This window comes from Amphiura filiformis, chromosome 11 (genome assembly GCF_039555335.1).
Source record: "Amphiura filiformis chromosome 11, Afil_fr2py, whole genome shotgun sequence".
Lineage (NCBI taxonomy): Eukaryota > Metazoa > Echinodermata > Ophiuroidea > Amphilepidida > Amphiuridae > Amphiura > Amphiura filiformis.
The window spans coordinates 6,001,045-7,096,921 of record NC_092638.1 but is presented as its reverse complement, the minus strand read 5'-3'; the positions used below and the strand labels follow the sequence as shown (position 1 = coordinate 7,096,921).

Genomic DNA, 1,095,877 nt, shown 5'->3' with positions numbered 1-1,095,877 from the left:
ATTAGGTATGCAGATCCATGTTTCTACTGTGAACAAATATACCAAAATACTAGGTGATCTTAAAATTAAGCTGAGCAAAATGTAGCTGATGAGATTAATAAAAGATCAACTAAGTCTTGATCACCATTAATCGAAACGCGTCCCACGATAGTTTTCTATAAGTTTCTCAAAAATAGAGAAACTCAAGTGTCTTTTATTCCTATACTGAATTAATGGCCATTTGGTTGGAATTTCTTCACAACCACCCATATTACAACCTCTATACGCATTTTTTGCATAGCAAAAACATAGCTTCTTTTTACCTAAAACTTAGCAATTAATTTGCATGAAGGTAAAATATATAGCTATACCCATCTATTCTCTTAAAAATATAGGCCTACCGATATCTGAACATTAGATTGCGTAACTCTATCACCCCCCTTACCAGTAATTTCTTTTTGTGATGTGTTTATGATATGATAGCTACAGATAAAGGACAAAGGTGTTTAAAATTAGGATTACAAAATACCTGAACTACTTTACCAAGCAAAATATTATAAATTAAAAAGTTTGTGTATTCAATAAATTTAATTATTTAATTGGTAGTATATTAAAATTTAGACTTCCACACTTCCCATGGTGTATATAGAATTGGGTAAATGAACCACAAGAGTAATCCATCCTTTGGAGTGGATGATAACCTAAGCCTAATATTGTCCCAATCCATCCTGTGCAAACATGATATGCATAGATTAATAACACATAGATTGGAATATTCCATGCCTGTGCTCTGTAAGCGTACTTGAATTCAGCTGACGCTGATACAGTGTTCAGACCTGGCGACATCGCTCATCTCACGCGGCGAAGTTTCTTTTGTGTACGCTTGCACTATATGTGCTATTTTTTAGTTCGCACAAGCAAACTTGACTTAGCATCAACCCCCACAGGCAACATACCCTCATTCCGCAGTATAATGATAGGCAACATACCTGAATCTGATATCTGCTATAAACAACGGCGCTTTGAGATACTTGTAACATTTGTTGTAGTGCTTAACGAATTAAGTAAATATTAATATTTAGCATGTTTTAACTAATGAAGGCAATGGAATATTTTCTTGTTAAAACTGAAAACAATTCACCCATAAGCCTGTGCAGGTAGACCTGAGATGTTGTCATCTGACATCACACCGATAAAATCAGCGGTCTACCCGCAAAGGCTTATGGGATTTACGGAAAAGGGTGAATGCAGAAATAAGCACATATCCGTCAGTGTTGATATATTAATCAAATTAATAAAATGAATTAGTTTGGCATGATGATCAAAATAATTATCAGAATAGCTCATTTCAAATTGTTACTGATAAAGTTAGGTGCATTTGTAATTACTGAGCCACAAGGATTAATCAGCCTTCCTTGGATCTTTCCTAATGTTTGCCAAGAGTGTGTTGTTATTAGCATGTGCATGATTGGCATAGGGGCACATAGTACACATGTATAATTCTTCAGCTCACCAGAGTGTATTAAATTGCTATGACCAGTGGAGCTGACCACAATTTTTATCATTTTTATTTAATGTGAAAATAATACTAGACTGATGTTGAACTGATAGTTCAATAATAAGATTGCCTCATCATTTATTGACATTTATTGAACCTCAAATTCAATTCAGGTCTAAATAGTAGATATATGTCCAAGGGGCATTCGTAGCTAACCTGCGTCTGTTGTGATGTGTACAGCACTCCGGAGACTAGCCAACACTGCAGAACAAGATGGCATCCTAGGCCATATCATGTGACTGGAAAGGTCATTCAGATCAAAGGTCACATCTACCGGCAGACAAAATTGCTCTATGAAATTTGTGGGTCTAACTCTGAAACAAGAAAACATGATTAAAGTGAAAGTTTAGGTAAATTGTGACACCAAAAAGGAAAGACCTCCAATGACAGTGATTAAATCCTGAAAAAGTATCTCGGAATTTATTGATTTTGATCAGAACATTTTCTACATTTGACTAAGTTCACAACTGAGATGGATTGTGGATTTATATTTTAATAATATTTTACAATTCAATTTAAAAATTGAATTGTATATTAGAGATACTGACACAGCTGTTTGTGAGTTTGCACGAATATAAGTTGGGACTTTATTGGCAAGTTATTGTATTGTTGTCTATTACAAGTTGAATCAACTACAATTGTACAGTCCAACCTCTTTTATCCAGCCATGATGGGACCAAGCATTGGTTGCATAAGAGAAAATATGAATAAGTGAATCAAGTATGATTCTCCATTGAATGACCAAATGCCAAATTTGGAACAAAAGATTACTCAACATAAGATAATGTCACTGAAAGATGGTATTTATTTATTAATTTATTTCTTATTTAACCTGGGGTGACTGGCACTGTTCTCCCTTGGTTCCCAGGTGACTGACATTTGACTGACATATGCCACAGATATGTTATTCTGAATGCTTCAGAGCAAGGTTTCAATGTGAAATTCATACATCCAGATAAAAAAGAGATCAGTAAAAATAAGGGATAGGGGAGGCTGGACTGTACATGTTTATGAACTTATTCTGCCACTTACCGTTCCAAGGATATATCTGGTTTGGGTGGTAGCATTGCCTGACCAAATAGAGGTCTTGAAAGACGACGTTTGGATTGGTATTCCTTGATGACATGACCCCAGAAGGAGAATTCTTGATCCGCATAATTAGTGTGGCAATGTCGTACTGAAATGTCTGCTGATATACCGGTCTCATTGATCTGATTATGATAATGAAAAACAAAATGTTAGTTATCAATTATGGAAGGCATTGATGTACTCTACTGACCCGAATATAATGAGCTTCTAATTAATCCCCCGACCCTGGGGAGCACTCAACTTTCATGTTGTCAGGAACTTCCTGTCCAACTACTGAAATGTATTCATGTTTTCGGACCTGGTGAACTGAAATTGGGCCAGATAGGTTGTAGAGCTAATTTGGCTAAGGTGCAATGGCAAAGTTCTACACTGGCTTTAAGAAAATGATGGCACTCTCTTGCTCTAATCGACGTAATCGCCTTGTTAATGATTGACATACACAGGGCTTTGTGTTCCCTTCATTAGAGTGAAGTGCTAGTAACCTCTCCTCTAGTTAATAACGTCATTGTTCTGCATCAAGTTAGCATTGCCATCACTTTCTGTGCTTTGTGTAACTTCGTGTTACTTGCGAATTTGTTCATTTGGATTTTGTATACTCAATGTCTGAACTATTACATCGTATTTTGATATTATTGTATTATGAATTAGTATGCAAATTTTGTTATTAATTATGTTTAAAAAAGTGTGCAATATGTTTCGCATAATATTTTGTCTACACCTCGTATAACTCAAGTTTCTTCTTGGTTGTTCTCGTGACGTGTCTTGCTCTTTTCATTTGAGCATTATACCTGGTGTAGATATGTTTGCTTCGACACTTTGCTATATTGTTTGCTGATATTTTGATATTATTGTATTATTAATTATTATGAAATTTTTGTTATCAATTATGTTTAAAAAATGTGCATTATGTTTCGCATAATATTTTTTTTCTACAAATCGTATAAGTTATTTTTCTTGGTTGCTCTCGTGATGTGTCTTGCTCTTTTCATTTGAGCTTTATACCTGGTGTTAATATGTTTGCTTCGCCACTTTGGTATTGTTTGTTGATATTTTGATATTATTGTATTATTAATAATTGTGCAATTTTGGTTATTAATTATGTTTAAAAAAGTGTGCAATATGTTTCGCATAATATTTTGCCTACACCTCGTATAACTCAAGTTATTTTCTTGGTTGTTCTCGTGATTGCTCTGTTCATTTGAGTATTATACCTGGTGTAAATATGTTTGCTTCGCCAATTTTGGTATTGTTTGCGTTAAAAGTATCCATTTGTTTGGAATGTTTCATATTCAATTTGATTTTGTGTTTTGCCATTTTTGATATTGCATTGAATTTATCATGTGTTTAATTGCTTCGCTGTATACTTCATTTTCATTTTTGTTGTTTTCTACTCACGTGTTATCAAAGTAGTGTACAGCTTGGCGTTTTAGAATTTTGTGTTTTATGATTCTAATTTCATCTCTGATATTTGTTTGCAGTATATTGCCGTTGTTTATACAAATTGTTGTTTGGTTAAACTTATTTTGCTTTATTTATGCCGTCACTTTGAACATTTCACTTAGTTGTTTCTCTGCTCATTTTGCATGCATTTTTCCGTGCAATCCCTTTTGTGCAATGTTCATCGTGTGCCTATTTCATTTGTTTCTTATTTCTTAATGATGTATATTTATAATTCAATGGGTATTTTGTTTTTACGTACACATGTTTTAATTGTAAAGCGCCTTGTGGTCTTTGATGTAATGCGCTATATAAGAATAAATTATTATTATTATTATTCATAAGCACCGCTCTGCCGCCTAATGCTTTGATTGTGTAATCCATACACTCATGTCTTCCAGATTAGGGCTTCAAACACAGATCCACTGAAGTGCAATGGTAAGCTCCCATCTACATGTAGAAAACATACAGTCATGCAAAGCAGTGTCAACCCACTGTTTCTTAATATTGTCTTATTTATGTCTAACAGTATTGTACTTTTGAATATTGAAGCAGAGAGGTCATGATCACACTTATGATCCGATTCAATGAAACAAAGCCTCTCACTGGACTACTTACCTGCATATCTGTAGTAACATTAGTGAGAGAAAACAGCTTTCTCACTTGCAGATTGGTTAAAAGTACATCTACCAAGATAAAAGTACAAAAGAAATGTTAACCAAGAAGCCCTCAAACAATGTCATGGTTGCAACGATGTCATATCTTAACATTCAGCTGCGTTTGAGCCACAAACAGCCTAAGTTTTGTAACCTGTATGAAACTCAGGGAGCTGATCCTGGCTGCCATGGTCAATTGTGGAATGTCTAGGGTGTACGGTTCTTAGCTGCAATTCACTGTGTTGTTTTTTAATGGTTTGTGGAACGATATGGGCCATAGTGGTCAGCGACAACCTGTAAAGTGTGCCAAGGCTTGTGGATCAATGTCCAAGTATTGTTGCTAGTGTGTAGCGCACTATAAATCCCTACACTTTTTTTTAATCACTAATTGAAGACAGGCGGCTGTAGTATGAGATATGTCACAGATTCCCATTTTACAACAATCGATGGAATAGAATTGAATCATATGCTGCATTATTGAACTAAATTTAGAGGGGCACAATTTCTCACTGGGGGCAGCAGCTGTCCTCTTACCCCCTTTAGCTACGCCACTGCCATTACATGAGTTATCAATCTGAATATTGTCTACGTACCAGTACAGAAGAACTTGCCAGTAGCTGATGGCAGCAAGAAGTCACCTCCTTTACTACATGCTATCATATAATCACTGTCTAATTCTGCTGTGAAACATACACTCTTGGAATTCAGTGTAAGAGACCTGTGAAATAAATAAAGGATTAGAACAGGAGTCAAACCATTTGTACATGTCGCTCATGACAGGAAAAATAGCGAATTTCCATACTGTTTCCCAATGAGCGAGAAAATGTTTTATGTAGCTGCTTGTTTGCAATCAACAGGTAGAGTGTGTTGTGCATCTCAAGCCTGCTTGCTACATGCTGTAATTATTTAACCCTCTCCACATGGGTTTTGGTTGCAGAAGACAAGTGTCAAATTTTCATTAAAATGACCATATTTGTAATCAGCACTAAAAATGCATCAAAATGATTACAAACAAGCCCAGTTTTGGTTTAGTGGTTTTTTAGATAGCTATTGATATTTTGAGAAAATATCCTTTTATGTTTAAGCATATGGCCAGCATGCGAAACAATAAATGTCCTTCATACGGACATTCTACGTGGCTTACAAACAACTTATTCTGGCCAAGAAAAAGGAAACATTGTGAAAGCAATCAAGTTCATTGCGGTTACATTTTTAATTTAACAATATATATCCTGTTATCGTGTAATAACTTAAAATAGAAATTCACAGATCTTCACAAATCTAAACATTGTGTTATTTGAAATAACATCAAAGTATATGAGCTAAAACAACAATAAAAAGTCAAATTGCAGATCAAAGAGCCTGAAAATATTTAAAACAGGCCGTGTTTAGCACTATTTCAGCGCAATGCATCATGGGACTATTTCTATTGCCTAGCGCTATTTTTAGATTCCACAGTTTTGTGTTGATTTCACATGCTCACTTTGAGGATCATGGCGAACGTTGACTCCAAACATTGTTATTTTATGATACAATAGATCAGTTTTTTTCTGAATCTATGAACACCCCTTTAATTAAAAAGGTATAAATGGTGCAACACTGTCAACTGGCACAAAGTTGTTTTAGTGCCATCTCTTAGCATCCTTACAGTCTCTGATGTCAATGATTTCTCTTTCTCTACATACCTTTGTTGTGTTTGTAGAGTAATTTTGAAGCAGATGTTATCTACTTGTATTTTCACATCCTGCAAAGAAGGAAGAAATCCAATATCATCCATTTGATTACAGAATATATCATGCAGACTTATTCAAGAGTGTATTTTATAAGAAAGAAAGTTGTATTTTTTCAATTCTTTATATTCTTTATATAAGTAGGCTTTGGTTTCACATATCTGATAATTGTTTGGACATCATTCCAATCAGTAGAAGAAAGTTGACCATTTTAACATGAACATATAAGTCTAGTTTGAATAGTGATAAAATGTATGCTTAAATTGTATGCAAATTTTAAGCCAGTGAATTCATCTTCAGCTAATCACTGAACAGCTTATTTGTTATATGAGTGATATTCATACATAGTGGTATCTTGTGTATCTTGTACAATCGGGATGATGTTGTGCGATTAATAGTATGACATCATAGGGTGTTACGATATTGTGGCACCCCTCCTGGGCATTATATACACAAGATATCATCACCATCTGGTGAAGACCCTAGCAAAAACATTCCAAGTGACTGAAAAATAATGTAGTATTGAAATTAAATACTTTAATTAGCTTATTTGTTTACAATTTACATAAAAGTCTTGTAGGTATTTCATACTTATTTCACATACCTTTGGTATTTGTTTGAAAATTGCAGTTATTCTTTCCGCAGTAGGAGTTGTTGATCGTTTCACCACAGTTTCTGCATCTACTGGTGGGACTGAAAAAGAAACAAAAATCTTTGAACAACTCTCATTTTATCAGTCCATTCATCTAGACAAGTATTTGTTGTTGCCTTTAACACACTATTAAAGCAATACTATTTATTTTATATATATATATCTGAATTAGATGTCCTCCACCATAGCTGACAATATGACACAGATCATATTTATACCCAGGACTGTAAAAATCCAACCTAGGATGGATTAGGACAATCTTGAAGTTAACCATTCTGCCGTTAACACCTTACTCTTTTTGATACTGACTGCATGCTATAATCAAAGACAAAATAAAAGACTAGTTTGCATCTGATGTCATCTCTCAATCAAACTTGGGCATGGTTTGTTAACGAATGTTGTGATGATTGAGTTTCTGAACCAGGCGCATAGCAAAATGATCTGGAGGTACATTAAGTGGCCTCCATGAGCAACACACAAACGGTACTCTTTGATTCTACCTCATTGGGTTTCAATGACCTCCCACAGATTATCAATTTATTATTATCCAGTGGCGTACCGTGGCCGCCCCAACCCCGGGGGGCTGAATAAGAAACAATTTTGCCGCCCCTTCCTTAACAAGCCCGAAAAGGTTGACCCAATTTTTTTCACGGTCGTTTGAAAAAGTGAAGAGCAAAAAAAAAAAAGAAAAAAAAAGGATTTTAGGCGCTAGCGTCCCAAAAGCAACCTTTTTTCAAAATTTTTTATGCTTTTTAAATTTTTGCCGCCCTTTTTTCTTTGCTAATTCGTTCTGCCTCCCCCTTCGTTTTTGCCGCCCCTGTTTTTGCCGCCCCTTCTTCTTCCACCGCCCCTTCGTTTTTGCCGCCCCCTACTTTGAACCCGGGGGGCTGGCGCCACCAAAGCCCCAAAATACGCGCATGTTATCTGTATTTTATTTATCATATATTGTGTTCAAATGGCCAAATTACATGTAAAATTACAAATCGATCATACATATTAAAACATTTGAAAACTTTAAGAAATTTAAAAGACATCAAAATACAAAAACAGGTAAGTTTATACCACCCATTACCGTAAAATAGGAATTACTTACCTTCAATTACTGAATAGTTTGTGGGAATTAGGAATCCATCATGAAGTGAAACTTGAGGGTTACTCACAGTCACTGACAAACCCTGAAACAGGAATAGAAAACAATCATGAAATTGAGCTATTCCACAGGATGATGATGATGATGATGATGATGATGAAACTTCAACAATTTACAAGAATCAACTTCGAATTATTTTTGGTACAATTTTACTTATAATGATATCGCCCGTGTTATATGAGACGATAGATGCACGACAGCAGCTAAAAACAATACCTGTATTATTTATTTGGACTATTCCAGTTGAAATCCATACACCTCCTATATAAAAGACAATCAAAACATGATCACCTTCATCTCCCACACAAGGACTGTAGATTTCAAAGGGAGTCACCCATCCAGGTAACCCTATTCTGAATTCACACTTCCTGTGTGGAAGATTAAGGTCACATCTTCTATAAGGAGTGTACAGATTTCAACTGGTATAGTCCATTTTTGTGGGATCATACAGATCACATGATATTGCAACCTACCAAGAGTGACTTGTCAACAATGTTGAGCTGGGTAGATATCTTGAGTTTGGTTGATGCTTGTGCTACGTCAGATTGCTTGTTTTCTTCCTGCAAATCAAACATTTGCAAAGATTACCATATCATACAAGAAGCAAAATTTTATTTTAATTTTTATTTCAACAACTCTTTCTATACCTTTGTACAGGAGCCAAACATTGTTTCCATATATGTGACGCGAACACAAGTTGACGGAAGCGCACATACGTGTTACACAAGAGCGCATACAATTCGTCATGCCTGGAACTTGGTTTACACTGCCATTTTATTTTGTAGTTTCATTGCTCAGTGATATCAACAGAGAAATCATCAATCTTCTTGTAGGCCTATAAAGGTTGAGTGGCATTTTGTCTCAGGCAATGACTAACTGATATTTCTCATGAAATCAGACGATCTTTAGCTTGTTTTTGTTGTTTTCGCGCATCTGCATAAACCACGAAGAGGGTGCGGACGCATCGTTGTTAAACGGTGATGAACAACGGTGAAACATGATTGAATCCCAAAATCAACAATGGAGGTTGCACTCTCAAATAAATTATTACGCTGCTTGCAGTCAACTTCACATCTCAGCTAAACAGGGACAGTCTCAGATTGCAGTAACATTTATGGTTGGAATGTAAAGTTTCATAAAAATGTCCACATTTGCCGGCAAACATATACACACACCTTTACACGTTTTCACCAACAAACATGGGCCCTATGAGCTTCCTATGTAGTTAACAGCGTAACCGTGGACCTCTATGCACTGACATTTCATTATTAACAGCACTGACTTTTGTGGTATGATATGATATGATGGGGAACCTATACCCCATATGCATTATTATGGTGTGTAGCCCCCTCTGCTGCTCTCTTACAACCATATAGATGTAAATGATTAACATGTGTCCGCACGTTATGTATGAGTGAAATATCATAGCTGGGTCAATGTCTGTCGGTGAAAACAATAGTCGGCCGATCCGATCCACGTTAGGGCTATTTTCCGACTCAGAATGAATGACGACTGTGACACATTTAATACTTCCATGTATGCTCAGCTGCTCAGTAGCTCTCAGTAGTACATATATTTAGTATTTTACCTTGAAAGAATTACTTGATATCCCACGAAATAACTCATTTATGCCGACTTGCGTATTTATTTATTTATTTATTTATTTACATAACTGGCTAAAATACATCAAAAATACACATACAAAGCATGTCATAAAATAAAAATTATAAAAGATTGTCCCGGTAGGCTAGCCAGGAGGAGCCAGGAGCGTGAACACTATCACCCAAGGGGTGTGACCCCTCCAACCCACCGAGACAAGTGAACTCAAAACATAAATATTAAGTATTAAATATTGCACATTTAGAATAAGTTACATATTACACATTTAGAATAAGTTACATATTACACATTTAGAATAAGTTACATATTACACATTACACATATTTCATCAACAATAACAAACAAACAATGTAAACAAACATGTGTACCAATTAAGCTATGCAAACAGCACGTGTAGCACACAATTCTATAAGCTAGCGACGCGGCGCTAATCTGGTCAATTCTAGCTTGCTTCTCAAAGTTCGTTAACCTGGGTAACCATGAACTTGTGAAACTGCGCAGACATGGTGCGCAGTGGCATGCTTACGATAACAACAAGCTCACAGCGCTGCTGCGTAAAATGCGGAAGTACGTATATACAGTCATGTACGAGGCATTATAGGGTTAATTATGTGATATAACGTAAGGTTTATCGTTTCTTGAACTTAGTAACTATTGTGGGAACACATCATGTACTTCAGTATTTATTAATTTCATCGTTTTTAACATCGTTCAGGTCGGAATATATCTTTTTTATCAAACAATGTTGGATCGGTTCACAGGATCGGCAATTGAGTGGATTTTTACCGATCCCGATCCACATGCGATCTGGCCAATATCGGGCCGATCCAGATCTCCAGGTTCATCACTAGAAAACAAACACATACACACAACCCACCCTGTTGTTACTTACTTGTTGTTGCTGAGCACTCTGCAAAACTCTCACTGCTGCTTGTTCTATGGAAAAGTCTGCTGAAAATATTCTATATGGAAACAAATAAATGGGTATTATTAAGTGGAGTATTTCAGTTGAAATCCATACATCCCCTATGAAGACATGACCTTAATTAGAGTTGGGCGACTAAGTCGCCAATAGTCGTTAGTCGCGACTATTACTGATAGTCGCGACTACGACTATTGAAAACCAAAAGTCGACTAATGCAAGTATATTTTTGTGTTAAAAAATTACTTTAAAAGTGCCAGTTATTCGCACCAAAACCAACCAAATACTAACATATAAACTGCGAAAAATGTGAAAAAATGTTAGTCAATGTCTTACCAATAGTAACACTAACCAACAAGTAATCATAATGTCCATAAATCATCATTAAATTGGTGTTATTGACTTGTTGTCGAACTACTTTCCCACAAGATAAAAGCCGTTAAAAAACTCAAATTACTTAGAACTGTCGAACATCTCATTATGATTATAATTTATGCAGCGATAACAGGTGTAGCAGTGTCATAGCGTGCATGTACAGACCCAGGTTGGGTGTTTGTACCAACTATATACTGAAGGTATGAGATTATTTCAACTTTGGAAAGAAACAGCGAGAACTTCCGAGAAGTGTTTTCCAAAAGGGAAAATTTAGGAAAATATTATTAGATTAGATTTCATTAGAAGTACTTTTCACGTAATTTCAAAAAGCTATGCTTATTGTGGTAACAGAATATTTAGAAAGCAACAGGAAAATAAACAAATTAGCTGACAAACAGTCGTAATGTTGCAATGCCACCCCTGTAGCGACAAATGCAGTAGTCTAGATGAGGTCAGGTGGCGTGGGTCGGAGGTGAAAGTTAATCGTACATGCACGATGCAACACGTTCATGAGCATACCATGGAAAATATGCACTGCCGTGCCGGCATGTTTACATATTTTCATGCACAGCAAAACATGGAAACGAACGAAGATCGCTATTGGAATATTGAAGGTTTGAGAAATTATATGAAGTTTCTTGTGCTGTTGCTGGAAAATGGCAAGTGAATTTAATTGAACAGAAAAGTTAGGCCTATATTACAGCATTTTACAGTCAAATATTTGCATCGCAAACGTGCGATACAGTGTAGCAATTTGTATCGCAACAGTGCTGGTTTGTGTAGCAAACTGTGATGCGATGCCGGCAATCACAGGTCCTGTAATCATGCATTATAAATACTAAATTGCCACCAATCTTTCACCCGATTTTTCAGTCCAATTTTAACCACAGATAGTCGCGACTATAGTCGTAGTCGCGACTATTTGCTGCCGACTAGTCGACTAGGAAAAAAGTGATAGTCGCCCAACTCTAACCTTAATCTCCCATACAGTAGGTGTAGATTTAAAATATAGTCACCAATTCAGGCAACCCCATTTGAAATTCACACTCCCTGTGTGGAAAGATTAAGGGTGTGTCTTCCATAGGGGAATTAAATGGAATAGCTCAATGAAAGTCATAAAAAAACAGACCTTGCAAACAGCAACTTGAGAAACAGTCACCAGAGAGACAGACAGACAGACAGACAGATACAGGAAGACAGTAAGGCAGAAATACAGACTAACAAACAGTAAGACAGTAAGTCAGTAAGACAGACACACAACCACAACAAATACTCAATTGTCTGTTACCACATCTCCAGAGAGGCAGATATTACTGATAGTGACATGCAGTAGTGCGTCAATCCCCATAGTGTTAATGTGTAGACACCCCGACAAACAGAGAGACAGACAGACAGACAGACACACGGACACACCGACAGACACACAACCACAACAAATACTCACTTGTCTGTCACCACATCTCCAGAGAGGCAGATATTACTGATAGTGACATGCAGTAGGGAGTTAATTCCCATAGTGTTAATGTGTAGACACCCCGACAAACAGAGAGAGAGACAGACAGACAGACACACGGACACACCGACAGACAGAAAACCAAAACAAATACTCACTTGTCTGTCACCACATCTCCAGAGAGGCAGATATTACTGATAGTGACATGCAGTAGGGAGTTAATTCCCATAGTGTTAATGTGTAGACACCCCGACAAACAGAGAGAGAGACAGACAGACAGACACACCGACAGACAGAAAACCAAAACAAATACTCACTTGTCTGTCAGCACATCTTCAGAGAGGCAGAAATTACTGATAGTGACATGCAGTAGGGAGTTAATTCCCATAGTGTTAATGTGTAGACACCCCGACAAACAGAGAGAGAGAGAGAGACAGACAGACAGACACACGGACACACCGACAGACAGAAAACCAAAACAAATACTCACTTGTCTGTCACCACATCTCCAGAGAGGCAGATATTACTGATAGTGACATGCAGTAGGGAGTTAATTCCCATAGTGTTAATGTGTAGACACCCCGACAAACAGAGAGAGAGAGAGACAGACAGACACACCGACACACCGACAGACAGAAAACCAAAACAAATACTCACTTATCTGTCAGCACATCTCCAGAGAGGCAGATATTACTGATAGTGACATGCAGTAGTGAGTCAATCCCCATAGTGTTGACATGTAACAGCATTAAATTGATGGCTTCTACATTTACGGATAGCACCTAGAAAACAGAAGAAAACAGCTAATTATGAGTTCTGGTAGAATTATACTCCATGAGTATATGGGTCTTTTATCAAGAAATTGGCCAATTTTATTAAACTTAATTTACCAAAACATGCAAAAATTTTGAGAAAAAAATGTGAAATTTCACCTCGGGATATTCACCCATCGCACGGTCATTTCAAAACAAGATTCTCTCCGCAGAATGTGTGTTGTGTGTGTGTATACGGCTGTAAAATGTGTGCTTTAATTGCTGTGCACGCTTTGCAAAAGCCTTCTGGCGTGTTGCTAGAAAAGCGTGAGAAACAGCAACACACTTTTTGCGCATGCGTTTGCAGGAGAACCTTGTTTTGGTAGCAAGATGGCAGATCCATGCAAAGGGTGAATAGGGTCCGATTTTTGGTGAAAATTAGTATAATATGGATTCCACTCTGACCCTCAGAAATGCCAATACCGAAACAAGCTTAAGTGTATACCTCCAGGCACTTTGCCTCAAACAAGTTGGTAGCCCTTTTCTATAATTCTATCACCAAAATACAAACTCCAATTGACCATATATACAATAATATAGAAGTGAAAAGGTGCAAAGTTTGTAATAAATCTTTACATACCTGAATGATGAACTTTACTGTGGAAACCAAATACCCAGATTCCAAGATGGAAGAACCTGCCACAACAAAAACAAAAACATGAAAGTGAGGAATTTGTTCTTGGCATCATAATAAGACACAAAGATCTAACACAGTTCATCTGCCCTTTCCAGCAATCTAGAGAAAAATTCCTCTTCTGTGATATCACTTTAACTCATTGATGTTCTATAAATTTATTTATTTATTTATTTATTTATTTACATAACTGGCTAAAATACATCAAAAATACACATACAAAACATGTCATAAAATAAAAAATTATAAAAGATTGTCCCGGTAGGCTAGCCAGTAGGAGCCAGGAGCGTGAACACTATCACCCGAGGGGTGTGACCCCTCCAACGCACCGAGACAAGTGAACTCAAAACATAAATATTGCACATTTATAGTAATTAACATATTACACATTACACATATTTCAACTACAATAACATAAAATTTAGGGGTCCAGCTCCAGCTCTTGCATAGTCATTTCAATAAAATGTGTTTTAAGGTGGCTTTTGAATGGTCTCATATTTTTATGCAAAATAAACTGATCCCTGATGGACACTAGAAGTGCATTCCAAAGATACTGATGGCACTGATGGTATATTTAAAACTATCGGTTTTGGGGTGATATGATTGTTAAAAAGCAAATTGTCAAGATGGCGAGTGTTAAAAATCCAATTGCTGAAATGAAAGACATAAGAATTTGAAATACAATGGCAAGCAAAACAAATAGATAAATATTTCCTTCTGTTATTAAGATCTACAGATAATAATAAAAGTCAGCAATAAAGACATTTGTTTGCATCTGATAATCCTTTCAATAAAACTCTGCACCCAGCCTGTGATTGGATAGTAGCGCATAAAAGGAAATTTGATTCATCTGCTGCCTTTATCCGAGAAAAAGAATTGCAGAAAATGGCAAAAAGCAACTTTTCTAGGCATTGCTGACACAAGTTTTCTATAATTTTAAAATAAGACCCAACTTTTGAGATGGTTTGTGTAAGGTGAAAAAATAACTGTTTTTCAACTGTGTTCAGAAATTTCATCACGATAAATTGTACACAAACCATACCTGACTTTGAAATTTGGAATTATCAATATCATATCTGACTTTGATTGACAGCTGACATCAGATGTGAACTAGTATCTTTAATTCCACCTTTTCTCATAGCAAGATCCATGTCTTGATAATGGGTAATTTTATACAAAACATTATGGGAAGACCAGAGAAGATATTGTATTCTTCCCAGAATCCTTTGCAACATGATACATCACCACATTTTAACAACACTCACATTACTTTGTACATGTTCCCTTTGTTTTCATTTTGAGAATAGGCTGGCTAAACATGAGTCGATAGTCAAAAAATTGACATATTTTGCAAGATCTGGATGCTCTGCTCATTGAGGTACATTTTTTGTACATTTCGTTACTTTCGACCCATGTTGCATTAGATAGGAAATCAGTACAGAAAATTGAAATGGGAGAAATGCATTATGGGAAGGGTACGATACCTTCTCTGTGGGAAGACTTTGGTAAATGACAACACTTTTAAATACCTTGAGATTTTGTTTTCTGTTTGTCTTTCTTCCGTGTCTGCAGACCCAAGGCATTTTGTCCAATGTCAGCCTGTATACGGATATCACCCACATGCAGTACAGCATGTCGCCTTGAAAATATCATGAGAAAAGAAAATATTGTAACTTGGCATAACTTGGTACATTGTATATTATTTAAAGGTGAGTGACCTGATTGATAGCCTCATCCCCAACTTTACCCTATCAAAATGCAGATTTTGGTATCAGGTGAAAGCTCATATTTTTCTCATTAACATATTGAAATTAGGCGTTCCAAATCGGTATGTTTCAGAAGAAATCATCAAAAAACTGCCGAATTAGTCTCAAATATGGTATACCACATTTTTGACTAATTCAGCAGTTGTTTTATGATATCTTCGGAAATACACGGATTTGGAACTCCTAATTTCAGTATGTTAATGAGAAAAATAGGATCTTTCATTTGATATCAATTTATTACATGATCATGATGATTATCATTAATTAAAACACTGTAGACTACCAGTTTTACGCTGTATTAAATGTCAGTAATTCCATGAAGAATTAGTCGCATTTACAATGAACATTTACAGATCTTTTTACATGAATGCTTAGAAGGGGCAACAGTTTATGTTATTCATAAGTTTTAAAGAATTTGATTTTCAAAATATATCAGGTCACCCGGGCAGGTCACCTTGCTTTAAGCAAATACCATATGGTCATTTTCACGGTAAAGGGTGTAACTTTGGATTTTTAACATTTTGATCCGTAGTTTTCTAATAAAGCCACAGAATTCCATGATTTTTGGCCACATAAGTCATCTAGTTAGCAGCTACCTTGGGTAGCATAATCATCTTCGGGAGTTACTGCGTTCAGTTTTAGCAGGCTTAAATGTACCTAATATTGCCATTTTGAAAAACTGTAAAAAACAGTAACATTTTGTAAAACCCTGTGTTTTCTTCAGTTAGTTCATGGATAATTTTTCTTATCCTGAAAGTACGGTCATATGTTCAGTAAACACTGCCACATTAGATTTAATTGTGAACAGCCCTGTATTTTTGAGAACCGGACTTCGATATTTGTCGTTTCGGAGGCTTCATTTTCCGTTAACAATTGTTAACAAACTTTGTGGGTATAGCTTTGGTTCATAATTCTTGGTTATTTCTTCACTTCTTCTTGATTCATAACAGTTGATATCTTAACTTGAAATGGGTAACAAAAATTAGTTGATTTGCAAGCTTTTAAAATTTTTATAAAATCTTGACTTCAAAGAGCCGATTTTCCGTTAACTTTTTGAAGCCTCGAAACAAACTGTTCAGCAAGCTTGGGCAAATATAAATAAAAGAGCTCATCCAATCTATTTATCAAAATGTAGCAAAGTAGATCCTCAAGTCACTTGTTTTTAAATCATGGAGATATATATCACCGTTTGAAAATGGGACCCAATACAAACTTTCCGTTAACAATTGAAGCCTCCGAAACAAATGAAGCCTCCGAAACAACAGTAAACTTAATTATCATCTATGCATATCTAAATTGGTATGTTCCATATTGATATCTGCATTGTAATTGTTGCATGATATGTGCAGAATGTCATAAATTAAAAAAAAAATTGATATTATGGTTAATGCTTGAAAAATATACTAATATCCAAGAAAGCCCATTTCGGAGGCTTCACATGCAAATAACACCATACTTAACAAATGGGTGAAAAAATTATCATGTTATAAATCTGCAATATCTGCCGCATAGAATCATTGATTCAATACACACAAGAAAATAACAGCTTAGATGATCCCAACAGTGTTGTTTTCAAAAACACTACTTCTGCCATGTTTAACCATTGTAAACATGAAGCCTCGAAACAAAAAAATGACTTGCTGTGATAATTTAATTTTTGTCACAACTGAAATTCAATACTTAGAAGCAAAGCATGAAAATTGGTAATTGTGATATTTTTTACCTATTTTTTCATGTCAACTTGTAGTAGTTAGCCAAATATTTTACTTTTATGATCACCTGTGTTGTTAACTGAAGCCTCCGAAACACAAATCGCTTGAATTGCCAATTCTAAAAAATAACTCCAATTTCTGTGAAACTTGGCTGGGAGGTTCCTTTCATCAAGTAGTATTTGTACATGAAGTTAGACATTTAAATTATTTTAGGAACCCAATTAAAACTTAAAAAATATGTTTAAGGTTGGGAAATTTCCATTGCAAATGACCCTTGATGTTAAAAATTTTCAAAATTGCAATTACAAACATAGCAAAACATGGTATAAAATTTAACTTATATCTGTTGACTTACTTTGGAATGGGATTTCACATGTATTCCAGCTTTCATGTCATAATTTTCTGAGCTTATGTAAAATACATTTTTTCTTAGATTTTAACCAAAATGTTATGGAAATGTCAAATTTTTTATCAGAAATCAAAAGGTTTAAGCCTTGAAACACTATTTTACTGGAATTTAAGTTGCTTCTATGCATGATTACAGTAAACAGAAACATATTTAAGTGGTTTGAAATTTTGACCCTAAAAATCAAAAGTTACACCCTTTACCGTGAAAATGACCATATTCAATCTCTTTAGATATCAATAGCCCCACTGTAACAAATCAAAACATGTGGCCATGGGACTAATAGACTTATTCATCCCAGCAAAAGTGTAAAAAAAAACAAATTCGGTATAAATTGCCTAAAAGTGCAGGATAAGTCATTAAAATTGTCATTGGGTACTTTTGAAATGAAACATTTGATCGAAAACCAACAAAAACAGTAGAGTTGACAAAGCTCAAGCCCCTTTCAAATATATGTAGCTAATTTCTCCACTTACGGTTATTAATTATTTTAAACTGTTGTGATTTGGTAGTTCACAGCATCTTACGAATGGTAGTGAGCTTTGGCAAAACTCCATTGCTCAATTCATAGCGAGCGTGTAGAAGAATTAAAATATGTGTCCATCCATATCAAAACGATGCACTTGTCGGCTGCTACATGTATCTCATTTCACATGATAGCTAGGAGATAAATACCAGACTCATCTCTGAAGTGGAGGTCACTTCAAATCATCCAAGCCACATGGTTTAGGAATACAGAGAACATTCCTTATACATTTTTACTTCGGGATGATTTGAAGTGATCTACACTTGATATGAGTCTGGTATTTATTCCTAACTATCATGTGAAATGAGACACATGTAGCAGCCGACAAGTGCATCGTTTTGATATGGATGGACACATATCACAGATATACTTTTATAGGTGCTGCAGTTCTTGAGTTACGTTGTAAAGAGGGCTGAAACAACAACACTTTTGTAAAACGTACATAACTAATTAACAACAATAAATTAAGCAAGTTTGCAAAGTATACGATTTGTAGAATGAACTTTTGCAAAACATCAAGGTGTTAATTTTCAATAATATATTGATCTAGATAATGAAAATCGATTTTTAGGTTGCTTCACCAACAATACCTCGTCTACCCTTAAGTAGAGAAATTACAGATCCATGTAAAATGTCTTATTTTGTCTTTAAAATACACATAACCACTAGCAGGCTATGCTAACACATCTACAATGTATGACAGTAACAAAGGTGTCAAAATCTGAATTAAGTTGCTTTTACGATCCTCCTGATAAGTAAATCACTGAATATGCTTATAAGAACTAAAAAGACAATAGCAATCAATAGCAAAACATTGTTTTGGACTTGAATACTTACGTATGATTTGGATTTATTTTTTCTTTAATAGTACACAAAACTGCTAGCATGGCTATGCTAACACATCTACAATGTATGACAGTAACAAAGGTGTCAAAATCTGAATTTTGATGCTTTTACGATCCTCCTGATGAGTAAATCACTGAATAGGCCTATAAGAACTAAAAAGACAATAGCAATACATTTTTTTTTGGACTTGAATACTTACGTATGATTTGGATTAAAGAGTTTCCATGTCAACCAGATAGCATCGATTGCCTGAAATAGAATGGTTGCAAGTATGATGTATCAGCATTCATTTACACCATGAGAACTACCTGCCGATTTGCTAAAAAGAAGTTTTTATTATCGACTGGACCAATCAGCAACATTGTTAGAAAAAAAAATTTCACCACACAAAAAAAAAAATGGGGTGAATTATTTGCAAAGCTCCATTCTGATTGGTGATTAAAGTGAAGATATCACATAATTGACCAATCAGAGGCAATGTTAGATCGGCAGATAGTGCTCAGGGGGTTAATACATGTGGTAAAGATGCCATAATGTATGTTCTAATATTTTGGAAACCTGGTTTTGTGGCATATTTGTAATATTACTTACACATATATCCTAACTCATACCTAAATGGAATCAGCCAAATTTGTTGTATTTATCGGTTCAATATACACAATTTTGACATAATATAATGACAGATATTAGGTGCATTGTGTTTAATGTTTGTGACAAGGTCAAGAATTATATTATTACATGTACACAACAAATTGATACAATTTCTGCTATTTTTATGACAAACAAAATACTTAAAAATGATAGAAAATTAGATTACATGTAATATGAATGCACCCACCTTAATTCAACAAAAATGAATTTTGCAACATGCAAACGTGAAATTGCACACAAGTGCAATAATATAATAGTTATACAATATTACATAGTTTTCTAACAGCTTTTTTTATTGTGATTTTGGAGACAAGCTCATGGCTTGTCATGGCTGTCCTACATGTAAGTTACTTTTGGACAAGGACAAGAGGACCAGTGTTTGCCCATATTAAAGCGGATGCAAAATATGTTCTTTTGAATTTGGTTATAAATACAGTCAAAAGGCTTCATTACATAATAATAAACACTAGCCTACTCACTTTTTGGATGAAAAAAATATTATCCTGTTTTGCCAAATGAAACATAGCTAAATCTTAATCCTTCAGTTAGTTCTAACTGGTCTACATGTAAATTTTAATATCGGTATTATTGGAAATAAAGGCAAAAATATGTGTTTTAGGGCATTTTTTGCTCATTCACTTTACAAGTACAACTTAGACTAATTGTAAGATGCATTCTAATTTTTGGAAAACACATTTTCTAAAAAAATTGCACATTTTGGCCTATTTTTCAACTAAAGGATTTAGCTATGTTTCATTTGGCAATTTAACAAAATGTTTTTATTTGAACTCCATCCAAAAAAAATTGTGCTATATTTTTTACGAGTATCGGTACACTATGTAGTACTATTACACCTACCACACTGCTGCTGTTGTTAAGTTGTACGTTGACATTCTTGAAGGACCCTAGGCCCACGTAATCAATGCTGATGTCTTTCTTGATTAGTGCACTCAATATCTTGGACAGTACAATGGCAAACAATCTGAAAGTATTCAATACAAAAAACCTTCTTTCAGAAACAAGATTTGGTAGAAAGTAAACATAAAAATTATATAGCGTGTCTCATCTCAGGTTGGATTTTCCGGTAACCTAATATTGCCGTGCACACACACACACACGTAGAGGGGCTATTTGTCTGTATGCTGGCGGCACAAGTAAATGCAGCAATTCAGATCTGCCACTGCGATATTCAACTTGAGATGAGACATACTATGTATTACTTTGAATAGAAGTTCTAACTGCAAAAGCAGTATGTACTGCACATTAGTGCGCAATCATTTGCTGTCCCGGATAAGATTTAGGCCAATATGGGTTTGGGTTTGGGTTTCTGCTTCTGCTTGATTTCTGGCTGGGCTCTTAATTGAGCATTAAAGCCAGGCATGTACAAAGGGGGGGAGAAGTTCTAGATGTAGTTTGTGCAGTGAGTCTTAAAGGTTTCTGTACTTGATGAACTTGTGATTGATTAGTGTGTTCCACTCTTTTATGGTCCGATTGAAGTAAGAGTTCTTGTGTATGTTGAGGCGGCCAAAAGGTATCTGTTTTGTTTTGGATGGATAGTAATAAGCTCATGCTCAACACAGATAAGACGGTAGTCCCAGTAACTGAGAACGTGACGACATTTACTTTTACATTGGGTATCATTTAAACGTCCATATGATTATGTCTGTGTTCGACTAATAAGACGGAGGTTATCACCGTTGGTACGGCTTCTTGTGTTAGCCAGATTGAAGATAATATACAAATTTTGGACTCTGATATCACCTTTCAAAAATCGGTGTTCGATTAGATCAAACTTTGTGTATGTATTAACATATCAGCGATATGTGCCGTTCCTCATTTCTATCTTTAAGACGTATTGGCTGCAGTCAACCATAAAGCAACATCAATAATTCAATTATTCTGTCGCGGCTCGATTTCTGCAATTCCATCTTGACAGGTATCACTGCTGATCAAATTAACCGTCTCCAACGAATTCAAAATTGTGCGGCCCATCTTATTGTCAAAAAAAGAAAGCATTACACCAATCCTCATCAAGATTCACTGGCTGCCCGTCGAATTGCGCATCAAATTTAAACTTGCTGTTCTGGCTTTCCATCACTTCGATGGCACTTTACCACCATACCTGTCATCTGCGCTTTGTAAGTCTTATCAAACTTCCCGCTCCCTTCGATCATCCTTTGAAAAATTACTCAAAACTCCTCGGGTTAACCTTAAATCAGCAGGTGAACGCTCATTTCATTTTGCTGCTCCAACTGTTTGGAAATCGCTTCCAAACAACCTTCGTAACATCCCCACACTTTCTCAATTTAAACGTCAGCTTAAAACCCATCTCTTTCGTCAAGCTTTTCCAGATTCACAGAATTAATTGCTTCTTTGTTTATTTGTCTTTTTCATGTGTTTGCGCGCTCTGAGTTCCACAGAAGATTTTGCGTCTTTTAAAAGAACCATTAAATATTATTATTATTATTATGTACAAAAACGGTTCGATACAATAATATTTTAAAAGGTGACACTTAAATTACTTTTTTATGTTAAAATTCAGAGTTGCTAAAATTACAATGTACAACTTGTACAAGCATAATTTATACAACGATTTCAAACAATAAATGGACAGAAATTATAGCATGTGCACATTCTTTTCTACATAAAGGAGTATTTTGTGATCCTAATCCTAGCATCCTCTTTTTATGACATTTTTCAGTAGATTATGATTTCCATGAACATGATGAAAAAAGCTTATTTCCAAAATTTCAGTTGACTCCGATACTAATTGCTTTGGCAAGTTATACATGTACATGTATATCACCCTGCTCCATAGACAATGTGTTATAATTTCGTTCTGTTGTACCAGAACGTACATGTAACTGCAATTCCATTTTTTTGTAAATAATCAATTTCTAAAGAAGAAATTTTTAGGATTTTTTAGAGAGGTGATGATTGTTGATCATTTCTATTTTATTATTTTATGCATTTTCCTGTCATTTCCTGCAAACCTAATAAAGATATTCTGATAATTGAAAACATTCTTTATCATAAATACATGTAATAGAGGCTGAAAGTGGCAACAAGCAGCAAAAATTATAATTTGCCATGGAACTTCAGTCATATTTTATCAGAAATCTGACAAGATAACAGGGTCTGCATGCATGATGTGCATGGCATGATGACATGCACACACTGACCTATCCCTAAAAGCAGTTAGCTGCAACTTGTGTATCACCCATCCCAGGTTCAAACCCCATTGTGTAGGTATGCTAGGTGAATTCAAATTTGCCATCAAACTGCATCATTTTACATATCAAATTAAAGCCCTTGAGTAAAGAAAGCCAAACCTGAAAACATTTTTGTCATAGCACTTTTCGTAAAGAGGTGAGCGTGGCCTAGCGGTTAAGGCATAGGACTGTGAACCCAAGGGTCAAGGGTTCGAATCCCAGGTCCGGCTCTTTGTGTCCTTGAGCAAGACACTTCACTCTACTTGCTTAGTGCTTCGGAGGGCACTTTAAGCTGTCGGTCCCGTGTCCATGCATATTTTCTCACATTAATGTAGTGTGCACGTTAAAGAACGTCACAGGCTATTCGAAAAGAGCAGGGGATCATCCCGGTCATGTTGACTGTACTTCAAAATACACTCATCTACTCTAGGTTCCAGAGTAAAAAATAAGTACAGCTTGTCTGTACGCAGTGCGATAATACTCATACATATGAGGGAGGCACTTATAAGGAAGAAGAAGAACAAAGTTACATCTTGTCAAAGATTGACTTTCATCAAAAAGATTCTGCTAGCAAAATTCCCTAAAACGGCATTTAGGGGTGTTTCTAGATCTTAGTCTCATGGCGATAGCAGCTTTTTTTTAATGGAACTGCTATCAAAATCCCTCTAAAATTCCATGTGCGACTTGATTATCACCATAAAAAATCATATATTTGGGTCAAGTGAAGTATAGAAAACATATTTATGTAGGTTTCCTTCACCGACCTATTCTCGAAAAAAATTCAAATTTCTATGTAAATATGCATTGTGTTTTCGCTGACTAGTAAATGTGTTAACTAAGGTTTGCCTGGGATACCTACATTGTGGTATTCTATTGTAAAGCAGCTAAATAGGGTGATTCATCATTTACTTTGAATGAGCGGTCTCACACATATTTTGTTTGAGGATAGCTTGATCAACCTCCTCTTTATTACATCTTCTCTGGTAATTCAAATTTCATGTTTGCTAAAGCATGAAAGTATAAAAATTTATAGTGTCGTACTATTACGCTGACTTTCGTATTCGGCGAGGGAGGACGATTTCGACCTCCTGGTTTGTTTACAAACTGCAAGGTAGAAAGACCGTTCCGCTTGTCCAAACACTCAAGTACCGTATCAGAAGGATGGTCCACAATAGCGTGATTCACGTAACATGAATAGGGATTAAAAAGCTGTCACATACATGTAGAACCATGTGCTTCTATTGTCCAATTTGCCATCAAGATTTCATATTGAAACAGTTCAGACCCAGTACATGATCATGTCAGAAATTAATATTTTGTTCTGGGACGGTCTGATTATTTGGACTAAAAAATTTAGTGTCTCGCATTGCATGCGATATGCCCTGCATCTGCATCTGGTTGCTACTGCGTAAACACCTGGCAGGTTATCTCACACAGAATTTAGCGCGTCAAGGAGTCGGAGGGCTAATTTTTGCTACTCGGTCGTTTGTGCAGTTTGTCGACGTCGATGGTCTGTAGCTGGTCCTTGAAGTTTTGTAGTGTTGGGGCGCATCTTATGTGGTCGGGTAAAACATTCCAGGTGGGAATAGTTCTTGGGTAAAGTGATCTAAGGTAGCAGTTCTTGTTTGCAGAAACATGGGTGTAGATGAAATTTCCAGCACTTTGTCGAGTCTTCGGTCTGGATGTCTGGTCTTGGGTTTTGAGGAGGTGACTAATGTTGTTTGGTACAAGTCCATGAGTTTCTTTATACACAAGCTGAAGACGGGCTCTGGTGCGACGAGTTTCAAGGCTATCCCAGTCAAGTTTGCCAAGCATATTTGAGACACTTGAGTGGCGACTGTAGTCATTAAACACGAACCTGGCTGCTCGTCTTTGAACTTTGTCAATGGTATCTTTATTTGTTTGTTGATAAGGGTCCCAGATGGTGTGGCAATACTCCAGTAATGGACGGACTAAGGCACCATAGGCAGTTGATTTTGTTGCCTTATCGCAACACGAGAGATTTCTTCTTAGAAGACCTAACATTCTGTTTGCTTTAACGGCAACTTGAATAATATGCTTTCTCCATGACATGTCAGATGTCAATTCCACACCCAAATATGGATGATGATCAACCTGCTCCAGGGTATGGTTACCCATACAGTATTGATGAATGAGTGGTTTGATTTTGTGTGTAACTCTCATGCTGAAACATTTAGCTTTGTTAAAACCCATCTGCCACTTGGACTCCCATTTACAAAGGTTGTCAACATCAGTTTGAAGAATCCTACTGTCATCGGAGTTTTTCACCTCCCGATAAATAATACAGTCATCCGCAAACAACCTTATTATGCTTGACGAAAGATTTGCCGGCAGATCATTTAGGGTGAAGCATATAGGTCGCCTTCTTCTTCATTATTTAACATGAACAATTATCAGTGAGTTTATATTTCAAATTTAAAAGTTTTGAAAAATAGGCCCAGCACTCAGCATGCTCAGTGTGACACTGTATGCTTCAGCTGTATGTCAGTGTGTGAGTGTCAATTAAAATTTGAGTGTGATTTCAACTTGATGAATGAATCAATTTATATCCAGGCTGGACACATCACACTACCGTGTGATGTGTCCAGTTCGTCGCCGAACTCGCATATAACATGGAGAGCTTAGCATAACGGCCTGCCTATTTACGCTTCCTGAAAACACTCTTGCACATAACATACAAAACCACAAATTCACTAACTTCAACTTGCACTACCGACACCATGAAAAATATTTTAATTATTACCGATCCTTCAGAATACTTGCAAATATTGGCAGTTTCATAAAATCCTGCTGCTGAAAATCGTAAATTCCACAATCTTCTGTCAGATCCAGGTCAGTAATCACAGGTGGGCGAATCTACCAGCGTGACAAGACCAGAGATAATAAAAAGGATGAGAGCTGGCCACGCCGTACAAATAGCTAGCCTGATTGGCAAGCGTCGTCGCTGGCCAGATCTTCTACGGTCGTGTATGATGAGTAGAGACCATAGAGCCCTATATAGGGCTCTGTGGAAGAAACGGTTCCTAATTTTGAAGCCATGGATAATATATTCATTTATACGAGAACCATATTTTTGTACCAATCACAGAACAGAATTTCTCTTAACTCACAGCTGTCAATCATTCTTGTGAAACGTAAGCTCCGCCTAGTATCAAGGTCTTCTTCTGCGCATTGGTTGTGCGCATTAACTAGCCTCCAGCACAAATGCTGTGCACACGATCAGGTTGGATGGGCGGTTTACACAACAGGAACTGCGATGCATCCTAAACTGGATCGTTTCCGTGTATTCGCATTGCATGGTGGGTAATCGCCTGCCAATTTGTAGCTCCACGCTTCACAACAGTTTAAAATCAACACAGGTAAATCCATATAAAAATTAACATGGACACAAAATTGACATAGCTTATGTAATTCAAATAATAAAATAATAAAATGTAATATTATCATGATAGATGCACGTTTTATTAAAACTTGAAAAGATTATTAAGTCCAATAATTTGTTTGTGTTAGCTTGCACGAGTCACAAAATGGCGACCCATCACACATTTTCTGCATGTGCCGACATTAGTAACTCATAGTGACTGTCCTCAAACTAAGCGCCAGTGTGTCTCAGGCCTGATAACGACCCCAGGTAATTTTATGCAGAAAGTTTTCTTGCGAACAGCTGCAGGTGACAATTAAACAATGAACACGGCTTGTTTATGTACATGCGTGGGGAGGCTTGTACGTCAGCTGACGTGTTTTGGACATGTTCTAGGTATCCTAGGTGAATTCAAATTTGCCATCAAATTGCATCGTTTTATATATCAAATTAAAGCCCTTGAGTAAACTAAGCCAAAACTGAAAACCTTTTTTTTCATAGCACTTTCCGTAGCAAAGTTACATCTTGTCAAAGATTGACTTTCATCAAAAAGATTCAGCTAGCAAAATTCCCCAAAACGGCATTTCGGGGTGTTTCTAGATCTTAGTCTCATGGCGATGGCAGCTTTTTTTATTGGAACTGCTATCAAAATTCCTCTAAAATTCCATGTGCGACTTGATTATCACCATAAAAAATCATATATTTGGGTCAAGTGAAGTATAGAAAACATATTTATGTAGGTTTCCTTCACCCACCTATTCTCGAAAAAAATTCAAATTTCTATGTAAATATGCATTGTGTTGGGGCCCCGGTCTCGGCGAATTCGCTGACTAGTAAATGTGTTAACTAAGGTTTGCCTAGGTTACCTACATGTTCCGGCGTAAAAAAGTGTCGTTTTTCTTCATGAAAAATACCAGCGATGACCAGTTTTTTGTGGGCTATTTGATTTACAGGTATGTCGGTTCGTCATAGGGTAGAAATGATAGCTGTACAATTTGTATAACATACAGTTTAACATAGGCCTAAACATTTATGGGCACAAATCGACCTTCCGTATTATGCACAAGTATGTGGAAGTGGCAGGCATAGAATCAATTGACAATGATGACTAAAGTTTACCGAAGTGCACTTACCTTGATAGACACAAAAGTGTCACAATAAATAGTCCACCATATAAAACCAAGTATGATACATCCATCATGTCATCCTTTTCACCGCTCAGCAGCTCATTTTGTGAATTTTACAACTTTATAAACTGCCATGAATTCTGATCAAGTTGTGAATTGTGTACATTTTGATATGGGAGGTCAATTTGGTCACGGTCAAAGTTCGCGTTTGCTTGACCTGGAAAATGCTACTCTTCAAATCCAGTCGTATTATTCCATGGCGTTAGACTAATTTCAAGTTGCGCATTCAAATTTTTGGAAAACCCATTTTCTAATATTTTTTATATTTTCATGACCAATCATCAAAAATTATAACATATTGTATCAAAATATGATATATAAAATAAAAAGGAGCTCTTAGCCTGATTTCAATTGAAGGCTTTTAGAATTTTAAAACTGCAATAGGCTATAAGAAAACATACAAAAAGATATTCGGAAATTTGACTTTTATGCCTATTTCTAATTTTAAATCCCAAACAAATATTCCTACATTTTTCTATAAATCAGGAGTAGCCTGGGGAATAAGTTTCTAAATACACGGCAAACGTAAATCGGAATGCTCACGGAGTCATGGAGCCAGACGTTTCACCGGGGTTTTCAATCATTTTAATTTTAGGCCTACAGTTGGGCCACTTTTCCCCCGGCACTTTTCATGTAAACTCCAGGCTATTTATTTAAACTTTGAGCTAGCCCCCACACTGATTTCTAAGGAGATCTAATATAATAAGCATAGGCCTTTTAAACAAGCGGCTACGGGGGACGCAGGGGTAACCTTGTCAATCAAATACTTCATCTATTGTGTCCGAAAAGTGATCCATAGTGCACTTACGTCGGGCAAATTCACCGTGACCTTTCCAGCCATAAATCCGCTTATTGAAGATTAAACCGATATATGCAGTACTACCATTATATAGTAATCTATTGTCCAATGCAAATTTATTACCACCTGATAATATTGATCCAATGAGCGACCGAATTGTCCGCTACGGACGGCTAATCCAATCGATAATGACTCTATTGACTTGTACCAGCGGAGCTCCACTGACCAAGTTTTGGGATATTTTTCACTGGTTTGCAGCTGTTTGCTGTCATTTAGGCTACTCATCAAGGCAGACCACCGTTATTATAAGGACTATGCCAATTATTTAAAGATTGACATGTAGAGAATAAGCCATAATTGATTGACAGAAAGTACTAAATTTGTACCTATGACGGTTTTATGACACCAATCTTCAAAATACGATCAAAAATGGCTGCCCGGTGAAGTAAAATGTGCATTGGAATAACACGGCGAGTTTGGATAGATGGTAGGATTTCTTTTTAATAAAATGTATGTTCCCCGTTATTAAAGCTTGTACCGGGTTGAAGATTCAGATATTTGCAAAAGAATAAGTAATTGAAACATAGAGAAAGTACTAAAATCATAGCTTTTATATACTTTTTGCCCGGGAGGGGCACTCAACTTTGGAAGTGACGGTATGTGCCTGTCAATAGGCCCCCTCTTTTGAAGTCGACTATACCCGATGACCCCCTTTTTAAAAAGTCATACCCGATGACGTCCCTTTTTTTAGTTGCGGCTACCCAATGACCCCCTTTTTTGGTTGCGGCTACCCAATGACCCCCTTTTTTATAGGTTTTCTAGAAGAGCATCTTACTATAATTCACCAGAATCTGTCTGTGTGTCTGTCTATTTGTCTGTCCGCCTCTTTTCTCGGAGACTGGGGTCGCACGTTCCTCAAACTTGGTGGGTGGGTGCAGCTTGGTATGAGGAAGAACCAGTTTATATTGGGTGGGTGCAGCTTGGTATGAGGAAGAACCAGTTTATATTTTTTAAGGTCAAAGGTCAACGACCGGGTCAGATCCAATTGAAGTCTAATTTCAAATTGCTTCTATGGAGCTCAAACTTGGTGGGTGAGTGGATCTTGGACTAACAAGTAAAAGTTTCCACGGTGACCTTTTCGTCAGACCTAGGGGAAGGTGGGGCATAACGGAACACTTAACTTTGAGGATGCTCTGTGACGTCACCATAAGTAATATGACTGTAAAAATTATATATTCAGTTGAAGTTTGTATTTACCTTTAATATACCATTAACCAATATAACTTGAATCTTACAATTTTTTTATAAAAGTGAAGAAATATTTTCACACAAAAAAAATCCGTTTTGCCCCACTATCGGGGCAAAACTGAACCCCCCTATGGGGCAAAACGGTACCCTGGGTGCAAACTTATATCAGTTGTTCCATCGGTAGGCCCTAGGCCTAGTTATATGTAGGCCTATATTCAGTTACAATATTAAGTGGGCCTACCATCTCTGTGGAGTGAGTGGTTTACTTCTTATAGGCCTAGTAGGCATATAATATGTATGACCAATATTTGATTAGAAAGAAATATTCAGTAGGCCTACCATCTCTGTGGAGTAAGTGGTTAACTTTTAATCATTAATTCTATCTGTAGGTCTAGTTATATGTCTATGTTTCAGCGAAGTGTTTACCATGTTCGAGTAGGCCCCTAGATAACGCCTACATTTCCTTGAGTGAAGACAAGTTATGTCCAATTGGGGCAAAACAGAACCCATCTGTGGGACAAAACGCCCGGGGCAAAACGGAACCCTGTTCCGTTATGCCCCACACCTAGGGTTCCGTTTTGCCCTATACCCGATTTTTTAGAAATAGGTTGCATGCATAATACATCGTAGCATGTAGGCCATGCACTTAATACAGCTCATGGCTAGTACCTTCGTGTTTACAATATACATAATTATTTGGGAATCCGATATTAATGAAGTAAAATTTCAGCGCATAAACATCTACATATCTTACACCAGACGGGTAGTAATTTTTTGACTCGATCTTGCTCGAATGTCAGTGGATTGTTTCAGATAAAATTTTTGTTGTAAAGCCTCGTAGCCATACTTGTGTTCCTCAATATAATTTGCATAGACGGCAGTATTGCCAAGGCCTATTTTTCCAGGTGGTTCCGTTTTGCCCCGGGGGTCCGTTATGCCCCACCTTCCCCACGGTTAAGAGTTCATAGGTCAAAAAAGGTAGAAATTTCAAACTGCCCCTATGGAGCTCAAACTTGGTGGGTGGGTGGATCTTGGACTAACAAACAAATGTTTCCACGGTGACCTTTTTGTCAGACCTATGGTTAAGAGGTCATAGGTCAAAAAAGGTAGAAATTTCAAACTGCTTCTATGGAGCTCAAACTTGGTGGGTGAGTGAACCTTGGACTAACAAACAAAAGTTTCCACTGTGACCTTTTCATCAGATCTATATGGTTAAAAGGTCATAGGTCAAAAAAGGTAGAAATTTCAAATTGCCCCTATGGAGCTCAAACTTGGTGGGTGAGTGCACTGCAAAAACAAGTGTTTATATTTAAACACCATATTGTGTTTATCAGAGCAACACTTAATAAACACATAATTCATGTTAATGGTCTAACACTAATGTTCATAAATTAACACTTGGTGTTATATTACAAACACTAATGTTTGTAATATAACACCAAGTGTTAATTTATGAACATTAGTGTTAGAAAATTAACATTAGTGTTAGACCATTAACATGAATTATGTGTTTATTAAGTGTTGCTCTGATAAACACAATATGGTGTTTAAATATAAACACTTGTTTTTGCAGTGTGGACCTTGGACAAACAAACAAAAGTTTTCACCGTGACCTTTTTGTCAGACCTACGGTTAAGAGGTAATAGGTCAAAAAACGTAAACATTTCAAGTTGCTCATATAATGGAGCTCAAACTTTGTGGGTGGGTGTAACTTTGTCTAAGGAAGCTCAGGTTTACATTTGTTAGGTCATCCATGGCCAAAGGTCAGGTCCAATTGAGGGCGAATAAAGCTGCAATTGAGCTCAGTTGTGAGGAAAGTGATCCCAGCCAAAGGACACACCCTGATTTTGAGATCTCCAAAAGCCAATAACCATGATAGCCGAAAACCGCGAAATACGGGTAACCGCCTAGTCATCAAAATGCAACAAAATAATGCCGAAAATTTCAAATTTTCCTCAATTTTTTCAAAATTATGCCGAAACTTTCAAAATTTTGCTCCATTTTTTCAAAATTTTCTACCCGATGACCCTTTTTTTGAAATCTTATACTCAATGACCCCTTTTTTTCAAAATATTATACCGGTACCCAATGACCCCCTTTTTTATTTTGTTTGTACCCAATGACCCCCTATTTTAAAATAACGCTTTGTTACCATAGGCCCCTACTTCGCGACACCGGTAGGCACATACCCGTCACTTCTAAAGTTGAGTGCCCCCCCGGACTTTTTGATGATACTAACTATAGTTCGTCCCCAATAGCTACAACACAGCGCTACCAGTAGGGTTCAATTGCCTATGTGAGTGCCCCTGTGTTGTGTGCATACCGTGTAGTTAACAATAACTGCAAAGGTCACGGTCCTGTTGCTACTGCAATCACTATGGGCCACAATGGCGTCATTCCAGTGGCATATTATCAATAACCTCAATTAAGGGCATGTCTTCCATAGGGGTGTATGGATTTTAACTGGAATAGCCCAATGGTTTAATCACCTGTTTGAGTTCTGCATGTAAAATCATCTGCAAGTAAGAAGCCCCCATGTCACAAGGGAAAAAGCGGTAAATCGCACATTATTTCACATTATTTGCACATTATTTGCAGAATCTCTCCTCTTTTTCAGATTATAAACTTACTTAACAGAAATTGTGGGAAATTTTGGCGAACTTAGCGTTTTTGAGCGATTTTGCTCGTTTTACCGCTTTTTCCCTTGTGTCATGGGGCCTCTGGTAGTTGTGTGAATCTACTATGTCGTGAGGCGCGTTGGACGGGGCGCAGGATATTATGCATTGGAATGGCGAGGTGACCCATCAGAGCTTGCTGGAAGACTGAAATTCTTGTTGTCTTCCTCCGATCTTCAAGAGGCTCCCACTCAAGCTCTTCTTTCATTGATGTCACGCTGCTGTACCGTTCGTAATCTGCCATTACAAATCTTGCTGCCCGGTTCTGCACACTTTCGAGCTTTTGTATGAGTTCCTGTGTATGTGGGTCCCACACGGATCCACAATACTCCATCCCTGGACGGATGAGAGATTTGTATGCTAGGTTTTTTATTTGTCTAGAACATGAATGCAAAGTTGACACTAATGATACGCAGCCCTTTTACTATAGATCTGATTTAGGTTAGAAATTGTTTTCCTCCAGTCTGTATTGCGCAATACTTGAGCATTTAAATAAAAATATCAGAATTCATAAATAGGTTTTCAAAAGTGTTCACACATTTCAGGTAAATCCCAAATTGTGACTCGTGTGACTGCCCGAGTTTTTAGCTCTTTAGATGAATATGTTGTGCCAGGTCGCACGGGAGGCAGCTATAGAAATGGACAACCCTAAAGCCCGCTAAATCAAATCATCATGCAAATTAAAAGTTCACTAGGCCTACAGTAGGCACTAGGCCTAAATTGCCTCGCACATAGCCGGGATATAGTTGTATAAGCTAATACGGTAGCTTACGGTATAGTGGCTTGAAGCTGCTTGACAAGAATCCCGGGACATGAATTTTGTAGTTTAAAGATTCATCATCCAACTGTTATCTTAAAAAAATACGACAATCAAGTCTCCAGGGCCAGGGTCAAGTCTACAAACATTGAGGGCCGGCATTGAGGGTCTGCCGTTGTGACGGGAACAGTGGCGGCGCCAGGAAATTTTTTTCGGGGGGGCATTAGGGGGGCAAAGTGCATTTCAGGGGGGGCAAAATCAACAAAGTTTGCGCAAAATTACCGTAAAAAGTAGAAATTTTCGTAATTTTTTTCTGTTTTGCAACAGGGGGCAAGAGTTCTGACTGGGGGGGCATTTGCCCCCCCATGCCCCCCCGTGGCGCCGCCACTGGACGGGAAGCTACAGGAGACCGTAGAATGCTATTTTGAAGTAATGCCACTTTTTTTATTTGAATGCGACGCGAAAACCAGCCTAGGTCAATTTTTTCCTTTAAAAGTAGTCCTTTCTGAGTAGCTGAGCTGAGTACTTTCAAGATAAGAGTTTTGAAAAAATCGATGTTTGTAAGCGAAACTTAAAAGTAAAATAATATAAACTTACGGTTGACTGATACAGCATAGACCTAGTATCATTAATTTGGTATTTTCTTTTAATGAAATTCTGACTGTTCTAAAAATAGAATTAATGAAAGTATGCGTATGGATATATGATTACTTCCTATTTTTCTGCCGGAACTACATGTCTAGGTGTTGGCGGTTGCGGCCATCTTGAATTTTTATCGGGAAAGAGCATCGAAAGCCGACTGAAATCCATCCTCAATCTTTGTGAATTTTCAACATCTAACATGTCGGACAAGGCAGATAGGGAAGACAATGTCTACATGGCCAAGCTCGCTGAGCAGGCCGAAAGATACGATGGTAAATCAAGTCAATTGTATTAATAAAATTGAAGAAACAAGTCGATTACATTTGTGAGCAAAACCAATGATCCGAGGAAATGGAATTATTTTTTCCTCTACCTGTTATCTGTAGGACTCGTTTTTAAATGTATTTATTTGCGTTATTATCTATTGTCCATACATCATAGGTGTGTAGTAGGGAAGTGTTATCGTATTACTATGTCACCGTACCGATTCAGGGTAATTAACATGACCATTTTTTCACAAGAAGTCGTGAAAAAAATGTGTTGAAAAGGAAATTGGTCTGTCATGTCTGTCTGGAACATGGGAGTAATACAAAACCTTGCAGGAATTAATCCAACAATTTTTTTTTTCGACATGTAAATGAACCTAATGTGTTGAACAAATGGCTAAGAAAGAAAATCAGGCCAGGACTAGGCCTACTTAAAATACATGAAATATGTATTAGGGGTACGGAAGCATACATCATCATGATGATGTACATGCGATATGCACAGGCGTACATCATTCATGTACATGTATGCCTAAAATATGATCAGGACTTCAGCCAAATGCTTGAACATTGAGTGTTAACGTGTTCACACATCCCTCCATCGCATTCAACATGTTCAAGGGTTGAATCACGCTCTGTTCAGATTGAACCATTGACATTGCCATGATTGCCTGAACAACTGCACTGTCAACTCAGGCTCAGCTCTGACTGTAGTCTAACTTAGACATCATTGAGATCACAAAATCTTTGGATCATGGCATGATGTGTAAAATTTTTGTGATTTTCCATGACATGTTTTCGGTTCAGTGTCGGTGACCAACATACCTGGCCACACTCACTTGTCATAAGTTTCTTAATTAAAAAAATGTATCCTGTTGTGCGAAGGAGAACTGCACATGCGCACACAATGACAAGTCCTTTCCTTGTGTGATGTCAGCTCAACCAAGATAATGCGTTGTTAATTCTGCCATGCGTCGCGTCATATGTGTTGCTATAGAAAAATTATCAAATTTGTGGACATCATGGAACATACTCTTTGCGTGGCTGTGTGTAGTAAGCAGTTGTGCACGAGATAGCCTCGCTAATATGGACGCCAGCGTGAGAGTAGCGTTATGCTGCGTGTAGTTAGCATGATTAGTCGCGGAGTAACAAGCGTAGTTGAATGTTCCACGATGTCCACGAATTTAATATTTTTTCTATAGTAGTTAGCCTGTAAAGAGCAAGCTTGTCAATGTTGCGGAAGTCGCTCTATTTACTAATTGACAAGTGTCATGTCCGTAAAATCTAACCAGGTGAAAAAATATTTTGAAGTACCGGTAATTATACTGGAAATTACGTTGCGCAGGAAAAGCATCTCATTTCTTTTGCTTGCAGGATTTTTAAAAATTCCATCTTTCAAGACAGTCGGGATATACTTTTCAGCAAATTAATTCAGCGGTGTCCGTCTGCTCTGGCTCATTATTGCGTACAAAGAACTAGGTCACATGATGCTACACAGCTTAACCAGCGAATGAGTTGATTCAATTAGCCAATTCACCTTTTCGGTAAATCCCATAACCCTTTGCGAGTACACCTGAGAACTCGTCATTTGACGTCACGCCGACTTGCAATGCGCAGTACCGATGTTCGATTAAACGATGTGCCAGGCATGTGATTTTTCCGCGGATTCGCGGAAATCCGCGGATTTGAGACCAAAATCCGACCCCCCTGAGAACAATGTAAATCCGTTGAGACATTTGGGGGGGGGGGGCCCTCTAAGCTCGTGAACATTGGCAAAGAGCATCTCAGGCATTGAGTTTTGCAAAGTGACAGGTGTGCTGTAAATCGCACGCCTGGATAACCCGAGGTGTGCTCTTAGGTGTGCTGCAAATCGCACACCTAAATAAATCAAGGTGTGCTTTTTTCAAAACTGGTGTATGACTATGATTTCATTTTCAGTTAAAACTTAGCAATATTGTGACTACATGTACTTTTTTAATTGGCCACGTTAAGCTCTGGGGTAATGAACGGTGCATTCTGCAAAGATGTCTTTTAGCTGTAAATTTGCTTTGGTGATAACTTTGCTTGTATCATTCGTGGTTAATTGAAAAAATACAATAACAAGAAAAAATTATTTTACAAGTTGGTATGCACAAAGGGCAAAGTTGTATTGTGTTCATATCACAATCTACCGTAATTTTTTAATTTTGTTTTTTACATTTTTATATTCCCCTGGATTTAGAATGTCCCTGGACCTTGGACTAATTGCTAGTGTCATTTGTAATTAATTTAATAAAAATACAAAATAATTACAAAAAGATTTAAAAAAATTATAAATTCTTGTTTAAAATAGGCAAATTCGTAACTTATGTTCACATAATAATCTATGAATGATTTTCAAATGCATTTGTTTTGTATGCTTCTTTACATCATAAATAGGTTGCAATGTGAACATCAATTATAAATTTGCCTATTTTGAACATGAATTAATAATTTTTTAAATCTTTTGTAATTTTTTTTTTTATTTCTAAAAATTTTTTCAGGGACATTCTTAAGTTCCAGGGACATTCTAAATCCAAAAAAACTTAAAAAAAAAAAAAAAAAAAAATTTTTTTTTTTTTTTTTTTTTTTTTTCAGGCGTCTGAAAAATCGCACCCTCGGCGCATTTTCAGGCGTGCGGCGCGTGCGAATCGCACTCAAGCATGCCTTAAAACTCAATGCCTGGCATCTCTCTCTTTTTTAACGAACTTCTTGTTTCGGCCATGTGCGCCGTGGTTGCCAAGTCGTAATGCAAATACCTGCTAAAATAAACACGCAAAAATTAAGCCCAATATGTTTTTCCTCATGAACATGAATGGAAAAACTGCCGATTATTCATGAATTACTATTTTAAAAGTCGCCCAAAGATGGTTTTATAGCTCGTATGGCAAAACCGTACTAACGATTTCTATGATTGGTCCATTGTGACGTCACTTGCCGATATGAACCAATCACTGATAAGCTTGCATTCTATCTAGATCGGCCATCTTTAATTTTGACATGCTGATATTGCGTGAACGACAGGATTTGTTTATCGGTATCGAACCAAAATCAAGATGAAAACGCTTCAGAAAAATGACGCAAACGTCGGCTTAGTTGATAAAGATCTGAAAAACAAGTTTCGCTGGAGCTGGCTGGATCACGGTGAAAGTAATACATGTTAAAGATGGTCGCGAATTGAGCTGTACGGTGGAGGAAAATGGTATCAAAAAATTGCTGTCGCCGTAAATAAGCTTATTGCTCACTGTGCATGTGTGTGGGGACATGATATCTTATGGATCCAAGGGAAGAATTGCTTTAACGGACCATATTACCAGTGGTATTTTTTCATTCAAATTAAACATTTTGTCTTCATTTATGTGTCTTTTTTTTCCTGTAAATTTGCTCTCCTGAGAGGGCCTCAATAGGGTTTTTACAGTGTAGAAGCCCTCTGGCTTAGGGGGCTCCGCCCTCGACCCCTTGACGGGCTTCGCCCTGACCCCACCAGGGGCCCTTGCGGCCCCTGGACCCCCGGCCGTGAGCCGAGAGAGCTACACTCGTTCCGCGTCGCAAGTTTCCTCCATTCTGGGAATTCCCTAATCACATGCCTGTGTGCGCATCGGCGCAGAGCGGCGTGACGCAGAATGACGAGTTCTTAGGTGTACTCGCAAAGGCTTATGGGATTTACCGAAAAGGTCAATCAAAACCACACTTCCATACAAACTGCGCCAAATTGGCAGACCTGAAGTACCGTGCTGAAAACTATAATCCTGTTAGATTAACCAACTGTTCATTCGCTATGAATGGGGATCAGATGTCATCATGGAGCGTGTTGAAGGGTCAGAGACTTTGCTTAAACTTCTTTCTACATGCTAGATGATGATCATGATCACGATCACATAAAAATTGGCGTTTCCCGAACATGGGACAATTAATGAATGAATGTAGGATTGTAGGAACAAGCAATTTAATTGTATTATTTGCGATGCAATTATGCATAGTTGGCACTTTGGCAGTGCCAGGGGGTTAGACCCCCCACTTTTTATTTTTGTGGCACGCTTTTTACAAAGGCGCCCTTTAAAGTCGGGACCCCCACCACTTTAAGCTTTTTCTGCCACTTGTCTATATTGAAGTCAGTCACATACAATTTGGTTCGAAGTAGGGCTCTTTGCCTAATGGGTAATTATGTACTCGGGTACCCGATAGAATTTTCGGGCGGAAATCTGGGTACGGTACCCGAAAATTAAAAAAACTGTCCCCCCCAAAAAAGAAAATTCAATTCGGGGATGAAAGTGAATGTGCCAAACGTTATGTCAAATGCATGTGCGTACATGTACTTCGCAGAAGCTATGACCTTAGCGACAGGCTGATTTATTTTTTCACAGTTGTTTACAGCGTCATATGCTTGTGGAATGATTTTGGACACACACTTTGTTTACAAAAATTTTGTATAATTATATGGTGTCAGAGAATTAAATAGATAGCAACAGTAAAATAAGGACCTTTTGCATTAATTGTGCACATTGTACAGGGCCTAGATTTCGATGAGAATCAATCACAGAATCGGTTCTCGTAAGATTTGGTTGCGAGAATCAACTTCTCTCATTGTATCATGCAGAAAGTGCAGTGACTATGATGGATTTTGATTCTCGCAAACCAAGACTAAATCTAGGCCCTGTCGTACATGTACAGCAGGCCTTCTCAACTGGCGGCGCATGTGGCGCTTGGTGAGTCAGTGTGGCACACAATAATTTGACTAATTCTTTCACATCAATCTTGAACAAGAAAAGGGTGGAAAATGCAGAATCCGAGCCTTTAAAAAACTCTAAAATCCCGGAACTCCCCGCTGGGGCTTTGCCACAGAACCCCTCCAGGGGCCATAAGGCTGGCCCCTGTACTGTACCGCCACCTGCTTCCCGATATGCGTTCGGTCACGCAGACGCTCCCTTGCAAAGTCCTACCTTAATTTTAACATGTTGAGAGCTTGTTGACACTTCCTGATCACTGAACTTTTTCGAGTTGGCACTTCAAATAAACCAGTTGATGAGAAGGCCTGCTGTAGAGGTATAAAATATAATCCTGCCATCCTGGTGCACATGACATGCAATTGGAAAGGATAGCCCTACAACTGCAAGCATAAGTTGCAGAGAAGAACGATACTTCTTGCCACTTGAGCGAACTGCACTGGAATTATAAAATAACACAGCATAGTAATTATGATAGGCTGATCAATGAATCGCATCATGAAAAGCTTAGAATCCTCAACACCTCATTCGCTAACCAAGCCACATAGCATCGCATGATCCTGGTGTGTCCCGTTCTTTTTAATGTGATAAATCGGGCTTAATTTTATGTCGTTGGTGGTTCCTTAGGAACTGTAAGTCAAGGCTCTAAAAAGTTGACGCTCAAACATACAGTCGTACAATGTATGCAAAAACAATCATGTGATAGGTGATGCAATGTTGACACGTGATCTGGATGATTTAACTTGGGAATTTATACATGCTTTGCACATGTTAGCCTAGCCTCAAAATTTGTGAACAAGAAGTGTTCAGGAATTAAATTTGTTAGTAGGCCTTTGGTCCCATGCAAATGTGTGAATATTCAAATTAATATATTTCAAATTCAAATCAAATCCCAAATTTTGATTTCTGATCATCTTTGCAGGTGGGGATCTTGCATGCAAAATTGCAAATTATGCTACTAGTGCTACTGATACTTGGGTTTTGAACACTTGTAGGCCTACTTTGGAAACCTCAGCTTGTGATAGACAGTTATTAGAATTCACAAATTTGGTTAGTAAGGAGGGAATGGAGTGCTTTTGCTACATTGGGAGCTTACTTGACACTAGAACTGTTTATAAATGGTGGCAGAACTGCAGCACCCATTGGGTGCCACCCAATGAAGCAAACCAAAAGCCAACAGTTTGGAGAAATCAGTTGATAATGTGACTTAGAAAGAGAACTCCATAATCCATATCCAGAGTAAACAATTGGGACATGGTATGCGACTATGCGTGTATCAAAGGAAAAACTCTGATCTTTTTCCTAATGGCTTTTCAAATGTACTGAGGAACTTCGAAATGTTGACAGACTGTTCACACTGGGAACATTAATTTGGTGCATGATTGATACCACACTATCAACTATGTGCTTACATTTTAACCCTTATTTGTTAGCACAGTGACACGCTGCACAGTTTGAACTTTTTGGCAGTTTGTGTCAATTAGATTGGCTGAATGTTGGTACCCCACCACCACATATTCCCCAAAACATGTTGAAAACCATGCATGTACATGTAAAAAAGGTGTTCTCTGAACTCTTCTTTTTCAATTTCCCCCTCCTGTATTCCACTCTAGTACTAGATTTAATAGCCCCCTCCCCATATTTGTGTTTGCATCAATGAGGTAGAACCAAGGAGTACCAACTCCGCTCTATGTTTGTGTGTTTGCTCAGGCCCTGTTAGAGGGCAGCCATTATCAAGGTCACTGGGCAAAGACAACTTAGAAGGGCACCAAGGTCAGCAAGTGATGAAAAATGCCTTGTAGTTGGCAAAAATCTGGGACACATGGTCAAAAATGAAAAAGGGCAGGCAGTGGCCTTGGTGGCCTCTCTAAAATTAGAGCCCGGTGTTGCTCATGGAGGGAAATGGTATACTTCGGAAAATGTCTCTCTGGGCCAGGCACACTTTGTGTGGTTGTTTGCGTTCTGCGTATAGGAGCCTACTAATGTGATGGGCCAAAAATGTGGTAAGCGACTGCGCAAACCTTTGTAACGATCAAGCTGAAAGACGCAAATTGTTGTTTGATTTCAAGTTCATGCTGAAAAATGTAGAGGGACACTATTAACTATTTGTCCTCCATGAGCAACAAAACAATATGGCAGATTTACCATAGTGTTTGTTTCACTTGGGGTAATTTCAAGTCGGTACTCTTTGGGTATAATCTCTGTAATTTGCATACGGTACATGTGTTTTTAAGTTAATTTCCAAGCCAAGGAAAAAGTAAGTTATTTTTGGTGTTTTAAATCTTAAGTCAACATCACAAGTTACATGATTGTTGAATAGAGAATTAAGTACACTTAAACCTAAATTTCCAATGTACCGTATATTGAATTTGATAGTAGGACTAGGTTCCCTGTGACATCAGACAAAATTGACTGACATTTTTATAGAGCTGAAGTGTTTGAAAGTCTTATTGTCTCGGCTCGCATTTCATAATAATTATGTATTACTCTTGGTGAGTCAAGTGATACCAACGTTCTGAGGCAGCCGTTCTGTACACGCATATCAATCGCGAGTGCTTTGATTAAACACACAATTTGAAGTGGTCACATGAAATGTGCACTGATTCGCCAAAAGTAAAAATACTCTTGTTTCCATTTCAGAACGGAGTGAAACTTGGAGGAATTTAGTTTTCAATTAGTTATGTAGCTATGTTACAAGTACTATTTTCTACTACTCAGGTTTTTGATCTAAAAACAAACCAACAAAAACAAAAAATACAAATGAAAAAGCTGTTGTTGATTAAAGTAATGCAACTTGCAAGGGAATGATGATGTACTATCATTTAGGTACCGTACTTGACTTTGTTCACTGCAAATAAATATTCCAACAGGATTTATTTTTCCTTCAGATCGAAATATATGCGACTTGGCAAATTTGAGGTGCTTGTAGTGCAATACTAACAGTAACACGCATACATCTGTACATACAAACAAACTAGGATTCAGGTTGAATAGATACAATGTATGCTCTTTGACATGTACATTGACCTTTTTTTCTCCTTTCTTTGGCCCCATTCTGGTAGTGGTGGTGGTGGTGCTAATAATTAGCTGCTCTTTAGGGAAGTCTTAATTAGATCTAGTTAGTTTTCATGTCCATTCAGTATTATAGCAGCAGAGAAATAGGTCAAAGTCTGTTAATATTATAGTATTTCAATAATGTAGAAAAATAGCACACATTTTATCATTAAATAAACATGTATTTGAGTAAAGATGAAAGGTCGTAATTTTTGACCAAATTTGGAAATACAGATTTTATAGGTCGGGCAACTGTTTCCCGAATCCCTCTATTACACTGTATGTAAATTTAGTAACTTTAATTATACAAAATTACAAATGCATATTTTGTCAAGTTCCCTTGTATCAGATTTGATGAGGACTAATAATAGCCAATAGTTTACATGTGTTAATGAAGGTCATAATTTCAAAATGTTCAGTGATCACCAAATTTTCTGTGATAGTATAAATGAACCACAAATCTATTTCAATGTGCAGGAATCGGTATAATGATGAGTATGACATGACAGAACAATCTCAATCTCTAGTTCCACTATTTTCTTTGGTGAATATCGATCTTTTGTTTATAAAAAAATGTACATAGCAGTGCAGTTTTCGTGCACGCATTGTGCGTATGTTGATGTTGAACTAAATCGTTATCATCTAGCCCACGTTGTCCATTATCAGAGCAGAAGCAGATACAGCCTAGCTACTCAGTCTCTCACAAACCTGGGTTTGTTGGCTCCCCGAGGTGCCCATCATTCCATGGCCTGTTTGTGAATGTTGTTCGAACCTGAAAGATCAATGGAGTAAGTATAAAGCTTGAAAGTTCTGCATGTGCCATTCGTGTCAAGCACCGTTTTATATCAAAAAACAAATTAAATTTACCCAGTTTTTCTCTGCTACTGTAAAACTGATATTTCCACCCAGATTAATAATAAAGTTTTGGGGATGTTTAAAAAAAATTGAATTTTAACGTTCAGATGTTTTGCATTTGGAATTGTTTGTGTTCAGAACTTGGGAAGTACTAATGCATTGATGCTACTAACAAATTGCTTTGCTTAGTCTGGAACAAAGCCGAGAGCTTGATAGGTCAGAATATCGTGCTTTACAGTAGTGTGGTGATGTTGTTCATTAGTAGTTGTTACTTTGTGGCTTGAGATTTGAAACTAACGCTTTGCATTTTTATTTATGTTTATTTCTTTTTTATTTGTTTTAATATGCGTTTTTGCTGTTGGATACATGTGCATGTAGTATTGATACGCAGTGTTTTGTGTCCTTTTGTGTCAATCAATCTATAATAATCCATGAGCTTGAATTTTACAAAACGTAAACAGAAAATATGATTTAAAAAAAAAAAGAAGTTGAACAGCGTTGTCCTAATTCCCCTTTGTCGCTCATCTCCAATGTTAGGTCGTCCGAAGGAAAAGACCTTATGGTATCACAAGTCCTTGTGTGTTCGTCAGTCAGTGTGTCTGTAAGTTGTCCATCAACAATTAGGTCAGGCTTTTGGTAAAAATAATTAGCCTCAAATGAACAGTACCAATATTAATTACAGCAGAACTGGTCATAGCTGCACTATGGGAACCCTCATCTATTGGTGGTGTTCAAAGTTATATACTGAGGTCAAATGTCATTTGATGTCTACTTGTAAATAGGCTAAAAATAAAAATCTGCTCTCACATGAACAGTTCAAATCCAATTGCAGCTATTATTACATTTTGATGAATCCAAGTGTGTGAAAATATGGGATCCAAAATATAATCGTGATAAAATTGGATTTTATGCCCAATATTGGTCTCGATATACGAGTTCTAAAATATTGGACTTGAGTCGGTCTTGTCTAATATTTTTAAAACTCGTAGCTCGACCAATGAATATGGGCTCAATCGATTCAATTTTATATCAACAAACTTATGCCAAAGTTGCATTATGGGAGCTATATGAAATGGGCATGTTCAAGGTCATATACTGAGGTCAAAGGTCATTTGAGGTCAATGTAAAATTGGCTGAAAATAAACAGTGTTTCACAAAAATAAAGAAAATAAAAATTTCACCTGAATATTAGTACCGTACTACATACATGTACATGTACAAGTGATGTTCACTACCCATATATTCGGTCGACCTTGGGACGCTGTCCCCATTTTTGGATCCACATCGTACAATTTGTCCACAAAAAGTGATAAGATACTACATTTTTTGGTGCAAGTATTTGTAAATTGAAGATTCAACCCATTGGCAAATGCTGTAGTTTGTGCTCTAAGTATCAAATTGAATGCTGATTGCTGATAGGTCCCCAAATTCTTTTCCCCAACAGAATTTTTTTAAATCCTGCTGAACACTTAGCATAATTGCATTTGATGTACATTTGATGTCCAAATACAAACACATATTCCTTTGTATCAATTTTATCAGTAATTAAAATTAAAAAAAGAGTTACAATGTCAAGCGCATATACATGTGGTCAATTATAACAGGGCTGGGTTCAATTCTTATGTGGTGTCTATCCGGCAGGAAAACTTTGATATATATTTGACCTCTTATGGTCAACTTGTAATTTTATTATTATTTTTCTTCACTTTAAGTTTAAAGCATGTATAAGTTAAACAATAAACTTAAACATTAAATGTTAGCCATTTGGATTTTTGTGAGCTACAAAAGGCTTTTTCTGCTGCATGTTAAAAAAATATTTTAAAGTGGTTTTTGTCTCAACAAATGTCCATCACGATAGTGGAATTCATTATATGGCACTGAATACCAGTATCATTGATTACACAATTTTGGGGTACCCCGGTATGTATTGATATGTCAGTGGAAAACAAACACTAATCTGATCAAAAGGGTAGCATATCCAGGTCATACAGAAATTTGATGCACTATTATATTTTGGTATGAAATGTTTGAATAATTATGGATACTTGCAAACATCCTTGTGAATCAAAAACAATTTACACTGTATGTACATGAATCAAAAGAAATTTACACTGTATGTAGTTTCAAGAATCAAAATAAATTCTGTAATTCTGTTTTTGCGTAGAACAACTAAATTGGCATTGAGTACATGTACTTGAGGAAGGAATACCTGTCCTCTTTTTGTAGGTGTTGCTGTAAAACAGTTCACTTGGAGGAGGAAGATTTCGTTTGGATGTATATTGATCCAGAGAATCAAACTAGAAGTTGCTATACATGTAGTGGATTGAGTGGAGAAAGGTGGTGTTCACATTTTGGAAGGTCAGCAAGGGTCATCTGCAGGGTTGTAGCTTGCCCAAGTTGCTTTTTTTTTTTTTGTTGCTCTTAATGATGAAAAAAAAAAATTATTTAAAAAGATAAATAAATTGTGCTGGACTGCCAGCGTAGCTACAACCATCTCTAAAGTCAAATTTTGGAAATGTTAGCATTGGAGTTGATTAAACTTGCATTACCCAAGATAATGGCAAAGTAGGCTAAAAAAATTTGATTGAGAATGAGAACTGCTTTGTCCAAATCGGTATGCCCAAGAAGAATGATTGGATATCAGATTTTAACCAAAAAGGCTATACATTGATCACAAAGTTTCATAGGATTTGAAAGCCATGCATTGTATCAGGGGTGTGAAATCTCCTCTTTTAAGCTGAATTCCTCTTTTTTTGGAAATTTCTTTGAGGCAAAATTTTAGCGTTTTCTTTCATTTTCAGCCCATTTTGAGCATATTTCAGTGCCTTTCCTCTTTTTTCCTCCTTTTTGAACAAAGTTCCTCTTTTTTCAATAGGTCACTCACACCCTTGAATGTATGTTTTGTCGTTGCTTGACTAGTAGTAGGCTTAGGGGAAGTAGGGACTTTTTAGTTAAAAATGCACATTGTCAGTAAAAATCAAGGAAACTGTACATGGTTCTCAAATAGGAACAAAAATGATGTCACTCTCAAGTAGCTGTTGCTGACAGGATTTTTTTCATGTCAACTGACATGTTGGAATATTACAAATACATCCAATGTCGACATAAATTTAAGGAGCGGACTGCCGGACATTTCAAGTTCACATTATAAATCACAAAATATTAAAGACATCCGCCATAATTTGGTTAAATATCTATATGTTAACTACTAAAGTATACTTAGCAAATGTTTAGAGAATAAACAGTATGATTTTTTTGTTCTTACTAGACGTACCATGTGATAGACGACAGGCAGGTCCAACATGCAATATGGTAATACTTAGCAGCCATATCATAGACATGTTGCACTAGGTTTTGCACCAACACAGCAACAAGGAATGAAGGGCATCTGCAATTTCTTTGGTTAAATTCTAACATTTGGGGCACAATCTTTGTTGTATTTTTACTCCAACTCCCAAGGGACCAACAATGCAAGACTGGATAAAAATACGCATTTTCTGTAACCCAGCAAACTATCCTTCAACTGCAGAGTCAACATTTTTATGAGTGCTATAGTAGAACAAAAATATTTGTAGGATTGTCTAACCGACCATAATTCATTTTTGAAGTCCATTCACAGCGGCATTATACTGGTGAAATTCTTATCTACCATTCGGTCACCATTTCGCACTTCTGGTTTCATCACAAGTCCTAGAAACTAACATCACAGTTTGTGGAAGTCGATATAAAATGCTAAATAAAATATTCTGACCGACAGCATTTTTTGACAGCATATGATCGGAAAATATTTTGGCAAAAACACAATATAGATTTGTTGAGCCTTACCTTACATTGATCAATGTTTGTTGACTACCGTACTGCATTGTTGCATGTACTGATTTGTCACATAAAATATGATAGTATTATTAATTAAATTATTATTAGCACATATGACAAATCATTGGCTTCTTGTTTTCTTTTACTGTCTTGTATACATTCACAATATGTCACCTGTGATGCATGATCAAATATTTTTGTGAAAATTGTAAATATCAGTTGAATTTAGTGATTGATACCTTGGAAGAAAACAAAAACTTAACTAGCCACTAGAGATGTTACAAAAAGAAAGGGAGACTTGAAGCAAGATTGATGATTTAAAGCCGTAACATTTGCCATGGAGGATGCCCTCCAGTTTTGTCAAAATTCTGATTTGTACATGATTTTACGAGCTTGACCAGCCCAGATTTTGTGTGTGGGAGAATTTTTTTATTACTCTTTGCTAAAATCATGTAAAATCAGCCATTTTTTTAACCAAAATTGATTGATTTTCAAAATATGTGTGCAAAAAAAAAATCAAATTTTGGCCAAATTTTCAAACTTATGATATTTTAGGGTCATTTTAGCCTCCAGAATAATTAAAACAAAAAATATCCGCCCGACTGACCGGGAAAGTCCATCCGCCTAATGCACTTCTTAATAAACTAACTAACCCTGCAAAAATCAAGGCTTTAGGTGCTGTAGTTTTAACATGATGGGCTGAGTGATACGCATCGGCAACATTATGCGCTGGTATTAAATAGCGATTTTCTTTGTTTTTCCTAATCTGTACATGTTTGGGTCAAAATTAAAAAAGGACATATCTGATGGTGAAAACTAACATCTTGTGGAGAAGAAATACAAATCTATTTTTGATAGAACAACATGGCTAATTTAAGAGCTGTAGTGTGCAGATGAGAAGAGGAATTTTTATGAAAATTGTCACAGACATCAATACACATATAGTAGTATTTGATTAACAAGGGTTTGGGTTTAACAAGGAACTTCATAATAATTTGTCGAGTATAAATTTGCTGTGTTTCCATGAATTCCCTACACCGCTTTCACCTTTTCCTATCTCTTTTGTTTCTATCATCACTTCAGGCTAAATTGTTTTGAAAACTTTGTCACTGGTATGGTTGATACTCACTGTGATTATAATCTGATCTATATTTTGTTGGCAAATGAAACCTCAATGGGCATATATTTGATATCTAAACTTGCTCGCAACATAGTTTGTGCGAGCGTTAATCTGTGTGTGCTCAGGTGCTAGTATGTTTGAGTGGGCTATGGTTTTTGGAAGGAATTTGGGTACATATGCCAGTGGTGTGCAGATTCATGACATAATTGAGGACTGCAACATTTTGTATTTTACTTGAAAATAGGTTACATTATAAAATATTTATGGCACAAGTGATAATATGTGAACAGTGAAAGTGTACCATACATAATAATGGTGTACAATCTGCTGTGAACTGAGCATTGAGTATTTAATAAAGTACTTTGAAAAATGGACCACTATTTAGTACACAGAATGTAAACATGTTACAAAATGGAAAACTAAATGGGATGTACATGTGTTTTGTTCAGGGAAGAATTATCATGTTTGCATGAAATTAAACTGTACAATGTCCAATAATATCCATAATACCTACAATGTTACAGTCATGCCTCACTGAGTCTTAACTGAGTAGATACGGTAATAATTATGATTTGTTGGATGTTCTGATCTTCCTGCTTGACAGTTTCTCTTCCTGCTGGGTATTGAGGCTCTATACAACTCTACAATTAATATAACCATACAATTTTGCATGTTTGTTTTTCCACTAAAAATATCAATACATACCTATGGGTCACAGCAATAAAGCTGTTGAACTTGACTTTATAATAAAATATGATGGAAGGGAGAGAATATTTTAATAACCAGTGACTTTGATTTTGTGTCCAGGCTGGGAAAAATGTGGATTCCTGGAAGCTCATTCCATAGATATTCCAGGATTTGGAGGAAATTGTTTTGTAATTTGGAAGGATATTTTGCTAAGCCCCACAAGAAATACTTAAATTATGGAAAAACTGTTCCATCTTGGAGTGAATTTGAGCATATCTTCCTGGATAATGATTTTTTCCCAGCCCTGTTTGTGCCTGTTGCTTTTGCAGACCTTTAATTTTCACAACCTGAAAGTGGTTGTCACTAAACATGCAAGTTGCTTGAAAACAACATGACCATTGAAATTGAAAGGACATGATTTTCATGCAATGTATGTGATCGTTTACGTTATATAAAAACTTTTATAAGTGATCAACTTCTTTCTAACAGGCAGAGTCTTTCTTTTTTACTTTCAGATATGGTCGAAGCAATGAAGCTGGTAGCTGGACTGGATGTTGAATTGTCAGTAGAAGAAAGAAATCTCCTGGCCGTAGCATACAAAAATGTAATAGGTTCCCGAAGAGCGTCGTGGAGGATAGTCAGCAGTTTGGAATCGGACGCCGAGTCATTAAAAAAGGGAAAGGCTTTGCAGCAGACAAAGGAATATAGAAAGCAGGTAAATTGGTTAAACTAAAGTTAATTTTTTATTACTTCCGTGGTCCGAGCGTGCACGAGCGTACACAGAAGAGATGAACAATTACGCTGATTGGCTGACCAATGCACTTGACAACAAGTCAGTTAACCCATTGATTGTTGGTGCGGTCCGTAGTAGGCGACCTTGTCACTTCTACACAATCGCAATTCACCAGCGCGTACATGGACCACAGAAGTAATAAAAAGTTAACTTTCTCATACTAGTAGTAGTATTTGATGGCACAGTTCATGAACCCCATTTACCAGTGATATCTCAAAAAGTTTGTATGTTGTGGAGTACGAATTGTACCTAATATAAAAATCAGTGTTTTAGGAGCCCGGCAGACTGATACTTTCTTTTGGCTGAATGTGATATAAAACAGTGGTTGAACTTTGAATTAGATTGATTGTGAAGGAAATGTTTATCAAATGTCTAATCGGGCCTTTTTACGCTGGACTTGTCTGTTGAGACTAAAACCCATGTAATATTGGTTACTTTGAACCATAACCCCCTGCGTAACTACAAAATAATACAGCACAAAGCAACTGTAAGCGGAAGTATCCCACCTGATCCGATTGCGTAATCATTGGGCAGCCAAGGTACACACTAGTGGCGTGTCATCGGCTCAGCACAGGAAGGAGTTGTGCTTCAAAACCGGACAAGAGACATTTTTTTTACTTCTTTCCTTGTGCTTGACCAAGAAGCAGAAAGGTAGTTGGGGTTAACTTTTTAAAGCCATTTTGTGTGTGGTGGTGTGTGTGTGTTGCAGCAAGTTGCAGTTTGTTTGTTTTTTTGCTGCAATGACATGAAGTTCGGAATTAACAATGTTAATTCTTTGAGGGGGAAATAAGTAGAGGAGAATCATAAATGCAGTGTTGTTGCAACAGGAAAGAGCACACAAAAATGTTGGAAAACCATTGGCAGTAAATTGTAACTTCAGGCAGCATTAGCAGTAGAACTTTCCTTGTGCATAAATTTTGTAATTAAACAATTTTTTTTATATTTTTTCTTTTCATAATGCATCAGATTGAAGATGAGTTGAGAAAAATCTGTGATGACATCCTTGATGTACTGAATACCCATCTCATAGCAAGTGCAGAGCAGCCTGAATCTAAAGTGTTCTATCATAAAATGTAAGCACTGAGAATATTGTGAAAAGTATAAAGACCAAAGATAAAATATGCTAGTATTTGATTTGTAATGCACATTATTGCTGGCAAAATAACTAGTGTCAGTGATTCAGTGAACGTTTGCCATTTTCGTTGTATCACGCTACCAGTGTTTCGGCCATGTGCGTCCGCGTCAGTACTTTGTATTCAGAGTAGACTGACTGTAGTGACTCACAAGATAGTTAATTGGGTAGCAATTTATAACGCTGGGCATGCTAGTTACTTAAACTTGCTATTATCAGCAGTAGCTTTTCCAAAGAAACATGGGACGCAGATGTGAAGACAAACATAAAAAGTAATTTTTTTCCCCGGTTTTGTAGTGTCCCCGGACCTAGACCTAAATGCTACGATCATTCATGGTTGACCTAAAAAAAAAAAGAAAAAAAAAAAAGAAAAAAAATTTGCAATTTTTGCACGATGTTTTGTGTTTTTAATAAGAAAATTGATATTTTGTATTCATGTCATATTAATGATATCAAAATGCATTGAATTTGAATGGAAGGTCTAGGTGCAGGAGGGACACTACAAAACCGAAAAAATAAATATATATATATTTTTTAATTTCGGGTACACGGGCAGGGAATTTCCTGCCGGGTAATAGGATTCTCGGGCGGGACTCAAATTCCCGGGACTCACTCACACCCTTACCTAAGACCGCAATTCTCAAAAGATGTGCTTGCGCCGCAAGTATGTGGTCTTTGCGTAGTACGCTGGACACAATATCAGTGCATACCCAAGTTGGCTCTCATGATCGAGAGCAAGTTAACGCATTGAATTTGCAAGTTAACGCATAATTGCATGTATTACAGTGCCCCATAGGCTACTGTGGTGTAATTTCAGGCTGAAAATATAAATTGGATCCGATTGATTTTTTTAGGAAAGCTTAAATGTACCACCACCATCATGATGCAGTTCTGGTTTCTGATGGTATAAAAATCGTTGTAAGTTGATGAAGCTGTAGATCACAAAGTGCCCTTCAATTGTGGTGGTTGTGAGCATGCTCTGATGTATAAGATGCTGTTGGAAATGAGGTGTTGGGAAAACGAGAGTTGCAAGACTTCAGTCTTTTTTGTGACTTTGACATGTAATTGAGCAAAAGTCTTGAATAAATATTCATGCCGAAAATGTTCATGGAAAAACATTTTAGCTTAGGGGCATTTTCAGGTTAAGAAGAGGCAAAATTAGGTGTAAACAAGGATTTTTGTTTGTTTTGGGCCATAAATTTTAAATAGAAGAAAATGTTGCTTCATGCACCCAAGAAAATGTTTTTTTCTATTGAACATATTACTGTGACAAAATATTCAGAATTACACCAAATATTAAATACAAAAATATGTTTTGTGTTTTTTAATTTCATAAAATGGGATGACTGGTTGTTTTACAAGGCAGGAGTGGCCGGTTATTTTGAACCCTTGTTCCAAAGTTTACCCGCAGTATGCGTACATTTGGAAGTTTTACTATATTTTCACCCTGTTGTATCTTTTGCTATTACAGGAAAGGTGATTATCACCGGTACCTAGCAGAATTTTCCGTTGGGAATGATCGCAGGGAATGTGCAGAGAATAGTCTAGAAGCATACAAAAAAGCCAGCAATGAGGCAGAAAAAGGTCTTACCCCAACGCATCCTATTAGATTGGGTCTGGCCCTAAATTTCTCTGTATTCTATTACGAGATTCTCAATTCGCCAGAGCGTGCATGTAAGCTTGCCAAAGAAGCATTTGATGACGCCATAGCTGAACTTGATCAACTGGCCGAGGACAGCTATAAGGACTCCACACTGATCATGCAGCTGTTGCGGGATAATCTGACCCTCTGGACATCAGACATGGGATCAGATCGTAAGTATTTCACATAAATGATGAGAGGGGGAGGGATGAAATTTCATCAAACTTTGGGGGAATCAAAATTTGATTCTGACAAGCTCACCTAGTTAGCATGTGCACACATCCAAAAAATGACTAGGACAAGTCACCCTGTGCAGTCACCACTGTTTTTGTGCCTCCACGGCGAGTCATGTTGTTTGCAATGTCTGTCCGTATCCGGATGCTGGATCTCATGAACGGATAGGCGGATTGACTTCAGATTTTCAGGATAGGTAGGCCATGGTCAAACTCTGGCTACCTTTTTACATGGTGTTCGAGGTCATATGCTGAGGTCAAAGGTCATTTGAGGTCAAGTTGTAAATTTACATTTGTTCTCATATGAACAGTTCAAATCCTATTGCAACCAAACTTACGGTAGTGTTAAAGGTCATACTGAAGTCAAAAGGTCATTTGAGGTGAACTTGTAAAATACCTTAAAATTTATCTTATGAACAGTTTAATCATAATGCAACCAAACTTGAGTCTTGCCATTTATCATTTTATGGGTACCTTCAGGTATTGGTGGTATCCAAGGTCAAAGGACATTTGAGGTTATGTTTGTTTGTTTACCCTGTACAGTTTAACATTTAGCTGTTATAATATCTTTCTGAATTTAAATTGCCCCATGGTGGAGGCATCTCAATTGACGCCTTGCGTTGAAAACCATGCTATTTCTAGTTTATTTATATAATCTTTCATGAAGTTAGACCAAATTTATAAATCATAGACCAACATACTTTCAATGATCAAGTCTGAAAGAGCTGATGAAACGTTATTAGGATCCATCTTGATTAATGTCATCATAATTTGTCAAATAAACATGTTGCAACTTAGTATTTTACATTAAATGTGTTATGTGGGATTTACATTGTACCACAAAATAAGGACATTCTAAAAAAACCCAACAAAAGCTAGGATTATCGCGGGAAGAAGTGACAACTGATTTAACGCTTATCCCACACGTTTGACCTGTGTGTTACCTGCTCCCGCTTTGTCCCATGTGAGGCATGTATAAGGGCGGTGGAAAGGGTTCAGCGAAAGAGTAATTATATAATTCTCTGAAACTTAGGCAGGTGTGTAATTTGGGTGTCCATAGGAGCAACGTCAAGGTTAATTTTACATTGCATAGATCAAATGTTGATATTTTCTAACAGCGCAGCACACTCAAGTGGACATTTTCGTGGACCAGTAATTTTTCGCGCTCAACACAGCTACTGCTAAAAAAAACCCATGAATTTAGTTAAGTCGGCAAAGCACAAAAAATTACACACGTGGGCAGGATTTAAGGACAAAATCTGGGAAAAAAAATAGTTTTCAACTTAACATGTTATTGTTGTTTTCATTTTGATTTCAGCAGCAGAAAAAGGAGAAGAAGAAGTAGCTGTGGAGGATGTAGAAGGGGGAGAGCAGGCATCCTAATCCAAAGCCGCCTGTCAGATGAATTAGTGTCTCTCCTTGTCGAGAATCATTTACCTAGATATAATTATTATTATTATTATAAAGTATGTGAGAGTTACTTTACAAACAGGAAAAGGAAACACTTGTGCTTTGCAGGAATTGAAAAATTTCTGCTTTGGTTTGCTTTGGTCAATTATTTTTGGAATTGTTTTTGTCCTGTGTTTTGGACGGGCATATATTTTTTTATTTCAGTTTTTATTATTAATATTATTATTTTTGGCTTATTATTATTGTTATTATTAATTCAAATGCCTAAATTTCATGTATTGTGCTCGCTGTGTGATATAGAAATGAAAACTGAGAGTTCCCTATCTTCTGCCGATCAAAAAGAGTATGTATGAAACTTAAGCGGGGCAAAGTGCATAATAAATTTTTCTACCGAGCCAATTCCAGAAGATAGTGAAGTCCTAGTTAATGGGCTTTCATGGTGCTTTAGTTGCCCTTACACACACGTTGCGAGACAAAGTGAACCAAAGCATGGAATCCTGTAGTATGGTCATTGACCACTCCAATGTGTTTGACAGCCTGTATGGATGTCCAATCATAAAGCAATAAATAAAGAGGGAAACAAACATTGGTGCATGCTGCAGAGGATATTAAGCCACACACACACACAACAAAATCGTTGTGTACAAGTCCTATCCTTTCCTCTTGTGATGACCTTGCAAATTTCCTGGTAACATATTCTTTTGTTTGAAATGAAACAGGAAGTTGAGGTGTTGAAAACCCTAACCACAGATACTACATGTAGGAACCACAACATGCTCATCTATCAGGGCACATTTCTTAAACCCAAACACAGTTGCACATTCATTAAATGACCTTTAAAAATTTGGGTACACAAACTCATACTCCTCAACTTGAGGTCAAATTTTGCTCTATGATTGTTTAATTGAGGTTATTGGATTATGGCATTGGGATGAGGGCATTGTGGTCCGTAGTGAGACGTAACAGTGCTTGGGAAACTCTGCCGTTACTCGGTGATGCAATATAAAGGGGGAAGCTTAATTGTTAATATTTCATCATTATCCTGTACTTGTGTGCATGTACGACTATGATGTGTGTAAAAGTATGTACCAGTGTTGGTTCTTTCTTAATTGTCAATTTTTGTTGTTGTTGAAGTACATGTTTGGAGTCATAAACATCAAGAACAAGTGTTTTGGAAACGGAACAGATGAAGTTTTTGTTTCCTTTCCTTTTCTTTCAAATGTGAGCTATATTTTAAGTTGGCGAGCTCTTTATGTGTTAAATATAGCGTTAATAAGTAACCAGTTGCTCTTGAAAAGAAAGCATCATGTCATGCAAAAACAAACCTAATTACAGATGCAATAGTGTATGGTTATCTTTTGGAATACCGCACGGTCATTTTTGAGATTGTCCAGTGCCAAATTGTTTCAGCGGAACTGTCGTTATTACGGCTTGTATACAATTTACAAAATTTACAATCGCGAGGTGGGTTTGAATTTGGCTGGGAATGCTCTGTTCAACGTTCTCACAATCTTAATAATGAGAAGTATATATATTGTTACTTTTATGAAAGGTATGACAATTTGTAAGATTTTTTGTATATGTACGAAGTGAAATTTAGTAGACAAAACATACAAGAATATTATAAGTGTTTTTGTTTCTGTAGAGTAGCAAGTACATGTGTTGCAATGCACCTGACTGACTGAATATAGTTTGAAAAAAAAATATGGGGAAATATTTGTGGGAAAAATGCATGGGTGTTGTCTTTTAAAAAAAGATTCTTGGAACTATACTTGTTTAATTAAGAAAAGGTCTTGTGTATGATTTTGTTTATATACATGATAAATATGAAGTATAATACAATTCTCCAAAGTAGATAGAAAATACTGTGTTAATGTGAATGCTGTGACATTGTGTATAATTGGTCCAGTGGAGGGGCATGATATTTTCTTTGACCAAGTCCAGGGCTAGCTGCCACAATACATTGGCTAAGGTTCTTCTGGTGATCATTACTGTTTACAATATTCAGCAATGTCATTCAGCACTGCCTTACCGCTCTTCCTTATCACATAAAATAATAGATGATGTGATTCAATTAGCCACTCAGAACCCCACTACCGTGTAGACTGCTGAAGGACTTTGCCGAATACTATCAAGTGGGGAGGATTTGGTATCATAAATTTTGTCCGATTCTCCATACCTAACAAACTGATTTCTGATATGCTGTACCTACAGCTCCTTGGATCATGTGAAGATCAGGAATTGAGTGCAGTAACCTGTCACCATTGTTTTGTTACACAAATAGTTTTCTGGTTTTAAATATTCTGTAGAATAAGTATTGCTGTGCTTAGAGCATTTCTTCCTCTTCCTAATAAAGTCTAATTGCATTCGTGCAAATCTTTTTTAGAGTTTTGATGATACTAATTGTTCTGATGGAATGGATTTATTCAAATCCCGATGAAGATCTTGTTGCCACACTTTTGAATTTTATAGCACAATGTCATACTTTATATTCCCAAATATGCTTGGGCTTGGAAGAATCGAATGATATTGGCTACAATGTTCACATGAAAAGTTGAATCATTTGGTTTGGATCAAGTGCAATTACCAATCAGATGATTGATTATATAATAAAAGAGGAGATTGTCAGTTTTACTCTGTAAGTGGTATCAAGTTAAAAACCAAACTTTTCCACTCAAAATTTTCATCCTAGTGACTGTATAATATCTAGAAAAAGCTGTACAAGAATGTTATTGGTACTAAATAGCCTATTTGAAAGAAAGTGGGTCCCTGTGGCTAAATCTGCTTTTAATTGTGTGTTCAACTAAGCAGCTACAGCAGCCTGAATTGGACGTGGTGAATCATGAGACAGACCTGTGGTGCAAAAAGTGGGTTGGGTTGACTTGCTGTGAATAGTGTATTGATTTGAGTTTGTTTCTTTGTTAAATATAGAGGGATATTGAAATTTATATTATATAGATAGATGACCAAATGCAAGATCCACTGAAAATGCATTACTACATGTAGCAATTTAGTTGGAATTCAACCTGTAATGAGTTGTGTTTGTACATGAAGTTGCAACATTTAAACATGGTATCAAAGTTACAACATCTACTACAAAGTTTACAAAATCTAATTACGCATTTGATGCTAAGATAAGTTCTTTGTTAACGATTGCTTAATCAGCCTTTGGAATTTAGACTTGCCACTATATATATTTGTATGACCTCATTAAGTACACAGGGAAGTGCGCCATGTACATTGTGTACAAAGGTCATGCATGCATGAACTGGTGGGTGTTACTCGGAATGAAGAACTGGGCCCTATATTGACTGAATATTAGATACTTGTTTGACCTGTTACTAATTAGATCTTTGCATGCCAGTGATCTATAAATATAATTATTGTAGAGAATTTAATGTTTACACAGATTTCAGTGCTGAAATTATTTGTAAAGTTGGGATTACTTGATAAAAAGCTTGCTTAGCTGTGACTTGATACATTTTTGAAGGCACCTTCCATAATGGATAAAGTGAAATGATCTATTCCAACTTTCCTGTATTTAGATACTTGTATCTCTTCAGAACAATTGGATCTTTTAATCTAATGGACCAAAGTTTTTTCCCCATTTTTTTGTAGTTGTCACTCATGTAGAGAATATACCATATTTGTACTGATGTTATCTGTCAAAGTAAACTCTTATTATGTAATAACATACAAAATTAGGGCTGCAAAAAAAAATGTTGGTCATTCTGAATTAATGAATAGCTGCCCGAAGTTAACTTGTCACATTTTGTCTGAAATTGTATATTGTCTCTGAATCTTATCCAAAAACTTAATAATTTACTGTTTCTCATTGTAAAAGGGCTGACATTAATATTTTTCAGCTCAAGCTCTTGAGGTCACACAAAATTTCAAAATTGGGGGAAGGGTGATTCACCTATTTGAACTACCAATTTACAGGTTTAGCAACCCTGAACAAATAGTTGGTGATGCAGGGGGATGGTTTTCAAAATTATTCTTTTCCTTTCTTTTCAGAAATTTTTGTTTAGCTATAGTTTGAATTTTTTGTGAAGAATGAAATGTACAGTACACCTCCATCTGCATCACCATCGATTGGTATTATAACTTATCAAGTACACATTTGTTTGACTTAATACACCCTCTTAACATGTACATGTAACATTGTATAGATGTGTGATAATACCAGATTATGTGTACAGCAGCAGTAGTCTGACCTGTAGCATGTAATGTTAAATCTGAAAGTAAGGTTTCTTTTTGTGACCAACTGCAATGTCAGGTTTAATGATTCTAGTGCTCCAAAATAAAAATTATTGTGTCACTCCCAAAGGTTGTGTTGTGTACTTGTGTGACTTATTGTGTCATTGACTCAAGTTTTCATCTCATGTGTTACGTACAGTGTTTGACTGTTTTATTCTTCCATAATGCGGAAGGTAGGCTTGTTGCCCATGGGTGTGGACGAAAAGTTTGGGGTGCATTAGCGAACTCAAAAATAGCGCAGGCGTAGATAAAAGTTGAGCCACATCGCTCTGTGTATGTTCAGATGAGTGAAGTTACCATGCCTGAACCTGTACCGGCGTTGGCTGAATTCAACTATGCTTGAGAGGGCACAGCCATGGAACATTCCAGTCTGTGTTAATCTATGGATTCATTTTTAATTTGGTGCATGGTATCGTGCAGATAGGCAATGGACCTTTTAGCTAATTCCCAAAAGCCTTTGCCCTAATGTCCTCATCGATGTGCACATAACCATTGTGCATGTTGGACTACAGTAATAATCATGGGCTATTCCAGTTGAAACCTATACACCCCCTATGTAAGTCATGACCATAATCTCCAACAAAGGGGGTGTAAATTTCAAATGGAGTCACTCGGGTAATCTCATTTGAAAATCATACTTCCTGTGTGTGAAAGATTAAGGTCATATCTTCCATAGGGGTGTACGGATTTCAACTGAAATGGCCCAATGTGCGCATTGGCAGTGATAATTGCATCGCCAAACTTGAGGAATTTTCAAAAAGGTATACTGTGTCTAAAACCAGAGGAAAATGTATGAATGAAGCTAGGTTAGTTAACGTGGGGTTTTAAATGCCAAGTGCTTCCTTTATACCCTCAAAATCAAAATTTCACTTCTGGTTTTGTTACAGGTGGGGACTTAAGGGTTCAGGATATGGAAAATTTATTTATAGGTTTGTCAATATTTTGGTTTCCTAATTGCACATTATTGAAGAGCGAGTTCATAAGAAAAAGTTGAATGAAAGGTATTTGATCCTTACCATTGCCTCCAATTGTGGACTGAAATCTCAAGATTATTTGAAATCTTGCATTCTAGTACAAGACTTGTGTGCAACATGCAGCAGATTTTATATTTTAAAGCTTGCACCATGCATAAAATTAAAGTGCCTGTTGTATTGTTGACCATTCACCAGTACTTGAAATACTGAAATCTATGGGCCTAAGCTCAAATTGTAAAATTTTAATGTTACACTGGTCCTTATGACTATAGACTCTCAAATCAGCAGCAGATGATGATATGTGGATAGATCATGGAGGTAGTAGAGAAGGAGAAAGCTCGCACGCATTCTATTGTACAATCATAATTGCCGCCCTTTGAGGTTTCCAGATCAACGTTTTGATGATGTAACCCGATTATCACTTTTAATCTTTTGTGCTGTATATACATGCATGGTCGCACACTTATGTGCGCTATAAATATGATGAAACAGCATAAGTCATTCTAACTTGATGAAAATGATGCTTTACATCTCTTTCATTGCCTAGTTTAAAAGAGGGCTCAGGAGGCGGTTTATTTTGAAACCTCGGGGGAGGAACAATTGTTAAAGTTTTGGGTAAACAAATAAATCGGACCAACCCGGGCAGTACCGGCGACACTGAGATACATCTCGCTTTGATGGGAGAATTCCTCAACTTAAAAATGCGCAATTTGTTTTAATAAGATCTGCGTATTTTTAAAACAGTGGTTAAAACAATTTTACCCGTCCTTAAAATGTGTGTGAACTGCACCATTCCATAATAACCTGTTTAGAAACATTCTGGAACAACATGTTTCAACATATTAATCGTAAAAATCATTATTATATTAAATGAAATATGAATATTCAAGTTCAGCAGCTAAGTAAATGTACATGTATGCGCATCCATAATACATGTTTTGCGCATACATGATTTACTTGTTACTAAATATGAACCCCCCATGAGACGGAGTCATTCCAGAAATTATCGGCGATGATCATTAGATCAAAGGTATATCTGTCTCTATTGTGTTTACAATAGAATTTACGTAATGAGCTTAACGCGAGCTCACTCCTCTACTACCTTCATGGATAGATAAAGTTGGCATTGAGTGCACCTTGTATGTGTTACTGACGTATCACAAAATTTCAAGGGGCCTGCGGTGATTTTTACAGGCTTTTGCCCTGCCTTATTTCAAGCACTATTTAGCATTTACCAATTGTGCAGTGTTTTTAAGATGGCCCCCACACAAAGGTGTGTAAATAATAAAGGCGTTCACCAATTGCACAGTGTTTTGAGTGGATTGGAGCATGTTGTATTTAGCCAACGTCTCGCAATCCTGACGCTCATCAAGATGCAAAAAATGTGACTGGAATGGGCTTTCCCAAGAGTGCCCAACGCAACAGGTAAAGCGGTAAACAGGATATCAACGTTCAAGCAGTTGGTGGCAATGTGGGCATTTCCAATTTACGAGATTCCAGGCTTATCAATTAACTATATTGTAATGCAGAGGTACCAGACTTCAGGAGAACTGGCTCCACCCAGGGTTAGCCGAATCGAGGGTCAAATCACAGAAATTTTCTATGGGACGGGAAACTACTGACTATTAATTTTGCAGGGGCCAATGTTGAAATATTGCCCAATGGTGTTTTATGGGGTAAAAAACAAAAAATTAAAAAAAAGTTGCCCAATTGGGCTTCCAAATCTTGAATTTGGTAACCCTGCCTGCCTCCACTCCATAAGATTAGGGTTAGATTCTGGGGGTTTATTTAGATTAAGGTTGAGAGTAAGTGAGCAGTGGCAGCACCAGGAATTTTTTTCTGGGGGAAAAGTAAAATTTGGGAGGGGGTGGCAAAAATCTGGCATCTTTTCCTAAAATTTGTAAATTTTTGTTTAAAGTGGTGTGATTTTTGCCCAAAATGTGGCCATTTTCTGCACAAGAATTTCTATGATTATTTTCCTGACTGGGGGAAAGGCAAAATTGTTGGGGGGATTCCCCCTGCCATGGACTGAGTTGGGGTTTAAAATTCCCCCAGATGTACAGCTGCCGTAACCATTCCCATGTTCTAAAATGTGTGTTTCTTTGTCTTTACAGAAATGGTAGAAGCAATGAAGAAAGTAGCAGCAATGAAACTTGAACTGACAATAGAAGAAAGAAATCTGCTGTCCGTAGCTTACAAAAATGTGATAGGTGCTCGCCGGGCCTCATGGAGGATAATTAGCAGTTTGGAGCAACGGGCAGAAAGCGACAAGAATCGGGAAGGGGATAAGGATAGGATGGATCCTAAGCTAATAAAGGAGTACAGAGAAAAGGTAAGAATGAAGGAAACTTGTTTGATTATTATTATTTATTATTATTTTAAAGAACTTATAAAGCGCATCTGCGCTGTACAAAGAAAATAAAAATACATCAAAAATACACAGCATGGCATAACAGCATGATATCTTGGTTGTTCCTACAAAATTAAGGTCTAACATCGTTGGTCAGGCCAACTGGCCAGTTTTGGGCAGTAACCACTGTGACTAAATACCAGTAATGTTTATACTATAATCAAATTAAGTATTTCTTGGCCAAACTGGAACACTGTGAACGCTAGTGGCTCCGCAATAATCGCACCCGAATATAGCGTGGTACAGAAGAAAGTATACACACGCCTTGCACTGCGTACACGCTTAGTACACTACATGGACGCAACGCGACTGTTCCACTTTGGCCAAGAAATACATAATTTGATATAGGATTTGGGCAGGTAACCTTGTACTTGCATATTGCAATGTTCTTTTAGACTGGTCAGGACCATGGCAAGTTGGACAATTATGTTTTGCCATTAAATATTGTATAATATTTAATGGGATATTTATATAATATTGGATGGCATGAGGGTTGTATGAGAATATACTGCACGCACCATGAATGATATTCAACGAGCCGGTACGGCGAGTTGAATATCATTCATGGCAAGTGCAGTATATTCTCATACAACCCGAAATAAAGCTATCCAATATTATTATTATTATATAATATGAAGCTGACTGAAACTCATAAATGAAAACATTCATGCATCAGAAACACAAGGCTGTTTATAGACACAGGCCTATGCATACACATAGGCTAGGCCTAGTCAAGGCTAGGCTGGCCTTGTTATTGTGTTGGTTGAATGCACACGCACGCACCACGCAGACAATTGAGTAAGCTGTAGGCCTAACTACTGCAATACCGCCGTGAAACGAGTAACCATGTTCTCTGTGCACCGTCAATATTAAGATACTGACCTGATTAACTCAGATTATACCCGATGAAATCGCCGTATTTTAGCTGCAGTTTTGTGCTGCTTGTGTGCTTCGCAGGACAACATGACTTGCTGCACACCAGAGGGAGTCGTGCAGTACCAAAATTAGTCTCAATCACTGTTTGTGAACGCTCTACGTGAATACTGCGTTTATGCTTTATGTGATGCGTGCCTTCTGGGTATTGTGATGAGCGTGCGGGTATCAAGATATATTGAACAGTTTTGTAAAAATACTGAACAGTTTGATTTAAACGTCATTCAGTACTAAAAATGAGTGGTATAGATGGAAGCTTCATATTATATATAATAATGTATAATATTTAATGGGCATTTTGGGATCCATAGCTTCATCCCTCACTTTTCTCAAAAATAGTGAGATTTATACCACGGGAAACCTTTGGTTACATAATGTTTGTGTGTTGACAAACATTCTTGTCTATTCATTCGCTTTAATAGCAAAAATATCAAATTTGTATAAATGTTCTGTTTTAAAACAGAACTAACTTACAACACAGTGACCTTTGGAGCAGTGTCATATACATAACTAATTATGTGACACGATCTGGTCCATGGAAGCCGAAGGCGGCAAGTTTGAAATTGAGATACGGCAAAAATAGACATCACAAAACTTCACTGAAGCTTTATGCTAGACCTTTGATATCTTCATTATATCATGTAATAATTATAGTAACTCAAAAATGCCTCCTTAGGCCTCCATGGACCAAATTGTGTCACATATTTGCAACTCTTCTTACCATATAGGCCAGCGTGCTTTAGGCTCTTTAGCATTTCGTTTGAGCCTGGTCCCATCAGGACCAAAGTGTGTCTCTGCATGGAGTAACTTTTTAAACAATTTATAATCACACATGTTGTTTTGTGTTCTATTTTTCAGGTTGAGAAAGAGCTAAAAGATATCTGTACAGACATCCTTAAAGTACTGGACGAACACCTCCTTCCATCCGCTGAAAAGGGAGAATCCAAAGTGTTCTATTATAAAATGTAAGTCTTTATTTAGGTACTGTATTTGATCAAATTGGCACCCTGGGTAGTGGCATACTGTTCGGGGACAGGAAAAATTTGCCAAAATTTGAAGTACTTCTGCCTGTTTTAATCCCAAATTAACCTTGTTTGTCCTATTTTAGCATTAAAATTCCACATTTTCACAAACACATTTGTCCTGTCAGAATCATTCTACAATCTACAGGTAAATTAAGTAATTCTTGGCTAAACTCAAACATACCTGTTGTGTCCATGTAGCGTACTAAGCGTGTATGCAATGCAAGGCGTGTGAATGCTTTCTTCTGTATCATCGCTATGTGCGTGTGTGTTTATCGCGGAGCCACTAGCATTCCGAGTGTTCGAGCTTGGCCAAGAATTACCTAATTTACCTGTAGGAACGCTTCAGCAGACAACTTTGCATTTACCCCCCCACCACCACCACCACTACCACAACCCCCCCCCCTCATCCATCCTTCCCGGAAATCCTTGGCTAGTACGCCACTCACCCTGGTTGCTTAAGTCATTGATGGAGGGGTACTTGATATTGCTATAGTTTGAAAAGTCAAAGATAATTTTGCAGTTCAAGAAAATAATATATAAACCGTACAAAACAAATATCATGTAGCTATTATAACTATGCTCAGCGTGCTCAGATGATTTTGCTGCACAATTCAGCAGGCATTTTCACCATTTTGAACACCAATATTGTGGTGCATTGGAAGGGAGTATTTATAGATGGAAGTTTTAAAAAAGCACAAGTGGTGCAAATTAGATCAAATTCAATATAAACTTACTTGATATGATCCAAACAGTCCATTGTTAGCAGCAATGAAATAGAGGAAAAATTGAAAACATCAAAATAAAGCACTCCATCATTAATCACCAGGTGGAGGATTTCACTGTCTTAAAGTGAAAGGGTTAGTGCGATCAGCAAATGGGCTATTCCAGTTGATATCCATACCTCCTATGGAAGACATGACCTTAATCTCCCACATAGGGAGTGTGAATTTCAAATGGGGTTACCTGAATGGGTGACTCCATTTGAAATCCCTTATCAAGGTTATGTCTTTCATAGGGGCCGGATAGATTTCAAATGGAATAGCCCAATCTGAACTAGTGTCTTTTGGTGAGAGATTTTAGCACTGTACTGGTAACATGTATAAGTGGATCATTGGGTGAGATCTGAAAAATTTAGCAATCTACAGGTCAATTTTGGTGTGCTGTGAAAAAATTAAATTATGTGAATTAAGAAAGATGTGGGGAGAGATGATGGAAAATGTATAGAGGTTATCCGTGTTCTATAAGCTGCATATCCTATCGACGACTGCTACATGTATACCTTGTTTAGGATTTTCAAAAGAAGTACCTGCATGTGCAACCATGACTGTTTCAAAATAGCCCGCCATCAAAGTCATGTAAGTAACTCCGAGGTCATGCATTGGTTTCACATTGGTTTGAATGAGGAATACTACTGGAATTCGCGCCTTTTGTTAGAAGTCACACATGAGTGACGTGGATAACCTCTATTCAGAGAGTGTAACCTCTACCCTTTAGCTCATATGGCATTTTAAGTGTTTGGATGTTGTAGATAATACAATGTTTTGTATTAAATTTCTCCTCGTTCCCACTCAGAATGGACAGGTGTATGCGATGGGTGTATGGCATCTCATGATTCAGGGAGTCATGTAAAATGGTGGTCCTGGAATATCAGAAGAGTCATCCCTGAACATGTAAAAGTCAAAAAGAATTGGGGATCATCCCAAGTCTGTTACTGGCAGTAGTAGTAGTAGGATAGTACAGTGATGGTGTTGGAAAGATTAGGCTATTCCAGAATTCCAGTTGAAATCCATCCATGTGACGCGATCAAGGGAAATGAGTCGGATGTTGCTAATATTGATTTTGAGATATTGGCAAAGAAAGTGTTAAAATTCTTTTGTTTTTTACTGTTTTTAGTGATTGATTAATTGACATAACTTCGCAAGCAAAAGTCATATCAACATGGGGTTTTTAGTTTCTGAAAGCTCTGTCCTCTTTAGAAACCTATGTAAAACTCATTTCCAACCAGGGTTGACAAGTGATTCATTCCCCTTGATCATGTCACTTATGTTGTGATACAGTGAATTTGAAAAAAAAATGGCTGTGGTGCACCTAAATGGGTGGGATATCCATAATTCGCTATCGTAGTGCACGTTAGTAACCATTGGTTACTGGTTCAAGCCTGGGCCGAATTTTGATATGCCATAGGCTTTATGTTGTGATCATTTTGATCAGTGGTTCATAACAAAGAAAGCGTGAGCCAGTTGACCTAGCAACGGTCATATTCTAATGTGCACTACGACAGCGAATATCATACCAATGTCAAAATCAGATAAATCTATTTTTAAGAGCAATTTACTGCCCAGAATATGTAGAGCTATTTTTGAAACCCATTTTGCATCGATACTCTTTACAGGAAAGGTGATTATCATCGGTACCTGGCTGAATTTGCAACAGGGAACGACCGAAGAGAAGCAGCAGAGAATAGCCTGTTAGCCTACAAGGCAGCCAGTGAATGTGCCAGCAAAGACCTGCAAACAACTCATCCAATTAGGTTGGGTCTGGCTCTAAACTTCTCTGTATTCTACTATGAGATTCTCAACTCACCCGACCGTGCATGTAGGCTCGCCAAGGGAGCATTTGATGACGCCATAGCCGACCTGGACACATTGAATGAAGACAGCTATAAGGACTCCACACTGATTATGCAGTTGTTACGAGACAACTTGACGCTGTGGACGTCTGACATGAATCAAGAATGTGAGTAGCAGAACTGGGAAAATGGGAATTTCCCAGGAATATAAACTCAAAACTCCCCTCCAAGAAATGATTACCCCTCAGTTTGTTACATATTACATCGTTTTCTATTTCCTTTCAACCTCCAAACACTAAATTTCCTGGAATGAGGTTCCCAAATTTCTCACTTTTTCCTGGCCTGGTAGGTAGTCAGGAAGTTGTTAAGATGATAAGTTCAGAACTTGTTGAGACAGTATATGGGAAGTAAGTTTTCAGGATTAATAAGACAAAATTACTGCAAGCTAAGATGTTGAACATAAATTTATAATATTTTGCAGATTTCTTTTTACAAATTAAGCATACTGGTAATCATCCAACACATTATTTCCACAAGGTCCTATGCACATACTTGACATCACGCGTGTATACGCGATGGTTAAGGCATAAAAGGAACCTTGCAACAGATGTTAGCAGATCTAATGCATAAGCACCTCTTGCAGCAGAGATAAATTCATGACATCATCCTCGAGGTGCATGACAAGTTTCTGCACTTAAAGGATGCCTTGCATGTGATGACAAAGATCGGCAAGACAACCAATCATAGTCCGTTTCTACTTTGAGTAATATTACAAGTTCATCTCCGCCAGCAATTATAGCACAATTCTTTCCAGAAATAAAAGGATTATTTTGAGGGGCTAAGTGCAAGAAAGTTATATCTGCAATACATGTAGCTGCCCTGTAGACATTTTCTGCACCTGTCGTTTCTGCATTTCGTCCCGGGGGGGTACTCAGTACAAATGTCCATACGGGGACGTGCCGCAAACATGGGTAGCATTTTCAGCCTTCTGGTATATCAATGACCCCCTTTTCAAAGCCTATTTTGGTATACATGTATGAATGGGTCCTTTTTTCAAAATTTTCTCAATTTTTTCGGAAAACAGCCCAATTTTTCCTTAATCTAGCCAAAATTTTCAAAATTTTCCCAAAATTTTGGGGAAATTTGTAAAACTAAGACAATTTTGGGTAAATTTGGCCGAAAATTTTGACTTTTGGTATATCAATGGGTCAAAATTTCTTGAAAAATTGGTATATTTATGGGTCTACTTCCAAAATCTCAGCGGCACGTCCCTACCAAAACCAAACTTGAGTACCCCCGGCATTTCGTACACCTGTCAGCTATTGCAGATGGGAGGGTGCTTGCATTAACCCCTCAATTTGTTGTATGGAGATAGAAATTGGGTGATAGCACCTTATGAAAGTACTGATTTACAGTCCTTGGCAGAGGTTTTTTGCACATTTGCTAAAGAGTGCATCTTGATAATCATGTGAACTGGGTCACAACTGCGAATGAGATGCCAATATTTCATGGTGCAGACCTAAAACTTGTCAGCTTTTTTGCAGATTTTAGCTTTTTTTGTTGTTCAAATTGGCTTGTTTTCTTTTATTTTCAGCATAATTTGAGCTAATTACCTCAATTTCATGCTGTTTTTCAGCATTGTTTTTGAGCATTTTCAGCTTTTAAAACTAAAGGTCAGTTTCAAGTCTGGATAAGATTCAATTAGCCAATCAGGAACACAATTAATGCAAGATTTCACAAGACAATATGTTTTTGTTTTCTTTCTTCCTGCAGCACAAGAAAAGACTGAAGTACAAGACGTAGATGGAGGAGAAGAAGCATCTTAATCAGAAGCCAAGCCGTCTCTATTATCAAAAGTTTGTGAATGGTCTCTATGTGTCATGAATCATTTACGTAGCTTATTATTATTATACACCACATTCATATTGTGAGTATGTGAGAAGTTCAACAAAAAACAGTTTCATTAGTGTCGTCTGCTCATGCACAACGTATGGCACACACTGACTCATACTCCAATATTAATTAGCCAATCATATATGATCAAAATCAATGGTTTAGCCCCACAACAAGATAAACAAATAATCAAAAAGGCTTTTGCTTGATTGCAACTGTGACCCTCATTAGTTGGATAAAGTTAACTTTTTCCCAATAACTGAAATAAATGCACCAAGTTATGATGTTGTATGTTTGTTAACGGCTTGGTGCATGATTGTATCGGAATTAAGCGTACACTTGTACAGGTTGAGGTGTATAGCTTCTATGCTCAGGTTAAGGTGTACAGCACTCGTAAAGACAGACGTGAATGTCAGCGTCCGTGTTTAGGTAATACATCATGTGCATACATTGGTCTTGTGTCCCCATGCATATGTAAGGAGTCCGACGGGTAGTAAATTTATTAAGGTTTACATAACGGGGCTAAGAACACCTGAATTAACACATCACTCATACTTTCCTGGTAACAATACGAGGTCTGAATAACTAGTTGCCTCCTTGCCTTGTTTACCATGTTTGTTAAAAACATCGTATAATCTGACAAGTCAATATCAACCCCGAAATTCAATTTTTTTGAGATGGCAATAAATGATTTGTATGGGGTAACAACCTGCTGACAACAAAGTAATTCAAATGCATGATACCATAAACGAGTCACCAGATACAGGTTTTTTGTTTTTTGGTGGATAAGTCTTCAAATATTTAACATACTGCCCATAGCTTCTCACATTTTGCCTTGCTGAGATAAGCCAGGTAGTCAATGCGAACTGGTGGTTAGTAAAGGCAGCATACACCTGTTGTCTTAAAGGCAGGCTGCACCTGTTGTCTTAAAGGCAGCATACATCTGTTGTCTTAAAGGCAGCATACATCTGTTGTCTTAAAGGCAGCATACACCTGTTGTCTTAAAGGCAGGCTGCACCTGTTGTCTTAAAGGCAGGCTGCACCTGTTGTCTTAAAGGCAGGCTGCACCTGTTGTCTTAAAGGCAGGCTGCACCTGTTACTTACAGCTGTTACTCACACCTGTTGTTTGTCTTGATACCTTTGTATCATTTCTTTGATTCCAGATACCAACATTCAGCATGCATCTCATGATATGATAAAATAATAAACTTGTAAACATTGGTACATAAATGTTAACATTTTATTTATTACCATGTACATACATCAAATCGACAATGAAAGTGCTTGCGATTTGAACCACTTGTTTCGCTCAATTCAAATTTGTCTTCTGTTTTTGCCAGAATTGAAAAAGTGGTTAAAAAGAAGGACTGTTGCTGTATATGAGATATGGAAAGCTCACTATTTTGTCAAAATGGTCTCATTTGTGATGTGATCAAGCAAATTCAGTCTGAAGTCGGACATATTCAATTTTCAGTTTCTTATGGGATTGTAAACGGCATTTGCAAAGCTACATTTTGCAGAAAACACAATTGAATTTGGACAACCAGATCAAAAGATATGAGCAGTTTAAGAGTTTCCAAAACAAAAGGAAACAAAAGGAAAAACTTCCTTTGTTTGGCTATATCTCATAATCAATATTTCTGACTTCCGACTGATTTTATTTGATCACATCACATTTGTGATGGCAAAGTTCAATAACCTGCATTCACCAAATGAAGCTCAGAAGTTGACCCTGTATTGTAGAGTATGAGTTTTGTGCCCAATATACAATCAAAGGTCACATGAGTGTAAAAATTGGTGAAAGAACTTTCCTGAAAAATGGACATCTCAAGCTCTTTCGTTTTTAATAATTATTTGACATTGTCTTGTGTACAGAATTAAAATCAAGGGTGCTAAAGCCTGCTCAGTATAAGATGGAATATGACCCCATCCATTGACCTTTGTTATTACATACACCATGACCAAAGTCATGCTTCATTTGTATTTGAATGATTTCTAAGAACTAAAGTGTGTTCTACCGTAAGTTGACAACCAACCATCACAATCTGTGTCCCATTTGTGTAAGATTCATGCATTATGGTGTAGGTCATGTTGTACATTATACTGGACAGGCTATACTGGAATTTGATATTCACAGAGTGTAAAAAATATTTCAATGTTTTCTTGTAAAACTGTTATGTCCGTAGCGGTCTTCTGGCATGGGCAGAAAGGACTGGCTATTCATGTTGAAATCCATACACCCCCTATGGAAGATATGACCTTCATCTTCCACATATGGAGTGTGAATTTCAGTTGAGGTCACTTGAATGAGTGCCTCTATTTGAAATCTATGCTCCCGGTGTGTGTGATTAAGGTCATGTCTTCCAGGAGGTATATGGATTTCAACTAGAATCGCCCAATTCCACAAATGTGTGGGCTATTGGCAGAGTATGTAACATCAAAAAAGCAGATAATTAAATAGTGTTGAGGGGGAATTTGTTGCTATTCAACCAAATTGCTGTGTTCATTTGGATGCTGGGTTGTATGAGTGCATTTATGCTGCTCGCTGTAAAAAAATACGTAATTGCAATTGTAATCCTGTCTTACATACAAATGATGGATTGAAAATATCATTTCAATTTTTCCAGAGAACTTGTGATTATAAAGTGCCCGACCGATTAAGGTTCAAATCGGCATTTGTGGTGACAATGATTAAGCGCATGACCCAAAAACTTGACCTATTAATAAATTGCACATGTGAACTTGTATTATAAACAATTATTCACTTGTCTGTGACGTATCAGTAACCATCACCAAAAGCACAGACTAGAAAAAAAAAACTCACGCTCATGAGAGGAAATGATAATAATAAAAGATATTATACTCTGGGATGATTCATGATTTTGTTTAGATTTATCACTAATGGCCATTTGACTGACAATACAGTGTATTTTTTCTGCTACATTGGGCTTTGAATGTATCATCCATGAGGTCAAAGGTCAAAGCGTCAGAAACTAAAAAAAAGAAGATACCTTGATACTTTATGCTTGTAGCAACAAAACGTTTAAAAGGCACGTGTTAAAAACATTAAAAAGGTGTCATTTTACGTCTCTGATCAGTTTTTGATTTTGTCTCGTTTGTAAGCGGACTGTTCTTGTGACTCTTCTTGTGTATTTTTCATTGATGGGGAAGACAGTCTCTGCTGCAGGCATAATGTTATCACCTGGAAGCTTTGGCTGCATGGTTTGTCAAGATATGTGTGAAAAGAGTTGGTTTGTATCACAGTTGCCATTCTCAAAATGTTATTGTTATTACTATATTATTAATACTATAGTTTCAAAAAGTTGTAAGAATTTTGTAAATGTAAGTATATAGTATATAATTAGTCTTTAAAAAACCTAAGGAAGAGTAATTTTGGTTCTGATGTTATTATTATTATAAAAACTAGCTCCATGTTTTTTAAATGCACCTAGAAGTAGGGGGATTTTTTGCATGTATGTTCAATTTGGCGGGGATGAACGAGGCAAGAGTTAATAAACCCATTAGGCTATTCTAGTTGAAATCCATACACCCCTATGGAAGACATGACTTTAATATCCCACACAGGGAGTGTGAATTTCAAATGGGGTTACCTACATGGGTGACTCCATTTGATATCTACACCTGTGTGGAAAATTAAGGTCATGTCTTCCATAGGGGGTGTATGGATTTCAACTGGAATTGCACATTGTTGGTCTGAAATGGAATGAAAATTATACATAAATATATACATATTTATCCACGCCTAGTTACCAATTTTAATGAGTAGACTATAAATAGTGTCAGGTTATATGTGTACATGTGAATGCTGTGATTATTTTTTGTTGTGTATTGGAGGGACATATATATTCTGTATGACCAAGCTGCTCGTTTCATCTGAGCTAGGCCCATGTTAATTTCAAACAACTGCTCTTTTTTAACATAAATCAAAATCTTTTTGTACAAATTAGCCATTCTTTATTTACATGTGTTTCAACTTCATATCTTTTGTAAATGATGATTCAGTATGTATAATATCTTGGTGATCGACTTTCATTTCTTACACATTTTCTGCCAATTCCTGTTTTGTTTAAAATGGAATGTTATAAGAAGTATTGCATGGAAGGAAATAGTTAAGTATACCAATATTCTAACCCAGTGGGCACTACTTAAGAGCTATTTTGATTGGTTGCAAAAAGTCATATATTGCATATTGAGCCAATCAGAGGTATGGTAAGAATGGCCAGTAGGGCTGAAGCTTAAAATTGCTAAGAGATATAAAAGTGTTATTTTGATTGGTTACCTCGGATGATAAATCATGCAATTAACCAATCAGGAGCACTTTAAGAAAGAGGGTAGTGCCCACCCTTGGGGTTAGCATGCAGGCTTGATATGAAAATCATACAAGCGACTCACGCAATGTGATGTTGAGACTTGCCTGCACTTGATGTGTATAAAAGTCGCAGTAAAAACATGATGTACATTTATGCTGGATGATTTTACCTGTGAGTGCATATTGCAAACAGGTGATTCTGATTGGCTAGGTGAAGGGTCACAGTATATGTGCATCTTATTGGCCAGTTGAGCAAATTTGATCATATTCCTCCTTGCATGTTAATAATGATGCATGCCCAAATAAATTATTACTCCATTAGGATTGTAATTTAATGTGATGTTATGGTACCATGGCTATGTGGCTCATGGTCAATTCAGGTCTCAAATCTTGGAAAGTAACATTTTCTAAGCTTGGGCACAACAGGTAGGATATGTCAGATTAGTTCTATGTATGCCCGTGTGTCTTTAAGCTACAAATACATTGTTGTAAAACTAAAGAGCAATTTGAACTTTAACGCAGCCAAAATAATTTTACTCCCCAGGAGTAGTCCAGTTGGTTCAATTAGTAAGGTGTTAGACTCTGGTGGACTTACTGCTAATTGTCCTGGTCTACCCATATGAAAACTTGGGATGTCAATTTTGGTTGCAATGGTTATTCTGTGTGTAGGCTGATGAGGGTTCTGTGCCTGTATAGAGCTGCATAAGGTGTGTCTTGGGCCCTAGTGGTCACCAACTTACTGTTAACCCTCTCCACGCTGGTGTCGATTGCAGACGACAAGTTTCAAAAAAATTCAAAAATTCCAGAATTGTAAATTATCATGACCATATTTGGAATCAGCATGAAAAATGCATTCAAATGAGTACAAACAAGCCCGGTATTGGTTCAGTAGTTCTTCAGATAGAACTTGATATTTTGAGAAAGTATTTCAAAACTTGGAACTTTTTCTGTTGAAGCGAAGGACTAGCACTCAGAGCATTAAGTACACAGATCTAAATGTAATAGTGCTATATACATTGCTGCTCGAGGTCAGGTGAAAGTATGTACTCCTACTATATAAAATAATTTTGGTAATCTAGAAGTTTAAACTGCTCTCATATTAAATTCGATCAATTGATACGATTGAATCTTTTCACAGTTGAAAAGAAATTCTTGTTTACAAAAATGATTGTAAAGTGAGCCCACGGTTATTTTCATTTGTCTAAACTGAGGGCTTGTCTTATTTTGAGCTCTGTAAATGCATGTCCTAAACTGATTCCAATTTTGGTTTACTAGCAAGATCAATTGTGCAATGGACATAACAAACAAACAAGCAAACATACAAACAAAAAACAAACAAGTAGCTCTTGATAGAGCTAAACTGTCAATGGAAAAATATGATTTTAATGATGACATTGTTGTCATATTGATAATGAATGGGTTATTCCAGTTGAAATCTATACAACCCTATGGAAGACATGACCTTAATCATCCACACAGGGAGTGTGAATTTCAAATGAGGTTACCTCAATTGGTGACTTCAGATGAAATCTACACCCCTGTCTGGGAGATTAAGGTTATGTCTTCCATAGGGGGTGTATGGATTTCAACTGAAATAGCACAATGCTTGTCTTTGATCATTCCCAATGTTTTCTGTTATTTTGTGTAAGCACTAATTGGTATATGGTTCACGCTCTAGCTTCTGTGAATTATCTCGGTTTGTCTGAAGAATTTCATATAATGTAGCCTGTTTGGGAAGACCTGAACTAGCGCTAAGTATTTGGTCAGTAGGATGTAGTAGTTGCAGTTTGGAAGAAATGTGTTTTTTAAAGGTTTTGTTATTTTTTATTTAATGTTGACATTATGCATTCATTCATTCATTCATTTATTCATTCATTTATTCATCCATAATTGTTTCATTTTGAAGGCCGTATAATAATTGTGCGTTTTTTTTTTGTTTTATGGCAATAAACTGGCAATTATGTATGTGCCAATTTTATGTTTTTCTTTTTCTTTCAATAGGAACAACTGGTGCAGGAAATAATAAAGCAAGAAGTTTGGAAAGAAGGTTCCATTCTGTCATTAATAATCAGTATTTAACCATTTTACACATCAAATTGGTTGGTAAACTGTCCAATTTGGTTGGTATTCTGGCCAAATTGGTTGGTATTCTGGCCAAAATAGTCAGTATTCTGGCCAAATTGGTTGGTAAACTGTCCAAATTGGTTGGTATCTTGTCCAATTTGGTTGGTATTCTGGCGAAATTGGTTGGTATTCTGGCGAAATTGGTTGGTATTTTGCCCAATTTGGTTGGTATTCTGGCCAAATTATTTGGTATTCTGGCCAAATTGGTTGGTATTTTGCCCAAATTGGTTATATTCTGCCCAAATTGGTTTTTATACTATCCAAATTGGTTGGTATTCTGCCCAAATTGGTTGATATTCTGTCCAAATTGGTTGGTATTTTGGCCAAATTGGTCAGTATTCTTCCCAAATTGGTTGGTATACTGACCAAAATTTGAAACAAAGTGGTGCATATCAAATGAATGTCTTTTATTAGCCTGAAATGTATTGGTTATTTCTAGAAAGAGAACTTAGTATTAGCTTGCTAACTTAACAATATACCTGTATATTAGTGGCAAATCAGACCCAAGACAAATAATTAATAAAACTACTTAACTTTATTCAGACCTGCCTTTGATATGACATTAAGTTATAAATGTTTGCCAAGTTTACTTTGACACAGATATTAACAAGAGTATTAGTAAAGTGCTAGCTGCAATAGTGTGTTGTAAAAAGTCAAAAAGATTTGTTACATTTTATCATTTTCCTCCAGAATAAATTGAGTTTATTTAAAAACAAAAATAGAGATTTTTTTTATTGCATGCAGCTGCAAAATTCATATTTGCAGATGTTGTAAAACTATTATAATTATTATTATTATTATAAAGAAAAAGATGGTTATGTGATTTATTGTATATGATGAGTTTTAGAATTTGTAGTACGTAGGTATATACCTCTTGTGATAACATGTGAGCCTCGTTAAATTTTGCCGCCGCCGCTGACAAACGCAGGCTGCCGCTAACTCTTGCCGCTGGTGTGATTCCAAGATGGGCCGATTCTAATAGTTCTTCATTTGATATGTTAACTCTGGCTATATGTTCTGTCACATGTATAATGTATATCGTTAGTGTAGGTAGTCATTATTCAAAAAAGAAAAAAAATATTTGAAAAAAAAAATTATGGTAAATTCTTGTGACTTGTGAGAAACATGTATTCTAAAACTTTAAAAATGTGAATTGCATTCTCGCCCTTTAATATCTGCCGATGTGTGCTTAGTACCGTGTAATACTGAATGCCATTTGTGATGTAATATTAACCTATTTGGTAGAGGGTGTTTTGGAAAAAGCATCACTAGCAGATTCTCATCTCCTATGGAGTCAGTTCATAACTCGCATGCCTGTGTAAAAAATACTGGACTTTTGATGTGTGGGATTGTGTAATTTACCATAACTCAGCACAGCACTCAGTATCATGCATGATTGAGTTCTTGAACTTAGATCCTGATTATGAGAGTACTAAAAGAAGTGAGAATGCAAAGAACTTTTTAACAGTGTCTGGAATATGTATTTTAATTCATGCTGTTGCAATGTTTAAGTCCACTGAATTGAGAAGAATTTGGTTAGTTTTTGTTTTCTGGTTGATTCTTATTTTTTTGTGAGTGGTTACAAAAGTAACATTTAATTTATGAATGTGTAGAAAAACCTTGTGTTTTGAACCATGTTTACCATTCTTATACTGAACTCTTATTGCAAAGAAATGCAATTTTTATGTATCAATTCTGTGGAAATCAGTTTTAATACCTGAAGATTTCAGATGCAAAATGTGATAAACGCCATCATCCCGATTCAGGTTTAGCTACCCACTGTAAAAAAATTGACACTGACTTGGTGCACGCATATCTTGCTGTATTTATTTTGCTGCAGTGCAGGATATATCCCGTACACAATGGATACGCAAGTATCAATTCCTACAGCAGAGTGTGAAGAGCACCAATATCTAGTTTGGGTTTGATCATGTTTTGCATCGGAACTCTTCACCAATTTTTCTCGGCCATGATGGTAAGGGAGAGAAAAGGCGAGTCATTTCTAATGTTTAAATGGGAATTATAATAGGGTCTTTCGTAGACATGTTATTTTTTGTTCCTATTGGAAAGTTGTAGAAAAATTTATATTGAATGTGATACTTAGGTATATTTTAAGCAGGGTTTAAACTTTTGATTGCGTGTGTGTGCTTGCACGTGTCTGCTTTCCCATGAAAAAATGTATCTACAAGTTAAATTATAAAGCAGTGTTTTTCCATGGGAGGGCAGATGTATTGGGTTATTCCACTTAAAATCCATGCACCCCCTATGGAAGACATGACCTTAATCTTTCACACAGGGAGTGTGAATTTCAAAAAGAGTTACCTGAATGGGTGACTCCATTTGAAATCTACACCCACTGCATAGGAGATTAAGGTTATGTCTTCCATAGGCGTGTTTGGATTTCAACTGGAATAACCCATTTTACATATTCTCTAAGCTGGCCTTGCATTTGGTTCAAAACCCTGCACATAAATATGATCAAACACAAGGTGTTTCTATATCATTATAAATTGATGTAAACTTAGACCATAATTTTAATTTCTAAAAAAAAACAAGTATGGACCAGAAACTGTCAAGAATGGGAGAGTTGAAACGTGGAAGATGAATGGTATTGTTTTAACAGTGTAATCAGTGCAGTACAGTCTGTCTATTCAGTAACAGGTTCCATATAGTGTATGTATGTTTTATTCGCTCGTTTCAACTCGCTCATTCGAACCACAGAGTGATTAGAAAAAATGATACTGTACAGGTTTGTTAGGCCTCTATCTCGAGGCATTTTAGTCATGATGTGTACAAAGTGTAAAGCTAAAATAGATTCTGATATGATTATGATTGATATCAGGTGAAGTGGTTGTTGTTATAATTTAGCAGTCAGAAGTGGGTATTCTAGTCGAAATCCAAACGCCCTCTATGAAAGAAACCTGTATCTCCCACACAGGTGTATATTTCAGGTGGAGTCGTCTATTCAGGTAACCCCATTTGAAATGCACACTGTTGTGGATTAAGGTCATTTCTTCCATAGGGTGTATGATTTTCAACTGGAATAGCCCAAAATGTTGATTCAGTTTAGGAATCATCAATACCATGTGCCACTGTGGTTGTTTTGTCTAGTCTTTTATTCCAGTCTCGTGTACAACCACATCATCATAGTGCCATTTCAATGACCGCTTCATCTGATATTGATAGTTTGCGACAGAGTCTACCACAACACTGGGCTTTTTCAATTTCAAGCAGCGTTGGCGGTAGATTTTGAAGCGAGGAATGATGATTATTAATCAGGAAGGAGAAATGGGATGGGTTTTTTTCCGCTACTTTTTGAAAAAAAAAATTGTGCGAGTAGATTATGCCCTGTAGATTGAGTGACACGTTTGTAATTGGTGTGATCTCGTAGCTCTGCTATCAAAGCAAAGGACCAAAGTTTGCCTTTTTTGGACAGTGCTCCATAAGAAATAAACCTTAGTAGGGTTTGTGATTCTCACTCCTTAAACCTCCCTTTCTCCTTGTGATTAATAATATTTTGTAGTAGACCGACTCTGAATATTCTTCTCTTTCCAGTGGGCTTTGTACATGTTTTTATCTACATGCTGTAGTGACACATAATTATCTATTTTAACAAAATTAATCAAAGAAATGTTGCTCCCAAGTTTCTTGTATCTCGAGACAAAAAATGCCAATTTAACTCTGATTATGTGTGCAATAAAGGTTGTAATAAACAGGTGCTCCACCTGCTATCTTATGGTACAGTGCCAAGGGTCATGTACTGTCTTGATTTAAGTATCATCTAACAATAATTGTGACTGGATGAGGTCTAAATGGGTTGATACATTCACATGCCCCCTGTGGAAGATTTTCAAAATATCTTCCACAGGGGGAGTATGAATGTCAAATTCAATTAGCACATTAACAAAAGTCATCCTTTCTCTATTATCGGGTTGAATCTTTCTCAGAGGGTGTATGAAATTCAAATGAAGCTGCCTAATACCCGGTATGTGTTCATTCCGTTTGAAAATCATACTCATACTGGAAGATATTTTTAACATCTTTGGGGTAGTGATTTTTAAATGGAATAGCCTGGCAGTAAACATGGTTCACAAGATACAAGCATATATACATATATTTGATTCCTAATGAAACTAGTATATGTACCAGTCGCATCTGTTGGTGGTTCTTAATAGAGTAGTACTACCCAAATATAAGGGCCAGCTTATTGATAATGATGCCATCTGCTAGGTTGTCATACACAGCTGAAACTATATATAATTTTCAAGATGATTTTAACATAATAGAGAGATACAAGTTACTTGCATATAATATGTGGATGCTTTTGCCATTAATATCATCTATCAGCCTTCTACTTTACTTATCACTACATCATATCAAACAAGGCTGTAAGGTGTTATATTAATGGGCTGTTCCAGTTGAAATGCATACACCTGTGGAAGATATGACCTTAATCTTCCAAGCAAGGAGTGTGAATGGGATTACCTAAATGGGTGGTTCTATTCGAAATCTACACCCCCTGTGTGGGATATTAAGGTCATGTCTTCCATAGGGTGTTTGGATTTCAACTGGAATAGCCCGATGCGTATCTAGACAATCAATAACCCTTTTCAATAGTGATCGCTATTATTGCCTAGCTGGCACAAAATATTGTACTAAAAATGACATTTAGCAAAGTGATAATAAACAAAAAATCATTGTGTCACTCCATACTTTGTTGTTATCTGTGTGTGAATAAACTTCATGTGATTATGTTACTCTATTATGGACTAGTTTAGTCGTCTGCCATGTTTTTGAATCCGTGATCAGGGCCCAGTGATTTTCGCTATGCGAAATTCTGCCAGGTTTTGTTCATTTCACTAGAAAATTTGATTTGATCTGTGCAAATCGTTTGGCCTTATTCATGCCATGTGGCCGTGTGACATGATTTAGGGAACCTACTTTAATCATTAGACCTCATTAAAGGAGCATGGTTAGCTTGTGATCTGATTGCAACACAATGTTTTTCCATAAGCCTTCAAAATTCCAAGTTCAATTATTGCCTTAGCAATTTGGGATTTTAGAAGCAAGAATGTGTATCCTAGTGGTCCATGGACATAACATGCTCAATCTGAGGCTATTGACGAATGTGTTGATACTACGCTCTATTCTGTACATTACACATATTTTCTTATTGAGGGCCATCCTACAAGCTGTATACATTGTAATGTACAAAAGGTAGCCTGGAACAGTAACCTCCGATCAGGCAGTCTACCCATAGAACAGTTAAAGTGCATGACTTCCAGGGTGGTAACTAGCAAACTTGTTTTTTTTCCATACTGCCTAAATGAGGCGTAATTCTATCCCTTTAATTTCTGGGGATATGAGAAATATACAAGGTTTCACCTGATACCAAAATCTGCATTTTGATGGTGGGGGGGAGGCTGTCAAGCACCAGTAATTACATAACTATCCAATAGACCACACATTTCTAGCCAGTGAAAGTTTGTTTTCCAATACTTAAATCCACTAGGAATAAAGCCTAACACATATGACAGCAGTGGCACCACTAATATGCAGCAGATTAATTTCTTAGTCCTGTTCCTATATTGTAAGCCATAATTTCCCATAATTTCATCTTTTATTATAAATATAAATATTTTTATTGGGATATGGAAGTCTAAAAAATATGTAGTGTATTGTGATTTCTGCCAGTGGTGTTTTTTTTTTTAGTTACCCCTAATTAGTTGGTTTGCTAACTCAACCTCACCCAAAAGAAAATATCAATTTCAATACCCCTCCCCCCAAAAAAACTCTTAATGGGGTAAAAAAAAAAAGTAATAAAAATTACACCAAATTCACACACCTACAAAAATATCCAACACAAACAAAATTTGTAACAGTGATAGCTTTTATTAATTAACCACTTTTTAAAATTAATATACTGCACATTGCTCTTTTGGTGTCTTATACTGATATACAATAGAATCTTGCATTGTATTCTTTGAAAAATGTGTTGCTGAAAAAACAAAATATTTTACCTCTTGAAGTTGCAATACGGTCGTGTGTCTTGAGCTCGCCATCAAAAAAAGGTGGCGACGTTACATTTTGCCAAAGTCGACTCAAAACAAATGATGATATCTCTGTCAAGCAAGAAGTTATTGTCATGCTTGTGGTTTCATTTTATTGCTAAATAAAATGCACTTTCAACCCTGTAAAAAGAAATACTTGAACTTTTTTTAATACTGACACTGTGCTTCATAGAATTCAGAATGGGCAGGGTGGCGGTGGTGGGGGATGTGGTGGTGGGGGATGTGGTACACACAAACTCTATGGGATTGGTATTTTTCGTGCGTAATCTGCTTCTGTAAAGGCTGTAAATTGGATTTGGACTCTATTTAGCATCTAAACGACTCACGGCCTTACAGCTAAACAATTCTACTAATTGTTTTTAATCATTTATGATTGGTTTAGTGCAGAAAATACAAACTTTTCCATACAAAACTACCCGTTGTCATATTAAACACTGTAGTAAGTAATGCAGATGTCTTCAAAATCTTAAAGTTATTGTAAAATTTTAATTACTTATCCTATCAAAGTCAAAGTATAGATTTTCTGAAGGGAAATTTGACGAGGAATCTAAATATGGACAAATTTTTTCTGTATGGGTTAGGGGAAAAATTTTTAGGTTCAAAATGTGTTGAATTGTAAAAAAATCTAACATACTTTGGGACACCCTATATTCCGAGATTACCAAACAGATGTGATTTTGGTTTCTTCCGAAGTCAGTTGGCTCTCCATTTCCTCTAACCAAATGAATGTTGTTTCCTTCCAGTTTAAGTTGGTAATAAGCAATGCATTGAGTGACCCATTTTTTATCAAAATCTTTTTTATTCCACCCTGTATAACTTGCAGGTCGCCCTGTATAATGAGTTGAAATGTATATATTGGAATTGCTGATGCATTCAGCTTTCCAAAAATGTATACTTTTGCTAGTTTAGGGTTGATAATGGTCGAGATAATCTAATTAGAAACCCGGTTGGTGTAAAAATTCATAATATTTGTCATGTAACGCTAAGGGTGGCGAGTTCAGGACACACAGCCATACAGTGTTTTAATGATAAAATAACATGTGACACAATCTGATCCAGCCAGACCAAACTAGGGACATTTGATGGTTACCTAAGCTTACTGCTACTGAAATCCCGTTTTGTATGTCCGTTTTCTTACACTGTTTATCAATTTTTCCTCCTTATTTTTGCCGTAGCTCAATAGAGGGCGTCAGCATTTTTTAAGTGTGACTCATGTCAATTGTGTTTGTATACATGACTCTTTCTTCAGATTGACTGCTAGTATTGCTCTATACCTAATTCACCTGTTGTTCATGCCCTGAAACGTTGAACCAAGATGGCCAGGGCCGGATTTACCATAGGGCCAGATGGGCCTGGGCCCAGGGCCCCCAAATTTTTGGGGCCCCCAAAATTGCCCTGTTCAGTGTGTATTTTCTATTTTAGCCGAAAACACTATGTTTTGGGCCAAAATAGGGTACAAAAATTGCAAAATTTTGTGCGCTTCGCGCGCACTAACCTGTTATATAGTAAATTTCAGCTTCAATTTAAGGAAGGTTTTTAAGGAAGGTTTTTATTTCAAACTCTAATGGTGACCCGCAGGTCAAATTGCTAGAATTGTACATTAAACACAACTAAACAGACACAATGCAATTTGCAGGCAGCAGCTTAATCAGCGCCAATATTGCAACATTGAAACAAACAACTATACAAACATCCAATCCAACCCAACCCCATCCCTCAGTAGGCAATGAGGATAAAGTACCTTGCCCAAGGACACAACACGTTGGCACGAGCGGGGCTCGAACTCACAACCTATGGATTATGAGTCGTGCGCCTTATCCACTCGGCCACACATGCTCCCTGGGTTATTTGTGCTAAAATAGTCTAAATTTTCTAAATTTTAATTTTTTAATGTAGTAAAATCTTAAAACTTGGCCACTTGAGGACACATGCCTTTCTTACGGTGCGCTGGGGGCCTCAAAATTTTGGCCTGGCCCAGGGCCCCCAAAAAGGTAAATCCGGCCCTGAAGATGGCCACTGTGACGTCACACGGACGACCTCTATTTCATATTACTGATGGTCTGATTAGACCAGATTGTGTCACTTATTGTGACAATTTCAATATGGGCTATTCTAATTGAAACCCATACACCCCGTATAGAAGACATGACCTTAAGGTTGGTCTTAACCTTGGAATTATGGAAACTTGTGGGCATTGTAACTGCCAAATTGTTGGGCTAAAGTATATTATAAAAGTATTTAGAATGGCAAAGGCTTGATGAATCCATCTATGAGGTCAAATTTGGGCAAAAATGCAATTTGGCTGTTATGAGGCCCAAAAGTGTCCATAATTCCAGGGTTATGACCAGGGTTCACACACAGGGATTGTGAATTTCATATGGGGTTACCAAAATGGGGGGATTCCATTTGAGATTCACACCCCTGTGGGAGATTAATATCATGTCTTCCATAAGGGGTATATGGATTTCAACTGGAATAGCCCAAGAGGTACATACAGAACAGTTCTTTGAACTGTTATACAGAACTGTAGAATCTATATTGTAGATGTGCTGTTGATTTTATTTGATAGCACAATACAGTGGCTAAATAGAGTATAGCAGGTTCAAGTACTTTCGGCCAGTTTCACATTTAACTTTCTGCCATAACCCTTTCGTAATTCCAATAGTGCTTCAAACTAGTACTGCACATGCCCTGGTAAAGTGGCATGCCTTTCCTACTTCCCACTTAGCATGCCATGGTAAACCCTTAAATTCCATTGCAAGCCCAGATATTTGTGTAAAAAGAGCCGGGTACACCATAAATATTTGAATTGATTATTTGTGAGTGTGCACAAATTGAAGTGGCATCATGGTTGAACCAAGTAATATCAATAGGCCTATTCATAACTTATTTAAATCATGAAGCCACTCCCATATGGGCAAGGGGTAACAGAGATGGGGACATATATCTAGGGGGAACTTGAGCCCCACAGTCTCAATCCCCCATGTAATGGAATTTTATACAGGTATCAATAGAGAAGGTCCAATTCCCCCCTAAGACACTGTATTTGCTCCTCTCTCTTAATTTTTTGGCTTACTGTACACATAGTCTCACATCCTCCAAAAAAGGAATATTACCAATATTTTACTATAAACAAGCTAAAACATCTTTAGTTTAAGCCACCAGAGAAAAGCTCAATAAGATTTATCATTATAATTAATGCAAACTTCTTATCTTTGTAACATTTTTGGCACTCTTCTTCATTCAAAGCATTTACTACAAAATTGACAAGTTGTACATTTGATAGAATATGTTACAAATAAATATTTTTTGTAATACATCGCTGCACAATTTACAGCTTGAATGTTTTCTTGTCTTCACACAACTGAAACACTGATCTTTACATAAGGCCTTCAATAAAACAGCACCAATGAAGTATTTTTCTTCACACTGGGTGAAATTTGTGTCTATCCTTCATGTAGGCATACTGGCATACACAATATTAGCCTATTGTCAAGACTTTATTGAGGGATTAGACAACTTTCTTCTGTAAGCTGTATAATCTCTGTCTTGATGCTAGGCTAACTCTGAGTATGCTTACATGTAGGTACAATGTAATTTACCAAAATTTGACAGGTTGTATAACAAGGGACAGGCACATGTGATGCAACTAAGCACAAGTCTTTCATCGCCAAAATTGATTTATGACCAAGATATGGCAAAATTCTTGTATTTCAGTCTTCTGTGAAAAGAATCAATGACTGTATGTGACAACAGACTGATTTTGCTTGATTGCATCACATTTATATACAGTTTGATCAGCTCGCAATCGGTGGGAATTGTTAGGCTTTTATCAATACGCCGAAAAGTAGAACCTTATTAAGAGTGTTTAAGCTGACTTTTCCAGTCTATATGTTTCACGTGATAAAGAAAGTAGATAAAGTAAAAGACTTAATAAATACTTCTGATACTTCTAGTGAGATATCACAAGAAAATTCTGAAGACTTTGGCTCTATCAATCCGCGATGTTATAAGGCCTGCCGATTACGAGCTGATCAATCTATAAGTAGATCAATTCAGATTCAATCTGCATTGACCTCTGGTATCCTAACTTGTTATGAACACTCAGAGCCTACACATATTTCCGGCCCGAGGTGTTGTAGTGACGAGTCGCATATATGGTGTACAGTAATATTTGGCTAATGGCTATTCTAGTTAATATCCATATGTGACATGATCTGGTCCATGGGGGCCAAAGGCGGCAAATTTGAAATTGAGATAAAGGCAAAAATATGGAGTAAAAAACAAGAAAATACATAAGAAAATACACATCACAAAGCTTCATAACTTTAAAACCAAGTATGCTAGACCTTTGGTGTTTTCAGTATCTGATAGCCTATTGTTTGTTTAAAGTGGAAGCCCCACTTTTGGTTCAGGTTCCTTAGGGAATTAGTCAAGGTTAAAATTTATCAATGTAAATTCTATTCTGTCTGTCATCAAAATAACAGGTGTAAGTCAGTTCTTCTGTGGAGAACTGGCCAAGCGGGGCTTCTTGTTTAAGGTAATAATTATAGTAACTCAATTTTCAATAATGCCTCCTTTGGCCCCCATGGAGCAGATCGTGTCACATATACTCCTACAGTTTGATCAGTTTGTAATTGGCATGCCTTATAACATCGCGGATTAATATCAATATATTTTATTTTGAGAATTGTCTAGTAAAATCTCGCCAGAAGTATCACAAGTTTTTAATTGAAGTCCTATACTTTACTTTATTTAAGGGCAGAGTAATGGGAGAGAACATGGACCTTTTCGAGCTTCATTATTTCTGAATTGTATGTCCAAAGTATATAAAACTATACATTTTTGGAAAGGAAATGAGTCAAGGAATCCCATGGTGACGCCAGATTTGTTCAAAAATCTCAAGTTTTTGAAAAAATCACAAAAATTCACTTTTTGGCCCAATTTTTTGTGACAACTTAGAAAAAAATCCGTTCGAGTAAAAAAAATTCAGTTAGCTTTTCATGAAGAAGAGACATGAACTTAGGGAAGGTTTTTTATTTTTTGAAATTGCCTCTCTTTTTCAAATATTGAAAAAACATGTGAAAAAAGTCATTTTGTCACTCTATTAAGCTAAAAATTGCACATAATGGTGTATATTTTTGTTTAAAACAAATATTTTGAAAAAATGAAAAAACCTTCCCTAGACTTTGATGTACTCCAAAGGATAGTGCAAAAAGTTTACCCTTTGCTTGCATATTTTTCGAGTTATCTTGTCACAAAAATCGCATTAATATTGTCAAAAGTGAACTCTGAGAAATCGACGCTTTAGTAAAAAATGTCAAAATTATGCACAAAACGCCTTAAATTTTAAAACGGTAAGACTTTCACACTTGTAAAAGCTGTATCTGGTGCATGGTCTAAATATGCATCTTTTTGCACCAATGAATCTATAATGTCTGCTTTCAGTGCGCCAAAATTCATAATAATTCCAAAATCTAAGTGGCATTTTGACTGCAATTATTTGTTTTGTTTACACCACATTTGCTGGCGTTAACAACATACCGAATCGCCTTGATTATGTTGGACATACGCCAAGCAGAGTTATGCTGGCGTCACGCTGACGCTGAATCGCGCTAATCACAATATTTCGCATTCACGCATTTCTGACTCATTATTTCCCGCCAATTTACTAAGCTGTCTTGAGCCATGTGACTTTTTAGAGTTGAAAAGAGTGAAATAAATCAAGCAAAAATACGAATAAATATTAGTAAGTTGTATTTTATCAGTTTCAAGTGAAAGAATACATCTTAGTGTTGATAAATATCAAAAAATCTCAAATTCGGTCGTGGACGAATGTGTCTTCCATTACTCTGGCCTTAACACGCAAAATATAGACCATACAGGTCAACTATATCACTCTTAACGCGGGTCTACTTTTCGGCGTAGTGGTAAAAAGCCCAACAATTCCCGCTGATTACGTGCTGATCAAGGTATAAGGAAGACATGACCTTAAACTCTCTCACTGGGAGTGTAGATTTCAAATGGAGTCTCTCATTCAGGTAACTCCGTTTGAAATTCACACTCGAAATATGTGGATGATTCATATCTACCATAGGGGGTGTATTATTTGAACTGTTATATCCCATTTCACCCAGTGTGAATGAAACCTTGTCAATACATTACTTTTCTTGCAAATATACTGTTAAACATACACTGACCATTAAAAAAACCCAATCACATTATAAAACATATAATACATTTTATGTGTGAACACCGTGTTGTTTATTTAATGTAAAAATGCCTTTCTTACTATCGTATTGTCTATTGGAATGCAATTAAGTGTATATATTTATAGGATTAAAATAGCAATTTTTATAATTGATTCAATAACAATACCACACATACCATTTACTGTAGAAATACAAGTAGTAATTCTGCTGGCACTGACTTGTTGCTGTTTAACAAATTTCAAATACTGCATTACATTAAAAACATGTGTACCTATTTCAATTTCACACCAGCCTGCATGTGTGTAAAAACCAAAAATAATTATAATTCTTGAAATTTAACACTCTCCATCACTGCTTTATTCCCGATAATAATACCCGTAAATTAATGAAAACGCCTTGTTTGAAATATTCATATAATCTGTCTGCACTGAACCTAACCTCAATGGTAAAATTGACAAATCATTATGTGTTTATCAGTTTCAAGATGTTAATGTTACACTGGTCCACTTATATGTGACACTTTATAAGACTCGGGCTAAGACTCCAGATTCATCAGAAATCAACAACTCATAAATACATATTTCCGAGATCTGGAAAAAAGGCGCTATATAAAAACCAAAATGTATGTATTTATTTTTATTTATTTACCTTTGAGCTTGAACGTTACAAAGGTTTGCGTATGTATGTAGCGCAATCTATTGCACAGAACTCAAACAAGCACATACTTACTCATTTTCACAGATAACCGCGGACCCATATTGTGTAACAGTGAAACCATGGTGAAACCATGGTAACAGTGAAACCATGGACCCACACACACAGACATATCATAATCCAAACATGGACTTCTGTGCTAAATTATGAAAGTTTATTGACTAACCGTGGACCTGGTATTACACCTACGATAGAGGACCCTACCCCATATGCAAAGGTATGCTATATAGCACCCTCTGCCACTGTCTTACGACCGTGGACGTCCACGGTTATCAATGTGTGGTTTTTCACTACTTAAGTGTGGACTCAAAGTCCACGTTTGTAGGTGAAAACAAACGCACACTTTAAATCAAGTTTGCCGGGCGCATTTTGAAATAATCTGTAGGTACACAATTTTACCCTACATGAGCAACACACATGGTGGAGTTGGTTCTCTTTGGGTCTAATTTCTTTGTTTTTATCATATTGAGATTGGAATATGCTTGACAATACTTTTTATTGTATTTGTGCTATAATTTAAAAATGAAACAATTTATATACTTGTTTGTTTTTTACCTTATAAGCTCCACATTGGCAAGATATATATTACATATTAAAACTTGATTAAGATAAATCTAAAATTAATTTTTTATTACTTCTGTGGTCTGCACTTTGTGCAGAGCGTATACAAGCGTGTACATGGACTACGGAAGTAATAAAAAAATTAACTTTAGCCTAGTTAAAACTTTGATTGCACTTATGATATCAAATGCCATCTTAACATTAACCCTGCATTGTAAGATTTACTGGAACAGACCACATATCTGCTGTGTATGTAGAAAATGGCATGCGTGTCCAACCAAGACAGGCTGTTTTTTCATCTGATATGTTACACTGCTTACCTGTCCGATGGACATCCAGACCATTGTGCAATTTCCTGTTGGGTCTTAGTGCCTCAAAGTTTGCTTTGCCAGCAGCTATAGTATTTTGCTGTAAAACTTTGAAGCAAGCATATACTTCCGCGATATTGAGAAGGCTCCTATTACACATGTGCATTATGTGGCCTAAGTGTTTCTAATAAACGTGTTGCAAGTTCCACCTTGTCCAACTTGTCAACAGGAAGTATACTGTCGTTGAAGGTGTTAACTATACCTTTCACTAATTTTCCAGCTCATTTTCAAACTTCCAGCATGTGAAAAAGTAGTTCTGCCATTTTTTTCTGCAATAAGCTACAAATTCTTCCTGGCAAAAGTTTGTGTTTGATTAATTTGTGCGATTGTCTTGATTCTGAACCTTTTCAGCCTACAAATGTTAATCCAAAGCAAAATAATCCATTGATTCTAAAATAAGCATACTGGGAAGAATCACACTGTATGCTATAAACCAGTGACAAAATACTAATCCTGACAAATTTCTTGAGTCAGGAGAACCATTTACAGACAGAAATACCAGGATGCCATTCATGACATCTTATGATGTGCCATTCCCTGAACCTGGTCAAAAGTCTTCAACTTGAGAAGAGGAGAGTTATTAGCACGCAGAAACATTTCGAAGCCACTCGCTGAATCTGCAGAGCTATTTAGCAGGCAGAAGCACCCAAATACCATCCATTGCATGTGGTAGTGAACATCTTGCCTGAAATGATTGTGATGCCCTATTTACTGAACCACGGCTAGTCATAAGTCTTCAACTGGAGTCAGAAGAGCTATTAGCAGAGTCACAAGTCTTTAATTTGAATAGAGGAGAACTATTAGCACACAGAAACACCACTATGTGATTCATAGTATGTGATGAAGTACATTCATCCTTCAAATGAAGTGACATGCTATCTGCTGAACTACTGTAAGAGTTAAATGTCTTCAATTTGAGTCAGGAGAGTTATTTAGCAGGCAGAAACACTAGGATGGTGAACATCTCGCTTCAGATGAATGTGATGCGTTATCTACTTAACCATGGTTAGAGTCAAAGTTTTCATCTTGAGTTAGGAGAGAGTCATAAGCCTCAACTTGAGTCAGGAGAGCTATTAGCAGGTGGAAATACCAATATGTGATCCATTGTATGTGGCGGTGAACATCTCGCTTCAAATGAATGTGATGCGCTATCTACTGAACCAGGACTGGAGCTGAGTTGTTCCTGACTGTCAACAAACACTTCCGTTTCACCTGATAAGAAATGAGAGAGGAAAAGATAAGTCCAGTTGGTAACAATGATTGACAATTATGATGATGTTCATGCATGTCATGACACACATTTTATATATATTGCAAAATTTACTTTTGGTATCATATGCGACCTAATCAGCACCCCTCTACTTACTTAGTCCACCCATTTGAGCCACCTATCTAACCTGCACCCAGGGCCGGATTTACCAAAGGGCCAAGTGGGCCTGGGCCCAGGGGCCACAATCTAGAGGAGGCCTGAAATTGATGCTTGTGTGTGCGATTTTGACCAAATCAATCTCATATTTGATCATTTCAGCTTAAAAAGTGAAACATTTTCCATTTCAACCAAATTTGACCATTTTAGCTTCAATATGGCAACATTTTTCATGCACATTTGTACCATCCAAAGAGTCAGGGGGCTAATCATGTTGCTGTGCCCAGGGGCCAGTAAAAGGTAAATGCGGCCCTGCCTGCACATGAATAAGCATCCTCATTTAAGGTACTTTTAACATCATTTTGGTAAATAATATTTTATTCACAGAAACACAATCTGCGGATTGAGCTGTAATAGGTATATCATTTTTAACTATTCTTATTCCTGTTATTGTAAACGGCAATTGATTTTTGCATAGAAAAAAGTCTGTTTTAACGTTCACAATACAATAAATAATGAGCGATCACTTGATAGAAAGCACTTGTTAAATGCCATGGGCACATAGGTAAAATACATTAGCATCTGGGGCACTAATTAGGCCAAATACAGTATGCCCATTTGACCAATACCTGCCAACTGCTATTTTCTTTGCAATGGTTGTGCTTTCTATGATGATTATCATTTGCTATGTGTCTGAAAGAACAAAAAATACCAAAGCTACATTTTGGTATTCATGTGGAAAAATCTACACCTTTTATCAGGGTTTCTTTGCAATTTTTTACCGGTTTAGCATGTGTACTCCGTAAATTTTGCAATGGGGTCCTGATCAGGTCATTGAATGACATCATGAAATTATCGGCACCTCATTCGTTGAATAAGCTGTGTTGCAGCACTTGAACGTAGCATGAACTGGTTCATTTTACACAATAAATGGCATGTGCTTTGGCGGGGATTTGCCATTTGGTCTAATACCATTTGGTCTAATATCCATTTCGTCTACATCCATTTCGTCTAAACCCATTAGGTCTATATCCACTACGTCCAATAATCATTTGGTCCTTTAACCATTTGGTCCGATAACCATTTGGTCCGATAACCATTTAGTCTAATAACCAATAAGTCTAAAACCATTTAGTCTAACAACCATTTAGTCTAATACTCATTTGGTCTATAACCAATAGGTCTAATAGCCATTTGGTCTAATAGCCATTTGGTCTACACACCATTTAGTCTTACAAGCATTTAGTTTATTAATAAATAGACGAAAAGTATTAGACTAACTGGTTATTAGACCATACGAGTATTAGACCTAACGGTTATTAGACCAAATGGTTATTAGACCAAATGGTTATTAAAGAAATATTAGACTAAATGGTTATTAGACTATATGGTTAGTAGACATACCGGTTATTAGACCAAACAATATTAGACTAAATGGACATTAGACTATATGATTATTAGACTAAGTGGCAATTAGCCTTTCTGGTAATAGACCAATTGAATATAGACTAAACGGGAATTAGACTAAATGGTATTAGACTTATGGCAATAGACCGCTTTGGCAAGTACAAAGGAACTTTGCTGAGAATTTTAATTTGGTTGATCCCTCACAGTGCACTACATATATGGAGCCTGCCATCTCCTATTTTAATTTTGTATTCAGAATAAAGGCCAACTCCTTTGGGTCTAGCAAATCATCACCTGCAATGCCTCCACCTTGACACGCATCATAGTGTAGCTTTACGTCTTATGCATAATGTGTCAAAGCTCCTTGTAGATTTACGGCCTATATTTATTTGTATGTTCGTGGCCAAACATTTGTTATTTAATATTTTGGTTTGCATCGTCATCATCAATGGTTTTGTTGTGATCAGTGATCATGGTAAGTGAAGCTTTCATTTTACGTAAATCGATCATACGGGGATTTCCCATCTTACATTCCTTGTTTGACATGCCATCATGGTTTGTTTACATCGCGTCAGCATGATTAGCACCTACTTTGCTTCATTTGCGTTGATCACTGTTACACAACAAACCCTTATTGTCCCACCTTTATTTATTTGGTGACCATGTTACAATTGCTCCCATTATCAATAACTATTGTCTCATCAATTGTATTTTGGTTTGTATCGTCACCATTATTGATATTGTTGTGATTACTGATCATGATAATTGAGGCTTTCCTTTCACGTATTCAATGGTCTACGGTTTTTAATCACATCCTTTTTGTCATACCGTGCTTTGTTTACACCACATTACCATGATTCGACTACCAGCTTTGCCTCATATCATTGATCATTGTCACATCAATCCCTTGCAGTTCCAACTTTACTTAATTGGTGACCTTATTACAAATATTGTTCTCATCGATGTATTTATCACGGCTTTCATTATCCGTGTTGATTGCGGTTTGTTCTGCCTTGTTATATTATGATTTGGGCCTATACCTAATTTTATTATATTAAGGGTCTCTGAACATATTTGAGTGAATTTACTGTAATTCGATGTTCATGATCTCAGTGCTTTTTGTATTCAATATCATGTCAAGATTATAAAGTCCTGTGTTTCAATGTTCACTCATGTGCCTGCTGTTACCCGTGATCTTAATATGAAATAAATGCACATATATACCGGAGAGTATGTTATGTGGAAACTAGATCTGTTCTCTTGTACACCTACTGGTATCTGGTCTGCTGCTCGTACCACATTACCCTTTTCATCTGCTCTATTCTGATATCACATGTGTACACAAGTTCAAATCCTCACTTCCCATTTCAAGGGCGATTTCACTTGGAGCTTGGGAATAACCACCCCTCCATCAATGGCTATACACCTTACCAGTTCCGCGAAATTGCACTTGCAATCCCGGACAGAACAAAATTTATGCAAATGAGCTCCCAAATGAGCATATTTTGTGACGAAAACCTATTGGAATTTGTAGTCCGCTAATTGTCACCCTACACCAAATCACATCACTATACCTCTTACCAGTTCGAGAAACTGCACTTGGAACCTCGGACGAATGGACGGACAACCAGGAAATATACCTCTGGTGGAGGCATAAAAATAGCAGTGGGGAACTGAATGTTGCTGCAAAGAACTGAAAAATATAACGCTTGTCGCAATGGAAAAATGTTGGACAAATATTACCTTTGGAAATCATTTATATCGCTACCAAACCTTACCTCCTTTTTGTCTAGCACCCCCTGCTTGCTGGTCTTTAATCCCTGTGCCCTCTACCATAGCCTCAGCAATAGTTTGTTTAAGCCGTTCTTCTATCAACTCTGTACTCCTCTGATAGTTACTCTCTGGCCAGCTTCCACAACTAACTTCAAGAAGATTGGCTGCCTGGTCAAAGGTGCCTGGAAAATTATAAGAAACGATTGGAAATTATAGCACAAACCAAATTCCTGACATGCTGTAACCGCCAAAAGGTCTGTTCATACTACCACCGCATTTGCGATGCGTTGCTTTGCGATGCCGATATATTGATTATTTTTTGTTGCAACTCAACGCAACTCGTCGCATTTCCAAGTTAAAATGTATTTAACTTTATTGCGATATTGCAGTGCAGTAGTTTGCAGTACGATGCAGTGCGGCAACGCACCGCAAAGCAACGCATCGCAAATGCGGTAGTAGTATGAATGGACCTTTAGGCCAAAGTGGTCAGTGAAATCTTGTGAAGTGTACCAAGGCTTGTGTCTGTATGCCTAAGCATAGTGCACTGTAAATCATTCTCCTTTTAAAAATTATTATTAGGATTTAGTCCACCATTTTATTATTAATTTGGAGATGGTCACTGCCAAAGGTGTCTATGCCTATGTTCCCCCCTTTTCCACTATCCGTCCTCAACTATAAATGTTGATGTAGCTGAATATTGGCTACAATGACTAGAGGACATTTGTCTAATGCAGAATGCTGCATTTGTGACATAGGCATAGACTCACTCTACTTTTTACTTACCAGACCCATATTCTATCATAGATGATGAGGTTGCTGAGTCTTGAGGGTACATGCCACCAAATAGCTTTCCATAGACTTTACGTGCAAAACAGGGGTCACGTTTTAGGCTATAAGTCGAAGTTACGCCTTACTTTGAAATATATATTTGATATCATTTTAATCAGAACAAAATTCTGCATAACATATCTGAAAATGACACCATATTTTAGGTCTACTTTTTGAGAAAAATAGCGCTATATAAAAAGACCCGATTTTCCCGTGTTTACGTCTGACTGCTAACCGCGTTTTGACCTCGTGTGTTCATGCGCTCATCATCGTAAACATCACTCAAATTTTCGCGTTTCTGTTCAAATTAGTAGAGATCACATTCACAAGTTCTAGCAAAACACGATTTGCAACACTAAAATTGTTAATATTGTGCGAATTTGCACATTTTTTATGCAAAGTTGGGACTATAGTCGTGATAAACTTTTACGGAAACCGCTTCACACGCCGGATTTAGTGGTATGAACCCTTGAAGAGGCTAAAACATCGTTTTAGGCCTTGAAAATGATTTTGTTATCTTTTCACTACATTTTGAATTAATTGTAAGAAATTTTGGGTTATTTTCTTTCATACTTTAGACAGGATGCCGATTTCAAGCACAAGCATGATAGCCGACAATTGCCATTTTTCGTCATTTTGATGCACATGAATGCACAATGGTTGCTGATTTGCTATTTTCATGAAGATATTAATTGATGTTAATAGTAAACGTTCTTTGAACATCTTTTGCAAGTGCATAACTTCAAAATTAAAACATTCTCAGTACCTGCAGAATATTTAAAAAGACAAGAAATGTCAATCAAGTAGGCCTACCCCCCCCCTCCATCGTCACTTTTAACCCGTTTTGTCCAAAAAGCAAATGTAATGAATGGCTATTTGAAATTAAATATTAATATAAATTAAACTTTGAATGTTATAACATTTTAAAATACTGGACAGTGGTATAAATAAAGCAAACTAGAAACTTAAATATCTTAAATCTAATTTTTTATGTAATTTTATTAAAATTGAAGGCCAAAACTTGAGTTTAAATGACAAAAAAATTGGTTAAAAAATAACAATGAAATTGAAAAACTTCTTTGTAATTTAAACACCAATAAACAATGTTTTCAATATTTTGAAACTCTTCTCTATTCATATCAAAAGGTTTCAAACTTCTACCAAAATCGAACTTTTATTAAATTGGAAATAAAAGTAAGCCTATTCGCGGAAAACGCACGTACAGCGAAAAACACGGCGGCGTCCATGCATGCGCTTGTTGATGTCCTTCCTCATTTCTTCGCGTGCATTTTAAATAGATAAAGAAAAGCAAAAAACGCATGGAATTGCTCCTTAAAGGGTACATGCCACCAAATAGCTTTCCATAGACTTTACGTGCAAAACAGGGGTCACGTTTTAGGCTATAAGTCGAGTTACGTCTTACTTTGAAATATATATTTGATATCATTTTAATCAGAACAAAATTCTGCATAACATATCTGAAAATGACACCATATTTTAGGTCTACTTTTTGAGAAAAATAGCGCTATATAAAAGACCCGATTTTCCCGTGTTTACGTCTGACTGCTAACCGCGTTTTGACCTCGTGTGTTCATGCGCTCATCATCGTAAACATCACTCAAATTTTCGCGTTTTCTGTTCAAATTAGTAGAGATCACATTCACAAGTTCTAGCAAAACACGATTTGCAACACTAAAATTGTTAATATTGTAATCGAATTTGCACATTTTTTATGCAAAGTTGGGACTATAGTCGTGATAAACTTTTACGGAAACCGCTTCACACGCTGGATTTAGTGGTATGAACCCTTGACTACAATGACTTGAGGACCTTTGTCTACCCACAGGCTCTGCATAATGCTGCATTTGTGACATAGGTATAGACTCACTCTACTTTTTACTTACCAGACCCATATTCTATCATAGATGATGAGGTTGCAGAGTCTTGACTACAATGACTTGAGGACCTTTGTCTACCCACAGGCTCTGCATAATGCTGGGTCAGTCCATGTCGAAACAGATTGAGTGTACACCCACCCTCTTGGATTTTGCTCTCCTTTGGCTCAGGGGTACCTTTCATGGATCCCTAGGTGAGGTCACAAGAAAAAATTCAAATTCCATTTCGTTTATGAATGGCGGGCAATCAAAGTTTGGCGACCTCGACCAAAATTGTGAATTTAAGGGGTCCAAATGACAAAGTGCTCTCTTTGAGGGGAACTTTCTTCTTAATTTAATCAGTTGTGATCCTCTTTTGAATGTGGTCACTCACTGGCTGTGTCTGAAATACCTAATGCCAAAAAAGATAGATTTGAATTTCGTTGGGATTTCAGAGGGGTCAAAATCAGCACTTCGTACTGTTCAATCAAATTATCTTGATTTTGAAGGACCCATGATAATGTCACAGTGCACTTATAGGTCCTAATTATGTTCAGAATGGATTAACCATATGCCAATGTCTATGAGCAATTAAAAAAAGAGAAATTTCTAGACCCCTACAGAATTTTAGGCCACCCCTAAAGTGGTTCAGCCACAAATGGCACTTAAAGTCGGCAAATTTTGACCCCTAATAACTTTAGGTGTACACCAGATATGAATTTCTAGTCTTTTGCATTGGCATTAGGCATTTCAAACACAGCCAGTAAGTGACCACATTCAAAAAAGAGGGTCACAACTGATTTAATTAAGAAGAAAATGCCTCTCAAAGAGAGCGCTTTGTCATTTGGACACCTTAAATTCCCAATTTTGGTCAAGGTCGCCAAACTTTGATGGCCCGCCATTCGAAACGAAATTGAATTTGAATTTTTTCTTGTGACCTCACCTAGGGATCCATGAAAGGTACCCCTGAGCCAAAGGAGAGCATAATCCAAGAGGGTGGGTGTACACTCAGTCTGTTTTGACATGGACTGACCCTGCTGCATTTGTGACATAGGTATAGACTCACTCTACTTTTTACTTACCAGACCCATATTCTATCATAGATGATGAGGTTGCTGAGTCTTGGCTACAATGACTTGAGGACCTTTGTCTACCTGTAGGCTCTGCATAATGCTGCATTTGTGGCATAGGTATAGACTCACTCTACTTTTTACTTACCAGACCCATATTCTATCATAGATGATGAGGTTGCCGAGTCTTGGCTACAATACTACCACCACATTTGCGATGCGTTGCTTTGCGATGCCGATATATCGATTATTTTTTGTTGCAACTCAACGCAACTCGTCGCATTTCCAAGTTAAAATGTATTTAACTTTATTGCGATATCGCAGTGCAGTAGTTTGCAGCACCGCATCGCAAAGCAACGCATCGCAAATGCGGTAGTAGTATGAATGGACCTTTAGGCCAAAGTGGTCAGTGAAATCTTGTAAAGTGTACCAAGGCTTGTGTCTGTATGCCTAAGCATAGTGCACTGTAAATCATTCTCCTTTTAAAAATTATTATTAGGATTTAGTCCATTATTTTATTATTAATTTGGAGATGGTCACTGCCAAAGGTGTCTATGCCTATGTTCCCCCTTTTCCACTATCCGTCCTCAACTATAAATGTTGATGTAGCTGAATATTGGCTACAATGACTAGAGGACATTTGTCTAATGCAGAATGCTGCATTTGTGACATAGGCATAGACTCACTCTACTTTTTACTTACCAGACCCATATTCTATCATAGATGATGAGGTTGCTGAGTCTTGGCTACAATGACTTGAGGACCTTTGTCTACCCACAGGCTCTGCATAATGCTGCATTTGTGGTGTAGGCATAGACTCACTCTACTTTTTACTTACCAGACCCATATTCTATCATAGATGATGAAGTGGCTGAGTCTTGGCTACAATGACTAGAGGACCTTTGCCTACCCACAGGCTCTGCATAATGCTGCATTTGTGGAGTAGGCATAGACTCACTCTACTATTTACTTACCAGACCCATATTCTATCATAGATGATGAAGTGGCTGAGTCTTGGCTACAATGACTAGAGGACCTTTGCCTACCCATAGGCTCTGCATAATGCTGCATTTGTGGAGTAGGCATAGGCTCTGAACGCAAAGGTTGAATTCTGCAAAGAAAATGTCAGTATTTCTCACTATAATAATTTGCTGATCCAGTGTTAAAAGAGATAGCTACATGTTTTTATCTATTATTCTTAAAATATTTTATTGAGAAACGTTTGCAATATCATTGTTTTCTGGCTGGTTACATTTATTATTATTTATTTTATTGAGAAACGTTTGCAATATCATTGTTTTCTGGCTGGTTACATTTATTATTATTTTTTTATTTAAACTTTCTTTACCCAGGGTAGCTCCTACAATGTCAAACACTGATTTCCAAGGAGGCCCTGCATACATGAGACTATATGTGACCATCCACCACAAAGTGGTAGTAAAGTCGGCTCTGGATCATTTTCAGTTTATTGCAGATTTTGAATGAATGCACTTTCAGCTTCAAAATGACACCTCAACCAGCTTCATCGGACATCTGGAAGTGAAGTTATGGTTGTCAAAGGTCAAATTCCTAATATACTTTACATAGAAATCCATATACTGTTTTTGATTGTATCTCAAAATGCAAAATGCCGACTTTACGACCAGTTTGTGGTGGATGGGCACATATAACATGACTGTAGCAGGCGTAACACCGTACTGCTCAGACCAACTGACAACTGGACTGACTCATCTAAAGTTCAGATAATAATCATTTTATCACAAATTTGTTACATCTACAGACTAGTGTTGGGCTCAATGAGCACTATGGTCTTTATTTCTAAACTTGATGCATATCACAAAACACTTCCCACATTTCGACTGCTCAGTGCCAGAAGTGGGCAAGTGCAATAGCTGCCATTGTAGCTGTCACGTGTAGATGAGTACAATATACTGTATACAAACTGCCAGATGTTCACAGGGCAGCTATTGCACTTCTACTTGTAACCACTACGCTGAATGAAGACGCCGTGATGGGGTCGCAAGCTACGTCTTTGCTCTACTCAGACTCTGAAAAGGTAACTTTTTAAGCTTAAATAAAAACACTATTATAATAATCCCAGTTTTTACTCTAATCTGTTACTAACCTTAGTGATCTGAGATCGATATCATCAGTGGTCATTTCTAGCACTGTTCTTTGGTTTTCCATGCTGTCTGACAGCAATGCTGATGATGTAGCTGACAGGAATGCTGTACTACTTGGTTGTGGAACTGTCTTAAACTGGAATTGTGGGCCCATCCATAGACGTCTGTGTGGTCCTGTGTGAGTGACCATCTCAACCTGGTGAGGATTACAAAAATAAAGTCACAATTTAATTGATACTCTTTATACCGGGTGTCACACTGCATGATCTATCTCATGAGTTGGATCACAGTTGCCGGGTGTCCACACCGCATCACTATGAACCGATCTGTTTCCACTGGGAACATTAACCGGTAACACTCTAAACTAAACCGCATCATATTTCATATTCTTGGTTAATAATAACTCACCTGGGCAAGCCATGGCTCATCAAAGTCACTATCATGACTATGTGGACTAGCACTGAGACTATCTGAGGAGTCACTTTTACTCATTGAGTTGACAAGTTGTCCACCTAGTATATTAGTATAGCCAGTATCCTCTGGAACCTCTGCCATCAGTATTAGAGGGCTGCTTGCTGGTAATGGTGCCTGTACCTCTTGCCAATTAACACCCCTACAAATAAACCAAACCAAAGGAATAGAAACTAGTTAATGATTTTAGTTGTAGAAATTCCATGATTAGGAGAGGTTAGGTGTTTCAATTATTTCTAGTGGATTAATTTACAAGAGAAGTTACCAACATATTATTTAACTCTCTCCACACGAGAGTCAACTGCAGACGACAAATTTGAAAAAAAATTTTAAATTCAAAAATTTTGGAAAGGTAAATTTTCATCATCATATTTGGAATCAGCATGAAAAATGCATTAAAATGAGTACAAACAAGCTTAGTATTGGTTCAGAGGTTCAAGCAATAGCTCTTGATATTTTGAGAAAATATTTCAAAACTTGGGACTTTTTATGTTGAAAGCTATGGCTATACTGTATCTCGTCTCTAGTTGAGAGTAACGCCACTGGCAGATTTGAATCAATGCGTTTACGTGGTTGCGTTGCCAGAGTAAGGACAAATTGCCCTTCTACGCATGTGTATACGCCCCATGGCATTAGGTTAGAAAGCGCGATTCAAATCTGCCACTGCAAAATCCAACATGGCGTTACTCTCAACTTAAGACGAGACAGACTACAGTACGCAGAGCATTACAGAATGTGTGTGGGGTTGAGGAGTTGTGTGTTTGTGTTTATAATGAGATGGACATTTTGTCAGTATTTGCTCGATTAAAATCACACACACACCCCCACACCAAGCATGTCCTTGGTTTTCACACAATTTGGGCAGTGTAGGTGGGGGTGAACATGTATGTTGTGGGAGAGATTGAAGGTAGGTGTATGTAGGTTTGTGAGTAGGGGGACTGCAAAACAGTGATTCTGCATTTTAATTCTGCTTTCAAAATTGACAGTTTATGTCATGTCATAAATCACACGGAACAAACAAACAAGTAAACATTTTTACGCATATATTTGGTGCCTTCTGTTACTCTATATAATGACATATATCATGAATAAAAGTTTATCAACTTAACCCTCTGAGCACTACTGGCCGATCTAACATTGCGTGGTATATTATTCTAACAATGTTGCTGATTGGTCCAATTGATAATGAAAACTTCTTTTTGGCCAATCAACAGGTAGTTCTCATGGGGTTAAATACATACCTTTGTAGATTCCACTGTGTGAGTGGTAATGTGACTAGTTCTAATGGTGCATCATCCACCTTAGATAGCTGTGCACTGGTAGTGGTTACCGTGGAAACACCAGCCTTTGGTTCTAATTGATGTTCTACAACCTGACCATCACAGCTCATGATGTATAGGGATTCTACTATAGAGGACTTGATGATAGCATCTGGGAAAGAAAATTATGTATTGCATTATTAACGCACCAGAATATTTAACTCGGAAAGAAATTACTTGTATTGGTATATTGGTGAATCTACAATGCAAATAAGCTCATTAATATTCATAATGCAGATCACATGATACAAAACTATATAGCACCAGAGGTCACCATTCACTATCACCTACCAAGTTTGAAGTTCATTGGCAGTTGAGTTTAGGGGATAGAGTGAATAACAAATTTTGTACAAATTTATGTTCATTATTTCTTCCACAAAGGACATAGAGAACACAAACATTGCATTGTTGATTGTGCTTTATCCTTCACTTCATAGAGTAAATACGGTAGCACTGAACAAACACCAACTTCATTGTAACTCACCAGTTTTCTCTCTTGGTCCTTTGGCACTACTTCCCATAGCATAGGCCCTGCTATTAGCAAAACATGTACTAATACCCACATAGTCACTGACTGGTGCTTGCCCAGGACAGACACTACATTAGCTATTGACTCACCAGTTTTCTCTCTAGGTCCTTTGGCATGCACTACTTCCCATAGCATAGGCCCTGCTATTAGTAAAACATGTACTGATACTCACATAGTCACTGACTGGTGCCTGCCCAGGACAGACCCTACATTAGCTAATGACTCACCTGTTTTCTCTCTTGGTCCTTTGGCACTACTTCCCATAGCATAGGCCCTGCTATTAGCAAAACATGTACTAATACCAACATAGTCACTGACAGGTGCCTGCCCAGGACTGCGTACCCTCGTTGAGTTGGTGCTGCTCATGCCGGTAACAGACCCAACATTAGCTAATGGATTCAGATGCTTGATCTGGGCTAGTGGTGCTATGGTTGCCGGTTTAGGGTATGGCGGCAGGCGTGGGTTACCCATGGTGGCGTTGAGGGCGCTCTGCTGGTTTAATGATGAAAACGAGTCGGGTGTATGAAAACCTGAAAAGATAAATTGTGAAAATTAGAAATTTGTTGACATCTTTAACCTGATTTTCCCAACTGGAATTGTTGGATAGGGTCAGTACCTTGGTCAGTCTACATTAAAAATAACCTTCACAGGCAGGATCATCTCCTGTTTTTGTAAGACTAGACTGTGACAATTAGTAATAGCCAAGAGGGTTTCAATTATCTAAAATTCCATGACAGTAAAACTGGCTGGGCTGAAACAAACATCTCCACACACAAACCCAAATGACAATGTTCAGAATGTTGTTAACTTGAAAAGTCATTTGGTCCTGTAATTATAACACTTACGACCACAAAATTTTGGTAGTTGCAGACAAGTGTGCCCTGTTTATCACCTAAATAGAATGGGTCACATCAGGATCATGTGATGCTATATATGCCATTTGATGAGAGAACAAGGTGTGGGTGTTTTATAGCTTTTCATGGTGTGATTCAATCAGCTATCACAACACCACTTCCTTATGTATTGTATGCACTAAAGTGACAAAGTGTTGTGCTTTCTGAAAACTAGTGTAAGCAGTATACCTTGCGATGTAGGGCTTTCAGAGAGGCCTGCTGTGTGGACTGGGCTACCTCTTCCTGCCTCTTCTAATTCTTCCAGCCCAGCACTCTTGTGGAAACGACTCTCCTTGTTTACAATCTTGGCTGATGTGTGTGTTCTTGCTCCTACAGATCCTGTAAAATTATAATCATATGAAATTCCTCAATAATTATAAGCAAAGCTTGTAGAAAAATTGTTCACAAAATTAAATAAATTAAATAAATTTTTATATATAAATTATTATAAACATGTACACCTCACATTGTTAGGGTAATTGCCATAAGTGTAAGGTGTAAACTGTTATTAGTGAAGCTGACAAGAAAATAGTTATAAGACTGTGAATGAATGTATAAATCTCTACAATGTATCAAGTATAAGTTTGAATAGTACATCTACATCTAGGGGGCACGGTGGTGCAGCGGTACAGCTCTACGTCGAAATCGGAGGGTTGTGAGATCGAGCCCTGGCGTTGCCATCTTGTTGCGTACTTGGGCAAGGCGCTTTACCTCATTTGCCTCTCTCTGCCCAGGGATGAAATGGCAAGCTGTTAGGAAAATTGTCCATTGAGTGCCGCCCAAAGGTATAAGCATGCCTTGGGGATGACGGCAGCTGACATATTCTAACGACAGCAGAACAAATGCTAAACACTTTGATTCATGTGAAAGGCTGTATAAATAAATGCCAACATTTATTTATTTTTATCTAAAATCAAAGCTTAACCACTCTTACCAAATATGTTTATTTTGAACAAGGTTCAATGCTTAAGCTTGACATCATGGCATACTATGCCATGACTATGCTTGAAAAAAAATTAGCATTTAAGCTTATCATTTGGAAAATTTGTAGAACAAAAATTAATACAAAAATTTTTTTCAATAAAGGTGGAAGTAATAATTTTACTGGATTTTTTACATGACAAGCTAAGTCTGGTACAATTTCAAAAAATGAAATGAAATGTGTGCAGCTTAATGGAACAAACTTTTCAGCCTAAGAATGACCTACCTCCATATGGTGTAATAGGAAAGATATGTGTAGTCTCTCTCATAGTAGTAACAGCCACCCATCGACTGTCATTAGTAAATGATATATCTTGCACCTATATAACAAGATATACAAAGTAAAAAATATTATTATACCAAATTTAACCAAATATTTGATCATTTTATTTCAACATAGACTGCCACGATGAGTGTGCTACATATTGTTTCCATATGGACTCTTGAATGTAAACAGTAGAGATTGGGACAGCCGGTAACTACATGTGCAGATGTGACACTCACTCTGCACACTGAACAACATACTTTTAAGTATGTTGTTAAAATGTCTTTCCAAATTTGAAGCATTTTGTGCTAAGGGAGAATGGGAAGACTGTCCCCTAGGCCATTCATTTTTAGGTAACATTTTAAAGGAAATGATGAAAATTAATGTTAAATCATCTCTTTTGGGAATTTTACCCACCTGCTTTCACATGGAGAGAGTTGAAATTTGAATTCAGTGTATAGTTCCTGTTAACTGAATTTTTCCCCCAAATTAACACCCTCCAATATTATCTATAAATGAATTAGACTATATTAAAAAAGATGCGTCTCAACTTCCTTTGGGCTAAAACCTGAAGTGCTATGCATTTTTTTAAATCACCAAAAGGCAAAATCTGGGTCAGTCATGCCTGCAGAACAGGTTATTTGTTGCATCACCTAAACATAAAATAAATGATTTACCTTAGCAACCGTGTCTCCTCTATAAAGTACATAGAGATGATGCGCTGCAGCCTGTGATGACCCACATGGATGATTCAAAATACGAAATACATGGAATGTATGACCCTGTGCACCGACTGTGGTAAGTAACATACCGCTAGGATCAAAGGCTAATGCTGCTATAGGCTCATATATTATCCTATGACTTACCTTAGCAACCGTGTCTCCTCTATAGAGTACATATAGATGATGCGCTGCAGCCTGTGATGACCCACATGGATGATTCAATATGCGAAATACATGGAATGTATGACCTTGTGCACCGACTGTAGTGAGTAACATACCGCTAGGATCAAAGGCTAATGCTGCTATAGGCTCATTGATATGAGCTACAAAATGGGCTACGATAGCGTCACAGCTTACATCCTCCGCAACATTGAACTGAAAATATTTTTAAAAATGAGAAAGAATTGATTATGAACAGTACAAATAAATATCCCAGTGATGAAATATCTTGATTGGTGTACTTTGGAAAAAGAAACTGGTTTTAACAGCAATTCTTATTCAATGGGTGCGTCTTGTAAAGAATTCACGTAATTTGATTGGTTTTCTGGTGTATAATATCTCACAATAGTTGATAGTGATATTAGTCAGGGCGCGCGCCACAAAGCAACAGCGGCACGATTGTTGCTCCTCAATGATCGCACGATAATGCATTCGCGTAATACACGTATGCGAGAACTAAAACGCGATTCGGCGGCTTAGATGTTCGTGATGGTTTCGCTTCATTTAAAACAACGGGATGTCCTCAAAAAGTAACTTTATTTTTTTCTGAAAAAAAGGCAGTTTTTCTCGAAAAAATTACATTAAAACTGAATAAGAATGAGAATAAAGATAGATTTTGTCTTTTGCCTATCAATATCGTGTCATAATGGATGGGCTGGCCAATATTTTTATCGTAGTTGGCCAGCCCATCCATTATGACACGATATTGGATATGCAAAAGACAAAATCCTATCTTTTATTCTCTAAAACCATTTGCCTTATTTATGCATTGCAAGTGTCATGATTTCTTTTTTGACGGATTGCTTGTTCCCCCCCCCCTCCTTTGTGAGTAATGTGACTACAGTTTCTGCCAAAGAAGAACGGAAGTTGTTTAACGTGCACAACATAAACACGAAAGTGGGGTTCTGATTGGCTGATTCAATCATCTGACAATCATCTGGCCGATTACATGTCAAAACATTGAACGGCGCAAACATATCTCCGTGTATGTCGCTCATTAATAGGGCGCACACGTCAATCTGAGAAAGGGACTGTTGTTCTTCTCTGAAACAAAGTGTAATTTGTGTTACCAATACAATTTGTACATTTATTTTGTGAGGTTATTTCATAGCAAACTGTATGTTATGAAAACCTATTCAAATATTGATATTCTTTAATCTTTTCCTGTAAACTTTTGATAAGAGCTTATTTTAAGTGTACATCGCATATTTACTGCGTTGAAACACACTTGTCTCTGATTGGCTGCTGAGGCGATCCTACTGTTGCATAGTGGAAATTTGTGAACTTGCGCCGTACACGTTGATAGCTACCACTTTGCAACATCACGGTAGTACACGCTCGTCAAAGGTTTACAGCAAAATATTACAGCTATATAATTTTAGATTGTTTATAAACAGCAACCGTTGTGTGTTAATTCAAATCCTTGGCTTCTCATAACTTTTACTTTCTATAGTTGCACTAACTTATGCTGTTAAACCTCCTGAAGTATAGCAACAGGTGTTCAATTTCATCTATAATAAAAATGCACTTCAATGATAGACAGAATGACAGCCAGAGAGACAGTCGGACGGACAGACAAATAAACAGACAGACAAAAAATCCGAAACCTAAAATGTCACTTACCTCTCCCTCTATGGCCAGTGTATCAATAACAGACACAACCCCAGGGTACCCATTCTTGTTATTAATTGCAGTTTGATTCTCAACTAATGACTCTGTCCTGGGTGGGGATGAGGCAGTGGTTTGACGAGATGATGTGGCTAGCTTGCCTAAAGACTCACTGAATACTGATATACCTTTTGTGATTGCCTGTGGAAGTAATGAGAAAAGATGACTTAATTCATAAGCTTCTGTAAAAGTGACAAATTTTAACACTATACTAAAATGCAGAAAACCTTTGACGAGTGCGTATTGTAAGGATACATCGCGTATTTACTGCGTTGCACGCACTTGTCTCTGATTGGCTGCTGAGGCGATCTGTTGTTGCCGAGTGGAAATTTATGAATGAACTGTGCGCCGTACGCGTTGTTAGCGCCGAATTTGCAACATCACGGTAGTCGCGCTCGTAAAAGGTTTTCTGCATTTTAGTATAATAATGTGCTCCAACAATTTCAAACATACATGTATTTGCTTGTTTTTAACTTTGCTAATTTCCAGTTTGCTGCATAGACGTGCACAATATGTTAATTTCCTACAAGCTTTGTACAGCGTGCAACATGTGAAAATTAATGATGTGCAATACTACGATATTACATCTATAAGTGTATTTTTATGTGTGATTTAATTAAGTTTGGCAATGATCTGGATGAAAGTTTAAGTTAGACTAGGTTTTGTCCATGCAATTTTGCAATCATGACAGCCAGCATATGCCAGTTTTAAGCTTACTCAAATGATATGGCATGGACATTTCTGCATTCAGACAGACAGTTGTTAAGTTATGGGTCAGAATAGGTCAAGGTTAGTACTGGAAGTACCATGGTGCATTTACAACAGCCATATCCTATATGTATTGAAATAAAAAATTTTTTTGATAAACTTCTATTAATTAATTTTCAACTGAAGAAGTCACAATCTAATCTAATCTAGACAAAAGCTTTATACTTGTTCGACTGCAAACCTGTTGAAACCCTAAAGTTGCCCTGTTACTTTAAAATTGATAAGCTATGTACATATGGCTGTGACCTTATTACACTGCCTCTTTGCACTCCATAATGAGTCAAGTACTCTGGTATTAGGGGTAGGACTAAGGATAATATATTATGTAGAGGCAAGGGTAGTGTGAATCTTACCTTTGCTGCATGTATGACTGTAGCTTTATATGATTGCATTGTTTCTTTGCACACACCACCACCTGACTGATGTACATGGACCAACTGAAAGAAACAAAACTAGACTTAGCTGTGGTCTAAGACCACGAACACAGCCGTGTTGTGACCCCTTAATGACCTTTGACCCCAAAATATATGAAAACCCCATAGACATTGGCTAATGTCAATGTATGCGTGCACGTGGCATTACTTTGCCATGTTATTTGTGGCAGAAGGGGCATTTTGAAGGTTTTTCGTGTCAGACCGGAAGTGACCCCTTAATGACCTTTGACCTCAGATCTGTGTACACCTCATAGACACTGGGTAATAACAATACATGTGTGTAAGTGGCATCACTGTCCTGCGTAATTTGTGGGAGAAGATGCATTTTAAAGGTATTTCGCTTTTATACCGAAATGGCCCCTTAATGACCTTTTGACCCCAAATAAAAAAAAAATACCATATATACATTGGTTAAAGACAATTCATGTGTGAACATACCATCACTCTCCTATGTTTTTCTTAGCTAATAAATTGTTTTGAAGATATTTCGATTTATACCGGAAGTAACCCCTTAATGACCTTTGACCCCAAATCTGTTTACACCCCATAGACACTGGGTAATAACAATGCATGTGTGCAAGTGGCGCCGCTGTCCTCCGTATGCTGTGGGTGACGATGCATTTTTCGTTACCGTGACCCCTTAATGAGCTTTGACCCCAAATAAAAAAATACCACATATACATTGGGTGACTGCAGATGATATGTGAACATACCGTTACTGTGCTATGTTTTACTTAGCTAATAAAAATTTGTGAAGGTTTTTCGTTTTATACCGGAAGTGACCCCTTAATGACCTTTGACCCCAAATCTGTGTACACTACATAGACACTGTGTAATAACAATGCATGTGTGCAAGTGGGGTCGCTGTCCTACGTAAGCTGTGGGAGAAGATGCATTTTTAGTTAAAATCACGTTTTTGACCCCTACTAACGTCACGGCTGTGTAATAATTAGATAATGTTTATTTTGATATAGCTATGCAGCCATGTCGGAATCTATAAATACAATGTAATGCATGGATACTACAGAGAAAGATACTAGTTTGTGGGCATGGACGACACCGTCTATAAATGTTTTAATCCTAGCACTGCCATAATGATGGTTTGGCTGAGAGTGTCGATGTGTCCTGGAAAATACACAACGGTTAACAAACAGTGCAGTGTGAGACCTGGACCTCATAGAAATTCAAAGATTGGGAAAGTTGAAGAAAGCAAGGGCTCCCCATGTTGCAGGCATATTCAGGGGGCCTTGTACTCTATTATACAACAGAAAGCTTGCTGCTTCATATTTCTCTGATTAATGTGAAGGGACCAGTGCCTCCACACCCACCCTCGTATAGTTTTATCTTGCCATGGTCATTTGGTAATTACTGAGCTTCACTTACCTTCCTATCAGCATATGCCAGCCATCTTGTGCCAAGAGCCATAGGGTTGAGATTAGGTCCAGTAGCAGGATAACAGCTTGTTATACAGAATACACTCTTGAAGGTGACTGCATCAAAGGCTGCTACCTTCTCTTGTAAAGCTATAACTATCAACCTATATGGAAATAAATAGATAAAATCAGTTCAAAGCAGCTATTAAAATATCACATCTTGTTGGAAAACTTTGGTTCCCATATGGTGCCTGACTTGTTTGAGCCTTATCATGGTATGCAGTGTGGGGGATAATGCATTATTAATGCATGACAGGTTATGTCTTTGATTACAAACTTAAACATGATATGGTGTGTTGTTCATGATTTGCTCTATTTGCTCTTTGTTCAGTAGTATTGTTCACCAATTAGTCTTCAAGTGTTGTTCTCCTAACAAAGCTAAGCTTATCCAAGGAGTAAGGTGATGATGCTTATAAATGTGCAGAGTGCAGAACAACAAACGGTGCGAGTAAAAAGAACAGGAGAGCTGATTAGATGACTTGTGAGTAACAGTAGGCTGCAAGACCCTCACTGCTGGCAGAGCTGTGGCCTGGAAAACGTTGACAGATGGTGCTGCAACTGCTTCTGCAGGTAGCTTGTTCCAAGTAGGAATTGTACTCACAAAGAGTATAATTTTGTAGGTGCTGCGAGTAGCCAACACTGGAAGGTAGCGTAGATTGTGTGATCTTCCAGAGGTTGGGTGAAGCTTGATGTTTGGTGGAAAGCTGATGTTTACTAGACCATGATGGATTTTATAAAACATTGTGCATTGAGACATCACTCTTCTAGTGGCTAACTAGTTGAATATGTATGATGTTATGGAGCAGGGCTTAGGGTTAATTGATTAGAATAGGTCAGTTGCTTTTGTTAACAACTTGCCCGCCAGCATTTCCAAAGATTACTTAAATGTGTTTACTATATATTTTGCCATTCGAGTTTTGTTTGCAAGTACTAACTGTGCAACAACTTGCCCACACTCTACAACTCCATTGGGAAAGTGTCCAATTACCACTGGGAAAGTGTGCAATTTGAGCCTCGCTTTGGAATGACGGGAAATCCTTGTGTATGCAGCAAGTCTCAGTCAAGTAATCAAGTTATTTTGTGATCATGAATTAAGAGTCCAGGGGTCCATTTCACTAAACTTCATGAAGGTTCGTAAGTCTCAAAATTGTTTGTAACTTACAACAAATCATAAGTTCCATTTCACTAAGCTTACTAACGAACTATACCATTCATAAGTAATAGGGATTTATTATAAGGACCCTTCGTAAAGTTACGTCTAGTATTGGGTATTCGTAACTTTACGAATGATTACTTGAGTTACGGAGGGTTAAAAGCATGCACGTATTTTTTTGGGGGCTTTGGGGCCAGCCCGGGATCAAAGTAGGGGGCCGCAAAAAGCGAAGGCGGCGGAAGAAGAAGGGCGGAAAAAACAGGGCGGCAAAAACGAAGGGGCGGCAAAACGAATTAGCAAAGAAAATAGGGCGCCAAAAATTTAAAAATTATAAAAATTGTGAAAAAGGTTGCTTTTGTGACGCTTAGCGCTTATAATCCTTTTTTTTTTTTTTTTTTTTTTGCTCTTCACTTTTTCAAACGACCGTGAAAAAATTAACAACCTTTTCGGGCTGTTAATGAAGGGGCGGCAAAATTGTTTCTTTTTCAGCCCCCCGGGGTTGGGGCGGCCACGGTACGCCACTGAAAAGTTTAGTGAAATGGACCCCTGGCCTGTGTTGATGTACTACCATACCCTCTGGCAATCCTGATAAACTTCTGGATTTTGAAATGTTAATTTGTAACTTTTAAAAAACAAATCTACTTACCTCTTATTACATAGGACATCACACACTGGTGTTTTGAATGTAATTGTGTGTACTGTCTCCCCAGTCTTCAAGGATAGTAAACCTACTGAACAAAATGGCTGACTGGAACTGAAATATAACAAAGTGATGGGATGTGCTGAAATAATTATGAATGTTACTAACACATAGGGAGTCCGCTCTGAAGAAATTGACTTTTCCGGTAAATCCCATAATTCCTTGCGGTTAGACCCGAGATGTCATCACTTGATGTCACATTGATGCGCACATCATTTAGCAAACACATTACTGCTCATGACATCAAATGACAACATCTCAGGTTTAACTGCAAGGAATTGTGGGATTTACCGAAATGGTCAATTTGTGACACTATAGTCTGTATATCTTCCTCGAGTCAATAACATGGATATTGTTTTTTATTGTATCACTAAATGTAGTGATGAGAAGTATATAAAAGCATACATTATCAGAAAGGAAATGATGCGAGGATCCAACTAGCATAACAGATTCCTGCAAAAATTAACAGTTTTGGAGAAAATCTCAAAATTTGATTTTACTTTACTGACTCGGGGAAGTATTATGGACTATAGCAGCTTGTGTTCATCGGTTTTCTAGAATCCCACCTGCTGGAGCAATTTCACTCAAAACTGGGATAAGAATGTTTGAGTGATGACAGGTCTTAATATGAAGTAGAAAACCCTATGTGTTAATTGAACCATCAAGCCCATGTAAGCTGGCATGGGGTTAGTACTCCAAAGAATCTTCTTGCAATAAAATGGAACCAGCCATTACTGCATAGCTATACACAGAAATATGTGTGTAACTGTTCTTAATGCATTGACACAAATTGCTCGAAATGCATTTATCAAAGGCCAAGTGTTACTGGTTCATTGCCATGTGAATATTTAATGGGATAGTCCAGTTGAAAGCCATACACCCCTATGGAAAACATCCACACAGGGAATGTGAATTTCAAATGGGGTTACTTTACTCCATTTGAAATCTATACCTCCTGTGTGGGAGATAAAGGTCAAGTCTTCCATAGGAGATGCATGGATTTCATCCGGAATAGTCCAATACATTCATGATAGCATTATAGCTTTATTACCTTGCTCCATCGCACACCGCTAAAAGTGGTCTCTTCTCATGGTATTGCATTTTAGAGGTGCTACCATGAGGGGTGGGTAAAATACGCAAAATTCTAACTGGTCCTCGACGTAACGACAACACCTCCTGAGCCTCACCACTTGCCTGTCACAACAAAAAACACATGCATATAATGATTAATTTAGATTATCATTGAAATTAGCATACAGTGCACTGTACACTGTGCAGAAGATAGTAGAAATAAAAGTGGTAGTCTAGCACCAGCAGGTTAGATAAGCATTATGTCTCACCATGGACTATGAAATTCTAAGCAGTATTTGAATGGAAGTAGGGAAGCGAGTATAAGAAAGCTAGTAAGCAAATAATACAAGGGTGAAAGAGAGGGAGAGGAGGTAGGGAAAGGGAAAGAGGGGAGGAGAGGGTGGGAATAGAGGGATGTGAAGGAAGGGGAGGGAGGGAGGGAATGAGGGAGGAAGGAGAGGAGTTGGTGGATGGGAGAGGGAAGAGGAATGGGGGAATGGGAGGGAAGGAAAGAAAGAAAGAAAGAGAAAGAAAGAAAGAAAGAAAGAAAGAAAGAAAGAAAGAAAGAAAGAAAGAAAGAAAGAAAGAAAGAAAGAAAGAAAGAAAGAAAGAAAGAAGGAAGGAAGGAAGGAAGGAAGGAAGGAAGGAAGGAAGGAAGGAAGGAAAAAACAGGAAGGAAGGCAAACAGGAAGGAAGGAATATAACATAATTTGTTGTATTCACTTACAGGCAGACTCCATATTTGTACTCCATTGCTGTAGCCAAGTAATAAGAATAAAGGCGGCTCTGGTCCTTCAAGCTCCACATACTGCATATTCTGTACAAGCTCTAGAAAATCATCAAAAGAAATACACATCTACATGTATAAGATTATGTTTGATAAGCCTCCACATCACTGTGGTCTGTACAAAAATAAACCAAAGCAAATGAAACTGTGATAGCTGCAAAATGCCTCCACAATTACTGATCTGCCTTGGCCGTTTTATGGACATTTGATTGATTGGGTCATGAATAGAGATCACCTTCACATTATATCACACTCCCTTTCGTATGGTGTTCGTCAGGTAAAAGTGTAAGTGACCCTGCTTCAAGGTAGGTTCAGAATATTCTTCAAATACAGATCCGCTCAGATCTACAAGTACCTTCACAGATCACAAACGATCACACCTATTTCGAACCCAGAACTCACCACCGAACATTTGCAGACCGTGCTTTTACATGCTATGCACCTCGTCAATGGAACCGCTACAAACATATCAGAAATGCAAACTCTCTTCTCATTTTCAAAAGACTCTTGAAATGCCATTTGTTTAATGTTGCCTATGGACTGTAATTTTATTTGGTTTAAGTGTTTATCAGCGCCTTAGTACAATTGTTTGGTTTTAGGCGCTATATAAATTTCAGTTGTATTGTATTGTATTGTATTCCCTTTGAATTAGCATCTCACCTGTGGTGTCAACCTGTTCAAACTTCACCCATAAAATCTTATCCTTGACATCTTCTGGTTTGCTACCACTGTATGCTTCATGGAAGAAATCCACCACAGTAGCCATGTGATTTACCACTGGAAAGTAACAACACAAGAAAACAAATATCAAACTCTTTATCAAACTCTCTTTGGGATGGCTTCAATACCCAACCGCTGGTTGACGGACACCACCCTGACAGAACAGGTAATTGGGCCTGGTTTGACCTATTGTTTGGTACATTTTCCTTCCAGGGTGCAGGTTGTTGTCTGGTGGATGGGTTTTGAAGTCATGTGGCCTGGGTGTGTGCCATTTCAAGTATCTGATGCCAAATTTGGAACATATTCCCACATGTAGATAACCTGATTGATAGCCTAATCCCCCCAAGATGTTACCCCCATCAAAGTTGAGATTTTGGCATCTGAAGAAAGCTCACACACAAATATTATCCTCATAATTTTAGGGCTGAGATCTATTCCTTTAGACTGTATGGGGAGAGTGAGTGAGTTGGTGCAGCGGTTGTTCCAATGCCTTGTACCACTGTATGTGTGTGAAATTGGCAGACTTGAAGTCCATGTACAAAGACTAGAAATTACATTTCAAATGTACACCAAGGTATTCTTCCCTGACTATTTCACTTACCATGTCACTGTTGCCCTAAACTTGTTTCAAATAAGCTTCCTTGGTTGTATTATGTCTGGAAACCTTTGGTTCAAATTTGTAGTAATAATCCTGAAATTATGTGTCCTGCTTGTAACTTGCAACATGCCTGAAATGGTGGTGATCAAACTGGCTCCCAAAGTGTCTGACAAAACAATCCCTTAACCTTTTGACCTTTCACAGAGGTGTGTCTTATTCTACCAATACCCTGAACTGAGGCTGTGACTATGAGATACTTCATACATAATGTATGCATAACCTACATGACCTAGTCCATGTGCTTTACTGCCACATCAGCAGAAATGAGTGTAGTCTCTTGCTAAACATGCATTGGCTGCACATGCATAACATGTGCTCTCACAAGCTTTGTTGAAGGTTTTGAAAGGTCATGTTTTGGCACATATACAGTGAGCATGTTCAGCTGGACACAGTGAGTACAAATTGGGGATCATATTTTTCAGATATGGAATAAGGGTTTTTAGTGCATTTTGAAGGTGGTAGGTGTGTGGGAATTCTCATAACTGGTGCAGATATCATGTTTTGGAATGTAAACAACTTTGACAGCTTGTCCACCTTATATCTTACTTTGGTGTTATGCTGGGCAAGTCATACTGACGTGACTTGCCCACACTGGGTATAGCACCACTGAGTCCCAGGTTCAAGGTCTGGCTGTGCCCAAGGACTGTATAGTGCACTTTGTTTGTCCCGATCCATGCTCGCTCTCACAGGTTTTCTCCAGATCTCTGGTTTCCTTGGGCTTTCAAACTGTTTGGTTATCAAAACTTCCTTCACCCAAAGGAAATATGTACAGATAATTGGTGGAAGTGCGGATAGGTTTGCACCGGATTTGACTGCAACTGGCCTAGTTGATACAATCTGATTCTGATGATTCACCGTAAATCCAAAATTTATCTTACCTTATTGGTTGTGGTCTGACTACCATAGCACCACCCTTGACTGCACGACGACTCGGTGACTCGTACGCCATCTTGTTCGGTGGACTTACTGTCAGAAAATGTAAAAAGAGAACAAATGACTCCCATTATTTGGCTGTGAAAAAAGTGAAAAGTTTTGGTGTAAAAACAACATGCTTTTAAAAAGCTTCATAAACCAACATCACTTCATATTGAAAAGAGGATTTAATGATCTTCAGTCTTCAGTGGGTGGCTTCCTATAACAGTTCGTTGAGCTAAACTGGAAGTGGGTTGTTTGGACCTCACAGTCGGTGCGGTGCTAAAAACATAAATTTGGTACTGTACATCAGAAGGTGCGAGTAAAAAGTGGGCAGAGACTGAGCAGGAACAAAATTGTCAGTGCAATTTATTATGTTTTATTTTAGCAAATTTTAGCAACTGACTTAAATAATCCCAAGTGACAGTGTAACTTAAAGGGGTACTAGACCACTGGTCAATTTTGTGCCTATTTTTGCATTTTTCTCAAAAATTATAGCGCATAGGTGACAAGTAAGATATGTATATTATAGGGGCAAGAACTACGACTACTGCACTGAAAATTTAGCACTTTAAGGCAAGTAGTTATTGATTTATTGATCAAATATTGGTTTTCCCTCATTTTTGACTGTAACTCCACAACTGTTGTCTGTGCTGAAATAAAATTTCCCGTGCAGTAGTTGTAGTCCTTGCCCCTATAATATATCTTATTTGTCACCAATGCGCTATATTAATTTTTGAGAAAAATGAAAAAATAGGCACAAAATTGGGCAGGGGTGTAGTACCCCTTAAGGTGTTGCACTGCCGGCTGGGAGAATACGATCGGAGAGAGCTCGAGCCTTGGGCTTGGGTGAGAATTCTATAACTTCCCCTCCCAAAATGGTCCTGTACGGTCGGAAATCCTATAATTGTGTTCAGTTACTTTACAGAATAAAATTGTAGAATTTCTTCTCACCCCATACACTGCTTAGCATGTGCAGATCATGATATAGGATATAAGTACAAAAATGTAGTGTGTGTGCAATAAGCCAAATCGGCATTGGAAGTTTGCAATGCATTGTGGGACAGTTTTTGCTGCTTTGGGACACTTTGACCTCTGACCTATTGGTAAAATTCAGAAAAGTTGGTTTTTGTGCATATAAAATATAATTTAAAATGTTTTTACAAGAATAAAAATGAACCCAAAAAAGTTATTAATAATTGCAGTAATTTCCCCAATATGTCAGAGGTCAAAGTATCCCAAAACTGCTCTCAAAAACCGGAAGTTACAATGGTGATTGGGCTTATTGCAACAACAACGTCTTGTCGGAAGTCACATAAAGCTGTTGGTCCTGTGCACAGGATGAGTTAAACCCTGAACATGTTAAGTGTCAGAGCTATTCTAAACTTAGAGAAGGGGGACCATCCCCGCTTCTGCTCGGTTCCAGGTCCAGGATCGTACATAGGCAAACTGTGCACGTAAACATGTACTAAAAAGCCTGTGTGGCAGTGCGTTGAACGGTTGATCATGTTGATAAACATATGAAGTGATCGCATCAAAAATGTGCTAAAATTGCACTTCAGCAAAATATTGGACAGTTCAAATAAGCAACCTTTACTCAAAAGAATAATCCTAGTATAGCTGAGATCAGCTCTTAAGGATTATCGAACCAAGAACCAAGATGCAGTTGACGACATCAAAATCATAACTTTCATCCAAATTATGCCCAGCGAGGTCACGTCACACTCGGTGTGATGAGCCCTGAACTCCCAATAACTTTCGTAAGCGACAGACAAATTGCAGGAAAGCGTGCCAATTTAAGCTTCCTGTAATATCTATTGCACATAACGTACGAAGTCACAAACTTACAAACTTCAATGCACTTCAAATACTGCAGACCAGCTGTTAATTATTACCGATCCTGTAGAATAACTTACATAATCTTCAATTTCATGGAATCCCGTTGCTCAGAATTGCAAATGTCATTTTTATCTGTCAAATCCGCTGTGTATGTGCTCAGAGATTTTATGATATGCTCCATAAATCACAGCTGTGAAACTGACTTTATACCACTCACTCGCTTTTAAACCTAGCAGAAAAGCGAAGCCTCCGGCTACCTCGTGGCATGACGTCACACTAAATTTCCGATGGGCGCCTTATTTATTTGTAACCCGTTTTGTGATTGGTTGCAAACACCATTCATCGCAATCGTTAGCCAATCAATGAAGGCCAGCCCTCGAATTAACCCACGGCACCGACGGCATATTGCCGTGGGTGCCCACCCCCATTGCCGCAATGCCCTCAAAATATGTCCTTTACCGACGGCAGTCACTTGTCGTGCCCTAAATGAAGTTGCCGTGGGTGCCCTAGCCGCCAGCCCTGCCCTTCATTATAAAATCATTAACAAGTACTGGTTAAATCCCCGCAAAATTGTGGAAAATTAGATCGAAAATATTGAACACGATCGCTATTTTGAGCATCGTAACCCAGCTATCAATCACAGTATACACAATAGTTTGTTGTGAATTAATATTCATTACCCCTACGTGGCGCATATATTCAGCCAATCACATCGGCTTTTATACATTATCTGGTTTCTCGATTGGTCAGAGAAACACCTTCAGCGCATTATCGACCAATCAGAAACGCTGTTAGTAACTAAACAGCTAAGCTTCCTCGACCTCGTGTCATGAACAAAATCTGAGCGCTGGGCAAATCAATTAATCTCTCGATTAGCAAACATTGACTTCCCATTGCAAACCGATGGCGATACCCTTCCGGTATCGTCTTATCTTTTAGATGTAGGCCGAGCGCTAGATATTTTTTGCACGAAATAGTTTTTATCCCGGCGAATTTGATCAATATTAATATTACCAAAGTTACAGCTGTTTCATCGCTGTTTCGAGTCAGTTTTGCAGCTCAGAAATTCTAGGGATCGCAAAATTTAAGTAAATTAAACTGTTGATATTTGATTGATTGCTTATTTTTAAAGCAGGTTGTTTAAGCAATCATTTTAGTTTTAGTGTAAAGTTGAGAGTCGAATTTTACTTTGGTGTCGAATTCAGCTGACGGCAATGCATCTATTCGCTTTTGAAAAATTGCCTTGGTGCTAAGGCTGGCATTTTCGGTCGGGTAAACGGGTACCCGCCCGAGATTACATTACCCGGGTAGGAAATACCCTCCCCGGGTACCCGAAATTTTTTTTTAAATTTTTTTTTTAAAGTTTTTTATTTTTTCGGTTTTGTAGTGTCCCTGGACCTAGACCTAAATGCTAGGATCATTCATGGTTGACCTAAAAAAAAAAAAAAAAAAAAAAAAAAATTCAAGATATTTTGTTATTTTTAATATGAAAATTGATAATTTGTATTCATGTCATAGTCTATTAATGATTTCAAAATGCATTCAAATTCAATACATTTTGAAATCATTAATAGACTATGACATGAATACAAATTATCAATTTTCATATAAAAAATAACAAAATATCTTGAAATTTTTTTTTTTTTTTTTTAGGTCAACCATGAATGATCCTAACATTTAGGTCTATAATATTACAGTAATTTCATGGCCAAACTGGAACATGCGCGTTGCGTCCATGTAGCGTACTAAGCGTGTACGCAATGTAAGGCGCGTGTATGCTCTCTTCTGTACCGCGTTATATTCTCGCGTGTTTAACGCGGAGCCACTAGCGTTTATAGTGTTCCAGTTTGGCCATGAAATTACTGTAAATATTATAGGTCCAGAGACACTAAAACCGAAAAATAAAAACTTAAAAATTTTTTTTTTTTTTTTTTTTTTTTTTTTTTTTTGTTTCGGGTACCCGGTTACCCGCCCGAAAATTGCGGCGGGTACCCGGGTACAAAATTACCCAAAAATGCCAGGCCTACTTGGTGCCCTTCTCAAATTTTCAACAGTTGCCTTGATGCCATTTTGATATATTACAAATTGCCATGCTGCCTTGCCTATTCAGTGAAAATCCACGGCAATTATCAACTTGCCCTAAAAAGTTGCCGTGCCCCTTCAGATCCTTAATTCGAGGGCTGATGAAGGCGACGGCCTTTACGGTATGAATTAATGTGACCCGCCAGTAAAGTACGTCTAACCTGATTGGTTTACAAAAATAATTGGATATTTGCTAAGCCAGTCAGCGTGCTCGATGCTTAACAACCTGGTCGTAGAGGTTTTTTTTTTAATAAGCGAATTCACATGGTGATCCAGCGATCGAGTATAAATTCAGCATGACTTCTGCTGTAACAGGTGCAATAACAATCGTCGACACAATCAGTGACATTTACACAATACAATAATGAATTATTTATGACATGCATGGGCTGGATTTTACGATCGAGGTAAGGTTTTCGGCCTGTCCCTGCGTGAATATCGTGACTTTTCAGCATCAAAGATACTTACGATGACCAGTTTTTTATGGACACTTTGATAACAGGTAACTTTTATAGGTCATAGGGTAGAAACGATAGTTGTACAATTGTACGAAAATATACATTTTGTTATAGGCCTAAAATGTTTACAAAAATATATTGGTCCGTACGTTGTGCATGTATTCAGTTGTTCGACGTATACATCCAAATGTCAAATTTATAAGATTTCAATAAGCTTAAAATTAAACAAGATTAAATTTAGCCTTATGTGCTTGTCTGTGATAGCATCCGGTCAAATATTTTGCAGAGAAAAAAACAGTGATTACAAAACTGACCTCAAACGCCAGATTTTTTTCTCAAAAAACGTCAATCGACAGATCACACGAACCGCTTTCTTGTAGCAAATTGGTACTTGTTTTCGCCAATCTCGTATTTTTTGTCGTCGTCAGCTGTTGACATCTGGGTTGCCAGTTGTGTAAATCAAAATAAATTTTCTATACTGTGTGGTCAGTCGCAAAAATCCCTTGTTGAAAGAAATACAAGCAAGTGAGGCAAAGCTAGAAAGAATGAATCAGATTAACCTTTCCCGGTAACCTTTGGACCAGACAATTGTTTATAATGTGTTAAATTCAAATTAGTCATTTTGAGAATAGGCCCTACTACAATTCAGGAAAAAAATTATATTATGAAAATAAATAAACGATGATGGCGCCATTGGCGTGCGCTATCGACCATTTATGCGGAGGTAGTCTCGCGGCCAGACTGTATGTGGCTATCACGAACATACATGTTTGTTAGGAGGATCGACGAGTGTCAGACCAACGCAAACTGGCTGTGTAGGAGACTAATGCGGAGGCGCCGTTTAGCATTAGGTTTGGACATTTAATTATTTTCCACCCAACTTACCTGGGTAAAAAATAAAGAAAATAATTAAATATCCAAAGCTAACGCTAAATACGGCACTACGCAGAGGGTGTTTGAGGCCCGGGGTTTGAGGTTGGAAAATTTTGCAAAATGAAGGTCCAATTGAAGCCTAATGCATTTTTAATAGGCCCCTTTTTTCAAGTCGAATAATACCTGGTTTATATACCCTTAAAAAAAGTTATATCCAGGGCCAGCTTTCTTGAGGGGGGGGGGGGGGTCATTTTTTGCAAAATAAAAATTTCGGCGGTAAAGATGAAAAAAAATTGGGGCTGTCATTAAGTTCTTTGGAATGGAAGGGTGACCAGGGGTCATTAATATACGGGGGATTTATTGGGGGGAATATATAATTTTTATACCAAAAATAGGGTGGAGGTCATAATGTTTTACATCAAAATAAGAGGGGCGCTAATAAAAATTATTAAGGGCTGGTAACTCAAAATTTTCATAATTAATTCATTATGATGCACTGCCACCGCCCCTAAATAGATAATATTGTGATGCAAGCAGGAAAGAGCGTTTCTGTACTGTTTATAAGTGAGAGTGTTTTATTTGAAAGGTGTCACATGAATGTGTGCAAAATCCCTCCTCTCAGCTTGACAAAACTTGTCCCTTTCAGCCAGCAATAATTATTGCGTTAATAATAGTCCTTGAGATTTTGCAAATTTTGAACAAAATAGGCCTATATAATTTTACTCCATTTCGAAATTTTCTACCAATGGCTCCCTGAATTTTGACAAAACATCTGACAAAAATTTAAATTTCCCCTCGCACTCACATCCGCTCAACATTTTCGGATTCCCCCTATAGTTTTCCCCTTTTCCCCGTAAACATACCCCCCCCCCCACCTAAAAATTAAGCTCCTCAAGCACCCCTAGAAAAATTTGGACAGTCCCGTGTTAAAACTCCCATCCCCCGGTGTAAACATTAACTTCGTAGTGAATTTTTCCCAAACAATAATTGTGGACACAATTTATTGTGCATAATAATTTTATTGACCCAGCAGGTTGATTCCAGCATAGACCATTTTAAATGGTCTATGATTCCAGCATATGATTCCAGCCACTTTATGTATACTAAATTTAGGATTATTCTGATCTTACAAAATGGCAACGGGAATTTTATTGCCACATGACGTCATTTATTATCATCTTTCCGCAAACTATTTTTTGATATCGGATGTTATGTCTACAAGATCAGAGAATTATTATCAAAATACCATTTCAAAACTATATTTTAATATTAATAAATATTATAATTCAAAATTTATGAATATATATTTTTTTTAAAGTAATTAAAATAATTATATCTAAACTATAACGACAGAGGCCATAGGTCATGGGGCCGGGTCATCGAAGTTTTCCTGTTGCTGTGTTGTTGATGGAGTGAATGTACTGATATTAGTGATTTTAGCTTTTAATCTGTTAGTAAAAACATAAAATTTATAGTACATTGTAAAGCAGCAACGCATCCTGTTAGGTTTGGTTACAGGTTGCGTCGTTTGTCTTAAATGCCAGATTTACCAGTTTTCTTACAATTGTGCAATTGTGATAGGCTATGAGTTTGCTCATAAATGTTTCATTTGACAAAACAGGATACATGTAGGGCCTAGGCCTATTATTTTTTTTATACTTTTTAATCCCAAAAAATAATAGTGCTCAGCTATTTGTCTGGACTCGGAGCTAAATGTTTGGATAGCTAAAAATCTATGGTTAATGTTTGTTTGATTTATGGAAGTTATAAGTTGTGCATTTATTTATTAATCTTGGCTTTGTTTCAGAGTTGGTGCGATTTAAATCAATTGATTTAAATTGCGATTTAAATCGTGATTTAAATCAAATGATTTTTTTTAACTTACTGATTTAAATCAACTTGTTCAATTGTTACCATTTTGGATAAATGTAAGTTATTTTAATTTCTAAATTGACTGTTTAGTCTGTTTTACTTCATTTCTAATGCTTCTCTTTTGGATATAAATTAAAATAGGCCTACCTCTATGGTGTCATTTTATAAATTGTTAAAAATTCATCTTCAAGGTGCATATAATACCTTTCCCTTTAGGCCGTGTAAAATTAATATTTTGGTTCTCGTCCCCTCCCTCCTCAATTTCTGGGATTTGTCAGATTTTTTATATTTTTTTAGATTTTTCAATTTTTTTAGACTTTGGAATGATTTATGAAATCTTCATACATATAAATAAGTTTATTAGAGAACAAGATCACTTCCAAGTCTTTTGTGGTACTCTAGGGGTTTATCCTCAGAATCTCACATTTGAAAAAAAAAAAAAGGCCTCATCGTTTCCTCGAGCACTGTTGGAGAAGACCGAAAACTACTGACAATGCTAATTTTACATTGAAAAAAAAAAAAAAAAAAAAAAAACACCTCCCTCCCTCATCAATTCATGAAAATCCTCTGGACGAGAACCAAAACATTAATTTTATACGGCCTTACCCTCTGAAAATAGTAACATTTATAACTAAATGAATATAAAAAAGGTTTTCTTATCACCTAGGCTTACAGAAAACACAATTTTTTGTAGGGCCCTAGCCCTATTTTTTTATTGCAAAAAGCCCCCAGGAAACAGTATTCTTCTTTTTTTTTCTCCCTCTATTATTTCCCTTTTTCCCCTTCTTTTTTCGCCCTTTCCTTTTGACGGGCCTTGGAGCCTTTTTTTGACCGCAATTTTCCTTTGCTTTTCACCTGAATGATTTTCCCAGTCTAAAGATAGGTCAATGTGAAAAACGGACTGGCAACATGTGTACATCTCCTGATCGCATTTCGCATTGATCTGAACCAGTCTCTGTCTGAACTTGTGATGATGAATCAGTGACTGTTTTCGCAATTTAGGCACATATTTATCTGCGTTAAAACTTACCAAAACAACTAGAAAGCTTATTACCTTTCTTATACAGGAAAGCTTTAAACAAAATGAATCCTTTTGACGACAATGTAGACGATTTTGTGTTCGTTTCGAAAGCCAAAGGCTCATCGGCGAGTCCGTGGTCGGACGATCAAGATGCCGTACGAGGAAATACAGGCGGCTGGGGTGGCTACGATGATGACGGATTTGGGAGGCCAAATACATCGGGCTTCGGGGCAGATGACGACGAGGAACAGATGGGTTATCAGAATTTACAGAATCAGATCCAAAGAAGACAAGAAAATATGTTGAATAGTACACATAAATCTCTGGGATTGATGTATGAAGCTGAAGAAGTTGGCAATGAAACTGCTCATGTAAGAATTTTACGGGATTTCAATTTGTCACTCGCGATAAGGTCAAGGTCTAGTTCGCAAGGCAAACTTAAAAAAAAACGGGCAAACAGACACATCATTTATCGGTATGACATTTTCGTTATTGGTGATGCCCTATCTAAGTTTGCACTGAAGTGCCATCTCAGTTTGGGTGCACCGACTTGGATCATGTGCTAATGAATTTTTATTTATTCTGGATAAAGTAATGGAGTATTTATTAAAATTTCAAGCATAGAAGTTTAGGTAAGAAGTACAAGAAGCTGTGTAATTAATATCATGACAAGCGTGCAACTATTTAAGCTACAGGAGCCTTGTATTTTTTAGTGCAAACTCTAATTGAAAACCATGGTGCAATTACGTTGCACTAGCTTTTTGTATACACTTTGTCCCATACCGTTGTGCAGAGCTACTACGGTATGGGTTCCTCGTACTAGTCAAGGTCAGGACTTTCAGAAATTCTTGGTTGTTTTCCTACCATCATAAGCAAGTATTGTAATTATTTTGCACACCAAAAATACCTGTGATCAGAGATCTGCTGAGACTGCTGATGATGAAGCACACGTTTTGACTTTTGTGACTTGTGTTGGTTTGTGTGTGTGTACAATTTTAATTTCACCCAGAATTTCACCTTCAATTTAATTGATTTTTGTTGGCATCTTGAATTCTATTCTTGGTGCTGAGTTTAGCAACAGTAACTATTTGAGATGTGTAACATCTGTGCAACTAAAGACTAAGGTAATACCATAAATTAATACATGTAGGCCCTAAAGTTAAACAAGATACTTGTGTATCGCTCCTGGCCATGAAAAAAGACCCTTGTTACTTAAATAGCCACTTGAAATACAAGTGGTTCTCTTGGGGAATTTGATCAGTATGATGATACTAGTATTAAACTGTCACTTTTTACATTGATACATTTGATTCATTATTGACTATAATTATGAATTTTAGACCATGGACACTCACTGTAAAGAAATAGATTTTAAAGCTTAAAAATTCACATAATTCCAACCAATTGACCCTTCATGAATAGGGGTGTTTTTTTGGTTGCCCAAAGTTATATTCAAGAATTCATTCATGAATTGATCTGCCTTTTAATATATGGATACATTATACATTGTTCATTTTAATTGCAGGAATTACTGAGACAAGGAGAGCAACTCCAAAGTACTGAAAAGAAACTAGATCAAATCAATGCAGACTTAACAGTGAGTCAGAAGCACATCAACTCCATCAAGAGTGTTTTTGGTGGATTCAAGAATTATTTCTCCAGGAAGCCTGATCAGTCGGGTACTGTAGAAGAGCCTCCGCGACAACCAAGTAAATTAGAAAGTGCTGTGACAAAGCCACCTGTTGATAGGACAAACCAAGATGAGCATCCAGCGTTCAGAGTACGCGATCCGAACCCTCCGGCTGCAGACAGATACGGAGAAGGATATGATTCGTATGGGAGTGGAGCCAGTGGTGGCGGGTATGATTCCGGATTTGGTCAACCTAGACAGTATTCAGAGAGTAGGCAACAGTTTGATCAAAAACTGGATGGCAACTTAGGTGAGCATTTATTGATATATTTTTGTTTTTGTACAATTAAAGAAGTGTTCAGAAAATCCCAGAATGCAGTGTCTTAGCTAGCCACCCGTCTGGCCGTCATTTTAGACGGGGAGTTTTTTCCCCTGGGACGGGCAAAATTAATGCCTTTGAAAGATGTTACATTATAATTGTAGGTGTTTAGAAAGTCTATTAACATTTTTAGTAGACCATGTTTGTAACCAAGGCTATAGCAGCACATATTTGAACTCTTTGAACCCCCAATGGGCTGTATAAGTCTGGTAAATGTTTTGAAGGTCAAATTGGGACAGGCAAATTTATTCAAATGGCGGGCAAACCTGAATTTCTAGCTAAGACCCTGCCAGAATGTGTGAAAATCTAAATGAAATCAAAGCAAGATAATGACAATGCTACAGTACATGTATATCTCACTTGCTTTGATTGAAGTGTCAGAATAAATTTATACCTTACTGATATTTTATGTTTAGAACTACAAGCAATAAGTACTGACATTCAATAAACATTTTATGTGACATAACTTGATCTACACTGCTGTATGTCAGAAGTTGTGAATTGAAATATGTTGGCAAAAATAAGGGGCACAAAATATGGCATATTTCAGCAAAGCATAACTTGACTGCCAATAATGTTAAAAAAGGTACAAAAAGAGGTACAATTACCGAATAGGGTGCAACTTGCTAGACTTGAGTCCAGTCCTTGTTTACGGAGTTTAGGGTTAGGGTTTAGAGTTGGGGTAAGGCAGTCTTGTAATAAGACTAGTAGAGTTGCACCCTATTCGGCAATCGCTCCAAAAAGGAATTTGGAAATCTGGGTTTAATGCAGCCAATAATGTTATCTAGAGCAGGTCCTCTCAGTCGAAGTGGTGCACAGTAATTTTAATAAAAGGGTGAAAATGCCTAACCTGGGCCTTTAAAAAAATCCAGGAGCTTCCAGGGGAACTGCGCCCTGGACCCCCGATATAGCTTCACCACTGCATCTTACCTGCAATATGCACTCATTAACTTGCAAAGTCATCCCATAACATATGTTGGCACTTCATAATCACTAAAATTTTTGGCACTTAAAATAAATTAGTTGAGAAGGCCTGATCTAGAGTGATACATGTGTACATGTTCACATATTTCCATTGCACAATTCACATTTGCATGCATTCATTTGCATTGGCTTGAGTGGATTGGACATACATAAAATTCACATAAAACTGATATTTGGTGTAGATTAAGGATAAAAGTTATTCACTGCTTGATTTGGGATGCTCCCAATAAGATACAGATAACTGGAGTGGAGGACATTACATAAGTAATACATATATTAACTTTGTAAATGTTTTGTTCTTATACTTTCAGATGAATTATCCAAAGGACTTGGAAGACTGAAAGATTTAGGATTAGGACTGACAGGCGAATTAGACAAACAAGAAGATGATATCGAGCGCATCACAGGCAAAGCAGAAAAAGCTGACGATAGAATCCATGGCACTAACAAACAACTCCAACGAATATTATATAAGTAAACTAAATCGCTACTCCAAATTGTGCTATAATGTTTGTGTTATTTTGTATCAGTGTGCAAAGTTGTGATTGTGAAATTACCAAAGGGATGTAAGGCTAAAAAATTAAAAAATTGTGTTTCCAGTGGAGCACTAATTGTATACTACAGTCTGTCCACATAGAAGTACAAACCAAATCTGTAGCATCGGGATCGATGCTTTGCGTCCTACGCACTGCGTGTTAAAAATGTGATGCGTAAAGAGGCGTGGTGCACTTGGCAAGTTCAAATCAGCGCAGCAGTTAGGCGCACCAAATAAGCATTTACACACGCATTGCACTTAAATAATTATCATACCTCCAGTTTCCAAGATCTATTTACTTTGTACTTCTATGTGGACAGACTGTAGCAGGAAATATTTTACTTTTTCCCCCATTAAAAAAAAAGCAGTGAAAACAGTTAAATTTTTCACATGTTTACAAAAGTGACCCTTGTCAATATAAATGTTAAGGTATAAGGCTTACTTTCTTCCAATAAAATGTTAAAAAAGGATACCAAAGATTAATTATGCATGTTTTTCTGATATGTTTGGGGGAAAAAAAGACACATTCCACTTGAGACTTTTTAGATCTGCAACTGTAAACATAATTATTCTTTTGTTTTGGCCTAAGGTTGTGGCAAAATATTGGTTTGGTTAGGGTTAAAAAGCCATTGGAAAGGTTAATGGTGTGGGGGGTTACAAAATATCTCAAACTTGAACATCACTAGTTCCTATGATTATGATAGGAACTTGTGATAGATGTGGAAACATTTTTTGTGCCTGGGGTCTGAGCTACGGAAGCGGTCTGTTGGAAAACCCTAACCAAACAGTTACTTTGCCACAGCTAAGCATATTATATATATTTTATACTGAAATGTATTGCGGTTAGTTTATAACAATGGAATGTTGTACCAAGTGGATGTTTTATCCAGCTATACTATATTGATGTAAACCTTTGATGAGAGCGTACTACCGCGATGTTATCATGGCGCATGTGAAGCTTAGTATGTATGGGAAAAGCGTAGTGTGTGTGCTTTATGCATTGTTGATTATGCTGCCGTACACGTTGTGCAGGGCACCTTGTCAACATCACAGAGGTACCCTCTTGTCACAGATTAACAGCAATTTACTGTATTACAATTATTATAAATATGTAGGAGGCAAATTTGTTTTCAGAATTTACATGAAGAGTTCAGATGCATGCAAAACTTAAGTTAACTTAAACTTGAGTTAAGGCCACCAACATCTGCCCTAAAATGCTGGTTTTAAATTGACATACTACTTGAGTAAGGCACTTTATCTCGATTACTCCTCTCCACCCAGGTGTTTAAATGGGTACCGGCATTCTTAAATGCTGGGAAGGTAACAGACTCGCTGTAGAGGAGGTGTAGCGATCCCCTACATGTATAGCAACATTTCATGGAGCAGTCTGGCCCAATCGCCAATGAAAGAGAGATGGGCACTCCGATCACTGTTTACAGGATAGTCTCCTTTACCTTTACCTTTACTACTGTAAGAAAATCCAAGGTAAATTTTAAAAATAGTAGTACATATTTTGTTATTATTTTCTTTATAATATTTGAAATGACCAGTTATATTTACCTCATTTATCTCAAAGTGAGAAAAATGGATATAAATTGGTTTGTATCTGAACTCTCCATCTCCACATGTACATCAGTCATGTAACTGTATGGAAAAAATATATGTAGGCCTATATGTTATGCAATTAAGTGAAAAAGAATGTATCTATAGTCGTGTCTTGTCTCAAGTTGAGAGTACCATCAGTGCATTTACGCCATTGCGTCACCAGCGTAGTGACAAAATCGCCGTTCCGCGTGTGTGACTGTGTGTATACGCCCCACAGAATTTGATTAGTGTGCACAATTCGAAACTGCCACAGCGAAAATTATTCAACATGGCTTTACTCTCAACTTGAGACCAGACACTGTAATGGATGTAAAGTATTTAAAGTCACAAGAAGTGTGAGAGCTTTGTACACAAAATTGCTCACCATTATAGGCCCTAACAAAAAGTGAGGATTAGTTTGATGGTCTCTTTTTTTGAAACATAATGACTGATGTAAGATCTAAAAAAAATTTTCTAGGAACTTGAAGTCTAATTTTGAAAATGTATGTTGTGAAATGTGTTTTCTTTTGGTGGTACAAGGAACAAAGTGGTAGCCTCATCATCCATGGTGGTACACCACCCCTTACATTTCTATGTGCCATTGTGATATGATTTGGCTTAATATCCAATCTGCTGGAATGAATGCAACTCAAAACTTGGAATCTGATTGGTTTGAGAAAACACCAAAAATCAGACCACCCCTGTTTAACATTTAACACCACACATTACTGTGTAAGGACTTGAATATTTACTGCTGCTCATATTTTATTTCTGAAAGCATACTTCCAAACTCATGTTCTGCGTTCGGAGGCCTGGATGACATAAATGACATGTTGGATGCTAGGATCGTCCGACGTCCAAGTACTTGAAAGATTCCAGTATGCTGGCACATTTATTGACTGACCTTGCATAATTTGGGTACAGAAACTCATACCCTGATACCCAACAAACAACATCACAAGGTCAAATTATTGATTATGATTAGGTTATTGAACCCCTGTCTTGGGAGATGAGACTGTCGGGCACATACATGTAATGATGCAAGGTGGCTTCCTCTGTAGAATAACTAAGTTGTATCCAATTCCTTTGCATGTTTGGGTTTCTTAAAATGGGATTTGTTATTCATTATATTAAACATGTTTCCTTATTCAACAGAAATGTTGTGGGTACTGGTATAATTTCAAATGTACATATTTTACATGTAACTTTACCAGAGGGCTCAGACCCAAAGAGTACCGGCTCAAAAGTGCCCTGTCGTAATGCTACATGGTAAATCCCCATATTGGTTTGTCATGCATGGAGACCAAAATAGTATACATTGTACCTCCAGCATTTATGGGCAAAAACCTGACATCAAATGATAGTTTGCATCTATAACATTTCCCAGCCTGATGTGGCAGTGACATCAACACGCTGATGCAGCTGTTTCGTTCTCGCATCTATGCTGCATCTTCAAACATGTGTACGGCAGCACTCAGAGCGAATGCTAGCAATTTCAAGCAGCGCCAAATGAAATACGCACTGACATCACAGCAACAAAAAGATGAAAAATGGTATATAAGTTTGAATGTTACAAAGTGGGTGTATTACTATACAAACAAGCTCACATTTAAAATCCAGAGCTAATCTTGCCCTCCATGACCAACAATCAAACATGGTGAAGTTGGTACTCTTTGGGTCTAGTCTTGTTGCACTGCTTGAACAATTATTAACATCCATACTCAGGAATTGATGCTCACAGGAGCCACAACAATGGGCTGTTCTAGTAGAAATTCATACACTCCTATATGGAAGAAATTACCTTAATCTTCCACACAGGGAGTGTGAATTTTTTAAATACCCTTGTATGAGAGATAAGGTCATTTCTTCCACAGAAGGTGTATATTTCAACTGGAATAGCCCACCTTCCACTTATAGTTTGATCAGCTCGTAATAGGTGGGAAATGCTAGGCTTTTACCACTACGCCAAAAAGTAGACCAACGTTAAGAGTGCTAATAATAGTTGACCTGTCTGGTCTATATTTTGTGTGTTCAAGAATGTAGACAAAGTATAGGAATTAAATTAATATTTTGTGATGCTTCTGACGAGATGTCAGAAGACAATTCTCAAAATAAAATATTTTGATATTAATCCGCGATGTTATAAGGCCCGCCGATTACGAGCTGCAGTATAGTGGGTGGATTTCTGTTTATCTGGTACTTGACATTGTGAGAAATAAGTAAGCATGTTCTTCAAATGTGGTATGATCAAGCATAATCAGTCTGAAGTCAAGCATATTCAATTTTCTACATAATTGTTTAAAGCTACATTTGGCAGAAAACCCCATTGAAATTGAACATTTAGTTCCAAAGATAAGAACAGATGGAAAGTGTTTCCAAAACAAACCAATATTTCTGACTTCCGACTGATTTTGCTTGATCACATCACAAATTAGTAAGCATGGGAACTAAATTGCATTCATAACCTCATTAATATACGCGTAACATGCGATCCAATCATTTATATTTATTTGGAAAACATAAGCGCTGAACACGGTCACTAATAAACAACAGTGGACCTCCAGCTGTCAGCGTACATTGTAAATATTAGTAACCTCCGCGCGTGCCGTGTTGTGCGTCAAACAAACTCTTGCAGCGCTGCTATGCCACCGTATTTGGATTATGCATTACCATATTTGCACAGATTGTGATACGCACTTCTGTTATTGGTCGTTCTGTTTTAGCCTGATCGATTTTTGAAAAGGCAAAAGCGTAAAAATTGTTTATTTTGAGGCAAATTGTAAGATATTTTATAAAGTGAAGAGATGAAAGCTAGTGAGCGGTTATGAATGAGGTTAATAACTTTGCATCGGTAATATATCGGCCATTGTAACTGATTCGCAGTTATTAACCTCTAAATATTCTTTTTAAGTTCCATATGGTGGTGGTGTTGTTTTCCTGTAAAATTATTTAGGCCGTTTTGTCAATAGAATTTGTGTTTGTTACTCACTAGCACATGTATTTTGTTTTCATGAGATTTCCAGTATTACCATAATTTTTCAAATTCTAGAAAATTTACAATATCAGTATTTAGCTTTGAACTGTATAAGTGGTAATTTTCACGAGGGTTTTACTTTCAGGGATTTCGCGAAAGGAGTGCCATCAGCAAAATTAACACGAATATATATGTATTTATAATGTATTGCAAGTATAGGGCAAGACTAGGCAATCGCCAAAATAACAATCGCAAAAATGTCTCTCTCACTCCAATTGGCGAAAATAACTGTAGGCGAAAATGACCACTTATACAGTTGTTAATTAATTTTGAATTTGTATATAGCTTTGTGTCAATTGCTTCATCTGAAAATGGGAACAAACCAAACGATTGGTGAAGGCCTATTTTAACATAACCAGTTTTGTTTCATAACAGACTCCCCGTTCCCCATCTGTAATGGAAGTGGGTCAACATAGCATTCAATGTTTTTAAATAGCATAGAAGAAACAATCCACATTTTAACCCTCTGCCTCCCTAACAAAGCTAGTTTCATAGACTTCAATGATGTTTTGGTTTAGGGCAAGGTAATTAGTAAGGGTGTGTAATATTTTATTGTATAAATTGTATGTATAAGTGCTTATATAGAATAATATATTTTTGGTCATTATTGTAGTGATTGAATACAGAATGATTTCTTTGGCTTTCCATGATGCAATGATGGTAGTGTAAAATTCTAATATTGCATGGATTGGGTGGGGTGGAAGTTTGATCCGGGTTTTGTGGAAGTTTGGTCCAGGTTTTCTAAAGGATCATTGAAGCAAAAGCAATTGGGTTGCATATTCCCAACCCAAAAATTAGATTTTCAGAAGATAATACTGGGTAATTCAGTTTTTCACAATTTGGGACCAATTTGAAGTAGTCATTTTAATTTAAGAAACTCCTAAATTTACTTGCAATTTCAACAGGATTTCATCCATCCTGTCCACCCACTTTACGCCCTGTTGTTGCAGCTGTTTAAGTCGATGTTTATGTTTAGAAATTATATTTCATTTAATTTCCTTCCTTCTGTTCTGGAATGTGAACATATCTTGCCAACTTTGTATGACCTCCTCGTAGTTAACCTTTGACATTTTCAAACTGAAAAATTTATTCTGAAAAGTGTGAGGACCCAAAAAGTGTTGAAAGTGGGCTGGTTTTGCAAGATTTTGCCCGTGGCACCCCTAAAATGCCCCTGGATCCACTACTGCAAAGGGTCAATAATACAGAAAGCAGAATCTTAGACAACTATCCAGTTACCACGATAGAATCGCTTTATTCCTGTGGCAGTAACTGGCAGTGGATAGTAGTCCAAGATGCTGCTCTCTGTGTCAATAATGACGACTTTAAAAATTAATTTTCCAGAGTGCATAATTCAGTTTCAACCATATTTACATATTGCTCATGGAGGGGGTAGTAATGTATTATGCTCTGCATGCTGGCCATAGGCTTCAAAGTTTGAGATTTTATCAAAATATCACGAGCTATCTTAAGAATCACTGAACCAATACTAGGATTGTTTGTATTCATTTTAATACATTTGGCATGCTGATTCCAAATATGGTCTTAAAAATTTACAATTCTGACATTTTTTAATGTTAAAAAATTGAAACTTGTCACCTGCAGTCGACACCAGCGTGGAGAGAGTTAAAGACACCCCAATGTGGTTTGATTTGGGCCTAGACTTACCAGGGTTGACAGGTATAGAAATGCAGCATTGTTTCAAGCAGGGAGATGCCCTGGTTGATTTTGACATCATAATATGATTCTAATACAAGTATTCCTCTAGAAATGAATGACTTGCACAACCAGAGCACTGATTTGTTCAAAAAAGTATTTTCCAAACAGACCCAGTTTATTGTGTGTGAAGTATCGTTATTAGGCACCACATCAAATTTGGTCCTATAGCACTATTACTAGTGTCCGGTTAGGTACCGATGACTCTTTCTATCATACCCTGGTGATGTAATAAATTGTATCAAGCATAATAATTAACATTTGCATAGTGTTATCATTTTTCATTTAAATAAAAAACAAAAGCAAATTTTCAGGGTAGGATAGAAAGAGCCATCGGTACCTATCAGTGCACCAATAGCACTATAGGACCAAATTAGATTTGTGCCTTTTGAGGAAAATTCCACTGTAAGTGAAATTTCCTTCCCTTGTGTGAATAAGTTAAAATAACACAAAAATATATTTGTACCCTTGCCATGTGTTCACTATATCAAATGTATAATGATTGTAATTAAGTAAAAATGTTAACGAAGCAATGCAACATGCAATAAATCAGCATTGTAAGACACTGAAATAACATGTGGTGGTTTTATCTTATTTTATTTTTAGTTAGCAACATATTTTCTTCCATTTGATTTTGTTCTTACAGTGCAATTAATGAATTTAACACACCTAATGACGATATATAATAAATAAAATCAACATTTTTATTCATTTTACATTAAAATAGGAAATTAATGTTAGTAGAGCAAAATCAAATTGGAAGAAATTTTATGGTAAGAAAAATTATGGGAATAATTTAATTAATGCAAAAGAAAACAAAATACTATAATGCTGAATCGGATATCAAATGTAAAGCAGATTCAAAAGATTATCTACTTCAGAAGATGCAGCATTCTAGCTTTACCATAGTTCTGAGCTTTGAGTAACTTGCGGTGTATAGTAGTTCTTCCTAGTTCAGAGCCACTGGTTCAGGAAAACACAAATAAAAGCACTATTTTCACTTGGAATACTTTGGCAGCCTATAATCACAAACATGGCTCTAACAACTTCAAACACGTGAGCCGAACGTAAAACATTGCTATAACAACTTCAAACACGTTCATTATCATCAGACAAACAATGCTACTGCAAACTAGAAACATCTGTAAACTTTCAAACAAAACTAGTTCATCCCAGATATAAACACTGCTTATATTCCATGTCCCATCAGAGACCCTGCTGAGGCCATTTCAACAGTTTCAATATGCCGTGCTGCCCTCTTGCATTTGGCGCGTAACGTCCGTAAACTTCAAGTTGATTTTCACGTAACGTGGATTTCCAACCGACTTCTCCAGCGGTAGTGTAAGGGAACTTTGGTGGTAGTGGTGGTGGGTGTGGTGCGACAGTGCCCATGAATTGGATACTTGGCTCAGGTTTTGGAGTAGGCGTTGCTGTGGATTTACTTTCTGTGGAAGAGATTCAAAATGCAAAACAATATCAAGTGAAATGAAAACAAAGTTACGGATTCCCAAAGACAAAAGTTCAACTAATATTGATTCAACCAAAAGCCTGAAGTTGAAAACTCAGTGAATAAGTCGTGTTTTTTGCCATTGCAGACGAGAAATGATTTTGGGTCCAACTCGGCACTCTTGCCAGTATTGGGAGAATCCCAGCAAACAAAACGTTTTTGACATTATTCGAGAAAGTTTGCCAGAAAAAGGTTAAATGTCGAGGTATAAAAAGGGTTTAAAACGTTTTCATAACATTCAAAAACATTTTTTGCAGTGGTGTAGCTAGGGGTGGCGCCCAGGGCTAGACATAATGCCCCCTTCCTGAAACAATTGTGTGCGGAGCGCGCAAAAATTTGGACAAATAGGCCCTATTTGTCCAAATTTGTTCACGCTCCGCGCACAACTGTTTCAGAAATTGGGGGGGGGGGCATTATGTCTCCTTAGCCCTGGGCGCCACAACCCCTAGCTACGCCACTACAAAAATGAAAAATGTTTGCATCAAGTATTTTGAAATATTCTTGTGTTTTCTCTTAATGTTATTTAAACCTGTTAACCAAAATCAAAACCCAAAATATAACCAGTTTAAAAACGTTTCGTGTTTGCTGGGTTTGAACTCCCGTAGCCTCCTATGTGTAAATGGGTGATAACATGAACCCAACCTGATTTCATCCGAAAGAGTTGCGTCAATGTGGCCCTAAATAGGGACGTTTAGCATTTTGACTCGTACCTGAGCGTCGACTTATGGCAGGCAACTGACAGGAATCGCTTGAACGTCCAATCTGTGCAGACAATCTTCTCGCCGATTTGGGCCTTTCTTGCGACCCTACAGCTGCTGACGATGACGATGCTATATTTGGAAGATGATTTCCCACTGGTTTTGCTGTTAATCGTGGAGTGGATCTTCTTGATGACACAGACGCTGAAGATCCTCGTCTTCGGATATGACTTCGTGAACTGTCGGGTGTAGTCGGTTCCCCTACGAGTTGCTTGTTGAGATTGTTGTACTCTTTGGTTAAGTAACCCCACTTCTTTGGCCACTGGCGTAAGGAATGCAACTCATGTCTGACGTGGTCTTTCCTGAAACATGTGATCAAAACCAAAATAAGTTGGTAAAAGAATTACGTTTAAAGTTACTACTGCAACGAATGCGTTGTTGGTGTACTGAAATTATGATCCGTCGGAATGATACAAATTACTGTAAAACTTCCACCATTTTGATATTTTAAGCATTGCCAAAAATTGATGCAGTCACACTCTAAATTTTGCAACGGATAATGTAGTTGTGACAAATGGTTGAACCGATTGTTGCACTGTCTTGATGCTACGTACTTTGAATAAACCTGTGAACATATAGTGCCTATATTACAATATAAATCCAATAAAGCAGCCATAGGTGTCAATTGTCTTTTGGAAGAAGACTCGTAATTGGTAAAAGTAATTTCTTGGCTATTTATACTGCACTAACACATAATTGTCCCAAAAATACAAACGCATATACTTTCGGGACAAATATGTGTTAGTTAGATAAATAAAATGTACCTTTTCAATGATTCTACCTGTTCAGTAATTCTTCCTGTTATAGTGAACGCTTCCATTTACTCATCCAGCGGGGACCCGCGCGAAGCTATCCCGCTAGTTTGTATAAATTGTCTTCTAACAATCACGAGCCCTTTACCAAAAGACTAAATTTGACACATGTGGCCATTTAATGGTAATTATATCATGTACACATGTTTATTCAAAGTACGCAGCATCAAGAGAGTGCAACAAACGATTTAGGGGAGAGGGATCGATTGCTGATTTAACTTTGACACAAACTAAACCAAAGTATTGCGGTAAAATGCCTCGCAAAAACAAAATACGCGCCGCCTATAGACGAATCCAAATACACGCATTCCTACACCTGACTAGCAGCCTTTAGTTGGGTAGCCGTCGGCTACAATGCACTCAAAATGTGAAATGATTCGGCCTTGGCGGACATTTTAAACTGCATTCCATCACCCGTTTTAAACCTTCCGCGAAAAAACAGGCAGACAAAAGAATAACACAATACAGTTCCCTTCGACAAAACACACAGCATGGTCTATTCGTTGTTGAAGTGACATAATAATCGGATTAACTATACGCGGTATCTATGCATTGATGTACTTGCGAACAAAAGGACTATGTATATGAATAGATGCGACGGGATTCTCGGGACGGGATTATTTCCATTATTCTATTAACCCTCCTCGTCCTTGCATCTTCTCTAGGTGTTAGGTAGTCCGACGAGTAGGACCTGTTTTTTTCTTAGTTTACCAACTATACCACATGTATACTCTAACTCTGATCGCTCAAGAAAGATTAACCACAAAAGTCCACTATCCTCCCGAAAAACAAAGTCTGTGCGCCAGTAAGTGCACTTTTCTTTCGAAAAGGTCTACGTTTTGGAAGTCCTGCACCCCCCACCCCAAAAAAAAAAAAAAGAAAACTTGTGGTTTGGACATGTCTATGCATTATCCCAGCTCATTTATAAACCTTGCCATGGTGATTCTTTTATCATGACACAATATGTACAGAATGTCACCATGGCAAAAGAGTAATATGATCGTTGAAGAAATAAATCAAGTCGGAGCTACTCGTAAAGAGCTTCGTAACTTTAGAGCGCTTCTTCAATTAATAGTAAACAACGGTTATAAACCCCATTGTATGTCTATAATAATGCTCCATTGATGTAGCCTAAGACATGGAGGAAAGGAAGACATTATAGGAAGAAGAAAAGGTTATACATGTTGTAGGAAGTTGATGGTAAATGTTCAAAATCTTGCAACTGCAGTCATAGAAATGACTTGTTCGCCTTGTTGGCGCAATTCAAAAGGAGTAAGTTTGGACAACTCAAAAATAGTGTAAAAGTTGCCAAAACAAAATTCATTTTAGTTATCCGAACTTAAAAAATGCTGAAAAAGCTCAAAATGTTCCGTCAACTAATCAACTTTGTTGGCATTACTTAAAAGTTGATGTAAGTCGTTGCGTCAACTTTTTAAGTAATGCCAACTTCTGAATTCAAGTTCAGGGAACTTAGAAAATAAACAAGGTTCAAAGAACCAATTAGTTGAGTTATTGTAACTCAACATGTAAGTTGATGTAACTCGTTCATATTAAGTTACTGGTACTTATTGTTTTGAGTTATTCCAATTTGGTACTTTGTTACTTAATTCACGTAATTGGATCATTTTCTGCACAATTAGCAGTATTCAAATATTTATTTTTGTAATCAGTGCAAAATTTTGTATACTATAGCACACCTCTAGAAAATTATGCTAACCTAGTTTCATTTTCTGAGTTGTAACAACTCAATAAAGTAAGTGCAAATGAGTGCGACCAACATAATGATATCGAGTCAGCGTTACTCAAAATTGTACGCGTTGGCATTACTCGGAAAGTTGACGCAACGACTTACATCAACTTACTGTGTAATGCCAACGAAAAATTCTATGAGTGTGATTGTTGCGGCGTAATTAGTTGCGTATACATTTGAACAAATTATTATACAGAGCTTAGGCCTACTTATACTTTTAAGTCACCTTTATTGTGTAAAGGGAAAATATTATTAGTATTATACATGAAAAGCTATAAAATAACAAATTATTCTGGTTACTGCAAAACAATAAACTAAATTTTATTCTTTTCTTAGTAAAAAAAAAAGAAAGTATAAGCCTACCTACGTACATTGCTAAAGTGGAGGCGAATATACAGATTTTAAAACATGAAAACGGGATCACTCTGCCGTGCACTCATCATGCTTAGAATTTGAAAAGACCAGAACATTTACCATTAGGCCGTATAAAATTAATGTTTTGGTTCTCGTCCAGAGGATTTTCATGAATTGATGAGGGAGGGAGGTGTTTTTTTTGTTTTGTTTTTTTCCAATGTAAAATTAGCATTGTCAGTAGTTTTTGGTCTTCTCCAACAGTGCTTGAGGAAACGATGTGGCCCTTTTTTTTTTTTTTCAAATGTGAAATTCTGAGGGATAAACCCCTAGAGTACCACAAAAAGACTTGGAAGTGATGCTTGTTCTCTAATAAACTTATTTATATGTATGAAGATTTCATAAATCATTCCAAAGTCTAAAAAATTGAAAAATCTATAAAAAAAAAAAAATCTGACAAATCCCAGAAATTGAGGAGGGAGGGGACGAGAACCAAAATATTAATTTTACACGGCCTTAGGTACACTATAAAAAATAAATATAAAAATGTTGCGCTTATAGAAAGAAAATGGTGTTCATATTCACTTACCAGATTTCGTCATTGTGGACAAAATTGAGTTTTCTAGTTGTCATTCTCAATTTCGAGCTTAGCCTTCTTGACTTTATTAATTATCGCTTTTTCAGTGCACAGTTATATCTTCACAAGTCGCGAATCCTCCTTATGAAATAAAAATATATTTGGTCAAAATAAACCCCGAAACCCCATGCCCAAACGTTTCTCTTCAGTGACAGTCCACCACTTTTATGTCGAATTATCCCCTCGATGCCTTTTCGTCCCCGTGTCTCAGCCACATCAGTGACGGCTAACTGCGAGTCGCGTGCTTGGTAACGTGTTGTCAGGGGACGCAAAGGCGGCGCCCTGATGACAGCGGCTGCGCCGCGTAGCGGTGGGAGCGGATAGCGGAGTACGCGGAAAGTTTGTAGTTCATACTTCAATAGCTGCAGTGAGCGATGCAATTGTGATAATGATAACTTAATTGCATCATTTTGCAGGGGGAGCATTGATGATTTACTTAATGCTATATTTTACTGAGTGGATTGGTGGCTTATTAGTATTGCTATCTACTGCTGATGATGAGTGCATAAAGGTGACTTACTATAGCGATGCTTATCTACTAGGGCCTGTACTGAGGGGGTTATTAATGACTACTGACAATGATATCTGTTTTTGCTAGTGATGGGAGTATTGATGATTTTCCAGCAAATAATGTTCTTAAAATGTTATAAACGTGTTATAAACATGTTTTGGATAAACGTTTTAATAAATATCGGGTTATATTAGGGTCATAAAAACGTTTTAAAACACTATAACAACATTTTAAAAATGTTGTCAAAATAATGACTTTATGACTTACTGGTAATGCTATCTACTTTTCTTGGCAATGATGGGGTCATTTATGACTTACTGGCGATGCTATCTCTTGCTGATGGTACATTAATGACTTACTATATAGTACAGCTATCTACTGCCGATGGAGGCATTGATGACTAGCAGTGGCGTAGCTAGTGGGGGCCAGGGGGCCGGTGCCCCCCCCCCCCGCTCGTCATGGCCATAGGTTCATGTAAGGCCGTCGGTAGACGGAAGGCGTTGGTGAAAAAAAAATTGGGTTAACAATAGACTATTTTTGACCCAGAGTGACAGAAAAAAGGGGAGAATTGTATAAAAATGATGAAAAATTGTGAATTAAATTGAATTATACATACAAATTTTGTGTTTTTATTTTGGTACCGCCTATTATTCTCCTTTTTTTTTTTTCTTTTTTTTTTTTTTTCTTCACTTTTTCAAACCATGCAAAAAAATTTTGGGTCAACAAATCACAACTTCCGTCGGCAAAAAATATTTCCGTCGGTACATTTACAAGGATGACTTACTAGTAATGCTATCTACTGCTGATGGAGGCATTGATGACTTAATAGCAATGCTATCTACTGCTGATGGAGGCATTGATGACTTATTAGCAATACTAGGCCTATCTACTGCTGATGGAGGCATTGATTACTTACTAGCAATGCTATCTACTGCTGATGGAGGCATTGATGACTTACTAGCAATGCTATCTACTGCTAATGGAAGCATTGATAACTTACTAGCAATGCTATCTACTGCTGATGGAGGCATTGATGACTTACTAGCAATGCTATCTACTGCTGATGGAGGCATTGATGACTTACTAGCAATGCTATCTACTGCTGATGGAAGCATTGGTGACTTACTAGCAATGCTATCTACTGCTGATGTAGGCATTGATGACGTACTAGTAATGCTCTCTACTGCTGATGGAAGCATTGATAACTTACTAGCAATGCTATCTACTGCTGATGGAAGCATTGATGACTTACTAGCAATGCTATCTACTGCTGATGGAGGCATTGATGACTTACTAGCAATGTTATCTACTGCTGATGGAAGCATTGATGACGTACTAGCAATGCTATCTACTGCTGATGGAGGCATTGATGACTTACTAGCAATGCTATCTACTGCTGATGGAGGCATTGATGACTTACTAGCAATGCTATCTGATGGAGGCATTGATGACTTACTAGCAATGCTATCTACTGCTGATGTAGGCATTGATGACTTACTAGCAATGCTATCTACTGCTGATGGAGGCATTGATGACTTACTAGCAATGTATCTACTGCTGATGGAGGCATTGATGACGTACTAGCAATGCTATCTACTGCTGATGGAGGCATTGATGACTTACTAGCAATGCTATCTACTGCTGATGGAGGCATTGATGACTTACTAGCAATGTATCTACTGCTGATGGAGGCATTGATGACTTACTAGCAATGCTATCTACTGCTGATGTAGGCATTGATGACGTACTATAATGCTATCTACTGCTGATGGAAGCATTGATAACTTACTAGCAATGCTATCTACTGCTGATGGAAGCATTGGTGACTTACTAGCAATGCTATCTACTGCTGATGGAGGCATTGATGACTTATTAGCAATGCTATCTACTGCTGATGGAGGCATTGATTACTTACTAGCAATGCTATCTACTGCTGATGGAGGCATTGATGACTTACTAGCAATGCTATCTACTGCTGATGGAAGCATTGATAACTTACTAGCAATGCTATCTACTGCTGATGGAGGCATTGATGACTTACTAGCAATGCTATCTACTGCTGATGGAGGCATTGATGACTTACTAGCAATGCTATCTACTGCTGATGGAAGCATTGGTGACTTACTAGCAATGCTATCTACTGCTGATGTAGGCATTGATGACGTACTAGTAATGCTCTCTACTGCTGATGGAAGCATTGATAACTTACTAGCAATGCTATCTACCGCTGATGGAAGCATTGATGACTTACTAGCAATGCTATCTACTGCTGATGGAGGCATTGATGACTTACTAGCAATGTTATCTACTGCTGATGGAAGCATTGATGACGTACTAGCAATGCTATCTAGCCTACTGCTGATGGAGGCATTGATGACTTACTAGCAATGCTATCTACTGCTGATGGAGGCATTGATGACTTACTAGCAATGTATCTACTGCTGATGGAGGCATTGATGACTTACTAGCAATGCTATCTACTGCTGATGGAGGCATTGATGACTTACTAGCAATGTATCTACTGCTGATGGAGGCATTGATGACTTACTAGCAATGCTATCTACTGCTGATGGAGGCATTGATGACTTACTAGCAATGTATCTACTGCTGATGGAGGCATTGATGACGTACTATAATGCTATCTACTGCTGATGGAAGCATTGATAACTTACTAGCAATGCTATCTACTGCTGATGGAAGCATTGGTGATTTACTAGCAATGCTATCTACTGCTGATGGAGGCATTGATGACTTACTAGCAATGCTATCTACTGCTGATGGAGGCATTGATGACTTACTAGCAATGATATCTATCATTTGAGTGCCCATCGATGTCTAATAAAAGCGATAACTACCGGTACTTGAGCACAATTCAGGCATAGACCAAACGTGTTAACAATTGCATCTCTTTTGAACACTCAAAAAGATAGTGAAATGGTCAATCTGGCCAAATTCTGCAAATGTATTATGAAGATGAGCGATGAGAGGAGCATTACAACATAATAGGGAATTTTTTTAGGTTTGGTCCCATTACCCCTCCTGGGAACCATAGGGGCATAATTATAGAAAAATGGAACCAATTCTAATTTTATTATGTATTTGAGATGCAAATTAAGGATGCCAAAATCATTGGTTCCACTCATATAATATGGCAAATAACACACCCCATACACAACACCATACTGATATCACTTTTCTGCGGGCTTTTCTGCAATTACTTCTACAAGTAGTAAAAAACAATAAGAAAAAAACTTCTTAATTAGGCCTGAAAGGCCTATTCAATGATTTACCATCCTGGTGATCGTAAAAAAATCATCAAACTTCATATTTTGGCTCTTTTGTTAGTGTCACACACCGACATCGCCCGGTTAATAATTACACTATACAGCAAGAGACACTGAAATGAATACACGGGATCGATACACGTGGATGTGCTATGCACGATTGATATTCAGACGATAAATCTTTGGATATCGGGTTTGAAAATGATGAATATCTCCCGTAAATGATTTCGTATAAAGAAACGAGATGTGGTTCCTTGCACTTGAATATATATTTTTAACAGATATGATAGTCGCTGGCTTGCGCTTTGAGATACTAGCTTGCGTCTTGAGTCAAAAACTGACAATAATTTTGATTTATATGTCAGTGCCGAATTATATAGCGCAGTGTATAGGCCAATCGTGAAGGTAGTCTAAAACCATATGACCTATGGTGTACCATGCTTGACTAACACACAGCGAGGACAGTAACCAGGCTAATCGGGGCTATTGTCAGTAGCCTTAGTCAGATGTCCTTCGGCTCTTATGCGACACAAAACTATTACACAGGTCGATATACAATGGCTATGCGTGGCGGTGGATTTAACCTAAGATAGCGGGGCGATGACACTGTGTGTCAAAGATGTGCTAACAATTTGGTTAAGCATGTATTAAAGATAAAATAAGGCATTTTACATGCATGATTGTGTAAGTAGAGAAATTAGCTACATGTATATTTGGATGGGGCTTCTAATTTGCCAATACTGCGGTTTATCTCGATTTTTTTTTCAAAAATACCTAATGACAATTTTTGATAACTACGTGAGTAGCTGAACTCATCGAGTTTTAGCAAAATAACAATAAATATATTATGGAGAATGATAATTTCCAAGACCAAAGAAAATTTGCGTTTTGGACCTGATTTTTGTGGAATTGTTATTGCCCATTAGTGTAATTAGGATCAAACAAAAATAAAATGGGATTCTAATTAGAATAATGAAAATAACAGTTCGCATTGAGAGTGCAGCCAAGCTATCTACTGACTTAAGGGCCATACAGATTCCAAATATTCGACGTAGAATACTTGTTCATCACCTATTCGTTATTCAATCTACATGTATTTCAATTTTATTTTTATCATCTAACAAAATATTAATCAATATTATATTTGATGTCGAATGTCTCAAATGGAAATATATTACCGAATTTACTTCAACAAACATTCGTTAGAAGACAAACATAACCGGAAATAAAATGAATTAAAAAAAGGAAAACATGTTGCATCGAATATTTACGTCGATCGCTTAAAGCCATGAGTACAAATTATATGAAAATGGAATATACATGTATAGCCTACTACTTGTAATTCCAAGACCAAAGGACACTTGATTTTTTAAAATAAAATTGCCCATTAGTTTAATTAAGAGAAACAACAAAAAAGTGCATATGGATTCTAATTAGAAGAGTGTCGCCTATTTGATAATTTCAAAGCAATTAGATCTAAAATTAGATCTAATGCTTCATGCATCAATGAAGATTCTATAGTCAAAACAATTAGTTAAAGGATCTACAACACTTATCGGAAAAATTAATAGCTCGCATTGAAGTCCAAACAACCTTTTCCTCTGTCCGTTTAAAGCCATAATGTGTGATTTGTTTCACAGCGACGCCCTCAATTTTACTCTGATTTCTACTTTTTGCATAATTATAATGCCCAGTGGTATACTAAAATACCACGTAAAAGACTAATCCTGAAGTGCTTTAATAACAGTAAAATTTAACCTTTTGTATTAAAACCGGGTCGACCCGGTTTTATTAGAGTTTGACGATCGAATGCTTGCTAACATGCATTTGTTTGGCTCGAAATTAAAAGGTGATAATGTGATCAGTGAAAACAAACATTTAAATAAGAATCTATTCTTTATGTAAATCACACATTATTGCTTTATCAATATTTTAAACATATTGCTTCCAAATGATACAGGATGTGTAGATGGGTGAGAATGTTTTTTTAATTGTCCAAAGAAACTCCATAGACTTTATACATGGATTACTTTTGGCATGTTGCCAAGTTCATCAAATCAGCTTAATTTATGAAAACAAATAATTTGCTTAAATGTGATTTTCTCTCCTTTATACCCACTGCCTAAATCAGGTTTTTGATTTTATTTTATTGCAAATGTGGCGTGACGGCCGATGGAAGGAACGAGCCTTATTTATCTCTATGTGTGTTTAAGTGTGTAACCTGATTAACTATAATTTTGAATATGAAATGTCAGGTGGCCTGTTTTGATAGTTCCAATTAATTGGAACACGAAACATTTTGGGACGAGACGTAGGTATGTGGGGACAGAACCCCACCTTTGGAGTATCCTTTAAAACAGATGTAGGCCTACATCGATTAAAGCACTAGGTACTCTTCTTTTTAGTTCAGCAACTATATTCGTTTATTTAAGTACATACTAGCTACCACCTACATAAGATTCAGTCATACCCCTATCCTATACCGGCTAGCATCTTGCTATCTCGCTACTACTTCCGTAAATAAAAGCACGGCTAGCACCCTCCCTCACCTATCGTCATGCAAAAGAATCAATAGGAAAATGTGTTAATACAATTTAGCATGTAGGGGCCTACATGATGCAAGGCCTACAAAAATCAAAGTTATTTTTGATACAAAATGAAAAATTGGGCATAGTGGCCCCGCGCATCACGGGCCAGCAGCAATGGCACTTACATTGCAAACGACAAATGCCAATTGCTGACAAAGTTTAGGAAATATCACCTCAAACCCCAGAAAATTTGATAATAACAGAACAATGTTCCGAAATGCAGAAATTTTACCCCCACAAAACTGAAATTCAGTGTCCTTAAATCCGCCATTTTAGGCTAATTCACTACAGTATGAGCACCATAATGACTCATGGAAAGCAAATTTTCTATCCAAAATTATTTGACACCATGCATCTCCCGACACACTCCAATAAATAGTTAACCCGTGCGGTTTATGCAGACCCCTTTCAGATTTTTCTTGGCACTTCGTGAAGAATTATTCCATATAAATGTCAAGTCTACCTTGAAAGTGTTATCAACTAATCTTTAAACTTTATACACCCCTAGTGGCTATTCGGTTCATCCGTTATTCGCCGTAGAAGTGATGATATAACAGGATTAACTACCATAGCAATATATGTTGAAACAATTTTTGAACAATAAGCTGGCGAAATGACGTAGTTAATCGGATTAACTACCATAGCAATGGATGAATACAATTTTGAATATACCGCCCTTCACTACATCGTTATCACTACATGCACACCGACATCTTCTGGCTAATAATTACTTGGTACAGCAGAGACACTGAAATGAATACCCGGGATCGATACACGTGAATGTGCTAAGCACGATTTGATATTCAGACGATTATCTTTGGATACGGGGTAGAAAATGATGAATATCTCCCGTAATTGATTTAGTCTAAAGAAGCCAGATTTGGTTCCTTGCACTTGAATATATAGGTTCAACGGATATGATAGTCGTTAGCTTGTGTCTTGAGAAAGAAGCTTGCGTCTTGAACTCAAAAACTGTCCAAAATTCTGATTTTATATGTGCCCGAAGTATAGCGCAGTGTAGGCCAATCGTGGAGGTAGTCTAAAAGCAGATGACCTATGGCGTATACCATGCTCATTCACACACAGCGAGGTCAGTCACCGGGCTATTGTCAGTAGCCTTAGTCAGATGTCCTTCGGCCCATTATGCGTCTCAAAACTATTAAACAGGTCGGAACAAAATGGCCATGCGTGGCGGTGGATTCAATTACCTACCATGGCGATTTCTGCCATGAAGATATCGGGGCGATGACACTGTGCGATGCATTGAATCAAAGAAAGGCTGATTACTCGCACCTGTAATAGTATCTTTGAATGGAGCGGTATTGTATTCAATCTATGGGTCTTTTTATCTTTTTTGTTTCGGGAGCTCTATTGTTCAGAAACGAAAGCGCAAGGGATTATGTGAGTTGATCTGTTACTTGAATTCATTGTTAAGTTTGAAGTACCAATCAGCTTATTTCAATAGAGGTAGATGCCTGTCGTTAATAAAGGCTGGATAATAATTATGAAACACCCACAGTGTGTGGAAGACCGGTGTTTTTAGTGGTCTAGCGCCCCTTTCGCTATAATGTCCTCTAATACCTATATGTTGTTAAACTGCACATTTCGCTTTTTTCTGTCTCTCCCCCTCCCCAACTGTGACTTGTGTCGTCTGTTAAATTATGTTTATTTTTGTTTTTGTGTTTGTCTGGGTAATTTGTAAAAAAAGGGCTTTCTTAAGGGGTATGAACGTTTGGACAGTATTTATTGTGGGACATTAGAGCACATCAGACATATCGAATTGCATTCTGAATACGAAGAATGTCCTTCTGATATCAAATAATTTTGATTTTTTGAAATTCGTAATGTAATACACATTTTATGGCAAATCATTAAAAATTGATATTTTTGATATTTAACAGTACTGATAAATCTGATGATTTATACTTAAAGTGTATGTAGGTGGGATGAAAAGCCGACGATCAATTGAAAATTTTGACCTTTCGTATTGAAGATATGGATTTTTTTTCCCAAAGCACCAAAAAAAAAGGTCTTTTTGGGGAAAAATCCATATCTTTAATATAAAAGGTCAACATTTTCAATTGATCGTCGGCTTTTCCTCCCAGCTACATACACTTTAAGAATATATCATTAGATTTATAAAATTTATTTCGAGGACTGTTATATATCAAAATTTGAAAAATATCAAATTTTAATAATTTGTCATAAAATTTGTATTATATCGTGAATTTCAAAAATGAAAATTATTTGATATCAGAAAGACATGCTTCGTATTCAGAATGCAATTCGATACGTCTGAGGTGCTCTCATGTCCCACAAAAAATACTGTCGAAACGCCATAAACGCTCATTCTAGATCCCTTAATTCATCTGTTTATTGCTTATTTTACCCTGCTATGCAATTGGCAAACTATGATCAACATGGACAAATTTAAATAAACTGAATAAACTCAGCTCATCCTTCCTCTACTCGCCCTCCTCTCCTCTCCTCTCCTCTCCTCTCCTCTCCTCTCCTCTCCTCCCCTCCACCCGATCATCTCCTCGCCTCATCATCCCCACTCTCTCATTTCCCCTACTTCGCAATTTGCAATCTTTAACATGTTTAACAGCCTGGTCAATGAATGACAAATAATGTACATTTAAAATTGATTTGAGTCTGGCCATTTTGCCTGACGCAATTATCAGATTACCAATTCCAATGAAAGAAATCCAATTAGTTTCACTTCAACGCACTTCTTTGGTGTTGCATATTACCACACACGCAAGTTTTAAGGTGTATTTGGGACGAAAATAATTTTCATCTCTACATATTGTGACTCCTCGCCACAACTGAGCCCGGATGTCGCCAATCATCATTTTTGAGATATTCAACCAAAATATTCTGCTTGAAATTAGCTTTAAAATGATGTATATCATGTCTATAGTACTTGACATTTAAGTAGTGAAAAATCAATAAAACAGTCAATAAATCCTTTCTTTCCTATTGTTTATTGTTAAGTTCGATGGAGCATATCTCAATAGTGGCACTGGCGACATCCGGGCTCAGTTGTGGCGAGGAGTCACAATTATGACCGATTTTTACGCGATTGCACGAACAAGTATACGTAATTCTTGGCAACACTGATTAGTATATATTTCTACGCTGTCGCTGGGCTATTTTCACGAGCCACTACCGCCTAGGCGGAAGTACCCATACACCCAACGCAAGTGAATTGAAGCCGTACAAAATGTACAATTGATCGCAAATTTACGACCGTAAAATTTAGACAATTCTTTTGTCTAGATTAGCATAAACTATCACGTTATCATGTAAGACATTATCATAACTCCCGAAATTATCTTCGTTCAACTTTTCAGTAGGCAACAAAAGACTAGAATAAAAGGATTGTTCACACGTACCATGCTAAAACTTCAAAATAACAATGAGATCCGAAACCGAAAACTAAAACCGAAACAGAAACAGAAAAGATAAAACGACGGTATGATTTTGATTTAAACTTTTGATCCAAACACAAGGAAATAATTCCTACCTCGGAATTTTCAGATGGTACTCCATCTTTCATCAGCGAGTGGGTGACTTTGACCTGATAACAGACTCGTAGACTCCTGAAAGTTTGAACCGGCCCCGTCTGTGTTGAGAGATGGTTGGTTGGCTTTGATGTGAACTGCTTCTTTGACTCCACGTTGGAACCACCTGCTGTCTCTGTCGAGTATGCGGGCTTTATCCAAGTCAACAAAATGTCCCGGAGACTCGATGTGAATGTGGTTTGAGACCTCTGATGCTGTACTACTGGGTCTCCTATGTTCATTGAAACGTGCCAATATAGACTTCTTCGCACTCTCCGGTACCGGTAACAGTTTTACCCTGGCATGGGATGTAGTATACCGGACCTGTAATGTCTTTCTTATCTGTCTTGTCCTTAGAAGACACAAGGATCTGTCTTAGCGTGCGACGGTATGTTTGCAGACATACACATGAGTGCAAGCTGCTTGTAGTGCAGTGCGATACATTCAAAAATTGTATTAATCTAATTGCTATGGTAGTTACTCCGATTATGACGTCACTTCGCCAGCGTATATCACACTATACTAGTACGTTCACACGGTATCTCTGCATTGAACCATATACCATAGATGTCAAAGAACATGGATAAAGACCTTGGGGAATCGTAATTTTATAAAATATTCATACCCTGCTGATCACTCGCACCTGTAAGATTAGTACCTTTGAAAAGAGCAGCATTGCATTTAATCTATGATTACAGACGTGCACAGGTGATGAGTGCAACCTGCTTGCAGCGCAGGGCGATATATTCAAAAAATTGTTTAAACATATTGCTATGGTAGTTAATCCTGTTACATCATCACTTCTACGGTGAATTAAGCGGTTGTTAAAACAAAACTGAAATTTCCCCCCTCTAGCGACAGCCGGCCCTGATTGACGCCCTAGCTACAGCTGCATTGTCCTTGAATGACAGAGCCTTTGCTCCAACACTGGTTACCAAGTTATCTACTGATTGACTTGTTATGGTGATTTCGTTGCAATTAGTGGAATCTAATGGAAATTGACTTAATTAAACCTGGTCATCACGTTAGCACCAATACAACGGCTCTATCACTGATGATGATATTAGTAGTATACCAAGCGACTTTATTAAATATAAGTTTTAGAATAAAACTTAGACATCAATAGCAAATGTCAAGAAAAATATATCATTAACTACGCTTGAATAGGTTGCATCAATGCATTAATCTATAATAGATGTCAAAGAGGAATGTGATATTATTCATGGCAATACCAACGTGTTTTTTGAAGATGGGCAAATTAACTGTTTTCATCATTACAAGTAAGTACACGCATTCTTTTGTACTAATCTCTTAAAACAGCTAATTTTTAAGGTGAGTGATAGCAGCGAAAGTGTAAAAAGAATAATATTAAAATTGTCTATAAATTGTTTGACAATGAAGAATAAGTCATTGAAATTTGAAATTGCCATTATGTATTTTTGCAATGAAGAATTTGGCAAAAACAGCAGCAACAACAACGACAACAAAACAGAAAAACAGCAGTATTGACAAAGTTGAAGCCTCAAATATATGTTATGTAGCTAATTTCTCTGCTTAATATTACAATGTCATGTAATGGCTTTTGCCGAACCACTAGTATGACATGTGAGCACAGCTATGCTATGCCTGAATTTTGAGCCGATATAGTATATCAAACATAACCAAAACTGCATCCAAAATTCTCATTCATAGGCTGGCTCTTATTCTTCAACGTACACAATAAATTGAACAACTAGGGCCGGGCAGTGCTTGAAAAAAAAGAGGGACTATTTTAGCAGCATGTAGACTGATATTGGACTCTGTCATATTGGACTCTGTCATATTGACACTACGCTGAATGAAGACGCCGTGATGGCGTCGCAAGCTACGTCTTTGCTCAACTCAGACTCTGAAAAGTTAACTTTTTAAGCTTAGGGACTATTTTGTTGCACGGCATCTGAAAAAAATGCTTAAGAATCACTGAAAATACCAATTTGTATAGCCAAAAGTGTGCGAATTTCAGAATAGCATGCAGAAATTACATGTTTTCTACCATTATTTTACAGTTTTGATAAAAAGTTCCTTCAAATTCATCCGCTGTACATCGAGTTTCCCACCCAACCGGTGTGCTCCTGTCTGGTCCTCAAAAACGAGGGCGCACGGTAAAACTGTGGCCTTTACACTTCAGTAAACAAAAAAGCATCAGGCCAGGTCATCATTATGTTGAAATTTTTGTCATTTGTGGATTCAACCTTCTACTCATAATTGACAATAGTATATTTTGCCGTGAGAGTTCCATGTATATATGAGACAATCGTGCTTGAAATAACTTATTTTTCCATTGAAAACTGTAAAGAATTAGTGGCATTGAACCTTCAATACCCAAACCGAACAGAAGTGATATCAAAGTTTGTGATAATAAATGATTTATGTTATTAAATAACAAAACAGATATGTTGACGATACACCTTAAGGTAATACACTATTTTAAAGTGTTGCGATTTGGTAGTTCACAACATCTTGCGAATGGTAATGAGCTTTGGCAAAAATTGCATTGCTCATTTCCTTGCGAGCGTGTAGAAGAATTCAAATATCACAGAAATAATTTTGTAGGTCCTGTGGTTCTTGAGTTATGTTGTAAAGAGGGCTGAAACAACAACACTTTTGTAAAACGTACATAACTCATTAACAACAATAAATTAAGCAAGTTTTCAAATTATATAATTTGTAGAATGAACCTTTGCAAAACATCAAGGTGTTATTTGTCAATAATTTATTGATCTAGAGAATGAAAATCGATTTTTTTTGGTTGCTTCGACCAACAACTCCTCGTCTACCCTTAATGTGCAAAGCTACAAGTATACATGATCTTCAAATTACTTTTAAAAATATAAACACATCAAAAATGCAGTCCCCACTACTTTGAGTGGTAAGAACTTTGAGCACAAATAATTATTAAAAGCAGTAAATTTGATAAGAACGTGTGATGAATTTTGTTAGCTGTATTGTATGATACCAGTCATATCACACTACACTTATGTAAAATGGCGAATTCTACACACACAAAAAAAACCAACAACAGCAAACAGTTCCGATGGAAAAGATCAAGAAAACAATCGTTGTAAATTGCTAAAATCTTTATACTATATTTATGATCATGATGGCATTTCAACAAAACATTGCATTTATATTTGTGTGCAATTCCTAATGCGTGATGAACATTATCCAAATGACGCAACAGTACGCAGAAGGTACGTCCTCTCATGATCGAGATTTAGATATGTTGCCTATTCATAGAATTTTGAGCAGAATCTAACATACTGCAGTTACTGTCCGTTTTCCTATACACAATACACAGTGCTCTTACCATTGACGCGTAACCTCTACAAATAGCGTATGTTAGAAGTATGGGTAATTGCCTAGTTAACGTCGCTGTGTGAAAATAACCGGCCAATATTAAAAGTACTCTTCTAAAATTCTAGAAAATATAGTTTTGTAACATGTCCTAAATTTTTAGCTAATTTAGATGTTTGGAAATATTCGTACTTTGGTGTTTTAGGAAGGATATGTAAACGACAGATAACACCAAAAATATGAAGAAATTATTTCCAAACCGTGTTAAGTCTGCAAACCACCATGCTTCTCATTTTTAAGAACGCTAGTTAACAATAAGCAGAGTTTTGTCTCATTTCGTAAACAAAAGCCCACACAGAATTGTTCTCTAGCGTTCGCTTTCTAATCGTTCACCCAACTGAAACTATAATACCAGCTTATTGCTCCATTGTACATGCAAAGCAGAAACATATGTTGTGTGTATTTAACCAGAGAAGATATAATTTAATCAGTTAAGCTGTTTTCAATGAGTGTTATCTTGGTTTAATAGCTTTTAATGGGGTTTAAGTCCTGCAAAGGTCGTGGTGAATTCTACTGTAGACATGACTGCATCATGAACAATAATATCAATAAATATACTGTATGCAATATATAGATACTTATAGATTTCCAAGACCAAAGAACACTAATAACGCTTTGGACCTGTTGTTGTAGAATTGTCATTTAAAAGTATTAAAATGTGGTGCAATTTGGAAACAGGTTATGTGAGCGGCGGTGAGGGTGTGTCATAAATGGACAGGAATCGGGACAGGAATCCTCATTGATCGCGGTCTTTTTCAATTTGTAGAGCATTATGCATACGTTTTAGAAGACAGCTACAACTTACCATTACCTTCAATGATTTGAAGAAGACTTTTGATTACCGGTATATCAACAGGAATGTTGCAGTTCTACGTCACTATGGTATTTCAGCAAGCTTAATCAAGCTCATTATGGCTGTATTGTACAACAAGTGCTGTGATGGCGGATGGTAATATTTCAGATCCATTCAAAGTGTCAACTGGTGTTTTGCTTGGAGATGTTTTAGCTCATAGAAACGACAGAGAGCGCGGTACAAACAAATGAAACCCAGTGAAACCTTTGAAAATCTTAGGGTTTTTGACTCAGAACTGAAAATCCATCAATGAAACTTTGGAGGTGTCGATACACTTCAAAAAATGTGCAACATACTGCAGTTACTGTCCGTTTTCCTATACACAATACACAGTGCTCTCACCATTGACGCGTGACCTCTACAAATGATGTATGTTGGAAGAATGGACACTTGCCTAGTTAACATCACTGTGTGAAAAATAACCAGCCAATATTTAATTTATTCTCCAAACTTCTAGCAAATATGTTTCTCTAACATGACCTAAAATTACAGCTAGGTTAGATGTTCAGAAATGGTCGCACTTTTGTAAAATATGAGTGAGGGCAAAGCATAGCTAGCTCATAGCTAGCCAACTCCCCGTGTTAATTGAATGGAGATTTGACCAAAAATATTGAGCTATATTGGTAACGGACCGCTCCGGTCTGAAGGATGCCACAAAAAAACGGTACAAGTTACATTTAAACTATTCTAAATAGGTTCTAGAAAATAATTAATTAAGTTTAATTAACACATCATGTCCACTACTCCGAGTTTCATGCTACAAGCATGTAGCAATCATCAGGTGGAATGGTATGACAATGAGCGTGTTTATAGTGGTGTACGGTATTTATACGGTATTCTTATACGCATACGGGATTAGAATGGAATGTGACTTATCCGTTATCTCGACTGTTTATAGTGGCAATCAATAGAGCTCAATAGCGCTATTCTGAATCCGAGGTGGTTGAACTCAGCGTGTTCGAGGTCACCGCAATGCAATGTGGGAGACACAAATATGATGCCAGTTTCAAATAGTTTGCCGTGGAAACGATACCGGCCTATTTTTAAACATAATTGCTACAGTACCGTACCATTTTGTAGGTGATGTGTTATTACAGTGACAAATTTGAGCTCGGAGAGCTATATAACCCTGCTCCACTTCCTTGAATAACGGTATCGTTAATCCCTGTCTGTTTATAGTGGCCGTATACGGAATGAATGTACTGCAATATCCATCGATATCGAAGGATATCAGTTCCGTATAATATGTGCGGCAAATAGCGCTATTGGTCTGTTTATAGTGGCGACCAATACCGTATAAGATGTACTTATACGCTAAATACCGGATAATCTGGCTCACTATAAACACGCTCTATGATCACACAGTCTTATTTTTTCTTAGCACGGTTGGCTGGTTTGTATCCATGACGACATTTAGATACTAGCTCAGATCTTTTATTGAGGGCACTTGAGCTATTGGTTTTTTTGGCAAGTAGGATTGCCAGCTTTTCATCAATGCATAAATTACAGTTACCAGATTGCCTCATACAAGTGTTTGATTTGTGCACAATTTCCCAATTGATGCTGTAATCCCTGTTTTGTTGCTTTAATTTCCAGATATATTTTGATAGCTCAGTTTCTTTCTCATACTTACTGTGCCTGAATGACTTAGTATGATTGTTATAGCGATCCTTGAACTTTCCCCCCGATAAGCCCACATAAAACATAGATGTATTGCCCGATTGGACGGTAGCCCTATAAATGATGCTCTCTGTTAAGCATTTCCCTTTAAGGGGGCAGCTGCTTTTAGTCCTGCAATTGCACTCCTTTTTAGGAGTGTTCTTGGCTTTATTCCTGGTACGAGTGTTATGTGATCTCATTATAGAGCCCATATTGCGCATGCAGCTATAGCTGACCTTCATACTGTTCTTATTAAAGATCTTGTTTAGCTTGCTTCCTGCAGGGAAATGCTTTTGATTAATTTGAGGAACTTTCCTCCTACATTCGATTTTACATTGTTGCTAAATGGCGGGTTAAACCAAATTGCCTTTCTTTTTCTTGTTCTATGATTGTTATTACTTCTTCTATTGCTTGCTGTGTTAGATTCTTGATTGCTCTCCTCGTACGTTATTTCTTCCGAATAGCCGCTATCTTTAAGTGCTTCATTGTAGCCGCTATCTTTAAGTGCTTCATCACATCAAGACTGTGTGATCATTGTAGTGGACATGATGTGTTAATTAAACTTAATTAATTATTTTATAATTAGCTCTACTGACAGTAATGTTAGTATTGAGCACTCTTGTATAAGGCCTATGATAACTTTTTCATTGGATAGGTTCTAGAAAATATAGCTTTGTAACATGTCCTAAATTTTTAGCTAATTTAGATGTTTGGAGAGGGTCGCACTTTTGTGTTTTAGGAAGGATATGTAAACGACAGATAACATCAAAAATATGAAGAAATTATTTCCAAACCGTGTTAAGTCAACAATCATTATGTTGCTCATTTTGAAGAATGCTGGTTAACAAAAAGCAGGTCTTTGTCTCATTTCGTGAACAAAGGTACACATACCATTGTTTCCTTTCGTTTCCTTTATAATCGGTTACCCAACTGAAGCTATAATACCAGCTTTATTGTGATGTCGCACTTGTAAAACAGACACTTGTGCACAACCAGAGAAGATCTGATTTAATCAGTTGAGCTGCTTCAATGAGTGTTATCTTGGTTTAATAACTTTTAATGGGGTTTAAGTCCTGCAAAGGTCGAGATGAATTCTACTGTAGACATGACTGCATCATGACAAACGAAAACTGACGTCACTAACCCACATGATTTAAATCAGTCCCCTTAATCTATAACAAATCTGTCCTATTTACGTTACAGCTTATCTAGCGCTGGTGCATGGTCACTATTGCCTCCTTACAGAAAGACCAGATACATCTAGAGGCGGTGCCTTGAGAATTTCTATACCATACAAAGAATTATGTCTTTGTCATCGTGTAATATTAGCACCTATATTCTTCTCACCGTGTCCAACGATGGAGGTTGATTATTCCGATGGTAGTCTATGGTTTGATGATGACCCAGGACCTTTAACTATACGACGTAACTGGAAGAAGGACATACTTGATCAACTTTTGGCACGAACTGTATATTGTTATTGTGGTAAGAAGGTATTATAATGGTTATGAAGCCGCAGAATTAGTCGTATAGATCCGGGGGTTCTCTACTTCCCGACAGGGCCGGATTTACCACCGAGCCAGATGGGCCAGGGTAACCAAAATGTGGGGGTCATTAAATTGTCCAATGCATTCTCCTTTTTAGTGAGAAAAACATACGGCGCCCGACTCATAATACATAGGTTGTGAGTTCGAGCCCCGCTCGTGCCAACGTGTTGTGTCCTTGGGCAAGGCACTTTATCCTCATTGCCTACTGGGTTTGGGTTGGATTAGATGTTTGTATAGTTGTTTGTTTCAATGTTGCAATATTGGCGCTGATTTAGCTGCTGCCTGCAAATTGCATTGTGTCTGTTTAGGTGTGTTTAATGTTCAATTCTAGCAATTTGACCTGCGGGTCACCATTAGAGTTCGAAATATAAACCTTTTCATTTGTGGCTAAGTTAGTCGATCTATATGTAAATCTATATATGTAAATCCAAACTTGGCGAGTGCACATGCCTTCCGACCCTGCTTCCCGACTTTGAATAAAATTTTTAAAGAAAAACAGACCCGGAACAACATTTGGAATAAAACTTGCTAAAAATTAATGAGAAATTAGCATTTTTTTGAGAAAATTGTAAAATTGAGGACTACCAAAAAGCCAAAATGTTTAAAAATGTACCGCGTCTAAACTAAATGGCTGAAAATGCACCCTGAATCTGTCGCACACCCTCATTTCTACCAAAACAGAGCCTGGTCCATGTGCTTTTTGAAACGTCTACATGACAGTGGAATTTAGTGGATTAGTTGTGTGAATAACAATCTATCATGAAAAGTACTGACGAATATCTCCAAGAATCACAATTATTACTTCTGACAAAATGTTTCTTTATAGAATGTATGAATCCTCTCGGCATGGAGAATTATGACATACCAGACGATAAGATTACCGCATCATCATATAAGGTAGCCGTTGACGGCCCTCGCCTCCCTGAGTAAGTTATTGTGTGTACAATGGCTGCCTCATGTTAGTCTAAAGTTGATCCTACAGTTTGATCAGCTCGTAATCGGCGGGTCTTATAACATCGCGGATTAATATCAACATACTTTATTTTGAGAATGGCCTTGTGACATCTTGCCAGAAGCATCACAAATTATTAATAGAAGTCTATACTTTGTCTACTTTATTTAACACACAAAATATAGATTAGACAGGTAAACTATATCACTCTTAACGTGGGTCTACTTTTCGGCGTAGTGGTAAAAATCTGACAATACCCGCCGCACACCGACATCGCCTGGCTAATAATTACTTGGTACAGCAGAGATACTAAAATAAATACCCGGGATCGATACACGTGAATGTGTTATTCACGATGTTGATATTCAGACGAAAATCTTTGGATACCGGGATAGAAAATGATGAAATCTCCCGTAAATGATTTTGTATAAAGAAGCCAGATGTGGTTCCTTGCACTTGAATATACATGTTGAACAGATATGATAGTCGTTAGCTAGCGTCTTGAGGAAGAAGCTTGCGTCTTGAACTCAAAAACTGACAATAATTCTGATTATATATGTGCCGAATTATATAGCGCAGTGTATAGGTCAATTGTGGAGGTAGTCTAAAAGCAGTGACCTATGGCGTACCATGCTAACTCACACCATAGATTTTTGATAATCTATGCTCACAAACAGCGAGGTCAGTAGCCTTAGTCAGATGTCCTTCGGCCCATTATGCGTCTCAAAACTATTAACGGGTCGGAACAAAATGGCCATGCGTGGCGGTGGATTCAACCTACCATGGCGATTTCTGCCATGAAGATATCGGGGCGATGACACTGTGCGCCGATTACGAGCTGATCAAAGTATAGAAACGTAGCAAGTCACACTACCTAGTGCCACAAATATTGCAAAAGGTAGCTATTGCACATACTATTTTCTTGCACTCAAATGACGATCTACCGTCTTGTCTCAAAGTGAAATTTAGCGATTAGCGTTATTATTGTCCCGCCATGTTTACTTGTTTCGAGAGAGGGGTCGAAGGACCCAGGCTAGGGTGGAAGGAGTGTCTATAGGAGGGAATTCATGTCCCGGGATTCAGGTGCGCTGGAATAAAGCTACAATTAAAACTCAAATCTAATGTGATGCCATTAATGACAGAGCTCGTCTTCTGGAACCTGCTTCATATGATAAAAAAAAACCATAATCTTTCATATTTCAGATATGGGCGTCTGAGGCACGCGTCAACGTGGGTGAGTGACCAAGGTGACCATCCAATATGGATCCAGGTCGATCTTGACGCTGTGTTAATAGTGACTGGAGTTTTGACTCAAGGTCGCAGGGCTTCTGCAGATTTCAAGCACTGTGTGGATGAATTCAAGGTGAAGACAGGGCTGGCGGTGTCTTCGCTTTCATACATACAAGATAACACAGGAGGTGTAAAGGTATAATAGCAGTCTTTTCCTCCTTCAATCAAGTCCGTTATAGGCCTACGTCAAAGTCGCGTCGTTGATTGATTGGTTGATTAATTGTTTGATTGTTGATTACTTTGGGCCCTATTTCTTCTTTTTACGGGATTTCTCTCCGTGACGCGAACGATTCCTATACTTAGCACTTTCCTGCCGTTGATGGCGTGAACACTATATCACGTATTATAAAATAACCAAAGCGAGGTCAAGAAGGATCTCGCTTGATTATAAAATAACAAAAGTGAAGGCATGAAGGGTGTAGTCCTACATAACATGCATAACCTGCCCGGGGACTTAAACCCCAGACATCAGCGTATGAGATCAATTTAATGATGCTTACCAGCCAGAGCTTTTTACGTAGGCCTACTTTGATTTTTGTTCATTTCTCTTTGTTTTACAGACGTTTACTACCCATTGTACGGATAATCATGTACGCATTGTGACGAGTGTGTTTCCTTCTCGTGCCCGAGCTCAGTTCGTCCGCATAGAGCCCACAATATGCTACACCAATTTCCTTATCAAGGATAACTGCATTCTACGATTTGAATTGCTGGGATGTAAAAACCCCGGGAACAACTCTACAAACATAACATGTTTTTAAAGCGTTTTTTATTTGATTTTGGTCAAAACATTTTAATAATATTAAAGATGGGTTAACCCTGGAATTACTACTAAATTGTTGGTCTAACTAAAGTATATAAATGAATTATAGGCCCTATTTACAATTGGAAATAAGTAGTAACATGGCCTTTCGTGTTTCGTGTTACGAATATTCATGAGCTTACGAATATTAATGAGGTCAGACATTTGTGGATGAATGTGAAATATTTATTTCGTGTTTGGGGAGTTTTGATCATATTTTCTTCGTCTTGCAGTGAAGTTTAAAATTATTTTTGTATTTGTGGAATTTTGTAAAATATTTTTTCGTGTTGTGGCGAAGTTGAAAATATTTTTTGGCGTTGCGAGGATGATCGCGAAATAGTTTTTCGTGTTTGGTGGGAATTTGGGAAATACTTTGTTCGTCTTTAGTGGTTCGGTGGACGAAGGATATTAATAAGGCACAATAAACATAATATAACGTTTCAACGATAAATTACTGAGGTATCTGTATGCCGACTAGATACTGCTTTCATACAGGAAATAGCAGGAAGGAAGTAATTAATTACAGGAAGTAATTAAATAAGTGTCAAAAATTTATTGAAAATCCGATAGAACCAATTTGGACATTCAAGTATCGATGAAACATTCCGAGAGACTCAGCCTTTCGATTGATAGCGATTAGGGTCTTTGTTCGTGTTATGAATATTAATGAGCTTATGTATATTAATGAGGTCAGATGTCACTTCCGGTTTCCCTCTTAATGGGTGAGGCTAATTAGCATATTCACAAGATCATGAATATTAATGAGAAAGTTTTTTTTTATGTTTGAGGAAGTTTAAAATATTTTGTATAATAATTTAGTTTGAGATTGACTGAATTAATTCATATCATCTTCTTTTATCATTAAATCTTTATTTTTTCCCATTTTTTCGGGAACCTTGTGTTATCTAGTATATTTATTTATTTATTTATATATTTATTTATTTATTTATTTATTTATTTATTTATTTATTTATTTATTTATTTATTTATTTATTTATTTATAATAACAATATTTAATGAAAAAAGATGTCCCGTGACGTTTTATCTGCACATTATAGTCTTGTCTTCTTTAATGCCATTGGCTTGCACTGTTTTTATTTTAAATTAACCATTTATATTAATGAAACCATAATTTAGTGGTTGAAACCTTTGATCACAACACAAAAATTTGCGTACCTGGAATTTTCAGTCGACTCTTCGACTTTCATCAGCAGACTGGCAACCCAATTTAGAGGTCAGCGACCTTTCGGACACTTGACCCCAAAAATAGGGACGTAGACTCTAGGTAGCTTGTATCGGCCCCGTCTCTGTTCAGCGATGGCTGGTTCACTCTGATATAGATGGCCTCCTTCACACCACGCTCAAAATATCTGGGTTCCTTGTCCAGAATGTGAACTTTGTCTAAGTCTATGTGATGACCGGGAGACTCGATGTTGATGTGTTTGGAAACGAGGTTGAGCTGGGGCGACGGTGTTCCAAAAATTCTGGTGCGAAGGGATCTTTCAGTCTCGCCTATATAAGATTCGGAACACTGACCCTTACGGGTTTGTTCTTGGCATGGAATGAAACAAACCGGTCCCGCTATGACCTTCTCGGTTTTGGCTTTTGGGAAAACAAATTAATTATTTATCAAAAAATCCTGGGGAGAAGAGAAATGCGTGGTACAAATTAGCCTATTTCGACGCCTTCGACGGTTGGTGTCCAAAATTTGAAATCGCAACCTCTACGTTCAATCTCACATACATTTTAATGGGCATGTAACGGGCGTACGATCACGGAAGTATAGTCCCGGAGTATAGTTTGATCAGCTCGCAATCGGCGGGCCTTATGACATCGCCGATTAATATCAATATATTTTATTTCCAGAATTGTCTTGTGACATCTCGCCAGAAGTATCACGAATTATTAATCCAAGTCCTATACTTTTATCTACTTTATTTAACACGTACAATATAGACCAGACATGTCAACTATATCACTCTTAACGTGGGTCTAATTTTCGCTCCTAATTTGCGGCGTAGTGGTTAAAGCCTAACAATTCCCGCCTACTACGAGTTGATCAAACTATAGAGAGTTTGCGATTTCCAAACGCCGTGATCATATGCCCGTCTATCTACTCAAAGCCACTCTCCTGTAACGGAGCGAGATCGCGTATTTAGCCAGTATTGAAGATTCTACACGTATGAGATGAACGTGATAACAACGTAGAAAATGCACAAAATTGGTTCATTTTACAATATACTAAAGAGAGTTAAGGATATTGAGGGAAAGTCTGACTATTACAATTATCCATTTTGTTTGTAAGAAATCATTATAGGTATAATAAAGCAAGGTGTAAACATTTGATTTCATTCATACGTGTGGCTCATGCGTAGAGATTGTCCATTGAAATGCGAGTGAGATCGGCCGTATAGAAAAAGAGATTGCGAATTGCATCTTTGATACGAAGGCACGGATTTAACGCACATAGGACGTTGAAATTTACAGTTTTATACGGCGTCACGCGATTCATGTAACGCGGCTAATTTTCCCCACGAAAAAGTATCATTTTGAAAATAAAGTCATGATGCATACCGTAGTGGTCCTTATACAGGAATTCGCTGAGCGTTTACTGTATTTGGCCCTCTATTGACGGAGCCACATTACATCAGCGCGGGACATTTGATTCTGGCAATCAATAACGTGACTGTATACTACAATAGATCTATTGGATGGTATTTTAAATGTGTGGATGTGAACTCCCAGTCTTGGGACACCGCAGTTTGAGGGGACACCGCAGTAATGGCCTGGTCGAATTGGTGTATGTAGTAGATAAAGGGTGAGAAACAGACCATTATCAGAAATAATGGGCGTGTTGTTCATGACTGGCTCAATGTTAGTTGGTTAGAGGTTGAGACCCCGATCATTATTTCTGGTAATGGTCTGTTTTGAACCGTTTATCTTACATATACGGCGAGCAAAATTAAATTGTTTGCATCAAAATATGTATATATAATTGTTTAAAAATAAGTTTAATGCCAAACTTTACTTTCTTGAATTAAAAACACTAACACCTCAGACGCTAGCATTATCAAATCAATAATAGTTATTGATCTCAATTTACATCTGTATTTGAAGTGGTTTGGTAGGTTATTAATCCGCTGGAGTGTATTCACCCCGTGACCATTTTTATTCAAATGATTAATGCAAAGAGTTGTCAACGTTTGTTCTACGGTTTCAACACCATGAAATTTATATCTTAGAAAAAAAATGTGAGTAACCAGATATTTGAAGGTGCTCCCCAATGGTGCTCCCCATTATGGGTAGGTCATAGTAAGGCTTTGCACCCCAGCCTCTTGACTTGTAATGAGTACCGCAGGTTAGTTGCGAAGCTCCCCTGGTCGGTTAGTATCCCGGGGGTTCTTACCTAGTAGCTAATTAGCATGGACCGTTGAGCGTTTTTGGGTTGGGCAAGGATAAAGACAGATTCCCTTCTAGAAATTATTGGCAAGTTTATGTAGTAGATAAAGGGTGAGAAACAGACCATTATCAGAAATAATGGGCGTGTTGTTCATGACTGGTGAGATGTTAGTTGGTTTGAGGTTGAGACCCCGATAGGGGTCGCAACCCTCAAACCAACTAACATTGAGCCAGTCATGAACAACACGCCCATTATTTCTGGTAATGGTCTGTTTTGAACCGTTTATCTTACATATACGGCGAGCAAAATTAAATTCTTTGTATCAAAAATATGTAAATATAATAGTTTAAAAAGAAATTTAATGCCAAAATGAAGTTTCTTGAATTAAAAACACTAACACCTCAGACGCCAGCATTATCAAATCAATACAGAATTGATCTGTATTTGAAGTGTACTTGCATAGTTAATCCGCTGGAGTGTATTCACCCCGTTACCATTATTATTCAAATGATTAATGAATAATGCAAATGGCAAAAAAGTTAACAACGTTTTTACTACAATCGGTTTCAACACCATGAAATTTATATCTTAGAAAAATGTGATTAAGCACATATTTGAAAACCCATTAACGGTGGCGCAAATAGCCATAGTAGCTGAAGGCGCCATTAAACTCAAAAAAAAGAAAGAACCCATTAACGCAGTGTTCATTGGTACTCCCCTTTTATGGGTAGGTCACAGTAAGGCTTTGCACCCCTAGCCTCTTGACTTGTAATGAGTACCGCAGAGTAGTTGCGAAGCTCCCCTGGTCGGGTAGTATCCCGGGGGTTCTTGCCTAGTAGCTAATTTGCATGGACCGTTGAGCGTTTCTGGGTTGGGTAAGGATAAAGACAGATTCCCTTCTAAAAACCTAATGGAAAGTTTATATACATGTACTGAGTATACATTGAACGGCACATATTTATGAACAATTGTTACTTCGTTATGGTAATTAAGTTTTAATTTGCATGTTTATTATGAGCACCAGTGGAGGCTCAGTGGTGTTATATAAAATATTAATGTTATACGGACTGCAGTAGCCCTCTATAATTTTCTCTTGGCATGTAACATTTGCATATAAATTGAGACCGTTATCTTGAGCTATTGTGTTGATAATGGTCTCTGGGCAGCTAGCCACCTCCATTACTCTAGGTAATGGTCGGTGCAACGAACCTTGAACAAAAGAAATACAATGGATAATCAGTGAATAGAAAAGGGCTAGACGTATATATACATGTACTGAGTATACATTCAACGAAACGGTTACTTTTCATTTATGAGTATTACCTCGTTATGCTAATTAAATTTTATTTTGCATAAATTTAACTGTTAATGTTAAACGGACTGCAGTAGCCCTCTATAATTTTCTCTTGCCATGTAACATTTGCATTTAAATTGAGCTGTAAATGCATTTGTTTTGTAAGTCTACCTGAGACTAGTAACCAACTCAGATTCTACATGTATGTTGCGATCCTTTCCATAGTGGTTCTAGAATGTCCATGGTATTTCTTTTCTTTAGCTCGCAGCCCGAGACCGTTATCTTGAGCTCTTGTGTTGATAATGGTCTCTGGGCAGCTAGCTACCTCCATTACTCTAGGTAATGGTTGGGGCAGCGAACCTTAAACAAAAGAAATACAATGGATAATCTGTGAATAGAAAAGGGCTAGACGTATATATGCAAATATTTGTTTTTTGGCAACCATAATATTCGAGAAGCACTGAAATACAATTAATACTTTTAAGCGGCATAAGTTTAACAAAAACATGCTGTATTGAAGTAAACAAGTGGCGTACCGTGGCCGCTCCTACTCCGGGGGCTGAAGAAAATTCAATTTTGCCGCCCCTTCCTCTTCACAATTTTGTATACTTTTTCAAATGTTTTCCGCCCTTTTTTCTTTTATCCTTTTTGCCGCCCGTTTTTCTTCCGCCGCCCCTTCGTTTTGGCCGCCCCCTGCTTTTACCCCGAGGGCTCGCGCCCCCAAAGCCCCCCTCCCCCCAAAAAATACGCGCATATAAACATTAAGACCCAGGGACTATTAAATTTCAAGTTTGTCGACCAGATCAGATGATGGTCTCCTTCGACTCGTCACGGAGCATAATCCAGCTTGGAACAGAGACTAGCGATATGTACGCACGGATTGAACGCCGTATAAACGCACGGATTGAACGCCGTATAAACGCACGGTCCGCGCATCAAGACGTATGTAGATGTTGGTATTGGTGACTATGCCATGTATGTACTGCTAATGGGGTATTGATGACGTACTAACCAAGTTTAATATCTACTGGCTGACTTGTATCTTGGTGATTTCAAAGCAATTAATGGAAATTCTCACTTAACGTACAGCAAAGCAATTAATGGAAATCGTCACTTAACATATATCTATAGAAAGGGCTTTTTAAAAATAGTCTGCACTTGTCAAGCGACATTCAGCTGCGGAACAAGTGTTATAGTGTACTCTTTAATATTCATATTAAAGTTTGTACCAATCCATCGATCTATATAGATTACCAAGAGAAATATAAATTATAGCAATAGCGACGATTTTGAGAATGAACAAATTAACAGATATTGCATTCATTATTACAGGTGAGTATGCATTCGTTTGTTCCTTAATTTAATCCGAATGAAGAGAATGGTTACATTTGACAGCAATTTAATAGCAGTGGGCGGAAAGGTGACCGCTTTTATATCCATCGTTTCTTTCAACTGCATCCTGGGTAGCGGGTAAGCGTAGCGCTTCTGTTCTCGGTTTGCACCACCGAGGTTCCGTGTTCGAGCCCTGACCGCCCCCAGGAACCTTTATGTACACTGATTGCCAGTCCATGTTCGCTCTTGCAGATTTTCTTCAAGTTCTCCGCTTTCCTCCTGCATTTAAAACTGGCCTTCCGGCTTTCTTCCTTGAGCAGGGCTGTCAACTTTTTGGAATTGCTTGGCGTGAGACAGTGGCGTACCGGGATTTGCCGACTACCATGGTGTGAGACCGTGAGAAAAAGACCCAATGCGTGAGACTCACGGCCAATGCGTGAGAGTTGACAGCCCTGTCCTTGAGTGTATTGATCTGCCATGTCTACCGTATTCCCGACCGTATTGAATACGATAAATTTGAGTCGTGGCCGTTCCAATACAACTTTATGAGGATTTGGTTTACAGTCAATAATTGCTTTCGTATATTTTCTCCGGGTCTTTGTTTTTTTAAGCGCCCAATAAATCCTAGCCTCGGTTCGACATGATTTACAGAGATCAGAATAAAAATAAGTTGCGTTGCAAAGAAGAAGAAGAAGAAGAAGAAGAAGAAACGCTATCCCAGGCGCCCTAACCCCTGGAACCGAGGCTAAATAAATCCAAGCACTGAACGCAACCCTCAAATGCATCCACGCCACGTTTTTACCGCTTGGGTGTAATACTTGACTTGTCTAAAAGAAACATTATTGCCCTTTGTGTTTTTTTGTCTATGTTAATTTCATTATAGTCAGGTTTATAGTGGATTAGCTAAGAAATGGTAAAATATATCGGATTGATCATTAAGCCTCTTGCATGCAAATTGCAAATGTAAGAATCAGCAAAGAAGACGAGGTTATAAAGCACAGTACGCTCGTGCTGGGTCCATTCATTTCGAATTCTGTAGTGCAAGTCAAATTATTTATGAAATAACACACCCTAGTCGAGGAAATTGGCCTGAAGTGGCGTACTAATGGATTTTATCTCTTTTATGTAACAACCAGGGGTGTGTAGATTCAGAATCAGCCGGGAGCCAAAGTCGCACCCTTGAGCAAATTGAGTTATTGAGGTCAAAAGTTGCACAAGAAGATACAATTTTAAAATGCTTATATCAAAGTATTAACTATCACAAATTTTTCTTTGGGTGCTTAGGAGTAAAATGCTCCAATTGCAAAGTATCTCAAATTATCCGTCTTGACCAAATAAAACACAAAATATAAAGTTTGCAATATCTACGGATTTTATGCTATGACCTCTGAACTGTCAAGAGCTTTGTTGCAAAAGCCCTTACATCCACTTTTTGACTTTTTGAGAAAAACGGCTTTTTTAATTGTGCCAGTATTACTTGTTCGATTTGATTCAATTTGGGATTGGATAAAGTGTTGATATATAAAATAGAAACTAAAACAACAGGTTTGGTACAATTTTCAAGCTTTCCTATTTATTATATTATTTCTTTTATATCACGCCTTTTGTGGATGTAAGCCCATTTGTTTGTACTACTTTATGTAAATTGACTAATGCTTTCAAAATAAAGAAAAATTGAAATATCTCATTAATTTTTTTATTTATGAATTTCTGATTAAATCCGACAAAATGACATTTTTGAGCATTTCCGAAACTACAGCTTTGGTTGATTACAATGATTTTTCCAAACATAGTGATCCCAAAACAGTTCCTTTTGATTTCAATAGTTAAAGAACATTCACGGCTACTATAATACATCAAGAAATTATTTTCCTAACATTTTATAGTCATTTTAAGTTCAGATTTCCGGAAATTCCCTAAGATTTCCCAAACGGGAAATACACGATATCTCCGGAAGGGAAGGTAGTATGAAGGTCAAACAACCACCAAAATGTGTATTTTTACCCGAATTATAATGTCATACCAATAACTCAATTTCAGCCAAAAGTGGATGTAAGGAACAGAGCTCTTCATATAGGGCTGTTGAACCCGGACCCATGATTCTAGAATAAGATTACTTTTCAGATAATAGCAAACTATATATATTGTGTTTCATTTTGTCAAGACGTATAATTTGAGACCATTTTCATTGCAATTGTAAGTTAAAAGGATCATTATAATCAAATTATGTATTTCTTGGTCAAACTGGAACATGCGCGTCGCGTCCATGTGTATAGTGTACTAAGCGTGTACGCAGTGTAAGGCACGTGTATACTTTCTTCTGTAACGCGCTATATTCGCGTGTGTTTAACGCGGAGCCACTAGCGTTTACAGTGTTCCAGTTCGGCCAAGAAATACTTCATTTGATTATAGTAATTGTTAATGGTTCTTTTTTGAAGGCTCTGTCCATTCAGGTGTTGAGTATTATTTTACGCTAACGACTAATGAGTGGCCAATGAGCCGTTACATGAAATATATTGTGTTGGTTTTTATATAAAGAAAAAAGAAAAGAACACCAACCGTTGACAGCAATTTTTACCAACTCTACAAAGCTATTTCAAACTTTTATTTGTATTATCAGTAAAGTATGCTTTACACAGAATTACCCTTGGAAACAATTTGCCAATTCATGCAATCTCATGCATCTAAAAAATTGACCAAAATTGTGATATTCAAAACCTTAACATTAAATTCAAATATAAACAGTTAAAATGGTTTTTCCACATTATAATTGTTTTTTAACTTTTTTTAATTGTTTATAAATGTACACAATTTCATTTAAAATCCTCAATAGGTCAATTGTTACAGGGCCTCTATTTTGAAAATACTTTTGCAGGCACTTTTCAATAATAATTGGGTGTTAATTCTGTTTTCTACACTAATGACTAATGGATGACCAATGAGCCGTTTACATCAAATGGGTTCTATGAAGAACCTGTAAAAATCCATAATTATTCCCGGGGAATGAAGAATGAACCCCAACAATATTTTGATAAATGGGGCTTATCTTACAAATTAACCTTATATTTGGCCATTTTAGCCTAAAAAGTGGCAATGAAGAAGAAGAAGAAGAAGAAGAAGAAGAAGAAGAAGAAGAAGAAGAAGAAGAAGAAGAAGAAGAAGAAGAAGAAGAAGAAGAAGAAGAAGAAGAAGAAGAAGAAGAAGAAGAAGAAGAAGAAGAAGAAGAAGAAGAAGAAGAAGAAGAAGAAGAAGAAGAAGAAGAAGAAGAAGAAGAAGAAGAAGAAGAAGAAGAAGAAGAAGAAATAATAATAAGGCTGGGAAAAAATGAAGGATGATAGTGAGTGAAGGATGATAGTGAGAACAGAGAAGGGCGTTTTCAACGGAACTTGCATCATAATTTCCAATAAATAAAACTAATCTTTATATAAAAAATCTGCTCTATTTACAGCTTATCTATCGCTGGTGCATAGTCACTATTGCTTTCTTACAGAAAGATCAAATGCATCTAGAGGTGGTGACTTGAGATTTTCTTTACCATACAACTATGATATTTGTCTTTGTCAACGTGTAATTGCACCTGTATTATCATCCTCGACGTGTCCAAGAATGGGTGACGAGTATGCAGATGGTGGGCTATGGTTTGTTGATGACCCACGACCGTTAACTCTGTCAAGTAACTGGAAGAAAGATGTACTTGATCAACTTTTGAACCGTACTTTATATTGTGGTAAGAAAGTCCCTCCTTTCAAATTATAAGTTCCCGCTTCTCTTTTGCTCAGAAATCAAAAATCAGGGGATTAAAAAGAGGGAAGGACTTGTCTGCAATCATAACATCTAAAGCTGAATTTATTCTACATCGCTGAGAGACAGCAATCACAAATGCCTATTTTCCAGCTAGAAGCTCACACAGACATCTTTTATGATGCTATGCACTCAACCGTGTAGAGTAAACACAGACTGTGTTCTCTACGAGGTATTGCAGCTTGGACGATATTGTGTGTTCAGGTGTATCGAGGTGGAAACTGTGCATAGATGCGTTTATAAGAGAATCGTTTTTGTATCCAAACCTTCCCAGCAAACACAAAAACATTTTAAAAACGTTTTAAATAAGTTATATTTTGGCTTTTGGTTTAGGTAAAAACGTTTTAATAACATTAAAATGTCGGGTTATATAAAGGTCATGATAACGTTTTAAAACGTTTTGTATGAAAATACACTACAACAATATTTTTAAATGTTTTCAAAAAAATTTTATTGTAAACTATTTTTGCAAACATTTTTGCCAAATATTGTGTCAATACTTAAATAACATTATGTTAAAATATTTGAACCCAGCAAACACAGAAATGTTCTTAAAATGTTTTTTCAAAACCTTTTAATAACATTTAAATGTTGGGTTATATAAAGGTCATGAAAACGTTTTTAAAACGTTATTGAAAATATTTTGGGCAAACATTTTTCGCAAAACATTTTTTCAACCCCAAAATAACATTCTGTTTAGAATGTTTTGTGTCAAGTTTTCAAGAATGTTTTCGGAATGTTATTAAAACGTTTTTATACCCTTTATATAACCCGACATTTAAACGTTTTCTGCAAAACATTTTTGTTTGCTGAGCAGTAGATTATCAAAAAATGTTTTTTAAGGTTATGAAAACGTTTTATACTCTTAAATATAATCTTTATATAACCCGACATTTAAACGTTTTCTGACAACCTTTTATAACCTTTTGCGAATGATGTCGAAAACGTTTTGTGTTTGCTGGGTTTCCATATGTCCCTTCCCTCTTCCGATCATCTCTCCCCTACCTTTGTTTCTCTCCCCACACGCACATCCTCTGTTCTTTCGAGCAGCAGATAAAAGTCAACTAGTCTATATTGGAATTAATATAGCTTCAAATTTCAATCGATCCTGGTGTATGCGGTATGCATATGAATAGACACACGAGAAGGCTTCAAGTGTATATTCTTTTGTAATTTCGGTTGAAATATTTCAATGGTCTATATTATTTCACAGGACTTCTCTCTCTGCTCGTAAATATTGCACTGCGAAATTAAAAAAATTCTTTTGTATAATTTGATCACGGTATCGTCAAACCTATCATTCTGCAGTTTTATGATTATGTAACAAACTGAAATAAAAACTGAAACTGCTTTCGACAAATTTGAAGTTTCTAACAAAGGGTACAAACAAAAGTATAAATCATGTCAGTCAAGAGCTTAAGCTTCCCGGTACCCCCACACTATACCCACATACATACACATAATTCCAGGGCGTGTGAAATTTCGCTAAAATCGACTGGTTTTCACGATCGGAAGTACATCGATTTGGAGCGTCAAATTTTAGGATGGTAATGACAAAAATATGATCTATTATTATGATACCAAAACCTCATCAACAATTAGAAAAATCGGCGGTGAAGCTGTCGATCGGGTTATGGACCTTTAAAATTATGCTCACAATAATGCCTCTGAAAATATTTTTATAGAGTGTATGAGTCCTCTCGGAATGGAGAATTATGACATACCAGACGACAAGATCAGCGCATCATCCTTCAGAAGCCCCCCTGAGTAAGTTGGTCTGTTGGAAACAGTTGGGATTAGTTCGACGGGTCCTTAGTTAGACCGGGTCTAAAGTTAGACCTGGTCTAAATGGAATTTAGTCACAGGAGAAAGGACATTTTCCTTTACAGTTGCTTAAGTTATTTTGTATAATTTTTGATCTTTGCATTTAAATCTTTAGAATTTGCTAGCTACTTTAGGAAGGAAATAAGAGTAAAGGACCATTCCTGATGGAATTAAATTCCACTTCTAACTAGACCAGGTCTAACTTTAGATTCGGTCTAACTCTTTGTGCATACGGACCAAAGGATTTAAGTTAGAGATAAGGTTGTGTTAGGGTTATAGGGATAAGATTAGGCTAGGGTTCGCATCAGAGTTAGGATTAGAGTTATTATCTATGGGAAGTTAATGATGACACCCCACAGGACTCTACCAAACCAACCTTTTTAAGCTTCATTTTATGGTCCTATAACACATTCAAGATATTAACAAAAAATAATTCCCGGCACTCCGGCCATATTCAAGGTTAAAGGTGAATTGATTTCAGGCCCTTTTTTGTTTGTTTAAAGCAACAATAATAGTGTAAAAATGATGCAGCAAATGGCTTCAATTGGACCTTCATTTTGCAAAATTGTCCAACACCCGTAGACGTACTAGTGCAGTGAAAATTCTCATTTTCACGTATTTGTTAACCTTTTTCCAACTAAAAGTTTACACAAATAGTACTTAATGCCGAAACTGCTTTGGACACACGACACTTAAAATTCTAAGCAATAATTTATACAATAATAGTGAAAAGTTGTTCACGAATGGCTTCAATTGTGCCTTCATTTTTACAGAAAGGGGCGTCTGAATCATCCTACAGTATGGACGAAAGCCTTATATGACTACGCACCGTGGATCCAGGTCGATCTTGAAGTTGTGATGATAGTAACTGGGGTCTTGACTCAAGGTCATAAGTCTTCACGCTACGCATATTGTGTTGGAGAATTCAAGGTGAAAAGAGGGCTAGCGGTGTCGTCACTCTCTTACGTACAAGATAACGCGGGAACAGGTGAAAAGGTAGCAATCTTGTCCTTCTTTAACTGTTTGAGCAACTTGATCAAGTGTAGGGCACGTCAAAGTTGTTATTGCTTGGTTGGTTAATTGGTTGATTAATTTACCAGTGGCAGTACGTGCCCCATCTATCTTTTTTTCTTCCCCTTCCCCTGCATCGGGGCAAAAATCGCAGAAATCCTAATTCTGAACCTAACCCTTGTTTAACTCTATGCCTAACCATAACCCTAACCATAACCCTAACCCTAATCTTACACTATAGCCCTAACTCTAATTTCGTACTATTCAATTTTTTTTTCATAAGAATCCCAACTCATATTTTTTATTTTGATTAGGTTTATAGTTTATTATTACTTTAACCATGTTGATTCTGACAATTCTATCAAATGGTTACTTTTCGGTTTATTGAACAAGTAACTATTCATATTGACCAGATCTCTACATCGTTATTTCACCAGATTATCCATATCATTATGACAAGATTCTTTTATGTCCCCCTCGGCCCCTAGGATAAGACATCCTTCCGTTGAGTCCTTTTTTGACAAGAATATATTCATTAAACTTGATTAGATTTTATGATTGACAAATCCAAAAATACTAGTTTTAGACTTTCGCCATCTTGGCTGATGGCTTCTTCAGAATGACTATTGATTGTGATCCACTTTTCCCGTGGGATTGACCACTGCTTCCGGCGATTTTCGCATCCCTCGGTGGCTTAGGTCTTATAAGTGGATCGTATACATGGTCTAGAGAGTAATTAACTCCCGATGTCCCTGTTGACTGTTTTGTCCCCCCGCCTTCTAATCCAAATGGCTTGTATGTTGGTTTCCGTCTTTCCCAAGTACCTTAGGCTCATCCCAATTGATAACATGGTTCTCGATTGCGATGTGCTCAGTTATAGCGGATTTGTTTTGTTCTGAGGTTGACATTGTTCTGTTTTTTCTGGTGCATTTTCTGTTTGCAACTTTTTCCGCATCTTTCTGGTGTTCCTTTAGCCTTACTCCAAAAGGACGGCCTGTCTCGCCAATGTACGACTTATCGCACCCTTTGCAATCAATCTCGTAGACGGCCCGTTGATCTTGTTGGTGTCGACCTTGTCCTTCTAACTAACATTCTTTTGAGTGTATTATGCTGTTTCATTGCGACGGATATTTTGTGCTTACGAAAATTTTTCTGTAGTTTCTCCGATAAACCTTCCACGTATGGAATTACCACTATGCCCTTAGTTTCTGTCTCCTGAGTGGTGTTCGTTTGCTCTTTGTTCTTCTTCACTTCCGCTTTATCTTCTACCTGTTGTTTCGCCGTATCAAACGCACACTTTGGATAACCGCAATTGGTGACTGTCTTTTTTATTCTACTCTCTTCTTCCTCCTTATCTTCCGTCACGATGGAATGCATTCTGTCGAGCAATGTCCTTATGACGCCGATCTTTTGATGACGTGGGTGTTGTGAATCGAAATTTGATCCGTATGAGTTTTCTTTCTTATAAACCAAGAGCTTTACTGTTCCATCTTCCTTTCTCACAATCAGCGTATCTACGAAGGGGATCTTGTCCTTGTACTCTTCCTCAAAGCTGAACTTTATGTCAACAGTGTTCAAGTGTTCCGTCAGTTGTTCTGTAGTGCCTTTCTTAATTATCTCCAGAACGTCGTCGACGTAACGACGCCATAGCCGGGGTTTACAATCTAACGGTGCGGTGGCGATGGCCTTCTTCTCTAACCACTCCATGAAAAGGTTAGCGATTATCGGTCTAACCGGACTACCCATTGCTGCGCCGAATCTTTGTCGGTAGATCACCCCTCGGAATGTGAGGTAGGTAGTTGTGTTGTGTCCTCTTCTAGTCTCTCTCTTATGATTACCATTGTCTCTTGAATAGGTGTGTTTGTGAATAAGGAGACAACGTCATGGCTGTTGAAAATTTCGCCGTCCTCCACGAGAACGCCAGACAACTCCTCTGCGAGGTGCTTTAAGTTGATGACATGTTGCTCCGATTTTCCCATGATAGGTGATAAAATTTCCGCCAGTGCTTTGGAAGTCTGGTAGCCAATGCTGCCCATGTAGTCAACTATGGGGCGGATCGGGTTGCCCTCGTGTTGCAATAAAGCCGTGGTATTGTCTCTGAAGTAGGATATAAGAGCTTGTATTGATTCTCCTCAATCTTCTTGTCGCTTTTCAGTTTCTGAAGCAAACCTAGAAGTTACCTCTTATATTGTGTGGGATCTTTTTTCAATTTCTTATACGTACGCTCGTCACTCAACATGGTCTTAACTTTCTTTTTGTAGTCAGTTGTTGACTGTACCAACAGTACACTTGCCTTTGTCGGCTCCCATTATGAGCAAGTCCTTTGATTTTTGTAATTCTCTTAGAGCAACTTTCTCATCTTAATACTAATTATGGCGTGTCCGTCCGTCCCTCTGTCCGCGCGCTATCGCGTTCGCGCGGTGCGTTATCGCGTACTCGCGGTGCGAAATCGCGTGCTCGCGGTGTGCTATCGCGGAGTATCAACGGGGGTGTGCGCATAGTGCGCATCGGAAAGCATAACACTTGACAGGTGCATCTCAAGACATGATTAACATAAAAATCATCAATTATGGTAAGGCCTATATAACCCGATTGAATTGACGGCCTACATCCAGATACTACTAGAATCTCGGGGTATTTTTGGGTCCTCCAATGTGGTAGCAGGACAGGGCTTGAAAGAGGCGAACGATCTGGGTTTTCAGATTATGGGTACCGAAGTAAAGCGCCACGGCTACAAAACAGTTGATTAAGTTGTGAGAGGCGTATATCGTAGTAGTTTGAAAGGTCAGGACAAGTATTATGGGTAACGGTGTTATAGGTAATTAGAGATAGGCCTATCACGAGAACCGCCCAACCCGAGAACCGCGAAATCTAGTCTTCACTAATGTTAGGTTTTGGTAAATTGGCTGTTTTTATCGTACCTGCAACCTCCATGCGAAGATTCGGGGCTTCTTCCATACTTAATTTGGTGCATGCTGTTTCACACGCGACGATGAAATCATCATCAGTAGATCCCAATCCCCGAGACAACAGCTTTTCGGTGAGGTCTTGATCTGATATGTTTTTCACCCATTTCTCCTTCAGAAGCCATCAGCCAAGATGGCGAAAGTCTAAAACTAGTGAGTATTTTTGGATTTGCAATCATAAAATCTAATCAAGTTTAATTTCTACAATCCTACAAATGCATCTATTTCATGAATATATTCATTATATAATAATAGTGACCAGATATTCTCTTCGTATTGTAGTATGTATATATGTTGTAGTATTTTTTCAAATCAAACGTTTTACAAACATTTTCATAACTTTATATATAACCCGACATTTAAACGCTATTAAAACAGTTTGACCAAAACCAAAACACATTTATAACACGTTTATTACATTTTGAAGACATTAGGATAACATCGACCTCATTAGCGATCGACTCATTGGCAATTATAGGCGCTGCAATGAAATAGCGATTTTCTTTGTTTTACCTCATTTGTTCGGCTCAAAATTAAAAGGGGGCATACTGCAGTTACTGTCCGTTTTTCTATACACAATACACAGTGCTCTCACCATTGACGCGCGACCTTTACAAATAGTGTATAGGCATTTGCCTACTGTCTGTTCAATTAGCTTAGATTCTTGAATTTTTAAGATATTTGAAAAATTAAAAAATTGTGGTCAAAGTCATCAAAGAAAAGTGTTAGCACAGCCTTAGACCTAACGTGATTTATACTTTTCAAATTCTAAAGTTCAATTTAAAACCCCATTTCTTTTCAATTTTGGTCTTTTCCCGCGATGTTTTTATAAAAAGCCGTAGAACGTCGGGTACCATAAACTTTTTGGAATCAATCCATTTAGAGCAATGGGGACGAATGTCACAATGCGCAAAGATTGGTTTATTCGACCATCCGCATCAGGAAGTATTGTCCAGCAAAATATTTGCCAGTATGCCTAATTTGTGTTGAAACCCTACTGTCGAAACATTACGTTATTATTTATGGGAACTAAGGTTTTCTAAAATAGGCCCAGCTTATATAAATACATTCCTTGTGTATTTATTTATTTATTTATTTATTTATTTATTTATTTATTTATTTATTTATTTATTTATTTATTTATTTATTTATTTATTTATTTATTTATTTATTTATTTATTTATTTATTTATTGTGCGAATGGGTCTGAGAATGGGTCTGAGAAGGTGTAGGCCTATAGGCCTATTATAAAACTACACATTTATTTTCAATTTGTTATTTCGTTTTGTTTGTTGAATACAAACTGAAAAAAAACTGTGAAACAAAAGAACTTTTATACAATCAGGTTACAGTTACAGAAAACATTTCTTACAAAGTTACTGTATCTGAAAATGTCAAGCGAATGCTGATATTCTTGGGAAGGAATGGTGGTATTAAACAAAACTCAATTTACATTGTAAACCAGTTGAAATGAGAACGAAATCCATAATTTTAATGTCCTTGTTTAGGAAAAAATAATGCTCAGAATAATGTTATGCATAAAACGTACTCGCGCCATATAATTTCGTGTAACAAAAACCGGTGGACCATGCATCATCACCTATAGAACCTATCCAATAACCGGAACGGTATAACAATTGAAATGGCAGGACAGATTGGTGGACAGACTGTTTTGCTAAATTGGATAGGGTCTATGCCCTAAGTTGAGAATGGACCGTCCCACTCAATTTGTAAAAGGTCGCGAACCCTTTCGGTGGACCCAAGTATCTGCCCAAAATGAGGCAAAATTGAAAAGAAATGGGGTTTTAAATTGAACTTGGGAATTTGAAAAGTATAAATCACGTTAGGTCTAAGGCTGTACTAACACTTTTCTTTGATGACTTTGGCCACAAGTTTTAATTTTTTCAAATATCTTAAAAATTCAAGAATCTAAGCTAATTGAACAGACAGTAGTTAACATCACTGAGTGAAAAATAACCGGCCAATATTTAAAGTATTCTCCAAACTTTTAGCAAATATATTTCTCTAACATGACCTAAAATTACAGCTAGGTTAGATGTTCAGAAATAGTCGCACTTTGGTAAAATATGAGTGAGGGCAAGGCATAGCTAGCTCATAGCTAGCCAACTCCCCGTGTTAATTGAATGGAGATTTGACCGAAAATATTGGTAACGGACCGCTCACTTCTGAAGGATGCCACAAAAAAGGGTACAAGCTACATTTAAAGTATTCTCTGAAATTCTAGAAAATATGGTTTTGTAACATGTCCTAAATTTTTTAGCTAATTTAGGTGTTTGGAAGTACTCGCACTTTTGTGTTTTAGGAAGGATATGTAAACGACAGATAACACCAAAAAATATGAAGAAATTATTTGCAAACCGTGTTAAGTCAACAATCATTATGTTGCTCATTTTCAAGAATGCTGGTTAACAATAAGCAGAGTATTGTCTCATTTCGTGAACAAAGGCCACATACCATTGTTACCTTGCGTTTCCTTTATAATTGGTTACCCAACTGAAACTATAATACCAGCTCATTGCGATACCGCACAGGTAAAACAGACACATGTGCACAACCAGAGAAGATCTGATTTAATCAGTTGAGCTGTTTTCAATGAGTGTTATCTTGGTTTAATAGCTTTTAATGGAGTGTAAGTCCTGCAAAGGTCGTGGTGAATTCTACTGTAGACATGACTGCGTCATGGTATATCTGAGAGTGCAAACTAACATTTTTTTGGTGGAAATATTACAATGTTATGTGTTATCACTCTTGGGATAGGAGGGGGAAGTATACTAGAATAGTGCATTACTTGTTCATTCTATTTCTGTTTATTTCTTTTTGTATAACAGATATTTAGGGCTACTACCAATTGTTACTATAACTATGCAAGTGCTGTGATGAGTGAGTTTCCTTCTCGTACTCGAGCTCAGTATATTCGCATAGAGCCCACCAAGTGCCTCAGGAATAGCGACGCTGGCAATACATTCTGCAGTCTGCAATTTGAAGTGCTGGGGTGTATCAACTACTATGAACGTACCCTGATAGGACATTAAAAGTTTTTAAGAAGGACTATACTTCTTGATCTCTTTAATGCAATCTGGGATGCTACACCCACTATGAACGTACCCTACAACCCTAGTAGGAGTTATCTGTATCTGTAGTTGGTACTACACAACGCTCCCTAGCTGGAACCAGGCGTGTAGGAAGATATCGAAAGACTATTGTACTTCTTGATCTCTTTAATGTAATCTGGGATGTTACACCAACTATGAATGTACTATAATAGGACATTATAATTGAACTTTGAAGAGAGATATGATGGAGCCAAACCATTTAGAGATTTATACATTAATAAAGCCTTAACATATATAGTTACAACAGTCTTGAAGTGAATTCCATCCTAACATTGGAAACATAATATCAGATGAAGTTAGATAATTAACACTTAATATTATTCTGGCACAACGTTTTTGTAATAGACTGAGTTTGTGCACATCCTCGTTGTATCTAACAAACCATACAGTACTGCAGTAGTCAAACTGGGGCTGAATCAATGCGTTCATTTCGTACGTGCTAAATACTGGCTAAATAAGCGACCTCGCAGAAGAGTGGTTTGAATAGTTAAACGGGCGTACGATCACGGAGTCTGGGAATCGCAACCTCTCTAATAAGCCCAATCGCTATTGTAACTTCCAGTGTTTTTTGGGACACTTTGACCTCTGACATATCAGGAAATTGCTGTAATTATTATTAATTTATTTATTATTGTCATAATATTATTTAAATAATTAAAATAATTAATTTATTCAATAATAATGTTTTTTGGGGTTTGTTTTTATTCTTGTAAAACATTTTAGATTATATTTTGTACGCACAAAAATCAATTTTTGTGAATTTTCTCAATAGGTCAGAGGGCAAAGTGTCCCAAAACTGCAAAAACTGTCCCACAATGCATTGCAAACTTCCAATGCCGCTTTGGCTTATTGCAGTGTTATTGCGGATGTAGGTATTGTGACTATGCCATGTATGTAGGCTACTGCTGATGGGGTATTGATCACGTACTGAGCATGCTGAGTCGTACTCAAGTTAAATATTATATTTTAAGCAATTAAGGGATCTAAAATGAGCGTTTATTGGGTTTCGACAGTATTTTTTGTGGGACATGAGAGCACCTCGGACCTATCGAATTGCATTCTGAATACGAAGCATGTCTTTCTGATATCAAATAATTTTCATTTTTGAAAATCACAATATAATACAAATTTTATGACAAATTATAAAAATTTGATATTTTTCAAATTTTGATATATAACAGTCCTCGAAGTAAATTATATAAATCTAATGATATATTCTTAAAGTGTATGTAGCAGGAAGGAAAAAGCCGACGGTCAATTGAAAATTTTGACCTTTCATATTGAAGATATGGATTTTTTCCCCAAAAGACCTAATTTTTTTGGTGTTTTGGGAAAAAAAATCCATATCTTCAATACGAAAGGTCAAAATTTTCAATTGATCGTCGGCTTTTCATCCCACCTACATACACTTTAAGTATAAATCATCAGATTTATAAAGTTTACTTCAAGTACTGTTAAATATCAATTTTTAATGATTTGCCATAAAATGTGTATTTAATTGCGAATTTCAAAAATCAAAATTATTTGATATCAGAATGACATTCTTCGTATTCAGAATGCAATTCGATATGTCTGATGTGCTCTGATGTCCCAAAATAAATACTGTCCAAACGTTCATACCCCAGCCCTTAATGGAAATTGTCACTTAAGGGATCTGGAATGAGCGTTTTGAGCGTTTCGACAGTATTTTTATGGAACATGAGAGCATGAGGATAGACAAATGAACAGATATTGCATTCATCGTTACAGGTCATGATGCAGTCATGTCTACAGTAGAACTCATCTCGACCTTTGCAGGATTAAACCCCATTAAAAGCTATTAAACCAAGATAACACTCATTGAAGCAGCTCAACTGATTAAATCAGATCTTCTCTGGTTGTGAACAAGTGTCTGTTTTCAATGTGCGACATCGCAATAAAGCTGGTATTTATAGCTTCAGTTGGGTAACCGATTATAAAGGAAACGAAAGGAAACAATGGTATGTGTACTTTTGTTCACGAAATGAGACAAAGACCTGCTTTTTGTTAACCAGCATTCTTCAAAATGAGCAACATAATGATTGTTGACTTAACACGGTTTGGAAATAATTTCTTCATATTTTTGGTGTTATCTGTCGTTTACATATCCTTCCTAAAACACAAAAGTGCGACCCTCTCCAAACATCTAAATTAGCTAAAAATTTAGGACATGTTACAAAACTTTATTTTCTAGAACCTATTTAGAATAATTTAAATGTAGCTTTTACCGTTTTTTTGTGGCATCCTTTAGAAGTGAGCGGTCCGATACCAATATTTTTGGTCAAATCGCCATTCAATTAACACGGGGAGTTGGCTAGCTATGCCTTGCCCTCACTCATATTTTACAAAAGTGCGACCATTTCTGAACATCTAACCTAGCGGTAATTTTAGGTCATGTTAGAGAAATATATTTGCTAGAAGTTTTTGAGAATAAATAAAATATTGACTGGTTATTTTTCACACAGTGATGTTAACTAGGCAAGTGTCCATTCTCCCAACATACATCATTTGTAGGGGTCACGCGTCAATGGTGAGAGCACTGTGTATTGTGTATAGGAAAACGGACAGTAACTGCAGTATGTGAGTATACATTCGTTTGTTACGTAATTTAATCCGAATTCAGTGTCTGGTGAAGTAGAGAGGAAAATTTTGTTGTTTTGTTTAGTGTGAACCGTATGTATCAGAAATGTTTCCGTGGCCTATAAGCATTACCATGATAACCAAAAGTACATCAAAAGTTTTCATATTCCTAATTCATACGAGTAGGCCCTATACAATGAAGAGAATGGTTAAAAAGTACACACACTTTTGACAGCAATTTAATAACAGTGGGCAGGGCTACGAAATCCCCGGTATCGTGGTACCGGCGTTCCCAGAAAGAAATCAGAGTCGCAGAAAAAAAAAATCAAGACGGGAAAAATAATCTTTAGTATCATTTTTCTGAAGCTCTGAAAATATTCTGTGAACACGATTACTCGTGAAATATTTTGCCAAGGAAAATAATTTCTTTTGTTGCATATTGTTTTGAAAAAACTTCAACTGTTCATATCTTTGGAACTAAATTAATGTTCAATAACTAGGATTTTGGGTCCTAAAAGGGGGATAAAAAAATTCAGTCCTTAATAGAGGGGGGATCAAAAAAATTCGAGGGTAAAATTCCGGAGTAAAATGTACAAGAAGGCATGTACGTCGTACATTCCAAAAATTTAAATTTTGTAATCTCAAGCTACAAATCAACAAAATGTGCGCACTTTACAATTTGGGTGTAACACTATGACTCCAATGAGTAATAACTCCAAACGGTAATTTAGCTAATGAGTTAATGACATAGGGTAGATCCGGGGTGGGGGATACATCTCCCAATATATTGTTAGGGATGGTCCATACAACCATCCCTCAAAATTGACGCCTGTATATGGGTTTCTATCCAAAATTAACCCCATATTTGGTCATTTTAAAATAAAAAAAGTGCCAATTTTTATGCGCTTCGCGCAAATTAATTCCAAGACTGCGCTGCGGCTTCGCCCCTGGACCCCACCTGTCCAATAATTGTGTTCATACTCGCGCTCCACGCTCGCAGAAAATATTTCAAACAACAGTTCACGTTCCCGGAAAGGAAATTATTTTTCGCTGCCCTGGCAGTGGGCGGAAAGGTGACCGTTTTATAATGCTCCAATTGCAAATTATCTCAAATTATCCGTCCATACTGCAGTTACTGTCCGTTTTCCTATACACAATACACAGTGCTCTTACCATTGACGCGTGACCTCTACAAATAGCGTACGTTAGAAGTATGGGGATTTGCCTAGTTAACGTCGCTGTGTGAAAAATAACCGGCCAATATTAAAAGTACTCTTCTAAATTCTAGAAAATATAGTTTTGTAACATGTCCTAAAGTTTTAGCTAATTTAGATGTTTGGAAATATTCGTACTTTGGTGTTTTAGTGTATGTTATAGGTAACAGTACATTGCCTAGTTAACGTCGCTGTGTGAAAAATAAATTTCAGCCCTCTTTACAACGTAACTCAAGAACCGCAGCACTTATAAAATTATATCTGTGATATTTCAATTCTCCTACACGCTGGCTATGAATTGAGCAATTCAGTTTTTGCCAAAGCTCACTACCATTCGTAAGATGCTGTGAACTACCAAATCAAAACAGTTTAAAATAATTAATAACCTTAAGTCCTGCAAAGTTCGTGGTGAATTCTACTGTAGACATGACTGCATCATGCTTGACAAAATAAAACACAAAATATAAAGTTTGCAATATCTACGGTAGTCTGATTTTATGCTAAGACCTCTTAACTGTCAAGCTTTGTTGCAAAAGCCCTTACATTTGTTTGTACTACTTTTTGTAACTTGACTAATGCTTTCAAAAAAAGAAATTGAAATATCTCATTTATTTGTTTAATTATGAATTTTTGATTAAATCCGGCAAAATTACATTTTTGAGCATTTCCGAAGCTACAGCTTTTGTTAATTATAATGATTTTTTCACACATAGTGACCCTAAAACAGTTCCTTTTGGTTTCAATAGTAACATTCAAGGCTACTATTATACATCAAAAAATTATTTTCCTAAAATTATGTATTCATTTAAAGTTCAGATTTGCGGAAATTCCCTAAGATTTCCCAAACGGGAAATATACGGTATCTCCGGAAGGGAAGGTAGTATGAAGGTCAAACAAACCCCAAAATTTCAACCAAAAGTGGATGTAAGGGCTTTTGCAACAGAGCTCTTCATATAGATCTAAGATAAGAATAAGATGACTTTTCAGATTATAGCAAACTATAAATATTGTGTTTCATTTTGTCAAGACGTATAATAATTTGAGACCATTTTCATTGCAAGTTGCAAGTTATAAAGGATCATTAGTTGTTAGTGGTTCTTTTTTGCAGGCTCTGTTCATTCAGGTGTTGCACCTATATCTTCGTGTCAAAAATTGCCGTGATAGTACGGCGAATCCTCTCGTTTTTCAATAGCTACGCATGGCGATCATACTGCGGTTATTGTCCGTTTTCCTATACACAATACACAGTGCTCTCACCATTGACGCGCGACCTTCACAAATAGTGTATGTTAGAAGTATATTGCGTTTGCCTAGTTAACATCACTGTGTGAAAAATAACCGGCCAATATTTAAACTATTCTCCAAACTTCTAGCAAATATATTTCTCTAACATGACCTAAAATTACAGCTAGGTTAGAAGTTCAGAAATAGTCGCACTTTCGTAGAATATGAGTGAGGGCAAAGCATAGCTAGCTCATAGGTAGCCAACTCCCCGTGTTAATTGAATGGAGATTTGACCGAAAATATTGAGCTATATTGGTAACGGACCGCTCCGTTCTGAAGGATGCCACAAAAAAGCGGTACAAGCTACATTTAAACTATTCTATGAAATTCTAGAAAATATAGTTTTGTAACATGTCCTAAATTGTTAGCTAATTTAGGTGTTTGGAAATAGTCGCACTTTTGTGTTTTAGGAAGGATATGTAAACGACAGATAACACCAAAAATATGAAGAAATTATTTGCAAACCGTGTTAAGTCAACAATCATTATGTTGCTCATTTTCAAGAATGCTGGTTAACAAAAAGCAGGCCATTGTCTAATTTCGTGAACAAAGGTCCACATACCATTGTTTCCTTGCGTTTCCTTTATAATCAGCTGTATTATAGCACCTCATAGCGGTACCGCACATATAAAACAGACACATGTGCACAACCAGAGAAGATCCGATTTAATCAGTTGAGCTGTTTCAATGAGTGTTATCTTGGTTTAATAGCTTTTAATGAGGTTTAAGTCCTGCAAAGGTCGAGATGAATTCTACTGTAGACATGACTGCATCATGTTTTTTTCGAGATAGGCCGAGCGACTCAGGCTAAGCATAGTACGACTATCATATGAGATACCATCAAGTTCTATTCTACACATTATTACGATTTGCGCATGCTCTAGTATCCCATATGGTGTTGCTATTACAAGGAAATTCGATTTGTTTTGAGGTAAACCCAAGGTTTTGTTTTAAATACACTAACTTGAAATTAAATACACTAATTAGCGGCCATCACTGTTTGCTCTGGATACATTTTTAATGCATTTTTGGCGTAACGATTTTTAAATCGAAAGTTAAAATTGTGATATATTTAATTTTGAGAATTACAATTATATAAAGGAACACATTAATGATCCAGGTGCGTGTATAATAGAAAATTCGATCACACGTATATCACAATGCATATGTAAACTTTCTTTATCTGTGTACGGAGTATGAAGCTTTATGAAAAAAATATTTATAATATAGCGTGTTGACACTGTGTGTTGAGTATTATTTTACGCTAATGCCTAATGAGTGACCAATGAGCCGTTACATGAAATATCTGGTGTTGAAAAAAGAAAAAGAACATCAACCAATTTTTGCCTCCTTTCCAAAGCTATTTCAAACTTTGTATTATCAGTATAGTATGTTTTACACAGCGTTACCCTTGGAAACAATTTGCAAATTCATGCAATCTCATGCATCTAAAATTGTGACATTCAAAACCTTAACATTAAATTCAAATATAAACAGTTAAATGTGTGCATTTGAAATGATTTTTCCACATTATAATTGTTTTAAAATGTACAAAATTTCATTTAAAATCCTCAATAGGTCAATTGTTACAGGGCCTCTATTTTGAAAATACTTTTGCAGGCACTTGTCAATAATAATTGGGTACTCAATTCAGGTGTTAATTCTGTTTTCTACACTAATGACTAATGGATGACCAATGAGCCGTTTACATCAAATGGGTTCTACGAAGAACCTGTAAAAATCCATTATTATTCCCGGGGAATGGAGAATGAACCCCAACAATATTTTGATAAATGGGGCTTGTCTTACAAATTAACCTTATATTTGGCCATTTTAGCCTAAAAAGTGGCAATGAAGAAGAAGAAGAAGAAGAAGAAGAAGAAGAAGAAGAAGAAGAAGAAGAAGAAGAAGAAGAAGAAGAAGAAGAAGAAGAAGAAGAAGAAGAAGAAGAAGAAGAAGAAGAAGAAGAAGAAGAAGAAGAAGAAGAAGAAGAAGAAGAAGAAGAAGAAGAAGAAGAAGAAGAAGAAGAAGAAGAAGAAGAAGAAGAAGAAAGAAGAAGAAGAAGAAGAAGAAGAAGAAGAAGAAGAAGAAGAAGAAGAAGAAGAAGAAGAAGAAGAAGAAGAAGAAGAAGAAGAAGAAGAAGAAGAAATAATAATAAGGCTGGAAAAAATGAAGGATGATAGTGAGTAAAGGATGATAGTGCGAACGGAGAAGGGCGTTTTCAACGGAACTTGCATCATAATTTCCAATAAATAAAACTAATCTTTATATAAAAAATCTGCTCTATTTACAGCTTATCTATCGCTGGTACATAGTCACTATTGCTTTCTTATAGAAAGATCAAATGCATCTAGAGGTGGTGACTTGAGATTTTCTTTACCATACAACTATGATATTTGTCTTTGTCAACGTGTAATTGCACCTGTATTATCATCCTCGACGTGTCCAAGAATGGGTGACGAGTATGCAGATGGTGGGCTATGGTTTGTTGATGACCCACGACCGTTAACTCTGTCAAGTAACTGGAAGAAAGATGTACTTGATCAACTTTTGAACCGTACTTTATATTGTGGTAAGAAAGTCCCTCCTTTCAAATTATAAGTTCCCGCTTCTCTTTTGCTCAGATGTCAAAAATCAGGGGATTAAAAAGAGGGAAGGACTTGTCTGCAATCATAACATCTAAAGCTGAATTTATTCTACATCGCTGAGAGACAGCAATCACAAATGCCTATTTTCCAGCTAGAAGCTCACACAGACATCTTTTATGATGCTATGCACTCAACCGTGTAGAGTAAACACAGACTGTGTTCTCTACGAGGTACTGCATCTTGGACGATATTGTGTGGTATCGAGGTGGAAACTGTGCATAGATGCGTTTATAAGAGAATCGTTTTTGTATCCAAACCTTTCCATATGTCCCTTCCCTCTTCCGATCATCTCTCCCCTACCTTTGTTTCTCTCCCCACACGCACATCCTCTGTTCTTTCGAGCAGCAGATAAAAGTCAACTAGTCTATATTGGAATTAATATAGCTTCAAATTTCAATCGATCCTCGTGTATGCGGTATGCATATGAATAGACACACGAGAAGGCTTCAAGTGTATATTCTTTTGTAATTTCGGTTGAAATATTTCAATGGTCTATATTATTTCACAGGACTTCTCTCTGCTCGTAAATATTGCACTGCGAAATTAAAAAAATTCTTTTGTATAATTTGATCACGGTATCTTCAAACCTATCATTCTGCAGTTTTATGATTATGTAACAAACTGAAATAAAAACTGAAACTGCTTTCGACAAATTTGAAGTTTCTAACAAAGGGTACAAACAAAAGTATAAATCATGTCAGTCAAGAGCTTAAGCTTCCCGGTACCCCCACACTAGTCTACACCCACATACATACACATAATTCCAGGGCGTGTGAAATTTCGCTAAAATCGACTGGTTTTCACGATCGGAAGTACATCGATTTGGAGCGTCAAATTTTAGGATGGTAATGACAAAAATATGATCTATTATTATGATACCAAAACCTCATCAACAATTAGAAAAATCAGGGGTGAAGCTGTCGATCGAGTTATGGACCTTTAAAATTATGCTCACAATAATGCCTCTGAAAATATTTTTATAGAGTGTATGAGTCCTCTCGGAATGGAGAATTATGACATACCAGACGACAAGATCAGCGCATCATCCTTCAGAAGCCCCCCTGAGTAAGTTTGTCTGTTGGAAACAGTTGGGATTAGTTCGACGGGTCCTTAGTCCGAAAAGGTCCGTATGCACAAAAGAGTTAGACCGGGTTAAAGTTAGACCTGATCTAAATGGAATTTAGTCACAGGAGAAAGGACATTTTCCTTTACAGCTGCTTAAGTTATTTTGTATAATTTTTTATCTTTGCATTTCAATCTTTAGAATTTGCTAGCTACTTTAGGAAGGAAATAAGAGTAAAGGACCATTCCTGATGGAATTAAATTCCACTTAGACCAGGTCTAACTTTAGACTCGGTCTAACTCTTTGTGTATACGGACCAAAGGATTTAAGTTAGAGATAAGGTTAGGGTTAGGGTTATAGGGATAAGATTAGGCTAGGGTTCGCATCAGAGTTAGGATTAGAATTATTAGTCCGGTATCTATGGGAAGTTAATGATGACACCCCACAGGACTCTACTAAACCAACCTTTTTAAGCTTCCTTTTATGGTCCTATAACACATTCAAGATGTTAACAAAAAATAATTCCCGGCACTCCGGCCATATTCAAGGTTAAAGGTGAATTGATTTCAGGCCCTTTTTTGTTTGTTTAAAGCAACAATAATAGTGTCAATTGGACCTTCATTTTGCAAACTTGTCCAACACCCGTACACTTTATGAAAAGCAATAATTACAGTAGGCGTACTAGTGCAGTGAAAATCGTCATTTTTACGTATTTTCTACCTTTTTTCCAACTAAAATTTTACACAAATAGTAATTAGTGCCGAAACCGTCCACCGGTTTCTGCACTAATAATAGTGAAAAGTTGTTCACGAATGGCTTCAATTGGGCCTTCATTTTTCCAGAAAGGGGCGTCTGAATCATCCTACAGTATGGACGAAAGCCAAATATGACAACGCACCATGGATCCAGGTGGATCTTGAGGTTGAGATGATAGTGACTGGGGTCTTGACTCAAGGTCAGAAGACTTCACGCTACGCATATTGTGTGGGGGATTTCAAGGTGAAAAGAGGGCTAGCGGTGTCGTCACTTTCTTATATACAAGATAACGCGGGAACAGGTGAAAAGGTAGCAATCTTTTCCTTCTTTAAACAACATGATCAAGCAGGGCACGTCAAACTTGTTATTGCTTGGTCGGGGGGGCGGCACTCCCATTATTGACATTCTCCAAGAAAAGACCCCGGTATTTTTGGCAAATCTTACACCTAATGACCCCTTTTTTTGAATAATTAGTCCTCAAAATTGAAATTTTGGCGCACTTCGCGCGCATTTTGTGCGAAATAAATGAGTTTCGTCAATTTTGTACTGTAAAATTTGGTAAAAAGCTATTTTTGATTGGGCGCTACCATACAAAATCACCCAAATTTTGACATTGCCAACACCAAATGACACTCTTTTTTCTGAAAATTTCTTCACCGATAGCCCCTAGTTTCGTACGCTGGTGGGCACAGGTACGTCATTTTCATATTCGAGTGCCCCCCCGTGCTTGGTTGGTTAATTGGTAGATTAATTTACCAGTGGCGGTCGTATCTTGGGTAATGTAAGGGCGCTCTTTCCATATCCTCAAATTACCACAGTGCTTCATTTTATGAGATGTGTTTAAGGGATATAGAATGAGCGTTTTGAGCGTTTCGACAGTATTTTTTGTGGGACATGAGAGCACCTCAGACGTATCGAATTGCATTCTGAATACGAAGAATGTCTTTCTGATATCAAATTTTATGACAAATTATAAAAATTGGATATTTTTCAAATTTTTGATATATAACAGTCCTCGAAGTAAATTTTATAGATCTAATGATATATTCTTAAAGTGTATGTAGCTGGGAGGAAAAGCCGACGATCAATTGAAAATTTTGACCTTTCATATTGAAGATATGGATTTTTTTCCCAAAAAGACCTAATTTTTTTTGGTGTTTTGGGAAAAAAAATCCATATCTTCAATACGAAAGGTCAAAATTTTCAATTGATCGTCGGCTTTTCATCCCACCTACATACACGTTAAGTATAAATCATCAGATTTATAAAGTTTACTTCGAGTACTGTTAAATATCAAAAATATCAATTTTTAATGATTTGCCATATAATGTGTATTACATTACGAATTTCAAAAATCAAAATTAGTTGATATCAGAATGACATTCTTCGTATTCAGAATGCAATTCGATATGTCTGATGTGCTCTAATGTCCCACAATAGGGCTAGCATACTTTTGCTTTTATCTTTCTTTGTCCTTTATTAATTATAAATTAGGTGATTTAATTAATATAATTCTTTGTTTTAGCGACCCTGGGGTAAACAGACAAACAAAAACATGGGTCAAAATCCTTCAATTTCTGTGAAACAAAAAGTACCCAAATCCCTACATTTTATAACTCCCTGTGTTATAGACAAATTTTATACGTCACATTTAAAATGACTTATAAATTGCCTTATGCTATAATGGGGTCTTATCATTTGTATTGTGTGAAGTTTGTTTTTAAATGCCTTTGGCTTCCAGGTTAGTTTCTCGGAGCTGGTGAGGTGTATTGGGGTGTAACTTGGTAGGGTGGTGGTAAGTGGCTGCCCTAAGACTTGATGCAATTTTTGGCGCAAAATATGCAAATTAGGTAGCTAATTTGCATATTTAACTTAAAAATTATTTTTGGGTCTTTTTTTGCCATTTCGAAGAACTGGTGAGGCGTATAGGGATGTAACTTGATGAGGTTGTGGTAAGCGGCAGTTTCTCGGAGCTGGTGAGGTGTATTGGGGTGTAACTTGGTAGGGTGGTGGTAAGTGGCTGCCCTAAGACTTGATGCAATTTTTGGCGCAAATTAGGTAGCTAATTTGCATATCTAACTTAAAAATTGTTTTTGGGTGTTTTTTGTTTTGTTTTTTCTTTGGCCATTTCGAAGAACTGGTGAGGCGTATAGGGATGTAACTTGATGAGGTTGTGGTAAGCGGCAGTCGTAAGATCCGATGCAATTTTTGTCGCAAAATATGCAAATTAGTCACCACATTTGCCTAATTTTTTATTTGTCGAAATGCTTTTGACCATTTTTCGGAACTGGTGAGGCATATAGAAATGTAATTTGGTGGGGTGATAGTTAAGAGCAGTCTTAAGATCAGATGCTATTTTTGTCACAAAATATGCAAATCAGCCACCTCATTTCCTTTTTTTCTATTTAAAAAAACGCTTTTTGCCATTTTTCGGAACTGGTAGGGGGTATATAGATGTAACTTGGTAGGGTGGGGGTAAAGGGGCAGTCTTAAGATCCCATGTGATTTTTGTCGCAAAATATGCAAATTAGCTACCTCATTTGCATATTTTTCTATTTAAAAAAATGTTTTTAGCTGGAATAGAAGGCTGACGCTGCGCCAAAACACGTATGTAAGTGTATAATTATTTAATGATAAATGAACTACCACTAAGTGTTCCTGTCAGTGCTGCAGTGCAAAACTTCTCATGCAATTCCATCTTTAACATTGCATTCAAATAATAATTACATTGTAAATTGAAACTGACACCAATTTTTTTCAGGAATATCTTGTTTATTTGGATTAGGTTTATTATCACTTTGACCTTGACAAATGATTACTTTCCGGTTTATTTAAACAAGTATTCATATTGACAAGATCTCTAAATCGTTATTTCACCAGATTATCCATATCATTATGACAAGATTCTGTTATGTCTCCCTCGGCCTCTAGGATAAGACATCCTTCTCAAATTTGATAAGTGGAGTCGTGTTTTGAAAAGAATATATTCATTATATAATAAGAGTGACCAGATCTTCGCTTCGTATTGTAGTATGTAGGCCTATGTTATAGTATTTTTTTCAAATCAAACGTTTTACAAACGTTTTCATGACCTTTATATAACCCGACATTTAAACCATATTAAAACATTTTGACCAAAACCAAAACACATTTATAACACGTTTATTACATTTTGAAGACATTAGGATAACATCGACCTCAGCGATTGACTCATTGGCAATTATAGGCGCTGCAATGAAATAGCGATTTCTTTGTTTTTTGGCTCAAAATTAAAAGGGGATATATCTGAGAGTGCAAACTAACATTTTTTGATGGAAATATTACAAAGTTATGTGTAATCACTCTGAGAATTCTCGCGTTTCACAATACGATGCGCCGCCAGCGGTTGCTCTTGGCAGTCACAATTTCCAAGCATTCCCTTCAAATCGCTGTTCTAGCTGCTATTGAATTTTCACGCGAGTGTGATTATGTTTAAAACAGCCTCACGAAGGATTCCCTGCGATCAATAGATAGAACATGGATCTACCAGACTACTATAATTGTAAATTATTGTTTTAGTGTGCATTTGCATGTAACATCATTATAATGACATTTAAACCCACAATGATGTATGTTCCTGTATTGTATTCGTATTACGCGGGCTTTGGTTGTAGACATTTTCCCATGATGCACTGCGTATTTTGGCCTCGATCCAGCGACCGCTGGAGACGCATCGTATTGTGAAACGCGAGAATTTTTTCTGTTCATTTCTTTTTGTATTACAGACATTTAGGGCTACTACCAATTGTCTCTATAACTATGCGCGTCCTGCAATGAGTGAGTTTCCTTCTCGTACTAGAGCTCAGTATATTCGGATAGAACCAACCAGGTGTCTCAGGAATAGCGGCGCGGGCAGTACGTTATGCAGTCTACAACTTGAAGTGCTGGGGTGTATCAACTACTATAAACGTACCCTGATAGGACATTAAAAGTTTTTAAGAAGGAGTATACTTCTTGATCTCTTTAATGCAATGGGACTCGAACCAACGATTCGGCAGGAGAACAGAAGAGTGTAATAATAAAAGATAAATCTCATAATGCTATCTTTAGCCTTTTGCTTACATAAAAATAACGCAGAAATATAGATTGGCCGTTTTATGCATAAATAGCATGAACGTTTGGAAAAGGTCTCAAAAAAAATAATAAAGACACTGATACGATGATGAAATTGCATAAGTCGGGGAATATCTGCGTCGCAATGTTTTGTTTTGATTTTAGGAATTTGACCTTAAAATTTACGACGTCATGAGATTATCATTCGAATTCAACAAAAGATATTTCAGCAGTATATGGTCTCATTCTTTCTCTAGAGTGTTTTGAACATGTATGTGAAATAGCTTCAAAAATGGTTCGCTGCATAATGGTAAAAACAGCCTTGACCTATAAAAGGGCGAGAGCACAGGGCGAGAGGTGCCATATTTACGGATTCCGGCTAAATTCAAAATTGGTATAAAACGTTTGGTTTTTGATCGATTACAAAAATTAATTTTTGTCATTAAAAGAAATTGTGTCTGGCGCGAATTACACTACAGTTTTTATTCCTATGACTCTTTGATTTTTTCAAATATTTTTTATAATGATAGAATGAATCCCTGGCCCTCTATAATTACGCATAATCGTCTCCCCTTCATAAAAATGATATCTACTTTTGATAGATGACCAGTGCCAGGGGGCATGAAACAATGGGGCAATATCCCCAAAGTCAGAACAAAAAATCACACGAAATCCGACTATTTTTCGGCAAAACAATCGGCCTATTTTGACGCATTGTCGGCGTTATACATGCGGTTTGTCGATCTCACTCGCATTTCAATGGACGATCTGTATATATGAATGAAGTCAAATTTTCACACCTTGCTTTATTATAATGATTTCTTACGAACAAAATAGATCAATAATAGATAGACTTTTCTTTTAATGTTTAATATCCTTAATTCTATTTAATATATTGTAAAACGGACAAATTTTGTGCATTTTTTTTGTTTCGTCTGTTCGTTCATTTTGTACGTGCTAAATACTGGCTAAATAAGCGACATCGCAGAAGAGTGGGAATCGCAACCTCTCTCATTGCGCATGTTGGTATTGGTGACTATTCCATGTATGTACTGCTGATGACGTACTCAAGTTTAATATTTACTGACTGAGTTGTATCTTGGTGATTAAAAAGCAATTAATGGAAATTTGTCACTTAAGGGTACAGAAAAGTAATTAATTGAAAGTGTCACTTAACACATAGCCATAACAACGGCTTTAATATTGTACATTTGACAAGCGATATTCAGTAGCAGTAAAAGTGTATTTTTTACTGTCAAGAAAAAGACGTTTACCACACGCTTTAATATTCATATTAAAGTTTGTACCAATCCATCAATCTATATAGATTACCAAGAGAAATATAATCAATTATAGCAATACCAACGATTTTGAGGATGGACAAATTAACAGATATTGCATTCATTATTACAAGTGAGTATACATTCGTTTGTTCCTTAATTTAATCCGAATTCAGTGTCTGGTGAAGCAGAGAGGAAAATTTTGTTGCTTTGTTTAGTGTGAACCGTATGTATTAGGTTTTTATTAGGTTTTTTTTATTTATTTCAAACTCTAATGGTGACCCGCAGGTCAAATTGCTAGAATTGTTCATTAAACACAACTAAACAGACACAATGCAATTGTGAAACAAACAACTATATACAAACATCCAATTCAACCCAACCACAATCCCCAGTAGGCAATGAGGAAAGTGCCTTGCCCAAGGACACAACACGTTGGCACGAGCGTGGCTCGAACTCGCAACCTATGGATTATGAGTCGGGCGCCTTATCCACTCGGCCACACGTGCTCCCATGTTTCCGTGGCCCATAAGCATTACCGTGATTACCAAAATTACATCAAAAGTTCTCATATTCCTAATTCATACGAGTATACAATGAAGAGGGTGGTTTAAAAAGTACACACATTTTTGACAGCAATTTAATATCAATGGACGGAAATGTGACCGTTTTTATAATGCTCCAATTGCAAATTATCCGTCTTGACCAAATAAAACACAAAATATAAAGTTTGCAATATCTACGTATTTTATGCTATGACCTCTGAACTGTCAAGAGCTTTGTTGCAAAAGCCCTTACATCCACTTTTTGACTTTTTTGAGAAAAAACGGCTTTTTTAATTGTGCCAGTATTACTTGTTCGATTTGATTCAATTTGGGTTTGGATATTAGTGTTGATATATAAAATAGAAACTAAAACAACAGGTTTGGTACAATTTTCAAGCTTTCCTATTTATTATATTATTTCTTTTATATCACGCCTTTTGTGGATGTAAGCCCATTTGTTTGTACTACTTTATGTAACTTGACTAATGCTTTCAAAATAAAGAATTGTTTTATTTTATTTATGAATTTCTGATTAAATCCGGCAAAATGAAATTTTTGAGCATTTCCGAAACTACAGCTTTTGTTGATTACAATGATTTTTGCAAACATAGTGATCCCAAAACAGTTGCTTTTGATTTCAATAGTTAAAGAACATTCAAGGCTACTATAATACATCAAGAAATTATTTTCCTAAAATTTTATAGTCATTTTAAGTTCAGATTTCCGGAAATTCCCTTAGATTTCCCAAACGGGAAATACACGATATCTCCGGAAGGGAAGGTTGTATGAAGGTCAAACAACCACCAAAATGTGTATTTTTACCCACATTATAATGTTAGGCCAATAACTCAATTTCAGCCAAAAGTGGATGTAAGGGCTTTTGCAACAGAGCTCTTCATATAGAGCTGTTGAACTGGGACCCATGATTCTAGAATAAGATTACTTTTCAGATTATAGCAAACTATAAATATTGTGTTTCATTTTGTCAAGACGTATAATTTGAGACCATTTTCATTGCAATTGCAAGTTATAAAGGATCATTATAATCAAATTATGTATTTCTTGGTCAAGCTGGAACATGCGCGTCGCGTCCATGTATATAGTGTACTAAGCGTGTACGCAGTGTAAGGCGCGTGTATACTTTCTTCTGTAACGCGCTATATTCGCGTGTGTTTAACGCGGAGCCACTAGCGTTTACAGTGTTCCAGTTTGGCGAAGAAATACTTAATTTGATTATAGTTGTTAATGCTTCTTTTTTGAAGGCTCTGTCCATTCAGGTGTTGAGTATTATTTTACGCTAATGACTAATGAGTGGCCAATGAGCCGTTAGGCCTACATGAAATATATGGTGTTGGTTTTTATATAAAGAAGAAAGAAAAAGCACACCAACTGTTGACAGCAATTTCTACCTGCTTTCCAAAGCTGTCTGAAACTTTCATTTGTATTGTCAGTAAAGTATGCTTTACACAGCGTTACCCTTGGAAGACAATTTGCAAACTCATGTAATCTCATGCATCTAAAAAATAGACAAAAAGTGTGGCATTCAAAACAGTAACATTAAATTTGAAATGATTTTCCACGTTCATCATCATCATCATCATCATCATCATCATCATCATCATCATCATCATCATCATCAGTCGGCTGCGGAGCAGAGCAGGCGACTACAAGCTATCTCCAACTATGCGATCTTGGGCAAGCGAAACAATTTTGTTTGGCTGCAGCATTCCTTCAGTATCTCCCAGGAGGTGCTGGACATACTGCAAGTACAGTGTGCGAGGCCGTCCCGGTGTCCTCTTCCCATGTGGTGGAATATAAACATGATAAAGGGCATTATTCTTTCACAGGCTCGTCGTCTTCAAGACGCAATATATGGCCCAGAAATTTGAGTTGATGAATCTTGACTCTGGCAACCCGTGGAGTGGTGTTGGTCAGATTGTAGATGGTTTCATTTGGAATCCGATCCACACGCTTGATGTTTAACATGACTCTGTAGCAAGACGTTGCAAAGGCAATATAATTGTTTTATGTACAAAATTTCATTTAAAATCCCTAATAGTCAGATTAGCATATGTTTCATATGTTGCATCATGAAAATGAGAAAATGAGAAAACAAGGTAACATTTGGTATCCCCTTAGGTCAATTATTACAGGGCCTCTATTTAAAAAATACTTTTGCAGGCTTTTATCAATATTAATCGGGTACTCCATGTAGGTGTTAATTCTGTTTTCTACACTAATGACTAATGGATAGCCAATGAGTCGTTTACATCAAATGGGTTCTATGAAGAACCTGTAAAAATCGATTACTATTCCCGGGGAAGGGGCAGGGTCGGATCCAGGGATTTTCAATCGGGGGCGCCGAGCCACCATCGCCGCCGCGGCCCGGCGCCCACACAAAGTCTGGCGTCACTCTGCAAAAATACACAAAGTCAGGCGCCGTTCTGCAATCATCTAAATCCGGCCCTGAGGGGATGAATCCAACAATATTTTGATAAATGGGGATGGCCTTACAAATTAACCTTATGTATTTGACCATTTCAGCGTAAAAAGTGCCAATTTTTGCGCCCTTTGCGCTGATTTGTTCCACTTTTTTGCATGTAAAGTCTATGATAGACCATATGTGACCGTACATCACGAATGAGCCGTAAATTCCTCCCTCGGTCAATTTTGCTTTATTTCGCGTTTAGAAAATATGCATCATAAGCTTTAAAATGGTATATCATTTGACTTCAAACGATATCTAGAAGCGGGGTTATGGTTTGTTGAACTTTGCTCCTTCAACAAAATGGTACCTTTTTTTCGTTTCTACATGTGTCTCTTTTTCCACATTGCTGGTAATAAATATCAAACAGTCATAATGGCGGTCATTTCAAATCATCCCCAAGTCAACGAGGTTCAGGAATGTCCTCTCATTGTTAATTGTTGGTTATACATACCTAGAAAAAATACAATGCATTGTAACCCACCACTTCAACAGGATTTAGCCAAAGCAAACGAAGACCAGACCTATTAAGAATTCTATAGACATCTAAGGTAGAAGCTTATTATCCTCTTCAACAATAGGATTATTGATTGGTTTAAAATAAGATACATGTCGCACCAACTTGAGGAACCTATGAATTTACATTTGACACTGTAACTCAGAATACAATTTAGGACATATACGGCTCATTTGCGGTGTACAGTCACATATTTCACCATTTTAGGTAAGAAGGAGAAGAAGAAGAAGGAAGGAGATATAAGAAAGAAAAATGCAAGGAATGAAGGATGATAGTGAGAACTGAGAAGGGCGTTTTCGACGAACTTCCATCAAAATGTTCAATAAATAAAACTAACCTTTAATTTATAACAACTGCTCTATTTACAGCTTATCTATCGCTGGTGCATAGTCACTATTGCTTTCTTACAGAAAGATCAGATACATCTAGAGGTGGTGCCTTGAGATTTTCTTTACCATACAACTATGATATCTGTCTTTGTCAACGTGTAATTGCACCTGTATTATCATCCTCGACGTGTCCAAGAATGGGTGACGAGTATGCAGATGGTGGGCTATGGTTTGTAGATGACCCACGACTGTTAAGTATGTCAAGTAACTGGAAGAAGGACATACTTGATCAACTTTTAAACCGTACTTTATATTGTGGTAAGAAACAAACAGAATGGCTTCGAATCTGCGAAATTCCTCTTGAAGACATAGAGGGCCAGCCACCCAAGTATATTCCCTTACGGCAAAATGTCCAATCTTGGTAACTTAATTTCAGCAGGAGTAAGTCTTTTCAAAGCAGGTGCAAATCCAAATATGCATGCAAAAGTTGTCAAAAAGTAGCAACTCCTCAAATATACAGGGTGTCCCAGAATGATTTGTACCGTGTTTGCAAAAATAACTAAAAATAGAAGACGGGCAGTGTATCTATTTTTGATACAAGCATTATAATGTTGGACATGTCTCCTACTTATTCTCTTAATTTCAGCACGCTACCTTTATTTGTTTTGGCGTGGCATGCAATAATGTAAAATCGATGAAAAACGACTCGCATACCTTTGAAAAATGGCACGATACGGTTAAATGAAGAACGTGGGATGTTTGGCACAGCATTTCGACAACAACTACTGTTGGGGTTGCGCCCGGGGTTGCGCCTTAAAGCTTGCCGGACAGCTGCAATGTTCGCTTTAGTTCTTACGAGCACCTGAAGCTTCACTCTGCCGATTCCTGACAGTTCCGTGCTCGTCAAACTTCTTTACGTTATACACTATCGTCTAATGAATCTTCTTTGCGTCTCAACATAGCTGCCGGTTTGCCAGTAAGTTTTTGAAAGAAATCCACGCTGCTGTACAGTAAATTGAGGAGCCGTCTTTTCTGTACCACAACCAGTTCGATCTCTGCAAGCATTTCAAATGACATGGACCTCACACCACAATAACTATATTTAAAAATACCGCCAAAGAGAGAATGGGATTAGGTCACAAATCCTTAATTCCATATAATGATTGCTTCGTAACGTCATAAAAATAATAATAGATAGATATCGGCTATTTAGTGGAAATATGAACAGGGCACAACTAAAATACCTGCATAACTTTTTCCAAATAACTTTATGCTGAACGGTTAGTAATGTTACAGATTTTCAAAATAGGGTGCGTTGTCAAAACTTAGAATTCACCATGTTTACGCAATCTTCTATAACTTCTACTAGAAACGTCAAATTTTTAAAATCTAAAAAATCTGAGAAAGCTAAATATATGTAGAACTTAAAATACAAAACAATATGACCATTCAACATGCCCTTCATACCTTAAAAATTCCATCTTTCCCGGTATAGATCATTCTGGGACACCCTGTATATAACATCAAACCATATAGCACCAAAACTCAACCTTATAGAGGCAATGGCCTACCTAAAATATAATACTTTGGCAGGATTGTTTCATTTGATGATGCACGGAAAACATGTTACAAAATTTTCAGTCAAAATCTGAAGACAATAAAAAATACTACTGCTTAAGACTAAGTTGCCCCTATGCTAAAATTTAGATGCCATTTTTGGACAGATTAGAGTTTTTCCTTTCATAAAATGTATTGTTTTTACTATGACAGGGTTTTCAGGTAAGAATATTGATGAGTGTTTCAAGATGATGCACGATCCTTGAAATTATTTACAATTGAACTGAGTGCACTGTCACTGATGTGTTCTCTCATATACGTATACATGTGAACGGCATCTCAATTTCAATATCCCTATTTCACCACCTTGCGTCTTACTTTTTTTATTAAAAATCTGAGAACATTAATTTTGTAATTACCAGTTCGCAACGTTCCTGTGCTGTACTCCGTATAGGAATTTTCCCACAATAAAGGGTCATTCAGTTTGAACCCTTTAAAAAGAGGGTCATTCGGTGTGTACTGCTCACAATTAAGGGTCATACGGTGGCAGACAGTGAAATAGGATTCAATTCGAATCAGTATGTCAGTTTTTCTGAAGGGCCACCCAAAGTCGGCTAAACTGAATAAAAAGTCCATTTAAATTGGAATGGTGGACTACTGTCAGTATAAGATGATTCCTGAGTTGATGCTATGTTGAGGTAATAATTTTCCATTCATATTGAAAAATAAAAGGGATCATATTGGGTGATGTTTCCATATCTGCAATGTACTGCAATAAATCATGAATGTCTGTTTTACAAGTTCTTTTGAAATAAGCTCACATTCCTTAATATTTCTTCATAGAATGTATGAGTCCACTCGGCATGGAGAATTATGACATACCTGATGACAAGATTACCGCATCATCCTATAAGGAAACCGTTGACGGCCCTCGCCTCCCTCAGTAAGTTATCATCCTATAAGGAAGCAAATGACGGCCCTCGCCTCCCTCAGTAAGTTATCATCCTATATTTCAGGGAGCTTTCGACGGCCCTCGCCTCCCTGAGTAAGTTATCATCCTATAAGGAAGCCATTGACGGCCCTCGCCTCCCTGAGTAAGTTATCATCCTATAAGGAAGCCATTGACGGCGCGGCCCTCGCCTCCCTGAGTAAGTTATCATCTTACAAGGAAGCCAATGACGGCCCTCGCCTCCCTGAGTAACTTATTTTGTGTGAGAGCAAGAAAATGTACAATGGCTGTCTCATGATAGATTTTTAAATTGCATTTTGCAGATAAATCCCAAATCTGGGGCATTGATGACTTATCCCCACTTTGGCATTCTGGTCTTACTAGTAACCATGGTAACCAGGTGGCCCAGCTTGAGAAAATTCAGAGACGTGTTTGCAAATACGTCCTTGGTAGATAGTATACCACCTATGCAAATTCCTTAGCTACCCTCCAACCCTCAAAACATCTGCAAGGAATTTGCCCAGAAAGCAAGCACGTCTGTGAGGTTCTCAACCTGGTTTCCAATAAGTGAGTATCGATCCCTTATGACCCTCAAAAGACCACCATATTTGGCTTTTTTTAGATGTAGGACCAATAGATTTCAATCCAGTTCCCTACCCTTTCTCACCAACCTCCTTAAAACAACCATTTTTCTTGCCAGTCATTTTTGATATTGTTATAAATCCAGTCAAGTGCAGTTCTTAAAGGAGGATTTCGTGATCCTAGCATCCTCTTTTTATGACATTTTTCAGTAGATATCCAAGAAAAAAGTTTATTTCCAAAATTTCAGTTGATTCCGATTTTGCGTTTACATACATACATACATAAAGGTATTTATATAGCGCCTTTAAAATTTATCAAGGCGCTGAACAAGGAGAGAAAGGATGGGGAAAAAAGAAACACAGTGGAACAAGAAAGAAGCTAACTGAAAAGGTGAGTTTTCAGTTTCTTCCTGAAAACTGGAATTGATGGAGACTCCCTGATGGCTTTAGGGAGTTTGTTCCATTCCCTCGGGCCAGAGACAGAGAAGGTATTTAAACCAGATCCTCTATGTGCCCTAGGCTGACTAAGCAGGGTTTTCTGGGAGCATAGGCTGAAAGAAGCTCACAAAGATAATTGGGGGCACGGCCCTGAGAGCACTTGAAAACATAAAGCAGGAGTTTAAAAAGAATTCGGTCCTGGATTGGAAGCCAATGTAATTGAATGAGAAGGTCGGAGGTACCAGTTGAGCGAGGGACAGAGAAAATCAAACGCACAGCACGATTTTGCAGCTTCTGCAGTCTATTTCTTTCACCTTGAGTGATACCATAGAGGATTGCATTGCCATAATCAAGTTGGGACAGTATGAGAGAGCGAACAGCATGGTGACAGGTATCCTGGTCAATGAATTTACGGATGCGGTAAAGATTACGAAGATGGAAATTGACAGACTTTGTGAGGGTGGTAATGTGGTCACGCATAGACATGGTGGGATCAAATATGATTCCCAGATTCCGGATGGAATTGGAGGGCTCGATGATGACTGAGCTGCTCAAATGAAGCGTAACATTGGAAATGGAGTTAATGGCACGAGGGGATGCAGCAGCAAAGAATTCAGTTTTTTGATCATTCAACTTGAGTTTATTGATTGTCATCCACTTCTTGATATTTGAGATACATGCAGACAATCTGGATAAAGCTAGATCAGAACTTCCAGGAACAGAAGGATCAAAGGCAGTATAAAGCTGTGTATCATCTGCATATACATGGTATCTCAGATGATGATGAGTTATGATATCAGCGACAGGTTTAGTGTAAAAAGTAAATATGAGAGGACCCACAACTGAGCCCTGAGGAACCCCAAAATCCACAGATTGCTCATCCGAAAGGGTGCCAGAGATACTGACACGATTTATGCATGATTATGTGTATTACACTGCTCCATAGACAATGTGTTGTAATTTCGTTCTGGTGCACCAGAACGAAATTCAAATTTGGCGATATTTTTGCTAAACGAATTAATCTGCAAGAAATATTTGGTACATAAACATTATGTAGCCAGAGGTATCCAGTGGTGTAAAAATCTCAACTTTTTTGGGAAAAGTGGGGGATGAGGCTGTGGATCACGAAATGCCCCTTTAATGTGTTCATATTTATTTTCATGTTTGAGTGTTGTCATTGATGAGTATACTAGCAAAGCTATACATTGCTGATGGGTGCATTATTGACGTACTAGCAATGATATCTACTTTGTTTGTTTAACCAGTCGGTCCGGGCTGACACACGCTTGAGTCCTGATGGGACCAGGGACAATCAAAATGCTCAAGTCAAGCTTAAAAGCTTATATAAGCATGCTGGCCTGTATGTAGAGAAAGGAAAGATACAGAACTGAAGTGAAAGCCAAAGAAAGGAACTTGAAAGGTCGCTCCCAACAAATCAAAAATACAAATAACATTTTGCTCTTAGGCCTTATAGGTCCAGAAATAAGAAATTGGGAAGTCTCATTCCCTCCCTGCCCCGATACAAACGCTATAGGTACTGGTTATGGCTGCATTGATGACGTGCTAGCAATGTTATCTACAGCTAATGGGTGCATTGCTGACTTACTAGCATGCACAATCCCTTAAATCAGTCAATTACAGTATTGTGCGATATGTTTTTAATCCGGGTGTCCCCAAAAAAGGTTACATGTAGATTTTTGAAAATAATCTAAGTTAATGTTAACAAATATAAATATCCTTTTCATGATATAATTTATGTACCCTCTACTAGTACCCCTGTGAATGTCAAGTTCACAACCTACGTACTTAGTCCGCATTCCACGCATTCCTGAGCAAGCTCTTTACGTGACATAATGCAACACGAGGTTCATTATACCGTCACAGTCACCGTACACAGGGCCGGATTTACCATTGGGCCAGATGGGCCCGGGCCCAGGGCCCCAAATTTTTGGGGCCCCCAAAATTGCTCGGTATCTTCCTTTTAACCCGAAAAAAATTTGCCCGCTACGCGTGCACTGGCCCTATAGCAAATTTCACCTTCACTTTGGGCTGAAATAGTCTGAAATTGAATTTTTTCGCGCGCTTCGCGTGCAAATGTCCTTACAAGATCTAAGCTTGTCTCCATTTAAATATTGTAATGCTCCCGCCGGTACTGTCGATGTTATACATAAAGCAAAACTTGGCCTCACGGTGAGTTTGGGGCCTCCAAATTTTGGCCTGGCCCAGGGCCTCCAAAAAGGTAAATCCTGCCCTGAGGTCCGTGCATTTGGCGGGGCACTTGAGTAGGCCCAGCCATAGCATGGCAGATGCATAATTTTATTCTGACAAACAGAGAATAAAACTTGTTTAAACAAGGCCTAAATGCAAAAGATTGTTATTCATTTCTCTATGTTGTTGACATGAGATACAGCTTGCAGAACTGCTTTCACCAAAAACGTGTTCTTATCAAATGACAATCTTCCTTTATTTGTTACCACCAAGAGTCAAGAAGCTCTAAAACTGATGTATTTTCAATGTACAATATTTAATTTTTCAATATGTTTCTTTTGTGCAATAAGTTGAGCAATGAAAAATAAGAGAAACATAAAAAGTAATTTAAAAAATCTAAAACAAAGGTGTGCGTGTGTTCAACTTTCGTTGTGCGATATTTTGATGGTTAGTCACTCTTGACACCCCTGTCATCTTGCGCTCATAAGTTAAGTTGCTTTTAGGATACGGAATTGAAACTTAGCAAACAGTTACAAGAAGGATGAATAAATAATATCTGAAAAAATGACATTGTTTTGTTGTACCATCACAAAATGCGGTTCATTTTCTACATGTAACCTTTTTATGGGACACCTTGTATATTTATATATATAAACAAAAACGTGTTTCACTTTTTTCAGATATGCGCGTCTGAACCATCCTACAGTGTGGTCGAATGTCGTATCTGACAAGGCACCATGGATCCAGGTCGATCTTGGGGTTGAGATGATAGTGACTGGGGTCTTGACTGGAAGTTACACGCCTCCTTATAATTCTTATCACGTGTGTACGGGTGAATTCAAAGTGAGGAGAGGGCTGGTGGAATCATCTCTTTCTTACATACAAGACAACGCGGGAACAGGTGAAAAGGTATAGCCAGTCTTTTCCTCCTTCAATTATTTGTTATAAGTCTTTATATTTATTTTCAACATCATCTACATTAACAACAACATTAACAACAAGCAAGAATAATTCTAAGACTTAACACAAGTTAAGGGGGTACTACACCCCTCGAAAAATTTGTGCTCATTTTTGCAGTTTTCTCAAAAACTAATAACAAAGTGGTAACAAAAGTTAGGTAGCCTATATTATAGGGGCAAGGAATCCAGTTACTACACTGGGATTTCAGTGACCCAAGACAAGCAGTTCGTTATTTATGATAAGAAATAAGGTACCGCTAGGATGTACTTCATTTCCTATCATATATACTGAACCGCTTGTCTTGAGTCACTGAAATTTCAGTGTAGTAATTGGATTCTTTGCCCCAATAATATACATAACTTTTATAACCAGCGTGTTATTATTTTTTGAGAAAAATGCAAAAATAGTCACAAATGTACCACAGGGGTGTAGTACCCCCTTAAGCTTTCAAATTCTTGAGTATGGGCTAATAATCGTAACATAACACGTATACGCCGGTTCTTAGACAGAGACACATGCCACCACATTGTTAGGTCATTAATTCTTTCTCGTCTCGACTATGCCAATGCAGTTCTACTTGTGGGAAACGCAACAGACATCGCGAGACTAGGGTCTATGTTCAGAGACTGCAAAATTGGGCGGCAAAACTAATTTTCTGTGCAAAGAAGCGTGATCATGCAACACCGTTCATCAAAGAGCTCCACTGGCTTACTATCAAGAACAGAATAACATTCAAAATCCTTGTCATTGTTTTCAAGTGCCTAAATGACTTTGCTCCATCATACCTTGTCTGCAACTTGTCCCTGTACTCACCTGCACGAACTGGCTTAAGATCTTCAACTGACACTACCAGACTCACTGAACAAACTTACACACCTCGCACTCTTCAACCTGCTGCCGACAGATCATTCGCATATGTTGCTCCCCGGTTGTGGAACACTTTACCACCTGCTCTGCATTCTGTGCCATCACTTCAAATGTTTAAGAAAGGACTTAAGGCAGCTGTGTACTCTCAGACATGCATGTAGTAAAAGTGCAATAACTTTGTAATTATTCGCGCAAGACATATAAAAGTATACATTTTTATGAAGGCAAGACATCAATAAATCTTAATATAAATACAGATTTGGGGTAAAAACAACAATTCTGAAGAAAATCACAAAAAAGTGAGTTTTTGGCAATATTTCTTAGGTACATCATAACAAAAAAACACTCTTTCCAAAATATTTTAATTTGTTTTTAGCTCAATCTTGAGGCTCCATTCCAAAAACGTTTTTTTATTTTTTGATATTGGCCTTATTTTTTGAGATATTGACCATATAAGGCATCAAATTGAACTTTTAGAATTCACAAACGCTTATTTGCACAAAATGATGCCTAAAATCGGAAATAGACCAAAATATAAAAAAATTAGAAAACCGTTTCTTGAGTCGATCATGCTTTTTACAATGATCATATTTACTTACCTATAGATGCTGTATTTATTGAGTTATCGTGTACCTAAATCGTCATTTTACCGAGAAAATGAACATTGAAATAATGACCGTTGAAGTTTAAAGTGGTCACATTTTGCACTTTCATCGAATCTCACAGGAGAATGCGGCAGGTTTCGTTTTTGTACCTTATGTTACGTGAACATCGGGTAAATCCACAGCCCCTTGAGAAGTTTGAGCGAAATCCATTCATAACTTGATATTTAAATCGGGGAAAGAACTTGAAAAACCCCACATTTTATTAGCTAAAACGGAGCCATTTGACCACGAGGTTTTTGTGAAATCAGTGCTTCCGTGGAGTTTCCATAAGATGCGCCGCGCATGCAGATAAGCGTCGCGTATGCGTAGCGTATTTGTGCGTTAACAAATTGCGCGATACGCAACGCTATGCGTTGTTGCGCGCGTGTACCCTGCTGGTTCAACAAAGATTTTCTTTCCTTTTCAATTTCAAACACGAGTGGAATAGTGAAATAAAATCCTTAAAATATTGCAGTTGGAGTTTACAAATCTGGATTTTCATTCCTTGTATTTATAAAAAACATAACAAAGTACAAACATATCAAAAAAACTCAATTTTGCGAAAGAAACAATGTCTAGAGTACACAGCCGCGAACACACCTTTTCACACAATGATTTTCTTTTGTTTCATATTATTTGCTTGCTTTTATTTTGTTTGTTATTTATTATTTAGTGTATCATCAAACACGCTGTGATCTCTATGAAACAGCGTGTCATAAAAAGAGATTCGAAATACGTTTTCCAAAAATTAGAATGCATAGTCTTTGTACAAGTCTTGGGGCTTGATTGTCACAGCATACGACAAACGCCCTAAAACACATTTTTTGGCCCTTATTATTCTCAAAATTGATCAAATATTAAAATTTGACTTTCATTGCCAGTTTAAACTATATAACTATTCAGGATTAAGATTGGCAAAATAGGATAATATTTTAAATTAAGATTAGTGCTGTAATTTTCTGGAATAGCGAGTAGTAACTGGACTAGTGTTGTTTGAGACTAGAATTCAGTCAGTGCTAAGGTATTGTCAAAAGGCTAGAGTAAATACCATCCAAAAATGAGTTGTCATGACACTCTTCTGAAAGACGTAAAAGTTAGCAGAAACTGGCCAATAATTTAAGATTTGTTTGCAGATCTGATTAATTTAGTTCAGGTCAAAGGTCATGGCTACAGGCAGCAATATGTGTAAAATTCAAACAGCTATGGCTAAATACTTAAATCATGTGCAAAGTGTATGGATCTTGATATCAAAAAGTGGCAAATTTTACGAGCAACATTGTAAATGATCTTTATTTTTTCTTTGGACACTTCTGTTTTGAGTTATATGCAAATCAATCTTGGGGGCTGGCATTTTCTTTGGAGGGAGGAGGGGTCCCTAATTTACAAAAAGTCAGCGCCAATAAAATTGCGACCCCCTATTTCGGAAACAAATATTGTATGACACCCCCCCCCACCACCACCGATACACCTTACCCCTTAAACAGGCTACAATTGTATTGAAATCAGTCATCTTGTGACTCGCAATTTTTTTCGGGGGGGGGGCGATTTTGTGAAAAGTGGACTTTCTTCCCAAAATTTGGACCTTTTTTGTCTAATTTGTATAATTTTTCAGTCACATCGCACCCCCACCCTGCGTACGAACCTGAAATTAGCCAATTAGCATAAAAATGGTCAAATCTTGCCCAAAGTGTATATCGGCATTGGGTTATGAGTGTTATGCTGGGTTAAGGGCTGGGGTATGAACGTTTGGACAGCATTTATTTTGGGACATTAGAGCACATCAGACATATCGAATTGCATTCTGAATACGAAGAATGTCATTCTGATATCAAATAATTTTGATTTTTGAAATTCGCAATTTAATACACATTTTATGGCAAATCATTAAAATTGATATTTTGATATTTAACAGTACTTGAAGTAAACTTTATAAATCTGATGATTTATACTTAAAGTGTATTTAGGTGGGATGAAAAGCCGACGATCAATTGAAAATTTTGACCTTTGGTATTGAAGATATGGATTTATTTTCCCAAAACACCAAAAAAAATTAGGTCTTTTTGGGAAAAAAATCCATATCTTCAATATGAAAGGTCAAAATTTTCAATTGACCATCGGCTTTTCCTCCCTGCTACATACACTTTAAGAATATATCATTAGATTTATATAATTTACTTCGAGGACTGTATTATATCAAAAATTTGCAAAATATCAAATTTTTATAATTTGTCATAAAATTTGTATTATATTGTGATTTTCAAAAATGAAAATTATTTGATATCAGAAAGACATGCTTCGTATTCAGAATGCAATTGATAGGTCTGGGGTGCTCTCAGGTCCCACAAAAAATACTGTCGAAACCCAATAAACGCTCATTTTAGATCCCTTAAAGGGATGTCATGATGGATTGAGGGGGTCATGGTGGATAAAGAAGTGTCAGGGTAGATTAGGTTGTATCAGGGTTGGATTAGGTGGTGAAGGGGTGTTAGTGTGGGTTAAGAGGTGTCGGGATGGGTTGAGGGGTGTTAGGGTGAAGTCACAGGCATAGGTATTTGTATTTGCTCAAAATCAGCTGTGTCATCTAGTTCTTTTTGTATTACAGACATTTCTGGCTACTACCGATTGTACAGATAACACCATACATGCTGTGATTAGTGAGTTTCCTTCTCGTACTCGAGCTCAGTTCGTCCGCATAGAACCAACCAAGTGCTACAAGAATGCTGACGGTACTGTCATTAATGTCTGCTATTTACAGTTTGAATTGCTGGATTGTATCAACCACTATGGACGTACCCTAATCGGACATTAAAAACTATAAATATATTGGAGGAATACTTCTTGATTATTTTAATGCGATATGTTGTAGTAGAATTAATATATTGGTTTTCAATAATGCCGCATGATTTCTAATTTGAAGCAAAAAAGTGATAAAGTATAAAGATAATGGAGGAACACTTTTTGATTTTTTAATGCAATATGTTGTAATATGATTAGTAAATCAATCTAAAACAAATGTACAATGTATTAACTAAAAGTGCTATAACTTTTTAATAGCTTTTAATTTTTCATGGAATATGGTAAAGAGAAATTAGACATGGAATCAAACTATAATCACATATTTGGTGTAAAAACATCAATTATTTGGTGTAAAATCACAAAAAAAAACCACAACGTTTGCATATAATTATATGGGACACACTATAGAAAAGTGAAAAATCCAAAATTTCAATATTTTTTTAATAATTGACCAAATGGACATATTTTGGACTACAAATGAATTTTTAGCCAAAAATGAGAATGATAAAAAGTCATATTTTCGGCCGTATCTGGTAAATAATTCCAAAAATAAGTCCAATGTCTAAAAAATCCAAAAAATGTAGCCTATGCTATTTATATAAAATTATCTTGCATGAAGCGGAATTTATATGGGAGTGCTTCTGCAGAAAAGTGATTCACACGTAATGTGTAATTGGAGGAATTCACAATTGCATTTACACTAATAACATATAAACAGTGGTAGCAGAAGCATTAAGGAGGTACTACACCCCTGTGGTAAATTTGTGGCTATTTTTGCATTTTTCTCAAAAAGTAATAACACACTGGTAACAAAAGTTATGTTATGTCAGTGTTACTACACTGAAATTTCAGTGACCAAAGATAAGCGGTTCCGTTATATGATTGGAAATGAGGTACATCCTAGCGGTACCTTATTTCTCATCATAAATAGTGAACCGCTTGTCTTGGGTCACTGAAATTCCAGTGTGGTAATTGGATTCCTTGCCCCTATAATATACATAACTTTTGTTACCAGTATGTTATTAGTTTTTGAGAAAAATGCAAAAACAGACACAAATTTATCGAGGGGTGTAGTACCCCCTTAAAATAAGGGGGACAAGCATTTGTTGTTCCTGATTTACTGGAACTTTTGCATTTGGAACATGCAAAAAAATACACAATTTCAGACTATTTGTGTCCAAAATTTAGCAGAACAATGTTGAAATCTTACCCTATTTTTTCCGGCTAAAAAGGATCTTCACAGGGCATTTAATGCTTCCCTCCCCCCATCTATAAGGATTTTTTATATACCCCCATGGAAAAAAAATTAAGGGGGGATATGTCCCTTCTATCCCCCTCCTCCACCTGCTTCCACCACCTTAGACTACTCCGTAGTCCACTTGCCCATTGCCATGATTGTGCATACTCTGGATATTGCATTTAAGCTTAAAACTCCGATTTAATTAATTTGTGCACAATTGATAGATTTTCACAACTGATCATCTTTTCAGTCACCGTACTCCCTCTGTATGTTAGCTTCCCAAGTGGACTACTGACTTTGGATTGTGGTTAACATTTTTAACACGGGACTCTATGGAGAGTTAGGCCAATTTCTGGCCTAACTAAAATTGGTCATGATGTAATGCATCTTTAAATGAATCTGGCTTGTGATTGGTCACCCAGATCTCGTTATTGTTTAAATCCTCCCGACACGTACCATTACCATTAACTATACATGGTACACATATATCTTTGGAATGCGGCGCTTTTGTGCTGGCGCGAAAGTTGGTGGATGAACGTACGCATCTAGCGCGTATTGTACCACCATGCTTAAGGTCCGTTCATACTACCACCGCATTTGCGATGCGTTGCTTTGCGATGCGGTGCGTTGCCGCACTTCATCGTACTGCAAACTGCTGCATTGCGGTATCGCAATAAAGTTAAATACATTTTAACTTAGAAATGCGACGAGTTGCGTTGAGTTGCGGTAAAAAGTAATCGATATATCGGCATCGCAAGGCAACGCATCGCAAATGCGGTGGTAGTATGAACGGACCTTTAGTCTTGTGGTTAGATTTGATTGATAAACAAGTATGATTGACAGTGTATTTTAGAGAACGAAGTCCCTGGGTAAAGTTCTGCTTAAAAGTGAAAGTCCATAGTCGATTTTTAACTCGTAATAAACTGGCAGATTCTAAAATTAGAATTGTTCAGTATTGAAGTGCCATTATAGTTATGCCATTATGATATGTTGCATTCAATAATATAAGCCTTCACGATACTTTACTTTTTAATACTGTCACAAATATAATTATATGAACTTTTTCATAACCATTTTATACTAGTATTTTGATGTTATAAATATCAGTATAATTTCGAGTTCAACTGAATGCGTTCATCATGATTAATAACGTATTTTTATTTATCAAAAATCGACTATGGCATAGTCTACCACCACCTATGCAGAGAACTCAAAAGTATACATGGTACAAAAACAAACCTGATATTATTTGAAAATTATTGTATTGTTCCTATTACTGTATTGTTTCTGTATGAACATTCGCTCGAATGTAATGTTCCTAATAATAATGCCCTGGGCATGGAATGTACCCAAAAGGTTATTAGAAGCAAATTTTCGATGTAAAAACCTTCAAAATAGGGTTGAAAATCCACTCACTTCCTGTTAGTTATCAGTTTCAAACCCAAGACTTGCCCATGCAAATACCATATTATAGGTAAATACCACATAATTATACACCTATTTGTGCATTTTTATGCAAAAATGTGATTTACTTACTAAATTCTACTATACTGTAGAATTGGATGGAAGTTTTAAGTTAGAATAGGTTTTGTCAAGATGTCCAGTACATGCCAGTTTACTCATATGATATGGAATGGAAACGTCAGTCACTTTTTCTTTAATTGAACAAAAATATGGAGGCATTTATCAGGAACAATGGGCTATTCCATATGAAATCCATACACCCCCTATGGAACACATGACCTTAATCTAGCACATAGGGAGTGTGACTTTCAAATGGGATTACCTGAATGGATGGCTCTACACCCCATGTGGTGATTCAGGACATATCTGCCATGGGGGTGTATGGATTTCAACTTGAATAGCCAAATATGGTATTAAAGCCATATTATAACATTTTCATACAAAATAGATTAGTATTTCTTTGCCATAAAATGTTAGTTTTACTGTCAGATAAATCCCCTTTTATTTTTGAGCCGAACAACTACGGCAGAGCAAAGAAAATTGGAATTTACTACCAGCGCATATGTCGCCAATACGTACCACTCCTTCGGTCATGTTATGGTACGGCCCTTTGTTGTGTACTGCACCGTTGCGCACGCCGTTAACGTACTGTGTGTTATGAACATCGTGTATGCGTTTCGACTAATAATTCCATCGTAATAATAAAACGCCGATTCAGGCGTTTTATTCAAAATCTCGGATTTTGACAAAACTACAGCACCTAGTGTCTTGATTTTTTCAGGGTATATTGGTTTAATAAATTACAATATAATCGTGTAAAAAAATTATTTTTAAAAAATCAGTGAGGGCGTCCTCCTCAGCAAATGTTATAATATGGCTTTAACTATTGTGCTTTTAGCCTTGTACAGTCAGTGACATCAGCATGTGAAAAAGGCAAATTGCAACATTTGAAGGAACTGAACACATGAATGTTACTTTCTTTAAAAAAACGTATTTCCTCGAATAGCCGCTCCCCTGAAATAAACGCCCCCACCACTTTTTTCAACCAAGATGTTTCAAAAATGCCGATATTTCCATGCTATATTGTGTAGTAAGCTTACCAAGTTGCTCACATAGTCGATAATAGCAGTAATAATTGGCGAAAATCTGCATTGGAACCCGGAAGTGAACCAAAAGTCAGTGTTTCTAGTTCATAGTTTGTCATTTTAGCGTGACTTCTAAGCTTACCTAATGATTTTAAGGGGAATTGTCATGCTAAAAATGACTTCTAATAAACGCCCCCTGTTTGGAAAATGCAACGCCCCCGCCGAGGAAATATGGTATGGACAATGGGCTGTTGCACACCCCTACTGTGGAAGATTTTGGAATTCCAACCATATTCATATTATCTAAATCCAACCATTTTCGGCATAAAAAGTGCAAAAGGTGTGTAAGATTTTGGAATTCCAAACTAAAAGTTCAATTTCAAATTGGATTGACCATTAATGTGCAACTGGAATTCAGATGACAGTGAAATCTTCCACAGGGGTGTGTGGATTTTAAATGGAATAGCCAACACACAGTCTTTTCTATTGTACAGATGTTGTAATAAGTGTTTATGTTGTCATAATATCCCCCAAGCTTCTTCAAATGCTGAGCATACTTTGGTACATGTCAACGCAGCTGATAATGGGTAATTACTGATAGATATATCCTCCTCTGTGTAGTCAACATCAACCTGTATGGAGTAGAACAGAACAACATTTAAATTATTGGTTATTTAAATGGATTGGTTTCGGAGGGGAGTTAACAAATCCATTTATATCACGACAAGAAGCAGAAGTGATATGAACAAGGAATTTCCCAGAGCTTTCAACTCCTTACTCTGTCAGAGCATGTCACAAAGTTCAGGGCTTGTGTTTTTAAAACTCCCGCTACATCACAATAAGGCTATTGAACAGTGTAGTTGTTGCATGGGGTTCACTCAAGCATATCGATATACCAGTCCCTTGCTTTTGTTGATAAACATTGAGGTCAACTCATCTATAGTAACATTCATTCATTTACCAGTCCATCAACCAAATGATAAAGGAATGATAAAAGCAAAAACAACAATAATTCAAACAACAACAACTCACTAAAACCAATCAATCAAACAAACTTACAATCACAGTTTGATTGTTATTTGCTCTCAGTTGAAATTATGTTGTGACAAATTTTGGTCCACTGGAGACAAGCAGTCTTGAAACCTTATTTTGGTATACCCAAGACAAGAATGGCACTCTTGAAATGGGCTATGCCACTTGAAATCCACACTACCCATGTGGAAGATTTTGGAAATATCTTCCACAGGGGGAGTATGTTTTTCAAATGTAATTGGTCAGGGTTATCATTTTGAAACCCATACTCCCCCTGTATTATGGCTTTACCTATATCATCCACAACTGGAGTATTTCAAATGGAAGTTGCCCAATTGTCTATTCAAATCAAAACTAAAACTCCCTCTGCAGAAGATGTCAGCTAAATCTTCCACAGGGGTAGTGTGGATTTTAAATGGAATAGCATAATTCTGGAAGCGATCACTGCTATGACTGGTACAGTAAAACCTCATTATAACGAAATCGGATACAAGAAAAACGCTGTTATAAAGAAGTATTTTTCCAGAACCAAGACACAAAATTCTTTTGTTATTTATTGTTTTTACAACCCTGATATAACAAAATTTAGATATAAAGAACTAATTTCTCTGTCCCTGACAACTTCGTTATATTGAGTTTCCACTGTACTACCAACAGATTTCAGGATGGCTTCAAACCCAATGTTAAGTTGAGACTTTATTGATGTACGCAATAACAAAAACCGGAATAATTTTTCACTTATTGTAAGACGAACAAACTGTAATTGCGCACCATACGGTCTTAGCGGGAACACCGGTTCATGATTAAATAATTGATTAACTGTATTACTGATTGAAAATCACTGATCCCTACCTTTCCATGAGCCATAGCACCGATCACCATGACAATCGGATCTTCACCAACAACTAGTTCCTTTGGATTGATACACTTATCAGCGCTGTATGACATGCACACTTTCCTACAACCCACCGGTACATGATCTGTGATGGGGTTCTTGATCACATTCAATAGTTTCTGTGGTCCATCCGATGCACTGATGCTGAGCTTGTGTAATAATTGAACTAGATAGAAAAATGGAAACATAATAGGTTAGTTTAGAAACATATTTTGTGAAACTTTACACTATAAAAAATCTGTTCTGTGTTCACTGGGAGAGACTCTGAGAATAGGCTATTCCAGTTGAAATCCATACACCCCCTGTGGAAGACATGACCTTAATCTCCTACAGATGGGATGTAAATTCAAAAGGAGTCGCCCATTCAAGTAACTACCTACTCCCTTTGTGGGAGATTTATAAGGTCATGTCTTACATATGGGGTGTATGGATTTCAACTGGAATTTCCCAATGTGTACAAGCACTGAGCCAAAATGGTCTCATATTCAATGGCAAAGTTCATGAACCCCATTTACAATCAACAATCAAAAGTTGACCTCAAGTTGTGCAGTATGAGTTTTATACCCAAAATATGCAAAGGTCATTGTATGAATGTATAAAATATTGGGGTTAAAGAACTGTGTCCTGTCAGATGAGTATATCAACTGTTCAGTGCCAGAAGTGGGTAAGTGCAATAGCTGCCATGTGTAGATGAGTACAATGTACTGTGTTAATTGCCAAATGTTCAAGATTTGCCAAATGGGGGCAAGAGGGGGAGGGCAAGACTTCTCACAGGGAGGCAAAGGGGGGGGGGGGCAAAGGGGGGCAGCTGCTCTACGCCACTGCTCATCAAGGAAATTTGATGTTTTTCATAAATGGAGGTAAGTTTATCAATCTTAAAGAACATTTGGTCAATATTTTTATGTGTGTGTCCTCTATGACTTACGCATTAAGACCACAGAATCTGTCAAATCGTAGGTCGCATCACATACAGGTCTATTTGACACAATACGCTTTTTCGCGAAAATCTTGATTGAAAAATCTGTTGTTTGATTTGGCTTCATACTTAATTATTTTGCAATATAATTTCCTTGACAGGATATTTATATAAAGAAGGGACTTGGCAGTTTCATTTGGGTGAAATCGACATGTTGATCTTTCAAGTAAAATTGTTTAATATGGTGTTAAACTTATAGCTCTGTATGTGAAACGATACTTTTTACTCTATCGCTATTATAATGCTACAATACCGCTATGTTTTTCTTTATACGTATAGATCCCTATGTGATGCGCATATTGGGTATGAACGTAAATAAGCTCTGAATAGATCTGTATGTGACGCGATGTTCACCGTATAGATCTGTATGTGATATACGTACTAATGAATGGGTAAAATTAGCTTGAATAGCGCTGTATATGGAACACAAAATTTAAGGAAGCAGCAAATAGACCAAAATCAAAGTTTTATATCTCATTAATTAGAAAGAATTACATGTACGGTCTGTAAGTTATTGAATTTGAAGAGCTCCAATACATATTGCTACACAGTACACACCAATTTTCTCAAAAAAGTAAAAAATCTTGAATAGAACCGTATATGATGCGACCGACGAAATGTTCTTGGTATTCTGGTTTGTGGACATATCTGTATCAATGCGTTCTTTTCTGTGTGAATGAACATATATGCATTACACAGGCAAGACTTACCCATAAGACCACAGAATGTTCTTGGTATTCTGGTTTGTGGACTAATCTATATCAATGCATTCTTTTTTATGTGAATGAACATATGCATTACACAGGCAAGACTTACCCATAAGACCACAGAATGTTCTTGGTATTCTGGTTTGTGGACTAATCTATATCAATGCATTCTTTTTTATGTGAATGAACATATGCATTACACAGGCAAGACTTACCCATAAGACCACAGAATGTTCTTGGTATTCTGGTTTGTGGACTAATCTATATCAATGCATTCTTTTTTGTGTGAATGAACATATGCAGTACACAGGCAAGACTTACCCATAAGACCACAGAATGTTCTTGGTATTCTGGTTTGTGGACTAATCTATATCAATGCATTCTTTTTTTATGTGAATGAACATATGCATTACACAGGCAAGACTTACCCATAAGACCACAGAATGTTCTTGGTATTCTGGTTTGTGGACTAATCTATATCAATGCATTCTTTTTTTATGTGAATGAACATATGCATTACACAGGCAAGACTTACCCATAAGACCACAGAATGTTCTTGGTATTCTGGTTTGTGGACTAATCTATATCAATGCATTCTTTTTGTGTGAATGAACATATGCATTACACAGGCAAGACTTACCCATAAGACCACAGAATGTTCTTGGTATTCTGGTTTGTGGACTAATCTATATCAATGCATTCTTTTTTTTTATGTGAATGAACATATGCATTACACAGGTAAGACTTACCCATAAGACCACAGAATGTTCTTGGTATTCTGGTTTGTGGACTAATCTGTATCAATGCGTTCTTTTCTGTGTGAATGAACATATATGCATTACACAGGCAAGACTTACCCATAAGACCACAGAATGTTCTTGGTATTCTGGTTTGTGGACTAATCTATATCAATGCATTCTTTTTGTGTGAATGAACATATGCAGTACACAGGCAAGACTTACCCATAAGACCACAGAATGTTCTTGGTATTCTGGTTTGTGGACTAATCTATATCAATGCATTCTTTTTTATGTGAATGAACATATGCATTACACAGGCAAGACTTACCCATAAGACCACAGAATGTTCTTGGTATTCTGGTTTGTGGACTAATCTATATCAATGCATTCTTTTTTGTGTGAATGAACATATGCACTACACAGGCAAGACTTACCCATAAGACCACAGAATGTTCTTGGTATTCTGGTTTGTGGACTAATCTATATCAATGCATTCTTTTTTTATGTGAATGAACATATGCATTACACAGGTAAGACTTACCCATAAGACCACAGAATGTTCTTGGTATTCTGGTTTGTGGACTAATCTGTATCAATGCGTTCTTTTCTGTGTGAATGAACATATGCATTACACAGGCAAGACTTACCCATAAGACCACAGAATGTTCTTGGTATTCTGGTTTGTGGACTAATCTATATCAATGCATTCTTTTTTGTGTGAATGAACATATGCAGTACACAGGCAAGACTTACCCATAAGACCACAGAATGTTCTTGGTATTCTGGTTTGTGGACTAATCTATGTCAATGCATTCTTTTTTGTGTGAATGAACATATGCATTACACAGGCAAGACTTACCCATAAGACCACAGAATGTTCTTGGTATTCTGGTTTGTGGCACTAATCTGTATCAATGCGTTCTTTTCTGTGTGAATGAACATATATGCATTACACAGGCAAGACTTACCCATAAGACCACAGAATGTTCTTGGTATTCTGGTTTGTGGACTAATCTATATCAATGCATTCTTTTTTATGTGAATGAACATATGCATTACACAGGCAAGACTTACCCATAAGACCACAGAATGTTCTTGGTATTCTGGTTTGTGGACTAATCTATATCAATGCATTCTTTTTGTGTGAATGAACATATGCAGTACACAGGCAAGACTTACCCATAAGACCACAGAATGTTCTTGGTATTCTGGTTTGTGGACTAATCTATATCAATGCATTCTTTTTATGTGAATGAACATATGCATTACACAGGCAAGACTTACCCATAAGACCACAGAATGTTCTTGGTATTCTGGTTTGTGGACTAATCTATATCAATGCATTCTTTTTTTATGTGAATGAACATATGCATTACACAGGCAAGACTTACCCATAAGACCACAGAATGTTCTTGGTATTCTGGTTTGTGGACTAATCTATATCAATGCATTCTTTTTTGTGTGAATGAACATATGCAGTACACAGGCAAGACTTACCCATAAGACCACAGAATGTTCTTGGTATTCTGGTTTGTGGACTAATCTGTATCAATGCGTTCTTTTCTGTGTGAATGAACATATATGCATTACACAGGCAAGACTTACCCATAAGACCACAGAATGTTCTTGGTATTCTGGTTTGTGGACTAATCTATATCAATGCATTCTTTTTTGTGTGAATGAACATATGCAGTACACAGGCAAGACTTACCCATAAGACCACAGAATGTTCTTGGTATTCTGGTTTGTGGACTAATCTATATCAATGCATTCTTTTTTATGTGAATGAACATATGCATTACACAGGCAAGACTTACCCATAAGACCACAGAATGTTCTTGGTATTCTGGTTTGTGGACTAATCTATATCAATGCATTCTTTTTTGTGTGAATGAACATATGCATTACACAGGCAAGACTTACCCATAAGACCACAGAATGTTCTTGGTATTCTGGTTTGTGGACTAATCTATATCAATGCATTCTTTTTTGTGTGAATGAACATATGCATTACACAGGCAAGACTTACCCATAAGACCACAGAATGTTCTTGGTATTCTGGTTTGTGGACTAATCTATATCAATGCATTCTTTTTTTATGTGAATGAACATATGCAGTACACAGGCAAGACTTACCCATAAGACCACAGAATGTTCTTGGTATTCTGGTTTGTGGACTAATCTATATCAATGCATTCTTTTTGTGTGAATGAACATATGCAGTACACAGGCAAGACTTACCCATAAGACCACAGAATGTTCTTGGTATTCTGGTTTGTGGACTAATCTGTATCAATGCGTTCTTTTCTGTGTGAATGAACATATATGCATTACACAGGCAAGACTTACCCATAAGACCACAGAATGTTCTTGGTATTCTGGTTTGTGGACTAATCTATATCAATGCATTCTTTTTTGTGTGAATGAACATATGCAGTACACAGGCAAGACTTACCCATAAGACCACAGAATGTTCTTGGTATTCTGGTTGGTGGACTAATCTATATCAATGCATTCTTTTTTTATGTGAATGAACATATGCATTACACAGGCAAGACTTACCCATAAGACCACAGAATGTTCTTGGTATTCTGGTTTGTGGACTAATCTGTATCAATGCGTTATTTTCTGTGTGAATGAACATATATGCATTACATAGGCAAGACTTACCCATAAGACCACAGAATCTGTCAAATGTTCTTGGTATTCTGGTTTGTGGACTAATCTGTATCAATGCGTTCTTTTCTGTGTGAATGAACACCTGCAGCAGACCTGCTCTGTTCAGTGGACTATCAAATAACATCAGCAAACACTGGGGAAAACAAAAAACAAACTAATAAATGAAATAGATTGACATAATATTGACAGCTCAGCGGCACAAAGACCTATCTCCATTAGTTGCTATATGCAACATTATGCATGACTACCATGATTAATTATTTTGTTGTTCTCATGCATTTGATCATATTCTTTATTTTGTCTATGTCTTTTAATGTAAACTTTGCTGTAATTTAGCCTGCGGGCTACAATGCATTGTGCTAATGAATGAATGAATGAGTGATATGCAGAGACCCACATGCATAGGTTGAGAAATTGGATTTGCTGCATAGCGCTACAATTTCACCTTTCTTTTCTTTTGTTGCCAAAAAAATATTTTAAAAAAGGAAGAAAAAAAAATTGAAAATTTCTTTTCCCAAATAAAAAACAAACAAAAACAACTGGAGAGCACATAGCTTTCTGACCAAATGTTTCTGATAAAAACATATTTTTTTGGCTTTACTGGTTCACGCTTTGACTTGCACACATGTTTATGTTGTTAATTGATGAAAAGGCAGTGACATCAGTCTTTCGCAGCACATACCAGGCATACAGTCATGCCCACCATGCATGAGAGAACATCCATGTCAATAAACTGAACAGAGTGATATCACCAGCAAGCATATGTCCGCTAAAGGACATACATCTTTGTGCTCCTGAGTCACAGATATTATACTATACCCCCTGTCCCCACCTTATACACCAATGCTAGTGGTCACTGTGGCATGTCTTGGATGCACAGTAAAGTGAATTTCAAAGCTATTATAAATTAAATGAGAAATGAGGAATAATCATAATGAAATGTTTATGAAGTAATTGTATACCGTATCAAATATATTTTCCCTCACTCACATATCCAAGATGGCCGCCATGAGCTTGTGTCATTTTTTGTTGGCGCATTTGAATGAAGAACTACCATGAGAACTACCTGCCGATTGGCCAAAATGAATATTGTGTCCAATTTTGAACCAATCAAGAGGGGTATTAATATAATCTGCAAATTGCAAGTTTGACCATAAATAGTTTAAAGCCTACAATGCAGGATAAAATTGTTGGATCACTTTTAGCATGTGCTTGTGCTTTGTAATTGATCCCCCTTTCCCTCTATCAATGTTGAATCCTTAAAATTCGCTTCTGATGTTGTGGAAGTACCCAACATTGACTGGGGGGAAAGGGGGAGGGATTGGGGGATAGGTATTGGTTTAAGCTACAAATCAACATGTTTCAGAAGTGAATTCCAAGGCGACTGTGAGGTCATTTAAAGATTCTTCATAACCTCATTAATAAACGCGATGCGTGCGATCCAATCATATTTTATTATTTGCGAAAACGCGAACGCAAATCGAGGTCATTAATATCTCACAATTGACCGCAAAATGCGTAATTGTTCCAATGTCGCACACAATTGACTTCTGCGTGCTGCGGTATTGTGCGTCCAACAAACTGCTGGCTTGCGCTGGCTGCAGATTTGGATTGCGGCGCTACCATATTTGCACAGATTGTGATACGCACTTTTGTTATTGGTCGTTCTGTTTTAGCCTGATCGATTTTTGGCAAGGGAAGATGTAAAATCATCTATTTTTATAAACTTTTGAGCAAAATTTTGTGTTATTTTGTAAGGTGAAGAGATTAAAGTGAGCGGTTATGAATGAGGTTAATAACTTTGCATCGGTAATATATGGGCATTGTGAAAAATCTAAACATTTTGCTTTGGACCTCGGAATATCCTCGGGACTCGCCCTCGGGATATTCCTCGGTTCCAAAGGCAAAATGTTTAGATTTTTCTAATGCCTCCAAATAACCGATCGCAGTTATTAACCTCTAAATAAACACCTTGGGTGATCTAACACATTTTGTCCTGGACTGTAGTCATAATTGGCAATTGAAATGAGCATTTCAAGTTATCAACCAATCAGAAATGCTGTTAGATGACCAGCAGTGTCCAGGGGGTTAATATTAAAACACAAGGTACAACCAGGGTTGCCAAACCCGCGATTTGGTAGCCCAATTGGGTGACTTTTGAAGATTTTTCCCGCGACTTTTGACAATTTCCTGTCCCACAGAAACCAATGGTTAAGAAAAAAATTGGGCGACTTTTCAACATTGGCTCCATGACTTCCAATAGTTTCATGTCCCATAGAAACCAATGGTAAAGAGAAAAAATTGGGCGACTTTTTCGATTATTTGACCCATGATTCGGGCTGAAATCTTTTGGCAACCCTGGGTACAACTTACTTGGTGAGTAATATCTGGTCTACATTGTGATGGATCTTTCTTGAATTTTTTCATCAGGTGTTTATGGTGGTCACAGTTCAACAGTTCATAGCCTTTATTTGCCTGAAAACAAAACATGATAGAAAGACAATAATTATAATAAGAATTACATAATTATTGTGAAAATATTGCAAAGACGCAACTCATGTACAGGAGCTATGGCAATTTGCCCCTATTTTAATTTTCACAACATAGCCCATGTGAAAAATATTGTAAATGGCACAAAGTATAAATGAGGTCTACTTTTATAGTGTTGCCAAATTAATTAACACCTACGTAGCCCAATTTGGCATTCAGCAGGGTTAGCAACACTGGTTCCTACGCCATCAGGCTAAAAAAGACCCCAGCCCCCCCCCCCAATAAACAGAAAAGTGGGTAACCATGCGTGTTCCTCAATTTTTCAAAGACCCCCTTCGCAATGATATTTCATCTAATTTACCCCCTTTTCGGGAAAATTGATGACAAAATTGAACTAAAAAAAATACCTTTTTGTGGTTTTCAATGACTAGAATTTCAAGCACCCTTTTTCAATGACACTTTACAGGAAGTTAAATGGACATAGAATAGTGATAGTAAAATCAGCTGATTGCATCAATCAATCTTTTAAAGTTATTTTTTTAAACTTCCATGGTCCGAGCTGTGCGCCAAGCGTCTACGAGCGTACACACAGAAAAATAAGCAATCACGCTGATTGGCTGATCAACGCACTTGACAACAAGTCGGTTGACCCATTGGTTGTCTGTTCGGTAGCGTAGTAGGCGACCTTTGTCATTTACGCGATCGCAATTTACCAGCGCGTACCCCGACCACGGAAGTAATAAAAAAACAACTTTAGTCATGTAGAAAAAACAGTGGCATGATCGACGGGAATTATATAAATTTATAAACATCACTTTTCAATAGGTTCGCCGTCGCAAATAATAAAGGAGACAAGTAGAAAAAGTGATCCCGCATGGGAATCGAAACCAGGACCTCAGGTTTACTGTTTAATGTTATTATAACACACACAAATATAGCGTGGTACAGAAGAAAGCATACATGTACACATGCCTTACATTGCGTACATGCTTAGTACGCTACATGGACGCAACTCGCATGTTCGAGTTTGGCCAGGCCGTTGGCGTTGCAACTTTAGCGCATTTATACAAAAAGGTGGCCACAGCGTCAGCTTCCCCTGCGTATTACCCTGCACCCGGGATCGATACACGTGAATGTACTTAGTCCTGCCAGCAAGACTTCAGTCTTTATCATAAACATAATGACATCTATGGACCTGAAGTCTTGCAGCGGTACATAGGGATGCACTGTACGTTTAAGAAATCCAAACTTCAAGCATCAAGAAATATACCTTGTATTTGTCAGTTTTACCTCTCCACACAGTGTAGAAACATCACAAGTATAGAATGCTGCTCAATATGATAAATCCAAATCATGAAAATCAAGACATTTTGCAGAGCAATATTTTGACCACTTTTGCACTGATCTCCCACCACCCGCCGACCAGGACTTGCCTATTTGTGCTGATCCCCCTACCATGGAAGAGACAAGAAAAGCCATTCAAGCAATGAAAACAAACAAAGCTGCTGGACTGGACTGTGCGATTACCACTGAGGCACTCCAGGGTGGTGGTGAAGCTATGGTAGACATCATCCACAAATTCTGCGTAGAAGTTTTTACAAAGCTTACGCCACCAGAACAGTGGATTACCAATGTCATTGTTCCCCTTCCAAAGAAAGGAGACCTCAGCCTCATGAACAACTATAGAGGAATCACACTGATGTCAGTTGCAGCTAAGGTGTACAATAGGATCCTACTGAATAGAATTAGGGACCATGTTGATCCTGTAATAAGAAGTAACCAGGCCGGATTTAGACCAGGCAGAAGCTGTGCACAGCAAACGCATATCCTCCGTAGAATCATGGAGGCTTTCCATAGTTACCAACTTCCACTAACTATAACATTCATTGACTTCAAGAAAGCCTTTGATTCAATCAACAGGAAGATGCTGTTTTCTGTTTTATGGCACTATGGTATCCCTGAGAGCATCGTAAAGGCAATACGTGTACTGTATACTAATTAAAAGTGCCGATTGGTAGATGGCAACATCTCGGATCCCTTCCTAGGGACTACTGGAGTATTGCAGGGGGATGTTCTAGCCCCATTCCTATTCATTGTTCTCATCGACTATTTGATGATGATGGCTACCGAGGGGAATAACAGCGGTGTTGAAACACACCCACGTCGCTCCAGGCGTTATCCTGCCAAGGTTTTGAACGACTTGGATTTTGCTGATGATATTGCCTTGCTTGAATCTTCCATCCCACAGGCACAGGCACAGCTGACCAGAACAGCGGCTGCAGCAGAAAGCCTGGGTCTCATCATCAGTGTTCCCAAAACTGAGTAGGCCTACATGACCATCAACTGCAATCCTCAGCCACCACTCCAAGTATACGGAGAACCCATCAAGTATGTCACTGATTTTAAATATCTTGGTTCCATGATGGGCTCTAGCACCAGTCTCCCGCCGGAAGGCGCTTGCTTGGTATGCATTTTGGAAACTGGAGCAACTGTGGAGAAGTCCAACAATCACTGTTGCAACAAAAGTCAAGCTGTTTAACACCACTTGTGTTACAGTATTGCTCTATGGCTGTGAGTCCTGGGTGATATCTACTGATATGGAAAATAAGATCAACGCTTTTGGTACATCATGTTACAGGATAATGCTGAACATCAAGCGCACCGACCACGTTAGTAATGAAAGGGTCTATACCATCACCAACACTGTGCCTCTTATCAACTCTGTCAGATCACGACAACTACGATTCCTGGGACATATCCTGAGGATGCAGGAAGATGAACCATGCAGAAGATATGCTCTCTATACCCCATTACATGGTAAAAGAAGACCTGGAAGGCAAAGAACATCCTACTTGTCTTATGTGCAAAAACTGTTGGGGGATTTCGACAACTTCTACTGCCAGATGCCATTGCCACTTTGGCTTCAGATCGTAGTACATGCATGGTAGGTATTATAGAAGGAGGTTCCACAGAAAAATCCTAATCCTCTCAATAGGGTTAAGCCGATTCACGCTATTCAACGCGAGTCATCACTTGAATGGATTTAATCAGTGCAGTCCCTCAAACACGGACCTTTGATGTTTATGATCGTTATGCGACAATATCGATCATCTATTTTAAAATTTAATTTAAACAGACCCCCAGGTGACCCGTGCGAAATGGATGGTATTAGTGCCCTTTGCATCGGTCACATGATCTTCGATTAACGTCATTGTGTTTCCGAGTTCAAGTTGATTTACTAGCGAAAACCTGATCGAATTCCCTCATTTCCTTCCAAAGTTACGATGAATTTATGTATTTTTTCTGATCATGATTAGTAATACTGGCGGGTATCTGCAGGACTTTTAAACAAGTGGAAATGATTTGGATATGTTTTCCAAGACTGGCAATGTTGTTTCTATGATCCGCCAAGTTTGGCCATAAGAAATATTAGGCGTTATAAAATTACCGGAGTAATTTATTTTCCTTTGTTTATGGTCACGGCCACAATGCTTTGTGGGTAAAATGACGTCATTCTGCTTAGAAGTCGCGATAACGGTGGTTCATAACCGGCCAAGCTCAATAGTCTTAGAATAGATAAGGCTTAGCAAATCGATAGTGCACCATTCATACCTGATTGCTCGGTATCGACTCATAACGATCATAGTACAAAGGGAACTGGGTTCGTGAATTCTCCTTCTATAATACCTACCATGGTACATGTATGGAGAAACTTTGTAGTCGCCTGCTTCGCAGCCGAATGAAATGAAATGAATGAATGAATGAATGCACTAAGTTAGACATGTCCACATTCCTTATTATAGAGGGCGACATTCAATCCAAAAAGTTTGGACCACAGTAGCTCACAGTCAACCAATGGCTTAACTGTGTAATCCCCATAGGAAAATACAAAAAATTGACATTTGGACACCAGAAACTTGACGACAAAGTCTAAAAAGTGCCGGTACTTTATCCTTGATATAGAAGTCAGCATGCAGTGAAAGTTAGATTTCATAAAATAAAATCGCTTTGTGTAAAATGGATCGCCGTGGTGAAAAATGATGCATTACATGCTTTTTTTGTACAGTAAGTCATTGTAAGGCATTGTCAATGATGGTCGCAGAAAAGTGCAGTTTTTTAAAAACAGACATAATTTGCCCATAACTTCGCTAATTTTTGACCTACAGACATGGTTGACCCCTCATTTTTTAAGTTAAATAATCACCTTTTTAAACAAAATAATTTCCATGTGAAATATCCTACTTGAAAATTTTGTGAACATGCCTAACTAAGTAAAAGATTGCAGGTTTTGCCAACTCAAGGAATTTTGAACCCACCCAAAAGATGAGATCAATGTAGATCAATTACCTCAACTTTGTGAATATACATTTGTACAGTGGGATTAAAATCATCAGTGCACGCCCAAACCCTGGTACAATGGGATTAAAAATCATCAGTGCATGCCCAAACTGTCCTTGAGAGAGTTCCTCAGCTACATCCTTAGAGACAAAAATGAGCCCACATATTGTGATGTTTCTTATTTGTGGATAGATAGCAATAGAGTGAACTGTAACTCTAGGTACGACGAGTTACAGTTACTGGAACTAGAATGTACTATGCATGAGACGAAAATCTTTGAGGTAAGCTTAAATTTATCAAAGAAATTTGCAATCCATGAAGTTTCTGAAATAGAAATAGTGCTCCTACCTTCACAGTCTCTAGCGATGCCCTTTCCAACACAACAATTAACCGTTTTTCCTGGCTATTTTTTAGTTTTTTGGGTACTTTGGGCCGTTTTTTAGCTGGTCCATCGTCACCATCATGCACGTGTTTCTCCATTTTGACAACATAACCTTTGACACTAAAACCTCAATACCTGGGGGCGTCGTTTTCTTTGCACGGAATATTAGAACCCGATTAGAACTGGCACTGTAGGTATGAGGATAATTGCCCAGCCCACACAAAAAATGGCGTCTTTCAGCGGAGGTAAACAGCAAAGTTTTCCCAACCAGGAAAAATTTCCTGACTTGCTGGAACTCAAGCAACTTGCTAAAGACCATCTAGTATATCTCCTACAATCGGTATGTTGAATACACTACAAATCATGAAATAGGGAAATCACTCTAAATGTGTTAAATGTCAGTAAGCTTACTCACTCATCACCTGCAGGCTGCATATTAAAGCCATATTTATAACATTTTCAAACAAAATAGATTAGCATTTCTTTGCCATAAAATGTTAGCTTTTTACTGTCAGATATATCCCCTTTTATTTTTGAGCCAAACAACAACGGCAAAGCAAAGAAAATTGGAATTTACTACCAGCGCACATGTCGCCAATACATACCACTCCTTCGGTCATGTTGTGGTACGACCCTTTGTTGTATATATCACCGTCCCGCACGCCGTGTACGTACTGTGTGTTATGAACATCGTGTATGCATTCGACTAATAATTCCATTGTAATAATAAAGCGCTGGTTCCGGCGTTTTATTCAAAATCCCGGATTTTGACAAAACTACAGCACCTCTAGAGTCTTGATTTTTACAGGGTATATTATAGCCAAAATATTAAATTCTCGATCATGAGAGCCAACTTGGGTACGCACAGTTATTTGCGCCGAGCGCACTACGCAAATACCGGCGCTTACGGCGCAAACACAGCTTTTGAGAATTGACCAATCACACGGTCGTTGCTAGGCAAGGTTAAGGTTCGGTCATGCAGGTCGCGTGATTGTGTTATTCTATGAAAAGTACGCTGACGCAGCAGGTACATCCTCTCATGATCGAGAAATTGTTATTTTGGCTATAATTGGTTTAGTTTATAATAAAGTACAATTTAATCGTGTAAAAAAAGGAATTTTAAAAATTCAGTGAGGGCGTCTTCCTCAGCAAATGTTATAATATGGCTTTAAGCTGCATGACCTGCTTATGCACTGCCCCAACCATGAAATTTCTTTAAATCGTTAGATTTTAATGATAAAAACCGACGAATGTCGTTTGCATAGACTGGCCATTTCTCTGGACGAGAACCAAAACATTAAGGGACCGTTCACAAACACTTGTTGGGGGGGGCTGAAAATTATTGACCCTCTTAAAGGAGGGTAACCCTATCAGTTATGGATTGTCTTCAAACTTACACACAATTTCAATTTCAAATATTGTCCCTTTTTTAATATGCATCTATGTTAGAAAACTAACATTTTCAGCATAAAAGTGAATAATTAGCACAATTAGCAAGCCAATACGTTGGTACGCATGAATTGCATTGTGGTCCGGCATCCAGAAACAACACTCCCGTCGAGTGCTTCGCCATACCACTATGCCCATCATTCTTGTGACAAAATATCTCATTCTTTTTATTTTAATTTGACCCTGATACATTTCCTTTTAATTTTGTATATTATCATCATACATTTTACACTTTCCTTTTATTTTAGGATTTGTTTTAATGAAAAAAATGATTTTTTAATGATGTTTTTCTTTATTTTTGTTTTAAGCGTTTATCATTATAACGCCCTCATTATTTCAGATATATTTCCGTTCATGCGAATTGGTATGGGAGTAAAACGGCTCTTATTCACTGATTCATTTTTTCCTACCCAGAATGTCAAAGGTGGCTACCACTATAGCCTGGTTTTTTCCTATTTCTCCGAAAATACATCAAATTGGATCGTCAAATTTCAGGATGGTAATGAGAAAAATATAATCTATTAAATGATACCAAAAACTCATCAACAATGAGAACAATTGGGGGGATGATGCTGTCGTTCGGGTTACGGACCTTTAAGGGGGGGCCTGAAAAAAAATGACCACAAATTTTCCTGGGAAAATTGACTTTATATGGGGTTGACCCATAATTTTCATGTCAAAAAGGGGGAGGGCCTGAAATTTTTGAGGTCTGAAAAGGGGGGCCCCGAAAAATTTTCGCGATGAAATTTTTTTGCATCAGGCCCCCCGCCCTAACAAGTGTTTGTGAACGGTCCCTAATTTTATACAGCCTTAACAATTTTAACATGAATTGATCAACAGATCTAAAATCATTATTTTCTGTGTATGTTTTTCTTTTCAGATACCAGAACAGAAGGATCTTGTCATTGATCCAGGCTTAATGAGACCACTTGATAGGATTGCAGGGGCACAACTACTAAAGGTACATTCTGGAATATATTCATCAGGACTGCTCAGTTAAAACTGGATACTTTTTTCAAATACTAGTTCAGCATATAACACCTTTTCCGTACAGACGTTTTTGATAACCGCCAGTTACCATTCTTGATGATATTGTTTATGTAATGATCGTTGAACAGCAGTTGTTGATCACTGCTTGGCAACGGGGTTATAGTGCCAGATAATTTCTTCATCAATAGTTTGTCAACAAAATTATACTGCCCCTCGTCTCTGTTCATTGTGGTGCTTTGATTTTTGATGGTGATAGCCTCCTTCTTCCATCACTTGAACCTGTTGCCAAGCAACGATCAACAATCATCACATCAACAATAGCATGTTGAGGATAGAGGAGAGTGAGTGGAGAGAAAGATGAAAGTCTAGAGCTCTAGAGAGAGGGAGGTAGACTCTTCCAATAGAGCATTCTAATAACTTGTCAATTTTCTTTCATTTTTCTGTGTTAATACAGAGTCATGGCGTTGACAAGATATTCAAGTTGGATGCACCCAAGCTAGAAGTTGGAGGAGATGTGTAAGTTATTTCTTTGTAAATGTGTAGGAATTGGGCAATTCCAGACCTAGATATTGGACGCGGATCCATTCTTGGAGAGATCTACAAAACAGATATGCATGAATCTAAAAGGGTTGTCTTAGATTTTTGGATTTACACACTAACTATAAATGAAGGCGAATAGGAAAAAATTCTCATAAAAAATGCTGTGGACAGAGCCCAAATGAGTTACACTTCCATGACAGCTTTCATAACCCATGAAGACAAATCAGTCAATGCATGTGACCTGATTTGTCTTCATGGGTTCAGTAAAGATGTGATGTAAGAGTTTGAAAGAGCAATCAGTTGGCAGAATTTAGAGATGGTTGAACCCAGGGACCTCCAATACAGTTGGAAGTGTTTGTATTGACAGTCTATACAGAAAGGGTGGGAGAAAGGGTACCTTACATCTTTAAATGAAATATAATATCTGTACTTTAATTAGCATTAATTGTGTTAGATCTGTTTTTGACAGTGTTATTACAGATGATATATACTTGTTTCACATTTCAGACGCATGTTTCTGATTAGACCAACAGTGGACAATGCTAAATTCATAGCTGGTAAGTAGTATATTTGTCTCGCCTGGTAAGGAAGGAGATGTAATTACCTTTCCCTATGGAAGTGTGTATGTATGTCCGGTTATAACTGACACTTTGATTTTATGTTTTGGTCTTATATATGAATAGTTTAAACCCTATTGCAGCCATTGTTATGTTTTCAGAATCTTTCTTCCTATACTTTGTACAGAGTTGAAGAGTCCAATATAATCCACACTTGGACTCAATACTGTACTTGTACTAAACACTTGGACTGTATTGGATATGCTCCCCCAATTTTGTTTTCAACAATTTTTTAACTAAAACTCATTTGACTAAAACTCATAGGTCAAAGGTCATTTGAGGTCAGCTTGTAAAATAGGCTGAAAATGAAATGTCTCAAATAAATATTTACCTGTTATTTCTGTTGCCAAAAGTAATCGCGAAACGCAAAGGCCAGTCACCGTTGACACTGGTACATCGTTAACACATGTTTATGAAAGTCTTTGGGTATATTTTGATTTTTCATGTTTTTTTTTGCTATCTACTGAAGATAGTATTGAGGGTGTCATTCCGATTCATTATCTATTTCTACAAATATTGAATGCTTGAGCATGCAGTGGTAAAAAATATAGCATTATGTCAAATTTTGACTTTTCTATTTAAATTCCATTGAAATGGATACTCCCAATTTGACAATGATATTATACCATTCACAATCATAGGCAGGTAATATTTTTTGTGTGTAAGGACACAAAACAAATCCCTTTCCAGCTATTGAATAGTACATACAATTCAGTGGCTCAATCAATTGTTATATAAAAAACGATGTTATATCAGAAAACTAATAAAAATGATTGCGCTCCAAATTGAATAGAGACAATCAAATTTTTAAGAATACCATGAAAAAGGCTGCTCTTCTAATAAAGAATATAGTTTGTTTTATTTAAAATGTTAATATGTTTGCAAAATTGTTACAAATTCAAGAATGAGATGTATATATGGTTGGGGCTTTGTGCTTTCGGGATGGTTTGACCAATTCTATCAAATTAATAAATTTCTCTGATATTAAACCTTTTGTATCAATTCAAGTTGCGTGTTTCAAATATGTTAAATCTACTTAAATTATATGAAAAGTCATAAAAAGAATTAAATAGTAAACCGGCGATCTAGTGGCACAGGCCTCTTAAGTTCTTCTCGAAGGCGTCTCCAAAACAAATACTGTCCATATCCATCGCCTGGCCATTTTAGGCACTGTACTTTACAGAGTAATTGTCTAAACAGCAGAGTCTTTCTATTATTTGGAATCTCTTCCAGGATGATTAGAATCATCACATTGCGATTCTCTTCCAGGACTCTATAATGTGCCATGTCTAGTTCTTTAAGACACCAGTTGTCTTCAAAAAATTGTGGTGATAGTATAACAAGAACCTTGTGGCTTCTTTGCATGTGAAGAGATATTTCAGCTAACTTTGTTCTCCCAATACGCATGTCTCGACACCTAAGGAAAAGTTGGAAAGGTTCCTCTCCTTGCTCAATATTGGGTAGAAGCTCCCCATGTACCCAATCATCAGCACTTTCTACATGATAGGGGACGTAGGCATCATATCGAGGGATGCCATTCTCATCATCATCAATACGTTCAGCATTTTCAATGAGATGGTGTTGTTGGTTTCTTCTTCTGTTGAATACTAGGAAAAGTGTGTACTTGATGTGCCACCAATAATGCACTATCAAAATTACTGAAATTACTAGAACAACAGCACAAGCAATTCCAATTGAAATGTACTTCCATAGATGTAATTCACAATCTAGATTTACCTGGGTAATGCTATAATCTTTTTCTGAATCTGGTGAGAAACATATATATGTTCTAGAACCAAAAAGTTGGACCATGTTATCTGTCAATACCCAGTTTCTAAATGCCTCCACATTACATTCACATTGAAATGGATTGTTACTGAAATCCAAAATGCTCATATTAGGATGGACTGATTGAGTTAGAATTTCTTGTGGAACAACTTTGATTGAGTTGTCATTAAGATACAATTTTCTTATATTGCTAAAGTGTTGCAAATTGCTCACTGACACCAGGTTGTTGTTACTTAATATGAGGACTGTTAAACTACTGAAATAAGTAGGAATTTCATTATCAATATTGGCAATCATATTGTAACTCAAATCAAGTGTTTGCAATCTAGGTGCTTTGAAAATATTAAGTAGACCAGCATTGAATGAAATATACTGAAGGTTCATTAAGTACAGCGCTTGTAAAACAGGTAATTGCATTTCAGTATATTCATTATAATGCACCAGGTAACACCCCGAAAAATCTAAAATCTCAAGAAATGGGCAGGTAGAATTAGTTTGTTGGAATGTGATTGTGGAATCACTAGCCATAAAAGTTTCCAAGTATGGTGCAACCTGGCATATATTTGCCCCCAACATCTTAATTTTGGTGGTTTGGTCCCAAATATTTAATTCTTTCAAATTTGGTGGAGAGCATGGCCAAATCATTTGTTTACTCTTAAGATTATTGTTTGATAAGTCTATTGTTTCAAGTGATAAAATGTTACACAACTGTTCCCATATATCTTCAAAATAACCATTGAAATGATTATTGGACAGATCTACCTTTGTTAGAGAGTCATAGCTACTAAATATGTTCAGAGCACCAGATGAAGATAAATCAGTGTTTACAAGTTTGAAATGTAAATTATTTAAACATCTTAAACCTTTGAAGACATTCACATACAAAGTTGATGGAGCATCACTGAATGCCAATAAAGATAACAGTTTTTAATTCTGAAACCATTCAAAAGGTGAACCTTGAAGTTGAAATGTATATCCAATATCAGCATATAATGTTAATGTCTGCAATGATGCCTTCCAATTTCCCCATGATGCAAATGTTGCTGAATTAAAGATGATAGCCTTGCCGAACATATCTATGGTTAGGTTTTGAAGGGGTGAATCTAGTGAGTTCAATGCCTCTATGGCTGTATAGATTTCAACTTGAACAAGGTGAAGTCTAGTAAGATTATTTAATACATGGAAGGCTGGAAGAGTGGTAGTACTTGATGATGCCTGGCGAAATTTAAGATAAGTTAATGGAAGCAATCTACTGCATTTACGATTTGTGTTCATGTCATTGTGATGGACATTTTCATATGAAGAGCAAAACATGATTCAGGACAAGATCCACCAACTGTGATGTCAAGGTGTTGTAGGTTATGTAGACCAGTCAGCAGCTTGTCAATATTATCACAGTCATAGATAGCACTATCAATCGGGGAAGTGAGAGTTTCTGCATCAATGTACAGTTCATGTAAAGATGAAAGTGGAGCTAGTGGGGTACCAGTAATATTATCAGACCCATCATCAAATGACATCTTCAGAATTTGCAAGTTTTCCAACCCCAAAAGTGATGAAGTACAAAGACTTGTTACATTTTGCCAACTAAGGTGAAGTGTCTGCAGTGAGATAAGATCCTGAAAAGGTTCGCCATCTAAAGTGTGTAAAAAGTTTCCATCTAAATACAAGCTGGTAAGTTTGCCAAGTGTGCTAAAGGTTTTCTCACTGCTGTAGGATATAAAGTTGCCACTCAAGCCCAAACTTAGTAGCTCTTGAAGTCCAGAAAATGTACCTTCATGCAATGTTGATATATGGTTGTAAGAAAGCTCTATATCCTGCAACTTTTGAAGACTGTTAAATGCATTAGGCTGTATGTGGGAAATAGAGCTGTGAAGTAGTAGAAGACGTAGAAGACTTACTAGTTCATGAAGTCTAGTAAATGCACCATCATGCAATGCTGATATATAGTTGGAAGAAAGGTCCATATGCTTTAACTTGTGAAGGCTGCTAAATACATTAGCCTGTATATGAGGAATGGAGTTGCCAGATAGTTGCAGAGTTAATAGTTCACCAAGTCCAGTGAATGCACCATCATGTACGGATGATATATTGTTGTTAGAAAGATCCAAATGTTGCAACATGTGAAGTCCACTAAATGCATAATCAGGAATAGCACTTAGTTTATTCTCACTTAAATCAAGTGAGTTGATTGAAGCAGCATTCCGTAATGGTGGTATACAGTCTAGACCTCTTTCTTTACAATCCATATTAGTACGATTCCACATTTTACAAGCAACACTTCCTTTTGGATAACATGAGTTTTCATTCTCAGATGATTGTCCATTTCTGGGCTGAATGCAAGTACAATTCAACAGCAGTAGGTACACAATGACACATACACACTGTATCAAAGCCATTGTGGAGTACAGAAATGTATCTTTATGCGCAGCAAAATGAAGAAAAATTGGTGAATTGTTTGAAACTGTCTATGCTATATTTATCAACTTGGATTTTCCAGTTGTGCACAATGTTGCCAGAATTGCTTAGGCAAATTGTACTCCACAACTGCAAATTGCTAGGATAGGAAAACTTTTTGAAAGTGAATATTCTGAATTGCAAGATAATGCTTTTCATCTAGATGAATATATCGCAATTTTGCACTGTACTTTGAAAGAGTAATTGCGAGAGGTAAATTTTGGAATGTATAAATTGGAATCTGTTGGTTTGATTTGCAGTCTGCATAAACAAACCAGCTACCTTAAAACCAAATTGAAATGTAGCTCAAAACAACCCAATTGTGTGCATAAAATATAGTTTGTCAACTGTGATAGGGAAGTGTTATAGAGACCTTCACTTCCTATGAACCATGATCATAATAAACCATTGACATTGAATTGGTTTGACTTGATTGTGTGTAGTTTACTGATCAGATTTTAAAAAGGCATGCATCGGAAACCCACATTTAAAAATAAGAATTGGCATTAAAAAATTGTAATACTAATTGTCACATAAAATGACAATTCTACATTTGACATGAAAATTGTTGAAAAATCTGAAATTTCATTGTTGAGGATTCATACCACTAAATATGCCTGTGAAGCAGTTTCTGGCAAAAGTTGAAAAAATAATAATAAAATATGAGGAGCACCCATACCGCCAGGCAAAAAAACAATCAAAATTGTTATGATGTGTACACATATTGCCTGGCAAATTAACTCATCTATATGTTCTTATTGTTTCTTACTTTCCACTGTTCTAACACAGTTTCCAGTTAGCTTGATGTGATCTTAAAACCATTAATAAGGTTTGTGTGTCATTACTAAATCAGATTATTGTAAATGATTGATTTTTTTGTTGTCAACAGGTCAGATCAATTGGGACAAGAAGATGGGAAGGAATAGAAGATACAAGATATTGTTTGTACCAAGGAAGGTAATATAATAACACAAATTGAAACTGCTATAAATCATAGATAGTGAAGGAGATCCTTCACTATCTATGTATAAATACAAGTTTAATTTATAAATATCTACCAATAAGTAATTACCCCCTTAATGAATGACCATTATTGCAAAATGGTTGATCGTATGCCAAATTTGGGTTATACAGTGGAAGCAGAATTTATTTCTGCGCACTATGACAACTCATTTGTTGCAATAGTCCCAATATTGATGCCGCAGCATTTATTTGATTTGAAAGTTGCAGTAAGATCCTATCGCTTTGTATTCAGTATGCATTGAAGGAAATCTGTTCAGCTCTCACTGGATTATCCTTTTTGTGTGATAATCAATAACAATTATCAATATTAATATTCACATCAGTGATCATTATTCATGTAATATCAAATTGAAACATGAGTATTTCAATTTTTTTTTCTGACCAACAAGGTTCTAAATGGCCTACAATTGCAAGTTGTCATTTCAATGGTAAAGCTATAATCAAAATTTTCTTGATGGGGAGGTGTTACCAGCAGATGTAACCCCATGGTCTTCCACTTCGTATGACCTTCTTGGTCCCAATATTGGATTAAATTTATCGATGACCACCGATGTGAATGTCTGTTTTTATTGATTGTCACGTGTTTTGAACTCCAAATTCATGAAACAAGAAGAATAATCCAATAAGGCAACAAAAAAAAACCCTGTTCTACGGCCAGACCAAACCAGAATTTGCGTGTTTTTTTGTTTTTTTTATTATTTTTTAAACAGATTTGTCAGATTTTGGCGAAATTTTAGGGTAATTTTAGACTCCAGAAGAAAAAAGCGCCTGACCGACCCTACTTGAAAGGTCTGTCTGCCCGTTTTTTATTCTGTCGCCTAGAGCCGAAAACATTTACTTCCATGGAAACTGAATACAGGCCAATAGGATTTTGCTGCAACTTTCAAATCTGGTGTTTGTTTCATTCAAATGTATGCTGCGACATCAATATTGGGCCAATCGCAACAAACGAGGTGTCATAATGCACAGAAAGAAATTCTACTTTGAAAGTATATTCCAAATTTGGCATAAGATCAACTGTTTTGGAATAATGGTCATTCATTAAGGTGGAGGGGTAATTACTTATTGGTAGATGTTTACTAAGTTGACTGTTGAAGAACAACAACCTGTCACTTTTCACAATCGATTTTTGCAAAGTATCTCATCAACATATTTGCACTAGGAAATTTAACCCTGTCATGTGTGATGGGAAGTGTTTAATGTCCTTTGATATTATTATTCTGTGTTATAATAAAAACTTCATATACGAGGGGGTATCCAAAAGTTTTTGACATCACCCAGAAGCGAATGAGCTATATCGATGAAATTTTTGTCAGTGTAATTACTGGTCCTTCTCTACATTATGGTCCAAAAATGGTCTCATAAGTATGTTTACTTTTTTTTTTGGTGGCGCTAGATGGGCAGTAGGCGCATAACCTGTAAAATGGTGAAAGATGATCCTACCACTTAGCGTGATTAAGTTCCTGCATTTGAGCAGTTAGGCCTGCAATGCTCAGAAAATCTATGATGAAATGAAAGCTATCTCCACTTTCTGATGATTGCTCATCATGATGGACACTGTTGCTATTTGTAAATGGAAATTCCAAAAAAAGCACAGTCCCTCACAGATGAGCAATCATCACCGTGTGGGCGCTTTCATCATCATAGATTTTCTGGATGATGCAGCCACAAATGAAGGAACTTCATCACGCCAGTGGAGCCTCAATTTTCACCATGACAGGTTATGCACCTACTGCCCATCCAGCGCCACCTGTATTAAAGTAAACATACTTATGAGACCATTTTTGGACCATAATGTAGAGAAGGACCAGTAATTGCACTGACAAAATTTCATCGATATAGCTCCTTCGCTTCTTGGTGATGTCAAAAACTTTTGGATACCCCCTCGTATGATTGTTAATTACAGTTATATGTGTGTGAAATGATCTTGGAAGAAGAAGGTGTTTTTGGAGGCAAGTATCTAGTTTCACAAATTGAATAAATCAATGTTGTAAGAATATTGTGTGTACAGTGGGATATAGTCAGCAGGGATGTGTGATGTCAGTAGTTCTGAATAGTTTTGTGGGCTTTTTAAGTTCAAAGGTTCTCCAAACCATAACATCTCTGTATGGGACAAAACACTTAAAGGGGTTGATAATTGTTGCTTTTAGATGTAAAGAGTGTAAAAATCAAATTACCAAATACCAGGCCCATGACAGTAAATTTTGCTGGTCTTTGTGCCTACTTTCCACATTCGATTTTATCAAATGATTCAGGCTGTTGTTTTTGATCCACTTCAGCACCTCTGGTACATGCATGGGGACGCCGTCGGGGGTGCTGGTGACCATCAATGTTCGCTAGCTCCGCTAACACACCCAGCATCCTGACTCTGAAATCAGCATTGTGTACAGTGTAGTGCAATCACCTTGATATTCTAGTGATTGAAAGTGCATTTTCTTCGGGATCATGGGATTCTTGGTCAATTAGGATGTATTTTAAAAGTTTAGTTCATGAATGTCATTTGTACTTGCACTAAAAATCATCAATAAAATACCTGTTCAACATTTGAAAAAAATACACTCATATGAGACTCAAAAACTTTGTATGCAGCAAGCAACAGAGTTTATTTGCATGAACACCGAGCATCATACACGATAAACCTGGTAAACATCACAGGAGTGTTCCATGATACACCAAGGGCAGAGTAATGGCAGCTTTCATATCATTACATACTATTTTTAGCTATCATATTCGATTAATCTCTGAAAATACCCTCTACAACCTTGCCTTTTTAGAGTCAAGGTTTGGGATATGGGTTGTTTAGGTTATGGGTTCAGATTAATTTATGTACATGTTTACAAGTTCATAAAAGAAAGTCAGCTTTAGCAGGTTTCACACATTTTAATCTTATCTGGCATTGAGGCCACTGACACAGAATGCCACAATTCACAATTCAAGTTACCAGAAGAGAGAAGCATACCAGGGACTGCCTTTCGAGGAGAGTGAGAGCAAATGCTCTACTGCTCTCCTTAAATCTGATATAGGAGAGTGATCTGGCATTGAGGCCACTGACACAGAATGTCACAATTCACAATTCAAGTTACCAGAAGAGAGAAGCATACCCAGGGACTGACTTTTGAGGAGAGTGAGAGCAAACACTCTATTGCTCTCCTTAAATCTAATATAGGAGAGTGATTTTTAGCTCTCATTAGTTGACCATTCTCTCCTTACATTCTATTGTAAATGCTCTAAACAGCTCTCCTTGAAGGCCACAGGAGAGCTATTTAATGCTCTCCTGCAAATTTCAAAAGACAGTCCCTGCATACCCTGTACAATGACCTCAATATTTGTAATTGTATCTCAACAGATGTGACATGTGATGAATTCAAGCTGGATTTGATTCCATTAGACAGAGATATTCTCTCATTAGAACTACCGGATTTCTTCCCTGGATTCTTTCTGGTAAGACTTTTACTAAGAAGTAATTTTTTTAATTGAATACTTTAGTGGCAGAAATACCTACACTTATAATTGTTCTGAAAAAAGACAATGTCAGAATCTTTTCAAATATTTGTATTGTTGTTGTTGTTATAGGTTGCAAACATTCATGTTTTCAGTCATAATTTTAGGCATAAATACAACTGACACACAAATGTTTACAGCACAAAAAAAAAAAAGAAGTGAAGGTTTTTATCTACAGCTTGTAAAAAAGATACTGCTGACATTTTGTGGAACTAAATTATTGCACATTGGTACTTTTTCCATTGCAGTCTTCTATTGTTCTATTATTTCATTGAAAATTGCTGTAAGAACTGACCACTGGAAATCTAAAAACACAAAAGAGTGCATGTACAAGCTTTCTGGCCCATTTAAATAGTGCGTGGCCATTTACAAGAGAAACATGAAGGTAAAACCTGGGGAATAGCCTGCATGGTGCAGCTTGCTCAATACTTGGCGCATCAGCTGAATGCGAGAAGGTTGTAAATGCATAGTGATATCAAAGCACTTACAACCTTTCATTCAAGTGTTCCCGTCTTTGACAGAACTAACATCCCGCAATCATGTCCTTTTCCACACCTGTCATTGGATGCTCAATTATTTTATTTGCCCCTTGTCTATGGCACAAGGGCTTCACCTGACACACTGTCTTCTCTGCTGCCGTCTACACTACCTTCAGGGATGTGATTTGTCTGGAATTTCCAAATTTCCCGGATTTTTGTGGCCAAAATGTACGCAATTTTATCGATTTTCGGCCTGTTTTAGGGTATTTTTGCCCGATTTCACATTGTTTGTCTGGATTTTTTACTTTTTTCTGGATATTTCACAAGCTTTGAATCACACCCCTGTACCTTACTTTAAAGGCCAAAAAATAAAAATTGTTCGATTGGCGTAACATGAAAAAAAATAGGGTAAGTTGGTCTGCATTTTTTTTATCAATATTTGTTTACACACACATTTTAAGCTGTAAATTGCATATGATAAAGATTTAAAAATTGAAATTAAAAAAATAATTTTTTTTGTGCAAAAAAATGAGAAAAAAAATCAATGGTTGGGCCTATTTTTAGGGTTGGTCAGGTTATGGCAATTAAACAATTTGTTTTTAGGCCTAAGTATTGACATATGAATCTAAATTTTTCAGCAATTTTTTTTCTCTTCACAGGAAGGTGACCAGACCTGGTTGCACACCGTAGCATCATCCATAGTCAATCTGCAGTCATTATTTGGTACCATTCCTCACGTTTACTACCAAGGAAGATGTTCACAGGTAAATAGTGTAGCGTGTGATAGAAAACATTCATTAGGATTGTTGGAAATTGGAGAAGATATCTTGCACTTCCCATAAGGCATTTCTTCCATTTCAATTTTCTGTACTGATGCAACATAGGTTGATAGTGATGAAATGTTCCTCAATGAATAGCGTTCATCCAGATCTTGTAAAAGATGTTTATTTCTGGACTATCGATCCATGTTTAGCTAGTCTATTCTCAACATGAAAACAAAGGGAACCTGTTCAAAGTACTGATTTGCTATCTACAGGGTGTCTCTGAAAGAACTGTATCGTTGGGAGTTGAATTTTTGGATATTTTAAGGCATAAACCAAACATAACTAAATAATTGATGTGGTTTAGGAATATATCAGCTATCACATACTTTTTGAATTTTGATAATTGACCGCTCCGTTTTTGAAATAAAAGAATTTTGTGAAACTACCTCATTTTCAATCCGTTCCATGGAGTCAAATATCTATCAATGACAATATACGCCTCATGCGCTGATGATGCACAGTGATTAGCACTACGAATACAGATCAGAAATTGATATTTGAATCTGTGCAAAAGTTTGAAAATGAGGGAGTTTCGTAAAATTCTTATATTTCAAGAACGGTGTGGTCAGTTGTCAAAATTCAAAAAATATATGACAGCTGATTTTTTCCTCAACCACACCAGTTATTTAGTTATGTTTAGTTGTGGCCCAAATAATTTAGTTGTGACCCAAATAATTAAGTTTCCGACGATACAGTTCTTTCAAGCACACCCTGTAAAGCAACATGGGTTGATAGTGACAAAATGTACCTCAATGAACAGGACACATCCAGATCTTGCAAATTATGTTTTGTTATGATATTTGTTAAAACTCGGCCATTGGAATATACGTTTTCCCCTTACATGTATTGTAAAATTGTATTTAATAATAACAAATTATGGTCACTACAATGAGCTATCCTCATCACCAATCCTATATAGATCAACCCAATTCCCATATGGGATTCTTGATTTTGGATTGGGTAGGGAATTACGGCTGGGATTAAAAAACATATCCTGAAAGTATATCAAATTTGACAAAAAAGAGACCCAAAAATATACAATGATTTCTGTTCAAAATGAAGGCAAATTCTGGAGAAATTTCACACATTTTGCAAAAAAAAAAAAAAAAATTGCAACAACAATAAAAAAAAAAAGAAGGGAAAGAAAGGAAAATTGGATCTTTTTCCAGATATTTGAAAAAATGTGAAAATCTACCCCTATTACTGTAAACCAGTTTTGTGATATTGGTTACCCATATACAGTTTGATCAGCTCGTAATCGGCGAGAATTGTTAGGCTTTTTTCGCTACTCTGAAAAGTAGATCCACGTTAAAAGTGTCATAGTTGACCTGTCTTGTCTTTATTGTGTTTGTTAAAGAAAATAGACAACGTATCGGACTTGAATGAATAATTTGTGATGCTTGCATGTCACAAGACAATTCTCAAAATAAAAGATATAGATATTAATCTGCGTGTTATAAGGCCTGCTGATTACGAGCTGATCAATTTTAAAAGCCAGAAAAGTTTGCCTGAATCTGCCATACATCCCAGTACTCCACCTTTGCACTAAGAACCCCATTAGATCAATTCCTGCATAAAGTTTGCATTCAATTCTTATGATTCTCTTTATCGTTACAGATGGTATGGGAACTAGCCAATAGATTAGAATCCTTACAAGACCACCCTAGAGATGCTAACCAGAAAGAAATAGGCCATATATTCCTAATGGACAGGGATGTTGACTATGTCTCAGCATTATGTACACAGACTACATATGAGGGTCTTGTGGATGAGACATTTGGTATAAGGAGTGGTAAGTAAGCTTACAAGAGGTGGCTATAAATAGTGTAGCTACCCATTCAATCATTATAGGGTGTTTGTGTGCATGCAGAATTACTGCTTTTATGCCTGATAGCACCCCAACTAAAATGAAATTTGCCTAAGAAGATGATCAGATATATTGATTTCTTCAAGGTTAAAATTATTGTCACTTAGTTTGAGAATTTGAATCTTGCCAAATATGAAATATGTACTTTGTAGACTATTAAATTTACAAGAATCAACTTTGATTGACGAAAATATTTTACAAGGATCGATTTGCAGGTTCATACCAAATATTTTAACTCTTCTATTGGCTAGTAGTGTTTGCAATAACTATAGTTGATTTTAACACTTGAATAATTAATGAATTTGTCACAAAAGATGGAATATATATAGGCCTTTATGTGTGTATTGTAAAATTTGTAACCATTTTGATAAAAATCATGCATAACACGTATATGCAATTGAACAAAACATATCATTATTACTGAATAAGGCTTCACAACATGCTAATTAAAGTGCAGGTTTAAGTTTTCAATGTCTATACTAGTCTTTATTCACTATGGTACTGATAAATTCTCTGTGTAATTTCTCTCTTAGGTTACTGTGAGTTCACACCTGAGGTGACAGGGACTGGAAAAAGTCTACGTTTGCTACTAGATTATAATGATATGGTAGGATATTGAATTACTGTTTTTGCATGTCTTGATGGCTTTAATAGTTTTTGTCTTGGCGAGACAGTAGCGTCACCTCATGCGTATCTATGTGGCTTCTTTAAACGCTGTGTACGCCAGCGTTTTAAGCAAACACTCATGATTTGAAGCTGCGCCCAATGAAATGTGCACTGACATCTGCCTCGCAAAAGTGAAAAATAGTATAGATGGCTGTATTACTTAATCATTGTGTGTGCTTTTCAAGTATGTTGATTTTGTTTTTGATTGGTTACTCCATGTTAGACATATCTGTTATCAGGGTTGCTTGTTATGTGGTGGGGATTGTTGTCATACCATATTGGACAAAGTAAGCTACAACTTCTAGGTATGATCTGTCTGGATTTAGGATACATATACACTTCAAAAACGATAGTGGAATTGATTATGCATATATTTTATTTATTAGATAGGGATCTTCCCAGATGATATTTTTGAGAATGGATTTGGTTCTGCCAGGATTCAGTCATGCAAGTCAGTGCCCTAAAATGAAGATAAATAGTGTGATATATATTTTGAGAAGGCTGTAAACTTTTCATAAATAATAATTCTCAAATATACCCGATGTTGGATCTGACAAGATGATTAGGTAGACTAAAATAGAAAATGATTTAGGTTGTATTTTTAGACTTAAACAATCATTGGTTGTAAGGTTTGGGTGGATATTTACTAGATTTCAAAACTGGATTAAAATGGATGGACCAAGGCTATGGTTATCCTCAACCTTATTACCCTTAATATGTAAATGTTGACCTATTTCTTTATCCAGATATTTGAAGAAATCCGCAGCCGTCACATATCCAATGTGTTTGGTTACCTGAGTACTCAAGCTAAATTTGTACAGTCAGGTTATGAGGTAAGTGGACATTTTTGACTTAGTTATTAACAACCCTTAGACAAGAGATACAGCTGGATTACTGTAAAACTGGAATTTTCGCACTTCATTTATTTTCACGTTTTTTTGCGTTCCAAGCTTGTACTGTGCGAATATATTCCTTTGTTGTATAAGTCAATGTAAGGAAACTTCAATTGCAAACTTAAAAACAAGGGAAACAATTAAAAATTGGTAAAGGGTGAAAAATAGTCACACAAAAATTGCCACTTTTACAGTAGTAGGTTCCTTTAGAGCCTTAATATACGATTTTGGTCAAATTTTAATTTGGTTATTCTTTGCCAAATATTATAACATATTATTTGTAAGAACTGGTCAAAAAGTTTCTGGTCATTTTAAGCCAAACTAAAGAGTTAAATGTTTTTAATTGCTTTCTAAAAAAATAGCTGCTTTACTGTGATATTCCATGGGGGCTTTAAAGTCATAGTATGACTTTAATTCAAATTTGCTCTGTTGTCCTAAAACACAATGAATTTGGCTATATCTAATTAGGTGTGAGTTGGGACATGTGCAAACATTACAAATACTGTATTGTCTGTAATAAACGATCCCCTGTAATAAAGGCTGCTGTAATTATTGAGTGATTGAGTAGTGATTATCTCCCGAAAATTTCAGTTTTGTTACTTCAGCTGTCTTCAGTTAAATGACCTGTTTGACTTTCTTGATGTGTGATATAATTCTACATGTTTGTGTTTTACAGAAAGGGCGTAGCTTGGGAACAAGTGGCGATATTAGGGACATGAAGCAGTTTGTTAGGAATGAATTGAAAGATCTCAAGCAGCAGTTCAAGTCTCTCAGTATTCGTAAGTAGGATATTTAATGCTCTGCGTGCTAGCCATAGGCTTCAACATTAAAATACTCTCAAGTCTTGAGATATTGTCTCAAAATATTAAGAGCTGTCTTAAGAACCGCTGAACCAATACTACACCGGATTTCAGAGAAGAACGGCAGTCCCTTGCTCAGATTGACGTCAGCGCCCTGTTAATGAGCGACATACGCGGAGCTTTGCGTGTCCTGGATGCATAATCAGCCAATCAGATTATCGGTCTGTTGCTATGATTGTCAGACAATCAGAACCCCACTTCTGTGTTTACGCTGTGCACGCTCTCAAAATGTAAACAACTGCCGTTCTTCCCTGACAAAAACTGTAGGCTTGTTTGTACTTATTTGAATGTATTTTTTATGCTGGTTCCAAATATGGTCACCATGCTCGTGTACAAAAACAAGTAAAGAGGGTTGTTTTTCAGCATTGGGCAAGTACAGCGCTGTACCTGTTTAGGGTGTCAAAAATGCCAAAAATCAGGAAAAAGGGTATACTTTTCCAAGCAAAATACTTGCTTAGGGTACCAAAGTTTAATGACAAAATAAAAAAGGGTGAAATAGGCTATGTTTGGCTTCTATCAGAACACATCGTAGCGTAAAATAATAAGAAACATCAAACTATTAATATTAAACAAGAACCTGAATGTTCTATTTCTGTCAAATTTTAATTTTGTTATTCCCTACCCAAAATGCTGAAATAATATTAGTAATAACTGCCAGGAATGGTTTCTGTCCACTTTAAGCTGAAATATCAAGGTAAAGTGAAAGAAACCCCACTGGCTATTTTGGCCGTTTAACATGGTGGACTTAAAGTCATAATTATGATTTGATATCAAAATTGCCCTGTTGAACTACAGACACAACAAATTTTGCAGATTCCATTTAGGTGTAAGATGGGACATGTGTAAACATTACAAATATGCCAAAAAAATCATGTTTGAAAAAATAACCAATTTCATATTTATATGATTACATTTTGGGTTTTTTCCTTCAGATATTGGTGCTTGTGAAAGTATTATGAATTCAAAAAGTAAACAACTCAGCTTTGAAGAACATCTACAAACTGAACACAGTGAGTGAACAATATTTGTTAATGTCTAAAAATAAAAATGTTTTGTGAAAATGCAGAAGGTAATGTCACATTGGGCTATTCCACTTGACATCCATACACCCCCTATGGAAGACATGATCTCAATCACCCACACAAGGGGTGTAGATTTCAAATGGAGTCACCCATTGAGGTAGCCCCATTTGAATTCACACTCCCTATATTGGAGATTAAGGTCATGTCTTCCATGGGGGTATGTGGACTTCAACTGGAATAATCCATTTTCATTAGTGAACTGAAAATAGCATTATGATTCAACACTTGATTCAACAAATAAATTAAACAGGTATAAAATTGTAAAATTGTTAGAAGAATCTGCAAAGGGGCATACTTTTCAACTATGTACCATCATCAGTAGTTTGTATGCAGTCATTTTGTCAATTCTGTATAGTTAAGATTGCACTGCAAATGACAAAGATGTTTATCCAAATATTGGGCTATTCCAGTTGAAATCCATACACCCTATGGAAGATATAACCTTAATCTTCCACACAAAGAGTGTGAATTTCAAACAGGGTTACCTGAATGGATGATTCCATTTTAAATCTATGCCCTGTGTGTGGGATATTAAGGTCATGTCTTCCATAGGGGGTGTATGGATTTCATATGGAATAACCCATTGTGCTAAAACATCTGTCCCAAGGAATAAATTGGGTGTTATTTGATGACGCTTGCATGATTTTTATTTGATCTTATTTTTCTGTCTAGGTATCTTAGAAGGTGTTGGTACCAAAGATAGCATTACATTTATTGAGGAGGAAATAGACCAGCAGGTGAGCTAATTTACATACATATACATACACAATTATTTTATAAAGCGCCGTTACATCTAGACCACAGCGCATAAACAATAATCTTTGTTTATACAGATTTATGGTTTTAAAATATTAGTTTTTTTATTCGCAAAAATGTTTGGAGAATTATAGATCTCACCAGTCAACATTTTCACCCAATCTGACTCAGGCAATCTTCTTTAGTCATGCATAAGCATGACCATAATATGATAATGATAATGACCATAGCATTTTTTGATGATGTTTTTTCCACGTCTGCCTCTGTTGCCTGATTGCAAAAGCGATTGCCGATATATCGATCATAAGTCGCTAGTTGACTTCAAGATAAATTTCTAGGGACAGTCCCTAGCCAGGGCTGAAATACTGGTTGCCTTGTACAATCGCTACACCGAGGTTTGATCTCTAGTATGTTTTTTGCCACTCTATGCAACTGCTATCACAGTTCTGTTGGCCTCCATGGTTATGATGTCAGCACATCACATGTGTAAGCATGTCAGTTCTTTGAATCATTGCTTGCGATTTTTATGGAGCACTCGCTGATGTCACTTGTCTTGAGGAAGCCAAATGAACTATTATAGTATGATATGTTCATGAAAGAAAAGCCAAAGTTGCAAGAATTTATGTCACATTCAACAAACAGGTTGCATATTATAATTGGAAATTTAAACTTATGATCTCAAAACAAAATTAAGACGTACCTCAAATTTTCAGTCACAACTTTGACCTTCATCTGGAGACTGGCAACCCAAGTTTGGGATCAGTGACCTTTTGGACACTTGACCCCAAAACCCGGTCCTACACCCCGTCGCGGTTGAGAGATGGTTGGTTAAAGTCAAAGTCAAATTTTGATGAAGGTCAAAGTTGTGACCAAAAATTTGAGGTACGTCTTAATTTTGTGTTGAGATCATAAGTTTAAATTTCCAATTATGAAGTTTACCAACACAGATGAACTTTCATGCTAGGTTGCATATTGTTATTTGTTTTGAAATTGAGAAGAGATGATGGAGCATACTGATGAAAGCATACATGTGACAATTCAAATTGGTGTGATATTATGATAGCATCCACTCCCTTTTCTGGAGTGGAATCACCCATCTGAGGTTTGTCCTATTGCTACTTTGCATTGTCATCTCAAAACAAGGTTCTACCACCAAAGTGTGTGTTTCTTATGCATACGCCTTTCAAACGGATACTTTAATCACTGTGTACGCTTTGCAAAATCCTTTTGCTAGGCTAGAAAAACTTGAAAAGCCCAAAATGCACTTTTTGGGTGTGCATTTGCCGTGAGAACTTCGTTTTGGTAGCAAGATGACAGATCCATCCAAAGAGTCAATATCTGCATAGTAGGTAATCATCATGTAAAGTAAGATACATTGTTATTGAATATATGTGACCGTTACAGCCACGAATGAGCATGAAGGTCAATGTCCTCAATTGTATTCTGAGTTACAGTGTAAAATGAGGTACATGAAGGTCCAAATTGAGGTATTTGAATTTGGTGCTTTCATGCCCATTTTACACTGTAAAATAAATACAGAATACAATTGATGACATTTACGGCTCATTCGAACATGTACGGTCACATATGTGCAAATTTTCTTGTACAATGTATAAGACAATAATTTAAGGTTGGTCTGAACCCTGGAATTATGGAAACTTTCGGGCCTCATAACTTCTAAATTGTTGGTCTAAAGTATATAAAAGTATACATATTTAGAATGGTAAAGACTTGATAAGTTCATCTGTGAGGTCAAATTTGGGCCAAAGTGGCACTTTTGGCCCAAAATCCCAAAAATAACGGTTTTTGGCCCACTTCTTTTTTGTGCACCGTAACAAAAACATTCTTGGACCAAACATTTTTTTTTATTAATTTTTAAAAACTAGATCAAAATATCTAGGACCCGTTTTTTCATTTTTTTGAATTTCGACTTTGAGAAATTTGCGCCAAAAATGGTCCAAAAATGCTGATTTTTCAAAAAATCATAAAAAAGCCCAATTTTGGCACAAATTTCAAATATTTTTGGTGAAATTGGTCAAAATTCAAAAAAATGAAAAAACGGGTCCTAGATATTTTGATCTAGTTTTTAAAAATTAAGAAAAAAATAATTTTGGCCCAAGAATTTTTTTGTTACGGTGCACAAAAAAGAAGTGGGCCAAAACCGTTATTTTAGATTTTAAATAAAAGTGCCATTTTGGCCCAAATTTGACCTCACAGATGAACTTATCAAGTCTTTGCCATTCTAAATATGTATACTTTTATATACTTTAGACCAACAATTTAGAAGTTATGAGGCCCAAAGTTTCCATAATTCCAGGGTTCAGACCAACCTTAAGTAATGTTTTTCTTATTTTTATCAAATGCTGGAAATCACAAAGATTGAGCCCCAGGTTAGTTGCATGTCAATATACATGATATAGGGTTTAGCAAAATAAGTGGACACTAAGTTAACTGTCTGGAATATTAGATAAAAACAAATTGATGTAAACTCTATGTAGTGTCTAGTTGCAGGTTCTTGATATGGATCTCAAATAGGCCCAAAATCATTCATTTGGACCAAGCGTATAATTTACATTTTATATAGGTCCCTGGTTAGTGCATGTGTGTCACTTCAGTTCGGGGGCACTGCTAATTCAAAGACGTCTCTGATATCAAAGACGGGTCAGTGATTTCACATACGGGGGTCTGTGATATCACATACGTCGTGCTTTTTTTACAGTTTGGGGCTAGATGCAGCATATCGGAAAGAAGGTGACTGTATCGAATATGCTTTCCTATGTTTAGCAAATATCTGCCTGTGCAAACATCATATCTATCTGTGCAAATTCTGACAAATGGTCCCAGAAAACACTTAGATTGGCAAAATCGAGCCATATCCAACGCTTTGAAGTAACAAAAATCCCAAGTCATGGGGGAGTGAATATTTTGGCAAGGCAAAAAAGGAGGGAACAATGAATTTTTGGCCAGTCAACGAAGGGGGAGGGAAGCGATTTTTTGGCACGCATGTGGCGGCAACTTTTCAAAAATATATTCAAAAATGACTTGAAAAATGGTAGGCCCCTATACGGAAATGTTCAGGCCTAACCTCGTGGCCTGACTCTTGCACACGTGCATGGGATGAATTCGGAGAAATATGGACACTTTTATTTTATTGATAGGGGTAGGGTTATGTTATGATTAGGTGGCTCAAAATAGATCAACAAATTACGGTAAACCAGGCGCGTGCCCACTGCCCAGAGAGTGGGGCTTTGGGGCCTGCAGCCCCGGGTCTTAAAAAAATTAGGGAGACAGAGAAAGAAAGAGAGAAGGGAGGGAGGGAGAGGAAGGGAAGTGATAGAGCAGTGGCATAGCCAGGCCCGTTTTTTTTGCGGTGTGCTGATTTTGAAAAAGTGTTTCTTTTTTTTCCAGGGGCGATTTTGTAAAAAGTGGACCTTCTTCACAAACTTTGGACCTTTTTTTGACTAAAAAAACATAAAAAACACATGTTTTTGCTCACTACGGTCGTAAATTAGGATTTTTTGAGGACTTTTGCCCCACCGCACGGCCCCACTCTGCGTACGGGCCTGGGCATAGCCAGTGGGGCAGTATAGTGCCCCCTACAAAAATTGAAGGGCGGAAAAAGGAGGGAAAAGAAAAAGGTCTACTTTTTCGGTCTGATTTCCCAAAAATTGAAAGAAATAACCCGACAACTAAAAACATATATAAAATAACTGCCAATAATACCGGAACGAAAATGTTACAAAAATCAGGACAAAATATTAGCAAAACTGGGTTGAAAATTTTGTTTTGCCACAGCTACCCAGGCTCATTTCAATATCCGGGGATTTTTAGGCAAACGAAAGGGGGAAAAGTGGAAAGAAAACAAGGAAGAAAACAAGAAGAAACGAGGAAGAGTAGGCCTACGTTCTGAGTCATTACATCATAATTATGTTCATGCTTGAAATTTGTGACGGGAAGTCGCATCCACTGGAAATCCATTCTAAAATACATATTATGCATTATCATGACATGGTTATATGGTCGGAAAAATAAGTTAATAATAGGGGCCTAATGCAAAATGATGCACCAATTGGCTTTTAGTTTGAGGATAATATTCCCCTCACAAGTCGGGTCCGTTGAAATCTGTTATGCCCAAAATAATACTGAATAATAAGTGTAAACTTTTACACCAAATGACTTTATTGTGCCTTTTATAACTTTTTGAAAATAATTCTCCAACTTCTGAGGGAGCACATCCCCTCAGGCACCCTTCTCCGTCAAAAAAAGAAAAGGTTAACTTGCATTTATCCATATAGGCCTAATTGAGCAGGTTCATACCCATGCAGAAGTCAGGTCCGCAGGAAATTTGTTAGGAATTATAGGCCTATCTTTCATAGATATAATGACTATAGGCCTATTATAGCACATCCCCCTCAAGCAAAACAGAAAAGCCTAAACTTAGGCTGAATTGAAGGAATTATTGTGCACGAGTGTTAAATATAGGCGGAGACTGGGGTAATTGTGGCCCCGGGGTAATTGTGGCCCCTTTGTCTTTATCAGGGTGTCTTTATACTAAGCATTGGTCTAGGTGACTTAACTTTGTATTGTATGAAAGAGTGGTCTTTATGTTACTGTTTGGTGAAAAAATATTCAAATAGCATTAAAATTTTTATGAGGGGGGTCTAATTAGCGGAGCGACATCGCAAATGGCTCTAAAAAAAGTGGCAAGTCCACTTTTTATTCATAGGGGTGGTACTTATTGGTTGCATCACTGACTATTTTGTATGTGTTTGACATGAAAGGTAATCATAACAGTTCCCATTGATATAACAATTTTATTAAAAAATTGTTTATTTAATGAGCTAAATTTGCATATTATGTAATACCCGGCTTGGGATAAATGTGGCCCCTGTTCATGTCTTAAGCAAATTACTTGCATCTGACCCCCTAAAAAGCTATTTTGGTCATTAATCTGTTATATGTTAATCAAATTAGCCATTTGGGGTCATTATTGAAAAAAAAAAAAGACATATTTAGTATGTTTTCAAGTCAAAACAAGGAAGTATAATGAACAGTCAGATCCGGCCGCAGTTTCGGCATGCAAAAATTAGCATAATAACAAGTATTTTACAAAATGCCTTAAAATGTCTTTTTCTGGTAAATAAACCAGTCCAAATGGCCTAGAATTATCGCAATGACTATAAAACATGTTATTAATAGTTATCAGGAAGAACTGGATTCACAATACTCTTTAAATTCTTTATTTTGTTCAGGGGCCGCTTGGGGTAATTGTGGCCCCTAAAACATGTTAATTATTATGCAAATTGCAATATATTTTCCAATTATATTTATCACTTCTTTTAGGTACCCATTGCCTCTATCCACTCATGCATAAATTTTACTTCTCCAGTTCATACTTAAAGAATTACATGGTAAAAATGCAAAAGGGGGCCACATTACCCCAGTTTCCCCTAAGCCTAAAACTAAAAGTCGCGGCTGAGTTGGAAATATATGCTCCGAAAATAACCAATAAACAGTTTTGATGTGTCCGGAGAATTGAAAGTCTGCAAAATGTCGTCGAGGGAGCAAAGTTATTCTGCAGCATTTAAGCTCAATATGAAAAAGAGCAATATTTTTTTTAGCATTCTCCGATTTCTCACGTTCACTAGAAAGAGTGTATCCCGAGCCCGCGATTTAATTCATAAATTGGATAGTAAAATTAGCAGGAGCTAGCAGGCACTTGGGCTAGCTACAACCCTGATCATGCTGATTAGGCCTACTCGCAAAATTATTCCCGCTATGCCAGTTCACGCTTCACAATATCGCTTTGCGGCTGGGTTTTGAGACTAGGGAGTATGTGATTTATGAGACGTCTTTGAATTATGATACTGTCAGGTGACTCGGCACTGAAGAGTCTTTGATATCAGAGACGTCTTTGAATTAGCAGTGCCCCCGAACTGACTTAGAACAACTGCAGAGAAGATATCTTACCCTACCCAGAATCCTTTGCAAAATGATACATCACCTCATTTCATCAAATTACACTTCCATTACTTGTTCTCTATCCACACATGTTGCACTAGATAGGAAATCGCTACAAGAAATTGAAATAGAAGATATGCATTATGGGAAATGTAAGGTATCTTCTCTGGAATGACTGCATGAAAGCAGTAATGTAAGATTTCATCACAAAATACTAAAATAATATTAGTTTTCACAATTTGTTAGATTTTGAGCTGAAATAATGAGGTTATATTAAAGAATGCGAGACAATAATTATTATAAATAGCTGTCTTATTCAAGTGCTGAAGTTGGGCTAGGACCCAACATTTCGTTTGTGGTGTGGTTGACCTTCCACACTTCATTGCAAAAATTGGACTTCACTGTTTAAAAATGGAAAAAAGTGATCTCTTGGCCAATGTTTCTTTCCAGTTTGGATTTTCTAGGACATCAGTGCCCTGAAAAGTAAACATTTTAGTTGATGCATGGTTTAGTTTTGGGTTAGTTCATGTACAGTTGTGTAAAAGTTATACATGTAAAAGTTTGAGAGAAATCTTACTTGAAAAAATGTGCTATTGTGACAGTAATCCCATTAAAGAGTATAAAGTGTTGTGCATTGTATTAGTCAGATAACCATAGTGAAAAGTTTGTAACAAAATAAAAACAAAGTAGACATTGCAAAAATGAGCCATTCCAGTTGGAATCCATGCCCTCTCAGTGGAAGACATGACCTTATTCTCCCACACAGGGGTTGTAGTTTTTAAATGGGGTCACCCATTCAGGTAATCCCATTTGAAATTCACACTACCTGTGTGGAAGGTTATGGTCATATCTTCCATAGGTGATGTATGGATTTCAACTGGAATATCAGACAAGCTCCCTGTAGTTGCATGCAAACTGGTCTTGCTATATTTAATTCTCAGACACGACATGTACAATATGAAAGCAAAAAGTGATCCACAAGCATTCCACATGCATATGACGCTGTAAACTATGCATTCCTCGAAAAGGAATAAACCAATCATGTTACTGAGTGTAGTTACTAAACAGCCGGTTCCTAAGGTCGGAGCTTCTTTGAAGTATGCACACACAGTCATGCATTTGACACAATGCTTGGCACATTCTTTGTCTGAGAATTAAAAAGAGCAACAGAAGTCTTGTTTTATGTGCTCCTGGTCATATAATTATCTCCTTTAGTGGACATCCGTTCTGCACTTAATGTTTTTTTTTAGTTTATTGATACTGATTCTAGACATTTGTGATAATTCCCATACCTCTTTGCGGACAAAAATTGATCATATTTTGTAGCTATATATTATCCCTGTCTGACGTTTTGAATGGCCCTCTAAACACCATAGGTCTTTTACTGTTCCTGTTAAGAAACCAGTAGTCGTTAAAATTGAATTTTTGTCCATTTATGCAAATCATCTTAAGAGTGGGTATGCTTGCCTGCTTATTTGACTGCGAAGAGAAACAAGTTTCATTCATATAGGGCTCATATTTTAGTCTGTGTCAATATAAAATAAGAATAAATTGTGCCCTGAACTGCTTTTGAAAAAATGAGATAGAAGTCAAAATATTTTGTTTGCAAGAATAAAGAATTGCTTGATCAAGCTTTTCTGTAATTTCCTGCATTTTCTGCAAAATCAAATAAAGCAAATATTAATGTTGTTATTGTTCTAATTTTCCTCATAACATAACATATATATTTGGTCATGTTTTTTGAGGTGGGACCCAATTGTGTCACATCTTGCAATTTGTCAAAAATGAACTCCTTTTTTGTATTTCTGATTATATTTCAAAAACTTTTCACCCAAACTAGTAAAAGTATACATTTTTAGAAAGCATATATTGTCATGATTGCAAATCTGTAAAGTTTGAGTGGATATACAGGGTGTACCAAAAAATATACAGGGTGATTCCATTGAAAAATACCGAAAAATTTAATTTCTTTACCACTTCAATATTTCTACATAGTATATTAAATTGGAAAATGAACTTGATATTTGCAATGTACACAGTTAGTCCTTTCATTAAATATATAGTTTGCACTATATTTTGTTAAGCCCATTGTGTTATACAGGGTGTGAAAAAAGTTGTATTTTAAATTTGTTAATTTATGTAAAATTTCACTAAGTGCCATTAAATTTGGAAAATATATTCAATATAGTTTAAAGAATTGCTATAATATCAAATTTAAATATCCAATTCCTATATATGGTGTTCCAAAAATCAATATACAGTGAATAATTAGTAACAAAGGTACATGTACATGTAGGCATATACATGCACAAATAGCCTACATCAATAAACTTTTAACAATAACCAGAGATCAATATGTCATCAGATTAAATCCTTTGACTGTAATAATCTCCTTTGAGAAGATTTATTTTATATTTCAAATATAAAACAATATTGAAATTTATTTCATATGCATGCAAAATTTAAAGCCCATTCTATTGCATGACCCACATTCCACTGCATTAATTAAAAGCTTATTAAATCCGTAATTACTAAGTTTATTAAGATTAACTAGGCAATTATAGTTATAGAAAGTTAAAAAATAAGATTAACATTATGCAAATGCATTTTCACTTCTACTAGGCAACAAAGTGCATACATTTTATTAATGAACACCAACTTCCCATTGGAATTACACAGAGCTCCTCCGCCTCGACTCCTCCACTTCCGGCACCACCCTGACTAATTAACTTAATTAAGCTGTTGTAATTAATTAATACATTTGTTTAATTATATTTGTTATTAATTCATTCGATTAATAATTTATCTTCAAAATAAGACCAAAACCATTTGTTCATGATGAATTTTAGCAAAAATATAGGAATAAGAGGACAAAATGATTTAGCAAAATGTGACAGCACCACCTTTTTTAGGGTCCCAGTTTAAAAAACATGACCATTTGTTCTTTAATATTTGTATTATTTAGCTATTTGTATATAAATTTAAAAAAAACAATTGTATTTGAATTTCCACATAATATTAGATTTTTTCTTGAAGGGAACAAACCAAAATTTTGATGATGTCCTATAGGGATCAAAAGGTCTGGTAAGAAATAGTTTAAAAATCAGTCAAAGTTGATCTTTTGGGTTAGAATTTTCAATATTTCAACTTATGTTAGAGGGAGGGAGTGGTCATCAGCCTCCTAACGAAAGCAGTTTCAATAATAGGACATTGTCAAACTTTTGATTTGTTTCCTAAAAGATGTATTATTTTAAATATGTATATAAATTGAACAACAAATTTCTGCCTATTTTCAGAAATCAGCTACCACAACTCTCAGACTCATGTGTCTACTATCGCTCACACAAAATGGTAAGAATTTAACTTTCAGATAAAATGTGACAGGACTAAAAAAGAATGAATCCACCAAGGATTAATAACGTACATAAGAAGATATCCTAAATATTTGAGAACAGACAGAAAGCAAGATATACACACCAGATTTGGTCACATCAAGTACATGCCTTGCTCTGTTTTCTGTAATAAACAATCTCCCTATAATAAACACCCTTTGCATTTTTTAAAATATTTCAGCTTATTTCCATCCATATTGTGTGAGCATGGTGTGAGTAAGCCTAAAACTGGCCAACCCACTTCCATCAACTTCCATCCAGTTCATTAGCATCAATCGGGCTTGAAATGTGGGAGGGGGGAAGACAACCGACCAAAGCTGTTTAAACCAACCAAAATTGTCAAAATTGTCCCCCTCCCCCTCGGATTGACACCCATGATCCAGTTCATTGCTAAATTAACACATTTGTGCTTAAAATGCACTTTTTACAAATGCCCCCTGCCTCTTGAAAAATTGTATTTAATACAGACAATACAGTATGTAGTTTCAGGTCACCAAGTCAGCAGAACAATATCTGTTTGTTTGTTGTGTCATACTCGAGTTCCTCTTGATATTTTCAAAATCATTTGCACAAATGTAAAATATGTGTTTGTGGCCCCTGAACATGTTTAAAACAAAACTGCCAACTGGTTACTTAGGAGATTTTGCTTTAAACATGTTCAGGAGCCAATGACATATAGGAGGTTTTTCCTGCGATGTTGGAATCATGGACACTGTTGGTTTTCAAACTTGGACAATTCTCTGTGGTATACGATCTCCTGTATACTGGGCTATTCCTGTTGAAATCCGCACACCCGCATGGAAGACATGACCTTAATTTTCCACACATAAGGCATATTGCTGATGGAGATCGATGGGCAAACGTGATGCATGCTGGGAATGAAAAGGGCTCAAAAGCTATGAAATTCTTTACTTGAGATTGCGAATTTGAGCCCTTTTCCTTCCCAGCATGCATCACTTTTGCCTATTGATCGCTATCAGCAATATACCTTATGGAAGTGTGAATTTTAAATGGGGTTACCAGATTGGGTGACTCCATTTGAAATCTACACCCCCTGTGTGGGAGATTAAGGTCATGTCTTCTATAGGGTGTCTTCTACAGGGGGGTGTATGAATTTCAACCGGAATAGCCCAATGCTTGTCATTCCTCAGTGAAAAATATTGTTATTATTATTGCATATATATTTTAGTTTGTTCAACATTTTCCCCCAGGACTTCCCACCAAAGATTTCCGTAACCTACAAACTCACTATCTACACAGCCATGGCCATGAGCAGATGCTGACCTTCATGAATCTACGTAAACTGGGTCTGTACACAGAACAGGTTACTGCTGAGGTATCCAAGATGTCTGTCAAAGATGTCAAGACTAAACTGGCAGACAAGGTCAAGAAGACGGCTTTCAAAGGATTATGCAAGAAATTTAACTTGGTAAGAATTTTGATTGTTCGCCCTGTTTTATATTTGTTTATGATCAGTTGCATTGTCCGAAATAAACCACAATCTTCAAAGGCCATTTGGGTTTTTGGGTTTGAAATGTATCGGCCCTCACCAATTTTCATCAGTTATCAAGCATCTCCCGAATAGTTATTAATTGTTTTTGGAGAATGATATCATATATACATGTACACCCCTACACATGGACCGTGCCATATTGTTCACACAGCACTAACTGCCCACACTTGAATGGTAAAATTTTGAGAGTCCAAATACAAAAATGTACTCACTAGAGTACAAATTTGAGTTGATGTTTTTGAAAAGGGTGTTAATATTAACATTTCCATTCGACCGATTTTGAAATTCTATTGGTTTGGTGCTTATTAAGAGCTTGATAGGAGTTTAATAAGAGCTTGAAACTTACAACATCAAATTCAAATTTTAACCATTAAAACAGCAAAATTTTGAATATATGTACTCATTATGTAGTCATTTCAACTCAACAATAAATTTTTAACATATTCCATCCTATTTTGCTTGCTTATGGCTCCTCTCAAATATTCTGTAAAATTTTGTTTGTTTTGTGACTAGAAACGCAGCCTGGGAAATCAGCCATGCCAGTCACTGCATGGTACGACCTTGGCATTGTTTAGAGGTTAATAACTGTGCATCGGTTATTTGGAGGGCTTTGTGAAAAATCTAAACATTTTGCCTTTGGAACCGGGGAATATTCCGAGGTCCAAAGCAAAATGTTTAGATTTTTCACAATGCCCAACATTTTTACCGATGCAAAGTTATTAACCTCATTCATAACTGTCACTTTCATCTCTTCACTTTACAAAATAACACACAATTTTCCTCAAAAATATTTTTTTTTTACATTTTGCCTTTCCAAAAATCGATCAGGCTAAAACAGGACGACCAATAACAGAATTTACGCCGACGACGCGGAGGTCCACTGTTGAATATTAGTAACCGTGTTCAGCGTTTGCGTTTTGGCAAATAAATCAAAATGATTGGATCACATGTATCACATATATTAATGAGGTTATGAATCTGCATTGATGTATGAAGTCATTCTCCTAAAATGGTTAATACCTACCTATTCGGTAGATGATTGGTATAAACTGTTCATGGGCATGAACTCAATTTTTATGTTACATTGGTCCACATTTTGTGACACTTTGTAAGACCTCGGACTGCCATGGATTGATGTTAAAGTCAGCATTGAGACCACAGGCATGAGAATTTTCAGTTTAAAAACTGAATTCAGTTTTTTTTATAGTTAAAATTTCCGCAACTTTATTTAATTTCAGCCCGTTTTTGGTACTTTTTGCCCAATTTCACGCACATTTTCAGTTATTTTTAGGAAGGTGCATTCTCATGCCTGAGACCATCTTTCTGCCTTTGATGACACAATTTTGCTAGCCACCAGGGTAGTGACTTCACAGGCTTTTTGCTTGAGGGCCCACCTTGTTATGATTTACTATAGAAAAAATATTAAATTTGTGTACATTGTGGAACATTCAACTACGCTTGTTACTCCGCGACTAATCATGCTAACTACACGCGCGTACAACGCTACTCTACGCGTCCATATTAGCGAGGCTATCTGCATACAACTGCTTACTACGCACAGCCACGCAAAGAGTATGTTCCACGATGTACACAAATTTGATAATTTTTCTATAACACTGAGTATGTTGGCTTATAAACATGATAAACCAATCAACAAACCTTGTACATATTAATTTTTGCTCGTAAAATATTTTTTAAACTTTGTTATTTTTTCTGTGTTTTTTTTTCAGATCCCAAAAGCAGGTGAGGTGAATTTGAAGAATCCAGATGACATGTCATTTGTATATAGCGGTGCTTATGTACCGCTAAGCTGCAAACTCATTGAACAGGTATGTCATTTGTATATCATAGTTGTGCTTATGTCACCATTAAGCTGTAAACTAATAGAACAGGTATGTCATTTGTATATCATAGTTGTGCTTATGTCACCACTAAGCTCCAAACTCATAGAACAGGTATGATGGATACCAAATAGAAAAGTAAAATTACTGTAGTGAATCTTTCACATAATAATGTGACGCGATCAAGGGAAATGGAAAATGAGTCGCTAATTTGAATTTGATTAAATGTTGGCAAAAAAAGATACTCAAATTCTTATGTGTTTCTTATTGTTTTTAGCAACTGATAAAGTGCCTATAACTTGCTAGCATGAAGCTCAATTTTATGGGGTTTGCATCAAAACACAGCCCTTTGGAAGTGCTCGGAACTTTAATATTTTCAATATTAGCTTCATTTTCCTTGATTTGTATCAGTCACTGCAAACACTGACATAAACACTCCATAGAACTGTTTAGATTTTGGTCTGGTACCAGTGCTGCCTAGCGTGCACTTCAATGTGCAATCATTAACATGTCCAAGTTATGTGGATTAAATTGATAATGTCCTTACATCTCCTAATTAAGCACATATTTGCCATATCTACCAATTTTTACTTGATCAAACAATAATATTTCAAGTTAACCCTACATGGTTTGGTTATTTCTGTTCTTTTCAGGTTCTTGCCAGAGGGGGATGGGCAGGGCTAGATGATGTCAGTAAACAGTTGCCTGGGACGTCATATGCAGAACACAAAGTGCTGTCAGCAAGAGGTAAATAAAATACCTTGTTAAGCTTGTAATAGTCAACACTCAACATAGTGGATTGATATAGAATGGCATACACTCAGTTGGGCGGAGAGCATTTGCGCAAAGTATGAGTTGCACATTGCGTGACTGGCACACGCTTACTTTAATTCACGCATGTAGTAATTAAAACCAATATTTGTTTCACCTATTGTGTTGTGAGTTGAATAAAGTAAAGTAAAATAAAGGTAGCAGAGAGATTAGGTTAAGCTCTTAAAAAGATTCTGGACTAAGAATAGCCATGTGTGTAACACTCAACAAGGTTATATGTAGAGAGACGAGTGTCCCAAACTGTTGCCGGTTGATTATAAATGGAACCCTGAACCATGCATTGAAGTGAAGTTGATGATCAAAAATAACACCAAATGCAACTAAAATCATAACTGAATGTTTGTCTTAATCATGCATGTACAGAAACGTAGTTGAATGAATATATAACATCCTCAACTCTTGAGTACTCCAATTTTAGTGCAATATTGATGAGTAAATGAGAGCAGGCACATTCCTAATTTATACTTGGACTTTCAATTGAATGAACACAGTTGCACAACGGCATGATGACTGTCCGCATACACTGTGTGATGAAGGCTTGTGCGTGATGCCGAAGTAATCCAACCATGCCAACTCACTTGTGATTGGTTAGTATTTTAATTATTGTATCCAAGGTTGTGCGTTCGCATTGTAGTTTGAAATATGCGATATACGATTATGCCCTGGCTGAAATTTGATACACTTTTGATACGTATGAAAAATGTATGAAATAAAAGGCTTTGAATTGGAACCCTCATTTGATACACTTTTATGTATCAAAACTGTATCAAATTAACATTGCATACACATTTTATACATATCAAAAGTGTATCAAATGCCAAGATAATGTATCAAAAAAGTATCAAATGAAATGTATCCTTTCATTTCATACATATTTGATACATAATTATATCAAAAGTGTATCAAATAAGTAACTGTATCAAATCAGAGTTCCAAATTAAACTGTATCAAATTAGCGCTTAAATTTTTATCCTTTCATTTCATACACATTTCATACATAATTTATATCAAAAGTGTATCGAATATGTTACTGTATCAAATGAGGGTTCCAATTTAAACTGTATCAAATTAGCATTGAAATTTTTATCCTTTCATTTCATACACATTTCATACATAATTTATATCAAAAGTGTATCGAATATGTTACTGTATCAAATGAGGGTTCCAATTTAAACTGTATCAAATTTTCGTTGAAATTTGTATCCTTTCATTTCATACACATTTCATACATAATTTATATCAAAAGTGTATTGAATATGTTACTGTATCAAATGAGGGTTCCAATTTAAACTGTATCAAATTTATGCTCAAATTTTTATCCTTTCATTTCATACACATTTCATACATAATTTATATCAAAAGTGTATCGAATATGTTACTATATCAAATGAGGGTTCCAATTTAAACTGTATCAAATTTATGCTCAAATTTTTATCCTTTCATTTCATACACATTTCATACATAATTTATATCAAAAGTGTATCGAATATGTTACTGTATCAAATGAGGGTTCCAATTTAAACTGTATCAAATTAGCGTTGAAATTTTTATCCTTTCATTTCATACACATTTCATACATAATTATATCAAAAGTGTATGAAATATGTAACTGTATCAAATCAGTGTTCCAATTTAAACTATCAAATTAGCGTTTAAATTTTATCCTTTCATTTCATACACATTTCATACATAATTATATCAAAAGTGTATGAAATATGTAACTGTATCAAATCAGGGTTCCAATTTAAACTGTATCAAATTAGGGTTGAAATTTTTATCCTTTCATTTCATACACATTTCATACATAATTTATATCAAAAGTGTATCGAATATGTTACTGTATCAAATCAGCGTTCCAATTTAAACTGTATCAAATTAGCGTTGAAATTCTGATCCTTTCATTTCATACACATTTCATACATAATTATATCAAAAGTGTATCAAATATGTCACTGTATGAAATCAGCGTTCCAATTTAAACTGTATCAAATTAGCATTGAAATTCTTATCCTTTCATTTTATACACATTTTATATTAATTATATCAAAAGTGTATCAAATATGTCACTGTATCAAATCAGCGCCCAATTCTAATGCTGGCCAGCGGACCGCCCTATTTTTGATACATGCCATTTGATACACTTTTGATATAGTTTTTTATACACTTTTGATAGTTTTTTTGATAGTTTTTTTGATACACTTTTGATAGTTTTTTGATACACTTTTGATACAGTTTTTTATACACTTTTGATACAGTTTTGATACACTTTTGATACAGTTTTTTATACACTTTTGATACAGTTTTTCAAATTTTAAAATTGGTCCAATCAAGCTCAAATTCAACAAGAATTATCCTTACATGATCTAAACATATTTGCAAACATTAATGACCCCAAAGTGAAGGGGTCAAAGGTCAAATTTTGAAATTAGTCTAATCAAGCTCAAATTCAACACTGCCCTCTACTGCTAATGCTGACCTCTAGCACTTTCCCCCATCACGGAGCAGCTCAATGCACTTTCCCTATCAACGCTCAAAATTACAACGCAAATAGGATAAATGTGTGAGAAAGTCTTGCAAAACCCAACCAAAATGGAACATACATACATCAGAGGGCCTGCTTGGAATGCAGTGCTTGTCACTGAAGTTGTTACCCTCAATAAAGAGACAAAAAGGCTACCAATAACATCTACTATACAGGCATGTGCTATATTCATGCTTAATACATATACATTGAGGCCCTATATATAATATATAGTAAGCTTACCTTATCAGAACAAAGTCAGATATTTCCTCTTTAATCACAGTCCCTGATTACAACTACATTGTAACCTAATGTGCAGTCTACAAGCATGTTTGTATCTTCATCATGATAAATAAAACACCATAATTTGCTCTAAAATACAGTACATTTCCAAATGCAAATCCTGGTGTTAACTGCATACATGCCACATGGGCAAATTTGAAAATGATGAGTCATTATCTAGACATGTGATCAGTTATTGATACAGTTTTGATACACTACAAAAGGTCAGTTTATGAAAGCCCAATTTGATACACTTTTGATATACCTCTAGCCACCCAAAATAAACTAAGTCCAATTTAATACGCTTTTGATACACTATAGGCAGCCAGAATTTGACCAAGTCCAATTTGATACACTTTTGATATACCTCTAGCCACCAAAAATTAACTAAGTTAAATTTGATACACTTTACATACACTAAAAAACAGGCAAAGTCCAATTTAATACACTTTTGATACACTGTATACAGCCAGAATTTGACTAAGTCCAATTTGATACACTTTTGATATACATCTAGCACCAAAAAGTTCACTTTGATACACTTTACATACACTGAAAAACTGCAAAGTTCAATTTAATACACTTTTGATACACCACAAGCATGGCCAAAATTAACTAAGTTCAAATTCGATACACTTTTGATACATTTTTGATACAGTTAGGTGGTATTTGATACAGTTTTGATACCTTATATTTTCAGTTGATACATTTTCAATACACCCTTTGTATATCAAAACTGTATTAAATTACTGTTTGATACAGTTTTAATACACTTTGATACACTTTTGATACACTTCTTGCTGTATAGAATTTCTGCTAGGGTGGTTGGGTCAAATACAGCTGTTGAAAGCTGTGTTCATTCAATTGAAATTCCCAGTATAGTAGGTTTTTCTTTCTGCCATAATTCACATTTTAGGTGAAATTTAGTTACTAATTGATTAAAAAAAAATATAGGTAAATGCACATATTTTAAGCCAATAATTAAAATGCTTAAAAACTATAAATAAGTAAAAGATTGAAGAACAAACAACATGAGTGAAGCCATGTGTGCTGCAAATTTTAGGAGATTTCATATGGCAATAGGATGATAGGTGTAGTGTATGGCAAATTGTCAGTATCAACTTAATTTTATAATGAATTCTTGTTATATTTATCAATGGTAGGTACAGCGGGTAATGGAGTTGTCCCAGAGATGCCGTGTGATAAAATAGTCTTGGTTTACTTTCTTGGTGGTATCACATTTGCTGAAATAGCTGCACTCAAGTTACTAGGCAAAATGAAAGGTAGGTGTAATGTCGTGGTTTTTGTAGGTGTTTGCCAGCAAACAAGGACGCACATTTGTTTTTCACATTTAAACCGTGGACCTCTCTGCAATGGGGGACTGTCCTCGGTTCAAGGAGGTCTGCAAATGAGCGCAATTGCTAGGTAAAATTTCATACACACAAAAAATGGGGAAAAACATCCTTGGTATGTCGATTGAGTCAGACAGCTGTGTTCACATAGTCCTAAACGGCGTCCACGTCTGGAGGCGATTACACATGCGTACGTGTTTGCCGACAAACGAGGACACACACAAGATTTTTCACCCTAAACTGTGGACCTACTTCCAACCGAGGACTGTCCTCGGTCTCAAACTGCTGCAAAAGACCTCAAATGCATGCTAGATGCTTTAAACGCTATTTGCCTGAAACCGAGGACCATACGTGTAAAAACTACCGTCCGCAGGGTGATGGCTAAAATTCGCTTCAGATTATACACAAAAAAATCCGCCATTTTAGTCCACGGTTAGGCGATGAAAACATCATACACACGTCCTCGGTTAGATAGCAAAACACAATGTCCACGTTTGGAGGCAAACACAGACAGGGGTGTGTGTGTGTATGGGGGAGCGTTGGTGTTTGCCTGCTAACGAGGACACACTACCCCTATGGAAGATTTGGCTAAAGTCTTCCACAGAGGGAGTATGAGTTTCAAATAGAATAGACATTTGGGTAACTTCCATTTGAAATACTCACTCCAGTTGTGGAAGATTTAGGTAAAAGCCATAATACAGGGGGAGTATGAGTTTTAAAATGATTAACCCTGACCAATTACATTTGAAAAACATACTCCCCCTGAGGCCTGTAGAAGACATTTCATGATATGTTTAGTAAGTAAAGTGTCTATGCAAAAACCCACCTCTGTAAGACAAAAGTTAATGGTGTTGCTGCTTATGCTTGCTTCTCTCCATTTTGTATGGCATGTCTTTGATTTAAGCCAAAAATAGAAGGTCTGTCTCTCCAAAAAATTGGCAAAAAAGCTATGTGCTATGCACAGGAGAAAGAAGAATTACCCATCGCACACTAGCACATTTAAACATGAATTTACAAATGGAAACATGACATGCATAGGCAGATATACCAGAGTAAAAACTCCGGAACATACTTCCCTGTGCGGGACTTGAACCCCATACCTCACACTTGTCGGGCGAGCGCTCTACCACTGAGCTACACAGACTGTCCCTGATAAACAGGACTCAAGTCTGGTACTTATAGATATGAGCATTCAGGGTAAACAGTACAAACAACACATTACATACCAGTGTACGAGATCAATTAATGATGCTTACCTGCCAGCCTAATATAATCATACAAACAAGGGAAGAGGCTTACGCATCATACACTGGAACATGGAAACATTCAAACATTACAAACCAGCGCACGAGATCAAATTAATGATGCTTAATCGTTATTCTTAATTTATCAATATACAGGGGAAAGAAGAAATAAGCATCGAACACTAGCACATTTAAACATGAATTTACAAATGGAACATGACATGCATAGGCAGATATACCAGAGTAAAAACTCCAGAAATACCTGTCTGTGCGGGGACTTGAACCCCAGACCTCTCGCACAGGCGGGTATGTCTGGAGTTTTTAAAAGGCCATTTGAAATGGGGGATTTCTTTTTTATTGCATTTTTAGCCCACTGCTTTTCATTCTTTTCTTTTTTTGCATTCAATTTTTTCTGACAATAAAAAAAGTCCCAAAATGGGCTCAAAATGTGGCAAAACTAATTTTACATAACTAGGCACGTGAGTTTGAGAGACAAATCTTTTGGGATTTTTTTGGCCGTATGTTATTCAGTCTCTAGTATACATTACATTTGATTTGTTTGACTTGTTCATTTCAGGATACCAGTTTATTTTTGCTACCACATCCATCATAAATGGTGATGAACTCATCAAATCTGTCATGGACAATACTACTTACTAAGAACTAGCACCTATGAGACTTGACATCAGTGTCTAACATATTGGAGAGAGAAGTGCCACGTTAGCGTATACATGTACACTGTGTAAACAAAGAAGTTGAGTTCTGATTGGCTGATTAAATTATGTCATGTACATTTTGTAATGCTCTGAAACATCAACACATGATTCGCTAACCAAGCCAATTAGCATAGCTTAATTCCATTTTTCTATGCGACGAAGAGGGGCGCTTAAGCAAGTGCTAAACTGTGCTGATAACCAGTGTAGAAACTGATGTTTGCCAATCATTTGTATAAAATTGCCCGTCCTAAACTTGATCTTGAAATAATAACCTCTGAGGTTTAATTACGATTTGATTAAAATCTGGTCAAACAGACGTAACCTATTTTTGATGGATGAACAGACATTGCGACTGAAACCTTCTGTCTCTAGCTAGGTTGTGATTTAAATGACCTTGAATACCGGTAACTAAATGACCAGATTCAAATCAAATCTTAATTTCAACATGCCCAGATGAATGAGAGTCTACACAGTTTGTTTGGGGTTCAATAAGTTTTATTAATATGCATTGATTTGGGCTTCACTATAATCATGTAAGTTCAATAAAAACAGCTTTAATGATAATTTAGCATCGGCCAAAGCATAGATTTTTATCACAGGGATGGTGTACTACGGTATATCCTTTTTTAAGCAATGATTCAGCATTTTTCTATTGAACGTACGGTATAATAAAGAATTATTCCGGTTAGAGATTAAACCGGAATATTCCTGCTCACCGTGATTTTCTACTGCGCTAAATATCGGGTAAATACCTGATGCCGCTGATGTCATTTGCATATTTGACGGTTGTCACCCCCACATCGCGATTAAACCTTTCAAAGCTTCAGTACTCCACTGTGGCGAACCGGAATACAGAGGCTGTGGTTTTCTATTGACGAAAGCCGGCTCTTCTCTCCGGAAAAAATCCTAGTTTAAGAAGGATAAATGCTGGTTAAATAGCGGAGAAAATTTAGCCGGCATTCGCGGCCAAATACCAGAGGACGGCATATTCTACTGGTAATTTTTAATCCCCAAACCGGATAAAAGCTGGCTTTTTACTCCAATAGAGAAATGCTGTATGTCTCAGTTGTTTTCTTACCAACACAAAAGGTAAGGTAGTCTTCAACTATTACCATGGAATCAATAATTGACAACTATACCATTTTTCAGCCTGATGTGGCTGTGACGTCAGTGCGTATTTCATTGGGCGCAGCTTCGAATCGCTAGTGTTCACTCAGAGTGCCGGCTTACACACGCGCGAAGCAGCTGCCTCAACACATTCACATCACTGCCACATCAGGATGAAAAATGGTATACATTCTGATCCTCAAAAAGTGTACACCTGATGAATGACTGCTCATTACCTGCAACACAAGCCTGATGTTGAGGCTAATGATTAAAAAAATGTTATGTCATTTCATTTTGAATATTGTACATATTCATGAAATAGATGCATTTGTAGGATTTCATATTAAAGGCCCATTCAGTGATTTGTTCATTCGGACGATCGTAAAAATCAAAATTCAGATTTTTGTACCTTTGTCATTGTCATAGATGTGCTAACATAGCCTTTCAGCTGAAAGGTGTGTATTTAAGACAAAATAAGGCATTTATATTAATCTGTAATTTATATACTGACAGTACATAAATTAGCTACATGTATTTGAATGGGGCTTCAACTTCGTCAATACTGCTGTTTTCTTTGTTTTTTGCCAAATGTTTCATTTAAAAAATACCAAATTACAATTTGAATGACTTATCCTTCACTTTTAAGCAATTTATAAACAATTTTATTTCTTTACACTTACGCTGGAATCACTGAATGGAACTTTAAAATTGACTAGATTTTCTGATTGACAAATCCAAAATTACTCACTCTTCTTACACTTTCCCCACCTTGGCTGATGGCTTCTTTAGAATGACCACCATGATCCGCCTTTCCTGGGGGGATTGGCTGCTGTTGCTTACGGCGATTTTTGCATTCCTCGGTTGCTTGGTTCTTTATAGTGTAACATATCCTTCATCAAGAGAGTAACTACCGATGTCCTGATTGACTGTTTTGACAGTCCCCAAGCCTTCTAATCCAAATTGCTTCTTTGATGAATTTTGTTTGCTGGTTTCCATCTTTACCAGCTTTAACCCCAACCGAACCAAGTCTCTCTAAAGCTCACTATTAAAACCACTGTGCGTGCATGCATTCCATGTGACTTGATGGCGCAATTAGCCTAAGTCATATATACCCAGCGTAACCTCCATGGCTACAGGTCGGTGATCTTCTGTGTGGAATGCAAGGGGTCCGAGGTTCAAATCCTGGGGGTACCAAGTAACTTCTTTGTTCACCTTCTCTCCTTTTTCTTTTCTTCTTTCCCTTCCAATAGCAAAAAAAACACAGGTTCGGTTAGGGTTGATGATGATTCTGAAGCCATCAGCCAATATGGTGAATTCTTAAAACAGTGAGTAATTGTTGGTTTGTCAATCAGAAAATCTAGTCAATTGTACATATTGTTAGGAAAACCACCATGGTAAAATCACACATTTGAATTAATCCAGTCAAAGTTTATCAAATATTTTGCATTAACATGTTGTATTTGTTGTAAATGTTTGTTATGAAATGAAATGATTTTTATTATGTTATAGTAATCATGCAACAGACTATTGAGTATGTTAACAGAATGCCACGCTCACCAACTCATCAACTTAACAGGGAAGAAAACACCTATAGATGGACTCAGCTTAGAACTACCTGCCGATTGGCCAAAATGAATATTGTGTCCAATTTGGAACCAATCAAGGAGGGTATTAATAAGATCATCTGTAAATGCAAGTTTGAAAATAAATAGTTTAAAGCCTAGTCATAATTGGCAATTGAAATGAGCATTTTAAGTTATCAACCAATCAGAAATGCTGTTAGATGACCAGTGGTGTCCAGGGGGTTAATCCGATAATTCTGTTGAATTCAGATAGAGTACTGTACACCATCCCTGTGTTGAAAATCTATGGTGAAAGGCATTAATTTGCCCGATCCATGAGCCAACTGCATATTTAAAATGACATGCTGACAGGTGACTAGCTAAGACATTGCTTATCAGTGACATCTGCAATACCGATTGCTAAGAACAACATTTGAGAAACATGCTGCTCAGTGCTGTACAGAGCGACCATTTTAGTCGCATGCGACTAGATTTTTTCTGACGCGACTAAACCTTCAATCGCTGGTGCCAATGGCGACCAACTGTTGAAACATTTAATCGCCAGCAAATAGGATAGGTGAAAAGTTTTGATTGTTTTTTAAGTGCTCAAGATGGCGTCAAAGTCAAAAAGAACTTTGAATTTGATGAACTTTGGGAACAAGGAGAAGGATGAAACAATAAAATCATGGAATCCAACAGCTATTGATACTATTAATGAAGCTAGTAGTACTAGTGGTGTTATGTTAGGTTGGAATATGATGCATTGGAGTCTCAATTTTTTAATTGGGAGCAAAATTTGGGCACCTAAATTGATAAAGTTAGGAGCCATTGGCTTCTCAGTCAGTTTTAGCACCGTAAAGCACTGCTGCTGCTGCTTTTGCAATGTTGTAATTTTGTTCGGAATGAAGACATTGTGAATTCTTCATAACATGCGTATTTAATGTGCAATATGTATTATATATTTTTGTCAATTTTATATATAGATATTAAGGAAAAGGTTACATATATTAGTTGTGTATTATTAATCATTCCATTTATGTCACACAAGTACTCTGTGATAAAGCAAATAGTTTACATGTAAGGATAATTTTATAGACTAACAGTTTTGAAGTATATTTGTGATTCCAAGCTTATCTATTGCACTCCTTTTACTAGGATCCACAACATGTTCATCTATCAGGGCACAGTTCTTTAACCCCAATACATTTGTACATTCATTGAATGACCTTTGAAAAATTGAGTACAAAAACTCATACTCTGCAACTTCAGGTTATTGCAGTGGTGTAGATTTCTTTTTGACATTGGGGGGAAAAAAAAAAAAAAAAATTCTCGAAGTATAGTCAATCCAGCACCTTTTAGCGACATAATAAGTTTATGTTACAAATGCGCGCACGCAATTTTGAAGCTAAACTGATTAAATATGGTGTAAAAGTAGGGGCTAAAATGAGCAAATATGAGGTTAATTTGATCAGAAACCCATTATCAGGCGTCAACATTGGGGGGATGATTGTATGGACCATCCCCCCTGGCAAAATATTGGGGGGATTTATCCCCCCATCCCCCCCGGGATCTACGCCTATGGGTTATTGAACTATGCCATTGGGATGACGCCATTGTGGTCCATAGTGATAAGGGATGACTTCAAAACTCAGCCACTGAAACCCTAGTAGAACCGGTGGTTTGGCCATGTTCAGTTGTTCCGGATAATTGAAACCAGACCTAATTGTTGGTTCTGCAAGGGTGCCGGCAGTTTGTTGTGTTTTGAAGCCATCCCTAAATCATTCTTGGTAAAAATCCATGTCTGTGTTAACAGGCTAGAGTGTCTATAAGGCCTAAAAAAATTGTTTGATTGGCGTAACCCAACCGACCCTAAAAATAGGCCCGACCCTAGACTTTTTTCTTATTTTTTTTTTCAAAAAATAAATAATCAATAAATAAAAAATTAAATTTAAAAAAAAAAAAAAAAAGTTCCAAGGCCTTTATCAAATGCAATGTACAGCTTTTAAAAGTTAAAAAAAAAATCCCTACCTACCTAACGTAATTTTTGTTTGCTTTATGTTATGCCAATCAAACAATTTTTTACGCCTTAATATCAAGGGCATAAACCAGACCCGCCTATGTCCACTCCATTTTGAGTGTTATATGTGAAAATTGAAATGTAATGTTTTTCTAAAAAATAGCATTATTTTGCACCTTTAATCTTGAATGATATTTGAGCTGATTAGATCTTGAAGTGATATAATGTATTCATAACCTCATGAATATGCATGATGCGTTTGATCCAATCACAGCTAATTATTTCGTAAACATGCAGACACACTCATTAATATCTCACAATTGACAGCCAAGTGCGTAATTGTTCCAATCTAACACATAAATAACCTGCGTTTCGTATCATTTCTTAACACATAAACAAGCATGCATAATTACAGCGAGTAAGCCCTCATACTTGTTGATCGACCGTATTAAATGCGCATTAAAACAGTGAATGGAAGATACATTTTCAATCGTTTTTAAGCACAAAATTGGGTTATTTTCATGAAACAAATGTGTAAAATGGCAGTAATGAATGACAATTATAACTTTGCACAATCTGTTTTACAGTTATTGCATGAAATTGTCTGGGTTTGTGTTGAGCCTTGGTATTTTTCATTAAATTACAAAACAAACCCCACTGATTTCCTGCAATGACCTCAAAACAGATAGCGCACAGTAATTGTCTAATTGGTAATATTTTATACCAAAATTACCAATATCATCAGATTTTAATGTGTCACAATAAAACCAATAACAGCTTCAATTTAATGGTGTATGTGTATGTTTTTATCTGAAGATTGGAAGCTAGTATTCAGTGGCGGCACCAAAGGGGGGGGGGAAATTTCTTGGTACCTCCCAAGTTTGCTCCCCAGAAATTAATTTCCCCACATGCCCTCCTTCCCCACCCCCACCCACCCACCCCAAATAAACACCAAATTCTGGTGCCACACACTGCTAGTATTACACAGGTGCGAAGATCACTCCCTTGCATCCCACCAGGACTAAACCAAAACAACTTTTTGTTGTCACAAATCTCACATTTCGATGAGTTTCTGACACAGGGATCAAAAAATCCTTTGAAGAAAAACAACTGGCAACTCTAAGATTAGCGCTGTATCTACATCCAGCCTCGGTTGCTAATAGCTTTCACTACCCATCAAGTGTTGATAAAACATTCACAAGCAAGTGAAAAATTCTGTATCAAATACAACTAACATTGTTAGCAAAAGGTAAGTTGTCAATAAGTCAACCCCATAATTTAGGTCCAAAAGTCTGTCTCTCACTCTCTCTCTCTCAGCCTCTATTGTTTAAATATTTCTCTCCACTATTGTTTAACTTTTTCTCTCCACAAATGCCAATGCCTTTTACTTTGAAAGTCTCATTGTCAAGGGGCATTTCGTGATCCACAGCCTCATCCCCCACTTTTCCCAAAAAAGTTGAGATTTTTACACCACTGGATACCTCTGGCTACATAATGTTTATGTACCAAATATTTCTTGCAGATTAATTGCTTAGCAAAAATATCGCTAAATTTGAATTTCGTTCTGGTGCACCAGAACGAAATTACAACACATTGTCTATGGAGCAGTGTAATACACATAATCATGCATAACTCGCATAACGCAAAAATCGGAATCAACTGAAATTTTGGAAATAAGCTTTTTTCGTGGATATCTACTGAAAAATGTCATAAAAAGAGGATGCTAGGATCACGAAATCCTCCTTTAAGTACATATCATTAGATTTATAAAGTTTACTTTTTAAAAATATTAAAAATTAAAACAAAATCAATTTCTAATAATTCGCCATAAAATATTCAAAATTAAAAAAATCAATTTCTAATATTTCTACGGATTACTGCCAAGTAAAAAAATAAAAAATTTGGTTTTAACCAAAAAATATTTTGGTTATTATCAAAATATTTTAGTTTTAACCAAAAAATATTTTGGTTTGAACCAAAAAATCTTTATGATTTAACTAAAATATTTCGGTTAAATCCAAAATAATTTGGTTAAAACCAAAATATTTTTTGGTTACAACCAAAATATTTTGGTTAAAACCAATTTTTTTTTTACTTGGCAGTAATACGCTTCAGTATAATTCGCAATAAAATTTGTATTGTCGCAAATTTAAAAAAAATCAAAATATGAAAATATATTCGGTTGAGAGCCCCTGAATAAGAATAATTATATTGATGTTCTTTGCGTTACGTAATAGTATGACTATTCCTGTGTGGGAGAGTGTGTGAGTAACCTCACTTCAGGTTCGGTTTCTATCACGGCAACACGCTTCTATTCTGTAGCGCAGTTGAATTTAAGTAGTGTGTGTCAAGTTTGCTTCTTCTTCAGAAGCATGTATGTTTAGAATTATCAGTAAATATTTTTATTAAAGCCAGTTTTAGTCTCGGGTGGTATTTTGGTCGACTGTTTATAGCGGAAGGAAGGAATCAACACCACGCTGGCATGGGATAGCCTAGGCAGGAGCCAAGTACTATGCCCTCAGATTTTTCTTGTTCAACAAAAATAAAAAATAAAAAATTGTGTTCAAGTTTTTTTGAGGTTGCGCAGCCCCCTAGTTATCACGTTGATTCCTGTGGTAGGCTGCCCTATTGTATTAGCGTAGGCACGATATCCTAATTCTGTATACGTTCATAGCATGGGCACAGTGTGTGCTTCTCGTTTGGCAGCAATAAACCGACACCAAAATGCTATATTTGTTGTTGTGTGTATGTTGTGTGATGTAAGGATAGTCATAGTAAGGGTTTAGCAAAGAATAGTACATTCCTCTTATTCAGAATGCAATGTGCTCTCATGTCCCACAAAAATACGTTGCTATCCGTTCCCTAAATTGTAATTATTGTGTTATTAACCCATCATCAGATGTGGGGTAGGCCCCCCGGGGTAGGCCTAAGTGGCCTATACAGAGGGCACAGGCCTACACTTTTGGGCATCCTTTTACACAAGGCCGTCGCCTGGCCATCTCTAAAAGAAGGGAAGAGAAAAGAAGAGCCAGAGAGAAAGGGAGAAAAAAGGGGAAAGAGAGAGGGGGAAGGCAGAAACGGGTGAGAGTATGAGATTTGTCTCTCACGTCAAATACATCAAATGAGAGAGAGGGGATAAAAACTACAATAAGTTGAATATGCCCTATTGGGCCGGTAGGCCTACAATGATGTTGGTCAGGCGCGTTGTAATGATGTAGACAAAGAACTAATGATTTTGCAAGATCATCATTAGCCACGGGGAAGGGTGGCAAGTCAGTCAGTCCCCTCCGCTGCTCAGTCGACAGATATGTTGTGACGAAATTTACGATTTGCCTCTTCCTTTTGGTATATTTTAGACCCAAAATTAACCCCATTTTGGTCCATTTAGTATTAAAAGTGCCACGCGCTTTGCGTGCATTTACCTCGTTAAAGCCATTCAGTGAGCATGTAAGGGGTTGTGCAATAATTATGAGCCCCGGGGGAGGGTAAAATTGGGGGGCAAGAAATTTTTGGCGAGCCGAGAGGGGGGAGGGAAGCAATTTTTGGCACACATTCATGGGGCGCCTTAAATAAAACGCTCTAAAAAGGCTTAGGAAACAGTACGAAACACTTTTATATGCAAATTTTCCTGCTCGCTGCGTTCGCAACATACCGGTATATTTAGACCATATTAGCCTTGTTCAAGGCCTTCTAAGATTTTCCTCCCATCCCTCATGAGCATTTTCGGGCTCGCCAAGTCAGTGAGGGCCACAGATTACGGCTACTAAAATGACCGTGCGTACGTTGAAAAATCGAGATCGGACTGAGTTTACGAACTGCCAAGTCGCCCTACGGGCTCGCAGGCTCAATCCAAGTTCGATCATTCGACTTACGCATGCGCGTATTTTGGGGGGGGGCTTTGTAGTTCGCAAGGCAAACTTAAAAAAACCGGGCAAAACAGACGTGTCATTTATCGGTATGACATTTTCGTTATTGACGCTGCCCTACTAGCAGAGCTAAGTACGGTATGGGTTCCTCGTACTAGGGGGCTTTGGGGGCGCCAGCCCCCCGGGGTAAAAGCAAGGGGCAGCCAAAAAGAAGGGGCGGCGGAAGAAGAAGCTAGAAGGGGCGGCAAAAACAGGGGCGGCAAAAATGAAGGGGCGACAAAAGAATTAGTAAATAAAAAAGGCGGAAAAAATTTGATAAAGCATAAAAAATTTGAAAAAATGGTACTCTACATCAAAATGTGCTGCTAGCGCCTGAAACCGGTTTTTTTTGTTTGTTTTTTTTGCTCTTCACTTTTTCAAACGACCGAGAAAAAAATTGGGTCAACCTTTTCGGGCTTTTGAGGAAGGGGCGGCAAAATTGAATTTTCTTCAGCCCCCCAGGGCTGGGGCGGCCACGCCACTGTTACGTATGATTATAAGCAGCCGCAGTCTGTGGCCCTCATATCATGGACTTGGCGAGCCCAAAAGTAGTGATAGGATTCAAGTGGTGGTCATGAGATGGGGGAGGAAATTTAGAAGGCCTTTAACAAGGCTAAGTTTTGCAGGAAATATTTTTATTTATTCAGATGCAAACAAATTATGTAGTATGCAAAAACATTTTAAGTTTATTTGTACGTCCCTCATGGTCCACCGTATAATACCATTCTGTATGATCATCTGTGTATGATGTATTGCATGATGATATCGCCCAACATGCAATCATAAACACTAGTCTCCTACACGGCCAGTTTGCGTCGGTCTGACACTCGTCGATCCTAACAAACATTCGCGATAGCCACATACACAGGGAAAATATGCCACATAGTGCCAGGTTGGCACTTGCCAACTGATACCCCGGGACTGATACCAATGTGGCATTTGCCAGGTTCGGCCAAGAAGAATGTGCAAGGGGTACGCACAACCAGGCATTTGCAGTCACGGGCCAAATTGGCATTTGCCATCAATATCCAGAGTGTCTGAAATCATTGGCATCTGCCAATTGTACCAGGTTGGCAAGTGTCAATCTGGCAGGGGTTGGCATTATCAATTTTTGGTGATTTATAGATTTGTATTATTTTTGAACAAAAATGAGATTTTTAGATGGTTTCCAGCGGTGGTTCCCAGTGTTTTAGGCTCCAAATTGTTTTGAACATACAAAACATTGCATGATCTTTGTTTTCATTGGTTTTGTAATTTGAATAAATCAAAACAATGATTTTGTATAAAAATGCGCTATTTCTGATGATTGAATTTCTTTTTCATGTGTTTTTATTATTCTAATTTATCTTTCATTTTGATTTTTAAGATTGTGTTTTTCGTACAACAATATTGTTTTTAGTCATATTTGGTGTCAATTTGTTAAGAAACATATTTGGAAGAAATAATACTCACTCATGTCCAATTTCCTCGAAATTTACGAATGATCAGGATTTTTGACCAAAAATGAGTATTTTTTTACATTTTTTTTTTTATAATTAAAAATCGATATTTGTGAGCAAGGATGTGTCCGGGAGGGGGGGGCACTCAACTTTGGAAGTGACGGTATGTGCCTGTCAATAGGCCCCCTCTTTTGAAGTCGACTATACCCGATGACCCCCTTTTTTTAAAAGTCATACCGTAAATGACCCCTTTTTTTTAGTTCCGCTACCCAATGACCCCTTTTTTTGGTTGCGGCTACCCAATGACCCCTTTTTTTCTAGATTTTCTAGAAGAGCATCATCAATCTGCAACAAAATAATGCCGAAACTTTCAAATTTTGCTCCATAGTTTTTCAAAATTTTCTACCTGATGACCCTTTTTTTGAAATCTTATACTCAATGACCCCCTTTTTTCAAAATATTATACCCAATGACCCCCTTTTTTTTTTGTTTGTACCCAATGACCCCTTTTTTTTTTTTAAATAACGCTTTGTTACCGATAGGCCCCTATTTCGCGACACCGGTAGGCACATACCTGTCACTTCTAAAGTTGAGTGCCCCCCCTCCCCGGGATGTGTGCTTGATTCATTTTGCAAGGGTCAAATGTCGAAAAAAAAAAAACTTGCCCATGCATAGCGAAGATCAATTTTTGGATTTTTTTTCATGGAATGTAATACTCTGTCCAAAGTTGCCCCAAATGCGGGGTAACTTTGGTCAGGCTATTTTAACCCCTAGGGCACCCTTAAAAAATTATTAAAACTTTTTTCTCAACTTCTAGGTGAAGAAGGGAACCTTAATGTCACAAAAAAGAAATAATTAGAAATATATTGGTTTTGTTTGGAAGCAGTGGTTTAAAAACTCTCAAAAGTGCCCAAAGTTACCCCATTTTACGGTAGCCTACAGTGGGTTAAGCGGTTTACTTGGCCTTTAGGAATTGGGTGAAATAATAAAAACGCTAAAACTGAGACCAATATATATTCATTATAGGGATCACAATAAAAATTTTGCAAACATTTCACAACTGAAATGGCTAAAATTTCTGAATGTCCCTTTAAAATATGTAACTACACGCTGTCTATAATGGCAATTGATAGGTGACGAGCTGTTATACCCGACGCGGCCCAGCGCAAGGAATTCAACAGGTTTCCCAGGTGTGAAAAAGACCAACATGTGAGAAACCGAGATGGCAACGGTAGATTTGAGCAGAAAATTAAGCGAGTTGCACGATGTGTTCTCACCTTCTGAGGGTACACGTCCTGCAGAAGAAGCAAGGGATCTGGTTGTCGACATAGCTCACATTTGTCTGAAAGAGTTGCCGGAAAATGAGCTTGGTAAGTAAGCTTACCGGTACTGACTGAGTTCTGAATCTGAGTAGCTTACATTCATGACATTTTATTTTTAATATTCAATGTAAATTTATGTTACTGTGACATGTGATGGAGCATGGACCATATCTGGGGTTTTTAAACAAGAAGAAGTTTGCAACCAAAGATCGTATTCGTAGCTAGCTCGGAAGTGGGAAGAGAGTTAAGAGCACTTCTTCTGCTTCTGCTTTGCCTTTGTATTGTAATTGGGTCAGTTAGATGTGCTGCAGATGCACTTCAACCTTTCTTTAAATTGAGTTCTTGAAGTAGCTTCGTTGACATTGGGGCAGGGCGTTCCATCGACTATGGTTTTGGGGAAATATATGAGTTCTTAAATGTTTCTTTTCTGGCATTCAAGCACAGTTGTAATTGTAGTAAATTTCGAACGTGAGGACTTGTTCTCAAGTTGTAGAGGCTTCTATACAAGTGACTCCAAGATTTATTATTGCATTTGCAACCTGTTACATCATGTGACATTGCTTACCTGTGTGTTCATATCATATTTTGAGGTGAAAAATGATTACAAATGTGCAATTTGTAATCATTTGTGGAACAAATATTTCTTCGTTCTGATGGCTTTACAGTATGAATGCACACTAAACCGTGGCGACACATACACAGCACTTCTTGGAACTCCCGGTCGGAGCCGTGAGTTTCAAGTATTGGAACTGGCGCTAGCGCTGCAAGTTTTGTGTATACTTACATCAAATACAATCACATCAAAGAAATAACAAACATTAAGATAGGGATGTTCATAAAATTTAGAAGTTCAATATTTTTAGCTGAAAGTTCTTTCATTTGAAAGAGAATCAAATTACCTAAACAATAAGCAGTCAATCATTTTTCTAGAGCATATACTTTTGAAGTTACAGACAAAAATAGTGTCACCAAATTGCCCAAAATTTTGTGTGAAATTGTGACAGCAGGCACATGTACAATGTACACTACCGGTACTGTATATGACCCCAGATGACCTCCTATTCTTTACTGTAAGAAAGCTGTTTTGGATGGTCTTGATTTACACACAAATTGCTTTTGAGCTTTAACGAGTGTCGACTTGGTGGAACATAGATTGCACTATAGTTTATGAATCCAATATGCCAGTACCAACGTAAGTCAACATCACTTAGGTTTTGGTTGTCAAAATTAATTTTTTCCATTGAGCCCCACAGTAAAGCCATTTTTGGACCGTACATGCACATTCCATTTCCCTATGGACAAATAGCGCCACCTATTATCACTTCTTAATTAGCCAGGCTCACATCACACACTATAATAGTGTGTGATGTGAGCCTGGCTAATTAAGAAGTGAAAAGTAGGTGAAGTGATGGGTTATAATACATGTAAGACTAAAAAAGACAGAACTTTAGTGATGTACTGCTGTCCAGAAGAGTCCGTGTTAAAGCCATATTATAACATTTCCATACAAAATGGATTAGTATTTCTTAGCCATAAAATGGTACCGTAGCTTTTATTATCAGATGTGTCCCTTTTAATTTCGAGCCAAATAAATGAGGTAGAGCAAAGAAAATTGGAATTTACTACCAGCACCAATGTCGCCAATGTGTATTACTCTGTCAGGTGTGTTACGGTACTATCCTTTGATGTGCATATCTGTCCCGCATGCCAAGCACGTACTGTGTTCTAAAAATCATGTACGCGTACGCGTTCGACTATTATTACCATCGTAATAATACAACGACGGTTCCTGCGTTTTATTGGATTTTGGCAAAACTACAGCACCTATAGTCTTGATTTTTGCAGGGTATGTTTATAGTTCAATATAATCATGACTAAAAACCAGAATATTGAAAAATACTGAGGGCGTTCTCCTTGGCAAATGTTATAATATGGCTTTAATAGATCCACTCCACTGTACACCTTACATGTACTAAACAAACCCTTGGGTGTAGTTCATACATGTAGTTACAAAAATCTCGGTATTATGATTTCTTCAAATCTGAAATAACTACACACTGGTAAAAAAAATTATGTATATTATACGGGCAAGGAATCCAATTACCTCACTGAAATTTCAGTGATTCGAGACAAGTGGTTCATTATATATGTTCTCCCATTCTTATGCTAGAACCGATAGTTTTAAATAGTACACTGTCTTCAATCGTTTTCCAGTTTATTTTGATCAACTTCCATCTCTCAAAGGGTGACATCCCGCTATCTCTAAGGACCGCTATCTCTAAGGTTCGCTATCTCTTAAGGTTCGCTATCACTAACGTGTAAAGTCTATGGAGATCAGAATCCCGCTATCTCTAATAGAGAAAAGGGTTCGCTATACCGTACCTAAAAACAGGTCCGCTACTTCTAAGGTTCGATATCGCTAATTTGGAATAAGGTTCGCTAGTTCTAAGGTTCGATATCACTAATTTTAAATAAGGTTCGCTATCACTAATCTAAAATAAGGTTCGCTATCACTAATTTTGAATAAGGTCCGCTATCACTAATTTATTGAAGGGTCGCTATCTCTAAGGTTCGCTATCACTAATTTAAAATCAGGTCCGCTATCTCTAATTTTAACAATCCCGGTATCTTTAAGGTTCACTATCTCTAATTTCAAGTAAGGTCCGCTATCTCTAAGGTTGTTCGCTATCACTAATTTCATATAAGGTTCGCTATCTCTAATTTTAAATAAGGTTCGCTATCTCTAATTTTAAATAAGGTTCGCTATCTCTAATTTCAAATAAGGTTCGCTATAGCGGTCCTTATTTAGGTCCGCTATACCTAAGGTTCGCTATCACTAATTTTGTTTAAGGTTCGCTATCCCTAATTAATTAAGGTTCGCTATCGCTAAGGTTCACTATCACTAATTTCGATTAAGGTTGGCTATACCTAAGGTTCGTTATCACTAATCTTGAATAAGGTCCACTATCTCTAATTTTAAATAAGGTCCGCTATCTCTAATTTTAAGTAAGGCCTGCTATCTCTAATTTTAAATAAGGACCAAGTTGATAAAAAAACAGTTGTATAATCTGACGATTTGTCATTTCTCTTTGTTAATTTTTCCAGACATGTACCGGTACAGTACACAAAAGATTTTTACAAACATACTTGAAAGATGTTTGTTCATAATGCACTGATAATACACTTCCACTAAGTTTAAACTGACTTTGAGCACAACAAATTATGTAGATAACCTAATATTTTGATGTATGGCACACCTATCATCAGAAGTAGTTTGCAAAAGGGCAAGTCCATTACAACCAGGGATGTAGCTATGACGGGCTGTGGTGGGCGGAAGAGGCCAGCACTTAGATTTAGAGCCCACCACTGATAAACAGCTTGCCTTAAGATCTATACTAGCACCTAGCACTCAAGTGTCAGCAATTGCAAAATCACATAGAATTTGGCCAAATTTAGGCAATTGGATTGACCAAAATCAATAAAATTGTCAATTTCACAAAAAAAAATTCCCTCAAATACCAGCCGACACATTCTCTAGCTCTATAACCCTGATTATAACATCATAGAACTTCAAACATCAAAGGTTAGCAACTGCTAGATGAATTTTGTTGGGCTGAAATTCAGTTTGAACTTTTGGAATATATATATTTAAACGTTTACTATGTCAACTTGGGACTTATTTGTAGAGTTAAATTGACGGTCTTTATTTCTGTTATTTTTACAGCATTTTGTTGTTCAGAGCTTTTCAACAAGGACACCGGGATATTGAAGTTTTTGCAGAAGGCTGTTAATAAGGATGAGGTATGGATTACATTGTATAAACAAACTTAAGGTGACATTGCAAGTCATTGCATAAAATTATGAATAAACGTGAATAAATATGAAAAAAAATGTGACCCGATCAAGGGGAATGAATCTAATATCGCTAATATTGATTTGAGTTATTGGCACAATAAGCTCAAATTCTGATGGCTAATAACTTGGTAACCAGCAGTTCTATTTGGCTGCTGTGTGTCCAGAAACTGATGACCCATAAAGCTGCTGGGACTGGACTAAAGTAGTTCCCAGCAAACTCTACGATTACGAAATTTACAAGCAGATCTTAAAAAGACCAAGGGTAAGCGATATTGAAGATATACATGAAATTGCATAAAAGACATAAATATTTAGGAAACTTTATGTATATCTTTAATATGAAAGGCTAACATTTTCAATTGATTGTCGGCTTTCTATCCCAGCTACATACAGTATATTTATCATTAGATTTATAAAGTTTACTTTGAAGACTGTAAAATGTCAAAAAATTGAAGGAATCTCACTCCTTAACAGTATAGCGACACAACAGTTTCAGATCTTCCTGTACCAGCTGTTGAAGATCTTCCTATTATCACTGAGCCCCTAAGTCATGAAGAAGTAGTTGAAGCTATAGCAGCCATGAAGAGAACATTACAGCTGCATTGGACTGTGCTAAATATATCTGGTGAAGTACTTCAGGGAGGAGAATATATATCATAATTGATATGATTCTCAAATTCTGTGCCACATCAGTGGGTTTCAAATGTAATCATTTCTCTACCAAGGCGTCCTCTCTCTCTCATGACCAACTATCTCTGTATTTTGCTTATAAATGTCTATTGATGTAAAAGGGTACACCAAGATTCTTTCAACCTCACATTGATCCTTGACTGTTCCTGTTTATTTTTCTGGTAGATTACCTTTTGAAGAAACCAACTTCTGGAATTGACTTTAGAGTTGTTACCCACCCACGTCGGTCAAGGAGGTATCCTGCTAAGATGCAGAATGACCTGGATTTTGATATTGCCCTGTTGGAATTTTTCATACCCCAGGCCCAGTAACAGCTTACAAGGACTGCAACTGCAGCAGTTTATTTAGGTCTTGTCATCAATGCACGTAACACAGACTACAAACTGTAATGCTCAGTCAGCACTTGAAGTCTATGGTAGTGGTAGTACCATCAACCATGTCACAGACTTCAAGTACTTGGGTACCAAGATGGGCTCTAATGTTGGAGACCTAAAAAAAAGTACTAGATTGGGCAGTATTCTGGAGACTGGAATACATGTAGAGAAACCCATCCCTGCCAATCAAAACAAGCTGTTTGAGACAATCTGTGTTACCATCTTCCTGTATGGGTGCGAGTTATGGGTAATCACAAAGGACATGGAAAACAAGATCAATGCCTTTGCAACATCTTGCTACAGAGCCATGTTAAACATTAAGAGTGTGGATCGGATTCCAAATGTGTTTTATTTGGAATCTACAAATCTGACCAACACCACTCCACTGGTTTCCGGAGTCAAAACCCACCCACTCAGATTTCTTGCCCGGTGGGGTCACTCCCTGGCAGGGGGGACACATAGGACCGTTACCACAAGTACAAATTACCCCCTTTTGCAGTCGATTTCAAGGACAAATCATGATATTTTACCCCCTTTTTTACTCTAAAACAAGGACAAAATGGTACTCTGAAACACCCCTATTTTTTAGATTCCGAGGACACATTTGCTATTTTGACCCTATTTCAACATTTCAAGGATGAGGATTTTATGAAGTTTTTTTTCATCACAAAATTCAAGTACATGTAGTACCCCGCACATATAAATTGGCTATTGCAAAATTTGGGGTGAGTACGAAGTAGGAAACCAAATTTATTCCTAAGTATTTATCTGGCCAGCTATCCACGTGATCGGGAGAAAACAATAAGAACCCCCTTTTTTTCAATTTCGTGGACATTTGTGCGATAAAACACCCCTATTTTCCAATTTCACAGACAATTTTGTCCATGGACAAGCCCTAAAATGACCCCTTTTTCCATGATTTTGGTAACGATCGTGCGGTCAGTATTGCAAGTTGAGTGGCCCCACCGGGATTTCTTGGCCATATACTTTGTCTTACAGACGACTAGCCTGTGAAAGAATATGCTCTTTATATTCCACCACATGGGAAGAAGAAACCAGGACGACCACGCACAATGTGCTTGCTGTGTGTTCAGGATCTCCTGGGAGATTGAAGGGATGCTGCAGCCAAACAAAATTGCTTTGCTAGCCCAAGATCGCAACAGTTGAAGAACACTTGTAGTGGCCTGATCTACAGCCAACTGATGATGATAATAATGACGATATATTTTCTGAATCCTTGTAACCAGAGGGATAATTTGGAATTAGTTTTTAACAAACTGGAGCAATTTTGAATTTTGACCCATGTATAAACTTTGACCTTGGAATTCTGGGATTTCTCAAGGGTGCCTATTAGGCACCCAATATTCCTTTTCAATGACCACCATTTAAAGCATTAAAACTCAAGTCATACACAGCTTTACAAGTTACTAATTGATTTGTTTAAATTTTCTTTCAGTTCTCCGAGAGCAAGGGACAGATGCTGGAATTCTTGTATCCATTCCTCAAGAAGTATGGCCAACATCTCCTGGATCATGTAGTTGACATCAAGAACACATGCCTCTCCCTATTCACTAGGGACAGTTCAGCAAAGGTCAAGGCCAAGACTTTCGATGTGCTGGTGCAGGTATGTGACATTTGACCTATGAATTACCTTTTGAGTCTGAAATGTTATTTTAAGATATAAAATAAAGATTTTGATTTTTGGGATTTCTTTGAACAGTTCGGCGTACATCAAAAATGCAATAGACATCGAAAAGTGTAGTTTTTAGCACAAATGAATGAGAAAATATTGTGTATACAAAAATCTCCAAATTACCCATTTTTATAAGAATAAATTTTTACTTTATTAATATTTCAGGTTATTAAACTGACATCGCGTGCACCCATGGCCAATGAGCTTGATATACAGAAGATGATTGAGAAGTACTTCATATCATTAACACAGCCTAGTAAACTATCACAGACAGGTAAGTTATTGTATCATGTGCACCCATGGCCAGTGAGCTTGTTATTGTATCCAAACAGACTTTTCAGATATCGGTCATCAAAACTCAAATTTGTCATGTTGACCCTGTAGCACTAGTATAGACAAAAGAAAATGTTTGTAGAGATAATAAAACATAAATGCACGCACCCTCACACCATCTCTTGTATACCCCCCCTGTATGGAGTTTGTGTGATCAAGTTTCCAACCATGGAGTTTCACATACACACACTCTAACCATGGAGTTTTTTACACACACAACGGTGTGTTTTTGCCGGCAACCGCGGACACTGTATATTGCTATCTAACCGCGGACGTGTGTGTGGTGTTTTCATCGCCTAACCATGGACTAAAATGGCGGATTTTTTTGTGTATGATACGAAATGGAATTTTAGCTATCAACTGCGAACTGTAGTTTTTACATGCATGTATGGTCCGCGGTTTTGAGCAACTATAGCTCAAATGCATATAGTATGCATTTGAGGTCTTTTGCAGCAGTTTGAGACTGAGGACGGTCCTTGGTTGGAGGTAAGTCCGCAGTTTGAGTGACAAATCTTGTGTGTGTCCTCTTTTGCCGGCAAACACGTATACGCCTCTGCATAGTGAACTGATTGTAGAAATATTCATATCACAAAGAGACTCTTTTTGAAGCCATCTCCAGCCGTGGAGCTCCATGTTTGTGATATGCTTGTTGATATGTATATGATATACACACTACCACAGTTTGAATGTACAATAATGGTACTTTATACATATATGCTGTTGATTTACTTTGCCTTACAGTGAAGCATGGAATCTATGAGTTGTTGGGTGTAATAGCAGAAGTCTACCCAGAAGTTATGCTGCCGTATTCTGTGCTTTATACATATATGCTGTTGTTTTACTTTGACTTACAGTGAAGCATGGAATCTATGAGTTGTTGGGTGTAATAGCAGAAGTGTACCCAGAAGTTATGCTGCCGTATTCTGTGCTTTATACATATATGCTGTTGTTTTACTTTGCCTTACAGTGAAGCATGGAATCTATATGAGTGTTGGGTGTAATAGCAGAAGTCTACCCAGAAGTTATGCTGCCGTATTCTGTGCTTTATACATATATGCTGTTGTTTTACTTTGCCTTACAGTGAAGCATGGAATCTATGAGTTGTTGGGTGTAATAGCAGAAGTCTACCCAGAAGTTATGCTGCCGTATTCTGTGCTTTATACATATATGCTGTTGTTTTACTTTGCCTTACAGTGAAGCATGGAATCTATGAGTTGTTGGGTGTAATAGCAGAAGTCTACCCAGAAGTTATGCTGCCGTATTCTGTGCTTTATACAATATGCTGTTGTTTTACTTTGCCTTACAGTGAAGCATGGAATCTATGAGTTGTTGGGTGTAATAGCAGAAGTCTACCCAGAAGTTATGCTGCCGTATTCTGTGCTTTATACATATATGCTGTTGTTTTACTTTGCCTTACAGTGAAGCATGGAATCTATGAGTTGTTGGGTGTAATAGCAGAAGTGTACCCAGAAGTTATGCTGCCGTATTCTGTGCTTTATACATATATGCTGTTGTTTTACTTTGCCTTACAGTGAAGCATGGAATCTATGAGTTGTTGGGTGTAATAGCAGAAGTCTACCCAGAAGTTATGCTGCCGTATTCTGAGAAACTCCTCAAGATCTATCTTACTATGCTCAATCAACAGGTAAAATTACTCTTTATTACACTTTTAGCCCTGAAAGAACTTGAGTGTGCTATAAATTTATCTATTTATTACGGTATACAAAAACCAGAAAACAGGAGAATCCTGATACAAGTGGCTAACAATAAAAATACTGAAATACATCAAAATAGAAACAAAACTAAACATCAATATATATGTGACCATCCAGCACAACTGAAGCCCTGAAGTCGCCAATCATCATTTTTGAGATATTCAACCAAATTCTGCTTGAAATTAGCTTTAAAATGATGTATTTCATTTCATTTAATTTTATTTAGCACTCAATATACATCAAAAATTGCAAGCAAAAAGAAAATACAATAGATTGCACATTATGGATAAAATACTTTAAAATCTACTGTACATGTATGTAATTCAGGGTACCAGAATAAACTATTGCACGAGGTGACAATGGAATAAATACCAATGAGTACCAAGGATAGCCCAAAAAGCCTTCCGAAGAATGCTTAATTCCATTGGGGTCCTTGTAAGGCAAAAAACAATAAAGCAGCAGCAGCAATGATTAAGGCAGGAGGACGAGCAAAACATAACAAAGACAAAAAACAAACGAGCAAAAAAGGGCCTAATAATTTTCGTGATGCATAATATCACGTTCAGCTAGCCAAGCCTGTTCGGAAAGGTGCTTCTTGACAGCACGCTTTGAATTATGCAAATTCCCAATTTCTTTGATTGATTTGGGTAACAAATTCCAATGGTGAATAGCAGTGAAATAAAAAGTATTGTATGCTTGGCCTTTGACTTTGGGGACAATGAAATTGACTGAGCTACCCCTGGTACTATATTTGTGAATGGATGAAATACGGGTAAAATTGGAATTAAGATAATCTGGGGCGGTACCCTGAAAAATTTTAAAAACGTTATTCATTTTCATTTGAATCACCCTATCTTTCACTGAGAGAAATCTAACTCTATCCCGCTCTCTCTGTCCAATATGAGAGCGAGGACCTAAGTTTAAAATAAATCTTACCACTCTGTTTTGCATTGTCTGTAACCTTTTCTTGTAATGTACAGACAAACCTGAAAACCATGAAGAACATGCATAGTCATAGTGACATAAAATCAGGGCAGTGCTCAGAGTTTTACGGCACTTTTCATTCAAAAAAATGAGCATGCCTATACAAGAAAGCCAATCTAGCGCCAGATTTTTTAAGAATATCACAGGCAATTTCTTCCCCAGATAACGAATCGTCAAGGGTTACCCCTAAATACTTAGCTGAATTAGTAGGCTTAATTTGATTACTATTGCATGTAACTGAAAAATCTTCAACTTGTTTCACCTTTCTTTTGAACCAAAAATTATACTCTCAGTCTTTCCAAGATGTAAGGAAAGTTTGTTATCAACAAGCCATTGACGACAAGTCTCTAACTCTTTACTTAATTTATCAGCAATACACTTTGGATCTTTGTCTGAAACTAGCAGAGCACTGTCATCTGCATAAAGCAGGAGTTTGCACTAGACACTGCCGGCCATGTCATTTATATAGCACAAAAAAGGAGGAGTGGCCCTAGGATACTGCCCTGTGGAACTCCACAAGAGATCGGAAGGGGGACAGAATCCACCTTGTTCACGTGGACAATCTGCTTCCGACCGCTCAAATATGATCTAAACCATTCCACCGAGTCAATACCCATGGCCCCAAGTTTTCCACATAGAATGTCACGGTCGACAGTGTCTAATGCCTTCTGGAGATCCAATAAGACTAGTCCAGTGTAGTGCCTTTTGAAGTTTGACTGTTTATATAATCTGTAAGATGGATTAAACATGTATCTGTTGAAAATGAGTTCCTGAAACCAGATTGATGTCCATAAAGAATATTATTTTCCCGTAAGTAGGAATCAATTTGAACAAAAACAGCTTTTTCAAGAATTTGTATATCATGTCTATAGTACTGAAGTTGTGAAAAATCAATAAAACAGTCAATAAATCCTTTGTTTCCTATTGTTTATTGTTAAGTTCAATGGAGCAAATCTCAATAGTGGCACTGGCGACATCCGGGCTCAGTTGTGGAGGATGGTCACATATGGTCCTATTGTTGGTGATTATCTACAGATGTATGTGGAGCAAAGTACAAGTCAGCAGCGAGCTTAGGCTATTTTATATAAGGCCATATAATTATATAATACCAATATGATTAGATGGAAGGCTGGTTGACTGTCTGGGCGGGCGGAAGCAATATAATCGACCCATAGCAGCTAAGCGAAATAACCGATCAACTTCATTTTGTTGGGTAATAGGGTATGATGGCCTCATGTGCTATATAGTTTTGTGTCATGTTATTTGCATATTTATGAATATTTCAATATAAGCTTAGTTGCATATTTTGCTTGAAATTCTATGAATCCACTCTGCAACTTAAAATTTATGCAATAACTGGTCAACTTCAAACTTTGTATGTTGATAGAGTATAATGACCTCATGTGCTGTATAATTTAACTTCCAACTTGGCAGTATGATAGAGCATGATCACGTCTTGTGCTTTATAGTTTTTGTCATATTATTTGAATATTTATGAATATTAAATAGCTCTTTCAATCTCAACCTGTATTTTACCAGTTACATTAATTCTTAATATGCATTGTTTGCTTTTCTTGTTCCAGATGACATCTAAAACTCGCAAACCTGAGCTGACTGTGATAGCAGGGTGCATGCTGGGATTGAAGCATTATCTGGTTAATTTCACACAATCAGTGGAAGAAGGTAAAATATTGTCTGTTATATTTATTATCAACATTTTACAGTGATACTATAACTAAGATTAGAATTTGGGAGAATGGGTTAATGCATTTAAAGTCCATACTCCCCATGTGGAAGATTTTGGAAATATCTTCCATAGGGGGAGTATGAATTCTGTTTGAAGCTAGCCCTCCTTTTGTGGAAGATTCAGTTTGAATCTTTCTCAAAGGGTGTATGAAATTCAAATGGAGCTGCCTTAATGTGTTCATTCCATTTGAAATTCATACGTCCCCTGTGGAAGATATTTCTAACATCTTCTACAGGGGTAGCGTGTATTTCAAATGGAATAGCAAAAAAATTAACTGTTACGGCATACAAAATCATTATTCTCTGGTTGGTACTAGAGGGTTATAATCGTCTGTATCAAGCTCCAACAGAGCTCTTTCTAGTCTCTGTTGGTGTTTTTGCCACTCTTATTTGCTTATAGAATATGTGTTTGTTGTTGGTTTTTTTCACCCTAGGGTTAAGGTTCGGTGAGGTTTGGTGGTTTAACTAGCAGGCATGAGAATTCGGGCAGTTTTGTTGTCCAAATTAACATATTTTTATTTTTTTCAGCCCGTTTAATTTTGGGCCTTTTAAGGCCATATTCGCACTTTTTTAAGCAGTTTCCAAAAAAAACATTCTCATGCCTGAGCTAGTGATTGAATTGATCCACATGGATATTGTATCATGCTTTGTATATGATTCTATCATTTAATTTTTAAGAAAAAGTTGTTACTATGTTTCTTTCTGTTTAACCCATACAGGCAGTAAACATACCAAAGACATCTACCGTTTCTCCCGTATGAGCATAGACCCTACTGTGAAGAATGTGCGTTATGAACTGAATAGAGTCAGCTTGGAGTTGTTTGCTAAGCATGCAGGACAATTCAATCAATTGCTCTATGATGACCACAAGGTAAGCATTGATGTAGGATGTGATATAGGGATGTGGGTTCAGTGGGGGGGGGGTGGTTCTGTGAAGAATCTGCTTTATGATCTGAATCGAGGCAGCTTGGAGTTGTTTGCTAAGCATGCAGGACAATTCAAGCAGTTGCTCTATGGTGACCACAAGATAAATTTTGATGAAGGCTGTGTTATAGGGATTTGGACTCAGTGATGGGGGGGGGCTACTGGGAAGAATTAATGCTATGAATTGAATAGAATCAGCTTGGAGTTGTTTGCCCAGCATGCAGGACAATTTATCAGTTGATGAAGTTTGTGATATAGAGCTGTGGACTCAGTGATTGGGGTGGGGCTACTGTGAAGAATCTGCGTTATGAACTGAATAGAGTCAGCTTGGAGTTGTTTGCTAAGCATGCAGGACAATTCAACCAATTGCTCCCTTCACAATAGGGTCTATAGAGTATACAGTATATAGTATATAGTTGCTCCGTGATGACCACCAGGTAATATGCATTACTTAAAGTGATGATAGGGCTTAGTGATGGGAATGGCTACTGTGAAAAAATTAAAGCCTTAATGTACGATCTTTTTAAATTTTTAGATTTTTCTTTTTTTCTTCCAAAATGATAATATGCAATCATTATGAAAGTTTCCAATACATTGGACACGAAAATCATTGGGAATTTGCAAAGAAACAACATCATAAACTTCACCTCTATCACTCGAAACATCTCGCACTATTTGGATTAGGACAGTGAGTGCGGCCTCAGAGTTAGTCTCCTACGCGGCCAGTTTGGTTACGCTCCCTCCACATGTGGAGGGAGCATAACCAAACTAGTTTTGCAGGAGACTACGGTTTGCGATCGTGGCCGACATAAAATCATAATCTAAAAAATTATGATTTTATGTTGGACCAACAGAAAATCATCCCGTTTTACTACAAATAGGGCGAATTTGACAGTTTGCTCATAGATTTAAGTTAGAACATGTGTAAGTATTACAAATATGCCAAAAAATCGGGTTTGAAAAAAATAAAGGTAAATTCTGAAAAAAGATCGTACATAAGGCTTTACACTGAATAGGGTAAGCTTGGAGTTAATTACTCAGCATGTGGGGGCAATTTGATCAACTTCTCTGTGAGTTTTTATGTTGTGTTGTAATTAAGGCTCAGTGATGATGGGATTTGCTGCTTCTCACATGTGTGTATACCCTATAGACTCTATTGTGAAGAATCAACACTATAAGCTGATCAAAACTCAGAAGGTGTAATGAACCACAGAGCATCACTCACTCACTCACTCACTCACTAACCTTTCTTTTGTTTTTACAGGATATGTATGATGCTTTTCTGTTTTGGAGTGAGCATATAAACAGGGAAGTAAAACATGCTGGCTATATGGCACTCAATGCATTCTTACAACAGATATCTGATATGCTGGTACAGAGAGCATCTAAGAACCAGGCTGGGGACAAAGCTGTCTTCAAGGTGTGTGTTAGGCTGTTCCAGTTGAAATCCATACACCCCGTATGGAAGACATGACCTTAATCTTCCGCACAGGTAGTGTGAATTTCAAATGGGGTTACCTGAATGGGTGACTCCATTTGAAATCTACACCCTCCTGGGTGGGAGATTAAGGTCATGTCTTCCATAGGGGGTGTATGGATTTCAACTAGAAGTTGGCCTGTTCAACCATGTTAGCCCATTTTAACCATAACCTGACCAGACTCTACCAAACACCCCTGGAACAAGGTGGCTGCTGGCAACACATAGGGCTCTCACACCCAAACCACCCAAATAGTGATCTAGTTACTCAGCCTATTATACCAGGTTAAAAATGAAGTAGGTGGCACCTTGAAAAGAAGAAATGCTCATATAGTTTTCATGACCAGTTTTTCATGGGGAACAAGAATAGAAGGTAAAAAGCCTGTAACTGAGAACTTTCCTGTGGGGTGCTTTCTCAAAATGGCCACCAAAATCCAATGAAAAGCTTAAAGCTTTATTGAGACATTCTGTATTTGAAAGGTCTTTTAGTACCCACTTGATAATCATGAAAGTACATTTGAAAATATTTGCAGGAATAACATATTTTCATGTACATAATAACATAAGACAATCTCTGGAAATCTTAAGTTCTGTGACAACAGTTTGAATCTTTAATTATTTGGAATAATCTGGAATTCCTGTTTCCCCCCCCCCCAAATACCTGTGTTTTTATTTATTGTAGCCAGTTTTGGGGCATTTGGGCCTTATACATTCTTCATTCATTTTTTTCTGTCATAGTTTTCCTGATTTTCATTGAAATTCATTCTCATGCATGATTATGTCATGTTGTCCTTACAGTATTTCATTCAGAAGTTCCGTGGCATCATAGACAATCCACAGAGTGACACCAAGGCCTTGTCGTCTGCAATCAAAGGATATGGCTTCTTTGCTGCTGTAAGTGTTATGAAAGAATCCTCTGCTTTTTGATAACATGGCCAGTATAACAGGGATGTAAATCTTCAGGAAATTTCCTGATTTAAGGAAAATTTGCTTTGATCTTCCCTGTACAAAGTATAGGGAAATATACATTTTCAGGAAATGTTAAAGCAGTTTTAGGAAATTATGTCAGTGCTTGTTTTCATCCTTGCCAAATATATGACATTTCTACCAGAACAATGTCACTTAATTTTTACAGGTAATACAGTCAAGCATGAACTCGCAGAATTTAAAGATGGTTACCAAATACACTGAAATGTTTGCAGTGGTTTTCTTTTTGTGCACTTTGTAGTTGACAAAAGCCTGCAAATTCAACACCCGGGAGTGTGCTTCATAATTAGGATTAAAATCCTGTCCTTAGCAGCTCATCACCTGCTGGTCTAGGGACTACAAGACTTATTTTGTATTCATAACCTCATTAATAAACGCGATGCGTGCGATCCAATTACATTTAGTTATTTGTGAAAACGCGAACACAAATCGAGGTCATTAATATCTCACAATTGACTGCAAAATGCGTAATTGTTCCAATGTCGCACACAATTGACCGGCGTTTGCGTGTTGTTGTCGTCGAACAAACTCTTGTAGCCCAGCGACTGCCGTATTTGGATTACGCGATACCATATTTGAACAGATTGTGATACGCACTTTTGTTATTGGTCGTCCTGTTTTAGCCTGATCGATTTTTGGAAAGGGAAGAATAAAAATCATTTTTCAAGGTGAGGAGATTAAAGTAGCGGTTATGAATGAGGTTAATAACTTTGCATCGGTAATATATGGGCATTGTGAAAAATCTAAACATTTTGCTTTGGACCTCGGAATATCCCTCGGTTCCAAAGGCAAAATGTTTAGATTTTTCACAATGCCCTCCAAATAACCGATGCGCAGTTATTAACCTCTAAATCAAGAGAGGTCCCATTTAGATTGTCAAATATGCTCCTTCTGCAAAGTATAATATTGCTTTGAAATAGGATATCATAACTAAACTAATACCCCCAGCAAGCGGATATTACCGGAATTGAACAAAGGACCTCATGTAAAAGAAGCAGGTTCCCTAACCACAGGAGCATGGTGCTCCCATGGATGTTTAATTTACACACACAAAATAATTGTTATTATTTGTTTGTATATTTCACAGCCTTGCAAACTGTTCATGTCAGAAGATGATGTCAAATTCATGTTTACTGAAATGATACAGAGAAGTGAACAACTCTACTTGCAGTAAGTGTTGGAAACATGTATATATTATAAAAATCAGTTTCTTTGTCGTTATAATTATTTGCATGATCAATATTTAAGACTACAGAATTATGGCTGTATTTCCACTTTATTAGTGCAGAGGTTTTGATCATAGAATACACAAGCTTGAAATTGATTCCACCGGTGCATCAGTTGTTTTATATTTGGCCAGTCACTGTTGCTGGCATGTGATGCAGTGTAAAGATTAAAATTTGTTCATCCTATTAATCCAGAGAACTAAGTATAATAATTTTCATTTGTATTCTTTGTTGCATCTGGAAAGTGGGAGATATGTTCATTGGGCTATTCCATTTAAAATACACACTACCCCTGTGGAAGATTTAGCTAAAGTCTTCCACAGAGGGAGTATCAATTTTTAACAGAACTGACAATTGGGTAACTTCCATTTGAAACACTCACTCCAGTTGTGAAAGATATAGGTAAACCCATAATACAGGGGGAGTATGGGTTTCAAAATGATTAACTCTGACCAATTACACACAAAAAACATACTCCCCCTGTGGAAGATATTTCCAAAATAAAGATTCCACAGATCTTTCCATTCTTCAAACCACAGAGCCCGTTAGAAAAGATATGTGGAGTAGATCAAAAGTGTCTAATTGCACTCCTCCTATGACCGATTTATTATCTGTAGAGATGGTTGCATTTATAATTGCTTGGTTTTTTTTCAACATTTTTACTGATATTTTGTGATAATAGTAGCAAGTAGTTTTTTCTTGTCTAAGTGAGTGCATTAGATGCATCAACATCTCAGTGTGTGTACATTATTTTGTCAAAATGTCTCTCTCAACAAGTAATACACATGAATAATATGCATAAATGTATCTTTTCAGCAGTAGTTGTAAATGATCCTCTAAATGCAATGATACCAGATTTTTGCCTTGTAAAAAACAGATTAGAAAACAGCCACCCCATCTGTAACCCTCTGACAACTTGAATTTAATGTCTTTTATTCTGCAGACAAGGTGACATACCAGAGGACTCTCTGACTCAGTTGCCAGATTTCTTGGATGCCTTAGCCAGCATTGTACAACATCTCAATGAGGTAGGCCAGTTATGGGCAAATCGGTATGTGTGTTTGTGGGTGGGGGTGGGGTGTATGTGGGATTGTAAACACAAATGAATGGGGATATTCCCGGTTGTAGAGTCTTCTACCCTTGAACCCCCTATGGCTAAAATTACCAAAAATGGCATTAATTAAGATGTCCCCGGTTGTCAGGGGGTGTAGGACATGTACCCGATTGTAGTCCCCTATTGACACACATGAATGTCCCCAACTAACACACAAATGTCCCCAATCGGTGGTTTAGGCTAGAATTGTGAGTCCCTTTTTGGCGGTTTTAGGCATGTGTCTCCAGTCAACACATGGTACAAGATGGGTGGGTGTGTGTGTATGTGGGTGAGGGGTTAAAATTGGGCCTGAAGTTAAATCAGGTGTACGTTAGGGTTAGCGTTTATGGTTTAGATATGGTTAATTAATGTTAGGGTCAGGAATAAGAGACAGACTTTTGGGCTTTGAAGCCATCCTGAAGTATTTGTGACACTTGAACATACTTTCCTGACAAACATCAGGGAAGTATTAACATGACCAAGAGCAAAACATAACAGTGTAGTGACACATGGAGACTGATGGATGGTCAATGCCGGCAGCCCTGCACCAGAGGCTACCCAGGCAGGACCGCCAATTGAGACTGGTTTCAATTGTTTTCTATTTTTCAATAGAACATGCATGCTTAAATTGTTGGTTCTGTCTGGGCTCTGCCGGTCAGTTACCGATGGGTTTTGGAGCCACACTTATCTTAGAACATAAAAAACCACCAAAACAATCAAAAGCACTTCTGACTTTTACTTGCCATTCTTTGTTTCCAGCTATCGGATTCCTTCCTCGGATCCCTGGAGCGTCTCGTAGTCATCCAGTTCAGCAATTATCCCCGGATTCCTCGCTTTAAATATTACCAGTGTCATGGAGCAAGCCTTCGCGTGCTGATTGCACTATCAGCTAAAGGAGCCACTCTGAAGACATTCCTCTCAAGAGTGGGTAGGTATAGATTGTTTTCATACTTAAGGTGTTACCAGGTTGGGAGTAGGTCTGGGGAAAGAATAGTGCTGATTGCACTATTGGCTAAAGGAGCCACTTTCCTCTCAAGAGTGGGTAGGTATAGGATTGAGTGTTTTCATACTTAACGTGTTACCAGGTTGGGAGTAGGTCTGGGGAAAGAATAGTGCTGATTGCACTATTGGCTAAAGGAGCCACTTTCCTCTCAAGAGTGGGTTGGTATAGATTGAGTGTTTTCATACTTAAGGTGTTACCAGGTTGGGAGTAGGTCTGGGGAAAGAATAGTGCTGATTGCCCTATTGGCTAAAGGAGCCACTTTCCTCTCAAGAGTGGGTAGGTATAGGATTGAGTGTTTTCATACTTAACGTGTTACCAGGTTGGGAGTAGGTCTGGGGAAAGAATAGTGCTGATTGCCCTATTGGCTAAAGGAGCCACTTTCCTCTCAAGAGTGGGTAGGTATAGGATTGAGTGTTTTCATACTTAACGTGTTACCAGGTTGGGAGTAGGTCTGGGGAAAGAATAGTGCTGATTGCCCTATTGGCTAAAGGAGCCACTTTCCTCTCAAGAGTGGGTAGGTATAGGATTGAGTGTTTTCATACTTAACGTGTTACCAGGTTGGGAGTAGGTCTGGGGAAAGAATAGTGCTGATTGCCCTATTGGCTAAAGGAGCCACTTTCCTCTCAAGAGTGGGTAGGTATAGGATTGAGTGTTTTCATACTTAACATGTTACCAGGTTGGGAGTAGGTCTGGGGAAAGAATAGTGCTGATTGCCCTATTGGCTAAAGGAGCCACTTTCCTCTCAAGAGTGGGTAGGTATAGGATTGAGTGTTTTCATACTTAACATGTTACCAGGTTGGGAGTAGGTCTGGGGAAAGAATAATGCTGATTGCCCTATTGGCTAAAGGAGCCACTTTCCTCTCAAGAGTGGGTAGGTATAGGATTGAGTGTTTTCATACTTAACGTGTTACCAGGTTGGGAGTAGGTCTGGGGAAAGAATAGTGCTGATTGCCCTATTGGCTAAAGGAGCCACTTTCCTCTCAAGAGTGGGTAGGTATAGGATTGAGTGTTTTCATACTTAAGGTGTTACCAGGTTGGGAGTAGGTCTGGGGAAAGAATAGTGCTGATTGCCCTATTGGCTAAAGGAGCCACTTTCCTCTCAAGAGTGGGTAGGTATAGGATTGAGTGTTTTCATACTTAACATGTTACCAGGTTGGGAGTAGGTCTGGGGAAAGAATAATGCTGATTGCCCTATTGGCTAAAGGAGCCACTTTCCTCTCAAGAGTGGGTAGGTATAGGATTGAGTGTTTTCATACTTAAGGTGTTACCAGGTTGGGAGTAGGTCTGGGGAAAGAATAGTGCTGATTGCCCTATTGGCTAAAGGAGCCACTTTCCTCTCAAGAGTGGGTAGGTATAGGATTGAGTGTTTTCATACTTAACATGTTACCAGGTTGGGAGTAGGTCTGGGGAAAGAATAATGCTGATTGCCCTATTGGCTAAAGGAGCCACTTTCCTCTCAAGAGTGGGTAGGTATAGGATTGAGTGTTTTCATACTTAACGTGTTACCAGGTTGGGAGTAGGTCTGGGGAAAGAATAGTGCTGATTGCACTATTGGCTAAAGGAGCCACTTTCCTCTCAAGAGTGGGTAGGTATAGGATTGAGTGTTTTCATACTTAACGTGTTACCAGGTTGGGAGTAGGTCTGGGGAAAGAATAATGCTGATTGCCCTATTGGCTAAAGGAGCCACTTTCCTCTCAAGAGTGGGTAGGTATAGGATTGAGTGTTTTCATACTTAAGGTGTTACCAGGTTGGGAGTAGGTCTGGGGAAAGACTAGTGCTGATTGCCCTATTGGCTAAAGGAGCCACTTTCCTCTCAAGAGTGGGTAGGTATAGGATTGAGTGTTTTCATACTTAACGTGTTACCAGGTTGGGAGTAGGTCTGGGGAAAGAATAATACTGATTGCCCTATTGGCTAAAGGAGCCACTTTCCTCTCAAGAGTGGGTAGGTATAGGATTGAGTGTTTTCATACTTAACATGTTACCAGGTTGGGAGTAGGTCTGGGGAAAGAATAATGCTGATTGCCCTATTGGCTAAAGGAGCCACTTTCCTCTCAAGAGTGGGTAGGTATAGGATTGAGTGTTTTCATACTTAACGTGTTACCAGGTTGGGAGTAGGTCTGGGGAAAGAATAATGCTGATTGCCCTATTGGCTAAAGGAGCCACTTTCCTCTCAAGAGTGGGTAGGTATAGGATTGAGTAAGTAGGTATAGGTTGAGTAACATTACTTATGAGGTATTTCTTTGGACTGAATTAAACTAAAACTTATTTGAACCAAATTTAGTTGAATAGGATGTTGCATGGGAATTCCAAGTTTTCATCCAGTGCAAATATGGCCTTAGAAAACTGAATGTTTTTGTCTGCTTTTTGTTTCAGTATATCAAGCACTGGTGAGGACCTGTTCGCATCCTGTCCTGATGGAGGTGGTAAGTTGAATAATAACAAGGCCTAAATGTTGTTGTGTTGCCCTCCAGCATATGTCCAACAGTCATGCATTCACGGGTGTGTACACTGCACAGACCCCATACGCTTCCCCACACATCCCAAGTCCGTAAAGCATACCAATTTTGGTCACTTTTGCATCTATAGTGGGCAGTTTAGGATGCTTTATGGTATTTTTTATGAAAATTTAGTAATTGAATGAATCAAATACAATTTGGAAACTGACACTCCTTGCAACTGGAGGGAAACACAACTATGCTTTTTGGTCTTGGTGTCATTGCATTTGTGTGTAGGGGTGTGTTTGCATCTGCATTCAAACTGTGGGGTGTGCATATTATACACACCAACTGTGGAGCCTTATCGCAACTGTGGAGCTCTACAGTTGTCTTTGAGCCATAGAGGGGTCAACAATTTTGTGATATGAATACTCTACAGTAAGTTGAAAACTTGCATGAACTCCCCCTGGGGAGAGGATGTTCATACAAGAGTGTATGGTTTCGTAAACACCCTTATACATGTTTATTTAAAAGCTACAACATGAAAATTATAATAATTGTGCATGGAAATGGAGTGGCTTCAACATATCCAGATAATAGTGTCCGATTCCACAATTTTCATATCTGTTTCAGGTAATAGCTTTTCATGTAATTCTACAGACACCTTTAAATGAATATAGACAGGATTGTGGCTTTGTTGGTCAAACTTGTTTTATTTTGCATTGCTATACATGGACAGTTATACTCTGTGTCACAAAAATCAGAACAGGCAAATGCTACAGACAAACAATGGGCTATTCCAGTTGAAATGCACACTACCCCTGTGGAAGATTTTGGAAATATCTTCCATAGGGGGAGTATGTTTTTCAAATGTAATTGGTCAGGGTTAATCATTTTGAACCCCATACTCCCTCTGTATCATGGCTTTACCTATATCTTCCACAACAGGAGTGAGTACTTCAAATAGAAGTTACCCAACTATCTATTCTATTCAAAACTCATACTCCCTCTGTGGAAGACTTTATCTAAATCTTCCACAGGGGGAGTGTGGACTTTAAATGGAATAGCCTACATGTAAAGACCATTCCTATAATTGAATTGGCACTTTCCTGCCGTTCATGTGGTGAATATTGATATCACGCTCAACTTGACCTTGCTTTCATTGTTTTATAATAATGTGATACCACTTTTGTCCATGCTTTTGTAATTTTATAATAGTGATATCGATGTTCCATGCCAGGTAAGTGCCAATTATAGCAATGGACTATTTTAATGGAATTCCACTCCAACAATGTCATATATGAACCACCATTGTTCTGGTTAATTAATATATTTTGTTCCGCTTTGTGATTAAGGTTGGTCTGAACCCTGGAATTATGAAAACTTTGGGCCTCATAACTGCTAAATTATTAAGTCTAAAGAATATAAAAGTATACATTTTAGAATGGAAATGACTTGATGAATTCATCTGTGAGGTCATTTTGGAGAAAATCCCAAAAACAGGTTTTTGGCCCAATTTTTTCGTAACGTAACAAAAAAAATTGTTTGGCCAAAAATTTTTCTAGATAAAAATATCTAGGGACTGTTTTTTAATTTTTTAAAATTTTGACCAACTTCACCAAAAATATTTGAAATTTGAGCGAAAATCAGGCTTTTTTATGATTTTTTCTGAAAATTTTGCATTTTTTGACCATTTTTGGTGCAAATTTATCAAAGTTGATCAAAATTCAAAAAATAAAAAAACAGGTCCCTAGATATTTTTATCTAGTATTTAAAAATTAATAATTTTGGATTTTCTCCAAAAATGAGCATTTTTGCCCAAATTGGACCTCACAGATGAATTCAGCAAGTCATTTCCAGTCTAAAAATGTATACTTTTATATTCTTTAGACTAATAATTTAGCAGTTATGAAGCCCGAAAGTTTCCATAATTCCAGGGTTAAGACCACCCTTAAGTGCCTACAAGTCAGAGGAGCATGAATAAGTTCCCTTTTTGCAAAGCCTAAATATGAATAGGGTGGTGTAGCATTCTGATTTTATTGACAGGGAGTATAATACATCAAGTACATATTATGTTGAAAATGAAAATCACTGAGAATGGCTGATTCAATCAGGCTGTTCATACTCCTTAATATATGGGCAATTCCAAGCGTTGCGGAATGATGCAAACTGCCTTTGTACGAATTTCTTTTTGATGCAGCAGCCAAATATGTATTAACAGCACAAGGTGAATAGCATAATGTTAAAGTATTTTTGGTTAGTGAATGATTAAAGGTAGGAGAAACTTTTCCAAACCACCCTAATTTCCTAATTTGCATATGCAAAGTTAAGGTTCTGGAATGATGCGCCACGGACCAGTATTTTTGCACTAAAACATTTTTGACAAACTCTGTGAGTTTAGTAATCTGAGATATTAAATTTGCCACTTAATCTAAAGCTTAGGATGTAAACTGACAATTGTCAGTATCGATTTAAAAAAAATTAGGGCATCGTCTCTTTATGCCAAAATTTCCGACACTAGGTCACGTTATGGAATGATGCAAGGAGCGTTATGGAATGATGCTGTGTGTAAAATCCATAGAAAATGAAAAGCAGTCCATGTTTGAAAATAAAAATAAATAGATCAATAAATTTGAGTAAATTGTGTTTTATATACTTGGCTACTTATGTTAGCTGACAAATATCAATATTTATCCAAAAATATTTGATCACCGATTTTTTTAAATCAGATAACTTGTGTTGCATGGTTACATTTTGAAACTAAAATTATGTCAACATTTTGCTAGTCTAAAATTCTTGGAAGTGAAATTTAGCACTGGGTGTTAGCCATAGGATGTAACATAACAACTATCATCATCTATCAAGAAATAATCATCACTGTTTTTATTTTATCGTAAATTTAAAGAAAAAATCCTTGCAATCCATGAATCCTTATGGCGTCTGCGGAATGATGCAGGGGTTTTGTGGAGTTATGTCACTTACAATGGTTCAGGCAATGCTGAAACATCAATTACTGTAAAGATAATTCTGTGCAATGCATTTCAGAAAGTTCTAACCCAAAATTGTGAATTTTTTTTTTCAAACGGGCACATTATGAATTATGCATCATTCCGCAACGTTGCGGAATGATGCAACTTTAATTGGTCGTTACCGCCGCAAATTAGACTTTTTGAAAATTATTTTTGGGTCATTGGAAAGGGATGAATAAATTTGCTTTGCATTCTAGTTTCAATGAAAATCAACCTTATTTATAAATTGCAGTGGTAATAAATGATACTTTTGCGTTGCGGAATGATGCTTTTAATCGTAAAATTGGTACTCAAACAATGCTGACGAAGCTACACGTTATAAAATTTGAAAATTTCTGGTGTTTATATTTTGAGCTACTTATAAACTTTATATTCACATGCATAATTTGTTTCCAAAATTTTACAGTACAGAGCAGTTGCTGTGTTTTTAGTTTTGCTGCTTTTACCAGTCAAGAATATGCAAATTTATGCAAATTAAGATGTTTTTCTAACAATGGACACCATTTCCTCCTAAAAAAGTACGTTTTCAGAAAATATAGCTTTTTAGCTACAATATGAGACCAAAATCACATACTTGCCTTGATTTTTAAATTTTGACAATTTGGGCGAGGTTGCTTGGAATTGACCATATTCTTCATATTACGTGATTGACATTATTTGATACACACATTCAATTGAAAAAAGAATAGTTTAAAGTAGTTTAAATTTAAGGCACAATTTTACTTAAAATGCACTCTTATCATCTATGTTGTTCATAAAACAGCTATTGAGCTTTTTTTGTTAAAAAATTGTTTAAAAAATGAAACATGAAGGCAGCATTTTATTTATAAGACACTGTCAGTTAAATGTTGTGTCGGTTGTTCATAACTTTAGAGTTGATTTTAAATTGTTCATCAATTGCAATAGTATAATAACAAACTGGAAAAAAGTCCATAATATTTGCAGTATTGATCTCCAATCTCTACATGAAAAAACAGAATTAAGCTATTTTATTTTATGATAGTTTAAGCTTAATCTAAAATACATTCTAAAATACATTATCCTATGTTATTAATGCAATGCTGGTTTTCGTTGGATGAATACAAATTTCTTTAACCCACTCTAGCTACATATATATGAGATAAATATGTCTAAACTAAATTGATTTTTGATACAAGATTCTGTAAGTTATAAGCAGACTGTTATGTGACTTGGACTAGAGTAGAGGGTAAAATGTAACAGTAGACCTATAAACTTGTGATGTCACTTTGTTCTGATAAATAGATTTCAAGAACCCCAAAACAACATATGTGAACCAGTGCCTAGATATGCATCTAATGGTATTATAATACAGTATACACAGTATACTACATATTTTCTTGTGTTTTTGTAAACGTATACAAAAGTATAAACTTGCACTATAATAGCTGTTTTGATTCTATAAAGTACATTAATGATAAAATGCATTGCAAGTTCTGGTCAATCTTTATTTTTAAATTTAAAATTTTTTAATCACATTTGATAACATTTTAAAACACTTGCAAAATGATATAATATGACATACTATGAGCAGCAGCTGCAGGCTGACCACTATGTGGAGGATTGCAAATGTTTGTATGTGCTTGCATTATATTTACAGTTTAGTATTTAGGCATGAAGGGTTCGCATACTGGTCCCAAATGGTTTTATGTACATTAGTTGATTGGTACATGTGCATTAAAGTGGCAAGTTTTCCAGAAAACGGAAAACAAAAATCTCAGAATTGGAACAGAAAACACGGAAATGGGGATATAACATAATTACAAAATAAGTGCATTTCCCCAACAAATATTGGCTATTTTATATACATTCAACAAAATGCCCTAGCAAACCTAATACCTTAGGCGACGAAAAAAGAAAACATTTGAATCCACCAGTAGAACTGTTAATCCCATCCTAGCACTTTTCATTCAAAATGATATACTGCAAACAATTTTTTTTTATTTATGCATTAACCCACCCACTCATTCATTCAAAGTAATGAGATGCGCATAGATAATGGTCAGTTTGTACATTTTCTTTGAGACCTCTCCGTCTTTCAAATAAAGTTACTCAGCCGTGGAATAAGTCATTGTCACAAATGAGGTGTCATTGTTGACAGGAAAGAACAATGTTTTCACTAATATGAAACAATATGGAGATAGATTTCGCAAATTTCTGATATACAGCCATTTTGGAAAGTTTCCAAACTTATTTTGAGGAGTTTATTTGGAAAATCAAATTCTTTAAAACTTACGTATTTTTAAAATGTTGTCCCTTTCAAGCATTCATATGCAAAAAAAACATGTAAATGTTTCATTTAAATGTGACTAATTCTTTATGGAATTACTGACATTAATACAGCTTGATACTGGTAGGCTACAGTGTTGTTATAATGATTAGCATCATGATCATGTAATATATCTAATTTATGAAAGACCCTATTTTTCTCATTATTTATATTGAAATTAGGACTTCCAAGTCAGTGTATTAGTCTCAAACATGGTGTACCACAGTAGAGACTAATCTGACAAGTTTTTTGATGATTTCTTCGGAAATATGCCAATTTGGAGCACCCAATATCAATATGTTAATGAGAAAAATATGAGCTTTTCACCTGATACCGAATTTGCATTTTGATGAGGGTAAAGTGGGGGATGAGGCTGATAATCCGGTCACCCACCATTAAGTATTACCCACAGAGGAGAAAGAAAACAGAGCGCGTACAACCAGTCAAAGTCTCAGCATCACCCGATAATGAGGGCCGATTGTTCTATGAAATGCGACAGGCGAGACTGCTACACAATTACTGCGTATTTTCACGGTCTATCGCGTAATCACGAAAGTATGTAACGCTCTATCGCCTATACACGAACTTTGTCTGGTTGTATGCACTCTGTTTCTTTCTCCTCTGTGGTATTACCATAATATTTTAGTAAAATATCTTTAAATTGGTCTTAAGTTTCCTAAAACCAAGTTACAAAGTTCATTTTAGAGGATATACATTACAATAATTACATATATACACCAGGTATTTAGGATGCTATTGCCTTTAGGACATGATGAATCATGTACAGTGGAAACTTGTTAACATAAAATCGTTTAACACAAAATTCCTGATTACAAGAAATGATAAGGAAAAAGTCCCAAGCATATATCCTTATACATTTATAATGACCTGTTCAACTACTGTTAACACTAACTAAAATTCATGACCCTGACAATTTTGTGTTAACAAGGTTCCATTGTGCAATAAAGCATATTTACAAAGCAAGTCTTAAATTACTCAAAAACCAATACATACTCTCAAAATATTTGAATTATTAAGTAGCGTATACAGCTCTTTTTAAGCGGGTGCATGCCTCTGGGTATCAAAAAAAGAGAAGAGAAATTGAAGAAAAAGAGAAGAGAAATGTCTGTGTGCATTTGATTTCGCGCGAATTATGTTCCATTTTTACACGTTTCATGATCATTTTTTAGCTCACCAACAAATTTGCGCACTCCTCATATGTACCTGTTAAACATAACAATCTTACAAGATACGCTATCAGGTCAATTATTTACAATAATGAGGCCCTAAATAGATTCAATTATGTCTATTTCAATAATGAGCAATAACATTGCATTCTATGCCTTGGACAAGATTACAATTGAATACCTGAGTGGAAGAGGGCCCAACTCCATCAAAACTGTTTTTGAGATATTAAGAAAAAACTTAATATTTGGAAAAGCTTTATAGACAGAATGTTTTCATCTTCAGGGGACCTTTAATACACGAACATACAATATTACATAATATTCAAAATTATATATGATGTTTCCATGGCAATGGTACAGGTCTTAATACGAGCTGGAGTTGGGCCCTTCCACTAATATACTGCAAGTGTCAGTTCCGTAAGCAGATGTGTTATAAATAGCTACAGAAATTTGGTAGTTATCCATTAATTGCACAAGTTGAAGCATGTAATATGTTAGCAAGAAAGTTTATTGTAGTGAAAAGCAGATGGATGAACAAAATTCCTCTTTAAACCAATATTTGTGGAAGAAGGGCCCAACTACATGGAGTTGGGCCTTTCTTCCATGAAAACCATGATTAAGTGTGTGTGGAAGACTATTTAAGAGAGTGGATTTTGGCTCATCTTTCACACACGAAGAAAAACAGTCTGCTGGCAATAAAATGCTGGGTCTAACTCATTTTTGTAAAAAAATGGAGTTGGGCCCTTCTTCCACTCAGGTATTCAATTGTGTGCGAGTCGCCCTGACATTGTTTCAGCGTGATTAATAAGTTATTATTTATATTTATTTTATTACTAACTGAGTTCAGTGCCACTGATGCCATATTTCTTGAGCTTGCTAAAAAGAAGATTTGTTTGACAAAATCAAGAGCGGTTTTTAGGTTACAGAATAATGACACCTGTACCTTTGGAATTATTCATATTATCTTTTACAGCAATATTAAAAAGTGTAGTTTAAACTGATAACTAATAACTAAAACTTAAGATATGGAATTGATTGAATAATTATAAGTTGGTCAATGACCAATGGGCATGTACATTTTGCTCAATTAATTATCTTCAATACAATATTGATTGGTTGACAAATTTCTAAAGCGGTTGGTAACTGCGCATCTGTTATTTGGAGGGCATTGTGAAAAATCTAAACATTTTGCCTTTGGAAACGAGGAATATTACGATGGCCTGAGCAAGGAAATTGGGATGATAAAGCAATAATGATTGAATTTAATAGGTATTGACAAATTGGTCATGGGTCGAAGGTGTGAGCTTGATTCTCTCTTAGACGGAGAATTTCTGCTTCTAACATACTGTTATGATCAACTAGATGACTGAAATCTTGCAACAATTGCCTGTAGCTGAGATAATGATTTTTATATTCCTGTAATTGTGAGGCAAGGCGTTTAATTGTATCTTGTTGGTTTTTGATTTTTGCTTGGAGCTGTCGTGTCTCATCGGGAATGCCATCTGCTTGAATTTTTTGATTGTTTATCTTACTTCGCACAGAAGTGTCCGATACTTCAGAGTTCAGTTCAGATTGTAGCAAACTTTCATCTTGAGCAGAGTAATTGGAGATATCATCTCTTAACTCATTTTGGGCTGTTTTCCTCAAAAAATTTGCAACTATTTGTGCAATTTTCTGTTTCCGTTTCAGGTCTTCTTCAGTATCAATTAGTGTTAATCTTTGAAGTTCATCTTTGGCTTCTTGTGTTGAAAATTGGCGTTGTCTTATCTGCTTGTACTTATCATCCTCAATTTGATGAGCATGATTTGAGCATTCATTGAGACTTACACATTCCTGATGGGTGTGACACCATTGAATATATAGGGCAAGAAAGCCAACCCAATCTAATTGTTCGCATCCTATATCATTTTCCTCGTAATATTTTATTGCTTCATTATGCACCTTACCATTGGGATCCGTGTAAATCCTGATATGTTGAAATTGTATTTCTTTAAGTTGCATATCACTTTCTTTGTTGAACTCATCACGAAAGTTAATGACATATTCATGTGTAATTGCACACTTATTGCAAGAACTGTTCTTGCTGAATATTGTCATATTCATGACTTTGTCTATGAAATCTGTGATATTGTAATTGAGGCCTATAAGTTGTTCTTTTATTTGTTGGATTATGCCCTGAACATGTTTCTTCAAGTAAAATTCTGAATGAAGCTGGTCATTGTAGCTCACATAGTAATGGTAAAATAGAAGATCACCGTCCATTTCAATGACTGCAAACATCACATTACGCATTTTTCTTTTCAGTGGCACATTGAGAAACCCTCGCAGTAGCTCTTGCTGGAATTTGGTATAAACTCTGGATACAGTGAGTTGTTTCAATTCTCTGCCTTTGGTACCTGTAATGTAATTAGAAAAGGAAAGATTACTCACTGTACTGGTTGTTGACTTGTCTTAGTTGTATACAACATAGTTCTCGGCTCAATTTCATTTGTCATTTATAATGTATAGCAACTTAAGAACAATTGTGCATTATGGGTTCCTATTATTTGTCTCTAAAATGTTGATAAAGAATTTAAAAAAAATAGCCTATTTGCTTGGTGTGAGTTACAGAACCACAAATGTTTATAGACCACTTGGCATCGCTGTTTATCAATAAAGGTGAAGGACTCATCTATCGATATGCTCGAACGAGCCGCTACACTGTTCAATAGCTTTCCTGCACTATATGAAATGTGGCGGGCGATTTAAAATGCACGTGCCTTAGCAGACTACGATGCGTACGCACACTGCAGGGCAAAGAACAATGGAAATTGCCATAATGCACGCACATACTGCCGGGCAATGACGTTACATGCCAAGTGGTCTATACAGTCATTTCATCATTCCTAAGTAGAGATATGCTGGATTACACAACACCATGCAATAAGAGGAGGGGAGGGAGTTTTATTATCAGGAGTATATCAATCTTTCCTTATTTTCCTGTTACATTTACACAGGTCATGATGAAATAATGTGACATGATCTGATCCAACCAGACCAAAGTCAGCAATGATGAACAGAGAAACATAAGAAAATTAACATAACTATAAAAAGTTCATAACTTAGTTGCCAGCAGGAATGTGATGATTGCAACATACTGTAATCTGTACTAAAGTTTAATAATTAGAAATGGTAATAATCATATTTTTTTACTTTGGTCTGAGTTGATCCGATCATGTCACAAATATAGTTTATTCCTGCTATTTAGTGTTATGCACACTTCATGCTGTTCTATTGCTTTCAATGTTTACCCAGATATGAATGGGCTTGTTCACCATTCTTTGTCAATGGTGGACTATTATTGTTAGTGACTTACCTGAAGTATCAGACTCTGCTGTCACAGAAGCTGCAGCTGACTCAGAGAGTGTAACAACATTATTTTCTGGTGGCCCTTCAATTGTAGGCTGTAAAAGACAACAATGATTCAGATAAAAGGCCACATAAATAATGGATCCAGCACAGATAGCAGTGATGTTTGGAAACATTTTCTTGATGTATTCAAACGAAGTAATACATGTAAGACAAAGTCAGAATTGGTCATCATATCAACATTATCAGATAAATGCATGTATTGTTTACTTTTGGTAGCAATGTGAAAGTATGACATTTCAGAATCATAATTGTGCAATTATTTAAAGGATGTTGGGACTTCAGAAAGTATATCACATTTAAATAGAGACATGAGAGAGGCAATATAGACAGCCATGTTGCTTGGCATGAGACCCATACCACAGGAGTACAATACAATCATGCACATGAGAATGAAATCGAGACATACAGGATTTGAACATGTGAGCTTTTATGGTATTTCCACTGTGGGTGAACAATCAGAATTAAACGGTAATCACTGATATACATACAGTACTCAAACTTAAATGGCTGAAGTCTAATTTTGATGTTTTTGTTCATTTTTAAAACACATTTGCATTTCAATTTTGAAGATCCATATGCATTGAAGCAGGCAGCTTACCGGAGAATTGCGATCTCCATTGGATAGTGGTACTGGTTCATGTAGTTTGGTATCTTCCAGAAACAAATTCTGCAAATCGTACAGATGTCCTTGTAGTGCACTGTCCATGTCAGACCCTCTGTTTTAGAGATATAATAGTGATATTTTATTTTAAAGATCTTTGATGAAAAGGCCATATTTTAAGGTTATGGGAATTTATGGCACTTTGTGAAAGTGAACTATTTTTGTTGAATAATTATTGTAGTAGTATAATATGCAAATTATTTTGTACAGAAGTCATGCCCCTTTAACAAAAATACATGTAAGTGGTGTTAATTTTAAATGCATGCTACTGTGCACAAATTTATTTACGCTTACCCCATCTTGGCTTCATCATTAAATAGAGACTTGGTTTTCAGTGTTCCTTGTGTATTTGACAAATTGGATATTTTTTCTGTAAAGGAAGAGGGAAAAACAATGAAATAAAAGTGATTTGGTTTCAAAACAGTTTACCAACCCAAAATGTTACAATTAAACTAGACAACAAATAAACACAAATCCCGACTGGCAAACAACCTACATGTAACTTGCAAAAAAAAAAAGCAAAGGAATGTGCCAGCGTGGGATATGAACCCACAACCTTCCGATCACTAGATGGGTGCCCTCACCTTTGTTTAAATTAAAACCAAATTCTCAACCATTTGATTTTCATGTTCTAGGAGATTATGACCTATCAGTGTTTGCGCTTTGATATTGAAGATAATAAAGCACAGAAGAGGAATGGTATCAAGTTCTAGAAAGGAGATCCCTACGCTTGATATAAGGGGTGCCATTTTCGCCCATTTGTATGATTTTTCTTGGAGGGGGAAAATGCCTAAAACTTTCAGTTTGAGATATTATTGGCCTTAATTTGAGATCTAAAAGACCTTAATGGAAATATCATTTATAATAAATGTGATTATTGGCTTCCTTCCTATATGACCAATTGTATTAATATTTAGAAGTACACTGTAGTATTTTAGTTAAATGGCTAAAACTGGACATAATATGGCTCCCAACAAAAATAATAAAAATAATAAAATTGTTTATATAAACGCAATAAGCAAATACAGCATTGCGCTATTCAATATAAAAGCAAACTTAAGCAGTAATTATTCTAAAAAGAATATAAGAATAAAAAATTGAATAGTTGATGATAGGGACTTCGAGTGCATTTTTAAAAATTATGATAAAATTTGATTGGATTAGATGTTGCTTATTTTGCTATGAAATTGCATTAATTCAAAGCATACATGCATATTTTATATTCTGATCCAAAGTGTGGACTGTTCCCTGAATGTGTTGGATTTTTAAAATCATACTTGCCTAGAGAAATGTAATGTTGGCTTTCATTAATTCGACCAATTAAGAAAGGATTTATGCAGTCATTGCAATCGTCTTGGCAATGGATCATCGTTGAAGTGTTTTCTTCCATATGTATTAGGCATATACACCTCTCCAGGTAGCTTGCAGTTGCTGCAATAATCCATCCCTCTGCATATGTCTTAGGTTCTTTCATCTTCTCAAAGTTCAGCTTGTCAGAACAATAGAAATCTACTTTCAGTGGATGAGAAGGATTCTGAAAATGAACCAGAACAGTGTGATTTAAAGCAATAATGTGTGATTTGCATAAAGAATAAATCCCAATTTAAATGTATGTTTTCACTCCAATTTAAATGTATGTTTTCACTGATCACATTATCCCCTTCTAATTTCGAGCCGAACAAATGAGGTATATTGTATAACGTAGGAAATTGCGATTTCATTCCAACGCCTACAATGCGTGTACTACGCTCGCCGATCGTAACATGTAATCCTGTACGGAGCATCGCACTCGACGTGTGTACCAAGTGTATACACACAAGCTGACATCAACGGGAGATGTTAGCAAGCAGTCGAACGATTAACTCTGAATAAAACCCGGATCGACCCGGTTTTAATATAAAAAGTTACATTTTACTGTTATTAAATCACTTCAGGCTTAGTCTTTTACGTGGTATTTTAGTACACCACTGGGCATTATAATTATGCAAAAAGTAGAAATCCGAGTAAAATTGAGGGCGTCGCTGTTAAGCAAATCGCACATTATGGCTTTAAGCAATAACTAACTTATATGCTAACAGGTGAATTATATCTTTTCTACAGATGTGGACTTCGTGAACATAAAAACTCCCTATTGAATCGGATATAAAAATCAGAGAAAATTACTGAAAAAATTTTGGACATGAGTTACATTGACTGGGACATTTGTTCTATAAAGTTCCTGTTTTTGTGTCCTAGTTTACAACATTGGTTTGAATGGAAAATACCAAGCTAAAACAAAACATGGGAAATAATTAAGCACTCCTGCTCAAATTCATTAAAGCCATATTTTTTATAATCTTTTTGAATAAGTTTTTATGTGTGCATATTTGTAGTGTTCACATATATATTTCAACTATACCTAATTGGAAGCAGCAAATTTACTGTGTTTGTAGGAGAACATCAATTTTGAATTATTATGTTGCAATAGCATTTACTTGAGTTACATCCCCATAGAACTCCACAGTCATGTAAATATGACCAATGCAGTACAGTGATTATTTTTTACTTTCGTCACTAGTTCAGCTTTAACAAAATTAAAATTGGACATATTTAATAGTGCTCTCACTGCTCTGGCAAATACACATGTGCTCTGGTAAATAGACATGTTATTATTAATTATGTGTTACTAATAATCCAAGTTTGATTAAAAATTTATACATAAATGGCATAAATCTATAAGAAAAAGATATTTCCTGTTTATAGTTACCAATTTCTCTGCAAGTTCTACAGCAGCTAATCTTAATGACAAAGCATCAAATGCAGAATTCACAAGTTGATCTACTATAGAGTGAAAAAAGCAGGAGCCATCGCCAGGAGGGTTGTATTTGAGTTTACATTGCTGACGCTCAAAGGTGTCTTGGAATTTCTCAAAGATGAAAGTTGACAGTTGATCATTGCTTGGTTTTGGCTGCGGAAACTTAGGTTTTGTGGTATCCACTGGAGGCACTGCAGCTAGCAGTATCTCTTTTTCATCCCCAAATTGTAAGCAGTTACGTTTATCTTGCTCTGAGCTCTCACTTCCCTCTGCCATTGTGAACTTCTGTGGGTAGGAGAAAAGTGACATGAGTGATAATATTGAATACTATATTTAAATGTCCGAGGGCGTTGCATTTTCCAAATGGGGGCATTTTTACTATGATAAAACCCGACAAATTTTGTTAGGTAAAGCTTACGGCGAAATGACATACAAACTATGAACTTAGTTGGGATGAATGACTTCCAGTTGAACCTGATCACCTCCGGGTTTTTGTGATGTCATTTTTGACCATTTTTGACCATTACCAATTGGGTGTGGACTGTGGTAAGCTTACTTACACAAGATAGCATGGAAATTTCAGCATTTTTTAAACATCTTGGTTGAAAATCTACTATGTTAAAATTGCTTGAATTTTTTATTTTTGAGGATATTTTGTTTTCACATAATTCAGATCATTGTTGTATACTTCGAAATATAATATAGTAAAATGAAATAGTATGGAACTACTTTATGGGTCATTCCATCTCAATTCACCCAGTTTTCACAAAAGCTTGGCTGGTCACCCTCTCAGATTTTGTTTAAAATCACTTATATCATAGCCCTATGTGCCAAATGAACACATTTCAAACGGTAGGTCTCTACTCCTTGTCGTTTCCGAGATCCGGCCTATTGAAAATTGGGTCTGACCCCCCCCTGTTGTGTGCATGCGTCACGACATTAATTTTCTTCCGAGTTTAGACATCCATATCTTCCCCTAGGGTAAGCTACAGGGCTACATATTGGAATCTAGGGTGTCTTTGACCCAAATAACTATATAGATTCTGGACTCATAAACAATGTATCTCACCTCCATTTGCTGATATAGACATCTAAAAATGCATTTTCGTGCAGATGCACATGAAAAATTCCCATTTTTGACCCCCTCCTCTTTATACTAGATGTCAGACACCATCTATTTTTGCCTTTAGTATGTTCAGGTGTGACCCGCTATAGCAGGGTAGACCATTCATTGGCTTAATAAAAATTTCACAGGGGCTCAAAGATGACTCATCAGCCAAAAATCCCCAAAATGATCACTTTTGACCTTGTGGGAAATAATCCACCATAACCAAACTCATACAAATTCAAAATACTTGCATGATGCTCCTCTGTACCAGAAATCTTAGTGGTGTCAAGCCATCTTCATGGTTAAAATAGTGTTTGAATCTCTCATTGAAATACACAGTAAATTATTGAACTTTGCATTCTGGGTATTAGAACATTAATGTCAATTACTGTACTGTGTTTTTCAATGCAATCTCCAAACAGTCATTTAAGATTTAAATTTAAGTCATTTAAAATTAAGATTTTTGTTCCAACTTGGCTTGGTTTTGATCTGAATCAAGCATAAAGTATTATTGGTAAAAATTGGAACACATGATATGAAAACATCGATTTGTGCAGATAATTTACAGTGACCATGCATAATTTAATATGAAAGAACATTAAGGGATCTAAAATGAGCGTTTATTGCGTTTCGACAGTATTTTTTGTGCAACATGAGAGCACCTCAGACCTATCGAATTGCATTCTGAATACTGAAGCATGTCTTTCTGATATCAAATAATTTTCATTTTTGAAAATCGCAATATAATACAAATTTTATGACAAATTATAAAAATTAGATATTTTTCAAATTTTTGATATATAACAGTCCTCGAAGTAAATTATATAAATCTAATGATATATTCTTAAAGTGTATGTAGCAGGGAGGAAAAGCCGACGGTCAATTGAAAATTTTGACCTTTCATATTGAAGATATGATTTTTTTCCCAAAAAGACCTAATTTTTTTGGGTGTTTTGGGAAAAAAATCCATATCTTCAATAAAAAAGGTCAACATTTTCAATTGATCGTCGGCTTTTCATCCCACCTACATACACTTTAAGTATAAATCATCAGATTTTTAAAGTTCACTTCAAGTGCGGTTAAATATCAAAATATCAATTTTTAATGATTTGCCATAAAATGTGTATTAAATTGCAATTTCAAAAATCAAAATTATTTGATATCAGAATGACATTCTTCGTATTCAGAATGCAATTCGATATGTCTGATGTGCTCTAATGGCCCAAAATAAATACCGTCCAAACGTTCATACCCCAGCCCTTAATGTTGTGAACTTTTTATATCAGCTTATATCTTCATTCCAAAATGCTATGCCTGAAAGTGCAAAATGTGTATGATTCTGTGAATTCACAAATTTAACGTCGAGTTAAATGTAAATCACAGACGGCCTGTGAATTACGAGACGTCTTTGAAATTTGAGTTTTCCTGAACTGATACATGTATAGCAAAAATGTAGTCATAAATGATTTGTATGCATAGTGTAAGAATTTGTTGGTGCTGACAACGTAGAATTTTTTTATTGATACTAGACCAAGGAAAATGAAATATTTACCACTACACTAAATACAACCATAGACCATGTAGACTGTAAATAAATTGAAAGTCTATGAATATGATAGTTGATACACTGCTGATTCTCATTTTTAGTGCACAATATCTTGGTGGCTGTGTTGCATTGTTTAATTCTGCTGAAGACTGCAACTGCATGATGACTTTGACATGTTTAAGCTTACATACATTTGTACATGTCAACATGTACCATGATAAATATCCAATATGCATGTACATATGCCAGGACATATATGCACAGTGCATAGCCACAGATTGACAGTACTAACAAATAGTTTTATCCAATTTACTTTACATAAATACCTGATTATTTCAGCCTTGTTTATCACAGTACATTCAGCTCAATAAGAATCTCGATCACTGTTGATCAACATTTATTTCCTTGACTGATTTTCCCGCCACTGCACAGTGTGTTTGGGAAATTACTGGACGAGTCATAGGTTGAAAAGTCAACATTCCACATCTAGTGTTGCAAGTTGATTGGTGCATAATGTGTATGTGGTATTTCCAGTCAGGGTCAAATGAACTGTGAATGACCTGAACTGTGGCAAACTTATTGCAGTGCAGTTATCGGCTGTATGGGATTTGTAGGTGTATATTTAAATCCTTTAAAAAAATTGAATATTAATGATTGAAAATGAATGAGTGAATGCACGAATGAGTAATAAATTATTGTAATAACTGTATAAGTTACAATATTATTGAGTTATTAGAATGAAATAAGTACTAGTAGTTTGAAAAATTGTCAATATCAAAATAAAATGAATAAGGGACCATTCATTATTAATGTGGGGGAGGGGCTTATGTGATTTCTCTTTGACAAACAGGGGGGGTTGTGTGATTTTATTTTTCCTGATATGGGGGGGGGGGGGTGGGTATGTGCAATTTAATAGTTATTCTCTACATACCAGTATCCTGGAAGGCCTTGTGTAGACATTGATATTAATCAACCATACATAATTATATTTATTGATACTTCATTTTCTTGAACATGTATTGCAATGAGAATTTAAAAGTTTCAAGCAAACTGAAAAAAAGCACCTAGTCAAAAAATCTTTCAAGTTTTAAATTACAATGAAGTCAATATATGACACATATGTGTGCACGTTTCACACAACAGGTGTATATCTGGGGGGATGGGGGAATATCCCAATATCTTGAAACAGGGGGGGTAGTACATATACCTCCATGTTGACATCACAGGTTTGTGACCAAATAAAACTCATATTTGACCATTTTTGCCTAAAAGTGCACATATTTCCACTTTTACAGCATAGTTCAGCATTTTAGCTTCAATATGACAAAAATTTTTCGTGTAGGGAGCGCATTTGTATCGTAAGGCCAAAAAACAAAGGTTAGTCTCAAAGCTCACGAGCGGTTTGAAAACAAATGCAAAATGCAATTTTTTCCCCACGACTTGGTATTTTGAGAAAAAAATCTGATTTTCACTGGATTTTGCCTAAAAAAAATATATATATTTTTTTTTTTTAATTTCCGCATTTCTTTTTCTTCAAATTGGGCCATTTTACAAACGCAAGCTTTGAGACAAACCTTCTTTTTTTTTTTTTTTTAACACCCGGGTGTAACACCAAAAGGGGCTGGATTCATTTGATTTTTGATTTTTGAATACTTGATTTTTTTCTTATTTGCCACCCCCATGTCAAAAAGAAATCTACGCCACTGCCACACACACCCCAATCACTCCTCAGGTCCTCAACCAACCACCATATGACCACCCACCTTCAAAAGTTTAGTAGTCATTGACATAGATGCACCAACTTTGAATTCAGGTACAGGATGCAGCTTCAGAACAACACTATTTATATGGGGTTGGTAATTTTTTGTTCATGTTTTTTAGATTTAAAATTGACGTTAATTGCAAGTTAATTATTTAAATTAAACCAATTATTTAATTAATAAATTAGTTAATTAATTAATTAATTAATTAATCAATTATTTAATTAATAAATAAATAAATAAATAAATTAATTAATTAATTTTTATCCAGGGGTTTATTAGTGAAAAAGTGAATGACATTGTTATTCTGCATTGAATGTCTGAAGACTTAAATTTGCAACAACAAAACCTCAATATGGGGTATAGTGGAATCCAAATTCACGCATTCCTACACCTGACTAGCAGCCTTTAGTTGGGTAGCCGTCGGCTACAATGCACTCAAATTGTGAAATGATTCGGCCTTGGCGGAAATTTTAAACTGCATTCCATCACCCGTTTTACACCTTCCGCGAACAGGTAGACAAAAGAAAGATTAAAGTTTACAACACAATACAGTTTCCTTCAACAAAACACACAACTGGTCTATTCGCTGTTGAAGTGACATAATAATCGGATTAACTACACACGGTATCTATGCATTGATGTACTTGCAAACAAAAGGACTATGTATGAATAGATGCGACGGGATTACCTCATGAATTATCTCCATTATATATATTATTAGCTATTATTCTATTAACCCTCCTCGTCCTTGCATCTTCTCTAGGTGTTAGGCGGCTTTTATTTGCACAATTGGACGCTCAAAACACCAGGTTGGTGCTAGCGGCTACCCATAACCCAAAGATGTCCGACCAAATCCTGACCATGACTTGGCTCGTTGGATTCGTCTATATAACACTGAAAGATTTGAGTTCTGCATGTAACATCAATATGTTGTTCTAAATGCTTCAGAGCATGCAAAGCCTTAAAATCATGTTTTCCAATAACGATTACACATTATAATAATAACAGAGAGGTTCGTATAACGGTCCTGAAAAGGGACCGCTCACAAACACTTGTTGGGGGGGCTGATACAAAATGGGGGGGGCTTAAAAGTTTTGACCCTCCTAAGGGGGGCCCTGAAAAATTTACCACAAATTTTCCCAGGAAAATAAAAACTTATTTATATGCTTTTGTATGAGGTTGACCCATAATTGTCAAAAAGGAATTTGTCAAAAAAGGGAGGCCCTGAAATTTTTGAGATCTGAGAAGGGGACCCCGAAAAATTTTTGCGATGACATTTTTTTGCATCAGGCCCCCCCAACAAGTGTTTGTGAACGGTCCCTAAAAGAGATTGGACTTGATATACAGAATTTTAAATTTCATTCCCAATTAGGTTGAACTAATGAGATTGTGATTAGGTCATGGTTAAATAGAGATAATGCTGTGAGCAAAATTGCCAAATGTGACAATGTAATGTTTAGCAAGTACCGTATTGGTCCGAGTATAGTCCCACCCATTTTTTATGTGAAATTTTTTCACAATTTTTTTTTTTTTTAAAGTTTATTTTTTCCCGGTTTTGGAGTGTCCCTGGACCTAGACCTAGATGCTAGGATCATTCATGGTTGATCTAGTTGACCTAAAAAAAAAAAAAAAAAAAATTCAAGATATTTTGTATTTTAATATGAAAATTGATACTTTGTATTCATGTCATACTCTATTAATGATTTCAAAATGCATTGAATTTGAATACATTTTGAAATCATTAATAGAGTATGACATGAAAACAAAGTATCAATTTTCATATTAAAAATACAAAATATCTTGAATTTTTTTTTTTTTTTTTTTTTTTTTTTTTTTTTTTTTTTTTTTTTTATAAATATCTAGGTCTAGGTCCAGGGACACTCCAAAACCGAAAAAAAAAAAACTTTAAAAAAAACTTTAAAAAAATTTTTTTATTTTTTTTTTTACAATTTCTGAAATTTTTTGAAAAATTGTGTTTTGGATTATACTCGAACGTGGGACTATACTCGGACGAATACGGTAATAATAAAATTGAACCAGTCTACCAAAATAAATTTTAATGGTTTACTGTTGTTCTTTGTCAAAATTTATGCTCCAATGTTTTTGAATTTCACCGGTCTATAATTTTACTGAATTGCAATATAGCCCATCAATTAATACGGGCCGTACACTTTGTTGCTGATCAAAATCAACATTATGTACAACAAAGATAGCACCAAAAATTTGAGCCAATATTGGCATTTTTATTGCTATTACTAGGTTATCGGCAAAACTTAATGAAAGTAAACAATTTGGATAAATTTTCATATACAAATTCTATGCTATGCATGTGTTCACGTACCTGGACTAAGGCGCGTATCATAGATGGATGTGACAGATGTGACGTCACTCAGGTGTCAATAATTAATGCTTCCGGGTTACATGCACCTACTCCCAATTCCTGAAAAATACAGCACTTATTTTTGGGGATTAAAAAAATATTATCCCGTTGTACCAAATGAAATATAGCTAAACCTTAATCCTTAAGTTAGTTCTAACTGGCAAACATGCATTTTAGGGTGTTTTAATGATGTTTTGGTTGTTAACGCATGGAAGTATACAGTCATTCAGAAAGTGATATGAGGAACCCTGGGAGCTTTTAAAATGCTGAATCAATCAATGTAACTGTATGAATATGGACTTGAAGAGGTCATCACGTCACTCATGCACGATGCAGAGGGTGTCTGAGGAGGGATGTGCCCCCATCCGAATTTTGAAAAAATTTCAGAATGAAGGCTCATGTGAAGCCATTTTGTAAATTTTTTTACACTATTTTAAATGTATAAAATTTTATTTTGAAAAAAGTTCAAAAATTTTGAAAATGAAGGCCCAATTAAAGCCATTTTGTGGACTATTTTATGCTAGTATTGCTTTTAAAATAGTTTAACAAAAAGGCATGGGCACCCCAAAATGGGAGTTTTGTTAAAATTTACTGAGGTTTCATGTGTAGCACAATTATTTTTTTCAAAGGGCCCATGTCTTAATTGTTTTCCTTCAAAACATTAGATTAAGGATGGGAGTGTTAGGGTGATGTGTCTAACTGAGAATTTGGGAAAAAATCTTAAATGAAGCCATTTGGTGGACCTGTTTTACATTATTAATGTGTAAAATGTTACTTTGAAAAAAGTTGGAAAATGAAAGCCTTTTGTGGACTAATTTACGCTATTATAACTTACATAATACAAAACGGAGGCACAAAACAGAGGTGCCTCCAATTATTAATGTTTCCTTAAGGCAACAAAAAAAGAAAACCCTGTTCTACGGGCCCGACCGACCCACATTTTGAACAAATTGGGGGAAAATTTTTCCTGTACAAATGAATGCCGACTCAAATCACAGATCCTGGAGACCTGGTTTGACTGATCTGTCTGGGAAATTTCTGATTACCTGTGGAAGGCTTTCTGTATGTGTCAGGAGTGGATCCAAACCACATTTTGCCTACTTAAAAGCTGCCAAAGTGGCAGATAATGGACCCCATCCTTCTGCATTCAATAGAATGCCCCAATGAACACATGTTGGTTGAAAGAGAAAATACAAATACACATCACTGATCATCTTTGGAATGTATTTTAATCACACAAAATCATTTAATACATGACCTGGGATACATGACTCAATTTGAAAATAAGCAAGATATACATTTTCCAGTTCCGTGACTTAGTATGTACACATCCTACACATTCAAGTAATAAATTACCTGTATTTTTATTTATTTAATTATTTTTTTATCTATTTATTGACATCATTAATAAAGATAAACCCTGATGGTTCAGGAAACCACCCAAAATAAGCAAGCTGATGGGTGTAAGAGTTTCATTCCACTTGGACCCATATTGGGCTATTCCAGAAAATATGTGCACACCCCCTATAGAGGAGGAAATGTCTGGATTTCCAAGTCTGCTTTCTGAAAACGACTGGAATTCCAGTTGTCAATGTCACTTGAAAAAGCTTGGAAATCCAATTAAATGAAGAAAAAATCTCGGAAATGTCCAAAATGAGCTCTCAAATTGAGGATTTCTGATTTTGAACTATTTTTTTGCTGGATTTTTTCGCATTTGGACACTTAAAAAGTCTGGATTTTCAACAATCACGACCGTACAAAAGTTCCGGAAATCCGAACTCCTCTATAGGGGGTGTTATCTATTTTCTGGAATAGCCCATTGTGAGATTAATGACTGCTCATCAGTTACTTTGATGCATACTATTGTGAACAATTTTATTTTGTACCTACAAACATTCCATGCTCCAAATAACATTTGTCACCAGTCAGAAGTAACAGACTGTAGGCAAGCACTTTGAAGCTGTCACTGAGATATGCCAAATATTTTGTAGAATATTGGAAAAATACTGAATACTAAAGAATGTGGTACTGATTTTGAATCTTGAGAATACAGAGTGTTTTAGAAAGATGGTAACTCCAGTACTTGGAACAAATAGAGTAGATGCACTAGCATGTGGGGTATTTCCCCTTTCACACTCAGGCTAATGTTTCATTTCACATTAGGGTTTCAACATGGAAAAGTCACAGAATGTTATAATTTTTTGGTCATGGACATTCTGAGAAGGGTCAACAGTCATGGAATGTTGGTGATCATATATAGTCATCAGGTGCATGCCCAGAAAATGTACCTCGGGAGCTATAGGAGTCAACTTGGGAGAGGCTGATATGCCCCAAATAGGCCCAAAGCCACCCTCTGGACATGTCACTGGGTTATGAAAACCCCACAAACTGAAATTTGGTCATATTTGTAGTATGAGAATGATGAGTGGAAAGCAAGGTCAACAAGATATGCATGAGGCTAATTTTCAGTATGTTGTTCTATCTGTCTGTCTGAATTTTTGTGATTAGGGCATGCAAAAGGTGTAAGGCATCTTAAAATGGAAGGCCTGAAGATAATCAAGATATTACAGTTCATTAACCCTAACACTGACCCATGCTTTTTGGTATCGGAAGTCAGAGAAGATCCGAATTTTTCAAGAAGAAGAAGAATTTTTGACTTGGCACCCCCGGGATTCGAACCTTTGACCCCTCGCATGCCAAGCGAACGATCGCGGACCAGTAGCTGCTCGGGTTGTTGCTGCCCGGCCAGCAATTCCGTGAGCATATCACACTTCGGTTGATTGCGCATCGCAGACCCTGGGATGCATGCATGTTATGAATTTTTCATCGTGGTATTTTGTGGTTTTTACTGGTGTTAGGGGTAGAGGGACACTCTAATCTGGACAAATTCATCGTTTTTAACCCTAACACTGACCCATGCTGTTTGGTATCGGAAGTCAGAGAAGATCCGAATTTTTCAAGAAGAAGAAGAATTTTTGACTTGGCACCCCCGGATTCGAACCTTTGACCCCTCGCATGCCAAGCGAACGATCGCGGACCGATAGCTGCTCGGGTTGTTGCTGCCCGGCCAGCAATTCCGTGAGCATATCACACTTCGGTTGATTGCGTCATCGCAGACCCTGGGATGCATGCATGTTATGAATTTTTCATCGTGGTATTTTGTGGTTTTTACTGGTGTTAGGGTTAAATTAAAAGTAGATTTTATACCATCTCCTGACTGGAATATTTCTACAAGACGTTGAGCTTGATTCACAGTTTGGCCAAATTAAAGATTAGGATAAAGCCCTTTCATTTGTCAAAACAGGTTATTTGTTTACTTGCAAAAGGAGTACCTAAAAAAGTTGCAGATCGATCGTAAAAGTATCCGGTGACTACAATTATAATTAAAATATAAATTTGCATTGACACTATTGAACAAGTGCACAAATGGCATGGTAATATGCATTCTCTGAATACATGCATTTCAGTCTTTGGAAGCCTCTCTTAAGAAGGTCCTAAACCCCTTTTCGTCAGTTTCTTGTTTTTTCTCCTCTTCTGCAGTATTTATCACTCCCAAACGGGCAAGTCGGTCATCTATGTCTTCAAAAGTAAGGCTTTTAACAGTTTGATCACTAAGAATATCATAATATAGTTTGTCATCTGTTGTATCTGTATCTCTTAGTGTGCAAGGTGTTCTGTATGCTTTACAAGCTTGCCTTGTGTATGACCATTGAGCAAATGCTGCGAAAAATTGTTTCCGATCCAGTGACTTAATTTCAATGTTAAAACCTGTTTTGCGTCTGTATTCTATAAGTTTTTGCAGACCTTTATCACTGTCAATTGTCTTGCTACGGTAATGTTGTAAGTACTGAACAGACAATTTGGTAATTTTTGGCACAGAATAATTGTGACGCTGCTTGTTGCAGTTTCCAACAAACTTTATCAATATGTCTGCACATGGTAGACAGGGACTGTTCTTACTTAACATATACATAGTCATATTCTGGTCCATTAGGTCTTCAGCATGCTTAACATCAGAATTTGTAATTTCAAGGATTTGCTTTCCTATACAACATTGTACTGCTTGTAAGTCTTGAAGTAAGAAAGCCTCAGAATGCATTTCGTCATCTTGGTTTACATAATGATTATAATGCAACAGTCGATCAGCATGAATATCATGTACTTCAAAGAGTGCAAACATTGCATTCCTTTTATTACCTTGAGACTCTTGATTCATAAGGAGTCTCAGAAATCTTTTCTGAAAATCTGTTTGTATTCTTGGCAGGTATCCCCGCAGATATTGTTGGCCCTTCTGTTTCTCACTGTCAACTGAAATTCAAACAAAAGTCAGTTTGATTTATAAGCAAGGCCTATTTTTTGCAGTTTTTGTGGGTGTGTGTGTGCATACTTTTGTAAACATCTACAAATGAGGACACGTGCATGAAAAATCTGTGTGTCATTGGTGATAACACAGGAACTGCAGAGACTTCCGTGGTTCCTGGACAGTGTTTTTAGACCCAAAATAGCATCAGAATATATGAAAGCTTTTGACGGCAGTTACCGGTGTAGGGTTAGGTCTGTACTGGAATAGTAAAAACATGGAAAGTCCACCGCACTGTAAGGCAAACAGGCCCATACAGTTTTTTGTTTTGTTTTTTTGGGTGGGGAAGGGTGTTTGAACTTGTAAAAAATAACAGCTCATGTTATCCCAAAATAACTGATATTAATTGAATCCAAGAAAATGTTTTGATGAAACATTTTCACAACTAGAGCAAATTTAAATTGAAGTTAGTTCCTTTCTTGTGTGGTGTTAATTGTATTGAAAAAAATGCATTCTTTTGCTTACCCAATAGGGTTTTGTTGACCGATATGTTATTTAGCTTTTTTACAAATGTGATCAGACTTTTTGACCCCTTTCCTCTGAACGAAAAGACTTTCATTTATAGGATGTCATCAAACATTTGGTTTGCTCCCTTATACATATAGTGGTGTAGTTATCCAAGTTTAACATGAATAAAAATGAAGATCATGTTGCCCGCCCATCACATGACGGCCAAATTTGTTTGATCTTTGGATATAATGTACTATGATCACTATCAACTAATTAATCAGAATTACAGTATTCGTTCCATTTACCGCCCATGCTCCTATAAGCGCCCACCTAGCAACTTCATGGGTGGTTAATGGAACAAATATGGTAATGGTAAATTTGTATTGGTCAGTATCATTGCATGCAAAGATTCATAATGTTGTCACAATTAACAATAATAGTGAGTTAAAGGCCTATTCAGTGATTTGCTCATGTGGACGTAAAAATCATCAAAATTCAGATTTTGGTACCTTTGTTATAATATTGTCATAGTTGTGCTAACATAGCCTGCTAGTGGTTCAGCCGAAAGCCGTGTATTAAGACAAAATTTACATGAATCTGTAATTTATATACTGACAATATATAAATTAGCTACATGTATTTCAATGGGGCTTCAACTTCATCAATACTGATGTTTTCTTTGTTTTTTTGCCAAATTTTTCATTTCAAAAATACCAAATGACAATTTGAATGTCATATCCTTCACTTTTAAGCAATTTATAAACAAAGGAATTTTTTTACACTTAATTGTGCTGGGATTACTGAATAGGCCTTTAATCGGTGTTAATTAATTTAATAAATATTAAGGATCGACCAAACATCCATGGTCGATCAAAGGTTCTTTTGCCTTTCATAGCTGATTGTTTGAAAAATCTCAATTTCCTTTGAAGACATTCAGAATATTAACTTGCTTCACATGCATGACACTTGGCACAATTAGCAAAATTAGTTGCAAATCTAATTTCACAAATTTTTTATAATTTCAAATGTAGGTGAATGTAATGTGGTGAATGTAATGTTGGTTTGTTTAACCAGTGGGTATGGGCAGGCATACACAGTCATGTTGTCCCACTTACTTGATGGTAGCATTGGTCCTGTCTGTGGTGGTTCAGGTGGCACATGACGTGAGGAGCTTTCGGGAGGTGGAAAGTTGCGAACCTATTTGTAATGATTGTAATAGATTTATTAACAAAAATAGAATAATATTACTACAGGCTGCAATAACAATGTCATTTTGATGGAAGATATGCTTGGTACAAGTGGCACGCATATTGTATGATGCACATACCTTGGCTTTCCCATATACTATGGCCTTGCATGAGTCTTAGCTCATAAGCAAGAAATAAATGATCTGAGTATTTAACCAAGGAATTAACCTGGAACAAATTAAACATAATGGTCAGTGATTTTATTTACTTACTTTTTCATACTTTTTGAAGTGAGAAGTTTAATTATGTGATGTCGGAAGTTACCATATTTACTACATGGAGATTATAATCTAATGGCGTTTTCATATTTATAGACGCCAACAATTTACCTGCTTTGCTGTATCCGGCCTTCCTGATAGTGAAGATCCTTGGAGCAATTCTGACAAATTATCCAGTGTTGTATGTTCCCTTCCTTCATCTTCTTGATATTCTGAATGTCCATATCCTGAATCGGCTCGTGCTCGAAGCATACCAGGCATAGGTTCCTTAAAGGTTCCTGGTGGCCCTTCATGCCTCCTACCAATGATTGGTGGTGAATGGCATAAATTGCTTTCAGAAGGGCTCCTTCGGATAGGCTAGAAGAAAGGAGATTTTAATGGGTTATAATAAATCAAAACTATTACAACAGGAGACATGAAGCCTTTAATGTACTGCATATAAAGTCAACAGGATTAATCATCATCACTCAATGAATTTGCATGATAGGCTTTTACGCAACAGGTATTTGTGATACAAATTGATGGTTTCAACATGATCACTGTCGGACAAGTATAAAACTGTCAAGATGATGTGGAGAATTGGCTTGTTGAGATGAAGTTAGAGTTGCTCTGGTATTGCTGGACATGCATCCCTCTTTGTCTGTCTACCTTCTTGGTGGTATATTTGATAATATCCAGGTCTAACCCACCATGGATCCTTTTCTGAAATGTGCATAGACGTGGTTTTCATCAACTCTGCCAAGTACCTTGGAGTCAGTCTAGATTCTCGGTTGCAGCCCTCGAATTAATCCATGGCACCGACAGCATATTGCCGTGGGTGCCCACCCCCACTGCCGTAATGCCCTCAAAATATGTCCTTTACCGACGGCAGTCACTTGCCGTGCCCTCTAATGAAGTTGCCGTCGGTGCCCCAGCCCTGCCCCTTCATTATAAATCATTAACAAGTACTGGTTAAAACCCCGAAAAATTGTGGAAAATTAAATCAAAAATCTTGAACACAATCGCTATTTTGAGCATCGTAACCCAGCCATCAATCACAGTATACACAATAGTTTGTTGTGAATTAATATTCATTACCCCTACATAAGCTTACATATTCAGCCAATCACATCGGCTTTTATACATTATATGGTTGCTAGAAATCTGACTTCATTTTTCCGATTGGTCAGAGAAATACCTTCAGCGTACTATCGACCAATCAGAAACGCTGTTAGTAACTAAGCTTCCTCGTGTCATGAACAAAATCCGAGTGCTGGGCAAATCAATTGATCTCTCGATTAGCAACATTGACTTCTCATTGCAAACCGATGGCGATACCCTTCCGGTATCGCCTTATCTTGTACATGTGAGCCCATCTCTAGATATGTTTTGAACAAAATAGTTTTTATCCCGGTGAATTTGATCAATATTATTACCAAAGTTACAGCTGTTTCATCGCTGTTTCGAGTCAGTTTTGCAGCTGACTACAGGGATCGCAAAATTTAAGTAAATTAAACTGTTGATTTTTGATTGCTTTGTATTATTTTAGCAGGTTTTTTGAGCAATCAGGTTAGTTTTAGTGTAAAGTTGAGAGTCGAATTTTACTTTGGTGTCGAATTCAGCTGACAGCAATGCATCTATTCGCTTTTGAAAAATTGCCTTGGTGCCCTTCTCAAATTTTCAACAGTTGCCATGATGCCCTTTTGAAATATTACAAATTGCCGTGCTGCCTTGCCTTTTCAGTGAAAATCCAAGGCAATTATCAACTTGCCCTAAAAAAGTTGCCGTGCCCCTTCAGATCCTTAATTCGAGGGCTGCTCGGTTGAGCTTCAATACTCATGTTGATACCATTTCAAAAGAAGCCAACAGCACCAGAGCCTTCTTTTCCAGGAACCTGAGTCACAGCAGACACAAGGTCAAAGAAGCTGTGTACACTACCTTCTTCCATCCAACAGTAACATATGCTGCCACCTCATGGGACCCCGCAGAGAAATACAATCAAACTGGAGCAAGTCCAACCATGGTCCAACGCAGCTCAGCTCGGTATGTCATGGGTGATTACAGCAAGTACAGTAGTCTCTCCACCATGCTGAAACATCTTAGCTGGACTTCACTTCAGGAATGCCGCCGCAATAGTAGGCTGCACATGATGTATAAAATCCAGTTCAACCTGGAACCACTACATGTCTCAGCTTACATCAACCACCAGAAGCCACAGTTCAAGGTTCGTTATTCCACGCACCCACTCTTCAGCGTATGCTAGCTTGTTCTTCCCTCGCACCATCCAGGAGTGGAACCATCTACCAGTTAGGGGTGTAAATTAACAGTTATTTGTCTAACCGTTTAAACAGACCACAAACTGGTCGGTTAACCGTGTAAACTTATGAAAAATATATAGGGACATATTGAATTAACATGCATTGCTACATGTAGCTGTTCAATAGAGGCAAAAGTAATTAAAATGTGTAACTTTATCCAGCTTTGAATAAAAACCTCAGCACTTTTGGTTAATTTTTTTTTAAATAGCAGTTTTTCTCTGGTTCCAACCTTTGGTAACAAGAAATTTAGGGTCTATAACTTAAAAAAGATTAAACGGATAGTGAGCTTCCTAAACGGATAGTGCATTTTACGGTCGGTTAAACATGAAACGTATAAATGTTGACACCCCTACTACCAGCAGACCCTGCTGCATACCCATCCCTCAACTGCTTCAAGACTCTTTTGAGGGATGTCTGTCTGAAGTAGGTGGCATCACCAGACATTTTACTTGCACATGTTTATATTTGCACTTGTTTTTCAACTTTTCCGTCGTCTTATGCGACGCATGCCTACAACACGTTGTGCATTTATTCTCGACCAAATAAGAGCTGCACAGTATTGGAAGGAAGGAAGGAAAGGTGGCCCTTGCTGCCGTAAAAGAAGAGAAAGCAACTTTACCTCATGAAAATGTTGTCTGGGCTGTTCAGCGGCACCATGTGAATAAGCATTCCTAGTTCCACTTGGGCCCGATTGGTTTGAGACGTGAAGCCTGTAATATTATGTGAATCATGATTTGATGTTTAATAAATGTAATATATGATTTTCTTAAGGTAGAGACAAAGTAAACTGTTAGCAATTTACACAATAGATGTATCAAATTTGATCAACTGTGTTTTTAAAAAAATGATATGTCTGTGTGCAACTTTCAATATTGCAAGTTACACAAAATCACACTACCAGGATTGCAAGTTGCACATTATAGGAAGATGATGGCCATCTTGGAAATGCAGGTAATGGAAAATATATTATGATTGGAACCAGAGATAGAGAAACTAGTTTGTGTCTGATGTCACCTTTTTCAATCAAATTCAGAAACAGTTTGTTTATGATTTGTTGTGATGATTCTGAAAGCATAGATAAAACAGTGTGCTGGGTGCCCTATTGCCCCCGGAAAAAAAATCCTGGCGCCGCCACTGCATCCAGGATGGTCGCCATTGGCTTTTGCCTGGTTGAATTATTGTGTAGTGCTCACATGAGGGGGGATTTGCAAAATACTGACTTGCACCAAGGACGTAAAAAGCACACTATTCAATGAAAACTCAATTCAAGTATAATATTGTCAGCTTCATTCCACAGTGTTTTAAGGTGGGGCACCACTAATAAACAACTTTTCGAGAAAACTGCGTTTGAAGAAATGCAAATATAATATATGAGTAGTGTAAATCAGACATTTATTATATTTTGTACTTGATGTGAAATTTCTGTAGTAAAATAAATAGATTTTATCCTTATATAACTTTCAGAAGAAATAAAGACATATTACTATTGGCAAGTTGAAAACAATCAGTACGTCAGTATGGAAAACACGCAAAACACATGTCCCTAACCTTGCGCCACTTCGGCTGACATTTGATCCTTATAGCGTCTCTTTACATTGGCATCGTTCCCAGGAAATTTTGAAGAACAAACAAGCAAGAAATTGGATCTCACTCAGTCATCTCATATATCTTTTTTTTAAATAAACAATTATAGATTCAGACAACATTAAATAAATGTATTTCTTATTAAACAATGTTGAATTGCAAATTACGTGTTCTTAGTAATTAATTGTATTCCAAACACTTTTCTAACAAGATTTACATCATTGTAATCCTGAAAATTTGGGTCTAGATTGAATAGATAGGTCATGCAACCCTGATTATAATATAATGTCACATACCCTTTTTGTACTGCTGATGAATATGATGGTGGATTTCGGGGGCGTTCCTGAAAATAATGAACATGGTAAAGACAATCTTATCAGTTAAATGTTAATTTAGCAAATAAATATGTATCTTGACTGTAAATCATGTATAATTGAATAAATACTGTAAGAATATGCAAAGCAAGAAGTATTAGGCCAAATAAAAGAAATGATTTGTTTTTGTTTCTTTGATGTCAAATACATCAGCCAGTGGTTGACAATGTACATTGTAGATGTCCATTTCAAGATGCAAAATAGATTATACATTCCATTATCCAGCTATTCTGTGCAAGGGTATCGATCTGAAGTTGATCATGGGGGGACACAAGGTGTGTGAAATATGATCGCGAAGTGGGCATTTTGTCGCGCTTGCGCTACGCACTGGAGTGTCTTAGGGGATGTCTTAAGTCGTTGGAAAATTTTACAAAATGAGCGCCAAATGAAGGCATTTGGTAGACAACTTGTGTATTGCAGGTTTTTGTGCAGCACCTCTTACACTACCCCAATACGAGTTGTGACAATACACAAATATATGTATAGCGAGATACACAATTTGTTAGACATTTCATACAAGCTATAATCCTACTAAGATTTACAGTCCACATGCAGAGGTTGATTCAATGTAATCCCAGCATGCAGTATGATAGGTACAATGTAATAAAGGAGCCATTTCACATTCAAATTTATGTGCAAAATAAGAACCAGTAGTTTTGATGGAATATTCATCGCGACTTTTATGTTTTGAATTGATAATTGGGTATGGGTAATGTTTGTTGATACATTGCTACCAAGAAAATTAAAAAGTCGTGTGTTTTTAAAACAATGATAGATATTTTATATGCTTGGGAAAAGAAGGTGGAACCAGCCAAGTTTTCTTGCACATGCATGCATGCAGAAGCATAGCTTATCTTGTTGTATAACAACCTTGACCATGCACAGCAGGAGCCCAGCATGATGTTTTCTGAAAATAACCATGTGTTTTTCAAACATGCTGTCAGTGGCTGCAATGTATTCTGGGCTTACATTTAATCAACCTCTGGTCCACATGCATGATAGTCAGCCTGCTCTTTATAAGCTTTTTCAGTCTGGCTTATGCATTTTGCATGGCTCAGAATCAAATGCTACAATTGTTTTTTACCTGAAAAAGTCAATTTGTGCTTCATAGAAAAAAAAAGAAAATCTGGATTTCAGAATATTTAATGTTGGCCATTTTCAACTAACATGTATGGGACCTCTGAGACAAACAGTACATTTTGTTTTGCCTTAATATACTGTTTGAATTTGTTTTTTGGTAAATGTCATGATGCTATAAAATGAAATTGTTACCAAGGGTGGTCCTTGGTGCTATAAAAGAAAAGAAAGCAACTTTACCTCTGGAAATTGTTGTCTGGGCTGTATATGGCCATGCCCAGGGTCATTCCATGGAGCAGAAGGAGGAGCAGTCCTTGTTCCACCTGAATGGTTCCTAAACCTGCAACATTTATGAAATACGATGTTATATTGCATTGAATTGAATATGTTATTTTCTTAAGTAGAGACCCAGGGTAGAGACCAGCAGTATTCTTTTTTTTTTTTTTTTTCTGTGTATAAGTAACCTGTTAACATCTAACACAATCAAAAGATACATATCAAATTTGATTGACTCCGTACATGTACTTTTAAAAAAGCACACTATTATAAAAGTACAATTGAAGTAGAAATGTGTAGAACAAACAAAAAAGCTCAAAAAATCAGGAGAGTAGAAACACATTCCAATAAATTCAGACAATAATAAAATAAAATTAACCTTTTGATTACCTTGGGTCTAAAGTATTTATTCATTATTTTGGCTGTCAGATATCAGACTGCAGTTGTTTAAACAACGATACTGTGACGAATGAATAGCGTGGCCATTAACACACAAGTACACTTATTGATGTTTATATCTCAAAGCATAACTGTTTTATTTCTGAAGATAAAGCTTTACACATTTCGATGGCGTATTTAAAATCTTCTTCGAACACCTCAGTGAGGTGTTCACCGAGTCAAGTTGTAGATTAGACTGAAGATGGAGAGGAAGTCTCTCCATATACATACAAATGAAGGAACAATCAGATAATTAATCTCATCCAATAGGAAGCTTCTTTAACAGTGATTGGTACTAAACTTTCCTGACCAATCACAAACTTCCAAGTAGGTTTAGATATCAACTTTTAACCAATCATATGGCTGGTATGATTCAGATCACCAATAAAGTGGGTGGTGTCCCTTGAGCCTATCTGAATCTTGGAAAGGGGAAGCTTGGCCAAGAAGAGGACATGTTTCCTTGGCCAAAACCACATTTATAATTATTAGTCAGATTAGCCAGAAATCAGGATCGAAATGACCATTACTTTTGAACATACCATCTGTTGTGGCGGACATGGTCATTTTAGGAATGTATCTCCTCACTTTAATGTGTGAGAAGTTCCACTTTCTCACCCCCGAATTTTAACTCTGTACAAGGGTGAGCTTTTTAACTTTCTCTTTGAATCCTTTTATATTATATATTTATAATTGAAACAAACCTCTACTTTAAACATGAACGCATTATAAAGAGTTAACAAAATATAAGTAACATATCTGCCTCAATTAGGGATCATACTATGTCACATGCCCCCTTCTCTAAGTATGGAACTGTGTTTCCATGAGCAGGTTTGTTCTGGGCAGATTAAAATATTAACAGAAGTCAATGTTTGACATAGAGTTTTAGGCGAATGTCATATAATTTTCAAGGCATAATATTTTCAGAACATGCAAAATTGTGTTCAGTACACTGTAGAAAGTTCTGCTCTCTCTGAATGCAGCCAGTCGCATCTTCGGTGTCCATAGCAACCATACATGTAGTAAAAGTAAAATGCAATACAGTTTGTTGACATTGTTGAAGGTGATCCCTTTCCAGAGTCAAGTTCTAAACTGGTTATAGAGTGCTCTGTCCTCTGTTACAAGAAAGATATGCAAAAGTCATCTGTTGCTATGGTAACCATTAAGACAAGTAGTATACCCTTGTAAAATGTAGGTCGTCCAAAGGTAAAGTTGTACAAGTTCTGTGTACAATTCAAGGAAATCCTTTACTGGTCACAGTCATGGTGTCTTGTTACAAAGACGTAAAACATTTCTGGAAATGTCAAAGTTAAGTTCAGTTGCCATAGAGATCTGCCTGGTCAAAATTAAATGACCTTTTCCCTTGGTTCAGCTACAGTTTATCACATACAAGCTGGATAGATATGTGTACTAGCCTTTTACACATAAACTGGATCATTATACATGTATTATAAAGCAGGATACAAGTTATATACATGTATAAGCAATTCAAAGTTACTGGAACAATTTTCTGTCATCAGCATGTCGCCGCCATGTAGGATATATAATATGGAATATATAGTCAAAGTTCATGTTGTTCTCTGGAGCAAAATCTGGCAGAGATGTATTTAGAAGCAGGATAAATATAGTTCAGGTAAAATAACAAACAGCATAATATAGTTATCTCAACAGAGAGTTATACATTGTCTCTGTATGATGTGTCATCTCATGCCTTGCGTAGGACGGCATGGTTTTGGAAGACCATTGGTCACCCAAATAGCTTTAGAGTATAGCCACCCATATGTTATGCACTGAAAGTGGCATATGGTGGTTAAATATCATCCAACATTCAAGTCTAAAATTAGTCACACAAATGTAGTAATTCTTTGTGTAATTTTGTTATTAATTTGCTTTCTTGCTTGCTTAATTGTTACTTTCTTGGTTCTTCACTTCTTAAATTTCATTGATCATATATATCCAAAATAGTTTAAATTTTAATGATCAATTTTAGAACAGTTTCGAGTTCAACATTTCTTATAACATGTGTATGTTAAAACATGTTATTATAGTAAGTTTTGCCTTTGTTGTCGGCAGTCAAAATTTCCATCTTAATTAGCAGTTAAGTTGCTTTACAAAATTTTAGCATGGCAGTTCTTTTCAAATTGGTTGCATAACAAGTCTCATTTTGTAACCATTAAATTAGCATCTCTCGCAATTCATCAAGAACACATCAGAGTGGCCAAAACATTGTCCTTAGTGGCAATAACAACATCACATCACCATTAGGTTTGTCTGAAACCCTAGTCCCTAGTGATAAATTGCACCCAACACTACCAGTCCTGGGTTACAATTAGAATTACGCGTTTCGTAATTAAGGTGCCACTTTCACTGACTATCCAGTTCTATCATGAAGTATACCCATGCGATACTGACATGCCTAACCTAAAATTATATGCTTTCAATAGATATGCAACAAGTAGATCTGCATTATCATAAATGCAAGATCTGGTACTAATTCATTTCAATATCACTTCAAAATTATATATTTAAATGAAATATATTCTAGGTATTAAGTTTAATTGCTATTAAACTTTCTTTTCACTAAAAAGAAAGATCCTAACTTTAATTCAAAGTTATTATGATATTAAATTAACAATTTAACATCAACAATTCAACACTATATCTCACAGAGCCAAATCATAAAAGTAGCCAAAAATGCCTGTGCGGCAAACATCACAAAGGTCTTCCCTGAGTAAAGTGACTAAGTTACCCATCACGTCACCATTAGGTCTCGTGCGACCCTAGTACCTAGTGATAAAAGCAGGGAGGTGGCACTTCAGCACTTCCCTGATAAAACATCACAATAGTCTTCCTGACTAAAGTGAAACAAAATAAACTCATCACTTCACCCATTAAGTCCGTCTGACTGTAGTCCTTAGTGATAAAATCAGTAAAATCTGATACAGTGGTGTACCCAAATTGGGGTACCAAATGGCCATCTTTATAGTTTGAATCAAATAGATACAATGTCAAAATGTTGCTTCTTTAGTAATTCAAAATCACTTGTAAATGTAAGTAGTTACAATTAAACATTTAAAGTAAACTGACTTGTTATCCGGCACATTTTGCCATTTTCTTTCAAAATTTATTTTATTACCTGTTGGTTAAGACAGGTCATCATTACATAAAAAGGTGAATCATCCAAAGCCAAAATTTAAAATTGCATTTGCCATAATGCTTGACTGAAACTTAATCTTCTAATGCGAGGCCTAGTGTGACCTACACCAATTTGAATGTCGGATTCAAATTTACACCATAATGCCAATTTCACTACTTTAACAAATATGGATAACTCACCCATAGCTACTGGGATTCCGTTAGACTTCCTCCACATTAGATGATCCTGTTCAAACAAAAGTTCTACATGAAGAACATTTCAGGTGTCGTAAACCTAGCTGCTACCATGTGACGAATGAATAGCGTGGCCATTAACACACAAGTACACTTATTGATGTTTATATCTCAAAGCATAACTGTTTTATTTCTGAAGATAAAGCTTTACACATTTCGATGGCGTTTTAAAATCTTCTTCGAACCCCTCAGTGAGGTGTTCTCTGAGTCATGTTGTAGATTAGACTGAAGATGGAGAGGAAGTCTCTCCATATACATACAAATGAAGGAACAATCAGATAATTAATCTCATCCAATAGGAAGCTTCTTTAACAGTGATTGGTACTAAACTTTCCTGACCAATCACAAACTTCCAAGTAGGTTTAGATATCAACTTTTAACCAATCATATGGCTGGTATGATTCAGATCACCAATAAAGTGGGTGGTGTCCCTTGAGCCTATCTGAATCTTGGAAAGGGGAAGCTTGGCCAAGAAGAGGACATGTTTCCTTGGCCAAAACCACATTTATAATTATTAGTCAGATTAGCCAGAAATCAGGATCGAAATGACCATTACTTTTGAACATACCATCTGTTGTGGCGGACATGGTCATTTTAGGAATGTATCTCCTCACTTTAATGTGTGAGAAGTTCCACTTTCTCACCCCAATTTTAACTCTGTACAAGGGTGAGCTTTTTAACTTTCTCTTTGAATCCTTTTATATTATATATTTATAATTGAAACAAACCTCTACTTTAAACATGAACGCATTATAAAGAGTTAACAAAATATAAGTAACATATCTGCCTCAATTAGGGATCATACTATGTCACAGATACATAATTGCAGTTGATCGATCCATCAATCATTTCAAAATCTATTTTTAATAGAAGTTAAAGAGATAATGATCCTAGAAGACTTATACAGAGAGCATTGAAAATGTATTTTTATTAAATACTGCAATTTCAAAAAGAAAGTACCGTGTGACAATAATTTGTCTAGCCCACATAATTAATTTGTGTGGGCTAGTTTCATCTTTTGAAATTTTGAAGTGACTTCAGAAAGCTCAGGTCATGCAATCCTATAACATTTCACATACCTTTCTTTTGGCCTTGCTCCTGAAGATGGGTGTGACGCTGGATTTCGTTGCAGTCTCTGTAAATGATGAACAAAGTAGAGCTATGCATATTAGCAAATGGTTAATTATGGCAAGCTTATTTTTTAGCAATCAAATAAAATTAATTCAAAGCAGTAGGGAAATTATTCAAATGAATGCAGCATGTACCGTATTTACTTGTTAGTTTGGCCTGATACAGCATGTTGTTGCTAATGTTTAACTCCTGTTATGCATGTACTGCTTGTTTCTCTGAAACTACTAATTCAATTTTGATGCTAATTTTATATGGGTAACATGTGGCACATTTGGGTTGATCCTATTGCCATATTAAAAGGCAGGGGTGACTTTTTTTTACATGAGAAAAGGTCACATTTTTTTGGGAAAAGTCTCAGTTCTAGAGGGTCTGTGATGGTCTCTTTTATTTTTTAACAAAACAAAGAGCATCTCTGATATGGTATTGAATCAACCACTCTGTCAAGGAAAATCTGTAAAAAAAAGCTCCAAATAAGGCTGAGATTGCAGCAGAGAGCATATCTACAACCCAGAGCTTCAAGGGCCCTTAAGCAGGCCCTGTACCCTGGTCGCAAGAACTTCGCACTATCAAAGAGCATCTACAACCCCAGCGCTTCAAGGACTCGTAAGCAGGCCCTGGACCCTGGTCGCAAGAACTTCGCACTATATGCTCATGATGTGTACTTTGCGCACATATCTTGCTGCTTTAGGGAGAATCTGCCTTACCTGATTATTTGGGTCTGATGTTCCACGTCCACCATCTTTTGGTAGTGCAGCCTTATTCAAAACGTCCTGGAATTCTTCTAAATTTATTGCGTTTGTTTGAGGCTTGATTTCTTTCCTACCTTTCTTTTGTTTATTGGATGACATGGTAGCTGTGGTAATCTAAAGTTAATGTATGAGTTAAAGTTGCAGTCAGAGATCTGTCAAGGAAAAATATCTGTAAAATTGTCACTTAAAAATGGTTGATAAATTGGGAGAATACCCTTAAACCATCATTTTCTTTTTAGAAAGATATGAAGAAATTTGAAGTGACACGTCTGTCTTTGAGGTTTTGTCCAAAGTTTTTGCATGCGCAGCATTTCTATTACAAAGAAAGCAAGGGCAAAAATTTAAAATGGCATTTTATGCAGTACATAACGAAATTTCAACTCTGTTTCACACAAGATTTTTGTGCCTGCAGCCCAAAGAATGACCAAGTTCCAAGATTTGTTTCTCTTGACATGAAAACGCATTGTTTAGCTTATTTATTTTAGGAGTGGCACAGTGTCAACACCCTATATTATAAATATAAACTTAATACTCCGTTGGTGAGCGACGGGCGATTGGTATTTCCAGTGGCGTAGCTGGGATTTTTTTCCAGGGGGGCAAGACTGAATAAAAATGGGGGTACCGGTACATGCAGGTGTGGGTGGTACGACGCACCCCCATCGAAAACAAAGTGTACTTTCAAATATATCAAAGAAAAATGAAAAACAAAGGAAATAAGTTTAAATTTAGCAATACAGTGGCCCAAGAGGGAAAATGGTAAACTGGGTTATTACTTTTTCAAAGAAATTGCGCACCCCACGAGAAAAATTTGCTTCTTTATTACTACTTTGGTCTTAATAGAAATGAATTTTGGTCATAATTCTTGCAAATTACTGGTTAAAGTGCGTGCGAACTATAATCAGTTAATGGTGGATGATGAATACTTGCGAACAGTGTATACCATCACTCATCTAGGGCATAGGTCAGTTTATACACTTTGTTGCAATTGTTTGTGATATGAGGTGTGTTTAGACGATAGCCTACTTTTGAATGTAACTTACATGCAAGCCAGCAATTAAATTATGCTACAAGCGAGTGTGTGTCTACAAGCGACTTAGTTGTAAGCCAACTCACAAGTAAGCATGACCTTCAGTGGTAAATTATGCCATGATTATATGCAATCACAATAGGATTGGATCAGCAAGATCATGCTTATTAATTACATGCGAGTTACATGCAAGTCTTGTTTACTCTGGCCTTACATTGGAATATAGCTCGCTACATGTAAAATCGTCACTTGTAACTTGCATGTAGCTAGATGGGCACTACTTGCAAGTTTACATTCGAAAGTACTTACAAGTGACTTTGCAAGCGATCATCTGAACAAGTCTATGATGACAAGTTATGGTCACACTCACAAGGCTTGTTCAGGCGATCGCTGGTAAAGACACTTGTAAGTACTTTCGAATGTAAACTTGCAAGTAGTGCCCATCTAAACGCACTCACGTCTAGCTACATGCAAGTTACTTTTGACGATTTTACATGTAAGATATCTTACATGTAGCGAGCTACATTCAAATGTAAGGCCATTGTGAACAAGACTTGCATGTAACTCGCATGTAAGCATGACCTCGATGATCCAATCCTATTGTGATTGTACATAATTTACCAGTGAAGGTCACACTTAATTACTTATGAGTTGGCTTACAAGTAAGTTCCGTGTGGACTACAAGCGAGTGTAGCTTAATTTAATTGCTGGCTTGCATGTAAGTTACATTCGAAGTAGGCTACCATCTAAACATGCCTGCAGTTGCTTGTACCAGTAGGCTTGTTCAGACGATCGCTTGTAAAGTCACTTGTAAGTACTTTCGAATGGAAACTTGCAAGTAGTGCCCATCTAAACGCACTCGCATGTAGCTACATGCAAGTTACTTTTGAAGATTTACGTGTAAGATATCTTACATGTAGCAAGCTACATTCGAATGTAAGGCCAGTGTGAACAAGACATGCATGTAACTTGCATGTAAGCATGACCTTGATGATCCAATCCTATTGTGTTTGTGTATAATCATGGCATAATTTACCAGTGAAGGTCACGCTTACTTGTGTGTTGGCTTACAAGTAAGTCCCGTGTGGACACACACTCGCTTGTAGTCAGGGGCGGCAGAACGATTTTGAAAGTGGGGGGGGCCAGTCGGGTGATTAAAAAATCGACATAATGTGGCCCCCTCAGAAGTGAGAAACTTTTGCAAAATAAGGCTTAATTGAAACCATTTGATGGACTATTTTGGTACTATTATTGTGTACAATTTGAGTTTGAAAAAGCCGAAAATTGGTGAAATTAAGCTATTAAAGGCATTCGTGGACAAGTTTTCACTATTATTAACTGTATAAATTATTACTGTAAACATTAAGTATCGGGTGTCCAAAGCAGGAAAAAGGGCGAAAGCAGGGGGAAGTGAGAAACTTTTGTAAACTGAAGGCCCAATTGAAGCCATTTGTTGGACCATTCTGGCACTATTATTGTGTACAATTTTAGTTTGAAAAATCAGAAAATGGGTTAAATGAAGGCCCAAATTGAAGCCATTCGTGGGTAAGTTTTCACTATTATTGTATAAATTATTGCTTTTAGTGTTGGGTGTCCAAAGCAGAAGCGAAAAGGGGAATTTGTTCATCCATAGGCCTACACACTGTGTATTAACACAGGGGAGTTGGACAATTTTGCAAAATGAAGGACCAATTGATGCCATTTCGTGCATCATTTTTACACTTTTTTAAGCATGTTAAGGGTCTAGAATAGAGATTTGATTACTTATGTTCACCCAGACATGTTACACACAGCACATTTAGGTTAAAAGTGCGGGGGCCAGGCCCCCTGGTCAAAAAAGTGGCGGGGCCACTGGCCGGCCCCCTTGGCCCCCCCGGTTCCGCTGCCCTTGCTTGTGTAATTTAATTGCTGGCTTGCATGTAAGTTACATTCAAAAATAGGCTACCGTCTAAACACATACACCGAATAGCTTTACGCCTAGGATTGATTGCAGATATCAGAACCATTAGGCATGGTCCCACTCCCCATTCTCTTTGCAAATAGCTCTGACACTTAACATGCACAGTGCACAGTCAGGGATGACTCTTCTGTACATGGGACCAACAGCTTTACATGACTACAAGATGCTACACATTCAACTCCTACATACTATAAAGCAGTGAGAAGAAATTCTGCAATTATATTCTTCACTGCTTCATGCACAATCAAAGAAATATGCTGATCTGCACTAAAACCTCACAGTATAAACTGAACACAATTGAAGAGGATCTTACACAGAAAATTTTTGTGAGAGCAAGAGAATTCCCCGGGGGGGTTCTCAACTTTGGTTTTGGTAGGGACGTGCCGCTGAGATTTTGGAAGTGGACCCATAAATATACCAATTTTTCAAGAAATTTGGACCCATTGATATACCAAAAGTCAAAATTATCGGCCGAATTTAACCAAAATTGTCTTACTTTTCCCAAAATTTTGGGAAAATTTTGAAAATTTTGGCTATATTAAGGAAAAATTGGGCTGTTTTCCGATTGGGCTGTTTTCCAAGAAGATTTTGAAAAAAGGACCCATTCATATACCAAAATAGGCTTTGAAAAAGGGGTCATTGATATACCAGAAGGCCGAAAATGCTACCCATGTTTGCGGCACGTCCCCGTATGGTCATTTGTACTGAGTACCCCCCCGGGGGAGAATTCCCAGCTTGCCTATATAAAAGGCAAGGCTAAGGTTTGAACCGGGGCTTGAACTCTAGCAGATCCTGTTCTCCTGGCCATAATACCCTCATATTTATAAGCTTAATAACTACAAACTGTGTGCTTTGTAATAAAATAGCACTATGATGTACATACCTGTGTACATATTCATTAATAAACTTATTATTTTTACCCTATCGCCTACCTTAGATCCCTGTTATCACAGTTCATTTACGATAAAATATGATAAATGTAGATATAGCTCTGCTTTAAGAAATATGTGTTGAACTTTTGACACTAGATTATAGTGCGGACCCACTTACTGACAATGACTGAAAGTATACACCAGTGCAGTCGACTGGTAAAGTACAAAGCATGTCATCGTGTCGTCTGACGATTGCCTCTTTAGGCATGAAACTCAGAGTAACGACTACCTATTCTGGAAGGTCTGTTCTTTGAATTTTTACAAAAATTATTATGTTACACAGCATTTTGCATTGTAAACAAAGACTGGGAGATATTTTTTTATAGTTGGTTGTTGTTAAGTGTTCATAAAAATAAAGATAATCAATTAACCTACCAATTATAATCTTCACAAATTCACTCAAAACACCAAAAGTATGACGGCTCGTAGATGGATGTGATGTGAGTCTATAGGTCAACTTTGTGCTTCCGGTACACCACCTTTTTCTAATACCCGGATCTTCATTAACATAATAGGGTCACTCCATATGAAATCAAGGAGGCGCCCCACCTGACCCCCTCAGATTTGCTTTATATTTAAGTCATATGTTGTACCTGTAAAAATATTAAAAACCTGCAAATTTGAGGTCTGTAGCTCTTACGGATTTTCTGTGGCAGCCATTTAAAGTTGGAGTAGGGGGGTCTAAATTTGGACCCAAAAGTTGCCCTTTAAATAACTTTCATCTTTGGGAGTCTGTGCCTTCTTTATAAAAAGAAAGAGAGTATGAAACTTTGCATACACACTAACTGCATGCCCAATTTGTCAAAAAATAAAAAATAAAAAAATTCTGTAATTGCGCGTTGTGTCACAGGGTCATTAAATATGCAAGAAAAAATGTAATGTTTTGTAAACTGGCAAGTTTAGCCCCCCTAAATTCACATTTTTTGTCAGATTAATTATTTTTTGTTGTCACCGATGCTATATATAGGATAAATACAATTTTATGATCAATAAGTATTATCTAGAGTTCAATAAGTTTTAAAGGTATTTTTAATTAAAATACCTAATTTTATTTTTTGATGTGCAGGTAAAAATACATTTAGAAATGAGAAAATAGTTTTTTTTATTGTTGTGGTTGTTGTTGGACAAAAACTCAGTGGCATATATTGAAAATTCATCAGTGTTAAGGGGGTACTACACCCCTCAATAAATTTGTGACTATTTTTGCATTTTTCTCAAAAACTAATAACACCCTGGTAACAAATGTTATGTATATTATAGGGGCAAGGAATCCGATTACTACACTGGAATTTCAGTGACCCAAGACAAGCGGTTCGACACTTGTGATGTAAAATGAGGTACCGCTAGGATGTACCTCATTTCCTATCATATTTACTGAACCGCTTGTCTTGATTCACTGAAATTTCAGTGTAGTAATTGGATTCCTTGCCCCAATAATATACATAACTTTTGTTACCAGTGTAGTATTAGTTTTTGAGAAAAATGCAAAAAATAGTCACAAATTTACCACAGGTGTGTAGTACCCCCTTAAGTGTTTAAAAAGGAACTTGTCAGTTATAAGCTATCTTAGTACTTTCACAATAATTTTAAGGTTAGGCCAGTTTTAATAGGGTTGGGATTAGGCCACAGGCGAGGTTTTATGTGAGAATTATGATTAGGCTTATGATTATGATTAGGATGAAGACCACTATTCTAACGTTGCAAAAAAGTTGCCTAAGAACATTCGATAAAATATTTTTAAGATCTTTTGGTGGATTAATTTTTTGGCTCTTAGCGGAGCTAATGGGCCTAAGGAGTCCAGCTCGATGGTAGCCATATTTTACCTCATTTTTCGGCAACTTCCGGCGCTGCATTTTTATACTAAGGCTTTTTTTGTGTGTGATATCTAGATATCAAATTGGGTTCTAAGCTTTGCTGAGTTATTTTTCAATCGATTGCACTCCTTTAGAGGTGAATTTGGGGTGGGGAAAGTACTTATTTTGAAGTGAGAAAAGTCAAAAGTCGTCATGAGAAACAAGTCATTTCTATCGTTTGCTTGGTTCCCTGTATGCGCTAGAGATTATTTTGGTCTGAGTAATTTAAGTTAAGAGATCATGGCGGAATTGACGGATTGCACTATTTTTCTTTGGGAAAGTGACCTTTTATCATGAATTTTTGCGGTGATCTCACGTGGCTAGAAACGTGATTGGATGATTCCTTTGTCCAGATTGTTTATTGAGTTCTCAGGAGTTTCGTCACCATGGGACAACACTTCAAAATATTTAGAGACCAGTGGCGTAGTAATTTAGTTAAATTAACGCTAAATAACCAGGGTTGCCAAAAAAAATTCAGCCCGAATCAAATAATCGAAAAGTCGCCCAATTTTTTTCTTTACCCTTTGTATTCTATGGGGCAGGAAATTGTCCCGGTTAAAATCTTCAAAAGTCGCCCAATTGGGTTACCAAATCAAGGGTTTGACAACCCTGAAAACAACGTCTCGCCAGCGAAGGTCACAGCTGGCATTGTTTGTCCGGCACGCTTTCTACCAGCGTGGGGTTGGGAATTCTGAAAATCTGTAAAAAGGGTGGGGGTTAACATTTTGTGGAATAAATGGTGGGTTTCTAAAAAGCGTTGGAGCAATATATAAAGCGTGTGGGTAACGCTACCAATTGAAAAAATATATACAATAAAGTAATTTGATGATCTGTTGAAAAACATTCATATTTTCTTCATAAATCTCGAAAGAAAATGTCGGAAATTAATTTGCTGCTGTTTTCAATTAATGCACGTCACCCATAGCAGAATCGACGCACCGTGAATTTTATGAATGAATCAGGAATGAATATAATTTTCAGTCTCTACACCAGCCGCTTTGGTCCGCTTTCGCTCCACACTAGAAGTGAAGGGACCGGAACCACAGCGGCTGTGTAGAGACTGATGAGCATGACGCGACGTAATGCAATTAATTCAGGATGTCAGCCCTCTACCATTCGCACATGTGTTCACAATAAACAATTCTAATGGCGAAAGTCGTAGTTTTTGGAAAGATTAAATTGCAGTGATTCAGTTGTGCAAATAATGTCGCAAATGTTTCAGATGAAGAAGAAAATCATGAGTATTTCTTAGATGAGGATAAATTCTGCATCAATTCGGATTCTGAAATGGATCAATGGTGCAGATAGTGATAAAATGGACCCAGAAGTGACGGTTCAGTCTTCCGAATTTGATAAAGTAATGTTGGCATAAGCTTTGCATACAAACACTGCAAAAGAGTGAGGGTTTGATTTTTGTCTCGTCTGAACTATGTTTATATCTGGTCTCATGTACCGATACCTCGTTCAGGATGGGCCTTAGTAATCACTATTTCTGTCTGTCCGTGTGTGTTGGGGAGGGGGCGTGTGTCCGTCCGGAGCTGTATCTGGGGAACCGTAAGACCTGCCGGGCGTTACTTGGTGGGAGGAAGCATATCCAAGTTTGCTCCGTAACCGTATGTTTTCGGTGAATGCGAAAATCAGCATAAATTGATAGCAAGATCTGAAGATCCGTTGGGCGCATGGTAACGAAACCTGGTGGCAGGAACGATCAGGGGTATAGCGCTAGGTTGCTTTTTGGGGTCCCGGACCCATCAAAATAGAGTTCGGACCACCTATTTTTAAATTTTCTGCAAGTTCAGGGGTCCCTGCAGATCCCCAGTTTTTTCAATCTAGCGCTATTGCAGGCATATTTATGCTGCATTTGTGCAAATCGGACTCATAAACTCTACTCGGACCCCTACTTTTTAACTTTCTGCAAGTTCGGGGGTCCCTGCGTACACTGGAGTGTTTAGTTCTAGCGCTACCCCTGGGAACGATACACACCTGCTGATCACCTGGTTAGTTTTTTGGCAAATATTATGCGCATTTAGTTGTTAATTTGCATAATTTATGCGGAACACTTCTACAAATATGGTTGGAAATCTGAAGAAATCCGCCTTGTGGAGCTGTATATGGGGATCCATAAGAACCCTTAGCGCTATGATGATGTAACTTGGTAGGGGGTAGCATGACTAGTGGGTCTCGACCAGATTCGATTTTGAGCACAAAGTATGGTTATGAAATACTTAATTTGCATAATTTGTGCATTACAGGCGAAAACCTATTTTCTCAGAGACTGGGGGTCACACATTCTTCAAACTTGGTGGGTGGGTGGGTGCATCTTGACCCCAGACAAAACAAGTGTGTATTGTTTGTGGGTCAAGGTCACCTGAGGTCATCCAGGGGTCATCTGAAGTCAAATTACTAAAAACTGTTGTATGGGCATGAAACTTGGTGGGTACAGTCAACATTTAGAGTCAAATTTTTGGAAAGTCATTTCGGGGTCAACCAAGGTCATCCAGGGGTCATCTGAGGTCAAATTACTAAAAACTGTCGTATGGGCATGAAACTTGGTGCAGGGGTGTGATTTTTCCGGATTTCCGGATTTTTGGGATTAAAAAAATTCGGATTTTTTTTTTTTTTTTTAATTTTTTTTTTAAAATTTTTTTTTGTCGCTTTTGGAGTGGCCCTGCACCAAGAGCTAAATGCTTAACAGAGATGTCACATTTCCGGAATTTTCAGTTTCCAGATATGAGAAAATCTCCAATTTTAAAATGAAAATTCCTTAGAACCCTAACTGGATGATTTATAGACACACTGTACTGTGCAAAAATGGTGATGCAATTTCTCATGTGTATGTGAATGATATGATACTGGAAGTATGTATTCACAGATAATAAATGTTTTCTCATTTTTGCATTTTACCCCATGAAATTGCATCTCCAGTCGTGCTCAAGTGTGTAAAACCCCTCTGGCTTCGGGGGGCTTCGCCCCCTCGACCCCCACCGGGGCGTTGCCCCTGGACCCCACCAGGGGCCCTGAAGCGGGCCCCTGGACCCCCACCGCAACAGGCGAGAGCTCCGCTCGCTTCGCTCGCTCCGCTTCGCAATTTCATTGCCTTGGGGTTTTTTCAAAAAGCACCAATCACACCCCTGTTGGTGGGTACAGTCAACATTAAGAGACAAATTTTCGGAAGGTCATTTCAGGGTCATCCGAGGTCACCAAAGGGTCATCTGAGGTCAAATCACTAAAAACTTGTATATGGGCATGAAACTTGGTGGGTACAGTCAACATTTAGAGTCAAATTTTCAGGTCATTTCAGGGTCATTCAAGGTCACCCAGGGGTCATCTGAAGTCAAATTGCTAAAAACTGTCGTATTGGCATGAAACTTGTTGGGTACAGTCAACATTTAGAGTCAAATTTATGGAAGGTCAATTCAAGGTCATCCAAGGTCACCCAGGGGTTATCTGAGGTCAAATTACAAAAAACTGTCATATGGGCATGAAACTTGGTAGGTACAGTCAACATTTAGAGTTACATTTTTGGATGGTCATTTCGGGGTCATTCGAGGTCACCCAGGGGTCATCTGAGGTCAAATTACTAAAAACTGTCGTATGGGCATGAAACTTGGTGGGTACAGTCAACATTAAGAGACAAATTTTCGGAAGGTCATTTCAGGGTCATCCGAGGTCACCAAAGGGTCATCTGAGGTCAAATCACTAAAAACTTGTATATGGGCATGAAACTTGGTGGGTACAGTCAACATTTAGAGTCAAATTTTCAGAAGGTCATTTCAGGGTCATTCAAGGTCACCCAGGGGTCATCTGAAGTCAAATTGCTAAAAACTGTCGTATTGGCATGAAACTTGTTGGGTACAGTCAACATTTTAGAGTCAAATTTATGGAAGGTCAATTCAAGGTCATACAAGGTCACCCAGGGGTTATCTGAGGTCAAATTACTAAAAACTGTCATATGGGCATGAAACTTGGTAGGTACAGTCAACATTTAGAGTTAAATTTTCGGATGGTCATTTCGGGGTCATTCGAGGTCACCCAGGGGTCATCTGAGGTCAAATTACTAAAAACTGTCGTATGGGCATGAAACTTGGTGGGTACAGTCAACATTTGGAGTCAAAAATTTTGGAAGGTCATTTCAGGTTATCCGGGGGTCAACCAGGGGTTATCTGAGGTCAAATTACTAAAAACTGTCGTATGGACATGAAACTGGGTACAGTCAACATTTGGAGCCAAATTTTGTGGGGTAGCATGTTCCTCAAACTTGGTGGGTGCATCTTGACCCCAGGCAGAACAAGTTTGTATTGGTTAGTGGGTCAAGGTCAACTGAGGTCATCCAGGGGTCATCTGAGGTCAAATGAGCAAAAACTGTTGTATGGGCATGAAACTTGGTGGGTACAGTCAACATTTGGGGTCAAATTTTTGGAAGGTCATTTCGGGGTCATCTGGTGTCACCTAGGGGTCAGCTACCAACCTGTTGCACATTCGACTTCAAGAACAATCGCTTTCCCACCAAAAAAGCGTAGAGCCACAGTACCATTGGTGCTCTTGTTTCTCAAGTTACATATTAAAGTATTTGCCCGAGTATAGTCCCACGTTCGAGTATAGTCCCACCCCCCATTTTTCGAAAAATTCCAGAAATTGTAAAAAAAAAAAAAAAGTGAATTTGAATGCATTTTGAAATCATTAATAGAGTATGACATGAATACAAATTATCAATTTTCATATTAAAAACACAAAACATGCAATTTTTTTTAGGTCAACCATGAATGATAGGTCGAGGGACACAATTTTTTTAATTCGAGTATAATCCCATCCTCCAATTTTGAAAAAATTTCACCTAAAAAACGGATGGGACTATACTCGGACGAATATGGTACTTTTATTTAATACTGCACATTATTATCATAGGTTGATGGCATGATAAACAGCCTCATGATTTCCCCCACTTTACCCCCCCATCAGTATTGAGATCTACTTATATGTGTCTTATAATATTTGTAAACTTTCAGGCCTGAGATATGTTTAGATCTAGTATGAACACCCTACTACCCTTAGTCATACTCCTTGTTCATGATTTTCAAGCAATATCAGTGGCGTGTCGGGGGGGGGGGGCTTTGGGTGCTGAAGCCCCCTGCACTTTGTTTAAAATCATGTAAAATCAGCCGTTTTTTGGCGATTTTAAGCCATTAAGCCCCCCGCATAACTCTGAAAGCCCTTCTGAGCCCCCTGCAGGAAAAGATCCTGGACATGCCGGTGAATATTAATTCCACAGCCAAATATAGGCAAAAAGCTTGCGAGGACAAAGTCTGTGATTTTTGTGCTCCTCTGTGCTTTGGTTTAAATTCATTTTGCTGCTTTCAATAGGTGTACATAATTTTGTTTCTTGATTTCTTGTTGGAAAGGCGACCAGTCAATTTGCGCGTGCTAAACCTGTTGCTATTTGAAGTACTACTTGAGTTGACATTTGAAAGGTTTGAGGTCTTGAATAGATATTAGTGATACTGGTTGCCTTAGAATCATGAAACAGGAAAATAATTCTTAAACGTTTGCCAATATTTGGCAATACAAGAGGGGGCAAGTAATATTTGGCAAGAGGGGCAAGCAATATTTGGTAAGAGAGTGGGCAAGCCACAAATTATTGGCATGCCATTTGGAAATGTTACCAATGGAGGGGGGTGACTTATAATTATTGCACAGCCCCTAAAAAATAAGAACAAAACAAACAGCAACAAATAGTTGTATGTTATTATTATGACAAAGTTTATTCAGGAAACAAATCAGACACATCATAATTATTGTATGTACATAATTTGACATTTTAAATTTCTAAAGTATGCTAATTGAATGCATTTCTCAACACATTTATCATGTTTGTATCCAATCAGAACAAAGTTTACAATTTTGAAACGTTTTTAACTTGCAGGTAAGCTTAGTTAAAAACTTTTTAATGCCAATTTGCTAATGTCTGTCATTGCTTTTGCTCTCTTTTTTTGCCTATATCCAGTGGTGACACCAGGAATTTTTTTCAGGGAGCATGGGGGGGGGTGCAAAGTTATTTTTTGGGGGGGGGCAAAATGAACAAATTTTGCAAAAAATTGCTGTTAGTTTGGATAACAGTTTTCAGAAATATGCTTATATTAATAAAAAGATAATAATATAACTTCAATGTATAAATGAAGTGAAATTAGTTGATTGTATTAATTGAAATTATAAAATAAAATAATAAATGGCCCAATCAATACCCTGCCAACAGTAATACTGGGCAGTAATGTTTATATTGTTTTATAAACCAAAGGTAAGGGACTGGTCTATCAATATGATTGGGGGAACATTTGACGACTTCACTGTTCAATAGGCTCAATTAGCTCTTATTGCCCTTTATCATGTTTATCTGAATCAGTATGAGTTTTAAAAGCACAGGTCCTGAAACTTGTCTACTGATTAATTAAAGCAGGAAAGTTTCATGAGGTTTTTATTTTGGCACTTTTCTTAGTTAATTAGGCTTTTATATATCGTGAATATAAGTGAACACAAAACTGCTCCATATAGTCGGTTCAAATTGCCAAAAATTAATGTACCACAAAAATATCACACAAGCCAGGATGTGTTGACTGTAATAAACAGGACAATTAAAGTTTTTTTCCTTCATTTTTTATCACAGAGACCACACCAACTCTTAAATTACAATGATACAACAGCAAATACATGAATGGTTATGGAACAAATACATTTCTCTTCGTCTTTAATGTCAATCGTACATAGGCTAGACATCATTTTTCATATGAATTGTTTTTTTGTGTGAATGTTAAATACAAATTAAACATGGTTTTATACATTTGTGACCGATCACAAAAACATGGCAGTTGTCTGAAATCCACATTTAATATTAGCCTTAGAGATAATAAAGAAATTATATTGTGCGGGGAGGGGGTCTCCCTGGTTGAAGGTATTTAGGTATTTGCCACAGTTTTAGGGTACCTTTCCAGTGATTTTGGTATATCGATTGGTGGGTTTTCAGTGAAGACCAATGTACCCAATTGGGTGCATTTTGGCAAAAGTGTCCTTAAAAGCGCCTAGAATTAGGGCAAACTTGGGTAATTTTTGGGTGACTTTTTGTAGAAAATTGGTATACTGATAGTTAGCAAAAACAGCAAAAAGTAGGTATAGAGAAAGTCAGCATCCGAAAGTCTGTGTGGCACATCCCTGTACAAATAATTTTGAAAACCTCCCCTCTCCCCCCAAATTATATGTGAAAAAATAAGAGCCAATTATAAAGGACATATTATTTGTCACATAAAATCTGTATTATGTGTGAGGTGTCTCAACTTGGTTAAAAAATCTAAAACTTGCAAGACAATTGCCATGTTTTTATGTGATTGGTCACATAATTGTGAATATCTATTTATTCTTATCGGGCCATTGTTTTATTATTTACATTTGTACTTTAATATAAAATATACAGCAAATCTTTAAAATTCTTCATAACTTTGTGATAATGTGATGCATTATGACTTATACAGAGGCTTTAGTAGTGTTGTTGTCGAAATGATTTTTTTCATTGACTTGCGAGAATAATTAATCCTGATGTCAACATTCATGGCCTGTGAATCCTTCAAATTGGTTCACATTAATCACAAAATAAAGAAATCCATCATAATTTGGTTAAATATCTTGCATATACTTTGCATGCATAATCTAGTCCATACTTGCAACACTATATCCAACTCATTCAATCGACAATTAGCATAAAATTTGTAATAAAAATGTGCAGTACTTCCTTATCCTATCATGTCAACAACAGCAATATAATATTTGTATTATCCTTTGCTTAAAATATCTGAACATTCCTCCAAACAGAAATATTTAAATTTCAAAATCAAGTGTTTAAATTACCAGAAAGTGCAGACTCAAATTAGATACAAAAATTATGATAACAAGTGGAAAAGTAAGCAAGTTATAAAATGTTTCTTGAACTTCACATTATTGTTTCTTCTCTTTAAAAGCTAACAATTAATTAACAATTTACATATTATTTTATAAGACAACAAACGAAACAGTCAATGAAATTATATGAACCTAGTTTTGATGGGGATGAAGGAGGATGAAGATGTGGAATATGCCGGGGGAAGCAGTATTTTTGTCAGGCCATTTTCAAATTTTTACATTAGGGACCGTTCACAAACACTTGTTAGGGAGCCTGATGCAAAATGGGAGGCCTTAAAAGTTTTGACCCTCCTACTAAGGGGGCCCTGAAAAAATTGACCACAAATTTTTCCGTGAAAATTGAGTTTATATGCTTTTCTGATGATGGGGTTGACCCATAATTTTCATGTCAAAAAAGAAAAGGGGTGGGCCTTGAAATTTTTGAGACCTGAAAAGGGGGGGTGGGCAAACAATTTTCGTGATAAAATTTTTTTGCATCTGACCCCCACTAACAAGTGTTTGTGAACGGTAGGCCTATTATTTGAGGACTTTTTGTAATTCTATATTTTCATTTATTCATTTTTATTATTTTGTTTTTTTAGAGAGAGATATGAGAGAGAGAGAGAGAGAGAGAGTGGCAGGAGAAAGAAGTGGAGGAAGAAAACGGCACAGAAATTGGACACAGTTGTTTCATATAGCAGGGCAAATTGGAATTGGGCCGAACTGGTTCTTGGCCATGCGGACATGAGCAGGCGGTGGTGGAAGCGATATCGCAATTTTTTGACGTCGCCATTGGATTAACACATAATCATGAAATCTTCACAAACAATTCTAAATTTGTTATGTGGTGTCAAAGCAAAATTATCTTACTCTAAAACCGTTGAGTACGACAATGTACCACACTACACGTATGTTATTTTTCAATAAATGCTAACTGTGTATTTTGAATGGGGCTGTCAGCCTTGTATTTTCGCCAGCCTCGAACGTCACGTGTCGCGTAACCTCTGCCGCCTGATGAGCGCGTTACGTCATTGGATGCGAGTTGTCTGTACCATTTGATACAACGTGTGTGTGTTGTGCTTGCTTGAATTCTCGAGGAAATAATATAAAATGGTCCGTATTTCAACATTTTGATGAAAAAGTAAGTATTTAATTTTGATTAGAATTTCACGCTAATTATTAATAACCATGTCCATTGTGCTGTGAACAGATTGAAAGATAAAGCTAAAACAATTCATTTTGTTCATGTGTATTTCTGTCATGGCCCATAACTCGAGATATTGAAATCCGTGAAAATGACAGCATCAATGTGACAAAACGCACAGATATTTCATTTTTGGCGAATCCTAGTAAAATTAGCATACCACGTGTTGTTTAAGAAGGTATCATAGAAATAATGTGGCTGAGAATTCTGGCGATTATATCATACACAAAAACAATATTATTGATGCAAAATGACAATAAAGTGGTACCAGATTTCACTCAAAATTTTGTCAATGCATAAGCTTATAAAATAAAATCCACACAAGCTGTGTTTTCAATTGATAGCAACATTATTATGTTGACCTGTTTATAGTCTGCAGCCAAATCGAGAGAAAATCGGGACTTGTATAAATAAATTATGGCCTCTGTCACAAAAATCTTCATGCTCATTATACGTGAACAAAATTGAAACACTTTCAAAGTACATTTGTGCATGAGCTAGATTAATAAATAATAATTAATAATAATGCTTAGAATGTTAGCTTGAGATGACCTATGATTTTTAGGCCTACGATGTTTACTTTCTGCAAAAAAAAAATGGTTTAGGTGGCTACGTAATAGCCAATTTGAACCTGGAACCATCCAAATTCAGCGTAACCTTAAATATAAATATTTTAACTACATATAAATTTTAAAAAACACGTACATCTTGAATGAATTGAGGTGATTCAGGTGGTGGTTCCCAGTTCTCCTTATCTGGTCCTCTGCAACCAAGGAATGCTTGCTCCAATGAACTGTCTTTTCTTAAGCTCTCTACATTATCATTGGAACTGAAAAGAATACAAAAACAAAATGAGGAAGGTACATGCAAAATATATTTTTTTTCACAAAATGACTGTCATCATACGCGTCTCTTTGAAGAAAATTTATTTAGTTTGAATATTTGTGCATTTGTGTCAAGAATTTTGTTTTAAAGAAATCTGTTCCAAGCTACCTAATGAGATTTTCAGGTATTCAAATTGAGTGAACTTGATTTGTGAGAACCATTTTGCATGTAGTAATTAGTCCTTATGCACCTGATTCTCAACTGATGAGTTATGAGAATCAATTTTGTGGAAGTTTGATGGAATTGACTCGAGGGAGGGGAACATAATATTTATTTTTTAAAGTGGGTATGCTCCCAGTGGATCTGCATTGGTGGGTCTTCTGGTGTGGAGGACATGCCATTTTTGCTGACAGAAATCAAAGAAAGACCCTTGATTTTTGTGGTGCGCAGCTCCGAAAAAACACACCAACAAAATCAAATATGAGAAGGTTGAGCAATTTAGTTGTCTTTAGAGCTGAAATCATCAAAATTGAGGGTCCTTTCAGTGCTCTGTTTTGGTAAAATTCAGTCAGCTGCTTGAAACTCCGCTTAATAACAATTGGCGAGCTAATACACACATTAACAATAATTATAGATGCTGGAATGAAATAGCAATTTTCCTTGTATTACCTCATTTGTTTAGCTCAAAATTAAAAGGAGGCATAACGTGATCGGTGAAAACCAACATTTTTGGGAAAACAAATAAGAATCTATTTTTTTGGACATCACACATTATTGCTTTAACTTCTTTTTGATGAAATTACCTTTTGAGGGCACCTGCTGAGTTTGCCAACATTTCACCCCGTACTCTTTCATCTTGAATCAAATGCTGTGGGTTTTCCTCAGACTCTTCAGCCAAATTTGGATCCAAATCCTGCTGTGTAGCTTGCTGTGTAGCTTGCTGTGATGAAGAGGATAAACAGAAGGCAGAATCTCCTGTTGGTCTCGACTCTAGCAGCTTAGCTTCTGGATGTGAGTCTATCGGTGGTCTTTGGCCAGAACCTTCACTTTGTCTTGACTCTAGCTTAGGTTCTGACAACGCTGGGGTCGGATGTGGGTCTACCTTTGGTCTTTGGTCAGGATCTGTAACTTCTTTTAGGTGATCGATGTTGCTTAGGAGGTCCAGTTGAGGAGATTCTATGTTTCTTTCATCTTTGGGTGTTGTGGGAGGACACACATCTTCCTTCTGCGCACTTGCACAACTTTCTGGATCTGGTGCTTTCTCCATGGTACTTAATTTAGATGTAACCTACAAATTAAAGTTGAACTTATTTAATTTTGCATTTAATTGGTTTTCACTGCTTGAATAATCTTCCAGAAGAAAGAGGAGCTAAATGTATGCAGTAAAAGAAAATCAGAAACACATACTGGTCATGTGCTGTGCTCCTGAACGAAAATATCTATGGTTAGTTATCATGTTTATATCAGTTTAAATATAATGGGCATTGTTTTAGAATAATAAAATTATAAAAGGTGCGTCTTCAAAAAGAGCCTTAAATAGCTTCAAAAATATCCGTGGAGCTTACTTTCAAGAAAACAAAAACTTCTAAAGATTGAAAGTGCTATAGCTAAGTTAGGTAAGCTTATCTTTGCAATGACCGGTATGTCTGGGCCTGGTGACCAAGTAAGCTTAAATTTGCAGGTGATACAAGAATAATCAAATATTTCTTTGATTTTTGTACAGTTTGAAATTACCGTATTCGTCCGAGTATAGTCCAACGTTCGAGTATAATCCCACCCCCATTTTTTCGAAAAATTTCAGAAATTGTAAAAAAAAAATTTTAAAAAAATTTAAGTTTTTTTTTTTTCGGTTTTGAAGTGTCCCTGGACCTAGACCTAGATGCTAGGATCATTCATGGTTGACCTAAAAAAAAAAAAATAAAAAAAAAAAAATAAAAAAAATTTCAAGATATTTTGTATTTTTAATATGAAAAATTATAATTTGTATTCATGTCATAGTCTATTAATGATTTCAAAATGCATTGAATTTGAATGCATTTTTAAATCATTAATAGAGTATGACATGAATACAAAGTATCAATTTTCATATTAAAAATACAAAATATCTTGAAATTTTTTTTATTTTTTTTTTTTAGGTCAACCATGAATGATCCTAGCATCTAGGTCTAGGTCCAGGACACTCCAAAACCGAAAAATAACTTAAAAAAAAAAAAATTTTTTTTTTTTTTTGGTTTTTAAATTTTTTTATAATCCCACCCCCAATTGTGAAAAATGTTCACATAAAAAACGGGGGGACTATACTCGGACCAATACTGATAATTTGCTCAAGTTGACTTTTGTTTTAAATAATGATTTAGGTGGTATGCTGCTAATTCATGAATTGCTATATCGTAAGTGTCATGCTAAAAGTTCAAAATATTGCTGGAATATACATGCACTATGAGTGACAATAACAGTTCATAGCATCACAAACATCATCCACCCACAAATTAGTTCATTGTTGATATGAAATAAACCATAAATTATTTAGAGAATAAAGGTATTGGTTTTAGCCACTGGAGTGCATCTATCGTCTCATATAACACGGGCGACATCATTATTTTAAGTAAAACAACGAGGCGAAGCCGAGTTGTTTTACGCCAAAAATAATGATGTCGCCTGTTATATGAGACGATAGATGCACGACAGCTGCCAAAACAATACCTTTATTCTCATTCTTAAACACTTCAATTCAAATAGAAATATCATAAGTAATTTTAATCAAATTAAATCTTACATTTTACAAGGAACTACCTGGGGTTTAAAATCGATCAGTCCCGTTGTTGCTATGCGCCTCCGATTGGTTCAAATAGGGAGCACGCGTATCGCGTTGATGCATACTCGCCGACCCGTGTGATATCGTGTCATATCACACGGGTAAGAACCAATGAGATTGCCGGAACGTTCTCAAGTGTTTAAGAATGTGGTTTATAGTTCACTTCCTTGTCAAAGTCATGCTTGACATGTTTGTTATGAATAAATTGAATTTCGCAATTGCAATTTGTAGCTCATCAACGCACATGGTCACACTTTGTCACTGATCAAAATCAACATTATCTTCATAAGATAGCACCAAAAAGTTGATCATATGATGCTGTTTATGTTTACTAATGCTAATTTAAGTGGGTTATAGGTAAACACTGAATAAAAGTGAACAATTTCGATACTTTTCGTCTACAAATTTTAAGCTATCATGTACGTACCTTGGTTAAAGGCTCGTCACGGATGTGACGTCACTTAAGAGGTCACATTCTAGGTCATAACTTAACATAATATTACACCCGGATCTTCATTTACATAATCTTTGAGCTGAAGGGAAAGGTCACATTTTATTTTATTTTTGTCATTTACATATAAATTATGTAGGGAAATTCAATTGATTTTTAATTACTTTGGATAAAACTTATGAGCATAGTTATGATAAGGGTTTACTGTAAATCAGAAATTTAATTTTAGAACTTCCAGAAAGTTTCTATATTACTTGCAGTGGCGGTACCAGGAATTTTTTTCGGGGCAAAGTGAATTTCAGGAGGGTGCAAAATCAACAAATTTTGATGTAAAATTGTATCGATTGAGCTTATATTGGTGAGCTATGAGTTTTAAAATATTGGAAGAGACGTGAGTCGAGTCCAATATTTTAAAACTCATAGCGAGACCAATAAATATTAGCGTAAAGCATCCAATTTTATCATTATTATGTTTTGGATCCAATATTTTTACACACTTGTATTCATCAAAACATAATAATGCACAAAATTGCTGCAAAAAAGTGCAAATTTGTTTAATTTTGGGTTTTACTGGGAAGGGGGCAACTGGGGAAAGAGTTCTGACTGGAGGGCATTTCCCCCTGCCCCCTGGCACCGCCACTGATCCCTCGCTTGACACACAAGCAAAATACATAATCATTAACACAAATTCAAGCAATAGTTTATATTATTTGTCTTTATACCCACCAACCTTTTTATGTGGGATTTGATTTTAGGCATCTTTTGTACCAGGCATAAAACAAACCACTCATGTAATGAGGGAATAATGAGGGAAAAAAAACCACTCATGTAGCTTCTGCAATGGTGTTGTCTACCCTGGTGTATTAGGGGCTGAGCACCCTGGAGGGAGGGGGGGAGTTCCAAATGACATGCCAAAATTGTTTGCCCCTCCTCTCAGCTTGCAAAAATTGCATGCCTCCCCCCCCCTCAAAAAATCTTTTGCTATCCCTTTTGCACATAAACATGCCAAATATCATTGGGTTCCCAATTTGAAAAGTGTCTATTGTGAATGTACTGAGCAGGAAATTGTGCATATTTGAACATTTCTGTACTGCATTTTTTAAAAGGTTATTTAAAAGGTGACCCATGCCCCCCTGCCCTCCCCTTTCAACTTGCCAAAAATTGCTTGCCTTCCCCTTTTGGCTTGCAAAAACTACTTGCCCCCCCCCCCCATTTCACCCTCCCCAGGGCTCATAATTATTGCACAGCCCCTTTGGGATTAGTTGGTTGTAAGGGGGGGGGGGGGCAAAGGGGACAAATTTATATGCAGTGTGCATCATTATGGCCCTGTTAGCACAGTGGCATATTATGTACACAGGCAAATTTGTTTAAAGATAAGTGGCAATTATGGATATTATAATAGATAACAACTTTGTACAAATATTGTTGTTGTTTCTGTTGTGGTTGTAATTGCTGCTAATGTGATTGTCACATGGCCGCCAAACTTATTGCCCCCCCATCCATCACAGTCAAAATTGGAACAATGCAATAGAAAAAATATCAAAACATGACCGGCACCCCTAAATCAAAACCAGTGCCACACCCCTTCAATCAGTCCAGGTACCCCCTCCCCCATCGGATGACTTGTACTATACCACTGTAAGCTATTCTCATCAAACCTTGCCAAATCATGGAACCAGGTTATGAACATCTGATCATTTGGGGATGAAAATCTGATCATTTGGGGATGAAACATCATATACAGGGTGTCCCCCCAAGAAAAGGCCCCTCATTGCGCCCTCTTTTCTCCTATTTCAGAAATGTTGATCAAGTATATGTTAGTATGTAAAGAAGCTTTTACCCGTTAGCTTTAATAAACCGAAACATCTTTTGAAGATATGCCCTTTTAAAGAAATGTATTTTTCACTCTGTCCACGGAGGAGGTTTGGCTACTTCAAAGATTGAAAAGTGCATATACCATGCACGAATATAAAACATTCCTCGATGATAACTTTATAAAATAACAACTTTATTTTAGGGAATGGGCTTTACCGGTGGGCTTATGGGTTATGGATTTTGAGAGAGGGGGGGGGGGGTGAAGGGGGGTAGCAGAACATCAAGCCAAACTGATGAAAGTCCAAATCGGTATTTTGTCTCTCTATCCCATAAAAGAGTGTAACGTACCCATAGGTTATATACATTAAAAACTCTATATTCCGGTTCATTAGTACAAGGCAGTAATATAGATGGATGTGCTTGAAGATTCGGTCATATTGTTCTCCTTTTTGTGTCATATACATGCAGAAATTACAAATGTTAATTTCATAGAAGTTAAAGAAAAAGGTGTAGTTGTCATCCTTGTTGGGTCTTGGTTATGGTGCTGCATCCTTGACCATTTTGTGAGAGGTATGTGCACGTATTTTGCGTATGGTGCGTATAATCGCAATCTAGCGTGCATGTGCGCTAGTGTCGGAGACGGAGATAACACGTAGGAAATAACTATGATAGTTAGCTCCGAAATAGAAGAGACGCATAGGATTAGAAATCCCCGCCATTTGAGTTTTTTATAAGAGACTTCATGTTATGGGGAGATCTTAGGTTTCTGTGTCCACTTGATGATTAAGACAAGGTGGGTCGCATGTCCTGAGATATGGGACCGGAGTATAGCTGGATACTACGACTCTCAGGCTCCGTTTTGGAGTCTGAAAATTGTTACTCAGTGAAACGTGAATTATATGTGATTCACTAGGGGTTGTTATCTTGTAACATTTAACAGGGTCGAGTCCAGGCTATATAGCAGCTTGCTAAACTGAGAGATGGGGGTGAAGGGGGGTAGCAGAACGTCCAGCCAAACTGTCGAAAGTCCAAATCGGTATTTTGTCTCTCTATCCCATAAAAGAGTGTAATGTACCCGTAGGTTATATACATTAAAAACTCTATATTCTCTCTGGGCGAAATTGATGTGGGATGTGACTTCTTTTGCTATACTTGCAATAACTTGTGTTTTTCTCAGTTATTTTATGCCTTTTTGTTTTATTATGTTTCTTACTTTCTTACTTTATTGTTTCTTGCTTTCTTTTTATTGACAACATAAGTCATTTCTCTTTTTGGAATAAAAGGTAGCCCTGAAAAGGGCTGTTTAGTTTGTCTTTGGTTCATTTGAAGTGAGTTTACAGTGCTGCTCTGCCCTTTCCTGGTTGCCTCCTTGACGAATACAGGTTTCAGCCCTAGTCCTCATTATATCAATTGCGTTGCGTACCAACCTTGTGCGCCGGATACTTCGGATATAGCAGTAATACGTTTACAAATATCTTGGATTTTGCCACAAATGAAGAAATGAAGAAATCAGGTGGTGTGAGGTCTGGTGGTCTTGCAGGCCACTCCACAGCATGACCCATCCCAACCACTCTGTTTGCTATACGTGGACAGAGTGAAAAACGGGTACTTGGCATATCTTCAAAAGTTGTGAGCCGATTGAAATAAGTTTTGATTTATTTAAGCTAACAATTAAAGGTTTCTTTACATACCAAAATATATTTGATCAACTTTTCAGAAATAGGCGATAAAGAGGGTGCAATGAGGGGCCTCTTTTTTTTTTGTGGGGGGGGGGAGGAGGATACCCTGTATATAGTTCAATAGAGTATAAAACATAATAACACACTTACACATTATTTAGCTCATATAGGTGTCACCACCTATGTTTATTTCTCTTTCAGTTGAAAATAAATTATGGCATTAAAAGGAAATTTACAACCTTATTTGTGTATGCACTGGAGCTTAACGGGGTTATCAAGTCAGAAATACATTAAGTAAAACTGTCTCACTTTACTTTATAAATGTGGTGCTATCTTCAGTAGATAGCACCACATCAGTAGATAGCTTATTACTTTATAATAAACGATATGAATTTTTTTTTACTATCTTCTTACTGTATGATAGATGACAGGCAGTTCCAATATTTTATCATAGTGGATACCTGTGCATGCATTCTTGGTCAGTTAAATATTATTTAAAAAAAACACACTATTTTTTGAGTAAAAATTAAGTTACTGTCATAAAAACTCCCCTTATTCTAAAATGAACGAAACTTGTTTACAGCTAATTGTCTTCAGTTAATTATTCACGCACGACACCTAAAGGTGTACTTTTTTTGACAGGAGAAGTGTCAAGGAATCTAATGAGTTATAAACACAGATTTGGTGTATTAAAATGCCCATTTCGGAGAAAATCACAAAAAAACATGTTTTTTTGCCCCATTACAAAAATATTTTGTTTAAAATTTGATCTTTGGAATTTGTAAGGAATAAGGAATAAGGCAAATATATGAATTTTTGACTTAAAAAGCACCTTTTTTGCCTTTTTGGAATGGAGTCTTAAGATTAAGAAAAACACACATACAAAAGAGACCAAATTTTGAAAAAGTAATTTTATTTGGGCAAAAAACATGTGTTTGTTTTTACACCAAATCTTTGTTTTTATTTAGATTCCTTGACCTTTTTCAAAAAATGTATACTTTGTCGTGCATGAATAACAAAGAAGTTATGGTACTTATACTCAATGTATTACTGAAACTTAAATGGGATGTGGGGGAAAGCCCAGGGAAGGGAGGTATGATAGTGAACACCTATAGCATACACACATGAGGGGGGCATACTCAAATTTGGTTTTGTTAGTAACGTGATGCTGATAATTTGAAAGTGGACCCATCAAAAATATACCAAATTTGCAAGATATTTGGACCCTTCTATATACCAAAAGTCAAAATTTTCGGCCAAATTTAACATGAATTGGGAAAGTTTTCCCATTTAAAAATAGGCTACAAGGAGGCAAAATTAGGCTATTTTCTGAAAATTTTGAGACTATTTTGAAATAGCAAAATTTCCATACCAAAATTAGATTAGAAAAAGGGGTCATTGATATATACCAAATGGCTGAAAATGTGACCCATTAGTGTTTGTGGCACATTCCTATATGGTAATTTGTACTGCACCCCCCCCACCCCGTCGAGTGTGCACATGTATTAAATATTTTCACAAGAACCACTCAACAATTTATAACTAAGAAGCAGAAATAACCCCCCAAATTCAAAATATTTATTAACAAAATTTGTTTTTCACACATACGTTCACATAGGAGCGTAGCTAGGATTTTTTAACGGAAGGTGCAGAATTTCTTTCAAGTGAACCTTTTTCCCAAATAAATTTCCTTACAATTTAACTCCCCTAAAAATATTTTTGGGGATAGTTTGAATGATAAAGCATGAAAAACTAATGGGCCCTTGTTAATTTTTCTTTATAATTTGGACCTTGTTGGTAATACATTTGACAATTTATTCCTGAAAAGTGGACATTTTGTCAATTTGGATTTGGAGGGGGATTGTGCTGCACCCAAGGTACCCTGGCTACACCCCTGCATTATAGTAACAAATCACATGAAATACAAATTTTGAAGAATATACACATGTATATATACTTTAGAATAACTAGAATGTTACCACGTATCATAAAGAACAATATCAAGTAAAATAAAGACACTAACATATCAATGTATTTAGCATAACAAAATATATTCCTGGTGTGATTGGGGCTCAAGCAAACTGGCATATGAAAATATTGAGAGAGAAAAAATCAGGACTCAGCGGGGATTGAACCCCGGTCGCTGGATTACCGGTCCAGAACTTTACCACTGTGCTATCTGAGTTCACAATGGCCGCTGAGACACAATGAGAGAGTTATCATGGGGACTTACGTTGAGATTGCCCGAGTACTAACTGTGAACTCAGGTAGCACAGTGGTAAAGCTCTGGACCGGTAATCCAGCGACCGAGTCCTGATTTTTTCTCTCTCAATATTTTCATATGCCAGTTTGCTCGAGCCCCAATCACGCCATTTAAATGATAATTTCTCGAGCTTGCATCATTTATTTCCGATCCTCGCATATATTAATTTGTGTTTCGCATTGTCTTACGCCCTGCTAGGGTGAAGCATATAGGCAGCCTCCTTCTTCATTATAAAATATATTCCTGTTAGGGAACAAACCAAAAGTTCGATGATGTCCTATAAACGAAAGTGCTTTCGTTAGGAGGCTGACCCCTAAATCCCTTCCTCCCAGAAATATGATTGTAAAATGCAGAAATTTCAACCAGAAAGATTATTTTAACTATTTTATTACCCCCCCTACAAAAAGGACTTTCGTTTATAGGACTTCACTGAACTTTTGGTTTGTTTCCCTATATATACAAATTAATAATAAAGAACCAAAATAATTTAAGGAGTCAGAGGGGAAAATGAGATAGCAGTACTTGCATTCAAATATTGAGACAAATAAAGCTGACCCACAAGAATGGTATGGGTTTTATTAAATATTTCCCAAGGCTTGGTATATTTATGGGGTGTCATTTCCGCCCATGTGCATGGATTTTCTTGGGAAGGGAAAAATGCCCAAAGCTTTTGTTGTGATATAATAATGGCCTTATCTCAAGAACTGCAGACCAATTGAAATATAAATATGATTATTGGCTTTCTTGACTAATTTCCTATAAGGCCAAAAAAAAAAAGGTTCGTCTCAAAGATCGCGCGCGCGTTTGTAAAATCCCACGATGTGACAAAAAACAAATGCGGAAATTTTTTTTTTTCAAAAAAAAAAAAAAAAAAAAATTTAAAATAAACAACAAAAAGAAAAAAAACCTTTCAAAAATAATAAACATGACTTATTAATTAAAAAAAACAAAAAAAAAAAAAAAAAAAAAAAAAAAAAAAAAAAAAAATCGCATTTCGCATTTGTTTTTAAATTTCTTGTGAGCTTTGAGACAAACCTTTTTTTTTTGCCTAAGATAAATGTATTCATATTGATGATATAAGCAGGCATGAGAATTTTCAGGCTTTTGCCTGAATTCAGCAGTTTTGTTGTCCAAATTTACACATTTTTATTTTTTTCAGCCTGTTTTGGGCCTTTTAAGGCCGATTTCACATGGCTTTTCAGGCAGTTTTCTAAAAAGCCATTCTCATGCCTGTATAAGACGCATTTTACTATAAGAAAGAACCAAAGGAAATTAAAATTCATTTAAGGATCAATGTAATTAAACATATTAAGAAATACATTTATATACAGTATGTTACAATAATGAGATCAGTCATGGTAAGCAGACATAATTTACAATGTCAGTCACAATATTACAATTAAAAAATGTTCAAATTTTTCTAATCTTCTCAGCAATAACCCTGATGTTCTCTTTCATCAGCTGCTGTCTCCGTAAGTCTTGTAGTCATAGTTGCACCCATGTACTTCTCTATGACGATGCTGAATGCAATATATTCCTCCACATCTGCAGTCTATTCCTGTGTTAAGAAATAGGGAAAAATTGAAACAAAATGTTGAAACTAAGTTACCATGCACACAAAGATATATCTCAGTTGAGGCAATAATAGTGTTCAAGTGTGCACTAAATATGTTGAAAGATCTCAAATTTAATCCAGTGCAGATTTTATTGTAGAATAAAAGTTATACCATATAAAAAATATACCATAGCTCACTCATGAGTTCATCAGTTAGTAGAGCATGTGGCTGTCTCAGCAGGTACAAAATGGATTCACACATTAAAAACTGAAAATTGGCCTAAACATGCTAAAGATGTACAATGAAAAGCTATTGGCACATTTACTTCAGTACAATTTACTGTAAACTCACCTAGGCCTATCGGTACTTTCTTCCGACAATGTGCACATCTCTGTTTCTTTGAGGGTTTTGGGGTGGTTTTTGGTTTAACCTCTATAATGGTGGGTGTGCACCCTGCATCTGAGTAAAATGATGCTAGACTTTCATTCCGGCTCTCCTTTGTTATTGGTGCTGTGTCTTCAGCTGAAAGAATAAAATACACAGTTGGCATGATCAGTAGATTAACATTCAAAAACATTAAAATCCAAAAACATCCCATTATGTTTGCTTAAATGTCTTTTTCTTTTTGGCGAAGTTTTTTTAGCTAATTAAAATCCTTTTTGCAGTTTCTTGGTGTAGTCTATAATTGTATTTTATTGTCAGGATTTCTATTCTATGTTCTATTGGTCACTACGATCAGCAATTGAAAATTCTTTATCTTTTGCAATGATTTTTTTTCCAAGAAGAGGATTACCCATACACATAAGACACAAATGCAGATTAATAGTAATAGGGTAGAAGCAAGGGAGGGGAGCTGTTCCCTTCCTTCCTTCCTTCCTTCCTTCCTTCCTTCCTTCCTTCCTTCCTTCCTTCCTTCCTTCCTTCCTTCCTTCCTTCCTTCCTTCCTTCCTTCCTTCTGCCCGTCCTTCCTTCCTTCCTTGTGGGATGCTGGCTGCTGGATATTTTAGATTTTTATGCATTATTTGCTTATGTTTGACCATTTTCATCTTACTTCCCCCTCTTGAAAGTCACCATAGCACACAGAAAGTCCTGATTATGCCACTGATGGGTGAGTGCATCTTGTGATGCTGGTAGCAAACGTGCAAACACTACATGTGATTTAGTGATAGCAACTGTGAATTATGTCCCATTCAAGTTGACTTGGTGTTCCACAGGTCGCGATTTGACGCTAGGCATTCTAGCACTTCCAATTATTATGTTAACACTGGGCACGCTAACACTTCTGATCAATATATATCAGCTGGTCGCTTTTTGAGTAACCAAATACGGATGCATATGTCACCAAACTTGCTACACTTGTAGCAATTTCTTAGTATGACATCATTTATTATCCTTACCTTGTGGAGGTAGCACCATTGGTCTTGGTGGTTCAGGTGTGTCCTGATCTCTAAGTGTAGTAGTTCTGAGAGAATCTTCGTAACATTCAGAACACATTGCATTATCTTCATCTGTAGGAACTCTATTACCACATCCAGTTGAACATGTCCAGTTGTTCTGAAACACACACACAAAAATTGTATAAACTTTCAAAAATTTCTTAAAACATTGCATAACTTCTCTATTCCTACTGTAATGATATAGTGTTAGATAAAATTCCTCTAAAAGGGAAAGCCAGCCTCAATGTAGAAGAGGTCTTGTAATTAGTTTTGGTCAATGTGAAAGGCATTTTAGGATCACGGCTTACTACATCCATGTTACATGACAGTCCACCAAACCATCAACGGTGAGAACATGTACACTGAAACGGCAGAAAACATTATCTCCTAATCTCATGTCAACTCTTTAATTCATTATTGTTCATTATTATTAATTCATTATTGTTCTCTAAATTGTTCTGTTCTGTTTTTTGTTTTTTGTCTTTTCAGCTTTTTACCCACGATATCTCAATTTCCAATTTTTAATACCATAACTTACGAACTCAATATCTTCGCTTAGGAATGTCCGATTTTATTGGGGAAAACGGCGCTTGTGGAGCAAAATAGCTCTTTATGTGAAAGCCTCCAAATTTATAAGCTGTCAAAAGATGTCTGTTTTTGACATGATACGCCACATTTCTTAAAGACCCATTCAGTGATCCCAGCGCAAGAGTAAAAAAAAAATAAAATTGTTTATAAATTGCTTAAAAGAGAAGGATAGGCCTAAGTCATTCAAATTGTCATTTGGTATTTTTGAAATGCCAAATTTGGCAAAAAAACGAAGAAAACAGCAGTACTGACGAAGTTCAAGCCCCGCCATTCAAATACAGCTAATGTAGCTAATTTTAGATACTGTCAGTATCTAAAAATACAGATTCGTGTAAAATGTCTTATTTTGTCTTAAATAGGCCTACATGGCTTTCGGCTGAACCATTCACAGACTTAGCACATCTATGTAATAACAAAGGTACGGTACCAAAATTTTGATGATTTTTACGATCGTCCGGATGAGCAAATCACTGAATGGGCCTTTAATATTATCTAAAAATACAGATTCGTGTAAAATCTATGCACATCTATGTAATAACAAAGCTATAAAGGTACGGTACCAAAAGTTTGATGATTTTATGGGCCTTTAATATTAATAATAGATAAGCTGCCTTTAAAAATATTATTGACAATGTTGAGAGTAGGAATTACCTTGAAAAATGTCTCAAAAATACAAGATGCCAGTTTTATTCCGGTCTGAAACGATCAGACAAGATTTTAAACATTAATAACATCATAAACCCAAATCGTGAAAAAATCACCCCGGGTAGATTTTTGGCTATTTCTCCATTTACGATCCTGCCCAAAAGTGTCTGCTTTCGATATACCACGTCACAAATACTACACTGCACTGACTGCAGGTTTTAGTTAAAAGGGCATTTCGTGATCCACAGCATCATCCCCCAACTTTTCTCAAAAAAAGTTGAGATTTTTATATCACTGGAAACCTCTGGCTACATAATGTTTATGTGCAAAATATTTCTTGCAGATTAATTAATTTAGCAAAGGAATCGTGAAATTTGAATTTCGTTCTGGTGCACCAAAACGAAATTACAACACATAATCCACATAATCATGCATAACTCGTAAAGGCAAAATCGGAATCAACTGAAATTTTTTAGAATAAGCTTTTTTTGTGGATATCTACTGAAAAATGTCATAAAAAGAGGATGCTAGGATCACGAAATACTCCTTTAATTCGCCATATAACATAATATAAACTCACCAAATTACAACACATTGTCTACACATAATCATGCATAACTCGTAAAGGCAAAAGCGGAATCAACTGACATTTTTAGAAAAAGCTTTTTTTGTGGATATCTACTGAAAATGTCATAAAAAGAGGATGCTAGGATCACGAAATACTCCTTTAATTCGCCATATAACATAATATAAACTCACCTTACATGTACATTTTATTTTAAAATAATTTGATATTAATTACAATGTATAGTTTACTATATGATAGATGGTGGCAAGCACATTTATAAAGGACTGATTACTCACTGCAATCTTCACTCTTGTGTTTTTTGACTGTAAGTTTATGAAACAAATAAAAAAGATAGAAAGTAGCTTCACTTACATTATGTGTCATTTTATTTATAACATAGAAGTTATTAAATTAATAAAGTAAGACAATTTATTTATCTATAAGTGCATGTCAAATGGGTACATTGTTCAATACTATAGGCCTATGCATAAATTATGCCCACATGCATAAATTATGCCCATATTATAGCTAGGCCCTAAAAACTTTATTTTGCATCGGATTTTTCCCGTTGAAAAGACAAAACTGATGTTTATGATAGCAACTTTTTCATCAATAGCATTTTGAGTCATATTTATCCATAAAACGACACAGGATAGGATAGATAATTACTTTGACATCAATATGGTCCATATGATGAAGATTTTGATTCTTAGATCTGTTATCAACATGATATCACGCTGTTCAGTGGTCAAGGACCCCGGATCATAGGTGATGTAATTTTCTTCTGCTGACCATATGATGCTGTATATTAACTATTATTGTTATTTGTTACATTTTAGGCCTATACCTAAAACTTTTAAAGTCATATTAATTCAAACATAACTTTGGTAATACTCACTCGTTTTCATTCGTTGAAATGGCAAAACATACTTACTTTTCCTGGCAAATCGAATTACAATAATTTTTAAAAATTCCACCGCAAAAAATAAAAAAAAATAAGTCATTCCAATACCAATAAAAGTTAATCTCTTGAGCAAACAGACCGATCCCAGAAATATATACCAGCCCGCGAATGGGCTGGCGAAAAAGAAGAATTTCAGACAAAGCTTAACAAAAGGGGTAAGGATATAGAATTTCAGTCCAAGTTAAAACCCAATGAAATCTCGGGGCTTATAATAAAAGTTTTAAAAAAAGCCTGTGATTGGCTAATATTACATAAGCAGGGCGGAACCTTTCCTAGCTGCATGATGCTAATCAATCACTTGCCGTGGGGAGTTCGATTGACAGGATCATCTAGGTTCTGTATTTCTGGCTTTTTATTATACTTTCTTGAGGAAAGCATTTTCTGTCATTTTGCCATGAGAAATTTATAGAGTTAAATTGTGTACACTGCTTAGGCCAAAAAAAAGTCCCGACTGTAGAACTTTTTTTTTACTTTTTTCCCAAAAAGTCATAACTTTTAGTCTGAAAAACTGAAGATATAACAGAAATGTTGTAAAATACCATTTCCTGCATGTTTCCCCCGGTCAGTCATCATTGTTGAACTTAAAAATGCAGTGTTTTAAGTCTGCCAGACATGTACAATGCCAAATAAGGTAGGATTAACCTTGATTTTTTCTTTGGTGGAGGTGGTTTTACATATAAACAAGTACTTCACATTATACTTTTGGTACTTGAAAAAAAAGATATAATTGAAAAAAAGAAAAGAAAAAAAAATAGATGGCACAGTTGTGTTTGACCAAACACGAATATCTATGCCCGTGTTTCCCACCCTAACCCCCTTAACCCACCATGACACTCTTAAACCATGACACCCCGTAATATGTTTAAATTCTAAAATGACTATCTGTATACCGACTAAAAGAATTAAAATAAATAAATTATATTAAAATCAAGGAGTATCCCTTTAATTGCATTTGCTGTGTAAACGCTTGAGGGCGCTCCACCTTAAATAATGCAATAAACATGTTCCATGCAAAAAAAAAAGTTTTAAAAAGAAAATATCTGATTACCCCTTTAAGCCCTAAACGGAGTGTCCCTTTAAGTGGTTAACCCCCCCCCCCTTGCTTTAACATTTCGGACCCTTCTGCCTATCAGAATTCTCAAGCAGGGCGTTGTAGCTGCTTTATTTACTGAGTAACGTCCGGCCCTATGTTTTAGCGTTTGGGGCCCTGGGGCCCATATTATGTGACATATGAGGCTCCTATATAGTGTGATGTGCCCTGAGTAATTTAATTTGATGATTTATCTTTGTTTACAAAGTTACATGAGTGATGACATTTTGGGGAATTCCCCTCTCAAATTGAGCAAAACAAGTTGAATCATATCTAATTTAGAATATTTGGAAACCCCCTTCAGATTGTAAAGAGATGACATCATATATGGGGGTCCCTCAGGAAGTGATGTAATGGGATTTCCCCTCAGGAAGTGATGTCATGTGAAAGGTTTATGTTATAATTAAGACTTTGGAATTCCCCAGATTGAGCATAATGTGAAGGCAGTAAATGGCCCAGAATAGAATGGGGTTTTTCCAAGCTTGGTATATAATAAGAAAATGTAAACAATGATTCACAGTTGATAGTGTTGATCTGGGCTATGCTTACAGTCCAATTCCTTGAGAGTAAGGAAATTGCAAACCAGAAATATTTTATGTAGTCAAAGTACTACTATTTGCCAGTGTTGTCGGAGAAGATCTAGAATACGCCAAAGAACGTTACTTCTTCCAAGAAAGGAAATATATTCTTCTGTCGACTTGCTGAAGTCTGGTATTTTGATTCAACGCAACTGTCAAAATAAGTGGGGACAACTGCATCGCAGTCCTGCTTCCTGAAGATATTGTGTGAAAGGTGGAAATAGCACCAAGTTTGGAGAAAGCAGCGCAAGGAGTTAAATTTGGAGAACTGCGCAAGGAGTTTAGCATTAAGCTACTTGCAGTTCGCCATTATACACTATGTGGGAGAGCCTCGAACTGGCAGCATACATGAAAGGAAGAATTATGTAACCTTACACAGAACGTTATGACTAGTTCAATTCCCATTCATGTATGCTGCCAGTTCGAGGTTTCCCCGCACATAGTGCATAATGGCGGAACTGCAAGTAGCTTAATAGGAGAACGGCGCAAGGAGTTTAGCATAGGAGGACGGCGCAAGGAGTTTAGTATAGGAGAATTGCGCGAGGAGTTGTAAACGTGTTTGGAGAACACCATTTTAGCGTAAGGATTTTATACGCAAGGAGTTATCAATGCAAGTGTACAAAGGACTTCGCTGATTGTCGCAGGACAAGTGAATAGGGATATATTACATCAGTCGTCCAGAACATTACAAGAACTTTATGATCACCAAGAAGAAGAATGCTGGCTAAGTACAAAATAGATAAAGAGTGATTATATTTGATTAATGTATATGTGCATTTGTAGTCATTATATTGTACCAAACGAAACTTGCTTTCAAATAAAGACTTAGATTTTGTTAGCTTAAACGAACAGTGTATTTGTGTTGTGCATTCGTGTGAGTTCGGGTAAAAGGTGATTTTGGCCTTGAGTCAAGTACGACTCGTAACAATAGATATAACAATATAATGCTGAAGACCTATTAGTGTACCAAATCTGAGCACTGTAGCTATTTTATTTTCTGAAAAACGGCCGGCCCTTTGTTTTAACATTTGGGTCTCTGGGGCCCCTAGCCTTGCACATCTGGGGCCGAAATGAAAAATAGGCACATCTATATGTTAGGGCCTATACGTGTGCCACATAATATGAACCATAGTGCCCTTGTAGTTTTAGACCTAGCATTATCAATATGTTGCCCCTTATTTTAACATTTGGGGCCCTGGGGCCCATAATATATGACATATGGGGCTCATGTAAACCTGTAAATATTGAGTACCCCTGGGGCTATCAGTGTGCCAACTCAGGGCCCTGTGGCTACTTTATTTAATGGGAAACTGCATGCTTTGTATTTTTACATTTGGACCCTTGGGGCCCGTGACCTTTGACCTCTGGGGTCAAGACTATCCTAGGAAATATCTAGGGGCCATGGGCTATCCTTGTACTATAAAGTTTGGGCCATAGGGCTTGTTTAGTTCCGAAGATATGCTGTAATAAAGAAAAGACTGGAGAAGGAGAAGGAGAAGAAAGAGGAGAAGAATCAAGAGCATAAGCAGAATATCTATGCCCCGTTACCACGGGCATAGATAAATACTTTTCCCGACTGAACGACCCAACTTCTGAAAGTGATCTATAGACAAGCAAACAATTTATTTTTTTTGCCTTATGTTCATGCCATCTTAATCAATCAATCAATGTCAACTAACTTTTTCACTTCAATCACATTCTCGTGCAATCAATCAAATCAATGAATCATTCAATTAATCAATCCATTAATCGATCAATGAATCTTGTTTACCTCATGACAACTGTTCTGAGATGTGTCAGTAGCATCCAGCCAATCTGTAGTTGGTATTGGAATGCTATAGTCTTCTGAATCAGGTCCTCTACAGCCTTGGTAATCAAGCCGCAACAGTCTATCCCTCTCTAATCTCTGCTGAGCCCTCTCTAGTAGTCTCTGATAGTACTCAAAGTTACTGCTAAATCTGCACAAATGCAAAATATTGAATTTTTTGTGTTAATTAACTTGCCATTTTTAGTTCCTTCTTCCATTTATTAAATTCAGGGAACTTGGACAGGATGTTTTTATACAAAATCTCATAGAGAGAGATGAAAAAATGATGGTTAGTTAAATGAGCCAAATTCAGAACAAATGAACACACTGTTGCTGTAAAATGGCTTGTAGATCTTAAGCTATCATCTTTTCATGATGCTGATCATGACATTGCTGCTGCTGCTGCTGATGATGATCATGATAGCTTAAGATCCACAAGCCATTTTAAAATTAAAATTATCCTTAATTTATACAAAGCCAAGGCGGTTCGCATTAAACCACAAGTCTGACTGTTTTCACGACCGTTTGCTTTCACGATTACTTTTGGTAACAAAGAAGTCAAAATTTAATAGCAACTTTATCCGATAGTGTGGCCCAGATCATCTGTAAGTTTACATATCTGCTCTATAATATTATGCATAATAGATATAAAAGTAAGGGCAATTGAGATATTACTTTTAAAAATCTTTGTGTTCATTATGTGTTCATCATGTATGTCCACATAAAATTATGGTAGCAATATTACTGTATCCTTTTATTTCTCACTGTGTATAGTATACACCTACCTCTGAGTGCCTGAAGCCTCTGTGCTGGTAGCAGTCCTCTCTCTACAATCATCACTCATACAGTTTGAAGCCTCTGATGATAGCTCCAAAGTTGCATCTCTACGGCTATCTCTACTTGAACCATCACCAGGTGGATTCTGTTGCATTGATGCTCCATTAGGACCTTGCATAGGATCTTTAATGGCCGGATGCTGGTTGGATTTACTGCCATTTCCTCTTGCACCACTTTTCACTTGTGAATTTGGGGCATCGGATATTGTATTTGGAAAATAATCTTGTTCATTTTGTTTCATTGCTGCCAATTGTCTGGATGATTTACATATAGTTTGTGTTTCCTTTGGTGCAGCTTCAAAAGGAGGACAGTTCTGAGCTTTTTGGAGCTCATCACTTTTTGAAGGCTGATCTTTTTCAGAGTCAGTGCAGAAGGGAGGTCCAGGTAGGTGTTGAATACTATGTAAACCTAGCAGAGCCAGAGTTTTTGTGTCTTCAAACTCTGATGAAATTGTATGATTTGACAAGGGTTCCCTGCCAGAACACAGTCCAGAGTCCAACGTATCATCGTATGTGTCTGATGTGTCTGTTTCCTCACACAAAGGAGTCTTGTCAGTTTCTTTGTCTGACATGTCTTGTTCAGTGACCAAAGTCTTATCACTTTCAGTTTCTTGATCAGATACATTGTCTCCACTGTCATCTTTCTTCATCCCCCTTTTCCGTTCATCCATGGTAATATGAATTGTTAATAAAATACAGGAAATCTACAATCTTATGCAAATGTCAGAAAAAATGGGTAGTAGATCTTTTTGATGTTGGTGCTTAACATTGGTAAACTACAGAAAGAAAAACAAAACAATGAATGAAATGTTTTATATGAAGTACAGAAACATTTGCCCTATTGATGATATGACAGCAATGTTTATAAACAAAGGCAGTAGACTGGTCTATTGATAGGCTTATCTAAAGGATATGACCATGATGACCATCCAACTGGTCAATAACCTTATTGATCTTTATCTGATATAAAAGTATTATGTATCCATACCAACAACAACAAAACAGGATGCACCCACATATGTTGCTGGGTAACAACAGCCAAATATTTGGTATGTTAAATAATCACTTTATCACCTGATACTCTCCTATTTGATGATTTCAAAATTAAAATTTCCCTGTAAGTAGGAAATTTGGACTCATTCAATATAATACACCATTAAGGTTAGTTAGACCCAGTCCACACTAATATATTTTCGTCATTGTGTCAAAATTACCCTTTTATGATATGATTATGATACATGAATGCTGAGAGCGTCCACATGATCAGCACCTCGCCATCGTGTCGTATAAATTCTGGTTATTACTAGTCCATTCAGTAAACATATATACAGTGACAAAATGCGTACACACGGGTAATTTTCATCTGCAATTATGACACGATCATGCTAGAAACCGACCCAATGATGGATTCGCGAATGATGACACAATTGTAGTATGCCATCAACATTAAGCAGACACACAGTACTTATATCTTAATACGATTATGACACAATCATAATCGATGGGAAAAAACACATTCATATGGACCGGGACTTGGAGTGAATAGTGATGACCTGTGGTGAAAATTGTTGTGGTTATTTTGAAGTGGGCATGACGGAAATTCTAATATTCACAGTTACACTTTTATAGGTCTTGTAGTTCTTTTCAGCATGTTGAGTTACGATATAAAGAGTGCTGAAACAAAACATCTTCATAAAAATGACACATATCTCAAGAAGAATCAGTAGGGCCTCTAAACATAAAGCAATTTTTGAAAGTGCACAACCATGACTACTCCAAGTCCAACATACCTTAACCATTTTTACTTCCAGTATGTTTAAACTTTAATATTCCGAAATGAAGGGGCTATGCAATAATTATCTGCCACGGGTGGGTAAATTGAGTAGTCGGTTTAAGTTAAATAATTTTTATTTTGATTCAACCCCTGGGGGTTCAACAAGGTATCTTGCATATTTTAATGTGTTCACACTATAAGTTACTATTATATTGAAGATAAGTTTTTGTTTTGTTTGGTAAGACCACACGGGGGACTGTAAAAATCGCACCAGCCAAATTTACACGCTACAGAGCCTGAAAAAAAAAATCCCGCGAACCACAAATTGACACACGTATGGGTGCTGCCATGGGGTGCTAACGGGTGCTAACGGCAACACGGGGGGTCGCTGAACGTGTCGTCAGCACATTAGCATCCTATGCGATCAATAATGCGTATAGGGCGCATTCAAGTGTCAAGAAGGGTCAATGGCCCCTTCCACACAGTAACATACTTCTGAACTGAGTGTCAGGGCCCTGATAAGACCATCAATATGTCATATCTATTTATAATCCATATTCCAGTCATTCAGACTTACTGTTTTGTTTGATCAACCATTAAAGTGAACAATGCATTTATTTGTATTCAATTAAAGCCATAATGTATGATCTTATAATAGGAAATTGGTTAATTTTTTTCAAACCTGATTTTTTTTGCATATTTGTAATGTTTACACATGTCCCAACTTGCACCTAAATGGAATCGCCAAATTTGTTGTCTTTGTAGGTCAACAGAGCAAAGTTCGACATATTATATAATATAATATAATAATATGTCCTCCCATAGACCTCTGTGTTAAATGGCCAAAATAACCAGTTGGGTTTCTTTCACTTTACCTTGTTATTTCAACCTAAAATGGACAGTTATTACTAATATTATTTCAACATTTTGAATAAAGAATAACAAAATCAAAATTTGACGGAAATCGTACATTAAGGCTTTAAGTACACTTTATACAACTACAAATTTATTAGCAACTAAAAGAATTACAAATGTAGTTTTAAAATTAACAGCAAGGATGAATATTCTGTACATGGATAATTGTTTCAAAATGTCACTGACAAAAGCTGCATTACTGGTTTTCAACAATTTAATTTGTTTATAACTATTTTATTGTCTTGTATATTTTCCAATATATTTGCACCAAATATTTAAAAATGTTTGTAAACTGCTGCTAACTTTAATATCATGCTTATTCCAATTGTATAGCACCTTGTTAAAATATAGGCATGACCTGATTTTATCCCATCAAAATTGAGATTATTGCATATGAAAAAAGCTTATATTTTTTCTAACAATCCCAGGAAAATTTAAGGCCTGAGATTCTATATGAACAAAAATATCCAAACCGCTGGAGCAATTTGACTTCAAAATTGGAATCAGATTGTTTTTATGATATGCGTCATGTAAAGTAGAAAACATAACAGCCACCCACCTTTAATGCTATGAAAATCTCCTATGTCTCCATTGGATTCTAGTTAACATTGGCTTACCTTATTACATTAGCATCAAAATCAATTAACTCAAGTCTGACAAAATTTTGCATGATGAAATAATAGCAAAATATTGTATCATCATAGGATACTAAATGATAGGTAAAGAGTTCTGGGTCAAATTGTGATACAAGTCTTGTGCTGCCTTGTATTAATATATTTTATAAACATTAGGCAAAAAAAAAATTGTGTGTGTTGCCCTTAAGGGAAGGGGTATGAACGTTTGGACAGTATTTATTGTGGGACATTAGAGCACATCAGACATATCGAATTGCATTCTGAATACGAAGAATGGCCTTCTGATATCAAATAATTTTAATTTTTTGAAATTCGCAATGTAATACACATTTTATGGCAAATCATTAAAATTGATATTTTTGATATTTAACAGTACTTTCAAGTAAACTTTATAAATCTGATGATTTCTACCTAAAGTGTATGTAGGTGGGATGAAAAGCCCGACGATCAATTAAAAATTTTGACCTTTCGTATTGAAGATATGGATTTTTTTCCCCAAAACACACAAAAAAAATTAGGTCTTTTGGGGAAAAAATCCAAATCTTCAATATGAAAGGTCAAAATTTTCAATTGATCGTCGGCTTTTCCTCCCAGCTACATACACATTAAGACTATATCATTAGATTTATAAAATTTACTTCGAGGACTGTTATATCTCCAAAATGTGAAAAATATAAAATTTTAATAATTTGTCATAAAATTTGTATTATATCGTGAATTTCATAAAATGAAAATTATTTGATATCAGAAAGACATTCTTCGTATTCAGAATGCAATTCGATAGGTCTGATGTGCTCTCATGTCCCACAAAAATGCTGTCGAAACGCCAAAACGCTCATTCCAGTTCCCTTAAGTGGGAAAAATGGGAAAGTTGGGTCGTTCCGTCGGATGTCTTTCTTTTTTTTTTTCTTTTTTTTAAACCTTCAGTTTTTAAAATCCCCTCAAATATTTTATTTTAAAAACAATGCTTTTTCAATTAGGAGACATTTGTCAATTTTGACTTCTGGATACTTGTTCATCAATTTATGACTTGAGTCTTTTCAATAAAATATTAATTTTAAGTGAAAACATTGATTTTTTGAACAAATCTGTAAAAATCATCATTCAAAAAAAAATTGCGACCCTGCTTTTCAGGATTTAGGGTCGGTCGATTGAGGGCAACACAACTATTTTTTATGCCTTATTATTGAATATTGATATAGCATTTTTGTGAATTGGACAGAGCTTTTGTACACATGAATGAGCTTTGAACACCATGTTTATTCAAATTACACTAGTTTTCAGAGGAGAACAGCAGTTTTTCTTCCCCTTGGTGAATGCACACATAGCGTAAACACAGAAGTATACTTAGTATAGTCCTGATTCAATCATAACAACAGACCAGTAATCTGATTGGCTGATTATGCATCAAAGCAAGGAGCACTCATGAAGGGAATACAAAGCTTGGTGTATGTCGCTCATTAACAGATCGCACAAGTAATCTGATTGGCCGATTATGCATCAAAGCAAGGGGCACTCATGAAGGGAACACAAAGCTTTGTGTATGTCGCTCATTAACAGATCGCACCCGTTGATCAGAGCAAGAGAGTGCCATGCTTCTCTGGAAGCTACTGTAATATCCCTCCCTGATAAATGATTACAAAGGTATCTCATTACATAAAATAACATATTTTAATGCAAAAAAAAAAAAATACTAAAGGCAGCCTTCGGATATCCCATTTACACCTAAACTCATTGGTTTTTCATAACGCCAGACAAAAGGCATTTGTTCACCTTTTTGATTTCCTGATCTCTATAGATCTATTCAAAAACGTTTTCCACAGGTCGGTAAAGGCCAACAATGTTCCTTTGTGTGGCGACTTGCAACCATGACTACGGATCCTTCATTATCAACATCAATTCGCAGAAATCGAAAGTAAAATATAGCAATGCTGTTGTGTTCCACTTCTAAATAGTACACTGCCACAATGTTCAGGTGTTGAAAATCAGAAATGAACAAACAAACAAACAAAATTGTAGAAGATTCACTGTGATATCTCTGCAGTCAGACTTTATCATATTTATTAATAACAATTATTTACCTATATTATGGTCCGCTATATTATATTTTTGTTTGTTAAATTTTGTCAATTACCAATTTTGGAGCAAATTCTGGTGGATGACATTGCAAATTCTAAATCGCTTTTGTGGGTAGTTGCATCTGGCGTTATTGCTCAATGCTCAGTTCACCATAGCAGTGTAAGACAATATTACCATATAGTGTGTTTTGTTTCATTTGGCAAAGCATCAAACAACAAGAATTCGTGTTGTATATTTCTGGAATAGGGAGTAGACAGGAAATCTTGAGTGTGCTGGTTTGATCCCAACCGGTTTTGATTTTTTTCAGTCTCTCAAATTATTATGTCTGTTCACCCGATCTTTATGTTTTAATATGCATTCCACATTCATGATAAAGGATACATGCACCTATTTTTGAGTATTTCCGAAGATACACTTTTTGTTAATTAAAATATTTTTTTTTCAAACATAGTGACCCCAAAACAGTTCATTTTGGTTTTAAAAGTTAAAGAACATTCAAGGCTACTATATAACATCAAAAAATTAAAATAAAACTATTTTCCTAAAATGTTATATTCATTTTAAGTTCAAATTTCCGAAATTCGAAGATTTCCGAAGGAAAATATACTATATCTCCGAAGGGAAGGTGGTACGATGGTCAAACCACCACCAAAATGTGCATTTTTATTTACCCACACTATAATGTTATACCAATAACTCAATTTCGGCCAGGGGTGGACGTAAGCCCTTTGCATCTCAGCTCTTCATATTGTAAAGCATGAAATGATTGTGTCCATGAAAATTTCACCAATTTTGTGAGTGCACTTGATTTGCAAAATTTTCATGCATGCAACTATTTTTTCTTCCTGTAGGCCTTTAAAGGAAATACGTACAAATTCACAAAAATTTTGTGTCACAGAAACATAGGTTCTCTGAGAAATTTGAATGGCGTGAAAATATCATGCTTTACAGTATTCAAAGCCCCAAACACAATTGACACAGCCATTGTGCCAATCCAGCTTGAAATGTGTGTGGGGGTGTGTTTGTAAATGCCGTCAAACGAGGACCTACATATGGATACACACCGTAAAACTAGGACACACCTCCAAACGAGGACGGTCACGGTTTGAAACTATGACCAGGATGACGTAAATGATGCAAATATGCATATAAGATAGCTATGTATAAGATAGATCCCCCATAGGCGGTATAGGACGGGTCTCGGTTGGATAGTAAGTTGTCTGGTGTGTTTGTGAGAAGTCGATTAAAAACGGGTGTGTAAGTCCTCGGTTAGATCCTCCTAAAGTCAAGGTCCTCATTTGAAGGTATTTACAAACAGGGGGTGTGTGGGGGGTAGGACATTCAACCCGAATTGTCAAAAAGTGGCTGAAAAGAACAAAAATGGGTCATTTTGACAAAAGGTGGTAGGGACATGTCCCCCCTGTCCCTCCGGTCCCCCCGGATTGACGCCCATGGACACAATAGATCTGAAAATCTTTTTATTTCTGTGATATCTGATGAGAGTAAGAACTAGAAAGTTGAGTTCTAAATACTTTTCATTATTTGGATGTAATTTTCATTGATATGAAAAATGACAGATCACAACTCTACAAGGTTTCATTCATAGTTTAGTTTATCCTTATTAAACTAAACTAAATGCTAAACGAAAAGCATTGCAGCATCATATAATTAAACGATAGCGGTGGAGAATATATAGCATTTTTGGTGTTGTTATATAACTTGAAATTGAGAAGTGATTACTGCATGTAATGGATATTTGTACCTAGTACATTCATCTGTTCATAGGCAAGCCTGTTGCCAGGATTTTTTTATAGGGGGTTCTAGTTCTAGTTGAATACTTCTCAACGCCTTATTAGGGCCAACCGAGAAGGATAGTAGTTGTGTTCACATTTTGAGTTACACCCGGCGTGAACTTACGCTAACATTGATAAAAATTCCACAAATATTTTCGCTACTCCTACCGCGTGTCCACACCTAGCCTACTCCTAGCACTACGCCGACCAGTTCCACCAAGCATTCACTTCTGGTCAGCGTAAACATTGGCTACCACTTCCGGTGTTTTCTGTGACCTTTTTCAACCACACGGTATGTAATGTCTTAGTTCCGACCAACAAAAGGTCAAACTTACACCGGGTGCCAGGAGTAGAAGCGTTCACATTGCAACTTACGCCTGGCGGAGGTTACACCCAGCTCGCTACTCCTGACTTTTGTCAGGAGTAAATCGTCGGACGTATGCCTGGCGGAACTTACGCTGACCATTGTTCACACTGCCACTACTCCTGGCAGGGCCTACCGCTACTCTTAGCAACTTGCGCCGACCAAGTTCCGCCGGGCGTACGTCCGACAATGTGAACACAACTATTGGTGGGTACGGATTTTTAAAAGTTAAGACTTTTCGAGCGCAAAGCATGAGCATCAATGGGTGGGGTGCAGAGGCCCGACTTAAGGCCCCTGGCGGTGTCCAGAGGCGAAGCCCTGGTGAGGGTCCACGCCTACTAAATAAAGCACAGTGGTTTTAGGCAACATGGACGCTAATTTTAAAGGAAATCTGTACCATAAACTAATCAATGGCTAATATAGTTGTATACCCCTAAATTAAACATACCAGACGGTCTATATGAATTTCGAATATTCCTAACAAAGAAAAAAGCACTTTTAATCCTTCGTTACATGCGATTCATGGAAGCCGCCATGATAGCTGCTTGCGAATCATTTCTGCCACAAGCAGTAGTGTAACCTTTCACACAGACCCACGGCGAGCGTGTGTTGCTATGTCATTCGTGACCCCACAGCGAATTTTGGTTTTTAGTGCTATTTTTACTTTTCGTTCTCAAAAGACATTGTTGATCATAAATATTACTTTAAAATACATTTTTTTATGTTCTTCTGTAGTTTTATGGGTAAAAATTGTCGCGTTTTTTTTTGGAACGAATGTTGAATCTGAACTTTGGTAGTATTCGCCGTGTCACCAAAGTTCACGAGGACAAGGCTTGTGGCACGGATTTCGCTGGTTTCAATATCGGGGTACCGTTACAGCGTAATAAAAAATACATCGGGTATCAATATGGCCGCCGCCATGGATTGCAAAATGACCGTTGATCGTCGTAAGGAATTAAGATTTTCTCCTTTATTTGTACGTATATAAGCTTGGGACTTTTACTGTTTGTCGTTTTTATTATTACTGCAACTATATAGCCATTGATTAGTTTATGGTACAGATTTCCTTTAAGCTAGGAAAAGGCAGTTCTCCGCATCAATTTATCACTGTAATTTCATATCTGCTGGAGTATTTAAATGATTTGTAAACATGCAAAACACAATTGTCCAACAGGAAACATAAATTTTCATAGGCATGTGAATAAACATGGTCGTAGGATAGGATAGTTAGTTTGTTTCTTTTTTTTTTTTTTTTTAAAATTTTGTTTCATGGAGGAGCATCCATCCACCCCGCCACCCCCTGGCAATGGGCCTGTGCATAGAAAAAATATGTTGGTAAACTACATTTTGTAAATTGCCAAGCTACATTGATAATTCAGTGTTAAAGTGAGAACTTTTGCCAGTGGCTAATATTCCCAATGGTTTTCCCCCATCGCATCGTAAAGTACATAACCAATCGTGAAGTTGTGAGCACCCTTTTCTCATAATATGTAACTCTCAGATGCCAAAGGTTCCAGTTATAAGGAACCGCTTATGTACACTTATTGTCCATCAATAAAGTTATTTTCATTCTTGCACATCCATATTTTCAACCACTAGATATTTAATTCGCTTTCGAAAGCAATGTCAGTGCTTTTTTGTGGTTGCACCACAAATATATGCTACATGTGAGCCTGGTACTCGATTTGATACTGTCACCAATGAAATTACAACATTTGTCACCTGAGGTGAACCAAAGTATTGAGACTCAAGTCTGATTCAGACTCCACATCGCAACATCGTGTGATCATGCTTTTTTACACTGTAGTATCGCACAAAAATTTAAATGTACGGTACTACAAAAGTAGTCATGATTGCGATTAAATTGTTGCTGGCCTGTTTTCATTCATCCACACTGAATGCTGTCCTTGTTTTTCAGCAGCCAATCACAAGCTTGCCCAGACATGATATCACAAGAGAGCGCAAAAAAAGTTGAACAATTCAACTTCAAGAAGCAAATCACATATCGCACGCATGCTCTATGTGTACTTCTCTTTTCATAAAAATCAATTTTGTGATATTTTGGAATATTTGAATGACATTCGCCACAATTGGCATGATTAGTATAACTGCAAAAGCGACAAGCAATTCATAGATTTTTTTCTGCGATTGCATGCATATAACTTTTCAAAAGTGATGTATTGCGATCACTCAGCAATCCAGGTATGTTATATGTATGTCAGTAGTAAATCATGCTTTTTTCAAACAATTTGAAGGTGGGAAAAACTGGAGGTCTGATATGTCAAAAGCACTTCCATTGAATTGTGAGAGATGATAGCAATTTCTCATACAGTGCACAGAAGTTTCTTCTACAATTGTCCACACAATTGCAGCTGAAAATACTATACGTACCTGTTGCATTTCACATCATGATGCACATGTACATATTAGAAATTGAAACGGTATTGTCGTCGTTGATAGTATCACTATCTTTGGCAATTTTTCCTGTTATTAAACTGGGATTCTTACCTTCCAAAAGTAATTGTAAACAAAGTGCCATTTGTCACTCCAAATAAGTTGTGTTTATGTCCAAATTGTTTATTTTCACCTAGGAAACAGATGATTAATCTTATTATTATTATCCATTCGTTTTTATACATGAGTAAATATCGTGTACATGTATATCACCTGATTACAAACCGGTCATATCTGGTTCGTGACCCATGCAGTATTGTCAGTTTGGTGTGCATCACAGTCTTCCCACCATGCCTTGCGGTGCAATAATTATATGTTACCCCTGGTGTGGTGAATTCTCAAAATGGTCTGCCAAAAATTACTTGCCTCCCCTTGACATGTCAAAAAAGCTTTGCCCCTTTAGGCCTGCCAAAAAATATTTGGCCCCTATATTTTACCTTACCACCCTGGGGTATAAATAATTATTGTACCACGTAGGGGGTGGTGCAATAATTATGTGTAGCCTCGGGGTGATGAATTATAGGGGGGCAACGATTTTTTGGCAGGCCAAAAGGGGGAAGCATTTTTGGCAGATCAAAAGGGGGGGGTCAAGTGATTTTTGGCAAGTTGAAAGGGGGTAAGCAATTTTTGGCACAGATATTTTGGACACAGTTTCTATATTACGCCCTAAAAAGGTGTAGGAAAACATTAGGAACACGTTCAAATGCAAAATTTCCTGCTCGCAGTGTTTTAAATTCAGGTTCCCAAAAATCTTAGTGTGTAAAGGGGGAGGGGCAAAGATTTTGGCACATCAAAAGGGGGGCAGCAAAGATTTGTTGGCACCGCCAAAGGGGGGGGGGGAAGTAATTTTGGCAGACCACTTTGAGAGTTCACCCCTAATAACCAGTACATAATTTTTAATCTGAAATCTAAGACAGCTCAGCTGTTTTGACTCCCGCCAAAGTAGGCTCAGCGGCATAAATCCATCTTGAAAAGTTGGTGTGGGGACATTTGGCCAGAGTAGTCAAAAAGTGGGTCATTTTGCCAAAAGGTGGGGGAGGGGGGCATATCACAATTCCCCAGGATTGATGCCCATGGGTAGGCTGATTGTAGTATGCATATGGACTTAGTTAATGTTACATGAATACAGGCCTTAAAGTATGCCTGGACCCAGAGCTCAAATGAGCTCCTGCTCCCAAAGATGGCTCCTATTCCTAAAGTTTGTAGTGTAAAATATTGGACACACCAGGAGCCAAAACTGGGCAACCATGGGGCAAAAAAATAAATAAATAAAAAAGCCTGGGTGCCTGCTTAGTATAAGCCCCAGGGTGATGGACACCATGATCATGTATGGACTCGTGAAACGTACCCTAAACGAGTATTACTCAGCGCATGCAAAACATACCCTAAACAAGTCAGTGGCGTAGCTGCCGGGGGGGCAGGGCAATTGCCCCCTGGCAAAAATTTTGGGCCCCGCCCCCTCAGACCCTGCGCCCCCTAGCGCTATTTGGGCCCCCGCCCCCTAGCGAAGGAAAAAAAAGGGAAAAAGGAGAGAGAGAGGAAAAAAGAGAGGGAGAAAAGGGGAAAAGAGAGGGGGAGATAGGGAGAGGAGGGAAAAAGAGATGCGGAATCCATACGATATGCAATACCATACGATTATTGTCAATAAGCCTGGCAAAAATTGTCTATTTGGGCCCCGCCCCCCTAGTGCGGGGAAAAAAGAGAAAGGATGGAGAGTGAGAGGAAAAAGATGGGGAAGAGAAGGAAAATAGGCCTACGATATGTAGGGCCGTATACGATTATTATCAATATACTCGACAATATAGGCCTACTTGAAATGACTTCTTGAAGACAAAGAAATATAAAGTGTTTGAAATGCTAATTGCACAAAAGCACCTATAGGAACAGTATATTGACTAAAACAATAAAATGGTCAACCCAAAAAGAAAAGTCGAAAAAGGTTGTCAAGAAGGCTGTGTCCGACATGTTTCTTGTAGCATGCCCCAACCGAATATTTTCAGTATCGACACAAAATTGGCCGATTAAGTCATTTACCATTGAGCTATTTCAAACATGGGGCCGGATTTACGATTAGACCAGATGGGTACCGGGTCCAGGCCCCTAAAATAGCCTAAGGTATGTTCCCAAAACACCATGTTTTAACCGAAATATGGTAACATTGGTAAATTTTGCTTGGAAAAGTATACCCTTTTTCATGATTTTTGGCGTTTTTGACACCCTAAACAGGTACAGCGCTGCATTTGCCCAATGCTGAAAAACAGTCCTTTTTACTTGTTTGTGTACACGAGCATGGTGTCCACCTTGAAATACACAAGTACCCCCGTATAAGCCTTGTATCAATAATGACCATTGTGTGATTTTATAACTTTATTGGTTTGTATGCACCGGCACAGCTTTATGCAAAGCATCATGGGAAGGCATGCTATTCTGCTGTGAGTGTGCACTGTGATAGGGTTTTACACCTCTGAAGTCGCCCAATAGTTACCTTCCCGCGGATTTAACCAGCTGATCAGTACGTCACTTGTAAATAAACTATATATGTGTTTTTTTCAATGTCTGTCAATTCCCAAATAAAATGTTTTCTTATCAATAAATCTTCACATTTCGTATTATTAAACTTCTGAACTCAACATAATCAATTGTATTAAGTCATGTTGTTGTGAATGCATTAGCCCTAGGGGATCGAAACGACATTAAAGGGCAAAGGGCCAATAACATACCTATTAACAGACCTATTATTTATTTGGCTTTTATTTAACTAAAAAGCCACTAGGGTCTATATATTAATGCCAAAATTGTTCACAAATAAAAACTTTCCACTTTAGATCTAGAATTATTGACAGCAAAATTGCAGCAAAATTGAATTATAATCACATAATTAACCTTGCATGCACAATGAGAATATCAAGTTAAATATTGTGAAATTAAAGGGTTGTGAAGTTAACAAAATCATTTGACACATCGTTTTGATTCACAGAGGGCAGTGTTTATTTGTGTAAACAGATCAGATGATGCCTGTTTGCTCTGTAAGGTAGGCAGGATTTGTTTTCAAAGGGGGGGGGGGGCAAAGCGGAAAGTGACTTTTGCGGGGGCAGAGAGGTCAGCCCATTGGCTATGTCAAATAGCTAAAAAATCAACAGATCTTTAATTGGAATTGTTTGCTAAACAAAGGCAACTAGAAGGATAATAGGCCTATTGGTGAAGTATTTGTATCGCGACTTCAAGAGGGTCCATGGCAGGTTATGCAGGATACGGAAATGCTCTCGGTCTTGCAGGATCTGAGCATGAGGTATGATATTGGGTAAATTTGCTTTTCTTCCATATACGGTATTTAAAGCCATATTATAACATTTCCATAAACAATAGATTAGTATTACTTTTCCATAAAATGTTAGCTTTTACTGTCAGATATGTCCCCTTTTAATTTTAACTGAGGTAAAGCAAAGAAAATTGGAATTTACTACCAGCGCCGATGTCGTCAATGCGTGTCAAGCCATTTGGTTGTGCTATGACACGATCTTTTATGTGTGTCGCCATGTACATACTGTGTTATGAACATCGAGTACGCGTTCAACTAATATTTCCATCTTAATAATAAAACGACGGTTCCTGCATTTTATTTAAAATCTCGGATTGTGATTAAACTACAGCACTTAGAGTCTTATTTGTGCAGGGACAGCAGGGTATGTTAAAAAAAGTACAATATAATTATGTATTAAAAAAACTGAATTTTCAAAAATATTGAGGGCATCTTCCTCAGCAAATGTTATAATATGGCTTTAACATTTTTATTGAACTGTCACAGCAACAATATCAGGGACTTAATGAAATTACAATAAAAATCAATAAAAAATTGACCAACCCACCCTTCTGATTTTTTTAATTAAAGGGCAACACAACATTTGTTGGGCCTAATTACTGTTGAATTTGAAGGAGAATGCAACTTGCATCCCCAAGGTAATCATGAGAGCAAGCAACCCTCGTGGTTTGAGAACCGCCTTGTTTATTTTGGAACACACTTCAGCAACACAGCAGGTTAATAAAAAGATAAGACAGTTTCTTAAAAGAAATAGTTTAGTACCAATGATTTATTTCACAACACATTCTCACTACTAAGCCATGTTCAGACCTGAATTGTTACTCGAGTTAAATTTTACACAACCATACTTATTCCAAGTATAAATTGTCCATCTATTTGGATTCTAGAAGTAACTAGAGCAGTATACCACTGTCACCTGGGGTCATACCTTCTTTGAATGTCGAGATATAGACCTAAAATAGGAATATTTACCAGAGTCTTATGAGGAGTGACACCACCGGTGGGGGAATGTTTTCCTCCGAGTTACAGCCTGATTGGAGCAACTTCAAATGTGACCTGACCTTTGCCCTTGGATGACCTTTTGCGGTTTCATACTCCTCAAGTGTCAGGGATCATTTTCCCCAAGTTACAGCCCAATTGGAGCAACTTTGAATTTGACCTGACCTTTGACTTCAGATGACCTTTACGGTTTCATAGTTTCCAAGTGCCAGGTATTGTTTTCCCTGAGTTACAGCTTGATTGGAGCAACTTTCAATTTGACCTGACCTTTGACCTCGGATGACCTTTGCCGTTTAATACTCCCCCAAGTGTCAGGAATCATTTTCCCCAAGTTAAAGCTCAATCAGAGCAACTTAACATTTGACTTGACCTTTGACCTTGGATGATCTTTGCAGTTTCATACTCCCCAAGTGTCAGGAATCATTTCCCCGAGTTACAGCTTAATCAGAGCAACTTAACACTTGACTTGACCTTTAACCTCGGGTGACCTTTTCGGTTTCATACTCCCCAAGTGTCAGGGATCATTTTCCCTGAGTTACAGCCCAATCGGAGCAATTTTGAATTTGACCCGACACCCCCACCCATGCTGTCCTCCTGCACTTTCCCCCATTACCAAGCGAAATACCACTCCTAACACAGTTCTTGGTGCCTGTTACCTGGTCCACTTATACAGCAAATAGCCCCCCCACCCAAAAAAAAAAATCTTATGTGAGATCCACTGTCAGCTATCTTCCCCAAACCACACCACTAGACAATCTCAGACATGTCCAGTTTTGTCTTTACTGTGGTTAAGATTCTGCTTTTAAAATACTTTGAGAATTTAAGTTGTGGCTTGTCTACTGTCAATGTAGGTCACCATGCCTAATGATAGCTGTTCTATCAAATTATCTTGGCATTTCGAGATATGAAAAGGACCTAAAATATGAATATTGACCCAGGTCTTAAGAGGAGTGCCACCCCTGGTGGGGAAATTATTTTTATTATATTCTTGACTTTTATCTCTTTCATTTGACACCACTTGGGGGGGGGGGGGTGTCATACCTTTTTGGCACTTTGAGATATGAAAAGGACCCATATGAATATTGACCCAGGTCTTATGATGAGTGTCACCCCCAGGTGGGGAAATATTTTTATTTTATTCTTTACTTCTTCCTCTTTCATTTGACACCACTCAGGGGTTCATACCTTCATGGCATTTAAAGATATGTCCATTTCAGACCAAAAGGTTAGTGAGTGAGTAAGCAAAGTATGGAGTAAGTAAGTAACATACACTATTATAGGCTGATACCATTTAATGGTTCAGCAAAAATTAGTATCCTAGTGGCCCACACAACAGTACACGACTTCAGGGGTGGTAACCACCAAACTACCATGTCTTGGTTCATACCGCTTCAACAAAACACATTCCAGGCCTAAAATTTCACTGGGGTTATCACTGGGCTTTCACCTAATACCAATATCATTCTGATAGGGTAAAGTGGTAGTCTACTGTAGTAGACCATTTAAATTTATCATCCCTCTAATCCCACCATGGAAAATCCTCCAATCCTGTTCTGATCCAACAGCTATCTTATCCATGAGAAAAATGGCAGGGCAGTCACTGGGGATGTGGATGTGTTGTGTTTTATGCATGGAATGGTATGAATTGTTTAAAAAAGGAATACAAAGCAGTCTAGTAAAGTGGGGGATGAGGCTGTAAATCTGGTTAAGGGGGTACTACACCCCTGCCCAATTTTGTGCCTATTTTTGCATTTTTCACAAAAATTATAGCGCATTGGTGACAAGTAAGGTATGTATATTATAGGGGCAAGGACTACAACTACTGCACTGGAAATTTTATTTCAGCACAGACAACAGTTGTGGAGTTACAGTCAAAAATGAGGGAAAACCAATATTTGATCAATAAATCAATAACTACTTGCATTGAGTTGCTGAATCTTCAGTGCAGTAGTTGTAGTCCTTGCCCCTATAATATACATATCTTACTTGTCACCAATGTGCTATAATTTTTGAGAAAAATGCAAAAATAGGCACAAAATTGGCCAGGGGTGTAGTACCCCCTTAAGCATCTTTAAGGGGAAATATCCATCAAATGTGAACGTCCACGGCGAATGAGCCGTAAATTCCTCCCCCGGTCAATTTTGTTTTATTTTGTGTTTAAAAAATAAACATCATAATCTTAAAAATGGTATATCATTTGACTTCAAACGATATCCAGAAGCGGAGTTATGGTTAGTTAAACTTTGCTCCTTCAACAAAATTATAGCTTTTTCGTTTCTATGTCTGTCTCTTTTTCCACATTGGTGGCAATAAATATCAAACAGTCATAATTGGCGGTCATTTCAAATCATCCCCAAGTCAACGAGGTTTAAGAAGGTTCTCTCATTGTTAATTGTTGGTTATGCATACTTATACAACCAACCCACCACTTGAAAAGGATTTAGCAAAAGCAAACAAAGACCAGAGCTATTAAAAGTTCTATAGCCATGTAAGGTAGAAGCTTATTATCCACTTCAATAATAGGATTATTGATTGGTGTTGTGACTATCAAAATAAGACAGATGTCGCGGCAGCTTAAGTGACCGATGCATCGACCTTCGTATACATTTTACACCATAACTCAGAATACAATTTAGGGAATTTACGGCTCGTTTGTGCTGCCGGGTCACAAATGACCTATCTATATCAATGTGATTTATCTTACCTGGGGTCCACTTCACTAAACTTTTAACCCTTCTTAACTCAAGTAACCATTCGTAAGTTACGAATACCCTTTTGCTAGATATAACTTTACGAAGCGTTGGAGGATAGTCTGGTTTCACCATGTGCATTTCCATTACTTTGCAAAGTTTCAGCATATCAGTCCTTTTTGATGAGCCAAATATTTGTATTAGAAGGTCCCATAGAATATCCTGGCTGCAAATGTCAATTGTGGAATGTCTAGGGTGTGCACTTCGTAGCTGCAAGTCCCTGTGTTGTTGTTTATTGGTTTTTGGTATGATATGGGGCCGTAGTGGTCAGCGACTATAAATCCCTGGTCTTTTTTTCAATTTTTTGTTTATTTTCAGAGTTTGTACAAATTTCTGCTCCAAGAATAGCTTCACGAAAAGCTCGCCATACATTTAACACTTTATCCATACACACTGTTCCACCAGCTCTTTTAAGTTGAGTTTTCTGTAAGAAACAATAGATGAATGATAACATTTCATGAGTAAATGACAAGCATTCATATAATGATATGAGCATGCGCAAACTAGAATAACTTGAACAGTAATTGTTAAAGTCAAATTCGCGCAAAGATTCTTGTAAAACATCATGATCAACTGGGTGAATCCATATGGATTCGCGTAATGCATTGGCAGTTTACAGAAAGAAAAAACTATAGAAATGTTTTATATGTACCAAGTTTGCTTCCCGGTTTGACTATTTATACTTCGTTTTTTAAGCAACTGAACCCCCAAAATAACGCATTATTGGATAATTTACTTAAATCATTAATAATTTGTAGTACTATAATACTGATTTGAGAGGGCATTTTAACAGCAAAAACAGCCATTGGTTGCATGCCGATCTTTCGTTCGCCAAAGCCGCCATCTTGAATGACTAAATCAGACTGTATGAGGGCAGTATATTTTCAATCTTTGTGCAGCGGGAGCAGGAGGTAGTTCCAGTAACTGTAACTCAGTATACAGGTCCGTAGATGTCATTATGTTTATAATCCAGACTGAAGTCTTGCTGGCAGGACTAGAGCAGGAGGTAGATTTGCGTGAATCAAGGATTCTCGCAAAATTCTCTTGCGAGAATCCAAATGGATTCGCTCGAACTGCCATGGATTTCTAGGCCTGTACTTCCAATCATGTTTAACTTCTAACGAATGGTCATTAACGTAAAATCGATAATATATTTCCAACAGACATTCAACATCAAATATAATTGATTTTCCATCAACTGTATTTGTTAGATGATAAAAATGAATTAGAATAGATTGAATAACAAATACTTGTTGAACAAATAGTCCTATGTTGAATATTTGTAGTCTGGCTCTTTACCATGGATCCAGGTTTTGTGGTAATCTCGCATGGTTGTGTGATTGTGTTAGAAGATTTTTTTTACACTATTGCAAGTGCTTACCTCTCTATTTATGTCACCTATGCATACCGCTTGCTGAGATGGTGGCTTTCTTGCATCGCCTGCAGTGACAGCCCACTTTGAATGATCTTGAGCGGATGAAAACTTATATTTACCCACTTGAACATTTTTAATATTGATCACCTGTAAAAAATCAAAGAAAGAAACAATAACAGATTATACGTCCAAATGTTAGGTTGCATCTGTCACTTCTTTAATACCGTATTCGTCCGAGTATAGTCCCAGGTTCAGTATATAGTCCCACCCAAATCCCAGAAATTGTAAAAAAACCAAAAAAAAACCCCAATTCTTGACCAAAATAATATGTTCTGTAAATGGCTGGAAAATTAGACTACCGACTGAATTACTGGTATAGTTTGACCACTTCCCTGGTCTGTTAAAGTGGTTAACTACATCATTTTTCTCTCGACTTTCGCTGATGCATGCACATTAAAAAAATTCAATATTTAATAGGCCTACAAGATGGTTTCCGAAATAATTTTCTCCTGACTTGCAGATTTTTCATGCACATGAATATTTTTATTAACCATCTAATGCTATGTCTTCTGGAGGTATTTATTTAACTACCGTATTCGTCTGAGTATAGTCCCACCCGTTTTTTAGGTGAAAATTTTTCAAAATTGGGGTGGGGGGGTGGGATTATACTCAATTTCCAAAAAATAAAAAATAATTTATTTTTTGGTTTTGGAGTGTCCTGGACCTAGACCTAAATGCTAGGATCATTCATGGTTGACCTAAAAAATATTGCATGATGTTTTGTGTTTTTAATATGAAAATTGATAATTTGTATCCATGTCATACTCTATTAATGATTTCAAAATGCATTCAAATGAATGAATTTCTATGCAAATTTTTTTTTTTTTTTGAAATTCGAGAATAATCCCACCCTCCCCAATTGAATACCTGAGTGGAAGAAGGGCCCAACTCCATCAAAACTGTTTTTGAGATATTAAAAAAAAATGCATTGAATTTGTATGCAAATTGAAATAATTAATAGAGTATGACATGTGTACAAATTTATTCAAAACACATAGGCCTACAATATATATATATATTTTTTTAATCAACCATGAATGATCCTAGCATTTATGTCTAGGTCCAGGGACACTCCAAAGCCGAAAAAATAAATAACTTTAAAAAAAATTATTTTTTTTTGAAATTCAAGTATAGTCCCACCCCCAATTTTGAAAAATGTTCACCCAAAAACGGGGTGGGACTATACTCGCGTCAGTACGGTAAGTGTACGTGGAAGACTATTTAGAGAGTGGATTTTGGCCCATCTTTCACACACAAGGAAGAACAGTCTGCTGGCAATAAAATGCTGGGTCTAACTCATTTTCGTAAAAAAATGGAGTTGCGCCCTTCTTCCACTCAGGTATTCAATTTTGAAAAAATTTCACCTAAAAAATGGGTGGGACTATACTCGGACGAATACGGTACTTCTGTAATCATCTTTAATACAACAAAAATAGTTCATGGTAGCTTGTGACAAGGGACATAAGGCCTGCTGTATACTTTTTATTCAAGGTTATTCAATGCAACATGTTTTCGTTCTTTATTCTATTCCTATTCTATTTCCAATCATGTTTAACTTCTACCGAATGTTTGATGACGTAAAATCTGTAAGATATTTCCACCAGACATTCGACATGCATCAAATATAATTGATTTTCCTTCAACAAACATTCATTAGAAGATTAAAAGTATTAATTAAAATTGATGGAATAACAAATACTTGTGAACAAATATTCTGCATCGAATATTTGGAGTATATATGGCCCTTAAAAATATTCCCTTCAACAGATTACGTCGGTGAAAAACGAAGCCTGCTCAAAGAGTAATTTGGATCAGTTCAACATTTGAACTGAAGTAATGTTCTCATTTGGTTCAGTTGAAAAGTTGAGAGGCAGTGATTTAGATAATGTTTTTAATTGCATCTCTAAACTTAATAATGATAAGTATAAAAAGTTTACATTTTGAGAAAGGAAAGGACGCAAGGAATTCAACTAGCCTAACAGATTCCTGCAAAAAACTGAGCAGTTGTTGAGAAAATCACAAAATTTGATTTGAATTTACTGCCTCGAGGAAGACATACGGACTATAGTATAGGAGTATAGTTGGTTAGTTACACAACATTTTTCAGACCTTTTTGTATTTATATAGATGATGTGAGGACTACATTCTAGGACTTACCTTTGGGTAATTGCAATATGATGCTATCTTGTTATCATTTCCACGCTGCCATGTTTCCGTGTACAGGCTATAGTGGTACTCCTTAGCCACTAGTCTGTAGAGATCTAACCAAAATAGAGAACATATAATATTCATTTTAAAACACGAATAAAACTAGATTCTAAGTGAATGAAAGTCATGATATGTTTGCCTAGTATGGGACACCATCATACCTGTTTTTTTAAAAATATGAACACAAGGCTGAGAGACTTCATGGACATGCTACTATTTAAAACGCCAAGAATATCACTGACATAAATTTTAATTGACTTATGGACACTGCACTATAACTTGGGGGTGCTGAGCCACCGCTGCAAAAATACACATGGATGCAGAGTTCTCACATGGGCTGCCTTCTGGAAATTTGACAGAATCTGGAAATCAAGCCACATCCCCACTCCAGATCAGCATCTTCCAAGCCAGGCATGGGCACACCGGGCCTGTGCCTCCCCTTTTCGAGGGTCCTATTTTTTTTTACAGTTTAAAAAAACCACAAAAAAAACACCTTTGTTTCATTTTGCTTTTCATTTTTACATGTCTTATGGAAGATATAAATTACATCACATTTTGATCATGATTAATGACCTCTCATGCTAGTGGCGGATCCAAGAAAAAAAAAAGAAACTTCGGTGAAAAAAGAAAATAGGAAACAAAAAAAACTCCGACTGGCACATTCTCCCTCAGACACCCTCCCTCCACGTATGGATAATGGAAGTGCCCAAACCCGTTATGGCTTCTTTTTTGGACACCCTACACTTTTGTTAAGCAATGTGTAACAACAAAAATGGTCCCGAAATGGCTTAATTTCTTTATTTTACCAAGTTTCCAATTTTCTGGGACACGTAACTTCGCAAAGAAAAGTCGTATCAAGATGGGTTTTTCAGTTTCTGAAAGCTCTAAATGTCCTCTTTAGAAACGTATGTAAAACTCATTTTCGACCAGGGTCGACATGTGACTCATTCCCCTTGATCATGTCACATATGTGCTTTCGCATGATGATGCAATCGCATCATGTGGAATACTCGCGCTGGCAGTTTCTTGCTGTTGTAGCTTTTTGGGGTTTTGGTAGGGTTAGGGTTAACAGCTATGCCACCAACTGCTTCAAAATAATGCTGATGGCTCACTTCATTCAACAATGGCAGATGAATTGGCTTGAGCACATCCTCCGGATCAGATGACCTAATTACTATTCTGTATTGAAATAGGCAGTTAGGCCTCATCACAAGCTCTAACAAGTATGTTCTGAGTTTTTCAACATCAATTTGTGCTAAAAACTCAGCTGTACTTGTAATACCTTGGGATATCTTCATGAAGATGACACCATCATTATCATATGACTTGAAAAGGGATATTTTAGGGGTCAAGAGCTCTTCAGAAAATTCATGAATTTAAAACAAGTGCAAATTAGTTCAATAATTACACAATTATGCAAATTAGAGGGCGGCTTCACTATATAATACATTAGAACATATTAGAAACACTGACCAATTTTCAAGGCAAAAGTATGCAAAATTAAAGTACCCTGAACATTTTATGCATTGATTTTTAGCAAAATATTGGCAAAAATTACATATTAGTGAGCTTCTTCAGTCATTTTAGCTCATGACCTACATTGATTATTGATAAAAACAATAAGATACAAAGAAAATATAAATTGATGTATTATGAAAGCCACATGTCTGATTTGCTTCAAACAAAAGGCACAAGTGTGCTTTACCCTACTCTATTGAAAACATGCTCAAAGCAATTCCTGATTTCCAAAAATATCCTCATATACCACCTTTAAAAGGTCTTCCTTACCTTCACTGAAACTTTTAGACTTGGCAAAACTGACAAAGTTTTGCCCATTTGTTGCTGTAAGTGTAGCTATATTGTAATGTGGAGATGTGTCATCACACACACCAAGTAATGCTGAATGCAGACTTGGCAGCTTTACTGGAAACTCAGCTGGCATATGTATATCATAGAAGTGAGGACAGTTGTATCTTAGCTGTCGTCCTGTGTGAAGTGGAAGAAATGCTTTATCATAATAACATAAAATGAGAACAAATCATGGAATGAGGACAAATCATGAAACAAATCATACAAAACATAGAGGATATAGTAAACACAAAAATTCCTATAGTTTATTCTCTAAATATGTGTGCCATTCCTATTTGTCATTTTGCTTATTCTAAATAACATTTATTTTCCTGACAGTAAATTATATTATTATTTTATCCTTTTATGAAAAAGAAGAAGACAACTGCATCAGAAATCCGGGGGGGGGGGGTTCTTCCTGGTTGAAGGTATACGGGGAGGTGCCACGGTTTTGGGGTACCTTTTCAGCGATTTTGGTATATCGATGGGTGGGTTTTCAGTGGAGACCAATGCGCCCAATTGGGCGCATTTTGGAAAAAGTGCCCTTAAAGCGCCCAATTATGGCAAATTTGGGTGCTTTTTGGGTGTTTTTTCTTGAAAATTGGTATACTGATGGGTAGCAAAAACAGCAAAAAGTAGGTATAGAGAAAGTCAGCATCCGAAAGTCTGCGTGGCACACCCCGTACAAAATTTTTCAAGAACCCCGGGTCAGAAATCTTAGAACATCAAGTTGTATTTAGGTACATACCAATTTGTTCAAACTGTTGAAAACTGACTGATATACATAAAAATGTCTGTCCATATCGGTTTGCATTTGTTGGCCACCCATAGCCATCATTAGCATGGCTTGGAAAGTGAGGCACACTGTGAACCAACCAAAAGCCTCCAGTAGAGTCAAATCCGACTACACCTGTGAATAGCAAGATGATGAAATAGTGATACTCTTTTGATAATGTCAGAAAAAATGTAATTGTCCAATATTTGTATCCCAATCAGGTTTGAGAGCACAAAGCGGTCTCACTCTATTCAGGGTACTCAGGGCTGCCCCACTACTACCCAACTCAAATCTGGTAGATATTAGCTGTGTTCATATTGTCGGATGTACACCTGGCGGAATTTGGTGGGCGCAAGTTGCTAAGAGCAGTGGTAGGCGCTGCCAAGACAAGAATAGTGGCAGTGTGAACGATGGTCAGGCGTATGTCCGATTTACAAAAGTCAGGAGTAGCAAGCTGGGAGTAATCTCTGCCAGGTGTAAGTTGCAATATGAACTATACTATACTATTACTAGTACCACCCAGGGTGAGGCCAAACTGGGAATGACTGCAGCCAGAGTGGGATCAATTGCTGTTGGGATGCTTGTTTTGTACATATTCACCATTGATTTTGTAAATATCCAGCAGTTAAGTTAGCTCGATTGATAAGGTTTTCAACTATGGTGCGAGAGGTTGTGGGTTCGAACCCTGGTGGTGGTTTAGTAAGCTCTCGTGGAAAAATTGAGTTAGCTTGAATTTCCCCTGGACAAGGAACTACTGATAATTGTCTCGTTGTAACCCGTACAAAACTTGGGGAGCTGATCCTGGCTGCGAAGGTCAATTGTGGAATGTCTAGGGTGTGCGATTCTGAGCATTAAAGTCCATGAGTTGTTGTTAAATGGTTTATTGAATGATGTGGGGCCGTAGTGGTCAGCGACAACCTGTAAAGTGTGCTGAGGCATGTGGATCAATGTAGGCATTGTGCCTGTATGTAGCGCACTATAAATCATTGCACTTTTTTTGTGCTTGCTATACTTGCTATACTAATAATTGGTGAAAATCCTTTGGTTTTTGATAATGCATAAATTTGCATAAGTACATGCCAGTCACGCTTTTGGCAGTGTGCAGCTAACATAGGTGCTGCACCCAACTGTGTACACACCATTCTATATCAGTACACAATGTTACGAGTCTCCTTTTTGTCGCAATAAGCCAAACAAAGTATAGGGCTGCGTCTACCCCAGTGTTAGTGTTAATGCTCTCAGCTATTGCATCCAATGTATGAAACATTAATTGCTAGATTGAGACCAAAATTGACATTATTTGCAAGTAGAACATTACTGGTCGAATACGATAGGATTTCAGTCTTAGGCGCCTTAACACGGCTACCCAATAGGCCCGGGGTTTGAACTTAGGCCCACATAGCCCACACATCATTTTTAATGCTATTTGAATAGTAGACCTAATCTTGATTGATATTGATTATATTGACTGAATATTGATTATCGATTATCAATCGATCCATCATCGATAACAGATAAACACTGGTTGCCAAAATGCAAACAAGATCATGCTGACCGGCATAGCCATCTTCTTCCATTCCTGTCGCCGCATTACTGGTCGAATACGATAGGATTTCAGTCTTAGGCGCCTTAACACGGCTACCCAATAGGCCCGGGTTTTGAACTTAGTCTCCGGTCGAGGCAGGTAGTTGAATTCGACAGGCGATCATGCAAGGAGACTTATAGACTTGAAACAGCCACTGTCATTGATTGGTTAGGCTTAGTTTAGGGTTTGGATGAGGGTTAGAGTTAGGGTTAGGATTAGGGTTATGAATAGGCTTAGGGTTAGCTTACACAAAATAATTACTTGAAGGTTGTACACCGCCCCCCCCCCCAAAAAAATAACTTGTTGAATCAAAAGCTAGAGGGCTGCAGACAGGTTCAAAGACCTATGAGAGCGCTATCAGAAAACCTTCTATTTATTATTAACCGAAATCTTATCGTGTTCGACCAGTAATGAAATGACAGTTCAAATATTAGGCATATAGAAGGACTGAATTAAATGTGACATACCTTTAGTATGGCCACTTTTTTTCGTACTCTTTTTTTCAGGTGGCGGTTGGTCATTGTACATACCATATCCTACTTTCTGAAAACAAAATTTCAAATCATTAACATGATTCACAATCTACCGTACTGGCACGAGTATAGTCCCACCCTTTTTTTGGGTGAAAAATGACCGAAAATGGGGGGTGGGACTTTACACGATGAAAATTAAGCTCCATTTTAGTTACAAAAATAATTTTGAAGTGATTTTGCAAATGAAGTTACATGATTTGGATTGTCAAATTCGGAACCATTCTGTTAAAAATTGTCAGTGGGACTTTACTCGGGGAAATAACAAATTCTGAAATTTCCCCAAATATTAGGGTGGGACTATACTCGAAGGTGGGCTTATACTCGCGTCAGTACGGTATTATATAATTAAAGACAGAGATAAATGCAATTTATCGCGTCTGATGTCACTGTCAATTACGATCCTTGATTGGTTTACACAGGTTAATCAGCGCCAAAAGGAAGACCGATCTATCTGGTGCTGATCGGAGAAAAGGAATAGCAGCCAATGGCGAAAAAGTTCGTACTTTTACAAGGCAAAAAGCAGCTTTTCTAGGGATTGTGGACATGGTGCCTTCACCAAAGAAAGTTTCTTACTATAAAGCCCTAACTTTTGAGATGGTTTGCATGTCGAAAAGGTGCAAAATCAACAATAAGGCGCCCGGTTATAAATCCGCGTTCAGCAAGTCATCATCACGACACTTGTAAACAAACCGTGCTCGAGTTTGATTGACAGGTGACGTCAGACGCGATAAATTGTCTTTATCTTTGTCTTTCATTATAGCAAGTTGTTCATTTAAATTTGATCCACTGTCAGCCAGCTTTCTTGATTTTTTTGTCCCAGTTTTAGTTGGATGAAAATATTCCTAGGATGCATCATTTTGGCTCAGTATTATTGGTATTATATACATACCGTATTGTTTGTAATAAACGCCCTGGGGGCGTTGCATTTTTCCAAAAGGGGGGCGTTTATTGGAAGTGAATTGTCAGTGAAAAAGCTTAAAAATCGTGTTCAATTTCCCGATGGTGCTCCTGTTAAAAGGAGGGATTTACACTACTGACACTATACATGATGGCGGTGCCCACGAAAAATGATATTTTCGTGGGGAATACAACAAAATTACACCTGTAAGTGCATGGAATTAGTGAAATTCTACCGTAATTAGGCAATGAAATGGATGGGAGTTGAGTCATAATAGGTTTTGTCCATTCAATTTAGCGATCGTGACTGACATGACTGATGCAAGTTTTAAGCTTACCTACACGATATATCATGGAAATGTTTGCATTTTTGTCAATTTTTCACAGAAACATTGGAGGGGGGCATTTATTAGAGGGGGAGCATTTATTTTTATTTACAGAGAGATACTGTAAATTCTTCCTGCTTAAAAAAGAGCTTTATTGGGACAATATGCATGCGTAGATCGTGAACATACAGGATTTTACACTCTTTTGGCCTTCTTTTCCTTTTTTTCTCTGTTTCCTTATTTTCTCTCAATTTTTTTGTTTCAAGGTTTGTTTGTTGATGTCCCTATTCTCACTTATTGATTTACTATTGAAAGCGTATATAGCTCTCTTGCTCAGGGGCGGACTGGTAAGACCATAAGGCACATACCTTCCAAATGTATTTATTATCTTTCTATAATTTTATTTATTTCATTATTATTTAATACTGACCTTTGTAAAAGGTAATATAATAACACACCCTGCATTTCAGTGGCATCGTCATTATTTTGACCATGTTAACTGGTGTTTGTAAAAGCTTTTTCATAACCATTGTAATTATTTGTATGGTTGGAATTTGATGAAATAAAACTGAACCGAACTGAACTGAAACAAACATAAATGGTTTTCAGTTTTGTTTTATTTTAATGCTAACCTTACTCTTCTGATTTCCATACACCTGTTGTAGAGTGTACCCAATAGCCTGCTTGCCATCCATGAGTGATACCTTCGACTTCTGAAATGCCATGTCTGAATTGGTATGTTCATCCATATATAAGAAATCTGCACCACTTGTGTTTGGAATAGATTTTTTTGGAAGATTGTATGCAATAAACCTGCAATTGAGAAATTAATTTAATATACATGTATACTCCTAGGGGCTGTGTAATATTTATGTGTACCCTCAGGGTGGTGAATTCTCAAAATGGTCTGCCAAAAATTGGCTTGTCCCCTCCCCTTTCCGACATGCCAAAAATCCTGTGCGCCCCCCCCCCCCTCCCCATTCGATGTGCCAAAAAATGTTGCCCACCCCTTTTACACATGCAAGATTTTGGGCAACCCAAATTTAAAACCTTAATTTTCTTATCATATGTGACCGTACTGTACAGCATGAATGAGCCGTAAATGTCCTAAATTGTATTCTGAGTTACAGTGTCAAATGTGCATGAACGTCGTATTCATCGGTACCTCAAGTTGGTTTGACATGTATCTCATTTAGATAGTCAAACAGCTTTTAAACCAATCAATAATCTATTATATTGTTGAAGAGGACAATAAGCTTTTACCTTATAGATGTCTATAGAATTCTTAATAGCTCTGGTCTTTGTTTGATTTGGCTAAATCCTGTTCAAGTGGTGGTTATATTAAAAGCATTGTATTTTTTCTAGGTATGTATAACCAACAATTAACAATGAGAGGACATTCCTGAACCTCGTTGACTTGGGGATGATTTGAAATGACCGCCAATTATGACTGTTTGATATCAATTACCAGCAATGTTTCAAAAAGAGACACATGTAGAAACAATAAAAGGTACCATTTGTTTGAAAGAGCAAAGTTCAACAAATCATAACCCCGCTTCTGGATATAGTTTGAAGTCAAATGATATACCATTTTAAAGCCTATGATATATATTTTCTAAACACGAAATAAAATAAAATTGACCGGGGAGGAATTTACGGCTCATTCGTCGTGTATGGTCACATATGATGTGAGCAGGAAATTTTGCATATTTGAATGTGCTCTGAACGTTTTCTAACACCTTTTTATGGCGTAAACTAATACAGAAACAGTGCCCAAAACATCTGTGCCAAAAATAATCCCCCCCTTTGACCTGCCAAAATTGCTTGTCCCCCTCCTTTTAACCTGCCCCAAACTGCTTGCCCCCCCTTTTGACCTGCCAAAATTTCATTGCCCCAAGTTACACATAATTATTGCACCACCCCTAGTGAAAGTGGGGGAATTGCAAACACCTTCACTAAAGGTTTTTTTTTTTAAACCCTATAAACTTTAAAAATACAAAATATATCAAGAAAGCTGAAGATGTTGCAGAAGATCTTAGTAAAATCCTAACTTCTAACAATATAGTAAACACAACTTTATATAACAAACAAAAATAACAACTGCCTCATTTTTACCCCACAGTTTGAGGGTAAAGGTGAAGATTAATTTCAAATGGCAGCCTCTAGAATGGGGCCTATATGCTAGTAAAATTGAAATTAGGATTTTGTGATACAATGTATTGACGATTGTGATTTCAAAAAACTACATTTTTTTGCATGGCTATGTACACAGGTCATGTGAAAATTAGAGGTAAATCAAGGTGATTTCTTTTGAAAAAATCCTAAGTGGTAAAAGACCTACAAAAGGTTCTTACAGTTATTTAAAATCATAAAGAACTTCAAAAATAGGCTAATGCAGATGATTATTTAAACCAAAACAACATTGAATTGTCCATAATTAATAAGATTAAAAAAAAAGATTTAATTATTTCTTTTTAAAAAACAAATAAACATGATTTAAATCAAGCAACCATGTAAATTTTACAGTACATGATGATGTTTTATACTGTGTTTAACCTATAACTCTTCACCTAATATACCGTATTGTTTGTAATAAACGCCCGGGGACGTTGCATTTTTCCAAAAGGGGAGCGTTTATTGGAAGTTTATTGGAATAGTCAATGAAAAAAACTTAAAAATCAAGTTCAATTTCCCGATGGTGCTCCTGTAGAAAGGAGGGATTTACGACTATACTAATGCTTCTACCATGGCGCCGCCCACAGAAATCGAGTGGAAAATGACAATTTTGTGGTATATACAACAAAATTACACCTGTAAGTACATCATCAAGCAAGAATCTGGTGAAATTCTACCATAATTACTTGATTAGGCAATGAAATGTATGGAAGTTTGAGTCATAATAGGTTTTGTCCATGCAATTTAGCGATTATCACTGACATAACTGATGCAAGTTTTAAGTTTACTCACACAATATGGCATGGAAATGTTTGCATAAATTGGTTTCATTTTTTCACGGAAAAATTGGAAGGGGGCGTTTATTAGGGGGAAGCGTTTTTTTTTATCTTCATGTATTTTTATTATCAAAACAAAGAAAACACAGAAAAATCACAATAAATCACATGGAAAAAACAAAAAAAGCAGCATACAAAAATAGATTACAGTGGTACAACTAAAACATATACAAGTGAAAAACAAGATCCACAATGTGCATGGGAAAAGAGAGAGTTACAATTCAAATCTCCATTTTTTTAAATGCACAGATAATTTACCTTTCCTCTTAGCAATATAATATTCGGTATCTTTAAGAACATTCAAAAAGTTTTAAATGAAACGAAAGTAGGTTTTTTGTCCTGAAATTTACACAGATAGATATGATATTTCAAAGATAAGCAAATGTAAGTGATATATTTATCTAAGGGCACTCCAAATAATTTATCAAATGTTGACAAATCAAAATCAATGTCATGTTTAACTTTGATAACTTGAACAAGCGCCTCCCAAATAGGTTTAACAATATCACAATTGCAAAAAATGTGAGAAGAAGTTTCGGAACTTTATCACAAAAAGCACAGTTGGGAGAATTTTTCTTTTGATTTTAAATAAAAAAATCATTAAAAGCAATGGCATCATGAAGAAATTTGAAATAAAATGAACGTAATTTGGAACTAATGGAACATTTGAAATTCCAAAGATGAATTTCTTCTCAATCCTCAGAATCCACAGTAAAGTCCGCAAAGGTTTCCCAGGAGGAAATTTGTTTATCTGGAAGGCACTTGTCTAACATCAAAGCATATTTAGGAACTTTTGGAGCATCAATTAACTTATTCACAAATAATTCAAAAACATCATCATTTTGAATATTAGGATACTCCAACCACTCACATGGAATATTCTTAATAAGAAAATTATAAAATCTCTTATCTTTATGAGATATACCAAATTTCTCAATCAACTGATCAAATGTAAGAACAATAGGTTGAGGCCCATCAATATTTAAAAGGTCAATGATATTGCAAATGCCTTTGTCAAACCATTCATCTGAGTAAAAATACTGTTTCGATTTGGATCTGAGTCTAGAATTAAACCATAAGTACTGCAAAGCACCCAAATCAGAAAATTTAATATCACTGCTTTATCTCTGTAAATGTACCATGTTCTAATGGCATCAGCCAGTTGAGTAATAAAGCGTTTATTACAAACAATACGGTAAGCACCACAACAGAATTTTTCAAGTCAATGTTGTTTAAAGCATTTTAATGCTTTAAACAACATTCACTTGAAAAAATTACTCACCAACTGACAGGTTTCTTTTCCATATCAAGACATGACAAGGAGTATGATTTTTCAAACTCACACACCAGAAAAATCCAAATCAAAAGAAGATTTTTATCACATGCCATTTTGCTCCTCTTTGTTCTGCTTGGTTCTATTTGTACCAAGCTGTGCACATGGCTAAAATTCATGCAATAATCCAATCAGACGGTATGAGTCACTCTCACCGTCTCACTTCATCCTATTGGCTGTTTTTGGCTGTTCCATTTCACCCCCTCTGACATGAAGGGGATGCTTACTGTTGCACTCAATGTAGCCCGAAACAGCATGGCCCTGTTTGTTCGTTCCTCACTATAGGGCCATACGTATGTAAATTCCAGAGCTGCCATATAGCTTTCTTGCAACTAATCAAACATGGCGGATTATCATGGCCCCACACTCATGCACCAAATATGTTTAGTTTAAGTCTTTGGTAGAAAGTGATATTTTTTTAATAATTTTGGTCGCTGTGTCCCCTCGACCTTTCCATGCTATGTGCATGCCTCAGACCTGCGTGTGGAGAAGTCAGTGGAAATCATAGTGATGGAGGTGTGAGCACCTCCGGCTACACTCAATGGGGAAATCACAAAACATATAGGCCTATTTATCAGAGTAATCAACTTCCAATAATTACAAAAGAAAAGGCAAATTCGTATTTTCTATGCAGAGAAAATTGAGGCCCTGTACTAACCAATGGGGATTTCTTTTTTACGTCAAGGCTAATCAACATTACAATGTAGTGTTTTGACAGAGGTATGAAATGGGTAAGTGCAATAGATGGAACAACCTGGAACCGAGAGAAGGAACTCAACCTACACCGCAAGTTATATATGCACATTAACAAATGTTGACTTTGAACCTGGATATTGAACCTTTACTTATGAAAAAATGTGAGGCATACTCTATTTTTTTGTTCTTCAGAAAAGTTCACACTAACAATAACTCAAGATTTTACTGTGTAGTTGAAATGGGAAAGTGTAATGTGGGACAGGAAAGTATAGAGCATAAACAATATATGTTTCTTCATTGCTGGTGGTGTTTTAACCCTTGACCTAAAAAACAAAAAGATTGTAATTGCACTTAAAGCTCAAAAGTCAGGGTCTGTCAGTCAGTAATTTAAAAAAAATTGACACATAAAATAGTAAAAAATGTGAATTCACCACAAAATATGATGGTTAACAATGATTTATGAAGTTTGCCAGGCTAACTTCTTTTAGTTTATCAGAGTTATGTAGTATGAATTGCAAGCAGGTAGCAATATTTTGCAAATTTTATATCAAATATATTCAACATATAAGAAAACAAAAAAACACAAGCTTATTTTTTTAAGATTTTAGAGTCGGTCAGAAAGGGCAAAACAATATGGTAGTGCAGTGATTAGGATGCATATATTAAAACAGATAGTTAAGTTATGCAAGTAAACTATGTCATGGTTTATGTACTTAAAAGATACAGTACTTCTGCTATGGACCACTAAAACATGTGGTTACCAAATACATATCTAGCTACATCCACCCACTCACTTGCGATGCTTGCTCTTTCTTTCCACCTAAGGCCTAAAAAATATTTGTTTGATTGGCATAACCAGACCAACCCTAAAATTAGGCCTAACCCTACACTTTTCTTTGGGTTTTTTTTGTGGAAAAAAACAACAACAACAACCAAACAAATAAATAAATAAAAAATAAATAAGTAACAGTTTTAAAAAAGAGGAAAAAAATTTACAGCTTTAAAAGTAAAAAAGAAAAAAATCCCTTACCCTAATTTTTTTTTTTTTATGTTACGCCAATCAAACAATTTTTTAAGGTTCTAACTAAACACAGACAATTTCAACCTTGGCCCTCGGGTCTAGCAAACATTGCATGATTGCCTGTATTGCAGGGGAATTCCGAAGTAGTGTTGCCACCTTGAGTAAGAAAATAGGAATATAATTCTAAATAATTCTTTTTTAAATCACTTGCAAACCTAAGGAAAGTGTGTGGGGGTGGGTGAGGGGTGTCTGTCTGTCTTGGGGAATATACTTGTGTATGTATGTCTTTTTTCTAATTGACCTTTTCGGTAAATCCCATAACCCTTTTGCGAGTACACCTAAGAACTTCGTCATTTTAAATCACCACGCTTGCTCTGCGCTGATGCGCACATCTTTTGTCTTTCTTAACATCGTTACTCGCATTGCAAGTCGGTGTGGCCTTAAAATGACGAGTTCTCAGGTGTACTCGCAAAGGGTTATGGGATTTACCGAAAAGGTCAATTAAAAATTTAATGTGTAAATATATCTTTATAATTTTCTGTGTAAAAACAAACTAGTCAATACTCAATAAATGATAATTGATAACTGACTAAAATTTTAAAGAAAAAAGCAATAATATACAAGAATTCCTGAAAAAAATTGGTGTCAGTTCCAATTTACAATGTAATTATTATTTGAGTGCACTGTAGCCATGGTAGCACTGACAAGAACATTTAGTGGTAGTTCATATATCATTAAATAGGCCCACATGTTTTGGCGCAACGTCAGCCTTATATTCTTCAAATCTTTTCAGAGGGCGCACCACCAAATCACTCCACGATTTATGTACCAGTGAAATTCGGTTAAAATAGTCCACCGCTTATTTGAGCTTGTTGCGGCTTTATTTTCTAAAGATATTGTCAAAATTCGCCCGTTTTCAGCTCATTTGCTTCTGGCAAGTGTCTAGGCCTACATGAAGGAATCTGAGAAAAAATCCCAATATTTTTAACATCCGGTTTCAAAAATGAGTGATTTTTTAGGGTTAAATTTGAAATGAAGCCTTGATCTTTGGTTCGAGTTGTATTTTTTCCTGAATGTATTTTATGCTTTCTCTCCCCACCAGCTCCAAGTACAGATAAAATACAAAAAGCTGAAAAAGGAAAAAAAAAGATGTGGACACCGTCGGCTTCCCCCGTGTATTTATATCCGCCGGTGCCATTATCACGTGACTGTAGAAAAATGCTGCTGCCACCAGATATAGGCTAAGTAAAACAGTGTTTTTACTATCAAGACTTATGTTTGAAAGCTGTCCTGAGATCGATGTGTCAAGTTTCCAGTCCATCACACTACGTGCTCTATATATTAGTCCATGTCGATATTATCAAGACAGAGATTGCGTCTGACGTCATCTGTCAAAGTCGTTGATGATGACTTGCTAAACTCGGCGGTAAACCGGGTGCTTTATTTTAAGCTTATTGTTAATTTTGCACCTTCAAACCGTACAAACCATCTCAAAAGTTAGGTCTTTATAGTAGGAAACTTTCTTTAGCGAAGGCACCATGTCAACAATGCCTAGAAAAGTTGCTTTTTGTCTTGTAAAAGTACGTAATTTTTCGGCATTTCCTGGTATCAGCATGGAAGCATTTTTTAAAATGAAAAATCATTTGACTCCAAACGATATCCAGAAGTAAAAAACAAGGGGGTTAAGTGCACAACGTACAAAAAAGTGACTATATCTCATTAACCGATGATCCTACAGATATGCGACCACTGACTTTTCTGATCCTTTTTGACATATGGCACAACTCTCTAAGATATTTGGTTAAAAATTTTAAAAAAAGTGACTATATCTTATTAACCAATGATCCTACAGATATGCGACCACTGACTTTTTTTTGTTCCTTATGACCAAGGGAAAAGTTTGACATACATGTATCTCACGACTCTGTAGGAAATGATGTACATCATCATCATCATCATACATCATCATTTTATTTTCATTCAAATCGACATACAAAATATATATAAAAGACACAACATTTGAATGAGTAGATGCTCAAAAGGCCTGAAGCGAGCACCCCCTTACACTGCCTTAAGTTACAACATACAATTACACAAAGCTAACAAATAAAAGAAAAAAGAAAGAGGAGAAGAACATGCAAAGAAAGAACCAATAATAAATATTTATAACATTTCATATAGACATTCCACAGTTCACAGAAGAAATTGATAGTTGGGGTGGAGATGGGTGGGGATGGGTGAGGTATAAGGGGTGGTGCAATAATTATGTGTACCCCCCGGGTGTGAATTATAGGGGGGCAAAGATTTTTGGCAGGCCAAAGGGGGGGGGCAAGCATTTTTGGCAGGTCGAAAGGGGGGGGTCAAGCGATTTTGGCAGGTCGAAGGGGGGGGCAAGCAATTTTTGGCACAGATATTTTGGGCACCGTTTCTATATTACGCCCTAAAAGGCGTGGGAAAACGTTACTGAACACGTTCAAATATGCAAAATTTCCTGTCGCTTCTTTCGCATTATATGTTAAGACAATTTAAGGTTTTAAATTGGGTTCCCCAAAATCTTGCATGTGTAAGGGGGGCAAAGATTTTTGGCACGTCGAAAGGGGGGGGCAAAGGTTTTTGGCACGTCGAAAGGGGGGGGCAAAGGTTTTTGGCACGGCCAAAGGGGGCAAGCGATTTTTTGGCAGACCATTTTGAGAATTCACCCCGGTACACATAATTATTGCACCACCCCTAAGTAATGCCTAAATATTAGATGTAATTTTTTATTAGACTTTTCTTTATTTGTAACTTAAACTGGTTTACTGATTTTGCCATCTTTATATATTTATCAGTAATATTCCATTTCCTAGGACCGGCAGCTCACGGAAGCCCGTGTTGTGAGGGCCACAAACTGCGACTACGTACAGATCGCTGAACGCTGACTTGTTTTGTTCTTTATGACCAGAGGAAAAGTTCGACATATCACACGACTCTTTAGGATATTTGGTTTAAAAGATAGAGGGTTAAGTGCACAAAAAAGTACAACGAATTGGTTTGTGACCGAATGCAAGACATCAAGGCATCTAAATATACAGCTTTGGTGTAAAAACAACGGTTATGGAGAAAATCACGAAATAGTTAAATTTGGCCAACTTTTTTTGTACATCAATATACAGGGTTCGAATTAGCATGTGGGCAAATTGGTTTGGGGCTGAATTGACGAATAGTATTGATATCGATATTGATATTTTTACCCACGTGATATTTCGATATGATGATTCAAATTGTCACGTGATCCTGTAGGAGAAGGTGTCAGTTCTGCAGGAACTGACACAAAAAACCCATGTGTAGTATTATAATTAGTATTAAAAGTGAAGTGATATTTTGACAGAGATGTCAACAAGTCATTTTTTGCAAGTCAAGTCCAAGTCACAAGTCCTTTTGTCCAAGTCCCAAGTAAGTCAAGTTATTTTGAAAAAGTTGCAAGTCAAGTCAAGTCACAAGTCATCAAATCACAAGTCAAGTCACAAGTAAGTCACAATTTGTCACAAGTCACTTGCAAGGGCGTTTTTGAAAGCGGGGGGACACACTGACAGCAAAAATGGCCGCTAAGCGGGCATCGCGACGCAGGGGGGTTTCTGAGGGACCCTCAGAAGTAAGAAACTTTAAATGAATACCTAATTGAAGCAATTTGGACGTCGGCAATTTGGCACTATTAGTGTGTAAAATTTTACTTGTCTTAAAAATGCTGAAAGTAACCTCAGACTTGGGTTGGTAACAAGTCATTTTTGTCAAGTCCAAGTCCAAGTCATTTTGTCGAAGTCACAAGTAAGTCAAGTCATTTTGCAAAAGTTGCAAGTCAAGTCACAAGTCACAAAAATAGTGACTTGAGTCAGACTCGAGTCCAAGTCACACGACTCAAGTCTACATCTCTGTATTTTGAAAATGAGACACATGTTATAAAATAAGTTAAACCATAAAGTTCTTCCCTTTATTATTCACTAGCATTGATACAGTATACACAATCTTACACATCTTTGTGGAAAATGTCAGTGGTGATACATGTACCACTGAAGGATTTGCCACCCCACAAAAATCAAGATATGTTCTCATTCTCCCATATCCAAATATTTTTTGTTGTTGGTGGGGGAGAGACTAAATTTGCCAAGTTTCAAGGTGGTGCATTTAGGGGGCAAAAATTTGAAAAACAATTTGTCAATTTTTATTTTATTTTTGATAGGCAAATCCAGAGAATAAAACTCATGTTTCTTAGCTTTCAATAGCAGGGTATGCCATCTTGATCACAGGTGCTTTCCAGGCTCATCTTCCGTGGGAACTGGTAGTCTCGTTCTTACGATGTGATGTGTGCTTAATCAGTGAGTCATATACGTGGTCAAGAGAATACATTCCAATGTCTCTGTTCATGGTTTTGTCGCCCCCTCTGCAAATCCATATTACTTCGCGGATCTTTCTGGTGTGCTGATTTGAGTCCTACATCACATCGTAGGAACGAGACTACCTGGAAAGCACCTGTGATCAAGATGGCATACCCTGCTATTGAAAGCTAAGAAACGTGAGTTTTATGCTCTGGATTTGTCTATCAAAAATAAAATAATTATTACGAACAATCCTACAGATGAAACTTTTCAGAATTTGTCAATTTGTTCTCAAAACAGTGACATTTTCAGGTATTTTGTTCTGACTGAGAGGGAGGGGGATAAGTTGGGGGTATTTCCACTGTTGTGAAGAAAGAAATAATAGTAAGGGTAATTAGGGACAAGACTGCCACATCAGCATGCAACATTAGATGCATGTAATAGATCAATGTTATAAAAGATCATTGCCATGTGGTTACTGTAATTTTAAAGATACTTCTGAATCTCTGCAACAATATGTTCCACTTTTGTGGCTGCCCACCTAGCCACATCAACCACCGTAAAACACTCGTACTCAACACCATCAATTCTTGCATCGCTCATGGCGTTGGATGCAGCAGTATTTTCGACTGGTACAGGTGTCACTCCAGTTTTGCCATTGAGGATTATAGGGATATAGTACTGGCTATGTTGCAGTGTTTCAAGATGCTTGTCTCGTATGGCCAGTTGAGATAGGGCCAGGTACCAATTATCACGGTTTCCGGGATATGCTGGTTGGATCTAAAAAATAACGGTATCAAGTGTAAAAGGGCGCAATCTGAGTGCAATAGCTGCCAGGTATCATATATTTATAGGTATATACAATTGTATGATTAAGATTAAAGTTTGGGTTAACTTTAGGGTTAGGTTAGAGTTAGAATAAGTGTTAGGATTAGGGTAGGTTTAGGTAGAGTTTGGGTCAGTGTTAGGATTAGGGTAGGGTCACGTTAGAGTTAGGGTCAGTGTTAGAATTAAGGTAGGGTCAGGTTAGAGTTAGGGTCAGTGTTAGGATTAGGGTAGGTTTAGGTAGAGTTTGGGTCAGTGTTAGAAATAAGATAGGGTCATGTTAGAGTTAGGGTCAGTGTTAGGATTAGGGTAGGGTTAGGTTAGAGTTAGGCTCAGTGTTAGGATTAGGGTAGGATTAGAGTTTGGGTCAGTGTTAGAAATAAGGTAGGGTCATATTAGAGTTAGGGTCAGTGTTCGGATTAGGGTAGGGTTAGGTTAGAGTTAGGATTAGGGTAGGGTTAGGTTAAAGTTAGTGTTAGTATTAGGGTAGGATTAGGATGAGAGTAGGGTAAATTAAGGTTATGTTATGGTTATGTTTAGGGTTTGGTTAGGGCTTAAGTTATAGGTTAATATTAGGGTGAGGGTTATGTTAGGATAAGGATTAGGGTTTATAACAACTGTTATTGTTTTTCAGACTAACATGCTATGCATCTATGGGTGTGTCAAATACACAGAGACTTAGTGTTGATTTCCACATAACAGTTGTTTTGTACAGGTGTTCACAGCCTCCCCATGGAAAATGTAACTTATGATTCTCAATTTTTATATTTCCTTAAAGTTTATAATCAGATTGACACAGGGATTGGCTTATCTTGTTTGGAGAAGTCATATATGTGACATGATCAAGGGAATTGAGTCGGATGTCGCTAATATTGATTTTGAGATATTGGCAAAGAAAGTGTTAAAATTCTTTTGTTTTATATTGTTTTCAGCGATTGATAAATTGACGTAACTTCACAAAGAAAAGTTGTATCAACACAGAGTTTTCAGTTTCTGAAAGCTCTAAATGCCCTCTTTAGAAACCTGTGTAAAACTCATTTTCAACCAGGGCCGACATGTGACTCATTCCCCTTGACCATGTCACATATGCTACTTTTCTCGCCAGTTGGTCACCCTAACAGGCTTTGGGGGGGCAAAATCTATCTGGCTTGAGCTGGTAGTTGCTCCTCTTCCATCTAGCTTTATTATAAAATTAAATTTATTTTACCTGGACAAAAAAATCAAAGAGATCTGGAAACTTGGTATCAAATTCTTCCCACTTGTAGTTCTTGATGATCCGCTTCTTTATTTCCCCCTTTATGTCATCTCCAGTTTTCATGTGGTTGGAGTAGTCATTCTGGACATGGAAAAATGTGCAGGTTCTTGTCTTTCGCTCAGGATAGTGTCTGGTCTGAAACTGGATCATAATCCGATCGAGCACAGAACGTGCTTCTGTAAGGACTTGGGATACTTTGTCCAGTACAGCTTTGGAGACTTCTTGTTTATGTGGGCTGTCTAGCAGAGACTGTTCCAGATCAAGGTGTCTGCTCCTCAGCTTCCCTAAGTCTTGATGTTCAACATCCATCATCTTATTAATTTTACAGACGATGGGGTCAGCTTGATGGTTACTGAGCTGGCAACAGTGGATTATCTTTGCACAGTCGGCAGCGAACTCCCACGTTGACACATTGCCAGATGTTTTCATCAGAATTTCTGCTAGTTTATAACAGGCAGTCATGCTGCCATCTTCTACAGCTTCCTGAAAGAGTTGGTGGGCTAGATCTTGTTGATTGGCTCTCAAAGGTAAAAGACCTTGTCTCAGAGCACATTCCTGTTTACACTGCTTAGCAAGATCTTGTTTCTGCATGATCTCCAACTTGTGAATCATTTCTCTTGCCGATTCAAAGTCTTCTAACTGGATCAAAGAATGTATCAAGTTGCATATTGCATCCATGTCATTGCCTCTTCCTTCACACTTGAGGTACTTTTCATATTTTATCTGTGCTTCTTCATGTTCACCAAGAATAAAGTGAAGCCAGGCTAGTCCCTTCAACCCTTCAGCTTGCCTCTGAACATCATCGGAAATAACTTCAGCTGTCATTGTCGTTGAGAAATTAGTGATTGCATCCTGGACGAAGTAATTTACTTTGCCTACAAATTGTGGCTGTGGATTCTCCCAAGTTATAGGTTCGAGTGTACAGGAATCAACGGCACATTTTATTACTGTTCTGAAGTGGTGAGCTGCTTTATTCGCATCCTTGTATGTGCGTTGAAGGAATCGTGCATAGTGTATGCTGAATGTTAGTTTGTCTATGCTAGAAAGGTTTGGCATTGTTACCAGATTTTCAAAATCTTGCTTTGCATTCTCTTTCATATCCGGTAATCGTTCATATGTTCGTGCATGATCTAAGAGTGCCATGAAGTTGGTACAGTGTAGCTCGCTTGCATCGGTGAAGTATTTGATTGCTGTTTGGAGTAGATTTTTGTCAGGTCTAGTCCGGCATTTCTTGTTTCTCCTTGCATCTTTTTGATCAGTGTATTTGTGGACATAGACCGATTTGGTGAAGTAGATCAGGATTATCAGGTTGTACATTCTGACTTTCTTCAAATGTTTGTAAAGCTTCATCATGGTGGTGTGCCAGTCTCAACACTTTGCCAACTTCAATAAGAATCAGCGGATTTGCTGGGTCACATTTCTTTGCCTCATTTGCAAATCTCAAAGCTTCTTTCACTCTTTCTGTTTCCACATTTTGAAAACAGCTTAACTTGTTTGCTTCTTTCTCAATTTGTAGAAAATTCAGTGCTAGGGAAATATAAGCCATTGCGTGCTTATTATCAATAGAAAGTATTTTTTCATAAAGATTGTTCTCTTGAATCTTGTCGGCCATAACAGAGACATTCCTGTAGCGAGAAACGCGCCCAATTATCTCTGCTAATTTGTATAGCCACTGTGTATTGTCTGGTTGACCTTCCAAGGCTATCTCAAAGTGGTATTTGGCTTCATCGTATCTTTCCACGCCCAATCGAGATAATGCAAATGCTCTTGCTGATGCTATGCAAGCACTTGAATTCTGTGTATGTTTGGAAATCAAACTTTGAATTTCCTGCTCTAAATTGGACTCATCTTCTCTTTTCTTTGATGTCATAAATGCTTCATTGGATTTGGCTGCAGTCAAATATCCCCACCTGTCTTCTTCATGAGGGAGTTGATCAATCTCATCAAAGGCTTTCTGCAAGTGTTCATTAGCCTTGGCATAATCAAGTTTGCGGTATCTATCAGAGTGATATTTTGAGACGTAAAGAAAGCTGTGAAATAGGTGGGCTTCAATCAGGAAATCCTTGTTGAATTTGATATGTTGAGAAATTTTAAGTTCCAAGGAGTCAAAGTTTTTGGAATTGCCGGAGTCCAGATCCCAGTTGAAGTGTGAATGGATATATTTGAAGGCACTTGGAGGTTCCATGGTGTTTTGTAGCTTCTGCGTCTTCTGTTTGCTGTAGTGAATTTAGATAAACAGAAATGGTAAAATATAAGGTGTTTCTAATATAGAAAATTTTTTGTCTTGCCACCCAGAAAACATTTCTTCTACTTTCTATATACGTACCTCAATTTTGAGTGTTGTAGCATGGGCTTTACGTTCGCAGTATATTAGTTTATCTATGCATGATTCTGGAACCTAGGATTGATTGCAGATATCAGAACCGGGGATGGTCTCCCTTCTCTTTTTGAATAGCTCTGACACTTAACATGCACAAGGTTTGACTCCAGCTTTATGTGACCATGAGACGTCGCACACACACTACCTATCTGCATGTGCTAAGCAGTGTATGGGGGTAAGAAGAAATTCTACAATTTTAGTCTGTAAAGTTAAACTGAACACAATTGTAGGATTTGGAACATTTTGGGAGAGGAAGAGAATTATCACCAAAGGCAAGCCCAAGGTTCGAACCCTCTCCGATCATATTCTCCCGGCCGACAGTGCAATGCCTTCACCACTCGGTCATCTCACCCTCATATCCTGGTGCCACCACTGATATGTAAAGAATCTTTTCATACTTATTATCAATTTGTGTCCAAGCATAGTTAGGCGGTCTAAAATATATTGGGTTTGAGACTACTAACCTGAGTTTATACGTTCTTGGAACCCCGGGTCACTCCCATTGAGGCCTGTACACCATCCGCAATAATCAACTTTTGAAAAGCACCCTAAACAAGGATTTAACCCTTGGCTAAAACAATACCCTAAACAGGGATTTTATTCCTTGCATCAAATTTCATACCCTAAATTTCATTTCCGCGTATTAGCAATTGCAATTTTGCTACCCTTTTTCCAATATTTCATGTTTTGACACCCTAAACGTGTTACGCTGCACAGATCGTGCTAACCCACGAAAAACTACCCTTTTTACGCGTTTTCATTATTGCGGATGGTGTACAGGCCACAATGGGAGTGACCCCCGGGTTGGAACACACCCAATATCTGTGCTCAGTGACTACTATTCCAAAATCTGTATTGCTACTGTTTTATTGTGTTATCTTAACTTGTTATCATGTTAGTTATTATTCAGGTTAAACTAATGCAAACCAGGTGTATGTTTTGTTGTTCTGTAGGAACAATATGTCCAGATTGATCAAAACACCCAGTACCAGTTCTCATCATATCCTGTTTGTAAAACTAGCTTGAAGCGTGAATTATATGCCTGAGAAAGATATTGGGAAGAGGTAAAATGCTGTATCCAGTACACTAGGTTGTCAAATAGTTGCTTGGTTTAATATTCATGAAAGTGTGTGGAGGCCAGGAGATATAGCAGAGACAAGTACCCTCTGTTTAGTATGTAACAAGGCATCTCATTGGGCCTGCTGTTTTACATCACAATGGCCGAGTTCTCAGTTCATTGACTCTTATCTGTATTAATGTTATTGGATCGCGGGGTATGACAGCAGAGTAATGACAGAAATACAATACTCTCATACCCAAAGCCATGCAACAAGCATTTTTTACCATTTAAATTTTGTAACTTTGCCTTGCAGAGATTCGGCTCAATTTATAAACTGGCAATGATTTATGTCTACTTACTTTCACGTACCTGCCCTAAATGAACACCATGAGTGAGTGCACTGCTGCCCTGGGCGGTCACCAAGGAAATCGGGTCCACAATTAAGCATCTAGGCATACCTAAACTGCACAGGCCTACATGCACTATAGTATTTTTGTAGATTTTTTATTCATGATATGCATGGTGTTTTAAAGTATAACATCATATCCCTGGGCATCATATAAACCATGATATATCAAAAGGGTTTCATTAACACCGTTCACTATAAGATAATTCTTGAAAATTCCACACAAGATTTGAAGTCTTCCACAGAATATATCAAATTTAATTCTACTAATTCTAAGCCAGCATTCAGCATACAGTTCTCTCTCTGGTTCTCTCTACTGGATATGCATTCAGCTAGAAAGACCTCAATTTCATATGGTCGTTGTCTGAACTGGATATAGGTACGTTGTCATAGCAACTAATGGATTCTACCACTTGTTTGTTTAAGGTTTATACCTTTTAAGCATCTAGTATAATACAATTATTACGCCAGTGCACCGGTCCCATAACATGCCATTTAACAACTGCTTTATTACGTGTTTCTACACCCCATGCAAGTAGTTCAGCTAAATTATATCAATGTTAATCATTTCAAACAAACACAAATAATTCATTTCATGCTTATTTAATGTGTTTTTGTCGATGCATTTATACATATTACAAAATGATTGCAATTCACTACCATGAGTCAAGAAAGAGTAGATTTTGATTTATTTTCAATACCAGTAGGCCATAACGGAACATTGTCCTTTTTAAGGACTCTTCTTGTTTAGCATAACATTGGTTTCCCTAAACCTCTTTTTATATCCAGCCATGATTGAACCAAGCATTGGCCGGATGAGTGAAAAACCCAGACAGGTGAATTATTTGTAACTCTACATTAAATGTCAAAAGTGCTAATTTAAGACAACACAATATTTATTCAATATGTGACAATAGGCAAAAAAAAAAAAGTGTTTGTTTGCCCAGACACGACCGACCCAAAAATTCAAAAAACATCATACCCTTTTTTTTTTCTTTTTCTTTTACAATGATATAAAAATAAAGAAAATGATGTTTTTTCCCCATAAAATGCCAAATGACACTTGAAAGTTAATATTCCTGGCAATCACAGCATTCATTTTTCCCATTTAGCCCCCCCCAACCATGCCAACAATATTTTACCATCAATCAACATCAATATAGAGAACCAAGCACGACAAGTACATGTACACTGTACAGGTATGGTCTGGGATTTTGTACTCCAGCCCGATTTTGTTACCAAAGAGGTTAAACTTTATATGGTAAGGTTGAAATACATTCATAGATCAAAACAGCCAATCAGAAAAGCGGTTAGAAAAGTATGCGGAGTACATTGATTGTATATAATGTGCAATCCACGTTACTACGCGCAAAGTGCTTTCGCACGCTTTTTGGGCGGGGCGAGTTGATGCATTTATATTTGGTCCTATTTTCCAACATTTTTTAGTGATAGTTTTGTTATAAAAACATCAAAAATCACATGTTTTTTTTCTTCTTGTGTAGGAAATACTATTCAAATAGGTTAATGAATCGCGTATTTAATACTTGTTGCTCGAGAAATTAGACTAAATAATGCACTTGCGCTACGCATCAACATCAGCGCGCATGCATTATTTTTGTCTAATTTCTCTCCCTACAAGTAATACACGTTCATTAACCTATAATTAAAGTTTGACACAAGTACAAAATGTAAGGCTGAATGTCGTATATTTTCTCTTACACCACTTGCTGCAACACATGTACAAAAAAAAAAAAAAAAAAGAAAAGGGAAATCGACCTACCGACCCACTCCTTTCTACCCCATGTCTGGGCAAACAAACACTTTTTTTTTTTTTTTGCCTAAGTGCTGTATGCAATAGAGATGTTTGAGTGCTCTATTCAACATCACAAACAAACAAACAAACAAATACCTTTTTAGTCTGTGTCAAAAATGTTCAAAATTTAACCCAATAAAGTTCACAAACTTTGTAGATGTAATCAAGTAGGGGAGAGCGGGGAGTGTTCGCCCTATTTTTTTCTGACCAACCTAGCGATGTCAATTTTAAGGTTAGGGATGACCTGATTAGCCTATGTGAAAGCCCTATGTCTTAGCCTGAGACCATATTATGGTCTCAGGTCTTAGCTATATACGGCCACAATCCCAGAACTATAGGCCTTACAATAGCAACAGGATAGGACAAACAAAAAAGTTTTGCAAAGTGTCGAACTTGCCCCATATTGGGGCAGGTTCACCCATATGGTGGAGGTAAGTTCACAAAAAAAAAAAAAAAAGGTTAAAACATTGCATAACAATAACATATTCAATGCAAACATTTAGCAAGAGTATACAGGGCATTCATTCTCTTCTGGGGAGTCACTAAATTTGTTGCAGGGGTTGGGTCAGGGTAAAATGTAGGGGTCCAAATTAAGCTTAAACGTATCATGTTTACAACTTCGGGGAAAAATGGATTAGGACATAAACGGTGGTATGAGTAATACCGATATCACATAACTTTAAAAAAACATGTTTTTCAGTAGTTTTACCTTGTTTAATGGTTTAATTATCAATATTTTGCATAATATGCTGATGGGGCAGGTCCGCCCTCCAGTTTGGGGTAAGTCCGCCCGGGGAAGATATAGGGCGAACATGCCCCATCCTCAAAAGGGCTTAACGAGCCCCTTGTGCACATTTTTGTATTTTCTTCAGGGTATGCAAAACACAAATCGAATAAGGAGTTTATAACTGCATTAAATCTTTGACAAATCCCATATGTTCCCAATACAGATTTCCATTAAAACCATCTGTATTTATGTATCAATGATAATACAACATTATTAATGCAAGAAAAAATTACGTTTTGGTGTAAATTTTTTGTTTTGGCTGTAGTTTGATGAACACGTCCCTATATGTCGCGTAGCTAATATGAGAAGTTTATAATGACCTATGTCACCTAATTTTGCCATCACCAGATTCCCTGATAGCCGTAGTGCTGAGAAACAAGGGGTGGGCGAACCTACCCCTAGGGCGAACACTCCCCGCTCTCCCCTACCTTGTGGGTCTGTATGGCAGTATACCAAGCGATCATTATGAGGTCATTAAAATCTTGTGAAGATTTCTATTTTAAATGTGCAAATGGTGCATTTTGGTTAATCAAAACCTCATTTTCCCAATAAAACACAATGCAAAATAATATTAAGGTTATACGATATATTGTTGGTCGAAGCAGCAGAAAAAATGTAGTTCACAGCATCTTGCGAATGGTAGTGAGCTTTAGCAAAAATTGCATTGCTCAATTCATAGCGAGCGTGTGGAAGAATTCAAATATCACAGATATACTTTTGTAGGTCCTGTGGTTCTTGAGTTATGTTGTAAAGAGCGCTGAAACAACAACACTTTTGTAAAACGTACATAACTCATTAACAACAATAAATTAAGCAAGTTTGCAAAGTATATGATTTGTAGAATGAACTTTTGCAAAACACCAAAGTGTTATTTTCCAATAATATATTGATTCAGATAATACTTTGACCAACAATACCTCGTATACCCTTAAGTGAATGTTATCAAACTTAATGGAATAATGTTTATTTAGCTAATAAAATGTTTAATTTCATTATTCATTATTCTTACCTCGGATAGGAAAGTAACTTGCTGCATTAGATATCAGTGCTGACTGCTGACATATTGTGTGTGTGCATGAGTCACCTGCAGTTGTGTTATGTATTGAATCTGGCTATTCTATTTGAAATCTGTCATACCTATGTAGAAGATTTAACAAAAGTCTTCTACAGTGGGAGTATGTTTTTCAAACGGAATTGGCTAGGGTTAATTATTTTACATACTCTCCTTATGTATATGGCTTTACTTATATCTTCCACAACTAGAGTGAGTATTTCAAATGGAATTTATTCAATTTTGTATTCTATTTGAAACCCCGGGGGCACTCATTTTTTTTTTAGGTAGGGGTGTGCCACCGCCAGTTTCGAACTTGAGGTCTAAGGAACTGATCGGCAGGTCAAAAAGGGGGGTCTAGGGAACTGATCGGCCGGTCAAAAAGGGGGGTCTTGGGAACTGTTTGACCGGCCAAAAGGGGGGTCTTGGGAACTGATCAGCCGCCAAAATCTGAAAAATCTCGGCAACTAAACCATGCAGGCCAAACCAGGGTTCAATTTTGTTGCATTTTTGCCACAGATTTTTGAAGGAATCGATTTCACTTTGAATTGTGCATTAAATTATTAAATCAGGAAAACCATTATAAATGCAAAATAGGTCTGTTTTGGCCTAGGCCTATTACGATGAAAATCTCAGCAAAGCAAAACAGCATTCGAATCAAATTACTAGACCCTGCAGACCTACAATCTATGCTATTAGCCTACTGATAATTATAGCAGCAGCTAGCAGCATTACATAAAAGTCCACCATAAAAACAAACCCACAAAATTTTTTTTTCAGTGCCGAAAAGAAAAACATTGACTACATTGAACTGCATGAGATGATTGAAGTGTGCAGAATTTGACACCATTCCACTAGACCAGTAGATCGTAAATTACCTTTTAATTCACTGTTATGGCCAGCTGCAAGGACGTGCACACAATTATTTGAGGTACTTTTCCTCATATTTGGCAATTTTATTCCCAAAAGAGATCTCAAAATCATTTATTTCTAGCAAAATGTTCATCAGCTGAAGGCATCGGCATCGCGGCAGGCACTCGATCCACAGTGCAGTGCTGTTTAAAAACAACAAACCAGTGTTGCCACTACTAAAGGAGCCCAAAATCCCGCCCAAAGTTCACCTTACTCCTAATACAATGTGTTTCAATGGGGAAGAAATTTATGGAAAATTCCCTTTGAAGTTTTTGAGATCGCAAAAGTAGCTTTTGGGCTTGAAATAGTAGGACAGAAAACACGCCTGTCAAGATGCCAATGAGAGCGGAAATCAATGATCTGAGGGTCTATGGAACGGCTAGAAAATTTTCGGGGCTTCAGAGCGGGCAATGAATGAATTCAGAGGGTCTAAGGAACGGCTAGCGGCTCTGAAAAAGGGGGTCGTCGCCGCGGCACATACCCGTATAGCTGGGAAATGTGAGTGCCCCCCCCCCGGGTTTGAAACCCATACTCTCTTTGCAGAAGACTTAGCTAAATCTTTGTACAGAGGGAGTGAGGATTTCATGTGGAATAACCCATTGTGTCGTGTTTGGGGAATTTGTAGTGCCTAATTTTAGTTACAGGTCTAGTAGTTTCTGGAGAGGAGTGCGTAATTGCTGCAAACACTTTTTTATGGGAAATGAACTGTGCCATGTGGATGATGTTGCTACAAGGTCATGCTTTATTCCGTATTAAAAAGCATTGTACAATGATTACACAGTCCACCTGCACTCCACGACTCTCCTTAAGTATTAACTTCATTGCATGTTTATATAGGTTTTCAGGGTTCATTTTCAGTGGTTCGATTTGGCAACTATTATTTTGATCATCGCACAGCACAATACAGTAGCTCTATTTCCCGTCGCCCTCAGTATTAAAGAAATGGATTACTTTTGTTTGTTTAATTGTTTTATACATTCACTAACTCACTCACCATGCACACCCGGGGGGCACACGACTTTGGAAGTGACAGAGATGTGCGGACAGCAGTTCGAAACTAGTCTAGGGGTCTTTCGGTGAGAGCCTAGACACCAAAAAAAAGAATGCCACCAAAAAGGGGGTCTTTTCGTGAGCCTGGGGAAAATCTTACCAAAACAGGGTCATTCAGTGAGACAGGGAAATATTTTGGGTCAAAATATAAAAGTTGATACAAAATTTGGAAAAATTAGAAAAAATTCATCAAAATTTGAAAATTTTTGAAAAATTGGAGAAAAAAAATGGAAAAATGGGGCCTTTTAGTGAGAGATTGTCAGAATTTTTCCCAAAAATTTTGAAAAAAGGGGGTTGTTTGGTGACATGAAAACAAAAAAGGGGGTCATTAGGTGTGAGGGAGTTGAAAAATGGGTGTCACTGTGGCTGCACATCCCTGTCACCCATTTTTAGTGAGTGGGCCCCCATGCACACTTGCTAAACAAAGTATATCAATTATCATAGCAATGACTTATATAAAATAACAATTTTTATTTGGTCCATATAAATTTAATCCTCCAGATGAGAACAAAAAAAAAAAAGTTATGTGGCCTTATACTTGTAGGTACTAACTTTGCATATAAAATTGTTTGTTTGTCAGTCTACATATGAAATTGAATAAATGTAGTTCAGCACAATCAATACAAAGGTCAAAATTTATCACTGACAAATACATGATTATGAAAAGGTGTTTTTCCCCACCTAATTCAACACAGACAATTAAACCTTGGCCCTGCAGTCTAGCCACATTGCATGATTGTGTGAGCAGCAGGGGAATGTCCCAAGTAGGCCACCTTGAGTAAGAAAATCGGAATATAATTCTAAACAATTCCCTTTGAAATCACTTGCAAGGAAAGAAGTTATTTAAGTGAATAAGAAAGTGTGTGTGTGTGTGGGGGGGGGGGAAGGTGGTCTGTCGGGGTGTGTTGGGGTGGATGGGGTGAGTATGTGTTTTTCTCCCTAAAAATGGAATGTGTGAATACATAAATGAAGGCAATGAACAAATTGTAACTCATGTTTCATGTTGTGAATGCCTTCACAGCCCCATAGGGGATTGAGGCAACATTATTTAAGTGCAAAGGGCCAATAACATACCTATATTTATGTGGCTTTTATTTTTCAGGAATTTAACTAACAACCACTAGGGTCTATTATATTAATGCCAAAAATGTTCACAAACAAAAACTTACCACTTTAGGCTTGGTCACCCACCTTTGCACAATATTTTTTGTGGGACATGAGAGCACATCAGACACACCAAATTGAATTCTGAATACGAGGAATTTCCTTCTGATATCAAATTATTATTTTTTAAATTTGCAATATAATACAAATTTTATGGCAAATTATTGAAAATTGAAGTTTTTGACATTTAACAGTCCTCAAAGTAAACTTTATAAAATTAAAGTGTATGTAGCAGGGATGAAAAGCTGACCATCATGTGAAAATTTTGACCTTTCATATTGAAGATATATCAGTACATAAAGTTTCCCAAAAGACCTAAATTTTTTAGGTCTTTTATGAAATTTCTAATTATTATCTAATAACACCACAGCGCTTAGAAATACATGTAGACATTTCATAAATATAATCAGACCAAACCATGATAGTATCAAATGTAACACCACTTACATACATCAACACGTTCAATAGTATCATTTATTATTGTAACAGAAACATCCTTCAAGTATTTTAACAACCTGTGAGTGCCGAACACCATGAACTTTGTTTCCTTAATGTTTAATGTAAGATTATTAATTTTGAACCAGTCAGCAATTTTAGATCAATTATACATTGAAGCTTTGATTGAAGAGTATCAGAGTCATCAGCAGTAGATAGTAATGTGGTATCAGCATACATAGTGCATTTACAATCAACACTATAGTCGATAGATGTCACACCGGTCATTTTACCTGAATTAATATTTGAGAGCCAGTCATCCACCATGCCTTTAAAGAGCGTTATCAGGATCTGGACGAAAACCTGACTGGTGCTCATGTTGAGTTACATAAGCACATAATTATGCACTGCCCTTTCAATTATTTTACTGACCACAGGCAGGGTGGAACCTTTGCCTCTATCCATGCAGTTGGAAAAATACCTTTTGACAAGGATATGTTTAAAATGTAAGTTACATGTAAGCTACCAACAATAGCATGACAAGCTAACTTTTGAACTGTACAACTTAAATCATTAAGACCAGTGGCCTTATTAGCACTCGTACGAATTTCCTTGTCAGCAAATTCAGGTGTTATGAGAGGCAAATCAAGGAGATGACTAACTTTACTCAACTAACATTACCAGTAACAGCATTACAGTTATTATCACAACTACTAATTAACTTTGTCGCAACATTTGAAAAAATTGAAAAATGTTTGTTGGGACCATTTGAAATATCATCATCAGATGTTAAAATATTAATTGCCATCAGAAAAAATGGATGAAGGATTTGAAGACCTCTTAAATGGGAATAAGTCTGGAATATACCCTGTGCACAAGTACCGTATTAGTCCGAGTATAGTCCCACCCGTTTTTAGGTGAAAATTTTTCACAATTGGGGGGTGGGATTATACTTGAATTTCAAAATGCATTGAATTTGAATGCATTTTGAAATCATTATTAAATAAAGTACCGTATTTCGTCAAATAGTTGCCCCCCCCTCAAATAAACGCCCCCACCACTTTTTTCAACCAAGATGTTTCAAAAATGCTGATATTTCCATGCTATCTTGTGTAGTAAGCTTACCAAGTTGCGCACATGGTCGATAATAGCGGCAATAATTGGTGAAAATCTGGATCAGAAACCCGGAAGTGAACCAAAAGTCAGTGTCAAAAGTTCATAGTTCGTCATTTTAGCGTGACTTTTAAGCTTACCTAATGATTTTAACGGGAATTGTTGTGCTAAAAATACGGTATGACATGAATACAAATTATCAATTTTCATATTAAAAACACAAAACATCTTGAAATTAAAAAAAAAATTGTTTTTTAGGTCAACCATGAATGATCCTGGCATCTAGGTCTAGGTCCAGGGACACTCCAAAACCGATTTTTTTTTTTTTTTTTTACAATTTCTGGAATTTTTCGAAAAATGGGGGGTGGGACTATACTCGAACGTGGGACTATACTCGGACGAATACGGTATAACCCTAACCCTAATCCTAACCCACCCTAATTATAACCCTAATCCTAACCCACCCTAATTATAACCCTAACCCTAATCCTAGCACTAACCTAACCCTAACCTTAACCTTAACCTGATAGAATACCCATATAGGTTAAACATGAATATAATTGATTATGTACAGCTCTTTCAATGATTTTGTAAATGAGAGGCAGGACAGAAATAGGCCTATAATTTCCAACATCTAATTTATCACCTGCCTTAAAAATTGGTGTAACTTTAGCCAACTTCAAGTCTGTTGGATAAACTGATGTACATAGAGAAAGATTACTATATATGCTATATTGACAAACATAAGGTACAGCAAGCTTCAACAACTTTACACTAAAACCATCCATACCAGGTGACTTTGGAATATCACAAATATACATGTATAAATTCTGGGGTAATATAACGTGCATTAAAAGAACAACATTTATTAGAGTTACATTTGCTATTAATATTAATATCGTCAAAACCTTAAGGAAGTGTAGCCCCTATTGAGGTAAAATAGAGGCTACAATAGTGGGAGAGTGAGTTGGCGCAGCGGTTGTTCCCTCTCCTTGCACCACTGTGGTCCCGGGTTCAAGCCCCGGCATGGCCCAAGGACTCATGTGCCCTTGGTTTTCTTCTGCTTTTCACAATTTAGTAATTAGTTGTTTGGTTATCAAAAACTTTCTTCACCCAATGGAATTTGGGGAGCTGCACAGATAATTGGTGGATGTTACAATCTAAGTGCGGATAGGTTTGCGCCAGGTTCGGCTGCAACTAGCCTAGTTGATCCGATCTGATTGTGATGATTCACCATAGCAGCAAAATTACAGCGCTTTGAATCCTCCGAGATCTGGGAAAAGGCGCTATATAAAAACCGAAATTTATTTATTTATTTAAATAATCCTTAAAAACATCAGCAGTTTCTTTAAGATCCGCTATCACTGTTCACAGTTGTGATTGTTGAAGAAAGTTTTTAACTTATCGAATTTCATTCTGAATACGCAGAATGTCTTTCTGATATCAAATACAAATTTTATGAAAAATTATTAAAATTTGATATTTTTCACATTTTTGATATATAACAGTCCTCAAAGTAAATTTTAGAAATCTAATGATATATTCTTAAAGTGTATGTAGCTGGGAGGAAAAGCCGACGATCAATTGAAAATTTTGACCTTTTATATTGAAGATATGGATTTTTTCCCAAAAGACCTAATTTTTTTTGGTGTTTTGGGAAAAAAAATCCATATCTTCAATACTGAAAGGTCAAAATTTTCAATTGATCGCTGGCTTTTCATCCCACCTTATACACTTCAAGTATAAATCATCAGATTTATAAAGTTTACTTTGAGTACTGTTAAATATCAAAAATATCAATTTTTAATGATTTGCCATAAAATGTGTATCATTGCGAATTTCAAAAAATCAAAATTATTTGATATCAGAAGGACATTCTTCGTATTCAGAATTCAATTTGATATGTCTGATGTGCTCTAATGTCCAACAATAAATACTGTCCAAACGTTCATACCCCATCCCTTAAGTGTAGACCAGAGTTTTTTTTAATTACCTACATTACTAGTGATGGAATCAGTATAAAATTTCTTTTTAAAAGTATAACACAAGTTATTGGCTTTGTTACAGTACATTTTTGCCATTTGCCAATCATGAGTCTTATGAGCCTTACTGTATTAGTAATCACAATCTTCACAAACAGAGATAAATTCACTGGTGATCCATTCAGGTTGAGAACCTTTTATGGGCTTCTCTCTAATCAGTCCAAGAGAACGCCAAATATGGATCAGGAGTATTACATAATAATACCCTGCTATGACAATAGCTGCACTAGCTTAATCGTATAATCTCCTTATGTGGTTAGCATGGCTGGGCCAGGAAATCCACAAGGTCAGCCAATGTATGTACATGTATTCGGTACATGTTCCATATCTTTTACAATGGGTGATAAATTTCTGGTTTGTTTTATTTCAAAAGCGCAACATTCGATATTCTAAAGCTTGGTCCAAATCCAAGAGAAGAACCAACTCTAGTAATTTATGTGGTTTCAAATTATATCGGCCGTTGCCTTTTTGATAGAAATGGTGTTTGTTGATGTGCACAGTTTCCCATTAGATCATAACATGCTGTTGTACATCCAAGGTCAAAGGTCTTTTAATCCATATTTGGCGTTGTTCTGGGACTGCTAATAGGTGCATGGATATTACAGGCTTCATTGTATGGGCGTTAGCCATAGGCTAGAGCCATACTTTAATTTTGTTTTGCAATATTTGTTCGCACGTTTAACGGGTTATCTAGCCACTGTGTGCATTGAAAGTTGCAGGGTATATAGTATGTATGCGAATGAAGGAGAAATTTAACAAAAACAAAAACACCTAAGTCCGTCAAATGCACGAATAAAAATACGTGTATAGTATAGGCCTATGCACCAGTGGAGAATTGCCGCAGCTGATTAGAGTCGTTCATTTCGTGCGGTAAATAGCGGGCAATGGGTGTATTTTTTGTTTGCTTTTGTGTTGCTTTTTGGAAACGCTCACGCTCACTATAAAGTCGTTCATTTGTTTGCACAGACCTAGTCTCCTACACAGCCAATTTATGTCGGGCGATCCGAACAAACATCGTGATAGCCACATACAGTCTGGCCAGAGGCACAGACTATCAAGTGTTTATTTACCAGTGACCTTCAATAAAATCAATACTGTAGTACAAACATGCTTTATACAGGGTGTCCCTGATCGTCGGAAACTTAATTGTTTGGGTATTTTAACGCCACAACTAAACAAAACTAAATACTTGGTGCGGTTGAGCAATAAATCAGCTATCACATACTTTTTGAATGTTGACAAAAGACGAAATATTAAGATTAGAAATTTAATAAGATGGCATAATCACTGCGCATCATAATGTTTACTTCATTTACGGTATAAAACATACATCTTTTGACTCGTTATGACACCAGATTTGTTTTTCTTTTTATGAGAAACAAAAATCCTTCCAAACTTTACAAAGAGCCAAAAATTTACAAGATTATTTTTTTTATTTTGGCAAAACAATTTAGGGAATTTGGTTTTTGTTTGTTTTAATCACGCAATCACTGGGCACACCTTTCCAACGAAAAATGAAAACTTTAATCTCAACATTTAATTTTGAGCATGGAGAAAGGAAATCATAACTTCCCTCCCGTTCCTCCCCATTTTCCCCTTCTGTTTTTCTTCTCTTTTTTTTTTTTTTTGCTTTTCACCTTTCCACATATTTTCTTCTCAGACAACCCTTGTTTACCAAAAGTAATAAATTTTATTTAATTTATGACGACACAGCATACTGTCATCCCTGTCTAGCCCCGCTCCAAAGGTCTGACCTGGTTGGCTAAACCGGCGCAGGCCAGATATCAGAACTGCAAATCAAATGCAGCAAGGTACAGGTTGTAATATCGTGCACCTAGCTACCTATACCTTGCTGTGTATAGTGAACAGAGCACGTGTATTTTGCTCACTGGCAATTGATACAAACCGAAGGTGTCAATAAATGGGACAGTATGAATGGATCATTTTCGAAGTTTATGTTGTGATGAAGTTTGGAACAGGTGGTGGCCGCATTGCATTCTCTAAATTCAGTAAATTTTCATCGTTAAACGGTGTAATTTAATGGGATTATTTTGAAATTTTAAAACGCTTGAAATATCACAAACAAATAGGCCTATGTTGATAAATAATATAAATACAAGCTAAAACCGTTGGGGTTCGATAATGAATCCCACAAAACTAACCGAGTATATTGGAAAATGCCATACGGCCGGGCGGTTTCGCAAGTTGCCGGCTCGATCATGTCATCCGCCGCCTGGTTTGGAAGTCAACATGTGCGATGATGCCGAGTATTTAGGGTCTACAGGGGTTTTAACAACATGGTGTCATCGCCTAAACTTGGTCAGTTGTATTTGTAGTTGATGTTCTTACAGAGCTGAATAGATTTTGGGGTCATCCAAGGTCACCCAGGGTTCATCTGAGGTCAAATTAATAAAAACTGTCATATGGGCACGAAACTTGGTGGGTATAGTCAACACTTAGACTCAAATTTTTGGAAGGTCATTTCGGGGTCATCCGAGGTCACCCAGGGGCATCTGAGGTCAAATTACTAAAAACTGTTATATGGGCACGAAACTTGGTTGGTATAGTCAACATTTAGAGTCAAATTATTGGAAGGTCATTTCGGTGTCATCCGAGGTCACCCAGGGGTCATCTGAGGTCAAATTACTAAAACTATCATAACAGCATGAAATTTGGTGAGTACAGTCAACATTAAGAGTCAAATTTTTGGAAGGTCATTTTGGGGGTAATCCAAGGTCACTCAGGGGTCATCTGACGTCAAATGACTAAAATCTGTCGTATAGGCATGAAACTTGGTGGGTACAGTCAACATTGCTAGAAAACTGTCTATACATACAAAAACTTCCAACACACGGTTCGGGTTGTTTTGGTAAAGCAATACCAACACCTGTTGTGAACTCGACACCACGAGGGGATATCCCATATCCCAACCCGTGCTCTGGGCATCTTGTAAAACATAAACATTACACAGCTGTGCGGCCTATTACATTTCCATATTATTTCCTTCTTTAATCACCCCACACTACCCATCCACCATCCAGGCTTCGCCCATACAGGGTTCTGAAAAGAAACTCACATTTAAACACAACCACTACCATACCATCACCCAACAACCTTACACACCAACCGTGTATACCGAAAACCACGCAACCCGAGAACCGCTCTAGTTAAACATTGATTTCCATGTGTCTAAAGCTACATTTACATCATTAACACTTTGTACATAATTCTAATTAATGTTACTGAATGTATTTACAAACTCTTGCTCATTGAAATTCCTATACGAGCTGCTTTTAGTCCGGGGGGGGGTACTCAAGTTTGGTTTTGGTAGGGACGTGCCGCTGAGAATTTGAAAGTGGACCCATAAATATACCAATTTTTCAAGAAATTTGGAGCCATTGATATACCAAAAGTCAAAATTTGCGGCCAAATTTAACCCAAATTGTCTTACCTATTACAAATTTTGGCTAGATTAAGGAAAGATTGGGCTATTTTCCGAAAAAATTGAGAAAATTTTGAAAAAAGGACCCATTCATACACCAAAATAGGCTTTGAAAAAGGGGTCATTGATATACCAAAAGGCTGAAAATGCTACCCATGTTTGCGGCACGTCCCTGTATGGTCATTTGTATTGAGTACCCCCCCCCCCTGGGCTTTTAGTATACCTTTTGGAGCAGACTTAATATTAGTTTCAGCTTGCAAACAACATATATAAGATTGTGGTCACTTAGACCCACAATCTTGTGTGAAAATCGTTGGGACACTTCATGTTTTGAAGATCAAATTCCTGTGAATTGAACATAAGGCTGAAAATATATGATACGTTTCATAGCTCATGTTATGTACTTGCTTACTCCTCCTCCCTCCCCCTGGAAACAATGTTGGAGCTGACATTAAGCACAACCACCTTTCACTATTTTACAGCATTCAACATTGATTAAGGGGAGCAGGGATGCGCAAAATAAACAAAGTGTCCCAGCATTTTTAGCACAAAATTGTAGACTGTAAACACCGGATGTAGCTATTGTTTCTGATTTTAATACAAAAGAAGTTCGATAGTTGTTTTACTATTCTCCATAATACGAATGTTCTCCGTAATTAGTTGCGTAAATTGGGAGTAATTTGCTAATTTAGAAACTTTCCTAGATTCAATACCAGGCTTAGATACATCAAGATTAAAAACACCTAAGATAATCACATAATCATACATAGAAACACAATTTTGAAACAGAGCATAAAATCTTATCAACGTAAAGGAAAGAAAAAAAGCAAGGTACACCAACTTGATGTGGGGAAACAAGCTGTCTTGTTTGCTACTGAGTTCAATTTGAACTTGCCTTCAATTTTTGACTTGAATTTGTTTTTAAACTACAGCATGTAGTTTTCGTTTATGCTTTCATATTTTGTTGTCTCTCCCTGAAGAAGAGCAGTTTGTCTGCTCAAAACATTATGTTGATTTTTGTCTGTTTGGTTTAGTTTGTCTACTATGTGCACAGTGATTTTCATCACTTCCAGTGTACTTTTGTACTATTTTTCTGACACTTTTGTGGGCTCTGGAATTGGCAATTTTTGGCCCCCACACATGTGTGGGGCTTATGTTATCATCCAAATGGTTGCCTGGTTGTTTCTTTGTTTGTTTCTTTGTATGTATGTTTCTTTGTTTGTTTGGCTGTCCTGGCGGAAGCAAATTCGTTAATCCACTCTGCAGCTTAAACGCAATAAATGATCAACTTCAAACTTGGTACGGTGATAGGATATGGTAGCCTGATGTGCTGTATAGTTTTGTGTCATGTTATTTCCATATTTATGCATATTAATGAGCTTATTTGCATATTTTGCCTAAATTTTCATTAATCCACTCTGCAGCTTGAACGCACCAACCGATCAACTTTATTATTATGTCTTCAGAATCTTGCCATCCTATACCTTTGTACATAACCTGGCTGTCCGATAAATTTGTGTATCGGTGTCCGATAAATTTGTGTATCGGTCTGTAACCTCTTCATAGAATGCATAGTTCATATACTTTATATGCAAAAGTCACCATGTATGTCTCTTTTGGTGTGATTTTTTGCCATGCCATGACCAAAAATCAAACTTTTGACCAAAAATCACATTTTGACCAAAAATCACATTTTTGACCAAAAATAACATTTTTGACAAAAAATAACATTTTTGACCAAAAATAACATTTTTGTCCAAAAATCACATTTTTGACCAAAAATAACATTTTGTCCAAAACTCACATTTTATCCAAAAATCACATTTTTGTCCAAAAACACCTTTTTGTCCAAAAACACCTTTTTGAACAAAAATCACATTTTTGATTTTGATTTTTGTCCAAAAATCACATTTTCGACCAAAAATCACAAAAATTTTGCTAAAATCATGTTTTTGACCAAAAAAAGATTCTGAAGACATAATAATGATAAAATTGGACGGATACTTTTGCATGATACCTGAATTTATCAATCTCGCTAGAGTTTTCAAATATCACGCTCGACTTCATCTCGCATGATATTTGAAAACTCTAGCTCGACCAATAAATTCAGGTATCATGCTCACTCCGTCCAATTTTATATCATTACTAGATTTCGCGGTTCTCGGGTTGGGCGGTTCTCGTGATAGGCCTATCTATAATTACCCAACACCCGTTACCCATAATACTTGTCCTAACCTTTCAAACTACTACGATATACGTCGCTCAATGATTAATCAACTCTGTTTTGTAGCTGTGACGCTTACTTTAGTACCCATAATCTGAAAACCCATCGTTCACCTCTTTCAAACCCTGCCCTGCTACCACATTGGAGGACCCCAAAATACCCGAAATTCAACGCATAAGCGGGTTATACCATAACTGATGATTTTATGTTAATCCTGTCTTGTAAATAGTATTGGTCCGATGAGATGCACCTGTTAGTCACACTGTAATGCTTTTCCGATGCTCGCACTGTACTCGCGCACACTCCCGTTGATACTCATGCGATAGCGCACCGCATGACAGCACGCGATAGTGCACCGCGTGAACGCTGAACGCTGAACGCGATAAGCAGCGGACAGAGGATTTGACGGACGGACACGCCGTAATTAGTATTAAGATGTGTCCAGAATCTTGCATCCTATACCATTGTACATAACCTAGCTGTCCGATAAATTTGTGTATCGGTCTGTAACCTCTTCATAGAGTGCACAGTTTATATACTTTATATGTGACATGATGGGGGCCAAAGGCGGCAAATTTGAAATTGAGATAACGGCAAAAATATGGAGTAAAAAACAATAAAATACATAAGAAAATACACATCACAAAACCCGATAACTTCAGAACCAAGTATGCTAGAACTTTGGTGTTTTCAGTATATGATAGCCTAATGTTACTAGAAGATGACAATTATAGTAACTCAATTTTCAAAAATGCCTCCTTTGGCCCCCATGGAGCAGATCGTGTCACATATGCAAAAGTCACCATGTATGCCGATTTTGGTGTGATTTTTGTGCCATGCCATGACCAAAAATCCATTTTTGACCAAAAATCACATTTTTGAACAAAAATCACATTTTTGACCAAAAGTCACATTTTTGACCAAAAATCACATTTTTGACCAAAAATCTCAATTTTGACAAAAAATCTCATTTTTGACCCAAAATCACAGTTTCGACCAAACACATTTGTGAAAAGAAATCACATTTTTAATGTTGCCTCTTGCCTCATTCAGCCTCTTTTACTCATGTTGGGTCGCATAAGTTTTAACAATGTCAGCACCCATGCAGTGACTTGGCCTAAAAGCAGTTGGAGTGTCATCTAGCTCTCATAATTCAGTACATGTACCGTTGGCAGAACCCAATCATTGCCATTCTTGTGAGTCTATGTCAGTTCCTATGAATGTAATATGAAAAAAATGCAAGTTTTAATTTAAATATATTTAATCTAGGGGATAAAGTTCAATATTTTCTATTCAAGTTGCACGGTAAGTTCTTTTTTTTTAAATATAAGCTTGTGTCTGATTCATTAGCTTGATTGGGGGGATTTGGGACTCATTTTACATTTTACTCATTGTTTCACCGTTGGTCATCACCATTGTCCACGTTGTCTGCATGGTTTACTTCGCGAGGGCGGCTTTAGCTGTTGTGAAACATGATTGAATCCTTTTCAACTATAAAAACATGCTACAGATTGTCTAATTCACATGATTATTTCATGAGGAATGCAAGTTAGTCATTGCCACTCAACATTTGAGCCTTTGAAAAACCCTTATATTAAATCTAGGAGCTTCAGAGAGCGCTACATATACCCCTTGCACCCCCGCCAGGGCTTCGATCTGGATTCCACAGGGACCATAAGGTGGGCCCCTGGACCCCACCCACTCTGCGCTCAGTTGCGCACATGCTCCCTCACAAAGTCCTCCCTTAACATGTTGTCACTTCATGATCACTCAAATTGTCCAGTTGGCACTTCAAAGAAACTAGCTGAGAAGGCCTGTCCTAGGTATATCTCTGGCCCTTTTGAGATGCATTACATCTCGGCAGTGCGGGAACTTGCATTGAGTATAGTTACATCCTCAACCGAGGCCTAGGTCCTGGGAGGAGGGTCGCGATTGCAATATTGACAACTGCATTACACACCTGTTCCGATGAGACATGTAGTAAATAAACTTGTAGTAGACCAATAGTAGTCTATTGGGGGTCAGCATGTGTAGGAATTATTTTGTTAAATATGTTAAAAATAATAGGTTTGCCTCACGTGCTATGAGTGATTCAAAATCCAATGCAGTACGCGCGTTTTTTTTAAAAATATTTTTTATTTTATTTTTGCATCAGCTATGCATGTTTACTGTGGTATTTTGTAATGTTGGCAGGCCCGTAGCCAGGCTTCCCTTTTAGGGGGTTCGACTCAAATCATTATGCTCTGATTTTGTTGAAAATGGTCTCAAATTATTTGTCTTTCCATGATAAATCGGAAAAAGAATAGTTTGTGCTGTGGTAACACATCAAAATGGAGTTAGGTACATTCATGTACAGGCACTCTAGAAATGAGCTGCCCTGTTCATTTGATAATTATTTTACCAAACGTTCTGACATACATAACTACAAGACACGATATGTAAATTACCTAAATCTAACCAAAAATAAGGAAGTCTTTTCTGATCATGCCATACGTACAAGAGGTCACATTCTTTGGGATTCTTTAGATAAAAATCTGAAAGCTTCAAAATCTGTTAAAAATTTCCGCAATCAATTCAAAACAAAACTTATCTCTAAATATAATTAATCTTTTCTGCGAGCACCCCCCCCCTTCCCTTGTCTTGTCTTTTAGTTATGTTATGTAAAGTTTTGTTAATTTCATTTGATTATTCCTTTAATGGATACATAAGCCCCAAAGGTCAACTATTATGGCCTAAACAAATGCTAAAACAAAGGCTGGCCATTTCTTAAAGGTGGGTAACCTGATTGACAATCTCATCCCCCCACTTTACCTCATCAAAATGCTGAATTTGGTATCAGATGAAAGCTCATATAATTCTCATAAACATTGAAATTTGGCGTTCCAAATCGGTATACAATGTATTTCTGAAGAAATCATCAAAAAACTGTCGAATTAGTCTCATATGGTATACCATATTTGAGACTAATTAGGCAGTTTTTTGATGATATCTTCAGAAATACACTGAGTTGGAACTTCTAATTTCAATATGTTTATGAGAAAAATAGGGCCTTTCACTTGAAATCAATATATTACATGATCATGATGATTATCATTAATAAAAACACTGTAGACTACCAATATCACGCTGTATAAATGTCGGTAATTCCATTAGGAATTAGTCACATTTACAAAAAACATTTACATGTTCTTTTTGCATGAGTGCTTGAAAGGGAGGACATTTTATGTTATACGTAAGTTTTAAAGAATTTTATTTTCCAAATATATCAGGTCACCTTCCTTTAATAAATAGAGCAGCTTCAGGGCTCTGGTTTGATACACTAATAGTCTGTGAGACTTTATACATTGGCTAGGGTACATAAACTCCTGGGGGTTCACTTGGGATATTATTTGGTACGCATGCTGGTCACAAAAAACGTTGAAAAAGGGTCGAATTTTGACCTGCTGGCATAGACGCCATCTTTAGGATAAGGGGTACCTTTTAAGGGTAATCTTTGATGTTTAGGGTTGTCATTTCAACCCATCTTCGACGTTAAGGGTCACTTATTTGCAGAGATGGTTCTGGAGATGGTTGGCCTACTCAGGTACACAAGTAATAAACCAAAACAAAAAAAAAAAATGAATATGTACGGTTCCAGTTTATTCTCTATATACATATGTTAAATATTATGGGCCCTAGGGCCCAAAATGTTAAAACAAAGGGCTGGCTGTTTCTCAGCAAATAAAGTAGCTCCAGGGCTCAGAGTTGGTACACTGATAGCACTTAGTATGCATTATATTGTTACACGACATATATGAGCCCCATATGTCACATATTATGGGCCCCAGGGCCTGAATGCTATAACAAAGGGCTGATAGTTTCTCAGTAAATAAATCAGCTACAGTGCTCTAAGTTGGTACACTGAAAGCACTTCAGGATTTAACTTTAACAGGTGTACATGAGCCCCATAGGTCAAATATTATGGGCCCATGGCCCCAAATGTTTAAACAAAGAAAATAAAGCAACTTCAGGACTTTAAGTTTCTGCACTGATAACATGTAGGTATATAGCTGTTTTTTTTGTGCACACTGCAAAGGCCCTCTATAGTTATACATGTGTTTCTCTTTGTCATACCTTAAAGATATTTAAGAAATTCCTGAACTATCTTCTCCATTTCAGTTGTTGCTCGCCTTGCTACGTCAGTAACAGCAAACACTTCATAGTCAACACCAGGAACCTTATTACGAATGGGACCATTAGAACCATCTGGTATTGGGTCATCCTTCACTTTCTTTCCTTTCAAAAGAACAGGCACGTGATATCGGCTGTGCGTGAAGGGAACAGCATGCTGCTCGCGATCCCCATGCTTGCCCATGTTGTTCAGTCTATTGAATGCTATATACCAATTGTCATTTCCTGGGAAGGCTGGCTGAATCTGTAAATATATGAATTCAGAAATAAGAAATAAAATATACAGAGGAAGATAAAATCATACAGTGAATACAAGAATATTAATTAATTAACACTTGTTTTTAGCAGCGAATCCAGCTCAAGCAATATCTCTGTCCTTCAGTTTGTTCATAAACATTTTGTATACATGGTTTACGCAACTGCTATGGATGCACTGGTTTGCACGCTTTTGAACGGTTTACTGAGAAAAATGGTTGGATTTTCATGCAGTGAAAGTCAAATTTTCCTTTTCATTATAAGGTCATCTGGGTCATCTAAGGTCAGATAAGTAAAGATTGGTGGATTTTCATGAAATTGAAAGCCAGTATTTTTTTAGGTAATTTCAAGGTCTTATGGAGGCCATCTGAGGTAATTCCTTCAAACCTAGGGGAAATTTTAGCCTTTAGAATGACGTCCAAGGGGACCTTGCGATTACAAACCGCTGTATATATGTTTTAAATTTTCAGAAAAAAACGTCCTAAACATTGCTTATCATACAGCTCTTTTTGCTAAATGTTTGTGAGACAAACTATTTAACCTAAGTAAAGTAGGTAATATAATAGGGCTACGCATCCTGCATAAGAACAAATAAACACAATGGAGAACGATTTCTCACTACAAGAGGAAACTGAATATAATTAATAAGAAAGAAATAACATGTATTAAACCAGGGTGTTTGATCTGCTAGTTGGAACCATTGGTTACTCTATGCCGGGAATTAGCTCGGTAGAAATAAGAACATTGTACCAGTCTGTAGAGGTTGGGATCGACCCATAGGTGAAGTTTATTAAGATGCTACATGTTGTCAGAACTATCTTCTCTCACAGTAGAGTTAGAGAAAGTGTCAAGTATCAAGTATTAAGTATTAAGTGTTAAGTAACAAGTGTCTCTAACCTACAAAAGTATCAATCTTATATTTTGGAGCAGAAGTACAAGTCCAACCTCCTTATTAATATTTCATCCAATAGCAAGTAATCTTTAACAATGATGTAATGGTCAGTCTAACAAATTAACATAATTGAATATTAATAATTACTTCCTGTGCACATGATGATGATGATGCAAGAAATGTAGGGGATGACACACCTACATAATCTTGAGACAAAGGGCCTTTACAAATGTTGGTTATAAAATGTTACTTGGAAATAAAACAATAGTTATTGTGTTAAAAGTATCAGTAAATACCTGGTCCTTTAAGAAGTATTATATCATGATTACAGTGACTTTAGCCGTGTGATAGTTTTTACTATTACATGGCATGAAAAGAAACCATGTGATATCATGATATAAAACAAATATTACATGCCAATATTCGTGTCATAGTAAAAATATATCATTCGGTCAAATTTTGACTGATCTATTTCCCTCGGCTACGCCTTGTGAAATAGAAAAGTCAAAATTTGACTTCATGATATATTTTTTACTATCACACTCATAGGCATGTAATATTTGTATAATGACAAACTCTTCTGACTTCACAAACCATCATAATTCTCTTATTATGAGATAGTGCATTCAATAATCACTGGCCTTCACACCTTTGTTTCTTTATCTACTACTACTACTACTACTCCTAAATATTACTTTAATACAAATATTTGTTAATTATCTTTGGTGCACATAATTAGCTTGGTCACAAACAGCAATATCAGTGGGAGCTGGTAGCCTAATGGATAGAGCGTCCGTCTAGAGATCAGAAGGTTGTGGGGTTGATTCCTATGCCGGCACATTCCCTTGCTTTTTTTTTTTAATTTTGGTTGTGTACCGGTCGGGATTTGTGTTTATTTGTTGTCTTCTTTAATTGTAATACTTTAGGTTGGTAAACTGTTCTTTCTTTCTTTCTTATTCTACCTAACAAAAATATTAAGCCTAATAATAATTACCTGTACGAGTAAATCTAGCAGTTCTTTGAAGTTGGTCTTAAAATTCTTCCATTTATACATTGAATAAAGCAGGTCTGTTAGTTCTTTCTTTATATCCTTCTCATCCTTTGGTTTAGACTTGTCTTGCTCAATGTAAAAGATCTGGCTGCGATAATTCAGAATATTTGGAAAGTTTTTGTGGTGAAACTCTGTCATTGTTCGATCCAGAAGAGTACGAGCTTCATTGACCACCAGGGATGTAGCATTTAGAACTTTTTTGCCATCTTGTTTGTCATTCATCAGTGCAAGTTCCATTTCTAGGTGATACTTTCTTAATGTTCCAAAATTATCATCCTCAAGACCTACCAACTTCTTGATCCTACTGTAAATTTGACCATCCTTTTCATTATTCATTTCACAGCAATGGAGTATCTTTGCACAGTCAGCACGGAACTCCCATGTTGCAACTTTTGGGTCTTTCTCCAGAATATCTGCCAGTTTTTGGCATCCGGTCATACTGCCTACTTTAACTGCTTTCCAGAAGAGATCTTTTGACTTTTTTCCATCTTGCTCAATCTCACCCTCACGCAAGAGACATTCAATGTGGCATGGTTCCGCTAGTTCTGGTTTGAGTGTCTTCAACACTTCAATCTGTTTTCTAGCTTCTTCCAAGTTATCAAGTTGAATCAAGGATCTAATCAGTTGCTCTACGGCTTTGTAGTCATTGTTCGTCCCTTCACACTTTAGGTACTCTTCATACTTCTCTTTTGCTGCTGCATGTTCTCCAAGAGCTTGGTGCAACCAGGCAAGACCTTTCAATCCCTCGGCTTGCTCTTCAGGATTTGTAGAAGTAGTCAATGCGTTCATAATTTCCTGGAAGTTCTCACTAGCTGTAACAAAATCTCTTGCTATGCCTTTGAAAACACTTGGTGTGGGGTTTTCCCTTGATACTGGAGCTGTGGTGCAGTAGGTAACAGCAAGATTGATAGCAGTGCGCAAGTGTTTTGCTGCTGTCTTGTTATCAGCATGCTTTTCTCTTAAAAACATGGCATATTCATAGTTGAATGTGAACCTATTGCTGGGGAGAAGATTGTCAGTAGCTATCAAATTTTTGAAATCCTCATCAGCTGGTTTGATCTCTCCTAGATCTGCATGTGCACGGGCTTTGTCTAGCAGGGCCATGGTGTTAGTGCTACTACCTTCAACTGCTTTTGTAAAACAGCCCAGGGCTTTTCTCAGAAGATTTATATCAGGTTCCTCATAGTTTGCATGTTGTCTATTTGTTAATTTATGGAGTGCTTTCTCCTTGAAAAAAACCTGCGAATTATATTTGTCACGATAGACCAGGCCATGCTGATGGTGGAAATATGTGTCTTTGCTCATCCTATCACATACTTCAAATGCTCTGAAAGCAGCATCATACTCTCTTCTTTTTCGATAAACTTTCCCAGTGAGGCTACGGACATAAGGATTATCATGTTGACTGTCTTCCGCTCTCTTTGCAGTATCTTTAGCTCGAGCACTAAATTTGCCTTCTTTACGAAGTAATAATTGTGCTAAAGATGCCAATGCCATACCATGGTTTTTATCCAACTTCAAAATTCTGTTATACAGTTCTTCCTCTTTCTTCATCTCATCAGTGAATGCATATGTGGGAACATCAAATCCTGCCTGACGTCTTATGACCAATGCCAATCCATATAGCCAATCTGATTTGTCTGGATAAAGTTCTATGGCCTGGCGATAATATATTTCAGTATCACTATACTTGGGTGGACCTAGCCTGGAAAGAGCAAATGCATGTACTGAATCGATACATGCCTGTGACTTGTCTGTCTGTTTCTTCATCAAATCTTCAATTTCATCTTCAGTGTCATTATCTGGGGTTTTCAGTCTATGAGCAGCAATAGCTTCATTGCATTTTGCCACTAGCTTGTATCCAATTTGTGCATCTATATCAGTCAGCGCATTAATCTTATCATAGGCAGTCTTTAAGCAACCTTCAAAACTACTGAAATCGGGTCTTGGGTGTTTAAACTTTGACATGTAAAGAAAGCTTTGGAATAAATGAGCTTGAATCGGCATCTCATTCGGATTGAACTGAATGTGCTCTGTGATCTGTAGGTTTAAGGGTCCAAACTCTTTCAAAGTGTCATCTGAGTCAAGGTTCCAGTTGAAGTGGGAAGGTGCATCCTCTAAGACAGGAGGGAGTGACATGGTGGTGGTTGTGTGTTGAGCTGAGTCAAGGTTCCATTTAAAGTATGAAGGAAAATTCTTTGGCTCAAATTTGTCACCACCTGAAAGTATTTGAAATAAATAAACAGATTTGTTACTTAGATTTATATAAATAATATACATGGATACACAATCATGCTTTGTATACCTGGCAGCAAGAGCTTTTTACTCTAACAATTTAAGTAAAATAGTGCAAATTATTTGTTGAAAACATGCCCCATGTCCCAAATAGGTCATTAGAAGACATGGGGAGTGAACACCACACATAGTAAATATTCATAGACAATTTTTTTCATTTTCTGCCTATTTACAAGTTGAGGTCAAATGGCCTTTGACCTCAGTGTGACCTTGAACACCATACCTTGAACTCGGCTCTAATCAAACAAGACCTAGCCTGTACATTATTTATTTGTTTGTTTGTTTGTTTGTTTGTTTGTTTGTTTGTTTGTTTGTTTGTTTGTTTGTTTATTTATTTATTTATTTATTTATTTATTTATTTATTTATTTATTTATTTATATTGATTGATTGATTGATTGATTGATTGATTGATTGATTGATTGATTGATTGATTGATTGATTCGTTAATTTATTCATAGAGGGGTGGATGGATGGATAGCTGTATGTTACGTATGGCTTTATGTGACATTTGGATTAAAGTTTTTATTGAAGATTTGGTCAAATATGAACAGTTTAAATCCTATTGATTATCGTGTTTTGATGAGTCCAAGTGTGTGAAAATATTGGATCCAAAACATGATAATGATAAAATTGGATGCTTTATGCCCAATATTTATTGGTCTTGTTATGAGTTTAAAAATATTATTTTAAAACTCATAGCTCGACCAATATTAAAATATGGGCTAAATCGATCCAATTTTATATCAAACTTGGGTCATAGCTGCAATATTGGTACATTCATGTATTGGTGGTGTTTAAGGTCATACACTGAGGTCAAGGGTCATTTGAGGTCAACTTGTAATATAGGCAGAAAATGAAAAAAAAATGGTTTGTTCACCCAATACCAATTGCAACCAAGAGCTAAAGCTGCATTATGCATACTTTCATGTCAACAGTGGTGTTTTAGGTCACATACTTGGGTCAAAGGTTATTTTAGGTCAACTTGTAAAATTGAAATTGAAAATGAAAAAATGTGTTTCACAAAAATGAAACAAAGCGTTTCACATGAATATTTACCATGTGTTATAGTTGGTTATTTTATTTATTTTATAGATTTTTTTGTCTTTTCCTTTATTTTATTGGTTGCTTTTTACTGTTATTTGCTCATTTATAGTTTCCTTCTTTTGCTTAAGAGAGGGGAGATAGGGAGAAAGAGAATGGAAGAAAGAAAGGAAGACTGAATAAATTATGAAAGAATTTTAAATTAATTGAAGAAATAAAACAAATCATGCATGAAATAAATTAAAGCAATATTGTAACAAAGAAAGCTTATTTCCAAAATTTCAATTGATTCGGACATTGAATTTGCGAGTTAGTCATAATTAGGCCTACATGTATTACACCGTCTTTGCCACTGCGCATCACTGTGTTATAATTTCCGGCTGTCGACAGACGGAAAATACATATTGGACGATATCTTTGTCAAATGACTGTATCTAATGAACAGTTTATGCACTTAAACACAGTGGCAATATCAGGGGGGAATGACCCCCCAGTTTTTCCTCCCCACACAAACAATCACAGAAAATCTACTATTTGGGAGCAATATTAACCTTTTTTGCACCCTATCGAGTTCCCATGCTCAAACACAACCCGAAATCAGGGATTTTTGTTCGCGAAATGGTCATATCTCAACATTCCAAAACAGGTTTATTCAGGACACTTCGTAAAATTTTTGGTTTTAGTGTACCCTGGTAGCATACAAGTAGCATGTACAATGTATGTTTGCAGGAGACTTGAGACAAATATTGTGACTGAGATTGCGAATAGGTTGGGACAGTTTGTTTATTTCATGCATGCCCGCTCCCCTTATTTAATGTTGAATGCTGAAAAATAGTAAAAAGTGGTTGCGCTTAACCCTAACCGCCTAAGGGCTTTTTGGCGACGGGAAGGGAAAGAAGGAAGGAATAAAGAGAGAAAAGAAAGAAAGAAGTTGTTTGCTCTGGGTGGGATTCGAACCCGAGACCCCTCGCATGCCAAGCACTGGGTCGGCTACACTTTGCCACGGGTCTTGGGCTTCGCTGGCCAGCGAAACCGTGCCTATATATCACTTAGGGCGATTGCGTCATCACACCACGTGGGGTGCACGCACGAACAGCGCATATATCAAGTAGTATTTTGTAGTATACAGTCCTGTTAGGGTTAATGTCTGCCCCAATATTGTTTCCAGGGGGCAGCAAGGGGAGTAAGCAAGTGCATAACATGAGCTGTGAAACGTTTCATGTATTTTCAGCCTCATGTTCAATTCACACAGGAATTTGATCCTAAAATACATCAACTGTCGATTCTTTCCCACCCAACGATTTTCGTTAAACACTAATGCAACAACAAATATGGCTACGATAGCTCGTTAAAAGTTTGACAGAAGAAAGAAAGAAAGAAAGAAAGAAGAAGAACTGACCAAAAACAGAACACTCGCAAATTGGAAATTTGTGATTGTAACAATCCTTACACTATTAGCTTTCTTGTGCAATATGGTTTGAATCTCTGAAGTATATATTTTTTAAGACTCGGTGTACTCCCATTAGACGTTGTCAAACCTTAAAGGAAACAGTCATTAAAGCTAGTATTACAAGAGGCATGATCACACGGGAGCTTACCTCCGTGTTACCGTAATGCAGAGGTAGTGCAAGGTCATGACTTAACACGGATACTTGTCCACACGGTCCTTCCTCGTGGTCTTTAACTCTAAAGCACTCCGTGTTAGCTGCACGGCTCGGTCTTTGCTTCGTGGTAAATATAGGAATTTCCTGGAAGTTATAATAGGGTCGTTTGCTATACGGTACTGCAAGTACACTGTAAAAGCCGATGGCTCTTAGTTTCAGGGCAATTATGTCCTACACGTGTTTTTTAGCTGTTATTTTCTTCTCCACTCAATTTCTTTATCTTTCAGCTCTTCCGTTTCTTCTTTTGACCAGTTTAATGGGTTTTGTTTGTTGTTGTTGTTGTTTGTTTTTGTTTTTTGTTTGTTTTTGTGGTGCTTCTTTCATCATGTTCATTCTCGGTGAGAAACGGAGATAAATTATTGTGAATTTATTGCTAAAGAAATTTAAAATACTGCGAACCTGTAAGTGTTGTATCCATAAGGTCAATCTTACCCCCGAAACATGGAACGCTCGCTTCGTGTTAGCGCGCTACCACAGAGATTTCTCTGAGGTAAATCTTTCGTGTTAAGCTTCGAGGTAGTTAACACGATACTTGTTCAGACGGGCGCTAACACGAAGCTACCTCAGAGGTAGCTTCGTGTTAGCTTAACACGAACTTACCCCTAAGCCCGTCTGAACACGGCTAAGGTGTTATAAAATGCTTGGTTTTATTATTAGCTATTATTCATTATTCTTACCTTGGATAGGAAGTTTCTTGCTGATGCTTTAGATCAGTGCTGGCTGCTGGCAGACTGTTCGTTCTATTGTGTGTGCATACATTACACATGGGTTGCCAGAGAATGAAATTAAGTTCAAAGTTCAAAGCTGAAGTGTGTGTTATGTATTTGCCTGGGGCTTGTTTGGGGAATTTGGTCGTTGACGAAAATACCTATACTTCGTGCATTTTGTCTTGTTTGTAATTCTGGAATTATGAAAACTTTTGGGTCTTATCTATTTGTGAAATCAAATTTTGGTCAAAATTCTCAGTTTTGGAGGAAATTAAACAAACAAACACTTTTTGGACCCAAATATTAGTTTTGAGCAACATAACAAAAGATTTATTTTTGAACAACTTAGAGAAATATTCATCAAAAGTGGTTGTAAAATGGTCATTTTTGCTCACTCACTCTGCAAAGTATATTATTATTTATAGCAATCACATTAGAAAAGAGTAAGAATTTTCTTTATACTTCTAGGTTTTTATAGTTTATTTGTAGTTTGGGACTTGGACTTATCAGTGTACTTATGAAACTGAACAACCAATAGCTCAACACAATACAAATCTATCACTGACAAATGCATGATTTTTTTCCACCTAATTAAACACAGACAATTAAACCTTGGACCGGTTGCAGTTCTAGCAAATATTTATGGGAAGCTAACAGTGTCATATCGTGCAGCTAGCTGCATGCATCAAATTTTAAGTTAAGTGCAGCTATTTGACTATCAGAAACGTCATATTAATTACATTATTGAGTAGTGAGCTGCAGGTAGTATAATAGTGTGTACTATCCTCCCTCACAATTTTGCTGTTAATTTATGTGACTGAAAATAGGCATATGTAGTGAAGTAATAACAAGTAGCCTAACTAAATAGTTAAAAGAAAGAGCAAGGTACACCAACTTGACGTGGGGGAAACAAGTAAAATACAGACTAAATGACAACATCATTAACTCATCCTATATGCTGTAGTACCAGTACCACGCATGAGTTAGGAATGCTCACTCGGTACAAACAGGGATCTTAGATATACAACTGACCATGCATATCACTGTGTGTAAAAACCAAAAGGCATTGGCTGTAGTTGTTGTTGGGTTTTAATTCAATTATAATCATCGTCTTTGGAACAGAATGAACAACAACAACAGCAAACACACACAGGGCCATCGCTAGAGGGGTGGTATGGGGTGTCACATCCCCCCAATACACAATTTTTGTCGGCAAAACCATGTGATTGTCGGCAAATGCAGTGAAAGTTATGTGATTGTCGACAAATTGTAAGAGTCATATAAAAGATTGTGTGCTGTTGTTACGTAATAGGCCTATTGTTAATGTTATTGTAGTTACTAATTTAAAAAAATTACCCCTCCCCCCCCATTTTTTTAATTCTTGAGTGCCATCCTGGCTAAAAAAAATTGGGTCTACAATTCACAAGACATGCTGTACACCCCGAATCATATCGGTCTAGCGACGCCCCTGAACGCACCAAGTACAACAGAAGTAGTAGCCTATCTGTGATTTTCAGCCAGTAAGCCTATGCCATTGACATCCTGAAAGCAAATATAAAACAAACAGTTTGGAAGAGGATGTTTATAGTAGCTCCACATGTAGCTGGCATGTCAATTACACCATTAAAATCACAATTCTGATTGGTTAATAAGCTGCTTGTAATGATCTGTGTAGCTAGCTGCACGTTATGACACCAAAGACTTGCCATAAACATTGCATGATTGTGTGTGCAGCAGGGGAATCCCTATAGTGTTGCCACCTTGAATATGAAAATAGGATAATTCTAAATGATTCCTTCTGAAATCACCTTCCAACCGAAGAAGTTAAAGTGTGTTGGGGAGGAGGGAGGGGCTGTCTTGTTTGTCGGGAGGGGGTGTGGGTGGGTGTTTGTGTGTGTGTTGGGGGGGGGTGTATGTCTTTTTTCCCCTCAAAAGGGAAAGGTAAATGTGTGTATAATTTTCGGCATCAAATCAAAACTTATCAATACTCAGTTACAATAAATAATAACTCAATAAAATTATAAAAAGAAAAAGACAGCATGTAGTATTATATTTAAAGCTAATTTTGTTTTAAAGTCATGCATTTCCATAAAAATAGATGTGTATTTCGTTTCCATGAAATGTTAGTTTTTACTGTCAGATATATCCCCTTTTAATTCTGAGCCACGCAAATGAGCCAAAACAAAGAAAATCGCTATTTAATTCCAACGTTGCCAATGTATGCAACAGAGACGCTAGAATTAAATAGCGATTCCATCGGTCAAACCTTTGATATGTTATGAACATCCCATATGCCATGTGTGTGTTTAGTGTTATGAACATTATGTGTATGGATTTGCCTAATATTTTGATTGTGAGAATGAACCGTTTGATTAAAAATACAGCATAAAAGCATGATTTTTGCAGGGTATGTTAGTGATTGTAAATTACATTACAATCATAAAACAAATCACAATTTAGACAAAACTTGAGGGCATCCTGCTCAACAGATGTTACAATGACATATATTTTTATTTGAGGGGACTAAATTTGCCAATTTTCAAGTCTAACAAAAGCCAAGATTTTTGTACGCCCTTCTGGTTTCTTCCAAGGAAAACCATTTGCCACAGGAATATGCAAACTATGTTTCTGATAAAGTTTGTATTGCCCTTAAAGATACAAAGTCAAGGTTGGTCGGTTGGGATTTTGAACTTTTTTGATTATTTTGCCACATACAATATTAAAAAACACAATGAGGCCAAAAAAATGTTTGCTTGCCCTCTAGTGGGATTTTTCGGGTAGGGCGGTCTGTTAGAAAAAATTGTCTTCTTTTTATGTATATGTTGGTCTCCGTAAGGATTGAGTACTCTACTCTACGTGACAAAAGAAGAATGTATCTTTACTTTTATATTTTTTTTAATGACTCGCTATTCTATATGCCTGAAGGCAATGATGAACATAAGTCATGTGGAAAGATAAATCAATACTTCACTTCAGACCTCCAATACGCAAGATACACCATAGATTAACATTGTGAATGCTAAATACTTGTGCCAAGTCTTTGAAGTTCGTTACTGCAATTGTAAAAAAACATGTTTTTGGCCCATTTCCCCTCAAATTTTACAGGATTTAATATGATTTAGCTATGTTTCATTTGGCAAAATAGGGTGTTTCGTAATCCCTATTTTTTTTCTAGAATCTGCATATGGTTCTTCCATTATATTACTGTATGTGTGGAAATTTATTACTGTATCTATGCTCAATAAAGCTATACTGCAAAAATAGGACAAAAATGTGTGAATACAATCTATTATGAATAGGTTTATGTATGAAAACTCAAGATAAGGAATGTAAAAACAAGCTTAAGTATAGTTCAAAATTGATGAAGCGCCAAAAATTCACTCTTTTACAGTAATACAAATGGGCTATTCCAGTTTAAAAATATACATCCAATATGGAAAACATGACCTTAATCTTCCACACGTTTCAAATGGATTCACCCATTTAGGTAAACCATTTGAAATTCCCACTCCCTGTGTGCAAGATTGAAGTCATGTCTTCAATATAAATAGCCCAATTTAATTTTTGAATTTACCAAATTCGCTACAGTAATGTAAACATGTATTCGCTGCCGTAGTGCACATTAGTAACCATTGATTACTGGTTCAAGCTTGGGCTTATATACCTGTTCCGAATTATGATATGCTATAGGCTTTGTGTTGTGATCATTTCGATCAGTGGTTCGTAACAAAGAAAGCGTGAGCCAGTTGACCTAGCAACGGTCATATTCTAACGTGCAATACGCCAGCGAATAGAGTTATTTGGCTTATTTCTATTATTGTGAATACAACATTGGTTTGCATAGTAATCTATCAAAGTATATAATATGCATGCTCTTGTATTAAAGTTGTAATGACTTTGTTATTAAGTGCCTTGGCAACAAAACAGGTTGAATACAGTACTGAAATATCACATGCGCTTCTTTAATGAAATTGAAGCAATGCAGAAAAAGAATAGTTTGTACTAGCTTTGATGTGTGGCCATTGAGTTATGCCTCAAAGAGGTCAAAAACTACAAAAATGTTTGTCCTTGGCTGTTGTACCTTACAAACTATCATATTTGTGAAATTCCTGAACTATCTTCTCCACTTCAGTTGTTGCTCGCCTTGCTATGTCAGTAATGGAAAACTCTTCATAGTCGACACCAGGAACCTTGTTGCCAATGGGACCATCCGGACCATCTGGTATTGGGTTTACATTCTTGGCTGTCTTACCATTGAGAAGAACAGGTACATGATATTGGCTGTGCTGAATTCCATCTACATGCTTGCTGATGTTATTCAGTTTGTTGAAGGCTATATACCAATTGTCATTTCCTGGGAAGGCTGGCTGTATCTGAAAATATATAATGTGTGATCCCGATATCAATATTGAGATATTTAATGAAGGAAGACAGAATCACACACTAGAACATCACATGCAGTTGAAATACTTGTTTATTTTACTCATCAGTGCTAGGATATTTGAAGTCTGTTACTTGTCGTTGGAGAGCGAATATGCATTCTACATATATGAGAACAGTTCTTAGAATGGTGACGGTTTTTGTAAAAATATTGTTTTTATGCCACCAGGGTTGGATATCCATTTATAATTATATGAATGTGATCGCTGTGTATGCCCATGCAGTGCGTGCAGTAGCTTGAATCTTGTCAGTGTCCCCTACAATTCTAAAGCTCCTTCACATAATTATACAGAATAAATGACAAATTCTTGGATGCTGGCAAGATCAAGATTATTGCTATACCCAAGCTCATCTAAGTTCATGTAATAAACTGATTGTTAGGTTGATATGACGTTTTTACAACTGAGAGAGCAGACCCAATTGTATTGACATTTGTAATGGATCTTTTCCATCTGAAAGAGATTAATATATTAAAATGATAAATGCTGCATGCAAATTATAGAAAAATACTCTGAATTACGTACCATTACGAGGAAGTCTAGCAGACGTTTGAAGTTGGTGTCAAAATTCTCCCATTTATACCCCTTAGTAAGCTTCGTTGTTATTTCATTCCTTATATCTTGCACACCTTTTGGTATAGAATTCTTTTGTTCAACACAAAAGAACATGCAGCGAGAATACCCAAGAGCAGGATAATGAATCTGTTGAAACTTGATCATGGTTCGATCCAGAAGAGATCTGGCTTCATTCAACACCTGTGATGCAGCAGTGAGAATTTCCTTTTTGCCATCTTGGTTATCATTCTTCAGTTTAAGTTCTTCCATCTTCAGGTGGAATTCTCTTAATGTTCCAAATTTCTCATCCTCAAGTTCTATCAGCTTCTTGGTCCTGCTGTAAATTTGACCATCCTTTTCATTATTCGTTTCACAGCAATGGAGTATCTTTGCACAGTCAGCACGGAACTCCCACGTCGCTACCTTTGGGTCGTTCTCCAGAATATCTGCCAGCTTTTGGCATCCGCTCATACTGCCTAATTCAACAGCTTCCTGGAAGAGATCTTTTGCCATGCCGATTCCATTTGGTTTTGCTTGCTCAATCTCACCCTCACGCAAGAGACATTGAATATGGCAAGGTTTCACTAGTCTTGGTTTCAGTGTCCTCAACACTTCAATCTGTGTTCTAGCTTCTTCCAAGTCATCAAGTTGAATCAAGGATCTAATCAGCTGCTGTATGGCTTTGTAGTCCCTGCTCTTCCCGTCACACTTCAGGTAATCTTCATACTTCTCTTTTGCTGCTGCATGTTCTCCAAGAGCTTGGTGCAACCAGGCAAGACCTTTCAATCCATCAGCTCTCTCTTCAGGTTTTGTAGAAGTAGTCAATGCATTCATAATTTCCCGGAAGTTCTCACAAGCTGTACCAAAATCTCTTGCTATACCTTTGAATCTTGGTGTAGAGTTTTCTCTTGATACTGGAGCTGTGGTGCAATAGGTAACAGCCAGCTCGATAGCTGTATGGAAGTGTTTTGCTGCCTTCTTGTTGTCAGCACGCTTTTCTCTTAAAAACAGGGCATATCTGTAGTTGAATGTGAACCTGTTGCTGTGAGAAAGATTGTCTGTAGCTATCAAAAGATTAAATGCCTCATCAGCTGTTTCAATCTCTCCTAGATCTGCATGTGCACGGGCTTTGTCTAGCAGGGCCATTGTGTTAGTGCTGTTACTGTCAACTGCTTTTGTAAAACATTCTAAGGCTTTTCTCAGAAGACTAATAACTGGCTCTTTGGAGTTTGCACCTTGTCCATTTGTCTGAAAAACCTGTGAATAATATTTGTCACGATAGACTAGGCCATGCTGATGGTGGAGATATGTGTCTTTGCTCATCAAATCACATGCCTTCTGGAATGCCTTGATTGCATCGTCATACTGCTTTGTTTTTCTGTAAACTGTCCCAGTCATGCTACGAACATAGGGATTATCAGGTTGACTTTCCTCTGCTCTCTTTGCAGTGTTTTTAGCCTCAGCACTTTCATTACCCTCTTTGCTGAAGTAAACATTGTGACAAAGATGCACATGCTAGACCGTGGTTGTTGTCTAATTCCAAAATCTGGTTATAGAGCTCCTCTTCTTCCTTCATCTCCTCAGTGAATGCATAATAAGGCGCATTAGATCGTGCCCGACGTCCAATGACCAATGCCAATCCAAATAGCCAATCTGAGTTGTTTGGATAAAGTTCTATGGCCTGGCGATAATATTTTTCAGTATCACTATACTTTGGAAGACCTAGCCTTGAAAGAGCAAATGCTCTTACTGAATCGATGCATGCCTTCGACTTGTTCGTCTGTTCCTCTATCAAATCTTCTATTTCATCTTCAATGTCATTATCTAGTTTTAGTCTGCCAGCAACAATGGCTTCATTGCATTTTGCCACTAGCTTATATCCAATTCGTGCATCTTTATCAGTCAGTGCATCAATCTTATCATAGGCAATCTTTAAACAGCGTTTGAAACTATTGGAATCAGGTCTTGGGTGTTTATACCCTGACATGTGTAGAAAGCTTTGGAATAAATGAGCTTGAATGGGCGTCTCTGTCGGGTTGAACTGAATATGCTCTGTGATCTGTAGATTCAGTGCTTCAAAGTCTTTGGATGTACCTGACTCAAGGTCCCAGTTGAAGTGGGAAGGTGCATCCTTCAAGATTAGTGGGAGGGACATGGTGGTGGTTGTTGTGTGTTACGTCAATCAAAATTCTCACAATCTGAAAGTGTTTGAAAGAAATGAATGAGTGGATTAATGACTTGCTGATTTCAGTAGAGGTGGAATCAAACAAGCTTTACAGGGGTGATTGGTTGGATTGAGCTGTTTTCCAGGTACAGTATTCTGATGGCCACACAAAATGCAAAAATAGCAATATAGCCGATAGTGAAGCAGAATAATATAAATATAGGGCTTAGACAGTATTGCTAGTGAGTGGCAGAATTATTGTTATTGGTGGTGGTGCATTAGCGGCATTACCCCATACGTAGTAGATAAAGGGTTCAAAACAGACCATTACCATAGATAATCGGTGTCTTGTTGACCCCGGGGTCTCGCCTTCCGAGCGACTAACATGCGAACCATATACCTCAACCATACCTCAACAAGACACCGATTACACTGCCCAACACAGTTTTTGGTGACTTTGGTTTGAGAGTTGTTTTTAGGTAATTTTGGGTCGCCGATTTCAAATATAGCATTAGTTTTTGCATATCACGTCAAATTTTCACTCTATGACTATAAATCATGTAGAAATATACAAGATTCCATGTGTTTCAGAGCTCCATTATGTGGTGCAAAGCATCATGGGAAGGTATGATTGTCTGCTATTTTAAAAGCTTAAAAGCTGTATTTATCAGTCATCATGTATCATGTACAATATTTTAAGACAAACATGACAAAGGCAAAAAGTATAACTCATCCTGTCCTTGCTTATTAAACATATGTGTTCTAAATAGTAATTCATGAAATTTCACCATTTGTCATAGAAAAAAACTTGACCTGATAGGGAAAAACTGATGCCATATTTGAAATCAGCGACCCCAAATTAGTTAAAAACAACTCTTAAATCCAAGTCACCAGAAAAAAAGTTAAATTTTGTTGGCCAGTGTTATCTATGGTAATGGTCTGTTTTGAACCGTTTATCTTACATATACGGCGAGCCAAAATAAACAAATTTGTTGGAATGGTGTATTCATTTTCCAAACGACAAATTGGAAAAAATTGATGTATTATTTTGTAAAAGTTGTGGGTTTTTCCCAAAATAAAAACACCCCGAGATAGTGTAATATTCTTCCCATGTGTCCTGCGTATGCGAGTCTCACGAGTCTATTTAATGACAAATGCAAGTGATTTAATCAAATCAATACAGAATTGATCTATCAGTATTTGAAGTGGTTTGGTAGGTTTTTCACTTGCATAGATAATCCGCTGGAGTGTATTCACCCTGTGACCATTGTTATTCAAATGATTAATGAATAATGCAAATTGTATAGAGTTTTCAACGTTTGGACTACGATCTATTTCAACACCATGAAATTTATATCTTAGAAAAATGTGAGTATAAGCAAATATTTGAATAACCTAGTAACGTTGTGTCCAATGGTGCTCCCCATTACGGGTAGGTCACAGTAAGGCTTTGCACCCCCAGCCTCTTGACTTGTAATGAGTACCGCAGGTTAGTTTGCGAAGCTCCTCTGGTCGGGTAGTATCCCGGGGTTCTTGCCTAGCAGCTAATTCGCATGGATCGTTGAGCGTTTTTGGGTTGGGCAAGGATAAAGACAGATTCCCTTCTAAAAACCAATGGCAAGTTTATATACATGTACTGAGTATAATGAAAGCGGTTACTTTTTTTTATTTATGAATATTTACTTCGTTATGTTAATTAAAATTTAATTTGCATAAATTTAACTGAGCACCAGTGGTGTTATGAATTACTGTTATACGGACTGCAGGAGCCCTCTATAATTTTCTCTTGTCATGTAACATTTGCATTTAAATCGAGCTGTGAATGCATTTGTTCCGTAATTCTATCCGAGACAAGTAAGCAACTCAGACTCTACATGTATGTTGCGATCCTTTCCATAGTGTTTCTAGAATGTCCATGGTATTCCTTTTGTTTAGCTGGCTGCCCGAGACCGTTATCTTGAGCTATTGTGTTGATAATGGTTTCTGGGCAGCTAGCTACCTCCATTACTCTAGCTAGCTACCTCCATTACTCTAGGTAATGGTCGAGGAAACGAACCTTGAACAAAAGGAATACAATGGATAATCTGTGAATAGAAAAGGGCTAGACGTATATATGTATATGTGGTGGGATCAAGCAAAATAAGCCTGATGTCAACAGAAATACAAATTTGGTATTTCTAATATTAGTATTTTTTGTGTATATTGGTTTCTAAGTTATTCATATATTTCAGCCAATAGCATGATGAATGTTATGATAAGTCTTGTGCAAAAACGTTGTATCTCCAAAAAATCAAAACCATGCATGTAAACGTAATAGCTGCCATTTGCAACATTTCAATAATGTACTTCAGTTACTTTTGATCAAAAACACATGAAGACCCCCAACTATATGTAAAGGTGATATTGGGTTAGCTTAGTGACCATTAGGAAAATGCTGCGAAAATGTGCTTTACATAAGGCAGCTATTACATTCTACTGCACTTACAATGGTCTTGCACTGTACCCACAATGTATAACTCCAGTTTTTTGGGTCTTTTGTGTACAGAGTTAATAATGTGAATTGAATCTTTATTTCCATAATCAAAAACAAGCAAAATACATTGAAATCACATCAAAATATAAAATAATAAATAGACAATTATGGAGGAGATGGCCATGACTGTATCAATTCACATAGGCCTGCAAAACCTGATCTGTTCTTAAAGAAGGAAGGTATAGTCATTAGTGCTAAAACTAAGACAACAGTGTTTTTCCTTTCCGGAATATTTCACTTTTTTGAGATATGTACTACCCAGCCATCCAATTCAGGGGTATTATATGAAGGGGCTATTCATGCATTCTAGTCAAATACCTCCTGAAATAAAAGAGTTTTGCTGTCTGCAGGGATACATAATATCACAGAACACAACATTAACTTACCTGTGATATGTCACACTTGTAGCAGACAGTATATGTGTCATGGAAAATAGCTATTCCTGTATGTACTACGGAATATTCTAGAGTTGCCAGATCATTTACAATATGAATTTACCCAGTGCAGTGTTCATATCTTGTAGCATTCAGAGATTTAAGCTGCAGTTCGACTTGGGAGTTCAACAGCCTTTTGAATGATTGAATATTGAGTTATACAAAAATATACATGTAGCTTGCTTTAATAACATTTTATCAGGCATTTAAGATTATATAAAAACCTTTAAGGTTCTATTTTATTCTTAATTGATTGACAAGTGTAATGCACAGGGAACGCTGATCTATTAATAATACACATTTGGCAATATGTGATGCAAATTTGTTTCTTAAATTATGTTTTGGAGGTTGGAAAATTTATGATTTCAATCGAAGTGAGCATTGCAGTTTTGTACAATCATAATAGGCCTGGGCTATAATGAATGCTGTGCAATTCTGGAGAATATATAGCTATAAATTATAGCCTACTGTATAGTTTCAAGGCTGTTAATTCTATTATTATATGATACTACAAAAAACTAATAAGAGTTTTATGAAAATAATACATGTTATAATGAAAATAAAAATTCTGCTGGGTTTGAACCCACAACCTGCCAGTTGACTCAGATGGGGAGACTTTAAAAAATCCCAGGGGGCCACTATAAATAATAAATGTGTTGTCATCCTCGAGCAGAAATCCGCGGGAAAATGTACCTTTTTCACGCATCGTCGCAGTCCACACAGGGTAGCAATTTCATGCTATTTTGGGAAAAAAGGGTATACATTTCAGCACAGGTCAGCGTTTAGGGTATGGATTTGACGGACATGAGGTCAGGGATTAGGCCATCAGGTATGGATTTGGAGAACAACCAACTGTCATACATTCATATCTTATACTTATAGTAATTAAGTCCCTTTGGTGAGTATTATAGATTTATCAATGTTAAAATGTAATTGTGTGTGTTATAGCAATCCCGGGTGATAGGTCAGTGAAAAGGATAGCCTACCTTTTTTTATTTATGGTTGGTCAGTGAAAAGGTTTTTTATGGCGTTCATTGAAAAGCTCGGTGCCTAAATAATATTATTGGTCAGTGAGGTTGGGGTGTGCAACAAGATCCTGATGAACAGAATCCGACCTCACATTGATCCTTTGCTGAGAAGCAACCAGGCCCGGGCAACCAGGCTGGCTTTAGATCAGGTCAAAGCTGTGCTCAGCAAATACACATTTTGAGGAGGATCATGGAAGGCTTCAAGGAGTACCAACTTCCCTTGACAGTCACTTTTGCAGACTTCAAAAAAGCCTTTGACTCCATCAACAGGTCCATCATGTTCTCAGTGCTGCTGCATTATGGAGTACCAAAGGTTGTGGTCAATGCCATCCAGGTGCTCTACAAGGACTCCACAAAGCACTAGCCTGGGCCGCTTTCTGGAAACTGGAACGCCTTTGGAGAAGCCCATCCCTGCCAATCGGAACAAAAATCAAGCTGTTTGAGACAACTTGTGTCACTATCCTTCTGTACGGGTCCGAGTCATGGGTAATCACCAAAGACATGAAAAACAAGATCAATGCCTTTGCAACATCTTGCTACAGAGTCATGTTAAACATCAAGTGTGTGGATCGACCTACAATCTGACCAACACCACTCCACTGGTTGCCAGAGTCAAGATTCATCAACTCAAATTTCTCGGCCATATACTGCGTCTTGAAGATGACGGGCCTGTGAAAGAATAGGCCCTTTATACTGTACTTACAGTATGTACAGCACCTCCTGGGAGATACTGAAGGGATGCTGCAGCCAAACAAAATTGTTTCGCTTGGCCAAGATCGCAACAGTTGGAGAAAGCTTGTAGTCGCCTGCTCCGCAGCGGACTGATGATGATGATGAAGTGGGTCCCTTTTGTACAAGTACAGTGATTAGGGATGGTATTTTCACATGCTCCAGATCAGTGTTTAGGATGTGAAATTTGAAGGTTTGCTTTAAGATGACAACACATGAAAGTATATGAGTGTCCCCCCCCCCCCCGGCAGGGGCATAGCCAGCTTTTTTGGTCGGGGTGGGGCAAAATAAAATTGCGGGACAAAGACAAAAAAAATGTACAGTTGCATCATACAATACATAGAGACTGTATGTCTTGGAGCTTCAAAAAAAGGCTTTATTGGGACGATGTGCAAAAATTTGGTATTTTACACTATTTTCGCCAATTATCAGGATGGAAATGGCTTTATCTTTACAATAATCGGGCTGAATTTTGGTAGAAAACTTTTCTTTTCCTTTGCCCTCCTGATCTTCTCTTTCATTTTTTGTCAGAGGGGCACTTTTTTCTTTCATTTTTTGTCTGTAAGTTTTACCATCTTCAGCATATACTTAATATATATCAACCTTTATTATTAGCAAATTCAAACTACAAATGAAGACAAGCAAAATAAAGCAAGGATACAAGAAAGAACAAAAAACCACGGACAAAAGATTCAGTTAGATTTCACATTATTACAATTTAATAAGAAAAATATATTTTTACATATGCTTTTCCCTTGTTGAATTATTGAAGCTGTTCATAAAGATGAATCTCCTATTCATCTTTATGAATTTGTTATTATAAACTATATTCTTTCCCTTGAATTTATTAAGATAAACAAATTCATCCTTGACCAAGATTTAACCATGAGGGGGAATGTTAAGTTTTAAATTGAGAAAATTTGGAAAACAATGGGAATCTGAACATTTGGAGCATGTACAGTTTTTTTCATTACTCCTGTTCGCCCCTAGCTGGCGTAAATATTGAGCGGTCCCTAATTGATATGAAAATGAACAACCAATAGTAAAACACAATGCAAAGGTCAATATCTTATCAGTGTCAAACACATGAGTGGGAACAGGTGTGTTTTTTTTCCACCTAACTAAATAAGGGCAATTAAACTGTACAGCTAATAATAGTTCTTGCCAAAGTTCTATACTAGTAAACATTGCATGATTGTGAAGGGAATCTGGGAATCCCCCATGTAGTGTTGCCACATTCAGTAAGAAAATTGGAACAAATTAGTTTGAAATCATTTAAAGGGGCATTTCGTGATCCACAGCCTCATCCCCCACTTTTCTCAAAAAAAAGTTGAGATTTTTATATCACTGGAAACCTCTGGCTACATAATGTCTATGTACAAAATATTTCTTGCAGATTAATTCGTTTTGCAAAGATATCGTGAAATTTGAATTTCGTTTTGGTGCACCAGAACGAAATTACAACGCATTGTCTATGGAGCAGTGTAATACACATAATCATGCATAACTCAAAACGCAAAATCGGAATCAACTGAAATTTTGGGAATAGGCTTTTTCGTGGATATGTACTGAAAAATGTCATAAAAAGAGGATGCTAGGATCACGAAACACTCCTTTAAAGAACTTGGAGTAAATATGAAGGAAAGTGGTGTGTCTGTGTACGTGCACATATGAAAATGTCAAAACTCACATTCTTATACATACACATAATGAAATATTTACAAATTCAAAGTATTAATCACACAATTCTTCCAACTAGTAGTGTATACAGTACTTACTTCTATTATTTACAATGTTGATGGGTATTGAATACCTTTTTGAGTTGAACATGTTGAATACATTCCAATTATTGTGAATTATAATATTGTTTTGTGTAGTGAGTCTTTCAAAGTATGGCAAATAAAGAGTGCTCCTCTGAACTAGAGCGATAACCGCACCATAGCTGAACCATGTGGCTTTGGCAGTATATTGTGGTAGGCCTATACCACTCATCATTGCATTTAAATTTCAGCTCAATTGAAGCATTTTGAAAACTTGACATTTGACCCCTTAATGACCTTAAATAAATTTTTAAATGTTTTAAACATGTTTCAGTAGAATGTCATAAGGATCATTGCATTTAAATTTAAGCTCAATCGAGCATTTTCGGTTAAAATGACCTTTTTGACCCCTGTGACCCCAGGATGACCTCTAACATTTGGAAATATTTTTATTATATTCTGTATGTTTTCCTCTTTCATATGACACCACTCATGGGGTCATACCTTCATGGCATTTAGAGATATGTACATTTCAGACCAAATGGTTAGTCAGTTAGTAAGCTAGTAAGTAAGCTAGTAACATTCACTCATATAGGCTGATACCATTTCATGGTTCAGCAAAAATAGTGGCAGATAATAAAATCATAAAATATGTTTTCAAATTTTATAAAACATTGATCAGAAAGTTATAAATCATTTATATAACTTTTACTGTAGAGTTGTTAAAATATTAGGACATCATTTTTAAAAACATTGTAAAAAGACAAAATATTACTGTAAAATTAAGTATTGTTTTACAAACATTGCTTAAAAAACCTTTTGTTGGCAATGTTTTGTGGCCACTTATAAAAATTATTTGAAACTCAATGTTTTAAAACTCAACATTTAAAAACATTTTTGGCAACCTTTGTGCACCCTTTTGAAAATTCCCAGCCTTTGGTAAAGATCCTGCTTGTAACCAAATTTGAATCTCTTTTGAAAATGTAACAAAAATGTTTTGTGTTTGTTGGGAATCAATACGGTATAATAAAATTGCACATGTGCTTCTATACAGAACTTGAAGCAATTCAGAAAAAGAATAGCTTGCACTATTTTTCTTTATGTTGGAGCTTAAAGATATTAAAAATTCTAGAAAAGTCTTCTCTACTTCACTTGTTGCTTGCTTGCTACTTCAATAACAGCAACAGCAAACTCTTCGTGTCAAGATCAGGAACTTTGTTGCCAGTGGGACCATCCAGTACTGGGTTGAAAAAGAATAGTTTGCACTATCTTTGATGTATGGTTAGTGAGTTACACGAGGTCAAACCCCAAAGTTGTTTCTCTCTGTTGTACTGTGATATTAATGAAAATACACTCATCTCCACTTCATTTGTTGCCCACCTTGCTACTCCAGTAACAGCAATCTCTTTGTTGGTACCATTGGGACCATCTGGTATTGGATTGACATCTTTGGCTGTTTTTCCATTGAGGAGAAACGGGGACATGATATCGGCTGTGCTGAATGCCCGCTACATGCTTGCTGATGTTATTCAGTTTGTTGAAGGCTAGATACCAATTGTCATTTCCTGGGAAGGCTGGCTGAATCTGAAAATATATGAATCAAAATATCAATATTAAAATAAGGCAGGTTGATCCCTTTTTTTTCATGGGCTCTTCCTCCGTGTTTCCTCCATTTTGAAAAAGGCTAGTATCGACAAAATCGTCGGTCGCAACAAATAGTGGCGTATAGCCATTTTCCAAATTTTCCGTTTCACATAGTGGCGTATAGGTTTAGAGCTAGCTAATATCCTATAATAGTTATTCCTTAAGATACAGTTTAATAGTTTGTACCTTATACTTTAATTTTATATGGAATCGGGCCACTGAGAGATAACAGTGGAGGAGTATCGACTCCTTCAAAAACGTTTTGCTCGGAGACGTATTTTGTCCTTCACGTACGCCACTATGTGTTGCGACCGACGAAATAATGCGTGAACATTTTATGGTAAAACATTGTGCCCTTTTGGACTAAATTGAAATGGAAATGCTAATTGTTTTTTAATCAAATATGCATTTAACAAATAAAGTGAGTGAATAACAAATATAAAATGTCCTTGATACAATACTGTCCAAATTTAAGGTTTCTTTTAAAAATAAGTGATTGAAAAAAACAAACAAAAAACAAAAACAAACCAGACCCAAGATTTCTAAGCCTAAGGAGCAAGGGGAAAAAGAATAAAGAATCATGTTACACAGAAACATGTATTGGATTGTAAACATCATAGGCAATTGAGATATTTACTCATAAGGAACCAAGATCCAGTAAAAGGGGAATAAGCTCACATTTAACTAAAATAAGCTAAAATGATCAAAAACATATAAGAGAAATTAGAGAAAAAGAGACGAGAAATGCCTGTGTGCATGTGATTTTGGGGAAATTAATCTTATATGTGTTCAGCTTTTAAAAAGCAAATTTAGGCACGCTACATGCGAATTTGTTCCAATTTCAGCCATATTAGTAGGGATGTCCACTGTCAATGCATTTGCTGCTAGAACAGTTTCCCACTTACTGTGTGTGTGCACTCACCCATGTATTGTCTATGCAAACACAGCTCAATGCAGGAAGTCCCCGACCTGATAAATGGTATATAGTACTTGCATTGGCCCAAAAATAGACCTAAAACAGGGTGTTTCAAGAAATTCCTGATTCCACCAGAAAACATTAACCTAATTCTTTCCTGATTGGTCAGTAAATTGAGAGGACCTTCCTTTATCAAGGGATCAACTTTTTTTAAAGAAAACATCACTGAGATGAGAACTACAACAGGTTGAAGTGACACCATTTTGTGCATCAGGTGTTGAAACACAATTGTGATGCGATCAAGCAAAATCAGTCGGAACTGGGAAATATTGATTTTGAGATATAGCCAAACAAAGAAAATATTTCCTTTTGTTTCCTCTTGTTTTGGAAACTCTTTAATTGCTAATATCTTTGGAACTGGTTGTTCAATTTCAGTGGGGTTTTCTGCAAAATCCAGCTTTGAAAATGCTTTTTACTATCCTATAAGAAAGTGAACATTTTTATTTCCGAGTTTCGACTGATTTTGCTTGATCGCATCACAATTATCTCCAAATTTGGATTGATTCAGACAAGCGAACTTACATACTCATAAAATTTAACTATTTTTGAAGACAAAATGTGCAGGATGTTATCTTTTTGCATTATCTTTTTAGTTGTTTTAAGCCTGATATTTTAAAAGACAGACTTCTTTTTCATTATTTTAACCTCGCATCTCATTATTTTTTCTTCATTTTATTTTTCTCAGGAAAAAAACATGTTTTCCGTGAATTTCAGTGTTTTCCGTTTTTTTCTTAAATTCTGTGAATTTGTTTGTTTTTCCATGACACAGAAAACTTCCCACTCTAGTCTAGGCCTATTATAAAACTACACATTTATTTTCAACTTATTATTTTGCTGTGCTTGTTGAAGGATATTTGGAAACAAAAGAACTTTTGTACAAGAAAATATTATTTGCCACTGTATCTGGGAAGGAATGATTGATGGTATTAATTTCTATTAAACCAAACTCAATTTTCATTTTATCGTTGAAACCAGTTGCAATAAGAAAGAAACTCATAAGTTTTAATGACATGTATGAAAAAATAATGTGCAATGCTGGGAATGATGCTATGAATAAAACTTAATTGCGCATACCTCACAGAGCCATGCAACAAAAACCATTGGACCATCATCACCTATAGACCCTATCCAATAAACCAACCGAATGGTATATAACAATTGAAATGGCAGCCATGTGATGGACAGAGGTATCAGAGGACAGGTCTCTAGTTCAATTCCACAACCATTTGTATCTATCAACTGTTTTATTGTATTTTCATGAAAATTGCCCGTGGAGGCCTCTTGGTGGATAGAATTTAAAAAAAAAAATGAGAATGTGTGACGTAGTATTCAATAGGGTTTATGCCCTCCCTAAGTTGAGAATTCCCACATCAGACATATCAAATTGCATTCTGAATACTGAAAAATCAAAAATTTTGATTTTTTGAAATTCGCAATTTAATACACATTTTATGGCAAATCATTAAAATTGATATTTTGATATTTAACAGTTCTTGAAGTAAACTTTATAAATCTGATGATTTATACTTAAAGGCCGCTATAAATATCTGGCAAACACAAGTTAGGAGCTGTGTAAAGTTTGTTGGTATAGAGGTGAACAATAACTAAACATTGGCTTGATTATATTTTAAGCCTACTTAATTGGGTTACCCTTGAAAGTTTGCCTGGTCAACCCAGTCCTCCTTTAAAGTGTATGTGGGATAAAAAGCCGACGATCAATTGAAAATGTTGACCTTTCGTATTGAAGATATGGATTTTTTTTTCCCAAAACACCAAACAAAAATAAGGTCTTTTTGGGAAAAAATCCATATCTTCAAAATGAAAGGTCAAAATTTTCAATTGACCGTCGGCTTTTCCTCCTGCTACATACACTTTAAGAATATATCATTAGATTTATATAATTTACTTGAGGACTGCTATATATCAAAAATTTGAAAAATATCAAATTTTTATAATTTGTCATAAAATTTGTATTATATTGTGATTTTCAAAAAATGAAAATTATTTGATATCAGAAAGACATGCTTCGTATTCAGAATGCAATTCGATAGTTCTGAGGTGCCCTCATGTCCCACAAAAAATACTGTTGAAACGCAATAAACTCTCATTTTAGATCCCTTAAGGACATCTATAAACAAATACAAAAAAGTGTTAGATGTGTTTTGGGATCAGTAATATTACATTAATTTGTACCCTCACTCAAAAATTACTTGCTCTTGTCTTTACATTAAATAATTTTAATTGGTTCACTTACTGTGTTCTTGTACTCTTTATCATCTGTCTGATTGACTGCATTGCTGATCGACATCTGCAGTTGAACATAGATGTTTGGCATTTTGAACGCAAGAAATGACTGAAAATGAAAGAGGAAGCAATTGAGTTTGATCATTTAAAAGCATAAAAATGTGAAGAAAAGCCAACATCAATGCAATGACACTCTCCAGTTGCATTGTCATAGCAAGTTTCTACCAAACTGGAACAATACTATTGAAACAGATTCATCAGGATCGTTCATAGTTCAATAAAGTAGAAAAGGTTCTTTTTCAGATCCAATTATTCTGGTACTTGTTCAGAAATATTTTAATTCCTATCAGACTAGACAAGATTTACGATCAAGTCATCAACAAACAGCAACCAGGAAGTTTGGAAATGTCATCAAGACCAAACAGTGTTGCCGTTTCATCAAACATCTAGAAACACCACAACAGAGTGATCAAGATTCTTGATAGGAATTGAAATATTTCTGAGTAAGTACCAGAATAATTGGATCTGAAAAAGAACCTTTTCTTCTTTTTTTTTGGAACAATACTATATAAATAAAAGGAAGTCTTAAAATTTGATGTGCGACTACTCCTGTGAGACTGCGATATTATTCAACTCCAAAATTTCAGCACTTGCTCATCTCAATCTAGCTGGCAATTTTCTGTGACCTCTTAATGGACTCTGTGGGTTTTCTCTGCAATTGGTGTATTCATAGCTATTCATCTGACCTTCACCTTACAGAAAGTGTAAATTTTGAGTGCTTAGAAGCTCCAAATCATCAAGAAAACGATTTTTGTGAAGAACCTTTTTTGTACAATGAACATGGTGAACCAGTGGGGAAGAACTTACAGGTTTGAGATGTGCACCTCTAGACTTCTTAATGTCTTAAGAAAATGCGCATATTAAACCTATCACAAACCTAATCTTGCCACACATCACACTTCTGATGCTCTTGCATTCAAGCGATGACATGTTTTCTTTTCAGCATTATTTATAAAAATGAACATACCACTCTGACAGCTTGATTGAATAGTCACAGGTCCCAGGAATTTGTTTAAATCTCCAGTAACATGGATTTGATTTCCAGCTACATTAGTGGAGGGTGTGACAGGCAAGAGTTCTCCACTCTGAGGCATTCCTGGTTGAGTACTGCTGCTGGCTTGGTCTTCTGCACAACAAAACACAATTTAGTTATTTCTGTTCATCTATCAGTATGATAAGCAATGAAGTGAATTTGAGAAAAGTCTGACCCCAGGTCTGATACGATTTTGAAAAAAAAAACCCATACCTGTTATTGCAACATTGTGTACAGTAACATATGGAGGATATGAAGCAAGAAGATATGTGGATCACATCGGGGATGGGTCACTTGCTTTCAAGTTCTGAAGTTTAGCTGTTCTCTATTTGTTTCTAAAAATATGTTTGGCCTAACAAAATGCATAAAAAATCACCATAGAATGACCCCCAATAGGTACTGATAAGTGACCTGCACCTAAGGGTCATGCCACCTCAGTTGCATCAAAATCCATTTCATTGTGTGGATGCAGCAATTATTTTAAAACCTGAACCAAAATGTTAGCAATGACCCCTAGATGACATTTGACCCCAAAGTCCTTAGTACATCTGAGAAACCCTCACCCAAGGACCAGTCCACTGAGTTGCATAAAAATCCATTTAATTCTGTGGAACATTTTGAATAATTTTTGAAAATTACATCAAATGACTTTGACCTGTGACCATAATGGCCACAGGTTAAAGTCATTAGAGGTTGATCTAACACATAGCTTAACTAATACCTCTCTTTTTGTCCAAGTTGCATGAACATGGGCCCTAACCCTAACCGCCTAGGGCCTTTTTGGCGACAGGAAGGGAAAGAAGGAAAGAATAAAGAGAGAAAAGAAGGAAAGAAGTTGTTTGCTCTGGGTGGGATTCAACCTGAGACCCTCGCATGCCAAGCACTCGGTCGGCGACACTTTGCCACGGGTCTTGGGCTTCACTGGCCAGCGAAACCGCGCCTATATATCACTTAGGGCGATTATGCTATCACACCACGTGGGATGCATGCACTAACAGCGCATATATCAAGTAGTATTTTGTAGTATTCAGGAGCGTTAGGGATAAGGAAGCCTATACTGAGTTGCGAGAGTGGTCACCTAACCCTAACCGCCTAGGGCCTTTTTGGCGACGGGAAGGGAAAGAAGGAAAGAATAAAGAGAGAAAAGAAGGAAAGAAGTTGTTTACTCTGGGTGGGATTCAAACCCGAGACACCTCGCATGCCAAGCACTCGGTCGGCGACACTTTGCCACGGGTCTTGGGCTTCGCTAACAGCGAAACCGTGCCTATATATCACTTAGGGCGATTACGTCATCACACCACGTGGGATGCATGCACGAACAGCGCATATATCAAGTAGTATTTTGTAGTATTCAGGAGCGTTAGGGTTAAACTTTGGAATTGGGAGCTATTTAACCAAACCTTAACCTCCCTACACACACATCCCCCTCCACACAGAATTTAATTGGGCTGGTTAGTACCTCCATGAATATTCATTCAGATGCATGGTTTACAATACCAACAGCTATCACATTAATATACACATATATATATTTTTTAGCTATTTTTAACTTAGATATTCTTTTCTTTATATCTCAAATTTTTCATCTCCTTGCTACATGTTACTCATTTTTAGCTCAATTTGCTCGCAAATTTGAGCTATTGTTATCGGCCCAGATTTGCAATGGTTTTTTACTTTTTCTTGCTACATCGCTTGAGTAATGAAGCTGGTAATTTGAGGGGGCGATCTTTGCATGATCGTTCATGATTGTTACTTATTTAGCTAGGAAAATTTGGACGGAAAGTGTAATTTTTTGAGCATTTTGTTACGAAATTTTTTACAAAATTTCAGAGAATAGTCTCCTTTGCATGCAGATGTAACAGAATTTTGCTTAAATGTTTGCTTTTCAGTGTTGCTTTGCCGGACTGATAGTTACATTCGGCAAGTCAATAGATAAAGCACCAATTTGGGCTCATGCTGTCTATAGGCCCTACTTCTGTGCACGAGCCATGAGCAAGCAGTGTCTCAAATCCTCCCAATTAGTGCATATATAGAACTATTAAAGCAAAACTTTGTTTATATCATTGGCACTGAGGTCTGACCTCGAATCATGATTAGCTGAGAAGATAGCAGCCGTTATGTAAACTAATGCTTTGTCGGGCACATTTAAGGCTATGCTGTGGGAAGTTCAGAGTTTTGTTTAGATTTTCTCACCCAAATTAAGATCAGATAATTTTACTTTTCAATACAAATATAATCCTATAGAAAGATATAAATTAACATATAAATTGCACTTTAATTTAATAGGCCTACCTTTTCATTTTTAATCACTCACAATACCATGAAAAGTCCAGGTACCTGACAATTTTACGGCTATATGGTGGCTCTAAAATATTGTTACTAAGCCAGTTAGGCCTACATCCTGGTAGAGGGGCCTTGCAATAGCGTATTATAATACTGCCAGATTTAAGGTTATACTATGGAAAGCCCAGAAATGCTAACTTTCCTATTTTTTCTACTACCGAATCAGAATTCGCTTTTTTTTTATAAAGATTTTCTCACTAAAAGTTTTTTTAAGTAGAACTAAATAATTTTCAAAGTCTCAATACAAATGTTTTCAGCTGTTGTTTTTTGTCTTTTCCTATAAAAAGAGACATGTAGAGCATAAGCATAAATAAATTTAATAGGCGTACCTTTTATTTTTTTTTCACCTTGGTATAGATGGGGAAAAGTCCTGATGCCCGACAATTTTGAGGCTATATGGTGGCTAGTGTCCCATATACCGGTATTTTTAACAATTAGCCAATGTATGCAGAAATGATATAATGTATGACATGCAGTTGTGATAACTTATGGACTTGGTTCCTACTGACATTTCCTGTCAGACGGCGGAGCTCTGTCCATTTTCAATGAATCCATGAATCAATGAATTATAAGTTTTAAATTGTGCTTCACATATGTGTAATTCAGATGCATAGGTCATTACATGTAATAAAGCCAGTGCACAAGTTTTGAAAATGCTTTGTGCATGGTTAAATATAGGAAAGTACACATTTTAAAGTGCTGTAACTTGAAAATGGAGCCTCTTTGAAAAAAAAGTGTTTCTCATGAAAACAAATGCCGCTTTTAGGGTTTCAAACAGGTTTGTGATTGATAAAAGCTGGGGCTTGAACACCCTCTGGGTATACCAGACCCCGGTATTTTCCTACTTTTTACATGCACCTAGTGGCATCTCTGCAAAAGCGCCCGCAACGGCGGAGCTCTTGCAATTTATTTTGTTTAGTTCTGTTTGTTCTGGTCATTTCCTTGTGTTTCTTTTCCTTTTGACTTTAAGGTACTACCCTGATTACACAAACCTTTGTAAGGGATGGCTTCAAAACCCAAGTTCCAGTTGGTAACCGACGGTTGAACCACGTTTTGAACAATAGAATCCAGGCCTATTTGCCATGGCCTAGCTGGCAGTCTACTCGTGGTTGGGTTAAGAAGCCATCCCTAACAATCATGCTTTCTAGGATACTATAGGGAGATCAACATTTTTTGAAGTAGGCCTAGGATATACATGTATATATTGAAATTAATTAATCTGAAAAAAAACTACCATATTTACCTTGTGCTCTGAATTTGCATCTGATGGGTTCTTTCCTCACTCTCTTCCTTTTCCCTTGTACTTGTGTGCACAAGAAGTAGTCCGATGGTGAAAGGTACATATCTAAATCAACATAGTGTTGATCACCTTTGCCACAAGTACAAGCCATGCAAAATATGTACCTCAATCCAGGTAGCCACGTTTTCTTAATATCTAGTAGAGAATCGCCCAAAAAGTCTCTGACCTAGAGATATAAATCACAAGAGCTTTTTAAATAATTGTACAAAAATATTAAAGAGCAGACTGAAATGTGTGTGTATGTATGATTTTCATCAAAAATCAGATTTTTGCATCTTTGTAAGAATCTATTTATTTCACATTGGTGAATATTTGATAGACAAATGCACATTTTTACTCACTATTTCTGAGGTTTTGATGGCAGGGAATGTTCCAGTTCCTGTCGGAAATGCAGTGAGCCTGGAAATCACTGATATTGCCTTTAATTGGTAAAGTTTTCACAGAATTACTCTACATTTTGACAAATTGACCCATTTGTATACCAAAATTGGCCTAAAAAAGGAGTCTTTGATATTCCAGATGACCAAAAAATGTCACATTTTTGTGATAATTTGTACTGATAATACCCTATAGGCCTACTTATTGTTTAGCCACCAATCATATTGAGCTTACTTCCTTGTAATTATTACCTTTAGTGATATGTCTCCACTTGCACTAGGTATACATGGGCTACACTCACTGCCATCTTCATCATCATCATCATCATTATCACCATCATCCTCGTACGGTATTACAGTGACCTGCCATGACGGGAAAATTATGGGTAAAAAAGTTACTATAACGCCATACATAATGCTATGGTGGCCCACCATATTGGGTTATCCTGTTGTCTTTTTGACTGATTGTTTTGCTTTTGAAAACAAATATTGCATCCCAAGTATTCTTCAACAAATTCAGAAATTGATATTAGTAGGTATCTTAGAATGTTATGCATAGAAAAGTATCTTACATTTTATGCTTTATGTATATAATGAGGGAAAAGCAGAATTCTCTGTAAAGCAAAACTGCGGAATTGAGTTATCATAAAGGAAACTATTCAGCATGTTAGAGTAAAAAAGCTATTATATGACTGCTAATGGATTGAAAAAATAAGCCAATAGAAAGAAACCAACTAAAATTCCTGTGATATATCTCTGGCAATCATTCTCCAACAATACAATCCATCCGCAGATAATAAAATGCATAAAAAATCTAGAATTGTTACCAAATGATCCCTGAAAAACCTCCACCATTGTAGCACTGAAGTTGACCTCAAATTTGCTCTTCAAAGCTTACATAATACTTCACTACTCATGGACACTTTTATCCAAGTTACACAGACAGGGGTGCCTTAAACTTTGGAAGGATGGGGCATTTTGAACAATTTTGGAAAATGACCTCAAATGACCTGTGACCTAAAACATAACTTATCTAATATATCTACTCATGTTGTGTTAATTAGAGGAGTAATGAATGCATCAGTTGTTTTGAGGGCATTTTGCTTTGGACTTAGGATATTCCCTCGGTCCCAAAGCAAAATGTTTATATTTTCCATAATATCCAGAAATATAACTGATATAAATATTTTTTAAACAAATCTTTCATTTTCCCTTAAAAACTTGAATACCCGATCTGCTAGCGACCAATTACAAAGGATCACTAAAAATGGGAAAATTTAGGCATTGTTTTATTTGTATAATTTTAAAAGTAATGACAAGTACATAAAGGAAATGATGCAAGGAATCCAACTAGGATGGCAGATTTCTGCAAAAAATGAGCCGTTTTTGAGAAAAGCGCTAAATTTGATTTTCCATGCCAATTTTTTTCCAGTCCACCATAACAACTTACCCTAAATATCCAAATTGACGACAATTGCATATTTGTGTTCTAAAGACACAAAACTAGTAACAATTTTCTCGTATTTTTTATTTTTTTCTTCGTTTTAAAAATATACCTTAAAATATCAAAAATTTTGGTCAAAATTGAAAAAAGTCAAATTTTGATCCTTTTTGACCCATATTTTTAAAACACAAAAATTCAAAAAAATGAGAAAACTGTTACTATAGTTTTGTGTCTTTAGAACACAAATATGCAATTTTCATCAATTTGATATTTAGGTAAGTTGTTATGGTGGACCAAAAAAATTCTACATGTGCATTTTTGATGCGCTCAATTGCAAGAGTTTGCTCACTTGCGATACCACCATGCCTTATTGGTACTACATACTCCAAAAATGGCCTAACATAGCCTACATAAACGGAAATCATGTCTCTAACAGGAAGGTTGAACCGCTTAAGCGTAGTGAGCATATATAACCTACTAGATGCTTGTTTTATTAATCTGAACTGATTTGAATACCTAAGATTTTGACAACTTTCACTTAAGCAAGTTGTTGGTCGGCTATAGTAAGAGGAGATGGACTCACTCGTTGTTGTGAAAAGCAAACAGTCATTGACATACATTTTGTTGCATTAAGAGACATGTTGTTGTTGTCTGACCAAGTAACAAACCTGTGTAAGTCCTCCTGTATGACACTTTCTTTGCTTATTTGTGAATTTTCTACAATGGTGAAGTCATCAACATATTTCAGCGTCATAACATGTCAGTCCTGTGCATTAACTGCATCATTTACAAGACATAGAAATGATGCAGGACCCACAAGTGTACCCTGTGGGACAACTCCGTTTAACTGCTTCCAGGCAGATGTGCTGTGCATATGTTATTCGGAGGTCGCTGTTGTTTATTTGTAACCGTGCATCAAGTTCATGTTTTTGCGAATAATTATGTTTGATTGGGTCTCGTGTACCATGCATATTCAAGAGGTTATGAATTATTTACAAATACTGTATTTTGAATACTTCAGGGGGCAGATATCATACCTTGATCTTGTTTTCACACATCTGTAACTGAAATGTATGAAAGCTGCCTGCTGGGAAAATACCCTCTTGTAGGTCCACTTCTCCTGATATATCTTCTTGTTCTTGTGACCAGCTTACAGCACGTGCAAGAAGTTGACAAAAGATGCCACCTGTAAATTAAAATGATGCTATGATGAGTGTTGATGACTATTTTGAGGTCATAACCTGAATAAAAGCTCAAGGTGTCTTATACAAAATGCACAAATAGAAATGTAAAGGTATGGCATTCTTCTCCAACAACTCCACTGGGTCAGGTGAAAATGGTAATTTAAAGTTGCTATTATATAACAACACTCACATGTCAGAAAGTCAAAGAAATCAATGAAGAACACTGTATGTCCAGCAGATGCCTTGGTGAGATCACATGTTTTCAAAGCATCGGTCTGAAGTCTTGCAGGAACATAATAACAGGAATTCTATTTGGAAAAAAAGAGAAAGAATGGCACCGATGGGTAATTTGAACTTCTCCACATTCGATCTTTACTTGTTATTTTACTACCAAATGCAAAATTGCAAGCAACGTTCAGTACCTATTCCCAATTCCAGAAAAAAATAAGCACTAAATGTTTTGGATTAAAAAAATATTATCCTGCTTTACCAAATGAAACATAGCTCAATCTTAATCCTTTAGTTCATTCTAACTGCCAATGAAAGTCAAATTTTAATATTTGGTAAATTTTTGGAAATAAGATGGACACCTATATACTCACTTAGATCATGAGATTTCACTTACTTTGACAAGGTTTATATAGCAATTTCCACCTATTTGACCTCCGAACTCAACCACCACTTAGGCCAAAAAAAAAAATTGTTATGTTGGCGTAACAGGCTGATCGAAAATAGGGTAGGTACTAGGTAGGTCAGGATTTTTTAATTTTTTTTAGGAACTGTTTTTGAACAATGTTGAACGAGTTAAAACATTCCTTTTTAGCACGACAAACGCATCCTTCGCAACGTCACCATCTTCCTCTCTTTGTACTTCTTCAAAACTGCATACCACTGTAACCAGATGTCGGTATGAAAGGTCCTGTATGGTTTGCATTGGCGTGATCAATTGCATGTCTAGATATCCGCAAGTCAAATCGCCCTCGCTACCTGGACTCTGCTGGAGAACCTACCTTTGGATCTGTACAATTCTTGGGTACTATCAAGTAGTATTTCTTCATCAATTCTATCAAAGCCATTTTCTGTTAAAAGAAAAGATTGCATAGTGGCATCACCTATAATCATGTGTGTTTGTTTTTCATTTAGGGATTCATTCATGTTTCATCGTTGTTCATCACCGACATCAACGATGCGTTGAACTGTCGTCTCTGCGTGGTTTACTTTCACGAGGGCAGCTTTAGCTGCCCGAGCAAAGTAAACCACGCAGACGTGCCCGAATGCGAGTTGCTAATCGGTGATGAACAACGGTGAAACATGAATGAATCCCTTTCAACAACGAAAACAAGCTAAAGATGTCTAATTCGCATGATTCTTTCATTCGGAATGTCCGTTTTTCATTGCCACTCAAACTTAATACAAAAAGATCGGTGATTTCTCTGTTAATATCAGCAATAAAACTAAAGAATAAAGTGGTAATGTTTAACCGCTACCTCCAACATAAGATAGTGCATGTTCATGCGTAATTAGTTCCAGGCATGACGAATTCTACGCGCTTTGCATAACGCGTATGCATTCGCAGATACGCTTACTGGACTGTGGATTCATCACGGATTAACAACGGTTGGCTCCTGTGCAAAGGTATAGGAAGAGTTGTTGAAATGCAAATATGTTATTACAATGTTTAATTTCAGATACCCATATTGTTGCACTGTGTTAATAATGAGTGCCTGGCTATATTCCCTGTGGGTGTATGTGCAAGTCAAAAGTTGACAGCCTGCATGTGACATCAAGCAATTTTAAAATGACCCTTTTTTCTCTCTCTAAAATTACTAGAATTTTGTAATTTTTTTCCTTAACTTTTCAAAATTTGACTCAATTTAGACTCCTTTTTTTGACATTTTCGTATTTCAACAAGTCTCACTGAATAACCCCCCATTTTAGGAGCTTCTCATCCAATGACCCCCCAATATGGGCTTCTTTCCTATTGACCTTTTTGGCGACTGATCTCGAAAGTCAACAATTTTGTGACTTTCACAAGAGGACTGAATGATGTAAAACTATATGACCCCTGAGTGACCTTGTTGTCTTTGACACCCCTAACCCTTCCCATAGGAAGCTACCAAGTTTCAGTTCACTAGTAGTGATACATACACACCTACATACACATGTGATACACCTGAGACAATAAATATATCATAATACGAACGATATGTTACCTGCTGCTGATTTTCTTCTTCATCCTCTGATTTCAGAAATTCTCTCCACATGAAGGTGATAAGACTGTCCTCCAGTATTCCTTCATCTTCTAGTCTTTCCCATGCAGGCCTGTCTTGGGAACGCTGGAAAATTCAAGTAAAAATATCTACAGTGCTTTGCTTTGCATTTAGGTAAACCATAAATATTTCAACAGAGGATGATCCGATTTCATCACAAGCTCTTTTCATCTTAGTTTAATGACTTTGACCTGCAATCCCAACCTGTGCAGGTTCATCCTATGCAGTATAGTAATTTCAGTTGGACGCACCATTACAAAGCAAACAGTGGATGGATGCACAGTAACAATACTGTGTGAGGCCTTTGGTTCCCAGATGAGAAGAATAGTCTGCATACTGTTATGCAGCATTGTTGTGGTAAATAATGGCTTGTTGATGGTACAACTCATTGTCGCTAATGTCAAACTTGTCAAAGTAATTGTGATTGTATCACACAAGTAAATGAGAAACATGTGGTTGTGGACTTAACATGGTTTGGAAACAAGCTCTTCATATGGGCTTACACAATCCACACAATACATCTTGCAGCCCTAATATTTCACAGGGTCAATGAGAAAAGTATGGCCTTTCCGCTGATACCAACATTTTGATAGAGAAAAAGTGATGATAAGGTTGTTGATCAGACATCTCTCCTTTGTTATTTTGGGATCTTATTTAAAGCAACTTATGCTATTTATGCATATGCTATTTATGCATATGCTATAGATGAGTTGACCTCAATGTTAAGCAACAAAGGCAAGGGACTGGTATAACAATATGCTTCAGCGAACTGCATACAGCCACTGCACTGTTCAATAGTGTCATTGTGATGTGGTGGGAGTTTTAAAAGCACAAGTCCTGAACAAAATATGATGTGCGTGCATACTGCCAGGCAATGACGTCAGAAGTCAGCTCATCTATACATTATATTTAATTACCCTTTTTTCCTTCTTTAGAATTGTGATAACACACTTGAATACATCAATAAGCCACTGCATATCCAATATCACAAGCTCACACAGAGGTGCACCTGCGCTTGGGAAGTACAAGATAACACCCACATCGTGGTAGTACTGAAGCATGGTTCTTAAGCCATCTGAGTCTGAAATGTCTTTTGCACCTTCAAATGTTCTCACCTAAATGAAATGATGAAAAAAGAATAAATAAGTAGCATGCCCATCACTGTTGCCACAAGGGCACAGACTATCTAGGCTTGTTATTGTTGTGTTTATGGGCCATTCAATTGGCATGCTATAGATCAAGCTTACACAACATGTTGCACTGTATCACAAATTGACTTGGTCATCATGTGGGTGTCCACCTGACATACAACCCTAGCATCCTGTTCAATATGCATTCCCGGCTTTCAATCACTGTATCTTGACTAGGATTTCTAAATAGACCATCCCCAATCTTATATAATCAGGACAATGGTTACAAATGTGATCCATTACGTTTTCACACATGAAAAAGTATATTCCTTGTATTCTTGGTCAACTTAATGAATAAGTTAAGGTCATGTCAATCATGTATTTCCAAAAACTCATATGTCTCTTGAAAAAGGTTCAAACAAGTCTAAGTGTGGATACAAGAGACAACAATTTCATTGCTTAAATGTGTGAGCATCTTGTACAATGCACTAGCTTTCCACTAATTGCAAAAGCAGTGTAATGGCAGCTTACACATACAGCTTAACCTACTGTGGGGTAAGCTGCCTGCTTACAAATTATATTCTCCCTGCTATTACCTGGTCAACTGTTGTATAGTGAATCTTCTGCTTAACTGCTTCCTTCACTGCCCCTTCAAATGCCAACCAGCGGAGTGGAATATCTTCACCCATGTAGTGTTGTTGTTTTGCTACCTCTATAATCTTCTTCTTGAGTTCTATAATCTGTGATTAAAATAAATAATTTACACAAAATTTACAGAGTTGCTATCATGTATAGTGTCAATATGACCTCATCTTTGAGTGTGAGATGTAAGCACATCTAGCGAGCGATCACAGACCATGTACTGGAAAAAGACCACATCGCAGACTGTGGCTAAGTTGATCACGGGAAGTTGATAAGCGCAGAGACTGATAAATACAATCAATCAACAAAACTTTTATCAATAAAAATTCCTTTAAAATAGGAACGGGGCGCCCAAATGTGAGCTTTGATGTGATTTGCTGAAATGTAACCCTTTGGATAAAATTTTCTTGTTTAAAAACAATTGTAACATTAGCGTAGTAAGCAAAGAAAGATTAGGAAATGTAAAGCATATCTATTGCAGTAGGAGAGGTGTAAATCGTACTGTGTGGGACGTAAGAGGATTGTTTTCAACTGGCAATAAAGCTCAGGTTACCATTTAGGTTTTGTTAGGAAATGGTATATCACGGGGGGTTGTTGGAGCAGATTTATTCTATTCAGAATATAGCTTTGCATTATCTAATTCTTATCGGTTGTTTTCCAAACAGGGGTATTTATTTCTTATGATAGACTGCATTGGTAAAGAAGACAAGAATAAACAAACTGAACAAGTGTTGTTTAGTAACTTTGAAAAAAAAAATCAATACTGAAAAAGATATGAATATTAAGTTTAAATAACAATGTTTTATACAAGATATATTAGTCATAGATAAGACCACTTACGGGTGATCCTAATCCTGAAATTATGGAAACTTTCGGCCTCATAACTGCTAAATTGTTGATCTAAAGTATATAAAAGTATACATATTTAGAATGGCAAAGACTTGATAAATTCATCTGTGAGGTCAAATTTGGACCAAAATGCTTATTTTTGGAGAAAATCCCCCAAAACTGTGTTTTTTTTTGGTCAATGTAACAAAAACATTCTTGGGCCACAATTTTTTTGGATTAATTTTTAATAACTAGATAAAAATATCTATTTTTTTTATTTTTGACCAACTTCACTAAAAATATTTAAAATTTGGGCCAAAATCAGGCTTTTTTATGATTTTGTTAAATATTTAACATTTTTTGACCATTTTTGGTGCAAATTTCTTAAAGTTGGTCGATGGTTCCCGTACGTCACTGTACAACAGTATAAACGAAACATGACTGGGACATGGACTATCCCAGGGCCAGCGGCCATTACTGCCAATTGCATACATGTTTCCCGCTCCCATACTTTCGACGTCCCTGATAAAAGCCAGCCAGGATATTTTACCCCCCGGCAAGATAAAACCATAACTTGTGCAGACTACTATATCTATTCTGTAAACTAATTTGTTCAAATGACTAAATCCGCAGCATTTACATGGGATGGCGCTGTGGAAATATGAGCTCGAATACACTGTAGAGTAGTTATATTACTAGTATATAATATTACATCAGAATGAACAACTGTTAAATATCATATCAGAATAAAGATTAACGTCAATGTACGCTACAGCAAATATCCAGAAAAAGCAACCTTGTTGCACTTAAAGGAGTATTTCGTGATCATGTCATCCTCTTTTTATGACATTTTTCAGTAGATATCCATGAAAAAGCTTATTCCCAAAATTTCAGTTGATTCCGATTTTGCGCTTTTGCGAGTTATGCATGATTATGTGTATTACACTGCTCCATAGACAATGTGTTGTAATTTCATTCTGGTATACCAGAACGAAATTCAAATTTCACGATATCTTTGCTGAACAATTAATCTGCAAGAAATATTTTGTACATAAACACAGGCTCAGAAATCTGATGCGAATCTATTCGCAAAGATTCTCGTAAAACATCAACTGGGCGAATCCATACGGATTCGCATAGTGCATTGGCAGTGTACAGAAAGAAAAAATTATGTACCCATTTTGAGTCCCGGTTTGACTATTTAGACTTCATTATTTAAGCAACTGAAACCCCAAAATGACGAATTATGGTATAATTTACTTAAATCACTAATAATTTGTACAATAATACTGATTTGAGAAGGCATTTTAACAGTGAAAACAGCCATCGGTTGCGTGCCGATGATTTGTTTCGCCAGAGCCACCATCTTGGATGACTGAATTGGAGTGTCATAACTGTATGAGGGCAGTATATTTTTCAATCATTGTGCAGCGGCAGCGGATGTAGATTTGCGTGAACCAGGATTCTCGCAAAATTCTCTTCTGAGAATCCAAATGGATTCGCCTGCACTGCCACAGATATCTAGGCCTGAAACATTATGTAGCCAGAGTTTTCCAGTTTTTTTGAGAAAAGTGGAGGGATGAGGCTGTGGATCACGAAATGCCCTTTTAAGCGGATTAAAAAAAAATGATGATTTGACACTGAAACAAATGATTAAATAAAAATCGGACTATAGAACCTTTTTACTGATTCAGACTAAAGAACACGGTATCCATTTCGGACTATAGAACCGTTTTGCAATTTCGCACTGGAGAACCTATTTTTAAATTCGGATTATAGAACCTATTTCTATATTCGGACTAGAGAACATGTTTTTGAATTCAGACTATAGAGCCTATTTTCATATTCGGACTAGAGAACCTGTTTTCGAAATTCGGATTAAAGAGCTTTTTTTTCTATATTCAGACAGGAGAACCCTTTTTTGGACTAAAGGACCGTCGAAATAAAGAACCATCGGAATAAAATACCTTTGTACTAAAACAAAACGTCAGATTAAAGAACCTTCGGACTAAAGAACCGTCGGTTAGCACTGTTTTACTGGAATAGAATTATGAATATTTGTTTAGTAATACACTTCCATCTTCTGTTTTATATTAGACATATCATGATTGTATACTTAAACCATGAAACTTCAATAGTTGTCAATATTTAAGATGATAATAGTACTACCACTAATTATAAGACCACCTACCTCTTCATCATCATCAAGGGAATTTTCAACAGCAAATTGCTGTGGTACTATATGGCTTCTGTACCGCGTATCTTTCAGCTTCTTGTCTATGGCACTTAATATTTCCTCTGCCTGCAATGAATCAAAACATTTGCATATTAATTTAAATGACTCAAGTTTCATGTACATGTAAAGGTAATAACACGATCTGGTCCATGGGGGCCAAAGGCGGAAAATTTGAAATTGAGATAAAAACAAAAATATGGAGGTAAAAAACAATGAAATACATAAGAAAATAAGCATCACAAAACTTCATTACTTTAGAACCAAGTGTGCTAGACCTTTGATCGCCTTGAGGCTCTGAAAATGGAAGTAAACACTCGGCAATCAAGTATAAATTCAGCTTTACACTTTCGTGGGAATCACTAATGATGCTTTAAAATGTCACATTTTAAGATGCATGTAAATAGCCTATATTATAATCAGGCTACAGCAGTCCGTTTCCTAGCTTTAGTGGGCAAATTTCACTTGGGGGGGATTTTTCTGTAATGTACGTTTTTTGTTTGTTTTGAGGAACCCAGAAATCAGTTACATTTTCATGCACAAAATGCTCAACGAAAATATTGTCAAGAATCCAGGGTGATGAAATCAATGAGTAAACCAAGTTCTTGATCATCTATAAACCTACTTTATACAACTGATTTAAAGTATTTGAAATTTGTAACATAATTTACCACCAATCATGACACACACAAACACACATTACAATTAATTCCTGGTATGTGTGACTATATTAAATTATATTATGTCAAACTTCAGATGAAGGAAAGGCACATGCAAAGCATACATGTAGGTTGAAGGTAGGATGGTAACATACCTTTTGTTTTTTCGACTGTGGAGTTCCCTGTAGGCTATTTCGATGTGTACCAACTAAGAAAATTGGCGGTGACAGCTGGGTTTGCTCAGGATAATCAGTTTTACTTTCTTTGTTATCTTCATCCCCAACTAACAATGAGTATACAGACTTCATCCAGAAGTCTAAGTACAGCTTAGATTCAGATTCCTTCAAATCATAAGGTAAAAATATATTATGACAATTCTTTACAGGCTGAGAGAACCACCTTTTTATACTACACTTAATGGCACATGCCTGCAAAAGCTACCATACATGGCTCATAGCTAATAACTGGCTTTTTATTTTAAATTTTAAATGAATGTTGCAGAATATTTAAAGAAACAATAGGAAGACAGTTACAATACACAAAACATAAATTGGGAAGATTTCAACATTAATTTTCAACTTCCAAGTCAACCAGCAAGCTAACCAAACCTTAACTAGCTGTCTATGTCCACTAAAGTGCAATGCCTTCTCAAAAGCACCTGTTTTGTTTTTGGAAAGATTGCACTGCCGCCATATGATGAAAATAGAAAAATTACATTTTTGTCAACACTATTTTGGACGTGGGTGTGTAGCAAGTCACTTTAAGAAGTGACCCGCTATAGTATCCAGCACTCAAAAACTACAATACACTATAGACACTGTTTATGTAACTAGCCGGATTAAGATGGTCTGGTGATTAATTATTAGTGTTTCATATAATAGAAATATATTTTAAGTACATATATTATTTAGAATCATACCTCTACTTCATCTCCAGGAAGTTTGAAGACAACAACAAACAGGGCTCTTTTCGATAGGAAAACCTGTAAAATTAGCATGAAACAAAATACAGTGCAATTTTAAAATAATTTTCCACCCAGAATAGCACAATTCCTACACATACCCAGAATCATCATAATTAGCCTCTTTTAATTGGTGAAGTGTATGTTATTTGCTATATAACAAACATGTAATAATAGATTTATATGTAAGAAATTTATATGCCATCAAATAAATCGGGCCAGTGCTTAAGTTGGCAAAGATGGGTGAGAAAATTGGGAGAAAGCAACCAAGCTATCAAAATTCCAAGATCCAACCTGGTCAGCCACCAGAGATAATTCCTTCCATCCTCACCTATGGTCCATAGTATGGAATATTCTACCTGATCCAATTACCTCCAACCAGAATCGACTGAGCTTCAAGCGAGAGGTTAACAACTATCTTGGCGTCAACCCATCAGTCCTATCGCACTGCAGGCCCGTAGTAAGCCCTCCGAGTTACGGGGTTCGTTTTTGCAGATAACTAATGGACGTAATGGCAGCCATCATGGTGCGCGAGCGCAGCGTAGGGGGATGGCTGACGGGGGATGTGGCCCTCAGAATTGAAGAATTTTGAAAAATGAAGTCCCAACTGAAGGCATTTGGTGAACCATTTTTACATTATTATCAGGAATATATGGGTTCAATATATTATAGCAAAGAGGCAACTTAGCGTGGTTAAAACAAGAAAAAGTTTCAAATCAGGTGCAGGGGGGTGTCTGAGGGTGGATGTGCCCCCTCAGAATTTGAAGAATTTTGAAAAATGAAGTCCCAATTGAAGGTATTTGGTGCACCATTTCTGCATTATTATCAGGAATATATGGGTTAAATATATTGCAGCAAAGAGGCAAATTAGCTCAGTTAAAACAAGAAAAAGTTGCAAATCGGGTGCATTTCATCACAAATAATATCAACTATTTGCTTACTTTCCTATGTTATATCACTTCCTTCATCTCTAATCTAAGCTTTCTCGGTCATCGTTTTTTAATAAATCTTCAAATCTAGATGAGACACAGACCTAAATTACTCTGCTATATTTATTGCATTAATTACATCATCATTATTTTTTCCACATACATGTACAGAAACCGGGGGATTTTCAAATCACCTCGCTAATCTGATCTGAAAAATAACAATTTTTATGCTTAAATGGCCATTTTGCCCACATTTCCCATAATTATTCTCCTTTTTTTGTGTGAAAATTTTAGGGGGGTTGATCGAACCCCCTGGCTACGGGCCTGTACTGATAGCAGCTGTTAATAATGCCCTGCATAGTGCAAACATAACAAGAATTGTCTTTAAAAAAGTTCACAGATCAGGTGTTTAGTAATTTGTTCTAATTTTCAGTCGCTTGTATTTTCCTTCAAACAAATATCACTATCATATTCAATTATACTGATTCTAAACTTGCTAAAAACACAATCAAAACCCAAGGCCCAATGACTTGGAACTCATTAAATAAAACCATTAAAAATGCCGCTCCCTTGCCTCATTCAAAAAATCCCTTAAGAAACATATTCTTGCTCAATACAACAACTCTAGTGAGACCATCAACAAGTACGCTCCATTAATATAGGTCATTATTATTGTTATATTCTTATGTTCTGCCCCCCCCCCCCCCGCACCCCCGCACTCTAATTTTTCTTTATACAATCTCGCTCCTAAATCATATTCTTATATATTTAATATTATACACATGGGTACTTAGTTTTTCTGTATCAAATTGTATCTTATTGCTATTATGCTCTCTGTACAAAACATCTTCCATGGTATAAATGTTTAGTGATTGTATATACCCTTGTTTTTCTTTTCTGTTTTTGTTTTTCCTTTAAATTTATTGGATTTTAGTAGTATGTATTTAAATACCTATTCCAATTTTGTATTTTTCTTTTTTTTCGTAATTATATTAATATTAGGCCCTATATGATATTTTTTGTAAACCTTGGGGTGCCACCTAAATCACGCTATGCGTTCAGGACTGGCATCCCCGTCTCTTTCATATGATATTTCACCTTTTATTATTATCATTATTATTATTATTATTATTACTTCAATATTACAATTATTATTATTATCATTATTATTATTATCATTATTATTATTATCATGTATATTTGTGAATTTCTATGTTTGAGATGAAACCAAATAAATGAATCTGAATCTGAATACCATGTAGATAAAGCCTTGATAAGATGCTTACTCATACATATGGACACAGTGTAACATGGACATACATCATAGGCCTATACTTTCACAAACCAGGGGGTGAGGAGAGAATTAAATGCCAAAATTTGTCATTATAGGGCTTAAGTTAATGACAGAAAATATAAGCAATCATTACTGGGTAGATATGTATTCTATGTAGCATGGAGGTTACTGGTTTCTTAATACTAATATCTAATTCAAGAATAGGGACTAAGTTTCATTTGGCCCTGGCATTTGGCAGTTAATTTCAGTCATTTCAACCTCATGGTGATATCGACCAACATTATTTTACTCACCTGATGTGTTATGTAGTAAAGATCTTGGCCAGCAAAATCCCACAAACTTAGTTCTACATCTTCATTCACTTCATTGCTTCTGCTCTCCATTGCTGAGATTACGTCTTCTGGAATTGATTCTATTGAAGTGGAGGATTCTTCAGCTTCTCCGTTTATGCTGAGCTTCTCTATTGTTGCACTTACTTGCTCTGAAATTGATTGTACTGGCGTTGTTAAATCTTCAGCTTCTTCATATATATCGTTGTTGCTCTTCTTCATTGCCAAACTTACTTGCTCTGGAATTGATTCTACTGGCATGGAAAAATATTCGGTGTCTTCATCTATGTATGTATCTATGTATGTATCCATTGCCAAATGTTCATGCTCTGGTATTGTTCTTCCTGAAGTGGAAAAAAATTAGAACATTTCAAATTACTAGCAAAGTTGTGATGATTTGCTCAGTTGCTCACATTGATCATTTTGATTCTGATTACAATATGTGTCCCAGTGCAACGTATGCGGCAGGTTGTTCCAGGATACACAAAGGCGCTGTAATTAATGGTGAATTGCATAGCTATACTACTGCTGTCATTTCCGAATCTTACTTTAATATTCCCTCAATTCAATACTCCCAAAAAATCCAAATAAACAGGTAAAAACCAAACCATTCATTTATTTCAGACAATTTAGACACAAGAAGAAATTAAAAAGTGCAGGGGAAACTGAAACCATTTTGAAGGGAAAAATCCTGACAACAAACCAAACAAACATGCAGAAAAATTGATAAAAGGGGCAATGTTGGTACAATACATTTTGAGAGGGTGTTCAAGTAATTGAATATATGAATACAAAAGCCACCCAAGTCCATACTTTGGCCAAATTGAGTTAAGCATGGGAAAGTGTTGCTATACATAGGCCTGTCATATGTATGAAAGAGCAACTCAAATTCATCCTCTGTGTCTATTGAGCATTTGAAAAATAGCATGTATGAAAGAATCAACCCAAGTCCATGATTTGAGTCTTGTAACACATTGATTGAAATCCAGTATGTATAAAAGCCCACTTGTAACATATATATTCATTGCTGGAGAGTGACTTTTGAAAAAAAAATGGGTTTAATCAAGGAAAGTGTGTGGTTTATATTACATGGCAGAATGCTTATCAGCATTATACATAACTGTGTGCTTTTTTTGTATTGTCTTCCTAGTGATAATCTCATTCCAACATTATTGTCTTAGTATATGATTCAAAAAACCACCCAAGTCCATAATTTAAAATGAACCCCACGAAGTCCCTGAAATGCTAATTGCCATACTTAATACAGTTTAACCCACCCATTTGCACGTACAACTTACCATATTGACCAGGTAAATCTAACTGAAGGAATTAAAATGATACACAGGTTTTTTTTTCTCAAAATCACTTCCAATGGACTTGGGTGGGTTTTGGATTCATGTATTCAACTGTTAATATGAGAAGAAATGTCTTGCTTTTTTTTGTCCCAATCACCATAGAGCTGAAGGTTAGAAGTGCATCATATAAATTGTATGAGATTATTTAATATACTACATATCATTTTTACTTCTTATACTGATTTCGCTACATTATGAACATACCGGTAGTTTAAATATAATTTAAGTACATTGTATAGTTTAATTGTTAACATATTAGTCAGTTCTTCACCTTGTGACATTTGCTGGCTTTCATTGGTAGTTAACATTTCTTCTGGCTCCTGTTATATGATAAAAAATGTTGATTTTTCCCAAATTAGTTGGCATTGTTAATTCTTTTACCATGAGGTCAATTTCACAAAATTAAGTTTTCTCCTTCCCCACTTCCTCCTCCTTCTCTTCTCTTTTTGCATTTCTCTTCCATATTTTTCTCCCTCCAATATACTTATTTGTATGCTGGGCAAGTACAAAATTCAGGATATGCCACTGTCATGAACACTGGTTAGCAGCATGTACATACAATGGTTTTTTTTTTTCATTTGGCAAGGCTATTTATTTAAGTTAGGATCATCACTTTCTATTCTATTTTTAAATTTGTGATTTTTTGTTATTGTATAATATGTCTTTCCTGCAATATAGCTTATACTTATAGCTTTAAAAATGTGCACATTACCTAGAAATAAAATAATAAGGTATTTAACATACATTGGAAATTAATCAACAAAAGGATATCTAGAAAATGAAAAATAAGTATATCATAAGCCAGTCAAGTAGGTAGTCAATCACTAAAGCAGTATGCAGACTTGTTATTAGACGTAAAATATTTGATGTAACATATCAACATTATTTAATCTATTGCCATTCTATTTCCAGTTAATGTTTAAGTTCTAACGAATGTTTGATGACGTCAAATCGATAATATATTTCTACCAGATATTATATGTAACATATTATTGATTTTACGTCATCAAACATTCGTTAGAACTTAAACATTACTGGAAATAGAATGGCAATAGATTAAATAACGCTGATATGTTACATCAAATATTATACGCCTAATACTCGAGTCTGCCTACTACTTTATACTAGCAGTTCAACAGTAAGTGTTACACCTGCTTGACACAATGGACTCATTGAATTGCCAGAAGCCAGTTGAGCATGTACAATGTACATGTAATTTTGCATGAACAGCCATTATCTCTTGATACTAGAGAATAGTACATGGCGCTGTATGTTTTTGATCTTATTTTGCTACATTGGTGGAACTCAAATAATAAAACGAGAATTGGTTCCATTTTTCTATGCACCCTATGCTTCCCACAAGGGGTCGAAGGTCATAATGGGGCTAAAACTCAAAAATTGTCCTATTATGTTGTAATACATCTCAATTTGTTCCTCACATCGGAAGGAATAAAAAGAGGTCCATTGTCATATTGTTCTATGGTGCATAGTTCAGGCGTTATAACGTCAAATAGGTCATATGTCAAAAAATTTATACACCGGTAAAATTTTAAAATTGGTCCAATTGTGTCGAATTTCGAAACTGGTCTCAAATTACTCCCCAAAATATTTGATATCTCAAACATATACTTAATTTACAATGTTAATGCAATTTGATTTGTCATGTCCCTCTTCAGAGTTATTGCAGCCAAAGTCCAATAGAAATATGTACATGTATAACCTTTGACCCATAATTTCATCCGATTCTGAGGTAACACATTTCTCAAAAATATTATTTTCCTATTTTGATTGCCGAGAGGAGTAATTTGAGACAAGTTACAATTGAATCTGTGCATTTTGAAAGTTTGGCTTCTGTGCATGAGACATTTGACCTACTGTACTCTATATAACTCCTAAACTAATTAATTAATTGGATTTGATACAGCTACATAATGCTTTACAAATCTGTTTCGTAAGGCCACAGGGCCTCACTCCTCAGAAGCACATAACCATCTCCATATAACTCCTAAACTAAGCACCCTAGTGCAACATGACAATTGACTTTCTTTAAATTCCTAGCAATGAGTGGAACAATTTGAAATATATTACAACATGATAGAACAAATTTTACATTTTGCCCCATTATGATCTTCGATCCCTGAGTGGGAAGCATAGGGGGCATAGAAAAAATTGAACCAATTATAGTTCTATCATTTGAGGTGTAAGGATTCCAAAAAACATTGGTTCCACTAATGTAGTAAGACAAAATGCCAATTCAAATATTACTCGGTGCAGAGCACCATATACTAGAAGATTTTAAGGTACTGAAAATGATGAAATAGAAAACAATTTGAAACTTTCAATTATGTTTCTAAAACCAATTGCTGATATCAATTACATTCTACTTGATCATACCACATAGAAACCTGAAACTGGAAACATACCTGTTCAGAGGAAACTATAGTTTGCAATTCATCCTTTAGGCAATCAGCTTGAGCATTAATATAGATCTTATTAGGATCTGTAAAAAAATACAAAAAAAGTATATTTAAAGTTTTGGCTGTCTTTCATCAGATAAGAATGGATAGTTTATAGACAGTTAGGTCAATCAATGATGTCAAACAGTGATTCACAAAAGTATGCACACATGTAAAATTATATTAACATAACTTATTACAACCAAACCAAAGAATGAGCAAAGCACTTATCAAAAAATACATACGGTAAAGAAACAAGAGAAATACATTAAAAAAATACTTAAGCAAAGCAGTTAATCTTTGGTGAACACAGTGATCTTTAGCTCTTGAAACTGGTGACAGTTGGACATGACCATATGGATGGTGGCAAGTAATTCCAAAGTTTGAAACCTGTAATACTAAAAGACATGTCACTAACCATATGGTGATTTATTGGGATCATGAGACAAATCGTGTCTTGACAGGTTGAAGACCTTGTCTTGCAGATTGATATATTGTAGACTGGCTTAGAATAGGTGTGACAATAAGCTTGTTTCAGCTCACATGGAATACACCATTTTGAAGTGATGCATTTACAATATAATAATCTCGTAAAGTGACATTGATATTACATTTTAGTAACCAAATAGGAACAAAATCAAGATTACCAGTTGCTTGCAGAACTACCTTATGTAACTACAACCTCGTGAACCTGCACTTACATTGAGCATTCTGAAACCTTACAGCTTTGTTCTGAGAACTATTATATTGTGAGGCAAACATAGCATTTTTGCCACTTTCTCATTATAAAAAAATGAGCCAGATTGTTGCTCAAGGCCTCTGGCCTGGTGAGTCAAAAGAAGGAAGAACTGTCACATTCTGGTGCATATATAAGTGCATCTTTATAGTAACATGCTTTGGATTTTTCAACTAACTTTACATACAAATGTTGTCCCTGTCTCTCGTTCTTTCAAGTTTGTGTCTTTCCCTCGTGCTTCGCTTTACTTATGTCTTGTGAATACCATGAAGACCTAGGTATTGTTTTATGCACTTTTGAAGCAACATTGAAATATTGCAGTTTCATGTTCACATCGGTTTGATCACCCTTGAAGTCTTGTCAAGATCACAAACCAGCGGGGCTCCCTATCCAAAATTCAGACTTTATCCAGGTCATCATGATGGCCCAACGACTCAATATGGATATGGTTGGAAACCTGAGACGAAGTGGTGCTTGGAGATCTATTGAAGCCATCCACATCAGGGCCAACCAACCATCTCTGAACAAGGACGGAGGGCGCTACAAGTTACGTATGGGGAAAAGGTCTATTACATTTTTATATGTTTTTAGATATCTTCTTACGTTTAGATTAATAGTTTGAACATCACCTACCTCTATTTGGGACCTCTTTCCAATCTGTCATGTGACGTACATCAATAGTACATCTGGAGGATGGGTCTATGCCTTCTGTTTCTTCTTCATTCTGATTAAATCTATTATAAAAAGTAGGTTGGGATTTTATATTTACAAAATGAACTTTGAAAATTGAATCCATTCTCTCTTGACCGTCATGACTTGAAAATTCCACAAATCAAAAGGACAAATGAACAAGTCAAGCAAGTACTTCTGTACAGATCATTGATCTGCCACACATCAACACACCTGCTTATGCATCCACCCTCTTATACCTTTGCACCCAGCAGAGAGGCACAACACCCCCTCTCCTCTTCACTAAAACGGACCCTGTTGAAACCTACACAACCCTACACTCGGGTGCTGATCCCCTTCAGCTAGGTGTGGACATGGGTGCATGGCAGCATGGGCAACATGTCGGGCACCTCCAACCCAACCAACTGAAATGGGTTAAGGTGTAAAGGATTATAAGAGATTGTATGTACAAAATATAACAGCTTTACACACAGCTTCACCAAACAAACAATCATAAATAGGCCAATGTGAAAATATCATCTCATGTTTATTTTATAAAACATTGCAAATAACTCACTCTGTACAGGTAAATGTAGATTGCTATCCACAGCATCGTATGTCAGCCATGGTTACTCAATTTGACAGCTCGCTTGCACAAATAATAAAACTATGTATTTACTTTTTAATACCCAAACTTCATTTTGAATATTAGAGTTTTAGATTGCTTTCACCTTTGCCATTTTGTTTGGTTCATTAGCAAATCTATGCTTGCTCCAAATATGCAAACTCAGCAAACTTAAGGTGTTCTGTTCTAGCAAGTCACTGATGATCCCTTTAAGTACTCAAAACTGTGCAAGAGGGAGGACTGGTTAGTGTAGTGGTTTGTTCACTCGCTTCTCACCACTGTGGTCCGGGTTCAATTGCCCACAAACTCACATGTGAGTTTGGTTGCCAATCCATGATCGTCCTTGTAGGTTTTTCTCTGGGTGCTCCAGTTTTCCTCCTGCATCTAAAATTGGACCTCTTCCCATATCCCTGTCCCAACATATTCATTTAGTATCTCTTTAATTTAGTAGACCCTGAGCACTATTGGGCTTTGCCTGGCTTTGGCCGAATGTTATAAATAATACTTTTCCATCATCTCCAAAATACTTATCCCAAGTCCACAAATACTTACCCTCTCCCAAGTAATCTTTTCATGAGTGAAGTTTTTCCGACTCTTTCTTGCCCAACAAACATAAGCCTTGAGCTGTAGACTGTTTTTTTTTTTTTTTTATGGCCTTCTTGTATGCACTGAGTGCATGTGGTCCTCTGGCACTTATTTCAGCAGGGATTACTGTTGACTGATAAAAAGAAAAACAAATCATTTTAACTTTACAAATGTGTGCTATTTCACATGCCATTTTACTCCATAAGTTAGTCCATGAGGCAGTATCTGCATGTGTGATAACACCAGGGCGTACTTTTACTGTAACATTTATTGAGTTTTTGATGTACTAAGGCTAAATTTTACATTAAAATGTCACCATTTAGCACAATCAAATGCAGTACTGATTAAATTTTAGAAGCCCATGTTGGGGGAATATTTTGGCGCAGCATTTTGGTGAATCTTGCATGACATAAATGACTGTTTCATTTTTTTAATCGATATCTTGATTGTGGAACGTTATTTTTCGACATCTAACTATCTACATTATTTCCCAACTGTCTCCCATGCACTTGCTAGCCCACTTCAATTTCACTCCAAATTGAAGCTTCTATTATTGCAAAAACCAAGTTTGTGGCGTTCAAGTTTCCATCAATACTTTGTTTATTATAACAGCCTAATTGCGGACGTTGTTGAAGTCACTTTATTACATAAAATATCATTGCTTTGAAATCAAATTGTTTCATAAGATCTAACTTGGCCTAATGGATAGAGCACCAGATGGAATCTTTTTTGAAAAAAGTGCAACACTGTTAGCGGATGCAGAGTTGGCAGTAATTAAAAAGACCGAATTAACCCACTTGATGTCGGTTGATCCAAAATCTGTGTTTACCCCTAAACAATGAACAAATTAATTTCTTTGATTTCTTAATACTTTTTTGTTATAATAAAGTGAAACCTCTGGCCGTCTAAGCTGTGTGTAACCTTAATACTGCAAAAACATTCTTAATACTAACAAGATAAGCTGAGTCTGTGACGTTCATGTGGAGATAACCATTTTAATTGCCATCTTGGTTTAAAATCTAAACATCACAGGTAAACAATCACTTGGAGCTGGGAAAAAGTAGATAAATTACAAGTGTAGCGACTGATGAATTGGGGTTACAAAGAGTTGTCGTAAGTTCTTGGAAAGCAGACATATATCACATGATGTCAAAAAACAAGTTTAAACCTATCTACTATACCTGAAGATATTTTTGAAATTCTTGTACAATCATCTCCACTTCAGTTGTTGCTTGCCTTGCTACTTCAGTAACAGCAAACTCTTCATAGTGGACACCAGGAACCTTGTTGCCAATTGGACCATTGGGACCATCTGGTATTACAGCCTGGGCTGCCTTAATACCATTGAGACAAACAGGCACATGATATCGACTGTGCTGAATACCTACATGCTTATTGAAGTTATTCAGTCTGTTCAAGGCTATATACCACTTGTTGTTTCCTGGGAAGGCTGGCTGAATCTGAAAATATATGTATCCAGAAATTTGATATAAGTATTAACATATACCAGGGAAGAGATAATCACGCATTGCACACTAAAACAGTTCTATATTAAATCTTGACCCAATTGTTCATATAATTTTCCTTGTTCTTTCTTGTTCTTCCTTGTCCATGCTTATCTAGGCTTTTTATCCTGGCTTGAACATTTTGCTTGAGCCTGATCCCATTGGAGAAAACAAACAAACTGTATGTCTATGTTGTTGCTTGGATCTTTCCAGTGTTCACTAAAGCTTCCTCACATGTCAGATATGGCAAGATCAAAGCTATTGCCATACATAATACTCATCCAGAAAAAAATGATTTCCAGGTTGATTGGGTTCATTACCACAAAGTGTACATAGTTTTCTTACAGTTGGGTAAACTAATTAGCATGACCCACCTGTAAGAGAACTGTGCTGCAACAAACCAGAATTGTATTGCTATGTGGTATTTGGGTCTAAGACATTGACCAAATCCCATGTACCCGGGTCCAGACATCAAACCCTTTCATGTCATTATTTAATATGTTTACAAGTCTTGCCCTAGTTCTATAAGCTTGCATGAAAAGTTCAATAAGCTTGCATGAAAAGTTCAATGGAATGAGGTGGTCTCTAGCCACAAAATCCAATTCCAAGTAGCCAGAGTTCAATTCCTGGGATAAATAAACTATAATTTAAAGATCAAACAATGTCAAACAAGATCTTTGCAGGCTGTTTACATTAAATATATTGCACAGGTACCTGGATACCCACCCTTAAGTTTCATATGGTTACCGCTTACCGGGCACACAATTACCTGTTTAGTCATACCCCTAGTTGGATCCTTTCCATTTAAAAGCAAATTTAACTTGTTAAAATGATGAATGCTGTATACCTTTTACAGAAAAATTAATTACCTGTACGAGAAAATCTAGCAGCGTCTTGAAGTTGGTGTCAAAATTCACCCATTTATACCCCTTAGTAAGCTTCGTTGTTATTTCATCCCTTATATCTTGCACACCTTTTGGTATAGAATTCTTTTGTTCAACACAAAAGAACATGCAGCGAGAATACCCAAGAGCAGGATAATGAATCTGTTGAAACTTGATCATGGTTCGATCCAGAAGAGATCTGGCTTTATTCAACACCTGAGATGCAGCAGTGAGAATTTCCTTTTTGTCATCTTGGTTGTCATTCATTAGCTTAAGTTCTTCCATTTCTAAGTGAACCTTTCTTAGTACTCCAAATATCTCATGCTCAAGTCCTATGAGCTTCTTGATCCTGCTGTAAGTTGGACCATCCTTTTCATTATTCATTTCACAGCAATGGAGTATCTTTGCACAGTCAGCACGGAACTCCCATGCTGCAACGTGTGGGTCTTTCTCTAGAATATCTGCCAGTTTTTGGCATCCTGCCATACTGCCTAATTCAACTGCTTGCAAGAAGAGATCTTTTGCCTTTTCTATTCCAGTTGCGTTTGCTTGTATGATCTCACCCTCATGCACAAGACATTCAATGTGGCAACATTCTGCTAGTTTGGGTTTGAGTGTCCTCAACACTTCAATCTGTGTTCTAGCTTCTTCCAAGTCATCAAGTTGAATCAAGGATCCAATCACCTGCTGTATGGCCTTGTAGTCCCTGCTCTTCCCATCACACTTCAGGTACTCTTCATACTTCTCTTTTGCTGCTGCATGTTGTCCTAGAGCTTGGTGCAACCAGGCAAGACCTTTCAATCCCTCACTGTGTTTTTTTCAAATCTGAAGATGCTTCTAATTTGTTCATAATTTTGCTGAAACTGTCTGTTGCTATATTGAATATTTTTTCTATGCTGTTGAATATGCCTTTGCATTCTGTTACAGCAAGACCAATTGCTATTTTTAGGTGCTCTGCTGCCTTGATTTCGTTATCACGTTGAAGAAACATTGCATATCTGAAGTTGAATTGAAACCTATTGCTGTGGGAAAGATTATCGATAGCTATCAAACGATTGAAATCCTCATCAGCTGCTTCAGTCTCTCCTAATTCTGCATGTGCACGGGCTTTGTCTAGCAGGGCCATGTTATTGGTGCTATTACTTGCAACTGCTTTTGTAAAACAGCCTAGGGCTTCTCGTAAAAGGTTAATGTCTGGGTCTTCATAGTTTCCACTTTGTCCATTTGTTGTTGAATCTTTGAGAGCTTTCTTCTTCTTCTGAGAAATCTGTGTATAATATTTGTCACGATAAACCAGGCCATGCTGATGGTGGAGATATGTGTCTTTGCTCATGAAATCACATGCTTTCTCGAATGCCTGAATAGCATCATCATGCTGTCGTCTCTTCTGTAAACTGTGCCAGTCATGCTACTGAACATAGGGATTATCAGGTTGACTTTCCTCAGCTCTCTTTGCAGTAGCATTAGCTAGAGGACCATCAAGGCCCTCTTTGCGAAGTAAACATTGTGCTAAAGATGCACGTGCCAGGCCATGGTTGTTATCCAAGTCCAAAATTCTGTTATATAGTATATAGTTCTTCCTCTTCCTTCATCTCATCAGTGAATGCATATTGAGGTGCATTGTTTCGTGCCTGACGTCCAACGACCAATGCCAATCCAAATAGCCAATCTGGATTCTCTGGATAAATTTGTATGGCCTGACGATAATATTTTTCAGTATCACTATACTTTGGAAGACCTAGCCTTGAAAGAGCGAATGCTCTTACTGAATCGATGCACGCCTTTGACTTTTCTGTCTGTTCCTCCATCAAATCTTCAATTTCATCTTCAATATCAGTATTTAGTTTAAGTCTACAAGCAACGATGGCTTCATTGCATTTTGCCACTAGCTTATATCCAGTTTGTGCATCCTTATCAAACAGTTCATCAATCTTATCATAGGCAATCTTTAAACAGCGTTTGAAACTATTGGAGTCGGGTCTTGGGTGTTTAAAACTTGACATGTGTAGAAAGCTTTGGAATAAGTACGCTTGAATTGGCATCTCTGTCGGGTTGAACTGAATATGCTCTGTGATCTGTAGATTCAGTGCTTCAAAGTCTTTGGATGTGCCTGACTCAAGGTCCCAGTTGAAGTGGGAAGGTGCATCCTTCAAGATTAGTGGGAGGGACATGGTGGTGGTTGTTGGGTGTTCCGTCAATCAAAATTCTCACAATCTGAAAGTGATTGAAAGAAATGAGTGGATTAGTGACTTGCTGATTTCAGTAGACGTGGAATTAAACAGCCATAAAGAACATAAAATGAAGCAAAGTTAATATCCATATTTTCTTTTTAACTATTTTAGCCTTGGTTTTAAAGTAGCTGTAACTAGGACCTTTATAATACATGTGGCCACCTCTGAGAGTTTTTTAGGGCATGGTTGATTTGGTTTAGCCATTTTCTGGGTAAAGCAGTATTCTGATAGCCACACAAAAGAATCACATCTATATCATTTTTATGCCTCCACCGTGAGGCATACTGTTTTTGCAATGTCCGAGCTTCCGTGCTCCTGTCTGTCCGTCCGTCTGTCCGGATGCTGTATTTCAGGCATGGATGGGCGGATTGATTTCAGATTTTGAGGATAGATGGGTCATGGTCAAAAACTCTGGCTACTTTTTTTGGATGGGGTTCAAGGTCATATACTGAGGTCAAAGGTCAATCTGAGGTCAAATGAGCAAAAACTGTCGTATGGGCATGAAACTTGGTGGGTAAGTCTACATTTAGAGCCAAATTTTTGGAAGGTCAGGTCACCCAGGGGTCATCTGAAGTCAAATTACTAAAAACTGTCGTATGGGCATGAAACGTGGTGGATACAGTCAAAATTTAGAGCCAAATTTTTGGAAGGTCATTTTGGGGTCATCCAGGGTCACCCAGGGGTCAGCTGAAGTCAAATTAGTAAAAACTGTAATATGGGCATAAAACTTGGTGGGTACAATCAACATTTAGAGCTAAATTTTTGGAATGTCTTTTTGGGGTCATCCGGGGTCACCAAGGAGTCATCTGCGGTCAAATTAATAAAATTGGTCATATGTGCATGAAACTTGGTGGGTATTGTCACCATTTAGAGCCAAATTCTTTAAAGGTCATTCTTGAGTCATCCAGGGCCAGGGGTCATCTGAAGTCAAATTCAGTCTGTCCTAGATGCTTAAAACTTTGTATCAACCTTTTTGTGGCAAATCGCTCCCTTAGGTGCAGGCATCACGGTTGACGCTGTGCGTCTAAAACCACGACATCCGAGAACCACCGTCCATCTAGTTCACCCTGATGTGGCAGTGATATCAGTGGGCATTTTATTAGGTGCAGCTTCAAATCGCTAATGTTCGCTCAAAGCGCTGGCATACACACACACACACACCCCCACACACTTAAAGACACCGCATAGATGCGCGGTCGAAACAGCTGCCTAGGCACGTCACGTTGACGTCACTGCCAACATCAGGGTGGAAAATGGTTGAGTAGTTTCAAGTGATTCTGCTTATAATGATTGCATGCTTTTACTTGTAAACATTTTACATGAAGGATGGCCTTAAATTTTACTGGGATTCTTTAAACATTGTTACCTTAAAATTTTGCAAGAACTACTCCCCATACCAGAAAAATACAGCACTAAATTTTTTGGATTAAAAAATATTATTTTGTTCTGCCAAATGAAACATAGCTAAATCCTAATCCTTAGTTAGTCCTAACTGGCGATAAAAGTTCAAATTCACTATTTGGTCAAATTTATTAATTAAGGGCCCAAAACAGGCATTTTTAGGGTGTTTTTCACATCTTGTCACTATTAAGTCTAAAGACTTGTACAAAGTCTAATTTCAATTTATGCATTCTAATATTTGGAAAAGACATGTTGCATTTTTATAACCAATCATTTAATTAAAGTAACACAAAAATTGACAATTGAGCAAACTATTTGGCATATACTCAAGATTTTGAATGCTTAGACTTGTTTCAAGTCTTTGATTTTTGTGACTCAATTGTCTGAAAACATGCCAAAAATGCATGTTTTTGGCTGTTTTTGCAGGAAATTAATAAAATAGTGCACTTTTTCATTTATCTCCAGTAATGAATGATTAGGATTGATAATCCCAAAAATTTAGTGCTGTATTTTTCTGGAATAGGGAGTAGAGCCAATTTATACTTCACATTTGATGTCAAATATTTCCAAACAAGTATAGACATTTGAAAAGTATAGTTCATTCAGAAGTCAATCAATTATGTCAGGATCATAGCAGAACTTCAATGTACAGGACTGTGCAATGATTATGAGTCCCCAGGGGGTAAAATTTCCAAATGACATGCCATTAAACACCCCCTGCCAAAAAACTTCGCTCCCCACTTTTGCATACCAATTTTTAGGATACACAATTTACCAATCTTGAATGGTCTAGATATAATGCTAGCATAATTTTGCATATTTTTAATGTTTTCGTACTATTCCTAAGCCTTTTTAAAGTGCATTTTTTCAAAGGTGCAAACATGATAAATATGTGCCAAAAATCACATGCTCCTCATCTTTGACATGTCATAAATTGCTTCCCCCTTTTTTTTGGTTTGCCCAAAATCCTAGACAAAACCCCCTCCCCTCCATTGTAACCCTTCCCCAGGGCCCATAATTATTGTACAGCCCCTTATGCACAGTTTACATGGAGACTCTATTGCTGGAAATTTATTTCCAGCAAGGGAAAGTCCCCGTGTATATTGGTAATTTTGCCAGGCAATGCTCCTGGACCTCTGCCCTTTCATAGTTTCCTCAAAATAGAACCGGGGCTATTTTTTCAAGACAGTACTACACTCTCCCGAGAGGTTCTCTGGAATGTGCACACTTTTGTTTTGTATTTACCTGTTTATGGTTTTATAGGTCACATAGGGGGCCCCAGATATAGTTGATTCAGATCATATTGCTGGAAACAAATGTCCCCATGTAAATTGCATCGCCAGTGCAAGTCATCCATCAAAATAAAATTTATGGTTATTATGTAGGCAAGAGTAAAGTCCCCATGTAAATAGCGCTTTATAAACTGGTTGAGAAGCAAAACATGGATAAATTCTGAGGGTATTTATTATGTTCACAAATCTGAGCATGTAATTCATGAAAGTAATTTTCAGTCTGCAGGGATGTTACAAACAAAATCATTTGGATCATTTGCTAACTAGGTAATATCTTCAGTATTATAGCAAACCATTGTCAAAATTTAAGAACATTCATACATGCATGGACTTACCTGTCATATATCACATACAACATAGTAGTAGCTATATTGTAATTACAGCAGCCATCAGCTAGAATAGTAATAGTGTGTGAATTGAAGTTCATTTTAAATACACGTCAGCCAGCGTCAGCATCCATAATACTACAGTGTTGCCAGATCATTTACCATGTGAAGTTATTTATATTTTGTGCATTCAGAGATATTGTGTTCAATTTCAAGGGTGATTGAACATTGATTATTTACATAGCTAGTTCAAATATAATTAAATTTTCTCTGATATTTAAGATTCTATTATTATTTTTCTCAAGAGATGGATTGCAGGATTTTTATCTAAATTTTGGATGGGATCCAACACTCCAGATTTTTTGGATGAAAGGGGCAGGGAAGGGGCACAGTACAAAATACAGGGGAAGTGCCACACACAAGGGTTTCATTTTCAGCTATCAAATTTTGTTTATGGATAGGAAGGTGTTTTTTTTTCAATATTTCATAATTAAAAAAAAAAATTGTGCAAAAAATTACAAAATGTCCCCCTCACAAAAAACAAAAAATGAAAGAAAAAAGTGCCCCTCTGTCAAAAAATGAAAGACAAAATCTGGAGGGCAAAGGAAAAGAACAGGGGCAAGGAGCCCCTTTTCCGTCAAAATTTAACCCTAATCATGGGCCAAAATAGTGTAAAATAAAAAAAAAATTAAAAAATGTGCACTCTGTGCATGCACATTGTCAAATTAAAGCCCTTTTCATCCTGAACATGGGTAGAAATAGTTTAAAATACAAAATTTTCGCCCGCGAGCATCATCCAAATTTAGCCTTTTTGGAAGCTTTAAGACATGTACAGTCTCTCTAAAAAACAAAACCGGTTGTATGATGCAAGTGCATTTTTTTTCGTTTGTCTCCCAAAATTGTATTTACCCCCCCCCCCCACTAAGAAAGCTGGCTACGGCCCTGATTTGAACCCATCAAAACTTGTGTGTTTCCTTTGTAAGGACTTAGCCCTAGCTCAATGCTGTCTGATACCATCTGAGATATGGTCCTGTGTCACAACCTGGGATACCTTTGTGTTACATAGTAAAAAAATTAAATGTTTCAAACATTTTACCTACACGTTCATTTGAAGTGGTTCATCCTCCTGAGCATTTTGACACCTTTTTTTAAATGGAAATCGGTTAAAAATGAGAGAGTGTGGGTAACAACAATCACACGTAGGTGGGATTTAACCCCACCTCTTTTTCCACATTTACAATCATTCTGAGCAAGTATTAGTCTTTTAAATGACCTTCTGTATAAATACTTGGTTTAGATGTCTGGGAGTTCATTTAGACATTTTTTTCCTAAATTCAAATTTTTAATGGGGGTTTTAGATCAAATTTACGATACGAATCCCTCCCCATAATCCTCCTCCCCCTAATCCTCAACCACCCTTGGCACATTTCATGCCAAATGTCATAAGAAAATAATTAAAAATTATTTTAAAACAGGTTAAAAACATGAGTAATGTAGAATAAATTAGCCTCAATTTAAGACCTAATTGAATCTTCTAAGTGAAGGAATACTCAAGAGACAGTGTTTTGAAATCCAAGCTGCACATCAAAATGTCACAAAACCACCTTTTTGGGTACCCCAGTATATGACACCGGATCATATATACTATAATACACTGTTATTTTTACATACATAATTTTTTGTGATCTTAGGATTTTTGGAAATTGTGTGAGTTGTTTATTTCACAGAATAAAATAAATAATATTAGTGTAAAGCAACTTTATATTAAAATCTGTATTTTTATGTGTTTTTTTTTTTTTTTTTGGACTCCACTCACAAAATTCGCGAAAATAAAACCCTCACAAAAATAACAGTATATACATGCAGTAGTCCAATAGAGCAGCTTCTCACTGGTTACATTGAGGCATTGTGATCCGCAAAATGAAGCACTTTTGGTCAACAACTAACTAGCAAAACTAATAAACAAAATGTACATTTCTTAATTGTATTGTGTTGAATGAGGTTATGTTTTCTTCAGAATAATATAAACAGAATCAACATGAAAGAGAGAGTTCTGTCAATAGGCCTGTTTTTTTCCATCCATGAATGCTTTCAAAATTTAGTTCTTGAAACCATGAAAATTCAAAATCTCAGTCCTAATGTGTAATACATTAATTTAGCTTGATCAATTTTCTTGATATTTGTCTGAAAAGTTCCTATATGTTACCATTGTGATACATCAACTGATAACTTCAATGAGGTGCCCATGGGCATTAAATAAAGTGCCTTTTATAAAAAATAGCCTTCAACTTGCTGATTGCAGACTTGAACCAACCCATTTTCAAAAAGTACAAGACTTTCAGTGGCTTGATCTTCACTATACATTGGTTTGCCTCAAGTTCAGAAGTTACGTAGCAGTATCAAATCGTGCACGCAAGTTAATTGGAAGGTTTATCGGTACGCCTGCAGTGCATCTGCTGAAAAGCATTAGCGTCACTACCTGAACTTGAGGCAAACCAAAGAATAGTAGTTTCTCATATTATGATCAGGGATGTGATTTTTCCTCGGATTAGAGGAATTCCTCCTTTTTGAGTTTTTCTTCTCTGTACAAAAGTATAGGAGATTCATTAATTTTCCTTCTTTTTGGTGCTTTTCCACTTTTTTGATTGAACCTCTGTCTCATGCCTGTATGATTGCAAACTCTAAAAACAATACTGTGGTAATAATTTTGTATCATGTTTATATTTTTCAGAGTGAATTGCCGGAGGGGGCTGGTGGCGTTGAGGGTGCAACGGATGCAGAAGACATTAAATCAGATGCTAGGAGGGTGTCATACAAGAGTTATATTGATTTGTGGAAACATCTACTGGATAGTGCTTATATGAAGGTCAGAAGCTAGACACTTCTACATACACCCCACCCCATCCCTCCCCCCCCCCCCACACCCCTGTTGTAAATACCTCCAAACGAGGACTTCAACTTAACGAGGATCTAACCGAGGACTCACACACCCGTTTTTAATCGACACACCTTCGACCTCAACTGAGGACCAAAATGGCAGATTTTATGTGTATAGCTGTGTATGATACAGAATATGCAATATGCCCACCAACCGGGGATGGTATTTTTAATTCACAATAGAAGACATCTCTATAAATGTATTTTACATATAATTGCGACCTGCTGCAGACCTTCATGAACCAAGAATGGTGCTAGTTTTCAGGTAGGTCCTGTGTTTAAATGTGAAAAGTCAAACATAAATACATAATCACTTGCATAGTCATGCACACACCCCTACACCTTCCAACAAAGCTTTCACTATCATATTACTGACACACCTGGTCAAACTACAATGAATGTGGACATTCAGGGGAGGGAGGCTGAAGCTACATGTATTAAAACAATGAGAAAGGTCCTCATTTACCCATTTATGTCAAGAAGGTTTGTGTGTCCTCATTTGGTAGCAAACACCAATGCATGCCCCCCCATATTACAAGTTTATACAAGAGTTATATTGATTTGTGGAAACATCTGCTAGATAGTGCTTACATGAAGGTCAGTAGCTAGACATTTCTATATACACCCCACCCACACACCCCCACCCCTTGTGTGTATTTGCCGTCAACTAAGGACAGTCTGTATTGCTATCTAATCGAGGATGTGTGTATCATGTTTTCATCGCCTAACCGTGGACTAAAATGGCAGATATTTTGTGTGTATAATACGAAACTTGAATTTTATCCATCAACTGCTGACTGTATTTTTTACACATATGGTCCACGGTGTTAAGGCAAATATCGCTTTAATGCATTTTGCATTCATTTGAGGTCTTTTGCAGCAGTTTGAGACTGAGGACTGTCCTCGGTTGGAGGCAAGTCCACACTTTGGGGTGAAAAACCTGGTCAAACTGCGTATGTATGTGGACACCATGGGATCGGAAGGCTGAAACTTCATGTATTAAAACAATGGGAAAGGTCCTCATTTACCCATTTATGTCAAGAAGATTTGTGTGTCCTCATTTGGCAGCAAACACCAATGCATGCCCCCCATATTACAAGTTTATACATTTGTCAGTGTGCATTTTTTGAACACCCTGTCTCTTTTTCTCAACAATTTGTAGGAAATGGAAGCGTTTGGTATGGGTTACATTGAGAGGTGTAAGATCCATCAGATGATCTATGGAGAGCTGATAGCATCTACACTCAGGATACTTGGCAAGCTTGTCTTGACATCTAACAAACAAGGACAGGGAGACAATCAGGTAAAACATATTGCGATAAGGCAACAAGAAAAAAATCCTGTTCTACGGTCCAGACGGACCCAGATTTTGCGTTATGCAAACAATTTTCAAACTGTGTTGGCAAAACAAACAACAACAAAATCAGATTTTTCAAGCTGCTATGATTTTTATGCCTCCACCGCGAGGCATACTGTTTTTGCAATGTCCGTCCTTCCGTGCTTCCGTCCGGATGCGATATCTCGGGCATGGATGGGCGGATTGACTTCAGATTTTCAGGATAGGTGGGTCATGGTCAAAAACTCTGGCTACTTTTTTTTTGGTGAGGTTCAAGGTCATATACTGAGGTAAAAGGTCATTTGAGGTCAGAGAGCCCATTTTCCTTATTTACCTCTTTTCTCGGAGACTGGGGGTCGACGCCTCAAACTTGGTGGGTGGGTGCATCTTGACCCCAGACAGAACAAGTTTATATTGGTTAGTGGGTCAAGGTCTCCTGAGGTCATGCAGGGGTCATCTGAGGTCAAATTAGCAAAAATAGTCATATGGCCATGAAACTTGGTAGGTACAGTCAACATTTAGAGCCAAATTTTTGGAAGGTCATTTTGGGGTCATCTGGGGTCACCCAGGGGTCAAATTAGTAAAAACTGTCGTATGGGCATGAAACTTGGAGGGTACAGTCAACATTCAGAGCCTAATTTTTTGAAGGTCATTTTGGGGTCACCCAGGGGTCATCTGAGGTCAAATTAGTAAAAACTGTGGTATGGGCATGAAATTTGGTGGGTACAGTCAATATTCAGAGCCAACTTTTTGGAAGGTCATTTCGGGGTCATCTGAGGTCATCCAGGGGTCATCTGAGGTCAAATTAGTAAAAACTGTCGTATGGGCATGAAACTTGGTGGGTACAGTCAACATTTAGAACCAATTTTTTGGGAAGGTCATTTTGGGGTCACCAGGGGTCATCTGAGGTCAAATTAGTAAAAACTATCGTATGGGCATGAAACTTGGTGGGTACAGTTAACACTTAGAGCCAAATTTTTGGAAGGTCATTTTGGGGTCACCAGGGGTCATCTGAGGTCAAATTAGCATAATTACTATATGGGCATGAAACTTGGTGGGTACAGCCAACATTTAGAGCCAAATTTTTGGGCTGTCATTTTGGGGTCACCCAGGAGTCATTGAAAGGTTGTTTTGGGGTCATCCAGGTGTCATCTAAGGTCAAATTCAGCCTCCTCTTTTAGGCTTGAAGCTTTGTATCAACTTGTGAATTCCACATCACTCCCTTTGGTGGAGGCATCACGGTTGACGCTGTGCGTCGAAAACCGCGACATCCGAGAACCGCGGTCCATCTAGTTTAGTGTCATTTAGGCTCTTCAAAAAAGGAAAAAAAACCCAGACCGACTAACTGTCCTTTGTAAATATGAAACCTGTCCACCCATAGAACATGTTATTTATCTGTTGTTGCCTAATGTAAAAATTAATTATTGAATGACATGTAACACAATCAAGGGAAATATGTCTAATGTCTAAATATTCAATTTCAAGTTGTTTTTTAAATCAGATAATATATAGCCCTTTAACATTATTACTTTTTCATACAAATCCCATGAAAGTTTAACCTTTAGTATTGAATTTATTATTTATTAAAAAAACAAAAGAATTGTGTACTGAAGAATATTGAAAATACTGAAAGTACATGAAAGTATGAAATTACTGATTTTGTATCTTTGTCACAGATTTCAATAATCATTCAGATTCAGGAATGCAGGATATACTTCTTTGGTCCCCAATGTAACAATCCAATATGGCAGATTAACCATGTCATTATGTATGGGGATATCTGGAGCAGGGATGTAGCTAGGATAGTTTTAGTGGTAGGCGGCATTAAATGAAAATCTAGCATATTTGGCAATTTTTTGCCAAAATGGACCAAATTCTTGAATAATCCAATAAAATTATGCAATTTTGGCCTCTGAGTGGTGGGCTTCAGTGATAAAATTGCAGCCGAGTGGTGGGCTCCAAAACTGAGTGTTGGGCTCTACCGCCCACTGTAGCTACATCCCTGATCTTGACTCTCCTTTGTTGGGCTTTGTTGCATGGACCCCCACTTTGAAACCTATTAACTGGAGGTACCAGACTAGTAAAAAACCTCTTCTTTTATTCAGAATGAATCAGTAGCAGGTCCATCAGATGTGATCAGTGAGACAGATGCTTCATCATGTAAAACTGTAATGTATGCAGATGATACCTCTTTAATGTGCAAAGCTAAAAATGAATCTGATCTTAAAATTCAAATGGAGTCATGTCTAAGTAAGGTAGCTGAATGGTTCAAAGTAAACAAACTCACTTTAAATGTTGAAAAGACTAAGTTTATGATCTTTGGTACAAACAAAATGCTTGAAAAGTTCAACAATATACATTTATTATATAACAACAATGACATTGAAAGAGTAGATGAGTTTAAATATCTAGGTGTAAAATTTGATAGCAAGCTGTCTTGGTCAGCTCATGTTGATAATGTTAGTAAAACAATTTCCAAAAGAACTGGAATAATAAAACGTATCAAGTATTTCCTTCCATACAAAACCACTGTAATGTTATCCAATGCTCTTGTTATTCCCCACTTTGATTATGGAAGCATGGTCTGGTCAAATTTTGGTGTAGAGTACCATAATAGGCTTCAGGTACTTCATAATAACTTAGCTAGAATAATTCTCTCAGCAGATATAAGGACACCAACTAATGATTTAATGAATACATTGCAGTGGGTTAAACTTGATCAAAGATGGCATAATACTCTATTAATGACTGTTTTCAAATGTTTAAAGAATGAATATCCATCATACTTATCTTCTCAATTTGATTTTGTTCATGATAACCATAATCATATAACTAGAAATCATACTTGTAATACATTGATTGTACCAAAATTTAAATCAAATTCTGGTCAACGTACTTTTCACGTCAGGGCAGCCTATGCATGGAATTCTTTGCCACCGACAGTAAGAGCTCAGATGGAAAATATGACTTTAGGCCAATTTCAGTCAAAAATTAAAGAAATTTAGGCCTGTCTTTATCTACATTTTGTTCATTTGCTTGCTTGATTTTTGTATAAATACATGTATAATTATTGTATTTCTGTATTTTGAATCATGGTTTTTATAATTATCTTTTAGTTGATGATACCATTATATACTTATTTGTAATACTAGTATATTGTAAATACATTGTTAATACTGTATGCTATTTTTGTAAATATTGTGTATCGTAATATATTTTGTTGCTATAACATGTGTACAATGAGGGCCTGCTTGAAAAGCAGTGTTTGTCACTGAAGCAGTATTACCCTCAATAAAGAAAGAATAAATAAATAAATAAATAAATAAATCAGATCCACTCCATGGTCTCCAGGCAACCAAACCTATTACACTGTAAGCTCCTGACTAAATCAAACCTCTTCTTTTTACAGAATGAATCAGTAGCAGGTCCATCAGATGTGATCAGTGAGACAGATGCTTCATCAGATCCACTCCATGGTCTCCAGGCAACCAAACCTATGGACTTCCAAGTGTTCATCAACCTGGTGGAATTCTGCAGGTAAGATTATAATTTGAGACAAATTTGCTTACTACGTCCTATCAACCAGACCGAAAAGGTCAGCAAACAATCACGCCACGCCTTATACAAACATCAGACTATCATATACTGAAAACACCAAAGGTTTAGCATACTTGGTTCTGAAGTTATGAAATTTTATGATGTCTACTTGCTTATGCATTTCATTGTTTTTTACTCCATATTTTTGCCTTCTCAATTCTAATTTTAAATTTGTCGGCTTTGGCCTCCATGGACCAGATTGTTTCACATTTGAACACTGCATGATTGTGCGCTAGTGTGATTTTAATCAGCTATTCAATTTGTTACCAGAAAAATCTAAATAAAGGTTTGTTTTTCAAATTTAAATGAAGAAAATGTGAAGCAGATGTACTATAAAAAGTGCAAAGTGATGATTATAATGAGGTTAACAATTTTGTATTATCAGTTTATATTTTGGGTATTGTGAAATATTTAAACATTGTGCCTCAGAATATTCCTCAATGTTTTGATATTTCACAATACCCTCAAACCAACTGATGCACAGTCATTAACCTCTAATTGACTACTGTTGTAACTGCACAACACCATTACCTTCTAAAAACTTTGACACAACTGGTCGAGCATTCTCTAAACCAGAATGCATGTTTTGAATTTAATTATAAATCTATATATTGTCATAACAGGGAGTTGTTACCAAGCCAACAATTGAACTATTTTGAGCAGTGGGTGTATCCATTTGGTCATCAGCTGATCCTGCTGTCCAGTCAGCTACCACTGGTCAGCGGCTTCTATAAAATGCTCACCATCTGTATGGACATCTGCTGTAAGATCAGCTACTTCAAGGTATGTAGCTCTTGTTTCAGGGGTATTAATTCTTCCATTATCACCCCCCAAAAATATTTTAGCCCTTTGGGTAAGAATTTTGTATATTGAAAAGAAGAAAACCGAGGGAAAACACATACACAACAAAAAAACCCTTCAAGGTATCTATGAGACTACCATCTGCAGAAGAATTTAACACTCTAAAGGTCCGTTCATACTATGCCGCAATTGCTTTGCAATGTGGCACATTGCCGATATATCGAGTACTTTTTGCCGCAACTTGTCGCATTTCCAACTTTATTGCGATACCTCAGTGCAGTATTTTGCAGTACAGTGCAGTGTGGCAATGCATCGCAAAGAAATTTCGGCGTAGTATGAACTGATCTTCAGGCTGACTTACTAGCTTTATAAATAATAAAGAGCCTAGAAGTGTTTTACAGTTTTGAATCTATCTTCCCTTTGAACAATTAGTCTTTCACTTGAAGCAATGTCCAGACCGAACAATTAGTCTTTCACTTGAAGCAGTATGAAGGATTAGAGCCCAGATGAGTTCTTAGCAAGTTATTTCCATGAAACCATGACCTGCTCTCTCTGAGGTGTTCTGCAGGTCTTACCCTGGTGAACTTGGGTGCATGGTTACAGGAAAGGGGTTGTCATTGGACCTTTAGACCTTTCTGATCACTGCACTTATGCCATCTCTCAAGACCCGCTTAAGAGCAGTAATAGAAAGGTCAAAGTTGTTTGAAAGAGTCTCTCATGCCAGTACTTTAGAAGTTTGTGTTATTTTCACCTTTTTTGTACTGAGCATGGTGAAATAAAGAAATAGAAATTTAAGAGTACATGAGAGACATTGTGCAATGGTGGCATGTATATACATGTCCCATACACCAATCTCGCTTTAGCCACAGGTATCGGTTAAACATCTAAACATTTAAAATGTAAACATTATTATATAATACTAATTCATTTCTGCAGGACATCTATGGACCATTGAACCAACCTGATGACTACATGGAAGTTGACTCCCAGGCAACATCTGGGGTGACGACCTCTGACCGCCAAGCCTCTTTCCTCCTCTTTGCAAAGTTCACTAAGGAAGTTCTTGTGAGATTGAAGCAGTACAAAGATGACCTGCTAGCATCATGTCTGTTCTTTGTCTTGTCCTTGCCACATGAGATAGTCCATGCAGAGGTTATCAGTGTGGTTCCTGCACTACAGGTAAATAATAGAAGTGCATAATTTAATTATGATGAGTTCAGTACTGTTCATAGAGGCCGTCAGCCTTTCGCCATCTTGTGGGTACAAATGATACGCGTGTTCATGCGTGTGATACTAAGTGCAGGGCGCAGCTTGCCACGCAGCTGTTGTCACGCATCATCGCAGCGTGTACCCACAAGATGGCGGCATATGACGTCACGCTGACGGCCTCTATTGCTTAACAGCAGGTAGCTTAATGTTAATTGGGATAAAGGCATTTATCCCATTTGTATAGAAATGAATTTTGTATTGATAGAAACTTTCCTTGGATCAGACTCTCAATCTGTTAATTTAACTGGATATGTAATCGGCTAATCAGACCTCATATTATATCATTATCCCCACAGCACCCATATGACACTACCATTCCGGTCCAACTGCCTGCTCAGGAAACACTGCCGTGTCAGGCAGCATGTTGCTGGGTCAGGAAATGTTTCTTCGCCAGGCAGTCGGACCGGACTGTTGAACATTAGAAACTCACAAGCACAACAAGCTCAGTAACAACAAAAGATCAGTAAGTTCTGTTAGACAAAATAGAGAAGCTGCTGTGTCAAAAAGTCCACATAGATGATCAAAGATAGCTGTGGGTGAAGGCTAGCAACCTGATCATCAACTCTTCTCAAATTTTCTTGATTTTTCAGACAACATTCAAGATTGGTGTGAGTTACCTCCCATTGGCAGAATCTGGTCTGACAGCCCTCAACTCATGGTTACACCACCTACCCATGGACACCATGAGACCACACTTCAACATCATTCTACCATTGTTAGATGACTATCTAAGGGCTACTTCTGAACAAGGTAAACTCTTCTTGAATTAAGATGACACATTTTCAAATTCTATTTGAAATAATATTGCTGTATATACTGTTATGTTTGCACTCAAAATAATTAGTTATTATCAAGGTTTAGAAATTACTTGGGAAATACTGGGATAACATTGGCCACCATTTGTGATATTCGCCTCACCTTTGGCCTATTTTGACCCATTTTTTCATTAAAACTGCAAATTTGTTGTACATTTTGCACACATTTTCCCCAGTAAACTCATTTTGGTAGTGCATCATCACAAATTGTGATTATGATTTGCAATTATGCCTCCTTTGCAAATTTTACTGGATACACCTGTGTAGATGAATGAATATGCAAAGACGTAACGATTTGGAAGTATCTGCTTGTTGTAACTGCTATTTTGAGTAGCTTTTTTAAACTGTTTGCCCCTAATGAGATGATGCTGTGATTGCCTCTGTCATGTAAAGCAATACCCTTTATGTTATGTAAATTTTTGTTGTTGATATCTTCAATTCAGGTTCAACTCTTGACACACTTCAGACCGTATTTATCAAACCTGGCAAATTCAGTGGGAAACGTAGTATTACAGGATCAAAGCTTGTCAAGAATATGGAGAAACAACAGCAGGTAGGGACAGATATTGGACAGTTTATAAGCTTACCTTATAATGAGTAGCAAGGTGAGGTAATAAGATATACGGCACAAAGAGACAGGTATATCAGTTTATAACTCTTTCTTCATACGATAATGGTCATAGTTAGGGTTGGGTGCAGGGATATAGTTAGAGTTAGCATAAGGGCTGGGTTTTAGCACAAGAAATATTTCTGAATGCGAGTCTCTTTTGAGTGCAAGATAGTGTCAATGGCATCTTGTACTCAGTTCAAATTACCATATGAGCTCATATGAGGATAGGTTGCATTTTCAACCATTTTTTTAAGGTCTATTTTGGTATATGGATGGGTCTTTTTTAAATATTTTCTTGAAATTTGCTAAAAATGTCTTGAAATGTGCAAATTTGTTATAAATTTTATTTGTTATAAATTTGATTGAAAATCTGGGCTTCATGTATACCGATGGGTCAAATGTTCTTGAAATTGTCTTGCATAGGGTTGTATGGATTTATTTGAACTATAATAGCCAAGTTGATTTAATAGGGTGTGGTAAAGATCGATCATAACGCTGTGTCAAACGGGCCTCTGGAGTTTGTTAGCGTGACAAAATCCACAGCGGTATGATCAAGATGCATATGATTTTATCCTTCAGATCCAAGACTCGCCACTGAAAACTGTTCAGCTGAAGATCCTTCACTTCTTAGGCTCACTTGGCGGTCAGACTAATGCCAGTTTACTAGAGACGAGCACAGATGAGATAGCTAAGGAGGCAGTAGCATGGGATATTCAGCCTAGGCTTCAGTTTGCTGTACCATTTGTGGATATGAAACCCAATATCAATCTAGGTACGAGCATAATTTTTCGTAAAAATGTTTTCAATATTTTTACAACTACTGTATTTGTTCCATTAAGCACACATAAGTGCCACCAAGAGATTTTTCAACTTGCTGAATGTGATACAATTAACCATCTGCCTTAAAAAGTTCTGTTTTAAGCTTACATAATACACAATGCATGTTGTTTTTTAGCTAAAACAGGCATCCGAATGATATTAAAAGGTGCATATATGTTAAACTATTTTCATGTCCAAATGCACCTAAAAGATGATCTACTACAACTACCGTCATGTTGTTTGATGATGTACATTTATCGACCATTTTGTTTCATCAATTTCAACACCAATATAAGGGTGCACTGAACTAAAATGGATGACAAGCTTTAGGCATTTTTACATGCTAATTATGAAATCATTCTTAAACACTTGAGAACATTCCTGCAATCTTATTGGTTCTTACCCATGTGATATGACACGATATCACACGGGTCAGCGCGTGTGCGTCAACGCGATACGCATACTCTCTATTTGAACCAATCGGAGGCGCAAAGCAACAACGGGACTGATCGATTTTAAGCCTTAGGTAATTCCTTGTAAAATGTAGGATTTAATTTGATTAAAATTTGTAATACTTATGATATTTCTATTGAATTGAAGTGTTTAAGACTGAGAATGAAGGTATTGTTTTTAACGCTGTCGTGCATCTATCGTCTCATATAACACGGGCGACATCATTATTTTTGGCGTAAAACAACTCGGCTTCGCTCGTTGTTTTACTTAATATAATGATGTCGCCTGTGTTATATGAGATGATAGATGCACTCCAGTGGCTAAAAACAATACCTTTATTCTCTAAATATAAAATAACTGCCCATGTAAAACGACTGGAACGAATACGGTACAAGTTTCTCAGTTCCAGTGTCAGAGGTTTATCTGTACAAGGACTAGCTTGAGTCCATCCTCCTATCAAACGGTCAAACATGGCGTATCTGCTCCCATCTGGAACCATTCCTGATTTTGGACTAGAATTTTCCCTTCCCATCTTTGCTTTGTACCTGTAAAATGAAATATTTTCACTGCTACACAAGATGTAGAAATTAAAATCTTAATCAATCCCAATATCCTTGTTTGTTTGCAAATATATGTAGTAGAAACAGCAAAAGGAAATGTTGCTGAAATTAAATTACAAGTTTGTGCTCATGTCAATAATATTATAGTGCAAAATTTTATGATGAAAGTGTAGTTATTCATGTTGTTGTTTATTAAATTACATGCTTTTGCATGTATCAATAATATTAAATCATTCAAAATATTATTATGATAAAAGTGTAGCTCTTGTTGTATAACTGTGGTGTTGCATTGCCTTTTAATTCTTATTTATAGATACATTCTTGCCAAGGGTAGTAGAGTTGGCTCTGACATCTGGGGACAGACAGACTAAGGTAATGTCACATCATCATTATAGCAATCTGGGCATATTTGCTCACCATTCTGTACATGATATATGCCTATTCAGTAATGTGTGTCATTTTGGTCTACTTTAATGTGACACTGTTGGAATTGGATGGTTTGCTACATTTTCTTTGTTCAGTATAGCCTATTATGGTTTAACATTCAGTGTTGAGCTACTATTCTACCATGATATGCTAGACAAGATATGCAAGCAACCTATTTCTGAATAGTAGCCAAAGATCTTTAACTACTTGATTGATTGAACTTTTATGTTGTTTTCTCAGGTTGCCGCATGTGAGTCTCTCCACACATTGGTGTTGTATATGCTTGGGAAAGGTACACAACAACCAGAGCAAAGACAAGCTAAGGTATGTATGTAGGTTTTCTTACTCAAGATGTAGTTCCCAATTATATGTAGGCCTATTATATTAAATTTATTTGCTACCAATGTCAACCCACACCTGTTGCTGATATTAGGTTTCTTGTGTATACTGGTACTTAAAACACATGTTCAATAATAACAAGCTAATAATACTTGGAACGCCAAGAAGACCATAACATCCATATTCTGGTAGAGGTTCAATCAGTCAGCATAACCAGCCTTGTGTGATGATACTGATAGCTGAAAAAAAGAAAACATTCCCCATATTTTATGGAACAGAACCAGTGAGGGATGACTTGGTTTACATTTTCTGTGAGGAGGATTGTCGTCTTGCTTCTATCTTGTTTTGTACGACTCAATTGCAGTATAGACCAGTCCAAAATAAAGTTGTGATCCAATCAGGATGGCGGTAACCTAGGTATGTTTGCTGATTTTGAAGGTGTATAATGTTGGATCCAAATGTCATTCAAGCCTATCATCAGTTACATGGGATATTTTATTATGGTGTAAAATGTCCCCATTAATCAAGTACATTTTTAAGAGTTATATTACAATTTGTGACATTGGTTATAAATCTATCTCCATCTCTTTGACAGAGCCCAATGCAACGCTTATACAGACATATATTCCCAGCCCTTCTTCAGCTTGCGTGTGATGTAGAACAGGTCGCCAGGCAACTGTTTGAGCCTCTTGTTATGCAACTCATACACTGGTTCACAGGGAACAAGAAATTTGAGAGCGAAGAGACTTCAACTTTCCTCAATGCCATGCAAGAGGGTGTCATGCACCCGACGGACACAGCTCTCAGAGATTTCAGTGCAAGATGTTTGAAGGAGTTCCTGAGGTGGTCAATTAAGCAGACATCTAAAAAGGTATTATAGAATTGTAGATGATCATTATATTGTCATACCCTGTTGAATGTGTTCTCAAAAAGTCTAGACTTCAGCATATTTCATATCTTTTTTCTCAAGTCTATGTTCCATTTTGCCATTTTGATAAGATTGTGGCTCTAAATTAATTTCATATTTGTGTATTTCTATGTATATTTGAAATTTGAGGCTTTTTATAGAGTAATTCATAATGAATTAGTGGCTCATTAACCCTAACCGTACTAAACAACACAAAACCACAATTCACAAAGCATAAGCACAGGCAGGCATCCCATGTTGCAAACAAAAACTGCACCTGAGAAATAAAAGTTTTCTCTTCTTCTTCCTTTCTTCCTTCCTCCTTTCCTTCCCCTCGCCAAAAAGCAGCGAGCGTGTTAGGGTTAATAGAAGTAAAGGCATACCCAAAGTTATATTAATAAATCCCGTTCGAAATTTCCACCAGGAAATGCATGCATGTATTCTCAACTTGAAACAAGGTGCACTATAGCTTGTGTGTACTTCAAGACTAAACTTAGTCTGCTTTCTAATATTGACCTATTATTTCTTTTCCATAGCAACAAGAGAAGAGTCCAATCAATGCTAAGTCCCTACTCAAGAGACTCTACAGCATGGCTCTACACCCCAATGCCTTCAAGAGACTCGGAGCAGCTCTAGCATTCAACAACATCTATACTGTATTCCGGGAGGAACCCACCCTGGTTGACCAGTTTGCCTTTGAAATCCTTGTAACCTATGTACACAGTCTGGCATTAGCTCACCATGATGATAAGGCATTAGGTAAGATGTGATGGAGACTAATGTAGGTACATGTGAGAATTTTATGCAAATCAACACACTCCAAATATCAAAGGTCTGTTTGCCAAATTTGTCAGTTGTTTAGAGTCCAGATGCATTTCTCCTAGTATACCGAGAGCCCAGCCTTGAAATAACTCAAGTCTCCAAATTGCACCCTACTTTAGAAGTGAAGGTAGTGTCAATTGACAATGGGAGTATGGGGTGCTTATCGCAAATGTACAGTCCACTTTCAAAGTTGTAGTGCAACAGAGACAGAGGGAAGATAATTGTTGATTACTTTTTTATCTTTGCCTTGGATAGAACGAATGAACCTTCTTTTTTTTTTTTTTCTTTTTTTTTTTTTTTTTTTAATTTTAGTTGTCAGGCATAAGCCTTTATTATACATATTACGAAAACCACATAGTATACATATTTAAATAATTAAATCACACATTTTCAGAACACACAGATTATTGCATTACACTATATAAAATATACAAGTATAAGAAATTAAGTTGAACAATTAGATATATTGCGAATTCTGAGTTCATTATCAAACAAAAAGAGAAGATTGGGGTGGTTACCATATCTATATTTGCTAATACAAAGCTTGGCAATTACAATTACATAGTTGACAAACAGGTTGTCTTTGCTGTGTGAACCATGTTCACCAAACATGATATTTTAACATTGAGAGAGATGTTATGTTGGATATTCAAAGATATCACTGTTTTGACTTTATCCCAAATGGGATTGATTTTTTTACAATAGTAAAAGAAATGATCAACATGATCAATAACATTACAGGTTTCACACATATTAGAATTTTCTTTGCCCATTTTATACAACATTGTTTTTGTGGGGTATATGTTGTGAAGAATCTTCCAATTAAGAGAAATCAGACGAGCTTCTTTAGTGCATTGGGGGACATTATTCCAAATAGAATTCCAGTTAAAATGATATCTGGGGAATTTGTTCGCCAGAATTTGTAACACGTTGGGGTTGTATACATCGACCTGATTTTAATTTCTTTAAAATCTTTAGCGAAGCATTTTTGAATAGGAATTTTATTAAACAAGATGTCAGAGCGTTCTTCACAGGGCTTAGGATGAGTTTTCCAATCTTTAGGAAGAGCATTATGAACAACAAAGTAATCAATGAAGACCCTTGGATTTTGAGGGATACGACGCTGATTATCTTGAACAGAAAACATAGACCCTTGATTGTCAAAGAGATCGTTAACTCTTATGAAGCCTGCTCTGATCCAGTCATGCATAAAAAGTGATTTACTGTTAAGTTGAAAAGCATTGTTGTTCCATATTATTTCAGTACCAGGCATATCAATATCCTGTTTGTAAACAACCGGTTTTGTGTTAAACCAATATTTGATTACAGATGAGTAAAACTTGGGTAACTTATCAATGATATTGACACAATCAATGCCCATGGTTTTAATAGAGCAGTTACATTTAAAAGGTCTGTATTAAGACCAATCTTAGACACATGATATAAAGCAATATTTTTCCACACAGCAACCTCATTATTGACGAGTTTCTTTATCCAAGACAACGTCAATGATTCAAAAAAAGATGTTACATGAAACATTTTTATTCCTCCCATATCAAAGTCAGAAATGATTGTTCTGCGTTTTACCGCTTCAGCTCTATTCCAAACAAATTTTATAAACATGTTGTTGATTTTTGTCACCACTTTGTCTGGAATAATAATCGTGGAAGCAATATATGTGAGCTGTGATGCTAAAAGAGACTTGACAATTAAGTTTCTACCAATCATTGATAATCCTCTCATTTGCCATGCACGGATAGAACTCTCGATTTTTTCATTTTTTCATCCCAGTTACAATTGAGTTTTTCAAGAGGAACGTTTGGGCTAAAGGTAATACCAAGGATTTTAATAGTATTATCTGGAGAAAGCTTCCAATTAACATTACCAATTTTAAAATCGTTGTTTTTGAGAGAACCAATCCAGATGGCGTCACATTTATTGTAATTCAAACAGAGACCAGATAGAAGCGCAAATTTATCAAGAATGACTAGAGTATTTTGGAGTGCCTCAGCAGAATTGACAAAATTGTTGTATCATCAGCAAAGGCTGAAATTTTGACTTCGTTGCGACCATATCCTTCTATAGGAAGTTTTATACCTTTAATAGATTTGGATTGGCGAATTTTACATGATAACAGTTCCACACTTAGAACAAAGAGCAATGATGCAATCGGGCATCCCTGTCTTACACCGCGTTCGACTTCAAAGAATTTAGAGATATGCCCATTGTTTATGATACAATTTGATGTGTTTTTAAAAATGACAGAAATCCATTTTATAAATGATTCATCGAAATTGAACTTTCTTAAAGCATACAAGATAAATTCACGTTCAATTGTGTCGAACGCTTTTTATAATCAACACATAACATAATACCAGGAATGTCATTATCATCAACATAACGTAAAACATCTTCGATTAAACGAATGTTATTATGAATACTACGACCTTTTACAAATCCATTTTGATCATTGTTGACCAGTCCCTTAAGCACTTTTTGCAATCGAGCAGCAAGAGACTTTGTTACAATCTTGTAATCGATGTTAAGAAGTGTAATTGGACGCCAATTATCGAGCCTATCACGAGGCAATCCTTTGCCTTTGTGAAGAAGAGAGATAATTCCCTGGTTTTGGACAGGAGTTAAACCATCAGTATTGTATGATTCATTATATGCATCAACAACCAATTGACCTACTTTTGGCCAGTATTTACTATAGAATTCAACAGTGATACCATCATATCCCGGGCTTTTGTTTCCGGGCCATCCCACGTATGGCATCACTACATTCGGATGTTGTTAACTCTCCATTACATAATACCTTTTCATCCTCTGTTAACTTTGGAATGTCAACACTATTGAAGAACTCATCCAAATCTGTCTCAGAGATGTTATTCTGACCTTTATACAAAGAAGAAAAGTACTTGATTTCTTCATCAAGGATTTTATCTTGAGCAGTTATATTGTTACCATTGTCATCGCTCAGGATAGTGATTGACTTGCGATTAATGTTACTTTTTTCGAGGTTAAGAAAGTATTTAGATGATTTTTCACCTTCTTCGATCCATTTTGTCTTAGATCTAATTTGTAAACCTTTCATATAGTGCTCAGTACAAACCTCATCCTCAAGTTTCAATTTGTTATAAACACATTTGAAGTTGTCGTCACTGGGATTTTTACAGTGTTAACATAGGCTTCTTGAAGTTTACACTCAATTTCAGAAATTCTGTTTTTCTTATACCGTTACACCTAGATGCTAATTCGATACTGAAAGAACGAATTTTATTTTTACATAAAGACCAGAGGTCAGCACAAGATAAAAATTCACCATAAGTATTTACACATTCATCAATCATAGTTAGTAAATTCTCAGAGTAATCATCATTTTTTAGTAACTCATTGTTGAATTTCCAGTAACTATTACCTCTTATGACATTATCAAAAGAAAGACACATATGAACTGCTAAATGATCAGTTCTTGCTACTGTTAATATATCAACAGATTTTGTTGCAACATCCATGGTAGATGGTATAAACCAATAATCAAGAGTACTGCATATATATGGCTTATTTTGTTTCCAAGTATATCTTACTTCATTAGGACCATGTTTAACACGCCATATATCAATAAACTCATTTTCAACAAGAAAATCATTAATAATATTAGCACACATAGGGCTTGGTGTATTACCACCAATTTTATCAACAGATGGATTCAACACAGTATTCAAATCACCACCAATAATAACATGCCCATCACTACTATTTTCTTGGATAGCACTGATCATTTTCTTAAGAAATGTCTTACGGTCATCGATACCATTAGGTGCATACACATTCCATAAATAATATATCTCATTGTTGATAGGAAGTTTTACACATAAAAGTCTTCCTTCATCATCACCGTATACTTTTTCACATTTAACATCAATATCGTTTTTTATACCAATTAAAACACCACGACTATGATTTGTGCCATGATTAAAAAAAAAGGTGCCACCCCACTCTCTTTCCCAGGTAGCAATATCTTTATCATTACAATAAACTTCTTGCATGAAAACAAAGTGAGATTTTTGACGTTTAAGCCAAGTGAAAATTGACTTACGCTTTTTGAAATTACGCAAGCCACGAACATTAATTGTTATAAAATTATACATGTTTGACATTAAAATATATTAACACTATTAAAACATTGGTAAAACCAATTTTCAATAAAATACACTGTTTATCAACCTCAGTTTTTGGGTGATAATGGGTTCACTATTTTGTGACCACTGACTCTAGATTTTTGCCCATCAGAAATTGTCACTTGATCAGACATGTCAGAGTCAAAGTCTTTTTCTCGCGTTTGTCTGGGTTTTCACTTTTGTCCGGAGTTCTTTCTTTGCGTTTTGTTGCATTTTTGCTGGGTGACGAGGATACAAAGCTAAGAGTCACTTGTTTTTCTTTCCGCCCGAGTGAAAGAGGAGTTGAGTTTGTTTGGACAGTATTTTTGGTTTTCTACCTTTGGACTTTTTAAGAGAGTTCACATTTATCTGTTTAACTTCTTGTTCTTGTTAAGCGTTAAGAATCTTCAGACTCTAGGTTAAGAACCGCTTTAACCTTTTTAATAGTTCAGGTGAGTTTTGTTTGTCTGGATGGAGACAATGATCTATGAGCTCTTGGGCGAGGGTTGTTGCTTCAGCAGCACGTGTACTCTCACTGCACTCATCTTCTGGAGATTTTGGTAGACTTTGGCCCGTTGAACTTTGGTCGTTGGAATTATCTGTTTTCTTAGCAGGACAGTCGTAGCTCCGTTGACCAAACTTATTGCAATTGAAACACTTTGGTCCCTTTGAGATATGGGGACATGCATGTTTAACATGCCCTGTATTACCACAATGGTAGCATTTTTGTGGTGGTTTAGATGGACAATCAGCAATTTGATGGTCACAGCTATGACAGTATTTGCAAAAGTTGTCAGATTGACCACTGTAGTATAATGTCACTTCTATTTCAATTAGAGAATTAGGATCTAAAGGACTGGATATGTCCATCTTAGAGTATCTTGGTTTTTCTTCATTTATTTTGCTTACGTAGCAGTATCTATGACCAGTAAGGAGATGGTCAAATTGGTTGTGTGTACCCTTATCTTTTGATTTGTGTCGAAAGATGGGACTGTCTAGCTTGGCAAATGACTCTACCCAACTTGTGATGTCAGCATCAGGTACGTGATGGGGTATACCATGTATGCTTAGTCTGGTATTTGAACGTTGAGTTCTAACCTGGGAGAAGTCAGATAGCTTTAAAGTTTTTCCTTTAATTGTTACAGCATCGGTGGCTAGTACATAGCCCTTGACTTGTGTATTGGCTAAATTTACAATCCAGTACGACTGTTTTGATGACATATATTGCACGCCTAGGATGTCTTTAGGATCAATGCGCTTGGATGAAGCATTGACTGCGGCTAAAAGAGCGGATGCTACTTCACACTCGTTCGCGCGGATTGAGCGGTGAGATTCTATACGGATCCACAGCGATACGTCACGCAGATTGCCTGTTGTATCGGGTGCTTTGTTTATGTCACTGGTCGGCGCCATCTTTAAATACACAGGTGGAAACGTGATATGGCGTATAGAGAAACTTTGTAGAATGTTCACAAATAGGGTTAACTTACAGTTAATCAACGTGTCCAATTTGTTCTTGGATATTAAATCCTTTAGATAGCAGCAGTAAAATTCACAAAAATAATATCACAATCAGTAAATTTCAAGAATTTCTATCCACAGGAAAAATCATACGTCTGAATAATGTGATGCGCCCTCAACGAATGAACCTTCTGCATTAATGACAAAAACTTTGACCAATGACAAAGACTTTGACCACTGAATTACTCTGGTCATGTGAGTCTGGAATGGCTCAAGCACATACACACTCAGTCAGATCAAGAACCTTGACACACAGACCCTCAGTCAGTAAAGTTGGGCCATGATTCTTTGATCTGACATAACAACTACTACTCATTTGTTACTATCTCACTTGTCTCATTCATTCATCTTTCTTGCAGGTACTCAAGAGCAAGGTGTGGAGGTACTGAAGCATTTAGAGAGAATTATACGAGTCAAAGCTGACATGCTTAACAAGGAGACCAAGAATAGAAGAACACCAAGGTAAGGAAATGATATAATTTTTATCTCATAGTAGCCATCTTGGGGTAGCCATTTGAATTAATTGGTGCGGTAGCTACAGACTATCTATCAACAGTCAAAAGTCCCTGTGGTTTGTATGCTGTGAATTATTGCATATCAATGAGGGCCGGTCGATCGTTCTATCGTGTGTGTCTAACAATCATGCCAGTGTTCCGTGCCTTCGCCAATACGCGATAGCGCGTTGCATGAAACGCGAAAAAAACACAGTATGTGCGTGGCAGTTGTCTGTCGCACTTCATGGAATGATCGGCCCTCATTATCAGGTGATGCTGGGACTTTGTGGTTAGTCTGTAGTAGTTGCTGGCCATAACATTAGGCTACTCCATTTGAAATCCATACACCCTTTGGAAGATGAGAAAGAAAGTTTTGGGTAACCCCATTTGAAATTCACACTCCCTGTGTAGAAGTTTAAGGCCATGTCTTCCATGGGGGGATGTATGGACTTCAACTGGAATTGCCAATATTGTGGCCTCTATGGAGGAAACTATAGGATGGATTGGGACCTTAGATCAATAACACACAGATTGGAATTTTCCATGCCTGTGCCCTCTAAGCGTACTTGAATTCAGCTGACGCTGGTACAGCGTTCAGACCTGGTCACATCGCTTATTACACACATGGAAGTGTCTTTTGTGTACGCTCACACTATTTGCGCTATTTTTTAGTTTGCTCACGCGGTACCTGACTTAGTGTTGATCCCCATAGGCAACATACCATGATTCCGTGGCATGATTGGGACATTCAGGGGATTTCATCCAACTCTTTTCAACTGACTCGGATATACATGTACATGTATATTGTGATTAAATCTGTGGATTAAATTCCCAGAAAATTAAAGCGGTTTGTTCTAAAACTCTTCTTTAATGGATCTACTAAATACATGTACATGTATGTCTCTTTAAGCTTGGAACTGACAGCTTAATGTCCCCTTCAAAGGACAGTGTTACTCTTATATCACCATCTTGATTAGAACAATGAGGGTTAATTGTTTCCTGCAGGTAACATAAACATTTATCTTTTTATAGGGACTTTGCAAATGCCCCAAACCTGAGTTACATGACGGTATGGTTATTACAGCAATGTGGTCGGCCTCAGACTGAATGCAGACATCAATGTATGACACTGGTCTTCAAACTGGCAACACTGCTACCAGGTGAGTTTGAAATCCTTCTTCATAGTGTGTCCGCCTTTGTTTCTTAACTAGAGGTATAGGACATTTAATTTTTGAAGATGAGCATTGATTAGGGAACCAAAGAACTGAATACCTGCACATTCCACTGACATTCTGTGTGAATATTAGAAAGGAGCACTCTGGTAAGGGGTAAAATTTATCAGTTTCTCTTTAAAAATCTGTTTACTTTTATCTAATGTTTTCATCAATATTTGTGATTTTCCAGGGAAGAACACTGCACAAACTTGGATGCAGAACACCCTGAAAGAGAAAGGTGCAGACTACTTTGTGTCAAGGTAAAATTCAATGGAAAAAACCCTTGATAACTTTTTTATGTTCTCCATTGAATTAAATTATTGTGTTCTCATTAAATACTCATATAAATAATTTTAAAAAGTGACACATCTACTGGGGCATACAGTGATAGTCTGTCCAAAATAATGTGCCTAACTGCTCCAAGAATGATCAATAAGCAAAAATATATCAATTTGATCATAATTACTAATCTATGCTTTTTGATTCCAAATAAAATGTTAAAAAAGATTCTGAAATTTCTATGCTACCTTAGTAAGCTTAGCCATTGCCAAGTTCCCCCAAAATGACCTTGCGACTAGAAATAGATGTACCAGAGAGTTCAACCTTGAAATATTAGCTGGCAATATTTCTTCATTTTTTGGCGTCAATTTTAGCTTACTTAACTACTTTATCGGGATATTTTAATTAAAAATTTGACAATAATAAAGGCCCCCATTTCCAAAATGCAAATTAGATAAAATAAGGTCTAAGAATAGTGTTAGATATAGTGTGAGTCTGTGGCTACCAACTCAAAGTGTCCTTTAATTGAACTTTTACTATTTGAGCTGAACTTTTTAAGCAATAACATACATGCATGACCACATTCATACTACCCCACACACAAAACAATCATGTTTGTAATTTCCTATTTTAATTTGCAGGTTTGAAGGTGGTGGAGGAAGATCAAGTAGCAAGTCAGGCATTGCTAAGTATCCCAGCCTGGTGTCCATGTCTCAGTCAGTATTCTCTGTCAAGATGGCATGTAACTGGTTTGATCTGCTTCTAGCTGCTTTAGACTGCTACACTTGGGTGTTTGGTGAGAAATTGTTGGTGCCCTCTGTGCTCTTCACAGGTAAGTATAACAAGGAACAGGCATATCATTTACATACATGGTTTCATTGAACCTGGCCTAAGATGTCAAACTGTATTGGTTTAAGATTTGGTTTGGTGATCCCAGGGGCCACTCAAGTTTCAGAGTGTACACATGTGCAACTGGAAAAACACGAATTAAGGGTCCTTTTCAGAGTATGAACACGAATTGCGCAGATCCTGTTTAATGGGTCAAAACGCAGGTCTTCAAGAAAAGGGTTGCTTTTAAACTTCTAGCCTGATGCGTTTAGAGGTCATTTTCAGATCCTGCTATTTCAAAAAGTGCATGTTTTGCATCAGGAACATCAACCAAGCATAAATATTAGATAATTATAAACAAAAACATGTACTCTAGAGTTGATTTTATCAAAAACCAGTAAGGGTGGTACCTTTCAGATAAAATCCTGCTTAGGGGTATCAGGTACAATCCTGGTACAAATTGGAAAATATTATTTTTGAATCCTTAAAGCTAGAATGTAGGAAAACAAGTTTAATCTAATGGAATGCAATGTAATGTAATTAATTACATTGCAATGCAATGCAAATACAATGTATAAATGATTTATTTAATGTTTTGGTAATAATTTTATTCCAGATGCAGCCCGAAAACCTTCATCCCTCTTCCAATCCATCCAGTACTATGTATCCAACATCGCCATGTCGGATTTGAAAACTGTTTCGCAACGTACCGGGGGCACCACACACCATGTCTTCACGCCAAGAGAAGTGGAGCAGTTCAATCGCAGCAAGTGCACAGTCGCTGTCCGGCTTATGGATTTTCTGATGGTTCTGCTAGGGAATTATCCCACTGAAGCTGTGAAAGTGTTGCCAGCATCTTTATGGAAGGGCAAATTGTTAGATTTGGTCATTGCTTGTGTGTTGGAACCTACTGCTGTGGGATTCAACATGGCTGATGTAGAAGTCATGAGCAATCTGCCGAGAACAGTAAGAATAAGATAAAGTCATTCAGTAATAGATTAGAATTGACAAAATATGAATCTAAATTTTGAACACACCAACACTTTTCAATAATGTTGTGACCCGTTCACCGGACCTGCATTAGATTGCACAGAGACTTGGACTGGTGGTTTGATTATAACCCAATGACATCAGAATCTTCAGTAAGGAAGAGAGTTGGTTTTAAAGGGGATAGGATGAATCTGGGAAAGAGCTGAGCAGCCATCACTAGATAGATAAGAAGGGAGTCTCTTGTTTCCTGCTATCCTGGGATCTCCATTACCCCACTGGACTTACCAACGATTTTCAGTACCGTGACTAACAAAACCCAGTCAAGTCTCTGCAGATGAAAACTTGGTGAATGGGTCGCAATGTTACTGAAAATTATTGGTGGGTCCAGAATTTCAATTTACATTTTGTCGAACGAGACAAATATTTAAACACCCTTTTTTACTTATTAAAACATATCTTATTGAATAAGGTAGTTTCAAAAGTTTGCAAAATGTGTGAGACTTTTAATAACAGAAAAAAACATTCCTTGAAAATGGCATTGTCTTGATATCAAATCTCATGTACAATGGTTTGCATTTTCTTCATATAACTTCTGAAGGAAAAATGAACAAAAAACATTGCTCTCTGGTGGCTGAATACCTACTTATACATACTTTACAAATTTTGGCTGTGTTTGGTGATAGATCCATAGGTAGAAATGACAATTAACTAGACAAAACTATATCCTATTTTTGAAACAGTTCTCTTATATAAATCTTAGCATTTAAGATGTTGGCCTTTTTCACCCAGCTTAATGTCACCTGAAGAGTTTGGAAATGGCCTGTTTCCTGCTTATTATTGGTGTGATATCTTAACATAATATGTCATATCAATATCTTGTTGCATATTTTGAATTTTTCATCTGCAGACTGGTCAGTTGCTATCTTTGTTGTCAACCAGGTTGCCAGCTGCCATACAAGCAGACCTCAAGAGAGCTGTCAGCAACAGGATTAAGCAAAGGTATGTCCTAATCTAGTGAATATACAGTAATAGTGAAGTATTCATATATGTACTCTGAACTGATATCATTGTAATTTGGACATACTGATGAATACCATATTATCATAGACCGTCCATGTATAATTCATGGAGTGCCTTACCCTACACACCCTACTAGATTACTTGCCTACCATCCCTATATAACCTGTGTGATTTGCCAATTGCAGCAGTGACTAGGCAGAAAATGGCCTTTCAGCATAACAAATTAAATAATGTTCTATTCTTTGGTTCACTGTAAGTTCGGTAGTGACATTGCAGTTGCAAGCATGCTGACAGTCAGCCCTTGTAGTCGTGTGCTTACGCTCTGCGAGATAAACATTATGTGTGCGATTTGATTTTGTGCAAAGCAAAATATGCACCAACGTCACTACCCAACTTGAGGTGAACCAATGTATAGTAAATTTGATATTTTATCTGTTGTATCTCTGTCTTTCATTATATCAGTCTGTGACAGAAGCAATCACTGAAAGTTTGAATATAGTTGTCTGTAATATATAGTTGTAGTATTCAAATGGAATAGCCCATTGCAGAACAGGAGAGTTCTTGCTTATATCTGACATGAATAATTGTACCAACACTGCTTTGGTTTAGCACTGATAGTGCAATGATATCAGCATTCTTGGGGCTATGGGGGTACGCCAGTGGGTGGAGTGGGCGGTGGTGGGGTCAGGGTTCATTTAGGTCGCTGCACTGGTGTTGAGACTGAGGGTGCTGTTGTAGTGGTTTTCGGACTGACCCTGGTGTTGGCCGCCTTCTGGTAGCATGTCTTGGGTTCAGGGATGTTTACTTAAATAAATAAATTCTCTTTTATTTTATCTTGCAGTCAACAAAATCTGTTCAAGCTCCTGCCGTCTGTATTCCACGGTGATCAGGAAGACTTAGATCATGCCAAATTGATGCATCTTGTGATTGGATATGAGCAGCTACATCAGGCAGGATTGATGGTGGCAGCTATTGATAAGGTATGTGTATTTAGTAATGAAACCGGTTTAATCTCCTCCTGTCTGTATTCCATGGTGATCAGGAAGACTTAGATCATGCCAAATTGATGCATCTTGTGATCGGATATGAGCAGCTACATCAGGCAGGATTGATGGTGGCAGCTATTGATAAGGTATGTGTATTTAGTAATGAAACTGGTTTAATCTCCTCCTGTCTGTATTCCATGGTGATCAGGAAGACTTAGATCATGCCAGATTGATGCATCTTGTGATCGGATATGAGCAGCTACATCAGGCAGGATTGATGGTGGCAGCTATTGACAAGGTATGTGTATTTAACAGTAATGAAATTGTTCAATTTCCTCCCATCTGTATTCCCAACTTATATTCCTAGTTCAGTTCAGTGCAGTTCAGTTTATTGATATGATATGGTCATACTGATTGAAAAAAGCAGCTACATTGTGCAAGGTTGATGAATGTAGTTATAAGGTACTTGTATGAAACGGTGGGTGATTTTACTCATTCCAAAAAACACCAAATTGGTAATGAAAATTTGATATGTACATAGAGAATGTTTATTCAAGAAAATTGATCATAGATGATGGAAACACCAAATCAAATAGCTTGTTATAACTTCTATCTGTTCCCTTTTTTTTAAATTATATAACCTAATGGTATAATGGTAGCTTTTCTATCCAACATTTAATGTGTGTGTCAATTAAGTCCCAACATTATAATTATGCTTGCATAAATTCATATGTGGCAGTCATGTAATACACAAAATACAAGTGCTGCACCCAAATTGCAAGTACATTGTATATTAGTCAACAATGTTATGAGTCTCACCTATTATGAGTTTAGCAAACTTATGAAATCAACCCGGATTTTAATCGGTGTGTCTGGAACCCAAGACGCTGACTCAAGATGATGCAACTATGCTGCGAAATAAATATACTATTGTGATATGCAAAATTGCATCTGCTGATAAAAAGCCATGTTCAGTCACCTGTCCATCAGCTTCATCGGACCAACTCCTGCATTTCCCGCAACCGGACTGTAACGATTGACAACAATACCTTAACAAAATTACTGTCCTTGAGTGCATTGATGAGTATATGATCGGTATTAATTCATTGGCACACTGTGTCTTGAAAATGCACGATGCAGGAGAGTCATCAAAATGCTCCAAGACAATGTTGACTTAACTTGAGATTCTGCAATGTGTCACAACCTAGAGGTTTTTACAATAATTTTATGTATCTGTTTTTATTTCTTCAGCCCAATACACCCTTGGAATCGCTATCCAGTCAAATACTAGTGTGTGTATATGATGGACTCGCAAGGAAAGATTCAGATGGCAAGCTAGTAGCATGTGAGCTCAGTCCAACAGCTGTTGACTTGGGGGATAGATTGCTGAAACTAGCCTTCAAGATGGGAGTCCAGGTAGGTTTATAATTAGTGTGTGGGTTTGTGGTGCGTGTGTATTAGGGAGGTTTAAGTGCAAATGATATTCTTTCAAAGACACTATCCAAAGCTTCTCTCACACCCTTGTTATGTACTGTCATGCTTTGAACGAGGATTTCCACATTGAGTCGCTAGCCTTGCCAGATTGAAGGGAAAATTTGCAGAATTTAGACCAAATTGTATGTGCATTTGCTTCTCAAAATAACATTTGTTCTGAGAACGAATGAAATGATGTCTTCTTCCAGGGTCACCCAAAAAGACATTGCTTCATTGAAAAAGCTGTGTGTGTGTAGGTATGACATGCAAAAACCATATCAACAATGTAACCCATAATCTATCTTATTGCTTTACAGCCAAAACTCCTAGTAGCCAACCTTGGCAAAGATACCAAACTTGCCACATCATCAGCCACTACGATCTCTGACCTCAACTTGACCCATGGCATGGCGTTCTACTCAACCTTCCGTAGTACCATCAATGAGGAGCTAGCTGCCCATGCTCAGCAAGCTATCCCACCTCTGATATGGGATGCAAGCAGGTCTACTTTTGGATCAGTACTGAATGGATTACTGGATCATGTAGCAACAAACAGGGAATTGAGGAAGAAGTAAGTTAGGAATAATTATGCAGGCCTATATATTTTACTCTTTCAGTTGCAATTTCTCAAACTATACTGGGGATTTCAATTGAATGAACAGAGCTGTACAACAGCGTCTGCGTACAGTGTGTGATGAACGCGCGCTTTTGTGTGACACGGAAATGAATCTGACCATGCTCAATTGGGGTTGCATGTCTGTAAGTATTATGGATTTTTTTTTAATGGTTCATGATTGTGACATTTGTTTTGCATGTAAAATTTAGTCAACTTTAGTATTTTTACAGGAATTATGTGGCATGTCATCCACAACTAAAAAAACAAACAAAGAAAAAAAATGTATATGCATTCAATTCCGATGTAACATCAGGATGACTCACAAGCTCTCCTGTAAAAAATATTACTGTTGACTACATTTCACACACAAAACAAATGGTTGATATCACAACCACAAACAATTCTAGTTGAGAAAAAAATCACAAAAATCATGTAATTCTTATGAGCACGCTAACTCTTAATCTGACCACGAAATGTTAATAATTAATTCCTCGCTTATTTTTCACAGACATGGCAAGGCAGTACATAGCATCATATTGACCAAATGGGACACGGTCACAGGAGGACTGAGAAAGGGATGTGGACAAGATCTTCAGAGTTTTGTGCTACTGTTACTACGCAAACTACTACAAATTGACTCCAATGTATGTCATAATCTATTTTCACTCTATTTGAATTTTATTTTCACTTAAATTTATAAACACGGAGTGTGCCAGACAAAGAGGGACCTAATTATGTAGGGTAGAGCTAGGTTAATGAATATATGTGGTATGGTATTAAAGGCAGTGTTCTCTTGCTTCAGCTTAAGTGTATTTCTTGTTTTAAAACTTGGTTCAATTATTTTCACTTGTATGTGTAGTGTGTTCCATTTAAATGTATTTATAATGGCATTTTGTTCAGGCAGGGGCTTGGGGGAAGAGTGAATGCCAAAAATTGCCCCCAAAATAGTAAAAGTTTCATTGATATCTTCTGTCACAGACTGATACGTTTTGTATCTTTTATGTTTATACTTAACAGTTCTGCAGCAAACCCTCTCATCCAACCTACCAGCATGTTTTCAGTGCTTATGTGATCATGCTCACTGACCCGGCGACCTCTTTGACCTTCAAGGCTCAGGTCATGGATATCTTATACTTCTTCACAAGTGCACCAGACCAAGACCATGCAATCAAGTAAGTTTTATCAACATACTCACTGACTCGATGTCATAGTCGATGACCTCTTTGACCTCAAGGCTAAGGTCATTGATGTCTTGTATTACTTCACTATATTATCAAAATGAGCCTATATCAAGTAATCACTGAATCTGTGACCTGTAACCATCTTTACTTCTGAAATCCATGATGTATTGAATGATGTATTGAATTGACTGTGTACAACCAAGCTAAAGTGAATTTAAGAAATGGAAGACATGAAGTAGATGTTTACTTCAAAATACCAAAAGCAAAAATGCCTCAAGCACATTTAATGTGTTTTTTTGTGTGGACACAAGTTGAATTGAAGAAAAAAAGTGACATTATTAGAAATTTTGGAAATAAATCAAAACACCAGAACTTACCACTTTTAGACATGTTATATTGCATATGGAACCTCCAGGCTTCATCAGGTAACTGACCTGTTGGATGTCGTGTCTGGAACTTTCAAACGTTATGGACTGGTCAGTGCAATGGGGCAGTTGTTTGATGAAGTCTGGACATAACAAACAGAACATTGCATGTCTACAAAAAATAAGGTCCTGTATTAGAACTTACTTTTATAAGAAATTTACGAGAAAACCAAAGAAACAAAGTGGAGTAATAAAATCAAGAAGAGGCAGCTCCTTTGGTTAGGACACCTCCTGAGACTACCTGATGATACCCCAGCAAAGCAAGCTCTTCAAGAATACGAATAACACGTAAAACGACCAAGAGGGAAACCAAAAACTACATGGATATCAGCAATTCAAAAAGAGCTGAAAAAAATATATAAAGAAGACTTAAACGAGTATTTTGTGATCCTAGCATCCTCTTGTTATGATATTTTTCATTAGATATCTACGAAAAAAGCTTGGAGAAACTTTAATGATGGCGCTATATCAAACTTCTGACAAAAAGCGTTTGTGATGATGATGAGTATTAGATTTATTTCCAAACTTTTCAGATTTCAAGTACCGGGTGACTGAGATATTCACTCATTAGTTGACATTATTGTTTATTCACAGAGATGCACTGAACTGTCTGATTGCAGACAACTTTCCATTGAAGTCTTCAGAATTTAGAGTTGGTAGCCCAAAGTACAATGACTACATTGCTGCATTGAACAAGGTATTTGTGTTATCAAAATCAGAATGGATCTCATTTGGTCTTTAATTCGGTGGTTAAATGTTAAATTGACATTATATATTGTTGGATTAGACCTTGGGTGAAGATACCTTGAAATGATGTACAGTAGATGATCCATATAATTATCTTAAAACCACAGCTAGAAACAATAGATGTGGAAATGAGAGTATAAACTGACCAGTAGATAGCAGTTGTACTCCTACTAAATTCATGACACATTTTAATGTGTCATGAAAATAGCCTAGGAAAAGTAGCCCATATTTTCAAGACTATCTATGCCTTTTAGGTGAAATAAACCTACTCATGATACCGTCTGCCCATGGTCTGGCCTGCTGTCTGATCTTTCACTGGGAAATGAGGTTTTTCGATTTGGTCTTGAAGCTTAATTATTTTTTTTCTTCTTAAATACTTGCCCATTTATAAAGGCTATCATTCAATTTAAAGTAGCACATAAGTAAATATGTTTGTACCTGAAACTGAAATATGTAAGTTGTCATGCTAGAAACAATGAAATGCAAAACAGAAGATGAACCAATCTGTGAACATCCACAAGTATGTATTATTATGTCTTTTGAAATATAATGAATGAATATATATATTTGTTTTCAGATTCTGACAGCCATGGTCTTGTCTGGTAGCCTTTTGCTGTTGGAGATACTAATCAGTATTATGTGTAGGGAGGAGAGACACATCTATGAGGATGAAATACAATCTACTCTAGCCTCATTCATCAAGCGGTAAGTATATACCTCATAATTTTGTTATCATGATACGAGCACTTCTTTAAAACCCACAAGATATACATAGATGACAATTCGAGAAATCTCAAATTTGGTACAGCAGATGCAAGTGCAAATCTGTGTAAGGGTCATGTTTTAAGACACATCATTTATCATTCAATTTGGGCTCTTGCACCAAAACATGTCATAACCATGCTGTTTTGATCCCCCCTTGACAAATGAACCAATATGGCAGATTTCCCATAAGCATGGGGTTATATGAAGTTGATCCTAGTGTGATTTCTATAGATAAAACCCAAAAAAGGGAATTCTACAGAGATACGTAGACAAGTTATAGAGAGGATCTGTATCCCATAACCTATATAATCTTACAATTAAATCTTACAGGTTGCCAGTCCCCAAGCAAACTGAAGCCTTCATGGTGGCCTATAAGGTATTCCAGGAGGAAGACAACTACCCTATGGAGATACGTAGACAAGCCATAGTGTGGATCCCATAACCTATATAATCTTGTAATTAAATCTTACAGGTTGCCAGTCCCCAAGCAAACTGAAGCCTTCATGGTGGCCTATAAGGTATTCCAGGAGGAAGACAACTACCCAATGGAGATACGCAGACAAGCCATAGAGAGAATTTGTATTCCACTGATGAGACTTTGTAGTACACATGCATTGGTAGAGTTCTTCAAAGCCAATATCAAGAAGATTATTGGTACCATTGAGGCTAGGACCATCAAGGTAAGAGATGATATTGGATACAAAATTAGACACATCTTCCTCAACTCAGACCAAATAGATTTAGGAGATCATGCTTATTCAGGCCTCAGTTATCTCCCATTTGAAGCTCTGCTAATCCTAGCTAGATGCTATTGTATGTGTGCTGGGAGGGCACTGCATGCATATGCCTGCAGTGCAGGGAAGAAATATCATTGTCTCTGACCAGGTTTGAACTTGTAATTTGCACAGCTAATCCATGAGATCTGAATAACCGTATGAATGTCTGGAAGTAGCTGGCACAAGAAGTGTAGTATGTTAGCCATAAAACATGCACTGGAAGAAAATCACAGTTACCACTGCTCTGCTAATTAAGGCTCTGATCCTATGATTGTATGTAATGGGAATTGTGGTCGCCCACCCTTTGATTGCATCTTGCATGACAGAGATGTAGGAATGACAGAAACTCTTTCAAGAATTTGAAATTGTACCCATTCTACAAAAACTTGTGGCTCAATTAGATACATGCAAAATTGAAAAACATCCATTTGCATATAATTGACATAGAAAATGAAACACATATTTGCGCACGTCCCTATATGGTTATTTTGCCCCCCCCCCCCCCCTTGGGATGTGGGTGTTGTGCAAGTCCATGCAGGGTTTGCCATGGATAATCAAACAAAGTAAAACAGAAAAGACTTTTAGTACTTCATTTGGCCATAACTTAAAATCATGTCAAGCAATAGATACAAATTTTGCTTGATTACATACAATTTAAGGGAGAGCGTGGCGCAATGGTTAGGGTACTTGCCTTTAGTGCATGAGGTCCCGGGTTCAATTCCCGGCGGTGGCGATTTGCTGGGATATTGACTTGGAAAAAAGTCTGAAATTAATTGGCAACTTCTGTAGATTAAATTCAGACTTCAGCTCTCCCCATGGTTCATTTAGAATTGGGTAAATGAATCGTGAAAGTACTCCGTCCTTCGGAGGGGACGTTAAGCCGTCGGTCCCGTGTACAGAGAGCCATACCTGTACATGTATCTCGTAGCCAGTTTCGAAAAGAGTAGGGTGTTAACCCCTGACTGTTCCCACCCCGTCCCGGTGTTCAAATGGACACCAATGGAAATAAGCTTCAATGGAGGCTTTCTTGGGTTATCCAGGGTTGTCAAAACCCGAACAAATCAAATCAAATCAAAATGTATAAACCATGCAATTTCATTTCCACCTAAGAACTGGAATAATTCTTTTTTCAGTTTCTGTTTCATTTGGGTTGGGTTGAGTTGATGCTTCCTTGGCTTTTTATACCAGTTGCTTATTACCTTTTGTTTTAGATCACCTCAAAATAAAATCTATTAAAATAAACTTGAAGAATTTTTAGATACTGCCTATAGATGAACAAAATACATTTTCATTAGAGATTTAATGACAAATTTAATTTTGAGACTTTGCGTTGTTTTTATAATAAAATAATATATAATAATAAAACCCATAGAAATGGGTCAAACTGTAAAAAATAACAACAAACAAACATAGCCAATCATTTCACCCAATTAAACATAGGTTTTGCAAGATGTATTCATTATTCTTCTGGTATTGTAACAAATTTCAATAAACTTTTAGAATTATAGGCTGTTGTTTACAATTCACATTGCCTCCATTTTTTGTTCTTTGTAGGCTCCTGAGATGGCATTTGAGAGTCAGTTGGTATCCAAGATGTGCTGCTTTCAACTGCTGGAAATCATGTATTCACGATTGACCAAGGAGGATTTGAACTCACCTCAGTCAGACATTAATAAAGCTTACTGTGATGGTAGTGTCAAGGATGGAAAAGAAATGACTCGGGCTGTTACCAAGTAAGGGATTGTTTGTGTGTGTGTGTGGGGGGGTCTGTGTGTGGGGGGAGGTGTATTTCTGTTTCCCGGCCATAGGGGACATTTTTGCGGGGTTTTTTTCTTTCACACCAAACTGGGACTTCATGACAAGTGGCTCGTCAGCAGTTGCCACTTTTACAACATAAGCTTCAATATATATGCCAAATATTCTTTAGTTCACCTCAAGTTCAGTAGTGACATAAATGCCTTTTAGCGGTTGCGCTTGTACGCGTACATGTATGCTCTGTGAGATTGATTTTACGTCGTGATGTGATACTGCACGTAGTGAAATGCGCACCTAAGTCACTACCAAACTTGAGGTGAACCATTGTATAGGGGGTAAGGTAGAAGTATCCGATTAGCCAAAAGAAACATAAACTGTGAGAAAAAATCAGGAAAAAGCCTCCTACGAGGCAAAAAATCTTAAACTGTGTTATTGCCCCTAATTTGGCATGCAATTGTTTCCGGTTGATACACATTGTACTCATGGTATATAGTAACAAATTTCAATAAATGCACTGAGAGTTGGGTAACCACTGTACTGATAGAATGGTGCCTTTTCTGTAGTGATTCAGGTTTCTCCCACAGGAATTCTCATCGCAGAGGTTTCTGATGTACATGTAGTGAATGCAAATCGAATTAAAGGAATCGGTTGTATCAGATGCTTTCATTCTGTATCATCTTTGTGACATACATTACACTTTACACATTTTCTCAGTTTATATTTCTTTTACCTAAAGACCTTTAGCACTGCCCGATTTGGCTCAATTTATGGTGTAAACATGAAGTCAGGCTCTGATTGGCTAATTAAATCACGTCATCATCACATCAGCACCTCATTCGCAGATCAATCTGCATAGCATTGGGTGATGTAGGCGTGACCTAGTTCTTTTTCATGTGATCGGTCAGCCACTGTGAAAGGTCTTTGCAAAATAGTATAATGTAGGCCTACATGTATATCAGTTCACAATGATGACATGTAACAAGATGATGGCAAAATAATTGACCCTTTTTTCATTCAATTAAACTTTAGAGTGGAAACTAAAATTTTATTATCCATTTTTAATGCAATCAGAGCTAGTCATGCAGCAAAGAGTGAAGACACCCGGGGTGAAACCACATCGCTTGAACTGCGTCGTCAATACCACTGCTCCGCGTACAACGCCCTCGTTGCCATCATTACTTGCACACAAACGGAACTCAAGTTTTACAATGCGTTCTTGTTCAATGAGAACCTCACCAAAGTAAGTACATGTACACTATGCTTTCTATTTCTAATTCAATTAGAGCTAGTCAAGCAGCAAAGAGCGAAGACATTCGTGGTGAGACCACATTCCTAGAGCTTCGCCGTCAGTACCACTGCTCAGCGTACAATACCCTCATTGCCATCATTAGTTGTACACAAATAGGACTCAAGTGCTACAATGCATTGTTCAGTGAGAATCTTACTAAAGTAAGTATACTATACTTTCTATTGTTGCGGTGTCCCCTGTGAATTTGGTAAATGAGAAGTTGGTAACATATTCAAACCTGTTATATGTATGAAATAGATGTATTTGTAGGATTTTAGAATTAAATTTGATTAGATTATTTGATTGCCAAATCCACAAAATACTCACTAGTTGTAGACTTTCATCATCTTGGCTGATGGCTTCTAATCAATTTTGTTTCATGTATTCTTAACTTTCAGCATTTGGCCAAATGCAAGTTGTACATCTATAACTTTGTTACTTTGGTCCTTGTCATCCATTCATTTGACCTTGGCAGACCAGATTAAGGGATGGCATTTTCTTGGAAGGGGGGTCCCAAATTTACAAAAAGTCAGCATCAATACAATTGTATGACCTTCACCACCGATACACCTTACCCCTTAAACAGGCTAAAATTGTATTGAAATTAGTTTTTTTGAATACAATAAACACACTATTTGTGGTCAGCTTGTGACTCCCTACAATTTGGTCATCAAAAATTTTATGACCCCCCTATTTTTCTTTCCAAAATTTATGACTCCTCAGTATATTTGCCAGCCCCTTAGTTCCAATGAGTCCGTCCAATGCAGCCCAACTTACGCAAAGCTGCTTGATATAAAATGCTGCTCATATAATTGACAAAGGAATCGGACCATGCTTTTGACATCTACGATAACTTGATTCTTAAATACCACCTGTATATTTACAGGGTCAGTTCTTGCTGGATAACATCATGGATAGCAACAAAGTGTACACTTTTGAACTAGAGCAGGACGCCCCCATTCAGCGCAAGAAGAAATTTGTGTCGATACGTAGCCAGATACGCGGTGCTGCAGGAGATGGCTCAGAGTCAGGGGATTCCGGATTCATGTCTACCTACACAATGGGTAAATATCATGCTTGATTTGGGAGATAGACTGTATACGAGTAATTAAAGGATAAACAAATTTCATCCAGATTATCTTGACCATATTTGTACCTAATCGAAATTTCTTTTTCTATGATGTGGCCTTGTCCATGCCCTACTAAACACTGTAAAATGTCTCGTCATGACTGTTTCATCTGGCACTTAAAACATCTTGATAGATAATTTTGTTTTTGAAAAATATTGAATGGAATTTTTAATCCTTTGATTACTTTGAGGAGTGTATGTATGACCAACTTCTTCAGTTTTATCTCTAACATACCGTTTGAAGTAAATGTCAAAGACCTAGGAGGGGCTCAAGTTCAGTGTGGAAAGGGTAATTTAAAGTAATGTATATCCAAACTGTACAATCTGAGATTGAGATGTAACAGTTGTGGGTTTTATTTATTTCAGGTCCAGGAAAATACATGTCTACACAATACTTATCAGAAAGCAGTCTGAGTGAGGAGATTAGCGTATTTGACTATGCCGGTGGTATCCCACAATTCAGTAGTTCGCTTACTGAGCGTGAGCAGACCCAAGGATCTGCTGGGAGAACTAAATCTGATGCATCACAGGTAAGCAGTGCTGTTAATATGTGATCCAACACCAGTAAATGAGACTCATGCATTACAGGGAAGCAGAGCTGTTAATGTGTGACCCAACACCAGTAAATGAGATTGAAGCATCACAGGGAAGCAGTGCTCTTAATATATGACCTAACACCAGTAAATGAGACTTGTGCATTACAGGGAAGCAGAGCTGTTAATATGTGACCCAACACCAATAAATGAGACTGATGTGGACGTGGTGTAGATTCCTGGAAGTTTGAACCTGCGCCCATCCTTGTTGAGAGATGGGCCATACAATACTACTGTTGGTCATTTAATTGCAGAAAGACATATTTTATGTTTAAAGAAGAATTTAAAAACTTAATTATATTTGCTTCTCTTTAAAACAGGAACAGCCATCATCTATCGTTCATGGAGAATATATGGAGCTTGAATCTGATGAACTAAATCAGCATGAATGTATGGCATCAGTGACAGCTGTCTTGAAACACATGCATAGTAATAAAATTACACCACATGTTGCAGAGGTAGGTTACAAATTTGCGTTGTGGGGCAGTTTGGCGCAGTCAAGCTCTGATCGGGAAAATTATTATAGTTATTAATTATTCATTTACTTTATAATTATTGTTATTATTAAAAACGTTTTACATAATTAAGTACAAAAAAGCAATTTTCCTGATAGGTCAGAGGTCAGTTTTACTCAAATTTGGCGAAACCGTCTCACAATGCCTTAGAATTTTGCAATGCCAATATTGTTTATTTGGAAGTTGTGAACATATTATTTATCTTTCAAATCTGTTCTAAATTGATAGAATCAGCAATCGTCTTTTTGTTTTTTATTTCATTTTGTACATAATTATTTGAATTGAAATAAAGATTTCAATATATTAACAAAAGGACATAGAACAATGACTACCAGAATGTACAAAGATGACGTTCATTGTCATCTGTTATTATTATCTCTTGATAATATGATGATCAGCAAATCAGTTCCAGCCTTTTAAAAATCACATTCAGGAAATAACATATTTGTGTAGGCATATTAGTGAATTAATGGATAGGCAGGGCATATACCAGGGACAGACTTAGATTTCAATTTTCTACTGGCCCTCCGGGCCAGTGAAATGACAAATCTAGTGGCCCTGCAATAAATTTACTGGCCCAGCTTTTCAATATGTTCTACTACAAAAAGTGCAAAATAAATAAGCATGTTGCAATGCCACATTTAAGAAGTTAGAGACTGCCAATTACTAAAGTTAACACCTGTTACTTGTGTGTTAACATTTATTATGTGCCAAGCAAACCTTAAAAATGTTAACATTTTAAATTGTTTTGTACTGAGCATACTCAAGTGTAGTCATTAACACAAGTTCAGTCAGGAGTCCTGCCTTAATCTAGTTATAAAAATCCACAAAGGTTAAAGTATGCAGTATTTGCTGTACCTATCGCTATCATCGTCAGATAGAGCACGAAAGAACTTGGAAGTAGTATGTAGGCCTACTATTGCCGTAAAAAGCTGCCGTATTATTTCCAACTTGCTAGCAACGCAAGAATAAGAATAAATAGACAAAAAATCATTGAATAAAAATATAAATTACACACAGGTGACAGATGGAGTAGGAACTGTGTCCAAATATGTCCATATCTTGTATCATTTGAGTTACATCAGGCTCAAAAATCTGGCCCGACACAAAATCCACTGGCGCAGGGCCACCAGGCCACCGCTTAAATTTGTACCTGGCATATACATGTACACAACTATGCCTGAGTTTGACAGAGTTTGATGATTTTAACCATCAGTTATAGTCCATTGCATTTTAAAATGAAGATGAAGGTTAAGTTAGGGTTATGGAAATAACAAACGATGCAGTGATTTACACTTTACAGGAATTTGTTGACACCTGTAGCCCAAGACACACAGTAAATAATTGTGTTTTTTGTTTTTGTTTTTCTAATCAGGGAAGTCGACCTTCTGAGATGCCAGAGTGGATGTCTAAGCTTCACAAGAAACTCGCCTCAACAACAAGTATCAATGTCAAGTTGTTCATAGCAAGACTGTTAATCAACAATGATGAGGTATGTTTAATAGACTCAACAACAAGTGTCAATGTCAAGTTATTTATAGCAAGACTGCTATGATGAGGTATGTGTAATGGACCTATTAATAAAGTTCAGGCAAACTATTACATGATAGCTAGAGCAAAAAAATCAGGACTCAAAGAGTCACTCAATTAATGGTTGAGAGTTTACAGCTGGTAAACAGGTAATCTCAACTATAATACCTTATGTCACTTTGAGTTTGGTAGTGATGTCACTGTGTGTATTACAATGTGTATCCTCAAAGCATGCATGCCATTCTCGAAATCACAGAATAATATGCTCACATGTAAAGGTGGCACAATCAGAACGCTATCTCACATACAGGGATTCATGTTGACGTCAATAACAAACTCAAAGTGACTTGATTTATGTAATCTGTTGCAAGATGTGCTGGACGGTTAGCAGTACACTTAATTTGTAAATTTTTTAATTTTGTAGTCATGATTGCCTACTCGCAATGAAGAAATAAGTCTGGTATTATGTAGGCCTAAATGTATTGTTGCCAAAATGTATTGTTGCCAATCTTGTTATAATCTTACATCTCTGGTAATAGTTGATGACAAGTTAAGTCCCACCCACAGCACTTACCGAGAAGTTTAAATGAATATACAGTCATTTTGCAAACAAAATTGGGGTTGAAATTAAATGACTGTATCCATTTAAGTTCAGAATAACTGTGGATCACACATGGTCTGTGTTAATGTGTTAATATTCCATGTTTATTTTTTGTCCTAGATGTTTGAACCATATGCCAAATTTTGGCTTGGATCACTGCTGGAACTCATTTTGACCCTGGGGGAGTTTGGTCTCAACTATATGATTCTGGATATAGTAGTGATATGTCTGACATGGTCTCCTGTAGCTATACCACAGGCTATACCACAGGTATGTTGAATTGTTATCTAACAAACCAATGACCAAAGTACAGATTCAGATTGTAGAATTTGGTCTCAACTAATGTGACTTTGGATATAGTAGCTATACCACAGGTATTTTATATTGTAAATTTCAATGTGAGCAGGACATTTTCAAATGACTTTTTGGGCCTCTAATAAGAAATGTGGCTGTAAAATGCCTTCAGATCAGAGGAAAGAAGAAAAATGAACATTGCCTTTGTAAAGTAGGCCTTTGCCAATACAAGTGAAGATCTTACTCAATATGTTTGCTTTTGAACTTTTTATTCCATAGGAGCGACGTCTTGCCAACAAAGTGTTGGAATTCCTGATGGCACATTGTCACCACGAGACAAGGAAGATCTTACGTAACAACCTGGATATGGTGAAGACAATGGTGGAATGCTGGAAACCTATCGTAGAAGTACCATCCAAGTAAGTGTGTAATCTATCACGACTGATAAAATATTGTTTATTTGAGGTCCATTTTATAAGGAGCTACATGGCATTTTAAGCTAGGATGCTCTGTACAAGTATTTGTTGGCCCCTGAACATGTTTAACGCAAAACCCCTTATGTTACTGGTTGACAGTTTTGTTTTAAACATGTTCAGGGGCCACAAGCACATCAGAGGTTTCCTGCCCAACGACGCATTGCTTTTATCGTCCGCCTGATAGTCTCATACAGGGTGGCCTAAAATGACTGTATTACTTGCTTTTGTCATGTGTAAGAAATGTAAAATGTGTAAATGTACTGTTATTTTTGTTACTTTTGTATTTTGCAAGTAATTCAAATAAATATTATGATTATTACATGCCACAAGTTTTCCAAGACATCCCTGTGGTTTAGTATAGTCGAAATCTAAAATATTCCAAAATACCATGGAAACTTATGTGGCATGGGTAGATACTAAGCATTGTTTGGACACCCTGTATAATACAGGCAATACTATTTGAGTATAACAATAAGGACAGTGGCCAAGAATATAAATTGTTGGGGAAAAAGTGGAATGCACATTATACTCCCACCCAACCAATGTAGTGTTTTCTTATAACAAAAAACAACTTTAAAAGAGGATTTGCAAGCAAAAGATTCTGGCTCAAAACAGTCATTCTTACTTTTTTAATTCTTCTTATGCTGAAACTCTTCAGCATGATGTTTATAAATTAATGACTAGAATACAAATTAAAAAATAATTTTTTACCTACAGGGTGATCTACAATTCCATGATACCAAAATATGGTGATAAGAAAGACTCGGCTGTCGGTGTCCAACTCCTAGGTGTGATCTTAGCTAACAAACTACACCCTATAAATCCCAACTCAGATGTAGAAGAAGGAAGGTAAGAAAACAAGACACATCACCTCTGGATTTAGAAAGGTGATAAGAAAGACTCAGCTGTTGGTGTCCAACTCCTAGGTGTGATCTTAGCTAACAAACTACACCCTATAAATCCCAACTCAGATGTAGAAGAAGGAAGGTAAGAAAACAAGACACATCACCTCTGGATTTAGGAAGGTGACAAGAAAGACTCAGCTGTCGGTGTGCAACTCCTAGGTGTGATCTTAGCTAACAAACTACACCCTATAAATCCCAACTCAGATGTAGAAGAAGGAAGGTAAGAAAACAAGACACATCACATCTGGATTTAGGAAGGTGACAAGAAAGACTCAGCTGTCGGTGTGCAACTCCTAGGTGTGATCTTAGCTAACAAACTACAACCTATAAATCCCAACTCAGATGTAGAAGAAGGAAGGTAAGAAAACAAGACACATCACCTCTGGATTTAGAAAGGTGATAAGAAAGACTCAGCTGTTGGTGTCCAACTCCTAGGTGTGATCTTAGCTAACAAACTACACCCTATAAATCCCAACTCAGATGTAGAAGAAGGAAGGTAAGAAAACAAGACACATCACCTCTGGATTCAGAAAGGTGATAAGAAAGACTCAGCTGTTGGTGTGCAACTCCTAGGTGTGATCCTAGCTAACAAACTACACCCTATAAATCCCAACTCAGATGTAGAAGAAGGAAGGTAAGAAAACAAGACACATCACCTCTGGATTTAGGAAGGTGATAAGAAAGACTCAGCTGTTGGTGTCCAACTCCTAGGTGTGATCCTAGCTAACAAACTACACCCTATAAATCCCAACTCAGATGTAGAAGAAGGAAGGTAAGAAAACAAGACACATCACCTCTGGATTTAGGAAGGTGATAAGAAAGACTCAGCTGTTGGTGTCCAACTCCTAGGTGTGATCTTAGCTAACAAACTACACCCTATAAATCCCAACTCAGATGTAGAAGAAGGAAGGTAAGAAAACAAGACACATCACCTCTGGATTTAGGAAGGTGATAAGAAAGACTCAGCTGTCGGTGTGCAACTCCTAGGTGTGATCCTAGCTAACAAACTACACCCTATAAATCCCAACTCAGATGTAGAAGAAGGAAGGTAAGAAAACAAGACACATCACCTCTGGATTCAGAAAGGTGATAAGAAAGACTCAGCTGTCGGTGTCCAACTCCTAGGTGTGATCCTAGCTAACAAACTACACCCTATAAATCCCAACTCAGATGTAGAAGAAGGAAGGTAAGAAAACAAGACACATCACCTCTGGATTCAGAAAGGTGATAAGAAAGACTCAGCTGTCGGTGTCCAACTCCTAGGTGTGATCCTAGCTAACAAACTACACCCTATAAATCCCAACTCAGATGTAGAAGAAGGAAGGTAAGAAAACAAGACACATCACATCTGGATTTAGGAAGGTGACAAGAAAGACTCAGCTGTCGGTGTGCAACTCCTAGGTGTGATCCTAGCTAACAAACTACACCCTATAAATCCCAACTCAGATGTAGAAGAAGGAAGGTAAGAAAACAAGACACATCACCTCTGGATTTAGGAAGGTGATAAGAAAGACTCAGCTGTCGGTGTCCAACTCCTAGGTGTGATCCTAGCTAACAAACTACACCCTATAAATCCCAACTCAGATGTAGAAGAAGGAAGGTAAGAAAACAAGACACATCACCTCTGGATTCAGAAAGGTGATAAGAAAGACTCAGCTGTCGGTGTGCAACTCCTAGGTGTGATCCTAGCTAACAAACTACACCCTATAAATTCCAACTCAGATGTAGAAGAAGGAAGGTAAGGTTTTATTCTGTGTATCGTATTTGACCTAGTTCGACCAGGATGGTTAACTCAGTTGTTTCTGTAGGCGCTTACAAAAATAAAAAATTTAAAGTTACAAATGGGAATTTTCATGCAGAAACAATAAAAATACAATGTATCTGAAGTCAAGACCATCACAGTCCTAAACTGCCCTAAAGGATTATAAGGTAATTTCATTCACATTCAGACATTTGATGTAATTTAATTGTAAATGTTCATTGAAAAGTGGGCCCTTAGAAGTTGTGTTCGAAAATTACTGCATGAGGCTTTTATTAGAGAAGTGGTGCCAATTAGGTTGAATACTGTTTTTGGGGTTTGGTGAAATTGTCCCCATGTGGGGATGTGGAGGCATACATTAAGGCAGCTGCTAACAAAGCAGCAGGCATAAGTTTACTTGCCAGATCACTCTGATACTGTTTCATTCTTGTCTTCTCTATTTGTTTTCATTTATGACAGGTTTTATGCCACACTGTGTGCCAATCTGACAAATCGCTATAAGATAGTACATGCAGCTGCAGGAGAAGTAGTCGGCATGGCGATGAAACAAATGGCTGAAGTTGATAAGGTATGTTGGTACTGTATCTGTGTGTGCAAAATGTGGTAAATTAAGATTACCAGTTAAAAATGATTTGAACCAAGTCTTGAGCAAAGTATGGCAAGACTTTAAAGGAAGGCTCATAGTTAGCACCTGTCAGTTGGCAAAATCTAGTCTGTAAAATTCCTATGGCAAACTGTAAATGCTGGCAGGCAAGTTGTAAAATACACCCAGCTCTATTGCCAACTGGTCCAAGGTGAAGTAGCAGACCAGTTAAGCGCAAGCCCTGCTTTAAAGGGATATACAGTCATCAGTTATTCAATTTTGACATTCAAAACGTAGGATCAACTTATTAATATTTTGATAGAAATTGTGATAAAATAACACAACCTTGCTACTGAATCTCACGACTGTTTTCCTCACATAATATTCTTAAGTAAAATAGAGCACCAACAAATAAACAATATGTGTACCATTTATTCCACTAGTGCATGTAGTGTAGGGCTACCATCACATGTATAAACAAGTAATTTTTTGGGTATTGTTCACCTTTCTCCTTTGTTTGGTTTTCATTTTAATGAGAATGTCAACATTGAAGTCTATTTTACTTGCAAAAGACTGTATATCACTTTAAGATAATCACAAAGAGATTAAGATTTAAGTTAGGATTAGTATTTGGATAAAAAAGATTTTGATATTTAGAGTATAGGATTACAGTTTGGATTAGAATTGAGTTTACAGCTATATGCTCCTAAATATCCATTTATAGCTGAGTGTTAATAATTTGATTTCCCATTTATTTGTATAGCATTTTATAAATGATTGTATGTAACATTGGTATTTGCAAAGGGAGAAACGACTCGTATATTCCATTTTTTGATGTTTTATGAAAAACTGTATTTGCCACCTGATTTTCAACATTACGTTACGTAACAGCAAAGGTCACGCCGGTAAAAATTACCGGAAGTGAGCTAAGTTGCTGTCGTACTGCATACAATAGCATCACCCCATTCCTTTAAGGTTACACAAAGAGACGTATAAAACACGTGTAAAAGACGTATAAAGGTGTCCTCTAAAACAGAGTTTTCTCAGTAATCAAATATCGCAGCGAGTGAAATGTTGGTGCATTGATGTAGCTTAACATTTTGTGTGTGTTATATACAAATTTTTAGAATAAATTTGAAAATCCTTCGCTTAAAGCATTTTTACCCACCATGTTCACAAGATCAAAACACGCCCATGAGGTATTTTTCAAATGTGCGCCCGTATAAATCCACACCGAGCGATTGTTTTCTTCTTTTTCGTATTGTATTACAAATCGATCAAAGAAATAATGTTGCCATGGGGAAGAACCAAATACAGTACCGATTAAATTTTAAAAGCCCGCTTTGGGGAAAATTTTGGAGAATTTGCTTGAGAAAATGCTGGTTTGTGAAATTATCGATATCTTGATTACGAGACGTTAATTTAGACATCTGAATACCTACATTATTTCTCAACATTCTGCCAATTGCTATTCCATTTGATTTTCACTCCAAATTGAAGCTAGTTTTGCAAAAAACGAGGTTTTCCTCCATCAGTTCGTTCAAAATTTCAGCGCCGATATGCGTGTTTATTCTAAGAGCCATAATGCGGACGCGATTGTAATCATATGTAATTGCATCCAATTATAGTGATATCATCCGCTTTGAGAACAGTCAATTGCGTAAGGTGATCTATGGCCGAATGGATAGAGCATTGGACTGGGAATCTAATATGAACTATTTTTGTGGGTTCGAGTCTCCGTGTGGCTGAATTTTCTTTTTTTTTTCTCTTTTCTCATTTTTACTTCCTTTCTTTCCTCTTTTTTTTTTCCCTTTTTTTTTTCATTTCTTTTTTTTTTTCATTTCTTTCTTTCTGTCTTTCTTTCTTTTTCGTTCATTTTCTTTCTCTCTCTTTGTTTCTCTTTTTCACTATTTCTCAGTTTATTCTTTCTTGCTCCTTTCTTTTTATTTTTATTTGATTGATTCGCTGAGTGCAGTGAATCGTGATTGATTGTTTTTCACTTGATATAATTCAGAAATTTATAGGCCTGCTAAGTCTGTCTTGTTGATTTTCATCCCAAATTCGATTTACAAATAATTGCTTTTTGATATTGTTGTTGTTGCCTACCCTTACATTGTAATCAGGGAATAGCAGCATTGATTTCATCAAAGATATCAAGGCTATAAATTCAAAATCAACACATTTTCCAGGGCGTAGCTTGACGAAGTGCCCCCAATCAATTTTAAAATTTATAAAATCCTTGTGAAAATTGCAAAACGGCTTGTGCCACACCCCCCAGCATCCGAGCTCCGGGCACGAGCTAAGCCAAGTTTCATAGCCTTTTCATGTCTTGACCGTGGATCGATATTCTATTGTAAGTAGGCCTACGTCCCGGCACGCTTGTTCATTTTCTGCATGGCTGTTTCTGTTATGAACTTACGCCCTCTGAAATCAAGCGCATGAAAAACTCTCGGCTAACCTTAACATGCTTAGTGATATATTCATTATATATTCATTATCCCTTAACATGCTTAGTGATGTTCATTATAGCAGGGCAGTGGCACTTCCCTGATTATAGCATAAGTCGCAATCATTCTGATTATGATTTGAAGCATATAATGATAAGGAACTATCACAGAATGGAGGCCTTGGCTGGGCTCAAGACACCAAGGCAGACAGAAAGTCAGATGGAGGGATGAGATAGCAAGTTTCATAGGGATCAGGTGGATGGCAAAAGCAAATGACAGGAAACTTGGGGAGGCTTTCGCCCTGCAGTGGGCTGAATACGACTGATGCTGATGATGATGATGATATTCATCATAGAGGTATCTATTTAAAACACAGCTATTGCCTGCACTTTGGAATGTGCATCACAGTTGGAACAGGTTGGAACATATATAACATGTTTGTGAAATTAGTGATCGTGTTTGAAATGGTCAAATTATGGAATTTAATTGCACCAAAAAAAATCCTCTTATAAATATCTTGCAGCATGAAACTGATAGTGACAGCATAATCCTGTATCGGCTGAAACAGATATCACCTCTGAAATGTTACATCTTTGCCAGAGTCAAGATTCATCAACTCAAATTTCTCGCCCATATACTGCGTCTTGAAGATGGCGAGCCTGTGAAAGAATATGCGCTTTATATTCCACCACATGGGAAGAGGAAACCGGGACAGCCACACACACACTACTTACAGTATGTCCAGCACCTCCTGGGAGATACTGAAGGGATGCTGCAGCCAAACAAAATTGTTTCGCTTACCCATGATCCGCTCCGCAGCCGACTGATGATGATGATTGTTGCAAGATATATATATTTGAAATGATCCGCTGTGGAATTCAATACCAATATTACCTGACAAGAACCTTCAAGACAGCAGTGAATGGATTGATTAGTGATGAGATGTTAAAGTTGTTATATTTTTTTTCAACAAATGCTTTTCATCTTTCTTGATGATGTCACCATGACTCTTCCTGAGCAGGTTAACTGTAAAAAATTTCAAATACTACAATATATGCAATCAACATATTTGTAAGTTCTAAATAACACTTCCTATCACACAAATCGCTGACTTTATGAATGATTTCACAATTTCAGATCAATGATGGAAGCCTCCATGAAGAAGTTCATAAGCATCTCAACACACTCAGTATGAATCAACAAGTAATCTTTATTACATGCCTTCATAAGATACATCTTCATTATCCAGTGTTTGCTGACAGGTAGGTCATGTCTTCAAAAAAGGTTAACCCTCTTCCAGGTGTCGTCTGCAGTTGACAAGCTCCAAATTTTCTTTAAAAAGTCAAAAAATTCTAAATTATATATTTTCATGACCATATTTGGAATCAACATGAAAAATGTTTTAAAATGAGTACAAAAACGACCACTATTGGTTCAGAGGGTCTTGAGAAAATATCTCAAAATTAGGACTATTTATGTTGAAGCCTGTGACCAGCACACAAATCTTTAAACAGTGCAGGCCTGGATACCACAATAGTGTGGAAAAGTAAAGGAATGTTTTGGAGAAGATAGCCCAAATCATGGAACATATTCAAGAGAAGTGTCAAAAGTGGTGAATTTTGATAATGGTCGTGGCAGAAATGAATGTTGAAAGTCATGGAAGGTGCATGGTTTAACCCCCTGTGGGAACTGCTGTCTGAATTATTTCCCTCTAAGAACTATTTATAAGATGTCTATGTCATATATTGAGCCAATCAGAGCTATGGAAATAATAGCTAATAGGGCTGAAAGTGATCAAGATTATAATTGTTAAGATATTCAGAAGCTTTGATTGGTTACTCAGGTGATTATTATCATCTAGTTAACCAATAGGGGACACTGTAAGAAAGGTGGTAGTACTCATGGAGTGAAATATTTTCTAAAGAGAGAGACTAGTAAGAATTCAAACTTTAGAAAAGAGGTGGCAATCACAATCATATAATAGACTCTCTGTAATTGTATGAAATTCACTCATATACAGTCCAAACTGTCCATCTGTCCATATCCAGACCACTTTCATACAGATTTCTTTGTTATCCGGTCATGTGATCTTTAGGAAAGTATGTTTTTAATGCTTTGGCACCTTATTGTCATGCTTTGAAGCACTTAGAAAGATTATTTATGTTGCATACAGCACTCAAATACCATTTTTCAAGGTTATTACCCTATATTGAGTAAAATGTTGTTGTCCCAATTTTAAAATTTCACACATTCAGTGCCCAATTACACATATCCAAATGTCTCACTTATCCGGCCAATGCTTGGTCCCATTGTCCCATTATGTCCAGATAAAAGAGGTTGGACTGGATGTGAATTGTATGAAATATTTACTTGGAATTTTTATTCAAAATTAACATCAATTGTGATTTTGTTCATTTCTTAACAGATTCACCAACAAGCTTCTGTTCATGTTGCCATCCATCCATGGTCAACCTAAGACTCTCTGTCTTGAAGTAATAGGTAGTAGGATAGAACATATCACTAATGCATTCCTGGAGGTCAAGAATAAAGGCATCATAGAGTTGCTGACACACAGGTGGGTCAAACAACTGGTTGCATTGTCCATTGTGAAAGATTTAAGAAAATTCCTATGTTGTATAGGACAATATTGCACTGTGAAGTGTGCCCAATGTCCCATTCGACCACTTTGTTATGATCATAGCCAGTTGGGGGGGGCTTAAATCCAATGTGCTGTCATCCTTGAGCAGAAATTTGTGGTAGAGATTTGACCCAACATCATGGACTTTGCAGACCGCCATTAGGGTCCCAATTTCAGGCTTGTTTGCTTAAGATAATAGGCTAATGTCATAATCTGCAGGTCACAGTTTAGGCTAAATAAATTCACACATAAACAAGTCAAGGCAAATGATTCTTGATTACACATTTTATTTCACCAATCAAGTTTTATATAAAATTATTATTGATATTATCAACTTTTTAACAGAAGTATTTCTGAATTAAACTTTATATATGAAAAAACTTGAAATTGAGTGGTTTATGGAATAGTTTGGGTCACTTTGATCAGTGACTTTCTGTATAGTGGGGATCTGGGGGTGGGGCACAGCATATTGTGTCAAAAATATCCCTTGGTTTATTTGCATTTTGCATATTATTCATTGTCCAGGGATGAAGAAGCACAACTTGTTGCTCTGAAGTTGGTCAATGGCATGTTGGCCAGCCTGAAGCCAACAGAACTGATGTATCTTCTGCCATCCGTCAGGTCATTCATCAGACATCCTAGTCCAGCGTGCAGAGAAGTCATGTATGATATACTCATGTGGGTCTATGATAACTACAGGTAGGTCTTACTAAGAGTTACATAATATTTCAGGTTAGGTAATTGTGCAACTAGCAATGGTAATCATTTTCAAGATGTTGTTACAAAAGGTCAAACTTTGGTTGAAAACAATGTGCTATTCCAGTTGAAATCCATACACCCCTAAGAAAAACATGGCCTTAAACCACATTTGAAAGTCACACTCCCTATGTGGAAGATTAAGGGCATGTCTTCCATAGGGGGGTATTTGGATTTCAACTGGAGTAGCTCAATGTGAAACTTCAAATATCAAATTCTTTCCTAAAAATGTAAATTTGTTTGGCAGATGGCATCCGATGTCATCAGATGCCATCTGATGACATCAGGTATCTGATATGTTATACATGTATGGTGATCAGACCACCAATTGCTGACTTTGAGATCAATTGGATCCCAAACAGGATTCAAGTCCAATCCCTTCTCCTTGTTTAGTGAGGGCTTATGCTACTTAAATATTTTTTCTTTGGTCCGTGGTTGGGAGGCGACACCTAGGTCTGCAATTTGCTACTACCAGTGATCACCATAACATGTCAAGTAGCTGTTAATGTCATATATGGTTAAAAGATCTTCTACATTTAATTTGATGTTTGAAGTTTCATTTTGTTTTTAACTCATTTTTACTTACAGCCCCAGGGAAGACCAGCTCAAGGGCTGATCTGGGCTTTCCCGTGTATAAATAAAATTGAAATGAAAAATGAAATGAAACTTACCTTCACATGAGCTTTTTTACATACATTGTATTGACCAATATTGTATTATTATTTTCTTATGTTTGCAAAATCAAAGAGAACATAACAGGTAAGACTGAACATAAAGGGTGTTTCAATTTTGTTCTTGTAGACTATTTGGCTTCTAGAAAGTGGAAAATTAGTTGAGCATTATGTGCCTTTTCCATTTTATTTTTAGATTAGATGTGCATTATGTTGTGAACTGCATTATCCATGCATGGCATTTTTTGGGCAACAATTCATTTGCATGCAGTGGTATTTGCATCAAAATGTATGGCAGTTTAATCTTAGAGATTTGCAAAAGTAACAGAGAGCATCTTAAAGTGATTATGAGAGAATTTCTGTGCAATTTATTTTGTCTCACAGCATCACTGGACAAGCAACAATATAATTATAGCTAGGCCAAAATTTGATGTCTATTTCATAAAACTATTCCCTCAAAAGTGTAATTTGCAATCCACAGTGTGAACTTCTAGCATGTATATTATGTGTACATCCACATCAAAAGGATGCAAGTCCATGGAGAGAGTGGTCATTGAGGGCTAACCTATATTTTCTCAGTGTTCAATCAGTTTTAGGCTTGTAGTATAAAAATATGAGCATTTTGTTTGCTTCAAAAATAGGGGTATATAATCCTATTCTTGAATTCTCGAATACTTAACTCTCCCCATGTTTCAAAGTTTGTATTGGTTCTATGGTTCTTAAGATAGCTCTTGATATTTTGAGAAAATATCTCGAACTTTTTATGTTGAAACCTATGTGGCTAGCATACATAGAAACATAGGTATTCTAGCTGGTTTGGCAAATCACTGATAATCCCTTTCCCTTTGAATGTAAGTGACCTAAACTTGCATTTCTTTTCTCTGATTTTCTTAGGGATGAAGAGGCTCGTCAGGAGGAGGGAGCTGATGATGTACTTGCCATCGCCAAGGATACGCTGCTACAAGGACTGTCTGATGAAGAGCCAACACATAGGTAATGGCTCTATTGCAAATTGCACACACATAAAAACATCCGATACAGTAATTCATCCATATTATACATAATAGTCAATATCAAAACTTTATTTCCATATATATCAAAGACTACACAAAGCCTTAAAGATACAAGACAGTTGTTTTTGGCATTATTTCCACAACTGAGCATTTTTAGCAAACGTTGATATCACAGATGGAAACGTCATGTCTTTGCCATTCTAAGTATGTATACTTTTATATACTTAAAACCAACAATTTAGCAGTTTTGAGGCCCAAAAGTTTTCATAATTCCGGGTTTAAGACCAACCTTTAAATTGCTGTTAATAAAGCAATTACATTTTGGAAATCTGAATGTGAATTTCAGAGAATTTAACCGTAAAATATACCATAATGAAACACACAGCTAGGGAACCCTGTGATATATATGATGTTTATATGTGACACAGTCTGAGCCAGATCAAACCAAAGTTGGAAATAATGAAATTGAAATATAGGCAAAAACATGGAACAAAATAGTTTAAAAAAAAACTGAAAATGGACATATACAATTATCATAACTTAGCAACCAGGTATGCCAGGGACTTGGGGATTTCAATATTAGTAAGCTTCGGCACTGAGCAAATTAGTAATGGTTATAGCAAAATTGTCAAAATTTCTGACTTTGGTCTGAGTGGATCAAATCATAACACATTATGTTATATTACTATAGTTGTAAAGTGTTCTGGAAGACTATGAATACAATTGTGGTATTTTTGGAAAATTTGTCCCTTATTTTCATTTTTATATTTTAAGTTACTGCTTGGAGGCTCACTTCAGTATCTAATCTATCAAAGTAGGCACTATTTTCTCATCTGATATGTTAACACTGTCTGACGCAAGCCCTTTAATTCAGGTTTACTTGAGTTATATGCATACATAATTTTCTGTTCTCATTGATTTCAGAAGTGTTTACACACATAATACAGTACAATGTAACTGTTTTAGTACAGTAATTAACCATATATATTAGAATAGTACTACATGTATATGATATTATATATTTCAATTTATGTTCAAACCAGTGTCTTAGCTAGCCATTCATCAGCCCTTCATTTTGGGCATGGAGTTTTTGCTCCCAAGGACAGACAATATTAATGCCTTTGACAGAGGCTCAATTATAATCAAAGCTTTTCTGTGGAACTTTCAAGTAGATTAGGTTTTTTATTGAACTTTTGGGGTTCAAATTTGGCAGTGTTTTAAAAGTCATATTAGTAAAGGCAATTTCATTCACATGATGGGCATAATGCAATTTCTGGCTAAGACACTGTTTAATATATGTGATGCAGGGATCAAAAGACGAAACTTGGTGGCAAACTGCTTTTCAAGATATAGATTAAAATAGACAGAAAAAAATAAGGAATATAATACAAATTTAGGATGCTTTTTCACTAATAATATATGTATGCCATGATCATTTTAGCAAATGAGGTGTCATTTTAAAGTTTGCAAAATGCTTTCAAAGCAGAAATACTGACCTCAAAATTGACTTCCGACTTCACCTGTCCCTCTTTTGATGTGCTGCATCACATATATACAAACAGCTTTTATTACGAAATACAATATAAAGTAGACAAAACCCAGCAGGAGAATATTTACAAGAAGATTTGATGCGTAACATACAATTTAACAAGAATGTATATGGATTAGTGACGGATCCTGGACTTGCAATTACCGAGTCTGAGAGGCTAAAATTGGCTAAAATAAGCTGATTTTTAGACTTTTGATTTGTTTGGGTTTGACAACTTTGGATAACCCAAGAAAGCCTATATTGAAGCTTATTTCCTTTTGGATCCATTTGATCTGTGGAATGGCTTGGGGTTAACACCCTACTCTTCTCAAAACTGACTGAGTGTTGTGTACAGGTATGGCTCTTCTGTACACAGGACCAACAGCTTGACTTCCCTTTTGAAGCCTCTTCTGTGATCATACTGGTGATAAATAAATAAATAAATTTTGGATATATATAGCACAGGATTCAAAGCGCTGTAATTTCACTGATGTCATTTCACTGAGATGACCTGAATTCTCTCATGATTCTACCCAACTCTAAATGCACCAGAATGGAAGTCTGAATTTAATCTACAGATATTGACAATTAAATGCAGACTTTAATTTTTCCAGGTCAATATCCCAGCAAGTTTTCAACTGCAGAGAATCAAAACTGAGACCTCATGCACCAGAAGTGAGAATTTTAATCACTAAGCCTTGCTCTACTCCATTAGCGCCAATATGGCTTGCTCTACTCATATACTTTGCAGGGTGGCACATCCCCTCCCCTGGATCTGCCACTATAGATCATGTTAAAAGAAACACCAAGAACAAAGAATAACACATGTATTTTGAATGACATTACTTTATATCTCAACATTTATTGGCTCCACCAAAAATATAAACTTGCATGATTTATGACTTATATGGCTGGGTAAATAATTCAATTTCTTTTCACTCCTAGGTTGCGTGTGAGCAATTTCTGGAGTCATGAAACCCGTCTGCCGACAGGTACTTTAGATCGTATGGTAGCAATGTTGGAATGCATGTACTCACCTAGCACAGAGCATCAGTACTTAAGCTACGCTACTAGTCTATTATTAGAAATGACATCAAAGAGTCCTGACTACAAGAGAGAGGTGTTTGAACATCCACTGTCAGAGTGCAAATTTGAGGTAAGGAGGGAGAGAGAGAAATGACAATAAAGCGTGCACATATTCTTTACTTTGGTTCAAGTTTGGCAGTGATGTAGGTACATATTTAGCTGGTTGGCATGGTTGCAGTATCAAACGGCACATTATTCGTGCAGAACGTACATGTATGCATATGAGGGTGGCTTGTCAGCATGCTTGCAGTGCAAAGCAAAATAACCATTGACATCACTATCAAACTTGAGGTGAACCAAAGTTTACACATGTTCTTACATTTGTTTACCTTTTAAAGTTTTAATAATACAGAAAGAGTAAAGTAATGGGCTCAGCTGCACCCTGTCCATTATTTCCACTTTTTTTTCAACCACATTATTCATACATAAAGGATACTACATCACAGGCACTTATTCTTAGCTATAATCATAGAATGGAAAAAAACTACCCAAGGGTCCATTTCACTCAACTTTACAAAGCTTCGCAAGTCTTAAAATCATTTGTAACTTACGATGAGTTGTTTGTTCCATCTCAGTAAACTTACTTACGACAGTACCCTTTGTAAGTAATAGGGATTTACTTAAAGGCACCCTTAAAGTTACGTCTAGGCTGGGTATTCGTAACTTTACGAATGGTGACTTGAGTTATGAAGGGTTAAAAGTTGAGTAAAATGGACCCCTGGTCAACTCAAAGTACCATATGACCCTGAAATGATAAAAGAATGCATCTTCCATTTGCATAGCTAACAACTAACTTCCTCTTGCCATGGTTGAAGCTACTTTGAAGCATAATTTTGTGGCATGACAATTTTGTGAATTATATTGGACATATTTGTGGCATGAAAATTTCACAATTGCCATGTCCAAGTGTTGCATGCATATTGCATACTGCTTGAACTGATTTTCCTGGTGCAAATTCAATCAATTTATATGTTTTTAAACAATTTAAGTTTGGGTCAAATTCATCAGAATATGTTGACCATGCATGACAAAAATCCACCATTATCTAAGGGTAGTATACCCAGGGGCAGTAGTCATGGTATTGACAACTGCATGAGCAATTTTTATCTTTACAAATATTTCCCAATTATTTACCAAAAGTATGCCTCATGAAGGCCGGTGGGGCGGCCATCTTGTTTTTTATTCAAGAACATTTTTTGAAAATAAATTTAACAATGGCACTTGTCATCATAAGAATCCAAATCAATTGTTTAAAAAATGTGTTAAATGCTTCATTTTACTAAAGGTCGTCATATTTTTCTTAATTTGTTTACTGTTTACTACATCACTGTTTTGTTTACTTCTACTTAACATATGAATGAAATGTTTGTTGGAATAGTCCATTCAACTTATGGAGATGATGTTTTTTTCTCTTGCTAATACTTCAGTTATTAGGTTTCTATACTGATATTGAAATCTTAATACTTACTCAAACAATAAGAATTTTGTGGTAGAAAATAAAAGTGACCAGAATCAAGTCAATCAACATTGAACTTGAAACCCACTGTGACAGTGGTAGGCTCAAAGGGGAATGTAGATGTCGGAAGTTACATAAATGATTTTGATACAATCAGGATATCTCAACATTGCTAAGAAAATGGAGATGGGGTATATGTGACGGGCCACCACAAACCGCTCTTAAAGTCTGCAAATTGTATTCTGAGTTACAGTGCAAAATGTGCAGAAAGGTTGTATTCATATGTACATCAAGTTGGTGCTACATGTTTCTCATTTTCCTTGAGCCAGCCAAACACCTTTTAAACCAATCATTAATCCTATTGTTGAAAAGGATAATAAGCTTCTACCTCTGTATAGAATTTATAAATAGCTCTAGTCTTTGTTTGCTTCTAAATCCTGTTTGAGTCGTGGGTTAAGGGTAGACGAGGTTCTGTTGATCGAAGCAACCTAAAAATCGATTTTCATTATCTAGATCAATATATTATTGAAAATTAACACCTTGATGTTTTGCAAAAGTTCATTCTACAAATCGTATACTCTGCAAACTTGCTTAATTTATTGTTGTTAATTAGTTATGTGCGTTTTACAAAAGTGTTGTTGTTTCAGCCCTCTTCACAATGTAACTCAAGAACAGCAGCACCTATAAAAGTATATCTGTGATATTTTAATTCTTCTACATGCTCGCTATGAATTGAGCAATGCAATTTTTGCCAAAGCTCACTACCATTCGTAAGATGCTGTGAACTACCAAATCACAACAGTTTAAAATAATTAATAACCTTAACCAACAGTTAACAATGAGAGGACATTCCTGAACCTCATTGACTTGGGGATGATTTGAAGTGACCACCAATTATGACTGTTTGATATTTATTACCAGTAAAGTGGAAAAGAGACATTATGTAGCACTGACATAAGGTACCGTTTTGCTGAAGGAGCAATGTTCAACAAACCATTACTCGGCTTCTGGATATCATTTGAAGTCAAATTATATATTATTTTAAAGCTTATGATATATATTTTCTAAACACAAAATAAAACAAAATTGACCAGGGGCTGCTTTACAAGCATTCCGTGGTGGACGGTCACATATTATTAATTTTTATCAAGCTTATAAACTTAAGAGGGTACTACACCCCTGGCCAATTTTGTGCCTATTTTTGCATTTTTTTTAAAAATTATAGCGCATTGGTGACAGGTAAGATATGTATATTATAGGGGCAAGGACTACAACTACTGCACTGAAAATTCATTTTTGACTGTAACTCCACAACTGTTGTCTGTGCTGAAATAAAATTTCCAATGCAGTAGTTGTAGTCCTTGCCCCTATAATATACATATCTTACTTGTCACAAAAATGCAAAAATAAGCACAAAATTGGGAGGGGTGTAGTACCCCCTTAAAGATTCATTTTCAAAGAAAAAAATGATATTATTAAATGTGACCCACTCTGACAAAACCAGGAACAAGTCACATTTTTGACAATAAGCTTTAAAATGATACCAGAATTATACAAATAGCATCAATACTTTTCAAGATAGGGATAATTTTGTAAATGATACCTTGATATTTTTGCAAAATTCCTATTCTAAGTAATGGGCAATTAGTTTCCAGCTTTACACAGGATTGAATAGGGATTATCATAGTTCAACTGTTATTTATTGATTAAATAAACCTCATTTTAACAAAGTCTTTCAATGATTTGAAAGTCCACAAAGTCCCACAGTCAAATGCCATGAAATAAAGAATTCTAAAATTTTATTTTTTATGGGAATGTCATCTTTAAAGGCCTATAGCTCAAAAACATGTCTGGTGACTTGTTCCGGGTTTTGTTGGAGCTGGTCACAAATAGGATAGATGTTTACTTTCACAATACACCATGTAATAAGAATGTGAGAAGTACATTTTACACAGTTGATTGTCATATTGGAAGACACTAATGAAAGTGACAAAAATAATGAACTAGTTGCCGCCTTTCAAATGGAAGAGTATGCAATGTTGGAACATTTCAAGATACTTTCATTAACTTTATGAAACTGTCCTAAAGCAGGCTGTAAACTTCTATCAAGCCATCTTGTGTTATTACTGGAGACCCATCAGGTGTTATGGATAAACCAAAGGGGCGTTCAATCCCTTTAGCAATGCATCTCAGGAATGCACCTGTAGGACTGTACTGATGGAGGTGACTAGTTTTGTATTCTAGTAGCGTACTGCAGGTTTTTTCATTAATGCCCATAACAACAAAGATAATATCCTGTGCATCACATACAATTCCTACTATTTGAACACGTTCCCCAGATCTTATATCTTCACCTATGTTAGGCGTAAAGGTAAATATCTTATCACATGAATAATTTATTGCTATGACATTATCATTAATGGAATTGGAAGGCTGGCAAGTATACAGAATCTGATTCTTACTATTGACTGTCATTTTTGTTTGAATGTGGATATCACTACACATTACTTTGTTGACTAGATTACCCTCAGGACATGTATGGATGGTTATCATTTTCCTCTCTGCATCACCCACCAATATGTGTCCCTCTTTATCTATGGTTATACATTTTGGGTATCTAGCTCCCAAGATAGAGAAGCAATTACTATATTTGCCATCTATGTTGAATATATGAACAAATCTACTGTACATGCATATCACTACAATGTAATGTGATGACACAGCTATATCCTCTATGGAGATCATCTGTTCCTTATCTGCTTCAGGTATCAGCATCATAATTTCTTCCCCCTCAGGACCAAACATGTGCAGACCATTGTCGTGGGATTGAAAGCCGACTATATTCCCATTAGGACAAAAGGCTGTCTGGTCTAATATTTTTGGTCTTCCACGTTTTGTTGGAGTGATAGTAACAAGTTTCCACAAATCCAATGCTGTTAACAAAAAATGTGAAGTGTCATGTGAACATTATAAACTTATAATGTGTTTTCTTGTAATGTATTTTCATTAGTGAATATAGCCAGTAGTATTTTAGTAACTTCTGATATTTCAGCATGAATTTTCATTTTGTGCAAACAATAAGATCAAAAATTTAAATAGAATCATTTTATTAGTTTTGCAATTGCTGTGAAGTGGCTTGTTTTTATGAGAAATGTAAATGTCCAATTTGACATTCAAAACATGGCAAATAATAAAGGTGCTACCAGTTCGTTAAAATATGATTCATGACAAGGAGCTAGATTAGTCTTATTCACATTGTTTTTTCTTGGGATTCTTTCAGATTTGAATAGGGTTCATACTTGGAATGAGTTGTGGAGACAATAACTGCCAAAGTAGTCTGGTCATCCGATACAATGACTCAATTGTGAAAATAGGCAAAATTTAAATTACATCACAGGAAATAAATTGGAAACTCTTTATTCACCCTGGGATTACATTTAAATAGGGTTCTTACTTTGAGGTGGTTGTGAAGGTGCTGCTGCCACAGTAGCCTGGTCATCTGTTGCCAAAGTAGCCTGGTCAGCTGCTGCTGAAGTAGCCTGGTCATCTGCTGCCAAAGTAGTCTGGTCATCTGCTTCCAAAGTAGTTTGGTCACCTGTTAAACGTAAATTAAAATGGAACAATGACTCAATTGTACTATGTGAAAATAGGCGAAATGTAAATTACATTACAAGAAAATGAACTAGAAACACTTTATTCACCTTGTTTTTTAAAGTTTCTTATGATTACATTTAAATAGGGTTCTTACTTGGAGGTGGTTGTGAAGATGCTGCTGCTGAAGTAGCCTGATCATCTGCTGCTGAAGTAGCCTGGTCAGCTGCTGCTGAAGTAGCCTGGTCATCTAATGCTGCCAAAGTAGCCTGGTCATCTGCTTCCAAAGTAGTTTGGTCACCTGTTGAACGTAAATTAAAATGGAACAAGGACTCAATTGTGAAAATAGGCAAAATGTAAATTACATCACAGGAAAATGAACTAGAAACATAATTATGCACCTTTTCTTCTGCACAAGTTTCTTGGGATTCTTTCAGATTAACTTGAAAAGGGTTCTTACTTGGAAGTGATTCTGAACATTGTACCGCCAAACTAGTCCAGTCAGTAGCCTGGTCATCTGCTGCCAAAGTAGTCTGGTCATCTGTTAACCATAAATTAAAATGAAACAATGACTGAATTGTAAAAATAAGTGAAATTAGAGAATAAAGGTATTGTTTTTAGCTGCTGGAGTGCATCTATCAGGCCCGTAGCCAGCCCCCAAAAAATGCCAATGACCCAAAAAGTCCACTTCTTTGACCCAAAAAGTCCCATTTGCCAGCGTAGCGAGCGAAAAAATAGAGGTTTTTTATGCCTTTTTGGTCCAAAACTGTCCAAATCCGCCCCCACCAGTCCAACAAGGTCCAAATTTTGAAAAAAGGTCCACTTTTTTCAAAATCAGAACTCCCCCAAAATAAATCCTGGCTACGGGCCTGGCATCTATCGTCTTATATAACATGGGCGACATCATTATTTTGCCTCATTGTTTTACGCCAACGACGCACATGCCCTGTCCCGTGTGATATCGGGTCATATCGCATGGGTAAAGCTGGGTAAGAACCAATAAGATTGCAGGAACGTTCTCAAGTGATTAAGAATGTAAATTACATCACAGGAAAATGAACTAGAAACTCTTTATTTTATGTGTGTTTTTCAGAAGTTTGTTGTGATTCTTTCAGATCCATTTGATTAGAGTTCTTACTTGGAGGCTGTTGTAAAGTTGCTGCTGCCAAAGTTGTCTGATCGTCTATAAATTAAAATGAAACAATGACTGAATTGTGAAAATAAGCAAAATGTAATTTACTAGAAATTCATTTCCAATTGGTTAAAAAATATATATTAAATTACAGGAAAATGATCTGGCATAGACTTGCAATATAATGGGTATGAAATCCCTGATTTACATGAGAAAATGTCCTATTCGACATTTTAATAGCATTAAAGACCTTATGTAAAAGACTTTGCTGCCAAAATCATGTCGTTGATAACCCTATTGAAAGGCTTCTTATTTACCTTGCATTTCTAAATCTGCTAGTAATATGTTCTGAAACTGTGGAAGACGACCATTTGTTGGAAATGGATCTTGTGATGGAGATGCTACAATATGTCCGGACTCGGTAGTCTGGTAGTCTAGTATACATTAATTAAAATTAAATGAAACAACAAAAAATTATATTATATCACAGGAATATGATCTGTGGAGAAAGTGTTCAAAATTTCATAAATCGTAGAAAAACAATCTGAACATTGAGTAGCAACTGGGTGTAAAATTACCGTTTTGCATGAAAAATGTCCAGTGTGACATTCTATTCATATAAATATAGTACACAATCTGGTCCATGTAGACCAAAGGTGGCAAATTTGAAATTGAGATAAAGGCAAAAATATGTAAAAACCCAATAAAATACATCAGAAAATAGACATCACAAAATATTGTAACTTTAGAACTAAGTATGCTAGACCAATGGTGTTTTCTAAACTTAGGGCGTGTTCACACTATGCCTGTTTTGCCCTGGGTCCCGGGTACAACCCGGGTTAGACCCAAGTGTGAACAGGAAAAAACCTCAAAAAAATCGACCAGTCAATTTTTTTAACCTAGGAAAGAGTAGGTTAAAACCGGGTCAAACCGGGTATGACCCGGTCAATTGTAGTGTGAACAGAAATTCACTGTTTGACCCGCATTACTAGAAGTAAATGCAACCATTATCACCCCATTTCTATTGTTTCTGTCTGAACTGGGAAAAGAATGATTCACTTCTTTGGCAATAAAATCAATAAACATCTATTCCTGAGATAAGAAAGTTATTTTCATGCCAACAAATTACTAGTATTATCGAATCAAGAAGTAACAATTATTTTTGTGAGTTTTTAACCCAAAACAGCTACAAGAAGCAACTAGATAAATTACATAAGGTGGAATTAGAAAATAAAATTTGAAAAATTAGCATAATTAGGCCGGGAGCCTGTTATATATACCGGTAATAGTCAATGACAGAATATGTATACGCCTGCATCATCAGTAGGCTTAGGTAAAATAATCAACCCAGGTCAATTTTCTTCATGAGAGTGGCTATAGTGTGAACAGAATTTTTTTGAACCCGGGACCCGGGTACAACCCGGATTAACTCGGGTCCCGGGTAAATAATTCATATATGTGAACATGACCTTAATGTGTTAATTATAGTAACTCAATTTTCAAAAATGCCTCCTTTGGCCTTCATAGGTCAGATTATGTCACATATAAGAATTTAATTGACTCACTTAGGGACCATCCATTTTCTTGTCCAATAATTTTTTAATTTTTATTTTCATGACCCCAAACTGAGACATGGCAAATAGCTAGATAATTCTTTATTCCTTATAACCAATGCACAAAATTTGCCAAGGTCTGTTTTTGCAGCGTTCTTCTTTCTTCTTGCAACTGTACAATGAGCCATCCCAGCCATATACTCTTGCCAATTGTGATATAAAATCGGATTTAAAGAGCCCAAATTTATTGGTCTCGCTATGAGTTTTAATTTAAAATATTGGATGAGACGTAGCTGAGTGTAATATTTTAAAACTCTTATCAATATTGGGTGTAAAGCATCCAATTATCATTATTTAAACAATATTCATAACCTCATGAATATATGTGATGTGTGTGATCCGATCATATTGTATTATTTGTAAAAATGTGAACGCAAATGGAGGTCATTAATATCTCTTCATACAGGGTGTATCAAAATGATTGGTACCTATCAATTTGGATGTTTATTGAAAAGCCTGCCTCTTCTAAATGCAACATTGGATACTTATAAAATTTTCAAAATTTTCAAAATGTATAGTGTATGACTTGTTAATATTATACAATTAATCTACAAATTATTTGGATCTGATGTTAAATTTTGATATGTCAGGCTCATCCATTATTTATGAAAACTGATGGGTACCAGCTTTTGATACAGCTTGTATACTCCTATATCAAAGCAGCCAATCAGAAAAGCGGTTAGAAAAGTATGCGGAGTGCATTGATTGTGTATAATGGCACTCTGTGAACTACACGCAGTGCTTTCACACACATTTGCATTGCGTAGGATTGATTAATTTTGAGGCGGATTGAAGCATTTATATTTGGTTCTATTTTCCAACATTTTTAGTGATAATTTTGTTATAAAAACAGTCGGTAAGAATCATTGGTTTTATTCTCGTGTATGAACTAGGTTAATAAATGCGTATCACTTGTTGCTTGAGAAATTGTATAAAATAATGCACTTGTACTGAGATGTTGATGCGTCTAATGCACTCCCCCTTCGATGCATCAACATCTCAGTACATGTGTAATTATTTTGTACAATTTCACTCCCAACAATTAATTGATACGCATTTATTAATCTATATACAAATGACCGCAAAGTATGTATTGTTCCAATGTCACTCATAAATAACCTGATCATTTTTTAATGCACACACAAGCATGCGTAATCACTGTGAGTAAACCCGTGTACTTGTTGATCGCCTATTAAATGCAAATTAAAACAGTAAATGGAAGATATATTTTTAATAGTCTTAAAAATTAATCAAAAATTTGTGTTATTTTCATGAAACAAATGTGTAAAATGCCGGATGCACCATCTGTGAAATTGTGTGAATTTGTCAGGGTTTGTGTTGGGCGTTTTAGTATGCGATCGGGCATACTCACGGCGATTACATGTTTATGTTTGCACATTATTAACGATACGCAAAGGGGGTTATTTATGTGCAAGATTGGAACAATAATGTAGAACAATATAATGTTTAGTCCGACTAGACAAGTCGACATAAGGAAGTAAGCAAGGAACAATAATGTACCTCAAGTTGCAGTCAATTGTGAGCTATTAATGACCTCCATTTGAGAAATTATTTAATATCAAAAGGACATTCTTTGTATTCAGAATGTAATGCGATATGTCTGATGTGCTCTCATGTCCCACAAAAAATACTGTCCTAACACTCATACCAGAGCCCTTTTTCACCTTCTGGTAATTTGTTGAGATCCTGTGGAAGAGGAGCTTTTCTTAGAGATGCTTCAGAAGTTGCTCCAGTATGTCCTCCCATTGAAGTCTGGTAGTTTTGTAGACCTAATTAATTAAAATAAAATGAAGCAACAGATGACACATTTTTATAGGGAAAATTATATTACAGAATTTGATATGTTGAGAAACTGCTGAAAATGTATATTTTTAAGTCAGAAAAAAATCTGGGCAATGAGTAGCATCTGGGTGTGAAAGAAAGTTGTATGTACATGTACCACATCTGACTCTCGTGTTAATAGCAAGAAAATTGTGTGAACCAATGACAATTTCAAATTTGAGATATGATTATGGAATACCTTATTAAAAACATTGCAAGGTTGTCAAGTGGCTCAATATCTTGATTATGTCACATAGTAGCTTATTCACCTTGTCCTCCTGTCAGAATATGAGTTCAAACTGAAACCAAGGGCAGTGGAACCGGAGGGAAGTGCCCCCACACTTTTTGGATGGGGGGGCTGCCCCCCCACACTTTAATCAAACCCAGTGCGGGTCTAATACATTAAATCAACCAACAATCCCACTATCCGGGCCAAGATTTATACAAGAAAAATACTGTTTCAAACCTTTTCAAACTAAAATTATACACAATAGTACCAAAATGGCCCACATCAAACGGCTTCAATTTGGCCTTCATTTTCCAAAAGTTTCTCACTTCATAAATTACTGCCCCCCCCCCCACTTTCAAAATTGTTCCGCCGCCCTTGACTGAAACACACTTTTAGTGAGATCATTTACCTTTAATAACATCCTGAATAGTTGGCCGCCTTTTGAAATCCATACTCCAGCACTGTCTTATCAGATCTGATAGAAACTCTGGGCAACTCTCAGGTATAGTAGCTTGCTCTCCATTGCAGACTCTGAAGACCAGTGTCTGCCATTCCATTCCCGCAAAGGGTGGTGTCCTAGTGTAGATCTCTAACATCAACATCCCAAAGGCATAGATGTCTGCTGGTTTAGAATAGACACCCTTTCCTCGTTCATTCCCTTTGTGGATTTCTGGTGCCATGTAGCGATAGGTTCCTCTTATGCTTGATGAAGATTGTGATTGGTGAATTGCACGTGCTAGACCAAAATCACATAACTTCAGCACATGATCAGCACATAACAAGCAATTGTTGGCTTTAATATCCCTATGCAGGAAGTTCAATGAATGTAGATGTTCAATAGCTGATGCAGCCTCTTTCATCCACCTGCACTTCAAGTCATCCGGTAAAGGTTTGGATTGATCTGACAGGTAGTCATGAAGTGACCCGTTCTTGGCATACTCTAGGATGATCATGTTGATTGGGCCATTAGTGTAGAATGCTAAAAGAGCTACGATGTTGGGATGATGAAGTTGACGCATGATGTCAACTTCTTCTTTGCGTAGAGCATAGACGCTCTTTGCTGCAGCCTCAGTGTATCCTTTGAATGGTTTCTTAAATGTTACACGGTTGACTGTTCCAAAGGCTCCTTCACCAAGACGCTCATGAAAGTTAATGTTACTCAAATCAATGACATCCTCCATAGTTGTATTAGTGATTTGACAAGACAAGATCTCCCAAGTGAATTTTCTGTCAATGATGAAATTGTTCATATAAAAATGTTATTTCTAAATCTTGACTGTAAAGATTTTAGGAAATGATTCCTGATCCTACAAAACATAAGTTGCAGGCATGTATAATTTATTTGGCTTATAATTGGCCAAAATTATTTGTTTTTTGTTACTGTGCATGTCGATAAAGTCCAAAGTTACGCTCATGAAAATTCTTGCGACAGTCACACAATTAACACGCAAATTCTATCATAAATGCTGCACCTGACTGCTTCCTCATTATATCAATACATGATGTTATGTCATTTTTTTCACCAGCCATAAGATGAACAAAATATAAGGAGGCAGTTGGGTTGACCAAGGCCCCCAATTTTTAATTAAATTTTAATGTGGTTTAACGCTGACGGCGCAACAGACAGAGCGGCAAAACTGCAACATGAAGCCACGAGTATCACCACTTTGTTTTCTGTGAGAGTGTGGTACTCCCTATGGATAATATAGTTACATGGTCTGACTAGTTTAGCACAGACTAGTTTTAAACTAAGTTGATTATCAAATCAGCTTGTAGTTTCCAAAAACAATTGCTAAACTATTACCAACATACGCAAGAAGAAATTTGATTAAACGCCATATTTTATACGATGCAGCTAGTGCATCATACAGGGGGGGGGCATTCAAGTTTCATAGAGTACACATGCATGACCAGAAAAACACAGAAAAAAGGGTCCTTTTCAGAGAATGAATGTGAATCTTGCTTAGGGGGTCAAAAGGCTTCAAGAAAAAAGGTTTCTTTTTAAACCTGTAGTTGGTGCGTTTAGGGGTCATTTTTATTGTACCCAACTTAACCCAAGTGCATTTTTTTAAAGTTTATGTCTTCTGATTTGTATCATCAGGACCATCCAAAAAACATTTTAAATATTAGAAAAATTATTTAAAAAACAAAAACTATGTAATAAGGAGTGTATTTTATCAAAACATGATAAAATCCTGCTTAGGGGTATTTTTGCTCAAAAGTCCAAGCCACAAGAAATGTCAACATCATGTTGATGTTGGGAATTTCAATTATTCCTCCCTACCCTTAAGAGCTATGAGTCATGATGAACACACCTGAAACCCCTACTACCCATAACAAATAGAGGCCGGTAGCGATCAATCAAGAAAAAACACACGTTTTGAGCTGGTTGAAGTAGAATTCACCCAGAATTAAAAACACCAACTTTTTTCAGCATGGGCATGCAGGCACACTGACTTTTTTAGATTCCCTTTTCAAGTAACATCTGTGTGATGAATGTACTCTTTTTCCATTTTTGCTGCATTTGATAAGTGCGTATTGCATCTGATCTTGAAAAAAGTATGCTTTCTACTTGTTTTTTATGCGAGTGATATGCAACTTGACATATGAGGGGCTGTGCAATAATTATGAGCCCCCGGGGGGTAAAATTTCCGCACAGCTCGCCAAAAATCGCTTGCCTCCCCTCTCTCGGCCCGCCAAAAATTGCTTGCCCCCCTTCTCGGCCCGCCAACAATTCTTTGCCTCCCCCCTTGAACATGCCAAATTTTTGGGATCCCAAATTCCAAACTTTAAATGGTTTAGATGTATGTTGTGTATGGATGGCGGAAACCTTCAAAATACGCCTAAGAATACGCCTAACCTTAGACGTCTAAGATGCAATCTTATCTAAGATGCATTCTTAGGCGTCTAAGATGCATTCTTAGGCGTCTAAGATGCAATCTTAGGCGTCTAAGAATTTCGCGGTAGACTTAAATCAACGAATCACATGACCAGAAATTCCAAACAACCAAACATCTTAGGCGTATTCAATTTTTGACCAATGAAATCTTAGACGCCTAAGATTTTACACGCCTAAGATTTTCTTAGACGTCCAAGATTGACCATTCGACCGTGACTAGTGATGGACGGTATTGCAAATTCGATCAAAACGTGCGACGGGCGCTGATTAGGCCGGTATCACTTGTAAAATGGCGGTCACACAATCTGAACAATTTCTCGCTGAGATCAGGCGTACTATACACGATGTAGAACTTTCGACAACTATCGGCAGAGAGTGTTCCAAACTTACTATGACAAAATGAACGGAACCAGAGATGACGGAACTGATTATCCCGCCGTACTCTCGATCACTGGCACTGCGCATGGTGGGCGCACACCACTAAATAATCTTCCCATTGAAACACGTGTAAAAGCACCGGTTTTCTCTCCTCATTTTGAGGCCTTTTGGGCTCGTTTTAAAATATTTTATGATGACCAGTTGATTGCAAATCGATGCAAGTTTAACATTTTCAATGTATGGGGTCCTTCCACCTCGTTTTCCCCTACAAGGCCGCGAACAGCGCCCTCACTGTTTTTGACATGCTCTCAAGACTGCAAACCCGATTCTGCCATTTTTTTAATTCGCGGACCTATTTTCTCAATAATTATAAAAAAGCTACTCTGTCTGATAATTAGTCCAAACAGCAGCCCATAATACCACAAAAACTTTCCGTATTTTACCGAACTTAGTAGGGTTGCACAAATGGCGCATTGATTTAGTGGTGTGCTCCCTTTTGGGAGCTATCACATTGGTGATACCGTCCATCACTAAAATATCAATCTTAGACGTGTAAGAATTCTTAGGCGTGTAAAATCTTAGGCGTCTAAGATTTCATTGATCAATAATTGAATAGATGATTGGTTGTTTTGGATTTCCGGTCCTGTGATTCGTTGATTTAAGCCAACCGCGAAATTCTTAGACGCCTAAGATTGCATCTTAGACGCCTAATGCATCTTAGACGTCTAAGATTGCATCTTAGGCGTATTCTTAGGCGTATTTTGAAGGTATCCGCCATCCATAGTTGTGAGCGCAGCGAGCAGGAAAATTTGCATATTTAAGCGTTTCCGTACCGTTTTCCTATGCCATTTTAGAGCGTTTTATTAAAAAGGCGCCCGTGAATGTGTGCCAAAAATCGCTTGTTCCCCCCTCGGCTCGCTCGTAAAATTGCTTGCCCCCCCCTTCGCTCGCCAAAAATTTCTTGCCCCCCCTCTAATTTTACCCTCCCCAGGGCTCATAATTATTGTACAGCCCCTGTCAATACCTTAAGGTTTTACCGTCGTTACTAAACCTATCGACCAAATTTTTTTAAATTGACATATTTTGTACATTGATATGTGTAGATAATAAATCTGTAAAAAAAACAGGGGGTGACGGACCTCACTTTTGAGCTACGGCTGTTTTAAAAGAGGTGTACATTTCAAAAATCTCTGTACACTTCAATGGCAAAATCAGCAATTTGTCCAAAATATACCACCTTTTGCGTTGTATAAAAAAATTGTCGAGACAAAATTTTTTTAATTTTATATATGTTATGAAAAAGAAAAAGCTCTATAAAATCGCGCAAAAAAAAAATTGGGGGGTACCGGACCTTGTTTTCACGTAAATTGACCAAAATAGGTCAAAAAGCATTTTTACTGCGACACCATGCGTAGTTAATTGCGTAGATGGATATTTTGGTGCGTACAAACGCGTTGGTATACAAGCGCGATCTGATGCCGGATCAGCGTTCGTTTACGCATATGGCCACAGAAAAGGAATTGTCTGTTTACGCAGGAAAGTTTTCACTATAAATAAAAAGTTACCTACAATACTTCTTAGGCTAAGAAGTGTCCATATTAAATAGGAACAATTATAATGATGTCGACTATAAAAGACTTAATGAAACCTTAAAATCCTTAGCCTAATTCTAATTTGGTGTATTTTGGTCACAAACGGCTATAGCTGTAGAAAAACGTTTGGCCAATGATCATTTTTGTAAATGTATGACCTTTTTTGTGAAAAGTTTTGATGGTGTTGTCTATATCGCATGCATTATGAATTCAGTGCACGTAGATCTTTACCCAACACAAAATGCTTTAAACATTTAAATGTTGGATTATAAACTTTTACATTTTTAAAATAATAATCAAAAACATTGAACACTTGCTGCAAAACATATTTTAAGTTGGAACAATGTTGCCAAAATAATGACGTTTTTCAAAGTTGAAAATCTTTTAAAAACCAGATTGTCTCAGCATCAGGGAAACTTGGGCGTTCATGTGCAGCCAAGTCTGGACAATTATCCTATCAGTTCCACTTGAGCCATTTCAAGTGCTCTTGAAACTTATGCTATTGATTTGGGTCATGGTATTGGAATGTTGTAGGAGTTGTTGTGTTGTTATAGCAACAATCCCAGATTCCTGGCCATTCAGATGGCACTTTAGTGGGGTGCAGCCAATCAGGTATCTGCTTTAATTCCATTTCTTTTGTTGTGTTCATACCTTTCTTAGTAAGCCACTTGCATTTGCTCCTCCGATCATGCTGGACCAAAAATCCCACCCACCCTCCCAGTAGCTGGAAGGGTAAATCAGTTATCTCATTTGTCAAAGATGCTTCAATAAAAGTATGTCAAATTATGCTACTCTCCGCTTTGTCTGGAGTTTCTTCAAATCCTGAAGAATCTCGTCAGTAGATTGTCTCCACTTTCTACTATGCTGCGTTGTCTGGAGTTTCTTCAAATCCTGAGGAATCTCGTCAGTAGATTGTCTCCACTTTCTACTACGCTGCGTTGTTTGGAGTTTCTTCAAATCCTGAGGAATCTCGTCAGTAGATTGTCTCCACTTTCTACTATGCTGCGTTGTCTGGAGTTTCTTCAAATCCTGAGGAATCTCGTCAGTAGATTGTCTCCACTTTCTACTACGCTGCTTTGTCTGGAGTTTCTTCAAATCCTGAGGAATCTCGTCTGTAGATTGTCTCCACTTTCTACTACGCTTTGTGCTGGCTTAATGAATGCTTTGTATGGAGTTCTTCAAATCCTGAAGAATCTCGTCTGTAGATTGTCTCCACTTTCTACTACGCTTTGTGCTGGCTTAATGAATGCTTTGTATGGAGTTCTTCAAATCCTGAAGAATCTCGTCTGTAGATTGTCTCCACTTTCTACTACGCTTTGTGCTGGCTTAATGAATGGTTTGTATGGAGTTCTTCAAATCCTGAAGAATCTCGCTGTAGATTGTCTCCACTTTCTACTACGCTTTGTGCTGGCTTAATGAATGCTTTGTATGGAGTTCTTCAAATCCTGAAGAATCTCGTCTGTAGATTGTCTCCACTTTCTACTACGCTTTGTGCTGGCTTAATGAATGCTTTGTATGGAGTTCTTCAAATCCTGAAGAATCTCGTCTGTAGATTGTCTCCACTTTCTACTACGCTTTGTGCTGGCTTAATGAATGCTTTGTATGGAGTTCTTCAAATCCTGAAGAATCTCGTCTGTAGATTGTCTCCACTTTCTACTATGCTTTGTGCTGGCTTAATGAATGCTTTGTATGGAGTTCTTCAAATCCTGAAGAATCTCGTCTGTAGATTGTCTCCACTTTCTACTACGCTTTGTGCTGGCTTAATAAATGCTTTGTATGGAGTTTCTTCAAATCCTGAAGAATCTCGTCAGTAGATTGTCTCCACTTTCTACTATGCTGCTTTGTCTGGAGTTTCTTCAAATCCTGAGGAATCTCGTCAGTAGATTGTCTCCACTTTCTACTACGCTATGCGTTGTCTGGAGTTTCTTCAAATCCTGAGGAATCTCGTCAGTAGATTGTCTCCACTTTCTACTACGCTTTATGTAGAGTAATTTATGCTTATTTGAAGTATCTTTTTGGCTTGATTGTTTTTGTCAGTGGATTATTTCATTTATTAATATTATTTTATAGTAAATTTTGGCTCACTTTTCAATAATTACCAGCTTATATAGGGATTTAAAGGTTTAATTCATTGATAGAGTTGGCATTGTTTCTTCTTTTGGAGATTTCTGTTTATTTAATAATTGCGTTATAAATATTGATTTCCAATTCAATCCTCTGTTTGATCCAAAGAGGTATCTGTATTTGCTTAAGATGAAATTTGGTTAAATGTGATACAGAAGTCAATTCTTGCATGTCCAGCCTGTATGGTTGGCTTGTTGTACACATTTTTCTAATTTTTTTTGTATTGTGTTATTAATAATATTTATTGGAAGATAACTAATTCAGTATGGTTATTTCTATTTATATTATGTCAGGTCTTAATTGCTATGAAAGTGCTATGAAATCTATCATTATGTATCTCAATTATATTTATGTATATGAATATAAATTGTTGAATGGTCATAAATAGCTTAATAAATGGTCCTCATGATCTTGAGGGGAATGCGGAGTCTAATCAATGCTTTGGTGTTGTGTTTTCCTGATGTCTTGAGACAATATGTCTACAATGACATTTTCACAACATGTTTTTAATTTTGTTGTAGTGTGTTTCATTATGAAACGTTCTACTAACGTTTAACCTTTAATATAGGCCTAAAATATAGGCTTACCCAACATTTAGGCCACAAAATTATTAAAACGTATTAACCAATTTAACCAACACTCGTTTAGGCCTAATGTTAAAAAAACACACCCTGATTCTGTATAGGTAGGCCTATAACTTCATACCATCTATTCGACACTACTGTCGTAGGCCTACTTTGGGGAGGGGTCCGGTCCGTTATCAGTGGAAGCACGCTGGCATTTGGTTTGTACATGTTGTATTTAATATTATTAGAAGCGGCCACTTTTTATTGCGCTCAGCAAACATTGTTTTCTTTATTTTGTGGCCCTAGTTATCGCCGGTGCGCAAAAATAGCATAGACACGCACAACACGCATCGTTCTCTGCGATGTCTGCAACGCAACGCCGAAAGCACGACGCTGGCACGCACGCGCTGAAAACAGGCGCAATGGTCAAGTCGAATCGGGTGACGACGGTAAAACCTTAATTGATGTCAACATTGACTTTCATCCCAGGCCCTGTGATGAAAGTCAATGTTGATGTCAATTAAGATACATTGTGGCATCCTGACGCACAGAATTGCCGTGTCGGATAACCAGAAAGTCACTGCAGGTTATGCTTCGGACACCCGTGTACTTAGTATGGGCATCAGTAAAAACTCAGTATATTATTACGGATGACCAAACTTTTTGGCAGATGACCATGCAGATTTAATGACCTAGTCATCCGCACACTGGCATAATGATGATGTACAACAAGGATTGGTGCTATTACTGTATATAGTCATGGGTGTTTTTCTTGCAATATTAGAAAGTAGCACAATTTTCATGAAAAAATGAATCCTGGGATATTGGGACTGTCAACTATATTGTATATTGCTAGTCCTGAAGAAAGTGTGTAAAAATTAATTTTAAATCATCAAGATTGAGAGAAAAACTCACAAATGTGTACTGCTGATGTAGCTCCACTCAAAAATTCACTATTCAGTGAAGGAATGGTTGAAATCCATGACATTTTCACCAAAATATTCCATAGTATTGGCAGCAGCAAGCTTTATAACACCAGTATACTTCAGTCAGTGCATCATGTATGTATACATCAGAGACACTGTGTTGTTGCCAACACTTTTCAGTGCCAAAGCACCACAAATTGGCTTGCCAGGCAGCAGTGAATGACCCTCAAGTAGCCCAATTTTTATGATTTCAAAAAAAATACCCAGTACCAGTATTTGGGTTGTTTTACTAGAATGTTACCCCATTTGGGCGGAAAAGCATTTGACTTAAAAACGTCCGGTGCTAATAATGGGAAGTTACTGACTGATCAATGGTCCCAAAACCCATTGTTATTGGAATTTGGAGCTTTAGAGACTTAAAACCTTCAGAATTCAGCTGAATTGAAAGGAAAATAAGTCTTAGCATGTTTTTTGGAGTAGTGGCAAGTGATTGCCAAGTAGCCCAATTGTGCACCTAAGGCAAGGTGTTGGCATCACTGATCAAAGAGGTCACTGAATCTATATTTAGCACACCTGAATTTACCAGGTTAATAGCAAAGACCTTCAATTTTCACCAAATACACTAGCCAGAACTTTTTAAACAGCATTTAGGGGCTATCATTTTCTTCAGAAGGGGGGTCCCAAATATATGGGGGAGGCAGTCATACATTTTTGGAAAAAAAATGGGGGAGGGGGAAGGTCATACAATTTTTGATGACCAAAATGTAGGGATTCACAAGATGACCACAGATAGTGTGTTTATTTTATTCAAAAGAACTGATCATTTTCAATACAATTTAAGCCTGTTGTATCGGTAGTGGTGGGGTCATAAAATCATGTTGCCGAAATATGGGGGTCGAAATTTTATTGACGCCAACTTTTGGAAAATTTGGGACCCCCTTTCCGAAAAAAAGAGTTTGTTCATCTGTAGTACAATTTCTATATTGCCTCTGCTATTGTGCCCACACACACATTGGGCTATTCCAGAAAATAGATGCACACCCCCGGATATCCGGACTTTTTGTCCAGTCGTGACTGTTGGAAATCCAGACTTTTAAAGTGTCCAAAGGTGAAAAAATCCACCAAAAAAATAGTTTAAAATCAGAAATCCTCAATTTAAGAGCTCATTTTGGACATTTCTGTGATTTTTCCTTCATTTAATTGGATTTCCAGGCTTTTTCAAGTGACATTTGTAACTGGAATTCCAGTTGTTTTCAGAAAGCAGACCTGGAAATCCAGACATTTCTTTGATTGAAAAGTTACTCCTCTATAGGAGATGTGCACTTATTTTCTGGAATAGCCCATTTTGCATGTATGAAAAACTGACAAAAAGGTTTAAATCCATACTGTTTTATTTTGCTGAATATCTGTCCTCTACAATTATATATTTTATTTAGGTAAGGGGTTGTGCAATATTTGTTTGTACCGCGGGCGGGGGACCCCCGGGGTGGTGAATTATGATTAAAATGGGCTGTCAAAAGTATTTGCCCCCCCCTTTGGCTGTGCGAAAACATCTTTCCCCCTTTCAATGTGCAAAAAAAACCTTTGCCACCCTTCCAACGTAAAAAACCCTTTTGCCCCCCGACATGCAAGATTTTTGGGAACCCAAATTTAAAATCGCTGCACTCGCATAATTATTTGATAACACAATTTAAAATTTGTGTTATCATATAGTGCAGCGATCAGGAAATTTCAAAATTTGAATGTCTTCCTAAATGTTTTCCTACCCCTTTTAAGGGCTTGTATAGAAATGGTGCCCAAAACATATGTGCCAAAAATTGCTGCTTCCTCCTTTGGACCTGCCAAAAAACTGCTTTCAACTTTTTTCTTTTTGATTCAAGTATAGTCCCATCCCCAATATCTGAAAAAGGGGTGGGACTATACTTGAGTCAGTACAATGTTTTTGTTGGCTTTAATAGGGGCTCGGTCACCCACCTTTGCACAGTATTTTTGTGGGACCTGAGAGCACATCAGACACACCAAATTGCATTCTGAATATGAGGAATGTCCTTCTGAAGCTTTCTGATATCAAATAATTTTAATTTTTTGAAATTCCCAAATTATAATACATATTTTATGGGAACTTATTTAAATTTGATTTTTTTTTACATTTTACAGTTCTCAAAGTAAACAAGGTAGACATTATATATCAAATGTTATATATGTACTTAAAGTGTGTGTAGCTGGGATGAAAAGTCGACCATCCTATGAAAATTTTGACCTGTCATATTGGAGATATAATGTGAAGTTTCCCTAAAGACCCAAAATTGTTAGGTTTTTTTGGAAACTTCATGTTCAAAAGACCTAAAATTGTTAGGTCTTTTTGGAGACTTTATGTATATCTTCAATACAACAGATCTTTTCATATTTTTTCATATCATATGATAATAATAATAAAAACCCACTTATATAGCGCTTTCAGTCCGAAGACCTCAAAGCGCTTTACAAAACAACAAAATATTAAAAACATCTACAGATCTCCAAACAGTAGAAACAGAACGAAACTGGAGATGGTCGGCTTTTCCTCCCAGATACATACATTTTAGATGTCATTAGATTTATCAAGTTTACTTTGATGACTGTTAAAAATGTCATTAATAATTTGCCATACAATTTGTATTGTATCGTACATTTCCAAAAAAAAATATCAACATTCAGAAGGACATTCCTGGTATTCAGAATGCAATGTGGTGCATGTGTCTGATGTGCTATCAGGTCCCACAAAAATACTGTGCAAAGGTGGTTCATGACCGAGCCGTTAAAGTGCACCCTAATTGAAGAAGATTCACATATGCTCCCTCCATAAAATGCTAAAAAAAGAAGAAGAAGAAAAAAAGGAATTTAATAGAAACTACTTATTTTAAAACTCTGTCTCAATTTATTTCATCTTCCAACAATACAGGATACATAATGATAAAGAGTTATGTCATAAAAAACAAATATTACACTTCATGTCCTAATCCTTCAGCAATTTGCCAAGAAGGAAAGCATATATAAGAATTGTAAAAATGTATTTTTAGGATCTTTGAAATAACAAAAAATTCTACATGATTATGATGACCTGTGGTACTTTATATATATAGTTTTGTATCATGCTATATCCATATTTATAACTAATATTGGGCATATTTGCATATTTTGCCTGAAAGTCGGCATGATATACATATTTACAAATATTATTTATTTGCAAATTTTAATGAAATTCCTCTAATCTACTCTATCACCTTACTTTTATACAGCCAATAAACTTGGCAGGGTGATAGTATACGAGGATCTCTGCTGCTGTATAGTTTACTTTTTTACTATTTGCAGTTTTCTGAATATCGATAAGCTTATTTGCACATTTTGATGGAAATTCCAGATATTAACTCAAGCACCTAAGCATAATAATGATGCATTTATTCAGCATGGGGCGCAGGATTATCAACATTGTTGTGGGGCTAACTTCAATGCTATTTGTAATTCTTGTTGTATCGAGCATCTAATGTGTTACTTATAGGCCTATTTAGTGATTTGCTTATTCGGAAAAATCATAAAAATCATTAAAATTTGGGTTTGCACCTTGGCATTGTTGACATGGCGCCTTCAGGAAAGAAAGTTTCCTGTTACTAAGACCTGACTTTTGAGACGGTTTGTGTATTTGAAGGTGCAAAATTATAAGGCATGCCACCACCACAATCAGATGCAATCTAGTCTTTTTGATCCTGTCTTTGATTATACATCTTTACCCCAACTTCCCGAGTGTCTTTCAAGATTGACACATTCCCGGATACACCTGAATACATCTGAATACATCTTATGATCTGTCGCTTTACTTTGTACTGTAGACTAGTATTGACTCATGGTTTTGTAATATCAGTGATTGATTACTAGCTATTGTCAAATCATGTGGATCATCAATACCTCTATCAATGCATCTCAGGAATCCACCTGTAGGAGTATACTGATGGAGATGGCCTGTGTTTGACATTGTGCCATAACCTTTGCAAACTTGCATCACAATGTAAATAACATCATGAGAATCACATACAATACCTTCTATGCTTACTCTTCTACAATCACTGATATCTTGATCTATGCTGGGTGTCATATCTTCATCTACCCTTGGTGTTAAGGTAAACACCTCATTGCCTGAGTAATCTATTGCTACTACTTGATCATACACAGACTTAGGTGACTTGCAGCTATACAGGATCTGATTCTTACTATTAACTGTCATGCGATCCTCAAAGTTGCTACACCTTACCCTCCTGACTTGTTTACCATCAGGACATGTATGGATGGTTATCACTTTCCTCTGCCAATCACCCACCAATACATGCCCCTCCCTATCTATCGCTACACATTTTGGGTGAGTCTGCGTATTCGGATTCTCATCAGCTGCCAAGATAGAGAAGCTACTATGATACGTGCCATCTAAGTTGAATACCTGAACAAACCTACTGTAAAGACTGACTATGAAGAAGCCTTGTGGTGATACAGCGATACCCATGACATAGCCGATCTGTTTTTCTTCTACATCTGGTGATGTCAGTTGCATCTTGCATTCCCCATCGGAACCATAGAGGAACACCTGTCCTGGGTCCCAGTAACTAACCACTACATCCTCATTGGGACAGCATGCTATGGTGTGAGCTTTGAGGGATCTGCCATAATGTGTTGGTGTTATAGTCTTTACCACTTTCCATGTATCTGTTTCTGTTGGCATGTAGAAGAAACAATCATTGGAAACTTGGTTATTAAGAGAGCATGGCCTAATGGTTAAGGTACTTGCCTTTGGCGCATGAGGTACCAGGTTCAATGACCGGTGGTGGGGATTTGCTGGGATATTGACTTGGAGGGGAAAAAGTCTGAAATTGATAAGCAACATCTGTAAATTAAATTCAGGCTTCCACTCTCCCCTTTGGGTCATTTAGAAATGGGTAAATAAAATACTCTGTCCTTTGGAAGGGATGTTAAGACATTGGTCCCATGTACAGAGAGCCATACCTGTACATGTATCTTACAGTCAGTTATGAAAGAGTAGAGTGTTAACCCTTGACTGTTCCCAACCCATCCCAGTGTTCAAATGGACCCCAACGGAAATGAGCTTTATAAAAGAGGCTTCTTGGGTTATCCATGGTTGTCAAACCCAAACAAAGATCATCATTATTAATTTTATTACACAGTATCACTAATTTTGAGAAACATTTTAAGAACTGGTAATCAAACGTTTATTAAGACATACTATAATTAAGTTGATGGACTTGTTTCTTTTTAAAGAAGTCATATCTTGATAGAGGAAAAGAAAGACAGTCAGACAGACAGAGTGACATATGGAAGACAGATAAGCACAGACATATGGGTAGAAAGAAGCAGGATGTGTCTCCAATGTAAAATTGTTTGGACCTTTCCCTTTTTTCTTACTGTAATCGAAACCAGATCTTCTGCATCTTTTTTTATAATCTTTTATATACCTTGCTCTCCAGCTGCTTGTGGTTCTTGTAGATCTTGTGGTAGAGTCTGGCTCTTGTGGAAGAGTCTGGCTGTTGATTCTCTTGCCTGATTCTCTGTAGTATTGAAGGGGTGACCTGCACATAATAATGTTATTAATTATAAGGATTTGTCTCAAAGTTTAAAGGATGAGACTAAAGGAAATGTCATTGGTTCCTGGGCCAAAATGGGAACGATTATAGCCTAAAACCAGAACAAAGGAAAAGAGGACATTACAACGTTTGGTCAATTTTGTCCCAGTATTTGTCAGGGGGCCCTGCCCTCCCAGTCGGTACTCCTCTGTGTAGATGCAATGCTCATTACACACTGCTATAACCAATCTCATTTGCAGAGTGACAACAGGACTGATACATTCAAAGTGTAAAGGATGAGACTAAAGGAATCATTTTCAGCCTCTATCATGTCATGCATCTGCCATATCATCAACAAAGTACAAAATATGGTTCAAGCATAGTATAGGGGCCTATGTAATATGCCATTGTTTATTGGTGCTGAACAACTCTATCTTTAACTTCTTTGTTCTACTTTAAATAATGGTATCATCTATGCATGACAGAGAACAATACTTTTATTCTCTTCCACATGCATCGTGCATGTGTATTTAGAGATGTATATTGATATAGACATACCTTGTAGGATATCTTGTATCGTTGGTCGTCTTCTTGGGTTAGCATTCCAGCAGCATCTCATTATCTCTGCTAGTACCTTAGGACAGGTGGCTGGGATGTCAGGCTGTTCTCCACTTCCGACCCTGAAGATTACCATCTGCCATTCAAAACCATCAAACGGTGGCTTCCTGATGAAGATCTCTAACATCAGCATCCCGTAGGCATAGATGTCAGCTGGTTTGGAATAAACCGATCTACCTCTTTCATTACCTACATGAATCTCTGGTGCCATATAGCAGTAGGTGCCTTTGATGCTGGATGAGGATTGCGAATGGTGGATTGCACGCGCAAGACCAAAATCGCATATCTTTAAGACATTGTCTTGAAAGAGTAGGCAATTTCTGGCTTTTATGTCCCTGTGTATGAAGTTTGAAGCATGGAGGTATTCAATGGCCAAACCAGCCTGTTTCATCCATGAGAGCTTCAGGTCTATTGGCAGAGGTTGTGAGTGGTCGGCAAGATAGTCATGTAGTGATCTGTTTGGAGCGTACTCCAGGATGATCATGTTGATGGGACCTTTCTTATAAAACGCCAATAGCTTAACAATGTGCGGATGGTTTAGTTTGCGCATAATGTCAATCTCATCTATTCCTATTGAATGTATGCTCTTTGCTGCAGCTTTGTGGTACCCTTTGAAAGGCGTCTTGAATGTCACACGGTTGACGGTTCCGTAGGCCCCTTCTCCCAGTTGCTCATGGAACTCAAGATTGTCTAAATTAATTTCTTCAGCCATTTTCTAGTAAATGAAAGAAATAATGTAAGAAACTTTCAAAAAGTTATCAAGCAATGTTTGAGTTAGCCAGGTCATTGTCAGAGGAGCAAAGGGGATTTGGCAATGGTTAAATATAGGCTAAAAAGTACAAAAAAGCCTAAAATAATCTGGGGCCTTACGTCATTTGGTGTAAAGTTCATATTTATTTTGTTGTTTGAACTGATATGCAATCTACATGGACCACTGAATCAAATGAACCATGCTGCTAATTTTGGAGTTAAGGAGGTCAAATCCAAGATGGTGGCTAAGTTAAATAAAAAAATCAACATGGTCGAATTATGTTATACAACACCTCAAATTCTTCCTGTAATCATAAGGAACAAAAAAAGTCAATGGTCGCACATCACTAGGGTGATTGGAAATGGTAAATGAGTTACACGGTATACAAAATGTCAACGACAATCTTTCAATTTTGTGACTGCAATTGTACAAAAACATGCAAAATTGCATGTGATGTTTTTGGTTCATTTCCCCACAAATTGCAAACATATTAAAATGTGACTGTCATTGCCCGTTAGTGATAATTAAAAGATTAGGATTTAGTTATGTTTAATTTGGCAAAACATGATAATATTTTTTTAATCCCAATAAATATGTGCTGCATATTTCTGGAATTGAAGCGGTAACATGTAAAATACACAGAGCTAAAAAAGCTGTGTCTCAACAGGTATGTAGGCCTATCTTTAAAGAAAGAGCTAACAGTTGGAAAAAATATTTCCATCTGATATTAATTTATTATTCTCTAAATGCTTACCTCTGATTGAAGTATGGGTAGGTATTAGACCACTTATGAATGGAAACAGTATTGAAAAAATCACACTGCATTTCTTACTTAGCCACTAGAATTCAGCTATTGAAAATGCCATTGGTGAATTGCAACATGATGAAAATTTTGCAACACCTAATGTTGAGCCACACTGTCAAAAAGCTCGTTAATCAACAATACTTTACTTTACTTCCCCATATAGGGCATGTGAATTAGGCTTGTAACCGTGTATATCAATATTTCATCAGCAAGTGTGTACTGTACATGTGTGCTTCTTTTATGAATTTTATTTAAAGTATCGCCTGATATGACATTGAGTGACCTCTTTTTCTAGTTCAGTAGTTTTTAGCAATACTAATTATTTGTGTGTAGAATACCTAGGCAACAAAAAGTCTATACAACTTGTCTGCAAACAAGAAAAGTGTTTAAAAAGGACACTGATGGATATACAGAGTATGGAAGTGAAAGTAATAATGTCAGATTTCCCAACAAATTTCAATTTTTAGTTTGTAGCTTTTAACAAAATGATAAAATAGCAGTTGTGTGCACCATCATCAAGATGCCCTTTCTATCATGAAAGAAAATTACCCTATTATTCCAATACTTACATGGTAATTAAAAAAATGACTTTAATGTCTTCAATGGGCACAGCACCAAATTACGATAGTCCTATTAATTTCTGTGATAAAGAGTAGAGACTGAAGAAAATATCTTACACTCCCACAATGCATTTCTTCCCTGTACTGATTTTTCAGTGCAACATGGGTCGTTAGTGATAAAAAAAATGCCTCAATTGCAAGATGTGGATGAGCTTTGTTAATCGAGGTATTTTTGACCCATGTTGCACTGAATAGCAAATCAACAGGGAAGAAATGCATCGTGGGAAGTGTAAGATATCTTCCCATGGTAAAGGTGTGCAACTGTGAGGTGTGGATGTGTGTGTTGAATTCTGATTGAGCTTCTTGAAGCATAATTCATATATCTCTTTACTGCAATATCTCATTTTCTTTTAAGCTCAATAATAATTAATCTTGAAACTTTAATATTTTGTAACATTTTACAGGTTAATCAAAACATTGACATTTGGTGATTTCTAGATTTCAAAGTCACACTTTTGTTTTATCACAGTATTTTTATTTGATTGCCAATATTTGTATTGACCTTACAGGATATCACTATAGACCATTCCTGGAAGAAGCGAAACCTGGCTATCTCCACTCCCATGTTTGTTGAAACCCAGGCCAGCCAATCATCCTCTGGAAGCGGTGGTTCCCAATCACAAACTGGCTCCGATAACTTGTCAGGACAGGTTAGAGCTACGCAGGATGTACAACAGTTCACAGCCACCCAGGATCTAGGTGAGTGAGATCAGATCAGCATAATTTTTGATAATGATAATAAAAGACAGAAATGGAAAAAAGAAAGTTCACGTCTGACGTCACAGTCAAACAAATGCAGGGGAGCCAGTGATTGCTTACTATGGAATAACTCTGTACTTTATTATAGCCTGTGAACTTTGTCACAGTTTTGTGTAAGGAATTATTATATGCTTATAACCAACTTTTCACCTTAAATGTTTTGCGCTTTATTAACCAGTAATTTCCAATACGCTAATACTTTCCCGAGTATCAAGAACGGTTGTTGAATTAGTGTAAAAATGTCCAAAGCCCTTAAAAAAGTTTATTTATATTGCATTTATAAGTGAATTTTTAACATATTTACAAATGTCCATGTCCAAGTGCAAATTTTTAGCCATTTTGGCCTACATATTGTATTTTTCTTTGGGGCATGGTGGCACAGCGGTACAGGCTCTGCGTTGCGAGTTCAAGCCCCAGTGGTGCCTGTGTGTTGTGCACTTAGGCAAAGTGCTTTACATCACTTGCCTCTCTTTACCCAGGGGTGAAATGGGGAACTGTTATGAATATTGTCCATTGAGCGCTGTCCAAAGGTATGAACATGCCTTGTATGGCAATTGACATGTTTCTAATGACAGCGGAATAAATGTAAAGCACTTGAAAAGCACTGTATAAATGCCAACATTTTAATTTTCTTTCTAGATGTGCTGCTACTCGCCATATTCTATCAATACAGAAAAGTGCAAGAAACTCACAAAAGGTCCTTGCCAATTGGTGGTGCCATAATAGTATGTTGGCATTTCATGATTGTAAATAGTGACAAAAAGAAGAAGCACCCACCAAAAATGGCTTACTTTTAGCACACAAAGTGCTTAATGGAATGAATGGTTTATTATTTGTAGCAGTAATTGGTAAATAATTATGTTATCTCATTGAAAGTATTGATCTCTTTCACAGATGCAATAGCAAGTAGGAAGAATGCCTACAACTGGCTTACAGGAAGCCAGGATACGTTTGCAGACTACTCTGCTAGCCTCGGTACAGAACAATCATCACTCTTATTCACCATTGGAGCGAGCAGTAAGAAAACTAGCAAAGTAAGCAAGAGGGCCATACCAACTCAGGCTGTTGTAGGAGCAGGGTTTGGGCAGCAAAGACTGAGACCTGATCAACAGGATGAAACAGATTCTGGTTCTGGTAAGTATGCTTAGTCCATCATAATTATGAAAGTAAGCAAGAGGGTCATACCAACTCAGGCTGTTGTAGGAGCAGGGTTTGGGCAGCAAAGACTGAGACCTGATCAACAGGATGAAACAGATTCTGGTTCTGGTAAGTATGCTTAGTCCATCATAATTATGAAAGTTAGCAAGAGGGCCGTACCAACTCAGGCTGTTATAGGAGCAGGGTTTGGGCAGCAAAGACTGAGACCTGATCAACAGGATGAAACAGATTCTGGTTCTGGTAAGTATGCTTAGTCCATCATAATTATGAAAGTAAGCAAGAGGGTCATACCAACTCAGGCTGGATCATAATTATGAAAGTAAGCAAGAGGGCCATACTAACTCAGGCTGTTGTAGGAGCAGGGTTTGGGTAGCAAAGACTGAGACCTGATCAACAGGATGAAACAGATTCTGGTTCTGGTAAGTATGCTTAGTCCATCATAATTATGAAAGTAAGCAAGAGGGCCATACCAACTCAGGCTGTTGTAGGAGCAGGGTTTGGGCAGCAAAGACTGAGACCTGATCAACAGGATGAAACAGATTCTGGTTCTGGTAAGTATGCTTAGTCCATCATAATTATGAAAGTAAGCAAGAGGGTCATACCAACTCAGGCTGTTGTAGGAGCAGGGTTTGGGCAGCAAAGACTGAGACCTGATCAACAGGATGAAACAGATTCTGGTTCTGGTAAGTATGCTTAGTCCATCATAATTATGAAAGTTAGCAAGAGGGCCGTACCAACTCAGGCTGTTATAGGAGCAGGGTTTGGGCAGCAAAGACTGAGACCTGATCAACAGGATGAAACAGATTCTGGTTCTGGTAAGTATGCTTAGTCCATCATAATTATGAAAGTAAGCAAGAGGGTCATACCAACTCAGGCTGGATCATAATTATGAAAGTAAGCAAGAGGGCCATACTAACTCAGGCTGTTGTAGGAGCAGGGTTTGGGTAGCAAAGACTGAGACCTGATCAACAGGATGAAACAGATTCTGGTTCTGGTAAGTATGCTTAGTCCATCATAATTATGAAAGTTAGCAAGAGGGCCATACCAACTCAGGCTGTTGTAGGAGCAGGGTTTGGGCAGCAAAGACTGAAACCTGATCAACAGGATGAAACAGATTCTGGTTCTGGTAAGTGTCTTTATTCACAAATGGTATACACATAACAGCTTTTAGTTCTTTTTGATCAAAACATTCAAAATTGACAGTAATTATGTCCCTTTAACATCAGCACAAATCAGCAAGTTAACATCAGCACAAATAATGGCACAAAGCTAGATGAGGTGAAAGACTTCAAATATCTCGGATCATGGATGCCAAGCACAGAGCATGATGTCAAAACACGCAAAGCAGCAGCTTGGAGATCATGCAACAGCCTAAGCAAGATCTGGAAGTCTGCTCTACCAAAGAAATTAAAACTACAGGTCTTCATTGCAACAGTGGAGTCTGTGTTAACATATGGATGTGAAGCCTGGACCATAACTCCCAAACTATCTAAAGAGCTGGACAGCTGTTACACCTGTATGCTTAGGGCAGTGTACAATATCCATTGGAAGCAGCACATAAGCAACAAAGAACTGTATGGAGACCTTCCAAGACTCTCAGAGAAGATCAGAGAAAGGAGGACACGCTTCGCTGGGCACTGCTTCAGGAGTAGGTGCGAATCTGTCGCCAATCTGATAAACTGTGCACCCAAACATGGAACGAGAAATCCTGGTAGACCACCCCTTACATATGTAGATGTACTCAAGCAAGACACCGGACTGGAAGCATCTGACCTGGGAATGGTGATGCAGGACAGGAGGATATGGAAAGCTGTCGTGGTTGGGGAAAGCCACCCAAAAAATAAGCAAGCCTTCACCAAAATATTTCCCATGGAAACTACAATATAAGATGGAAACCATCTTGTAAGAGTCTTAGACTGTTGCTATCTTGGCTAATGAATTGGTCAGATGATCAGTATACATGCCTACATTTTACTCTGTTATTGTTCTTCCATTGTTTCTTATATAGGTGGCCGTTTGGACAAGGATGTATTGCGTCTCAAGAAACGCTTCCTCAAGGATCAGGCTGCTAGTAGCGCTTTCTTCATGAAACGGGCAGTACGACAGAAACAGATGATAGAGGTAAAGGGAATCGCACAATATGAATTTCCATCAAACTCAACAATAATTTTACTATAAATCCAGTAAACGCAAAAATGTTCTTAATACATTATAAACATGATATAAACATGTTTTGGTTTTATTCAAAACTTTTTGATAACATTCAACTGTCGGGTGATATGAAAGTCATAAAAACATTTGAAAAATGTTCTATATGAAAAAACACTACAACAACATTTCAATTGTCTACACTTAAATAACATTATGTTTAGAATAATCAAGTTTTCAAGAATGTTTTTTACTGTCTAAATTGTTAATGCTCTTTATATAATACAACATTCAAAGGTTTCCTGTTTTGTGTTTGTTGGGAATAAACAAACACATACACAGAAATTGACCCACAGGAAAATTCTGGCAGCCGATTCTTGTTGTGATGGTTATTTCTATAGTAGGCTGATTAGGATTCTACCCTGGGGTTCTACCCCATATAAAGATATATCCCTTAATGCTAAATGGTTTAATGTGTTTTTAATAAATCAAATTTTTTTCTTTTTTAACATTTAACACAATATGATTTTCTAATGACAAGATCAGGTTGAAAATCCATATGAGTTGGTTGCCGCAGCCTCAAGGTGACAAAAATGCTTCATCTGCACATGTTATAGTCTGTCTTGTGTCAAGTTGGGATGTAACGCCATGTTGGATTTTGCAGTGGCAGATTTAAATTGGTGCATTTACACAGTTTGCTCTGCCAACATACAGACAAATCTCTCTGTGTGTATATGCCCTACGGAATTAGGGTAGCATGTATGATTTGAATCTGCCACTGCGAAATCCAACATGGCGTTACTCTCAACCTGAGACAGGACAGAGTATAGCAAGATTAATAAATGTGTTGAATACTTTGTTTTGTAGGAATCTCTGAAGGAGCAACGTGAGAGGCGGTTTGCCGTGGTAACCATGTATAGGCGCTACAGGTCAGGTGATTTGCCTGATATTCAAATCAAGTATGCTGATCTTATTGCACCACTTCAGGCTTTAGCACAGGTGAGATGACCTCTGAACTTTGACCATAGTCTTTGCATGCCGTTACAACTAAGTTGTTTATTTCATTTGTTTTTGTTTCTTTTTGAGACTGTCTGCCCAATGCTCATCTGCGCATGAATCAGTAATACAATTCTTATCTGGGATTGGGTAATTCATAGGCCTACATTATAAAAAACCAAACTCACATCCATGTCTGACAATCCTGTCAATCATATTTCCCACAGCATGTGATTGGTTAGAATCACATAACTAGGAAAAGCACTGCCCTAGTTACATGATACTTATACTAGTGCTGGAGTTTGATTGTGACAGAATCATCAGATGTGATCTAGTTTTATATTTCCGACTTTTATTATGGTAATGCCATTTTGTGCCAATGTAACTCGGGTTCCACATTGTTGTGGAAACTTTGTTGGTAATGCATTGCAGGGAAAAATTGCATGTCTGAGAAGTATTTATGAGAATCAGTTGGGACGTTCATGATGCGTGTATAGTTTGAACTACCTACCCACAATGAAACCTAACCAGCCATTACTGTGTAGCTACACACAGAAATATGGGCTTGTAAGTGTTAAGTATCCACCTGTGCATTGACAAAATATCGATGCATAAAACACACATATCAAAGGCCAGCTGTTTATTGGTATGGTGCCTCATAAATATGTAATGTATTTATGAATATATTGTGATCTCTTGTCCTCTACATCATGGCCCATGTCATTTATGAAACCACTAAATATAATATTATCTAAAATACTTTTGCTACAGCGTGATGCGTCTTTGGCCCGCCTGCTATTCACAGCTCTCTTCAACGGAATATTTGCTGAAATTGAGGAGACAAAGACTGAAAGGGAAGCAGCCAAACTCGTCAAAGATATCAACCAGCATCTCAATGTAATGATGTCATCATCAACACAATTCTATCCTCCATTTATTAGCTGTGTCCAGGTAAAATCCTATTAATTATATTAGACATCAAGTATACAAATATTAACTGCTCATGAAGGATCTGTTGGAATCTAATGGTCCCGATGTGAACTAGAGACTGTGGGCCTAATATTTTCCGAGACCGCATGGAACAGACAATATTTGAAGAGCTTATTTCCAAACCGTGTTAAGTCCACAACCGCATGTGTCTCATTTACTTGTGAGATACAATCACAATTACTTTGACAAGTTTGACATTAGCAACAATGAGTTGTACCATCAAAAACCTATTATTTACCATAACAATGCTGATTAACAATATGCAGACTATTGTTCTCATTTGGGAAACAAAGGCCTCACACAGTATTGTTACTGTGGATCCATCCACTGTTTGCTTTGTAATGGTGCATCCAACTGAAATTATAATACCTAGCATCACAACACATTGCAATATCGCACAGGGAAATCAGAAACATGGGATAGTGGACTTAGTGGACTTATTAATGTAGTCTTTGTTCATTGATTTGTTAAAATATTGAAAATGCAAGGCCTTTATCATAAGCTTAGGCATACACATTATGTGATACACTTTTAATCAATTAGTGAACAAGAAATATTGATGCAAGATATAGTATCTGGTATAACCTGGGCTGTGACACTCGTATTCAATCCCTGTATAAAAAGTGAAGTCACTTTACGGTAGTTTGATTGACACATCGGCAGTTTGTGTGACGGTTGGTAGGGAGTTTGGTACCGAATTTGGTACCGTAGTAATTGATTGACAGTTTTGGTAGTTTGGTACCCTAAATTTTCCAAGATGGCTCACATCGACTGCCAATTTTTCGAACCCTTTCCAGCAAAAATACAGCTTATTTAGCCAGTCTCGTCATGGGGTTATCGCAGAGAATATTTTCCTAGCATATTGAGCTAACTTCTCAGCTACTTGGTTTTTCACAATATGATAGTAATGGAAAAAAAACAACCAAATGTTCGTGCCGGTTTTCGCAATTAAATTTTTTTAAACGATGACGTAAACATGCATCATCTCTTCCACAGGTGATACACTCCTACACAGCGCAAGCCATCACATGCATAATCGTGCATTGAGTGTATGACTGACTTCATTTGCGCAAACGAGTGGCTTATCCTATAGTATATTAGTACTCGAGAATCCTTGGTATAACATGAAGTATACATCATCTTTTTGTTATGATGTTATCATCAGTGTAGTTCTATCCACCATTTAACAGCTGTGTTACCATGTGGTAAAATGTAACCGTTCACCACAAATGAGCCCAGCGGTTGGCCCTAAGTACATTTGAGATTTTTACAGATTTGGAATGATCATACCTGAAGCTTCAAAATGACACTTCAACCAGTTTTGTACGATATCCAGAAATGAAGTTATGTGTCTTAAAAATGTTCCTTACAACATTTCTGTTGAAGCCATAAAATGTAAATTTTAAATCATTTTTACTTTTGTACTTTTGTGGCTGTAAAAGGGAAAGAAGTATGAAATATTGCAAATCTGTGAAAATCTAAATTTTTCTCAAAGTATGAAATTTTTTTTTGTTTTTTTTATTTTGCACTGTTCTGCCAACTTCTGGGCTCATATCTGCAGAGGTGTAAGTCTTCCGAATGTGGCCAAAAAAAAATATTAATATTTTTTTTACATTTCCATAAAAAGAGCCAAGGGGGGTGATACCCTGCACTTCCGGAAATTTGGCGAGGTGCTCGCCTTTGGCTCGCATGTTTTTCAGGGAGTGGATTGTTACCTCACTTACACCTCTGTATCTGTTGGATGGCCACAAATGTTATTGACTTTTTAATGTTTAAGATGGATCATGATGTCCTGCAACTTGTTGTAATGACTGGAATTCACCTGCCATATTCACTCACCATTTAGCAAACTTACTTTAATATGTGTCAATTTGGTCCAATATGTGTGACACTTTTCTCATATTACTTAAACACAGGAAGTAAGCTATCATCAAAGCAAGCAGTTGACCCTTGAACCCTCCTCCATCAGTACAGCAAGCTTGACCAGTCAACAGCTACTTCTAGGTTTGTAGTTTTATAGATGTATGTTTTTAGCTTCTTGTGATTTGAATGCTGAGCAGTTTGAGTTCATGATAACCAAAGAAGTTAGACTATAGGCCATTCCATGTCAACTCCAGGGATGTGCACCTCTTCAATTTTTTCTTTTTCTGTGTGGTGGTAGATATTGATGAGAAAGTAAAATCCCAAAATTTGAGCTTCATACTCCATTTCGCTTTCCCGTGGCATCAATTTGAAATTTAGAGGGTCAGCGTAAAAATGTGTCGCAACGCTAAAGACGATGTTTGGAGGTCCATGAATGTATAAAGGGAACCATTTACAACTTCGAAAAGTATGTATTCTGGGGTACTTATTTGTGTAGAATTCAAATCTGGCATCAGAAAACTTGTAACTCCTTTACGTTAAAAGATATAGGGCCCTCAAAATGCAACTTCGTCCATCCGGGACCAACTTTGGGGGGTCAAAACTCCAAAAGTAAAAATAATTTTATTGTCCATTTTTTTGCTAGTCAGAGCCCTTTGGTAGGACATTACCCATGCAAAACCCCAATTGTACATTTTTTGTACATTTTGACCCCCCTGAAAACCAATGTCAGGCATTTTGATCCACCATCAACTTCAGGTATGTTGAAAATATGTCCTTGGACAACATTTCTGAGAGATATTGGCTTTGGGACTCGATGGCTTCAACACATCAGTAAGGTTTGCATTCTCCATAGAGTTACACATAAGGCCAAAAAAAAATATTGTTGTGTTGCCCTCAACCGTCCTACCCTAAATCCTGAAATTTTTTTTTTTTTTTTTTTTTTGAATGATGATTTTTACAGATTTGTTCAAAAACTCAATGTTTTTCACTTAAAATTAATATTTTATTGTAAGACTAGTTTTTAATTGTTGTCTAACAGGTATCCAGAAGTCAAAATTGACAAATGTCCCCTAATTGAACAAGCATTATTTAATATTTCAGGGGATTTTTAAAAACTGAAGGTTTAAAAGAAGAAAAAAATAATAATCCGACCGTCCTACCCAAATTTCCCATTTTTCCACTTGAGGGCAACACAACAATTTTTTTTTTTTGCCTAAGTCATTATACATGCAAAATCAAAAATGTGTACAACTCTATGGAGAATGCAAACCTTACTGATGTGTTGAAGCCATCGAGTCCCAAAGCCAATATCTCTCAGAAATGTTGTCCAAGGACATAGCTTCAACATACCTGAAGTTGATGGTGGGGCAAAATGTCTGACATTGGTTTTCAGGGGGGTCAAAATGTACAAAAAATGTACAATTGGGGTTTTGCATGGGTAATATCTCAGCTAAAAGTATTCTAATAGGCTCAATATTGGATAAGAGTAATGTCCTACCAAAGGGCTCTGACTGGCAAAAAAATGGACAGTAAAAGTAAAGAAGTTACAAGTTTTCTGATGCCAGATTTGAATTCTACACAAATAAGTACCCCAGAATACATACTTTTCAAAGTTGTAAATGGTTCCCTTTATACATTTATGGACTTCCAAACGTTGTTTTTCGTGTTGCGACACATTTTTTACGCTGACCCCTAAATTTCAAATTGATGCCACGGGAAAACGAAATGGAGTATGAAGCTCAAATTTTCGAATTTTACTTTCTCATCAATATCTACCACCACAGAAAAAGAACAAAAATGAAGAGGTGCTGCGGTGCACATCCCTGGAGTTGACATGGAATGGGTCTAATAGTGTGTTTTGTCTTTAGTGAAGAGTAATGCCATAATTGGATTTTGCAGTAGCAGATTCAAATTGGCGTGTTTATGTGGTTGCATTACCAGCATATGGACAAATCATCTTTCTACACATGTGTATACACCCACAGGATTGTGTTAGTTAGCATGTTTCAAATCTGCCTCTGTTGCACTCAACTTCAGACGAGACAGACTATACTTTTTCTGTGATAGTGAAATGTGATCCATGTTACATATCAAAATTATTTTACTCAAAATCACTGAAAGTCCATTTAAAAACAAGTATGACATAGTTTGTCATATTTAGCGTAATGATTCAAAATTGTATAGCTGTATCTCTATCATGTCATAACTTGGCTCTTTTGCAAATACTTTTGTAATTCTTTTGTGGCAGGTGTTCGACTTCTGGAGGAGAATCTAATACAAAAGACATGGGAAGATGAGAAAGCTCCTAAGAGAGCACGCATGGCCACCAATGAACCAACAGAAGAGATTAGTACATGGATTGAACTAGCAAGGTACAAAAAATGTGGTCAGGGATGTCAGTTTTTTTGGGTTTTTGTGTGGATTTCCATTTTTGTTCCTGATTGTGCCCCAAGCAAGCACTTTGTGTGCTTTCTTCACTTGCACCTTTTCCAGATTTTTGTCACCAGCAAATTATTTGTTTTACATTTATGGAATTGGATGATGATATTTCATTTCATTTCATTTCATTTCATTTCATTTCATTTCATTTCATTTCATTTCATTTCATTTCATTTCATCAAATTTCATTTCATTTCATCAAATTTCATTTCATCAAATTTCATTTCATCAAATTTCATCATATTTCATTTCATCATATTTCATTTCATCAAATTTCATTTCATTTTCATCAAATTTCATTTCATTTCATCAAATTTCATCAAATTTCATTTCATTTCATCAAATTTCATCAAATTTCATCAAATTTCATCAAATTTCATCAAATTTCATTTCATTTCATCAAATTTCATTTCATTTCATCAAATTTCATTTCATTTCATCAAATTTCATTTCATTTCATCAAATTTCATTTCATTTCATCAAATTTCATTTCATTTCATCAAATTTCATTTCATTTCATCAAATTTCATTTCATTTCATCAAATTTCATTTCATTTCATCAAATTTCATTTCATTTCATTAAATTTCATCAAATTTCATTTCATTTCATCAAATTTTGGTGTGATGATACCTCGTAGCCTTTCCCTGATCCCTTGCATTTGCCAAAAATATTGTGCCCTGGTTAAGCACTAGGCGTGCGCACTTCGCTTGATCCTTTCCAAATATTTTTGAACAGCTTCTGACTATGGTCCATATATATTACATTTTCATGTGTGTGGTGTGTATTGAGGGTAGGCGGGGGGTGGGGGTGTGTTTGTAAATGCCGGCAAAATGAGGACCCGTACCAGAACACACCCTACACAAACGAAGACGCACAGCTAACCGAGGACGCACACCTAACCGAGTTGAACTGACCTTACCAGGAGATCTCAAATAGCATAACAACACATTTAAAATGGGTCCTCTGTTGAGAGGTTATGGACAGGTCCACAGACGGTTGTAAGTATCCAATCCCCCGCAACGTGTGTAAATGAGGTCCACGGTATGTTGATTAATTGCTGATGTGTGCATCCTCAGTTAGATAGGATTTAGCAAAAGAGAGGAAAGTTAAAAGTCAAGGTCCTCGTTTGATGGCATTTACAGACAGGGGTGTGTGTGTGTGCATGGGTGGGAATGTTTACTCCTTCATTCCCTTGAATGCCCAAATTTAATAAACTGTCTCGTAAAAGCATATTGCAAGTACTCTAATAATTTGAGAACAATCTTGAATCACACTTACAAGATGAAAAGAAGTTATAATGTTACAAAATGATAAATCATCATGTACCCTTCAAAGCTTGTACCATTATAATTCTATTGTTTCATGCTCAAACAACGCTAACATTAATAGATAAATGTCAACACTTTACATGCCCTCTCAGAAAATGAGAATCATAAATTCATATTGAATCAAATGGAAGGTGAATGAGCTTTAATTTCATGAAATTTGCAGCATATCACTCCCTTTTATTGCACATCAAAAACTAAGGAAGTTTTATTTTGTACCATGTTTAATTGAGCGAACCACTTCAGCATGTTGCTGCATAAGTTCATTTTAACTGTATCACTTTACAAAACTTTACATGTCATGAAAAAAGAGGAATAAGAAGAAAAAGCAGCAATACACTTTTTATAAGATGTTACTTGCTCCTTAACCCTATTCTATGACCACAAAAAGTGGTATTTTGAGAGGTGTGGAGGAGCCATATAAACCTATCCGATTCCTATTGCTGCCACCCAGAGGTACACTGCTGCCCCGCTGCTTCATATGTGGTACTCTAATAGCATGCACACCATTCTATATCAATACACGGTGTTCTGAGTCTTTATTTTTTCTGCCTTATATAAGCCGAACAAACTATAGTAAGTGACATATCATTGGAAGCTTGGACTTTAAACTTCTAGAAAAAGAAATTCTTAACTCATTATGTAATTTTTTTTGCAAAGTAGCTCATTAATAATTTAATAATTAATGAACTTGTATTTTGCAATTCATTTAAAAAAACCATTTTAATTGCAAAATGTGGACTTATCCTAAAAACTAACCTGTCTTGGGCTATTTTGAGCAGTTGAAGAAGTAGTCACTTTGTAAATAGTTCTTTTAATTTGGACCTTCTTGGGTATGTTGCTAAATTTCCACCCATAAAAGTGTACCTTTTTGTCACGGGGAGCTAAGGGTCTCCACCTGACTTTTGATAAACTCATGTCATATTTTGTATTCTATGGTTTTGTTGTCAGGTTATACAAGGCATTGGGAGAGTTTGATGTTCTTCAAGGCATCTTTGGAGGTCGTATTGGTACACGGGAGATCACTAAAGTATCACTAGAAGCAGAAGCTAGGGGTGATTTCAAGAAAGCACTGGAGAAATACACAGAGGTAAGACTTTGTGTGAGATAAGAACCACCCTGCTATTGAGAAGCAATTCACTTTTTGGGTAACACATATTGAACTAACTATGAAATAACTACAAAGTAACAATTTACACACCAACATGATCAGTGCAATGTATTTTGGGTTAAATTCTAAAAATGCTTTTGGGAATTAACGAAATGGTCTATTGGTGTTGAACAGGATCAAAGAAAGGCTGAAATTTTAACCTTAATTTTCATCCTTTACACCCTAATAAACTTGGACCATTCTCATCTACTCACTCCCTATGTAAGCCCTGACCATACCCTATTCTCCCACACTGGGGGTGTAGACTTCAGGTTATCTTACTTAATTTGGAATTCACATTCCCTGCTTGGGACATTAAAGTCCTGTCTACCATAAGGAGTGTATGGATTTCAACTTGAATAGTCTATCTCACTTGTATTTTGTTGTCTGAGGCAGTCAGTCTGACACCCCCTGGTTAGAAACCTTAGACCCTGGGGTGCTTAGTGGCAAGAATACCCCCAAATCCCTTTAAAAATAGGTCCACTTTGCATGACATTTAGACATAGCCCCCTCCTACCCCATGCTCACCCACAATCCTATACATACTGCATATGCCCATGCGTATAATTAATAGTTTCTTGAAATCTTACATTTTCTTTCCACTTACAGGCTATTGAGACTGACTGGGGAGAAGGCAATGTACAACAAGTAGAGGAAGATCTATGGGATGAATCAAGGCTGCATGTAAGAGATAAGTCTCCACCACAAACTTCTCGTAAAGTCTGCAAATTTGATTTTGAGTTGCAGTGCAAAATGTGCATGAAATTTGTATTCATACCGTAAAAACTTAATAGTTAGCATATGGGCTTACTATCGAGCACTTTTAAAACATGCAAACACAAAAAGCCCCATCTACAAAAGTGTAAAGGGTTTTGAGCAAATCATCAATACACATAGTTATATACAAACAAGTAAACCTGCAAATTTGTGTCTCAACCCCATTAGCTCAGTCGATAAAACACCGGACTTTGGTGCAATTTCATGTTTTCAGTAGCGCTCGATAGTAAGCACATTTGCTAACTATCTGGTTTTTACGGTATGTGCATAAAATGCCAAATTCAAGCAACCATAACTCCGCTTCTGGATATCATATGTTATAATAAACCCTGTAAAATGTGTTGTTAACCACATATTTTGCTGACATTTAGAATGAAATAAATAAATTGTGTCAAAACTATCAAATTGTACAGACTAAATCAAGTTTTTGTGGAGAAAGGCAAATTTTACAGAGCACCACAGGATTCCATGCTGCGAAAATCATTGGTCTTTGGCATGAGTCATAGAAAAGTTACAACTTTGATTGTAGTCATGAAAATTCCAGAAATAAATGTTAACAGTGAGAGGAATGATGCAGCATTCTATTCGAAAGAGTAGATTAGAAGTCAAACTTCTTGAAAATGAGTGTAAGTGAGAAATAGAAAATGTTGTGATTTGGTCATTAGAAAATTATAGCCCTACCAGACAGATCCCTTTTACTATAAGCCTCTAAAAACCAATATATCACCTGAGAACTGTGCTGTCTAGGCAGGTTTGCTTTTGGGATGATAGTTTTGGAAGACATGGTAACTGGGAACCATCTACAATGGAAATTTCAATTGAATGAACACAGCCTGACATAATGTGACAATTTTTTTACATACACTGCGTGATGTAGGCCAGCATGTGTGACTGTGGGTGCGCAACACGGAAGTGAATCCAACCATGCCAACACACTCGTGATTGGTTAGCCTTGTATCCAAGGTTGTGCGTTTGTGTTGTAATTTGAAATTTGCGATATACGATTGCGGTTGGATCGTGTACAGCTGTTGAAAGCTGTGTTCATTCAATTGAAATTCCAAGTATAGTAAGGCTAGAAAAATTATGAAAAAGTCTTGAAATTGCAAGTCTGTGGGAATCCTGAACTAACAATATGGGGTCAAAAGTGCTGTTACCAACATCATTAGTGACAAATGAAATTGTTGAAGATTTTACCCCATCCATTCCATAAAACTCTTTCTGACTCATTTATTTTATTTCAGTGTTGTGAGCAGTTAACCCAGTGGAAAGATCTAGAAGATTATGCCATATTGAATATTGATGAGCAAGACCCACCTGACTTGGAGAAGATATGGTCAGATCCGTATTATCAGGTTGGTATTTTTTCTTTTAATGCTGTTCCATTTTATGTAGTCGGGTAGAACTTAATTTGAGTGTAATTGAGGACTTGCGGTATGACTTACAATTTTAAGGAATATAGAATAAGAATCAGGTTCCCATTGAGCATCTTGACAAATTATTTGAGATATCCATGGTCAAAGTTTACACAGGGATCAAAATTCAATAATTCAGTAATATAGGATTCACATGGGTCAAAAAAAAAATTTCCCCTGATTTGGATGTAAAAGCTCTCAAAATGTTTGTCTTGTTATTACCATATTAAAAAAAGAATAGTTTGCATTATGTAGGACATTTTGTTAGTTTGCCCTATTGATGTTACCTGTAACATAACAAAATGGGTCAGTATACATACCCATTCACTCCTCCTGATTGTCAGCTATATTTCTGTGTTTCCATGGTAACAAAATGTCCTACATAGTGCAAACTATTCTTTTTATTGACCAATGGGATTAAAGTACTCATGTCTACTAAATGATAACTATTATGACTCATTTGATATGTAGGAACATTATCTCCCTGCTATGATGAGAGGCAAATTGAAGCAACTTCTAGAAGGCGGTGATGATGAATCTCTGCTACAGTTTATTGATGCAGCTATGCAGAATCAAGAGAGGAGAGCCTATCTAGAGGTAGGTTTGTGTATGAGACTGATTTGTGATGTATACATAAACTAATAAACTACAGACCAATAATCTACAGACCATTCACCAACTGGCAAAGGCCCTCATGAATGCAAGAATTCTCATTGCATACAAAGCACAGGGACTTTGTCTGTTGGTGAATGGTCCGTTTTTCTTTAGTCTATGGCTGTATATGGTGCATTGGTATTATCATAATGTGCAAGTCTACTTCTATTGCTATGGCAATTGAAATCAAGCTATTCCATTTAAAATGCACATTCCCCTGATCAATGACACTCCTATCTCAATTCCAGTTCCCTTTGTGGAAATAGATCCTTCGAAGTTGGTGCACCTAAACTATGGAACACACTGCCTGTAGCACTAAGAACATGTGACAATATCGCAACTTTCAAATCTGGACTTAAGACCCATCTATACAATGAGGCATTCAAAGAGTGACTCTTTTTAGTATTTCACTCTTTTTCTTATGAACTGTGTCACCATGTTGTTTTATTTTTCTTAGATCTTTTGAACTTGTTGTGTCAAGCGCCATTGAGCGTCGAAAGGCGGATACCGGCGCTATATTAAATCGTCATTATTATTGTTATTATTATTATTATTATTATATGGTCATTACAGGTGAATTCTTTTGCTTATTTTATTTTAAATTCTAACTGAAATCTGCAAAATGTTAAAATCCAGTTTAATTTTGCAGAATTTGATCCATATTTTGATAAAATTTTGCATGGATAAAAAATAAAATGATTGTATCTGAAAGGGTTTTAAAATTTGGTTGGAATTCTGGAATCTTCCTGAAGGAGGGGATGTGGTTTCAAATTTAATAGCGTGTTGCTTCTTTTTGTTTCAATTATAAATTATTAATTGATGATTTTAGAAAATCATGAAACTACAATATATTGTCAAAAAGTAAGATATTTGTTCAATTTAAGTTTAATCATACATTTTTTGAATACAACTTATGACAACATTTACATAGTTTGTACAATATTTAACATTAATAAGAAGATAAATACAAGATAAATATTTTATATATTGTGAAACATTATTGTGTTCGCATGTTACATATCAGCATGTACGAAAGCTACAGATAAGTTGAAGTAGTGAAAGTGGGTAGTCCAATTTTATTTCATTTGGCATTTTTACCTGTTACATTGAAGCCATTACCAACACAATCAGATTCAAAGTGTTGAGTTAAATTACCCCAGCAGCTTGGATATTAAAAGCAAAAGCATATATCACAATGGCCATAATGGGCTATTCCAGTTGACATAGCCATGCACCCCCCACCCCCTCCATGGAAGACATGACTTTAATCTACAGGGAGTGTGGATTTCAAATGGTGTTACCTGAGTTGGTGACCCTCATTTGAAATCTACACCCTGTGTGGAAAATTAAGGTCATGACTTCCATGGGGGTGTATGGACTTTAACTGACATAGCCCAACCCAATGGGGGGATATGCTCATGTTCATATCATCTAAAGGAAACATATCTGTGGCTTAAAAAATTTACTGAGGTTATGAGAAAAAATATGAGCTTTCTTCAGGTGGCAACATCTTATTTCATCGGATGAAATGTGAGGATGAGGATATCATTAAGGTCACCCACCTTTAGCAAATACAATTGATACATGTGCTCTGTCTGGTTAATGTAGGGGTGCATGTGTAGGTATGTACATTGAGACAAATATTACTTATTATTTTGAACATTCTTTCACACATTTATAATGTTTTAGTACTGTTTCAACTGTTTCAACATGAAACTTCTTTAAAACCTGTTGTAGAACATTATGATTACATGTAGTATTAATTTAATGCTTGCTGGGATACTGCCAGGATTCTGCTCAAAATTGGAACACTTGTTGGAACACAAAAATGCAGTTTACAAACAGTGCTACTTTTACACAAGTGTTCCAACCTCAATTATGATCAGAAATGTAGCTTGTACTTCTGATTTTGCTACAAAATTTACTTGATTCACAATGATAAGAAATGTAGTTTTCATTTATAGAAGGGTAGAAAAATGTGTACATTACAAATGTAGATGGTTGACCTTTTTGCTTATCACAAAACGCTGCTGGAGAGCCTAATGCCATCTGCTGCAGGTCTATTCAATACCCTTACACTCTTCCTGGCTTAGTAATGACACCATGATGGTGTGATGTAATTAACTGACTCAGGGGAGCTTGAGGGTGTGTGTGATCTACATCTACAGCAAACCAACTAAACTAAACCGCTTCAAAGCACCTATCATCAACCTCTCATCTTACTCTGGAAGAGAGTGTCGTTGAGAGTATCAACCAAGACAAGCCTAAGCCCCTGTTACATTGGCAAAATCATGCAAAATGAAATCAGTGTGTTTCATGTGGTATTATAAGTAATTTCAGCCTTCCAGCCAGCAACAGCAACAAGGCTCTAAAGTAATTTCAGTCTTCCAGCCAGCAACAAGGCACTTAATGTAGTGCCCAAGATATAAAACAAACCTCTATGAACTTTATAAGATGTTATATTGATTACAACTACATCTACATATGTGAAACAATTAATATACAGTCTTAACGATTATATATAATACAAGTCTTAAAAAGTTACAAGTTACAAAAAATAGATTTATATGAGTCATCTGATATAAAATCGTGGATATATGATAAAACCATCTTGATATCTTCACACCTTTTCTTTTCCACACAGGCCCGGCATAGTGAGGAGCTAGCAGCACTGTACACCATACAGGAGGATTATAATAGAGCCAAATTCTACATCAACAAGTGTATGCATGGATTCCTACAGGTGAGTCAAATGTGTGATGATCACTGACCATCATATTGTCACGGAGGTATAAGTGCGTTAGTGTTATAGACCTGACGGGGAAGTCCTCTTTTGGTCTATACGCTAGCGCCGCCTCTTAAACCCAGGGTCGTGGTTCGAGTCCCGCAGGACCGGAAGTGGCTCGAGGAGGCGCAGGATATTTCCGTGAGGGGTTTGTGACACAAATGGTGGCAGCGGTGGTTCCTGGTGTTTCTTAACACCAGGGGGATCACCCATCGGAAAGGGTTAGGCGTTCATAAAAATTGCTGGCCGAGTATGCCTTGTATCAAGGATGACCAGTCTGGCCGAGTATGCCTTGTATCAAGGACGACCAGTTTAAACAGAGGAAGTAAGGCGCGAGGACGCGCCTTACGAGGAGGGGGAGCATGTCACGGAGGTATAAGTGTGTTAGTGTTATAGACCTGACGGGAAGTCCTCTTTTGGTCTATACGCTAGCCGCCGCCTCTTAAACCCAGGGTCATGGGTTCGAGTCCCGGCAGGACCGGAAGTGGCTCGAGGAGGCGCAGGATATTTCCTTGAGGGGTTTGTGACAATATTTTAGGAGATAAAGTATAAAATAACTTTGCACAAAAATAATTGATTACTTGTGTTTAACAGGATAAAGTGATGGTGATCTTTATATAACAATTACAGTGATTTGAGCCATTGGATAATGTTACAGCTAACCATCACTGTATGAGGTACAATCCACCATTCCACCATTATATACAAAATGGTCCACTTTTCTGTAAAAAGAAAAGGGATGTTTTCTGCATCAGTGCACAAAATTCAATACTCTGACAGTGGATTTTCTAGGCCCATGTGCAGCAATGATCCACTGTGCACAGATATTCCACTACCAGAAGTTCTGTGCAAGTGCCACATGATAGCAGTATCGGAATTATTTTCTGGTAGAACTTCAAGTGCTTACTAACTCAATAATTAAACCCTATGGGCACTACTGCTTTCCTTACAATGCCACTGATTGGTTAATTACATGATATAATCATCTGAGTAACCAATCAAATTAGATCTTTTCGATCTCTTTAGCAATTTTAAGCTTAATCCCCAACTGCACTATTGACTATTCATACCATATCCTCTGATTGGCTCAAAACATGATATATAGCCTTCTTTGTATCCAATCAATATAACTCTTAGAGGTACATAATTTAGCTGGTAGTGTCAATGGGGTTAATAGATGATGTAGTTAATGGGTGGGGTTAATATTTTATGTTATTCTATATCAAATGAAATAGATTTAAAACAAAATGATACAGCCATAAACTAAATAGATCCAGACTATCCGCAAACAGCCAAAGTCCCTGTGCTTTGTATGCTGTGAATTCTCACATATTCATGAGGGCCGATTGTTTGATCATGCATGTCTAACAATCATGCTAGTGTTGTGTGCCTTCGCGTATACTGCGTTGGATGTCTTTGCGTTTACTCGAAAGACAGTAAAAAATACGCGGAGTGTGCATATTAGTCTGTCACACTTCATGGAACGATCGCCCTCATTAACGAATGATGCTGGGACTTTGGCTGTTTGTTGATCTGTAGATCTTTAAAAAAAGGATACAGTTATGTTGGTGGCGTCTCTTGTACAGACACTACATTAGTCAGTTTCTTATCCATCACAATGCTCATGAGTGTATACAGGAATGGATTAATAGCTGAATTGATAGGTAGAATCAATGCTACAGTCCATGCATACACTACTGGGTCAACAACAATAACCTCACATTGGACAAGAATACAAATAAGAACTAACGGCGCCCATGTGCAGAAATCAGTGAACACAATGGCGAACATCTTCACTGCTCTACGGATTTCTTTCTTCTGATTTTGGCTACTACCAGCTCTGTTTTCCGACTTTTTTACGGTGATGAATATTTGTATATATAAAAAGGCAACCAGAAAGAAACAAGCAAGGTTGATACATATGAATGTTATGATAGAAAAGTATGTTGCCGGTTTTTCGCCTATTTGTTCAGATTTTTTGTAAGAGGAATTTGTAGTTGTAATGAAACTATTTATGTTAAATATATTGATGTTGATCCGATCGATTTCATTGTAGACTTTTTCAAACCCTATGGTGATATCAGTTTTGGTGATTTCAACTGAACTGTTGCTAGACTTGTGTATCGGTCTTCTTACCATTGGAATACCAATGCACACCTCCGACACCTCAAATACATCAGACTGTGGTCCAGAGAAAATAGATATACCACTAAGAAGGATTCCAATAATCCAAATGACCAGTACGCATTTCTTGGCAGAGTTGATTTTCAACCGATAGGCACTGAATGGATACTTGATGGCTTGGAACCTGTCAACAGTTATCAATGTTATTAGAAATACGGAGACTTCACTAGATAATATTGACAAAGTACCAGCTATTTTACAGGTTGGACCATTTATCCACTTGAGAGCATATGATGGAAAGTAATATCCATAAAAAGCATCCACTGAAGCCAACAGAACCATGTTGACACCCATCAGGAAATCAGACACGGACAGATTAAGAATGAGAAAGCTTTGAACTTTGTTGGATTTTTTGTCCTTTAACCGAAGATATATGACAAATGTATTGAAAATGACAGCAAATATGCCAAGAATCCACATGGAGACTCGTAGCAAGATGTCATCTAGCATTCTGTGGCAGGTGAGATACACTGGTCGAGGCTGCTGGGAGATGCAAGTGGTCTGCGTTGCAAAGCAGCACGTTGCTGCTTCTTGTACTAACAGGAGCGTGGAATTTTCCAAGCCTTTGAAAGACGACTTTGTAACACGATTGAGAAAATTGTGTCTCAAATCTAAGATTTCCAAGTTCGAATTGTGAAATAATTGATCACCAAGATTTGCAATTTTATTATGAGAAAAATTGACAAATTTCAGATTTGTTAGATTTTCAAAGGTTCCACTTGGAATAAAAGAGATTCTGTTCCATTCCAAGTTGAGGTTTTGAATTTTGGATAAACCAGCAATCATGTTTCCATTGATAGCTTGCAATTGATTGTGTACTAATCTGAGAGTTTTGAGATTGTGTTGGTTGGTAAATAAACCAGGCGGCAACTCACTGAAGTGGTTATTACTGAAATACAGAACTTGTAGATTGTGTAGTTCAGCAAATATTCCATTTGGGATTTCAAGGATGTTGTTGTGATCCAGTGATAAGAAAAGAAGAGAGTGCAATGATGTGAAAACATCTGGTTCTAACTTCCATATTTGGTTATGATTCAAATCTAGAACTGTCAGATTCATATGTGAATTCAAGAATGACAATTCTGTGAGATTGTTATGAGAAATGTTTAAATACTGCAACTGGATCAAAGAGGAGAGGGTATCATCAGGTATGGTAGTCAAGTCATTCCTGCTTATGTCCAAGTATCTTAAGAGAGTCAAGTTGTTGAAAAGGCCGTGTGGAAGTTCCACAATCCGATTGTGATCAAGATAGAGATTCTCAAGTGATGTTAGAGAACTGAACAGGTTGTCAGGAAGAGCAGACAAAAAGTTGTAGCTCAGATCAAGATCCTGAAGTTGACTCATATCTTCAAAAGTATTTGATGGTAGAGAACCTAATTTGTTGTTCTGAAGGTGAAGCCATATCATGTTTGTCAGCCCGTTGAATATGCCAGTTGGTAAGAATGTAAGGAAATTATTATTGAGTATTAGGAAATCTAAAGACAGAAGACCAGCAAATGTATCCATTGGTAATGCGTTAAGTGTGTTATTGTCCAAGTATAATCGCTTGAGTTGACGAAGATTGTGAAAAACACCTTTTGGAATAGAGTGTAATTTATTCCCAGTAAGAAACAGCCTGTCTATATTGGTCATATTATCAAATAAATGTGGTGTTAATAGACTTATTTGATTTTGCTCTAAATACAACCTTCTTAATCGAGTTTCACCACAAAATACTTCTGCTTGGAAACTTTTAAGTTGATTGAAAGCAAGAAATAATTCATCCAGTTGAACCAGATTACAGAAGATGTTTTGGGGCATGGAAACAAGTTTGTTGTTGTGAAGGGCAAGTTTTTTCAAGGCACCCAGTTCATCAAAAATTCCTGTTTGCAGCGTGGCGATTTCATTATTGTTCAGTAGTAACTCCGCAAGCCTGGTCAAGCCATCAAATGTCCCCATCTTTATGACTGATAATGTATTGCCATGCAGGTAAAGCTTTTTCAGCTTATACAGACTTTGGAATGTGTCATTTCGCAAAGAGTGAAGGTTGTTGTACTGAAGATGCAGCTCATCCAATCGATACACATTATCTAAAATACCACTAGGCAAAGTTTGTAATTGGTCATTATTAAGGTGCAGTTCCTTTAGTCGGAAAAGATTGCCAAATAAGCTGATTGGCAAAGAGGTTAGTAGATTATTGTTTAAGTACAGCATTTCCAGATTTGCAAGATCTTTGAAGGTATCATTTGATAACGATTTCAGTTGGTTGCTGTTTAGACGTAGTATCTTCAGTTGATGCAATCCTAGGAAAACTTCCGTTGGTAATGATGTCAACTGGTTGTTGTGAAGATACAGCTCTTGTAAGGAGTCTAGATCACTAAAAGCATCACTCGACAATAATGATAGATAGTTGTCATTTAAAAGTAGTTTCTCAAGGTTGACGAGTTTAGCCATCACTCCACTTGGTATCGACGAGAGCCGATTGTTATCCAGGGTGAGATATTTCAGTTGAATTAGATTTCCAAGCAGACCCAATGCGAGTGATGTCAATGTGTTCTGCTCCAGATGAAGCACTTCCAACTGGATAAGATCCATGAAGGTGTTATTCGGCAGTGAGATCAATTGATTTCTTTGAAGGTACAATTCTTTGAGTTGACTTAACCCCACAAATGCATCCTCAGGAAGGGACTTAAGATGATTGTCTTCAAGATGAAGAATTTGTAACTGATCAAGCCCACTGAAAGCACCACCTGGCAATGATGTTAAACTATTTCTATGGAGATCTAGTTCTTCCATTGCTATCAGGTCATTAAAGACTGCAAATGGTAGTGATATGAGTTCATTGTTGTAGATTTGAAGCTCCTTTAAATTCACCATCCCATCAAATGCCCCATTTGGTAATAAGTTCACTAGATTATCGTACAGCATCAAGCTTTCTAAGTTTTTTAATCCACTGAAGGTACCATTGGGGAGTGTAGAGATACAATTGTTATAAAGTCGAAGCTTCTTTAAGTTAACCAATCCTTCAAACACACCCAGTGGTAGTGTGGTCAAATTATTATCATACATATATAATGCTTCTAAGGACATTAACCCATTAAATACATCACTTGGTATTGAGGTAAGTTGGTTGTGATAAAGTTGCAGTGATTGGAGTTTAGTCAAATTTTGAAACACACCAGACGATAGTGAGGATAATAAGTTATCATACAGGTACAAGTTTCGAAGTTGTTCCAAGCCTGTAAACACACCAGAGGAAAGTGAACGGAGACGATTTTTCTGAAGGAACAACTGTTGAAGCTGTGTGAGTCCATCGAATGCTCCACTCTGCAGCAAGACCAGATGATTTGTATTTAAAAATAGCTGAATCAATTGTCCCAAATTGCTAAATGTTTCTGTTTCAAGTGTAGTGATTTTGTTTGAATACAGCCATAATCGTTGTAAGCCATCCAAACCAAAGAAAGCATCGGATGTTATTTTCAACAAATTTTTCCCTTCAAAACTTAGTCCTCTAATATTAGATTCATAGATCAAAAGATATGTTGATTCTTCCTGCAGATTGTGAAGGTCACACTTTGACACAGACCATTTTCTGTAGCTTAACGTACATGTACACTCTTTTGGACAGTCAGTGTCAAACCTGACCCTGTAGCCTGAACTTCCATAAATGACTCGATCGAATTGAGTGGTGTTACATTGTTGTTCATTCAAGTTCTCCACTAAAGATTCATTGGCAGAAGAATTGTGACAATTGTGGTGTCTTTCTGATATATTCACTGCTTGCAATCTCATATTTGTTGAAGTGTGGTGAAAGTGAATTGTGAATTCTTTACCGAGTGCTACAGTAAATATACAAGGTGGTGATGGTGAAGGCAATAGCGTGAACTTTTTCAAACAGTCATTTGTTATATCTAATCTTTCAAAAAATATGTAAGAAAATATGTTATTTTCATGTGAATTTAGCAATTCTATAGATATTATGGTGTTGGCATCTGTTACTGAGAGGTCTATTGAGCAGTATCCATGTGTAAGGGTTGCATTTGGTATAATTGTTACATCTGTTGTAACATTAGCTTTACTGATGACACACGGGTCAATAGATCGTGCATCTATGGACCAATTCCATAGCAACAGAACTGCCAATACATGCAGAAAAATGGCAGCCATTTTGTTTTTTTGGTTTTTTTATACAAATTATTTAGTAAAAGTATTGCAGCTTGCTTACTTGCTTATGGACACTCTTGTAACTGGAATCTTATATTACAGTAAATATGGGTAATGAACTGAATGTAAGGCAGAAATTTTGTGTGATTTTTATCTGGAAACAGATAATAATATTGTCAATTAACCCTTAATATCAGATCATAGAGCCTGCTATAATCTTGACATTATGCCCTTTAACAAAATATCCTACTATTACATCAATTAGTGCAATTAGTCTCTCATCTGATATAAATGTCACCGGATATCACCAAGGACAATCAGTCACTTAGTACTGTATATTTCAGTATAATTATTTTTGTTGTTAGTATTTTGTATTTGCAACTATTCAGGATAGTTTGTGATTTCTTTAACTACCTGCCAATCTAACATTGCCTCTGATTGGTCAATTACATGATATCTTCATTTTAATCAATGGAGTTTTGCAAATAATTCATCCCAATTTTTTGCATGGTGAAATTATTGTAACAATGTTGCTGAATGGTCCCATTGATAATGAAAACTTCTTTTTGACCAATCGGCAGGTAGCTCTCATGGAGTTAATTCGCTGATAGCTATACATTAAAGCCTTGGTCAAAGATATTTGTGCAGGCTTTTAAATTGGTTGTTATGAAATTAAAGTGAAAATAAAATTTCACCAATATTTCCCTCTGCGCAGTTGACTAAATGTTCATATCGTTGAACTTTGTCAAACGGTAATTAAGATTAACTTCTCACTCAGAAACAAACCATCCATCATTGGTGTATTTCTGTGAGTGAATGCTTCTTATGATATAAGTAGTGATCAGTTATATAGTTAGCACTACACAAAAATATACAAAGTACCATTGGATATCTGACAGAGGCTGACTAGGCATCAACCATAATGTTTATACTCATTTGAATATATAATACAATATGTCAAATCACATTATATATTATCACATAATTCAAATTAACAGACATGAAATTAAACCTGAGTGACCAACACACACAGGATTGCCCAAAATATTGTGCCAAATTTTTGGTAAATGTTCAGAAAGTCGAACCTTGTAAAGTCTCAGAGAAACTTATTAAAAAAGGTTGCCCATAAATTGTTGTAGTCCTTTTGAAGTTGCATAATTAGGCCACCAAACTGCAGGTTGCTAACACCGGCAAGAGATTGTATCAATCAATATTGGTTAGGTTGATTCTAACCAAACCTTTAGGTACTACTGGCTGAGATGACAAGCTTCCCAAAGAATAGTTTAGGGCTCAAAATGGCTCAATGGCAGCAACTCAAAAGCTTCTCATATATGAGATTGCACTGTAGCTGTGTACTTCAAATCAAACGTTTAATCATTCAAGTCACAGAGAGAATTCCACGATGGTCATTGTATTTTTTCAGCAGAAGGCTGTAGTTGTATTGTTCAGACGTCAACATCACAATTTCAGCTTCCCATAGCAAAATCACATACAGAGTACCATGATGATCGTAGTATTTTTTAGCAAAATGCAGTAGTAGTAGTATTCAGACTAATGTCTTGTTATCGCTTCAATGTCAAAATTTCATACAGAATGAAGATTCGAGCTTCCCTTAGCCAAGTATTGTTTGTAGCTGTGTGAATCAGGTCAAACATTTAATCATTTAAGTCACATACAGTGTTCCATGATGATCATAATATTTTTCAGCAAAAGGCAGTTGTCATCACTTCAACATCAGAATTTCATACAGAATTGAGACAAAAGCTTCCCTTATATGAGATTATCTTGTAGCTGTATAAATCAGATCAAATTGCTAATAAAAAAGGCACAGAGAGTTCCACGATGATCATAATATTTTTCAGCAAAAGGCTAATATCTTGTCAGCTCTTCAACATCAAAACTTCATACAGAATGATTGAAGACTCTGAAAAAGAAAAGATTGAGAAAAAGAAGACAACACATTAAGAGCTATCACAGTAGAATTGGTCACCTCTACCATAGGTCCAGTTTAATATGCATTGTCAATGTTATTTTCTTACTGGGCAAATTTAATTAAAATGCTTTTAAACTGCAACTGTGTATACATTCCTTGTTATTAAATATGTGATATTTGACGAAATGGGAAAATTTGTGAGTCAAATCAAATCAAACTAGCCAAAGGCTTTGGGAACCATTGAAAAAGATCTATTGCATTTTTAAAGCACTCAAGCCTTTTGTGAATAAAAGCTGTTGTTTGGTTTCATTTTCTATTCTGTTTTCAATATTGCATTCCTTATTTGATTAATAAGTAAAAAGTTGATGTGAGTCTGAATTGCCTTTTTTTCCATATCGGTCTGATTTTTTCTTTTTCCCCTCAAGGTCATCTGTAATATGTGATGGATGGAATGTGAAGCTATTAAATGAGCCATTTCAGGTGAAATCCATGCACCTAGTATGGAAGACGAGACCCTCTTACACAGGGGGTGTGAATTTCAAATGGGGTTACCTGAATAGGTGACTCCATTTGAAATCTACACCCCCTGTATGGGAGATTAAGGTTGTATCTTATATATGGGGCATATGGAATTCAACTGGAATAGCCCATTTTTCGTTGTCATGTATATATAAACTTGATGGGCACTTTTGTTGACAAAATCTTGATTTATTAATGTTGAGTTCCTTAGCTATAGCTGCATGATTTATATAAATCCATTAAAGTAATGCACTGAGATTTCTAATGACAAGCGACATACGCATGACTTGTTTAGGTTAGTGAAAGTGATTTCAATGTAATAAAATTAACAAGGAAAGTCTGTTTTTATTTAAATGATTTAAATGAATTTAATTGAGAAAAAAATAATCTTGCTCATTTATAATTCATGTACCAAGTTAAAAAAGGGCAGTGACTTATAGACAAATCAATTCCATGCATTAAGCCATCTCACCTGAAATGTGAAATGATGCAGTCTTTGCGGGAATTTTAAACTGTGTTCCATCACCTGTGCGACAAAAGGATGCTGAAAGTTTACAATGCAATACAATATATGATTGATTTTGAAGCAGCGCTTTTCCACCCAATTGGGCAGTTACAACACCAGTTTGGTGCGGATGGCTCCCAGTAATGGCAGAATGAATTCTGACCATCACTTGGCTCGTCGGATTAGTGTATAGTGTGCTATGCACACTCAAAATGCCTAGATTTTGATCCACAAGCCTCAACACATTCTACGACCCACATCATTCCATTTAACAACAACTCAGGGACTTTGCTGCTAGCAGCAGACACCTTAGACATTCCACAATTGACCTTTGCAGCCAGGATCAGCTCCAGATTTCTTGCGGGTTACAACGAGACAATTAGCAGCAAGTGCCTTGTCCAGGAGAATTTCAAGCTTACTAAATTTTAACACAAGAGCGTACTAACCACTGCCAGGGTTTGAACCTGCAACCTCTCATACCATGGTAGTCAAATGTCGTATTGATAAACTTGACTGCTTTCTAACAGTCAAAAGTTATCTTAAAAGTGCTTAAAAGTTGTCTTGAATACATATGTGTGTTTTGCTACGGAGAATGTCTTGCAATTTATTTCAGACCTAATCGTTTAGCCCCATTATACTCCCTCGAATTACATTAAAATTTAATGGTTTTCATTTTCTTCCTAGCTTCCCACTCAATTTTGACAAATTAGCTATCTGCAGGATATCTCTGAAAGAAGTGAACTGCTTGCTTTTTTTTTAGTATTTCAATTTTTAAACTAAGTAAAAATGAATTATTTATGCAAAAATAATAAGACAGCTGTCACACACTTTTATGAATTTTGAAATTGACTACAACTTGATGTTTGTGAAATATAAGACTTTTATGATGACAGTCCATTTTGAATCCTGTCAACATAATTTCAATACTGGCATCAATGAGCTGTATGGAATGTGTCAAGCACTGGGTATTCAGTGGTATTAAGGGCCATACAGAATCCAAGTATCAGGGGTGTGATTTGTCTGGATTTTTCCAGATTTTTTGTGGCCAAAATTTATGCAATTTTATTGATTTTCAGCCTGTTTTAGGGTAGTTTTGCCTAATTTCACACTGTTTTTCTGGATTTTTTACTATTTTCAGGATATTTCAAGCTTTGAATCAGACCCCTGAAGTATTCAACATAAAATATTTCATGAAACATTGAAACATTTATAACGAATGTTTGCTGAATCATAACAACCTAAAATTCATCAAAATTCAGCAATAATGTATGATCTTATATTATGAAATTGGTTAATATTTTTCAAACCTGATTTTTGTAATGTTTACACATGTGTCCTAACTTACCCCTAAATCAGCCAAGTTTGTTGAGTTTGTTCGATGTTGTATTCAGTGATGAAGCCCCCCATAGAACTCCATGTTAAACAGCCAAAATAGCCAGTGGGGTTTCTTCACTTTACCTTGTTAAATTTGCTTAAAATGTACAGAAACCTCTCCTGACAGTTATTACTTTTTTGTTTTAGTATTTTGAGTAAAGAATAACAATATTACAATTTGATGGAAATTATACATTATGGCTTTAACAAGAAGTGAATACTTTAGGAGATAGAACTTGCTCAGCTCTCTCAGATCGTGATGTCCAAACAGCGAGCACATCAACATGAGCAGAGGCAGGCAGCACCGACAGTGAGACGTGATTGCTTGTGGATAGCATAGCAGTTCTAGTAGGAGATTGTCAATTAAATGAGAATTTGTCACCCTTTTTATTAATAAAAAAGTTACCAAACAAGCAATAAAGATGTACATCATGTATGGAAAAATTATTGTGAGACCAATTGGATGGGATTTTTTGGAAAATAGCCTTTATAATGAGCCATTAATTACTTTAATATCTCATCTACTGGATGTCCAGTATAATGGGCATTAAAGTGAAAAAAATTATTTCATTTATCCATCAATCATTGAAAGGCTTTTGAACAATAAGAACTTTTTATATACCAAGTCAATTTCAGTAATGTCATAATTAAAGGTCAATTTGCAGAAATGATGTGTAATTTCAGCAAATAATTAATCTGTCCTCCCTCCATGTAACTTAGTGTTTGCTTTGCTTAGTGCTGTTAGATGTAGCACAGGCTCTGTGTTGTACTCTGATACCAATGATGATCCAAGATATTCCTTGCTACACTCGGTGCTCACTTTGCTCGCTATACATTGTGTAGGAGATTAAGGTCATGTCTTCCACAGGGGTGTATGGTTTTCAAGTGTACATCTTGTGTAGCAGATTAAGGTCATGTCTTCCACAGGGTGTATGGCTTTCAATTGGAATAGCCTAATATCAGTCTCTGAAAAGATGTAACCAATTGATCCACACATTATAATTTTGCACACTGCATTCATGGCTTTATTATTAAGTTTGAAGATAATTTAATGATATTTTGGAGAAAGGATTTGAGTATTTTTAGATTTCAATAATTACGACCATGACCTAAAATTCTGAATGATATCAGATTCTCATCATAAATTTTAGTGTGCTATTCTTGCTATTACTTGGGTGTCAGACGTTGATTATTTTTTTGGTTGCTATATTTTTTGAGTTGCAATTATTGTGTAACTCATGAGCAAAAGTATCATGGTAATTTTGATCGGTAGAAGATCTTTGAAACCATTTCCGGCAATTTTTACAATAATGACAAATAATGTAAATCTATGATTAACTCTCTTTGTAAATTTTCATGACAATATTCAGAATCGGCATGAAAAATGCATTAAAATGAGTACAAACAAGTCTAGTATTGGCATTATTCATTTCAGTTTACCCTTGGCAAAATTGGCACTGGCACTCCAATATATTTTTGGTGGTCACCTTCACCACCCCTGCATCACCATATTAGTTCTAATACCCTGAGTGTGGTTTGGTGGAAAGTGCCCTGTGTAATGTGTGTGTTGCCATCCCCCCACCACCACCACCCACCCCAGCCGCCAGCTGAAGTGGAGTAACCCAGCCTGTGGTACAATGTATTTGGTTGGATCAGGATTAATTAAGATCACAGGTTGAGTTATACCTTGTGTTGCATGGAGTCTGTTATGTCAAAATGCATCTGTATTTTTTTTAGCCAATATTGCATTTTTTATGCCTTAAAGTAGAAGTAGAAAGAAGACTGTGTATTCAATAAAGCCATTGCCTGCCTATTTCTTTACTGGTTTCAATTAAAGTGCCCAAATATTAGGATTTTGAATGCTTCTCTTAGAGAAGCATTCAAAATCCGTTCTCTTCTCACTAAAAATTGACCAATTTCAAGGCTACTGTGTTAAGGTGCTCATAATACCGTTTGTCTGAAATTATGGCAAACCAGCTTTGAAAAGTTGCATTGATTATAAGAAAATGTTATGTCAGGTGTATGTAATAAAGATTTTATTAAAAAAGCATGAAGGAAAATGAAATATAGGTACGGTTAATGGAAATAAATGTGCAACTAGCTTCCTTTCTACCTCTGTACTTCATAAGGCATCTGATTAGTCACATGAAAAACAACAGGGACAATTTTGAAAGCTTTGTTCCAGGCGTGTGGCATATAGGTTTTTGGTCTTGATTGTCACAGCATACAAAAACACCCTAAAAAATGCATGTTGTTAGCCCTTACTTCCAAAACTTGGTCAAATATTAATATTTGACTTTATTGCCAGTTAAAACGAGCTAACAGATTAGAATATAGGTATGTTTCATTTGGCAAAACAAGATAATATTATTTTAATCCAAAAAATTAGTTCTGTAGGGCCTATGTTTCTGAAATCAAGAGTAATTTACATCAACGAAGTGAAATATTGTATTATGCAGTCTCTTGTTGTCTGTGACATATTGGATAATTCTAAAAATACTAAATTTATTAGAATTTCAAGAAAATAATTCTGGCAGTAGTACCATGAGTGAAATATTTTACACTCTAAAAATAAACATCTTGGATCAAAGTTTATTTCACTGTAATTTTGTTTATTTTATTAGACTAAAATTATCCCCAAAGTCAGGTATTTTAATTTTCCCTCACTCCCCACCCCCCTAGCATGTCCCCTCCCCAATGAAAACACCTTTGCTCACCAGAAAGATTTTTGGCATTGCTACTGGTTCTTTGACACATATAAGTAAGCTCATATTTGAAAACAAATTTGATTTGTAAAATCACTTGAATAATGATGTACCACTTTGTACCGTTCGCAAAATTGGAAATTACATTTATTGAAAGTGTTTAAATTGTACTTTTATTCATTTTTTAGCTTTTAAAATGAATGAGTATTCTGATTTTGTTATAAATATATATTTATATAATACTTTGTATTTTCATAATCAATTTTGCCATTAGCTCTTTATGGGCTATTCCCATTGAAATCCATACCCCCTATGGAAGACATGACCTTAATCTTCCACATGGAGTGAATTTATCTACACCCCTGTGTGTGAGATTAAGGTCATGTCTTCCATAGGAGGTGTGTGTGTGGATTTCAATACAATTCAGTTTCTGATTAAATTTGGAAGTCAGTAACTCGCCATATATAGTGAGCTTCAATAAATGGTCAGTAGAGCTCTTTCAATAAGATGGTACTTGATTCATATTTAATTTGGTTTAGAAGTACCAATTCAACAATTCAAGTATTTTGTTGGCTTGAAAATATCCAATTCTGAATCTATAAGCAGGCCCTTACGCAGGATTTTTTTTGGGGGTGCGGATTTTGAAAGAGTCCTTTTTTCCAGGAGCGGGGTAATTTTGTGAAACGTGGACCTTCTCCCAAAAATTGTGACCTTTTTTGACCAAAAAAGCATTAAAAACCTGATTTTTTTGTGCTCACAATGCTTGCAAATTGGGATTATTTGGACTTTTTTATACTTTTGCAAATTGGGGGTGCCCTCATCTTATCTGCTATGCAATTTGAAACAATCTGAAATGTTTGATAAATAAAGGTAATGCACAAAATTGCAATTTTTGAATAATATTTGCACAATCGTATGAGATAAAACCTTTTTTTCTTTATTTAGCCTAATCAAGTAGATCCTTGATCAAAGTTATTGTTTTAATAATTAATTTGGTTGGTCAGAAGACATCAAGGAATATTTACTTACCTTATTCCTCCTTACTGAAGGTAAACTTGCTATATTCATATTACAAAGACTATAATCCTTGGATTCGTATTATATATCATCAATGGCTTGGTTGAATCATTGCACACTATCCCTGTGTCCCATTTTCACTACTTAATGTCACAGTGGTTGAACAAGTTTGCAATTCTAGTCACCATATGCCTCACATTCCCTCTGTAAATATGAACAAGGCTCCTTTGAATCTACGCAAATATTCTTGTTCATACTGAAAATGTTACTTGTGTCTCTAAGTTTCTTTGATGAATAAAAAGCAATGATATATTTGTAGAGCAGTCTATATTGCATCAATAGTCTGCAGCGCTTGATCTAATCATAAGCTAGGCACATGTATGTGTAGTAATTTCTGGCATAGAAGTCTTAATGCTCTGCGTGCTAGCCATAGGTTTCAACATAACAAATTCAAGTTTTTGACATATTTTCTCAAAATATCATGAGCTATCTCAAGAACCACTGAACCAATGCTAGGCTTGTTTGTACTCATTTTAATACATTTTACATGCTGATTCCAAATATGGTCTTGAAAATTTACAGTTCTGAAATTTTTTAATTAAAAAAAAGTGAAACTTGTCGTCTGCAGTCAACACCCGCAGAGAGAGAGAGTTGATTTCAAAACATTTATAAATTATATCATATCAGTTGCACAATATTTAATCAACTGTACACAAAATATTTTAAAGTGGGGCATATAAATTCCTTGATAATTCATGATTTGATTTCTCTTTTTTGTATGCTGACGTCTGTGCAGTGCAGAATGTAAGAGTTCAGTGTTCACTATGCAAACGAGAGGCAGCCAATATGCACAAACATCCCAAGTAGTCCAGTAATAGATTTAGTGATTATATTAATTTTTCTTATATGCTAACTTTGATAGAATCCAAGATGTGACAGTCCACAAAGAAGGTATTAACTTGCATCCAAATATTAAAGTACCAACATCCATGATATGAAGTCAGTAATTATGCTGATATTTCTTATATGCTGACTTTGGTAGAATCCAATTCTTGACACTCCACGAAGAAGGCATTCAGTTGTATCTAACAAGTACTAACATCTCTGGCGTTAATTATGCTGACTTTGGTCAAGATATAATAGTTCACACAGTAAATATTCAATGGTATCTGTGTAAGAACAAACATCACTTTTATTGAGTCAGTGGCTTGACAGGTCTGATACTGCCTTTATAAGTAAGCAGTATACAGTATTTCACAGTTTATTTTCATATCCTGGATTTCACATGGTTAAGAGCCGAATATCACGACAATGATACCAAAATAAGTTGGCATTAACAGCAGCTTATATTGGTGATGAGAAACAAAATGCAGCAATGATTGATATGGTAAAATAATTTGAAATTACTTACTACATAATCCTCTTTAGCACTGGTGTATATCCAAGTCATATGAATACATGTCATGGTGTTATCTACTGTAGATAGCATGATACATTTCATACTTAATGCAGGCAAGTTTTCCTCACTCTAAAGAAGTACAGTGCAGTTTTATGCCACTATAAGCTGACTGTTGATGGCTCCACTGGTGTGTATGCTGCATGGATTTCAATTTTGCATTAAATTGAACAATACACCAATCACAGGCGTTGGTTTGTAAGCTATGAAAAAATGTATATGGCAAAGTTTAATATCACAACAATGAACTTTAATGATGTGTTGTGCACTTTAGTACCATAGCTGAGCTTAGATAGGTATAAATATTAAATTGTTTTATAATGAGGCTAAAGTGAAGTGACTATTCCTTGCAATTAGAAAGTGAATCAGTCCATAAGCAGAAGCTTTTTGGTGAAGTAAACTGTGCCATCAGGCTATGAAATAAACAAACTGTTCTGTTCCAGAAGTAATCTGAAAGTAAATTGTTGCATAAGCCAGTTTCAGTGTAGTGGACTGTCCCATAAGACTCGGGTGTATTGGTGTGTGACGATGCGAGTTCTAGCCCCAGCGCAGTCCCTGTGTAATCGTCCTGGTTACCCGTACGAGAACACAGGGAGCTGATTCTGGCTGTGATGGTTTATTGTGGTATGAATAGTGTGTTGTTAAGGCAGCTGTGTACTCTAGACATTGTTTCTTTCGCGAAATTGAGTTTTTTTTTATATGTTTGTACTTTGTTATGTTTTTTATAAATACAAGTAATGAAAATCCAGATTTATAAACTCCAACTGCAATATTTTAAGGATTTTATTTCACTATTCCACTCGTGTTTGAAATTTAAAAGGAAAGAAAATCTTTGTTGTACCAGCAGGGTACATGCGCGCAACAACGCATCGCGTTGCGTATCGCGATATTTGGTAACGCACAGATACGCTACGCATACGCGAAGCTTATCTGCATGCGTGGCACATCTTATGGAAACACCACGGAAGCACTGATTTCACAAAACCTAGCGGTCAAATGGCTCCGCTTTTAGCTGATAAAATGTGATTTATTTCAAGTTCTTTCCCCTGATTTAAACATCAAGGTATGAATAGATTTCGCCCAAACTTTTCAAGGGGCTGTGGATTTACCCGATGTTCACGTAATGTAAGGTAGAAAACGAGAACTGCCGATTCTCCTGTAAGCTTCGATCAAAGTGCAAAATGTGACCACTTTAAACTTCAACGGCCTTTATTTCAATGTTCATTTTCTCGGTAAAATGACGATTTAGGTACATACGATAACTCAATAAATACAGCATCTATATGTAAGCAAATATGATCATCGTAAAAAGCATGATTGACTTAAGAAACGGTTTTCTCATTTTTTTATATTTTGGTCTATTTCCAATTTTAGGCATCATTTTGTGCAAATAGGCAGTTGTGAATTTTAAAAAGTTCATTTTGATGCCTTATATGGTCAATATCTCCAAAAATAAGGCCAATATCTAAAAACTAAAAAAAACTTTTTTGGAATGGTGCCTCAAGATTAAGAAAAAAGCAAAACAAAATTTTTGGAAAGAGTGTTTTTTTGTTATGATGTACCGAACAAAAATTGCCAAAAATTCACTTTTTTGTGATTTTCTTCATAATTGTTGTTTTTACACCAAAACTGTACTTATATTGAGATTCATTGATGTCTTGCCTTTATAAAAATGTATACTTTTATATGTCTTGCGTGAATAATTACAAAGTTATGGCACTTTTACTACATGCGTATCTGAGAGTACACAGTTACCTTAAATGGTATATATGGTGTGTCTTGAGCCACGTCAGGGAATCCTTGGAAAGTGTGCTGAGGCTTGTGGGTTTGTGGCAGTGCATAGTGCACTATAAATCAGTGTACTTTCTTATATATAGAAGAAAGTGACTTGTTCCATCAAGTTGCGAAGTGATGTTTGGTGATGCGAGTTTGAACCCTGCTTAATTGTCTCAGTTACCCGTATGAGAACTCGGGGAGCTGATCCTGTCTGTGATGGTTTATTGTTTTAAATATCGCTCTTAAATGTTTTGTATGGTGTGTCTTAGGCCACATCAGTGAATCTTTAAAAAGTGTGCTGAGGCTTGTGAGTTTATGCCTGTGCATATCACACTATATACCACTGCACAAGTGCATTGTTCCATCATGTTGTGAAGTTATGTGTTCAATATCCAAGGCACAGTGAGCTATGCTATAATCAATCTGAAAGAAAACAGTGTTTTATAATTAAACTGAACTGAAGTGAACTGTTTCATAAGATGAAGTGAGTTATTCTATCAAGCTGAACTGAAGTGCACTCTTTGAGAATAATAGCTTAACTTGTTCAGACTATAATTGTCAAGGCAAAATGAAGTGAAGTGAACTGTTCTATAAGCTGAAGTGAGCCATTCCATAATTAAGATGAACTGAAGCAAACTCCTTGATCAATTTAATCAAACTGTTTGATAGTTATGGTGTAGAGAAATGAACTGTTCCATATTCTGATTTATATTTTCAAAGTTAATGCAACATATCAAAACTATATAAATTCAATGCAGCTGATCTCATATATTTTATTTGTTGAAGTTGAGTGAAGTGATCTGTTCCATATCAAGGTCAAGGATTAAGTGAATTAGTCCATATTCTAAGGTAGTATCATACCAAGCCACAATCAAATTCTGTCTATTGGTTAGCCTAATGCTCTGCATGCTAGCCATGGGCTTCAACATAAAAAGTCCAAATTTTGAGATATTTGCTTAAAATATCAAGAGCTATTTTAAGAACCACTGAACCAATACCAGGCTTGTTTGTATTAATTTAATGCATTTTTTATTCTAATTCCAAATAATGGTCATAACAAAATTTACAATTCTAAATTTTTTTGAATTTTTAATAAAAATTTGAAACTTCAACTGAAATTGTCTGCAGTTGACACCCGTGTGGAGAGAGTTATATTTATCTAATGGCTGTTTCCACAGTGAAGAATTTGATCTATATCTTAAAAACATTACCTACAAAAAAGCAATTTCAATTTAAATGATGACAAGACAATAGTGTCTGGTGATGTGGAAACATTCACAAAATTACAGATTGTGTGATGGTTATTAGCCCTCTGCAGACGGGTGTCGACTGCAGATGACAAGTGTCAATATGTCTTTACGAATTTCAGAATTTTACATTTTCATGACCATATTTGGAATCAGCATAAAAAATGCATTAAAATGAGTACAAACAAGCCTAGTATTGGTTTAGTGGTTCTTGAGGTAGCTCTTGATATTTTGAGAAAATGTCTCAAAACTTTGTATGTTGAAGCCTTTGGCTAGTATGCAGAGCATTAAGACCCTGTAGCAATGCTTGATGGGAAGGGAATCTGAGCTATGAATTGAACCCAATCAAACTCAAATCTAGGCATGAAAATTGTCAGCGTTTTAGCTGATTTCAGTGTTTTTTTGTTACTGTTTTAATTGTTTTTCAGCCTATTTCTAAATCAAATTCACAGAAAATGGTAAAAAACATGTTTTTCAGTGGTTTTTTTCCAAGACCAGCTTTCATGCCTGCAAATCATTTTCATTATAAAAGAACCACAGTGAATTCTTCCAGGCACTTGCCTTCAAGATGAATGGATGCATGAAATGCTCAAACTGGTTCAAAATTGCAAATTGTAAATAAAGTATCAGTAAAACCTATCTTGTAAAGATAGCTTACTAGATAAACTCTACCCCGGCAAAACAATTCGTGTGTTGACTATTTGTGGTGATCTCAATATGAAAAATCCTTTTAGGCTGGCCTAGTTGTTGCATATAAAAGCATTTTCCATGAAAAGCGTAAACTTAGTATAACTGGTTGTGAGCCAAAGATGAATAAATATGAACAGTGTTGGTAAGGTTCAGACAGTGCTTTTGTTTGCAAATAAGAGAATTTCTACCGCGTTAAATATGGAGAGTTTCTTCATGGGAGTTGCTCTTTGAATATAATGGAATTTCTATGGAGTTACTCGATGATGAGTTGAAAAATTATATACTTCTCTGGGTTGATAGGATGAACAAATTTTAATCTTTACCCAGAACAGCCAGCGCACATAAACATTAGGGAAAAAACAGTGCATCTGGCCGGATTCAAACCGGTGACCTTTGTATTACTAGCACAGCGCTCTAGCCAATTGAGCCACAGAGGCACACTGTAGAAGCGCGGAAGGTATTAGGTCTGAATGGTGTTCGTCGTTATATACTTTTTCAACATTTACGTTTATGTTTTTAAAAATTTATGCCACTGTGTGACATTTTAAGAAATTGGAGGCGCCCGGTCTGCACTTTCTGCAACTTCAACCAATGCAAAATTTGCGTTTTTGAAGAAATGTTTTTTTGATTTTAGCTGAACATTTTTAGAAAATATGTTTGCAAAAATAAAAAATGAAAACCTACCTTTCTAAATTAATCCAAAAAATTGTTGTATGCTTAACATTTTACAGAGATTGTAATTATATGAAAATGTAGGCACCTCTGTGCACTTTTCTAGAGTTTTTATTTGTTTTTGCATTATATTTAACATTTTGTAAACATAATACTGTAAATGTGACATAAATGATCCAGATATTTACTTTTTCATGGAGCTGTAGCTAAGTAAAATAATGTCAATTAAATGGATTGATATTTTAAATGAAACCAACACTTCGATATTGCTCCAACTAATCTATTTTCTGACCAGCATTTTTAAAACATAATATCATTAATTTGACATATTCATGAACCAGGTGTGTACTTCGGAGCTAAAGCCAAGTTCAAATATTGACATACACTTTCAAAGTCAATATATTTAATATAATTATTTAGTCACATCACAAAATATTGAGAATGGTGGTGTTATTAACCGTTTGGTTATAACCAGGCCTGATTATTCCCCGATTTAAATCGGTTTCCGATTTTTTTCTACTAAAAAAAAATAATAATAAAAAAAATAAATAATTTTTTTTTTTTTTTTTACATATCCGGAAGTGGATGATGATATTTCATCATAAAAAGAGCAAGAAAATTTTTGTTAGTGGGGAAATTAAGGAAGTGTTAATTACAAACTTTTTAGGGGTTGCATGCATTAAAAAAAAACCCATACAATTATATGCCTCAGAAACCCAGTTTTTACCCTCTGCTATGGCTAAAACCCAGGAGCTTCAAGGGGCTTCGCCCCCTCGACCCCACCGGAGCCCATAAGCGGGCCCCTGGATCCACCGCCGTGAGGGGTGACACTACGGTCGCCAACTTAAACAAAAACAGATTTTTTTAGGACCACAATCAGGCCTGGTTATAACACACTGTATATTTTATGTTAAAACATGTTTAGATCATTTGTAATATTCTTAATCGTGTGACAAATGGGGTCAAGTATTCTTCGAAACAACAACAAAATGTCCTTACAATGATATGACATCAACATCTGAAAAAAAATCATAATAACATGTTTAAGCGACACAAAAGTCACGGTGTATGGGGTGTTTTTATTAACCCAATCATTTTGTCTTTCAAACAAAGATGACAAGCCTATACACATGGAATTTTAAGGATTTTTATAAAGGTAAATGTTTTAAATAATACTTACAACAAATGTCAATTGCAACTACCGCTCTAGATTTTACAGGGATAATAGACCATCCTGGTGTTTTTGTTGGTTTTCTTTAATAAGAAACCATGTTTATCAATGAAATTCCTGGTTCCTTGATCGACAAAGCAGCTGCTTTGATCAATGCCAATGCCGCATCAAATCATGTCGCACTTCACCTGGATAATATGTCTACTCTGCGATCATAATAGCGCCATCTCTTCAAAAGCATTTTTAGAAGACATAAAGGCATTTTTATTAATTTCGTAGCGTTCATTCCCAATGTATATAGAACTACTTTACTTGCATTCAATGCATATTAGTAAACAGTAATAAAATCAAAATCAAAACCAAGCAAGTTGTGTTTTTATTTCTAAGCTGGGCATACTTTTAAGCAAAACAGTTGCGAAGTAAATCTAGCAAGACCGAAATTAGAAGCATTTTGTAAAGTCAAGTCAAATAAGGGGCCCGCCGAAGCAGGCGCCCCAAAAACAGCAACCATCTCCCAGACCACCACTGACTGAAATTAATACAAAATGTGACATAAAGTTTATGACATACCCTGTGTACTGGATGCATAATGAGTTCAATTGCTTGTAGTCTGGCATTTCTCAGCAGGGAACAAGTACTTGTAAAAAAACCGCTGAAAAATGCAGAATTGGCCAAATTCGCACATGGAATTCACAGAATCCAAACAGGAATTCTCCTTGATCCTGATCACTTTCATATATTCCTGTCTGAAAATCGACATAAAAACAAATGATTGCTGTTGCTTGTGATTTATTGATTAAGCAGACACGGTTGGATAGGGTTTTCATTCTCCATATGAAACATTGATGCTCAAGTAACATGATTAAAGTGAGAATATTCTTGCTTTTAAATGAAAATAAATCTAACCAAGGCCAAGATGAAGGGCTATGTTTGTAACTTTGACAAATTAAATCAATGAAAGCAACTGTTTGTGCTTTAACATGTAGTAAACCCTGAGGATCTTGACAGACTTGGACAATTATTCTGCTGCAAATTACAGTACACAAAAGTCGTGTCCATGGGATATTTAGTTTTTGAAAATTATTTAAACAAATTTTGTACTGAAGAATTTGTATGTTATGTTGTCCCCAAAAACGTTTGGTCAAACAAATGTTGTTGTTTTTTAATTTTCTCCCAAACTGAGCATTTTTGCCAACATTTTTACACCACATGGATTCATCATAAGATTTTTTGACTCTTTTTCTGCAAATGTATACTTTGTATGTCATGCGTGGATAATTAAGAAATTATGACATTTTTACTTATTCATTTCTGAGACTTGACAGCACACATGAATTTGGCTATTCCAGTTGAAATCCATACACCCCCTATAGAAAACATGACCTTAATCTCCCACACACGTGGTATAGGCGGGCACGGACATCCGGGTGCTTAGCAACAAATTGAGCTAAATTTCTTAGCAAGAAGTGAGTCAAAATAAAAACATTCCATGCACGCACTCAACGTAGACGTCACACACGCGATGTGCAGTTGGCGCAATGTGCAGTGGCCTTTATGATTAATTTGCGCATATTGTTTTCACTGGGATTTGATTATTTTCACCGGCATGACATAGCTCCGACCCTTGGCTATAGAATTCAAATGGAGTCACCCATTCAGGTAACCCCATTTGAAATTCACACTCCCAGTATGGAAGATTAAGGTCATGTCTTCCATAGGGGGTATGGATTTCAACTTAAATAGCCCAATACAACCCAATTTCCATTACACCATCATCCTTGATCAGCTCCCATGTATTCTGCGTCATAGCGTCAACAATTTGACAGATTTTGCTCATCTGCTCTGTTGACAAAATAACCAGCGGCTGCTTTGTAATCAATACTTGTATTTATTAAATTGAAATGTTAAATTATTTACAAGTGACTTGATTTAGATGTGTATTGGTTTTGTAGTGCGCATTCTGTATAATTCAATCATGTGATGACAAAGTGTTCTTTTAAGGTGAGGTTGTGTAGGTAATGTCATAGATGCAAAGGATTTTGATTTTTTGAAGCTACAAAAACTGTTTCTTGAATGATACCTTGGGGGCATTGTGTATAAAAGTTGTGAAGCATCCGCTTGAATTGACTTTCAAAAATGGCCCTATGCTAGGATGTCGAAAATTTGTCAAACTAACTCTAGTCAAGGATTTTACTCAAATAAAAACACCTTAAAGCCATATTATAACATTTGCTGAGGAGGACGCCCTCACTGAATTTTTAAAATTCTTTTTTTTACACGATTATATTGTACTTTATTAAACCAATATACCCTACAAAAATCAAGACTCTAGGTGCTGTAGTTTTGTCAAAATCAGAGATTTTGAATAAAACGATGGAACCAGCGTTTTATTATTACGATGGAATTATTAGTCGAACGCATACTCGATGTTCACAACACACAGTACGTACACAGCGTGCGGGAGGTGATATACACAACAAAGGGTCGTACCATAACATGACCGAAGGAGTGGTACGTGACATGGCGTATGTGCGCTGGTAGTAAATTCAATTTTCTTTGCTTTGCCGTAGTTGTTCGCCTCAAAAATAAAAGGGATATATCTGACAGTAAAAGCTAACATTTTATGGCAAAGAAATGCTAATCTATTTTGTTTGAAAATGTTATAATATGGCTTTAAGCGAGGAATTGGTTTGAAATTCACTCCTTAACAAGGATAGACATTGCACAGTGAAATGTTTTATGTGATAGCTTAGAAGTCAGCTCCAAATTGTTTAAAGTCTGGTTTGTAAAATCACTCAGAAAGGTCTATTGCCATTTGGTCTAATACCATTTTGTCTAATTCCCGCTTAGTCTATATTCGATTGGTCTATTACCAGAAAGGCTAATTGCCACTTAGTCTAATAATCATATAGTCTAATGTCCATTTATTCTAATATTGTTTGGTCTAATAACCGGTATGTCTACTAACCATATAGTCTAATAACCATTTGGTCTAATATTTTTTAATAACCATTTGGTCTAATAACCGTTTGGTCTAAAAACCATTAGGTCTAATACTCCTATGGTCTAATAACCAGTTAGTCTAATATCATTTTGTCTATTTATTAATAAACTAAATGCTTGTAAGACTAAATGGTGTGTAGACCAAATGGCTATTAGACCAAATGGCTATTAGACCTATTGGTTATAAACCAAATGAGTATTAGACTAAATGGTTATTAGACTTAATGGTTTTAGACTTATTGGTTATTAGACTAAATGGTTATCTGACCAAATGGTTATCTGACCAAATGGTTAAAGGACCAAATGATTATTGGACGTAGTGGATATAGACCTAATGGGTTTAGACAAAATGGGTGTAGACAAAATGGATATTAGACTAAATGGTATTAGACCAAATGGCAAATCCCCCTCAGAAACCACTCTTTTGTGCTGAATGTCACCTCTAAAGGCCAATTTTAAAAAGCTACCCTATGCGAGGATCGTCCTTCATAAAAACACCCCTTCCTCTAGTAAAATGAGCATTTTGAGTAGAGTTGGGCGACTAAGTCGCCAATAGTCACTAGTCGTGACTATTACTGGTAGTCACGACTACGACTATTGAAAACCAAAAGTCGTCAAACGCAACTATATTTAAATGTTACAAAATCATGTTAAAAGCGCCAGATATCCGCACCAAAACCAACCAAATACTTACATATAAACTGTGAAAATGTGATAAAAATGTTAGTCATTGTCTTACCAATAGTAACACTATACAAACAAGTAATCATAAGTCCATAAATCATCATTAAATTGGTCTTGTTGACTTGTTATTGTAAATTTGCACCAAACTTTCACCCAAAGTTTTGGTCCAATTCTGACCACAGATAGTCGCCCAACTCTACTTTTGAGACCCTAATTGTGGATCTGTGTTTTGCTTTTCAAAACCACCCTAAATCTGTGTTTTCTTTCACAAGGATGCTTACATGTATTATTCTGAGTGACCCCACCCCCACACAGTTTACATCCTACATTAGATCCTTAATTATATTAGTGATATATAACCCTTTAACATCATTTTCCTCATAATTATTATTAATTTAGTTCTAGGTATTTCCAATTCTTTTCTTCTCTTTTGTTTTTCAAGTTCAAAGGCTTGTGGTAGTAATTGAACATAAGACTGAAGATTCTTTATGTTTTGAACTAAACACAGGATACCAGATAATGTGTCCAGCATATTCTATATCCAAAGTCATCAATCAAATGTATGAAGATAATAGATGTAGAGTGACACTGTAATGCTGACCTCATTTCTGAAAATCCCATTACCTTTTTCATCTAACAGGAGCCTAAATTTCACATTTTTTGTTTGATATTTTGTAAATTTTTCCTTAAATTGGTCAACTTTTCTTGGAAAATTGGTATAAATATGTATACATGCACATTCAGATTCTTGGAAGCACACCCCTACCCTAACCAAACTTGAATGTAGGCTTATATATTTTATTTGAATAGTGGTGCCTCTGATTCACAAACTATGTGATGTGATTAAGCAAAATGAGTCAGATGTTGGGAGTACTGATTTTGAGATAATATTCAACTTCGAATGTAAGTTCATATGCATACTGGTGATTGGCAATTTCTTAAAGTTTAAATGATTTTCAGCAAAACAAATTCCAACTAATCTTAAATTGTCTATGTGTGTCACACATCTTCATCAGAAGAAGTCATGTGATGTTGTGATGGACTTGCCCTTTTATTGACCATTGGCAACTTTTGGTTGAATAAGCCACAAACTGTCTACTGTTGCAGAACATAAAACAGAATCTTGTCACAACATTGACTGGGAATCCAAAAAGGTTTCAGCCAAGGATGATAGAGAGTACCCTCATTTTATGTGGGATGACATCCAAATCCGGAAACAAATCACCAGGCTAAATGCAATCAAGGACTGAAATTGTCAAGCGTATACAACACTCTCATTCTATCAAAAGTTGCCAATGGTTAACAAAAGGGCAAGTCCATCTCAACATCATAGGATTTCTGATGAAGATCTGTGTCACACATCAAAAATGCAAGGTCAGTTGAATTTGTTGTGCTGAAAATCAGTTTAAACTTTTAGAATTATTCAACTTGTTCAGAGCAATATTGAAATGCCCATATCTGTGGAACAGCAAGTCTCATTATGATGGAGGTTTCATCAAGATGAAGCTCTGAGAATGGCTCGTGTAATGGTTTTGAAATCTGAATTTTGATTTTGACCGACATCAGACTCATTTAGCTTGATCGCATTGCATGTCATTTACTAAACATAATGTAGGCCAGTTGATAAAACTTGGAACTGATGGCCTATAAGTGCAATCTAGGATGGTATAAGTGATGTTGTGCATCCTGTCATTTATGTAATGTGGTAATGTCTTATGTGCCTAATGGCATCTAATAGGCTATTCCAGTTGAAACTCATACACCTCCTAAGACATGACCTTAAAGTACAGGGGTGTAAATTTCACATGGCGCCACCCATTCATGTAACCCTATTTGAAATTCACACTCTCTGTGTGGAACATTAACCCTATTTTATTACCCCCCATCAATTTTTTGCCACGGAATGGCTTAATATGCATGTAAAAAATATTTACACAAAAATAAGGTCTTGTCTTTTATCACTTCTCCATAACAACAAAACTTTTTTCTAGTTTAACTACTATTTACACATCATAAAATGGTTTAAAATGTTGGAAACTTGCATATTTTGAGCCATTTTAGGCCAAAAAGCTTAAAGTCCAAGCTTGCCAATGGTATGCCACTTATTGGTTTTTACCCAACCAATAACACTGCAATGCAGTAGTTAATACAATGTATGATACCTCCACACCACTTGAATAGACCAATTTTGTGGGGGTAATAGAATACAGTTAAAAGCATGTTTTCCATAAGAGGTGTATGGATTTCAACTAGAATAGCCCAATATTGTTTTTCTTGTGATAGGATTGGTGTGGCCTGGGCAAGTTGATGACATCAAGTAGACTGGCTAAACTACAGGGAATACAGAGACTAACAGAAGCACAACAATTCCTGGAACTTATGACTAATGCCGGTAATTATTGGGATTTTTTTCCTGTTCCTTTCAATTTCTCTTATTATTCCTCTATTATTTTGCTTTCATGTTTCTTACCTTTCTTCCATTGCTTTTTTTCTTTCTATCTGTTTCTTGTCATTTCACTGTATCACTCTTTTTGTTTGTCTTCCTTCTTTCTTTGGCTGGCTGGCTTTCTTTCTTTCTTTCTTTCTTGCCGTTTCTTTCTTTCTTTCTTTCTTTCTTTCTTTCTTTCTTTCTTTCTTTCTTTCTTTCTTTTCTTGGTTTGTTTTGTATCTTACATGTTTCTTCTGTCTTTTATTGTCTGTCATTCTTTCTTTCTTATACATACTGATACAGTTTTTAATTATTATGTCTTTTTATAGGCTCTTTCCCATTGTACTTAATTACATACTGATTTATGTTCCCCAATCATAGGTGTGCAAGGTCGTGATGGATGCTTCAAAGCACAAAAGTTGTTTGACCAATGGCAAGGCTGTTATCCTGATTCCAAGCGAGACCCTATCAGTGTGTGGGATGATGTCGTCTTAAACAGGTAACTGGTAACTTTATGTAGTGTCGGATAGCGGAGTATAGCTTGTATAGCAAAGCAGAGTAAAGCAGGGCACAGCATAGCATAACATAAATTAACATAATATGAAATAACATATTGTACTATGATATACTAAGTAATATAATGTAGCATAACATTCTTAGTGGACAGTGAGGTCAGCCCCCACTTTTTTTAATTTTGCCGATCCCTTGTTTCAAAGGAACCCTGTATATTGAAGCCACATATGCCGAGAACACTCACATGTAAAGGTGATATGGGTATGTGGAGTGGTCAGGGGTCCCTTTTTCAGGCTCACCGGCAGTTCCAAACACCCACATTTGAAGATCATGTTCCAGGTCTTTAGCCTCACCTTGAGGTAAAAGTCCCAAAATTGTAGCTCTTTTAGCCCAAGTTGTAGAACCTTCTTAGTTTCATATTCTATAATTTGGCCCAATTTTAGTTCATTATACCCAAAAAATGTGGTGAAATTTCTAGGCTTATTTGATCAAGTTCATTTTGATAAGTTTGGTCACACATTGAGCACAATGAAAGGAAAAAAATGTTATTATTACTCATTTTAATATTTCATAAATTTGTGTAAATCAAAATCCATTTCAGATGCCTGTATATGGATAAAGCAGCGGGCAGATTTGTACAGTCTCTGTCTCAAGACACAGCCACACTTGGAGCTGAAGAAACCAGGTTTGAAGATGGCATCCTGAGGGAGAGACTGAGTCTAGGATTGATGGTAGCCAATAGTGCTTGTGAGCAGGTATGTTGACTGCTTAACAGAGATGGGGGCAGAAATATTCTCCCAGCCATTTAGAATCAACTCCAAAATTAGCACAGTAGTAGATTTAAAACAACAGTCACAAGACATACTATTTGCAGAGCTGTGGTAGCTTGCGACCTGCATCTACAGGTCGTCTTTACCCTTACAAAAATTGCTGGTTGTTTGTCTCTTAAATTTCAACTAGTTGGTGTGTACTGGTTGTTTTTAGACAAAGAATTCCAATCACTTTTCAACCACTTTCCAATCACCTAGGAACTAGTAGAGTCAACCAGTTGTTAATAACCAGTCAACTCGACTCAACTGGTAGATAGGCTAGTTGTCAACCAGTTGTTATACCACTAGTCAACTCAATTCTACCAGTTGTTATACCACCAAGTCAACTGGTAGATATACCACTTCTACTGGTTGGAATCAACCAGTCTACTGGTTGGAATCAACCAGTTGTTAAACCACCAATTATAGACCAATCCAACTGGTTGGAGGAGGGCAGAGTCTACTACTACTAGTATTAGTACATTGTATGTTAACCACACATCATTTTGCATCATCTTTATTTACTTTTTCTTGGAATATGTGCATGCATGCATGCATGCATGCATTCTGAATAGCTATTGAATTCAAAATAGTGTAAGAATGAATGATTATTGAATATCTACCTGTTTATTTACCATTTTCAATTAATTGAATTTCAAAGGGAAGTGATTGACAGTTCAAACACAAGTTAACAATACATTTGTAGACTGTTGAATTTTTATTGCAGGCCTGTGGCAAAATCCAGGAAAAGGGAGGGGGGGATGGGTAATATAATTAATACAGTAATTTCATGTCATTTAATTTTCAACATTTTCTATAGGCCTACATGTAGATCAGCTCATGAGCTGACCTTCATTTGGATAATCATGGTAATACATGTAGTATCATGTATTTTAATCCTTTACTAAGGGACCGTTTCAAACACTTGTAAGGGGGGGGGGGGCTGATGCAAAAAGGGTGGCCCTGAAAATTTTTGACCCTCCTAAGGGGGACCCTGAAAAAAAAGACCACAAATTTTCCTGGAAAAATTAAGTTTATATGCTTTTCTATGGGTTGAACCACAATTTTCATGTCAAAAGGTGGGCCCTGCAATTTTGAGGTCTGTAAGGGGCTGTGCAATTTCCAAACGGCTTTCGCCAAAATCGCTTGCCCCCCTCCTCTCGGCCCGCCAAAAATCGCTTGCCCCCCTTGAACATGCCAAATTTTTGAGATCCCAAATTCCCCCGGCAAATTCCGAACTCTAAATGGTCTAGATTTATGTTGCGAGCGCAGCAAGCAGGAAAATGTGCATATTTAAGCGTTTCCGTACTATTTTCCTGTCTTTTTAGAGCGTTTTATTTAAAAGACGCCCCTTGAATGCATGCCAAAAATCGCTTAATTGCCCCCCCCCTTTTTGGCTCGCCAAAAATTTCTTGCCCCCCAGGGTTCATAATTATTGCACAGCCCCTAAAGGGGGGGGGCGGGGCAAAAAATGTTCGCGATGAAATGTTTTTGCACCAGGTCCCCCTTACGTGTTTGTGAACGGTCCCTAATGACGAAGTGTTTCATGTTGAAGGTTCATGGTATGTACTATGTTGAACGTTGATGTTTTATGAAAATTCTAAAAATGTGAGCGTCCAAGATTTCACATCAAAAATAGCATTTTACCCAAGTTTACAGTATATAAAAAAAAAAAAATAGACAAAACTTGGTTCAATTTTAAGGACTAATTGTTCAAAAAAGGGGGTTAGCCTATTCAGTGTAGGCCCTATGCTGCTGAAAAAACGGGGTCACCATAGGGTGTAGGATTTGCCAAAAATACCGGGGTCTTTTTCGGGCACATGCATGACTTATGTCAGCTTATGTCAATATATCATGGCTTGCTATTAAACGGCCCTGCTTTTAATTGGTGTAATGTTTGCTTTTCCCCAGTCCCGTGGGAGATTCCCCGTATCTAGGGATGGCGCTGAAAATGTGTCTAAGCAATGGGCTGGGGCTAGTTCTTCAGCGACCATTTTCAGCGCTTGATTTGGTATGGTACAGTATCATGATACCATGCCATACCCTGATATCAGGCCCCATAGCCTTTGTATGATGTGGTAAGTAACAATGAACTTTTAGTGCACTCCACTCCCGGATGTTGATGGAATCCCCTACCACGTAAACATGGTAAACATGAGTTCGAAGTTTCCTCCGAGCTCCGTCTTGTAATGCATTTTATTTCACAATATCATTAATATTAAAATATGTCGGTTCCGACGACGATGGAGATTTTCAAGGGGAATGCTTTACTCCTAATCTAATAGGCTGCTGAAATACCAGAGGGAGTGACGACAGTTTGGGGAAATTTACCCCCTATTTTACTCACGGCTAGACTCGCTGAGTCTCATGGACGCCGTTCCTACAAATGTATGTCCATCAGACTCGTATTACCCATTTTGGATGTCAAAGGAAATACACACTTAACGCTTTGCGCCGGTTAGAAACTTGAAAAAAAATCTTTAAAATTGTATCAATGTATATAAAAGTGGTACCAACCTTATTGTGCTTGCTAATTTAAGACTCGGTTGAAACAAAATTAAGGATCGAATGCATTTTAGTGTCCAAAAGGCAAAATTATCGTCAAAGTTCTGCGAAATCGGCACTTGCGAAGGGTTCAGAATTGAATCGGGACGAAAATATCCGATCTTTATGATCAAACACACAAAATTACAACTTTAAACATACTATTGGCAAAAGACATTATTACCAAACAATATAGAATAGAAAATTTGACATCATTTTCTCAAAATATTGAAGAAATTTGCTCACTAGACATCGAAAAAGTACGCAATCCAATTCCCGTTCAAACGCGTGAGAAACTGAAAGTGCATAATCCCGACTAAATCACGGCCGTGGCATCGACAACGTGAGGTGCCTGACGGACCACATGATAATGCGAGATATTGTGGAAGGAAAGAATAGTAGAAAACTGGTGAATCAGAATTGTAGTTTCAAATAAATATACTCAGATTCCATACGGTTGGTTATCAGTAGAATAGATTCTTACCCATGAATGTCATCGAAGAAGGTTTCCAACTGCCAAATATTTCCTTCCATCTCGCCTCCTCACAACACGTCTTCAACGTGAACCCTGCGCATCGACGATTGCCATAGCCATGATAGCGGTCGACTCGTCTCGACCGGTCTCGAACGGGTCGAGTCAAGTCGAGTTTCCTGGCCGTTCGCGTTTTAGTTAGCAATTCAGCACACAAGTTTGGCCAGAAATCCAATAAATTGACTCCAAATGATAATACACTGTACTAGTCCCAATTTTAAATCAGTCATGCATGTAAATATCGCATATCTTTGCATATAAATGGTTAATATTTCGATATCCGCAACATCAACATGATCAAATTGATCAACAATCATGACAACTTTTCAACTTCTTTCTTTTCTATGAGACGCCAAGTGTAGCTATTTGTAGTTGGGTTTATTGATTGAGTAATGGTAATAAAGACCTTCAAGCACGGGAACTTTATTAATATTAGGGACACATCATTAGATTCTCGGGGGTAGGAAGTTTTGGAAACTAAATTCACCCACTACCATGACTAGGCCTACATCATACTACATGAGCAAAAAAAAAAAAGTGCTGAAATCACTGGACTTAACGAAAATTTCTCCATCCCCAATGTCGAAAAGAAATCTAGGCTTATGCCACTGTTAATGACGATATTTTTGGTTTCTTTTTAGGACTCGAAGGGGGGGTCAAAAATTGAGACCATAAAAGGGGGATAAAAAAGTCCATGCACCCTTTTTTAGGGGAATTAAACATTTTTTGAAGTCTGAGGTCAGGCACAAACACAAAAGTTAGACATTTTACACAGATTTTCTCTACTTTGTGGCATTTTCGAATTTCCGTGAGCAAACCCCGAATTCCGTGAATTTTTCCGTTTTTCCGTATCACGGAGAAATCATGGCTTTAGCCATGGCTTCTGACTGGGGGGACAAATGCCTCATACCCCTTCTGGTTACGCCACTGCATGCTAATGTCCAGCTGAGATTGACCGGCGTAGGTCGAAATCTGTATCTCTACGTATAGGCCTACTTCATATATTTCAACCGATTGGACTACTAATCAGTCTAATCGACCAGTCGAAATACTAATTTTGACAAGTTGGAATATAGATTTCGACCACTGCCTATAGTCGAAATATCGATTCCGACTAGTTGATTGTGTGGGCTACCAGTCGGAATTGGGTGTATTTCGACCGCTGACGGTCGGAACAATTGAATGGATTGGGTGCTCAGACTATTTTACGGTGGGTGCGAACAGTCGAAAGAGTGGTCGAAAGAGTGGTACAGTCCACGGTGTGCAGGTGAAACCATCTAGTAACTATTTATAACAGCTTACATGAAAAATGTATAACTCGATGGTGGAACTGACATGGTCTTGCCAAACCCAGCCAGAAGTTGTGCAAACCAAATTGTGTGGATTCAAATATGAAATAAATTAAACTAGAAGTTTGATGATAAAAGAAAGTGAATCACTCTATTTTTCCATGATAGTGACAAATTCCAGTTTTCAAGTCATCATGGGCGTCAAATCGGTGTGGGTAGGCCTACATGGATATCTTAGCTGTGCAATAATTATGAGCTCTGGCCGGGGAGGGTAAAAGTGTGTGTGTGTGTGTGGGGGATTTTACGAGCGAAGGGGGGGCAAGCAATTTTGGCACGCCGAGAGGGGGCAAGCAATTTTGGCAAACATTCATGGGCGCCTTTTAAATAGAACGCTCTAAGGCTATTATTTTCCTGCTCTCTGCGCTCGCAACAATTTTTCTAATTTTTCTTAACGAGACATGGTGTAGAAATAAGAAACCTATTGCAAAAAAAAAACAATTCAAATCAACACGAACTCTTTAAACAATGGGCCTACACTAAAGCCACGATTTCTCCGCGATACGGAAAAGCGGAAATTTCACAGAATTTTGGGCTTTGCTCACGGAAATTTGAAAATGCCACAAAATAGTGAAAAACTGTGTACAATGTCTAACTTTTGTGTTGATTTGCAAAATAAAACAAAGAAAAGTGATTATTTAGCAATAATCAAACAATCCATTCTAGCATTAATTATAGGCCACGAATGCCCATGCACGATGCAAGATTCCGGCCATACTACAATAAAACGTATAAGTAAAATAAAATAGAAATATTTTTGGAAGTTAATCATTACTGCACAACCGTTATTTTATCTAACAATTTAGGCCTACATTCATACTGATGACATGTTGTTTTAAAAATGACTCCAAAATGAAATGCCCATTTAATATTCACGGAAAGATGATATTTCCCGGAGATATTTCTCGTATTTCAAACAACTGGTACTTTCCCTCATTAATTACGGTATTAATTATTCATAAGTTCATTTATACACGTGGGAACCTGATTTTGTACATGCGCATACGGCACATGACCGCTCCTTAGTTGGGATTCACGATTGACTGTATATGGGGTCCTCTCGCTATTCCGAAGGTCCGCCATACCAAAGGTTTTTTTTCCGTACTTGTAATTTTACCATTCGCTATTCGAATGTAATTAAAGGTTCGCTATTCGGAAAAAAAACCGGTTCTCTATTAAGAAGGTTTTCTATTCGAACATTCCCAAAACACAAACAGGTTCTCTATTCCGAAGATATATATGTTCTCTATTCCGAATAAAAAAAAAGGTTCTCTATTCCGAATATTCAAATATGGGTTCCCTATTCAAAACGAATAAAGGTTCTTTATTCGAAACAAGTCACCGTGTTCTCTACTCCGAATATGAAAAAGGTTCTCTATTCCGAATACCAATTCCGCTTTACCAATGTGTCATGTGTTTTTCTTCGAGTTTAAATCACTTGGAGAACAGTTTGAGGTTTGTAACTGTGGAGTCTGCAACGTTTTGCACGTGAAGAACAATAGAAAATTAGCTACTTTGTATACAATTTGCTTATAAGGTAGTCACCTCACCGTCATCATGCATGGTCATCAAGTATTGCCAATCAGTCAAACCACAGATATTGGAACAATATCTGTGGTCAAGCTGAAAATTCAACAAAATTTTACCATTATGTAGGCCCGCCTACATCCAGTGTCGCAGACGAAGGGGGGGGGGGGTAACCTGCTGCGTTAGCCGGGGCCCGGGTTCTAGAGTGCCCGTAAAATTGAAGAAAACATATTTTACTACGGGGCAGTAAAAGCAAAGAAAAGGGACCTCAGGGGCCCGTAAAAGGTAAAAAAGATACCTTGTAATAAGGCATATTTTCTTTGCTTTAGGGCCTACGGGCCAACAAAGGTCTCTTTTCTTGTCCATTAGGTCTAAGGTATCTCTTCTTTGCTTTTTACGGGCCCTCCGAGGTCTCTTTTTTATGGGTCCATTAAGGGGTGGGGTATGAACGTTTGGACAGTATTTATTGTGGGACATTAGAGCATATCAGACATATCGAATTGCATTCTGAATCTGAAGAATGTCCTTCTGATATCAAATAATTTTGATTTTTGAAATTAGCAATGTAATACACATTTTATGGCAAATCATTAAAATTTATATTTTTGATATTTAACAGTACTTGAAGTAAACTTTATAAATCTGATGATTTATACTTAAAGTGTATGTAGGTGGGATGAAAAGCCGACGACCAATGGTCATAATTTTGACCTTTCGTATTGAAGATATGGATTTTTTTTCCCAAAACACCACAAAAAAAATAGGTCTTTTTGGGAAAAAAATCCATATCTTCAATATAAAAGGTCAAAATTTTCAATTGATCGTCGGCTTTTCCTCCCAGCTACATACACTTTAAGAATATATCATTAGATTTATAAAATTTATTTCGAGGACTGTTATATCAAAAATTTGAAAAATATCAAATTTTAATAATTTGTCATAAAATTTGTATTATATCGTGAATTTCAAAAAATGATAATTATTTGATATCAGAAAGACATGCTTCGTATTCAGAATGCAATTCGATACGTCTGAGGTGCTCTCATGTCCCACAAAAAATACTGTCGACACGCCATAAACGCTCATTCTAGGTACCTTAAGGTATCTTTTCTTTGCTGTTTAAGCTGTTTAACATACTCACTAAGTTCTTTTCTTTCCTTTACGGGCCTCATTTCGGAATAAAGAACCTGTTTTAGATTTTGGAATGGAGAAAACTTTTTCATATTCAGAATAGAGAACTTTTTCATATTCGGAGTAGAGAACACGGTGACTTATTTCGGAAAGAAGAACCTTCTTTCGTTTTCGGAATAGAGAACCCATTTTTTCATATTCGGAATAGAGAACCCTTTTTCATATTCGGAATAGAGAACCTTTTCTGTTTTCAGAATAGAGAACCTTCGTAATAGAGAACCTTTTTAATTTTCGGAATAGTGAACCTTTGGAATAGCGAACCTTCGGAATAGCGAACTTCGCCCCATATCCCGGGGCCAGGCTGGGGCGATGATGTACCACTCTGATGTACCACGCAGCATGATTACCACGTGTTTATTAGGCTATGCATGTTGATTTTAATTTCTTAGCTATTTCTTGGATGGAAGACCACAGTTGTTTTCTGCTTAAAGTTTGATTGCGTTCTATTTTTGTTTTCTTCCCCATTCTGCTGATTCTGAATTGTCAATTTAAGTGAATTTTTAGTAAAAAAAGTTCAATGTATGCTTATGTTTCATCGATAGGCCTATTTAGCGCATTTTTAGCTCAGCTACGGTTGTTATGTTAACCATGTTATTGTTAACTAGTCAAAGTCGGCAGCGGCACATTTCGTGTTAACGAAAAACAATGGAAAACTGGGACGAAAAACAATTCAAACTTCAATAAAACAAGAAAAAAAGTTCTGAAAATGATGCTCTGGCATTCAGTATACTTGAGGAGAATGGTTTCTGTCCGAGCGAAAAGTGGATGTACCCATTTTGATGTGTGTATTTTTCACTCGGGTTGATCTTGACCTCTGAAATGCTTTTTGTGCATGAGGTTTTACCCTGAGGTTGCTGTATACTCTCCAGAGGCAAAAAGAAGTAATAATTTACATAAAAACACAACTATAATCCAAGTTGCCCGCCAAATGCATCATCCAACCAGCGCGTGTTGAGATTTTCAGATTCGGACTGACGACGTGATTTTCAGATTCGGACTGACGACGTGATTTTCAGATTCAGACTGACGACGTGCTTAAATTGCAGATTCGGACTGACGAGCGTGATTTTCAGATTCGGACTACAGGCGTGCTTTTCAGATTCGGGCGAAAGCGTTTGGACTGAAGACTTCGGACTGATGATGAAGTGTTGGACTAATGAGCGTGTTTTGTATTTTCAGACTAGCGAAGCTTTTTTCGGACTGACGAACCTAAAATGACTTTTTTTTTTTTTTTTTAATGTCGGGCATATCTAGGCATTAACAGCTGAAATCTAGGAGATCACGCTGACGAAACTTGACCAGATACAAGTGACCTGGTGAGCGAAGGAGTCGCCGTAGATACCAGCAAACACAAAACGTTTTCGACATCATTACGCAAAAGGTTATAAAAGGTTGTCAGAAAACGTTTAAATGTCGGGTTATATAAAGGGTATATTAAGAGTATAAAACGTTTTCATAACCTTGAAAAACATTTTTTGATAATCTACTGCTCAGCAAACAAAAATGTTTTACAGAAAACGTTTAAATGTCGGGTTATATAAAGGGTATAACATTCCAAAAATATTCTTGAAAACTTGATACAAAACATTCTGAACAGAATGTTATTTTGGAGTTGAAAAAATATTTTGCGAAAAATGTTTGCCCAAAATATTTTCAATAATGTTTTAAAAACGTTTTCATGACCTTTATATAACCCGACATTTAAATGTTATTAAAAGGTTTGAAAAAAACATTTTAAGAACATTTCTGTGTTTGCTGGGTTCAAATATTTTAACATAATGTTATTTAAGTATTGACACAATATTTGGCAAAAATGTTTGCAAAAATAGTTTACAATAACATTTTTTGAAACATTTAAAAATATTGTTGCAGTGTGTTTTCATACAAAACGTTTTAAAAGCGTTATCATGACCTTTATATAACCCGACATTTTAATGTTATTAAAACGTTTTTACCTAAACCAAAAGCCAAAATATAACTTATTTAAAACGTTTTTAAAACGTTTTTGTGTTTGCTGGGTAGCTGGTCGGATACAGGATAGCCTAGTGTAGCCGACAATCGGGCGTTACCCTGATCGGAACCGCCTGTAAACGAGGTCTTTTATCATGGATCATCTGCCCCGCCATTACCAGATGAACCACGGGGAGAGCGGAGATTTTTTTTCTTTTTTGGCCCTGCGGGGAATCGAACCCGGGACCTAGGCTCGCACCAAAGGCAAAGACCTTAACCAGTGTGCCACGCTGCTCCCGACTTTCGGACTGACTAACCCCCAGATATAGTAATTTGCACTTCGGACTGACGACGTTTCGGACTGAAGACGTTTCGGACTGACACCCTGCACCCGTACCCGTAGGCCTATTGACTAACCATAAGACATTAGGATACGTGATTGGCACAAACACGTTAAATTAACATGTTTACTGAAAGACATATATCTCCATGCTAGACAAAAATTTTGCAGTGTAAAAGCGCCCGATGAAAGATTATTCACATAAGATCGGCAAAATCGAAACTAAAAAATACGGCATCATGGCTTATACTCCGGGCTTATACTATTCATAAAAACAAAAGAATATCAAATTCAGGCCTATTATAGCATAGGTGTTTTACTGATCATGCGGATGTAGGCTACATGTAATCAAAACAATTTGGGGAATAGGCATATACACTCATTTAACGTAATATAGTGACCATTAAAAGCGGCGGGTAGGCCTATACGTTCGCTAGCAACATGAATCTTACTATAATTTGCCTTATGTTGCGTGTATGTAGGGGTGCGTGTGTGTATGTGGGTAAAAGGCTCCCTCAGTTTTGATCCCAGCCTCGCCAAATTCGCACGGGGGATGCAGAAAAATACGGGGAGTGTCGTAAGCTACCTTCGGTCGAAATCGGAGGTCGAAGGTCAAAGGTCAAATTTTAAACTTGGTCCGATTGGGCTGTAATTCATACAGGAGATCAAGGAAAATATGGGGTCTCTCCTAAGCTACCCTCGGTCGAAATCGGAGGTCGAAGGTCAAAGGTCAAATTTTAAACTTGGTCCAATGGGAGATCAAGGAAAATATGGGGAGTGTCCTACGCTACCTTCGGTCGAAATCGGAGGTCAAAGGTCAAATTTTAAACTTGGTCCGATTAGACTGTAATTCATATGAGAGATCAAGGAAAATATGGGAAGTGTCCTACGCTACCTGTAATTCATATGGGAGATCAAGGAAAATATGGGGAGTGTCCTACGCTACCTTCGGTCGAAATCGGAGGTCAAAGGTCAAATTTTAAACTTGGTCCGATTACATCAGCACTTAGAGTCATTCGCACGGGGGATGCAGAAAAATACGGGGAGTGTCGTAAGCTACATTCGGTCGGAGGTCGAAGGTCAAAGGTCAAATTTTAAACTTGGTCCGATTGGGCTGTAACTCGGTGGGTGGAATCCTTGGTGTAAGCGGAATGTGGAGGTCACATTTGCTTGAGATCGGTAAAGAATTGGGCTCAAAATCGGCGAAAATGTGATTTTTTGTTTGTTTAATATCCAAAATCCACAGTATGGTATTGCACCCTGAACGCCCTCTAATTTAATCTATAAATAACTCTGATGATATGCTGTGATCATGCTAATACATGTATAGGCCTTGCACAATATACCAACTCTTGCTATAAAGCCAATGTCTTCCACTGTGGGTTTTTATATTAACCCATTAAATGGAGGAAGGAAGAAAGTGTAGTCAGTAAAACAATAAAAATATATAAATTAATTGATTTAATTAATTACCGGTAAATAAGTGATGTCATCTGAGGTCAAAGGTCATCCAACAGGTCATCCAGGGTCAAAGGTCATAATGGGTCAACGGGGTGAAACAGTACCCTATCAGCTGGAGTTGGGCTTAAACTTGGTAAAATAAATCTGAGGAATCAGGCTATGGTAAATAAAAGTCCTATTAGATCTATACCACTTTATGCTGGTGATTGTATTATATTAACCCTTTAACTGAAGAAAGAAATGGTCAGTTAAATCAATCAATCAATTGTCATCCGAGGTCGGCTATGTTGCTGTTATGCATATGGGCATATTGAACGCATACGGGTATTAACTCTAGTAACAGTAATTATTAAAAAGAAATGTAAAAAACGCGAATTGAAGATAAAAATGTCCATTTGCACTACTTACGATTATAGTTTTCTCTCTAAATTTAGTCATTTCCTTGTTACATATCAAAACTGGTATAACATAATTTATATTATAGTAAAAGCCTACCTTTGCTAAAACTGGTTTTTTTTTACAGTGAGTATTGAAGTCAAGCGACAACGATTCGATTGTAGAAAAAAGAACCAACGCGAAACGAGAAACCGATGCGACTGTATGAAAAAACCAACGCGGTGATGTGAGAATCGACGCGAACGAAAGAAACCGATGCGGATGTGTTAGGCCTATAGAAAAAAAAAACGCGAGAAAAAAAACACAGGGGTACTTAAGATTGGTTTTGGTAGGGACGTGCGCTGGAAAATTGAAAATAGACCTATGCATATACCAATTTTCCAATATGGGCTAAATTTTCACAAAAATTTCCCGATTTTTAAATTGGTTTAAATTTAAGAATATTTTTTTATATATTTTTTTTAAGAATTTAAGAATATTTTGAAAAACGACCCATCATAGACTAAATTTTGGGGCATTGCTCTGCACTGCAACTCCTGATTCTAAAGTGTACATGATGTCCGAATAAATAAATAATAAATAGTGATTAAGCGGACGCAAACCCTCCGATTTTGGAGTTTTTACGTAGCATCCATAAAATATTACCCCGAAAGTGAAATAGAAAACATTATTAACAATATTTAGAACGGGCACAAATCCTCCGATTTTGGATTTTTGCGTAGCATCCGCAAAAGCTCCGAAATTGGAGTAGTAAACATTATTAACAATATTTAAGTAGAGCAAATCCTCCGCTTTTGGAGTATGTGCGGCGTCAGCTGAAACTCAGATTTTGGAGTTTGCGAGTTGCGAGTTGGCCTGATCAACATGATCAGGGTTGTAGCTAGCCCAAGTTGAGTGCCCGTGCTAATTTTACTATCCAATTTATGAATTAAATCGGGGTACACTCTTTCTAGTGAACGTGAGAAATCGGGGAATGCTAAAATAGTTTTAGTTGCTCTTTTTCATGAGCTTAATGCTGCAGTATAACTTTCCTCCCTCGACGAAATTTTGCAGACTTTCAATTCTCCGTACACATCAAAACTCAACACGTGGTGATGAATGCACCAAACTTTTACATTAATATTTCATAGAGTATTATACTTGAACTGCAACATTACAGTGGCTCCGAACCGCCTGGGAATACCTGGGGCCCGCCCCTCAATAATTTGGTGGGGCCCAAGTACCCTAGAGCCCCCCAATAATCTGAGGTAAAATTCATAATTTTAGGGTAAAATTCATAATTTTAGGGTAAAATTCATAATTTTAGGGTAAAATTCATAAATTTTCGGGTAAAATTCATAATTTTAGGGTCAAATTCATAAATTTTCAGGTAAAATTCATAATTTTAGGGTCAGATTCATAATTTTAAGGTAAAATTCATTATTTTAGGGTATAATACAAAATGTAAGGTACAATTTATGTAAAAATGTATGCATGTCAAAAGCTTCCCCTCCCGCACCCACCCCCTTCAGCGTTTCGCGCCTCGGAGAAGGCCACAAATTTTGGCCCCCCCAATATTCAAAATCTTCCGGAGCCTCTGCATTATATGGGGAGTAGTAAATTAATTGTTCAGGCCCCGAGTCATGGAAACAATTTCAACCAATACCAAGAAGAAACTAGAAATATTTTTTGTCACTATTTCATTAAAAGATCAGTTTTAATTTCTTAAAATTATTATCATCGTTATACTTACAGAGCGTTTCTATAGAATCCGGGACCGCCGGGGGGGGGGGGGTGCTGAACTACAAAAAATTTCAAAAGGTGGAACAGCGTGGCGGGAGCGCCGCTAGGGGTGTCTGAGGCGATGTGCCCCTCCCCTCCGAATTAGTCATTTTTTTTCAATGTGAAAGACCCAATGGAGCCATTTGGTGCAACACGTTTATTGGTTATTTTTGGAGCATATATTTTTTGCAGATTTCCAACTGAGCCGCTTGAATTTTAGTTTTATATGAACACTCGTGCTCAATAATTCCTCCAATTCAGCCTAAGTTTAGCCTTTTCTGTTTTGACGCTTAACACTTGAAGGGATGTGCTCATAGGCCTTTAGGCATAATATCTAAGATAGGCCTAAATTTCATAACAAATTTCCTGCGGACCTGACTTCTGGGCCGCACATTTTATGGATATGAACCTGCTCAATTAGACCTATATGGATACTTGCAAGTTAGCCTTTTCTTTTTTGACGAAGAAGGGTGCCTCCCTCAGAAGTTGGAGAATTATTTTAAAAGTTAATGAAAGGCACAATAAAGTCATTTGGTGTAAAAGTTTACACTTATTTTTGGTATTATTTTGGGCATAATAGATTTCAACGGACCCGACTTGTGAGGGGATATTATTCTCAAACTTAAAGCCAATTGGTGCACATTTTGCATTAGGCCCCTATTATTAACTTATTTTTCCGACCATTATGATTAAGCATAGCCTATAGGCCATATAATCATGTCATGAATCATTCCCGGGGAATCATGATAATGCATACACTGTTAGAAATGTTCAGTAAATTTTTAGGGAAAATACCTGGCAGTTCTATTGCCAACCTTTTCCCGTAAAATGACGATTTAACAAGTATTTTACCGTAAAATTAGCATATTTACGATATATTGCCGTAAAATATACGATATGCGGTATAATGTATGGCCCGTAATATTTACGGTAAAAAAACCTGGCAGTTCTATTGCCAACGTTTTCCCGTTAAAATTACAGTAGCGCCGTAAATATATACACGATAAATTATATGAAGTAGTCTTCAAACACAATCTGTCAAGACAAATACGGCTATTTCCTATTTGAAAAATGTGGACGATGCAACTTATTACAAAATTATCAAATTTAACGGTACTAACATGCCTATTTGTAGATAAATTAAAATTCAGTTTACGGTAAATTACCACAAAATTTTACGGTTTGTGCCGTAAAATAAACCGGTGATTTCTAAGAGTGTAAAATGTATTTTAGAACGGATCCGTGTCACAAATTTCAAGCAAGAACCTATGATGCGTAATGACTCAGAATGTACTCTTTCTCGTTTCTTCTTGTTTTCTTCCTTGTTTTCTTTCCATTTTCTCCCTTTCTTTTGCCTAAAAATGCCGGACATTGAAATGAGCCTGGCTGTGGCAAAAAAAAACATTTTCAACCCAGTTTTGCTAATATTTTTGTAACATTTTCTTCCCGGTATATTTGTTTTCAGTTGTGAGGATATTTCTTTCAATTTTTAGGAAATTAGACCGAAAAAGTAGGCCTTTTACTTTTCCTCCTTTTCCACCCCTTCAATTTTGTAGGGGCACTATATACCCAACTGGCTATGCTCAGGCCCGTACGCGCAGGGGTGGGGACGTGCGGTGGGGCAAAAGTCCCCAAAAACATAATTTGCGACCGTAGCGAGCAAAAAAATAGGTTTTTTTATGCTTTTTTAGTCAAAAAAAGGTCCAAAGTTTGTGAAGAAGGTCCACTTTTTACAAAATCACCACCCCCCAAACAAAAACAAAAACGGGCCTGGCTATGCCACTGCCCCATCCTCTCCCTTCTCTCTCTTTCTTTCTCTCTCTGTCTCCCTCTTTTTTTAAGACCCGGGGCTGCAGGCCCCAAAGCCCCACCACCTGGGCACGCGCCTGGTTTACCGTAATTTGTTGATATTTTGAGCCACCTAATCATAACATAACCCCACCCATATCAATAAAATACAAGTAGGCCTATCCATATTTCGAATTCATCCCATGCACGTGAGCAAGGGTTAGGCCTGAACGCTTCCTTAGGGGCCTACCATAGGGGGGGGGGGGCACTCCAACTTCATGTTCATGATTTGATTTGATTTGTTCGGGTTTTGACAAACATAAATAACCCAAAAAAGCATGTTGAAGCTTATATTTCCATTGGGGTCCATCTAAAACACCGGGACGGGTTGGGAACAGTCAGGGGTTAACACCCTACTCTTTTCGAAACTGACTGTGCGAGATACATGTACAGGTATAGCTCTCTGTATATCTATACCTATTTGTTTTCAAAGCCAATATCACAGCAAATCTCCAGCGCCGGAATTGAACCCGGGACCTCATGCACTAAAGGCAAGTACCCTAACCATTAGACCACGCTCTCCCTTGCCTGCAGAAGTAAAGTTGAGCGCAAAACTTAATGTTTTAACTTTGGCGCTCATGCACGAGAAACTGAGTCGATGTAAACCTACCAGATATGGTATATGCGTTTACTGTGGGCATGAGTCAGGGTGTAGACATTGGTAGATATGGTCAGAGGCGGCACCAATTTACCATGATTTTTTAGCGGGGGGTGGGGGTGGGGCAAAATCGCAAATTTGACATTTTGGCCTAAAAAGTTAAGTTATGCTATCAAAATACCCTTTTCACGTACATGTTTCATTTGTTTATTTTTATAATTCAAAAAGTTTTTCTTGATCAAGATACTAGTATTCTTTTTTATGTTAATGTTTCATTTGTTTATTATTTATAATTCAAATTACGCTCAATCCCGCCATCCATGGGTATTTGCAACATCAGCGAGAGAATTGAGATTATTTTATCTACAATGCGGCCGTGAGGGTATCCCTATTTCGACCGCAGCATTAATATTGCATAGAGTCCAGTTCCGACATATCCTATAGGCTTTTTTCAGTTATTCAGTTACGAAAAGAAATTGTATTCAAGAAATAAAATCAAACAATACTTTCACGACAGGAAACCTATTTGTGATTTTAAATCATGCTGTAGAGGTATATCGCCATGAGAAGAAAATTTCAAATAAAATACCTTACGACGACAGACGGTTGCGACAACACAGGAAAATCCCCATCTATACATGTACATACTTGACCCAGTGATGACCTATAAATAGTGGTAGGGGCGGGGGTGGAACCATGTACCATGTTTACCAGACGAATTGGCACCTACACAGGTGTGCGTGTGGTCATAATTAAAAGTCAACATCCAAAGTTGTGTGTGATGGGGGAGGAGCTTTGTTGGCCGGGATGGAAGTGAGACTGAAACTCGGGATTGGTGGTGGTGGTGGGTGATGAGAGTGAACTCGGGGGTGACGAAAGTGAACTCGGGAGAGGGACGAGAGTGAACTTCGTGTTGGGAGGGTGCAGTTGGCTTCACAATACACCAAAAGACCCTTATATGCAGCTTCCTGATTATTATTATTATTTATTATTGATAATCTACATGTTAAATGATTGATATAGGCCTAAATCTGTCATCTGTGCGTCTGAACTTTAAAAATCAATTTGCAAAAAATAAATAAATAAATCAAACAATTTCCTGCCAATTTCAGTTAAACTGTTAAAGCAAATAAGCCAAATTAGTTTTTCTTTCAAGTAAGTTCTGATTTGAAGTAAATATTGATAAAAGTTGATCAACCAACCCGAAATTTATTAAAATGATAGTAGGGCTGCCATCCCTTGTACAATTACGCAATCATCCATCATAAAAATTGGGGATTTGCTAGGAAATTCCGTTCTTTTGAGGGAGCACCAGTATGATACATTTTGTATGTGTGCAGTTGGCTAATGCACCATATAAAGCAGAAAATTTTATGAGAAAAAATATATGAGACATTTTGCAATATTATGATTGAAACAGTATCGAAGTGAGATTATTTCCAACACAAGCTCCTGTATTATTTAATATTCTTGAATAATATATATACTAATCAACTTAAAATTGCAGTATCCCTTAGAAAATTAAAAACATTTGTAGAAAACGCCCTAAACCTCTCGCAGTGACCTTTCTGCCTCTCCAGTGGCGGGCCACGTTGGCACGGGAATATATTCATATTTATTTATTCATCAATCAACATCTCCATACACATCCAAGTTAATAAGCAGTAAGTTACAAGAATATTGACAAAGTATAATGGTAACAATAGATAAATTATAAGTTGTATACACAAAGCAACTGTAAGCTGTATAATCCTTCCAAGTTTTGGCAACCTTTTTTCTTTTCTTTTTCTTTTTTTTTTTGCTACTTTCAGCCACTTCTTGACAATTCGGGTCAATTGTAGCCCCCTCTCCCACCATATTTTGAGCCCCCCAAAGTCAAATGATGCGTCCCTAACATAATTCTACCACCCACATGTTTCTTTGCAATTGCTTACGCTCGAAAATCCCCAGGGTCAAACGTGTAAACAAGTTGGAATTTCCGATCGTATTGCCATGGGAAATAAAGCCCCATCAGTTTATACAATCGCGAATCATATAATTTGTTTACAGATTTTTTACGAAAAAAACCCCCGGATGTTTTCCTAATAATGTTACTAGCATGGTTCGAAAACTGCTACCCAATTTTGCATTTGTATAGCACTTTTTATAGTGCTTTAGTATATATGGAAGTATCCTGATTATGATGAATTAGCCAAAAACTGCTACACAAAATTTTTAAACGAATTCGAACCCTGGTTACTAGGCCCGTGTTCTAAAGAAACGTAATTATTGGCGACATATCAGATTTACTAAAAGAAAGCAGTATGAAGAAAGAAAATGATAATTAGGTAAAATACGCATGAAAATATTAAACTTCAATATTACAATCCCGGACTTGAGTTTAAAAAAACATTCGCAAATTTAGGGGGCTGGCATTGAGGGAGCGGGTGTCTCAAATTTACAAAAAGTCGGCGTCAATAAAATTGCGACCCCCTATTTCGCAAAAAAAAATTATGACCCCCCCATACACCTTGCCCCTGAACAAGCTAAAATTGTATTGAAATCAGTCTTTGAATAAAATAAACACCGTCTTTGGTCATCTTATGACTCCTATTTTAGGTCATCAAAATTTACCCCCTATTTTTTACAAAAATTTATGACCCCCCTCCAGTATATTTGGAACCCACCAGCCCAGCCCCCCCCCCACCCATTAAAACAATCACACGTACATACCCAACCAGTCAGTATAGCAATTCGTATAGCCACGCCCCGCTCACAGGAACATTAATTAAACCAAGGGTTCACCCAGCGGTCAAATTATGTTATTCATTTACTTTCTCACGGCCCTAACTTAGCATGCATGGAGCATTGACCTAGTTTACGACAGTCATGCATGCAAGAGCTGGGGACTTCCCCGGCGTTGTCATGGTTGTCACAAACATCGCAAACAATATTTATCTCGATGGAATTCTGGTTGTGCTTGGTATTGATGTGGCGACTTGGCACCATTATACCATTCTCTCTTTCTGTCTCTCCCACCCTTCCCTCACTCAAATCTTAGTATAAGGGAGTGTTCATTAATACTTTGGTAGGGGGGGCTGGTACACCTCACATTTTTCGCTCGAAAACTTTTTTGACCCCCCCTCGATGGACCGCTAAACTTTTTGACCCCCCTCTTTTGACAGACAAAACTTCTTTTTTGACCCCCCCCCCCCTTATCGTATACTTATTACTTAATAGTGTTTTTTCCAGTGGTGTGGTATCTGTTTCACATGTCATTGAGGGAGGCAAATGTTTGAAACATTCTCGGTGGGACAATTGCGCATGAAATATATACAAGCACAAGGAAATTAAATACTTAATTTAGATTTGTCCCAAATAAGGGTGTTTATCTGATTTTACATAAATGAAATAGAGGATTTATTTGGAGGTTTATAGGCACATCAGCATAATTTGGATCCGCGGCTATTATGATAGTACAAATGCGCGCAAACCGCGCAAAGAATTTGGCCATATTGAGGCTTGAATGGTCAAATATTGTTTAAATTGGAACAAATTTAATATGCAAGAAGCTAAAATGGTCAAATGTGAGATTAATTTGGTCACGCAAATGTACACAGGTATCAGTTTTGGCCCCCAAAGATCGGGCCTATGTGTGCAAAATAATTGTGCAATGAGAAATCGTAAACTGAAGTGTGCAGTTTACGTGCAAAGAAATCCAATTTATTTGCAATATTTTCTTGATCTTGATTTTTGTATTTTGATCAGATTGGTACATAATCATATTTGTAGCCTACTTTGAAGAGATATAAAATTCTATGATAAAAAGTGCCAGTATTTCTTAGACCAACCCAGATGTTGCATGTTGCTGATCATCTTTAATGTTATATTAATTAATAGATATATGTAGGCCTACACTAAGTCCCATCATTTTTTCAAACAAAAGCACTGAAAACCAAAACTTGCCCATTTTAAAAGTGATATAGAGGGTCTCAATGCGCGCGAAAATTTTGGGTTTTGAAGAGGAAAACTTTTTGGCCCCCCTTTCCTACCACCTAAGACTTTTTGGTCCCCCCTCTTTTAAGATCCAAAACTTTTTTGGCCCCCCTCCCTTTTTACCAGCCCCCCCACCAAAGTATTTCTGAACACTCCCTAAACAATTTTTTTTTAATTGAAAATATTATTCTTTTGAAAATTATTTAAAAGCAAGTGTGTAAAAATTTTTAAACAATTTGTACGGTATGCTGCAGCAGCATTGATTTACAGCTGAAGATACGCACCATTAGATACCCGTATTATAGGAGGGGCTAGGGAGTTATAATCAGGCAGAATTTGGGGTTTTTTTTGCCTCCGGATGTGGCGGAATTTTTTTTCACGGCGGCGAAGTTGTATTTTTCTAATGCATACCTTTTACAGAATTGGGTAGGGAAATTTCTATTTATTTTTTACTCATCAGTGAGGCTTTTTTTTTCATCTCACTGGTGGGCAAAGTTTTTTTTTTCGTCTCACTAGTGTTTTTTTTACCCCCCAATATCTAATGGTGCGCCCTTAAGTGGTAAATAGGTTAATGTCATGACATCAAAAATGCTGGGAGTGGACAATGGACATATTATTGTTTACATCATGCATCATCATGACCATACCCATGTGTACTAGTATACGATGTGCATGATATTTTACCGCATTTACCACATTCCAGAGATATTTATATACGCGGTACGACTGTTGTATATTTGGCTATTGAATAAATATAATTATTGGTCTTTCGGCATAAATCATGACAATGACAACAACATAACATTCAATAAATCAATACAGTCTGCAGGATGATCTTTCCGGGTGCGGTCTTGCGAGTCCTCGGATTCATATCTTGGCATGGTGCATTGGGTTGTTTGGACCGGGAGCTGCCGGCCGCTTGCGCATCCTGGGCTGGGGTTTTAGTCACGAAGACCGCCGGGCTGAAGACCAAGGGTACTCATCCAGCTTCGGTGCACTTGGCAAATAGATCATGTGGATGTATAAATCTTCGTGCACTTTATGTCCAACAACAGGTGTTTTAACTTCTATTTGAGTTGAAACACACACATCGGCATGCAATGATGCATAATCTTGAACATTGCACAGGGAAATCTAGAGCCGGGAGTCAGGGACCTAGCACCTAGATATTGGGTCTCTGGATTTCAAAACTTGAACTGGAATGAACATGGAGTGATATGCGTACTACTAGGCCCTACACTGGAATTATGCTGGAATAAATCAAAAAGAGGAATTTAAAACGGCAAAAACAAAATGGATAATTTTGAATCTTGTTGGAAAAAAACGGACGACAAAGAATTGAAGGAAATATTACACATTGTAGCAAATGATTTCAGGAATATAATTTATTGAAGCCGGGGCAGATATGTTAAATTAATGGACTTGATAATAAGGTAAGATGCTGTCATTCAAGCGGTATCAAGAGTCCGAAGTCGCGGATCGGCGCGGCCAAATCCGGGGGCCAAATGAAAGAAGATTTGCACACATTTTTATTATACAATTTATACAGTATCGATCGCATCATAATAATATCAGCAGTAAACTGAAATAGACCCTACTTGAACTTGACCCAAACGGGATTTTATTTGCAGATAGCTAAAATTAAGCACTTCATTTTATGGATTTTCCGAGTGACGAGTTTTGGGGGACCAGGCATGATGAGTGAAATTGACGGCCGTTTTTTAAAATAGGCCTACAACGGCAAGAACAAATCCCGCAGGAAAAAAAAAAAAAAAAGAATATCCAACAATATAACACAATGTGAACAATTCTACAAATAATTGTTAGCGAAATACTAAAAAGTATTATAATTTAGTACAACGAAGCCATCTCATTCAACTTGTGAAAGTGCGGACAACGAAGCCATCTCATTCAACTTGTGAAAGTGCGTCCGTGGATGAGTTGAGCCCGGGAGTTGAGACCGGGTTGAGACATTCTCTACGTATGGAATCTATGGAGTTCTTAATCGAAACACAGGATTTTATATAAATATTGTCGATCCAAATATTGGTCGATCAACGTACACGATGTGTATTTTCTCATACCCTTTTTGATACCAAAATTCATGTTAAATTTGCCGCGTGGCGTAAACTTGGACCAATGAAAAGCACCCCGTGGCTGAGCCACGATTATTGTACCACGAAAACGATGGCGGCTTATCGTGGCAGGGGCAGCCGGTAATATCGTACCTAAGCCACATGCGGCACGCTCAGACACGCTGCCAATTTTCTTAGACTTTAGAGCAGTACTGTAGAATATATTCTCTACCTCCATGCCTATACACAGTTTCAACATTGCTAGACTAGTTAGTAATACTGTAGGCATTAAACATGTTGAATACTACTATATCAAACATTGCACTATAACTTTGGCAAACACATAATATCACTCAAAATAAAATAATCTTGTCTGTGCTTTCATCCGGAAATGATTGAGCCATTGATGTGGTAAAACAGGCATGCCAGCACATGGTTTGTTTTCAGATTTTTTCAATAGTATAACGACCTTCGGTAAACATGTTTTGAGATGAACAAGTCTAGTACTTTATTTGCCAGTTTGAGGGGTTGTCAATTTAAACTAAAACTGCTATTTGCACAATGGTTGAACTACCATGACTACTGGTCGGTTCAACTGGTTGACTACTGGTAACTACTGGTCGGTTCAACTGGTTGACTACTGGTAACTACTGGTCGGTACAACTGGGTAACAACTGATCGGTTCTACTGGTTGGTGAAAATAACCACTGGATGGCACAACTGGTTGACTACTGATTAGTTCTACTGGTGGTATAAATAACTACTGGTTGTCACAACTGGTTGGTTTAAGTAATACCCGCCATTTGCTCGACCAGTTGTTCAACTGATGCATCAAGTATTCTACTGGTGAAATTGTGTATTTCAACCACTTTTCAATCAGATCCAACTAGCGACTGATTGGGAACCAGTAGGAAAATGGTTGGAGAGTCATTGATCAACCACTTTTCAACCACTTTGACAAGAGACAAACAACCAGCAATTTTTGTAAGGGTAGCCACTGAAGAGATTATTCCACTTGACTTGACACTTGACTACCAGATATTGATTGGTTTTGGTCAAGTGACAAAATTGTGTTGTAAACAACTGGAAGATCATTGCACCCCCGGTATGTCTCTGTTGAGGTTCAAATTTGGTTCATTGAGGAAAGTGTCATTTCCATATTAATAGATTCAAACTTCTTAACTTTTTACCATGATATGTGAATGATTTGAGGTTGCCAAGAGTAAGTAGACATGTCAGCGGCTATTCCATTTGAAATCCATCCGCCCCTATTGAATATATGCCAAGTGCAGACTGTATTCTTTGGGAAGAAGGAAGATGAAGGAAGACATGACCTTAATCTTCCACATAGGGAGTGTGAATTTTAAATGGGGTTATCTGAATGTGTGACTCCATTTGAAATCTACACCCTCTGTGTGAGAGATTGGGGTCATATCTTCCATAGGGGATGTATGGATTTCAACTGGAATAGCCCATCATACACCTACTGAGATGTTGATGTTTGTAATTCATGAGCCCCATTAGACAAGCATCAACATTCACTACAAGTACATTGATTTGTCTTATTTCTTAACAATTACGAAGTTTTAATATAATTAATAAACAACAAATTCAGGAAAAATATAAATTTTGCTATATTTGGAGCAAAATTGAATGTCAGAAATTACAAACACTGTACTATAAGTGCATTCACCTCCAATTGGAAAGTGAATAAATCCTATGGACATGTGCATGTTCAAAAATCTGCCAAACCAAGGGAAAGAATAATTTGTGATCTGAAGCACAAACTGTTTTGTTATCTAAAGAAGCTCTTTCTGTCATATATTTTCTGCATTGACTTGCTATCTATGTTTATCTCAGAGATCTGTGATGGTATAGTAAATTGTAGGAAAAAGTCTTAAATATACTCAAATTTTACTTCATTCACACAATTCAGTCCAACTTCAGTGTAGCCCAGAAGCATTTGAAGAATACCTACCGCAGCTTATCTGGTCATGAGGAGCTGAAACCATTATGGACACATTCCTATGTAAGAATGCATCAGAAGAAAGCTGTACTACTACAACCAAATGATAGGGTCACAACCATACTCACAACCTTTGACCCTCTTGGTAAGTCTGGATCATGTACCAAAGCTTTGCTGACCTTTTCCATAAGTGAAGATTTCAGTATTGTTTTCCCTAACTATCAACTGTCCCTTTTGTTTACTTGCATATGTTTTACACACAGCATATATCGGGAAATTTCCCTGCACAGAAGTCTGCTGTTGAGAATTAGCAGGACAGTGTTATGCAGTTATCAGGAAATCTCCTTCGCAATTGCTGATGTGTATGCCCAGCTTATCACATCAAAAGAACCATGTCACGCCAGCATCAAATGCTACGTGGCTTGATCATCAAATGAAATGCCAATATTTCACATCCGTAATTCAGTATTTATGTGGTTCATGCACAACATCAGCAAGAAAGTGCAGCAGAATTCAGATAAATAGCATACTCGTGTTCACACAGAGGATCAAACCTTCAAAGTTCTTGAATAATGACCATCATCATCATCCTTTGGCTATGGAGCAGGTGGCCATAAGATTTCAAAAAAAAAAAAAAAAAAGCGCAGTGATTTATAGTGCGCTAGGCACAGGCACAACGCCTAGACGTTGATCCACAAGCCTCAGCACACTTTACAGGTTGTCGCTGACCACTACGGCCCCACATCATTCCATAAACCATTAAACAACAAATCAGGGACTTTGCTGCTTCAAAAGCGCACACCCTAGACATTCCACAAATAACCATCGCAACCAGGATCAGCTCCCCGAGTTTCGTACGGGTTACAACGAGACAAATTAGCAGTAAGTTCCTTGTCCAAGGGAATTTCAAGCTAACTCAATTTTTTGTGTGGCTCTTTGTTCATGCCTTCATCATACCCCAACACATGTTGGACATAAGTTAAATTGAAGAGCATGAATGGTGGCCATCCAGGTCATGATTGCTGTGAGTTGGATGATGAATATCTGGGTCTTGGTTTCCGTGAGTTGGTATGTAAGTTGTATGTCTTCTGGAAGACGAAGGATGTGCCCAAAGAATCTCAGCTGGCGATTCCTTACATAGTAGGCTCAGTGTTGGTCATGGCATATATGTGATGTGATCAAGCAAAATCAGTTGCAAGTCGGAAATATTGATTTTCAGATACAGCCAAACAAAGGAAATAATTTCTTTTGTTGCCTATTGTTTTGGAAACACTTCACCTGATCAAAGCTTTAGAAATAAATGTTCAATTTCACTGGGGTTTTCTGGAAAATGCAGCTTTGCACATGCTGTATGAAATCGTGTAGAAAACTGAAAATTGAATATGCCCGACTTTAGACTGGTTTTGCTTGATCACACAACATATACTGGTGTGTGAGACATGATCATTCCATTTAATATTTAGCATGATCCTGCAGGAATTAGGAAAATATTTTGTGATAACATCTAGGATTTACAGTCATAAAGGAGAACGGTCACACATGTAGTGTGGAATAAATTCACTTCTGCAGAGATGGATAATTTATTATTGGTTCTTTTATAAAGTTAATGTCTTCCAGGGTTTGATATCTTAAACAATAAACATATTGTATCACTTTACTTCACAGCTAAATTGACCAATCAGCCAGCATTGACCTCTGACCCCTCATTGACCCAGACTCATCATGTGTTGACCAGCAAGTCGTATGAGCTGGTAGGCTTAGCTGTGCAGGATGGTGGTATGTATAATAAAGCAGCAATATTATTTTTGACATTCATGGTCAAGAAGATCCATGTTCTTTTGCATTTCAGCCTACATTCACAATTAAATGTTAGTAAATCATTGAACACACATGTATGTTATTCATGACTGTGGTGAAAAACACTTTTAAGTTTTAGATGAAGAAAAAGGGGGAAACATGTGGGAATTTGACAATTTAGAGTGGACACGAGGGGAATACACACATATTTTGTCCAATTTGTTTTGTCAAGACTCTGACTCCTCCCTGGGGTCCATTTCACTAAACTTATTTCTTTCATAACTCAAGTAACCTTTCGTAAAGTTACGAATATCCAATACTAGACATTACTTTACGAAGGGTCCTTGTAGTAAATCCCTATTACTTACGAAGGGTATCGTTCGTAAGTAAGTTTAGTGAAATGGAACTTACAACTCGTCGTAAGTTACAAACAATTTGGAGACTTACAAAGCTTGGTAAAGTTTGGTGAAATGGATCCCAGATATAAATATTGAACGGTCTCTAATGTTATGAAAATTTGATTCCTGTACATTCTGTATCATTTTTGTTTGTAATAAAATGAAAGATTTGAAATTGGATATAAGTAAGTCAACTTATTATTTTTTGTCATCGTTCAGGGTCAGAATTGGTGGAGTCACTGCGTGATGCTGGCAAGTTAGATAAGCTTCTAGATTATGCTGGTAGAAGCAAGAAACAACCTCATGAGGTAAGTTGTGTTATATCTTTATCATCTTCATCTGTTTTATATTTAGATCTAAACTCCTCTTCTTCTTAGGCAAATACAATTTGGGAGTTATCTACTCCATAAAAGAGAATGTGACATTATTAATCCTATTCGCAGATCGCACAGTCATCTCAAAACAAGGTTCTACCCGCAAAGTGCATGCTGTGTGTGCGTACGCCTGTCAAATTACCAAAAGCCTTCTGGTGTGTAGCTAGAAAAGCGCGAGAAACAAAAATGCACATTTTGCGCAAGCGTTTGCAAGGAGAACATCATTTTGGTAGCAAGATGGTGGATCTATGCCAGTACATGTAGCTTGCCATCAATTTTGATAGTGTCTGTTTAAAGCAGGGTGTTTATTCCAGACCATTGAGCTTATTGTTATATATTCACAATCAGAATACATATAGGCCTGTTACATGACCTGTTGAACAAATGTGTTCTCAAGGCTCAGAACTAACTTGGTGCAACCACATCTTAATCAGCTCTTATATAGTTTGAGAATGCTATAAAAAGCTGTTGAACAGATACTGCTTGAGATATATTCTGTAATGTAAATATATTGTACTTTGCTGAAACAAATGTTTTAAGTTTGGCTATTTGCATAGTCATGAGACTTGTTCAAATAACGCACATTTTGATTTGTTGAAGTAATTTAAATTTATAGCAACTTCATTTGATAACCAATCAGAGCATAATATTTATCAAAATAACTTGATAATCAGCCTGAGGTCGAGTATATGACATTTCAAAATGGGCTTGTGTATACTCATCGTGTAATGTCACATTTGATTGATTGAGAACTGGGTACATATTTTGAAATTTCGCTTCATATCTGTCAATTCAATTATCAGATTGCCAGAAGCTTACTGAGTGAGGCTCACACACAACTCAAGCAAGCAGTAAGATCAGCAGATGATGTAGCTGACCAAACCAAGAATAAAGACAGCATCACTGCAGCATATATGGCCTTTGTCAGCTTCTGTGATAATATATTGAGACAAAAAGATATGGGTATGTATTAGTGTATTCCATTATACCTGAGGTTGGATTCTTGAAAACTTTAAATACATGGCAAGGACTATTTTAAAAGCAAGTCGTACAACCTGTCACATAAAAAGAACCTGTCACCCAATGTATCACAGTTTGACCAGTGAATTAGGTGCAGATGTGGTAATGACATGCTTTGATTAGCCAATCAGAACCACACTTCTGTTATGCCGTAAACAGCGCCAATTTGGTAGACCGCTGAAGAACTTTGCTGAAAACTATAACTCTTCATGATTGGCACTTAAAACTGCTGAATAGAGAAGATAGCGTATAATACATTGTGTGAATGCTGCCATCTACTGAGGAGATCGAGCTTATTCTAAATTATGCAAACCAGCAAGTATGATAAGCAACCAGAAGTTTGTGAAACTAGAAGTACCCTGCAGGCATAATTTTAACAATTTTTGGTGTTTTATGCATGAAATATTTAGCTCTTGAGTGGTTTTGACCTCAAATGATGAAAAACCTTCACCAAAAATGTATTTTTTGTATCATTTTTCAGACAAACATCAGGTGGGGGACAAGCTCTGATCTAAAACAGGGATGAATGACAAGGAGGGGGTATTTGACTACAATTTTGTCAGAAGGAGGGGACCCTAGTCCTTTTATAGTATTGTTGAAAAAAACCCATGTAATTAGCTGCACTCTCAATTTCCAATTTCAATTTAAAGCTAATAATTATATTCCCAGAACAGTTATACATTGTAGCTTATCTCTAGTATCTTTAAAAACTGAAATAAACTTCTAGTTTGTTTTTCTCCATCTTAAGATGATGACATATCAGAGACGTTACCAGATACTGATTCCTACCCAGCCAGTATAGTCAAGTACACCTTACAAGCCATGAGATATCAATCAGTTGAAGCCATGCAGAGGTTCCCTAGATTGCTAGTTCTGTTTTCTTTATCTTTATTAGATGATGACACATCAGAGACGTTACCAGATACTGATTCCTACCCAGCCAGTATAGTCAAGTACACCTTACAAGCCATGAGATATCAATCAGTTGAAGCCATGCAGAGGTTCCCTAGATTGCTAGTTCTGTTTTCTTTATCTTTATTAGATGATGACACATCAGAGACGTTACCAGATACTGATTCCTACCCAGCCAGTATAGTCAAGTACACCTTACAAGCCATGAGATATCAATCAGTTGAAGCCATGCAGAGGTTCCCTAGATTGCTGCAGTTGGTTGAGACCTATCCTGATGTCATGGATCTCATGATTAAGCAGGTCAGTTTCAGTTGTTTTTGTACCCAGCAATATATTAGTAAGATTCCAATGGAGTGCCCAAAACCTTCATTCTCGGGTTACTAGGAGACCACCCACAGAGTTAACAATCACAATTTTGTGGGAAAATTGCATGGAGGTTAATGGAATAAATTAAAAGTTTAATGCGAAAAGTTTGTTCCTTAGCCTAAATGATAGTTGAGCATTCTACTCCTTGCCCCACCCCTACCTAAGATGTCATTTACAACTATATATATCTAGAACAGTAACCAGCCCAGTCAGTATTAGGGTGCAAACAGTTATTGCAAAAAAGTGTCCATGGTGAAGGAGGAATTTATTCAAGAAGTTAATTCACCAGATATTTTTGTCACCTGTATCATCTGTATTTTACATAAATAATATTTTCAACAGGACCACTGCCTTCAGCAGCCACATCCTGAATCTTTCTATGAGCAACTTTGATCCTTGTCCAAAGAGGTTACAGTAGGACTGTAAGGGAGACCATGTTCTGTCATTTTTGCTCACAGAGTGGAAAATATTATAGCTTTATAGATTATTTTGCCACATTCCTTATAAACTTCCAATTTGAAGCACACACATGTTTGGCATTGAGCCAAAAGTGCCAAGGTACAGTACTGCTCTAAAGTCTAAGAAAATTTCCACGCAAGACACGATCGTGGTTCAGACCACGATTGCCACGAACACAAAACTGCGTGCCGAGACTCGCGCCCGCACTTTGCAGTTGAAAAAACGATCGTGGCTTAGCCACACTGCCTGAGCCACGCAGCGTGTCCCGAGACACGATAATATACCGCTGTCGTTGAGCTGAGAAATGAACTCCGAACGCCCGAAAACAGCCGCGAAAAAACGGCATCTTAAACTAACATGGTATTCGCTATAACGGTACGGTGCAGTGCTGAATGCCTGATTAATCTTTCACCAAACTCAAAGAACTGCGAGTCGGCCTATCGCATAAAAAGGCTTTGCATCATGTCAAAAATAATAATAATCGTTGCAAAGTTATGATGAACGAATCGTGGAGCCCATTGAAGAACAAGTCTCGTCATATCATGGACCTTTACGCATTTTATATAGCAAACATTAAAACCACGGCCGATGAATATTTTTGTCCTTTTAACCCTTATCATGCGTGACGTCGAGACACGGGGTGTGAGCCCGGGTATGAGGTATATACACATGCACTGTTTAGGCCTAGATGTTATTCATGAACTTGTACCGGTGCATGTTTTATCACTGTTTATTATGAACGCAAAGATCAAAGTCGGAAGGCCATTTGTTCATACAAACATTACCGTACTGCACCTAATGTCTATCAAAAAGGATACAGTAGTTAGATTGAATTCTCTTCCTTGTTATTTAGGATTAATATTGTTATAATAACAATATTAATAAATTTGCAAGGAAGAGAACAGAATGTTTGAGTTGAACTAAAATTGCTGAAAATGTCCGAACCGCTGCGGCGACGGCTCCCGTGCATGCATCGGACATTTTCCATCATCACGTTAAAAAAGCCATCCCGCTTTTATAGGAATCATATAAAAGATGTCGGTTTTTTCCACCGTGAATCCTGAATCATAAACACTGCAGGAGATTGTTTGTTTCATCATCGTCATGCACTTACCTTTTCATCGAGCCATCATTTTTTGGATGATAGATAAATTCCCTGAAATCAATTTTCGAAAAAAGTATAGGCCTACACTGGTAGCTTAATAATAGGCCTATTTGTTGGTTTTCCGTTCCATTTCCATAATGATCTATCGCTGTATTGTTGCCGATTTTAATTCCTTTTTCTAATCTATTCCAGGTATATCTTCCAAGATCGAAAGACCGAAGCGGGGACCCAAGCTTGTTTCCCATCATGTTCAAGATTTAACATGTATGCATGCATGGATCAAGACCAGTTTGTAGCGAGTTTCAAACACATTTAGTTTTGGCGATCATAGCAATGCAGTGCTTCTTTTAATAATATTGGTGAAAAATGAAAACTCGCTTGCTGTCTCCCTCCTCCAAGTCTGAGCCAATAATAATCCACCATGAACAAAATCATATTGTCATTATTAAAAAAACAACAGAAAAAAACCCAATATGATAATTAGGTGAACGTCTATCCTTATTGTTGTGCCAGACATCAGCCACGTGGTTAAAACTTGATGCATACTGTATGTTATGTTGACAACATTCCTGAGATAACATCAACCGTTGCCATGGTATTGGATGTGAGACAGCTGGTTTTGGGGATGCACCATTAAACTATGGGGGGCACTTCGTGTCTTTCTCATTAAAATGTTGTTCATGTTTTAGATGTACATATATGTCGTGTTTATCTGATAGCAACGATCAAATCATTCTAAATTAGCCTATGAACAAATTGATTATTATAAATAATATGCCTGCAGAAGTTGAGCGCAAAATCTAAATTTTTAACTTTAGCGCTCATGCACGTGAAACTGAGTTGATGTACAAGATGTTATGGTATATGGGTTACTCTGGGTGGGCGCCGTGCATTGGCCAGAGGCGGCACCAATTTACCATGATTTATCGTTCTAATTATGAACAAATTGATTATTATAAATAATATGCCTGCAGAAGTAAAGTTGAGCGCAAAATCTAAATTTCTAACTTTAGCGCTCATGCACGTGAAACTGAGTCGATGTACAAGATGTTTAGGTATATGGGTTACTGTGGGCATGAGTCGGGTGTAGGGATGGTCATAGGCGCTAGGCGGCACCAATTTACCATGATTATCGTTCTAATTATGAACAAATTAATAATATCAATATATGCCTCCAGAAGTTAAGTTGAGCGCAAAATCTAAATTGTTAACTTTAGCGCTCATGCACGTGAAACCGAGTCGATGTAGCCTACAAGATGTCTAGGTATATGCGTTACCATGGTTACTGTGGGCATGAGCCGGGTGTAGGGATGGTCATAGGCGGACCCCAATTTACCATGATTATCGTTCTAATTATGAACTAATTGATTATTATAAATAATATGCCTGCAGAAGTAAAGTTGAGCGCAAAATCTAAATTTCTAACTTTAGCGCTCATGCACGTGAAACTGAGTCGATGTAGGCCTACAAGATGTTATGGCATATGCGTTTACTGTGGGCACGAGTCGGGTGTAGGGATGGTCAGATGCGGCCCAATTTACCATGATTCTTTTTATGTAAATGTTTCATTTGTTTATTATTTATAATTATGTATTTGCAACATCGGGCGCCGAGAGAATTAGAGATTTTTTTTCCTACAATGCGCCATGAGGGTATCCCTATTTCGACATGCATTAATTAATATTGCATATAGAGTCCAGCTCCGACATAGCCTATATTTTTCAGTTATTTTGGGCAAACCCTACACCCAATGACCCCGTTTTTTAAGTAGCCTACACTGAATGACCCCTTTTTAAACACTTAGTCCTCAAAATCGCTTTTCACATTCTCGAGCGCCGTGGCTCAAATAATCATGGTACAAAATGAACATTGAGTCGGCAAATCCCGCACGTACGTCTCTGTCTCACGCCAAGCAATTCCAAAAAGTTGACAGCCCTGTTATTATGCGCTTGTAATTTTACAACTTGTTAAAACTTGATTGTAGCAACATTTTCAAAAAATAAAATCAAACCAATACTTTCACGACAGGAAACCTATTTGTGATTTTAAATCAATTAATTATGATGTAGAGGTATCACCATGAGAAGAAAACATCAAATAAAATACCTTCTGACGACACAGGCGGTTGCGATAACACAGGAAAATCCCCATCTAGTGCATACATGTACATACTTGACCCGTTGATGACCTATAGTGGTAGGAGCGGGCGTGGAACCATGTACCATGTTTACCAGACGAATTGGCGCCTACACAGGTGTGCATGTGGTCACAATTAAAAGTCAACATCCAAAGTGTTGTGCGGTGGGGTGGGGAGGAGCTTTGATAATCTACATGTTAAATGATTGATGACATATGTTTTGAGCATCAATTAGGGAACAAACCAAAAGATCGATGACGTCCTATAAACGTAACTAGTTTCGTTTCTCAGCCGAACCCCTCCTTCCCTGCCAGAAACGTAATAATAATAATGACACATTCTTCAGACCGATGTTTTTGTACAAACGTAATCAAGTATTTTTACCCCCTCCCCCCTAAACGAAACTAGTTTCGTTTATAGGACGTCATCAATCTTTTGGTTTGTTCCCTTAAAAAATATAAATCTGTCATCTGTGCGTCTGAACTTTAAAAAATTAATTTGAAAAAAAAATCAATCAATCAATTTCCTGCCAATTTCAGTTAAACTGTTAAAGCAAATAAGCCAAATTAGTTTTGTTTGTAAGTTCTGATTTGAAGTAAAAATTGATAAAAGTTGATCAACCCAACCCGAAATTTATTAAAGTGATAATAGGGCTGCCATCCCTTGCATAATTACGCAATCACCCATCATAAATATTGGGAATTTACTAGGAAATTCCGTTCTTTGAGGGAGCACCAGTATGATACATTTTGTATGTGTGCAGTTGGCTTCACAATACACCAAATGACCATATAAAGCAGACAATTTTATGAGAAAAAATATTGAAATATATGAGACATTTTGCAATATTATGATTGAAATCGAAGTGAGATTATTTCCAACACAAGCTCCTGTATTATTTAATATTCTTGAATAATATACTAATCAACGTTGGCATGGGGAATATATTCATATAAAATTTATTTATTCATCAATCAACATCTCCATACACATCAAGTTAATAAGCAGAAAGTTATAAGAATATTGACAAAGTATAATTGTAACAATATGTAAATTATAGCAGTTGTAAGCTGTATAATCACTTCAAGTTTTGGCAACCTTTTTTCTTTTTTTTCTTTTTTTTTTTTTTTTCTCCTTTCAGCCCCTTCTTGACAATTCGGGTCAATTGTAGCCCCCCCCCCCATTCCAAAACATGCCAACAAAAAAATGCCCGACTCATATTTTGAGCCCCCTCCCCATCCCCACCCCCAAAGTCAAATGATGCGTCCCTAACATAATTCTACCACCCACACGTGTCTTTGCAATTGCTTACGCTCGAAAAATCCCCAGGGTCAAACGTGTAAACAAGTGGGAATTTCCGATCGTATTGCGCATGGGAAATATTAAGCCCCATCAGTTTATACAATGTGAATGCCGCGAATCATATAATTTGTTTACAGATTTTTTACGAAAAAAACCCTGATGTTTTCCTAATAATGTTACTACTACTAGGCCCGTTTTCTAAAGAAACATAATTATTGGCGACATTTCAGATTTACTAAAGAAAGCAACAAGAAGAAAGAAAATGATAATTAGGTAAAATACGCATGAAAATATTAAACTTCAATATTACAATCCCGGACTTGAGTTTAAAAAAAATACGCAAATTTAGGGGCTGGCATTTTCTTCGGAGGAGAGGGTCACAAATTTACAAAAAGTCGGCCAATAAAATTATGTAACCCCCGCTTCGCAACAACAAAAAATTTATGACCCCCCACACCACCGATACACCTTACCCCTAAACAAGCTAAAATTGTATTGAAATCAGTCTTTTTGAATAAAATAAACACACCGTGTTTGGTCAACTTATGACTCCTATTTTAGGTCATCAAAAATTTATCCCCCTATTTATGACTCCCTATTTTAGGTCATCAAAAATTTTATCCCCCCTATTTTTTACAACAAATTATGACCCCCTCCAGTATATTTGGAACCCACCATCCCAGACCCCCACCCACAATCACACGTACATACCCAACCAGTCAGTATAGCAATTGGTATAGCCACGCCCCGCTCACAGGAACATTAATTAAACCAAGGGTTCACCCAGCGGTCAAATTATGTTATCATTTACTTTCTCACGGCCCTAACTTAGCATGCATGCAGCATTGACCTAGTTTACGACAGTCATGCGTGCAAGAGCTGGGGATTTCCCCGGCGTTGTCATGGTTGTCGCAAACATTATCGCAAACAATATTTAATCTCGATGGAATTCTGGTTGTGCTTGGTATTGATGTGGTGACTTGGTACCATATACCATTCTCTCTTTCTGTCTCTCCCACCCTTCCCTCACTCAAATCTTAGTATAAATAAACAAAAAGTCAAATCACTCGGAGATTGCGATGTAAAAATAAACAGGGATTATTTTTTTTAATTGAAAATATTGTTCTTTTGAAATTAAAGTGTTTAAAACATGTAAATTGATTTACAGCTGAAGGTACGCACCATTAGATATTGTAGGAGGGGCTTATGGTAGTTATCTCTGGGGAGTTATAATCAGGCAGAATTTGGGGGGGGGGGGGTTGCATCCGAATGTGGCGGAATTTTTTCTAATGTATACCTTTTACAGAATTGGGTAGGGAAATTTTTATTTTTTTTTTTCTCATCAGTGGGGCATTTTTTTTTTTCATCTCACTAGTGTTTTTTTTTACCCCCCCCCCCCACATATCTAATGAGGCGTTCCTAAGTGGTAAATAGGTTAATGTCATGACATAAAAAATGCTGGGAGTGGATATATTATTGTGTAGGGGCGCACCATTTGATTCTCGGGGGCATGGGAGTTTTTGAAAAAAAAAACTTACCCACTAGTGAGACGAAAAAAACTTCGCCCACTAGTGAGACGAAAAAAAAAAATTTGCCTCACTGATGAGTAAAAAAAAAATTCCCCACCCAACCAAAAAAAAATTCAGCCTTCGGAGGCGAAGAAAAAAAAATTCGCCTGACCTAAACTCCCATGCCCCCGAGAATCTAATGGTGCGCCTTAATACATCATGCATGTCCCAGATGTCCATGTGTGTACGATGTGCATGATATTTTTTACCGCATTTACCACATTCCAGAGATATTTTTATACGCGGTACGACTGTTGTATTTGGCTATTATTTAAATAAATATAATTGGTCTTTCGGCAGAAATTATGACAATGACAACAACATAACATTCAATAAATCAATACAGTCTGCAGGATGATCTTTACGGGTGCGGTCTTGCAAGTCCTCGGAATCATATCTTGGCATGGTGCACTGGGTTGTTTGGACCGGGAGCTGCCGGCCGCTTGCGCATCATGGGCTGGGGTTAGTCACTGAAGACCGGGCTGAAGACCAAGGCTACTCATCCAGCTTCGTGCACTTGGCAAATAGATCATTTGGATGTACAAATCTTCGTGCACTTTATGCTCAACACTTAACAGGTGTTTTAACTTCTATTTGAGTTGAAACACACAATCGGCATGCATAATCTTGAACATTGCACGGGAAATCTAGAGCCGGAGTCCGGGACCTAGAGATTGGGTCTCTGGATTTCAAACTTGAATTGAATGAACTTGGAGTGCTATGCTTACTACTAGGCCCTATACTGGAATCATGCTGGAATAAATCAAAAGAGGAATTTAAAAGCGGCGAAAAAAACAATATGAATGGAAACATCACGGACGTTTACAAAATGGATAATTTTGAATCTTGTTGGGAAAAAACGGACGACAAATAGGGCCTAGGGCCTAATTGAAGGAAATATTACACATTGTAGCAAATGATTTCAGGAATATAATTTATTGAAGCCGGGGCAGATATGTTAAATTAATGGACTTGATAATAAGGTAAGATGCTGTCATTCAAGCGGTCTCAAGAGTCCGAAGTCGCGGATCGGCGCGGCCAAATGAAAGAAGATTTGCACGCATTTTTATTATACAATTTATATACAGTATATCGATCGCATCATAATAATATCAGCAGTAAACTGAAATAGACCCTACTTGAACTTGACCCAATTAAATTAAACAGGGATTTTATTTGCAGATAGCTAAAATTAAGCACTTGACTATAATGGATTTTCCGAGTGACGAGTTTTGGGGGACCAGTGTTCATGATGAGTGAAATTGATGGCCGTTTTTTAAAATTCCAATAGGTCTACACCGGCAAGAACAAATCCCGCAGAAAAGAAAGAAAAGAATATCCAACAATAATACAATATAACACAATGTGAACAATTCTACAAATAATTGTTAGCGCTTTTAAATACTAAAAAGTATTATCATTTAGTATAACGAAGCCATATCATTCAACTTGCGAAACTCCGTCCGTGGATGAGTTGAGACATTCTCCCGGGGACATTCTCAACGTGCGGAATCTACGGAGTTCCCGAATCGAAACACGGACTTCATATAAATATTGTCGATCCAAATATTGGTCGATCAACGCATTACCGATGTGTATTTTCTCATACCCTTTTGATACCAAAATTCATGTTAAATTTGCCGCGTGGCGTAACTTGGACCAATGAAAAGCACCCCGTGGCTGAGCCACGATCATTGTACCACGAAAACGTGCTTATCGTGGCTGGGGCACGATCGTGGCTGAGGCAGCCGGCAATATCGTACCTAAGCCACATGCGGCACGCTCGGACACGCTGCCAATTTTCTTAGACTTTAGAGCAGTACTGTAAGCTGCTTGCTTCAAGATGCAAGTTGTTGTTTGATTTCTGACCTTTGCCTAAAGATCCTGGAGGTACACTACTTTGGTCCTCATGATTGACAATACAGTATGGGGGTATTTTCTATAGCAGTTATACAGCGTCTTAACTGTCCCTCCCTGTCAACCCTCCTTTTTCATATGGTACCATAAAAAGTTTGACATTACATTTTGTTGTATTTTTTCACAGGCATCAACCGTACCCTGCTGGATGTTCATTAGTTGGATCAGTCAGATGATGGCGCTATTGGACAAGCCAGAAGCACCTTCTGTGCAGGGAATATTGGCAGCAATTGCTGATGATTATCCACAGGTACAGGCATTCAAATAGTGTTGACACAATATTAATAAGGAGATGCATCGTGTCAGTTTTCTGCAGTAATTAAATGAATGACACATATTAAAACATGTTAAAAAATTGTGAGTAAAATTTATTTTAAGAATTCAGACTTGGCTTAGTTTCTTTTTTCCTTATGTAAAGTGACATACATGTACACATAAGCCCTCATCTAACAAATTGATATCACTTAACCCCATGATGGACACTACCAGCTGAATTATTAGCTATTTTTTATTTTTTACAAAGAGGCCTATGTCATGCAATCAGAAATATGGTAACAATGAATATATCATGTAATTAACCAATCAGAGGCTCTGTAAGAAAGAAAGTATACTCTGATCAGCTTGTAATTCAGCTTTGAATTTTCACAGGCGTATATACTTAATTGACTTATGCAGTAACAAAAAGTGAATAATTCTCACCTATTACGAGCTGATCAAAGTATAGTGCCCATGGCGTTAAACAATGTTTGTAACGTGGGTCTACTTTTTGGCGTAGTGGTAAAAGCCTAACAATTCCTGCTGATTATGAGCTGATGAAACTATATATTTGTTTATCCTACAGGCTCTGTGTTACCAATTCAAGATCAGTAGTGAGGATTACATGTTTAGCAACACACCCAGTGATAAGAGGAACTTGCAGGCAGTGGAGAAGTTGAGGGGTGTACTGGAGAATGTGCCAATGATAGAGAACTTTATCAAAGCATTAGAACAGCTTAATAACCCTGATATGATATACAAGGTCAGTATGTAAAGTGTTGGGCAAACAAGGACACACACAAGAATTTTCACTCTAAACTGCGGACTTATCTGCAACCGAGGACAGTTATCAGTCTCAAATGTAAGCTAAATGCATTTGAGTGATACTTGCTCAAAACCGCGGACCACATGTGTAAAAAATACAGTCAGCAGTTGATGGCTAAAATTCCATTTCGTATAATTCACAAATAAAATCCACCATTTTAGTCCATTTTTTAGGCGATGAAAACACGCTACACACGTCTGCAGTTAGATAGCAATACACAATGTCCTTGGTTGGCAGCAAACACACACAGGGGTGTATGTTTGTAAACACTGGTAAACAAGGGCACACACATGAGAAACCTGTGTGTAAAAGTGGATGCACAAGAATCATGGGCATCCACAGTGTTACTAGATTAAAGATAGCATAAAATACATTATTATTATCAGAACAAGAGATGAATAATTATAGTTTGCATCTGACATCACCTGTCAATCAAATAATTTCTGAATGCAAGGGTAAAACAGCATGCGTTATGGTTGATTTTTCACCTTCAAATATACAAACCATCTCAAATGTTAGGTCTATAGGAAACTTTCTTTTCTGAAGACACCGTTTCGCAACAATGCCTAAAAAAGTTTTGCATTTCCTTTATGATTCCTTTTCTCCGATGAAGAGACCAGATGAATCAGTCTTCCTTTTACAAGCTACTAACCAATCGAAGGCTGTGATGAGTTGATCATCAGACGCAAACTATAGTATAATTTTAATCTATGGCTCTGATTATAACAACAACTGCAGTTGAGGTTCTGGGGTCAGTCCGAACTTGGATATAGTCTGTATATCTTCATCATATTGTATCTCTAAATGTAATGATGAGAAGTATATAAAAGTATAAATTTTCAGAATGGAAATGGTGCCAGGAATCAGTTGCGTAGCCAGGATTTTTGAACCGAGGGGGCACAACTTGTAAATGTACCGACGGAAATATTTTTTGCCGACGGAAGTTGTCATTTGTTGACCCAAATTTTTTTTACATGGTTTGAAAAAATGAAGAGCGAAAAAAAAAAAAAAAAAAGGATAATAGGCGATACCAACATAAAAACACACAATTTTTATGTAAAATTCAATTTCATTCACAATTTTTCATCATTTTTTTGATAATTCTCCCCTTTTTCTGTCACCCTGGGTGAATAATAGCCTAATGTTAACCCAAATTTTTTTTCACCAACACCTTCCTTCTACCGACGGCCTTACATGAACCGACAGCCATGATGAGGCGGGGGCACCGCCTGCCCCCCCCCCCCACTGGTTACGCCACTGCCAGGAATCCAACTAACATAACAGATTCCTGCCAAAATTAGCAATTTTTTGAGAAAAATCTAAAATTTTTATTTTACTTTATTAACTTGAGGAAGGTATACAGACTATAGTGAAAACTTAGCTATATGCTATATAATTGAATTAGCTATACCCTCAAAATGAACTATGAACCGGTCATGGAAATGAACTATGGACCGGTCATGTGCGTCCCTATCAAACTGCGCAATCGCAACATCCACGCACATCCATTCGGTATATAAAACAAATATTGACTGCTTAATTCGGGACATGGTTAAAATTATAGGCCCGGGGTGATCTCAAAACTATTGGGCCTATAATTTTAACCATGTCCCTCATAGCAGTCAATATTTGTATACTACCCTTACATCACGCTACATATGTGCAGCTAGTGTGCATCTTGACAAGCATGTTCCATGATAATGTGGATATTGCAGTCGATCGTGTTTGCCAACAAATATTTTACAATAATATTTTGACATTTTAAAATTTTGGTGTAGTGTTTGGATCATTGTGAAAATTCCGATATATGGTGACCATATTATTCTAAATATAAAAACAGGGACAATCTGTTCCAACTGACCAACAGAGCAGGGAATCAAAGGATGGATCCAAAAGGATACCAGCTGGTCTCTACTATGTTGAGAGCTACTTTTATTTTTACTTTTATTCCTTGAAAAAGAAAAGTGTCTTCGAAACATTAGGTTTTTAACTTTGTTTTTTTTTACTGTTTTTAACATTATTCTAAAGTTGCTCTCATCCATTTTTTAACCACAGGATTGGTGGGACGACGTAATGAAGCCACTGCTAAAGGATAGCAAACGTGACCGCGCCAAAGTTAAGAAAGCTTACCAAGAATTCTATACCAATTTACTAGACTATAGAGCATCACAGAGTACATCACGTGGTGATACAGACAGCCAATCACAAAGCGTGGCATTCGGCAATGTCCGCAGGAGGTTTGCACAAGTGAGTTTGTTTGTTTCTTTGTGTGAGATTGTTTATTACATAACTTTTTGTTTTTTGTTTACATAGGTTGGTCCGTAAGGGCATGTATGAGATTTTTCAGCTGATGAGCTGAATTCGGCTTTTTTGACTGCTCAAATTTACGCATTTTTATTTATTTTCAGCCCAATTTTGGGCTGTTTTTGCCAATTTCACGCTGTTTATCAGCTTTTTTGGTTCTACTTCAGCTTTTTTCAAGTAAAGCCACTCTTATGCCTGAAGGGAAACACACTCGAGTCATGGTCCAGACCTATGCAAAGTGCACCAGCCAGGCTAGACTAGCTGATGAAAAGCATGCTGGTCCTCCATAGTTGGAAGAAAAAATAGCAAGAAATTGATAGAAGCAAAGAAGGCTGTTTGGTAAGCAAATGTCCTCAAAACAGATCCATATAGTAAAATTAGGTACTCACTAGAAATATTTTGATTCCTATCAGGAATCTTGTTCACTCTGGTTTGGTGAGTGGTAGTGTTTCTAGATGTTACCGCAAACTTTGTGACGGATTTTGATGATGTCACATGGGTTGCTTGCCGATTGATGATCTGATCGTAGATCCGATCAAGGCTGTACCCTGGATCTGTTTTGAGAACATTTGCTTACCAGTGATTTATGATCGATCCTGATGAATCTGTTCAGTATTTTAGAACTTTTAGCAGAAGATAGCTATAGTTTGGTTAGTTTGAAAAATATGAATTTATATAAAACAAATCTAACTTTTGAAAATTGATGTGATTATTTTTCAGGATTATCAAAAGAAATTTGATGCTGCGTTTGGTAAGGATGGGGCCAAGATTGTCAATATGGAATATAAGGTAGGGCATTTTGTTTACAATTTTATTTGTTTGTTTATCTGAGAGAATATTTGTGCATGTTTTAGCACACATTAAAACAGTACACTTTAAATACAATATCATAAGAATATGTTGCCCCTGTTGCTTGGAATTCGCTTCCCAACACCATTCGCAATATCCCTTCTCTCGCTCAATTCAAATGTAGTCTTAAAACTCATTTTTTCCAACATGCTTTACCTGAATCTTAAGGTTTTTTATGCTTTTTATGTTTCACTTGTATGGGATGAGTGTATATTGCCTTCAACAGTTTACCCAACACTGCAAATTGCATGTATATATACCATTAATTTTAACATAAAACAATTTGGTCTAACTGATATTTTCCTGGTTCTGAATAGACCTTCCACCAGAATATAACCAAGCTGAATAATGAAATAAAACGCAAAGACAGTCCTGGAAATATCAAGGAATACTGCACTTGGCTGAGTGATTTCCAATCCCAGGGATATGACAGAGAACTAGAAATACCAGGTGAGTGATGAAACTCTATTCAAATAAACCATTGTACTGTGAAAAGTGTCCCTGTGATCATCTAAATTAATGTGAAGCTTAAAATTTGTATAATTACATTAATCAGAGATGTCAACCCTCCCTATTTTTTGAAACATTTTTTGTCCATTACAACCAAATTTGGCAACCTCCCTATTTTTTGGACAAGTTATGTGCCATTGAAGTTCCATGTAATTTTGAAATTCTCCATCTTTTTTGTTTGAATCATCCCTATTTTCTGGATGTTAATGTTGGCATCTCTGACGTTTATACCAACATTCATTTTTAATCATATCACTCATACAATAATTCTAGCTAGACAGTTCATTGATTGATTACCATTTAATATTTTAACCGTTAGCCACCACCGTTTTATTGTATTTACAATCCCAACACTTATGCGGTGCAATACTTTTGGAGTCTCTACACCTTTGTCTGATTCATGTATGTCGTGTACGTGCAGGGAAGAGACTGCTCACAGACTCTCCAATTTGAAGTTGTGGGTAAATTTGGATCAAATGAATTTTGGGACGTGGCAGAAAATAAGTGGTGTCGTGTTGTAATATATATGAAATATTCTCAAAACTTGTTGAATTTATGTATGAGGGATATAAATATAATCACTCAATAAAAGAAATATTGTTCCATTCCATGAACCAGAATGGCAAGTGGAATGGAACAATATATCTGTCATTGAATGATTATATTTATATCACTACAGTCCACCTTTCACCCAGTGATTTCAAACTATCACATTCATAGACAGTTAATATTTGTATAATTTTTGTCCTCTTCTTTTGTACAGGTCAATATGATGGCAAAACCAAGCCTATGCCTGAATACCATGTTAAAATTGCAGGCTTTGACGAATATGTAAGTTTAGAATAATTCAAGTTTATGTAACCCCCTACCCTGGTAAAATACTACCCACAAATGTCACAGTTTGTAATAGATACACCTCAAATAATTGAGCAAAGTGGTTTCAATTTGACTTTGATACAAGACATCCCCTGTGTATTGGGCTATTCCAGATGAAATTCATACACCCCTATGGAAGTAATGACCTTAATATCCCACACAGGGAGTGTGAATTTCAAATGCCCCCCTCCCCTTGTGACAATTGTGAATTTTAAAAAAATCCTGCCCATGTAAATTTATGAGTCCTCCTAATTAGAACCAAAAAATAAATTAAAAAAAAAAAAATCCTGCCCATGTAAATTTATGAGTCCTCCTAATTAGAACCAAAAAATAAATTTTTGCAGCCTAAATCCATCTTAATTACTTAATTGTTTCAAAGCCCTTCCCAAGTTAGAAACCTAATGCGGAAAAAAATATCTTTTACTATATCTAGCGGGAATAACACACAAAAAGCAGGCAATTTTATTAATGTTTGCAGGGCTTTGAGATAAACTTAAATGAAGATGGCCTAATATGTTGTTTTTTCCCCATAGGTCAAAGTGTTGTCATCCATACGTAAACCAAAGATGATCACAATCAGAGGCAACGATGAGAAGGACTACCAATTCTTGGTCAAAGGAGGAGAGGATCTGCGTCTGGACCAACGTGTAGAACAGTTGTTTTGCATCATGAATGATATCTTGCAACAGGATTCAGCTTGTAGTCAACGAGGATTGAGGCTGGTGACATACCAAGTTATTGCTATGACTCCTAGGTATTGCTTCATTTACATTTCATTACGTGTCAGTGTACATGAGTCAAATGACACAACTTTTGATCTGTAACCTCATACATGAATGTTTGTTTTGGTTTTTCTCTTGCTCTCTTCTTTTTTCGTCCTCTTTTTGAAGGGTAATTCTGTGGTTGGAAATACGAAATTGTCAGAACATTTAAAGGAAGTTAAAGGAGTCCCGCTTTCACAGTAAATAGACCTTACGACAAAAATGGGATTAAAAGAAAGAGATTTGTTATATGCCATCAAACAGGAGCCCACTTGTTCTTCATGGTTTAGTAGTTTCTTAGGCACATCTTATTTGGTCCTATAGCGCTATTGGTACCCCAATATGTACCAATATAGTGAAGGACAGAGATTTAAAATACTAAATCGCGTCTGACGTCATCTGTCAATCAAACTTCAAGCAGGGTTTGTTTACAAGTGTCGTGATGATGACTTGCAGAACGCGGCAGTATAAGCGGGCGCCTTATTGTTAATATTGCACCTTCAAACATACAAACCATCTCAAAAGTTAGGTCTTTATAGCAGGAAATTTTCTTTCCCGAAGGCACCATATCAACAATGCCTAGAAAAGTTGCTTTTTGCCTTGTAAAACTGCGTAATTGTTCGCCATTTTCTGCTATTCCTTTTCTCCAATCGGCACCAGATAAATCGGCCTTCCTTTTACACGCTATTAACCAATCAAGGATCGTAGGGAATTTGATTGACAGTGATGTCAGACAGGATTTAGTCTTTTTGATCTCTGTCTTTCATTATAGCTCTTTCTATCGTACACTGAACATTTACATTTAAGTGAAAAACAATAACACTATGCAAATGTTAATTATTATGCTTGATACAATTTACTACATCACCGCCGTGGCCATGCGTATTGTACCCTTGAGTAAGGTCCTTTACCTCAAAAAATAACTCTACTCTACCCAGGTGTATAAACAGGTAATGGCATTCTTCAATGCTGGGAAGGTAACAGACTCATTCATTCATTTTCATTCATTTATGGTTTATTAAAAGACACAGTAGCAGCTAAAAGCTGAATTGATGTGAAATGTACAAAAATTAAAAAAAAAAGAGAAAAGCATGACATATATAAATATCAAAAATATCACTTAAAGTACACAAAATAATCCAAGGGGCGAGACCTCATCCTGCAACCAGGTCCGCAGCTAAAAGTGCGGTCAACTGAACATGGGAAAATGGTGGAAAGGAGGTGGTCTCACCCCAAGGATAAAATTATTCTAATACTGACCAATAAATATGATATTGCATGTGAAGGAATACATTATTCAAAATAGATAACAGTAAAAAGAAGGAGTCGTGTTGGGGCGAGTCATCATGATCCCAGAGGGGTGGGAGAGAAAGAGATGGAAAAAAGCACCAAACCCCTAATGAGGGCATGACCACTCGCTCCAAAGCAACTACACCAATAAAACATATCAAAGCATACAAGAAGATCCAAAGTTTAAATACTATTGCACGTATGGAATATATATAAAAGATGTAACACAGGCATTGTAAACAAAAGCGACACATGGTTAAATTGTTGAAATGCACATCAGGTATGAAAACATCACTAAAAAATGGTTGGCACATACTGCAGTTAAGAGTTCAGCAGTCTGGTTAGGTCAGGTATTGCACTATCATAGTATCTTTTGGTTTTCCAAGTTTGGGTTGTAAGTTTGTGAGCTCCACGCAAGTTTCTGCTCAATCGCCAATCAAAGAAAGATGGGTATTCCATTTCACGGTTTATATACAGGTTTGCATCCTCTTTTTTATTCCTCTCTTAACACAGTACCTAAATATCAACTATACAATTTGTATTTCTTTTGACTGTTTTACAGACTAGGTATGATTGAGTGGGTAAAGAATACAACAACCCTCAAAGATTTCTTGGAAAAGGCGATGACAGAACAGGAACTACATGCTTATAGATCAGTGTGAGTATTATGATAATATTTAGCATTTATTTTGTATAATTATTGAAGTTACTTGTTATAACAAACAGTTAGTGTAGCAGTTCTGCTCTTGCTTTGCATCACATTACTGGGGTCCAGAGTTCAAGCCCTGGCAGGTCCCTGATGACTTTACATGCATTACATGGTTTCCAGGCCATACTCACTCTCACAGGTTTTGTCTAGGTCCTTCCTGCGTCTAAAACTGAGTTTTCTTTGCTGATTATATGGATCTGCCGTGTCTCCCATATTGAATAATCATGGTACACAAAAGGTATTGGGAAATTGGTGCAAATGGTCTGAGTAACTTATAAGCACCAAATCCTCAGTGAATAGCGGTTATTTATTCTTTGTAAATGTGATTATATACCTCATATATAGATTCCTGTCATCTGATTGGTTGAATGTGCAGTCATTGAATTAACTATGCCCTCAAAATGAACTATGGACCGGTCCATGGAAATGAACTATGGACCGGTCACGTGCGTCCCGATCAAACTGCGCAATCGCAACATCCACGTATGCATTCGGTATATAAAACAAAATATTGACTGCTTTATTCGGGACATGGTTAAGATTATAGGTTCGCGGTGATCTTAAAACCATGCTATGACCCTCGGCTGCGCCTCGGGTCATAGCATGGTGTTGAGATCACCTTGGGCCTATAATCTTAACCATGCCCCTCATAGCAGTCAATATTTGTATACTATTAGGCAATTTACACACAGTATATTGTACTCATAATACTAAAATAAAGCATATACACCTGCAGCTTGGTTTGGTTGTTATTAACCTTGCAAAACTGTTTTCCAGTGAAAGCCATGTTATAAACATTTCTTAAAAAAAAGGAGTATTTCTTTTCCATAAAATTTTAGCTTTACTGTCAGATATGTCCCTTTTTAATTTTGAGCCAAACAACTGAGGTAAATCAAATACCACCAAAATGTGTTCTGAACATCGCAAACTAGTAATTTGATTATAATAATTTTAATTAACAAAACTACAGCACTTTGAGTCTTGATTTTTGCAGGGTATGTTAGTTTAATAAAGTAGGGCCTACATACGAATCATATAAAAAACTAAATTAAAAAAATATTGAAGGCGTTCTCCTCTGCAAATGTTACAATATGGCTTTAATATTTCTAACTTTGTTTTGATTCTCACAGTCGTGGGCCAAAGCAGCAACATAACATCTGGGTGGATAAGCATGGAGGTACTCTGTCTAATAAAAACAGTCATGGTCCTCGCTATGGTGGTGTTTATAAGTAAGTATGCATAGATACACACACACCCCCATGTGTAATAGCCTGTTTAGGACTATGGAAACGTGGTAGTCTGAATCCGACTCAATCGACATACCAAGGACTTTTTCCACCATTTTTTTGTGTGTATATTTGTCTGTATGGAATTAAACCTAGCAACTGCGGATGTTATATCTCACATACGATAGAAGATATATTTCGCAAATACATTAGATAATGCATTTGCGGTCATATGCAGACCTCTAGAAACCAAGGATGGTCTCCATTGCAGAGTGTTCACAGCTTAAATGTGAAGTGCAAGTGTGTGTCCATGTTTGCTGGCAAACACCTACTTGTAAGTGCCTTCGAACAAGGACATTGTTAATGGCCTATCTTAACAACAGACTTACCTATTTTAAGATGTTTTTACAGGAAAACTGTTCAAAAGCATGTAAATGATACGAATTTTATTATAGGTGACATTTAATGTTGGCTAAATTACTTCCAAAACTATTGCTCTGCAGGACACATACACGTACATCCTGGGTTTGCCCATTTACTACGGTTATGTACCTAGAGTAAATGAGCTTTTAGTCAAACATGGGCATCCACACACTTTTGGCCTTGTATGCCAGCGCTTACAGAGTGAACCCACACTGCGACTATTGAAATGGTCAAAGTTTAAAATGAAGGAAGACCTCAGTGAGTTTGTAATAAGAAATGTAAAGTAATGTAAAAATTATATAAAAGTGTCACATAAATATGAACCAAAATAACATCTAGATTTAATGATTTTTGTTAAACCCATAGACACTACTGCTTTTCTTACAGTGCCCTTGATTGGTTAATTACATGATATAATCATCTGAATGACCAATCACTCTGATAACCCCCTGGGCACTACTGCCTGCCTTACAGTGCCACCGTTTGGTAAATTACATGATATGCTCATCTGAATGACCAATCAAAATAGAGCTTTTAGATTTCTCTGCAATTTTAAGCTTGATCTCCTTCAGGCCTGTAGATTATTCTTACCATATCTCTGATTAGCTCAATACATGATATGGCCCTTTTTCGTAACCAAACAAAATTGTTCTCAGAGTCAGATAATTTTGACGGCAGTGTCCATGGTGTTAAATGAAATTAATCTGAACAACTTTTGCCAAAGTAGGCCACTGGGAAGTGTATAGCTTGATTAAAGTTTTTGTTTTGTTTGTTTTTCTCAATTTAGTCGTGCCAATTTCACAGAAACTGTGAAGTCATTCCGGCAGTGGGAATCACTAGTTCCATGGGATCTACTTCGGTGAGTGAACTGTAATATTTATGTGCTGGCCTTATTTGTCTGATATTCCCAACAGCTATTCAGTCCTAAATTTAAATCATCTATAGTCCTGTCTTCTGCTTTAACACATCAGTGCCCTTATGGAAGGGTATGTTTCCAGTGTACCAAAAGCTGAATGTCTTCTGCAGGAAGGAAACAGCCTAGTTAGAGGCTTTAAACAAGAGGTGGGGGAAGGCAGTTTGTTACACCCTCTCATAAATCTACCACTGCACTGTTGACTCTAACAATGATGCAAGTGGCTTTTGAATATGGAGTAGAAAATACATGAGAAAAGACTTTCCAAGAACATGCCTTGATTTTATGTTAACAGGTGATAGCTGAAGGGTCATTAGTCCGAAAACCCAAAGAGTCATAATAAATCCTTATCCTAACCTTAGACTTCACCCTAACCTAAGCCCTAATCTTAAGGTTAACAACTATTTTAAACTGTTGCGATTTGGTAGTTCACAGCATCTTGCAAATGATAGTGAGCTTTGGCAAAAATAGGTCCTGTGGTTCTCGAGTTATGTTGTAAAGAGGACTGAAACAACAACAATTTAGCAAAACGTACATAACTCATTAACAACAATAAATCAAGCAAGTTTTCAATGTATATGATTTGTAGAATGAACTTTTGCAAAACATCAAAGTGTTATTTTTCAATCATATATTGATTTAGATAATGAAAATCAATTTTGTTTTGGTTGCTTCAACCAACAATACCTAGTCTACCCTTAAACATAACCCTGATTCCAATCTTAACTCTGCACCCTATCTCTAACTCTAGCCCCTAATACTAACCTTAACTTTCATCCTAACCTAAAATGCCCCAAACCTTAACTTTAACCCTTTTTGGACTAATGATCCTTTGGATAAACAGGCTGTTCTTGATAATAGCTTTTCATTATTATATTTCAGACGTGCATTCCTTCAGATGAGTGCTTCTCCAGAGGCATTCCACACTCTACGTACACATTTTGCGAGATCTCACGCCACCGTCTGCATCTGTCAATATCTACTGGGCATAGGAGATAGACATCTTAGTAATTTCTTAGTCAGCTTAGAGACAGGAGGCATGGTTGGCATTGATTTTGGACATGCATTTGGATCAGCAACACAGGTATAAATAAATTAAAGCCACGGCATCTCCTTGATATGGAAAAACTGAAAAATTCACAGAATTTGGGGTTTTACTCACAGAAATTTGAAAATGCCACTAATAGTGAAAAAATGTAAAATGTCTAATTTATGTGTTGATTTGCAAAATAAAACAAAGGAAAGTGATTATTTGGCAGTAATCAACCATTGATGATGCTCAATTTTAATGGGATGTAGAGGGGCGACTGCAGTAAAAAGGTACATGTAAGACAAAGTACACGTTTAAAACATGCTTGTTTTCACTTTTCAGTGCTTTATAGTGGAAAACGGAAAATCACAGAAATCGCCCAATTTGTAACACAGATTTTAAATTTTGTAACACAGAGAAATCGTGGCTTTAAAATAGATGGTATTCATGTTTTGATCAATCATGAAGGGGAAGCCATTGTAGGCATTATTTTGTTAACAAAGTAGCCTATGGCAGTATGAAGTTGCTGAACACTTTATTGGATTATGCAACAGGCAAAATGACTTGTCACACTTAATACTATGTTGAATTACAGAGACTTGGTCGCAAGGTATTTCATTCATTTCTTTTTCATTTGTTTTACAATATGTATAGAGAAAGGGTCTCTGTTTGAACTTCAAACCTCTTACTCCCAATTATTTTTAATAGGGGCCTATCTACAGTGCTAAGATTAACTTCGCTATAATTATTGCAAGAAGTGATCATATCACATACAAATGTCCAGTTACTTGAGTGTAGTTATTTATTTCACATGTAAGCATTCTTTTCATTTTGAATATTTCAAACATACCAACATATTTTTATTATATATGGATATAAGGAAAACCACTGCGCATGCATGCATTCCACGTGATGACATTGCGCAATCACCCTAAGTCATTTATGGGCACCAAGTCGCTGGCCGGGCAAGCGACTCCCCCGTGGCATGAGGTCGGTGATCATGTGCGTGGCACCCGAGGGGTCCCAGGGTCAATTCCCGGGGGTGCCAAGTGAAATCTTTCTTCATCTTCTCTCCTTTTTTGTTCCTTCTCTGTTAGGGTTAAGAGCAGAGTTACAGAGAACCTGAACTTTATACAATTTTACATTACATTTCCTCTTCCATTGCCTTTAGTTTCTACCAGTACCAGAGCTGATGCCATTCCGTCTCACCAGGCAGATAGTCAATCTGATGTTACCCTTCAAGAAAGAAGGCTTACTACAGAATACAATGGTGCATACATTGAGAGCCTTGAGACAAAACCATGAACTACTCATCAACACCATGGATGTGTTTGTAAAGGAGCCATCTTTGGACTGGAAGGTAATACTTGTTGGTTGATAGTTTTGACACCAGTGGCATGGGAGGGGGGGCTCAGAAATCATGAACCATCAGTACATTAAAAGGCCGCGGTACATAAGTGTACTCGGAGCTGTGTGTACCAACAGTGTGATGTTATTCTTCCCTTTAACTTGTTTAATTCCAAAATTAACCAAATTTTGACACATCTAAGCATTAATATTGTACATTTTTGCATGCTCTGGGTGCACTTCTTCTGGCACGGCACTGAGCTGTGTGTGTGTGGGGGGGGGGGTAGTGGGTGATCACTGATATTACATAGAACACCCGTCTGTGATATTGTCGGTACATTCACAAGTTTGTGCCACCCTTGTTCCAAAATCCTGGCTATGCCACTGTTTGAATCTGAGACAATACCATGAATTATTGATCAACAGTGTGGATATGTTTGTAAAGTAGCCATCACTAGACTGAAAGGAAATTATACTCAAACCTCAATGAAGCTTTATCACATTGTACTTTGCACTCCTAAAAGGCTAATGGCACTGTACATATCATTTCACTAAGGGAAGAAAAGGATTATTTTGAATTTAGTCCATATTTGTTTTTGGAATTGAAATGTGGTCTATTTTGCAATCAATTGGCATAGTGTATCTCACTAAAATCATTTATCTGTTTTTATATTCATAGAAAAATGCCCAGAAGCAAGCTGACGTGGGTCAAGGTCAAGCTGATCCAGATGATGTGGCCGACTCGTCATGGTTTCCAAAGGAGAAAGTCAAATATGCAAGATTGAAATTAGAGGGCGCTAATCCAACATACATCACACGGTAAGAACGTGTCTTCTTTGTGACCAAGTGCTAGTTGTACTGTATTACATTTTAGAAGCTTACAAATCTATGACATTTAGCAGCATTCAAAATATCTGCTAGCCATTGGTTGGGCTGGTAAATTTCCTGACTAGCAGACCCGGCTGGCCAGTAACTTTTATTTATTCCTAAAAGTTCATTTACAAGTGCTGTTGCGAGTGGGAAGCTTTTCTGTTTCAATCATGCTTTATCACACATGGGTGGTAAAAGAGATCGCAATTTCGCACTCATATTGCGATCACTCTTAGCTGAAGCCAAGGTTGTTCAAAACTACATATTTTCTAGTTTGCTATGCTACTCGTAATAAAATATAAAAAATCCGGGGAATTCCTGTGGCTTAAAAACTTCATTATCTGTTCCAGCTTCGATGTCACCTCTGTCACTTACATAGAGCTATTAGAGTGATTTGATGAGACAGGTGCCCTGTTCAATTCTAAGCAAATCATTTAGTAAGAGGTATGTCAACATGTTTATTTGCTCTATTACATTTCGTCGCTCCCAAGACATAGTGGTGTATCAGCCATTTTTGACAAAATGAGATAAGATCAGTTTCATAATCTATGTATAAAGCTCTATATTCTGACAAACTTTCAAGACATGGATGTCATTAAATAATAAAGTATTATCACTAGTAGTAGTGGCGTATCAGTGACATACGCCACTATGTTGCAAATATGTGACATACACCACTATTTTGGTATGTCGTGGCTGTATGGCCAATATGGATATGAATTCAACTATTATTTGACATACTGGCGTATCACGTGGCGTGGGTCAATTTTGAATGGAGAATAATTTTCAAAAATTTGACATACTGGCGATAAGTTACATGACTAATTACAATTAATTGGTGAATGACAACAATGTATTTTATATATTAAATGTAACTTAAATATTTATATTTTCATATCCATTTAAGAAAAGGGGACATTTTAATCGAGGCAATGTATGACAAACGGTTAAAAGTTGCAAAAACTTCAGATGCAATTATCTAAAAATCTCCTGTGACAGTGAATGGAATTTGTCCAGCGTGATATCACGAGGAGTCACTGTAGCTGAAACATAATATAACAAGTTTGGAAAGGTAACTTTTCACCCAGGCTTTTAAAGTTACAGCCACTAATAAACACTAATTGACATTTTATCTTTCATTTCAGCTTTGAATTGAAGTTGGGTCATAGCACTAACAAAGCTTTCAAAGCATTCCAAGAAGTCGTCAAGGGTGATGTCCGTAAGAGTGTGCGCGCCTCTAAACCTGACACAGGACTGAGTGTTGAGCAACAGGTGGACTGTCTCATAGAACAGGCAACTGATCCTAACATATTAGGAAGAGTTTACTTAGGATGGGAGGCTTGGATGTAATTATGTAACCAGCCTTTAAAATGCTACACAGGAGTATAAGGAGTTGCATGGAACTCTAATATAATAGGAAGAGTGTACTTATGGGAGGCTTGGATTTAATGATATATCATTCCATAAAATTTGATTTATTTTTTATAGCACAGACAACTGATTCAAATATATAGAAAACAATTCACTTAGCTTTCTTTAGGATGGGACGGAAGCCAATATGAATGTATATATTATCCTTTCAAATTTGACAGGTTTGTTTAGTAGACTTTGTTATATGCAAGCAACTAACTGATCCTGATATAGTAGAAAAAAGTTTACTCAGATGAGAAAGATGGATAAAAATAAAATGATACAAGAAGTGGGCTTTGATATACCAAGATTTTAAATAGTTCTCTCAACATAATGTATAACTTACTTTGATATGTTATTCCACATCCATGGGATTTCATCAAAAAGTGAGGTAGAGCGGTAAAACCTTGTCATGTGACTCAGAAAGTGGTCTTTTTATAATAGAAAAATCACTAGCAGCTGGGTCAAATATATTGGTATGGTACAGATGTATGTAGGATAGGAGGACTAGAATTGTATTAGACCTTTAAACCTATGCATGTATAAAAAAATATATCAATAAGTAGATTAAAGGTGGTTGGTCAGATTATGTCGTATTCTGTTTTCAAATTGAAATTGATGCCTACCATTAAAACAACCTGTTTCCAAATTTTGGGTCATATTGCTCCAATGGTTTTGATATGAGAAGCAAAACCGTGTATAATATTGCCCCACAGGATAGTACATACTTTTAATGATGGTTACCACTTTTTTCACATTTTTGATCACACCATCTAAACGAAAGATATCTCAGATGCTAAATTTTACTGGGGTAATGAGAAAATTATTAGCTTTCTTCTGATGGAGGATGAGGCTGTTGATCTGGTCATTTACCTTTAAACCAGGCAACATACCCAGCCGTATAAGGAAGAGTTCATGTAGAAAAGAGATTATACCCAAAGAGTACCGACTTAAAATTACCCTGAGTGTAATCATGTGGTAAAGTCACCATTTTGGTTTGTCACTTGTGGAGGGCAAATAGTGACCTCCAGCATTTTTCGGCAAGAGCCCAAAATCGAACAATAATTTGCATTTTAAAACTTGAACTTTACAAAGGGTTGCGCAGTCTGTACTCAGCATGCATGTTTGGCACAACATATTACATGCTGAAAACAAACAACAAAGCACTTTGAATTTAAGTTTGCCAGGCGCAGAGCGAAAATATCCCATGGTCCATTTGTTGCCCTCCATGCGCGACATATCAGAACCGGTACTCTTTGGTTCGCTTCATTGGGATGTAGAGATAATTCAGCTAATTAAGTTGTATTATTAGGACATTAATTATGTTTTTGACAAGTCAAGATTTTAATATCTGTGTAATAGATCTGGGAAATTCTACTTTCAAATATATTAACCATTTTTGTAACAGTTATATTATAATAGGCCTATTATAGTGTTTATATATTTAAGATTAATGTAAACATCTCAATTCTTAAAGTGCCATGGACAAAATTAGTCCAAATAAGAAAACAAAACTGTTTTATAGTACGTTTATATATCTTATCCAAATTATTTGGTAAAATGTTTGTAGCATTACAGAGCTGTATAATGTTGATAAAATAATATATGTGATGTGATCAAGCAAAATGAATGATGGTCAACCATAATCTATTTCTTTACAATGATTGTTTAATGTCAATAGCAGTTGGCGAAGTGGCTTAAACTGGCTTTCGGAATCCTTGAATCATCTGATAATGCATGCATTAACATACCCGGTATATTATCTGAGCTCACTCCTGAGACCCCTCTGTGGATCCAGTTGTGTTAATTTACATATTGTAACATAAAGTGCTATATTGTAACAAAAAACGGGGGTCTATTTCACTAAACTTTTAACCCTTGGTAGGCCTAACTCAAGTAACCATTCGTTCATTTATGGATACCCAATACTAGACACAACTTTATGAAGGGTCCCTGTAGTAAATCCTATTACTTACAAAGGGTACCATTCGCAAATGAGTGAAATCAAAGTTTCGACTCGTCGTAAGTTATGAACAATTTCGAGACTTTCGGATCTACGTAAAAGTTTAGTGAAATGGACTCCAGACCAAAGTCTTACTTATGACTTACTTAGTGTTCCAAGAGTGCTTATTGCATACAGGGAATAAGGACTTTGCCTGATTGTGCACCATATATTTCTCTATGGATCAAATCCCAAATATGTTGCATGTTGCTTGTTTGCATCACATATTTAATTGTACCTATTCTGCAGGCGATCAGTGACCAATGTAGTATGATCATTAAAACTTTTATGTTCCAGCTCCAGTGACACCTCGTCAATTTCCCTTGACCTTTTCTTTGGGGGGGGCAGGTACCCAAGTTTGGTTTTGGTAGGGGTGTGCTGCTGAGAATTTGAAAGTGGACTCATCAATATACCAATTTTTCAAGAAATTTGGACCCATCGATATACCAAAAGTCAAAAGATTTGGCTAAATTTAACCCAAATTGTCTTAGTTTTTAAAAATTGACCCCAAAATTTTGGCCAGATTGAGGCAAAATTGGGTTATTTTTCCATATACCAAAATTGACTTGAGTACCCCTGGGCTTTGAAGCATTTTAATAGGTTCTAGCATTTACTTTCAATATAACACTGCTGTGTAGTGCTGGGTGTTATCAACAAATGAATGCCACTCTGGTGATCATATCCTAAGTAGGACAATGTGCATGAGGTGTCTCTGGAGCTGGATTAGTTAATAGCATTTTGTGAGAGGGATGTCAAATCATATATTGAATTAATAAAGAATTAATAAAATAACATCGTAATTTGCATCAAAGTGATTGATCTCTTATTGTCACTTATTCATCAAATGTACCAACAATCAACGAAAACGATAGTTGGCATGCATGCGCAAAACAATTCCAATGCATGTCATACCAATAGTATGAAGGTGATACAGGTATGTCATGAACTCTGCCCTGTATCCCACCCTTCCCCACTCTCCATCTTTCAACACTAATGGGTTGTTCCGACATAACTCGGCAAACACAAAACATTTTCGTTACATTTTCAAATGGACATATTAAGGTGGTCAAAAAAACTGTTTCTTGGGGACATAGGGAATTAATGACGCTCTATACCCATACAAAAGTAATTTGACAATTTTACAATCTTTTAATTTTTTAATTTTTTCTTGATTTTGAGAATTTACCTTTAAAATATCCAAACTTTTAGTCAAAATTGAAAAAAGTCATATTTTGATCCTTTTTGACCTATATTTTCAAAATGAAGAAAAAATTCAAATAAACACAAATATGCATCCTTGGATGAATGAATGGATGATGAATGAATGATTTGAAAAACTTAAAAAAGTTTTTCAATCTGATTTTTGTGGCGGCGTTTATGTAATATTTATACATATCCCAACATTACTTGCACTCAATTGGCATCAGCTAAACTAACAAAAACTTTGTTTGTACGACAAGGGCTCTTTTTCCCCAGCTATTAACAGAAAACAGATAACATTAAAATTGGACCGAAATCGTGTATTGTGGCTTTAATGACTGAGGAAAGTTATTTAATAACTGTTGCAGCATTTTTACTTTGGAAGGATGTATCAGTATAAATGACATTTTGCTCAACTTTATACAAAGCACTGTGTTCTCAGTAGAGTGCTTAATGCATGTTTGTATTGATAGATATGCCTGCTGATATCAGATAATGTTGATTTTGATGGTATGGTTGACACGCTAATTTCACAAGGACTATTCGTGCAGAACGTGAAGAAATGACACGCTATACACAATATTCAGATTTGATGAAAACATTACTGGTCAGGTTAATAATTAGCTTAAAGTGACGAATGGACCAGTTTTGATCGCTTATTGCTTACTGCATGGCTGGCTCAAGGTATCACTAGGGAAAACAACGCAATCGATTTTGTCAATTTGGACGGGAGGCGTCAGTACATTAAAGCAAGCATGAAAGATTTATGGCAAATTCATTTTAATTTATAACATAACCTTTTACCACCAGAAAGATTTTGCATATGAATTAAAATAAAGCAGTAAATTGAAAGGAAATAGCTGAGCCAACTCTTACAGCTTTCGGCATTTCGGTTTGTTATTTAGGGGGCTATCATTTTCTTCGGAAAGGGAGGTCCCAAATTTAAAAACAAAAAATTGCGCCCCCCCCCCCATTTCGGCCATTTTATGACCCCCACCGATACACCTTACCCCCTAATCAGGCTAAAATTATATTGAAATCAAGTCTTTTTTAATACAATAAACACACTCTCTGTGGTCATCTAAACCAATAGCATCAGCATATAGCTACTTCATCAATAACAATGTCAGCAGTAAATATAGCTACTTCATCAATACCAATATCAGCAGTAGGTAGTTACATCGTCTATGCCAATATTGGTAATAGATCTTAATGCCATTATCAGCAATAAATAGCTACTTACCTAAACCAATATCACCAGAAGTTAGTTTAATTTAATACCAATATTAGCAGCAGACAGTTACTTCGTCTATACCAATATCAGCAGTTAGTTAGTTACTTCATCAATACCAATATCAGCAGTAGATAGTTACTTTATCAATATCGATATCAGCAGTAGACAGCTACTTCATCAACACCAATATCAGCAGTAGACAGCTACTTTATCCATTGACACCAATAGCAACCGTAGATATCTGCTTCATCAATATCAGTAGTAGATGGCTGCTTCATCAACAAATAGCTGAAGTAGATACTTACTTCATCTATACCAATATTTACTTCATCTAAACCAATATCAGTAGCAGACAGTTACTTCATGAACACCAATATCAGCAGTAGATAGCTTCATCAACATCAATATCAGCAGTAGACAGTTACTACATCAACACTAATATCAGCAGTAGATAGCTGCTTCATCAATACTAGTATCAGCAGTAGATAGTTACTTCATCAATATCGATATCAGCAGTAGACGGCTACTTCATCAGCACCAATATCAGCAGTAGACAGCTACTTCATCAACAAATAGCTGCAGTAGATAGCTGTTTCATCAATACCAATATCAGCAATAGATAGTTACTTCGTCAATATCGATATCAGCAGTAGATAGCTGCTTCATCAATACTAATATCAGCAGTAGAAGAGCTACTTCATCAACACCAATATCAGCAGTAGACAGCTACTTCATCAACACCAATATCAGCAGTAGATAACTACTTCATGGACACCAATATCAGAAGTAGGTAGTTTCTTCGTCAATATCGATATCAGCAGTAGATAGCTACTTCATCAACACCAATATCAGCAGTAGACAGCTACTTTATCCATTGACACCAATAGCAACCGTAGATATCTGCTTCATCAATACCAATATCAGTAGTAGATGGCTGCTTCATCAACGCCAATATCAGCAGTAGATATCTTCTTCATCAACAACAATGTTAGCAGAAGATGACTGATTCATCAACACCAATATCAGCCGTATTATAGCTGCTTCATCAACACCAATATCAGCAGTAGATGGCTGCTTCGTCAACGCCAATATCAGCAGTAGATGGCTGCTTCATCTAAACCATATCGTTAGCCCTGTCCACTTGTTCACACAATCTTTTTGGAAGACTACATTTCGTTATGAACACGGCAGAGTGCCGAATACGCAAAATTGCTGTTCTGAGTAAACGGCATTTGAAAATATTGGTACCATTCCATTGGTCCTTCTAAAAATTTAGAACATTCGTGAGCACTCATTTGAAATGTATATTATAGAAGTGAATGTACACAAATTATTGACAATACTTGCATGTTCTGAAATAATCAATATATCACTCAAAACGCGTTTTAACAGCTATTCGGCTTTATGCTGTATTAATGTCTCTATCATATCACTGCGCAGAGAGAGGTCGAATACGCATTCAACTACGTGTAAACCATAGCACGCATTCTTGATTTGGGGCTTTTTTTGTAGAAATTACTGGTTGTCCTAAGGCTATGTAGACTTAACTTGCTATATAATTTATAAATAGTCATCCCTGTAATATTTAGCAAAAACTCGAGGATTTTAAAGCAAAAATAACAATATTAGCCTATATTTTGCGTATGATTTTCCGGGATTTTCCAATTTCACAGGTGCGCACTCACATTATTAAACCACAGCAATTTTTATGTGGGGAATGTTTGTACCTATTTTTGGTATCACTGAATAGCGAATACCTACAGCTATACGTTGTAATCAAATAAATTAGTATAGGACATGTATTATAGAAAATTCTGGGTTTCCCGCTATACAATACTATAGATCAACATGATTTGTACAGTTAAGTATACGATTCGTCTCTCTGCCGAATTCATTTATCGCACTTAGGCGCGATTCGTCCAAATCAAAATTTCAATAACTGCGTCGGTGAGTAAGATTTACGATTAATTTTTAGTGGAAATAAAAGATAACCTGAAACATAATCATAAGAATACAAAAACTCAATTTGCTCAAAATTCTCGATTCGTCACTCTGCCGAATTCATAACGATTGATATCGTTTTATATAGACCGTCACTCAACTCTACCTCTTAACAAGATTCCCCATCCTTTATATTAAAAAAAAGTATTGATGGCGAAACCATTGAAAGTTGAAACCTTATAATACTTGTCATGTTAAATGAAATCTTCAGTCAGTTTCTTTGTTTGTCATCTTTTAGGCGAGTCAGAGCCTTTAGGGCACATTTGTCCAGTTTTGGTCAATGTGCTTTTATTAGTTTATTTACATTTGTGTGTATCATTTAAAAATAATGCAGTTTATTTCCGGGTCAGGGACACCACTGGTCGCATGTATATTTCCATATGTATTGCAGTTATGGCAAATAATGGGCCTTAAGGAAGGGGTATGAACGTTTGGACAGTATTTATTGTGGGACATTAGAGCACATCAGACATATCGAATTGCATTCTGAATACAAAGAATGTCCTTCTGATATCAAATAATTTATATTTTTGAAATTCGCAATGTAATACACATTTTATGGCAAATCATTAAAATTGATATTTTTGATATTTAACAGTACTTGAAGTAAACTTTATAAATCTGATGATTTATACTTAAAGTGTATGTAGGTGGGATGAAAAGCCGACGAACAATTGAATATTTTGACCTTTCGTATTGAAGATATGGATTTTGTTTCCCAAAACACCAAAAATAAAACTATGTCTTTTGGGAGAAAAAATCCATATCTTCAATATAAAATGTCAAAATTTTCAATTGATCGTCGGCTTTTCCTCCCAGCTACATACACTTTAAGAATATATCATTAGATTTATAAAAATTTATTTCGAGGACTGTTATATATCAAAATTTGAAAATATCAAATTTTAATAATTTGTCATAAAATTTGTATTATATCGTGAATTTCAAAAATGAAAATTATTTGATATCAGAAAGACATTCTTCGTATTCAGAATGCAATTCGATACGTCTGAGGTGCTCTAATGTCCCACAAAAAATACTGTCGAAACGCTGAAAACGCTCATTCCAGATCCCTTAAGCAAAAGTGTTCGCTATTTCCCCTCCCAGGAAAAATCATGCTCACGGGTAAAAAGAAAACCCATTACAATAAACCTTGGGCTCTCACGTACTGAACCCATACGGTACCTTTCCCGGTGAGTGTATTTGTCTCAATATTGAGCACAAATACCGCTAGCGCAAGCACCGCTCCAGCTCGCCTTAAAGCTTTGTATTGTTATTTGACTAGAAATTATTTTCTTACGTTTAGCTTCTTCTATTGCAGTTTATTTCCAATGGCATAGATTTCTTTTTGACATTGGGGGAATATGGTTGGAAAAAAATTCTTGTAGTATAGTGAATCCAGCACCTTTTGGCGACAGAATAAGTTTATGGTACAAATGCGCGCAAAAAAATGTGCCATTTTGAAGTTAAGCTATTAGAATTAGTATGGTGTAAAAGTGGAATAATTTGCACTTCCCGGCTAAAATAGCCAAATATGAGGTTAATTTGATCAGAAACCCACATTGGGGATCTAGGCATATGTTTATTTCTGTTAGTATCTAGTTTGTTTTTACAGTAGGCCCTACGCACATCTTGACATTTTGCGCTTAATGATTTTCTTGCATTATTATGATGCCGCAATATTTGTGTAAGTGTAAAGTACCTATTATTGTTGCGTGCGTGAAGTAATGAGCATTCAGACAAATCGTGTCATTTATTTATTTGTTTATATAAGAATGAAATATGACACCTATTCTTATAGTACTTGTTCCTAATGTAGGTAGCGAGAGTATCATTAACCGAACATTAATGTCAAATTAATTATATTTAATGATGAAAACGACTGTTTCTTTCCTTTCCACTTACAATTCAGTTGTTTTTTATCAAATATCACCGTCTGCATGAGAAATGCGTCACGAGTATTAACCACTAGGCAAAGTATGGGGTAACTCCGGTCAGCGGGGTAACTTTGGTCGGTCAAATATATTTTTTTAAATGGTCATATTTCCGTACAGCAATATTGTTTTAGTCATATTTGGTCTCAATTTGTTAAGAAATATATTTGGAAGAATTAATAGTCGCTCATGTCCAATTTCCTTGAAATTTACGAAAATTTCGGAAAAATGAGCATTTTATTTCATTTTTTTCAGAAAAAATAAAAATCGATATTTGTGAGCAAGGATGTGTGCTTGATTAATTTTGCAAGGGGTCAAATGTCACAAAAAACAAAAACTTGCCCATATACAGCGAAGATCAATTTTTTTGATTTTTTTTCTTCATGGAATGTAATACTCTGACCAAAGTTGCCCCAAATGCGGGGTAACTTTGGTAAGGCTATTTTCAACCCCTAGGGCACCCTTTCAAAATTATTTTAAAATCTTTTTCAACTTCAAGGTGTAGAAGGGAACCCTAATGTCATAAAAAAAGAGATAATTGTAAATATAATTGGTTTTGTTTGGAAGCAGTGGTTTAAAAACTTTGAAAAGTGTCCAAAGTTACCCCATTTTACGGTAATTAGTGTTTACGTGTATGCTACCAACTTCTTAGATATCTCCATAATACAAATATCAAATGTCTAAATGAAAACGACTGTTTATTTCCTTTTCACCTACGTGGCGTGGTCAGAAAATGCATAACGAAAAGCGTCATTAATCAAACATTAGGCGTATTAAATACGTATTAATGAATAAAACGACTGTTTCTTTTATGCCTATAATATAAAATCATGGTCTAAATGACGAGCATACACCGTAGACCAAGTGTTCGCATGTATACAATCCACGTCCACAATACAAATATCAGCAGAAGGCAGCCACGTTATTTAATAATCTCTTTTAGTCAACAACAATATAAGCAGAAAGGCTAAACTAAACATGACATAGCTACCTATCAGCTCAATGGTATACTATGCTAGAAGTAGACAATTATTTCTTTCATACTAATATCAATTAAGACATCCTCGCTGTTGAATCAATATAGCCGAACCCGAAGATATTATGCTTTATCAACTCCAAGAGATAGTTATTTGATCTAAACCAATACCAGCAGTAGATCGTTACTTCATCTATACCAATATCAGCAGTAGATAGTTACTTCATCTATACCAGTATCAACAGTAGATATAGCTACTTCACCTATACCAATATGTGCAGCAGTTAGTTACTTCATCAATACCAATATAGCAGTAGTTAGTTACTTCATCTATGCCAATATCAGCATTAGATAGTTACTTCATCATATCAGCAGTGGATAGCAATTTCATCAATACCAGCAGTGGATAGTAATTTCATCAATACCAATATCAGCAGTGGATAGTAATTTCATCAATACCAATATCAGCAGTGGATAGTAATTTCATCAATACCAATATCAGCAGTGGATAGTTGTTTCATCTATACCAATATCAACAGTAGATAGTTATTTCATCTAAACCAATATCAGCAGTAGATAGTAACTTCCAATATCAGCAATAGAAAGTTACTTCATCTACACAAATGTCACCATTAATTATATAGTTACTTCCAACCATGGAATTTTTTTCTTGAGATGCAAAAGTACACCTCGCTTTTCAAGTTGGGGTTCAATTCTTTCTAATGAGGTGTATTTGTAGTGCAGGTTTGAAACACGAATATCCCTGAAATGCTATCAAAAATAATGTAACAGTAATGTAGTACGTCTTAGTCTAGACATTATGCAAACAATATGCATAAATTCTAAATCGACACACCACATCGTCAAATTTAAAGGATCACTTCGTGCTCATCCTTAATCCCCCAACTCGTAAATTAAATGGCCGAACCAACTGAGCATGCTGAAATAGGCTTTTTTGTAGACATTTATCCAACTATACCCTATAGAAAGAGGATTCTGAAATCACGAAATTATACCCCTTATAAGTAAATATAAATTATTCAATCAGGTTCGATATTCTTGAAACAATTATAAAACAACTGTGAAAAGTACTAATAGTGAGGATATCCCAGGGCAAAACCTCAAAATCATGATTGTATCGGCGAAATTTGACGCATTTTTGGACATAAAAGATCACTTCTACTGCGAAATTATGTGTATAAGCTACTTCAATGAAGAAGTTAGATAAATTAGTACTGACAAAATACGATATTACTGATTTGATCTACAGAAATAATTAATTCTTAGTTTAGGTTTTACATATACTGTGTTTGACTTGGCAGGTGAAAAGCTGTATCGCAATTTGCACCTCATTTTTAAAGTGGTGTACAACAATGTACAATAAGCATAGTTTGAGGTGCAAGGTGTGATGCAATAGGGCGTTGTTTCAGATCTGGTTACTTCATATAATACCAATATCAGCAGAAGATAGTTTCTTCATTAAAACCAAAATCAGCAGTTAGTAGTTACTTCATCTGTACCAATATCAGCAGTAGATAGCTACTTCATCAATACTAATATCAGCAGAAGATAGTATCTTCATTTAAACCAAAATCAGCAGTTGGTAGTTACTTCATCTGTACCAATATCAGCAGTAGGGCGTTACTTCATCAATACCAATATCAGCAGTAGGTAATTACTTCATTGAAACCAATATCAGCAGTAGATAGTTACTTCATCTATACATATCAGCAGTAGATAGCTACTTCATCTATACCAATATCAGCAGTAGATAGTTATTTCATCTATACCAATATCAGCAGTTGAGAATTACTTCATATACCAATATCAACAATAGATAGTCACTTTATCTATACCAATATCAGCAGTAGATAGTTACTTCATCTATACCAATATCAGCAGTAGATAGTAACTTCATCTAAACCAATATCAGCAGTAGGTGATTCTTCATTTAAATCAGCAGTAGATACGGTATATAACCTGCAGTCAAGACCTTTATTGAAATTATTTGTTCGTAATTAATTCATATAAGTTATGAATATCGTTGAATGTTTAAATTGCATCAGTATAAACATAGTTTGTGATAGTTGCCTGTGCTTATAACACAGTGCCCACACGTGCAGAACAATGTGGTCATGTTTGTCCGTTTCCAGTCAATTATATCGCGGTTGCCAACGTTAAATAATTATTATTTGTCTATTTCGAACACACAAAAGAGTCATTGCTTTAAGAGCATGAAGCATTCAAGCGTTATCTTTTGGGTGACTTCATATATTATTATTATATATACAAAGAATGGTCGTAATCACTAGTAAATTACACGGCTTCTTGTGGATTTCTTTTTTATTGTTAGTTATTCGTTATAGTCTGTACAGCAAGCTATAGACGTCTCGATCATCTTCAAATTTCTTTGTTGTTAAGGCTCCTAATATTAAAAGTAAACTGCCGAACATTATTACAAAAAATGGATATACACGCACAACGTATGATATACATTTTTAAATGTAAACAAAAGTAATCCGGGATGACACAAAGACAATAGTCATGATTTTGCCATTTTCACCCAAAAGACACCATGATTTGTTAAATTTGTCATCTGTAAAACCCCATTCCTCTGCATGCCAATTTTAACTGAAAGAATACCGCCACCGTTTGCTATTATCTCTAAAAATATACATTGCCCCCCTATTCCTTTGGACCTGTCACCAAAAGACCCTATTGTTTTGACCTTAGATTGTTTTGACGCTGAATGAAGGAACTCTATATAGACAGAAAGCATGTATTTGAGACAATTGTACACCACTTTCCAATACAAAAATAGCTTTAACCTGAAATATTTTACAAAATGGTAGGGCGGGCAAAATGAGGTGTGATTTTAGTTAAATTCTGGTTTTGTTGTTGTTGCCTACTGCAGTAAGCTTAGTTATATATAAATAAGGTGTAGCGAATTCGCATGATGGCTTTAATTAATGCTTTAGTACCAACACATGCAGCAAGTCAAATCCTGATTATGCTATATAGGCCCCTACGAGTAATTTCATAATTGTTACTATATACTAGTACTAGTTAGTTATTCGAGCAAAGCAATACACAATGCATTAAGTTATTGTTAATTATGATAACCGTCACTGCATCGCACAGAAATTATCTATGGCGACCAATCAACGACGTTTTCTACTGATTGCCTTTAAAAATAACTATTATTTACTCGTGACTGTGTGTTAATTGTACTATATGCAATTTTTGAAATTATAGGATTTATGTAAAAGGTCACCTCGAAACTGCGGAAGCAAGACCGGGAATGTTTGTACTCGTTTGAATATATTTTCCATGTTGACTTCAAAAGGAGGTAAAATTGAACAAATTTCATCAATTTATTTTATTGTTTTAAATATTGATGACTTTTATAGGCTCCGCAGAGAAATGTTTAACAAGTAACCATCGATTAGCATGCATGGCTCGTTGAGTTTCATCGTTTAGAAGTCATTTCATTCTTAAAGCAACAGTATGTCAGACGTTTATGACATGTTATTCGCAAATACCACAGATCAGGATACGCTTTGCTGCTAAATCACACGAATTCCTCGACAATAATGGCGGCAAATTGGACCAACAATGCTTCTGAAATAGTTTCGACGATTGGTTTCCAAAATGATGGAATATTTCTAGTTGAAGATCATATTAATGCCATCTGTAGATCTGCTCCAATTTCTATCAATGTTGTTGTTAGCTTTTTGTTTGTTATGACCACCATCGGCCTTTTAGGCAACTTTTGCGTTCTTTTTGTCGTCTGCAAAAATGAAACTCTTCACAGCGCACCAAATATTTTGATAGTGAACATTGTTGTTGCTGATATCATCTACATCGCATCTACAGCACCATTTTACATGCAACATGAATTACACCGGCCTTGCTGGCTTCATAGTGAAGTCGCTTGCAAGATAAGACATTTCATACCTGTTGTCGCTCAAGGTGTCTGTGTATTTTCTGTAGTCGCTCTGAGTCGGGAGCGATTCACAGCGATCGTCCGTGGACTTGAGTCGCGAGTAACACGCACCCGTCGCCGCGTTTTGATGGCGATGTTTTCGACTTGGTTTGTAGGGACCATCGTCGCAGTGCCTGTATTTTTCGTAACCAAAACAACGGTGTTTAATCTGAATTGCGTTTACGTGCCTCAGCGAAATATTCTATCACGGTCTTACACCGTCTCTCTTTTCGCGATTCTTTACCTGATTCCACTATTGATAACTTCATTTCATTATTATGCCATTGTGAAGAAACTTATCTCAAATCGTAACACCAGGATGCTCTATAGGAATGACTCATCAATTGGTCAACTTCGAGTCAGACGTCGTTTGGCGCAAACAGTCATGGCAATCACCATATTCTTTGGAGTCTTCTGGTTCCCGCACTTTGCGTACATGATGTGGTTTCTGTTCACTTCAAAAGTTGACGATATATTCGAAAATAAATCGTACGTGAAGAAATTCCGACAATTTAACTATTACATGGCCTTAGCTAACTCATGTTTGAATCCATTCATTATTTTCATCATGAGCACGACGTATCGCCGGACATTGCTGACCTTCTGCAAGTTTTCGTCTTTTTCGCTAGGGTCCAGACCATCCATGAGTAAAGTGGTTACCACAAGATTGAGTAACATCAAACGTTAGACTGACATTTCCAGACATGGTTGACCCTCTGCAAGTTTTCGTCTTTTTCGCTAGGGTCCAGACCATCCATGAGTAAAGTGGTCACCACACGGTTGAGCAACATCAAAAATTAGACAGACGTTTCCAGACATTGCTGACCCTCTGCCCGTTTTCGTCTTTTTCGCTAGGATCCAGACCATCCACGACTAAAGTGGTTACCACAAGATTGAGCAACATCAAAAATTAGACAGACGTTTCCAGACATTGTTGACCCTCTGCAAGTTTTCGTCTTTTTCGCTAGGGTCCAGACCATCCATGAGTAAAGTGGTCACCACAAGATTGAGTAACATCAAAAATTAGACTGACGTTTCCAGACATTGCTGACCCTCTGCAAGTTTTCGTCTTTTTCGCTAGGGTCCAGACCATCCATGAGTAAAGTGGTTACCACAAGATTGAGCAACATCAAAAATTAGACTGACGTTTCCAGACATTGCTGACCCTCTGCAAGTTTTCGTCTTTTTCGCTAGGGTCCAGACCATCCATGAGTAAAGTGGTCACCACAAGATTGAGCAACATAAAAAATTAGACTGACGTTTCCAGACATTGCTGACCCTTTGCAAGTTTTCGTCTTTTTCGTTAGGGTCCAGACCATCCATGAGTAAAGTGGTCACCACAAGATTGAGCAACATCAAAAATTAGACGGACGTTTCCAGACATTGTTGACCCTCTGCAAGTTTTCGTCTTTTTCGCTAGGGTCCAGACCATCCATGAGTAAAGTGGTCACCACAAGATTGAGTAACATCAATAATTAGACTGATGTATCCAGACATTTTGACGGAAGATCGAACCTCAGCCAACTTTCATGATTGTGATTCGGGGTCAGCTGTAAATGAACTTAGCACTGTGTAACTTCCTATATAGGGCCTACTGAACGTCTTTAGAGAAGTCCATGCGAATTTATCTGATAATGGTTTCACAAAGTTCCGTGATTTTGGACGATTTGCATTGTGCATCCTATAAAAATATTTTTAAAAATCTAGAACGACAAGTGGTTGCGAGAAGGCGAGTAACTAACAACAAGAACGAAAGATAACTTCATGTATATCTAACCAGACCAAACACGTTTTGGACATTACCTCAAGTTGTGAAGGTGTAAATTTTAAATCTTAGTAAAACTTACTATTGTATTTTTAAGGTTTTGAATGCATGCTTCGTAATTAAAAAGAAAAAAAAAAGAATCATACCAAAAGTGTTACTTCTAAATTATTTCATCTATTTTGTATATTATAATATAGTTAAGCGTTTCATTCAAATCATCATCTGCCTGCACTTTTTCGATATCCTTCATTCATCAGTATCATGGCAATGTGGAATACATGGGTTATAATGTCTAAACTTTTGAATGTCTGCTTTGTAATTAGTATGTTAAAGGAGTATTTTTTGATCCTAGCATCCTCTTTTTATGACATTTTCAGTAGATATCCACGAAAAAAGCTTATTCCCAAAATTTCAGTTGATTCCGATTTTGCGTTTGCGAGTTATGCATGAGTATGTGTATTACACAGCTCCACAGGCCACTGTTGTAATTTCGTTCTGGTATACCAGTATTACCAGAACGAAATTTAAATTTGAAATTCAACTTTTTTTTTAGAAAAGTGGGGGGATGAGGTTGTGGATCACGAAATGCCCTTTTAAAAGGCCAGAGTAAGGGGAGAGAACATAGACCTTTTCGAGCATCATTATTTCTGAATTATATATCCAAAGTATATAAAATTATACATTTTTGGAAAGGAAATGAGTCAAAGAATCCCATGATGACGTCAGATTTTTTCAAAAATCTCGAGTTTTTGAACAAATTGCAAAAATTCATCTTTATACCCAAATGTTTTTCGGACAAGATAAAAAAAATCGGTTCGGAATAAACTAATTTTAGTTGGCTTTTCATGAAGAAGAGACATGAACTTAGGGAAGGGTTTTTTTTAAATTTTTCGTCTCCTTTTTCGAAATATTGAAGAAAACATGTGAAAAAAAGCAATTGTGTCACTCTATCAAGCTCAAAATTGCACATAATGGTGTATATTTTTGTTTAAAACAAATATTTTTAAAAAATGGGGGAAAAAAGATTCCCTGACTTCATGTTTCTTCTTCATGAAAAACTAACTATTTTTCATTACTTTTTATCTTGTCACAATAAAATTGGGGTAAAAAAGTGAATTTTTGTGATTTGGTCAAAAACTCGAGATTTAAAAAAAATCTGACGTCATCATGGGATTCCTTGACTCATTTCCCTTCCAAAAATGTATAGTTTTATATACTTTGGACATATCTCTCCCCTTACTCTGACCTTAAGAAAAAGAATCATATAGTACCATGACTCCCAGAGAGCTACTAAAAATTTCACTTTTAAATTATCTATTTTTGTACGTCAATGGTTTAAATATTAATCTTTCAAATCATCTGCCCGCACTTTTTCGATACCAATTATTACCAGGGTCATTATACTAAATTAGGCTATTAGGTGCATGACTTACTCTGATGACAAATGGTTCATCGGGGGGATGATGTTGTCGATCGGGTCACGGACCTTTAATACTACACCCCTTGATAAATTTGTGGCTATTTTTGCATTTTTGTCAAAAAATAATAACACACTGGTAACAAAAGTTATGTATATTATAGAGGCAAGGAATCCAGTTACTATACAATGGAATTTCAGTGACTCAAGACAAGCGGTATGTTATTTATGATAAGAAAAGAGGTACCGCTAATGTACCTCATTTCTTAACATACATGGGGCAGTCAGTATGTTTTAAGAGTTGACTCGTGACGTCATTTGTGGATCGTTTTCATTGCATTTCTCAATGATTACATAAACACTGTACCTTTGTCTTTCAAACAACACATGTAAAAATTCTATCACACACATGATTACGTAACAGCATTAGCATAAAATCAATGGTCTAAAGTCACCGGGTGAAATTGAGGCGTTTTTGTTAAGGAAAATAAGAGGCTGAAATGAGGTATTGTTGTATTTTCTATATTTTCACGGGAATTAAAGAATGGAGAATGCTGCCTTATAATAGAATAATAGAATAGAACACAAACTACCAGTTCATTAAACCATTTTTGTTGGGCTGTAAAGGTTTTAGTTTATTTAAAATGCGTGGTCAAATATGTCTTATTTTTGACAAAAACAAGGCTTTTCTTTCTTTAAAAATCTTGATATTGCCAAAAATAGCAAACGTGGAAATTTAAATTTTTTGCCAGTTCTGTTGACTAATCTCCAAACATTTAAACGGGAGTCTCCCTAGAAAATATTTGAATCCGTGATTAAAATATAACTGTTATTGTACCATTGTTACATTTATACAAAAAGTAGTGGTACAAAGAGAGGGGCCATCGTTTGAATGAGAAATTTATTTTAAAACTTTTCTGTTCATTTCAGGTTGAGATCATCCATAAAAATTCATATGAATATTTAAATTACAATTTTCATAGCATTTTGTAATATTTTAGGCCCTATTTACATGGAATTGAGCAATATTTGTGCATTTCCACCATGTTGTATCGGTCATCCCACCTGCGCATGCGCAGATTGTTGTTTCATTTGCACCAGTTATCATCGCACTGAGTACCAGCTCTCACACGTGACCAGTCATTATATTTTAGTCTGTTTCATTTTGGAGATAATCAATGTCATTTGTAATAACTGCTTTTTCATTTTTGCAGAATAATTTTGCTTCCATTCAAGCCCTAAAGTTGTTGAAGTTTCCAGACGTCCCATTTCCACCAAAGTTAAATGGCAAGTCTCATATTTTATCAAATGCAAACGGAGGACCTAGTGTTTATTCCTGCCCAAAACTAGCCATATGCACCTTGTACTTTTGCTGTTTTCGGACATTGTAAACACGTGTTTTTTCTGTAATTTAAAAGGCCCGCCTTTTTGCGTGATTTGGCAGTGTCCCTAGTATATTGATTTTATGCTAATGCTGTTACGTAATCATGTGTATGATATAATTTTTACATGTGTTGTTTGAAAGACAAAGGTACAGTGTTTATGTAATCATTGAAAAATGCCATGAAAACAATCCACACATGACGTCACGAGTCAACTCTTAAAACATACTGACTGCCCCTCGTATAACGAATCACTTGTCTTGAATCACTGAAATGTCAGTGAAGTAATTGGATTCCTTGCCCCTATAATAATATACATAACTTTTGTTACCTTGTAACCAGTGTATAGTTATTTTTTGAGAAAAATGCAAAGTTAGTCTCAAAATTTATCAGGGGGTGTAGTACCACCTTAATAAATATGTTGTATAAACCATTAGTTAGTTATAATTGGACATCTGTCGAGTTAACATCTTATTTATGGTGACATATATAGATATTAAATTTACTTCTATACAACTTTACAAATGATTTCCCAATTGTCTGATTTATATCCCGGTTATACTACTATAAAGTGTATTTTTCATTCATCATGGCAATTCGTAAATATAGGGTCCACAACTTATAAGCCCCCTAAATACTTTTTAAAATAAATCGAAAAATATTTGAAAAAATGCAAACGTGTAAAAAGGTATGGGTAGCCGTATTTGTTATTTGGACCAAATTATAGCGTTACACGTCATTGCATTCAGTCACAATGGTTCATTATGTAAAAAAAAAGAGACCGTTTTAAACAGTGTTAAAAGTTGCATCTGAGTCCATAGGAGTCAGCTCTCAAACAATACAGTAGGCCAGGTCTATTCATGCGTTTGTGAAAAAAAACACATGTGTAAAACAAATATGGCTATACATTTCTTTTTATATTTTTACATTTTGTAAAATATTTTTGACTTATTCTAAAAAGTGTTAGGGGGGAAACTTATAAGTTGTGGACTGTATAATATGCGTATTAACGTAGCAATCTCCGAAAAGATATATACATTTCACGTCAGTATGCAGGTGTTGTTTGAGTGATGTTTTGAAGATGTTAATAGAAAGGGCGTATTGAACATGTTGAATGTGGATGGGAAATGGATTCTATGTCATGGAGCCACGGTATAACGGATGCGACGACGATGGAGCCACGGTATAACGGATGCGACGAACGGAAGCAACGCCAATGAGAAAATAGGCCTAGCCTAGGTGAACATTAATACATTTATCGTCCATGACAAGTTTCCATGATGTATGAGAAATGGACGGCATATTCGTAAATTAACTCTCTCCACGCAGGCGTCGACTGCAGACAAGTTTCAAATTAAAAATTAAAAATTCAAAAATTTCTAAATTGTACATTTTCATGCCCATATTTGGAATCAGCATGAAAAATGCAATCAGCATGAAAAATGCATCAAAATGAGTACAAACAAGCCTAGTATTGGTTCAGTGGTTCTTAAGATATATTTTCAGAAATAGCTAGCACGCAGAGCATTAAAGGCCTATTCTGTGATACCAGCAAAAGTGAAACAAAATTAAAATTGTTTATAAAATAATGTTTGTCTAAAGGTGAAGGATAAGTCATTAAAAGTGTTTTTGAAATAAAAACATTTCTCTTCTTCATTAGAGAATGCAGATTCATGTAAAATGTCTTATTTTGTCTTTCGGCTTTTGGCTTATAGGCTATGTTATACATATATACAAAGTGCCAAAATCTGAATTTTGATGATTTTTTACGATCCTACGGGATGAGTAAATCACTGAATATGCCTTTTAATAATTTATAAGATGACAATAATATAGAAAATGCTGAAATGACTAGCCCACGTCACTTTCTGATGAAATCCCATTGATGTGGTATGAATCATGAAATATCAAGTAAGTCACAATATTTGTTGAGAGAACAGTTTTAAATCTGTTAGTTTTTTTCTCGCTTGGTATTACGTTACGGGTTCTTCAGAATTTACATCGATGTCGGGATAGGAAAAAAACAAGCGTTTCGTGTTTGGGAGCAATTTTACCGCATTTTGTTTTTTTATTTAAGAAATTCGGGGAGAAATATTTAAAGCAAAAAATTATGACAATTAAAATTAAAAGATAATACTTTCAGATACATGCGTGTTTTCAGCAGTATAATATTTTGTTCTATTTAAATCACCTATATCTTAATTAAGAAAATGCTTTTAGTTCATAGAAATTTAATAATAAATAAAAATAAAAATAAATTTCGGATTTTAATCTTTAAAACAAATCAATTTCCATTAGTCTTGAAGCTAGTTTCCTACGCATTCTGCATCTGTATGTAGACGCTTGTGTCAATAGGGAAATACACACAAAGACTAAATTTTGACATTTGTCACTACGTTTTCATAAAGAATACGTAAATTATTTTTCGTAAATGCGTCATTCCCAATGCGTTTTTCATTAGCATTATTAGTTTCGTAATCATGGTAATTTGGCGGATCGGGACAGATCTAGTGGTATTTTATAAGACAGAGTTTATTGTCAGCAAATTTTGAAATGACTTCAATTGAACCTTTCAATTACTTTTTAATCATAGATTGAACAGGTTATTATTATTTCTTGTTGTTAGAAATTATCAATACAGTGTCAAAACGGTTGTTTAAAATTTTACACACGCCACTTACTACTATAGAATTACAGAAAAATACAGCACCATATATTTGTGGATTTATTATAGAAAATCAGTTTTGGGACTACAATTGTAAGAAAACATACCAATTACATGTTTTTTGCCCATTTTCCCACAAATTGCAAACACATTAAAATTTGACTTTTATTGACAGTTTAGAACTACCTTGAGGTCTAGGATTGAGAGGATTGAGCTATGTTTCATTTGGTAAAACAAGATAACATTTTTGAATTAAACAAAAAATAGTGCTGTATTTCTTTTGGAATTAGGACCAGTACGATATATTTGAAATGCGCAACCGTATCCGAAATGGCGAAGGGCGGTGTGGGATGATGAATTGGGTCTAATTGAAAATATACAAAGACGGTCTTAATTACTTTTTGCATGTATATAAGTGAATTTAATTTTTAAAGGTAACTTTTTTGGAAATTCCGCGCCTGTATCCGGCTATATACTATTTTAATCGTGTAACATGTCTTAATCAAAAAACACGGCACTTGTAATAAACGAAACTTTAACAAAGTAACCCAATTCCATTTAAATATTGTGAATTCATTTTTGCTGAGTAATCTTATTAATTAACTTGTGGTTTGCGTCTTTGCGTGTTCAGTAATCGATGGATAACTCAGAATATGGATGGAGATTTGCACTGGAAAATAAATATGTAATTATTGCAAATTAAAAGTGAGGAATTATTGATGGAATTCAGACAACAATATAAGCACTGCAATAATTGCTTTTAATGTCGATTGGGGCGCATTATTGACAAGTGTCCTTTACCGAGATGAGGCCACATCAAATAAAAAAATTTTTATGTCCCAGTGTTTTTGGTCAGAATTCAATCCTCTTAGGCACCTATAGACGAATCCAATTTCACGCATTCCTACACCTCAATGGCAGCCATAGCTGGGTCCCCGCTGAGTCTATTCCACCTGGAATGTGAAATAATGCGTCCTTGGCGGGAATTTTAAACTGCATTCCATCACCCGTGTCGTAGACAAAAGAATGATGAAAGTTTACAACACAATACAATATAATGTAATGTAAAGCAGTATTCAGACTTTTTATTGTACGTAAAATATTGTATGTAACATATCTACGTTGTTTAATATATTGCCATTCTATTTTCAGAAATGTTTAATTCCTAACGAATGTTTGATGACTAGATATTTTATATGTAACATATTATCGATTTTTCGTCATCAAACATTCGTTAGAACTTAAACATTACTGGAAATAGAATGGCAATAGATTAAATAACGTAGTATGTTACATACAATATTGTACGTCTAATACTCGGAGTCTGTGGAGCGCTTAATGGCCGACCATGGAAATAGTAGATCTACTATTTCCATGGGCCGACTAAATTCTGACCATCACTCGGCTCGTTGGATTCGTCTATATTCATGATGAGTATTGGTGACTAGAAATCCACGGAAAAATATTTTACATTAAAGTATAATATACTGCGCCAATAAAGTATCCTTACACTTAGAAAAATAATCACAATTTCAAAACTGAACAATATTGGGGGTAAATTTGCTTTTTTAATATGCACTATCTAATCCTGCACATTACGATGCATTACGACACCATCCAATGTGACCTCAAGAAGCAAAGTTATAAGCAATTGAATAGACGAAGGTCCAGTTTTAAAAGTGACAAACTGGCCTATACAAGGCGCAAAAAGATTCCAACAAGCGCAACAAAGAGACAACACAGTTTCTTCAACGAAACGTTATTTAAACCAGTTTTTATTTCAATTTTTACTTCTCTGTACTTTTCATAACTTTCATTTTCTTTTGTTCCTTTTGTTTTAAATTAAAGCCAAACGCATAAATTAGCCATTCACCACTCTCAAACCAGATGTCTAGTCTGTGGAGTTTTGAACAGGCCAGTTTGTCACTTTTAAAACGGGACCTTCGTCTAATCAAATGCTTGTAACTTTGCTTCTTGAAGTCACATTGGATTCAATGTGATGTCATAATGTGCAGGATTAGATAGTACATCTATTTAAAAAAATCAAATTTACCCCAATACTGTTCAGTTTGGAAATTGTGATTATTAAAATAAATAGCCAAGAATCCTCGTTTTGTTATCCTTGGTTTATAAACACCTAAGGTTATAAAACGAGGATCGAAAACACCCATAAAACTGATTGATACCAATACTAATCAATTCGAGTCTACTGAAGCAAACAAACAACGACAAATTATTCAAGCAACAAAATCAATAAAATTCATCGCCCGAAAGGTGGAATCGAACCACTCTGACGCTAGTCAGCTACAGGTTTGAAGCCTGCACACCACACCAGTGAAGCTCATCCGGGCAATTAGTATAATCTGTACAAGTGTCTTATGTATCATCAAAATTTAGTGTTGATACATTCTGTGGTGTCAAAACACACATATCCACTTGACGGAAACTTTCTTGTTGATAATAATATAGTTGCGAATGTTAATAACAATATTCTGGGCTTTAAATAACAGAAAACGTAATAAAATAAATATGTAAATGAATGAAAATATTTTATTTATGTCACTTTTATTGTTATGTTCGGCAATTCGTCGGCATATTTTCATTAAAATTAGTTTATTTCACAGTAAAGGCTACCGGTATGTTTCTATCTGGCGTCATGTCATGTGCGTGCTTCTTTTAAACCAATATTTTATCTGAAGTATTCAGAATTGAAAACCGCAAGAATTGTTAATGTTTAAGATTTTTTTCCTTTGTTATTTTTTCTTGAGCATTACGGCCGCGTGTGCGACAAGTCATGTGCCTAATTAGAGTCAACACATAAATGATAACAAACCATTTACGTGGCAACTCTTCTGTGACTGATATTTTCGTGATTAAAGGCCCATTCAGTGATTTGCTCATCCGGACGATTGTAAAAATCATCGAAATTCAGATTTGCTAACATAGCCTATACTAGTACTGGTAGTTCAGCCTAAAGCCGTGTATGAAAGACAAAATAAAACATTTTACATGAATCTATAATTTATATACTGACAGTATATAAATTAGCTACATGTTTCTCAATGGGGCTTTAACTTGTCAATAACGCTGTTTCCTTTTTTTTGCCCAAATCTTTCATTTCAGAAATACCTAATGGCAATTTTAACGACCTATCCTTCACTTTTAAGGGATTTATACACAATTTTAATATACTTATTTCGCTGGGATCACTGAATGGGACTTTAAATAGTTGCCGACCGACGTATTTTTTAATGTTTTTTTTTTTTAGACTGTAGGAGGAGAGCATGGCCTAACAGTGTTTGCACTCAAATATTGAGACAAATAAAACTGACACACAGGTGATAACACCGAACACGACATATTAAATAAGTAAAAAAGGTCACATTTTACGGCTACATGCAAAATTGAATCGGGCTTCATATTTATCAACACTGCATGTCGTTTTTTCCTTCCAATTCTTTTCATATGGAAACAAACTAAAAGCAAAACACAATGATAATTTTATTGACATATATCCTTTACTTTTAAGCCATTACCAAAAAAATATTTATATACTGCATGTTTTACCTTCAATAATATTAATAGCAATTCCGTAATCCTTGGTTTCACATGACTAGCTAATTGTTATATTCTAATTATTGTTGTTGTTAAGTGCCGTTACTTTGTTTATTTTGATCATCATTTGTAATCATTATCACCATCACGTGGCAGTATTCACTTCATCGCTCGGCTTCACGTCCGACCTTACGTCCTATACATACATGTATTTTTGTGAATTCGTTACCGAAATAAATGTTTTTCTTTATTATTTATACCGCATTATTTGTGACCGTTGCATCGCCCAAGTTATTAGTTTCTTTTATATCGTCACGTGTCACTTGGCAAGGCCTGAAGTCATTAGTATCATTATTACTATGATCATTATATTATATTGTTGTTATTTTTTATAATCATAGTTATTGTTATAATTATGTTATTGTAATAACCCGGCAATGTGATATAATATTTATAAGTATATATGGGCAGATATTGATAATAGCACTGGTATCTACAGAAGTTGTATTGGTTGACCTCTGTGTCCTCGACTCTTCGGATATTGAACTTGACCCGGTGCTGGTCAGTACCATGTGCAGTGCGTTCTGGTATAGAGGTAGCATATTGACCCCTCGACCCTTTTCCGGTGTATGGCTAGAAAGTGCTTGGTTCAGCATTTTGCCCCTCTGACGTCATAGCCCAAAAGTGTATAAATAGGGCTGTTGAACCATTGTTAGGCACTCAGTCGGAGCCTGGTGGCTCAAGTGCATAAGCGCTCTTGCAGGAACCTGTTAAACCTATATATAGAGATATGTAGTACAGCTCTCCCTCTACTCTCTTACCCTGAGTATCACATACTTGGCTGGTAGGCTAGCGGGTTAGCTCGGGGCACATCTCTGTCTTAACCCTAAGGCTCAGCTTTGCGGTGGGCAGTTAAGGCTATAGGTTGACAGGAATCATACGCCTCAGATCTTCAGTACCACTGGGCTCACTATTCTACCCCGTTTGGCCGGTAATAGTGCAGCATAGTGTTTGAGGAAGATCGCCGCCTTCTATCGAGGGCCAGGTTGTATGGTTGCTCCTGCAGAGTAGCCACCAGGGCTTCATAGTAATTCACCCCTTCTACCTAAATAGAGCTACCTAGCGACCAGAAGGCATTGTGACCGGGTACTTACCAAGCTATCTAGGACTCAATAAAATATGATACGCTACCGTCAGATATACAAAACTACTTGTACAGTCTGTGTGATTGTGTGATCTCTTCTTAGGGACTAAAACTCTCCCCCGATATACCCTCTCGGCAAAAAACGTTACATTGGTGGCAGCGGTGTGGGATTTCATCACGAGGATGTCAACTCAGCAATGATGAAATTCCATAAAAGAACCCAAGGGGGGCCAGAGGCAGAAGAATGGTGAGCGTTGTGATTACAACCAACGAAGGCCCACTTTTGAGAAGAATTACGGGGCAGACAACAGCGCAGACCAAATGGCACACCAAGAGGCAAACTACAGGGCAAACTACATACCAGACCAAGGGACAGACTACATTGCAGACCACAGGGCAGACTATGGGGTACATGTGATCAACCAGAATGCAGGGGTTCAACCAGTTTCGACCGGTAACCATGGCAACTACAGGGCAGATCGAGAGCGACCATTCATACCAATCCACTACCATGATGACAAGCGGAGACACCTGCACCTGCAAGATTGGGAACCAGAGCAACATGTCCGATACAAAAATGTAATGGATCAGTTGTATGCATACCTGTCTTTCCAACAAAGATATATCAGGGAAAGGCTCGATGAAATTTCTGAAAGTCTCACCAAACTGCATGTCCGATACAAAAATGTGAATGATCAGTGGTATGCGTACCAGCTAGCTTGGCTACGTAGAAATTTCAGGGAAAGGCTCGATGAAACCTCCCGAAATCTCACCAGACTGCGTGAGATTGAGCAAAATCTCGCCAATCTGCGAGCCGATGTTACACAGAAGGGGTGCCAGTTACCGAGAAAAGAGGAGAATGTTAGCAACAGTGTACCACCAACGTTAGAAGTTAAAAGTATGATATTAACAGAAGTGAAGATATGTCAGTCTTCGGGGAGTTCGGCAGAAGAAGCACAGGAGTGTGACCTGTGTGGTGTTGAGCTTGAGATGGATGCTGTAGCCGTGGCGAAGGCACGAGTAAAATGTGCAGGAAGCAGCTCGGTAAGGAAAGCACAGGTGTGCAAAGCATCATCAGAAGAAGTTCAACGGTGTGTTACAGCCGTAGAAGAATCCCCAGGGAGCAGTGGAAGTGCTTCCAGAAGTTTAAGTAAAGGAATTAATGTGGATGGTACACCGGAACACTTAAAGGAGAGTGTGACGAAAGGTTCAGTAATGATGGCACGCAGAAGCAGGCCATTTCCTGTTAGGAAGGCTCAGGTGTGCAAATCATCGACAGAAGAAGTTCGAGTTACGGCTATAGAAGAATCTCCAGGAAGCAGTGGCAGTGCTACCAGAAGTGTAAGGAAAGACATTGTAATAAAGTCCCTGGAGAACAACGTTTCAAGAAGTTATGTAATTGGTACACCAAAAGGCTTGAAGAAAAGTGGGAAGAAAGGCTCGGTGATCAGGGTGATGATAGCACGCAGGAGCAGGTCATTTTTAGTGCAAATTGAAACACTTCAACTTGAAGACCGCACACATGCTACCAAGATAAGAACCAAAAAGGCAGAACGTAATGGAGAACGCGGTACCAAGAGACGCATCAAGACAATACGACAGGGTATGAACTTTGAACCAGAACCGAAACGGATGAAAATATCAAACCTGTCGCGTAAGAAACTGAACATTCGAAGGAAGCATAATGAATGGAACTGGAAACCCGAATAACAAAAATTAAAATATACCATCAAGACAGCAAATGTTGAACTGGGGATCAGGTGATGAACATGCTGAAGCCGAAGTTTAAAGATTAATGACTGTAAACAAATATTACGAGAATCAAATAACTAATGATTGAAAACCAGGGATGGGAAGTGTGGGTAAGTTTAATATCAAAAAGTTAATTTTAAAACATAGATTGTTCTCAGTCACAACCCAAACATTTGTGTGTGGGCAGCATTTGAAATCAGAAGGTTATCATATATACGTCAACATGGTCAATTGGGTAAGATGATTTTTTCTAACGTGAAGTAAGCGGAGGAAATCAGTATATCTGTAATATTAATATTAGCCAGCGTTTAATCCTTTAGTTTGTAACATCAAGTTGCTAGATTTTAGAAAACCAGGAAAATTTTAAATAAATAAATACAAATGGGGAGGCAGAGAGATACCTAAATTATTGGAATTAATAGACATGGTTAACAGGTAATTTTCTTTTTGTAACCAGAGTTGAATGTTGTGCCAGTAAATCTACTCCCATATCTAGCGCTTATCGGGAGATTATGTACTTATCATGCTTATAGAAGGCCTTGGCAGTCACCTAGTTTCCTGGTGAGGTTGACACTGCCAAAAAGAAAGTAGGCACCCCTATTAAAAGGCCATTTCAGGACACAGGCCTTGCTCAAGTTTATTGGTAATCTTGTTAAGTACTGGCTCAAGAGTTTACCATTATTGTGTAGCCCGTGTTGCCATTCAACTGATTTACGAATGTGTTGTAAAATCGAGTTATATTAATAGACGCGAATAATTTTAGATTAAGGATGATTCGGTTGACATAATGGTGGAAATATTTGGTTCAATTGTGTTCTTAGAACTATTTACTTATTATAATTAGCAGTATTTACTGAATTTATATTACTAGTTATTGGAATTATAACCGTTTTATCATTTTAAATTTATTTAGTGGAACTGTGGTATTGATATTTATGTTATCAGGATATAAAGTTTCTATGTAAAAGTTTTGAAGACTGCTAGGGAAATATTTCGGAGAAATAATTTACTCAAATGTTTTTAAATTTAGCATGGAAAATTATTACCGACGTTCTTTGCTATAGTCAAATTGGACGTTATTTTAAAGATGCTCTCCTGAGATAAATTGATTCAGGAGAATCAAAACTAGTGGGGGAAATATATATAACAAAAACAAAAATATCTATCTGGTGTTTAAGTTCTATTGTGCCAAATATCAAAATTGAGATTATTGTCTCTAGTCAAAATTGTTAATGTAATATGGATTTATATGTGGACGGGACGTCTATGAAAGCATAGGCCCTAAATGAAAGTTAAATGATCTTTGTATAAAACATGATTGTTAAACGAACTATGGAAAATGAATGATGTATTTATACCAATGAATGTATTAAATATTGTAAATACAAATTCTTTCGGAGATAAGCAATGCAGTTTTCAGAGTGAAAAGGGTGTAAGACCCGAGACACTGCAACCTTTTCAACTGGAACCTCAGTAAATGCTCAAAACCTTCTCTGTTGCAGTATTATTCGCGTAACCCGCAACCAAAATGAAACCAAAACCGCGTAGTGTAGCAAATTATGAAGTAAAACCGGTTGGGAGACTTTGCAAATTTGATGTATTGTCGGAGGGAATAAAATAGTGTTTTATAGTTAGTCTTCTCGAAGTTAGTTTGGTTAGGCCATGCATCATTATGTATTGGTTGATTTTGTTTTATAGAGATAAATTTATGACTAGATTTTCCATGACTCGTTGCACTTTGTAATGACAATGTCAATGATAATGTATGGGTTCTAAATGTCATAACAAAAACAAAACAAATTATGTTAATCAGGTAATGTTAAAATGATTATATTGAGCCAACATTTGTTTTTGTAGAACGATTATATTAATTATACCTAAACTGATCCAAAATATTGTAAACCTGCATGAATTCCTACGGAAATCAAGCAATATAACTAGAGTTTCTAGCGCGAGAAAGGTGTAAGACCACAAGACACTACGGCTTTCTCCAACTAGAAACTTATATAATGTCAGAAACCAGTGAGAATGCCCATGATCTTTTCTTTCTTTTGGTTTGTGATTCAGGAGAATCAGTCCAAGTCGGGGAGTATGTAATAACCCGGCAATGTGATATAATATTTATAAGTATATATGGGCAGATATTGATAATAGCACTGGTATCTACAGAAGTTGTATTGGTTGACCTCTGTGTCCTCGACTCTTCGGATATTGAACTTGACCCGGTGCTGGTCAGTACCATGTGCAGTGCGTTCTGGTATAGAGGTAGCATATTGACCCCTCGACCCTTTTCCGGTGTATGGCTAGAAAGTGCTTGGTTCAGCATTTTGCCCTCTGACGTCATAGCCCAAAAGTGTATAAATAGGGCTGTTGAACCATTGTTAGGCACTCAGTCGGAGCCTGGTGGCTCAAGTGCATAAGCGCTCTTGCAGGAACCTGTTAAACATATATATAGAGATATGTAGTACAGCTCTCCCTCTACTCTCTTACCCTGAGTATCACATACTTGGCTGGTAGGCTAGCGGGTTAGCTCGGGGCACATCTCTGTCTTAACCCTAAGGCTCAGCTTTGCGGTGGGCAGTTAAGGCTATAGGTTGACAGGAATCATACGCCTCAGATCTTCAGTACCACTGGGCTCACTATTCTACCCCGTTTGGCCGGTAATAGTGCAGCATAGTGTTTGAGGAAGATCGCCGCCTTCTATCGAGGGCCAGGTTGTATGGTTGCTCCTGCAGAGTAGCCACCAGGGCTTCATAGTAATTCACCCTTCTACCTAAATAGAGCTACCTAGCGACCAGAAGGCATTGTGACCGGGTACTTACCAAGCTATCTAGGACTCAATAAAATATGATACGCTACCGTCAGATATACAAAACTACTTGTACAGTCTGTGTGATTGTGTGATCTCTTCTTAGGGACTAAAACTCTCCCCCGATATACCCTCTCGGCAAAAAACGTTACATTATTATTAAAGAGCATTTCGTGATTTGTCTCAGCATCTTTTGTCGGATATTGTTTAATATATTTTCCTTTATTTGTCTCTTCTAGGCATACATAAGCTATAACCAAAGTTTTTGTCAATTTGTGGGGTCGCCAGCACCCCGGCTACACCCCTGGTTTTATGTTAGGCCGTATAAAATTAATGTTTTGGTTCTCGTCCAGAGGATTTTCATGAATTGATGAGGGAGGGAGGTGTTTTTTTTTTTTTTCCAATGTAAAATTAGCATTGTCAGTAGTTTTCGGTCTTCTCCAACAGTGCTCGAGGAAACGATGAGGCCCTTTTTTTTTTTCAAATGTGAGATTCTGAGGGATAAACCCCCTAGAGTACCACAAAAAGACTTGGAAGTGATGCTTGTTCTCTAATAAACTTATTTTATATGTATGAAGATTTCATAAAACAGTCCAAAGTCTTAAAAAATTGAAAAATCTAAAAAAAAAAAAAAATCTGACAAATCCCACAAATTGAGGAAGGAGGGAACAAAAACCAAAATATTAATTTTAAACGGCCTTATTATGGGTTTTTTAAAACTGCTTTACAGTCCTATTGTATTTTAAAATTTTACAGCTTATAGTTTTACTGCTTAAATTATAGGCCTACTATTTATGAAAAAAATATATGCTGTTTTTGTAGTGCTTTTTAGATTTAGATTATTTTATGTTCTGGTGTTATATAATTTTTATATTTTTGGTTTTTATATAAAGTTAAATAAAGTATTTCACAGGGGTGGAGATGTTTTTAAATTTGTCTGCATATTTAAACTAATTTTTATGGATTTTATCAGCACGATTTTCTGTTGATGTTTGAACTTTCATATTATATGGGACTGTATTACATGGGACCTTCGACTGCTTTGACTATGATTTCTCCGTGATACGGAAAAACGGAAAAATTTACGGAATTCTGGGTTTGCTCACGGAAATTTGAAAATGCCACAAAATAGTGAACAAAAATTGACGAAATTCAAAGTTTGCCTTTTTTGGAATAGGCCTAAATTCATCAGGAATATGTGAACAAAATTGTTGGACGTTTCGTATTCTGTGCATGTTTTGGTTTTGTGTTTGTTTGTTTTTGTGTTTTTGTTTGTTTGTTCTTTTGTTTTTGTTTTTCATTGTTTTTGGGGTTATTTTCAGGGTTTTTTTTGCCTGTTTGTTTGTTCAAGTTCTTCTTTTCTGTTTCTCAACACTGATAGCAGTACAGACAGATTGGCGTAAGTCTAAGCAGTAAATCTAATAGACCCGAGTAAAGGCTAAAATCAGCTTCAGAGATTTAAGTTTTAATTTTTGCATGGAGTTTTAGTGACAATTCAAAAGTTCTAGTTTGAGCAAAAATCATTTGACGTGTCACATGCATAGCATACACTGAAAGCCAAACTGGAGTCTACAATCTTGTGCGAAAATCGTTGGGACAGATGATGTTTGAAAGATCAAATTCCTGTGAATTGAACATGACGCTGAAAATACATGATAGGTTTCATAGGTCATGTTATGTATTTGTTTACTCTTCTACCCCCCCGAAACAATGTTGGAGCACAGATTGAGCTCAACCACTTTCCACTATTTTTCAAAATTCAACATTGAATAAGGGGAGTGGGGATGCATGATATAAACAAACTGTTCTAATAGTAATAACGTAAATTTGCATATATCTTTATATTAAAAATTAAAGGATTGACAAGTTTATAAAACTGTGTATATAAAAAGATGGCCAATTTATTAATCTATTCATAGCTGAAAGAATGATCAAAATCGAACAACGCGTTTAGGAGAAATGGTCATATTTATGATATTAATGTTGTACTTCAACATTGAATAAGGGGAGTGGGGATGCGTGAAATCAACAAACTGTCAAACATATCTTAAGAAAATGCTTAAGTTCATAGAAATTTAATAATAAATAAAAATAAAATAAATTTCGGATTTTAATCTATAAAACAAATCAATTTCCATTAGTCTTGAAACTAGTTTCCTACGCATTCTGCATCTGTATATATAATGTAGACGCTTGTGTCAATAGGGAAATACGGCACGCAAAGACTAAATTTTGACATTTGTCACTACGTTTTCATAAAGTATACGTAAATTATTTTTCGTAAATGCGTCATTCCCAATGCGTTTTTCATTAGCATTATTAGTTACGTAATCATGGTAATTTGGCGGATCGGGACAGATCTAGTGGTATTTTATAAGACAGAGTTTATTGTCAGCAAATTTTGAAATGACTTCAATTGAACCTTTCAATTACTTTTTAATCATAGATTGAACAGGTTATTATTATTTCTTGTTGTTAGAAATTATCAATACAGTGTCAAAACGGTTGTTTAAAATTTTACACACGCCACTTACTACTATAGAATTACAGAAAAATACAGCACCATATATTTGTGGATTTATTATAGAAAATCAGTTTTGGGACTACAATTGTAAGAAAACATACCAATTACATGTTTTTTGCCCATTTTCCCACAAATTGCAAACACATTAAAATTTGACTTTTATTGACAGTTTAGAACTACCTTGAGGTCTAGGATTGAGAGGATTGAGCTATGTTTCATTTGGTAAAACAAGATAACATTTTTGAATTTAAAAAAAATAGTGCTGTATTTCTTTTGGAATTAGGACCAGTACGATGTATTTGAAATGCGCAACCGTATCCGAAATGGCGCAGGGCGGTGTGGGATGATGAATTGGGTCTAATTGAATATATACAAAGACGGTCTTAATTACTTTTTGCATGTATATAAGTGAATTTAATTTTTAAAGGTAACTTTTTTGGAAATTCCGCGCCTGTATCCGGCTATATACTATTTTAATCGTGTAACATGTATTAATCAAAAAACACGGCACTTGTAATAAACGAAACTTTAACAAAGTAACCCAATTCCATTTAAATATTGTGAATTCATTTTTGCTGAGTAATCTTATTAATTAACTTGTGATTTGTGTCTTTGCGTGTTCAGTAATCGATGGATAACTCAGAATATGGATGGAGATTTGCACTGGAAAATAAATATGTAATTATTGCAAATTAAAAGTGAGGAATTATTGATGGAATTCAGACAACAATATAAGCACTGCAATAATTGCTTTTAATGTCGATTGGGGCGCATTATTGACAAGTGTCCTTTACCGAGATGAGGCCACATCAAATAAAAAAAAATTATGTCCCAGTGTTTTTGGTCAGAATTCAATCCTCTTAGGCACCTATAGACGAATCCAATTTCACGCATTCCTACACCTCAATGGCAGCCATAGCTGGGTCCCCGCTGAGTCTATTCCACCTGGAATGTGAAATAATGCGTCCTTGGCGGGAATTTTAAACTGCATTCCATCACCCGTGTCGTAGACAAAAGAATGATGAAAGTTTACAACACAATACAATATAATGTAATGTAAAGCAGTATTCAGACTTTTTATTGTACGTAAAATATTGTATGTAACATATCTACGTTGTTTAATATATTGCCATTCTATTTTCAGAAATGTTTAATTCCTAACGAATGTTTGATGACTAGATATTTTATATGTAACATATTATCGATTTTCGTCATCAAACATTCGTTAGAACTTAAACATTACTGGAAATAGAATGGCAATAGATTAAATAACGTAGATATATTACATACAATATTATACGTCTAATACTCGGAGTCTGTGGAGCGCTTAATGGCCGACCATGGAAATAGTAGATCTACTATTTCCATGGGCCGACTAAATTCTGACCATCACTCGGCTCGTTGGATTCGTCTATATTCATGATGAGTATTGGTGACTAGAAATCCACGGAAAAATATTTTACATTAAAGTATAATATACTGCGCCAATAAAGTATCCTTACACAGAAAAATAATCACAATTTCAAAACTGAACAATATTGGGGGTAAATTTGCTTTTTTAATATGCACTATCTAATCCTGCACATTACGATGCACTACGACACCATCCAATGTGACCTCAAGAAGCAAAGTTATAAGCAATTGAATAGACGAAAGTCCAGTTTTAAAAGTGACAAACTGGCCTATACAAGGCGCAAAAAGATTCCAACAAGCGCAACAAAGAGACAACACAGTTTCTTCAATGAAACGTTATTTAAACCAGTTTTTATTTCAGTTTTTACTTCTCTGTACTTTTCATAACTTTCATTTTCTTTTGTTCCTTTTGTTTTAAATTAAAGCCAAACGCATAAATTAGCCATTCACCACTCTCAAACCAGATGTCTAGTCTGTGGAGTTTTGAACATGCCAGTTTGTCAATTTTAAAACGGGACCTTCGTCTAATCAAATGCTTGTAACTTTGCTTCTTGAAGTCACATTGGATTCAATGTGGTGTCATAATGTGCAGGATTAGATAGTGCATCTATTAAAAAATCAAATTTACCCCAATAGGCTACTGTTCAGTTTGGAAATTGTGATTATTAAAATAAATAGCCAAGAATCCTCGTTTTGTTATCCTTGGTTTATAAACACCTAAAGTTATAAAACGAGGATCGAAAACACCCATAAAACTGATACTGATACCAATACTAATCAATTCGAGTCTACTAAGCAAACAAACAACGACAAATTATTCAAGCAACAAAATCAATAAAATTCATCGCCCGAAAGGTGGAATCGAACCACTCTGACGCTAGTCAGCTACAGGTTTGAAGCCTGCACACCACACCAGTGAAGCTCATCCGGGCAATTAGTATAATCTGTACAAGTGTCTTATATATCATCAAAATTTAGTGTTGATACATTCCGTGGTGTCAAAACACACATAGCCACTTGACGGAAACTTTGTTATTTAATAATAATATAGTTGCGAATGTTGATAACAATATTCTGGGCTTTAAAGGCGCATTTCGTGATCCACAGCCTCATCCCCCCACTTTTCTCAAAAAAAGTTGAGATTTTTATATCGCTGGAAAGCTCTGGCTACATAATGTTTATGCACAAAATATCTCTTGCAGATTAATTTGTTTAGCTAAGATATCGTGAAATTTGAATTTCGTTCTGGTGCACCAGAACGAAGTTACAACGCATTGTCTATGGAGCAGTGTAATACACATAAATCATGCATAACTCTCAAACGCAAAATCGGAAACAACTGAAATTTTGGGAATAGGCTTTTTTCGTGAATATGTACTGAAACATGTCATAAAAAGAGGATGCTAGGATCACGAAATCCTCCTTTAAGTAACAGAAAACGTAATAAAATAAATATGTAAACGAATGAAAATATTTTATTTATATCACTTTTATTGTTATGTTCGGCAATTCGTCGGCATATTTTCATTAAAATTAGTTTATTTCACAGTAAAGGCTATGTTTCTATCTGGCGTCATGTCATGTGCGTGCTTTTTTAAACCAATATTTTATCTGAAGTATTCAGAATTGAAAACCGCAAGAATTGTTAATGTTTCAGAGTTTTTTCCTTTGTTATTTTTTCTTGAGCATTACGGTCGCGTGTGCGACAAGTCACGTGCCTAATTAGAGTCAACACATAAATGATAACAAACCATTTACGTGGCAACTCTTCTGTGACTGATATTTTCGTGATTAAAGGCCCATTCAGTGATTTCCTCATCCGGACGATTGTAAAAATCATCGAAATTCAGATTTGCTAACATAGCCTACTAGTAGTTCAGCCTAAAGCCGTGTATGAAAGACAAAATAAGATATTTTACATGAATCTATAATTTATATACTGACAGTATATAAATTAGCTACATGTTTCTCAATGGGGCTTTAACTTGTCAATAACGCTGTTTCCTCTTTTTTTGCCCAAATCTTTCATTTCAGAAATACCTAATGGCAATTTTAACGACCTATCCTTCACTTTTAAGGGATTTATACACAATTTTAATATACTTATTTCGCTGGGCTCACTGAATGGGACTTTAAATAGTTTCCGACCGACGTATTTTTTAATGTTTTTTTTTTTTTTTTTTTTTTTTTTTTTTAGACTGTAGGAGGAGAGCATGGCCTAACAGTGTTTGCACTCAAATATTGAGACAAATAAAACTGACACACAGGTGATAAGACCGAACACGACATATTAAATAAGTAAAAAAAAGGTCACATTTTACGGCTACATGCAAAATTGAATCGGGCTTCATATTTATCAACACTGCATGCCGTTTTTTCCTTCCAATTCTTTTCATATGGAAACAAACTAAAAGCAAAACACAATGATAATTTTATTGACATATCCTTTACTTTTAAGCCATTACCAAAAAAATATTTATATACTGCATGTTTTACCTTCAATATTAGCAATTCCGTAATCCTTGGTTTCACATGACTAGCTAATTGTTATATTCTAATTGTAATTGTTATTGTTAAGTGCCGTTACTTTGTTTATTTTGATCATCATTGTAATCATTGTCGTGGCAGTATTCACTTCATCGCTCGGCTTCACGTCCGACCTTACGTCCTATACATGTATTTTTGTGAATTCGTTACCGAAATAAATGTTTTTCTTTATTATTTATACCGCATTATTCGTGACCGTTGCAATGCCCAAGTTAGTCCCTTTGATCTCGTCACGTGTCACTTGGCAAGGCCTGAAGTCATTAGTATCATTATTACTATGATCATTATTATATTGTTGTTATTTTTTATAATCATAGTTATTGTTATAATTATGTTATTATTAAAGAGCATTTCGTGATTTGTCTCATCATCATCTTTTGTCGGGTATTGTTTAATATATTTTCCTTTATTTGTCTCTTCTAGGCATACATAACCAAAGTTTTTGTCAATTTGTGGGGTCGCCAGAACTCCGGCTACACCCCTGGTTTTATGTTATTATGGGTTTTTTAAAACTGCTTTACAGTCCTATTGTATTTAAAAATTGTACAGCTTATAGTTTTACTGCTTAAATTATAGGCCTACTGTTTATGAAAAAATTATGTGCTGTTTTTGTAGTCCTTTTTAGATTTACTGGTGTTACATAATTTTTATATTTTTGGTTTTTATATAAAGTTATATAAAGTATTTCACAGGGGTGGAGATGTTGTTAAATTTGTCTGCAAATTTAAACTAATTTTTATGGATTTTATTAGCACGATTTTCTGTTGATGTTTGAACTTTCATATTATATGGGACTGTATTACATGGAACCTTCGACTGCTTTGACTATGATTTCTCCGTGATACTGAAAAATTCACGGAATTCTGAGTTTGCTCACGGAAATTTGAAAATGCCAGTGAACAAAAATTGACGAAATTCGAAGTTTGCCTTTTTTTAAATAGGCCTAAATTCATCAGGAATATGTGAACAAAATTGTTGCTCATAAATATTTGGACGTTTCGTATTCTGTGCATGTGTTGGTTTTGTGTTTGTTTGTTTGTTTGTTTTTGTTTGTTTGTTCTTTTGTTTTTGTTTTTTGGGTTTTTTTTTCAGGTTTTTTGCCTGTTTGTTTGTTCAAGTTCTTCTTTTCTGTTTCTCAACACTGATAGCAGTAAAGACAGATTTGGCGTAAGTCTAAGCAGTAAATCTAATAGACCCGAGTAAAGGCTAAAATCAGCTTCAGAGATTTAAGTTTTAACTTTTGCATGGAGTTTTAGTGACAATTCAAAAGTTCTAGTTTGAGCAAAAATCATTTGACGTGTCACATGCATAGCATATATCATAATTTTCATTTCATCTACCTCCGAATTCCCGTAGGCCTCTACTGGGATCACCATTGCAATTGACCAAAATGTGTGTCTTCCTCTTCCTCAGTTTGGCCTGGTTTTAGGCCCGGTTTTAGACAATATTTTGACATGAGTCCATATTCGCACTTATAAAAAAAACAATCTGCCCAGGGCCGGATTTACCATAGGGCTAGATGGGCCCGGGCCCAGGCCTCACACATTTTGGGGCCCCCAAAATTGCCCTGTGCAGTGTGCATCTTCCATTTTAACCGAAAAAACACCAGTTTGGGGCCAAAATAGTGTACAAAAAATGCAAAATTTTGCGCGCTTTTCCTTATGAATCTGCAGGTGCGCCGCTAGAGCATTGATTTGAGGCACTATTCAGTAATGCATGTGCCACTCCCGGGCTGCCACTCTCGTTTTCTTTTTATACTGTTCATTATGATTTTAAGGGAGCCGACGGTCACTTTTGCTTGGACGTGACTTTTTTCTCGGCCTTTTCTTTTTGGGAAAGGCGGGTCCAACTTGTTCCCCCTCCTCGTCCCCATCGCCCCACCCAAAAAAAATTATTGCAAGAACCATTTAATATTTATGCCAGTGTGCTAGTGGGAGTGAAGGTTTTGACAGAAAAAATACAAAAAAATCGTATTCCACCCTTGTTTTCACATTTTTCTCCATTTAAAAATTAACATTTCCCTCTCATGGTTCAAGTAAAGAAATTCTGCCCCCCCCCCCCAAAAAAATCGGATTCCCCCTTAAAACTCCGACTCATCCCCTGGGATGGCGTAAATATTGAACGGTCCCTAATCGATTTTGTCCTGAGAAATATCTCTGTGGTTTATATATTGATAATATTACGTAACTTCAGTGACGTAACAATGCATGACTATTGACTTGTTACATCATTTACATGTCATTCATGGCAAAACATTCGACGTCTGTTCACTGTGTTAAGCAACTGGACGAGATATATCGGCCTAAATGACACGGATTGTTTATACTGCAGAGGAAATCTTCTCCTGTAAGTGAACTCGGACTGAAGACCATTGATCAGTCCGAAGTCCACATTTAGATTAATTAACATGACTATGACTGAAACAACTCGATTCCATGTTAATGCAATAATGTAAACATATCCAAAGCTGTAAAACATGGAGATGGAGGTGGCCGAATGGTATGGTCGAGTAGTTGCTACAAGCTGCTAGAGATTGTTATTATTTGCTAACATATTCATGTAGGCCTATAGTAAAACTAAGTCTCCAGAATGGCAATTAGTTTAAGGAACACAGTAATATGTGTGCTGATTGTAGCATTTATTCTGTTGGCTACATTACAAACAACGGACATTGGGTAAGTATAAAAATACATTTATTGTCAAACATTTGAGTAAACATCGTTTTGCCTTGTAATTTAAATTTTTAAACAAACCTTTGTAAATCATGTTGTCAATTATTGCACTGAAGAGTCAGAACCTGACACGAGAAGCAATGATGGGGTATAATTGCTCCAATGATGGTGACAGTTTTCCTGTTTATTTTCCATAAATTTTGGTAATTTTATGAAAAAATATTGCAATGTAATCGAATGATGATTAGACTGGTGGTAAGGATATGTATAGCTAGAGAAGATGTTGTTCCAGTACATGAGTAGGCCTAACTAGCTGTAACTGTAACCACTAAGCATGGAAGTACTTCCATATGGCCGGGACTTCCATGTTTAACATTATGACATTATTGACAGGCCAGTAAATGTCAGTATGTTAAAAGACATAGAGGTATGCTGAAAGGTCTAGAGAAGATGTAGCTTACCATCATCACACCCGGCAAATTACTAACTCTCTATCTATTGGCACATGAAAGTCTTCTTTTGTACACAATTATTGCGAATTTGTGATAACTACGGTATCTTGTTTTGATTTTCGGAGTTGTGCATATTAAATAATGATACGTGATACAAATAGGGCCTAAAATAAAGCCAAGTAAAAATAAAAACATGTTTAGCGCCGTCCTGTTGTTTTGAAAAAAGGGAAGGAGGAGGGGCTTTTTTATGAAACTGCTCTAAATAGGCCTACCCATGTGTATTCGGTGTCGAGAATGATATCAGAAAATGAGGAGGATACACTTTGTTGTTTTGGAAGGTAAGTTCCTCCAGTGCTCACAAAACTCTTCTGAAATGTATCTTCTAAATACATTTGCAAGGTTATACATACAAAATGTCAACTTCTCAAACATCTTTTGAGAAGAAATACAAATTTACAAAATGAAAAAAAAAAGACAAATCTCCAAAAAAGGAGGAGGGTGGGGACGCTAAACTATATATCTTTTGTTTATTAAATGAGCTCTATGGAAGATGGTCATATTAAACATGTTAAATCAAATCAATACGAATTACGATTACATGAGATAATTGGATTACATCATCAGTGAATTTTAATGTGAACCGACGTCCATTGCATGATGAGGTCCTGCATGGACTCCCGTCCATATTACAGGGCGAGTCAAAAAAGTGCAATAATTAAAAGAATCCCTCTTTATTTTATAACCAGGTTGAACTTTTCGCCAGCCCATCGGGCTGGTACCTATTCTGGGATGGTGTTTGTATGCTCAAGAGATTAATTTTTATTGGTATTGGAATGTCTTTTGTTTAAAACTTTTTGTGGTTGAATTTTTTTTAAATATTTTAATTCGATTTGTAAGGAAAAGTAAGTATGTTTTGCCGTTTCAACGAACGAAAACGAGTGAGTATTACCAAAGTTATGTTTGAACTAATTATGACTTTAAAAGTTCTAGGTATAGGCCTAAATGTAACAATAATAGTTAATATATAGCATCATATGGTCAGCAGAAGAAAATCTGACATCACCTATGATGTCATATCAGTGTCCTTGACCGGGGTCCTTACTCCTTGACCACTGAACAGCGTGATATCATGTTGATAACAGATCTATAGAATCAAAATCTTCATCATATCCCGGATCATATCACAGATTCTCAACAATCTGTGATCATATGGACCATATTGATGTGAAAGTAGTTATCTATCATATCCTGTGTCGTTTTATGGATAAAAATGACTCAAAATGTTATTGATGAAATGGTTGCTATCATAAACATCAGTTTTGTCTTTTCAACAGGAAAAATCCGATGCAAAATAAAGTTTTTAGGGCCTACAACCTACGAAAAAAGTCCTTGGAACGCTTGGCACACTCTGTCGAAATTACGTGCAAAATTTCTTGTGATCATGGAAATGACTTATATAGTGTTTGGGAACAAACATGACATCTACAACAATGATCTACCTTCCCTCTCCCCATCAATCAATGTTGGAACACATTGAGAAGCCGCTGAAGACATTGGCATTTCTCAACATTGAACGGGGGAGAGGGGGTGACAGTTTTCCGTTATTTACACGCAAGCGTTCCAAGACATTTTTCGTTGGTTGTGGCTATAATATGGGCATAATTTATGCATATAGGCCTATAGTATTGAACAATGTACCCCATTTGACATGCACTTATAGATAAATAAATTGTCTTACTTTATTAATTTAATAACTTCTTTATTATAAATAAAATGACACATAACTAGTTGATTCATAAAATTACATTCAACAAAATGATTGAAGAGAAAACCCACAAGGCACTAGGCAGACTGTTATAGAATGGAGTAGGTAAGATGCCATGTCCATAGCTTCGCAGGAGTTTCCGACTAGCAATCAACATGATCAGCACATTCAGAAAAACACAGTTTAAGAGTGAAGATTGTAGTGAGTAACCAGTCCTTTATAAATGTGCTGGCCACTATCTATTATAATATAGTAGGCTTAAACTATACATTGCGAATTAATTAAGTTATTTTAAAATAAAATGTACATGTAAGTTAACTCAAACCGGCAGTGTATTTGTGAAGTGGTATATCGAAAGCAGTGAAATCGGACATTCCTAAGCGAAGATATTGAGTTCGTAAGTTCTGGTATTACAAAATTGGAAATTGAGATATCGTGGGTAAAAAGCTGAAAAGACAAAAAAAAACAACAACAACAAAAAAACAAAACAAAAAACAGACCAGAACAATTTGGAGTAATGAATTAAAAGAGTTGACATGAGATTAGGAATTAATGTTTTCTGCTGTTTGAGTGTGCATGTTCTCCTCATCGTTGATGGTTTGGTGGACTGTCATGTAGATGTAAGCGTGATCCTAAAAATGCCTTTCACATTGACCAAAACTAATTACAAGACCTCTTCTACATTGAGGCTGGCTTTCCCTTTTAAGGTTATTAATTATTTTAAACTGTTGTGATTTGGTAGTTTACAGCATCGTACGAATGGCAGTCAGCTTTGGCAAAAACTGCATTGCTCAATTCATAGCGAGCGTGTAGAAGAATTAAAATATCACAGATACACTTTTATAGGTGCTGCGGTTCTTGAGTTACGTTGTAAAGAGGGCTGAAACAACAACACTTTTGTAAAACGTACATAACTCATTAACAACAATAAATTAAGCAAGTTTGCAAAGTATATGATTTGTAGAATGAACTTTTGCAAAACATCAAGGCATTAATTTTCAATAATATATTGATATAGATAATGAAAATCGATTTTTAGGTTGCTTCGACCAACAATACCTCGTCTACCCTTAAAGGGAATTTTTATTTAAGTTTTATAACGTTATGACCATGCATGGTATATCCATTGGTGACATTGTATGAAAAATGAAGTAATTATTATTTACCGTTCTGTTTTATAACACATTTTAATAGCGACACCCCCATTTTAATTTTTGTCGACAAGACATCTAAATGTTGAATGTCAACACACGCTATGTGTAAGGTATATTTGGAACAACTGCTATTTTCTTAACCTCATTGGCACTAAAGAAGTACATGTAGAACGGAGGACCCAAAGTTTTATTGTCCCTGGTCTTGGTTAAGTATAAGAAACATTACTTTGTTGTTATTTTCACATTTACTTTTTCATTAAAATGTCCATTCTAAATAAAATTAAAAGAAACATACAAATTTGTGGGCTACACAGGTACAAGATTAAATAAAGTTCATCAATGAAAATCATATCAATGCAAAGTAGGAGTAATGTTCTAACTAGTAACCAGTTTTTAATAACTCAACATCTATAGTTAATATGTTATAATTAAAAAAAACCAAAATGGTAGAAAATGATGGGGTAATGCCGGACACGGGGACAAGTGTGGACAAATTTTTTAATAATATATTGACCAACAATACCTCGTCTACCCTAAAACATGTTAAAGTATCACATCTGGAGCAATTTCCATATATGGTCATCATAAGGCATGTATACATGAATAGGCCTATCGATGAAAGTAGGCCTATATCGCAGCTCGGATGATTGCAAATTGGATACTTTGCGCACACTGCACATGTATAGCTCTACTGAACGTTACTTTCTCAACATAAAGTCTGCTTGATATGATAAAAGTATATTTAACACCAATATAATCAGTAGAAAGCTACTTTGTCAACAACAATATCAAGCAGTATATAGATAGCTACTTCATCAATACCAATATCAGCAGTAGATCTACTTCATCAACACCACTATCAGCAGTAGATAGCTACTTCATCAACACCAATTTCAGCAGTAGATAGCTACTTCATCAACACAAATATCAGCAGTAGATAGCTATTTTGTCAACACCAATATCAGCAGTAGATAGCTACTTTGTCAACACCAATATCAGCAGTAGATAGCTACTTGATCAATATCAATATCAGCAGTAGATAGCTACTTGATCAATACCAGTATCAGCAGTAGATAGCTACTTCATCAATACTAATATCAACAATAGATAGTTTCTTCATCAATATCTATATCAGCAGCAGATAGCTACTTCATCAATACCAATATCAGCAGTAGATAGCTACTTCATCAATATCAATATCAGCAGTAGATAGCTATTTGATCAATACCAGTATCAGCAGTAGATAGCTGCTTCATCAATACCAATATCAGCAATAGATAGCTACTTCATCAATACCAATATCAGCAGTAGATAGCTACTTCATCAATATCAATATCAGTAGTAGATAGCTACTTAATCAATACCAATATCAGCACTAGATAGCTACTTAATTAAAACCAATATCATCAGTAGATTTCTACTTGATCAATACCAGTATCAACAGTAGATAGGTACATCATCAACACCCGCATCAACAGTAGATAGCTACTTCATCAATACTAATATCAGCAGTAGATAGCTGCTTCATCAATATTAATATCAGCAGTAGATAGTTACTTCGTCAATATCGATATCAGAAGTAGATATCTGCTTCCAAAATATCAATATCAGTAATAGATAGATGCTTCATCAATACCAATATCAGCAGTAGGTAGTTACTTCATTGATATCGATATCAGCAGTAGGTAGATATACTTCATTAATATCCAGGGTGCGTGCGTGCAGAACTTTGAAAAGCCAAAAAGTACTTGAAATCAAATTCCTTTTTATAAAGTCCTTGAAAGTCCTGGAATATTTTGAAAAGTCCTTAAAATTCTTGGCAAGTCCTTGAAATATTAATGTGCATGCACCATCCCAAAGTTAAATATCCCAGAGAAAATTATGTTGGAAAATATCTTGTAGGCCTATATTTATTTCATTTTACGTGCATGCACATTAATATTTTTTATTAACCATCTAACTGATATGTCTTCTGAAGGTATTAAGTTCACTATTTAGCTCTGTTGGTGCAAAAGAATAAGCCTACAAGATGGTTTCCGACATCGTTTCCAGTCTTTCGGATGGTGCATGTATATTAATTTAGTTTACTTTTCAACTCTATTGGTTCAAAAAAATAAGATGATTTCCGTCATTGTTTTTCTGACTTTAGGATGATGCATGGACATTACAAAAATTACAGACCTGCAAAATGGTTGTCGAAATAATTTTCTTTTAACTTTTAGATGGTTCATGCACATTAATATTTTTATTAAACCATATAACCGCTACACATACACTGTAAAAAATTGCCGTAAATTAACGGACGCCCGTATTTCGAATTCCCCGTAATTTTACGGGAACAAGCCGTAATAAAAACACCTTTTTTGTGATTAGAACCACCTACCTACCTCCACACCTAGTCACACATCTACATGTAACACTACAAGCGCATGTGTATCACTAACTCCCACTTAATCCTGCTTAAACACACTGAAAGTAAAATTTAAATTAAAACCAATATCATCAGTAGATTTCTACTTGATCAATACCAGTATCAACAGTAGATAGGTACATCATCAACACCCGCATCAACAGTAGATAGCTACTTCATCAATACTAATATCAGCAGTAGATAGCTGCTTCATCAATATTAATATCAGCAGTAGATAGTTACTTCGTCAATATCGATATCAGAAGTAGATATCTGCTTCCAAAATATCAATATCAGTAATAGATAGATGCTTCATCAATACCAATATCAGCAGTAGGTAGTTACTTCATTGATATCGATATCAGCAGTAGGTAGATATACTTCATTAATATCCAGGGTGCGTGCGTGCAGAACCTTGAAAAGCCAAAAAAGTACTTGAAATCAAATTCCTTTTTATAAAGTCCTTGAAAGTCCTGGAATATTTTGAAAAGTCCTTAAAATTCTTGGCAAGTCCTTGAAATATTAATGTGCATGCACCATCCCAAAGTTAAATATCCCAGAGAAAATTATGTTGGAAAATATCTTGTAGGCCTATATTTATTTCATTTTACGTGCAGTGCACATTAATATTTTTTATTAACCATCTAACTGATATGTCTTCTGAAGGTATTAAGTTAACTATTTAGCTCTGTTGGTGCAAAAGAATAAGCCTATGGTTTCCGACATCGTTTCCAGTCTTTCGGATGGTGCATGTATATTAATTTAGTTTACTTTTCAACTCTATTGGTGCAAAAGAATAAGATGATTTCCGTCATTGTTTTTCTGACTTTAGGATGATGCATGGACATTAAAAAAATTACAGCCCTACAAAATGGTTTTCGAAATTATTTTCTTTTAACTTTCAGATGGTTCATGCACATTAATATTTTTATTAAACCATATAACCGCTACACATACACTGTAAAAAATTGCCGTAAATTAACGGACGCTCGTATTTCGAATTCCCCGTAATTTTACGGGAACAAGCCGTAATAAAAACACCTTTTTTTGTGATTAGAACCACCTACCTACCTCCACACCTAGCCACACATCTACATGTAATACTACAAGCCCATGTGTATCACTAACTCCCACTTAATCCTGCTTAAACACACTGAAAGTAAAATTTAAATTCCGTAATTTTACTGGTCCCCGGAAAAGTACGAAGAAACCGGTTATCCCGTAAAGACAACAAATTACGTTGTTTCAGTCCTCTTTACAACATAACTCAAGAACCACAGGACCTACAAAACTATATCTATGATAATTAAATTCTTCAAAGCTCACTACCATTCGCAAGATGCTGTGAACTACCAAATCGCAACAGTTTAAAATAGTTGCTAACCTTAAATAAGATTACTAAAAGTATGTTAAAGAACGTTTTGAAAAATGTTTTAAGAACTTTGGATTAGCATGTGTCCCTCACGGACCAACCTGGGTAAACAAACACACAAACAAACAAACAAATAAACTATACTGCGCACAAACACTGATAATGTACACGTAGCCTATTCATAAAGACGAATTTCATAGTTCTAGTCCAATAAAACAGTATACAAATATATACTGCCTTCATTCGCCCCGAAGGAAAATAGTACTATTGATCTTAGCGAGGGACCATAGTTTTAACCAGAACCTCTCATGGCAGTATATATTTGTATACTGTGGACGTTTCGAAATCTGTCAGATTTCTTTATCAACACTGATGTTGTTGTGACGACCTCGTTGTTGCTTAGCAACTTGGTTGCCAGTTGGTTTCTTCAGGAGATCGTCAAATACAAAATCAGTGTTGATAAAGAAATCTGACAGATTTCGAAACGTCCACAGTAGGCCTAAGTGCTGTTTTATTGGACTAGAACTATGAAATTCGTCTTTATTTTCAATAACAGTCCTGAAGAACATGTTCAGTAATGTACACGTATTCGTATTGCATGTGTTGACTAGTGGAAGTTGTGTCATAAAGTTTTTCGTTTTTTTTATATTTTACAGGAATAGATCGTCAAATAGTAGGAACGCCAACATAGAGCCATCAACTTCATCATCTGCAACATCCACCTCATTTTCACAATGTACACATCCTGTGCACAAACTGATCTTCATTAAAACACACAAGACGGGCAGTTCCACCATTGCTACAACTCTGGCGCGTTACGCGGATGAGAAAGGGCTAAAACTTGCCACGCCAATTTGGACTCATATATTCCATGAAACTAAATCATTTAGTCACAACATGGTGTTATCATTCGGTGATATGGGACACTTCGATATACTTACTAGTCATGCGCGATATAATCGAAAAGAGATGGACATGGTGATATCGAACCCGAAATATATCACGATAATCCGAAATCCGGTTAAACAATTGGAATCGGCGTATAGCTATTATTCAATGGCGAAACATATCGGGATACAAACCGACGGGGATCACGAATTACAAGCTTTTCTTAAACAACCACGATATTTTTTCGACAACTATGACTATTTTATGAAAGTGCAATCTTGGAATGGACAGATTTTTGACCTTGGATTAGAACACGCCGATCATTTAAATCAGACTCTTGTGAGAAGGAAAATCCAACAAATAGACGCAGAGTTTGATCTTGTTATGATCAACGAATATTTTGACGAATCTTTAGTACTGCTACGTAAACAGTTTTGTTGGGATTGGGAGGATATCGTGTATATATCAAAAGGCGTGAGAAAAACAACTTTACGACATAAAATCAGGCCAGAATTGGCGGCCAAAATTCAACAGTTGAACTCCGCCGATGTACAACTTTATGACCATTTCAACAGAACCTTTTGGGGGAGAGTTGCCCAATATGGACCTAATTTTAACAAAGATGTGTTGTATTTTAAAGAAGTAAGAGAGGAAATAACGTCTAGATGCTTAGATATGAATTCTCACAGTAATCCTGCATATGATAAGCGAGTTGAAAACCACAAACTCAAACCAAACGCGCCAAAATATTGCAAGAATATGATCTCGGGAACAATGCAGTATGTTAATTGGATGAAATTTATGTATGTATTTCACCGTGTGCTTTTACCGTTGACATTGGTTTGTTTGGGGTGTGTGTTCATGTTATTTTTATACAGACGATTTAGACGCGGGAATGGCGATCAATATAGACTATTGGATTTGGACACCACAAATTTAGGTTCGGATAAGACGGTGCTACCAATATACAGTAAGCAAAATAATTAAGGTAGTAGTTGTGTTCACCCCTCTATATTCTAAACAAAGACAAATGTGTCAAAATTAAAACAAGCAGCCGATGCCTGTACTTTTTAGCTCTGATTTAAGGGAAGGGGTATGAACGTTTGGACAGTATTTATTTTGGGACATTAGAGCACATCAGACATATCAATTGCATTCTGAATACGAAGAATGTCCTTCTGATATCAAATAATTTTGATTTTTGAAATTCACAAATGTAATACACATTTTATGGCAAATCATTAAAAATTGATATTTTTGATATTTAACAGTACTCGAAGTAAACTTTATAAATCTGAAGATTTATACTTAAAGTGTATGTAGGTGGGATGAAAAGCCGACGATCAATTGAAAAATTTCACCTTTCGTATTGAAGATATGGATTTTTTTCCCCAAAACACCAAAAAAAATTAGGGCTTTTGGGGAAAAAATCCATATCTTCAATACGAAAGGTCAAAATTTTCAATTGATCGTCAAGCTACATACACTTTAAAATATATCATTAGATTTATAAAATTTACTTCGAGGACTGTTATATATCAAAAATTGAAAAATATCAATTTTTTATAATTTGTCATAAAATTTGTATTATATCGTGATTTTAAAAAAATGAAAATTATTTGATATCAGATATACATGCTTCGTATTCAGAATGCAATTCGATACGTCTGATGTGCTCTCATGTCCCCTAAAAAATACTGTCGAAACGCTCAAAACGCTCATTCCAGATCCCTTAAGACCTTGTTTGTTGAAATTTGTTGAGAATTAAAGAAACGGTAGTCCAAAACCTGATGAAGATACGAAATAAAAAGTTGCACTTTTGTGTTCTAATCAATGAAAGCACGATGCTAGTTTTTCGTGCTAATCAATGAAAGCACAGCACTAGTTATCTTGTTCGCGTACGCTTTGTGTACAAATCAATAGGGCATGCAATGTGGCAAACTGCAACTTTTATATTTGCATCTTCCTTGGATTTTTGGATCGACGTGTCTTTATTTCTTGGACCATGTCAACGAATGAGGTCTTAAATTCGAGCTAAAAGATGCAGCTATTGGCTGTTGGTTCCAATAATGGTTCCTCTCTGCCTTTGTTTAGGATATACAGGGGGTAAACGTAAATTGGTACCTTAATTATTTGGCTTACTGTATATTTATAATTATTTTGACTGAATCGGTTCAAGGTAAATACAATAGAATGATTTAAACATTATTATTGCCTTTTGCGTCATGTGGTTTTTACTCGTTGTAGTAGGTCTAGTGTCTATTTTAGAAATGGTACAGATCACCAGTTTCACTTTGACCTTGGACATGAACTTGAAACATAACAAAATCTTTTGTACTGTGTTCATGTGCACGTTCATGTGTGTATGGTATTCTTTGGAGCGGAAAATCCAATCAATGACATTTTGCTATGACATTGGCAGCCATACGAGGAAAAAAATGAACATTAGTTGCGACAAGGTATTGTGTGTTGTAAAGCAGGTAAGATTTTCATAAATTTATCTCTCTTTGATCTCCAAAAATGAGTGATATTTAGCCATTATATGAGTTATGAATATATGAATTATTGAATAGAAAGAGTGATTCATTTAATGCACTGCACCTATATACATCATGGCAGTCAGATGTATCGGTATCGATACACCATTGCATAGTTATTTTCTGATGCGCGATAGGCGCGAGAAAATTCGGGTCAAAAACAGACCAAACTTAAATCGCAAATGTTTGTAAAATTTATCTCTGCATTTAGAGGCAGGGAATCAAATTCCCCTGCCCAGTATGTATGCACAATTAGACATATGTCACTGGTGCTCATGATGAATGGTGTGTTGGGAGGGGTGGAGGGACAGCTCACACATAATTATTGCTTATCTTGCATAATCATTTCATGCACCCATCAACTCCATCCATAACAGCCTTTGGCCCAGTATGTATCCAATAATTGGACACTATTATACTGGGCCCAAGGATGTACTCCAATAGGCCCAATTTATAGGGTTCACTTGTACAGTTTTTACCCTGTCTCTCTGTCCCATTTTTGTAATTGAATACATGAATCCAAAACCCACCCAAGTCCATGGGAAGTGATTTTGAGAAAAAAAAACCCGTGTATCATTTTAATTCCTTCAGTTAGATTTACCTGGTCAATATGGTAAGTTGTACGTGCAAATGGGTGGGTTAACTGTATTAGGTATGACGATTAGCATTTCAGGGACTTTGTGGGGTTCATTTTAAATTCTGGACTTGGGTGGTTTTTTGAATCATATACAAAGACAATAATGTTGGAATGAGATTACCACTAGTAAGATAATACAAAATAAAGCACACAGTTATGTATAATGTTGATAAGCATTCTGCAAACCCATTTTTTTCAAAAGTCACTCTCCAGCAATGAAGATGTTACAAGTGGACTTTTATACATACTGGATTTCAATCAATGTGTTACAAGACTCAAATCATGAACTTGAGTTGATTCTTTCATACATGCTATTTTTCACATGCTCAATAGACACAGAGGATGAATTAGGGGTTCATTCATATATTTTCATGACTAAACGGTTGTTTATGCCCGAGGGGCCGCTTACCCGTTCATACATACCAGAACATTTTGTGATTCTTACTTCATCAAAATAATAACAAGAAAGTTATTAAAATACACGATTTTCCTGCATTTCCCCTACCCGGCGATAAAACATCCGGGACACCGGGCATAAACGCTGTTTATGCCCGGCTCTCGACCAATCACGCGCGCTGTTACATAGCGTGTATGTATGAATTTGAGTTGTTCTTTCATACATATGACAGGCCTATGTATAGCAACACTTTACCATGCTTAACTCAATTTGGCCAAAGTATGGACTTGGGTGGCTTTTGTTTTCATATATTCAATTGTAATAGCCAGGCGGTGTCGTAATCACGCACGTTGGCAAAATTAATAGAAATTGTTCAGAAATTGTATTGGTTGTAAACACTGTCGTGAGCTAAGGGGGGCTGACGATCTACTTGCGGTTCCCAAACTACCTGAAAGGCACCATACAAAATGCGCTATTAAGCCGTCCCTATTGAATTTGTTGAATGGCATATAAATATTTTAAGGACGGAATTTTAATTCTCACTGCACGGATTTTAAATCTCACTGCACGAACGTGCCAGGAGGCACGTTAAAATAGCCCCGGGGGAGTTCTGACTGGGGATCCCCATGCCGCCACTGAAAATAGCAGCATTTATTTCATCAAAGATATCAAGGCTAATTTAAAATCAATTTTCCATGCGTAGACTAGTGCGGAATACGCGAACGCGCTAGCAGTACACGCAACAGAATACGTGAAGTTGTAAACAAGTTTCGTTCATTTTATATTATAAAGCTGAATTTATACTCGATCGCCGAGCGATGCGATTAATCGCTTTTGAAAAAGCGATTTGCAATCGCCGAATTTTGCGATGCATCGCCTGTCGCTTTTGCATTTATACTTATCACGGCGATAGCGATTGCAGACGACAATTAAAATATCCTAAATGCCACAAAATACATTTTTAAACATCAGTTGCTTTCAATAATTATTGCTATGAATTAATTCAGCATCAAAAGTTAAAAATCGAGAAAGGTAAATTAATTAGCAAAATAATACATCCAGTTGGTTGTATATGATTGGTTGACGCATTCACGTGTCAAGCGATATCGCTGGGAAGTTGAGATTTCTTCAACTTGCAAAAGCGACGTCGTTTTGCCTCTTTTTGATTTGAATCGATTGATCGGCTTGACGCTCTGGAAATGTAAGTAAACATTGAGCATGCGTGAAAATCGCTTTTCTGCAAAAGCGATTGAGTATAAATTCATGGAATAAGTATATAGAGCACGTAGTGCGATGGAATTGAAACTCCGTTCGTCGACGTGAGGCCAGGCGATCGTCACGCTGGCAACATGTGGACGTAGATGGCAGCAGCATTTTTCTTTAATTAGCATATTCGTGACGTCATGTTAAAGTAAGTCTCCACAGCACTACGCATATTTTTTTACGTAGCTTTTAGTACTATCGTGGTGGCAGCAGCATTTTTCTTTACTTTTCCAAAATGGCCCCACCCGGGAGACGCCATTGGACGCCATGTTTAGTGTAGGGTAATACACAGGGAAAGCCGACGCTGTCGCCACCTTTTTGTATTGCGCTAGCATATGAGTTGCAACGGCCTGATAAATTCAGCTTAAGGGGAGTTTTTACGCCGGCATCCATTACTCAAAATTTTGGACCTCACGGTAGAGGATAGTAAAAAAAAAAATTCCTATCGTTTATTCTCTAAATGTGCATTTCTGCATACACAGCTAGCTATATAGCTCGATCCCAGCATTAAAGCCAGATCATGGGGGGTGGGGGTGTGTGTGTGTAGTGTAGTGCTCAGTGTAGCTATTATATATAGACTAGCTCCCAGCATTAAAACAAGACCATTTTAAATCAAATGTGTGATTCTTTACGTGTAAAATCATCCGGCTTGTCGTAGGTAAGAGGCCACGTGTCACATGGGAAAACGCTGTAATTTTGTGCTCAATTTATAGCGATTTTGTGGATTTTAAGCTTTCTTAGAAATTTTTTTGGTGATTTTCGGTGATTTTAGCAGATTGGTCAAGATTTGAATAAATTTTGTAAAATTTATCTCACTTTGCTGTGGTTTATTAAAATTTAGCACAATTTAGCATCATTTTCAGCAATTTACTGTGATTTCCTGCCATTTTGCAGATTTTAAGCTTTCTTAGGAGATTTCATGGTGATTTTTGGCGATTTTAGCCGTTTGACCAAAATTTGAAAAATTTTTGCAAAATTTACCTCAATTTGCTGTGATTTATCAAAATTTAACGCGATTCATAGTGATCGGTCGCAATTTAGCATAATTTCCCGCAATTTCCAGTAATTTCTAGCAATTGTCGGTTTTGGGCGATTTACCGTGTTTTCCAGGCCATGTGACATAGGACCTTACTCCCAGATCATTTTACATGTAAAATCACCCGGGTTAGGCCTACAGCAATTAAGAAAAATAGAACACGAGTGGGGTGGGTGGGTGGAAATGACATTTTCACCTTTTTCACCCTTCTTTTTAAACTGTTCATTATGATTTTAAAGGAGCCGACGGTCCACTTTTGCTTGCACGCGACTTTTTCTCGGCCTTTTTGGGGGAAAAGACGGGTCCAACTTGTTCCACTCCTCCTCCCCATCGCTCCCCTAAAAATACAATATTGCAAGGACCATTCAATAATAAAATGCCAGTGGGAGGGGAAGTTTTGACAGAAAAAATACAAAAAAAATCGCATTCCACCCTTGTTTTCCCATTGAAGACCATTGAGCAGTCCGAAGTCCACATTTAGATTAATTAAAGCCATATTATAACATTTGCTGAGGAGGACGCCCTCACTGAATTTTTTTAATTCATTTTTTACACGATTAAATTGTACTTTATTAAACCAATATAGCCTGCAAAAATCAAGACTCTAGGTGCTGTAGTTTTGTCAAAATCCGAGATTTTGAATAAAACGCCGGATTCGGCGCTTTATTATTACGATGGAATTATTACTCGAACGCATACACGATGTTCATAACACACAGTACGTACACGGCTTGCGGGACGGTGATTTTGTTACGAGTCGTACTTGACTCAAGGCCAAAATCACCTTTTACCCGAACTCACACGAATGCACAACACAACTACACTGTTTGATTAAGCTAACAATATCTAAGTCTTTAATTGAAAGCACTATATGATTGGTACAATATATGACAACAAATGCACATATAAAATAATCACACAATCACAATGATTAATTTAACTTATTGGTACTTAGCCAGCATTCTTCTTCTTGTTGGTGATTCTAGAGTTCTTGCAATGTTCTGGACGGCTGATGTATATATCCTTAATCACGTGTCCTGCGAAAATCAGCGAAGTCCATAGTACACTTGCATTTATAAATCCTTGCGTATAAAATCCTCATACGAAAATGGCGTTACTTTCTCCCAAGTACTAAACTCCTTGCGTCGTTCTCCAAACGCGTTTATAACTCCTTGCGCAGATCTCCAAATACTAAACTCCCTGCGCCGTTCTCCAATACTAAACTCCTTGCGCAGTTCTCCAAATCTCTTTACTCCTTGCGCTGCTTTCTCCAAACTTGGTGCTATTTCCACCTTTCACACAATATCTTCAGGAAGCAGGACTGCGATGCAGTTGTCCCCACTTATTTTGACAGTTGCGTTGAATCAAAACACCAGACTTCAGCAAGTCGACAGAAGAATATATTTCCTTTCTTGGAAGAAGTACGTTCTTTGACGTATTCTAGATCTTCTCCGACAACACTGGCAAATAGTAGTACTTTGACTACATAAAATATTTCTGGTTTGCAATTTCCTTTCTTTGAAGGAATTGGACTGTAAGCATATTAGCTAGCTAGCCCAGATCAACACTATAAACTGTGACAATAATTGTGTTTTCATTTTCTTATATATCAAGCCCTGGGAAAAACCCCATTCTATCAATAGGCTATGTGATCTTGGAAATTCCCAAGCCTTAATTATAACATTAACCTTTCTCATTACATCACTTCCTTAGGGGCATTCCATGACATCATTTTCAATTTACAACCTCAGGGGACTTTCCAATTGTGCAACACACTGAAAAGGGGAAGTCCCAGCTATCTATTCAATTTGCTGAGAGGGGAATCCCTCAAATGTCTCATGACATAGATTTTAATTGTAAACAAAGATAATCATCAAATTAAATTACTCAGGGCACATCACACCCTCCCCCTTAAAAGAAGAAAGTTTGAATGTAATGAAAACTTTCTTAAATATTTTCTTCTTTTACATCAACTTCAACATAATATTAACTTTGAGTGCTTAACTCAACATACACAGTGACTACTTGTCACACAAGTTCCTTTTTAAAGGAATTTTTTGTTTGTCAGTTTTTATGCAATTCTGGACAAGGCATCAGCCATTACATTGTCTTTTCCCTTAATATGTTTGATGTCCAGACTGTACTCTTGCAAGGTCAAACTCCACCTCACCAGTCTTTGGTTTTTGTTCTTCATCCTGTTGATGAAGGTGATGGGATTGTGATCTGTGAAAACAAGCACAGGGTATACTGTGGTACCCAAATACACATCAAAATGTAGCAATGCTAATAGCAATGCTAGACACTCCTTTTCAATTGTGGAGTAATTTCTTTGGTGCTTGTTGAACTTCCTTGAAAAGTAACAAATGGGGTGATCTATTTGATCTTCACCCTCTTGCATCACAACACCTCCACAGCCTATGTCACTGGCATCAACAGTCAACTTGAACTGCTTCTGAAAATCAGGTGCAGTAAGTACTGGTGAACTCATGAGTATTGATTTGACTTTGTGAAAAGCATTTTCACACTGTTCTGACCAAATGAATTTTGCATCTTTCTTCAACAAATCAGTCAAAGGACTTGCTATCTCTGAAAAGTTTGGACAGAACTTTCTATAATAGCCAACCATTCCTAGAAATCTCATGAGTGCCTTCTTGTTTACAGGTGTGGGGTATTGCTCAATTGCTTCAACTTTGGCTTTGATAGGTTTCACCTGACCTTGACCTACAACATATCCCAAGTATGTGACTGTGGCATGGCAAAACTCACTTTTACCAGATTGACTGTCAACTGTACTTCAGACAGCTTCTTAAACAATTGATGGAGTTGTTCCATGTGTTGTTCCCAAGTTTGACTGTAAACAATCAAATCATCTACATACGCTTCACATCCCTCTATATCTGCCACAATTTGATTTACCATTCTCTGAAATGTTGCTGGCGCATTTTTCAAACCGAATGGCATGACTTTGTATTGGTAAAGACCAAATGGTGTACAAAAAGCAGAAATCTCTTTGGCACGGTCTGTGAGTGGAACCTGCCAGTACCCTTTCAAAAGATCAAATTTGCCAATAAATTTTGCATTCCCAATTTTGTCAATGCAATCATCAATTCTTTGAATTGGGTACGAGTCTGTCTTTGAATGACCAATCGGTATGAACCATCAGGCTTGGGAACAAGAATGCATGGTGAACTCCATTCACTACTACTTGGTTCTATGATATCATTGTCTAGCATATAATTAATCTCATTTTTGAGATGTTCCATTTTCAATGGGTTGATTCTGTAAGGATGCTGCTTGATTGGTTTTGTATCACCAACATCTACATCATGAAATGCAGCATTTGTTCTACTTGGCGTATCAGGAAATATATTGTCAAATTTGTGAATCAAATTTGCAATTTGACTTTGTTGATCTTGAGAAAGATGACCTAACTTTGAGTCCAAATTAGTGAGCACATCAGAATTGTTCAATTTTACATTATACTCCTTGTGCTCCAGCTCTTTATCCTGGTCAAATGTGACATCAGAATTGTCATCTTTACTCTTGTCTACATTGGCGATTTTGTCTACATCGGCATGTTTGTCTACATTATCAGCATGTTTTACTGTACACACAGGTTTTGAAATGCCACTGTCACTTCTTTCAACATACTCTTTGAGCATATTTATGTGGCATAACTGCCTGCTCTTGCGTCTACCAGGAGTATTGGTAATATAATCTACTTCACCCACTTTTGACTCTACCTCACATGGGCCATGATATCTGGCTTGCAATGGGTGTCCTGGAATTGGAAACAATACTAGAACTTTGTCACCTGGATTGAACACTCTTTCTCTGGCATGTTGATCATACCATTGTTTAATTTTGGCCTGACCCTGTTTCAAGTTTTCTTTGGCGATATCAGTTGCTCTGTTAAGCCTATACTTAAAATTGGAGACATAATCCAATAAATTGATATCTGATTTCTCATTGAGCCACTTTTCTTTCAACAACTTTAAGGGCCCGCGCACTGTGTGTCCAAACACTAACTCAAAAGGACTAAATCCCAAGGTTTCCTGAACAGCTTCCCTAGCAGCAAACAACAACAAGTGCACTCCCTCATCCCAGTGCCTTTGAAATTCCAAACAATATGTCCTGATCATGTTTTTCAACGTTTGATGGAACCTTTCTAGTGCACCTTGTGATTCTGGATGCAATGGTAAGCACTTGAGGTATACTGTTCTATACCTAATTGATACATGACCTGCTGAAATACTCCAGAAGTAAAGTTTGATCCTTGATCTGACTGTATGGACTTGGGGAGCCCCACAAATGTGAAGAACTTAGTTAAAGCTTTCACTATAGTCACTGCTTTAATATTTCTCAAGGGTATGGTTTCAGGAAAGCGTGTTGATGCGCACATAATTGTCAGAAGGTATTGATTACCTGACTTAGTCTTTGGTAGGGGGCCTACACAATCAATAATAACCCTACTAAAATGGTTCATCAAAGGCTGGAATTGGCTTTAATGGAGCAGGAGGTATTTTCTGATTTGGCTTCCCTACTACTTGGCATATGTGACATGTTTTGCAATATTCAGAAACATCTTTTCTGAGAGTGGGCCACCAGAAATGTCTCAGAATTCTTTCATGAGTTTTCTTAACACCCAAATGCCCTGCCATGGGACTATCATGTGCTATGTTAATAACTTCAGTGTGGTAGACTTTTGGTACCACAATTTGGTGCACTACCTTCCACTCTTCGTCGGCAGGTACATCAGGCGGGCGCCACTTTCTCATTTGCACATCATCTTGTTTGTAAAAACAGACAGAATTTTGTTCTGCTTCTTCTAGGGTCAATGCCCTGTGATTGATCTCTTTGAGTTCTGGGTCATTTTGTTGCTCCAGAATTAGCTTGTCATGACTTAATGGGTCTTTCATGGTTTCCCCAATTTGTTCATGCTCAGAGGCTGTGTCATTTTGAGGGGTATTTTTATCCCCTGGAGAAGGAAGTTTATCTTCTTTCTCATTCAACTTTGAGACAAATGTGCCTTCCAAATTGTAGCCTAAGTCATCAATTTGGTTGTCCTCAATTGTTTCTACAGAGGCTCTCTTACTCATTGCCCGTGTCACTGCACATGCAGGAAATATCTCCTTTTCCTCACTATTATCATCCTGTAAACAGGGCTTATCTGTAACTAATGGGTCAGGAAAACCTTCCCCCCTGCCAGATCATTTCCTAGCAACATGGACACTCCTTTGACTGGCAATTCATGTCTAACTCCTATGGTTTCAGGACCAGAAACCAAGTCAGATGTCAAGTTAATTATGTGGAGAGGTACACTAATTATTTCGATCCCAATACCCTGGATCAAAGCATTACCAGCTGAACTATCCTCATTAAAGGGCAAAGTTCCTTCCAGAATCATAGACCGTGCACAACATGTATCTCGCACAATCTTAATGGGCTTTGGACTACCATTATCACCTAGTGATACTACTCCCTCTAACACAAATGGTTCAAATTCCTCACACACCTCGTCTGTCTCACCTCCCATTTGTGGGAATTCTTGTTTCTTGATTTCACTGACTTGTTTCTTTGACTTAAGTGACACTGCACATCCTACAGTATTACTAGCAGTTTGCTGCTGTTTTTGTGCATCTTGTTTGGCTTTTAAGGTCCGACACGTGGTCACTGTATGTCCTGGTTTCTTACAGAAATTGCAAAATAATTGGGATTTAAATTCAGTCCCACCTGTTGGTTTGGTACCTGAACTCCATGGGGTCCCTCTACCACCAGCACTATGCTGTGAATTAGACCAGGATTTGTGAGTAGACTGAGATCTCCCTTCTTGTGTACCACCCTGACTTGCTCTAGGTCGGTTATGGCTGAACCTGTTTGAGTAACTTCTGTTATGACTAAATTTACTTGCATTCAACTTGTGCGTTAAGCCATAATCGTCAGCCATCGTCGCCGCCTCACTAAGTGTGTTAATTTTGCTAGCGCTTTCATCTAAATGGGTTTTAATGTCAGCATGGACACATTTCTTGAACTCTTCTATAAGAACCAATTGCTTAAGTTGGCCGAAATCATCTTTGACTTCTTTTGAACCAAGCCACCTGTCAAACATTTGTTCTTTTACTCTAGCAAATTCTACATGGGTTTGATCTGCTTGCTTTCTTGAATCTCTGAACTTTTGTCTGTATGCTTCAGGCACCAGTTCATAGGCCTTAAGGACTGCCTGTTTGACTTCTTCATAATTATTACACTTCTCTATTGGTAGAGCTGAGTAAGTTTCCTGGCCTTCCCCACAAAACTACTTTGTAACAGTAGGGTCCAATGCTCTGGAGGCCATTTCAAATTTGTAGCTACCTTTTCAAAATGTTGAAAGTACTCGTCAACTTCTTTCTCTTTGAATTTAGGCACACGCTTTACATACTTTGTAACATCAAACCCTGACTTTGAGGAGAAACTTGATGAGTATTTGTCACCTAGCTTTGCCAACTTCTCTTGTTCAAACTTGTACTTTTCCTCAATTTCTTTTTCTTTCAAATGTGTTTCCATTTGCAATTTTGTTTGCTTTTCCTTTTCTTCCATTTCCAATTTTTGGTGTTCAAGTGCCATCTTTTCGTGGCGTGCTTTGTCTTCCATTTCTAATTTCTTGTCTTCCATTTCTAATTTCTTGTTTTCCATGTCTAGTTTTTGTTGTTCAAGAGCTATCTTTTCTTGTTTTTCATTCTCTAACTTGATCATTTCCAGTTTTTCTTTTTGGTCCATTTCTATTTTCTTTTGGTCCATTTCCATTTTCTTCATTTCTAATTGAATTTCCAACTCTTTCAATTTCAATGCCGAGTCCCCACCAATTTCAGTGTCTACTGCAAGTTTCTCTTCCAAATAGGATTCATCAAAAATATCTTCCCCGACCAAAACATCAATCAAGGCATTTTTGATTCTTTCTTGTAGCTTGCTTTACTTTCAAGTCATAATGTTTGGCAAATGCTAATAAATCAGGCTTCTTCAACTCATCAAACTTCTCCCAATTTATAGTTTCAAGAAACTCTTCTGCTTTGAACTCTGCCATACTGTACTTTCACTTTCAAGACTCAGTATAATAATGTCAACTTTTTTTACAGTGTATTTCCCGGACGAGCCCCCAATTTTGTTACGAGTCGTACAAAGTCAAGGCCAAAATCACCTTTTACCCGAACTCACACGAATGCACAACACAACTACACTGTTTGATTAAGCTAACAATATCTAAGTCTTTAATTGAAAGCACTATATGATTTGTACAATATATGACAACAAATGCACATATAAAATAATCACACAATCACAATGATTAATTTAACTTATTGGTACTTAGCCAGCATTCTTCTTCTTGTTGGTGATTCTAGAGTTCTTGCAATGTTCTGGACGGCTGATGTATATATCCTTAATCACGTGTCCTGCGAAAATCAGCGAAGTCCATAGTACACTTGCATTTATAAATCCTTGCGTATAAAATCCTCATACGAAAATGGCGTTACTTTCTCCCAAGTACTAAACTCCTTGCGTCGTTCTCCAAACGCGTTTATAACTCCTTGCGCAGATCTCCAAATACTAAACTCCCTGCGCCGTTCTCCAATACTAAACTCCTTGCGCAGTTCTCCAAATCTCTTTACTCCTTGCGCTGCTTTCTCCAAACTTGGTGCTATTTCCACCTTTCACATAATATCTTCAGGAAGCAGGACTGCGATGCAGTTGTCCCCACTTATTTTGACAGTTGCGTTGAATCAAAACACCAGACTTCAGCAAGTCGACAGAAGAATATATTTCCTTTCTTGGCAGAAGTACGTTCTTTGACGTATTCTAGATCTTCTCCGACAACACTGGCAAATAGTAGTACTTTGACTACATAAAATATCTCTGGTTTGCAATTTCCTTTCTTTGAAGGAATTGGACTGTAAGCATATTAGCTAGCTAGCCCAGATCAACACTATAAACTGTGACAATAATTGTGTTTTCATTTTCTTATAAAGGGTTCAAAAGAAATAACTCCCCCCCTAAAATTGCAAAACATTTCTTTGCATAACTTAACATACATTTGGTTGATTTGAAAAATTAAAAAACCTGTGAATAGAGGAATCTTTTTCCTACCCTCACAATTTTCTTCTTTTTTTGAAAATCATTTTTGTTGGTCAAAAATTATCACATTTTCCAAAAATGATGCTTTCAGAAAAAGTTGCACTTTTCAACATCCTATACATGTAATGTACAAAAACGTTCTCGATATAAACGTGATCAATGTTTTGAATGATTTAATTGTTAGTTTATTTTCTTAAATTTTATGTATCCAGTTACTCAGTCACCCACGCAATCATCTTTCAGTATAAAACAATGATTCATTTACATGGATTTTGACATGAATGGGATTTTCAGTCGGTGTTTCAAAATTGGTAAAATCACTATAGGAGTAGAAATAAGGTTTGTAGTGTAATGCTTATTTCTTTCGTTGGCTAGAAGGGATGAAAAATTTGTTTGCAAATGGTAGACTAAAACAGTTGCAAAGATCTATAGCAACGGCTCTCTTGAATAAAGGCGTACATGAAAAGAAAAAATGGCCTACAGAGATTGGAGGTTGAAAGCCAGCATCCAGCCAATTAACTGCATGCAGCCAATCTATTGTGGCCACATCATGCGTGTTACACATTTATCCAAGAAAGCCATCATTTTAAATCAAAATGCAAGATGTTTCAACCGACTCAATACAGGTAAATGTTCACCCTTTTAGTCAAATGTATGCGTGGAGAGCTCATTTCTCTTTCTAGTGATTTACCAATTTTGAAACAACTGCTGATTAAAAACTTCAAAGAAAATCTCATTTTACGTCAAAATTAAGTTCAAAAAATCTTTGTTTTGCACTGAATTATGGTTGCATCGGTGCCTGAAGGATCAGAGACAGAAAGGTGAAGGAAAAAACCAAGAATTAAATCAACCTTAACATTAATATCGAGAACGTTTTGCACATAATGTCGTAAAGTGCAACTTTTTCTAAAAGCATCATTTTTGGAAAATGTGATTATTTTTGACCAAAAATATTGTTTTTGCAAATGAAACAACTTTGAGAGGGTTGCAAAACGATTCCTCTATTCACAGCTTTTTGAATTTTTCAAATCAACAAAATACATGTCAAGTTATGCAAAGAAATGTTTTGTAATTTTAGGGGGGGAGTTATTTCTTTTGAACCCTGTATAACATGACCGAAGGAGTGGTACGTATTGGCGACATGTGCGCTGGTAGTAAATTCCAATTTTCTTTGCTTTGCCGTAGTTGTTCGGCTCAAAAATAAAAGGGGATATATCTGACAGTAAAAGCCATTATTTTATGGCAAAGAAATGCTAATCTATTTTGTTTGAAAATGTTATAATATGGCTTTAACATGACTATGACTGAAACAACTCGATTCCATGTTAATGCAATAATGTAAACACATCCAAAGCTGTAAAACATGGAGATGGAGGTGGCCGAATGGTATGGTCGAGTAGTTGCTACAAGCTGCTAGAGAATGTTTTTATTTTCTAACATATTCATTACATTATACATGTATGCTTATTGCCTCCAGAATGGCGATTTTAAGGAAGACAGTAATAGGCATGATAGGTGTGCTGATTGTAGTTTGTATTCTGCTCGCTACATTACAGACAACTAACATTGGGTAAGTCTAACATTTGAGTCAACTGTAAACATCGCTTGTTATTTTAATTTTTAAACAACCCTCCGTCAATCATGTTGTCAATTATTGTACTGAAGAGTCAGAACCTGAAACGAGAAACAATGATGGTGACAGTTTTCCTGATTTTTTCCATAAATTTTGGTTTCATGAAAAAATATTGCAATGTAATCGAATGATGATCGGACGGACTGATGGTAAAGATATATATATATCCGTCTGATGATCGGTTTACCCAATGATCGTAAGTGAGGGTATTCCGTGTAACGGTTGCCTTGCCAGAGGTCTATACTTTGAATTTGTTTATATCCAGAGAAGATGTAGTTCCAGTATATGAGTAACTGTCCCTGGGTAACTGTAATCACTAAGTATATCTATTTAACATTATGACATTATTGGCAGGCCAGCAAATGTCAGTATGTTAAAAGGACATGGAGGTATGCTGACAGATCTACAGAAGATGTAGCTTACTGTCATGTTACAGTCATGGACAAAAGTTTGGAATATTGTTATTTTTTTGCATAATCCTATTTTTAAGTGCAGATTTCTTACCATCATTGCCCCGAGAGCCATGCAAAATAGATCACGGGTGACTGGCAAGTCTTAGGTACCATTCCATATCACACAATACGTAATGCAGTTCAATGGCTTCTTTAGACTGCGCTGCATTCCCTTTTTTTTGGTAAACAATTCATACGTTTCCATGCATGAAACCATTTAAAATCTATGACGAAACACATCACATCTCCAGTGACTGCCCTGCCCAGAGAAAAAATGGTCAGGTCAGAGAGATTAGGGAATGATAAATTAAACTGGTCTACTACAGTAGACTATGGCTTCTTATGCCTGACCAATGAACCTTCGGTCATCCTTTTCGCAGTTATCTTAGCGATATGATTCATAGGCCCGGGGGCGGGGACTTCAATATGAAATGGATATAGGTGTAGGGCTGGCACTTCCGCACTAAGGGGCATTCGGTGAGAGCAACATGTAAAAAATATGGGGGTCATTGGGTGAGAGCATGATTTTTGGCATTCGGTGAGAGCAAAATGTGAAAAATATGGGGTCATTGGGTGAGAACATGACCATTTTTTTAAATGGAATCTTTGGGTGAGAGCCAAAACAGCGCCAATGAAACCTCGAAAATCGAATTTGTAGTTCTAAATGGCTTCAAATTTCTTTTTTTTTCAAACAAAATCAGTGATAAATGAAAGTTGCTGTTCAAATTGAACATGTAAGGGTCTTTGGGTGACAGACAAATGAAAAAATATGGGGTCTTTGGGTGACAGAGCATGTGTTTGTAAAAAAATATGGGGTCTTTGGGTGACAGCAACGCTGAAAAAGGGGGTCTTAACAGCCCTACATACGCGTCACCTCCAAAGTTGGAGTGCCCCCCGGGTTCATAGGTTACATTGGCTTTTGCATTACCGTGTGGAGAAACCACCTTTATCTTGTTTCATCTGCCTGTTGTATACGATATTTCTGATCATGGGGTGCGAGTTGAGCGCAGATTTATACACCCGCGTCATTGACTTACGTAATTGCGGCTACAAACAGGTGGATATTGGTGCCGCTTTAGGAATTACATAAGGTGCAGTCCCGAAAATTTTGAAGAGACGTCGAGAGACCGGAATTACTACACCTAGATTAAGGTCAGGTCGGCCCCGAATGACAACCGCCATGGAAAGCCGATCTTTCCTGAGACTTTACCGCAATGGCCGCACGGCATCTCGGTTACGAACAGAATGGCTGAGGTCCGCGTCTGTTACCTGGAAAGTTGTGAACAATAGACCGGTTAGTAAGCAGATACTTCTGCAAAGACATCGGCATGCGCCCTTGCTTTGGCCACAGAGACATAGGAATTTGACAGTAGGCCACTGGCGTAATGTGATCTTCAGTGGCGATGCCCCCAATTCCTCCTCTACAGACAAGATGGCCGATTAAAGGTCCGAAGACTGGCAGGTTGGTCAAGCCATACTTGAGGATTGTATCATGCCTAGAGTCCAGAAAGATGGAATCATAGTATGGGGAACATTTCACAGTAAGTCGAAATCTCATCTCTACATGCTAGAAGGACACATGAACCAGCATGAATACCTGCATGTTCTTGATACAGTTATGCTTCCGTTTGAAAGAAAAGACTTCGGGAACAATTTCGTGATCGAAGATGACAGCACCACGGCGCACAGAGCCTTACGCGTGAGGGAATTCCTTGAAAATGAGAATGTAGAACACCTGGACTGGTCGGCTTAAAGCCCGAATATGATCCCTATAGAGAACGTTTGGGTAGAAGTATCCCGCAGAATAGGTAACATGGACAACCAACCAATCACCCTGCAGGAACTTATAGACACGCCCTCATTGCTTGCTGGCGAGATATTACCACAAGAAACCTGGGCAAACCTGGTCGAAGGAATGTCATGTCGCGTACATGACCTTGAGCTGGTAGGGGGTGGACACACCAAATATTGAGTTGTGTTTTCTCAAGCAAGAGACTTTAATATCTGGAACATGTCACAGTGAGAGTCTAAGTTTTTGTTTAAATAATCAAGTTTGCTAGTAGCTGCTAGTGTCTTAAATCTCATTTTGTGATACAAAGAGACTGCCAAAAAGTGTTGTGATTGCGTGATCCTTCGCTTCTTCAAGTAATTCTTTGTTTAATTGACCAACTTTGTGATGTAAACATCAAAGGACATTCATATCTTTCAATTAAATTCAACTGAGCACTACTCACAGAACAATTAAACATGTTCCTAATATGATTGAAAACTGCATTTGATACAAAATCTATAGGCACATTGAAAGGTTTCTTTTATACAAAATTATTGCTAATTTGTGATAATATAACTACGGTATCTTGTTTTAATTTTCGGAATTGTGCATATTAAATAATGATACATGCATACAAATAGGGCCTAAATAAGGCCAAGTTAAAATAAAAACATGTTTAGCGTCCGGGTGTTTTGACAAAAGAGAAAGAGGATGGGCTTTTTTTTTTATGAAACTGGTCAAACTGCTCTAAATACCCATATTTAACACCTTATTTTGTGTATTCGGCGTTGTGAATGATATCCGAAAATGAGGAAGAGGCACTTTTTATTTTGTTGCTTTGGAAGGCCCCTCCTGTGATCACAAAACTCTTCTGACATGTGTCTAATACATTTGCAAGGCTGTATACAAACTTTCATCTTCTCAGACATCATTGGGAAGAAATAAAAATTTACACAAAAAAAAAAAAGAAAAATAAAGAAAAATCTCCAAAAAAGGAGGAGGACGGGGACGCTAATCTTGTTTATTTTTTTACTCGGTCTAATGGACAATGGTCATAGTAAATATGTTAAATCAAATCAATACGATTACATGAGACAATTAGATTGCATCATCTGTGAATTCTAATGTGAACCGACGTCCATTACATGATGATGTCATGCATGGACTCCCGTGCATATTATTACAGGGTGAGTCAAAAAAGTGCAATAGTGCAAAGAATCGATCTTTATTTTATAACCAGGTTGAACTTTTTAAGTTTTATAATGTTATATCCATTGGTGACATTGTATGAAAAACTAGGTAATTAGCACTTACCGTTCTGTTGAACACATTATAGCGGCACCCCATTTTAATGTTGGTCGACAAGACATCTAAATTTTGAATGTCAGCGCACGCTATGTAAGGTATATTTGGACCAACTGCCATTTTCTTAACCTCATTGGCACTGAAGTGGATCGGGGTACCCAAAGTTTTATTGTCCATGGTCTTGTTGTTTACGTAGAAGAAACATTACTTTGTTGTTTTTCACATTTACTTTTTCAAAAAAATGTCCATTCTTAATAAAAGAAACATACAAATTTATGGGAGGGTTATTAAAATGTCGAAAGGAAATGTGTGCAAATTGAATTGGTGTGAATTTCAAAATATCCAGTAAGTTGGACATATTGCAGGAAATAGAAAATAGATGGAGTCGGTGAGGTATGGTGGTAATGTTAGAAAGTTATTTTGAACCGAAAAAACGAATTGAAAGAACGCAAAGATGAACATTGATTTAAGTTAAAGTCAGTTTCAGATCTGGTGTCTTTATTCCGCATATACATGTAGTGTGCTCTCATTCAAAATACACGGTGCCTCGTGGACAAAAAGTTAAATTGGGTATCGCAGTAAAAATTAAACGGTAGTTGCGATTCCACTTTGTTTTTTCACTTTCAACAATGGGAAAGTTTAACCAAAGTATAAATAGAATACTTTGGTTTAACTTGGTTCATGTGAGCAAAGGACTTCCTTGATCTGAGAGTTGCTTTACTCAAATCGATGAAATGTCCTGTTTGAGAATCTCTCAAATCCAGGAAAACCCTCGTTTGAGAGTACTCACAGATCGAAGAATTGTCCAATATGAGAGTCTCTCAAATCCATAAAATCGCTCATTTGAGAGTACTCTCAAATCGAAGAATTTTGCCCTACGATTCCGTATTTTAATTCATAAAATTCTAATTCAAAATTTAGGCTATACATTAATTTTTAACTCAAGCCGAAGTCAACACGTAAAACTAAATTGCATCATGATCACGGACGGTACTGCTGTCAAAACCTGAGACGAATATACATATTATGAATATGTCTTTATATACAGGTGTTTTTCCAAACGTATGGAAAGTAGCGAGGGTTGTTCCCCTTCACAAAGGTGGCGATTTAAACAGCACTAATAATTATAGGCCAATTTCCATTCTTTCCTGTGTAAGTAAGATCATCGAAAAGGCTGTTCATAAACATGTTTATACATTTCTCAGTGAGCACAATTTGATTAACCAACATCAGTCAGGTTTTCGTCCATTTCATTCAACAGAGACGGCGCTAACTGAAATGACAGATTACTGGTTGAGCAATATGAATTCAGGTAAAATGACTGGTGTAGCCTTTGTTGATTTGCGTAAGGCGTTTGATACAGTCAATCATGATATGTTGTTGAATAAATTACATGAAATGGGCGCAACTGACCACACAGTTAAATGGTTTCGTTCTTACTTAGATGATAGAACACAACGAGTGTCTTTTAATGGAGCTTTATCCAATGAACTTCCAGTAAATTCAGGTGTTCCTCAAGGTAGCATACTTGGGCCATTATTATTCACCATTTTTATTAATAGCATGTGTAAAGTAGTTAAGCATGGTTATATTTCAATGTATGCTGATGATACCACACTGTCTGTTAGTGGGGATGATGCTCGTGATATTGCAGGTAAATTAAGATGTGATCTTGAAAAGCTTATGATTTGGATGCGTACGAATAAGATGTTCCTTAACTCTGATAAGACAAAAATCATGCTAGTTGGCACTAGTGCTAGACTTAAGGGTACTTGCCCATCAATTTCATTCAGGGGCGTGTTTGAAAAACGGCACAGCGCATTAGTAAAAAGAATAAAAAATACTAAAATTTTCACCAGGGTTCGAACCACTGCCAATTGCACTATGAATGCTAAAGATGCCTACTGTGTCACGGTGACTGTGGTTAACACTCGGCGATTTTCAAAGATATACATATCAACACGTTTCTAGTGTATTGAAAATCCGATTTTGGTAGGAATATAGTCATAGAAAGACATATGACTCTACTTGTCTGTTTGTTTTTCATTTAATACAAATTAATTTTGATGAATTGAACTGGTACAACTCTTAGGACTAGTGACAAACGACGATTAATTTTGTAATAATAAAATGAAAACGCTGGGTCACTCACGACGTCATTTGTAATTCATGTCAAAACCTAGGGATGACCACACACATCCGTGTTACTGTATACGTGCGCAATCGATACTCAATGATCCAGATAATACCGTTTGAATATACCGCCCTTATGTATGCACCTGCTTGACACATCTTGTCACTTGCGGGAAGATATATTATAGGCCTACCCTAATAGCTTACAATAGATACCCCGCCGTAAATAGCGCTCTTCATTACCTCGCTGTGCCATCATATACGCGTAGTGTACGTACTTTTGAACCATATTTTGTTCAAAAATGATAGGAAGGGACTGTTTCAGCTAAAATGTTGGTTATCAGCAGATGCTTAATGATACCGGCAAGTGTTGCAGGAAGGTAAGCGTAAGCATATTTATTCAAAATATCACATATCAATGAATTTAAATTGGAAATCCAAAAAGAAAATGTCAGGTCAAAATTCTCACCTTAGAATTATTGTGAAATAAAATCAAACCAAATTTAGGCTCCGCAAACAACGTGCAATTATTCCCATTGGTGTTTGCTACACGTGCATATAATAAATTATGATTTGGGGCTAATTTGAGAAGAGTTAAGGGAAGGGGTATGAACGTTTGGACAGTATTTATTGTGGGACCTTAGAGCACATCAGACATACCGAATTGCATTCTGAATACGAAAAATGTCCTTCTGATATCAACTAATTTTGATTTTTTGAAATTCGCAATGTAATACACATTTTATGGCAAATCATTAAAAATGATATTTTTGATATTTAACAGTACTTGAAGTAAACTTTATAAATCTGATGATTTATACTTAAAGTGTATGTAGGTGGGATGAAAAGCCGACGATCAATTGAAAATTGTGACCTTTCGTATTGAAGATATGAATTTTTTCCCAAAAAACCAAAAAAAAAAAGGTCTTTTTGGGAAAAATCCATATTTTCAATATAAAAGGTCAAAATGTTCAATTGATCGTCGGCTTTTCCTCCCAGCTACATACACTTTAAGAATATATCATTAGATTTATAAAATTTATTTCGAGGACTGGTATATATCAAAAATTGAAAAATATCAAATTTTAATAATTTGTCATAAAATTTGTATTATATCGTGAATTTCAAAAATGAAAATTATTTGATATCAGAAAGACATGCTTCGTATTCAGAATGCAATTCGATACGTCTGAGGTGCTCTCATGTCCCACAAAAAATACTGTGGGACAGTTGATACGTGGGTAACGTCAAATTTGATTTTATGGAATTTTATGGGTAAAACGTATTTGCATAAAATAATCACTTGGACCTCAGAATTATAGAACGAAACTTCGTTTCATGATATAGTCATTTATGGCATATTCACTTAACATTTTTCAGAACGATCATTTTATTTTTGATACGCGGGTAACAAAATTATTAGCCAAATTGACTTAATGGCCTCTAGAGTCCACAAACTTTGGTGGAATTCAATCGTTTTACATATGATGAGAGATCATGCAAACGTCTTTCTAACGGTAATAATTTCATTTTCATTGAAGGACATTCAATGACATATATGGTGCTTTATCTTTGAATTCGTGGGTAACGCCAATTCATTTAAGCTATCATAACTTGTCCCCTGGTATGACTTGCTAGTAAAGGCCTATATGCACAAAGAGAGCACATTGGACGTGACATGATATGCTCCATCAATAACGTGATTTCCTTTATTAATGACATTTTAAAGTGGAAAGTTAACATAGAGAGAATTTTGTCCCGCTTTCGTTGGAATTGACCATATATACAGGACAGTACGAACACACATCGGACAACTTCCGAATATGTGTATTCGGCACACTCCGTTTCAAGTCTTGTGCATGCACAAAACTTGAAACGGAGTGTCGACGGACTAAACAAATATCACCTAACACGAAACGCATTTGGCGGATAATAGCAGGACATATGAAGAACATAAAACGAACATTGACGAACACTAACGGATTTGCTAAAATACCATCCGTTTCTTGTACGGAAGACCGATCCGGTGTAGTGTGACACTAACACGGTCTGGGTCAACGTACATCACCGAATACAAAAAATATGCTATCCGGTGGCGAAATCACCAGTTCGGAAGAATATTTGGGGGTGAAGGCCTCACAGGAACGTATTTGCAACGCACACGGGCCGAGTGCAACGAACAAAGAACGAACATTAACGAAAGGAGAGCGAACAAACTCCGGCAATATGCAGCACCATACGAACACACATCGGATAAATACCGAACATGTGTATTCGGTACCCTCCGTTTCAAGTTTTGTGCATGCACAAAATTTGCCGACAGACTTAACGAACATCACCTAACACGAAACGCATTTTGCGGATGATAGCAGGACATAAAAAGAACATAAAACGATCATTGACGAACAACAACGGATTTACTAAAATACCATCCGTTTCTTGTACGGAAGACCTATTCGGTGTAGTGTGACAGGCGCATTAAAACAGACAGAATTTTGTTCTGCTTCTTCTAGGGTCAATGCCCTTTGATTGATCTCTTTGAGTTCTGGGTCATTTTGTTGCTCCAGAATCAGCTTGTCATGACTTAATGGGTCTCTCAATGTTTCCCCAATTTGTTCATGCTCAGAGGCTGTGTCATTTTTAGGGGTATTTTTATCCCCAGGAGAAGGAAGTTTATCGTCTTTCTCATTCAACTTTGACACAAATGTGTCTTCCAAATTGTAGCCTAAGTCATCAATTTGGTTGTCCTCAATTGTTTCTAATGAGGCCTTCTTACTCATTGCCCGTAACTGCACATGCAGGAAATATCTCCTTTTCCTCACTACTATCTTCCTGCAAACAGGGCTTATCTGTAACTATTGGGTCAGGAAAAACCTTCCCCCCTGCCAAGTCATTTCCAAGCAACATGGACACTCCTTTGACTGGCAATTCATGTCTAACTCCTATGGTTACAGGACCAGAAACCAAGTCAGATGTCAAGTTAATTTTGTGGAGAGGTACACTAATTATTTCCATCCCAATACCCTAGATCAAAGCATTACCAGCTGAACTATCCTCATTAAAGGGCAAAGTTCCTTCCAGAATCATAGACCGTGCACAACACGTATCTCGCACAATCTTAATGGGTTCAAATTCCTCACACACCTTGTCTGGGTCACCTCCCTTTTGTGAGACTTCTTGTTTCTTGATTTGACTGACTTGTTTCTTTGACTCGAGCGACACTGCACATCCTACAGTATTACTAGCAGTTTGCTGCTGTTTTTGTGCGTCTTGTTTGGCTTTTAAGGTCCGACACGTGGTCACTGTATGTCCTGTTTTCTTACAGAAATTGCAAATTAAATGGGATTTAAATTCAGTCCCACCTGTTGGTTTGCTACCTGTATTCCATGGGGTCCCTCTACCACCAGCACTATGCTGTGAATTAGACCAGGATCTGTGATTAGACTGAGATCTCCCTTCTTGTATATCACCCTGATTTGCTCTAGGTTGGTTATGGCTGAACCTGTTTGAGTAACTTCTGTTATGACTAAATTTACTTGCATTCAACTTGTGCGTTAAGCCATAATCGTCAGCCATCGTCGCCGCGTCACTTAGCGTCTTAATTTTGCTAGCGCTTTCATCCAAGTGGGTTTTAATGTCAGCGTGGACACATTTTTTGAACTCTTCTATAAGAACCAATTGCTTAAGTTGGCCGAAATCATCTTTGACTTCTTTTGAACCAAGCCACCTGTCAAACATTTGTTCTTTTACTCTACATGAGTTTGATCTGCTTGCTTTCTTGAATCTCTGAACTTTTGTCTGTATGCTTCAGGCACCAGTTCATAGGCCTTAAGGACTGCCTGTTTGACTTCTTCATAATTGTTACACTTCTCTATTGGTAGAGCTGAGTAAGTTTCCCTGGCCGTCCCCACAAAACTACTTTGTAAAAGTAGGGTCCAGTGCTCTTTAGGCCATTTCAAGTTTGTAGCTACCTTTTCAAAATGTTGGAAATACTCATCAACTTCTTTTTCTTTGAACTTAGGCACAAGCTTCACATACTTTGTAACATCAAACCCTGACTTTGAGGAGAAACTTGATGAGTATTTGGCACCTAGCTTTGCCAACTTCTCTTGTTCAAACTTGTACTTTTCCTCAATTTCTCTTTCTTTCAAATGTGCTTCCAAATTTGCTTGCCTGTCCTTTTCTTCCATTTCTAGTTTTGCTAATTTGTCCTTTTCTTCCATTTCCAATTTTTGCTTTTCAAGTTCCAATTTTGCTACCTTTTCCTTTTCTTCCGTTTCTAATATTTGGTGCTCAAGTGCCATCTTTTCATGGCGCGCGTTTTCTTCCATAGCCATTTTCTGTTTTTCATTCTCTAACTTAATCATTTCCAGTTTTTCTTTTTGGTCCATTTCTATTTTCCTCAGTTCTAATTGAATTTCCAACTCTTTCAATTTAACTGCCGAATCCCCACCGATTTCAGTTTCGACCTCTTTTCTCTTGCCCAAAATGGAATCCTCAAAATACTCTTCATCAACCAAAACCTCAATCAAGACATTTTTGATTATTTGCTTTCTTGTAGCTTGCTTTACTTTCAAGTCATAATGTTTGGCAAATGCTAATAAATCAGGCTTCTTCAACTTATCAAACTTCTCCCAATTTATAGTTTCAAGAAACTCTTCTGCTTTGAACTCTGCCATACTGTACTTTCACTTTCAAGACTCAGTATAATAATGTCAACTTTTTTACAGTGTATTTCCCGGACGAGCCCCCAATTTTGTTACGAGTCGTACTTGACTCAAGGCCAAAATCACCTTTTACCCGAACTCACACGAATACACAACACAAATACACTGTTTGATTAAGCGAACAAAATCTAAGTCTTTAATTGAAAACAGAGTATGATTGGTACATATAATAACAATATCGCATATACAATAAAATCACACAATGACAGTTTTACTCTATCTGTACTTAACCAGCTGTCTTCTTGTTGGTGATCCTAGAGTTCTTGTAATGTTCTGGACGACTGATGTAATATATCCTTATTCACTTGTCCTGCGAAAATCAGCGAAATCCAGTGTACACTTGCGTAACTTATAAATATTCTTGCCTATGAAATCCTCACACAAATATGGCGTTGCTTTCTCCAACCCGTTATCTCCTTGCGCTGCTTTCTCCAAACGTAACTCCTTGCGCTGTTTTCTCCAAACTCAACTCCTTGCGCTGCTTTCTTCAAAAATGGTGCTATTCCCACCTTTCACACAATATCTTCAGGAAGAAGGACTGCGATGCAGTTGTCCCCACTTATATTGACAGTTGCGTTGAATCAAAACCCAGACTTCAGCAAGTCGACAGAAGAATATATATTCCTTTCTTGGAAGAAGTACGTTCTTTGACGTATTCTAGATCTTCTCCGACAACACTGGCAAATAGTAGTACTTTGACTACATAAAATATTTCTGGTTTGCAATTTCCTTTCTTTGAAGGAATTGGACTGTAAGCATATTAGCTAGCTAGCCCAGATCAACACTATAAACTGTGAATAATAATGTGTTTACATTTTCTTATATACCAAGCAGGGGGAGATCCCAAATATTAATAGCTAAATGTCATCTTGGAAATTCCCAAGCCTTAATTATAACATTAACCTTTCTCATTACATCACTTCCTGAGGGGAATCCGGTGATATCACCACTTCCTGAGGGGAATCCCATACGATGTCATCTTCACTTTACAATCTCATGGGAATTCCCATATTCCAAATTAGATATGATTCAACTTGTTTTGCTCAATTTGAGAGGGGAATTCCCCCAAAATGTCATCACTCATGTAACTTTGTAAACAAAGATAAATCATCAAATTAAATTACTGAGGGCACATCACTCTGTGATATTTGAATTCTTCTACACACTCGCCATGATTCATGGCATGAAATGATCAATAAAATATTTGCAAACGCTCACTACCATTCGCAAGATGCTGTGAACTACCAAATCGCAACAGTTTAAAATAGTTGCTAACCTTAAATAAGATTACTGTATGTTAAAGAACGTTTTGAAAAAATGTTTTAAGAACTTAGCATGTGTCCCTCACGGACCAACCTGGTTAAACAAACACACAAACAAACAAATAAACTATATTGCGCACAAACACTGATAATGTACACGTATTCTTATGTGTTGACTAGTGAAAATTGTGTCATAAAGTTTTTCGTCCTTTTTATATTTTACAGGAACAGATCGTCAAATAGAAGGAACGTCAAGCCAGAGCCATCAACATCATCGTCTGCAACATCCACCTCATTTTCACAATGTACACATCCTGTGCACAAACTGATCTTCATCAAAACACACAAGACAGGCAGTTCCACCATTGCTACAACTCTAGCGCGTTACGCGGATGAGAAAGGGCTAAAACTTGCCACGCCAATTTGGACTCATATATTCCATGAAATTAAATCATTTAGTCACAACATGGTGTTATCTTTTAGAGATATGGGACACTTCGGTATACTTACTAGTCATGCGCGATATAATCGAAAAGAGATGGACATGGTGATATCGAACCCGAAATATATCACGATAATCCGAAATCCGGTTAAACAATTGGAATCGGCGTACAGCTATTACTCGATGGCGAAACATATCGGGATACAAACCGACGGGGATCACGAATTACAAGCTTTTCTTAAACAACCACGATATTATTTTGACAACTATAACTATTTTATGAAAGTGCAATCTTGGAATGGACAGATTTTTGATCTTGGATTAGAACACGCAGATCATCTAAATCAGACTCTTGTGAGAAGGAAAATCCAACAAATAGACGCAGAGTTTGATCTTGTTATGATCAACGAATATTTTGACGAATCTTTAGTTCTGCTACGTAAACAATTTTGTTGGGATTGGGAGGATATCGTGTATATATCAAAAGGTGTGAGAAAAACAACATTACGTCATAAAATCACGCCAGAATTGGCGGCCAAAATTCAACATTGGAACTCCGCCGATGTACAACTTTATGACCATTTCAACAGAACCTTTTGGGAGAAAATTGCCCAATATGGACCTAATTTTAACAAAGATGTGTTGTATTTTAAAGAATTAAGAGGGGAAATAACATCTAGATGCTTAGATATGAATTCTCACAGTAATCCTGCGTATGATAAGCGAGTTGAAAACCACAAACTCAAACCAAACGCGCCAAATTATTGCAAGAATATGATCTCGGGAACAATGCAGTATGTAAATTGGCTGAAATTTATGTATGTATTTCACCGTCTGCTTTTACCGTTGACATTGGTTTGTTTGGTGTGTGTGTTCATGTTATTATTATGCAGACGATTTAGACGCGGGAATGGCGATCAATATAGACTATTGGAATTGGACACCACATATTTAGGTTCGGATAAGAAGGTGGTACCAATATAGTTTAAGGGCCAATATAGAGTACATGCAATATGACATCACTCATGATGAAGTCATCCTCATTGAAATTAAAGTATGTACTCCAAGAGGCCTCCATTAATGGAATTTGCCATGATAATACAATAAAAAAAACAAAGATTGAAAAATCAATCTTAAAGATTGTGTTGAGGGAAAAGTCTAAAATTAGATTGAAATGCAATGGAATTTAGTTTGAATTTTCAATCTTTAAGACTGATTTCTCAATCTTAATTTGGACTTTTCCCTCACCCGAATCTTTCCATTTAAGAGAGATAGGTATTTTGTTGGGGTATCGATCTGGAGACCTTTATCTATGTCATCTTGGAACTGCCATTTAACATAGCTGCCATCTCAATAAGCCCAATCGCCATTCTAACTTCCAGTTTTCACAGCAGGTTTGGGACACTTTGACCTCTGACATATCGGGAAAATTGACGTAATTATTATTAATTTTCTTCTTATTATCATAATGTTGATCATAAAAAATACTAAATAATTAATTTATATAATACTAATATTTTTTATATTTGTTTTAATTAATGTAAAACATTTTAGATTATATTTTGTACGTACAAAAACCCAATATTTGTGAATTTTCTGAAAGGTCAAAGGACAAAGTGTCCCAAAACTGCAAAAACTGTCCCACAATGCATTGCAAACTTCCAATGCCGATTTGGCTTATTGTTACATCGTTCCGGTTAGTTTATTGTATAGGTTCTATGCTACGACGTTTTAAAAGTTTCAGGCGTTTTTGCCGTTGTGTCAGACGTCGGCAACGGCAAAACGTCTATAACAATGTAATCAATATTTCTGGTTACAATATAAGTCGTATTAATAGAACTTTTATGGGACATAGTGGGATTGTATGTTATGTAAAAGGATGTATTAACTTTAAAAACAATGCTATTCTCTATGATAATGATATTGAAGCACTTTGAATTGAACTCAATTTATCACACACTAAACCAATCATTCTTGGAACTGTGTATCGAAAACATGATAATAAAGCCTGAATACATTGATAAACTAGATCGGGTTTTCCAAAAATGTGTTCCAATGTATGACGAAGTCATTATTGTAGGTGACTTCAATATTGATATTTCAAAGTCATGTGAATCTAAGAAAATAACTAATCTTGCCAATCATTCTCGGCTTGATAAGCAATTGATTAAAGAGTATACTAGAATAACTGACAAAAGTAAGACTATTATTGATCTAGCATTTGTTTCACAAAGTTTTTAAATGAAAAAGCAACAGGTCCCGATGGTTTTCATATCAAACTTCTCAAGTTAGCCTCCCCTGTTATTTGTGAATCTATTGCTTATATTTGTAACCTCTCACTTTATTCATCAACATTTCCATCTGATTGGAAGAAAGCCAAGGTAACACCAATCTACAAAGATGGCGATAAAGGTGAGGCCCTATATCAGTTCTACCTATTATTTCAAAAATTATTGAACGTGCAATTCATAATCAACTTTATGATTATCTCAGTATCAAAGGCATTCTTTCCCCAAGTCAATCTGGTTTTCGTCCTGATCATTCTTGTGCCACCACTTTACTTGACTTTCAGGATTATATTTTGAAAAATATGAATGATCGTCGTGCCATAGGTGCTATTTTTCTTGACTTGAAAGAAAGCCTTTGACACTGTAAATCATAATCTACTTTTAAATAGACTTAGTATGTATGGTGTTAACAGGTATGAACTTGAATGGTTCAGATCTTACCTTCTAAATTTGATGATATTAAGTTAAGTTACTGTGATCAAACCATTGAAAGAGTAGACCAATTTAAATACCTTGGTGTTATATTTAATGCAAACTTAACATGGTCTAACCATGTCAACTATGTTTCTAAAAATTTATCTAAAAGATGTGGTGTCATCAATCTTCCTCAGTCAACTCTGACCATGCTGGCAAATGCTCTCACATTACCCCATTTTGATTACTGCATCCCTGTATGTGTATGGTCAAATTGTTCTGGGGAACTTGCAAATTCTCTCCAAATCCTTCAGAACAGATTTGCAAGAATTATTTTGTCAGCTAACATTAGAGCGCCAACAGATGATATGATGAATAAGTTAAATTGGATTAAGCTTGACAAAAAGTGGTATAATCATTTGTTAATTATTGTTTTAAAATGCATTAAAGGTCAAGTACCTTCATACTTATCAACTGATTTCGTCAGGTCGTTGCAACTTGTATACTAGCGCAATACAAAAAGGTGGCGACAGCGTCGGCTTCCCCTGCGTATTACCCTGCACTGACATGGCGTCGCCCGGGCGGGGCCATATTGGAAAAGTAAAGAAAAATGCTGCTGCCACCACGATAGTACTAAAAGCTACCTAAAAAAATATGCGTAGTGCTGTGGAGACTTATGCTAATTAAAGAAAAATGATGCTGCCACCTACGTCCACATGTTCCAAGTGTGATGTCGCTGCCTCACGTCGACGAACGGAGTTTCAAGTCCATCGCACTACGTGCTCTATATACTTAGTCCATGATTTCGTTCCTTCCTTGGGTTTTCGATCACCGTTTCTTTCATTCTCAACCGATTTCAACAAATAAGAGTAAGAGTACAGGTATTGGCTGTTTTCATACAACTGTATTTTGTCTTTGTTTCAGGATAATACAGGCGTGAACATAACTGGTACCTTTATTCGTGAACGTTAAGAGGCCACATCACTAAATAAACGTCCCATGGTATACATGGGAAATTAAAGCAAAGTAAGTTTGTTTTTCTACCCCGTGTAAAAATATTTTGTAAGTTGGACGCCTTCGGTATGTGGTGTTGAGCCGGAATAATGAAAAATGAAATGAAAATATCCCGAGCATATTTATATCAAACCAGTATACAGAGATTCAAGCGGGTGCATGGCGCTATCTTGGCGCCAATTGATTAGCAGCTATTAGCCTTGACATTATAAAATACGAAAAGACTTCGTTGCTTGCCTTTGTTGTTTTGCGCACTGAACATCCCAATGGGTTAATTGTCATTTAGTCTAGTACTGTTCCATCTAATTTAACCCCATTTGTTCCAAACCCCATTTATATCCATGGAGTTAAAGGGGGGGGGGTAACCCTATCGGTTTAGGATATGGATTCTCTTCAAACTTACATACAATGTCAAATATTGTCCCCTTTATCAATCTATGTGAGAAAACGGAAACAATTTCGGCATAAATGTGAATAATTAGCATATTAGCAAGCCAATACACTGGTACGCGTGAATTGCATTCTGGTCAGGCATCCCGAAACAACGGCCGAGCGCATGTCCCGGTGGAAACAGGAAGTGTTCGCCTTGGCACTGAAAACCGGCTCGCCCCTGTACACTTTATACCCTCTATTCATACTGATTAATCTTAAAAAACATTACATATCACTGCGCTCATTATCATTCTTGACAAGATAGCCCATGCTTAATTATTTCTTTATTTTTAGCTATATGATGCACATTTTCACATATTTATGATTTTTCTTTGTTTTATTTTTTAATTAATTTTTTAATGGGGGGGGGGGGTGCTCTCATAATTTTTTTCATATCCCTCGTATCATGCTTGACAATATAGGTCATGTTTCCTTATTTATTTCGCCTCATGTATTTCTTTATTTTTGTTTTTTGTTTTATATCATTATAGCGCCATCTATAGTTTGACATTAGGTGGCCTTTTTGATGTATTTTTGCGGACGAATTGGTACTGGGGTGAAGTCTTCCGAATCTATTCCGATTTCATTCTATGACTACCCAAAACTCCCGTGTCGTGTAAAATGCGAACAACTGGTAGCCTGTAACAACCGCTGTGTTTCATGATTTCTCCGGAAATACATCGACTTGGAGCGTCAAATTTCAGGATAGTAATGAGAAAAATAGTATCTATTATGTGATACCAAAACCTCATCAACAATGAAAAAAATCGGGGGATGATGCTGTCGATCGGGTTACGGACCTTTAATAAGTATTAAGTCCAGTACACATTTGGTCGATGAAATAGCCATTAAGTTTAATAACCATCTAAAGTGCATCTGTAGACTGGTCATTTAGGTAATAGAAATTATGCCATTGCGTTTTTTCCGCCATGGGCGGGTTAACCCCGAATTTACACTTAATTCAGGTGTACTTTGTCTTGGGTCCAATCTCTACCATGGAAAGTTTGCTATATCTTTATAAACCTAATGATTGTTGTCAGAGATTGTTTGTTCTAATATGTTTTTTTTTTTGCGTCTCTGAGAAAACTTTCGTGACCGAGGATATCATTGCAACTTCGTAAAGCTCGCCGTGCAAATTCTAGAAATTAATTAGCTTCACGTAATGAGCAAGTCGTATTTTTTTTTCTTGAATTGTAATAATTTGAAAATTACCCCTCATTTTTAATCCATTCCAACATGTTCCAATGAGTTAAAAATTCATGAAAGATGATCATGACAAACTACAGACGCCTTAGTGCTTAGTACTCCTATCCAGATTATTGATAAATATTATGGTTGCAAAAAATAAATATTTCGGTAGTTTATGGACCACTACATGCATATATCATGATACTTTTTCGTGTGGAAAATTAGTCACTTTGCATGAACCGCGTGACGCAGTACAGAATTGTCAAGTTCAACGCCCTCCGTGCGTTACACGTGCAAGTTTGTATCAAAGATACAAATCGGAAACCCTCTTTTTATATACGGCCAATCATACCCGTATTTGCCACTTTTGCTTTATAATGGATTTCTTACAGACAAAATAATAAAGACCTGTCATACTAGTCTTTCCTTCGTATGTTCAATGTCATTGCCTATGATTATTGTAAAACGAAAAAAAATTCTACGCTGTCCGACCATCATGTCACCCGCCGCCTGCTCGTACGTGCATGATCTTCTAGATAGGCCTACGGCTAAATTAAGAGTTTCTTTGAATACCATTTACATCCTGATGCGGCAGTGACTTAAACGCGAATGCTAGCGATCTGAACCATGCGTCCAATGAAATACGCGCTGACGAGGCTGAAAAATGGTACGATCACGACGTTTGGGAATCACAACTATTATTTTTTAATATGCTCAGTCGAACATCAAAGAATATTTCTTTCCCATCATGCCTTATTTGCAATGCTGTGATTTTAAAAGACATTATCGTTGATGTGTGAGATAACGGTTGGATTCGTTTATGGATTCGTTAATGTTTTGGGGCGCCCTCTACGGAGGGGCCCAAGTATTGTCTTGGAATTGCAAATTACGGACGCCCCTATTGGCTTGACTTTGCAAATTGCTTCAAATTCAGGTTTTTCTAGATTTACTTGCATCTGTTTTGTTTTTGTTTTGATTTTATTACGCTTACTAATATGCATTGAATGCATGTTAAGTAGTTCTATATAAAGCGGGAATTAATGCTTGAAATCATCATCATCAGTCGGCTGCGGAGCAGGCGACTACAATCTTTCGCCAACTATTGCGATTTTGGGCAAGCGAAAGTTTTTTGTTTGGCTGCAGCATCCTTCAGTATCTCCCAGGAGGTACTGTACATACTGTAAGTACATTGTGCGCGGCCGTTCCGGTTTCCTCTTCCCATGTGGTGGAATCTAAAGGGCATATTCTTTCACAGGATCGTCGTCTCCAAGACGCAGCACATGGCCGAGAAATTTGAGCCGACGAATCCCGACCGCAGATGGCCCCACAAGGAATCCGATCCACACGCTTGATGTTTAACATGACTCCGCAGCAAGAAACCGCAGCAAGACACCCTCCACGCCCCGGCGACCACCCGCGACCTGCACCCGTACAGAAGGACACTAACACAAGTTGTCTCAAATAGCTTGATTTTTGTTTCGATTGGCAGGGATGGGCTTCTCTAAAGGCGTTCCAGTTTCCAGAAAGCGGCCCAGGCTAGTGCTTTTCTTCTTTTTAGGTCTCTAACACTAGAGCCCATCTTGGAACCCAAGTACTTGAAGTCTGTGACATGGTTTATGATGGTTGATGGTGCTACCATAGACCTCAAGTGCTGGCTGGGCGTTACAGTTTGCAGTCATACATTCTGTCCCAGGTGCGCCGACGACAAGACCCAGATCCGCCGCTGCTGGTGCAGTCCCAGTAAGGTGTGACTGGGCCCGGGCTTTAGAAGATTCCAACAGGGCAATATCCAGGTCATCCAGCATCCCAGCAGGACACCTGCCCGACCGACGCGGGCAGGCAACAATTCCAGCATTAATTCCAGAAGCCGATTTCTTCAGGAGGTAGTCTACCAGGATAGTCTACCAGGATAGTGAGCAGGAATGAATTTAGGGAAAGTAAGTACACATAAATCATTGCCAGTTTATAAATTGAGCCGAATCTCTGCAAGGCAAAGTTACAAAATTTAAATGGTAAAAAATGTTTGTTGGCTTTGGGTATGAGAGTATTGGATTTCTGTCATTACTTTGCTGTCACGTCCCAAGATCCAATAACATTAATACAGATAAGAGTCAATGAACTAAGAACTCGACCATTGTGATGTAAAACAGCAGGACCAATGAGATGCCTTGTTACATACTAAACAGAGGGTAATTGTCTCTGCTACATCTCCTGGCATCCATGCACTTTCATGACTATTAAACCAAGCAACTATTTGACAACCTAGTGTGCAAGAGACAGCATTTTACCTCTTCGTAGTATCTTTCTCACACATATAATTCACGCTTCAAGCAAGTTTTACAAACAGGATATGATGAGAACTGGTACTGGGTGTTTTGATCAATCTGGAATTAAGAGTTCCTGCGGAACAAAAATATTATCCAAACGGTTACATTTCAGCAGATTGGGCGCCCACTCCTTGTTCAACGAATTCTTATTGCGGAAAGGCATTCCCTGTAATCTACGATGGCGCTGTACTATGAGAAAGTCTTAGCAAACATAATACTGACAGATATGTTTTCGTGCTTAGTGTTAAATTAATTTTTCCAACTCTTTTTCCAGCCATGGCTTAATTCTGAATTGTCACCTAATTTGGGTGTACTTTGTCTTGGGTCCAATCTCTATCATGGAAAGTTTGCTATATCTTTCTAAATATAATGATTGTTTGTTCTAGATTTGTGTTTTAGCGTTTCATATTTGAAAGAACTAATGTTTAATTGCAACATTTCGAAACTACAAACCCAAACTGGGTGCTATGATGTACAAGATTGGGCTACGAGTATGCATTTTATCAAGTTAGCAATAGGTATTTCCTTCATGTTGCCAATGCATGACTTTCTTTATTATACTCAAAAACGGATTTTATTATACATGTACTAGAAAGTTGTTTACGTGCATATAGGCTCCTTCACAGTCGGTTTCTGTTGTGTATGTTTACAACTGAGCAACATACAGACTGGGTTGCCGGGACTACCAGACAAAGAATCTGTTTTTTGACTATAATTTGGCCTCCTATCAGTTTTACTGATAAGATGGCTAATTGAAAATAAGCACTTATTTTGTAAACAGATAATGCTCTGTGGTTATTTATGGATGGAAACTTAGGAAATTGCTATTAATGAAATAATTAATAATTATATTAAACATACATTTTGCTTTGTTAACGACGGAAATCCGTTCAGAAATAAGGTTTTTTTGAACCATTCGACAATAAACATTTTGAACAATTTTGCTCTATGAAAAAGGATACAATTGCACCCCTGCTGATCCGACTACTGATAAGCTGTCAACAAGCATTGACAAGCAGTGACCACTAATTAAACAATAATAATGAGCATTATCTGGCCATTCCCTGATCTGACCAGAGCTGGGTATAAATAGTGCAGGTGCCTACTACCAACACTAATTGATGTTGGGAGTGACACTAGTCGTCGAGGGGGGAGGGGGTACCAGTAATTGGGGTAGATAATAGTGGCTTTGGTTTTATACATTTTTGGTACATGTAGAGCAACCGGGAATCCCTGGGATTGAGTAATCAGTCTTTTTGATTAGGCCAATGAAAGTCGATTTTGAGTTTCCCGTCACCTCCCTCACTTCATTTTCTGACCCTCACTTGAATTCATTATTGTGACTATTTTTAATATACTTTTGAATCTCATTAGGGCTAAACATCCATCTTCAAGTGAATGAGTGGCAAATAACAACACATTTTACATACGTGTTGGTCATATAATGAAAGGCAGAAAAATAATGAATAATGAAAAAGTTACCTCACTTGTTTTCAGAAATTATATGACGGGAAACTCAAAATTGACTGTTAGTGGCCTTATAATGTGATTGTAACTACCAGTAAACTATACATTGTGAATAAATATATCTAAAATTAATTACCATGCTTTTAATGGATTTTATACTAAATATTGGTAAATAGTAAAACACAGAAAAGGTAATCAAGGACAGAAATTTGGAGTTTAGATGAATAAAAGATTTGAGAGGAATTCGAAGGAGTTAGATTGTTATGGACATGGTGAGTTAGTAAGCGGAAAATGTTGAAGGTCATGCAGGTCAAGGTCACCCGAGGTGAATTGAGTATAGAGTGTCAGATTGTGGATAACAATTCTGCCCAAAATTGTTAAAGGTCATTTGAGGTCGACTAAGTATATATTGTGTTGGATTGTCAGAATGTTCAAAGTGGTGTCAAGCGCATTTGATGTCAACAGCGCATCGATAGTCTGATTTTCATAAAACGTGGTGCATGTAATCACAATTAGGCCCTAAGGGTCAAAACCATCAAGGTCATATCAAGGTTAACAGTTACTGATAATAGATAGTTGGATTGTCATGAAATTTGGTTGATATGAAATCACTTTAGCAGCAAACATTCTTAAGGGTTGTCTGAATATAGACTGTTGGATTGTTGTAAAACTCAGAGGATGTGATTTCAATTGAGCCGTTTGTTACAAGTATGAATTAAATGTAGACCAATTTAGCACACATTTTCCAATTCAACTTTCGACATGAACATTTTGAGTATGTCATTGGTGGTACATGGTATTTACCAATAAATGCCAATATTTCGCACCCAGTTAGTTGTGCCAAACATTAAAATTTACTAGCTTTCCAAGTACTTGCAATGCAAAATAATGAAACATGATCTTCATCCATGGCGTTGTCTTTTTAAAGACATTTCTTGTTTGTTTTCACTTGGGGGGGTTCATGAATGTTTGGAATGTTATTAAAACGTTTTATACCCTTTATATAACCCGACATTTAAACGTTTTCTGTAAAACCTTTTGTTTCCTGAGCAGTAGATTATAAAAAAATGTTTTTTAAAGTTATGAAAACGTTTTATACTCTTAATATACCCTTTATATAACCGACATTTAAACGTTTTCTGACAACCTTTTATAACCTTTTGCGAATTATGTCGAAAACGTTTTGTGTTTGCTGGGAATGTCTTTCTGATATCAAATTATTTTCATTTTTTGAAATTCACGATATTAAACAAATTTTATGAAAAATTATTAAAATTTGATATTTTTCACATTTTTGATATATAACAGTCCTCGAAGTAAATTTTATAAATCTAATGATATATTCTTAGTATGTAGCTGGGAGGAAAAGCCGACGATCAATTGAAAATTTTGACCTTTCATATTGAAGATATGGATTTTTTCCCAAAAGACCTAATTTTTTTGGTGTTTTGGGAACAAAAATCCATATCTTCAATACGAAAGGTCAAAATTTTCAATTGATCGTCGGCTCTTCATCCCAGCTACATACACTTTAAGTATAAATCATCAGATTTATAAAGTTTACTTCGAGTACTGTTAAATATGAAAAATATCAATTTTTAATGATTTGCAATATAATGTGTATTACATTGCGAATTTCAAAAAATCAAAATTATTTGATAGCAGAAGGACATTCTTCGTATTCAGAATGCAATTCGATATGTCTGATGTGCTCTAATGTCCCACAATAAATACTGCCCCAACGTTCATACCCCACCCCTTAAAGAATGAAGGCAAAATCTCAGTTCAACAGTACTGGAAACTTTACCCCACGGTTGAAAACGCCCAGAATCTATTGTACTCCAAAATTTCACAAAGCCGGCACTCCTTTAAGACCAATCGTAGGCTATTGTGGGTCAATTATGTACGAGACTTCAAAAGCACTTGCTGAAACACTAGGTCCTCTTGTAGGACAATCTGAACATCATGTCATGAACTCAAAAGATCTCGCGGAAGATTTAGTAGGGATTCTGATCGATGATGGTGAGGAGTTCATCTCCCACGATGTTGTGTCCCTGTTCACAAACACTCCCATGATTAGTGAAGCCTTAGAGATCATTAAACGGCGGCTAACGGAAGATCGCACCCTAGGTGATAGAACCAATCTTACCGTCGAAGACATCATGGAGCTTTTAGAGTTCACAGTCACCAACACATATTTTTCGTTCCGTGGTCAGGTTTACCAACAAAAGTTCGGCACCGCAATGCTCTCCCCGGTAAGCCCGATAGTTGCCAACCTCTACATGGATTGGCTTAAAAAGGAAGCCATTGCCACGGCACCGGTCAATTGCCAGCCCAGGATGTGGAAAAGATATGTGGACGATGTATTAGAAATAGTTAGTAAAGGCTCGGCAGAACAACTCACATCGCACATAAACCAAGTCGACAAAACAGGCAATATCAAGTTCACATAATGAAAAAGAAGAAAACAGTCAAATTGCCTTCCTTGACACTCTCATAGTTAAAAAGCAGGATGGTTCAGTCAAACTCTTAAACTCTTAGTCTACCGGAAAAAACACATACAGATCAATACCTTCACTTCCAGTCCCATCACCCACTCCAACACAAACTCGGTGTCATTCGTACGTTAATGGACAGAAAGGACGAAGTTATTACGGAAGAGGCAGACAAGCTTGTTGAAGAGCAAAAAATCAAAGAAGCCCTGAAATTATGTGGTTACCCTGAATGGGCATTCAAAGATGTTAATAAAAAGACTGCAAAGAAAAAAGACCAGTCGCAGACAACCACCAGAGGCATGGTTGTCCTCCCTTACAAAGAGGGGCTTTCCCAGCGAGCAAAACGCGTGTTTAAGAAACATGGTATACAGACATCTTTAAAGCCGCATCAAACCCTTAGGAACATACTGGTACACCCAAAGACAAGCGCGACATACTACAAACAGCGGAGTGTGTCTACGAGATTCCGTGTCTTAATTGTGAAAAATCTTACGTAGGGGAGACCGCCAGGGTATTCGGAACATGCCTTAAAGAACATAAGACTGAAGCTGACAAAGCCTCTAATAAGGCGTTCACAAGATCTCAGAGAAAGGCCTCTGTCACAGGAGAGGTAAACAAATCAGCCATAACAGATCATGTAGCGGAGGAAAACCACCGTACGTTGGTTGGGAAGACGCAAAAATCTGAGACAAAGAACAATCTTGATCCGGCAAAAGGGGACCAATACTTTCAACCGTGACGAGGGCAACCACTTCCTACCCCACATTTATGACCAATTACTCCACTCCAAAACGCCACCAACGTCGAGTTCCAGCGGGAAACAGACGAGGAGTGTGAGAGTTGATCAGTCAAATTGAGAAAGTACTACGGTGTAGTACGAAACGTCATTGAGGTATGTTTAAGATCTTTTAGACTTCTCCGTAGTCCACTTGCCCATTTTGCATACTCTGGCTATTACATTTAAGCATAAAACTCTGATTTATATTGATTTGTGTGCAACTGATAGATTTTCACATCTGTATCTGATCTTTTCAGTCACCGCACTCCCTCTGTTTGTTAGCTTCCCAAGTGGACTACTGACTTTGCCTTGCGGTTAAGATTTTTAGCACGGGACTCTATGGAGAGTTAGGCCAATTTCTGGCCTAACTAAAATTGGCCATGATGTAATGCATCTTTAAATGGATCTGCCTTGTGATTGGTCGCCCATATCTCGCTATGGTTTAAATCTTCCGGGCCCGCGCCATTACCATTAACTACACCGTACACAACTATCTGTGGTATTTACGGCGCTTTTGTGTTGACGCGAAAGTTAATCTCTCATCAAACATCTAGCGCGTCTTGTACTATACCATGCTTAGTACTTGTGGTTAATGGACTGATAAACAAGTATGCTTGACAGTGTGTTTTTAGAGAGCAAAGTCCCGGGCAAAGGTCTGCCTAAAATTCAAAGTCCATAGTCGGATTTTCGTGGTTCGCTATCAATACACTGGTAGATTCCAAAATCAGAATTGTTCAGTATTATAGTGAGCCATTATAATTATGCAAGATAATGTTGCATTCAATTACTTTTATTGTCACTAATCATCTGATATTCTTAATTCTTTATGACCATTTTACTATTGAATACTTTAATTTTAATAAACATCAGTATAATTTTAAGTTCAACGAAATGGGTTCATCATGACTAATAATAACATATTTTTAATAAAATTCGACTATGGCATAGTCTCAAGATCTTTATACCAAAATACATTTGGATTTGTACAAAAGAACATTTGCAAAATGGGTAGCAAAACCGGTCTCAAAAATTAATGAATTACAAGAAACATACGGGATATAAAGAACCATTGACCTGACGCCATGATGGCAGAATTTATTAGTCGTTTTATCCCATATTTTTACCGTATGTCAAAATCCTACATCTTGTTTAAATTAGAATGACTTATATTTTGCAAGTTCAATGTGCAGTCCATATGCATAAGCAGGGGCTATTTTAGGAGTAAAAAAAGTCACTGCACGCCAGCAAATGGAAAGCTTCCGGGCAGAATTTGTAAACGTTGTCGTTAGCAAAGCGTTGTGGGGGGTACAGGGCGGATCTAGGGCGGCCATGGCTTTGCACTTGCTCCACAGAGTCTGAATTACAAAAGGTTGACACCTTTAAGAAATGCCGATCTTAAAAATTACATGTAGTATTAAGGTTATTAATTATTTTAAACTGTTGTGATTTGGTAGTTCACAGCATCTTACGAATGGTAGTGAGCTTTGGCAAAAACTGCATTGCTCAATTCATAGCGAGCGTGTAGAAGATTTAAAATATCACAGATATACTTTTATAGGTGCTGCGGTTCTTGAGTTACGTTGTAAAGAGGGCTGAAACAACAACACTTTTGTAAAACGTACATAACTCATTAACAACAATAAATTAAGCAAGTTTGCAAAGTATACGATTTGTAGAACTAACTTTTGCAAAACATCAAGGTGTTAATTTTCAATAATATATTGATCTAGATAATAAAAATCGATTTTTAGGTTGCTTCGACCAACAATACCTCGTCTACCCTTAAAGCACTTTATACAATGTATGCACAAATCTGCGTCAAGAAATTTGTGATTAAAATTCATCGATACTGATCGCTTGATGGTAATGTCTGTACAATATCATGAATTTTGAGGGATATATTTGGTAAAGTATACCAGATCAATCATGAATATAATTTATTTTGGTGATATAAAATAAAACATTCATATCGAGTTTTAGCTTCCATTTAGTAAATAATCACGGTTCTTCATTTAAGCTTATAGCCTTTTAAAATGAATATTTAAGACGGAAAAATCATGATTATAATCTAGGATAGGGCTCATATCACATTATCATTATGAACAAACTCTTACAATATGCCTCACACAAGATGGTTTCTTTCAGAACGCTATATTACAAATTTACCCCCCCCCCCTTAACTTTTAACTTGTATACATAAGTATATTTTATATACCAGAACTTCCAGAAGGTGTATTGTATGCGGATAGGGATACGTTATCGTCATTCGCACATCACGATGTTTAGCACGTTTTTCACTAAAGAAGGAACCAATTAGCTCTAAAAGCTTTATCTGTAAGGTAATAATTGCAAAATTATAATACTTTTATAGCTACATGAGATGAGCCGTAAGATGTGCTCTGAACTGGACTTAATTTCAGATAATATAGGCAAAATTTTGCCAAATTATTTATACTTGGTTTCCATTGAAGAAAGAATCAAACTCTAGCTTTTATCTGTATAGTGTAACACTATTAAATTTTATATTTAATTCCGTAGCTACCTGCGTCATAAGATGTTCTCTGAACCGGACGTAATGTCTGACAATATAAGGCAAAACATACGTTTTACTAAAGGACTTCATTTTAGATAATATAAAGCAACATTTATAGGTGCCATGAATTTTTACAAGTATTGTGTGGAAATTTCTCAAAATAATTTTAATAATTCTAGCCTCCTAACCATTGGGTACTGTGTGATATTTATCCTTGCTCCGAAGTTGAAATAAATATGGCAAATGTTATGAAAAGATAAAACTTTAAACAGCAACAGTTGATTTCAAGAGATCATAATGATATACTATAATTTAATGATTATCTTATGGTGCCAATATTTCTTTGCTCACAATTATTTACTGGGTGCACACTTTGGGGGCAGTGTGAAGGTTTAAACTACTGGGTTGGCAAAATAATTTACTAGGTGTGCATTTGCCCATCCAGTTTACCTGTTATTTGTCACCCTGCTCCCCATTTCAAAAACCTTGATCCCCTTTTCCATTTTCTCCGTTTTTTCTCTTCTTCTTCTTTTATCTATTCTCTTTATTCCTTCCTTCTTCCCCTTCCCCTTGCCAAAAAGGTCTTTAGGCCGTTAGTTTTAATAGCAAAATATTTGCTAAATATCCATAAAACCAAAGCGTCCGAAACTCATTGCTTCGATGTGCTTCTATTAGATACAAATCGGGAACTGCCAGGGGGGGGGGTGTTAAAATTTTGAGCCAAATATTGCTTGCATTCCTCCTGAACCTTTTCTTAAACCAAATTCTACGACATGTTAAAAACTTCCCCTAAACATGCTACAAGTAAGTGTATACCAAAATATGCTCGACCAGCCCTGGTATTGACATGAAAAATTGCTCTAATTTTATTTACCCTCGGGACACATAATTGTTGCACTGACACAAATTGAATAACGCATAGTTCTATTAGTAAGAATGTACAGTATTTTATTCGACTCAACATTTACATGTTTTTTACCTAAAATGTGTTTTTCTTTAACATACGTGCGAACATTTCAATAAACTATAAATAAATCGATAAATTGACATATTTTTTTCGAACGCAAGATGCCTTTTTTTCTTCTAATTATATACCTTTTCTTCTAACTATATACATTTTCATCAACTTGATTCTGTAGAACTTTTGTATCGACGTATTTCTCATGTTTGTCGGTTATAAAATAAAAACAGTAATTGTAAAAAACATTGTACTTGAATCATTTTCGCCAGCCCATACGCGGGGCTGGTATCTATTTCTGAGATTGGGTTTGTATGCTCAAGAGATTAACTTTATTGGTATTGGTAAGAATTATTTTATTTTACTTTTTGGGGTGGAATGCTTTAAAATTATTGTTATTCGATTTGTAAGGGAAAGTAAGTATGTTTTGCCGTTTCAACGAATGAAAACGAGTGAGTATTACCAAAGTTATGTTTGAACTAATTATGACTTTTAAAAGTTCTAGGTATAGGCCTAAATGTAACAATAATAGTTAATATACAGCATCATATGGTCAGCAGAAGAAAATTACATCACCTATGATGTCATATCAGTGTCCTTGACCGGGGTCCTTACTCCTTGACCACTGAACAGCGTGATATCATGTTGATAACAGATCTATAGAATCAAAATCTTCATCATATCACAGATTCTCAACAATCTGTGATCATATGGACCATATTGATGTGAAAGTAGTTATCTATCATATCCTGTGTCGTTTTATGGATAAAAATGTTATTGATGAAATGGTTGCTATCATAAACATCAGTTTTGTCTTTTCAACGGGAAAAATCCGATGCAAAATAAATAAAGTTTTTAGGGCCTAGCTATAATATGGGCATAATTTATGCATGTAGGCCTATAGTATTTACAAATGTACCCCATTTGACATGCACTTATAGATAAATAAAACTTCTTTATTATAAATAAAATGACACATAACTTATGTGAAGTCACTTTCTATCTTTTTTATTTGATTCATAAAATTACATTCAACAAAATGATTGAAGAGAAAACACACAAGGCACTAGGCAGACTGTTATAGAATGGAGTAGGTAAGATGCCATGTCCATAGCTTCGCAGGAGTTTCCGACTAGCAATCAACATGATCAGCACATTCAGAAAAACACAGTTTAAGAGTGAAGATTGTAGTGAGTAATCAGTCCTTTATAAAGTGCTGGCCACTATCTATTATAATATAGTAGGCTTAAACTATACATTGTGAATTAATATCAAGTTAGTTTAAAATAAAACGTACATGTAAGTTTGTGACGTGGTATATCGAAAGCAGTGAAATCGGACATTCCTAAGCGAAGATATTGAGTTCGTAAGTTCTGGTATTACAAAATTGGAAATTGAAATATCGTGGGTAAAAAGCTGAAAAGACAAAAAAAAAAAAAATAACAAAAAAAAACAAACAAAAAAAAACAGACCAGAACAATTTGGAGAAAAGAATTAAAGAGTTGACATGAGATTAGGAATTAATGTTTTCTGCTGTTTCAGTGTACATGTTCTCATCATTGATGGTTTGGTGGACTGTCATGTAACATGGATGTAAGCGTGATCCTAAAAATGCCTTTCACATTGACCAAAACTAATTACAAGACCTCTTCTACATTGAGGCTGGCTTTCCCTTTGAAAGGGAATTTTTATCAAATGAAAGTTTTCACAATGGCTATTCCTTAGTTTTTATTGCTGACTTTACGACAGAAGCTATATTACAGTTTGAATGATTGTATGATGCCAAGACACATTCTTAATGCACCCCAGTGTCGGCAGGGAACCAGTCAAGGAAAGCACTAATATACTATATGCTGTAACACCCAGAAGTCGGAACACACCTCCCGTACCGTATTGTTGTCATACGGCTCATTCTCCGATAAAGTGTTCAAAATGCCAAATTTGTGTCGCCCATAGAAATATACTATAATTAAAATACTGTAACACATTTTTCTTTCTCACTCTGATCATCTTTCACGAGCTCTGTAAGAATGTTTGAGATGCTGCAATATAAGGGTTGATTATACTCCCAAGCGTTCTCTGTTTGCTGTCTTATGATAAGGATCTGCTCGGCACAGCCTCTTGACTAACCCAGAAATATTCTGCAAAGAACTGCTTCAGATCTGTCTCCCATCCTTTGAATCAAAAGTGTGGCAAATACTCTCCCAAGGATACTCAACAAGGATATGCCTCTGTAGTTATCATATAATTCACGACTACCTTCTTGTAAAAGGTGGTAATGATAGCCTTCTTCCAGTCTGTTGGGCATCGTCCTGCTTTCCAAATCGACAGGATCCCACGATAAAGCCACATCGTCATTTCTGTTCAATCCCTTTTAAGAAGTTGAACACCTAGAGCTTTTCTTAATTTAAGCTTTTCTATAGCTGGTTGGACTTCTGCATGAATGTGTTATGGCTCCTCATCGTTAGATTGAGCAGGGATTTCAACATCATCCAACTTATCTTGGTTGACACGGACTCGGCTGTTAAGGAGTTCCTGGAACTTGAAGTATTCCTTCCATCGGCAGCATGCTTCGACTATATTTATAAATACGTATTTATAAACATGAACGTGACCCATGGGCACGACATACCAAGACCAGCAAGCGTGACCAAATCTTCATGCCACTGACCACTATACAGATAACGATAGGAACTCTTTAGATAAATATCATCAAATTTAAGTATTAATTGAATAGCAACATTATTACACATGGGGGATTCCGAATTTGTAATACGTTATCAAAAACAACATTTTGAAAATATTTGCCGACGGGAAAAAATATTTATCGACGGAAACGTTTACAATATAATTGAATATATGAATAAAAAACCCACCCAAGGCCATACTGCGGCTAAATTGAGTTAAGCATGGGAATTTGTTGCTATGCATAGGCCTGTCATATGTATGAAAAAACAACTCAAATTCATCCACTGTGTCTATTGAGCATGTGAAAAATAGCATGTATGAAAAAACGACCCAAGTCCATGATTTGAGTCTTGTAACACATTGATTGAAATCCAGTATGTATAAAAGTCCGCTTGTAACACATTCATTGCTAGAGAGTGACTTTTGAAAAAAAAAATGGGTTTAATAAAGGAATGTGTGTGGTTTATATTACATGGCAGAATGCTTATCAACATTATACATACCTGTGTGCTTTATTTTGTATTATACTAGTGGTAATCTCATTCTAACATTGTTGTCTTTGTATATGATTCAAAAAACCACCCAAGTCCAAAATTTAAAATGAACCCCACGAAGTCCCTGAAATGCTAGTCGTCATACCTAATACAGGTTAATCCACTCATTTGCACGTAAAGTTTACCATATTGACCAGGTAAATCTAACTGAAGGAATTAAAATGATACACAGGTTTTTCTCTCAAAATTACTGCCCATGGACTTGGGTGGGTTTTGTATTCATATATTCAATTGCATCCCCAATGTTGTCGGAACCAATGGTAAGTGGTTTAGCAAAACGCTTCCATACTAGTATCTTGTAGAATGTATGCGTTATGTACTTTCTCATGTCGGTCTCAAGTTCCTTGGTGTTAGCATTATTTCGCGTGCACTTTGTTTCTCTTTTCTCTTCTCTACTAATCCTATTAAAGTATACAGAAATGGGTTAATAGCAGAATTGATGGGTAGAATCAATGCTACAGTCCATGCATACACTACCGGGTTAATATCAATAACCTCACATTGAACAAGAATACAGATGAGAACTAAAGGTACCCATGTACAGAAGTCAGTGAACACGATGACAAACATCTTCACTGCTCTTCGGATTTCTTCCTTCTGATTTGGGGTTCTGCCTGTCTTGTTTCCCGACATTTTCACAGCGACATATATTTCAATATATAAATATGCAACTAGTAGAAAACAAGCAAGGTTGATTCCTATGAACGTAATGATGGAAAAGTACGTTGCCGATTCTCCTCCAATTTCTTTAGAACTTTCGTAAGTGGCATTTGTCGAAACTTGGTAACTCTTTATGACAAATGTTTTGATGTTTACCAAACTCTCTAAATCATATATCTGCTCGAAGTTTATACTGATATCAATTTTGTTGATTTCAATTGAACTAGTGCTATGTGTATAGATTGGTCGCCTAACCATCGGGATACCCACACACACTTCAGATACCTCAAATATATCAGATTCTGGTCCGGAGAGAACAATAGGTACCACACTAAGAATGAGTCCAAATATCCAGACTACCAACACACACATCTTGGCAAGGTTAACGTGTAGGCCTAAACGATTCACGCTTAATGGATATTTGATGGCTTGAAACCTGTCAAAGGTAATCAAAGTTATAAGGAACACAGATACTTCACTTGAAAGGATAGACAGCATACCGGCCAATTTACAGAAGGGGCCAGTTATCCATTGCCCAGCGAAAGAAGGAAAATAATCTCCATAAAATGCATCAAAAGATGCCAACAAAATCATGCTAACTCCCATAAGAAAATCAGACATCGACAGATTAAAGATGAGGAGCTTCTGCACTCTATTAGATGTTTTATCCTTAAACCGAAGGAATATTACCAATGCATTGAAAACAACAGCAAAAATGCCAAGAATCCACATGGAGACACGTAGCAAGATGTCATCTAACATTCTATGACAAGTAAGATACACTGGTCGAGGATGTTGAGAAACACATCCGGGTTGGGCAGCGAAGCAGCAAGTTGCAAAATGGTCTACTAGAAGTGTTGAATTTTCTAAACCAATGAATGAAAACCTTGTGACAAGATTCAGTAGATTCTCTCTTAAATCTACGATTTCTAAGTTTAAACCAAGAAATAGTTCATTGCCAATTTCTACCAACAAATTATGAGAAATGTTGACAAATCGAAGATTGGTTAAGTCTTCGAAGATACCATATGGGAGTACAGAAAGTTCATTGTGCTCCATGTTGATGCTTTGAACAGATATTAAACCTGAAAATACGCCCTCGGTGATGGTGTTGAAATGATTATTTGAAATTGTCAGTGTTTTTAGATAACGTTGGTTATAAAACTCACCAGGAGCGATGTTCTTTAAGCGATTCCCATTTAAATAAAGCACCTGTAGGTTTGAAAGCCCTTCGAATATCTCAAATGGAATATCTAATATGAAATTGTTATCGAATGTCAGAAAAGTTACCGAGTACAATGACGCAAACACATTGGCTTGAAGCTTAAATATATTGTTATCATCCAAATTAAGTAGTACTAAGTTAATCTGCATGTCTAGTGATGGTAATGTCTTCAGAGTGTTACCAGAAATGTCCAGATACTCTAACAGTACCATAGGTTGAAATATATCATAAGGAATGCTTGTTAAGTTGTTACTTCTCAAATCCAAATACCGTAAAAGAGTCACATTGTAGAAAAGACCTTGTGGCAGTTCCTGGATTTGATTATGATGTAAATAAAGATTCTCGAGCGATGTTAGCGAATTAAAGAGGTTGCCGGGAATTACAGAAAAGAAGTTGTAGCTCATATCAAGATCCTGGAGTAGGTTCATATCTTTGAAAGTGTTCGATAGTAACGAACTCAGATGGTTATTTTCGAGGTAAAGCCAAACCATATTCGTTAATCCACGGAAGATACCATCTGGTAGAGATTTAAAAAGGTTATCGTGGATGTTTAGTACTTCGAGTTGATCAAGTGCAGCGAATTCGTCTGTCTCCAAAGATGACAACGCGTTATTGTCTAATGTTAACCGTTTGAGTTTACCAATATTATGGAAAGCATTCAGTGGAAGTGTATCCAGGTGGTTTCCTGACAAAAACAGTCTTTCCAATACGATAAGCTTATCAAGCAACTTCTTTGATATTGTACTTACTTGATTGTATGCCAAGTTGAATCGTTCAAGCCGAATTGTATCGCAAAATGCATCTACGTTAAACGAAGTTAATCTGTTGAAATCTAAGAATAAATCTTGTAACTTATCTAACTCACAGAATGTTTCGTTTGGGATATGTGAGATTTTATTATTCGATAGAAGTAATCTTTTTAAACTAGACAGACCATTAAAAATACTCGAAGGGATTGCCGATATTTGATTGTTATCTAGGTATAAGAACTGTAGTCTAGAAAGTCCACGAAAGATATCAGCGTCTAAGATGCGCAATTTGTTGTTAGCCAGATTCAGCTGTTTTAGTCTATACAGCGAATGAAATATATCATGCTGCAACATAGTTACGTCGTTGAAATGAAGATATAACCTTTCTAACCTGTTAAGATTGACGAATATTCCATTTGGCAAATAGCTTAAAGAATTATTGTACACATACAATTCTTTAAGTCTATAAAGATTATCAAATATGTTGATATCCAAATATGTTAGCAGATTGTTTTGCACGTGCAACTCTTCCAGATTGGCAAGACCTTTAAAAGTATCATTTGCAAACAAAGTCAGTTGGTTAGTGTGAAGATGTAGTATCTTCAGTTGACCCAATCCATGTAATATTGCTATTGGTAAAGATGTCAACTGGTTGTTGTAAACATACAGCTCTTGTAAAGAGGATAGACTACTGAAAGAATCTCTTGCCAATGAAGATAAGTAGTTGTCATTAAGTAGCATTATCTCAAGGTTGAATAGATTAGCGAATATGCCACTTGGTATTGATGTGAGCTGGTTGTGATCTATGCCGAGACTCTTTAGTAGAACCAAACTTCCAAACAGACCCATTGGAAGGGATATCAATGCGTTCTGCTCCAGACGAAGCTCTTCCAACAGGATGAGATCTACAAAGCTGTCGTTTTGCAGTGAGATCAACCGATTTCTCTGAAGGTATAACTCACTTAGTTGTCTTAACCCCAAAAATGCATCACGAGGAAGTGACTTCAGCAGATTGTCTTCGAGATGCAGAATTTGTAAGTGACCGAGTCCACTGATTCCACCACTAGGAATTGATGTTAAGTTATTCAAATTGATTCGTAGTTCTTCCAGTGTTATCATATGAATAAACACTCCAAGTGGTAGCGATGTTAGAGGATTGCTGTAAATCTGTAGCTCCTTTAACTTCACCAACTCATCAAATACCCCATTGGGTAAATATGTCAGTAGATTATTGTGAAGAGTTAAACTTTCTAAGTTGACTAACTCACTAAACGTATCATTAAGGAATGTAGATACAAAATTATCATGAAGTTGGAGCTTTTGTAAGTTTACCAGACCTTTAAACACACCTGATGGTAGTGAAGTCAATTCATTGTCGTAAATATTTAATGTTTCCAATAGCCCTAAGCCATTAAATGCTTTACTTGATATCGAGACAAGAAGATTGCTATAAATGTCAAGTAATTGCAACGTAACTAGATCTTGAAAAACAGCCGATGGTATTGATGTTAAATAATTGTCATACAAGTAGAGACTTTGTAGCTGGTTTAAGCCTTCAAATACACCATCATCTAGGGTGTTTAGACGATTGCCGTAAAGAAACAACCGCTGTAATTTTGCTAACTTACTGAACGCACCTTTTGGTAATGATACAAAGCGATTATAATTCAGGAATAACAGAATCAAGTTTTCCAAATCATCCAATGTCCCAGTTGCTATTGTCGACAACCTGTTATGATTCAACCACAACCCTTGAACATTACCAAAGCCATTAAAGGCATCTGAAGTGATTATATTCAACTTTCTCTTTTCATACGTTAGCGCTCTAAATCCAGATTTGTAAACCAAGAAAATGATGGATTCATCAGATATATCCCCATAGTAACATGTTGTTTTCCATATGCTGAAGCTTAAGGTGCACACGCAATCTTCTGGACAAGTAACATCAAACCACGCGCGGTACGTTGATCCAGCGTACTCAATGGTATCAAATTCAATGCTTTTACAGTTCACTTCGGTGGAATTATCCAACGCTAAGGTATTATTAGCAGATGCTTTTGGAAAAAAATGCCCAGATATGTTCCTTCCAGTGAGTCTCATATTTGCTTGAGAATTCTGAAAGTACAGCTTCAATGTTTTACTCTGAGCAAACCAAACCCTACATGATGGTGAATGCAAAGGCAACAGGGTATATTTTCTGAAGCAATCAATTTCTGCCGTCGTGTGCAGTCTTTCAAAATATATGTAAGACAAAATACCATCTTCATATTGGCTGAGTAGTTCTATGGATAGGGCGTTGGTTTCAATCAATGAGATTTGTATGGAACATAAACTGTTCGTCTGTCCTGTAACGTTGGACATGATAGTTAGAGTGTCAAATGACACATTTGCTTCCTTAGTAACACATGGGTCTACGAGCTTTGCAAGCGTCAGAGATACAGTGATCAGTAAAGTCAGTAAAATTGCACACAGTAACGATGTTCGAGAAGCCATTATCACGATTGTTTCAGACGTTTTATATTCAAAACACTCCACCTTTAATCACATAATTGAACCTCAAAATGCGTTGAATTAGTAATATTATTCCTCACATGTAAAATTCTGTTCAGGTTACTAAATCCCACATGCCTCTTCATCCGCAAGAGATTATTACCACGTCTGTAAAAGAAATAATTATTATTAAGTTTAGATAGAATATCTGTTTTATATATTGTGTAATTACAGTATAATTGTTTTGAGTGCCCTTATCGATCAGAATAAGAAAAACGCCAAATACCCACATGAAAGTTTGAAAACATTGTTCCAAACTTAAACGAATATAATATACATTATTACAGTGCTTAAATCAAAGAAACTATAAATAAGTTACAGAATGAGCATTTAAATGCTTCACAACATATCTAATAGTCTAAAATGTCAGAAGTAAGACTTTTAAAGAATGGAATACCTTTTGGCAGAATTTCTTTTAGTGTATGTAAACAAGCATAATACTTACAAGTATAGTTTTCTTGAAACCGTCTAACTTCGCTTCAATTTGAAACTTCTTGCCAGCTCTTGGTTGTAAGGCCTCATATTTTATACTCGTACATTACAAATTCCAGCTAATTGTAGCAAGTGTACTGGTAACCTACATTTAACATTCATTTATACAAGTTATTCATTTAGTTCCGACGAGTACAATCAAAGTGAGTTAAGTTTGAAATAACACGACGAAAGTAAAACAAAAGACTGAAACTACGAGAAATGATTAGCTTTTTCAAACAATTTGTTATTTGATTAGAGCGTTGTGTCAGTGGAATTTCCTGTAGGTACCATACATGTGGAAGTGAATTGAATTACGCATGCGTGTAACTAGAACATTAAACCAGACTCAAAAAAATGCAATAGAAACTAGAGCTGCTGTGCTCTAAGAGGCAGGTGGTACTATCTTAGTTACCTATAACCGCAGCCAGTATAGCCTAAATAATATACTACTATACACTTAAATGGGTGATTTTTCTTGCTTTATGAGGATTTGACACCTGGATGGCCTCTTTTGATCTTTCAAATGCCTGTCATAATTTTTACCCAATGAGCATAATACACCAAAAAGTGAACGTATAGGATGGTTCAAAATCTGAGTGACCAAATATCCTCAAAGATGTTTGAAGTTTGAAGCTCCGTTTGATACCATTTGACCCGGGCATTTGACCCAAATATTTAATTTAATTTAATGTATGCATATAAAAGCAACCGAGTTTTTTTGCCAAACGTGGATTGAGTTTGAAGAAAATTTTTGTAGTGCATGCAGATAATATCAGCTGTTTTGGGCAAAAAACGCCAGGAAAGCGAGGGAACAATTACGCTATTCAGCCCATTAGCTCGAAGAGTCATTAGTCCGAAAAGGGTTAGTTTTAGGTTAGTGTTAGGATGGGGTTTTAGGGCTAGGATCAGCGTTAGGATTAGAGTCAGGGTTATGTTTAGGGTTAGTTTTGGGTTTAAGGTTAGGAGTAGGGCTTAGATTATAAATTAGGGTTAGGGTGAAGTTTAGGGTTAGGATTAGGATTACAACTAAGTTATTGGGTTCGGACTGATGATTCTTCGGACTATTGACAAGTGGCGTAGATTTCATGTAGAGATAGGGGTGGAGATAGGTGTACGATCCGTATAAATCGGGACGGGAGAGCAAACTGCCCGATAATCTAAATAATTATATAAATGCTTATGTATTGATGAACTGCTCCCATTTTGGAGTGTGGTTAAAAGGGGAAGGGCGGCGAAACGAAGGAAATAACAGTTTCATGCTGTATCCTACATTTTAATGCCAACTACATGTAGTATCGCGAAGCTTTAATGTGCAGATTAGACAAATGAGGAGAAAAAAACACGGGAAAAATGGAGGGAAGGAGATAGAAATAAGGGAGAGCCATGGATAACAGAGTGGCAAGATAGAGTGTGAGAGACAGTCACCTAAAATGATGAAATTATACAATAGAGCACATCTTCTAACCCAGGTAGCTATAAAATTAAACATCAATTTACTATTGTTACACGACAAATAAAAGCTTTTAGAGCTTGGTTCCTTGTCAGATAATATTAAAAACATAGCTGCCATATGAAGTCTTCAGCTGTCTTGGCTTCTTGTATATTATATGCAATTTTGCATCAATGCGAGGGTTAGATTGATAATGTACGATAAACAAAGATACTAAAAATACTGCAAAAATGAAAATCGTGTTTTGTAAGCGTATTAAAGCTTATGATTTACAAATAAAATGAAAAATCGAGTATTGCAAGTATTAGATATCTATAAAAGATGTCTACAAAAAAAAATTGCTTCACCTCCTCAATCTGCTGTCCATCTATCACAAACTCATCACTTTTCCGCTCTCTGTCTACAACCATTATTTTTGTCTTCTTTGTGTTCAGGAGAAGGTGTTTTTCTTCGCTGGCCTCTTTGATGCGCTTCAAAAGATCAATCAGCTCTACTCTGCTGCTACAAATAAGAGTGGTATCATCGGCGTACCTCAGGTTAGTAATTCTTGTACCGCCAAACTTCACTCCACCTTCAAACCCTCCAAAGCTGTTCTCATTATGTCTTCAGAGTAGATGTTAAATAGGTTTGGTGATAGCACACAGCCCTGTCGTAAAAAGCCTCTTCCAATCTTGAACCAATTTGTGTCTCCACTACTTGTCCTGACTGCCGATTCTTGGTCTTCATATAAGCAGCTGATCAGATCCACAAGATGACTTGGGAAACCCATCTTTTTCATAGTTTCCCACATCTGAGGGTGGCTAACACAGTGAAAAGCTTTACTGTAATCTATGAAGCACATGTAAAGAGGAAGTCTATGCTCTCTGCATTTCTCAATCACATTCCTGATATTGACAATTTGGTCCCTAGAACCCCTTCCTTCACGAAATCCTGCCTGCTCATCAGATATTTCTTGCTCCATTTTGTTCTTCATTCTCTTGATGATGATCTTCAGGAGCACTTTACTTGCATGACAAATCAGGCTGATGGTCCGGTGATTGGCACACTCTTTCAAATTTCCTTCTTTGGCAGTGGAATAAATACTGCCCTGCACCAGTCTCTCGGCCATTTCTTCTTTTTCCAGATGATACCACATAGACGCCACATTAGGTCTATCCCTTCTTTCCCAGTTACCTTCCACAACTCAGAAGCTACATTATCAATGCCAGGTGACTTAGCATTTTTCATTTGTTCCATTGCAAGCTCAACTTCAGATCTCAATGGTGGAGGTTCTTCCTCACTCGTTTCACACTGTACATACACCTTGTCATCTTGTGCCTCAAACAGCTGGGAACTATACTGAATCCATCGCCTTTTGATGTCTACACTTTCGGTAAGAGTGTTACCTTTCTCATCATTTATAACATCCATCCTGGGGGTCCACTTCTTGGTAAGTTCTTTGGCAATACCAAAAGCTATTTTTGAGTCACCCTTACATCTTTCCATTTCCACACACTTCCTTTCGATGTAGTTTCTTTTGTCCTCCTTAACACTTTTGGAGACCTCTTTGTTTAAGCGTGCCCATTCTTCCTTTCCTCCATCTGCCTTTGCTCTCTTCCTGTCATCAGCTAGGTTTAAGGTCTGCTGAGAGATCCACAGCTGTTTCCGTTTCATCTTTCTAGGGATGTACTTCTTTGCTGTGCTCTGGACTGCTTCTTTCATGTCTTCCCACAATTCATTTGGGGTGTGCTCCTCTTCATTAACTTTCAGTAACTCGTCAAACATGTTCTTCACATCTACTGAATATTGAGTGGGAATGTTGTCAACATCATACCTGGTAGGTGGTGCATTGTCTCTCTTAGCTCTCAGTTTTAGTTTTACTTTGGCTACAAGTAGCTGATGGTCACTACCACAGTCAGCGCCTGGTCGTGTCCTGACATTTTGGAGTGATATTCTCCTTAACATAGGCCTATTATTACTCTCTATAACTGTGGATTCTTACAAACACCGATCTGCAAATGTTAGGATTCATTTAAAATGTTTGTTAAACAAATTGAATAAACGTGGATTCGTAAAACCTCTCAAAGTGATTAGACAATCAATAGCTGTTTATACCCACTTCTAATGTACGTAGTACTGCATTAGATGCGTTTAATAGGTCTCTATTTGCATAACAATTGCCAAAATGGTCACGGGTTCATCTCTGGTCATAGCAGATCATTGGCAGGAAGCTAAACCTGTGTTGCGTTATTTGCGATTTTTGGCAGACCATTTTCAGAATTCACCACCCCGGGGTACACATAATTATTGCACCACCCCTAAATGTGGGGACAAACTTAGGGATTGAAATCCTCAAGACAGTTACACAGCGGATTTTGTTCGGGAAACCACGTTGCTTAAGCAAAAAGCTTTTCATGTGGACATGCCTAATATTAATTGTATTCGGAAGTTTGAAACAATATACTGGTAGTTTGTTGCGTTTACGTGCTAAAGTCCCGGGCTAAAGTATCATCTGATCAAAGTATTCTAGTATGGCTAGAATACTTTGATCTGATTGACACCTTTGGGCATTGGATTAGCTTATTCAATATAATATTACATGTAACGTTAACCTTGTTTGTGTTAGGTATCAATAACTCATTGTCAAAGTTTGCAACATACACTGGTAGTTTGTTGCATTTATGTGCTAAAGTATCATCAGATTGCCACCATTGCAGGCGTTAGATTGATTTATCAAAAATAATATTACATGTAACTTTCACCTCCTTTGTGTTTACGGACGGTATCAACACTATAACTCATTGTCAAAGTTGGAAACAATACACCATTAAATTGTTGAGTTTAGGTGCTAAAGTTTCACCAGATTGCCACCATTCAATTAGCTTATTAAAAATAATAATATTGTAAGTAACTTTACCCTTGCCCGTGTTTCACGGGTATAAACACTATCCATCTTTGTCAAAATTTGAAACAATACACCGGAAATTTGTTGCGCTTACGTGCTAAAGTTGTTAGATTGCCCTTTCAATTAGCTTATTAGAAATCATAATAATACAGCGTGTATCCCAAAAAATTGCATCCCAAAGGAAAAAAATAAGAATAAGGACTCTCTTTGCTTACCCAACTTATATGACAGAAGAAAGCAGAATAACTCAACACAATGGCATTTAGTTTACCCAAATACCAAAAAAATGACGCTTGTACGAAAAACAAATAAAAATTAAACAGAAAATAGACCTACTGTGGATTTGATCATAATCAAACATGCTTTAAAACAAACAATTAAATAAACAAATACATAGGCCTAAATGCATTAATACAAAATGTAGGCATACACTATGCAGCAATATTTCCCAAATAAAATATACGCCAGCGACTGAAAAAAAACACATAAAAAAAAACATAAAGCAGATACAACGAAAACAAAAAGAAAAAAAAAAAAAACATAAAGGAAAAGAAATGACAAAAGATAAATATGTTTTATTAAAAAATAATAGAAAAAGGAAAGAACATTATACCAGCAAATCGTACCAGAATAATAGATTTATGACACAAATAAAAGTATAATGGCCGAATTGCAGGCAAAATGCAAAATTTGTGACGATAAAAAACCAAAAAAAAAGGAAAAAACCCGACAAAAGATCAAAGATTTGTAATTAAAAGAAAAAAAGTACATAGGCCTACTTATAAATCTTTGTTGAATAATAGATTTATGACACAAATGAAAGTACAATGGCCGAGTTGCACTCAAAATGCCAAATTTGCGTTGTTATTTTACATACAAGTAGCTCTGTATTATATAATTTTGGGAAAACGTATAAGCTCAGCGCTTTATACAAATCAAATATTGTATTCATTGTATTTTTTACTGTGTAAAATGGTTTCATAATTTTTAATTTTTTTTTATTTGTTCATGATAATGTTCTGTTTTCTATCATTTAGGCCTAATTTAGAAACAGTCATAATTCTATTCAATAAACTGTAGATTACATGTTTTGTACGAATCCACACTTCTCTGTACGAATCCACACTTAACTGTAGATTCGTGCAGAAAAGTGTTGATTCTGGTTCTGGTTCTGGTTCTGATTCGTAGAAAATAATCTACAGTTTATTGAATAGACTGACGTCACAGCAATGGTTTAATGCAAAATATTACTGGGAAAGGGTGTGCATCAAGGAACAAATTTTCTGGTTAAATTCTATTAATGCTTATTATTATTAGCATTTATTACTTTTTTGCTAAATGTTTTATAGGAAACCAAAAACATGGTTTCATGTTTAATTAACCCTCCCGCTGGTACTGAGCTACGAGTTGCTAAGGGAAAGGGATTAGGTACACATGCAAATTATCGCACAATATTGTTGTGTTTTTTTTTAATGTTGGCAACTATTTTAAACTATTGCGATTTGGTAGTTCACAGCATCTTGCGAATGGTAGTGAGCTTTGGCAAAATTGCATTGATCATTTCATAGCGAGTGTGTAGAAGAATTCAAATATCACAGATATACTTTTATAGGTCCTGTGGTTCTTGAGTTATGTTGTAAAGAGGGCTGAAACAACAACACTTTTGTAAAACGTACGTAACTCATTAACAACAATAAATTAAGCAAGTTGATTTGTAGAATGAACTTTTGCAAAACATCAAAATCTTATTTTTCAATAATATATTGATTTAGTTAATGAAAATCGATTTTTGTTAATGTTTTGGCTGCTTCGACCAACAGCACCTCGTCTACCCTTAAAATAACAGGCTCGCATAAAACAAATCTGACAACAAAATACTGCGCGATCACAGTAAATCAAATCATGGATTCTATGAAACCCTAAAACTCTACACACGCAATGGGGACACACGATTTATGCTTAAATGCATAAGACTAGAGTTTTTATTTGAGTGAAGCAAACATTGTTGATGTTTTATAATTAGCAATTGAATCTCTCTATCTTGAATTCATGCACGTGTTGCGTGGTTTTACATCATCTGCAGTAGAAAATTCGTTAAAGTAAATTATAGTACATAAGTACAGATTTTGGCAGGTCGAAGGGGTGGGGGCAAGTGATTGTTGGCACAGTTGTTTTGGGAACCGTTTCTATATTACCCTCTAAAAAGGATAGGAACACGTTAAAATATGTAAATTTCCTGGTCGCTGCGGTCACATAGAATGACAAATAAGGTTTTAAATTTGGGTTCCTCAAAATCTTGAACGTGTACAGACGGTGGGGCAAAGAATTTTTTGGCACGTCAAAAGGGGGGGGGGGGGCAAAGGTTTGGCACGTCTGGGGGGTGGCACGGCCAAAGAGATTTTTGGCAGACTATTTTGTTTTGTTTTAAATATTATTGATTAATTGATTTTTGTACACCACTATATTTCAGATGGCAGAGGGTGTCATTTTGACTTGCACAAAACTGCCGAAAATATGACGGCAATTTGATGCAGGTGTGGTATGGAGGAAACATTACTTCTCCGAATCCGATATGAATGACTACTGATCCCTTTTAAAACAAAGTATCACATATACTGATGACGTCCCTTTTACGTCTTGGGTCTCCTGAAGTTGATTAGCACAACCTCCAAACTAATAATCGTTGGAAGGTCGTCAGGAAAAAAAAAATCACAATTATGTTAACTACAGAGTTGGTAGTAGACAGTAGTAGTAAGTGCAAGAGGTTCTGGTATTTCAAGTTGCTACATCAGGCCAATGTTTTTTTATATATATTTTTAATCCTCACATCTCATATTGCAAACTAGGGTAATTGTTTTCTTCAATGGCCATTGGCCACTACTAACTATTGTCATGAATGTATGGATTGTGCCGCGCCCCAGATAACATGCATATATTGGCCCAACGTTGGTTTTCGAACGCCAAGCTTGGCATCGGCATTATTTTGCTGCCCATATTGGGCCAATCTTGGCTTACCATAGGTAATCTTCATATTGGCATCACAGTGGCAGCCTTGGCCCAAGCCCAATCTTGGGCCCATGAGCAAATGATAATGGGCCATTATTGAACATAAATTGGGCCACCATCGGACCAATATCGCCATGTTATCCGAGACACTGAGATGAATACCCGGGATCGATACACGTGAATGTGTTATGCACGATTGATATTCAGACGATAAATCTTTGGATACCGGGGTAGAAAATGATGAATATCTCCCGTAAATGATTTCGTAGAAAGAAACCAGATCCGGTTCCTTGCACTTGAACATATATGTTCAACGGATATTATCGTCGTTAGCTAGCGTCTTGAGAAAGAAGCGTGCGTCTATTCGTAGAGAATAATTATTACATTACAAGTTGACACTCGTTGCAATTTTTTAGGCGTAGTGCTCCTGAAAAAAGAGGAATTGTGAGGGAAAATTCGGGCTCGTCGTGTTCTTCTTCCGTTTGAAGCGAATTTTTCAAGACAGCGGGCTATGACGTAGGTAAATGAAGCGGACACTATATCATGCTCTCATTTACTTGTGTGACAAGTTTGACATTAGCAACAATGAGTTGTACTATTATTTACCATAACAATGCTGCATAACAATATGCAGACTATTGTTCTCATTTCGGAAACAAAGCCCACACATAATTGTTACTATGCGTTTGCTTTGTAATATTTCATCCAACTGAAACTATAATAACTATAGATTGCAATATCGCACAGGGAAATCACATTCATGAGTTTTTGGACTTAACACGGGTTATAAAAATTATGCTAGTCTCAATTGATCACGATGAAATTCTAAGCTCAAATTATTTATTTATTTTTAGGCCTAATATTTCTCATGATATTGATATACATATGAATTGTAATATCACAATTTACTAATATATAAAAAAAAAAGCGGCTGATTTTATCCATATGTTTAAAACCATTAAATTTGTAATACTTAATTTCGAGTTTTTTTTTTTGTGAACAACAACAATATACGTTCTGTCCACTGAGAGCGTTTATAGTCCCTTTTCTCAAAGCTGGCACATCTCATTTCATGACGTCACCTTCTTTCTAGGCCAAATCTGTCTCGTTCGAAGGAACTCACCACTTAGTTGGTTTTTGCGGAATATCAATTTTAAACGTTTTATTTTCTCAAAAAAGAGTCATTTTGATGATGGCGCTATACTATGGGCAGGTTTGCTACAAACATAGGCTGATGCGATCAAGGCAAAATCAGTCTGAAGTAGGCTAGACCCAAGTCAATTTTGGGAGTCTAACTCCATGTCAATAAGACCTTTGGTTACAAAGTTATACCAATTTGAACACCGTACACTAAAAATAAAGAAACAGAGAAAATCAAGTTTGAAGTTACCTTGATTGATTTGAAGTACTTTGATTGAGTCATTTTTAGCACACCTAAATACATGTAAATACATAGCCAACTTAGCAACGAAACCTTTGGTTTTTAAAAGATATGGCTACGAAATTTGGCATAACAAAACGCTAAATCCGAGCTTCTTTTGGAATAATTTCATGATTTTTGACAATTATCGTTGGATGGGGGTAAAAAAAGTCACTTTTCAACAGTTTCCGTCGAATTTCATCAAAAAATATTTTCATGGCAAAGAAGAATGTGTTTCTCTTCCATTTTTGCAAAAAAAAGTCAATTTTGATTTTCCACCCCTACACTCATTATTTGGCCTATATCTCAAAACTAGGATTGCCGAGTCTTGACCGATTTTGCTTAATCGCATCACATATTATTGCATGCTGTATGGTGTGTCAGGTGTTTTAACGTTTTCATTTTTTATTTTCATTATTCATCACTTTCGTATACCGTTTTCATTTGCGCTCGTCCTTTCCTATTTTCCAGGAAATATCGCATCTCCTCGCATCTCATAATTATTGCAAAATAGGGTTAATGCATGGATTGCGCCGCGCGTCGATTTCTTGAAAAATTCAACCAAGCGACTTCATGCGGCTGAACATGGACTAATTGCATTCAGTATTCCTTGACGATGGCGCTATACTATGGGCAGGTTTGCTACAAACATAGGCAGATATTATTGCATGCTGTGGTGTATCGGGTGTTTTAACATTCACTATTGCTTTTATTTTCATTATTCATCACTTTCGTATAACCGTTTTCATTTGCGTTCTTCTTTTCTTTTTTTTTCTTTTTTAATTTAGGTTGCCTGAAAACAATTGTACCCAAGTTTGAAAGTTCGAAATTGAAACAGTCTCTTGATTCATTCCTATTCTAAACGCAGTAAGATGATTCTTGCAAGGTGAGTTTGTGATAATCAATTTTGATACGCGTAAAGTTTGAAAATGCACCACTGATGACACATCCCATACGTGTAGACTTAATTTGAACCCATTGACCAAAAAGTGGCACCACATCTGTAATTTTTCACCACATACTCTTAGAATAATGGTTTTTCAGAATATGCAATATTTAAAACGGTCTTTTCCACTGTGAAACATCAACCTTCGACAATGGATAAAGTTGTTTTTGGACCCTACTGAATGCCTCGGCTCTCTTTGCAAAAAGAAAAATGAAAAAACTCACTCCACCATCACCCAACATACATGTACCTACACATCTTCCCGCACTCACCCCACACATACACCCGTATACACACCCCTCCACACCATGTACAAAACGTATTCCATAATAAACTAACAAACCTTTGGGAGCGTCCGTGTTTAATTTGATGTTTCTATTGTGTTGCTACTTTTGCAAAATTGCCATTATATTTTATCATGTCCAACATTCGATTAAAACTCATGCCTTCATTGACTTTCCGCCTTTTCTATTTCTTTTTGATTTTTTTAGTCTAGATACCGTTCAAGTTAGCGCCAGCGTAATTCAATTTTGGTCGGTGAGCACTTCATTAAGCTGAATTTATACTCTGTCGGTGAGCGACGAGCGATTGGATTCTAGCCAACGAGGTAGCGCCATTTTTGTTCTGATGGGGAAAAGCGTGGTATCCCATTAGTAAATTACCATCGCTCGTCGCTCAGCGATGGAGTATAAATTCACCTTTAATAGTGTTCTACTTTTGTCACGTCCACGAATTTGGTATACAGGTAATTCCATTATAAACAACGCACCAATCGACGTAAGTTGATTGAAAATTAAAGCTGTGCATTTCTAGTAGTTTCAGTGTTTTTTGTTACTTCCGTCATGTTGTTTCAAAATCAATTTGTTTGTATTCGTCGGAACTGACCTAAATTGTATGAAAGTGTATGCAACCAGTACCTTTGTTACTATAACCTGGAATTGCGAGTGAGTATTCAGCATTGCTAACAAGCAAGGAGTTTTCGAATTGAAGCGGAGCAGCTATATAGTCAACTGGTTTGAGATTACTACATATAAAAAGTAAGTATCTCATGCTTGTTTTGCTTACATGTTCTAAAAGGCAAAAATGGCCTTGCTTCTGACATTGTACTAGATACAAGACGATATACAGTGTAACAATACCTCTCATTTATTCTGTAACTCGTGTATTATTTTAGTATTATAATGTAGTTTTGAAAATACGTTCGTTTGGAACGTATACCTAAGTTTGGAACATTGATAACGTTTTATGTGATTTTTATGTCGTTTCTCTTATTCTGATCGACAGGAACATTCAAACGAATTCAAACTAATATCTAACTTTAACTTAATAATTATATTTCTTTTACAGAAAAGATGTGCATTTATAGTCTATCTATTGAGGATGAAGATACACCACATGTACACGGCAATTGACTAACTGTCGTAATTGCAAGATGAGAAAATGATTACGCCATAATTGTGTCCACTGAACTTCATGTACAGAACCGAGAACAGAAATATATTTAAAACACACACATGACATGTGAGAAATACTTCTACTCATTTTGAGGGACAATCTTGTGTTTAAAGGTGGAGTGGTATTGGAATATCAAGTGGAATCAAACAATCATAACAATGGCTCTCCGATCATCGTTATTGTGTGCTATATTATTAACATTAGAAATAACTGTACCAGTGACGCTAGGTGCAAGGCTTAAGAACCCTTGTGTTACTAAGAAAGCAAATGTGTCATATGACACTCTAACTATCATGTCAAACATTACAGGACAAACGAACAGTTTATGTTCCATACAAATCACATTGATTGAAGCCAATACCTTATCCATAGAACTACTCAACCAAGATGAAGATAATGGTTTGCCTTACATATATTTTGAAAGATTGCACACGACGTCAGAAATTGATTGCTTCAGGAAACATACCTTACTGCCTTTGCATGCAACATCATGTATGGTTTGGTTTGCTCAAAGTAAAACATTGAAGCTTTACTTTCAGAATACTCATGCAAATATTAGGCTCACTGGAAGGAACATATCTGAGCATTTGTGTCCGACACCATCTTCTAATAATACCTTAGCGTTGGATAATTCCACCCGAATGAATTGTGAAAGCATTGGGTTTGATACCATTGAGTACGCTGGATCAACGTACCGCGCGTGGTTTGATGTTACGTGTCCAGAAGATTGTGTATGCATCTTAAGCTTCAGCATATGGAAAACAACATGTTACCATGGTGATATATCTGATGAATCCATCATTCTCTTGGTTTACAAATCTGGATTTAGAGCGCTAACGTATGAAAAGAGAAAGTTGAATATAATCACGTCAGATGCATTTAATGGCTTTGGTAATATTCAAGGGTTGTGGTTGAATCATAACAGGTTGTCGACAATAGCAACTGGGACATTTGATGATTTGGAAAACTTGATTCAGTTGTTCCTGAATTATAATCACTTTGTATCATTACCAAAAGGTGCTTTCAGTAAGTTAGCAAAATTGCAGCAGTTGTTTCTTTACGGCAATCGTCTAACTACCCTTGATGATGGTGTATTTGAAGGCTTAAACCAGCTACAAAGTCTCTACTTGTATGACAATTATCTAACATCAATACCATCGGCTGTTTTTAAAGGTCTAGTTACGCTGCAATCACTTGACATGTATAACAATCTACTTGTCTCGATATCCAGTAAAGCATTTGATGGTTTAGGGCTATTAGAAACATTAAATATTTACGACAATGAATTGACTTCACTACCATCAGGTGTGTTTAAAGGTCTGGTAAACTTAAAAAAGCTCCAACTTCATGATAATTTTGTATCTACATTTCTTAATGATACGTTTAGTGAGTTAGTCAACTTAGAAAGTTTAACTCTTCACAATAACCTGTTGATTTCTTTACCCAATGGGGTATTTGATGGCTTGGTGAAGCTAAAGGAGTTACAGATTTACAACAATCCTCTAACATCGCTACCACTTGGAGTGTTTATTCATGTGATAACACTGGAAGAACTACGAATCAATATGAATAATTTAACATCAATTCCAAGTGGTGGAATCAGTGGACTTGGTCACTTACAAATTCTGCATCTCGAAGACAATCTACTGAATTCACTTCCTCGTGATGCATTTTTGGGGTTAAGGCAACTAAGTAAGTTGTACCTTCAGAGAAATCGGTTGATCTCACTGCAAAATGGCAACTTTGTAGATCTTATCCTGTTGGAAGAGCTTCATCTGGAGCAGAACGCACTGATATCCCTTCCAATGGGTCTGTTTGGAAGTGTGGATCGACTAAAGAGTCTCAGCATAGATCACAACCAGCTCACATCAATACCAAGTGGCATATTCGCTAATCTATTCAACCTAAAGATAATGCTACTTAATGACAACTACTTATCTTCATTGGCAAGAGATTCTTTCAGTAGTCTAGCCTCTTTAGAAGAGCTGTATGTTTACAATAACCAGTTGACATCTTTACCAACAGCAATATTTCATGGATTGGGTCAACTGAAGATACTGCATCTTCACACCAACCAACTGACTTTGTTTGCAAATGATACTTTTAAAGATCTCGCTAATCTGGAAGAGTTGCACGTGCAAAACAATCTGCTAACATATTTGGGTATCAACATATTTGATAATCTTTATAGACTTAAAGAATTGTATGTGTACAATAATTCTTTAAGCTATTTGCCAAATGGAATATTCGTGAATCTTAACAGGTTAGAAAGGTTATATCTTCATTTCAATGACGTAACTATGTTACAGCATAATATATTTCATTCGCTGTACAGACTAAAACAGCTGAATCTGGCTAGCAACAAATTGCGAATCTTAGACGCTGATATCTTTCTTGGACTTTCTAGGCTACAGTTCTTATACCTAGATAACAATCAAATATCTTCAATCCCTTCGAGTATTCTTAATGGTCTGTCCAGTTTAAAAAGATTGCTCCTATCGAATAATAAAATCTCACATATCCCAAACGAAACATTCTGTGAGTTAGATAAGTTACAAGATTTATTCTTAGATTTCAATAGACTAACTTCGTTTAAAGTGGATGCATTTTGCGATACAATTCGGCTTGAACGATTCAACTTGGCATACAATCAATTAAGTACAATATCAAAGACGTTGCTTGATAAGCTTATCGTATTGGAAAGACTGTTTTTGTCAGGAAACCACCTGGATACACTTCCACTGAATGCTTTCCATAATATTGGTAGACTCAAACGGTTAACATTAGACAATAACGCGTTGAAATATTTGGACACGGATGAATTCGCGGCACTTGATCAACTCGAAGTACTTAACATCCATGATAACCTTTTTAAATCTCTACCAGATGGTATCTTCCGTGGATTAACGAATATGGTTTGGCTTTACCTCGAAAATAACCATCTGAGCTCGTTGCTATCGAACACTTTCAAAGATATGAGCCTACTTCAGGATCTTGATATGAGCTACAACTTCTTTTCTGTAATTCCTCGCAACCTCTTTAATTCTCTAACATCGCTTGAGAATCTTTATCTACATCACAATCAAATCCAGGAACTGCCACAAGGTCTTTTCTACAATGTGACTCTTTTACGGTATTTGGATTTGAGAAGTAACAACTTAACAAGCATTCCTTATGATATATTTCAACCTATGGTACTGTTAGAGTATCTGGACATTTCTGGTAACACTCTGAAGACATTACCATCACTAGACATGCAGATTAACTTAGTACTACTTAATTTGGATGATAACAATATATTTAAGCTTCAAGCCAATGTGTTTGCGTCATTGTACTCGGTAACTTTTCTGACATTCGATAACAATTTCATATTAGATATTCCATTTGAGATATTCGAAGGGCTTTCAAACCTACAGGTGCTTTATTTAAATGGGAATCGCTTAAAGAACATCGCTCCTGGTGAGTTTTATAACCAACGTTATCTAAAAACACTGACAATTTCAAATAATCATTTGAACACCATCACCGAGGGCGTATTTTTAGGTTTAGTATCTGTTCAAAGCATCAACATGGAGCATAATGAACTTTCTGTTCTCTCATCTGGTATTTTCGAAGACTTAACCAATCTTCGATTTGTCAACATTTCTCATAATTTATTAGTAGAAATTGGCAATGAACTATTTCTTGGTTTAAACTTAGAAATCGTAGATTTACGAGAGAATGTGTTAAATCTTGTCACAAGTTTTTCATTCAAAGGGTTAGAAAATTCAACACTTCTAGTAGATGATTTTGCAACTTGCTGCTTCGCTGCCCAACCCGGATGCGTTCCTCAACATCCTCGCCCAGTGTATCTCACTTGTCATAGAATGTTAGATGACATCTTGCTACGAGTCTCCATGTGGATTCTTGGCATATTTGCTGTTGTTTTCAATGCATTGGTAATATTCCTTCGGTTTAAGGATAAAACATCTAATAGAGTGCAGAAGTTCCTTATCTTTAATCTGTCAATGTCTGATTTTCTTATGGGAGTTAGTATGATTTTGTTGGCATCTTTTGATGCATTTTATGGAGATTATTTTCCTTCTTTCGCTGGGCAATGGATAACTGGCCCCTTCTGTAAATTGGCCGGTATGCTGTCTATTCTTTCAAGCGAAGTTTCTGTGTTTCTTATAACTTTGATTACCTTCGACAGGTTTCAAGCGATCAAATATCCATTAAGCGTGAATCGTTTAGGCCTACACGTCAACCTTGCCAAGATGTGTGTGTTGGTAGTCTGGATATTTGGACTCATTCTTAGTGTGGTACCTATTGTTCTCTCCGGACCAGAATCTGATATATTTGAAGTATCTGAAGTGTGTGTGGGTATCCCGATGGTTAGGCGACCAATTTATTCACATAGTACTAGTTCAATTGAAATCAACAAAATTGATATCAGTATAAGCTTTGACCAGATATATGATTTAGAGAGTTTAGTAAATATCAAAACATTTGTCATAAAGAGTTCCCAAGTTTCGACAAACTCTACATACGAAATTTCTGAACCAAGTGGTAAAAATCTGCAACATACTTTTCTATCATAACATTCATTGGAATCAACCTTGCTTGTTTCTTACTCGTTGCATACTTATATATTGAAATATTTGTAGCTGTAAAAGTGTCAGTAAACAGCACTGGGAGAACGCAGAATCAGAAGGAAGAAATACGAAGAGCAGTGAAGATGTTCGCCATTGTGTTCACTGACTTTTGCACATGGGTACCTTTAGTTCTCATTTGTATTCTTGTCCAATGTGAGGTTATTGTTGTTGACCCGGTAGTGTATGCATGGACTGTAGCATTGATTCTACCAATCAATTCAGCCATTAACCCATTTATGTATACCTTATTAAGCTTAATACAGAACAGGCGAGATGACATTCGTCAAAAATCTACTACCACACAATTGCGCTGAATTGTGAAGTTAAAACCATGCAATGGCCACTCAGAACCATTGCATGACCTGCTCTGTATCGACATCTTTATTAGATGTGTGCAGTAAAGAAGTGTTGTAATTACAAAACCAGGATGTTACATCTTCCTTGTCTATGTATACTACTGTACCGCTGTTCCAATTTAGGACGGTAGATTAAACGCTTTGGTCCGGAACCCTCACTCCCAATTGCATTGCTGACCAATGCTGACGGCACCTCATGGCTGTCTACCAACTCACAGCTTCAAAACATCTTGTTGCTTCTTGCCAACCAGATTGTGTAGGCTACTCGTAAGGCTGTTTTTGAGATGTCATCTAATCCTTTTTTTATATCTTTGTTTAATACTTATACTAGGTCAAAAAACTTAAAATGCTCGAAGAGGTTGGTTGGTGCACCCTCTTGATTCTACTTCCTACCCTGCTTTTTAACATTCATGGACGAGGGCAGTATGTACATAACTTGTACAAATATATTACTCTATAATATTAGTTTTCAGTTGTTACTCTAGGTCTATTTCAAATTCAACTTTTAAACTCTACTTAATGTATTCGCTAAAGGAACATATTATTTAAAAACATCACTGATTCTTTAGATTAAGGGTAGACGAAGTATTGTTGGTCGAAGCAACCTAAAAATTGATTTTCATTATCTAGATCAATATATTATTGAAAAACAACACCTTGATGTTTTGCAAAAGTTCATTCTACAAATCGTATACTTTGCAAACTTGCTTAATTTATTGTTGTAAATGAGTTATGTACGTTTTACAAAAGTGTTGTTGTTTCAGCCCTATTTACAACGTAACTAAAGAACCGCAGCACCTATAAAAGTATATCTGTGATATTTTCATTCTTCTACACACTCGCTATGAATTGAGCAATGCACTTTTTGCCAAAGCTCACTACCATTCGTAAGATGCTGTGAACTACCAAATCACAACAGTTTAAAATAATTAATAACCTTAATAACTGCGGTATTGTTGATGTTATGATCGTCTCGCCTAAACACGGAGGCAAGATAATAGTTTACACGTCTGCCATCAAATTAATTAACAGAACAACAGTGCAATAACTCCACTCTCATCCACTCGATAGTACTAGCAGTCTATTTCCTGAGTAAAAACATGCTCCGTGAGGTTTATTAATAAATTCTTTATAACCTATATCTTTTATAAAATATTGTCCTTGAGAACTTTATACAAAATGCAATATACAAGAATTATAGGAAAATTAACTGGGATATTTATATTTGTGAAAAGAAAGTATAATATATTGCGGTCTGGGCGAGCAGTCGTCTTAATCAGAAGTACAACGAACCGTCGTTTATAGAAATTACCATAGGAACAAACTTAACACTGACTCAAAATAAACACTCTAGGATGGTGCAAAAACAATTGTACCCAATTTCAAAGGTAAATTTCTCAAAGCTGAAAAGTATATTTGAAATGCTGTTACATATTCTGAAAGATAATTTTCCTAAGAGTATTAGGTGAAAAAATTTGGCGCTAGTTTTAAGTCAAAGGGTAAAAATAAGTTTGTCCATACATAAGTGTCATCAGGGATGCAATGTCGTCAAACTTTGCGTGAATCAAAATTGATTATCAACAATTCATCTTGCAAGAAACAAGTTAACTTACTGCGTGTGCAGTGTGCAAGAATGTTGATTCTCTCAAACTAAGGTAAGGAGAATTGTAGATAGAATCGATTCTCTTTTTTAAATTTATTTTATGGGGATATAATACAGTTGCTGAGAACCGTGAAGCAAATGTGTGAGTACTGTTAGTGGTTTTGTTTTACTGTGGAATAGTACAGATCCTTATCATGCATGTTTTTTGCTATAAAACGCGCATTACTTAAAATTAGTTATTAAGTTAGTAATGCCCAAAACAAAGAAAGTCTTGTGAATATTAACCAATTCAAGTGATGCAACAAATAACATCAAGGGGAATTTGAGAAATTGTTTTTGGACCACCCTGTACTTTCTACCGTTGCAAAACTACAGGTATATTTTTGTGATAATTACTGATTTTACATTGCTGTCGTAACTATGTTATAGACTATACTTTTCTAGTAGATAGTAATGTGAAATATGAAAGCTGTATAGAAATAATGATTGAGACCCAGTTGATAAGTACGTGCCTGCAAGCTGTATACGATACTTACTCAGAAGAGAAAAAAGTAATTTTCGTTCCGGAAAAAACATCAAAAATCGATTTATAGGTTATTGCAATGTTTGTCGTTTCATAACCAACATGATAAAGGCACGCGCGGTTAAAGATATTATTTAAGCGGGAAAATAATTGGACCTTTGGGTGGAGTAAAATACTATACATGAATTGTTAATCGAATTATATGCGTGCTAGGTGTTCAATTAGAGGCAGTGCAACAATTATGTGTCCCGAGGAGAGTAAATTGGAATGGGAATCGCATGTAAAACATCTTTGGCAATCTTTTAAAACGGAATTTGAAAGATTCAAATTGAAACAGTAAACGCAATTCTGAGAAGTCTCAAACCACATTTACATTGAGTCACCTGGACATTTTGTGAACTTAACCCAGGTCAAGATCTTGAACAGAGACCACAGGTGGTTTGAAGGAGACGTTAAGAAGGCAGTTCAAATCAATGTTAACCAGCCATCTCTGAACAAAGATGGGGAGGGAGGGAGGGAGGGTAGACTCAGACTTCCAGGAGTCTACGAGACTGATAAATAAAGTCTAAGATCAAAATCAAAGAGATTCATTTTTGTTAGCCAAATCCAAAAAATATTACTCACGGAACTGAGCTTTCGCCATCTTGGCTGATGGCTTGATCGCAGATGTACTGGTCTACTGCTTTTCCCGCGAAACTTGGTTGCTAATGACGCATCCTCGTTACCCGGAAGTGATATTGATTTAAGCAGTGGGTCGTATACATGATCTAGAAAGTATGCACCCTCAAACGCCTTCTCAAGCAGAGTCAGGCAGGCCATCCAAATAAGAAAAAAAAGGCAAGAACTCACTCACCCGCGATGAGGGTGCATACTTTCTAGATCATGTATAGACCAGTTCAAGCCATCAGCCAAGATGGCGAAAGCTCAGTTGCGCGAGTAATATTTTTTTGGATTTGGCTAACAAAATTAACCTTTTTAAGGTCAAAAAGGTTTTGATCACCACAGGCTCACTCTCTCTGATGGAAGACGGAGAGCCATCTAAAAATGTCTTGTGTTTGGAATGGAAGTTTTACATTCAGCAGCTGATAAATAGCCCACATTAAGGTGGTACTTCACCCTTGGCAATTACGTCTTGATCTGCATATTATTGTTGCTGCTGTTGTTGTTGCTGCTGCTGCTGCTGAAGCTCATGTTGTATATTCATGTAAAAAGCTGTTATTGTTGTATATTCATGTAAAATTGGTCGGCATAATCATGTAACTCTATAAAAGTAGTCGACATTGATTCCGTAACTCTGTAAGATGGATGCCTGTATTCTGTGGAAGTAAAGTTGTTTTCTTTAAACTTCCGTGGTCCGGGTACGCGCTGGTGAATTGCGATCGCGTAGAAGTGACAAGGTCGCCTACTACGCGCCGCGCCGAAGACCAATGGGTCAGCCGGCTTGTTGTCAAGTGCATTGATCAGCCAATCAGCGTGATTGTTTATTGCTTTTGTGTTTACGCTCGTGTACGCGATACGCACAGGCACGACCACGGAAGTTTAAAGAAAACAACTTTATATTTACAAGATAAAAATGAAATAAAATGAATAGATTCAATAAAACTAGAATAAAAAAACGCCGTATGTTGAATCGTGTGGTTTCTATGCTTTTGAAATAGCGCCTTCGCCTTTCCTACAAGCTCTTACAGTAGCGTCTAAGTTTCATCACTTTATTCTTTTCAAGTAACATGATTTAATATGCCACACCTCATCAGACGCACATGTGAATGAGAATGGCATTGAGAACACGCCTTAACTAGATTTCGTTCCGTCAAGCGTGCTATTACAATTTTCTACTTTGATTTCCGTAGCAGAGTACGTTGTATAATCAAATCCACTGGGCGTGATGTTGCATTTAAACACTTAAATTAAAGTATTCAAACAATCTGATAGTACTATACAGGTAACACAACTTCTAAGTTCCCCCTTACAAATGTTTGAATAAATCAATATAGTTTCAACCAATTTAAAAAAAATTAAAAAACATGTTGTACATCTTTGATTCTGTCACGAGTTAAGAGCAGTTAAACAAAATTTTACCATGTTTTAAAAGTTGTAGTAAATCATCTTTTAAAGCCGGAAAGTCATTCTTCTGTGGTTCAACTGCAACTTTTAAAACATGGTAAAATTTTGTTTACCTTCTCATAACTTGTGATAGCATTAATGGATTTGCACGAATTTAGCACTGAAGATGTATAACAGATTCTACATAATTGTTTTTAAATTTTTTTAAATTTTAAAATTGGTTGAAACAATATTGATTTATTCAAACATTTGTCAGGGGGAACTTAGAAGTTGTGCTACCTGTATACAAATCCCATACCAATCCAGCAAACACAAAAACGTTTTGAAAACGTTTTAAACAGTTATATTTTGGGGTTTGGTTTAGATAAAAAACGTTTTAATAAAATTAAATGTCGGGTTATATAAAGGTCATGAACACATTTTAAAAAGTTTTGCATGAAAATACAACTACAACAAAATATGATGGTAAAATATTTTTTGCAAACATTTTTTGTCAAATATTTTGTCAACACTTTTAAAAATAACTTTAGAATATTTGCAGTAGGTTATTAAAAATATATTTTTTAATGTTATGAAAACGTTTTATACCCTTTACTTGTCCTTTATATAACGCGACATTTAAACGTTTTCTGGCAACCTTTTCTAACCTTTTGTGGATGATGGCGAAAACGGTTTGTGTTTGCTGGGAATCCCAATATCATGTCCACGATATGAACTGCTCCATTCTTTCACTCTGGTGTTACTAAGCTAAGCAATGGGGATACGCACCTTCCAATGGTTCCCTAGCTAGCCGGTGATCAAAGACGATCAAATAAACCACCGAACGTCTACGGGTAATCGTAGGGCCATCATTTACCTATTGCCGTAGCCGGAACCCGGGACCTGGAGTTGGACGATGTGGGGATGGTAAAGCCCAGTGGTTTTCAGTCTCGCTTGTTACAAACAATATCTCAGGTAATGCACATATCATTTGGTATTTAAATAGATTATCTGATTAGGAATCAGTGATAACATATCATCACCTTACTACGATAATTGCCAAAGTCATTTCTTGTAATTTTGAGAACAAACAAAGTACAAAGCATAGTTCAAGCATGCATCAGTTTCTGATTATTCCATTTGATTTGTCTCGTTATCATTTGTTCTTGTGCAAATATTGGTGAATGAATATGTTTAAATGCATGTTTGAACCATTTTTTGTAGTTAGTTCTCAAAATTACAAAACATAGGCAATTATCGTAGTAGGCTGGCGATATTCTGCATCGAAATGGGTTTATAAATTATACTCATTAAGACCATGCGGACGAGGTGATCTGGTGCACATGACGCATACAACATATAAAAAAAACTTTAAGTGATACAAAATGCTGCGTTTCATCGTAAAGATCCATTTATTATAGCACTTACCCGTCGAATTATCTTAATTTCATTTGGTACTGTCTGGGCACTTGCAGATAGTTGAGGAGGCGCCAGCTTGCGAGCGAAAAATGAGGCCACCTAATTCTTTTGTTACAAACTACTCGTATTAAAAATCAAGGTTAAATATTTGAAGTGCTGTCATTTTTCGCTCACTGATAGCCAAGCGTCTATTCAGATGTTCTAACTCTTGCTGCTTCGCACTGTTCACGGCATCGTATTCAAAGCTTGTGGTGTTACTACTGAACAACAATGAAATCACCACACTGCAAACAGGAATCTTTGATGAACTTGGTGCCTTGACAAAGCTTAACCTGAGCAATAACAATCTTGTATCACTGCCCAATGGCATATTCTGCAATCTAGATCAACTGGAGGAATTATTTATTGTTGGCAATAAACTTACAAGCTTTCAAGTTGAATTTTTTTAAAGCCGGAAAGTCATTCTTCTGTGGTTCTTATAACTTGTGATAGCATTAATGGATTTGCACGAATTTAGCACTGAAGATGTATAACATATTCTACATAATTGTTTTTACATTTTTTTAAATTTTTTAAATTGGTTGAAACAATATTGATTTATTCAAACATTTGTCAGGGGGAACTTAGAAGTTGTGATACCTGTATACAAATCCCATACCAATCCAGCAAACACAAAAACGTTTTGAAAACGTTTTAAACAGGTTATATTTTGGGTTTTGGTTTAGATAAAAAACGTTTTAATAACATTAAATGTCGGGTTATATAAAGGTCATGAACACATTTTAAAACGTTTTGCATGAAAATACACTACAACAATGTTTTCAAAATATGATGGTAAAATATTTTTTGCAAACATTTTTTGTCAAATATTTTGTCAACACTTTTAAAAATAACTTTAGAATATTTGCAGTAGGTTATTAAAAATATTTTTAATGTTATGAAAACGTTTTATACCCTTTACTTGTCCTTTATATAACGCGACATTTAAACGTTTTCTGGCATTGAACCTTTACTAACCTTTTGTGGATGATGGCTAAAACGGTTTGTGTTTGCTGGGAATCCCAATATCATGTCCAAAGTATGCACTACTCCATTCTTTCACTCTGGAGTTACTAAGCTAAGCAATGGGGATACGCACCTCCCAATGGTTTCCTAGCTAGCCGGTGATCAAAGACGATCAAATAAACCACCGAAGGTCTACGGGTAATCGTAGGGTCATCATTTACCTATTGCCGTAGCCGGAACCCGGGACCCGGAGTTGGACGATGTGGGGATGGTGAAGCCCAGTGGTTTTCAGTCTTTTGCTTGTTACAAACAATATCTCAGGTAATGCACATATCATTTGGTATTTAAATAGATTATCTGATTAGGAATCAGTGATAACATATACCTTACTACGATAATTGCCAAAGTCATTTCTTGTAATTTTGAGAACAAACAAAGTACAAAGCATAGTTCAAGCATGCATCAGTTTCTGATTATTCCATTTGATTTGTCTCGTTATCATTTGTTCTTGTGCAAATATTGGTGAATAAATATGTTTAAATGCATGTTTGAACCATTTTTTGTAGTTAGTTATCAAAATTACAAAATATAGGCAATTATCGTAGTAGGCTGGCGATATTCTGCATCGAAATGGGTTTACAAATTATACTCATTAAGACCATGCGGATGAGGTGATCTGGTGCACATGACGCATACAACATATAAAAAAAACTTTAAGTGATACAAAATGCTGCGTTTCATCGTAAAGATCCATTTATTATAGCACTTACCCGTCGAATTATCTTAATTTCATTTGGTACTGTCTGGGCACTTGCAGATAGTTGAGGAGGCGCCAGCTTGCGAGCGAAAAATGAGGCCACCTAATTCTTTTGTTACAAACTACTCGTATTAAAAATCAAGGTTAAATATTTGAAGTGCTGTCATTTTTCGCTCACTGATAGCCAAGCGTCTATTCAGATGCTCTAACTCTTGCTGCTTCGCACTGTTCACGGCATCGTATTCAAAGTGTGTCTTCAAATCTAGTCGTTTTTTCACTATATTTTTTAAACAAGTTTTTTAGTCGTTTTTTCACTATATTTTTTAAACAAGTTACATGATTTCAGCGATCATCATCATACCACATCCAGCCACACTAACTTGGGGCTCCGTGGCCAAACGTGTCAAATTTGGGGCTGTCTACATGTAGTTGGCTTCACGGAGTGATATTGGTGCTAATTTCGCAATTATTGTTGGCGGTGACTTTTTGTATTTCAACTTCTAATCTTTTCCTTTGCTGTATTGGATAATATACATGCAAGTAAGTGCATCTATTATTATATATTTCCCCAAAAGACCAAATTTTGTTTGGTTTTTTGGGAAAAACAAATCCATATCTTCAATACGAAAGGTCAAAATTTTCAAGTGATCGTCGGTTTTTCATCCCATCTACATACACTTTAAGTATAAATCATCAGATTTCTAAAGTTAACTTCGAGTACTGTTAAATATCAAAAATATCAATTTTTAATCATTTGCCATAAAATGTGTATTACATTGCGAATTTCAAAAAATCAAAATTATTTGATATCAGAAGGACATTCTTCGAATTCAGAATGCAATTCGATATGTCTGATGTGCTCTAATGTCCCACAATAAATACTGTCCAAACGTTCATACCCCATCCCTTAAGAAGTCATACATATCGTTATGAATTCGGCAGAGTGACGAATCGAGAATTTTGAGTAAATTGAGTTATTGTTTGCTTATGATTATGTTTCAGATAATCTTTTATTTCCACCAAAAATTAATGGTAAATGTTACTCCCTGACGTAGATACCGAAATTTTGTTTTGGACGAATCGCGCCTGAGTGCAATTAATGAATTCGACCAAAAGACGAATCGTATACTTAGCTGTACAAATCAGGTTTATCTGTAGTAGTGTATTGCTGTAAACCCTGAATTTTCTATATTAAATGTCATATACTATTATATTTGATACCAATGGATAGCTATAGGTGTCTTCTATCCAGTGATACCAATATAAGTACAAACATCCCCCACATGATATCGCCCTGGCTTAATAATGTGAGTGCGCCCTCGTAGAATCCCAAAAAGTGTATGCAAAATATGGGCCAATATTGTTATTTCTGGTTTAAAATCTTCGGGTTTTGCTAAATATTACAGGGATGACTATTTTATAACTTATATATCAAATGCAAAATCTACAGCCTTTGGACAACCAGTAATTTCTACACAAAAGCCCCAAATCAAGAATGCGTGCTATGGTTTACATGTAGTTGAATGCGTATTCGACCTCGTATACTAGTATTTACGCAGCAGTAGATACATTTTGGATTCAGCATAAAGCCGAATACCTCCCGTTTGGAGGGATGATATTGATTGTTTCAGAACATCTAATTATTGCAAATAATTTGTGCACATTCACTTCTATAATATACATTTCAAATGAGTGCTCAAGAATGTTCTCAATTTTTAGAAGGACCAATGGAATGGTACCAAGATTTTCAAACGCCGTTTACTCAGAACAGCAATTTTGCGCATTCGGCACTCTGCCGTGTTCATAACGATACATACATGACAAAGCACAAATGCATTAATATTTCATTTGTTTAATTTGTTACAGAAACCTTCGAAGAAAGAAGCCACTAGAATTACCCTTTGGGTAACTTATATCACGTGAAATGTGCACATTGATGTTGACTTACAAGTTTCCAATTTCAGACAAAAAACTACAAAGTTCACCTATTTCAAATCAAGCTATTTACACCATTTGTAGTAAGAAATAATGTATATAAAAAAGTAAACAGGTCTAGTTAAACCTATCAATAGAGCAGGTCCATTTCATTCCGTATCCATTCCTAATGTAGTATTTCTTATACTTTTCTCATTTCTTTCCTTTACAGAGTCTTCATTCAGTTTGAATTTGTCAACGCTTCTGCTGGACAACGAGACAAAACTAATATATTTGCTTTCGCTCATCACAAAAAGCACACACACAAGCAAATTAAGATCATCACGTGGAACTCATGTGATTGAAAGCGAACTGGTCTGTACTGTGTCAATCAGAAAACCAAGTAAGAAGTCCATGAACGAACATTATAAATGTATATATCAGCAGAGCAAATTGCAACAAGCAGGTTTTAAGCTTGGTTCGTTGTAGTTTGGCAATGTATGCACACTGGACGATTTTGGCAAGTAAACAGGATTAATTGATACATTATGTTTAATTGTTTTAATCTCGATGTTCTAATATATTATATCTTGATATAATATCAATTGATATTTATCGTTTATATCAAATTAAGCAGATACCCATTCCGGGATACCCACAGAGGAACATTAATGTTGATAAGGCGTTTTCAGAAAATAACAATACATATTAATTAACATTTTGACAAAATTCAACAAGAAGGACACTGATTCTATAAAAGTAAGGCTAAGTGCCGTACTTATCACAAGTGAAGGGGAATTATAGTACACCTTGATTTCAAAGTAGCAGATTGGTAGATATCATGTAATGCAAGACACACAACTATTTTAAAGGATATTGCAGTATTAAAAGATAATTGATTGGTTTTAGTTGATAACATCAATATCTATATAGTTGAAAACAAAACAATATTGTAGTGATAAACAAACCTAAAACACACATTGCTAATGATTTCAACATCAGGATGTTCAATTTATTGAGGCGAACCGTCACATTATTTTGAAATAAACCAATACACTATTATCTACTCCAGATCCGGTGATACCTAATTAATTTCCCTATGCTTTTAGATGCACCGATATAGGTATCAGCAAACTACTTTGGAAAATCAGTATGCCCCTCCAGTGAACCAGGAACGTTCTCAATTTTCCGGATCTTAGGCTTTTGTTCTCCTTTGCTTGACATACTACAATCTTGCACTTGTTCGTATTTCTTTTAAAACTTTGAAGTATGTGGCGTGGAAAAAGCAAAATGACCTCATTTCCCCAGTATACATTGTTATTTCTGTTAGTACTGGAATGCACTGTATTTATTGATGCCAAATCCATAGACCCATGTATTCTAGATAGAACAAACATCACGACAAATGTAACGATTATCACACCAAGTACCGCAACAATTCAAGATGAAGTTTGTTCCATAGATATCTCATTAACAGAAGCTAACACCATATCAATAGAATTGTTGAATTCACAAGAAAATAACCCATCTTCTTACATATATTTTGAAAGATTATATGAAACAAACAATGATTGCTCTGGAAAATTCATGATATTGCCTTCAATATCACCACCATGCATATTTACAGGTACACTCGGTAAAGAATTCCGAGTTTACTTATACCAAACTTCTACAAATATCAGACTTCAAGCAGTGAATACATCAGAAACACATCATAATTGTCACGATTCTTCTGCCAATGAATCGGCAGTGGAGGACTTGAATGAGCAGCAATGTAACACCACTCAATTCGATCGAGTCGTTTTAGTTCAGGCTACGTTGACATTAACTGTCCAGAAACATGCACTTGTACATTAGGTTACAGGAAATGGTCTGTGTCAATGTGTGACCTTCGCAATCTCCAGGAAGAATCAACATATCTATTGATCTATCCATATAATATGAGACGAATAAGTTTTGAATGGAAAAATATGTTGAAAATAACATCTGATGCTTTCTTTAGTTTGGATGGATTGCAACGATTATCACTGAAAGGCAATCGAATCACCAGATTTAAAATAGGTACATTTAGCAATTTGGGACAACTTCTACAGCTATTTTTGAATATGAACCATATTGTCGAATTGCAAAGAGGAGTATTCAACGGACTCTCACAACTACAGCAATTGTTCCTCGATAGGAATAATCTGACGTCTCTTTCTCCTGGTGCATTTACAGGCTTAGAAGAGCTGCAAAAGTTATACATGTATAATAACTTGATATCGTCAATATCATCAAATGTGTTTGAAAATTTGGGACAACTAACTCAGCTATTTTTTAATATAAACCACATCGTCTCATTACAAAGTGGAGTATTCAATGGACTCTCACGACTACAGAAATTGTTTCTTCAAGGTAACCATCTCATGTTACTGTCTCCTGGTGCATTCGCAGGCTTGGAACAACTACAAGATGTATTCCTCTATGATAACCTGTTGTCCTCACTACCCTCAAACATGTTTGAAAATTCGACAAAACTGAATTCACTGCGAATCCAGCAAAATGAACTTGCTTCAATACCAAGGGATGCGTTTCATGGATTGGTGTCCTTGCAAACAGTCAATATGTATGACAATAAATTGACTTCACTACCACCAGGTTTGTTCAAAGGTCTTGTAAACTTAAAGCAGCTCAAACTCCATGACAACCATATATCTACATTAATTAATGGTTCGTTTAGTGAGTTAATCAACTTAGAAAGTTTAACTCTTTACAACAATGAACTGACTTCATTACCATCTCATGTGTTTAAAGGTCTTGCAAACTTGAAGGATCTTCAACTCCATGATAATCTTGTATCTACATTTCTTAATGGTACGTTTGGTGAGTTAACTAACTTAGAAAATTTAACTCTTCACAATAATCTATTGATATTTCTACCCAGTGGGATATTCGATAGTTTGACGAAGTTAACTGAGCTACAGGCTTACAACAACCAACTCATATCTGTAGCACATGGGGTCTTTAATAAATTGATAGCGATGGAAAAACTAGATATCCATAAAAATACTTTAACATCATTACCTAGTGGTGCTTTCAGTGGACTTGAGCAGTTACAAGTTTTAGATCTCAAAGAGAATCGACTTACGTCACTTCCAGAAGATGCATTCGTGGAGTTAACTCAATTAAAAGAATTGTACCTTCAAAGAAATCAGTTGCTCTCACTGTCAAATATCACCTTCGTGGATCTTATCAGGTTGGAAGTGCTTCATCTGGAGCAGAACACATTGACATCACTCGCATTGGGTCTGCTTGGAAATTTGATTCAACTAAAATATCTCTCCCTGGACTACAACCAGCTCTCATTGATACCAAGTGGAATGTTGGCTAAACAAGTCAACCTTCAGGCACTACTTTTAAATGACAACTATTTGTCTTCATTATCAGGTGAAGCTTTCAGTGATCTAGACTCCATACAAGAGCTGTATCTTCACAACAACCAATTGACATCGTTACCAATGGAAGTATTCTATGGATTGCATCAACTGAAGATACTGTATCTCCATAGCAACCAACTGACATCATTATCATATGATCCCTTCAAAGATGTTGCCAATCTGGAAGTTTTGTACTTGGGAAATAATCCACTAACCTCTTTGGGTATCAACATATTTGATAATCTTTTCCATCTAAAAGAGCTGCACCTAAATAATCACCAATTAAAGACTTTGCCAAGTGGTATTTTAGATAATGTGTACAGATTAGAAGAGCTCCATCTTCAGAACAACCAGCTTCGGTCTTTGCCAAACGACACATTTCAAAGTCTGTATAAGCTTAAAAATTTATACCTGAATAGTACTACATTATCTTCCTTAAAGATGGGAACATTTGATGGATTGACCAGGCTTGTGGAGTTACTACTGAACAACAATGAAATCACCACACTGCAAACAGGAATCTTTGATGAACTTGGTGCCTTGACAAAGCTTAACCTGAGCAACAACAATCTTGTATCACTGCCCAATGGCATATTCTGCAATCTAGATCAACTGGAGGAATTATTTATTGTTGGCAATAAACTTACAAGCTTTCAAGTTGAATTTTTCTGTGGTGAAACTCAATTAAGAAGGTTGGATTTAGACGAAAACCAAATAAGTCTATTAACACCAAATTTGTTTGATGACATGATGAACATGGACAGACTGTTTCTTGCTGGGAATAAACTACATTCTATTCCAAGAGAAATATTTCACAATCTTCGTAAACTTAAGCGCTTATACTTGAACAACAACTTGCTTGAATCTTTGGGAGCCGATACCTTTGCCAGTCTTATGTACTTAGAGGTCCTAACACTCAATGATAATTTCCTTATTGTATTACCATCTGGCATATTCAACGGGTTAACCAACATTGTCTGGCTCTACCTTCATAACAACAAGTTAATATATCTACCATTAATTGCATTTCAAGATATGACTAAACTTCAGGAGCTTGATCTGAGTTACAATTTCCTCTATGCAATATCCAACAACTTGTTCAATTCTCTAACATCACTTGAGAATCTTTATCTTGATCACAACCAGGTCCTGGAACTTCCACACGGCCTTTTCAATAACCAGACTCTCTTAAGATACTTGGACATAAGTACGAATGATTTGACATATATACCAGATGATACCCTCTCCCCTCTGGTCCAGTTGGAATATTTAAACGTTTCCCATAATAATGTCACAGAATTATCATTCTTGAATTCACATACGAATCTGACAGTGCTAGATTTGAATCATAACCTAATAGGAAAGTTGGAACCAGATGTTTTTACATCATTGCGCGCTCTTCTCTTCTTGTCGCTGGATCACAATAGCATCATGGAAATCCCAGGTGGGTTATTTGCAGAACTACATATTCTACAAGTTCTTTATTTCAGTAATAACCTTTTCTTGGAGTTACCGCCTGGTTTGTTTATCAACCAATATAATCTCAAAACCCTTAGATTAGCAACCAATCAGTTGCAAACTATCAATAGAGACACGACTGTAGGTTTATTCAAATTACAAAATCTCAATTTGGAATGGAATAGAATCTCTTTTGTTCCAAGTGGGACCTTTGACAATCTGACAAATCTGAAATTTGTTAATTTTTCTTATAATCAAATTGTGGATCTTGGTGATCAACTGTTTCACAATTTGAACTTAGAAATCTTAGATTTGAGACATAACATTCTATACGGTGTCCAAAAATCTACTTTTGAAGGCTTGGGAAATTCCACAATGTTGGTACAGCAACCAGCAACGTGCTGCTTTGCAATACAGACCACCTGCATCTCCGAACACCCACGACCACCATATTTAACTTGTAACAGAATGCTGAATGACATCTTGCTACGAATCTCCATGTGGATACTAGGTATCTTTGCAGTCGTTTTCAATTCATTGGTAATATGCCTCCGGTTTAGGGACAAACAATCCAACAACGTTCAAAGTTTCCTCATTCTTCATTTGTCGATGTCTGATTTCCTGATGGGCGTAAACATGGTTTTGCTGGCTTCAGTTGATGCTTTTTATGGCTTTTACTTTCCATCATATTCTCTGAAGTGGATAAATGGCTCTACATGTAAAGTGGCTGGAATATTGTCAATATTATCTAGTGAAGTTTCTGTATTCCTGATAACACTGATAACGGTAGACAGGTTTCAAGGTATCAAGTATCCATTCAGTGACCATCGTTTGCAAATCAACGCAGCCAAGATATACGTGCTAGTAATTTGGATTACTGGAATTCTCTTAAGTATTGTACCCATCTATTATTCTGGACCAGAGTCTGAAGTATTTGAGGTATCAGAAGTATGCGTCGGTATTCCCATGGTTAGAAGACCGATACACAAGTCTAGTAAGAGTTCAGTTGAAATCACTAAAACTGATATCACCATAGGTTTTGAAAAAGTCTACAGTGTTGCTGACCGAATCAGCATTAGGACAGTTTTAATAAATAGCGCCCTACTAACTACAAATTCCACATACGTAACTTCTGAACAAATTGGTGAACAATCTGCAACATACTTTTCTATCATTACGTTCATAGGAATCAACCTTGCTTGTTTCTTACTTATTGCATACTTATACTTACAAATATTTGTAGCCGTGAAAGTGTCAGAAAACAGCACTGGGAGAACACAGAGTCAGAAAACAGAAATCCGAAGAGCAGTGAAGATGTTTGCCCTCGTGTTCACTGATTTCTGCACATGGGTACCTTTAGTTCTCATCTGTATTCTTGTTCAATGTGAGGTTATTGATGTTGACCCAGTAGTTTATGCATGGACTGTAGCATTGATTCTACCAATCAATTCAGCTATAAATCCATTTTTGTATACTTTGTTAAGTTTAGCAGAGAAGCAGACATAAACAAAAAATGAGAAAGACACAAATCAACAAAACATACACAAACAAAAAGGCAAAACAAAAAAGACAAACAAAAGCAAAGCATTCGGCCAAATAGTTCATATAATGTGATTGTAAAACACACATGCAGATAATTTTACGCACTTCCTGTACTTTATTCACTTATAATAACTTGTTGAACTATTTTTCTGCTGGTGCATTTACAGGCTTAATTGTTTATAATTTTACAGTTAACATAAACAGCAAACACAAATATCTTCTTAGCATAAGCGTTTCAATAACATTAAAAATTTCGGGGAATATAAAATATTGTCAAAACGTTTTATATGTAAAACACTATAACAACATTTGAAAAATGTTGTCAAAATATTTGCCAAATATTTTATCAACTTTTAAATAACATTATGCAAAACATTTTTCATCAAGTTTTCAAAAATTATTTTGGGACGTTATTGTGTTTCGTGTTTGCTGGGATAAACAATGATCGATATACAGGTTTTTGCAATGAACGATAATTTTGTTTTTGTAAGAACGCATAAGTGTGAAATAGAGAATAATTGTATTCTGTGGTGAATATATTAAATTGCAGCCAAAACAGTTGGTCTCTTTTTAAAAGTTAATTCAATCTTTTCTTTTAAAAGTACATTTTTATGCGTGCTGTTGAATGATTCGGCTTGAATTCCCAGCAAACACAAAAACGTTTTAAAAACGTTTTAAATAAGTTATATTTTGGCTTTTGGTTTCGGTAAAAACGTTTTAATAACATTAAAATGTCGGGTTATATGAAGGTCATGATAACGTTTTAAAACGTTTTGTATGAAAACACACTACAACAATATTTTTTAATGTTTTCAAAAAATGTTATTGTAAACTATTTTTGCAAACATTTCTGCCAAATATTGTGTCAATACTTAAATAACATTTTGTTAAAATATTTGAACCCAGCAAACACAGAAATGTTCTTAAAATGTTTTTTTCAAAACCTTTTAATAACATTTAAATGTCGGGTTATATAAAGGTCATGAAATCATTTTTTAAAACGTTATTGCAAATATTTTGTGCAAACATTTTTCGCAATATATTTTTTCAACTCCAAAATAACATTCTGTTTAGAATGTTTTGTATCAAGTTTTCAAGAATGTTTTTGGAATGTTATTAAAACGTTTTTATACCCTTTATATAACCCGACATTTAAACGTTTTCTGTAAATCATTTTTGTTTGCTGAGCAGTTGATTATCAACCTTACCACCTTTTATAACCTGTTGCGAATGATGTCGAAAACGTTTTGTGTTTGCTGGGTTATGATCTTAGTGCAACCTAGCCAATAATATTGGTAATTTTGCAACATGAATATCTGTGTAAATAGTAACAATTAAATTGTCTCTAAATTTATTACATATCAAGAAATAGTTTTAAAACCTATACAACTTTGTTAAATGGTTTGTAAATAATTACTGCTAAATTGTTATCAAGAAATAGTTGGTACCAATAACTAATTTTGTGTATTTCAACTCGGTGTTGGTAACTTTGTAACATGCATATCTTTGTTAAGTGTTTGTAAAATAGTTAATAGTTTAATTGTCTCTGAAGTTACTATCATTTCAAGAAATAATTGATAACAATGACTAATTTTACGTATTTCACATCCTTGTTGGTAACTTTGTAACATCCCTGCAAACACAAAATGTTTTCGACATCTTTCGCAAAAGGTTGTAAAAGTTTGTCAGAAAACGTTCAAATATAACTTGTTAAAAACGTTTTTAAAACGTTTTGTGTTTGCTGGGATTGATATGTTTCTTAAGGGATCTGGAATGAGCGTTTTGAGCGTTTCGACAATATTTTTTGTGGGACATGAGAGCACCTCAGACGTATCGAATTGCATTCTGAATACGAAGCATGTTTTTCTGATATCAAATAATTTTCATTTTTTGAAATTCACGATATAATACAAATTTTATGACAAATTATTAAAATTTTATATTTTTCAAATTTTTGATATATAACAGTCCTCGAAGTAAATTTTACAAATCTAATGATATATTCTTAAAGTGTATGTAGCTGGGAGGAACAGCTGACGATCAAATGAAAATGTTGACCTTTCATATTGAAGATATGGATTATTTCCCCAAAAAGGCCTAATTGTTTTTGGTGATTTGGGAAAAAATCCATATCTTCAATACGAAAGGTCAAAATTTTCAATTGATCGTCGGCTATTCATCCCACCTACATACACTTTAAGTTAAATCATCAGATTTATAAAGTTTACTTCGAGTACTGTTAAATATCAAAAATATCAAAAATATCAATTTTTAATGATTTTCCATAAAATGTGTATTACGTTGCAAATTTCAAAAAATCAAAATTATTTGATATCAGAAGGACATTCTTCATATTCAGAATGCAATTCGATATGTCTGGTGTGCTCTAATGTCCCACAATAAATACTGTCCAAACGTTCATACCCCTTTCCTTAAATGGTTTGTAAATACATACTGTATTTAAGCTCGATGTTGTTAAATTTTGTAATATGCATATCTTTATTAAACTGTCAAAGTTATTATCATTCAAGATAATGGGTAGTTAGCACCAATACTAATGTAAATTTATTTCAATGTATTTCAACTCTGTGTTGGTATACTTGTAGTGTAGGATGTGTTTGGTCAATGGTTTGTAAATAATTACTGCTAAATTGCCTCTAAAGATATTATCAAGAAATAGTTGATACCAATAACTAATTTCATGTATTTCAGTTCCGTGTTGGTAAATTTGTAACATCGATGTCTTTGTTAAATTTGTCTCTAAAATTTATTACCTAGAAATATTTGATAACTAATTTTATGTTTTTATGTATTTCTGTAACTTTGTAACATTGATGTCTTTATTAAATGGTTTGTAAATAGTTACAGCTACATTATCTCTAAAGAAAACGTGTAACATGTTTCAGCTCGGTGTTAGTAACTCTGTAACATGAATGTCTTTGTTAAATAGTGTGTAACTAATTCAGCTAAATGGTCTCTAACGATATTAGACTACGGCCAAGATGGCTTATCCAAATACAGCCTGTATTTACAGGTGATTTTGATATCACTGTTTCACTGACTTCTAACTAATTGCGTGTTTAAAAGACGCATCGAGAAAAAAACGTCATTGGTGGCGATCCAATATGTATTCTGTTTTCTACCAAAGGCGATCATTAATTACCATATAAGAGCATTTCCAGATATCAGCGTTAATTGCATGGTAAGCCTGAATCTCATTGAAAACGCCAAAATGTAGTCGTAACTCATTTGATATTGGCAAATCAATAAAACGAATGTTAACGTAGGAATCTGAAAAGGGAAGTATTAACATTGCCTTTGGTATTTCCTTTTCTCGAAATATCAGCAAAATATCAAATTTGGGGGAAAACGCCGCAAAATTTACACCAAATATTGAGCTTCCAAAATAAATACACATTCGCACTCGGTGGTCCGATCATTGACCGCCGTGATTTGGACTTCTGTCATCCCCTTTCCAGTAGCCTGTACGTATGGTTTGCTCATGGTTTGCCCCCACCTACGGTGTGCTATTATAGTTTAAAAAGTCATCGATTCCAATCCACTTGCACACAATGATTATATTATTCTGTTATGCATTTAGTATACTGCTGCCATCTATAGTGTCTCGTCTCTAGTTGAGAGTAACGCCATGTTGGATTTTGCAGTGGTAGATTCGAATCAGCGCGTTTACTCGGTTGTGTCGTCAGCGTATAAACGAATCGCCATTCAAAGCTTGTGTGTATGTCAAGCGGAATTATGTTAGCACGCGCAATACGAATCTGCCACTGTGAAATCGAACATGGCGTTACTCTCAATTTGAGATGAGCAGACTACAGTATAAGACATCATATTTTGTTTTGATACGGACATACGGATGACACACGTGTCCGTATTTTTTTAAGCGACATATATGACGTCTCATACTTGCTGCCGTCATACGTGGGCAATTCTAATTTTTGTATGTTGTGCACCTTTCTCCTTAACTTGAAAGGCTATCTATATTTGGATATCAAAAAATAAATATATTTTGATGGCAAAATGGTTGTATTTAAGATTCGCCACTTGACATTAATATAGTCCTACCAAATCACACAGTCGCGTGTCATTTGACGATTTCATTGTGTTTGGTGAATTATCTTAATTTCATTTGGCTCTGGAAGATAAGTTATCAAAGGACGCCAGCTCGCGAGCGAATTATATTATTGCAAGACTGAACGTCCATGTTAATATTTGAATTGATATACATTTCCACTCACTTGAAAGATTGTCTAACTGCTTCGCTCGCTCTGTTCACGACTTCATTTGGAAATTGTGTCTTTAAAACTAGCCATCTATTGTCTGTACTTAGTTGCAATAATTTGCATGATTTCAGGGATAATGAAAACATTATTAAAGTGTGATCATACTGGTATCAAAGCTAAACCATAGCTACCAAGATATCCGTGGCCGCCAAACTAGCCATATAGTAAGACTGTATTGGACTAAATTGGTGCCAGTTTGGCAATTGTTGCTTGTGACTTTTTTGTCTTATGTTACGATCCAATACGGGCCTATAGGACATTATACAGGTAAGTAAGTATAATGTTTCTATTTTCTATTTTCAATTTCCAATTACTATTTTCAATCTTGACAGAGTATCTATTGGTTTTCTAAAACACTATTCTGTGCGGTAAAGAAAAACCCAAAAGAAATACAGATACGGAACTACGTATCGATCACTGCATTTGTGCGTGTAATAATGCTAATCTAATCTAGTAATATAACTTTAGCAGGAAGATCGCGTATGACACGGTATATGTTCAAACTTTACACTATTTGGTCCATATCAAAGTGAATTTTGGTGTTTAATACGCCAAACAGAATTATGCATACCGTGATTTTGACCGATTTTGCCAGGTAGTCGAGGTGTCCTAACCGATAAGAGCTGTTCTTATACAGTAATGATAATATAACGTGCAGGTGCGCCACATTCCGCCATTGAAAAGTATTGAAAGAACCCGGTTTTCAGTAGGTCATTATAAGATTTGAATGTCAGCACCCAAGTTTTGGAAGCGAGTTACGGCAAGGCTGCCAAGTCCGGGAAGGGAGTTCAATCCGAAGCCGTCAATTCCTGAAAGGGAGTAACGCCAAGACCGTTAAGTACTGTTTAATTTTTTTTAAACTCTACATTTTAAGATCTTTTTATTAGATCCAAGTAAAAGGCACTTTATCTGAGGTTGTATTAGGGGCTGAAGGAGTTAGGTTTGTGTCCACACGGAGGGCATTGCTCATAAGACACGGATCAATGACTCAATATCTACATTTTGGTCCTGGTTGTACCAATTGTTTGGTTCCCCTTAAGTTCAATATTTTTATCCCACAAAAGCCATGAAATTGAAAGTTTTGGAAAAGTTTTAGAACGATACACCAAACCACACAGCGTGTTCTATAAGTAGCTAAATTGCCAACTTGTGAGATTGAGTTGAAAAGTTGCAAAGGAAAGAAACAAATTGGATGAATAGTTTGAAATATTGAGCGGCGTTCTAAGATCCGCATCCTTAATAACAAATGCCTTTGCCCTGACGTCAGACGTAAATTAGTCTTTTAATTCGGTCTTCAAGTTAGTCAAGTTAGCTCAATCGTTAAGGAGAGGCGATCTTTTGTGCGTAATTATAGAGGGCCAGGGGATTCACTCTATCATTATAAAAAAATATTTGAAGAAATCAAAGAGCCCCAGGAATAAAAATTGTAATGTAATTCACGCCAGACACAATTTTTTTAATGACAAAATGAATTTTTGTAATCGATCAAAAACCAAACGTTTTATACCAATTTTGAATTTAGCCTGAATCCGTAAATATGGCACCTCTCGCCCTTTTTTAGGTCAAGGCTGTTTTGACCATTATGCAGCAAACCATTGTTAAAGCTATTTCACATACATGTTCAAAACAGTCTAGAGAAAGAATGTGGCCATATACTGCTCAAATATCTTTTATTGATTTCGAATGATAATGTCTTAACGTCGTAAATTTTAAGGTCAAATTCCTAAAATCAAAACAAAACATTGCGACGCATCTATTCCCCAACTTATGCAATTTCATCATCGTATCAGTGTCTTTATTATTTGTTTGAGGCCTTTTCCAAACGTTCGTGTTATTTATGCATAAAACGGCCAATCTATCTTTACAAAATGCATCACTTTTATGTAAACAAAAGGCTAATGATAGCATTATGAGATTTGTCTTTTATTATTACACTCTTCTGTTCACCTGCCTCTGTGGCCGAGCGGTAAAGAAAGGGACTAATAATCAATGACTCTTTGAATCGTCGAAGCCTGTGGAAACTTTTTTCCTTCAAAATTCATGATCGCATTTCGAAATGAGTAACTTGTCGGTAAATCGTGTATCGTATCCTTAAGGCGTTCGACTATGGTGCGAGAGGTTGCGGGTTTGAACCCTGACGGTGCCTAGTATGCTCTCGTGGAAAAATTGAGTTCGCTTGAAATTCCCCTGGACAAGGAACTTACTGCTAATTGTCTCGTTGTAACCCGTACGAAACTCGGGGAGCTGATCCTGGTTGCGATGGTTATTTGTGGAATGTATAGGGTGTGCGCTCTTGTAGAAGTGAAGTCCCTGATTTGTTGTTAAATGGTTTATGGAATGATGTGGGCCGTAGGGGTCAGCGACAACCTGTAAAGTGAGCTGAGGCTTGTTGATCAACGTGTAGGCGTTGTGCCTGTGCATAGCGCACTATAAATCACTGCAAGATCACATAAGATCACATATAATGTATTACAATGTATTGCAATTATCATGTTGCCTGTACAGCGCTCAGTGGCTTCCTTGCTTGCAATGGGCGCTTATAAATCCCTCCTTTTATTATTATTATTATTATTATTATTATTATTATTATTATTATTATTATTATTATTATTATTATTATTATTATTATTATTATTATTATTATTATTATATAATTGAAGACCGAATTAAAAAAAGACTAGTTAGCGTCTGACGTCAGGGCAAAGGCGCCGCGTGATTGGCCTTACTGCGCAGGCCAGCAACCAATCACGCCGCGCCTTTGCCCTGACGTCAGACGTAAACCAGTCTTTTTTAACTCGGTCTTCAATTATATGTGATCTTTTCCAGGGTGCGGATACGAATACCGTGTAGACACTTCTTTATTTAGGATGCGGATCTCAGGAGTGTGTATTGATGTAAAGTCGCTCAATATTCCAAACATTCATCCAATTTGTTTTCTTTCCTTTGCAGCTTTTCAACTGAATCTCACAAGTTGTCAATTTAGCTACTTACAATTAAGAACACACTGTGTGGGTTGGTATATCGTTCAAAAACTTTTCAAAATCTTCCAACTTCATGGCTTTTGTGGGATAAAGATATTGAACTTATGGGGGATTCAAAAATTGGCACAACCAGGACCCAAAATGTGGATATTGAGTCATTGACTCGTGTCGTATGAGCAACGCCCCCGTGTGGACACAAACCTAACTCCTTCAGACCCTAATACAACCTCAGATAAAGTGGCTTTTACCTGGACCTAATAAAAAGATCTTAAAATGTAGACTTTTTAAAAATTCAAATCAGTTTGCTTTCGTGATGTTTTCATATCTTGCTTCCAGGACTTGCCGGTCTTGGCGTTAGGTTCCCTTTTAGGAATTGACGGCTTTGGATTTAACTTGCTTCCAAAACTTGGGTGCTGACATTCAAATCTTATTATGACCTACTGAAACCCGGGTCCTTTGAATATTTTTCAATGGAAGTATTTGCTTACCTGCACGTTATATTATCATTACTGTATAAGAAAAGCTCTTACCGGTTAGGACACCTCGACCACCTGGCAAAAATCGGTCAAATATCACGGTATGCATATTCTGCTTAGCGCATTTTAATAAACACTAATTTTCACTTTGATATGGACCAAAATAGTATTTAAAAGTTGCAGTTTACAGCGATCAATGGTTATTACGCAAGCATTGTGGCACGTAAGACCCTCCATTTACTTCGCGCTGACTTCAAATCAATACAAATAGCTGCCGCTTTTTAAATTCTGATGTGTTGTTAATATTAGGTATGTCACAGTGGCTGCACAATAATTCTGCTACACTGTGCATGCAAGCATAACAGTGAATTGAAAAGGGCGCGCTTCAAATTTGCCCAATTTTAGAAAACATCCATGTCATTAAATGAATTTCTTCATATGCTTCATTTATCCAAATTGTTTAAATTTTTAATATATGGTGTGTGAAGCCTTTCCGAGGCTAACATCGGGTCCTCAAAATTAAAAATTGTTTTGTTTAAGAGCTACTGACTGTTTTTATGGATTTTTGAAGATCGCTCATAAATCAGTAAATATAGGCCTATTGAAGTAAAGGAACTACCACCATTTAGCTGAAATACTAATATTTCTTAGCATGTAAATTAATTCCGTCGACAACGAATGAAACACTTCCTTAAAACTAGTTGAAGCAAAACATTAATCAATGATATTTTTAGGGAGTAATTTTTCAAACCACAATAGCACTAAGCCATTGTGTGTGTCCAAGGCCATACTATTTTTGTATACGCGGTACAGTAAAATGGCTATTGCTTTTACTGATTGTCCTCCCATGTTAATCCAGATGACAAAATGTTAATTTAAAGTCTCATTGCAACTGAATTTTAATTTTTTACTTTTCGGACTTGGCTTTGAGCAATGGTGACACATACCATGTTTACAGTAAAAATTAAAATTATATTCCAGACACCGTCAAAATGTCAAACTTTTTATTTTTTTGTATTGTTTTTAAATAATTAACTGCAGTTCATTTATTCAACCTCATAACAGGATCATCCAAAAAATTTATGATGAATGAACAGACGTTCATCAAATATTGAAAAAAAACCTAAAATTACTCATGCCTAATTTGCATAATAAAATCATAGATACATAATTAGCTGTAATTACCTAATTTGCATAATTAATTACTTTTTGCGTATTTTTTGTTATCAATTGAAAGAACTTTGCATACATATGTGTGCCAAAAAACCCGCACCTTTATATCATGTACGGTTTTCTATTGGCATCAATTTTGCATATTAATTAGCTGAACTTAGTCATTTTTTGAGATTTAATTTGTCTGCAGATTGGCCGAAATTGCTAAAATAGTATATTTTGTTAATTTATTATAATTATTTAATGATAGATTTTTAAATTTGGTTTTCTGTAACGAAGTCAGGAAAGATAGGCATTTAACATGTGATATTTATATTAACGCTGCTTTTTCAAGCAAGCGTCCAAATATACCTTCAAAATCTCGAAATGTGCCAATTTTGTCATTACAGCCATTTGTGGCAGGATTTCATTCCATCTACGAGCATCTTTAAATTGACACTACGTCACAATGCATTGACCGATTTCAATTCTGTTTTTTGATGCTTTAATAAAGCTCAATAATGTAGGAACATTAAATAACATGTTTCTGCTGCGATTATTTTTGAGGTGATATGCCTATTAATATTGAACGACATTTGACAAATAGGGTATCAAAATGGGCGCAAATAAATCATCCTTCTTTCTATGTTGAAATATTGTGAACACAATTATTAGTTTAGTTATTATAACAGCTGCGTTACTTTTTGTGCAGTCTTTAGTTCCGTATCTGAATTTCTTTTGGGGTTTTCTTTACCACACAGACTAGTGTTTTAGAAAACCAATTGATAATCTGTCAAGATTGAAAATAGAAATAAAGAATAATTGTACTTACCTGTATAATGTCATAGGCCTGTATTTGAGACGTAACATAAGACAAAAAACCAAAGCGCGCAAGCAACAATGGCGAAACTGACACCAATACGGTCCAACAAGTCATCTATAATTATGGTTCGTTTGGTGGCTACGTATGTTTTGGTTGCAATGGTCTAGATTTTATTTGATAACAGGACGATGACACTATGTCTTTCTTATCCATGAAATCGTGGACATTGTTACACAAAAATGCAGAGAAACGACAACAAGATTTGAAGACACAATTTGAATACGAAGTCGTGAACTGGGAGAAGCAGTAAGATTTAGACAATCTTAATAAACACTAGTGAGCGAAAATGTGTAGCAATTCAAATATTAACATGGACGTTCTATCTTGCCATAATATAATTCGCTCGCGAGCTGGCGTCCTTTGCTATCTTCCAGTGCCAAATGAGATTAAGATAATTCACCAGCACAATGAAATCGTCAAGTGACATACGACTGTGTGATTGGGTATTACTACATAATGTCAAGTGGCGAACCCTATATACAGTCATTTTGCCATGAAAATATATTTAATTTTTGACATCCAAATCTAGATGGATTTTCATACTAAAAAGTCTCACCAGTTCAAGTTAAGGAGAAAGGCGAACAACGTCCAAACAAATAAAAAGCCCATGTATGGTGGCAGCAAGAATGAGACATCATATTCGTCGCTTAAAAACAACAACATACGGACCCGTGTCTCGCCCGCATGTCCGTATCAAAACAAATATGTGATGCGATCAAGCATAATCAGTCGACGGAACTCGGAAATATTAATTTTTCAGTTTTTTTATAGGATAGTAAAAAGCACTTACAAAGCTACATTTTGCAGTAAACCCATTGAAATTGAACAACCAGTTCCAAAGATATGAGCAATTAAAGAGTTTTCAAAACAACAGGAAACAAAAGGAAATATTTCCTTTGTTCAGTTCCGACTGATATTGCTTGATCGCATCACATATGATGTCTGTCTCGTCTCAAATTGAGAGTAACGCCATGTTGGATTTCACAGTGGCAGATTGGTATTTCGCGCGCTAACATAATCCCGCGAGACATACATACATATTTCTTTATACGCTGACGACACAACCGCGTAAACGCGCTGATTCGAATCAGCCAAAATCCAAATCCAACGTTACTCTCAACTTGAGACGAGACACACTATAAGCTACTATAGATAGCAGCCCTACACCAAATCCACGTCGGAATAAAATGCAGCTTGGATCTATGTTTCAGAATTTAGATGAACATTTTTATTTATACATATACCAGTGACATTCAATGCAGAGAAAAATAAGTTGTATAGTCCCCTACCGAAAACTAGTGTATTGTATATGTCTGGCTCAATTCGTATTTTGTGCAAGTTTTTGTGGGGTTCTTTTTTAATGGAGCTTTTATTTTACATGTAAAATCTATGGAGATAAAGATTATAGCCTCTTTTAGGTCATTTTGGCCACTTAAGGCTCATGAAAAAGAACCCCATTCAATTGTGTAACACAATTTGCATGGAATACTACGTGAGCAAGTACGGATATATAGCCAAAACAAAAAGATCTTTAATATACCTTGGTGTGCTAGTGGATCGTAATTGATGTATAATAGCACACTTAGGCGTAACCCATGACCAGAAAAGGGGATGACACGAGCTTAAATCACAGCGCCGAGTGCAAATATGGATTTATTTTGGAAGCTTAATATTTGGTTTATATTTTTTTCCAAATTTGATATTTTGGTGATAATTCAAGAAATGGAAATCCTAAAGACAATCATTAACGCAGTCATTAACCTCTAAACCGTTGAATAAAGACATCTTTATTACAAAGTTACCAACACTGAATGAGCTGAATACATTAAATTAGTTATTGATATTAACTATCAATATTCTTGATATGCGAATGCCTTTAACACGTTAAGTGTAACTATTTACAGTCTGTAAAATTCAGCCCAATAGCAATTCACCTTTTCGGTAAATCACATAAGCCTTTGCGAGTACACCTGGGAACTCGTCATTTGACGTCACGCCGACTTGCAATGCGCAGTAACGATGTTCGATAAACGATGTGCGCATCGGCGCAGATCGGCGTGACGTCAAATGACGAGTTCTCAGGTGTACTCGCAAAGGCTTATGTGATTTACCGAAAAGGTGAATTAGTCCGCATGACAGTCTGATCCTGACAGTAGACCGTCCGGCCTGAAAGTAACCTGTCGCCCATATATTATATGTGTAACATTGGTTTTGTTGTATCGGTGCTCTGAGTGTCTAGTTTATCAGTGGACAAAAATCCACTAAAAAGTTAAATTCCTTAAAAGGCCACACGAATGATAAACATCACAAATATGGTCAATATTTTCCTGATATTTCGGCGGTCGGTACGCCACTACTAGTTATAATGGCATCATTTCAGGGCGTCAGTCGGACGGGCTGGTTCGGAAAATAACGCGTCCGATGACAAAGTATAGCCCGTCTCGGACGGGCGGACGGGTTATATTGTACACACTGCTATTTACAAACTGTTTAACTGTATTTGGATAAGCCGTATCTTGGTTGTATTCTAATATCGTTAGAGACTATTTAGCTGAATTAGTTACACACTATTTAACAAAGACATCCATGTTACAGAGTTACCAATACCGAGCTGAAACACGTTGAACGTTTTTCTGATAATTTAGCTGTAACTATTTACTGCTTAATAAAGACATCAATGTTACAAAGGTACCAACACCGAGCAGAAATACATAAAATTAGTTATCAACTATTTCTTGGTAATAACTTTTAGAGAGAATTTAGCAGTAATAATTTACAAACCATTTAACAAAGACATCGATGTTACAAAGTTACCAACACGGAACTGAAATACATGAAATTAGTTATTGGTATAAACTATTTCTTGATAATATCTTTAGAGGCAATTTAGCAGTAATTATTTGCAAACCATTGAACAAACACATCATAATACTACAAGTTTACCAACTTTTTACTTTTACCGATTTTTATTAATGCTAACTATCCATTTTCTTGAATGATTATAACTTGAACAGTTTAACAAAGATATGAATGTTACAAAATTACCAACGTCGAGCTGAAATACAGTAACTATTTACAAACACCAATATTCCAAAGTTAACAACATGGATCTGAAATACATACAATTAGTTATTGGTATCAATTATGTCTTGATAGAGACAATTGAGCTGTTGCAAACTGTTTAGTAAAGTTATCAATGTTACAAAGTTACCAACACCGAACTGAAATACATTCTAATTATTCGTTACTGGATAATATCTTTAGAGGCAATTTAGCAGTAATTATTTGCAAACCATTGAACAAACACATCATAATACTACAAGTTTACCAACTTTTTACTTTTACCGATTTTTATTAATGCTAACTATCCATTTTCTTGAATGATTATAACTTGAACAGTTTAACAAAGATATGAATGTTACAAAATTACCAACGTCGAGCTGAAATACAGTAACTATTTACAAACACCAATATTCCAAAGTTAACAACATGGATCTGAAATACGTACAATTAGTTATTGGTATCAATTATGTCTTGATAGAGACAATTGAGCTGTTGCAAACTGTTTAGTAAAGATATCAATGTTACAAAGTTACCAACACCGAACTGAAATACATTCTAATTATTCGTTACTGGTATCAACTATTTTCATGATAACAATTTAGCAGTAATTTTTAAGCTATTTAACAAACACATAAATGCTACGAAGTTACCAATAGGAGCTGACAACTATTTCGTGATATGATAACAACTTTAGAGACAATTAATTATAACTATTTACAAACCGTTTATCAAAGACATCCATGCTTAAGGTTACCAATACCGAGCTGAAATACATTCAATTTTTATTGGCATTAAGTATCAATTTTCATGATATGATAATAACTTCAACAATTTAAGTCTAACTATTTACAAATCGTGTTACAAAATTATCAACATCGAGTTGAATTACATTAAATAAGTTATTGATATCAACTCTTACAGAAATAGTTTACTGGTAATCATCTCTTTAGTCAGATGGTTTGACTGAAAACGGTTTATTGTCGTGTTATATAATGGTTATAATACGTTTCAATAACATTCAAAAAACATTTTGAAAAACTTACTGTTATGCAAAGGTTGACCAAATATTTTGTAAAAATGTTTGCCAAAATAATTTTACAATAATATTTTAACAACCTTTTTAAATGTTGTTGTTTTTTCATTTAAAAACGTTTTATGACATTTTTATTACCTGACATTTAAACGTTTTAAGTAAAACTAAAACGTGTTTACAACATAATAATTTGTGTTTGCTGCTTTTGTTAACTGTAATAGTATCCATAAACTGCTTAGTTCAGCAAACAGTTATACAAGTATGAATTAAAGCGAATAAAGTACACGCAGTGGGTCAAAATATCTGGATTGGTCTTTTACTATCCCATTGTATGACATATTTTGCCGAATATTTTTGCTTTGCTTGTCTTTTCTGCTTGACTGTTTTGTTTGTTTATGTTTTGTTGATTTGTGTTTTTTTCCAGTTTTTGTTTAATCATGTGTTTTTCTCTCTGCTAAACTTAATAGGGTATACATAAATGGGTTAATAGCTGAATTGATAGGTAGAATCAGTGCTACAGTCCACGCATACACTACTGGGTCAACAACAACCACCTCACATTGGACAAGAATACAAATAAGAACTAAAGGTACCCATGTGCAGAAATCAGTGAACACGATGGTGAACATCTTCACTGCTCTACGGATTTCTGTCTTCTGACTCTGCGTTCTCCCAGTGTTGCTTTCTGACACTTTCACGGCTACAAATATTTGTATATATAAGTATGCAATGAGTATGAAACACGCAAGGTTTATACATATGAATGTAACGATAGAAAAGTAAGTTGCAGATTTTTCACCAATTTGTTCAGTAGTTCCATATGTGGAATTTGTAGATGTTAGAGTGCTATTTATGAAAAATGTTCTAATGCTGATCCGGTCAACAACACTGTAGACTTTTTCAAAACCTATGGTGATATCAGTTTTGGTTATTTCAACTGAACTCTTGCTAGATTTGTGTATCGGTCTTCTTACCATGGGAATACCGACGCATACTTCTGATACCTCAAATACTTCAGACTCTGGTCCAGAAAAATAGATGGGTACAACACTTAGTAGAATTCCAATAATCCAAATTACTAGCACATATATCTTGGCTGAGTTGATTTTCAAACGATGGTCACTGAATGGGTACTTGATGCCTTGAAATCTGTCTACAGTTATCAGAGTTATTAGGAATACAGAAACTTCACTGGATAATATTGACAACATGCCAGCCACTTTACAGGTAAAACCATTTATCCACTGTAGAGCATATGATGGAAAGTAATAGCCATAAAAGGCATCAACTGAGGCCAACAAAACCATGTTTACACCCATCAGGAAATCAGACATCGACAAATGAAGAATGAGGAAACTTTGAACTTTGTTGGATTGTTTGTCCCTAAATCGAAGGCATATTACCAATGAATTGAAAACGACTGCAAAGATGCCTAGTGTCCACATGGAGATTCGCAGCAAGATATCATTCAGCATTCTGTTACAAGTGAGATAAACAGGTAGAGGCTGTTGAGAAATGCAGGTGGTTCAGTGTCGCAAAGCAGCACGTTGCTGCTTCTTGTACCAACAGTATAGAGTTTGCCAAGCCTTTGAAAGAAAACTTTGTGACGCGGTTCAGAAAATTGTGTCTTAGGTCTAAAATTTCTAAATTCAAATTGTGAAAAAGTTGATCGCCAAGATTCACAATTGCATTGTAAGAAAAATTAACAAATTTCAAATTTGTTAGATTGTCAAAGGTCCCACTTGGAACAAAAGAGATTCTATTCCATTCCAAATTGAGATTTTGTAATTTGAATAAACCTACAGTCCTCTCTCTATCGATAGTTTGCACCTGGTTGGTTGCTAATCTAATAGTTTTGAGATTATATTGGTTGGTAAACAAACCAGGTGGTAACTCACTGAAAGAGTTATTACTGAAATAAAGCACTTGTAGAATATGCAGTTCTGCAAATAACCCACCTGGGATATCCAGGATGCTATTGTGATCCAGCGACAAGAAAAGAAGAGCGCGCAGTGATGTAAAAACATCTGGTTCCAACTTTCCTATAAGGTTATGATTCACATCTAGCACTGTTAGATTTGGATGTGAATTCAAGAATGATAATTCTGTGAGATTGTTATGGGAAATGTTTAAATATTGCAACTGATCCAGAGGGGAGAGGGTATCATCTGGTATATGTGTCAAATCATTCGCGCTTATGTCCAAGTATCTTAAGAGAGACTGGTTATTGAAAAGGCCTTGTGGAAGTTCCTGGACCTGGTTGTGGTCAAGATAAAGATTCTCAAGTGATGTTAAAGAATTGAACAGGTTGTCGGGCATTGTAGAGAGGAAATTGTAACTCAGATCAAGCTCCTGAAGTTTAGTCATATCTTGAAATGCAATTAATGGTAGATATATTAACTTGTTGTTATGAAGGTAGAGCCATACAATGTTGGTTAACCCGTTGAATATGCCAGATGGTAATACGGTAAGAAAATTATCATTGAGTGTCAGGACCTCTAAGTACATAAGATCGGCAAAGGTATCAGCTCCCAAAGATTCAAGCAAGTTGTTGTTCAAGTATAAGCGCTTGAGTTTACGAAGATTGTGAAATATTTCTATTGGAATAGAATGCAATTTATTCCCAGCAAGAAACAGTCTGTCCATGTTCATCATGTCGTCAAACAAATTTGGTGTTAATAGACCTATTTGATTTTGGTCTAAATCCAACTTCGATAGTTGTGTTTCACCACAGAAAACTTCCACTTGAAAGCTTGTAAGTTTATTGACAATAATAAATAATTCTGCTAGTTGCACTAGATTGCAGAATATGCCATTGGGTAGGGAGATGAGTTTGTTGTTGCTCAAGTCAAGTTTTGTCAAGGCAACCAGGCCATCAAAGATTCCTGTTTGCAGTGTGGTGATTTCATTATCGTTCAACAGTAACTCCACAAGCCTGGTCAATCCATCAAATGTTCCCATCTTTAAGGAATATAATGTATTACTATTCAGGTATAGAATTTTCAGCTTATACAGACTTTCAAATGTGTCGTTTGCCAAAGGGCGAAGCTGGTTGTATTGAAGATGCAGCTCTTCTAATCTGTACACATTATCTAAAATACCACTTGGCAAAGTCTTTAATTGCTGATTATTGAGGTGCAGTTCTTTTAGACGGAAAAGATTATCAAATATGTCGATAGCCAAAGACGTTAGTAGATTATTTTCCAAGTATAACACTTCCAGATTGCCAAGATATTTGAAGGGATCGTATAATAATGAGGTCAGTTGGTTGTTATGGAGATACAGTATCTGCAGTTGATGCAATCTATAGAATACTTCTATCGGTAAGGATGTCAACTGGTTGTTGTGAAGATACAGCTCTTGTATGGAGTCTAGATCACTAAAAGCATCACTTGACAATGATAATAGATAGTTGTCATTTAAAAGTAGTGTCTCAAGGTTGACGAGTTTAGCCAGCACTCCACTTGGTATCGACGAGAGCCGATTGTTATCCAGGGTGAGATATTTCAGTTGAATTAGATTTCCAAGCAGACCCAATGTGAGTGATGTCAATGTATTCTGCTCCAGATGAAGCTCCTCCAATCGGACAAGATCAATGAAGGTGCTATTTGACAGTGAGATCAACTTATTTCCTTGAAGATACAATTCTTTGAGTTGACTTAACCCTACAAATGCATCCTCAGGAATGGACTTAAGATGATTGTCTTCGAGATGAAGAATTTGTAACTGATCAAGCCCACTGAAAGCACCACTTGGCAATGATGTTAAAGTATTTCTATGGAGATCTAGTTCTTCCATTGCTATCATGCCATTAAAGACCCCGTGTGCTACTGATGTGAGTTTGTTGCTGTAAACCTGTAGCTCATGTAACTTCACCAAACTATCGAATATCCCGTTGGGTAGAAATATCAATAGATTATTGTGGAGAGTTAAAATTTCTAATTTAGTTAACCCACCAAATGTACCATTAAGAAATGTAGATACAAGATTATCGTGGAGTTGGAGCTCCTTTAGGTTTACGAGACCTTTAAACACATCAGATGGTAATGAAGTCAATTCGTTGTTGTTAAGAGTCAAACTTTCTAAGTTATTTAACTCACTAAACGTACCATTAATAAATGTAGATGCAAGATTTTCATAGAGTTTGAGGCTCTTTAAACTTACAAGACCTTTAAACACACCTGGTGGTAATGAAGTCAATTCATTGTCGTTAATACTTAATGTTTGTAAGGACACCAATCCATGAAACACATATCTTGATATTGAGGTAAGCTCATTTTGCTGGATTTGCAGTGAATTCAGTTTAGTCAAATTTTCAAACACATTTGAGGATAATGAGGATAAGAAGTTATCATAGAGGAATACATCTTGTAGTTGTTCCAAGCCTGTGAATGCACCAGGAGACAGTAAAATGAGATGGTTATCCTGAAGAAACAATTTCTGTAGTCGTGACAGTCCACTGAATACTCCACTTTGCAATGAGACAATGTGGTTATTATTCAAAATAACTGAACGAGTTGACCCAAATTTTCAAACACATTTGAAGATAGTGCGGATATCAAGTTCTCATACAGGTATAACCTTTGTAGATGTTCTAAGCCTGTAAATGCACCAGGAGAAATAATACTAAGATGATTCAAAAAGGAACAACTGCTGTAGTCGTGAGAGTCCATTGAATACCCCACTCTGCAGCCAGACCAGATGATTTTTTTGCAAAAATAGCTGAGTGAGTTGTCCCAAATTGCTGAATGTACCTATTTCAAGTGTGGTGATTTGATTCCCATTCAGCGATAATCGTTGCAACCCATCCAAACTAAAGAAGGCATCAGAAGTTATTTTCGACAAATGTGTCCTTGCAAACGTTAGTTGCCTCGTATTCGGTTTATAGATTAACATAGATGTTGTTTCTTCCTGCATACCAAGGTCACACGTTGACACAGACCATTTCCTGTAACCAAGTGTACAAGTACATGTTTCTGGACAGTTAATGTCAACGTAGCCAGTTCCCCTAGCCTGAACATAAACGACTCGATCGAATTGAGTGGTGTTACATTGCTGTTCATTCAAGTTCCCCACTACAGATTCATTGGCAGAAGAATTGTGACAATTGCGGTGTGTTTCTGATGTATTCACTGCTTGAAGTCTGATATTTGTAGAAGTTTGGTATAAGTAAACTCGGAATTCTTTGCCTAGTGTTCCAGTAAATATGCAAGGTGGTGGTGATGGTAAGGTCAATACCATGAATTTACCAAAGCAATCATTGTTTGTTTCATGTAATCTTTCAAAATATATGTATGAAAATGGGTTATTTTCTTGGGAATTCAACAATTCTATTGATATGGTATTAGCTTCTGTTAATATATCTATGGAACAAACTTCGTCTTGAATTGTTGCGGTATTTGGTGTAATAATCGTTACATTTGTCGTGATGTTTGTTCTATCTAGAATACATGGGTCTGTGGATCTGGCATCAATAAATAGAGTGCATTCCAGTACTAACAGAAATGACAATGTATATCGGGGAAATAACGTCATTTTGGTTTTTCACGGCACATAATTCAAAGAAAAAATACGAAGAAAATTAGTATACTAACTGCAAAATTTTAGTATGTCAAGCAAATAGAACAAGAGTCTAAAATTGAAATCTGTTGTTTAGAAGACAAGCGGTATATTCATTTTAGTTTATTATATCATGCATATATTCATGGGTAGAATTAGGCGTATGTTCACTCAGGAAAGTTGCGAACGTTCCTGGTTCACTGGAGGGGCATTCAAACTAGCACTAAGGCCCTTTATATTGATTTCCTAAGGTAAAATGCTAATTGTGTGTGCACTGGATCTGGAATAGATGATAGTATATTGGTTTATTTCAAAATTAATGTGACGGCTTGCCTCAATAAATTGAAAACCCTGATGTTGAAATCATATAACTATGTAGATATTGATGTTATCAACCAAAACCAATAAAGGTTAGATCAATCAGTTATCTTGTAATGCAACTATATCCTTTAAAATAGTTGTGTCTTGCATTACATGATATTTACCAATCTCCTACTTTTAAACCAAGGTGTACTTTATTCCCTTAATCATGCGAAATCACTTGTGATAAGTACAGTGAATTAGCCTTACTTTTATAGAATCGGCGTCCTTCGTGTTGAATTTTGTCAAAATGTTAATTGATATGTATTGTTATTTTCTGGAACCCCATTATCAACATTAATGTTCCTCTGTGCGTATCTGCTTAATTTGATAACGATAAAAACCAATTGAAAATCGATTTATTTACAAATATGTTAATGGCTAAAATCATAATATATATTATCGTAGAACCTACAAAACTATGTGAAGATATAATATATTAGAACATCGAGATTAAAACAATTAAACATAGCATATCAATCAATCCTGTTTGCTTGCTATTGGCCAACTACAAAGAACCAAGCTTAAAAGCTGCTTGTTGCAATTTGCGCTACTGATATATACATTTATAATTTTCGCTCATGGACTTCTTACTTGGTTTTGTGATTGATAATACAGTACAGTCAGTTCGCTTTCAAACACACGAGTTCCACGTGATGATCTTAGTTTGCTTGTGTGTGTGCCTTTTTGGCCGTTCAGATAAACTTGTGATGAGCGAAAGCAATTAGTTTTATCTCGTTGTACAGCAGAAACGTTGACAAATTCAAACTGAATAAAGACTCTGTAAAGGAAAGAAATGAGAAAAGTATAAGAAATACTACGTTAAGAATGGATACGGAATGAAATGGACCTGCTTTATTGATAGTTTTAACTATTTAATTATTATATATTTTTTATACATTATTTTCTTACTACAATTGGTGTAAATAGCTGTAAAATAGGCGAACTTGTACGTCAACATCAATGTGCACATTTCACGTGATATAAGTTCTAGTGGTTTGTTCTAGTGGCTTGTTTCTTCGAAGGTTTCTGTAACAAATTAAACAAATGAATTATTAATACTTATTGGTGAAATACCAATCGCACGTCGCTCACCAACAGAGGATTAGGCCTATAGCTCAGCTTATTTGTGTAAAGTGTCACTTGATGGTGTTATTACAATTCCACGTGATTCATTGCAGGGAAAAAATCATTATTTACCTGCCGGTGACGCTGTGTACCGACGAGTGTCTGATTTTTACGTAGTCAATTCACCACACACGGTGAATGGGAGATGTCCTCGAACTTTTTCTAATGCACAGATGCCGTATTTTCCACTAGTCACCAGCTAGAAGCTCACACAGCTCTTATGGTGCTATGCACTCAACCGTGTAGTGTAAATACAAATTGTGTAGAGGCTAGACATTGCTAGGCTAACTTTGCGTACGTATTCAACTTTAATTTCTATCGTAATAATGAAACGACTTACTCCGTCGTTTGATTCAAAATCTCTGAATTTTTCACATCTATATACAGCATCTAAAGCCTTGATTTTTTTCAGAGTATATTTACTAAATTACATTATACAACCGTGTTAGTTAAAATCAGAATTTTGTATTAAAACATCGAGGATGTCCGCCTCAGTAAATGTAACAATTTTGCTTTAATAATGATTTTGTATTGTGTCAGTAATAAAAGTCTGTTTTGGGTGAAGTTGATTAAAATCAGAATTTTGTATAAAAAAAAATTGAGAATGTCCGCCTCAGTAAATGTAACAATATTGCTTTAGTAATGATTTTGTATTGTTTCAGTATTAAAAGTCTATTTTGGGTGAAGTTTATTAAAATTTATTAAAATACTTTTGTTTGGTGCTTTCCCGGTTAAGTTTTCGATAATTTAAAAAAAAAATTAAATGTTTGGTTGGCTGGCCCCGTTAACTGATTGAAATGAGATATTTTCGTAAAATTCTTATAATATTATTTCAAGTCTGACACACTCAATTTTCAAAAATTCAAACAGTATTATGAAAGCTGTTTTATTGTGCAAATTCATAAAATTTTGAATCATGAGTATTGTGAAGTATATTTAGAGAACAAACGATAGGAATGTTTGTTCTTACTATACTCTACCGTTTGATAGACGACAAGCAGGTACAACATCACTACGATGAAAATAGCCAGTTAATTATTATTTTGAGGAGTGATGGTTTCTCTAGTGAGTTTTACCTATGTTTCTGGGATTTGCTTGGAAATATTTTAGTTGACTCTTTAAATTTTGGCTACTTAAATGGTCAACTTTCAACAACGCAATCACAAGCAATAATTTCTCTTCTACCTAAGCCTGGAAAAGATCCAAAGCTTATCAAAAATTGGCGTCCAATATCATTATTAAATATCGATTACAAAATAGGTACAAAGGCAATTGCTAAACGAATGGAAGGTGTACTACCAAGTATTATAGGTAATCATCAAACAGCCTTTGTCAAAGGTAGATATATTGGAGAAAATATTCGTTTAGTTGAAGATATTCTGCAGTACACAAATGATAACCACATTCCTGGTATGTTGCTTTTTGCCGATTTGGAGAAGGCTTTTGATTCTGTTGAATGGAGTTTTCTTATGGCAACCTTGAAAAATTTAATTTTGGTCCAAACCTGCTTTCATGGGTAAAATGTTTTTATTCAAATATTAAAAGTTGTGTAATCAATAAGGGGTTGTCTACTGGTTGGTTTGATCTGACACGAGGTGTTCGTCAAGGATGCCCGTTATCAACAGCATTATTCGTATGTGTGATAGAAATGTTGGCTTTAATAACTTTAAAATGTAAGGATATTAATGGCATAGAACTCCCAAGTGGGGTGGAGCTTAAGTGCTCCTTTTTTGCAGATGATGCAACCTTTTTTCTATCCGATTCAAAATCTGTGGAGAATCTTGTAAGAGAAATAGATAAGTTTGGAAGGTTGTCTGGTTTGAAGATAAATTTGGAGAAAACAGAATTGATGAAGATAGGAAGTCTTAGACACTGTAATGATTATGTTTATGGTATTAAACCAACTAAGGAACCTGTGAAAATATTGGGCTTATTTGTTGGTTATGATAGTCAAAAATGTAATGAGTATAATATTCAACCAAGACTCACAAAATTAAAGGACAAATTAGATATTTGGAGACAAAGAGATCTAACACTTAGAGGAAAGGTCTTATTAGTAAAAAGTATTGGTATTTCACAAATGACTTATTTAATGTCCACAGATTATGTGAGTGGAAATGTGTTATCTGATGTTCAAAAGATACTGTATAACTTCTTATGGAGTGGAAAACCAGAAAAATCAAACGTTCTGTTTTAATTGCACCAAAAGAAAGCGGAGGAATAGAGATGGTAAATATATTCAATACAGACAAAGCATTAAAGATAATGTGGCTAAAAAGATTTTTGAGTGAAGGTTATGCACCGTGGAAAGATGTCCCAAATTATTTCTTTAATACAATGGGAGGTCTGGAGTTCCTGTTACAATGTAATGTTGATGATTCTGTTTTTCCTGCCAATTTCCCCCAGTTTTACAAAGAAGTCATTTTAAGCTGGCAAAGTTTTAAACAATGTAATAACAAAGAAACAATCAATTTGGAAGATGTATTGCATATGCCACTAAGTTATAACAAGTTGTTTTCAAAAGATGTAAACAAGGCTCTTAATAGAGCTCGAACAAGACTAATAAAGATTAAAGATATATTAGATGATAAAGGTTCATTTTATTCATACGAAAAGCTTTGTGAAAAATATGGACGATGTATTGATTTTGTAACATATTACGGTGTTATAAATAGTTTACCAAGGGAATGGAAATTAGAAATAAAGAAACTTTCTGAAACAGATATGGGAAAACTTAAAAGTATTGAAAAAATATTTCGTTAGAAGTAAAGAAGTTAACAACTCGTGATGTATCTAAACAATTTAACATGTCACAATCAACAAAACCAGTAAATCAGAATTATTATGATCGTTTGTTTGATCATTTGGGTAATCTAAATTGGGAATACATTTGGACATTACCTTTTCAAATTACCACTGAAGAAAGAATGAGATTTTTTCAATATAAAATCCTTCATCGAATAATTCCAAGCAATAGTTATTTAAAGCTTATTAATCTGAAAGAGAACGAAAATTGTCATTTATGTCAAAATAAAGAAACAATTGATCACATGTTCTGGGAATGCCATCAAATAAACTCTTTTTGGAAGGAGATAGAGACATGGTTAAATGGAAAGATACAGACTCGAATACATCTATGTTATAAAGATATAATTTTGGGACTGGAAGGACATTCAAGGTTCAAAGTGCTTAACTATATTATTCTGAGTGCTAAGTATTATTTATTTAGGAACAGGTTTTCAAATGAAAAACCATATATCGCCACGTTCTCACATTTTTTAAGTAAAAAAATTGAAGAAGAAAAGCTTGTTTTCAGAGAATAAATAAATTGAATATCTTTCGTATGAAATGGGAAGGTTTTGTGTAAGAAAATAATGTAACAACAAAGTAATGATATATAAATATAACATATTAATTATTGTCTTTCTCATGTGCCCACGGACAAACAAAGTATTTAAACGAATTTAAAAATATGCATAATATTGTATTGTACTAGTGATATAAGAGATGCATTTGTATTTGTGTGTGTTGTTTTTATTCTTTCTATCTTTTGTTTATTTTTTCTCAAGTTATTTGTCTTTTGTCCTGTTTAATCTAAAAGCAAAATGAATAAAAAAAAAAAAAAAAAAAAAAAAAACTAGTTTTATTTAAATGATGTCTCGTCTCTGGTAATCACAACATTATGCCTTATATGTTAGAAAAATTTATTATTAATTAAAGCACGAATCACATAAAACAGCCGGCTCTCAACACGTGATATTCAAAATTCCCGCGCCGAAATTGTCTAGTGCAATGACGTAATGCTTATTTGTGCTCAATTGTTGTCAGCCTTCATTGTACGTCATTGCACTGGACAATTTTGGCGCCCGGGAATTTTGAATATCGCGTGTTGAGAGACGACTATCGGATCAATATGAGTTTGTTTCAAATAAAACCACGTGATTCGTGCTTGATAATTAATCTTTTAACATATAAGGCATAATGTTGTTGTAATTACTTTTAAAAAAAGTTTAGAAAAACCTGATTTGACAAACTCCCTTATTCTGAAATGGACGAAACCTGTTTGCAGATTCAGTTGTGCGTACTGCGTGGCGTGATACGCACTATGCTTACAACGCTTCTTACCCGAAGCTAGTGCGCACCTCGAAAAGCGTGTTGCGTAACGACGCAGACCATATCCTCTACCGTGTGATAGACGACATGCAGGAACTAATGAAATTCAGCGCTTACAAGCTAGACCACTCCTAGTGACTAAGAATAAAATAATTTTGTTTAAGCCCCAAAAGCAATAATGTGTGATTTTGCATTTATAGATTCCTATCTATATAAGTAGTTTTCACCGATCACATTGTTCCCTTTTAATTTCAAGCCAAACAATTGAGGTTAAACGAAGAAAGAGCATACAATACGTGTATAGCTCGCCGATCGTATTACATGTATTATTGCGCGGAGCTTCAAGCAGCTGGAACGTATATAAGACGTACGACGAATAGCGATATGGACGCACTTTATACATCACTGATTAGATGATACATGTACACATGAGCTGACATCCACGGGACGTGTTAGCAAGAACCCAATCGGCAATAAAGCACTTCAGGTTTAGTCTTTCACGTGGTATTTTAGTACACCATTGGGCATTACAATCATGCAAAAAGTAGAAATTCAAGAAAAATTGAGGACGTCGCTGTGGAGCAAGTCACACATTATGCTTTAAGGTTATTAACTATTTCAAACTGTTGCGATTTGGTAGTTCACAGCATCTTGCAAACGGTAGTGAGCTTTGGTAAAACCTGCATTGCTCACTTCTTAGCGAGCGTGTAGAAGAATACAAATATCACAGATATACTTTTGTAGGTTATGTTGTAAAGAGGGCTGAAACAACAACACTTTTGTAAAACCTACATAACTAATTAACAACAATAAATTAAGCAAGTTCGAAAAGTATAGTATTTTGTGGAATGAACTTTTGCAAAATATCAAGGTGTTATTTGTCAATAATATATTGATCTAGATAATGAAAATCGATTTTTGTGGTTGCTTCGACCAACAACACCTCGTTTACTCTTAAGGAGGTGCTTTCCCGGTTAAGTTTCCCTAAAATAATTTTTTAATTAAATTTTTGGTTGGTAGACGGATTAAAATTGAGGTATTTTCGTAAAATGCTTATATTTCAGGTCGGACACGGTCAATTTTCAAAAATGAAAGCTGTTTTGTTGTGCAAATTCATAAGTATTCCATCTTGTTTGATTTGAGCTTTATGATATCGAAAAATAAAAGTTTCCAATGGTAGAAGTCTTTCAAGAAACAACCTGTAGAAAGAGTATATAATAATAATAGATATACTTACTCACATGAATATTATCCTATACTCCAAAGGAAAACATTAAAAGTGAAAGACAAAAAGTCACCGCCAACAATTGCGAAATTAGCACCAATATCACTCCGGGAAGCCAACTAGACAGCCCCAAATTTGACACGTTTGGCCACGGAGTCCCAAGTTAGTGTGGCTGGATGTGGTATGATGATGATCGATGAAATCATGTAACTTGTAGAGAAGAGACGGCTAGGTTTGAAGACACACTTTGAATACGATGCCGTGAACAGAGCGAAGCAGTAAGAGTTAGAACATCTGAATAGACGCCTGCTATCAAGTGAGCGAAAAATGACAGCACTCCAAATATTTAACCTTGATTTTCAATACAACCAAGTTGACAAGTAGTTTATAACAAAAGAATTATGTGTCTTCATTTTTCGCTCGCAAGCTGGCGCCTCCTCAACTCTCTGCAAGTGCACAGACAGTAGCAAATGAAGATAGTTCGACGAGCTATAATAAATGAATCTTAACGGAGGATTTTGTATCACTTATATAGTTTTTTTGCACCATGTGCACCTGATCACCGCATCCTCATGGACGTAATGATTATAATTTATACACCATTTAGATGAGTGAGTCCGTCGAATACTCCACTCTGCAGCAAGACTAGGTGGTTTATATTCAATAACAGTTGAATCAATTGTCCCAAATTGCTAAAGGTACCTGTTTCAAGTGTAGTGATTCTGTTTGAATTCAGCCATAATTGTTGTTAAAACATTCAATCCAAAGAAGGCATCAGAAGTTATCTTCAATAAATTTTTCCTCTCAAAAGTTAGTCCTGTCAGACTAGATTCATAGATCAAAAGATAGATATGTTGATTCTTCCTGGAGATTGCGAAGGCCACACATTGACGTACTTAACGTACATGTACACTTTTCTGAACAATCAATGTCAAAACTGACTTTATAGTCTGGCGAACCAACTCCAAAAATTGCTCGATCGAATTCACTGGTATTACATGGTTGTTCATTCAAGTGGATTCTAGGCTTATTTGCTGTCCTTTTCATTGGTCATATCCTTCGGTTTAGAGATAAAAATTCCAACAAAGCTCAAAACGTCCTTATTCTTCATATGTCGATGTCTGATTTCTTTATGGGTGACAACATGATTTTGTTGGCCTCAGTTGATGCTTTTTATAGATACTTCTATTCAAATAATGACGTCATCAGTCTGTTGCATTGGAACTCAATATTTCGCTTCGAACGCTGAAAAGGGCTGTACGATCCAGCATTTTACCAACACAATTTGTCTTTTTTCAGGAGAAATACGAATAAAAAATTGCAACAAGTGTCAACTTGTAATGGAATAATTATTTTCTTCGAATGGAATTCAACTTGTTTTTGCAATAGATATGCCCTTTAATGGAAGCTATTATCATATCAAGAAATAGTTGATGCCAATAACTATTAATTTAATGAATTTCTGCTCCGTGTTGGTACCTTTGTAACATGGATGTACGGTATATATTAAATGGTACGTTTGTACAATCAAGTTTGGTAATCAAGAAACATTTGATACCAATAATTAATTTAATGTATTTCAGCTCCGTGTTGGTCACTCTGTAACTTTGATTTGTTTGATAAATGGTTTGTGAATAATTTATGTATTTTAACTCGATATTGGTACCTCACTGATAAAGATACAGGCATACCAACGAGGGTATGAGATATTAGGAATTATTTCCTAGCCTCTTAACCACAGGGTTGTGTTACAATAGCTATTCAAGACACAGGATACGTAAGGGAGAAACTGTGAATATGAAATGTGGGTGCAAGCGGCATTAACGTTCACTTGCGTGAACAAAAAATAATTGAAAACGTCAAAATGCAGTCACAAATTATTTAATATTAGCAAATCAGCAAGACGAATGGTAACGTAGGTATTGGAAAAGGGATGCATTAACATTGTCTTCAGCATTTACATTTATTTCCAAAGCGTCGGGTATGGTGTCTCATACTTGCTGCCATCATACATAGGCAATTCAATTTTAAATATTGTTCACCTTTCTCTTTACTTGAACTTGTGAAATCGTTGTGAAAGGCTATCTAAATTTGGATGTCAAAAAATAAATTTATTTTGATGGCAAAATGGTTGTATATACACCAATCCGAGAAGCGTTTACTGTATTTGGCCCTCTATTGACGGCAACACAGATGTACCAGAGCGGGAGATTTAATTCGTAATTCAATACTCATGATTGTGTATTGAATATCACTGTTGTGTACAATTCCCGGGTACAATTCTGTATAGCACACAATAAATAATGGATGGAACCCCCGACCTCGGGACACCGCAGTTTTACATCGGGGACACCGCAGTAATGGCGAAGTCGGATAGGTGTATAAGGTTCGTCACTTGACATTATGTAGTCCTACCCAACTACACAGTCGCGTGTCTCTTGACGATTTCATTATGCTTGGTGAATTATCTTAATTTCATTTGGCTCTGGATGATAGATATCAAAGGACGCCAGCTTGCGAGCGAATTATATTATGGCAAGATTGAACGTCCATGTTAATATTTGAATTGCTACACATTTCCACTCACTTGAAAGATGGTCTAACTGCTTCGCTCGCTCTGTTCACGACTTCATTTGGAAATTGTGTCTTCAAAACTAACCGTCTCTTTTGTGTATTTATTTGCAATAATTGGCATGATTTCATGGATAAGGAAGACATTATCATAGTGTGATCATACTGGTATCAAAGCTAAACCATAGCAACCAAGAGGTCCGTGGCCACCAAACTAGCCAAGTAGTAAGACGGTATTGGACTAAATTGGTGCCAGTTTGGCAATTGTTACGATCCAATAGGCCTAGGACATTATATAGGTAAGTAAGTATAATTATATATATATATACTATATATTATATAATTTTTATTTGCAATCATTACAACGTATATATTGGTTTTTAAAAACATTATTCTGTGTAGTCGGTTTTGTTTTGGGCCTTGGTATTTTTCCTCGGGGGCTACCGCTCCCTCGGAAAAATACCTCGGCCCAAAACAAAACCCTCCGATTTCACACAATGACCTCAAAATAGATGGTGCGCAGTTATTATTGTCTTATTAGACATCTAACATTATGTTGGTGCCTAGATTTTCAAATAGGCATCATTTATTTATAACTCGTATGCTTACGAACTGGATATATTTCATTATGAACAGAGCTATTTTTCAGGTTTCTCGTTTTAAGATTTTTAGTTATATTAAACATGTCAAGCGTATAATAATGCTGTCATTGAAAATTTATTTGTAAATTATCCCAATGGATTGTGCACTTATTCTAAAATAACCACATTGTCAAAAACAATAAGGGAAGTACATGTATAAGATTTAACCCAATGATAATTAAAGTACATATCAATATATCATATTTGATTAAGTAAACTGTCCTTTCTAAATTCGACAATACAAATACTCGGAACTAAAACATCTCATCCATCTCTAAATTCCACTACTAGTTTGTATTTCAAACTCTAATCACGTCTTTACTTATACCATGAATCCGGCTTTAATGGCGGAGGGAGGGGGCAATGGGCCAAAATTACCAAAAAATGGCTAAAAAGAACAAAAAATGGGTCATTTTGCTGAAAAGTGGAGGGGACACGTTCCTGTCCCCCCGGGATTGACGCCCATGACCATGAAGACAAATCAAATCAGTCCACTCCTATTCACTGAGATATCTTCATGGGTTTAGTAAAGACGTGATTTAAATATCAGGATATATAATACATTAACCATGATATTACTAGATCAGATAAGTCATACACACGAGACAAAGCACAAATGCATTTTAATGCATAAGATATTACAATGTTTCATCTACATAATTTATTACAGAAACCTTTACAGAAACAAGGGAGAATCAACTTTCAAGAAATTCTTTGAACAAGTTGAAAGTCAGTTAAAATCTACAAATTTATGTTAATTTACAAGTGCCACTTTTAAACAAAGCTATAAAGGTAACCTATTTCAAAGCAAGAAATGTACACCATTTGTAGGAAAATGAGTGAGACAATCTGGTATAAAATAAAACACCTTCAATATATAATGAAAGACAGAGATAAAATATTCGCGTCTGAAATTCTGACAACTAGACAGAAAATTCTTTACTTCGCAGGGCGGCAACCACTCACGCTCCGCCTTTGCCCTGACGTCAGAGGCGATCTAGTCTTTTTCTCTCTGTCTTTCACTATAACTGGTCCGTTCTCATTCTATCCTTAGGTGGCAAGTGCACTGAATTATATTTTAATGTCTCTTTCTGTTTTCGGAAAATGTGAATTTGGCATTTATCAAACTTTCAACTGCTTATTGTTTGACTAATTTGTTTATATTGTGATTGACATTATTTCCAAGAATAAATTGCTGCGAATGTTTAGTCTTACATTCCCCACAACTTTATTTTTCCCAAATACTCAATTTCAGTGCGTCTGTCTGACACCATAATACAGTAATTCATAATGTAGTATTTATTTTACTTTTCTCATTTGTTTCCTTTACAGAGTCTTCATTGAGTGTGAATTTTCACCGTTTCCGAAATAACAAGACAAGCCACTGACTTCTGTTATGAAACCATAAAAACAATGCACACTTAAGGTCATCGTTTGAAACAATATGTGATTTAAAACGAAGTATAAACAATCAAAAAATAAGTACCGGTAATCATTATATGAATGAGAACTATATTTATATAGCAAAAGAGCGGATTGGTGCAAGCAGCTATAAGCTTCAGCTTGATTCTTGGAGTCTACCATAATTATACTTGTAATATGAGCAGTATAAGATTTTGATTAGCATCCAGAACTCTTGTTGCTTATCTGATGTTCTGATGGATCTTGACGTATTTAATCAGTATTTTAACAAAGTTTCTTTTTTTTTTTAATTCTACGATTATGTATTATTAATGGTTTGAACCACAAAATTCTTATTCGTTCCAATGATGACACCAATATCTATTCGAAAAAAAAACTTTCTATGATAAACAAAACCTAAAATACTGACAAAAATGATTTTAACATCAGGATTCAGTGTTTCTAGCCTTCACACTAAACTTATACAAGGAATATATTCTCTACCACTATTCATTTACAATATTTTACTTATTCACCAATTTTAATTCAAGGCTTTTATTCACTATGGTAAGTACGTGGCGTGGAGAAAAAGCAAAATGAACTTATTTTTCCAATATACATTGCCAATTCTGCTACTATTGAATTGACAATATTCATGGATTCCCAATCCCTTGACCCATGTATCATAAATAGAGCAAACATCACAACAAATGTAACGATTATTACACCAAGTATTGCAATACTTCAAGATAGAGTTTGTTCCATAGATATCTCATTAACAGAAGGGAACGCCATATCAATAGAATTATTGAATTCACAAGAAAATAACTCCTTTTCTTACATATACTTGGAACGGTTAGATCAGACAATCAATGACTGCTTTGGAAAATTCATACTTTTGCCTTTACGCTCATCACCTTGTATAGACATACTTACTGGTGCACTCAATAACAAATTTAGAATATATTTTCACCATACTTTAGCAAATATAAGACTTCAAAGCAGTGAATATATCAGAAACACACAATTGTCATGACTCTACTGTTAACAAATTCTTTATAGTGAGGAACTTGAATGAACAACCATGTAATACCAGTGAATTCGATCGAGCCATTTTTGGAGTTGGAACGCCAGACTATAGAGTCACTTTTGACATTGATTGTCCGGAAAAGTGTACGTGTACGTTAAGCTACAGAAGATGGTCTGTGTCAATGTGTGACCTTCGCAATCTCCAGGAAGAATCAACATATCTATTGATCTATGGATCTAGTATGACAGGACTAACTTTTGAACGGAAAAATTTGTTGAAAATAACTTCTGATGCCTTCTTTGGTTTGGATGGCCTGCAACGATTATGGCTGAATAGCAACAGAATCACTACACTTGAAATAGGTACCTTTCGCAATTTGGGACAATTGATTCAGCTATGTTTGAATACAAATCATCTAGTATTGCTGCAGAATGGAGTATTCGACGGACTCACACAGCTTCAGCAGTTGTTACTTCAGAATAATCGTCTCCGTTCACTATCTTCTGGTGTATTTACAGACTTGAAAAAACTACGAAATCTATACATGTATGATAACTTGTTATCCTCACTGTCCTCAAACGTGTTTGGAAATCTGACTAATCTCCAGTCACTGCAAATTCATCAAAATCAGGTTACCTTAATTCCAAGATATCTTTTTCACAATCTCCCACAACTCACACGATTATATTTGGATAATAACAAACTTACATCTTTACAGTCTGATACATTTACTGGTCTTGTGCACTTAGAGGACCTGACACTCAATGATAATTTTCTGGATACTTTGCCCACTGACATATTCAACGGACTGATAAACATGAATTGGCTCTATCTTCAAAACAACAGATTACTTTCTCTAGCATCAACTGTTTTTCAAGATATGGGTAAACTTCATAATGTTGATCTCAGCTACAATTTCTTAACAGTAATACCCAGTAACCTGTTCAGTTCTCTAACATCACTCGAGAAACTCTATCTGGATCACAATCAGATCCTGGAACTTCCGCAAGGCCTTTTCAACAACCTAACTTTCTTAAGATACTTGGACATAAGCAGGAATGATCTGACTACCATACCAGATGATACCTTCTCTTCTCTGGTCCAGTTGCAATATTTAAATGTTTCTCATGATAATCTCACAGAAATATCCTTTTTGAATTCACATATGAATCTGACGGTACTTGATTTGAATCATAACCATATCGGGAAGTTGGAACCAGGTGTTTTTACATCATTGCATGCTCTTCGTTTCTTGTCATTAGATCACAATAATATCCTGGAAATCCAAAGTGAAATATTTGCAGAAGTATACAATATAAAAATTCTTTATTTTAGTAACAATCCCTTCATCAAGTTACCGGCTGGTTTATTTACCAACCAATATAGTCTCCAAACCCTTAGATTAGCAACCAACCAGTTGCAAATTTTCAATGGAGACATGACTGTAGGTTTATTAAAATTACAAAATCTCAATTTGGAATGGAATAGAATCTCTTTTGTTCCAAGTGGGACCTTTGCCAATCTGACAAATTTGAAATTTGTTAATTTTTCTCACAATCAAATTGTGGATCTTGGGGATCAACTATTTCAAAACTTGAACTTAGAAATCTTAGACTTGACACATAATCTTCTGTATGGTGTCAAAAGATCTTCTTTTGAAGGCTTGGGAAATTCCACAATGTTGGTACAGCAACCAGCAACGTGCTGCTTTGCAACACAGACCACTTGCATCTCCGAACATCCTCGACCACCGTATTCAACTTGTAACAGAATGCTGAATGACATCTTACTACGAATCTCCATGTGGATACTAGGCATTTTTGCTGTCATTTTCAATTCAAATGGTCATATTCCTTCGGTATAGAGATAAAAAATCCAATAAAGCTCAAAACGTCCTCATTCTTCATTTGTCGATATCCGATTTCCTGATGGGTGTAAACATGATTTTGTTGTCATCCGTTGATGCTTTTTATGGATATTATTTTCCATCATATACCTGGAGGTGGGTTAACGGTCCAACCTGTAAAATAGCTGGTACTTTGTCAATGATATCTAGTGAAGTCTCCGTATTTCTAATAACACTTATAACTGTGGATAGGTTTCAAGCCATCAAATACCCATTCAGTGTTTATCGTTTGAAAATCAACTCAGCCAAGATATGTGTTCTAGTAATCTGGACGATTGGAATTCTCCTTAGCGTTGTACCCATTTATTATTCTGGACCAGATTATGGCATATATGAGGTGTCAGAAGTGTGCGTCGGTATTCCAATGGTTAAACGACCTATGCTAGTGCCTACCATCAATTCATTTGAAATCATCAAAACTGATATAATCATAGGTTTTGAAAACGTCTACAATGGAGCTGACTGGATCAGCATTAGAACAGTTTTCATAAGTAGTGTCCCCAAAACTACAAATATCACATATGTAACTTTTGAACAAATAGGTGAAAAACCAGCAACGTACTTTTCTATGATTACATTCATAGGGATTAACCTCGCTTGTTTCGTACTTGTTGCATATTTATATATTCAAATATTTGTCACCGTGAAAATGTCTGAAAACAAGACAGGCAGAACCCCAAGTCAGAATCAGGAAATCCGTAGAGCAGTGAAGATGTTCACCATCGTGTTCACTGATTTCTGCACATGGGTACCATTAGTTCTCACCTGTATTCTTGTCCAATGTGAGGTTGTTGATGTTGACCCAGTAGTTTATGCATGGACTGTAGCATTGATTCTACCAATCAATTCAGCTATTAACCCATTTATGTATACTTTGTTAAGCTTAATACAGAACAGGCGAGATGACAAAAGTCAAAAATCTATTACAACACAATAGGCTGAATTGTATTATGAGGTTAAGTCAGTGAGAGCCTTTTCCTGACTTGCTCAGTCTGCATCGACATCTTTATGATGTGCACAGTAAAGAAGTGTTGTTATATCAAATCCAGGATTTTACTCTTCATTCGCCGTAGAAATGATGCTGTAACAAGATTAATTACCATAACAATAGGTTAAAGCAATTCTTGAATATATCGCACGGCACTCGTACATTCACGCGGTACCGCTGCATTGAACGATAGATGTCAAAGAACAGATTAGATAGAATGTTCATATCTGCTAATCACTCGCATCTGTAAGATTAGTATCTTTGAAAAGAGCAGCATTGTATTCAATCTATGATTGCAGGCATACGCAGGTGATACGTGCAACCAGCTTGTAGTGCAGGGGCGATATATTCAAAAATTGTTTTAGCTTATTGCTGGATGATCACCAACAAGCTCATGTTCAATGACAACAAAACCTAGATCCTACACCTCACTTCTCGATTTACTCAAGACAATGACAGTGTAACAGTGTGTGTGTGTGTAATTAAAATGTACCTGCTTTTACTACTACACTGAATCTGGGCGTTATTATCGATGATCACATGACTCTGTCGTGGTGCCTCGTTTGCTCTCTACAACATCATTAGAGAGAATACCCCGGGAAAATACCCTCGACCAGGCGTCTGTTGAAAAGCTTGTCCACTCATTTGTAAAATCGCGTTTAGATAGCTGCAACAGCTTGTTACACGGACTTTCACAATTCGAACTAAATAGGTTGCAGAGAGTCCAAAACGCCGCGCCCTGGCTCGCCTAGTATTAGAGGCCACAAACGGATAACTCTCTTGACATTCAAAATTATTCACGGACCTTGCTGACAAGTAGTCATGCATCATGAATCTTCTTATTCATATGCAGATTTTCATAGCTTCTACACATAGGGTTCAGATTGTTTTGCAAAAAATCACCGTCTGTGCGCACATCTACATTATGGCAATCGTGCTTTTTCGGTTTCAGCTCCAAAACTATGGAACCAGCTGCACTCACATCCGTGCAATAGACTCGATATCTCACTTCAAATCAACTCTGAAGATATTCCTGTTCGACAATGGCTTATTTTAATTTTTTGCAAACTTCATCATTTGAACACTGACTTTGTGCATTGGTTTCCTGCTTTGTATATAATCTGCAGCAGGTTATTAACAAAATTTTCTTAATAATCTGCTGCAGTGTGTATTTAATATGCATTTCTGTGTAAGGTGGGGGGGGGGTATGTAATGTGTTGGTTAGACTTTGTATTGTTTAGCGCCTTAGCGCTTTAAAAATGCATTTTGTTGTTGTTGTTTATTGATATGCTAGCATCCTATTACATCATCACTTCTACGGTGAATATTTAGAGAATAAAAGTATTTTTTCGTCTCATATAACACGGGCAACATCATTATTTTAAGTAGAGCAACGAGGCGAAGACGAGTTATTTTATTAGTGATTTTTCATTGCCGTCGTGCTATGCTATAGTTGATAGCAAGGTGGAATACGATAGTTCTATAGAAATAATGAATAAGACCCAGTTGATTATATTGTGCATGGAGAGTGTATGCGAATCTTAATCAGTAGAAAAGCAATTTGCGTTCTGGAAAACATATCTAAAATTGAATTATAGCTTTCTACGTTTGTCGTTCAATAAAAGGCATGATCAAGGCACGTGTGAAGCAGAAATATTTTATTTACCTGTGAAACTAATCAAAACATTTTGAGTTGAGTAAAATAGTATCCATTGTTATCAATCGAATTATATGCGTGCTGGGTATTTCAATTAGGAGTCGTGTAACAATTATGAATTGTGTCCTGGGGAGGGAAAATTGGAGTGGGAAAGCGGCATGTAAGAAAGGGGAGGGGTGGATTATCATATTTAGAGGCACCTTAAAATGGACACTTATTAATACCGAGAGGGGAAAGGCAAGACATTTTCAGCATTCCCTTCGGAAATGTTACCTCTCCCGAGCATAATTATTGCACAGCTCCTTATTTTGTATCTACTATCAGTTCACCGAAGTAACGGTTCAGAGGCTTTGGTTTTATGGATAAGTTAAAAATGTATATATTAAAAGGAAGAGTTAAATGAGTATTTCGTGATTTTTACAGTCATGTATGGTATGTTACAGTAGATATCCACAAAACAAAACTTATTCCCAAAATTTCAGTCGATTACAATTGAGCGTTTTCGAGTTATCCACGATTATACTCGTAAATACAAACTTGACGATGCATGGTATTTTTTGCACACAAACATTATGTCCCCAGAGGTTTCCGATGGTATAAAAACCCGGTATAAAAATCACATCATATTTTAGAAAAGTCGGGGGACGAGGCTGTTGATCACGAAATGGCTCTTTATTATCAACAATATTTATGGGTATTCATGGTTGGTAACAAGATAACCATTGGATATTGTACATTCATGTAAAAATCATAAAAATTAAGATAAAAATAAAACAAGAGTTGAATAAAAACAAAAAGCCGTGTGTTGAATCGTATCGTTTTGATGCTTTTTTCATTTTAAAACCATAATTTACGATCTTTCAAAATGAGCTTGGTCATTTTTTTTCAAACCTGACAAATCCCTTTTAGTAATGGTATCCGGAGCACAATCATAATTATGAACTACCAAACGTCTACGGCTAATCGTTGGGCCATCATTTACGACAATCTTCGAGGGATAGAGGGTGAAGCCTGGATTTTTATTTCAGGTAATGCACATTTCATTTGACAATATGTTAACTATAACTTTAACTATAACTTTAAAAGGCACTATAGTGATCCCCACGAAAGCGTAAAAAGATTGGAAATATGTAGGATAGTTCTATAAATTTGATATTATGTATTGCGTTCATTGAAAACTTAATAAAAGGGGAGAAACAGTATATGTACGTACGGTCACGTGTCAACGTCGTCAAAAGAGCGACTCCGATTCGCTCTGAGCGAGAGTGAATATGGATTGACAAGCATGATGTTGGCTCGAAAAAGAGTAAACCCCTGGAACACAGCTCGAAACGAGTGACCAAGTGCCAACACACAGCAGTCGCTCCCTGAAATTGAGCTGTTTTATTAACCACTCTGACGGGAGTGAAATTGCGAGGATCATTGAGTAAATATGTGTGGCTCTTTCAGAGTGAAATTCAGCTCAAAAAGAGCTAAATCGGATTCACTCCCAATTCAGAGTGACCTTTTCACTCTTTTACATTTAGAGAGTAAATTATTTCAAATGGCTTTATTATTGAAAAAAATGCAGTACTGAATGGAATTGCTATTAAAAAAAAAGCGCAGTGATTTATAGTGCGCTACGCACAGGCACAACGCCTAGACGTTGATCCACAAGCCTCAGCACACTTTACAGGTTGTCGCTGACCACTACGGCCCCACATCATTCCACAAACCATTAAACAACAAATCAGGGACTTTGCTGCTTCAAGAGCGCACACCCTAGACATTCCACAAATAACCATCGCAACCAGGATCAGCTCCCCGAGTTTCGTACGGGTTACAACGAGACAAATTAGCAGTAAGTTCCTTGTCCAGGGGAATTTCACGCTAACTCAATTTTTTCCACGAGAGCGTAATAGGCACCGTCAGGGTTCGAACCCGCAACCTCTCGCACCATAGTCGAACGCCTTATCGATTGAGCTAACTTGACTGCAAGGTAACAGATCCAAAGAGAAACAGCAATGCTAAAAAGGGTCCCATAAACAGCCTAACACGCGTCACCTCATATATTGAAATGCACCCGATGGACAGCAAGGACACGATTTATTAAACCCATGAAAGTATCCAGAAAATATATAAATGAACGTGAGAGTATGTGTAAAGGTTATGCCAATGGTTTAGAAAGGAAGTTGCAGCACTTGTTTACCAGGTAACCCACGTGGTCTCGAACAACCGGCAGATTATTTTAAATTTAATTTATTTTTGAGAATTAAACAAAGTCTAGACCCCTACCATGCCTACCTGATGGAATCTAAGATTTGATGTTAATGGTCAAATCAGGTGCAATATCATGATGAGGTAAAGATAACAATTCAAAATAGAAAGATTGCAGAAGTTGAATTTTATGTAATTTTTTTTCTACATTTCAGCGAAACTTTGGCCGAAATCTGCTTTAAAGTTCAGAATTCGAATGTTCCTAGATATAGCCTATGACGTAGATGCAATGGACCTACAGCAGATGCAATCGCCCGGTAGTACAAAGATACGGTACCCGGAACGGTGCGTAATTGGCTCTAAAAGAAGAAGTTAGTGTATGTAGAAATTTTGCATTTCAAAAACAAAAGCGGGTTTTCACCTCACCTCAACTTATTGACGTCAATAATTGAGTAGATGTGAGAAAACTCATGCATAACAAAAAACAAGTTGGCCAGTGTTTGGATTATTTCATCCACGGAACAGGTTGGCGGATTTGATAGGTTTGATGCAATATGTATGGCTAGACCACATGATAGAATTGCCTCTGATGGACTTGATAAAATTGTTAAAAATAAATTCGAAATACACACCGCATTAGATTTTCAAACTCCCATGGGACATGAGACAAGCTGTTTATTTTATAGCTTTAGGCCCCGTATCCATAGGCTGTTCCCTTGTGGCGTGTGCCCTTGTTCCGTGTTCACTTGTTCCCATGTGACCTGCCACACAGACAACGAACCTTTGTTTGCTTAGTGGCCGTATCCATAGGTTGTCTGTGTGGCAGGTCACATGGGAACAAGTGAACACGGAACAAGGGCACACGCCACAAGGGAACAGCCTATGGATACGGGGCCTTACGGACTGATCAACAAAACTACATACATGTACGTTTTATGTTTTTCATTTTTGAGATCATTTTTATCGAATCATGAACCAGTCATGCACATGATATTAATGTCATTATTATACGCTGGTGAAGTTATGTAATAATCGGATTAACTACCATAGCAATCAGTGAAAACAATTTTTGAATATACCGCGCTGCACTGGTACGTTCACGCAGTACCTCTGCATTGAACCATATCATGCAGATCACTCGCACCTGTAAGATTGTCCAATTAGGGTACGCCTATAGTGGTTGATACAACCCAGCAGTTCAAACTGTAAATAGCAGAAAGTAACGAGAGAACCGGCAGCATTCTTGTAGCACTTGGTTGGCTCTTTGCGGACGAACTGAGCTCGAGTACGAGTTATCGCTACAATTGGTAGTAGTGGTAAATATCTGTAATACAAAAAGAACTAAATGGAACAGCTGTGTTTCAGCAAATACGAATACTATACTGCAGTTACTGTCCGTTTTCCTATACACAATACACAGTGCTCTCACCATTGAGCTGTGACCTGTACAAATAGTGTATGTTAGAAGTATAGGCAATTGCCTAGTTAACGTCACTGTGTGAAAAATAACCGGCCAATATTAAAAGTGTCTCAAAAACTTCTAGCAAATATATTTCTCTAACATGACCTAAAATTACAGCTAGGTTAGATGTTCAGAAATATTCGCACTTTGGTAAAATAGTGAGTGAGGGCAAGGCATAGCTAGCCAACTCCCGTGTTAATTGAATGGAGATTTGACCGAATATATTGGTAAACGGACCGCTCACTTCTGAAGAATGCCACAAGAAAACGGTACAAGCTACATTTAAAGTACTCTCTGTTCCATCATTATGATGAGTTTCTTATATGGTATGCCAAAATTGGGTACTGTAGGGGATTGACAAAGGGTCGCACTTTGCTGATGAGTAAGTGACAGTGAACATGAAAGTCAGCGCCCATAACCCAAGTTAGTAGCTAGTTAGTGGAGGCCGTCGCGGGACTGATTATTGATTATTGAAGAGATACGCACGATTTAGGGCAAGAAAAAAACCGAGACACTTTTGTAGACATCATCATCATCATCATCATCATCATCATCATCATCATCATCACTTTCTACATTTTGTCTAAACAACATACTGTTTTAATGAGAATTTTTTCTTAAAATGCATGTAACAACTATTATTGTTTAGAGCGTGATGAAATAAAACATCACGATTTTCATCACAAAAACAAATATAATGCATAAGAAATCGTCTGTTTTAGAGCGTGATGATGAAATAAAACATCACGGTTTTCATCACGAAACAAAGTAATACATAAAAAAATCAATTTTTCGTGAGTGATGAAATAAAACATCACGATTTTCATCACGAAACAAAGTAATACATAAGAAATCGATTGTTTTAGAGCGTGATGAAATAAAACATCACGATTTTCATCACAAAACAGGTGGTGGCCGCATTGCATTCTCTAAATTCAGTAAATTTTCATCGTCAACCGTGTAATTGAATGGGATTATTTTGAAATTTTAAAACGCTTGAAATATCACCAACAAAATAGGCCTATGTTGATAAATAATATACAAGCTAAAACCGTTGGGGTTAGATAATGAACCCCACAAAACTAACCATGGAAGTAAGAGACATGGAAGCTGGTCGATCCAACACCTATTGAATTATTTACGTAACATTCTATAGAGGGTACGTATCAAGCTATTGTGATAACAATGTAGTCAGCGTGTCTTTGATGTGGATCAGACTTGCCGCCTTTATTGCCAGTTCGTTTATTTACAGGTTTATTATTTTGAGCAAAATCGTGTTTTTCTTGATTATGTTTCAAGTATGTTGTTTTTATTCGGAAAAAAGTGACAGGGATGTTAGATTTGTAATCCATAATTACAGAAATCCATTCAAAATATCGATTTTTACCCTATACTTACAGATTTTCTTAAACTTCAAAATATTGGAAATCATGCATTTACGTCTAAACCGCTAATTAGCGGTAATAATTGATATGCGCACTTGGCACATGCTTTACATTATAAAATGAATCCCGCATCTATTTGTGTGCCCGGGGCTGCCCGAAATTGCTGTTGACCAGAATGTTCCAGAGTCGGGTATTATCTTTACATTTTGCGTAAAATAAATTTCATTTCATTTCATTTTCTGTTTTAAAACTGCTATCTGAAAGTCTAGCATATAATATACATTTAATCGGTAGGTGTTCACATAATTACATACTTTTAATAAAATTGTATAAATTAAACTGATAGCATTCTGACCATTACGTAGGGATTTTATAAAATCTGTTTGTGTTCATAAAACTAGTCATGCACTGCGGTAATATAACACAGCCCATTGTCAGGACTTAGTACACGACCTCGTACTGCTATTGATTTTTAAGCGGGAACTTTGATTTTAGACATGGTACACGTTGACCATGCGTTGACTCAATTGTTCCACTTTCAACTGTACTGCTTTTGTTCAGTATCGCGGCAAGTATGATACTCACTTTGATGTAGTATTTGACCAGCTTCCATGTGTATTACTTCCATGAACTAACCGACTATATTGGAAAATGCCATACGGCCGGGCGGTTTCACAAGTTGCCGGCTCGATCATGTCATCCGCAGCCTGTCACAAAACAAAGTAATAGGCCTACAAAAGAAATAAATTTTTCGAGAGTGATTAAATAAAACATCACGATTTTCATCACGGAACAAAGTAATACATAAGACATCGTTTGTTTGATTGCAATCAACCGCGACAGTTCGTCTCACACACATAACAATGCACTGCGATCAAATAGGTTGATGACAACATTTGATTGAATGGACTGCACTGCGCCATGATTACGGTGAAGGACACCGGTTCAAATCCTTTGTTTGGAGCCAATCAATAATTTCACGCATATCAGGGAGATACGAACATTTGCAGATGCCCCACATACTCAGTTTTTAGCCTACATGTAATGTATACATTATTCTTGATTGACAGCAAGTACAACAAATATCCGTCAAGTGGTTTAGCCATAGATGAACTCCTGGATGGGGCAGCTTTAATTAGCATGAGGCCGCATTGATATGTAAATAGCGTATTGTTATTTAAATTTGCGCCCAGACGTATTGAGGGCGACAGTCATGTTATCCAGACGGAGAATGGCTGCATATGCCGGGCATGTCAATTTGCTGAGTGAAGGCTGATAATTACCTTTCTGTATAGGTAATAAGCTAGTATATTTCGTGTACCAGTTGGTTATAACAAAAAATTAGTATCATATTAAATATATTAAATGTATAAACTTTGAAATTTACATGAATTTGAAGAGCAGAGCTTCGAAATGTAGCTAAGTCAGGTGATGTGAAATTCTGCTGCGTGACCCCTCTGCGTGGTGGTAGAATTATATTCATAAAATATTGAATTTAACAGATATCGTGGGTAGCCAACCACGATTTATCAGCATTTAAAATATATGTTAATTAACAAAGATAAATAATAAAGAGTACAAATGGCAATTAACTAGTAAACAAGCCTGAAATCTTAAAATGTTGCCACGTGATTTCCCGAACACATGATATGTTAACATGTGACCACTATTCAGATTTACCGTAAATATTTGGAGTATGCTTGCACATCATGCACATACACTGTGCATTTCTTTACTTCCGTATAAAATCAATAATTCATGCTGGGAGCCAAGTAACATTGTCTGCTCAGAGCAGATTGGTATTTTATTTTACTTGAGAGCATAATAGAAATACATAAAAACGAATAAGGCGCCATGATGGAAGGTCAGGTCGGGTATCAAAGGTTATTCATAACTTAAATACTACTTGTATTTCCCACCTTGCCTCTGTCACATGTTTCCTTCATATTATTGACAGCAAGTCCTAATTTTGACTTTGCTATTGCAAAATGTCATTTCATATCAAATTAGTAGACTTTCTTTGAAAAAACATATCACTGGTGCCTGATGGGAATACCCGTCCGCCATTTCATTAAACTGGATCGTTTTCGCCTGTTTTGCGCCCAGATGTATTGGGGGCGCGCTATACTCTCATTGAACAGGCAAAGTTCGCAAAACTAACAACGTTGTTATTTGCCAAACTCAATTAACATGATCCAAGGGGTCGAACATGAATTATTCATAACGAGCTATAACGGATCGATAACTGGCCTCACTTTCTAGCTAGTAAACCAGCTGAATTTTTCATAGATTTTGCGTTGCTAATAGAACAACCGTGAATTTAGTGTCACCCCTTGGTTTAGCTTTAAAGCCCTTCGGAAGAGAGCGGTCTACAAGTGAGTGATAGTCACTAAAAGTTGCATTCGATTTACATAGGGAATTTTGCAGGCCATGCCGTGCCCTACTTACTAAAACACCAAAGTGCGAATATTTCCAAATATCTGAATTAGCCAAACATTTAGGACATGTTACAAAACTATATTTCCTAGAATTTCAAAGAGTACAATAAATATTGGCCGGTTATTTTTCACACAGTGACGTTAACTAGGAAATGCCCTATACCTCTAACATACACTGTTTGTAGAGGTCACACCTCAATTGTGTATAGGATAATGAATAGTAAACTTTTGAGAAAAGTGGGGGTGATGAGGCTGTGGATTACGAAATGCCCTTTTAACAGATAAAAGCACAGTTACATGTGATACAATTTTATTAATTTAATTTAATTTAATTTAATTTAATTTAATTTAATTTAATTCATTCTATTTCATTTCATTTTATTTCATTTCATTTCATTTCATTTCATTTCATTTCATTTCATTTCATTTCATTTAATTTAATTTCATTTCATTTCATTTCATTTATTTTATTTTATTTTATTTTATTTTATTTTATTTTAAATTAATTTAATTTAATTTAATTTAATTTTAATTTTAATTTTAATATTAATTTTAATTTTAATTTTAATTTTAATTTTAATTTTAATTTTAATTTTAATTTTAATTTTAATTTTCTTTTGTCTACGTGTAACACGAGTGAGTGATAGAATGCAGTTTAAAATACCCTCCATTATTTCACATTTTATGTGAGATTAAGCCGACGGGGACCCAACTTTGACAGCCATTAAGGTATAGGAATGCGTGAATTTGGATTCGTCTATATTACCATGGTACATCGAAGGTAGTGTTTGCGCATAACATGTGTATTCGTCCCCTTTTCATTTCTATTCATGTTGCAAGCTTTACAATAGGGGGCGCTCAAATGAAAAAGGGCTCTAGATAAGCCGTAGGTATACATAAAGAAAGCCATTGTTAAGTACATGTATATCATCTATTGTTATTTCACTCCGGAAAACTGATTTCAATTCTATTCAAATCCAATTCTTTCTACACCTGGAGTCTTGCTATTCAATTCCAATTCAATCCACCTTGCTTTAGAATTAATTCAATTCGATTCCAATTCAATTTTTCAATTTCAAAATCATTTCATTTCAATTCCAATCCAATGCAGTGAAATTAACAGCTAATCAATTTCAATTCAATTCTGAGCATTCATTTCAATTCCAATTCAATTCCAATTCCAATACAGTTGCAGTTTGTGTTAATTGACCAAAGGCACACTGCAAAAACTGTGCCTAGAGATTGAACACTTTTTTGTCCTCGATTTGTAAACACATGTTAAATCTAATCACAATTGTCAAGCTTCAAAATATCTAAACACAAGGCATCAAATTACTAGACATGTTTACAAATCTAGGACAAGATGGTGTCTAGAATGGTGTTTAATATCTAGACACTGTTTTTGCAGTGCATGTTTTAAATTTTACTACCAATTTTATAACACTTGAGTCAGCAAGTTCAGCAACACAAAGTCAAAATCAAGTACACTACTTGTCACAAAAGCATTGCAACATTCAAACAATGCGAGTGATCCTTTTAGTACGGTCCTATTTTATGAAACTTATTTGGAACTTATTTGTTCTTAAGAGGTGACCGACTTCCTAATATTTGTCCTCCATGCACATTATTTTCTAAACTTAAGGTGCGTGGTACCTTCGATAATGGGACCCTGTCCCACACTGACCTCAAAGATGTCAAAAATCAAGGTTTTGATACTATTAGATAGCCCCTACTTGTCACCTGCTCCTCCTAAGATTTTACACCCAAAATAGGGACTTTATGATTAGTGCCAAATTTTTTTAATATGTGTCTCTATTGTGTGAATAGACCTGAAGTGTATCAGAATTCAGAATGGGGAAGGGCACTTTTTACAGGTGGAATGATCCCGGGAATGATCTGGAATCACAGACATCTGATTGTGAATTGAAATGCTGAATTGAAATTAAAGCTGAATTTCATTTCAATTCCACTTCATTCTTCATCACTCAACATGATTTCAATTCCAATCCAATTCAATTCTTCATTGCTCATGATGATTTCAATTCCAATCCAATTCAATTCATGCCAAAGCCCACTCATTTCAATTCCAATGCATTGAAATGAAAATCGCCCAAAATTCATTTCAATTCAATTCGATTTCAATGCATTGATTTAACATTAATATCATCACCCGAGTGGATGTGGAATTCTAAAGTGGTGCAATTTTTCTGGGACAAAATGGGTACAAAATGACCAACTTTCTGTAAAAATGAGAAAATGTACACGAGGTGGTATCCTATGAACATTACGGTCCAAAACTGGTCTCATAATGTCTACTTTCTTAACAGGTGGTGCTAGATGGGCGGTAAGCGCATAACCTTTCCATGATAAGATCCCCCACCTTCACTGTGGCCGCATCATCCCCAAGTGATGGACGTCCACTTCTTGGATCATGTGAGGGACATGTGGCCAGTTTGGAAATTCCTTTTTCAAAAGCAACAGTGCCTTCATTTCATCATAGATTTTCTGGGTATTGTAGGCTACCCTTCAAATGCGGGAACTTAATCAAGCTGCATGCCTCAATTTTCTCCATCTTGCTTTGTGCATATTTCAAAACGGAAGTCCATTCTATTTTGTTCCAGAGACCATATATTCACCCATATCTTGCTGACGTCTTCAAAATACCACCGAAAAATTAAAATGAGCCGAAGTAAGAGGCTGCAAGAGAGGGCTACATCCCCTGCAAGAATTGAACTGGCATCTTCACCAAGCGTAAAATCACTCTTCCAGGCGTGTCCTGGAAGAGTGGGGACTAGAATCCCAAATTGAAGTGTTCAAAGGTATGTGGCACTCTCTAAAATATTCTTAATTAATGTGTAATCATGTGTAGTAGAATAATAAAGCTATTGTGACTCTCGAACGAGCGTACACACACAAGAGGAGCAGAGGAGGAGGAGGAGCAAGTCACATTCACGCGCACGTGAATGTGACTTGCCATGCTCGCGGGGAATTCAGGTTAGCGATGTACAGAATCTGCCAGTGTCCTCGATATACCATGCGTATAGGCTGCCACAGCTAGCTAAACTCTGGAAGCTGCCTCACTTCTGGCACAGTGTCCAGCAAATCTCAGCCTTTTAGTTTTCAGCCTTTCGGAAATTGGGGAGAGATTGCAGTGGTGGTGATGGTGTGTGGTTTCTGCACCATGAATCAGAACTGATTCGACTGTCGTAGCTTATGGTGGTGAAAAGCAAATATTTCTAGGCAGGCTGCAATTCCCTAGATTTTCGAAATGGACCAAGCTTGAAAAAGGATGAAATCACGCGTAACTTTGTGGCTTCTTTTACATTCTTTTGGTAGCCTTTCTTACTTTTTGTGAAAGAAATGTAATTGCAGTGACTGAAAGAAAGTAGAGTCGAGGAAATGAGTAGATGAACCATTAATTAAATTTACATTTTATAGGTCTTGCGGTTCTTGAGTTAAGGCCAATAATGTATCAAAACGAGAAACTAATTGCACATTCGACTGAAATGACGAGTAAAAAATGAAGCTAGCAAAATGTTCATGTTTGCCACTTTATCAGCTTCCAATCCATGTAGTATCATGTAGCCTACATGAAGTCAGATAGACTGATAGTTTGCGTATCACAAAGATCCTTACCACCTTATTGTTTCTCAACAATTCGTCGGTCGCATCACATACAGGGTGAGTTAAAAAAAAGTGCAATAGAGCAAAGAATCGATATTTATGTAAGAACCAAGTTGAACTTTTCCATTATTGAAAGTTTTTATAAATGCCACACTCAATAGTCACCTTCTGTGAAAACATGAGGTGACTCGCTACTACCATTTAATTTTTATGAGTCATTTTGCTGCGATACCCAATTTCATTATTTATCCACGAGGTACCATGGTTTTTGAATGAGAGCACACAATGCACGATAAAAGCACCAGCTCTGAAACTAACTTTAACTTAAATAAGGTTGATTTTTGCGTTACTTTAATTTTTTTCTGTTCAAACAACTTTCTAACATTACTTTAAGTCCTTCATACCTCACTCGACTCCTACTTCATATTTTTTAACCCCAATATGTCCAACTTACTGGATATTTTGTAATTCACTCCACTTCAATTTGGGCGCATTTCATTACGACATTTGAAAAACCCGCCTACAAATTTATATGTTTTTGATAGAGAATAAACATCGTTAAAGTAAAGGGGAAATGAAAATAACAACAAATAATGTTTCTTCTCCTTAAAGGGGGTACTACACCCCTCGATAAATTTGTGTCTATTTTTGCATTTTTCTCAAAAACTAATAACACAGTGGTAACAAAAGTTATGTATATTATAGGGGCAAGGAATCCAATTACTACACTGGAATTTCAGTGACCCAAGACAAGCAGTTTGTTATTTATGATCAGAAATAAGGTACCGCTAGGATGTACCTCGTTTCCTATCATATATACTGAACCGCTTATCTTGAGTCACTGAAATTTCAGTGTAGTAATTGGATCCCTTGCCCCAATAATATACATAACTTGTGTTACCAGTGTGTAATTATTTTTTGAGAAAAATGTAAAAATAGTCACAAATTTTCCACATGGGTGTAGTACCCCCTTAAACAAGACCAAGGACAATAACACTTTGGGTGCTCCATTTCATTTCAATGCAATGAGGTTAAGAAAATGGCAGTTGTTCCAAATCTACCTTACACAGAGTGGGCTGACATTCAAATTTTAGATGTCTCTTGGACAAACATTAAAATTGGGTATCGCTATAAAATGTGTCATAAAAACAAAACGGTACATGCTAATTCCTTGATTTTTTCACACATGATCTCTAATGGATATGTTGTGTTTAAAATGTTTTAAAACCTACAAGGTTCCACTCGGTTCTTAAATAAAAATGGATTATTTTCTCTATTGCACTTTTTTTGACTCACCCTGTTGTAGCGTAGAGTGATTTTTCCACATTTTCCGTTTCACATAGTTTTGGGACATCCTTTATAAAAACCCATATTATTCCTCTTGTGTGTCAGCTCTTTTATATCAATATTTGAGTCCAAACACCTGCTCCTTTTCGACCCCTCTTAACAGTCCAAGAGAGCGCCAAATATGGATCAGGAGTATTACATAATAATACCCTGCTATGACAATAGCTGCACTAGGTTAATCGTATAATCTCCTTATGTGGTTAGCATGGCTGGGCCAGGAAATCCACAAGGTCAGCCAATGTATGTACATGTATTCGGTACATGTGCCATATCTTTACAATGGGTGATAAATTTCTGGTTTGTTTTATTTCAAAACGCAACATTCGATATTCTAAAGCTTGGTCCAAATCCAAGAGAAGAACCAACTCTAGTAATTTATGTGGTTTCAAATTATATCGGCCGTTGCCTTTTTGATAGAAATGGTGTTTGTTGATGTGCACAGTTTCCCATTAGATCATAACATGCTGTTGTACATCCAAGGTCAAAGGTCTTTTAATCCATATTTGGCGTTGTTCTGGGACTGCTTAAGAAGTCATCAAGGCTGGCATACTTCACTCCGCTGACACACATACACAATAAAAATCCCTTTAAAAGGGAGAGCTTGGCCTTGGAATACCCAAACTTAATGAAATATATCAAAAATAAATACAAAGAACATACTTCATTGGGACTTCATTACAGGAACACAGCATAGGCTGACATTGCAGTAGGCCTATATACTCGGTTATATGAAACGATCTGATCCAATCAGTACAAGTCAGCACTGGCCCTTTACACCACACCTGCTCCAACAGCAACTACCATCTAGGCGTACCTGACCTATGCATTGTTACCTTCCTACCTATAGGCCATATATAACTACCTATATATAGACCATATAGATGGTCTGTGCAGACAGTGCTATGAAATACCTTAAACCTATACCTATACAATCTACTATCAACCCACAACTTAAATACCAACCTGGTAGCTATCCATTCTCCCAAACGTCAAACATGACTGACAAAAACCACATTATTAAATCAAGAATTTTGCAGTACCATAGACCATGGAAGTAAAACACATGAATATTTTCTTATACTGTGATGGGAAAGTTCATTAACCACCAAAATTATTCTTGGTCAATTGAATATATGAATACAAAAGCCACCTAAGTCCATACTTTGGCCAAATTGAGTTAAGCATGGGAAATTGTTGCTATACATAGGCCTGTCATGAAAGAACAACTCAAATTCATCCTCTTTGTCTATTGAGCATGTGAGAAATAGCATGAATGAAAGAATCACCCAATTCCATGATTTGAGTCTTGTAACACATTGATTGAAATCCAGTACACAGAAAAAACAATATGTATTCTCTTGTTTGGTAAAAATAACATAATATTAGGTAAAAAAGTGAACATAACTTCTGTGTAAATTTTAAACTGCACGTTTGTTATGTAATCCTCACATTTTGCAAACGTTCAGCGTTTTTTACACATTGTTATGTGCAAAATTACAATTTTTGAAGTAAAAATAAAAATACCGAAAAGTTATGTAAACTCGGTACATGTGCTTTGCATAGTTACTGTGTAGTTTTTCGTGGCAACAGCGCAAAACGAAACGATGGCGGATGACACGGTGGAAGACATTCTCGAGCGATGGGGGCTGTCCCAATATATTGAGAAGTATGAAGGTGAGGGTAGCAGCATTTTTGTTTGTGTCTTGTGTTTTGTCATGTTCTTTTTAAATGCAGAGCGATATTTCAATTTTTGGTGCCAGGTGTATGCGTTGCCGTTGTATATCTGCACACGCACATGATGTACACATGTAAGCTTATCGATGCATCACACACTTATAAAAGTCCACTTGTAACACATTCATTGCTAGAGAGTGAATAAAAAAAAAAAAATGGGTTTAATAAAGGAAAGTGTGTGGTTTATATTACATGGCAGAATGCTTATCAACATTATACATACCTGTGTGCTTTATTTTGTATTATCTTACTAGTGGTAATCTCATTCTAACATTATTGTCTTTGTATATGATTCAAAAAACCACCCAAGTCCAAAATTTAAAATGAACCCCACGAAGTCCCTGAAATGCTAATCGTCATACCTAATACAGGATAATCCACTCATTTGCACGTAAAACTTACCATATTGACCAGGTAAATCTAACTGAAGGAATTAAAATGATACACAGGTTTTTCTCTCAAAATCACTTCCCATGGACTTGGGTGGCTTTTGTATTCATGTATTCAATTGTTCCATGTCCAAGTACAATATAATAAGTTGGTTAAATTTTATCTTGGAACAAAGCAAGTTCCAGATGTTTATATGGTACACCTGTCAACAGTCATTAAAACTCATCATCCCCCAGGTCAAAAAACAATCACTACTGAGCACTGCTTTATGAGGGAAAGGAGGGTACCTGGGAGGTTGCTATTTCATCCCTGGGTTAACATGGTCAAGTCAAAGAGTTTCCAGCAAACACAAAAACGTTTTAAAAACGTTTTAAATAAGTTATATTTTGGCTTTTGGTTTAGGTAAAAACGTTTAAATAACATTAAAATGTCGGGTTATATAAAGGTCATGATAACGTTTTAAAACGTTTTGTATGAAAACACACTGTAACAATATTTTTTAATGTTTTCAAAAAATGTTATTGTAAACTATTTTTGCAAACATTTTTGCCAAATATTGTGTCAATACTTAAATAACATTATGTTAAAATATTTGAATCCAGCAAACACAGAAATGTTCTTAAAATGTTTTTTCAAAACCTTTTAATAACATTTAAATGTCGGGTTATATAAAGGTCATGAAAACGTTTTAAAACGTTATTGAAAATATTTTGGCCAAACATTATTCGCAAAATATTTTTTCAACCCCAAAATAACATTCTGTTTAGAATGTTTTGTGTCAAGTTTTCAAGAATGTTTTTGGAATGTTATTAAAACGTTTTTATACCCTTTATATAACCCGACATTTAAACGTTTTCTGCAAAACATTTTTTTTGCTGAGCATTAGATTATCAAAAATGTTGTTTAATGTTATAAAAACGTTTTATACCATTAATGTATCCTTTATATACCCCGACATTTAAACGTTTTCTGACAACCTTTTATAACCTTTTGCGAATGATGTCGAAAACGTTTTGTGTTTGCTGGGGAGTTCACTGCTGAATATATAGCCAAATGAATTATGTCATGGGGGCCTCCTGCACACCCACCACTTACATTTTAAGCATTATCCTACAACATTGTTTTACTGAGGATGAACCAAATGCATGTTAACAAGACTAGTCTCCTACTTCAGTTCAAAGGTCGAGGTCGCAAACGAATGATAATAGAAGAAATGAAATGAAATGTCATGGCGCCCTCTTAGCTTAATACTAGTAGTATTCCTGCCATACCGCATCATTCATGTTGTGAATAGCGGGTGGCGCAATTATACTTATTTTACTTTAAGGCAGGCGGTGATGGAAGCGATATCGCCAATTTTGAGGTCGCCATTGGATTAACACATAATCATGAAATCTTCACAAACAATTCTAAATTTGTTATGTGGTGTCAAAGCAAAATTATCTTACTCTAAAACCGTCGGGGTTCGACAAAGTACCCCACTGCAAGTATGTTAATTTTCCATTTGTAATTGCTAACCGTGTATTTTGAATGGGGCTATCAGCCCTGTATCTTCGCCAGCCTCGTACGTCACGTGTTGCGCTTCCTATGCCGCCTGCTTTAAGGCGGGTTAGAGGAAAGCACGCCGTAGTGGTATTTGCACTCAATTATTGAGACATTATGGTTATCCCTCATTTATTATTTATATAAGATGGCTGTTATTTTCGTCGGAAGAGGGGGTCCCAAGTATATATGTAAAGTGGCTCTTCTTTAACAAAAAATAGCATAATTGTATCAAACAAAGGTTTGTGACTTCAAATGGCATTTAAAATATTGGCAAAAATTGCCATTCCCATCAAAATTTCGCGCGTTACACACGCATTATTGCCAAATAAACGACAGGGACCTCATAATAATATATTTACCGACCTCTTTGAATAATATTGAATTTGGGTCTCTGTGTGCAAAACGGACCATAGCAATGATCAAACTGGGACAGGGGGAGGAGGTCATTAACAAATTGCCTCTGGTCACTAATATTTGGGTCCGGGGGTACATCAAAAAATTTTGGTGGGTATGTTCCCCCCGAATTTTGAGGTGGTGGGTCTTTGGGAGCTGACGGCGTACCAGTAAAAGGGGGTCTTTTGGAGCTGTGAACTGGGCTGTGAACAGTCAAACTCAAAGAGTCTTTCTTGGCATTTTGGTTGAAAATCGCCTGAAAAAACAAGAAATATAAGGAATGGTCAATTTTGGGGTCTTTTAGAGCTGACATTTCAAAATCAAGGGTCTTTCTGAGTTATATTTTGGTCAAATATAGGGGGTCTTTCGGAGGTGCGAAATCCAAAAAGGGGGGTAGCAAAATGAAACACAAGATTTCCCCAATGCTCTCAATTCAACTTTTGTTTCCTCCCAGGCAAGTCTTTATTAATATTACATTGTCATACTCAATTACAAGATATATTGTATCAACAACACTACTCACAAAAGCAAATTGCAAGATTTTCCGAAAAAGATTTCAGTTTAAAATCAAATTGATGAATAAACTCAGAGTACACACATCCCCATGTTTTGTCAAACTTCCCCATTTTCATTCATCCGTATAATTTAATTTATATAAATAGCTCTTTAATTCTAAAATAACGGTTACATAGTGTGGTTTTCTATTTTGTACTCTCTCACTATAATCAGTATAGTATAGTATATTTTATTCACACACAAATCGTGGCCCTCAGGCCAAATTACAAGTGGTTTACAATATTAAAAACAATTAAACATTAAAAATACAGTATCAATATTAACAAGGAAAAATACAGCAACTGCTGTTGATAGAAAATAAAATATTGCACTTATTCAAGACATCATTCAAAAACATTATAAATACACACCATTAAAAGGCTAAAATTGCCTCAATATTCCATATTTAAAAAGTCAGATTATGCAAAACAGTTCAGGGCATTTAGTTATTCAATAAATTGATAAAGTATGGAATAGCGCTGTTTTTGAAACGATCGGTCCTTGCATAAAGTTGAGAGATTTGATTTGCATTGCGAAGGACCCTGCCATGACTCTCCAGTCTGGTAGGAGGGATGAGATCTTTTGTTCGAATAGAAGCAGAAAGCCCTTCGGCCAACTTACGACAATGGTCCTCCCTCCTATCAGCTAGAGAGTCTAGCGGGCACAGATTAAGAGCGTTATCATAACCATCATACAATTTGCCCAGAACTATTTTGCAAGCTCTTTTTTGCAGCTGCTCCAAAGTATGATCTTGATTTGTGGTGAGTGAGGAATTGTTCATGTTTGCCACTTTATCAGCGTCCAATCCAAGTAGTATCATGTAGCCTACATGTCGGCAGATAACGTTTGCTTATCACAAAGTACCTTACCACCTTATTGTTTCGCAACAATTCGTCGGTCGCAACACACACTGGCGTAGAGTGATTTTTCCACATTTTCCGTTTCACATAGTGACGTAAAGGTTTAGAGCTAGCTAATAGTTATTCTATTTTTTTATTTGATTTTTCCACATTTTCCGTTTCACATAGTGACGTAAAGGTTTAGAGCTAGCTAATAGTTATTCTATTAAACTATTAAAGATATACAGTTTAAGGTGGTACTACACCTCTTGATACATTTGTGACTATTTTTGCATTTTTCTCAAAAAAAAAAAAATATATTATAGGGACAAGGAATTTCAGTGACTCAAGACAAGCGGTACGTTATTAATGAAATTTCAGTGAAGTAATTGGATTCCTTTCCCCTATAATATACATAACTTTTGTTACCAGTGTGTAGTTATTTTTTAGAAAAATGCAAAATTAGTCACACAATTTATCAGGGGGTGTAGTACCTGCACCTTCCAGTGCACAATAAATTAAACTAGCATAGGCTATGGGACAATTATCGAGTCCAGGAAATGAGTAGAGGAAGCCAATAATTGCATTTACATTTTATAGGTCTGGCAGTTCTTGAGTTAAGGCCAATAATGTATCAAAACGGCAGTTTTTGGCGCTTTACCCCTGTAGAAAAAATAATTGCACATTCGAATGAAATGTAGCTAGCAAAATGTTCATGTTTACAACTTTATCAGCTTCCAATCCAAGTAGTATCATGTAGCCTACATGTCGGCAGATAACGTTTGCTTATCACAAAGTATACCTTACCACCTTATTGTTTCGCAACAATTCGTCGGTCGCAACACATAGTAGCGTAGAGTGATTTTTCCACATTTTCCGTTTCACATAGTGACGTACAGGTTTAGAGCTAGCTACAACCTATAGTTATTCCTATTAAACTATTAAAGACATTCAGTTTAATATTTGAACCTGAAACTTCAATTTCAAATAGAATCGAGCCAATGAGAGATAACAGTGGAGGAGTATCGACTCCGTTATTAGTAACATAATACTTCAAACACGTTTGTCCTTCACGTACGCCATTGTGTAGCGACCAACGAATTGTACAGTTATTTGATACAAATTTAAAATGCTTCTTGGCATTATGTCAGAGGATGATTTAAGCACTACCCAATACCCCACTGGTTAACTGTGCAGCATGTGAGCAGTGTGACATGACACCCAACACACATCACTTTAGTTCTGAAATCGACCAAGTAATAATGACCCACACACAATTCTAAACAACATCTTTTGCACAGAATTCAATGGGATTTGAAAAGTGAAGTAAACTCTAGTGATAATACTTTTGCAGTGCATGATGGGGCTTCCTTAAATCATCCTCTGGCATTATGTATACCTATTTTACCACATTGAAAAATATCTATCTGTGTACATTGAGACAATATATGAAATAAAATCACACATTTTTGATCGACGTTTTTTGCCCCGTTGAAGTAATTCTTTTTCCCCTTTTGCACCATATTTCAACATTTTAGCTTCAATATGGCAAAATATTTTGCGCGGCGTATTTGTAACATAAACTTCTTTTGTCTCCAAAATATGATGGATTCTCTATACTTCGAAAAATCGTTTCCAACCCCTCATCCCCTTATGTCAAAAAGAAATCTTCGCCACTAGATGTATTCACTTTATTCAGAATAATGTGCCCAGGGGTCAGCAAAAGACCATGTTTAGGCTATGTGAGAACAGCCGCCAATGTTTAAGCATAATTTCATACACTCCTATATAGTGAGAACCAATCAGAGCAAGCGTTAGTAAATACTAGCCGCGCATAAATGCTGTACAATTGCACGGGCGCGCCCTCCGCGTAGTACGCGTAGTGCTTTCGGACGCGTTCATTTTTCTTGCTGGTGGATTCATTTATATTTGCTTGTATTTTCCAACATTTTAGTGACAATTTTGTTATAAAAATAGCCAAAATCACGGGATTTTTTTCTCGAGTATGAAATAGGTTAACAAATGGGGACAAAAAGTTGGCTTTGCCCCCTCACACCAAAATCCTGGCTATGCCACTGTGTGACGCCGTGGGTAACTTCAAAAGCAGCAGAAACTAGTTGGTACCTTTTCTAGTCTCCTCCCCTATATTAGGATCTAATCGCGGTTTTGAACTAAATAAGTGACAGTAGCATATCAACTTCATTTCTTACAACACTTTGGTCAGGATGGACGTGAAAACCCGTGTAGTGACCTGTAGTCATACCCCAAACATCTATTATGGTAATCCCTGGAATATGTCCTAACATCATTCTCATTACCTGGTCGCATTCCCAAGCATACCAATTGCTCATTGTGGGTGTTCCTTTTTCTCTAGTATTAGCCGATTTTATGAATATCCTCGTCCCAGGATATCTTTTTTGGAAACGAATGATTGCATTTTTGATGCTTAATAAACGATCTTGATAAAATTCTAATGAGGTTGCTGTAAAATGAGCCCAAATGGTTAGTACAATAATCACATCAGGTCCTCCAGTTTTCAAAGCGTCAATTCTGTTTGCTACGTATTCACAAATGGGTGCTGTAGCATGCCCGGTTCGAATTGGAAAACCATGGAATGTGTGGGTTAATGTCATGTTGTATCGTACTGAGTATCTAAACTTAGTAGCACCGAGTTTCGTGATACAGAAGTCATTCCTGAAAGTATCCGTTATATACTCAAGCCATTGTCGAACTGTTGAGTCACCGAAGAAGATCAAAGTTTTGTTTTGCAAAATTTGAATCATTTTGTTCTTTTCAAATTTTGATTTTTTACACTGCAAAGATACCCATACATTTTTGTAATAAAATCCCGATGCGCTGTTTGGCGAGAGCATAACTCCACGATCAGTAGAGTTACACATTGGCAGTGTCTTGCTGAACTCACAACTTGTAAATGAACCGGAAAGAGAGTGGTTTTTGTCGATGTTGTTAACAACAGTTATAGCACGAGGTTGGATGTTTTTTACATAGTCAAGTCCTTTTGTTGCCTTGAAATACAACTTTGAATTATCATAAAGTATTTCTCTTCTTAAGTTTCCTCGACCGAAGTTATACGCAGAACAAGGCATGTTTGGTGGTTTAATGCAATACCATGGTATACCAGTGAAAGGGTCTGTGAAGTTGCACAAATGGCGCGTTTTATCAACTTTAATATTAGTTTTATTGAGATTCATCCAAGGCGTCATGTGACATGGTACTGTTGCAGTGACATGTTTTAGTTTAAATATTCCATCATAGCAAAATCTAGCAGGAACTTTCTGTCTCCATTGCCTCAAATAATTCATTGCTTGTCGAGCTCTTACAACAGCTACAACGGGGGTCACCTCCCCAATCCATCTGAGGGTAAACCGCGCAATGTAGGTCCCATTACCCACATCGGTAATGTTACCTTCTTGAGTTTGACTTGCTTTCATGGAATCTGTTTTTATCCACGTCCACAAGTAATCACCTCCAGAGTTTAATCTCTTTTTCTTGCAATCTCTTGCCGTAATTATCAACTCTATTGTATCGCACAGCAGATAAACTGGTTTAGGATCTTTGATGAATGCATCGAAATACTTTGGACATGCTGGCACTAAGTTCTTGTTCTTTTCAAGATATTGAGAGTGTGGATGTTTGGACTCGTCAAGCTCAATGGCATGACCGTTTACAAACCAACCTGTCCACGACTCATTTAAACTTGTAAGTCCGTCAACCATCGGTAATTGATGGACATCGGTGCACTTTTTATATGCAGGTGGTTTTACTGGTTTATGCGGGGGTTTATGAAATATATTAATTATTTCCGCTCTGAATACATCCAGATACAAATATATTGATATAGAGATGACGATACCACAAATCAATGACAATTTCCGACGAGAAATTACACAGCCTGATGATCCTTCTTTTACTTTCATCTGAGACCTGAAAGGTAAGTAATATGGAGGTTCAATTAATAACAACAACGGCGACGACAACAACAACAACAACTACAACAACAACAACAACAACATCAAAAACAGCAATAAGCATTATTGTAGCAATAGTGTTATTATTATAATTATTATCATTGATAAGTATTATTATTATCATTATCGTTAGCTTTGTTATTTTTATTATTATCATTATTATTATCATTATTATTATTATTATTATTATTATTATTATTATTATTATTATTATTATTATTATTATTATTATTATTACACCCCATTCTCTACAAATTATGTGCATATAACGCAAAATGCAAGGTGGAATATTTTGCGCTTTATTTGCATTTTAAAGCTTTGCATTAATTTTAACTGATATTCCTAAGTCAATTAACCATGACTTACTGGACGATTTTTGTTGAGGGGAAGGAAAGATGAAAGGCAGAAAGGAAGACATACACTGGAGAGAAAGGTTTAATGTTTTCTCCAGTCCGGTTTTGAATCACAGACCTGTCGTGTGCATGACCAGAGGATGATTTAAGGAAGCCCCATCATGCACTGTAAAAGTGTTATCACTAGAGTTTCAACTGCCACTTTACTTTTCAAATCCCATTGAATTCTGTGCAAAAGATGTTGTTTTAGAATTGTGTGTGTGTCATTATTACTTGGTCGATTTCAGATCTAAAGTGATGTATGCATAAAGGATAATTCACACCTTCTGTAGATAACATAAAATGTGAAATCGACTAGCTTTTGAAGGTGTTTTTATTGTAAATATATCTGTCCAAATTCAAATTTAACCATGCACGTGTATGGGGTGGGCGGGCAGTGGTGTCATGTTCACTCACACAGCTGTGCTAACCGCAAGACTTGCTGGGTAGTGCTTAAATCATCCTCTGGTGCATGACCGGGGATAGCAAGCGTTCGTGCATGTTTTTGTGTTCCGATAATCGGATCACATGCGTGGGATATGTGCTGTTGTACTGAGTCACTTTGTGATGCAGCATGTTATAACCCCTGGTATTGTTCGGGCTAGTGTTACACTCTTTGAAGGGAAATTAGAGGTTTGTACTGGAGGCTTGGCGAATGGGAAGGAAAGAAGGAAGGAAAGAAGAGGTTTGTACTGGAGGCTTGGCGAATGGGAAGGAAAGAAGGAAGGAAAGAAGAGGTTTGTACTGGAGGCTTGGCGAATGGGAAGGAAAAAAGGAAGGAAAGAAGAAAGAAAATGAACAGAAAAGATTTTTTGGTCCGGTTTGGAAACACGGACCCGTCAGGTGCTAAGCAAATGACCGGGGATAGCAAGCCACGATTGTGTACCTTGGCCGGTCAACGTTTCCGTGCCTATAATGTGTACTCGGATGATTAGTTTACCCAGTCGGATCACGTGAGATACTACAATCCCGGACAAAATGGTTGGAACACTTTGATACGGGTACTTCAAATATGTCCCCCATTTCCCCGGTCAGTGTTGCCAGTTGTTTATTTGGTCATGCTATAAATAAATAAAATAAATATTAGTATCACGAAATACTTCTTTAAATAAAAATATACACCATTATGTGCAGTCTTTTGCTGTTCAAAGTGACAAAATTTTTTTTCACATGTTTTTTTTCTCCAATATTTCGACAATTTCACGTCTCTACTTTATAACTAATATTTTTTACTCTGGAAAAACTGAACAGTTTTGTTTAAATCTGACGTTACCATTGGATTCTTTAACTGGTTCGTTCCAATTCCAAAAATGTATCATATACTTTGTACTTAAACTTCAGAACTAATGAAGTCGGAAAAGGCCCATGATCTCTTCCATTACTCTCCCTTAACCCTAACCCCGGAGGGCTCACTGGCGACGGAAGGGAAAGAAGGAAAGAATAAAGAGAGAAGAGGGGGAAAGAAGTTGTTTGCTCTGGGTGGGATTCGAACCCGAGATCCCTCGCATGCCAAGCACTCGGTCGGCGACACTTTGCCACGGGTCTTGGGCTTCGCTGACCAGCGAAACCGTGCCTATATATCACTTAGGGCGATTGCGTCATCACACCACGTGGGATGCATGCACGAACAGCGCATATACCAAGTAGTATTTTGTAGTATTCAGGCGGGTTAGGGTTAAGGAAGCCTATACTGAGTTTCGATAGTGGTAACCTAACCCTAACCCCGGAGGGCTTTTTGGCGACGGGAAGGGAAAGAATAAAGAGAGAAAAGAAGGAAAGAAGTTGTTTGCTCTGGGTGGGATTCGAACCCGAGACCCCTCGCATGCCAAGCACTCGGTCGGCGACACTTTGCCACGGGTCTTGGGCTTCGCTGGCCAGCGAAACCGTGCCTATATATCACTTAGGGCGATTGCGTCATCACACCACGTGGGATGCATGCACGAACAGCGCATATACCAAGTAGTATTTTGTAGTATTCAGGCGGGTTAGGGTTAAGTGACCACAATCGTGGAAATATGTCTTGGGACAGTTTAGACCTTGCACTAAAATCGAGCATTTTGGGGGAAAACCAAATGACATTTTTTTAATACTACCAACTCTAATGTAAAGTAATAAACATTATGCGTGTAACTACAAGGCCATATTAGCCAATCAAAAAGGGCTCGTGCGTTATCATGCTAGCAGACTACTTGAGTGGGTTAAGCGGAATCAAACTATTACTATAAGGACTATAAAATCGAGTGTTCAGAGCCAGAAAACTCAAGCAGGAAAGATGACTCAAGTAATGTCATTTAGAGAAAAACAAATTTTAATATTTTTGCAAACTAAATCTGTTTATAACTCACAATGTAAGTGTCTGATTTAACTCAAATTTGGTCCTATTGCCAAAAGTTGTGTCCTATTCATTTGAACACATTATGATTAGGAATAGTGGAATTTAAGATATTCGTTAGTGTTCCTTAAATACTAGCTAAAATCAATAATCTCTGAGTTACGGCTTCTAACTTTCAATGTTGTCAATGGTGGATGGAATGTGTCTTTATAATCACCAGACAAGCCATTCAGTTATTTATGATAGTTCTGGATACTTCAATATCAAAATAGTACTTTAAGATGGATAAGTGTCAAGTGTCCAGTACTTCAGCATAATTGTTAACCTCAGGTCCCATGCATGCTAAACTGTATCAACTCTTTTGTACCAATCTCTGTGTTTGAATCAAGCTTTCTGGCTCTCAACCCTCAAAGTGTTCTCTAAAATACTTACTCCATCACTTCTCGGTTACACCCACAACAAGTTTGAACTCAGCGTTGAATTCCCACTATCTTACTGAAACGAGATTGAAATAAGAACATTCGTAAGTAACTATCTTTTTTACGTACAGTTATAGAGGGCCGAAAGATTAATTTTATCTAAATCATAGACGTCTTGGAGTAAACATTGTAGTGTAATGAATGACTGGCGTAATTGTCACCAATGAAAACAAATATTTTTTATTAATCTGGTGTTTGACCCACCACTAATTTCAACAGAATATTTTTAGACGGTATGCATTTCAGTGATACTCCTGAACACCATAATAAATGCATACCTGAGTACAGGGTGAGTAAAAAAAAAAAGTGCAATAGAGAAAAGAATCCATTTTATTTAAGAACCGAGTTGAACCTTTTAGGTTTTAAAACATTTTATAAATAACATCCATTAGTGATCTTGTGTGAAAAGGAATTAGCATTTACCGTTTTGTTTTTATGACACATTTTATAGCGATACCCAATTTTTATGTTTGTCCAAGAGACATCTAAAATTTGAATGTCAACCCACTCTGTGTAAGGTTGATTTGGAGCAACTGCCATTTTTCATTGGCATTGAAATAGAATAGAACACCCCATATGTTATTGCCCTTGGTCTTGTTTAAGGAGAAGAAACATTATTTGTTGTTATTTTCATTTTCCCTTTACTTTAAAGATGTTTATTTCCCATCAAAAACATATCAATTTGAAGGCGGGGTTTTCAAATGTTGAAATGAAATGCGCGCAAATTGAAGTGGAGTGAATTACAAATATTCAGTAAGTTGGACATATTGGGATTAAAAACACTGGAGTTGGAGTTGAGTGAAGTATGAATGACTTAAAGTAATGTTAGAAAGTTTGTTTTAACAGAAAAAAGAAAGAAATTAAAATAACGCAAAAATCAACCTTATTTAAGTTAAAGTCAGTTTCAGAGCTGGTGCCTTTATCATGCATTGTGTGCTCTCATTCAAAATACATGGTACCTCGTGGACAAATAATGAAATTGGGTATCGCAGCAAAAGGACTCAATTTAACGGTAGTAGCGAGTCAATTCATTTTTTCACAGAAGGTGGCCATTGAGTGTGGCATTTATAGAAATTTTCAATAATGGGAAAGTTTAACTTGGTTCTTACATAAATATCGATTCTTTGCTCTATTGCTCTTTTTTGACTCACCCTGTATTTGTGGTGGAAAGGGGTTAAATTAACATAATATTCAAATTAACTGTCGTCATTAAAAATAAATAACAAACTCATCTAAAGTGGGTGTCACTTCAAATCATCCCAAACGTTATATGGTTTACGAAATACAGAGAAAATTCCAAACCCATGTGACTCGGGGTAATTTGAAGTTACCTACCACTTGAGATGAGTCTGGTATCTATTTCTAGCTAATATGTAAAAAGAGGCACAAGATTGTGATATTTTTGATAATTGGATAATATTATGGCTTATCTGGATATTGATAAATTTGGCTAATTAGGATAATGCGACACGATGCGAAACACGAGGAACATTTGCACTTTTCTTATTATTAAGGAGGGACAGGTGGAATTGACACTTTTTCTAGTGGAAACATACTAGGAAACCCTTACTAAGTATATGAAACAAGTATATGCTGAAGTACACATTTCATACTTAATTACATATTTTACGCATATTAATTAGCTAATTTGCATAATTAATTAGCGTAAATTGGCCATTTTTCAAAAAGATGTGGAGCCACTATGCAATGTCCTATGAAGTTCATTGAGGTGTCAAATTAAATCTCTTTGCAAGATCTAGAGCATGGACCTACTTTTGGTTACATGCTGGGTTAGGTAGGGTTACCCCATTGGATTTTCCAATTTCAGGTGAATGCAATTTTGAAAATGTACCAAAATCACAATTTCAGGTATTTTGAATTTACTTTAATTTAGGTCCATGCCCTAGATAATTAAATAAGCTTTATTTTGATACCTCAATGGGCCTCATAGGACATTCTATAGCGGCTCCACATTTTTTCAAAATTCGATATTTGTTGAGAAAATGAAATGCGTAAAAAATGTCATGCAACTGGTTCGTAAACAATGAAAATAATAAGATTTTTGTTGTAATTAGCACGTTTTTTTTATACAATTTGCATAATTTTTCCAGATTTTTTTTATGTTATGAAAACTACATACATTAATGTGTCTAAAAATGACAAAAACTAATTTTTGATGAAATGATGATTTTGGCATATCTAATTACATTAATGTAGGGATGACCATCATAATTTCATGTTGCCCCTTTTGCTACAAAAGATTGTTTTCTGGAAAGAACTCATCAACAGAAGTATTTTGGTGGTTAAATGGTCAAAATCGGTCAAAAACTTTTCGAATTATGAATTTTCAAAGTTTCCCATTCTGACCGGTCATTGGAACGAAATAAATTGACAAAGTCTAAATATAGCAATGTGAGCAAAATTGGTATAAGCATATATTTACCTTTTTATATTTCTTTATTTTAATATATATGCAAACATGAAACAAGCATATTGTGAAAGTATCAACGGGGTTTCTTATGAAATGGCACTTTACTAGTCAATAGCATGAAGTATTTCTTCAAACCGAGGCACTGAAATCATGCTTTTAGAAAACATTTGCCAAAAATCATCCATAATGGCCAAAGTGGCACAAAATCAAAAGTCCAGGTGAACTTTTTTTCCACAACAATATACACTACACATAAGAAAAATACTAATGTACTACAAGGGATTTTCAACATAGGAATCCAAACAATCAAGTACCAACATGCACAGCTTTGTCCTGATATCACTTCTGGGGTTTTAACAAAATGTTTAACCTCTATTGTGATTGGCAGCAGCATAAGGTATCTCTTTGATAGCTGTTAATGCCCAGCCATTCAGCAAGTGGCTAATAACTGACCTTGATAGGCTTGAATGAATACTGTCATGTGCTACAAAACCATCACACTCCAGGGCCTGGTCACTCTATATGCTACAGGGAGCACAGTACTTTAACAATGGAGTGAAAGACTCATTATTGATTAGGCGCGTATTTTAAAAGTACAGCTCCTGTGCGTGTATAGCAGCAAGTCAGTGCAGATGGTATAAATATAAGAAAATGTTTAGGGTTGAGATCAGGTGAATAATACAACAAATGAGCATGAAACTTCACATTTATGTTCAGAAAGGTGTCTATTTAACATGATTCGAAAGGTGTTTGGAAATTCCAAAGGGAAGCTGGTGATTTAATTTTTAACTCGAGATCTACTTGTCCGTTTTTTTTTTTTTTTTTACAGAGGATATGATAGAGGTAATAACAACAACTCTGCCAAATTACAGCTCAGTAGGTTAAGGTGTTCACCTGATCTTATTCATCTGAATATTTTGTGCCATTCTGAGCAGTGCTGCACTGGGCCACTGGCAATTAAGCGCACTGTGGCGATGGACCAATTTTGACTCACACTTACAGAAAAACCAAATAAGTTATGATGCTGTAATTTGCAGGATAGTTACAAAACATAATTGGCATTAACATCTCCAATTTTTACAGAAAAATTATGAAACATAAAAGAATGAGCTCAATTTAGAAATGTCTGTGCAAGCAGTGCACAGTTGAGCTCCCTGCATGTCTATGGGAGTGTTCTAATCAAGTTGATGGTTCATTGGTCATCCCTAATTAATGTTATGAAAACTACATACATTAATGTGTCTAAAAATGACAAAAACTAATTTTTGATGAAATGATGATTTTGGCATATCTAATTACATTAATGTTATATCGTGAAGTACCATATAGGGGAAGTGTATAGTTTTATATATGCGTTTTTTGAAACTGAGTTATTCATGCATGCCAAACATGAAAACTACAATCAATCAAAAAACAATCGATGACAAATTTGTCAGAACTTTCCAAATACGCATCACATCGTCATCATCCCTATATCTTCGTGTTAAAAATTGCCGTGATAGTACAGCGAATCCTCTCGTTTTTTAACAGCTACGCATCGCGATTTTGTTCGAGATAGGCCGAGCGACTCAGGCTAAGCATACCATGACTATCATATGAGATACCACAGCGTTTCTATATTCTACACATTATTACGATTTGTGCATGCTCTAGTACCCCCATATGATGTTTCTATCCCGGGGTTTCTATTGCAAGAAAAAAATTTGTTTTCAGGTAAAACCAGGGTTTTGTTTCCAGTACACTCACTCGAAAAGCAGTACACTAATTAGCGGGGCCTTGCAGCTTGCTGTGGATATCTTTTACTGCATTTTTAATGTAAACAATTTGAAATCCAATGTAAAAATTGAGATATATTTAATTTTGAGAATGACAATTATACTTTATAGGTATAAAGGAATGCGTTTAGCCCATTTAGTTAAGTTCCAGGTGCACGTCCTATAACACAATGCATATGGAAACTTTCTTTATCTGTGTCAATAATAGAATATTGATTTCAACGGAGTATTGAGCTGTATGGAAAAAAATATTTATAATATAGGGTGTTGACACTGTGCGCGTGGCTACTCAAAACAATAGTGAGCATTAGCGTATTTAATGGTCAATCATAAGCGATGCAATCTGGCAGAAACATACCATATTATTACGGCGCAGGGACTGCACATTAAATAGAAACTTGGAACAAATATCAATTTGCAGGCATAAAAATAAATAGAAACGGGTCGATTTTGGTGTAACGTAACTTTTTCCTTCAGTGGCCACGTGTGGTGTAATGTAACGCAATAGATGACTCATACCGCCTTACACTACAATATATGCACTACTACTATACATGTATATAAATATATAGATGAGATTGGGTCAGGTTGCTTTTACTCCATTGACCCATTCGTGAAGTATAATTAATATTTGAAAGAGGTTGGAATGAGTCGGGTGCGTAGCACTGCGGTCTTTTCCAACAGTACTCGAGGAAACGATGAGGCCTTTTTGTTTTCAAATGTGAAATTCTGAGGGATAAACCCCTAGAGTACCACAAAAATACTTGGAAGTGATCCTTGTTCTCTAATAAACTTATTTATACGTAAGAAGATTTCATAAATCATTCCAAAGTCTAAAAATATGAAAAATCTAAAAAAATCCCAGAAATTGAGGCGGGAGGGGACGAGAACCAAACCATTAATTTTATACGGCCTATGACACTATACCGCGAAGCGTGAGCTCAAACGGTCCAGTGTGGTCCCAGGACCGCGACACTCCGGCATTTGTTGGAAGACATCTAGTACAGCAGACAGTACATGTACAATGTGATTTTCTCATTTATAATTAGGATTACGTCATTGCCAGAGCTTGTTTATTTGTTCATTAGAATGATTGACAGCGGTGGGCGGACTTATACTCTTTGTTTTGTGAGCGGTACAAAAATGTGATTCTCTGATTAATTATAGGTCAAGGTAGGTCAATTCGGACCGTCTCTTCCTCAGATCTCTAGGTAGGACTGTATGGTATCTTCTCATTACACGATCGTAGTAAGACTTGGCCGGCGACGACGCTTGCGAATTGCCTGTCTTCAACTGCTGTATAGCATGGTATAGGCAGTTTGTAGAGAGTGTCTTAATATCTCATTATATAAAATCTCTGGTGGTCCGCCTTGGCCTCCTCACGGTGGTGACGGTGTGAGCATAAGGCCGTATAAAATTAATGTTTTGGTTTTTCAATTAATTTAGACTTTGGAATGATTTATGAATTTTTCATACATATAAATAAGTTTATTAGAGAACAAGGACCACTTCCAAGTCTTTTTTTTTTACCTAGGGGTTTATACCTCAGAATCTCATATTTGAAAAAAAAAGTGCCTCATCGTTTCCTCGAGCACTGTTGGAAAAGACCGAAAACTACAGACAATGCTGATTTTACACTGAAAAAAAAAACACCTCCCTCCCTCATCAATTCATGAAAATCCTCTGAACGAGAACCAAAATATTAATTTTATACGGCCTAAAGGTAGGCTATCACTGATCATATCACGTCTTCTAAAATAACAATTATAATCTCTTACTCACTAATTCAGCACGGTTAAAATTATACTGTTAAAATTCGCGTGGATATACATTCGAAACAAAATACTTACGAATATCTTCAAAAATTCATTGCTGTGTTTCATTCAAAGATTCAAAATATTCCTATCAAAATATTTCTCCATCGCGTGGTGCATCCGGGCGATGCATCAGTTCCAAATGAATATAAACGTGATACAGTACACATAATTTATATAACCAGATAATAAGAAAACCATAACCATATGCTATAACTCATATTTCATAAAATGTCAAGGACGTATTCAGGCTAATTCTCACTTTGCACTGAAAACGTCCGATTCACTCACATACGGTTCGGTGAATAGGTTCGATCTTGCGCAAATTGGGTAATCCATGTATTCCAGCCGTTCAATGTACCTATGAATAATTAAGCAGGTGACGTGATTATTCCACAGCCCCTTAACAAACACAAATATTGGGTGAATTAGAAATTCTTTCAAATATTAAAAAATACAGTCAAACGTGTGCCTCATCTGAGAGCTTGGACACCTGCAAATTTGCTTCTAGAAAATGTATAAGTTGTACCAAAACACAAAGTACGTTTCCGTCTTCACAAACACGAGGGTTGAAAAAAGAAATTGGTGTATTTTTGCTATCTACTGGAGATAGCTTACCGAATGAGTGTGTATTATTGCTATCTACTGGAGATGGCTTACCGAATGAGTGTATATCTGCTATCTACTGGAGATAGCTACTGGAGATAGCTTATCGAATGAGTGGGTATTTTTGCTATCTACTGGAGATAGCTTATCGAAAGAGTGTGTAATTTTGCTATCTACTGGAGATAGCAACTGGAGATAGCTTATCGAATGAGAGTGTGTATTTGCTATCTGCTGGAGATATCTCTTCGATTAAGTGTGTACTTTTGCTATCTACTGGAGATGGCTTATCGAATGAGTGTGTATTCTGCTATCTACTGGAGATGGCTTATCGAATGAGTGTGTAATTTTGCTATCTACTGGAGATATCTTATCGAATAAGTGTGTACTTTTGCTATCTACTGGAGATGGCTTATCGAATGAGTGTGTATTCTGCTATCTACTGGAGATAGCTTATCAAATGAGTGTGTACTTTTGCTATCTACTGGAGATAACTTATCGAATAAGAGTGTACTTTTGCTATCTACTGGAGATAGCTTATCAAATGAGTGTGTACTTTTGCTATCTACTGGAGATAACTTATCGAATAAGAGTGTAATTTTGCTATCTACTGGAGATAGCTTATTGAATGAGTGTGTATTTTTGTTATCTACTGGAGATAGCTTATCGAATGAGTGTATATCTGCTATCTACTGGAGATAGCTTATCGAATGAGTGTTTATTTTTGCTATTTACTGGAGATACCTTTTCAAATGAGTGTGTACTTTTGCTATCTACTGGAGATAGCTTATCGAATGAGTGTTTATTTTTGCTATCTACCTGAGATAGCTTATTGAATGAGTGTGTATTATTGCTATCTACTGGAGATAGCTTACCGAATGAGTGTATATCTGCTATCTACTGGAGATAGCTACTGGAGATAGTTTATCGAATGAGTGGGTATTTTTGCTATCTACTGGAGATAGCTTATCGAAAGAGTGTGTAATTTTGCTATCTACTGGAGATGGCTTATTGAATGAGTGGAGATAGCTTATTGAATGAGTGTGTATTCTGCTATCTACTGGAGATAGCTTACCGAATAAGTGTGTACTTTTTCTATCTACTGGAGACAAGGCAAGTAGTTATTGATTTACCGTGTTGAAATAAAATTTCCAGTGTAGTAGTTGTAGTCCTTTTCCCTATAATATACATATCTTACTTGTCACCAATGCGCTATAATTATTGAGAAAATGCAAAAATAGGCACAGAATTGGCCAGGGGTGTAGTACCCCCTTAATAGGCCGAAATTTGTTGCCATGGTGACCCTTTGCATGAAGAAGATACTTATTCAAAAGTTGCACTTAAACCCATTGAAATGTTGCTTTTTCTGCTAGAGTGCCTGGTCGTCAATGGTTAGCGAGGGTCATCCTTGACCAGTCATATATAATAGTCCTTCAACAGTACGACGGCAACTTTGTGACCTCTTTTGTTCGACAGAAAATTTATACGGGTTGGTGAACACGAGTTACGTAACACAATGTTGAAATTTTGGCCGGCAAACACGTTTGATCAAAATAGCTCCAGAAATGGAAGACACGGGTCGTATATTGCTCCATTTATGTACCCTGACCACAGATAAGATATCAAACATTTGTGTAAAGCAACAAATAACTTGTAAAAGTTGAATTAAATGGAAAATAAAGAAGCTTGAACATGTCCAAAGTAGCTCGGAAAATGAGAAAAATTGCATGTCACGAACACAAAAATGTTCATATCATCAAGCAAGAAAAAGCGCCGGAATCAAAAATGGGTGTCATGTTATAGAATAACTAAAGTTAGCTTGCCTGAAAATTTCACGAATTTTGGTTGGGGTATATTCTTAGTCGTATATTGAACATGTTGAAATGTTTATCTTTGTGCGTGACTATTGTCACGCGATATATTGTTTTTCCTGCAAAGAAACTTTCATTGTCAATTGTCCATTGTTGGTTATTTACCTTGAAAATAATACTCCCAACGTTCAAACAATTTTCAAGTCAGCATAAAGGTTTGTGTTACATTATTTGGACGGTGTTAATTCATTCCAGAAATAGAATACACGAGTGAGCCATGAGTGGGAATAACATTGCTATTATTACCGTATCTATCAAATCACTGGTATGGCTTAGTGGTAAATATTTGGAAGTTCGATCTTGGTTCGAACCCCGCTAGCACCTCTCTTTGATTTTTGATTTTATTTTAACTCATTTTTTTAAATCCTAGTTTTCATATTTTTATTAAAGCCATAATATACGATTTCGGGCTAATTTGAAGTTTTGTTATTCCAAAAATTATAACAATATTTATAATATTAATAAATAACTGTCAGGAAGGTTTTCACATTACATTTGAAGCAGAAGTAGCGAGACAAAATGAAAGAAAACACCTAATATCTTGTGCGCTTAACTGTGGTGTTCTATGGAGGATTAGTCTTAATAAGACATCAAAGTTAGTTGCTCTATCTAGAAAACGAACTTGGCTGATTCCAATTAGGTGTAATCCGAGGTGTAAGTTGAAATTCGTGCATCTCGTGATTTAATATGTATGCATAAAATGTCCAATTAAAAAATCGTGAAAATCTGTGTTGCCGTTCATTTATTTGATAGGCCTATATATAATCTTGAACTTTTAAAAAGTTTGACATGCTTTATTTGAAATTATTTCACATTGAAAGCTACTGAACTTAAATGCAATTTTTTAAAAAGATATCAAATCGAATGTAGGATTAGGCCTAAATATGAAATACTTAGCAACAAGAAATAAATCATGAAAAAAGTGGCCATTCAAGTTTCAAGATATTCATTAGGCCTATATTATTAAAGGCAAAAGGGAGAGGAAAAAAGAAAGAAAAACGAACTGAAAAATACTAAGAACAACATGGGAATCGAACTCTCAACCTTTCGCACTGCAGACCTGCGCTCTATCCACTAAGCCATCACATCTTGTTCTTCCAAAGGATATTATTTTGCTATCTTATTTCTCGTTCAACATGTTCAAGTATCTCACTCAACAATATTTTCAAAACTGCTTGTACTTCAGTTAAATGAGATGATACTACCTTCTTTGACGACTACAATATTTTGTTACACAATAGAGTATTGTGCATTAATAAAATATATAACAATAGACGTTTTTAATTGCTATATTAATCAATATAACATGTATAATAGACAGCGCCGGCTGGGATCCATTTCGTGAAGCATCGTGACACTTGCAACGTGCGCTTACAACACGAGGACTCAAAGAACGCAACTTTTCAACCTACGACTAGGTTATTCCACCGCTCATTCTCGCTGAAAATGTAATACAAGCTCTGGTTAATTAATATTTATCATAACAGAAAAGCATTACACCGGCGTTTCCTCAAAGCTGTAGATATAACCATTTTAGTGATCGTGACATGCATTTTCTCTCATTTTTTAGGCTACTTCGCGCACCAAAAGCATTCATTTTTTCCACAATAATTCAACTTTTACACGTTATTCTTTGCCTTATACTCATGTCTCATATCTTATCTATGGGCTCAATATGGAAATGAAGGGAGAAACGACTCGTGTATTCCATTTTTTTGACGTTTTCTGAAAAACCGTATTTGCCACCTGATTTTCAACATTGCGTTACGTAACAGCAGAGGTCACGCCGGTAAAAATTACCGGAAGTGAGCTAAGTTGCTGTCGTACTGTCCAGAAGTACTCAACAGTTAGCACGAAAATGCATTGCTATTTTTGGACCGGTCATTTTATTTCGTTCAAATGACCGGTCAGAATGGGAAACTTTGAAAATTCATAATTCGAAAAGTGTTTAACCGATTTTGACCATTTAACCACCAAAATACTTCTGCTGATGAGTTCTTTCCAGAAAACAATCTTTTGTAGCAATAGGGGCAACGTCACTTTTCCGCCCACTGCATTGCTGTCAAAAGTTGGTGCACTTTTTTTAAAGACCCTGTATTGCTAATAATAGTTTATTGTATATATTGTATATCGGAATAATTAGGAATATAATTTTGAATGCACTTGTGGTATAATCATAGTAATAATGATAAGCCATGGACACATTCCTAATTCATAGGAAGCAGAGTCCACACTAAACAATCAATACAATTTGCCTTTTTATTCCACCAGAGACTGAATTAAGGAACGAAACATATGACTGTATACTTACATGTAATAATAAACGCGATATCTGTTAATTTTTCCATCTTCAAAATCGTTGGTATAAATGATTACATTTCGCTTGGTAATCTATGTAGATTGATGGATTGGTACAAACTTTAATATGAATATTAAAGCGTATCATAAACGTCTTTCTGGACACTAGAAAATACACTTCTTCAGCAACTGAATGTCGTTTGTCAAGTGTAGAATATTAAAAGCCTTTGCTATAGCTTTGTGTTGAGTGTCATTTTCAATTATGCCTAATTGCTTTTCTGTATGTTAAAGGAACACTCCGGCAATCACAACATTATGCCTTATAATGTTAGGAAACAATTATTCAAAGTTCCCTAAGCACGAATCACATGGTTTTATTGAAAACAAACTCATATTGACCATGAAAACGAATAAAAACAGCCGGCTCTCAACACGCGATATTCAAAATTCCCCCGCCGATATTGTCTAGGGCATTGACGTCATTGTTTTTGTACTCAATTGTCGTCAGCCTTCGTTATATTACTGGGACGTCATTGCCACAGGCAGTGTCGGTGTATGGGATATTTGAATATCGCGTGGTGAGAGACGGCTGTTTTTAATTGTTTTTAAGGTCAATATGAATTTGTTTAAATATAACTACGTGATTCGTGCTTGATAATTACTTTTCTAACATATAAGGCATAATGTTGTGATTGCCGGAGACTTTTAGGCAGAATAAGGAGAGAAATATTCGTCCGTACCCGAATTTGAGATTTCTTGATACTTATAAATACTAAGATGTATTCTTTTACTTGAAAGTGATAAAATACAACTTGTTAATATTTCCTCCCATTTTTTCTTGATAGACGGCTTGTAGTACGGAATGCGCGAATGCGAAATCTTGTGATTACAAAGGGTTCGGCTACAAAACGATTCTCTTATAAACACATCTATACACAGTTTCCGCCTTGATATACCTGAATACATAATTTTGTCCAAGCAAAGTTAGCCTAGCAATGCCTTATCTCCTTGTAGCACTGACTCTACACAGTCTGTGTTTACACTACACGGTTGAGTGCATAGCGTCATAAGAGCTGTGTGAGCTTCTAGCTGATGATTAGTGGAAAATACGGCATCTGTGATTGGTTTTTATCAAAACCTTGAAATATCCCTTCATCCAATCAGAAAAGTTTCATTTTTTTTACTCAGAACTGATTTTTGTTTATGTTGTCACCAAAAAAAAATTGGGGTAAAAAAGTGATTTTTGTGATTTTTTCAAAAAATAAGATTTAAACAAAAACAAAAAATCTAACATAACCATGGAGTTCCTCGACTCATTTCCTTTCTAAATATAATATAGTTTTATATAGTTTGGACATAAAATAATGGTGCTCGAAAAGGTCCATGTTCTCTCCCATTACTCTGGCCTTAATTGACAATTTCTATTAATTGCTTCGAAAGCACCAAGATACAAATCAGTAGTGAATATTAAACTTGGCAAGTACGTCATATACCCCATAAGCAGTAAATACATGATATATTCACCAATACCAACATCCACAATTAGAGAGCTTGCCGTTGCCCGTTTATCTATTCAAACCCACTCTTCTGCGAGGTTACTAATTTAGTCAGTATTATTAAAATATTCAGCACGCACGAAATGAGCGCGCAGACGAAACAGAAAATGCACAGAATTTGCCCGGTTTAAAATATATTGAAATAGAATCAAAGATATTGAACATACGAAGACAAGTTTTTCTATTAAATTATGATCTATTTTGTTGGTAAGAAATCATTATAATAAAGCAAGGTACAGCGAGGTGCGAAAGTTTGACTTCATTCATATGTGCAGATATTTGTCCACACCCGTATGAAAATGAATACATGATAGACCTGTCTTATAATGTGCCAATAGAAATAGACGCCCTCAATTTTTCTTGAATATCTACTTTTTGCATGATTGTAATGCCCATTGGCGTACTAAAATACCGGCAACATGAAAGACTAAGCGTGATGTGAAGCAAGTAAAATTTAAGTCTTTATATTAAATTCGGAGATCTCATCGCGTGCATAAACTGAGTGCATATCGATATTCTTGACGTATAAACTGTGTTCATGTCGCTATTCGTCTTACGTCATCTTTTTTGGCTCATACAGTGGACACCTTGCTATCTACTGAAGATAGCTGATACAGGTACTTTGCTATCTACAAAACATATTCTATATAGACACCTTGTATACTGAAAATAGCTTTCAATTTAAAGATACTGAAGATACCTTACTATCACAATATATAGCGTCTAATGCCTCTAGACGCTATACACAAAAAGTTTAAAAACTACCAGATATTTACACCATTACACAAAGAAAAATTGTACAAAGATAAGTCTTAAAAAGTTCAATAAAAGTCTTAAAATATACATAAAAAACATGAACAATGAGGTCACTGCAAAAAACAACAAAACAAAACAAACAACAACAACAACAGCAGCAATGTCGGGTTATATAAAGGGTATTTAAAACGTTTTCGTAATATTCAAAAACATGTTTACTGCAAATATTCTAAGATAATGTTATTTAAGTGTTGACAGAATATTTGGCAAAAAATGTTTGCAAACAATATTTCACAATAACATTTTGAAAACATTTAAAAATAATCGTTGCTGTGTGTTTTCATATAAAACGTTTTTAAATGTTTTCATGACCTTTATATAACCCGACATTTAATGTTATTAAAACGTTCTTACCAAAACCAAAACAAAAATATAATCTGTTTAAAATGTTTTAAAACCGTTTTGTGTTTGCTGGGATAATACATACAGGTGGGTAACTTGATTGACAGCCTCACCCCCACTTTACCCCCATCAAAATGCAGAGCTTGGTATCAGGTGAAAGCTCATATATTCTCAGTAACAAATTGAAATTAGGCGTTCAAAATCGGTATATTTTCGAAGAAATTATCAAAATAAAAAAAATTGCCGAATTAGTCTCGACTGTGGTTTACCACGTTTGAGACTAATGCAACAGTTTTTGATGATATCTTTGGAAATACGTCGATTTGGAACTCCTAATTTCAATATGTTAATATGTTAATAAGAAAAATAAGATCTTTCATTTGATATCAATTTATTACATGATTAAAACGATTATCATTAATGAAAGCACTCTAGACTGTCAGTATCACGCTGTATAAATATCAGTAATTCCATAAAGAATTAGTCACATTTAGAAGTAACATTTACATGTTCTTTTTGCACGAATGCTTGAAAGGGACAACATTTTATGCTATACGTAAGTTTTAAAGAATGCTATTTTTCTAATATATCAGGTCACCCTCCTTTAAACATCCAGGTGACATAAACAAACTGATACATATCATTATATAAAGAGTTTGGTTCCAAAAGGCGCTAAATCCAAAGGCTGCTTTGTGTAATATTCATTTGAAGATATTCCTAAGAGTAGCAGTAACCTTGCCAATCTAATAACATTTGACCATTAGAATAGTTATAACAATAGTTATAACAATGTAAAAGAAAACTACTAGTATTTTTTGTCTAAAAGGAGCTAAATCCAATGGCAGCCATTTTAAAACTTTGCATTGGGCAATTTTTAGGGACAAAATTATGTTGAAAATATTTAGAGGTACAAACATATCCATTCCAATCGTTAAATGTCATTTAAACTTAAAAATGTGAAAATATACCAGCAAAATGTGACACTGACACAAGGCAGCTATTGGCACCTTTTGGAAACAAACTATTTAATATAGTGTGAGATAATCATAATAGAAGGAAAAAAGCAATAACTGCCCTGCACATCCTACTTTTAGCACGAAAAACACACTGTTTTTGACCTAAACAGGGAACAATTGGATACTTTTTTAATTTTTGATATTCAACAGTCCTCAAAGCAAAATTTATATACAATCTAACTTAAAGTGTATGTATCTGGGATGAAAAACCGACGATCAATTGAAAATTTTGACCTTTCATATTGAAAAATATACTTTTTTTCCCAAAAAGACCTAATTTTTCTTGAATACGAAAGGCCAACATTTTCATGTGATGGACGGCTTTTCAACCCAGTTACATTCACTTTAAGTATACATCATCAGATTTAGGCCCATTTATACAATTTATTTCGAGGACTGTTAAAATTCAAAACTTTAAAGCTTAACATGACTATAAATGCATAAACATACATAACATTTCCATGATTATACACTTTTAACATTAGATTTTTATGTCGCAATTGGTACACTTATGAGTCAACATTTCAGTAACAATTCTTGCATTAAAAAAAAATAAAAAAAATAAATGTTGGTGATTTAAACTGCGCTTCATTTAAGACTGACCTAGTTATACTTCAGCAATTATTCCGCTGCCATTAGGATGTTTCAGAATCATTATGCGTAGGTGCTCTCAGCGACTTAGATTGTGATTACCCCAGCAGTTTCCCATTTTACACCTGGGTGGAGTGAAGCAATTGGGAATTAAGCTATCTTGCTCAAGGACGCAACACACTGGCCGTGGTGGGGCCCGAACCCACAACTTTTCGATTACGAAGCTAGCGCCCTAACCATTAGGCCACCGTGCTCCCCGGTTTGGGATAAAATGACAAGGCGCTTAATTATAAGGCACTGGTAACTATCCAGGAGGAAAGACTATGTCTTGAAGTGGGAATAGACTCACAAAAACAACAGTGTGCTTCGACTATATTTATAATACGTATTTATAAATACGCATGTGGCTACCTAGCCATCCGCGCTGTCATAACAGCTTGTATAGGAAGTCTGGAAGTGACCTTCGACATAGCGAGTGGTCTTCCTGTACATTTGAATGCAAAGGCAGTAAACAAAACTAGACTATACAGGACAAATGTGTATTTTGTTTAACTTTGCGATATGATTGTAATAATAATAATAATAATAATAATAATAATGCATTTATAATGCGCCATCTATCTAGACAACCTATTCCGAGGCGCAAACATTGAACAATTAAAAATTAACACACAATTATATAAACAGTCACATATAGAAGTCAATTGTCATAAGCAATCTTAAACAGATGAGTTTTTAAAGTCTTTTTGAAAATATCAAGTGAATCACAAATACGCAGATTTAAAGGAAGCAAGTTCCAAAGTGCAGGTGCACAAGCATAGAAGGCCCGGTCGCCAAATGATGAAGAAGAATGATAATATAATATTATCCGTCAACTAATATTTTTTCCGTCGACAAATACTTTCAAAATGTTGTTTTTGATAACATATTATAAATTCGGAATCCCCATGGCAATTTTGCAATTCAGTTAATACTTAAATTTGATGACATTTATCTAAACCGTTCTTATCCATGTCAATGCCATGAGGATTTGGTCACGCTTGCTGGTCTTAGTATGCCGTGCCCATGGGTCACGTGTGTATTTACAAATACGTATTATTTTATAAATAATTATAGTCGAAGCTAAAATCTTTACAGCATATTTATACAAATTCCACTTCGTATCTTTTTATAATCTTGTAACTACATGTATGGTAACATCACAAAACAAATCGCCTGAAAAAAGGCCAGAAATTTAAGGAATGAACAATTTAGGGGTCAGCGGTCTTTCGGAGCTGCGCTGTCAAAAACAGGGGTCTTTCCGACGGAGCAAACTCGAATGGTCATTTGCATTAAGGGGGCTCTACACCCCTGGCCAATTTTGTGCCTATTTTTGCATTTTTCTCAAAAATTATTGTGCATTGGTGACAAGTTAGATATGTATATTATAGGGACAAGGACTACAACTAGTGCACTGAAAATTCGGCAACTCAAGGCAAGTAGTTATTGATTTATTGATCAAATATTGGTTTCCCCTCATTTTTGACTGTAACGCCACAACTGTTGTCTGTACTGAAATAAAATTTCCAGTGCAGTAGCTGTAGTCCTTGCCCCTATAATATACATATCTTACTTGTCACCAATGTCCTATAATTTTTGAGAGAAATGCAAAAATAGGCACAAATTTGGGCAGGGGTGTAGTACCCCCTTAAGTGCCCCACATATTAATTAGTTGGTTTCCCACCACCAGGCAGCTACTTTCTTTTGATGTTTTGTTTGTCCCAAATAATTATTATCGAACTAAGTAGCTGTTATTTGTATTTCTGTTGTTTTGCGTTGGTAGTTTGTTTTCTTGTGTTTTATTTTATTTTGTTTTGCCTTGTTTTGTTTTGCTTTCGTAGAGCAATCATCCATATGGAATTTGAGCATTCCTAGCCGATGCATTGTTAGTAACAACTTAAGTTCATGGGAGGCATCATGAAGTGTTGATATATTACCGTTATCATAATAATGGGCTGGAATAGTTCGACCATCCAACGAGTTACCGAAAGGCCAGAACCCAAACAGGTGGACCTCTGAACATAAATCCAGGGCGCAATTTACGAAATAAAATCCAGATGTTAGATAATGACGAAGTCCGTGTCTGCTCCAGAATTTGCGAATAATTTTGAAATGGTCCATGTTTGCTCTGACCAGGGTCAAATTGGAATTTTTGAGTAGCTTAATGGCGTTTAGATCTCTTATCTTCATCGCTGGCGTCCATATAAGACCATATAAGACCATCTTGATCAACAAGCCTCGATTTTGAGAAATTAACGCAGTCGGAAACATTCTCCAATTTACCGTAGCTAGTTGAAAAAAGACATAATAAATGCAACAACGTAAGTTAGCAATCACTTGTTATGTTAAATGGTTTTTCTTAAAGTAACACTCCTGCAATCACAACATTATGCCTTATGTTAGAAAAACAATTATTATCAAACACGAATCACATGGTTTTATTTAAAACAAACTCATATTGACCATAAAACAGCTGTTTCTCAACACGTGATATTCAAAATTCCCGCGCCGAAATTGCCTGTGACAATGACGTCATCTTTATTTATGCTCACGGACGTGACAGGCAGTGTGTACCTGGGTCACACTTATTTCCTTATAGGATTTGGAAATGTCGTTTGGACTGCAGGGAGTTAATGATAGTCTCTAGAGTTGGAGACGGTCGTACCAGATATAAGTGGTGGGGATGTCTTTACCTGATGATGATAGCTTGATAGAGTGAAGGTCCAAACCGTTTCTGTTACCAATGCCAATCAAGTAGAAACTTGCTGACCAACCAAACCCCATGACCAAGACATACGTACTTACGAGGATGGTAGCAGTTATATTCGAGTGGTAAATGATGAAGGACAACCAGCTTTACAGATGACTCAGAACTGACAGACTGATAGAGACGAAGACCGCAGTACAAGAATGAAGACTTTTTTCACATGTAGTAAAGTAGTTGTAGTATTAAGATAAGGCAGCATCAACCAATCCCGTTGATTATTTGTGCGTCCATATGCCGGGACGGCACATTGTGGGAAGGGGACGGTGAAACGGTATTGGTAGATTAAGCAAGCACATAATATTATTCTTAGGTAATGTCCCTTTAATTTTCATATCTGAATTACGCAGTATCCCTTTAATGTACGTTTCTGCATTACGTCATGATAATGGGCCGCCCTGATTGGAACGTACGAGGAAAAAGAAGGTTTACCTTTTTAATATCGATTGATTCATTGTGGTCATGTTGGTTTTCCTACCAACATCTTCTTCAAATCCTGCTATTGAAGCTAAATTAAATCTGAAATCGAATGAATTGAATACAAAATCATACTAAAAATTATATGTGATGCGATCAAGCAAAATCAGTCAAAACTCGGAAATATTGATTTTGAGACATAGCCAAACAACTATTTCCTTTTGATTCCTATTGTTTTGGAAACTCTTTAATTGGGCATATCTTTGGAACTGGTTGTTCAATTTCAATTTCTGCAAAATCCAGCTTTGTAAATGCTTTTTACTATCCTATCAGAAACTCAAAATTTGATATTTCCGAGTTCCGACTGATTTTGCTTGATCGCATCACACATTATGGAGAGGAGAGGAAGAGGAAGAGGAGAGGAGAGGAAGAAGAGTGGAAGAAGAGAGGTAGAGGGGAGGTGAGGATAGGAGAGGAGAGGAGGGGAAGAAAAGAGGATAAGAAGAGGAAGCGAGGAGATGAGGAAGAGAAGAAAAGTAGAGGGTAAAGAGAGGAAGAAGAGAGGAAAATAAGAGGGAAAAGAATGAAGAGGAGAGGAGAGTTCGGATCGGCCAGGTAGCAGAGAGGAAGTTATTAGACTGTCAAAATAGTACCTTATAACGAAGTCTTTTTCATCAATTTCTTTTCCGCATTTTGAACCCAACAGTATCCCGCTACTGCCGACAACACTGCACGATTTGTATGGTGGCTCTGGGAGTAAGCTTTTCTGAAGGTATAAAAATAATATTAAAGGACATCAACATTTCAGCCAATCATTATTTAAAATAAAACACATGAACAATTTAGTGTCAACCTCACAAAAGTTTAAGTTTCAATTTTTTAGTTTCATCAAGGTCAAATACATAACAGAGTGTAAGTGCGGAGTGCTGGACTACCTGAGTCCCTTGGCCTCGATCTCGAAAATATTCAAAATGGCGGAATAAAATGACCGTACGTAGCAGTTGAAGGACTGGTGGATCAAGTCTAAGTGTGGGACCGGGAAAAGTGACAGTTCTACATTATGTCTCCATAACTGTTACCAAGATTACCTTGTGAAAAGCCATACCGCCAGTTTTGTCCTTCTTTGTCCGATGTTTTAGAGTTAACATCATTTCATCATAAACGAGTTTTCTCGTTTCATTTGTCAGGTAGAATCTAGTGAAAACAAACAAACAAACAAACAAACATAGCTTTATTTATGAATCCTGGTGGGCATACCTTCGTGGCATTTCAAGACATGCCCATTTCAGACCAAAAGGCTAGTAAGTAAGGAAGTTAGTAAGTACACTAATATGCTGATACCAATTCATGGTTCAGCAAAAATACTGTGAAGAGATATGCACACTGCAGGGTTTATTGTTCAATTGTGCTTGATTAGAGCGCTGGCATATTGGAAAATGTTGCTAATCAATATTCATTAGAGTGTACATTCAACGTTCAGTTTTCGTAATTGGGTGACTTGTGTTTTGCAAGGTGTGAAATACATCTGACTGGGTGTTTTACGTAACGCATAAAGGTTTTGGCATCATTGAATGGCTGCCTAGTGCTGTTACATGTTTAGTTTCTATAATAATAATTCATTTTAATAAAATAATATTTTCTTTATTCATTCCTTTCTTTTCCTTTCTCTGCACTTATTCTTTCTTATGCCTACACTTTCGGGACCTATCACTTCCTTGCTCTCTTTCTTCCTCTCTCCCCTTCCCCCTTCTTCCTTTCTGTTTCTTTTTGCCTTCCTCCCCTCCAATCTCGATCACCCATCCGATTCTCCTCTTTTCACCTCTCGACCCCTCCTTCACTCCCTCACTTGCCTCTGGCTTTTAAAATGGATATTCGTGATATTAAGAAACTCATTTGACTTTACTGAATAGGCCTATAACCATGATAACAACATATACTGCGAAATAGTTCATTAATGAAAGGGAGGGACACAGATAGACTTATATATACGTGGCAGCCACGCCACGTTGTTAAGGGTAATCGATCAGCAACTCTATTGACTTTATTTAAACGAGAACCCTAAATAGCTTTCGTTCGATATAAACAAAATTCTGATTGGATGAAGGGAACAGTTGAGGTTTTGACAAAAACCAATCACAGAGGCCCATTTTCCAGCTAGAGGCTCCACAGCTCTATGCACTCAACCGTGTAGTGTAATCAAAGACTGTGTAGACACAATTCGCTGCTTGCTTGGAAGCTCTTGGAGGTGGAAACTGTACATAGCCGAATCGTTTTTGTATTGAAACCTTTCCATATGTAATAGCTCCATTGTTGCACTACACGAGAAACTTTTCGTGCTTGGCTGAATGATTCTCGCTGGATGAAGGTCATATTATATAAATATTTACTGCTATGAGGGGCGTGATTAAAATTATAGGCCCAAGGTGATCTCAATAGCATGGTTTTGAGATCACCGCGGGCCTATTACAACACGATGGGACTATTTTTAAGTTTTTCCCCCACTGTGACCTTCGACCCCTCCTTGGAACCACAGGGGCATTGGAAAAATTGAACCAATTTTGCCTGGTGGGATCATAGTAGTTGACCCACTTCCGCCCGGTCTGACCGTGCTAGAGGGCGTTTTTACTCTCTTCAGCAGGTTCGATTCACTAATCTTACGACATCTTTATGTGGTGACCAATATGACATGGGCTGAGTGAGAGTTGATGTGAATTATTCATTCATAACCAATCGATACCTCGCCTCACTTTGTTAAGAGCAGGCCAACAAAATTCGTAGGTTTGCGTTGAATACAAAAACCGTGAATTTAGTGTCATCCCCGGCGTTACTTCACAGAAAGTATTTCTAAATATAACCAAAGATGTGTTTGGTGTATGTTCTCCATTTTCTCATAGCTAATTCTAACTGGCCTTACGAATGAGATGACTTAGGCGCCAGCTGTTGGTAAAAATCAATTTACTTATTATTATGTTGGGCGTAGATATGATGAATAACCATTAGGGAAATTAGCTTTAACAATAAGCCCAATCGCCATTCTAACTTCCGGTTTTTGAGAGCAGTTTTGGGAGACTTTGACCTCTAACATATCAGGGAAATTGCTGTAATTATTATTAATTAATTTATTATTGTCATAATGTTATCATTAAATATATTTAGATAATTAATTTATTCAATAATATTGTTTTTTGAGTTTGTTTCATTCTTTTAAAACATTTTAGATTATATTTTGTACGGACAAAAACCAATTTTTCTAAATTTTCCCAATAGGTCAGTGGGCAAAGTATCCCAAAACTGCAAAAACTGTCCTACAATGCATTGCAAACTTCCAGTGCCGATTTGGCTCATTGAAAATGAACATGTGTACCTGAATAAGTTAGTGTTCTTAACATTATGTCGCCATGTATTTTGGATACAATTGAAGTGAAGGCGTCAGTCCCATTTGGCAATATTTCAGCATGATCACATAGAGATTGCATGAGATCTTTTGCTGCCTCTGAATCATCTTCTTGGCATGACGAATCACTTTATCTTCGCCAGAAGTCGGCAATCTAAGTGCTTTTAAGCACTTAGATTGCCTTATAACCACTTAGATTGATTTATAACCTTAAAAGGTTATACACAATTCTGCCATTTTCAGAAGCAAAATGGGATGCACGTAGCCCCCTTTAAACTTATCTATTTCTGGAAATAAATATCGGAGAGAGAAAACGCAAACTACGTCTAAAAGCTGAAAGTGTAAGGGTCATTATTATGCTTGAATTTTCCACTTGGCTCAAAATGAAATGTACTTTTCAAACATTTAAATTTTTTCGATATCCGGAGCATCAAGATTTTTGGGAACACGGCCATAATTTCTCATTGGAAGTGGCGATTTTGTTGGGAACTTCGACGCACATTACAAACAAGTCAATAAAAGAATGTGCATATTCATTCTTGATATTGGTTGTCTCGATTTTTATGTAAGCTTAAAATGTTGGCCGAATTTGAAGTAAAATGGCCTCCACTTGTATGTCGTTTTGTAACCAGTAATAATAATTCCGTGCAAGATTTCATAGACAAAATTCTGACCTACATTATTTCTATAAACCCTCTTCTGCATGCAGGTGCTATTTAAATTTTTATTTCGATAGCAGAAAATTGAGATATTTGCTATTTTTCCGACTCGCTGCTGCCAAATTGTCTAGTTTCGCGATAAAAGATACAGCGAAATCAATTTTTTTTCGAACCATTTCACCTCGTTTCGGCTTGTGCTTTGAAGTACAAACTTCAAAATTGATATAGTGATTCTATATTTCAAGCTGCGTCATACTGTGTTTTTCTTACCTCTGATTGTCGCTGCTCAATGCCAAAATTCGAAATTTTTTGGACAGAAGTGACACTCTCATTTTTTTTTAAACACGTTGTTTATGTACGACATGTTACGACGGGCTGTATTTGCCCGATTCCTTTCATCACAAAGTGGTGTTGCCGAGTTTGGATTTTAAGATATTTAGGTATTTTCTAGCTTAAAATCTAGCGCCAATGCTGCGCTTGCAACAGGTAGATATTTAGAAATCCATTTAAGGTATGGGTATGGGTATGGAAATTGGGGATCCCAAAAAATTGGCATATGCCTATATACAATGTATAGGCTATATGCAAAGGGGATGGGGCATTTTTGGCAGGCCAAGGGGGAGGGGGCCACAAAAATTTGGCAGTCCAGGGGGGTGCGGACAAGCGATTTTCGGCTGGCCGAGACGGGAGGCAAGCGATTTTTAGCGAGTCGCTTGGAAATTTTGGCTTATAATTAGTAGGCTAATACCGGTACTGATTGCACAGCCTTTCGAGAAAGCAATTTTTTGGCAAGCCGGGGCCGGGGGAGGGAATAAATTTTGGCAGGTCGAAAGGAAGAATGACTTTACCTAGCACACATTAACTTAAAGGGGCATTTCGTGATCCACAGCCTCATACAACCCCATAGGCCTACGTCCTTTCTCACAAGTTAAGATTTTTATACCAGTCATCCCGGTCTGGCCACATGTTTAGGCATTTTCACGCAGATCAATTCATTAAGCAATGGAAAATATTGCCAAATTTGAATTTCGTTTTAAAAGCCTACTCCCCATTAAAAAAACCCACTAATTTTGGGGGATTAAAAAGTTCTGTAAAATGAAACAAAAGGCTGCCTCAATCCTAATTATTCATTTAATAGGCCAGGCCTTCATTTCTGAAAATAGCGGGAGCTCAGTTAGTCACTCTCCTATGTGTAGGCCTACTGAGGAGCTTGACAAGGAGCTCAATTATATAATATCAATATTAAACCATAGGATTTTCAAGAAGTGAGCAGCTCAATAAATGCCATTGGTAAAATTATTGGGCCTACGATTTTTATATTTTATTTGACTGTGATCCGTTTTTCTATAGGCTATATACATGCCTACACTGTATATAGGCCTACCTTTAAAATTTCTAAAATTGGCGGAATGAACAAGTTTCTCATACGTCCAGCATAACCAAGGGCAACGGGGGAAACGCCTCCTAGCTATGGCCATACCCGTAGTGGCGGAATCAGAATTTTTTGACGCGGGGAACGGGGGGGGACGTGAATTTGACAAAGGGGTACTTATTGCACTTGAAATTGCCGCAAAAAGTGGAAAATTACATAATTGTGGGGATTTTGCCTAAAAACTGGATGGGAAAGAAAAAATATTGGGGAAATACTGCCCCCAGGGCCACTGCATATCCATCCATGATGCTAGAATGACGGAAGTTCTGGCGCTGAAATTCAATTTCAATATCACGAGTTTTTATCAGGGATTTTACCAAGGGAAGGCGATAGGTGTAGGATTTTGCTGATATACCAGGCAACACGAGAAAGGTGTGGCTAAATAAGGGAGTGTTCATTATAAATATTTTCCATAACATCATACTTTTGACGCCGAGAGCATAATTATTTGAAGCGTACATCGTGTCAGTCACATGGTCACATTATTTTCTGTTGAAAGAGAAACGCACATGTCTCTGATTAGCTCGGGGATTAGCTACTGCGCGCTGCGTGCTGGTCTGTTGTTGTCGAGTGGAAATGGGAAATTTATGAATGAACTTCCGCAACTTTGCAACATCATCACGCAGCGGCGTAGCTGGGATTTTTTCCAGGAGGGGCAAGACTGTAGGCCCTATGGGGCGGGGCCCTAATCCACCAAATTTCCCACTGGGGGCGGGGGCCCAAATAGAGAATTTTTGCCAGGCTTATCATAATCGTATATGGTAGGCCTATTGAGCTGTATTGCATATCGTTTGGATTCCCCATCTCTCTGCCCCTCCTCTCACCCTCTCCTCTCTTTTTTCCTCTTTCCCCCCCCCCCCCCCCTTTCCCTCTTTTTTTCCTTAATTGCACTAGGGGGCGGGGGCCCAAATAGGCATTTTTTGCAATTGCCCCCCCGGCAGCTACGCTACTGTCATCACGGTAGACATACGCGGTAGGCCTACAAGCAGGGCTGTCAACTCTCACGCATTGGCCGTGAGTCTCACGCATTGGGTCACTTTCTCACGGTCTCACGCCAAGGTAGTATAATCTCACGCCTAGGTAATAAATCTCACGCAAAAAGCTGGAAAATGAGTAAAATCTCACGCATCGTCATGAATAATTTGTTGCTCCTACAATCCCCCCCCCCCGCTTTTCACATTCCCGAGCGCCGTGGCTCAAATATTAATGGTTCAAAATGAACATTGGAGTCGGCAAATCCCGGTACGCCTAGCTCTTTATACAGACAAATATAGTAGGCCTATCAAAATGTTGTATTTTTATATTTTCTGGTGGACTCGCGGAGAATATCATGTCATGTAGGTCCCGGCGCTGGGTTGGGGGGGGGGGGGGGTCAAGGCATTTTGGTAGGCCTACCCATGCTTGATTCCGGGAGGTTTTTTAACAGCCCCGACCATTTTTTTAAATAAAAACACCTCGGGGCGGGTCTCTTCAAAACATTTGTACCGCGGGGATCAAAATCATCCAAATTTGGCCTAATTTGACGCTTTTTTAAGGGCACTTTTGCCAAAATGCGCCCAAAAGTTGGTCATAATCGTTGAAAAGGTAGGCCTTCCCCAAAACTGTGGCACATCCACGAACCCGAGGGAGAGACCTCCGCGGGTAAAAACACACCTCTAGCGGGACCAGATTTATAATTTAAAATAGGCCTACATTTTGGAAGCCAGTCATCACGACAAAACGGCCATGGCAGTGTTAATGGTATTAACACTTTGATTTTAGGCTTAAATAACGAGTGTAGGCCTATAAATTGCAAATTTGCACACACCCGGGGGAACCTTCTCAAGCTGGTTTGGGTAAGGATGCGAGGCTGTGACTACGGTACGATTTTAAACCAAATTTGAAGAAAACAGACCCAAAATTGTATCAACTTTTGGACTGAAAGTTTTCGCAAATTTTTACTTTTTCGAGAAAATTATTGAAAAATACCCTTCTTGAACCTAATTTTTATGACACTGAGGGTCAATAAAATCATGGCTAAAAATACAACAGAGTCTAAACTAAATGGCTGAAAATGCACCCCAAATCTGCCGCACATCCCCACGACACATTTCACCTTATAGATTTTGAAAATTGTCACAATAAAATAGGCCCGAACTTATCCCAAATTATCCCCGAAAAATATTTTTTTGCAGGTGAGGTTGAGTCTTATTATTTTTATTCTCAGAGAGGATAGGGGTTGATATTTTTAGCAGGGTACAATTTGTCTTGTTTTTTGACGTTGAAGTTCCAGATTCTTTTTTAAATATGTTATTATTCATTTATTTATTTATACCCCGGGATTTATACCCTGTACGTGGGGAAAAGTACACACGGCAGCTACAGAGAAACCACGAAAACTCCTGTGAAGTGCATGAAAATGCCCTGAAAATGTGCCAACCGAAACACCCGAACAGGAAGATAAAATAAAAAACAAAAACAAAAACCCAGGAAATTTCCCGAAATAAGTTCCAAATTCTTTGTCCCCCACTAAAATATATTATGAACACTCCCTTATGAAGTCTGCCCTCTTCCGGCTATTCTGGTAGTAAGCGTTGACAATTACCTTCATATTTTTGAAGCATGTTTGACCGATTTGTTCTCTATTCACATTTTTAACGTTGCAAGTAACATTTCAAGACCTCTATTTGTGACAGGTATTTAATTATCTTGCTAGAGATGTGCCTAAAGTTGAAATTCAATATATCGGATCGCAAAGATCGAGAGATATAAAGTTGTTGAATATCAGTTTAACACCATGGATCATATGGGCGTCTTATATGAACGATTACGATAACTTGGCAAAAATGGCTGGGATACAGGTTGTGTAAATACTACATGAATATTCATGAACTATACAGATTCCATTCTTCTCTAATAATAAAGATGTCAATCACTCTCCTAGACGACAGTTGCTTGGCGCTTGTAAACAAATCGAATAATAGTGCTTGATAACAGCTAAAAAATAGGCTAAAACACATTTTCACACATTTTTTTCCGGATTTTTTTATTTCACATGATAAGTAGACATATTTTCTTACGTATAAGGTAATAATATATTTTTTCTGGAGGTAAAGCCCTTCAACACTTTGTTTAACCTTAAAAACAAAATAATAACCAAGTAATAATGAGCAACTTACACTGGAGGCGAGATTCGCTATAACTCGTTAAAGGATGACTCCGGTAATAACCACATTACGCCTTATAAGTTAGAAAAACAATCATCAAGCACGAATTACGTGGTTTTATTTGAAACAAACTCATATTGACCAACACGAATAAAAACAGCCGGCACTCAACTCGCGATATTCAAAATTCCCGCGCGGAAATCGTCTAGTGCAATGACGTTATGGTTACTTGTGCTCAATTGTTGTCAGCCTTCATTGTATTACTAGGACGTCATTAGCCATTATTATAACATTTTCATACAAAATAGATTAGTATGTTTTTGCCATAAAATGTTAGCTTTTATTGTCAGACATATTCCCTTTTTTTAAATTGAATTTTACTACCAGCGCCGCGCAGCGCCGATGTCGCCAATACATATCACTCCTTCGGTTGTGTTGCGGTACGATCCTTTGTTGTGTAGATCACCGTCCCGCACGCCATGTACGTACCAGAGAGATTGCGATGTTCCATACGCAGCACGTGGACCGCACGTTTTAACGTACGTGAATACGGTGTTAAATATTGCTAGTCTCGGTTCCAAACTGGATTGTGCTCCAAGTCTTTGCCTAATTCAAACAGCACACTTTTGATTTTGATCTCGTGCGCTAGTTTGTAATGTTTGAATGTTTCCATGTTCCAGTGTATGATGCGTAAGCCTCTTCCTCTGTTTGCAAAAACCAAGGTTAACATGCTGCTTACATGCTGTGCTCCCCAAATATTATAGTTGCCCAAAAACATATATTTTGGTAGATTAAGGATCACTACATCCATATATATGACTTTACTTTCAAAATGAGACTTTTTCGTCCTGAAAAATGGGCGCGTTGCATGAACTTCGACATGAGGTAAAATCAGCATTTCAACGTAGCACCTGCGTTTTATTCCACGTTGGAATCCAAAATGTGAAATCGCAATGTCATTTTTCATATGCAAAGTATCACACACATTTCAATGGGCAATCTCTGCGTGTAAGTTTATTCAATTTTTAACACATCGCTGCACCTTTATTATAATGATAATTACAAACAAAAAGGATCATAATAATAATTAGTCTTTCTTTCGTATGTTCATTATCCTTGAATGTCTTTAACATATTGTGAAATGCAGGGGCGGATCTTGATATGGTTATGGCGCACCACCCTAGAATCCCAAAAAATAGTGTGATCAAATGTAATTATCATGTTACTTAAAAAACAATAAAACCCTACAAATTCCACTAAAAATGGCTATTCTAGCTTATTCTGTGAGTCTTAACCTTGTATCATAGGGATTTTTAAGTTTTTGTCCAGTGCATAATTAGAAGTAAACTGGCAACCTCAAAATGGTTCAGATTCCAGTTTCGCTCCAGCAGTTGCTATCTCTCCCACATAAACCCACTATGCAATGACTATAAAAGCTTTTCCATTAGCTTCTATGCGACCCCTAAACTACACCGTGGTGCAGAAAATAGGTTCACTCCTCTTTTTCATAATCTTCAACACAGTTCAACATCTTATGTGGCCCACAGAGTCAAGAAGAATTTCCTTACTCAATAGTCAAAAAGTTGAGGTTTCTGTGGAGTCTATAATAGACATCAGACGGAATATCTGTGGTTTAAGAAAGTTATTGTGGTTTCAAGGTTTTTGGATTAAGTTTAATGGAAGTGTGTGATCATTCAGGGTGAGTCAGTGCCACAATTATGTCAAAATATTGTTCAAACTAAACCTGTATAATAATGTAACCTCATGCAGACCTACTAAGCACTAAGCAAGAACTTATTGCACCCTATATATTTTTGGTGTGAAATGCATGCATCATACACCAAAAATGCTATTGAAACTAGTAATATACCAGCTGGCATGACTAGTGTGTAGCTCAAGATATACTAGTATTCTGCAAGCCAATTTACAAATTTATTCAATTTCAAGATGACTACTGTCGACTATTTGTTTCAAAATCACATTTCTATACATGATGACAATATAATAAGGTAAGTTTTATTTGAAGAATCAATTAACCTATATGTTCAGTGTTTGTCATATTCCAGACGAGGTTTTTTTTTTAATTTGCCCTAAAAGTATGCACCAAATCGCACCATTTTAACTTCATTTTTCAAAATTTCTCAATTTATGAGGGGACCACATCCCCCCTTAGACACCCCCCTGCGTCGCACAAGTGCTCCGGGCGGCGCTTCGCGCCGATTTGCACCAAGTAAAAAAACTAACACCAGCCGCCACCAGGTGAAATGGACAAATTTTTTGCATTTTCAAAGATTTATCTACATTGATTTCGTACGTGAACTCGCTTCCATACAGGAGAGTGGTTTTGAATAGATCAACGTACTTCCGATACGCAATCTCGCTACTGTGTCATGAAAATCGCGTATGCGTTCGACCAATATTTCAATCGTAATAATAAAACGACGGTTCCTGCGTTTTATTCAAAATCTCGGATCTTCTGACAAAACTACAGCACCCAAGGGTTTGATTTTGGCAGGGTATGTTGGTTTAATTAAGTACAATATAATCGTGTAAAAAACAGAATTTTGACAAATATTGAGGGCATCCTCCTCAGCAAATGTTACAATATGGCTTTATATACATTGAACAATTTCGGCGCCCAGGAATTTTGAATATCGCGTGTTGAGAGACGGCTGTATTACTTCGTTTTTATGGTCAATATGAGTTCGTTTCAAAATAAATCCATGGGATTCGTGCTTGATAATTAATTTTCTATCATATAAGGCATAATGTTGTGATTGCCGGAGACACCCTTTAAATATAAATTCCCCTAGTGCGACTGCGAAGAAAACATCACGGACACCTTGCAACTTGGGCTATAATTATAGTCACCCTTGCCCTCACCACCACCCTTGCCCCCCTCACCCATACATCACCCCCACTTCAATGTTCAGGGGTGTAACAAGCGGGTGGACAGGATGGATGAAGTCCATGGGCCCCGAGGGCTCAGCGGCCCGAGCAAAAGCGAAAATGAAGTAAGGGAAAAAAGAGCAAAAAAGAAAAAAAAGAAAGAAAGAAAGAAAGACTTGGTGGGGCCGGAAAAATTAATTCCGAAAAAAGCTCACGGGTGAAGTAAAGGCCTATAAAAATCAAAAATCTTACACTAATAAACAAAATTTCATGTCTAATTTTAACACCAGGATTTTTTTAAAGGTATATCCAAGCACTATGTTTTTAACTGACATTACTGAAGAATAAAAAAATACCGCTTCATATTTGACCGAGAAAATTAATTTCATAGCAAAAAGGTGTATCTCTGAATTGTGCTGATTTTAACATGAATCGATCGACTTTTAGCGCAACTATGCATAACAATAGAAGCTGGTCAGTAGCGTACTGAGTGCATTATTGTATCACTGTGAAAGGCCTGACACAAATGTTAACATTGCTTTCGTTGACACAAGTTCATAGTCATTTACGTTCACGCTCTTTTCTACAGATCGCCTGAAATTGCATATTTAGGTTTCAGCGATTGCCCGAAAAATGGTGGTATGTTTTTGAAAAGCGTTTCCGCTTGGAAGTCATGAATGTAGACACTTATTGTTGCTATTACTGTTCGTGATTTTAATTTACGCACTCTTTAGCCGACAATTTTTCAATGCATTTTACACACTGAAAATACTATCCATATTAGCTCCCAAGCGTAGGCCCTCTCAAAATTTAGTTTTGAGATTGTGATAAAAAGTTGAATTTTGGACATACTTTTCGATTTTAGCTTTTTACTTACATTTAACCACAATGTTTGCCCACACAATGTTGAAGTATATTCCAGAATGGCAATGGCTGCGGATTCACATTAACGACAACATTATACTCAGATGTGTGAGAGTTTGTGACGCTATATTCTCGGTTTTTCTACTAGCAATACAAACCTATGACAAATTTGGCTGGTTTGCGATATGTTATACCATTTTTCACTCTGATGTGGCAGTTACAGGACAGTGCGAATTTCATTGAGCGCAGCCTCAAATCGCTAGCGTTCGGTCAAAGCGCTGGTGTACACAAGCACTCGCTTAGAGACACCACATACAGGGTGTATCAAAATGATTGGTACCGGGCTATGTGACATTTTCAAAAATATATCAAAATTATAAAATTGCTAATTAATATAGCTTTTGTACTATAAATAGAAAGGGGCATATGTTAACTTATTGATCTATTAATCTGAAGTTGATAGGTTGATGCATCTAGGAGCTATTGTCATTTAAACGAAGATCGACGTAATCATGGTTTGCCTTACACAACACAAGATGAATAGGTTCACTGCTTGAACCATTTATTGCATACATACTCTTCAATATCTCACCTCAGTATACATAACATTATTAAACATAAAATTACTTTACACATGCTTTTAGAAAGATAGTTCCTGAAGTCCCCGCCGGCCGCCTTACGACTCTGGCAGTGTGAGGTGAAGCCCTATCGTGAAAGAACTTAACACCTGGGATGGGTCCATTCTGTAACTGCCCATATCAATTTTTAAAGCATTCCAAGTTATAGCATGTTTGCATGGGATACGCCTTGCTCTTAGAAACTGTCTCCTAAATCTTCTCTGCACTTCTCCATAGCTTCGTGTCGACCAGTGATTCTTAACTATGAATGCACACTGAAGTGTGGAATACTGTGGAGCCATTCCAATAACTTTTACCAGGTCTAAACTAACCTACACTGTCTACAGTCTATAGCCATTCTGCCACACCATCTACTTAGTAATATCAAAAATATTAAATTATTCAAGTCAATAATATTGCTCTCAAGCAATAAATATTGATTATTACATTAATATATATTATGAAAAGGAAAATATTAAATATTTCCAACATATCATCCTCACAAGGTGTTTGCAGTAAAATAGATCTTTGAAAATGGTGCGCTACTGATCCAGCGTTACGACGAAAAGTGTAAAAACACCTACTTTCCTTTAGAATCATGTAACTTCTGAATAGAATGTGCTATCTTTATGATCTAAAATTCTTAGAGAAGATAAAACTACTATAATTACAAATATTTAAACAATTAACCCCAAACTGGCACAAAAAGTAGACAAAAAAATCGGCAAAAATGAGAAGTCTTCGGTACCAATCATTTTGATACACCCTGTAGATTAGAGCGCTAACATGATAGAAAATGTTGCCAATCAATGGTCATTAGAGTGTACCTCCGACGTCCAATTTTCGAATTTGACTGACTTGTGTTTGGTAGGTGTGAAATACATCTGACTGGGGGTTTTTAATTACATAACGCATAAAGGCATTGACATCATTGAATGGCTGCCTAGTGCTGTTATGTGTTTAGTTTCTATGATATTTATTATTATTATTATCATTACTTAAAGGAGTATTTCGTGATCCTAGCATCCTCTTTTTATGACATTTTTCAGTACATATCCACGAAAAAGCATATTCCCAAAATTTCGGTTGATTCTGATTTTGCGTTTGCGAGTTATGCATGATTATGTGTATTACACTGCTCCATAGACAATACGTTGTAATTTCGTTCCGGTGCACCAGAACGAAATTCAAATTTCGCGATATCTTTTACGATTGTCATAAAAATATAACATGTAAAATATGCAAAGGATTTGTTCATAAAAAATGTACCAAATTGAAACCTAAAGAACTACAGCATATAAAACACAATGAATGGACTTGTAACAATTGTACGATGGCTCAAAATAAAGACACAAGTTCTGACGATGATAGCGATGATATAAATATTACACATCATCTTAAAACAGCAGATATTACTGATGCCAACTTTATTAAGAAATACGATGAAATGATTTTCAATCCATTGAAATTTGAAAATAGTACTACAGATAAAGACAATGTTCCTTCTTAAAAAATGGTAAATTAAATTTTATGAATGTTAACATTAGAAGCCTAAAAAAGAACTTTGACAAACTCAAGGAATGTATGAAAGCTATTAACCACGACTTTACCATAATAGGTATTTCTGAAATCCATTTAAGAGATAAGCCACCTGATTTTTACAAAATCGCTGGATATAACTTTGAATGTGTCCACAGAGTTGGAAGACAGAAAGGGGGAGTAGGCATGTACATTTCGGACAAACTTAAATACCAGGTACGCAAAGACTTAAGTAAGTCAACCCCAAACTTTGAGTCATGCTTTATAGAAATTGAAAATGTAAATAAACGAAATATCATTGTTGGTACTGTATACAGAGCCCATACATCTATTAATGAGTTCATAACAGGAATAGATCCTATTTTAAAGACTATTAATGCTGAAAAAAAGCTTACCTATGTTTTAGGCGATTTTAATATAGATCTACTAAAGGTTGAGGAACATAAAGCATACCATGATTATTTAGACCTAATTTATTCCTATTCATTAATGCCAACTATATACAAACCGACTAGAATTACTGAAACTACCGCTACACTAATCGATAATATATTAACGAATAACTGTAATAAGCTGTAATTCAGTCTGCTATCATAGTTACAGATGTGAGTGACCACTTTCCAACAATTTTGTCAACAAATCTAGATGTAACTAACATTCCAAGTCCAACGGTGACAGATAAAAGGGTTCATAGTAACGAAAATGTTTACATGTTAAAGAAAAGATTAGCTGATGTCAAATGGGAAGAATACCTAGATAATATAAATGCAGATGATGACTACAATAAGTTTGTCAGTATATTTAATAAAATATATGATGAATGTATTCCATTAAAGAAATGTTCAAATAAAAGGAAAAGGGATCCGAAATCGCCGTGGATAACCAAAGGGTTACTAAAGAGTACAAACATTAAAAATACTTTATATAAACAGTATTTACAAAACCCAAGTGTTGAACGCCTTCACAAATTTAAAATATATATAAATAAACTTCATGCTTTGATACGCAAATCTAAGAGGAAATATTATTATTCATTATCTATGTAAACGATATTATCAACACATCAGATGTATTAGACTTTATATTATTCGCAGATGACACTACTATTCTGTACTCACATAAAGATATTGAAAGTAAATATCAATTAATTAATAATGAATGTTTGACGTGGAAATACCATATAAACTGTATAGCAAAAACCATCTCGCGAAATATTGGAGTTATGAACAAACTTAAATTTTATGTACCTGATCGTATCCTGTATTCTCTATATTGTACTCTTGTTTTACCTTATTTAAATTACGGAATATTGATTTGGGGGGATACGTGTAAAACATACTTGGATAAAATTATGAAATTACAGAAATGGGCTGTGAGGACAATAGCAAATAGTCATTATAGAAGCCACACTGCTCCCTTATTTGCCAAATACAATATTTTAACTCTTGCAGACACATACAAACTTGAATTGGGGGTACAAGTACAAGTACAGTAATAATGAATTGCCGGGCGTATTTGATGGCTTCTTTACACTACGTTCCAATATTCATAATTACCAAACGAGAAACGCAGATAAATTCAACTTAATGAAGAACAACAAAACATTTACTGACCATGCCATTCGTACTGCTGGTCCAATATTATGGAATTCATTGCCAAACTCAATAAAAACTGCAAATTCATTGAAACATTTCCGTAAGATATATAAACGTGACTTGATCTCAAAATATGATTAATTCTTAAGCATTGTGTTTCTCGTTTGTTTGTTATACTTTGTTTTGTTTTTACTTCTTTTGATGGTAACATTTCTTTGTTAAGGGGGGTGACTTCCTCTGGCCTTACTGGCCTTCTGGTCACCCCCTCCATAATTCGTTTGTTTGATATTGCCTTTGTTTTTTAAAATTTATACTTGTGTTATTTCATGTGAATTATGGGAAAATAAAATATCTTGTATCTTTGCTAAACGAATTAATCTGCAAGAAATATTTTGTACATAAACATTATGTAGCCAGAGTATTCCAGTGATATAAAAATCTCAACTTTTTTGAGAAAAGTGGGGGATGAGGCTGTGGATCACGAAATGCCCTTTTAATTCATTTATTTTCATTTCTCTGCATTTATTCTTTCTTAGGCCTAGTCTCGGTCCCAGACGGTTTGTGCTCCTTCGTCACTAAACAAACCGTCTGGCGACAACCCCGAAATGACGATCCGCTGATTGGTTAATGAATTTCCAAATATTTCCAAATAAAACTGTTTTCAATTGGCTATAGGACGTGACTTGTGTAAGTCACACTAAACAGCCTAGGCCCCTCACTGTTTGTAGCCTACCGCAAACGCAAAATATACGCTAGCTCATTGGCCACTGGGGCGCCAATCGTCTGATATCGCCTTACATGTCAGGGACTCACAGCGCGTACTCCCGCGAGTACTCACGTACGTTGTGTGGATTTATGTAACCGCATAGCTGTCACTCAACCGTTGCATGCATTGAAGCCCGGCACTGATTGACAGCAATTCTCAACCTAGACTTCTCCGTAGTCCACTTGCCCATTTTGCATACTCTGGCTATTGCATAAAGCATAAAACTCTGATTTATATTGATGTGTGCAACTGATAGATTTTCACATCTGTATCTGATCTTTTCAGTCACCGCACTCCCTCTGTTTGTTAGCTTCCCAAGTGGACTACTGACTTTGCCTTGCGGGTAAGATTTTTAACACGGGACTCTATGGAGAGTACTAAAATTTTCCATGATGTAATGCATCTTTAAATGGATCTGCCTTGTGATTGGTCGCCCATATCTCGCTATGGTTTAAATCTTCCGGGCCCGCGCCATTACCATTAACTACGCCGTACACAACTGTCTGTGGTATTTGCGGCGCTTTTGTGTTGACGCGATAGTTAATCTCTCATCAAATATCTAGCGCGTACTATACTATACCATGCTTAGTACTTGTGGTTAATGGACTGGTAAACAAGTATGCTTGACAGTGTGTTTTTAGAGAGCAAAGTCCCGGGTGTAAAGTTCTGCTTAATTTCAAAGTTCATAGTCGGATTTTCGGGGTTCGCTATCAATAAACTGGTAGATTCCAAAATCAGAATTGTTCAGTATTAAAGTGAGCCATTATAATTATGCAAGATTATGCAAAATTATGTTGCATTCAATTACTTTTATTGTCACTAATCATCTGATATTTTTAACTCTTTAAGACCATTTTACTATTGAATACTTTAATTTTAATAAACATCAGTATAATTTTGAGTTCAACGAAATGGGTTCATCATGACTAATAATAACATATTTTTAATAAAATTCGACTATGGCATAGTCTATTCTCAACCAGAAGATTTTCTTCTGACGATGATTGGCCACTCAGAAAAGACGTACTATAAGGTTGTCGCCAGACGGTTTGTTTAGTGACGGAGGAACACAAACCGGCTGGGACCGAGACAATCTTAGGCCCACCGTTTTTCGGGGCGATCGCTGAAACCTAAATATGCAATTCCAGGCGATATGTAATGAAGAGCGTGACCGTAAATCGTCAGCGACAACTAACGGCAGCACACGGTGAGTGGCGGTAAATTCAAAATTGCAATTCGCAGCTTAACGTCGCTTGCCGTTCACCCCTATTCGTCACAGTGTGACCGGGCCTTAAACAAACAAAACAAAATGTCAAAACTGCAAATCGGTGCACCCAACTTCAGACGCATGGCCTAAAGGTTCGTTCATACTACGCAGTGGCGGATTTAAGCTGTCAGCAAGTCAGCAGTTGCTGACAGGACCCCCTTCCTTGGTTTCATGACCTGCGGGCCCTGCGCTCTCTTTTTTACAAGTAGTTCAATCATTCCACTTCAATTATTTTATCACAACAACAAAACAAAACAATATATTGACAACAAATTTAGCTATGCAAATAAATCTATACAAATGTGGTTTGACACCAAATATTTCTGCTCTTGGACTCTTTTACTTATTGACAACAAAGGTACATATATGAAATATAATATTTGGGCACATGGAGCCCACATAAAATAATTTATATATAGAAATAGAAATAAGAAAATTATATATATGGGTCTCAATACAATACAATACAATACAATACAATACAATACATTCTTAGTCAGTGGGAGTGGTCTAGTTCGTAGACACATTTCTGATTGGACAATCGCATGATTTCGGGTGCCGTCTATCAGGCCGTAGACGACCCCACGTCATCATGCGTCTTGATAATGCGTAACTCGCGTGTAGAGGTGCGCGCATGTATCGCGCTGGATGCGTAGACTAGTGCGGAATACGCGAACGCGCTAGCAATACTCGCAACAGAATAGACCTTTTTCTGATGACGTCACCTAATCGATATTGGGGTCTGAGATGTAAACAAACAACACGTGCGTTTCTCACGTGTCCACGATGTAAAAACACCAAATATTGCGTATTTTCTCCTCTGTTTTGTCATATTTCATGTTAGCTTCCATAAAATAATTGTTTACGGGAACTGTATACTAGTTACCTTTGTTCCAGTTAGTTTTGATGCCATAAAATACAAAAGATACGGAAAAACTGCGATGCTATTTAAAATTCAATCTTTGTTTTGTTTCACCATTTTGTTTACTTTTTACACCGTGAAGAACTAAACGCGTACTGCGAGCTGGCAATTCCGCGCAGGACGCCTAGAGTGGCGCAAAGTTGATCGCGCGCGCCGGCGCGGTATTTGCGTTTGGGTGCTGATGACTCGAATGCTGGACCCCAATATCGATTGATTGGTGACGTCTGAGAAAAAGGTCTATACGTGAAGTTGTAAACAAGTTTCGTTCATTTTATAATGAGGGGAGTTTTTATGACGGTAGCTTAGTTTTTGCTTTAAAAATTTGTTTACAGTTATTAAAATAATATTTAACTGACTAAGAATGAGAATAAACGATAGGAATTTTTATTTTGCCTATCCTCTACCTATGATAGACGACAGGCAGGTCCAATATTTTTATCGTAGTGGATACCGGCTGCGCCGGCATCCACTACTCAAAATATTGGACCTGCCTGTCGTCTATCACACGGTAGAGGATAGGCAAAATAAAAATTCCTATCGTTTATTCTCTAAATACAATACAATACAATACAATACAATACAATACAATACAATACAATACAATACAATACAATACAATACAAAACAATACAATACAGTTATTTATGTGTCATGTGCGTACGCGTAGCTAGAAAAATCAAAAAAGTGACAGGATATTTTGAAATGGGAGATATTGAACATAGGTTTATGGAGTTTTTTTCTGGAGCCAGATGAAATGAGGCACATGTTAACGCGGCTGTATACTCTAGACATTGTTTCTTTTGCAAAATTGAGCTTTTTTGAAATGTATTTACTTAGTTATGTTTTTTATAAATACAAGGAAAGAAAATCCAGATTTGTTAACTCCAACTGCTCTATTTTATGGATTTTATTTCACTATTTCACTCGTTTCCGCAATTTAAAAGGAAAGAAAATCTTTGTTGTACCATCGGGGTATACGCGCGCAACAACGCATCGCGTTTTGTAGACTCGCAATTTGTTAACGCACAGATACGCTACGCAAACGCAACGCTTATCTGCATGCGCGGCGCATCTTATGGAAGCACCACGGAAGCACTGATTTCATAAAAACCTGGCGGTCTAATGGCTCCGTTTTAGCTGATGAAATGTGATTTTTTCAAGTTCTTTCCCCGATTTAAACATCAAGATATGAATAGATTTCGCCTAAACTTCTCATGGGGCTGTGGATTTACCCGATGTTCACGTAATGTAAGGTAGAAAAACGAGAACTGCCGCATTCTCCTGTGAGCTTCGATCAAAGTGCAAAATGTGACCACTTTAAACTTCAACGGCCTTTATTTCAATGTTCATTTTCTCGGTAAAATGACGATTTAGGTACACGATAACTCAATAAATACAGCATCTGTAGGTAAGCAATTATGCTCATCATAAAAAGCATGATCGACTGAAGAAACGGTTTTCTCATTTTTTTATATTTTGGTCTATTTCCGATTTTAGGCATCATTTTGTGCAAATAGGCGTTTGTGAATTTTAAAAAGTTCATTTTGATGCCTTATATGGTCAATATCTCAAAAATAAGGCCAATATCAAAAAACTAAAAAACCGTTTTTGGAATGGTGTCTCAAGATTAAGAAAAAAACAAAACAAAATGTTTTGGAAAGAGCGTTTTTTTGTTATGATGTACCGAACAAAAATTGCCAAAAACTCACTTTTTTGTGATTTTCTTCATAATTGTTGTTTTTACACCAAATCTGTATTTATATTAAGATTCATTGATGTATTGCCTTTATAAAAATGTATACTTTTATATGTCTTGCGTGAATAATTACAAAGTTATGGCACTTTTACTACATGCATGTCTGAGAGTACACAGCTGCTTCTAATGTAGCTTTCTATATTTTAGCCATTTGCATGTATAAGAATAATTAGGATGTCACGTTAAATCAGATGGAGGTTAAGGGTGCATTAGTCATACAGAATATATAGCATTGTAATTTTCCAAGTAATTGCAAATCATTTAACATGTTTAATAAACTATGATAGTTTATGATAAAATACACGTAATGTAGCAATACGGTATGGTATTATTTCAACAATTTTATTGCCATTAACAACAGGGCTTCCTAATGCATGTGCCTTCATTATGTTGATGTTTTTTTTATATATTAACGTCAGACCATTAGGTTAAATACCACTTATAGGCCTAGGCGATACATTGAAATACGACGAGTAACTATTTGTTTTCATGGCATTCGAAAAGACTGCATTAAAATCACTGAAATTGATCAAGTTATATAGCCAAAAAAGTACTTTTTAGAGTTTGATGCTTCAAAATGGTACATTTTCTCTCATTATATGACATTTTTGTTGTAATAGTACCAAAATTCATACGGTTTAGTAAATATTCGCCCTATCATATTGTAACTTTTAGCTTCGAGGACGCACTGTCATTTTAAGGCCAGAGTAATGGAAGACACATTCGTCCACGCCCGAATTTGAGATTTCTTGATATTTATCAACACTAAGATGTATTCTTTCACTTGAAACTGATAAAATACAACTTGTTAATATTTACACGTATTTTTGCTTGATTTATTTCACTCTTTTCAACTCTAAAAAGTCACATGGCTCAAGATAGCTTAGTAAATTGGCGGGAAATAATGAGTCAGAAATGCGAGAATGCGAAATATTGTGATTACGCGCGCGATTCGCGTTGCGTGACGCGGCGCAACTCTGCGCGTATGTCCAACGCAGTCAAGGCGCATTCGGTATGTTGTTAACGCCGGCAAATGCGGTGTAAACGAAAACAAAAATTTGCAGTCAAAATGCCACTTAGATTTTTTAATTATTTTGAATTTTGGCGCACTAAAAGCAGACATTATATTCATTGGTGCAAAAGATGCATATTTAGACCATGCACCATATACCGCTTTTACAAGCGTGAAAGTCTTGCCGTTTTAAAATATAAGGACATTTTGTGCATAATTTTAACATTTTTTTTACTAAAGCGTCGATTTCTCATAGTTCACTTTTGACAATATTGCACGATTTTTGTGACAAGATAACTCGAAAAAAATGCAAGCAAAAGGTAAACTTTTTGCACTATTGTTTAGAGTACATCAAAGTCTAGGGAAGGTTTTCTCATTTTTTCAAAATATTTGTTTTAAACAAAAATATACACCATTATGTGCAATTTTTAGCTGAATAAAGTGACAAAATTGCTTTTTTCACGTGTTTATTTCAATATTTCGAAAAAAGAGACGAATTTAAAAAAAATAAAAAAACCTTCCCTAAGTTCATGTCTCTTCTTCATAAAAAGCTAACTGAAATTTTTTTACTCCGAACGGATTTTTTTTTAAGTTGTCACAAAAAAATTGGGGTAAAAAAGTGATTTTTTGTGATTTTTTCAAAAACTCGAGATTTTTGAAAAAATCTGACGTCACCATGGGATTCCTTGACTCATTTCCTTTCCAAAAATGTATAGTTTTATATACTTTGGACATACAATTCAGAAATAATGATGCTCGAAAATGTCCATGTTCTCTCCCATTACTCTGCCCTTAAGGTGTTTACGGTTCAGTGCGTTAAAACAAGAAAAGTCTCAGGTCAACCTATGTTGAATTTTTGATCATTTGGCATCTAAATCATATAGTTTCACCTGATATTGGTGGCATTGAACTGTGAGAGTTCTGAATATGAGAAAATTCCACCCGAAATTAGGCATTTTTCCATTGAAACCCGTCTAATACATAATTAGTGGTATTTAACCATTAACCTCGGCTATTAACATGCTGTAAGTATACTATATTATTATTCATGGCATGATGGCATCTAACACATGCATTAGAGGCCCATAATGTCAAAATTGGGTAAAACATAATATATGAAATATAATATAGTAAAATGCAAGCATAAAACATATCCAGAATGTTATAACCTTTTTGAACAATACACATCCAAATTCAGCAACCACAGACAAAAAGTAATTTTGAGTAATTTTATTTCAATACTATATTTCAGTATTGACGCAAGCTGCCGGAATTTTTGGTAAAAAATACTAAACATTAATCAAAATAGTACTAAGGGACGCACCATTCGATATTCAGGGGATGGCATGGGAGTATGGTTCAGACTGTTTGTTTGGTTTTTTTTCTTCTTCAATTTTAATGTATAGCTTTATACAAAGTTGGGTTGGGTATTTTTTTTACTCATGATTTTTTTTTTTTCTTACTGGTGGGTGAAGTTTTCTTTTTCTGGAAATCAAATGGTGCGCCCCTAATACACCCCCTTTGCATGCTTAAGAGGAAGAGGATCCGTCTCTGGTATGCCCCGGGATAGTTTGCTGACAGGTCCCTTTTCCTTAAACCCGGCCCTGATACTATGTCGGAATTGCTATGCGGTGCGTTGCAGATATATCGATGACTTTTTGCAGCAACTCAACACAACTCGTCGCATTTCCAAGTTAAAAGGGCATTTCGTGATCCACAGCCTCATCCCCCCACTTTTCCAAAAAAAAGTTGAGATTTTACACTACTGGAAACCTCTGGCCACATAATATTTATGTACAATTTGCAGATTAATTCGTTTAGCAAAAATATCGTCAAATTTTAATTCTGGTGTACCAGAACGAAATTACAACAGTGGCCTGTGGAGCAGTGTAATACACATAATAGAGAGCTTGCGGAATGAAGTTACTGGAACTTTAACGGCAACTTCAAAAATATCGATTCGATTTCTTGCTCAACTTCACTTCAACGCGAACGTCAGATTGGTTTCTGTACCAACAGCGTCTTGTTGTTTAAACTAGGGGTAGTGTATCAATGGGTGATCAAAAGAAGGGTATGTAAAAGCGACTGCATCACATTTCTCCCTTTTGTTTGCTGAAGTGGTTTGTTGGTAACACTTATTACAATAGGCGCTTAGTTTGAATAAGGGTCGGTTCATAGTGAATATTCGAAGGCGAATATTCGTTGTCAAAATATATACGGCAACGAATAAAATATGATGACACGCCGAGTTGAATCGGATTAAATATCGCGCAACTGATAGCGAGATACTATTGATTTATATGAAAGGCTCGAGGTCACCTGAATATCGTTCGACGAACGATGATTTCAAAAATCCCCAATGAAAATTAACCTGTACAGTTGTGCAAAATACGCCTGGATAGTTCAAAAATGGCTGATAACGAACTGGAAGAAAACGTTATTAGTGCGGTACAAGCGTATCCATTTTAAATGACATAAAAGTAAGGGACTATAATAAAGACGTTCAGCAAAAGGAAAATGCCTGGCAGGCAATAGCATTACAATGCTGTAGTGATGATAAGTTATGTTTTATGCAAATAATATGATATTTAAGCTTACAAACATAACCTACAAATGTACAAGTGAACGGTTCATTATTTGCTAAATCCAAGCGAGATCACCCGAAAATCTATGCAAGAGAAATTTCTACTGCTGCTGATGAAAAATCCTAGAATGCGTTTGGAGTTTTTTTCTGCACTTTACCAGTAGGCTAGTAATAAATTCATAAAAAAATAAAAATCAAATAAACATTTAGAGCGAATGTTTTTACTCACTGCTCATCTGATCCACTTTCCCAGGAAATATCGATACTCCTTAGTTTTTTCCCTGACTTTCCAGACATAATTATGAGTAAACATCAAAATTAATGTTTACAAAACGATCAAATAATATATACATTCGTTTGCATTTTGTACATTAATATTAATATTAATAATGTACAAACATTAAAAAAGGGGCCTAAGAGTATGTCTATTTTAATCATACTAATTCCGCCATGCCCAAACATATTTTATATATGAAATCGTGTAAAACTGACCCTTGTAAATCTATGGAACCCCTAATTCCAATCAAAAAATAAAAAACAACTTTGTTATCAAATACACTAGGACTATACATTGTATTACAGGAATTTAATAGATGGTGCATTTTAATAAATAAATAGATTAACACGGATAATGGACGAGAAATATTTGGCAATAGCGGATTTACCACATAGGCAGTGAATAAAGAAATTAATAAAAATAAATATAAATTAAATGAGAAAATGAAAGCAAGGACATTTGGTGAAGTATTGTTTTAGAATGCGAAGGAGTCCTACATGTTATCCTGGCCCAGGACACTGATTAATGTAAATTCGACCCATAGTTATTGTATCTACTTTTGCCAGCATTCAACCTGTTCAATGTGATTTATGCCTATTATAAAATTCCGAGATCTGAAGTATCAACGTTGTATCGTGCACAAATTATGATCCGAGACTATTTCATTTGACACGGTTGTATGGATTTCAAAAGATCGGTCCTAGAATAGATATCGATTAGAGAATTACAGCAAGAGACTTTGAGGATGCCGTAATCTTCTTGACCATCAACCAATCAGATAGACATATTTCAGAAATATATTCGTAGAGTTGAAACTTGTTCAACTCTGGAAATATATATTTCAAGTAATCTCGTTTCACATTTAGCAGCACTTTTGTTTGCAATAAAGCCACGAAGGGGCGGTAATGCTAATATACGATTTCAGTCAAATATTGGTTCAAATATACGACTTCGGTCAACTATTTGGCTATTCTTTGCCCAAAATTATGAAATGTATATCAGTAACAACTCTTAGGAGGGTTTTCGAGTAATTTTAACGAAACAATTTTGGACGCTTAACTGTGGTGTTCTAGGGGAATTAAAATATCACAATTAACATGTTTAATTCAAAATCGTTGTCCTACAAGCACCGGTTAAATGGCTCGATTCACATTAGGTATAAGTTGGGACATTATCAGATTGTGTGAACATTACAAATACAAACAATAAGGTTGAAAAACAAAAAGCCATTTAAAAATTAATTTAAAAGATCGTCTATTTGTAGCTTTATCACACTGAATAGACCAAATATCTGCCTCTGACGAAAAAAATGTTTTCCATGCTGATTTGTTTTTGTAACGAGTATGTCATTTCAAAAGAAAGAAAAAACAAGCGGATATTACTTTTAAAAACTCAACGCATTACTATTAATAGGCCTATAATTATAATTATAATGTTATACTTGATTAGATAACAATTAGCCATGTGTTTGATAATTACAGAAAATAAAATATGCAAAATTGCTTCTCAAAGCAAATTAAATTACCTGGAATATGATTGTATGGTGTTAAAGTGTTCAGTTTGAAGTGAATTGTAAACAAATGTGAAAAAAGAAATGGACCTCTTGCATTAAATGACCACTGGGGGTCACTTATATTCAATTTGCTTCTCCTGATCATCCTCCACCCCGCAAATTATGCTAATTATAATACCAATTATTCAAATGTTAATACTTTTTTACAATATTTATTATGCTTACTGTATTGGTCTCATCACAAGCTTTAGTTTGACACCAAATTTAACTACATCTATAGGCTGTAGGTCTCCCCGGGGTAGGCCTATATTACGAACCCCAAAATGTTACATCTCCACTTAGAACGCATGGCCACTTATTGACTTATTTATTGACTTATTTATTTCTTTATTAACTTATTAATTTATTTATTAATTTTTATTTTACAGACATTAAATCATGACAGTAGTTCAATATTGAGTTTACCTATTATTGTATTGACTACGTTAAAGAAATTCTCTAAAATTTGCTTACCTAGGTCAATGGGCAATACTTGTTAACAGTCGGGCAACGCTGTGAATTGTAGAAATATATCTTTCTCCGGTTCATAGTTTTATATTCGAAGCCGCATATATTTTGACGACCAAAAAGTATTCGAAGCCGAATATTCGCCTTCGAATATACACTTTGAACCAGCCTTAAACATGGATTACATCTCTTGGCGATGGCCAATGCAATGGGAAATAGGCCTATGTTATGAGCTATACGCTAATTATTATACTTCTAAACTACGTTGCCAGGAGTTTTCTTTTAGGAGGGCAAGGACTCCTCTTTGCATTCTGATCGAATTAAATATATCTCCCCGAATGATCCTCATTTTGTCCTTTAAAAACTCCCAGAATTTTGAATTTCAACCAACATATTTCTGGATGCTCCTTTTCTGACATTCTTATTTTTTGTAACAAATAGGCCTCCTCTTTTAATAATGAATAATTTAGTTGACATACAATACCCATAGGCCTATAATATGCGTATAATAGCGTGGCACATGTTAGACCAGCTTTCTGCTGAATTGGGGTACATAATGTAGGCCTAAATGAATAAAATAATAATTAAATAAAATACCTGAACAGTACAAACATATTTGGTGTAATTATAAGACACGCAACGTTGTAAAAAATGTTCACAGTAGCTGCAATTCGCAGAAGTTCACTACACTGCTGGGTCCCGTAAAATCAGTCCATTTTACTGGAACTTAATCCCCTTGGCGTTGAGGTCAAGCCAAAAACTTGGTTCCGCAAGCTGATTTGGTGTACGTCATGAGCACACACAAATGTATATGGTCGAATCCAACGAAAAGTGTACACGGTATGTTCAGGGCTATAACTTAAAAGTATTAATCAATTGGCATTCGTTTTTGTATTGCGTTTATTCGCCTTGATCATACGCTTCGCGCCATATATAATAAGACCCCTTCTGTGAAAAACTTAGACACAGAGACCCCAAAACATGCTATTTTACCCATTTTTTCAAAATATTTCTTAAGGTATTTTTAAAAACATCTAAATCAGTTATGAAAAGAAGTCATTGGATTGAATCTAAATCGATTTCCTGAAAGGTGTGTATTCAAAGATTGCCTGTTCAATTTTTCACATATTTGTACATAATTATGAATTTTTGTGATAATTTTTTGAGTGGTATTTTTTTACATTACCTACGAATACAATTTTTCATAGCACTAGATATATCTTTAAAAAATGGAAATCACTAATAAATGCGCAATTGATACAAGCTTTGATATGTCCAAAACTGAAATGCATTGCATTCGGACATCTTTATTATTGTGTTTAGCTGCCAGAAATTCTAAATGGCACAAAGGTAGGTTTGGTAAAAAATATGCATTACCTCCGAATACATGTTAAAAGCTGTGCCATTTCCACAAAGTGAGAGAATAGTAAACAATAGTTAAGCAATAGGTGCAGGGTAATACACTCTTTATTTCTACCAAGTTTCAATAACCTGCGTTTAAATATTTCTGAGATGTCAACAATAAATTTCGGTAACCGAATGTTACCTACGAATACACTTTGACATCATGACAGTATTGTGAAACACCGCCATGCATGCCAATGCCCATATTGGTACATAACGAAGGCCTGTATGTTTGCTATCAAATCATATGTCAATGAAAGTTGCGAATTCACATACATGCCCACCATGCAAAACTGAATACGGCTTAATTGGTGAAAAATATGTACTGAAATAGACGACGGTCTGCTCATTTGAAAGAAAAATCAGATTCAAAGAAGATTAGAAGGGGATAAATACTTGGATTTGTCAACTGTCATGTGTGCTTCATTTTAAATGTTTACCGACCTTCTAGTTTCTGAGTAATTTGTGTCCAAATTGATTTATTCGAAGGTAACTTTTGACGTTTTCGCTAAGGTTACCTACGAATACCATGGAAAAAACGACCGTTCTCATTGTCTCATGATCTAGACAACACATTGATGGACCCTGGTATAAAGCTAATTGTAGTTGCCCTCAAACGAAAGGCCACAAGACGTAACTGACTCCAAGATGGACTTCACAAATCTGCAATAACGGTTTTAAGGGATTTGTGTGCAAATAAGCAAATTAAAGTCACTTTAGTGCCTTTGTTTCTTACTTCAATCCTCTTTCAACCGCTGTGAACCGACATTATTAATACATGATAGGGTCTAAAGTATCAATAAACGCACCTAAAGAAAATAATACATTCAAAGTGCTTTATAAAATGAAGTTTTGATTGCGATATCCACCAAAAGTCTAATTCTTACCTACAAATACTGAAATGTTACTTACGAATACAGCATAATACATGACATGTGTAATGAAGTGTCCCTACCAATGGAAATTAATTGTCAAAAACTTTAAGCGGTACCCCAGGACACTATTATTACCCATATACGGATTCATTCAACAATTATTTATTATGTAAAATTGCTGATTAACTACTTGTATATCAAAATGAAGTGGTCAAAATCTTGCTAAAAGCATCAACATTTTTTTGATCTAAGGTAATAGCATTTATTCATTTGGACGTACCATCTGAAAGAGATCTAAAACTACCATTTTATTAATTCATTACCATACTAGCAAAATTTAAACCTATAAACTCAATATAGATATTGTTAAATCGCTCATGTTACCTACGAATACCCGGGTTTCTTCACCTTTTCATTGTATAAAGCGTTAGGTGTATGCGTATAATTCCTAATATTCTTGAAAACATATATCATACTCGTTCTTATACAATGTGTAAATTGATTCATACTCATTTGATAAATAAAATACAGAAACTGACCTAAACTTCATTTTCAAAAATAAACTAGCATAAATAGACTAAGATCATATTGATCGCGTTATAAAAATAAAAACAAATATTTTCTGGTTGAGATGGCATTTTCTTGACACCCTGTGGTCCACATTACACGAAAAAAGCGTTAATGGGAATATTCCATTTGTTTTAGGCTGATTAGTATTGCGATAGAGGTAACATTGGGCTTTGATATCACATTTACTATCACACGTCCTGGATTTATTTTCCAAGATTAGTAATGGCACTTTTGGTTCCTATAAGGCCATTATGTCATCAATCAATGGGCAAAAGGAAAAAATTGTGGAGACATCTTTATTTCGGACTTTTATTTTTGGCCCGTGGACACTTTTGGTTGGATTCGACCATATATCAAGTGTGACGTTTGGAACAAAATTTATTTTGATCTAATTCAATCAGTAATTTTTAGCATCATGTGGCATGTTTTTTACCCAAACCAAATTAGATTTCCAATAATTGGTCTATTAACTAGACAATACATAAGTGGTAATTATGTAGTCTATGAGGAAACCATTGTTTTAATTATGACGTATTTTCATCATAATTTACGGCACACTATAGATTCTGGCGTTAACTTTAACTTCAAGCGGCTTTAATGGCAGAGTGGTTTTGAATACATAATCCTCTATAATCCTCTAGACGTTAAAGTTAAAGTTAAAGTAACTTCATTCCGCAAGCTCTCTATTGATACATAACTCACAAACGCAAAATCGGAATAAACTCAAATTTTGGGAATAAAATTTGTTCGTGGATATCTACTGAAAAATGTCATAAAAAGAGGATGCTAAGATCACGAAATCCTCCTTTAAAATGTATTTAACTTTATTGCAATATCGCAATGCAGTATTTTGCAGTAGGCCTACGATGCAGTGCGGCAACGCATCGCACCGCAAAGCAATCGGGTGTAATCGAGATCCACGTTCCTGCCCGAATACTGGCCCTTCTACACTATATTACGATTATACTTTTTTTATATTTCAGGTGTTTTTTTTTTCATTTTTCAAGAAATCACACAAAAAGAATTACATAACAATCATAAAAACAATCACACATAAATACTTTGGTAGGGGGGCTGGAAAATATGTAGTGGGGGTCATAAAATTTTAGGAGTTCTGAATAGGGGGGGGGGGGAAAAAGTTTTGGGTGTATGAACAGGGGGGGGGGTTAAAAGTTTTTGGGCACGTAGAGGGGGGATTAATCCTGAAGCAAAAAATATAAAATAGCCTGAAATATTTTCAAGAGCTACGCGAGCAACTTGTACCAGTAAAACCAGAACCAAAGTTCATTCCGGATTGGGGGATGTGATCAGGTCCTGTATGTATCTTGCATTCAATAGTCAAAGATATAAAAGTATGAAATGTAAAAGATTGTCTTGTTGTCTATAACTTAATTTTGAGGTTTGTGTCAGTTCCTTCTGGTCTGCTCTTTAAATCACTAAAAAGCTGCAATATCTTTGCTCTTTTACAAATTGTTTCATGCAGTACAGATTATTAATTCATTATCACTGATATATACATGTTGCATTACAATCATAGGCAAAGGAAGCTTGGAGAACCGGGGTACACGTTTCCACCTGCTAATTTTTCCATGGGGACATCCCCTAAAAATCCTAGTAGGAGCAAAAAAAAGCCAATAATTGCCCTATGCAACTTTTTTAGCACCTGAAAAGCACTGTGTTTTGGGCCCCTTTGCACAATTTTGCGCTTTGCGATCACGTAAACTGGCCCATCAAATAACAAACCACACCATTTCGGCAGCAGCGTAGCCAGGGGGGAGGGGAAGTGCCCACATGACAAAGATGAAAGAAAAAGTTCCCCTGTCAAAAATGAAAGATAAAATCTGGATGGCAAAGGAAGAAAATGGACAAGGAGCCCCTTTTCCACCCAAATTCACCCCGATCATGGGCCAAAATAGTGTAAAATACAAAATTTTTGCACGCTACGTGCACACATCGTCCCAATAAAGCCCTTTTTGGAAGCTCAAATACATGAAATGCTCAAATACAGTCTCTCTAAAAAACAAAACTGGTATGTGAATTTATTTGCAACTGCAATTTTTTTGTCAACTGTGACCCCAAATTCCAGTAAAACCAGAACAAATTATACTCGTCCACTGACCCCCTAAATTTCAATGCTTCTATTGTCACTGATTCCAATCATAAATGGATGTTTTTTAAAAATACTGGGTTCCCGGATTGCATAAAACATATTTATGAGCTACTTTACAAAATGATAAAACATTTCCACAATTTCAAATATTTTATATGACATGGACGTACAATTAATCAATACAAATTTTAGCACCGTATCATTAATATATATTTCCTCTGTCCTTTGATGTAGAATGGTACATTAAAATGAGGGGGGGTCAAATAGTTTTGAACCTAATATGAGGGGGGTCAACAAGTTTAAGGTCCATTTGAGGGGGTCAAAAATGGTTTTATGTTCACGAAGAGGAGGGGTTAAAAAATTTTCGACTTGAAAAAAAATATCAAAGTATTTACGAACACTCCCTATACTAAGAAATGTTGAAAATACAAAACAAACCAATAGATCATGCAGCCATCGATACTTTAACAAAATACATCAAAAATTACAAATCAAATCTCCATTTGCGGAAATGGGCAGAAAGTTTGTCTTTACCCTTAGCAATAAAGTATTCTGTTTCCCTATTAAATTTAACATGGGCCCTAAATCCAAAAAATTAGCAAATATAAATATGATATTTTAAAATCAAACATATTATCAAATTTTGAACAGGAAACATCAATATCATGCTTATTAACAATGACATAAATAAGCTCGTCCCAAATAGGTTTAACCATTTTTCATCTTCTCTGGTTTAACAACTTCACAGTCACAAAATACATGAACAATTGTCTCAGACATATCATCACAAAAAGAACAATATATATTAAGATTCTACTTACATGTCAACATCTCATTGCGTTTCCCACTGTACTTCACTTTCTTGTGGTTATTCATACATAACATTGACATAAAAACGAGACATAAGCCTACGAAACAGAGACATTGGAAAATTATTTTAGATTTCATTTTAGGTCCATTCACATATAGTACAAATTGGCTTCACGATATCGGCAAGCGCATTCATGTCCTCTGCGCATGTGCACCGGGGACCGCTTGTAATACCACACACGTACAAAGACTTTCAAAAAGTACCCAAAGCGAGTATTTCTCATTAGTGTAAAATTGACCCAAAGCAAGTACTACACAGTACTGTTATGCGATGAACACACATAAAACCGCCGGTAGCGATCAATCAAGAGACCTAATGAATAATCAAGGACAAAGCGCACGTTTTTTAGTTTTTGAGTACAATTTTACTCATTATTATGTTTTCAGAATCTTGCTTCCTATACCTCTCCACACAATTTAAAATGTCAAAAAAATAGCATATTGGATCCATTTTGCATCCAATTTTAGCGCCACCTGGATGCCAATCCCCCGTGATTTTTGAAATAGCCGATTTCGCCGCCAATTTTAACGTATTGCAATTAGAAACGACCGTATGTGAGACTAACGAACATAAACGCACTGAATGAGACCACTGAGCGATTGATTTTTCGGTAAATCCATAAGTTTTGCGAGTACACCTAAGAACTCGTCATTCTGCGTCACGCCGCTCCGCGCCGATGCGCACATCGCTTATCGAACATCGTTAGTGCGCATTGCAAGTCGGCGTGACGTCAAATGACGAGTTCTCAGGTGTACTCGCAAAGGGTTATGGGATTTACCGAAAAGGTCAATTGAGACCATCAACCCGGAAGCAGACGATCGGTTCATCATGGCGGCTGTGTTGAAAAACACCGGAAGATTTGCGTCTGTTGAAGAAGATGATTTTGAGGCTCTTTTAAAAGCGAAAGATAGTTTGAATACTCAAAGAAGCACACTGGGAGCTGTGGCAATTTTCAGAGCGTACCTGACAGAGAAGGGATTTGACAGTAACTTCGAGGAATTTACCAGAGAAGAACTCGCTGCACGATTGGAGAAATTTTATGTTGAAGTACGTCGAGCGGATGGGAAAGAGTACAAAACTGGATCGCTAATCAACATCAGGGCTTCAATAAATCGCCATCTCAAGAACGAAGGACATGTTATTAATCTGATTTCGGAGCCAGTATATGCACAAGCCAATCGTGCATTTGCAGCTCATCAGGCTAAACTCAAACGTGAAGGACTTGGGGATACACAGCACTACGTACCCATTGATGAAAATGACATGACCAAATTATACCAGTCTGGTGTTTTGAATGACGATACTCCAGAAGGATTGCAAAATAAAGTGTGGTTTGAGTTGATGTATTACATCTGTAGACGTGGCCGAGAAAACCTGCGGAAATTATCGAAAGACCACTTTGCTATTGCTGTCGATTCTAACGGGAGACGGTATGTATACCAAAGCAAGGATGAAATGACAAAGAAGATTCGCGGTGAATGCATGAAATCAAGAGTAGATGGTGGGCGAATGTATGGAACTGGAGGAAAAGGGTGTCCTGTTGCATCATTTGAGAAATATATTTCCAAGCTCAATCCTAACAACAATTCACTGTTCCAAGCACCGTTGAGATCTACACCATCAAATAGTGACAAACCTTGGTACAAAAATGCCCCAGTAGGTGAGAAAACCCTTGGTTCATTTATGTCGAAGCTTTCGCTAGCTGCCGATCTTTCACGACGTTATACAAATCATAGTCTACGATCGACATGTATTACCGTTCTTGATGAAAGTGGATTCGATGCCAGAGATATCTGCAATGTGACAGGCCACCAGAATGAAAGTAGCCTACGGTCGTATGTTGGCCGCCCAAATGATGCAAAAAACGAATGCTGTCGGATGCTCTGTCAAATTCAATTGGAAATCATCCTCAAACGCCACAAGATGTAGCACCAGTAGCAGTATCTCAGCCGCCTCTTAGTCCCATCTTAAGTAATTCTCAGTACGAAGAACTTACAGTGTGCCAAACGCACTCGCAGTCGCCATCGGCACCAATGGCTGTATGGGATCTTAAAGAAGTTTCTAATGTAAGTGGTGCTCCAGCTGAATATGAAATCACTGAACAACATGTTAATACCGGTACTTCTACTACGAGTACTACAATGGCGCATACTGTTCGTAGGCAGTTTCCACAACAGCCCATGCATTTTAATAATTGCGCTGTTACAATCAACTATAATTACGGCAAATAAAAAATGGCTGTATACTTGTACAAAGTTGTTGGTGTTTTGAACTTTGACTGTTACCTGTTATGAATTGTTAAATATTTTGAACTTTGAACTTGAATTTTGAACTTTTGAACTTGGAACTTTTGAACTTGGAACATGAATTTTGAACTATTTTGATACTATGGAATAAGGAAAACACTGGAAATCAACTTGGTAAGTGAATTCTTAATTTATTTTCTATTATTTCTAAAAGATTCTGAAAACATAATAATGATAAAATTGGATGGTTTTTTCACCCAATACAAAATTTATTGGTCTCGCTATGAGTTTTAAAATATTGGACTCGACTTCGTCTCGTCCAATATTTTAAAACTCATAGCTCGACCAATAAATTTGTGCATTGGGTTCAAACCATCCAATTTTATATCAGAATTTAACCTTACTTTTCGAGTAATTTTTGTGTGATTAGAGACCTGTCCCTCTGTCACTTAGAAATTACAGGCGCCTTGCTATCTACTGGATACAGTTTATACATGCACCATGCTATTTACTGAAGATATCGTATACAGACACCTTGCTATCTAATGAAGATAGCTTATACAGACACCTTGCTATCTACTGAAGAGAGCTTATACACGCACCTTGCTATTACTAGAGATAGCTTAAGTTATTATGCAGGCACATTGTTATCTACTGAAGATATCTTATACAGACACCTTGCTATCTACTGAAGATATACTCTCTTAATGTAAAAGAGTGAAAAACTCACTCCCCAAAAGTGATTCACTTATAAAACCACTCAAAAATGAGTGAAATGTGTTTTTTAAACTTTAAAACCACTCAAAAAAGAGTGAAAACCACTCTAAATTTCAACTCGTTCAAGGAGTTAAATGAAGGACAACACGTTTTTAACGAGTTGTCCTTCATTTAACTCCTTGAAAGAGTTAAAATTCACTCTTAAGGGTACATGCTCTTGGGTCATGACCTTGACATAGGGAATTTTTTTTTTTTTTGACAAGAAGACATACATACCCTTCATATAAAATAACATGAATCCTGAAAAAAGTGCCAATGTGTAATTTCCCTATTTTGTCTCCCGTTGCTAATGAAAACAAACTCCGATTGTATTGCGTGCGGTCCATTTATTAAAAGCTCCATGGTATGCACCAATTACTCTCTTAGTTTCGAGTCCAGACTGCATATTGTAAGGACGAACGACGTGTGTTTAGAACGACGTAAACCACAGCATAAACCGATTGTGAAGGAGACTAACTCTCAAGTTGAAGCGTTTCCGATTAGAACGTCAGTCCGGCAAACTCGTCAAATTGGGCATATAATATTAAAACGGGATGTACGAACGGGAATCGGGATATCGCTTTGCACTACAGCCCGGGCATGCAAGAAGTGCTGTGAAAACATATTTATATGGAAGATATGGGCCTATATTAGATTTACTGAAACCCGGGGCTCACAAAAATGATTATTATAAATGATCAACCAAATATTGTTGAAGGTCTATTGATCATTATTTAGAGAATAAACGATAGGAATTTTTATTTTGCCTATCCTCTACCGTGTGATAGACGACAGGCAGGTCCAATATTTTGAGTAGTGGATGCCGGCGCACACTACGATAAAAATATTAGACCTGCCTGTCGTCTATCATAGGTAGAGGATAGGCAAAATAAAAATTCCTATCGTTTATTCTCATTCTTAGTCAGTTAAATATTATTTTAACAACTGTAAACAATTTTTTTTTTCCAAAACTAAGTTACCGTCATAAAAACTCCCCTCATTATAAAATGAACGAAACTTGTTTACAACTTCACGTATTATGTTGCGCGTATTGCTAGCGCGTTCGCGTATTCCGCACTAGTCTACGCATCCAGCGCGATACATACGCGCACCTCTACACGCGTGTTACGCATTATCAAGACTCTTGATGACGTGGGGTCGTCTACGGCCTAATAGATGGCACCCGAAATCATGCGATTGTCCAATCAGAAATGTGTCAACGAACTAGACCACTCCCACTGACTAAGAATCAATGACAATGGACATGCCTATTGCCTCCGGCAAGGGGGGGGTAATCCCATACTGCCAAATGCATAGGGGCCTACGGGGATTGCGCTTTTGCAAACAATAGACCACCTGCTACAACACTATTGTTCGTCCCACAGCAGAGTATGCCACTTGCGTTTGGGACCCCCACACACAGAGGAATTCAGCCAAGGTCGAATCCATCCAGCGCAGTGCTGCCCGGTATGTCATGGGTGACTACTCCAGAGAAAGTAGTGTCACCACCATGCTGGAGAAGTTAAAGTGGGACTCCCTACAACATCGCAGAGCCACCACCAAGGTCACCATGATGTATCGCATCACAAACCAGCTCATTGACATTCCAGACACTCAGCTCATACCTGTCAAAACACCAACCAGAGGGAACAACAAGAGATTCACCATACCATACACTCGTACAACTTTACTGAAGGGGACGTTCTTCCCAGACACCATCCGTCTTTGGAACGCCTTATCTCAGCAAGTAGTTGATTCACCATCTGTCGACGTCTTCAAGACCAGGGTCAAGGACGTCGTCTTCAGCTAAGCCAGTACCTTCCAGCCTGTTTTTAACCTGTATATAGTATCTTTTTATGCCTTTGAGTCTCATGCCTGTTATGTGTGAGAGCGTGCCACCATTTGTGCGAGTATACTCCTAGGAGGTTTATGCACAGTAACGGAAAGAAGGAGAAGAAGAAGAAGACATGGGTCCCTATTTTTGCTGAAAATCCTTATGGGTCCGTTAAACCCCCGTACCGTGAATCTCGATCTTTTCGGGGAAAATGGGCCTAGGCCTATAGGAAAGAAAACTTTAGACATGGGTCTATATTTTTGAGAAAATCCTTAGAAATGGGTAGGCCCCTCCCTACCTGTCCACGGTCAAATGGCAATGGGTAGGCCTACGGGTTTCAAGTCTGGAGCCTCCACCTCCGTCTAAAAAATATCAACTTGTCCCCCCCCGCATGCCTAGGGCCGGTTTTTAGGTGTCACTTCGCCTAAACCATAATTATACGCCTAACGACCATTTGAGCGTGCAAAAATTTGCACTTTGGGGGCTAGCTAAAATGGCCAATGAGGTTAATTTGGTCAGAAACCCCTGGCAGAAACCCACATACAGGCGTCAACATTGGGAGGGTGATTGTATGGAACATCTACCCTGGCAAAATATGGATTTATCCTCCATCCCACCAGGATCTACGCCTACAAAAGGGATCCGAAAATCTAAACTTCGAAAATAGTCCAATAGGCCTTCTGATTAAAATACAAAATAACAAAAACACAAAATAACTTCCCATGACAATACGTCGGTTCATAAAATACAAATTTTGTATTAGATCCAACACAAAGGTTTTTTACTGCTTTTGGAAGGAGGGTGGTCCGAAATTTAAAAAAAGTCGGCGGCACTTGAAATTATGACCCCCCTTTTTTCGGCAACAAAAAAATTATGACCCCCTCCGCTGATTGGCCTACACCTTAGGGGCTGTGCAATAATTATGACCCCTGGGGGAGGGTAAAATTGGCGGGGGGGGGGGGCAAGAAATATTTGGCGAGCCGAAAGGGGGGCAAGCAATTCCCCCAAGCGATTTTTGGCACGCATTCATGGGGCGCCTTTTTAATAAAACACTCTAAAATGGCTTGGGAAAACAGTACGGAAACGCTTAAATTTTCTTGCTCGGAGCGCTGAGGGGGCAAAGAATGTTTGGCGGGCCGACGGGGGGATTTTGGCGGTCCGAGGGGGGGGGAAGATATTTGGCGAGTCATTTGGAAGTTTTACCCCGGGGTAAATTGCACAGCCCCTTAGGCCTACCGTACCCCATAAACAGGCTAAAATTGTATTGAAATCATTCAAATCAGTCTTTTGAATGAAATAACCACACTATCTGTCATCTTGTGATTCCCTACATTTTGGTCATCGAAAATGTTATGACCCCCCCATATTTTTTATCCTTAAAATTTTTAAACCCTTCTGTATATTTGGGACCACCTTCCGAAGAAAATGATAGCGCCCCCCCTGCCAGGCCTAATCATTATTTTGTTCTTGAGCAAAGATTGGTGAATCATATGATTTACAAATGCATCGTTAAACCATATAGGCCTATTTTGTACTTTTGTTCTCAAAATTACAAAAAAAAAAAAAAAGTCAATTATCGTAGTAGGCTGACGATATCCATTCTTGTTCTAAAATTGTCAATTTTGCACTGGCCCTGTTCTGACCACAGCTTCTAACATTCATATTATAAATCGTTGGTCAATCATGTTCCAAACGGGATAAACAACCGGGGCAGTCTTCTCCAAGTGTGTACATCTCGATTTGCCGGATTGACCCATGACCTCATGAGTCATGAAACGTAAACACATGGCGTGAAATATAAATTTCTCCGCGTCTTATCAGGAATTTAACCAGTTGCAGTCATTTGATTGTGAGTAGCAAAGTACACAAGCAACCGGGCCTTGTCGTGGCTTATGAGGGCGAATTTCGTTTGACACTTTGTCAAATTAGTAACATAGAATTGAAAGAAATATTACGCGATTGACCGTATCAGCGAGGTGAAGTTGGCTCGAGATTAGAGATTAGACATTCGCAATTGAATAATTCTATACGTTCAATATAAAATTTTTGAAATTCCTTATTTTTGTGAATTTCGTCCTACAAACAACTTATATGTATAGTTCAAGTCTTCTACAGTTTTTTTACACTATTTTTGGACATTGGAAAATTTTTGCCAAATTATTCAAAATTTTAGATCTTCGTTATTTGGCCAAATTTCGACCTAAAATCAAACTCTTGTGTATAGTTTAAGTTTCTACAATCTTTTGACACCATTTTTGGACATCCGAAAAATTTGGCCAAAAATGTCAAAATTTTGTATCTTCCTTATCTGACCACATTTTGACCTAAAAACGATTGGTATGTATACTTAAAGTCTTCTTAAGTCTTTTGACACCATTTTTGGACATTCGAAAATTTTGGCCAAAATACCCAAAATTTTGTATCTTCGTTATCTGGCCAAATTTCGACCTAAATACAACTGTCATGTATTAGTTCAAGTCTTTTACAATTTTTGACACTATTTTTGGACATCCGAAAATTTTGGCCAAAATATACAAAATTTTGTATCTTCGTTATTTGGCCAAATTTCGACCTAAAATCAAACTCTTGTGTGTAGTTTAAGTCTTCTACAATCTTTTGACACCATTTTTGGACATCCGAAAAATTTTGCATCTTTTGAAAAATTTTGAAAAAAATGTCAAAATTTTGCATCTTCGTTATCTGACCAAATTTCGACCTAAAACAACTCTTATGTATAGTTCAGGTCTTCGTAAGTCTTTTGACACCATTTTGGACATCCGAAAATTTTGGCCAAATTACTCAAAAAATTGGTATCTTCGTTATCTGGCCAAATTTCGACCTAAAAACAACTGTAATGTATAGTTCAGGTCTTCGTAAGTCTTTTAACACCATTTTGGGACATCCGAAAATTTTGGCCAAAATACTCAAAATTTTGTATCTTCCTTATCTGACCAAATTTCGACCTAAAATCAACTGTTATGTATAGTTTAAGTCTTCTTAAGTCTTTTGACACCATTTTGGAGCATTCAAAAATTTGGCCAAAATTTCAAAAATTTATATCTTCGTTTTCTGGCCAAATTTCGACCTAAAAACAACTTATGTATAGTTCAAGTCTTCTACAATTTTTGACACTATTTTTGGACATTGGAAAATTTTTGCCAAAATATACAAAATTTTGGATCTTCGTTATCTAGCCAAATTTCGACCTAAAATCAAACTCTGAAATGTATAGTTTAAGTCTTCTACAATCTTCTGACACCATTTTTGGACATCAGAAAAAATGTGGCCAAAAATGTCAAAATTTTGTATCTTCGTTATCTAACCACATTTTGATCTAAAAACGATTGGTATGTATACTTAAAGTCTTCTTAAGTCTTTTGACACCATTTTTGGACATCCGAAAATTTTGGCCAAAATACCCAAAATTTTGTATCTTCGTTATCTGGTCAAATTTCGACCTAAAAACAACTCTTATGTATACTTCAAGTCTTCTACATATATTTGACACCATGTTTGGACATCCGAAAATGTTGGCCAAAATATTCAAAATTTTGTATCTTCGTTATCTGGTCAAATTTCGACCTAAAACAACTCTTATGTATACTTCAAGTCTTCTACATATATTTGACACCATTTTGTCATGGAGTCATTTGACATCATTTTCAGACATTGGACACCACTTTAGACATTCGAAAAATTTTGACCAAAAGATCTCAATTTTTTGACATTCGTTATTTCGCAGAATATCGACCTAAAACCGCTTTTCTACACAGATCACGTGTCCAGGAGTAATATGACACCATTTTTGACCTTCCCGAACATTTTTGACCCAAAAATTTGCATTTTTAGACATTCGAGAGTAGAAATTAGACATTCGTGATTTCCGAAAATTGCCATATAAAAACCACTTTTCCTCATCGATCGAGTGCCATGGAGTCATCTGACACCACTTTTTGACAACAAAAAATTTTTGACCCAAAAAAATTGCATTTTTAGACATTCAAAATTACAACTTAGACATTCGTGATTTCGCAGAATGTCGAGCTAAAACCACTTTTCTACCAAGATCACGTGTCCTGGAGTAATATGACACCATTTTTTGACCTTCCCGGAAATATTTGACCCCAAAAATGCATTTTTAGACATTCGAGATTAGAAATTAGACATTCGTGATTTCCAAAAATTGTCATATAAAAACCACTTTTCTACACCGATCAAGGGCCATGGAGTCACCTGACACCACTTTTTGACATCAAAAATTTTTGACCCAAAAAATTGCATTTTTAGACATTCGAGATCTGAAATTAGACATTCGTTATTCCGCAGAATTTCGATCTAAAATCCACTTTCCTACACCAATCACGTGTCATGGAGTCATTGGACATCATATTTAGACATTCGACACCACTTTAGACATTCGAAAAATTTTGACCAAAACATCTCAATTTTTAGACATTCGTTATTTCGCAGAATTTCGATCTAAAAACCACTTTTCTACACAGATCACGTGTCCAGGAGTAATACGACACCATTTTTGACCTTCCTGACAATATTTGACCCAAAAAATTCATTTTAGACATTCGAGATTAGAAATTAGACATTCGTGATTTCCGAAAATTGTCATATAAAAACCACTTTTCTACACCGATCAAGTGTCATGGAGTCATCTGACACCACTTTTTGACATCAAAAAATTTTGACCCAAAAAATTTCATTTTTAGACATTTGAGATTAGAAATTAGACATTCGTGATTTTCGAAAAGTGTCATATAAAAACCACTTTTCTTCACCGATCAAGGGCCATGGAGTCATCTGACACCACTTTTTGACATCAACAAATTTTGACCCAAAAAATTTCATTTTTAGACATTCGAGATTAGAAATTTGACATTCGTGATTTTCGAAAAGTGTCATATAAAAACCACTTTTCTTCACCGATCAAGGGCCATGGAGTCATCTGACACCACTTTTTGACATCAAAAAAATTTTGACCCACAAAATTGCATTTTTAGACATTCGAGATTTGAAATTAGACATTCGTTATTCCGCAGAATTTCGATCTAAAATCCACTTTCCTACACCGATCACGTGTCATGGAGTCATTGGACATCATTTTTAGACATTCGACACCACTTTAGACATTCGAAAAATTTTGACCAAAAAATCTCAATTTTTAGACATTCGTTATTTCGCAGAATTTCGATCTAAAAACCACTTTTCTACACAGATCACGTGTCCAGGAGTAATATGACACCATTTTTGACCTTCCCGGAAATATTTGACCCCAAAAATGCATTTTTAGACATTCGAGATTAGAAATTAGACATTCGTGATTTCCAAAAATTGTCATATAAAAACCACTTTTCTACACCGATCAAGTGCCATGGAGTCATCTGACACCACTTTTTGACATCAAAAAATTTTGACCCAAAATTTTTTATTTTTAGACATTCGAGATTTGAAATTAGACATTCGTTATTCCGCAGAATGTCGATCTAAAATCCACTTTTCTACACCAATCACGTGTCATGGAGTCATTGGACATCATTTTTAGACATTCGACACCACTTTAGACATTCGAAAATTTTGACCAAAAAATCTCAATTTTAGACATTCGTTATTTCGCAGAATTTCGATCTAAAAACCACTTTTCTACACAGATCACGTGTCCAGGAGTAATATGACACCATTTTTGACCTTCCCGAAAATATTTGATCCAAAAAATTGCATTTTTAGACATTCGAGATTAGACATTAGACATTCGTGATTTTTGAAAATCCAAAAAATTGCAAATTTATATAGGTGCTGGAGAGAAATAGCAATGTGATCAGTGAAAGCACATATTTTGTGGAAAATATAATAAGAATCTATTTGATATGCAAATCGCACGTTAATACTGCTTTAATATGAGTAGACCTAATATATACGCAGCTTTGATCCAACATTATCATGATCATATGCGCAAGAGATACTACTTTTATCATGTTTAGGCTTTATGCTGAACACATAATTTTAGTGCCCTTTACTACATGTATTATGTAACACTATTAAACATGTTTGGACCAGACCTTCAAAATGATGTAATTGTAATCCACTATGATCCCACCATGGTCCGACAGAGACAAACTTGACCTGTATGGCCTTGTGTCTTGTATTTTGTACTTGATATGGTGGTGCACAAGAGTGCACTATGTAGGCCTAGTGTGTATTTGATATGATAAAGGCCAAGTAAAATAAAAAAACGTGTTTCACATCCGGATTTTTGAAGAAAAAAAAAGGTTGAGGAGGGGGCTTTTAATTTTTTTATTGCAAAATCGGTGTAAATACCCATAATTAGAGCTGTTTTAGCGTACACAATAATGCCTGGAAAAAGGAGGAGGCCTCTTTTTATTTGTTGTTCTGCGAGGTAGGCCTCTCTCATTGAAGAAACCTCTAGGCCCTAAATATAATTGAAGAAATCTCAAAAAGGAAGCGGGAGGGACGTGAAACATGTTTATTTTATGTTTTATTTGCCCTAATATATATGAGGATGAGAGGAAAACATCTGGGAAAGTATCTTATAGTGCCTGATATTTTGGCTTATTTTCAATTAAAATTAAAGAAGTTTTTACTAACTGTTACCGTCTGTTATTTTCCACCAAGTTACGGGCTGTGCCCTGGGGCTGTACAATAATTATGAACAGGGGGGGCAAGATCCGGGGGGCACAATAACACAAATGACCATATGTGTATTTCCCCCCGGAAAGTTCCCCCTTTTTGGATTTCACAGCTCCGAAAGACCCCTTTATATTTGACCAAAATGACAGCTCTGAAACACCCTTGATTTTGATAATTTCAGCTTTAAGAGACTCAACAAAAATTGCTCATTCCTCAATCCTCATATTTCTGTATTTTCAGGCGATTTTTAACCAGAAAGCCAAGAAAGATCCTTAATTTTGACTGGTCGCAGCTCCAAAAGCTCCCATTTTTAATTGTTCGCTGCTCCAAAAGACCGCCTTTTACCGGTACGCCGACTTGAGGATGCATCCTCCCTCGATGATGAGCATTTTAACATCACAGACTTATCCTGGGTGGAGCCTGAGGGAGGCGTTCCCCAATTTTACCCTCCCGGGATCATAATGCAGACGTCAAAGGAAGTTTTGCACCTACCCTCCTCAAGCCGTTCACCTTGGATTATACTCTTCAAAAATTATTTTTTAGGCAACAAAATTTTCTGTAGTTTCCTGCATAACCCGTCCCCTTGGCCCAATTACTGATAATTACCCCCCTTTGGTCAATTACACTTCCAGCTAGACAAGCCCACCCCATATGATAAACCACAGCAGACAATCCAAAAGATAGGAAATTGTTATGTAATAATGTTATTATGATACCTGTTGGCACACTTTTTGATAAATTTAGTTCTATAATGGGAAATCAGCAGGCGCTAATTGGAGGGATTAGTGGTTTTGATTTTTATTCCTTTTCATAGAGTAGGGTTAAGGTTAAGTTTAGGATTAGGGTTAAGGTATAGGTTAGAGTTATGGTTACGGTTATGGTTAGGCTTAGGGTTAAGTTTAGGGTTCGGGTTTATGTTCGTGTTTGGGTCAGGGTTAGGATTAGATACCAGAACAACTACTAAGAACCTAGGATTAGGGTAAGACTTAGGGTTAGACTTCGGTATAGGATTAGGGTTAGGTTAGGTTAACTTAGGCTTAGGTTAGGCTTAGGTTAGGATTAGGTTTAGAGTTATGATTAGGGTTAGGCTTAGGATAGGGGTAGGGGTAGGGTTAAGGTTAGGGTATAGGTTAGGGTTAAGGTTAAGTTTAGGATTAGAGTTAAGGTTAGGGTTAAGGTATAGGTTAGAGTTAGGGTTACGGTTATTGTTAGGCTTAGGTTAAGGTTAGGTTAGGATTCGGGTTCTTGTTCGTGTTTAGGTCAGGGTTAGAACAACTCCTAGTAGGGGGGGGGGTGATCTCTGAACCACTTTGTGAAATTTATTTCAAGACTTGTGGACATAGTTGTAGTGGCATTGTATTAGTGGGAAAATGCCTTTTGTTTCATCCGATTCGGTTATTTTACCCCCTGGACATGGGGTCTGAAATTCTGATTATATGACTATAAGGCCAATTACAACAAGTTAACCATATATTCTTTCCATGTTATTTTTGTAACATAACTTATCATTAAATCTTTTACAAAATTATATTAATGTATATCATAGAGTATTTTCATTTTTCAAAAAAAAAAAAAAAAAAAAGCTCCAACACCCCATTTGACGTCACAATGACGTCATAATAAAGATGTCTTTTTGTGGGTTACACCAACACGCATGGAAGGTGGTACTTAAATGTTTTGGGTTTTTTTCGCCTTAACACTTAATTTGGGTGTACTGTGTCTTGGATCATGTCTATAGCTTTAAAAATGTAAAGATTAGAATTAGGATTTTATATCCCATAGGCTATTTGAAGCAAACAATTTCAAGTGCAATATTTTCGAGACCATGCACCCAAACTGGGCGATATACTTTGACGACATTGTGCTACTGACTCCCTACACTGATTTTCTTCATTTAGGAAGTGCTTAATAATACTCTAGGGCTTGGATTAGGGAGCCAAGATGTTTTAAACCTTTTAAAATTCAGAATGCAAGCAACCCATCCCATAAAAACATCTCTGAACACTCCCTTATATCATCAGTAACAAAGTTGTTCAATTTCTTTTTATAAATGATGTGCTGATTCTTGTTATTCATTAGTCTCAGAGCACTGAAAACAATAATCATAAGTTCACATAATTTATATGGAGGGCTTCAGAACTCATCCGCCAGTTGCGCACTAGTGACGCCCGGTTCTACTCTGTGAGGCGAGTATACACATTATCGCCGCTCACTTTCGTGGTGACCACGAAGATTCGCCGTTTAAGAACATAACGGTCACTGACTGACAATGTATCGGCGACCAGAAATGCATGACTGAATACTCACAGCATCCTTCACAGCGAAGACTAGCGGTGGTCACGACGAACCACTCTAATTGGGTCAATAAACTTTCTTGAAAATCGCTGATTGCACTATCTTACGTGGTGTTATGAAGTTTACAAGCGATCGTTTCATCTTGATCTTGAAGTGTGTTGAGTAAATTCACTGGTTAAATAAAATTCCCCTGGGTGTTTGATATCACATTATCAAAACAAAGCAACTGATAATAATTATGTACATATTATTTTAATTACCTTTGTCTTATTGCTTAAAACATAAAGTGTACGGGTGTCCAACAGAAGCGAAAACAGGCACATGTTTATCCATATGTATAGGGTGTCTGAGGGGATGTTCCCCTGAGAAGTTGGAAATCTGTGCAAAATGAAGGTCCAATTGAAGCTATTTGGTGCATTATTTTTACACTTTTATCATTGCTTTCAACTAAAAATATAAGGGCCCGCACACAATGTGCAATTTTGTTAATAGTACACTGGTCCACTGACACTTTATAAGACTTGAGACTCACAATTACAAAGCATGCATGGATTGATATTGAAGTCAGCATTCTTAGTACTGAATTTTGTGACAAAATGTGCCAGCACTAATTTTCACAGACCCTACGACCCCCCCGTGTCTGATAATGCGTGAGGTCAATCAGTGGCGGATTTAAGCTGTCAGCAAGTGCTGACAAGGCCCCCTGTTATTTTATTTTTTTTGGCTTTAATTGTTTCTGCAAGGTTCAAAGGTCCGGTGGGTAGAATAGTACTGAAAAGGCTATATATGCCCGTGCATGCAGAGGACATTCTATTTATGCCTGCATTTATGATTCTTGAAACGTTTCATTAAATTTTGCCCATTTTGGCCACAGATCAAAAGTAGCTAAAAGTCAAGGGCCCTATCCAAATTTAATATTTGGGAACACAATTTCTATAGAATCAGGACTACGAATTGGTGCATTACACATTCTCAAAATACAAGTAGGTCATCTAGTATGGGTCCATGATATAAGCGTACCATCAAAGCTGGCTCTAAAACTACAAAGGACTCCGTATGTGGACCGTGATGCACTTTGAGCCTGAAGGTCTTTCCCTTAGATATGACTTTTGCCAATTTTGGCCCGGATACCCAAGATCAAGAGTTCCCGGGGGCCCAAAATGTCAATACAAAGGGTCTGTCGTTTCTCAATAACTATTCATGAGTTCCAAAGGTCAAACATTATAGGTCCCCGGGGTCTAAAATGTTTATAAAAAGTAATTTAAAGCAATATCAGTTCATGGTTCAGCACTTGGGCAGTGTACCTTTACATGGGTATATGAGCCTCATAATGTCAAATATTATTGGGTACAGAGCCCAAATGGGCCCAGACCCAGGGCCCCCAAAATGTGCCTCCCTCCCAATTGCCCTGTGCACCTTCCTTTTTAGACCTAAAACATCATGTTTTGGGCCAAAATAGGTAAAATTGCATAATTTTGCCCTCGCGCTGAAGCGCGCACTGGCCCCCTATATTACAGCAAAATTCACCTTCATTTTTTTTTTTTTTTTTTCACCCGCAAATGTCATAGTAAAATCGAAAACAAAATATGCCCGACTCTCTCTAAATTGTTATGCTTCTGCCGCAATCTTATACGTAAATCAAATTAAACTAAGCCACTTGAGTGCATACGCTCTCGTATATGCCCTCCTTACAGTGAGTTTGGGGCCCTCCAAATTTGGCCGGGCCCAGGGCCCCCAAAAAGGCAAATCCGGCCCTAAGGTGCCTAGGCGTAGATCCGGGGGTGTGGGGATGGGGATAAATCCCCCTTTTGCACCATATTTTAACAGTTTTGTTTCAAAATGGCAACATTTTTCGGGCGCTTCCCGCGCATTTGTGTCATAAATTAAATTTTTCGCCAAAAAGCCCTGGATTTAAGATTTTTTTCCAACCCCATCCCCCCTAATGTCAAAATTCACGCGTACCAACGTATTGGATTCGTATTCCTTGAGATCAGATTATGACCATTAATCTGGGATTTTGCTTGCTTCTTGACTATCAAGCAAAAAAATAGAAAAGGAAATATTCCTTGTTCTTTAGTACCGTTTACATGATGCAGTCATGTCTACAGTAGAATTCACCACGACCTTTGCAGGACTTAAACCCCATTAAAAGCTATTAAACCAAGATAACCCTCATTGAAAACAGCTCAACTGATTAAATCATATCTTCTCTGGTTAAATCCACACAACATATGTGTCTGCTTTACATGTACAATGGAGCAATGAGCTGGTATTATAGTTTCAGTTGGGTGAACGATTATAAAACGAACGCTAGAGAACAATTCTGTGTGGGCTTTTGTTTACGAAATGAGACAATACTCTGCTTATTGTTAACCAGCGTTCTTGAAAATGAAAAGCATGGTGGTTTGCAGACTTAACACGGTTTGGAAATAATTTCTTCATATTTTTGGTGTTATCTGTCGTTTACATATCCTTCCTAAAACACCAAAGTACGAATATTTCCAAACACGTAAATTAGCTAAAAATTTAGGACATGTTACAAAAACTATATTTTCTAGAATTTTAGAAGAGTACTTTTAATATTGGCCGGTTATTTTTCACACACAGCGACGTTAACTAGGCAATTACCCATACTTCTAACATACGCTATTTGTAGAGGTTACGCGTCAATGGTAAGAGCACTGTGTATTGTGTATAGGAAAACGGACAGTAACTGCAGTATGAAACACTCACAAATCTGATAAACCCTCGAATTGGGTATAGAATAGTGTGAAATTGCAAATTGTCGCGCGCTTCTTGCGTAATTTACCGAAATGATATAGGCCTACATCAACTTTTACTTCAAATAGTATGAAATGGAATGAATGTTTGCGCACTACGCGCACGTATCTCATAACATTGGGCCGAACTAATGATCACTATCAAATTTTGTTGTTACTCTCCTCCCGACAAAATTCAGGTACGTTCCTGATTTCAACTCTTTACCATTGGGCCCCGGGCCCGGGATATTTTGCTGACAGGGCCCTTTTCCTTAAATCCGCCTCTGAGGTCAATGTCAAGCAGCTCTAGTTGTAATTATGCTCATGACTGGAGACAGTTTTGTTAATACAAGGGCATTGCCTCTATCATGCCACATGCATCTGTTTTCCATAATTTACATAAATTCGATTTTTTTTTTATGTTTCTGTTTTGTAAATGTGAAACTGCTTGTGAATTTTGTCATTACTAACAAATAATTTCCAAATGTTTGCTTATCGGTTGATCTACTGTAATTCTGTATACGTATACTGACATGAAATTTGCATTTTGACAAAACATGGAGGGATTTGATATTGTGTCATATATCTAAAAACATGAGGGATATCCACTCCCCTTGTCCCCCGGGATTTATGTCGCCCTGTCTCCCGGGATTGATGCCCATGTTTGCAGTTATTATCTCACCATTTGAGGGAGGAATAGTTATTTTAAATTTGGTAAATTTGATTCGCTATAAACAGCAGCCGTAGCGATAAATTAAAGATAATCGTCAAAGATGTACTTAAAATTCAGCAAATTTACTATAATATAGCCTAAACACGCTCATATTGCCACGATTCAGATCTACACATCACATCATTGCAAAACTCTTTGTACACAGCTGGTCCGAATGACGTTTTCTACACGTCAGCATAAGCTAGCATAGTCGACAATACAAACTCAACAACACGGATCTTACATTATTTAACATTTACATTAATTTATCCATAAAATAGACATTATCAAAGTATTTAATTGATCGTTTATGTGAATATTTCTACATGTAACAGTTGTTTGAAATGGTCTTTGATGTCACTACAGCATCATTTAAACAGAATTAATGGTCAACATCTGTTGCGTGTTATTAGAGAGATTGCGATTTTCCAAACGTAGACGTAGGACGTACGTTTTTACGTACGTTAACACGTACGTTTTTACGTAGCTATGTATTGCAGTGAGGCCACATACTTTACCAACGCTCGTGTTGTGGCGCTATGTCCTATTCGCCACTTGCACGGTTCCGCCATTATGCACTATATGCGGGGAGAGCAGCTAACTGGCAGCATACATGAAAGGAAGAATTACGCAACCTTACACAGAATGTTATATGACTGGTTCAATTCCCATTCATGTATGCTGCCAGTTCGAGGCTCTCCCCGCACATAGTGCATAATGGCGGAACCGTGCAAGTGGCGAATAGTCAGTCATCTGGTGATTTGTTTTGCATGAAATCAGCACGGGGTAGTCGGTGGGGGGCAGGGATCAATAAAGGGATCTTAATCCTCTCTACGTCATACATAAAATCGCCCAGTCTCATTTCCCTAATATTAAATTTTTTTTAAATGGAATTTCAGTTCGGCACAGGTGGGCCTCGAACCCACGCCGCTGCTACATACAGAATACAGAAGTCCAGCGCACTAATCCACTGGACCACATGACAGTTCGGTAGCCATATTGAATTTTAAACATATAGGCTATAGGCAACTCCAACATTGATCGGGTATAGACAGAGAGTTGATATTCTTGAGAGGGCACTCTATTCACGTGGTTTCTTTTCCAACGCTAAAAGATCACGAATTTTGGTGGTTTGCAAATGAAAAGTGTCCGCACTATCGATTGATTACGTAACTGTTATGAATAATTTATTAGGTTTTTCAATGCAATCGCCTCGACCCATTAATACATATTATCTGTATTATCAAAGTACTTGGAACAGCAATCCGGTGAGTTCACTGAACTACGCCCTAATACTGATGGAGTTTTAATGGCGATAATCCTCTCCATACACAGATGAACAAATATATACAATAGATGAAGGTCAACACGTATGACCTCCTATGTGACATGTTATATGTGATGTACAAAAACCTGAATATCATAAAGATCAGTATTCGTTTGTGCATATGAACTGCACATTTACGTTGCTAAATATTACTCATCATATATCATATATAATGACAAATATTGGTATTATGACAATACGGTATATACATTGTATATAAAACGACTAATAGATCCTACTATCATGGCGTCAGGTCAATGTTCATCATATCCCGTATGTTTCTTAAAATTCATTCATATTTGAGACAAATTGCTGTGCCCATTTTATAGGTGCACAGGTAGATCCGTGTTTTTTTTAATTTTCATTTCCTTTTAATGAAAGAATTAAGGTTTTCCACTGCACGGGGGCCACAAGGGTGATACTAATTTTAATGCTATATTTTCAAAAAGAATACGTGTTCCCGATTGGCTCTATAGCGATTTCACAAAAAAGGTATTTCTAGTACAATGCAGCGTCGGACTCTAGCTGAGAGCGTAGCCTAAGTCATTATAGACTCCAAAAAGGGCTCTCCATACACAAATGAACAAACACAAAGGAGGGTAGTCTCCTCCGTGACCAGCTTGATTTCGATGGAGCGAAACCAAATTGGCTGCAGAGGAGACGGGTAATTTTGCCATGCAAATGAGGTGAGTGTCATAGCCCTGGTATAGACCACTTGACATGTGACGTCATTGCCCGGCAGTATGCGCGCGAATTATGACAATTTCCATTGTTCTTTGCCCTGCAGTGTGCGTACGCATCGTAGTTTGGTCAGGGCACGTGCATTTCAAATCGCCCACCATATTTCATATAGTACAAGAAAGCCATTGAACAGTGTAGCGGTTTGTTTGAGCATATCGACAGACGAGTCCCTCGCCTTTGTTGATAAACAATGATTTCATATTAGCATAATGACAGTGCTCATCAGTTAATAGCCACTTGGTGAATAGATGGGCATTATCAGCTATCAAAGAGATGTCTTATGCAGCTGCCAATCACGATAGAGGCTTGAAAACATTTTGTTACAAACCCAAAAGTGATATAAGGACAAAACTGTGCATGTTGGTACTTGATTGTTTGGATTCTTATATGTTGAAAATCCCTTGTAGTAGTATTTTTTATGTGTAGCGTATATTGTTTATAAATTATACAGCTTTTTAATTGTGGGCATTAATGCTCTGTTGCACTGTTTTCATCAACCTATTTTATCGTAGTGCATTTCTTATGTGTGTGAGCCGAAATGTCGTGGTTGATTGCAATCATGCTTTTGTTGAACTGCACTCCGCCAGTATGGTTTGGTGAGAATCATTAGCCCTGTAAAGCATCTCATCTAGGAGAAGGCAACTCCGAAATCACAGCCACATACCTGGAGTGGAGCCCCATAGGCAGTCTAGCGTTGTATTCAACACTTCTCTGGCAGCTCCTGCAGTCAACCTGGCACCAGACGTATTGGTTCTACCTTTCCTTTGGATTATGCCAGTCAGACCGAGAGGGGGATTCTGATGTCTGGGCAACTCAGTTTCTCCTTACCAAAGCCCAGGCTAGCGCTCTGAAGAGGACACTTCAGCTACGCTTTGGTGTAGACACAACACGGGGATCAACAGTTACCGGTTATAAGCCTAATGCTAGATTGGCGTAAAGCTAGGCGCCAGGGGTTGTTCCCGACGGTGGGAGAGGTTATTCAACTTCATTGGACAGCTACCGCCCGCCTTAAGCTGAGCAGCCCTCAGCCAGTAAGGTGCTGTCCCGCCACTGGCCATCTGTTCCACTGGGTGCGTGGGACTTAGGGTACCTCCCGACAAATGGACAGTAACTCTTGCACCAAACGACAAAGAAAACAATAAGAAAAACCAGCACTCAGGCTCGGGTGCTGGAATGTTCACACAATGACGACTGGCTTATCAAGTGACCTCCAAAACATCAGCGACATAAGGAAGACTGTCATTATCAACAATGAGCTCCTTCGTCTCCAGGTTGATATTGCTGCCCTCCAAGAGACACGTTTGGCTGACTATGGCTGCTTGAAAGAAAGTGATTATACCTTCTATTGGCAAGGCAAGAAAGAAGAGGAAACTCGCGAGTATGGAGTAGGATTTGCTGTTAAGAACACACTCACTGATTCAGTTGAACTTGGTAGTTCCAGCACTGAGCGGCTCCTTTCACTACGTCTTAACACCTCAGACGGACCTGTGAACCTGCTAAGTGTCTATGCTCCCACCCTCATGGCTTGTTCAGACATCAAGGATGAGTTCTACAGCCAACTGGACAGCCTTATCAAAGAGTCTCCAAAACAAGAACCTTTAATCATTCTGGGGACTTCAATGCTCGAGTAGGTTCTGATCATGATGCATGGCCCACCTGCCTTGGGCACTTTGGAGTTGGAAAGATCAATGACAACGGCCAACGTCTTCTGGAAGTGTGCTCCTACTACAACCTCTGCATAACCAATACCTTCTTCAGCACCAAACCCCACCACAGAGTTTCCTGGAGACACCTGAGATCTAAACATTGGCATCAACTGGATCTCATCATCACCAGACGGCCATTTCTCAAGAACTTTCTTGTTACTAGAACATACCATAGTGCAGACTGCGACACTGACCACTCACTTATCTGTTCAACAATCAGGCTGCTCCCCAAGAAGTTTCACCGATCAAGACAGCAAGCAAAGCCTCGTGTGGATGTCACAATGACTGCCTGCAAGGACAGGGTAACCAGCTTCAACACCTTGCTGACAACTTCTCTGTCCACAAATACTAACTACACTAATTCCACTGAACAGTGGGATCATATAAAGACGGTCACTCACTCGGCTGCTCTGTCTTCATTCGGCAAAAAGAAAGGAGGCCAAAGCAACGATTGGTACCCAGTGTATGCTGAGAGACTCAAACCACTCATAAAGGCCAAGCGCATGGCACTGAAAGATCATAAAGATTCTCCATCAGACAAGTCACAGCAGACCTTGCAGACAACTAGAAAGGATGTCCAAAAGATGGTCAGACAATGCACAAACGAGTATTGGCTAGACCTCAGTGCCAAGATCCAGCAAGCTTCTGATTCCGGGAACATTAAAGGAATGTACGATGGCATCAAGAAAGCAGTTGGCCCGACCGTACGCAAAACAGCCCCTCTGAAGTCAACATCAGGTGACATAATCACAGACAAGACCAAACAGATGGACAGATGGGTAGCACATTACTCAGAGCTGTACTCCAGGGAGAACATAGTTCACCAGTCCGCCCTTGACGCTATTGAACGTCTCCCAGTGATGCCCCACCTGGATGATCTTCCAACCATCGAAGAATTGGACAAAGCATTAGACAAGTTACCATCAGGCAAGGCCCCAGGCAAGGACTGCATACCTGCAGAAGTCATCAAATGCGGAAAGGCCACTTTGTTAGAACCACTCCACAAGCTTCTTTGTCAGTGCTGGGAAGAGGGGAGTGTGCCACAAGATATGAGAGATGCTAACATCGTCACAATCTACAAGAACAAAGGAGATCGCTGTGACTGCAACAACTACCGGGGCATCTCATTGCTTAGCATAGTCGGGAAGCTGTTTGCTCGCATAGTTCTACTGCGTCTACAAAAGCTGGCTGACAGAATATATCCAGAGTCACAGTGCGGGTTCCGCTCCAAGAGATCAACAATTGACATGATCTTCTCGCTACGGCAACTGCAAGAAAAATGCAGAGAGCAGCAAAAACCCCTTTACCTGGCATTCATTGATTTGACTAAAGCGTTTGATCTTGTTAGCAGGGACGGTCTATTCAAGATGCTTCCTCTGATTGGCTGTCCACCTAAACTACTCAGCATAATTCATTCTTTCCATGATGGGATGATGAGTACTGTTCAGTTCGATGGCTCAATGTCTGAAGAATTTGGTGTCAAAAGTGGAGTAAAACAAGGCTGTGTACTCGCACCAACACTGTTTGGCATTTTCTTTGCACTGCTACTCAAGCACGCCTTCAAGTCAACCACAGAGGGAGTGTACCTTCACTCACGATCTGATGGTAAACTCTTTAACATTGCACGCCTGAAGGCCAAGACCAAGATAAGGGAAGTGCTGATTAGAGACATGCTATTCGCTGATGATGCTGCGATAGCTGCCCACTCTGAAGTTGAGCTACAGGAACTGATGGATCATTTCGCATCAGCTTGCGACCTCTTCAGCCTAACCATAAGTCTGAAGAAGACTCAAGTCATGGGACAGGGCACTATAGCTCCACCATCAATCCACATCAGTGATCAGCAACTTGAGGTAGTTCACCAATTCACCTATCTAGGCTCTACTGCCACAGACAATCTATCTCTGGACGCTGAGCTCAACAAAAGGATCGGCAAGGCGGCCTCTACTCTCTCCAGGTTATCTAAGAAAGTATGGGAGAACAAGCAGCTCACCAATACAACAAAGATGGCGGTCTACAAGGCATGTGTAATCAGCACGCTCCTCTATGGTAGTGAATCATGGACAACCTACTCTCCACAAGAACGGAAGCTTCAAGTATTTCACCTGAGATGTCTACGCCGCATTCTTGGAATCTCCTGGAAAGACAAGGTCACAAACAATGAAGTCATGTCTAAGGCGGGTATCCCATCAATGTATACGCTACTACGTCAACGTCGCCTTCGATGGCTAGGACATGTCAGTCGAATGGAAGATGGTCGCATTCCAAAGGATCTCCTCTACGGAGAGCTATCTTCAGGACACAGAAGAAAGGGTCGACCGCTACTCCGCTTCAAGGATGTCTGTAAGCGTGACTTGAAAGCACTTGACATGGACTGGGTCACCTGGGAATCTGCTGCTAGTGACAGAAAAACTTGGAGGCAACATCTCTCTGACGGCCTGAAAAGGGGAGAAGACGTTATCCAGAAAGCTGCTGATGAAAAACGAGCAAGGCGCAAAGCCAGTCAGTGTGAAGCATTCAAACCAACCCTACCAGATGCATCAGTCTTCAGATGCCAGGTCTGCAACAAAATCTGCAAGTCTCGCATTGGTCTATTCAGCCACACAAGACGATGCTTTCCAACTACCTCAGACGGCGCTACTCCATAGTCTGCGAAGACTGACGGATGCCAATGACTCCGCCATAACTACGGTGAAGGACACCGGTTCAAATCCTTTGTTTGGAGCCAATCGATAAAAGAATGCAGGGCCTCTATAAGTTACGAAGTGACGTAATAATCGCAATAGATGAATACAATGTTTGAATAGATCGCCCAACCATGCCAACACAAGCAGATTGCACTAATTACCTGTGTATGTCTGCAAACATAGATTGAATACAATACAGCTCTTTCAAAAATACTAATCTTATAGGTGCAAGTGAACATCCTTTCTTTGACATCTATGGTTCAATGAATAAATAAATAAATAAATAAATAAATAAATAAATAAATAAATAAATAAATAAATAAATAAATAAATAAATAAATATATAAATAAATAAATAAATACATAAATAACCGATCAGGAATTTTGCATATTTGAACGCGTTCCTAATGTTCCTAAAATATCTGAGCCAAAATTTCCTTGCCCTCCCCCACCCAACTTTCGACCTTCAAAAAAATGCTTGCCCCCCCCCTTTTGACCTGCCAACCAATCTCCCCCCCCCACCCCTATAATACTTCACCACCTCGGGGATACACAAAGTTATTGCACCACCCCTCAGCTGTACAAAAAACACATGATATTTTGATTACAACATTCGTAGAGAAACACTCGTTCTCTACGTTTCCTTTACCTAGACTCGAGGTAAAATCAGCCTATTTCCACGTGGAACCATGGTGGAACGTACGTTTTAATGCTACGTTGAGTCCAAAATGTCAAATCGCAAGCTAATTTTTTATACGCAAGGTATCACACACATTTCAATAGACAATCTCTGCGTATGAATATTGCGTTTAAATTTAGTCCATTTTTAACACATCGCTGTACCTTTATTATAATGATTTGTTACAAACAAAAAGGATCATAATAATAATTAGACTTTCCTTCGTATGTTCATTATCTTTGACTGTCTTTAACATATTGTGAAAGGGACAAATTTTATGCATTTTCAACGATGTATCTACGTCGATTTCGCACGTGGAATATCTTCAAAAATAGCTAAATATGTGACCTCGCTTCGATACAGGAGAGTGGTTTTGAATAGATCAACGTACGTCCGATGTCTACGTTTGGAAATCGCAAGCTCTCTATTGTCAAAAAGAACGCACGTAGATATTTGTTGAAGGGTTAAATGTTTTCCCTATCAACGTGCATGGGTTCATGTAATAATGTAATATTTACATATTACATGAGTCTTACATATTGAGTCAGGTCTTTTTAACAAACTGTAACGGTTATCACATTATCATTACTGTATAGCATTAAAAATTAAATCAAAAAATAAAAAAAGTTACAAAACTCACCAGAAATATGTCAGATTTATAATAAGTGGCTAGAAAACCATAGAATAAATAATAGTAAAAAAAACACCACAATTTTCTCATGTACTGTATACTTCTTACCAGTTTAATATAATTGAAAGACATAAAGATAGCTTTATAAAAAATTATATAATTATTTTAGCATAAGCATAATTATTAACTAATTTGTTGTATTAAAAAAACCAATGATAACCATCAGTCCAGATATTTGTTTACATTAATTAGTGTCTTCCTAAATTTATCAAAAAAGTTACAGCTGAAGAACAGCCTGGAAGTGTAGGGCCTACGACAGTTCAAACAAGTCAATTAATGCAATAAAAAAACGTTCATTTCAGGCAATTATCACAAATCAAATAAAGAAAAACCAACCATATTATTCTCAAGTTTGCCATGCATAGAATATTTTATCATGATAATGCTCATCACAGACGGGATAATTATAATTTAATTTCAGTTGACAATAGTCGACATATCAACACCAACGAGAGTCGTAAGTTTTCAAGTACCAGTATTTCAGGTTGTGTAAGCCGGTGAGGAAAGCATAGCTTTCTAGCACACCACTCTTCGTCATACATAACTTCTCGCAGCCATATTTCCCTAACATAATATGAAATTAAAAAAAAAAGGAAATTAAATTTCGGCAGAGGTGGGGCTTGAACCCACGCTGCACTGCGCCGCTATCATGTATGCAGTAACGTACCATATTTTGGAATTGTATATGTTTAAAAACATTAATGTGTATAGCGCTCAATTCAGGCGGCGGATGACACGATCGAGCCGGCAACTTGTGAAACCGCCCGGCCGTATGGCATTTTCCAATATACTCGGTTAGTTTTGTGGGGTTCATTATCGAACCCCAACGGTTTTAGCTTGTATTTATATTATTTATCAACATAGGCCTATTTGTTTGTGATATTTCAAGCGTTTTAAAATTTCAAAATAATCCCATTCAATTACACGGTTGACGATGAAAATTTACTGAATTTAGAGAATGCAATGCGGCCACCACCTGGCTCAATTGTTGATAACTGCGTGTTCTACATACAGAAATCCGACAATAAAATGGGCAGCTATACATGCACAATACATTATCGATTTGAACGCACGTGCTATACTCCAATATTATACCGGGTCAGTATGGAGCCTACCATTTTTCGTACGGTCTGGATTTTTGCAATTTATAGGAGAAGTCCTTGTAGGTCCTCAAAATTTTCTCCCAGATATTGGCGATTAGATTCCCATAAAGACGAAACAGTAATTTTTAGTGGGGACTTTACATAGTTAATTTCCACTAAATTCAGAAAATATTTTGCGTATATAAAATTGAAATAAAATTCTCTGCTTTCTAAACCACATAAACTGTAGCACCATTGGGTATCATGAATCGTCATACATGATGTACAGTTAATATTCAAATATTTTTTTATACATATCGTCGTCCGTATTCCATAGTGGCGTATAGTGGGGCGCCGCGAATAAACAACTTTTCGAGAAAATCGGGTTTGAAGAAATGCCAATTTAAAATCGAGTTGTGTAAATCAGACATTCATTATATTTTGTAAATGATGTGAAATTTCTGTAGTAAACTAAATAGATTTTATTGTTATATATTTTTCAAAAGAAATAAATACATACTTTTGCTGGCAAACTGACAATAAAACTATACGTCACTATGGAAAACGAACAAAACGCAATATCCTAACCTTTTTCGTATTCCATAGTGGCGTATCGACCATACGCCACTTTTTATACACATTTTATAATTATGAAATATCGGCAAAATGAAAAACATCGTATTCCATAGTGGCGTATAGGTCCGATACGCGTACGCCACTATGACATACGATGTTTTTCATTTTGCCGATATTTCATAATTATAAAATGTGTATAAAAAGTGGCGTATGGTCGATACGCCACTATGGAATACGAAAATGTCACTTTGTAACTATACGCCACATTTAATTAATCAATTACTAATTAATTAGCTAATTATGACTGATGAGACTTAGAAAAAATGAAAGAGAACATCATTAAAGACATATGTGCCAATTTTCAAAAAATGACCAAAAATCACTATACGCCACTATGGAATACAGCCGACGATATGATGCTTCAGTTTTTACACACAAAATATTTCATTGAAAACCCTCCCACTCGGCTATTTTAAAAAAGGTAATCAGGCTTCCTCAGCATGTGCAAGAAAAGAGCATCAAAATGTTTTCTTATTCTAGCAGCCTTTTAGAAATACTGGTGAACGGCGTCCACTGCTGTAGCTTTCTAGTAGTTGCTAGTGGCCAAGCATACAACTCGACGCGGTGGCAAGCTAACGACGAAGGGCTCGTGGTCACCACGAAAGTGGGAGGCGATAATGTGCAGACTCGCCTTATAGCCGGTTTCTATTGTTCTAAACATTATGGAATGCAGTTCAACCGCCACTAACTGCCGGTCAACCGGCTGTTGAGTTTTGAAGCCACCCATAAACTATTATCAGCTAACACACTATGCATTACAATGTACTAAAATGAGCAAAAACGCAAGAAGCCATGTCCAGGGGGTAAAATGCCCGAATCAAACGAAATAAAGGTTATTTTCCCACTCACACAATGTCACTACAATTATTTCCACAAGTATTTTAAAACTTTGGTCAGAGATCACCCCTCTACTCCTAGGGTAGATAACCTAGGGTTAGGGTAAGACTTAGGGTTAGACTTCGGTAAGACTTTGGATTAGGGTAACTTAGGCTTAGGGTTAGCTTAGGCTTAGGTTTAGGATTAGGGTTAGGGTATAGGTTAGGGTTAGGGTTAAGTTTAGGATTAGGGTTAAATTAAGGTTAGGGTATAGGTTCGAGTTAGGGTTAAGGTTGGGGTTGGGTTAGGGTTCGGGTTCTTGTTTGGGTTTGTTCAGGGTTAGGATTAGACGCGAACAACTCCTGAGAACCTAGGGTTAGGGTAAGGCTTAGGGTTAGGCTTCGGTATAGGATTATGGTTAGACTTAGGCTTAGGGTTAGTTTAGGCTTTAGTTTAGGCTTAGGGTTACGGTTATGGTTAAGTTTAGAATTAGGGTTAGAATTCGGGTTCGGGTCAGGGTTAGGGTTAGACACGGGAACAACTCCTAAGAACCTAGGGTTAGGGTAATACTTCGGTTTAGGATTAGGTTTAGGGTTAGGGGTAGGCTTTGGGTTAGGATTATAGGCTAAGGGTTAGGCTTAGCGTTGGGGTAAGGATTAAGATCAGGGTCATGGTTAGGGTTCGGGTTTGACCCCGGAAGAACACCTAAGAATCTTAACCTGTTGTCAAAACTTGACCTTAATACTGATAGCCTTATAATTGGCGCTATAGGCACAATTATACTCGATGGTGCCTACGTTAGGCTCGGGTTAGGGTAAGGGTTCGGGTAAGGGTTAGGATTAGGGTTAGGGCATGAGTTAGGGTTAGGGTTAGGTTTAAGGGTTAGGTTAAAGATTAGGGTATGGGTTAGGGTTAGGGTTATGGTTATTGTTATGGTTAGGCTTAAATTTAGGACTAGGATTAAGGGTAGGGTTTGGCTCATTGTTGGACTTATTATTAGGGTCAGGATATAGGTAAGGGTTAGGGTTAGGCGTGGGGTTATGGTTATGGTTATTGTTAGGTTAAGGCTTAAGTTTAGGATTAGGGTTAGGGTTAAGGTTTGGGTTAGGGTTCGGGTAAGGGTTATTTTTAGATGCCGGAACAACGCCTAAGAAACTAGGGTCAGGGTAAGGATTAGGGTTACGGTTAAGGTTAGGGTTCTGGTCAGGTTTGGGGTTAGACGCCGGAACAACTCCTAAGAACCTAGGGTTAAGGTAAGGCTCAGGGTTAGGGTTAATGTTAGGGTTAGGTTTCGGCTTATCGGTTATGGGGGTCTCCTTGTCAGTCCGAAACACCGTTAGTCCGAACCACCGTCAATACGAATTTTTGGGTTAGTGTTAGGGCTAGTAATCCTAAAAAATAGTACTGACGGTTATTCGGACTGACGGTGTTTCAGATTGACGGGAGTACCCTAGTAATGGTTAGGGTTAGGGTTAGGCTTAAGTTTAGGGTTCGGGTGAGGATTAGACGCCGAAATAACTCAGGGTTAGGGGAAGGGTTAGGGGTAGGCTTCGGTTTAGGATTAGGCTTAGGGTTAGTATAGGCTTGGTTTAGAAGTTAGGGTTAGGTCTAGTGTTAGGGGTCGGGTTCGCGTCAGGGTTATGGTTAGGCACCGGAACAACTCCTAAGAACCTAGGATTAGATAATGCTTAGGGTTAGGGTTAGGCTTCGGATTAGGGTTAGGGTTAGTTTAGGCTTAGGGTTAGGTTTAGGGTAAGGATTAGGGGCAGGGTTAAGGTTCGGGTTAGGCTAATGTTTCATATCTTATCTGTGAACTCAATACAAAAATTAAGCGAGGATTCAATTTTGTTTTCCATTTATTTTATTTTATTTTATTTTATTATATTGACGTGGCTGTCAAATTTGGACTGATGCTGTGCTTTACAGATTCGGACTGACGACGTGCTTTTCAGATTCGGACTGACGACGTGCTTTTCAGATTCGGACTGACGACGTGCTTTTCAGATTCGGACTAAAGACGCGCTTTTTAGATTCGGACTAAAGACGTGCTTTTCAGATTCGGACTAAAGACGTTTCGGACTGAAGACTTCGGACTGATGAAGTGTCGGACTAAAGACGTGTTTTTTATTTTCTGACTAGTGAAGCTTTTTTCCGGACTGACGAACCTAAAATGACTTTCAGACTGACGAACCCCCAGATATAGTAAATTTGCACTTCGGACTGACGACGTTTCGGACTGAAGACGTTTCGGACTAAGGACGTTTCGGACTGACACCCTGCACCCGACTCCATGACACGTGATCGGTGTAAAAAAAGTGGATTTTAGATCGAAATTCTGCGGAATAACGAATGTCTAATTTCTAATCTCGAATGTCTAAAAATGCAATTTTTTGGTCAAAATTTTTCGAATGTCTAAAGTGGTGTCGAACGTCTTAAAATGATGTCAAATGACTCCATGACACGTGATCGGTGTAGAAAAGTGGATTTAAGATCAAAATTCTGCGGAATAACGAATGTCTAATTTCAAATCTCAAATGTCTAAAAATGGGTCAAAATTTTTTTGATGTCAAAAAGTGGTGTCAGATGACTCCATGGCCCTTGATCGGTGTAGAAAAGTAGTTTTTATATGACACTTTTCGAAAATCACGAATGTCTAATTTCCATTCTCGAATGTCTAAAAATGCAATTTTTTGGGTCAAATATTTTCGGGAAGGTCAAAAATGGTGTCATATTACTCCTGGACACGTGATCTGTGTAGAAAAGTGGTTTTTATATCAAAATTCTGCGAAATAACGAATGTCTAAAAATTGAGATTTTTGGTCAAAATTTTTCGAATGTCTAAAGTGGTGTCGAATGTCTTAAAATGATGTCAAATGACTCCATGACACGTGATCGGTGTAAAAAAGTGGATTTTAGATCGAAATTCAGCGGAATAACGAATGTCTAATTTCTAATCTCGAATGTCTAAAAATGCAATTTTTTAGGTCAAAAGTTTTTGATGTCAAAAAGTGGTGTCAGATGACTCCATGGCCCTTGATCGGTGTAGAAAAGTAGTTTTTATATGACACTTTTCGAAAATCACGAATGTCTAATTTCCATTCTCGAATGTCTATTTTTGGGTCAAATATTTTCGGGAAAGGTCAAAAATGGTGTCATATTACTCCTGGACACGTGATCTGTGTAGAAAAGTGGTTTTTATATCAAAATTCTGCGAAATAACGAATGTCTAAAAATTGAGATTTTTTGGTCAAAATTTTTCGAATGTCTAAAGTGGTGTCGAACGTCTAAAAATGGTGTCAAATGACTCCATGACATGTGATCGGTGTAGAAAAGTGGATTTTAGATCGAAATTCTGCGGAATAACGAATGTCTAATTTCTAATCTCGAATGTCTAAAAATGCAATTTTTTGGGTCAAAATTTTTTTTTTGATGTCAAAAAGTGGTGTCAGGTGACTCCATGGCCCTTGATCGGTGTAGAAAAATGGTTTTTATATGACACTTTTCGAAAATCACGAATGTCTAATTTCTGATCTCGAATTTCTAAAAATGCCATTTTTTGGGTCAACTATTTTCGGGAAGGTCAAAAATGGTGTCATATTACTCCTGGACACGTGATCTGTGTAGAAAAGTGGTTTTTAGATCGACATTCTGCGGAATAACGAATTTCTAATCTCGAATGTCTAAAAATGCATTTTTTTCTAAAATTTTTGATGTCCAAAAATGGTGTAAAAATATTCGAGAACACTCGACCGATACATAAAAGTGGTTTTAGGTCGAAATTTATCAAAAATAACGAAGTTCAAAAATTTTGAAAATTTTGGCCAAAATTTTGAATGTCCAAAAATAGTGTCAAAATGATCCGGAACACTTGGTCGATACATAAACGTGGTTATTAGGTCGAAATTCGCCCAAATAACGAAGTTGAAACATTTTGAAATTTTTGGCTAAAATTTGTGAATGTCCAAAAATAGTGTCAAAATACTCCGGAACACTTGATCGATACATAAAAGTGGTTATTAGGTCGAAATTCGCCTAAATAACGAAGTTCAAATTTTGAAATTTTTGGCTAAAATTTTTGAATGTCCAAAAATGGTGTAAAAATACTCGAGAACACTTGACCGATGCATAAAAGTGGGTTTCAGGTACAAAATTCGCCCAAATAACGAAGTTCAAAAATGTGGAAATTTTTGGCTAAAATTTTGATTGTCCAAAAATGGTGTAAAAATACTCTAGGACACTTGACTGATACATAAAAGTGGGTTTTAGGTCGAAATTTATCAAAAATAACGAAGTTCAAAAATTTTGAAAATTTTGGCCAAAATTTTGAATGTCCAAAAATAGTGTCAAAATGATCCGGAACACTTGGTCGATACATAAACGTGGTTATTAGGTCGAAATTCGCCCAAATAACGAAGTTGAAACATTTTGAAATTTTTGGCTAAAATTTGTGAATGTCCAAAAATAGTGTCAAAATACTCCGGAACACTTGATCGATACATAAAAGTGATTATTACGTCGAAATTAGCCCAAATAACGAAGTTCAAAAATTTTGAAATTTTTGGCTAAAATTTTTGAATGTCCAAAAATGGTGTAAAAATACTCGAGCACACTTGACCGATGCATAAAAGTGGGTTTTAGGTCGAAATTCGCCCAAATAACGAAGTTCAAAAATTTTGAAATTTTGGGCCAAAATTTTTGAAAGTCCCAAAACGGTCTCAAATGACTCCAGTACCCTTGATCGATGCAGAAACACGATTGAAAGTGTAATATTCAACGTAATAACGAATGTCTAATCTCTAATCTCTAATCTCGAGCCAACTTCACCGTGCCACCGTATCTCTGAATCGTGTAAAAGCTTAAAAAGTGTTGACCATACCGTCTAAAAAAATTGATATTTCGAAATTGGCTGATCGTAATCCCCAAATTCGAGTATGCACATGTAGCGAAGATATGCACCATATCTTGCAAAGTTAATTTTTTTGAAAATAATTAAACAAGCTATGAAAGCTAGACTCATTAAGAAATTTTTGAAAAATACAAATTTCAGTCGTAAATTTTAGGTTTTCTACAACTTGTAATTTTATTTCTGAAGTAGAGATATCAAAACTGAATAGCAAGAATGTTACTATGGGATGTTTTATAGATGACTACAATTTGGTTTAGAAATCGGAATGAGGAAAATTGATGAAATGACTGGTCAAAAAAAAATAGCGAGTGCTATAATCAATGACCCAGTTCATTCACTCCCAGTCCCAATCAGAGTCTGAAAATTAAAATAGCAAAGGAAAAATAATAATATATAAACCTTTACCTTTAAGATGAGGTATAACTTTTATTTTTCCGATGATTATTTCTGAGCCAAATTTGATACTTAATGTGGCAAAATCATCCCATTTTTTTCCTCAAAACCTCAAAAGAGGCAGTAACCTTAAAGAGTGGTTTTCACTCTTTTTTGAGTGGTTTTAAAGTGAGTGGTCTTATAAGTAAATCACTCTTTGAGGGAGCGAGTTTTTCACTCTTTTACATTTAGAGAGTTATAGCTTATGCATGCACCTTATACTGAAGATATTTTATACATGCACCTTGCTATCTACTGAAAATATCATATACAGACACCTTGCTATCTAGTGAAGATATCTTATACAGACACCTTCCTATCTACTGAAGATATCTTATACAGACACCTTGCTATCTACTGAAGATAGCTTATACATGCACCTTGCTATATACTGAAGATATTTTATACATGCACCTTGCTATCTACTGAAAATATCTTATACTGACACCTTGCTGGACATGTTTCAATAGAACTTTTTAGCAAAAACAAGAAGCTGATAATGAGTGTAATATCTGTTGGAGTAAGATCTGTGATTTCTATGATTTATTATGTACACTCACTGTCCATGTATACTGCACTTAGAGAATAAACAGTCCTGGTGAACTTATATAATACAAGCAGTGTGTTTTGTTGTTTTGAGTGATTGACGTGATCTTGGGTAATAGGTGTTTTCGGGCAACAAATTCTATGTTGGAAATGTGCGAAGTGTCACAGATTTAGGGCTTCAACGGGATCGCCATAGGTATGATAGGTGTAATTATAACTTACATTATGGAGATGGGTGTTGGAGTATGTGCGTTTGCTTCCTTTTCCCATTAACGTCAACATTTGATGCTAATTTGAAAGGTTTTTATTACATGGGGGGTCTAAGGTTCGAATCCCGTGGTTCCAAGTGACTTGTTTGTTCATCTTCTCTCGTTTTTCGTTTTTTTCCTTTTAACTTCCGATAGCGAAAAGCAGTGTTCAGGGTAAGGGTTAATTAACACGTATTTTCCTAGATGAAGGCCTCAGTTAATATCACAATATCCTCTCAGGCAAGTTATACCCCTTTGTGGTCTATGATCTATCGAGCTATCATGAAAATAGTCTAGCCCCCTCTGTTGTTTTGATTGCTTTTAACTCACCAGAATATTGTACAGCACACTACTGACATCGTTAAGGAGGTATTACACCCTTGTGGTAAATTTGTGACTATTTTTGCATTTTTCTCAAAAATAATAACACACTGGTAACAAAAGTTATGTATATTATTGGGGCAAGGAATCCAATTACTACACTGAAATTTCAGTGACTCAAGACAAGCGGTTCAGTATAATATGATAGGAAATGAGGTACATCCTAGCGGTACCTTATTTCTTATCATAAATATCGAACCGCTTATCACGGGTCACTGAAATTCCAGTGAAGTAATTGGATTCCTTGCCCCTATAATATACCTAGTTTTTGTTACCACTGTGTTATCAGTTTTTGAGAAAAATGCAAAAATATACACAAATTTATCGAGGGGTGTAGTACCCCCTTAATCGAAGCTGGCACTAGATAGGAGGCCGGTCAATACGGAATAAATGCTAACCTCTCGTGACATCATCCCGAGCAGCAAAGTTCATTTCCCATTGAAAAGCGTGTATTGACGGATATGCAATTTACCGTTCTGATAGCTACACTGCTCGACAGTCGACTTTTTTTCTACAACTCAGAACGCTACTATCCAATCAATTAGCTTAGATTCTTGTTTGAGATATTTTAAAGATATTTGAAAAAATAAAACATTGTGGTGAAAGTCATTAAAGAAAAGTGTTAGCATATCCTTAGCAGTTAGACCCAACGTGATTTATACTTTTCAAATTTGTTGTCCAATTTAAAACCCCATTTCTTTTCAATTTTGCTACTTTACTTTGAGCCACCAAAAGGATTCGCGACCTTTTCACAAATCGAGTGGGTCCATTCTTAACTCAGGGAGAGTATAGACCCTATCGAATAAAAACAAATCTGTCAATAAATAAATAAATAAATAAATAAATAAATAAATAAATAAATAAATAAATAAATAAATAAATAAATAAATAAATAAATAAATAAATAAATAAATAAATAAATAAATAAATAAATAAAATTAATTAATTAATTAATCAACTAGTGAAAAATTTTCCCGTTTTTTAACGTATATCATCAGGGTCTATATATCAGAGTTTTGAATTAATATCAGGGTCTATATATCAGAATTTTGAATTAATTAATTAATATTAATGAATGAATGAATGAATGAATGAATGAATGAATGAATGAATGAATGAATGAATGAATTAATTAAAAATTTGCCCGTTTTTTAACGTATATCATCAGGGTCTATATTTCAGAGTTTTGATTTCACCATTTTCACTTCCGAGTGAGTTTTTTTTTCAAAATCAACTCGGAACATACCAATGGATTGATGATTTTGCAAGCCACAATAGAAATATCGATTATTGCTGCTGGTTGCTTTCGAAAAATTTTAGGCGAAGTTCCGCCTGTAAAAGTCAAAAATAGTACACAAAAAGACTATAAGTTTTATCTGACATTACTGACAAAATTATTGTTTTTTATTTTTTGACCGAGAAAATTAATTTAAATTAAAAAGGTGTATCTCAGAACAGAAAAGTGTTGATTTCAACATAATAATCGATTTCTAGTATGACCATGCATAATACCCTTAGAACGCTACTGACCACTCGCTATTTGTTATGCATGATTTTTTTTCACCATTATGATCTGAAAAATATTTTAAAACTGGAACAAATGCGATCAGAGACTTGCAATTGGTGAAGCTATAAAGGTCAAATATGTGGTTAATTAGGTCAAAAACACACGCATTTGCATAACGGGAGGTGGGGTGGGGTGGGTGTATGGACCATTTGGATCCTACGTTTTTGGGGCGCCCTCTACGGAGGCGGCCCACAATATAGGCATGAGTTTGTGAGAAGCTTCTAATTTCACTCTTACTAGATTTACTCCGCAATTGTTTTGCTAAAATTATGCCCTTGCTCAGAAATAAAACCACAATATGCTTGGATTTTATTTTATTATTGTTTTCTGTTATGCACAGGATAAAATGGTGTGCGTATATTCTTTGTTTAAAAGACAAAATTAATGGATTTGTAAAAACACCAAATAATTCGAGATCTTTGACCTTTGTAACCACTTTGACCTTTGTAACCAATTTACCGCCTCTTAGAACCCGATAGACGGTGACCAACACTATGGACTACAATAGCCTAATCTGAATGGCATAGTCCAATAACCTCAAATAAACAATCATAGTGCAAAATTTGACCTAACTTGCAGAGTATGAGTTTTTGTACCCAAAGTTTCAAAGTCAGGCATCTTATCAAGATCAAGATAGTGATAGTGAAATAACAATTAACATGCTTATCTTACCAAGGTCTTATCTATCTGCATGGGGTAATTGGAAATGATGGTGTAGCCTATTTGTTTTAAGGATGAAACAACTGGCTCCTTTTGCATGGAAATTAGAACAAATTACTATACAAGCTGTATCAAAAAGTTTGGTACCCAGCAGTTTTGATAGTAATTGAAAAGCCTGGTTCTTCCAAATGCAATATCGGGTCCCCCTTAAAATGATCAAATGATCAGACCATAAATCTTTTGTGACTGTTTATGACATTAATCAACAAATTATGCGGATCCTAGATGTGTCGAGGATGTTATGTTTATGAACAAAACGTTACGTTTGTATTTTCAACATTGTTAATCATTGCTACGTGTATGTTAACAAATGAAAGTTCTGTAATTATTTTAATTCTTCAATGCTAAGTTAGTAAGTATTCTTTTGGATGTCATCAAATTGTAACTCTCTAGTCAGATTTTCAGTGTGTTAACAACTACCGGTATGTATCAAAGATGTTACGTTCATGTACAAAACATTAACGTTCTTATCTTGTAAACATTGTATACCCATATAGCTACTTTTATGAAGAATGAATGTTCTGTAATTGTCTTTTATCCTTCATCTCTATTAGATTTTCAGTGTATTAGCAAGTAGATGATGTATATGTATCACAGACGTTATGATGTATATGTATCACAGATCACAGACGTTATACGTTCATAAAAACTTTTCTTTTGGTCAACATAGGGTAGATCCTCTTCTATACTATCCATCATATACCCCCTGCATAACGAAATTCAACAATATTCAATATCCAAAGCAATATCATCACTACAATATGCCCCAAAATTGAACTCCCCACCCCACATAATCGCAAATTGACACGACAGCTTCATTCCAATTCAATTTATTTCATCCAAAACGGTCCTGTGATACACCTTCCCCAATCAAACACATTTCTCTTGCATTTGATCATCTTCTACTCTTCCCTAGAAAAAATCATTATGATACCAAATCCCCGGGACCAAATCTAAACACCATGCCATGGAATTCACCATATCACGTCCAAGCTCACATAATTTGGGCGCCCCATTCCTTTTTTAAAGGAATTTTTATTAAACACTGCTAATTGAGAGGTCGCCAATGGTAGCTACCCAGCAAACACTAAACATCATTCGCAAATGGTTAGGAAAGGTTACCAGAAAACGTTTAAATGTCGGGTTATACAAAGGGCATATAAAGGGTATACAATTTTTTCATAACATTCAAAAACATTTGTTAATAACCTTCTGCAAATATTCTAACATAAAGTCATATAAGTGTTGACAAAATATTTGGCAAAAAAACGTTTGCAAAAAATATTTTACAATAACATTTTCAAAACATTTTCAAAAATATTGTCTAGTGTGTTTTCATACAAAACGTTTTCTTGACCTTTATACGACCCGACATTTAATGTTATTAAAAACCCCAAAATATAACCTGTTTAAAGACGTTTTAAAAACGTATTTGTGTTTGCTGGGTAAAGATGTGGTTCCAAGCTTTGTACGCGCGATAAAAGATGTAGAGTGAAATACTGTTTAAGGGAACTGGAATGAGCGTTTTGAGCGTTTCGACAGCATTTTTGTGGGACATGAGAGCACATCAGACCTAGAATTGTAAAGACGAATACTCTTGAATACCATCCAACTTATCCATGTTTTACATTTTTGCATATTTATGAAGTACTGTATTCAACACTTCAGATATTCAATTTGCAAAATTTGTGCCTAAAATGTGCGTTTAAAAATGATTGTAGTATATTCATTTTTACCCTACATATATGTTGTTTACAGTTGCGGGGTGCCCGCATCAGTCCGAAACATATAAGAGTGTGAGTTTGCTTACAACGATACCTAGAGACAGAAATGCAAAACTTTCCAATGTAGAAGAAATATGAAGATGATTAAAAATGGAGATGTGACCCAAAAGTTCAATATTTAAAATAGAGTATAATAAAATAGTGCATAAATGCGGTTCCATGTTGCGAGATATTGTAATGTTGGTTGTGAGAAAAACGGCACAGATAGAGCTGGTATGATTAAATAGATACTGAGAGTAATAAAATGTCCAGATAAAGAGTGAGAAATTCAGAAGAAATGATCATTTTTATCATTAAAACTTGTAATGAAATAGGTGCAAATGAATCGTATAGAGTACAGTGGTTAGCGGCGCAGTGCTCCGGGATACGGTAAGCGCGCACACTATACGCGTAGAAAGCTGCACTGCTATGCTGCGTATGCAATTGCTCGATATAAAAATCAAAGAAAGAAAGATCAAATATAAAGTTTAAAATGTTGATGAGAGCAGATAAATATATAAGGATATCTAATCTAGATAGTGTGCTTATTATGGGATAGGTGAAGAGTGAGAAACTATTTATGTTATTTTAATAAAAGACAAACCTGATGACAGGGATGCAATGACATGATGTAAAGTGTATTCATTTGTATTATATGGGAGTTGGAATAGTACTAATTTATAGAAAAGTCATAAATTATCTAACCAAATCACGGAAATTAGGTTAAAATAATTATATATATGGAGCATAGTACTAATAAAGTGAATATGTGACCGTACACCACGAATGAGCCGTAAATGTCCTCAATTGTATTCTGAGTTACAGTGTAAAATGGGCATGAAGTTGATATCCGTAGGTTTTTTATTTTGTTGCTACGTGTATCTCATTAAATGAGGTGCACGTAGCACCAAATTGAGGTACCTATGAACACGACCTTCATGCCCATTTTACACTGTAACTCAGAATACAATTGAGGACATTTACGGCTCATTCGTGGTGTACGGTCACATATAGCATACTGAACAAGACATCATTATCTCTTTTTAGAAGAATGGGTGGCCCTTAAAAGGGCCTTTTATAAAAATTAGTTTCTCAAGGAATTACAGGCGTGGGTGCTGCCGCTGCTCCCCCCACGATTGGCGGGGACGTCTCGCCTGGAATGGCGAAGGCTGCTCTGGCTTATTGACGAAGCGAAGGAAAAGCAGTTCTGCTCTGCGTTTCTGGCCAGGATCGGTGATGCTTTCTTTCAAATTTTGAAGCCTCGATTCACGCTCAATATGAATTTTCTCTTCCATACAGTCTATCACGTTCGGAAGATGCTTAATGACTTTCTTGTGAAGTTTCTTTTCATACTTGTTGGTAGTGGCTTTCCAATCCTCATGCAAAGCATGAGGGAAGGGTGTGGAGCCTGGAAGGAGTGGAAGACATGGTATAGCTGGCATCCATTTCGGACGGATCTGCTGTTGATGAAGGCGGATATTGTAGTCAAGAAAAGCCTTGGCTTTATCCCGGTTGATCATAATTTGGCGAACACGATCGGATTGGTATCTCACCAGACGGAAGTTTTCCCGCGTTAACTTTTCTGCAGGTGAAGCTGGAGGTCTAGGCGATTTACCAGTTGTAGAAGAAGAAGAAGGTTGAGCGCTTTTAAGATCACCGTTGTTATCTAAAAGAGAATCATCAAACAAGCTTGGTTCGGATGCTGCCATCTTAGGATTTTTATAATTATAAAAATCGGAATGGCGAAATTTTTGAAGGGAAAATAAAACCTACGACAGATCGTGGAGGGAGCTAGCAGACAGACCAAAACTGCAGTGACGAACCCCCAGATATAGTAAATTTGCACTTCGGACTGACGACGTTTCGGACTGAAGACATTTCGGACTAAGGACGTTTCGGACTGACACCCTGCACCCACAGTTGCTAGGTGAGGGCAATTGGGATTGCCAGACCCAGCCATAAACATTTCTAAGACAGCTGAGCATAAAAATCCATTCTCATTCACAATATGTATTATCACAAGGCAGAGAAAATCCATAAAAATCCATATTTTAAGACAATGACAACACCAGCCCTGTTTCAGCATTATTGAACACCATCCCACAATTCACCTGCTTTTGACACCTCTTTATCTGAATAACAGTGTTATTGTAATACATGTTAGTTTGTCACGCGTCAGCACACATGTATTGACTGCATTGATTTGTAAGAAGTGATTTGACTTGAAAGCTTAGGCTCTTTGACTTGAAAGCTTAGGCTCTTCACCAACCTTCAAAAGGTAAATGCAGGGCCTCCTTGGAAATCAGTGTTTTGACATTGAAGGAGCTACCCTGGGTAAAGAAAGTTTAAATAAATAAATAAATAAAAGAATTCATTACTGTACTGTTGTATGCATGGCTAGTTGTCAATAGTGTGACTTGTAAATGAGGCTTTTGTGTCAGGTTATAAGGTCATATGTAGGTCAAATTGGTAAATTCTGGGCACCATTTTGAAAACAATGTGCTTTTTATATGACTGGAGACATTTGAGATTTGGTCTATTTAACCTGTTCTTGAACCTGAATTTGGATATAATATAAAGGATGTATACATTTTGCTCGGGATATAAATGGTGAGTACAATTGAGATGGTAAACTTAGAACTGATTTGACACATAATGGTAAAACAGGTACCTGAAATGATTGAAACGGAAGCTTTTGAAAAAGTGTGTGATTTGGCAGAATGGTGGCAAGAAATGTTAAGTCATCACTGCTGTAGTTTGGACATACAAACTTTGTACCTATGGCTTAAGTAGGATTCAGTGATATGTTGCAGCTAGTTTAAAATAAAAAATATGGGTCAAGAAAGAAAATAGAAAAACTTTAATGAATAAGCTTATGGCCAAGTGTGGAGCACTGAAAATTTACGTTTTCTAGAACTTGTAAAATATATTTCGGAGGTTCATATACCAAAATTGATAGCAAGAATGTAATTGTGGAATGTTTGACATATGCATTCAATTTGGTAGAGAAATCGGTGTGAAGTATGGTATGATAATAAAGGTCCAAAAATAAAATAGCGAGTGGTGAAAGCGGGGACCCAAGTCATAGGCTTCCAGTGAAAATCTGATTAAGGCTATAAAAATAACAATGGGAAAATAATAATATATAAGCCTTTACCTTTAAGATGAGGTATAACTTTTATTTTTCCGATGATTATTTCTGGGCCAAATTTGATACTTAATGTGGCAAATTCATCCCATTTTTTTGGCTCAAAACCTCGAAAGAGGCAGTATCCTTAAGGAATGTTCAGGCTAGACGCATTGTTAGAGTCAAATAAGTTACCGTCGTCATTCCTACTAATGTTAATCAATAACATCAACCAATTATTAAATCATTTATTTGAATAACGTCTACCGATTGTCTGAGACTATGTGAAAGTTGAATCCCAGGGTTGTGCATAATCGAACCACCTACCTGCCTACCTTGAACTTACTGACACCTTTTCTATTCATGTTAATTTTAATAACGTCAACCGATTGTATGAGACTATGTGAAAGTTCAATCCCAGGGTTGTACATAATCGAACCACCAGTCTCGAACTTACTGACACCTTTAACGGGAGACTAACTTGCGTTAGTGTATTATTAAGATGCATTCGAGTCTAAAAAGTCACCGTCAACATTTCTATTCATGAAGTCAATCCATTGTCAAAGACTGTTAAAGAGAGCTCAATCTCTGGGTCATGCATAAATTGGCACTAACTAATTGTCTAGTCTGGTCTCCAAGTAAAAAGGCAACATATACTTTGCTAGTTAAAGGTAAAAACTGTGTTTTACCTTGGCAGCAAACTGATTGCAAAACATTTATATACCAATTACACACCAAATACAACCACACACAGTAACTGCTGTGTTATTCTATTGTATATACTGCCTTTTACGTGGAAAATACATGTGAAGAGAATAATGTAGTCTCGATCCCAGCCGATTTGGGCTCCTTCGTCACTAAACAAACCGTCTGGCGACAACCTCATAGTACGTCTTTCCTGATTGGCTGAATTAACTCAGTAAAATAAGGAGTTGCCAAATAAGGAAAGTTGATGGACAGCCATGCGGTGATATAAATCAACAAAATATATGTGAGTACGCGCTGCGAGTCGCTGACATGAAAGGCGATATCAAACGATTGGCGCCTCAGTGGCTGCAAGCTAGCGTACATTATGCGTTTGCTGTATCTACAAAATACGATGTTTGTATCACTTACACAAGTCACGCCCTAATTCATCAGACATATGGGTTCATAGCCAATTGAAAACCCTTTTATTTGGAAATTCATTAACGAATCAGCGATCGTCATTTCGGGGTTGTCGCCATACGGTTTGTTTAGTGACAGTGGAACTCAAACCGGCTGGGACCGAGACAAGGAATAATGTAGTTTGAGTTTGACAGATCTATGAATGTCCTTTTCAGAAGAGGGATGTAGCGGTGTAATACATCCTGTGTAAGCAATGGTATGGAGGGCGTCAATATATACATGTATTAAGACAGAGACCCGGGTTCTCATTTTGGTTTTATGCAAATTATACCCCTTTGCCCTACGGGGATTGTTTAGTATTGTGTTCTCATAAACTTATATTGCAATTAGTTTGAAGTGGAGAAAAAAATAAAATATAAAATAAATGTTGGTATTTATACAGCGCCTTTGACATATGTGCACATATACCAAAAAGCACTTTACATTTATTCCGCAGTCGTTAGACATGTCAGCTGCCATATAATGCCCAAGTCATGCTCATACCCTTGGGCGGCGCTCAATGGACAATATCCATAACAGCTCCCCATTTTACCCCTGGGTAGAGAGAGGAAAGTAAGGTAAAGCTCCTTGCCCAAGAGCACAGGGGTTCGAACTCACAATCCACTGATTACAAGACAGAGCCCGTACCTCATAGAGAAAAATAACTAGATTGCCTGGAGTATGTCGCAATATACGCTAAACATGTGATTTTTAGTTTTTTCCAAACTTTGTACGCTCGATAAGAGATGTTGAAATGGTTTGGTGATATTAAAATGACATTATGATTAATGGCTTTGCAGATACAAAAGATATTATTGTTTGAACAAGCCAAAGGAATGATAAACTTAAGGAATGTTTTGCTTATTAAGAAACATTAGAGTCGAAAACGTCACCGTCATCGTTTCTATTCATGTATATATTAATAACGTCGAGCAATTGTCTCGGAGTAGGTTTAAGTTCAATCTCAGGGTCATGCATAAATCGGCACGTAACCTATTGTCTAGGCTGGTCTCCAAGTCAAAAGGCAACATATACTTTGCTAATTAAAGGTAGAAACTGCGTTTTACCTTGGCAGCAAACTGATTGCAAAACATTCATATACCAATTACCTACCAAGTACAATCACACAAAGTATCTGTTATGTTATTTTATTGTATATACTGCCTTTTACGTGGATTGATTAAAAACCTACCTCTCAAGTAAAAAAGACATACATAACCAACCAATAGGCCTATTAAGTTTTAACCAGTCTGAACCTTTACATTCGAAAACCTACGGGGTAGGCCTATGGACGTATGGACGCCTTAAACTCTAGGCGCGACTAAATTTTGACCAATGAGTTCTTTCCAAACATAATGAATGAAGTTGACTGGTTAAATATCAATCGTTCATAGCTTTAATTAGGGCATCTATTTAATTGAATATGCTTACAGATAAAACTCTAAGCCTTACCCAATCCCGGGACTTAAACCATAGCCGAAACCAGTAGCGTAGCCAGTGGGGTGGCAAGGGGGGCAGAGTGCCCCCCTGACAAAAAATGAACGAAAATCATAGCCAAATTAGTGTAAAAATTTTTTTTTTTCTGCGTGCGTGCTCATTCTCACAGAAAGCCCTTTTCATCCCAATCATGGACAAAAATAGTGCAATATACAAAACTTTTTGCGAGCTACACACGCACTTAGTCCCAAGTACTTATACCAAACCGGTATATTTTTTTTCGTCTGTGCCCCCGAAATTTTATTTTGCCCCTCCTGACCAAGAAAGCTGCCTACGCCACTGGCCGAAACATATAAACCTAATCCTAATTTTCGGATTCACCCTCAAATCTTCCATCCCCTGTCGTACATATTGCACGGTTCCCTATGACGGTACTTGTATATACAGCACAGGGATCTCATTATGCTCATCTATCAGGACACAGCTTTTTAACCCCAACATATCTCTACATTTATACATGACTTTTGAAAATTTGGGTACAGAAAATATGCCATTTTAGTTCATAGTGCTGTGAGCCTGGACAAAAGATGTTTACTGTGTTAAATCAAATGAGTCATATTTCGATTTAATTCATAATACGGCACTGGCGTCGGTAATATTCCATTACATTGGGCTATTGCAGAAATCAAAGGCACCTACCCTAAAGAAGACTCATGTGAATTATTTATCCCCTAAAGTGATTAAGCATATATAAAAAACGATTTTTGAGTGGAAAAAAATTCCGGGTGCTAATTTTTTTTCTTGAGAAAAAGGCAGTTTTGTAATTTTTCTTCCATAGACGACAATGTTAAAGTTAGTTTTGTTTTGATTCGTTTGTCAAAATGGAAACATCGTATCTACTACTGAATAACTTATTCTCCTGTTCTTAGAGCTTCTTTTCTAAATCATTAAGGGCTGGGGTAAGGGCAAACTAAAAGTATTGGTAACTAAAGAGAGAAAGCGACGAGGAATCCCAAATCACAGCGCCGGGGAATGACCGGGTCACCAAGTGCAAATGTGTATTTATTTTGGAAGGGACATGTTTGTTTTAAATTTTGGGGTGTTTTTTCCGAAATTTGATATTTTGGTGATCTTTCAAGAAGGCGACATGCGAAAGACAAATCTTTTTGCACATACTTTGTTATTATATTGCTAATACAACTCTCTTCTGCATACCTACGTTTCAATTCGTTTTGATGATTTAGTAATATTATAAATTTTATGACTGCATTTTGGCGTTTTCGGTGCGTTTTTAAGCTTACCTGGATTTAACGTTGATATCTGGTCCTCCTGCTTTTATAGTTTTACTTTGATCGTCGGCTTTTGTAAATAACCGAATGTAGATTGGCTCTGAATAAGTATCGTAGTCCTCTCGATGCGTTTTTTCATGATATAATTAGTTTGTATTTGCATGTAACAACCCAATATCTACCTCTGAATTCAGGGTTGAAGGCTGTTTTCGAAATAGCCGTGGACTCAAACAAGTGCACGAGTGGCGACTATGGTTTTATACTTCCCGCATTGATGATTGCGTCTACGCCTAATAATATATTTATTTGTATAAGTTGACTGCATGGTTGACTGTATCAAGGTATGCAAATAATTGTTTACATGTCAATGACGTTTATATTTATTTGGTTAGTATGACTTCAGGGATAGACCCTTTGTGCGCCTTTCGTGCTTTTCTATTATGCAGGAACTTTATCCGCAGACATGTGCCAATATTGCGTAACTTTATTTATTTATCCTATTTATTTATTTATTTATTTATTTATTTATTTATTTATTTATTTATTTATTTATTTATTTATTTATTTATTTACTTATTTTTCGATTTGATGATTGAGTAAGCAGGTTTATCGATTGCTGCTTTAGTTGTGGGACTTCTATTTCAATGACATCGTACATTAGTATTGATTTATTAAAGCATTATCAAGAATTAATATCACAGGGTTTATTGCAGATAGTAAGTTGGTTTAGTGGTACTATCCGTTGGTTCAGAACCGAAAGGTGCCGGGTTCGATTCCCACCTATGCCTAATTTTTCTAAAGACTTGGGAAATTACTACAGTATATATGGCGCGCGATCTCATTTATTCATTTCTGATGGCTGTGCCTCTTGCAGACACCTCCCTCTGCAATCCAAACCACGGTTTGCTCTTTACACCTCCCTTAAAGCATGCAATTTCTTTCTCTGACTGTACTTTTACTGTACAATTGTGTATAACACCTAATAATGTCGACACCGACACGTATCCCGACATGTCGACATCTTTGCCACAATCCCGACAAAAAGTTTCTAAAATCTTTTTAAAGTTGAAAATAAAGAATTCTTAGTCAGTGGCTGTGATTTAGCTTGTAAACGCTGAATTTTACCGGTTTCTACATGCCGTCTGTCACACGTTAGACGGCAGTGGAAGACGTTTGTCGAAGCGCGAGTATGTAGCGAGCTCTAGAGCGTATTATGCGAACGATATCGCAGTACCTAAAACGGTAAACAAGTTTCGTTCATTTTCGGTAACTTAATTTTTGCTAAATAAAACAGTATTTAGTTATTAAAATAATACTAAACTGACTAAGAATGAGAATAAACGATAGGAATTTTTGTTTTTACTATCCTCTACCGTGTGATAGACGACAGGCAGGTCCAATATTTTTGAGAACTTTCTGCGCCGGCATCCACTACTCAAAATATTGGACCTGCTTGTCGTCGATCACACGGTAGAGGATAGTAAAAACAAAAATTCCTATCGTTTAATCGCTAAGTAACAGACCCTTTATTTAATTATTATTCAAGGTTGGAACTGGTGAAGAACCACTGCTCCTAAAAAAGTTGAATACGTTTTAACTACTGTTGCTTCTATTGAACAGCCAGGGACCATAGTATTTTTTCTGAGGTTTGGGTTTCGAACGCGCCAGATATCAATAAGGTTCAACTAATCCATTGAATTCAGAACAGCGTCTACAACACAGGCTTTATGATGTTGGTTACCCCTACCTCTGTCAAGACAGTAATTCAACATAAGGTTCTTACACAGCCGTGACAAACGGTTGTGTCTTTTTTCTTACAGGATCTTCTTCTTCTTCTTCTTACACAGCCGTGACATACGGCTGTGTCTTTTTTTACAGGATCTTCTTCTTCTTCTTTCTTTTCTTCTGTCGACCTTTACATTTGCTCTAGCACTGACATCCGTACACCGATTTTGACTTGGTCACAATTAGTACAGGAGCAGCAACCTCAAAAAAATGACTTCGTTCATCCCCCACTACATACAAGGTTTGACACCATAGGTAGTTAGTGTGGACCCTCTAGATCACTGCTAGGTAGGTAGTGGACTCAAATTGTGGTATCACTTTTTTACAGGTCATTTTATGTATGGACGTATATTCGCATAAATTCACCCAAAATAGGACAAAATTAAGGGGTAGGGGAAATATAAACTCCAAGAACTCAACTTTTACTCGTGATTTTGAATTCATTTTGGTATCAATATGCAGCTAGATGATTTTCCTAACTTTCTAGTATTATTTTTAAACAAAAACAGGTTTCATTTGAGCATATTTGGAAGTATATAGTCCATAAATTAGTGGTAATCTGATTTTTTTAAACCATATGTGTAAAGTTTGACATTGGCCTCATTTTATATTTTCAAAATTGATTCAGTTTCCATTTTTAATTTTTTAATTTAAATTTTAATGTTTTATTTTGTTTTTAATGTTAAGCATATCAAGGGAAACATTATTGTAACAGTTCCAATCATTATAATATGTATGAGTTTGTTGGGGTTTCTGTGGGACGAGGTGTGTGTGGGTGCTGGGTGTACATAGGGTATGTGTGGGGGTGAGGGGATGAATGGGGGTGTACATGAATATGTCACTACACTGCACCAACTTCCATTTACAAAATCCGTTAAGTTTCCATTGATGTAATATTTTGAATATTTATGTGTAGGACGTGAGTAACCACTGGGAAAAAGACAAAAAATGTTTTAAAAAACCAAAAAACCCAACAAAAACTGATGTTGATTTCCCTCGTATATCAGGTGGTAGGTGAAAATAAATCATCAGAACTCAATATTTTACTCATGATATTGACTTCATCTTGGTATTAATTCTATTCAGGAATTCAATATGTATATCTAATTGATTGTTCTAACTTTTTAGTATTATTTTAAAGCAAAGCGACCATTAGTTGTCAGGTAGATACACAGAAACTGTGAGAAAAGGGTACGTTTTCTATGTCTAACAGCGTAAATATGACAATATTAAGGGGTGAGGGAAATATAAACTGCCATAACTCAACTTTTACTCATGAAAATGAATTCATCTTGGTATCAAAATGTATCTAAGTGATTGTTCTTTCTAGTATCATTTTAAAGCAAACCAACCATTAGTTGTCAGACAGATATACAGAAACTGTGAGGAAAAGGTAACTTTTCTATGTCTAACAGCGTGAAGATGACAATATTACGGGGTAGGGGAAATGTAAACTGTCATAACTCAACTTTTACTCATGAAATTGAATTCATCTTGGTATCAAAATATATCCAAGTTATTGGTCTAGCTTTCTAGTATTATTTTAAAGCAAAGCGACCATTATTTGTCAGGCAGATATACAGAAACTGTGAGGAAAAGGTAAATGTTCTATGTCTAACAGCGTAAAATGACAATATTAAGGGGTAGGGGAAATTTATAACTGCCATAACTCAACTTTTACTCATGAAAATGAATTCATCTTGGTATCAAAATGTATTTTCAGTCTATTTTCCTGACAAACAGCGGTTGATCTCACCCCACACATATAAATATTCAAAATATTACATGAATGGCAACTTACCAAACAAATTTTGTTAATAAAACTATATAGTTCAGCCGAGTGACATATTAAGACATGTAAAACACCCCAACCCTGAACCCTATACACACCCTGCACCCACCCCCACATACCCACACACACCTACCCCAAACCCACACAACACAAACCAACATGCAAGCAAACATGCACATACATAAATATTTGAACCAGAACATCAAAGTTTGCCTAGATATGCTTGATATTAAAAACAAAATTAAAAAATGGAAACTCAATTAATTTTGAAAATAGAAATTAGCACAATAGTAAAATTTGAAGCCAATATCACAAAAACACCCACCCTACGCATTGTTGTGAAAAATCTGATTTTTCACTAGTGTATGGACTGGCCACTTCAAATCATGATCAAATGAAACCTAGGTTTGCTTTCAAATAATACTAGGCAGTTAGAACAATCAATTAGCTACATATTCATACCAAAATAAATTCATTATTATGAGTAAAAGTTGAGTTCTTGGAGTTTATATTTCCCCCCCTTAATTTTGTCCTATTTTTGGTGAATTTATGCGAATATACGTCCATACATAAAATGACCTGTAAAAAAGTGATACCACAATTTGAGTCCACTACCTACCTAGCAGTGATCTAGAGGGTCCATACTAACTACCTATGGTGTCAAACCTTGTATGTAGTGTGGGGGGGGGGGGGGGAACGAAGTCCTAATTCCTTCCAAAAAATTTTATTAGCTAAGAAAAACATAGGAGAGTAACGGTATGTGCACACATGAATGTATGTGCACACACCGATTTTGACCTAACTTGGTCACAACCATCATTGACCATGCCCTAAATGTCACATAAAACCTGTGGGGTCCAAGGTCACGTAGGGGTCACAGGGGTCAAAAACGTGATTTCAACTCAAAATACTACTTCTCCCACAAATTACGTAGGAAAGTAACGCCACTTGCACACATGCATTATTATTACCCAGTGTCTGTAAATCATACACATTAAGGGGTCACTTCCGGTATAAATCAAATTCCTTCAAAAATTTTATTACCTAAACAAAAAAATTTATTACATGAGTGACGGCATGTGCACACATGAAATACGTTTACCTAATGTAAATGTGTTAGTTTTTATTTGCGGTCAAAGGTCATTAAGGGGTCACTTCCAGTATAAAACGAAATACCTTCAAAATGCTATTTCTCCACAAATTACGTAGGATGGTGATACAACTTGTACATATGCATTGCTATTACCCAGTGTTTATAAATCATACACAAAGGTCATTAAGGGGTCACTTCCGGTATAAACCGAAATACCTTTAAAAACTTTATTAGTTAAGAAAAACATAGGAGAGTGATGGTGTGTTCATACATGAATATTGTGTTTACCCAATGTATATGTGGTATTTTTTTATATTTATGGTCAAATGTCACTCCACGCCATACATAAATCCTCCCAGTCACATTTCCCCAACATGAAATTTAAAAAAAACAATTGGCGGAGGCGGGGTTAGAACTCACGGCGCACCGCTTTGGACACACTATGAACCCAGCGCCTTAGACCACTCGGCCACTTGTCTTGTTGATATTCATTTGAAACTTATTTGAAGATATAATCGCAACTTCAACATAGGTCTACCACGTGATAAGCAAAGGCAGAAAACGCACCATATTTTGGAATTTTATTCGGCCTAAAAACATTAATGTGTATTAATAGCGCTCAATTGTTGTTAACTGCGTGTTCTATATACAAAAAAATCCAACAATAAACATGATAAATGGGCGCCTATACATTATATAGATTTTGACACGTGCTCGTGTCTCAGTACATTTCCATGGTCAGTAAAATACTATAGATGAACCTACCATTTTTCTTGTATACACGTTCAATGTTTTGATCAAGTATGTAAATAATCGACATTAGACATTTTTCAGGAAATAAAAGATTAGATTACCATAAAAACGTGACAGTAATCTTTGGTGGGGTCTAATGTAATATTTTCATAGAATTTTCAACGTTTTTTTCTATCTTTATTCTTGCTCAATTAAAAAAATATTTTGGCGTATATAAAATTGAAATAAAATTCTCTGCCTCTTAAACGACATCAAATGTGCCACAATTGGGTATCACGAATCGTTATATATGATGTGCAGTTAATAATATTTTCTTTTATATGAAGGCTTCTTGAAAACCCTCTCACTCGGGAGAAATATGACCGATTGGGCTAAAACTTAGAACAAACAACCCTTGATATGAGGGGATCATGAATAATTCATCCAAGGTCAAAGGTCAAATGTTAAGCTTGCTCCAATGGGGCTGTTACTGGGAGAAACAATCCCCGGCACTTAGGGAGTATGAAACCGCAAAGGTCAAAGGTTAGGTCAAATTTTAAGTTGCTCTGATGGGGCTGTAACTCGGGGAAAATAATCCCCGGCACTTGGGGAGTATGACACTGCAAAGGTCACCGCAAATGTGATCTGAGGTCAAAGGTCAGGTCAAATTTAAAGTTGATCCAATCGGCCTGTAACTCAGGGAAACAATCTCTGACACTTAAGGAGTATAAAACTGCAAAGGTCATTTGAGGTCAAAGGTCAGGTCAAATTTTAAGTTGCTCCCATTGGGCTATAACTCGGGGAAAATGATCCCTAACACTTGGGAAGTATGAAACTGCAAAGGTCATCGGAGGCCAAAGGTTAGGTCAAATTTAGAGTTGCACTGATCGGCCTGTAACCCAGGGAAACAAACCCTGACCCTTAAGGAGTATAAAACCGCGAAGGTCATCTGAGGTCAAAGGTTAAGTCAAATTAGAAGTTGCTCTGATTGAGCTGCAACTCGAGGAAAATGATTCCTGACATTTCAGGAGTATGAAACCGCAAATGTCATCCTAGGTCAAAGATAAGATCAAATTTTAGTTGCTCCGATCGAGCTGCAACTTTAGGAGTATAGAGTCGCAAAGGTCAACTGAGGTTAAGTCAACTTTTAAGTTGCTCTGATTGTGCTGTAACTTTCCCGAAAACGTTCCCTGACACTAAGGGAGTATGAAACCGCAAAGTCATCTGAGGTCAAGTCAGATTCAAAGTTGCACTGATTGGACTGCAACTCGAGGACAATAATCCCTGACTTAGAGAGCATGAAACCACAAAGGTCATCTGAGGTCAAAGCTCAATTCAAATTTAAATGCGCCAAACAGGCTGTAACTAACTTGCGGAAAATGATCCCTGACACTTGGGGAGTATGAAACCGTAAAGATCATCCGAGGTCACAGGTCAGGAAAGGTTAAATGAGGTCAAATGTTAACATTGGTCCGATTTGGCTTAAATGTGATGCAAAAATTATCCTTGATTTGAGAGAGCATGAGTAGTCAATCCGAGTTTACCAGCGGTCAAAGGTCAAATGAGGTCAATCAGAAGTCACCGCTTGATATTCGTGGCTCGTGAGCCACAGTAGCTCTAGTTTCTTCCTTCTATCAATATGCTTCTTCTCCCACAAGCAATATCACACAATGATGCCACTTGCACATGTGGATTGTTGTTAGGCTGTGCCTTTGGGGTGTTCACAGATTTGGGGTCAAAGGTCATTAAGGGGTAACTAACATGATTTTTGACACTAAAACTGCTCCTTCTTCTACAAATAACATAGCACAGTGACGCTACTTGCACACATGCATTGACATTAGCCAGTGTCTATGAAGTGTTGGCAGATTTGGGGTCAAAGGTCATTAAGGGGTCATTTCCGGTCAATTTTTTTTACATTCAAAAATTTAATTCTGTCTAAAAGTACACATAAGCATTATTATTAGTCAATGTCTTTTAGGTGTTAACATATCTAGGGTCAAAGGTCTTTACGGGGTAACTTCCGGTGCAAGACAAAAAATCTTCAACACGCTTCTTTTGCCACAAACAACATAGCAGAGTGACGCCACTTGCACACGTACATTGACATTAACCAGTGTCTATAGGGTGATCGCAAAGTCAAAGGTGATTAAGGGGTCAATTCCGGTCTAAAATAAAATACCTTTAACAATTCTTATTAGCCAAATAAAACATACCACAGTGACGGTATGTTCACACATTAAATATTATTACCAACTCTATAACGTAATATTTGGGGTCGAAGGTCATTAAGGGGTCACTTTTGGTCTAAATCAAAATACCATCAACATTTTTCTTACCAGGAAAAACATAGCAGAGACGCGGTATGTTCACACATGAATTGTTGTTACGCAGTGTATATGTGGTATTTTTTTTTATTTGGGGTCAACGAAATACCTTTAAATATCATCTTTGGCCACAAACTACATAGGTGAGTGACGCTAATCACACGCATGGATTGACATTGGCCAGTGTCTCTAGGATGTTCACAGATTTCAGGTCAAAGGTCGTTAAGCGGGCCGGCTTGTTCTTGTGTATGCAAAACTATTTTTTCTTTCTTCTGTCAACATTTCAAGGTCATTGATATAATTTGCTTTAGTGCCAACATTATTTGACCGATTATAACCAAACTTGGATAAAAGCTCCACTACACCAGCCTTTACATTTGATATGACCCATTTAGGGTCCAACGTCACGGACGTACGAGTTATTATGACTAAAAATTAACCTTGGCTATAGCCTGGACCTATGGGATAAACACAGAATTGGGGTCAAAGGTCATTAAACGGGGTATTTCCGGTACATAACCAAATACCTACAAAATGCTTCTTTTCCTACAGATTACATGGATCTGGATAGCTTACAGGACCCTCCTGGGAAATTCCTTTGTTTCTTTCTCCAGTACTTTTACGTTGTCCCAGTCTATTTTGTGCGTGTTCTCGCTCGCTTTTACATGTTCTTGTACAGCCGATTTAGAGCCAGCCGATTTCGACTTATGTTCTGCAAGTCGCTTTTCTAGCTTCCTGCCCGAATCTCAGATGTAAGTGGCTTGACAATCGTACATGCAATTTTGTGGACTGTTCCCGACTGTTTCAACGTGTCTGTCTTTTGGGGAGACTAATGTCTGACGTAATGTCTGATGGAATTTCCCAGGAGGGCCCTGGAAGCTATCCAGATCAAGCAGCAGGGACCTTCATTGAACCGAGACACAGGATTGGAACTAGATTATGTGGTCCTGATATAATTGAAAATATGATGAGAGCATTTCAAGGTCACCAGAGTCCAACCAAAGGTCAAAAGGGGTAAAATTCCAAAATACTGTTCAATTTGAATGAAATTTGTATCCGTGATGTTGATATGATTCAAAGCATGACGAAGGTCATTTCAAGGTCATCAGAGGTCAACCAAAGGTCAATTTGTATATTAGATAGATTGTTATTAAACTTAGTACCTACATTTTTCACGAACAGACAATTTATCCAAAGTCATTTCAAGGTCATCAGAGGTCATTTTAAGATCACGGTTGGAATTCGTGGTCCTATAAGACCGCAACATATTTATTTTTTGTTTTTGCGTGTTGTGTTTGCAATTTTTGTAATCAAATCAAACAATACACCACTACACACTGTATAATTTCTTTTTATCCTAGATATCTTTATTTTCTACAATTCTACAAATTTGACATTTCTTTTTTTTTCCTTATTAATAGGAAAAATGTGTTTTGTCAAGTTGTAATGACATCCCTAGTGATATCTCTACTTTACTTCCCACTTGACACCATATAATACCATTTAGAATACCCTTCACCATAATAATGTTTATACATTACTAAGTGTATTTCTATAAAATATATTGTCCTTTTTCTTTAATAAGCTCAAATCATCACCTTTTGTTTTTCAAATCCTTAACGAAAATACAACACTACACACTATATAATTTCTCTTTTTATCACCTTTTCTGCATGCATTATTGTAAAAAATATAAAACTCTTTTTTGTGTGTCTTAAATTATATATACAAGAAGTAACATCTCCCGTTACCTCCTAATGCTTTGTCAACAGTGGCGACGGAAGCATTAAAATTTAACGGGGCATATATTTGCCGGTTTAGAACACTTGTGCGCAAAGTTCGCGATAATTCAATTTAGTATATTTGGTATATACAGGGTGAGTCAAAAAAGTACAACAGGACAAAGAATCGATATTTACATGAGAACCAAGTTGAACTTTCCCATTGTTGAAAGTTTCTATAAATGTCACACTCAATAGTCACATTTAAAAAAAAATGAAGTGAATCGCAACTACCGTTTAATTTTTATGAATCCTTTCTCATCTACTATTTCCATGTGCAATACAAATGTTCTAACATTACTTAAGTCCTTCATACCTCACCGTCTCCAACTCCAGTATTTCTAAAAATAAATAAATAAATAAATAAATTTTGGATTTATAAAGCGCCTTTCTCCAGATCTTAGAGGACTCAAAGCGCTTCTAATCCCAATATGTCCGACTTACTGGATATTTTGTAATTCACTCCACTTCAATTTGCACGCATTTTCTTTCGACATTTCAAAAACCCACCCACAAATTTGTATGTTTGTTTTATAGAGAATAAACATCTTCAAAATAAAGGAAAACAAAAAATAACAACAAATAATGTTTCTTCTACATAAAAAAAAGACCAGGGGCAATGACATTTTGGGTGCTCCATTCTACTTTAGTGCCAACGAGGTTAAGAAAATGGCAGTTGTTCCAAATCTAACTTATACAGAGTGTGCGGGCATTCAAATTTTAGATGTCTCGTGGACAAACATTAAATTTGGATATCGCTGAAAAATGTGCCATACAACAGAACAGTAAATGCTAATTCCTTCATTTTTTTCAGACAATGTCACTAATAGATGGGCTATATCATTTATATAAAGTTTTAAAACCTAAAAAGTCATCAACCTTGTTCTGAAATTTAAAAAAAAAATGATTCTTTTCTCTATTGCATTTTTTTACTCACCTGTAGGTTTTAAATATCAATAATTTTTTTTAATTACGCCAAGTTCCAAAGCTAAAAAATTAAGTAATTAACTAGTAATTAAATAATTAATTTGGCGTATGGTAAGAAGATAAAATTAAACATTATATGTTTGGTGACGAAGGAGCAAAAGCCGGTCGGGAGCCAGACTAGTATTATATATAAAGAATTGTCTGAAGCGTTGTGCTCTAAACTCGGCTTGTACGGACTATTTTTTAAATAAGCACGCTTTATGTGATGTACTTTTTACGCCACTATAAGCGTGTTTATAGCAGATTTACGGTACTTAGGTATATACATTCTGTACGATCAGAGAAGTTGTCTGAAAACTCCTCACTATAAACACCAGCCGTGTCAGGAATGATGGCTTGTATGGATGAGTAAAAGATCTGTCTTGAGCGATGTGCTCAAAGCTCGGCTTGTACGGTATATTTACTATAATACATGCGTTATGTGATATCATTTCCCCTTAAACATAGGAAAAAGTGCGTCACATAAAGCATGTTTATAGTGGAAGTGGATGTACGGTACTTCGTATACATTCTGTACGGTCAGAAATTGCCCGGATGGTATTGCCGGAAGTGGTTTTCATTTACTTCGGTAAAAGACTGAGGTCAATCAACACTACGGTATTATGTGCGGTAATTTTGATTCACTATAAACAGTACCAGTCGCGGTATATATTTAAGAACTGTCATAAACGATGTGCTCAACACTCAGTATAATTACTATAAACACGGTTACTCTGGCGTATCGTGATACACATTGTGTGATGCACCTATGTATACCATAATAATATCTACTTCCTTCTAGATACGCCACAATAAGCATGCCTATAGTAAACATGGTAAATACTGATATTTGAGCACCTCGTTTAAATGGCAATTCTCGTGTATAAATTCTGTCCAAATAGAAATTGTTCGGAAACTTGCTCACTGTAAACACTAGCCGTATTTAATGCATATGGGTATGTACCGTGCATCGATAGCCTTCTCAACAGAAGGATATTAGCGCGAGATATGTTTTACTATAAACATTCGGAACTCTCTTCAGCCACAAGAGTTATCAAAACAGAAGCTACATGTACGTTCGGCATGATCACAATTTTGGACGGACTGTTTATAGCTCGCGCCACAATATTTACACTTTCCACGTACTTTGCGAGTGGTCGATAATAGTTGGTACATGATCTGTTTGACCTCGCAATGAAACCTCATGTAAACCCATCAGTCAGTGTTGCTGATGCTCTATAAGCAGTGAAAGCACAAAGGCGTGGCGAATCAAGGATCTATCTCCTAGTCCGCACAAAATGTCCCCGGGTTAAAAATAAACCATCCAATACCTAGCCTATTGATGGATGCTATTCCATCAACTCACAAAGAAAAAAATAGTACTTATACAAAACATACAAACCGGGATAAATGGTCATATATTTTGGTGAAGCTTTGGTAAACGACCTTATGTTATAAACTACCGCTATTAACTACCGCAATGTAGCGTCTTAACAGCAGCGTTAGCAATAGTGTATGTTATTGTATAGCTTTTGTTCTCGATCGATCAAGATCCCAGTTGTAAAATTAACAGACATTCTATGTTCATCCTAACATTCACACCTGAATGGTATTTTGATAGTGGACAGAAAGTTGAACAGATATTAAATACAGCTTCACTTTCATCGGCTTCATTTACGCCTTGAACCTCCAAAATCATTTGGTAAAAGTGACCATCTCAGGAATATTTTTTAAGCAAAAATCTGCCTAAGCTGACTTCTCATGTCCACTAATCAAAACAATTATATTTTGTTATTGGGTCAATTTCAAAATCCTGGTTGCGAGAAATTGTTGCTTCGGCTTAAAATTAACCTTTGCTAAATTGATATATTGACCGACCGGTGTATTTTATAGAATCCAAAATACGCTGGAAGGCGTAGTATACGCTGAAATCCGGGTGAAGATGCAAAAGGTTTACATACAACTACTATCGTAAACGATGTACTCAAAACTCAGTACATTTACTTTTTATGTAATACACCTTTCCTACGTTTACGGCATTTTTACGTTTCACACACTGATGTTTTCCCCACTTAAAGGAGTATTTTGTGATTCTAGCATGCTCTTTTTATTTCAGTTGATTCAGTTGCGAGTTGTGAGTATGTGTATTACATTGTTCACAGAACGTTAAACAATTTGACGGTATTTATACTAAACGAATTAAACTGCAAGACATTTTTTGTACATAAACAAAGTCTCAACTTTTTTATAGAAAAGTGTGGGGATGAGGCTGTGGATCACGAAATATTTCAAGTAAGTACAAGTGGGTGCTTTGAACACTTAGGAACAGTTTTTATACAAGGAATTCAAAATTAGTGCAAAAACACAACAACACAACCTTATTACAAATCAGCATTTTTTCAAACTCGTTTTTCTGCGAAATGCACATTACAGTTTTACTTACGATATGTCACTATGTGATGAACCTGATGAATTGCGATGTTCAAGCAGGATAATTGTAGATGTAATAGATTTAAAAAATCTTAAAAGTTACAACTTAAAAAAGCCAATATTGTGCTTCTTAATAATACACATTAATACAATATTTTTCTATAGAAATTTGTGAACGAAAACACAAAATAATCATTGTAATATCTGCTGTTTATAATATTATGGTAGTAACAAATTAAATTTGGTAAAATACACGATTTTCTACATGATTTAAAGATTGGTGCTCGTGGGGTCGTTTAATACAACTATGGGGGAACCACATAATTTGTGACTTAAAGGAGTATTTCGTGATCCTAGCATCCTCTATTTATGTCATTTTTCATTAGATATCCACGAAAAAACCTATTCCCAAAATTTCAGTTGATTCCGATTTTGCGTTCGCGAGTTATGCATGATTATGTGTATTACACTGCTCCATAGACAATGCGTTGTAATTTCGTTCTGGTTCACGATATCTTTGCTAAACGAATTAATCTGCAAGAAATATTTTGTACATAAACATTATGTATCCAGGGGATTCCAGTGATATAAAAATCTCAACTTTTTTGAGAAAAGTGGGGGATGAGGCTGTGGATCACGAAATGCCCTTTTAAACTTGATATAACCATGCCAGAATTTGTTTCCGCAGACCCTCCCCTCCCCCAGCAAAAGTTTTGGTGACCCCATTGTTTTCATACTTGGCAGACAATGGATCCCATGAAATTGAAAGCTAGTAACCCTGGGTGGGTGATCTTCTTTTACATGATCTTACATTGACCAGAGAAGATGGGGAGAGCACATCTTCTCCGCATTGGCTCATCTTCTCTGCATTGAAGCATAAAATAATCTGGATCCATATTTTGAGTTAAATTGCCTAGCGGTATATTAGAAGTAAAAACCGGTAACGCGTATAATATAAATGGTACATAGAGGAGATATGTCCGCTGGTGGTATTTGCTTTGCCATACATAGTCTGCAGATTTTTGTTCAACAGGAAACAGACCTGAAAGTGTACTGGAGTTCTGAGATCTCACATTTAGGTCTAAGTCACAATTAATATGGATTCAAAGGTCAACTCGATTTTCTTTGGGATTATATGTAGGCTTATCAAGGTTTTCAGAAGACCATACAACTATTCCTTTGTTTTTTGGTGTTGTGCATGTGCATATGGGATTATTAATGAGTGCACAATTGCCTTTCCAACTATTATCCCAAGAATCGCTGTCCAGGTATGCGATCATTCGCGTCTCACCTGTAGTCGTGTTGGTTTCTTTGTGCTTCACACAATGGTTGTTTTTGCAGTAACACTTACTCGGCCAGTACCATACGTCATAAAGCTTGCAGTCATCATCCGCTCCACATCCTCTGTGTGGAATGACGCATTTGAACACTGGATTCTTTCCACCGGTAACATGGAAGTTCGGGTTTGTTTTATATGGTCTAATGCTATAGCACGGATAGCTCAGAAATCCTTGGTAATACGATCGTAAGTTAACGACTTTCGAGGAATGTTTGGTACCCGCATACTTAAATGACAGTAACTTCCAAATTGGCATAAATTTGTAAGATATTGGTTCGTCCGATTCGTTGGCCTCACTTAAGAACTTGGCTATGTTTTCATCATTGCCATCTTTATATAGCTGTTGTCTAGTTTTCATAGAACCACCCCGTGCAACAAACCGTGTTTGAATGTCCATGGAAGACGCGGATATAATCTGTTCTTTGGTAACGCCAGAGCATATAGAAACGTTTAGTATTGTATTAACTGCTGTTGAAAGGACAGCACATACCTTTATAGAAAAGTCTTTTTCTTTGTATGACGATGATGATTCGGTAAAAGCGTGCTGGTATAAAGACGATCCGTAGGTTACGTGTGTTACAAAGTGTGAACCGTAGATTTCCAAAAAGTTATCATATGCAGTCCATCCAGATGGCAAAGATGGTTTAGTTATTGAAGAGGGCAAGTTTTCGAACGACGAAACAAGTTTCTCATCTAAATTCAGAGTAGATAAACACGAGCGTTCAAGATATTCTTCTTTTACTTTAGACAAATCGGTGAATGTCATCCCTTTACATTCCTTTCACTTCCACTGACAGTCTTTGTCGTAGCATCAAGTGTAGTACCAAGGGAATTAATTGAGATTGCCACTGAAGTTTCTGTTGAAATGCTTTGATAGAATGTTGACGTTTTCCCGAAATATGCATGGAAGCTATCTATTTTTCCCGTTTTGTTTTCACTAAAACATTCCCCAGGAAAATCTTTGAAAACTTGGTATCCTCCGACCATCGTCTCTCCGTTTAGGTCTTTGTCCGGTATGTAGAAACTTTGTCCGATAACTGTCTCATAACCGAACGTAAAGGACCATCCACTAACTGTAAATACAGCGAAAACGAGGAAGCAAGCCATTTTGCTACCGGATCGTGAGAAAAGATGATATAGTATGAAATAAACAACTAAACGGTGGCTCTGGGCCGCAGTGATTGCTACATGTAGCTGTCTAATGAACGGTGACTGGTTGATATTCGTTTGCATATCAATTTGGTAACAAGGTAGCTCACTGAAGCATGTCAATAGTATAGTCAGAGAGGAGATATGTTTGAGAGGGCCGCGTGCATCGTGCACATGACATACCAGATTACTATACCTCATAAATATTTATTAGGTAATTCAGATATCTTATTGGTTAATAACGCCAGTGTCCTTGTACGGTATTTTGACTACCTCCCCGCGCCTGTGCAATTACTCGCACGCGGGGAAGTAGTAAAAACTTCCGCACCCCTACTACCACACGGTGTCTTGACCCCGCGCCTCGCAGTTCCTTTACACGTAGCATTGTGCTACACAACGGCGATTCTGCAGATACGTTTTATCGTGAAAATGGCGTGTGCTGCAGTTATTTTGCCGAGATTACTGATGGATAATAACACGCGAATTTGACGTTTTATGAAACAAAATGAATGTTATTTATTGAAAGCCTAAAAAGAAAATTAGAATAATACAGGTAAAAATGTAAATATTGATTGAACATAAATCCCGCAATAAAACCAGGTAAGCAAAATATTAAGCTTATTTACCATTCCGGCCGGCATATTGACTGGTGTGTGTTTTGACTTTTGTTTACGATTTTACCGTGATAGTGAAATATTTATGAGGTACCGTATAGTAAAACAAATACAAATGTTTCATTTCGGGGAAGTAGTCAAAACTACTGGTCCCCCGGTGTTGGATGATTTGACTACTTCCCTCCGCCGACGCGTCGTTGAATTTGTATACTGTCCCACAGTCTCGGTTCGGTCCCGTCTCTGGATAATGGAACGATACATAATTTATTGCCTATGAAAATATGCTTAAGTCCTGTAGCTCCCCCCCCCCCTCAGTTTTCTCCAAAATCCGCTTCTAAAGTCTAAGTGCCAAAAACCCGTACTACGGTGTTCCCTTTTATTTCAGTCTGTAGCTATATCGATTTGGATTAGGTTTATACTTGTGTGCAGGGTATAACACCAAAGGTTAAGGTATTTTCCTTAAAAAATTGCAAAATATAAATATGCAAATTAGCTCATTATAATATATGTAAATGCTACATCAGCATCCCCTGGACATCATCAGCTATCACCACAAGCATTAAGCATAAAGTCATTATAGTCTACTCTAGCTACTGATGAGCTTAATCATGTTTGCAAATATTTTGATATGAACATAGGCCTATACTACAAAAGAGGTTTCCTTATTTGGTAAAATATGCAAATTAGCTCATTGAAATATTTAGTGACTATGACTGAATGCACTAAAAATATGTCTTTAATTCAATGATATAACACAATAGATTTGAAGTTGTTTTACTCCACCAGACAATGATTTTGGGCAAAAAAACAATTTAACACCATGGAATTTATAATCATGTCTAAGTGCGGGTATATATATGACTCCAACAGATATAAGAATTAATTCGAAAATGTCCAGAAATCAAATAATAAATTATCTTAATTAGGCATAGTGTCCTTTCAAAAGGTCATGGAAGGAAAATAATAATAAATAAAAACAGTTAGAAAGTCGGCAAAAGTGACCTTGAGCTTAGCATATAGGTGTACCTTCAAAAGGCCATAGAAGGGGAAATAAATGTAAATAGAAGTAGGCAAGACTCATCACAAAGGAGTGCACAAAGGGGTTGTCGGCAAAACTGTCTTCTGAGGTCAGCTTTGAGTTTAGCATAGGTGTCCCTGTCCCTGCAAAAGGTCACATAGAAGGGGAAATAAATGTAAATACAAGTCGGCAAGACTCATCACAAAGGAGTGCACAAAGGGGTTGTCGGCAAAACTGTCTTCTGAGGTCAGCTTTGAGTTTAGCATAGGTGTCCCTTCAAAAGGTCATAGAAGGGGAAATCAATGTAAATAAAAGTCGGCAAGGACCTTAGAACTCATCACAATGGAGTGGTCGGCAAAGTCCTTTGAGGTGCAGGGCACCGACGGCAACTTCTTTAGAGGGCACTGCAAGTGACTGCCGTCGGTAAAGGACATATTTTGAGGGCATTGCGGCAGTGGGGTTGGGCACCCACGGCAATATGCCGTCGGTGCCGTGGGTTAATTCGAGGGCTGATTATAGTCTACTCTAGCTACTGATGAGCTTAATCATGTTTGCAAATATTTTGATATGAACATAGGCCTATACTACAAAACAGGTTTCCTTATTTGGTAAAATATGCAAATTAGCTCATTGAAATATTTAGTGACTATGACTGAATGCACTAAAAATATGTCTTTAATTCAATGATATAACACAATAGATTTGAAGTTGTTTTACTCCACCAGACAATGATTTTGGGCAAAAAAACAATTTAACACCATGGAATTTATAATCATGTCTAAGTGAGGGTATATATATGACTCCAACAGATATAAGAATTAATTCGAAAATGTCCAGAAATCAAATAATAAATTATCTTAATTAGGCATAGTGTCCTTTCAAAAAGGTCATGGAAGGGAAAAAATAATAAATAAAAACAGTTAGAAAGTCGGCAAAAGTGACCTTGAGCTTAGCATATAGGTGTACCTTCAAAAGGCCATAGAAGGGGAAATAAATGTAAATAGAAGTCGGCAAGACTCATCACAAAGGAGTGCACAAAGGGGTTGTCGGCAAAACTGTCTTCTGAGGTCAGCTTTGAGTTTAGCATAGGTGTCCCTGTCCCTTCAAAAGGTCACATAGAAGGGGAAATAAATGTAAATACAAGTCGGCAAGACTCATCACAAAGGAGTGCACAAAGGGGTTGTCGGCAAAAATGTCTTCTGAGGTCAGCTTTGAGTTTAGCATAGGTGTCCCTTCAAAAGGTCATAGAAGGGGAAATCAATGTAAATAAAAGTCGGCAAGGACCTTAGAACTCATCACAATGGAGTGGTCGGCAAAGTCCTTTGAGGTGCAGGGCACCGACGGCAACTTCTTTAGAGGGCACTGCAAGTGACTGCCGTCGGTAAAGGACATATTTTGAGGGCATTGCGGCAGTGGGGTTGGGCACCCACGGCAATATGCCGTCGGTGCCGTGGGTTAATTCGAGGGCTGAATTCGTGCTACTGTTTCTTATATAATGTAAGCTCTCACCAAATAAAAAAAAAAGGTCGTTAAACCACATTCTCCATTTGTTACACAGCCGTGACGTTAGTCACGGCTGTGTCTTTTTTCTTACAGGTTCTTTCTTCTTTCTTCTTTCTTTACACAGCCGTGACGTTAGTCACGGCTGTGTCTTTTTTCTTACAGGTTCTTTCTTTCTTCTTCTGCCGACCACTACATTTGCTCTAGTACTTAGATGCTTACACCGATTTTGACTTAACTTGGTCACAACCATCATTGACCATGCCCCTACATGTCATATGAAACTCGTGGGGTCAAAGGTCACGCAGGGCTCATAGGGGTCAAAACGTGATTTCAACTAAAAATGCTTCTTCTCTCACAGATTACGTAGGACAGTGACACCACTTGCACACATGCATTGCTATTATCCAGTGTCTATGGGGTCCTCACAGATTTGGGGTCAAAGGTCATTAAGGGGTCACTTCCGGTATAAAACGAAAAACTTTCAAAAAATTGTATTTGCTAAGAAAAACATAGGAGAGTACCAGTATGTTCACACATAAACTGAAGTTACCCTGTGCATATGTGGTATTTTTTTATTTAGGGTCAAAGGTCATTAAGGGGTCACTTCCGGTATAAAACGAAAAACCTTTAAAATGCTTCTTCTCCCACAAATTACGTAGGACAGTGACACCACTTGCACACATGCATTGTTATTACCCAGTGTCTATGGGGTCCTCACATATTTGGGGTCAAAGGTTATTAAGGGGTCACTTCTGGTATAAAACGAAAAACCTTCAAAAATTTTTATTTTTATTTGCTAAGAAAAACATAGGACAGTAACGGTATGTTCACACATGAATTGTGGTTGCCCATTTCATAAGTGGTATTTTTTTTATTTGGGGTCAAAGGTCATTATGGGGTCACTTCCGGTCTGAGACGAAAAACCTTCAAAATGCCCCTTCTGTCACAAATAACATAGCAAAGTGGTGCCACGTGCACCCATATATTGACATTAGCCAATGTCTATGGGCGTTTTATATATTTTGGGGTCAAAGGTCATTAAGGGGTCACAACACGGCTGTGTTCGTGGTCTTAGACCACAGGTAAGTCTAGTTCTTCTTTCTTCTTTCTGCCGACCACTTCATTTGCTCTAGCACTTACATGCTTACACCGATTTTGACCTAACTTGGTCATAACCATCATTGACCATGCCCCTACATGTCATATGAAACTCGTGGGGTCAAAGGTCACGCAGGGGTCATAGGGGTCAAAAACGTGATTTCAACTCAAAATGCTTCTTCTCTCACAGATTACATAGGACGGTGACACCACTTGCACACATGAATTGTTATTATCCCGTGTCTATGGGGTCCTCACAGATTTGGGGTCAAAGGTCATTAAAGGGTCACTTCCGGTATAAAACGAAAAATCTTCAAAAATTTTTATTTGCTAAGAAAAACATAGGACAGTAACGGTATGTTCACACATAAATTGTAGTTACCCTGTGTATATGTGGTATTTTTTTTAATTTAGGGTCAAAGGTCATTAAGGGGCCACTTCCGGTATAAAACTAAAATACCTTTAAAATGCTTCTTGTCCCACAAATTACGTAGGACAGTGACACCACTTGCACACATGCATTGTTATTACCCAGTGTCTATGGGGTCCTCACAGATTTGGGGTCAAAGGTCATTAAGGGGTCACTTCCGGTATAAAACGAAAAACCTTCAAAATTTTTTATTTGCTAAAAAACATAGGACAGTAACGATATGTTCACACATGAATTGTGGTTACCCAATTCATATGTGGTATTTTTTTATTTTGGGTCAAAGGTCATTGAGGGGTTACTTCCGGTCTGAGACGAAAACCTTCAAAATGCCCCTTCTGCCACAAATAACATAGCAAAGTGGTGCCACAACACGGCTGTGTTCGTGGTCTTAGACCACAGGTAAGTCTAGTTCTTCTTTCTTCTTTCTGCCGACCACTTCATTTGCTCTAGCACTTACATGCTTACACCGATTTTGACCTAACTTGGTCATAACCATCATTGACCATGCCCCTACATGTCATATGAAACTCGTGGGGTCAAAGGTCACGCAGGGGTCATAGGAGTCAAAAACGTGATTTCAACTCAAAATGCTTCTTCTCTCACAGATTACATAGGACGGTGACACCACTTGCACACATGAATTGTTATTATCCCGTGTCTATGGGGTCCTCACAGATTTGGGGTCAAAGGTCATTAAAGGGTCACTTCCGGTATAAAACGAAAAACCTTCAAAATTTTTTATTTGCTAAGAAAAACATAGGACAGTAACGGTATGTTCACACATAAATTGTAGTTACCCTGTGTATATGTGGTATTTTTTTAATTTAGGGTCAAAGGTCATTAAAGGGCTACTTCCGGTATAAAACTAAAATACCTTTAAAATGCTTCTTGTCCCACAAATTACGTAGGACAGTGACACCACTTGCACACATGCATTGTTATTACCCAGTGTCTATGGGGTCCTCACAGATTTGGGGTCAAAGGTCATTAAGGGGTCACTTCCGGTATAAAACGAAAAACCTTCAAAATTTTTTATTTGCTAAAAAAACATAGGACAGTAACGATATGTTCACACATGAATTGTGGTTACCCAATTCATATGTGGTATTTTTTTATTTTGGGTCAAAGGTCATTGAGGGGTTACTTCCGGTCTGAGACGAAAACCTTCAAAATGCCCCTTCTGCCACAAATAACATAGCAAAGTGGTGCCACGTGCACCCATACATTGACATTAGCCACTGTCTATGGGCGTTTTTATATATTTTGGGGTCAAAGGTCATTAAGGGGTCACAACACGGCTGTGTTCGTGGTCTTAGACCACAGCTAAGTCTAGTTTTCTTTGTGTCCACGTTATTGTTCCAATAAATTGATTGTGATGAGATCAAGCAATTCAGTCTGACTATGTAGCACTTAATTTCTTACCTTCTACATACTTTTCGTGCTAAATGAGCGTGACAATTGGCCATATTGATGACGAAATGGGATTCTTACGGGCATTAAGGTCAGAACTGCGTAGCTGCCGATTATGTTATTTGTTAATTTTTGCACGTGATGATAGGTAACTTAAGGGGCTGAATATTTCCCCCTCCCCCCGGTGCCGCCACTGAACATAACCCTGACCCTAATTTTAACTCTAATTTTAACGTAAATTGACGAACCTATAACTTTAGCCCTTTTCGGAATAATGACCCTCTCTATTTTGACTCGAACTAATAGGCTAGATGTCCCCGCCCGACCCCCACAACCCTAACTTACTCATTCGCTCGCTCACATTCAATTAAGTATCAAAATAGACACACAAAAAATCAAAATGTGTTTTTAAGCACCTTTTCGTGTCGCCGTATGCTAAATCGGTAATCTGTACACCCTTTGACGTACAACTATAAACACGTAGATGACTGTAAATGATCTAATCATCCCGGCTGGAAGATGTTGAGGTAGATGTATACTATACCAACCATAGAGCTATTAAAGATGGAGAAGCAATAGATTATGTAACGCATTGTTAACTTGTGCCGATTTGAAATCTGACAAGCTATTCATCGAAAGGTACCTTTTGTTTGTTTGCTTCCGCCATTAAATCGGTAAGCTGACCCGACAGTGTATTAACGCTTTACCTAGCAGGCTACTGTCAATAAGGGATCAAACGAAAGGCGCGTGAAAGCGACTACTGGAACGAAAAGTACATTTTCTTACCATAACACACAAGGGTGTGATTGAGTAGCCGTAAGCACAAAAGGCACACAGTAGCCGCTGATGTACAGTTCGTAATCACCCCACTGGCTTTAGGTGCTTCATTTAAATAAATTGAATGCGCTTGCTGAATGATTACACATCAAGGCTGCCATGTCTGCATGTCTGTATAATGGCAATAGCTACGTATATATCGTTATGAACACGGCAGAGTGCCGAATACGCAAAATTACTGTTCCGAGTTAACGGCGTTTGAAAATATTGGTACCATTCCATTGGTCCTTATAAAAATTTAGAACATTCTTGAGCACTCATTTGAAATGTATATTATAGAAGTGAATGTACACGAATTATTGGCAATACTTGCATGTTCTGAAATAATCGATATATCCATCAAAACGCATTTTAACAGCTATTCGGCTTTATGCTGTATCCAAAATGTCTCTACCACTGCGGAGAGAGAGGCCGAATACGCATTCAAATACGTGTAAACCATAGCACGCATTCTTGATTTGGGGCTTTTGTGTAGAAATTACTGGTTGTCCTAAGGCTATGTAGACTTAACTTGCTATATCAGTTATAAATAGTCATGCCTGTAATATTTAACAGGATTTTAAAGCAGAAATAACAATATTGGCCTATATTTGCATATGATTTTCCGAGATTTTCCCATTTCACATGGGGTGCACTCACATAATTAAACCACAGCAATATCATGTGGGGAATGTTTGTACTTATTTTGGTATCATTGGATTGATATCAGTATAGGACATGCAATATAGAAAATTCGGGGTTTCCCGCTATAAATCAACATGATTTGTACATCTAAGTATACGATTCGTCTCTCTGCCGAATTCATTTATCGCACTTAGGCTCGATTCGTCCAAATAAAAATTTCAATAACTACGTCGGTGAGTAAGATTTATCAATTATTTTTGTTGGAAATAAAAGATAACCTGAAACATAATCATAAGCATACAAAAACTCAATTTGTTCAAAATTCTTGATTCGTCACTCTGCCGAATTCATAACGATATGTAACAAATAGTAAGTATACCGGTATAGACCTATATAAAAGTTGTTTCACAAATTGACATTTTATTTTATTTTAAGAAGGAGAATGTCATAAACAGTGGCGTACTGAAGGGGGGCAGCTCTTCTGTGAGAATTCTTGGGAGGGGATGAGGGAGGAAGAGGTGAAAGGGGGGATATGAAGAATGAGAGGGGGACTGGAGGAAGAGAGAAAGAGGAAGAAATTAAGAGAAATAAATGAATAGAAGTAAATAAATAGAAAGGTAAGGACAATTATAGGAATGAGAGGGGACAAAAAGTACTAAGAGGGGATGGAGAAGGGAAGGGAGATAAGAAGAGGGAGTGATACTTTAGCAAGGAAAGAATAAGTACAGAGAAAGGCAAAGAAAGGAATGACAAATAAATGTAGGCCTTTGTCCCGAAAGTACACAAAGTCATATTTTTCTTAATGATTATTTATACTTTTGATTGTCAAAATGCACTAAGAACATAATTAGGATCATTTTCTAGAATCCAAGATGGCTGCCAAATCCAAAATGGCCGCCAATTTGTTTAAATGGTCTGTCAGCTATAAGGACATTGACTTCTTTCCTTTTTTCCTGATTATTTTCACTACTTATGTTTCTGAGAATCCACTGAGAAATAAAAATTAAATTTGGTCCATTTTCTCCAATCCAAGATGGCCTCTAAATCCAAAATGGCCGCCTTTTATTAAAATATGGCATACCGCTTTAGGCAATTACTATCATTGAGAGTAAAATACATGTCATTTCTGTCAGATATGGATAAGAAAATGATTCTATACCTCTTAAAGTAGTGCAACAATATTATATATATATATATATATAGGAGAATATAGGTGCATTTCAAAATGGCCGCCAAAGTGTCTTGAAATTGGCTAAGATTAATTTTTCAGCATTTATGCAATGAAATGCAGAAAATCATGTTTCCAAAAGTTGAAATTTCAATATTGTTATTCAACTTTAGATATTTATGATAGAGCTGACCTTGAGGCATTTAAATGCCTAGTTGTCATCATCTATGTTATCAGTATTTTCAAGTTCCTCAGTTTGGTGCATAGCTGTATTGGTACACTCTTCATCTGCTCCACAAGCACATGCTTCTGTACAAGTCAGATTGTGTTGTCTGCAGGAACATCTTCTGGAGCATTTGCTTATTCAACATCCGCACCTAACAAACTCGACAACAGACTCGGGAGCTATTGCAATACCTGGCAGGATAGGTACTGGAATGTTATCTACATCACTCGACCATCCTAGCTTGAACGGATCTGGAATATTTAGATTTACCACAAGGTCTTGACTCCAAACATATGCTTGCATATGCGCCCACAGAATGTGTTGATGCCACGCACCAGAAGTTGGAGGTATTTTATCAATCCCCCTGGTTGGCTCTTGAAGCGTTTCCATCTCAGTTTTTCAGCTGTGTTGGGCTGTAGCTAGGTCATTTTTTGTGCCCATAAGCATAAACCTCTCACAGCCTGAAACAACACCTTGAGAAGGCATTCCTGCATTACCAAGTTGACTCAGAGCTGTGAGTTCTTCAGATGTTGCTTCAGTGAGGGCCTTGAAGGCATTCTTCTTGCCTACACCTCTGATATGTCCACATGTGTCGCATCCTGTTAAACAATGAAATCTCGGAAGCGCTGCTGCTTTTGATATCCCAAGACGGATATGTATTGGTTTCAGCAAGATTTTCCTTCATTTGTCACGTGTTCCCATAAGCATGGTTGTCTGCAGACCAAGAACTGTGAGTCTTTGAAGAGCAAGGACCAAGCTGGAAAGAATGTCCACATCATGCCCCAAGATACAGATGTTATGGTCCATGCTCTTCGAAGACTCAGACTCACAATCTTAGAAAAAAGTGTTCGAACAAATAATGAACGTTCTGAAAAATCCACGTTAAAATACTTAAAAGACCGTAACAGCGTTTTACAACAGCTACAAAATACAATTCAATTATTAAAGCAACAATGCATGCCAAAATTATATACATAATAATTATACATATTATAAGATATAGGGTCCACAACTTATAATTTCCCCCCTAATACTTTTAAAAATAAGTCGAAAAATATTTTACGGAATGTGAAAATGTAAAAAAGATATGTATAGCCCTATTTGTTTTACCCCTGTGGACCAATTTATAGCGTCACACATCATTGCGTTCAGCCACAATGGTTAATTGTGTAAGAAAAGAGGCCGTTTTAAAAGTTGCACCTGAGTTCTTTAACACATCACGAAACAATAGTTCCTAGTTGTTGTTGTTTTAATTTAAAAAAATTCATATATGTATACACAGCTAGGTGCGTCAATTGTTTTAGTGATAGTGTGCAAAAGTTTCGTTTTTGCTCATTATAGTGGGTAACGAATTTTTCCAAATATTTCCAGCCCCCTGGAAATATAATGGCACGTCCCTTATTCCTTACCACACACACTAATGACGTGATTAATTCATACCCCACGTGAGTCATTCAAACCCACGCTTGCCAACCGCATTAAGATGGTATATTCCATTTCATGTGCAGGGAGAGAGCAGGCCTATACCCTAATACTATTAGAAATAATTGATACAAGAAAAACACAAGATAGTGTTAAAAGTGTGTTTTTAACACTATCTTCACTGATCTTGTGTTAAAAAAATAAACATCTTCATATTTTTACGTGTTTAGTGTTATTTTAGTGTTTAGAAATTAACGCTATATACCGTCACTGTACAAACAAGTGTTTATTAAGTATTCAAGTGTTTATTGAGTGTTGCTCTGCTGTTTTTTCTATGTATATAGACAGTATTGACGATTCTGCACCTACAATTACGAAATAATTCCGTCCTTTTACTTTGAAAGTCTCAGACTTACACCTGGGCTTATTATACAATATGCCCCACCCACCGCAGCATAAATTAAATTTCGACATAATATTTTGTCGACATGCAATAATCTACTTTAAGACATAATAATGTATACGATCTTTTCAAAACTGGGTTGGTCAATTTTTTTCAAACCTGAGTTTTTGGCATATTTGTATAATGTTTACACATTTTCCAACTTAAACCTTATTGAATTCAGCCAAATTCATTGTATTTTTAGGACAAAAAAAGCAAGTTTGAATTAAAGTCATAATTATGACTTTAAATCATCCACAGAACACTACAGGTAAGCAGCTAAGATAGTAAGTGAGTTCTTCTTTCATTTTACCTCATTTAATAATTTGGCTTAAAATGACCAGAAAACTTTCCTGACAGTTGTTTAATTTAAAACATTTGGCAAAGAATAGAATTTGATCGAAATCGTATTATTAAGGCTTTAACCACCTTGCAGAAAATGGTATAATCCTTGGGATTTCCCCGAGTTCCAAGGACATCATGAAATTATAATTGCGGCATCCGTGGCGACGGGTACGGCATCCTGGCCAGATGGTGTACGGCACGCATAACAGAGACGTCAAAACTGCTCAGCTGTATTGCAAGTATTTTGTATTTTAAAATTTCTAGAAATCTGGTTAACTCAGTAAAAAAAAACTTGTGTCTTTATCAAACAACCTGGTTTCGTGATCATAATACCTGCTTTGTCAAGAACCAGGGTTTTCATCAATATGCTTGGTTTCTTGTTCTATAAACAAGGCTTTTTCAAAATATTGGCTTTTTTATTAGATTTTTTGGCATGGCTGGGGGAAGCAATTTTTGGCAGAGCATTGTGAGGAATTACCCCCTACACATAGTTATTGCATAACCCCTTACAACATTGTGTGTTGTCCTGAGAGTTTGAAGTTGAAAATAAAATCCCTTTCAATTACCCGCCTGGCGACAGAAAATCCCTGAATCTAGTAAATGCGTTACGCACGTCATCTGATCATGGCTATAGTCATCAACCTTCACCCGCCGTGAGTGGTTGGTCGGCAAGATCAAGAAGACCCGAAATGAAATTTTTCAGACTTACCAGTTACGATATCTACATGTATTTGGTATGTATATTGTCGAGATCAATATTTCTTGATTGGTTTCAAAAATATTACATAGTTGCATGATTTTCTATGCTACAACGAGTTCGGATTTTGCCAACATTAGTCGCCATCTTGTCAGCATAGGCGGATCACGTAACACTTCTGCATTTACATACGTGTTAATATCTTGGGAACTATTTCCTGGTCATTTTTGCAATAATCATGATAAAAATGTGCCAAAAAATTGAAAAATAGCATTTTGGGTGACAGTTTAGACTGTGTGCTTATAAGGATTGTTCCATTCTGGATTAAATTTCAAAGGTAAGTTGTAGAAAACATTGAGTTGTAACAAGAACAAACAAGTTGTCATGTGTACATGTATAACAAAACAAATATATACAATCGCATTTTTGTTTAATGTAAAACATAAAACTTCTAGAGTATAAAAGTCCGTGTATTAAATAATATCTATGCTAACGGGGAAACTTAAGTTGTGTTCATTTGATGCTTGGGTTCAATAAAAGTTGAAAAGTTATGTCTGAAGGGTCTTAACGGGTTGGACTACTTTCACCATAATCGAGGCGAGGATATCCGGGGAGGATATCAAGCTTGTTGTCTCGTAGTTAGTATATTATAATCGGGATATAAATAAGACGATCGGGAATCAGTTGTAAACTTGTCGAAATTAATTAAATATCTATCATTAAAGACCAGCTACATACACTTTACGTAAATATCATTAGATTTACAAAGTATACTAAATACTATTAAATGTCAAAAAATGTAAATTTTTAATAATTTGCCATAAAATTTGTATTATATCGCGAATTGAAAAAATCCAAATTATTTGATATCAGAAGGACATTATTCAGAATACAATTTGGTGTGTCTGATGTGCTCACAGATCCCACAATCAAAATAATGTGCAAAGGTGGATGACAGAGCCCTTAACAATTTTAAAACTACAGCTACTGTGGCTCACCAGCCACGAATATCAGGCGATGGCTTCTGATTGACCTCATTTGACCTTTGACCGCGGGTAAACTCGGGTTGACTACTCATGCTCCCTCAAATCAAGGATAATTTGCATCACGTTTAAGCCCAATCAGGCCCATTTTAACATTTTGACTTCATTTGACCTATGACTTCGGATGGCCTTAACGGTTTCATACTCCCCTAGTGTCAGGCAGGGATCATTTTCCGCAAGTTACAGCCCAGTTGGAGCAACTTCAAATTTGTCCTGACCTTTGACATCGGATGACCTTTGCGGTTTCATACTCCCCAAGCGTCAAGGATCATTTTTTCCAAGTTGCAGCCCATTCGGAGCAACTTTGAATTTGACCTGACCTTTGACCTCAGATGACCTTTGCTGTTTCATACTACCCAAATGTCAGAGATTATTTTCCCCGAGTTACAGCCCAATCGAAGGAACTTTAAATTTAACCCGACCTTTGACCTCAGATGACCTTTGCGGTTTCATATTCCCCAAGTGCCCGGGACTGTTTTCTCCGGTTACAGTCCGATCGGAGCAACTTTGACAGTTTCATACTCCCCAAATGTCAGGAATCATTTTCCGCAAGTTACAGCCCGATTGGAGCAACTTCAAATTTAAACTGACTTTTGACCTTGGTTGACCTTTGCCGTTTCATACTCCTCATGTCTGGGATGATTTTCTCCGAGTTGCATCCCAATCAGAGTAACTTTGAATTTGACCTGACCTTTGACCTCAGATGACCTTTGCGGTTTCATACCCCCAAGCGCTGGGGATTGTTTTTCTCAAGTTTTAGCTTGATCGGAGCAACTTTAAGGAAAGACCCTCATCAGAAACACCCATTTATATTCATATTTCATTGTTATTCCAGGTAAAAGAGCATACTTTCACATACTCCACAAAAATACTGCACAAAAATCTCAAATTTCAAACAGTGATATTTATTTTGTATTTGATTGTTTTTCAAGTGGCAATATAATATTTTTACAGTAAAAAATCTGTATCTAAAAAAGCAAATAAGCTTTTATCATGTTATCTTCACAACAAATTGTAATAAATCAAGTGTCTGCTTTTGTTACATGTTGCATGTAATGAATTTTCATCTAATTTGCTTAAAAAATTAAAAAGGTGTTTCTGGAAATAAACGCAAAATGATGATTTTTAACCTTAAAAATAGTCAGTAGTAATGTGACTTTTCTCTTTCATTGAAAATAAAAATCAAGTTCCTATCTCATTTTCATGGGTCCATAGACTATTTTGAAATGTGACACCTTAAAATCCAAGATGGCCGCCAATTAAGAATGCAAATTAAATATGACCTGACCTTTGACCTTGGGTGACCTTTGCGGTTCCATACTTACGTGACCTACCTTTGACCTTGGATGACCTTTGTGATTTCATACTCCCCAAGTATCAAATATTATTTTAATTAGTTATAGCCCAATCGGAGCATCTTTGAATTTGATTTGACCTTTGACCTCAGATCACCTTTGCGGTTTCATACTCCGTGGCAGGGATCATTTTCTCCGAGTTACATCTTCGTTACCTTGGTAACACATCAAAAGAGAATCGTTTTGTAGCCAAACCTTTCGATATGCGCCGGCGAATTTGTGCGGCCCGCGAAACTGAGGTTAAACCTGTGTAACATCACGGGTATGATTTCCCTATACATCAGTAATTATTTTGCCAAAGGTTTCCATGGATATGGGGTTCATGAGGAATAACACAAATAATTTTCGGTATATACAATGTCTTCCTCTTCCAATATTTATGATAAGGATAATGAACTGAGTGCAATGCATTCGTCAAGATAATCGCACGCGCCGTGGAGTTATTGCATTTAGCTTGAGAGCCGATAGGCTCGAAAGCTAAATGCAATAACTCCATGGCAAGTGCAATTATCTTGACGAATTGCATTTGCACGAGTACATTATCCGTCATACACTTTGAGTGTAGGCCTATTAAAACAATAGGCAATATTATTCATTATATTAGTTTTAATATTAGGAAAATATCTTACATTTTAAAAACACCGTCAGGACATTGACCAGCTACGTAGCATTTAACTGGTAAAGAAAATCAATCCCTGTAATCAATGGTATCGATTGCGCCATACGTCATACTTAGGTAACTTATTCACGCATGGTTTAATTGACTTGACTTTATGTTGTGATCATTTAATATCGTGGTTTCGAACACAGAGAGCACTGAACCAGTTGGAAACGATCGATTTAGATGTCAGACTAGTACTACGGTGAATATCAACTGGACTTAATTATAGCTCTATAATTTTGAACAGTAAGAGCTCAGATGGAAAATATGAGTTTAGGCCAATTTCAGTCAAAATTAAAGAAATTTAGGCCTGTCTTTAATTTGGTTCATTTGCTTGCTTGATTTTTGTATAAATATAATTATTGTATTTCTGTATTTTGAATCATGGTATTTATAATTATCTTGTAGTTGATGATACCATTGTACTTATCTGTAATACTAGTATATTGTAACTTATGTAAATACATTATACTGTATGCTATTTTTGTAAATATTGTGTATCGTAATATATTTTGTTGCTATAACATGTATACAATGAGGGCCTGCTTGAAAAGCAGTGCTTGTCACTGAAGCAGTATTACCCTCAATAAAGAAAGAATAAATAAATAAATAAATAAATAAATAAATAAATAAACTACTTATATTAAAACACACGACATTGGGATTTAACAATTTGTTCAGTATTATCATAGGCCTTCAAACACATGTGTTTGAAGGCCTATGGTATTATAAAGCATGATCATGATATTATGCGCTAGTGTGTGTTTCCTGGCCCGGCTATGTTATTTTAGATATAGGCCTACATGTATTTCATTTGTAAAATGCTGAATATTTTGCAATGGTGTCATCTTGTATAATTATGATCCACCTGTTTTTGGCCCTTTTTAATTAATAGAAGCTCGATTATTCTCATTTGATGTTTGATTTATTTGAGGTCATTAATCATAATTTATGACAATGATATTTGCAAGGGTGCAACTCTACTAGTCTTATTACAAGACTGCCCTATCCCAACCCTAAACCCTAATCCTAAACTCCGTAAACGAGGACTGGACTCAAGTCTAGCGAGTTGCACCTTATTCGGTAATTGTACACTATTATAGAACACCGTTTGTAACTATACCATTTTAACACCACAGAATGTATATTCGTACTTTTTTGTTGGTATATATATCGAACAGACAATTATATAGTTATGTGATCTCTGTGTTTAAAGCGCCACCTAACTCTACTTTATGGTTATGTGAAAGTAGTATTTCTAGTATTTGAGCGTGCACGTATTATCTAGAATCTATTGTTTAGCGTGCAGGTTTTAGATAATGCATTGTTTAGCGTGCAGGTTTATATAATTTGGGCTGTGAAGGGTAGTTCGCGAAAATAATGCACGGGAGAAGAATACATAACGATGAATAGAAACGGGCACTAGAAGTGTATTCAGTCATAAAACGTTTCAAAACTTATAACGGTAGAGTTTGGGCCAGGGATATAATATACTAACGGAATAATGCAAATATAGCAATTATATTTCAAACTTTACAAAATCAGTACTTCAAAATCGTCTGAAAATGGCTCTTTGCACTTTAAAAATGCGCGGATTGCGTAGTTTGCCAAACCCTGAGGCTGTTATATAGAGTACGAGGTTGCTCTAACTTATGGGGCATATTTCAAGTCAGAAAAGCAGTACATGCTGCAACACAAAACATATTCAATCAGATTTTGTTATCAAAGGCAAGTATATATAATAAAACAACGGCATAATATTTCCTGTATTTATTACGTAATTTCTAGGCTAGAAGAGGCACTCTAGTTGCTTTTATTTAATGCTCGAGTTCAAAGTTGTGTCCGATTATCTTAATGGTCTAAAAATGAGGTCGGTCACTACGCCATATTAAATCGAGGATATCAAGCTTGTTGTATATACCACGTAAGATATTATTATTTTCAGGAGCGCATCAAGGAAAATAAAAGAAAAACGAGAAAACCGCCTATTATTCTTTTATTTCTTTTTATTTACTTGAAATAATGTATTTATTATATATGAGAGTTCATGATAAAAAAAACATGCTCGTATTCCTGTGTGAATATTCTTTCCAGTCAGACTATAACGACGACCAGTTGCGAAATGATAATATATATAAAGAGAAAGCAAAAGTTTCCAACAACGTTTAAGAAAACAAATTAATGTACTGAACTTTTCTTTCATTTATCCATGCGCCAAAAATGTGAACAAGTACTCAAATTATTAGCTATTATTATTGTCACGGCAGTAATTCACCCGGGTAATTCACGTTGTTTTGTTATAGAAACTGATGAAAGTGAACCCGTTTATTTTACGTGCGATATGAGCAATATTTTTATTCATGAAATCTCAGAAATTTATTATAATAATAAAATGTATTATTTATTTTCAATAAAAAGAAATAAAAGCATTCATTATTTTAAGGATTATTTTAGTTTGTTCTCCTTGATGCGCGCTGCACGGCGACTATTTACAATTTACTATCATGAGGGTCATTATACTTTTTTACGGTTAGTAACTATTATCCGCCTGATATACTGTGAAGCTCTAAAATCTTCTTCTTTAGTAAAACCGAAAATTGCTGCTAGTGCCAAACGCTTGCACCAATATTGACCATTATTATGTTTTGATGAGTCCAAGTGTGTAAAAATATTGGATCAAAACATAATAATGATAAAATTGGATGCGTTATGCCCAATATGTATTGGTCTCGCTATGAGTTTTAAAATATTGGACCAATTATTAAACTCATAGCTCGACCAATAGATATGGTCTAAATTGATCCAATTTTATATCAAACTTGGCCACAAGAAGCACTGACCCAAGCTTAATATAACTTCTACAAAGATAGGGGTCAACGGTCAAAGGCTTATTAGGGCTCATTTTGTGACCGGCACTTGGTCAAACCGCAAAGGTTATCCGAGGTCAAAGGTCAGATCAAATTCAACGTTGTTCAGATTGGGCTATATCTCGGAGAAAATAATATCTGACACTTGGGGAGTATGAAACCGCAAAGTTCATCCAAGTTCAAAGGTTAGGTCACATTTAAAGTTGTTTCAATGGAGCTGAAACGGAAAACAATCTCTGGCACTTAAGGAGTATGAAACCGCAAAGGTCATCTGTGATCAAAGGTCAGGTCAAATTCAAAATCGCTTTGATTAGTCTGCATTTCGGGGAAAATGATCCCTGACACTTGGAGAGTATGAATTCACAAAGGGCATCCGAGGTCAAAGGTCAAGTCGGGTCAAATGTAACATTGCTCCGATGGGTTGTAACTCGGGGAAAACAATCCCCAGCACTTGGGGAGTATAAAATCGCAGAGGTCATCTGAGGTCAAAGGTTAGGTCAAATTCAAAGTTACTTTGAAACTTTCAGTGCTGGTTATGTTGAGGATATTTGAAGGGAGGTCGTTCCAGTCCTGTATTGTACGAGGATAAACGTTGCTGTTGGTTTTGACAACTCTGAATTTGGCAGGATGGTATTGCCTTGTGATTTTCATTGATTGGCGATTAATATAATCCGGTATGGGTATGGCAATGGTTTCATTTTGTATCTTAAACATGGTGGTTAAACGAGATTGCTTTCTACGTTGTTCCAGTGTTGGCCATTTTAATTTTTTGAGAATTTCTGTCATGGAACCCTTGGCTCTACTGTAAATTTTGGTAACAAACCGAGCAGCCCTGTGCTGTATCATTTCCAATCTTTGGACGTCTGTTGTTGTATGTGGGTCCCACACAGCACAGGCAAACTCTAAATGAGGTCTTACAAGGGCGAAGTAGAGTTGCTCCTTAACTTTCTGCGGGCATCGCCAAAGGTTCCTACGAACAAACCAGAGAGCCTTATTTGCTTTGGCAATTATATTATTCAGGTGGAAAGTCCATTTAAGATTATGCGATATTTCAACACCTAGATAGGGATGATGAGGGACTTGTTCCAGTTGATCATTACACATGTTGTACGATTTGATTAGTGGGTGCTTTTTGGTTGTAATCCTGACAGTTTTGCATTTGGTGGTATTAAATTTCATTTGCCATTTTTCGGCCCAGGTACAAAGAGAGGAAAGATCCTTCTGAAGAATTTCAGAAGGATCCTTGACACTTGGAGAGTATGAAACCGCAAAGGTCATCCGAGGTCAAAGGTCAGGTCAAATTTAAAGTTGCTCCGGTTGGGCTGTAACTCGGGGAAAATGATCCCTGACACTTGGGGAGTATGAAACTGCAAAGGTCATCCGAGGTCAAAGAATTCAAATTAAAAGTTGCTCCGATCGGACTATAACTCAGGGTAACAATCCCTGGCACTTGGGAGGTCAAAGGTCAGATCAAATTCAAAGTTGCTCCGATCGGGCTGTAACTAGGAGAAAATGATCCCTGACACTTGGGGAATATGAAACTGCGAAGGTCATCTGAAGATGAAGTCAAAGGTCAGGTCAAATTTGAAATTGCTTCGATTGGGCTGTAACTCGGAGAAAATGATCCCTGCCACTTCGGGAGTATGAAACCGAAAAGGTCATCTGAGGTCAAATCAAATTCAATGTTGCTCCGATTGTGCTATAACTCGCAGAAAATAATATCTTGGGGAGTATGAAACCACAAAGGTCATAGGTCAAACTATACTTTTTCTAAATCTTTATGAGAGACGCTCATTCTTATTCAGAGGGGCTAAGGCCTGGAACTCACTTGATCCTAAACTGAAATCACCTCTCCCAATTAGCACAGCAACTTTCAAAACAATATACAACTCTCAATTTTATGATTCTTAAATTGTAGTCTTTAAATTTGTTTCATATTTTGGTTCATTCGTTTATTTTGCAAGATTTGTTTGAGTTGTATTTATACTATCATGCTAGGCCTTACTACTATTTTGTGCAATCAGTTTCCATATTGAATTATTTGTATTTGACATTAAATGAATTATTTAGTTTGTATTTGGTGCAATCGATAGTTTTGAATAATATTATAATTATTATTGTTTTATAGCTATGCTGGTTCATAGGTTGATTTTTGTAGTGTTTTATCTTTTAAGTAGTTTTAATGTTTATATTTGATCCTTTATTCTATATGTTTTGCCTATGTATGTAATATTAATAGTATTTTAAACATGTTGTAAAGTTACATTGTAATTTGATTTATTTTGTAAGCATTGTATTTATCAAAATTTGCAATATTATTGTGTATTTGAATGTATGTAGTATTTTTAAAACCTTAATAATTATGTTATGTAAATGTTGTATTGATCCCTGGGCCTCAAGGAAGAACAGATGATTAATTGTGTTTTCAACTGATTGAGTGTCCCAGGTTAAAGAAGAAATAAAACAAAAAGATTCTAGAGAACACATTGTTATTAAACCCAAGCAAGTATTGTATCTCTACCAAAATACGGCAAATTTAACATGGTTACGTGAATTTATTGGACTATAAAAAATTAGCTAGAATTCAATATCATATACCTGAGTAGTGAACATAATAATCTTCATTTTTATTCGTAGAGCAACCAACAAGCTTCATAATTTCTCTCCAGGATCTGTGATGACTAGCCTATACAAAGATGCCCGGCAAAGATGTGGACGTAACGCAAACTAGAACACACACGCGAAGGCATGATGGCAGTCCGCAAAGACCGGGAGGTAAGGTCAATAATTATAAACTGCTGCATTTGTATCATAGCATAGATAGTAGAGAGGCCACATCGGTCTATCTGCTCTATTTAAGATTTTCGTGCAACTTTTTTTAGACAAAGGTGCCAGCCAGGTTAGGAATAGTTAGTCTCGTCTTTCTGTTTAACCCGGCTGGCATTTCTGAAAAGTGACGTGAGCTGAGATATTTGGGTTGAAAAATGCAGTTTTTGTGATTTTTTATCCTTTTTTCCCCTAAAAATCTTGATGCAATATTAGGGGAAAATGGATTATTTTGATTATTTTGCTAAAATTTGACCAAACAAGTTAATTATACATGGTAAAAAATTAAATTAAAAAAAAAATGAAGATAATGTATTTGAAATAAAAAGAATACCAATACATTGATATGAATGTGTATATCAAAAAAGTCAATCATAACAACTTCCTGAAACCAAAGGTTTTTGACCTATGATATTGTATTTTCAAATATCTTAGATTTTAAATTTGTTTCCATGATTTACATACCATAATGCATTTCCCCACAAATATCAAATCAAGATATAAAGCTGCATTTTTTTATACAATTATTGAATACCGCGAAAATTCGATAATAAGCATAGGTGCCTATTATCGAGCGCTTTTGAAAACATGTAAACATGAATAGCGCCACACCCACAAAAGATAGCAAAATAATTGACCAACTCGGGGTCAAAGATCATCCAAAGGTTATTATGGCCAACATTTGATTTTCACACAAAATGCTTCTTCTTCTACCAATTACATAACACAATGACGTCGCTTGCACACATACATCGGCTTTAGCCAGTGTCTAATAGTTGTACACATAATAAGAGGTCACTTCCGGTCAAAAACAAAATACATTCAACATTTTGTATTAGCCAGAAAAACAGCACAGTAACGATATGTTCACACATGACTTGTTATTACATAGTGCACACATGGTATGTTTTATTTGGGGTCATAGGGTCATGGGGGAGCGTGGCGCAATGGTTAGGGTACTTGCCTTTAGTGCATGACGTTGGCGATTTGCTGGGATATTGACTTGAAAAAAAAGTCTGAAATTAATTGGCAACTTCTGTAGATTAAATTCAGACTTCCGCTCTCCCCATGGTTCATTTAGAATTGGGTAAATGAATCATGAAAGTACTCCGTCCTTCGGAGGAGACGTTAAGCCATCGGTCCCGTGTGCAGAGAGCCATACCTGTACATGTATCTCGCAGCCAGTTTCGAAAAGAAGAGGGTGTTAACCCTTGACTGTTCCCAACCCGCCCGGTGTTCAAATGGATTCCAATGGAAATAAGCTTCAATAGAAGCTTTCTTGGGTTATCCAGGGTTGTCAAAACCCGAACAAATTAATTTTTTTTAAATAGGTCATTAAGAGCTCACTTCCGGTCAGAAACCAAAAATGCTCGAAAAATATTCAAAATTCTTCTCCTTTTAGAAATAACGTAGCAGAGTGAAGTCAATTCCACAGATGCATTGTTGTTACTCAATGTCTTTAGGGTGTTCCAGATTAAGGTCAAAGGTCGTTAAGGGGTGACTTACTGTTTAAAACCAAACACCTTGAAAACAATTTATTTCGAAAAATAAACACAGCAGAGTGGCCTTGCCATACCGTGGAAATTTGGCATGTTGCCCATGGGGATCGACGATAATTCAGGTACCGCGTGAGCAAACCTAAAAAATAGCGCAAATAGCGCGAGCGTACCACTTGGAGCGTACACAAAAGAAACTTCGCGCGATGTCGCCAGGTCTGAACGCTTTAGCTGAATTCGAGTACGCTTAGAGGGCACAGGCATGGAAAATTCCAATCTGTTTATTTATTAATCTGAGGGCCTTGCATTCACCACAGACTACTACAGATCATGTATCAACAGTCAAAGTCCCCGTGTATTGTATAGTGTGATTTCTAGCATATTCATGACGGCCGATTGTTCGATCGTGCCGTGTCTAACAATCACGCCAGCGCTGCGTGCCTTCGCGTATACGCGATAGAGCGTTGCGTATTTTCGCGATTACGCGATAGACCGTGAAAATACGCAGTAATTGCGTAGCAGTCTCGCCTGTCGCATTTCATGGAACAATCAGCCCTCATTATCGGATGATGCGGAGACTTTGACTGATTGTACGGGCTCTGTTTTCTCTCTCCTCTGTGGCATTCACATATACATTGCTGGGTATTTTTAGATTAGGGTCAAAGGTCATTAAGGGGTCACTTCCGTTCAAAAACCAAAGACCTTCAACATCGTTTTATTATCCAGCAAAAACATAGCAAAGTGACGACGGTATGTTCACACATGTATAATTGTATACTGTGCCAAAAAAGTATCCTTACACTTGGAAAAATAACCACAATTTCAAAAATGAACAATATTGGGGTAAATTTGTTTTTAATAGATGCACTATTTAATCCGGCACATTATGAAACCCCATTGAATCAAATGTGACTTCAAGAAGCAAAGTTACAAGCATTTAATTAGATGAAAGTCCAGTTTTAAGGGTTAGCTGGTCTATTCAAAAGTCCACGGACTAGACATCTGCTTTGAGAGTGGTGAATGGCTAATTTATGCGTGCCTTTAATTAAAACAAAAGGAACAAAAGAAAACTGAAACAAAAGAGCTGACAAATAGAATGAAAGTTATGACAAGTACAGGGAAGTAAAAACTGAAATAAAAACTGCTGTTTTTTAAGAATTTTTTTTGCGCCTTGTATAGGCTAGTTTGTCACTTTTAAAATTGGACTAGTTCGAGGTTGAGTCGGCATGATCGGCACGGAGTTTTGCGCGGTGTTTAAGTTATTTTTTGTTTCAATATTTAGGACCTATGATGAATTCAAATAAAATCGTTATTTTTACAATAATTTCAGGTTTCTTTCAGACTCTCTGTTGGAGATCTGAAGCCTACCGAAGTTACAGTGCTAACATACGACACCTTGGGAGAAAGAACTGAGCTCCCATGTAAAAACCAGAAGAGAGGGATATGGGCGACAAAAGAATACGTTCCGAAGAATGTTTCACAATACAGTTACCTAGTCGCGGTGGGTCCAAAATCAAATAATGCTTTTATTAAAAAGGCGAAAGAATTGTTATTTTCTACAACACCATACTTCGAACAGAGATTTCGAAGCTTACCTGAAAACATTCACACTTGCCGTGATGTTTTTGAACCTCCACCTGGTACCGATTTTACATCGGTGTTTTCAGGACTGACAAATTGCCATCTGCAAAATCTAGTCGATAGTGTGAAAGATATCAATGATCTGAAACGGTCGCTTCATGAACTGGAACATTTAAGTCGGGTGTTCAACGCACAACTTTTCGAGGATACTGTTGAGGTGGCAAAAATACGCAAGTGGATTGGGAAACCATTTCAGAGCTATTCCCAATCTCCACATAAGCTTGTGCTAATGTGTGCGTTGCATGGCAGGCTTGCAAATGAGCTCAATTTGCACATTCGTGATATGGATGATATTACAGCGCACATGTACAAGCTCATTCTTGGAGCCCTTGAAAACATTGAACGCAGCGAGCTAACAAAGTGGTCTCACGAAAGGCTAAGAGTTACAGCAATACAGACTTTGGAGGCAACGAAGAAAGACCACTGGATATATGCCGCTACTTACTTTCCATATCTCTTTGAAGTAAATCGACTGATGGAACTCAGTGAAACAATGAATGGAGCAAAACTACAAACGAGTGCGTTAACAAGTCTGATAATCCCGAGGATACAAGAGGGATATAAAAGCAGAGACGATGTAGACACTATCCTGCATAATCTTGTGAAAACGGCAAAATCAGCTAAACAAAAAACGGACGTGAAAGAAGTTGTCGCGCTATTCACGAAACCTGCAGAACCTCTAGTTGACATCAGTGAGAAGCCCGCAATGGCAGAAAAATCGATCACAGGACACCCGAGTAAAGGATCACCAAAATCGTCAGCTGAGGTTTCCAAGTCGGAAGCATGGTCTACATCGGTGAAGAAAGACAATTATGTAAGTCTCTCTAACTGTTCATGTAAATATTAAATATTAATGTTTGCATGCATTTAAAGCAACATTGAGTAGTTGGCTAAGTTAAGGTGAGTCCATCCTTAAAAAATGAGAATGAAGAGTGTTAGGCCTACATGCATTAAGATCGGGAATATCCCGAAAGTTTAATTTTTATAGGTCCTTAAGTTGATAGTCAAGTTTAGTTTGGATAGGGGGTAGAGGTCATGCTCCATCCCCATACCTGATAAAACTCGTATTCCTTGTTATGTTTATACATGTCGCCCAGAGTGGAAGCAATGCTTGCAGCGATCATTTCAGCAGGATTGTCTATTCTTGAAATACTGTACTAGTAGTATCTATATCTTGTTGTTTTGCTAGGCAAGTGAAGGGAACATAATGGAATCAGCCGATATCAAGTACCCACCTTCATCGTCGACCCAGGATAATCGCCCCATTTCCCACGCACCAAACACTGGAATGATACCTACTGTAGAAATAGAAGAGGTAAGACACGAAGATATAATGAAGAGCGTACACAGCCAAACAGGTGAATTATATAGGTCTACATGTATAATGTGATCTGCTTCAAACAGGCAGTGAAAATACACGATTTACTCCCGGGGGAGGCACTCCCTATCTGAAATGGCAGGGATGTGCCTCGGCCATGTTAAAAGTAGGGGCATTCAGGTCAAATGTACAATTACAAAAATATGGGGTTGGTTAACAAAGTTCCTTGTATCTGATCCAGAAAGTTCACTTACTTGTGTACGTTTCAACAACACCTGTTGTCTTTATCAACACTTGATTGGTAGTGACTGCTACTGACAACCGACGCTAGAAGTAGTTCCAGCGTTGATCTTAGAGTTGCCAGTTGATTTTCCTCCAAGGGATTTTTTAGGTCCCTGTTTCAGAAAGTCATCATATATGTGTGATATAATCAAGTGTTGATAAAGACAACAGGTGTTGTTGAAACGTACACAAGTAAGTGAACTTTCTGGATCAGATACAAGGAACTTTGTTAACCAGTTTACTATACCGATCCTGATGAATCTGTTCAATCAAAAATATGGGGTCATTCAGTACACAACCTGAATAAAAATGGGGTCATTCGGTATGAAACTTTGAAAAAAGGATGGTCATGGTAACAAAAAGTAAAATGGGAGTCATTGAGTACAGGATTGCCAAAAGAGTATCATTAAGTACACATAAATAAGTGCCAAACTTTGCCAAAAGAGTATCATTAAGTACACATAAATAAGTGCCAAACTGCGTAAAAACAACTTGGCCACCTTGGAAATGTGAAAAATCTCATTATTTCTGGAGGAGAACACAAATACCACCTAAATTTGGGAATTAAAAGGGGGGTCATTGGGTATAGCAGGAAATAGAAAAAGGGGGTCATTGAGTACATGAATATTTTTAAAGGGGGTCATTGGGTAATAGTCAGGACCATAACACAAAAAAGGGGGTCATTGGGTACAAGCCGGTTTGAAAAAGGGGGTCTATCCCGAGGCACATGATGCATATCTGTCATGGAAGTGCCCCCCGGGGATTTACTATCATCATTATATTACGTTGATGTATGGAATATTTTCTTGTAAATTATTTTCGCGGTGTAATGTACTGGTTAATTATGCTGGTCGGATTTACCACAGGGCACAGTGGGTTTTATTTTCTTCAATATTTGAGCATAAGCACCGCTAGCTCCGACTCGGCTTTAGGTTAGACACTATTTCAAACTGTTGCGTTTGGTAGTTCATACAATCTTGCGAATGGTAGTGAGCTTTGGTAAAAATTGCATTGATCGTGTCATAACGAGCGTGTAGAAGAATTCAAATATCACCTTTGTAAAACGTACATTACTCATTAACAACAATAAAATTAATAAAGTTTTCAAAGTATATGATTTGAAAAATAAGTGTTAGTTTTCATTAATATGTGCTTTTATAACAGGCCACCTTACCAAAGGATGATATGACCAGCAACCCTGTCCAACCGTTACCTGACACAGCGTCAGACTCAAAGCTGAAAAACAGGCTAGTGAGGCCTACCACTGAGTATGACAATGGGATAGACGTTGATTCAAATCAGGTATGATTTAGGGTCAGTTTTAGGAGAGTCATCATCAGCTGATATAAATTAAAAGTTAAATGTTTATTTTTTATTCAATAATTTAACATCATTTGAGCACCCGCCACGTTGTTATTGATAAAAAATACTATCGAGCGCTTTTTGTGTTCCCTGAAGGGGGTTCTGGAGACACTTACCAGTCTTAAATGAACGGTTTTTCAAATTTCTGGATCTGATTTTTACACGATTTTAATGAACTCAAATATCCTGCAAAAAGCAAGACCTTAATATCAGTCGAACTTGGTGGCTGAATTGTTTCGTTGCTCGCGGGAATCATTGACGTATAAGTTAGGCGTATATTTTTCTGCGTCCTTTTGTTATACGTCTTATTTATATGTCCATGCGTGACGCCGACCAACCTCATTAACAATCAACAGACTGATACACGCATTGACATGATTGATGACGATATAGGCGCTGGAATGAAACAGCGATTTTCTGTTTTACCTCCTCTTGGCACGAATTCCAATATTTTACAATATTGCTTTAAGGTTTTCAAATTTGTACTCATCTCATGTGTTAATCGACTCAGTTAGCACGACTCTAGGTGTCATTTGGTTATCATTATTGGAATTTTAGTTAATTTCTCATAGATCGAGTGTAAATATCAATTATTGCTTTTTTAATACCAAGAAGTTATTTTGTGGAAATAAATTGTGATCTTAAGCTTATCTTTAATATTTTTAATGACTAATCTTTGTCGACAATTAGTCCATGCTTGTCGACAATCGCAAAAATTGCTTTGTCGCCAACAGCCCTGTCGACAATAGCCCTAACTAATAGCAAGCATTGTATATGCACAATGGTACGTGGAGCGCCATAGATTAAGGATAACATAACGTACCACGAGTCGAGTCATTTCAATGAGGTCGAGTCGAGTAATCTGAATATAGTTCGAGTCGATTCATTTCAATGAATGTGGACGTCATGTGAGTCAAGTAACATCAATTGTCGAGTCATGTGTCATTAACATGAACCAATATAATGAATTAACGGAACACATTGTTGTTTACTGAAACACTACGTTAAATATATATTACGTGTGTCATGTGCTGCTTACTTCAAATGATTAAACAACTTGATTTATATTAGATTTGCAGTGACGTGACCCAAATGACTCGACTCGACTAGGAATTTGGTTACTTGAATCTCAAATGACTCAACTCGACACATGACTGAACCGGGATGATCCCTTGATGACTAGCACTTGTGTTTCAAACTGAGAAATGTAATTAAATATTACCCCCTGAACATGCTGAAAATTCGGCAAACAAATTTATCTTGTCCTGTTATGATAATGTTCATGATGCAAGATTTAAAGCTGGTTAATCGACCTATCGAAAACGTTCGAGGTGAGCGGAAATAGTGTAGTATTGAAGTCAAACTCTTTAATCGAAATTTGAAGTTTTCAAATTTGAGAGTTATGTAGACTTTGACCTTGAAATTCCTAAATTGCCCAGGTGTAACAATTCTACACCCTGAAGAATATCATTTTGTACCACCCATAATAATTAGCGAAGCAAAACCATTTAACCCATAGTTTACAGCAGCCGGACTAAGCTGACCAATGTTTCAGTATATCACCTCTCTGGAGGTAAAATAAACTGTAGCCGGGTTTCTTAATAATTATATCTATTATTTTCAAACAGGCCTGTGTGACATTCCAAGTTGTTATACGCGAGGAAAATGTGGCTAGCGTAAAACTAATCCTCAAGAGTGAAACAAACGGTTCCGAGTCTGAGCACATCATGGATATTGAGTGGATCCGTCCCAATGTTTTCAAGAAACATATTCATACATGGCGACTTGCTAAGAAAACAATAAGCCTACCAATTAGAGAGGGGTTCATTTACCACTACACAATCAGGCATTATATCACTGGGTCTATCAAAGTGGACAAAGAGGAGACATACAGAAGACACGTTTCTCCACCAAGACTTACCCATGATGTATTCAGAAACGATAACACTTCGTTAGTAGACGAAATCGTGTCTCAAGGTACTGTTGTGTATGCCGACTTGATAGTACCAACAGTGAATAGTGATAGTTTGAGAGATGATTTGATTTTGGTTGAGGGCGTTGGTTTTCCAGGCTCTCTACGCGAGCCACGGCAATATCAATACATCAATGATGTTGCTCTGTGGATACAAGAGTCCATATTTCCTTATTTAGATTCACAGCTTAGTGACATGACTAAGCCCCAGATAAAGTATTTGGCCGTCCTACTTGGAAAACTGATCGGTGTTTATGAGCATATCGATAGGAGAATCTTTAGCGATAACTGTCTGAAACTTATCATTCGTACTCTGCAAATGGCATCAGCCGATGAGTTTCCTAATTCCGTTTTTAAAGACATTTCAAGAGTTTGCTTATGGTTGGTGAATTCAGTACAGGGGTCATGGCTATACATATGGGTGTATTTCCATCAACTGCTTGATGTTGACTCTCTCGTGAATATGACGAAGCACTTATCACTACAATGGACAATCAGATCTTGGGAAAGTGACCAACAGGTGTTAAAGGAAGCCATAGACACACTGAAAGAGAAACCGATACTAGTTGAAAAACTTGTTATCCAATGTATAGAACAAGTACATGATACCAGGGTGCTCAAGGAGGTTCTACTTGCATATAATGCAGTTATACCTATCGAAGAGGGGAGTGATATCACAAACCGTGCGGTGAACCAGCTGAACAAAATTCTCAAGAACAAGGCAAGAAGGTTCTCTATTCGTTACAAGATATGGCAAGACATGATTTCGGCAAAACTGACAGAATTAGCAAACATCGCAAGAATACACGTAGTTAAGCACCTTACAGATCAGACGTGGTTCGTAAATGACAATGAAGTCATATTATAGCAGTTGTAAGTAGGGATTTGTATGAATCGGCAGATGACTTGAAATGTGTTGTCACAAGCATGTTCAAGCAAGCATATTTTCCAAACGTTTTTGAGTGTTTCACGAAGATCTTGTCAGATAAGGACATACTTGTCTGTGCTGATGAAAAGAAGACACAGGAACTTATTGAAATCGGCATCAAATCTTTACTTGCACATTGCAAAACCAGAACAGATGTGAAATCAATCCGACTGGTTTACAAAACACTAGCTCTGACTAGAACGTGCGACCACTTAAGTTCTTGTGAACATTTGAAAACAAACATCGACCAAGTGGCATATGAAATACTGAAAGGAGTGTCTCTTGACCTCCTCATTGGTTCCCTGCTAAAGAAAGGAAGTGAATCTGATTTTCAATTGGTAGAGGTGCAAATCGTTGCCGAGCACATAATGAAGCGCCTCCGCGAAAATAAGAAAAGTACAGGGGAGAGTAAAAGTCACTTTAAGGAGTTACAAGGATGTGATGGAAGCTTGAACATTTCATCAATTCCCATACGGGATGTCATTCTGACCATGTTGGAGATTCAAGAACTACCTATGTCGTCTCTAGACAATTCCCCAGAAGATGGCACATCGGTGAAATTGGAAGCAGCGATCATGAAATTAGTAACTGATGGAGATTTCTGGTTAATGGTTCTAGCAGCATCGGGGCAATATGGTGATGAGATTCGGCAACATCCAAAGTGTAAAGCTGTTATGAAGTCGTTGTCTGCCTTCTCAGCTATGTTGTTTGCAGGAAATATCACAGTCAAGTTTGTAAGACAATATCTATTAACAAACAAGGACAAAATCATGGAACTCTTAGAAATTACCGCATCGAAGCAACCAGCAGATACCAAATCACTGAAGCAAGAATTTAATCACATTTCAAATACAGCTGACCTTCTTCGTGAACGGCTTGATAATCTCCATCTCTTCTTCAAGTGTGTAAACCACCTTGCGTTCACAATTCAAGTAACTGATGCAAAAGACATGATACAACGTCTTCAGGATCAAAGAAAAGCAGACGCAGCAGGGTTAATGACGTTAAAGAAAACTACAGAAGAAACATGGTGGGGTCAGTTGTTTCCTTTGGTCACATTTGCAGACGCCGTGAAATGTTACGCCAATTCTACAGTATTTCTCAACATTTGCCGCTCTATTCTAGAAGGAACATGCTCAGATGTGCAGTTACCATCATCGCCGACAGGTGATGGTGAGGATGAACATGGAAAAGAAGATAGCGATTATGAGGATGAGGTCGCTGACGATACTTCACATCCACTTGCTCGCACCATGTTAGGTGTGTTGAATCATCACAAAGCTATCGATACACTAACGTTGGCAAACGTGTTGAGAGAAGTATGCATACCGACATTTCGGCAACATTGCAGCATTTTACTCTCCGAAGATTTGGATGTATCGACACAGGTCGTTCAGAACATGATGGATGGAGTGAGTGACAAAGAGAGGCTTGATGCTGAGATGAAAGAGATTAGAGAAATATTTGACAAGTCAGTTCCACACAAAATGGGAGAAGCCCTCAAGAGCTTGGTTGAATTACCCGACTTAAGCCAAAGATCGTGTCAATTGAAGGCAATGTTTGGCACTTTTGAAGTTGAAGAAGATGACGAAGATAGCATACAAAATGCAATAAGTCAGTTCTCAAGTCTTCAGGTAAAAGAAAGCCTAACATTGCAGCAGTTACAGGATGCTCTTGAGACAATGTCAGGAATTGAAAACGACTTTGACGCTGACGATTGGGACATTATAGAACAGCTCGCAAGCTCCAAGGAACTGGTAGATTTCCTGAGCACACTTATCGATGAGGACTTGCGTAATCTCATCGATGCTGTAGAAGAACGTTCAGAACAGCACGTCAGTGAGTCTACAGTATCAGACTTGATTGATGTGAAACGTTATTTTGAAAAGCTTCTTAAAGTACAACCTCCTCAACAAGGAAAGAAACTCATCGAAGCTGTGAAACAAAATCGGCAACTTGCTAGTGAAGTAAAAGGACTTCCAACGAAGATCGACTCATGTGTTAGTAATGTCCATAGCCTACGTGACCTGTACAACAATGTTGCCAATCGTGGGGAAATAACAAAAGAGATCATCCACAGCGCTCTTCAGCAAGGAATTTACCAATTCAGATTGGATGAAGAAAGTGGAATTGCATTGTGGTGCTTTCATACAAGAGAGGAAAGTCCGGGCAGATATCTGAAGTTTCGTACGGTCTGAACCAGTTGAACGACCTACGCAGCAGAGCATTACTTACTGTCAATACACCTAAACACATCAGTGAATCCTCAACCGAGGAACAATCTGCAGATCATTCAAGACTACCCGTTCCAGATTTTGAAGAGTTTATTAGCTGTGTGAACATAGCTAATGATATCAAAGATCTCTGCAATTGGCTTTGTGAGTCTGGTCATTTTAGTTTTCATCATTTTGAAGAGCAAGTACACGCCAAAGAGGAACTGGAAGACCTGAAAACTGGTCTCAAAGGCAAATTTGAAAAATGGCAGTCTATTCTAAAAGAAGCAAGGGAACGATACTACTTCCTCAACTTCTTTCATTCTAAGCAACTTCTGCAACTTGACCAGTTTTTCCAAGGCCTGTGCTCTTGTTCTGATGAACTTGCCGTCCTCTTTCGCTTTGTTGACACTGGTATTACACCAGATGATCATTTTATTGATGACTACCAGATACCACTAGATTTAAAGGACCTAAAAGCACGACTATTTCATCTTGGTATGGCTTTGGAGAAAACGCTTAGTATGAACATTTCAGAAGGTCGACAGATACCAGGAAATCACCAACTCACAAAGTCAACGTTGGACACCAAAGTTCGGAAAGGGGCTGTTTTTGTGGCAGAACTCGAAGAAAACAGCACCAAAACTATACCAGTTCTCCTCAGATTATATAACAACACAACGAATGTTTTGCCAGAACCAAGTCAGGTGATATTTTGCCATCATGGAACATCATGGGAAGAGATAGCTCTTCTTTTGCAACGTTGTATTGGGGCTAGTAGTCATTTCAAAACTGACAAATTGTTTGTATTAGCTAATGTAGAACTCCTTCCAACAGAGACGCAATTTCGGCTTGTAACTGAAGTCAAGGGAATTCAAGAAGACGATGACAACTTCTTACTTGCACTGATTTGCTGCGGAGGCAGCTACCACCACATCATTGACCAGTTTTCTCCAAACTACACTCACTGCTTGCACGGATTCACTGATGCGGAAATGAGTTCATGTTTACACACCGGTTGGCCTGGGGTGGAAGTTGTGACGTCTTCTCAACCTGGACTCGGTAAAACGGAATACGTCCGAGACTCGGCTTGTCAGATTAATCTTGGAGCACGCAGCATGCCTGTTAGTGGGCCGATTATCAAAGAGGGACTTGTTGAACAGCTAAAAGCACAAGCTGGAATGACAAAGGAAGTGTTACACGTAGACATTTCAACAGTATCTGACCCAAAGCTTCTGGATACGTTCCTGTTTGAAATTGTTGTGATGGGAATGGCTGTATCGGGAACACACATGTGTTTGACACCAACCAAGAGAATAACGGTAGAAGTTGCCAATACTCAAAAAGACAAGCTCCGCAACGCTTTGACTATTTGCAGTTCTTTCGTAAGGACTCATTTGGAATGGAAAGGCTTCAAGACGTTTATAACAACTAAAGACATCAATAGTCCACTTCAAGTTGTGTGTCACTATGTGAAGGCGTTGAGGAGTGGTACACTTGACAATGTAGATGTAATCTTGACAGGTGGCAATCATGTCAGTTCTCTACCTCCTGCAGAATGTCGTACACTTCTGGAAACCTGCTTCGGAGCAAACAAAGATCTGTCATATACGATTGTCAACAGTTTTCTAGAGATATTTGCTCAGGAGTTACGTCGAATGTCAGCTTCACTGTATTTCACCACTGGTAGCCTGAAAGCAATGTTGGGAAGTGGTAGCAACGATGTTAGAAGCAAGTTTGTTCAAGCACTTCTTGAAGTTTCAAAGGATTTCACTGCTCGATCGGTGCAAAATCAGTCTTTAGAGAGTCAGACTAGTTCTTCTGCAGCAGCAGATTTGCTAGATTACCTGTCGGGCGCCGACGTGTCAGCATCACAAATGGTAGCTAGAATGAAAGGAATGGTGAAATGGGCTGATAGCAACCACTTACTGGTTGTTTTCCATCGTCAAGACTCGCAAACAATTTCAGTATTGTACCGTATATTGAGCCAAGTCCCAACTAATATCTGCGAGTTGTTCGAAACCCAAATGAAGCGCAAACTACCAGACTACAACAGTTTGTCCCAAGACGAACTACATAACATACTAGAGAAAGTGTGTAGAAATACCCGAGTTCAATTCGATAAAGAAAAGCTACAAGCTATGCAACAAAACTACGCATTGACACCGGACAATCTGCTCAAGATGATACTGATCTATATGCGCATCAAGGCACGCATTCCTGTCATCATTATGGGTGAAACTGGGTGTGGAAAGACTACGCTGGTCACATATCTGGCACGAGTTTGTGAAATTGCATTCGACACCCTAAATCTACATGCGGGAGTCTCAGAGCAGAATATCTGTGACTTTGTAAGCAATCTGCAAGCTCAGGCCAACAAGAATCTAAAGCAAGAAGTGTGGGGATTTCTAGATGAAATCAACACGTGTGATCACCTTGGACTCCTTAACGAGATCATCTGCCACCATTCCCTGAAAGGCGAACCATTGCCTAACAATCTGATCTTCATTGCAGCATGTAATCCTTACACCCTTAGAGAAGGCACGGCCGTATCAACTGGTCTCGATAGTAAAAATCGACGCGACGAAATGTCAAAACTTGTGTACCGTGTCCATCCACTGCCGGAGACAATGATGGATTTTGTGTGGGATTATGGATCTCTCGACAAGAAAGATGAAGAAGCCTACATCCGCCGTATGCTAGAGGCTAAGGACAACACTTTTGTCGACTTAGTTGTCATGTCGCAGAACTTTATGCGAAAAGTGGAAGAAACTACCTACTGTGTCAGCCTTAGAGACGTCAACCGTTGCCAGCATCTTGCTAGTTGGTTTACTGGGATGTTAAAAAAGAAGGGTGTTACACACATACAAGCGGATTTCGTGTATGCTAATACACTAGATATAAGAAGCATGATTCTTGCCTTAGCTCACTGCTATCATTCAAGACTGACGAAGGCTGCAGACAGACTACGGTACCGTCAAAATATCGCACATATACTTGATAAAGCTAGACCATACTGGAAGGTAACAGAAGACGATATTGAACGGATGATTAGAGCTGAGCAACTAAATATCCTCGAAAGAATGCAGCTTCCCGAGGGAATAGCCAAGAACGAAGCCCTACGTGAAAACGTCTTTGTTATGCTTGTCTCAATCCTGAATAGAATGCCCGTTTTCGTAGTCGGGAAACCTGGATGTAGCAAATCATTGTCTATGCAACTCATAAAAAGTAACCTGAGAGGAAGAGATTCAAAGGACAGTTACTTCAAATCTCTACCACCTGTCTATGTGGTTTCGTATCAAGGTTCGGAATCTTCTACGTCAGAAGGTATCATCAAGGTCTTTGATAAAGCCAAGAACTACAAAAAGCACAACCCGGACGTGATGCCTGTAGTCCTGCTAGACGAAATTGGTCTAGCCGAAGTCTCTAGCTTCAATCCACTGAAAGTCTTGCATAGCCAATTAGAGCCAACTGTGGCAGGATTTCCACCAATTGCAGTGGTTGGGATTTCAAACTGGGCCTTGGATGCAGCCAAAATGAACCGAGCTATCCATCTGTCAAGACCAGAGCCAACAATAGAAGACTTAGCAGAGACAGCGAAGTCAATCCGTGATGACAGTGCCCAGAAGAAGAGTGGATCAAATTTACATCACATCGTTAGCGGAGACAAACTTCTTAAACTTGCAGAAGCGTACAATGACTATCAAGTGGATCAGATATACACAAATTTCCATGGCCTTAGGGATTACTACTCCCTTGTAAAATACGTTGCAATCCAGTTATCGGAACAGCTTCAGGGAGACCCTGGGACAATTATTGAGAAAGGCATACTTCGCAATTTCGGTGGACTTAAGCTCGAGATGCCGCGTATTATGAATTCCTTCATGGACAAAATGGAAATTCTGCAACAGCCTTATTCAAGACCAGGAACAATGGATCTGATCAAAGAGAATATGGATGATAGGCAAGCGCGTCATTTAATGCTCATCACTAGTGGAGACTCGGCTCTCAACATCTTGGAACAAACTCTGAAAGGAAGAGACCATGTGACAATATTTGGGAGCAGATTTCAGAATGACATATCAGAAGAGTATAGCTACACGACGCTCAGTGAAATAATCCTTTGCATGGAACGTGGAGTAATCCTAGTCCTGAGAGATCTTGAAAACATATATGGAAGCCTGTATGATATGCTAAACCAGAATTACACCATCGTGAGCAGAAAGAGAAGCTGCCGAGTCGCGTTGGGCCCATACGGTAATCCAATGTGTCAAGTTCATAGAAGCTTCAGGTGCATAGTGTTGGTCGATGAGCAGAAAGTTGATTACCAAAATCCACCATTTCTCAATCGATTTGAAAAACAAACACTACGCTTCAACGATATCCTTACGGACCACCAGGTGGAAACAATTGGATGTATTCGTCGCTGGATGGATGATATCTGTCATGTAGAGGGTTTCCAATTTTCGCAAGAGAGCATGTTCCTAGGTCTACACAATGACACACTCCCATCTTTAGTGTACCTGCGAAGCAGAGACAGTGATTTACCGAATGATATTACACCACATGATTTGGCTCGACGATGTCAAGAAGATCTAATGAAGGTGGCATGCCCTGACGCGGTACTACGAGCCTCTAAATCCAGGTTAGCGCAGAAAGATCGTACAGAAGTGGAGGCATTACAAGAATTGTATTTTGAACTTCCACTACAAAATGGGCTACGAGAGTTCTTTGAAAACTATGTCTTTAGTCCGCATAGTATGTTGCAAAAGCAGTCATCTGACCCTGACAACACTGGAATACCCATATCATCCAGATGTTCACGTACTGTAATATATACGCACAGCAGCATACATACCGACGTAGGTGGGTCTCTGGAAGTACTTGCAACGGTTCAAGTGGAAAAGTTGAGCAAGTTCAAGTCTGAAAGGCAGTTTGCTTCACAGATGCGCCACTTCTGGCTTGAGGCAGATGAAGAGCTACTCGTTTTGCAGTGCACCACGTCGCATGATGCTGCGCACATGTTGTTGGCGAAGAACAGGATTGATCAATACAGGATTCAATACCTGAACGCCTCAGAAATAGATCACGGAAAGTCGGAGTTGAAGCATGCTTGCATTATCGTACACATAGATCGAGGTGAGAAGGAGGATATTGAAATGCACCCATGGCAGTTCAATTTCCTTTGTGGATGGGAACAGTTCACTCTAGACACACTTGAGCCTACCAATCCGCCACTTGAAGATCTCCTCCAAGGAACAGTGTCAAAACAGCTAAGTGGATCCGTGGACGTAGAAGCAATCGTACAAGAGCAGCTGCTGTGGTCCTTCAGCTGCATTAAGTATGAAAATCAATCTCGTGATGTTGAGAGTGCACTGCAATTAGCATCTGAAGTCGCTAATTCTAGCAACATTGTTATTTGCCTGAAGATGCAAATCCTAGACTGCATTCAGAAGTCAGAACAAGAGAATGTTGAGTCTGACACAGGTTGGCAAGTCGATGTTGCTTCAGACCCTGTCTTTCTATATAGGTGTTCTACCCTGGGTGGAGCATTGTTAGAGTACATCAAACAGTGCGTAAGGGAGCCTTTGGCGAGAAGTGTCATTCTACTAGAAAGATTAAGCGCTTGGACAAGTAGTCCTCTTTCTACAGAAGTGCCGGAAGATACGGTGGAATTTTGGCAAACATGTTTCCATGACAAAGCCATATTTGACATATCTGCAAAAGATATACCAGAACCACGGGGGCCAGAATCTTGTCTTGTAGATTGTACATTTTTAGAGCTCCAGTACCCGTTTTTCAGAGCTTTCCACGAGAGGATTGAAAGTAACAAAGATTGGCTCCTACATCAAAGTCATACTACCTCAGACGATCACCAAGGTAAACGAATGGAGTCTCTGGTTCAACAGCTGGCATCCGTCGTCGCTCAGATACCGGAACTTAATCATGATGACTACCTCACCAATCATCTTGAAGATTATGTACATGACTTGTACAACACAGTGGCTTCCGAATTTGCTCCTAATATGCCATGCCACATGAGGGTTGAGGTCACGAGGTGGTTCCTATTTCAAATCTTGCATACAGTAGGAAACACACAAAATGATGTGAACTATCAAGTTGCCCGCATATATGTTGCCATTTGGCTCCACGTGAAGCTTCTGGCTTCTGAAATTCAGCTTGTATCGATTTACAAAGATGTTACGGGAGGTGACCCTAAGGGTTTACTGGATGATATACAGAGAATGCTAGATGGTGTCTCTGCTGCAGCGCCTGCGCCTCACGTAGGTACGGATATCACAGCTGGTGAAACGTGTGATGCTGTACATGATGCTCTTGGTGAACATTGTGAGGGTGGTGCCAATACTAAAAACACCGTAAGTGACACAAGCTTACTTACTAGCGAACCAGAGCTAGATACTACCGGTGGCATCATAGAATCCAAGCAGCATACGTTGCAGAACTCCATTACTGGTGATATTGATTTTAACACAAGTCCTTCACAGCCGAAGATGGGAGAATCACAATTGAGAAGTGAAACAGAACACACCAGAGACAAAGCGCTGTGCATTGCACGCGTGGAACCACTTGGCAAGGAGGTTACTTCCATTTGTGAAACGTCATCTAGTCAGATAGGAGAATCTGGCGATGTTTCTATCATCCCAAGTGACGAACCAGCAGAAGCACTTTTAGTTACAAAGATTTGTAAAGATATATTACCAACCAAGCAAGTCCTTGATGCAAGCGGTGGATTAAGTGGCTGGCAGCGTAAAGCTAATTGTGTCTTGCTACTAGCTGCTCAGGTTAGCGCTGAATCGGCCGTCTTACACTTTCTCCGCCTTTGTCGTGATTTTGTTGAAATGTTATCTGACGACTTCAACATTACTGAAGACCACCTTGTAAAGTTGAGCGCCCTAGCAAAGTATGCAGAAGATCCACTTTCAAGTGAAGATGTTTTCAAGTTTATCTTAAAACTGTAGGAGCACTACGAGCAGAAACAGACGTGGTATCTCGGTTCTCAACTTTGGACAACTTTCTAACGTCATATTTTGGACTTTGTTTAGAAGCAGACTTAGACACCCCATTCCTTCCACAAATTATTGATACCTTGTGTGTAAGACCAGGAGAGCTAATAACAGGATCAAGACCTGTTCTAATGGACATCATACGAAGTGACATTGAGGTAGAAACAGACCAACGCTCTGACATTGAGGCTGAAGCGGGCGAAAAGACCCATTGCTATGTGTGCGAACAATTGGTTATATCAGGAGAGCTCGACGAAGACAAGTTTCCAAACTTAGCAGCAATTGATGAAATTTTAACAGAACATGAAGTAGACAGTGTTCTTACCGCAGTATGCAGTGACATTATTCAAGATGTAGGCTTCAAATGCGTAACATGTGATTACATCGCCAACGTGACGTCTGATGTTGACAGTATTTGGGAAATTGCGTCCAGTGCAGTAAGGATCATACGGGACCAAAACGAAGTACATAGCTCCCTTAGATTTGCGGCAGCTGCAGCATTCATACGTGCTCTTATAAAAGCAACAGCGGAATTGATCCACGTATCCGATATCAACCAATTTAGAGTTGGAGGCAAGTATTCTGTGATTGCGAATACTCTCAATGGATTGTTCAAGTTACAGGAGAATGGACGATGCGAGAATGGACTCTCACTACCACAAATGTATCTTCTAAAGTGCTTACGTGAAGTCAAACCACTTTGTGATCTCAAGAAGTTATGCTGCAAACTTGCTGATCCTATCACGAGTCTGAACAAAATTGAGTGGCAGAAGAAACTGTTTGCATCACGACTAGGATACTCACCATTGACTTATGTAGATCACTATAATGATGCACTGACAGCTATTTCTGAAAGTCAGACCCATCAGAATAAGACCAAAGTGGAGGCATTCTTAGCAGTCGCTCAAACAAGTCCATCACATCGTTTGGCGTTTCTTGCAGCAGTCGCAAATACTTTCTACTTCATTCAGACCACAGATGGATTGAAAGATATAACCAAACAAGTCGCACTGTCGTTATTCGAGTCTACCAGAGGTTTCAGTGATATCTTCAGACAGTTTTTGGAGAGACTTCTGGGACTCTCAGATTTTACTGGCATACTTCATCTTTCAGAATCATCTCCTCAAGAAGACCTAGAAATTGCTTCAGTAGTAGTTCATTTAGTGTCCATTGTCGTATCGTATGCTGACAACCAATGCAAGAACACAGCTTTTATGGCATTCCTATATCAAGGTTCTCCTTTCAACGAAATGACACTTCTGGCATCAGGAAAGCCCTGCACCATCTTAAAGGCACCGTATTCTGAGACACTGGAAATCTATGACTGTCGATGTGGATTCAAAGTTGTTGGTAGTACTGCGTCAGATTTGCCGCCCACATGCCTTGTTTGTCACAGAACACGGAAGTGTATCGCCAGCTTGGATGAGGTTGAAACAGAGCAGCATGAATTGGAAAACCCACAAGACGATCCACCCAAATCGCACCACGTTTATACGAAGTCTACGGAAAGTGTACGTGGATTATCTCCAGTTGCGTATCGAACACTGGACACTCTTCTACATTCGTGTTTTCTAGCGGGATTCTGCAGTGGAATCACTACGGAAGAACAGATGGTGTCATTGTCCACGATCATGCATGTATCTTCATCAGAAGCTGATATTGGGGTGCAAGGGGAGGCTGCCGCGTCTGTACAGGACGAAGAATCTGATAAAACCATCATACCCACTGCGCAAGATGTACACGAATATGTAACCACACGCCTGAAAGAAAACTGGTACTTGCTTCGAGATATCATTCAAATGAACTTTGAAAGTGTGTCAATCTTTCTTCATTGCAGCATTCGTGCTTGCAAGAATGAAATTATTTCGCATTCCTATCCAAATAGGTCGAAGGACAGACAAACGCTGGAGGATGCTCTCTGAAATCATCGATCTTGAAGCTAAAGAAATCCCAACATGTCTAATGCAACATAAGAGCAATTGTTTGAAGGCTGAAGGTGTAGACGTTAACTGCCTGGAATCAAAATTGGAAGAGTTAGATGTAGTTTCTGCTGCCACTCAAGAAGCTGAAGATCCAGACAATGATGATTATGGTACTGAAAATACCCAGGTACGTCGTGTTTTCCGAAGAAGAAAAGAAGCTGCTCTCGAAAATTTCAGGGTCCAGTTTACTAATATGTGCCAAACCAGTGAGAACAAGTATCCGTTCTTGCAGCTGTGCCTTTCAAAACTGGAGATCATCCAGTTTGTACGATACCTTCCAGATTTGTTGAAATGGAATTCGGTAGTGATAGAAAGACTTAATCACGTGATCAAAAGAGATGAAGCAAAACGAATGAAAGTCGGTGATTTCCTAGCAAATGATCGCCTCCATCCAAATGAAACAGCAAAGAAGGCAGCTTCTGATGCGTTCATTGCATTCCAAAAAGCATGGAATCAAGTCCGAGATGGTTGGAGTAAACTCACTGGCTCAAATCCCAATTTTGACAATGTGACATATTCCAGTAACATCACAGATTGCGTAGTTGACAAGAAGGAGCAAGTCTGCCACATGAGACAAATGATAAGGACATTGCTTGATATTCAGAATGCGTTTTTGATGGATGCATTGGCGATAGTAACATATGGCCACTGTCCAGCTCTTATATTTTAATCAAGAATGAAGTTGTAGCTGGAATTCAAACAATGCCTCTCTATGCCGCAGGGGTGTCGATCATTGAGTTTGAATGGTCCGACAATCTTCTAGTGTTCCATGATATAGGAACAGAGTACGGTTATGGAAGTGTTATCAGATACAATTATACGATCATTGAAAGACAACTTGCAAGCATTCTGGTGTTGAACAAAGCGTATCTCGTAGAGGGTACAGCGTTGACGCAGTTTGCCTACTCGGACGAGCTGTTCCATGCTTGCTCAGCTATTCTATCTGAAATCGATACGACGATTTTCCAACAGAAACTTCCAAAGGACCTAGTGAATTCTATCAAACGAGAACAGGAATACAGACAGACATTCGCTAAGGACATGCTAGAACATCTTGAAGTAATTCTTCTTCTGCTGAAGAAGACAGGAGGTGATCCAGGAAGTTCACTAGATGAATACATCAAACGTTGGGCGACCCAACTTCCGGGCTCTTTTCCAGATAATCTCCTACCACAACCTAGAGATGGCGTGAAGCTACAGCATGTTGTCCACCTCTACGAAACTTTAGAAAATTTTCTTGTAGATGCCGTTGTAGAGTCATTGCGTGATGAATACAGGAGGGATATTCCTGAACGCTCAGCAGATCATCTGGGACAGAAACTGAAACCATTGACTATGGAACAGCTTGAAGAATCTGCTGGTAGCTTACGTCGATTCATTTTCCGGTTTCTTCGGTCTGGCACCAAGACTAACACCAGTTCAAACCTGAAGGACTTAGTAGTGCGATCTGCCGAAGGGACAATGGACTTTTCGGTATTTACAAACTTGCTGCCAGATGATCTGGAAGTCAAACATGTAGCGAAGATCCTGGAATTTATTGACAAACAAGTAGAGGTAAGCTTTGATGTAGTACAAGTCAGTGATGTATTTGAATACAATTCAAGCCGACAACGTAACACATTGTCATATGTGACGCGATCTGATTCAATTAGGCAAAAGGCGGCAATTGTGAAGTTGAGATACGGGCAGATCAGGTAGCAAACAACAATAAGATACATATGAAAATTGAAAATCGGTATATAAAACTTATAAATGTGCAATAAAGAATGTTAGGGGTGTAGACATTTCAGACATTATGCTCCGTTATCGGTTAACTCAATTTTTATATTGCCTACTTCATCCTGATTGGAACACATTTATGTAGAATAAATTTAAAATAAAGCATCGGCAAAAACCGTTACGACGATAGCTTGTTTATGTTTAAAATGCATACGTCATACATAAACTTTCAGACAAACCCAACTTCACGCAATCTGTACAAAGCAATTGATTAGTTTGCGAACATTGTAACTTTAAGGTTAGCAACTATTTTAACGATTTGGTAGTTCACAGCATCTTGCGATTGATAGTGAGCTTTGGCAAAAATTTCATTCAAATATCACAGATATACTTTTGTAGGTCCTGTGGTTCTTGAGTTATGTTTTAAATAGGGCTGAAACAACAACACTTTTGTAAAACGAGCATAACTCATTAAGAACAATAAGTCAAGCAAATTTCCAAAGTATATTATTTGCAGAATGAATGAACTTTTGCAAAAGTTTTGGCTGCTTCGCCCAACAATACCTAGTCTACCCTTAGGAATTATATTCTGTAATATCATATCGAACTTATCATACTTGCAAGTGCTTAATGTAGTATCAATATTCCTTAATTGTTACAATTTACAGGAACGAAATGATGCATACCATAAGAAGGATGTCCGGCAAAGCCGACCCAGAGCTAGTACAAGAGCTGCTTCGTCTAGTGGAGGGACACGAGGGCGTGGTAAACGACGAGGTGGCGTGGGAGTTGTTTGTTAGAAACTGATTCATGTTACTACAGGTATTAAATCAAAATTCTTACAATTCTAACTCCTTACCCCAAATATTATCTGAACACACATTGCTACAAGATGCCATACTGTTATGCATTAAATTGTACGCACAAAGTTTTAATTGTTCATTTTCAAAAGTAAATCGTGATTTAAAGATATATTGAGAGAAGTACCTTATATGTAGTTAATCAAAAAAGTGTTAACAGTTTTCTCCCTGATGCACTAAAACACCCAATAAGCTCTCAAAATTGCATAGCCTTATTTTATTTCATTGTTTGAGGTCCTAGAAGAAAACTAATTTGACCTACCATGTTGATCAAACTTCAAGGATGGGGGGGGGGGGGTGAGGGCTGATATAAATTATATTATACTTGAGATGGGATCAAATTTGATATTTAGATTAGAATAATGATTTCTTAGCCAAAAATCCGGTAAAAATCGCATGTTTGTACAAATGTTTAGCCTATATATAGTGGTTTATATCTTTTACAAGTAATGTGTTCTGGTGGTATTGATTTATTCTTCTGAAGGAATATGTTTCGTATCATTATAGACCAGCGAATTAAAAAGCCATAGTTTTGCATTACCTACTTATCCTATTTATCATAAAAATGAACCTGATATAAAATACACTCCTACGTCTCTTAACTTTTGACAGCCGTAACCGATGTAGACCGACACCAAATTGATTGCTTTAATGCCATCATAGTGTACAGACTTATTGAAACAGGGAAGTGAAAAGGTGTCATTGTCTATTCTTCCCAGCATGCAAAAATATAAAATCGGTATGGCAAAGAAGCTACTAAATAGCTACTTTATTAGCTTACATGAACTCATGAAAGAGGTACATTAGTTCCATCAATTTCTTTATTTCTTGACATTCATCTTGACATTAGTACGTTTTCTTCCACTTCTTGTTCCACTTCTGACAGGTAATACTTGCGTGGTAGTACTCTGTATGCCGAAGTACTGGTAGTATGACCGACGGATAGAATATTGATGTTACCTGATCAGGGGCTGCTGATTTGGGACCAATTGGATGGATCCTGAATTTTTAAGGTGTCAGATTTGTGACATTTTTGTGGTATATAATTTTTGTAGTATATAGGGCATAATACGAGTGTACATGTAGCAGAAAAAAGGGATTTTGACATTGTAAATATTATACTATATGTTGTTATTATTTTCTTGGCATAATGTATTCAGATGTTAACGTTTCTAACAGTCTTTCTTACCAAAAATTAAGTAAATTTGATATTTCAGGAACTGTGTGTATTTTAGTACCATCAATGCCTGTGAACTTACAGTTCAAAAGCCTCATCGTGTGTGTGTGTGTGAAGTATTGATCCTGTACTGGCATATTATTATGAGGACCTTGGTGCCATAATTATGCTATTTCCTGGGCTATGATCAAGTTTACAAAATCTGCAGCTAGACCAATGTAAACCTATAGATGTTTACAATAGCGCAACAAAATGTGTAAAAATTACAGTTGGTATCCAAACAAAAGCGTTTATTTTAAAACGTTTTAATAACATTTAAATGTTGGGTTACATAAAGGCCATGAAAACGTTTTCAAAATGAAAAAAAAAAACACGACGACAACATTTTTAAAATGTTCTAAATATGTAGTAAACTATTCTTTGGCAATTAAAAAACAAATGTTATCAACATGTATATAACATTATAGAAGTTATTAAAACGTGTTTAACCTTTTATATAACCCGACGTTTTCTGTATACGTTTTGTGTTTGCTGGGATGTTATTGTGTAGAGTAAATATGACCTTGGTGTATATATTATATTAACCCTACCGGCCTAAGGGTTTTTGGAGACGGAAGGGAAACAAGGAAGGAATAAAGAGAGAAAACAAAGAAAGAAGTTGTCTCCTCTGGGTGGGATTCGAACCCTCGCATGCCAGGCACTGGGTCGGCGACACTTTGACACGGGTGTTGGGCTTCGCTGGCCAGCGAAACCGTGCCTATATATCACTTTGGGTGATTGCGTCATCACACCACGTGGGATGCACTCACGAACAGCGCATCAAGTAGTATTTTGTAGTACCTGGTACGGTTAGGGATGTATAAACGGCATTCAATGCTTTTTGTTTGTCAATACGAAGTTAATTGATATTGTTATATTTTGTTTCACATTAACCAAAGTTCTAGCTGTTATTTAATTAGAATCATAGATTGTAATACTGCAATTGTACAATAATAATTAGTCACGGTGTAGTTATACCAGTCTCCAGTGGCATGTGTACCATGTTTCATATTGTATTACTTTTGGAGTGTTATTGTAGCTTAGGAAACAAAATGTAGGTAGTTATTGTAAATTATTGTATTTTAGTAAGGATATAATACTTTTCTTTGTATGATACTATGTTAAAGGGTGAGGTGATAAGATATTGTATGAATATGATGAAAGGACAGGCAATTGTTTTAGTATACAATAGTACATTGACAAAATAACGGAGATTAAAAACTGATGTGAACTGTTGTCACAAGGTTATGCCAAAGATATATAAAACTGCAGCTAATAAGTGAAAAATAAACAATCATATACAATAATTTGATTCACGTCATTCGACGTGTTTATAGTGGGAGCACATACATGCAATGTAGCGGCATATTGGCGTATTAAATCTTTCCGGTCGGAAATTGTCCGGAAACTTGCTCACTACAGGGTGAGTAAAATAAGTGCAATAGGACAAAGAATCAATATTTACGTGAGAATCAATGTTTCGATAAATGGCACACTCAATAGTCACCTTTTGTGAAAAAATGAAGCGAATCACAGCTACCGTTTAATTTATATTATGAGTCTTTTATACTGCAATACCCAATTTATTTATTTTTGTCCACAAGGCACCATGTATTTTAAATGAGAGTACACAAGGGGCGGACATTTTAAAAATTAATTTAGAAGAGCAGCAACGACATCACTTGCATTACATTCCCGATGTTAAATCTACATCATATGCAAAATTTGAGGAAATTCGCACGAGTCCGTTTTATTTTAGGGCCATTTGTCTATAACTGGTCTTTACATGTAGCCCTATGGAGAGAGTGCCCGTGAGGGCGCTATAAACCCCATTTTAGGAACAAAACGTGATTTAAAAAAACGGACTCAAAGTGCGAATTTTCTAAAATTTTCAGAGTATGTAGTATGAACATGTAGAAATATAATCAAGTAGTTGCCCTACCTGCTCTTCTCCGAAAAAATAAAAAGTCCTATACCTCAATGATAATGAAACCTAGGTGTAAAGCGCAATAAAGACATCAGATCTGAAACTGACTATAACTGAAAGGAAGGTTGATTTTTTCGTTCCTTCATTTAATTTTGTCCTGAGCCCTCGAAGTGTAGGAAACATCAAGTAAGCAGTAGTTATTATAAAACCTTAGAGTGTCAGTGATCATGAAAATGGTGATTATGTAATCTAGACCCTTATATACATGTACACACTTGTTTAGTAAGAATATAGTATTTTGTTTATTGTACGATACATGTAGCATGTGTAATATTTTAAGGGTGAGAAGATGAAAGCTAAAAAAAATTGTACAATATTTCTTCATGAAAGATAATGATGCTTTATCGATATCACTGTATAAGAGAAACTGTTCTAGAACAAGGCTTTGTTCTTCAAGAAAATTCAAAGTAGAGCGACTATACTAATACACCCATGTGCTTATCACAAATGTAAAGTTAATATTGAACGTTACAGTTTCGCACTTAACCAAGGTTGTTGTAGCTATTATAGTTTTACTAATGTAGTTTAGGATAAGTAATTGTAATACTACTCAAGATTGTACAATAATTATTAATGATTTTGATTTAAACTTTTGATCCAAACACAAGGAAATAATTCCTACCTCGGAATTTTCAGATGGTACTCCATCTTTCATCAGCGAGTGAGTGACTGTATCAGGTCGAGATTTTCTTGACCGTTGACCTGATAACAGACTCGTAGACTTCTGAAAGTTTGAACCGGTCCCCGTCTTTGTTGAGAGATGGTTGGTTGGCTTTGATGTGAACTGCTTCTTTGACTCCACGTTGGAACCACCTGCTGTCTCTGTCGAGTATGCGGACTTTGTCCAAGTCCACAAAATGTCCCGGAGACTCGATGTGAAAGTGGTTTGAGATCTCGGATGCTGTACTACTAATTATTAATGTTCAGTTTTAAAATACATCAGTGAGGTAGTATTTAAATTGTCTAATAATGATTCTTAGTCAGTGGGAGTGGTCTAGTTCGTAGACACATTTCTGATTGGACAATCGCATGATTTTGGGTGCCGTCTATCAGGCCGTAGACGACCCCACGTCATCATGCGTCTTGATAATCCGTAACACGCGTGTAGAGATGCGCGTATGTATCGCGCTGGATGCGTAGACTAGTGCGGAATACGCGAACGCGCTAGCAGTACGCGCAACAGAATATGTAAAGTTGTAAACAAGTTTCGTTCATTTTATAATGAGGGGAGTTTTATGACGGTAACTTAGTTTTGCTTTAAAAATTGTTTACAGTTATTAAAATAATATTTAACTGATTAAGAATGAGAATAAACGATAGGAATTTTTATTTTGTTTCCTCTACCTATGATAGACGACAGGCAGGTCCAATATTTTTATCGTAGTGGATACCGGCTGCGCCGGCATCCACTACTCAAAATATTGGACCTGCCTGTCGTCTATCACACGGTAGAGGATAGGCAAAATAAAAATTCCTATCGTTTATTCTCTAAATAATTAATTATAACCATACAACGTTAGAAAGCGCATCGTTTGATAATCATGTTCACGAGAGATATCTTACTCGTATATTGTGATCAGTTGAAAAGATGAATATAAATCTGTTATTAAGGACTATTTAGTGGAAAGATAATAATACACATACATAATGTATTTTATCCCAATATGTAGTGTAAATATGTTAATTGATGTATTCTTATTATGTTTGTTTCAGTTTCACATGTAACAAAGATTGTTGTATAGCTAGCTGAAGTTTGTTTGTTGTTTCTCCTTTATTTATTTCTTTGCTATTTATATATTCTTTATTGATTGATTTATGTATTCATTTATTTACGACTCTTTTTTTTTTAATTGATCTAATTGATTTATTTCACGATTTTTGTTACAAATTAAGGACTTTCTAGGACTTCCTTTCATACTGTAGTCACCTTGGTCTGGGGCGGACATTTTATAAATGAATTTAGAAGAGTAGCAACGGCACCACTTGCATTATATTCCAGATATGAAATCTACATCATATGATTATTGGGGCAAAATTTTGGGTTGGGCGTTTTTATTTTAGGGCCGTTTTTCTTTAACTGGTCTTTACATGTAGTTCTCTGGAGAGAGTGCCCATTAAAGGCGCTATAACCTCCATTTTAGTAACAAAAATGCAATTGTGAAATACTCTTGTCCTGAGCCCTCGAAATGTAGCAAACAATAAGTAAGCAGTAGTTATTATAAAACATTAGAGGGTCGGTGATCATGAAAATGGTGATTATGTAATCTAGACCCTTATATACATGTACACACATGTTTAGTAAGAATATAGTATTTTGTTTATTGTGCGATACATGTAGCATGTGTAATTTTAGGGTGAGAAGATAGTGTATGTAGGCAAAAAAAATTGTACAATATTTTCTTTATGAAAGATAATGATGCTTATCGATATCACTTTATAAGAAAAACTGTTGTATTCCCATTGCAGAAACACTATGATATAGAACGAGGCTTTGTTCTTCAAGAAATTTCAAAGTAGAGCGACTTTAATAATACACCCATGTGCTTGTCACAAATGTAAAGTTAATATTGAACTTGGCATTTTTGTTACAGTTTCACACTTGTAGCTATTATAGTTGTACTAATGTAGTTTAGGATAACTAATTGTAATACTACTCAAGATTGTACAATAATTATTAATGTACAGTTTTAATGTACATCAGTGAGATAATATTTAAATTGTCTCATAATCATACAGTGATCCTCTCGTGATTTAATTCACATTTGATTTCTTTTTTTATACTATAGACGTATGTATAATCAAGTATTTTAGCAAATTGTAAGGTGATTCTAGTAGAACTAGAGAGTTAATATATTGCCATGTACTCATGGTACTGGCTCACATTAAGAAATAGCGCCGCTGAGTTCCTAGCTTTTATGGAGGGCGTTTATCATGGTTCAACTATGCAGTTCAACTGTACATTGTCGAGCAGCTCCAAGTACCGTCGTTAATTTATGTTTTCATTCCATTTCTAGAAGATTCTAGAGAGTGCCTTTGAATTTCATTTTGCTTATAATAGGCCTACCTGTTTTTTATATTATGCTTGTTCTCTAAATGAAGTTTATTTATGATCTCATGTGCTTGTAATTTCAAAAAATGGATTAATAAAGTTTAACTTGACTTGACATGACTTGACTTGATATCAAATGTATAGATTGTGGATTTTGATTTGAATTACTTGAAGAGTTTAATGGATGACATTTCACGGATGAAAATAAATAAATAAATAAATAAATAAATAAATAAATAGCAAGTAACAAAATGATAAAAATACGTCTGAAATATTCTACATTCTATAAACATTTTCGTATTTCTTTTTCTCTGAATGTTTCCTTTGTAATATGATCATGATCAGGGTATCTCAGAAGATATTTGACGCTTTTATTAAGTAATATTTTTGGACTATAACTTCAAGAAAACGGATATCGAAAATACTTTTTCACTTTTATAGACGTTCTTTTCTATTGTCTAAATTTCAAGTGGCAGTCAATTTACTGGGACATGCCACAATTCACCTGGTCCAATTTCTTTACATTGAGCCGTAGGCAATTCTACAGGTTGTGATCACACCACTTTTTCAAAATGTTTTGCAGTAAGTTTTCAGAAATGTTTTTAAATGTTATTAACACGTTTTATACCCTTTATATAAACCCGACGTGTTTGGAAAATGTACAACTATACGCCCGGGACCCGGGCAAGCAACAATCACCTTACACCGTGTCTAAATCCATTAAGGGCGTTTTCACGCATTTTTTGTGGAACCTGAGAGCACATCAGACATATCGAATCGCATTTTGAATACGAGGAATGTTTTTTTTTGCAAATCATTAAAAATTAATATTTTTGAAATTTAACAGCTATTAAGTTCTCTTCCTCTTATTGTGTAAAGAACGAACGATTCACCATTAGAATCTTTTGACAAAAATAACCAATTATGGCTATAATATGTTTATTACTTTTTCTTGATTATCTTTCTAGAGTCTGTATGCTTTTACCGTCTGCATGTTTAGGGTCTTATCTTTATTATTTATTCATAAAAAAGGTAACGAAATAAAATTGTTTCCTTTAAAGGCTTAATGTACGATTTCCTTCAAATTTTAAATTTGTCATTATACTTAAAATGCTGAAATAATACTAGTAATAATGATCGGGAATGGTTTCTGTCCATTTTGAGCTGAAATAACGAGGTAACGTGAAAGAAACACTGCTTGTTATTTTGGCCTTTTAACACGCAGTTCTATGGGCGGACATAAAGTCATAATTTCTTGAATTATGACTTTATGTCGAACTTTGCTCTGTTTACCTACAAACACAACAAATTTGGCTGATTCCATTTAGGTGCAAGTTGTGACATGTAAACATTACAAATATGCCAAAAAATCAGGTTTGAAAAAAAAATTAACCAAATTCATATTATAAGATCGTACATTATGACTGGATTAGCAGCCGTCTTGAACTAGAACACTAAATTCTGTTTCAGATTTACACCAAAAAAAAACCCAAAAAAAAACCCAAAAAAAAACACCAAACAAACGGATACACCTGTATTAGTATTACCATAAAACCTCGTTTATAAGCATATAGAGTGCTTTTGCTGGAACACTAAATTAATCCAGGTGCCATCCATCGATACAATGACAACATTATGGAGTTTGAGCAAATATATTACCAATACAAGCATATCCAAACAAGTTAGTAGGCCTACTATTGTAAGACCAATCTATTGTATTGGCATATTTACGGCTGCTTCGTTTTAATTTAGCTTGCATCAAAAATACTCTATATGGTTGTAGACGAGGTTTTACGGTATTTTCATAGTACAGCTCATACAATCAATTTGTGGTCATGTGTTAACTCAGTTGGATGTCGAATGTGGCGGGTACGATTCACTAGTCAGTTCCAGGGACGGATTCAGCCCACCCCTTAAAAACCTGTTCAGATACGGCCCGCCGAGATACGGTGAAAATTGGCGATTTTGATCACCATATTTGCAAAATGTTCTTACTCCGACATGGGGTTCCTTTCCCTCGGGCTCCCACTGAAGAATCACCATGAACAGATATGGCTCGATCACTTCGGGTGAGTCACAATATCCCCGCCCTTTCCATCGATCCAGCTCCTTTCAAATACCTTGATCTGTACCTGGTCAGTATCCGTGTGAGGATACATGGCATCATGACTACTAGACCTAATAGACAAAACCAGTTAAAGCCATAACGATTTCCACCAAACTTTAAATTTGTTATTCCTCACTCAAAATGATGAAACAATATCAGTAATAAAGGTCAGGAAATGTTTCTGTCCATTTTAAAGCCATAATGTTCGATTTCCGTCAAATTTTATTTTTGCTATTCTTTACCAAAAATGCTAAGTAATATTAGTTATAACTGTCAGGAAGGGATTCTGTCCGTTTTAAGCAAATAACGAGGTAAAGTGAATGAAACTTCGCTGGTTATTTTGGTCATTTAACGTAGAATTATATGGAACACTTTTTATATATTCATATCATGGCTTCCCAGCAAACACAAAACGTTTTCGACATCATTCGCAAAAGGTTATAAAAGGTTGTCAGAAAACGTTTAAATTTCGAGTTATATAAAGGGTATATTAAGATTATAAAACGTTTTCATAACCTTAAAAAGCATTTTTTGATAATCTACTGCTCAGCAAACAAAATGTTTTACAGAAAACGTTTAAATGTCGGGTTATTTAAAGGTTATAAAAACGTTTTAATAACATTCCAAAAATATTCTTGAAAACTTGATACAAAAAATTCAAAAAAGAATGTTATTTTGGGGTTGAAAAAATATTTTGCGAAAAATGTTTGCCCAAAATATTTTCAATAATGTTTTAAAAACGTTTTCATGACCTTTGTATAACCCGGCATTTAATGTTATTAAAAGGTTTTGAAAAAACATTTTAAGAACATTTCTGTGTCTGTTGGGTTCAAATATTTTAGCATAATGTTATTTAAGTATTGACAAAATATTTGACAAAATGTTTGCAAAAATAGTTTACAATAACATTTTTTGAAAACATTAAAAAATATTATTGTTCTAGTGTGTCTTCATACAAAACATTTTAAAACGTTATCATCACCTTTATATAACCCGACATTTCAATGTTATTAAAATGTTTTTACCTAAACCAAAAGCCAAAATATAACTTATTTAAAACGTTTTAAAAACGTTTTTGTGTTTGCTGGGTTTATCTTGTCAGGATTGCTCTGATGTCCTACAAACACAACGAATTTGTTGGCTGATTTCATTTAGCATGTTTAGGTGTAAGTTGGGACAAGTTGGGACATGTGTTAACATTCCAATTATAGAAAAAAATTAAGTTTGAATTTTTTAAACCAATTTCATATCACAAGCTCGTACATTATGGCTTTAACAAGTAAATTAAGTTAACTCACTGGTTAATATGACCGTACGTGGAGTTATATTGGGGAACTAATTGTCTGGATACGATATTATGTCAAAATAACTGCTCTTTTAACCTGAAAAATACAACTGATTCCATAGCTGTAAGTGGGACATGTGTAAACATTACAAATATGCAAAATAATCAGGTTTGGAAAACACTTAAAGAATCAAATATTAACGTTTGCACAGTATTTTTGGTGGGAGCTGAGAGTACATCATACATATCGAATTGCATTCTGAATACGAGAAATGCCCTTCTGATATTAAATAATTTTGATTTTTTGAAATTCGCGATATAACACAAATTTATGACAAATTATTAAATTTGATATTTTTAAAATGTTTGATATTTAACAGTCGTCAAAGTAAACTTTATCAATCTAATGATATGTACTTGGGGTGTATGTAGCAAGGATAAAAAGCCGACGATCAATTGAAAATTTTGAAAAAATCCGTAGCTTCAATTCGTAAGGTCAACATTTTCAATTGATCATCGGCTTTTCAGCCCAGCTGCATACGCTTTAAGTGAATATCATTAAATTCTTAAAGTTTACTTCGAGGACTGTTAAATATCAAAAATATCAATATTTAATCATTTGCCATAAAATGTGTATTATATCGCGAATTAAAAAAAATCAAAAATTATTTGATATCAGAAGGACATGCTTCGTATTCAGAATGCAATTCGATATGTCTGATGTGCTCTCATGTCCCACAAAAATACTGTCCAAACGTTGCTACCAGACACTTTAATTAATAAGATCGTACATATCCGCTTAAGAACACAGCTCAGGCACTCTCTACAAACCTGACAAACCACTCACTCTCAAATAAAATCTGAATAGTGTAAAACTGCGTGGGCCTCATTCACACATCATGCCACCACGTGTAGTGATATACCTGAGATTATATATTCTCTGTGTCTGTTTTCCCATGCACCTCTCCTCCTCGCTCGCTCGTCTCATATGGATATAGTTGCCTACAGGGCTTCATTTAATGAACACTACTACTGTCTCTCGGTTCTTAGTCTGTTCTTACTGCCTTGACACTATCTGAGCGGGTAACATCATGCAGTTACCATTAAGCACAGGGAGATGAGGTGGTTAACAGAGAGAAGCATATATGATGCAGGCAGCTTCGAATGAGTAATAGGAACATTTTCTCTCTCCCTATCGAATTTTAAGTTAGCATCACGGTCTGCTACTGCATATTCGTCTTGATGTTGCTGCTATAGTACTTGTGCATCTTCTTGTTACCTGTACAAGGAACAGTATATATATATAGCTTTATATATATACATCTCTCTGTTCTCGGGTCTTAGTACTTATACTTATTTAAGCCAGATTTTTACCCGTGTTTTTCGATTCTTGCCGTTAGCATCTCAGGGGTGGCTTGTCTAGTCGTTTACAATGGTGTCACTATCCTTGCTCAGACGGTTTACCATTGTTGGTGGTGCATTTTTTGTTTTACTTATGTTACACCTTCATTCTAGTACTACAACGTACAGGTAAGTAACCTAACTATTCTTTATTTCGTTTGTTCCTTATTTATTTTTCAACCTTTGTGTATTATGTTTTTTATATGTGAGCATTTCAGACCATTATCAAAGTCCCGATTCCTGCTGGGAGTAAATGATGTAGATATACCAATAGCTACCAATGTACATAATACACACCACGCACATGACAAAGATTATAGAATTATTCAAATTTTACATTATCCATTTTATTATAACATGTACAGAGTTCATCTGAAAAACATTTCCATCCGAAGGCAGTTAATTAAATATAAGGTCTCCCTTCATATGTTAGCATAGACAAATGAATAGTTAGAGGCCCATTCAGTGATTTGCTCATCCTTACGATCGGAAAAATCATCCAAATTCAGATTGTGGTACCTTTGTCATTGCCATAGATGTGCTAACATAGCCTGCTAGCCCGGCCTGCTAGTGGTTCAGCCGAAAGCTGTGTATTTAAGACAATAAGACATTTATATGAATCTGTAATTTATATACTGACAGTATATAATTTAGCTACATTTGAATGGGGCTTCAACTTTGTCATTGCTGCTGTTTTCCCGGGCAGTTTTCTTTGTTATTGTTGTTTTTTTTTTTTGCCAAAATTTTCATTTCAAAAATACCAACTGACAATTTGGCTTATCCTTCACTTTTAAGCAATTTTTAAACAATTTTAATGTTTTTATACTGTGAGGTTTTTATCCGTCTCATTTAAGCATCTACATTCACAGACATGGTTATTAACCACAGTGGCGATTAACGTAAAGTAGTTGGTTCACTTGTCCTTATTATACTCAGCGTGGTGGACCGCTTGAATTGCCAATGGCTCAATGTATAGACATCGTATCAGCTGAATTGTGCATGCCCCAATAATTTCACTGGCACTTTTAAAAAAACACCTCTAAGTCATACAAAAAATTCGTGACTTGTTCAAAGTTCAAGTTTAAAGTAGTTTATTACGCTTTTTATCTTACATAGCAACAATGCATTAACAATATAAGAGAACATCCCGGAAGAACATGAATAATAAATAACATACATTATAATAAATTAAAACACGATACACATACGATAAACCTAATAATAAGTATTATATCCTTACCCTAACCCTCACCCCACCTTCATCCTAACCCTAATATACAACCTTAAGACATAATCCAAATCCTTACACTAACCCTAACCTTCATCTTAACCCTAATCTATAACCTAAGTCTTAATCCATGATCCTTACCCCAACCCTAACCTTCATCCTAACCCTTATCTATAACCTAAGTCTTAATTCTAATCCTTACCCTAACCCTAACCTTCATCTTAACCCTAATCTATAACCTTAAGTCTTAATCCCAATCCTTACCTTAAATCTAACACTGACTCTTATTCTAACTATGACCCACTGTATATTCTGACCTTTTCTGTAATATACATAATTGTGTATTCTTTTTTCATTTCGACAGTCATATACTCCATGATATAGTACTTTACTCTCGCTATTATTATGCGTCTTAAAGCCATAATGTACCATCTTATAAATTTGAATTCTTAAACCAAATTTTTTGCCATATTTGTAATGTTTACTTATGTCACAAATTACACCTAAATCAGCCAAATTTATTATGTTTGGCAGGTCAACAGAGCAATTTTGACATAATTTCATAATTCAGATATTAACTTTCCATACAATGCCACGTGTTAAATAGCCAACATAGCAAGTTGGATTCTTACACTTTACCTTGTTATTTCGGTTTAAAATGAACAGTTATTACTAATATTCTTTTAGCATTTTGAGTAAAGAATAACAAAATTAAATTTCGATGAAAATCGTATATTATGGCTTTAACAAAAATCCGTATACATAATATTACCCAGCAAACACAAAACGTTTTTAATACGTTTTAAACAGGTTATATTTTGTGTTTATTTTTTTTAACGTTTTGATAACATTAAATGTTGGGTTATGAAAACGTTCAAAAGCGTTTTGCATGAAAACACACTGCAACAACCTTTTTAAACTGTTATCAAAATGTTATGGTAAAATATTGTTTTTTGCCAAATATCTTATCAAAACTTAACATTATGTTACATTATTTGCTGTAAGTTATCTAAAAAAATGTTTTTGAATGATATGAAAACATTTTATACCCTTTATATACCCTCTATTTGATATATTTCGATGCACTATTTTGATGCACTAATGTTTTTGTCTGTATTACTGTATAGATCACCCGCACTGCTCGAACATGCAAGACAATCAGCTTCCCGTCCAAACCAGTACATCCGGAAACAACCAGTCGCGGGCAACACAACACAAATAACTCCAAACGTGGTCCAAAAAGCAGACGATCAAGAACAATCGAATGCGCGAGAAAATGCACAATGCTTGACAGTCAATCGATCTGTTATTTTTGTGAAAACCCACAAGACTGGAAGTTCTACCGTATCAACCACCTTTATCCGCTATGCAGATGAAAAACATCTCAAAATTGCCTTACCAATTTTCACCCATATCTTCCATGAAGTTAAGCCATTTCACCATCGTATGGTGTTATCAGTTGGTGATATGAAAGAATTCAACGTTTTGGCAAATCACGCTCGATACAATAAACACGAAATGGATCAAGTCGTCGATCGTGCTATATATGTGACCATTATCAGAAATCCCGTTCAGCAATTCGAATCAGCTTTTAGCTATTTCGGTATGGCTAAAAATCTTGGTCTTCCCGATGATGATAACGCATTAGACGCATTCCTCCAACGTCCAGAGTTTTATTTTTATAACTTTAATTATCATATGAGAACTCAAAGTTGGAATGGGCAGATGTTTGATTTAGGAGTAGACCACGAGTATCATCTGAATGACAGTACTGTGGAGAAGAAGATTCTTCAACTTGATAAAGAAATTGATTTAGTGATGCTGAAAGAATATTTCGACCACTCTATGGTCCTATTACGGCGATTACTTTGCTGGGATTGGATGGATGTGATATATATAGCCAAAGCAGTACGCGCAAAGAGATTTAGACATGTTATAACAAATTCTCTTGCCAATAAAATACAAAAGTGGAACTCTGCCGATGTGAAATTATACGACCATTTCAACAGAACGTTCTGGCGTAAAGTACAAGAATACGGATCCAACTTCTACGAAGATTTACAATATTTTCGGGAATTAAACCACAACATATCAGAAATTTGCTTAGATAAGGATAGTGACAGTACGTATGATAAAAGAGTGGATGCACGTTTATTAAAGTCAGATGCGCCGGACTTTTGTCATAATCTAAAACGGGAAGAAGTCCCATACATACGGTGGATCAAATGGAGATATGTGTGTCATTATATGCTATTACCAAGCTTCGTCATTTTAATTTTTATATGTGCATCTGTTTATATATTTAAATGTTGGTATTGCAATAGCTGGGATGATAAAATCCACGGAGTCTATGAGCCTGTACGGGACCATGAAATACGCGATTGGTAATTTGGTATATGGAAAGAAGATCATAATCATTTGCTATCAGAGGATGTTTAAAGACATTCCCACAACCCAATGGGGTTTCTGACCTTGTATGTCTGGCTTTTGTACACATGTGGTACAGTTGATCATGCCTTGCATTGGAATTGTGTGCAAATATCTGGTGTTTTCATCCTATTATTTAACATTCATAACATCGAGACTTAGGAATAAAATTGATGCAGTGGGACAATATGAATGTTTCCTGTAAGAAAATCAAATATCAATCCTAAGTCTCAACTATTAGCTCGTTGGCTGCAGTTTTAAAATTACCATTTTGTGTGTGTGGCAATGGGGACTTTGCCTTTAAAATTATGCTATATTGATCAAATTTCCCAATCATAGTGCATTGTAGGAATGCCTTTAAGCCTCCTCTGATTTGCTCTAATCTGGTATTTGATATCATATGTCAACCATCTGGAAAATATCAACTTTAGCAATCATGAAAAGCATTCAAAAAATTAAGTATAATCGTGATAATCTAAAGCTGAATTTATGTACTCGATCACCGAGCGATTGCGATGCATCGCTTCATAATCGTGATAATCTAAAGCTGAATTTATGTACTCGATCACCGAGCGATTGCGATGCATCGTTTCTGAAAAGCGATGGGAAATCGACGAATTTTGCATTTATACTTATGACAGCGATAGCTATTGCAGACGACAATTAAAATATTCTAAATGCCACAAAATACATTTTTAAAACACCCATTGCTGTTAATAATTATTGCTTTGAATTTATTATCGAAAGTTACTATTAAATCGAAAAAGTCAAATTAATTAGCAAAATAATAGATCCAGTTGGTTGGAAATGATTGGTTGATGCATTCACGTGTCAAGCGACATTGCTCGGAAATTGAGAGATTTCTTCAACTTTTACCCAATTTTGAATTGGGAAATAAAAGTATTGTTTTGAGATCCACGTAACACGGGAGATAGCTGAGTTGTTCCACACACAAATAATGCTATCTCCGTATTATCAGGCAATAGACACACGACTGGGTTTCAAAACAATACCTTTATTCTAATTCTTAAAAAGACCACCCGTAAAATGTTGTATGCCCGTAATTTACGTCCACTCTTAACGGCTATCAAGTTTAACGTAAACGATACACGCACCCTCGTAGTTACGCACCCATCTGTGCTCTATAAGTATTTTAAAAACTCACCTTTTTACTAATGCATTTAGTGATGTTTCTTAAACTTTTAAATTTGTTTACCTTTTAACCTAGTCTCATCTCAGCTGGTTCTGAGTTTTATCTGGGTATCAGTTGTATATTTTTGATATAGTTGAAATGTATTTGTGCAATTAATCTTTGTAGTTTTGGTGTTTTTAATATATTGTAAAGCGCATTGAGATTTTGTATGTAATGGGCTATATAAAAAATAAATATTATTATTATTATAATTGAAGAGCTTATTTCCAAACCTTCTTAAGTCCACAAACCCATGTATCTGATTTCCCTGTGCGATATTTCAATGGGTTGTGACAGCTAGGTATTATAATTTCAGTTGGATGCACCATTACAAAGCAAACAGTGGATGGATGAACAGTAACAATACTGTGTGAAGCCTTTGTTTCCGTAATGAGAACAATAGTCTGCATATTGTTATGCAGCATTGTTATGGTAAATAGTAGCTTGTTGATGGTACAACTAATGTTAAACTTGTCAAGTAATTGTGATTGTATCACACAAGTAAATGAGACACATGCGGTTGTGGACTTAACACGGTTTGGAAATAAGCTCTTCAATTGTCTCTAAACACGGGCAAGAACAATGAAATTACAGGAAAACTGTTTAACCCCATGAGAACTACCTGTCGATTGGCCAATGAATGAATATTGTGTCCAAGTTATCAACCAATCAGAAATGCTGTTAGATGACCAGATGACCAGTAGTGTTAAGAATGTTGCTTCATGTACAGACTAGCCCCAAAACCCACAACTCACATCTCGCTAAGAACGAGTAGCGTTAATAAAATATGTTTATAAACTACGCAAAAAAAGTTTCTTTATGGTTAGAAAATTTTCCCACTATTAAAATCTAGCTGACTAATTTTGTAAGTTTGCTAAATATGCGAATGCGGGGGATTCTCCTGCGCATTTTGACACCTCAATCACTACACTACGACACTCCTGAGAAAAGATATGAACGTTTAAGTAACACGAGGTCGAAAAATAAAAATTGCAAAGAAGCCTATTCAATGGTTTTAGAGCTGATTCACCGATCGAAGACGGTTTTATTATTCCCGCCTTTTCAATTTGAATTTAGAGCATTTTCCTTGATGCATGTTGGATAATCCTTTGCTTATTGTGCAAATGAATGATCAAAGACAAAGGTACAGTGGGTACTAAGACATTTACGTTTTAAGAGATGGGCTTGGAAAAGGGATTCAAAACAGGTCATGATTACAGCAGTTTGGAAGATACTGTATGTTCAATATGTTACCAAAACAGAAGGAATTGACACTTGAGTGGCCCTCCAGAAGCCCTGATCTAAACCTCTTGGAGAACCTTTGGGATCAGCTCAAGAGACGAGTCAACAAGAAGATAAAGGCAGATACAACTCTGGTGGAATTGCGTCGCATCGTTATCAATGAGTGGAACGGGATTGAGCAAGGTAACATTCGACGCCTCATTAGGAGCATGAGACACCGCGTGGCTGCTGTAAGGGAAGTCAAAAGTGGACACACAAAGTACTGAAAGAAAAAAGAGATCAATCTCAAGTGAATTTGGAAGCGGCAGTATGATGCCTGAAATGTGCTCAGCAAGTAAACAAATTAATGTTATCTGCATGTTTGTTGTTGTTTGTGTGTGTGTTTTTTATGCTGAAAACTTGAATAGGCCCTTTTGCAATTTTGATTTTTCGACCTTGTGTTACTTAAACATTCATATCTTTTCTCAGGAGTGTCGTAGGGTAGTGATTGAGGTGTCAAAATGCGCAGGACGATCACCCGCATGCGAATATTTAGCAAACGTACAAAATTAGTCGATATATTCTAATAGTGGGCAAATTTCCTAACCATAAAGAAACTTTTTTTGCGTAGTGTAGGTTAGTAAATGCGTATCACTTGTTGGTAGTGAAATTGTACAAAATAATTCACGTGTACTGAGATGTTGATACGTCTAATGCACGAGCGCATCAACATCTCAGTACAAGAGCATTATTTTGTACAATTTCTCGACACACGAGAAAAAAATACACGATTTTTGCTATTTTTATAACAAAATTGACACTAAAAGTGTTGGAAAATACAAGCAAATATAAATGCATCAAACCACAAGAAAAATGAATGCGTTTGAAAGCACTGCGAGTAGTACGCGGAGTAGTGCGCGCCCATGCATATAATTATACACATTCAATGCATATTTCGCATTTTTTAACGTGTGCTCTGATTGGTTCTCATTATCTAAGAGTGTATGAATTATTTATATTGTAAAATATTAGCAACAACTGCCAGGAACGTTTTCTCGTCATTTTAAGCCAAACCAATGAGGTAAAATGACAGAAAACTCACTTATTATCTCAGTTAACTGTGGTGTTCTATGGGGAATTAAAGTCATTATGACTTGGCTGAATTCAATTAGGTGGAAGGTAGGACACATGTGTAAACATTGCAAATATGCCAATAAATCAGGTTTGAACAAACTTGACCAAAGATTTAAAAGTATATTATAGCTTTATGTATTGTTCATATTATCAGGAGAACTGTATTTGCTGTAATTTGCTATTGTAATGAATTCAAAGGTATTGTAACTACAAAGTTCTCCTGAAAGACACAAGGCTGGAATTCCTACCATAATGTCAATTACCGTTATCCGCTATGCAGATGAAATACAGCTCAAAACTGCCTTACCAACTTTCTTCCATATCTTCCATGAAGTTAAGCCATTTCACCATCGTATGGTGTTATCAGTTGGTAATATGAAAGAATTCAATGTTTTGGCAAATCACGCTCGATACAATAAACACGAAATGGACCAAGTCGTCGATCGTGCTGTATATGTGATCATAATCAGAAATCCCGTTCAGCAATTCAAATCAGCTTTTAGCTATTTCGGTATGGCTAAAAATCTTGGTCTTCCCGATGATGATTACTCATTATACGCATTCTTCCAACGCCCAGAGTATTATTTTCTAACTTTGATTATCATACATACATACATACATACATACATCGATTTATATTGCGCCTATACAATTTTAGCTCTAGGCGCATTACAATAAGAGAAAACAAAGAAAGAAATAGCAATGACAAGAAATGGATCAAATTGGAAAAAGATGGGTTTTTAAAAGCTTTTTGAAGCTAGCCAGTGTTTGGGCCTCCCTGATGTTGCATGGGAGGTTGTTCCAAATCACGCTCGATATCATAATAAAATTCCGAAGTCGGAATGGAGAAATATTTGAATAAGTTACAACCACGCGTATCATGTGAATCATAGTGCTGTAGAGAAGAAGATCCTCCAATTTGACAAAGAAATTAATGATCTAGTAATGCTATATATTTAAATATTGATATTGATATTGCAAATAGCTGGGGTGATAAAAGCCTCGGACCATAGGCCATAACTATACACTATTGGTGTTTTGATGTGAAGATAGAATATCATAATCATCTAATGCTACTGACATTAAATTTCATATGTAAAATTATCAAACATCTGGAAAATAGAAAAAGCAATCATGAAAAACATTTATAAATGAAGAAAAACAAAACATGATGTGAGTACGTACTTTTGCTGAGTAACTAGTTTTGTCGGTTGTTTAAGCAAGCGTTGTGCTACTTGTAATTTAAGCAAATGTGAGTATCGAATGCGTCTCTCGAAATGCATTGTAAACTAAGGTTAAATGTTGAAGTACATAATTGTTTGAGTTGGACGAGCATGTACGAGAGTATAAAAGGCAATTTGAATATGGAACTGAATGTCCTGCTAAGGCCCATGTCACATGGGGAAAATGGGAAATCGCCCAAACTTGACCAGACTACTGTATAGTCGCAGTATAGTGAAAATGGTTGAAAATTGTATAAAATTATGCTAATTACTGGAAATTTTGCTAAATTATAACCGATCACTACAAATCCTGATATCTTTTGATAATTCAACAAAACACAATTGTTTCAAATTCTGATCAATCTGAAATTTAAAAAAATATTGCCTGAAAATCTGCTAAGAAAAGGCAAATTTGTGCTGAATTCTACAAAATAATGCAGATATTAGCAGAAATGCTCCCAAAATGTGCGCGATTTCCCATTCCCCTTGTGACATGTAGCCTCTTTTGGTTAATTTTATTGTCCGGACCAAACAGATCTAAATAATTTAAGTTGATGAGAAATATCTCAGCAATCACAAACTGTTTGAATTTTGATAATTGATCGCTTCGTTTTTGAATTAAAAGTATCGCTTCGTTAATCAAAGTCAAACTTAATCTAATATGAACAATACGCCTTTGTGCTTGGTACTTATTCAAGATACAGATCATAGATTGCTATAAAGCCATATTGTAACATTTCTATGAAAATAGGTTAGCATCCCTGGGTTAGCATTTCTTTTCCATAAAATGTTGGCTTTTACTGTCAGATATGTCCGCTTTTAATTTTGAGCCGAACAAGTGAGGTAAAGCAAAGAAAATTGGAATTTACTACCAGCGCCAATGCGTGTTATTCCGGCGGTCGTAATATGGTACGCTCCTTAATTTGACTAATGTCAAAGAAATGCAGATCACTTACGCCTGTAATATTAGTATCTTTGAAAAGAGCGGTATTGTATCAAATCTATGTTTGCAGATATACACAGGTGATGAGTGCAACCTGCCTGTAGTGCTGGGCGATCTATTCCAAAATTGTATTCATCTATTGCTATGGTAGTTAATCTGATTATTACGTCACTTCGACGGCGAATAGCTCACATGAATACTATAGTGAACATAATCATCAAGGTGTACTTTGAGAGTATGGATATAAGGTAACATAGCGGTACCCTTTGTGTGTAAATCAACAGTGTAATGCAGCTTATACATACTTTATTAAAATGAACGTATGACGCACCATTGGCGTTACCCACAATACTGTACCTGTATGAGCATATCAATACACCACCATCACTCTGTTCGTATCTTAGGGACCGTTCACAAACACTTTTAAGGGGGGCCTGATGCAAAAAGGGGGCCCTGAAAAATTTTTGACCCTCCTAAGGGGGGGGGGGGCTGAAAAAATGACCACAAATTTTCCTGGGAAAATTGTTTATATGTTTGACCCATAATTTTCATGTCAAAAAGGGGGGAGGGGCTGAAATTTTTGAGGTCTGTAAAGGGGGTGGGGCCCGAAAAATTTTGCGATGAAATTTTTTAACCCCCCCTACAAGTGTTTGTGAACGGTCCCTTATAAGCTTGCAAAGAGTCCCACATCGTGCAATATTAATAAATGTATTTATCATGTTAAGGATAAACCACAATAAATTGAATAGAGTAAAATCTAAGTCTTGTTTGTTTGAAAGTGTGGATATATTGTTGACCACACTCTTAAAAACGATCTACTTGATTTGACTTGATTCATAACAGTAAAATAAAATTTGACGCTGTTTCAAAATCGTTTGAACTGTTGACGAGTGTGTTTTGTTGTATTGTTCTTAATTTACACTCAACCCATTTATATTCATTTTTGTTGTTTTTACTGAAAAAATACGTTTATATTAGGATGAATATGAAATGATGGGCATAATTTCAGATTTATGAAAAGTTATTTTGAGGATATTTGTAAAGGAAGGCCCAGTCCCAATAATTATTGAACAAAGATGGTTCGTTGAGATAAATTGTGACCTTGAATGTAGGCTATATGATCTTAGTGCATAATGACAGTACTGTGACCGCAACCGGACAGGATATTAGTGCAAAAGCCTGTACATATCGGGAGATAAACCATATTAGAGATAAACCATTTTAAAAGATTCATACCTTAATGTCACATTTCTGAAATTGAGTAGTTAATGTTGTTGGAAGTCGTTAATGGGGATCGGTACATAGAGATCTATTACAAATTATAGCCAATCTACATGTGTTTAATAATTAAAATACAAACATTATCGGTGTGGATCTTATATCCAGTGGATTAAGATTCACGTACAGAATGTCCTAAAATATATTAAGGCCAGAGTAATGGGAGAGAACATGTACCTTTTCGAGCATCATTATTTCTGAATAATCATGCGCGTAATCACAATATTTCGCATTCGCGCATTTCTGACTCATTATTTCCCGCCAATTTACTAAGCTGTCTTGAGCCATGTGACTTTTTAGAGTTGAAAAGAGCGAAATAAATCAAGCAAAAATATGAATAAATATTAGCAAGTTGTAATCTATCAGTTTCAAGTGAAAGAATACATCTCAGTGTTGATAAATATCAAGAAATCTCAAATTCGGGCGTGGACGAATGTGTCTTCCATTACTCTGGCCTTAAACGGTCATTTCTCGTTTATTAAAGAAATGGCAAAGACGACCATTTTGTTTGTTTGGTTGAACGTTTAAGTACCGGTTACGTATTACCGGATCTCGAAAAATGTGTTTATTGGGAAAATATGTAGGGAGGCCAATGGCAGTTGCATACTCAAATTACTTTTGTGCCAAATGCATCCAACTTTATAAGGTTGTATGACATTTCGTCCAAAATTGCTCTGAAGTGAACATATTCTCAAGGTGTACGTTGAAGGTATGGATACAAGGTACTAATAGAGGTACCCTTTGTGTGTAAATCAACATTAACAGTGTAATACAGCTATTATATATGGACTACTTAATTAAAATGAACGTATGACGCATCACTGGTGTTATCCCACAGTACTGTACCTATATGAGCATATCAATGCACTACCATATACCACAATGTTTGTATCTTAAAAAGTTGCAAAGAGTTTCACATAGTGCAATATTAATACATGTATTTATCATGTTAAGGATAAACCACAGTAAATCTAAGTCAAGTTTGTTTGAAAGTGTGGACGTATTGTTGATCACATTTTTAACCGATCTAGTCGATTTGCTGCGATTCATAAGCATGAATAAGTCTCGAAAATTGTTTGAAGAGTCTGTTTTGTTGTTTTGTTATGAATTTATTTAACATTTACATTTAACACTCAACCCATTGACATTTATTTTTGTTATCAATTAAATGAAGTTAGATTGATCAAATTGTCTAGAAAATTACCTGGATCGGCGTTTTGATATCCTGCTTTAACAATTTTCACCTAACGTTGCTTGAAAGAAAATACTTAATTACAGGCACCATTCTATATCAATCATTTAAATATACAAGCATTGATTGTTTATTTGGTATTTTCATCATGTAATTCAGCCTACAGGGAGTAGGATTTGTTGCTACTAAAACTGAAACTGCGTTAAAAACTTAAACTGATTTTGTCAGAACTACAGCACCAAAAGCCTTGGTTTTTGCAGGATATGTTAGTTTACCAAAGTGCATTACAATCAGAATTTTGAAAAACATTGAGGGCGTATTCCTCAGCAACAATGTAGCTTTAAGTTTACTCAGAATGTTGAGAGTAGAATGAATAGAATAGGATCAAGTGAAAAATGACTTGCAAATGTTAATGCATTCTAACTTAAGGGGGCACTACTGGCCAATTTTGAGCCTATTTTTGCATTTTTTTCAAACTTTATAGCGCATTGGTGACAAGTAAGATGTGTATATTATAGGGACAAGGACTACAACAACTGCACTGAAAATTATATTAAATTTATTGATCAAATATTGGTTTTCCCTCATTTTTGACAGTAACTCCACAACTGTTGTCTGTGCTGAAATAAATTTTCCAGTGCAGTAGTTGTAGTCCTTGCCCCTATAATATACATATCTTACTTGTCACCAATGCGCTATAATTTTTGAGAAAATGCAAATATAGGCACAAAATTGGCCAGGGGTGAAGTACTCCCTTAAAACACAGAATTCCTAATACATCACTCATTATAACAAAGGAATAAGTTTACAAAAAAACTGTCTTTTGTTTGTTATGAAAGAAATTCATGACACACTTTTGTATGATGATAAAAGAGAGGCTTTTAAGACTGGAATCCATAATATGGAAGCAACAATGTTTCAATGAGTACGCCGTCGGATTGACAAGGTTGTCGAGCCTTCGTCAGATTTGGCTCTCCGGTCCTGAGGTTTTCTGTTCAAAATGAGTTAACATTCAGTAGACTTCTATCGAATCTACCGTACGTATTAAATGACAGGATTAGATTTCAAGATTCGTTTCATAAAACAGTTAATACTAACCTAATTATAGGGCAAATGGTGTTCAACTGATGGTAACATACTTGGATTACGAGAGTTTAAAATGGAGGAAGGGCAAGACATCAACTAAATCAGAGAGGGTAGGTTTTTGGTCCATGCAGAGAATGTCTAGAAGACTTCATTATTAGAGCCCAATGTGCATTTGGTTGGGGTAAGATGTCCAGGAAATGGTGACGGGAGCAAGTTGTACAGAAGTGGTGATCGGAAGAAATTGTCAGAGAAAGAGGCTTACGAGACTAAAAATACTGAAAATCTTCAATTGTGTGATATGTCACGTGACTACGTGTATGTCGTTGTCGTCGTTAAAATCTTTTTTTTGCGATAGTGACCTTATTATTGCAGGTGAAGATTTTCAGTGTTTTCAGTCCCGCAATCTTTAGAATACTTCTGTGTTATTTCCCTAATGTTTTTCCCCGATCACTACTTCAGTGCAATTTTCTACGTCACCTTTATCCAAGCCAAATAAATCTTTAACCTCTTTGGATGATATTTTTGCGCTTCCGACATTTTAAGCACTTATAACTTGGGTATGTTACCACCAAATTGAATACACTGTCGCCTTGTGTCTTTGTAGCAAAAGTGTTTCCTGGGAAGAAAACTTAAAACATTTTCCCGTTCTAGCCTAGTTGTATCCATGATAAAACAACTTTAATGATAGTGTAATAAGCATTAATCTTGTCGTGACTTTTACCACTTTCGCCACATTCTTCGAGCCGGTATGTGCAAAGAACAAGGTAACTTTAAATTGGTTACAGATTTTACTTATTTTTTTAATTGTTATTATTTACATTCATCATTTTAACAATCAAGGTTATCAAATGATCGAATCAGGGATCTTACAATAAGTGGAGAAAACAAAACAGCAAGCAAAACAAACAAACAAAAGTTTACAAATCAATTTGATTGATTCATTGATTTTGATTACATATAAAAGGTGATAGAGTCTTCAATATGTTGCCTGCAAACAGGACAGTTGGATTTGCCTTTTGATTTTATCTTCACAGAACAACATCGACACAAACATAAATGATTACACGGCAAAACGATGACTTCCCTATCGGCGTCCTGGCAGACAATGCATATCCATTTTTCACATGAGTCACCTGTTGCCTTTAATGTTTTATTCTCATTTGCTAATCGCCGGTTTACTTTTTGAACCTGGCTAAGGAGATGTTCAAGTTCTTTCAGTCGCTGTTGCTTCTGACGCTTATCATGTTTACACTCATTCAGTTCCTTTTGAGATTTAGCATGCTTCTTTGCGATATCTGCATATTCTTGACGTAGCTTTGAGTGACGTGAACTCAATAGTTTATTCTCATTTGCTAATTGCTGGTTTGCTTTTTGGACCTGGTTAAGATGACGTGTCTGTTCTTTAAGTTTTTTATTGGTTTCTGTCAGTGCTTCCTTTTGCTGTTCAAGTTTTTTCAGTATGTGTAGTCGATGTTGCTTCTCTTGTTTATATCCATTCAGTTCGTTTTGCAATTTGACATGCTCCATTGAGATATTTGCACATTCTTGTTGCAGCTTTGAGTAACGCAAAGATATGCCTAACAGTGCTGATGAAGTGAGAAATACAACACAAATTAAAATAGGCACAATGAGAAACTGCAATTGGACCAAGCACAAAGACATTACATCTGAAACTGTTTGTGACCAGAGATTTATTCGGTCAAATAACTTCACAAGTGATGCCGTAAGTACAAAACACACGATTGGAAGGATTATTAAGGCGCATACTGTACGTACAAAATACAGGAATATACGAAGCAGAATACGCACTACTGTAGTGACCCGAGTTTTTCCAGCGCAATATTGGTCTATTATCCAGGCGAGGACAGGAGAACTAAGGCTTGTTCCATTATCATGATTATTGTCACATATTTGAGTTTCATCATGTACATTGTATGTGTGGTATAAGCCTTCTTGCCGCCGAGTGCTCTTAGTAGTACGTCTAATTGTAGTTTGAGACAGATCAACCCAACTGCCTCCACGCGTCATTACATGGGTGTGGATTTCTTCCGTTGGGATTCTCCAGCCAGCCTCAAATTGCGGCAGAACTGGAATAGGACCATGATGCTTCTGCCTTCCACGGTCCATCATTGAATGCAGAAATGCAATTAAAATTCACTGAATTGTGAATATTTACCAACGAAATGACAACGGTAATGTTATCATGGTTATACCATCGAATGTAGATAGTGTACCAAGAACAAAGTTCACAACGTTTAATTGTACAATATATATATGCTGATATGGTCGGTAGAATCTGTCTATGGTTGATGTACAGTGCTGAAAATATTCCATTTAATGGAGAAATAAATTACTAACGTTTCGGGTTTAAACCCTTCAACATGAGTGAATGCAAAAAAATCAAGAAGAAAATAAAACAAGCAACAAAAAAAATTAGCATAACAAATACAAAACCAATTAACAAGTACCTACTTAACTGCAAAACACTACAGGTCCACGCACAGGGACAGGGGAAGGTGTGAAACACCCCAAACTGAAGTAGGATGAAACTGGCAAAGCTACTAAACGCATCACAGAGCAAAATTGAGAGCAAGAGAAAAAATAAAATGAAAAAAAAATTACATTTGAAAAGAATCAAATTTGGTGTTTAGGCCTCCGGGGTGTAAGGTACCGAGCTTGAATATGACACGGTGCTCGGCTTCAAGGCGCTCCTTTGTGGAACCATGGCAAAGAATGACACCAGTGACACTAAAATCAGTGATTTTGCAATTAGATGGGGAATTAAAGTGTTTTGCAACTGGAAAACCAACAGAATTGATTCTGATGGACCGAAGGTGCTCTGTGATGCGGTCAGCTAGGCGGCGCTGAGTTTCACCTATATAAACGAGCTTACATCTCTTACAAATAATAGCATAAACTACATTACTAGAAGTACAAGTGAAATGATCATTAACAGAGTATGAACCTTTAGGCCCAGTAACACACATATGCTGATATCTTGTCTAGAACATAATGGAACGAATGTTTAAACAAGTGATGACCTGGGCTGCAGAGTGCCTAAGTCCATTTTGGTAATTTTGAGAGCATTTAAGGTCAAAATATGGTAGGAAAAGTAGGAAAAAAATGGGAGTAAGGTGTTAAAGTAAAATTTGGTATGCACATTAGAAATAGCCCTACTAGTATAGGGCCTTTTGACTGACATATGGTGATCCAAAACCATGCTATATCATAAAACCTGGGTATATCCAGAGAACTAAAACCCAGTGACTGCTTCCCCGTTCGGGTGGAGCAGTCACTGGGTTTGAGCGGTTCTCGGATATACAGGGTGTAACAATAAAATTTATACAATTTGCATTTTGACTTCTCAGCAAAAAACTAAAAGAGTTATGGCACAAATGCTGGGTTCAAAAGATATGTCCGATTAATTAAATCGTCCAGAAAACGTGTTGGGCCACTTTTGCCATGTTTGCGCATATCAAGTTTGAACCTCGTGAGTCTGCAAAATGAGCTATAAACAATCGCATAGTTTCTGCTTGACTCCATGTGCTACCGAATGTCGCAACCATAAAAATGCGCTCTTCCAACGTAACTCAACGTGAATTGGGGTTGAAGTTGTTGAGCTGCAGCCATGATTTCTAGTAAATGAGGTTGTTATATGCAGTGCTTAGTTGTGACTTTCAAAAACTAAAGGAGATATTCTATTATGTAATCATTTCTATCACTTCGAATACCTCATAGTTTAAAACTACCTATCATAAGAGCACCGTCCAACTGGTCCATGGTTCAACTCTATTCAGTCACTTTTGTAACACTAATAGACAAAAGTGGCCCAAGCGGTTTTAAGACTAGGTTACATAATTGGCCATATATCTTCACTTGTATACCATCGATTTTATTAGAACAAAGCATATCTGATAGCTAAAGAAATGATCTTGATATGTTTCTGTGTTCCAGTATGATGCGTAAGTCTCTTCCCTTGCTTTTAGATAAAAGTGTGTCATTTTCCACTTATTTCCTGCATGAATTCAAAATGGCTGCCGCAGCCAAAATGACAATCTCCTTTATGTGTATAGACCATCAGGTACTTTTTATAGTGGATTTAGTTATGAACTTGGTTGGAGCGATCTAGTGCTGACACCTACCAAGTGAAAGTAGGATATATCTGGGGTGTAACATCTCATCTCGCCTGGTCACCGCTTGTAAACTCTTATAAATCTGATGAACTCAACAATCATCTGGAAGACCTAAAGCTGGTCGATGAGATGGGGAATTAGATCACCACCTCTGGGAAGAACTCAAGGAAAGGTGTGAAAGTCAAAAAGAGGAATGGATCAGCCCCAAACAGTTACCATGAACTGCTTGAGAATATTTTAGCTCACTCCTTAACAACAACAGCGACACAGCAGTTTCAGATCTTCCTGCTCACTGTTGCTATAACTTGCTGGGATGCTGAATGACTTGGATTTCGCTAATGATATTGCCTTTATGGAATCTTCCATAGCCCGGACCCAGTCACAGCTTATTAAGACTACACCTGCAGCAGCAGATCTAGGTCTTGGCACCAGCGCACCTAATACAGAATATATGACTGCAAACTTTAACGCCCAGCCAGCACTTGAAGTCTATAATAGTACCACCAACCATGTCACAGATTTCAAGTACTTGGGTTCCAAGATGGGCTCTAGTGTTGGAGACCTAAAAAGAAGAAACTCACTAGCCTGAGCAGCATTCTGGAAACTGGAACACCTTTGGAGAAGCCCATCCCTGCTAATCGAAACAAAAATCAAAGCTGTTTGAGACAACCTGTGTTACTGTCTTTCTGTACGGGTGCGAGTTATGGGTAATCACTAAGGACATGGGAAACAAGATCAATGCCTTTGCAACATCTTGCTACAGAGTCATGTTGAACATTCCAAAGAAAACAACCTATAATCTGACAAACACCATCCCACTTGCCAGAGTCAAGACTCGTTAACTCAAATTTCTTGGCCATACCGTATACTGCGAAAATCTGTGAAAGAATATGCCCTTTATATTAGACCACATGGGAAGGGTAAACCTGTACGGCCGTGTACACTGTACTTGCAGTATGTCCATGGAGATAGGCCTACTGAAAGGATGCTGCAGTCAAGCAATATTGTTTCGCTAGCCCAAGATTGCAACAGTTGGAGAAAGTTAGTCGCTTAGTGCTTTTGCTGAGTTTGGTAGGCCTACAGATACTTCTGATTGCTTAAAGCAAAAGTGCGCGTTATTCAAAATAATGAAAAAATTGGCAATTACGAGTATGAACATTCGATGCCGGCGACCAATTGAAAACTGAGGATTCCTCTCTATTAGTCTAAAACATATTGCTCTTGAATTTATACCGCAAAGAAATGATTCCAGTTTGTAATTTGCATGCATGCGGCGAAGCGGAGTAATTCATATTGAAGATCCTGTCCCTTTGTAGTAAATTCGACAAGCTTTCCATATGCCAGAAATAGGTTCTTATTCTTATTAAGAGACATCACATGACTACTGTCATACATGTTTGTCATGTTTGTTTGATGCATGTAAAACTGTAGTAATTTTAAAGTAAAGTTGAACAATGAGGGCGCTATTTATCTTAAAACTTGGCTGCATCTTTTCAAGGGGTAGACACTTGTATAATGGTATCAGAACATCAAAAAAGACTAACAAATTGACAAGGAAATTTTACAATAACCGTATTCTGTATTTTGAAGATATACCACTGCACACCCTAGCTGCGGACTAAGATTTCTGGGTACGCATAATTATACATAAACTCGACTTTATAGCTTATAACAAGACAAGACCGTATGTTTACAAACAGTTTACCACAGCTTGGAAAATTAATTTCGTACCAAATCTATGCCTTAATAAATAACTCTAGATACTTCAAAATATTTTTGGACCTTTTCCTTATTGATGAGTGTTATAAGTACCACATTTTGGAGCACCATAGTTTTTCTTTCAAACTTGATGCCTTAAAACAGTTATAGGACACCCACTGGAAATGAAATCATCATATGAGTAGAATCCGAAGTTTTCAAAATTATAGTAAACACCCAACCACGCTCGCAAACACGCACAAACATCCACACCCTCTTTCTTCATCTTTTCTACATTATTCACGCACTACGACTGGAAAGTAATAAATCTGAGAAAAAGTTATCGCAATGCCAAATAGTGTGCGGGTGTTTGTAGGTGTGTGTGTGTGTGGGGGGGGGTATTCCTAGTTGAAGGTATACGGGGATGTACCACTTTTTGGGGTACCCTTTTCAGCGATTTGGTATATCGATTGGTAGATTCTCAGTGGAGACCAATGCTGCGCATTTGGGCAAAAGTGCTCTTCAAAGCACCCAATCAGGGCAAATGTGGGTGCTTTTTGTGACAAATTGGTACACTGATGGGATTGCAAAAACAGCAGAAATGTAGGTACAGAGAACTAGAAAGGCAGCATCCGAAAATCTGTGGCACGTCCCCGTTCACCACCTTGGAGTGTATCACACCCTTTTAGCGCTAGCTTTGACCATTTAATATGCCATTACGTCCACTCTTGACAAAGGTGTTGTCAACATCCTGATTGTTTAGTTCCATTAAATGTAGGTGAACTCAAATTACTCTGAAGATGAAAGTCCCTTGGGTTGTTTCTCAAATGGTGATTGGTTTCAATCAGACCTTCTCTGGTTCAATATGTCATTTGGCTTTCATTCCTGTCATCTATTAGGATATCAAGCATGCTCATCTGTCAGGAATTGGTTCTTCCTTTCTTTAGGGGTGGTGCAATAATTATGTGTACCCCCGGGGTGGTGAATTATAGGGGGGGGGGGGGCAAAGATTTTTGGCAGGCCAAAGGGGGGCAAGCAATTTTTGGCACAGATATTTTTGGTACCATTTTATATTACGCCCTAAAAAGGCGTAGGAAAACGTTCAAAATGTTCAAATATGCACAATTTCCTGCTCGCTGCGCTCGCATTATATGATAAGACAATTTAAATTCGGGTTCCCCAAAATCTTGCATGTGTAAGTGGGGGGGGGGGGGGCAAAGGTTTTTTGGCACGTCGAAAAGGGGGCAAAGGTTTTTGGCACGTCGAAAGGGGGTAAATAATTTTGGCACGGCCAAAGGGGGGCAAGCGATTTTGGCAGACCATTTTGAGAATTCACCACCATAATTATTGCACCACCCCTTAAATTTAATTTTCTAGATACAGGCTGTATCAAAATGATTGGTAACCATCAGCTTCCCCTGATTATGGAAAGACTGCCACATCAAAATATGCATTTATTGATGGATGTTATACACGTTCATAAAAATCTAGAAATCATTTCAAAATGTCCAAGAGGATCCAATGCTGTATATTGAAGAACCAGGTTTGTCAATAAACACAAAAACTGACGAGTATTTATATTTAAAATAAATTACTGAAACTGGCGAATTGGCAAGGCTAAAAACTTTAACGGTTTACATTATTTGACTTTTGCAATGCGAAGAACAGGGTCGTGCGCACCCCAATAAAACATCGAATTTTGTTTTTGTTTACGTTAAGGGGGTCAAATTAAGTTAATTAATTCCAATGGCACTGGAAGAGCCTTTCGGACTAAAATAATAATGCCATATTTTTCACTCGCAACTACTTTTTTTGTCTCATACTCCGGTCACTGCATCAACTATTACATAACATGTATTGTTTATTCAACTAATTTGGCAACATTAGCATGTATTCAAAGGGTAACTGTTTTTTATGGAGAGCCTATTGTCAACAGTAGAGTGTTTGCTTATTGAAATAGTTCAAGTGTTTGATGCTTTTGTGTTGAAGGACAAATTAATCAGGGTTGCCAAACCCGTGGTTTGGTAGCCCAAAAGGGTGACTTTTGAAGATTTTTCTTGAGATTTTCGACAATTTCCTGTCCCATATGAACAGATGTTTAAGAAAGAAAATTGGGTGATGTCTTGAAGGCCTGCATTTATTCAACTAAGGGACTGTGATGTGCACAACATGTTGGATTGAACCTGAGACTAGTATACCTACTAGTCTCAGATTGAACGCAAGCATCCTATTTTGATTGTTCTGAGACTGCACTTCAAATTGCGCTGCATCGGGTGAAATTGCACCCCGTCTTTCAAAATGGGGGGGGGGGGTAAACCCCAAGGTAAAAAAAAAATAACTCAAACATTGAAATAGCACTTGACCTTCTCAATTGTTATTCTAAATGACAATATCCTCTCACCTCACTAATCACATAAAATAGAACATTCATAAAAATTATATAAAATATCAGTACCGCAAAAGACAGTGACCGCGAACGACGGTGACCGCGAAAGACGGGTGATTGCTAGTACAATTATATTTATATAACTTATACACCTCATAATTTACCAGTATACACAAGACATCCCAGAGTGTTATGCCAATTGCATTACAATGGATTATTGCAGTTGAAATCCGCTCACCTCCTATGGGAAGTCATGACCTAAATTCTTCCACACAGGAAGTGTGTATTTCAAATTGAGTTATCGAAATGGGTAGACTAGGTATTGTTGGTGTAAGCAGCTAAAAATCCATTTCATTATCTAAATTAATTATTATTGAAAAATAACACTTTGATGTTTAGCAAAATTTCATTCTACAAATAATATACTTCAAAAACTTGCTTGATTTATTGTTATTTATGAATTGTGTACGTTTTACAAAACTGTTGTTGTTTCAGTCCTCTTTACAACATAACTCAAAAACCACAGGACCTACAAAAGTATATCTGTGATATTTGAATTCTTCTACACACTCGCTATGAAATGATTGCCAAAGCTCACTACTATTAGCAAGATGCTGTAAACTACGAAATCGCAAGTTTAAAATATCTGCTAACCTTAAGGGTGGGGTATGAACGTTTGGACAGTATTTATTGTGGGACATTAGAGCACATTAGACATATCGAATTGCATTCTGAATACGAGGAATGTCCTTCTGATATCAAATAATTTTGATTTTTTGAAATTCACAATGTAATACACATTTTATGGCAAATCATTAAAATTGATATTTTGATATTTAACAGTACTCGAAGTAAACTTTATAAATCTGATGATTTATACTTAAAGTGTATGTAGGTGGGATGAAAAGCCGACGATCAATTGAAAATTTTGACCTTTCGTATTGAAGATATGGGTTTTTTCCCAAAACACCAAATAAAATTAGGTCTTTTGGGAAAAAATCCATATCTTCAATATGAAAGGTCAAAATTTTCAATTGATCGTCGGCTTTTCCTTCCAGCTGCATACACTTTAAGAATATATCATTAGATTTATAAAATTTACTTCGAGGACAGTTATATATCAAAAAATGTGAAAAATATCAAATTTTAATAATTTGTCATAAAATTTGTATTATATCGTGAATTTCAAAAATGAAAATTATTTGATATCAGAAAGACATTCTTCGTATTCAGAATGCAATTCGATATGGCTGATGTGCTCTCATGTCCCACAAAAAATACTGTCGAAACGCTCAAAACGCTCATTCCAGACCCCTTAAATGAAGTCTCCACAATGTCTTCCATAGGAGGTGTACAGATTGATTTCAACTGGAATAGGCCATTGTAAGGCGTCTTTGTGTTAATATAGAATTAATTTTAACTACACAATCCCAGGGTAGGTTAATTCCAAGTGTTATCAGACAAATGATGTTTCTGAATTACCGTTTTGAAAGCCCTAATAATAATATTCATATCTTCACCTTATATTGCTCACCCATTTTATACTAAGCATTCTTTGATTGGTATTTTCATCATGTGCTGTAATAATTTTGTTTGATGTTGATAAAACAAATTTCAACTGAAACTTGAAACTAATTAGACGCAGAAAGTTAGACGCAGAAAGTTGTAAAATTAATTAATCAATCATTGTAATTTATACAGCGACTAAACCAAAAACTTTGCACTATGGCACTTAGCCAAATACGTTCGAAGATATGACATTTCAAAAGTCTTTTTAAAATGTTAATGGACTCAGTGTTTCTTGCGTGTTGCGACAGCTGGCTCCATTTATGAGGATGATAACAAGAAAAAGCTCGATTGGCGAATGTTGTAGAATGACTTCTGGGCTCAACAAATTGTGGCGCAGAAGAGATTTTGATTATATATAGAAGGTAATGGAGTCTTCAATACGTTGTCTACACACAGGGCAGTTTGATGTGCCTTTTGATTTTATCTTCACAGAGCAACTTCGACACAAACATAAATGATTACACGGCAAAACGATGACTTCTCTATCGGCGTCCTGGCAGACAATGCATGTCCATTTTTCACATGAGTCACCTGTTGCCTTTAATGTTTTATTCTCATTTGTCAATCGCCGATTTACTTTTTGGACCTGGCTAAGGAGATGTGCTCTTTCTTTAAGTTTTCTGTTGGTTTTTGTCAGGGCTTCGTTTTGCTGTTCAAGTTCTTTCAGTCGCTGTTGCTTCTGATGTTTATCATGTTTACACTCATTCAGTTCCTTTTGATATTTCGCATGCTTCTTTTCGATATCTGCATATTCTTGACGTAGCTTTGAGTGACGTGAACTCAATAGTTTATTCTCATTTGCTAATTGCTGGTTTGCTTTTTGGACCTGGTTAAAATGATGCGTCTGTTCTTTAAGTTTTTTATTGGTTTCTCTCAGTGCTTCCTCTTGCTGTTCAAGTTTTTTCAGTATGTGTAGTCGATGTTGCTTCTCTTGTTTATATCCATTCAGTTCGTTTTGCAATTTGACATGCTCCATTGAGATATTTGCACATTCTTGTTGCAGCTTTGAGTAACGCAAATATATGCCTAACAGTGCTGATGAAGTGAGAAATACAACACAAATTAAAATAGGCACAATGAGAAACTGCAATTGGACCAAGCACAAAGACATTACATCTGAAACATCTGTTTGTGACCAGAGATTGGTTTGGTCAAATAACTTCACAAGTGATATCGTCGAGAAATATCCCTTTATTTCAACTATTATTAAGGCGCATGCCTTAAGTACAAAACACACGATTGGAAGGATTATCAAGGCGCATGCCGTAAGTAGAAAATACAGGAATATACGAAGCATAACACACACTACTGTATAAGTGAATATAGTGACCCGAGTTTTTCCAACGCAATATTGGTCTGTTATCCAGACGAGGACACGAGAACTAAGGCGTGTTCCATTATTGTCACATATTTGAGTTTCATCATGTACATTGTATGTATGGTATAAGCCTTCTTGCCGCCGAGTGCTCTTAGTAGTATGTCTAATTGTAGTTTGAGACAGATCAACCCAACTGCCTCCACGCGTCATTACATGGGTGTGGATTCCTTCCGGGGGGATTCTCCAGCCAGCCTCACATTGCGGCAGAACTGGAATAGGACCATGATGCTTCTGCCTTCCACGGTCCATCATTGAATGCAGAAATGCAATTCAAATTCACTGAATTGTGAATATTTACCAACGAAATGACAACGGTAATGTTATCATGGTTATACCATCGAATGTAGATTGTGTACCAAGAACAAAGTTCACAACGTTTAATTGTACAATATATATACATATATATGCTGATATGGTCGGTAGAATCTGTCTATGGTTGATGTACAGTGCTGAAAATATTCCATTTAATGGAGAAATAAATTACTAACGTTTCTGGTTTAAACCCTTCAACATGAGTGAATGCAAAAAAATCAAGAAGAAAATAAAACAAGCAACAACAGCAAAAAAATATTAGCATAACAAATACAAAACCAATTAACTAACAAGTACCTACTTAACTGCAAAACACTACAGGTCCACGCACAGGGACAGGGGAAGGTGTGAAACACCCCAAACTGAAGTAGGATGAAACTGGCAAAGCTACTAAACGCATCACAGAGCAAAATTGAGAGCAAGAGAAAAAATAAAATGAAAAAAAAAATTACATTTGAAAAGAATCCAATTTGGTGTTTAGGCCTCCGGGGTGTAAGGTACCGAGCTTGAATATGACACGGTGCTCGGCTTCAAGGCGCTCCTTTGTGAAACCATGGCAAAGAATGACACCAGTGACACTAAAATCAGTGATTTTGCAATTAGATGGGGAATTAAAGTGTTTTGCAACTGGAAACCAACAGAATTGATTCTGATGGACCGAAGGTGCTCTGTGATGCGGTCAGCTAGGCGGTGCTGAGTTTCACCTATACATTATAAACGAGCTTACATCTCTTACAAATAATAGCATAAACTACATTAGTGAAATGATCATTAACAGAGTATGAACCTTTAGGCCCAGTAACACACATATGCTGATATCTTGTCTAGAACATAATGGAACAAATGTTTAAACAAGTGATGACCTGGGCTGCAGAGTGCCTAAGTCCAGGAAAAGTAGGAAAAAATGGAAAAAAATGGGAGTAAGGTATTAAAGTAAAATTTGGTATGTACATTAGAAATAGCCCTACTAGCATGACTAGTATAGGGCCTTTTGACTGACATATGGTGATCCAAAACCATGCTATATCATAAAACCTGGGTATATCCAGAGAACTAAAACCCAGTGACTGCTTCCCCGTTCGGGTGGAGCAGTCACTGGGTTTGAGCGGTTCTCGGATATACAGGGTGTAACAATAAAATTTATACAATTTGCATTTTGACTTCTCAGCAAAAAACCAAAAGAGTTATGGCCCAAATGCTGGGTTCAAAAGATATGTCCGATTAATTAAATCGTCCAGAAAACGTGTTGGGCCACTTTTGCCATGTTGCGCATATCAAGTTTGAACCTCGTGAGTCTGCAAAATGAGCTATAAACAATCGCATAGTTTCTGCTTGACTCCATGTGCTACCGAATGTCGCAACCATAAAAATGCGCTCTTCCAACGTAACTCAACGTGAATTGGGGTTGAAGTTGTTGAGCTGCAGCCACGATTTCTAGTAAATGAGGTTGTTATGTGCAGTGCTTAGTTGTGACTTTCAAAAACTAAAGGAGATATTCTATTATGTAATCATTTCTATCACTTCGAATACCTCATAGTTTAAAACTACCTATCATAAGAGCACCGTCCAACTGGTCCATGGTTCAACTCTATTCAGTCACTTTTGTAACACTAATAGACAAAAGTGGCCCAAGCGGTTTTAAGACTAGGTTACATAATTGGCCATATATCTTCACTTGTATACCATCGATTTTATTAGAGCAAAGCATATCTGATAGCTAAAGAAATGATCTTGATATGTTTCTGTGTTCCAGTATGATGCGTAAGTCTCTTCCCTTGCTTTTAGATAAAAGTGTGTCATTTTCCACTTATTTCCTGCATGAATTCAAAATGGCTGCCGCAGCCAAAATGACAATCTCCTTTATGTGTATAGACCATCAGGTTCTTTTTATAGTGGATTTAGTTATGAACTTGGTTGGAGCGATCTAGTGCTGACACCTACCAAGTGAAAGTAGGATATATCTGGGGTGTAACATCTCATCTCGCCTGGTCACCGCTTGTAAACTCTTATAAATCTGATGAACTCAACAATCATCTGGAAGACCTAAAGCTGGTCGATGAGATGGGGAATTAGATCACCACCTCTGGGAAGAACTCAAGGAAAGGTGTGAAAGTCAAAAAGAGGAATGGATCAGGCCCAAACAGTTACCATGAACTGCTTGAGAATATTTTAGCTCACTCCTTAACAACAACAGCGACACAGCAGTTTCAGATCTTCCTGCTCACTGTTGCTATAACTTGCTGGGATGCTGAATGACTTGGATTTCGCTAATGATATTGCCTTTATGGAATCTTCCATAGCTCGGACCCAGTCGCAGCTTATTAAGACTACGCCTGCAGCAGCAGATCTAGGTCTTGGCACCAGCGCACCTAATACAGAATATATGACTGCAAACTTTAACGCCCAGCCAGCACTTGAAGTCTATAATAGTACCACCAACCATGTCACAGATTTCAAGTACTTGGGTTCCAAGACGGGCTCTAGTGTTGGAGACCTAAAAAGAAGAAACTCACTAGCCTGAGCAGCATTCTGGAAACTGGAACGCCTTTGGAGAAGCCCATCCCTGCTAATCGAAACAAAAATCAAAGCTGTTTGAGACAACCTGTGTTACTGTCTTTCTGTACGGGTGCGAGTTATGGGTAATCACTAAGGACATGGAAAACAAGATCAATGCCTTTGCAACATCTTGCTACAGAGTCATGTTGAACAATGAACATTCCAAATAAAACAACCTATAATCTGACAAACACCATCCCACTTGCCAGAGTCAAGACTCGTTAACTCAAATTTCTTGGCCATACCGTATACTGCGAAAAACTGTGAAAGAATATGCCCTTTATATTAGACCACATAGGAAGGATAAACCTGGACGGCCGTGTACACTGTACAATGTCCATGGAGATAGGCCTACTGAAAGGATGCTGCAGTCAAGCAATGTTGTTTCGCTAGCCCAAGATTGCAACAGTTGGAGAAAGTTAGTCGCTTTAAGTGCTTTTGCTGAGTTTGGTACAGATACTTCTGATTGCTTAAAGCAAAAGTGCGCGTTATTCAAAATAATGAAAAAATGGGCAATTACGAGTATGAACATTCGATGCCGGCGACCAATTGAAAACTAACGATTCCTCTCTATTAGTCTAAAACATATTGCTCTTGAAAGAAATGATTCCAGTTTGTAATTTGCATGCATGCGGCGAAGCGGAGTAATTCATATTGAAAATCCTGTCCCTTTGTAGTAAATTCGACTCGCTTTCCATATGCCAGAAATAGGTTCTTATTCTCATTAATACACATCACATGACTACTGTCATACATGTTTGTTTGATGCATGTAAAACCGTAGTAATTTTTAAGTAAAGTTGAACAAGGCGTGTTCCATTATTGTCACATATTTGAGTTTCATCATGTACATTGTATGTATGGTATAAGCCTTCTTGCCGCCGAGTGCTCTTAGTAGTATGTCTAATTGTAGTTTGAGACAGATCAACCCAACTGCCTCCACGCGTCATTACATGGGTGTGGATTCCTTCCGGGGGATTCTCCAGCCAGCCTCAAATTGCGGCAGAACTGGAATAGGACCATGATGCTTCTGCCTTCCACGGTCCATCATTGAATGCAGAAATGCAATTCAAATTCACTGAATTGTGAATATTTACCAACGAAATGACAACGGTAATGTTATCATGGTTATACCATCGAATGTAGATAGTGTACCAAGAACAAAGTTCACAACGTTTAATTGTACAATTTATATATATGCTGATATCTTGTCTAGAACATAATGGAACGAATGTTTAAACAAGTGGTGACCTGGACTGCAGAGTGCCTAAGTCCATTTTGGTAATTTTGAGAACATTTAAAATCAAAATATGGTAGGAAAAATAGGGAAAAATGGAGTAAGGTATTAAAGTAAAATTTGGTATGCACATTAGAAATAGCCCTACTAGTATAAAGCCTTTTGACTGACATATGGTGATCCAAAACCATGCTATATCATAAAACCTGGGTATATCCAGAGAACTAAAACCCAATGACTGCTTCCCCCTTCGGGTGGAGCAGTCACTGGGTTTGAGCGGTTCTCGGATATAGTGTGTTTAAAAGGTCCTAGTAAGTTTGTTCTTGATGATTATTAATACAATCAATATTATTGATTTTGGACTTTTACACCTCGGATCAATGATGATACTAAATTTGACCCCCCCCCCCAAAAAAAAAAAGCATTTTAAATTGAATACCTGAATACAAAAACCATTCAAGTCCATACTTTGGCCAAATTGAGATACGCATAGGAAATTGTTGCTTATACATATGCATATGTATTAAAGAACAACACAAATCCATCCTCTACGTGCGTCTATTGAGCATGTGAAGTCCAAAAAACACCCAAATCCAGGACTTGGGTGGTTTTTGCACACATATTACAGTGCCCTCGCAAACAGGGCAAGATGGTTGACGTGCTAAATTGAGGTGATATGGGCAAGGACAATGACAATAACGAATACACTAACTATGTGATTAAAAACTTGCCATATTTACCAGGTAAAATTTAACTGAAGGAATTAAAGTTATACACAGTTTATTTAGTCATTCTTCTTTCCCCTGTGTGTTGATATAATAGGAACTAGCGGGTACCCGCGCTTCGCGCGGGCCCCCGCTAGATGAGTAAACGGGAGCGGTTAGTAAACGGGAGCGGTTAGCATAAACGATGGAAAATGGTAATCATGACAATTGGTATCGATTTAACAGCTCAATTATTAGGGCCTACTCGGTCAGTGATGTGGTACAATTTTTGTTGCCTCCATTTTGCAAACGATTTCCTTTAGCATAATCTTTTGCGTAATTTTTGTACCAAACACACTTTTGACTTATTTTTTCTTTGTCTTTCCTTTTTTCTTTCAGTTTCTCTCTCTATCTCTTTCCATTTCTTGCTTTCCCGTAGTTCAGTTCCCCGCATGGAGTCTGATTAGGAGTGTGAAGGGGCAAATTTTTTCCCGCGAATCCCCCGAATGACCAACAAAAGTGGGGGGGGGGGGGGGGGGGAATTGCCCGCCTGCCCCCCCTTTGCGGACACCACTGCTTTCCCGTTATTTCGTTCCATTTCTCTCCTTTTTATTTCCTTGCTTGTTCCCTTTCTTTCTTTCTCTCTGTCTCTCTCTCTAGCTCTTTCTTTCTGTCTGTCTGTCTGTCTGTCTTTTTTTGTTTTTCCCATTCTTTCTTTTCGTTTCTTTTCTTTCTTTCTTTCTTTCTTTCTTTCTTTCTTTTACTTTCTTTCTTTCTTTCTTTCTTTTTCTTTCTTTCTGTCTTTCTTTCTTTGTCTTTCTGTCTTTCTTTCTGTCTGTCTTTCTGTCGTTGTCTTTCTTTCTTTCTTTCTCTTTCTTTCTTTCTGTCTGTCTTTCTTTCTTTGTCTTTCTTTCTTTCTGTCTGTCTTTCTTTCGTTGTCTTTCTTTCTTTCTGTCTGTCTTTCTTTCTTTGTCTTTCTTTCTTTCTTTCTTTCCTGTACTTTTCATGTCAGGGCAGCCTATGCATGGAATTCTTTGCCACCGACAGTAAGAGCTCAGATGCAAAATATGACTTTAGGCCAATTTCAATCAAAAATTAAAGAAATTAAGGCCTGTCTTTTTCTATATTTTATTCATTTACTTGCTTGATTTTGTATATAAATATAATTATTGTATTTCTGTATTTTGAATCATGGTATTTATAATTATCTTGTAGTTGATGGTACCATTATACTTATTTGTAATATATTGTAAATACGTTGTAAATACTGTATGATACTTTGTAAATATTGTGTATCGTAATATATTTTGTTGCTATATAACATGTATCAATGAGGGCCTGCTTGAAAAGCAGTGCTTGTCACTGAAGCAGTATAACCCTCAATAAAGAAAGAATAAATAATAAATAATAATAATATACATATGTACATGTGGGTTTCTGATTAACCTCATATTTTGCCATACTAAAAAGTGCCCATTTTTGCGGTCTTCGTGCGAATTTGTTCCACTTTTGCACGCATGTATGTGGCCGTTTCTTTCTTTCGTTCGTTCTTTCTTTTAAATTTGTTTCAGTTTCATCAAGTTGGCCTATACTATAGCAACATTGGGTTTCAAGAAGGTTGAGTTACATAGGCGTAACTTCAGGTGGTGGGGTGGGGGAAATGGTAATCATGGCAATTGGTATCGCTTTTACCAGCCCAATAACGCGTGTTTGCATATTAGAATTTGACCAAAACACAAATCCATTTTGCGTATTTTTGGTAGGCCATACCTTTTTAACTTCTTTCTTTCCATTTGTCACTTTCCCTTCCTTCCTTTCGTTCGTTCGTTCGTTCGTTCATTCTTTGTTTTCTTTGATCTCTTTTCGACACATCCTTCCGTCCTCACTTTCTTTCATTCCTACCCTTTCCCACCATTTATTTATTTATTTTTCGCCAGGGCTCCTTGTCATTAAACCTTTCTTTCCTTTCATTTCTTTCTTTCTTATTTTCCTTCGTTCTCAGTCCTTCTATCTCTCTTTACTTTTGCTCACATCATTTCTTTACTTCTTTCTCATTTTCCCTCTCTGTGTCTTTTTTTTTTCCTTCTATCTATATCTCTTACGTTAGATAGGTTTTTCTTTCCCTTTCTCCTACTCTGTCTTTCATCCTCTCTAGGCCTACTCAAGTTATAGTCAAACGCATCAAAACTCAAAATTTATTTTCAAATTTACATACCTTTAAATCAGTTGCGTGTAGCGTGATATGGACAGGCATGTGCCTCCGATCGATCTGAAAATTTAGAAAATTCCACAGGAAAATTGCCGAAAAACTGGGCCAGCAAGCCCCCCCCCCATGGTCGGTGACCCCCCTCAATATGATGACATAACTGCTTAAAATCTTCTAACGGTAATAGCATTTACTGTCGCAATTTTCGTACCGTCTCTGCCATTTTTGCGTCTTGAGGTTGACGCGTGCTCGCTCGCTGGGTTGCTATGCGTGTGTGCGTATTAATGTGCGTAGGCCTATAGCATGGCAACGAAATGACGGGCCACCATTGGTTGATCCACCAAATAAATCCAAATAATTATTTGGATTTATTAATTTATCTATTTATCTATGCAATTACCATTCATCTGGAAATGCTAGAACTTATTTATTTATCTATTTATTAATTTATTTGTCATCTATAATCTCTGACATGATACCGATGAATCGATCAGTTCCTCCTCAAAGTATCGATTATCGGCAAGTTCCTCTTTAATAGTATAGATAACGATTAAACATCATTAAGGGCGTACTACACCCATATATTGATTTGATTGGTCTAAAAAAATTTTTTTTCATTTATAGCTAGGCGATATATGCACGGATCATTTGAAATAAAAAAAATTATGAAAAAACATCGTTTTTCACCTATTTGTCTTAATTTGTTGATTGGTTGATAAGGACGCTTATTCATCCCTTTTAAGGGATTTTTATTTAGCGAGAGTACGAGTCAATCTCCATAGGGATGGGCGATACCAGCTTTTGGTACCAGTTGTCGATCTAGAGCAGTCAGGGTGTGCGAGTCGAATTTGTAGAAAAAATAAAATAAAATGAAAAAAGGGGGGAAAAATGGCCGCGGAGCGCGCTTGCGCGACGCAGGGGGTTGTCTAAGGGAGGATGTTCCCCCTCAGAAATAAAAAAAACGTGTGCAAAATGAAGATCTAATTGAAGCGATTTGGTGGACAATTTTGGCCGCACTATTATGCCTAGGCCTACTAGTGTAAAATTTTAGTTTGGCGGCCGAAAATTTGTGAAAGCCTTTCGTGGACAAGTTTCCCTATTATCGTAGGCCTATGAATTGTTTTAAACATAAATCGGCGAAAGCAGAAGCGAAAATGGCCACTTGTATATCGATTACGCAGGGGAGGGTAAAATGAAGACTAAATTAAAGTGATTTGGTGGACCATTTTGGTACTAGTGTGTAAAATTTTAGTTTGAAAAAGCCGCGAATTTGTAAAATGACGGTCCATGAAACCTTCCGTGGACAAGTTTTCCCTATAAATTGTCAACATAGGAAATTAAATTTAAAAAAAGGGCCCGAAGTCAATTTGCAAAATTCGAGATTCGTAAACATGGTAAAAACATGCATAAATCGATGAAGTCGGTATGGAGTCCGTCTTAATAATGACTTTGGTCACGGTGGCAAAATGTGACGGACCCTGCATATCGGCGGGCCCGTATAGTAATTTTCACATGCTTTTACGATGCGGACCCGCCTTCAAGCAACACGGTGACGGCCAGGTGGTGGCCGCATTGCATTCTCTAAATTCAGTAAATTTTCATCGTCAACCATGTAATTGAATGGGATTATTTTGAAATTTTAAAACCGCCACAAACAAATAGACCTATGTTGATAAATAATATAAATACAAGCTAAATCCGTTGGGGTTCGATAATGAACCCCACAAAACTAACCGACTATATTGGAAAATGCCACACGGCCGGGCGGTTTCACAAGTTGCCGGCTCGATCATGTCATCTGCCGTCTGGTGACGGTGGTGAGGCCATTATTATAGGACCTACTTCCGATCGACCCGACTGTGCGGGTTTTTATTAAGCATGGGCCTACTCAATTACGTGAAATTTAACCTTTTCTCTCATGACCTTTTCTCCTTTTCTCTTCTCCCTTCCCCCCCTTCTCTTCTCTTCTCTCCTTTCTTCTTTTTTTGGGGGGTAACTGGCCAGTCGGCGCTCTCCACCCTGAATCCGCGCCTGATGTGTTGGGATGCGGGGTACGTGTGGCTGTAGGCCTACCGTACCACATTAACGAACTAAACTTACTCTTCGTGGGATTACGAATCGTAAACACAAACAACACAGGTGATAATAAAACCAGTAGCAAACATCTATCACTTTACCAACAAGATGCAACAACTTTCTTTTAAATTAATGAAACAAAGCTTATTTTTGACTCAGAGTTTAATTTTAAGATGCTAGCCGAAGTCAATCACTTTGCACATTCTTTTCGTCCCTTTGTTTCAACTCTTGTTAAAAGATGACATAAAACTTGATGATCAGCTGACTCTTTCTGTTGACAATTTAAGTTTAAAACATTATTAACACAATTTTTGTGTTGAAAATAATTGTAAACAAAACCAATACAATTGGCTAGTTTCAAATCTTTCGTAACATTATATTAAACCGTGTTTTTGTAAAATAGTTTGTAAAAGATTTGCAATTAGGCCCTACTTTTATTGGGATCGAACATTGCCACTTTACAATAATCAAGGACACCAAAACTTTGGGTGTGTGAAAAATCCTATTGTTAAAAATTTTATGAAATGAGAATCCCTAAGCGTAAACTAGTTTCTATACACTTTTGAATTTGAATGATAGGGCGCTGCTTTGTGACGTTTCAAGTACATTAGAAAACAATTGTTATTTAAAGTAACATTTTTCAAAATCGAGATTTTTAATTGTAATAGGCCTAAATACGGTATAACATAACAAACAGTGCACACCCTGAAATGTTTTATCGTGTACATGCGCCGCTAATGCTCGCCATGATGTACCGCTGAGTGCACTATCCCATAGACAATTCATTTGATTAATCAAAACACTATACAGTGTACAATGCGACGTAGGCCTAGCTGCGAGATCTGGATCTGGCCGATCATTTATACTTCAATTAAGCAGTGAATTCTGCATCACACTAGAGTTGGAGATAGTCTAGGCCTACCACACAATTTATTCGCTACCTGAAGTCGCTAATGGGCTATTCCAGAATATAGGTGCACACCCCCTATAGAGGAGTAAATTTTCAATCAAAGAAATATCCGGATTTCCAAGTCTGCTTTCAGAAAACGACTGGATTTCCAGTTGCCAATATTACTGGAAAAAGCTTGGAAATCTAATCAATTGAAGGAAAAATCACGGAAATGTTGAAAATGAGCTCTAAAATTGAGGATTTCTGATTTTAAACTATTTTTCTGCTGGATTTTTTTGCCTTTGGGCACTTAAAAAGTCCGGATTTCCAACAGTCACGACTGGACAAAAAGTCCGGATATCCGAACTCCTCTATAGGGGGTGTGCCTCTATTTTCTGGAATAGCCCAATAGAGAATGAAAGATTAGAATATTCGTTTATTTTTTGTTTTCAATTTTCGAATATTTTTTGTCAATACGTTCCATAAAATAACTCTATAGGCCTAGGCCTATTCTGTAAAGTATACCGTATCGTATACGCGTATCGGAAAATTGACAGTGTCGAGTCCCTCCTCGCCTGGTTACGATTGTAGCGTTGAGGAGTAATTAAGCAGAAGAAGCACAAGATACCGCCCAACCTTAACCAATTAGTAAATCAGTAGTAAATATGGCGTCGGGCATTTTTGCCTTCCGAGCTGTGAGTGCACTGATTTTAAGTGTTTTTCACCGTGATTTAAACATGGATTTTCTCAAATGGAAGGAATAATCGTAGGCAACAGGTAAGTGACGAAATATAAAGAAGTAAGGGTGTTCCATCAGTTTAATATCGAGTTGTTACCATTGTGAACATAGCCACACACATATAAATCGCGTTTCGTAAGCTTTTCTATTTTCTCTGAAAAAGAGCACAAATTCACCCTAATACTGAAAACCAAGGAATTGACTGTTCTTTAATTTCAACCTTATGAAATCTGAAACAAATGTGCTGCCTTGCGAACACAAATTTTGCATATCATTGTCAACTTGAAGGGGGTCAATAAGTTTAATTTCATTGATAACATGAAATTGATGCATAATTTTTCTTTTCAAAGCTGTGCATAATTAATGCATTTCCAAAAAAAAAATTTTGGTACTTTTAGAGTCTACCATAAGTGATAATATGTGTGTGTAAGTGGTTTCACGGTATCAGTTCTGAAATAGTTAAAATTATCAAAATTGTGACAAGGTCCTCATGTACCTCTCTTTGGCTTGTACCATTAAAAGCATGTAAGCTACATTATTATCAATGCCACCAATAGAACGAGAGGATTTGCCCCTTCATTTTGCATCCCACTTTGACCAATTTTTTTTTCTCATTTCTTCGCAAAATGCAAAAAACCTGCAAAAAAATGTGATGGGTGTAGTACCCCCTTAATTTGATCTCGTGCACTAGTTTGTAATATTTGAATGTATCTGTGTTCCAGTGTATGATGCGTAAGCCTCTTCCCTTGCTTTTAAATAAAAGTGTGTCATTTTCCAATTCCACTTAAACAACATTACTTATTTACTGCATGAATTCAAAATGGCCGCCGCTGCCAAAATGACAATATCCTTTATGTGTACAGACCATCAGGTACTTTTTATAGTGGATTTAGTTATGAACTTGGTTGGAGTGATCTAGTGCTGACTTTTTACACCTACCAAGTGAAAGTAGGATATATCTGGGGTGTAACATCTCATCTCGCCTGGTCACCTCTCGTAACAACTCTTATAAATCTGATGAACTCAACAATCATCTGGAAGACCTAAAGCTGGTCGATGAGATGGGGAATTAGATCACCACCTCTGGGAAGAACTCAAGTAAAGGTGTGAAAGTCAAAAAGAGGAATGGATCAGCCCCAAACAGTTACCATGAACTGCTTGAGGAATGGAAGGAATATTTTAGCTCACTCCTTAACAACCACAGCGACACAGCAGTTTTAGATCTTCCTGCTCACTGTTGTTAGGATGCTGGATGACTTGGATTTCGCTAATGATATTGCCCTTTTAGAATCTTCCATACCCCGGGTCCAGTCACAGTTTACTAGGACTACAATTGCAGCAGTAGATCTAGGTCTTGTCATCATTGCACTTAAGACAGAATGTATGACTGAGACTGTAAAACTCAGCCAGCATTTGAAGTCTACGGTAGTAGTACCATGAACCACGTCACAGACTTCAAGTACTTGGGGTCCAAGATGGGCTCTAGTGTTGGATACCAAAAACGAAGAAAGGCACTAGTCTAAGCAGCATTCTGGAAACTGGAACGCCTTTGGAGAAGCCCATACCTGCCAATCGAAACAAAAATCAAGCTGTTTGAGACAACCTGTGTTACTTTCTTTCTGTACGGGTGCGAGTTATGGGTAATCACTATAAGGACATGGAAAACAAGATCAATGCCTTTTTTTACAGAGTCATGTTGAACATCAAGCGTGGAACGCATTCCAAATAAAACAACCTATAATCTGACAAACACCATCCCACTTGCCAGAGTCAAGACTCGTTAACTCAAATTTCTTGGCCATACCGTATACTGCGAAAATCTGTGAAAGAATATGCCCTTTATATTAGACCACATAGGAAGGATAAACCTGGACGGCCGTGTACACTGTACTTGCAGTATGTCCAGCACCTCATATGAGATAGGCCTACTGAAAGGATGCTGCAGTCAAGCAATATTGTTTCGCTGGCCCAAGATTGCAACAGTTGGAGAAAGTTAGTCGCTTGCTTTTGCTGAGTTTGGTACAGATACTTCTGATTGCTTAAAGCAAAAGTGCGCGTTATTCAAAATAATGAAAAAATGGGCAATTACGAGTATTAACATTCGATGCCGGCGACCTAACTAACGATTCCTCTCTATTAGTCTGAAACATATTGCTCTTGAATTATACCGCAAAGAAATGATTCCAGTTTGTAATTTGCATGCGGCGAAGCGGAGTAATTCATATTGAAGATCCTGTCCCTTTGTAGTAAATTCGACTCGCTTTCCATATGCCAGAAATAGGTTCTTATTCTCATTAAGAGACATCACATGACTACTGTCATACATGTTTGTTTGATGCATGTAAAACTGTAGTAATTTTAAAGTAAAGTTGAACAATGAGGGCGCTATTTATCTTAAAACTTGGCTGCATCTTTTCAAGAGGTAGACAATGGTATCAGAACATCAAAAAAGACTAACAAATGACAAGGAAATTTTACAATAACCGTATTCTGTATTTTGAGGATATTCCACTGCACACCCTAGCTGCGGACTAAGATTTCTGGGTACGCATATACATAAACTCGACTTTATCGCTTATAGAAGACAAGGACGTACGTTTACAAACAGTTTACCACAGCTTGGAAAATTAATTTCGTACCAAATCTATGCCTTGATAAATAACTCTAGATACTTCAAAATATTTTTGGACCTTTTCCTTATTGATGAGTGTTATAAGTACCACATTTTGGAGCACCATAGTTTTTCTTTCAAACTTGATGCCTTAAACAGTTATAGGACACCCACTGGAAATGAAATCATCATATGAGTAGAATTCGGAGTTTTGAAAATTATAGTAAACACCCCACCACGCTCACAAACACGCACAAACATCCACACCCTCTTTCTCCATCTTTTCCACATTATTCACGCACGAATGGAAAGTCATCTGAGAGAAAGTTATCGCAAATAGTGTGGGTATGTGGGGGGAGGGGGGAAGGGGGAAACTTGAAGGTATAGGGATACGGGGATGTACCACTTTTTGGGGGTACCCTTTTCAGCGATTTTGGTATATCCATAGGTAGATTCTCAATCGAGATCAATTCGGCGCATTTGGGGAAAAGTGCTCTTAAAGGCGCCCAATCTGGGCAAATGTGGGTGCTTTTTGTGACAAATTGGTACACTGATGGGGTTGCTAAAACAGCAGAAATGTAGGTACAGAGAAAGTCAGCATCCGAAAATCTGTGGCACATCCCCGTTCACCTTGAAGTGTATCACACCCTTTTAGCGTCTTTGACCATTTGATATGCCATACGTCCCCTCTTGACAAAGGTGTTGTCAACATCCTGATTGTTTAGTTCCATTAAATGTAGGTCAATTCAAATGACTCTGAAGAGGAAAGTCCCTTGGGTTGTTTCTCAAATGGTGATTGGTTTCAATCAGACCTTCTCTGGTTCAATCTGTCATTTGGCTTTCATTCCTGTCATCTATTAGGATATCAAACTTGCTCATCTGTCAGGAATCGGTTCTTTCTTTTCTCCCTTTCTTTAAATTAAAGTTTTATAGATACAGGTTGTATGAAAATCATTGGTACCCATCAGCTTCCCGTGATTATGGAAAGACTGCCACATCACATTTATTGATGAATGTTATACACTTTCATAAAAATATAAATCATTTCAAGAGGATCCAATGTTGCATATTGAAGTATAACTTACGAGTATAAAATTATTTTTATCCCGTAAATTACCAATATACACAAGACATCCAAGAATGTGATGCCAATTGCATTACGATGGAACAATTCTAGTTGAAATCCATACACCTCCTATGGAAGACTTGACCTTAATCTTCCACACAGGCAGTATGTATTTCAAATTGAGTTACCTAAATGGTGGCTTTATTTGAAGTCTCCACCACCTGTGTGGGAGATTAAGGTTATGTCTTCCATAGGGAGTGGGTTTCAACTGGAATAGCCCAATATAAACGCCTTTTTGTATTAATAAAACTGATTGGACAAGCTCAGGGTAGATTAATTCCAAGTTTGATTGATCAAAATGGCTAGAATTTCTGTTTTGAAATGGTACTTTAAAGATCCATATATTGCTAGCAAGAACATACTAAATTACAGGCACCATTTTATATTAAGTATTTAATTATACAACATGTATACAAGCACTGATTGTTTGTATCGTATTTACATCCTGTATTGTTTGATGTTAATAAACAAACTGAACTAAAAAACTGAAACTGATTAGACGCATAAAAGGTGATCACAAATTCATTCATTCATTCATTCATATAAAATATCAATTTCATCAATCATCAACATCAATATACAAGTGATACTAATAGCTCAACAAAGTAATAAAATTAAATGTAAACAAGTCATTGGTATAAATAAATATCAATACATTAAGGCGGTAACAATTAAATCAATATAATTAAATTAGAATAGCATTATTATGTATGATTGACCAAAATACACTTTAAATGCATAATGATATTACGAGCGTGCTTGTAGTAGTTTAACACGGAAATACCACACTGCAATGGCAATTGATTTTGAAGTACTTCTACGATGATAAGCGCCTAACAACGGATAAGCTGGCTCTCTACAAACACGCTCAGTGAATAATACATACTATCAAAATATAACATAGTAATACATGATAATAAATATAACAATTTTAATATAATATTATAAGAACATAATAATGTAATGATAATATAATAATATTATAATATAATAACTAATGATAAAATAGTATATAATAATATTTCTAATTCTTTTATAGTGTACAAATGTTTATTTGTACAACAGTTTATACAAATGTAATCATTTGTATGCAAAAATCAAAACTAGGACAATGTGTAGCTTATAAAGCATAAAAATAAATACAATTTCAACGACTGGAACCCAAATAACGTGATTGTCGGATTGTTCAAGGTTGTCGAGCTTTCGCCAGATCTGGCTATATGGTTCTTCATCAGTCCCGACGACAACTAGTTTTTCAATCCGACGGCGCACCTGTTGAAGTCTTTTGGCATCCACGGTAACACTTTTTAACATGTGTAATGGTGCTATAGTAAGCATTAGATTTGTGCCGACATTTACAACCATTATCATTTTAAATTATTATTTGTATTTTTAACATTTTAACAAATTTTGTCGATTAATCAAATCTGACACATTACAATATTGAAGAAACAAAAAACAGCAAACAGTTTAACTAAACAAACAAACAAAACACAAGCAAATAAGTAAACATCAAAACACCCCTACAAACAAACGCAACAAAACACACAAAAACACGTTTTCTAAAAAACAAAAACAATTTGACTGATTCAATCAATTAATCATTGCAATTTACAGCGCCAAAAGCCCTAACCCAAACAGTTTGCACTATGGCGCTTAGGCACAAAAGTATCTATTGTTCATAAGTAAGTTCAAAGGGAAGACAATTCTTTAAAAAAATGTTAATGGACTCAGTGTCTCTTATGTGTACCGGCAGCTAGTTCCATGAGGAGCATAACAAGAAAAAGATCTATCGGCGAATGTTGTAAAATGAATGACAACTTCTGGGTTCAATAAATTGTGGCGCAGAAGAGATTTTGATTACATATAGAAGGTAATCGAGCCTTCAATATGTTGTCTACAAACAGGACAGTTGGATTTGCCTTTTGATTTTATCTTTACAGAACAACATCGACACAAACATAAATGTTGTACGATGACGACTTTTGAGTATTACAGAAGAGATGTTGATTACATATAAAAGGTAATGGAATCTTCGATGTGCTGTCTACACACAGGACACTTCGATGTGTCTTTTATCTTCACAGAACAACTTCGACACAAACATAAATGATTACACGGCAAAACGATGACTTCTCTATCGGCGTCCTGGCAAACAATGCATGTCCATTTTTCAGAAGAGTTTGTTAATTTTCCCTCCAATATTTTATTCTCATTTGTCAATCGCTGGTTTACTTTTTGGACCTGCGTAAGTAAATGTCCTCTTTCTTTAAGTTTTCTGTTGGTTTTTGTCAGGAATTCGTTTTGCTGTTCAAGTTCTTTTAGTCGATGTTGTTTCTGTTCATATTCATTCAGTTCCTTTTGCAATTTAACATGCTCCATTGTGACATTTCCATATTCTTGTCGTAACTTTGCGAAACGTAAGTATAACAGTACAGACGAAGTAAGAAATACAACACACATTAAAATAGGCAGGTTGGGCAACTGAAATGGGACCAAGCACAAGTGTATTCCATCTGAAACTGTTTGTGACCAGAAATTGAATCGGTCAAATACCTCGGTCGTAACGATGTTCCCTAAACCCTTTGCTGAAGATTTCATAGACAAATCTCCCATTACGGCAATTATCATAAAGGCGCATGCCGCCAGAATGAAGTAAAGGATTGAAAGGATAATGCGCACTAGGGGATCTACCGCATCAGTGAATTGAGTGAAAATTTCATGGATTTTTCCAATGTGAGATTGGCCTGTTTCCCAATCATGTACACCGTTTGCATGATATGGTCGCCGCCGCGCCCTGTTGGTAGTATGCCTACTCGTAGGAGGGTCTGTGGACAGATGCACCCAATCAAAAATTCTGGGTAAAATTCCCGGTGATGTGTAGCCAGTGGCATATCGCTTCTGCCTTGGCCTTAGGGCCATCGTGCGTTTTCTTTGGAAATTCCTCCTTTTGTATTTTCAAGATGTATATCATCCGGGTACAAGGACTTTCAAAAAGTACTCAAAGCAAGTATTTCCCAGTTGTGTAAAATGGACCCAATGCAAGTACTACGCCGCAGTGAAAAGACCCTTTTACTTTTTTTTTTTTTGTACGCGGATGATATACAACTTGAAATACAAGTGGGATATTGAAGAGTATGTTTACTTCATACATCGACTTGTCACTAAACAGTCACAAATATCGCAGAATTATGAATTCTTCCTTCACATTAAGTCAATAGTTACATTCACAATAAACAAATACTATTAATCAGGTACGGCGAGGAGAATATGGTCAGGCAGAGGGTAACTGTCCAGAAGGGTGTCCGGTTCTGTGCACATTCACAGGTAGTTCAGCATCTGAAACAAGCACAAAATATACAGCAGTTGTTACGGATCAAGCCATATGGGGTGCCCGCATCAGTCCGAAACGTCTGAAGTCCGCCACGTCCTCAGTCCGAAAGATCGTCAGTCCGAAAATAAAATGCACTAATTTAGTTCGAAACGTTGTCATTTCGTCTTTACTCCGAAACGTCTTAGTCTGAATCTGAAAAACACGTCTTCGGTCCGAATCTGAAAAATACGTCGTCAGTCCGAATCTGAATAGCATGTCGTCAGTCCGAATTTTTATATGAAAATAAAAAACAAGTTCGCTCGCTATTCTAAGGTCAAATGACAAAAAAATGAAAGAGAAAAGTGGCCCTCTGACAAAAAACGAAAGATAAAATTTGGAAGGCAAAAAAAAAAAAAAAAAAAAAAAAAAAAAAAGAGAGAAAAAAAAGGAAAAAGAAATGGGGCAAGGAGCCAGTTTCCCACCAAATAAATAAATTTCTCCAATCAAGTACAATCTGTTACGAGTCTTAATGACTCAAGGCTTAAATCACCTTTTACTAAAATTCACACAAATGTACAACAACAATACACTGTTTGATTAAGTTAACAAAATCTAAATCTTTAATTGAAAGTAAAATATTATTGGTACATAATAACCATTGCACATACAACATAATCACACAATCACAATTTTAACTAATTAGTACGTAACCAGCAGTCTTCTTCTTGGTGCATGATGCAGTCATGTCTACAGTAGAATTCATCTCGACCTTTGCAGGACTTAACCCCATTAAAAGCTATTAAACCAAGATAACACTCATTGAAACAGCTCAACTGATTAAATCGGATCTTCTCTGGTTGTGCACAAGTGACTGTTTTCATGTGCGATATCGCAATAAAGCTGGTATTCATAGCTTCAGTTGGGTAACCGATTACAAAGGAAACGAAAGGAAACAATGTTATGTGTGGCTTTGTTCACGAAATCAGACAATGTCGTGCTTTTTGTAAACCAGCATTCTTGAAAATGAGCAACATAATGATTTTTGACTTAACACGGTTTAGAAATAATTTCTTCATATTTTTGGTGTTATCTGTCCTTTACATCTCCTTCCTAAAAAAAAAAAGTACGACCCTCTCCAAACACCTAAATTAGCTAAAAATTTAGGACATGTTACAAAACTTTATTTTCTAGAACCTATTTAGAATAATTTAAATGTAGCTTTTACCGGTTTTTTGTGGCATCCTTCAGAAGTGAGCGGTCCGATACCAATATTGTCGGTCAAATCTCCATTCAAATAACACGGGGAGTTGGCTAGCTATGCCTTGCCCTCACTCATATTTTACAAAAGTGCGACCATTTCTGAACATCTAACCTAGCTGTAATTTTAGGTCATGTTAGAGAAATATATTTGCTAGAAGTTTTGGAGAATAAATAAAATATTGGCTGGTTATTTTTCACACAGTGATGTTAACTAGGCAAGTGTCCATTCTCCCAACATACATCATTTGTAGGGGTCACGCGTCAATGGTGAGAGCACTGTGTATTGTGTATAGGAAAACGGACAGTAACTGCAGTATGGATCATAGAGTTCTTGCAATGTTCTAGACAGCTGATGAATATATCCTTATTCACTTGTCCTGCGAAAATCAGCGAAGTCCATTTTACACTTGCATTTATAATTTATATATCCTTGCGTATAAAATCCTCGCACAGAAATGGTGCTGCTTTCTCCAAACACTTAACTCCTTGCGCAGTTCTCCAAACACTTAACTCCTTGCGCCGCTCTCCAAACACTGAACTCCTTGCGCAGTTCTCCAAACATTTTAACTCCTTGCGCAGTTCTCCAAACACTTTCTTTTTCCAGGAAACAGGCTTCGTTCTGCACTGCTCCACTTTATTGACAGATGTGTTGTTTAAAAAGCATACTCCAGCAAGTCGACAGAAGAACTTTAATCGTTTGATGAGGAGGAGCACATTCGTGTACTCAAAATCTCCTTCGTTGTTGTATTTTAGCACATTATTGAATATGGAAACTGGTTCAAATCGTCGGACGCATCACATACTGGTCAATCTCGAAAAACACGCATTTCTAGAAAATCGCAATTGAAAATTTTCGTATTAAGTTTACCTTTCTAAAATTTGATTAGACTATGGATTTTAACGATACTTTTCATACTGGTCTATCTTGGGGGCTATCTCGATTTCGCGAACGGTTCCGTGACTTTACACGCATCACATACTGGTCTATCTTGAGATAGACCAGTATGTGATGCACTTTAAATACGATATCGGGAAATTAACTATTTCACATACAGAACTACAACTTAAGCGTAGTTTTAAGCAATATTGCATACGTAGAAATAATTAAAGATTCCATTTAAATAAATCTGCTAAGTATATGCTTTCATTTAAAACCATTTTCATGAAAATCCATAGTCTACTTAAATTATAGAAAGGTAAACTTAATACGAAGATTTTCAATTGCGAGAAATGCATTTTTTTCCGAGATAGATCAGTATGTGAAACACGTATTTTGTAAAAATCACAAATAGTTCAAATTTAGCATTTTATAACTAATTATTTAGGAAAAATTGAGGTCTGTAATTTGTTGAAATGGAAGAGCTCCACAAAAATGAATTATATACCAATTTTCTCAGAAAAGTAAAAAAATCAAGATAGACCAGTATGTGATGCACCCGACGAAATGTACCTCTTTTTGAAGCACGATTACCAACACGTAGAAAGTTTACAAACTCTCATGATATTCTGCAAAGAGCAAAATAAAGATTGCACCTTTTCATACTCCTAAAAACCCTTGATCTATTAATGGACCATTCTGTCATTCACTTCATGGGGGAATTTCTGAAATGATGTCATATTCACTTTACATTATCAGGAATTCCCCTAATGGTGAAATAGACTGAACTTTCTGGAATAGTGATTATCCAAGATTATTAATAACTCTGGTTGAGTTTGTACACTGTAACCAAAGGGGTTTTCCCCCAAAACATGTCATAACACACTAAATCTTGATTTTCCACTTTCTCTTATCTCTCATGAAATACTTTTAGCTTGCAAACAAAGTTAAATTTAATTAAATTACTCAGGGCGCTATGGGTTTGGGATTTTCTTTTGCTATTTAATAGTGAAACCAATGTTTTTTGGCAACCTTAAACTTGAAAGAATAAGAATTTGATTGCTTCCATTTTTTTCTATGACCCTGTGGTCCCCACGAGGGGTCGAAGGTCACAGTGGGGGCCAAAACTTAAACATCGTCCTATCATGTTGTAATGTATCTCAAATTGTTACTCTCATCACAGGGAATAAAAAAAAGTCAATTGTTATATTTTTCTACGGTGCTTATAGTTCAGGAGTTATAAGGTCGAATAGGTCAAATGTCCAAACTTCGATACACAGAGGTCAAAATTTATGTTCCGATTTCATCGAAACTGGTGTCAAATTAATCCCCTTAACATAAGAAATCTCAAACATATAGTTAATTTACAATTTTGGTGCAATTTCAAAGTTAATGCAGCCAAAGTCCAATAAAAATATGTACATGCATAACCTTTGACCCCAGAGGATGATTTAAGGAAGCCCCATCATGCATTGTAAAAGTGTTATCACTAGAGTTTCAACTGCCACTTTACTTTTCAAATCCCATTGAACTCTGTGCAGAAGATGTTGTTTTAGAATTGCCCGTGTGTCATTATTACTTGGTCGATTTCAGATCTAAAGTGATGTATGCATGAAGGATAATTCACACCTTCTGTAGATAACATAAAATGTGAAATCGACCAACCTTTTGAAGGTGTATTTATTGTAAATATATCTGTCCAAATTCAAATTTCACCATGCACGTGTGTATGCAGCGGGCGGGCAGTGGTGTCATGTTCACTCACACAGCTGTGCTAACCGCAAGACTTGCTGGGAAGTGCTTAAATCATCCTCTGCTTTGACCCATGATGTCATCCGACTCCGGGGTTATATATTTCTCAAACAAATTGTTTTCCTATTTCGTTTGTCGCGAGGAGTAATTTGAGACAAACAAAACGCGATTGAATCGGTGCATTTTGACAATATTTGGCCTCTGTGCATGAGATATTTGACATTTGACCTAATTTACTCTATAACTCCTGAACTAAACACCCTAGTGCAATATGACAATTGACTTTGTTATTCCTAACAATGAGAGGAATAAGGTATATTACAACATGATAGAACAAATATTACATTTTGGCCTCCATTATGACCTTCGACCCCTCGTGGGAAGCATAGGGGGCATAGAAAAAAAAAAATGGAACCAATTCTAGTTTTATCATTTGAGGTGTAAGGATGCCAAAAATCATTGGTTCCACTTATGTAGCAAGACAAAATGCTAACTCAAATATCTCCACATAGCGCCCTATATTAATTAGTATATGTATGTATATCCCACTAATAATGCCAGGTCAAAATTATGCAACCGGAGTTTTCGGCCCAATTAGGTGTCTTTAAAAGTGGAATCAACAAAAAGCACCGGACCGCTTCATGATCATGGCTAAAATGGGGTGGATGTTGCCAGTTAGGTGTTGCCAGTTATCCAGAATTTCCTGCACAATTACTGACTTTAGGTATAATACCAAACAAATCCCAACTCTAATTCTAATCCTAACCCTAACCTTTATCCTAACCCTAACCCTTACCCTAACCCTAAATCCTAACCTTAATCCTAACCCTAACCCTAATCCTATTAGTATTTCGTGCTCTCTTACACTAGGGATAAACCTGACTTTAACAGTGGCATAAAATAACATAAACAACTGAGGCAACTGAGGCAACTAAAAACATACAACATACAATATACCGATATAAAATACCGAGAAAAAATTTACAAACACTTTTGAGTAAACTGAATAAAAATATTACCTGCTTTACGGCACACTAAAACTTGTAGCAGTTAATGTTAATTTTTCTCGTTTGGCTGCCAATGTCATACAGAATACGTATACACGTATAGCAGAATGCGATTGAGTGGATTTCCGCTCCAAAGTCCACAGTCATTTCGCCACGTTCATGTTCACGGCAAAGTTCAAAGTGCGTGTAGGCCTAGTACTAGTAGGGAAACCCCGGAAACACGCAATGCATGATATGATAGATTGAACATTTAGCATCGTTCATGTTCAGGGCAAAGTTCAAAATGCGTAGTAAATTATATAGGGAAACACGCAATAGAGTGGACAAGACACACACCGACACCGCCTGGCTAATAATTATTTGGTGCAGAAGGGACACTAAAATGAATACACTGGATCGATACACGGGAATTGCTATGCACGATTTTGATATCAGACGAAAATCTTCTGATACCGGGTTAGAAAATGATGAATATCTCCCGTCATGATTTTTTCTCAAGAAACCAGATTTGGTCTCATAAACTTGGAAATACGTGTTGAACAGATATGATAGTCGCTAGAATGCGCTTTGAAAATTGGCCGTGCGCTTTGAACTCAAAATTTGACCATTTTATATTGCGTTGGTCCTGTTATGGACTACAGCGTGCAGCGTGTAGTACAGCTGCACTCACTGTAGGCAGTATAAAAGTCGATGACCATTGACCTCAATGGGGTATACAAGCTTAATCACGCACAACCAAGATCGATTACCCGGCTATTGTGAGTAGCCTTAGTTATGTCCCTCGACTAATTATTAGTTTAAAAGAGCTTTAAAGGTTTGAACCAAATGGCTAATCGTGGCTGTGGATTTAACCTACCATGGCGATTCCTGCCATGAAGATATAGGGTCGATGACACTGTGAGACATATACTGAGTGTGGTGATTTTTGAGTGATTTACGCTCTGTATTTTTAATAAGGCTCATTATTTTTAAAATTATACTATTACGGTCTAGAAAGACCAAGACCAAAACACCTTTTACCTAATTCACGTAAGGATACACAACAAAACACACTGTGTGTGATTAATTAAAGTCAATAAAAATGAAATTTTTAATGCAAAGTATACCAGGTGCGGATCCAGAGGGGGGGTGGAGGGGCGCGCCCCCGTAAAATAGCAAAAGTAGGAAAGATGGGGCGCGCCCCCCGTAAAAACGAAAAAAGGGGAAAGGAGAGAAAGAGAAAAGGAGAAAAGAGAAGAGAAAGGCGAGAAAAGAGAAGAGAAAGGTTAAATTGCGTGTAATTGAGTACTTCATTTTGCAAATTTTCCCCCTTAGACACCCCTACGTATGCGTAAACAACTGGCCGTTTTTGCTTTTGTTCGGACACCTGTACACTTAAGTAATAACTTAATGATTAGGCCTACAGTAATAATGAATAATGTTCCACGAATGGCTTCGATTGGGCCTTCATTTTCACACATTTCCACATTTCCGAACTTTATCTAACTAAAATTTTACACAATAAAAGTGTCAAAATCGTCCACCAAATGGCTTCAACTGGACCTTCTTTTTGCACAATTTTCCAACTTAGACACCACTGCGTATGTATAAAGAAGTTGCCCTTTTCTTTATGCTTTAGATACCCGGAACTTTATGTTTAAAGCAATTGAATTTATACAATAATATTGAAAACTTGTCCACGAATGTGAAATGGCCCGGCATGGTCATTTCACAAATTGTCCGCTCTTTCAAACTCAATTTCACACAATAATAGTGTCAAAATGGTCCATCAAATGGCTTCAATTAGGTCTTCATTTTGCAAAGTATGGGAACACGTCCCCCCTGTTGTTTACATCCATGATGTATTGTATGTAGGGTTAAATAGGCCTATAATCATATTTGAAGGTATTGTTGTGACGATAATTCAGTCAATAATTGATTATTGATCATAGGGCAGAAAGTCATGAATAACCATTCATCAAGTGAACGTTTTTATATCCAATTCTGTGCATCAATTGCACTGAGTGAAGCAAGGATTTGTTTCTCCGTTAATAAATTCGTCACTCCTTGCTAGCCCTGCGACTGATGCACATCTACTCAACTTTGGTTCACGATGGATAGTTAGACTGGTAACATGATGACGATTCTAATGTCATGGTAACATGATGACGATTCTAATGTCATCATGATTGTCTTGCACGTGATTCATATTAAATTATACTACTTATGTGATGTAACTCTGGTAAGGTTTCATATTAATTCATACATACATATTATTTTGATCAGTTTATCTGATAATGTAAATTCCTAATAAATTCTATGATACGTAATTTCTGTTTCATCTTGTTCATTTAGAGATTGTCATTTCCGTTTCCGTTCATTCCCTCATCCCTTGGGACTCCAAATCTGGTACCTCGCTCTTCCTTCCCATGACTAATTTCCCAAAATAAAATTCATAATAGTATGTATTGGTAAGCGGCTAAATAGAAAATTTTACAGAAGGTTGGAAATCATCATGTGGTTATTCCTCTATAGTGTTTCAAATGATTGCTGTTTCTCTAACCAATAACATGCACCAAAAAATGATAATTTAGTATAATCAATCAAAACTTCACGATACAGTTTCAGTATACCTTCAAGAGGACGCTATTAAATAGGACTGTTTTGGAACCTATTTCGCATGTTTTCAAAATGTTAAGGGGGTACTACACCCCTGTGGTAAATTTGTGTCTATTTTTGCATTTTTCTCAAAAATAATAACACACTGGTAACAAAAGTTATGTATATTATTGGGGCAAGGAATCCAATTACTACACTGAAATTTCAGTGACTCAAGGCAAGTGGTTCAGTATAATAATAGGAAATGAGGTACATCCTAGCGGTACCTTATTTCTTATCATAAATAACGAACCGCTTGTCTTGGGTCACTGAAATTCAGTGTAGTAATTGGATTCCTTGCCCCTATAATATACATAACCTTTGTTACCAGTGTGTTATTAGTTTTTGAGAAAAATGCAAAAATAGACACAAATTTATCGAGGGGTGTAGTACCCCCTTAAGATGAATAAGAAACATCTAATTTACGAGTAAATCCTTGGATTCGTGGGTAAAGCCGAATTCGTGGGTAAAGCTATAAGTACTATAGTACCGTTTGGGGTTTGCGTTTCTTAGGTGCATAAACTATAAGTATTGTAAATATTATAGCATACCCATGGCTTTAATATAATGCTGATTTAGATTTAAAATAAATATTCTCCTTGTTTTTTAAGGTTAGCATCTATTCGGGATCCGTGGGTATCAAAAGTTTAAACCGTCGTAGATTTTTTTTTAAAGCGGTGAACGTACGATTTACAATTTTAAGCGCTTGTCAAACTAAATTCAGTGTCCAAGGTCATTAAATGTTAAATTAAGTTATGGCAATTATATTTGATGGACTCGTGGATAACATTTGATACGTGGGTAACGTCAAATTTGATTTTGTGGAATTTTATGGGTAAAATAAATTTGTATAAAATAATCACTTGGACCTCAGAATTATAGTAAGAAACTTCGTTTCATGATATAGTCATTTATGGCATATTCACTTAACATTTTTCAGAACGATCATTTTATTTTTGATACGCGGGTAACAAAATTATTAGCCAAATTGACTTAATGGCCTCTAGAGTCCACAAACTTTGGTGGAATTCAATCGTTTTACATATGATGAGAGATCATGCAAACTTCTTTCTAACGGTAATAATTTAATTTTGATTGAAGGACATTCAATGACATATATGGTGCTTTATCTTTGAATTCGTGGGTAACGCCAATTCATTTAAGCCATCATAACTTTTCCCCTGGTATGACTTGCTGGTAAAAGCCTATATGCTCAAAGAGAGCACATTGGACGTGACATGATATGCTCCATCAATAACGTGATTTCCTTTGTTAATGACATTTTAAAGTGGGAAGTTTACAAAGAGAGAATTTTGTCCCGCTTTGGCTGGAATTGATCCAATACACTGCACACCGACACCGCCTGGCTAATAATTATTTGGTGCAGAAGGGACACTAAAATGAATACACGGGATCGATACACGTGAATTGCTATGCACGATTTTGATATCAGACGAAAATCTTCTGATACCGGGTTAGAAAATGATGAATATCTCCCGTCATGATTTTTTCTCAAGAAACCAGATTTGGTCTCATAAACTTAATAAACAAATACGTGTTGAACAGATATGATAGTCGCTAGAATGCGCTTTGAAAATTGGCCGTGCGCTTTGAACTCAAAATTTGACCATTTTATATTGCGTTGGTCCTGTTATGGACTACAGCGTGCAGCGTGTAGTACAGCTGCACTCACTGTAGGCAGTATAAAATTCGATGACCATTGACCTCAATGGGGTATACAAGCTTAATCACGCACAACCAAGATCGATTACCCGGCTATTGTGAGTAGCCTTAGTTATGTCCCTCGACTAATTATTAGTTTAAAAGAGCTTTAAAGGTTTGAACCAAATGGCTAATCGTGGCTGTGGATTTAACCTACCATGGCGATTCCTGCCATGAAGATATAGGGTCGATGACACTGTGCACTGGTGATGTAAAGCATGTTCTTTCGAGTTTTAAGTGCATTGGATGGGGTATTGATATTTTTGCACGGAGGTCCAGATAGTGGAAAGTCGACATTGGTGATGTGAAACATGTTCTTTCGAGTTTTAAGGTTAGCAACTATTTTCGACTGTTGCGATTTGGTATAGTTCACAGCATCTTGCGAATGGTAGTGAGCTTTGTCAAAAATGTATTGATCATTTCATAGCGAGTGTGTAGAAGAATTCAAAGATCACAGATATATTTGTGTAGGTCCTGTGGTTCTTGAGTTATGTTGTAAAGAGGGATGAAACAACAACAACACTTTTGTAAAACTTACATAACTCATTAACAACAATAAATCAAGCAAGTTTTCGAAGTATATGATTTGTAGAATGAACTTATGCAAAACATCAAAGTGTTATTTTTCAATGATATATTGAATTAGATAATGAAAATCGATTTTTTTTTGGCTGCTTCGACAAACAATACCTAGCTACCCTTAAATGCATTGGATGGGGTACTCGATCTCCCAATTTCCCTCTCTTCTTTCCCCCTCATTTCTCACTCCTCGACATGTCTGCGTCTGTCTATCAGTCCGTCTCCCTCACTTTACTATTCGATCTGTCAATCCCTTACATATATCATTACACATTTACAAGTACTCGTCGAGGCTCACCACCTGACAGCGAGACTGGGAATTCACATCACTTGATTTGATTGTTTGTATTCGTGCAATAACACCGTAAATGATTGATGCATGCAGATCCAGACAGTGGAAAATCCGCATTAGCAACGACGTAAAGCCTGCTAATTCCAATTTGTTTTTTCCGGTTTTATGGCTTGAATTGGGTGTGGGATTCAATCTCTTGCCTGTCTTCTTCCGTATCTTCTCTCTCTCTCTCCTTCCGTATCTTCTCTCTCCCTCTCTCTATCCCTCCCTCTCTCTCCCTCTCTATCCCTCCCCTCTCTCTATCCCTCCCCCCCCCGCTCTCTCTCCCTCCCTCTCTCTCTCTATCCCTCCCCTCTCTCTATCTCTCCCCTCTCCCTCCCCTCTATCTCTCCCCTCTCTATCCCTCCCTCTCTCTCTATCCCTCCCCTCTCTCTATCCCTCCCCTCTCTATCCATCCCTCTCTCTCTATCCATCCCTCTCTTTCCCTCTCCTCTCTCTATCTTCTCTCTCCCTCCCCCCTCTCTCTCCCTCCCTCCTCTCTCTATCCCTCCCCTCTCTCTATCTCCCCCCTCTCTCTATCCCTCCCCTCTCTATCCCTCCCCTATCTCTATCCCTCCCTCTCTCTATCCCTCCCCCTCTCTATCCCTCCCTCTCTCTCCCTCCCCTCTATTTATCCCTCCCCTCTCTCTATCCCTCCCCTCTCTCTCTCCCTCCCTCCCCGTCTCTCCCTACCCCCTCTCTCTCCCTCAATAGTAATCCTGTAGTTTGACCTAATTAGGAAAAAAAAACCAACAAAACAAAAACTTGTACAAAACATTTCAGTCCATCTACCCTCATTTTTGCAACATGTTTTTTACACATGTCGCCCTCATATTTTTGTTTTTTTTTGCGATTTTTCGAAATGCCAAATTTTACGTAATTTACAGATGTCACAAATTGTTAAAAAAATTAGAAAAGAAAATTGAGAAGGAATGGAAAGATATTAATGTTATACCCAAGTAGGAACTTATACTGTGCATAGCTGATTAGTTTTTCAAGCCTATAGCTCTTGTAGTTTTCTTGTAATCCCGATTTTTATAAATGGCGGGAATTTTTACACATATCAAAATTTTAAGGGGTAGGAGAAACATTTTTACATTTTGCAAGTCTTTCCCTTAGTTAAAATGAACAAAGTTAGGTATCAAATGAAAGCCCATTCAACACTGCATAGACTAGTAGGTCAACTATCACTGTAGCACCTTCCTATCAAGAGTTATGATTTTTCAAATCAATTTTTTTGCCGAAAACGGCTTATTTTGCCATGTCAATTGTCACAAGGCATGTCATATTTGAATGATTCTGGCGCGCAAATGATTAAGTCAATCACAAAACAAATGCCTGAATCCATCAAATAGTACCCTCAGCTGATATGCTAACATTTTAAAGGGCCATATCTATGTATATTGTAGACTCTATCAGTATGAGTATACAAAGTTGGCATGTGAAAATTTTTGTCACCCAAAAAGTGTGTTTTTCGGGCAAAATCGGCCACAAATCAACATTTTGTAGCAAAACGATGTACGATGCACGCGTTTTGACAAAAAAATCATGTTCTACAAACAATTTTACCCTAGAAAAGACACCTTAGAAATTAAACATAGCTATTTTCACTCTGGGGTGAATTTTTACACACTTTGGCAGTGAAACCTGCTTCAAATCTGAGACCATGTCCTATACGGCATACGCATACATAGTACATGTACGCAACAGTATGAGGCCAATATCCAAAAAATATAAACTTTTCTTGGAATGGAGTGTCTGACTAAAAACACACAAAAACACAATTCTGGCTTTTTCGTGTGTTAACAAAAACCGTGAGGCAAAAATGTGTTTTGTGTGTGATTTTCTCCTAATGCATGCCTTTACCCCAAATGTGTTTATATTTAGATTCTGTGACTAAATTCTATTCCAAAAATATATACTTCTATATATCTTCCATGAATTACAGCGCTTTCAATTAATGCATTTCTGAGAGTGTACAGGAGCCACCCCGACGGCCACATTATTATACCGGTATTAATATCCCTGGAAGTATGGAAACTTTTGGGCCGCATAACTGCTAAATTGTTGGTCTAAAGTATATAAAAGTACAAATATTTAAAATCAAAAAATAATTCTTCAGCAAAACGATTTTGTTTATTTTAACCATATTTAAGAAATAAACACACGTGCTCTGTTCATTGAGGTACATTTTGTCACTATCATCACTAAAAAAATTCACTATCAACCAATGTTGCATTTAGATAGCAGATCAGTACAGGAAATTTAAATGGGAGAAATGCATTGTGGGAAGTGTAAGACATCGTCTCTGGTTTCAGCAATTCCCAAAATCCGTAACCAAACAAACTGAAAATACGTCATCATATTTTGCTTAATTTTCAATTATGAGAATCGTAAACAAAATCAAATTGGGAAATTTTTAACAAAAATGATTGCACTGGTGGGCAAAATTGTTAATAGAATAATAATAATAATAATAATAATAATAATAGCGACAAGGCACATATCCACTCAATTAAGAGCGCTCAAGGCACTAAAAAAAAAAAAAAAAAAAAATAGAAACACTTACACTGTTGGTAAATTGTTAGCACAAAATACTTGAGTGAACATGAAAGCCTCCAGTAAGACATGATAGCCTTAATTACCATTGCCTTGGCTTGATAAATATCTTCACATCAGGTTCTGAATACTAGTAAATGAATAGCTCACACATGGGCTGTAAATTTTAGTAATTTTGAGAACATATTGCACAAGTAGTAATTTTGAGAACATATTGCACAAGTAGTAATTTTGAGAACATATTTCACAAGTAGTCATATTTCAAAGGGGGTCATTGGGTGTAAGCTGATGAAAAAGTGGTCACTGTGTAGAGTTTGCCTCAAAAAAGGCCCTCTTTCAGCATTCCCACACAAGACCCCCATTTTCTTGGAGCCCGCACTGAATGACCCCTTTTCTGACAAAAATGCCCATTGATACACCCCTAGTTTCACTCCAGTAGGCACATCCCAGACAGGGCTGGTGTTTACTAAGGAGTTCCAGACAATTTCTGGCGCACAGAATTTAAGCTAATTTATACACCAAAGTATCATACATCTGCTCCCACTATAAACACACTTAATGATCAGGCTGAGGATCTTGTACTTAAAGTTCACAATCAGTTTCGCTATATTGCACACATTATTATGTATCCAAGTCCAGACATCTTAATCAGGATAATAAGGGGTTAACGGAAGGTTAACTAAATGTCTTTATGATTTGATAAGACTGTGTGCATACCGAGTGAGTGAAACTGTCTCCTCATTTTTGTATTTACTGCATGCATTCCGTTACTGAAATGGCCACATTTGAATACAATTTGTTTCTTGTGGTAGGCTATTTTGTTTTCTGCTGACAGACTGTTTTTTTTAAAATATATTTAATTTTGGTACCAGTTTCTAGTGTCTGATCTGTTTCTTTTTTAATTATGGATGGAAAAAATAAATTGATACAATGATGAACAACAAATAAATACATAAGTAAATAGTATTAGTAGTAAAATAATGCACGACATAAATATTGGAAAGTTAGCCCATTATTTGCAAGACTACCCATGTCTTCAAGGTGAAATAAACCTACTCATGTTACTGTCTGGCAGTGGTCTGGCCTGCTGTTTTCCTGGGGAACAATGATTTTCAATGTGGGGCTTTAAGGTTAAACAGCCATGGTTAACCCTATTGTGCTCCAATAAATTGTAAATATACTGTTATTGTTACATTCATAGTTATATTACCTTGGTTTCAATAACTTTATATTTTTTCTTATGTTTTTCTTATTATTTCTTATGTTGTTTTGTCTTTTGTATGTCTTAATTTAATGCAAATTAATGATGTGCAAGGAACTTGAATATAAATTGATGGACAAATGTGACATGTCTTTGAATTTGACAGTGGTGACCAACACCAGGAATTTTTTACAGGGGGTGGGTGGCAAAAAAGTGAAATTGGGGAGGTGCAAAAATTGCCTAACTAGAGCGGTTCTCGGCTTTCGCGGTTCTCGGCATTCGCGGTTCTCGGTAGTGTGGGTTGGTCCGTATGTGACGTTTCTGTTCAGAACCTTGTGTGACCCTTCCCCCAAAAAAAATCATCCGCCACCACTGGTTATAACAAGGGCCTTGTAAATGCAACTGGTGAGACAGAGCCTCGAATGACGTTTGTGTTTTCAGTCTGATTTCAGTTCCCTAACAGGTACAAAGTTTACGCATTATCATTAGGCCTACCAAGTATTGTATGTCCTATAATCTCTTATGTATGACATGGATCTTTACCATGATTGTGCAAGCCAAAAAAATATCATTTCAATACCCCAAACATGCGTTAAAAAAGACCATGTTTTACACATGCAACCTCAAGTTTAGACATATAATTTAATTTTCCCTAAACCCTCATGCACGGGAAAAATCATGCCGCCACCATTGGTTATGACAAGGGCCTTTTAGGGTGCACACCAGTAAATAACCCCACTGACTTTCTATACAGACAGGGGCCGGGAAAACAACTCAGTTCTTCAACACTTCCCGTTTCTGCAAGCAGAAGGTCAGATGACGACATCCATTGTAAAAATTAATATACGGATTTCAGGATTTTTTTTCCAGAAATATTGTAAAAAGTTCAACCTATAACCCATACAGCTAACGCCACCTCACAAACAGCTTGGTGTTTCTGAAATGTAACACATTTTGAAAGTCGTCATAAAAGTCGGATCCTGCTAAATTTACACAGACAATCTAATTTACAGGCCTAAATGATGATTAAATATGAATCAGGGCCTAATAGTTGCCTTTTAAGCCTTTTCTAATGTATTACATTAAGTCATATTGCACATTTCCTCGTTTCAAATACTGTTTTTTCCCTTCCAGGGTGTAGCTAGACTTCTGCGTACTCCACTTGCCAATTGCGCTTCTGGCTATTGCACAATTGATAGATTTTCACATCTAATCTTTTCAGTCACCGTACGCCCTCTGTTTGTTAGCTTCCCAAGTGGACTACTGACTTTGGATTGCGGATAACTTTTTAACACGGGATTCTATGGAGAGTTAGGCCAATTTCTGGCCTAACTAAAATTGGTCATGATGTAATGCATCTTTAAATGAATCTGGCTGGCCTAACTAAAATTGGTCATGATGTAATGCATCTTTAAATGAATCTGGCTTGTGATTGGTCCCCCAGATATCGTTATTGATTGAACAAATTCATCAGGATCGGTAGAGTAAACTAGTAAACCAGAGTTCGTAGTATCTGATCCAAGAAAATGCACTTACTGTGTACGTTTCAACAACCACTGTTGTCTTTGTCAACACTTGATGAGGAGTGACTGCAATCTACTGACAACCAACGCTAGAGGGATATGTAAAATTTTTAGCCATTAAGCCCCCCCCCCACCGCATAAATCTGAAAGCCCCTCTGAGCCCCCCTCCTGGAGACGCTATTGCAAAATCAATGGAGAGAAACTATACTACCTTGTTTCTTAATAAAATGTAACGGGGTACATCAGGCAACTATGAGAGCCAAAAAGGCCTCAAGTTGAGCAAAGAAAGACATTAATTTTCACGTGCATTTCAACCAAGACGCTTCATTAGTGGTGTTCGCCCTTAATGTCATATTATCATGACCGTTTTATTTTGTTTTATGTTAAGGGCTGGGGTATGAACGTTTGGACAGTATTTATTGTGGGACATTAGAGCACATCAGACATATTTGCATTGAATACTAAGAATGTCCTGATATCAAATAATTTTGATTTTTTGAAATTCGCAATGTAATACACATTTTATGACAAATCATTAAAAATTGATATTTTGATATATAACAGTCCTCGAAGTAAATTTTATAAATTTAATGATACATTCTTTAAGTATATGTAGGCCTAGCTGGGAGGAAAGGCCGACGATCAATTGAAAATTTTGACCTTTCGTATTGAAGATATGGATTCCCCAAAAAAAAAAAAAGGTCTTTTGGGAAATAAAATCCATATCTTCAATATGAAAGGTCAAAATTTTCAATTGATCGTCGGCTTTTCCTCCCCAGCTACATACTAAGAATATGTCATTAGATTTATAAAATTTACTTCGAGGACTGTTATATATCAAAAATTTGAAAAATATCAAATTTTAATAATTTGTCATAAAATTTGCATTATATCGTGAATTTCAAAAAATGAAAATTATTTAATATGAGGAAGACATTCTTCGTATTCAGAATGCAATTCGATGTGTCTGATGTGCTCTCATTTCCCACAAAAAATACTGTCGAAACGCTCATTCCATGTCATATTACATGTTTCACATTTGTACGATTTTAAATAATTCTTTATCATGTTTATAGGACATGCTCTGTTATATTTTTATATCCTCTTTTCATTCTTGAAAAGATAGATCATGCTTTTATTTCACCCATTGGGTATTTCTTTATTAATTTGTGTTTATATGGCGATTTCAAGTGGGATAATAACTCCTGGATGACGTAAGCATAATGTTGATAGATTTAAATATCATTATAAATAGGCACTTAATAATAATGATATTGAAATAAATTGATAAATAGATAAATTAATAGATAAATAAATAAAAGATATATAAGCCTAGATAAATAATAAATAAATGATAAACTAGGAGTAAATTGCAAACATATCTTAGAGCAAATGAGCATTTAATAAGTTTTTGCGACAAATATTTTGCCCTTCTTGTACGTTTTATCATTATTTTATCTTTTACTAATTTTTTTGGGAAATGCTCGCTTATTTATTTTTTATGTGTTCCTCTTATCATTTGTGAAGTATTTCTTTATTTTTGTTTTAGTACAAGTGATCACTGAGTATGTTTAACTGTGGAAATATCGGTAGATAAGGTGTTTTTTATTTCACCCTTGAGTATTATTTATAAGTGTATCAACATACATTTCACATGTCATGATTTTTCATTGTTTTATTTTAAAGCAATTCTTTATTGGGGCGCATGCTCTCATATATTAGGTGGGTTTTTTTTTCATGTTCCTCTTGTCATTCTTGATAGATGGCTGTTTATTTATGTCGCGTGTTAAGTATTTTTTTAATTTTTGGTCGAAGTGTATAATTATCATCAGACACATGTGACATTTTTATGTATGATTTTGCATTATTTAATTTCAAATTATATAATTTTTTAAACGTACTAACATAGTTCTTTATTTTTGTTTCTGTGAATATCATCCGAAAAGTAGGCCTCCTGCACATTATGATTTTGCCTTGCTTTATTTAACTCTTTACTGGGGTGCATGCTCTCTGCTGGTTTTTTCATGTTCCTCTTATCATTATTGACAAGATAGCACCTGCTGTACGCTGTTTATTTATTTCGCCCTAAATTATTTCTTTACTTGTGTTTTTAGATTTTGAAGTTTATATCATGATAGCACACGCTATGTTTTTATACCAACCGCGTTTTCTTTTTGAAAACAGTTCTTGTTTCAAATCCTGGTCCGCAATGTCAACATTCAGTTCGTTCATAAAATATGGCTATTTATTTATGTCGCGTGTTAAGTAGTTAACTTAAACCTAAGTGGATGAAATATAAATCAACACTTCTGGCACTGATTGGTTTCCGTAGTTGTTATATGGAATACGAGCTGTCTGTAGCTACAAAATTGTCTGCAAATCGGCTTTTGCCGGGCCTCTATTTTTCGGCGTTTTTCTCATTAAATTAGGGTCCCGTTCAAATAAAAAATAAACTGGTGTCTAGATGTAATCACAGTTAACACACCAGGAAAATTATAGAATATACAACAACCTAGTTACACCTGTAGACTGCGAACAAACATGCACCTGGCCAGACCTGGCCGTAAAACAAAGTGTTCTCCCTACGGATACCCTTAAGGGTCACACAAAAATACTGTGATTTTTTTATGGGGAGGTAAAATGACAAAGACCAGGTTCTACATTGTATGCACTATGCCCCCAGTTTGCGTAGCACATGTGAATGCAGTTTAATACAAGGTACCCTGCCAGGAGCTACACACAAAAGGTGCCATCTTGTTATGACTGCACATTAAAAGCATTACAAGGGAACTTGAACCGAATACAATTACTAATGTTGATGTTAGCTCTGCAATCAAAGGCATCATGTAAAGTTCACTGCACCCTGATGTGAATGACATGCATATACTAACTATGTTGGGTACTTTCATTATGCGTGCCTAGCCTCTAGCTGTTGTACATATCATGAATGAAAATGTTATGACACAGCACGAAATAGTGCATAATCACAATTTAGCTGCTGTCTGTACTTTTTCAAACACATACATTCAAATTACACATGTATACATAATATATGTGGCCATCTTCATTTATGTCTCAAGGCTGTTCCAAAATTGAAAATCTAAAGCGGAATGCGGGTTTTTTTAAAGGATTTTCTTTTGCGTATTTTTTTTTATCTGTTGGACGAGCTTTTTCACAAGAATATACCCCCTTTCATATGGAGGTTTCACTGTGGTCAAGATAAAGACTTATTGAGATTAGGCTCTATGTCAGACGTGAGATTTGGAAAAAATAAAACGGAGGGGAAAAAAAAAAAGAAATTTACTGAATCAAGCGGGAATTACATGCAAAAAGCAGACAGTTTTAATGTCTGTGGTGGGTTTGAGACAAACTATTAAATTAAGATTGCCTATTAAAAGTTTCCTATGAGATTTGAAAAAATCCCCATGTGTGATAAGAAAAGAAGATAGAAAAACACAGATTTTCAAGAAGAAATAAAACAGGACAAATTCTTCATAATTTTGGTTCCAAAATGATTCTTTACTTGTGACATGCACAACATACCCATTTCACATAGGTACACAGTACATGCACTTCTTTTATTGAAATATTCATATTTTTCCTAAAATAAATCAAACGAACATGGTGGTTAGTTTTGAAAGTTTATATTTCAACTTTATTTATCCTCCTCCTTTATGATGTTGGCAATATAACGTACATATGCTGCAGACATTGGGCAATAGACACCCCTGTATGACGTACAAGTTGCGTATTAGCAACAGATGGTGGGAAGTAAGGGGGCATTCTGTACACATTAAACAATTACACGACAAGATTCCTCTTGCAGCCACCTGCATGGGTACACCGTCGCTAAGGTACTTCAGTGGTACACACAGAGTACCCACGTAGGTACTCTGTAGTACCAGTGTAGTACCTCTGCTGGTGGAGACCTGTGCAGTACCTACGTACATGTAGGTACTCTGTGTGTAGTCCTGTGTACCTCTGAAGTACCTTAGCGACGGTGTACCCATGCATATGGCTGCAATAGGAATTTTGTAGTGTATGCTTTACCTCATGTGTTACTTATATAATATTTTGCTGTAAACCTTTGACGAGCGTGTAATACCATGATGTTGCAAAGTCATAGCTAAAAACACATATGGCGCAAAGTTCATTCATAAATTTCCACTCCGCAACAGCAGATCGCCTCAGCAGCCAATCAGAGGCAAGTGCATTTCAATGCAGTAAATATACGATGTACGCTTACAACATGCTCTCGTCAAAAGTTTACAAGAAAAAATTATAATAATGACAAAAACCATAATATTAATGTGCAATCTACATGGTTACCAAATCCATGTCTCTGTATACTTCCATATCTAGATTAGCAGTGGGGACTTGTGGACTTTTGCGTCCGTTGTCTACACGGCTCAAATATAACACAGTGTTCGAAATAAGCACTTATCCTCTTGTCCAAAAATCACTGGGGACAACCATATTAAGCTATATGTACTTATCCCCTGGATAACCACTATATTTTACCTCTAAAATCATGATTTATAGAATATAAATAAATAAATAAAACTTAACATTAAGTTTTTACTTGTTATGTTTGATTGAAAATTTTGCTATTATGTTAAACTTGTTATGTTTGATTGAAGCTTGCACAGGTTTGCCAATTTGTGGCTATGGATTTTCCAGGTCAAAAGACATCAAACAAATTTAATTTTTTGCACTTAAAAATATGACACATTTTGGGGACAACCAAAATGTTTTGAGGACAAGCAGAATTTATGCTTTAGTTGTCCTTGGGACAACCTGCATATTTTCTTTATTTCGGACCCTGATTTAACACATACGGAACTGTTGAAGAACTGTATGTTGTGCATATTGCAGTACACAATGGAAGCTCATCATCTTTAACCCCCTGAGCACTACCTGCCGATCTAACATTGCCTCTGATTGGTCAATTACATATGCATGATATCTTCATTTTAATCACCAATCAGAATGAAGCTTTGCAAATAATTCACCCCAATTTTTTTGCGTGGTGAAATTATTCTAACAATGTTGCTGATTGGTCCAATTGATAATGAAAACTTCTTTTTGACTAATCAGCAGGTAGTTCTCATGGGGTTAAAGATGAAATCACACTTTTCATGCACACACTTGTTAAGTGCAAGATCCACATCTCTGAAGTACCGATATACGTTAATGGAGATTTAGTCCCATGGCATGCATATAGATTGGCCCAATATTAGACAAAAAAAAGTTGTTTGATTGTCCTCATCTAACCGACCCTTATCTGGAAAACATGAAAAGAGTTGGGTTTTTTTTAACTGTAGTAAGGACAGCGTTTGATTTACCCAGTATCATAGCATCACAAAATGCTACACACTTTTGAATACTTGCGATGCAATTCTACAAACATAAAACTGCGATGCAAAAAACTCACATGATCAAAAGGTTTCAGTGACAACCTAAGTGGAAATCTATAGAAATACACTTGATCACATTCAGCCTTTTGGTATATCAATGACTCCTTTTTCTAGGCTAATTTTGGTACATGGATGAGTCCTTTTTTCAAAAATTTCTCAATTTTGGGAAAATAGCCAAATTTGGCCTCACTCTGGCCAAAATTTTGAAATGTCCCCAAAATTTGGGAGAAATTTTGTAAAAACTAAGACAATTTGGGTTAAATTTGGCTGAAAATTTTGTCTTTTGGTATATTGATGGGTCAGCGGCACTCCCTATCAAAAGCAAACTTGGAAACCAGCTGGGCGTAAATTACAGAAGTGCAAAAGCCCAGGGGTCATTCCCATTGTGGCCTGTACACCATCCTCGATAATACAAAAGCGTAAAAAGGGTAGTTTATCGTGGGCAGGCACGATACGGGCGTACCATGTTTAGGGTGTCAAAAACATGAAAAATTGGAAAAAAGGTAGCAAAATTTCAATTGCTAATACGCGGAAATGAAATTTAGGGTATGAAATTTGATGTAAGGAATAAAATCCCTGTTTAGGGTGTGAAAACAGGCGCGCATTACCTGTTGAGGGTATCATTTTAGCCAAGGCTTAAATCCTTGTTTAGGGTGCTTTTCAAAAGTTGATTATCGCAGATGGTGTACAGGCCACAATGGGAGTGACCCCCAGGGCAAAAGCAAGTACCAGTCACATTACACAAAGAGCAACTAGTATAGGTACAGCACCCAAGTGTGTGTAAGTCATTCAATACAATCCATGATGTTTAGTTGTGCCATTTATAAGGCGAATAAAGTATAGTCTCTAATACAAGAGGCAGCTATGTATTATATTCACATAACAACATGTTATTAAGAATGCTGCTGCTAGGCACAGCATTGAAATCACTGTAACAACACGATTCCAATCAAAACCTGGTTCTCTGTATCCGCTGTTTTCTGCTCAAAATGTCTCTTTTTGTTATATATTTATTGTTGATTTTTAAAATCCAAATTAATAAAAAGGAACAAAAAATAGCTTATTGGCAATAATATGATATCTTCTGTATTATATTTTTTCTAGTGCATTAGGGAGTGTTCATAAATACTTTGGTGGGGGTGGGGTGGAAAATATAGGGAGATTAAGGCATGCACATTCCAATTTATGACTTCCTTCCTTCCTTCCATATATTTTTGGTTTCTTTTTTATGACATGAAGGGGGATCAAAAAATTTTAGACCATAAAAAGGTATTAAAAAAATCCACCTTTTCTTGGGGGGGGTCATTTTTTTATATCTGAGGTCAACTTTTCCACCCCCCCCACCAAAGTATTTATGAACACTCCCTTATAATACTTGTTTTGATGAAATATTTTGGCAAAG

At 36.7% G+C, this 1,095,877-nt stretch overlaps 34 protein-coding genes and 2 non-coding genes across 39 annotated transcripts in view; 15 read left to right on the top strand and 21 right to left on the bottom strand.

Moving 5' to 3' along the window:
* LOC140163439 (bridge-like lipid transfer protein family member 2) overlaps nt 1-27,867 on the bottom strand; it is a 201,694-nt gene extending 173,827 nt beyond the window's left edge. The window contains 15 exon segments of the mRNA XM_072186753.1: nt 1,694-1,851; nt 2,570-2,748; nt 4,682-4,749; nt 5,313-5,437; nt 6,405-6,463; nt 7,054-7,142; nt 8,195-8,276; nt 8,725-8,811; nt 10,764-10,833; nt 13,279-13,403; nt 14,014-14,069; nt 15,597-15,706; nt 19,523-19,572; nt 20,833-20,956; nt 27,702-27,867. Of these exon segments, the coding sequence (XP_072042854.1) occupies nt 1,694-1,851; nt 2,570-2,748; nt 4,682-4,749; nt 5,313-5,437; nt 6,405-6,463; nt 7,054-7,142; nt 8,195-8,276; nt 8,725-8,811; nt 10,764-10,833; nt 13,279-13,403; nt 14,014-14,069; nt 15,597-15,706; nt 19,523-19,572; nt 20,833-20,956; nt 27,702-27,769 (1,450 nt within the window). The 5' untranslated portion in view covers nt 27,770-27,867.
* Nucleotides 27,868-33,964: 6,097 nt separating this feature from the next.
* Nucleotides 33,965-70,656, top strand: LOC140164281 (14-3-3 protein epsilon-like). Of its 3 annotated transcripts, none has more exons than XM_072187550.1 (5): nt 33,965-34,148; nt 60,975-61,192; nt 63,062-63,168; nt 65,621-65,964; nt 67,571-70,656. In XM_072187550.1, the coding sequence occupies exons 1-5, from the start codon at nt 34,076-34,078 to the stop codon at nt 67,621-67,623; spliced, it is 795 nt and encodes a 264-aa protein (XP_072043651.1). In that variant the 5' UTR covers nt 33,965-34,075; the 3' UTR covers nt 67,624-70,656. The 3 variants fall into 3 exon arrangements, with proteins under 3 accessions (XP_072043651.1, XP_072043653.1, XP_072043652.1); XM_072187552.1 differs by lacking the exons at nt 60,975-61,192; nt 63,062-63,168; nt 65,621-65,964; nt 67,571-70,656 and adding exons at nt 48,932-49,131; nt 50,176-50,282; nt 51,813-52,156; nt 53,538-57,955; XM_072187551.1 differs by lacking the exons at nt 60,975-61,192; nt 63,062-63,168; nt 65,621-65,964; nt 67,571-70,656 and adding exons at nt 48,932-49,131; nt 50,176-50,282; nt 51,813-52,156; nt 53,535-57,955.
* A 16,540-nt stretch (nt 70,657-87,196) lies between these two features.
* Nucleotides 87,197-96,521, bottom strand: LOC140164280 (BCAS3 microtubule associated cell migration factor-like). The gene is made up of 3 exons (XM_072187549.1): nt 96,401-96,521; nt 92,622-92,798; nt 87,197-89,282 (listed from the first exon to the last, which is right to left on the bottom strand). The coding sequence occupies exons 1-3, from the start codon at nt 96,504-96,506 to the stop codon at nt 89,122-89,124; spliced, it is 444 nt and encodes a 147-aa protein (XP_072043650.1). The 5' UTR covers nt 96,507-96,521; the 3' UTR covers nt 87,197-89,121.
* Nucleotides 96,522-97,354: 833 nt separating this feature from the next.
* LOC140163438 (BCAS3 microtubule associated cell migration factor-like) lies at nt 97,355-113,686 on the bottom strand. Its single transcript, XM_072186752.1, has 15 exons — nt 112,585-113,686; nt 111,865-111,965; nt 111,118-111,260; nt 110,013-110,120; nt 108,164-108,317; nt 106,700-106,783; nt 105,534-105,719; nt 103,836-104,066; nt 102,931-103,024; nt 101,913-102,062; nt 101,058-101,360; nt 100,224-100,413; nt 98,920-99,124; nt 98,514-98,707; nt 97,355-97,499 (listed from the first exon to the last, which is right to left on the bottom strand). Exons 1-15 carry the CDS (start codon nt 112,688-112,690, stop codon nt 97,355-97,357), a joined length of 2,394 nt encoding a protein of 797 aa, XP_072042853.1. The 5' UTR covers nt 112,691-113,686.
* An 8,616-nt stretch (nt 113,687-122,302) lies between these two features.
* On the top strand, nt 122,303-126,046 carry LOC140164279 (synaptosomal-associated protein 29-like). Its single transcript, XM_072187548.1, has 3 exons — nt 122,303-122,730; nt 123,885-124,299; nt 125,664-126,046. The coding sequence occupies exons 1-3, from the start codon at nt 122,422-122,424 to the stop codon at nt 125,828-125,830; spliced, it is 891 nt and encodes a 296-aa protein (XP_072043649.1). The 5' UTR covers nt 122,303-122,421; the 3' UTR covers nt 125,831-126,046.
* Nucleotides 126,047-132,931: 6,885 nt separating this feature from the next.
* LOC140164278 (uncharacterized) lies at nt 132,932-138,029 on the bottom strand. Its single transcript, XM_072187546.1, has 3 exons — nt 137,986-138,029; nt 134,436-134,785; nt 132,932-133,663 (listed from the first exon to the last, which is right to left on the bottom strand). The coding sequence occupies exons 1-3, from the start codon at nt 138,027-138,029 to the stop codon at nt 133,425-133,427; spliced, it is 633 nt and encodes a 210-aa protein (XP_072043647.1). The 3' UTR covers nt 132,932-133,424.
* A 17,067-nt stretch (nt 138,030-155,096) lies between these two features.
* LOC140163909 (lactadherin-like) lies at nt 155,097-158,890 on the top strand. Its single transcript, XM_072187216.1, has 4 exons — nt 155,097-155,372; nt 156,261-156,360; nt 157,590-157,812; nt 158,237-158,890. The coding sequence occupies exons 1-4, from the start codon at nt 155,246-155,248 to the stop codon at nt 158,435-158,437; spliced, it is 651 nt and encodes a 216-aa protein (XP_072043317.1). The 5' UTR covers nt 155,097-155,245; the 3' UTR covers nt 158,438-158,890.
* Nucleotides 158,891-210,270: 51,380 nt separating this feature from the next.
* Nucleotides 210,271-225,204, bottom strand: LOC140164294 (ribosomal RNA small subunit methyltransferase NEP1-like). Its single transcript, XM_072187566.1, has 5 exons — nt 225,045-225,204; nt 220,242-220,343; nt 217,860-218,001; nt 212,724-212,932; nt 210,271-211,471 (listed from the first exon to the last, which is right to left on the bottom strand). The coding sequence occupies exons 1-5, from the start codon at nt 225,174-225,176 to the stop codon at nt 211,358-211,360; spliced, it is 699 nt and encodes a 232-aa protein (XP_072043667.1). The 5' UTR covers nt 225,177-225,204; the 3' UTR covers nt 210,271-211,357.
* Nucleotides 225,205-225,281: 77 nt separating this feature from the next.
* On the top strand, nt 225,282-268,492 carry LOC140164286 (vacuolar protein sorting-associated protein 33B-like). The gene is made up of 20 exons (XM_072187556.1): nt 225,282-225,418; nt 227,408-227,488; nt 227,972-228,033; nt 228,565-228,614; nt 233,809-233,876; nt 235,849-235,894; nt 237,289-237,383; nt 238,582-238,686; nt 240,364-240,538; nt 241,147-241,220; nt 242,026-242,112; nt 242,849-242,951; nt 243,965-244,042; nt 244,787-244,851; nt 254,128-254,182; nt 255,435-255,652; nt 257,467-257,565; nt 258,231-258,324; nt 262,375-262,494; nt 264,385-268,492. Exons 1-20 carry the CDS (start codon nt 225,305-225,307, stop codon nt 264,465-264,467), a joined length of 1,872 nt encoding a protein of 623 aa, XP_072043657.1. The 5' UTR covers nt 225,282-225,304; the 3' UTR covers nt 264,468-268,492.
* A 7,222-nt stretch (nt 268,493-275,714) lies between these two features.
* On the top strand, nt 275,715-283,677 carry LOC140163437 (DNA-dependent protein kinase catalytic subunit-like). Its single transcript, XM_072186751.1, has 5 exons — nt 275,715-275,923; nt 279,600-279,676; nt 282,251-282,418; nt 282,653-282,761; nt 283,562-283,677. Exons 1-5 carry the CDS (start codon nt 275,776-275,778, stop codon nt 283,675-283,677), a joined length of 618 nt encoding a protein of 205 aa, XP_072042852.1. The 5' UTR covers nt 275,715-275,775.
* Nucleotides 283,678-283,804: 127 nt separating this feature from the next.
* Nucleotides 283,805-289,297, top strand: LOC140163436 (DNA-dependent protein kinase catalytic subunit-like). Its single transcript, XM_072186749.1, has 5 exons — nt 283,805-283,817; nt 284,353-284,465; nt 287,103-287,202; nt 287,985-288,136; nt 289,289-289,297. The coding sequence occupies exons 1-5, from the start codon at nt 283,805-283,807 to the stop codon at nt 289,295-289,297; spliced, it is 387 nt and encodes a 128-aa protein (XP_072042850.1).
* A 160-nt stretch (nt 289,298-289,457) lies between these two features.
* On the top strand, nt 289,458-499,377 carry LOC140164293 (DNA-dependent protein kinase catalytic subunit-like). Its single transcript, XM_072187565.1, has 10 exons — nt 289,458-289,609; nt 290,465-290,560; nt 291,741-291,823; nt 292,823-292,907; nt 293,732-293,900; nt 296,349-296,398; nt 494,432-494,566; nt 495,800-495,940; nt 498,079-498,133; nt 499,305-499,377. Exons 1-10 carry the CDS (start codon nt 289,520-289,522, stop codon nt 499,346-499,348), a joined length of 948 nt encoding a protein of 315 aa, XP_072043666.1. The 5' UTR covers nt 289,458-289,519; the 3' UTR covers nt 499,349-499,377.
* Nucleotides 303,986-306,658, bottom strand: LOC140164109 (uncharacterized). The gene is made up of 3 exons (XM_072187353.1): nt 306,653-306,658; nt 306,269-306,356; nt 303,986-305,309 (listed from the first exon to the last, which is right to left on the bottom strand). The coding sequence occupies exons 1-3, from the start codon at nt 306,656-306,658 to the stop codon at nt 304,198-304,200; spliced, it is 1,206 nt and encodes a 401-aa protein (XP_072043454.1). The 3' UTR covers nt 303,986-304,197.
* LOC140164108 (uncharacterized) lies at nt 308,178-310,111 on the bottom strand. Its single transcript, XM_072187352.1, has 2 exons — nt 309,732-310,111; nt 308,178-308,519 (listed from the first exon to the last, which is right to left on the bottom strand). Exons 1-2 carry the CDS (start codon nt 310,086-310,088, stop codon nt 308,178-308,180), a joined length of 699 nt encoding a protein of 232 aa, XP_072043453.1. The 5' UTR covers nt 310,089-310,111.
* On the bottom strand, nt 317,787-338,519 carry LOC140164289 (uncharacterized). Its single transcript, XM_072187560.1, has 9 exons — nt 338,459-338,519; nt 334,120-334,278; nt 333,364-333,419; nt 328,424-328,523; nt 327,029-327,075; nt 325,768-325,858; nt 322,963-323,208; nt 322,502-322,583; nt 317,787-320,884 (listed from the first exon to the last, which is right to left on the bottom strand). Exons 2-9 carry the CDS (start codon nt 334,261-334,263, stop codon nt 320,040-320,042), a joined length of 1,611 nt encoding a protein of 536 aa, XP_072043661.1. The 5' UTR covers nt 334,264-334,278; nt 338,459-338,519; the 3' UTR covers nt 317,787-320,039.
* On the bottom strand, nt 349,036-351,169 carry LOC140164106 (uncharacterized). Its single transcript, XM_072187351.1, has 3 exons — nt 350,689-351,169; nt 349,766-349,889; nt 349,036-349,056 (listed from the first exon to the last, which is right to left on the bottom strand). The coding sequence occupies exons 1-3, from the start codon at nt 351,150-351,152 to the stop codon at nt 349,036-349,038; spliced, it is 609 nt and encodes a 202-aa protein (XP_072043452.1). The 5' UTR covers nt 351,153-351,169.
* LOC140164290 (uncharacterized) lies at nt 359,874-379,399 on the bottom strand. Its single transcript, XM_072187561.1, has 6 exons — nt 379,045-379,399; nt 368,926-369,752; nt 368,105-368,291; nt 361,862-362,018; nt 360,816-360,986; nt 359,874-360,466 (listed from the first exon to the last, which is right to left on the bottom strand). The coding sequence occupies exons 2-6, from the start codon at nt 369,645-369,647 to the stop codon at nt 360,366-360,368; spliced, it is 1,338 nt and encodes a 445-aa protein (XP_072043662.1). The 5' UTR covers nt 369,648-369,752; nt 379,045-379,399; the 3' UTR covers nt 359,874-360,365.
* On the bottom strand, nt 383,061-416,551 carry LOC140164292 (plancitoxin-1-like). 2 transcript variants are annotated; one of them, XM_072187564.1, is made up of 8 exons: nt 416,534-416,551; nt 396,298-396,478; nt 394,377-394,452; nt 392,298-392,459; nt 391,490-391,687; nt 389,651-389,754; nt 387,440-387,580; nt 383,061-386,482 (listed from the first exon to the last, which is right to left on the bottom strand). In XM_072187564.1, the coding sequence occupies exons 2-8, from the start codon at nt 396,412-396,414 to the stop codon at nt 386,333-386,335; spliced, it is 948 nt and encodes a 315-aa protein (XP_072043665.1). In that variant the 5' UTR covers nt 396,415-396,478; nt 416,534-416,551; the 3' UTR covers nt 383,061-386,332. The 2 variants fall into 2 exon arrangements, with proteins under 2 accessions (XP_072043665.1, XP_072043664.1); XM_072187563.1 differs by lacking the exon at nt 416,534-416,551 and adding an exon at nt 399,959-400,358.
* LOC140164288 (uncharacterized) lies at nt 404,654-415,812 on the bottom strand. Its single transcript, XM_072187559.1, has 3 exons — nt 415,614-415,812; nt 408,111-410,374; nt 404,654-406,858 (listed from the first exon to the last, which is right to left on the bottom strand). The coding sequence occupies exons 2-3, from the start codon at nt 409,509-409,511 to the stop codon at nt 406,565-406,567; spliced, it is 1,695 nt and encodes a 564-aa protein (XP_072043660.1). The 5' UTR covers nt 409,512-410,374; nt 415,614-415,812; the 3' UTR covers nt 404,654-406,564.
* LOC140164285 (uncharacterized) lies at nt 428,464-436,620 on the bottom strand. The gene is made up of 3 exons (XM_072187555.1): nt 434,349-436,620; nt 432,151-432,451; nt 428,464-429,251 (listed from the first exon to the last, which is right to left on the bottom strand). Exons 1-2 carry the CDS (start codon nt 436,542-436,544, stop codon nt 432,152-432,154), a joined length of 2,496 nt encoding a protein of 831 aa, XP_072043656.1. The 5' UTR covers nt 436,545-436,620; the 3' UTR covers nt 428,464-429,251; nt 432,151.
* Nucleotides 442,640-446,614, bottom strand: LOC140164291 (uncharacterized). Its single transcript, XM_072187562.1, has 2 exons — nt 445,078-446,614; nt 442,640-444,486 (listed from the first exon to the last, which is right to left on the bottom strand). The coding sequence occupies exons 1-2, from the start codon at nt 446,503-446,505 to the stop codon at nt 444,196-444,198; spliced, it is 1,719 nt and encodes a 572-aa protein (XP_072043663.1). The 5' UTR covers nt 446,506-446,614; the 3' UTR covers nt 442,640-444,195.
* Nucleotides 446,579-450,229, bottom strand: LOC140164295 (uncharacterized). Its single transcript, XM_072187567.1, has 2 exons — nt 450,191-450,229; nt 446,579-447,305 (listed from the first exon to the last, which is right to left on the bottom strand). The coding sequence occupies exon 2, from the start codon at nt 447,260-447,262 to the stop codon at nt 446,579-446,581; it is 684 nt and encodes a 227-aa protein (XP_072043668.1). The 5' UTR covers nt 447,263-447,305; nt 450,191-450,229.
* Nucleotides 454,169-484,051, bottom strand: LOC140164105 (uncharacterized). The gene is made up of 19 exons (XM_072187350.1): nt 484,029-484,051; nt 482,816-482,916; nt 481,414-481,490; nt 479,262-479,310; nt 477,600-477,979; nt 475,042-475,104; nt 474,278-474,463; nt 473,422-473,532; nt 470,357-470,500; nt 469,548-469,745; nt 468,574-468,696; nt 467,371-467,439; nt 466,551-466,668; nt 466,214-466,362; nt 463,985-464,095; nt 463,299-463,521; nt 459,647-459,805; nt 458,630-458,728; nt 454,169-455,339 (listed from the first exon to the last, which is right to left on the bottom strand). Exons 1-18 carry the CDS (start codon nt 484,049-484,051, stop codon nt 458,649-458,651), a joined length of 2,364 nt encoding a protein of 787 aa, XP_072043451.1. The 3' UTR covers nt 454,169-455,339; nt 458,630-458,648.
* An 8-nt stretch (nt 499,378-499,385) lies between the features above and the next one.
* Nucleotides 499,386-675,733, top strand: LOC140163435 (DNA-dependent protein kinase catalytic subunit-like). Its single transcript, XM_072186748.1, has 77 exons — nt 499,386-499,510; nt 500,194-500,353; nt 501,308-501,550; nt 502,231-502,390; nt 502,899-503,008; nt 503,645-503,837; nt 505,211-505,269; nt 505,564-505,647; nt 506,258-506,533; nt 507,106-507,328; nt 513,435-513,537; nt 514,602-514,729; nt 514,974-515,043; nt 515,704-515,894; nt 516,507-516,856; nt 517,788-517,879; nt 518,742-518,880; nt 518,943-519,032; nt 520,138-520,302; nt 520,677-520,930; nt 521,484-521,619; nt 521,993-522,147; nt 523,176-523,278; nt 523,906-524,033; nt 524,566-524,773; nt 526,424-526,602; nt 527,696-527,864; nt 528,799-528,976; nt 529,408-529,571; nt 529,955-530,092; nt 531,525-531,641; nt 532,401-532,538; nt 532,854-532,993; nt 533,768-533,899; nt 536,174-536,282; nt 539,882-540,006; nt 541,170-541,319; nt 541,908-542,081; nt 543,704-543,802; nt 546,296-546,506; nt 573,691-573,880; nt 574,835-575,074; nt 575,240-575,338; nt 575,815-575,913; nt 576,126-576,224; nt 577,107-577,219; nt 578,114-578,245; nt 579,014-579,193; nt 581,149-581,236; nt 583,344-583,467; nt 585,812-585,950; nt 586,620-586,694; nt 588,029-588,139; nt 588,671-588,796; nt 591,498-591,596; nt 619,001-619,109; nt 619,527-619,644; nt 620,260-620,413; nt 643,948-644,122; nt 645,643-645,753; nt 646,392-646,480; nt 647,350-647,509; nt 648,315-648,778; nt 657,460-657,582; nt 658,174-658,350; nt 660,469-660,660; nt 661,438-661,506; nt 661,884-662,016; nt 662,840-662,907; nt 663,486-663,706; nt 665,566-665,661; nt 666,843-666,941; nt 668,149-668,220; nt 669,157-669,358; nt 670,476-670,664; nt 671,331-671,470; nt 672,667-675,733. The coding sequence occupies exons 1-77, from the start codon at nt 499,470-499,472 to the stop codon at nt 672,869-672,871; spliced, it is 11,364 nt and encodes a 3,787-aa protein (XP_072042849.1). The 5' UTR covers nt 499,386-499,469; the 3' UTR covers nt 672,872-675,733.
* On the bottom strand, nt 568,597-572,715 carry LOC140164287 (uncharacterized). Its single transcript, XM_072187558.1, has 4 exons — nt 572,511-572,715; nt 570,946-571,720; nt 570,280-570,393; nt 568,597-569,521 (listed from the first exon to the last, which is right to left on the bottom strand). Exons 2-4 carry the CDS (start codon nt 571,715-571,717, stop codon nt 568,635-568,637), a joined length of 1,773 nt encoding a protein of 590 aa, XP_072043659.1. The 5' UTR covers nt 571,718-571,720; nt 572,511-572,715; the 3' UTR covers nt 568,597-568,634.
* A 20,023-nt stretch (nt 675,734-695,756) lies between the features above and the next one.
* Nucleotides 695,757-695,843, bottom strand: Trnastop-uca (transfer RNA opal suppressor (anticodon UCA)). The gene has a single exon. It is a non-coding gene; the product is annotated as a tRNA-Sec (tRNA).
* Nucleotides 695,844-707,534: 11,691 nt separating this feature from the next.
* On the bottom strand, nt 707,535-707,621 carry Trnastop-uca (transfer RNA opal suppressor (anticodon UCA)). Its single transcript has one exon. It is a non-coding gene; the product is annotated as a tRNA-Sec (tRNA).
* A 3,863-nt stretch (nt 707,622-711,484) lies between these two features.
* On the top strand, nt 711,485-721,114 carry LOC140164274 (galactose-3-O-sulfotransferase 2-like). Its single transcript, XM_072187543.1, has 2 exons — nt 711,485-711,911; nt 719,718-721,114. The coding sequence occupies exons 1-2, from the start codon at nt 711,826-711,828 to the stop codon at nt 720,934-720,936; spliced, it is 1,305 nt and encodes a 434-aa protein (XP_072043644.1). The 5' UTR covers nt 711,485-711,825; the 3' UTR covers nt 720,937-721,114.
* A 405-nt stretch (nt 721,115-721,519) lies between these two features.
* Nucleotides 721,520-750,060, top strand: LOC140164276 (galactose-3-O-sulfotransferase 2-like). The gene is made up of 3 exons (XM_072187544.1): nt 721,520-722,429; nt 735,403-735,495; nt 747,434-750,060. The coding sequence occupies exons 2-3, from the start codon at nt 735,404-735,406 to the stop codon at nt 748,632-748,634; spliced, it is 1,293 nt and encodes a 430-aa protein (XP_072043645.1). The 5' UTR covers nt 721,520-722,429; nt 735,403; the 3' UTR covers nt 748,635-750,060.
* An 8,621-nt stretch (nt 750,061-758,681) lies between these two features.
* Nucleotides 758,682-759,233, top strand: LOC140163434 (uncharacterized). The gene has a single exon (XM_072186747.1). The coding sequence runs from the start codon at nt 758,682-758,684 to the stop codon at nt 759,231-759,233; it is 552 nt and encodes a 183-aa protein (XP_072042848.1).
* A 99,828-nt stretch (nt 759,234-859,061) lies between these two features.
* Nucleotides 859,062-872,150, bottom strand: LOC140164273 (NXPE family member 3-like). The gene is made up of 3 exons (XM_072187542.1): nt 871,900-872,150; nt 865,797-865,859; nt 859,062-862,596 (listed from the first exon to the last, which is right to left on the bottom strand). The coding sequence occupies exons 2-3, from the start codon at nt 865,799-865,801 to the stop codon at nt 860,823-860,825; spliced, it is 1,779 nt and encodes a 592-aa protein (XP_072043643.1). The 5' UTR covers nt 865,802-865,859; nt 871,900-872,150; the 3' UTR covers nt 859,062-860,822.
* A 10,585-nt stretch (nt 872,151-882,735) lies between these two features.
* On the bottom strand, nt 882,736-886,839 carry LOC140164709 (alpha-N-acetylneuraminide alpha-2,8-sialyltransferase-like). Its single transcript, XM_072188065.1, has 5 exons — nt 886,835-886,839; nt 885,265-885,370; nt 884,830-884,942; nt 884,192-884,278; nt 882,736-883,078 (listed from the first exon to the last, which is right to left on the bottom strand). The coding sequence occupies exons 1-5, from the start codon at nt 886,837-886,839 to the stop codon at nt 882,736-882,738; spliced, it is 654 nt and encodes a 217-aa protein (XP_072044166.1).
* A 30,734-nt stretch (nt 886,840-917,573) lies between these two features.
* On the top strand, nt 917,574-918,674 carry LOC140164704 (uncharacterized protein KIAA1958 homolog). Its single transcript, XM_072188058.1, has one exon. The coding sequence runs from the start codon at nt 917,574-917,576 to the stop codon at nt 918,672-918,674; it is 1,101 nt and encodes a 366-aa protein (XP_072044159.1).
* A 79,092-nt stretch (nt 918,675-997,766) lies between these two features.
* On the top strand, nt 997,767-1,006,850 carry LOC140164271 (uncharacterized). The gene is made up of 5 exons (XM_072187540.1): nt 997,767-997,860; nt 1,000,738-1,001,862; nt 1,002,238-1,002,363; nt 1,003,813-1,003,950; nt 1,005,639-1,006,850. The coding sequence occupies exons 1-5, from the start codon at nt 997,834-997,836 to the stop codon at nt 1,006,848-1,006,850; spliced, it is 2,628 nt and encodes an 875-aa protein (XP_072043641.1). The 5' UTR covers nt 997,767-997,833.
* Nucleotides 1,006,851-1,018,832: 11,982 nt separating this feature from the next.
* Nucleotides 1,018,833-1,023,361, top strand: LOC140164272 (uncharacterized). Its single transcript, XM_072187541.1, has 3 exons — nt 1,018,833-1,019,684; nt 1,020,518-1,020,671; nt 1,021,596-1,023,361. Exons 1-2 carry the CDS (start codon nt 1,018,833-1,018,835, stop codon nt 1,020,647-1,020,649), a joined length of 984 nt encoding a protein of 327 aa, XP_072043642.1. The 3' UTR covers nt 1,020,650-1,020,671; nt 1,021,596-1,023,361.
* A 7,820-nt stretch (nt 1,023,362-1,031,181) lies between these two features.
* On the top strand, nt 1,031,182-1,038,285 carry LOC140164270 (galactosylceramide sulfotransferase-like). The gene is made up of 2 exons (XM_072187539.1): nt 1,031,182-1,031,883; nt 1,034,110-1,038,285. The coding sequence occupies exons 1-2, from the start codon at nt 1,031,786-1,031,788 to the stop codon at nt 1,035,368-1,035,370; spliced, it is 1,359 nt and encodes a 452-aa protein (XP_072043640.1). The 5' UTR covers nt 1,031,182-1,031,785; the 3' UTR covers nt 1,035,371-1,038,285.
* The last annotated feature ends 57,592 nt before the right edge of the window (nt 1,038,286-1,095,877 follow it).

Coding starts and splice junctions, on each gene's coding strand:
- LOC140164281 (XM_072187550.1), top strand. CDS start 34,076: ATGTCGGACAAGGCAGATAGGGAAGACAATGTCTACATGGCCAAGCTC. Junction 34,149..60,974: donor GCAGGCCGAAAGATACGATG/GTAAATCAAGTC, acceptor TTGTCTTTACAG/AAATGGTAGAAGCAATGAAG. Junction 63,169..65,620: donor AAAGTGTTCTATTATAAAAT/GTAAGTCTTTAT, acceptor TACTCTTTACAG/GAAAGGTGATTATCATCGGT.
- LOC140164280 (XM_072187549.1), bottom strand. CDS start 96,506: ATGCCACAAATGCAGCATTATGCAGAGCCTACAGGTAGACAAAGGTCC. Junction 92,799..96,400: donor TATGATAGAATATGGGTCTG/GTAAGTAAAAAG, acceptor ATAATTTTCCAG/GCACCTTTGACCAGGCAGCC. Junction 89,283..92,621: donor GGGTGCTAGACAAAAAGGAG/GTAAGGTTTGGT, acceptor ATTTCTTATCAG/GTGAAACGGAAGTGTTTGTT.
- LOC140163438 (XM_072186752.1), bottom strand. CDS start 112,690: ATGGCTACTGTGGTGGATTTCTTCCATGAAGCATACAGTGGTAGCAAA. Junction 104,067..105,533: donor CACTGGCCATAGAGGGAGAG/GTAAGTGACATT, acceptor AAATATTTTCAG/TTCAATGTTGCGGAGGATGT. Junction 98,708..98,919: donor ATGAGCCATGGCTTGCCCAG/GTGAGTTATTAT, acceptor AATCCTCACCAG/GTTGAGATGGTCACTCACAC.
- LOC140164279 (XM_072187548.1), top strand. CDS start 122,422: ATGAATCCTTTTGACGACAATGTAGACGATTTTGTGTTCGTTTCGAAA. Junction 122,731..123,884: donor TTGGCAATGAAACTGCTCAT/GTAAGAATTTTA, acceptor TTTTAATTGCAG/GAATTACTGAGACAAGGAGA. Junction 124,300..125,663: donor AAAACTGGATGGCAACTTAG/GTGAGCATTTAT, acceptor TTATACTTTCAG/ATGAATTATCCAAAGGACTT.
- LOC140164278 (XM_072187546.1), bottom strand. CDS start 138,029: ATGACAACTAGAAAACTCAATTTTGTCCACAATGACGAAATCTG. Junction 134,786..137,985: donor GTCCACAATGACGAAATCTG/GTAAGTGAATAT, acceptor CACATGTTTCAG/GAAAGACCACGTCAGACATG. Junction 133,664..134,435: donor TGCCATAAGTCGACGCTCAG/GTACGAGTCAAA, acceptor TCTCTTCCACAG/AAAGTAAATCCACAGCAACG.
- LOC140163909 (XM_072187216.1), top strand. CDS start 155,246: ATGGAGGTTGATTATTCCGATGGTAGTCTATGGTTTGATGATGACCCA. Junction 155,373..156,260: donor AACTGTATATTGTTATTGTG/GTAAGAAGGTAT, acceptor GTTTCTTTATAG/AATGTATGAATCCTCTCGGC. Junction 156,361..157,589: donor GACGGCCCTCGCCTCCCTGA/GTAAGTTATTGT, acceptor TTCATATTTCAG/ATATGGGCGTCTGAGGCACG.
- LOC140164294 (XM_072187566.1), bottom strand. CDS start 225,176: ATGGAGAAACACGTGCATGATGGTGACGATGGACCAGCTAAAAAACGG. Junction 220,344..225,044: donor CATCGCTAGAGACTGTGAAG/GTAGGAGCACTA, acceptor TTTTGTTTTCAG/GCAAATAAAGGCTATGAACT. Junction 218,002..220,241: donor GACCAGATATTACTCACCAA/GTAAGTTGTACC, acceptor TGTTTTCCCCAG/TGTTTGCTGATGTTATTTGA.
- LOC140164286 (XM_072187556.1), top strand. CDS start 225,305: ATGGCGTCTTTCAGCGGAGGTAAACAGCAAAGTTTTCCCAACCAGGAA. Junction 227,489..227,971: donor CAGGGGCACAACTACTAAAG/GTACATTCTGGA, acceptor GTGTTAATACAG/AGTCATGGCGTTGACAAGAT. Junction 262,495..264,384: donor GTTACTAGGCAAAATGAAAG/GTAGGTGTAATG, acceptor TGTTCATTTCAG/GATACCAGTTTATTTTTGCT.
- LOC140163437 (XM_072186751.1), top strand. CDS start 275,776: ATGGCAACGGTAGATTTGAGCAGAAAATTAAGCGAGTTGCACGATGTG. Junction 279,677..282,250: donor AGGCTGTTAATAAGGATGAG/GTATGGATTACA, acceptor ATTTTCTTTCAG/TTCTCCGAGAGCAAGGGACA. Junction 282,762..283,561: donor TAGTAAACTATCACAGACAG/GTAAGTTATTGT, acceptor TTTGCCTTACAG/TGAAGCATGGAATCTATGAG.
- LOC140163436 (XM_072186749.1), top strand. Junction 284,466..287,102: donor TTACTATGCTCAATCAACAG/GTAAAATTACTC, acceptor TTCTTGTTCCAG/ATGACATCTAAAACTCGCAA. Junction 287,203..287,984: donor CACACAATCAGTGGAAGAAG/GTAAAATATTGT, acceptor TAACCCATACAG/GCAGTAAACATACCAAAGAC.
- LOC140164293 (XM_072187565.1), top strand. CDS start 289,520: ATGGCACTCAATGCATTCTTACAACAGATATCTGATATGCTGGTACAG. Junction 494,567..495,799: donor TGGATAGTGCTTATATGAAG/GTCAGAAGCTAG, acceptor AACAATTTGTAG/GAAATGGAAGCGTTTGGTAT. Junction 495,941..498,078: donor AAGGACAGGGAGACAATCAG/GTAAAACATATT, acceptor TCTTTTATTCAG/AATGAATCAGTAGCAGGTCC.
- LOC140164109 (XM_072187353.1), bottom strand. Junction 305,310..306,268: donor AGCAGAGTCTGATACTTCAG/GTAAGTCACTAA, acceptor ATTACATTACAG/GTACCAAAGGCAGAGAATTG.
- LOC140164108 (XM_072187352.1), bottom strand. CDS start 310,088: ATGTCACTTTTCTCCTACCCACAGAAGTTCACAATGGCAGAGGGAAGT. Junction 308,520..309,731: donor TAGAACTTGCAGAGAAATTG/GTAACTATAAAC, acceptor GTTCATTTTCAG/AATCCTTCTCATCCACTGAA.
- LOC140164289 (XM_072187560.1), bottom strand. CDS start 334,263: ATGTCATCCAATAAACAAAAGAAAGGTAGGAAAGAAATCAAGCCTCAA. Junction 322,584..322,962: donor GGCCGGATACAGCAAAGCAG/GTAAATTGTTGG, acceptor CATTACAAATAG/GTTCGCAACTTTCCACCTCC. Junction 320,885..322,501: donor AGGACCAATGCTACCATCAA/GTAAGTGGGACA, acceptor TTTGAATTTCAG/TTGACAGTGAGAAACAGAAG.
- LOC140164106 (XM_072187351.1), bottom strand. CDS start 351,152: ATGGAGAAAGCACCAGATCCAGAAAGTTGTGCAAGTGCGCAGAAGGAA. Junction 349,890..350,688: donor TCAGCAGGTGCCCTCAAAAG/GTAATTTCATCA, acceptor TATTCTTTTCAG/TTCCAATGATAATGTAGAGA. Junction 349,057..349,765: donor CACCTCAATTCATTCAAGAT/GTACGTGTTTTT, acceptor ATCTGTTCACAG/CACAATGGACATGGTTATTA.
- LOC140164290 (XM_072187561.1), bottom strand. CDS start 369,647: ATGGATGAACGGAAAAGGGGGATGAAGAAAGATGACAGTGGAGACAAT. Junction 368,292..368,925: donor GAGGCTTCAGGCACTCAGAG/GTAGGTGTATAC, acceptor GCATTTGTGCAG/ATTTAGCAGTAACTTTGAGT. Junction 360,987..361,861: donor AATGGTGCTACCTCCACAAG/GTAAGGATAATA, acceptor TTATTCTTTCAG/CTGAAGACACAGCACCAATA.
- LOC140164292 (XM_072187563.1), bottom strand. CDS start 400,128: ATGAATTTTAGCCATGTGCACAGCTTGGTACAAATAGAACCAAGCAGA. Junction 392,460..394,376: donor AAAAAGTGGCCATACTAAAG/GTATGTCACATT, acceptor TGCTATTCACAG/GTGTAGTCGGATTTGACTCT. Junction 389,755..391,489: donor GTCTAAAAGTTTCAGTGAAG/GTAAGGAAGACC, acceptor TATTTTGGTTAG/ATCTCTACAGACTAGTGGCT.
- LOC140164288 (XM_072187559.1), bottom strand. CDS start 409,511: ATGATGAAGCTTTACAAACATTTGAAGAAAGTCAGAATGTACAACCTG. Junction 406,859..408,110: donor TCTTTGATTTTTTTGTCCAG/GTAAAATAAATT, acceptor GTTATTTTTTAG/ATCCAACCAGCATATCCCGG.
- LOC140164285 (XM_072187555.1), bottom strand. CDS start 436,544: ATGTCACTCCCTCCTGTCTTAGAGGATGCACCTTCCCACTTCAACTGG. Junction 432,452..434,348: donor TGCTAGATTTACTCGTACAG/GTAATTATTATT, acceptor ATATATTTACAG/ATTCAGCCAGCCTTCCCAGG.
- LOC140164291 (XM_072187562.1), bottom strand. CDS start 446,505: ATGACTGGGACAGTTTACAGAAAAACAAAGCAGTATGACGATGCAATC. Junction 444,487..445,077: donor TGCTAGACTTCCTCGTAATG/GTACGTAATTCA, acceptor ATATATTTTCAG/ATACAGCCAGCCTTCCCAGG.
- LOC140164295 (XM_072187567.1), bottom strand. CDS start 447,262: ATGTCCCTCCCACTAATCTTGAAGGATGCACCTTCCCACTTCAACTGG.
- LOC140164105 (XM_072187350.1), bottom strand. CDS start 484,051: ATGAAAAGATTACTTGGGAGAGG. Junction 475,105..477,599: donor TTTACTACATAACACATCAG/GTGAGTAAAATA, acceptor CTAATTTTACAG/GTTTTCCTATCGAAAAGAGC. Junction 464,096..466,213: donor TGTGTGAAAACAAGATCAAG/GTATGATATCTG, acceptor CCGTCATGGCAG/GTCACTGTAATACCGTACGA.
- LOC140163435 (XM_072186748.1), top strand. CDS start 499,470: ATGGACTTCCAAGTGTTCATCAACCTGGTGGAATTCTGCAG. Junction 506,534..507,105: donor TTAAGCAGACATCTAAAAAG/GTATTATAGAAT, acceptor TCTTTTCCATAG/CAACAAGAGAAGAGTCCAAT. Junction 671,471..672,666: donor AATCCAACATACATCACACG/GTAAGAACGTGT, acceptor CTTTCATTTCAG/CTTTGAATTGAAGTTGGGTC.
- LOC140164287 (XM_072187558.1), bottom strand. CDS start 571,717: ATGGCTGAAGAAATTAATTTAGACAATCTTGAGTTCCATGAGCAACTG. Junction 570,394..570,945: donor GATACAAGATATCCTACAAG/GTATGTCTATAT, acceptor TATTATGTGCAG/GTCACCCCTTCAATACTACA. Junction 569,522..570,279: donor ACAAGCAGCTGGAGAGCAAG/GTATATAAAAGA, acceptor ACATGCCAACAG/AAACAGATACATGGAAAGTG.
- LOC140164274 (XM_072187543.1), top strand. CDS start 711,826: ATGGCAATTAGTTTAAGGAACACAGTAATATGTGTGCTGATTGTAGCA. Junction 711,912..719,717: donor TTACAAACAACGGACATTGG/GTAAGTATAAAA, acceptor TATATTTTACAG/GAATAGATCGTCAAATAGTA.
- LOC140164276 (XM_072187544.1), top strand. CDS start 735,404: ATGGCGATTTTAAGGAAGACAGTAATAGGCATGATAGGTGTGCTGATT. Junction 735,496..747,433: donor TTACAGACAACTAACATTGG/GTAAGTCTAACA, acceptor TATATTTTACAG/GAACAGATCGTCAAATAGAA.
- LOC140163434 (XM_072186747.1), top strand. CDS start 758,682: ATGTACGAGACTTCAAAAGCACTTGCTGAAACACTAGGTCCTCTTGTA.
- LOC140164709 (XM_072188065.1), bottom strand. Junction 884,943..885,264: donor GCGGTATGGCTTTTCACAAG/GTAATCTTGGTA, acceptor TTATACCTTCAG/AAAAGCTTACTCCCAGAGCC. Junction 884,279..884,829: donor GAAAAAGACTTCGTTATAAG/GTACTATTTTGA, acceptor ATTCGATTTCAG/ATTTAATTTAGCTTCAATAG.
- LOC140164704 (XM_072188058.1), top strand. CDS start 917,574: ATGGCGGCTGTGTTGAAAAACACCGGAAGATTTGCGTCTGTTGAAGAA.
- LOC140164271 (XM_072187540.1), top strand. CDS start 997,834: ATGATGGCAGTCCGCAAAGACCGGGAG. Junction 1,001,863..1,002,237: donor CGGTGAAGAAAGACAATTAT/GTAAGTCTCTCT, acceptor TTGTTTTGCTAG/GCAAGTGAAGGGAACATAAT. Junction 1,003,951..1,005,638: donor TAGACGTTGATTCAAATCAG/GTATGATTTAGG, acceptor ATTTTCAAACAG/GCCTGTGTGACATTCCAAGT.
- LOC140164272 (XM_072187541.1), top strand. CDS start 1,018,833: ATGCCTCTCTATGCCGCAGGGGTGTCGATCATTGAGTTTGAATGGTCC. Junction 1,019,685..1,020,517: donor TTATTGACAAACAAGTAGAG/GTAAGCTTTGAT, acceptor TACAATTTACAG/GAACGAAATGATGCATACCA.
- LOC140164270 (XM_072187539.1), top strand. CDS start 1,031,786: ATGGTGTCACTATCCTTGCTCAGACGGTTTACCATTGTTGGTGGTGCA. Junction 1,031,884..1,034,109: donor TCTAGTACTACAACGTACAG/GTAAGTAACCTA, acceptor ATTACTGTATAG/ATCACCCGCACTGCTCGAAC.